At 51.1% G+C, this 1,054,100-nt stretch overlaps 332 protein-coding genes and 5 non-coding genes across 337 annotated transcripts; 173 read left to right on the top strand and 164 right to left on the bottom strand.

Moving 5' to 3' along the window:
• Positions 1–9,909: 9,909 nt before the first annotated feature.
• Positions 9,910–10,874, bottom strand: PC9H_008611 (uncharacterized protein; the record flags this gene model as incomplete). The annotated part of the gene is given in 3 exon segments (XM_036778120.1): positions 9,910–10,408; positions 10,461–10,657; positions 10,674–10,874. The coding sequence occupies 3 exon segments, from the start codon at positions 10,872–10,874 to the stop codon at positions 9,910–9,912; spliced, it is 897 nt and encodes a 298-aa protein (XP_036629548.1).
• A 3,983-nt stretch (positions 10,875–14,857) lies between these two features.
• Positions 14,858–15,746, top strand: PC9H_008610 (uncharacterized protein; the record flags this gene model as incomplete). The annotated part of the gene is made up of 3 exons (XM_036778119.1): positions 14,858–15,334; positions 15,389–15,502; positions 15,549–15,746. The coding sequence occupies 3 exons, from the start codon at positions 14,858–14,860 to the stop codon at positions 15,744–15,746; spliced, it is 789 nt and encodes a 262-aa protein (XP_036629547.1).
• Positions 15,747–17,591: 1,845 nt separating this feature from the next.
• On the top strand, positions 17,592–17,935 carry PC9H_008609 (uncharacterized protein; the record flags this gene model as incomplete). Its single annotated transcript, XM_036778118.1, has 3 exons — positions 17,592–17,657; positions 17,714–17,889; positions 17,926–17,935. 3 exons carry the CDS (start codon positions 17,592–17,594, stop codon positions 17,933–17,935), a joined length of 252 nt encoding a protein of 83 aa, XP_036629546.1.
• A 1,044-nt stretch (positions 17,936–18,979) lies between these two features.
• PC9H_008608 (uncharacterized protein) lies at positions 18,980–19,604 on the top strand (the record flags this gene model as incomplete). The annotated part of the gene is made up of 2 exons (XM_036778117.1): positions 18,980–19,244; positions 19,303–19,604. The coding sequence occupies 2 exons, from the start codon at positions 18,980–18,982 to the stop codon at positions 19,602–19,604; spliced, it is 567 nt and encodes a 188-aa protein (XP_036629545.1).
• Positions 19,605–19,717: 113 nt separating this feature from the next.
• On the bottom strand, positions 19,718–23,094 carry PC9H_008607 (uncharacterized protein; the record flags this gene model as incomplete). Its single annotated transcript, XM_036778116.1, has 9 exons — positions 19,718–20,382; positions 20,445–20,988; positions 21,042–21,138; positions 21,195–21,370; positions 21,429–21,564; positions 21,616–21,667; positions 21,902–22,109; positions 22,163–22,713; positions 22,761–23,094. 9 exons carry the CDS (start codon positions 23,092–23,094, stop codon positions 19,718–19,720), a joined length of 2,763 nt encoding a protein of 920 aa, XP_036629544.1.
• Positions 23,095–23,427: 333 nt separating this feature from the next.
• PC9H_008606 (uncharacterized protein) lies at positions 23,428–24,677 on the top strand (the record flags this gene model as incomplete). Its single annotated transcript, XM_036778115.1, has 4 exons — positions 23,428–23,748; positions 23,795–24,160; positions 24,218–24,342; positions 24,395–24,677. The coding sequence occupies 4 exons, from the start codon at positions 23,428–23,430 to the stop codon at positions 24,675–24,677; spliced, it is 1,095 nt and encodes a 364-aa protein (XP_036629543.1).
• A 445-nt stretch (positions 24,678–25,122) lies between these two features.
• Positions 25,123–25,981, top strand: PC9H_008605 (uncharacterized protein; the record flags this gene model as incomplete). The annotated part of the gene is made up of 4 exons (XM_036778114.1): positions 25,123–25,233; positions 25,282–25,449; positions 25,506–25,634; positions 25,691–25,981. The coding sequence occupies 4 exons, from the start codon at positions 25,123–25,125 to the stop codon at positions 25,979–25,981; spliced, it is 699 nt and encodes a 232-aa protein (XP_036629542.1).
• Positions 25,982–37,906: 11,925 nt separating this feature from the next.
• PC9H_008604 (uncharacterized protein) lies at positions 37,907–40,075 on the bottom strand (the record flags this gene model as incomplete). The annotated part of the gene is made up of 3 exons (XM_036778113.1): positions 37,907–38,445; positions 38,496–39,458; positions 39,511–40,075. The coding sequence occupies 3 exons, from the start codon at positions 40,073–40,075 to the stop codon at positions 37,907–37,909; spliced, it is 2,067 nt and encodes a 688-aa protein (XP_036629541.1).
• Positions 40,076–40,351: 276 nt separating this feature from the next.
• Positions 40,352–41,992, top strand: PC9H_008603 (uncharacterized protein; the record flags this gene model as incomplete). Its single annotated transcript, XM_036778112.1, has 8 exons — positions 40,352–40,378; positions 40,441–40,659; positions 40,712–40,916; positions 40,976–41,149; positions 41,205–41,350; positions 41,421–41,562; positions 41,620–41,665; positions 41,725–41,992. The coding sequence occupies 8 exons, from the start codon at positions 40,352–40,354 to the stop codon at positions 41,990–41,992; spliced, it is 1,227 nt and encodes a 408-aa protein (XP_036629540.1).
• An 870-nt stretch (positions 41,993–42,862) lies between these two features.
• On the bottom strand, positions 42,863–43,588 carry PC9H_008602 (uncharacterized protein; the record flags this gene model as incomplete). The annotated part of the gene is made up of 2 exons (XM_036778111.1): positions 42,863–43,192; positions 43,241–43,588. The coding sequence occupies 2 exons, from the start codon at positions 43,586–43,588 to the stop codon at positions 42,863–42,865; spliced, it is 678 nt and encodes a 225-aa protein (XP_036629539.1).
• A 561-nt stretch (positions 43,589–44,149) lies between these two features.
• Positions 44,150–46,339, top strand: PC9H_008601 (uncharacterized protein; the record flags this gene model as incomplete). Its single annotated transcript, XM_036778110.1, has 3 exons — positions 44,150–44,714; positions 44,767–45,729; positions 45,780–46,339. 3 exons carry the CDS (start codon positions 44,150–44,152, stop codon positions 46,337–46,339), a joined length of 2,088 nt encoding a protein of 695 aa, XP_036629538.1.
• A 384-nt stretch (positions 46,340–46,723) lies between these two features.
• Positions 46,724–47,820, bottom strand: PC9H_008600 (uncharacterized protein; the record flags this gene model as incomplete). The annotated part of the gene is made up of 4 exons (XM_036778109.1): positions 46,724–46,859; positions 46,947–47,463; positions 47,556–47,607; positions 47,692–47,820. 4 exons carry the CDS (start codon positions 47,818–47,820, stop codon positions 46,724–46,726), a joined length of 834 nt encoding a protein of 277 aa, XP_036629537.1.
• A 219-nt stretch (positions 47,821–48,039) lies between these two features.
• On the top strand, positions 48,040–48,686 carry PC9H_008599 (uncharacterized protein; the record flags this gene model as incomplete). Its single annotated transcript, XM_036778108.1, has 5 exons — positions 48,040–48,045; positions 48,100–48,121; positions 48,190–48,230; positions 48,297–48,377; positions 48,534–48,686. The coding sequence occupies 5 exons, from the start codon at positions 48,040–48,042 to the stop codon at positions 48,684–48,686; spliced, it is 303 nt and encodes a 100-aa protein (XP_036629536.1).
• A 2,698-nt stretch (positions 48,687–51,384) lies between these two features.
• On the top strand, positions 51,385–54,531 carry PC9H_008598 (uncharacterized protein; the record flags this gene model as incomplete). The annotated part of the gene is made up of 18 exons (XM_036778107.1): positions 51,385–51,533; positions 51,581–51,640; positions 51,702–51,736; positions 51,789–51,823; positions 51,875–51,905; positions 51,962–52,076; positions 52,163–52,535; positions 52,589–52,676; positions 52,726–52,740; positions 52,797–52,841; positions 52,893–52,922; positions 52,979–53,194; positions 53,251–53,806; positions 53,857–53,948; positions 54,002–54,170; positions 54,226–54,304; positions 54,357–54,432; positions 54,485–54,531. 18 exons carry the CDS (start codon positions 51,385–51,387, stop codon positions 54,529–54,531), a joined length of 2,211 nt encoding a protein of 736 aa, XP_036629535.1.
• A 520-nt stretch (positions 54,532–55,051) lies between these two features.
• Positions 55,052–56,635, top strand: ECM4 (S-glutathionyl-(chloro)hydroquinone reductase; the record flags this gene model as incomplete). Its single annotated transcript, XM_036778106.1, has 9 exons — positions 55,052–55,184; positions 55,241–55,273; positions 55,328–55,384; positions 55,443–55,590; positions 55,646–55,842; positions 55,926–56,089; positions 56,151–56,230; positions 56,374–56,467; positions 56,579–56,635. The coding sequence occupies 9 exons, from the start codon at positions 55,052–55,054 to the stop codon at positions 56,633–56,635; spliced, it is 963 nt and encodes a 320-aa protein (XP_036629534.1).
• Positions 56,636–57,804: 1,169 nt separating this feature from the next.
• PC9H_008596 (uncharacterized protein) lies at positions 57,805–59,915 on the bottom strand (the record flags this gene model as incomplete). Its single annotated transcript, XM_036778105.1, has 8 exons — positions 57,805–58,257; positions 58,356–58,514; positions 58,693–58,760; positions 59,090–59,170; positions 59,382–59,466; positions 59,535–59,561; positions 59,613–59,680; positions 59,741–59,915. The coding sequence occupies 8 exons, from the start codon at positions 59,913–59,915 to the stop codon at positions 57,805–57,807; spliced, it is 1,116 nt and encodes a 371-aa protein (XP_036629533.1).
• A 1,838-nt stretch (positions 59,916–61,753) lies between these two features.
• PC9H_008595 (uncharacterized protein) lies at positions 61,754–63,944 on the top strand (the record flags this gene model as incomplete). Its single annotated transcript, XM_036778104.1, has 7 exons — positions 61,754–61,976; positions 62,029–62,391; positions 62,455–62,487; positions 62,631–63,066; positions 63,259–63,654; positions 63,717–63,816; positions 63,870–63,944. 7 exons carry the CDS (start codon positions 61,754–61,756, stop codon positions 63,942–63,944), a joined length of 1,626 nt encoding a protein of 541 aa, XP_036629532.1.
• A 333-nt stretch (positions 63,945–64,277) lies between these two features.
• PC9H_008594 (uncharacterized protein) lies at positions 64,278–65,163 on the top strand (the record flags this gene model as incomplete). The annotated part of the gene is made up of 2 exons (XM_036778103.1): positions 64,278–64,691; positions 64,753–65,163. The coding sequence occupies 2 exons, from the start codon at positions 64,278–64,280 to the stop codon at positions 65,161–65,163; spliced, it is 825 nt and encodes a 274-aa protein (XP_036629531.1).
• A 176-nt stretch (positions 65,164–65,339) lies between these two features.
• Positions 65,340–65,858, bottom strand: PC9H_008593 (uncharacterized protein; the record flags this gene model as incomplete). The annotated part of the gene is made up of 1 exon (XM_036778102.1): positions 65,340–65,858. The coding sequence occupies one exon, from the start codon at positions 65,856–65,858 to the stop codon at positions 65,340–65,342; it is 519 nt and encodes a 172-aa protein (XP_036629530.1).
• Positions 65,859–67,341: 1,483 nt separating this feature from the next.
• On the bottom strand, positions 67,342–70,215 carry PC9H_008592 (uncharacterized protein; the record flags this gene model as incomplete). The annotated part of the gene is made up of 6 exons (XM_036778101.1): positions 67,342–67,437; positions 67,496–67,924; positions 67,985–68,102; positions 68,158–69,381; positions 69,431–69,639; positions 69,691–70,215. The coding sequence occupies 6 exons, from the start codon at positions 70,213–70,215 to the stop codon at positions 67,342–67,344; spliced, it is 2,601 nt and encodes an 866-aa protein (XP_036629529.1).
• Positions 70,216–70,769: 554 nt separating this feature from the next.
• Positions 70,770–71,459, bottom strand: UBC4 (Ubiquitin-conjugating enzyme E2 4; the record flags this gene model as incomplete). The annotated part of the gene is made up of 5 exons (XM_036778100.1): positions 70,770–70,782; positions 70,834–70,960; positions 71,014–71,197; positions 71,250–71,345; positions 71,436–71,459. The coding sequence occupies 5 exons, from the start codon at positions 71,457–71,459 to the stop codon at positions 70,770–70,772; spliced, it is 444 nt and encodes a 147-aa protein (XP_036629528.1).
• Positions 71,460–72,471: 1,012 nt separating this feature from the next.
• PC9H_008590 (uncharacterized protein) lies at positions 72,472–73,167 on the top strand (the record flags this gene model as incomplete). Its single annotated transcript, XM_036778099.1, has 3 exons — positions 72,472–72,830; positions 72,890–72,953; positions 73,003–73,167. 3 exons carry the CDS (start codon positions 72,472–72,474, stop codon positions 73,165–73,167), a joined length of 588 nt encoding a protein of 195 aa, XP_036629527.1.
• A 452-nt stretch (positions 73,168–73,619) lies between these two features.
• Positions 73,620–74,791, bottom strand: PC9H_008589 (uncharacterized protein; the record flags this gene model as incomplete). The annotated part of the gene is made up of 7 exons (XM_036778098.1): positions 73,620–73,937; positions 73,991–74,187; positions 74,238–74,295; positions 74,371–74,394; positions 74,432–74,499; positions 74,550–74,684; positions 74,764–74,791. The coding sequence occupies 7 exons, from the start codon at positions 74,789–74,791 to the stop codon at positions 73,620–73,622; spliced, it is 828 nt and encodes a 275-aa protein (XP_036629526.1).
• Positions 74,792–75,618: 827 nt separating this feature from the next.
• Positions 75,619–76,232, bottom strand: PC9H_008588 (uncharacterized protein; the record flags this gene model as incomplete). Its single annotated transcript, XM_036778097.1, has 4 exons — positions 75,619–75,775; positions 75,829–75,992; positions 76,047–76,084; positions 76,142–76,232. The coding sequence occupies 4 exons, from the start codon at positions 76,230–76,232 to the stop codon at positions 75,619–75,621; spliced, it is 450 nt and encodes a 149-aa protein (XP_036629525.1).
• Positions 76,233–77,347: 1,115 nt separating this feature from the next.
• PC9H_008587 (uncharacterized protein) lies at positions 77,348–78,390 on the bottom strand (the record flags this gene model as incomplete). Its single annotated transcript, XM_036778096.1, has 4 exons — positions 77,348–77,889; positions 77,951–77,961; positions 78,020–78,156; positions 78,211–78,390. 4 exons carry the CDS (start codon positions 78,388–78,390, stop codon positions 77,348–77,350), a joined length of 870 nt encoding a protein of 289 aa, XP_036629524.1.
• A 2,165-nt stretch (positions 78,391–80,555) lies between these two features.
• On the top strand, positions 80,556–81,505 carry PC9H_008586 (uncharacterized protein; the record flags this gene model as incomplete). The annotated part of the gene is made up of 6 exons (XM_036778095.1): positions 80,556–80,711; positions 80,772–80,874; positions 80,951–81,134; positions 81,204–81,288; positions 81,344–81,357; positions 81,406–81,505. 6 exons carry the CDS (start codon positions 80,556–80,558, stop codon positions 81,503–81,505), a joined length of 642 nt encoding a protein of 213 aa, XP_036629523.1.
• Positions 81,506–81,835: 330 nt separating this feature from the next.
• Positions 81,836–82,863, top strand: GPI12 (N-acetylglucosaminyl-phosphatidylinositol de-N-acetylase; the record flags this gene model as incomplete). Its single annotated transcript, XM_036778094.1, has 4 exons — positions 81,836–82,182; positions 82,244–82,334; positions 82,396–82,595; positions 82,647–82,863. 4 exons carry the CDS (start codon positions 81,836–81,838, stop codon positions 82,861–82,863), a joined length of 855 nt encoding a protein of 284 aa, XP_036629522.1.
• A 299-nt stretch (positions 82,864–83,162) lies between these two features.
• Positions 83,163–84,493, bottom strand: PC9H_008584 (uncharacterized protein; the record flags this gene model as incomplete). Its single annotated transcript, XM_036778093.1, has 5 exons — positions 83,163–83,694; positions 83,753–83,838; positions 83,895–84,136; positions 84,193–84,313; positions 84,377–84,493. The coding sequence occupies 5 exons, from the start codon at positions 84,491–84,493 to the stop codon at positions 83,163–83,165; spliced, it is 1,098 nt and encodes a 365-aa protein (XP_036629521.1).
• Positions 84,494–86,345: 1,852 nt separating this feature from the next.
• Positions 86,346–87,264, top strand: PC9H_008583 (uncharacterized protein; the record flags this gene model as incomplete). Its single annotated transcript, XM_036778092.1, has 3 exons — positions 86,346–86,633; positions 86,693–86,889; positions 86,973–87,264. The coding sequence occupies 3 exons, from the start codon at positions 86,346–86,348 to the stop codon at positions 87,262–87,264; spliced, it is 777 nt and encodes a 258-aa protein (XP_036629520.1).
• Positions 87,265–88,730: 1,466 nt separating this feature from the next.
• PC9H_008582 (uncharacterized protein) lies at positions 88,731–90,277 on the top strand (the record flags this gene model as incomplete). Its single annotated transcript, XM_036778091.1, has 4 exons — positions 88,731–89,030; positions 89,094–89,287; positions 89,347–89,661; positions 89,728–90,277. 4 exons carry the CDS (start codon positions 88,731–88,733, stop codon positions 90,275–90,277), a joined length of 1,359 nt encoding a protein of 452 aa, XP_036629519.1.
• A 1,004-nt stretch (positions 90,278–91,281) lies between these two features.
• PC9H_008581 (uncharacterized protein) lies at positions 91,282–95,941 on the top strand (the record flags this gene model as incomplete). Its single annotated transcript, XM_036778090.1, has 16 exons — positions 91,282–91,425; positions 91,501–91,559; positions 91,602–91,713; positions 91,773–92,092; positions 92,236–92,374; positions 92,535–92,563; positions 92,613–93,115; positions 93,168–93,372; positions 93,426–93,574; positions 93,648–94,228; positions 94,278–94,338; positions 94,392–94,767; positions 94,826–95,013; positions 95,092–95,276; positions 95,331–95,429; positions 95,483–95,941. The coding sequence occupies 16 exons, from the start codon at positions 91,282–91,284 to the stop codon at positions 95,939–95,941; spliced, it is 3,609 nt and encodes a 1,202-aa protein (XP_036629518.1).
• A 277-nt stretch (positions 95,942–96,218) lies between these two features.
• Positions 96,219–98,267, bottom strand: PC9H_008580 (uncharacterized protein; the record flags this gene model as incomplete). Its single annotated transcript, XM_036778089.1, has 1 exon — positions 96,219–98,267. One exon carries the CDS (start codon positions 98,265–98,267, stop codon positions 96,219–96,221), a length of 2,049 nt encoding a protein of 682 aa, XP_036629517.1.
• Positions 98,268–98,591: 324 nt separating this feature from the next.
• PC9H_008579 (uncharacterized protein) lies at positions 98,592–101,730 on the top strand (the record flags this gene model as incomplete). The annotated part of the gene is made up of 9 exons (XM_036778088.1): positions 98,592–98,801; positions 98,856–98,901; positions 98,961–99,062; positions 99,112–99,480; positions 99,532–100,820; positions 100,881–100,897; positions 100,982–101,090; positions 101,294–101,454; positions 101,562–101,730. The coding sequence occupies 9 exons, from the start codon at positions 98,592–98,594 to the stop codon at positions 101,728–101,730; spliced, it is 2,472 nt and encodes an 823-aa protein (XP_036629516.1).
• A 412-nt stretch (positions 101,731–102,142) lies between these two features.
• Positions 102,143–103,891, bottom strand: SES1 (Cytosolic seryl-tRNA synthetase; the record flags this gene model as incomplete). The annotated part of the gene is made up of 8 exons (XM_036778087.1): positions 102,143–102,244; positions 102,306–102,445; positions 102,495–102,924; positions 102,980–103,173; positions 103,231–103,354; positions 103,415–103,576; positions 103,632–103,702; positions 103,756–103,891. The coding sequence occupies 8 exons, from the start codon at positions 103,889–103,891 to the stop codon at positions 102,143–102,145; spliced, it is 1,359 nt and encodes a 452-aa protein (XP_036629515.1).
• Positions 103,892–104,112: 221 nt separating this feature from the next.
• On the top strand, positions 104,113–105,340 carry PC9H_008577 (uncharacterized protein; the record flags this gene model as incomplete). Its single annotated transcript, XM_036778086.1, has 5 exons — positions 104,113–104,301; positions 104,359–104,450; positions 104,502–104,633; positions 104,694–104,803; positions 104,871–105,340. 5 exons carry the CDS (start codon positions 104,113–104,115, stop codon positions 105,338–105,340), a joined length of 993 nt encoding a protein of 330 aa, XP_036629514.1.
• Positions 105,341–105,523: 183 nt separating this feature from the next.
• Positions 105,524–108,614, top strand: PC9H_008576 (uncharacterized protein; the record flags this gene model as incomplete). The annotated part of the gene is made up of 3 exons (XM_036778085.1): positions 105,524–106,444; positions 106,496–107,699; positions 107,755–108,614. The coding sequence occupies 3 exons, from the start codon at positions 105,524–105,526 to the stop codon at positions 108,612–108,614; spliced, it is 2,985 nt and encodes a 994-aa protein (XP_036629513.1).
• Positions 108,615–108,857: 243 nt separating this feature from the next.
• On the bottom strand, positions 108,858–111,015 carry PC9H_008575 (uncharacterized protein; the record flags this gene model as incomplete). Its single annotated transcript, XM_036778084.1, has 2 exons — positions 108,858–110,294; positions 110,347–111,015. The coding sequence occupies 2 exons, from the start codon at positions 111,013–111,015 to the stop codon at positions 108,858–108,860; spliced, it is 2,106 nt and encodes a 701-aa protein (XP_036629512.1).
• A 191-nt stretch (positions 111,016–111,206) lies between these two features.
• PC9H_008574 (uncharacterized protein) lies at positions 111,207–114,204 on the top strand (the record flags this gene model as incomplete). Its single annotated transcript, XM_036778083.1, has 4 exons — positions 111,207–111,885; positions 111,941–114,027; positions 114,086–114,125; positions 114,176–114,204. 4 exons carry the CDS (start codon positions 111,207–111,209, stop codon positions 114,202–114,204), a joined length of 2,835 nt encoding a protein of 944 aa, XP_036629511.1.
• A 302-nt stretch (positions 114,205–114,506) lies between these two features.
• Positions 114,507–115,832, bottom strand: PC9H_008573 (uncharacterized protein; the record flags this gene model as incomplete). Its single annotated transcript, XM_036778082.1, has 11 exons — positions 114,507–114,619; positions 114,674–114,697; positions 114,752–114,811; positions 114,867–114,956; positions 115,015–115,107; positions 115,165–115,231; positions 115,286–115,384; positions 115,442–115,511; positions 115,570–115,619; positions 115,669–115,675; positions 115,735–115,832. The coding sequence occupies 11 exons, from the start codon at positions 115,830–115,832 to the stop codon at positions 114,507–114,509; spliced, it is 771 nt and encodes a 256-aa protein (XP_036629510.1).
• A 1,418-nt stretch (positions 115,833–117,250) lies between these two features.
• On the bottom strand, positions 117,251–118,610 carry ADH1_2 (alcohol dehydrogenase; the record flags this gene model as incomplete). The annotated part of the gene is made up of 6 exons (XM_036778081.1): positions 117,251–117,317; positions 117,372–117,798; positions 117,854–117,947; positions 118,003–118,136; positions 118,196–118,236; positions 118,294–118,610. 6 exons carry the CDS (start codon positions 118,608–118,610, stop codon positions 117,251–117,253), a joined length of 1,080 nt encoding a protein of 359 aa, XP_036629509.1.
• Positions 118,611–119,151: 541 nt separating this feature from the next.
• On the bottom strand, positions 119,152–121,506 carry PC9H_008571 (uncharacterized protein; the record flags this gene model as incomplete). Its single annotated transcript, XM_036778080.1, has 13 exons — positions 119,152–119,360; positions 119,423–119,521; positions 119,592–119,616; positions 119,668–119,777; positions 119,867–119,933; positions 120,004–120,116; positions 120,177–120,400; positions 120,452–120,624; positions 120,680–120,794; positions 120,849–120,935; positions 120,991–121,147; positions 121,215–121,335; positions 121,420–121,506. The coding sequence occupies 13 exons, from the start codon at positions 121,504–121,506 to the stop codon at positions 119,152–119,154; spliced, it is 1,587 nt and encodes a 528-aa protein (XP_036629508.1).
• Positions 121,507–121,915: 409 nt separating this feature from the next.
• PC9H_008570 (uncharacterized protein) lies at positions 121,916–123,066 on the bottom strand (the record flags this gene model as incomplete). Its single annotated transcript, XM_036778079.1, has 6 exons — positions 121,916–122,020; positions 122,083–122,172; positions 122,223–122,750; positions 122,858–122,911; positions 122,964–122,993; positions 123,049–123,066. 6 exons carry the CDS (start codon positions 123,064–123,066, stop codon positions 121,916–121,918), a joined length of 825 nt encoding a protein of 274 aa, XP_036629507.1.
• A 189-nt stretch (positions 123,067–123,255) lies between these two features.
• On the bottom strand, positions 123,256–125,052 carry PC9H_008569 (uncharacterized protein; the record flags this gene model as incomplete). Its single annotated transcript, XM_036778078.1, has 6 exons — positions 123,256–123,373; positions 123,433–124,418; positions 124,474–124,506; positions 124,561–124,718; positions 124,751–124,864; positions 124,917–125,052. 6 exons carry the CDS (start codon positions 125,050–125,052, stop codon positions 123,256–123,258), a joined length of 1,545 nt encoding a protein of 514 aa, XP_036629506.1.
• Positions 125,053–125,879: 827 nt separating this feature from the next.
• On the bottom strand, positions 125,880–128,219 carry MNS1B_2 (maturation of Asn-linked oligosaccharides protein; the record flags this gene model as incomplete). Its single annotated transcript, XM_036778077.1, has 14 exons — positions 125,880–126,055; positions 126,109–126,152; positions 126,213–126,560; positions 126,618–126,811; positions 126,864–126,995; positions 127,045–127,100; positions 127,157–127,172; positions 127,232–127,324; positions 127,378–127,401; positions 127,457–127,516; positions 127,573–127,702; positions 127,759–127,832; positions 127,892–128,012; positions 128,065–128,219. The coding sequence occupies 14 exons, from the start codon at positions 128,217–128,219 to the stop codon at positions 125,880–125,882; spliced, it is 1,623 nt and encodes a 540-aa protein (XP_036629505.1).
• Positions 128,220–128,924: 705 nt separating this feature from the next.
• On the bottom strand, positions 128,925–130,792 carry PC9H_008567 (uncharacterized protein; the record flags this gene model as incomplete). The annotated part of the gene is made up of 7 exons (XM_036778076.1): positions 128,925–129,042; positions 129,117–129,439; positions 129,497–129,640; positions 129,708–130,264; positions 130,315–130,430; positions 130,482–130,558; positions 130,607–130,792. The coding sequence occupies 7 exons, from the start codon at positions 130,790–130,792 to the stop codon at positions 128,925–128,927; spliced, it is 1,521 nt and encodes a 506-aa protein (XP_036629504.1).
• A 1,306-nt stretch (positions 130,793–132,098) lies between these two features.
• PC9H_008566 (uncharacterized protein) lies at positions 132,099–133,083 on the top strand (the record flags this gene model as incomplete). The annotated part of the gene is made up of 3 exons (XM_036778075.1): positions 132,099–132,217; positions 132,275–132,812; positions 132,865–133,083. 3 exons carry the CDS (start codon positions 132,099–132,101, stop codon positions 133,081–133,083), a joined length of 876 nt encoding a protein of 291 aa, XP_036629503.1.
• A 388-nt stretch (positions 133,084–133,471) lies between these two features.
• On the top strand, positions 133,472–136,014 carry PC9H_008565 (uncharacterized protein; the record flags this gene model as incomplete). The annotated part of the gene is made up of 14 exons (XM_036778074.1): positions 133,472–133,610; positions 133,665–133,697; positions 133,935–133,960; positions 134,010–134,060; positions 134,119–134,271; positions 134,328–134,442; positions 134,498–134,604; positions 134,657–134,723; positions 134,778–134,791; positions 134,844–134,910; positions 134,959–135,041; positions 135,094–135,481; positions 135,538–135,667; positions 135,729–136,014. The coding sequence occupies 14 exons, from the start codon at positions 133,472–133,474 to the stop codon at positions 136,012–136,014; spliced, it is 1,659 nt and encodes a 552-aa protein (XP_036629502.1).
• A 281-nt stretch (positions 136,015–136,295) lies between these two features.
• Positions 136,296–138,002, top strand: RPN3 (26S proteasome non-ATPase regulatory subunit; the record flags this gene model as incomplete). Its single annotated transcript, XM_036778073.1, has 5 exons — positions 136,296–136,562; positions 136,613–136,920; positions 136,980–137,392; positions 137,444–137,820; positions 137,868–138,002. 5 exons carry the CDS (start codon positions 136,296–136,298, stop codon positions 138,000–138,002), a joined length of 1,500 nt encoding a protein of 499 aa, XP_036629501.1.
• A 2,504-nt stretch (positions 138,003–140,506) lies between these two features.
• PC9H_008563 (uncharacterized protein) lies at positions 140,507–143,137 on the bottom strand (the record flags this gene model as incomplete). The annotated part of the gene is made up of 15 exons (XM_036778072.1): positions 140,507–140,852; positions 140,911–140,981; positions 141,051–141,245; positions 141,304–141,548; positions 141,604–141,624; positions 141,686–141,727; positions 141,785–141,868; positions 141,920–141,978; positions 142,014–142,039; positions 142,090–142,104; positions 142,210–142,467; positions 142,528–142,597; positions 142,758–142,848; positions 142,902–143,037; positions 143,111–143,137. The coding sequence occupies 15 exons, from the start codon at positions 143,135–143,137 to the stop codon at positions 140,507–140,509; spliced, it is 1,686 nt and encodes a 561-aa protein (XP_036629500.1).
• A 443-nt stretch (positions 143,138–143,580) lies between these two features.
• Positions 143,581–144,387, bottom strand: PC9H_008562 (uncharacterized protein; the record flags this gene model as incomplete). The annotated part of the gene is made up of 6 exons (XM_036778071.1): positions 143,581–143,913; positions 143,965–144,017; positions 144,067–144,147; positions 144,203–144,238; positions 144,286–144,313; positions 144,367–144,387. The coding sequence occupies 6 exons, from the start codon at positions 144,385–144,387 to the stop codon at positions 143,581–143,583; spliced, it is 552 nt and encodes a 183-aa protein (XP_036629499.1).
• Positions 144,388–145,088: 701 nt separating this feature from the next.
• PC9H_008561 (uncharacterized protein) lies at positions 145,089–146,486 on the bottom strand (the record flags this gene model as incomplete). Its single annotated transcript, XM_036778070.1, has 5 exons — positions 145,089–145,191; positions 145,290–145,397; positions 145,457–145,573; positions 146,202–146,321; positions 146,380–146,486. 5 exons carry the CDS (start codon positions 146,484–146,486, stop codon positions 145,089–145,091), a joined length of 555 nt encoding a protein of 184 aa, XP_036629498.1.
• A 609-nt stretch (positions 146,487–147,095) lies between these two features.
• PC9H_008560 (uncharacterized protein) lies at positions 147,096–148,809 on the top strand (the record flags this gene model as incomplete). Its single annotated transcript, XM_036778069.1, has 6 exons — positions 147,096–147,277; positions 147,340–147,671; positions 147,724–147,840; positions 147,895–147,978; positions 148,036–148,340; positions 148,396–148,809. 6 exons carry the CDS (start codon positions 147,096–147,098, stop codon positions 148,807–148,809), a joined length of 1,434 nt encoding a protein of 477 aa, XP_036629497.1.
• Positions 148,810–148,906: 97 nt separating this feature from the next.
• PC9H_008559 (uncharacterized protein) lies at positions 148,907–151,831 on the bottom strand (the record flags this gene model as incomplete). Its single annotated transcript, XM_036778068.1, has 10 exons — positions 148,907–149,086; positions 149,148–149,270; positions 149,325–149,483; positions 149,546–149,827; positions 149,889–150,198; positions 150,258–150,553; positions 150,602–151,303; positions 151,349–151,409; positions 151,456–151,677; positions 151,725–151,831. 10 exons carry the CDS (start codon positions 151,829–151,831, stop codon positions 148,907–148,909), a joined length of 2,442 nt encoding a protein of 813 aa, XP_036629496.1.
• Positions 151,832–152,904: 1,073 nt separating this feature from the next.
• PC9H_008558 (uncharacterized protein) lies at positions 152,905–154,607 on the top strand (the record flags this gene model as incomplete). The annotated part of the gene is made up of 13 exons (XM_036778067.1): positions 152,905–152,929; positions 152,987–153,010; positions 153,071–153,127; positions 153,184–153,208; positions 153,261–153,308; positions 153,366–153,392; positions 153,449–153,483; positions 153,551–153,629; positions 153,686–153,796; positions 153,856–153,935; positions 153,994–154,196; positions 154,250–154,324; positions 154,392–154,607. The coding sequence occupies 13 exons, from the start codon at positions 152,905–152,907 to the stop codon at positions 154,605–154,607; spliced, it is 1,005 nt and encodes a 334-aa protein (XP_036629495.1).
• A 1,759-nt stretch (positions 154,608–156,366) lies between these two features.
• On the top strand, positions 156,367–157,009 carry FPR2_2 (Peptidyl-prolyl cis-trans isomerase fpr2; the record flags this gene model as incomplete). The annotated part of the gene is made up of 5 exons (XM_036778066.1): positions 156,367–156,519; positions 156,570–156,610; positions 156,665–156,696; positions 156,752–156,850; positions 156,909–157,009. 5 exons carry the CDS (start codon positions 156,367–156,369, stop codon positions 157,007–157,009), a joined length of 426 nt encoding a protein of 141 aa, XP_036629494.1.
• A 347-nt stretch (positions 157,010–157,356) lies between these two features.
• PC9H_008556 (uncharacterized protein) lies at positions 157,357–157,906 on the top strand (the record flags this gene model as incomplete). The annotated part of the gene is made up of 2 exons (XM_036778065.1): positions 157,357–157,728; positions 157,775–157,906. The coding sequence occupies 2 exons, from the start codon at positions 157,357–157,359 to the stop codon at positions 157,904–157,906; spliced, it is 504 nt and encodes a 167-aa protein (XP_036629493.1).
• Positions 157,907–158,295: 389 nt separating this feature from the next.
• PC9H_008555 (uncharacterized protein) lies at positions 158,296–158,809 on the bottom strand (the record flags this gene model as incomplete). Its single annotated transcript, XM_036778064.1, has 4 exons — positions 158,296–158,358; positions 158,411–158,564; positions 158,611–158,635; positions 158,692–158,809. The coding sequence occupies 4 exons, from the start codon at positions 158,807–158,809 to the stop codon at positions 158,296–158,298; spliced, it is 360 nt and encodes a 119-aa protein (XP_036629492.1).
• Positions 158,810–159,065: 256 nt separating this feature from the next.
• PC9H_008554 (uncharacterized protein) lies at positions 159,066–160,219 on the top strand (the record flags this gene model as incomplete). Its single annotated transcript, XM_036778063.1, has 5 exons — positions 159,066–159,240; positions 159,302–159,342; positions 159,411–159,575; positions 159,606–159,798; positions 159,900–160,219. 5 exons carry the CDS (start codon positions 159,066–159,068, stop codon positions 160,217–160,219), a joined length of 894 nt encoding a protein of 297 aa, XP_036629491.1.
• A 471-nt stretch (positions 160,220–160,690) lies between these two features.
• Positions 160,691–163,246, bottom strand: PC9H_008553 (uncharacterized protein; the record flags this gene model as incomplete). Its single annotated transcript, XM_036778062.1, has 9 exons — positions 160,691–160,981; positions 161,039–161,182; positions 161,237–161,299; positions 161,356–161,424; positions 161,481–161,557; positions 161,618–161,791; positions 161,839–162,043; positions 162,093–162,839; positions 162,893–163,246. 9 exons carry the CDS (start codon positions 163,244–163,246, stop codon positions 160,691–160,693), a joined length of 2,124 nt encoding a protein of 707 aa, XP_036629490.1.
• Positions 163,247–163,353: 107 nt separating this feature from the next.
• PC9H_008552 (uncharacterized protein) lies at positions 163,354–166,792 on the top strand (the record flags this gene model as incomplete). Its single annotated transcript, XM_036778061.1, has 4 exons — positions 163,354–163,391; positions 163,450–165,880; positions 165,932–166,132; positions 166,184–166,792. The coding sequence occupies 4 exons, from the start codon at positions 163,354–163,356 to the stop codon at positions 166,790–166,792; spliced, it is 3,279 nt and encodes a 1,092-aa protein (XP_036629489.1).
• Positions 166,793–166,958: 166 nt separating this feature from the next.
• PC9H_008551 (uncharacterized protein) lies at positions 166,959–167,483 on the bottom strand (the record flags this gene model as incomplete). The annotated part of the gene is made up of 4 exons (XM_036778060.1): positions 166,959–167,038; positions 167,092–167,191; positions 167,267–167,341; positions 167,391–167,483. 4 exons carry the CDS (start codon positions 167,481–167,483, stop codon positions 166,959–166,961), a joined length of 348 nt encoding a protein of 115 aa, XP_036629488.1.
• A 118-nt stretch (positions 167,484–167,601) lies between these two features.
• PC9H_008550 (uncharacterized protein) lies at positions 167,602–170,062 on the top strand (the record flags this gene model as incomplete). The annotated part of the gene is made up of 4 exons (XM_036778059.1): positions 167,602–169,100; positions 169,160–169,575; positions 169,641–169,690; positions 169,754–170,062. The coding sequence occupies 4 exons, from the start codon at positions 167,602–167,604 to the stop codon at positions 170,060–170,062; spliced, it is 2,274 nt and encodes a 757-aa protein (XP_036629487.1).
• Positions 170,063–170,340: 278 nt separating this feature from the next.
• On the top strand, positions 170,341–172,949 carry PC9H_008549 (uncharacterized protein; the record flags this gene model as incomplete). Its single annotated transcript, XM_036778058.1, has 7 exons — positions 170,341–170,473; positions 170,517–170,931; positions 170,989–172,120; positions 172,170–172,637; positions 172,694–172,721; positions 172,795–172,873; positions 172,922–172,949. The coding sequence occupies 7 exons, from the start codon at positions 170,341–170,343 to the stop codon at positions 172,947–172,949; spliced, it is 2,283 nt and encodes a 760-aa protein (XP_036629486.1).
• Positions 172,950–173,188: 239 nt separating this feature from the next.
• On the top strand, positions 173,189–174,875 carry PC9H_008548 (uncharacterized protein; the record flags this gene model as incomplete). Its single annotated transcript, XM_036778057.1, has 5 exons — positions 173,189–173,269; positions 173,324–173,837; positions 173,886–173,914; positions 173,964–174,198; positions 174,253–174,875. The coding sequence occupies 5 exons, from the start codon at positions 173,189–173,191 to the stop codon at positions 174,873–174,875; spliced, it is 1,482 nt and encodes a 493-aa protein (XP_036629485.1).
• Positions 174,876–176,023: 1,148 nt separating this feature from the next.
• PC9H_008547 (uncharacterized protein) lies at positions 176,024–177,419 on the bottom strand (the record flags this gene model as incomplete). Its single annotated transcript, XM_036778056.1, has 7 exons — positions 176,024–176,092; positions 176,152–176,364; positions 176,418–176,741; positions 176,796–176,856; positions 176,910–176,941; positions 176,993–177,036; positions 177,110–177,419. 7 exons carry the CDS (start codon positions 177,417–177,419, stop codon positions 176,024–176,026), a joined length of 1,053 nt encoding a protein of 350 aa, XP_036629484.1.
• Positions 177,420–178,129: 710 nt separating this feature from the next.
• PC9H_008546 (uncharacterized protein) lies at positions 178,130–179,393 on the bottom strand (the record flags this gene model as incomplete). The annotated part of the gene is made up of 3 exons (XM_036778055.1): positions 178,130–178,954; positions 179,005–179,255; positions 179,303–179,393. 3 exons carry the CDS (start codon positions 179,391–179,393, stop codon positions 178,130–178,132), a joined length of 1,167 nt encoding a protein of 388 aa, XP_036629483.1.
• Positions 179,394–180,552: 1,159 nt separating this feature from the next.
• On the top strand, positions 180,553–181,856 carry PC9H_008545 (uncharacterized protein; the record flags this gene model as incomplete). Its single annotated transcript, XM_036778054.1, has 8 exons — positions 180,553–180,639; positions 180,688–180,773; positions 180,823–180,899; positions 180,961–181,274; positions 181,327–181,450; positions 181,516–181,532; positions 181,594–181,773; positions 181,827–181,856. 8 exons carry the CDS (start codon positions 180,553–180,555, stop codon positions 181,854–181,856), a joined length of 915 nt encoding a protein of 304 aa, XP_036629482.1.
• Positions 181,857–182,162: 306 nt separating this feature from the next.
• On the top strand, positions 182,163–183,528 carry PC9H_008544 (uncharacterized protein; the record flags this gene model as incomplete). Its single annotated transcript, XM_036778053.1, has 8 exons — positions 182,163–182,249; positions 182,320–182,405; positions 182,459–182,543; positions 182,603–182,923; positions 183,006–183,129; positions 183,195–183,211; positions 183,264–183,440; positions 183,499–183,528. 8 exons carry the CDS (start codon positions 182,163–182,165, stop codon positions 183,526–183,528), a joined length of 927 nt encoding a protein of 308 aa, XP_036629481.1.
• A 574-nt stretch (positions 183,529–184,102) lies between these two features.
• PC9H_008543 (uncharacterized protein) lies at positions 184,103–186,176 on the bottom strand (the record flags this gene model as incomplete). Its single annotated transcript, XM_036778052.1, has 6 exons — positions 184,103–184,323; positions 184,380–184,875; positions 184,926–185,741; positions 185,791–185,954; positions 186,010–186,111; positions 186,161–186,176. The coding sequence occupies 6 exons, from the start codon at positions 186,174–186,176 to the stop codon at positions 184,103–184,105; spliced, it is 1,815 nt and encodes a 604-aa protein (XP_036629480.1).
• A 555-nt stretch (positions 186,177–186,731) lies between these two features.
• PC9H_008542 (uncharacterized protein) lies at positions 186,732–188,983 on the bottom strand (the record flags this gene model as incomplete). Its single annotated transcript, XM_036778051.1, has 13 exons — positions 186,732–186,845; positions 186,895–186,990; positions 187,045–187,083; positions 187,137–187,267; positions 187,322–187,342; positions 187,394–187,442; positions 187,490–187,552; positions 187,615–187,813; positions 187,870–188,237; positions 188,296–188,426; positions 188,493–188,643; positions 188,709–188,748; positions 188,826–188,983. 13 exons carry the CDS (start codon positions 188,981–188,983, stop codon positions 186,732–186,734), a joined length of 1,560 nt encoding a protein of 519 aa, XP_036629479.1.
• Positions 188,984–189,670: 687 nt separating this feature from the next.
• RPL28 (60S ribosomal protein L28) lies at positions 189,671–190,287 on the bottom strand (the record flags this gene model as incomplete). The annotated part of the gene is made up of 4 exons (XM_036778050.1): positions 189,671–189,716; positions 189,775–189,828; positions 189,891–190,109; positions 190,163–190,287. The coding sequence occupies 4 exons, from the start codon at positions 190,285–190,287 to the stop codon at positions 189,671–189,673; spliced, it is 444 nt and encodes a 147-aa protein (XP_036629478.1).
• Positions 190,288–190,757: 470 nt separating this feature from the next.
• RPB11 (DNA-directed RNA polymerase II core subunit) lies at positions 190,758–191,317 on the top strand (the record flags this gene model as incomplete). Its single annotated transcript, XM_036778049.1, has 3 exons — positions 190,758–190,810; positions 190,866–190,955; positions 191,011–191,317. The coding sequence occupies 3 exons, from the start codon at positions 190,758–190,760 to the stop codon at positions 191,315–191,317; spliced, it is 450 nt and encodes a 149-aa protein (XP_036629477.1).
• A 138-nt stretch (positions 191,318–191,455) lies between these two features.
• MTG1 (Mitochondrial GTPase) lies at positions 191,456–193,177 on the bottom strand (the record flags this gene model as incomplete). Its single annotated transcript, XM_036778048.1, has 7 exons — positions 191,456–191,961; positions 192,055–192,135; positions 192,224–192,400; positions 192,459–192,572; positions 192,650–192,752; positions 192,812–192,945; positions 193,012–193,177. 7 exons carry the CDS (start codon positions 193,175–193,177, stop codon positions 191,456–191,458), a joined length of 1,281 nt encoding a protein of 426 aa, XP_036629476.1.
• A 793-nt stretch (positions 193,178–193,970) lies between these two features.
• On the bottom strand, positions 193,971–194,741 carry PC9H_008538 (uncharacterized protein; the record flags this gene model as incomplete). The annotated part of the gene is made up of 1 exon (XM_036778047.1): positions 193,971–194,741. One exon carries the CDS (start codon positions 194,739–194,741, stop codon positions 193,971–193,973), a length of 771 nt encoding a protein of 256 aa, XP_036629475.1.
• A 7,259-nt stretch (positions 194,742–202,000) lies between these two features.
• Positions 202,001–204,206, top strand: PC9H_008537 (uncharacterized protein; the record flags this gene model as incomplete). The annotated part of the gene is made up of 13 exons (XM_036778046.1): positions 202,001–202,406; positions 202,457–202,536; positions 202,588–202,647; positions 202,742–202,870; positions 202,927–203,005; positions 203,057–203,200; positions 203,250–203,393; positions 203,448–203,525; positions 203,580–203,623; positions 203,681–203,727; positions 203,778–203,829; positions 203,887–204,080; positions 204,134–204,206. The coding sequence occupies 13 exons, from the start codon at positions 202,001–202,003 to the stop codon at positions 204,204–204,206; spliced, it is 1,530 nt and encodes a 509-aa protein (XP_036629474.1).
• A 222-nt stretch (positions 204,207–204,428) lies between these two features.
• PC9H_008536 (uncharacterized protein) lies at positions 204,429–206,428 on the top strand (the record flags this gene model as incomplete). The annotated part of the gene is made up of 3 exons (XM_036778045.1): positions 204,429–204,820; positions 205,019–205,857; positions 205,914–206,428. 3 exons carry the CDS (start codon positions 204,429–204,431, stop codon positions 206,426–206,428), a joined length of 1,746 nt encoding a protein of 581 aa, XP_036629473.1.
• A 304-nt stretch (positions 206,429–206,732) lies between these two features.
• Positions 206,733–207,436, top strand: PC9H_008535 (uncharacterized protein; the record flags this gene model as incomplete). Its single annotated transcript, XM_036778044.1, has 5 exons — positions 206,733–206,764; positions 206,822–206,939; positions 207,007–207,067; positions 207,120–207,240; positions 207,319–207,436. The coding sequence occupies 5 exons, from the start codon at positions 206,733–206,735 to the stop codon at positions 207,434–207,436; spliced, it is 450 nt and encodes a 149-aa protein (XP_036629472.1).
• A 246-nt stretch (positions 207,437–207,682) lies between these two features.
• Positions 207,683–209,700, bottom strand: MRPS5 (28S ribosomal protein S5, mitochondrial; the record flags this gene model as incomplete). Its single annotated transcript, XM_036778043.1, has 3 exons — positions 207,683–208,524; positions 208,576–208,614; positions 208,671–209,700. The coding sequence occupies 3 exons, from the start codon at positions 209,698–209,700 to the stop codon at positions 207,683–207,685; spliced, it is 1,911 nt and encodes a 636-aa protein (XP_036629471.1).
• Positions 209,701–210,819: 1,119 nt separating this feature from the next.
• On the top strand, positions 210,820–216,007 carry PC9H_008533 (uncharacterized protein; the record flags this gene model as incomplete). The annotated part of the gene is made up of 4 exons (XM_036778042.1): positions 210,820–212,095; positions 212,146–213,709; positions 213,767–215,546; positions 215,606–216,007. 4 exons carry the CDS (start codon positions 210,820–210,822, stop codon positions 216,005–216,007), a joined length of 5,022 nt encoding a protein of 1,673 aa, XP_036629470.1.
• Positions 216,008–217,914: 1,907 nt separating this feature from the next.
• Positions 217,915–218,628, bottom strand: EGD1 (Nascent polypeptide-associated complex subunit beta; the record flags this gene model as incomplete). The annotated part of the gene is made up of 3 exons (XM_036778041.1): positions 217,915–218,180; positions 218,275–218,451; positions 218,574–218,628. The coding sequence occupies 3 exons, from the start codon at positions 218,626–218,628 to the stop codon at positions 217,915–217,917; spliced, it is 498 nt and encodes a 165-aa protein (XP_036629469.1).
• Positions 218,629–218,829: 201 nt separating this feature from the next.
• On the top strand, positions 218,830–219,821 carry PC9H_008531 (uncharacterized protein; the record flags this gene model as incomplete). Its single annotated transcript, XM_036778040.1, has 7 exons — positions 218,830–218,880; positions 218,940–218,969; positions 219,047–219,094; positions 219,165–219,308; positions 219,404–219,493; positions 219,561–219,623; positions 219,699–219,821. The coding sequence occupies 7 exons, from the start codon at positions 218,830–218,832 to the stop codon at positions 219,819–219,821; spliced, it is 549 nt and encodes a 182-aa protein (XP_036629468.1).
• Positions 219,822–219,960: 139 nt separating this feature from the next.
• PC9H_008530 (uncharacterized protein) lies at positions 219,961–220,716 on the bottom strand (the record flags this gene model as incomplete). Its single annotated transcript, XM_036778039.1, has 6 exons — positions 219,961–219,990; positions 220,057–220,170; positions 220,226–220,267; positions 220,337–220,492; positions 220,558–220,616; positions 220,683–220,716. 6 exons carry the CDS (start codon positions 220,714–220,716, stop codon positions 219,961–219,963), a joined length of 435 nt encoding a protein of 144 aa, XP_036629467.1.
• Positions 220,717–220,912: 196 nt separating this feature from the next.
• Positions 220,913–221,593, top strand: RRG9 (Required for respiratory growth protein 9 mitochondrial; the record flags this gene model as incomplete). Its single annotated transcript, XM_036778038.1, has 1 exon — positions 220,913–221,593. One exon carries the CDS (start codon positions 220,913–220,915, stop codon positions 221,591–221,593), a length of 681 nt encoding a protein of 226 aa, XP_036629466.1.
• A 385-nt stretch (positions 221,594–221,978) lies between these two features.
• PC9H_008528 (uncharacterized protein) lies at positions 221,979–223,893 on the bottom strand (the record flags this gene model as incomplete). Its single annotated transcript, XM_036778037.1, has 8 exons — positions 221,979–222,190; positions 222,241–222,648; positions 222,708–222,756; positions 222,815–223,108; positions 223,175–223,263; positions 223,319–223,421; positions 223,474–223,572; positions 223,630–223,893. 8 exons carry the CDS (start codon positions 223,891–223,893, stop codon positions 221,979–221,981), a joined length of 1,518 nt encoding a protein of 505 aa, XP_036629465.1.
• An 841-nt stretch (positions 223,894–224,734) lies between these two features.
• PC9H_008527 (uncharacterized protein) lies at positions 224,735–226,052 on the bottom strand (the record flags this gene model as incomplete). The annotated part of the gene is made up of 8 exons (XM_036778036.1): positions 224,735–224,900; positions 224,953–225,160; positions 225,224–225,325; positions 225,379–225,421; positions 225,473–225,666; positions 225,722–225,739; positions 225,794–225,837; positions 225,892–226,052. The coding sequence occupies 8 exons, from the start codon at positions 226,050–226,052 to the stop codon at positions 224,735–224,737; spliced, it is 936 nt and encodes a 311-aa protein (XP_036629464.1).
• Positions 226,053–226,317: 265 nt separating this feature from the next.
• PC9H_008526 lies at positions 226,318–226,403 on the top strand. Its single transcript has one exon. It is a non-coding gene; the product is annotated as a tRNA-Thr (tRNA).
• Positions 226,404–226,482: 79 nt separating this feature from the next.
• FYV10 (GID complex subunit containing RING finger motif) lies at positions 226,483–228,014 on the bottom strand (the record flags this gene model as incomplete). Its single annotated transcript, XM_036778035.1, has 7 exons — positions 226,483–226,584; positions 226,636–226,977; positions 227,029–227,214; positions 227,270–227,392; positions 227,445–227,660; positions 227,716–227,901; positions 227,958–228,014. The coding sequence occupies 7 exons, from the start codon at positions 228,012–228,014 to the stop codon at positions 226,483–226,485; spliced, it is 1,212 nt and encodes a 403-aa protein (XP_036629463.1).
• Positions 228,015–230,117: 2,103 nt separating this feature from the next.
• On the top strand, positions 230,118–230,473 carry PC9H_008524 (uncharacterized protein; the record flags this gene model as incomplete). The annotated part of the gene is made up of 3 exons (XM_036778034.1): positions 230,118–230,164; positions 230,216–230,364; positions 230,424–230,473. 3 exons carry the CDS (start codon positions 230,118–230,120, stop codon positions 230,471–230,473), a joined length of 246 nt encoding a protein of 81 aa, XP_036629462.1.
• A 556-nt stretch (positions 230,474–231,029) lies between these two features.
• Positions 231,030–232,682, bottom strand: GPI17 (GPI transamidase component; the record flags this gene model as incomplete). Its single annotated transcript, XM_036778033.1, has 6 exons — positions 231,030–231,263; positions 231,338–231,683; positions 231,786–231,948; positions 232,013–232,177; positions 232,236–232,328; positions 232,388–232,682. 6 exons carry the CDS (start codon positions 232,680–232,682, stop codon positions 231,030–231,032), a joined length of 1,296 nt encoding a protein of 431 aa, XP_036629461.1.
• Positions 232,683–233,178: 496 nt separating this feature from the next.
• RLI1 (Fe-S cluster-binding ribosome biosynthesis protein) lies at positions 233,179–235,509 on the top strand (the record flags this gene model as incomplete). The annotated part of the gene is made up of 10 exons (XM_036778032.1): positions 233,179–233,259; positions 233,307–233,328; positions 233,377–233,464; positions 233,514–234,250; positions 234,302–234,805; positions 234,862–234,904; positions 234,968–235,015; positions 235,071–235,193; positions 235,272–235,399; positions 235,478–235,509. 10 exons carry the CDS (start codon positions 233,179–233,181, stop codon positions 235,507–235,509), a joined length of 1,806 nt encoding a protein of 601 aa, XP_036629460.1.
• A 332-nt stretch (positions 235,510–235,841) lies between these two features.
• Positions 235,842–236,440, top strand: PIN4 (Peptidyl-prolyl cis-trans isomerase pin4; the record flags this gene model as incomplete). Its single annotated transcript, XM_036778031.1, has 4 exons — positions 235,842–235,943; positions 236,008–236,103; positions 236,158–236,212; positions 236,280–236,440. The coding sequence occupies 4 exons, from the start codon at positions 235,842–235,844 to the stop codon at positions 236,438–236,440; spliced, it is 414 nt and encodes a 137-aa protein (XP_036629459.1).
• A 196-nt stretch (positions 236,441–236,636) lies between these two features.
• On the bottom strand, positions 236,637–240,406 carry PC9H_008520 (uncharacterized protein; the record flags this gene model as incomplete). Its single annotated transcript, XM_036778030.1, has 7 exons — positions 236,637–237,368; positions 237,433–237,473; positions 237,533–237,704; positions 237,758–239,137; positions 239,188–239,246; positions 239,295–240,082; positions 240,129–240,406. 7 exons carry the CDS (start codon positions 240,404–240,406, stop codon positions 236,637–236,639), a joined length of 3,450 nt encoding a protein of 1,149 aa, XP_036629458.1.
• Positions 240,407–241,275: 869 nt separating this feature from the next.
• Positions 241,276–243,128, bottom strand: PC9H_008519 (uncharacterized protein; the record flags this gene model as incomplete). The annotated part of the gene is made up of 7 exons (XM_036778029.1): positions 241,276–241,382; positions 241,440–241,781; positions 241,833–242,245; positions 242,305–242,546; positions 242,602–242,743; positions 242,805–242,900; positions 243,016–243,128. 7 exons carry the CDS (start codon positions 243,126–243,128, stop codon positions 241,276–241,278), a joined length of 1,455 nt encoding a protein of 484 aa, XP_036629457.1.
• A 271-nt stretch (positions 243,129–243,399) lies between these two features.
• On the top strand, positions 243,400–243,899 carry PC9H_008518 (uncharacterized protein; the record flags this gene model as incomplete). Its single annotated transcript, XM_036778028.1, has 2 exons — positions 243,400–243,677; positions 243,731–243,899. The coding sequence occupies 2 exons, from the start codon at positions 243,400–243,402 to the stop codon at positions 243,897–243,899; spliced, it is 447 nt and encodes a 148-aa protein (XP_036629456.1).
• Positions 243,900–245,236: 1,337 nt separating this feature from the next.
• Positions 245,237–246,092, top strand: PC9H_008517 (uncharacterized protein; the record flags this gene model as incomplete). The annotated part of the gene is made up of 4 exons (XM_036778027.1): positions 245,237–245,439; positions 245,495–245,906; positions 245,960–246,008; positions 246,061–246,092. 4 exons carry the CDS (start codon positions 245,237–245,239, stop codon positions 246,090–246,092), a joined length of 696 nt encoding a protein of 231 aa, XP_036629455.1.
• Positions 246,093–247,770: 1,678 nt separating this feature from the next.
• PC9H_008516 (uncharacterized protein) lies at positions 247,771–248,632 on the top strand (the record flags this gene model as incomplete). The annotated part of the gene is made up of 4 exons (XM_036778026.1): positions 247,771–247,982; positions 248,041–248,452; positions 248,505–248,553; positions 248,604–248,632. 4 exons carry the CDS (start codon positions 247,771–247,773, stop codon positions 248,630–248,632), a joined length of 702 nt encoding a protein of 233 aa, XP_036629454.1.
• Positions 248,633–248,973: 341 nt separating this feature from the next.
• Positions 248,974–252,370, top strand: PC9H_008515 (uncharacterized protein; the record flags this gene model as incomplete). Its single annotated transcript, XM_036778025.1, has 19 exons — positions 248,974–249,034; positions 249,090–249,338; positions 249,393–249,454; positions 249,503–249,575; positions 249,628–249,715; positions 249,766–249,956; positions 250,010–250,045; positions 250,103–250,232; positions 250,427–250,806; positions 250,857–250,992; positions 251,045–251,072; positions 251,128–251,211; positions 251,263–251,399; positions 251,455–251,572; positions 251,623–251,703; positions 251,754–251,936; positions 251,989–252,034; positions 252,096–252,170; positions 252,222–252,370. The coding sequence occupies 19 exons, from the start codon at positions 248,974–248,976 to the stop codon at positions 252,368–252,370; spliced, it is 2,307 nt and encodes a 768-aa protein (XP_036629453.1).
• A 115-nt stretch (positions 252,371–252,485) lies between these two features.
• Positions 252,486–256,836, bottom strand: PC9H_008514 (uncharacterized protein; the record flags this gene model as incomplete). The annotated part of the gene is made up of 14 exons (XM_036778024.1): positions 252,486–252,728; positions 252,786–253,058; positions 253,111–253,434; positions 253,490–254,016; positions 254,067–254,265; positions 254,322–254,477; positions 254,527–254,767; positions 254,817–254,955; positions 255,003–255,234; positions 255,288–256,268; positions 256,336–256,430; positions 256,483–256,563; positions 256,617–256,730; positions 256,788–256,836. 14 exons carry the CDS (start codon positions 256,834–256,836, stop codon positions 252,486–252,488), a joined length of 3,654 nt encoding a protein of 1,217 aa, XP_036629452.1.
• Positions 256,837–257,320: 484 nt separating this feature from the next.
• PC9H_008513 (uncharacterized protein) lies at positions 257,321–259,127 on the top strand (the record flags this gene model as incomplete). The annotated part of the gene is made up of 5 exons (XM_036778023.1): positions 257,321–257,361; positions 257,411–257,473; positions 257,523–257,685; positions 257,742–258,578; positions 258,630–259,127. The coding sequence occupies 5 exons, from the start codon at positions 257,321–257,323 to the stop codon at positions 259,125–259,127; spliced, it is 1,602 nt and encodes a 533-aa protein (XP_036629451.1).
• A 416-nt stretch (positions 259,128–259,543) lies between these two features.
• PC9H_008512 (uncharacterized protein) lies at positions 259,544–260,278 on the bottom strand (the record flags this gene model as incomplete). The annotated part of the gene is made up of 4 exons (XM_036778022.1): positions 259,544–259,859; positions 259,914–260,075; positions 260,132–260,195; positions 260,236–260,278. 4 exons carry the CDS (start codon positions 260,276–260,278, stop codon positions 259,544–259,546), a joined length of 585 nt encoding a protein of 194 aa, XP_036629450.1.
• Positions 260,279–261,444: 1,166 nt separating this feature from the next.
• Positions 261,445–263,088, top strand: PC9H_008511 (uncharacterized protein; the record flags this gene model as incomplete). The annotated part of the gene is made up of 4 exons (XM_036778021.1): positions 261,445–261,650; positions 261,706–262,313; positions 262,368–262,837; positions 262,894–263,088. The coding sequence occupies 4 exons, from the start codon at positions 261,445–261,447 to the stop codon at positions 263,086–263,088; spliced, it is 1,479 nt and encodes a 492-aa protein (XP_036629449.1).
• Positions 263,089–264,492: 1,404 nt separating this feature from the next.
• On the bottom strand, positions 264,493–266,686 carry PC9H_008510 (uncharacterized protein; the record flags this gene model as incomplete). Its single annotated transcript, XM_036778020.1, has 2 exons — positions 264,493–266,039; positions 266,107–266,686. The coding sequence occupies 2 exons, from the start codon at positions 266,684–266,686 to the stop codon at positions 264,493–264,495; spliced, it is 2,127 nt and encodes a 708-aa protein (XP_036629448.1).
• A 1,776-nt stretch (positions 266,687–268,462) lies between these two features.
• Positions 268,463–269,404, top strand: PC9H_008509 (uncharacterized protein; the record flags this gene model as incomplete). Its single annotated transcript, XM_036778019.1, has 3 exons — positions 268,463–269,002; positions 269,058–269,252; positions 269,348–269,404. 3 exons carry the CDS (start codon positions 268,463–268,465, stop codon positions 269,402–269,404), a joined length of 792 nt encoding a protein of 263 aa, XP_036629447.1.
• Positions 269,405–270,000: 596 nt separating this feature from the next.
• On the top strand, positions 270,001–272,444 carry PC9H_008508 (uncharacterized protein; the record flags this gene model as incomplete). The annotated part of the gene is made up of 14 exons (XM_036778018.1): positions 270,001–270,081; positions 270,138–270,202; positions 270,267–270,296; positions 270,355–270,567; positions 270,621–270,706; positions 270,761–270,866; positions 270,927–271,118; positions 271,186–271,399; positions 271,458–271,497; positions 271,550–271,683; positions 271,735–271,872; positions 271,926–272,029; positions 272,094–272,152; positions 272,206–272,444. 14 exons carry the CDS (start codon positions 270,001–270,003, stop codon positions 272,442–272,444), a joined length of 1,701 nt encoding a protein of 566 aa, XP_036629446.1.
• Positions 272,445–272,492: 48 nt separating this feature from the next.
• On the bottom strand, positions 272,493–274,510 carry PC9H_008507 (uncharacterized protein; the record flags this gene model as incomplete). Its single annotated transcript, XM_036778017.1, has 10 exons — positions 272,493–272,848; positions 272,917–273,226; positions 273,280–273,435; positions 273,483–273,545; positions 273,599–273,619; positions 273,676–273,699; positions 273,755–273,871; positions 273,924–273,991; positions 274,044–274,229; positions 274,285–274,510. The coding sequence occupies 10 exons, from the start codon at positions 274,508–274,510 to the stop codon at positions 272,493–272,495; spliced, it is 1,527 nt and encodes a 508-aa protein (XP_036629445.1).
• Positions 274,511–274,716: 206 nt separating this feature from the next.
• Positions 274,717–275,330, top strand: GIM5 (subunit of tubulin prefoldin; the record flags this gene model as incomplete). Its single annotated transcript, XM_036778016.1, has 4 exons — positions 274,717–274,800; positions 274,852–274,954; positions 275,007–275,113; positions 275,163–275,330. The coding sequence occupies 4 exons, from the start codon at positions 274,717–274,719 to the stop codon at positions 275,328–275,330; spliced, it is 462 nt and encodes a 153-aa protein (XP_036629444.1).
• A 538-nt stretch (positions 275,331–275,868) lies between these two features.
• On the bottom strand, positions 275,869–276,719 carry PC9H_008505 (uncharacterized protein; the record flags this gene model as incomplete). The annotated part of the gene is made up of 4 exons (XM_036778015.1): positions 275,869–276,048; positions 276,101–276,403; positions 276,471–276,579; positions 276,634–276,719. 4 exons carry the CDS (start codon positions 276,717–276,719, stop codon positions 275,869–275,871), a joined length of 678 nt encoding a protein of 225 aa, XP_036629443.1.
• A 184-nt stretch (positions 276,720–276,903) lies between these two features.
• PC9H_008504 (uncharacterized protein) lies at positions 276,904–277,603 on the bottom strand (the record flags this gene model as incomplete). Its single annotated transcript, XM_036778014.1, has 4 exons — positions 276,904–277,020; positions 277,075–277,123; positions 277,179–277,325; positions 277,377–277,603. The coding sequence occupies 4 exons, from the start codon at positions 277,601–277,603 to the stop codon at positions 276,904–276,906; spliced, it is 540 nt and encodes a 179-aa protein (XP_036629442.1).
• A 3,630-nt stretch (positions 277,604–281,233) lies between these two features.
• On the bottom strand, positions 281,234–281,937 carry PC9H_008503 (uncharacterized protein; the record flags this gene model as incomplete). Its single annotated transcript, XM_036778013.1, has 5 exons — positions 281,234–281,323; positions 281,379–281,427; positions 281,486–281,632; positions 281,685–281,876; positions 281,933–281,937. The coding sequence occupies 5 exons, from the start codon at positions 281,935–281,937 to the stop codon at positions 281,234–281,236; spliced, it is 483 nt and encodes a 160-aa protein (XP_036629441.1).
• Positions 281,938–283,054: 1,117 nt separating this feature from the next.
• Positions 283,055–283,927, bottom strand: PC9H_008502 (uncharacterized protein; the record flags this gene model as incomplete). Its single annotated transcript, XM_036778012.1, has 4 exons — positions 283,055–283,217; positions 283,274–283,439; positions 283,488–283,641; positions 283,709–283,927. 4 exons carry the CDS (start codon positions 283,925–283,927, stop codon positions 283,055–283,057), a joined length of 702 nt encoding a protein of 233 aa, XP_036629440.1.
• A 1,716-nt stretch (positions 283,928–285,643) lies between these two features.
• PC9H_008501 (uncharacterized protein) lies at positions 285,644–286,194 on the bottom strand (the record flags this gene model as incomplete). Its single annotated transcript, XM_036778011.1, has 2 exons — positions 285,644–285,834; positions 285,906–286,194. 2 exons carry the CDS (start codon positions 286,192–286,194, stop codon positions 285,644–285,646), a joined length of 480 nt encoding a protein of 159 aa, XP_036629439.1.
• A 5,212-nt stretch (positions 286,195–291,406) lies between these two features.
• Positions 291,407–293,236, top strand: PC9H_008500 (uncharacterized protein; the record flags this gene model as incomplete). Its single annotated transcript, XM_036778010.1, has 11 exons — positions 291,407–291,697; positions 291,751–291,795; positions 291,849–291,908; positions 291,965–291,977; positions 292,030–292,133; positions 292,185–292,263; positions 292,321–292,464; positions 292,521–292,742; positions 292,795–292,838; positions 292,888–292,934; positions 292,987–293,236. The coding sequence occupies 11 exons, from the start codon at positions 291,407–291,409 to the stop codon at positions 293,234–293,236; spliced, it is 1,299 nt and encodes a 432-aa protein (XP_036629438.1).
• A 411-nt stretch (positions 293,237–293,647) lies between these two features.
• PC9H_008499 (uncharacterized protein) lies at positions 293,648–296,286 on the top strand (the record flags this gene model as incomplete). Its single annotated transcript, XM_036778009.1, has 4 exons — positions 293,648–293,656; positions 293,709–294,104; positions 294,156–294,432; positions 294,485–296,286. The coding sequence occupies 4 exons, from the start codon at positions 293,648–293,650 to the stop codon at positions 296,284–296,286; spliced, it is 2,484 nt and encodes an 827-aa protein (XP_036629437.1).
• Positions 296,287–296,510: 224 nt separating this feature from the next.
• HTA1_2 (histone H2A) lies at positions 296,511–297,108 on the bottom strand (the record flags this gene model as incomplete). The annotated part of the gene is made up of 4 exons (XM_036778008.1): positions 296,511–296,541; positions 296,596–296,682; positions 296,732–296,861; positions 296,916–297,108. The coding sequence occupies 4 exons, from the start codon at positions 297,106–297,108 to the stop codon at positions 296,511–296,513; spliced, it is 441 nt and encodes a 146-aa protein (XP_036629436.1).
• A 282-nt stretch (positions 297,109–297,390) lies between these two features.
• On the top strand, positions 297,391–298,400 carry ATP10 (Mitochondrial ATPase complex subunit atp10; the record flags this gene model as incomplete). The annotated part of the gene is made up of 4 exons (XM_036778007.1): positions 297,391–297,644; positions 297,694–297,793; positions 297,844–297,966; positions 298,014–298,400. 4 exons carry the CDS (start codon positions 297,391–297,393, stop codon positions 298,398–298,400), a joined length of 864 nt encoding a protein of 287 aa, XP_036629435.1.
• A 226-nt stretch (positions 298,401–298,626) lies between these two features.
• Positions 298,627–301,993, top strand: SEC24 (COPII subunit; the record flags this gene model as incomplete). Its single annotated transcript, XM_036778006.1, has 11 exons — positions 298,627–298,673; positions 298,730–298,761; positions 298,811–300,099; positions 300,154–300,258; positions 300,308–300,431; positions 300,483–300,638; positions 300,686–301,152; positions 301,208–301,345; positions 301,401–301,595; positions 301,657–301,875; positions 301,970–301,993. 11 exons carry the CDS (start codon positions 298,627–298,629, stop codon positions 301,991–301,993), a joined length of 2,796 nt encoding a protein of 931 aa, XP_036629434.1.
• Positions 301,994–302,564: 571 nt separating this feature from the next.
• Positions 302,565–303,007, bottom strand: PC9H_008495 (uncharacterized protein; the record flags this gene model as incomplete). The annotated part of the gene is made up of 4 exons (XM_036778005.1): positions 302,565–302,655; positions 302,707–302,834; positions 302,888–302,928; positions 302,980–303,007. 4 exons carry the CDS (start codon positions 303,005–303,007, stop codon positions 302,565–302,567), a joined length of 288 nt encoding a protein of 95 aa, XP_036629433.1.
• A 381-nt stretch (positions 303,008–303,388) lies between these two features.
• Positions 303,389–304,780, top strand: PC9H_008494 (uncharacterized protein; the record flags this gene model as incomplete). Its single annotated transcript, XM_036778004.1, has 6 exons — positions 303,389–303,664; positions 303,723–303,905; positions 303,955–304,125; positions 304,179–304,454; positions 304,586–304,652; positions 304,725–304,780. 6 exons carry the CDS (start codon positions 303,389–303,391, stop codon positions 304,778–304,780), a joined length of 1,029 nt encoding a protein of 342 aa, XP_036629432.1.
• A 2,094-nt stretch (positions 304,781–306,874) lies between these two features.
• On the bottom strand, positions 306,875–307,581 carry PC9H_008493 (uncharacterized protein; the record flags this gene model as incomplete). The annotated part of the gene is made up of 6 exons (XM_036778003.1): positions 306,875–306,914; positions 306,969–307,018; positions 307,068–307,090; positions 307,156–307,193; positions 307,244–307,310; positions 307,497–307,581. The coding sequence occupies 6 exons, from the start codon at positions 307,579–307,581 to the stop codon at positions 306,875–306,877; spliced, it is 303 nt and encodes a 100-aa protein (XP_036629431.1).
• Positions 307,582–309,124: 1,543 nt separating this feature from the next.
• On the bottom strand, positions 309,125–311,117 carry PC9H_008492 (uncharacterized protein; the record flags this gene model as incomplete). Its single annotated transcript, XM_036778002.1, has 8 exons — positions 309,125–309,241; positions 309,302–309,332; positions 309,387–309,451; positions 309,504–309,868; positions 309,919–309,964; positions 310,017–310,553; positions 310,603–310,705; positions 310,762–311,117. The coding sequence occupies 8 exons, from the start codon at positions 311,115–311,117 to the stop codon at positions 309,125–309,127; spliced, it is 1,620 nt and encodes a 539-aa protein (XP_036629430.1).
• Positions 311,118–311,307: 190 nt separating this feature from the next.
• Positions 311,308–313,149, top strand: PC9H_008491 (uncharacterized protein; the record flags this gene model as incomplete). The annotated part of the gene is made up of 6 exons (XM_036778001.1): positions 311,308–311,737; positions 311,792–311,948; positions 311,998–312,038; positions 312,090–312,763; positions 312,820–312,983; positions 313,038–313,149. The coding sequence occupies 6 exons, from the start codon at positions 311,308–311,310 to the stop codon at positions 313,147–313,149; spliced, it is 1,578 nt and encodes a 525-aa protein (XP_036629429.1).
• Positions 313,150–313,820: 671 nt separating this feature from the next.
• On the top strand, positions 313,821–316,081 carry PC9H_008490 (uncharacterized protein; the record flags this gene model as incomplete). Its single annotated transcript, XM_036778000.1, has 13 exons — positions 313,821–314,054; positions 314,111–314,254; positions 314,311–314,355; positions 314,410–314,503; positions 314,551–314,664; positions 314,725–315,040; positions 315,097–315,104; positions 315,161–315,193; positions 315,248–315,372; positions 315,436–315,524; positions 315,574–315,651; positions 315,771–315,837; positions 315,899–316,081. The coding sequence occupies 13 exons, from the start codon at positions 313,821–313,823 to the stop codon at positions 316,079–316,081; spliced, it is 1,530 nt and encodes a 509-aa protein (XP_036629428.1).
• Positions 316,082–317,164: 1,083 nt separating this feature from the next.
• PC9H_008489 (uncharacterized protein) lies at positions 317,165–317,485 on the top strand (the record flags this gene model as incomplete). Its single annotated transcript, XM_036777999.1, has 3 exons — positions 317,165–317,300; positions 317,354–317,370; positions 317,420–317,485. 3 exons carry the CDS (start codon positions 317,165–317,167, stop codon positions 317,483–317,485), a joined length of 219 nt encoding a protein of 72 aa, XP_036629427.1.
• A 95-nt stretch (positions 317,486–317,580) lies between these two features.
• On the bottom strand, positions 317,581–318,901 carry PC9H_008488 (uncharacterized protein; the record flags this gene model as incomplete). The annotated part of the gene is made up of 8 exons (XM_036777998.1): positions 317,581–317,843; positions 317,893–318,047; positions 318,101–318,248; positions 318,310–318,385; positions 318,438–318,458; positions 318,512–318,558; positions 318,659–318,823; positions 318,871–318,901. The coding sequence occupies 8 exons, from the start codon at positions 318,899–318,901 to the stop codon at positions 317,581–317,583; spliced, it is 906 nt and encodes a 301-aa protein (XP_036629426.1).
• Positions 318,902–321,707: 2,806 nt separating this feature from the next.
• Positions 321,708–323,335, top strand: PC9H_008487 (uncharacterized protein; the record flags this gene model as incomplete). Its single annotated transcript, XM_036777997.1, has 5 exons — positions 321,708–321,820; positions 321,874–322,030; positions 322,089–322,480; positions 322,538–323,207; positions 323,264–323,335. 5 exons carry the CDS (start codon positions 321,708–321,710, stop codon positions 323,333–323,335), a joined length of 1,404 nt encoding a protein of 467 aa, XP_036629425.1.
• A 359-nt stretch (positions 323,336–323,694) lies between these two features.
• On the top strand, positions 323,695–326,916 carry PC9H_008486 (uncharacterized protein; the record flags this gene model as incomplete). The annotated part of the gene is made up of 14 exons (XM_036777996.1): positions 323,695–323,839; positions 323,891–324,003; positions 324,062–324,317; positions 324,373–324,751; positions 324,801–324,895; positions 324,956–325,158; positions 325,208–325,335; positions 325,385–325,694; positions 325,740–325,848; positions 325,895–326,109; positions 326,160–326,240; positions 326,303–326,478; positions 326,530–326,787; positions 326,844–326,916. The coding sequence occupies 14 exons, from the start codon at positions 323,695–323,697 to the stop codon at positions 326,914–326,916; spliced, it is 2,541 nt and encodes an 846-aa protein (XP_036629424.1).
• A 60-nt stretch (positions 326,917–326,976) lies between these two features.
• PC9H_008485 (uncharacterized protein) lies at positions 326,977–330,285 on the bottom strand (the record flags this gene model as incomplete). Its single annotated transcript, XM_036777995.1, has 18 exons — positions 326,977–327,182; positions 327,241–327,364; positions 327,422–327,439; positions 327,490–327,582; positions 327,634–327,701; positions 327,754–327,814; positions 327,870–328,083; positions 328,169–328,188; positions 328,319–328,476; positions 328,675–328,827; positions 328,877–329,011; positions 329,059–329,140; positions 329,201–329,233; positions 329,284–329,340; positions 329,396–329,423; positions 329,474–329,781; positions 329,839–329,979; positions 330,268–330,285. The coding sequence occupies 18 exons, from the start codon at positions 330,283–330,285 to the stop codon at positions 326,977–326,979; spliced, it is 1,917 nt and encodes a 638-aa protein (XP_036629423.1).
• Positions 330,286–330,904: 619 nt separating this feature from the next.
• Positions 330,905–332,828, bottom strand: PC9H_008484 (uncharacterized protein; the record flags this gene model as incomplete). Its single annotated transcript, XM_036777994.1, has 2 exons — positions 330,905–332,696; positions 332,752–332,828. 2 exons carry the CDS (start codon positions 332,826–332,828, stop codon positions 330,905–330,907), a joined length of 1,869 nt encoding a protein of 622 aa, XP_036629422.1.
• Positions 332,829–333,595: 767 nt separating this feature from the next.
• Positions 333,596–334,498, top strand: PC9H_008483 (uncharacterized protein; the record flags this gene model as incomplete). The annotated part of the gene is made up of 1 exon (XM_036777993.1): positions 333,596–334,498. One exon carries the CDS (start codon positions 333,596–333,598, stop codon positions 334,496–334,498), a length of 903 nt encoding a protein of 300 aa, XP_036629421.1.
• Positions 334,499–334,810: 312 nt separating this feature from the next.
• PC9H_008482 (uncharacterized protein) lies at positions 334,811–336,499 on the top strand (the record flags this gene model as incomplete). The annotated part of the gene is made up of 6 exons (XM_036777992.1): positions 334,811–334,915; positions 334,974–335,133; positions 335,191–335,225; positions 335,278–335,542; positions 335,599–335,857; positions 335,911–336,499. The coding sequence occupies 6 exons, from the start codon at positions 334,811–334,813 to the stop codon at positions 336,497–336,499; spliced, it is 1,413 nt and encodes a 470-aa protein (XP_036629420.1).
• Positions 336,500–336,884: 385 nt separating this feature from the next.
• PC9H_008481 (uncharacterized protein) lies at positions 336,885–338,709 on the bottom strand (the record flags this gene model as incomplete). Its single annotated transcript, XM_036777991.1, has 5 exons — positions 336,885–337,952; positions 338,009–338,143; positions 338,193–338,361; positions 338,421–338,572; positions 338,632–338,709. 5 exons carry the CDS (start codon positions 338,707–338,709, stop codon positions 336,885–336,887), a joined length of 1,602 nt encoding a protein of 533 aa, XP_036629419.1.
• Positions 338,710–339,246: 537 nt separating this feature from the next.
• PC9H_008480 (uncharacterized protein) lies at positions 339,247–340,830 on the bottom strand (the record flags this gene model as incomplete). Its single annotated transcript, XM_036777990.1, has 6 exons — positions 339,247–339,375; positions 339,432–339,628; positions 339,686–339,774; positions 339,826–340,317; positions 340,382–340,501; positions 340,592–340,830. The coding sequence occupies 6 exons, from the start codon at positions 340,828–340,830 to the stop codon at positions 339,247–339,249; spliced, it is 1,266 nt and encodes a 421-aa protein (XP_036629418.1).
• A 237-nt stretch (positions 340,831–341,067) lies between these two features.
• PC9H_008479 (uncharacterized protein) lies at positions 341,068–342,004 on the bottom strand (the record flags this gene model as incomplete). Its single annotated transcript, XM_036777989.1, has 3 exons — positions 341,068–341,099; positions 341,168–341,528; positions 341,585–342,004. The coding sequence occupies 3 exons, from the start codon at positions 342,002–342,004 to the stop codon at positions 341,068–341,070; spliced, it is 813 nt and encodes a 270-aa protein (XP_036629417.1).
• A 301-nt stretch (positions 342,005–342,305) lies between these two features.
• Positions 342,306–342,953, top strand: PC9H_008478 (uncharacterized protein; the record flags this gene model as incomplete). Its single annotated transcript, XM_036777988.1, has 2 exons — positions 342,306–342,411; positions 342,460–342,953. 2 exons carry the CDS (start codon positions 342,306–342,308, stop codon positions 342,951–342,953), a joined length of 600 nt encoding a protein of 199 aa, XP_036629416.1.
• Positions 342,954–343,054: 101 nt separating this feature from the next.
• PC9H_008477 (uncharacterized protein) lies at positions 343,055–344,015 on the bottom strand (the record flags this gene model as incomplete). The annotated part of the gene is made up of 2 exons (XM_036777987.1): positions 343,055–343,301; positions 343,354–344,015. 2 exons carry the CDS (start codon positions 344,013–344,015, stop codon positions 343,055–343,057), a joined length of 909 nt encoding a protein of 302 aa, XP_036629415.1.
• A 436-nt stretch (positions 344,016–344,451) lies between these two features.
• Positions 344,452–345,728, top strand: PC9H_008476 (uncharacterized protein; the record flags this gene model as incomplete). Its single annotated transcript, XM_036777986.1, has 5 exons — positions 344,452–344,545; positions 344,602–344,885; positions 344,940–345,018; positions 345,070–345,401; positions 345,459–345,728. The coding sequence occupies 5 exons, from the start codon at positions 344,452–344,454 to the stop codon at positions 345,726–345,728; spliced, it is 1,059 nt and encodes a 352-aa protein (XP_036629414.1).
• Positions 345,729–345,874: 146 nt separating this feature from the next.
• Positions 345,875–346,504, bottom strand: PC9H_008475 (uncharacterized protein; the record flags this gene model as incomplete). The annotated part of the gene is made up of 1 exon (XM_036777985.1): positions 345,875–346,504. One exon carries the CDS (start codon positions 346,502–346,504, stop codon positions 345,875–345,877), a length of 630 nt encoding a protein of 209 aa, XP_036629413.1.
• Positions 346,505–347,059: 555 nt separating this feature from the next.
• PC9H_008474 (uncharacterized protein) lies at positions 347,060–347,386 on the top strand (the record flags this gene model as incomplete). The annotated part of the gene is made up of 2 exons (XM_036777984.1): positions 347,060–347,126; positions 347,187–347,386. 2 exons carry the CDS (start codon positions 347,060–347,062, stop codon positions 347,384–347,386), a joined length of 267 nt encoding a protein of 88 aa, XP_036629412.1.
• A 649-nt stretch (positions 347,387–348,035) lies between these two features.
• On the top strand, positions 348,036–351,348 carry PC9H_008473 (uncharacterized protein; the record flags this gene model as incomplete). Its single annotated transcript, XM_036777983.1, has 10 exons — positions 348,036–348,270; positions 348,356–348,496; positions 348,545–349,196; positions 349,323–349,399; positions 349,737–349,812; positions 349,904–350,020; positions 350,078–350,641; positions 350,712–350,779; positions 350,865–351,103; positions 351,199–351,348. 10 exons carry the CDS (start codon positions 348,036–348,038, stop codon positions 351,346–351,348), a joined length of 2,319 nt encoding a protein of 772 aa, XP_036629411.1.
• Positions 351,349–353,156: 1,808 nt separating this feature from the next.
• PC9H_008472 (uncharacterized protein) lies at positions 353,157–353,761 on the top strand (the record flags this gene model as incomplete). Its single annotated transcript, XM_036777982.1, has 6 exons — positions 353,157–353,238; positions 353,290–353,309; positions 353,374–353,380; positions 353,435–353,480; positions 353,527–353,608; positions 353,666–353,761. 6 exons carry the CDS (start codon positions 353,157–353,159, stop codon positions 353,759–353,761), a joined length of 333 nt encoding a protein of 110 aa, XP_036629410.1.
• Positions 353,762–356,888: 3,127 nt separating this feature from the next.
• PMK1_1 (MAP kinase Pmk1) lies at positions 356,889–358,453 on the top strand (the record flags this gene model as incomplete). The annotated part of the gene is made up of 8 exons (XM_036777981.1): positions 356,889–356,982; positions 357,051–357,244; positions 357,298–357,358; positions 357,419–357,759; positions 357,802–358,062; positions 358,122–358,187; positions 358,247–358,307; positions 358,368–358,453. 8 exons carry the CDS (start codon positions 356,889–356,891, stop codon positions 358,451–358,453), a joined length of 1,164 nt encoding a protein of 387 aa, XP_036629409.1.
• A 516-nt stretch (positions 358,454–358,969) lies between these two features.
• PC9H_008470 (uncharacterized protein) lies at positions 358,970–362,622 on the bottom strand (the record flags this gene model as incomplete). Its single annotated transcript, XM_036777980.1, has 20 exons — positions 358,970–359,969; positions 360,022–360,107; positions 360,161–360,208; positions 360,263–360,301; positions 360,356–360,376; positions 360,432–360,518; positions 360,579–360,601; positions 360,656–360,709; positions 360,790–361,099; positions 361,173–361,379; positions 361,431–361,564; positions 361,620–361,674; positions 361,725–361,808; positions 361,862–361,924; positions 361,977–362,012; positions 362,072–362,110; positions 362,163–362,187; positions 362,248–362,363; positions 362,423–362,465; positions 362,519–362,622. 20 exons carry the CDS (start codon positions 362,620–362,622, stop codon positions 358,970–358,972), a joined length of 2,574 nt encoding a protein of 857 aa, XP_036629408.1.
• Positions 362,623–363,629: 1,007 nt separating this feature from the next.
• Positions 363,630–364,101, bottom strand: PC9H_008469 (uncharacterized protein; the record flags this gene model as incomplete). The annotated part of the gene is made up of 5 exons (XM_036777979.1): positions 363,630–363,663; positions 363,726–363,789; positions 363,840–363,846; positions 363,909–363,922; positions 363,981–364,101. 5 exons carry the CDS (start codon positions 364,099–364,101, stop codon positions 363,630–363,632), a joined length of 240 nt encoding a protein of 79 aa, XP_036629407.1.
• A 410-nt stretch (positions 364,102–364,511) lies between these two features.
• On the bottom strand, positions 364,512–365,902 carry PC9H_008468 (uncharacterized protein; the record flags this gene model as incomplete). Its single annotated transcript, XM_036777978.1, has 5 exons — positions 364,512–364,721; positions 364,777–365,008; positions 365,065–365,253; positions 365,307–365,421; positions 365,476–365,902. The coding sequence occupies 5 exons, from the start codon at positions 365,900–365,902 to the stop codon at positions 364,512–364,514; spliced, it is 1,173 nt and encodes a 390-aa protein (XP_036629406.1).
• A 182-nt stretch (positions 365,903–366,084) lies between these two features.
• Positions 366,085–366,687, top strand: PC9H_008467 (uncharacterized protein; the record flags this gene model as incomplete). The annotated part of the gene is made up of 4 exons (XM_036777977.1): positions 366,085–366,090; positions 366,150–366,486; positions 366,538–366,605; positions 366,661–366,687. The coding sequence occupies 4 exons, from the start codon at positions 366,085–366,087 to the stop codon at positions 366,685–366,687; spliced, it is 438 nt and encodes a 145-aa protein (XP_036629405.1).
• A 466-nt stretch (positions 366,688–367,153) lies between these two features.
• PC9H_008466 (uncharacterized protein) lies at positions 367,154–368,567 on the top strand (the record flags this gene model as incomplete). Its single annotated transcript, XM_036777976.1, has 8 exons — positions 367,154–367,408; positions 367,469–367,719; positions 367,772–367,817; positions 367,871–367,901; positions 367,966–367,997; positions 368,058–368,115; positions 368,169–368,265; positions 368,318–368,567. The coding sequence occupies 8 exons, from the start codon at positions 367,154–367,156 to the stop codon at positions 368,565–368,567; spliced, it is 1,020 nt and encodes a 339-aa protein (XP_036629404.1).
• A 332-nt stretch (positions 368,568–368,899) lies between these two features.
• PC9H_008465 (uncharacterized protein) lies at positions 368,900–370,612 on the top strand (the record flags this gene model as incomplete). The annotated part of the gene is made up of 3 exons (XM_036777975.1): positions 368,900–369,085; positions 369,142–370,158; positions 370,214–370,612. 3 exons carry the CDS (start codon positions 368,900–368,902, stop codon positions 370,610–370,612), a joined length of 1,602 nt encoding a protein of 533 aa, XP_036629403.1.
• Positions 370,613–371,234: 622 nt separating this feature from the next.
• SEC62_2 (Translocation protein S62) lies at positions 371,235–372,258 on the top strand (the record flags this gene model as incomplete). Its single annotated transcript, XM_036777974.1, has 3 exons — positions 371,235–371,442; positions 371,497–371,978; positions 372,031–372,258. The coding sequence occupies 3 exons, from the start codon at positions 371,235–371,237 to the stop codon at positions 372,256–372,258; spliced, it is 918 nt and encodes a 305-aa protein (XP_036629402.1).
• A 692-nt stretch (positions 372,259–372,950) lies between these two features.
• Positions 372,951–373,641, top strand: PC9H_008463 (uncharacterized protein; the record flags this gene model as incomplete). The annotated part of the gene is made up of 3 exons (XM_036777973.1): positions 372,951–373,345; positions 373,415–373,466; positions 373,525–373,641. The coding sequence occupies 3 exons, from the start codon at positions 372,951–372,953 to the stop codon at positions 373,639–373,641; spliced, it is 564 nt and encodes a 187-aa protein (XP_036629401.1).
• Positions 373,642–375,175: 1,534 nt separating this feature from the next.
• On the top strand, positions 375,176–376,594 carry PC9H_008462 (uncharacterized protein; the record flags this gene model as incomplete). Its single annotated transcript, XM_036777972.1, has 2 exons — positions 375,176–376,085; positions 376,134–376,594. The coding sequence occupies 2 exons, from the start codon at positions 375,176–375,178 to the stop codon at positions 376,592–376,594; spliced, it is 1,371 nt and encodes a 456-aa protein (XP_036629400.1).
• A 3,232-nt stretch (positions 376,595–379,826) lies between these two features.
• On the bottom strand, positions 379,827–381,020 carry PC9H_008461 (uncharacterized protein; the record flags this gene model as incomplete). The annotated part of the gene is made up of 4 exons (XM_036777971.1): positions 379,827–380,159; positions 380,218–380,433; positions 380,489–380,561; positions 380,617–381,020. The coding sequence occupies 4 exons, from the start codon at positions 381,018–381,020 to the stop codon at positions 379,827–379,829; spliced, it is 1,026 nt and encodes a 341-aa protein (XP_036629399.1).
• A 2,641-nt stretch (positions 381,021–383,661) lies between these two features.
• Positions 383,662–387,004, top strand: PC9H_008460 (uncharacterized protein; the record flags this gene model as incomplete). Its single annotated transcript, XM_036777970.1, has 16 exons — positions 383,662–383,940; positions 383,999–384,062; positions 384,112–384,165; positions 384,221–384,264; positions 384,318–384,538; positions 384,589–384,638; positions 384,696–384,803; positions 384,852–385,989; positions 386,043–386,095; positions 386,154–386,202; positions 386,269–386,277; positions 386,337–386,473; positions 386,548–386,563; positions 386,618–386,679; positions 386,737–386,828; positions 386,897–387,004. The coding sequence occupies 16 exons, from the start codon at positions 383,662–383,664 to the stop codon at positions 387,002–387,004; spliced, it is 2,484 nt and encodes an 827-aa protein (XP_036629398.1).
• Positions 387,005–387,250: 246 nt separating this feature from the next.
• MAK5 (ATP-dependent RNA helicase) lies at positions 387,251–390,145 on the top strand (the record flags this gene model as incomplete). The annotated part of the gene is made up of 12 exons (XM_036777969.1): positions 387,251–387,511; positions 387,567–387,699; positions 387,759–387,913; positions 387,964–388,317; positions 388,382–388,509; positions 388,561–388,769; positions 388,818–388,939; positions 389,006–389,175; positions 389,227–389,456; positions 389,509–389,695; positions 389,756–389,940; positions 389,994–390,145. 12 exons carry the CDS (start codon positions 387,251–387,253, stop codon positions 390,143–390,145), a joined length of 2,286 nt encoding a protein of 761 aa, XP_036629397.1.
• Positions 390,146–390,825: 680 nt separating this feature from the next.
• CLF1 (NineTeen Complex (NTC) component) lies at positions 390,826–393,491 on the top strand (the record flags this gene model as incomplete). Its single annotated transcript, XM_036777968.1, has 10 exons — positions 390,826–390,848; positions 390,897–390,954; positions 391,006–391,136; positions 391,187–391,784; positions 391,829–392,209; positions 392,263–392,469; positions 392,525–392,572; positions 392,628–393,035; positions 393,090–393,228; positions 393,280–393,491. 10 exons carry the CDS (start codon positions 390,826–390,828, stop codon positions 393,489–393,491), a joined length of 2,205 nt encoding a protein of 734 aa, XP_036629396.1.
• Positions 393,492–394,823: 1,332 nt separating this feature from the next.
• Positions 394,824–400,381, bottom strand: PC9H_008457 (uncharacterized protein; the record flags this gene model as incomplete). The annotated part of the gene is made up of 21 exons (XM_036777967.1): positions 394,824–394,913; positions 394,969–395,275; positions 395,328–395,740; positions 395,789–395,842; positions 395,895–396,192; positions 396,241–396,395; positions 396,446–396,571; positions 396,623–396,737; positions 396,788–397,008; positions 397,067–397,450; positions 397,508–397,723; positions 397,781–397,841; positions 397,892–397,922; positions 397,978–398,081; positions 398,134–398,328; positions 398,412–398,507; positions 398,560–398,658; positions 398,710–399,186; positions 399,247–399,673; positions 399,725–399,939; positions 399,990–400,381. 21 exons carry the CDS (start codon positions 400,379–400,381, stop codon positions 394,824–394,826), a joined length of 4,476 nt encoding a protein of 1,491 aa, XP_036629395.1.
• Positions 400,382–403,533: 3,152 nt separating this feature from the next.
• Positions 403,534–405,518, top strand: MSS4 (Phosphatidylinositol-4-phosphate 5-kinase; the record flags this gene model as incomplete). Its single annotated transcript, XM_036777966.1, has 5 exons — positions 403,534–404,052; positions 404,104–404,183; positions 404,234–404,918; positions 404,978–405,316; positions 405,378–405,518. The coding sequence occupies 5 exons, from the start codon at positions 403,534–403,536 to the stop codon at positions 405,516–405,518; spliced, it is 1,764 nt and encodes a 587-aa protein (XP_036629394.1).
• A 2,136-nt stretch (positions 405,519–407,654) lies between these two features.
• Positions 407,655–414,812, bottom strand: PC9H_008455 (uncharacterized protein; the record flags this gene model as incomplete). Its single annotated transcript, XM_036777965.1, has 18 exons — positions 407,655–407,886; positions 407,937–408,101; positions 408,154–408,902; positions 408,954–409,591; positions 409,641–409,883; positions 409,935–410,114; positions 410,163–410,242; positions 410,291–410,919; positions 410,970–411,123; positions 411,180–411,366; positions 411,415–411,526; positions 411,586–411,674; positions 411,719–412,118; positions 412,174–412,674; positions 412,725–413,159; positions 413,238–413,648; positions 413,695–414,336; positions 414,390–414,812. The coding sequence occupies 18 exons, from the start codon at positions 414,810–414,812 to the stop codon at positions 407,655–407,657; spliced, it is 6,270 nt and encodes a 2,089-aa protein (XP_036629393.1).
• A 235-nt stretch (positions 414,813–415,047) lies between these two features.
• Positions 415,048–417,283, bottom strand: PC9H_008454 (uncharacterized protein; the record flags this gene model as incomplete). The annotated part of the gene is made up of 9 exons (XM_036777964.1): positions 415,048–415,403; positions 415,452–415,670; positions 415,739–416,024; positions 416,077–416,151; positions 416,213–416,560; positions 416,615–416,793; positions 416,845–417,062; positions 417,116–417,171; positions 417,224–417,283. 9 exons carry the CDS (start codon positions 417,281–417,283, stop codon positions 415,048–415,050), a joined length of 1,797 nt encoding a protein of 598 aa, XP_036629392.1.
• A 482-nt stretch (positions 417,284–417,765) lies between these two features.
• Positions 417,766–420,234, top strand: HOM3_2 (Aspartokinase; the record flags this gene model as incomplete). The annotated part of the gene is made up of 7 exons (XM_036777963.1): positions 417,766–418,025; positions 418,075–418,429; positions 418,489–418,605; positions 418,660–418,998; positions 419,062–419,658; positions 419,837–419,923; positions 420,091–420,234. 7 exons carry the CDS (start codon positions 417,766–417,768, stop codon positions 420,232–420,234), a joined length of 1,899 nt encoding a protein of 632 aa, XP_036629391.1.
• Positions 420,235–421,416: 1,182 nt separating this feature from the next.
• On the bottom strand, positions 421,417–422,752 carry PC9H_008452 (uncharacterized protein; the record flags this gene model as incomplete). The annotated part of the gene is made up of 3 exons (XM_036777962.1): positions 421,417–422,427; positions 422,480–422,570; positions 422,664–422,752. The coding sequence occupies 3 exons, from the start codon at positions 422,750–422,752 to the stop codon at positions 421,417–421,419; spliced, it is 1,191 nt and encodes a 396-aa protein (XP_036629390.1).
• A 2,154-nt stretch (positions 422,753–424,906) lies between these two features.
• PC9H_008451 (uncharacterized protein) lies at positions 424,907–426,146 on the top strand (the record flags this gene model as incomplete). The annotated part of the gene is made up of 4 exons (XM_036777961.1): positions 424,907–425,444; positions 425,565–425,633; positions 425,699–425,908; positions 426,013–426,146. 4 exons carry the CDS (start codon positions 424,907–424,909, stop codon positions 426,144–426,146), a joined length of 951 nt encoding a protein of 316 aa, XP_036629389.1.
• A 2,968-nt stretch (positions 426,147–429,114) lies between these two features.
• On the top strand, positions 429,115–431,843 carry PC9H_008450 (uncharacterized protein; the record flags this gene model as incomplete). The annotated part of the gene is made up of 6 exons (XM_036777960.1): positions 429,115–429,173; positions 429,235–429,276; positions 429,373–429,473; positions 429,556–429,720; positions 430,127–431,649; positions 431,706–431,843. The coding sequence occupies 6 exons, from the start codon at positions 429,115–429,117 to the stop codon at positions 431,841–431,843; spliced, it is 2,028 nt and encodes a 675-aa protein (XP_036629388.1).
• Positions 431,844–437,854: 6,011 nt separating this feature from the next.
• On the top strand, positions 437,855–440,614 carry PC9H_008449 (uncharacterized protein; the record flags this gene model as incomplete). The annotated part of the gene is made up of 4 exons (XM_036777959.1): positions 437,855–438,433; positions 438,495–440,029; positions 440,087–440,186; positions 440,243–440,614. The coding sequence occupies 4 exons, from the start codon at positions 437,855–437,857 to the stop codon at positions 440,612–440,614; spliced, it is 2,586 nt and encodes an 861-aa protein (XP_036629387.1).
• A 34-nt stretch (positions 440,615–440,648) lies between these two features.
• On the bottom strand, positions 440,649–441,299 carry PC9H_008448 (uncharacterized protein; the record flags this gene model as incomplete). The annotated part of the gene is made up of 2 exons (XM_036777958.1): positions 440,649–440,857; positions 440,906–441,299. The coding sequence occupies 2 exons, from the start codon at positions 441,297–441,299 to the stop codon at positions 440,649–440,651; spliced, it is 603 nt and encodes a 200-aa protein (XP_036629386.1).
• A 32,154-nt stretch (positions 441,300–473,453) lies between these two features.
• Positions 473,454–474,221, bottom strand: PC9H_008447 (uncharacterized protein; the record flags this gene model as incomplete). Its single annotated transcript, XM_036777957.1, has 1 exon — positions 473,454–474,221. The coding sequence occupies one exon, from the start codon at positions 474,219–474,221 to the stop codon at positions 473,454–473,456; it is 768 nt and encodes a 255-aa protein (XP_036629385.1).
• A 3,140-nt stretch (positions 474,222–477,361) lies between these two features.
• On the top strand, positions 477,362–479,162 carry PC9H_008446 (uncharacterized protein; the record flags this gene model as incomplete). Its single annotated transcript, XM_036777956.1, has 5 exons — positions 477,362–477,439; positions 477,506–477,660; positions 477,712–477,880; positions 477,933–478,076; positions 478,128–479,162. 5 exons carry the CDS (start codon positions 477,362–477,364, stop codon positions 479,160–479,162), a joined length of 1,581 nt encoding a protein of 526 aa, XP_036629384.1.
• Positions 479,163–480,740: 1,578 nt separating this feature from the next.
• Positions 480,741–481,188, bottom strand: PC9H_008445 (uncharacterized protein; the record flags this gene model as incomplete). Its single annotated transcript, XM_036777955.1, has 2 exons — positions 480,741–480,822; positions 480,872–481,188. 2 exons carry the CDS (start codon positions 481,186–481,188, stop codon positions 480,741–480,743), a joined length of 399 nt encoding a protein of 132 aa, XP_036629383.1.
• Positions 481,189–481,395: 207 nt separating this feature from the next.
• Positions 481,396–483,518, top strand: PC9H_008444 (uncharacterized protein; the record flags this gene model as incomplete). Its single annotated transcript, XM_036777954.1, has 3 exons — positions 481,396–481,618; positions 481,666–482,107; positions 482,156–483,518. 3 exons carry the CDS (start codon positions 481,396–481,398, stop codon positions 483,516–483,518), a joined length of 2,028 nt encoding a protein of 675 aa, XP_036629382.1.
• Positions 483,519–483,791: 273 nt separating this feature from the next.
• On the top strand, positions 483,792–486,214 carry PC9H_008443 (uncharacterized protein; the record flags this gene model as incomplete). The annotated part of the gene is made up of 2 exons (XM_036777953.1): positions 483,792–485,212; positions 485,275–486,214. The coding sequence occupies 2 exons, from the start codon at positions 483,792–483,794 to the stop codon at positions 486,212–486,214; spliced, it is 2,361 nt and encodes a 786-aa protein (XP_036629381.1).
• Positions 486,215–486,480: 266 nt separating this feature from the next.
• Positions 486,481–489,444, top strand: PC9H_008442 (uncharacterized protein; the record flags this gene model as incomplete). The annotated part of the gene is made up of 7 exons (XM_036777952.1): positions 486,481–486,555; positions 486,611–486,910; positions 486,975–487,117; positions 487,176–487,314; positions 487,372–487,431; positions 487,487–488,965; positions 489,022–489,444. The coding sequence occupies 7 exons, from the start codon at positions 486,481–486,483 to the stop codon at positions 489,442–489,444; spliced, it is 2,619 nt and encodes an 872-aa protein (XP_036629380.1).
• A 1,905-nt stretch (positions 489,445–491,349) lies between these two features.
• PC9H_008441 (uncharacterized protein) lies at positions 491,350–492,943 on the top strand (the record flags this gene model as incomplete). Its single annotated transcript, XM_036777951.1, has 10 exons — positions 491,350–491,375; positions 491,431–491,605; positions 491,661–491,685; positions 491,748–491,968; positions 492,058–492,137; positions 492,200–492,298; positions 492,361–492,458; positions 492,516–492,656; positions 492,717–492,787; positions 492,842–492,943. 10 exons carry the CDS (start codon positions 491,350–491,352, stop codon positions 492,941–492,943), a joined length of 1,038 nt encoding a protein of 345 aa, XP_036629379.1.
• Positions 492,944–493,064: 121 nt separating this feature from the next.
• Positions 493,065–493,579, bottom strand: PC9H_008440 (uncharacterized protein; the record flags this gene model as incomplete). Its single annotated transcript, XM_036777950.1, has 3 exons — positions 493,065–493,279; positions 493,343–493,448; positions 493,502–493,579. 3 exons carry the CDS (start codon positions 493,577–493,579, stop codon positions 493,065–493,067), a joined length of 399 nt encoding a protein of 132 aa, XP_036629378.1.
• A 458-nt stretch (positions 493,580–494,037) lies between these two features.
• PC9H_008439 (uncharacterized protein) lies at positions 494,038–497,019 on the bottom strand (the record flags this gene model as incomplete). The annotated part of the gene is made up of 6 exons (XM_036777949.1): positions 494,038–494,720; positions 494,790–495,744; positions 495,799–496,021; positions 496,085–496,239; positions 496,291–496,474; positions 496,526–497,019. The coding sequence occupies 6 exons, from the start codon at positions 497,017–497,019 to the stop codon at positions 494,038–494,040; spliced, it is 2,694 nt and encodes an 897-aa protein (XP_036629377.1).
• Positions 497,020–497,259: 240 nt separating this feature from the next.
• Positions 497,260–502,182, bottom strand: YCS4 (Condensin complex subunit; the record flags this gene model as incomplete). The annotated part of the gene is made up of 16 exons (XM_036777948.1): positions 497,260–497,312; positions 497,361–497,463; positions 497,517–497,573; positions 497,627–497,839; positions 497,888–497,976; positions 498,028–498,448; positions 498,504–499,252; positions 499,306–499,378; positions 499,432–499,568; positions 499,622–499,737; positions 499,790–499,974; positions 500,025–500,403; positions 500,449–501,002; positions 501,050–501,437; positions 501,493–501,997; positions 502,068–502,182. The coding sequence occupies 16 exons, from the start codon at positions 502,180–502,182 to the stop codon at positions 497,260–497,262; spliced, it is 4,137 nt and encodes a 1,378-aa protein (XP_036629376.1).
• Positions 502,183–502,456: 274 nt separating this feature from the next.
• On the bottom strand, positions 502,457–504,629 carry PC9H_008437 (uncharacterized protein; the record flags this gene model as incomplete). Its single annotated transcript, XM_036777947.1, has 19 exons — positions 502,457–502,573; positions 502,629–502,788; positions 502,850–502,874; positions 502,936–502,993; positions 503,047–503,074; positions 503,138–503,197; positions 503,257–503,293; positions 503,349–503,412; positions 503,468–503,526; positions 503,580–503,591; positions 503,645–503,669; positions 503,724–503,802; positions 503,857–503,882; positions 503,939–503,956; positions 504,013–504,022; positions 504,080–504,192; positions 504,244–504,259; positions 504,321–504,419; positions 504,472–504,629. The coding sequence occupies 19 exons, from the start codon at positions 504,627–504,629 to the stop codon at positions 502,457–502,459; spliced, it is 1,164 nt and encodes a 387-aa protein (XP_036629375.1).
• Positions 504,630–505,645: 1,016 nt separating this feature from the next.
• PC9H_008436 (uncharacterized protein) lies at positions 505,646–507,189 on the bottom strand (the record flags this gene model as incomplete). The annotated part of the gene is made up of 15 exons (XM_036777946.1): positions 505,646–505,820; positions 505,877–505,901; positions 505,960–506,017; positions 506,070–506,097; positions 506,154–506,213; positions 506,277–506,313; positions 506,372–506,435; positions 506,493–506,551; positions 506,611–506,618; positions 506,681–506,705; positions 506,756–506,834; positions 506,892–506,917; positions 506,966–506,983; positions 507,015–507,049; positions 507,101–507,189. The coding sequence occupies 15 exons, from the start codon at positions 507,187–507,189 to the stop codon at positions 505,646–505,648; spliced, it is 786 nt and encodes a 261-aa protein (XP_036629374.1).
• Positions 507,190–508,416: 1,227 nt separating this feature from the next.
• Positions 508,417–509,835, bottom strand: PC9H_008435 (uncharacterized protein; the record flags this gene model as incomplete). Its single annotated transcript, XM_036777945.1, has 8 exons — positions 508,417–508,695; positions 508,753–508,862; positions 508,921–509,026; positions 509,086–509,173; positions 509,229–509,291; positions 509,340–509,587; positions 509,642–509,693; positions 509,747–509,835. 8 exons carry the CDS (start codon positions 509,833–509,835, stop codon positions 508,417–508,419), a joined length of 1,035 nt encoding a protein of 344 aa, XP_036629373.1.
• A 354-nt stretch (positions 509,836–510,189) lies between these two features.
• PC9H_008434 lies at positions 510,190–510,263 on the top strand. Its single transcript has one exon. It is a non-coding gene; the product is annotated as a tRNA-Ile (tRNA).
• Positions 510,264–510,761: 498 nt separating this feature from the next.
• Positions 510,762–512,927, top strand: PC9H_008433 (uncharacterized protein; the record flags this gene model as incomplete). The annotated part of the gene is made up of 12 exons (XM_036777944.1): positions 510,762–510,954; positions 511,006–511,135; positions 511,185–511,373; positions 511,443–511,588; positions 511,657–511,772; positions 511,831–511,962; positions 512,025–512,191; positions 512,248–512,270; positions 512,322–512,403; positions 512,460–512,585; positions 512,642–512,785; positions 512,840–512,927. The coding sequence occupies 12 exons, from the start codon at positions 510,762–510,764 to the stop codon at positions 512,925–512,927; spliced, it is 1,536 nt and encodes a 511-aa protein (XP_036629372.1).
• A 947-nt stretch (positions 512,928–513,874) lies between these two features.
• Positions 513,875–515,530, bottom strand: DHH1 (DExD/H-box ATP-dependent RNA helicase dhh1; the record flags this gene model as incomplete). Its single annotated transcript, XM_036777943.1, has 3 exons — positions 513,875–514,708; positions 514,768–515,437; positions 515,502–515,530. The coding sequence occupies 3 exons, from the start codon at positions 515,528–515,530 to the stop codon at positions 513,875–513,877; spliced, it is 1,533 nt and encodes a 510-aa protein (XP_036629371.1).
• Positions 515,531–515,907: 377 nt separating this feature from the next.
• EMI5 (succinate dehydrogenase assembly factor 2) lies at positions 515,908–516,452 on the bottom strand (the record flags this gene model as incomplete). The annotated part of the gene is made up of 2 exons (XM_036777942.1): positions 515,908–516,063; positions 516,120–516,452. 2 exons carry the CDS (start codon positions 516,450–516,452, stop codon positions 515,908–515,910), a joined length of 489 nt encoding a protein of 162 aa, XP_036629370.1.
• Positions 516,453–525,212: 8,760 nt separating this feature from the next.
• Positions 525,213–525,905, bottom strand: PC9H_008430 (uncharacterized protein; the record flags this gene model as incomplete). The annotated part of the gene is made up of 2 exons (XM_036777941.1): positions 525,213–525,685; positions 525,770–525,905. 2 exons carry the CDS (start codon positions 525,903–525,905, stop codon positions 525,213–525,215), a joined length of 609 nt encoding a protein of 202 aa, XP_036629369.1.
• Positions 525,906–528,079: 2,174 nt separating this feature from the next.
• Positions 528,080–529,621, top strand: PC9H_008429 (uncharacterized protein; the record flags this gene model as incomplete). The annotated part of the gene is made up of 4 exons (XM_036777940.1): positions 528,080–528,203; positions 528,257–528,370; positions 528,425–528,960; positions 529,010–529,621. 4 exons carry the CDS (start codon positions 528,080–528,082, stop codon positions 529,619–529,621), a joined length of 1,386 nt encoding a protein of 461 aa, XP_036629368.1.
• A 271-nt stretch (positions 529,622–529,892) lies between these two features.
• On the bottom strand, positions 529,893–533,491 carry PC9H_008428 (uncharacterized protein; the record flags this gene model as incomplete). Its single annotated transcript, XM_036777939.1, has 14 exons — positions 529,893–530,063; positions 530,119–530,166; positions 530,220–530,561; positions 530,621–530,788; positions 530,841–531,264; positions 531,323–531,636; positions 531,687–531,776; positions 531,833–531,988; positions 532,048–532,274; positions 532,324–532,747; positions 532,807–532,949; positions 533,006–533,188; positions 533,262–533,347; positions 533,403–533,491. 14 exons carry the CDS (start codon positions 533,489–533,491, stop codon positions 529,893–529,895), a joined length of 2,865 nt encoding a protein of 954 aa, XP_036629367.1.
• Positions 533,492–534,234: 743 nt separating this feature from the next.
• Positions 534,235–538,654, bottom strand: PC9H_008427 (uncharacterized protein; the record flags this gene model as incomplete). Its single annotated transcript, XM_036777938.1, has 16 exons — positions 534,235–534,397; positions 534,452–534,544; positions 534,607–534,705; positions 534,757–534,849; positions 534,905–535,116; positions 535,180–535,289; positions 535,340–535,434; positions 535,491–535,600; positions 535,668–536,012; positions 536,072–536,215; positions 536,268–536,396; positions 536,463–536,633; positions 536,689–536,849; positions 536,904–537,260; positions 537,314–538,273; positions 538,324–538,654. The coding sequence occupies 16 exons, from the start codon at positions 538,652–538,654 to the stop codon at positions 534,235–534,237; spliced, it is 3,573 nt and encodes a 1,190-aa protein (XP_036629366.1).
• A 223-nt stretch (positions 538,655–538,877) lies between these two features.
• CDC5 (Cell cycle serine/threonine-protein kinase cdc5/MSD2) lies at positions 538,878–541,929 on the top strand (the record flags this gene model as incomplete). The annotated part of the gene is made up of 6 exons (XM_036777937.1): positions 538,878–539,183; positions 539,237–539,341; positions 539,396–539,892; positions 539,945–541,174; positions 541,224–541,482; positions 541,537–541,929. 6 exons carry the CDS (start codon positions 538,878–538,880, stop codon positions 541,927–541,929), a joined length of 2,790 nt encoding a protein of 929 aa, XP_036629365.1.
• Positions 541,930–542,903: 974 nt separating this feature from the next.
• PMA1 (plasma membrane H+-ATPase) lies at positions 542,904–546,209 on the bottom strand (the record flags this gene model as incomplete). The annotated part of the gene is made up of 7 exons (XM_036777936.1): positions 542,904–543,227; positions 543,284–543,611; positions 543,661–545,244; positions 545,304–545,716; positions 545,773–545,958; positions 546,014–546,036; positions 546,095–546,209. The coding sequence occupies 7 exons, from the start codon at positions 546,207–546,209 to the stop codon at positions 542,904–542,906; spliced, it is 2,973 nt and encodes a 990-aa protein (XP_036629364.1).
• A 5,187-nt stretch (positions 546,210–551,396) lies between these two features.
• Positions 551,397–557,689, bottom strand: PC9H_008424 (uncharacterized protein; the record flags this gene model as incomplete). The annotated part of the gene is made up of 30 exons (XM_036777935.1): positions 551,397–551,666; positions 551,720–551,778; positions 551,828–551,840; positions 551,891–551,917; positions 551,976–552,010; positions 552,059–552,125; positions 552,189–552,200; positions 552,263–552,299; positions 552,350–552,693; positions 552,742–552,837; positions 552,890–553,079; positions 553,151–553,573; positions 553,627–553,688; positions 553,742–553,804; positions 553,861–553,960; positions 554,011–554,151; positions 554,215–554,351; positions 554,413–554,748; positions 554,804–554,898; positions 554,949–555,135; positions 555,194–555,253; positions 555,330–555,569; positions 555,640–555,716; positions 555,774–555,959; positions 556,012–556,042; positions 556,084–556,309; positions 556,367–556,598; positions 556,654–557,096; positions 557,156–557,554; positions 557,601–557,689. 30 exons carry the CDS (start codon positions 557,687–557,689, stop codon positions 551,397–551,399), a joined length of 4,677 nt encoding a protein of 1,558 aa, XP_036629363.1.
• An 843-nt stretch (positions 557,690–558,532) lies between these two features.
• On the top strand, positions 558,533–560,585 carry PC9H_008423 (uncharacterized protein; the record flags this gene model as incomplete). Its single annotated transcript, XM_036777934.1, has 6 exons — positions 558,533–558,584; positions 558,639–558,693; positions 558,749–558,780; positions 558,916–559,121; positions 559,186–559,484; positions 559,550–560,585. 6 exons carry the CDS (start codon positions 558,533–558,535, stop codon positions 560,583–560,585), a joined length of 1,680 nt encoding a protein of 559 aa, XP_036629362.1.
• A 171-nt stretch (positions 560,586–560,756) lies between these two features.
• Positions 560,757–561,221, bottom strand: PC9H_008422 (uncharacterized protein; the record flags this gene model as incomplete). The annotated part of the gene is made up of 4 exons (XM_036777933.1): positions 560,757–560,812; positions 560,865–561,048; positions 561,102–561,150; positions 561,205–561,221. The coding sequence occupies 4 exons, from the start codon at positions 561,219–561,221 to the stop codon at positions 560,757–560,759; spliced, it is 306 nt and encodes a 101-aa protein (XP_036629361.1).
• Positions 561,222–562,104: 883 nt separating this feature from the next.
• PC9H_008421 (uncharacterized protein) lies at positions 562,105–564,761 on the bottom strand (the record flags this gene model as incomplete). The annotated part of the gene is made up of 3 exons (XM_036777932.1): positions 562,105–562,446; positions 562,511–564,411; positions 564,470–564,761. 3 exons carry the CDS (start codon positions 564,759–564,761, stop codon positions 562,105–562,107), a joined length of 2,535 nt encoding a protein of 844 aa, XP_036629360.1.
• Positions 564,762–564,969: 208 nt separating this feature from the next.
• Positions 564,970–566,237, bottom strand: PC9H_008420 (uncharacterized protein; the record flags this gene model as incomplete). Its single annotated transcript, XM_036777931.1, has 7 exons — positions 564,970–565,102; positions 565,163–565,336; positions 565,398–565,591; positions 565,645–565,731; positions 565,783–565,820; positions 565,867–565,886; positions 565,939–566,237. 7 exons carry the CDS (start codon positions 566,235–566,237, stop codon positions 564,970–564,972), a joined length of 945 nt encoding a protein of 314 aa, XP_036629359.1.
• A 930-nt stretch (positions 566,238–567,167) lies between these two features.
• Positions 567,168–568,638, top strand: PC9H_008419 (uncharacterized protein; the record flags this gene model as incomplete). Its single annotated transcript, XM_036777930.1, has 5 exons — positions 567,168–567,881; positions 567,941–568,042; positions 568,104–568,247; positions 568,311–568,388; positions 568,447–568,638. The coding sequence occupies 5 exons, from the start codon at positions 567,168–567,170 to the stop codon at positions 568,636–568,638; spliced, it is 1,230 nt and encodes a 409-aa protein (XP_036629358.1).
• Positions 568,639–569,460: 822 nt separating this feature from the next.
• Positions 569,461–571,907, top strand: PC9H_008418 (uncharacterized protein; the record flags this gene model as incomplete). Its single annotated transcript, XM_036777929.1, has 14 exons — positions 569,461–569,481; positions 569,737–569,822; positions 569,884–569,982; positions 570,051–570,154; positions 570,211–570,279; positions 570,325–570,382; positions 570,429–570,519; positions 570,572–570,647; positions 570,705–570,829; positions 570,885–570,947; positions 570,996–571,261; positions 571,312–571,613; positions 571,670–571,768; positions 571,825–571,907. 14 exons carry the CDS (start codon positions 569,461–569,463, stop codon positions 571,905–571,907), a joined length of 1,542 nt encoding a protein of 513 aa, XP_036629357.1.
• A 573-nt stretch (positions 571,908–572,480) lies between these two features.
• PC9H_008417 (uncharacterized protein) lies at positions 572,481–573,730 on the top strand (the record flags this gene model as incomplete). The annotated part of the gene is made up of 3 exons (XM_036777928.1): positions 572,481–572,939; positions 572,991–573,175; positions 573,232–573,730. The coding sequence occupies 3 exons, from the start codon at positions 572,481–572,483 to the stop codon at positions 573,728–573,730; spliced, it is 1,143 nt and encodes a 380-aa protein (XP_036629356.1).
• Positions 573,731–574,397: 667 nt separating this feature from the next.
• On the bottom strand, positions 574,398–577,461 carry PC9H_008416 (uncharacterized protein; the record flags this gene model as incomplete). The annotated part of the gene is made up of 12 exons (XM_036777927.1): positions 574,398–574,689; positions 574,738–575,009; positions 575,061–575,309; positions 575,360–575,503; positions 575,553–575,756; positions 576,003–576,098; positions 576,150–576,350; positions 576,399–576,560; positions 576,614–576,718; positions 576,767–576,997; positions 577,059–577,226; positions 577,276–577,461. 12 exons carry the CDS (start codon positions 577,459–577,461, stop codon positions 574,398–574,400), a joined length of 2,310 nt encoding a protein of 769 aa, XP_036629355.1.
• A 970-nt stretch (positions 577,462–578,431) lies between these two features.
• Positions 578,432–582,879, top strand: PC9H_008415 (uncharacterized protein; the record flags this gene model as incomplete). Its single annotated transcript, XM_036777926.1, has 23 exons — positions 578,432–578,649; positions 578,703–578,781; positions 578,836–578,916; positions 578,974–578,980; positions 579,033–579,381; positions 579,431–579,570; positions 579,628–579,644; positions 579,694–579,868; positions 579,938–580,030; positions 580,083–580,258; positions 580,308–580,699; positions 580,741–580,838; positions 580,890–581,017; positions 581,073–581,140; positions 581,197–581,302; positions 581,355–581,431; positions 581,484–581,535; positions 581,692–581,793; positions 582,003–582,121; positions 582,174–582,260; positions 582,329–582,473; positions 582,537–582,668; positions 582,724–582,879. The coding sequence occupies 23 exons, from the start codon at positions 578,432–578,434 to the stop codon at positions 582,877–582,879; spliced, it is 2,997 nt and encodes a 998-aa protein (XP_036629354.1).
• A 2,303-nt stretch (positions 582,880–585,182) lies between these two features.
• PC9H_008414 (uncharacterized protein) lies at positions 585,183–586,699 on the bottom strand (the record flags this gene model as incomplete). Its single annotated transcript, XM_036777925.1, has 5 exons — positions 585,183–585,389; positions 585,726–585,909; positions 585,959–586,309; positions 586,364–586,515; positions 586,568–586,699. 5 exons carry the CDS (start codon positions 586,697–586,699, stop codon positions 585,183–585,185), a joined length of 1,026 nt encoding a protein of 341 aa, XP_036629353.1.
• A 251-nt stretch (positions 586,700–586,950) lies between these two features.
• PC9H_008413 (uncharacterized protein) lies at positions 586,951–588,038 on the bottom strand (the record flags this gene model as incomplete). The annotated part of the gene is made up of 2 exons (XM_036777924.1): positions 586,951–587,964; positions 588,018–588,038. The coding sequence occupies 2 exons, from the start codon at positions 588,036–588,038 to the stop codon at positions 586,951–586,953; spliced, it is 1,035 nt and encodes a 344-aa protein (XP_036629352.1).
• A 454-nt stretch (positions 588,039–588,492) lies between these two features.
• PC9H_008412 (uncharacterized protein) lies at positions 588,493–590,346 on the top strand (the record flags this gene model as incomplete). Its single annotated transcript, XM_036777923.1, has 9 exons — positions 588,493–588,518; positions 588,574–588,612; positions 588,668–588,757; positions 588,809–589,069; positions 589,126–589,167; positions 589,215–589,307; positions 589,361–589,456; positions 589,509–590,020; positions 590,084–590,346. 9 exons carry the CDS (start codon positions 588,493–588,495, stop codon positions 590,344–590,346), a joined length of 1,422 nt encoding a protein of 473 aa, XP_036629351.1.
• A 7,696-nt stretch (positions 590,347–598,042) lies between these two features.
• On the bottom strand, positions 598,043–598,878 carry PC9H_008411 (uncharacterized protein; the record flags this gene model as incomplete). Its single annotated transcript, XM_036777922.1, has 2 exons — positions 598,043–598,090; positions 598,147–598,878. 2 exons carry the CDS (start codon positions 598,876–598,878, stop codon positions 598,043–598,045), a joined length of 780 nt encoding a protein of 259 aa, XP_036629350.1.
• A 220-nt stretch (positions 598,879–599,098) lies between these two features.
• Positions 599,099–601,638, bottom strand: PC9H_008410 (uncharacterized protein; the record flags this gene model as incomplete). Its single annotated transcript, XM_036777921.1, has 12 exons — positions 599,099–599,187; positions 599,239–599,277; positions 599,335–599,485; positions 599,540–599,869; positions 599,928–599,977; positions 600,028–600,181; positions 600,233–600,394; positions 600,443–600,536; positions 600,590–600,650; positions 600,955–601,252; positions 601,305–601,369; positions 601,419–601,638. 12 exons carry the CDS (start codon positions 601,636–601,638, stop codon positions 599,099–599,101), a joined length of 1,713 nt encoding a protein of 570 aa, XP_036629349.1.
• A 179-nt stretch (positions 601,639–601,817) lies between these two features.
• On the top strand, positions 601,818–602,859 carry PC9H_008409 (uncharacterized protein; the record flags this gene model as incomplete). The annotated part of the gene is made up of 7 exons (XM_036777920.1): positions 601,818–601,907; positions 601,974–602,041; positions 602,115–602,154; positions 602,209–602,464; positions 602,522–602,536; positions 602,584–602,762; positions 602,812–602,859. 7 exons carry the CDS (start codon positions 601,818–601,820, stop codon positions 602,857–602,859), a joined length of 696 nt encoding a protein of 231 aa, XP_036629348.1.
• Positions 602,860–604,283: 1,424 nt separating this feature from the next.
• Positions 604,284–606,318, top strand: PC9H_008408 (uncharacterized protein; the record flags this gene model as incomplete). The annotated part of the gene is made up of 4 exons (XM_036777919.1): positions 604,284–604,586; positions 604,636–604,708; positions 604,760–604,893; positions 604,951–606,318. 4 exons carry the CDS (start codon positions 604,284–604,286, stop codon positions 606,316–606,318), a joined length of 1,878 nt encoding a protein of 625 aa, XP_036629347.1.
• A 404-nt stretch (positions 606,319–606,722) lies between these two features.
• PC9H_008407 (uncharacterized protein) lies at positions 606,723–607,124 on the bottom strand (the record flags this gene model as incomplete). Its single annotated transcript, XM_036777918.1, has 2 exons — positions 606,723–607,032; positions 607,093–607,124. 2 exons carry the CDS (start codon positions 607,122–607,124, stop codon positions 606,723–606,725), a joined length of 342 nt encoding a protein of 113 aa, XP_036629346.1.
• An 822-nt stretch (positions 607,125–607,946) lies between these two features.
• On the bottom strand, positions 607,947–608,218 carry PC9H_008406 (uncharacterized protein; the record flags this gene model as incomplete). Its single annotated transcript, XM_036777917.1, has 2 exons — positions 607,947–608,120; positions 608,174–608,218. 2 exons carry the CDS (start codon positions 608,216–608,218, stop codon positions 607,947–607,949), a joined length of 219 nt encoding a protein of 72 aa, XP_036629345.1.
• Positions 608,219–609,888: 1,670 nt separating this feature from the next.
• On the bottom strand, positions 609,889–611,827 carry PC9H_008405 (uncharacterized protein; the record flags this gene model as incomplete). Its single annotated transcript, XM_036777916.1, has 2 exons — positions 609,889–611,483; positions 611,533–611,827. The coding sequence occupies 2 exons, from the start codon at positions 611,825–611,827 to the stop codon at positions 609,889–609,891; spliced, it is 1,890 nt and encodes a 629-aa protein (XP_036629344.1).
• A 585-nt stretch (positions 611,828–612,412) lies between these two features.
• On the bottom strand, positions 612,413–613,016 carry UBC2 (Ubiquitin-conjugating enzyme E2 2; the record flags this gene model as incomplete). The annotated part of the gene is made up of 3 exons (XM_036777915.1): positions 612,413–612,774; positions 612,833–612,959; positions 613,014–613,016. 3 exons carry the CDS (start codon positions 613,014–613,016, stop codon positions 612,413–612,415), a joined length of 492 nt encoding a protein of 163 aa, XP_036629343.1.
• A 4,781-nt stretch (positions 613,017–617,797) lies between these two features.
• On the bottom strand, positions 617,798–619,662 carry PC9H_008403 (uncharacterized protein; the record flags this gene model as incomplete). Its single annotated transcript, XM_036777914.1, has 5 exons — positions 617,798–618,751; positions 618,801–619,008; positions 619,055–619,191; positions 619,242–619,515; positions 619,568–619,662. 5 exons carry the CDS (start codon positions 619,660–619,662, stop codon positions 617,798–617,800), a joined length of 1,668 nt encoding a protein of 555 aa, XP_036629342.1.
• A 224-nt stretch (positions 619,663–619,886) lies between these two features.
• On the top strand, positions 619,887–621,017 carry PC9H_008402 (uncharacterized protein; the record flags this gene model as incomplete). Its single annotated transcript, XM_036777913.1, has 4 exons — positions 619,887–619,960; positions 620,013–620,204; positions 620,253–620,766; positions 620,817–621,017. The coding sequence occupies 4 exons, from the start codon at positions 619,887–619,889 to the stop codon at positions 621,015–621,017; spliced, it is 981 nt and encodes a 326-aa protein (XP_036629341.1).
• A 313-nt stretch (positions 621,018–621,330) lies between these two features.
• PC9H_008401 (uncharacterized protein) lies at positions 621,331–624,024 on the top strand (the record flags this gene model as incomplete). Its single annotated transcript, XM_036777912.1, has 10 exons — positions 621,331–621,522; positions 621,581–621,806; positions 621,914–622,304; positions 622,355–622,499; positions 622,554–622,691; positions 622,743–623,099; positions 623,164–623,432; positions 623,484–623,553; positions 623,607–623,741; positions 623,800–624,024. 10 exons carry the CDS (start codon positions 621,331–621,333, stop codon positions 624,022–624,024), a joined length of 2,148 nt encoding a protein of 715 aa, XP_036629340.1.
• A 162-nt stretch (positions 624,025–624,186) lies between these two features.
• PC9H_008400 (uncharacterized protein) lies at positions 624,187–624,452 on the bottom strand (the record flags this gene model as incomplete). The annotated part of the gene is made up of 2 exons (XM_036777911.1): positions 624,187–624,272; positions 624,329–624,452. 2 exons carry the CDS (start codon positions 624,450–624,452, stop codon positions 624,187–624,189), a joined length of 210 nt encoding a protein of 69 aa, XP_036629339.1.
• A 739-nt stretch (positions 624,453–625,191) lies between these two features.
• Positions 625,192–626,939, top strand: PC9H_008399 (uncharacterized protein; the record flags this gene model as incomplete). Its single annotated transcript, XM_036777910.1, has 3 exons — positions 625,192–625,311; positions 625,535–625,783; positions 625,836–626,939. 3 exons carry the CDS (start codon positions 625,192–625,194, stop codon positions 626,937–626,939), a joined length of 1,473 nt encoding a protein of 490 aa, XP_036629338.1.
• Positions 626,940–627,927: 988 nt separating this feature from the next.
• Positions 627,928–630,019, top strand: PC9H_008398 (uncharacterized protein; the record flags this gene model as incomplete). The annotated part of the gene is made up of 8 exons (XM_036777909.1): positions 627,928–627,993; positions 628,073–628,153; positions 628,201–628,276; positions 628,425–628,536; positions 628,587–628,761; positions 628,813–629,708; positions 629,766–629,829; positions 629,888–630,019. The coding sequence occupies 8 exons, from the start codon at positions 627,928–627,930 to the stop codon at positions 630,017–630,019; spliced, it is 1,602 nt and encodes a 533-aa protein (XP_036629337.1).
• Positions 630,020–631,448: 1,429 nt separating this feature from the next.
• Positions 631,449–633,807, top strand: MNS1B_1 (maturation of Asn-linked oligosaccharides protein; the record flags this gene model as incomplete). The annotated part of the gene is made up of 14 exons (XM_036777908.1): positions 631,449–631,609; positions 631,671–631,791; positions 631,845–631,918; positions 631,968–632,097; positions 632,151–632,210; positions 632,262–632,285; positions 632,343–632,435; positions 632,494–632,509; positions 632,566–632,621; positions 632,675–632,806; positions 632,868–633,061; positions 633,115–633,462; positions 633,531–633,574; positions 633,632–633,807. The coding sequence occupies 14 exons, from the start codon at positions 631,449–631,451 to the stop codon at positions 633,805–633,807; spliced, it is 1,629 nt and encodes a 542-aa protein (XP_036629336.1).
• A 321-nt stretch (positions 633,808–634,128) lies between these two features.
• PC9H_008396 (uncharacterized protein) lies at positions 634,129–635,227 on the top strand (the record flags this gene model as incomplete). The annotated part of the gene is made up of 2 exons (XM_036777907.1): positions 634,129–634,826; positions 634,879–635,227. 2 exons carry the CDS (start codon positions 634,129–634,131, stop codon positions 635,225–635,227), a joined length of 1,047 nt encoding a protein of 348 aa, XP_036629335.1.
• Positions 635,228–635,777: 550 nt separating this feature from the next.
• PC9H_008395 (uncharacterized protein) lies at positions 635,778–637,658 on the top strand (the record flags this gene model as incomplete). The annotated part of the gene is made up of 13 exons (XM_036777906.1): positions 635,778–635,856; positions 635,907–635,937; positions 635,988–636,048; positions 636,102–636,156; positions 636,215–636,247; positions 636,296–636,499; positions 636,618–636,700; positions 636,758–636,874; positions 636,931–637,083; positions 637,136–637,195; positions 637,248–637,379; positions 637,427–637,510; positions 637,569–637,658. The coding sequence occupies 13 exons, from the start codon at positions 635,778–635,780 to the stop codon at positions 637,656–637,658; spliced, it is 1,182 nt and encodes a 393-aa protein (XP_036629334.1).
• A 568-nt stretch (positions 637,659–638,226) lies between these two features.
• Positions 638,227–639,310, top strand: PC9H_008394 (uncharacterized protein; the record flags this gene model as incomplete). The annotated part of the gene is made up of 2 exons (XM_036777905.1): positions 638,227–638,379; positions 638,435–639,310. The coding sequence occupies 2 exons, from the start codon at positions 638,227–638,229 to the stop codon at positions 639,308–639,310; spliced, it is 1,029 nt and encodes a 342-aa protein (XP_036629333.1).
• Positions 639,311–640,320: 1,010 nt separating this feature from the next.
• On the top strand, positions 640,321–643,670 carry TPS2 (threalose-6-phosphate phosphatase; the record flags this gene model as incomplete). Its single annotated transcript, XM_036777904.1, has 11 exons — positions 640,321–641,032; positions 641,085–641,354; positions 641,411–641,612; positions 641,667–641,778; positions 641,829–642,007; positions 642,061–642,274; positions 642,327–642,572; positions 642,643–643,078; positions 643,131–643,252; positions 643,306–643,603; positions 643,666–643,670. The coding sequence occupies 11 exons, from the start codon at positions 640,321–640,323 to the stop codon at positions 643,668–643,670; spliced, it is 2,796 nt and encodes a 931-aa protein (XP_036629332.1).
• Positions 643,671–644,026: 356 nt separating this feature from the next.
• Positions 644,027–645,947, bottom strand: PC9H_008392 (uncharacterized protein; the record flags this gene model as incomplete). The annotated part of the gene is made up of 4 exons (XM_036777903.1): positions 644,027–644,869; positions 644,965–645,136; positions 645,189–645,715; positions 645,789–645,947. 4 exons carry the CDS (start codon positions 645,945–645,947, stop codon positions 644,027–644,029), a joined length of 1,701 nt encoding a protein of 566 aa, XP_036629331.1.
• Positions 645,948–647,063: 1,116 nt separating this feature from the next.
• PC9H_008391 (uncharacterized protein) lies at positions 647,064–648,940 on the bottom strand (the record flags this gene model as incomplete). The annotated part of the gene is made up of 10 exons (XM_036777902.1): positions 647,064–647,127; positions 647,180–647,252; positions 647,308–647,346; positions 647,413–647,528; positions 647,577–647,651; positions 647,701–647,910; positions 647,962–648,386; positions 648,440–648,632; positions 648,682–648,845; positions 648,908–648,940. The coding sequence occupies 10 exons, from the start codon at positions 648,938–648,940 to the stop codon at positions 647,064–647,066; spliced, it is 1,392 nt and encodes a 463-aa protein (XP_036629330.1).
• Positions 648,941–650,121: 1,181 nt separating this feature from the next.
• Positions 650,122–650,937, bottom strand: PC9H_008390 (uncharacterized protein; the record flags this gene model as incomplete). The annotated part of the gene is made up of 2 exons (XM_036777901.1): positions 650,122–650,663; positions 650,721–650,937. 2 exons carry the CDS (start codon positions 650,935–650,937, stop codon positions 650,122–650,124), a joined length of 759 nt encoding a protein of 252 aa, XP_036629329.1.
• A 629-nt stretch (positions 650,938–651,566) lies between these two features.
• Positions 651,567–653,073, bottom strand: MAM33 (Mitochondrial acidic protein mam33; the record flags this gene model as incomplete). Its single annotated transcript, XM_036777900.1, has 8 exons — positions 651,567–651,614; positions 651,686–651,802; positions 652,207–652,359; positions 652,414–652,564; positions 652,620–652,678; positions 652,733–652,851; positions 652,911–652,967; positions 653,013–653,073. 8 exons carry the CDS (start codon positions 653,071–653,073, stop codon positions 651,567–651,569), a joined length of 765 nt encoding a protein of 254 aa, XP_036629328.1.
• Positions 653,074–653,344: 271 nt separating this feature from the next.
• On the top strand, positions 653,345–657,962 carry PC9H_008388 (uncharacterized protein; the record flags this gene model as incomplete). The annotated part of the gene is made up of 19 exons (XM_036777899.1): positions 653,345–653,714; positions 653,764–654,008; positions 654,061–654,413; positions 654,468–654,592; positions 654,795–654,944; positions 654,995–655,106; positions 655,155–655,226; positions 655,585–655,710; positions 655,763–655,870; positions 655,929–656,072; positions 656,132–656,159; positions 656,215–656,286; positions 656,337–656,369; positions 656,420–656,899; positions 656,948–657,043; positions 657,122–657,259; positions 657,317–657,676; positions 657,760–657,867; positions 657,918–657,962. 19 exons carry the CDS (start codon positions 653,345–653,347, stop codon positions 657,960–657,962), a joined length of 3,165 nt encoding a protein of 1,054 aa, XP_036629327.1.
• Positions 657,963–658,331: 369 nt separating this feature from the next.
• On the bottom strand, positions 658,332–658,953 carry PC9H_008387 (uncharacterized protein; the record flags this gene model as incomplete). Its single annotated transcript, XM_036777898.1, has 2 exons — positions 658,332–658,606; positions 658,665–658,953. The coding sequence occupies 2 exons, from the start codon at positions 658,951–658,953 to the stop codon at positions 658,332–658,334; spliced, it is 564 nt and encodes a 187-aa protein (XP_036629326.1).
• Positions 658,954–661,014: 2,061 nt separating this feature from the next.
• On the top strand, positions 661,015–662,639 carry PC9H_008386 (uncharacterized protein; the record flags this gene model as incomplete). The annotated part of the gene is made up of 15 exons (XM_036777897.1): positions 661,015–661,088; positions 661,142–661,151; positions 661,202–661,219; positions 661,276–661,301; positions 661,350–661,428; positions 661,481–661,505; positions 661,559–661,674; positions 661,730–661,793; positions 661,847–661,883; positions 661,940–661,999; positions 662,058–662,085; positions 662,140–662,197; positions 662,260–662,284; positions 662,334–662,487; positions 662,544–662,639. 15 exons carry the CDS (start codon positions 661,015–661,017, stop codon positions 662,637–662,639), a joined length of 870 nt encoding a protein of 289 aa, XP_036629325.1.
• Positions 662,640–662,749: 110 nt separating this feature from the next.
• On the bottom strand, positions 662,750–662,845 carry PC9H_008385. The gene has a single exon. It is a non-coding gene; the product is annotated as a tRNA-Ser (tRNA).
• Positions 662,846–662,952: 107 nt separating this feature from the next.
• Positions 662,953–663,048, bottom strand: PC9H_008384. The gene has a single exon. It is a non-coding gene; the product is annotated as a tRNA-Ser (tRNA).
• A 126-nt stretch (positions 663,049–663,174) lies between these two features.
• On the bottom strand, positions 663,175–664,604 carry PC9H_008383 (uncharacterized protein; the record flags this gene model as incomplete). Its single annotated transcript, XM_036777896.1, has 4 exons — positions 663,175–663,608; positions 663,664–664,257; positions 664,311–664,374; positions 664,440–664,604. The coding sequence occupies 4 exons, from the start codon at positions 664,602–664,604 to the stop codon at positions 663,175–663,177; spliced, it is 1,257 nt and encodes a 418-aa protein (XP_036629324.1).
• A 333-nt stretch (positions 664,605–664,937) lies between these two features.
• PC9H_008382 (uncharacterized protein) lies at positions 664,938–666,363 on the bottom strand (the record flags this gene model as incomplete). The annotated part of the gene is made up of 4 exons (XM_036777895.1): positions 664,938–665,394; positions 665,446–666,013; positions 666,073–666,136; positions 666,199–666,363. 4 exons carry the CDS (start codon positions 666,361–666,363, stop codon positions 664,938–664,940), a joined length of 1,254 nt encoding a protein of 417 aa, XP_036629323.1.
• A 722-nt stretch (positions 666,364–667,085) lies between these two features.
• On the bottom strand, positions 667,086–668,600 carry PC9H_008381 (uncharacterized protein; the record flags this gene model as incomplete). Its single annotated transcript, XM_036777894.1, has 1 exon — positions 667,086–668,600. One exon carries the CDS (start codon positions 668,598–668,600, stop codon positions 667,086–667,088), a length of 1,515 nt encoding a protein of 504 aa, XP_036629322.1.
• A 3,185-nt stretch (positions 668,601–671,785) lies between these two features.
• Positions 671,786–672,901, top strand: PC9H_008380 (uncharacterized protein; the record flags this gene model as incomplete). The annotated part of the gene is made up of 4 exons (XM_036777893.1): positions 671,786–672,062; positions 672,112–672,179; positions 672,227–672,404; positions 672,456–672,901. The coding sequence occupies 4 exons, from the start codon at positions 671,786–671,788 to the stop codon at positions 672,899–672,901; spliced, it is 969 nt and encodes a 322-aa protein (XP_036629321.1).
• Positions 672,902–674,857: 1,956 nt separating this feature from the next.
• Positions 674,858–676,023, top strand: PC9H_008379 (uncharacterized protein; the record flags this gene model as incomplete). The annotated part of the gene is made up of 4 exons (XM_036777892.1): positions 674,858–675,080; positions 675,141–675,246; positions 675,290–675,737; positions 675,814–676,023. 4 exons carry the CDS (start codon positions 674,858–674,860, stop codon positions 676,021–676,023), a joined length of 987 nt encoding a protein of 328 aa, XP_036629320.1.
• Positions 676,024–676,300: 277 nt separating this feature from the next.
• Positions 676,301–677,432, top strand: PC9H_008378 (uncharacterized protein; the record flags this gene model as incomplete). The annotated part of the gene is made up of 2 exons (XM_036777891.1): positions 676,301–676,856; positions 677,035–677,432. 2 exons carry the CDS (start codon positions 676,301–676,303, stop codon positions 677,430–677,432), a joined length of 954 nt encoding a protein of 317 aa, XP_036629319.1.
• A 1,543-nt stretch (positions 677,433–678,975) lies between these two features.
• Positions 678,976–679,598, bottom strand: PC9H_008377 (uncharacterized protein; the record flags this gene model as incomplete). Its single annotated transcript, XM_036777890.1, has 2 exons — positions 678,976–679,250; positions 679,310–679,598. The coding sequence occupies 2 exons, from the start codon at positions 679,596–679,598 to the stop codon at positions 678,976–678,978; spliced, it is 564 nt and encodes a 187-aa protein (XP_036629318.1).
• A 5,721-nt stretch (positions 679,599–685,319) lies between these two features.
• On the bottom strand, positions 685,320–687,126 carry PC9H_008376 (uncharacterized protein; the record flags this gene model as incomplete). Its single annotated transcript, XM_036777889.1, has 5 exons — positions 685,320–685,450; positions 685,512–685,886; positions 685,942–686,055; positions 686,121–686,970; positions 687,016–687,126. The coding sequence occupies 5 exons, from the start codon at positions 687,124–687,126 to the stop codon at positions 685,320–685,322; spliced, it is 1,581 nt and encodes a 526-aa protein (XP_036629317.1).
• Positions 687,127–687,324: 198 nt separating this feature from the next.
• Positions 687,325–689,018, bottom strand: PC9H_008375 (uncharacterized protein; the record flags this gene model as incomplete). The annotated part of the gene is made up of 4 exons (XM_036777888.1): positions 687,325–688,001; positions 688,053–688,068; positions 688,120–688,353; positions 688,401–689,018. 4 exons carry the CDS (start codon positions 689,016–689,018, stop codon positions 687,325–687,327), a joined length of 1,545 nt encoding a protein of 514 aa, XP_036629316.1.
• Positions 689,019–689,891: 873 nt separating this feature from the next.
• PC9H_008374 (uncharacterized protein) lies at positions 689,892–690,230 on the top strand (the record flags this gene model as incomplete). The annotated part of the gene is made up of 1 exon (XM_036777887.1): positions 689,892–690,230. One exon carries the CDS (start codon positions 689,892–689,894, stop codon positions 690,228–690,230), a length of 339 nt encoding a protein of 112 aa, XP_036629315.1.
• Positions 690,231–691,476: 1,246 nt separating this feature from the next.
• PC9H_008373 lies at positions 691,477–691,577 on the bottom strand. The gene has a single exon. It is a non-coding gene; the product is annotated as a tRNA-Ser (tRNA).
• A 1,576-nt stretch (positions 691,578–693,153) lies between these two features.
• PC9H_008372 (uncharacterized protein) lies at positions 693,154–694,164 on the top strand (the record flags this gene model as incomplete). The annotated part of the gene is made up of 1 exon (XM_036777886.1): positions 693,154–694,164. The coding sequence occupies one exon, from the start codon at positions 693,154–693,156 to the stop codon at positions 694,162–694,164; it is 1,011 nt and encodes a 336-aa protein (XP_036629314.1).
• A 90-nt stretch (positions 694,165–694,254) lies between these two features.
• Positions 694,255–695,053, top strand: PC9H_008371 (uncharacterized protein; the record flags this gene model as incomplete). The annotated part of the gene is made up of 2 exons (XM_036777885.1): positions 694,255–694,339; positions 694,629–695,053. 2 exons carry the CDS (start codon positions 694,255–694,257, stop codon positions 695,051–695,053), a joined length of 510 nt encoding a protein of 169 aa, XP_036629313.1.
• A 1,117-nt stretch (positions 695,054–696,170) lies between these two features.
• PC9H_008370 (uncharacterized protein) lies at positions 696,171–700,974 on the bottom strand (the record flags this gene model as incomplete). Its single annotated transcript, XM_036777884.1, has 16 exons — positions 696,171–696,519; positions 696,575–697,201; positions 697,263–697,334; positions 697,387–697,598; positions 697,653–697,762; positions 697,824–697,912; positions 697,961–698,091; positions 698,148–698,279; positions 698,336–698,458; positions 698,512–698,649; positions 698,702–698,830; positions 698,887–699,050; positions 699,106–699,621; positions 699,677–700,308; positions 700,368–700,545; positions 700,647–700,974. 16 exons carry the CDS (start codon positions 700,972–700,974, stop codon positions 696,171–696,173), a joined length of 3,930 nt encoding a protein of 1,309 aa, XP_036629312.1.
• Positions 700,975–701,246: 272 nt separating this feature from the next.
• Positions 701,247–702,260, bottom strand: PC9H_008369 (uncharacterized protein; the record flags this gene model as incomplete). Its single annotated transcript, XM_036777883.1, has 4 exons — positions 701,247–701,392; positions 701,634–701,998; positions 702,048–702,125; positions 702,178–702,260. The coding sequence occupies 4 exons, from the start codon at positions 702,258–702,260 to the stop codon at positions 701,247–701,249; spliced, it is 672 nt and encodes a 223-aa protein (XP_036629311.1).
• Positions 702,261–704,350: 2,090 nt separating this feature from the next.
• On the top strand, positions 704,351–707,009 carry SEC23 (GTPase-activating protein S23; the record flags this gene model as incomplete). Its single annotated transcript, XM_036777882.1, has 8 exons — positions 704,351–704,384; positions 704,434–704,605; positions 704,658–704,952; positions 705,004–705,477; positions 705,524–706,341; positions 706,398–706,665; positions 706,717–706,926; positions 706,986–707,009. 8 exons carry the CDS (start codon positions 704,351–704,353, stop codon positions 707,007–707,009), a joined length of 2,295 nt encoding a protein of 764 aa, XP_036629310.1.
• A 629-nt stretch (positions 707,010–707,638) lies between these two features.
• Positions 707,639–711,024, top strand: PC9H_008367 (uncharacterized protein; the record flags this gene model as incomplete). Its single annotated transcript, XM_036777881.1, has 18 exons — positions 707,639–707,989; positions 708,047–708,304; positions 708,356–708,423; positions 708,474–708,537; positions 708,595–708,622; positions 708,687–708,971; positions 709,024–709,094; positions 709,149–709,322; positions 709,379–709,480; positions 709,530–709,599; positions 709,652–709,734; positions 709,785–709,895; positions 709,947–710,091; positions 710,144–710,252; positions 710,305–710,413; positions 710,467–710,565; positions 710,810–710,905; positions 710,959–711,024. 18 exons carry the CDS (start codon positions 707,639–707,641, stop codon positions 711,022–711,024), a joined length of 2,289 nt encoding a protein of 762 aa, XP_036629309.1.
• Positions 711,025–711,434: 410 nt separating this feature from the next.
• On the top strand, positions 711,435–714,095 carry PC9H_008366 (uncharacterized protein; the record flags this gene model as incomplete). Its single annotated transcript, XM_036777880.1, has 15 exons — positions 711,435–711,740; positions 711,790–711,807; positions 711,860–711,961; positions 712,024–712,098; positions 712,127–712,285; positions 712,349–712,674; positions 712,723–712,879; positions 712,929–713,102; positions 713,153–713,254; positions 713,310–713,379; positions 713,431–713,513; positions 713,567–713,677; positions 713,731–713,857; positions 713,908–713,925; positions 713,983–714,095. The coding sequence occupies 15 exons, from the start codon at positions 711,435–711,437 to the stop codon at positions 714,093–714,095; spliced, it is 1,941 nt and encodes a 646-aa protein (XP_036629308.1).
• Positions 714,096–715,815: 1,720 nt separating this feature from the next.
• Positions 715,816–717,501, top strand: PC9H_008365 (uncharacterized protein; the record flags this gene model as incomplete). Its single annotated transcript, XM_036777879.1, has 4 exons — positions 715,816–715,989; positions 716,019–716,178; positions 716,712–717,244; positions 717,298–717,501. 4 exons carry the CDS (start codon positions 715,816–715,818, stop codon positions 717,499–717,501), a joined length of 1,071 nt encoding a protein of 356 aa, XP_036629307.1.
• A 905-nt stretch (positions 717,502–718,406) lies between these two features.
• PC9H_008364 (uncharacterized protein) lies at positions 718,407–718,835 on the top strand (the record flags this gene model as incomplete). Its single annotated transcript, XM_036777878.1, has 1 exon — positions 718,407–718,835. The coding sequence occupies one exon, from the start codon at positions 718,407–718,409 to the stop codon at positions 718,833–718,835; it is 429 nt and encodes a 142-aa protein (XP_036629306.1).
• A 10,172-nt stretch (positions 718,836–729,007) lies between these two features.
• PC9H_008363 (uncharacterized protein) lies at positions 729,008–729,481 on the bottom strand (the record flags this gene model as incomplete). Its single annotated transcript, XM_036777877.1, has 2 exons — positions 729,008–729,281; positions 729,444–729,481. The coding sequence occupies 2 exons, from the start codon at positions 729,479–729,481 to the stop codon at positions 729,008–729,010; spliced, it is 312 nt and encodes a 103-aa protein (XP_036629305.1).
• Positions 729,482–730,407: 926 nt separating this feature from the next.
• On the top strand, positions 730,408–735,367 carry SMC1 (Structural maintenance of chromosomes protein 1; the record flags this gene model as incomplete). The annotated part of the gene is made up of 22 exons (XM_036777876.1): positions 730,408–730,451; positions 730,501–730,800; positions 730,915–731,275; positions 731,326–731,559; positions 731,606–731,777; positions 731,844–731,913; positions 731,985–732,162; positions 732,219–732,307; positions 732,370–732,506; positions 732,575–732,708; positions 732,768–733,005; positions 733,052–733,153; positions 733,209–733,348; positions 733,404–733,493; positions 733,551–733,759; positions 733,810–734,095; positions 734,160–734,399; positions 734,452–734,549; positions 734,603–734,710; positions 734,767–734,893; positions 734,946–735,287; positions 735,347–735,367. 22 exons carry the CDS (start codon positions 730,408–730,410, stop codon positions 735,365–735,367), a joined length of 3,720 nt encoding a protein of 1,239 aa, XP_036629304.1.
• Positions 735,368–735,607: 240 nt separating this feature from the next.
• On the bottom strand, positions 735,608–741,282 carry PC9H_008361 (uncharacterized protein; the record flags this gene model as incomplete). Its single annotated transcript, XM_036777875.1, has 4 exons — positions 735,608–736,050; positions 736,103–738,174; positions 738,231–740,442; positions 740,505–741,282. The coding sequence occupies 4 exons, from the start codon at positions 741,280–741,282 to the stop codon at positions 735,608–735,610; spliced, it is 5,505 nt and encodes a 1,834-aa protein (XP_036629303.1).
• Positions 741,283–741,945: 663 nt separating this feature from the next.
• PC9H_008360 (uncharacterized protein) lies at positions 741,946–745,941 on the bottom strand (the record flags this gene model as incomplete). The annotated part of the gene is made up of 20 exons (XM_036777874.1): positions 741,946–742,407; positions 742,472–742,645; positions 742,701–742,801; positions 742,856–742,889; positions 742,939–742,965; positions 743,015–743,071; positions 743,125–743,153; positions 743,216–743,393; positions 743,454–743,540; positions 743,594–743,833; positions 743,888–743,987; positions 744,099–744,133; positions 744,179–744,231; positions 744,289–744,412; positions 744,511–744,554; positions 744,613–744,777; positions 744,833–744,910; positions 744,960–745,121; positions 745,179–745,733; positions 745,797–745,941. The coding sequence occupies 20 exons, from the start codon at positions 745,939–745,941 to the stop codon at positions 741,946–741,948; spliced, it is 2,850 nt and encodes a 949-aa protein (XP_036629302.1).
• Positions 745,942–746,296: 355 nt separating this feature from the next.
• Positions 746,297–747,414, bottom strand: PC9H_008359 (uncharacterized protein; the record flags this gene model as incomplete). Its single annotated transcript, XM_036777873.1, has 7 exons — positions 746,297–746,499; positions 746,549–746,778; positions 746,839–746,917; positions 746,979–747,058; positions 747,111–747,192; positions 747,244–747,278; positions 747,335–747,414. 7 exons carry the CDS (start codon positions 747,412–747,414, stop codon positions 746,297–746,299), a joined length of 789 nt encoding a protein of 262 aa, XP_036629301.1.
• Positions 747,415–747,899: 485 nt separating this feature from the next.
• On the bottom strand, positions 747,900–749,119 carry PC9H_008358 (uncharacterized protein; the record flags this gene model as incomplete). The annotated part of the gene is made up of 7 exons (XM_036777872.1): positions 747,900–748,166; positions 748,216–748,377; positions 748,431–748,505; positions 748,560–748,637; positions 748,700–748,824; positions 748,878–749,003; positions 749,059–749,119. The coding sequence occupies 7 exons, from the start codon at positions 749,117–749,119 to the stop codon at positions 747,900–747,902; spliced, it is 894 nt and encodes a 297-aa protein (XP_036629300.1).
• A 1,064-nt stretch (positions 749,120–750,183) lies between these two features.
• On the bottom strand, positions 750,184–751,764 carry PC9H_008357 (uncharacterized protein; the record flags this gene model as incomplete). The annotated part of the gene is made up of 11 exons (XM_036777871.1): positions 750,184–750,224; positions 750,283–750,302; positions 750,395–750,500; positions 750,561–750,602; positions 750,671–750,854; positions 750,922–751,013; positions 751,066–751,209; positions 751,268–751,358; positions 751,407–751,476; positions 751,545–751,632; positions 751,707–751,764. 11 exons carry the CDS (start codon positions 751,762–751,764, stop codon positions 750,184–750,186), a joined length of 936 nt encoding a protein of 311 aa, XP_036629299.1.
• Positions 751,765–752,507: 743 nt separating this feature from the next.
• RPS6 (40S ribosomal protein S6) lies at positions 752,508–753,422 on the bottom strand (the record flags this gene model as incomplete). Its single annotated transcript, XM_036777870.1, has 5 exons — positions 752,508–752,577; positions 752,624–752,734; positions 752,788–753,243; positions 753,296–753,347; positions 753,404–753,422. 5 exons carry the CDS (start codon positions 753,420–753,422, stop codon positions 752,508–752,510), a joined length of 708 nt encoding a protein of 235 aa, XP_036629298.1.
• Positions 753,423–753,782: 360 nt separating this feature from the next.
• Positions 753,783–754,410, top strand: RPS13 (ribosomal 40S subunit protein S13; the record flags this gene model as incomplete). The annotated part of the gene is made up of 3 exons (XM_036777869.1): positions 753,783–753,816; positions 753,874–754,074; positions 754,190–754,410. 3 exons carry the CDS (start codon positions 753,783–753,785, stop codon positions 754,408–754,410), a joined length of 456 nt encoding a protein of 151 aa, XP_036629297.1.
• Positions 754,411–755,411: 1,001 nt separating this feature from the next.
• On the bottom strand, positions 755,412–757,350 carry PC9H_008354 (uncharacterized protein; the record flags this gene model as incomplete). Its single annotated transcript, XM_036777868.1, has 4 exons — positions 755,412–756,220; positions 756,265–756,676; positions 756,728–757,054; positions 757,114–757,350. 4 exons carry the CDS (start codon positions 757,348–757,350, stop codon positions 755,412–755,414), a joined length of 1,785 nt encoding a protein of 594 aa, XP_036629296.1.
• A 200-nt stretch (positions 757,351–757,550) lies between these two features.
• PC9H_008353 (uncharacterized protein) lies at positions 757,551–758,865 on the bottom strand (the record flags this gene model as incomplete). Its single annotated transcript, XM_036777867.1, has 9 exons — positions 757,551–757,737; positions 757,788–757,867; positions 757,926–758,087; positions 758,137–758,158; positions 758,209–758,339; positions 758,398–758,453; positions 758,508–758,576; positions 758,627–758,752; positions 758,808–758,865. 9 exons carry the CDS (start codon positions 758,863–758,865, stop codon positions 757,551–757,553), a joined length of 891 nt encoding a protein of 296 aa, XP_036629295.1.
• Positions 758,866–759,510: 645 nt separating this feature from the next.
• PC9H_008352 (uncharacterized protein) lies at positions 759,511–760,568 on the bottom strand (the record flags this gene model as incomplete). The annotated part of the gene is made up of 3 exons (XM_036777866.1): positions 759,511–759,987; positions 760,046–760,178; positions 760,246–760,568. 3 exons carry the CDS (start codon positions 760,566–760,568, stop codon positions 759,511–759,513), a joined length of 933 nt encoding a protein of 310 aa, XP_036629294.1.
• A 1,087-nt stretch (positions 760,569–761,655) lies between these two features.
• On the bottom strand, positions 761,656–764,111 carry PC9H_008351 (uncharacterized protein; the record flags this gene model as incomplete). The annotated part of the gene is made up of 10 exons (XM_036777865.1): positions 761,656–762,069; positions 762,126–762,203; positions 762,254–762,343; positions 762,399–762,418; positions 762,478–762,516; positions 762,569–762,622; positions 762,682–762,706; positions 762,758–763,105; positions 763,153–763,491; positions 763,539–764,111. The coding sequence occupies 10 exons, from the start codon at positions 764,109–764,111 to the stop codon at positions 761,656–761,658; spliced, it is 1,980 nt and encodes a 659-aa protein (XP_036629293.1).
• Positions 764,112–764,559: 448 nt separating this feature from the next.
• PC9H_008350 (uncharacterized protein) lies at positions 764,560–765,403 on the top strand (the record flags this gene model as incomplete). Its single annotated transcript, XM_036777864.1, has 4 exons — positions 764,560–764,833; positions 764,896–765,071; positions 765,127–765,223; positions 765,270–765,403. The coding sequence occupies 4 exons, from the start codon at positions 764,560–764,562 to the stop codon at positions 765,401–765,403; spliced, it is 681 nt and encodes a 226-aa protein (XP_036629292.1).
• A 163-nt stretch (positions 765,404–765,566) lies between these two features.
• Positions 765,567–766,963, bottom strand: PC9H_008349 (uncharacterized protein; the record flags this gene model as incomplete). Its single annotated transcript, XM_036777863.1, has 7 exons — positions 765,567–765,605; positions 765,658–765,759; positions 765,812–765,916; positions 765,973–766,045; positions 766,101–766,509; positions 766,560–766,641; positions 766,694–766,963. 7 exons carry the CDS (start codon positions 766,961–766,963, stop codon positions 765,567–765,569), a joined length of 1,080 nt encoding a protein of 359 aa, XP_036629291.1.
• A 1,288-nt stretch (positions 766,964–768,251) lies between these two features.
• On the bottom strand, positions 768,252–770,289 carry PC9H_008348 (uncharacterized protein; the record flags this gene model as incomplete). The annotated part of the gene is made up of 11 exons (XM_036777862.1): positions 768,252–768,650; positions 768,705–768,777; positions 768,830–768,987; positions 769,043–769,177; positions 769,226–769,276; positions 769,326–769,343; positions 769,406–769,536; positions 769,591–769,819; positions 769,878–769,913; positions 769,980–770,083; positions 770,139–770,289. 11 exons carry the CDS (start codon positions 770,287–770,289, stop codon positions 768,252–768,254), a joined length of 1,485 nt encoding a protein of 494 aa, XP_036629290.1.
• Positions 770,290–773,128: 2,839 nt separating this feature from the next.
• On the bottom strand, positions 773,129–774,169 carry PC9H_008347 (uncharacterized protein; the record flags this gene model as incomplete). Its single annotated transcript, XM_036777861.1, has 1 exon — positions 773,129–774,169. One exon carries the CDS (start codon positions 774,167–774,169, stop codon positions 773,129–773,131), a length of 1,041 nt encoding a protein of 346 aa, XP_036629289.1.
• A 1,081-nt stretch (positions 774,170–775,250) lies between these two features.
• On the bottom strand, positions 775,251–777,385 carry PC9H_008346 (uncharacterized protein; the record flags this gene model as incomplete). Its single annotated transcript, XM_036777860.1, has 12 exons — positions 775,251–775,436; positions 775,499–775,538; positions 775,597–775,669; positions 775,720–775,758; positions 775,811–775,870; positions 775,918–775,973; positions 776,025–776,099; positions 776,150–776,359; positions 776,417–776,841; positions 776,890–777,082; positions 777,133–777,296; positions 777,353–777,385. The coding sequence occupies 12 exons, from the start codon at positions 777,383–777,385 to the stop codon at positions 775,251–775,253; spliced, it is 1,554 nt and encodes a 517-aa protein (XP_036629288.1).
• Positions 777,386–778,124: 739 nt separating this feature from the next.
• On the top strand, positions 778,125–780,444 carry PC9H_008345 (uncharacterized protein; the record flags this gene model as incomplete). The annotated part of the gene is made up of 13 exons (XM_036777859.1): positions 778,125–778,211; positions 778,295–778,415; positions 778,475–778,631; positions 778,683–778,769; positions 778,826–778,940; positions 778,989–779,161; positions 779,224–779,447; positions 779,511–779,623; positions 779,693–779,759; positions 779,830–779,939; positions 779,990–780,014; positions 780,074–780,172; positions 780,236–780,444. The coding sequence occupies 13 exons, from the start codon at positions 778,125–778,127 to the stop codon at positions 780,442–780,444; spliced, it is 1,587 nt and encodes a 528-aa protein (XP_036629287.1).
• A 6,336-nt stretch (positions 780,445–786,780) lies between these two features.
• On the top strand, positions 786,781–787,492 carry PC9H_008344 (uncharacterized protein; the record flags this gene model as incomplete). The annotated part of the gene is made up of 2 exons (XM_036777858.1): positions 786,781–786,861; positions 787,190–787,492. The coding sequence occupies 2 exons, from the start codon at positions 786,781–786,783 to the stop codon at positions 787,490–787,492; spliced, it is 384 nt and encodes a 127-aa protein (XP_036629286.1).
• Positions 787,493–797,945: 10,453 nt separating this feature from the next.
• PC9H_008343 (uncharacterized protein) lies at positions 797,946–801,847 on the top strand (the record flags this gene model as incomplete). Its single annotated transcript, XM_036777857.1, has 5 exons — positions 797,946–797,982; positions 798,034–798,218; positions 798,275–799,048; positions 799,268–800,572; positions 800,789–801,847. The coding sequence occupies 5 exons, from the start codon at positions 797,946–797,948 to the stop codon at positions 801,845–801,847; spliced, it is 3,360 nt and encodes a 1,119-aa protein (XP_036629285.1).
• Positions 801,848–808,362: 6,515 nt separating this feature from the next.
• On the top strand, positions 808,363–810,242 carry PC9H_008342 (uncharacterized protein; the record flags this gene model as incomplete). The annotated part of the gene is made up of 15 exons (XM_036777856.1): positions 808,363–808,422; positions 808,477–808,525; positions 808,578–808,727; positions 808,769–808,895; positions 808,964–809,077; positions 809,132–809,141; positions 809,194–809,208; positions 809,260–809,287; positions 809,354–809,463; positions 809,516–809,614; positions 809,669–809,720; positions 809,777–809,821; positions 809,875–809,941; positions 810,003–810,141; positions 810,195–810,242. The coding sequence occupies 15 exons, from the start codon at positions 808,363–808,365 to the stop codon at positions 810,240–810,242; spliced, it is 1,113 nt and encodes a 370-aa protein (XP_036629284.1).
• Positions 810,243–810,898: 656 nt separating this feature from the next.
• Positions 810,899–813,615, top strand: PC9H_008341 (uncharacterized protein; the record flags this gene model as incomplete). The annotated part of the gene is made up of 20 exons (XM_036777855.1): positions 810,899–811,052; positions 811,108–811,162; positions 811,223–811,496; positions 811,551–811,564; positions 811,614–811,675; positions 811,725–811,786; positions 811,836–811,884; positions 811,937–812,028; positions 812,091–812,257; positions 812,343–812,456; positions 812,521–812,530; positions 812,585–812,599; positions 812,653–812,680; positions 812,740–812,849; positions 812,897–812,995; positions 813,048–813,099; positions 813,167–813,211; positions 813,273–813,339; positions 813,398–813,536; positions 813,592–813,615. 20 exons carry the CDS (start codon positions 810,899–810,901, stop codon positions 813,613–813,615), a joined length of 1,632 nt encoding a protein of 543 aa, XP_036629283.1.
• Positions 813,616–813,984: 369 nt separating this feature from the next.
• PC9H_008340 (uncharacterized protein) lies at positions 813,985–816,690 on the top strand (the record flags this gene model as incomplete). Its single annotated transcript, XM_036777854.1, has 20 exons — positions 813,985–814,144; positions 814,196–814,250; positions 814,309–814,565; positions 814,613–814,646; positions 814,711–814,772; positions 814,831–814,892; positions 814,943–814,991; positions 815,048–815,139; positions 815,202–815,368; positions 815,435–815,548; positions 815,603–815,612; positions 815,673–815,687; positions 815,739–815,766; positions 815,818–815,927; positions 815,991–816,089; positions 816,146–816,197; positions 816,250–816,294; positions 816,365–816,422; positions 816,476–816,614; positions 816,667–816,690. The coding sequence occupies 20 exons, from the start codon at positions 813,985–813,987 to the stop codon at positions 816,688–816,690; spliced, it is 1,632 nt and encodes a 543-aa protein (XP_036629282.1).
• A 290-nt stretch (positions 816,691–816,980) lies between these two features.
• KRS1 (lysyl-tRNA synthetase) lies at positions 816,981–819,267 on the bottom strand (the record flags this gene model as incomplete). Its single annotated transcript, XM_036777853.1, has 9 exons — positions 816,981–817,084; positions 817,145–817,224; positions 817,339–817,558; positions 817,618–817,666; positions 817,721–817,771; positions 817,829–818,648; positions 818,702–818,973; positions 819,028–819,157; positions 819,206–819,267. 9 exons carry the CDS (start codon positions 819,265–819,267, stop codon positions 816,981–816,983), a joined length of 1,788 nt encoding a protein of 595 aa, XP_036629281.1.
• A 16-nt stretch (positions 819,268–819,283) lies between these two features.
• PC9H_008338 (uncharacterized protein) lies at positions 819,284–820,838 on the top strand (the record flags this gene model as incomplete). The annotated part of the gene is made up of 7 exons (XM_036777852.1): positions 819,284–819,314; positions 819,562–819,659; positions 819,717–819,847; positions 819,899–819,981; positions 820,029–820,283; positions 820,362–820,756; positions 820,815–820,838. The coding sequence occupies 7 exons, from the start codon at positions 819,284–819,286 to the stop codon at positions 820,836–820,838; spliced, it is 1,017 nt and encodes a 338-aa protein (XP_036629280.1).
• A 6,957-nt stretch (positions 820,839–827,795) lies between these two features.
• PC9H_008337 (uncharacterized protein) lies at positions 827,796–829,076 on the bottom strand (the record flags this gene model as incomplete). Its single annotated transcript, XM_036777851.1, has 5 exons — positions 827,796–827,919; positions 827,980–828,007; positions 828,551–828,696; positions 828,749–828,791; positions 828,845–829,076. The coding sequence occupies 5 exons, from the start codon at positions 829,074–829,076 to the stop codon at positions 827,796–827,798; spliced, it is 573 nt and encodes a 190-aa protein (XP_036629279.1).
• Positions 829,077–830,772: 1,696 nt separating this feature from the next.
• PC9H_008336 (uncharacterized protein) lies at positions 830,773–831,532 on the bottom strand (the record flags this gene model as incomplete). Its single annotated transcript, XM_036777850.1, has 2 exons — positions 830,773–831,372; positions 831,425–831,532. 2 exons carry the CDS (start codon positions 831,530–831,532, stop codon positions 830,773–830,775), a joined length of 708 nt encoding a protein of 235 aa, XP_036629278.1.
• Positions 831,533–832,316: 784 nt separating this feature from the next.
• Positions 832,317–832,634, bottom strand: PC9H_008335 (uncharacterized protein; the record flags this gene model as incomplete). The annotated part of the gene is made up of 2 exons (XM_036777849.1): positions 832,317–832,455; positions 832,507–832,634. The coding sequence occupies 2 exons, from the start codon at positions 832,632–832,634 to the stop codon at positions 832,317–832,319; spliced, it is 267 nt and encodes an 88-aa protein (XP_036629277.1).
• A 2,259-nt stretch (positions 832,635–834,893) lies between these two features.
• PC9H_008334 (uncharacterized protein) lies at positions 834,894–835,682 on the bottom strand (the record flags this gene model as incomplete). The annotated part of the gene is made up of 2 exons (XM_036777848.1): positions 834,894–834,922; positions 835,376–835,682. 2 exons carry the CDS (start codon positions 835,680–835,682, stop codon positions 834,894–834,896), a joined length of 336 nt encoding a protein of 111 aa, XP_036629276.1.
• A 14,913-nt stretch (positions 835,683–850,595) lies between these two features.
• On the top strand, positions 850,596–855,134 carry PC9H_008333 (uncharacterized protein; the record flags this gene model as incomplete). The annotated part of the gene is made up of 5 exons (XM_036777847.1): positions 850,596–850,651; positions 850,704–851,787; positions 851,840–854,433; positions 854,488–855,004; positions 855,054–855,134. The coding sequence occupies 5 exons, from the start codon at positions 850,596–850,598 to the stop codon at positions 855,132–855,134; spliced, it is 4,332 nt and encodes a 1,443-aa protein (XP_036629275.1).
• A 1,397-nt stretch (positions 855,135–856,531) lies between these two features.
• On the bottom strand, positions 856,532–857,378 carry PC9H_008332 (uncharacterized protein; the record flags this gene model as incomplete). Its single annotated transcript, XM_036777846.1, has 3 exons — positions 856,532–856,693; positions 856,747–857,016; positions 857,064–857,378. The coding sequence occupies 3 exons, from the start codon at positions 857,376–857,378 to the stop codon at positions 856,532–856,534; spliced, it is 747 nt and encodes a 248-aa protein (XP_036629274.1).
• A 2,293-nt stretch (positions 857,379–859,671) lies between these two features.
• On the top strand, positions 859,672–861,426 carry PC9H_008331 (uncharacterized protein; the record flags this gene model as incomplete). Its single annotated transcript, XM_036777845.1, has 3 exons — positions 859,672–859,720; positions 859,781–860,125; positions 860,177–861,426. The coding sequence occupies 3 exons, from the start codon at positions 859,672–859,674 to the stop codon at positions 861,424–861,426; spliced, it is 1,644 nt and encodes a 547-aa protein (XP_036629273.1).
• Positions 861,427–862,307: 881 nt separating this feature from the next.
• MCA1_5 (Ca(2+)-dependent cysteine protease) lies at positions 862,308–864,431 on the bottom strand (the record flags this gene model as incomplete). The annotated part of the gene is made up of 14 exons (XM_036777844.1): positions 862,308–862,340; positions 862,398–862,581; positions 862,639–862,684; positions 862,738–862,756; positions 862,817–862,885; positions 862,937–863,256; positions 863,315–863,350; positions 863,405–863,491; positions 863,542–863,578; positions 863,632–863,706; positions 863,738–863,793; positions 863,852–863,914; positions 863,970–864,030; positions 864,081–864,431. 14 exons carry the CDS (start codon positions 864,429–864,431, stop codon positions 862,308–862,310), a joined length of 1,437 nt encoding a protein of 478 aa, XP_036629272.1.
• A 931-nt stretch (positions 864,432–865,362) lies between these two features.
• On the bottom strand, positions 865,363–865,737 carry PC9H_008329 (uncharacterized protein; the record flags this gene model as incomplete). Its single annotated transcript, XM_036777843.1, has 1 exon — positions 865,363–865,737. One exon carries the CDS (start codon positions 865,735–865,737, stop codon positions 865,363–865,365), a length of 375 nt encoding a protein of 124 aa, XP_036629271.1.
• Positions 865,738–865,848: 111 nt separating this feature from the next.
• On the top strand, positions 865,849–866,561 carry PC9H_008328 (uncharacterized protein; the record flags this gene model as incomplete). The annotated part of the gene is made up of 2 exons (XM_036777842.1): positions 865,849–865,995; positions 866,055–866,561. 2 exons carry the CDS (start codon positions 865,849–865,851, stop codon positions 866,559–866,561), a joined length of 654 nt encoding a protein of 217 aa, XP_036629270.1.
• A 1,690-nt stretch (positions 866,562–868,251) lies between these two features.
• PC9H_008327 (uncharacterized protein) lies at positions 868,252–869,586 on the bottom strand (the record flags this gene model as incomplete). Its single annotated transcript, XM_036777841.1, has 5 exons — positions 868,252–868,583; positions 868,644–868,772; positions 868,846–869,062; positions 869,123–869,315; positions 869,408–869,586. The coding sequence occupies 5 exons, from the start codon at positions 869,584–869,586 to the stop codon at positions 868,252–868,254; spliced, it is 1,050 nt and encodes a 349-aa protein (XP_036629269.1).
• A 1,174-nt stretch (positions 869,587–870,760) lies between these two features.
• Positions 870,761–871,501, top strand: PC9H_008326 (uncharacterized protein; the record flags this gene model as incomplete). The annotated part of the gene is made up of 1 exon (XM_036777840.1): positions 870,761–871,501. One exon carries the CDS (start codon positions 870,761–870,763, stop codon positions 871,499–871,501), a length of 741 nt encoding a protein of 246 aa, XP_036629268.1.
• Positions 871,502–872,283: 782 nt separating this feature from the next.
• On the top strand, positions 872,284–875,990 carry PC9H_008325 (uncharacterized protein; the record flags this gene model as incomplete). The annotated part of the gene is made up of 4 exons (XM_036777839.1): positions 872,284–872,458; positions 872,516–872,569; positions 872,622–874,933; positions 874,989–875,990. The coding sequence occupies 4 exons, from the start codon at positions 872,284–872,286 to the stop codon at positions 875,988–875,990; spliced, it is 3,543 nt and encodes a 1,180-aa protein (XP_036629267.1).
• Positions 875,991–876,178: 188 nt separating this feature from the next.
• On the top strand, positions 876,179–877,382 carry PC9H_008324 (uncharacterized protein; the record flags this gene model as incomplete). Its single annotated transcript, XM_036777838.1, has 8 exons — positions 876,179–876,348; positions 876,395–876,451; positions 876,508–876,749; positions 876,799–876,833; positions 876,884–876,951; positions 877,011–877,212; positions 877,270–877,293; positions 877,344–877,382. The coding sequence occupies 8 exons, from the start codon at positions 876,179–876,181 to the stop codon at positions 877,380–877,382; spliced, it is 837 nt and encodes a 278-aa protein (XP_036629266.1).
• Positions 877,383–877,840: 458 nt separating this feature from the next.
• PC9H_008323 (uncharacterized protein) lies at positions 877,841–879,323 on the bottom strand (the record flags this gene model as incomplete). Its single annotated transcript, XM_036777837.1, has 12 exons — positions 877,841–877,943; positions 878,017–878,042; positions 878,093–878,133; positions 878,190–878,216; positions 878,273–878,374; positions 878,430–878,528; positions 878,581–878,712; positions 878,771–878,803; positions 878,858–878,917; positions 878,966–879,098; positions 879,144–879,163; positions 879,269–879,323. The coding sequence occupies 12 exons, from the start codon at positions 879,321–879,323 to the stop codon at positions 877,841–877,843; spliced, it is 831 nt and encodes a 276-aa protein (XP_036629265.1).
• Positions 879,324–879,822: 499 nt separating this feature from the next.
• On the bottom strand, positions 879,823–880,551 carry PC9H_008322 (uncharacterized protein; the record flags this gene model as incomplete). Its single annotated transcript, XM_036777836.1, has 1 exon — positions 879,823–880,551. One exon carries the CDS (start codon positions 880,549–880,551, stop codon positions 879,823–879,825), a length of 729 nt encoding a protein of 242 aa, XP_036629264.1.
• A 432-nt stretch (positions 880,552–880,983) lies between these two features.
• Positions 880,984–881,680, bottom strand: PC9H_008321 (uncharacterized protein; the record flags this gene model as incomplete). Its single annotated transcript, XM_036777835.1, has 2 exons — positions 880,984–881,352; positions 881,375–881,680. The coding sequence occupies 2 exons, from the start codon at positions 881,678–881,680 to the stop codon at positions 880,984–880,986; spliced, it is 675 nt and encodes a 224-aa protein (XP_036629263.1).
• Positions 881,681–882,331: 651 nt separating this feature from the next.
• PC9H_008320 (uncharacterized protein) lies at positions 882,332–883,013 on the bottom strand (the record flags this gene model as incomplete). The annotated part of the gene is made up of 4 exons (XM_036777834.1): positions 882,332–882,508; positions 882,564–882,647; positions 882,699–882,789; positions 882,850–883,013. The coding sequence occupies 4 exons, from the start codon at positions 883,011–883,013 to the stop codon at positions 882,332–882,334; spliced, it is 516 nt and encodes a 171-aa protein (XP_036629262.1).
• A 1,137-nt stretch (positions 883,014–884,150) lies between these two features.
• On the top strand, positions 884,151–885,402 carry PC9H_008319 (uncharacterized protein; the record flags this gene model as incomplete). Its single annotated transcript, XM_036777833.1, has 6 exons — positions 884,151–884,328; positions 884,508–884,728; positions 884,780–884,922; positions 884,972–885,107; positions 885,159–885,227; positions 885,277–885,402. The coding sequence occupies 6 exons, from the start codon at positions 884,151–884,153 to the stop codon at positions 885,400–885,402; spliced, it is 873 nt and encodes a 290-aa protein (XP_036629261.1).
• A 2,186-nt stretch (positions 885,403–887,588) lies between these two features.
• PC9H_008318 (uncharacterized protein) lies at positions 887,589–888,980 on the top strand (the record flags this gene model as incomplete). Its single annotated transcript, XM_036777832.1, has 3 exons — positions 887,589–888,446; positions 888,509–888,612; positions 888,668–888,980. 3 exons carry the CDS (start codon positions 887,589–887,591, stop codon positions 888,978–888,980), a joined length of 1,275 nt encoding a protein of 424 aa, XP_036629260.1.
• A 752-nt stretch (positions 888,981–889,732) lies between these two features.
• On the top strand, positions 889,733–890,068 carry PC9H_008317 (uncharacterized protein; the record flags this gene model as incomplete). The annotated part of the gene is made up of 1 exon (XM_036777831.1): positions 889,733–890,068. The coding sequence occupies one exon, from the start codon at positions 889,733–889,735 to the stop codon at positions 890,066–890,068; it is 336 nt and encodes a 111-aa protein (XP_036629259.1).
• A 1,105-nt stretch (positions 890,069–891,173) lies between these two features.
• Positions 891,174–892,398, bottom strand: PC9H_008316 (uncharacterized protein; the record flags this gene model as incomplete). Its single annotated transcript, XM_036777830.1, has 2 exons — positions 891,174–891,558; positions 891,608–892,398. 2 exons carry the CDS (start codon positions 892,396–892,398, stop codon positions 891,174–891,176), a joined length of 1,176 nt encoding a protein of 391 aa, XP_036629258.1.
• A 289-nt stretch (positions 892,399–892,687) lies between these two features.
• Positions 892,688–893,362, top strand: PC9H_008315 (uncharacterized protein; the record flags this gene model as incomplete). Its single annotated transcript, XM_036777829.1, has 2 exons — positions 892,688–892,822; positions 892,874–893,362. The coding sequence occupies 2 exons, from the start codon at positions 892,688–892,690 to the stop codon at positions 893,360–893,362; spliced, it is 624 nt and encodes a 207-aa protein (XP_036629257.1).
• A 1,366-nt stretch (positions 893,363–894,728) lies between these two features.
• Positions 894,729–895,577, bottom strand: PC9H_008314 (uncharacterized protein; the record flags this gene model as incomplete). The annotated part of the gene is made up of 1 exon (XM_036777828.1): positions 894,729–895,577. The coding sequence occupies one exon, from the start codon at positions 895,575–895,577 to the stop codon at positions 894,729–894,731; it is 849 nt and encodes a 282-aa protein (XP_036629256.1).
• A 289-nt stretch (positions 895,578–895,866) lies between these two features.
• Positions 895,867–899,202, top strand: PC9H_008313 (uncharacterized protein; the record flags this gene model as incomplete). The annotated part of the gene is made up of 6 exons (XM_036777827.1): positions 895,867–896,562; positions 896,613–896,755; positions 896,809–896,947; positions 897,008–897,076; positions 897,127–898,620; positions 898,672–899,202. The coding sequence occupies 6 exons, from the start codon at positions 895,867–895,869 to the stop codon at positions 899,200–899,202; spliced, it is 3,072 nt and encodes a 1,023-aa protein (XP_036629255.1).
• An 80-nt stretch (positions 899,203–899,282) lies between these two features.
• On the bottom strand, positions 899,283–901,888 carry PC9H_008312 (uncharacterized protein; the record flags this gene model as incomplete). The annotated part of the gene is made up of 16 exons (XM_036777826.1): positions 899,283–899,365; positions 899,422–899,529; positions 899,580–899,607; positions 899,666–899,951; positions 900,018–900,083; positions 900,141–900,343; positions 900,400–900,462; positions 900,512–900,599; positions 900,652–900,688; positions 900,744–900,913; positions 900,972–901,029; positions 901,082–901,150; positions 901,219–901,322; positions 901,380–901,478; positions 901,536–901,654; positions 901,754–901,888. 16 exons carry the CDS (start codon positions 901,886–901,888, stop codon positions 899,283–899,285), a joined length of 1,716 nt encoding a protein of 571 aa, XP_036629254.1.
• A 1,637-nt stretch (positions 901,889–903,525) lies between these two features.
• On the top strand, positions 903,526–905,530 carry PC9H_008311 (uncharacterized protein; the record flags this gene model as incomplete). Its single annotated transcript, XM_036777825.1, has 9 exons — positions 903,526–903,645; positions 903,706–903,814; positions 903,871–903,998; positions 904,053–904,257; positions 904,317–904,604; positions 904,665–904,869; positions 904,926–904,967; positions 905,018–905,306; positions 905,363–905,530. 9 exons carry the CDS (start codon positions 903,526–903,528, stop codon positions 905,528–905,530), a joined length of 1,554 nt encoding a protein of 517 aa, XP_036629253.1.
• A 676-nt stretch (positions 905,531–906,206) lies between these two features.
• Positions 906,207–908,172, top strand: PC9H_008310 (uncharacterized protein; the record flags this gene model as incomplete). The annotated part of the gene is made up of 13 exons (XM_036777824.1): positions 906,207–906,280; positions 906,553–906,651; positions 906,704–906,731; positions 906,785–906,810; positions 906,859–906,884; positions 906,957–907,133; positions 907,183–907,262; positions 907,324–907,424; positions 907,481–907,540; positions 907,609–907,636; positions 907,714–907,771; positions 907,825–907,849; positions 907,920–908,172. The coding sequence occupies 13 exons, from the start codon at positions 906,207–906,209 to the stop codon at positions 908,170–908,172; spliced, it is 1,035 nt and encodes a 344-aa protein (XP_036629252.1).
• Positions 908,173–908,228: 56 nt separating this feature from the next.
• PC9H_008309 (uncharacterized protein) lies at positions 908,229–908,503 on the top strand (the record flags this gene model as incomplete). Its single annotated transcript, XM_036777823.1, has 2 exons — positions 908,229–908,381; positions 908,438–908,503. 2 exons carry the CDS (start codon positions 908,229–908,231, stop codon positions 908,501–908,503), a joined length of 219 nt encoding a protein of 72 aa, XP_036629251.1.
• A 707-nt stretch (positions 908,504–909,210) lies between these two features.
• Positions 909,211–910,546, top strand: PC9H_008308 (uncharacterized protein; the record flags this gene model as incomplete). The annotated part of the gene is made up of 2 exons (XM_036777822.1): positions 909,211–909,412; positions 909,498–910,546. 2 exons carry the CDS (start codon positions 909,211–909,213, stop codon positions 910,544–910,546), a joined length of 1,251 nt encoding a protein of 416 aa, XP_036629250.1.
• Positions 910,547–918,593: 8,047 nt separating this feature from the next.
• Positions 918,594–918,947, top strand: PC9H_008307 (uncharacterized protein; the record flags this gene model as incomplete). The annotated part of the gene is made up of 1 exon (XM_036777821.1): positions 918,594–918,947. The coding sequence occupies one exon, from the start codon at positions 918,594–918,596 to the stop codon at positions 918,945–918,947; it is 354 nt and encodes a 117-aa protein (XP_036629249.1).
• Positions 918,948–920,717: 1,770 nt separating this feature from the next.
• Positions 920,718–922,256, top strand: PC9H_008306 (uncharacterized protein; the record flags this gene model as incomplete). Its single annotated transcript, XM_036777820.1, has 5 exons — positions 920,718–920,793; positions 920,869–920,903; positions 920,965–921,283; positions 921,353–921,559; positions 921,616–922,256. The coding sequence occupies 5 exons, from the start codon at positions 920,718–920,720 to the stop codon at positions 922,254–922,256; spliced, it is 1,278 nt and encodes a 425-aa protein (XP_036629248.1).
• Positions 922,257–922,997: 741 nt separating this feature from the next.
• PC9H_008305 (uncharacterized protein) lies at positions 922,998–925,754 on the bottom strand (the record flags this gene model as incomplete). The annotated part of the gene is made up of 19 exons (XM_036777819.1): positions 922,998–923,166; positions 923,221–923,258; positions 923,314–923,384; positions 923,438–923,617; positions 923,676–923,808; positions 923,864–923,897; positions 923,961–923,977; positions 924,110–924,169; positions 924,244–924,342; positions 924,409–924,444; positions 924,497–924,631; positions 924,695–924,768; positions 924,835–924,901; positions 924,954–925,096; positions 925,150–925,175; positions 925,224–925,321; positions 925,377–925,411; positions 925,465–925,618; positions 925,677–925,754. 19 exons carry the CDS (start codon positions 925,752–925,754, stop codon positions 922,998–923,000), a joined length of 1,647 nt encoding a protein of 548 aa, XP_036629247.1.
• Positions 925,755–927,828: 2,074 nt separating this feature from the next.
• Positions 927,829–930,892, top strand: PC9H_008304 (uncharacterized protein; the record flags this gene model as incomplete). The annotated part of the gene is made up of 15 exons (XM_036777818.1): positions 927,829–927,915; positions 928,128–928,229; positions 928,282–928,428; positions 928,481–928,672; positions 928,728–928,859; positions 928,907–928,929; positions 928,977–929,001; positions 929,058–929,157; positions 929,269–929,550; positions 929,612–929,661; positions 929,728–929,795; positions 929,853–929,956; positions 930,013–930,072; positions 930,123–930,634; positions 930,689–930,892. The coding sequence occupies 15 exons, from the start codon at positions 927,829–927,831 to the stop codon at positions 930,890–930,892; spliced, it is 2,088 nt and encodes a 695-aa protein (XP_036629246.1).
• Positions 930,893–932,037: 1,145 nt separating this feature from the next.
• Positions 932,038–934,101, top strand: PC9H_008303 (uncharacterized protein; the record flags this gene model as incomplete). The annotated part of the gene is made up of 15 exons (XM_036777817.1): positions 932,038–932,075; positions 932,146–932,176; positions 932,234–932,277; positions 932,333–932,668; positions 932,728–932,784; positions 932,841–932,918; positions 932,985–933,099; positions 933,149–933,223; positions 933,292–933,321; positions 933,398–933,434; positions 933,497–933,538; positions 933,603–933,656; positions 933,721–933,765; positions 933,867–933,957; positions 934,032–934,101. 15 exons carry the CDS (start codon positions 932,038–932,040, stop codon positions 934,099–934,101), a joined length of 1,143 nt encoding a protein of 380 aa, XP_036629245.1.
• Positions 934,102–934,482: 381 nt separating this feature from the next.
• Positions 934,483–936,038, bottom strand: PC9H_008302 (uncharacterized protein; the record flags this gene model as incomplete). Its single annotated transcript, XM_036777816.1, has 2 exons — positions 934,483–935,775; positions 935,826–936,038. 2 exons carry the CDS (start codon positions 936,036–936,038, stop codon positions 934,483–934,485), a joined length of 1,506 nt encoding a protein of 501 aa, XP_036629244.1.
• A 267-nt stretch (positions 936,039–936,305) lies between these two features.
• Positions 936,306–939,947, bottom strand: PC9H_008301 (uncharacterized protein; the record flags this gene model as incomplete). Its single annotated transcript, XM_036777815.1, has 5 exons — positions 936,306–936,439; positions 936,494–936,718; positions 939,378–939,639; positions 939,701–939,737; positions 939,871–939,947. The coding sequence occupies 5 exons, from the start codon at positions 939,945–939,947 to the stop codon at positions 936,306–936,308; spliced, it is 735 nt and encodes a 244-aa protein (XP_036629243.1).
• Positions 939,948–942,733: 2,786 nt separating this feature from the next.
• On the top strand, positions 942,734–945,774 carry PC9H_008300 (uncharacterized protein; the record flags this gene model as incomplete). Its single annotated transcript, XM_036777814.1, has 13 exons — positions 942,734–942,797; positions 942,862–942,960; positions 943,022–943,251; positions 943,313–943,543; positions 943,614–943,725; positions 943,802–943,971; positions 944,036–944,095; positions 944,175–944,644; positions 944,706–944,796; positions 944,872–945,075; positions 945,145–945,201; positions 945,276–945,607; positions 945,672–945,774. The coding sequence occupies 13 exons, from the start codon at positions 942,734–942,736 to the stop codon at positions 945,772–945,774; spliced, it is 2,223 nt and encodes a 740-aa protein (XP_036629242.1).
• A 5,117-nt stretch (positions 945,775–950,891) lies between these two features.
• Positions 950,892–951,535, top strand: PC9H_008299 (uncharacterized protein; the record flags this gene model as incomplete). The annotated part of the gene is made up of 2 exons (XM_036777813.1): positions 950,892–950,945; positions 951,062–951,535. The coding sequence occupies 2 exons, from the start codon at positions 950,892–950,894 to the stop codon at positions 951,533–951,535; spliced, it is 528 nt and encodes a 175-aa protein (XP_036629241.1).
• Positions 951,536–951,770: 235 nt separating this feature from the next.
• On the top strand, positions 951,771–954,170 carry PC9H_008298 (uncharacterized protein; the record flags this gene model as incomplete). Its single annotated transcript, XM_036777812.1, has 11 exons — positions 951,771–952,155; positions 952,215–952,348; positions 952,419–952,479; positions 952,585–952,656; positions 952,711–952,730; positions 952,794–952,851; positions 952,910–952,959; positions 953,053–953,176; positions 953,248–953,361; positions 953,430–953,730; positions 953,795–954,170. The coding sequence occupies 11 exons, from the start codon at positions 951,771–951,773 to the stop codon at positions 954,168–954,170; spliced, it is 1,695 nt and encodes a 564-aa protein (XP_036629240.1).
• A 5,247-nt stretch (positions 954,171–959,417) lies between these two features.
• Positions 959,418–960,234, top strand: PC9H_008297 (uncharacterized protein; the record flags this gene model as incomplete). Its single annotated transcript, XM_036777811.1, has 2 exons — positions 959,418–959,844; positions 959,918–960,234. 2 exons carry the CDS (start codon positions 959,418–959,420, stop codon positions 960,232–960,234), a joined length of 744 nt encoding a protein of 247 aa, XP_036629239.1.
• A 4,272-nt stretch (positions 960,235–964,506) lies between these two features.
• PC9H_008296 (uncharacterized protein) lies at positions 964,507–967,209 on the bottom strand (the record flags this gene model as incomplete). The annotated part of the gene is made up of 7 exons (XM_036777810.1): positions 964,507–964,855; positions 964,929–965,044; positions 965,125–965,203; positions 965,260–965,762; positions 965,816–966,530; positions 966,696–967,130; positions 967,196–967,209. The coding sequence occupies 7 exons, from the start codon at positions 967,207–967,209 to the stop codon at positions 964,507–964,509; spliced, it is 2,211 nt and encodes a 736-aa protein (XP_036629238.1).
• Positions 967,210–971,038: 3,829 nt separating this feature from the next.
• On the bottom strand, positions 971,039–973,017 carry PC9H_008295 (uncharacterized protein; the record flags this gene model as incomplete). Its single annotated transcript, XM_036777809.1, has 3 exons — positions 971,039–971,324; positions 971,393–971,499; positions 971,560–973,017. 3 exons carry the CDS (start codon positions 973,015–973,017, stop codon positions 971,039–971,041), a joined length of 1,851 nt encoding a protein of 616 aa, XP_036629237.1.
• A 2,679-nt stretch (positions 973,018–975,696) lies between these two features.
• Positions 975,697–976,343, top strand: PC9H_008294 (uncharacterized protein; the record flags this gene model as incomplete). Its single annotated transcript, XM_036777808.1, has 3 exons — positions 975,697–975,986; positions 976,051–976,114; positions 976,173–976,343. The coding sequence occupies 3 exons, from the start codon at positions 975,697–975,699 to the stop codon at positions 976,341–976,343; spliced, it is 525 nt and encodes a 174-aa protein (XP_036629236.1).
• A 729-nt stretch (positions 976,344–977,072) lies between these two features.
• On the top strand, positions 977,073–977,725 carry PC9H_008293 (uncharacterized protein; the record flags this gene model as incomplete). Its single annotated transcript, XM_036777807.1, has 3 exons — positions 977,073–977,359; positions 977,421–977,481; positions 977,543–977,725. 3 exons carry the CDS (start codon positions 977,073–977,075, stop codon positions 977,723–977,725), a joined length of 531 nt encoding a protein of 176 aa, XP_036629235.1.
• A 1,222-nt stretch (positions 977,726–978,947) lies between these two features.
• Positions 978,948–981,311, top strand: PC9H_008292 (uncharacterized protein; the record flags this gene model as incomplete). Its single annotated transcript, XM_036777806.1, has 17 exons — positions 978,948–979,067; positions 979,121–979,157; positions 979,212–979,326; positions 979,380–979,460; positions 979,517–979,587; positions 979,641–979,769; positions 979,827–979,846; positions 979,907–979,916; positions 979,976–979,992; positions 980,049–980,265; positions 980,334–980,392; positions 980,461–980,543; positions 980,601–980,731; positions 980,837–980,893; positions 980,947–981,007; positions 981,066–981,179; positions 981,233–981,311. The coding sequence occupies 17 exons, from the start codon at positions 978,948–978,950 to the stop codon at positions 981,309–981,311; spliced, it is 1,401 nt and encodes a 466-aa protein (XP_036629234.1).
• Positions 981,312–981,978: 667 nt separating this feature from the next.
• Positions 981,979–982,695, bottom strand: PC9H_008291 (uncharacterized protein; the record flags this gene model as incomplete). The annotated part of the gene is made up of 3 exons (XM_036777805.1): positions 981,979–982,134; positions 982,199–982,262; positions 982,319–982,695. The coding sequence occupies 3 exons, from the start codon at positions 982,693–982,695 to the stop codon at positions 981,979–981,981; spliced, it is 597 nt and encodes a 198-aa protein (XP_036629233.1).
• A 4,580-nt stretch (positions 982,696–987,275) lies between these two features.
• Positions 987,276–989,154, top strand: PC9H_008290 (uncharacterized protein; the record flags this gene model as incomplete). Its single annotated transcript, XM_036777804.1, has 14 exons — positions 987,276–987,349; positions 987,398–987,592; positions 987,647–987,656; positions 987,719–987,762; positions 987,816–987,841; positions 987,894–987,931; positions 987,996–988,020; positions 988,076–988,143; positions 988,237–988,337; positions 988,403–988,462; positions 988,529–988,556; positions 988,609–988,666; positions 988,735–988,907; positions 988,978–989,154. The coding sequence occupies 14 exons, from the start codon at positions 987,276–987,278 to the stop codon at positions 989,152–989,154; spliced, it is 1,077 nt and encodes a 358-aa protein (XP_036629232.1).
• A 964-nt stretch (positions 989,155–990,118) lies between these two features.
• PC9H_008289 (uncharacterized protein) lies at positions 990,119–992,880 on the bottom strand (the record flags this gene model as incomplete). The annotated part of the gene is made up of 4 exons (XM_036777803.1): positions 990,119–990,592; positions 990,647–992,262; positions 992,314–992,745; positions 992,826–992,880. 4 exons carry the CDS (start codon positions 992,878–992,880, stop codon positions 990,119–990,121), a joined length of 2,577 nt encoding a protein of 858 aa, XP_036629231.1.
• Positions 992,881–994,478: 1,598 nt separating this feature from the next.
• On the bottom strand, positions 994,479–996,117 carry PC9H_008288 (uncharacterized protein; the record flags this gene model as incomplete). The annotated part of the gene is made up of 5 exons (XM_036777802.1): positions 994,479–994,675; positions 994,736–994,964; positions 995,030–995,364; positions 995,422–995,765; positions 995,822–996,117. 5 exons carry the CDS (start codon positions 996,115–996,117, stop codon positions 994,479–994,481), a joined length of 1,401 nt encoding a protein of 466 aa, XP_036629230.1.
• Positions 996,118–997,734: 1,617 nt separating this feature from the next.
• Positions 997,735–998,325, top strand: PC9H_008287 (uncharacterized protein; the record flags this gene model as incomplete). The annotated part of the gene is made up of 2 exons (XM_036777801.1): positions 997,735–997,818; positions 997,876–998,325. The coding sequence occupies 2 exons, from the start codon at positions 997,735–997,737 to the stop codon at positions 998,323–998,325; spliced, it is 534 nt and encodes a 177-aa protein (XP_036629229.1).
• A 1,473-nt stretch (positions 998,326–999,798) lies between these two features.
• Positions 999,799–1,001,679, top strand: PC9H_008286 (uncharacterized protein; the record flags this gene model as incomplete). The annotated part of the gene is made up of 5 exons (XM_036777800.1): positions 999,799–999,805; positions 999,858–999,885; positions 999,937–1,000,329; positions 1,000,381–1,001,599; positions 1,001,665–1,001,679. 5 exons carry the CDS (start codon positions 999,799–999,801, stop codon positions 1,001,677–1,001,679), a joined length of 1,662 nt encoding a protein of 553 aa, XP_036629228.1.
• A 1,146-nt stretch (positions 1,001,680–1,002,825) lies between these two features.
• On the top strand, positions 1,002,826–1,003,257 carry PC9H_008285 (uncharacterized protein; the record flags this gene model as incomplete). Its single annotated transcript, XM_036777799.1, has 3 exons — positions 1,002,826–1,003,047; positions 1,003,100–1,003,157; positions 1,003,214–1,003,257. 3 exons carry the CDS (start codon positions 1,002,826–1,002,828, stop codon positions 1,003,255–1,003,257), a joined length of 324 nt encoding a protein of 107 aa, XP_036629227.1.
• A 418-nt stretch (positions 1,003,258–1,003,675) lies between these two features.
• On the top strand, positions 1,003,676–1,004,767 carry PC9H_008284 (uncharacterized protein; the record flags this gene model as incomplete). The annotated part of the gene is made up of 2 exons (XM_036777798.1): positions 1,003,676–1,003,822; positions 1,004,549–1,004,767. The coding sequence occupies 2 exons, from the start codon at positions 1,003,676–1,003,678 to the stop codon at positions 1,004,765–1,004,767; spliced, it is 366 nt and encodes a 121-aa protein (XP_036629226.1).
• Positions 1,004,768–1,004,848: 81 nt separating this feature from the next.
• On the bottom strand, positions 1,004,849–1,005,821 carry PC9H_008283 (uncharacterized protein; the record flags this gene model as incomplete). The annotated part of the gene is made up of 5 exons (XM_036777797.1): positions 1,004,849–1,005,015; positions 1,005,066–1,005,356; positions 1,005,410–1,005,468; positions 1,005,515–1,005,738; positions 1,005,792–1,005,821. The coding sequence occupies 5 exons, from the start codon at positions 1,005,819–1,005,821 to the stop codon at positions 1,004,849–1,004,851; spliced, it is 771 nt and encodes a 256-aa protein (XP_036629225.1).
• Positions 1,005,822–1,006,215: 394 nt separating this feature from the next.
• PC9H_008282 (uncharacterized protein) lies at positions 1,006,216–1,006,539 on the top strand (the record flags this gene model as incomplete). Its single annotated transcript, XM_036777796.1, has 1 exon — positions 1,006,216–1,006,539. One exon carries the CDS (start codon positions 1,006,216–1,006,218, stop codon positions 1,006,537–1,006,539), a length of 324 nt encoding a protein of 107 aa, XP_036629224.1.
• A 471-nt stretch (positions 1,006,540–1,007,010) lies between these two features.
• Positions 1,007,011–1,007,520, bottom strand: PC9H_008281 (uncharacterized protein; the record flags this gene model as incomplete). The annotated part of the gene is made up of 1 exon (XM_036777795.1): positions 1,007,011–1,007,520. One exon carries the CDS (start codon positions 1,007,518–1,007,520, stop codon positions 1,007,011–1,007,013), a length of 510 nt encoding a protein of 169 aa, XP_036629223.1.
• Positions 1,007,521–1,007,837: 317 nt separating this feature from the next.
• PC9H_008280 (uncharacterized protein) lies at positions 1,007,838–1,009,273 on the top strand (the record flags this gene model as incomplete). Its single annotated transcript, XM_036777794.1, has 3 exons — positions 1,007,838–1,008,133; positions 1,008,197–1,008,354; positions 1,008,405–1,009,273. 3 exons carry the CDS (start codon positions 1,007,838–1,007,840, stop codon positions 1,009,271–1,009,273), a joined length of 1,323 nt encoding a protein of 440 aa, XP_036629222.1.
• A 3,483-nt stretch (positions 1,009,274–1,012,756) lies between these two features.
• On the top strand, positions 1,012,757–1,013,639 carry PC9H_008279 (uncharacterized protein; the record flags this gene model as incomplete). The annotated part of the gene is made up of 3 exons (XM_036777793.1): positions 1,012,757–1,012,977; positions 1,013,031–1,013,154; positions 1,013,304–1,013,639. 3 exons carry the CDS (start codon positions 1,012,757–1,012,759, stop codon positions 1,013,637–1,013,639), a joined length of 681 nt encoding a protein of 226 aa, XP_036629221.1.
• A 7,040-nt stretch (positions 1,013,640–1,020,679) lies between these two features.
• Positions 1,020,680–1,022,838, top strand: PC9H_008278 (uncharacterized protein; the record flags this gene model as incomplete). Its single annotated transcript, XM_036777792.1, has 2 exons — positions 1,020,680–1,021,754; positions 1,021,811–1,022,838. 2 exons carry the CDS (start codon positions 1,020,680–1,020,682, stop codon positions 1,022,836–1,022,838), a joined length of 2,103 nt encoding a protein of 700 aa, XP_036629220.1.
• A 1,705-nt stretch (positions 1,022,839–1,024,543) lies between these two features.
• PC9H_008277 (uncharacterized protein) lies at positions 1,024,544–1,027,637 on the top strand (the record flags this gene model as incomplete). Its single annotated transcript, XM_036777791.1, has 3 exons — positions 1,024,544–1,025,589; positions 1,025,642–1,026,109; positions 1,026,158–1,027,637. The coding sequence occupies 3 exons, from the start codon at positions 1,024,544–1,024,546 to the stop codon at positions 1,027,635–1,027,637; spliced, it is 2,994 nt and encodes a 997-aa protein (XP_036629219.1).
• A 6,976-nt stretch (positions 1,027,638–1,034,613) lies between these two features.
• On the bottom strand, positions 1,034,614–1,039,805 carry PC9H_008276 (uncharacterized protein; the record flags this gene model as incomplete). Its single annotated transcript, XM_036777790.1, is given in 9 exon segments — positions 1,034,614–1,036,467; positions 1,036,521–1,036,700; positions 1,036,749–1,037,060; positions 1,037,109–1,037,798; positions 1,037,848–1,038,131; positions 1,038,144–1,038,782; positions 1,038,833–1,039,057; positions 1,039,111–1,039,721; positions 1,039,762–1,039,805. 9 exon segments carry the CDS (start codon positions 1,039,803–1,039,805, stop codon positions 1,034,614–1,034,616), a joined length of 4,839 nt encoding a protein of 1,612 aa, XP_036629218.1.
• Positions 1,039,806–1,039,918: 113 nt separating this feature from the next.
• Positions 1,039,919–1,040,297, bottom strand: PC9H_008275 (uncharacterized protein; the record flags this gene model as incomplete). Its single annotated transcript, XM_036777789.1, has 3 exons — positions 1,039,919–1,039,969; positions 1,040,029–1,040,201; positions 1,040,264–1,040,297. 3 exons carry the CDS (start codon positions 1,040,295–1,040,297, stop codon positions 1,039,919–1,039,921), a joined length of 258 nt encoding a protein of 85 aa, XP_036629217.1.
• Positions 1,040,298–1,054,100: the final 13,803 nt, after the last annotated feature.

Below are 1,054,100 nucleotides of genomic sequence, written 5' to 3'. Positions count from 1 at the left end.
TCCGAGCGAGTCCGAGGCGTCCGAGCGAGTCCGAGGCGAGTCCGAAGTGCGGGAAGACTTCGGAGTCACCGGACGGGGCTCGGATGCGAAGGGAGTGAACGGAAGGGAAGCGGAAAGGTAAGGGAATGAAGGAAAGGGGAAAGGAACGAGGAGGAAGGGGGCGGGACAGGGGGGATAGGAGAAAATAGGAGTGTCCCCTTACAGCAAGGCCTTGACCCATCCCTTCTGATTACAGTCGACAAAGTAACACAGGGATTGAATCACGGTCTTGTTGGTTTGTTCGCTTGAACCGTCTGTCTGTGGATGCAATAACGAAGACAGCTTCAACTTGACACCAGTTAGTTTGTGAAGAGCAGACCAGAACTGGGAAACGAAAAGCTTATTGCGATCGGAAATTATCTCCTTGGGGAGTCCGTTCTTGCAGTACCAGTGGTTGAAGAACAAACTTGCTGCGCGCTCAGCGCTCAAGTCGGTCCTACAGGGGATCAGGCGGATGTCAGCATCCAGACGATCAGTGATAGTCAAAAGATAGTTATAGCCGTCATCCTCAGGTAGAGGGCCCACAAAGTCTAAGGTGATGTTTTGGAAACGACCATCCGGTACGTCCAGCGAGTGCAGGGGACCCACAGGTTTGGAAGTGGGGGACTTGTTGTGTTGGCAGTCGACACATCCAGGGATGTACGACTCTTCAAGATTCCGACACATGTGTGGCCAATAGAACGTCTTCTGCAGCGCAGCGTAAGATTTCGCAGAGCCGAAATGGCTGAGACAGTCATGCGCCATCTGAAATAAACTCTTGCGGACATCAGTTACACGAGGAACAACGAGGTGGTCCGCAACGTAAAGCAAACCATTCCACTTGGAAACACCAGCAACACCAATCCCCTTGTCCAGCAGTTTCTTACACCACGCATCCTTGGTGTAACCCTGTTCAATCTTCTCCAAAAACTCCAAGTTGGTGCCAATGGCGAGCACGGGGGCCACAACCACGGATGCGGACGAAACAGGCTTTGAGGCGAGAGCGACGGCAGCGAGAATGGGCATGATGACAGGGTGTGACATCGGGGCTTCGGGGAACCCTCTTGAGAGTGCATCAGTGACTGTGTTGTTTTCACCCTTGATGTATTTGACCTCGAAGTTGTAATCTGCAAGAAATATTTGCCAGTGTAATTGCTTCTTGTTGAGGTCCTGTTGCTTGGAGAAGTATTCCAGCGTCCTATGGTCAGTGTGTACCTCGAACTCGGACCTGTAAGGGGACACTCCTATTTTCTCCTATTCCCCCTGCCCTGCCCCCTTCCTCCTCGTTCCTTTCCTCTTTCCTTCATCCCCTTTCCTTTCCTTTGTCCCCTTACCTTTCTGCTTCCCTTCCGTTCACTCCCTTCGCATCCGAGCCCCGTCCGGTGACTCCGAAGTCTTCCCGCACTTCGGACTCGCCTCGGACTCGCTCGGACGCCTCGGACTCGCTCGGACGCCTCGGACTCGCTCGGACACTTCGGACTCGCTCAGACTCGTAGATACACTTTGGGGCTCGTCCGGGCTACCTCTATCCTCCTTTCCCACTTCATTACTCCTTGTCCCCACTTCCCCAGGTCGCTGGCACGACTCCTGTACATTCCCCTTCCACTTCATTATCACATGCCCCCTCGTACCTTGTGATATTCATTCGTACCTGTGGCTGGTGTACTGTACAGTTACCCTTCATTCCTCCCACGCTACTACAGTATATACTTCGCTTCCTAGCATGGAGAATCCTTATCCTGTTCTCTTTGGATTCTCCCTCTGCTAGGTGAGCAGCTCTCTCATGTACTGTAGTTAGTCTTATTCATTATCTTTGGATTCTCCCTCTGCTAGGCTTGCACTGTGCGGCTATCTTGAGGTTGCCCTTACATGACCCAAGTAGGTCAGTCCACCACTTGTGAAGCGCTCGTACAATGGCTAGCATTTCCTTGTCATGGGTGGCATAGTTCCGTTCTGCAGGGTTGAGCTGTTTGGAATCATAAGCTACCGGGCAGCTGGTCTCCCAAGTGGGCCCGAAACTGAGAATGATGCCAGTCCCTACATTACTAGCATTGGTGGTGACATAAATCTTGTTGTCCCTGGGGTCTTTGTGATCTATGACAGTGAGGCATTCTCAAGACAAAACAAGGGACTTAATGTTTTCGAAAGCAGCCTGGTGAGTCGGCAACCAGGTGATCAGTTCTTTACCGATTGTCTTGTTTGTGAGGGATGAGAGCACAGACATATGGTCGGCAAGTCTAGGGAGAAAGATTGCGAGGTATCTAACGAGACCTAAGAATTGTCAAACATCAGTTGCCGTATGCAGGACAGGCCACTCAGCAATTTTTAGGGCCTTAGTACAGTCAGCCTGAATGCCATCCTGTGAGATCATGTGCCCAAGGAAGTTTATTGAAGTGCAAAACAGTTCAGTCTTCTTGACGTTGCAGTAAAGCACTGCGTCACATAACGCCACAAGAACCAACTTGATGTTCTTGATATGTTCCGTCAACGATGAGGACCAAATTATGAGGTAGACATGGCAGATTTTGCCGATGAGATGGCGCAGAGCGGCGACCATTCGGTGTTGATGTGTTGCAGGAGCGTTCCGACAACCTTGGGGCATAACAATCCACTTGTAGAGGCCGAATGGAGTCCGAACTGCCATGTACTTGATGTGGTCGGGGTGGACTTTGGTCTGAAAGAAAGTGTTTGTCATATCCAACTTGCTCCAAATCTTCCCCTTCCCACAGTCCGTGAGAATCTCCGAGACAAGGGGCAGGGGAAAACAATCTGGCACAGTGTTGTTGTTAAGTTCTCGATAGTCGTTGACCCACCGCGGCAGGGCATTAGGGCCAGACTTGGGTACCAGAAACACAGGGCTGGCGCACTCAGAGTCAGAGGGCCAGAGCTTTCCTGAAGTGAGGAACTCGTCAAGTAGTGTTTTCCAAGCATCTTGTTCTTTTCTAGGGCAAGAGTATCCTTGACGGTTGACGACCTTGTTGGCATCCTTGAGTCTGAACTTGTGATAGACCTGGTTGGGCAGTTGATGGACAGGCGGTAGATCCTTGAAAAGATTGCTGTATTTCTTCTTCATCTCAAGATCCAACTGTTTCAACTGGGCCTGAAAGATCACAGATGTGTTGACATCATCCAGGCGTTTCCTGATCGCAGCAACGACAGAGGAGGAGTGAGCTCCACGCGCCGGCATCCTGGACAGCTTAGGTTTGAGGGCGTCAATGAACTCGTTGCTCTGGAATAAAGCTTTGTGGGCTGCTCGAGCCTTGCGGCGAGCGCCATGTACTTCACTGGCTCTGGTGTGAGTTGACTTCCATTTCGGACGTGGTACAGAGGGCAACGCTGATGCATTCAACAAATCGTAAGAGGAGACATTGCCTGTTCTTGAAATACAAGTACTCGCAAGGTCATCGATGACGAGGCCGTTGGAGTTGAGGAAGGGGAGACCAAGAATAGTATCTGCAACAAGGGAGGGGGAAACAAAGGCACGAAGGGGTTTCAAAACAAATAGTCCATCTAAAGAACAAGGCTGAAACGTAACGTAGTGAGACAGAGAGACTTCCTTTCCCATCCCAGAAAATGCCGGGCTACACTTGAAAGGCGTGCTTGCAATATACCGTTCCAATTTGAGGGTGTCAGCGACGTCGCCTTTAATAAGAACTACTGTTATAGGCACGTCCAAGGAACCCCTTAGGGGCTACTAGGGGCGCGCCCACGTGCGTTTCCCGACTACGGGCTCAGGCCGCGCTTACACGCGGCCACGCGGACTTCCCGGATTACGGACTAAGTACATACTTGAGCACACTGTAGTTACTACGACCAAACTCATTACTGTTTCGTGAACGCGCGGACGCCGCGTGTTCCTTAGTATATAGTCCTGTACCGTACATACAGCTACCTTAGTTCGGATATTAGTTCCTTTTCCGCACTCGCACTCTTGCCCCTCTAGTGGGTTCTCCCTCCGTCACACCCCTTCGTCTCCGCCCGTACCCTCGGTACCCGCGTAGGACCCCTCCCGGAAATACAGGGCACGCAAGAGTGTGGGAGGTGCAGCCAGTAGCTGAAGCCAAGCCCGTACGTCCTTGTTTCCCCTGTTTCCCCCGCGCGTCTACGTGGAACCGCGCACCCGCGGGTCCGCGTATCCCGAGCCCCCTGCGAGTGTGGCTCTTAACAGTATATTCAAACTCACAACCCAGCTCTTGCTCTCGTCCCCGCAAGTCCTTGTCAACATCATGGCTGGTGGTACTCGAGCGGGCCCATCGCGGCCTACTCGCGTGAGCCAACAAGCCGCCGCCACCCTCGTCTCTCCGCTACACCCCACGGCCCACGCGCGCAGCCACGCCAGCAAAGGAAAAGCTCCTGCAGTTCCGCGTCTGCGTGCGACGTCCTCGCCGTCATTTCCTCCGTTCCGCTCCCCTACGGTCGCCGCGGGAGTTGCCCCGCAACCCGCGCCCCCTCCGGAGACACCCAAGTCCGAACCCATCCAGTCCTTTCCCCCGTTCAATGTCCTGTCCCCGATCCATTTCCGCTCGATCCCTTCGAATGAAGGGGAGCGCGCTCCCTCGCTTCCGGCGAGCAACCACGGGTCAGAACAGGCGGACGAGGAGAAGCAACCCTCGTTCCACGGGTCCGGACCGCGGTGCCCCTGGGATTCTGACAACGGCTCCGAGGACCACTTCCGCCCTGCGGACCACGCGTTCCTTCACGCGCTATCCGCGCTCAGCAGAGAAATCAAGGACATTCATAATCGTGAGTCATCCGCTACCCCTGCCGCTCCTTCCGCCTCCCGTCCCAAACCCTGCACCCCCGACCCTTACGACGGCTCCGACCCGTTGAAACTCAACACATTCCTCGTACAACTCAAGCTCTACTTCAACGCCACCCCCGCACTCGCCTCCGACGAGGATAAAGTGACGTTCGCCTGCTTGTACCTCAAGGGAAACGTGTTCGCCTACTTTCAGCCCGAGCTGATCGATGACGCCGCGGATCCCGAATGGCTCCATAGCTACTCGACCTTCGTTCAAGTTCTCCAAGAGAATTTTGGTGCGTTTGACGCTACCGTGGAGGCTGAAGCGGTATTGGACCAACTCAAGATGGGGGACAGGCAACGCATAAGTAAGTACAATGTGTTGTTCCAGCAGCACTCTGCGTTGGTGTCCTGGGGCCCCGCGGCTCTCCAGCACCGTTACTACCAGGGTCTCCCGGACAGAATCAAGGACGCTCTCCTGAACCACTCGAAGCCGGGCTTGCTCGCACGGCTCTGCTCCCTCGCGCAGGCCATCGACCAGCGTCACTGGGAACGGGAGGCCGAGCGTATGTGCAACACCCGCGCCTCCGAGAAATCCGCGCCTGCAAAATCCTCTTCCGCGTCCACCCCGTCCTCTAAGTCCTCCGCTCCTTCGTCCTCGAAATCTTCGTCCTCGGCTCCCCACGCACCTGCAACTTCCAAAGACTCCACTCACCTCGGCGCCAATGGCAAACTCACTCCTGAGGAACATCAATGACGTTTCGACAACAAGCTCTGTTTGTTCTGCGGCAGCGCGGGGCACAAGGCGAACAAATGCCTGAAGAGCCAGAAGAAGGCCAAGGCCCGCGCTGCGGTCACCGAACCCGCGGAAGACGCAGAGTCCACCGCGCACATCTCTGACGCCGAATCGAAAAACTGACTGGCGCCTCCGAGTCTCCGGCTCGTGTAGGTCGCCCTCCTGTTCTATGGCCGGCAGTTTGTAGACTAAACGGTTCCGTGCTCTCCTCGCCTTCCGCGTTACATTTACTACTTACTTCTAATTCACTCTCGGACTCCCTCGCTCGTTTTCGTGCTCTCATTGATTCTGGTTCGACCCATTGTTTCGTAGATACTATGTTCTCTTGTTCACATGGACTCATTACTTACCCTATAGCTCCTATTAAACTACTGCTTTTTGATGGTACCTCTAACAACTTCATTACCGAAGCTATAGATATCCATCTCCGGTTCCCGTCTGGCGACAATATGACTGTCACTTGTCTTGTGACCCCTCTGGATCCGTCCTGTTCTGTGGTTCTTGGATACAACTGGCTCTCCCGCTACAATCCGTTGATTGACTGGGCTCAGAGCAGCATCACTTTCCATTCCCCAATTCTCGACACTCCTAGTATAAGGCCTTGCGCGCCGCCCGCGGTGCGCGCTACCTCTTGTGTTGAAGCATCTCCTTCGACACCCTCGACTCCGACCTCGGCCCTGACTTCGTCCTCTCCGCCTAACATCTCACTGGTCAACGCAGCCGCGTTCCGTGCTGCGTCCCGACTTGCGGGATCCATGGTTTTTCAGATTATGATACGACCCGAGACCACCTCCGCCAGAGCCGCTAGCATAACTGACCCCGACCTATCCACAGTCCCCGAAGAATACCATGAATTCTCGGACATGTTTAGTAAAGGCAAGGCCGACACACTAGCTGAACACCGACCCTATGACCTCAAGATCGAACTCAAAGACGGCGCCGCGCCTCCGGTCGGTGCCATGTACTCGCTTTTGCAATCAGAGCAGCAGACCTTAAAGGAGTTTATCGACGAACACCTCGGACTTGGATTTATACGATCCAGCAAGTCGCCCCACGGCGCACCCGTTCTTTTTGTCAAGAAGAAAGACGGTTCCCTTCGGCTTTGTGTCGATTACCGCGGCCTCAATCGCATCTTGAAGAAAGACCGCTATCCCTTGCCCCTTATCTCGGATCTCCTCGATACTCCATGCAAAGCATCGGTATATATGAAGATCGACCTTCGGCACGCATACCATCTGGTACGCATCGCCGAGGGAGACAAATGGAAAACCACGTTCCGGACCCGCTATGGCTCCTTCGAGTGGTTGGTTGTACCCTTCGGGTTGACTAACGCTCCCTCCGCGTTCCAGCGGTTCATGAACGACATTTTTGCAGATCTCCTCGACGTCTATGTTATCATTTACCTGGATGATATACTAATCTACTCTGATAACATGGCAGATTACAAGAAACACGTCAAGGAGGTTCTCCGTTGGCTCCGCCAACACAAACTCTACGCGCGCGCTGACAAATGCGAATTCCATGCAGACACTGTGGAATATCTCGGCTACATTCTCTCCCCGCAAGGTCTTACCATGGATAACTCGGAAGTCAAGACGATCCAAGACTGGCTGGAACCGCGGAAGATTTGCGACATACAATCCTTCCTCGGCTTTGCCAATTTCTACCGCTGCTTCATCCGAAACTACTCGGATATTGTGGTCCCTTTGACCCGTCGCACGCGCAAAGGACTGCCCTGGAATTGGGATCAGGCAGCGCGTGACTCCTTCAACGCACTCAAACAAGCGTTCACCTCGGCCCCCGTGCTTACGCATTGAGTACCGGACGCGCCACTTGTTGTGGAGACGGACGCCTCGGACTACGTGCTAGGCGCGATTCTGTCCATCTACACGTCAGACGGTGAAATCCACCCAGTCGTGTTTCACTCACACACCTTCAGCTCTATAGAACTGAACTACGACGTTCACGACAAGGAACTCCTCGCCATTTTCGAAGCATTCCGCGTCTGGCACCATTACCTGGAAGGGTCTGGTAAGCCAATCGACGTGGTTACTGATCATAAGAACCTAGAATACTTCTTGACCACCAAGATCCTGACCCGCCGCCAAGCGCGGTGGTCCGAGTACCTCTCACAATTTAACCTCCTCATCCGCTTCCGTCCTGGAAGGCTCGGCTCCAAACCCGACGCCCTCACGAGACGTTGGGATGTCTACCTTAGGGAGGGAGGTGACGGCTATGCTACGGTCAACCCTCAAAATTTGAAGCCTATATTCTCGAATGAACAGCTGACCGCGTCTATCCACGCGACTTACCTCTGGGAACCCGCGCTTCGCGGTTCCATTATTATGGACACAGAGAAGTTGCACAAGGATATTATTGACGCTTACCTGCTAGACCCAGTTACCAAGGCCCGACTTGAAAATCTTGAACCACGGTGGTCGCGCTCCAAAGATAATCTACTTCGCCTCGACGGCCGCGTCTACGTCCCCGACCACGGAGATCTTCGCCTCCGCGTACTCCGTTTCAAACATGATCATATCCTCGCTGGACATTACGGGCAGAACAAGACCATTGAACTTGTGCGCCGCAAATATACGTGGCCGAAGCTCCGAGAATTCGTTCAACATTACTGCAAGTCTTGTACCACCTGTATGCGTAGCAAGCCCCAGCGTCACAAGCCCTACGGCATGCTACGACAACTTCCGGTTCCCGTTCGACCTTGGGACTCGATCTCCATGGATTTTATCAAGAAACTTCCCCCGTCCCTCGGGTACGACTCCATCCTCATCGTGATGGACCGACTCTCCAAGCAAGGAATCTTCATTCCGTGCCACGACACCATCACTTCGGAAGGGCTAGCTAAGTTATTCGTTATTCATGTTTTCTCTAAACACAGAGTCCCCGTGCACGTCACGTCTGACCGCGGCTCCGAGTTTGTTTCTCGCTTCTTCCGGTCCTTAGGAAAAGGGTTGGACATGAAGCTCCACTTCACTTCAGGATATCATCCTGAAGGTGATGGCCAAACAGAGCGCACTAACCAAACCCTTGAGCAATACTTACGCATTTATTGTAATTATCAACAGGATAACTGGGCTGACCTCCTGCCCCTCGCCGAGTTCGCATTCAACAACGCTCCTAGTGTTACCACTGGAGTATCTCCATTCTTTGCGAACAAAGGTTATCACCCCAATCTCTCCCTTAATCCCGACCTCGACCTCGCCTCGGCCCGCGCAAGAACCTTTGTAACCGACCTCAACGAGCTCCATCAAGAGCTACGTACCGTGATGACTGAGGTGCAAGCCTGTTATCAAGGACCAGCTGATCGTCGCCGCGCACCCGCGCCGGATTTCAAGGTTGGCGAAAAGGTTTTTGTGAAGGCCAAATTCTTCCGTACCACGCGCCCCTTGCACAAACTCGCGGAGAAATTTCTTGGTCCGTTTGAAATCATTCACCAAGCAGGACCCTCTTCGTTCACCATCCGTCTCCCGGAAAATCTCCGCGGGGTGCACCCCGTATTCCACGTCTCTATGCTCGAACCCGAGACACCCAACGCGATCCCAAATCGCGTACAATCCCCTCCCCCACCCATTGAAGTTGATGGTAACGACGAATTTGAAATAGCTGAAATTGTAGACTCCAAAATCGACCGTCGACAGAAAGTAAAACTCCAATACTACGTTCGATGGCTCGGCTACGAGCACACTGATGAAGAATTCTCGTGGCTCTCCGCGGACGAGCTCGGGCACGCGCAGGAACTCGTTGCAGAATTCCACCTGCGCTATCCTGACAAGCCCGGACCCGCGTAATGGTCCTTCATCTCATTTTCTCTGTTTCTTTCCGCGTTACCGCGCACCCCACTCAACATCTTCTTTCTCCCCGTGCGCACCGCGCTTGTATCACCCGTAGATTGCTCCGCCGCGCACCCGCACATTACCCTCCTTTCTCTTATTTTCCCCGCGCATCCGCGCATTCTCCATCTACACTTGCAACAAGCCACGCGCACCCACGCTCATCCACCCCACTCGCCCCGCGCGCGCGCTCCCCATCAACACACCCAACCTCACCGCGCATCCGCGCCTCAATACTTTTCCCTTATTCCCTGCTCGCTCCGCGCGCACCCGCGCCCACTACCTGATGTATACTACTCTCTCCTAAATTCTTAAGTTCCTCTCTCTTTTTCTTCTTCTTGTGCTAGGTTCTTCTTACAATCACACTGTGGTTACTGGCAGTTATAGATTACAAAAAAAAAAAACAAACAAGAGAAAAAACAAAAACACAAAAAACATATAACATAGATAGTTTTTTTTTCTCCTTTCGTTCGCCTCGCGCGCCGATGAGGGCCCCGCGCTTCCTCCTACTCGCTATCCTCCTCGTCGTCGCTCGACAGCACCTTCCCTGTCCCTTCCCAAACCATCCCCTCCTCCTCGTCCGTCGTGTCCGCCGGCTCTGCGTCCTGCACATTGTCGGTGTCGCTGGTCGACGGAGCCTTCGCGTCGTCCACCTCCATTTCTTCCCCTGCGTCCTCCGTACCTTCCGCGCTCGTCGAACCCACCGCCTGCGGCGACTTCGTCCGTACCCCCTCCTTTCTGCGCACCCGCTCAGCCACGTCTGGTGGCGCCCCCATTGCACCGGCGATCCACGCCACCGTGTTTGCCACCTCACCAAGCCGCTCCTCCAGGCGCAATAACGCCTGTGACCGCTCGAGGACATGTACGGACATGTCAAAGACCTGCACGGCCAGGTCACCCAGCGACGACGCCACTGTCGGCTCCGCGGTTACAGCAGGCAGCGCTTCACGTGCCGTGCCCCGGACCCCGCCCACGCACTCCCAGCAAGTGCGGGCCCCTTTCACACTACAAACAAGTCAGCAAGGCGCGCTAAAACAATAAAGGAATGTGGACTCACAGGCGCGAACGACACTCGAGGTTGCGTTGCACGCACCCGAGGCAAGGCTCCTTCCGCAACGGCCCCTTGGGCTCTTCCCTTTCGTCGCCCTTGGCACCCTTCTTCGCCCCCTCCCGCGTGCCGGCACCCGTGCTACTCCCTGCCGCCGCGCTGATGGCCTCCTCAGCAGTGTCGTCCTTGTTTTCATCCATCCGCACCTGCGCCGCAATGTACTCCGAGACGGCCACTCGCACGTGCGCGTCCTCCGCGGCTTTCCGCGCCTGCTGTTTCTCCCGCCGCCGCCGCCGCCGCCTCCTTCTCCAACCGAGCATCTGCCTCCGCGACACTCTCGTCCTCGCACCGTCGTTTCTCCTCCTGCCGCCGTCGCTCGTTGTTGTTGGTGTTATCGAGGGCGTGCTTGTTGAGAGGTGCCATTATGGCCTCGCTCCTCCGTGCTTCTGCCTTTTATACTGCTGACACACCTCGCCTCCGCGCTTCTTTTGCTCACGTGCACGCAGAGGCTGACTCACCACGGACCCTCATGACGCCCATGCCGCATCATCACCATATCACTGCACGTCATGAGCGTCTAGGCCTCTATGGGTCTCAGCCTTAAAGGGGAGGTACTGTTATAGGCGCGTCCAAGGAACCCCTTAGGGGCTACTAGGGGCGCGCCCACGTGCGTTTCCTGACTATGGGCTCGGGCCGCGCTTACACGCGGCCACGCGGACTTCCCGGATTACGGACTAAGTACATACTTGAGCACACTGTAGTTACTACGACCAAACTCATTACTGTTTCGTGAACGCGCGGACGCCGCGTGTTCCTTAGTATATAGTCCTGTACCGTACATACAGCTACCTTAGTTCGAATATTAGTTCCTTTTCCGCACTCGCACTCTTGCCCCTCTAGTGGGTTCTCCCTCCGTCACACCCCTTCGTCTCCGCCCGTACCCTCGGTACCCGCGTAGGACCCCTCCCGGAAATACAGGGCACGCAAGAGTGTGGGAGGTGCAGCCAGTAGCTGAAGCCAAGCCCGTACGTCCTTGTTTCCCCTGTTTCCCCCGCGCGTCTACGTGGAACCGCGCACCCGCGGGTCCGCGTATCCCGAGCCCCCTGCGAGTGTGGCTCTTAACAACTACGGCAGATCCATTGTCAATGTCATAGACCAGTCATCACGCCCCCTTAGGGGTCCCCCCTACGCCCCTTTCAGATACTTGGACCTTCGGAATCCCTCGGGCTCCACCCTTGAGGCTTATGCATGGTGCACAGTACTAGGATTACTTTGTTACATGTTTCATGTACATGTGTACTTACATACTAGCCTCACTACATACATGTGTTAGTTAGTATTTATAGTAGCACTAGTACACATGTATTCTCTACTCTGAATCTTAGTTCCTATTTGCCATCCTCTTGCCTTCTAAGTCTTTGCTGCGGGCTCCTCTGCAGAGCCTGCCTCTCACCTTGCTCTCTCCGAAATTGGGACACCGCAGGGCTAGGAGGGCACAGCTTCAAAGCTGAAGCCAAGGTGTATGTTGCAGTCCACCACATGTTCATCTGACGTTCAGGTGATGTTCAGGTATTCGGGTATTGTTCAGATACTGTTCAGGTGAATTTCACCAAATGTTCAGGTAATGTTCAGATTCTGTTTGTAGCCTTTGTTCAGGTTCAGATAATGTTCAGATGGTGTTCAGATGGTGTTCAGATGATGTTCAGGTGATGTTCAGGTGAACAGAGATCATCCAAATTCTATCTGAATGTCAGATGAATGTCATCTGAGCAGCATCTGAACATCACCTGAACATTATCTGAACATCACATGAACATTACCCAAACATCATCTCAACCACATACAAACAACACCTGAATATGGTCTCATCAATATGGTTGTCATCCATGATGTCATTTCTATGTGATTATACTATTTCTATCAACTACTGCAGAACAATGAAAGTCTCATGAGAATTCTACAAACAGTCACATAACCAGGTTGATATACCCTACAAAAAGTATCTTGGTCTTTCCCAAAAGTATTCACTAAGTTTAATACTGACCATGGGAAAATTCTTGTTACTGTGGGAACGTCAGGAAACTCTTTCTTCAGCATAATGAGTGTTTAGCATTGACAAAACAACTGCTGATAAATGTAGTAGACCTCTTAAACAGTCTATACAGTAAGAAAACTGAAACCTTTCCCTGTTTTTTCAAGTAATTTACATTTTTCTCACTAATAAGTCAAGTTCTCACAATGCTATCTATACCAGCAGAGTCGGAAAAGATGGCTCTACAACTTCTACTTTGGGTAATATTTTCCCACTGTAACAATATACTATTTGTTAGTAGAACAGTGTTCAGAGTAAAAGATATTCTTAGGAAGAAGTATTGTTGACCTCTTTGAACAGTTTTCCCACTTACAAAGAGCCATTATTCAAGAATTTCTGCAACAAGAAGTAGTACTAATGTATTCCACCTGAATTCACCTGAATTCACCAAATGTTCAGGTGAACAATTCAGGTGACCTGAACAAAATCTGAACCAAAAAAAAGAGTTTTGGTGGAGAAATTCAGCCAATGTTTGGATTCTGTTCAGGTGTTGTTCAGGTGTTGTTCAGGTGTTGTTCAGCCATTCAGGTGACCTTCACCCAAACATGTGGGAGAGCGCAATGTGCTCCACAAAGAAGAGAGCAACGCAGCGTCAAAACTAATTCAACTGAACGATGTTACTGGCGAAGCGGAAGAAGTGTCGATAGCCATTCAAGGAATCATTGCCAGCTGTGTGTTACCTCCCTTTGAGCTGAGATCCAGGTAAGTACAGTGACTCAAAAAACCCTTTCTATGTTGGTCACTTTTGCACAAAGCACTGAATAACGGAGGAACTACTGAAAATGGTAGCTCAGGGTCAGTGTAGTGTTTGTAGTGCCCCTTCTCCGCTAAGTGACAAATCTTGACTCAAGTCAATTGGATAAGTCTAGAATATTCTACAGAATTTCTAATCAAGGGATGCATTGAAAGGGTTTTTTGAGTGTACTATCTAATACTTGGTATTCCCCCCTTTGGCCTTGATAACAGCCTCAATCCTCCTGGGAAGGCTTGATATAAGGTTCTGGCATACCTCCACATCAATCCCATCCCATACCTCTGCAACCCTCTCCCATAATTCATGTACTCCTCTAGATGGTGTACTGTAGGTGTTGAGTTGCTGTTTGATGTGCTCCCAGAGGTGTTCAATGGGATTAATATCAGGAGACTGGGCAGGCCAGTCCATGACCACAATCCCTTGATCCTCAAACCACTTCTGTGCCAATTTTGAGGTGTGCTTGGGGTCGTTATCCTGCTGAAAGATCACATCCTCTGCAGGAATTTCGCACTCCTCAATGGTGGGAAGGAGACCATCAGCTAGAATGTCCACATATTGCTGGGCATCCATCCTCCCCTCAACCTCAACCATTCTCCCCACCCCATTCCATCCCATCACCCCCCAGACCATAATATTTCCACCCCCATGCTTGACAGTTCCTTCAACCTCCCGATCCTGCAAAGGTGCCCCCTTCTGTTTCCACACCCATTTCCTACCATCTGACCCAAATCTGTTGATTTTAGTTTCATCTGACCACAATACCCTCTTGAAGTCCTCCACTGTCCAATTCCTGTACTTCAAAGCCCAAGCAAGACGTGCTTTCCGATGTTTGACCGATAGAAAGGGTTTTTTCTTCTTCACCACAGCCTTCATATCGTTTTTCTTGAGGACATTGCGCACAGTTTGTGTGGAGACAGGATCACTGAGGACTTTGTTCAAGTTTTTGGTGACCTGAACAGCATTCTCAGCTTTTCCAGAGTTGATTTGGCTGATGATTGCCCTCTCATCAGCCATAGTGAGCTTCTTAGGACGTCCACCCACCAGGTTTTCCTTGTTAGGGATTACCTGGCGAGCTACCCTAGAGACAGTAGCTGCACTACAACCCAACTTGAGAGCAATCTTGGCCTGAGAATGACTGGTATTAAGAAGGGCAGAGGTGATATCGGTGCGAAGGGAGTTGAGAATGGACTTCATTGTTGTAGGGAAGATGAACAACTGACAGAGTTTATATATAGTGCCGGTTGTGCCTGGATGAGTAATAGATGACATCATATGTGTCATCCTGATGATACTGAGACTTTATGATGAGTAATAGCCAGGAACAAGGCATTCAGGAACCACACTCAAAAAACCCTTTCAATGCATCCCTTGATTAGAAATTCTGTAGAACACCCTAGACTTATCCAATTGACTTGAGTCAAGATTTGTCACTTAGCGGAGAAGGGGCACTACAAATGCTACACTGACCCTGAGCTATCATTTTCAGTAGTTCCTCCGTTATTCAGTGTTTTGTGCAAAAGTGACCAACATAGAAAGGGTTTTTTGAGTCACTGTACATCCATGGCACCGAATTACACCCGTAAAACTGAATATTACATGTTCGGTGGAAACAGTCGGCCCAACAAAGCGAAACAATTGGCTCATGCAAGACAGAGCATAACAATTACCGGACTTGGATCCAAGTCCTTCGACAACATTGTGCAAAACTGTTGCCACATGTACACTATGTTCAGTCGTTACACACCTAATGCGAAATTGCAGCCAGTCCCCGAGTTCATCAGCAAATACCGTGATGCAGGCAATGGTGGTGCCATTGAGTCTCCCGCGCTCACTGCCAGCTCTCGTTTCTTCACACCCATTAAACAGGCATCGGGATTCGACGTTGTCAGTATAAATCCAGAACTTGATCCACGTGGAATCCTCGGCAAGGTAGATGCGACAAAGTGGGTGCATACGGAGGACAACGAAGTAGGATATTACATCCAAACATCTCATGCAGACCAAAACAGGCAAGTCGATAAGGCCCCAAAGCTAAATGTGTTACTGAACCGAAGAAGCAGATATAAACCGACAATGCCTATTGTTTTTCAGATCGGCGATATCGTCGAAATTCAGGCTTCTATGCTGAGCCTCCCGAGCAAAGGGACCTACACTGTCAAACTCATTTTGCGAAGCATTGTATTATTAGATGGCCATCTTACATCGGTACGTATACAACAAATACAAAACAACAAAGCTAAAGTCAATGCAGGCTGCCACGACGGCCCGAACTCTTGCCGCAGATACCATTATCTTACCCCCGCCGCGTCAACTCAAGTGGCAGAACCCTTACAGTGGTTACGTCTCCCAACGGGCTCAGACTCCGCAAATCAATGAAGCGGATGTACCTCAGTATCAGCCAGAGGAGGAATTAGAAGAATCTGATTGGCATAACATGCCAACAGAGTAGAAACCACAAATATATTTTTTGCTACTAGACTACGAGATATGTAGGATGCCTACTTCACTAGGAACCTCAAACATTAGGCTCGAAGGAATTGGCAAATGGGTTCTGCTAATGTTGAGTACACACAATAAAGAGGTAAAAAAACAGTCATACCAAGAGCAACACCCAAAATGGTGTAACAAATGCTAGTCAACCCCAAAGCGGTGTTCAGATGATACTGTGCAAACGGTGAGGAAGTTGAGGCAGCGGATAGATGAGAGAGCTCACCACAACCAGCCATCAGACCTGCGATATGAACATGCACCCTTGGGGGGTGTTAAGACGGTCTGTGGGCCAGTCGAGGTTGTGCTTGACTCGCCTGCAAAGGAGTTTGTCGTGCATGGAGCTGTACAAGAAGAAAATTAGTTGTGAAGTGATAGGAGGGCAACAAAATACGCACAGGAACATTCCGGTGGCATATGCCTCCACCAACACATTTGCGGCCATATATTGCACTTGACATGTCTGGGAAGGGGTTAAGGGAGCCTCGAGAATTGCATAACAAACTTTGGGGGTCTGTAAGGGGACACTCCTATTTTCTCTCCTTTCCTTCATCCCATGGACTCTTACCTACATTCCCTTCGTTCCCCTTTGTTCCTTTTCGCTCCCTGTCCTTTCCATTTCCTTTCCACCCACTCCTTTTGCATCCGAGCCGCGTCCGGTGACTCCGGAGTCTTCCCGCACTTCGGACACTTCGGACTCGCTCGGACTCATTTCGGATACTTCGGACTCGTTTCGGACACTTCGGACTCGCTAGGACTCATCTATACTCTTCGGGACTTGTCCGGGCTACCTCTATCCTTCTCCCCCACTTCATTACTCTTCGCCCTTACTCCCCCAAGTTGCTGGCACGACTCCTGTCCATTTACCCTCCACTTCATTATCACATGTTCCCTTGTACCTTGTGATATTCACTCGGACTTGTGGCTGGTGTACTGTACAGTTATCCTGCATTCCTCTCATGCTACTACAGTATATACTTCGCTTCCTAGCATGGATAATCCTTATCCTGTTCTCTTTGGATTCTCCCTCTGCTAGGTGAGCAGCCCTCTCATGTATTGTAGTTAGTCTTATTCATTATCTTTGGATTCTCCCTCTGCTAGGCCTGCGCTGTTGGCCATCTTGAGGTTGCCCTTACAGGGTCACGCAAAGATCCGAGGTTGCTTGAGTGTCGTCGGGACTCGCTCGCGCACTGGTGACGGTGGTTGGCTGAGCTGATGGCTGCATGAGACGAAGGAAAGTCGGTTTGAATGATGCGAGTGGTCGAGGAAGCTGGAGACAGAGGACGAGAGCCGGGACCCTTTATAGAGCTCATTGCAGCTGTAAAATTGTAAAAAAGTATACAAATAAACGGGAGCCTACCATATTGAAGCAAGGACGCGGAAAGAACAGTCATAGAGGACAGCCAAGATTCAAAGGTTAAAGGGCAGGATGACGACAATTAGAAGGGAGAAGGGCGAGGGGATTAGCGCTGACGTTTTGACTCGATAGATAAAGATCCCGATTCCCCGATCACCGGCATCCGGCTATCCCAATAGCCACCCTCTTTCAGAAGCACCCAAGCATCCCAACTAAAGGTAAGAACAGATCCTTTCATTTCATTACAGGACCCGTAATTGGACCCTATATTGCCGACTACCCAGAGCAAGTATGGCTTGCTGGAATTGTGTCGACATGGTGTCCGGAGTAGGGTTTTGCTACGTGGGAGGCAGGTACTTGCACTAACAATAATTATTCTCTAGATGTGATGCTCGCCCTGATAATCTCGATGACAGCAGCGCGCATCTACGCACACATGAGAAGACTGACATGCTGTTGGATCTTTTTGATCCTGGAATCGTGTGGGATGAATATGGACTGCGTAGTGATGTTGTGGTGCGTGCTCTGATAACATATTGACATTCCTGCACTCATTTGTATATTTGATTTAGCTGTTTACACATGGATTCCCTCGTGCAGACATTCATGAATCAATCACACCAGATTTACTTCACCAGTTGATCAAGGGCACATTTAAAGACCATCTGGTAACCTGGGTTCAAGACTACATCTTACAGGCACATCCGAAGTCACTTGCATTGGCCATTATCCAAGATATTGACCAACAGTGAGTAGTTTCATGTAGTTCCCATCCGTTTCACAGCCTGAAATGAACCATAGAATATCTGCTGTGCCCCCATATCCCAGGTTGCGCCGCTTTCCTGATGGTAGAGATTTCAACCAGTGGACGGGTGACGATTCTAAGGCATTAATGAAGGTGTGTTCGGACCTTTGAGTGGTATTATCTCCTGAGACAGCGTAACATAGGTTTATATTGCTGCTATTTGTGGGCACATACCAGAAGAAACGGTGCAATGCATCGTGGCCTTTGTGAATTGCTGTTACATCGTTCGACGGAACTCTATCTCCGTTCGACGGAACTCTATCTCAACTAAGGATCTCCAACAGTTTCGCATTCAACTTGCTGACTTCCATTGCTATTGTAACATCTTTCTTGAAAAGCATGTTTGAGCTGATATATCGCTGCCACGACAACATGCGCTTATGAATTACGCAGATGGTATCGAGCTATTTGGTTCGCCAAATGGACTATGTACATCAATAACCGAATCAAAGCATATTCCGGCTATCAAGCAACCATGGCATCGGCCGAACCGGAATAAACCTCTAAAACAAATGCTACAAACCATCATTCGGTCCGACAAGCTCTTTGCTTTGCGGCAAGTGTATAGGCAGCGCCAAATGCTGAATGAAACATGTCGCTTCTGGTGATCATCCCCCAATCCTCCCGTTTTGTGGCACCACACTTGCCTTCAACTACAAGGAGGAAGGGAGTGATGTTAACGACCAAGGGCAGCCTCCAGGTCCTGATGTTGAACATGCCTCTGCCCCTGGACCGCGAACAGATACACTAATCTGGCTAGCTACTAGACGACGTACATTTTAGTTGCTCTGGTGTGTTTTGTTGCCCTGCATCAGCAAGATCGCAGTTTTCTGGAATCACTGGCCGCCACCGGAAGTAGACTGGGAGGAACAGGGGTACTGGTGATCTGGACAGGTGGCATGGATTATGCGTGCCATGTCAATCATCTGATGGGAAACTTCTTGAAGTTTTAAATAAGTACAAACAGTGACTTGATTCCGCAACCATCGTACGAATCGATCATTGACACTGCATCAACACCTATCATCTCGCAATGCCCCGTACACTCTCACCATCGCTTCCTTGCATCTTCTCCCCAAGGAGACCTGATACTGTCAATGGGCAAGTTCAGCTCCGCCATCCCCTTTTGCGAGCTCTATTCTCCTTTATGAATCTCACTTCTGGCTCTCGTCAACCCAGCATCACCCACATGATGCGCAGAGCACCCATTGATGCTGATGACTCGGAGGAGTCTCAGCCTGAATCGGAGGTGGATGGTAGCAGACCCCATAGCATTGCCGGTGGCCGCACCTGTGACGGTGTGTTCCTTGTCTGCTTCATTTTCCTAGTTTACTAAAAGGTTACCCCATTTTTCAGGGGGCATCAATTGTCACCACCTCAAGTTGTATGAACGCGACGTGCAGCATTTGCAACAAGCCCATGAGCAGCAGATGGTCGCTGTCTCGCGGCTTCTCCGGGAGAGCCAACAGCAAGTGCAGATGCTCTGTGATGTCTTGTGCACCAAAAAATCACCCTCCGATGCTGGTGGCGTGGAGCTTGCGGAAACGGTTCAGGCCATGCTTCTTGCTCAAGAGCAAGTGCGGATGACTGAAGCGGCGGCGGCGGTGGACTTGGAGATCCGTGAGATGGATGCAGTTAGCATTGCGGAGACATTCTAAATACCACACTATGTTGTATACATTCTTGTTAAACAATCAAAACAGTCTTCATCTCCCGCAATTTGATCAATGTGTCAATAAGTTCATGTTAATACAGTAAGAGACCAACACCACTACAATAAAATCTCAAATGCATGGTGATCAATGTATCTATTGATATAGAAAGCCTTGAAAGCATCAAGGGAGTGCATATGAGAGAACGGCGAGGGTAGATATGCCGGTCCAAAGACAGGAAGAAGGTGCGCAAGGCGAAGCATGCTATCCAAGTGAACAACCAATAGGACAGGCATGTCATTCTGGCCAGTGGTCTCCGGTCGAACTATCCACATTCCGGTATTCGCATTGGGACGTTGGCTGTATCGTTTAAACCACCGGACCAAAGTGCAGGGAATCAACATGTCATCATATTTGAAAGAAAATAATAGAAGAACACGGACTACGGCCATGCCTTCAGAACCTGGGTGCTCCTGGTCCTCCACAACAAAAGCAGTGTCCCTCTGTTCTCCGCTGCCACGCCAGTCTGGAGTAGAGTGAATACGCTCACAGCGCATACCCCGGATACCTGACATGTCACTTGGTGCAAAGAATGTGGCGACGGCAGAGTGGTAAACAGATACTTTGGAATGGATCTCAGGGCAGTCGTCCAAGGTGATGTCGTTAGAGGAATAGTGCGCATGGGGATACAAGTGGTTGTATAGGAATCGCCGTGTGAGTCCATGAAGTTTGGGAATGTTGATGTGTTCAGCCAGAAGATCCATATGGCGAGGATAGTTGCGTACTAGTACAAACAGGATATCACTGTCAGTTTAAACCGGTGGTAGATTGGGGGTGGCACTGTACTTCTCATCCTTGCAAGCATAACATTGCCCTCGACTAAATCATCTGTGGGAGCGCATCCTTCCGCCGAGTCATCTAGTGGATCAGATGGGACTGGCTTTGGCACTGCGTCACGAGAAATAGGCAGCATCCCACGGGTCTCGAAGTCAGTTTGCATTGCCACAAGCTTGTTCAAACCTTGATTCGTGGTTAACATCTGACCAAGGGCATTCCAGCGACTGGATCGCCTCCAAGGCTTCTTGACTGCTGTGATGTGCCGCGATTCAGTAATCAATGAGCATAATCCATTTGGTGCTCCGAACTCTTGAATGAGGTGGGGATAATGGATGAGCGAGTGCTGTTGTGGCAATGAGAAGCCATCAGGACGAACTTCTAGATCATGGAAGACCTCACGAGATTGGTGAAACACTGCCAGAGCTTGATTGACATGTTCAAGTGTTTGTGGCGTAAAGACTGGTCGTTGGACAAGGTAGCAGAAATTCAGGAAGTTTCGGAACGTCTTGATAATCTCAGATGGAACAAACCCCACAAGGGCAGGCAGATAAACCTGAATTCACCTTTGGTTAGCCCCCCATTGCAATACAGTATTTGAGTACATACTTTCATCAAGGCCTTTGAATCATTGCCTGTCCATTGTTTAAACTGACGACTGTCTGGAAACAGACAAAGGCCAGGGAAGCTTGGCGCCACTGCTATTCTGTAACATATTCACAATTTGGTATAAAACGGAGATACCTAAAGTTTGGGCCTCACCGATGATCAATTTCATCCATAATTCTTTTGGCCCCCGCTTGACCATGCTCAAGTTCTAGATATTCTCCCACCCAAGCTACCAGATGATCCTTCAAGGTACCTTTGATGATTTGATGGAGGAGATCAGGCAATATCATCTCATGAATATCAGCTCGAGGAAAATCATTCGTAAATGGCTGGCCATTAGCGAGACTAATAAGCGCGAGACCGTGGTTGAATAAGACATTAACTTACGATGATGTCATCATCCACTCCGTATTTGTTCCATAGGATTCCTGGATCGAATGTACTAATCAATGTATTTGTATGCTCTTTCTCTTGTCTTGCTGCAAATGTTGGATTATCCAGTTCGGTGCACAGTGCTGTACATCTACGGTACACTTCTGGTTCAGTAACTGCTGCAAATATATATAGCACGTACCGTGGACACCATCCTTGCACAATGGCTGCGAGCATTACTTGCTCTGGGTAGTCTCCAATAAACACACCAAAGTCGAAGATTACCTGGCAAAAATGGCCATCGGGGCACCGTCGAACGACAGGAGTAGTCATATAGTTCTTGATTGAGGCGAAGATCGCCAAGATTGATGAATGGTAAAGTTGGCACTTGAATTTCCAAAACGAAACATCAGTATCATAGCGGCAATCGGCTAGAAAATTGCGAAGCTACAGTGGACTAGAAGGCGAGGTGATACTGATAGACATACCTTTCGGAATGGCTAAAAAGGCAATTGGTATAACTCCTTGACGGTGCGCGCGACGAGTGCTGCCCCAAATGTTCCCAATAGAGAGGTACAATGGATGGTACTCAACTTGTCCAGTAGCAACAGATACCGTGGTCTTGTCACTTCCAAGGATAATAGGACAGTACATGGTGTGCTCATTTTGCTCAGGGTTTTCGTTATAGATCTCTGTCTAAGAAACGGGACGATTAATAACTCATCAAAGACCGAAGGTCCAAGACTTACTGCATGACGCCATGCATAATTAGCAGACATGGCATCACCCCAGCGTCTGTTATTCTTGTCATCGACTTCAACGTAAGGACTATAGTCGAATTTGCCATCAAAATCAGGGTTATCGAGCATGTTTTGCAGTACGATGTCCGGGTCTCGGAACCAAACTTTGTAGATCTTCTGTTTCCATAGTGGTTCTTCAGCCGTACCACAAGGGTTGACTTTCAGACATTGCCACGGAGTGTCACCAAGCTTCAAGGCATCAATGGTGTTATACATGTCATCGTGGTCCTTAAAGGGAGCACTGGCCTTGGGGTTTATGCCCATGTCACTGGCTGAGTCTTCAGAGTCAGAAGTGGCTGGTGGCGGTGGGTTGAGTCCCAAGAGAGTGAATAACTCGTTGAGATTGGAAGTCGACATCTCGTCTTTGTGAAAGAGAAGGTCGGCAATCTGGAATTGCATGCTATAATCGAAAGGTGACCAATCATTGTTGCTAGGTTTGTCTCTCGGAGGTGGGGGAGAATCCGGTTCTAGCTGATCGCTGTCATGGTGGCATGGAGTGCCTAGAGACAAAGGTCAATTCAGCCTAAGACGGATACATAGAACTAACCTGTAAGTTGCAGGTGGGATGTCTTCTTGGTCTTAGGCTCGGCCCAAGGTACATCCCCCTCATTGTTGTAACATACACTGTGGCTTGCTTGACTTGGATTATCCAAATCTGAAGTGTCACTGTTGTGGTCCGAATGCACACTACTTCCACTGGCAATAGCATCTGGCGGTAGCGGGGAGCCACGTTGAACTGTGTTGCCATTATAATGCTTGCTGCAAACATGGTGAGTGCAACCGCGGTAGCTCTTAAACCTTCCAGCGCATCCTTTGAAGTCACAGCGGAGCCACCGTCTGGCCATGGCTAAGGATAGTGCTATTTGGGAATCAGATATCATGCCAAACTGTGGCTCAGAGTAACGTGTGCTGACCAGGAATTTCAAACCCAACTAAGGGCAATTTCAAACAAGTTGAAAATGTCGGCCCTCAATGAACAAAATCAAGCAAAAGATACCTGTAAAATTTCACCATTGAACTGTCCAATATCAACAACCAAAATCAACATGGCTCCGCCAAAAAAACGTACCGACACTCTGACCAAGGCCTTGCAATCTTGCATGCAGTCCACGACTCAGCCTACTCAGCCTGGGGGAGTAGAACTCCCAACAGAACAATAAGTTCCAGCCAGGTGCCGCACTGCATCAGCATGCAAGAGCAAACCCGACTCGCAGATGGCGCAGGCAGATCTTGAGGACCAGCCGGCTCGCACGATCAATACCTGTGCATCTAACAAGACAGCACATCCAGGTCAGATCATCCGTGACAATACCCAGAAACACCGCTCATCAGCAGAGGTGCGAGCCGCGAACAACGCAAAAAAGGCTGACAAGCTTATGAAAAGTTTAATCGACGACCAGGCACATCACAATGCCCTGGACAAAATCGCAGAGGAAGAGGAGTGCTTGTTTCTCGAGGATTTTGCAAGGCGCTGTGTTGCCGAGTGTCCAGACATCGATGTTGGTGGAGAGTCTGGTACCAATAGGGATGTGTCAGTAGGTTCAAAGGCATGTATCTTGTTTACTGTCACTCACCTTGGAGATCATTGACGACATCCGAAAGTTCCAGTTGTCCAAGCATGCTATGAAGGCTAGCAAGCCTAAAAAAGTCACCAGCAGAGTGGTGAATGTATCTGATGGCAAAGAAGGGGGCGCGAGCATGAGTGAGGGCCCATCACTTCCAGACATCAATGCTCCAGACTTCACATGGGAGGATGTCGAAGTCCAGGAAGTAGATTCTGTCACTGTTGTCGATGTATCAGATACAGATTCCCAAGACCATGAGTATCAGCCTACCAGAGACGAAGAGCGGAGTGACGTTGAAGATATGGATGTGATCGCGATTCCGGAGAAGAAAACTAGCTCGACCTCAAAGGGCAAAGCAGCTCAGGCTACCAGCGGGAAAAGGGTAAGTGCATTGTCAGCATATCTTGGGCAAATACTCACCGGCCATGTCTATTGCCAGGAGCGAGGGGTCGTTCAAGCAGATGTACTTGCTCAACGTGAGAGGCTGAGAGAGGCCATGTTGGTGGGAACAAAACGGAAAGCTCAAGGCGCTTCAACTGGTGGGAGTATCAAAGACCATGAAAGGTAAAGTTGAAGCCCTACTTCCATGTTCACTATTGATTCCGATGATTGCCAGCGGCAAGCACGCCAAAACCACAGGGCTAGGTGGACTTAGAAAGGACTGGCACCCACCCAATCAGTTGAAGCCTGAGCAACGAAGCTCTGCTTCCCATGCCACCAGCCGTGAACTTCCCACCAACTTGAACAATGGCCTGAGTGACCACGACGACAATGTTCAGACGGATGGGGAGTGGGATGCTGATGAAACCACCGACATGCTCGAAGCCGTTCGCACTAGCAAGACCGCGACTGTCCGACAAGCAGGGCTGCAAGCAAGTACCCAGGGCCCTGGCATCTGAACCACTGCTGCAAGAAATACTTCGCAGGTATGTTCGTCATATTTGATTTACCATGCTTGCTGTGAGGCTGGTGGCCTTGCTCTCACACTGGGCTGGTTTAGCACGCGATGAGGCTGTCCATTGCCTCCACTCCAGCTCATGCTGATTCACGGCGATCAGTAACTACTAATAGTAGTAGAAAGAACCTACCTGCAAGATCCAACCCGGCGTCTCAAAGGCCCAGTGTCCCTCCCTTCACTCAAGACTACCAACCAGAGTCGACATCCGAGGACGTTGCCGCCGTTGCCACTGCCAACACCTAGCAATCGCCGGAAGCAGCGCTCACCCCAACCAAAAAGTGGCCATCCGTGATCTCCCTTTCCCTAGGGGACAATGGTCAGCATATATGCAAAAGTGGAAGGTATTGCGTGCCTCGCTAATAAACTGGAGTGGGACGTTGCCCAACATGTTCAGTGCCTCAAGCCACCCGGAATTCTTGCCCACCTTGAAGCAGCTGTGGATCGAGACGTTTCCCGAGCTTTCAGATGCTGCTGACGATAGAGCTCTGATTATTATAGTAAGGCCAATGATTTGACATCTACCAATAACTGACAAACTTTAACAGGCTGGAGCCACGATCGGGGATCACCGCAGTGCTATAGGGAAAGCCGCCGTTGCTGTGGTAGCCAACCTCATACCTGCAGATGCAACAACACCCCAAGAGGTACTGAACACCCTCAAAAGCCAGTACTGCACTGTCCCTGAGTTCATCTACCGAGATCCCTCTGGCGCGGTGAGCATGTTCTAAATATACAAAATCTCCAAGCGACTGAGGCTCCGGACAAATAGCCCAGCAATAGAGGTTCATACCTCTCTGATCTCATCCTTAAAGTATTAGCGGTCCATATGGGAGTTGTATTACAAGCCCAGAAGGCGTTCGGTCGTCCAGCGGGTGCTCTTGCCCTTGTCTGTGCAGCGGTATGTCTAACAAGTCCTGAATATGATAATCGGTCTCTGATGTGTTTGAAATACAGATAGAACGTGCCTTGGATGGCTGGAAGGAGGGCGTGAATCAGATTGAAGAGGCTAAGAAAGATCTGAAGCGCAACAAGTCTCATGGGTTCAAGGCCGAGAGGTGGGGCCCCGTCGCCGCTCGCTGGCTCAAAGGTATTGACAAGAACATGACAGACAAGCGCTGGGAAATCCTTTTCCATGATACGTCTGTCTTTATTCCCGACAGACTTTCAAATGCCATCGACTGCGAACCATTCGCCGAGGGCGACATCCGTGACATTGACGGATCTGGTGATGAGTTCCTTGAGTAGTCATGGAACGAACTTTGAAGGTCTGTCCTGCCATTTATAGAACAAATCTGGCCGTATGCTTACTTTGATCGACGGCCAGAATCTACTTCAAGCTCACTGGGTGGGGATTGATTGGTTACAAGTTTATCATTACCGTCGCTACTGTACAATAATAGCGGCCATGTATCCACCAATCCATGATGTTCGCACCCCAGCAAGTTCCCCAGTTGTCTAGTCTCCCAGTAACTCGTCACTGGAAACAGGTAGGTCCTACTGGTGGCGGTTTCAACAACAGGAGCACCGGAATAACTGTCCGTACTGTCACAGATCATCCAGTGAAGTTGAATCTTCCTGATGTGACCTGGCAATCCTTTGCAGAATATAGCTATCCGCAAAGTCTGCTTGCGCTTGCAGATCACATCGGACTGCCCGATTTGCCTGAAGCCCTCCACCACTTCATCCACACGCACAATCACCCCAAACTACCATCAGACTATCATGCTGTAGACAGTTCATTCAATGGGCCGATCCAAGTTTTCCATTCAGTGTCGATTCAGTTCTACGCCCCAAGCAAACTTTGCGTAGAGGGTGGCATGCGCCGAGAGATGATTCGCTCCAATCCAAGGCTTGGCGGCTTTCCCCGTTATGACACCATGTTTATCTCAACTGGCAACGACAATGTGGACACCATGAATGGCCTACTTGTAGCAAGAGTACGCTTGCTCTTCTCATACTTCGATGCATATACAAACAAGCAAGTGCCATGCGCATTGGTAAATTGGTTCGTTCATCTGGACGATTCCCCAGCTCATCACCCAGCAACCGGAATGTGGATCGTGAGTCCTGAGCACGATGAAGACGGCCACTGTCCTATGCAGGTTATTTGTAAGGGCAACCTCAAGATGGCCAACAGCGCAGGCCTAGCAGAGGGAGAATCCAAAGATAATGAATAAGACTAACTACAATACATGAGAGGGCTGCTCACCTAGCAGAGGGAGAATCCAAAGAGAACAGGATAAGGATTCTCCATGCTAGAAAGCGAAGTATATACTGTAGTAGCGTGAGTGTAAGGGCAACCTCAAGATGGCCGACAGCGCAGGCCTAGCAGAGGGAGAATCCAAAGAAATGAATAAGACTAACTACAATACATGAGAGAGCTGCTCACCTAGCAGAGGGAGAATCCAAAGAGAACAGGATAAGGATTCTCCATGCTAGGAAGCGAAGTATATACTGTAGTAGCGTGAGAGGAATGCAGGATAACTGTACAGTACACCAGCCACAAGTCCGAACAAATATCACAAGGTACAAGGAAACATGTGATAATGAAGTGGAGGGTAAATGCACAGGAGTTGTGCCAGCGACTTGGGGAAGTAAGGGCGAAGAGTAATGAAGTGGGGGAAAAGGATAGAGGTAACCCGGACGAGCCCCGAAGAGTATAGATGAGTCCGAGCGAGTCCGAAGTGTCCGAAGTGCGGGAAGACTCCGGAGTCACCGGACGCGGCTCGGATGCGAAAGGAGTGGGTAGAAAGGAAGTGGAAAGGAAAGGGAGCGAAAAGGAACGAAGGGGAATGAAGGGAATGTAGGTAAGAGTCCATGGAATGAAGGAAAGGAGAGAAAATAGGAGTGTCCCCTTACATCACCCCCCCTTCAAGGTTGCGGCGACCCGACGCGAAGATTCCTGCCTGCCGCGCCATGAATTCACCAACCCCGAAACTCCGGATTGCTGCGAGAAGATGTCGAAGTACGACTGCGTGGAGCCCGGAGCCTTCCGACTGCGCCAACGCTCCCAGGACTGGTCCAGTGCTGCAGGAGTCATCCGGAGAGGTAGAGCAGTCGTCGGATTCATCGGACTCGTCCGGAGTACGCGTACTGCGTCCGGGTGACGATCATGGAAGTCCTTGACCTTCTGGGCGGCATGCTGGAGGTTGCTCGCGGGCTCCCAGGAGTCGTGCTCGATACCATAGCCTCGCCAGCGCACCAGATACTTCAGGACCCGACTGAACCGTCTGCTATTCCGGACCTCTTCTACCTCATGCTCCTCTTCTCCGTCAACGAGCTGCGGAGGTGGCGGAGCGACAGGGCGTCTACCCGGGATGGGGTCCGGAACGAAGGGAGAGAGTTTGACCACGGGGAAGACAGGATGGAGACGGGATAAGCCCGGAGGGAGCTGGAGCCGGTACGCTGCCTTGCCAACCTTCCGGACGACCTTGTAAGGACCAAGTCGTGCGTGTCCGAGTTTCCGGGAGGGTCGGGCAAGGTTGATGTCTGACGAGTCCAGCCAGACCTTGTCACCCGGTTGGTACTCCGGAGCGGGAGTCCGACGCTGATCGTAGTAGCGCTTCATGTCGTCCTGAGCCTTGACCAATGCGGACTGAGCCTCGTCAACTGCGGATTTCATCCGGTCTACAAACTCGTTTGCGGACTCCATCCGAGACGGTGGCTGATGAGGTTCGAACCCGAGACGAGGATGACGGCCGGTATCCAGGAGGAAGGGTGACTGCTGAGTGGACGCATGGACCCGGTTGTTGTACGCGAACTCCGCCATAGGTAGGAGGCGAGCCCAGTCGTCCTGACGCTCTCCGACGAAGATCCGGAGATAGGACTCGAGTTCCTGGTTGGTCCGTTCCGTCTGTCCGCCGGACTGAGGGTGGTACGCAGTGGAGGCAGCCAGCTTGATTCCGAGCATCCGGTAGACTTCTCGGGTGAACTCTGCGACAAATTGCGGACCCCGGTCGGACACAACGGACCGAGGGAGTCCGTGCAGCTTCCAGACGTTCTGCAGGTACAAGTTTGCGGATCCGAGGGCAGACACTGTGGTGTGAGTCGGAATGAAGTGGGCGCGTTTGCTTACGGAGTCGACCACGTTCATGACAGCATCAAACCCATCGGACTCCGGAAGCTCGACGATGAAGTCAACACTCAGGCGATCCCAGCGTTCATCCGGAATGGGAAGTGGATGAAGTTCACCCATGGGCGGATGCCTTTGGGCCTTCGTCCGGAGACAGAGGTCGCAATGGCGGGTGTAGGATCCGACGTACCGGGACATGTTGGGCCACCAGTAGCTGCGTGAAACGAGCTCTAGGGTCTTCCATCTGCCAGCGTGTCCTGCGACCTTGGTGTCGTGGTGCTGAGCTACAATAGTCCGACGCAAATCCGGTGAGTCCGGAACGTAGATCTTACCCCGGAACATGAGGAGTCCGTCCGATTGGGACCATTCCGCACTTCGGACTGTCTTGCGACTGCCCTGGGTCTTCTTCAGCTCCTCTGCCGCCTTTGCCACTGCGTCTTCGAACTTCGCATCTCGCACTCCAGTCCGGATAGCCGTGAGGATATCCTTCTCCTCCCCTTCAAGAGTGACACCCGTGGCACGGACAGCAAAGTAGGATGGCTTGAGCATCACTACATCCTTGTTGTCATCCTTACCATCCGAGTGATCCGAGCGTCGCGAGAGAGCGTCCGGTTTACCCATAGTCCGACCCGGGCGATGCTGGAGAGTGAAGTCGAAGCGGGAGAGGTATAGCGACCAGCGGGCTTGACGGCGGTTGAGCTTCTGGGCCTTGATGAAGTACTCCAGGTTCTTGTGGTCCGTCCAGATCTCGAACGGAGTCTCTGCACCTTCAAGGTAGTGCCGCCATTCTTCGAGCGCCCGGATGATTGAAAGCATCTCCTTGTCGTGTATTTCGTAGTTCCGCTCCGCAGCCTGTAGACTTTTAGAGTAGAATGCGACAGGATGCCATTTACCATCATCCGGATCCAGTTGCGACAAGACTGCACCCGTAGCATAGTCCGACGAGTCCGCTTCAACCCGGTACGGCCGATCCTCCTTCGGAAAGACAAGAACAGGTTCCGAAGTGATCAGCTCTTTGATCCGAAGAAATGCGGATTGAGCGGAGTCGTTCCACTGCCATTCCTTTGCGCAAGTGAGGTCGAAGAGAGGCCGGGCGATATGCGAGTAGTCCTTGATGAAGCGGCGGTAGAAGTTGACGAACCCAAGGAAGGATTGGAGTTCAGTCCGAGTCCGAGGGGTCGGCCAGTCCGCAACTCCGGAGACCTTCACGGGGTCCATCTCGATCTTACCCTCAGAGATGACGACTCCGAGATACTCCACCTTGGTCTGCTTGAAATCGCACTTGTCCGCTCGGAGGAAGAGCTTGTTCCGCTGGAGGATCTCTAGGACACGCCTGAGGACCCGGCGATGCTCTTCGCGCGTCTTGGTGTAGATCAGAATGTCATCCAGATAGATAATGACCACACCTTCCGTAATGAGCTCCCGGAAGAGGTCGTTCATCATGGTCTGGAAGGTGGATGGGCTATTCGTCAGTCCGAAGAACATTACCAACGGTTCGAAGAGTCCGCGCGTAGTCCGAAATGCGGCCTTCCACTCATCACCCTCCTTGATCCGGACATTGTTGAAACCCCACCGGACGTCAAGCTTGGAGAAGTAGCGAGCATTCCGGAGTTTGTCCACCAAGTCCGAGATGAGCGGAAGTGGGTACCGATTCTTGACTGTCATGTTGTTGAGCTTCCGGTAGTCCTGGACCAAGCGGAGCGATCCATCCTTCTTCTTAACAAAGAACACCGGGGCAGCCATGGGCGACTTGCTGGGGCGGATCCGACCAGTCCGGAGATTTTCTTCCAGGAATTCGTCCAGCTGTTTCTGTTCCGCCGGGGACAGCGGGTAGCACTTGGTAGAGGTCGGTTCCGCTCCGTCCAGTAGCTCAATGGCATGGTCCCACGGACGCGGCATGGGCAGTTCATCAAAGGACTCCTTGGCGAAGACGTCCTTGAATTCCTGGAGGAAGTCCGGGACTGCGCTGTTCCGAGGATCGTGGGGTTTGTTGCGCTGGAAAGCCAATGCAAGGCGCTGCGAGACTGTCTCCGAAGCCCGGATATGTTCTTCCTGAAGACTCCGAAGGTACTCCGGAGTCGGAGGAGGAATAGCCACGAAGATACGGTCACCCCTCTCAAGTCCGGAGTCGTCCGGAGTTGTAGCATTGTCATCCTCATCATCTTCCTCGCAGTCGTGAAGCTCTGGGAGATCGTCCGAGTGCAGTTCCTCAACCCTTGGCATCGGACCCGTACGACACTCCCGGAGTCGTACGGACTCCTTGCGTCGGGTCAACTTGTCATGGCGGAACTCCTTCCGACAGGTGTCGCATCCGGACGGACAGCGGCTCATGGTCACCTCCTTTGTCTGCCAGTCAATCTCGGGGTTGTGCTTCCGAAGCCAGGTGTATCCGAGGATGATGTCCTGCCGTCCGATGTTAGTGACTGCGAAAAGCATCCGTTCCGTGTGATCCTTGAACCGGAGTACAAGGTCCACGACTTCGGAGATAGATCCGTTCTCATTTGGTGATCCGTCAACGTTGAAGACCGGAATCGGAGCGGACAGCTTGCGTCGGGTGAAACCATGGGCATCAGCAAAGCGCGGATGCATGAAGACTCCGGTGGCTCCGCAGTCCACCAGGGCCTGCAGGGTGCATCTGTGTTGTGTATCCGTGCTCTGCACTTCAACGGGTATATCTAGCGAAAGCTTGTCGGGCAGCGCTGAGATCTTATAGCTACTGGGTAGCCGCCGTTCCCACTGCGGGCGAAACCTTCGGAGTGTGCGGATTGTAACCGGAGTTGCTTGCTTAACGTCAGACGAATCATCGGAGTGATTGGAATCGTCTATTTCGTCTACGCTAAGACAAGCAAATCGGTTATTTACCAACGAGGTCGCACTGATCACTCGTTGGTCCGGACAAAATCCGCCGTGTCCGATTCCTCAACCGGGGCCGTTCCCTCATTGTCTATTCCTTCCGAAGTCCCCGTACTTTCTACAATGTCGGCCGCGGTCAAGAGATCTTCAATGGCGGACATCCGCTCCTCGGTGGTCATGAACCGGACGTCATACCGGAGTGGGCACTCGCGAGACATGTGACCGGGCTTGCCGCATCGGTAGCAGAGCTGTGAGGTGGCAGGTCGGGAGCGGGTGTGGTCGACATCCATTGGGACACCGGGTGAGAGAGCCTTTGGAGGAGGCGGAGGTTGGAAACGGGGTTGCAAAGGTGGGAGCTGAGTCCGAGGCGTGGGGAGTACACCCGCAGGAGTCCGAGCGACTCCGGAGCCGGCTGCTGGTCGGACGAGGGATCCGGAGTGTCCGGAGTTTCCGGAGTGCACGCCAAAGTGGAAGGATTGGTTAGCAGCACGGTTGTCAGCAACCCGCTGTGCTGCCTTGTACCATTCCTCGAAGTCATCCTCGTCCGGACAGTCTGCGGACTCGGCAACACGGCTCTGGATGATGGAGTCCAATCCGCGGCGGAACTTCATCGTGATGTTGGAGCCCTCAGTGTATCCGGACTGGTCTACAAGGTCCCGGAACTCGTCGAGGTACTCCTGGAAAGTCCGACGCCCTTGGTGGTACCGGGTGGACTCCAGTTTTAGCATGGCGGCTTCGCGTTCCCGATCCGGAAGGAAGCGAGTCCGGAACTCGGTTGCGAAGGCGGCCCAGGACGCAAAGTATGGATCCTTCGGACTCCGGAGCACCATGTCCGCGTACTCCTTAGCTCGATCCTTCTGGAAGAAGGAGAGACACCAGAGGATTTTGGCCTGCTCGGTCGGAAAGTGGTCCGGACAGAGCTGGAAGTAGATGGAGCACGCGTTGTAGAACGCGCGACCATCCTTGCGGTTTCCGTCAAAGATCGGGGGAGAGGCGGGCTTCAAACGGGAACGCGGGGTGATTTCGGATCGACTCGGGGCGTGCTGGGAGGCCTCAGTGCCCCTCAGCTCGGAGTCCGGAGTCGTTTTCGGAGTAGTCGGACGGGGTGTTAGGAGGAGTCCTTCAATTCGGGCGAGTGTATCCTGGATGGAGCTGATTTGGGTTTGGTGTTCGTACGTCTGAGCCCACAAGGTCTGCAAAGTCTCGGAGTCCGATCCTGAAGCGACTGGCTCGGATGGCGGGATCTGGCTGGAAGCGCCCGGCATTTCGGAGTCGTCAGGGGAGCGAGGGATGGAGTTCCTTGGGTCCTCAGAGGTGGGTGGAAGTAGCAGGAGAGCGTCCGGAATGTCCGCAAAACCGGAGAGACGTCGGGAACGAGTCCGGAGTGGCGCAGGACGTTTTCCGTAGGGCTCTGGTGCCAGGATGGGAGATCCTGTTCTGCTGTAAGGGCAACCTCAAGATGGCCGACAGCGCAGGCCTAGCAGAGGGAGAATCCAAAGAAATGAATAAGACTAACTACAATACATGAGAGAGCTGCTCACCTAGCAGAGGGAGAATCCAAAGAGAACAGGATAAGGATTCTCCATGCTAGGAAGCGAAGTATATACTGTAGTAGCGTGAGAGGAATGCAGGATAACTGTACAGTACACCAGCCACAAGTCCGAACAAATATCACAAGGTACAAGGAAACATGTGATAATGAAGTGGAGGGTAAATGCACAGGAGTTGTGCCAGCGACTTGGGGAAGTAAGGGCGAAGAGTAATGAAGTGGGGGAAAAGGATAGAGGTAACCCGGACGAGCCCCGAAGAGTATAGATGAGTCCGAGCGAGTCCGAAGTGTCCGAAGTGCGGGAAGACTCCGGAGTCACCGGACGCGGCTCGGATGCGAAAGGAGTGGGTGGAAAGGAAGTGGAAAGGAAAGGGAGCGAAAAGGAACGAAGGGGAATGAAGGGAATGTAGGTAAGAGTCCATGGGATGAAGGAAAGGAGAGAAAATAGGAGTGTCCCCTTACATTATTCACCTTGATACCATACCTTGTGGAGCACACTTAGTACCCTGCTTTGGCACCGGCTTTCTTCCAGAAAATTTCCAACATAATGATGCTCTTGATGCCTTCAATACATTCACTTGCGCAAGAATATAAATATATGACTTGCCACGCTTTTGCACTTTTGGCCTTTCGTAGGACCCAAAAAGTGTAAAAGCCGGCAAGTGGGATGTAAATTCCCTGATGTGTACAGTCACAGACAATCAAACACAGCAACTTTGGTATCTCACGATCGAACACATTTGAGGCAAATCTGAGGGCAGGATCAGACTCAGAAGAGGAAAATACATCAAAAAACATATCTCCGAAGTTTTTCCCACGACAAATAAGGATCCGCCAAAATTTTGGTGAGTTTGAACGACATTATATAGGCGCTAAACTACTAATTTAGGACCGCTTCAATAGATAGCATTGCCCTTTGTGACACTGTCCGATGTCCCTTCTGCTTTTTCACAGCCCAAGCAGCCGCATTCCCGGATAGACCCTTTCGATATGCGTCCATAAACCTCCAGGAATGATTAGCAAACCGCCGGATTACATCTGTAGGGCAGGAATTTAAACACTGAAGGGCAGCTTGCTTTGCGTCTTCAAATGTCCGTTTGGGTATCTGACGGTAACAGTATTTACACCACCCCCAATACTGTATATATTAGTTAGTTTTGTCTATATTTCTAAGACCTAGCTTACCATTTCAATCGGGTTCAGTTCACAATGAAACTTTGGCAAAAAGATGCACTCGTGTCCAGCCTTGCGGATAAGTTCCTCCAACAACAATGTTTGATTTGCGAAGTCGTCTTGTTGGCTGAGAAGCCGTGCCATACAGCACCCCTTGTTTTCGAATGGGCACACTGGCTTGCACTTTGCCTTAAGCCCCTTTACATCAAATCCACGCTCCTCGAGAACCTGTTGCAATCCCTTTGGCTGGCCATTCGGAAGTTTCATCGGCTGAGGCTTTCCACGAAGTTTGACAACTGGATTATTCATTGGAATGACTGTGTCTCTCTGGTGTCGTTGTTTGCCGCCGTTTGATTTGTTCATTTCAAAAGCATGTAAGGCGTCTGGTGTAAGGGCAACCTCAAGATGGCAGCACAGTGCAAGCCTAGCAGAGGGAGAATCCAAAGATAATGAATAAGACTAACTACAGTACATGAGAGGGCTGCTCACCTAGCAGAGGGAGAATCCAAAGAGAACAGGATAAGGATTCTCCATGCCAGGAAGCGAAGTATATACTGTAGTAGCGTGAGAGGAATGCAGGATAACTGTACAGTACACCAGCCACAGGTCCGAACAAATATCACAAGGTACAAGGAAACATGTGATAATGAAGTGGAAGGGGAATGTACAGGAGTCGTGCCGGCGACCTGGGGAAGTGGGGACAAGGAGTAATGAAGTGGGAAAGGAGGATAGAGGTAGCCCGGACGAGCCCTGAAGTGTATCTACGAGTTCGAGCAAGTCCGAAGCGTCCGAGCAAGTCTGAAGTGTCCGAGCAAGTCCGAGGCGAGTCCAAAGTGCGGGAAGACTTCGGAGTCACCGGACGAAGCTCGGATGCGAAAGGAGTGAGTGGAAAGGAAGTGGAAAGGAAAGGGGGCAAAGGGGATGTATGTAAGAGTCCGTGGGATGAAGGAAGGGAGAAAGGAATGAGGAGGAAGGGAGGGGGACAGGGGAATAGGAGAAAATAGGAGTGTCCCCTTACATCTGGCCCGAGTGATGCATGCGCAGATGACTGATCGAAGATAAATAGAGCCTGGCAACCAGGGTGTGCCATCTCGAAGATCTGAATTGCTTGTTTGACTTGAGCAAGGAGCTGCTCATGGTCCCACCAAGTGTCGCCGTTTGTACCGGGATATATAATTTGACGTGCATCCTCAATGATCTCACCATTGGCATTGAATAGAACTAGACGGCCGGATACTTCTGTAACGAAGTCAGATACATGAATGAGCCGGCCACACCCCTTCTTGCGCAACACATTCTTACCTTCCCAAAGCCTGCAGACAATTTGTAAGTCTCTTACACTTTTGTCGTTCAATATACTTACCATAATGAGGGTGCATACTCATTAGCGTGAAACGTTGACTCGTCTTGAAACAACGCAATCAGTTCCTTCTCACCAGGTGCAAGAACTGGTGGGACAGCAATTAACTGTCCATTCTTGAGTTTATATTTTGTCATGCGAGCCTCGAATTTAGCCATGGCCGGAAGGAAGACTTTGTCTTGATACTCCTTGACATCGTCACGTTCATGGCCATCCATATAAACACCTTTCCGAACTGTCATCCGTTGATAACCCAGTTTAACAAGCCATCGTCGAGCTGTTCTCTCACACAGGGGCTTCTTTGTCGTGACATGCAGGGCAGGAAGAATTTCCTTATTCAATGCTTCTTGGAACAGGCGAGGAGTGATGGATCCCACCTTCTGGGACGCAAGCCAATCACGTGCCGCCGTCTTGACACCCTCATCGAGCAGAATGGTGCAAGCCTTTCTTTCTCCCCCCCTCTTCTCCTCTGGAAGCCATCCCAACCGCTGATAATGCCTTGCCAGCACACAGAGCTGTCTTGCAAACCAGTGTCCTTTGCCCTCATGCCATGCACCGGCCACATGTTTGCTTGCCTCCACCCACCCCATGCCCTTCAGTCGGAGATTGCTGAAGCAACGGAGCGCAATCAACTGGTTGATTTTGGACAACAGTAAGTCTTTTCGCTTCAGATCCTTGTTGATGCTCTCTTGCAGTTCCTTCTACCCAGGACAATGGTCATAACATGCTGGACTGCGCCACATAGTCTCTTCCAGCTCCTCGTCAATGTTCCATTCGCCAGCGGAGCTGGCATCATCAGCGCAGCAGGTGTCAGGAGAGTTGGACGGCTCGGGTGCTGGTTCGTTGGTAGGTTCGTGTTGCTCTTCAACGTTGTCTGAATCACCATCACTGTATGGACCTTGCAGTTCACAATGGATGTCACCTGGTTCGGGGGTGGATGACACTGTTGTTGGCTCGGATACTGGGTCTGGGCGACAGGCATGGTGCACTGTCTGCGTGAAGCCATATACATCGAGGCTTTTTTGTCTCTGTATGTGCTTCCGATACCGTGACCGGGTCCGCTCAGACTTGCTTGCAACATCTGGGCCATTCTTATATGTAATGCTTGGGACGTGCTAGACTCTTAAAGGTGAGTTACTGCGCTCATTGAGTTGAAGCATCACTACTCACGTCTTTTCATCTCCTGCCTCTTCTTCTTAAGATGCCGCATTCGTTCTGGCACCCAATCTTCATCCCTTGGGTCGTCTCCACACTCGGCCGCCAATGCAATCAACCGACTGCAAAATTCTTCGTCATCCATATCTTCCTCCCACTCAGAATCAAATCCCTCCTCGTCGGCATCAATCTCGCTCTCGTCAGAGCCATTAGATGTCACGTCGTCCTGTTCGGAACCATAGTCGCCTTCACTTTCGCTGTCATTCACCCTTTCGGCTTCTATTGGCACGTTGTCGGGCTCCGGATCACTGGTGATGGCTGGGGTGAAGGGTTCTTGAGTAGCTGGTTGCGCATCGTTTGATACTGTCTCTCCTCTTTGGCCGCGGAGGCCACTTATGTTCCGATTTACTGCTTTGCGGCGACGTTTACCTGCCATCTTCGACGAAAAGTAATAATTTTTTTTAGCGCCAACCAACGTACCAATTGATGCGCCCTTTCGGCTGCGGTATCCACCAATGAAAAGGAGTTGATTTCTGATTTTTTCGGGATTTTAGTGGCCTTTTTTGGGGATCCGCCAAAATTTTCCGAGTTTGATTCTCAAAACCTTGAAAACGGAAAATCCTATCGTACAAATCTATTCATTTGGTCCATAATATGATGTCTTTACACTCTATGGGGGATATGGATGCATTTGGCAGCACATGGAACTGATGACGAAAAGTTGCTGTGTTTGATTGTCCGCGACTGTATACCCAATGACAAATGCTTGTAGGATGGGGTGAAGCGACTCCAGAAGGTCGTACTCAAGCAGTTGAAGGCGCACTTGAAGATCCGACTAGCTGCTCACAGCAGGCACTTTCGAACTCATACAACGCGGGTTTGGGATCTCTGCATATTGCTACCAGGATCTCTGTGTTCTGGACCTCTGATGTTTTTAACCATAGGGCGCGAGAAAAGTTATGATAGCTAGCCATGGCATGTTTGGACGTCAAGACATCCGACGAAGGTTTAAGACCTAAGAATCTTTAAAAAGGTCTCCGCGGTAACCATTTCAACAATGGCGCCCGACGAAGAACGTGCTCGTGCCCTATTTGCGTCATCGAAGAGATACGCCAAATGAGTTAGCCAGTCCCTCAAGTGCTCGTATTGGGGATCCAACGAAGTCGTCGTAATGCCGTTGTTGAGGAAAGAATTTTTGTAGTGATATAACAGGGTGCGATGATATTCCGACCACCGCAGGATATTGTACATGTCAAACTTGTCTGGATCGACTGCTAAGGTGAGCAGAACCCAAAAGAAGGACTCCAGATCGTGTCGATACAGATGTCGAGGAGGTTGGAGCCAAGTCGACGGATCAAGAAGTTCGATCGCCAAGTACGGCCATGTTCCCGTCCTTTGTTTCGATGTGTCGAGCTTCGTGGCCGGTGTCGCCAGGTCAAAGTCGTTCAGAACCCCCACAATGGTGTCGTTCTTTTGCCGGAACATCAGGTTCTTCACGCTGATGTCACGGTGCAATATCCCCGCCCTCTCGTAGACCCAATGATGACCTGGTAGAGGCCTCGTGAGGCTACGCTGAAAGCTTGATGAGCTGACTTACATCGAACGATTTGCTCATACGCTGTCTTAAGCGAGTCGCAGTCTTTGATTGCGTCGATACAGCCTAGCTCTTCCATGACCAGTAGATAAAGTCTCCTCTCCTCGTAATCGTCTTTAAAGTGTCGGACAAGAGAAGCGACGATGCCGTCAGGTGCATCGCAGACCTGCGAATACAGGACGTTGGGAAGATGATCCGAAACCCATGCAGCTGAAGGGTCGCGAACGATGGCTTTCTGAATCTCCTTCAATATGTCGTGTTCTGGTTCCCGCGAGCTCGGTAGCCAGCTGAGCTTGGCGACAACCCGTTCAGGCCACTCCTTAGGAACATTACTCCCCGCTTGCACTTTCACGACCAAAGTCCCTCGGCCAATTAACCCATGAGGCTGGTAGGCGATGTGTCCCAGCGTAAGCACGAGCCCGTTGTTGAGCGTCAGATTAAGGCCCTCGAAGGTGTTCGCAATCGTTTGTCTATCCTTGTTCCTCATGTTGTACAAGCGATCAGCCATGCAATCCGGGGTTGCCAGAATCACATTGGAGCAGAAGCCATAACGGTCGAGAGGCATGCGACCCAAATGCGAGATGATTTGGTGAAACTGGTCGAGATTGTCGACAAAACTGAACGGCGAGGAACGCAAGACCACAGAGTGATCGTAATACAGGAACTCTATCTGGCCATCGGTAGCGAGGAAGCCGATTACGTGTCGACGGAATCCTTTGGAGAGCATCTCCAATGCGTAGCTTGCGCATTGAATCAGGGGATGATGTACGAGGGCAGTACTCGACGCCTCCTCCTCTACAGGTACTTCTAGGCCTCGTCCAGCATCTACATCGCTTCCTTTTGTGCGTGCCACACTGGTCGAAGAGGAACTGGGACGGGGGCTTTTACGAACGCGGCCCTCTGTCGCATGCTCCGACGTGCTCGCTTTTCGCTTCTGAGCGGAAGGTCCAAAGGTTTCCTTGACCGCTGTAAACGCTGCGTCACTGCTAGAAAGCCTGATATATCCTTCGCAACTCACATGGTGTAGGCCGAGGCGGGATTGGTACTCTCAAATCCTTCTGAACGAGTTTGAACTCGTGGAAGGAGATGATGTCGCACGGATGAAACGCCACCTCGGGTCCTTGGACGATAGGTTCTCGTAGAAGCGACGCAGACTTGTGGACGAGCAAGATGTCGGGCTTGCGGCCGGGGTCAATACCCCAGAGGTACTTGGGATCATTTCGGACAAATACGTATTCCGAACCGCATTCGAGCAGAATTTCATTAGCGAGCAGAATGAATGGCTCGTATCTGCCGGTCTCTTCTGTGACGGGAAGGCGATAGCGATCAAGAAGAGAGCGGAGTTTCTTCGTTATTGGTTTCTTTGGCTGGTCAAAGTCGAAGTCGAAGATGGTCTTGCAGAAATCTTCAAAGGCCATAATCTTCTCGTTGCTGAGGTCTTGGTACAGATACGGTGAGTAGTGTAGGCGCGTAGATTGGGTGTCATAGGTGAGATTTGAGCCGGATCCTGCGGACTGCGGTGTGCTGTGGACGCCATCCAAGGGAGGACGCTGCGAATTGACTGGAGTTTGCGCTCTGGACATGGTGGTTCAGCGCTCAGTACCAGCATCAACCCTGTGGTACGCCACAGCCACTTACACGAAGAGGTTCACACGGTCACCACTGGGTTGGCAAAGCACCACTAGTAGCACGTTGCAGTGGCACATTACTGATCACCATGCAGACATATATGTCCAGTATCGCATGCGAACTACGGACGAATTGGACCACTGCGCACGGCCCGGCATAAGAATCCTGCGCCTAAGTTATTTTAATCATTCGAACCTTTCCCAAAGGATTCTTGACCTCAGTTGCATTGAATGCCTAGCACAATCGCAAAAGTAGAAGTGCGCTCATGTTTCCAATCGTCTCATAAATTTTCGGCCCATTGACTAGTGCCGGATGGCAGGCTTTCCGTGTACCACCTCGATGGCTCTTTGTGCGGGTTGAGACCATGTCTGGCGTGGTCGGCTGGGGCGAGGCGACCCTAGAAGGACATACTCAAGCAGTTGAGGGTGCACTCGGAGATCTGACCCACCGCTTCGTTGGCTGGGATGCAGACAACATACAAGACATCTGGCAGACCGCCTACAGAGCTCGTTTCTACCGGGGTGGACCAGTTCTCATGGTAAACAGCAGTCTCAATACGTAAGGCAGGGTCCTGACTCTTCATCTGGTAGTCTGCATTGTCTGGGCTCGATATCGCGTTATGGGATATCAAAGGCAAGAAACTGGGTGTACCCGTATGGCAGCTTCTTGGAGGGAAGGTACGAGATCGAGTCAAGGTGTACGGATGGATCGGAGGGGATAGCCCAAGTGATGTTTACAACGCTGCGGTGGAGCGCAAGTCGCAAGGATTTACGGCCGTCAAAATGAACGCTACCGGTTTGTACTTCCCATTCCCACAAAGCATACGATAGCCTCATATGTGAATATAATTGCAGATTCAATTGGCTGGCTTGATTCTCCCTCAGTCCTCACCGATGCAGTCGCCCGTATTGAAGAGGTCAAACGCACGGGCTTGGATGTCGGACTCGACTTCCACGGGCGGCTACACAAAGGCATGGCGAAGCAATTAGCCAAACTGCTTGAACCGCATATGCCCCTCTTTATCGAAGGTCAGACGCAATCCCCCTTACTCAGGGATCTACATCAAATACTGAAATATTACAGAACCCCTGCTCCCTACCCAACCTGAGGAAATCGCCGACCTTTCCCGTTTGGTATCGACACCCATCGCGCTTGGAGAACGTCTCTATACGCGCAGCGATTTCAGACCTTACCTGGAAAAGAGGGCCATTGATATCGCTCAACCAGATGTAAGCCGTAGTACACTGTGTAGTATACCTCCTTCTGGACGGGTACTGAACCTCACCTTCATGTTCATAGGTCTCGCATTGCGGTGGGATCAGCGAGCTTCATCGTATCGCGTCGCTCACGGAAACTTACGACGTCGGTCTGGCGCCGCACTGCCCGCTTGGCCCTATTGCGCTCGCAGCGTGCATGCAGGTGGCAATCTCTGCTCCTAACTGTACGCTCCTGGTCCATATCTTCGTTTGTATTTCATTCGGTATTGACTACATCCTAGTCGTCATCCAGGAAATGAGCTGGAAGGTACGTTATCACACGCTCCCGTTACTTAACACGGTAACATCGTAATTGCATAGATACACTACAATGTATTTCCTGAAAGTAATCAAGAGGCTGACCTATACACCTACCTTTCGCACCCATCGGTGTTTGAGATCAAGGAAGGCTATCTTGGGTTGCTCCATGGCAAGTTGACTGTATCTTCGTTGTCTAGGACTTTGTATCTGATGCCTTGTTTCGCAGGTCCTGGAATCGGTATAGAAATCAACGAACAGCTCGTCCGCGAGACCTCCGCCAACTATACTTCCAAGCATACGCCTTGGAAGAATCCAGTCTGGAGAGGCGAAGACGGGTTTGTTAGAGAATGGTGAATGGCGATAGTCTTGTTGTGCCGCGTAGTCCTGTTGAATCAAGGTCATTGCTAACATTGTTTGCAATGTCGCCTTTCGGATGGTACCCAAGTTAATTTACCTTCATTCTGGATATTGCAGCCAACCTTACATAGGTACGCATAAAGTATTCACGCCTTCGAGACTTATCAAATATTCCACGGCCCCAAACTTCCATGCTCTTTCCGACACAATCAAACTTCCGTGATATACGTGCCATTCTTTGTCGAATTGCACTCATAAGTTTCCTCACGGAATAAATCAAGTCGACCATGCTCCTACGCAAGGATGAACAGTAGCTGCAGGCGGTAATCGCAACGAGCCCCTTTCAGTTAGCGGGTGCCCCCTGGAAGCCCGCGCGCTGAACAAAACACATAAGTCAGGTTGTATCCAGTCAACACGAGCACCAACTACTGTCCCCTTCGGGGTGACATACGAAAAAATTGGAACGATACAGAGAAGATTAGCATGGCCCCTGCACAAGGATGACACGCTTTCCCGGAGTGGTAGACCTACGGGTCTCAATATTTATTTTTGGCGTATTTTTGGCATTGCGAGGACTTCGCCTCCATCCTGAACACTGCACCCACTCGTAGCGACAACATGATTCAACTTCTTCTACGAGACGTGTCGTTTTCCTTGTCTCAATATTTATTTTTGGCAATGCTCGGAACTGTTCGAGTTTGGGTTCAACGGAATAGGCGGCTGACGGGACGAAGTATGTCGGAAGTTTCACATTTCCAAAGACGTATGTATGTCAATTAGTCGAAGGGTCGCAATTACATCGAAATGTAGGAAAACACAGTATCTTGTACAATGAAGCACGAAGCGAGTCCAGAGTTCAAACGTTAATCATGAAGATATCCAATGCTTGCCCCGCCAATCGACCTGCGCGACACCAAAGCTGTACTCCGGTAAGGGTTCGTCTTCCTGATGTTGGTGTTCAACATCCGATTTTTGAGTTGGCATCGCTATCATGACCGTTACGGCAAGTGATTCAGGGGAAGGAGTAGTCTCCGAGTTTTCTTGTTTGACTACTGTCGACGGGGGAAGATGTCTTCGGAAAGGGAAGTGGGGGTGCGGGATTAGCTGTCGGAAGCTCGACAAGGTGGTCACTGGCAATGGAGTTATCGAAGGTTCAGGTGTTTTGGGCCGGGGTCGGATGGCTGTCGTCGATAGCGGCTGCATTCCGTCAGCGAATAGTCGGCCACTGCAAAGACTACAACTCACTGTCATATTCTTCCATCTATCTCCCCCCTTTTCCAGCCACGACTCAACGAACAGCGGTTCCTTCTGCGGCGCCGATTCATTGTATGGCGAGGCTGGCCCAGCCCAATCACCCATCACACCCCTTCGCATCATAAATCGACGACGGGTGCCGACCCCGCAGCCCACGAATACGAGGAGGAGCGCGATGAATGCGATGAGGAAGCCGAAGAAATAGTTAGCTCCTTTCTGCATGCCTCCATTGTTGACGCCGCCTGGATTGGGGGTCGTAGTTACGGCAGGCGTCGGTGAGACTGTTTCAAGGAAGGGTGTTACGGATGTCGCGGCTGAGAATACGGTAGTGGTTGACATGATGGACGGGCGGGTGGTCTTTGAGGGGGTAGCTGGACTAGTTGTACAAGCCAACCATCGTCGATTACAAAGTGCGGGGAAGGAACCTCAACAACGGTCCGTCGATCCATAATTAGACTTAGGGTATATTCAGGGGCGCTTGACGATCACAATAAGCGCGACTTGTTCTTGAACTCTTGCTTGGTTACTACGCAGGTTGACAGAACACCTCTCTGGCTATGTTTTGTCTAGGGCTTAATACACTGAATGCATCAGGGTGAAGGGGCCATATCACGGGAGTTAAATTATCTACATTAATGTTACTACGAAGTATGTGATCACTTCTCATTGATTTCCGATGGTTTCTGCAACGTTACGATGCAGTTGAAAATTATCAAAGTGAAAGGGTATATATATTTAGGCGCCTCCTGCCAAGTCACTTGATGAGAAGATGTGACTGGCACTGTACGATAGTCGACGTCTATAGCCTTAGCCTTGAAATTACACTAGGCGTATTGAATGATCGCGTGAAATCTCCACGTGACCGCACCGCTGCGCCACAGCGGTTGTTGCTGAACCACCATGTCCAGAGCGCAAACTCCAGTCAATTCACAGCGTCCTCCCTTGGATGGCGTCCACAGCACACCGCAGTCCGCAGGGTCCGGCTCAAATCTCACCTATGACACCCAATCTACGCGCCTACACTATTCACCGTATCTGTACCAAGACCTCAGCAACGAGAAGATTATGGCCTTTGAAGATTTCTGCAAGACCATCTTCGACTTCGACTTTGACCAGCCAAAGAAACCAATAACGAAGAAACTCCGCTCTCTTCTTGATCGCTATCGCCTTCCCGTCACAGAAGAGACCAGCAGATACGAGCCATTCATTCTGCTCGCTAATGAAATTCTGCTCGAATGCGGTTCGGAATACGTATTTGTCCGAAACGATCCCAAGTACCTCTGGGGTATTGACCCCGGCCGCAAGCCCGACATCTTGCTCGTCCACAAGTCTGCGTCGCTTCTACGAGAACCTATCGTCCAAGGACCCGAGGTGGCGTTTCATCCGTGCGACATCATCTCCTTCCATGAGTTCAAACTCGTTCAGAAGGATTTGAGAGTACCAATCCCGCCTCGGCCTACACCATGTGAGTTGCGAAGGATATATCAGGCTTTCTAGCAGTGACGCAGCGTTTACAGCGGTCAAGGAAACCTTCGGACCTTCCGCTCAGAAGCGAAAAGCGAGCACGTCGGAGCATGCGACAGAGGGCCGCGTTCGTAAAAGCCCCCGTCCCAGTTCCTCTTCGACCAGTGTGGCACGCACAAAAGGAAGCGATGTAGCTGCAGGACGAGGCCTAGAAGTACCTGTAGAGGAGGAGGCGTCGAGTACTGCCCTCGTACATCATCCCCTGATTCAATGCGCAAGCTACGCATTGGAGATGCTCTCCAAGGGATTCCGTCGACACGTAATCGGCTTCCTCGCTACCGATGGCCAGATAGAGTTCCTGTATTACGATCACTCTGTGGTCTTGCGTTCCTCGCCGTTCAGTTTTGTCGACAATCTCGACCAGTTTCACCAAATCATCTCGCATTTGGGTCGCATGCCTCTCGACCGTTATGGCTTCTGCTCCAATGTGATTCTGGCAACCCCGGACTGCATGTCTGGTCGCTTGTACAACATGAGGAACAAGGATAGACAAACGATTGCGAACACCTTCGAGGGCCTTAATCTGACGCTCAACAACGGGCTCGTGCTTACGCTGGGACACATCGCCTACCAGCCTCATGGGCTAATTGGGCGAGGGACTTTGGTCGTGAAAGTGGAAGCGGGCAGCAATGTTCCTAAGGAGTGGCCTGAACGGGTTGTCGCCAAGCTCAGCTGGCTACCGAGCTCGCGGGAACCAGAACACGACATATTGAAGGAGATTCAGAAAGCCATCGTTCGCGACCCTTCAGCTGCATGGGTTTCGGATCATCTTCCCAACGTCCTGTATTCGCAGGTCTGCGATGCACCTGACGGCATCGTCGCTTCTCTTGTCCGACACTTTAAAGACGATTACGAGGAGAGGAGACTTTATCTACTGGTCATGGAAGAGCTAGGATGTATCGACGCAATCAAAGACTGCGACTCGCTTAAGACAGCGTATGAGCAAATCGTTCGATGTAAGTCAGCTCATCAAGCTTTCAGCGTAGCCTCACGAGGCCTCTACCAGGTCATCATTGGGTCTACGAGAGGGCGGGGATATTGCACCGTGACATCAGCGTGAGAAACCTGATGTTCCGGCAAAAGAACGACACCATTGTGGGGGTTCTGAACGACTTTGACCTGGCGACACCGGGAGCAAAGCTCGACAAGGGGCCGACATCGAAACAAAGGACGGGAACATGGCCGTACTTGGCGATCGAACTTCTTGCTCCCTCCACTTGGCTCCAGCCTCCTCGACATCTGTACCGATACGATCTGGAATCCTTCTTTTGGGTTCTGCTCACCTTAGCAGTCGATCCAGACAAGTCTGACGAGTACAATATCTTGCGGTGGTCGGGATATGATCACACCCTGCTATATCACTACAAAAAATCGTTCCTCAGCGGCGGCATTACGACGACTCCGTTGCAACCCCAATACAAGGGTTTGAAGGAGTGGTTAACGTCTTGTTCCAAGATGTTTAACTCTGTACATGCCAAGCTGGTATGGGACTCTTCTGAGGTCCTCAATAAAGACACTGTTGACGGATTGATCACTGGAGACACCTTTTTAACGCTGCTACAATGAGTTTAGCCTATTTGTTGTTGGATATTCATGACCTGTGAGTACAACTTGGTGGAGACACGCATCATTAAAAATTTGTTATGAACCGTCCGTCTGGACGTCTGGGTCGAGGACTATCGACAAGTGTCAAAGGTTCTTTACCTGGGTACGATCCGACTTTTATTCGCTGCGCGAGCAACGCGTCTCTTCGAGAACACGGTGACCTGCATACATGATAACCTTGGCTAATAATAGAATCATGTCTAATCGCACACTACGCAAAATACCAAGAGTTCTAGAGTTCCGGCCAGTGCCACCACCACATACCATCACATGCCCACATGCCCACAAAAGACTAACCCAAGTGCGCTCAAGCGCTTGGTAGAAGCGGTTGAAGACCCTCACGTATTATGTACCCGCCATGCCAATGACGCCAACCTCATCGCGTATCTTGGCGATCTCACTTGCTGTTAACGTTCCCTTGCTCGCACGGAGGAACTCTTCGAATGCGAGCACGGCGTCTGATTCATCCGGAAATTCGGCGCTGTAACACACAATTTACAATGTACAAGTTAGAGCAACGTCCTGAAAGGTAGAAATTTGAAGTAGAGAAAGGGTATATATATCGTACCTCAAGAACGCGCGTAACCGCTCCCAGAATTCTGGCTTCGCAACGGTTGTGTGATACGTGGACATCGGTTCTGGGAGCGACGTAGATGCGTCTAGCGTCAACGGAATGTCGATCGTCTTCTCGAACGTCGGCGACCCGCTTGACGGCGAGGGAGACAGGACGACAGAGGGGATGCGCTGGTGTTTTCGCGCTCCTGTCGGCGGAGGTGTCTTCGACGAATCGATGAGCATGATGGACGGGGTGGAAGATGGTGATTCCGTCGGCTTCGAGGGATCCCACTCTACGCCGGGCTTGAACATTAGTGTAAACGTATCGCCGTTTTTCACGTTATACTCCTTAACGAGCTTGGTGTCAACTAGGGCTTTGCCTTTCAAAAGCAGCCTTTGAACGTCTGCGGGCGGGGCGTTGGGTTGGGCAGCGAGCTTCGACTTTAAATCCGAGATGGTGTCCGTGGGGTCGATTGTGAGGCTGAACGACGCAGCAGGTTTCAGGGACTTTATGGTGACTGATATGCCTTCTGTTTCACATTCACACAACACGCGGAAGGTGCGTTGCGGATTAGCTGTATGAGCGGAATTGATATTCGTATTTTGACACATATATCCTGACCTGCGTCCGATATGACCTCATGCTTGCGTTCTGGAGGAGGGGGAAGGTCGATCTGGATTTTTGAGATAAGAAAGTGCGAAATCAGTGATGGGGATCTCCTGCGAGTAAAATACAGGATATACGGAAATCCACATACGCCTAGTACCGGTACCCTTCGCAGCGAGTTCTCGGGTGGTTGCTGATAATCGTCGGCATACGTGACTGGCTGTGTAGATAGCGTGTTCAGGAAGGTAGTCGCAAAGGCGACTTCAGCTTGATCAGCCATCTGTGCAGCGATCCAGGGAAGTGCGAGCGATTAAACGTTAACAGCCAGGGTCCAGGTTCGAGAGGAGCAGGAGAAAGGATGTAAGTTCATGAAGGACATACTGCCAGTGACCTCCTATTCTGGCTCCCACGGTCTGTGTATTGTTTCTCACGGTCATCGGGCACACTCGTCGTGAACAATTCCTTCTTACCGTAATTACACCATTCCACAAATCTCGTCATGGCTGTATGTTCTCAAACAATCTCTTAGGAGGGCCCAATTACTGACTTTGCATGAAAGTCAGGTTTTGGTTACTCCGGGGGTGAGCATGGCTCCACAGCGCAACTCGGGATTGCAGGAGAAAGTTGACGCTGAACATCTGAATGTTAGGCCGCTCACGATGCTTCACGTACTGGCAGGAATTCTCCAAGGTGCGTGGCTACGTGGCTCCATGTTGCAGAGGGTACTATGAGTGCTCAAGCGATAGCTGCAAACAGTGCTATGCGCAGACTAGCAACCCGCAGGAATGCCGCCCCCAATCCGAGGACTACATAGAATGCCTCCACCATCCGAAAGAGGTGCGCATTACTTTTTTCTACCTCTATCACCTCCCCGTTTTCTCATTGTCATTGGCCTTACTTCTCATCTCATGAATCTCGCAACCCCGCGCCTCGAACCGATCCCATTCCAATACCCTACACTTGAATTCGCTCGTTGCCTGTCGAAACTCGTAGATTGCCCGCGCAAAAGCCGTGCAAGACGAGTTCGTGCGCCAGGTGGAGCACAAGGTGAAGGAGGAGCACAAGGTCGCGGATGCCGTCGCGTCAGGCACGATCGTCGGTGTGGGCCTTATCCAGCGGGACAAGGACGGGGACGCAAAGCATTAAGCTCCCGACTTCGACTACGCATGATCTACGTAAAGCGTATGATCGCACGCACATGTCTGTAATTGTCCCATCACTATCACTATCCTCTAGAGCCTATTCAACGCCCTCGTTGCTAGAATCCCTTTGCTTGACAAGGGTTCTGGCCCCATTTATTCGTTTTATTCAGAATCGATTAACCTTACCAATACTTCGGTGGAGAGTACTCTCCAACATATTCCCAACATTTGGAGTAGATGTCTCTATCGTCCGCCAGCTGGACTGACCTGCCGTCTCGCTTCTGAACAGCGCGGCTGCCAAGTCATTTGAGGACTCTGCCGCCCACGTAGACAAGTATCTGGTCATCCCATTGGAACCACCGAGTCTGCTATCACAATGTTTGATGTCTGGGCCAATTATCCACTGCCTACCACGAGCAACCCCTCGTCCTTGCCTCTCTCCTCGCGAACGCCGACGACAGCCTCTTCGTAGAAGAGCGAGACAGACATCTTTGTTTGAGTTTGAGGAGGCTGGCTCCGACATAATCCTTCAGCCGCCATGTTGCAATGATCGCGTCTGTCGACAGACATGTAGGATGGGCCATATGAACCATGGATGCGGAGACAAGCGCTACAAAGCGCCGTCATCTTGACACATTTTCTCAAGCGAAGCCATCAAGCCGGTATTTCCGAGTCCGTGACTGGGGCTTCATGGCCGCTGTGCGACGCGGGATCTACTCTGAGAGCGTCTCCATTGTTGAACATCGACATGCTTATCTTGGACATTTCGTCTTGGACAACGGACAAGCTATAGTTTGAAATGAGGATAGGTCATCTATGCCCGTCCGATCCGGACGGAGGGCTTTTTATATAGGTTGGTTCTAAATAGGTGAGTAAGTTGCCCTGCTTATCGAACGACATCACTCATTATAGGTGGATAGGTGGGTGCAATAGCCTAGCATCGTCTCTGGCCTTCAGCTTAAGTGCCAAGTGCTGAGTCGCGGCTCCCGCCGGTATGGATGGTGTGCGATACAGGGGATCTCTTATAAGAGTGCCATATTCTCGACATGCTCTAAACCTACTCTGAAGTTTTGACAGACCATCTCGGTTAATTCGACCCAGACGGAGGTCTTTCTAGGGAGGTAAGTCACCTTGTTATCTACGGTTCGTTGCCCTTTTTAACACCACTTGCAGGTGGGTACCCTCCCACCGCCCGGAGTAAGTTGCTGCTGTTTGCTACTGGTTGCTGTTCCGGGTACATCGCCGCCGCGGGCTTCTACATCGTTGCGAAGTGCGCAATCCGGGAGACGGAGGCCTGGCTCAAAACATACGTGCTTAGCCACGAAGGTGGGCTATCTTGGGTTGAGTGTACTGTTCTTAGCTGACTTTCGAGTTGCGGGCAGGTGCGGTAGATCCCACCATGCCCCGGAGTCTATTGCTGCTGTTCCAGGCGGGAGTAAAAGACCAACGCCACCCCATTATCTCCCCAACTATAGTAGGTTACTGTTATTGATGTTTGCGATACCACCCTTGAGTTTAGCTGCGCAATGATCAATCAGGGAAACTTAAAACATCCATTCTTCAGGTCGCAATGCCGTGTGGGACAAAAGCGTATGATGCAATTTTTCGTCGCTGTAGCCGTTGTATCTTTTGCGCGGTATGTATACTTCAATATATCGTACCCATTGACGTCCTTGCTTTGAACGCAGACCATCTTAGTCTCCACTCTCCGGAGCTTCTTGCTGCTGCTGATACGGGCATCACTGGCGGAGACTTTAGTTGCGCAATGACCAAGAAGACCTAATGGGATTATGCAGCCGCAGGTCGCGATATAGTGTGGGACAGCACCATAATTGATGTGATGTGATGCAAAGTGCGGTATGTTTTCCCTTCAATTGAAGGTTCGAGCGGATTGTCAGAGTGCTCCGCCCCCATATGCAGCGATTTCCGTGAATATATGATATTCTGAAACGTATGTGTGTGTTCACATGTCAAGTTCACATGTGCGGTCTTGTCTAATTCGCCCACCCGGATCGTATTCTAGTGTGTTCCTTGGACATTCGTGCTCGGCGATTGAAGGCACGCCACCTATTCAAGCTCGTGTGCGCGCTACTGTTCATGATTCATGATTCATTCTAGCTATAATTAAAGCGAGATCAGTGATTCGGAGAAAGCTCACGCTGATGGCGTGAACCGTCGCCAGTCTTACCGGACACCGAGTCTAAGTCTAATCGCGCCGCCCAATCATTGTCGATAGGTACGTCCTAGTTATGAGTCGACGACCCCTCTGGCCTTCTCCATAAAACACCACAGGAGCTAGGCCCATCTGAATACATGGGGCTGAACTTTCTCTCGGCCTGTCTACGCTCATGGATTCAGCATCGGCGCCTAGACAAAACCGCATGGTTCACAGTGCAGCTTTCGAACCCCGCGACGATGGCGCCCATCCTGATACTCCCAACAAGGCGTCGTGGAGCCTCTACTCACGCTTGTGTCCATATCGTCTGCAGAATTGATAGTTCCTAACCACATGCACGACGACACGAGAACCCCATTCACACCTGCCGCAATGCCATTTGCCACAGGCGGGGGCTTCTCATGGGAACCCTCAAATAGCAACGTCTAAAGCCGCTTGATGCAAGAAGCCCTCCTTCTTCTCACCCGCTCCGCTTCTGCGACCTGCGACCTGCGTTGCTGCTCAAGTGCAACTGCAATACTCGACCATGGCGGACTTCGAAAAGAGGAGAGACGACGACGTTGTGCTGCCGGAGGTGCAGCGGACCCACTCGTCCAGCCTGGATTATCCCAATGAGAAGTCGAGGGACTCGGAGTTGGGTGAGGAGCGGTTGGAGACGTTTGACGACCACGACGTGTACGTTACCTGCAGTTCTGTCTGACCTTGGCTAACATCCAGTTTAGCACCAAGCCTTTCCCCATCGACCCCACCGAGCCTGAAGAAACCCATCAGCTAACATTCAGGTCAGAAGGCGGCCTAGTATCTCAACCACTCATACCCCATGCTCATATTCCTTGTATGAAGGGCCCTCCTGGTTGGCTCCGTTCTTGGAGCAGTAGGTGAGTTAAAATGTTGGGCTGTATCTCACAATGAACTTACGTCTTCTTGCAGTCGGCGCCTCCAATATCTACCTCGGTCTCAAGACGGTAGACATCCCTCATGAATGTGTGAATGCTACCATGCTGACAAACTTCTAGGGATTCACTTTCGGTCCCCAATTGTTCGGAGGTGTGTGAAATATTACACACTTCAATGCTTGGCTCAACTCACGCGTTATCTCGCAGCCATCTTTGGTTTCGCCATTCTCAAGCCCTTCGCAAAGGCCATGCCAGAGTCTGGCATCTTGGGCAAACTTCTTGGTGGTCCGTTTGGGCCGAAGGAAAACTGCACTGTCCAGAGGTAAGTCCAATTCATCGACACGTGCCGCAAGGTGGAACGGAACTGATTGAACCCGTCTAGTGCTGCAACGGGTACGCTTTATCAAGTTCATTACTTCATGCAATCTGCTCACCCTCAACAGCGTCTGGCGGTCTTGGGATCCTTTTCGTCTCTGCCATACCGGCAATGTACAGGCTCAACCTTCTCTCGGAACTCCCACAGCAAGATGTCGGAAAACTGATAGCGCTAACCACCTGTGCCGGATTCTTCGGCGTGTTCTTCGTTATTCCCCTGCGAAGGTATTACATCGTCAAGCAGAAGCTGACCTTCCCCACACCCGCCGCTACTGCCTATACCATCCGCTCGCTGCACAATGGCCGTACTGGTGCTGTTGCGGCGAAGAAGAAATCCTTGGCGCTCCTGTATACTTTCGTGACGACCTTCGTCTTCAAGGTTATGACTGGCTATGCTCCTGGAATCGTGCGTGCGACTGCATCCTTATTCCAGAACCGGCAGCTAATGTGAAATTTCAGCTATACGATTGGCACATTGGTTGGACGCTGTTCAGGCTCGGCTTCACCAGCATCATTTCCCTGGATAACTATGGGTGGTGGATTGAGTGTACGTGTTAGCCGCTCTTATGTGATCGCATTGCTGACCTTCCTTCCAGTTACGCCTGCTTTCTGTGAGTTTCTATTCTGCGCTCTATATTTGTTTCGCTCAATGGAATAATGATATTAGATGGCGCTGGCATGCTTTCCGGTCTTAACGCTAGTTGGAGCTTCTGTGCGTTTTGTCCCCGCTTCCATATTTTGACTTGCTGAATGATTCTCGCAGTCGGTGGATCGGTTCTTGCATGGGGAATAAGTGAGAAACCTTTTAGCTAGCCCTTGATGAACATGTGTGCTCATCCCAGTTTTCAGTCGCGCCTTCGCTCGTCAAGAATGGTTTGGCAGTCGGTGTGCCGGCCGACGAAGTATTCCCAGAACGTATCTCCTACCAGGCGCTTTCTTTCAGAGACCCCGATCAATATGTTGACGCCCCATCACCTCGATACTGGCTGCTTTGGCCTGGGGTTCTCGTCATGTTGCTCTACTCGTTCGCCGACATCTTGCTCAGTCTCACACCTTTCTTCAAGAGTATGTCCCCATCCCCACCGTATTGTGCAGTTGCTCATCGTATTTGTTCCTTTCAGCATTATTCGCCTCAAGCGCGTGGAGTGGACTTGACCCCAGGACTTGGGTCGGCACCCGTGAGCTCGACCCCGAAGATGAAGATCAGACACCTATGGAAGACAGAATTCCGTTCTCGTGGTGGTCGACCGGCTTGTTCCTCAGCACTGTCATGTGCTGCGCCATCCTCGCCACTCAATTCCATATGAATGTCGGCGAAGCCATCTTGGCGCTCTTGCTCGGCTTCCTCTTCTCCTTCATCGGTGTGCAGAGTTCCGGTCAAACGGACGTCAACCCCGTTAGTACCGTTGCCAAGGCCTCCCAACTCATCTTTGGTGGCATCGGCAAAGGCTCGGGCATGGACCCAACTACCGGTCAGATGTTCAATCTTACGGCTGGTGTTATCGCTGCTGGCTCCGCCGCCCAGGCCTCCGACATGACCGGTGATCTGAAGACGGGCTACCTGCTCAGAGCGAAGCCCCGCAACCAGTTCGTTGCCCAGCTCGTCGGATCTGTCGTGGCCGTCTTCTTGACCACCGGCTTGTTCATCCTTTTCACCACGGCTACGCCTTGTATCATGTGAGTAGATTATGTTCTGCAACGCCTTGCAAGTGCTGACGATAATTCAGTGATCCTCCCGCCACCGGAGAGTGTACTTATGGAGCGCCGTCTGTATCTGCCTGGTCTGCTGTAGCAATTGCAGTCTCTGCGCCTCGTCTACGTGAGTCATCTGACCGCTGCTATCAGAGCCCCACTGACATTGATGGACTCTAGCTATACCCCCATCATCGGGATACACCGCTATTGGTTTGGCTATCGCCGCCGTTCTTACTGTACTCGCCAAATACTACCTCATCCCGAAGAAGTACTGGGGTTACATTCCCAACTGGAACGCCATCGGACTCGCCTTTGTCGTCCCACAAGTGTTCTACTCGATCGCTATGTGAGTTCTGAAATCCAGGGTGCTTTGAATGCCTCAGCTGACTGACGTCCTACAGGGCTGTCGGCTCGACCGTCAACTACTTCTGGCTCAAGAACAACCCAACGGGTTATGATATGTATATGTTCGCCATTGCTGTAAGTCTTCTTTCTCTCTTTCCTGAAGTTCGCTAAGATCTGTTGGTTGTAGGCGGGGCTTCTTGCCGGGGAGGGTCTTGGTGGTGTCTTCCAAGCTTTGCTTGCCGTAGCGGGAGTTGATGGCGGTGGTCAGTAAACCGTCTGATTCGTTGCTGTCAGAAACTGACCTCTTGTCTGCAGAATTCGGCACTGCGATTGGCTGCCCCGGCTTCCAATTCTGCGGTTAATGGACCTTTAAGGTTCAGTTTCTTTTTGATACTAATGACTCGTAGATTAGCTCAACCACACCCAGCTCTTGTATCATTTGTGTGTTATTACGACAGTCCTGTATTAGCAACGCCATTTTATGCCACTTTTTTGAAGTCTTCACGTGCGTAAGCGCCGACTTGTGAGGTCTCTGACATCGGCTACCACCTCATGCACTCGTTTCACCAAGTCAAACCTGCGAAAGTAATCAATGTGCTGCCACGCTTACATGTGCCTCACCCCAGTCCACCTAATACGTAGTTACTGAACTCACCCTCCCCTTACCAAGCCGGGCTTGCTTACCACGCCTTGACATCACTTGTTCACGTGTTGTCGTGCGCGCATATCACTCAAATAGTGCACCAGTTCACTCCAAGTTCTTGAGGTCCTCGACGCTCCTACAGTTCGTGGTCGTCTCCTATTTGTGTGGTGTCCATCCTGAAAAGTTCTCTTTCCAGTCGTCAGCATATCGCCCGTTCCTCCCGTGGTTCAGGATACAAGATGTCTAGTAGAGACGTTTCCAGCCAAACAGATATCTCCAAGATGAAACCCGAGGCTGATGGTTCATTCAAGCGAGCTGACGCATCGTTCCGAAACGTTATCGAGAAGGGTGGGCGATTCGAACCCGAGAAAGGTGTGCTCAGATATCAGATAACCTTACGCTTGAGGCTGGCCTGACCACAAATATAGACCGTTACCATCTCTACGTCTCGTATGCATGTCGTGCGTATCAGCATCACCGTTTAATGAAGCGGTGATTAATCCTTAGCACTGTAGCCTGGGCCACGAGGACGCTAATTGTCAGGAAGCTCAAAGGACTGGAGGATTTAATTCGTAAGTTTTCGTCATTCATATTGCGTGCTGTACCGACGATCCCTTGCAATCGAATTAGCCGTTACGGTTGTTTCCCCCCGAATGGGATCCCAGGGATGGCCATTTGCTAACATAGATAACTTCGAGGCATCGGACGAAGACCCGCTATATAAATCCGAGCACGTTAAAGACCTATATTTGAAGGCGGATCCAGACTACGGCGGTCGGTGAGTACGCCAATCGGCTGTGGATTTCTCTTTTTTTATATTGTTTATCATTTAGTTTTACCGTTCCCGTTCTTTGGGACAAGAAAAACCACACCATTGTCAACAACGAATCCTCAGAAATCATCCGGATATTCAATCATGCTTTCGATGAATTTATTCCAAAAGATAAAGCCGAGATAGACTACTATCCAACCGAGCTTAAGAATGAAATCGACGAGTTGAACAGTTGGATTTATCCTAATGTGATAGTGAGTACCACTTGTCACTCATCGTTTAGGCTGAGAATGCTGCCATTCACATTAATGCCATGCTGTTGCTAACACTTTCTTTATCAGACGGAGTATATCGCTCGGGCTTTGCCACTACACAGGAATCGTACTCTAAGGCCGTTAAGGAAGTTTTCGAAGCTCTCGACAAGCTCGAGACCATTCTTGATGGGAAGGATTACCTGGTCGGCAACAGGCTGACAGAAGCAGATATCAGGCTCTGGGTGACGATCGTAAGCATGGTGTTATCATGCAGGCCTGAATTTTCGATGATGGAACGTCTTGCCGTAATAGATACGCTTCGACCCGGTTTATGTTGGACACTTCAAGTGCAACATCCGAACCATTCGCGGGGGCTATCCTAATATCAACACGTATGTTCCGTTTGTTGTCCATTTAGTCACTCGGTCGTTGCTGATTCATACGTCAACCTTTCCATGATACCCCCGCGGATGATCTACATCGCAAACATTTGGGGATGTGCTATGTCTTGGTGCGGTTGGCTCATGGGTGATAGCTGGTTGAAGAAGCTTTACTGGAACAACGAGGCGTTCAAAGTTTCGACCAATTTTAACCATATTAAGACCCATTACTACTGGTCTCATACGACGGTGAGCTTGCTTTCTGTCTCCCGACACCGCTCGGGTGTATCGGCCTACCGTGCACCTTCATTCCCATCTTATTCCCACTTCTACCTTTCGGCGACTAACGTCTCTGTGTAGATTAATCCAACAAGAATAGTCCCTGTCGGGCCTTTCCCCGATATCGAACCCTTGTGAGTAGGGTATCAAGGGTATCAAACGGACGTAAACGGAAACTTTGTTCTTTGTACTTTATTCCTGGTGTATGTATTACGGTTCGATTGCAGTGGAATTGGAAAATTGAATGGCTGTAATGAATGTGCGCCCGTGTGTTTGCTCGTGTATGTGCCCTAGAGCGTTGTTGATCGATGCCTTGCTATCGTTGATTTCATTTCATTAGTGTGGAGGGAGACCCTACCCAACGGCGCCCCGAACTGAGAAGTATTTGATTAGATGCCGATTACAGTTAGATTCCGGCAAAGAGCAGGCCATGGCTGGCAATCAAGGCCAATAATATCTTTCCTTGGTGGAGAGTACGGAGACAAGAGGCCAATGAGAGGTAATAAAGTGACTAAGAACCGACCTTCCTATCGGCTCCAGAAGAAGGGAGAAGAATCGGATGTAAAGGATACAAGCTGATCATGCCGTTATACTGCAGCCTTCAGCAGTCCAACAGGCAAAAAAAACGCGCAGGGAAAGCTACGTCTGAGCAAAACGGATCCAGCCTCAGGCGTCCTATGTGAAGCCGGCTGTGAAGCCGTAGGTATATGCGGCAAGGAAGTCTAGGGAGGGGGTGGTGAGCGATCAGTTCGCTGTTGGACGAACGGCGGTGAGAAGACATGGACCTGAGCACCTTGGGAAACTGTCTCACTCAGCACAGCACATCGGCTCGGTCTCGGGGTGCAATTCTCAGAACATCGACGGGAAGCAGAAGCTTCTGGTATGCATCTGCATCAATTGTAAGGGTTGGCTTTTAGTGGGGAGCGCGAGGGAAGGAGGGTTTTTCCAGGTAGGCTCGACGATTGACAGATCGCATGCACACACTGGACTAGATTGGGAATAAAAGACCATGCGAAGTATGATCTCCGAGGCTATCCTGGTGTATGGTAACCGCCGGTACTGAACAAACGAGGGAGGAGTGCGGAAACACACAGATACATAAAGACCGTGCAAGAAAACAGAATATGGAGTCCCAGGTCAAAGACATTATGGCATGGCGTCAATGTCATACATTAAGTGTAGTAGATTGCAGTAGAAACGAATTGAATGGTATAATGGATTACGAATACGAATAGCAGTGGCAAGGCAAAATAGTCCCAAATGTTTGCGTTAAAGGCATGAAAGTTCGCGAAGGATCAGCACATGAATCACATAAGACGGATTGCCGAGACAAGGACGGACACAGCGAGCATCGACCCGATCGTGGCTGCAAGCTGGTGAGAACTTGACAGGGACGCTGCGGCATTTCCTGTTTCGACTGGGCCGGCGGGAGCACTACTGCCTGCGCTTCCACTCGTCGAGGAACCCTGTAGGGCAGGCAAGGGTGAAGATGAGCTGCCAGTCGGTTGAGCCGTCCCCGTCGACGCGGAGGAGGGCGCGGAGGATAGGGGAGAGGATAGGGGTGTAGCAGAGGAGGGTGAACCTACTGTGGATGTGGGCGCGGAAGAGGAAGAGGGAATAACACTGGAGGAAGCCGGAGGAGCAGCATCGCCGCCTATGGTTGCAATAGGGACACAACCAGATGTCTTCGGACGGGGGTGTGCAGCTGGAGTAGCAGGCTCGCCTTGGTGGAATGTAGAGGCACCATAAATTCCCATTGGCTGATCACAATCGCCCAATCATAAGCCATCCACAAAATGCAGAGCAACAAGGTTAGATCGTCAGCACTCAGTTCGACAGTGGCAATAATAGCTCTCACCTCCCCAGAGTCACCTTTGCAGTTTTCAAACTTCCCTGCACTGTAATCCGCAGGCATGTTCCAGTTGCATCCCATTACATCGTAGATATGCTCGCAATATTTGGTTGCGCTCTTTCCGGTGCAGGCGCGGAAACAGAAGTCCGTAGAGCTGATGAATTGCTAAAGGGAATATGAAGCATTGAAAACGTGAGATAGACTTCACAAAGAGGGACACAGAAACGAGCGGCAAAGGGACGTAAGCGGTCTGCCATGGGCCAGACCGAATCGTCGAACAGCAATGGAGCGTGGAACCAACACAAATTCGAAGAGGTTGAATCTGATGGAACGGAGTACGTACAGTCCACTCATGTACTTGCTGGAGTTGTCCGAATGCCGTCGAAAAAACGAGGCCACCAATAGGATTTCCTATGTCAGGTAGAATTCATATCAGAGTCGGTCATCCCCAGAAGGAACGGGGAGATAAAGAGTGGGGAATTTGACGTCGGTTGCACAAGTGCGATCGGAGGGACAGTGGCTGGCGACACCAAGTGCCTTGGAGGCGTATGCCCTCCATATAATTAAGTAGAACATAGATAGACGACCACGCAGGCTGCAATGAAGGATCTCGGTGCTTTTACTAGCAACGTAGCCGAGGAGGTGACTTGCCAAGCGCAAGTTCTGAAGCACTACGATGTCGCGCACATCCCCCAGAGCAATGTCGCAATACGAAGATATCGGCTAACGTGAACACTCACCGTTACCGTCTGCACCATGAGGATCAAGCTCTCCACCGGCATCGCCGCGTTGAATATTCAGGGAGGTGAGATCGCCAGTCCCTATAAGTTCCCAGGTAGAAATGAAATTTCAACGTGTCGAGGGTTATCAACGAGGCGCGTAGAAGGGGAGAGGTATGTTTTGGCGCGTGCCGTGAATGGGTGACAGTAGATAACAAGAGTGATTTTTCGAACGCAGATAATTCGCCAGGAGGAGAAAAGAGTGAAAATGTAAATGTTAGCAATGGATCGGGAAATGAACTACGGGACTAACCAGTGACTTGGATAAAATCGGGAGTCTGCACGAAATGTGCACCCTTTATTGAACCGGCTGGTATCAAACGACTACCTGTCCCAGGCTACAAAAACAGCACCAACCCAGCGTTAGCAAACTTGAGCTAGTCGGCACTTGGCACAATGAACTCACCTTCAGGCACCAAGAAACGACTTCTCGCTAAGGAAGAGGGCTGGGTAAATATTAAGGGTGCAAGAAAAGAAGCTTTACCTCCGAGTTCCCGATTACAGAGTTAGGCTCAGGGGGCCCCCACAGGCAAAAGTCGTCAACGCTATTAACTAAGAGTTAAGGTAAATTCCCGATCAGTCGACGAAGGCATGAAGCTTCAGGCTACTTACGATAAGCGTTCTGACACATCGACGTCTGGCTGTTACTAGTTCCACATTGGTTCGTGCCAGCTTGGCCTTGTTCCGTCGTCTTTGGTACGTTCGACGGCAGATAAGTGGCGCTATATTGACCATTGACAACAAAACTAAAGGCTACAGTCAATAGAATTTGCTGTAACTTGAACATGTTGGCGAGCTTGATTAGAAGGGGATCTTGAGTAAAAGATCTACCATCGCCAGGGGGTTATTTACTCACTTTTGGGAAGTATACAAGCAAAAATTAGTCTGCCAACGTAAGAGACTCACTTCGAACTCGCCGGGGGAGGGGTATGTAGGGGAGCGAAGGAGAGGGGGGGTGATCCCGGCGTCTCAAGGACGTCGAGTTGATAAAGGACTATTCTGCGGTGACCCCTCGCCGCTGTTACAGCTGCTCAGCGGCAACAGGAGACGAATCACCGACATTGGCTAGCAGAGGAGGTGCCTAGTTTTTCCATCACGGGCTATTTTTAGCCCTAGATGACAGATTCTCCGTATGCTCCTGACGAAAGGCGTGAAGCGTCCGCTGGCTCTCATCCGAGTCGGGGGCGTTCCGTCTAAAGGCTGTGAAATCATTCGGCGGTGAGACCGCTCTCTTGAAAAGCTAACACAGCGCTCAGCAGTGTGTAGCGTCCGTGTCGGGTTAGAAGCGACCACGATAAGGGGTCACGTGAATGCCATGTGGTCTAATACTCCGAGTCGCGCTCACTGTTCTCCTACGATAGTAACCTTTTGCTTCGAACTCTGGCCGTATATCCTTGCCTTCTTGCACCATGTGCTTGTTGATACCGTGGCATAAGTCTCAGAGACGCGGTCCACCGGGGAGACCTGCCGGTAGAATATATTATCTCAGGCATTCAAGCAATACGGGCTGAAAGATGCTTCTTAGTTGACAGACGAAAAAATTACCCTGTCGGAAATGCCATACGCTGGGGAGGGACGATTTGTTCTCTGCCTGCCGTGGATCAGTCCTGCTGAACCGTCTTCGTGCAGGTAGCTACAAAATATTTAAGACGGGCTCATCCCAATGCCCGCCCATCTTCGTCGCTCGCGTACATGGTATGGATCTTGTCAGTCGGATATCACATATCTCAGTTCCCACCACAACTGTTGACGCGTCCTAGCGTTGACGATGCGCGTGGATGAAGCGGATTACATCAGAAGCCAGAATTCCAAGAAATCCTTAGAAGCTCCCCGATGTACCTCGCTGGAAGGGATAACTTCTCGCGCGATTCCACAGGCAACGATGAGAAGCACATACAGGGGATAAGTGCCGCTTGGACTAGGCTTGTCATTGTAATCGTGGCATACAACTTCGAGATCGCGGAGACCCTCAATATTCATTTCTGCTTGCATCGTGCGCCCGCAGAGAACGGCCCAGTGGGTGGATCATCCATATGCCTACGATGAGGCAACCAATGACTCCACCTGTAGCCTTCGTATTCCAGTATTCTCCAACATGTCCAGCAGGGGGGCTAATAACGACGCCGACGCACTTTACTGGGATGCATACGCCACGATCGAAGACCCAAGAGAAAGCGTGTAAATTTGGTCACGTCCGCTGCCGTCGCCCCCGCTTCTTCCCTTTCTCTCGATATTCATGCCTGAGTTCTCAAGAGAGCTTTCCCTTGATTGGTTCACATCCCCAGTCTGGTTCGCATGTGAACTGGTGCTCCCTCTGGCTCGACTTGGCTTTGTGGCTGGACATGTGTCACAACATGAAGGATCTGATTGGGTGTACTCTATAACCCTCAGTATGTGGATCTATCCAGCATGGCACGCTTTACTTAATGAGATTCTGGTTGTAGTGATTGAGATTTTGGGACGGATCTTCTCAAAATACAGGTTAGGGGTTACGTTAGCGTGGTGTCCCATTTCCTCGTACCTTTTAGATGATCGAAAGCGGCAAGCACCTGATCCTCTACCTCTCCCAAACCACTTAAATATCGCCTCCTAAAGGCTTCGGATACCTCAGTTTCCCCTACCACCATGATACTCGACACCCTTACCACCAACACCGACTTCAACACGATCGGCTTCACGCTTGTCGCGGCCGTCGTCGCAGCTCATCTCCTCCCATGGCTATGGGATAGTCATGGTCTTCGCTTATATCCAGGTCCCTTCCTCGCCAAATTCTCCGACCTATGGTTGGGCTGGGTTAGTGCCCATGGTCATCGCTCGGAAGTGGTCCACGACATGCACAAGACATATGGTAAGACCACTATAGCCGGATCATACCATACCCAATTACTTACTCCATCTAGGTCCCTTCGTTCGGTTGGCCCCCAACCATGTCTCCATCGCGGAGCCTGATGCACTCCCGATCGTTTATGCCCATGGCAACGGAGCGCTCAAGTCTGAATTCTATGATGCCTTCGTGTCCATCGAACGAGGCGTCTTCAACACTCGCGATCGCGTCGACCATGCGCGCAAGCGCAAGATCGTTTCGCATGTTTTCTCGCAGAAGTCCGTTAGCGAATTTGAACCTCACATTCGTCACTACGTGTCTATCCTTCTGAATCAATGGGATCAAATGCACGACAGCGCCCTCAAAGGAGCTTCTGGTCCAGAAGGTGAAAGTGGTTGGCACGGAGGAAATGACAGACTCTGGCTTGATTGCTTGCCATGTAAGTCGAAGCCCTATATATGACGTGTTCGAGATCGCGTTCTGATAGACTATTCTTGCACAGGGGCCAATTATCTTGCTTTCGACATTGTTGTACGTTCTCGGTCCATCTTATGTTATCTTCTTCTTCTAATCGCTCCTTGGTTGCCTTGTGTGTTATCTCGTAGGGTGAGTGCGGTTTGATTTTCCGGCCTGTTAGCATCATATGGGAGTTTGACCATAATTAACATGAACCCCCAGGTGATCTGGCTTTCGGTGCTCCATTTGGCATGCTTTTGGCTGGCAAGGATTCCGCTCCAGTGCCCAAGTCGCAAAAAGCCGTGATGGACTCTTACGGAAAGGATGCCACCAACAATGCTGATGTTCAGTACATCCCTGCTGTCAAAATCCTGAACGGACGCGGCGAGTATTCAATGTCAATGGGCGTCTTACCATGGTACTGGCGACCCCTCGCTCGCAAGCTTCCGTGGTACAGCAAGGGTCAGAAAGACGTCCAGACTTTGGCTGGAATCGCTATCATGGCCGTGGCCAAACGCCTTGCAACCCCGACCGACAGAAACGATTTGCTCAGCAAGCTTCAGGCCGGCAAAGACGAAGATGGAAACCCTATGGGAAGAGCAGAGTTGACCGCCGAGGCATTGACGCTCTTGATAGCTGGCAGTGATACAACATCAAAGTACGTGAACATCTGTCCATCACCGGCGTAACTTGACGAGGCTGCGCCGGATGTTGACGAGATATGATTGCTGATTCTTTGTTTCATTGTTCTTCTACCTGTGTCTCGATTATCTCCCGCGGAACTTACCCCGTCCATCCCCGTCGGCCCCTTATTCCCCCTGTCTATTTCTTCGATGTTCCGCGCCTTTAGCTCTACCTGCGCTATCATCTATCATCTTGCCGCCAATCCTCACGTTCAAGACAAGCTCCACAAAGAACTTGACGAGCAACTTGGCACCGAGGACGAACTGGTATCTAACGCTGACCAGGTGAAGCGGCTCCCCTATCTCGACGCGGTCATCAATGAGGCTCTGCGCATCCATTCAACCTCTGCTCTCGGCCTTCCTCGCGTTGTTCCTGAAGGCGGTTTGACTGTCTTGGGCCAGTTCTTCCCTGAGGGTACAGTTCTCAGCGTCCCGAGCTACACGATCCACCGCAATCCACGTGTATGGGGAGAAGATGTGGAAACTTTCAGGCCTGAACGATGGTTCGAGGGCGACAATGCGGCGATGCAGAAAGCTTTCAATCCTTTCTCTTACGGCCCGAGGCAAGTTTTATGGCCGTATCCCCGCTATACGTACGTGCTAATGGATTTATCTGTATCAATAGGGCTTGTGTCGGCCGCAACCTTGCGATGTTGGAATTACAGATCATCGTTTCCTCCATCTTGCGCCGATACCACTTCGTGCTTGAAAACCCTGACCAGATCGTAAGTTCTTCGCCTTAAAATTGTATCCTTCCATGCTGATTGATCCAACACAGCTTGACACACGAGAAGGTTTCCTCAGGAAGCCTGTCGAATGCAGAGTGGGCGTCAAACGCCGAGACACGTTATAGATGACTTCTACGCCTAAGCTTCAACGATATACCCTTTCCCCGACGGCGTCGAACCACAGTTGATGCCTTTGTATGCAAAACGCAATTCGTGTACTTATAACATTATTTCCCTTTGATCTTGTATCATTCCCATATGTCGCAATCACTCGTTCTATATGGAACCCGAAAGAAGATATATAAAGCATACATAGCAATAAATAGCGTACCAGGAGCCAGTATTAGAGAAGAGGTACACTATCATGAGAAATTTTTGCCTTTTGGTATATTGCTTCCGGCACTAACATAGCGCAAGTTGACATACACCCATGTCCAGTCTTAGATGTGAGCCACAACATGGGCTCACAAACAAGCGCAGAGAACAGTCTCGCTCCTCTACCTACACCCACATATCCATCTTTCGCAAATGACGACCAGCGCCCCGAGATGTTCTCCCCACGCGGCTCGCCCCCATTGATCATTGCCTTTTTGGCAATCGGGCTATTCAGCATCGCGATGCTTCTAGTCTGTGGGTGGCAAAGAGTACGTGTGGCCAGTGGGTGGATTTTGCCGACACCTGCAACAACTCGTGCAGGGGGGAGGGGTAACTTCAAAGGGGAGCGACTGGGTGAGAAACCTCAGCTATGGGACGTGCGGATAGCCTATCCGGAGCCGGACACACATCCCGCGGATAATGAGGATGATAGTGGCTTGCATGGAAATCGGAGTGAAGGCGAGGTGCAGAAGGGTATGCGATGGAAAGATATTACTGTGCGTATGTTTCATAGTGCGAGTGTGCACGCATTTTTGCTTGGCACCAATCGTTTGACAGCCTTTATCTGCCACAATCTGTTGGGACGAACAAAGTCAATCTCTGTTGCCCATCAACAAGGCTGAAACTCCTACAGAGGCAAGGCTGGGGATATCGCGTATAATTCATCGGATGTATCCAGGTGATGGGCAAGAGCCTCGAATATCCGGGACCTCGAGTGTGATGTCGGAAAATGATAATGAGAAGGGTGCAGGAGCTGGTGGTAAATTGAGTGCCATCGAATCCGATAACGCGCAGCTTCGGGTGGCGGTAGTGGTTGCGATGCCTTCGCCCCGTACCTTGAACGCACGAAGGGACCCCGAACCGCTGGGAAACCCTGGCCGAGTTGACAATGAACTGTCGTATGCAATTGGGTTAGTACAGGTAGAGCAAGGAAGATTGAGGGGACTTACGTGCGACTCTGTATATTAACGTGGTTGATCGTTAACCAATGACCCTCCAATCGCCGACTCGCAGCCATGAGTGTCACAAATGTATGATAGATTTGATTATAGCTCTGAGCTGACGAGCCGGCGAGCGAGCGAGTAGTGTGATATCGTAGTTTGATGGTTGGTAGTCTGGCTTCGGTCATATTGCGAGTTAAGTTGCTAGTTCACACGACGGAGGGAAACGATGCAGGCATCTGTCCCCTCAATCGTCATTGTCAACCCAGCGAAAATGGTGTGGTTGAGCAGGCAGTCGACCCGCAATACTCCGAAAGACCATATAGTGCGCGGCTCGAGCGAGGCTCGCCACCTCGTGTCGAAGATTTGGGCAATGCGGTTCCGCTGTTTGAGCGACAACGCGTCGTATTCATTCTGTTTGATTTGAACCATTACGGTCTGATGAATGGCCTGTAGCACGTCCGCGATTGTAACACCGGTAGGGTTTTGTGCGATGATTGGCCACTCGAATGGTAAAACGCCACAAATTATCTGCAGAGTGTTCAACGGGGGATGGGTGGCGTGTTGCGCAAGCTCGGTATCGGAAAGGGTTTGGTCTGATTCAATGAGTTGAGCTGAAGAACAAGGGGGTTGCCGCAAGTCCCATTTGATCCTGCAACGGTTGCCACCTGGCAAGTCGTGCTGCGAGTACTGGAGAAGCGGGTTGAGTACGATGTGAGACATGAGTAGAATTCGGGGCGACTCACCTTCGACGCCTCAGTTTTATAGCCTATGGCAGGATTTACAGGCGTACAGCTTACTTTCCCTTTGAGCATAGGTCACGGCAATAAATCCGGATCGGGACAGGCGGGAATCCCACTTAGGAAAGCGAGCCGCGAAGGGCAAGGGCATCAAGGCAGAGAAGCCAGCAACCTGGGGGAGGCAAAAACACCGCTGCGTTGCAATTGCCCAATCCCGTCGAAGGCGCCGGCGGCTACCCCGACGTCTTCATCATCATATTGGAAACACAAAACAAGTCGGAAGATCAATCGATCACCATTGATGCAGATGGCCCCAACTCATGGATAGCCTCAAACTCAGGTCTCTTTACCGATGGCTCTCCCGGCTTAGGGCAATAGAGATTGCTATCGACGTAGACCCTCCGTAGAATGCAGTGATTTGAAAAGATATGGGCGATACAATGAATTAAATTGACGAATTGTCGTCGTCGTAGCGGCGAGGCCAGCAATGTGGAGGCAGTGCATCAGGGTCGATGGGCTTTAGATTCTAACAAGTGCAAATAAGGTGTTCCTGCATGCAATGCAACTTGCTATGCAAGAGTGTCGTCACATACACCGAGGTGCTTATCACCTACATACGTTTGTCGTCGGCTACGACGTCGGGGTCTATACCATGGCTACAAGAGGTCTGGAACATATCGGTTTTGACTTAATCTTAACCAAGCAGCGTCTCCGAATGTGTCGATCATTGTCGTCTATTGATGTCCTATGGATCGATCACGCAGAAAGCGAGGTTCAATATAGTTTTATCACTTACGTTGCGATTCGGCGCGTGGGTGCACTGGCTATTAGGATGGTGCCCGTCTCCAGTGCGTGCGCCCACACCCGATGGCGTCGTTCGGAAGGAAGCAGCCTGATATCTCGTGGACCGTATTCTTTAGTACAAGCCCTGACCCGGGATCCCTCTATCGCGGTTCCCGAGAAGGTTGTCCTAAAGGTACGATACCTTGTGACGGCTATGCTCCGCTATGTCCAATAGTTCCTATCCAAGAATGGTAGAGAAATTCTTGAGCAATCATTGTCTTGATCGGTAGATGTCAGAAGACATGACATCTTTCTGCGCGATCGCGCAAACAACTTGCCATGGGTGTTGCTAATATGCATCCTGCATCACTGTCTCTCTGGAACGATGGAGAGAAACGATGTGAGATGTTCTTTGAATATCGCCAGCAGTGAATGTGGTCGACTGCCGAGAGCTCGATGCACCTGCTGCCATACTAAATTTTAAGGTCACTTGCTAAATCTTGCTTGCGTGTCAGGGCGGAACACTGGAGGTTCAGTTCAGTTCAGTTCATGGGGGACGCTGGGGTAACACGGTGTGGACCCTCTTGTCGGCAAGCGGCAAGCATAAGATAGATTACACGGGCGAAATCCAGGAATAACATACACCAACTCGCATATGGACTTACGGAGGAAAAGGTACAACATTAAGCAGCTATCGACCGCAAGAACCTCTCGTGTGTAATGGAGCGCAAGTGTTTCTGTTTGGTAGCGATGCTCGCGTGCGTCAGCCGGACCTGGGACTATATTCGTCGCAATTAACGTCATCTTATCTCAACCAATTCGCATTGGATGACTCACCAGAGCCAAGGGCCTCAGCTTCTCCACCGAGCTCACAAGCGTTGCGACCATCTCGGCCAGAGCAGCAACATGCCTCACGTCCTTCCGATTACACAAGACATCAGGCAATAGACCAATCAACTTGGATGCCGTTCTCGATAACTCCTCTATATCATCTTCCGCTGTGTCGGGTTCCTGTTCGTGAATGTCGGCAAGACGCCTCACGACTCGCACGTAGTCGAGGAATAGCTTTCCGCGTACGTGCCATCCACTGACAGGCTTGCCTTCGAACCGTACGAACAGATCTCTCAGAAGCTCCAGGTCCTTGCGGATAATAGCGTCCGGTGCAAGATCAACGACCGCTATGTCATGCGCTGCGTTGTACGCCGCCGCCGAGTAATACAGTTCGTACGCGTCGTACAGACGCCCGTTGTCATAGGCGTGTATAGCCTGTTGGGTCGTCAAGCGCTCAATTTCGTATTCACCGTTGACGAATGCAGTGCCTCCTACCTTCGCTTCGTTTACCCACGTCATAGGGATTTTGAGACTGCCTATGATGCCCCGTATCATCCACTCGTCAAGCTTGCTTGCTGACCGCGCCAAGAGGTCCTTGACGACTTTCTCCCGCCTGTCAATAACTCCATGTTACTTCCAGCACCCGCGATAAGTCGCACTCAACTCACCCGTGAGAACCCTCGATATGCAACAAGACAAATAATGCCTCCTGGATCATGCCCAATCTCTCCAATTGAAGGGCATAACTACTTGTGAGGAGATCGGCACTTGGGCTGTGCCCCTCCACCGCGTTCTCCTCGTCGCCATCATCTTCGTCAGGCGCCACAGGATCACCTCTATCATCGAAATCCCTCGCACGCATGCATCGGGAGAGGAGAACATACAAATGCCAAGGCAGGGTGAAATCCAACGGGGACGGTCCGAAAGATAGCGGGAGTAGCACTTGGGAGAGCGAGCACGATGGCTCCGCGTGAAGACGAATGAGGGCGAACAATCCGTCTGGTGGAAGTTCGTCAGGAAGCTTCCACAACTGCGATGCCAAGTTCGTGTTCGTGCTGTACCACGGTACCGGTTGCGCGATCTTTCGTGTAGGAAGCGACTGTTTTGACAGTTCGACATAGGCTTCGTAGACATCCGATATCGTCGTGTCTAGTGGTTCAGAGAACCAGAGATGGAGACCCAACACTCGCTTCCAGTCCAGGCCTTGAATTATGTCGATGTCCGAGCAAGCCAAACCAGTCCCTTTCGAGCCGGGAACCACGTCGTCTACTATTCCAGCAAGAAGGGCGTACACTTTCCGAATGCCCTCATCAAGATGGACATCTATCCGCTGTTCTCGCCATATTTGCAGCTGTTCTCGTAGGTCCTCCTGGAACTCGGCGTCGCCTCCCGCTTGTGAGATCAGGGTAGCTAATTTATAGTAGCCGCCATCCATAGCTACCTCGCAGGCTTTCTCAACTTGGTTCCCCGTCAGAAGTATGAACGCGGTGTACGGGGGGTTGAGTGTAAAAGGTGATTTGAGCGTAGCCTCGATTTGGTGAGAGACTGCTCGTTCTAGCCACGATGATAAAGCAGCTTTTCTGCGAAGACAGATAATACGGTTTCGGGCGTCTGGTGGGGTTGATTCGCCTAGACGGAGGTTCAGAGGATCGAACAGGGCATGGCCTAGCCGGAATAGCGAAGCAATATACGATTCGTCGGTAGAGGTGAAGAGACCAGTGAACGATGCGAAGCATAAGTCGAAAGAAGGGTTTGCGAAGGGAATACCATTTTCGTCCGCCTCTATTGGGGAATTAGAAAGATGATGTTGGAGTAATTTTGAAGATAGATTTGTTTCGTCTACCAGCGGCAGTGATGTTTTGTGAATGATCGAGGAGTTGGTAGAGACGTCTCTGGAAAGCGGTCGACCCTTTAATCACGAAATGACGCATAGCCACTCACGAAGAAGCTGTAGGTCCGCAGAGCTTGCCGAGGTGAACCAGTGTCCCCCCAGGTCCCCATCCTACCCGCCATGAGCGGCCGAGTGCCAATCCAGCATCAATTACTGCGCCTTCTGCGCCCGCAGACACCGACGACGTGATATCCACCCTTGCATATTTTCGAGAAGGGCGGTGCGGGACAGGGTCAATGTCATCCGCGAATGACGCTCGCTACGGGCCAGTTTCAATGATGTGCGCAGTAGTACAACAGAGTTTACCCACCTCCCTAGATTCAACACGTAAACCATCACCTTCAGAGTCGCGACTGTGTTTCCGATTCAATCCTTGTGGCGAAACACGCAGGCCCCAGTGGCGCGATGGTTTCTCAATCTCTTTGAGTGCGGCAGCTTCTTCTGGCATACGAAATAGGGACGTCTGCATTACAAGCATTTTCTGCGCGTCCACGCCAACTTGTTGAGCCCAGGGGATTAGCGACGGGTCGCCCACGCGTGCTCGCGTTGGCGGAGGTGAGTCTGACGAGGACGAGGCCTCATCTTCAGACTCATCTTCGGATTCGTGGGCGTATCGATAGTCTCCGGCTTTATTCTGCACCAAAGCGCTACGGGTGAAACGCTTTTGTGGCGGTGGTGATTTGGCGAGTTCGTCTTCCTCCATGAATGAGTCCGACCCACTGTTCGACTCGTCTTCGCTTTCCTCCCGTGGTGGGTCTGCAGCTTTCTTCTCCTCTACCCCGTGGTCCGACTCATCCTCACTGCTATCGCTGGTGAATGCTCGAAAGCGCGCCATGGTGCGAGAACGGAAACGGTGGTCCTACGGCGGTTCAGAAGTCTTGTGGCTGCGTGTCGTGGCCAGGCTCGAGTGGTGATACCTGTGGCGATGTCCTATGAATGCTGTCCGAGACGTAGTTGGGTTTCTGCGCAACAATATTTCTGAATGTGACCGTGAGAAGAACAACTCCAGACCAATTCACGCGCCCCCCGACGATTGCCAGATACGGGTAACTCGCGGCAGCCACTTGGTTGTGCCAGAATCTATCACTACATGCAATCGATACGCACTCAATACTTCATAGAATGCAACGAGACTGGTATCATCTGTTGATCGCTGGTTAATTGCATGAATAGTACGTGTCGCGTGCCAAACTTTGTCACTTCAGCTTCAACGTTCAACAGTCGACCATTGGATATCAAGCGAACACTCATGCCATTGTTATTCATGAGGATGATACAGTATATGATTGAAAGGAAGTACAAGAATTCGGGAGAAAGATGAGAGTATGTGTACACCCAGTCAACGAGACCACGAACGAGGCGAAAACATCTATGCTGAATCGTCGGAGATTACATAGCATATCTGGTGACAACTTGAGAATCTATTAAGCAGGAAAGTATGGATGAAACTCACTTCCTCGTCCATTCCCTAGCAGTCGCCTCGTACCTTGCTCGATCGGTCTTGTACAGATGAGCAATGTCGGGGACAAGTGGGTCATCGGGATTGGGATCAGTCAACATCGAGCAGATCGACAATAACACTAGGAACACCTAGAGTCAAATACGTGATAAAACAAGCGAATAGTGGCGTTACCTTTAGAGATGGTCAACGCCGGCGACCATTGGTCCCTCAGGATGTCAAGACATATGGATCCGTTGGCGTTGATGTTGGGATGGTAGATCTTGGTCGTAAAGCTGACCTTGGGAGGCTTGAAGGGGTAATCGGTCGGGAAGCTGATTGAAAGAAAGAAGACACCGCCCGCATAAGGTGAGTCACCCTATGATAAGGTAAGCCGAGTGGCGCAGGGATATGAACGGTTCGAAGCTCACTGGACCCATAATCGTTGCCTGCCATTGGAACATATTGTCGCCCGTAGGACCAGCACTGCACGATGAGGGGGGATCACGCCCGAGATCAATCAATTCCTAGGTCATGGAAGCGTTAGGAACAGTTGAAAGAGCGTCTAATCGCCACTGCCTGTGCTTCCACCTAGAGGCAAGAGAGCAGCAATTTACCTTGTTAATGCGCTTGAGAGCCATGACAAAAGCCTTGAGGACGCAAGAGGTGACTACTAGAGAAATCCAACGATATCGCAGCAGATCGACGACGGTTGTGGCAAATTGAAGCGCGATCGTTGGGTAGGCAATTCGAATCATAGATAGATTCATGTTCAGCAAGTACAATATGGACAGTCGGTGTTCAGGACTCACAGTTCGAGGCTACGAGGTAATTCGGATGGGGAGGTGATGGTGTAGGATCAAGCTGCGAGGTCCGCTTTGGTGAAGCTGTAGTCAAGGTGCACGTGACACTGATTCCGTAAGAATAGACTCTGTCTGCTCGGCAGCAGCCGTTCCTTTGTTGTCGGCAAACCTTCACTTTTCCCGCGCTCACCGTCCCCGGACTGATTAATGATTGGTGATGGTCACGATTGGGAGAGCTTCAAGTTTCCAAGTGGCGATCATTACATCCTGAATGGTAATAATCTTCGACCGCAGCGAGAAGGCATTGCTCTTAAATCACGGCTGGCCCGCTCTTGAAACAGGACACAGCCCAAGCGTACCCCCCAGAAAGGAAGTCAAGCTTGTTGAACTTGCCCGTACCTGATATCGTCGGCTTGAACGACACAGCTTGGAGACGCCCATACCTTGTGGTTTATCTCGCTGGGAGGTTGACTGCGTGGAACACTACGGGCCTGAAACGCGGTTCAACACGCTCCAGGGCTGTGTACTGCTTGACTGATAATTAGTCGTCGCTGTGCAGTTGCGGTCTTCTTGGGAGGAAGGTTTGTCGATGAAGACATCCGAGAACGCCATGTCTTACTCCTGATCAACAATTGTCTGGGAAGACTTTCCGTATCGACACCAGGAGAGGGTTCGAACAAGGCGCACGCGATTACTTCACTGATGGCGGCTTCTTACAATGTTGATTTACCAAAGCGAAACCAGTGTGATCACTGAGGACTAGTTTCGCAATAAATGGTCCACGGCGCCACGCGAGGACACTCACTCAACCCCCCTGCCTTTTCTGCATCCTTCACTGCGTTTCTTCGACATGTATAGATTCAACAACCCTTTCGACGGCTGGAAGTCCGATCGTCAGCAAACACCTTCAATTTACGGCGCCCTTCCATACCCTGGTGGTTCACCGAACGCGTCGTCCTCCACTCTTTCATCCTTCACGTTCACTGCGTTCAATCCGAACATCATGAATTGCACGATTATGGGACCCGACTCGACACCGCACATGTATATCGTTACCGACCCCGCTATGCCAACATATACTCTCTTCAAGAACGCCAACAACCAGAATATTGCATTGATCGAGTGGCAGCAGCATCCCTTGGTTGAAGTTCGTGGCAAACTCGTTAAGCAGGAAATACGACAATGGCTCTCTCTTTCTTCCGATAGAAAGTAAAGTCGCGTACATTCCCCTACGCCTCCATTCACTAACGATTATATCCCTTTGTCAGGTCAAGGAGAATGCGAGTTAGTGGCACAAGTTACAGCTGGAGCCCTTACGGAGAAACTATCAATGTAGGTCCCTTGTTATCTCCGAGTTATTCCAAACGCTCAACGAGTGCAGCTATCTACCCCTACCCCTCATGGCTCGCAAAGCTTTGTAGGAAGAATATCCAGGGGTCGCGAATCGATCATCCTAGAACTGTCGTCACATGCTGTTCAGTCAGATTTGCATGATGTTTCGATCGTGGCAACATTTCTCCTCCAGTGCGGACGAAACATCGATTGATAATGTTCAACGGACTCCCTTGATTTATTATGGATGAACATCTTCCACGCATAGCAACTAGACGACCCATCACAGAGAACACGCATATCCATAGACTATTGTATCAATTTCTCATACGTAGGATGTATTTTGATCATGTATCTGTATCTTGCTACCTATTTATTACAGACTCTTCATCTTGATACTGTATCTTGTTATATATTTATTATATTTACCCTGCATCGGATATGTCGACCTGATATAGACTCTGTTTCATGTATGTACATATAAATTGGCCTCAGAGACGGCTTCGAGTCTGGTACATCGTAGAACGTCCAAGTCATCACTAAGTAGTATTACATCCATTGTCCATTGTTCATTATTAACTGGTGATCATGAGCGTAGAATAAGTAGCTGTCGTTGGTATACAGTCCACAAATAAACATCACAGGGAGTCATGGTATGACACTTGCTTACGCGGAGCGCTTGAGAACAGCAGGTGTTGGGAAATGCAGCACAGAAACCTTCTCCTCGGTAATGTGTACTCCAGCCCCATTTGGACCCCACAGTGAAGGTGACTTTCTGAAGGGTGTATTGCCTTCGTACGAAACTGATGTTCCCGAGCGCGGCGAGAGATGCACGGTTTTGACAGTATCGGTGGAGAATGTAGGAGAGAGCGCGTTGAATGATGAAGTCATTATCCAACGATCCGATGGAGAAGGCTTCTTGATGAGATCTAAGACGGCAGTGGCAATGATTGCAGCACTGCAGGCCATGAGGGTAGCGGAGGCCTATCGATCAGTGGTTAGTGACAGTGGTGGGGGTGCCAAGATGTGAATCGTACCTCGATGATGGCTAGTACCAATTCAGGCAATCCGCCGACACGCAAAGTGAAGTAGCCATGTACAAGACTTGCAACCGCAGCAAACGCGACCGCAGCGATGGTGCAAATCATATGGACACGCTGTTTGTTAGTGAGCGAAGCATCAAACAGGAACGTCGCTGGGAGGACGAGAAGGGCGGCGTTTGCGGCCACGCCGGCTGATATGCGTGTTGAGAACCATCGCACGAATAAATGATAGAAGACGTACTTGTCAGTTGGGCGATGGCTATGCCCGTGCTCTTTGGACATCTTTGCGGCGCCGAATGCTGTATGACTATTGAGATTAGATCATATCATCGGCCAACGTCACCCACTTTCCACTCTGACGCTGTCTCACACACCCAGAACGTCTGGGCAAAGAGGGTCTCATAAGTAAGGGCATAAGTGCCCGCGAGAGTAGACGTACCATATTACAGTATAGAAAAGCTCAGACACCAGATAATCCAACGCGATGGCAGTTACTCCTTCGACTAAGGACGTGCTCAACAATCAATTCAAATCTTCGGCTCATCGGACTCACCATGGCCAAGAGATACAAACGTGCAGACACTGAAGATGAAAAGACCGACAGATGAGAATGTGGCCCAGCCATCGTCCATCCTGAACGTCCTACTACGCAGCCGTAGGAGCATTCGACATGCCGTCAAAAGTATTGCTAGAATAGGAAGGAAAAGTGCAATGACTGCTTGTATGTCAGCGTCGGGCCCGACAAACTTCCCAGAAGTAGTACACACCTTTAACGTTCAAAATAGGGACAGACATTGTTTAAATGAGCGGAAACCCAGACTCGCTAAAACACTGAATTTTGAGAACAGGCGGGAAGAAGGAACCAGTCCAAGGGTGGGTGTACACTCATGAGCTTTAATAAAGCTATGGCGAATACTATGGTCGTGTCATAAAAGCCACGGTCTCACTCGATGAACAGTGTGTGTCATTGCCAAGCATGCCAGACTTAGAAGGTTTTCCTATGCAACCAACGTGTAGCGAATGATGGTTGTAGTAGCCAACGGAAGACGCGAAGCAACCTGTTACCTCAGTAGGTCCATCATCTCGAGGATACACAGTGATAGATGAAGTACTCGCCCCAAGCATTTAAGGCGCAGTCTAGGTTTGTAGTAGAATCTCTAAGCTCGGTTCTAAGTGGGGTCTCGAAGGTTGTTAGTGGTACTGGACTGTAGTAAGCACACTTCGAAATATTCGAGCGCCCATGTGCTCCGTCAGATGGTCCCACCGTTGCTTGATGCAGATCACGCACGCAGATCAATCAAGCCGTGTATACATAGACATGGGAGCAACACAGAAGTGCTGTACAATGCAATCAAGACATTGGCAGTTGAAGAAACACCGCACACGTAGCTTCGCAGTGGTATACTCTCATCTAACTCTCATCGGACTCCGGAGAAAATTACTTCATCAGTCTCAATTGTGTCACTGATCATATGTGCGCGGTCAGTATCGATGACCGCGAGTCCACGAAAATCGATATCGAGGTTATACACATGGAAAAGTTCCTTCTCTCTCTCTCAATCATCCACTGATCGCCATCATCTTCAGCCAACTGATCAACCACGTCAGCACCAGTCAAGTTCTCAGACACAGAAAGCCAGAGCCCACGTACCTTGCACAAGGCGCCAGCACTGATTGACGCCAGGTGTCCACTTATTCCAAACTTGGATCTTCGTTCCAGCAGTTGCGTTGCCGTTGTCAGATAGGTCCATGTTGAAGAGGGTGTTGGGGACGAACAGTCTGCGAGCACCGTCTTATTATCCCAAGATGCTGCTGCGGACAAAGCACCCTACCTGACGGTGTCCGGATGGCCCTCATCGTTCTTAACATGCCATTCGAACGGCGGGTGGATACCCTCAACAGGAGTGCCATCTCTGGCAAGGCCGTTGATACCAAGATATTGGCCAGTCGCCACGTTTTTGAATATCCAGCCGTTTCCTCCAGGCAAGGCCTCCCACTAAGTCGAATACGTCGACACGGTGATTTCCTATAGATCAAAAGAGACGCAAACCGTTTGGTTGGCCCCGTTGTGATCGCTATACCCGATAACTGTTGTGCGTCAATGCCAAGGTTCAGAATTTTCAGTAATGCCAGCGGAAGGCTCACTGGACTTGTTGTCGCCGCCAGAGAGATCGGCTACATTGTTGGCTTTAGCATTGACGAACTTGTACTTCGCGCCAGGTTGAAGGTTAACCATGTTGATCTATCGTTTTCACGATTAACTGGGCAGCCCATATATGTAGCCTGGAGGGTGGCTGTAAGTGGCCCGTGTGCGCGCTGAGATATGCAAACGTCATCGAGCAATCACGGTGGCATTGGGTGGACCCAGGCACCTATGTGTGGTGCCCGCATCTTGCCATCGCTGGGTACCGGTGCCTATGACCTCCCAGATGATCAGACAGCATGTGGACATACCTGGTATAGAACATTCCAGGTGGCGTTTGAGGGGAACGTACACCTATTATAGCGATCATCAACGATAATCAGTGGGGCGCTTTCCCGAAGCTGTGAACGACCTATACAGATCCAATGCCAGGGACTTCTTCGTAAACACTCGACTGTACCTAATGCTTTTCGTCTCGTTGGGAAGCCTGAAGTAAGCTTCACGATCATGAGGTGGTCACCGCTTCCCGCGAAACCTAAGGTGTCCTGATAACGCGGCTTCGCCAACGAGTAACATTCTGCAGTTTACGCTCAAGCTTCAGCGGGCTAGTCTGTAGCTAGTTTTGACGCGGGGCACCAGCGTGCGTGCCTCTCGGACTTCGTTGAACATAATCTGTTCTCGCAGGATCAGTCGGTCCCATGTCAAAGCGGTAGAAGGTCAGGAAGAAGCAATCGACCAGCAATTTGAGGGCCAGCCTGAGCTTCTAGTAAAATGCTGTATGTTGAAGCAAGCAATTGCATCCAAGTAGGTCTTCTTGGGCGGCCGAACGTAGGGCTGTTCGGATGGGGTGAGGATGTGTTCGATAGCCCGAGATGTTCGCCTGAGTGATCATGTCAATCACTGTCCCTATTTAGTATGTCAGTGACTATGACGAATCGTACAGCGAAGTACACGCCTACAACGCCGTGATGCAATCACGGTGACTTTCGGCGGATTTTGGGCAGACCTATGACGCTCAAGACAGTTCAGTACATAATCATTGTTATGAGTATGATCGGATGGTGTGGTGGGGACGTTAAAATGGATTCTCAGGAAACGTCTAAGAGGCGATGATCGTCCATTGAAAATGCCGTCTTTAATTTCAACACATAGCTGTATGAAATGCCAATACAATGTCTTCCTTCGGTGAGCATGTATGATGGACACCATCATCGCTTCCTCGGTAGACTTCGGATGAACCTTGTGAGGGCATCTACGGTTCGCTCTGGGTTATCTTCGAACATAGCATGCCCCGCCGGTATCGTGTCGACCGTCAAAAATTTGAAGTGCGGCTTCACGAACTCGACGGCGGCACTGTTGTTGGCAATTCTGTCGGTATCACCAAGAATCTGCTGTAGACGCAGGGTCCCCGCTTGTCCTGCGGCGAATAACCTGGTAGGGTCTTGGGTTCGCTGTATGGCCAGCAAGGCGACGGTCGGCGGCTGAACGACTGTTTGCCCGAGATATGTCGCTTTCAGGTCGAAGGGTACCCGCGTGGCGTCTCGGAAACACGCGTCGATGAATTGCATGCGTCCCTCCATACTGGCCGTAACGTTCGCGTCTTGAAACATCGCAGAGAGAACGCCGTTGATCGAGGGCGAGATGAGCTTGGGTAGGATTTCTGGGCCCAATACAGGACTCCCAGCAAATGCAACCGCGCCTAGAATTGGAAGTGGATTGATATGTTCGACAATGTCGGAAATTATAGCCGCTGTGAAAAAATGAGATGAGCACACAAGGCAGAGAATGCAGGAGGATAGATAAGTGCGCACAGCCGAGACTCCTATGAAGCCAAATCAGCGTCGATTAATACAGAATGCGTAGTCAGCGGAAGGACTGACCAGCCTACGAATACAGGTTCGTTGAGTTGAAAGGCGTGTGCCACGGCCAAGAAATCCTCAGCGTAGTGCACGGATGCATAGGCCTCTGCGTCCGAAGGCTTGCCGCTCCGTCCATGACCACGAGCATCGTATCGAACCTAGTACATGGATCAGCATGAAACTCGGAAGAAACGAGCTCACAAATAACGTACCAGATAATAGTTCTTTCGGAGGCGATTATTGGCGAAGAAGTTGTCGAAAACAGCGCCACTGAGGGCTAGTCCGTGAACAAAGACGATGCTTTGTTTCGCAGGGTTCCCAGTTGCGTCGGCGTAAATACTGGTACCGTCCCTCGATGCGATGATTTTGGCGGTCGACTGAGACTCAAGCATGGCAGAGAACGGCCAAAGTCCGAGCAGGAGAAAGCGCATTAATATCGAGTACATGGTAAACCTGGGGGGTAAACGCTCGGTGCAAGGGTCCTTTTAAAACATCTGGTGTATGCCTCATTTGGAGGATCAAAGCCTCCGTCCGGATAGATGTGGTTTCTGCTAGCTGTAGGTGCGGTATTTCCATCAGGTTAGCGGGATTCCCGGATATTGTTCAGGGCGCAATCCCGGATAGTGAAAAGTAGGACATACAAATACAATAGGATGGCTTCATTCCACAGCGAGACAAGCTTGAATGAGGATCCCGAGCCCCATCTCGGTGATCTACTGAGCGTTCACCGGCACGATGTGGCAATGGGCGCCAAAGTAAACGGAGAATGGGAAGCCACTATGTAGCTCCATCAAGTATGCTCAAGTATGGGTTCTTCAGCTGACTTAATGGCGTGGGCGATTTCGATTGAGGCTCACCTGGAGCATGATTGGTCGCACCATTCCTGCCAGGGCAATTTTTGCTATCAAAACGGCGATAGATCGAGGGGCCCTGGTGCCAACATTTGAGTGAGGCTATGAAGCAGACAGTTTGATATGTTGCGAGATGGCCGCATCGGACTAGAGATACAAGGCATGGCTGCTGACCTCGGGACATTGCGATACTGCATCGAATCGAGAGGAAGTACTATTTCTTTAGCAATTTCAATGGCCCATCAGATTGATTGTGACAAGTGCGTTGATTACTAGTTGCTGTTGGGCATGCAAATTACGTTCACATACCAAGATGATGGGTCCTGAATTTGTTCGAGTGTCGATATGAGTGTTACCACTGGGGCCAGACCTTCTTTCGTCGGGTGGCGTAAGGTACTTTAGGAATTCAGGTTCCTGGCGCAAAACATGACACTTTATCTTCATATGTAGACAACTTTCGGCGGGCATGATATTCAATCAAGCGTCAAGTGGCTGATCTAGGGATCCCATGTCTGCCGTAAGTGAGCGAGGTTTCATCTCTCCTTCTTATCATAGGGAAAGTGCTCACACGTTCGAGTGGGCACTAGCATGTCCCGATCCGATGTTCACCCTTCCTCGCATCTCGCCCCACTCTTTCCCTCGTAGTCGTAACTGTCTGGGTCTCGGTGGTTGGCCAGTTGGGGTTCAAATTGGTCAAAAATTGCAAACGGCCATTTCGGCGTCGTTCAGACATCGGGCAGCATCGCAGCGAAAGGAAGATCAGAGGGTATAACGTGGGGTGGAGGAATGCGGAGCTGAGGAGCACGGATATTCAGGCCGAATAATGGAGGGTGTGTGAATGTGTGAGAGGTGGTGCCGGTGATGTGTTCAAGACAGTCGACTTAGTTCCTCAGAGTTTAGCTCTACGTTACATTACTAAGTGATTATCTCCTTCTGCCAGACGGTATCTCACCTACCGAATCCACCGCGTACGTGTCTTTCATGGGCGAATACACTATAGAGGACGAGAATAGGAGGGCACCCTTGGAGGAGGCGCACGCGCAAGGTCAGCATCTACCCGATCCCAGTCACATCAAGATGTGCAAATGCCGACATTCAAGGCAGTATTAACTATTTGAGCGTCAGGTGAACATCCAAGTGCCGTTAATCGCGGCTTTCTAGACCGCGAAGACTTCAAGGTTACATGAATGCCTGACAATCACACTATGAGAAGGAATATCAGTAGGAAGGACCATGTCCAAACTCATCCTCTAAGAGAAGTACTCACTGATAGTGTGCTTCCAGCCGCAATTCGGAGGGCATTCGGTTCGCGGGCTAAGTCAGTAGCTTGCTTAAATCAGAGTCAAAAGGGGCTTCCTTCCCCTTGCTTTCCTATCACGCCCGTTCGTTCAATGTACAAGCACTTAAAGTACGGTTCGGTAAGTAGAGTGGGATGCTACTAAGACCTCCGGAGGAACTCACCTAGTTCGCGCAACGGCAGGCATAACGATCCATTCACTCTTAGGCAGAGATGAGAAATTCGCGGATGATAAGCGAAATTCACGGTAACCTGAGCGGTCGAGGAAGAGAAGGGTAATAGTTAAGTTGATGGCGGCGCCGGCGCCGGAGTTGCTGTCAGTCACGTGCTTCGAATTAAACTTTTCCATTGAAGGTTATATGAATGAATCTTACACACTCTCACATAGCAGCCTGAGCACTTGCTTGTGATGGTCCTTGCAAGTACTCCTCCTACCATCTTCACTGCAACTTCGGCTTACAGCTTACTTGCTGTACTTGCTGTCGGAACGGTCGCCTACATCAGTGCCAATGCTCTTCTACCAAAGCACGCGCGATGGCAAGACCGGTATATTTTTATTTGGCTTGTATGTAACACCGTGCTGTGATTATAATGTTGACGGATATACTGACCACATATCTCACAGGCATTTGATGCTATGATACATTTCTCTTTTGAGGGCTCGTTTTTGTGGCTCTCTCTCTTTGGGAGACAAGTCAACACGAGCGTCGGACCATTTGCAGAGATGTGTACGTGTTTCCACGCGTTTTTCTCATCTGCTTACTTCCTTACAGTCCAATAATTGCTAAATATCACTCTCAATAGGGAGGGAATACGCTAAAGCAGACTTCCGATGGGGGTTCGCTGACCCAGACGTAGTGTCGCTGGAACTCCTCACGGTTCTCGTCGCTGGTCCCCTTTGCTGCTACATCTTGAAACAGCTGGCCGCCAATGATCCTGCTAGGCACTACTGGATTGTGGTGCTTTGCACGGCAGAGCTTTACGGCGGGTAAGTGCAAGTGCCCAGTTGTTCACAAATTAGAATGTTGACAACGTCCGCGACACGTTGGGTGTGCAGATGGATGACATTCTGCCCCGAATGGCTTATCGGGAGCCCCAACCTCAATACGTCGAACCCTCTGTATCTCTGGGTATATCTCGCCGTAAGTCCACCTGTCCGCATCGTCGTACTAGCACGCTCACCACATGTTCTACTAGTTCATGAATCTCTTGTACGTTCGCATGTTTTACTCTGGCATTGGCTAATTTGTCTTTCTCAGATGGGTCTTCATCCCGTTGTTGCTCATGGTCGATTCGTACGGGTTTATTGCTGGCACGCTCCGGCAGGCCCAGAAGAATTCAGGCAGAAAGGCCGTGTAACGTGTTGTCTGTTACCTTGTTATTGCGCCGTGATCTCTGGCTGCGATCTATATAATGATCTTGTCTACATCGGCATTCACTCAATATATTGTGATTGATTATCGATTATCATCATTGAACGTGAACATTCGAAGGGCCCTCATACTTGAGTAGTGACTTCCACGTCTGGCCAAACGTGGCCGCAGTATCTCGCTTATTTATGTTGTTTTCCACATCGCCCCCCGTCTCCAAGACATTTATGTATATGAATGTACGGGAGCGACATACCCAGACCCACCTTGAGCTTGAGCTTAAAGCTTTGAAGCTTTGGGCACCGACGGCTCGTGATTCATGCGTCGTTCATCTCGTCTCATCTGCGGCTTCCTGCTCCTCTCCGTTCTTCTGCTGTTTTGGCCCGCTCAGAGTCACCACGCCCCCTCATTCGTCGCAGATGCGTCGCCCGGCAGCAAACCAGGCGGCATTCTCCTAGTCACAGCCCACCCCGACGACGAATGCATGTTCTTCGCCCCCACGCTCCTGGCGCTCCTCCAGGACCCGCGCTACGCCCCGCACGTCCACTCGCTGTGCCTGTCGACCGGGGATGCGGACGGCCTGGGAGACACGCGCGTGCTGGAGCTGGAGAGGAGTCTCGACGTGCTGGGAGTGGTGAAGGGGAACAGGAAGATCGTGAATCACCCGTGAGCGACGTACTTTCTGGCCTCCCGCCCTGCGCTTGAGCTTGCCGTTCATTGGATACAGTGCGCTAAGGGATAATATCACAACGGAGTGGGACGCGGCTGTCATCGGCGACTTTGTCTGGCAGTACATCACCGAGCATAACATCGAAGCAGTTCGTATTCCCATCGTATACCAATCGTTGACTTCGTCGCTGAACTTCTCTTCTCTCGCAGATATTGACGTTCGATAGTGGAGGTGTATCAGGGCACCCGAACCACAAGTCCATACCGCAGGCCATCGCAGCACTCGCGGCAGAAATGGAGGCACCGCTCGCTTCTGACCCATCTTCCACCTACCCGCGCGTATTTACTCTCGTCTCCGAACCGCTCTTCAAGAAATACACAGGACCCCTGGGTGCTGTTCTCGTCCCGCTGTGAGTATGGTTCTCAGACTCAGCGAGAGTGTCTAATCAGGGAATGGATAGCACGCGTTCGAAGGACCCGCTGGTGTTCACCTCCAGCGTGAAGCAATACCGACAGGCTCTCGCTGCAATGCAGGCGCACGAAAGTCAACTTGTCTGGTTCCGTTGGCTCTATGTCCACTTTTCTCGCTATATGTGGGTTAACGAGTGGAAGAGACTGCCTATACCCTCGCCGCACAATCTCGGTAAACGAGGCGGTGGCTGCACTGGCGAACTATGATGTAAGAAACATGCTTGAAACGAATGGAATTGGCGTGCGGCCGAGTATGTACTTGTGGGTATAGATACGTAGTGTACTTTGTGATGAAGAAGCGACCATAAAACATAGAACAAACATCCAAAAATGTTCCTATGCATAGAACAACAAAACAGGTCGCGAACGAGAGTAGTGCAACAGAAATTACTAGTAATGCCAACAACAAAAGCTACGTATCCCGTCAATGTGTACAAGTGTAGCGGAACGAATTGTCTGGTGTGGAGGCAGTGTCAATGTGAGATGAGGCTGTCCGTAGTCATCGATCATGAAAGGAAGAGGGCAGAGAATACAACACCGAGGGTGGTGACGATGCCTGACATGACAACGATGTCGGCACCGTTGCCTGTCTCGATGGCGCCTGCAGCAGTGCCGGACGAGGTGCCGGCCCGCGAGGAGGGCGCAGACGATGTCGGCTGGCTGGTGCTAGCGGTGCCGCTCGAAGACGAGGGGGTAACGCTGGCGTCAGGGCTGACAGAGGCGAGGGCAGCAAATATCTCGGCGCTGCTGTACGTCACGCAGTTGCTGCTGGCGGGGACGCGTGCGGTGTAGGGCATGGTGGTGATAGCACCAAGCGACTCAGGGGGCTGTCTGTAGGTGGTGGCGACGCCGTTGACGGTGTACACGCCAGGGAAGTCCTGGTTCTCGCCCTGGCACGCTTCGAAGACGCCCTCTTGAGCATTGTTGGGGGCGTTGTACGCGCAGCCGATACGGTCAAGGGTGTGTTCGCAGAACGCGGCGGCGTTGGTCTTTGACGGATCGCAGGCCTTGAAGCAGAAGAAGTTGTTGCCGACGAAGCTGTGCAAAAACGATAAGCGATCTTATCGTAAAGAGAGCTAGGGGCGAGATTTCTTACTTGTGCCATTCGATAACTTGGGTGTAGCTATCGTTGTTTCCCGACCACCCATTGGAGTACACAAGGCCGCCGATAGGGTTTCCGCGCTATAACGAAAGAGTCAGTCAAACGTGTACGATTGGGGAGTACAAATCCAGCGCACCAAGTCAGCACCGTGAGGATCCATCTCTCCACCGAAATCCCCAGCGGCCATGTTGATCCTCGTCTGGTCAATGTGTCCAACGATTTGGACGTAATCGGGTGTGCGTGTCCATTGCAACCCTTTCAGTGTGCCCTCAGGGATAAGGCGACCGCCGTGTCCTGGCTTTGAACACCATGCGACGGCCTCGCCTTCAGTGTCCCCAACAACAGAGTTGGGGTCCTTAGGTCCCCAAATACAGAAGTCTAACAGAAGGTTATCGATGAAGAAATGGAAAAGAATGGAAGGTGAGAAGGCGCACCATCAATGGAGTTGATGAATGAAGTCTGGCAGAGTGAATCTTGGTTCTGGGTGGTACTGTTACAGATATTGTAACCAGTTTGCCTTCCTCGAACCAAGTTTTCTGTATCTGCTTGGTAAGGCTAAGAAATCGAGGGCGCGGTTAGTCCTTCAACCTTTCAGTAGCTTTCTTTGCGGTTACTCACAACACCAGTGGGCCACGGGAAAGACTTGGAGGCGAGAGGGGTAGCCGGGAAAGTCTGTGCCCAAACAACGCTCGCCAAAGCGACAGAAACCGAAATTAGAGAAACGGTGGGGAACATGTTGCGGATCTTGGTAATTAGGAGTGGGGGAGGTGCGGGGAAGTGGGGAGGGGGAAGGCAAGGAGGAAGGGGAAGAAGAAATAAAGGACGTTCTGAACACCTTGGGGAGGCAACAGATGCTGGAGGCCGGGCTCATATACGGGAAAAATGCTGGCCTTGGCGATCATTATTCGGCTTTCCAAGACCACTGGTTGCCTGCGATGATGCTGAGGAGTCAAATAATGAAATATCATTATCGTTTTCATTTACGTCTCCGGGTCGGTGCCCTCCTGAGGACGTCTGGTCCCCACCAGGTGCAACCGTCGAGAAAGACATGCAAGGGTGCGAATCTTGTTGGGAATGCGGTTCCGTGCGTTCTAGGCATTTGCATCGACTGCCAAGTTCTTGGATGCGTATGTGCTCAGGGACGCCAAGCTAGCTTGATCCTTGCGTTGTGGAGAACTTGGCAGTGCTTCGGCGCTTCCGAAGGCTGCCAGGCTCGACGACGAGTCGACGTTGAGTATGTTTTGCGCTTCATTCTGTCTGCGGCGATGAGTGAATCGTGGCTCACCATTCTATTCACCTAGCGTCAATTGACGGTCGCAATGCATCCTCGACGTTCGACCCTCGAGTCCGTTGGGGCGAATTGAGGACCCCGGACAATGAGTGTAAATGCCTGTCTTGCCCCTATATTCCCCTATTCGGGATCAGACAACTATTCTGCGAAGGAAGCAGAGTATAGCTTGCCTTCTGTGACTCTTACTGCAAATCTGAAACCCCAGCAGATTGCGTGCGATAAGTACACTCCTATTGCTAACTTCCGTATATGTAGGTCTGCTATGGCTGTTCATAAGAATTTCTGCAAATCCTGGTTTGTGCAAATGCTATCTAACTAACATTGTAACGAAGTTGTGCAAGATTTCGCGAGGATAGACCCATTTTGAGCTGGCACACATGCACCTCCCCAACCGATGTGCTGCCATACGAGCTGATGTCGACCATCAAGCATCGCACTGATTCATATGGGATGCGACAGTGCACGATTCTCGACTATGGGACTAGTAAAGCGGTTGGTGATTGGGTAAAGGTGGAACATGGGGACGGATGTGTTGGGCAGCTGACGAAAGAAGACATGCTTCTTCTCTTGGGCAAAGCAGTCAGTGTCGGTAAACTCTACTGATACATTCTCTGTTCGTGTGTTTCATAAGTAATTTATGTAGGAGCGTGCACCCAGTGAGTACGCCAACTTCTTGTACAACCATATTTGACTCACATGCGCCTGCGACATGGTGCAGAGTTCGATGTTGAACTGCTGACGCGACTGACGCTATAGTCCTTTACCTTCAGCATCTGGCTTCTGGGATCAAGGCCAGCCAGCGACCAGGAAGTCTAGATTATCGAGAGGCCAACGCCCGCCACACCGCGCAACGTCGTCGAACGTCGAACGATGCATTTCCCGCTTCGTGGCCTATTGTCTTTTTCACATACCGAAACATAAAGCCAAGGGCTACTTCCAGAAACACGCCTCTCCATATCGCTGACATCAACCCCACGAATCTAGTTTCAACCGAGCGGCCTGGATGAGAAACTATTTTCGCTCGCTCGCTCGTCGCGCGGGCGTATCGACCCCCCTGGAGAACACAATTTGAATTAATGAGCGCCGCCTCATGCGGCAAGCCAGTGGTGTCGGCAGACTCTGCGTGGGTCTCGGCGTTGATCAAACACAGGATCCTAGGATGTCTACGCAGTATGCTGTTCGATGAAGGTCATCGGACTCGTCGTCTATTCTAAACCTCTTCGTATATAAAGCGACTGGTTTAACTGTCCGTCGATGAATCATTGGAACACACTAACATAACCCATCTTCACAGCTATGGTCATCAGCATTATCCCCGCATTCTTACTCTCCTCGACATTCCTCTCTTTGGTGTCGGCCTACTCATTCACCATATCGACCCCGCGGCAGTGCCAGAATCTCACTGTTTCGGTTACTGGAGAAGACGGAGAACCTCCTTACCGCCTCCTTCTCCTCCCCTTCGGCCCGTCGCCCCTTCCTGATAATGTCGAAGTTCGGCAGATAGAAGATATTCCGTTCGGCGCTGGGGAGACAGTGTTGTCTTTCCCGTTGAGATATCCGGACCGTTCGCAGTTTGTTGTGGTAGTACGTCCTATTCGAACGCCCGCCCCCATCCTTTGCGTTTACGGACGGTTTCCTTGAAGGTTAGCGATGGTGCCGGCTTCGGAACGGGAGGAACGAGCGTGGTGACGGCTGTACTGCCCAACGATGATGGAGCCGGCGTGTGCTTCGACCCTTCAACCAACGTCTCTCCCTCATTCGCATTCTCCCTCAACCCACCAAACCAAATCGTGCAGTGCACCCCTACCAGGCTATGGTGGGACAACACGACCGTCCAGGGGTACGTACATCCATTCGTCTCTTGGCAACATCCAGCGATCCCCTCAAAATAAATTCGAATCCACTTACCCGAGACAACTGCAGTATTCCTTCCTTCCTGGGTGTGATTCCAGGCGGCAGGTCCTTCGTTGTTCCGGAAGGACCCATCACGGATGTTCCCTCGCAAGGAACGGGATTCTCGTGGACGCCGTCCGTACGCGCTGGCACGACCCTCGTTATAGTCGGCGGCGACGATCGAGGCGTTGGGTCGGGCGGATCGTTGGTGACTATCGTTTCGGCGGGAGTCAGGCCAAATGAGGATTGTCTCGACGATGACAGTCCCAGTTCTACGCCTGGTAGCCCAGCAGGCCCGCCTACGAGTACCGGCAGTGCATGAGTAGGAGTCGGTAGACAGCACTTGTAACGGTGCGTTGTTGTGATTCGCCAATGTTTCCGTCTGGCTCCGTCATTTTCGGTTTCTTCGCGTCGCGCGGCGGTGGTTGTGTTCGCCGTGGTCACCTCACCTTCGTTTCTATCGAACCTAGATTTCCGGACGGAGGCTTCGACTTCGATACAGGGTTGGCCATCCACGCACCGACGTTCGCGTCTCGGCTCAGAATATGCCGCGGCAACGGCATAGTTTTTTCTGCTCTGCCCTGCTCTGCCCAAGGATATAGATGAAGCTCCCCAATAACCGGTCAACATTGGCATTACTTACGCAGCATCACACTGTTCACGTCGACTTTCGACCGACGAGTTGACAAGCGTCGTGAGCCTGGTGGTCGATGATCCGTCACTTCTGAAGCTTCGGTTCAAGGAAGCTAATTTCTACCCAGAGTTGGAGCAATTCCCTCCGTCTGAAGCACTGACTCAAGCCGGGGTTGTTATCAGCGATATTTTTTACCTTTTATCGACGGACCCGAATGTCGGATATCTCCAGGACTCGGCAGCCGTTCGTGCGTTCTGTGTACGGCGCCCTACGATACATTGTCCCTCATTCGTCAAAGCCTGCCGCCGAAGGCGCATTCATCGTTGCAGAAACGGTTGTCCCTCGTACGCTTGAAATTGTATGGTCATCGTTGACTGGTGACGTTGTAGACGCCGTCTTGGCCGAAGACATTGATGTGTTAGACGTTCGTAACTGTAGAACTTGCTACGCGGCGTTACGCCTGGTGCTTGAACCGTAAGTAGTCAGTCTTCCGCAGCTACACGATACGCGACTTACCTTCTTCTCAAACACAGATCTGTGAGATTGAATACTATACATCTTCACAGTGGTCCCCGCGACGGCCAAAGGACGGTGACGCGGAAGTATCAAGCGCTGGGCAGACTGACCCCATTTGTCCTAGCGTGAGCCCAGTGGTTCGTCTATTATACACCAAGCAGAAACAAAAGCGCGTCGAGTTGCTCTACTTGCTCGACGTGGAACCGTTCTCAAGCCTGTTTATAGTGTGACTTGCTCTCCCGTTAGTTATGTACGAAATCTCGCTCACAAGTTCACGCCGCCTTCGTGGCACATTTACGGAAGGTATAAAGTTGGGCTTGGAGACGGTGAAATAAAGCCTTGCACGGCGGCCCAAGATGGCCTTTATCAGCAGGATCCAGGTCCACGTGAAAGGGTGCTGACGGTGCTTGTACTGCACCGAAGTTTATCGTGTGCGAGACTCGAAGCTCTGAGAATCTGAGAATCGAGTAAAGGCCGTGCGCTGATGGGCTGGCACTGAGCTGAGAAGTGAATTGAAACAGGAGAGGGGTTTGCGATCAGAGTGATCTCACAGCCATGTTATTCGATGGAGCAACGCCAACCGTCGGGAGATTCAGAACCCTCCAGAACCTGATACCCACAACTCTCTCCTGACCACCATGGTCATGGCCGTTATTGGCGTTGTCCCCATCCTCGCCCTCTCCTCGACGCTGCTCCCGCTGGTGAAGGCATACTCATTCAACATACAATCCACCCCCCGCCAATGTCAGAACTTGACTGTCACAATTACCGGCGATGGTGGACAAGCTCCTTACAGACTCCTTATCATACCCTTTGGTCCCTCGCCGCTACCAAATAATACTGAAGTTCGGCGCATACAAGACGTTGCATTTGGAGCTGGTCAGACGACGTTATCTTTTCAGTTGAGATATCCGGAGAATTCCCAGTTTGTCGCTGTGGTGCGTCTCGAATCCCCGTCTTTGTGGTTCATAGTTCCATAACTTCTATTCGACTATTTACAGGTCAGTGATGCCTCTGGTTTTGGAACAGGAGGCACTAGCGTCGCGGCGACTGTGCTAGCGGCTGACGGAGCCGGGTCGTGTTTCGACGCATCGACCAACGTATCTCCCGACTTCGTTTTCTCCATCGAACCCCCGAATCAAATCGTACAGTGCGCCGCTACTCGAATATGGTGGGACAACTCGACAGTTCAGGGGTACGCCGTCACTCTTCTCCAAGTACGTTATGTTTAGACCTGACTAACACCACGACCAGCGTTCCTTCCTTCCTGGGCATCATCCCCGGTGGCCAATCCTTCTCTGTCCCCCAAGGCTCCCTCAGCAACGTGCCCTCACAAGGAACTGGGTTCTCGTGGACGCCCTCTGTCCGTGCTGGCACGACCCTCATCATCGCTGGCGGGGACAATCGTGGCGCAGGCTCCGCAGGATCGTCGCTAAACACCGTTTCAGCGGGTATCAACCCGAACAATGACTGTCTCAATGACAACAGTCCGAGTAGTACGCCGGGCAGTCCGGCAGGTGGTAGCTATCCTACAAATACAAGTGGAGCGCAAGTGGGAGGCGGAGGAGGGTGCGTTATTTTTGTGTGACTTCCTCTTGCCAACTTGCATACTGACATTGACGTCCGCACAATCAGTGGCTCCTCGAATACAGGCGCCATAGTTGGTGGTGTCATCGGTGGAGTTGTTGCTCTAGCCGCCCTCATCCTAGCCTTGTTCTTCTTCCGACGGCGTTCGCAGAACAAGCAATCAACCAAGGAACGCCCAGTCGATCTCCTCCAAGATGACGACGATACAGGACATCGCGGCGAACTCCCTCAGTATTATCAACCCGAGCCGTTCATGATGCCTGAGCCATCTGCTCGTGTGTCCACTGATGCTGGCAGCATTGCTGCCCAAACAGATGACAGGGGACGCCCGCTTAGCGGCGTTACGAGCACCAGCCGAAGTGGCACACCCGACCTCCTTGGTTTCGGTGCTGCTGGAACTGCCGCAACCTCGACGAGCGGCAGCTCAAGTGGCCGAAAGTCAGGCATGCCCCGCCCCCTCCGCGCGGTCAACATCATCCAGCACGAAGACGCGGGTCCCAGCGATGCCCCGAAAGCCGACGAAGACGAACCCGAAACAATCGAGCTCCCCCCTGCGTACACGAACATCCGCTCCGAAACGCCCACACGACCTGCATAAATCACAACACAACACATATCTATCAAATATCCACCGGCTTATTCGTTCTATTGCATTGCATTTTTTTGATTGCATCTCAGTGTTTGGTCGTTCGCGTTATTTCTTGCTGTCGCGTGGGTGCGTTCTATGATTGGCGTATGGATGGTTACTAGGCGGTGGTAGAGGCAAATGGAAATGGACACGGAATCAGAGCTCGAGCCCTCGACGTATATCCCCACAGTACTGTACATGCAGTCTGCTGAGGTAGCCTATCTTACCAACATAATTCGTTTCACCTGCACCCTCAATTCCTCCTGAAGTCCGGCAGCCTCCAGCCCCTTGGGAAGACCATCACCCGCCCGCAGCACCGCAGCACCCGTGGAAGTGTCCCCGCCGTTTGTGGAGCACCGATGTTGATTTTGATTCCTGATTCTGAACAATCCCCCGTGCGTGGGCACTGGTGGAGTGGTATGATTCATGATTTCACCGCTTATCGGCGACATACGTATGTCAGTTCTCACAGCATCACGTCTCGGCCTCAGACTTTGGGTGCTTTTCTCTTGCTTTTTCAGACATTAACATTGCTTGCTCTAATGGACAGTCTCTTTCTTGCGCATCTTTTTATTCGTCCACTTCTCTCTGCCGTTTGCGCCCCGTCCATTCACCCCTCCTACATGCTCTTCTCATTACAACCACGCCGTTCCTCATGATATCTATTGACTTTGACTTTACCTTTCACACTTTTGCCTGATTATGACTTCGTTTATGACGCACTTACATGACACCGGACCCTCAAAATACTTGATACTCTAATCATTATTGCACCTCCGTATGTTACACCTTGCAATAGACAATGAATGTACATGGACGCTCAGACTGACCTCTTGTGTGCTGCACTCAGGGGGCTTACATCACCATCTGACGTTGCGACGCGCCGGCTTCCGCAGGCGCCTGCTTGCATATTGCTTTCCAGCCGCTAATCATCACCGCAGAGCTGGCCTCGACGAGAACCTCACCTTACATGCATGGCCTACACTTCAGAAGACCCGTATAACGCCGTCCAGGAAGAGATAGAAAACTCCCTGCAGGCCGCGCGAACGCTATGCTCGTCGTACGTACGAATCCGCGGTTATGCGGGTACAGAGGAAGAGAAGGAAGCCCGGGAAGAGGTGAGGCTTGAGCTAGAGTGTGCAATGTGCTGGCTGACTTCTGCGCACGTTGTTCATGTTCATCGCGGCGAATAGCTGCAGACTTCGTTGGACTTGCTTGAAGTCGACCTGGATGATTTGGACGAGAGTGTGAGGTGCGCTTCTAGTTGCTGTTGAATTAGATCCTCAGTAATAAGGAACGGGGATAGAATAGTCGAGACCGCTGAAGGTGCACGCTCGTTTGGTCTGTCCGAAGCAGAGGTACAAGAACGAAGGCAGTACGTGCGGAAAGTCAAGAAGGAAATCGAGGTGCGTCGCTACACGGTCCATTCCATTCCGGACTTATTCATCTTGTGAATTGCCTATAGTTGATGCGTTCACGTCTCACCACGTCCGTTGATCAACACCCCCTGTCGCCGAGTCCGAAGTCCCGGCCGTCGAACACTGCACCGCATCCCCTGGCGTCCACTTCGCGTGTCCATTCTCGAGCAGGCAGTCTGAATGCAAGCTTGGGCGGAAGCAGGGCTGCGTCGCCGCGGCCTGAAGACGATCAAGCGGAATGGTCGCGTGTCGAGCAACAAATGCTGATCGAGCAGCAGGACCGGACGATGGATTCGATTGCTGGGACGCTGAGCACACTGGCGCAGCAGGCCGGACTGATGGGCAGAGAAATCAATGAACACGTTGAGTAAGTCTCGATCATGTCTCCGTTGTGGTTCTGTTCGGGTCGTGGCTGGTGGCTGGGCAGGATTGTGTCAAATGTGTCAAGGGCACTGTGACAGGTCCGGTGGGCGTGGGTGGTGAGCTGAGCTGACTGTGTGCCCTGCGCAGGATGTTGTCCGACCTGGAAGAGGGCGTGGATCGGAGCGACTCCAAGCTGAAGACGTCGATGCGCCGGATGCAAAAGTTTATCAGAGACACCGAAGACTCAAAAAGTGGATACTGTGTTGTCATTTTGATCATAATCCTGGTAATTCTCCTAGTGGCTGTCGTTTTAGTATAATCTCGGCCATAATAGGACAATGTTGATGTCATGTCCTGTCCACCAAGCGAATTTTGGAATGGTCTAGTCCAAGAATAGCCCTCCCCTGACGAGGGCCTCTACTCGCCTCAAAAACGCGCCATGACAGCCTCCACTCCCAATCTTTCCCGTCACCATGTAAGTCCCCCGCCCGTTGTGCGCGACGATGCTGACCACGGCGCCCCAGGTCTGAGACGGAGCTAGCCGAGAAGGCAAACGCGGCGTCGACGTCCACCTTTGTGACGGCCCTCGTCTTCAACGTCGCCGTCTTTGCCATCCAAATCGCCCTGTTCACTCTTCTACGACCTTACTTCAAAGCGATCTACGAGCCTCGAACATATGTACCTCCCCCCTCTAAGCGAGTCAAACCCCTTGTACCCGATAAAGGCTCAAAAACCAAGTCAGCCTTGTCAAGTTTCACCTGGCCCATTGCGCTGTGGCGGGCAGATTACAAGGATATAGCGGCGGCCAATGGGCTCGATGCGTATTTTTACGTGCGATTTCTGCGCATGATGGTCAAGATCTTGCTCCCGATATGGCTTCTGAGTTGGGCCGTGCTCCTCCCGGTGACGAGTGTGAACACAAATGTCGAGGGGAACGAGGGGCTCAACAAATTTATTTTCGGGAATGTCGCGACCAACCAACAGAAGAGATATGCCGCGCATATCATCATGGTGTTCCTGTTTACTGGTGCGTCCCAATGATCGACTGCAGTGGCGGGCATGGCTCACTTTGTCGTCAGGATGGATATTCTACGTGATCAAGCACGAGATGCGACACTTCGTGTTGACTCGACAACGCCATCTCATCGATCCTGTCCACTCTGCCTCTGTTCAAGCCAACACTGTACTCGTGACGGGCATACCATCGAAATACCTCAGCGAGCAAGCTCTGATCAGCCTGTTCAGCCATTTACCCGGTGGTGTGAAGAAAGTCTGGATCAACAGGTACGCGTAGCCTTTGTGCATTCGACCGCGTGTTCATCGAGCCTATGATTCAGAGACCTCAAGGAGCTTCCTGAGATATACGATAGGCGTGCGAGCGCATGCAATAAACTCGAATCCGCGGAGACCGCCTTGCTCAAGACCGCCGCAAAGTTACGTCTAGAGGGTCTGAAGAAGTCACAGAAGGGCAAGAAGGGTTCTAAAGGTAAGCATCTACGATTCCACTCGGTCTGCTTGCATTTCGCGTCGGGAATGGTAGCGCTGATGTCTCTCTCCAGACCATGACGTTGTGGCGAGCGGTGACGTCGAGCGCGCGGATACTTCGATCGTTCCCCGTGACCAACGTCCCCGCCATCGGCTTGGCTGGATACCCTTCAAGGGCCCGAAGATCGACACGATCGAGTGGGCACGGGAGGAAATTCGAATTTGCAATGAGCTCCTCGGGCGCGGACGTGGTGCTATTGGTGGAGACAAGTCTGGCGGCCGCGCGGGGATCTCTGGCCCAAGACCGCTCAGCAGTGCGGATAGCGGCGGTGCAGGCTCGGCAGAAGGGGCAGCAGAAGGCGGGAAGGTGTCGCATGTCGTTGGGCAGGTTAAGTCGAAGATTCCTGGGATGGGCCCGAAGCCGGAGGGCGAGCAGAAGCAGAACTCTGTTGGGGGCGATCCGTTCCCCGTTGTGACCTCGGATTACCCCGCACTCAGCAGCGCCTTCATTACGTTCAACAGGCAGATCGCTGCACATATGGCTGCGCAGGTACTCACTCATCACGCGCCGTACCGGATGGGCTCGAAGCATCTGGAGGTTGCGCCCGATGATGTTGTCTGGGGTAACCTATCCTTGAATCCATACGAACAAAAAGTGTGTCTCATCAGTGTCCAGCTGCCTGCAAACCCTAATGCACGTTTAGGTCCGAATTCTGCTCTCCTATGCAGCTACCGCTGGTTTGATTCTCCTATGGTCTATACCTGGTACAGTTTACACCTTCGCTCTTATGTCGCAGGACTAATCGATTTTCTTCTAGTTGCCTTCGTCGGTGTTATCTCGAATATTGGCCAACTGTGTATCGAATTCGCCTGGCTGGCCTGGCTGTGCAAGCTCCCCAAGCCTGTTTATGGTATCATCGCGGGTATCCTGCCACCCGTCTTACTCGCCGTCCTCATGATGCTCCTCCCCATCGTCCTCCGCATCTTTGCTAGAGCAGAGGGCATCCCGACGCGGTCTGGCATCGAGCTCTCGTTGATGACACGCTTCTTTATTTTCCAAGTCATACACTCGTTCCTTATCATCACCATCTCCTCCGGGCTTATCAGCGCCGTGCAAGATTTGGCGAATAACCCTACTTCGATCCCTACGATTCTAGCGCAGAAGCTCCCGCAAGCATCGATTTTCTTCTTGACGTGAGTGTGGGCAGGTGGTTTTATGGCTGACGCGGTGCTAATCGTCTTCGACGTGTAGATACATTGTTCTGCAAGGTCTTCCTGGTGTCGCAGCCGGCTTCCTCCAAATTGTGCCGCTCGCGATTTACTATGTGAAGCTGTTCATCCTCGGCAGCACTCCTCGTGCAGTATACACAATCAAGTACACCTGCCGCAATGTCCAATGGGGAACGCTCTTCCCCACCACCACGCTTCTAGTGGTAATTAGTGAGTTGACTCTCCCTCTCTACCGATTTGCGATGCGAATAGAAGCTCATTACAAATACTGCTATTCTTTTTGTGTAGCGTTGGGATATTCCATACTCGCCCCGATCATCAACGGATTGGCGTGCGCGACGTTCTTTGGGTTCTATATTACGTATAAGTTTTTGTTCTTGTGGCAGTATCAGCAAGACTTGAAGACGGATACTGGCGGTCTGTTCTTCCCCAAGGCGATCCAGCACGTCTTTGTCGGCTTGTACATCCAGCAGGTGGGTTCTGCTTCCTTTAACGTGATTTATAGGCGGCTGAATAAACGATCGTAGCTCTGCCTGTGCGCGTTGTTCTTCCTTGCCCGCGATGATACCGGTTCTGCAAGCGCGGTCCCTCAAGGCGCGCTCATGGTCGTCTTGATCATCTTCACCGTAAGCTCCGACTTATCGCTCATGCCTTCAAATGTTGAACCCGCTGTCTTCAGGCACTCTTCAACATCATGATCAACCAATCCTACGGACCGTTGCTCCACCACCTTCCTCTCACCCTCGCAGACAAGACATACAACGCCACCGCCAGTCTTAATGACGAGAGCGATGCAGGCTCGACTGCCCCCGTCACGGGGACCGAGAAGCAAAACGCCATAACCACAGAGGATGTTCGCGATGAGGATATCAAGGCGGACATATCCAAGAAGGAGCGCGGCATGGAGAAATCGGACTCTCGTGGCCTGACGGAGGAGGACTACGGATTCTCGCATCCCGCCGCCACCAGACCGCAGAGGACCATCTGGATTCCGCAAGATACACTTGGTCTGGGCGAAGAGGAGGTTGCGGGCTGCAGGGACGCCGGTGTCGACGCCGATTGCACAGACGCGCAGATGAACGAGAAGGGCAAGGTGGATATCAGTGGATCGCCGCCTGATCAGATCAAGGAGGAATAGACGGGAATAGGCAGATCATGATCATGACATGCATGACAGACATTTCGGTTCGATAATGATGGATTCTTTCTCCTTTCTTCCATCTTCGTCTTCCATAAAAGTGTACTCTATACCCTGGATTCGTTACGACTTCAGCTTCACTCTCACGATCTATTGTGTCTAATAGTTATTCCCATAAATGAAATATAGTATAGTAATACAATTACCCTCGACGAGAGGAAATACAAGTACAGGGATATATATAATGGTGTCGGTGAGACGTAGCTTGGTTTTCCAATCACCAATCACTTCTGCGATACATGGTGTAATCGCTGTTTCTCGCACTAGTCCAGCCGTTGCCACCAGTGCTCTGCGCCGTAAGTCTGTTCGAAGCGCCGCTCTTTCTCTCAGACTTTCTGGATTGCAATGTCCCGCGCGTGGAGTGCCTATATGCGTCCGAGATATCCCAATCCGAGTCGCAGGGCGGCATCGAAGAGTACTTGGAGCTGATAGTCACAGCGGACATCGACTGGGATTGGCTTTTGTGCTTGCCAATGGTGGGGGTGAGTGGCTCAGGCGCGGGAGAGTGGGGATCGGCGGGACCTTCGGGCGCACTGCGCGTTCGTGCATGCGCCGGGATGTTCGGTTTGGCGCGCCTGACGGGAACCGAAGATGCGCGTAAGAGTGTTTGTTGCTCGCCCATCAGGTCAGCAAGAACAGGATCCTCGCCTACATTGGGTGAGGTGGGAGTAGACAGCGACGAGAGGTTTTGGCGGTTAGGATTGGGGGTAAGCCGTTCACGATCGTCGTCAGCATCCAGATCGATGACCTCCAGGGACTGCAAGGAGGCCAGAGTTCCGAAAGATTCATCCAGAGGGACGTCAGAAGAGGAGACGGAGAAACGACTGCCCAAGTCATAGGGCCTGATATCGAGTATCTTCTCTTTCTTTGCTGAAGAGCGTTTAGGAGCCGGGCCAGAAGTAGAACGAGAACGCCCAAGCAGAGCACCGAGTCGAGGGAGCAAAGATAATCTAGACCGAGAGTTGCGTCCATCCTTGACAGAATTAGGGTTAAGTCTGAGCCAGTGAGACAACAAAGAATCCCTGCGAGACCCTGGCGGCGATCTTTCCATCGATCCTGCCAGTTTCCCGGTGTCGCCTAGAGCAGGATGCCAGTTGTCCTTCTTGCGAGAATCAATCCATTCGACGGCTCCAAATCCACGGATGCTAGCTCTGGAGCCCAGTCGCTCTGCACGCTTCTTCCTGGTTTTCAAGAACAAGTGGAACATGAAAATGAGGGCTGTCGAAACTGTCAATATCACGGCTATGAGGCCGATGACCATGGTTGCCCGTCTATGGTGAGATCCTCGTGTAGAGTCGAAGTCGTGGTTGAGGCCTCCCATGAGATCGACTCCAGGGGTCGGGCGAACGGCTAATCCTGGGCCTTGGTTCAGTTTGTGGGAAGGAAAGGTCGCAGACGTGTGGGAAGTGTGCGAGGTGTGTGAACTAGATGAATGTGAGACCGTCGTTGTTGTGATAGTCGTTGACCCGATGGTCGTGGTTTCAGTTTCAATAGCGCTGTCTGAGTTGGTGGAAGTAGGAATATCTCCAGTACTGAAGGTTGGCGCCGGCAAAGATGCGCCTGAACTTAGCGGAGAAGCGATTGCAAATGTAGTTGCCAGAGACGTGGGTGCATTTACTGAAGTCGACGGGGTTCCAGATACATCAAGGACACTAGAACTTGGCAGCGCGGGAGTTTCGGACGAAGCAAAGGATCCAGACGACGCAGGAGTGGACTGCGGTTGTGTGGTGGCATTGGAGGCGGTAGCGGTTGCTGATGTTTCCCCGCTTTCGGTAGAGCTTCTGTCAGCCTGCTCCAGACCGGAAGCAAGTGCTTGCTCAAGCTCAGGTTGTAGAGCTTGCATGAGGGGATCTGGCAGAGACGAAGACGCCAGTTTCACAGTCGGTAGCCTGTCATCGCTGGTCGTTTCGCGAGTTTCAAGGTAGCTGGTATTGTCGTCTCCCCCGTCGTCGTCGTCGTCGTCGTCGCCGCCGTCATCCTCATCGTAGCAATCGAAATCGTCATCGCCTTCGCAAGCGCGCGGGCAAAGTTCTAAACCTGGCTCCGATGCTTCATGCGCTGGCGACTGAGCTTGATTGGAGGCCTTTTCATGGTTCGGGGAGTGATTGCGAGGAAAGGCGGGCGCGGCGGTACAACTCGGCACGCCCTGCGTGATGGCGGTAGCTAGAATGATAGCAGATAGCGTATGGATTCTGAGAACTTTGAATTTGCGTTCGTCTCGCCTGGGCCAGCCAGCAGAGGTTCTAATAGCGTTTTCGGTTCCCATGTTGAATAGATTCTTGTACGTTGTGGGTCTTGAGGTAGAGTGTATGATGGTAGTCAGGAAATGAAGTCAAAATCCATACCAGGATGGAAATATGTGCTTACATCAGCAATTAGCCCTGCCGAAAGTCGCGACTAATTCACTTTTCTTGTTTCCATTTGTCCACGACCACGCACTATCGCGACGTTTTCACGCGTTAGACGCGTCGAACATCCTCTTCACGCTGTTCGCTCGCGAATCCAAATCGGATGCCCTGTTTTTTGACCCCTGCACTCTCCTAAAGACTCTAAATTATCCGCATATAACTATCTTCTTCGAATTCTGGACATGGAGCATACCTCAGAACGACGTTATCCCAGTAACACTAAACTCGAGCATGAGTGCAGCAGTACGGCGGGTCTAGCCGAGCAAATGTTATGCCTGTTGAAGCCCCTCCTATTGGCGCACCAGGAGGTCGTATTGTCGCGCCTGGATCAAGTAGAGCAATCGGTGCAAGAGGTGTCTATGGACTTGGAGGACTTGAGAACAGGATTCAAGGTAAGTACAAGTTCCATGGAATTGGTGTGTGCAAACGTGACCTTGAATGCACAGATCTTCTTTGACGAATATAGGGTTGAATGGGACGGCGATCCAGAAGGTGCGATCCATCTTCCATCCCTAAACATAAAAGGCCTTGTACTTATCTACTGCTTACAGCTACTCGAGGCCAGGGATACCCGAAACCGCCTGTTCATAATGATATCCCCTGTGACGAGTATGTCAAAGCATCGTTGGGCCCTGTCAATTGGGCGAACACGAGTATGTCGGTCAATCGTACATCCTGTTCCCCCGTTCTGACATATGCCAGCTAATATGCTGCCCCATGCGAGCCCTCGCTACAACTCTGTCAGCACCGCAGATTCGGATGCTCATGAACATGAAGAGGAGCTCCGCGCACCTAAGCCTTTGCATAATGCAATGCCAGATTCTTCCTATGCGCTGAAAATGTCTCCGGAATCACCTAATAGACCACTTCATCACTTTCCCTTACCCACTCCATCGTCGTCGAGCCCTTTAATCAGCAGGACACGCGAACTCGAGCACCAGTCACCTCCAGGGTTCCTCAGATCACCGCCCGATAGCTCCAGCACAACACCGCAGCCAATTATCTCTGAGGAAGACCAACAACCGCCTAATGATTATGCACCCTTGGACCCTGTCAATCGGGTGGAGACGAGTAGGTCAATCGACCACACAATTGTTCCCCGTTCTGACATCTGCTACTTAGTTAATCCACTGCCTAATGCGAATCCTCGCTCTGCCTCTGCCAGCACCGTAGCTTCGAACGGTGGGGAACAGGGAGAGGGGCCCTGCACATCCAAGGCTCTATGTGATGGTGCGGTGCATGCGAACGCCCCGATCCGCGAGCTGAAAGAGTCTGTTGAGTTGCCTCATCGTTTTCCCTTGCTCACACCATCGTCCCCGAGCCCTTCCATCGGTAGAACACGCGGGAACGAGTCGCCTACGGACTTCTCCAGATCGGCGCCTGATGCCAATGGTTCTTCTATGCCCTGTAGCGAACCGCAGGCCATCCAAGTCGCCTCTGAAGAAGAGCAACAATTATCTACACCTACTTCGGCGACGGAAAACATCGCGGCTGCCATTTCTGATCCTCCCACTAACACTCTGCGTCTCCCGCATGCACGTACTCCTTTGGCTGTCCAGCCAGTTACCCCACCAGCTAGCAATCACCCCACATCGAGCTCCCCGAACACGGGGGATGAGGACCGCATGTTTTCGCGTTTCCTGAATAATGAAGCCATGATGTGCACGGCGTCTGCCCAAGAAGACCTATCAAATTCAACCACTCCAGGAGCCGGACCATCAACCTTCCTGGAAGGTACTCATACTACTAGTATGATGGTTGTCCCCCAGCCTGAGCCTGCTGCTCGTGACGGATCTGTTGGGTCGAGCGAGTACGATGCCCTCGCTGCGGAATCTCTCCTCTTCGCACGCGAACATTCACATCCTGATCTTGATGCTCAGAGCCCGCCGATTTACCACGACGACAAGCATGAGCATCATGAGCATCTACGCACTAACGGTGCTCAACAACCCTGCATTGGTCTTATGTCAATGAAGGCAGAGATACAAAACTGTATGTCTATGATGGGCACTGTCGACCCTACGCATACAAGCACGCTTTCTCCCCTCTCTTCCCTTTCTTCTTTATCCCCGTCTCCCGAACCACGCATGCTTACATCAACATCAACCCATGTCTCTGCGCCGATTCAGAGCACACAGCCGAAGCTCATCTCTAAACTGAATGCAAATGTCTCGAACAGGAGGAAGAGCGCGGCCGCTACGCGTATTAGGAAGCGCAAGCATCAGCCCAAAGAGGGAGAGAATGAAGGCGTTGCTAGCACCAGTACGTCTGAGACGGGGACCGAGCCCCCCACGAAACGATTTAAATCAAGCGGGAGCGGGGTGGGAGAGCTGGACGAGTCCGCCCGATCAGCTATACAAACGATATCCTGGCCAGAGAAGAGTGAAGCGGATAATGGATTTTTGCGCAAGGTAGGTCTGTTTATACTAAGTGTTCACCAATGTCTCATCGTGGGTCTGCGATGTGCATAGGTGATTCAATGCGACACGTATGTTCACTTTCTTTCTGCTTTCTGCGAAACACAGACTTGGTGTGTTCAGCTTTGGGCTTACACGACTCTATTCTCCACTAGGTGTAAGCATTGGTACCACTACGGCTGCGTCGGTATCACGCGTAAAGATGATGGACGGCTGAGGGCCCGCGCGGTGTTTGTGTGTCCAGTTTGTGAAGTGCATCCGTACGTTCTCCTCTCCCCCTCACGTTGAATCTTTCGTCTCATTTATCTCATGGAATTGTCTAAAATTCGCTAAACCGCGTCGAATAAAAAGTAGGAAGAATCCTCTGAGTACGTTGCCCCTCTGCATGTGTGAACTCGTTCACCCACCCACGCACCCACTTTCTCCCACTTAACCCAACCTCTCCTTGGTACATTGGTTTTGCAGAGCGTCGCCCGAAGAAAGGCAAAGACTCGAGTATATGCGCAAGACACGACTGCAATAGACAGCAAACCGAGTCTGAATACCACGTCTCGCGGATCATTGGGAGGCGCAATATCAACGCGGACGCGAGTGGCACCGCGTACCGGTGGTTGATCAAGTGGTCGGGGTACGTGGAAACGTTTCTGAGTCCCTTTCCGTTGTGTCCGTCTGCTTCCGTTTTATGGGTTTGTGGTTAGCATGGTTCACTCATACTTACCATCCTTACTCTAATAGATACCCAGTAACCAAAAGCACTTGGGAAACCGACGACGCGATATCCGACCCCGAGCTCCTGATCAAGCGCTTCTACCAGGCGGCGAAGAAGGAGAAAGGCGTGGAGTTTGATTTGTCTGTGAAGGAACCTATTTTGTTGAAGGAGGCTGTGAAGGTTGGGTGGTGGTAAGGCCTGAAGACCTGACGCGGACGCTGCATTATACATCGCTCGGATAACCGCCATGCTCCCTATGCTTATGTTCAGTTGCCTGCTTGTCTGTTTGCTGTATTCCCGGATTGCTTTTCGCTTCACTGACTGCTATTTTTGTTTTACGTTACTAATTTCGGTCGTCGTCCATAATGCATAGTTGTACGTTTCGCTGTAAATTCATTAGATACTATTGACGCACTATTGACACTCGCACATTCACCGAACTCCTGCTTTTTTGCTTCCGTCCCTACATGAACATCCTAAGCGAACATCGGTCGGCGGAGCTTGGAGCTTAAAGCTGCACCGAAGGTGTGTCCATGATCAAAGGACCAAAATTACATGTTAAGAAATTCTAACGAATACAAAATGGTTGAAGGATATGAGTCGTCAATCATTGTTGTTTTCGCTGCAGACCCTTGGGAAGTGGTTTGACCCAAGGCAGGAAGTCACGTCCTTGCATATACGGTCGAAGGACTTCGGGAATGACAAGTCCCTGATTTATTGAATGAGTTAGTAGTTGTGTTGTGAGGTCAAGGAGACGAAGACAATCTCACATCGGGAGTCTGATGGTTTTCGACAAGGCAGCATAGGGCGCGTTCTGTTGCGCACAGCGTACCGTTCAACATGTGGACGTAGACTTTCCTTGCCTGATCCTTGGTCTTGATTCCACAACGGACTTCAAGACGACGGCTCTCTATGAAGGTGTGAGTTGGAGTCAGGGGTAATTTTAGGGTGAAGCTCACGATAATCTGTGCAGTTAGAGCATGAAACCAGCTCCTTGTATCCTTTTTGGAACGGGAACCACGCTTCCAAATCGTACTTCTGACTCGCCGCCAAATTCAGCGCGCCAGACACGATCGCGACCACCCGGTATCTCAGCCCAAGGCTCTGATAGAACTCCTCGCTATTGGCGATCATCGTATCAAACATCTCCCAGCTCTTCTCCGGCTCCGTTATAACAAACTGCTCGACCTTCTCGAATTGATGCACGCGGAATATGCCCCACATGTCGCGGCCGGCGGAGCCAGCTTCTTTGCGGAAACACGTGGAGTAGCCGGCGTAACGGATGGGGAGCTGCTGGGCTGGTTGCTCGAACCATTCATCAGAGTGGAATGCGGAGATGGGTTGTTCGGAGGTTGCGATCAGGTATTTCTCGTCTTCAGATCCGATCACCTACAGGGTAATGTCTCGTTCGTAATGAATCGACGGCATTGCACGCAGGACGAACCTTATATAACTCTTCATCGAACTGATCCAGCTGCGCCGTCTTCGCCATGACTTCCTTGTTCATCATGAATGGGGGCTGTATTTTCTTGTACTGCTTGGATCGCAGAAAGTCCAAGCCGTAGGAAATCAGCGCTTGGTTGAGGTCGATTCCATCGTTAGTGAGGTAGTACCCCCTGTGGCCAGCGACCTTCGCCCCTGTACGAGGTATCAACGAGTCAACGAGAGAGCATCATTGGGTATGTCGGCACTGACCCCGATCCAGGTCCATAGCATCCAGACGGAGCAGGACTTCGTGGTGTGGCATTATGTCGGTACGCACGGGAGGCTCGGCCTCCTCTCCGGCAGGAAACCATGTACGGAGGGTCACATTGTCGTCCTTGAGTAAAATGTCGGCGTCAGATTAGAGTGTTGCTTTGATTTAAGTGAAATAACGTACTTCAGTCAAGCTAACTGGCGCACCCTTGCCAACTAGATTGCCCACCGTGCCGGCTTTTTGGCGCATCTTCTGCTCGAACTCCTTCGTTTCTTGTCGTTTGGCTATCACCTGGGCGTCCAGTTCTTTCTTCTGCGCAACTAGATCGTCTGCAGACTCTTTCGCCTGTCATATCCGCTAAGTGACACAGATATGTGCAATTGATCGAATGGGTATTCACCTTCTTCTTCGCGGCGATCTCTTTCTGTACCGCATTCACCTTCTTGCTGATCCCGTTCAGCTCAAAGTCCACTAAACCTTCATCAGCACCGCTTCTTCGCGACACGGACAGAACATAAACGCACTCTTCACCCAGTCGGTGTACATCTGGATAATTTCGTCTACGAGTTCAACGGAGTGTCCCCGCTTGCGCTGGGATTCCCTGATTTCTTCAGCATTTCCGCCCTTGTTATCCACGAATTGCAGGATATCTAGTGTCATGGTTGTCGATAACGTCGAACAGCTCGCTGGCAGTGCTAAATCTATGCTCTTTCCCAATCAGGGTGACTCAAATCGCGTCGAATGATCGATGAGATATTCCTTTTTGGGATTGAATCTCATTTAGAAGTATATTCACACGGCGCGTCAGTGCTGCCGCTGGCGCATGTCATTGGTGAAAGTCAGTCACTCCCGTATACCCAATTGTTCCACTAGCTACGAATATGCCACCCATACCCGCTGTGTACGATGAAGAGGTTACTCAGCTCATAGAATCCACTCAACGACGCCAGAAGGATATTGCCGACTTCCAAATACCACGATTGAGGACGTGCAATGGACCTTTGGCGCTACAACAACGCCTCTTTGTGGAGCTGCGGGAGGATATTGACCTGTACGCACGGGAACTCCAAGTGTGTTCAATTCCCCTACTCCTTTGATTGTATTGCTCATATCTTTCTCAATGGTAGAGCCTAGAGTTGCTTGTCGCTGACCAACGAAGCGAGAAGGCTCGTAGGGAACTACAAGCCACCGTGTCCGACTACCAGGAAATACTTGCGAGGTCATTATTGCAGAAATCCGTCAGAGTCAGTAACTCACCGTTGTAGGATAGATTAAGACGGGATTCAAGAGGAGCCCTGTTGACCTCCAAGCGTCTTCTGGATAACCAAAGCAAGTCAAATCGAGAGGAACTGCTGCGCTCCAATGTTGTGTCAGAGAAGAAGGATGTGAATGAAACTATAACGTGAGTGGTCCATTTGAAAGTGTATTTACTAGCATAACACGGGAAACGTATTCCTATTAGCGAGGACAAGTTGATCAAGGCCAATAACGACGTAACGGACGCATTACGACGGACCATGAATCTTATGCAGGGCGAGCTTGAGCGGTCTGTTCTCACAACACAAATGCTAGGTGCGTGATAGTCCTTGGGGGGACCTTGAATTATGCACTCAATATATATTGCACTGCGTGCTTGTAGAGACATCTACTGCTTCCTTGCGGTCAACGTCTACGACTCATGACACTCTGACGAACTTGATGGGCACCTCCAAGCATCTAATAACAGCGCTAGAGAAGGCAGACTGGCTGGACCGGCTCCTCATTTTGGCTGCACTGTCTTTCTTCGTTCTGGTGGTCTTGTTTATCCTGAAGCAAAGAATTGTAGATCGCGGATTGAGGGTCGCTTTCTGGTGGACAAGATTTCTGCCTGGCGGGGTTCAGCGTGTTCCAGAAGACGTACTCGGAGAAGCAGAGAAAGGACTCCATGTCCCTGTCAGCTCGATCAGCGTTGCGACAAGTCTGGCAACAGCGGCAGTCTCGTCGCTAATCTCTGCGGTCACGCCCTCGTTAGCGGCTTCCCTTTCGTCGACTTTGGCAGATACTAATAGCCAATTGACCTCGTCGTCGAGTCTTCCGGAGGCAACTGTTGCCGATCACGTTGAGCTATAATCGATCATGTGATCTGGGGTTCTCGGGGCGCCGACTTCGGCGACTAGAAAAGGGTCGAGTTGGGCTGATCCATCTAGGTAGTAACTTGTTCCTCATCTACCACATCCTCGCCCGCTGGTTCGCGCATCGCTCGCATATATATCTAAAGCTTTATAACTACTACCTTAACAAAATTCCTAAACTATGCCTTCATCTGCAATCTCTGCAAGTCCTCCTCGCGCCGCCGCTGCGAAATACGCCACGCCGATGGGAACTCGCTGGGCGAAGGAAAAGGCCCAAGCAGGCGGAAGCCACGCCTTCGACCTCCCTACAGACCCGTCTCGTATTGGCCCATGGATCCTAGGCGAGTGCATTGGAAAAGGCGCGTCCGGGCGGGTTAAACTTGCCAAGCATTACGTTACGGGCGAGCTCGCGGCCGTCAAAATTCTCCCTGTAGCGCCTTTGCTCAACTCGCGGACGTCCTTGACTACGGCACAAGCTAAGCACGACAAGCAACGCCTTGGAATCGACAGGGAAATCACGATGATGAAGCTCATGAACCACCCGAACATCATGCGCATATACGACGTTTACGAAGGCGAGAAGGAGCTTTATCTTGTCCTGGAATATGTCGAAGGCGGTGAGCTGTTTGACTTCTTGGTTAATCGTGGTCGTCTCCCCCCTGTGGAGGCCCTGGTCTACTTCAAACAAATTATCTATGGGCTCAACTATGCGCATACATTTTCTATCATCCATCGGGACCTCAAGCCTGAAAATATCCTGATCCACACTCTAAACCCACCTCTCGTCAAGATCGCTGACTGGGGAATGGCCGCCTTCGCTCCTCCTTCCCTTCAACTGGAAACGTCTTGCGGAAGTCCCCATTATGCGAGCCCGGAGATTGTAAATGGCGAGAAGTACGAAGGAACCGCTACCGATATCTGGAGCTGTGGTGTCATCCTCTTTGCATTACTCACTGGAAGGCTGCCCTTCGATGACAAGAATGTCCGCCACCTATTGAATAAGGTCCGGATGGGGAAGTACGAAATGCCTGCATGGATTGATCCCCTTGCGAGGGACTTAATATCAAGAATGCTTGTGGTGGACGTGAACACTCGCATCACCGTCAGTAATCCTCTGTACTTCCTTCGCTTGCTACGTCTAACGTAGACGCAGATTCCGGAAATCCTCAAGCATCCATGGCTACTTTCCGCGAGTACCTCACCATCTTCGTCTCTTTCCCAGGCGGTCATTCTAAAAAATCCGCCACTACCTCCCTCTCCATCGACGTTGGCGACACCCCTTTCATCGCCAGGCCATGTCGATCCCGAGCTCCTGGCATCGCTGCTCGTCATCTGGGGCCGACACGCTGGCGAGTCCGGAGAATGCATCATCCACGATCTTTGCAGCCCCGCAGGCGAAGGAACCTTGGCTAAAGCCTTTTATTTTTTGTTGGGAAAGTACCGCGATGGCGTCCTAGCTGAACAGCGACGTGCAGAAGGCGATATGCAGAAGTTTCGCCAAGAATGCGAGAGTGCATTTGGGCCTGCAAGCCGCGGCGAGGGTCCGGCGATAAGGCCGTACATCAAAAGGGCATCGACGATGCGAACAGGTCGTGAACATGCTTACTCTGACCAACTGCAGCCACGGCCCGCCTTCCACAATCGCGTCAGTTCACCGACACCTGTGCGTGCCGCGAACGGTGGCCATATCCTTCTTATCCCGCCTCAAATGACTCGGGCTACTGCGTCCTCAAGATCATCGTCCAGAGACAGGCCCCCTTCCCCCATTGGCCCTCGCCAACCCGGACGGCCTGTTTCGAGCCAGCCTAATTCTGGAAGCGCGGCCGCTGCATACACGAGCTCGGTCGGCGCCCACATCGTTAGGCCCTCCTCTCGTCCTTCGGGGCCTCGCAGGGGAAACACCTACTCTTACCACCCTCGGCCTGAAACCTCTGCTGGATTCGTACTCGAGCAACCCTCCCATACCACCAAGGATCCAGTGCGCATTAGGTCTCGTTCTCATACTACTGCTCCGCACCCGACCACAGACGTCACTATGGCATCTCCCACAGCGGAACTGCAACGTATAGTACCACCACGATCGTCGAATGCTCACCTTCAAAGTGTTATGGATGAAATCTCTCAACAACTCAATAATTTCGCGCAAGACTGTCAACAAGGCATTGAAAACGCTCAGGCCAATCCGCGCCGACGCGAAGCGACCACCACCACGAACCGTCAGGACAAGGAAAACGACACTCGTAAAGCCGAAGTGCAGGGTGGTAGAGGAAAAGGTCTTGGCCTTGGTGGAAAAGAAATAGGAAATATCATTTATTCCGGCGTAGAGGAGACTAAGGGAAAGGCCTCGAAGACAAGACGTATGTGGTTTTATGGTTCTCACGTCCGGCCTTCTCAGTAATCAATAATACTTAGCCCCAGCGTTGGACTTCTCGGCGCAGAAGAAAACGGTGGACACTTGCCTCGAATCACCCATCATCCTATCAGCCCCTCTTCAAAATAGCAGCGATGAAATTCATCTCAACGATCGCCGCACTTCTAAGGATGCGCGAGCAACCCGCATGTCAGCCCACGGCCCCTCGGCTCGACTGATGACGGTTACTTCGCCTGTCGTAGGAGAGTTCAAGGGTTGGTTCTCCAACCTCTTTAACTGGAAGACGGGACATCCACATGCCAGGTCGTTGGATTATTTCGGCAATGCAAACGGTGGCGCAGAGGCTTTGTTTTCTCCGCTGGACGTCGTTCCAACAAGAGTCGAGCTGGAAAGATATCTGGAGGACGAGCTAGGTGTTTATGTGGACGGTATGAGTAACAAGGCTGGAGGCATCTCCAGCCAAGGTCCTGCGAGGGTTCAATCAAGCGCAGATCCGGACAGCTGGAGGGTCCTTCGTTGCAAAGTGGAAGAAGGCTCGGCCAGGAGCAAGGCCTTGGGGTTGAAGCCTGTTCGTTTCCGAGTGGAATTTAGCTCGCTTAGAGGAAATCGGCCTATCACTGAGGAGCGCCGCTCCTCTCTCCTTCTCTCCCCGGATTTGCTGGGGACTCCGAAGGCTAGGATGTCGAGCCAATCGGGGTCTGATTTCCTATCAGAATCTACAAGCGCATCGACCCATCTTACTGTTATGGTGCTCATCCAGGAGAAAGGATCTGGATCGTCGTTCAGCGCTATCTGGCGACTTCTGAGGGAAAGGTACCCGCCCCAAATGAAGACATCGAGGACTGTTGGACCGGGACATTACGCGACGGCCGTCGACAACTCTGAGTGCGTCAGGTTCTAAAATACATTCTACTTTCCGTATTTTTTTCGATTTTGGGATTTATGGTGGGGAAACACACAGAATGTACTACATAGACAGACTATCTTTTCTATGGGGCGCTGCCCTCCAGTGGTATATGGCTCTTTTAGACGGCAATTACAATTCAATGGATATACAATAGACAGGGTACACCGGAATGACAATGGCGACAACGGTAAAAATGTACGAGGAACGTCAATAACTATACTATAATTGGAAAAGTGTTTAGCTCAGCTGGAGCTTGTTGCCATCCTGCACTGGTCCCGCATTGCCATTGAGGGGAGTTGTGACTGGCACCTCTGTTGCTTGAGAACCCTGCCCTACGATGTTTGCATTTGCGACCAAGTTTGCGACATTCGAGCCAGGAGCAATGCCACCGCTTCTGGCTATCTCAGCCTTAACAGTGTCGAGCATCTTCTTGAGACCCAAACGTTCAGAAATGAGGGCCATCCGAGAACTCTCCAGGGCCTTTCGCTCCTCTTCCAAAATCTCCTCTAGCTCATCGAACTGTGCCATTTTGAGTTCCAATTTCGTGAGTGTGAGTTTGATCAAGGAAGCTAGGGAGCTGCGAATTTGTGCGTCCTCCGCATCAGCGAGAGTCTGGGCTGCCCTAGCGGAGGATTTGAGTGCTAGTCGGGCGGCGCGAACAACTTTAGAATGCGGGAGGGTAGGAGTGGGCTTTTTAGGCGGAGAGTCGACGGACATGCCTTCCGGTGCTGGCGATGTGGTGTGGCTCTCTGCGACGTTGCCAGAAACTTCTTCCGCCGGGTCTTCTTCCATCTTGTGGTCAGTGTCTTTCGTGGCATCCTGGCCGTCGCCAGTGGTTTCGCCGTCTGCAGCGGCAACGATGTCCTCTTTTTTATCTGCATCCGTGATCTCGTGGAGGGCTGATTTGGCTGCTTCCGCGGCCACCCCGGGGCCGACGACGCCCGCTAGGAAAGCAACCACACTCATAACTGGGTTATCGGCCTGCTCGAACGGTATACGGCCAAAGCGCAATGGTCCCATCGATGCTTCCGTGTCAAGGTAGGGATCTTCAATCGGAAGCTCCAAGAATTTGCGGATACATTGCTGAGCCGTGCGCGTCCCAACGTGTTCTTCAACACGCGACCAGTCGTCATCGTACATCTCTACACCCTCCAGCAGCAGTAGGATTTCCTGGTCGGACCAGCCGTCATTCGCAGAGTTGCTTTGCGAGACGCCTGGTGGGGCGGTCGTAAGTTTGACAAAGTCGCCGCTGAACATTGTCGACGGAAATCGTCCGCCGAGATAGCATGGGGGGCAGACGCAGAATTTCTTTTCCTTCAAGGAGTGGTAGCGAACGGACGAACAATCAGAACCGCAGGTGTCACAGGAGTACTGTCCACTGAGGCCAGGACGCGTCGAAGCTCCGTTAGTGAGTGCAGCAGCTTCGGTTGGAGATATTTGGCGAGATGCTTTAGACGTGGTTTGGTATATATTGGACCGAAGTTCAAGGGAAGCAGGGGTAGCGGAGGACTTGGCTCCACCGTTTGTGGTCGCGGCATTAGAATTGTTTGCACCGCGACTTGCCATACGAGTCCCTGGATGCAGAGATTGCAGCCCGCGTGGGGTATCAAGAATGACGCGGAAGTGGTCAGTGAACGGAGGCGCCAATGATGCTGGTCGACCGTCCGGATCAATCTGTTGGCCGTTTGTGAAGTTAAAGTATAAGGAGTATATTAATTTCTCTTACCTGGTAGTTAATGAGACCCCACTGCTCTAAGAAAGCGTGAACACGCATTATTGCACAGACATCCCCAGCCAAATTCCTTCGACAAGCAGTGACAGTCAAGTACTCAGTAGGACGAAGCCGGTATGTATTGATCATGAAGTCGCGGTAATCTTTGTATATCGTTGGGGTCTTTGACCGGTTCCGCGAGTTGAAGAACTCTGGTAGAGCGCGTTTCTCGACTGGGTGAATTTTGGACATGTCGAACCAAGCAGAGTAGGAGGGTATTATGATTTCGTGGGTTTGGGCAGCAAGGTACTTTCGCGCCTGCTCTTCGAGCTTGAGGCGTGCAGCTTCTGCCTGGGCTGGATCCTCGTCGTCGTTCTCGTCGCCCGAGTCGCCCTCTTCCTCAGCTCCGTCACCCATAGAGATATCGCCACCATCTTCGTCGTCCCCCTCGGCTTTTAGTAGCTTCACTTTCAACCCTTCTTCGGCTGGTCCGACCACCATGTCATCGCTGGGAGGCAGATTTCCAACATCACCACCTTGAACTGGCTCGAGTTCGCTCCGCTTGCCAGGCGCATTGTCGGGGTCGACGGGGGTGGCACCCTGCGTCTGAGGCTGAACAGACAAGCGTATCCGTTTTGAGTCCGAAGTTGACGAGGGTGATCCTGAACGCTTGGGGGAACTCATTATCACAGCGGTGGACTTGTACAGTAAACAGAATTTCACTGTGCTGTATGCAAATGTTTGTTTACCACTTCAATATCCCACAGTCAGCAAGAAGTTCTCACAGTCAGTAATGCTCAATCATCCCTGACCCATCGTCGTAAATGTTCTGTATATTTTCTACCACCCATCGGCCTCGACACTTCCAGCTGTAGATGTCCATATGGGCACCCTGGGCATCTATTGGCCGTGCTCGCCTACGACTGGACCATATAACGGGTGCTCTACGCCAATACCCTAGCTTCTATGTTCATACCAATGCACCCGGATGGGACGGGATCAAGCAGCACAAATATCCTAGCAAGAAGGCAGACTCGGCTGTCTTTGAAGCGAAACTGTCGGAATATACTAAGCTGGGAAAGGCATCGAAGACAGTCGAGCCGCCGTCCTCGACTGTTGAAGTCCTCATACAGTGCGTACGACAAGGCGAGTTCGATACTGCCGAGCGTATACGCAGCGAGCTGGTGCAGATGGGAGTCGAAATACCCTTGGATCCCATCTACGAAAAAGCTGCAACCGAAGTCCTAGGTTGGCCGAATCCCGCGAACCATGTCGAGGCTTTTTCCAGCTGGTTAGCCTTACTTCCAACCGCCGATGCTTCAACAACACACGGATTTCCAGACCTTGAGCACAGCCTCTTGAACTCACCTGCCCCCCACCAGCTGCCCTTAATTGTCGCATTTGCTCGCGCATGCTATTCCAAAGGTTATGAAGGACTGGTCCGGACATCGGTCGTTCCTACGGTCAAGTCTCTTGCGACGCCCGGTGAATACCGAAAGTTCTTGAAAGAGACTGTGACTCTTGGAAAGAAGGTTAAAAGGGACTTGATCCACGGTAAGTACTCTTTAGTTCTCGTTGAACGCTTTCGGTTCAAACGGCATTACTCTAGTTGGTGCTCAATCACTCGGTTGCGCCAACCAAGGGCCACTGGCTGATTTGAATAACGTAGAGAACTTGGACGCGTCAGTGTCAATGCACACTGCCATTGCCCCCTCCCTTACCCCCTCCCTCAACCCGCCCTCAACCCAGGAATCTCACAGTATCTTCGAAGACCTTACGTTTGAATATTCCGCAGATAACCATGGTGACGTTCTCACAGAGAGCACACCGACGGATATCTGTCAAGCCCTCGTAGACTTGGTACAGTCCCAGAAGTATGAGGAAGCAGATCACCTCCTCGCGGAGATGACTGCATTCGGCATTTCAATTCCACCCTCATTTGTCTATGAGAAGGCTGCCGAAGCGGCCCTTCGTAGCCCGCAGACTTCTGAGGAACGTCTCGATCAATTCACCAAATGGTTCTCGATGATCCCCGATGCACGCATGGCGGGCCGACGCAAGTTCTACTCTATGCGGCGGTTCTTCTTCCTCTCCCGCGTGACGAACCTATCCCTAATTGCTCGCTTCGGGGTAATATGTGCGAGCAAGGGCTTCGCACACGACGTGTACTGGTTTGTGTTCGCGCCCCTCATGCGGTATGCGGACGAACAAGTCAGTGCTCAGTTTCTCAAGGACTTCGAGGACGCACACCAAACATATCTCGTCAGGGACTCGCCCTCTGACGCAGTTGCTGAAATGCGCAGGGCCAGAAGGTCATTCCGGACTGTGGCTATCAAAGGATTGGCCGCTTCTGGCCGGGAGGTATTCGCCGTGCAGCTTCTCCCTACTGAAGAAGCCATCGCATCAGGCGATGCCTTACCGCTTCCTGTCGAGGTATTCACCCTTCTTGTGTCAAGAATACGCCAGCTGCCTTCGATGGATGTAACGATCAAACGGGCCCTCTTGGACAGAGTAAATCAATCGTTCAAGAGCGTCCTGGACGCCGACTACTCCCAGTACGAATATGCAGGCATCCCAGCGGTTCCAAGCCCGCGAGGTGACGAAGACTCTGAGAGTATTGTCGAACGCTTATTGTTCCTGAAAAACACCATCGCAACGGGAGAGCAATTGAGGACAAAATATGTGGTCCGCACGATGTCGCTCTATCTTTCGACTGGTAGAACAAAGGCCATCACTCTCCTCCGTATCAAAGCATTGCGAAGTAATCCATCCATCGCCTTGGAATTCATCTTCGCCGAAATGATGTACTACCGGTCACAGCGCCTCTTCGAACTGGTCATTGTCACTTTCTATCAACACTTCTACCTAACTGGCGTGCCTCGAGATGAGATTCTTGTGCGCCTACGGGCTTGGAACGTACTCGATGGGGGCGAAGGCATTAAGGAGCAATGGGATGACAAGTACGCCAAACATGGAAAGCTGTGGCCCACGCCGTATCATTGCTCCTTGGTGTGGCATGCCCTGGTGGGTCTTAACGAGACACGCGAAGGGCTGGAGGCACTCTACGTCAAATTCTGTCAGTACGCGGAGGGCCATTCTGCCGAGGATCCCGCACAATTAGAGAGCCTCGGCGTGACTGAACCACCCCTACCGCCTCCGCCTTCTTGGAAACACAGAGTAGACGACTCATCATTCGTCCCTTTTATACGTGCCTTAAATGTCCGCTTTGGACCTACTCGCGGTGCAAAGGTTCTGAGTGATATGATGAAGCTTGGGATACCGCCTACCATCTACGTATTTACCGAGCTCGCGGGACGATATGCAAAGTTGGGCGATGTCACCAGGGCGTTCCTAATCCTGGACAGGCTGGAGGCGGCGAATATGATGAAACCCGCTTCGACACCCGACGAGATGAAAAGCGCTCTTGCCAGTGCCGACGCACAAGACGACTCGGAAGCAACTGAGAATGCACCGGCACCGGCGCAGTCGTCAATAGACTTCCCTGCTCCGAATATAGTCTTGTTGACAAGCATGTTGCGCGGATTTGTGGACTCAAAATCCCTTGATGGCGCCTCGCGTCTTGTGGAGCGAATTCATTCAAAGCTCTCGGAAGAGGATGTCATGGATGACCAGTTACAAGCAGCACTGTCTACTTACGAAGAACTTCAAGCCCATGCAGAGATTCAACGAGCCAATGTGAGTAACCTCAATTGAACTCCTTGAGGCCACTGAGTTAATTCATGTCTACTCGCAGCCTGGCGTTCGCGACGATCTATTCCATTTGAAGATCATGCGTAAGTGCTCATTGAGTAGTACGTTGCATATGAACTAAATATTCGTCTAGCCGGCTCCATCCAAGCCTCGACTCAGTAAACTCGTTCGCTTCGACCGCGAAGCTCATTGTCCGCACACGGAGCCGCTAGCACAGCAAACGCTCTCGAAGCCGACACAAGAGGGCATGCTGCGCTCGGCATAGCGCCCTCCCAATGTGTGGGAAGCGGTACATGCACATTGTACATAACACCTTGGTTTCATGGTGCCTCTTTGACCAACTGCACGCGGATAAGGCGGCTTTCGGAGGAGGATACATCATCATCATCATGTTCGAGTTCGCAGATACCTACTCTCATCGCTACACTATGTTACACTACACTGTATCTTACTGCACAACTACTTCAAGGGCAGAATGTGAGGGTGTAGTCTGCCAATGCCCCGGAGTCGCAAGTGAAAAGTGCGGTGCCACTCGGTTCGTCGAAGGCATAGGCATAAGAGTTCGGGCAGTTGCTCTCTGTGAATTCCTATGTATCAGCTCTGTATTGACTATCAAATTCATGAAACTCACTGAAGAAGTTGTAGTCTTGGACGCCTTTGAATTGCGATGTCAGTCAGAGCGGCGGCTCTAAATTCTGAATCGACCTACCTGAGCTGGGGCAAGTCTCCAGAGTGTTGTGACTTCCGGAGCAGCAGTTCGCCGAGTCAGCTATCAGACGTGCGTGTGAGATCAAAGATGCGCGAAGGGTTATTACTATACACACCGGGGTTGCCATCCAAATTGGCGGTGCATGCACTGTTACATCCAAGACGGGCGCCATTGGCGTCGGTTGGACCGCCCAATTCGGCGGGGCCTATGATCCAATCTTAGCACCGGACAAAGTATCAGAATCCACAACGATGATCACATACAGCTAGCGTCGAGGTCAACTGGGCATGAAGCCGTGGGACAGCCTCGGTTGTTGGTAATCGACATGGGGAGGTTGAAACCGTCAACGAGCGACACTGCAGAATTGCAAATTCAGTGAACTACAAATACGTCAAACGATGATGAAATCATACCATCATAGAAATCTCTGTTCTCGTCGCCTTGTAAGGTCCACTCGGCGACTGAAACTGGTGGGACACCCTAATAACAAAGCGCCGTCAGAGAAGAAGCGGTGGGGGATATGATGATGCATACCGTCCCAGTGCGGGCGTCGCACAGCAATCCACCGTTGCAACCGCCAGAAAGGCAGGAGGTGGGACCGGGGTTCGTGCTGAAGTCGCAGTTTCGGCGGCCCTATTTTACGCCGTTTGAATATCAAGTATGCATGGTGTTTACGAAAACGATACGTACCCAGATTCTTCCTGCCCTCCAGTCGTTCGGAACGTTGAAGGAGACCGTCGACCCAGCAGGGGCTTCCCAGCTAGAAGGACATTGCGGATTAGCGGGTGAATTTCCTTTGGAGTGTATAACCAGCGTACCCCGTAGCTTGGTCGGGTACGCTTGCACCGACGTTCAAGTCGGTGAAGAGCTGTTTGAATTTGTCAGTGCACACTAATCACTATCGCTGGTGCACTCACAGCAGGCCTAGAGAGCGTAAAAGGTCAGCAAAGGGATTATTGACCGTTGCTTGGGATGGCACATACCAGATTGTGAAGGGGCAGTTGTTCGTCACGGTGAACGTGCGAGCTTGCGCACCCAAGGCGCTGGCGAGAAGGAGACTGGTAGCTTGAATGTACTTCATGTTGACTATGTTGCTGAAGACTGTTGTGTGACTGAGTTGTCGAATATCCTCCCCGATATGCGGCTTGCTTTTATACCTTTCGCCAATATAATCCTGTGCTTTGGATTCTTAACGAGGAAGGAGCTTCCATAGACCCTAAATCTGCGCTCGCGGAGTCCAGAAGTGGAACGTTGGAGCAGTATGATGGCTGTAAGCCGCGTGCCGATGGAGAGGTGTTCGTTCGATGCTTCGTGTTGGCGGCCTTACCCCAAGTTCGAAGGGCACGGAACAAACCTTGGAGTAGCGTGTACGGCGAAGCTCGATTCCGGACCGCCTGCGCACCGAGAAATAAATCAGTGACGGCTGATCAAATTGAGATGCGCTGGGCTTTCGAACAGCCATAGGAGTAATTTGAAGCCTCACAGCACCGTTGTAAACTCGGTGCGCGCGCGATTCTTGGCCAGCTGCGCCGTGGCGTCTATTTTTGGCTATTTATCGTTTCCCGCTAGTAGCCAGTCAGTCCCCTGACTTCCCATCATCAAAGTGGTGAGGGCGGTACCTCAAACAAGACTACTGGCGCAGCGTCAGCAGCCGTTCCTGCTTGATGAGAGTTCCATACCGGCATCCCCGCCCGATATACATCGTACCAGCAGACCACCAGGTATGTCGTAAATATGAACGGCAACGCGACCGAGATGACACGCATCGGCCTCCAGAACAATGATCTTGCGGTGCATCATAGCGAATGAAGTCATGCCTGGTGCCAAGGGCAGTTAGTAGTGCCTATGGAGGTCTATCCCAATGGGTTCGTATGCCTTCCAGTCCACGAAAAATTTGAAGTGGGGCAACATAGATCCGAAGCAGGTTTCTAGCGGCCATGGATGCCCTAGAAGTCAAGAACGACCCATAAGCCTGATGATATATTAAATAACAGCGTTGAAGAAAGAGGGTCCTTGCGCGACGTGGATATATATTTTGTAAATGCATTCATCCGACCTATTTCGAGAGCAAATGTATGGTTGGAACTGCCTGGTGGCAGGCTAGTCATCATTCAGTACATAGATCATGAAGGGAACTTCGCAAGACTTGGAAGCACAGGTAACGCGTCAAGCGTGACGCGAAGCGTGAGAAAACTAACCCCTGAGCACCCTATTGCCAATTTGGTTGACCAAAGGGAGAAATACGTCGTGCCAAGTCTACAAGCTTCAGTCATGATCTCAGATTCAAAAACAAGCGCAGAAAGTGGAAGTATTTCGGAGAACGACAATCCTAGGTATACATTTTATGTCTGCTACTAAACACCCCACAGCTTATGGTAATCTACAACATCCGCGTCAATCGTGCAACTTATAAAGTGAAATGATAAACAACAATTTGTACACTGCGCAGTTCACAAGTTCGTGTGGCATGTCCGTGAACATGAGACTTTTAATGTGCGTTTACTGTTCTGTCATATCGAGGACGACACGGCCGGCGACGGAACCGTTGGTGATGCCTTCGTAGACACTGTCGAACAATCAGGTTAGTTGGGGTACTATTATATAGTAGAATGGTGCGTACTCTTTGAGATCGGGCAGGGCCTTCTTCGCGTAAACACATCTGACTTGGCCACGAGCAGCAATGTCAACAGCCTCGCGAGCATCCTGTCGGTTTCCAACGTAAGATCCAAGGATGCTGATGCTCTTGAACACCGTGAAGAAGATCGACGCTTCCAACCCCGCCTGTCCGGGCAGGCCGACAGCCATAAGAGTTCCTCCACAACGGAGATAGTCGACTGCCTGCTTGTAGCCAGAAGGCGAAGCGGTGGTGACGACGGCGGAGTGTGCGCCCTCGCCCCCGGTGGCGGCCTTGACGTCAGCGACGATGTCTTTGGACTCCTTAAAGTCGATCCACACTTCGGCGCCGAGTTCGAGACAGAGCTTCTTCTTCTCCTCGCCGCTGTCGATGGCGATGACACGGAGACCGCGAACGCGTGCGTATTGAATGGCTGCAAAGAGAATGTGAGTACATATGGTTATGTCCAAATGGAGAAGTAGACTGACCGAGATGACCAAGGCCTCCTCCAGCACCAGGAAGGACGATCCAGTCACCGGCCTCGGTCTGGCTGTATTTAATAGCACGATAAACAGTTACACCCTATTCAAAAACTCATAAATCAATGCGATCTTTCCGGAGGTCAGGAAATACTCACAGCGCAAAGAATCGAGGCAGCAGAGTTGCTGTCGATACCCTCTGGTATCGGCGTAACGTGGTGAACATATGAGACGACGTATTCGGCAAAAGTTCCGTCAACATTGAAGCCGCTGAGCTTGGCCTTGAGGCAGTCTATCACAATCGATTCATTGTCAGCTTCCCGTTAAAGTTTGACGCATATATATACACACTTTGCTCGCGCCCTTTTCGGCAATGTTCACAATCGAGGCAACTGATCATCAAAACCTAATCAATAATTGCGCCTACACCTCGCAAAGAGAAGACTTACGAGTCGGCTAACCACTTGATACCGACACGATCTCCAATCTTGACAGGGGAAGACGCGGTGTTCGGGCCAATGGCGACGATTTCTCCTACACCTTCGTGGCCGCCAATCAAAGGCGTATTCGCCTTCAATGGCCAATCGCCCAACGCGGCGTGGAGATCTGTGTGGCAGACACCGGTGCAGTGAAGCTTGACCAGGCACTCGCCAGGGGCGAGCTCAGCTTCTGTCTTGACGGGGACTTCTTTGATTTCGACGGTCGCGCCAGCAGAGGCGACGACGGCGGCCTTCTGGGTCTTGGGGATGATGTATTGAGGAGGCATTGCAGTTTCTCTGGAGTGTAAGTGAGACGATGGATAAGAGGTTGGATGGGATGAGGAGTGGAGCTGCCGCTATTTATCCAGTTCATTATCGCGCAAGCCCCTGAGTATTGCATGCGGGGTTTCATCGATGCATCCTGAGCTATCCTGAGGCTCACAAATGAGTCTGGGCCCCAATCGCTCCGTCCGCGCCTTGCGACGCAGCATCAGCAGCCAGACTCCAAGCCTCGGTCAGCTCGAAGGGACTCAGCGGAGGCAGTACCATGAAGACGCAGATTCGGAGGACCGCGTATCTCACATTGTCGGTTATCCGTCCGGAAGGCCCAGGCTGGAATTCTGGAACACATCGAACGGCGACTATGGGACTATCGCCACATGCATCACAGCAGCAAGCCGAGCAATTTCCACTCCCATGAACGCCCTGAAGAAGCAGATACATCCCCCTTGATCTTGAGCTTGACTGACCTCAGAATAATGACCTCAGCGAAGGCCCGAAGCCGATCTAAATTGGTCGGATATAGTGGAAGTTACCGGTGAAATCATACTACGCCCTCGTCCTCCTCACGAATCTGACTGGCACGTCGGCGACGCCCAGCGTCAGGACAAGCTTGGCATCCATCACCCGACGTTGCCACTGCTCCTTCGTCTCACCAGGCTGCAAAATCGGTTCGACGCGCCATTCGCGGAGAAGCATCGTCAACCAGCACACGGATTCGGTGATCGCGAATTTACGGCCAATGCACATCCGCGGGCCTGATCGCGATAATTCCATAAGTACGGGTGTACGGAAGCAAAAAGGCATGAATCGTGCTCACCAACGCTGAACGCCGTGAAACTCTCCGATTCGTTGGATACGCCTTCCCACCGCGAGGGCTTGAATTTCTCAGGTTCCTTGAAGTATCGAGGGTTGTATTCTGAAAAGAAGCACGAGTGCGGGGTGGCTACGTCAATATGGAGAAGCGAAGCTGTAGATGATGCACTTACGGACGCCAACCATGTCGACCACCACCTGAAGATGTCATGAGCACTCGCATGACATACAAAAAAGAAAACATCTGACCTGCGTCCCCTTGGGGACAGGGATGGTCTCACTGCCCTCCTGACCGACGGGATTAGGGATGGATAGCGTCGTATCCTCACAGGCCTCGCGGATCATCAAGTGGCCAGCCGCTGTAGTCACCACGGACATCCGCACGAGCGCGACGGCGTGAATATGTCAGATAAATATAACTTGCTTTGGTACGACACATCGCACTCACGGAACATTCGGAGCGACTCGTAGAACGCCGCAGTCACTTTTGTCAGCTTGGGGTAGTCTTCCATTGTCTGCGGGGTTGCGGGGGAGGAGATTAGAAGGGTCGAATAGACTAGGGAATGTGGGGCGATGGTAACACACAGGATCACGATCGAGACCAACAATATCTACTATTTGCCGGAAAACATCTTCCTGGATATCTTCATATAAGCCCATGAATCCCAGAGTTGCCGCAAGAGTGTGCGCAGTTGTTTCTGTGAGCACCGAGGTTACCATCGAGACCAGCAACATAAAAAATGTGCATATATGCGCACCATGACCAGCAAACAACATAATAAAAACGTTCCCGATGAGTTCCTGATCACTCAGCTTAAGCTTCTCGTTCTCAGACTCATTCGCTGCAACCAGCATCGAAAACGCATCCCTTCCAAGAGCTCCCTTGTCGCTCTGCGCTGCATGCAAGGCCTGCTTACGGTCAGCCACTTGGTCACGCATGAATTTCGCCAGTTGTTCATGGGCGATGCGACTTTCCTGGATCCTGATTGCAATAGCCATGAACATAGGCTTGCGAGGGTAATGGTCCACTAACCATTTTATAGGGAGCTTGTATACCCATTTCGGTGCAATGACGGAGAACATATGCGTGTCAGCGACGATCCGGAGAGCCTCCTGGACGGACATCAAACCATCGGAGAGGTTTGCAGGTGTGGACCAGTCGAAGGGGAATCCAAACGCACAGTGGCCGATGATAAGAAGAGCGAGCTACGAAATTCGAAATTCAGACCCCAAGCAAACGACGTTAAATAGCCTAGAGTACCTTAAAGGTCAGTTTCTGGACAGCGGGCACCTCCGCGATGTCTTTATCAGCCCAGCCTTCTGCGCGCACCATCTCATGGTAGGTCTGGAGCGTCCGCTCCCAGACAAGGTTGTATCTAGGACAGTAGTGACATGGGTGGCGTCGTCACAACGAGGAAGTGAGTACCTACAAACTATTGTTGAATGCTGGGCCCATTACTCGTCGGTGCTTCCTCCAGGTATCACCTTCGGCAGCTACTAGGTTCATGCCCCATAATCTGCGTACCCCTATGCGTTAGAAATGCTGCCGTGTTTAGAAGACGAATGCCGTACAAAAGCGACTGGCTGGCCTCCTCAGGTTTGATGAAAGACGTCTTGTGGCCTCCTGCTATCACTTGCCGGCCAACGTCAATGTTCGAGGTGTAGATTCCAGCAGGTCCGACAAGCCAGGGGACAATGGAGAAACTTTCATTGTTGAACTGCCGATACGCTGTTCCAGGGCGCGTTAGTACACACGGCGGGCAGAGACGACCTTGAAGATAAATATAAAGACGTACCGTCGAACCGTCGCCGCCACGGAAACGCCATGCCCACGTTCCACCATGTTGTCGGTAGCACGGCCCCGGGCAGGCAGAGGGGCCAAAAGGGTATCCTGTACCCTGGAAGGTAGTTCACCGCCTGTATTTTCGTCAGCATCAAGGCCCCATTGCACGTTCGACGTTCCAGCCTCATCCAGCGCCGACGCGAGCTTCATAGACGTACCTTGAGCCCATTAATGAATTTGACCACCCTGGATATCACAAATATGGATGATGCGGCGATTATGAGGTTGGTGGTATTGGCTTGCATCTTCGAGCTCGGGCTCGAGTGAGTCGAGTCGCCTTGAAGTGGTGGTTGTCGTAGTTGCACTTCTTGAGACCGTCACCAGTCTCCTATAAGTTATTCATGACATGAGTAGAGGCCGTTGGCATGACCGTCGGATGAGCAATTGATGCGACTCGGAAATGATTGTTGGCGCAGCGTGTGGAATAACAGTGCTCAGCATCACCCAACTATGGTGCAGCATATCCCGAATCGGATTCGCAAGCATACGGCAGCCTGAGAAATGGTATTGAATCAGGATCAGCGTAAATCTGTCTGGTCTTGGCAAGTCCCATTCCCTGCTCCGACTTCAATGATTTGGAGAAGTATTCATCAATTAGAAGTTTATATGTACTAGCAGAAGACTCCCGCAAAATTGGGGCTTAAAGCCCAGCGCTCAAGCCTCGGGGTTCTGGATGGTGTTGGCGGCAAGCTTGGACGCAGCCTTATGCGCGCGCCACTGCTCGTCGAGCTTGCTGGGAGGTTCCTCGGCGTGTCCGTACTTTTTCGAAAAGGATGTTCATTCGGTCTCAAACGCTATCCAAGTAAATCAAGTACACGCACCAGGGCTTTCAAGTGGTCTCTATTGTTGACCTCCACGACGCGAACGGTTAGCTGGGGCAGGCTTCCAGCGTCGATGGCCCCCACTTCTCCCTGTACGTGCGTCCTGAGCTTGCGGATGAAGCCGAAAGCGCTGTGCTCACCTTGGCCGTAATGTGGACTCTGGTCCACGCCGTGTTTCTCAGTCCTGCGTACGAGTCGGCGGCCTGATCTTCTATTTGGCTCGGATCAAGGCGCTTCAACGCTCCGATGAGCTCGCCAATGCACACCCCATGGCTGGCGACCGCGACGTGGAACACCCCCTCCTCTCCTCCGTGCTCTGGCAAATGCGAGAGCACAGTCTCCCTAATCGCCTCCTCGCACCGCCGAGCAACGTCGTCCCTGCTCTCTCCACCAGGAAACTTCTCGTGCCTCTCAAACAGCACAGGGAATATGCCCTCGTCGTAATGGTCTTGGAGCGACTTCTCAAAATCGCTTCGGAATGCCCATGGATTTCCCTCCGCGATGCCGAAATTCTGCTCGCGAAGCTTGGGGTTGACGACGACGTCCGAGGGAGGCTCTACTTGGCCCTCGTGCAGAGACTTGGCTGTTTGGTGTGCACGAAGAAGATCCGAGGCATATATGGCACCGAACCGGGTGCTCTGAAGGGCCTCGGCTAGTGCTTTTGCTTGCTATGGGAGGTTACCAAATAAGGCGCACCATCGAGAAGGCGGGCTTTCGTAGACGTACTTGGAGCCCTGTCAGGAGAATTAATGAGTGGTTCTAAATGAAGGCCTACGCACGCACCAAGATCAGATAGTGGAACATCTTTCCAGCCTGCCCAGATGTGTTTCTGGTGCCCATCAGCCCGGTTCTGACATTCTTTGCTTCTGGAATGAACTCACAGTATTGTCTAGTGACTGTCCATGTCGAATCTGGTAGAAAACCTGTCATATCAAGGGTCCCGCAACTGGGGGAAAAATCACTCACAAAAGTAACGACTATCATAGTTGTCGTTTATGAAGACAAAGTAACGCCGTATGCGTGTTTATGTAGAGAAGCTGTACAGCTATGTATATGAATGACTCGTGCCCGGCAAGCTGTATTACTGGTTCCATTGATATAAATTCGGCTCTACTATACAATAAACGTAGATAAGAGTCATACGACACGGGTACGGGTACAAGGTCCATTCCTTCAAGTCTTAAAGATACGCAGCAATCTCGCCTCTGTCACTATTCGCGTACGGCATAGCGGGCATTCGCGCGAACTGGCCATTATAAGGTCTGAACAGCCCCTGCACATAGCGAGATGTCTAATAGTAGGACACAGGTCAGTATAAATAGCATGAATAGAAGACAGTGTGAGACACACCCGCAATCGACGATGGCGATATTGGCTTCTTCGTCCTGGCAAATCACACATAAGCCATTTCTTTCAAAGGCAGAAATATTAGACTTTGGAAAAGTTGGGGCCGCTATGGGTTCAGACTTGGGTTGTGGGTTCGATGTCTCGCGTTCCATATTTATGTCAGTTGGCACGGCGGGCGATGAGGTCGATGCAGAGGGTTCGTCTTGATTGGTGTTTGTATTTGATGCTGCTTCGGCCTCTTGCGCCGCCTTTTCTCTTCTCCGCCTCTCCTCCTGCTCCGCCTCCTCCCTCTGCACTCTAATTCGCTCTCTTTCCTCCTCCTCCTCCAGCTGATGCTGCCTCTCCATCCGTTCTCTCTCACGCCGTTCATCCTCAACCAAATCATGCACCTTCTTCACAAGCTCTGCTTTCTCCAAGATAAGACCGGCATTGACGTGATTGCTAAACAATATTGACTTCAGATTTCCGATGGAAAGCGAAGCCATCGACGCCTCGGACATAGCCAGAAGCTCGTCCAGCGTGGGTGGAGGCGGTTGCGCGGTACGACTGGGAGGCGATGATGAAGCGGCCCGCTGGCGAGGGGGCGTTGTGTTGTAGGATTGACCGGAGAAATTCTGAGAGGAACGCGATGCGGACTGATTGGTGTAGGGGCTTTGCCCCGGATAAGCACCCCATGGGCGTGACGCGTTATTCGGCGGTGGCGCCTGGGGCTGTGGGCGAGGCGGAGGCGGAGGCGGCGTATAGTGGTATTGTGGGCGCGGAGGCGTCTGTGGCGGGGGTCTCGGAGGGGGACCTGGAGGCGGAGGGTATCTTGGAGGAACAGGTGGGGGATCATCTGCAGCAAGGTCAGGCCTGGCGAACTCTTGCGTAGGCTGCCGCTGGGGCATTTGTGTTGTCGGGGGAGGGAGATCATCTGGACTACGGGAGGAGAAGAATCCTCGGGGGCGGACACCTGGTCGCGCTGGTACAGAGCACCGTCGGTAGAAGGCCTAGAGGGCACTAGGTGAGAAATCGAAGGTTGTGAACCGTATAAATAAGTCCTACTTCACACTCAGGAGGCAGGCAGCCATTAGGTCCCTTGAACGCTGCGCATTGAGGGGACACGGGGGTCTAGCGAACGAATGCACTCACCCTCACCGACATGATCTTGTCAATCAGATCATCCTTCTCGACAACACGTCCGACTCTGATGTTATACGCTGTAACGTACTTTCGAAGTTTCCCCAACGGCATAGATCTTAGCTGCCCCCGTCCAGCGGCGGTGACTGCGGCGCCAGCGTTGGTAGATGCTCCAGGGGGCGTAAGTGCGACTAGAACTCACTGTTGAGGTATTCAATGCAATAAGCGCAGACACTCTGAGCGTCGTACCCCGCCTCATTTCCGGAGCGAGGCATCAACGCTAGGTAATCTGAACAGCTGTGACAATACGAATATCCTGGTAGACTAAGCCGTCGAACTCGCGGTGAAAGGGAGCAGTAGAATCATACCGCAATGATTGCATCTTCTGGACCTTGCGAATATAATGTTGAACTCTTTGCTGCATTTCCGACACGAGCTTTCGGGTTCGTTGGGTGATGGCGGCACTCCGCTGAGTAATGGCAAGCCTCGACTGACATCCGCCATTTCGCGAGAATCAAGGAGTAGTTTGTTGGAGTGTGCGAACGGGGGGAAGATGGCGGGGGCTTCAAAGAAAGATTCAGTTTATTCGGTCAGCAAGAGTTCTAAGGAATTTGCTAGATGATCCTTGCTGTAAGAGCTACTAGCCACGTGACCGATATACTGCAAACATAATCGGCTCGCTAGGGGTATCCGGATTTAAAACCGGTGGTCTGCTTTCCCATCGATCTATGTTGGTCCCAGAGATCAGCCTTATGGCATTCATCTTGCGGCACCAATACAGCACAAATCCTCATCTGTAATAGCTACGATGCGTGTCGGCGCCTTTGCGCAAATGCGGCGCTCACCCAAGCGCCACCTATCAATCACTGCAGCAGCGCCGCCCGCGACCTCGTCGGCGAATATATTCGAGAATGTTCCGTCGGCATCGCATATTCTGGATAGCGATTGTCACGTCACCCTTAGCCGGGCGATATGACAATAACGGCGGCGAACATGAGCGAACATGATGGACCATCTGCCCAAACATGTATCTCTACTCGCAGGGGGTAAAATTTGTTAGGGCTTGATACGGAAATTAGTATTGCAACTGTGCATAACCGGTACTTAACTTCTTCGGATACTAGAGGCCAAGGCTGGAGCAATCGGTCCTGAAGACTCCTATGACGAGCCCCTGAATACATGTTGCCTGTATCTTGAGGACGACGAGTGTCTTCTATGTCATTTACGCTGTATTGATTTATACAGGACCGAATATGAGAAATGGATGGACGCCAAATCTCCTATAGGAAGTGTACACTAGCTCGCAAAAATTAAATACGGGTACAAAATCCCTAAGACTGAGGATTGGTGATCTTCTTGAGGGGTTGAGGGAGGAATGGATTAGGGCTAATTTCGGGCAATGGGCCGCTTTGCGCTTTGAAAGGTCTAGGTCCTCGAATAGCGCCACTACCGTACGTCCCTTTTGCCTTCGGTGCGATGAATGGCTGGGCCTCGGTGTTGAACACAACTGTGACGTTGTTGTCAATGTGTGGCCACGTCTGAAATCATTTGACGACTCACAATCGTCGAGGCTTATATGCTCGGGATCATCGAAGGTTAGGTATCTGATGTAGCATGATGTTTGAGTCTGCGGTTTAATGTCGGTAATGAAGGACATAACGTACAGATATTTTAGAACTTCTGCAAACCAGAAACTCTCCGTATCGTCAATCTTCTCCGAATTCGGGTCATTGACGTCATCTATGCCAGCGAACCCAACGGTGGCGGGTAGGAACTTGTTGAAGCTATCGATTGCGGCGGCGGCGTTGTCGAGGTACTTCGTGTCCCCAGTCACTCGCCACGCGTAGAAGTTAGATTCCAGGACTTCGGGGCGGAGGATATAGTCTGAGCCTGTGATGTAGAAACCGTGCTTGTCGTTGAATGCAAGCTGGTCTGCAGTAGGACGGCCACTGGAACCAGTAAAGCTACCGTCTGCGGATATGTAGGCGAAGGACTCTGGGCCAATCCCCGTGCTATTTAGCGCAGTAAGTGAAGACGAACTTGAAACACAATAGAGAAAAGTGACCTACGCAGTGCCGGTATATGTGTTTATGCACGCATCTACTAACTTCAACCCGATGTCAACGAGTGTTTGGTTGTTGAGGAGTTTACCACCCAATATCCAGTTGCCGCCGTGGAAGCATGCGAGGTGCGAACCAACGTGACGAATCTGCCTGTTGTTGTCGAAGTCGGCCAGATATGTGAAGTTCCCCACCGTAGAAGTCTACTCTCATTAGTTATTGTAAGTGTCAGCATTCCAACGATATGACACTGACTCTCAACAACGTCTTGATGGAGGAGTCGACCGCTGTAGCCCAAGTATCAGCGAAAACGGGGTCGTCTGTGTTGCTGAGCCGTGCGTATTTGATGAGATATTCGAAGTAGCTATCCGAGCCACCTCCCCAAGTCTAAAGCGCTTTGAGTTCTCTTTTCTATAGGCGCCCGAAGGGTTCTTACAACAAAGGCCCCGACTGATTGCCCAGTAGCGGGATTGATTCCTTGAGCCGCAAGTCCTGAATAGTCATTATAGTTAGCATTACTCTTCCCTTGAGGTAACAGGAGGTCCCACCAGGGAGAGGATCAGGCTGCCAGACACAAGGACATGAGCGTTCACAGTCAGCTGAATAGTCAGATAGATACTTACCAAACTAGCTATCTGTCTCAGGGAACCCTCTGCAAGTCGTCTGTACGTATCATTGCCAGTGTACTTGCTCAGTGTGGACCATTCCAGTGCGAGCTAGACATTGACCCAATTGGCATCGAGATGTACAACTCCCAACTTTGACATACCGTTCCAGCTTCGGCAATATTAGACTATCCAGATAAAGATGAGACATTTGGTCTGTAGCCTTAGACGCAAAATACTTACAGTAGCTTTGGTCGGAGTGTTTGTCGAGAAATCAACGAAGCCAAATGGTACTTTATTATCCTCAATAACACCGACATCAATATTACGCATTCTGGAGAAAAGAAGCTTCTACTCACTCCGACCCAAGCGAATGCCATCTTGTCAGCGACCTCCTTCGCCTTCTCCACCAGAACTGGGAATTTCTGTCCGCTAAGCTCATACGCGCTTAACAGCCCCCCCAAGTACCTAATGGTGGTTTCGAACACACTACACACCAAGTTAAAGATATGTAACACAAGAATCAAGGCAACACAAACACAGACCTGACGGTATCAGGTGTCTGAGACTTGCTGAAGTCGATGTTACTTGAGAATTTTAGCCCTTCGGTAAAGAAATCCTAGAGTATTGCCGGTGAGATTCCCGAGGGATGAGTGATGCATGATGCGAATAACGAACCTCAAGCCCCATGATGGCCATCGTGGGTAGTGCGTCCACGATTGTTGCTCCCCAACCGTTGCGACCGTCACTGAATGACTGACTCTCTGGGGAGAGATCATCATGTCCAAACGCAAATGTCCTTCACCAAAGTGATCATTAGGTCGTGTAGATGTCAAGGCTACTTTGCTCACCTATACGCTTCATAACTGTCTACGAAAATCTTCGTCACCGCATCGCGATGTTGCTTCGAGCCCTTGGGCAGAACGAGGTTGGGCTTCTGGACAGTACCAGCAAGAGAATATGAGACCAAAGCTAGAGCAATCGCGTATTGTGAAGCAACCCTCATGTCGACTCCCTATTGTTTTGTGGGTGAGGTGGGGTGATGGGAATTTATGGGCTTTTCTCGAGCCTTTATAGAAGCTTATCATTATCGAAGCCACCGGGAAATGGATGCACAACATCCTGGCGCGTGCGCATTCCAACACGCCCAGCGACTTCTCCCTCCCCGACGAGGGACGGAACATCATACAGTTGGGCAGGGCTAAAGTTGGGCAATGTGCCCTGTCTGACGTGGCCCTCCCGCACTCACGCATTTAAGGAGAAACAGAATAGCAGAGGCAAGACAACCGCGTTCGTATAGTCGTGCCTTCGTGCTTGAACCATTTCAGGCAAAAAAGAAGCCCAACATGACCCGAACTTGCCACGAGGACCACATACAAGCACACGCGGGTATACCATCTCGAGAAGACCGACTGTGTGACCGATGTGTCGTAAGTCGGGACGGTGTGATCAAAGTGACGTGTGGGTGGTAGAGAACAAGCAGCCCCGCCGTGTCGCTTAGAGTCAGATGTGGAAACTTTGGAAGGATGATGATGAAAAGTGACCACGGCGTGAGACGAGGCGATGGTATCTCATCTCACCTAGGTAAGCGCATACTTGTTCTCCGTCTCGTCTGATGGTTTTTGATGGCGACCTCACGTGTACTTCTAGGACTGGTCCAGCAGATAAGGCAAGCTCAATTCACTGCAAATTTAGATACGCCCAGAATAGATCACTGACGCCACAGCGCTTCGAATAAGTAGTCACTTAGAGACTTCGGTGGCAGCGAAGTGGCGGAGTGGGGGTCATTGTAGAAGTAATCTTCATCTCGAACCGCAAGGACGCCGTGCCTGATCAAGACGTCGAGAATAGTCAGCACAAAAATACCAATGTCTAAAGTTATGACGGGGAATATACTACGCACTTCGCTTTAACGTGCGATCGTAGCCCGTTAAAGGTGAACAAACCCAACTTCTCTTTCCCTTCTTCCGCCTTTTTCGTGGGTGGGGCGGCAGCATCAGTTGCTTTGCTGGTGTTCGTACCAACCGTACCAGCTATATGTTTGCCTGTTCTCGATTGCAAGCAATGTCTACAACCAAATCTTTTCATTGGTTGCAGAGATTTCTCTGAGCCAACAAGAATCTTCTTCGTAAGCCCGTGTGCGATTGGGTGCGTTAAGATAAGATTCGCTTCGTATTGCTTCAGCACGGCGACCTCCATATTATCGTGTCGATGAGCGTGTTCGGCCTGATATTGAATTGAAATTAGTCAGGGGGACAGTCTTTGGAGCTAAGGGCCACATACGATGGCCTCAAAACCCATTACAATGGCCGCTTCGCATGAGGAGCATGCAAAGACAGACCCCATACCTTTCAGTTCCGATAAAGACTCAGGGAAACTAGGATCAACGGAGGTGGCCACCAGAACCTTCGTGATCACGTTTATAGCCTGCACATAAGCGTCGTTGACAATGCATACGGAGTTTGTGTTAGAGGCAATGCTAAAGAAATCATACCTTCTCATCTGCTCTGAACCAATCTGCGTTCCATTTAGCGTTCTCCGCGCCCAAAGATGGACAACTGTGTCCGCAGGCATCCTTGAATTCTAGACTGCGCTTCTTGCCGATGAAATCATCTTTCCTGGTCCCCTCGCACCTCATGCACACAAACCGAGCATCAACCCTCTGAACAAGATGGAGACCCTTCAGGTCTGAGGTCTTCCATCCCGGAGACCCCAATATGCAGCACATCCTCGCCTTAGCATCATTCACCCATTGCTTGATCTCGTCGTTCAATACTTTCAATACTAGCCCATTCGACTTCAACTGTGCGTCCATGTCCGTATCGACGTCGGCCGACGCGGTTTGCAACGAAGAGATGATGGGGAATGTTTTGAATGTGGCTAGATTTGGCAGAATCATCCTCGCGTTTCCTTCTGAGGATCGAAGACGATTATAGTGGTTTTCAATGATGCGGATCCGTTCCCTTTGCGCCAATAGCTCCTTCCGGTTGTGATTCTTCTCGATTTTGACAATCATCTCATCTGAGACTGTCTTGGAAATAACCTCGAGATCTTGTGGGAGTGAGGGACTACACAGCACGGGGTACAGACGATCAACGTACCTTGATTCGATATTTCTTGACCATCACCACTCCGAAGTGCATATAGAGTACTGAAGGCCTTCGTAGTCTTGAGGTCCCAAAAATTCCAGCCCCACCGTGCGCAAATAGTTTTAGCTCTGTCATGGTGTTAGCGATGGCCACGACCAACGATAGTTGACTATACACACATCTGGTCATTCAGGACTTTGCAAGTCTTTCGATGGGCACGATACCTGCGGTACCATGCGAACAGTCTAGCATAGAACTACGCACAATCATGCCTGAATGAACAACATGCAATGAAAACACTGACCTCCATATGCACTTGAACCCAAGCACGGTTAGTATCACGTTCCTGGATGTAAGCAGTCCTCGCCTCTGGAGAGATTTCTGTGAGCAGGAACTGAGCGGCTGCGGCGTCCCGATCTTCTCTCCGCATGTACAATTTTTGCCCAGTTGGCCAAGAATGAAGCAGCTCTATGCTGCCTTCTATTGACATAGTTGGCGAGGAATCTCAGATAGTCAGATAGATAAATGTATGACGAACCGAAGCAGACATCATTTTCGGCCACAAGGTACCATCTTCGTAAGTGAATGTCCGGACCCCGCATACTCATCGGGTGCATTTGAGATCTGAAATTGGTATGATCAGGTCGGAGATTAGGATTGAACGTAGCGAGCAATATTACACGATAGTTTTGCAGCATTGAGGCTAAATACCGCGAACATAGTGTCTTACGCCAAATGAGTGTATCACATCACTCACCGAAAAGCAAAGGCGAATCCTCAACGCGAAGGACGCATAGCTTCTCGTTACATACTTCTGGCAGACCTGTTCCACTCGCATGAGTATGCTAGACATCATAGTAATGATACTGAATCATACGCACCGCGCAATGGCCACCGTCAAATACAAATGCTGCGTATGCTGGTTCAGGAAACATCGGCAATGGGTCTGGCAGAGCCTCAGGGGTCATGGTCTCCCTCACACGTCGCCATATGAAAGAGTTGCGGACATCGACTAATGTAGAACAGAGATATTTGCTGCATCGTGCAATTGCGAGCAGATCTTTAGGAGAAGTACAAAGAGTCAAGATCTCTGCAAGAACTTCGACCGGGATGGTGTGGGGGTAACAGGGTGTAATTTTGGTTTCATCCGTCGCCTTGCGGCGTCGCTGTCGCTTGGAGGGCTTCGCTGACATGTTTCTGAGTGGCGACTGTCTGAGGACTGACTTCCATCCCTTCGATCGCGAAGACGACACGTGCTCAGAGCTCGAAATAGGAGCTTCTATAGTCCACTGGAGTAAGGTCTAGTAAAGTGCTGTGGGCTCAAATTTGATTCACAAGTTTTTTACCTATACCTTTCCAAGAAGAAATCGGGCTATTTGGATCATCGTGCTCCATCATATCTACAGTTTTGCGATTGGATCGCTGGGTTTGACGTGCGATAACAGTCCTCAATTGAGGTATTAGTGATAGAAAATGGATAGTCCATTATAAGTTTTCAATGAGTAAATTTAGTGTCTACTCTCTCCCAGTTATACGGACACACGCATGTCGTCCGATGTGTGAGTGCATGGGCAAAGTCAAACGACAGCACGAGTAGGATCCTCAAAAGACATCAAGTGACATCTGAAATTTTCATAGATAATATTTGCTCGCCTTGGGGGATATTCTAGAGCAGGTTATCCTTTAAACGATGTTCTCCGATGATTCCTTTCCCCCCATATCTCCTATCCAGCAACCACACGTGATCTTCCCTCGTTACACGTCTCCTCAATTCCAGTTCATAACCATTTACTTCCATGATGCTCTTGGGTGCACTCATCCTCCTCGTACCGCTCGTGCAGGCGTCGGTTCTGACACTCCAGTCGCCGAGATTTACGATTACTTCCACAAATGCATCTCAAGCACGAGCGGAACCGTAAGCAATGTCCTTTCTCAGCCAGCGCGTGCGAGGCTACTGAAGGACACCACGCAGGATATCTCTGGTGAAAAAGGCTTCACCTCCCCTTAGCCTAGGGCCCACCGATACCCTCAAAATCACCTTCCAAGTGATCGAGAAGGACTCTGGAAATGGTGTTCAACCGCACCAGACCTTTCTCCGCTTCTACGACGAGGTTTCGCAGGAGGAGGGGATTCAGCCGCTACGAGTTAACAGCGCGGGGAAGGCCAAATTCGAACTGGTAAGTCGGCCCCACCGCCACTTTGTGTCTCATATCATTCAAGGGTTTCAGAATATGGCAAAACCTCCGTTGTCTTTGCCTCCGACATCGAAAGATCCCTTGAAAGTCACCCTCATCATTGGTTCGCACGTGCACTCACCCCTCAAGATTGAGCTGTTCGACCTCTATGTCCCCGCTTCGCACCCACCACCTCAGCACCCAGACGAGGCCTCCTTCCATCCGCTTCCAGTCATCCAGCACACTTTCCGTCCCGATCAGAAACTGCCCCCGACAACTATTTCTGCGGCTTTCTCCGCTTTGGTACTAGCTCCCTGGGTCGTCCTACTTGGCTTGGTGCGTCCCAATGCTTGTATTTCCAACGTGTCACTGACTGTTGCGTGAGCAGTGGGCCAAAATATCTCCGCGTGTACCGCGTCTCTTTTCCCCCAGCATCGTACCTTTCGTTGCTACCCTCACTGCCTTTGAAGTGTTGCTGTTTTGGTACTGGATTGAGCTCAAGCTCGGCCAGGTGCTGTTGTACGGTGCTATACTGGCTATCCCCACCGTCTTCGCGGGAAAGCAGGCTTTGGTCAGCATTGGCCAGCAGAGACTCCGTCAAAAATAGATATTTATTCTTGTATGTCCAAAATACGAACAACATTGTTGGCCACATATTTGAAGGACACCATCAGGCAATCTGTCCTATCCGTTCGTCGTCGTCTGCCGTTTTTTGGCAAGCTCCAAGATAGAAGAACGATAGGAGGGATCAGGGGTTCCTATGATCTCCCATCACCTGATATAGGTCCCGCAATTTTCACAGGGTGCAGTCCTTCAGCAGGTTGATTCTGAACGTTATCTACAGCCCAACGAGGTTGTATTTTGGCTTCAGGGATCGTTCATTCTTGCAGGTATTTTTCTCGCCATTTATCACAGGTCGTGTTGTCGACGTATAAATGCATCGTTTCGACCCTCAGCCTAGCTTTCTACGGCCCAACTAGTCAACCTCTGCGACAATGGGAGTCCCCTCCGAGCATGCGTCAAATGCTATCATCTACACCACCTACTGCGTCTTCCTGCTATTTGGTTTAGCCGTAGGCATAAAGTTCGCCAGGTCAAAAAGCGACTTTCTGGCTTCGCTTCGAACGCAGTCCGGTGCGCATTCCGAGTTATCTTATCTTGGATCCCAAAAATTGACGTAAAATATAGCTTTACCTCTCGCACTGAACTTCGCTACCTCTGGTCAGTAGATACTGGAAAAGACATGGAAAGGACAATCCAACCGTACGTTTGTAAAAGGCATTGCGGGTGCTGCAGCCTGTGGAGCAATCACCCATTTGGGGGACTGTCGAAGCAGGCAAGGCTGAGAGTCCTTCGGACAACCGTTTGAACTTGAACAGCATAATTGCTGCGTATGGAACATGCCTTTTCCAGTATTTTCCTTCTCTCCGAGTTTGTTCATACTTACATTTGTTGTAGGCTTGGGCTCTGGGATTCTATTCACGGTAACCACTTCTCTGCTTATGACCTATCTCGCGGTCTCACTGTCGATAGTATCCTGAAATTGGCAATATTGCTGGAGTGCAAGGCGTCTTGACATATGCAGTACGTTCTCATCCTTTCTTTATTCACTGCTGAACATTCAACTAACTCCATGTCAAAGATCGCATCGTCGTTGCCGATCATGACCTTCCCCTTCCTCGCTTCTCGCATCCGCAAGGCCTGCCCTCATGGATTCGTCCTCACTGAATACGTCCGCGAACGCTTTGGCATCGTCGCTTCGCTGTTCCTCAGCATATTCTCAGTCTTGACGATGGTGTGTATATTTTTCCAATATCACTCTAATACCACGCAAGCTAACACCATTTGCAGTTCTTGTATATGTGCTCTGAGCTCACATCCGTTTCCCTCGTCATCAACTCGTTGACAGGATTAAATGGTCTTCCTGCAACAATCGTGGAGGTAGTCGTGACGATTTTGTATACTGGTAGGCTCTTCAAACGAAGATTGTCTTTGTGTTTACTGACGAGGTTGGGCCGCAGCTGTCGGGGGATTACGCACATCCCTGATTACCGATAACATCCAAGGCGTTATGATCATATTCTTGATGATTATATGTACCATTGCAGTGGGCGTGAACGTGCATATCGTACGTTGAGCTAGATGTATCCCTTTCTTGTCCATACTAACGTTCATCGTAGGATAAGGGTGCTATTCCTGACTCTGGGTTGACCCACGCTACCAAGCTCGGTTGGCAGCTCCTGTATAGTAAGTAACCGACGCTCAATCATAAACTATTGTTATTCTGATGATCCATACTAGTTCTCCCTGTCGCCGTAAGCCTGCTGTTGGTGTATTCGCTGCCATGATATTGAGGCAAATTTCCAGATTGTATTCAACAATTACTTCCTATCTGGCTATTGGCAACGCGCCTTTTCCTCTAAGACAGACAAGGGTGAGCTACTTACTCTTGTTGTATACGCGTGGCTGACGACGTGTCTAGATTTATTCTGGGGTTGCTTCGGTGCCACTATTTTCATTTTTGTCATCCTCACCCTTGTCGGATTCTCCGGCATTCTTGCCAACGTGAGTCCTTCCACCTTCTGCTGCCGCACAACTTTTGACACGTATCGTACAGTGGGCAGGCCTCATCGACCCAGAGGTCGAAGGCGCGGGCAGCGCATCCTTCTTCATCCTGCTCTCAACGCTCCCTACTTGGGTTGTCGGCTTCTGCATCGTTTTCGCCTTGACGATGTCTTGCGCAGCCTACGATACACTCCAGGTCGCCATCGTTGCCACTCTCAGCAACGATGTCTTCCGCAACAAAATCAACATGTGGTGGGTGAGGATCATCCTCGTCGTCAACATCCCTGCTGTTGTGGTGGCTACAAAAGGCCTAAACATCTTGGTGCTGTTCTTGATTGCTGATTTGGTATCGGCGGCTCTATTACCCCCCATTTTGTTGGGGTTGATACCGAGCTTGTATTTCTTGAATGGCTTTGATGTAGTTGTGGGTGGCTTGGGCGGTGGGTACCTTAGAGGGACTTCATCAATAATTTATGAACTCACATATCAATTCTAGGCTTCTTGACGGTGTTCTTCTTTGGTCTTATTTATTACGACGGAAACGCGGCAGCTGCTGGAGGACTCCTTATCTTGGAGAAGGGCCTCTACGCCAATGACTGGTCCGCCTTTGGAGCTTTCGTCGCCGCGTAGGTTTTGCTTCTCCCAAACACTAAGCAGTGTAAACTGATTGGACTTGTCTTATTCCAGACCCGTTGGCAGCATGCTTTGGACAGCAGGGGCGTTCGGCCTTCGTTGCGCATACTACATGATCCGTTCCAAAAGGACCGGAGAACCTTTCCGAGTATTCGAGAGGAGAGAAGTCGATAGGGCCCGATTCGCTGACGCTGCGACTAGAGCAGGGATATTCATCCCGGACGATTTCAATGACGCGGGATCTACGGGCTCTGGAGTTGCTATCAGTGAAGGGGACAGGAAGTCTCCTGATGTTGGTGCTTCTGAAGACGTGAAGCGACCTGAGGATTTGGCAGCGTGAAGTCCCACATCCTGATACAAATAATTTCGTTTTTCTCCTCTCCAAATTCTTGCTTCGTTATGACTTCGAAGACTCCTGCTTGAGTCAATTAGTACTGATTACCTTTGAATACATTCAATGATTGACTGTCGCTCTACCTGGCATGGCTCTGACTATAACGCCAATATCGCTCGATCCTTCGTCGCCCTTTCACGCGAGGAATATGGTCGGTCGTATTTTAGCGCCTGGTCAGTACGCGTCATGCTTGGGCGCTTAGGCTCTCATCCTCTTCCTTCTTCACCATGGCCGACATAGATATGAAGCCTGCAGATGAATCCAAAGACAAGAAGGATGAGGCAAAGAAAGAGGAGCCCAAACCAGAGCCCCCAACCCCGGTCCAAGAAATCAAGACTAATATTGTTCTCATCGAACGCGCGGTGTCCACCCTTGAACCGCGTTTCACGCATCGCGTCCTTCGCTCCCTGACAAGCCTGCGGAAGAAGATCGACAATAAAGTGCTCAGAGATGCAATTGAAGCCGCATATCCCAAAGGTTGGCTTCAATTATATGTGACACGGTGTACAGTGCTTGATCGGTGGATACAGACTCTGCGGCAAAGAAATCACTGCTTAGTTGGGTCCCTGCGGCGGCGCCGTCTGACGATGCCATGGACGTTGAACCCACGACGAACTCGAAGACGGGTACCCCCGAACCTGTTCCAGAAGCCGATATCTACTTCCGTTTGCTAATTCTTCACCATCTATTATCATCACCGTCAACATATGCCAAAGCGGTGGAGTTGGCGCAGCAAACAGTGGAGAAAATGCAAGCTTTGAACCGCCGCAGCATGGACCCCATTGCGTCGAAGATCTGGTTCGCCGTGGAAAGGGCATATGAACTTGGAGGAGAATTGGCCGATGCTAGACCGTATGAATTGTCATCTAAAGGCTCTGAACCGTTGATTCATTTCGATAACTATGCCTTAGGTTATTCTTGGCTGCGCAGCGCACTGCTTCACTTCGGCATGATGACGAAACTCAAGCATCTCTGATTAACCGACTCCTCCGAAGTTACCTCCACTACAGCTTGTACGATCAAGCCGACAAACTCATCTCCAAAACCACCTTCCCTGTATCTGCTGCTAACTCCCAACATGCCCGCTACCACTACTTCCTCGGGCGAATAAAGGCTGTTCAATTGAATTACAGCGAGGCACACATCAATCTGCAGCAGGCAATCAGAAGAGCACCACCCCCAAAGACCGCCCCTGGCTTCTACCAGGCTGTCCACAAGCTGTTTGTTATTGTGGAGCTCCTAATGGGTGACATCCCGGAGCGGGGTCTTTTCAGACATGTAGTACTACAGAAGGCATTGAATGCTTACTTCGAACTTGTAAAAGGTCGGATCCCCTTTCACGGCCGAGTAATCTTTGTGTTGACCCTATCGATAGCTGTACGCACTGGGTCCCTTTCTCAGTTCCAGAGTACCCTTTCCAAGCACGCGGCACAATTCGAAGCCGACAAAACATATACCTTAATTGTCCGTTTGCGACAAAACGTAATCAAGACTGGTATCCGTAGGCTATCGTTGTCGTATTCGCGGATATCCCTACGCGATATCTGCGTCAAACTTCACCTTGACTCGGAAGAAGATGCCGAGTATATCGTTGGAAAAGCCATCAGAGACGGGGTTATTGAAGGGCGGATCATTCACGAGAAAGGCTGGATGGAATGCGGTAACCAGAAGAGCGGGTATGGTCCTGAAGTGAGCGATGCGTTTTCTAGGCGCATTGGGTACTGCTTGGAGTTACATAACGAGAGCGTCAAGGTTGGTCTAATCATTCTCCCTTTGGTATACATTCTGAGTATACGTAGGCTATGCGATACCCGCTCAACGCACATCGCAAAGAGCTCGCGGCGGCAGAGGTTGTCAGAGAACGGGAAAAACACATCGCAAAGGGGATTGAGGACGGGGACATCGATGATGACGACATGGGAGGCGATTTCTAGGATGCATTCACGTTGTGTAAATAGACCCGGTTGTTCGATCCACCCAATACTCTCAATCGGTTTCTGATTGAATGCTTGACTGGGGTATTCTACGACCAATTGGCCTGGATGATGATGAATTTCTGACCCAATGGCTGTTTGACGGTCACCGAGCTATAAACTCTGGCAGGGGGGCAGGGGGGCAGGGATCCTGATTCAGATGTTTCAGCGCTGCCAGCAACACTGGCCACCTCAGGTGGGCCACCGAGGAGGATGGGATATACCCTCCATAGACACAGCAAAGTTAGCGGCGCAGTCAAGTGTTACATTCTTGAAACCAAGAGCCAGGTTCGGCGTCACCGACCCACCCGCTGAACAGTTTTGTATTCGGCTATCTAGTTCTCATGAAACCCACAGATGGTCCTAATGAAGTTAATAATTGCCAGGAGTGATTCTTCCTTCACTCCGTCTGGTACATTGTGTAGCTCGTGACGAGCGCCCTACCAAATAAGCGAGATGGGATAAGTATGTTAATGTTTTCACGAAAGTAGACACGCACAGGATATGTGACCATCTTCTTGCGCTTAGCGGGTAATTTATCGTACAACTGCTGCGCGGCCACTGGAAGTGACCTGAAAAAGAGAAAGTTTGCCCCTTTCATAGCAGAGCATTGTGGGTCAGCCGTTCCATGGAAGAAAAGCACCTGAAGTACGAAGATGAGGCGTCTGAGTGTTAGCGAAGGGAAACAGATTCAACCATACCGCGACATCCTCACGCCAATGCACATGGTTGTCAGTCAAGAGACGGCCTCCCTATCAGAGTCGCTGTCAAACGGTGTCCTGGTCCTGTACAATGTAGATATGTATGGAATAGTGAGGAAGGAGGACCTGTGGGGACTTTGAGCAAGTTTACCTCAGGCTTATTTCGAAGAGGGTACGGTATGTACGGATGAATGCGCGAAATCTGATGAGCCACCCACAGAAGCGCCTTCGGTGGTTCTCTGGTCAGCTTAACACACGGGCTTCCCGCGATAACACCAGGGATCAGAGTATCAGTTTCTGAAGGGCGATTTTGGCGAGCCATGTACCCCAGAACTATGTCTCCGCCCTAAGACATGCTCATTGAATACATCGGGATCATTGAAGACTACGTACCATGGAGCATCCCATGAGGAATACGGACACACCGAGGAATGCGCCCTGTACGGTGTTTATTGCCCATTCAAGGTCCTCAAGTTAGTTGGCTTCCCATACATTGACCCAGGAGTGCGGTTCTGAGCGTCGAGGGCAGTTCTCCCGAAACCACGCTGATCATAAGCGAAGACTGCGATACCATGGTCTGCGCTCCAGGAAGTATGAAAATGGGTATAGCGACCACAGTGCTCCGCTGCGCCGTGGGCGAAGACCAACACGGCGACTGGCGTATCTGGTGGTGTGCACTGTAAGGGTTGAACCCTTTCGTTCCGTGCAGTCCGGCTTCCCCTATCCCCTATCGACCCCTCTCCGACTCTTCGGACGCGCTCACCCAGGACTCGGACGTCACGAACCCGTACCGGACACACGTGATAACGGATCAGACAGCTTGGATCAATGTTTCGTCTCTCCTTGTTTTCGGACTCTAATATTTGGACTATACTAGCACCATCATTTGTTCCTGGTTCCTTTTCTTTTCGGACATTTCCGATATTTTCTTAGCTACAAAAACCGTCTATACTCGTAGTTAGAGGAATAAGATCTGTTTCCCCCCCACATCGAGTCAGAACCTAAGTCATCCGATGTTTTCTCCTCTTCGCTGTCAGAGTTCGCCGTTGTCCGAGTCCGAGTCCGATCCGAAGCTACTTTCTCCTGCCGTCCTTATCATTCTCCTGCTGTCCTCGTCGTACTATCCCACGCCAAGTTGTCTGTCCGCGTCTGAGCACGTCCGAAGCCATCCGAAGCCATCCGGAGCATCCGAAGTTCCTTATACGTTCTTTCTTACTCTCGGACTCATCGTTTATCACACTTAGTTCACTCAGGTGTTGCACGGACTTGTCCTGCCGGAGGCGGACCCTCGCATTTTATTAGACTATACTACTAGTCTACGCGTACATTTACTACTACAGCACGTCCGGGTGTAAAAGCGTACATCGCCGGGCTGTTTAGCCAAGCGTCGAGGAAGGGGGAGGCAGCCGTAATAGAGACAAGTCAGGTAGTCTCGCTATGCCCTTTCATCTTTTGAATACGACGATCAAGTTTGAGTGGGCGCAAGCATGGAAGTAGCAATTCCGGTCGTTTCTTCTTAGCGAAGGGTTACCGGAAACATTTGTTTAGACCAAAGGCCCACAAGAGGTGATGGACGAATCGATGATATTGAAACAAAACGGGCGTATTTCGAGAGGAAAGGGTCGGGATTCATTTAGTCAGGACGTTCCTGCGGCGACAAAGTTAGTAGCAAATTGACGAGAGCCGCGACACAGCAGTATTCTGAAGCAGGAGGCGGTACATATAATGATATTAAATAAACTACGTATCCACCACGTCTCCACATCAAACGGTCGTCCTTTCGGAATCCATGGAATCCCTCTTCGCCCTAAACATCGCAAACAATCTCCAAGACCCTCCTTTAGATCCCTCGCCATCTACAGCACGCCGCTCGTCTCCGTGCTCGGCGTGTTCACTTGTGCTCATGATTTGTTCTTGAGGCACTGATGCTACTAGCTTCTCGAAAGCAGATTTCCACCATGACTCGTGGCCACTGCTTTCCCAAGCATACCAAATACACCAAACGATAAGGGCCGTAATGACGACGCACACAGCTCCCACCAGCAGACGAGTGACGAGACTCGTCGAATCGAAACACAAGAAACTGAAAGAACCCACGAATGCTAGCATCCTAAGTATATAATAATCAGTATCGCCCTTTGATGGAGAGGCCTCGGACTTACGCCCACATGAGCAGTGCGTATGGAAGGCTGTAAAGGATGGCCAGTATTTCCAAAGAATGCCTGCTCATGAATCTCATCTGCGAAGGCGAATTGACAGGTAGAGCGCGTGAGCAGCGGTAGGATTTAATAAAATGGGCGCTACTCACAGCCTCAGGAGCACTCTCTTTGCCCTTGGTCCTATTTTGTCTGACAAGCAACAGGCCGAGAATGATACTGCCGATACTCATGGCTATGGACAGATAGCTGGAGATCTGTACCGGAGTTCGGGTACCATCTGCGCCGCCATCATCAACGCTCTGGATAGCCAGGACCGCAACGTTCGCATTCAGCAACACGGTGGCCTATGCGCACATGATCGCATTTAAGAAGCACTTCGTACATATCATCTAAGACACTCACATAGAGGATAAATTCCTGCCATTCGTTGTTTAACCTAGAGATGACCTTGTTGATGTGCATGGCGTACACGATTTGATCGACGTATATATCACGAAGCATGCGGAGATGGACTTCAGGCGCGCTGAAGAGCATTGGTGATAGTAATGTAATGAGATAAGATCGGCCATCCGATTCGTCGTATATGGCCTGATTTCGACCCAGCCGAGCAGCAGGCTGGCCATGAAAATTGATGAACCGATGACGGGCTGTGGATGATACAAATTAGCACAAAGGCATTACCTGATCGGTGTGTAAAACAACCTCTGATGTGCATGAATCTACCTAGTGAGCACGAATACAAGTGATTAGATATCGGAGGGGAAAGTCTACATTCAAAACTCACTTAGAAGACACATCGAGCCTGGGGCTAGTTTGCCGACTTGTTCTATGATGAAGGTGATTATTGGTGGGAGAGCGACTAGAAGGTGAAGGGAATATTTACTTTCTGCGGCCGTGACAGCCTGAAGCATGGTTTTCAGTTCGTCTTCGGTAGACTCAATGGTGGATAGTGGGGAGGTGGAAACATCTATATATGGACGGTGTTCTACCCCTGTTCACTTTACTTTAGACGACTTACCTCCAAGAGCGTGGGTGAGCATATCTCTGAGCTCGTCAACCAAATCCTGCGTTATTTTTCTAGTGTGAGGGAAAAACTCGCAATGAAGCCTAACTCAGATGATGAGGTCGGGGGAGTAACCTAGTGCAACAATTAGGACATCGACTGTGAACCCAGCACCGCGAACTCACCAAGTTATAAAGGCCCTAACCAATACTGAGCCTCAAGTTCATGTCCTAGCAGACGGGTTAGGCAACAGGCTAATCAATGATGGGAGCTTCTGACGCACGTATATGTGCATCCGCAGTTACACCAGGGACTTCATTCCAATCGGGAAGATCAGCTTTTTCGAACTCGTCTAGCCAGAAAATGCTTCGATTCTCGTGGTCGACGAGATAATAACCACAACGACCTTTATCCTCTCCAGCCTCTTCCAAATCAAGGACAAGTTCGGTTGATGGATCGAGGTCGATGCCGTTAGCTTCGACGAAATATGTGAAGGAGTTTACCAAGCCCGAGATGGTCTCGAGCACGGCCGGCGTTCGAAGGCTAGCATCGGTGAAGATATTCTGAGGATGAATAAATTGAATAGGTCAGATAGATATTCAAAGATTCACATGTATTGTCACCTTGGATTCATGATGAAAATACAACGCCCCTTCAGGATGTTCATACGCAGTCCAATCAGTCAGAGCAGCGCTATAGCGGTTGTTCAACAATGTGTCATCAATCTGGAATAAAATGAAAACCCACTCTGCCATCCTCCGGGATAACGGTGGTATCTTGGTATCCTCCCATACGCGAGAGCTTGAACACTGCTCAAGAGGTGATCTCGAATACACAACGAATCCTCACCTACATCTTTCTGGGTCGCTCATATCGTTTAAAATAGGTAGGCGAAATCGCCCAGAAATCCGGATTCTCGCGGCACAACATGGGGGGACCGTTATCTTCCACGATGCTCAACATTGGAAGGAACATGGCGCTTGAGGAGAAATCGCACCTTTCTGCTCGGTCGTAGGAGAAGCTACATTCTGGTACAATTGGAGAGTCGTCGTTAACGGGTCGGTAGGGTGTGCGATCGAAGCCAGGGGGGTATCGTTTGAGCGTAGAACCGTCTCCGAGTCTGTATGGCCGTCCTGCGGTAGCGCAGCCACTCCCGGGGTTCGACTAGCGGCGAGGACCGTGCAGGGTTCATCGCAAGCTTTCCACTTGACCGCCGCCTCTCCGTTTCCACATCCCTGAGACTGTCCTTCGGACAAATTGCAGCGCTTGCGCAAGAAGGGTATCGTCCGCCGCAGAAAAGATACAAATGCGAGCAGCGGCCGAAATTTGCGCTGTGTTTTCTGTAAGAAGCGCGTTACTTGCTGTAAGAGTCGAAGCAATGCCGATAGACGACGATAGTAGTGATATATCATGAGTGGCAGAGAGCAAACATGGCCTCGAGGAGAGCTAATGTTATAACTTAATGATACCTTGCCTGCCTCACGGGTTGATGCGGTGTAGCAGTTATGGGCGCTTATGCTCTGAATGGCTCGAGTCAAAAAGTGCAAGTCAAGTTTGGAGTCGAGATGCAAGATACCTCCGTCTTATCGGGCGTAAAGGCACTTATGGAAGGGATATAATTGATTAGACACTAACATCAGAATGAGCATTACTTTTATCTACAGGTAGCCCCACTTTTAAATTCTGGATCTTTTAGACTGAGGCGTCCATGGAATTGTATCGTCTACGTGTCGAGCATCGTTGGGCCTAGGGTCAGGTGGGGAAAGATCATTTCCACGGCCAAGGGGCGTGTTGGACGTTGTGCGGTTCGACTCATTAGCTGTGAGGCGCTGCGGATTGAACGCTTCGTGGCTTGCGTAAGGTTCAGCCCTGTGGTCGCTGTCGCTGATTGCAGGCGGTACACCGCCGCCTATCCGTAACGCCTCCTGACGCTCGTGCTGTTCCTTAGCCTCAATTAATGCCGCATTATGTTGCACCTTCTGCTGGCGCAGAACGTCAGCTTGTAGCTCCTGTCGACACAGTAAGTGGGCGCGATTTGAACCGAATTGTACCCAACGAACCTCGATAGTTGGCGGATGCGCTCGCGTATGGCTGAGCCAAGACGACCACTGAACTACAGCAACGATCAGCAACGAGAGCAGATTAGCGGGACTGCCACGCACCAGCCAATCTCTTCTGACCACCAACATATAGCCACATGTCGTCTTCCTTGTAGTATTTTACGCTTCGCCGCGTCCTCGAAGCTGTCAATTCACGCGTCATGTTCAGCGCGAACATGTGAGACTCTTTCTCTCTCACCGTTGTTTGGATTGGCCCACTCGTAATATCTATTGCCTAGATTTATAGGTCAACAGGACGCATGTATCTTGGGCACCATTCACCTTCCAAATCGCCACCAACGAATCGCGTCTATTGGAACCTGAGAATGATCCACAGGCGGAAGGACCATGGCAGCTACTCACGGGTTTATTTATACCAACCATATTCCACAGGCGTCGAAGGAAGGACATGATGATTTACTAAACCTCAAGCTGAAGCGCTGACCTCCGAGAGTGAGAGGAACTCGACAGATGCTAAAGAATATTAGTCAGCAGGAAAGGGGCGAGCACAGGGGCGATACCTCCTCAATCAGTATTCAGTCGGTCTGTTGACCGCTTCTATACTGCCAACGGCCACCAGGAGCGAATGATAAATGTAGTATTGTATGGTATCTGAGCGTAGCACAGCTCAAAACCGATCAACACATATATGATTCAGTAATCAAGAGCCCTAAGTTGCAAGTCATTATTGACCTGTCTTCCTACGAACTAAGTATGCTACCCCGACAAAACGTTGCAAAAGAAACGGGAAACGATTATCAGCACTTAATTGTGCTTGGTTACCGTCAGCATAGTATGCATAAGCGTGCATTACGGGCTGTTACTAGTGGAGGGTTGAACGTTGAACAAGGGCTGACAATAGTCCCTTGTGTATCGTTAAGATACCATTGAATACTGTCCTAAAAACATTGACTATATACCAATACCAGTTTCATCCTAAATAAACACCATGGGTAGCAGAAATGTTGCGCATTTGTCGGGTACAGTCGTTTTCATATGTTGATCGAGTCCATATATACATTTTTGTCCAAGACTGATTGAAGAGCTCCATTGCTTGGATACAAAGTGCAGGGGGAATAGTCGAGTCACTTGGGTTTTCCGCGGACCGAATGCGGATTCCCTCCCCTGCTATTCCCAAAGGTGGGGGGCCCTCGGGTTCGCCACCTGGGTGATGTTAGACGAGATGATCTAGCGCTAACGCCGATGCTACGTACTTCCGTCTTGGAGGTCTGCCCCCGAAGTCCTGGCGTGAACGAGCTGAAGTAGTTCGTCAAAGAAGCACTCACCCATCCTCTTCTGGCTCCTCCTCGGGTTCTTCTTTCTCTTCTTCGTCGTCATTGTCGGCACCGTCCAGGTGCTCGGCCTGTTCTGAGCCAGCGTCTATATGTGCAGGTCTGCCGGCGGAGTGTTCAGCATGATGGATGAAAGCAGGTGCAGGATCTACATGACTGACTGAGTCTGTGTGGCCTTCGCGTCTGTCACAGTTTGTGGCTTCCCTGTCTGTGGGTCCTCGACGTCGCCCCCTTCGCGGAGCATTTCCTTCGGAATGGGATCGTCGGCATGCTCGTGGCTAGGAATGGAAACCCTGATCATCAGTTCCTATGACAGAAAACATATAGAAGACCACTACAAGGAACGTCGCTACCTTGGATCTGTGGCTGTTGTAGTGAGTTGGGTCTCTCTTGAAGTCATAGCGTTCCTGAGCTCTATCTTGCGCGTCCCAACCTTATATACATGTCCAATGACATTTGCTGATCACGGCATTCCCTCATCGATAGACGCGTTAGCCACTGTTATCATCTTATCAGGCGCCGAAGAACCACGAAGAGCACGGACATGAAGCGAAGAATCGACGTGCAGTAGAAACCTCACACTACCTTGGGAAACTCTGGCCAAGTAGGGTGCTCAAATGCTCATCTTGATGTTGACGAATTGTCGACTTCGAAGGACCAGGAGGGACCCACATCTACGAATTAGGCGCCTTGATCTTGAAGCTTATTTATGGCGTAATTGCATCATCAAGATGGTAGACTGGTACATGGTTTGTAGATGTAATTTGAGAAGGGGCTGTAAGATTTAATGCGGCTTGGGCTTGGGTTTGGGTCTTTCGTTGCCTTTAACCTGGTAGACGTGCTTTCCACGACTGAGAACGAGTAAATATGCGGTACACATCACACAAGGGGCAGGGAAGGTCTCACCCATTGCCGTCATCGTCGACTTCCCCGGCAGTGTCCTTCGTGTCTTCCTCCTCCTCCTCCTCCTCTTCCTCTTCTTGCCCTGGAGTATTTAAACCGACGGCAGCAGTTGAACCATCATTTCTGCAACGAGCAACAAGGGATCAATATGATTCTAGTTCGATGTGAATGACATACTTACCGGTTTGTGCCGGGATTAGGCGAGCGTTCAGCAACGTCCTTGCCTGCCGCAACGGAGAATGCAGATGCGATCCTTGCGCAAGCAGAATGTGCATGCAGATGAGACATTAGGGATGATTCATATCAACCTACTGGAATTGATCCACCGCGACGGCCTCCGTGTCCAGTGCAGTCATACTTCCGGCTGTATTGGCGCTGATGAATAGAAGAGGCTTATTGGGATCGAGGGAGCGCTGGCCACGATGCCACGGCTCACCACAGCTCTAGAGCTTGATGATCCAGATTAATCGATGGCTATTAACGGGAATACTGCATTGTCCACATGACGGCAGTGCATGTCCATGGAGAGTACGCAGAAGCACCGCCCGTTCAGGATCGAGAAGGCAGCTGATTAGACGCCTGCGGAAGGGCCATTGTGACGGCGCCTACAGAAGGCCTCTCAAACATTCCACTCTACTTACTTACAATTGGTGTAGGTCATAACAGTACTTGTGGGCGAACAAAAGGGCGCATCGTTTGTCTAACGGTCGCGAATGTTGGCCGCTCCGCTATTATCATTATCCGAACGGCACTCGCGGACATGTGTGGCACAATGATGTGGCACAGCCTGGTAACACCCAAGGACCCCGGTGAATACCTGTGCCATATATCCTCTATATAATCCAGGAGACCTCGATTCCGAAGCTCATCTCCACTGCCAGTTGTCACCTCATCCCAATGGTCTACCCCCAGGAACAGAAACAAACCTCAGGAAACACGACCTGCGAGGCCTCGACCAGCCATGGGACACTCCGCCCCATCACCTCCGTTACCACTGAACGGTACAACAAATATTCTAGTGTAGAATTATCCAACTTAATCATCCCGGCTGGCCTCGGACGATTCGATCGTCAATCTACGTATGTTGATTCATCCTTCCTTGAATAAACTTTGGCGCAGGCGCTAACATGAAGTTCCGCAGCCCAACTTACCTCCCCGAGAGCTGGGCTTCTTATGTTCACCCCGAGGGTCAACTTTACTTCTGCCGGCACAGCACCCCGGTCATTGTGACCGAGGCTTACCTCTACAATTCCGAGAACATGCAAAAGATGTCTTTCTGGTTGAAATGGATCGAGGTGCTTTGCGAGGAGCGCCAGATCGCGATCCACCCGGGCGTCGAGCTATTCATTCAACTCGAGGAGTCCGGATGCGCCTACTATTTTGTCGACCACCTCTCCAGGACGGAGTTCTGGCTAGACCAATTTGACACCGATGATATGGGCTTGCCCCAGGTGGCTTCCGAAGAGCATCTGAGTGAGTTGAGCTACCTTCATTATTGAAGCACCTCAACTGACGTGTTCCATAGAATTGGCCTTGAATGAGCACTACTGGTCCCATGTAGAATACTTCCCGGCGCACTTCGGTGGTCTGGAAGAATTCACAGTCAACGAGTTGATTTCTATTTTCTCGCATGCAACCCTAGGTTCGTGTCCTCTCTGCCGCTGAAATCAAGTCCCCGCTCATCTCATGTCCCTAGACCGCATGACTTCCGCTGTATCAACATTCCCATATACCCCCAAGGATTGTAGAAAATACATAGACTTGCTCAAAAATGCTCGAGGTCAGTGCCGCAGCATTGTTTATTCTAGCAAGTGGCTTACGTAGCCTTCAATCCCAGAGGATACCCAGGACATGTATAACGTCTGCGTGATCGCGCGCCTGTGGGTGTTGATAATGAACCACCGATTTACCACGCACCACGGACAAGAGTCCAGTCGTCTTTCCAGAACCCAAAGCATATTGGCACCCAAGATATATACCCCCAACTTCGTCTCCCGAGCGATAACCCGCTTGACCTTGGGACTATCGGATGTGTATACCAGCAAGCTCGACGACGTCTTCGTCGATGACCTTGTTTACACTGAACAATGGCATGAACTCATGCAGTCAAATACCAAAGACTGGAAGGCATCTTTGCAAATTGTACGCGGTGTTCATTTTCCACTCAAATTTCCCTTGTCTGACGATGATTTTCCAGTCCACTCTATTATTATTCGCACACATCGTCCACTGTATCATACCAGGTGTCCCATCGCTAGGCTTGGCATCCGCTATCATTCTCTTCACGAGTGTATTATCAGCATCTCTCCTCCTCATTCAACACAGGCATCTACTCGACACAACCGCACTTCACGCGGCGGACCACCTCTTGGCTATTCGATCGCAGAAATATGGCTTCAAAATCACCGGGATGTTATTTGCGCTCCCCGCCGTACTCAACACCTACGGCGCAGCCCTGTTCCTCGCACACGGGCTGACACTTGTCGCCCTCCGCCTACACCCTGGCGTAGCCGCTGGCATCGCCCTCTTCATCGCCCTCTTTGCTTGGTGCGCCCACAGAATGGTCGCGCCCAGGCAGTTCGCATATACCACCGAGAAATGCGAAGTGTAAAATCCTTACTATATAGTGTACATACTGAAAATTGATAAAACATGACATGAAAAAACTCCGGATGGGTATCGAAGTTGTAAGGAGATACAACGGTAAACTATACAAGACTCGCGTCGCTCCGGTTAGATGGTGTCCTTGAGCTTGAGGTATATGAAACAGGTGGGGGATGAAGCTGCTGTTGCTGCTCCCTGGCAACACGGCTTTCTCTGGCGTGCGCTTGCCGAACATATGAATAGCGCTGGAAGTGATTCAATGCCTGGAGGAATGTAACGCCAACCTGTGCCGGTAGATGAGTATCATGGTCCCCTTCGTTTGGATAAACTGAGACAAGGACGCACAGCATAAGATCGTAGCTCGTTGAATATGTCAACGGTCAGGTCCCGGACAACCTCTTGTTGGTGGAACAATCCGAAACTCAAGTAGAGCAAACCACCGCCATGGGGAGCCAAGTATGCTAGGAGCTGTACGAATCTGATGAACATGATGCGTAACATGACGACGAAATCCGAACTGACCTCTACTACTTGTTCGTATGTACGAACATTGTTGGCAATCGTGCGCACGATCAGTTCTGCTTCCGTATCGGACATGTTCTTGGCTTGTCGCAGTCTGAAGAGCTGGTGAAGAACATCGAAACTCTTGATAGAGCTTGACGCCTGTGCTTTCGCAAAATCCTAATGAAGATAGCTGAGCCATAGGAACAAATCAAGGATATGCACCGCAATATAATACGCACGACAACGTAGTTAGCATACGTATTGGTGTTCCGCCAGGCTTCCATACGATAGGCATTTGCAGTCAACTCTCTCATGGCCGAGGCGTCGTCGGTAAACACCATCCCACTGCCCAGTCGCGGGCGCGGCACGTCGGTAAACGACGCGGTGGGATACCCGATCTTCGTCTTCCCCAGCGTCTCCTCTTCGTACCGAGATGCAAGCCGAACAAAACGTGTCACGTACTCCGTAAATCGCATCCGAACCATACCTTCTCCGAAGTGATATTCTATGGCAGAACGAATCTGATCGAAGGCCGTTAGCTACGCGTGGATTAATAAACGTGAAGTCAGATCGCTGACGCACGTCTTCGATGAAAAGGTTGTCTGCGTTATCGATTTTTGGGGCGAAGTCGGCCTTGGAAGAAGCATCTTTGCTGTCTTTGGCTGCAGACGATCGTGTGGCGTCTTCGTCGGGAGGCAAGGCTACTTCAACTTTGATGGTTCCGCTACGGGCGACAAGCGGGGTGGCACCGATGGCGGGGGCGGCAGAGGCTGGCCACCGAGCATGAATGTCTTTGTGTACTAAAACCTGTCCCGTGGCCACATCAAATAATATATCCCATGTGCCAGATGTCTTGAAGATGAGGTTAGTGACACCAGCGATATACGCAGGGCTGACGAGCAGGGCGTTAGCATTCGCTCCAATAAACAGACGGACTAGTGCTGGACGCACATCGACTCCCATTCATCCTTGTTCTTCAAACTCGCATATGGGAACGCACGTTCGATAAAGCCTCTCAAGACGACGCCACAGCCTGAACCGATGGCACACGCTGACAGCACAAGACTGGAAACCTGTCCTGCAGGCCGCCCATGCCCCATGAAGATAATTCGCTTCCCCGTGACAAGCGCATTAAATAGAAGAATGATAGGATGAGTCTGTGGTCCACTAGAGTGCAAATGCGGATGGATGGGCCCTGATACCAGCTGATGAGATGAAAACATCTTGATCAGAGGTATTAACGAATACTATGAAGGCATTAGCGATTACTATTGGAATCGCAGACCGGAACGTACGTCTCCGACTTCTTCAGCGAAAGTTGCGAGGGGGAGCTTAATAGGCAGTTTATAGCCTTTGTACGCGAGTGTGGTGTTGAAGAAATGTGTGTCCTTGGTCAGTGGGCTGGGTGCGCTTATCGTTAGTTTGCTGCTGGGGCCGCTTGAAGACGAAGACGACGCAGAGGCGTCTGTCGATCTCCTTCCGCGACCAGAAACAAGGGTAGAACTATTGGTGGATAGCGATACAGTGCTTCCCGTTTCAACAGAACCCACCGCTGTTTCCGATCCTACACTGTCCTCGCCCACCCAGACAAGACTCCCACCCAAGGAGAACGACGAGTCGGAGGGCGACTCCTGGGGAACACCATGCTGATTGCTGCTGGCACTGCTGCTCGTTGTCCCCGCTCGGTCGCGTCTACTTGGCGCTTCTTGTTCCTTCCCCCTCAGCAAGATGCCTTCTTCGAAACTACTCACAGACTCCCCTGAGTTCGTCGGTCGGTGCTGCGTCTTGTAGGGTCCAGGCGTGGGCTCGCGTATCGTGTTAGTGAACTTTTCGGCGAAGATGTCCTTCCGCTCGGAGGACCGCATGATCATCTTTTCATATCGCGTGAGATACGGCATGCCAGACAGATCCATCGAGTTGATGGCGTCGAACAAGCGAGCGAGATGGTCTTGCGAGGGATTTGCGAAGTAGTCATCTAGTGCTAAGAGTAGTATAGGCTGCAGAGAATGAGACGCGCTCCCGTGCGATGGTAGGCGACTCACCTTGAATATTTGGATATACGGGTATCTCGTGCATATGGCCATGGCCTTGACTTCGGCTCCTCTACACTTGCTGTCAGTTCGCTGCATGACATGACCGCCACAATCACCTTCTCTTCGCTTTATCATGCCTAGTCCTGACCAGGTTCAAAACGTATAATAGATCTGGCCGCTCGCTGCCCTCGCTCTCGAGGCTGGGCTCATTGACTTCCGGGGTTTCCAACGCGAGGACGGGCGAGATGGTGTTGAAAGGAGTCTGGTTCAGAAAAAATATCGTCCAGTCTTCTAGCTGCTTCTCAGCACCGTCCGGGAGCATGGAGGTGGCCAAAAGACTGCAAGAAGATGAGGTTGAGCCATGGCGCGAGACGACGAGGCGTACCTCTCATCTGTACCAAGTGGTTGAGGGAACTGATATGTCAATTGAGAGCCTTGATCGATGTCAAATTCGGCAAGGAGAATGAAGGAGCAATGGTTCGCGTTGGCCATCGTCGTCGTCCCCGGTCGCCGACGACAAGACCAAGTTGTTTGCAGCGACGTTTACTTATCTTATCTTATCGTCTTGGCACAGCCACATGGATAGTGCTCACCTTGCGTTTTGCTTCTTGTTCATTTCCCTTTCCGCGGGGGGAACTCAAGAGACGAGACTTGGTGAGGCCTGAGCTTGAAATATGTCGTTACTATTGACGCAGACACGGACCGCGCAGCTGAAGCCAAATGAACTGATACTGAACCTTGAATACTTGAATATTGAAGCTTCTGAAGGAGCAACTTCAAGACTTGGAGTAGCTCTGGCGACACTTTCCATGCGTTGCATCTGATGCCAGGGGGAATGGTGTAATCAAGGCATAGGACAGAAGTCGTCCGCCGATGGATGTGGCGCGTAATATACGCAGCGCAGATAGACGACTTGCTCCTTAAAGGTGTGTACGATCATCTTCAGCCCGGCTTCCAAAGTAGCGAATTACAAAGGGACTTCAAGTTCTTCGCGTAATCCAAATCATTTGACGCGACGCTGACGGGGTGGCTCCCTCAATGGTGTGAGGATGAGTGCCAGCAACAAATTCAATCACGTTTTTGAGACGTTGCCAATCTTACAGATGTTGCAGCTCGTGGGGCAAGGCTACCGCAATCCCTCGACGAAGAACCTTGCTGATTTCAAAGGGAAGGCTACCTCGACAAGATGTGGACATCCTCCTGCTATGTTCACGCGTTTAGAATCCCGGCTGGATATTGCAAGGAAGTTGAAACTTCCTATACCCCCAAATCCATGAAATGCCACTACTTCCACTTTATTCGGCAAAGACCAGGCGAAGACGATTGAAGTCAGATTGCGAAATCTTCCATGTTGCAGAGCATTTGGTTTAGCTTTATTGGTAGCGCCAAGCCTGTTGCCTTACCTTTTGCTTCCGTCGGCCCTGTTTTCTAAAAGAATATTCCTCAGCCCCACCGACATGGTTATACATTGGCAGGGTCCTTTCAATGCCATACAATAAGTCACGGCTGAGACTTGTTTGCGGCATTCACAATTCTTCCTTCTCTCCCCATGATCCCTGGCTAGCATGGGCGTATCCGAGGAAGTTATTGGTAGGTTTGCCACAATCCATTGGGTTTTGGCCGTTGACATTCTGGCATCTACTGCAGGCACTCTTTTAGTCGGCATATTTTGTGAGTACGGACGGAACTCATCTACTTGGGCTATTCTGATACCCCATGCCTACTCACTAGTCAATACTTACCTTTATGGCCTTGTTACATATCAATTTGCGGTGTACTACAACTCTCGTACGCGACGTTTCCATCACTAACGTCATAGCTGCATGCTCTAACGGCGTTTCTAGCTTTCAAGGATCCAACTTGGATACGGTGCGTAGATCAACATAGGCATCATCGACATGCTAATTTTGGAGTGTCTCAGTGCCTTTGTGGGCATTCTCGTTGTCCTAGACACATTCCACACGGCTGCGTATGTCTCTTTCTCGGGATTTACCTTGGCAACTAAAAACAGAAATCATCAATATAGCACGATATATATGGCATGGGAGTACTGGTGAGTTCCTCGTGATGCTCGCGGGACTCTGTTTAATTTTTTTTCTTTGTATGAAGCGTAACGAACTTCGATAACCCGGCCATCTTAACAGGTCAATGAAACTGACTCTGCTCGGCGTCATTCCGTGCACTAATCGGCGTCCTCTCTCCCTGATATAGTGGCATTATGGCCGTATACGTTTACACCAATCGGTACGGCCCTCGCAGCCTTGCTCACGCAGATCTTCCTTGGCTATCGGTACGCCCGTATCCCTTTTGCCTGCTTGGAGCAACCTGCTGATCGAATCGGTGTAGGATGTATCGATTGACTGGCCAATTATACTTGTTCATCATACTCTTGATGTTTGCCATTGCTTCTTTCGCACTTGGCATGACCTGCGGCATCAAGGCGTGGATAATTGAAGAGTAAAGCCTCTCTTCCTGGGTCATCGAGCACGCAGCTAACGACGGTCGCTGAACAACAGATTAGCTAAACTCCCTGTCCTCGACGGCCTTGTAACGGCTTGGCTAGCCATGCAGATGGGTATCGACCTGTACATCACAAGTGCGTACTTCTCCTTCACGAACACGCTGCCACGCTACCTTGCTAAAATCTGGCGTAGTCGCTCTCTGCTGGATTCTAAGTCAAGCAAAAACAAAATTCCGCGCAACCGATACCGTCATCAACCGCCTCATGCGCGGCGCCATCCAAACCGGCGTATTCGCGTCCATCTTTTCGCTGGGTGACTTGGTGGCTTTTTTGGCGCTCCCACATACCAACATATACGGCATGTTTGCGATCCCTTTGGGCCGCATTTACACGAATGTAAGTATACTCCACTTGTCTGGTGCGCGTGAACTCAATGAACCTCCAACTAGACATTAATGGACACATTGCTCATGCGCGAAGGCCTCCGAGAAGTACTGGCCCGATCTGAGGATGGCTCTGGCATGGTGCGTATACTGAATAACAGGGCTCGAATTCCGGATGATGTACTCATGTGTGTCTGCGCTTTCTTAGGACCCGAACAGCTCCATCTGGGGCCGAAGTACGGGCAATCGAGGTCTAAGCAGAATCAGCTTCAACAAGTCGATTCATCAAAGTACTACAGGCATAGTTGTCACCAATCCTGGCACCGCAGACCAACGAGACGATAATAAGGACGACCATATGTACGTTGACCGGGAGGAGCGAGATGTTTTCTCAGACATCAAGCCAACGCCGTCGGCTGTTTGACCAACGACGCGCGAGCTGTTTGGAAGCGAGCGCGCATGTATATAGAGGCAAATAATACACTCGTCCACGACGCTAGTAACTTGCGTTTGACGCAGGTCGGACGCTAGCCGAGATGCGTGTTATATGCGAAGAACCACGAAACGCGGTTGGTCGCATCCTACTGCAACGCTGCAGGTAGATAGTTAGTCTCCTTGTGGTTCCCCTGCAGTACATACTTAATGGACAACCCCAGATATTCTAGTCCGCATTGTATTACAGAGTTCGAATCTACAAATTTGAAGAATCAATGTCATGAATCATGATACATAGGTTGACCGAACATCCTGTTCCTCCCTGGCTCAGTGGGCAGGGACTCCCCGAGCATCTCCTGCCCCTTGGGCGTTCTCATTGTAAGCCGAGAAGAATACCATTGGTGCGGCGAAAGAGACCCTCCAAATGTCAAGTGCAGGGCCTTGTTGGTTGCTAACTGCTATGTAATAGCGGCACTCCTGCATTCGTACCAATTCAGTTTGCATAGAGTTGATGGGAAACGTCGAAGCTTGATCAGAAGTACATGGGAGGGGGCGGTCCTCATGTAAACCGCTTCATATGTTCTACAGCTTGGGGTTCCAAGCGAATCCACCAGACTTATTACGCAGACGCATCAGAATGTACCGTATAAATATGCTGATTTAAACCATGGGGATTTTTTTTTGGAATTTCCCCTGCGAGTCTAGCAAACTCTGGCCGCCCTTGGGTCTTGGGGTCGGATCCGCCAAGGATGCGCCATCTGTCGACGTCGCAAGGACCCGCCACCAAATGAGACGCACCGGTCAGTAAATGTATGCCGCAAGGTTCGAGTGTCTTGGTGAACGACCTTGCAAACAAAGTACCGGACTCATCGTCGTTACGTGCTGATAAAACGATATATCCGAGAGATGGCAGCAGTCTCCACTTGTGCGTTTCGCCAGTTATCAATGTCCGCATCATCCGCCGTCTTCGATTGGACATACATATCCTCCCGCGAAACCGTCAACTCGCTTTGGCTTGCAAAAGGGATGAAGATAAATGTCAAGTACAAAATAACAACGGTGAGACTGGTGGTCATTTTCATCCGAGTACGAATAGCTACGTATTCACCAGCAGCCACGGTGAATGGTGAGTCTGACCATATGAGCTGGCTGCGATAACGCTGGGTCCGTCGTGCATCGGGTAATTAGATGTTGAGCTTTGTGCGCCTCCAGTGTCTCCGCTTGGCGTTGTACTGTAATTACCGATGAGCATCCTAATCAGTGTGAGCTCCCGCAAGAAGAGCAAACCTGGATCTTTGAGTCCGTCTTAAGACGGAACCATTGTGGGATAGGCCTAATGATGAATCAGTTCGCATGTCCTGCACGAGGATCGCTATACACACCTGTTCTGGCGGCCAGCTTTCGCGAGAATGCGCTTGGTGCGGAAAGACTTTTGGGAAGGCTATATGAGTGAGTTCGTCAGCACTCGCCCTCGACACGGACGATTGAGGATGCTTGCCATCGTGCTTGGTCGTGGGCGGTCGGTTGGGCGTTGGCTGTCGACTGATGACTTTCTGTGTACAGTGCTCTAAATAAGGTTTGGTTTTGATAATCAGTTTACCAGTATTTGCATCTGGTGCTTTTGGAAGCCCTCACGTGGCTTGGGCGCGTCCAGTGACCGTCAGGGGTCCGATCAGGGTCCCAGGCCCTTTTCAAGTTGGTGCCACGATTCACCGTTACTTTTCACCGTCACCACCTTCACACCCAAAATGCAGTTTTTCAGCGTATTTGCATGCCTGGCACTTGCCATTGCTGCGCTCGCGGCCAAGGAGCCTCCCACTGAGTTGCAAATCGACACAACTTTCCTACCAGAGGACTGTTCGGTGAAGGCCAAGACGGGAGACAAAGTACAAGTGCACTATGTATGTGACTACTGCTACTACTTGACACCTGGAATTCTGATGCCTTCTAGACGGGCACCCTGTTTGCTACGGGTGACAAATTCGACTCCAGGTAAGAACGAGAGAGTCACGCACTTGCTACCGGTACTATCAGAACTGTGTCTAGTCTCGACCGCGGACAACCCCTACCATTGACACGTACGTGGTTGCTTCTTTGAACGAATACTATTCTAAGTCTTATCATCGACGACAGTGGGTGTGGGCCAGGTTATCAAAGGTTGGGACGAGGGTCTTCAAGGCATGTGTGTTAACGAGAAGCGTACGTTGACGATCCCCGCCAACAAGGCATACGGTACGATTTCCCGTGGCTTCAACTAATTGTATGGTTGATATATACGCGTGAATAACAGGTTCTCGTGGAGCTGGTGGTGTCATTCCCCCCAACGCAGTTCTCGTCTTCGATGTTGAATTAGTTGGCTTGGACAGTGTAGGGAGCAGGGAAGAGTTGTAATTTTCTGTTCCTATCTACTGCTTTTGAATGACTATTCCCTTTACCGCTGCGGAAACTCGGTGATTCCTAATCCTACTAATCAACAACCCCCAATGTCCACGCTCTATGATGTCTGAGACCACCATAACATTGGTATCGGTACCACTGTGGGCATCCTCAGCAACTTCACAGTGGGATTGCCATGCCCATCAGGCGCCAATAACGGTGCGCATTGTCCTTGGTTAAACGCTGTATTGCTCTTGATATTCCTCGACGATATATGGAATTCGGGCGAAAGCAATCCTAGGACAATCAAACGCGGACAGGCCTCATCTATGTAGTGTCTCAACTATCAAACCATCAAACCAATGACCGCCGCTGCGGCGCCCACGAATAAGCCCTCTACTCCTAAAGCTACGCCGGTAGGTTGGGCATGGTTGGGGGCGTTGCTTGCGATAATGCTTGATACCGAGCTGGCTACCGAGCTCGGGAGACCGCTCGTAACAGACGCGACGATGCTGCTTCCTGGGCGAGTGGCCGTAGCAGTGATAGAGCTGAGTTCCGAGGACAGCGAAGACCGCAAGGACGAGGCCTCGGAAAGGAGGGATGATGATATGGCGGAGGATTCGCTGGCGGACGCGCTCGCTGAAATGGAGGAAGCCACGGAGGAAGCTGAGGAGGCCAGCGAGGACGCGACGGAAGAGACAATCGACGACGCGGAACTGCCGCAAAGGCGATTTGTGAATCAAAAGGCAAGGCAATCGCAATGGTGAAATCGCTTACGAGCTTACGACTGAGCTTGAGACTGAGCTTTGGGCGTATACGGGCGAAGCCGCCAAGCACAGGGCAACGGACAGAGAAGCTGCGTTGATTTTGAACTGCATCTCGCTAAGTATCGTTGAGATAAAAATGGGATAGTCTGTGTGATAGTTTGTTTGATGGATGTAGTTTGAGGGAGAGCTTGGTTTTCCAGTGGTTGACAGAAGAGGAGGTTTATATAACAAGCGGCATAGTGGTCGATCGCCTCCCATTGATGACGTTAGAGGTCGATTCTACTTTCTGTCACATGGTTGGGAATAATAGGCGGAGGCGGAGGCGTATATCACTGTCTTCAGCCTATGCTAGGGGGCGGTTAAGGGCAAGTGGCCCGTTTATGTCAGAATCACTGCTGGCAGGGTGTTTACTTCCTGGAAGAGACAGTTCAGACTCAGATTGAACTATACACACAGGACCTACGATAAGCGCTTGCTTGACAGAAGTACCAGAAATGGACACATGATAGTTATGAGACTTCTGCTGCGTAACGTTCATCGGCTATCCTCCCTCGCGACACCCAGCTTCAGCATCCCTACGTTCCCCTGCTCGCTTGGCTGCAATACCCTCATGAAAGCCGATGTTTGCAGGATAAATGTTGAAACTTACCGAACTAATATTAGAGAACGATTCGACGTCGACAACGACGTTTATCGCATCAACTTTCGCAGATCTGCCAGTCTTGAGGGTTTGGAACGAGGTAGATAGAGTATTGTTGCTTGTCGTTGTCTGACTATTTTGAATCACTTGGCGTGCATTGAGTCTAGTGAACTATCAATAACGATAACTCAACCAATCATCACACTAACGTAGTTAAGAGGGCGTTGATGTACGCTGGGGTATTGTCAGTCGGAGTCGGCTAAGGTGGAGCAAAATCAAGTATTGCATACATTTCCCGAGCAAGAAATTGAAAAATAGGTCGTAGAGCTTGTCAGGAGCGACAACTAGCGCAACAAGGTTGGCGATCACGAACAACCTGTCCCGAGGTATAAACTCGTCAGTCTGCATAAACCTTGTGATATAAAGGAACAGACGTTGAGAGTAGACCGGTTGTGATCATCAATGCTATAAGTTTAGTCACGATATCGTCCGACCTGGAACAATTCACATCCGGGGAAGGTCAAGGTGTTTAGCAAACGCACTTTTTGAACCCGGTTCTCCCCTCTCAGATAGTAGCACAACCCCCCCCCCCCCCGATACATATACGTTTGTGAACACTGCAACGGCAAGCCCAGTAGTTCCGATAGGCTGGTATAATTTGTATATGGCGCATATTGGGGTTGCGACCAGACTAGTCAACGAAAGACAATGCGGCCAGGAAACGGCTAACGCGGACCTTGAGTGCTCGAGCTCCAGATACTATGTTTTGATAAGAGAGGCTGAATCGTATGCAAAGAAGCACAGAATTGCTCGCACTTATGGCACAAACCGCTACGAAAGTGAGCCTTACTTATTTCATTGATTGATACACACTTGCTGATAAGTGCACGCCATTCTAAGGCCTTCTCAAGGATTCTGAAGTTGATGCCGTATATATAGCGGTAAGAATCATCCTTAATTCCTGAGTGTCCTTGAGCTTGAATGTCCTATTGATGGATGCGGTTTCAAGTTACCAAATGGTCTACACCATAGCTGGGCTTTGCGTGCGCTCAATCACGGCAAACATGTCCTTGTTGAAAAGCCCATGGCAAATACTGCTGAAGAATGTAGAGAGCTTATTTCTCTTGCAGAGAGTAAGGGGCTGGTCTTGCTTGAAGCCATCCATTATACGTGCGTTAATTCGCGTGTTCTATCGAGAGGATAGTGTTTACACCCTTCTAGGTTTCATCCCGCTTTGCAGCGTTTCAAGGAAATCGTTGCTGGCGGAGAGCTTGGGGCGATCAAGAGGGTTAAAGCTGGATTCGCAGTACCAAGTGTCATATCTGGCTTATTCTTCCTCAAAGACGACGTTCGCTTCGACTTTTCCTTGGGAGGAGGGGTAATGATGGATATGGGCGGTGAGAATTTACCCAGCTGAGCATACGACAATGCTGATGCAACGAGAGTAGTGTATTCTCTTTCTGCTATACGTTACGTCACTTCCAATAATCCAGTGGAGAGGCGACCGCCGTAGGACATCCGGCCGATTCCCCGAACATCGACAAATCCATGAATGCGCACCTCGTCCTGCCTTCCTCGGTCAGTGGAGACCTTTACGTCGACTTCTCGATGCCTGGCTGGGGTCCATTTGGCATGATTCCGAGGGCGCTAAAGACAGCAGTTGTCGTTGAACTTGAGGAAGGGACAGTTGAATTGACAAACTTCCCCTTACCACACATCTTCAATACGATCACTATCCGCCCCAAAATCGGTAAGAAGCGAACTGAGAGTGTATATCGCTTCAAAGACGGCCGTGGAGAGGAATGGTGGACAACGTAACATGACTTAGTCGAGGGTAGCCATATACTGAACAGCCCCTAGATATCGCTATCAGCTGGAAGCTTTCGTTGATCGCGTTCAAGGTCGCTCACCACAAACATGGCCTTCTAGTGACGAACCGGCGATTCAGATGGAGTGGGTAGACGAAATTTATAGGGCAGCAGGCATGGCGCGTCGTCCGAACTCTGTACCAATCGCTCCCTCCAACTGATCTCTCTCTCTTTGGGCGTTGACCTTGGTTTTCCTCTGAATTTGCACTCGTGACATGCTATGGACCAGGACGAACATGCGGGGCATAGGTTGGTTTGTCCTTAAGCTATCATATGCTTTAGACTGTCTCATTGGGACACAAAGGGGGTGAGCGTGGAAGGTTTGCGCAACGGAACAGGTGCCGCCGTTGAACCAACGGAATTGTAGGAAGTATCAGCAAAGTGCGCTTCAAATAATTACATCATATCTGTTCGTAACACCTTACCAGAATAAATTACTGAATATACTTCCCCGAGACCCTTGCCCTGGAGACGTTCCTGTACCCAGCAACATCCCCATGCCCTCTTGAATGGCCACGCCGACAGGACGCATCGGCGTCGAGTCGAAGACGTGAGGGCAAGGCTGCGGAAGGGGCTTATAGTTCGCTCCCACAAGTATGCGAGGATTCCCTAAATCACGTTCATATATGGAAGGGTTTCTCGGCGATGTTGCAAGCTGGGAGTAATTGGGTTCGTCAAACGCTTGACGTGCAGCCTTGAGGCGCGAGAGGACCTTCGTGGCGAATCAGCGACTATAGCTAGAGTACGTAGATTTAATTACTCGACTGACCTGTTCATGGAAGGCAATCTCCCCGTCGAGATGTTCCTTCGTTAGCGTACTAAAGTCCTCTACTTTCTGGGTGTGATACGTGTCCATTTCGGCCATCGTCGTATTCAGCACGGTTTCACATCGAGAGGCCATGTCCTCATCCTCCTGTTTGCGCATACTAAATAGACATAAATACACAAAGAAGATGATATCACACACCAAACCGTCGCGGGTAGCGTCCTTGAAACGAGAAAGAGTGGAGCGGTGCGTGGTAATAACGCTCTGAGTACAAGTGATGCCAATGGGCCGTGTTGAAGTGATCTGCAAGACCTACGTACCTCGTACAGAGAAGATGGATGGGCGACGCCTTTCATGGCTTCGTGGGTTGCTAATTGCGTTCGCCTAGCCTGTGGTGCGACTTTTGAGGAAGCGCTATCAAAGGGTGGGCAAGAAAAAGAAATACATGGTCGTCGTACAGATCCGCTATGTTCTGGAGCGTGTCCGTCGTTTTCTGCATGGCCTTCGTCAATTTCAGGCACTCTGCGTTTCCGGCAGGTAAGTATAGCGGGAAACATACTGGAACTACAGAGGAAGATTTACCTTCACATTCTTCCCTCCAGCACCAGGCGCCGTCATCATTCGACAGGCCTTTCGTCTTAGGGTCGGATGTGCCATCTGACTCAGAGATATCTGGTGTGGAGGGGCTTGCTAGGGGCTTCGAGGTAATCAGAGACAGGAGTGAGTACGATAGAAGACGATTCGACTTCGACATTTCTACATTCATTAATCATTATCTTAGGTCGAGTTTGACGATAACATACCTACGTGCGCTTCACGAACGCCAGTAAACACGCTCCGCAGAGTTTGGATACCTTGCTCGACAGCCTTTGTATGGGTCTCGAAGCGCTCTACGACGTCGTTTGCATCGTCAAGATCGAGATTAAAAGCGGGATGGAAGACACGGGCGTAAAATGAAGGACCAGCAGCTGGTAGAGAGAGATGTTGGGGGATGAGCCGCTTCCACTCCTAGCCAAAGCAATCAGTGAGACGAGTCACTAGCCCACTGCATCCTTACAGCATCACTTTCGCATCCCAAGAAGAAAGTCACGATCTCAGCGTAGCGGGCGATCGGGTGGCGGACTACGCGACCTATATATCGCTCCAAGTCTCCTCTTCGAGCCTCGACAAATTCATCGCTGAATCTACCCGTGTACTGCTTGTCGGGGAGAGGTGGCAGGGCTATTCCGGGCAGCCGTCGCGTGAGAGCAGTATGCAGGATCACGAAGTGGGAGAATCGACGATAAACGGTGACCCGGATTGTGGGACCGTCTGAGGAGTCTTGGAATAGAGACGTAACACCATATATCGTGTATGCTCCTGTCAAGGTCGATGATCGCTTTGAAGGTGAATGGACGAGTACTTTGAATGGCGGCAGCTTAGTTCTCCATGAAGGACCAACGTCCACGAAGTGGTGATCAGCTTCTCCTTTCCCTATCTGGCTGAGCCGGTTGTCCATATCATCCTCGCTTAGCGAGACCGTGCTATCTTCCTTCGAATGAGTAGGCGGCAGCACTGGGATCTCGGAGCCCTTCAGTACCCATTCCTCGGCACCGCTGGTCACGAAGCTGGAGAATCTATTGAGACTTTTGCCACCGAGGAGACTTTGCCGAAAGCTTGGGAATGCGTTTCGCCAGTATTCTCCAGTGGTCTGGGGAACAAGCTTGGACAATGTTGGCGACCCTCTGGGAGTCGTGGACTCCGTCGAGTCGGTCGAGGCTGCTCGGCGCGCGGTTTCTGGTTCTTGCACAAAGTCCGCTGTGAACTGAAGGTAACCAGCTACTGCATGTAACCACCTGCTCGATTTTATGTACGCACTGTGTAATAAGCTCTCGGCAGTAAGCCAACCTCACTGTTTGCGGCTTTCACCAGACTCCAGCCATCGGGAAGATCTTCCTTAAGCACATGTATCTCATCGCCGGCGTCGACGGTCAGTTCCTTGAATTCTGGCTTCCCCAGAAAATCATACAATGCTCGAGCCGGACGAGTAGGAAGCTCCCCTATTCCCTGATTCGTTGAATCAAGCTCTTCGTCGGAAAGCGACCCCTCGCGTTCGAGATGTTCGGTCCAAGCTGCTGAGGTGTTCAGGCCAGCATCAAATTCCGATTGTCGTCGAGCGAATAAACTACCACCCGGAGACGTTATTTTACTAGCGCGGGGCAAGGTGGCCATTTAGGAAAGAAAGTTGTGCGTGCGTCCCACCATTGTCCGGATTTGTCTTGGTCGCGTCTAGCACTTATTCCCTGACGACAACAAATACAGCTCCGAAATATGCCTCAATGTCCCACCAATTCCCAATAATCGAGGACGCAGACAAGTGAGTAGGCGTATCAATAGAACTACGCCCGGCACAACTGAAAACCCCACGATTTCAGCCTGAAATTGGACAAAGTCATCAATGCAGTATTGGAGAACCCGAAAAGGGCCAGTCGACGGTTTCGAAAGGAACGCGAGCGGGCACATTCGAATACACCCAAGGCCGCCTTGTTATCACTCCTCATTAGCAAAGAGTATGCTGCCAAGCAAACACATCAACTGCTTGACTTCACTCTTGCCCAACTCGAGGACTCAACTCGTAGGCTGGCGGAGAGTCCGCAAACCAGATATGCGTCCGACATCTCACCCGAGTTCTCAAACAAGGTCGTCCAAAGCGTATACGACGCGCAGGAAGTTGCCTCTCGCGCTCAAAGCAATGCAAATGCCTACAAGTTCCAGCTGGAGGAAGCAGCGAAGGAAATCCAGCGGGCAAATGAGTCGATGCGACTCTTGCAACAGCAACGGGAGGAGGCAGAGAGACAGGCGGCTGAAGCAAGAGACGTGGCCAGACAAATACGCGAGGAACACCTAATTCTTATGGCTAGGGAGGAAGGGCGACGGTCCGGCTTTGATGACGGGTTCGAGCATGGGCGTCAGGTTGCTCGGGCACAAAGAGAGAGGTTGAGAATCGAGTCGGGACGCAGGCGGTCAAGGACAAGCTCAAGGATGATCGAAGATGTAAGGGTTGATCCCGAGCCCGAGCCTCAGACAACACCAACCAGCGAGACAGCTATTCCCGTGCCACCCCCACGTTCGCCTACACCAGAGGTATTGACCCCCATTCCTGAGGTCGCCACTCCGGAGCCGCAGCCTGTTCCCGAAGTAATGCGTCAGCCAGAGCGATCTTCGTTTGTGATAGAACGTCCGTCGTCCGTCGCGTCACGAAGTACGCGTTCATCCCTTCGCCGCCAACCCGCCTTTTCCTCCCTGCAAGAAAGAAGTTCAGACGTATTCCTCGATTCGCCTGGCGGGAACCCGGACGCGATGCCTTCATTCCCCACTCAGCCCTCGGTATCGTCTTCTCAGCTTGGACCTGAGGTAACGCCCACGCCCGCCGCGAGACCGCCTTCGGGGACGTTTGAGAACATGCCAGAGGCCATCGTCATGCCTCAACCGGCTGCTCAAGAACGTCCTCGCTCCGTATCTTCCTTTGGTGCAGTACCACCTCCAGGAATGATATCAGACCAGCACGCTCCCCCGGCAGGTTCTATGTCACCCGCTCCCCCTCCAGGTGTTATCTCATCGTATACCCCTGTACCACGACCCGCCTCTGCGGCCAGTACTGTTACACTGACTTCACGTCCCCGTGTTCGATCTGACGCCCAGCACAGCACACGCCCAAGTTCGGCGGCTAGTAGTACGGCGGCTGCTCCAGCGCATTACCTGCGCATGCCGGAACCCCCGCCTTCTCTGATTCGATCATCTAGCACTCGAAGTGGATCATCTGGACCAACGTCCGTCCGTTCCACCTCTTTCGGCGCAGCGCCGCCTCCGCCGCCAATGGCTCCTTCAGAGTCCGTTCCTCGACAACCAAGCCGAAGCAGTTCCAGGGCAAGCTCTTCGAATCATTCATACGGAGCGGCACCCGTGCCACCGCCCATGATCTCGATGCATGCCGCTCCTATATACCACGGCAGAAGCAGTTCAGTACAAGGGATCTATGGGAGCACGTATGGTACAGCGCCGCCTCCTCCACCCATGGCACCATCGGAACCCGTCGCCCGACAACCTAGTAGAAGTAGTTCTAGACAAGGCCCTGCTCATCCAAGTGTGTACGGCGTAGCACCCCCACCTCCGCCTATGATGCCGGCGGACCCTGTCGCCCGACAACCCAGCAGAAGTAGTTCTAGGCAAGGTTCTTCTGCCCATCCAAACTTGTATGGTGTGGCGCCTCCGCCTGCACCTATGATGCCAGCGGATTACGCCCCCCGACAACCCAGTCGCAGTGAATCGAGACCGAACCTGTACCGAACAGCGATATACGGCCCTGCGACTGGTTCAACAGATTACTTGCCACCGCGAACTCGATCTACTAGTTTATCAAGCGCTGGATCGATGCCTCGACCAGAGCCTCCAACACCTTCTTCAACCGCTACAGGATTCTCTCAGCTCGAATTAATGAACTTCCCCAACCCTGCTATGGAATATACGAATATTAGTCGGCGTGATAGGCGTGACAGCTTGCGAGATAGGGATAGGGATCGTTATGTTAATGAGCTTACCGCCATCCCAGAGCATCTCACCGGAAGCAGTCGAACGAGCCAGAGTCCCAATGTCCACGTGAACACTAGTCCTCACTCGACATTCGACCCTTCCCTTCCCCCGCCACCCTTTTCAGCGCAATCAGCGCAGTCATGGTCGTCTATCCCAACAGTCCCGACGCCGTCTTCCATTTCATCGAACTGGCTCCCCCATTCAGACAGGGACCCGCCTGAGTGGGCTCTTCCTGTACCCAACCCAACGCTCACCACACGCGCAGCCTCTCCGACTGTAAGTACCTCTATCCCTTTAGCTGTGCATCTATTTACTCACATCATCTAGACTCCTGAGATCGTTGTGATACCCGACAACGATCCCAGCGGGCACGTACCACCCCCCTTTGACCTTGAACATGACAATTTCTTAGGTCCTTCATCCGCCCGACGAAGCGGATTCCCTTCGCATAATTCTTCTAGCACCGTAGACAGTCGCCGTTATTCTACGGAGAGCTCAAGCACAGTAGGGATCACCATTGAGCCTCCTGTAAGCATCTTGTACTCCTGTCTATCCTCGTCTCATCGATTCTCTGTCCAGTCTCGCCCGTCTTCTGTCACTGGTCAGAGTCGGCCTCCTTCTGTCACTGGCATCGGCTTGCTGAGCCCCAATCATGCCCATACGAATTTACCGACGGTACCCAGCCAACCGAATCCACAATCAACACCCGTCATACCAGCACCCGCTAATGGTCTTCCTCCAGGATTTGTGGCTATGGCGTTCACATCCCCAGCAAATGCACCGTCTCCTCTCCATCCGGTGCCTTCAAGTCCCTCGGGTCACGGTCGAGCCACACCACGAAGCCCTTACGCACCCGTACTCCCATTATCCACGGAAGCTCCAGTTATTCCAGTTATTCCTGGAGACTTCCCCGGTGATAGCGAACCACAAGCTGGTTCTTCACACACACGTGCTGGTTCCTCAGGCGGAGCTGAGTCTTATGCCGTCGCGCCCACTCCGCCTGGATTCTCTTATCCCGCCCCTCTTGGTGCAACACCAGGAGGCGGGGCATATCTGAGGGCACTCCCGAACCGCGACAATGAGGATTCAGGTACCGAGGAGCCTGTTAAACCGCCAACACCACCACCGGTTGCAGCTCCCAAGGCTAAGGCTGGGAAAGCTGGCAAGGGACGCGGTCGCAAACGGTAGATTTCGTGAGCGAATACAACCTTGTCCAGAATCCACGCGGTGTACTCGTTAGCATATTTGTGCATATGACTGTTTCCTGGTTTGCTGTCTGCTATTTTCTCGTAAGGATGTTGCGTGGGTACAGGATATACTAGATACAAAGTTATGGATAATGTCATCACATTGGTTATGGTAGAGGGGCAAACATGCTTTGATAGAACCGAGGATCATGCATTAATTCGACTGTGTCGTTGGCGAGCTTCAAGTCTACGGAATAACGAATAAGTATATCCGTTCCAGCCTTTTGTCCGACCACTCACCAACTTTGGATCCCATGTTCACGCAAGCCATGAGTTTGATTGTTTGGTGATCTTTGACGGTCCCAATGACTTCAACGAAGGTATCAGTCATCGTCGTTGCCTGGTGCGGCATGATCAGCTCTTTGATCGTCTACAGCCCCAACAAAATCACGGGGGAGCTCATGGGGGAACTCACAGTTCCTGGAGCCCATTGCACCGTAATATTACCACCGTCGCTTGCCTCGACAATAGCAGAGTCGTTACCCTCGAACTGCGAGCATGGCATCAGTGGTATACATGACCATCTAGAAGAACCTTACCCTCAGAAGTTTGCCCCATACCCGGACATTCTTTCCAACATATTGGCCAAGATGCCGATAATTAACGCGCATTGCATGGTGATCTGTGGACATTGTCGAAGAGGAGAAGGAGGCTGAGAAAGCGTGGTCCAGAGACGCGACGCGTTTAATTGTCTCGCGTTGTACATGTTTGTGGCGACCTAAGCGCTCATTCACCTCCTCCACTGCGACCATGGCCGTGCCAACGGTGTTCCCGCTCTCACCGTACCCGTCTGCTCGCGCCAGGCAGTCCTTGCCCGCGTCTAAACTCAGCGCGCTCAACAGAGCCGTCGCCTCCACCCTCAGCCAGACTCTCGTCTTGCCTCCAGCGACGAGGGACACACCCGCGACTCGCGCATTTCTCAAATCTTATGCATCGGACGCGGCTACGCAGGCTTTGCACGATCTCGTATGGGGCACTCCGAAACCCCCAAGTACATCAGCAGTCGAAAAGTCGATACACCGGAATATTCTCCTCCTCGCAGAAAAGCTGGTCGAAATCGATCTCCAAACACTTGTTGATCTGTCGGTGGTCTACGCAAGAAACCATGCCTCACGGGTGAAGTCTATTTTCTCAAAGACACGCGCTTCGATATTGTCTGAAGTCAACGACGAGCTTGTTCCTGCGTTTACACGGCTGTTTTCTACGCAAGGGATCTATGCCATTCGGAAGGTCGCTCATGTAGTCAAATCCTTCATCGCTTCATGCACTCCCGAAGCCGTGGGGTGTTTTGCCCACAACAAACCGTTCATACTGGCCCTCGCTCGTGCGTACGGCTCAGGACTCTCTGATATCGCGCGATCATATGGTGGCGAGCAGATCATCACTGCACAGCTATCCCCACCTGAGGGACAAACGCAGACACGCGCACTGGATGACTGGGAGCGCCTATGGCTCGAGACCAAGGTGGATTTGATCGACACATTCCACATTATCATGAAAGCCCTAGTAGACGACATCGCGAATGCTCAAGGTCGAGCGCTCGCTGGACAATCCGAGCGGGTGTTCGACATCGTGTTTTCCTTGAAGGATATGGATATGTCGACTCCTAGCCCCTCATCTTCATCTACACCCTTCGTCAATAGCTCGTTGCTGGACGACTACAGTCGCACTTACGATCTTTCGAAGACGTTGCGGTCGGCTCTGCAGCGGGCCTCCGAAGATGATGCTCGGCTAGATCTTTTGGAATCCTCTCTCACGGGCGTTAGCAGGGACGGGGCCGACAATAGGGGTGCTTTGAAGTTATTACTTCGATCATCTGGAATAAACACCAATTACTCCCAAGCCCCGCACGCTCAACACCTCAGTACTACCATTTCCAGTTCCAATGCTAGCAAAGGCAAAGGCAAAGCCCCTTCCGCGCCCGAGCCCCAGGAGGACGTCGCCGACGATCCCATCTTGCTCTCCCAGATCTCGCAGATCCACGACATGCTCCCCCACATCTCCGAATCGTACATCCGCGCCCTACTCCTCGCACCGGATTCATATCCATTTTCCGGGAACGTTGAGCGCGTTATCGACGCGCTGTTAAATGAGTCTGCCCCTGCAGAAGAGGACATCGTTCCGCATGTTGAGGAGACCATGCGCGCCGAGGACGCTAAATCTTACGATGTAATAGTAGGAAGTCGAGCGAATGTTTTTGATGAGGACGAGATGGACCTGAATCTTGTCAGAAAAGGCAAGGCTACAGTGTAAGTGGACCCCTCGCTTGTTGTTCGACTCGCTCTTAACTCATTAGCCACTTCCGCAGTGACGAAGACATCCTTGTCCGCGACCGCACGTTTGACGAGAAGATGAAAGCTGATATACTGCGGCTTGCGGAGGCCATCGCCTTACAGGATGAGGAAGAAGAAGAAGAAGAAGAAGAGATTCTGGCAGCGAATGCGAATGCAAAAGGGAAGGGCAAATCAACGTCCATGCGTGCGGTTACGTTGGCGTATGAAGACGAGCTGGACGAAACTGTGCACGGCGTCGTTGACGGCGAAGCCGAGTCAGATACCGACGACGAAAACGACGACGAAGAATCTGACGGTGACGAAGGGGATGGAGTCCCCCGTGCGCCTGAGACCATCCTCGAGCTAGCGTATATCGACAATCCGAAGGTGTTCGACCGCGACTCCGGCACGCGTAGAAGTAAAGAACGGGCCGCGCTCAAAGCTCAAACCGGTAAGGATTCAGGAATATATGTGCTCATTTATCCGGTCTTCAATGCTAACGGGATGATGCGGCAGGTTGGGATGACAATCAAATCGAAGGCTGGAGGGTTATGTTGGATCGGAATGTCCGTTACGTTTCCCGTTGTTGTTCCATGTAAATGTCAATGTACTCACGAGGGCAAATACAGCCCAAGAAAGCGCAGATACTTCAGAAACACGAGTTCGCGGGAAACAAGCCTACCGCGAACGCGTCTGCGTCTCATAGCCATCAAGGCGAGGATGCTGGGGGTAACAGGGGTAGAGGCGGACGTGGTGACGGACGCGGTGGACGCGGGGGTAGAGGGGGTGGCAGGGGTGGCAAGGGCAGGGGTGGTGAGAGCGGAGGTAACACCGGCGAACGAGCTTGGAAAGACAAGAACAAGGCCAGCCAGGCGAACCACAACCGGAAGAGAGGCCATGATAAGAAGATGGCACGTGTGGGTGGGCCTTCTGCTTAATTGTACGGCGTTCGCAGCTTGTACACCGTTGAGCGTTTATTACTAGGGGGCAAGGTGTGTAGATCAATTGATTGATTTGAACCTTCTTTCCGCACGGAAAACACGCACTTCCAGCACGTTTGCGTGTTGTTGATAAGTGTCGAGAGTGGGTCTTGGGTCTTGGGTATGACTTCCCTCATGCGTCACGACTCACAAAGCACTTCCGACGCGTGTTAAGCTACTTCAATCGCGCAGATAATCAATGCCCTTAGGATCATTACTCGATATACTCTTCCAGCATGGAGAAGGGCACTGACAAAGGCGCTCAGCGAAGCCCTAAACACGCGTACGGTTTATATCCTTTCATCATGCTGACCATCCCCAGAAGTCGATATGACAAGCTATATAATATGTTCTTCAATGTTGAATCAGGTGGGTCATCAACCTTTGACTATCGATATTTACATCTATCCAGTTCTCATGGTCATCGTCCGCTCAGCCGCCGACATGCTCGCACCCGATACTGCCCTCGGCGCAGCGTACAACTCGTACGCGAGGCCCTCTTGCGCACCAAACACCCGCACGGATCTGCTGAAAGAGATCACCACTTGGATAACAGAGAGTTCATCGATAGAGGACTTTAAGTCGGTGTATTGGCTGCATGGTGCCACCGGCACGGGGAAGACAACCGTTGCCCAGTCCGTCGCCCTGGAATGCGCAAAGCGCAGGATCCTCGGAGCCAGCTTCTTTTTCTCTGGGAGCGACAATGAACGGAACAACGCTGGCAAAGTGGTCACTACCCTCGCCTATCAACTTTGTTTACAGTCAAAAGACCAGGATTACCGCACGCGGTGTGCGTTGGACAAACAACCCGATGTAGCGCGTCAATCGTTAGTATATCTCATCTTTGAATCCGGCGATACTCCGTTGTATTGACTTCCTACAAGGATGGCGGACCAGGTACAAAAGCTGATTACTGATACTCTGGCGAACGTGAAGAACTTCCGAAAGATCATCATTCTCGACTCGCTCGATCAGTGCAGCGAAGACGATGTCCTCGAACTCGTCCCTCTCCTGTTCAAGGCCGCGACGAGCTCCCCGCTTCGCTTCTTCGTCACCAGCAAATTGACCCCTCCCATCGTCAGCCTCCTGCAGAAGCACGCCGCGCATGTCAACGCCGTCGATCTGCTCGCTTACGACGCCAAGAATGACATTCGGCTCTTCTACCTAGCGAATTTTCTGAGGATTGGGGAGGCACGGGGGTTGAAGGACCGGTGGTTCAGCGAGGACGACCTTGCGCGGATGGTGGACCTCGCAGGGGGGATATTCCTATACGCTGCCACGGCAGTCGGGTTCATCGCTAACTCAAAATCGCAGGATTGTCAAACTCAGCTACGAGCCTTGCTGGGGACGCAACAGAATCAAGCTGGCGGCGCTTATGGTCGCTTGTACACGCTTTATGGCCATATTTTGACGTCAATTCCGAAGGAGACATATCAGGGCTTGACCCGAAGAGTCATCGGGACTATATGCCTTGCGTCGTACCCACTTTCCCTTCCAACCTTGGATCGCATACTGAGTATCAAACCAGGCGAGTCGTGGCGATGCCTACAAGACTTGCGTGCGATCTTCCAGGTGCCGAGCTCCCCAAACGACAAGGCCGGTTGTGTGACGCCCCTCCACAACTCCTTTATAGAGTACATCACCGCCCCCTCTCGCTCAGGCCGCTTCGCCATCAACGTCAAAGCCCACCACTCGTATCTGCTATGCAAATGCTTGGATCCGATGATTGCTGGGCTCAGACGCAATATCTGTGACCTCCCGCCTTCTGGCGATCTCAATAACTATGTCAAGCGGATGATCGCGAAGAAAAGGGCGCAGAATATCGACGGCGGACTGGAGTATGCCTGTCGTTCTTGGCACTACCATCTGGCGAACGGTGGGATCACCAAGGAGGTGCTCGAGCGACTCCGCCTGTTCTCACAGGCCACTCTCATCTATTGGGTGGAGGCTATGAGCATATTGGTGCGAGTAGATGATATTTTGATATCACTCCAAACCGTGTTGTCCACGCCCAACGTAAGCCTTTTAGTTCTTTCATCCACCGCTTTACCTTACTCTACCTTAGCTCCCAAACTTTCTCCTTGAGCGTTGCAGAGAGCTGGAACAGGCTGTCGGAGATGGAACGACCAGGGTCGGTGACTGGCCATTGAATATCTACAAGGCATGCAGCCCAACTCTGGTCAAAGTGGCTAAAGCGTTGCCCCCTACCCCGCCGCTGCCCGGAGACGAGCCGCTTCCAACTGTCAAAGGGTTATTCTCCTCTATGCCTATACCACAACCTGCTGTTGGGGGCACAGAAGCTGATGTACTCTCGCTTTCTGATACAATCCAACGCTGTGAACTCTTGCAACCGCCCCAGCCACCTCGCGCTGAACAAACTCCCAAATCTAATTTACCAGATGTTCCTCCCTTTATCGATGCTCCCCCCTTTGTGGCAGAAGGCGGAGAGGGATCCTTCACATGTGCGTTCTGTATGGAGGAAGTAGGGAACGAGGTCATCGAAGGCATCTTCCGAGGCGAGCCTCTGATTATTGTGAGTACCATCGATTGATTACCATATTCAGCGCGCTCACAATACAACGCCATCAGTGCGAGTATTGCTTGCAAGGTCCACTCAGTAAACAGCAAATATTCAACATCTACATTCGTCACGGACCCCACCAGTTGACGCCGTACACCCCCATGTGCAGTCAGTGCCGTCGGTGGATTTCTGTCGAGGATCAATGGATGCATTGCATTGGCTGCCAACACGTCCCCGGACTTGACCTTGTATGTCCCTACGCTAACCACTTCTCCCCATGCTGACCATTACGTTAGTGCCTGTCTTGCTATGCTTATCGCGTAGCCACTCATCCTATGGCTTGCGAGTTCATCCAGTGTAAATACCCTCCCTCCAATGTCTAGCTTGCTCCCCCTTTTGGGCCGTATTTACCCTGTAATCCATAGGAGTCACCCCTTACTATTACGTAAATTTCTCACACGGTAGTCTGAGGTCTTCGCAGCTGCATTCTCAAGTTGAAGAAAACTTGAAGTACGAGTAGGCGATGAGGCTTTTGTTTTGACGTTTCCTCCCAGCATTAGAGCATGTCCTGCGATGGAAGACCTTCAGTATTCTCACCCATAATGTTGCCATGTAGCAAAGCCGTACCCAACCGGTTGGTCAAGGTGCTGGTCCGTTATTAGCTGCTTGGGTTGCTGCTGATTTCTTCTCGTGCGCAGGTCGCGATGTATGAACACCTCGCTGCTCTATGGGGTGGCCCGCCAAACTCGTATCACTTCTCATTATATAGCCAGTGGGCACGCGCTGGTTGGGGCATGGTCATGACGGGGAATTTCCAGGTCTCGGGGGAGCACTTGACTCTTGGCCGAGACGTAGTCATTCCGCGAGAGATCACCGACGCGACTTTGAAGCCCTTCATTCAGCTCGCAGATGCCATGCACGGGTCGGAACAAAGCCTGGCGATAATGCAACTGTCCCACTCAGGGCGCCAGTCAGCGAACATAATTGGCGGCCGATGGCCTTTTGCTCCGCCGCGTGCGCCGAGTCCGGTCCGTGTCGGTAGTGCGTCTTCGTCGGGATTCCTTGCGGACGTATTCCATTGGCTATGCTTCCAAATACCGGATCCCTTGTCTGTGATGGAAATAGACGACGTCGTAGAGGCATTCTCCCGTGGTGCGCGCGTAGCTGCGCAGTCTGGGTTCGATGGCATTGAGTTACACGCAGCGCATGGATGTGAGTGAGGAAGAAATCTCGCTTGTACTTGATAGACATACCATTTAGATCTCCTCGCCCAGTTCTTGTCTCTGAAGGTGGTTCTCACCCTTTACGATGAATGTCTCGACACTGATCACCGTGCAGACGAATCTACGTAGCGATGAATATTCGGCTGAGAATGGGCTCCGTATAGTTCATCGCATTTTGTCAAAGATACGCGAAGAGGCTCCTCCTCGATTTATCGTTGGCATAAAGCTCAATGCAGCCGATTACGCGACAAGTGGAAGCGAAGATCGTGCCCTTGAGCATGTTCGTGAGCTAGCTGCCTCGCGGCTAGTTGACTTCATAGAGATTAGTGGAGGTGACTACGAAAATCCAGGTCAACCGCTCTGTACCATCTTGCTTCGCATCGCCAACTAAAATCATTCCGTAGAATTTACCTCCACCTCCACGTCTCCAAGGCAGGCTCTATTCACCCGCTTTTCGCGCGAAGCATTGTTGGCCGTCGCATCAACCGTCGCAAACCCGCCCTTGATCCTCCTAACTGGCGGTTTCTCCAGCCCTGCGCAACTCGGCACGGCGTTGGACTCTAAGCACGCTGACCTCCTCGGGATCGGAAGATTCTCAATCATATGTCCCGACCTCCCGCTTACCCTTCGCCGAAACGTGCACTCGCCGAACTCACAATTCAGTAGTCGACCGTCCATTGAAAGCGCCGACCCCACAGCGCTGGACCCTGCCTTTTCGTGGCTGTGGAAGCAGGTCAGACAAATCAAGCTAGTGGGTGCCGGTGCAGGCATTGCGTGGTATACGTTGGTCCTACGCGAGCTGGCAAAACAGCGGGCGACGACTACTATATCTAAGGACATGGGAGTTGTGAGGGCGGTGTGTGGTATGTGGTTGTGGCTTGGCCCCACTGCTCCATCAAACGGCCCTATCATCTTCGCTCTATCCCTCTTTGCGGTCTCAGTCGCTTTGTATTGGACAGACGTATTTAGAATGTTTGAACAGGTGTTTCCAGACATCTCTAGGAGCGGGCTTGCAATGTTCCTGTAAACTCTATCGCGCAGAAATATCCTCAGCACCACAGCTCATGGCCAGACATATTCAGTCAGGATGGTTGTGATTGCGGTGCTACAAATACATATTCCATGTCTTCGGTATTTATTCAATTTGACCTATCGTCTCCAGGCCGCGGTATTTTGACTGCTGCTGCTACTTCCGACGAATTCAATGGCGTGTCGCCAGGGCGTGCTAAAAATCAATTAGTCCAGAAGCTCGCGTAATGGCCATCGATGCTCACCATACTTGTGATTGCCCTCCTTCGCTCTCGTGTCCCTGCCGGCGGCGTACATGCCTCCAGCGGCGAGACTTATTGCTCCAACGCAAGCAATTGCCTAAGATCAATCATCAATGAGAAGTCCAACTCGCAGAGCAGGGTGAGGGGGGGAGAGGTAATACCCACCCAGTTTCGGCTGTATTGTGCTGCTCCTGATGCCATGATAATGGGGAATAAATTGGGAGATAACTGCAATGAAAGGCCAATGTATATCGTCTGGCAAGATAGGAGGCTGACAGGAGCCCTGACGTCGATTATTGGTGCTCTTGGAGCTTGACACAAGGGGTTGAAAGCCATTGAAACAAACCAAACGATGAGCGATACACGATCCCCTCATAGTCTGTGTGAGTTCTAATTTCAATGATGAATGAGTCGAGCGTAGAGACGTGGTTGTGGCTTGTCGTGACACATTGTACGTCGTTGGGGAGAATGAACGAGTCCCTTTCTAACGTTCGCGTCCCTGTGCTCTGGATACGACTTGCATCAGGGTTGGAGAGTGCTTCGAAAGTACTTACTTCAGCGTACAATGGATGGGAATAACCCTGAGAACAAGCGCCTCGACAAAATACGCTTGTCAAGACGAAGGGTGACATGATGTTGCCGTCAACATCCAGTTTCAGCCAGCACCGAAAGTAAATAACAAAGGTACTAACTGAATACACGTCACCTTTGTTTTCTTTTTGCCATTCATGAACCAGAGCATCGACCTCCACCGCAGCCATGATTGTTATCGTTTAGTTTTTCGACACCCTTGCCGGGCAGTGTGGAGAAAGAGGGTCACTGACTCGCTGATGTCGTCTGCGACTCAAGACGATAACACGTCAATACGCAGACCCATTATTCCAATGTTTATCGACGGTACAATCTACATGTTGGCAGAGAACATGGCTATTGAGCTCCTGGTGTTACCCGACCCGTCCACAAGTAGGTTGTCCTGTATCAACAACCGAAGCGTCAGAATCTGTGGTTTATGAACAGCGGGAACATCTTTACCGCACAACCCGAGCCCAAGTTGGCGTTTCCAACCCAACCGGGCTCCCAGTAGACGATACCGATGCCCCGACCGCTGGGAACGTTTTGCAGAACATTGCGGATGCCGTTGACCCATGTCTGCTGGCCTGATACACTCCTGGCGATGGAGGATTCACTCATCGTAGCGCTGCACGTCGAAGTCGCCGGCCAGTCTGTCTCCACAACCATGACATCCTACAGCAAATTGAGCGCGAGGCCTTCGCTACGCTCAATCAATTGGAGCTCACCTTCCCAACTAAAGACACCGCAGCTTGTAGCCCATTTGCAAGGTTTGCGTATGTGGCCCTAGTATTGTAGAACGGGTAGAAGGAGAATCCCAAGATATCGACATCTTCGCGCGCAAATTGACCCTGGAGGAAGATCCCGCCGTAGAACCAGTTTATCGTGCCCGTATCCCACCCATCAGCGAGATGTACCATGATCCGCACAGAACTGGAAGCCGCTCGGACACCATTGGCTGCTGAATGGAGGAGCTGCGAGAGAGGGGAGAAGCCGCTGGTCGAGATTCGTCCCACAGGCCATAGCATTCCGTCGTTGATCTCATTTCCGATCTATCGAGGTGACGTTACGGTTGTTCGTGGGACAGGGAGGACGTATGGGCTCACCTGGATCATGGTGATTGGGGTCCCTTGGTTGGTGAAGGCATTCACAACATCTCGGGTATACCTTGGGAGTCGATCTCAGTATAACGCGACAGGGCGTTCAGAGTATGCACGTACGTCCAAATTTGAGTATTGAGGCCCGCAAGGTCCTAACAGTGGAATTTGAGTTGTGTTTATGATTATCATTGGCACACTCTTACCTTTGGCCATGAACTCGGAATTGATTGATGTCCGGGATCAGCCCCTACGAAATGCAAGTCAGTTCAGTCTTGAATCGAGGGCCTATCCCCTGGAATGATTCGGGACGGGAAACTCACAGGTATCGCTGTAATGTAGATCGACATAAATAGACAACCCAGCAGCTTGGGCTCTCTTCGCAAGCGCCAGTCCATAGTTCAGGCTGTACTGGGAATTGCTGGTGCTTGTCCATATGCGGATGCGAGCAATGTTGGCACCGTGGTTCCTTAGGATAGTTTCAAAGGGCACGGTGCTACCCCCATCCTTGTAGCGAAGACCGCCTCCTTCCAGATTTGCCAAGGAAGAAAAGTCCGCCCCACGCCACGTCAGCGCCGCGCATAACGAGGCTAGAGAAACTAGGGAGAGGACGAATCGCAATGGTGAATACATTGAACGGGGATTGAAACCGGAAACGCACTACACAGCCCGTATTTATGCCCTCGTCCCGGGGCTCCATCGGATATATATTGGACAAGTATGGGGTGTGCAAGGCATAGTTACACGGTCCGCTAGGACTCAATGTTGGCGCCTTGCTCCCATAACTTAAGACTTCGGCGATCCATTGTGGGATAAAACTAGCTGATATCGCACTAGGAGCCGACACGACCATTGGAATGCAGATCACTGGTGAAAGCAAGGATGACTCGATAGGCAAAACGACGCCGAAGCACAACCGAGTATCCGGTTCAATAGAATAACAGACGGTGCAGCTCATGAGACCCGGCGGGAAGCGAAGCACTGTCAGAACCGTCGGAGCGGCGGGGAGAGCGGCGAATGTTTGTTGAAGGTACGGCCCGCGCTAATTTCCCAGCGACATCAAAAGAGTCGGTTAAGCGGTGGAGGGACTCACATGTCCATGACCTGCTGGATGTCAGATCCTAGTCCATACGGTATAACGTGAAAGGACCAGCTGTCATTGATGTATTACATCACATGGTGATTACTACTCCCATTCCGGGAAGTAATACGTCGATCAGCTACAGTTCGAAGACTTATAGTTGGAATTATGAGGACAGAAAGTCTCACCTATGATACATGGAGACGGGTGACGTGCGTGGATCCGTAGCTACACTTCACGGCGATCATCATGGCGGAGACATTTACGATACTTCTCGCTCATAAAAGTAACACCCCAGAGAGTTTAATAATTTCAACTTCCCCTTCGCGGCGGTTGATGCTGCATTAGTGTGAGACGAAGATGTAGACGGATTTCCAGGCAGTTCATAACGACGGGGTAATGTCGCAAAGGAAGATGCATACGCGCAGATCCGATGGCGCTGAGAGGAGGACAGAGTAGGCGACAAGAAGGCGAGCACATATATTTGCAGCTCCGTGGGAAGCTGTGTGAAGGGAAATACTGCGAGCGATGGATCGATGCGATGAGAAGGCAGAAGAAGGGTTCGTGCGAGGCGTAGCAATTCCAGTGCTTCCTTGCGCGTTGCCTTCCCTAAATGATCATTGCGCTGCATAATCGGAATTAATGCCGCGTTATTTTCTTGCCAAGTACCGTGGGTCGGGAAATCGTCGTCTTCATCTTGCGTAACATTATTATCCACTTCGCTTCCAGGCCCATTATTCGACCACATCTCTACCGATGTGAGAGTATAATTATGCTGCTCGATCGCTCGAATCACCGAGCGTACACCACGAAACCCGAGGGAATTACCGTTGAGTTTGACGGTTTCGAGACGGCAGCAGGGAGAAGAGAAATATTCTACAAGAATGGGAACAGATCGATGGGTGATTCCCATAGCGGAGCAATGGAGCTCCCTCAACGAAGGGGAATCCAGGAATGGAGCGTAGTCGGTTATGAATTGGTCGCCCAAATGGCGATTAGTGGAAAGGGTCAAGACTTCTAGACATGAAAGGTTCGTTGCCTCCGCGAAAGACTTTGCGAGGGACGGATCCGTGCAAGCAAATTCGTTCTATAAGAGGATAATTAGTCACATTCTTGATATGCCAGTCGGTCGCTCACATTTTGCACGAACAACTCCTTCAGGCTAGTGTCTCCTTTCAAGAAAGTGACAATTGAAGCGAGCCCGCGGTCTCTAATCCCGTTCGAATTCAGGCTGATCTTCTGTATGCGGTATTTACGACCAGCATCCGAGGCCAAGAATTCAAACAAGAGTGTACATCCATCATCTGCCAGGCTGTTATGGCTTAGGATGAGTTGAGAGATATCATTATTGCGACGATCTAGGATAGCGGCGATGATGTCCTTTGCGCCTGGAAGCTGTCAATTTGTGAATATCGAGCGAGCCTACCCCACTCACCATCTGCGCCTTTTAAACCGGCATACATGTAGTCAATGCTTCCCGTACGGGGAACAGAGGTCGTGCGCAAAATGAAGCGTGGCCCAAACATTGGTTACTTTTTCATGTAGGATCGTGGGCAGTTGGTGGGCAGAGTTCGCGACGATGAAGACATGATTGAAGTAGTCGGACCCCGGCACTGATGTGACGACTCTAATAGTGTGTGACAAGGTGTGACTCTCCTGCAAACTTGCTCTTTCTTCTCCGCGAGTCTGAATTGCATCCGACCTGCGAAACCAAGTCAGATGCGTGTCGCAGGGGAGACTACTGGACAGAACGTGGATTCGGCGCCATCTCTTCGAAGTCGACCCTAGGCTGTGTCAAGGACAACGATGTTACTGCTCTCGTAGCCTGGTGAGTCGCTTGGGGTTTCTTCCTATATCGTATTCTCATGAGAGGGCGTAGATGCCGTTTGGCACGATTGGTGGATTTCAATCCAGAGGATGCGATCTGGGGAGGCATACGTGTGCCTCTAATGACTCAGTGTCGACGAACTCGATAGTGATCTATCCAAACGACAAATATGGCCCTCGTCGACGCGTTTGTCACATTTGAGGCAGCAATCGTGTCGTGTCGTGTATAGAGCGACCTGTGACTGTCTCAATCGTGTCGCTACCACCGTAGTGCAACGCTAGTCACGGCGAAGGGCGCGATGCATTGGTGTCCAGAAGACATACTTCCTTTCCCTTCAGGCGAGGTTTGGCGCTGAGAACTATGCCGTGCATATATGCGCTTCTATCATAGCAGTGGTGACTTCAGCAAAGCCTCGCGCGAAGTTGGTTGGGCGCTGAATCCCATAATCTTTACGGTGGAATGCAGCACCATTCATTGTTGAAGGCAGGGTGTATATACATTGGGTCAGTGCATAATCGTCTTTGGATCTATGGACACCCGCTTAATGCATAGTAACATTTGCCAGGGCCGGGCCTTCCGAATGCAAGTCACCAGGCCCGCGCTTGAGATCGTCCAGATAATCTTGCGGGGATCTTTGAATTTACGAAGCCCGTGCCCCGGGTCCCGCAACCTTGAATCTGGCTCTGGTTTAATTACTGAGCTTCGAGCTTCTTTGTGCCTTAGCTAATCCGCCAACAAGGGCATCTCTCACAGCTGGGAACACGCCGTACTGGTGGTCCCACATTCCCTCCGTATCGATTACTCATATCACCCTTGGTTTTAAATATCTTTGATATCACACTGTCGGCAAAATCACCATGGCGGATACCATCTTGAAGGAACTCAATGCGTCAAAGCTGTTCGATCTTCAGGGGGTAGTGGCAGTGGTGACGGGAGGCGGTACAGTAAGTACTTGCAACTTCATCAAGTAGGCAGATAATGAATGCTTGCAGGGGATTGGGATGATGATCAGTTCTACACTTGTTGCGAACGGTGCAACGGTGTACATCATCGGTCCAAAGCAAGAAGATCTTGACAGGTACTCGTATTCTCCGAATGTAAGCGCCAATGGCTGTAACGAAAAACAGGGTTGCCAATACGTACAACCGGGCGTCTACGCGAGGGAAAATTCATGGAATCGAAGGTGATGTTCGTCTGAAGGCAAGTGCACTGCTGCGCTTTTATGTCGGCAGGCAGGTAGTCATAGCTGACGACCGTGTAGACAGAAGCTAAGCGTCTTGCAGACGAAATTGCCAAGCGTGAGGAGTATGTCACCGTGCTTTTCAACAATGCCGGTGTAGGCGGTGGCAATTTCAAGAGGCCTTCCGAAGCCACGGCTGCAGCGTTTGTTGCTGAGTTCTTCGATCCGGTGACCCAAGATATCTTCGACGATACACTGCGTGTGAACGCAGTGGGTGCATATTGGATGAGTCTCGCTTTCCTGCCTCTCTTAGAGAAGTGGAAGGTCTCCGATGACGCGGTAGCGAGAAAGTTTGTGCCTCAGATCATTATGACTAGCAGTATGAATGGTTGGACAAAGGTGTTCCATGTTTCGAGGTAGTTCTTGTGCATGAACTCACTTCTTGCAACAGGACTCGGCGACGTCAGGTGTTTCTTACCCTTATCTGTTCTCCAAGAGTGCTATTGGGCATTTCACATCTACTCTGGCGCACGAACTCCTCCCTCTCGGAATACGAGTTAATGGGATAGCTCCAGGTATGTGCCAATACTGCACATGCTAGATCAACTGGATCTCATGGCAATCCCAATACTCGTTATAGGCCTCTTTCCGTCCGAGGTATAAGTTATCTGCTTCTTCGACGCGGAGCCGCCCTAGCTTACTCAACAAACTCCATTAGATGTCCATCAAGAAGAAGTCAGACGACTGCGGAGTTTCGTACATTCCTTCTGGCACTCGGTGGGGGTTTGAGATACCTGCTGGATCCACGGGTGGTACGAGGGTAGACATCGGCACGCTCGCCCTCTTTTTGGTGGCAAATCATTTTGTCAACGGTGAGACTGTGCTCATTGATGGAGGAGTAAGTTCATTGTGGCCTGTCATTCTTATTTGCAACCTGACTGACATCTCTAGACCCTTCTCAAGCATTCTTCTTCATACTAGGATAAACAGTGTACTTTATGTACTCCTCTAAAATTGCTTCGTCGCTGAATCATGAGTTGGCTTGGGTGCGGGCTCCGTTTCAGATCTCGGGCAGGTCCTACTCCCCGAAGTACACCTTTCCCCATGGTCCCTTGCTGACTACGACCACCAATCCCCAAGAACTTATCCGTCTTTTGATCCTGGCGCCCCATCATCGTCATGAAACAAGACTCTGGGTGCACGCGAGGTTTCGCCTTGCTCTATATAAATGTATTTCCCGAACCATCCATCTATATCGTTTCCATCTTTCCATTTTCATCAAGCGCGATGGCCGACAACATCTTGCACGAACTAAATGCTAGGAGCCTCTTCGATCTGCGCGGTGTGGTGGCCGTGGTGACCGGCGGCGGAACTGTGGGTTCATCAGGCTTCTGTTTCTGATTTAGATTATTGGCTTTAGGACTCTTGCTCACACGTCGCGTAGGGAATTGGAATGATGATCAGCTCCACTTTGGTTGCAAACGGCGCGACAGTATATATTATTGGTCCGAATCAAAATGATCTCGATAAGTATGTTCTAAGTACCGTTTTTGGATGGGCGTTACGCTGACCCTGTTGATTAGAGTAACAGATATTTACAATGCAGCGTGCGACAACCACCCTGGAAGAGGAAAGATGTATGGCTTGCAAGGTGACATCCGACTGAAGGTTGTCTGCGTCCGTGGTCCTCGGAATATCAGTACTAATCAAGTGCTTTTGACGTTCAGTCTGAGGCCACACGCCTTAGCCTCGAAATTGGTAAACGAGAACCATACGTGACTATACTATTCAACAATGCAGGAGTAGGTGGCCAGGGGAGCTTCGTGCGACCCACCGAGCCCACCGCCTCCACCTTTGTCGCCAACCTATTCGACGCTGTTGATCCCGAGTCGTTCGATAACACATTACGCACAAACGCTGTTGGCCCTTATTGGATGAGCCTGGCCTTCCTCCCTCTCCTAGAAAAGTGGAAACATGCGGATATCCCTGCTGCAAGAAAGTTCGTTCCTCAAATTGTAATGACTAGCAGTATGAACGGTTGGTCAAAGGTAAACGGTCTTCATTAATTGGGTGCTTTGACGGCATACAGGGACTGCAGATCGACTGATATAAATTGTGGCTTTGTTTCAGGATTCTGCCACCGCTGCTTTCTCGTTCCCGTACCTCTTTTCGAAGAGTGCGATCGGTCACTTTACTTCATCGCTGGCTCACGAGCTTTTGCCTCTTGGGGTACGCGTCAATGGTATTGCGCCAGGTATGTAACTCCCCACGCCCATGTAATAACTGGTGTGCATGAACGCCTGACTCTATTCTTGGCAGGTCTTTTCCCAACTGAGGTAAGGACGAGCCTCTCTTTGACACTGGATCCTACTCACTGGGGCTCGCCAGATGGTTAGTCGGGACAAGGCGGACGACCTGGGAATATCTCACATCCCACCCGATACGCCATGGCCTCTTGAAACACCCGCCGGGTCTCTAGGTTCCAGAGTGGATATGGGGACGCTTGTTTTGTTCCTCGTAGCCAATCATTATGTCAACGGAGAAACAGTGCTCATTGACGGCGGCGTGAGTTCAGCTTCTTGTCTACTTGCGCGATAAAATGTCTAACAGATACCACTGACAGTCGTTGTTGAAACATCCCTCTTCGTACTAATATTAGTACAGGTTGTGTAGTACGGCAATTCATTCTACTTCATTTGATGTTGGATGTTGGGCTTGTGGAATCTGTCGTCGTATCTGTCGTCGTCGTTCGCATAGATTTATTGGTACTATTTATCTACCGAAACTCTCAACAGCAGTTGTGTTTAGGACTACAACCAGTTGTTTGTGGCTTTGTGCTACGCGTTGCAGACGGGCAAAAAAAATTGTGTGATATCCATATGAACAACCCGACGACGACAAACGTAGGTGATAGTTAGTTAGGTGTGGCATGATGATGTCGGGGCCTAGCCGTTGACCAAGGCTCGGACAGGAATTAACGGGGAAGTACATGACAATGAGTCGTAAAAGCAAGAAAGCGACGAGATAGACCCAACTATTTTTACAGAAAGGAGATAGGAAATACACAAAACGTACGCGCGTCTGGCAGCGAATCAGCGAACAAATTATAATAAATACTATCCACGATTCCAAGGAGAAAAACCGGAGGCTCAGACCAATATGTCCATACGAGAGCTCCAGCATCCCCCGATGTCGTAACATATGCAGCAGTGGCACTACGATCTCACTCATGCTCGCACAGGCCCAATCTGGTTTTCTACGTCTCCCATCGGTGGCGATCTTGGGAAGGTCCTCAAGAAAGATGGTCGGAACGAGAAGCCAGGGCGAGTAGGAGGTGTCTCTCCTGGGGCAGTTGCCGGCTGAGTGCTTGTCGAATTCTCCCCTTCCTCGGTGCTCGGAAGCCGAGGAGGCAAAGGAGAGGTCGTTAGCCTAAGTAGTGATGTATACGCTATGTCACGATGGACTTGAGTTCAGCAACAACGGAAGAATACGACCAAAACTTACGTTGTCGGCACACCGGACAAAACCACCCTTTTGGCTTGCGCTTGCGACGGGCAGTGACGGGCGGAGGTGGTGTCATAAGTGTAGGAGGAACATGGGCGCCAGCCACTTCGGCCGTCTCGCCGGTTTGATTATTACCGTCATCATTTGCCTCTGTTCCATTGGTAGCAGCTGCCGGTTCCTCCGTCTGAGTGATATTTCCACCGGCACCAAACTCGACCATGTTTACGGCACAATCTTTACACGCGACAAGGTGTCGACAAGGAAGGAGAACGACTTCCCGTGGAGAAGACAGACAGACTAAACACTCGGAAGATGGATCCTCTTCATCGTGCCCATCAACGGGAGGAGTGGTGGCGGAGGGAGTGGTAGTTGGTGGGTACGTGTGGGATACGGGAGAAGCAGTTGGAAGTGGGGCAGTGGGAGCGGGGGTGTGAGAGGCCTTCGACGAAGACGATAGACCGAATATTTCGTGGAGTTGAAATGTATGAGGACCAATCTATGTCAATTAGTACCTCACGCTGTACTGCGTGCAGACATCGCGCTCACCGTCGCTTCTCGTTTAACGACCTTAACGACCCATGGCCGCGTGTCTTCTACCGCATCCGCACCGTCAGCAAGGGCTGGATTGACCCCGAACCTAAAAATATGGAGGTATGTGACTTGTTCATTAGGAGAGCTAAGCTCGGCTCCTTGTTCGTCCAACGCAGCCAATCTAATGGTTACACGGGCACCTTGCTTATCTTGTTCCTTGTCCTTCTTGTCCTTCTCCCCGTCCTCAGCAGCGGTATTAGACCCTGGTGAACCAGCAGGTTCCGCATCCAATACGGCGAGCGCCGGACCCGCAACACTACGATTCTGAACATGGGTGCGGCGGCGGAAGTGAAAGTTGGTGAAACGCCGGCGAGCATGGCGAGAGTTTGCGTTGCTTTCGGAAGTAGCTGCTACAGCGCCTTCTGCAGGTATTGTATTGTCCGCGGCATCGGTGTCCGATTGTTCTGCCAACTTTGATTCAGCCTGAACCTGCTCAACATCGTACCTCCCGAGTTCTAAAATGGCCCCATCAGAAATCTTGAGGGCCTTCCCAAACCCGCCTTCTACGATACTTTCGTAGACAAGGATTTTGGTCGGAGTTGAAGAGGGACCGGTAGCCTCAGGATGTTCGGGCAGGAGGTGAACATGCACATAGATACCACACTTTGGGGCATCGCAGTCGAATTCAAACTCAAGACCATGATGGTGGTGGTGATGATTAATGTCCCCACTGTCGTCAGTAGCTTCGTTCGACGGTGCTAAGGGGGAAAGTCGAAGAGTCGGTCGCTTAAGATTGACAAGTGCTTGGAGGGTGGTAGTCGGTTGGGTTGTCTGGGAGCGGTTAGTACATGTTACACAGCGGGAGTCATGACATACGCACATCTTTACTCTTCTCTATCCATCCTTGGACCACGTCAGCTGTCAGCTCGTCTACTAGTACTTTCTTCTCCTTGATTTGAGTCCAAGCGGGACCGTTGTTGACTGATCCTATATTAGGTCCAAATACCGACTCGTACTTGGTCTTGATGTCGCCATCTTTGTTCCCTAGCGCAGGTCCGATTCAACGCCACCGCTTGTAGAGGAGGATAAAGGGGAATACCTTGAGTCCCTGCCATGGTAGGTTGCGTAGATGGACCCCGTGCTGGTCGCAGAGGTGGATTCTGATCTTGTCGGGCCAAAGTTCGTTGGATGTGGCTTTGGTCTACGTGGAAGATCAATGACACGGACTTCGAACGATCTCTCGGACTCACACCAAGTGCTGAACATGGCTTTGCAGTTGAGGAGCCAAAGTGAAAGTAGGACTTAAGAACGAGACAGTCTGGGAAAATGATGTATAATGGGATAGGATTCCGGTAAGGCGGTTCTTCCACACTTACCTTATACAGTGACACCGTGGCACCGCTCCCTCGCAAGCTTGAAATATCCTGGAGCGGTTACGGGAAGCACTGATATCCGTCGAGTCCGCAGTTGTGGATGTACTTGTGCAGCAGGTGATTTGTCCCTATATATGCACATCCGTTCAGTCTGATACCACCATAACGGATGAAATCCCGTAGTCGCGTACAATACCTACTTTCCTGATATTCCCTCGACACTCAAGCTCTTGGAATTGCTGGATTCTGTCCGCGCCGGGCGAATGGAAGTGGTGGTTGAGGACAAGGATTCCTTGCTAAATATAGATGCTTACTGTTGTGATTATCCTATGGGTCGTGGGAATGACGGACTGATACTTAGATAAGCGGGTCGTCCCAGTTCAAACTCCGTGATATCATTTACCTCCCTAGACCCTACCGCCCTTACTACAACGTACATCGTAAAGGGTTACGCTGAAAATGCACACATATGGGCATGAAGATCTCTGATGATTGCCTGCCTCTTATCATCTCGGACGACTACGTTGCAGGTAAATGGTCTCGGTTTGAATGAAACACCAATCTAATCAGCAATCAGCATTCTCTCAATGGACTTTGGGAGGTGGAGATACCTGAACGGGCTCAAACGCGTCAATACCTATGTTTCCTGTGCCCGATTCATCCCTAGAAAACGTAAAGGTCCATAGTAGATTCATGACGTTGGCACTCTATTTATCATACTATTTAGTGCCCAGCCTGTGACTTCGTCGTGGAGTACGCACAATTGTCGCCATCGCGATGGATTCACCAGGACAGATACGCTTTGGGGGAATTAAATTGAGAAGAATTGATGAGTTTAGTACGGAGAGCTCACTCTTCCAGCACCGAAGGACAAGTTATCACGGAAACCATCAGTATCAATATCTATCTCGATATCTTCCCTGAACCCGAATTGAGAGTTTAAATAGCGTTCCGGTTTGAACGACTCCGGGTCTTCGAATAGCCCTGCGAACCAATAGTAAAAACATCATCACAGTCGTTGATGGGGCCCAAACATACGTGGGTCATGATATATTTCCCCTGAGTAATGCGTAAATTATGGAGCCGTTCCAGTTGTATAAATATACTCACAAAGGTTAACGACTAATACAGTGCCGTTAGGGATGATGTAATCTTTATACTGAGAAAGTTTAGCATAAAAGCAGAGCAAATGGAGGATAAGCACACCTGTAAGTCGTGAGCGCTCTGATGTGGTAATCCAAACGGAACGACCGGGCAGATTCGATGGACCTGTCGAATTTCACACCTTATGAGGATCCACTGTCACCTCCGTTAGCACTGAATACGCCTACCTCTTTGATAACCGCGTTGATATAGGGTAGGCTAGGCAAATCATCCAACGTTGGCATCCTGTCTCCACCAACGAGTAGGTCTAATTCAGCTTGCGCCCTCGCTTGACAAGATGGATTGTTCATTACGGCCAGTATGAATATCAGGATAAACACAGCGGACGTATCACCACCAGCATCCATGAAAGCATCGGCAATCGATCTGAATAGAGAGAAATTTGAGGATATGTAGAACAGAATGAGCATGCCGACATATACCTGGCGTCGTTCACGGTCATATTTAGCTTGTCTAGATTCTTGAGCATGCACCCAACGAACGAACTAGAGGAGGTCTCAGATGTGAGGGATTCTGTACATCCTCGGAACAATCCTCCGTATAGATCATTGCGCTCTGCTTTGACTCGTTCGCAGCGCCCTTTCCACGATGTCCATCTCGCCGGTACATGTTGTAGCACCGGGAGGAGGTCGATCGGTGGATGGTTGGCGGGATTCAATGTATCATTCAGTAGCTGAACTGCTTCAAAGAATTTCTCAGCTTCTGAGCCTTCGTACACCGTTAACCTTTTCCCGTAAACAAAAGATGTCGTTAACGACACTGATGTACGCTTGGTATGGGAAAATAAGTTCTAACAGCATAATTCGTTGAAATTCAGCGTTTCTGATGACAAAACAAGTTCAACTTACTTGAGGAGAGTCGAGGATGTCGACTAGGAACTGGGCGAACTCAGCTTGATAAGCGGGGGAGCGAGCGAGAGTGGTGTCCGAATCGAGGAACATACGGACTGCTTTACGGCCAGTCTTCCACAGTCGGGAGTCTGCGAGGAAGAAAGTAAATTGCAGGCGCGCACTGAAAATCCGTTGGATTCATCAAGGTAACGGACCCGTATTCTCGGTTATGAGGTGCTGTCCTAATATTCTTGTTGCCATAAAAGTCTTTAAGCGATTGCCCGTGCATTGCCCCTGCTTGTCCATGATAGCCTTGACCGCGGCAGCGCTCGCCATAATTACGAAGGTGGAATTGAAGACTTGAAGCTATGGATGTATGCGTTAGCCCCCGTCTACGGCTCCTAGGTCCCTCATGTCAATCTATCGTTCACCGAGTACACATCGCCATATGTCTGAGCAGACTGGTCACGCCTAGGAACGTATTGAGAGAAGCACGTTAGCTATTCTTCGCGGACGCCACAAATAAGGAGTTCCCATGGGAGACTTACTGAAAAGCCTTAGGGAAATCAGTAACGTTTCCAAAGATAAATCTTGTTGGTGGCCCGGGCGGCAAACCTTTCTCTCGCTTGCTGATGCGCCATATCCTCGATAAGCAAAAAACAAAGACGCCAGACGCGATGGCAAATACGCTCAGGTGTGGGGTCATGGTAGTAGAGGGGACCGAGCAATATTAAACAAACCCTTATATCATAACGACGTCCTCATTTCCTGGCTGTCTGCATTATGGGGTAAAAAGCCAACCGAACAAGGATCTTGAACGTAATGGAGGTCGTGAGAAAGGTACGATAGGTGATGCCGTGATGCATTCACAGAAGAGGTATCTTGAAAGCCCCGCCAAGATACTGTCGCGCCGTTAATAGACTGGTAAAGTGAGCTTGGCATATCGTAGTCGTTTGCTCAGAGCCTAGAGGGAAGTTCTATCAGATCATAGATGAACAGCCTGCGAACGTTTGTACTCTTATAATCAGTTGCTTATTTTCACTCTTGTTGTCGACGTTGTCACCGAAGGAGCACATTGAGCGAACATACCCGACATTCTATGCTCAACGGAGACTCGGTGGGAATCCTAGAACTAGGCTGCATGCACTCTCTATATCATGTGAATGTACCCTCGAGAAGTATGAACGTGCGATATGAATCAATGGGAACAATATTACTTGTAAGGAAGGTTCGATGGAAGGAGAAAGGTCTCGAGTCAGCCACGTTGTTTCTTGCGTTCTCACTCGAAAGAAACCATGTCTCGCCCACAGTAACCCGCCGTGCCAAAATTGCATAATGAGCATATTGATGGGGCATGAATACATGAGAATCAGAAAAGAAGAAGACAGGAAGCTCATGCAATCAACTTGACAACGCCGCCAGCCTCCTTGATTTTTTGCCTAAAATAAACGAACAATATTTAGACGTGTGCGATTACTAGATGGCACAGAAACGTACTCGGCGATTTGCGATACGGAACGGGCTTTTAGGATGAATGGGAGTTTGGGTAGTCTATGAAACGAGGTCGGGCGTAAATGAGGTCACCGTCGAAGCAACAATGGAACGGAACGCACTGTCCATTGCCCAATACTTTTCCATAGCCGTGCAGCAGGGTGTCGATCACTGGGACGACATCGGATGCCTCCGTCAAGCCCTTCTTCTCCTCTGCGGGCACCAAACTCCAGAGCTTGTCGATGTTGATGATCGGTCGCCAAAATTGGTTGCGGGTGAGATGGAAATGGCGCATACCAACTTTACCGAAGTAACCAGGATGGTACTTATCGAAATTGGTACTATTTTGAGCCCAATAATTAGAGTATCCTAGAGAGATGTATTGTGTGCATACCGGTGATGATGCTGACCACCAGCGAGACCACGACCACCCGGATGCTTGCGGTGCTTTCCTACACGACCGTGGCCGGCGGAGACATGACCACGATGCTTGCGGGTCTTGGAGAGATGGGTAGGCATAGTCTAGTAGAATTGTAAGAAGGACAGGTCAGTAACTTGATCGCAATGCCGTCTCCTCCACTCGCGGGTCCTCTGACCATATCGCCTATGAATTGCGGATTATGGCCTCCAGGAAGCGAAGTGATGAATTTCCGTCCAAGCGTCATCCAACCCAAATTTTGTCCATCCACCCAAATTAAACACTTTGCGAGGGCCATTATGACTCCAGCAGTCATGTTATACACGTATGAGCCGATGCGAGTGAAGCCTGCGACAAAATAACGGAGAATATGCTGACCTTGAGGAGTGTTGATTTACGGTAGCCTTGTGCGCACTCTCGTTAGATGACTTGTGAGGGTGGTGAAGCGTGGGAAGCCTTAGTCAGATGCGTCACGCAAGCGAAAGGTTGTCACACTCCGGGGTTACTCCTCCCTTGCACTACGCCACACCCAAGTTATCAACCAATTTATCTTCGTTTCTAACCTGACCTAATGAACGCCATAAATCGACACGAGCTGTTTGTTCTCGACGAAGGAGAAAATCCGTTAGTAGAACGCGATGAACTATGTCTCAAATCATTCAATAAACCAATAATACAGAGTAGAGGTTACAGAAGACACCAAGATCCCAAATGCTGCGACAATAAGAATTGCCAAGCAGGATCATACACTAGGGAACATGGTTCGCGCGTGAGTAATTGTACTTTACTCTTCATCATTGATAAAAGCCCGACACAATCCTAAGACAATTGCTCTCCATGCCATCGGTTCTCTTTGCCGGATACAAAGTTCCCCATCCTCTCCAACCATATTTTATAATCAAGGTCCAAACGGATGGGACAATCACACCACAATTTGCCCTCGAAACTGCTTGTAATGACCTCATAAAAATGGTGGGTGACTTGGAAGTGAAATTCAAACGGGAGTTTGCTTTCAAGGATGCGGACGGTGCTACTGGGTCGAACGCTGCAGGGGGACCCACGGCAGGGGGCGACGACCCCTACGGCGGTGGAGGAGGTTGGTCGGAAGGCAAGGATTATCTTGACTTCTGATGTATATGTTACCTGGTCCCATTATATTTGAATGCCCCGAAACGAATAAGCGAAAACAAGTTCGGTGGGTAACATCATACTAGGTATACTGACTCTAACTGTAGAAGGGGTAAGATGATGGATGATAAGCTACTTAATTTAAGTCTTAAGATGTGACCACTTTGCTGCTCGTCGGCGCTTCTCTTCTATCATAGCCCTCTTCTTTCGTTGAGTAGGGCTGATAGCATCCTCGTCACTCTCTTCTCGCTCGACCCTTTGGAGGTATTCTCCTATGCAAGCATCCATCTTTTGTTGGACGACCGCGGTAGTAAGTACCTCTCCTGGATTCATAGACCACTGTAGATCAAAGCCCCAACCGCAAATACCTAGACGGATAGCAAATGGAAATAAGCTATTGGCTGGGTGATGAATTTGAAAATCGGGACCTTCTTTGACTTCCTGGGACGGTGAGCTGATAGTTGATTGGGCATAGATGGTGGCGCCGTCTTCACGCCACCATCGCACAAAGTAGGCGGCTGCTCGTGAGAGATCGAAGCCTTCTCCCCGTCTCACCATCCCCATACGCTTTGCGAGCAGTGTCAAGAATTCCTCTAGATCCACTGTGGGTGCACTCCCTTGAGGAAGAAGTGTTAGGTACGCGGGAGCTGAAATACCCGATACAACGGTAAGTGATCCAGATATTCAGTGAGAAGGCGTCAAAACCCGGCGGAGAGCAAAAAAGAAGTAGAGAAACTCACAAATGGGATTCAGAACATTCAGCCGGTACAACAAATATGCTGACAATGTTTCCATGTCGTACATGCCTTCCTTGATGCCCGCTGATGATCTACGCAGTCAGCGTGCTATACTTGTGGAGGGCTAGAGGCTAGATCCGGGGCCTTGTGGGGTCGTACGAGAGCCGCTCACCGATTAGAGCTAGCTTAACACCTCTTTCTGCCCCCGTTTGGCCTTGCCCAAGATAAGGCAGCATGACGCCGGGGGTATCAAAAGCATAGACAGGAGGTTCCAGAGACAGTTTCAGCCTCGTAGAAAGCGCCCTGGTCAGCCCTGGTTGGGCTGAAGTTTGAAATGCTTTTGGTGTGGCTAGACGGGCAAGAGAACCGTCAGTTGACGGTGAAAAATCATCTGCGGGGGTACACACGGCCTTGAATTCCCATATTCCGCAGGGCATTTAGCAGCGTCGATTTCCCGACATTGGGCATACCAATGACCAGGACATTCAGTTCGGTGTTATGTGGATACTCTTTTGCTATGTCTGAAGTAATTTGATGGTTAGAATACCAGATCGTAGGCGCTGAGATAGCGCAATAAATAGGCTGGGTTTTGACATACTTACTAGACTCTGGTTGAGTTGTCGTATATGGCGTGGCTTATGAAGCGATGCAAACATAAATTGTTGCCCGGGGAATCTAGCTGACATAGACTGTCGGAACGGCTAAACAAACGTAAGGGTCAATTCAATTCAGTAACTTGAGAAGTGATAATGAATTGTACCTCCATGCCCCACTCAGGAACTTGATCGCTTTTGTTGAAAACAATGATTCGTTCACATGGAGAGTTCGCAGACACGCGTAGAGTGGGATCGTGAGGGCTCCAGCCGCGCTCTGCCCGCCACTTCCGTAGCGCACCTAAAACATCTAAGTTAATTACGTGATACTCATGAAACCATGAATGCCGCCATGTTCGTTGCATACCCTCGAGTGTTCTATTAATACTTGTCAGTGGGAGACGCGAGTCTCGGATTTCCAGAACGACATCAGTCCGAGTGAGTAGGGCGGGAAGCATCCTCGTGAACTTCATCATGTGTCCGGGGAACCATGATGGAGGCTGCGGAAGCAGGGGTCCGCAAGCAAGTGCCATCGTTAAAGAGGCAACGTAGGGGCGCGGCGCAACGCTTGATGGAACAGTCTCTGAGCACACGATCAACGGGGCCTACCTAGCTCTAGTGCGCCAACAGCTCAAGTTGCTTTCTCGGCGTTCGAAACGAAGTTGAAAACGTTCCCATGGCCCAAAACTGTCAATTTACTGTTGTTTGATTCGCTTGCCGCTCAACCGACGTCCTCCGCTTCGCTGAGTTGGCTTCTCCCATCCGAGAACGACGGTACACCTGGGTAGAATCCACGGAGAGGACAACGCACGGCAACCTGTGAGGGTTTTGCCGACGCTTCGCTAGTGGTTCAACTTTGAAATTCATTGTATTTCTCAAATCCCAAAAAGTTCTACTTGTAGCTACAGGAAATAAAGACTTGAACAGGGAAGCCATGTGTGCGGTTGCCTATTGCTCAGGGTTTGCTGAAGGAAACCGCTGTTTGAATATATGAAGCAAGAATAAAAAGCACCAAGAAACTATCCAAATTGAGCGACACGTATACAGACGGAGGCAAAGGCAAAGCAACGGGAGAAACGGGCAAGAATTTGACAACACCATGAAACATACACAGCCAGGATATCAGTGACAAGAGTTAGAAATGGAAGGTCTTTGGTGAGAGGATGGGGGAGCATCACCATCTCCGACGACGACGGCTAGCGGTATAGGATGATGGCGGTGAGAACACATCGATAGATCTAGGCGACTGACTCATGGAGGGCAGGATCTACACAACGGCAATGTTCCATAATTAATGAGCCGTTGGAAGCCTAGGGAATTGACTCACTAGACCCAGCCTTCCTTGCCAACACCAATAGCGTCGAAGTTTTTGCCACTGCGAGTGCGGCGTTCTTGCAGTACGGGCACAGCATCGAGATTGATAAGCTTCTCCGACGGGGGTGGCGAGCCCTCGACCCATCCCTTCCATCCTTTCTTCACTGCCACCCGTCGCTTCCGAGGTTGTCTGGGAGTAGAAGGCGGCGGGGAGCCCATCGCGTGTGCCGTATCAATAGGCTCGAAATCATCGGGTGTCCTAGGTCGCTTAGATGATGTGCGCGAAGTGCTGGATGAGTCGTCCGGCCCTGGCGTCGACGCTGGCGTGGATGGCGTGCGGATTGGAAACGACGGTGGCGGTGTCACAGACAATGACCTCGGCATAGAAGGAATGTGTATGGCAGGTCGTGCGCGCCAGAATGACGATGTGGTGGCGGTAGGCGGCTGGGGGACGGCGGGAACGACGCTGCTGCTGCTGCTCGCCACCTGCGCGGGGGTCTGAGCACTAATTCCACGATCGCTGAATGAGGGTTCGCGTTGTTTGCCCGCTGCTTTCTGCCTCTTCCTTTCCCGCTCGCGCTCCCTCTTCTCCCTCTTTCTGTTGCGCCTCTGCTCCTCGTCCTTCTCCACGACTTTATACGGACCAACCCCATTTAACAAGCTCGTCAACACGTCCCTCGGTGGTGGTATATCGAAGGCGCCCGCCATGACTGAGGTCGCAGTGCGTCGAGAGTACTTTGCAGGATTCATGGGTGATGGGTACTTGGGAAGCAAAACGGCCATTATGAGGAATGGACCAGGGGTGGGGTTTTTCAAAGGTGAATGGGGGGAGCCCGCAGTGGAGCAGGTCGTGGTTTGGAAGCAATTGTGGCTTGTTGTACTTTTACGGCAGGAAGCATCAACAAACACGGCTGTTGGGTTGCACGTGCACCCTGAAGGAACTTTCCAGTTTCAAGATCCTTCTTAGATCTTCCAATCAAGTACAGCATCTACTTCGTATTTTTCCTCCGAATCCGGTCCAATTTTTTCTTTTGACCAGGAAGCCACTCAGTGCCAGTCTGAGTCACTCCCACCCTCGAGGCGAACACCAGTCATCCAGCCGTCCGTCCATTAAAAAAATGATTTCCAGTCATGTACCGGCTAGCCTGGTGGACGAGAGAATTCTAGTATCTACCAGACGTATTTGGCTGTGAGCGCCCTCATGCTTCAGCTCGCACCTTTTACTTCTAATCAAGGTTAATTCTGATCGGCCAATGGGGTTCCTTGTTTTGACCTGAAGAATGGGAGAAGGCCCATATTCTCGGCTTCGCCGCCGTTCCCACAGCGGCCCACTAGCCTTTTCCTCCATAACACAGAAACCCCTGTCAGTCGGCCAGAGATCGATTGATAAACTAAACTCGTCCTCTCCACATGCTCCAGATCATACCTGGATGCGTTTATGGAAGGGTATTTCATCTCAAACCCTGCAATCCTGATTGTGACACTTGGTGTTCCCACAGAACCTCCATGATCATTTGGGGGCCATGATCTACTGATGCCACACCTTGGAATTCACAGGGCGTGCATCTAGCCGATTCATATTACCGCCAGGTATCAGTGGAAGTCGGTAAGAATTGCGGTCCCTCTGAGGATCATCCAAGTCTCATGTCGCCATCTCATTATATCTAACTGCAGTTCCTTAGGTCTGCTATCTACAGCCAGCGTCAACATGTTACCCATCATAGCGCCATCATCGATATCAATAGGCTCACCGGACCCTTGGCGCTCCGTCCTGGGATTCAAGCCAGGGCCTACCGGTCCTCTAAACCTGTTTTACAAAACCAGGAACGGCGAGGTGGGCGTGGGTCATTCACCGAACCCATCCTCTGTGTATTGACGAACACCTCGAGTCTGTCGGTGCCTGAGGTCTACTCTATATATTGCCATGCACACGGATTGGTTGCTACAGCCTCGGGCCTGTTCGCTGGCATTACAACCACTTCACAAAGAAGAATCGCCGCTCTGTCCCCGAGACTAGGACAACACGTAATCGACAAATTATTTTATTTCTGTCCGGCTGAAAATGAATAGAAGGGCCACCCTGTGCTCACGCTCATTGACTTCTATGAAGTCACGATCCACCCGCATCATCCGTTCTAGGTTTTATGAGCTACCGTGCAGCGCCCTTCACAACAAGAGGATTCCCGAGGCGTCGCCGGGCGCTTTATACACATTCCCTGTACTACTGTGCAGTCATAGCATTCCAGCGGGAGCGAGCTGTTCGCGTTACAATCTATCCGAGTTGCTGCCGTTGACCTATATACGCACCAGCGGAGGTTCTACGGGCCCATTTGCTTCTTGGCTATCTGCTGAGGATCAAATACACTGATACGTGGGACCCTCCACCGTATCTTTGGTCTTTCACACTTCGACATGTCTGGAGCCTCCCACCTATCGGACTTTTCCCGAACATTGTTATCCCCTTCCTCTGGTTCCCCGGGCGGAAAGTTACATACCAAAGGGATCAACGGGGTAACTGATTAATCTTGGGCGCTCCGCACACACATAGCGCATTCGTTTGCCAATGTAGCCTTGGCCGCTCAGCTTCTAAGACGACTTGCTGTACGACGAACGCCTGGTACCCGCCTGTCTTGAACGGATCTGGAAATTATCTCTGTAATGCACGATACGAGAGCCACGCCCATCGTGTAAGTGCGGCCGCCAGCTGATGAAGCACCTACCTCTCGTCTTCTGGAACGCCGCCGGTATCGACTCTGGAGCTAGAATGCATCGGCTGTTGCCTTTACGACCAACGCCAGCTCACAGACGCCCGGACGCAGCTGTCCAGTGACTTCATTAAACGGACCGATACCCTCGTCTTCACTGATTAATTAACCCAGCTCCTAGCTTCCCCGGGGACCTTTCGTCGAAGCTCAACATATCTAAGAGCGGGCATCATTGATCTACGACAAATTTTATCTTGGCGCAGTGAGAAGGCTCAACGGGTCAACCCCACACCCATCGTCCCGCCCCGAGCGAGACCACATAATGGCCCATCAATACCATGAGGCTTTCGAGGCGACCGATACAAACACAAGGGCTAGGCCGTGGATCAACGGCATGTAAATGCTACTATGGTCTAATTCTACATCCAACACACGTGGATCAAGTCCGGACCAGTCCCTGCAAGGCGGTAGACTTCGTTCAAGTATTGCAACCACCCGGACTGATCTACAGGTTAGTGGAGCCGGGTCATGGTGTACATATGTCAGCAGCAGGCGTACTGGCTGTTCACGGAGCTCGAATGCCTGGATGAACACCGTCTAACATTCAGATGCGGGTCCGGAACAAGCATCGATTCACTCGTAATCTAACCGCTCATGGCCAAGGGACCACAGCCAAGGTTACGGCCGCTGGGAGGGGAGACTTAGAGACAACAAGCGTGATTTGATCGAATCATATCGATACCCTTGCAACGTCGGCTTAATCGCCTTTATCCTCCATTGTATTCGTCCCTATGCGCTGAACAATAGAGGCCACCTCCATATATATAGGACTGCTTTGTTCGGGCCAATCTCTCGGCCCTGTCATCCCGAATAGGAAGGCAAATATGGACGAAATTTAGCCAGATAGTAGTCAAAATGGAGATATATGGTGAAACTTGGCTCGCGTAATTCATTTACCCCTCGTCAATGCAAGGTGCGCATGCTGAACAATGGGGTCATAAGTAGTCAGTGACACGGTGGCTATGTCACTACGTACGAGGATGGGATTATCGTCGTAGATACCTATAGATATACACGATCTGATAAGTAACCCTGCCCTCGCCACTTGCAAATACATCTGACCTTGAATGATGCTTGTCATAAGGGCCAGGGCCGCTTCTTTTGTTCGGCCTAAGTCGGGCGGCATTTCCAGCGGATGCTATTGAACGAATGAAGCGCAACAAAACCTTCAACTCAAGTGCTGAGCAAAGTAAATATTTCGACGTACCAATCAAAGCGGTGCATCGCGCCCACGTCGGTAGGGTAGCCACAAGCGATGCGGCGTCATGGAAAATTCCCAGGACGCCGTTACGTAGATAGGTTGAGATACGCGGGTGCGTACTTGGCAGGAGGCCTTGTTATAATGTCCTGTCTCGATAATAGCTTCAAAAATATAGCGGGGAAGCAGAAGTGAACCGATGGAAGTTAATCGCCGCAAAAGAAACAGTTTCCGGTGCCCCTTTGTGAGGGGTAGCCTCGTGTTAGCAATATTGGCAGCAGATGTACGGCGGAAGGTGGTGACCAGCGTAGCACTTCTCCAGATGATCGCCAGTGGCGCCGTTGAAACCGGACGATGCGCCGTGAAGTCACTAAGAGCACATTGTCGCCCAATGGTTGGTTTTTAAGATCAGCACCGGCGTAGAAGGCAATATCCGAGTAAGCAGCTCTCAGGTAGCTATAACCGCGGCCGTTAGTCATGGCCCAGGTAGTCGTGTAAGATTATCAAACTTCCGGCGAGGTTTAGGATGGGTGAGCCAATTGTTGTCTGTCGACGCGGATGGTAAACAGGGATGCCGTATTCAAGCCGCGGTTCTGAGCTAGGACCTGTGGTATAGATGTGACTGAGGGGGCGGTATATCCCTCATTGCAATAGAACGTGTCTACTCATGATTCGGTGGCTAAGGAAGAGGCTCCATTGGTCAGGTGGCCATATCGAGGTTTATGGCCTACCCAGACAACGAGGATGTTCCCAGAGGTTACACGCAGCCAATGACGCGTGTCCGGAATGATACCAAGGCCGTGATGTGCGCGTGTACCTCGTGAGTTGGGGTTAACGTTACGGTATCGGACGGTCATATATTTGGCGATCATCACGGCTACAGCGGCGAGACCGGATGAACGAATAAGACCTCGAGGTCGCCAGCACCACAGGCAGCCGTGGACTAGCGCAAGTAGATTGGCTTGCACATTGTGATAAGCTCGTCGCGGGGGAAGAAGGACAAGACCTGGCAAGCGGATAGATCCCCAGTGATGTCGTTTATGAGGCCACGCGCACGGCGGCAAGAACCTCGGCGGATAGACTGTGAAGGTTCATACCAGTCGAGAGTGACCCCTGATAGGACGAAGAGATATCGATGTCACCGAGAGAGCGCGGGCGGATGTGCCGAGAACTAAAATGTTGGCCGTAAGATTGATTACCGCAAGGGAGGGCCATCGCTGTGTCGTCGTCGGATAACATTCAGTAAAGGTTGTAGAAGCCACCCTACGCATCCATATCGACGCCGTTTTGACATTGAATAGCCAGCATGCCGTTGCGCTGATGTCACGGACCTGTCAAGATGGTATCAAGTGCCAGGTTGAATGCAACATTGATCTTGAACAGAGGGCGTTCCCCATAGCCACCATGCATGTGTTCCGTTTATAAACGCCTGGCCAGAGTGATAGGCATGACGCGTTGTATCACGAAGTTAAATCTCGGGCCCAAAGAGGGGATCAACATCCATTCGCAGCGCCATCATAGCGCCAGATACATATCAGCAAGATTGAGAGAGAGAGAGAGCAAAGTCAACTTGAGGAGGGTCCCAGGGTGTGTATATGTCAATCGACATTACACCTGACAGGCTTGCAACAATCAACGCCCGACGCGGTCAGAGGAATGGACCCATAACACAGCAATCAACGGAAGTCCCCGTTCGATGAAGAGTTTCGAGATTGTCTATTTTCGACGCTCCGTCTCCTATAGCGGTAGCAACGGAGTACCCGACCAGTTTTTCGTCGTGGAGCATGCTCGATGCTCTGGGGCGCGAGGTCGCATTTTTGGAAGAGCTGCCTGTTTTTTTCGAGGTCAGATTCAAGCCCGTTGCATGGAGATTTGGAGAATTGCTGCTGGAGAGGTGATCGTCATGGAGGAAACAGCATCCTCGGCGCTAAGAGGCATTTACGTAAATCAGAAGTGAGCGCTTAAGGACGGAGATTTGTCGGCAGAACATACACGCTCCAATCGCGGTCTTGAGGGGTCCTGGCACTCCTCTGACCGTCACCATCACATCGACTCAATAATAACTTCAGGTCTGAGATATACTACGTCGAGGCCTTTTGGTCAAACAGCTAGTGCCAGAAAATACGCTACGTCTGGTGGGGCTGTTTGCTGGTGAGTACGAGTGTTAGAAGTGACAAACGAATCCTGATTGTTTTTGTAACATCCCTACGTTCGCGACTATGCAAGTAGATATCGCTGCTGCATAGTAGCGTCGGTACGCCCTGAATTACGCTTGCCCGCGGCAACTGGTGCTGTATCGGCCGAGTCTACCAGCACGATTTTGCGCTGCGACGAGTCCCTACATGACTACGATTGAGAAGCTAATACTAACCTCAAGGCCCAATGATGCCAATGACACCTTCTACCTCAACTTCTCTCTGACTGCGTTGGCTTGCTGCATTACGCCACGTCCATCATCGCCAACGGAGAGTTCGACGCAGAGAAGTACCTCAGCTAACCCCCGCGTTACATATCCACTACGTGTTGCGCATCGTCGGCCTCCATTTGCGCCCACAAAAGCCTCTGGCTCCGTCGCGACATTGCAGCAGCCTCAAGCATGAGCGCAATGTCCGCTCCCGCCTGATGCAAGTTTACCCAGGGGTCCCCCATTGGTGGTATCTGATCATCGGAGTTCTCTCATTCACTCTCCTCTGCATCGCCGTTGAGGTCTTTCCGGTTTTCCAAGAAGCCTCGGTTCATCGAACGAATAGTACCCCACATAGATTGTACAGCATATCATCGTATTCTGATACCGTACGATTAGCATCTCAACGTCTTCGCGCCGCGGGTCCCTGCAAAAACTAGGATCATTCGAAAGCCCAATCGCGAAGCATTGCTACCCCAAGATACAATTCCTGAATATATTTAGGTGAGAGCGTGATGAATTCTGCGTCGTGCAAACTAATACTATATTCGCTAGGGACACCGTAGAAATGTACATCTCCTTCTTTCACCCTGTTCGTCCTCACGACGGGAATACTCCATGGGCTGTACGGTTTTAGGCGACAGCACAGCTGCAATGCCTGCATACTCTGGGCCCGCCGGTCACACTCTCGGTAGCCCTCCGCAAACTGCTGTTGTCTTCCACGATGGGAGCCGTATCGAGGTCGCTGCTGAACAGCCCACGGCTCTTCTTGATTTGCAACTACCACCGATATTCCTACGACCTCGCTGTGGGATATTGCAAGTGTGCCTGATTTGACGTTAAAAGGTACACACTTGACCGTGCGCGCTAGTCCATCGCCTTCCACGCCGCCAATCCAACCGTCCTTTTCTCTTCGCGCACCCAGTCGTACAGTCTATATCGCGTTGGATTTTGGCGTTGCGGTAGGCACTAGCTTACTTCCTCGGGTTTGCACTCTTTAACTAACCATTTAACTAACCACAGCGCCCTCAGTTGACTACGAACTCGAGGGCTAGTCCCAGAGATCGTAATTGGCTTACTGACAGCTATGGTACATGTACATAGTCGCTAACCACATCAGCTACATCACTCGTCACGCAACCGAGCTCGTGTGTTCCATGAAGACAAGTTTGAATTACGGAATCATCGAGGTCCTCCGCGAAGGTAGTTCAACCCTCCCCATCCTAGTGGTGTACCCTAGTAGCGTAAGGGAGGGTCTCAAGTAACTTGAACAAAACCTAGATCTTATTGTCGGCGTTATTCGCCAGCGTTTGACCACTAAAAGCAGTGTCACGCATCACACTAGGACCCCAACTTCCTAAAGTACTTAGTCGCGTTTACAAAGTAGAGTGGTAAACCGTAAACCGTCACACACCCAACTCGCCAACTCGATAAGCTCATTCGACTGTTCGGAACGAAAACACGCGTCTCAATGGAGATCGCGAAGAGCCACATTCCCCAGGATCGAACGTAATAAGGCATACCTCTGGGGCCGCTTCTCGCACACGCTTGTTCATTGGGTCGTGAAATTCGACGTCGCCTGGGTCTCTGAGTCAGCTCGGAGCATGGGTGCCGACCTGCAGACAAAAAATGTATAAAGATCCGTCTGAGAGTCGAAAGCCCCCTTATCGCGACAATGTCCTCTTCCCATTCAGTGACAAGCGTCGTGGCGGACTCTATAACCGGCAAGGTTCTTGTGTCTGTTGAGGAACCTGTAGAAACCGAGTTCGCCTACCCCCCAAAAGCATCAGCAAACCCGTCTAGTCGAGTATGGATGCAAACGGACCTCCATGATAATTCTCTCCCGATCCCCTCGTCGTTTGCTTACAGCATGCCTGAGCGAACGCGGCGGTTTTCCAGTAACGTTAGAGTCGGAACGAAAGCGGAATTAGTGTCCTCGACGCCCGTAAATGCGACCCAGGACGACATTGCGTTGATCAACTCGGCAGAGCAGATAGCGAGATTCAGGCGTACGGGCATGATCCAATTTGCGACACTTTGCTGGTGCTTGTACCTCGAAGGATGGAATGACGGAACAACGGGTTGGCTACCCATCATCCTGACAACTTATCAATGCTAAATATCAAATTAGGTCCGTTGCTACCAGTAATTCAGAGAGACTTTGGAGTTGGCTTTGCTGTTGTCTCTATGTTGTTCGTTTCAAACTGCATTGTAAGTCTCTGGCGATTGAATTGACACCCTTCTGGCTCTTATATCTTCTAGGGTTTCATCAGCGGTGCCGCAGCGAATGTGTGGCTGGATGATAGATTCGGCTTCGGCAAGGTATCAAGTTATATTTCTTTTCTGACTCAGGGCAATGTCTGACCATACGACATCTAGGTCATTGTATTTGGTATTGCACAAACTGCCTATCGAGGTTCCGTTATTAACGACCTGGGTAGGCGCAGTGTGCCAACTAGCGACATACGTGATCCAGGCTCCTCGACCACCGTTCCCCATAATGGTCCTGGCCAATTTCTTCGCAGGCTTCGGGCTCTCTTTGCAGGTTGGCTAAACCCCTGACATGCGCTACGATCGAGAGCTTAAGTATAACCACACTAGAATTCTCAAGCCAACGGATTCGTCGGCGTGTTAAAGGAGAATGTTCCATTGAAGCTGGGTCTGCTACACGCGTCCTACGGTAAATCGGCTCGTTGGCTCTGCTCCGCCGTTGTTTACATCACCTATTAAGGTCTTGGTGCATTTTCTGCACCGTTGGTTTCGACGCAGTTTTCTGAAATGCGTCACTGGTCGTATCACTATATCATTTCTGCCGGGATGGCCGTGTCGAATATCTTCCTTCTGATCGCTACTTTCCGATTCAAGAGGCAGGATGGTATTATTGCCTTCTGATGAATGATTGACCCGTACTAACGATATATCAGATCTTCTTGCAGAAGCAGGTCAAGAGACCGCAGAAGTGACCGTTCATGAAGAAAACAAGTACAAGCAGATCTTTGGGATAAAGAGCGTCCATCTGCTTGCCATATTTGCACTGATTTACATCGGTGTAGAGGTGACATTAGGAGGTTAGCACGAAGTATGATCATACATACCTCTTTCGGATGCTGAAAGGATCATAGGATGGATCGTTACGTTCATCATCAACGAGCGTGATGGGGGGCCGTCGGCTGGGTACATCTCTTCGGGTTTCTTCGGAGGTGGGCAAGGTTCTGCTGTATTTGATATGCTCAAACTCACTGTTTCCTTTCCAGGGTTGACATTGGGAAGAGTGGGCCTTTTGTGGTTTAATAAGCTGGTGAGTGGGAATTACTGAAGTGGGTTCAAGTTGCTCACAGTCTTATTCTTGGACTAGGTGGGGGAGCGTCGTGTTCTCTTCGTGTACGGCATCCTGGCCATAATGTGCGTGGGCTCCAACGTCACGTAAACTCTCTCTGATTGAATGTTCTTAGTTTGGAGATCACGATTTGGGTGGTCCCATCCATCATTCAGAATGCAGTGGCGGTCAGACGATGTCTAGAACTGATTCCACTGACTCTGGCACTGACACGATGTGATTAGGTTTCATTCATTGGTGTTCTCCTGGGACCCATGTTTCCCATCATTATCAATTACGCCAGCCACATCTTTCCTCGGTGGCTTTTGACAGCATGCGTCGGCTGGATCACTGGCATTGGCATGGCGGGGTCCGCCGCTCTGCCCTTCATCACCGGCCTCCTGGCCTCCCGCTACGGTATCGGCTCTCTTCAACCTCTGTTCGTCATATTCTTATATCCAACATCCGTTCCCGATGCTGACCCCGAATTAGAATGGTCTCCATGATGTGTACGATGGTCGGCGTCTGGGCCTTGGTACCATCTGTACAAAGGCGTGCCGATTAATCATTAGACCATATGCTACGCACGTCTGTCATCCATGCTGTTTTGAAATTTTTGGGCCAAGATTGTTTCCCTGAATCCTGAATATTTGAATCGCTAAGTCCGAAGTCGGTCCGTTAGAGTAAGTAGTAGCGTGTGAGATAACTGATATGGTGCCTGTTTTGGACATTGGAAAAGTTGTACCACCATCTTCTCCAAGCCACCACCATCCAGCAGCGCGCCAGCATGGAACAGCCGCACCAGGACCAGTCGAAGGATTTCATGCCGTCGTACTTTCCCATCGACAATGATTCTCAGCAGCGTAACAATAGCAATCCCATGGAAGTTCTGCCTTCTATGTACAGCTCAAACCCGATGCTCTTGCAGCAGAATCAGCAATCGCAACAGTCGCTAGCGAGCTCGCAGCAAGTGAACATGGAGATGCTGAATCTCATGGCGTCGATGCAGGCCATGGACTCGTCGTTGGCTCTACCATCGCAGTCTCAGTCACAGCAGCAACAGCAGCAGCAACCCCCGTCGCTGAATCCACAATTACTGCTTGAGCAGCAGTTCAAGTTCAATCAGCTTCGGCAGCTGCAGCAGCTCCAGCAACAAATTTTTCAACAGCAGGTGAGCTGGTGCGTATCTGCTACCATGTTCGTCCCTTAAAGTGCCCCTTCCTGCCTTTTCGTCGGCCAATCTCTCAGTTGGCTATCATTGGTAGCAGTCAAAATCCCACAATCCCGGAGAACCAGTTAGAGCGTGGCGCGAGCTACCATGGGTTACCGACGCCAGGTGTGTTAGCCTTCTGCTACTCTGCGTCCATCATATCCGAGTCGCGACAATCTTCTTACCGCGCCGTCGACAGCAACGTCAACGGAGCTACGCCCCCAACACACCTCTGAATTTGTATCTCCTATGAGCTTACAATACATGAACATGGATATACCCCAAGATCAGAGCCAATACCGCGCTCAAATCCTCGAAAACCATGGCATGGCCTCGCAATCCAATACCCCATTAATTAATGGTTCGCGATCACAGCCAAAGTACTCTCCTCGTGGCACTGCTTCTGCCCCTGCGCATGTAGCCTTCCGTTCAAGTCCAGAGTATCTGCCATCTCCGGCCGAGCTCGACTTCGATATCTCGCCGCTCACCAGCCCGTGGCTGGGAGCGCATCAGCAGAGCAGTATCGTCGACCCTCATGTCGCTTCCGGTAGCACCAGCCAGAAAAGAACAGCATCGCCCAACTCCGCTGACCATCTCGCTCGTAAGAAGCAGTCCCCCGCGATTCGGCCCACTAATCCGGGTGTCCCCAATACGAAGAAGAATCAGAATACCTCCCGAGGAGGATCAAAGTCTGTTAACTCGACGCCCCTATTACGTTCGACGAGGACGAGGAAAGGAAGCACGGCTGGTGACCTTGTTGGGGATACACCATCACCAGTCGACCTATCAATGCCTCCGCCAGCATCGACGGTCTCTTCATCAAATAATGTCCCACCATCAACGATCACATCCGCGCAGCTCACGCCTGTCACCCCGGCAAGCATAATGAAGCTAGGCCGGCTCGGCGTTGATAGTAGTTTGGCACCAAAACCTAGCGCGACAAAAATACAGAAGAAATCTTCGTCAGCCGTCCAAGCCAGTCCTGGTCTGAAGGCCATCCTTCCAGGTGCGTACTTATTCGAAACTAACGAATGCCTAGAGCTGAAGGTGAACCCGTTCCAGCTGGTTCTACATCTTCTGCAGCGTCGCATTCACAGCCCCAGCAACCGGTAATCCATGTAAGAAAGACCTCACATAAAGCTGCTGAACAGAAACGTCGCGATTCGTTGAAAACAACGTTCGACGAGCTACGAGGACTACTTCCACCCATTCCCCTCCCCAACGACGAAAAATACCCTGACGAGCCCATCCTGCCTGGCGCCCTCCCCCCTCGTGGACCGCCCAAGGCCGGCAGCGATGGTCCAAACAAGGGCGTCAGCAAGTTGCAGCTTCTGATATGTGGTAATGATTACATCCGCCAGCTTAAGGGGCGCGTTGAACGACGCGATGATGAAATAGAGAAGCTTCGTAGGGAAGTGAAGAGGCTGAGATTGCACCTGGGCGATGCAGCCATCGCGGAAGGCGAGGAGGATTTGGACCTCGAGTTGGACCTCGACGCTGCTGAAACTCTGGTGATCGGCAGAGGCAAATCGCTGTTGACTGACGAAGACGGGGAAGAAGAGATGGAAGAAACATAGCACACATTGGGGATATCATGAGTATAATTATTAACGTATCGTTCAGCAGCGCGTGTAACAGTACTGATAAGTTATTTGCACATTGTTACAGTAGCAACGGACTGGAGGGTAATAACATCGACTACGTAGAACTGCATGCATGTATTTTTGATTCAAACCCAATGTGATTTTGGTTCCTTCTGGGGATTTTGTGCCTTGACGGGCGGAATTTGCTGATAAGCTGCACGCTGACCGACGCCGAGTGACCCACAATCCACACGACTCTCTCACTCTTCTTGTCTTGCCCCACCACCATCACGAAAAAATGTCCCAGCAAGTCGCAGTCCGTAGCCCTCTGTGAGTTCAACGACGCGCCCATGAAGTCCATCAATTGACGTGTCATATCCATGTCAGCTCCGCTGTATTCCTGTTGCACATTGCGCTGGAAATCCCGGTTGCGATACAAGGAGTGTACTCGCCCGAATCGCTGCCGTTCCTCCAGCTGAACAACACCTCCATCGTGTTCTTGAAGGTGCGCCTCGCAATGCACCGCTTATACTTTACAGCCTTCTGACAAGCGAATGTCTGCCCACAAATAGCTTTACGCCTCGCTTATCCTGGGCTCATGCATCGCTGCGTTCCTCTGCTTCTCACTGCCTGGTGCGTTTGCTGTCCCCTTCGATCACAAACCTCATTGAACTGTTCCTTGCAGAGTTTTTGCCGGGCAAACGCGCGCTGGCGATTGGCCTCTGCGTCTACCATAGTATCTGCTCGACGGTTCTCTATCAAAGCCCGCGGTTCATACCCCACACTTTCGGCGCTATCTTCGAACAGTGCGTTTCCATTCCCCCCTTCTCTTCCATACTCTGGTATACGGAATGCTCATGATAGCTATGATATACGCTCAACAGATACAAAGTCACGCCGGAGATCGTCTGGGGCACACTCCACGGAATCGTGGGCTTGCTAATGGTCGTCTGGTGGCAAGGAACCGTCCATTTGGCCGCTATGGCCAGGAAAATGCAGTAGACGACACGTTGAAATGTACCTACCTATGTACGCCCTAACTTAACTGAACATGGTTTTGTTGTATACCCCTTCCCCATAATATCCTGGTGAATACGTTCGAGTTGGGCCTTCTCCCTGCTGCAGGATGTTGCAAAAATGTTGGACTCGTGAAAAACCAAACCTAAGCATGTTCAGAATGATATATCTCGAAAGTGCAAGAATGGGCATGACTATATTGGATAACACGACCATGGGAGGCGCATCTCCTTACTTCCTCAAACTAACCAAACGTCTCCCTCTCTCCCTCTCCACCTCGTCCTTGCTCCTCGCCCCGCTTCCCTTATTCAGCTTCCGCCCCTTCCCTCCAACCCCATCGCCCATAGCCAACGGCGCATTCCCCGCCTGCAGCATCCTAAACGCCGCCTTGATCACATTCACCGGATTCCTGCTCCCCCACACCTTCGCGCTCACATCCTTGATCCCCGCCGCCTTCAGCACCTGGTGCAGATTCGGATTGCACCTCAGCCCGAACCCGACGGGCCTTGGCCGCAGAATTACCCGTGTCGCACCGAGCTTCGTCTCCATCTCCGTCCACACGGTGCGCTTCTCAAACCGCTCGACCCAGTCCATATTCCTGACGGCCTCAGAGAACGCCTTGGCCTCAGCGCGGCTCGAGTCCTCGTCCTTCCCCTCACCGTAGCCCACGAGCCCGTCGCCGTTCCCGACGATCACCATCGAGTATATCCTATGGATCTTCCCCTTGCCCGTCTGCTGCGTCACGCGCCGCGAGAAGATCGGGAAGCGGTACAGCTCGTTCAGCCCTTTCGGTCCCAGCGGCAGATTCAAGTTCGACGACTGCTCCTCCTCCGTCTCGTCCGTCTCCTCGGGCTTCCACTCCAGGTCCTCGTTCTCCAGGTCGAGCCCGTCCGACGCCATCTGCTCGTGGAATATCGAGGCGTGGTTGCGCACGACGACGCGGTTGTTGTAGGGGGACTCGTGGTCCGCGGGGAACTCCCGTACGTCGCGCGAGTCCATTAGTGGATCGGGGGTCATGAGGTTGGGGAAGGTTTCGAATGTTTTGGGTTGGTCTTTGTCTTTGCCCGACGTGACTAGTCACCAATAATTAGCGAGGGATGTTGTGGATGGGGAATAAGCCTTACGTGCACCAGTGTCCAGGTCATCTGCCTCTTTGGATTCACCTAAGGAATGGTCGAGTTAGCATGAGTTATGATGGTGTAAACTACGCGGCACTGACGGGTGGTTTCTGCCATAGCCTGCTCGAAAGAGAAAGTAGCTTCAGACGCGTCGGACTTGGCACTCGACGCTTTGGGCGCCGCTTTCAGGACTTTCGAAACAGGTCTCCGGAACCCGAATGCCTTCAGCGCATCAGCAACCTCGGCGTCAAGCTCCCCCTCGCTGTTTGTAAACTCGGAGATGATGTCCTTTATACGCTGATTGCTCGTGCTGGGGTCCTCGAACCACGCGTCGAGCTTCTTGTCTATCTTTTCCTGGATTGCCGACGCGTACAAGGGGTCGTCGAGCGCGGGTACGGGGATTGGGCCGTCAGAAGTCGCGGGTTTGCTGGAGAAGAGCGGTGGGGTGGCGAGACCCTCACCAGCCAACTCGGCGTTTTCAGCAGCCTTGGCGAAGAGGTTCACCAAACTCTGCACGCGCTCCGTCTCCCACTGCTGTTTTTCCTGTTCCTTCCCGTACCCCGACATCAGCGATGTGTGTTTGACGAACGAAACGATTGCGCGGGCGAGTATGTCTTCGGTCAGTTTCGGGCGGGTGGCGACCTCTCGCTCCGCTTCGTCCAGCAAGTTGACTATGAGCTCCGTTTTTGCCCCGTCGGGTTGTGTAGTTAATGAGTCGATTTCACCGAGTATCTCATCAACCTTCGTGGTAGATGGTCCGGATTGAGATGGCGGCTCTAACATGTACTTCGCTGTGCTCTGCGAGAGCACTTGGGGGTCAAGCCCTGTCGAATATATCGACACCAAAGCCTCCAAACGCTGCAACCGCGCCTGATCCTTCGTCTTCTCCAGCAACGCCACGATCGAGTGCGCGAGCTCCTCCTCGGGGACACCCGGCCGTATCGACGCTAGCAGGCGGTGGAACTCATCGTGTGCAGAGGACGAGCCCGGGGACGAGGAGGAGTAGTAGCGGTGGATGGCGTGGCCGTGGGGGCGGGATACGCGGCATGGGAGGAGTTTTCTGAGGTGGGGGACGCGGGCGGCGCGTGACGGGAGGCGCGAGGAGGTGACTTGCCTCGCGAGACGGTGCATTACGGGGTAGAGAGACTTGCCAAAAAAGTTTGGCGTTCCTCCGTGTTTGCCTACACCGCACCAGGACAAATAAAGCAACAGGCGCCTGGCGCCTATCTGGCAAATCAACATCACCACAACTGAACTCTATTCATGTGAGCCATGGCTTTCCCAATGGACGAAGCTGAAGGTGTTTATACCACCGAATGACATTAATACATCTCGTCAGTGCCACTTTCCAGCCTCTGTTACATCCTCAGAGGGCAACGTTGGGATCAGGCATCGTAATGGACTCGGATATGAGTCGTGATTCGCGCTCTCTCCCACTCCACCGGTCCCGTCCCTTGTATATCGCCCAAGGGAGTAGACACTGCCGTACAACTTACCTCAGTTCGATGACAGAAATAGTCGCATCCGCGACTAAACCTTCTGCTTTTGATATTTTCGACATCTGCAGTGGCCAGAGCCCTGCATTGGAGTGTGTATTGATGCTTGTCAGAGAACGCGCCGGCCACCGAGTCCGGTATTAGACCTCTCGCAGCAGGCTTGGTCGTATAGTTGCTGGTCTGATTGACGTCGCACTGTATTTACTCGGTTGAAGATTTAGAAAGATGGATAAACTAAGTAGATGACTTGGAAGTGCATATATTTGCTCGGAGGGTGGAAACGCACATGTATGCTTCAGCGCAGTTCGCCGCATATACTTACTATTACTTATGGATTCCGATCCTTCCCGAGTCTTTTGAGTAAGGTCAGAACATTCCAACGTCATAGCGGGAGTCGATCGTGCTGAGCTCTGTCGTTTGGTATATAAACCTCACTTTCTGTGTTCTTCAAGATGATCATTCTTTCCCCCCCCAACTTCATCCATCGCACAAGCCGTCGCTCAGATCATCTACATCCACCCTCCAGCCAAAGATACCTGAGATCTCCTATCTGCTGACCTCCCCATTTGAAAGCAGTGAATTAGCTTGCTCGCAGCAAACTCCCTTAACCCGAACCTGGATGTAAGTTGGACTAAAAAGCGATATTACGTCACGGGTCACGTTGTCAGTGGTCGTGATTACCCGATATGGAAAGGTCATGGTTGTTGACTGAACGCTTCTCTCTCTGCTACTACATCCACGGCAAGGGCCCGCCATGTCCTATTATCAGGTCCCGCCTCAGCGATCCTACACGGCTGGCCCAATACCCTCGCACTCGCACTCACATTCCGTCCCGGGTGTCTTTCCCAACTCCCAGTTCAATCCCAACCATCCTCAACCACCTCACGCGACAGCGACGGCACCTCCAACTCAGTCGTTCCCGTACCAGCAACAACCCCCGCCCATCGCTCGCACCCCATCACCCTTTCGACGCGCTCTCCCGAGCTCACAACGTTCCGATCCAGTACCACGCAGCCTGACGCCAGGCTTGACGTCCCCCACGGCACCGGCTACGGCGTCCTTCTCAGCCAGCGCGTCGACTTTTTCTGTTAGTTCGCCTGGATCTAGTACAGGTGGATATGCGGTAGCTTCCAACGTACGTTCTCATTCCCATTCATATTCTGTGGGCGATCTGGTCCAGAATGGCTCCCCGGGCGCATTACCGTCACCATATCCGTCGAATTGGAGTCCTGGATATCAGCGACAGCAGCAGCAGCCTCAGTACCAGCAACAACAGCCCCAATCCCAACCGCAGCAGCCGTACTGGCCATCCCAACAACCTTACCCTCAGAACCCACCGTATACGCCACCCCATCCACAGTCGGCATACGCATCAATAGGCGGTACTCCACCCCAACTGCCAAATATACGCACGTCGTCTATCTTCCCTCAGTCCCAGCAATTTACGGGCCAACCCTCGTATTATCCCCCTCAAGGCATGTCCATGAATGGTAGTCCTACCCAAACAAGCCCGATGCGACCCAATGGCATTCCTATGAATGCTCGCACATACTCTCAACCACTGGCATCATCGCCTGCTCCTCCCTTGATCAGCCAATCAACATCCAATCCTAGTCCAACCAGGAGACCTCTGCCTACTCCGGGTCCGCAAGGCAAGCCCAATGCTATCCCTAACAACGTGAACGGCGACGTTTTCGGAGGTCGCGTACAAACACGGTCGCCGAGCCCCAACAAGCCCCCTACGACATCAGGACCCCCTACGAATCGTATTCCCCCGCGTTCTCAGAGCCCCGTTAAGGCGATCAGAGATATCTTTGAAGCGCGTAGTGGAAGCGGTAGTAGTAGTATTCAACCAACTAATGCGGGGTTGCACGGAAAGGGGTGGAGCGAGGACAGCGAGAATGGTGATGGAGAAACGAGAGGGAGAAGCGGGTTTGCTGCGCCAGGCGGGGGTAGACGAACGAGTCCGCCGAAATTCTTCGGCAATGATAATAGTGGTGGACAATCGAGTGTGAAATTGATTTCATCGAGTACGTGTGCACGCTTGGATTCGTTGCCTACTGCTGATGAGCGTATGAAGATACCACTAACGCGACTAATCCAACGGCTGCCGCATATGCTGCTCTCCCGCCTGTACCTCTGTCATCTCAGCAAGGAGATGGTACGAAGTTCGTGCCGTTGTGGAAGAGAGGGAAGACTTTTACGTTCAACAATGCTGCGATCCCATCTAATCCTACCGGCAACTCATCTAATCCTACTAGTAACTCGAGCGCCTCTACTTCCAACGCTAACAGCAACCCGAATAACTCAAATCAAAGTAAGCCCCCGGACGGTCGGAAGAGCCGTGCGTTACCGCAGCCCGGAGTTGCGATGTCGCGCGAAAGCGAGCCTCAACCATCGAAAGTTGTGCCGCCTCAGTCGCAGCAGCAGTATATATCACCATCGCAACAACAGCAGCAGCAGCAGCAGCAGCGACAACAACAAACTCAATTTCAATTGTCTCGTCAACCACAATCGCAGAATAGTCCAGGTCCAGGTCCATTTCAAAGTCAACCGCCGCAGACACAGTCGCGACCTCAATCCCAACCCCCTCCGAGCCAACAATCTGATCCCCGGGTATCACGATCACAAATCCAACAGCCGTCCATACCCCAGCAGCAGCAGCAGCAACATCAACGACAGCATCAACAACAACAACAACAACAACAACAACAACAACCTCCGCGAACCAAACCAGACTCCAATCCAGCTCGCTCGTCCCAACCGTCCCAACCGTTGCGCTATACCCAACCGCTATCACAGCCACAGCCCTTGTCAGATCCTCGTCGCACCCGCGCACCTCCTCCGAATCGAGTTCGCCACGCACGATCAAAATCACAGGGCCCCCCAATCGCGCACCAGAAACCACAAGACGCGCCGCTCCTCCGTGGCGCGCCCCCAGGTTGGCGGACGACCGTCAGTGTTCCTGAATTTCAGCTAAGTGAGAGTCCGCCGCCGGTAGGCCCGGGGCATGGGAGATCGCGATCGATGGGGCCGCCGGTGTCTAGAGGGCAGGGTATGTCAGGATCGGGGGCGAATTCTCCGACGAAGAATGGGAGGGCCCCTGATGGGTGGAGGAGCACTGCGTTTGCGGCGCGCCCGCCGCCGCCTGATGTGAACCCTCGTACGGGCGAGGTGTTGCCACCGAGGCATAAGCCACCTGAGGGATGGCGCCCGACCATTAAGCCCCCGCAGCAGTCACAGTCGCGCCCGCCCTCAGCGTCGTCATCGTCATCTTTTGCTACGAATTCTAGTAGCAGAGGAGAACCTAGGCAGAAGAAAGAAAAAGAGAGGCCGAAACAAGATTCTTCGCTGACGATGATGACGAATAGGGCGCCTGAAGGATGGAGGACGAACGTACAGCCGGGTGTGACGGCGAAAGTGAATGCGAGGGGACAACACGTTGTGCAGAATGCTACGCAGCAGAGGGGTGTTGGCGCGCCGGATGGATGGCGCTCGATGGTTCCTCCCACTGTGATGTCCGGGCGGGGTGGTCAGTCCCAGATCCACCAACCGCAGAAGTCGTCATACCACGATTCAAGTCCTATGGCCACGCCGACGCGGTCGAGGGCCCCACCATCCAATGCGCGTGGATCTCATTATGGGTTAGAGTATTATCTGCTTGTTTTTCTTTGCATGTGCTAACTGTTGTGGAATTATAGGCGGTATCCGGTCGTGGATGATGATGATGTGGGCGACTCCTCGCTTGAATACGACTCGGGAGATGCGTATAGCGGGATTTACGACGGGGAGGAGGGGTATACGTCGTCTATGAATGAAACTGCTGTGACAGGCGACGAAGAGACCGACGGCGCGTCTATGATGAGCAGAGACACTGGTGATACGGGGGATACACATAGTAGTCTCGGGGATCCTTATGCGTACGACGACTATCGTCTTGGAGGCAAACACGGGAGGCAGCAGCAGCAGCAGCAGCAGCCAGCTAGGAGCCCGCAATATGGTATCCGGGATTTGCCAAAGAGTCGCGGAGGATCGAACGCCGGTTTTCATGACGATGACTACGAGGAAGAAGAAGAAGACGCGAGGAGTATGCCTCCGGCGAGTCCGGGGTATGGGATACGCGATTTGCCAGCGCGAACGAGCTTTATGGGTAATTCGCGCTCGAGCCACCGTGACAGCAGCAGCTCGAACGGCGACGTTGGCGCGCTGCCCCGCCCTCCGGTAATGAGCCGCCGAGGCACCAGCCAAGGTCAGCTGGCGGATGCGCGCAGTCGACCTCAGAGCGCGGTTTCCAATATCAGCGCTGTCAGTAGTCAACGTGCTAGCAGAATAAGCAATTACAACAGCCACAACAATAACAACAGTGCGGGAGAATGGCCTGCGGACTTGCCGCCGCTTCCCCGGGCACCGTCTTCGACGTCGTCTGGCGGGAGGAGCAACGATTCGAGGAGGTTGGCGGAACAGGCGAGGAGGAGAGAGAGGGATTTGTTTGATTTGGACGATGCGCCTCCGCAAGGCGTGTCTGCTCTTCGCCGCTCCCCGTCGCCTGGGCCCGTTCGCCGGATGGAAGATTATGAGGCAGGAAATCATCGGTCTAATACATCAAACCGATTTCCCCCTCAAAGTCCTATGTCGAGAGAGCCGCCGCCGCTCCCGCCTCGACAAACGTCTCCTTCTCGGGCATCTACTACACAATCATCGTACGGTAGCGAATACTCAAGCAGCCGTCCGTCGTCCAGGCCGGAACAACAGTCTCCTCGTTTACCGCCGCGACAAGCCTCTCCTTCTCGCCCTTTGCCCCAGCCGTCTCAACGCAGCCGCCCTCCGACGGTCGTTCGGAGACCATCTCAAGCACGATCTGACTTCCATTCTGACCGTGAGGTGCCTACGCCCGCTTCGTATAATCAGCCGCTGCCTGCGTCCAGGCCGTATACACCGGGAACGGCGACGCCACAGCACAAAGACATGCCACTGATAGAGATTCAGTCGCCTGCGCCTGTTAGTGGGTGGGGACGTAGCGACCTCCCGAAGATCGAGATAGACAATGGAGGTGATGGTGATCACAATCATAACCATAATCACAACAACTCGGGTGGCGGTGGTCCATCAATAATGGTGTCATCGCCGTCCGCGCCGACAATATCTATCAATGTAATTGGCGATGACGACGATAACAGTGCGACAGGTCCGATGATCAGTGTTGCTGGGCCGGAGGATGATAATCATAATCATAATCATGGGGCGGATGGCAACAATTCTCCATCAAAACAAGCCTTCAAGCGACCATTACCTCCCTTGCACCGAGGAGGGGGGTTGATCTGTGCAGGGTGCGGAGCTGCGATCTTTGGGCGCATTGTTAGCGCGATGGGTTTACGATGGCATCCTCAATGTTTCAAGTGCACTGTATGTGATGAACTCTTGGAGCATGTGAGCTCTTTTGAGCACGAAGGGAGACCTTATTGTCATCTAGACTACCATGAGGTGAGTTATTCTCGACCTCCCTTGGGATATACGGATGTATCGCTAATATGTACGTGAAGAACTTTGCGCCTCGGTGCTATTCTTGCAAGACAGCCATTATTGAAGAGCGGTTCATCAGCTTGGACGACCCGGCCCTCGGAAAACGGACATACCACGAACAGCACTTCTTCTGTGCAGAATGTGGGGACCCCTTCCTAGCGCCGTCCGCGGCCAATAGGAGAAATAGTAAAGGTGGTGAGATGGAGACCAACCTGTCCGGCGATGGAGAATTTATGCTGGACGACGATGTTGGGTTTACGGTTTACAAGGGGTATCCGTATTGCGAAGCGTGCCACGTCAGGTTGCGCATGCCCAAATGCAAGAAATGCAAGAGGAGCATTCGGGACGGGATGCAGGCCGTAGAAGCCCTTGGAGGGAAGTGGTGCTATGACTGCTTCGTATGTGCCGTAAGTCCATCATGAGTCTTTTTCCGCGCGTGATCAGCTGGCTCAAAAGTACTCCGCTTCGCAGGGATGCGAACGACCGTTCGAAGACCCCTCGTTCTTCCAGAGAGGAGAAAACCCCTTCTGCGAGCGCTGTTTTAGCATTATTTTGAGAAATGAGATCTAGAGACGGGTAGTGCGGGCAGTGTGTGTAACTTATTACTTGCTGTGCATGTTTTGCTTTGATATAAACTTAGAAACTCTCTGCCATGATTGTGTATATCATGCTACCGATGTCCGTTTGTCTTTCGGGGAGAATATTCAGTGCCCCTGTCACCGAGCGTTACCATCTTTTCGCCATGGAATCAGCCGAATTGTCTCGTAATAATAAACTTGGTGATTATAATTAACTCGGAATGAGCTTGGTGATTTACTCAGAGCTGTCTTATTGACTCCTTCCACAAACCTCCACAAGCCCGCCCAAATTGTAATCTGGGTTGCCTTTTTGGGATAATGTGCGGAATTCTGCACGAAATATTACTGAATGAACTCCAAACGATTGGTCAGTGGTTCGTCAACGTTTGAGCCGAGTAGAGAGCTGAGACGAACGAGCTACATTTGCGAACCATTGAGGCACACCACACGGGAGCATATGCGGTGATACAGAACCTTATCAGTGCCCACACACTCTCTCACTCTTGATAAATAAATGGACAAGTGGACTGACGGTGAGGATATTCACCCCCGTTCGTAAACATGGACATAAATATACAAGGAAGTCATTCTCAGACGTGTACCCGGCGATAGTTACTCGGACACGGATAGTCGTTTACCGTGGAAAGGTAATAGGCATTTGGGCGACGCGCTGGTATCGGACCACAAGGGAGCGTAAGTGCCTGTGATACGTTTCAGTAGTACACATTCCATAAGGCTTCTGCCCTGGCGAACCACGCCAATGATATTTGCAATTCTCATGTGGAAGGTGCAATGCAAAACAACCATGAGGATGGCTGGATTTGTAACCCACATTCCGTATTCAGCGTGATGAGTGTCTATCTCGACACAAGACAAACGAGGGAGTGCACATGGGGGATAACCTTGAATGCGTATATCGTGGAGTCACTTCACAGTCTGCGTCTTCGTGATGCGGTGGTCGGTTCTAAATTTGTGGCCGTTACACCACTGTCAGATTTAGAGGCGAAATGGTTCGTCAAGCGACGACGAAAGCTCGGAGGAACATTGAAACTGGAAGATGCCCTTGTTCCCCGCTGTGGTGATCTGTGTACTGACGTATGCATAAGGGGTACACGAGGGCCACCGGCATTCCCAGCAATCCAGTAGCCAATCTGCAACTCTGGTTTGAGTACAATACCGAGCACGCGGAATCAAATTCGAGTGGAACTTACCGACTCCCACCCATGGCAGAAGTGTATGACACAGTTGACGTTATACCAGGATGGGCTAGGATAGGCTAGTCGCGAGTCGACACAGGATCACGCGGCGCATCTCGGTAGAACTCCAGCGCGTCTAACCTCGAATCCAGGACCGGTCAGTCATAAAAATAGCGAAGTGCTGGTATCCGCCTGAACAAACGCCCGACATTCCCAGCAGCAATCTGGAGGATCCGGTATGCGCGATATTACGGCGAATACTTCTCACTCGGAACCGGCAGCGAAAGCGCGAGGGTTGATAGCGAAGAATAGAATGCATTGCATACGCGACAGTGACGAAAGCAGAACATAGGCACCATGAAGGAGAGATCTGAAGACAGATGCAGCCTGGCTGATGGACACAACAGGTCGAGGAATAGTAAGTGTGCAAACAGACGATGAGAATATGATGCGAGAATACAAACAACTGCAGTAGTGTCAATTATTTTCTTGCCATTTCACGTTCCCCCCACTCTCCCGCAACCCACCAACTAACTCGATCAATAAATGACCATACTAATCGAGAGCGGCCTTGCCGTCAGCCTCGACATCGAAGTTTTCCACCAAGTCGGGGACGTCATCATCATCCTCTTCAGCAGCACCGGAAGCTGCTGGCCGTTGCTGGCCTTGTTGGATGGCTTGGTATGACTCGGCCAGCTTGCGCAATGAGGCCAGCGAGTCGGGTCCGAGCTGGTTGAGAATACCAGGGACCAGTTCAGTGAGCTCTTTTACGTGACCGGTACCGTAGACGGCGAAGGTGTTGGCAGAGACGGCAGCGTGGACTATATTATTATTACTCGTTAGCCATAAATCCATTTGTACGCGTAATCCAAACGACGCGACACCGCATCGTCCGAATGAAATCCAGCCACTCACCTTTAGGAGCCGTGAAGTGCAACACGTTTCCATCCTCCCTGAACATGTTGACTTCCTCAACACCAGGAATGGGTTGGACGTTCAACTTTTTCAAAGCGCCTTGCAGTTTCTTGTCATCTTGTGCGGCAGAAGGCTTGGTCTTCCGCACAATCTTTCGCCGCACAGTTCCCTTGCCACCTATTCGTCGAAATATAGGATTTCAGGTAACATGTGCGGTGTGGTCGTGATCGCAATGTCGGAACGGTACATGGTGAGTATTCGGCCTCCAGACGCGGAAATTTGGGAGAATAGAGCCTCACCGATTCTGTTGGCTGCAGCTTGCGCCTGAAGCTTAGCCAATTTCGCTGGGTCCATGGTGTAATTTTTGGATCTTGGATCCGTGAGGCGTACCAAGACTGTTGTGGACGACGAGGATGAAAAACAGAATAAGGTTCAATGCCTTTAGTACACAACCGTCAATAACGATCGATGGATTGTCATTCAGGGAACCGATTTAGTCAGCCACCTTGAACAAGGAAGCTGGAAGTAAGCGCCATCCGAACATAGTCCTCCACAATGTCGACTCTCAGTAAATTCCATATCAGAGCTGCTAAATTAACCGATGTGGTATGAACTTTATGTTTTGTCCCCGCTCGGTGTTCAACGACTTACCTCAAAGTGTTTAGGAGACTATTCTACAGCTGATCTATGAGCTTGTATGTCATTGCCCTGGCTGCCAACAAATCGTGGCATACTAATGCCGTGCATGCGACTCGCTTGCGCATTCTCGTAGGCAACTTACGAGAAAGAGCCGGAGTCTGCCAAGGCAACTCCTCAGCTGGTGAGTCGGCTCGTCCCCGAGCGATCAGCGGGGATCAGGGGGCGTCTCACAAATCCACATACACCGCTAGTTAGAACGAAACCTCTTCGGCGACACGCCAGTAGCGCATGCTCTTCTGGCAGTCTCGGGTACAGAGGCCACGCCCGGACCTCCGATCGGCCTAGCCTTATACTTCTTTAACTTCTCCACCTGGACAGGAAGGCCAGGTTTGTACGTGCGTCGTTGTCTTTGACCAATGCATTACTATATTATTCTGCTAACACACACTCTAACCCCCTTTATGTTTGACACCTGGCGTGCGATTCACAGTTGGAAGACTTATATGTAAAACCGGAGCTCAGAGGGCAAGGCATTGGCAAAGCCCTCTTTGGCGAGCTCAGCAAGGTGGCTCGGGAGAAGGTAAATGAAGCTGCACCTTGGAGCTTAACGGTCACTAAATTTGTCATGGAACCCTCGGGATTTCAAGGACTGTGCGCGAATGGATTGGTCTGTCCTTAAGGTATGCATGCCATCGCGCAATACCCCTAAAGTATGAACATTGAACGCTGATGGTGCTACTCTCTACTCTTCTGAAACCGCTATTTTTCATTTCATCGACCCACAGTGGAACCAGCCTTCGATTGACTTCTATGAGAAGTCTCTAGGTGCGAAGCCGATGTCGGAGTGGCTGGGCATGAGGCTCGACGAGCAGGGAATTGAAGGCCTTTCCAAGTTCGTAACCAAGTAGTCACACGGCGTAACCCAAAAGCGTTGTTGTACAGAAGAGCTTATGCTTAGCAGACAATTGGCCACCAAAAGCTTTATTCCAGCGGAGAAAACATGACAGACAGCTGAACTTTGTAACAATAACTAGAGAGTATGATAAATTAAACGCCATCGTAGCTTGCGCCCCCGGCCTGCAGACATTGCCGTAATGAATACCGTCCTTTAAGTTTGGCGTTTGGCTAGGAGTGAACACTTACCTTCCTGAGTTTGACGACTATGGGCTCCTCATTTAAGTCATCTCGTTCCCGAGCGGGAACTTCAATCGAGTAGACTCGCAGTGCCCCCTTGACGTCAGCCGAATGCACCGAAATCTACATAGTGAAGCCGTCAAACACCTGATCAAACGCACAAGCTCTGGGCGCTGACCTTGGCTTTCCGCATTACTTTGCATTGAGGACCGATCCACACCTACGATGCGATTCAACACCAAGAGATCATGGATCAATAGCGGAGGGAATCAAATAGCGGTCTACTAACCACCAATATGAACTTCTCGCGCGTAGATTCCTTGTCGTTTGAGTACCTGACCCGTACATAGGCGAACGAAGCCTTGGTATCATCCAGCACTTCTCGCAATTCCGATAGCCCTCCACTCCCCGTTTGGGTGACCAAAAGCTTGTCGGAGCGGTCGGACTACGTGGAGAGCGATACGACCGCGATCAGTTCAGGGCTCAGGTTATGAGAACGAGCGCATCGACCTCATAGTCCAAGAGCAACCAGTTCGTCTCCGATTTGTCGGACCGGACGTCCAGATAGGCTGCAAGATGGGAAATAGATTAGGTCGACGTTATATTGGATGATAATAGAAGAGCCTTAATCTGACCTTCACTGATTGCGGGGTCAGATACGTCGGCCATGGCAGCAAGAAGGAGAAAAGCTAGTAAAGAATGGAAAAGAAAAGAACTGAAATTCAATGAGAAGGGATGTATATATGTTGTGGTTAATGGTATAAATGCAATCGCAATTTAGCGCCTACGCGGTAGTCGAACTGTTTGGGCGCTAAAGAAATTCTCTCAACTCCAAACTCACTGACAGGCTCTTCTCCTGCTCAAGATGCATCGCGCGGCGACAAGCTTGCAGCATTCCCTCACTCGCCCCCTATTCTCTGCGCAGACCTTTCCTTGTCTGCGTTCATCTATTCATCGGCTGTACTCATCGTCCGTTCTCCCTTCATCCACGCAAAAATGGAGAATTGCTGGAATGCCCACTCCGCGGTCTATTCTCGACGATGATGATACTCCTGTTGACCTTACCGAAGATAGCGATGCAGTAAATGGAGTAAGGCCCAATCAGCCACCACTTCATCGACGGAAACCCCCACGGGAACCGACACCTGCGCAATACCAGGCTCATCGCGAAGTCATGAAGGAAAAGTTTCCAGACGGTTGGGAGCCGCCGCGTAAACTCTCCCGAGAGGCTATGGAAGGACTGCGGGACCTTCATCGATTCAGTCCAGAGACCTTCACCACGTCTGTGCTTGCAGACAAGTTCAAAATCAGTTCGGAGGCTGTGAGGAGGATTTTGAAGAGCAAATGGCAGCCTCCGAAAGAGAAAATCGCAAGGCTTGCTATGCGGGAACGCGGTATAAGGGAACAGTTCATCAGAGAGAGGAAGGAGAAAGAGGCCGCGCAGTCACTGGAGCTGCAGTCTCTCAAGCAAGGATATGTTTCTGGGCGGGAGAGAGGGAGGAGGGTTATAGGTGCTCACGCCAAAGACATGCTGGAGTTCGATTAGGTGTCCTGTTTATTGTGTCCCTCTAATGTATGGCAAGTGGTCTGTCCTGTGTCACGTTTTCAACGTCCTGAACGCTTGCAACTAGGCTATCTTGTTTCTAAGAAATTCCGTGTCGAACGAAACGTTCAAGATGTGGTACATAATTCCATCATATTATATAAGTAATATTATATGGATACAGGTATGGGTATTTCTCTAGGACACTCTAAGGATTACATACGTAGATAGAAATAATATATGTGACCATCTACGAATACGGAAATACGAGATTAATCAAGAATAATGACTAGGGAGCGACAATTTACAACGATGCGATACATATTGCAACGAGAGTGTTAACGTTGGCGAATGACAGTCGTTAAGAGCATAGACACCAGGTCTACGTCTATAGTTGGGTTTCTAGTTTTTCATATTTGACGTAGCATGAACCTTTGGCAGGGCGACACATATGTATATCGTTCCAGTCCGGCTTGGGAGCAACATCAGCGACCTTTCCATTTATGTCGACGATGTGGTGTTGGAATCCGAGAAGGAATAAAGATGAAACCATTTTCAGTTCTAGTTTTGCGAGGCGAGTTCCGAGGCAAGTTGTTTTGCCTGCAGCCGGAGTAAGTACCCGAGAGACCCATCATGAAGGTGACACTTACCTCCACCCCAGCCGACATAACCGAAGGGCGTTTTGGTGTCGACTGGCCTCGAGGGATCGAATTTCCATGGATCCGGATAGAGTTCTGGGTCGAGATGGACGTCACTGAACGGATAAATAACATATGATCCCGTTGGGACGCGCTTGTTTTCGATGTAAAGATCGGGACCGAGGTTGCGTCTCATCGCAGAATGTGGTTGCGCAATACGTAGGGTTTCCCTGATCAGAGAGTCGAGAACAGGCATCTCTGCCTCCCAAGCTTCCAGAGGGATGGTTGCTAGGTGAGCAGAGGTGGAGCCGTTTGGTGTCGGCTGAGAAAGTGGATAGTTCGAAAGGAGTGTCTGGACTTCGAGTAGTGCCTTCGCCCGCCATTCAGGGTTGGCGCCCAAGAAAGTAATGAGCCACGATGCTAATGTCACAGAACACTCTTTTAGCAACGTTTTCTCTGCCTAGACGACGCCAACATACCAGTTGTGCCCGTTGCGCGCGCGCCTGCAATCAAAAGCCCCATGATGAACTATCACCAGTCACGATCAGTATTCTATAAGGAACAAGGGACGGGCTTTATCACTTACTCCGACAATAATCAGTTTGTCGTCTTTGGAGTCGAGGAGCATCTGTAGCGTGTCGTTTTGAGGCACACCGCTTTGTTCCCGAGTGGCAATAGCGTGGGCGACGATGTCGTAGATTTGCTTGGTGGCCCATAATTTCTTCAACATGGCAGGTGTGGGTAACCATGGAAGGAGGACGGTGGCGGGCGTCGTGCCGTGGTCGAGTTTATCGTAAAGGACCTTGAGTCGTGCGACAATAGCAGGATCGTCGGCGATTTCTGAACATGTAAGGCTTCGCACGGTGGTCTGGAAGATGAGCTGGACACAATTGATGCGAATATGTCAGATGAAAACCCAGTGAGAGCAAGGCGTTAAAAGGCTAACTTCGTAAACTTTCTCGAAGGGATCGAAGGATCCTCCTGATCCCCAACCCTCCATGATTCGCCGAGAATCCTCCAAGATTGCGGGAATCACTGGATTATTTCGCTAAAACTCAGCAGGACGATCATTGAAAGGCATGCTACTCACAGTCGCTCAGAGAAGTATTTCGCTGGACGGTTGCAAGTCGCTTGTAGATGATATTTCTAGCCTTGTTCTGAAGGTCGGATGTTACTCCTTTGAGAGTGGGGAGCTGGCCACGCCAGTTCAGAGTATGTCGTGAGAAGATAACGGACAATACTCACAGCTCCAGACAATATTTTGAACCCTTGTTCGAGATCAAGGCCACGAGCAGCAAAGAACGTCTCCCGAGCCCGCTCGCCGGAGACGACGATGACCTGATTCTGATGACACACCGGCTATAAGCGAAAGCCCACATTGTGATTAAACACCACACTCACCCGAAGAAGGTGAAATTGGAAGACACTTTGGCCTGTCGCATGAAATCCCCAGTTCAAGAAGTCGAACCGGCGTCGGAAGAATGGATGGATGGCGGATAATGAGTGTCCAGGGAGTGTCTTAGGAGCGTCGGGTTGCTCTTGCTCGAAGCATGATATGACATGCATAATGAGAAGGAAAATAACGATAGCGAGGGTGAATTGGGTTGGGAAGCCAGCATGCAGCAATGCCGATGCAGCAGCTTGGAGACCCACGGCGTAGGGCATGATGAGAAGGGGGTCGATAGTAATAATTCAGATGGGATGTGCAGAAAGTCTGAGCCATTTGCCCAGCCATTTTATACGTGCGGCCATGCAGGAGCATGGTTGAACAGGGATCGGAGAAAGCGCACGATCAAGGTCAAGCACGGCCCCGGTAGAATTGGCATAAGGGGGCATCTGGTAGCCATGTTGTTGGAGCCGGAATCTGTCTCATGGGCTTCTGTGATCTCCTGTGAATCTGCATTAGTTACTTGAATGGTTGGAATTTGGAACTCACCTAAGTGCTGCTTCTCGCATTCGGCACCGACTCTGCAAGGTCCTCGTGCCAAATCTGGCTCGGTTCGCGCTGAAGTTTGAACCGGTTTGCTTCGTCGCAGTCCACTTACGTTTCACATTCACCAGTGTTTGTTCCATTTATGTACTCCTTGCGTCTCCGCCAATCTCGTTGCGTGCGTGTGTTGCGCGCAGGTAATTACGATGCACGGTGACTTGGGTCGATGACACGATGTCTTGTGCAATGCCGTCAAGTACTTTGTAGGAAAGCCGAAACCCTTATTGGTACAGAGCTCTCAATCGCTTGGCGGGCTGACGGACTGACGAATATCACCGGCACCGAGTTCTTTCCATGGTTCTTACTACAATATCTCAAGCAGGGATCTATAAAATGCCGCCTATGGTTAGAACAAGAATATCTGTCGGAATGTCTCCTTTGGGCGCCACGAGTTTGGACGGCTGCTTGGCGCATGCAGCGTAGCTATTAATGGGGTATACATCAATCATAGTTGAGAACGGCATGCAGCAACTCACACACATGGGATGGGGATGACGCACCCCGTGGAATGATACGCTACGTCGAACAGACTAGTTGCTGAGAATGCCAGTGGTCAAATGCCGTTAGAACGCATAGATAATGCGCCAAAGCAGCCAGGACCACGAAGCAATGGAATATTTGGTGAGATGCGAAGAAGTAATCAAACTTTCCCGGGCTCAAACGTTCTGGTATCCTATTGGCGCTGACAACCAATATTGTCAGTATAATTGCCAACCCGTAGCGACGAAACTTACTAGAGTAACGCCCCAGCAAGATACAGCGCCCCAGAGAGCACAAGCCATCCAAAACCCATTTCCGACATCATCTTGTTGACTCCATGGGAAAGAAGGCCGTGAGACACCGGAATGACAGCGGACAGACCCAAAGCCACGAAGACCGCGGTTCTGGCACCCCTATGGCTGGGTTGAGCATATTTTGGGTTCAAGACGATGTATGCAGCACCTGGAACACGCCGGTTCAATACATGTCAAAGCCACCATAGGTTCAATGGATACCGTCACTGACCGATGCCGATGATCGTGATACCAGATAAATATACGACCTGGGAAAAGCGGTGGCAGAAGAAACCGTAGTAGATACACGGATAAAAGGAGCCAACTATCAAGACTAAATTGTTTCGTTCAAGTCAGTTGTTCGTATCTAACCGTGGAATGGCTTACCGACAATCCCGGAATAATCCAATACATGACATCGCAATGCTATCTACAGGCAAGTATGACGAATAGCAACCTTCGGTGACAGGCAAGGCCGTACCTTCGGTGAATGGCATGTAAAGGCATGGAGGGTGGCGCTGGCTAGAAGGCAGAAGACGGCCGAGACCAGGAATATTGCGAACACTGTTACATCAATCCATGAGGCACCGTGTTGGTGGGCCACATAATTTGGATAAAACGTCAGCAAGAGATATCCAAATAGGACAGCTCCCCAGAGGTGACTGTGGATATTCACTACGGTTGGCATTAGCCGCGAGGCATCGTAGTAGCAGTTGCCGCCAGGACACACCGGTTTCATTATGCAGATCTGCAAGTCAGGACTCAGGATTGCGGTTTCGTCGCGGAGAGGTAGTCTGCTTACACGCGTAGACCGAGTGCACGCAACCACGCCAGTGGTGCTGTACCCTAGTTATGAATGAATTGTAATTCGGTTCTGGTAAAACAGTTCATCATTGATACCTGCGATATCCAGTGAGAATGTACTCGTTGTCGCGTTGCCATTCAGGAATTTCGAGCCATTCCAGAGTGAGTTTATGAACCTCGGCTGCAACGTCTCGCAAATGTGTGACGGTGGCAGTTGATCCGGAAGCGAGAGGAGCTCTCTGACGGAGCGAGGCCATGAATGCGCGCTCAAAGCTAAGGCCGGTAAGGGTTGCGATGGAAGATGTATTCATTTGATCGCGCCGCCCTAGCGCTGTGCTTGGTGCTGTTTGGCCGCAGCGGCGGTCCACCGACGCTCTCTCGCCTACTCTGGCGTTCCGTCTTAGTGTCAACACCAATCAACCTTTATATTGCCTTTGCATCTGATATTTTCAGTAGACGAAAGTACCGTAACGTTGACACCATGTCGATCATATCACAAGTGCATGGCCATAGTATTCAACATCCGCCTTAGCTCAGCGGTAGTAGCGCTTCACTAGTAACATCAGTAGCTTATGAAGAGGTCAGTCGTTCAAATCGGCTAGGCGGAATTTTTGTTTCCATCCCGTTTTCGTACAGACAATTCGTAAAGCGTACATGGCAACATAGAATTACATAGCATCTACAACACTATGAGATATATACTTTTCTCAAGGCCGCAAACTGGCAAGTCTCGCCCGTGCGCGGGCAAGTGACCATGCCACGGTTCTTCGCCGCCATATCTTCCAAAACCTAGACAGAACGTCAGGCAAAGATGCGCTGGTGCGGAGGACAAAGACCCACTTCGCGAGAATAGACGTAACCATTTGGGAACGCCATAGGCATGTTGTCCGCGTCCATAATTCTCCCTGTGATCGCGCACACGATTGTCGAATTAACATGGTGGCTGAATGGTACCTCAGCGGCCAATTTGCCCAGTCCGAGGCCTTCGCTAGAACCTCCATCACACACGGGGCAGTCGGTGTTCTTTGTAGCATGGTCGAAGCATGCTGGGAGCTTCAATGAAGCCAGACCGGCGTAAAGGGCTAGATGCAAGAGGGGCTCGGTGGGTAAGGTGTTCAGGGTGTAGATGGCTAGCCGAAATGACCGGATTAGGTTTGACCATCGGGAGGGGTCGTACAACCGCTGGTGAGAAATGTCAATTACACATATCACAGCATGGGCAAAACAGCTCGCCTTGTAGGGCCCACATGTTGTCGTGGGAGGAAACGCCAGGAGCGCTATAGCTTTGTGTATTTGGTCAAGGTGCGTTTCGTGCCAAGACACGAGGTATTTCTTGGAGTACGCAATAGCCTCCATGGATCGACGGGCGCGAGCTAGCTCAATGTACTCTTGCAGCCGAAGCTCGAATTCAAGGGTGCTCTGTAATGATCGTCGTAACTTCGCATGATCGAGGGCGTCCGGACGGAGGACATACCTTGATCTTACGCAGCGCCGTCTTGTTCTCGCTGCACCAAGCCAAGGCCTCCGTGCAGCTTTGGTGCGAGAGGGCATCCTCAATGCGCCGTATATCCATAAACAAGTCGATGTCGACTAAAGGCTACCCAGGAGTGCGTGTGAGCCGTCCGTCGCTGTAATAGATATCCACATACCTCGATATGTTTCTCTTGCGCGAGGTGCCTAGCCGACTTCTCCTTTCCATTTCGCAAGAACCAATCCACTAGCCAGCGGTCAAATCTCGTGTCCGTCCAACGATCGAATTCCGGACTATTGGAGCTTTGAATTCCCTCCATGGCGGCTACATGGTTAACCCGTTCTCGCAGGACGTTCACCGCTGGTTTCCCGGTGGTCTCTTGCAGGTCAGACAGCTAGGGGTGTACATTAGCGGGGGGCAAAGTGGGGATAAACCAGAGGGAAACGCACCTTCCGTTTCAAGGCCTCCACACGCGCTATCATGGTGTCGATTGCGTTCACCGTGTCAGCCGGCTCAGCATTTTCTATAGTCACCCTTTTGGAGACGTCAGTGGCCATAGCATTGACAGCACCTAGGTCTTTCTCGACATTGCGTTGTGACGTCCGGAAAGCTTTCCTGTAGTTCTCGTAAGGCACCTGCACAATTCAATAGAAATTAGTCGTGTCACCAAGGAGACGAAGATGGAACAGACTCGAAGGAAAGGCTGCTCCAACATCATCATTCCCTCAACGTTCATCTTGTTGCTCATGGTATTTCGGCGGAATTGTATAAGTCGACGGTGATGGAAGTGGACACTGTCGGTGTTGCGCGTGAGTCGCGGCTGCTTAGCAGAAGCGCCCATAATTCATGATGCTGCTTATGTAATCAAGGCGCCTCTGCGTCTCTTATGCCACCATTTGGTCACTGCATTCTCCGAGCCTAATCCGAGCCAGCTTGAAGCCACCCGAACTTTTTTGCCAACTTTCGACAAATAATAATAACAACAGCCACAGGAACACCCACCGGGAGGACGCACGCAGCGGTCCACTTATGTACCCTCGCAGAGTCGAATCCCCCAAACACCCGACTCGGACAACCCCTTTACCGTCTCCCTGGTACCAGGGAAGCCGTTTCACAGGCGATGGTCCCGGGCCTCCTTGGGCCACGCTGGCGTTTGGGGGTCGTGTGGCCTCTAGGCATCGGAGCTCGCCCAATCTCTTCTGTAGTACTTCCCCATACCGCTTGCTCGACCCGGACATTGAAGCCATCGATCGTGCGGCCAACTTCGCAGGTCACTATCACGATCTCCACCGTGGCTGGTTTTTCTCCACAAATAAAAGGCCTTTCATTCCAGCCGGGAAGCTAGATCGCTCTCGACCACGGCCGCCGACATCGTGCTGAACGAAAATAACCCGTTTCATCAGACTGTGTAATTCAGTAAGTATAGTACTGGGCCCGATGGCGCTCACTGTACGCAGAAGTTTGACTAATTCGGAGGCCTCAGCGCTGACACACTGTTCCTCAGTCGATCCGCATTCTATATTCTATCCTTAATGTCCGGGATCGAGAGGATCGAACGACTTGAGGTCACCCTCGTTTACTTCCCAGATGAATGAAGTCATTTGAACTGGTTTGTGCTGTGGCGCACCAGCCAGGCGGGGACTGAACGTCCAAACAAACCGTTCGGACGCAAACAATCCAACCTACTGGAGACATGATTTCTATATCCAACATCAACCGTTCTTTTTGCTTCCAGGCGTGCCGCCACTGTGAATCGGTGATATTGCGGAAAATCAGTCGTGAGTTTGACGTTTTCATGGGGTTCCTTGGCTTGTATCGTTTCTAAATCCTCATTGTTCCTTGATTGCTCTAGCCAGTATCAAAAACATGGGGAATGATAATCAATAATGCACTAGTGGGCACACTAGTATCTAAACTTGGGTGACATAGAACTTGTGAGGCTGCTTGATACTCCTCACTTCGCCATGACCTCAACTCATCGGGCTCTCGAGCGATGCATTTACCCTCGTGGCCCGACTGCTGGCCTACTGTCACCTCTTGGAACTCCCGCTTATTTTCGTGCCTCGCAACGAAGCACAGACACCGCTAAAGGAATTTGCCTGCAGGCTGCAACCGTTAGGTGGCTGGACAGTGTTCCTCCCACACCCACACCTGTCCAGTCCTCGACATCCCTGTTACATCGTGTTCATCTAGACATCTCTGGGCATTCCCGACGAAGACAGGACAAAGAACTCCCGAGCAATAAGTGCCGATCCGAGCAAGACATAGAAATGGAAGAAGACGTTCGGAAAGAATACCATTTTCCCAGAAGGACCATCTAATCGCTTAAGAGGTTCTGAGACTCTGCTGGGCTTTTTATATCTTCCTTTGTCTACTCATTATGTGTGTGGTGCTCTGATATAGACACGATGCCTTCCGCAATCTAGAACAGGTTTGAACTTTGTGCGTGCGTCTTGGGTCTACTAAGTGACCTCGGCTTCCGATTTCAACCCTCGTTGCCCTGCGTTTTATTCGCTTGCATCGGACACAAATACAACGAATAAAACACACAAGACTTCCAGGTTCGTGGCACACTCTCGAATCTCGACCGGCGGTACCCACGAACCGTTCAGTGCCGTTGACCCGCATCTGGCCGCCTAACGTGGTCGGCTGTTGTCGGACCACTCTATGCCACGATATGTGACCACATGATGATCTTTTCATCTCAACATATAGATGACCTTAGATCGTGATCAGTTTTTCCATGTAAGTTCGTTATCCCCGCGTTAATCAAGGCCAACTAAGTTGTATGATGCCACGAACCAGTGAGCAAGTACGTGGTATAACGATAGAAGCATTTATTTTGGAATTCATGAACATCATTGAACATCTCGTTAGAGGTTCTCCGTGTCTTGTAATGTATGTTCTCAACCTTATGCAAACGTTAAACTGAAACCACCCTCTTGGCAGTTACGGCCTCTTGACCTCTGCATGGAAGAAACTTCACTCCAGCTCCGAATCGACGATCCACAACATACCTGAGCACCCCGCAGAGACTACGGAGAAACTCGATAACATCACCTTGATCAAAGTTGGGGCTCTCACTGGCAAGGCTTCAGGTCAAGAGACCTTCACGAATCACTGCATCACCAATCATCTCATTTCCATCGATCACAAGGACGTATGCCGTTATGTGCCAGACCAGAGAACCCTGCGTTCATTATATAACGTGGTGATGTGGTTCGCATTCACCCTCAGGAAAAAGAAGGTCGGTCGGATAATCTACGGCTCAGCGCTCGATTAGGGCCCGGTCAATCATCGTCATATGGCATGGATGATATGAAGGCACAGAATACCATTTCGCCCATGTTATTATTATTCACCCTCGAGAGAAGCACCGAGTAAGATGATCAAGGACTTAAGAGAGCTCGTAAACCCGGCGAATCGTGATATGTTGGATTCCGGTCGATTCGAATGGTAATGAACGCCGAGTCTGTTAGCTTGTAACTTAATAACCCTCTTGTATGAAAAATCCATGGCAAGGCGTCAAGCCTCACCAAATCACCTACTGCGCAGTGCCAAAGCATAAATGCGATGGGTAGAGGTATGGCACAGAGTTTGCACAGAGTGTGAAGCTACCAGCAGCTACGATACAACCCGTTTTGGAGGATCGTCGCCAACGTCCTCAACACTACTGATTAGGTTGGGTTTTAGTAAGTTTCAGTCGCCCCATGAACCAACAAACTACAGGTATGTATTAACGGTGTTCGCGCTGGGACGTCGTCTATGTTTGCTGTCGCCTTTGCCTCCGCCATGCCAACAGTTCTCGAACAGCCGCAGCGATCACGGGTATGACAGCGCTGGCGAAAAGGGGGGCGTACACTGCGTACTTGTGCTCTGCGGGAAAGTAAAGCAGCGCCAACATGTCGGGATTGAAGAATGCTCGCGATGCTAGCACGATCGCATCCGTCGATTGTTTCACCGTTTCGCGCAGTGATGCCGACGAAGATGCGTAGACCTAGAAAGCATAGCACGAACATAAACGTAATCCCCGTGAATAAGCAATATCGGTATCTAGGATGGGTATCATACCTTGTCAAGAGCGTCCAAAGCATCAAGGATGTCGTCTTTAACGTTCCATCCTACAGGCATACCTTCAATCTGATCAACCAGCGTTACGATACTACGCAGCGTATCTTGACTGCTGTGCGTGTTTTCCAACGTGCGCCGTCTCAACAACGCTTCCAGCTGCCAACGACTGATAGGAACATCACCAGTGTATTTAACGCCCACGGGGAGAGGGGACACTCCGAGCAAGCTAAGAAGCTGCCTCGCGAAGATCGGGAAAATGTCGTCTACAGACAGGGAAGGGGGATCATGGACAACGATGCCACCCCACTGAGGCAGCAAGAACGACTCTGGCATTTCTAGGGGTTGGCTTGGGATGAAGGCAACGAAATGCAATACGGGATCGTTGGATGCACTAGATGCTGTTATATCCTTGGTTAGTATCATTGGACAGCGGCACGATCGGGTGGACTCACACAGAGACCATTCCGCCGAATTTACGAAGACAGAAAGGTCTTCCGACGAGAGACGTGTCGGTCTTGGTTTGAAAGCGAGGGGAGCATGATACTGGACTTGACTCTCTATTGTGAAATTGTGCAACAGAGACAACTGGTCAAGCAGCGGCGTGATATATTCTAACGTCCCAATAACAACCCATAGGTTAAAATTGGCGGTCCAAAATGAATGAGGGACTCTTACGACGAATCCCGCGTGAGACGTCCCAACTCCGGACATAGTTTCCTGACGTAGAGTCCTCGTTGAGGAGAGTAAAAGATAGTCGAAAACGCGGTGAATACGGGGCAACCACGTGTCCCTGTTGCGGGGGGCAAAGCAATTCCGATAAAATGGTAGACAGTTTGGACTCTGCGCACTGACTCGTCAGTTTCGAGACTCGCAGTCCACTAGGCTCAACGTAACGCACCGTCGCTGAAATCGTACTCTAGTTCTCGGTCACTCAAAACCAAGCCATTTGTGGCGTGCTTGAGGATATACGTCGGGTTGCTGCCTTCAATATCTACGTCGTCTCAGACGCGCCGCGCTACGGAAACATGAGGAATACTGGCAAGCACTCACGTCCACCCGTGAACACAACATCTACTCCTTGCTTTGACAAAGTTTGGGCCAGCTGATCTTGCGAGCGCTTCGTTGTATCCAGATACGAGCCCGGTAGTTGGATATGAACTGGTAGCCTCAGTGCTTTGCTTGCTTGGTTCCTTACGCGGGAAGAAGGCAGTGACAGTCGTTCGATGCTTGTCGTTTTCCACCAGAGAGGTAGTGCTAGAATGATAATAATCCAGTACGATGCGATGATTGTCCGTCTGACATTGTCGGATTGGAAGAAGATTGTAGATGGCTCGCGCAGGGGCATCGTTGTGGGTTGGTGGCCTACCGGCGTCACAATCAACGTTCTCGGTTGTAATCCTCTATGAGTACTTACCTTGCAGCACCAGAAAGCAAAAGAGATGACGAGGTGTAGATGTTGGGAGGTGGTAGGGAAGCTAGTACATCGTAGTATGAACTTCGGAGGAGATTGGGAACTACATCTCGCTGTTCCATCAAATCACGACCATTCGTCAAATATATATCTGTTCACAAATGCTCAAGGACCAAAAATCAATATTCTAACGTCGACAATCCATATACGCTACGATACACCAAGGGGAGTATAAATCAACGGAACGGAGCAGTAGCAGTAATACTTGCTTGCTAACGGATCGGAGCGCTGAAGAAGCGCCGGATTTTTATTACCTAATGTTACTAAGCCAATCAGAGTGCTTGGATTTATCAAGATTAGATAATCTCATACGCCAAATTTTGACAGTCGACCTTGCAGTCACCACAATCACAACTTTCCCTTCGCCAGCATGGCCGACAAAATCACTCGTATAGCTATTGTAGATTCGAATCGATGCAAGCCAAAACGATGCGCGCAAGAATGCAAAAAGGTGCGCCTCTTCATGTCTTATAGAACCTTATATAACCCGGTATTCAGTCATGTCCAGTGGTGAAGATGGGTGCGTGCCTCGATGTCTTATAGATTCGTGCTGATTTGGGGGATGTAGGCAAGCTCTGTATAGAGGTCAAGCCGACCGACAAGATTGCATTCATATCCGAATTCCTATGCATCGGTTGTGGTATCTGCGTCAAAAAGTATGCTGCAGCCCTCGATCGTTGTCTGCTATCTGAGGCCTTTCGGCAGATGCCCCTTTGAGGCAATAGCGATCATCAATCTACCAACGAACCTCGAGTCTGAAGTCACACATCGATACACAGCGAACGCGTTCAAACTACACAGACTGCCGACACCGCGGCCTGGGCAGGTGCTGGGTCTCGTGGGCACGAACGGTATAGGGAAGAGCACTGCGCTGAAAATCCTGGCGGGGAAGGTGAAGCCGAACCTTGGGCGGTACGATGATCCGCCGGATTGGCAGGAAATCCTCAAATACTTCCGCGGGTCAGAGCTGCAGAACTACTTTACAAAGGTGCTCGAAGATAATCTGAAGGCACTGATCAAGCCGCAATATGTGGACCACATACCGCGGGCGATCAAGGGGACTATGACGGTGTCGCAGATGCTGGACTCGAAGCTGGAGCGGGACAACAAGCAGGAGATGTGCGATGAGCTAGAGCTGAACAAGGTTCTCGAACGTGAGGTTGGGCAGCTGTCTGGTGGAGAATTGCAACGGTTCGCAATCGCGATGTCGTGCATCCAACGGGCGGATGTGTATATGTTTGACGAGCCGTCGAGTTATCTGGATATTAGGCAGCGGTTGAAGGCGGCTGAAGTTATTCGTGGCCTGCTAACCCCAGACTGCTACGTCGTGGCCGTCGAGCACGATCTGTCTGTTCTGGATTACCTCTCCGATTTCATTTGCTGTCTATACGGCAAACCCTCCATGTATGGTGTCGTCACCATGCCTTCATCAGTCCGAGAAGGTACGTCTGGCTAATAACGGGGCGCAGATCACCCGCTGACCAACTAGCTAGGAATCAACATCTTCCTCGACGGTTTCATCCCTACCGAGAATCTGAGATTCAGAGAGGAGTCGTTATCGTTCAAGATGGTCGAGACGGCGGAGGAGCTCGTCGTCGACAAGACACGGCACTACTCCTACCCATCCATGACCAAGACCCTAGGCGGCTTCAAACTCACGGTCGAATCGGGCACGTTCACCGATTCCGAAATCATCGTCATGCTAGGCGAGAACGGGACAGGGAAGACGACGTTCGTGCGGTTGCTTGCAGGTGACAAGCCGGATAATGAAGCGGACACGCTGTCGCTGGCCGTGTCGCTCAAGCCGCAGACGATATCGCCCAAGTTCCCCGGTACCGTGCGGATGCTGCTGCTGAAGCAGATCAGGCAGGCGTTCATGCACGCGCAGTTCCAAACGGACGTGCTCAAGCCGATGAATCTGGAGAATATCATGGACCAGGAGGTGAAGACGTTATCTGGTGGAGAGTTGCAGAGAGTCGCCATCGTGCTTGCCCTAGGTATGTTTTGGCGATGATGAATAACTCACTCGTATTTCGGCTGACTGTTCCTTCAGGCAAGCCGAACGTGTCTGTCTATCTTCTTGACGAACCTAGCAGGTGAATAGCCGCGTCCTCTTACCTCTCATTCAACCCAACGTTGCTCACCCTCATAATATCTAGTTTCTTGGATTCCGAACAACGTATTATTGCTAGCAAAGTCATCAAAAGGTCACTCGCTTTCATCCTTTGGGAAGAACGGTGCTCATCGTATGTCACTCATCAGGTTCATCCTCCACGCTAAGAAGACCGCGTTCGTCATCGAGCACGATTTTATCATGGCGACATACTTGGCCGATCGTGTCATTGTCTTCGAGGGTCAACCAGCCGTCTCGGCTACCGCCACCCCGTAAGTCCCTTCCCTTCTCCGCCCTCTTCCCTCTCGCAGCCCAATATTAGTCAATGCTGACACTGCCGTTGCGACCAGGCCACAAACACTCTTATCGGGAATGAACAGATTCCTCGCCTCGCTCGAGATCACGTTCAGACGCGATCCCACTAACTACCGCCCACGCGTGAACAAGCGACACAGTGTCAAGGACAGGGAGCAGAAAGGTGCGCACCCTCTAGCTTCCTCCCGTTGATTTGTAGAGTGCATGATGCTGACTAGTGTCGGCGTGTTCTGTGTTCTAGCGAGCGGGAACTACTTCTTCCTCGAAGATTAATTCCAAGATTGCAAGATGAAGTATCTGGAACTTGAAGCATCTAGCATCTTAAGTGTATAGATAATGTCAGATCTGGACGTAATGTACGGTGTACGGTGTATCCCTAGACACGCTGGTTTCGCGATCGAGTTTCTGCACGCATACGTAGTCGGTACCTGTAGCATGATATCGCGATAAAATGTAGCCTCTACATAGTACAAACCGGACAAGCGACCCAAAAACTCCAGCGCCCGGCTGCCGGGGACGATCACGCGGTTGAAACGTTGACTAGTCAATCAAGTCCACACCGCAACGTTCAGCGTAAGGTGATTCGACTCGAGATTTCTATTGACATGGCGAAGAAAGGCGCGGCCGATAAGAAAACAGCAGAGAAGAAGGCTGGCGACAAGAAGGGGAAAGCTTCGGACTCATCTGAGTCGCAGGACAAGTCCAAGGTCGGTCGCCCGGCGCAGTCCGATCAGGTTAGCATCAAGTGCCACCATATTGACCACGATCTAGGGGAAAGGCGGTCTGAAAGCCGCAACTGCTGTGAACGTGCGCCATATCCTATGCGAGAAGCACTCAAGAGCGACGGAAGCTCTCGAGAAGCTCCAGGTTCTTGAACTTGTCTACCTGGTACTACCACCGCTTAAGCTCAATTCCTCATAGGAAGGACAGGCCTTCAATAAAGTCGCGCAAGAGTACTCGGAAGACAAGGCGAAGGGTGCGTGTTCCTCATCCTCAGTGTTCTAAGGGTAATTGATCTTTGAACCGCACACGTTGTTTTGCAGCGGGAGGTAGTCTTGGCTGGATGACTCGCGGTAGCATGGTTGGACCATTCCAGGATGCCGCCTTCGCTCTGACACCATCGACGGTCGACAAGCCTATTCTATCACCCCTTGTGAAGACTAACTTTGGCTACCACATCATCATGGTTGAGGGGCGGCGCTGATGAATGTCGACAGACCAGACAAAGCCAACAAAGCAGACAACGCGCCCTGCTACCACGATACATGCATTAATTAATAATAACAACCAGACGTATATATACCCTATGCTTTGCTTTCCAAGGACGTGCCAGAATGATTACTGCAATGCGACTATGCTACAATATCAACAAAGAGATCTACTGTTTCCGAGAATACATTCTACCGAGGCAGATTGTAAGATGAAGAGAAGGAAGTAGGGACCACAGGGTATGGATTCCGCCCTCTGGACCCAGGACCCGAATCCAAGGGAATTGGAGAGGCCATGGACATAGGTACAAATGTGCCAGAGGCGCGGTAGAGCCTGCTTTCAGCCCGCTCCAGAGAAGTTGGTGGTCCGGCAGAGGTCATCGATAACTGAGTGGGTGGATAAGACGGCAGGCCAAGCGGGGAGGGTCCCATTGGCATAGGCATCCCCATTGGAATGCCTCCTGGAATGGGCGGCCCGTAGCTCGATGGATGGGAGGGAAAGGTAGAGTCAAGATGACGCCCAGTATGCAACACAGGCATGCCCGAGCCGTAGGGATTCGACGATACCATGGGTTGCGGGGCGATGGGTTGAGGCGTTGAGCCGCGACTTGATCCTGCTGAAAAATTCGAAGGAACCCATGGGTTAGCATGGAAACTAATTCTACTCGAACCAGCATTCATGTGTTCTCCGTTAGCCGAAAAATGAGCGTTTGGTTGTGAGGCCGGATCCATTGAAGTGTGGCCCATTATCGGTGACATGATGCCAGCACCAGGGTACATAGGCTCAGAAGGGCGGCCGGCGGGAGACCTCGATATTGGAATATCGGCGTATCGAGTAGCGCCAACGGTAGGAGGATTCGGGATCATGATTCCTGTTCCAGGGTAGCCTATGACGGGTGTAGGCGGTTTGGAGTTAGCTGCCATCTACAAACGGGCAAGAAATGTAATTGTTAGCCAAGAGCGTCTCGTACAAGAAGTTTCACGGTACCTGAGGGTTCATGTAATCCTTGATGAGGTTTATCATGACCACTAAAAAGTGCTCGTTAGCAATCGATAAATTGAAAGGAATATATGAGGGAGTGACGTACACTGCTGCTCTTCAGATAGCGTCGGCAGCTGGAACGGAGTTGCACTTTGTGGTCTGGTACTAGGGGGCTCAGAAGCAGTGTCATCCATGATAATATCGTCAGGGATGATCGCGGCGGATTTGACGACTTTACGACCTCTCTTAGGCTTCTTTGCGGGCCTCTGTTCAGGATCCTGTTGAGACGGACAAAATTAGTTCGTTTTCTATACAATCGGAAAGATCTTACCGTAGCAGGATCCTCTTCAGGCTCTTCGACTGGTGTGGGCGGTGCTACAACTTGATTACTTCGCCGTCGTCTAACTCTACTTTCCGGTTCTGGAGTCGGGGTCGACGCCGGAGTTGCCTCGAGTTGATGAGCGTTCGACCTACGTGGCTGAGGCCTTCGGGAGGCCACGGGTTCGGCTGGTTGCTGTGCAGCAGCTCGACGACGTGGTCTTCCACTACTAGTAGTTGTCGGTGCGCTTGTCGGAGCAGGAGACATCGAGTCGCCCTCAAGCTCCTCGTCGTGCCTTTGAATATCTGTGAGCAACGCGTTGCCCTTCCGTTTGTCCGATCGTCGTTTGCGCTTGCCAGGACCGCGCTGCGCGACAACCTTCCGGAAGTTGATAAATTTCTTCTTGTGTAAGTAGTAGTAAGAAACGCATTGGGCCTGAGTTTTGTTTGGGAGATAGTCTGCGATGATGCCGAATTGTTTGGGATGCGCCGCGAACTTGTCACACAGTATGGTTTTCTCCTCCTCCGTCCAGTCGTCGATGCCAGTACGAGGGGCGTAGTACTCGTGAGGATCGGTGACTAGATGGTTCGTATCGTCGAAAGCATAATCGACCTGCCCGCGCGTGACCGAGATCATATCTGGGATTACCGCCAGGTTCCGTTGCGACAAGTGATTCGGATCGGTAGCGTCATCATTTCCCAAACTAGCTATTATTTGCTCCATTTCGAGATCAGATCGCACCGTGTCAGTGAGATTAGCAGTCCGTCTCGTGGTCCTGCCAGAGGGCTGCACCGCTTCGGTTTCGCTAGGTTTCGCTTGTTCGTCCAACGTCGCGCAATGAACAAGCCATTTTTCGTGCAAGTCGATATATTCGTTGCGCAGACGTTCGACCTTCTCCATGAGCATAGTCTGCCGAGTCTCGAATTGCTGGACCAATGATGGCTTGCAAGCTTCCAAGGATTCGAGCCGTGTTTTCGCCTTGTCTCCCGATAGAATTTCTTGCATGAGCACGTCGGCTGTTGTCCCCTTGCGGTATTCATGTCGAGCAATGGAGAGGTTCGTCGTGAGTATTGGCGCAATGATCTCTTCGCGGGATTGCGTATCGTGGGCCAAGCGGGTCATCACCACGATACGAAGCCTTTCGTGCATTGTATCAGCAAATTTAGGTATCTCGTCCAGAGCAGGTCGTTCAGGACTTGGCGGCACAATATTCTCGGCAGGCTCATTGGGAGGTTGCTCGATTGCCAACGTTGGGACGGGGGCGTCAGCCACAGTTGGAACTTCCGATTTGGAATCTGGCAAGGTATTAGGTTCTACTAACATTGGGGAAGGATCAGGCTCCTGTGTGGTTGAGAGTTTCGCCGGGGTCGCGTCAGGTTCCATTGGCTTGTCCTGGAAGGGAGGTGAATAACCGGTCCTACTAACAACGAGCTATTTATTACCTTCGCAGTGTCTACTGTTTGGTCGGTGGCTAAATGTGCATCACGTGGCGGGGAATCCACTGATATACCATAACTAGGAAGTTTACAGACAAAAGGAAGAGACTCACCAGTAAGACCAGGATCGCGCACATTTGTCAAGTCTAGCTGGGTAGCAGACTTTGCCTCAGCCTCCTCCTCTAGTTTCTGAGGTGAAGCGGCAACGGGTGAGGTGGGGATGGGGATCGCGGGTTCTGTAGATGATGGCGTTGCGCAGAGGGAGGTGGGGTTCGCGGTAATCGGTATGTCCGAAGAACTAGATACTTCTTCCTTAGGCGGCTCGGGCAGCTTCGCGGTCTCCATTGGCATAGACGATGGCTGGGTGGTGTGACTTAAAAGGGGAGATACAGGGGCTACATCAGGGGCTACACTAGGGGGTGGCGGTTGGGCTTGCTCCTCAGAAGCACCCAAATCTGGGTCTGCCTTGGGAAGAGGTGAATTGCTGCGACTAGGCGGTGATACAGTAGTGTGAGAATTAACATTAGGTGGTGGTATTGATGGACGAGATGATGCCACAGAAAATGCAGAAGATGAACGAGATCGACGCTTTGACGAGTCCGGAGAAGACCGTTTTCGACGAATTGGAGAGCGAGACTTAGTTGACGAGGCACGGAAGGGGGATCGACTCAGAGACGCCGCTGAACGAGAGGTAGAAGACAAGGATCGTGATCGTGATCGGCTAGGCGAACGGCGACTTCCTGAATTACGACTACGTCTGTCTGAGCCACTTTGACGTCGTACTGATCGCGAATTGTCGTAACTGGGCCTGTAAACGTCAGCTCGTCCATGAAGATAGGCACCTCCATCATTGGTCGCTGGTCGATAACGGTCGCCACCGACTCTAGGGATCAGGCGTGGCCTGCTAAAATTAGGCGTTACTCCAGTACTATGATTTACCTACTCACTCGTCATGAGTATGCTTCCAACTATCAGATGGCTCGAACATTCTAGAAGGAGCCATAGCCATTCGTGAAGCCAACATGTCAGCGTCGCGTGAAGGACCAGCACCTAAGCTCGTTCTCCTGTCGTTCCACGCCGAAGGTTTCCCCGAAGATGACCAAGATGCTGAGCGGTCCCGTACAGCAAATGTTTCTGGAGGTGGCTCGTAGTGATCGTAGTCGGGGCGGTAAACATTAGGTCTGTAAACGTTCGGGCCAGCGTAAATGTCTCGATGGTGGTTCATAGGTCGGGTGGCCGCGTGGTATGGCAGCATTCGTCGCGAGAGTGAGTCCGGAGAGGGTGACCTTGTCCGGAACGAAGTATATCGCTGCAATAAATCTAGAGGCTGGAGCGTTGCAGTGGTGAATATACTCACGTCGTAGACGATGGGTCCTGGGCCTTGTCGCATATCCCTGGGACCAAGAGGCACTCTTGACGAATCGTAGCCAGCCATCACAGCGGGCAATAAAATAGGTGAAGTATTAGAAAGGAATGGCTCGAGCCAAAAAGGTAGGTCGTGGTTGCGGAATGGGTTGATGCGGCGAGCGAAAACAGCCAACATGCCTAAACAGGGGCCTTCAGGGGCTCTCAGGCTTTTACCTTAAACCGTACACTCACGCGGCCGCATAAACTTGGTCCCGCCGTGGGCAATCAACGATGTGAACGAATTCGACCTTGTTCGAGTTTTTTTCGTGCTTCACCAATCAATGCAAGGTTTGTTGGCGGCAAGGTTTTGACACTCTATCACGCGCGCCACACCCCAGGCGAACCCTTATCAAAGTGGCCGTGAAACAGCAAGCCGCGCGTCTTGGAAGGGAAGTCTCAGGTCAATGGGCAGACAATGGACGAGGCTGGGTTATGTGTATTCCGAAAGTTACTATCTGCTGGCATCGCATCAACCGCCAAGGTTCAGTGAAGCAGCGTGGATCATTGGTGGACCATTGGCTAACAAAAAAAGACACTATTCCATCGTCGAACCAATCTAAGGGATACAGGCGTCTAAGCTGATGCGAATGTCAAACACCTCGTCGATCAAAAATATATAAACGGAGATGCTGATGAGTATCCTAAACTCCATAACGTGCTTCCACACACCCAGACGACCAAAAACCTCTACGAGCGAGCTTGCATAACTTCGAAGAACGCAGTGTATTCGTCCGGTGTCATGAGATCGTGATCCTCCTCGGTGACTCGGGAGTAGGGTATAGGCTTCCCGTTGACTGATACGATGCGTAGTTGTCAATAATAACACTGACACAGGGTGTGATGCTTCTTACCGTAGACCAGCGGGTCGTCATCTGGCGTTCCGTTCATTGCACTAGGAACGTCATTCGATATCCCATTTCCGTTGTTGAGATGCTGATTGACATAGGGCAGGTCGATGCCAAAGTCGGTTTTAGCTAACTTCGACTTCGTTGCTGCCCCTTCGTCTTCTCTTGAACGAGATCGCTTTCGATAGTCATTCAAGGAGTCAAGGTATTCGACGGATGGTTTAACGTCTTCCTCTTCATCGTTCCCAGCATCGCCGAAATCGCTCCAGGGAGCACTCGTGGCAGACGGTGTAGCTTGAGCAGACGCCGATGCCGAAGCAGCCAACGACGCGTAGTACTGGTCATAATCTAGCAGAGATATCAGCAGGTGCCGTAAGTTTGATAATGGATACCCATTACAGTCCGCTTCATGGTTGATGACAGGTTTAACATCTTCCACTACGATGGCGGTCTGGTCCGACTTCGAGCCACCAATAACACCGAGACCTCTTAGTATATCGTCATTCGAACCCGTGCCGGCAGCCTGCTCTCGAGCATGCTCCTTCACGCCCAGAGCCGTAAGGTCGCCAGAAATGGTACTTTTCAAATGCCAGGAAGGTAGAGCGTTTTGCTGGCGCTTTGCAGCAGCCTCGGCATCGCGTTCCATCTTTTTTGTGTGCTCATCCTTATCCATGGATATCATGACCCCAACACCATCATCCTTCTTCTGGTTTGGATCCGAGCCAGCGATCTTGAGGCCAGGCTCTGCGTTGGGGTTCTTTTGATTGTCGGCTGCAATGGTATTGGACTTAACCCAGGCCGCGACGTCGAAGCTTAATAAGGAATGTGTAATTTGAGCAATTATATCATGGACGGTGGATGGGTTACTCACGCAGGTAGGACCATACCTTCGCTCTTCTGCAGGCCATCTCGGATAAATCGCATTTGATTATTAAACCGTTGCATTCTATCTTTGCTACCTATCACACTTGCGGCATTCTCGTTGTCGACTACTTCACCGTGGCATATTTCACATACAAATTCCCCGCGAGTTGTGTCCATGAGTTTGTCGACGTCAAGCGGCGAGTACGATTGCTTGCATTGAGTACAGATATAGCCTTTGTGTTCCAGTTCCTGGAGCAGAGCATCAGCCCACAAGATGCGGATAGTGATAAGAAATGGCGCCCACATTGCGAAGGGTGGAATCAATTATGCTGAACATTTTGGCGACGCGCCACTTGACGACATTGCAAAAGTTTTCGTAGTCGATGTAGTAGTACTGCTTCCCAACAGACCGCTGAGCGCCTTCCTTCAGCTCATTTTGACGATATCTGCAGGTCCAGGTCGAAACGTGTGTTAAGATCGTTGTGCAGGGCTAAGGGCTCTACGCACATTTTGACCAACCGGTCGTTCGAGAGAACTGCCATCAGCTTGTTCAACTCTTTCGCCTGAAGACCCATCCTGCCCGCCAGATCATCGTCCTTGAGGCTATCAAGTCGGGAAACGACGAAAACGGGGATACATAGAGGATGGTAAGTAGTGTTCAACGGGCAGATTCTAAGAGTTCAGAAGAGTGCTACGACTCGCTACGCAGAATACTTACACCGGATGCCGAGCAAGCTGATCCAGAATAATGGTGTACTTGGCTTCATAGAAGGATCGGGAGACATGCTGAACCAGCAGACGCAACGTCTCTTGTTCCTCCTTGGTTGCCATTCAGGGCCTCAAGACTGCGGGGACACGCAGTCAGTCGTATTTGCAAGCCTCCAGATTGAGTGGTGGAGCTCTGGGACGGCGGTTTGGCGGAGGAGATGGCCGTCGGTAACAGAGTCAGTTTTCTTCGCCGCCACGATTCAAAACAATGGGTTGGGGATCACATGACCATCGCACTTCTGGTGCGGCATCCTATCCATTCTCCTTCCATTCCGACTCATACCCTCCTCAAGGTGCCAGATTAGCCAGCCAGGCTACCAGGTTGCCGTCAACGATGACCTCCAACGTGCACCACCATCCAGCACGCATCCCAGCAATCCCGGACCTCCGTTTTGAGAATAGTTATCTGCGAAGCATACGGCCATTCTTCTACGTCCGCAGAATCCATGTTGCACCAGACACCAAGGAGCCTGACTACGACCATGCGGACGTTGCTTTAGCTACTTCTCAGAAGGCAGTCATCTCAGAGGACATTGTCATTGACTGGGCCAAAGTCCTCTGGATCACCACACGCGACCAAGTTATCAGCCCATTTCTTCAGGGGGCTGTCTGGTGAGTGCTACGACCTTACCGTACCGTAAGTCATGCTGAATGTATCCTTGCAGGGGGATCGCTGGCCACTTCCTCGTACCCCTCATAAGACGAGCTCGGGTGCATTCAGCAAGATATATCAAGTCACGGCTTGTCTCAACTGAAGGCAAAGGAATAACATGGCTAAGAAATTGGGTGAAAGGATTTAGCTCAGCTGCGCCCGAACGGCGAAAGCTCGCGTGAAGGTCAATCCTGCTGTCCCTTTTGCCTTTATTGCGCTGACATTGCCAGCCAGCTGATCGCGCGTGTACGGGAGTCCACCCCTACTGTATCTTGGGATAATAAATATTTATTTGGCGTCGACTTACTTCTATGGCACCTCCGCCTTCTCCATATTCCCTAACGGAGGGTATGTTTCCCCGCTGTCTCGCGAAGCCCCGATTGTACTTTCCCGGCGCGTCCAACCGTCGACCGTGCCTTGAACGTGCTACCACCATTGGCCCGGCCGTGGAAATAGGTTAGGATCAAGTTATCGGGTGCTAATGCAGGAATTGCATAGTGTAACCTTCATTTCCTGCCCGATGCGTCTACGGGTATGAGGCCCGGTGTGTAGACGTAGTTTGGGCCCACTCCTAGTGGTTCCTTCGCCTGCATTATCCGCTTGCGTCATTTGCTTCCCGTTGGGGCGCCCGGTAGGAAGTTTTTTTTACTCGATCCATTGATATCCTATTTGATCGCTCTCTTTCTCTCTTGGTAGTTTGTTTGTCTGCCCATTGAGACCTCTAAAGCGGAAGCTCCCGTCGACTTGGCTTGATCTCTCCTGATCCATTTACCGAGATGGCTGCCCGGGACGCAACACAGGAAAGATATCTGATCAACCTCCACTCTGCGCTATTCTCAAGGAACCTCCTAGAGCGCAACCTCTTCATCATTGACCCCAACCATAGCACTCCACTCTTCGGCTACGGCTACGTTTAGACTACCAGATGTCAATCCGGCCGGCGTCGGTTGTTACAGCCATAATTAATGGAGCAGGTCCGTTAGGAGATGCTAGATTACCGTCAGAGCTCTGGGGCAGAAACCACCGAGTGGCGGCCGTTCCATCAAAACTGAATGGGTTCACCGATGTCATATTTAGACGGTCTCATGACACGATGGTGAGGTGGTGTAAGAGGTCAAAATCATTTACCAGATATCACCGTAAGGAGTGGCAAGCAGGCAAAGGAGTGGTATGTTCCAGCCCATCAGGCGCTGTGGGTCACAAGGGTTTCAAGGTCGGGTCGACACACAGACTTCCCTCGAAGCATCCCCATCCAAGGTTCACCGGTATTCAAGAAGTTCATGGCGACTTCTTCTGGTCCTGATACTCTCATGAACGTTTATCCAAGCATGGACGCCGACGCCGATGCGAAACTGAATTGTACCTGGCTGGGAGACCCGTTTGCTTTCTACAGCATAGCATCCGATGCCGCTACGGGATCCAACGAAAGTTCCAAAATCCTATAAAATGTGTATATGAGGGCACTTCTCTCTCCCCGACAGTTTGTCTTCTTTGACTTACGCTGTTTTCAACACTCCCAATGATTGCCACTCCTCTATCCTTGATCGTTATCGCAGCCTCTGTTGTCCTCGCTGCCCCCAGCCTGACAACTTCAGGATGCGATATCTCTAACGCTGAACTTTCCTTGCCTCCTGGGCTACCCCCGCCAACAAGCTCGCCCTCTTACATCTCAGTCGCCATCGGCGTACAGAATTACACCTGTGCCGACACTGGGGCATACACGTATGCCTCTCTTCCAAAGCCGCGCCGCACATACTCACTTTCAACATATTTGCAGGAGCGTCGGTGCTGTTGCTGAGCTGTTCGACATCTCTTGCCTCTTGGGTACCCCCGTTTTCGACCATATCCAAGACCTGGCCTTCAACATCTGGAAGGCTCTTCCCAGCAAGGTTACCGCCGAGAAGGTCATCGAGCTACTTCATCTAGCAAAGACACCTACTACCCTCGGACAGCACTACTTTATCACCAACCCCATCACTGGGAGTGGTCTCAGCCCGAAGTGGGATTTCACTTCACAGGGCGCTACGAAGGGAAACCCCGACGCATTTGTAGTCGGTGCCCGCTCTGGAGGTGTTCCCGCTCCTACGGGCCCTCAAGATATCGACTGGCTTTTCCTGACCGGTGTCCAAGGTCAACTGGCCGACCAGATCTACAGGGTCGACACTCGAGGAGGGCAACCTCCCGCTACTGTATGTTCGACTTCCCTCCTCGCAACTATGTTATCAACTACTTTAACTCGTAGTGCACTCCCGGTTCCGCACCTATCTCTGTCAAGTACGCCTCTAAATATTGTGAGTTCCTGTCCACTCGGAAATTGACCGCGCTTTGACTTGTGGAATCAAGGGCTATTTGGTGGATCTGTCCATCAATCTTGATCACGGCTGCGGGCATTATCCAGTAGAACAGCATATTGTCGTGTCGTTGTTTTCCCGGAAATCTCCCTTGTCTCACATATGATCAAGCCATCATGTAACACGCCGTCAAGAGATTGAACGAGGTCGCTAGCTCGTCTGCTTTCCGGCCACGACCGAAGCAAGGGATGAATACAGCTGAGCGCTGATTCTCACTAACCTCCTTATCTGGGAGTCGCAGAATCGGCGCTGCGTTTACTCACCCCTGCATACTAGTATCACATCATGCCCTGCAAACGATGAGTCCTCTCCCGACTGGTATGTTCACGGTTCCGACCTATTACTTGGGTTTTCACTAGCACCCATCATCCACTCGTCGGCTATTGTTCTGTGGCTGTCTTTGTGGCTCGTGTCGTCTCTCGGTGACCTTCGCGGGAACGTTCCTTGAAATACAGAGTTCGGCCGTGTGGGGTACCTTGTTATGACTTGATCACAGCCTTTTCCAACTGTATGGCTGGTAAATCCATCAGCTTGGGAAAAGCCCCTTCGTCACATTCGTAACTTCTGGCTTGATATCCTCCCTGATCGCATTCTTCATTGTTTTCTGAGAATATACCCAGGCTGCAAAGCGCTTCCAACAACATTCCTCGGGATTCGCTTCTCAAGTTGACTTTGACAGTTCCATCATGCGCCCACTGCTCGGCGTGCAAACCTCCATCGATCTCTTCGTGCGTCGCCTTCTTTCATCATATCATTGCTTCACTTTTAGGCTGAGTAGACAATCTTCCGCATAACATATTATCAGTGACTTGCGACCAGAATCTTACCAATCCTTGGAAATCGAAGCTCCATTGTTGCATTGTTCATCTGTGGTGATTCTGATTGGATTGGAACTTGTATGGTACCGTCGGGTGAGGTCCCATTTCCTTGGTTACGACCCACTTTGTGTGACCTAATACGCCACCAGACGGCACCAACAGCCCAATGACGGATCTTTACATTACGTCCGTCAAAAATGAAGGAACTACCCGTCCCATCATTGTATGATCGTTTGGGCGCTCCGGACCCTTCGTCTGGTCAGCATGCTCGTTGGTACACCGAGTGACCTTGCGGGTTTAAGCAACATAACTTTGGTTCATAGCTTTGTAAGTCCTCTTGTACTCAATGCAGGAAAGCCCAATCCTGATTCCGTATACCAAGACACCCTGGGTCCATCAAGGGTGTGTACCTGACAATTCTAAGCTTATCATCATATTCAGTTCACTTACTTCCAACATCCCTGATCTGATGATCAAGTGTTGCTTGTCCAAGCGCTCGACATCTACCAATCATCCTCCAATGCACCACCTGAGCTACCTATACCGCAATTCTCACAACATGTGATGCCCGTTCGCCTTCGGGAATTCCGAGAAGTATATGTCAAGCACAACACAAGGATTGCAAGGTACTAACAAGACATGATGTTGAACAAGACACATAGCGCTGACATGCTGGCATGGGAGAGCGGGAGAACTCAAAACTTATTCCCACCGACATTGAATTTCCAGATGAAACGCGAAAGGCTCTAAACTAACTTCGTCCAATTACGCGCTCCCCGGCAACAGAAAGCTATAAAACCCATCCAGAGATGGCCTTACTCCTCATCGGCAGTTCGTCTTCGAAACCAGCCTTCCACAGTCCTTCCCATCCTCTCCTTTGAAAAATGTTGGCCCTTTCCCTAGCTTCTATCGTTGTTGCGGCATCTGTCGTCCTTGCTGCACCCAGCATCAAAACCTCAGGATGTGATATTTCGAAGGCCAAAATATCCATCCCATCTGGCCAAACGGCCCTCGTCCAGCCCACCCTTGCTCCGTCTTACGTTTCGGTCGCCATTGGCGTCCAAAACTACACTTGTACCGACGCCGGGACATATACGTACGTTCTCATTCTCCAGAACCCGAGCCTTGGTACTCACATATATCCCAAAATACAGGAGCGCCGGAGCAGTTGCCGAACTCTTTGACATCTCTTGTCTAGTCGGCACATCAACCTTTGACAGGATCCAGGACGATGTCTTTACCGTCTGGAAGCTCCTTCCCAAGCAGCTAACCGCTGCCAAAGTGATCGAGCTCCTTCATTTCGCTAAAACGCCTACAATCCTCGGCCAACACTACTTCATCATTAATCCCCTCACGGGTGTTGGCATCAGCCCGAAGTGGGACTTTACATCCCAAGGCGCTACGAAGGGAAACCCCAACGCGTTTGTTGTTGGCGCGCGTACTGGGGGCCTTGCAGCACCTACCGGCCCTCAAGACGTCGACTGGCTTTCCCTTTCGAACGCACAAGGGCAATTAGCAGACCAAATATACCGAGTTGACACTCGGGGAGGACAACCTCCCGCCTCTGTACGTTCAACATGCACCACTTCCTATTTCACGACTAACACTATTTCCGTAGTGCACTCCTGGGTCTGCTCCTATCTCTGTGAAGTACGCATCAAAATACTGTAGGTGCCTGACCATTTATAACCTCGACATTGATTGATCGTAGACTTAGGGCTCTTCGGTGGATCCGTCCATCATTAAGAAGCGATAGGCCAAAGTTCTTGGTCCTACTCTACATAGTCTATTTTGATAGTACTGTACTTCGATGTCGAATTGTTGACATGGTACTTTAAATTTGCTGATTTGCTTTGGTACTTGAGCAGTGGCGGTTCTACCCGGTCCGCGTTCCACAGCAAACTACAATCTCAGCCGAGAATTGTCCGCGCCGACGTGCATCAGTCGTCATTTCGTGGCCCGCTTGTACCCCATATGCAAAAGCTGATCTGCTTCATAATCAAGTTTATCGATGAGGAGCTTGACCGAGGATAAAAGGCTGACCGGAGCGGTATTACTCTGCTCACACCCTATCTCTCAGCCCAACGATGCCTTTCTCGAAATCCGTCAAGCTGAACACTGGCGCAGAGATGCCTACGGTCGGGCTGGGTATGTTACACTGTCCCCCTGCAGAAATGCAGACCACTGATTGTTATGTTTGTAGGTACATGGAAATCCCAGCCCGGTGCCGTTGAACACGCCGTGGAGTTTGCTTTGAAGAACGGATATCAGCACATCGATACTGCCGCTGCCTACGCCAACGAAAAGGAAGTCGGTCAGGGTATCAAGGCCTCTGGTGTCCCCCGCGAGAGCATCTTTCTTACCACCAAGCTTGATAACTTCGACCAGGCTACCGCAGAGAAAGCCCTTGAGGATTCGCTGAATAACTTGGGAACAACTTACCTCGACCTCTGTAAGCAGCTCCTTTTCTGTCCCTGGCCATATGATTGCTAACGGCTTCTCGTAGGGCTCATGCACTGGCCTGCTCCCATGAAGCGCGTAGATGGGAAGCTGCTGCCTGATAAGACAGTGAGCTGATAAAACTTCACAGATCTTTCTAGCATTAATATTCCACAGCTTGACTGGCTCGATACATGGAAGTCGATGGAGAAGATCTACAAGGCCCATCCTGAGAAATTGAAAGCTATTGGTACGCCCGATCCTTGCTGTATCCTGGAAGGGCGCTGACTATCATTCCCCAGGTGTCTCCAACTTCTCGATCGAATTCTTGGAACGCCTTCTTGAAGTAGCTACCGTAGTCCCAGCTGTCAACCAGATTGAGCTCCATCCGTGAGTCGCTTCATACGCTAATATACCGTCGTACTCAGACGTTCGTTCAGTTCTTGCCCTCAACAAGAGCTCGTCGACTTCTGCACGAAGAAGGGGATCGTTCTCACTGCTTACTCGCCATTGGGATCTGATGGATCTCCTCTCCTCAAGAATGAGACAGTCCTTGAAATCGCTTCAAAGTACAACGTCACTCCCGCCAATGTGCTCGTTTCCCTTCAAGCAAACAGGCCTAACGTCACAGGTATGTCGTGTTTTGGATGGTCTGAACACTAGGGCTTACTTTGATTCTGTCAGTCCTCCCGAAGTCTGTTACCAACGAACGCATCCTTTGTAAGTGGCCAATTTTGCCCACCTGCTTGATTTTTCTGATCTAGAATGTCCCTGCAGCGAACAAGACTATCGTTGATTTGACTGAAGAAGATATCACTAAACTGCAGGCTATTGACAAAACCCACCACTTCCGGGCTTGCCACCCAGACTGGACTGGATGGGGATCCCTCGGCTTCCCTGATTGCAAGTAGATGGTGGAGAACAGTAAATTATCTATAATCATACGCCGAAACCATCGTGTAACACCTAGAAATCCAAGTGAACTCACCTTCGTACAGAGTGCAGACTGATCTCTCCTGCACATTCGATCGATCACGATCGGCGGCTTCTGAAAGGGCGCACAGGGGTGTAATTCCTTGAATCCCTTTTGAATCCCTACAGTCATGTTGAAGGAACGCGACGACTTGAATATGGCCCGAACTGCGTCAAGCAGATATATGGAGCTCATACACTCTACTATTCAAGAAAGACCACAAACACACGCGTTATACAAGCTTTGCAATGCCATCAAAGGACGCCAAGAAACGGCCAATTTGCGACGCTTCCTTCATGGGTTGGTTCTCTGTTTGGCGTAGACATCGCAATAGACAATGTCTACCTTTACAGCCTATCGGACTCAAACCTGAAGCAGCCTAGTGGGCTCGCTTCGAGTCCTCGGTCTGCTCTCCAGAAAGCGACTTCACGTCTCAAGGCTGGCAGGACAAGCGAAGTCGCGATAAGAAGTCAACTAAAGGAGCAATCAAACCTGTTGAATCAAGCAAGTGGGTCTCTGCAGTACTTTTTGGGATCATGGCTATTGACCATAAAATAGATCGGGAAGTAAAGGCGTTGCGTGCCGAGTTGGACCAGAAGCGTCGGGTGGCTCTTCTCCTGGAAACTCTAGCGCGCAAAGAAGATATAAGATTTCAGAGATTCTCTGAAATCCGTGTACTCATTGATGAACTGAGGTACGTGTCGTTGTCTTCGATTGACGTTGGCCAGCGTGACCTGGCCATATAGGAAATCTGCAGCCAATGTGTATGCTCAGGTTAGAAGTAGTACATCTAGGTGCTTAACCTATCTAAGGGTAAATCAATGTATAGGAACTTCCGAGTGTTCCCAACGAACCCGAGGGCGTGACGGCCACGGGCGTTGACGGTTCAAGTTATCTTCAGGACACACTCACCGTATGTAGGGATCTTATCCGTTCTTTGTTCAATCTGACAGACCGAGCCTAGACGCTCCATGCCCATCGCATCCATACCCTACGATTATCGCGTCAACCACCAGCTCCTGACCCAGTCCCTTCTCTTCGGATCACCGTAGCGAAACAACTATCCTTGCCGGAGGATGGTCCCAGCGTACAGAGAATGGTGTACGTGATTCTCATACGGCCCCAGAGCCACATCTTTCTAAAATCGCACCCTCAGAGATCAACTCGTTGATCGGGCCAGGCGCAAGGCTCAAGCACAAAGCTCATACCACAGCATACTCTCGCCACGTACTCCTGAACACGACGTTGATATTGACGAACTGTCTTCGGCTGTGGTTAGCATACGTTCTTATGAGGCGAACCTCTATCTAATCTTTTCGCGAAGAGGAACCAGCACAAAGAATTACAAGAACTGTCAGATCTCAGCATCTTACTTATCCACCTCTCGCAGAATTATATTAGATCGGTGAAGCCGCCTTATGATTTTCTCTGCCCCAAAATCTCACGTGAATCCAGATCCGCGCATTCACTACTGAGACCCTCCCTGTCATCTCAAACACTCTGGATGAATCCCGCCGGCTTGCAGAGGGGGAGACGTATATCGGTGTTCTTAAGAACACGGTTACCTTCTCCGAGCCGCCCCCCAATGGACAACATAACACGGCGGCGCTTGCTGAAGTTTGCCACCCAAACAGTACTGTAAGGAAAATACCTATCATAACGTCGGAATGAAGCTGACCGATGGTCGAAGACCTTATACAACACTATTGATAGAGTGAAGAGGAGTGTCACTCAATGTGCGTTAACGTTAATAACACGGATTACTCTCGTTGTTGATAGACCTTTGGCTTTATACAGGTCAGCGACGCGCCGATTTTATTGCGAACACGCTCAAGGCGCCAGAGGACGACATCGAACTGCCTGCGCTCGTCGGTAAAGCCGGTCTACTGTACGTATTGGTGCCTAGCTCACTCACTTTCGTAGCTAAGCACGAGGAGAGTACTTCAAAGGCCGACGAATACGCATCAACTTTGTTGGAGAGGAAAGCAAAGAAGGTAGAGCAGGCAGAAAGACTAGTGCGGGATGTACAAAGGTACATTAAAGATGGAAGACTTCTTGCGGGAATAGAGTGAGTTGGACGGACGATCAAACGGCAAGGTGGTCGCTTCATGTAGGATAAGACAGTATTTTATTGGCATCGCTACAGAACAAGTCCACAAGCAGAGAAACTCTAGTTCACCGCAGCATTCACCAAGGAGCAGGTAGCCCTGAAGCAGTCGCTCCAATCTCCGTGAGTTGAGCTAGGGGGTCTAGTTGGCCCTTGTACTGTGGATGGAATGAAGCGTTCGTGTAGGGGCAATGCACAGAAGGTGAGCCTTTGTATATGGGAGTGAAACTCGCGGCACAGATCTCGAACTGCGTGAATTCATCGTATGAGATTTCGACGGCATTTCTTGGGTTTCGGTCACCCGCAGCGATACGTTGTCGAGCCTAAAGAGTGAGTGAATTGAGTAAGTTTGCTCAGAAAAGACTTGGACAGATGGTTACCTGGGCTACTATTTTAGGATCTGGCTTCAGTTCCAGCAAACGTCTAGAGAATCGAGCGGCATGCGCTTGGTTGTTTGCCTTCGCAAAGATATTGCTAGCGCTTCGCAGGGCGATCTGCATATGCGGAGGTTGAAGTTGACAGTGAGTGAAGTAGGCGGCTAATTCGAGGCTTCGTTGGGTATTATCCGGCTCCTGCTCAGCGACTCGTCTGCGCTCTAGCTCAATGCTGACACCTAGCAAATATTCGCGCGCAGCGGTCACTGTGTCTCTCCACTGTTCAAAGGATCAGTCAAGAAAGTAGTGCCATATTGACAAAAGCACTTACTTGTTTGGCTTCTTCATCAGAACTGAGAACCACCACAAGCAGGGATTGAAGGACGTGTCGGAATGCCTCTTGAGCCTCGGCTAGTTTGTTACCAGAAACGAGACGGTAGCCTTCAGTCAATTCTGATCGGACGGACTGCAGGGAACGAGCTACTACTGGCAAGACGCGGCTTAACGAGGATTCGGCCGGGTTGCGTCGTACGTGAAGCTGGAGTGGAGGAAGTGAGGCCATAGGAGATAAGTAGGTATGGGAGGAGCGATATATTGATAGGAATAGAGGTTTGAGTAGAACGAAGTTGACAACTCCCAGCTGCCGATTTAGTAACTGCACGAGTAATGTCAGTATCTCATAAAAGTTGACAATGAAGCTAGATCCTGACCTGCATCGCCGTATCGAATGAGCCTGCCGCTACGTGATCTGCGGCAAGGGGCGAGTTTTTTGTCCAATGTTCGACCTCACTTACGCCCGGAGCAGCACCAGCACCCAGCTCTTCTTCTTCCGGCTCGTCCGATTCATCCTCGCGACCAGTTTGGAACTCCTCGCCCTCAGCATCGAGCTCCCACCCACCCTCCTCCGGATCAATGTCGTCCGGAATTTCCTCTTCCTTCGCCCAAGCATCAAGCGCCGAAGATGCGGCAGCGGCAGCATCGCCGTTGACATAAGCGGGCTCAGTGCCGCCCTCAAGCATGCCGTTGGCCAGCACGCGATCCCAGAAGTTCTCTCCAGCAGAAACCACAGGCCAATTGAGATTGGTGGTAGTTGTCACGACCGGCGGTGGCTTCAGCGTTGACGCGCCAAAGGTAGGTACATCATCAATATCTGCGGCAGTCAGCCCCGCACCTTCCAGAATCTCCTCGGCTAGTTCGTCGAGTCCATTCGTCTTGGCCGTAAGATATGCCAACGGATCTACGCGACAAGTCAGTGTCTACGCTAGGTCACATGCGTTCAATACCCACGAAGGCCCACGTCTCGCAAGACAGCGATGCGCCCCTCTACATCACCAGCATACAACGCATTGTGGAAACGTGACATAGGGTTGCCACGGGCGTCAGCGATCTTCTGCATCTTAGCCAGCTTGTCAACAGAGCCTGTGGCTAAGTAGAGGAAGGACAATCGATCGAAGTTTTTTGTTTGTTGATATGCCTTCTCTACGATCTAAAGGAACAGGCGCCTTTTAGACGGGGGATAACTCAAAGATGAACGCGACGAACCTTATGGTTGCCTTGTTTCAACGCTTGCTGTGCCAGACGCTCCCAGCACTCTGGTCTGTCAATCTCTTTCGCTGTCTCCATTGCTACTTCGAGGTTGCCGCATTCGATCGCAAGCTCAAACCTTGTGTTCGTTTCTTGCACGAAGTGAAGCGCAATCTAGTAATGAATGAGCATTGCACCCCCACCCGGAAGACAAAGAACGTACCTCGGGGAACCCCTTCTGCTGCAAGTAGCCGATGATGCTTTGTCCCAGAAGGTTAGAATTCTTGATAATGTAGAGCATTTCTTCGTGGTTGTTCTTGAGGAGCGCAAGCTTGAAGCGATATTCAGTGGGGTCGAATGTAATAGTCCTTGGCCTAGCCGAGCGATCGAGACAGTGGACGGTCTTGCCCTTGACACGAGTGAGGTAGACGGGGTTATCGAGGGTGCATATAACACCGTGATCGCTAATAAAGATGGTAAGCTACAAAAATTACGATGTTATAGGGTACATACCCTTGTGACAAACAGTACTTGATATGATTAAGGGTGGAGTAGATGAATACACCCGCGTCGTCCCATGCACCAGATTTGATACGAATAGTCTCATGAATCAAGCTGGTCTGTGAGAAGTTCCGGTTGGCGATGGTGATGGCTATCGAACGGTAAATTGGGATATATCTGAAATTGCGACTAACTCACTATGCTTGCTCATTAAAGCGACGAGAGATCCATCCGCATTCCATACAACGTACTTCACGGGTGGACTGTTCACTTCTGCGATGGTCTTCTGTTGCTGGATGTCGTACAAAACGACAGACGACGTTGAGCTAAGGATAAGACTAGCCGTGCCGCCATAGAAGATTTCGTTCGTCTGCACTGGGGGCTTGATGGTCTTGAGAACGGAATTGGACAGATCGCGGACTTCAATCAACTACATTGTCTGAGCTCAGTACGAAAGGATACGAATGGGCAATGCAGACGGACCTGTGTGTTCTTGTTGAGCACCGCGAGCCTATTCCTTGCAACGAAAATGGCACTCTGTCCAGGCCCCTTCTTGCCATCAACGCTCGAGTCCTTGACATCACCCTGCTGGCCCTGAGGCAGCGTAGCCAGCTCAAACATACCCCCGTCACTGGTGATCGTAGTGATGACAGCCCGTTCGGCTGGATTGTAGCTCAAGGTACGCGGTGGCACGTAAGGACTACCAAACTTCCTCACACCCAAGAGGCCAATGTCGGAACCGGTGCCGAAGTCGTACGCCCGGACGTACTTATCCCGAATATAGTACAACGTGTCCTGATGAACCGCGAACGCGGGACGTTCGCGCTCCAGCTTGAATACGATTAGCCCACTATCGTGACCAGCAGCGAAAAGGTTGAGGTTGGGGTGAGCAGCAAGCACCCAGAAACGGTCGTGTTCGCGTCGGAAAGTTTGAATCGCGGTGCGTTTGGCCAAGTCCCAGACTCTGATCGTCTTATCTTCGCCACAAGAGACAATAAGCTCGTGCTTGGGGTGGAACAGCGCATTCGACACGTTGTTGAAGTGTCCTCGACATGAATCTACCTCCCAGGCCTTCGTTTCGCTCATTCTCCAAATCTTGATCACGCGATCGTCGGCAGCAGAAATGATGAGGGGGAGGGTAGGATGGAACATAGCATAGTTCACACCACGGTCGTGGCCTTCAAGAACGTATTTCACGGTCGAGAAATTGTCGAAAGTCTCGAAATTGCCAGGCCCGCTAGGTCCTCCCGGGGCCCCAGGCGCGCCTTGGTTCGGAGTGTTCTTGCGAAGGCCCGAGATGTCCCAGACGCGAACGGTCTGGTCCATAGATGCTGATACAATGAGATCGTCCTTGGGATGGAACTGGGCTGACATGACGTAGTGGGAGTGCCCAGTGAGTATGGCGATGCAGTTTCGTGAGGTGCTGTTCCAGATACGTATGGTCTGGTCATCCGAGGCGGAGAGCTGATCGCAGGGGAAATATGATCAATGCTACAACTGAGGCAGGGTGAGGCAGGGTGGATACACATACAATCCAAGGCATCTCGTGGTGAAATTGTACTGTTCGGACATAGTCTAGATGCCCATGAAGAGTGAACAAGCATTTGCGGTTCTGGGGACGAATATCTATCCAAAGCTATAGCATTCATCGTTGGATCAAGTCGAAACGAGCGCGCACCCCAGACTTTGATTTTATAATCATCACCGCCCGTTGCCAGAAGAGCCCTCGTTGGGTGGATAGCGACACCTCGTACGGGACCTGAAAGGGTTCTGATGAAATTACTGGTCGTGCTTGCTGGCCGTGGGGCTCACCTTCGTGTTCCTCAAATCTATCTACCAAAACACCCATGCGATAATTCCATAACTGTACACTCCCATTATGCAGCGCAGCAGCAAGCAGCGGTTGTGTTGGGTGGAACGCGAGACCTTCATCCCAAAGAGTTTACTCTCAGTCCATCGGTCACATTTGGAGAGTGTACAGACCTTTTACGCGGTTACTTTTGGATTCGAATTTCGTGAGCATAACCGACATGGCGGGCGACCTTTACTGAGCGGAATTGAGGAAATTAAGACGTGGTGCGCAGAACAGAAGATAATGTACGTGAATTTCGACTGCCCGACGCAACCCTTGTAGCGTATACGCGCTGAACGGTGCTGTCGTGGCTTCTTTAAGTTCGACGTGGGAGTTCGGTTTGAAGGAAATCTGAACTTACTGAACGGTTTGTGAGCGAATAGTGACTGTGAGAATATACTACTTACCGTGGGTACAAGTTTCCCTGCTTAGAAGCTAGGTCTATTTTGAACTGGGTTGTGAAGCTCGCTGTATTCAACAGTTGCTATAGCTCTTCCAGCCACAGAGCGAGCCCGACTGTGGCCGGGCGACGACGCGCACTTTTTAGTAGGCATAAGTGACATTCGAGGCCGAGCTCGAGGTATTTTCAGCATCCTCAGGCGATCGCTTGTGAACAAACCAGTTCATCGCAGCCGAATTACAGTTCAAGCTACCTGTCACTCTTATGGGAGTGCTTGGGCTCACTCCATTCCTTAAAACAACTTGGTGAGGGGACATTTGAATGGCTGGCCGTGCATATTTTTAACATCTTTAGCCCAACTGTCCTCAAACAAATACCTGAACGACTCCGTGCACTGAGTGGAAAGACGATTGTAATGTGAGTGGTCCGTATTCCAAGGTTCTAAACGAACTAACCCACGCTTTAGCGATGGAACCCTCATAACACAACGGTTTCATTACGCGCCCTTGCCTCACCAGTACAGACACGTACTAGGATGGTACCGGCTCGCCCAAGAACTGCGCGACAATGGCGTTAACGCGCTCTGCGTCTTTGATGGCAAGGAACGAAACTTGGCGAAGGCTCGCGAGGTGGGCACAGTAGTCCGTCTCGCAGGAAAACATACATTATGAAGACCACTACTTAGGTTGCTCGGAGAAAGGAAGTCCAACGCGTGACGGTTGCCCGCGGCGGCGTCGAGAAAGAACGGCTTGGTCGCCTTCAGCAACTCGCCGCACTCCTCAGCACGTTCGAGTCTTTCACGCAACCCCAGCGCGAACGCATTGCTCAAATCATCGGCAGCAACATCCAAGATATGCCTGATGATCAAATCCCCGTGGTGGGCTATCATCCCCAGGATTTCCCGAACGATGAGATGCAGGAAGCCGATACCGACACCGATATTGACCCTGACTTTGAAATTCATGACGACCTCTTCGGTGGACCCACGGAGTCACCTGTCTCTTGGACTCCCGCTGACGACTCCATGCAGTTCGATATCCCTAGTATTTCTGACTACAATCTTCCCTCGCCGTCAGAGACATTCGAATCAAGTTCATCTGACTTCGACAGCTTCGCCAGCGCGCTGTCCATGCTATACTCGCAGTACCGAATGGGCGCGTCGAAACTCGCGTCGCTGTCGCCCGGTACTCCCGACGCCGCGTCGTCCTCTGAGATCTTGATGTCAAAGTCCCAACATCGACTTGCCCAGAGCGAAGGTCAGCTCTGGAGGCAGCTGCTTGCGCTCCCGGGGTCCAAGGACAGCGAGGAGCTCTTCGAATTGACCAAGCAGAGCGAGATCCTCTCACTTTCGTACGACAGGCGAATTGACTCGCCGACACCTCAGACGTACGCCGAATGCAAAAGTATAATTAGTGCGATGGGTATCCCTTCGGTTGACACGACAGGTCCCTTCGAAGCGGAAGCACTGGCGAGCAGTCTAGTCCTAAATGGCTATGCGGATTACGTCGTTAGCGAAGACACCGTACGTCCCCCACATCTCTCCTCCACAAATCAATAATAACATTATCCCCAGGACGTCCTGGTCTATGAAGCCCCGCTCCTTCGCAACGTAACCAACAGAACTGGCCCCTTGCTCGCAATCTCCGGCGCCGAAGTGCGGAAGGTCTTGAAACTATCTCGCGCAGCGTACATCGACTTTGCTATCCTCCTGGGGACGGACTTCTCGGAGCGCATCAAGAATGTGGGCCCCGCGCGTGCGCTCAAGTTCATCCGCGAATACAAGACCATCGAGCGCGTCATCAAGCACGAGACGAAGTACCCTCCGCGCGTGGCGAAGGATGTGTATCTGCAGCAAGTGGCTACGGCACGTAAGGTCTTCAAGACGCTGCCCCCCATCCCCGAGAACATGAAGGACCTGCAGATGGAAGAGCCTGACAGCGAGTTGGTGCGCGAGATGCTGCAGATGTACGGCTTGGGCCGGTCGGTGGAAGTTGATGATTGGGATTATCAGGCCGCGCTAGCCGGGAATTACTTCAACGATAATCCGAGTACTTCTAGTGTGTATGTGTAAATACGCGTGCCCATATAGCAGCTACCATACTGCGTGTTTCGGGGTCCATAACGGACACGGTTCACCGTAAATACACGATGGAGTGTCTATAAAAGTTATTGTGGGCTCTGTACGCCGATCTAGAAGAAGGCGTCATTTGAGGTCATTTGCCGCATGACTGGTTGAATCTTGTGCACCGCGGAATGGAAGGACCGCATGCGCATCCATTGTACTGCAGCATGTTATATGGACGTGGGGGCGAATATAATGATGGAAGACATCCCGCACGATACGTGGTCAGTAAGCCAAAGTTGGTGATACTATAGGGCAAAATCGTAAAGTATATAAAGTCCATCATTCAAAGCGAACGAATTAGTCCATGCTTTTGTCGGGTCCGAATAAGTGAAGTGAACGTAAACACAACCCTCGGTCAACATTTACAGCATCAACCCAAGCGCGAGGCCAATTGCGCCAACTGCCACACCGTTGCCCGTCATGCCAGCAGCTGAGTTGCCTGTTTGCGACTGGTTTGGTGCGCTGGAGGTCGTAGTGCCGCTAGCTGGGAGCAATGTCGAACGGCTGACGGAGGCGGTGGTCAACGGCGTTGAAGTGACGGAGATGGGTGGCAAGGACGTGGAGTCGGTGCCAGGCAGAGAGGTCTGGATGGTGACCAAGCTGTCGGTTGACTCCGTGATAGGCAGTTCGGTATCAATGGACGACGAGCCCACTGTCGGGTCCACAATTAGAGACGACCTGCAGATATGGTCAGTTGCTGAAAGAGATCAAAGAGAATAAAGGGATATTCACTCGGCTGTGGTCCCACCGGGCAAGGTTGGAGTTGCTGATGGCTCATCCAAGGTCGTTTCGACTGGCTGCGTGAACGACGTCGCGCCTTGTGCGGACACATAGCCTGCAAGGAGGACCAAGATACTCGTGGCAGCAGTGAACTTCATCTTAATAACGGATGTCCTGTAGATCACAATTGTCAGTTATCCATTGGTGAATGTGCACTACAGTGTACTCACGATGTAGTAGTGTCGATGTCGAAAGGAGGGGATAGCAGAAACTTGGGGGACCAAATCACAGACTCTGCGGCGCCTTATATACCTCCTGTCTTTCGCAGAAGTACCCTCGTTTCCACGCAGTGCAGCATCCGAGGTGCCTACACGCATGGAGATGATCAGATCAGGCTCAAGCGCAGTAGACCGGACTTGGGAATAGGGGCCTCGGGCTGTTCCACCGCCAAATTATAGTGGGCGGCGGTCGCAAGCCGTCTCGGTGCAACGCAACCTCAGGTGGAGCCTTGACAGAGTTCTAGTTCTATAAATTTTACAAACATATAATTTGTGGACTGATAGTATTGATCGATCTATCACGGGTCACAGGAATACGCAGTGAAGACAAAGGTAGGCCCCACTCCGTGCGATGATATGAATGCAGGAACGATGGGGGCGAGTGAGGCCTTGGGGTCAAGAGAGTTTTCGCCTCGCCGCACACAGCTGCCGGTGGAGTATAACCGCCTTCTTCCAAGCTAGCTAGTGGAGTGCTGGGTGTCGGCAACCAGGATGATATCGACTGAGGTTTGAATTTAAAGGTGCATTCTGGTGCATCGCGATTGCCAGGATGCCGATAACCCTCTCCGCTACATTCCGTAGAAAAGTAGGGGCCGAACAACCTGGCAACATCGTGATCCTATCGCGCAACCGATGTCACGATGTTGTCGAAATGCTGGGCAGAAACTGCGATATAAGCTTGGATCCCGCCGCCATCGGTGAACTCATCGAGGACTAATAATGACTGAGTATTTTCGTAGAATGTCGTGGTGGAGCCCGCAGTGAATGGCTGCGTCCACAGAGGGCGCCGAGGCGATGGTCGCACCCCGCTTCTTAGGCTTGGATTGTCTTTGAAATTGAATAAACGAACCGCGAATGCGCGGCAAGATTCACAATCGATGCGGATGTTTCGCCAAACTCTTGCACTCAACGAAATAGAGGACTCCTGTTCGGTTTTTGAATCATCCGGCTTGCTACAGAAAAATGAATCCCATTAGCCTCGTAATTCCAACCTCCGAGCGTACTCTGAATTAAGTCACCGTTTACCAGATAGAGTAAAGTTTAAACCAACCATATCTGATGTTTTGTTGGTTGTCGGTAACGATGCCTTTAGGACGATATATCAAGGACGACTTCAACTTTAACGAAGAGGAAGTTCAAGAATTGCCACATGCCCCTGGCCGGCCTGACCGACAGCCGACCACGCCCGTAGTTTCAACAGCTGGACCCTGAAATTGAAATGAGAGTGTACAGACTTACAGTCCTGTTCATACCTTCTTCGAAGAATGGCCACCTTGGGCTCTATGTCTCGAACAGAACTTCCCCCAGAAATCTGGCGGCATATCTTGTCCTTTTTGTCGGAGCCATATGAACTTCTCCCAATCTGCGGGGTGAACCGTCTCTTCTACGATGTCGCTGTGGACTATCGGTACAGAAACCTTCGAATGGGGTTTCCCTCAAATAGCGCTGTATTCAAGCTTCGTAGAGCCAGGTTGGTGCGGCATCCGAGTCTCTCGAATACGATGAGTGAAAAAACCTCAATATAGGGATCCTTGGCTGGCAAAGCGCGTCAAATCGCTGTACATCTCCACCGATGCTATTGAACTGCTGTTCAAAGACTGGTCCTCCTTCCTGCTGCCATCGAGGCCGCATTGGTGGAACGCCATTCTGTCTCTCCTACCCGACGCCGTTCTGAAGACGGTGGCCTTCCCGGAACCTAAACCGCCACCAGAAAAGAAGGACGAGTGTACGAACATAGGTGCGGAAGAGATCTCCAATCTTATCCTCGACGCCGCCGACGGGATGACGAACATCGAGAAACTGGAATTTCATTCCACTCCCACCAGCGAACTTGACTTCGAGCTTGAGTTTATGCGACTTTTGTGTTCGCGTCTGCAGCATTTGCAGACTCTGACATTTTGGGTGGGCACTGATAAGGTGCATTTGGTGCTGCCCGTCCTGCAATTCTGCAATCTCAAAAAAATTACGCTGCACATTCACGCATGTGGAGCTGGAGGGCCTGCTCCCTCTGCAGATGCATGTCCTCGAATACGCCAATTTCTAAGGTACTTCGCACCGACGCTAGAAAGCCTCACCGTCAGTACGTTTGATCGCGAAGTCATTGAACGAATGTCGTTAGCGCTTCACGATGGCGGTGGGTACTCCTAGAATGGGCTCGTGTTGGACCGCGCTGATTCGTTATTCGCAGCTGTTATGCCCAGACTTCGAAAGCTCAGCATCTTCCTCATGATCAACGATATTCAGGCATTCCAATCCATCAACACAAACTATCCCGCGCTCACCGAATTAACGTTGACGACGTTTACTCCCGCTACAATAGTCTCCCTCGCGTACCTCCAGCTCCCAGAACTGCGCTCCCTCACGCTGTGGTTTCGACATATAAACACAACACAAGGTTTATGGAACGGGTCATCGAGTTTCACCAAGCTCGAGACGCTGCATCTCATGAACGGCTGCGAACTATGCCCGGACGAGGTCGCTCAGCTATGCCGATTTTTCAAGAAAGCGAATATCATCGATCTCATGCTTTGTGTCTACATCCTCGATGGGGACCTCATCGATACCCTCGCCCTCTCTTTCCCCTCCCTGTCGACACTCATCTTAACTGCTCAGCATGTTGGGCGGGTGGACATCATCCCAACTCCGGACGTCGATCTGGTCAGTATTGAAACATAGTCTGACACCCTGCACACGCTGAGCATTTGTCACTTTAGGCCTCCTTCGAAATGGAAATGCAGGACCGATCTTACCCCGAATGGAACCTCTCTTGGGTGAATGTGGCGCTGCCTGTAAGTGACTGGAACAACTACACCGCTCGTATGGAAGCTGCCCGAATGGTAACATCCATTGTGACTCGGTGCATACCCAGTATGAACAAGCGCGGGGGTGACGAGGAGGAGCTGCTGTAGTTCATTCACGTTGTAAGTAATTGTGAGAAATGATGGGTTGTCAACTTGTAATTAAGCTCGACCCCGAACCACCATTCAGTTGTCATAGGTCGTTTTGTGGTGCGGTAACTCGCTGAGTCGAGGCAGCGAAACGTCTCCTTTGTCTCTTTGAAGATGATTTCCATTCATATCCCGGCATAGCCTTCGGACCAGTCTCTGGCCTATCTAGAGCCAGGTTAGACTCTTCTTCGATTCACCGGCACCTCGCCCCATCATAGCCCGCTGACATTGAGGGTCATTGACTGGTTATACTAGTCACACCAGTAGCTGGTGTCGATGCTCCATGGTGATAGTAAGTTTCCAACGTACATCGATCAGGTACACGCTAACTCACATTCGTCAAGTTTACTATAAACTCCATCCTTCTAAATGCCCAAGCACTTTGATGTCTAAGTGGAGATGTGCCGGTAGCGTCCAGACCGTTGAATTCATCCGTTTACCCGCCGTCTCTGGCGCTGTATGTACGGGTGCTATACGTACTCACCACGCCGCTACTGCGCAAGTCCGGTGACGCTCGCTGCGATGCACAGGGCCGGTCAACCCAGAACCAGCAGGCCCGTGCGTGCTGTGCATGTGAGTAGCAACGTATGTGTCACGATTCCTCGTGTAAGCTCCGTAAAAATTTTGGCAGTTCGTGACCGAGAGGCCGATGGAACGACATTCAAGCTATGCCATCTTGCCGCGATCGTAGGCTGTCTAAAGGTTCCTGACACCTGCTTCATAATTTGTCAATAATCTGTTGAAGTGGTCGCCGTTAAGGTGGCCATCACGATAACGTACTATTGGCTCCATGAGTCAGGGAAGCACCTTACTTCTCGAAACGCCAGTGGCGCTAAAGTCGCCACGAGAAGATAGGATCTTACAGTATTTCCATTGCTCTCCAACTTTAGCCATGCCAAGGCCAAAAGGGTGTTTGTTTTCATCCCATACGTAGCAGCTCAAAGGGCCATTCAATACCCTAAGCTCGCTTCTGACAAGCCCGTGCAACGAGTGGCGCTCCAGGTGAAATGTGGCGGGGGTGAGGACGTCGTGAGGCATTCATCTGCGCTATCGCTTATCTTCCGGTTTCAGGCACTCAACCTTTTCATCGACGAGTTGTACAGGTAAACGAAGGGTCACGTTCTGTTAGCTTGTCGGTAGCGAGAAGGCGTGGCATATATTGGTAAGTATAAGGTCATATTGTCATCGAGGTTTATACTTTGGCTGGTGACATAGGTTTGCTGTGTATACTACATGTGTGAATATTGCATGGTACTCCCGGTACGGATACATATGGTGAAATGCGTGGTGTGTTTCTATGGATGTGATGAAGTGTGATGATATGCTAATAGGAAGAGATGATGGAAGAACTATAATGATATTGGTTCAAGAAGCACCCGTTCCGGAAAAGAGTCGGGCGGGAGAAAACCATCGGCGCGGTGAGCGTAGCCGCGCTTCGCGACGGTAATCGGTTTCTCGTGTGGGGAGCGGGATCGTCGATTGCTTGGTCCCCGGGGGCGAGAAGGCGCACCAATTCTCAACATGGCACGGAGACGTCGCCTCATACGGCGCCATAGTAGATACCGGGTCCGAGATGCGACGTTCGTGGGCACGCGAGAAAGGCGACGGAGGTGATGGAGAGCTAGGACGAGGAAAGAACCGGACCGGATTGAAGATATTGGTAGTTTTGTTATTTTTGTTGGCGTAGAACCCTCGGGGCTGCTGTGCGTCGCGACCGTCTGGCCTTGAAAAAAAAGAATAGTCGGTCATGGTATCGTAAGGGGGAATGTGATGAGGCTGACATTGTTGATCTCGTGGGGGAGGGATCGGTATGGCCTGACTTCGCGAAGAGGACCAGTAGTCGCTAATGATGGGGGAGACGGACATAGGGTCTTCGCACACCATGCTGTTGTGGTCCAAAGAATTCCTACTGCTGGGGTACATGTGCACCGACGGCTCGACATCTCCCAAGTCCCACTGGCAGGGGGATCCCATTTCCTTGTCGTCAATGGCCGGTGTCGCGATGACGGCACCCGGCGACGCCATGTTGTGCGATATAGAGCTAGCAAGGTAGTAGGAGGATTCATCGTCAAGGGCGGTATGCATGATGGAGTGTTCGTCGGACTGAGAGTGACCAGGATCATAGTAACGCGGGGGTCGAGTATACGCTGAGGTATCGATAGTGAGAAGCTGCTTTCGAAGTTTGGCACGCTCGAATGTGGAGCTGAAATCGCTAGGGGTAGAGGGTAATGAAGGAACATGGGACTCAGAGTCGTGAGAATCGTATGAGGAGCCGCTAGAGGGCCCCGAAGCGGTGGCGCAAGAGGCGACGGTGGACGCAGCCACGTTGATGGGGCTGGATACGGCAGACATAGTCGGTATATGGTCCCATGTTGCATTGGCTGAAGATTGCTCCCGCTCTCGCCAGCGATCAGAGGGAACTTCACTGTTCTCCCTAGCGAACACGATATCCGAGCTAGACTTGGACTCTGCACTCCAGCGAGACTTAAGGTCGGTGGCCTGCGACACGTGCTCGCCGGTAGACTCCCTCATCGTCGAATCTTCGGATATTTGAACACCAGCCTCCCACACGCACTTCGCCATGCTTCCGTCGAAGATGACATCTTGGCAGTAGAACGAGTCAACCTCAGCCAGGGCCATGCGAAGCTCAGGAATGGTCATGCGCTGTCTCCAGTCCAAGGCGAGCATGCGGACTAGTATTGCGTTGATTTCGGGGGAGATGGGGAGGACAGTCGGGAGGAAATTTTGGGGGTCTCGAAGGAAAGCTTGGAAGGTTGGGTCGGCTACAGAAGCTGACCTCCATGGATTGCGACCAGTGGTAAGGTTCAGGAGTACGATGGCCAATGACCAAATATCATTAAACATTGGGGAGTACGTTGGTTTGGAAGGGTTAGAGAAGCGTCGAGCATACTCTTCATCGTGACATTCTGGAAAGAAAGTTAGTTCGACAGCTGTGGAATGCTGCGGGGGCTGACGTACCTGGACTCATATGGTAGACGCTTCCAGTGCGAAAATCTTCGCTAATTTTGTCGCTAGTCGCCAAACCAAAGTCTGTGACTGCAACACGCATCCCTTTGTCGAAGCATAGAATATTTTCAGGCTTAAGGTCACGGTGATAAATACCGAGGGAATGGCAATATTCCACTGCGTCGAGGAGCTGCAAGAAGACTTGCTTGATGATATAGTCATCGCCTTGATACCGAGCTTCGTGAAGGATTTGGGTGAACAAATCGCCGTCGCTAGCGTAGTCCATCACGATGTACGTGTAATCTTCTTCCTCCAACACGCGGTGGAGCGTCACGACATTGGGATGAGCAGAGGCGATCTGGTGAAGGGCAATTTCGCGAATGTGAGCGATGCGTTGTCGGTAAGACCTCTGATGATGCAGAAGGCACTTGACGGCGTACGAGTGACGCGGAGAGCGGACGTCAACGGCACGATACACGACGCCATAACCTCCAACGCCGAGTACCTCAACGAGCTCGAGTCCACCGTCGTCGATGAGGGTTCCCACTTGGGGGTGTAGTGCGGAAGGCTTGGGGCTGCTCTTCGGAGACATGAGGGTCGATGAGAAGCGGGGAGAGCGATGGAATGACAGAGGAGTGAATCTCTGGCTCTCGAGTGGAGAAGAATGTAAAGGAGGGATTGAAGAATTTCGAAGCTTTGAAAGCTCGTTAAGTGCGAAGTCTGAAGCACCAACGTGACATACGCTTGTTAGCGGCGTGGCGAACATGAGGTAGTAAAACACATTACTTACGGAACTCGGACGTTCGCAAACAGAGCTGGATGATCAAGCACGCACGAAGTGCACGACTGAAAGGGTGTTTCGACGAACGTAGATAGTCAACAGATTAGGGCTCATTTAATGCATTATACTGCCATTCCGCTTTAGTCCAAATATAACACGGTCCGCGAAAGGACACGTCTATCGGAAGGTCCTGCGGCACAAATAGTAATTAGAGTAGAATCAGGAAATTGGATATTCCGTCGACTCCACTGCGGAAGATCTGGATTGAAGCAAGACATCCGGAATCGGCTGTGCGTGAATAGAACGGAGGACGCATAAGCATTTCGCCTTTGGTCCGTCTTTCGGGGCCCAGTACTGAAGTTCGAGTATGACCCTACAATGCTTATGAGCTTGCGGTTCTAGGGAGAACATCATAGAAGACTTTGGATGTACGCACGGCAAGGGGCTGCGCACCAAACATGGTTTTCAGGAGTCATCGATTATGATATCCGACACAGCGTGCGGTGTAGGGTCTGCCTTAGGATGCGATCCCCCTCGCCCGATGCGGCCCAGAAATAAGGTGGGAGAAGCCGAGCACACAAGCGGGTACGGACGATCGGAGCAGGATCGGAGGCCTAAGGAGGGTGCACACTCGAGCCCCTGGCGGAGCCAAGCTATACGGTACGCATCGTACAGGCTGTTGAAAGGAAGACTATTCCATTTCCTAGTGAGCGAAGATAGCCTTATAGGAGGTCAATACACTTACGCGCAAATTCGCCACCCGGGAAAATCGTAGACTGCACGCGCGAGGGTGATACTAGATGATACACCTGAGCGGGGTCAATATCAGCGTAGTCGCAAGTGACGTCGCCACTATGCCCAAGGGATTCGGGCGAACAAACTCTTGTAAGTCACTGAGCGCTTTCTAGTAAGCTCAAGCGAAGCGAGGGTCGTTGGTGGGCGATGATCTGCCCATGCATTAATCGCTAGTCAAACTGTACCATTCTGTACATAGCACAGCGACGACAGCCATCTAAACAGTAGAATTCGTGCGCGCCTTAGACCGTCTTTAACAAGGCACGAACAGCCTAAGTGAACGAAGCCTTCTTCTCAGCCTATTAGGGGAATATAATTTTGAGTAGGTTGTGAGCACGTACCTCAGAAAATTATGGACAACTCGTGTCTCCGATTTCGGGGGAGCGAACAAGCCCTTTGGTCGCTTGATCATCGGACCAAACGCATCTCAGCGTGAAACGATGGGCGGGGAGGTTAGCGATTTTATTGCCCCGAAATCCTTCGGAGTCTGCAATGCCCAGAAATCTACCTGACGGTGGAGAGTACTTGAACTTGAATAATCTGTACACTGTACTGAGCATGCCATGCTGTGGCCTGTTGGCGCAGGGTCGTCGTGCTTCCACGTGACCCGCGCGTGCTGCTGTGACCTCGCGCACCTTCGGAGCTTGAAGTTTAGTTTAAATTTGTGACGGGCGTTTATTGACGGCTTCAACAACACCTTCGACCTTGTACCCGTCGCGCAACCCCCCACATAGTCCACGCGACAGGTTTCCCCCCTCGTCGGCCCGCCTTATCAGCCTATCTCTACCGACCATGGCTTCTCGCAGCTTCACCGTATTCCAAGACATTCCAGCAGGCGACGTGCAGTCCAAATCTCTGAAGAAATCAGGATCCTCGGCCACCTCATCTATCAACTCCACTCAACTGCTGGACAAGGAGAATGTGAACCCCGTCACCGGTGAACGTGCTGGAGCTCAGAGTGGCAAAAAGCGCAAGACAGCAGCACTTGCCAGCAAGTCGATGCCGCTTGGTGTGAAGTTACAGGCGGAGGTCGCGGAGGTCAAGCCAGAGAAGAAACGCAAGGCTTCATCGTCGCAGAATGCGGTAGCTGGTAAGAAGGGGGTAAGGGTGAGCAGGAAGGGCACGAGAAGGTCGCCACGCCGGGCACCCCCGATGCCCAAGGTTGAGGAAGAGGTTGAGGTCGAGGCCGAGAAGAAGCATCTCGCCCAGGTTGAAATCGACTCGCGTTGCTACGAGTTGACTGTTCAACCTCTCGCCGATGTATCCAAGGCGTACGATGAGAGTGAAGCCTTCGCTGAGTCGTCTCTGCACTCAAAGTTACGATTCGTGAAGGTTGGTCGCCATTTCTTCGCGACGAGCGACGAGGTATTGATTTGTTCTTGTCTAGGACTCATCGGCTGAACCTGAGCTTCGCGACTACGTCCCCGATCTTAAACTCTTCGCAAGAGCGACAACCCCCATCGAATCTTCTCACGACACCATTTTCTCTACTCCCGAGCGCAAGCGCATCTACTCTGCGTTTACATTCTCCTCCCCCTCCCCAAGCAGCGATCGTCTCCGCAAAATGAACCGGGCTACCAGTGTGCCACCTCTACAACTCGGCGACAAACCATCATATATTCTACCTGCCTCTTCCCCTTGAGTTCACGCCTCATTATGTTAAGCCTACGAGCATAGTTTCTGTTCCTCTCACATTCCAACCAAATCTACATCTACGGACTCGCGCCCATCTGATATCCGATCTTCTATCGCCTTTACTCCGCTGCCGCAACACTCTTCTTCTTTATCGGTCCCTCAATTGCCAGACACTTGCCTACATGACAGTGTCTGTATACAGCACGAAGTACCACTCCATCGATTGCGCTCCATCCATCACACATCGGCATCGGCATTTACATTCATGTACATTTGATTTCACTGCTCCATCTTACACTACACACATCCTGCTATCGCACGCCACACTGATCCCAGGCACGATTTCTTTCACGCGTCTTGTTTTGTTTATCGTCTCTCGCAGCGTCTCGCTTTGGTGTATTTTGTCAAATATATATAATCTTATCGCCCCCTACCAGGCCACTTACTGTCCATCACTAGTCCTGGTCAACATATATATGAAATCCACTTATCGTGGCAGTTTATTTGACAGCAAACATCGTCTTGGGACTAGGTTCGACATGGTATTCTCTGCTTATCGTGTGGCTATACGCTTCTTATCTCCTTGGACAAACATATCCTTCACAGGTTCTCCTGATAGCATGCAAGTCGCACACCTTTAAAACCCATGGCTTCGATCCGAACTCCTGGCAGCAGTGTGTTGCGACTCTCTTGTCATGGTCTCAGCAAAAGATGTGATCCGTCGTCTCGAGGTCCCTCATGAGCCGGGGCTTACATATTCCCAACTGTTCCTATCAGTAAGTTGCAAGTTGTACCATTGTTTACTTCCTTCCTGATTAGGACTGCGACACAGAACCATGACTTGGTACCCGTCCCACCTGAGCAACGCACCTGGGGAAGTTTGAATTTTGTGGCCTTGTGAGTTTCCACAGCGCCCATCCCACCGCTTCTCCGGACGGCTAACACGAACTCTCTCACATAGCTGGCTTGCAGACAGTTTCAACGTTAACACGTCAGTTCTCCCGATGTCTAGTCCTTCCACCCATTCCTAACGCCAAGCGTGTAATTAGATGGATGATCGTGTCTTCGATGGTTCAGCTTGGCCTATCGTGGTGGCAAGCTTGGATCTGCGTTTGGCTCGGATATGGCATTATTGCACCGTTCATTGTGTTGAATGCCCGGCCGGGTGCTATGTTCCATGTCACATTCCCTGTGGTTGCACGTACCAGTTTCGGACTGTACGGAAGTTTGTGGTGTACGTTCAATCGAGGCGCTATGGCGTGGTACGTTTTAACCACTTTGTGAACGCCTTCCTATGAGACTCACTTCCATCCAGCATTTGGTATGGTGTCCAAGCTAGCATTGGGGGTGATTGTGTCCGCGTAATGCTTACAGCAATGTGGCCAAGCGTGCAAAATATTCGTTAGTATATGTTGAGCTTCTCTGGAACGAATCTATGACTCAATCCTTTCGCAGCAAACCATCTCCCTGCATCTTCGGGAACGACTACTCGAGACTTTATGTGTTTCTTCCTTTTCTGGTTGATCTCACTCCCTGCAATCTGGTTCCCGATCCACAAAATGCATGTCGAACCTTTTACCTTCAATAGCTCCCTGCAGACTAACCGTGTTCCGTCCTGTAGTCGGCATCTTTTCACACTCAAGGCCATTGTTGCCCCAACTGCTGGAATCACATTCTTCATTTGGTGTATCGTGAAGGCCAAAGGCGTAGGGCCAATCATTCATCAACCATCTAAGCTCCACGGCTCCGATCTCGCCTGGGCGATGATAGTGAGCTTGATGTCTTGCATGAGCAACATGGCCACCCTAGTCGTGTAAGTGCTGTTCAACACATTGTGTATCACGGCCTGTGTTCTATTCTCATTCACACTTCCTATTAAGTAACGCACCGGATTTTGCTTCTCGTGCGACAAGTCCTGCCGCGGCGTTCTTGCCGCAGTTGCTCTCCGTTCCCATTACGTTCTCGGTGGTCAGCTTCATTGGTATTATCGTCAGTTCTTCATCCGAGACGATATACGGGGAAGCGATATGGTCACCAATAGACCTGTTGGGCAAATTCTTGGAAAACAACCCTTCCAGCGCTACAAGATTCGGGGTGAGTCTCATGTCCAAGGTAATTCATGACACAGCCTACTCACAGCTTGGCTGCATAGGTCTGGTTCATCTCTGCATCCTTCATCATTGCGCAGGTAGGTTTCTTTCTGCTTCCTTCTGTAACAATCCTGGATTAATGTCGCGTCTTTAGCTGGGGTAATGTGGCCGTTTGACTGTCTGCCTTTTATGATGTCTCACAATAAAAATAAACTCTATAGCACCAACATTTCCGCGAACTCGATCAGTGCCGGCTGTGATCTCACGGCCTTATTCCCTCGGTTCATAGTATGTCACCCCCGTTTCAGGAGAATCTATTGTAACTTTGCCCTCTTTTAGAACATTCGCCGTGGCGGCTATATTGCGGCCATCGTTGGTTTGTGCATGCTTCCGTGGAATCTATTGAAGAGTAGCAACAGTTTTACGTCTTACCTCTCTGCGTACTCCGTGTTTTTGAGTTCTATTGCTGGCGTTATGGTAAGCCAGGCCTCGCATGATACTTCGTTCCTTTACTAATGCCCCATGTACAGATAACGGAGTACTTCTTGATTCGCCGTGGGCATTACAGAGTCGCCGATTTGTATGACACAAGGCGTGACGGATGGTATTGGTATACTTTTGGTTTCAACTTCAGGTAAGTAATTGTCCACGACATGATGTTTGACAGCATCCAGAATTACGGCCATGATGCCATTTAGGGCGTACGCAGCCTATATTTCGGGCATCCTCATCAATGTTGTTGGATTTGCCGGAGCAAGTGCGTGCAACCTATACGCATCCTGTTAGTCAGAGCGCTAACTTCACCCTCAGCCGGTCGAACCGTCCCCCTCGCGGCGACCCGTGTCTATCAGATGTCGTTCTTCACAGGCTTTGGTGTCTCTTGCATCGTCTACCTCGCCTTGAACTACTTCTTCCCTGTTGTTGGTGCCTCGAAAACCTTCGAAGAAGTGGATGTTTCTCTTCTCGACGACGGTTCTAGTTCCGTCTACGATCGTTCTGATTCAAAGAACGACAAGGGGGACGCAGCGGTGACGATCAGCCCGCTTTGAAGCCCTCTAGGGATATGATACATGTTTCTATTTCTATCTATACATCCTTTATACAGTCGCCGGCTCCGAAGTAGACCCACTCGCCTCTTCGATCACTACCTTCTTGCCCTTCGTATCCTCCGCGTAGTTCTCGTAGAAATTGTTCTCGTCTTTGCTGGAATTATCTGCTTCGTCACTACCCTTTCGCCCGGGACCATCCCAGAAGTGATAAGCGTGGCTCAACACGCCGTACGAGGCAGGTACGACTTCCAGCAGATCGCCTCTGGCGATTTCGATAGCCGGTATCTCTGATGCTGGGAGACCGATCAAGTATGCCAAAAGACATCGGATCACAGACGCGTGGCCGATGATAAGAAGGTCTTCTTTCTCCCTTTCTAGCTCAATTAGCACGGGCTCCATGCGTACTACATGCAGTAGCAACGAGCATTTGGTAAGCACTGTATAGGGTTGCATTGATGTGTGGACAACGCACCACTAAGGTCGTGATAACTTTCGGCTCTGGGTGCTCTGAATGTATACGGATCTTTGCAGAATAGGCTCCAGTCGGTTGGATAAAACTTCTTCGCTTCGTCCGGTGTGAGGCCATCCCAGATACCCGGATTAACTTCCAGCATCTGCGTCTTCTCGACGACCTTCACGTTCAACGGAGCATTCTTTGTTTGCTGTTGGGTTGTGGGCTGATTCGGCGCCAGCGTGTCTGAGGATTCAGGCTTCTGTGCTTGAGACGCAGCGAGGAAAGGCCATGCAGTGTGATGTGCACGGCGGCGAGTGGACGTCCATATCTGGAATCCGATTTCAAATCACTGGGCATGTTGACCAAAGCCGTAAGACTTACAACCAAACGACGGTCTTTAGGGTCAAGACCCCGCTCCGCGAGGCTTTTCGCCCTTCGTTCAATGACGAAATCCTTGAGACGCTCCGCATATTCCCAGCCAGCAACAGACAGGTCTGAATCGGCTTTGTACGATCTCTCGATCAGCGACTGGCCAGACTGCAGCACATATTAGGCTTGATTAAGACAATATCGACGTTGCGTACTCGGGCAAAGTAGATTGTCCTGAACCTGTTATGGATGTTCATCAGGAAGAATACAATTCGCGACTATATTTTTGGCCAATGTCAATGAAGAGGCTACCAGGAACGAGCGACAATACCTGCAGGTAGCCATGGATATCCTAAAGATAGGGCTTATGATAAACAATTGCGCGATTCCAGTGCTGAAACCACTCACGTTGACCATAATCTTCTCTCCTACCTGCAGGCTGACAGTTAATGCAATGCTACGCGAAACCCAAACAAAACATACATACATTGATAATTCGAATAAATGGCCAGTTGGTTTCTTCTACAGTTTCGTAGTACTTCTCATGGTCACGAATTCGAACAAAGTAGTCCTCTACAGCCTGGTTCGGATCCCATCCTCGATACTTGGGCATGGAGTCAGTATATTCCATCTCCCTAGGGGCTTCGGCAACATACATCAGGAGATGAGATCTTCACGCTTCGGATATTTTGCTCGATGATCTCCTTGTTATCGCATAACGATTCTGCCCGGAGTTAGGCAATCCTAACATGAATCGCGTCGCGAATGTCACTCACCAAGGAAAATGACATGAATGTTCTGCTTATCGAACTTCTCTGCGAGGGTCTGACGCGCTGCCCGGGTGCCGTTGTTAGCATCGTAGATCACGACTTGCCCTCCACCCGAGAAGAAGTCCCATATAAGTTGCTCGCAGCCCTGCGCAATCTTCTGCCGCAGCGCCATTGTTTCCGGACTCTTCTCCCCTATTTTCACCGTGTAAGCACCATAGTACATGCAGACGCGAGTCCCGATGCTCACCGAGGGTGAAATAATCTGAGGGAAGCTTCTGTGCGCCTCCAAGAGTCTTCCGCCTGTAATCCCCCAACGAAACCACCTGCGTCTTGACCCCCATCCATCGTAGGTATCTTTCCAATGATCGAGAGATATGAGTCTTGCCCCGGGCAGGCAAACCCACTGTTACTATCAGGATCTTTCCAGCATGAAAGAGCAATCCCGAGTCTGTTGTATATAGAGGTGCGACCATGGTGTATTGACTGACACCGCGAGCGGGCAATCTACGTGCCTTTCGGAAGACTTGAGGCTGAAGGAGTCCCTTCGCCGCCGTTCGGTGTTTGAAACCGGCATCGACGAAGCGCTCAGCTCAGACGCCTGTGGATCATGGACGAGACCATTGGGCAGGACCAGGACGCGAAATTTCCAAACGCCAGGCAGCCAACTTGAATCGAGGCCATGTCGCAAGCGCAGCCTCAGCAGATCAACGTAGCAGATCTTGACCTAAACCAGCTCTCAGATGTCAAGAGGCAACTGGAGGAGGTACGTTGAGCGGTCAAATCGATTGTGCATCATATCTGAACCATGAGATAGGAATTGAACCATTTTACGAACTCTTTCGCGCAACTGAAGCAAGCCCAAGCCAAGTTCAAGGCATGTGTGGAGAATGTTAGTGAGATCAAGCCCGAAAATCAGAGTACGCGAAAACTCATAACAATCCGCGCAAGAAGCTCACGATTATTGGATAGATAAAACTATCCTGGTTCCCTTGACCAATTCCCTGTATGTTCCTGGAAAACTCAGCAACCCGACGCATGTAATTGTCGACATCGGCACGGGGTACTTTGTGCAAAAGGTACGTCGATCTTCTCTAGAGTTTCAGCTCGACGCCTAACTGGCGGTAGACGCGCGAGGAGGCAGCCAAACATTACAATGCGAAAGTGGACTACATTCGCACAAACCTTGAAACGCTGGAAGAGACGATCACGAAGAAACGTGACAATTTGAACTATCTTGTCAACGTAATGCAGGCCAAACTACAGTCACAGTCAGCGCCGAGTAAATCATCTTAGGACCCATTTACGAGGCATCCTTCACTCTAATTAATTCTCAGCTCCTCGTACCGTACCCCGTTTTCACTTCGCTGTAACCATTGCCTCCTTCATTTAGGTTGACCCGTTAGGAGACGGTCTTGGTGACCTCCGAGGAAAGTCCATTGAATCCAGCTATAAGGCAATGCTCGACGCTTCAAACCGCCGGTGAAATTAATGCCTTCACATTGGCATGCCTCACGGGGCACTGTCACGGCCTTCAGCCTGCCCTATTCGTTGCAGATGTGGTCGTATGCACTTACAGCTCGAGGATGTGTCGTTGCAGGCTACAGGCTGTTCCCGCTCGACACGCTGCGCTTGTCCATGTCAGTTATAGAATTTCACAGCCGAGGTAATTCAGTGAGGCTCTAATGTCACAATTCCCGGTGGCTATATTTGTTTCCCTTGCTTCATTTCTGAATTTCTCTATCGTTAAGCATTAATATTGGCTAAGCACATATGTCAGATGGAAACGCACACAGTCACTTGCGGATACTATTGTATTGCTATACATGATTGATTACCTAGCTGTCGTTTGCTGACTGCCTGATTTCTCCGATACACGGTCGACTAGCGACGCATCCGGAGCATTGGCTGCTGGGATTTCTAGTTTCTGAGTCCCATCTTTACGCGGGGACGTCGTGTCCCCCTTGAACCCAACGTAGTATACCCTCGATACCTCGTCACCCACCGCGTGGCTCTCAAGAAGCACGATAAGATACATACGCTGCGAAGTTATATCGAGAACTCACGAAGAACAGCGACAAAGTGTTTATGCTCGCAAATGCTGCAACTCTCAGAGGGTACTCAGTGGCAGACACCTCACCCTCCAAGAGACTCAGCTCGAGCTGGGGTTTGGTTTCCTCCGCTTCAGCGAAGTCAACGATGGTAGGGTGATTGGCGTAGATGCGGAGCCTGCGAGGAGTTGATTCCCCTCGGCCTGCGGACACAATGTCCATCGAGCAAAGGTTAACACGAGCGAAAGATTGCCCACCTATTTTCAGTATCATCGAACGAATTCGAACGTTCTGCGAGAAGGGGATGTGGATGATAACCTAGACCGTGTCAGGTGCACGATTCAGGAATCAGGATACTCCCTGCTTCGGCGGAGAGAACTCTGACCTGATCATCTACTCCAGAATCTATGAACTGGGACGTATCCTCTCGCTGATCCCATGGCTTGATAATCGCTTTCGCATCTTCAGGCACAGAAAGGTTCAGCCCATAGACACTGATTAGCTCAAATATAGTCAGGGTATGCAGTTATTCAGAAGGTAGCACTAACCTATCTCTATTAATAACACTGTAAAGATTCGACAAATCTGAACCGCCTATGTCTGAGGCCGTTGAGTTAGCGGTAGAATCAGACATTGTCTGGGTGAGATCTAAGCCGCGCTTGCGCCTCACAAGCACGGACAGGGGCTCCCTGATTATCGCAAAACAGAGATAATTCACAAAGGCTCAGACGATACACCGACGAGAGTACAATATCGGCGAAATACAAAAAGTAATATACAGACCAAGTGTACATATTTCGACGCCACCGAGGACGCATTCATTTGTGGCTAGAATCATATGGGTTTCGATGCTTCCTCAGGTTGATCAGCATCCGTGACGCCGCAATCGAGATGACAGAGAAGCCGTATCCGAACGTTATAAACGACTCTATAACCTGTTGTTGTAGAATCAGCGGACATAGTATAGTGGCAAAGTGGATCGTACAGACAGAAAATTTGACATAGGATATGATGATGACGGTGTATACCATCATAATCCTGTTGGATAAATCATCGGGATCCGTGTCAGCGGGTTTGATAGAACAAAGCTTACATCATGAAGTAAAGAATGGAGTCCCGCATGAGCAAACGGATGAGAGTGGACCCTCCGAAGCCGACAGCCTTTTGGACCCTAAGGTGGGACATTCCTCGTAGAAACACCAAAAGGAAGGCGGCAATATCAGGGCATATAGTGGTAATGCTGGAATATATAGATGAATGGAGGTAGCTGAGATTCATGAAGCATACTTACGGGCCAAGGTAGAGGTGGGATACCGCACCAGGAGTCGGCTGACAAGCGATGATGCGCAGGAAAGGTAACGAGATTGGTGTCCCCTTTGGAGATAACTTGATCACAATATATAGCTGCACAGCTATTGCCGCAAGGAGCAACACAGCGAAGAAGCCTATGATCCACTTCGCGCGATTGTAGAGTCCGTATACTCTAAATGCCAGTATCAATTGCACAGATGTGGTCATCGTGAATGCTTGTGTAGAGCGTCATAAGGATGAAGAGTAGACAGTAGCTCGAAGCTTACCTGAGATTGTGAGCGTGTTGTGTACCCATGCGCGGCCTTGAAGCAGATTAGTTCTTCCTTCACTGTAGCAAATGAGACGTTTCAGCTTACAGCTTGGTGTAGCAGACATATCAGCTTGGTTTATCAACTAGTAATGGGCTGTTACGAGTGGCAACGCACAGCTGTCGGCCCAAGTTAATCACCAGGGCTGAAGATACAACGTCGGGCCTACCTGTTCGAATCCAGGTCTTGTGACCATGAAGATCCCTATGCGCCGAGCCAGGCAGAACTGAATATGACAGGCTCGCTTCGACCACGCGCATAGTAAGCGTACCTATAGTGTGGAATATTTGCCAGCCGATTACTTGGTATCGGTTCTGAGGAGCACACTTGGCCGTTTGGAAGTGTTGTGCAGATACTGTAGATTGGCTCACCACGAAAAATAGGACTCGTAAATACGACCATTTGCCTGTCTGGAATGAAGTACTCAGTGAGTAAGTTGAAGGGTCTAGGTTTATGGAGGTGTTGCACAAACCCAGAAGAATTCAACCTTGACACCGACATTATCAGTGCTGTCAACATGGGGATACCAATGAGGCCATACCTCGTCAGGTAAGGTGACAAAATAATCCCATAAGAGGAAAGTCAGCGACGAGACTAGACAGCATCGTCAGTACATTCACGGGGAGGTATATATAGCGCTTGATAGGTATACACAGCACTTGATCCGTTACTGACGCTGTGCACATTGTGTTATATAGTATTGTCGATAGCCAGTGATGATCGGTTCCAGGATGGATGACATGGTGGATTGGGAAGTAGGGTAAGTGATCCTTTATATATGATTCACATCCAGGCATCACGAAGAAGCGCCCCAGTGATCAACATTCGAACAGAAGAGCAGTATCAACCCATCATGGCACTCGCTCACCTCGTTGCCAGGTAGACTGTGGGGGTTGGTACCAAGCGACGGTTCCCAAGTACATATTGAATCAAGTCTGAATCCAGATTTGAACGAGGATCGCGACAACTGGGGAAATAGTTGGTCAATTCCACCAAGGATAACGGAAACATCGAAATCGTCTACCTCTCCGTTCGGCTTTGTGTACCATTAGACTCTGGTTGTGGAGTTGAGCGGCGAGGGTGCGGGGTACAAGAATAGACTAGAGGCAGTGGTCATGGCAGGTGATGCCACCAGCTGTGAATCATCTGTCACCACTTTGCTGTGTATATCGGAGGTTACAGCTCCTAGAATAAAATGGAAGAATGTGTTTTACTTAGCACCACGGGCGAGGGCACAAAATCAACACTAATATTCCAACGACAGAAAGATTACAATTGCAAGCAAGAAAATGCATTGCTCACCCATCTAGGAGCGGCAAGGGTTCTTGATGCCTTCCAAGGCTGGTCAGCAGTTGCCACGCTGCAACCAAGATGATATATTGATAGAGGAACCGTATGTAAATGCTGTAAAAGGCTCTTTGGGGGACCCTGGGCAGCAGAAGAACAGGGGATCCCTGTTCATGAGTGGTCGAAACAGCTTAATTCAAGTATAAATACAGATACAATCTCGTTTCTCATGCCATTGCTCACCTTTATGTCCAATGAGGTTAATCATTATTCGCGTCACTGTAACCAAAACGATAGAGAATCCGTATTCGAATACTTTAAACGTTTTTATGTCCTGTTGACAGCGAATTAGCGGATAAGGTACAATAGAAGAGCAGATTGGGCGCACAGGAGTTCAATCAAAGATGTCACTAGGGTGCTGTGTGCCATCACAGTACTGTATGATGAATCAGCATTAAGAATCAGAGAGCTCATCCCGGAGTGGACTTACCAAAAGCAAGGAAGACGGCTCCCACAACCCAGACAGGGAAACAGGGGCTCTCTAATGACCGCAAACTAGAGATAATTCGCGATAGCGGAGATGATACACTGATGAGAGAACGAAATCAACGAAAGTACACTAGTAATACACAAACAACGATACAGATTTCAACCCCACTGAGGACACATTCATCACTCTTGTCGATCCTCATTGCTAGATCCGTACGAGTTTCGATGCTTCCTCAGGTTGATCAGCATCCGTGATGCTGCAATCGAGATGACAGAGAAGCCATATCCAAATGTCATGAACGACTCTATGTCCTATTGTTGTAGGAATTTAGCAGACATAGAACAGTGGGAAAGTGAATCGCACGGACAGGGAATTTGACATAGGATATGATAATGATGGTGTATACTATCACAATCCTGTTGGAGAAATCATTAAGATCTGTGCTGAGGATTTAATAGAACCATGCTTACATCAAGAAGTAAAGGATGGAGTCCCGCACAAGTAGACGGATGAGACTGGACCCTCTGAAGCCAACAGCCTTTTGGGCCCTGAGGTGGGTTATTCCTCTTAGAAGCACTAGAAGGAAGGCAGGAATATCAAAGGATATACTATAGAAGATTGGCTCACCACGAAAAATAGGACTCGTGGATACGACCATTTGCCCGTCTGGAATGAAGTTCTCAGTAAATTGAAGGGGTCTAGGTGTATGGAGGTGTTGCACAAACCCAGAAGAACTCAACCTTTACACCGACATTATCAGTGTTGTCAACGTGGGGATACCAACGAGGCCATACCTCGTCAGGTAAGGTGACAAAATAATCCCATAGAAGGAAAGTCAACGACGAGACTAGTAGGCGGTTGCACTTCTGGTCAGTACGTTCTGAGAGACGCAGCGCGCAGACCCGTTACTGACGGTGTGCACGTTGTGTTTTATAGTATTGTAGATAGCCATTGGTAAGCAGTTGCGGGATGGACGACATGGTGGATCTGAAAGTGGGAGGAATGATACGCAACTTGCTCTGGGGGATCTACTGGGGGTTAGTGGTATCGGTGTGGTAAAGGATTGACTAGTGATCATTTATCCATGGCTTGCATCTAGGCATCACGAAGTAGAAGTGCCTCACTGGTGACCAACATTCAAATAGCGGATCAGTATCAACCCATCATGGCACATGCACTCACACGTTGCCAAATACACTGTGGGGGTTGGGGCCAAGTGACAGTCCCCTGGTGCAAATCTGATGAAGTCCCGCTTCTAAATTTGAACGAGGATCGTGGCATCTAGGAAGGCATATGTTCGTTAAGTCTAAGGAAAAGGACCGAACAATTCAGTAAAGAGAAAGGGAGAGGTCGGAATAGTAGCACTTACTCATGAAGACGCCTAGTGGTCATTCGCCTCCTTGTTCGGCTCTAGTGTACCACTCGACTCTGGTTGCGGAGTTGGGCGGCGGGAGTGCGACGCACGAGAATAGACTGGTGGTGGGAGGTGACGACTGTGAATCATCTGTCAACAATGTTCTCATCCTTGCTGCGTATGTACCGGCGTAAGTATCTGACAGACGTCGAAAGCGCGAGACTCGCGGCCTTCGACAATCTTAAGTCGAAACAAGGTCGAAACAAGGGTGAAACAAGGGCAATTTACGAAAGCGTAGATAGCACCACGGGCGAATACATAGACAAGAGACAAGAATACAAGTTCAAACAAGAAGACGCTGCTCGTGCTGCTGCGAGCCAGGACCCATGAGTTGCATTTCAATGCTTCCTAAGGTTGATCAGCATCCGCGAGGCTGAAACCGAGATGATAGAGGCAGTGTATGTAAACGTTGCGAACGTTTCTATATCCTGTGAGTACTATTTCAGCGGGTGAATGTACAGCAGCAGGCCAAATCGGACGGACAGGTAGTTTGATGAAGGCTATGACCGAGCCGGAGTACACGACCACGATACTATTGAATAAATCGTCAGAAGGAGTGGAAACAGAGAATGGAGTTGAAGTACGCTTACATCAGGAAATACTGGATAGAGTCCCGTACGAGTAAGCGAATAAGGGTTGCTCCTCTGAAGCCAACATTCCTTTGGGCCTTGAGGTGGGATACGCCCCGTAGAAGCACCAAAAGGAAGGCAGGGATGTCAAAGATCAAAGCCGGAATACTAGGGATACAGATGAATAGAAACCTTAGCTGTAGTTTCGCAAAATACATACGGGGCAAGATAGAGGTGGGATGCTGTCCCGGGCGTCGGTTGACAAGCAGATATCTTCAAGAACGGTATGCTGATTTGTGTAACGGCCGGAGATAGCTTGATTACGATATACAACTCCGCAGCTGTTGTGGCGAGGATCGCCACGGCGAAGAATGCTATAATCCACCTTGCGCGATTGTAAAGCCCGTAGACTCTGAAGGACAATATCAACTGGACGGGTATGAGCCCCGAAACCGCTGTTATGCACACAACATGAGGGTAGGGAAAAGGCAGAAGCAGGGGAGATCGCACCCGATATAATGATCATGTTGTGCATCCATACGTGACCTTGAAATTGATTGGTTTATCTACGAGTGTAGCCAACGATATACTCCGGGCTTACAGCTTATCGCAGCAGGCATGCGCGACTTATTGGTTAACCGTCAATGGGCTATCGAGAGTAGCAATACGCACAACTGCAGATTCAACCGAAGTAAATCAACAGAAGGGCTGGAGATGGAGCAGCAGACCCACCTGTTCGAACCCTGGTTTCGTGACCGTAATTATTCCTACGCGACGAGCCGAGCAACACTGAATACGGTATGTCCTCTATGCCATCATGACACGCGCACCTATGGTATGGACTATTTGCCAGCCGATCCCTTGGTATCGATTCTAGGTGTGCGTTTAGCCGTCCGCAGTTGCTACGACGACGTTATACATGAACTCACCACAAAGAATAGAACTCGTGGATAGGACCATTTGCCCGTCTGGAACGATATCCTCAGTGAACTGAGATGTTGTGGAGATGTTGCACAAACCCAAAACAGTTCAACCTTCGTGACCACGATGTTAAGATCGAAACGAGGAAAAGATCAAAGAAAGCCGCACCTCGTCAGGGAATGTAACAATATAGTCCCAGAGAAGGAAAGCTAGCGATGAAACTGGATGGGCGAACATGTGGTCAGTCCGTTCCGAGGGCTATACATCGCACCGTTACTGACAGTGTACACATTGTGTTATATAGTATTGTCGATAGACAGTGGTAATCAAGTCCTGGATGGACGACATGATGGGTATGAAAGTGGGAAACCTCCAGTAATTCATTCTTTATACATGGATCCATACCATCACGAAGCACCCCAGCGGCCAACATTCGAATACAGGATCAGTAACAACCCATCGTTACATTCACTCTCACCGCTGCCAGATACACCGTGGAAGTGGGAGTGGAAGTGGGAGTGACGGTTTTCCCAAAATAGATCAGATGAAATTCCGGTCCAAGTTCGAACGAGGATCGTGGCAATCCAGGAAGGCATGATTCATCCAGCCTAAGAACGGCGCCGTAGTACAATCCAGCAAAGAGAAAGAGATATGTCGAGACCGCAGCGATCATGAAGACGCCTGGTAGTCGTCCATCTCCTTGTCCAAATCCTCTTTCGACTTGGCTGCTGCCGGGCGTTTGTTGAGTCGTCTGGGACCTTTCTTGACTCGGCGTCTCGCTGGTACTGTCCCCAACCCGGGTGCAGTAGGTGGGACCTTGTTGCTGAGCGGGCTGTTGAGTTTGTGAATATCAATTGTCATGTGCAACCCGATAGAATATGGCCGTACGCTGCAGGAGCCTTCACTTGTGGGCCAACACGGCTACCCAATGTAGTACTAATTGTAGAATTGGGAGGCGGGGGTGCGAGACGCGAAAATAGACTCGGGGCAGTGGGAGTAGAAGGTGACGGCTGTGAATCACTATCAGCAATGATTTCAACCTTGATGGGACGTCCTATGTTGCGAGGTAAGTAACTGTCAGATATCGAAGCGGGAGACTCACGGCCATCAACAATCTTGCCGTGATACTTCGTTCGAGCCACAGCAGCATCTGTTGTTTTCTGGAACGAAACAATCGCCAGTCCCTTCGATTTCCCCTGGTTATTGTAAACGAGAACGACCTCCTTCAGCGGTCCGACGGTCTTCTTGAAAAGGTCCTGCAGTTGTCGAAGCCACAATAGAATCATTTCAAGCAGCCCCCACACGCTGCTCAGCTATGCTCACCTCAACTTCCTGCTCGACGACATCCAGAGGGAGATTACTTATGAAAATCCGACTCCCGTTCTGGGCGACTTGCTTGCCCTTTGCAGCACCAGGAAACGTCGGAACTGGCGCTGTACCCCTCCAGGCCGGGGGGGCATTCCCGGCCTTGCGCCCTAGGAGCTGCTTCTTCTGTCCGTGGAAGTTATTCAGTCGTGCATGAGCTGGGCGATTCTGCTGCATGTCGCTGCTGTCGGACGCGTCTTGGAAAGAGATTTGAGTTTGAAGGCTCGGCGTCTAAGGTAGAACTCATTTCAGGGGCTTCAGGGGAGGCTCAGATATTCGCGAACATTTAGAGCAGTCGTTCAGGCGACTAACTACAAAACATGAACACATGAACAACTAAGGGGAAGAGAACCCAGAGGGTGATTCAGGGCAATCACGTTGAAAACATGGAATCTATGGCCCTAAATGGACAATGGCGCGCCCACGAGCAACCGTCATCCTGCCTGCCCGGCGTCGGGGTGCTAGTCAAAAATAAGTTGGACTGAGTGTGTCCACCGGCCTGGGCGCCTTTCGCCTAGTCCGTATCCTTTGGTGTCGTGACTTTATCTCGTATGAGGAAGCCGGACGGAAGGAGGATGGTGCAATTATTTATTTCGCCTAGCAACATCTTGAGTTTAACTCGTCACAGGTATGGTTCTTCATCCATGTCAAAGGGCCAGTGAGCACGAGCTCGTTCTCCATCATCCTCCATCATCAGCGGTCCATGCTACTTATGCCTCTTGATCTGCGCCATAGCCTCCTCGTAGTGTTCGACAGGTACCCCTTCCTCTGGCTCTCAGTCACTCCGATCAGCGCGACTTTCAGAGGCTACGTCTCGCCCTCCCATGGGGCGCGGGCGTTGTTGAGAATGTAATGAGCGAGACGGCGACGATAACGTTTCGTCTCTCTTCCTCGTTGGTTATCGTCCAAGTCATCAACTTCTCCGGCAGGGAAGGAGGCGTCATGGGTTGGCCGCCAGGATCATTCTAGTTCCGTATTTGTTGAGGCATACCTACATGGAGCAACAAGTGAAGGATTGACGAGTGTTACCATTCAATCAAGCCGACGACTCTGTATAAGCCATAATCGGGTCGCCTGGAGACAATAAAATTCCCTGGCTGGCGAAGGCAGAAGTAATCAAGGGCCGCGTTGCTGGGTGCGAGTTGTAGGAATTCCTCCTTGCACGCTGGAACGGTGACATCGGCTGACCGAATTGCTGTAAGTGGGGCGTCGCACGGATTCAGTGTGCATGGGACTTGAGTCCGTCCTCCCGAGGCATAGTTGAATAGGCCATGAGGAGTATGCTTCGTGGCAGCAAGGTAGAGGCGACCAAACAAGAATAGAAACCGTGAACCCGTCCGAGTGAGGCTGAGCGAAGGGAGCGATGCGACGTCAGGTGGGCCATACTGAGATGAGGCAGAAGCAACAACCTACCTCGCCTCATAGAAACCCGTCTCTTGCTTGTCGCGAGTAGACCGTGTAACGGTAGTAGAGACAATCAGATTAGATCAGATTCCGCCGTAGGTGCCCCGTCTAAATTTGGTTGTTGCGCCTTTCGCACGAACCTGCCCAGCGGCCGGAGTCTGCTGGGGTGGTTGTCATTGGTATGTGCGCGCCTCATGCTGAGCAACGAATTTAGGCTTTACAGGCTTTACCCATGCCGCTCATGCATACCCCAATCCCATACCGCACCTGCCTCAATCTTATACTGCTCGCAATATAGCCCCCAATACTGAATTCTTCGTCCACACCAACTTTGTGGTCAGCTCGCACGCCAGGATACCAGCATGATAACCTCGTCAGGCTCGACCGCTCTCGCTTTGGTTTCTCGAGCAAACTATATAACTAATACTTCCTGTGGCTGGATCCCGACGGTTTCTCAGAATGTCACTGCCTTAGAAGATGGAGTGGGGCTTAACGCCGTTTCGTTCGCAAAGTACGAACAGAAGTCATTGAAAGGTGCCCTCCAGTGGTCTGGAGAACAATCTTGGACAATGCTGGCGACCTTCTGGGAGTCGTAGACTCCGTCGAGTCGGTCGAGGCTGCGAGGCCCGTGGTTTCTGCTTCTTGCACAAAGTCCGCCATGAAGTCAAGGTAACCAGCGACTGCATGTAACCACCTGCTCGGGTTTATGTACGCACTGTGTCATAAGCTCTCGGCAGTAAGCCAACCTCACTGTTTGCGGCTTTCACCAGACTCCAGCCATCGGGAAGATCTTCCTTAAGCACATGTATCTCATCGCCGGCGTCGACGGTTAGTTCATTGAATTCTGGCTTCCCCAGGAAATCATACAATGCTTGAGCCGGACGAGTAGGGAGCTCCCCTATTCCCTGATTCGTTGAATCAAGCTCTTCGTCGGAAAGCGACCCCTCGCGTTCGAGATGTTTGGTCCAAGCTGCTGAGGTGTTCAGGCCAGCATCAAATTCCGATTGTCGTCGAGCGAATAAACTACCACCCGGAGACATTTTTTACTAGCGCGGCACAAGGTGGCCTTCTAGGAAAGAAAGTTGTGTGTGCGTCCCACCATGGTCTGGATTTGTCTTGGTCGCGTCTAGTGTTTGTTCCCTGACAACAACAAATACAGCTTCGAAATATGCCTCAATGTCCCACCAATTCCCAATAATTGAGGACACAGACAAGCGAGTGGTCGTAGCAATAGAGCTACGCCTGGCACAACTGAAAACCCCACGATTTCAGCCTGTAATTGGACAAAGTCATCACTGCAGCCGAAAAGGGCCAATCGACAGTTTCGAAAGGAACAAAAGTGACGCTTTCGTTATTTGCTCTCGGTGAGCATAGGAATTGTGTTCAGATGTGCACCGCATTTGTTTACTTGCTTATGGATGGGAGGGCGCTGCGACAACGACACTACAACACAAAACCGTTGACGCCTGCGATCAATGTAGGAAACTCTGTTAGTGGTGGCCGCAGGTGAGCCGTCATAATGCATTCCTTGGTCGGTGCTGAGACGTGTTCCTCTGTTATGTTAGTCGCCGCAACACCGCAACTCCATGATGTTTGGGTCCGCATTGTGGCATATATTAAGTACGTGAGCTCAGAGGGTTTCATAACCTTTCTTTCATCCTCACTATGCCTCCCATCATGGACCAGATTGTGACTGGTTATCAACGATACTATGCAACCCAATATGTACACCGTCAGTGCTACAACCCTTAGAATGTATGTACTTACCACATATTCACTTCTCTACGTAGTTTCGTCGGTGACTTTCCTTGTATGCGACTATCTTGTCACCTTGCCTGATGAGGTGTGCCTTAAATATTTTCCTCTCCTCAGTTTAACCTTCATGTTGTGGTCGCAAAGATTGAACTATTCTGGGTTTGTGGATCACTTCAACAACCCCCTTCAATTCACCGAGCGTCTGGTCCCAGACTGGCAAATGGTCCTATGCCCAAGTCCTGTTTTTGATGGTCAGCAAGTCTTTGGTATCCTCACCATGGTCACAATCGGCTAAATGTACCACCCAGAATCGATACCAAGTAATTGGCTGGCAATTATTCCATGCTATCGGTACGTCGTATGGTTAATTGGGAACATGGCGTAGTCGTTGCAGGTTCACTTCATTTCATTGCGTAGGGGTCTTGATGTCTTCAAAACCTCAAAAAGTGGGTCCGTCAACGCATTCCTGCCCCCCTCCCCCCGCTGATTATTTCGGTTGGATCAACAGTTGTGCGCAGCTTGCCATGCCTAGACCTGTTGCCCTTTTACTAACTAGATATGTTTATCTGGCGCACCCAGCTGTAAGTGTGAATCGTCAACATATCCATGCTCATTGATTCAAACTGTTCCAAGGCCAAGTATGGGTCCACAACGTCGTCACATCCTCGGGTAAGCTTTAAGCTACTTCGTCCCGCCCTTATTCTTACATTGTGATCATAAGCACTTGCAATGATTATACCCATTCAACTGATACTGTTTCTCCGTGTCTACGGACTCTACAATAACGCAAAGTGGATTGTAGGATTCTTGGCTGTATTGTTCCTCGCCTCGATGGCCGGAGAGTTATATGTTGTGATCAAGCTATCCCCAGGAATGACACGGATTGTGTTGCCGTTCTCGAACATCGTCTTGTGTCAGCCTAATTCCGGTGCGGTGTCCTATCTATACCTTGGCCTGTATGTATACGTCACAAACTCTCAACGGAAACCCATATTCATCAATGTCTCTCAGCATTCCCGCTATAGCCTTTGATATCCCAGTGTTTCTTTTAGTGCTTTTACGGGGTATATCCCACCTCGGAACCCAAAAAAATGCTGATTTCAAGGGATCAAACATCGTCCGTTTACTCACGCGGGACTCAACCCTGTATTTCCTGGTGTACGTATAGATGCGTTGAGTAGTCGATTTTTTTTACTGATTCACATCGATGAATCCGACAGCATTTTGGTTGTGTACATCGGTCTGGCTATATCCTGGATCAAACTCCCGGTTAGTCTGAGTTACTCTTGTACTGTTCGTTGACTGCTGAACTCGCATCAATAGGGTGTAGAGGCATTTATAACATTCGGATACGGATTCTCTATTGTCTCAGTGACAGCCTCACGCATGTTGATTAACCTCAAGAAGCTTTGACTTCATCAGTTGAGTCGCGCCATGCTGTAGTGATTGTCTGTCCCTTCTTGGTGATTCCGATCTGTGTTTTCGTCTTGCATATTTATACGCTGTTGTAAAGAGCCATCGTTTCAGGTGGCTTCGCGTCAATCAGATGGTGCGCTTTTGGTGCAGCCGCACATTGAGTCTGGCCCTTTGGTGTTTGGAAGAGGCAGGCGAAGGCCTTGTGCAAATGCACTTACCGGGGTAAAGGCGACAGAAGCCTCCAGCTGAGATATACCCTTCAAGAGAATGTAGAGGGGTTTGTGACATGCAGGTTCAATTTACCTGAGCGCTATGGAGTATGCCAATGGCTGACTTGTGTATGAAGGCCTCGCTTGAAGAAGCGGCGAGTTCATAGAGGCGGGTCACAAACTAACTGATGATGGTCTTCCCCATTTGGACCACGCGCCCTGTATGGTCGTGTTTGTGCCGTCCGCCATTTCAGTGGAAGGACGCGCCCAAGGGCCAACGCGCGTCTCCCCGCTAGCTCCCAGCGGCAATGTATCGCGTCATAGTCACCCTTCCCAATATCAGAAACCATGCCATTGAGACCACTGGGACTAGAGCCGCATGATGATCCAACACAATGAACCCGCGCTCACAACGCGCTCATCGGCGGAAACCTGGGGGAATCCTACCAATCACGACTGTTTTCTTGACTCATGAGTCTAGAGCCGCCAGGGACGAAGTAATGGAAGAGTCGAAAAGCGTGCTCAATACTCGGCCCAACAGCATCTGGCCAACCACCGACAATCACTTACTATTGGCTGCGCGAGTTCAGCTCTATCCCCGGATTACTGAGGTGGTATCAAGTGGCTTGCCTAGGAACTCCATACCTCGCGATCTCTGGAACTCTCGAGGATACCTTGCGATGGATGTGGGTCAGCTAATCTCGTAGATTACAGGCACAGGACACCGGCCGCCGAAGCGATTAAGCCTTGATTTAGTTTCGCTCTCAGTGAGATTTTCATACAGCATGTTGCACCGCTTACACGCTGAAATAGAAAGAAGTGCATTGTGACACATGCTCACAACAACACCTACGAGCAACGACAACGCAAACAAAGCAGCGACTACATAATCCTGCCGTGATGCATTGGTGGGTCGCTTCTAAAGCCCTGTCTTCCATTATGTTAGTTGCTGGGCTACTTCAATTCTCCATCGGTTCTGGCTCTGTACTATATATGAGTACTCGAGCTCGAAGTATTCAAGCCCAAGCTCCCTCGCATCGCCAACATGTCTTCCCTCTCCATCATGGACCGGATTGTCACTGGCCATCGACAATACTACACTACACAATATGTACACCGTTAGTAAATGTCTACACAGGCTGCTTAACCTTTTCAATGTACTGACTATATGTTTGCTTGTTTAGTTTCATCATTTACTGTCCTTATATGGGATTATATCATCACCTTGCCTGACGAGGTAGGGCCCGGTCAATTTATCCGCGTTCACAACACTGATACAATAAAGGTTGAACTGTTCTGGGTTTGTGCATCGCCTGTATAGCCCCCTACGATTTACTGAGCATTTGTAGGCTGGAAAGTGGTCATATCCACGGGTGCTGTTCTTTGTGGTGAGCTAGCATGTTGCGTCTTCATAACACTAGCAAATGGCTAATCCTACCACCAGAATCGCTATCAAGCCATCGGTTGGCAAGTGGTTCATACAATGGGTGCGTATATCCCATGAGCTTGGGACACTGCTTCGTATTTAGTACCGTTTCTCCGTCGTTGTGCAGGGGTGTTTATACCTTCAAGCCTACCTAAGCAAGTAGGTCCACGGCTATGTCTCTCGTCCTTTCGCTGATTAATCCGTTTGTTTCCGCAGTTGTACGTGTTTCATCCCCAGCGATCCGTTGCCATTAAATTAATCATGCTCGCATATTTGGTGTACCAAGCTGTAAGTTTGGTACATATTCTTGAGTACCCTCAGGTCGAACCGTTCATTTTCAAGGTCAAGTATGGGTACACAACCTGGTCACACTTTCATGTAAGTTTCAACTTGCTTCTCCACGTTCTTGTGCTTATACTGCATCTATACAAGGCCTTTCGTTGATTATACCAGTTCACTCGATATTGGGCTTCAGGGTGTATGGGCTTTACAATCGAGAAAAGTGGATCGCCTGGTTCTTAGCCATGTTGCTTCTTGGATCAACAGCCGCAGAGTTGTATGTTTGTGTCATGCTATCTCCAGAGTTGTTGCGGACTGCCTTACCTTTCTCGAACATCGTCGTTTGTGAGGCAATCCGCGGCTCTGTGTCTCACCTCTACATGGGACTGTACGTATATTGTTTCGAGACTTTTACCAGGGCTCATATTCCCTAGCATTCCGGCGGTAGCCTTTGACACATCTGCCCTCATTTTGGTGCTCGTCCGCGGGATAACCTATATCAGAACCCAAAGGATTGCTGGCTACAGAAGATCAACTCTTCTGCATGTGCTCATGCGGGACTCCATTCTGTATTTCCTGATGTAGGCTTACTCAAAGCCACTCTCGTGATTGATGCTGATATATTTGATTTGACAGTATCTTGACCATATATCTCGCCCTGACTATAGCATTAATCAAACTTCCTGCAAGTCCACATCACTCTGAGGCTGTATTTCTCTGACTATGTTCTTACTGACAGGGCCTAGAGACGTTTATAACGTTTGGATATGGGTTCTCTATCACCTCGGTTACAGCAACACGGATGCTGATCAACCTCAAAAGGCTCTGAAATTTACCAGTCGGCCAGCTTGCACATGTATGTGGTACTCCTTCCTATCGATTTCGTACCATAATCCCACCTTTGATGCTACTGTAAATTTATTCTTGGTTTCCGCCTAATGTCCGTTGATATGGGCGAGTGCTTTGATACGGCCACACTTCAAGTTCCTTCTGGACTGGCGTTTAGAAGAGTCGAACAGAGTCAAGCGAAGTCATTGTGCCAAGGCGCTGACAAATGGTATCAATCTGTGGGGATTTATCCGAGATTTTCCCGCAGTCTCGTACTTATATATCGAGCCGACGTGTTTTTTCACTCACGACTCACTAGCTTCCCTAAGCACCACCACCATGAGTCAAACCATCGAGCTGAGGGAGATTGAGACGATCTCGAAGTCTGTCTCTGAATCTGTCCACGAGGTAGAATCACTTCCGAGGCGGCTACATGATCACGGAGACTCTTCTCAGTCAACGGCCCAGCCGACGACAGAAGACCTCCAGGAAAATGTGCAGACGTCGCCCAAGAAACAAGCCATGACAGCCCGCGTGCAGTTTGCGACTCTGTGCTGGTGCTTATTCATGGCAGGCTGGAACGATGGGACTACCGGACCTTTACTTCCAAGAATTCGGGAAGTCTATGATGTCGGTGCAGACGGTTCTTCCCGTTGATTACGATGATCTGAAGCGCAAAACAGGTCGGCTTTGCAGTCGTCTCGCTGATTTTTGTCTTTGCTTGTGTGGTCAGTAATTTCCTTCCACTAGGTTACCGGAGTCCATAATATTATTATGCTAGGGCTTTATCGGCGGCGCACTGCTGAATGTCCCTCTATCTGATAAACTTGGCTTCGGCAAGGTTGGGTCCTCCTTTCATTGTATACGCCTGACTCTCATTACTGTCGAACATGTTAGGTCATTGTGCTAGGTGATCAAACCATTCGGACTTCTCAGGCCGTCGTGTTGTTGACATTGCGCAGGATCTATTTTGCAGGTAATCGCGTACGCTCTTCAAGCACCTGCGTTACCGTTCCCTGTGTTCGTTATCGCCTATGTTATCAACGGGGCTGGCATCGCGATGCAGGTAAACATCGCTTCCACGTCATAGCAAACCGTTGAATGACGCGATCTCAAGGATGCTCAAGCCAATGGATATGTCGCGTCCATTAAAGAGAACGCCGAGACGAAGATGGGAATCTTGCACGCTACCTACGGTGGGTTGACTGCGTCAGCACCGTGCACGAATGCCTTACGATTTCTTGCTGCTTCAGGTTTGGGGGCTTTCGCGGCCCCCCTTGTGGCAACTCAATTCGCGCAGATAGACAGGTGGTCATTCCATTACTTGGTCTCCCTTGGGATTGCCTTGTCCAACGCCGTCACCTTAGCCATGGTCTTCCGGTTCAAAGGGCAAGACGGTACACTCCTTCCTGCCGATACCACAATCTGTGTCACTCACGTCGCATTATCGCAGAATGTTTAACCGCGATGGGCCAGCCGCTCGGTGAGAAGGACAGTAGCGAGCACAGCAAGTTCCGGCAGATCCTGACCCAGAAAACTGTGCATTTCTTGGCCTTCTTTATCCTCGTCTATGTGGGGGTCGAAGTTACCATCGGTGGATGGATCGTCACCTTCATTATTGATGTGAGGCATGGAGGTCCTTCGTCAGGATATATATCATCTGGATTCTTTGGCGGTAATACTACCGTCGCCTGAATCAATTGTCTATTCACACTAACTTGGAACAGGTCTCACAGTCGGTCGCGTTGCCCTACTCTGGGTCAACAAGAAGGTAAGCAGCAACGTCGCGAAACCGGACGCTACTAACTACGGACAACTAGATCGGAGAGCGGCGTGTCTTATATCTATACACGTTCCTCGCGGTCGGGTAGGTGGCTCCACTTCTGCTCGTGCTCGTGCTCAGTATATTCTATACCTAGCCTCGAGCTAATCGTATGGCTGGTCCCCTCGCTAATTGGGGGCGCGGTCGCCGTATCGCTAGTCGGTGTCCTGCTCGGCCCATTTTACCCGATTGCGATGAACCACGCTGGGCGCATCATTCCTCGATGGCTGCTGACTGGGTCCATCGGGTGGATTGCCGGGTTTGGGCAGGCAGGCTCTGCAGTCATACCATTTATGACTGGTGCGCTGGCATCCAAATACGGGATACAAAGCTTGCAACCCTTGTAAGCCGGTCAATTGCAAGTTTCTCGGCTAGACGGTGCTAATATGATACCTTGCAAGGCTGGTTGCTATGATGGTCTTGATGATTATTCTATGGACGCTGGTACCCAGGACTCAGAGGCGAGAAGACTGAAATGTCAGTCAAGGCCTGGCACTGCCAAAGAAACAGGATCACAACGATTTAGTGGTCAGTATAGAAGTAAAAATGGAATTATGTATTTCGTTTCGAATGACCCCAAGCTTTTCGGACGGTTTGAAAACGTCAAACTCAATGCAGTTTCACCGTTCGCTATGAAAATGAAATGTTTTTCGTGGTTGTGGTATGCAATCATTGTACTCCTATGTCCACGTGGTATACGGCGTTCAAAAAACAACGTTCATTGGTTTCGGTGTGTGTCGCTTCTCTAGCAAAATCCAATGGAAGTGGTGAGTCAAAATTGACGGCTTCAAGGAAGAGAAGAGGCTCAGCGGAGTGTAGGACCCAGCTATAGTGCCCCGACTGACCCCAATACTCTCGTATTTCGAGACCTCGCCACATACATTTCCTTGGCGCGGAACGCGACCTCAAGACATCGAACGACGACGCGCCCAGCTCAACGATGTTTTCATATTCGACCTCCTTCTCTCTGCCGGGGGCGTAAAGAACCCAGACACACTATTTCCACCTCACAACGTCTCTGGTCTTGAGCGGCTGCTCGGGGTTATTGAAACATCGAACTACGACACCCTGAAGAAGGAGTGTTTGATTTACTGGCTGCTCAAGTGGCATTCCGACGGGCGTGAAGCCAGGTTCAGCGAGGACAGGTGCATTCCCCCTCAATTTGTGGTGTTGTCGGATGCGTATTGGTACCTAGATGCGGGCGTAGACATTCCGGTGAGTTCAGCGCCTTGTATAATCCACAGGCCTCAAGTGATGTCTTGAAAGCGTGCCGTTTCCATACTATCGGATCCGCGGATTAATCGCGACTTTGTCTCCAAAATCCTTCACGCCATTTCCACGTCGCCCAATGCCTCACCGCTTATCCTCAAATACGTGCGGACGGCGAAACCTATCCTCACCGAGCCAGATGATATTGACCTTTACGCCAACGCATTGGCAGAATCGAGTTTCCTAGAAGCATGGCAGCACCAGCGAACGTTTGGCGAGACTGATTTAACAAGGGAACGACTATTCAGAAATTTTGTAGGATGGTGCCTCATGCGTGAGTCCTTCCGTTATTCCATATCGAACCAGTGTCGCTGAAAGTATCCTAGCTATCCCAAAGATGTCTGCCCTGGCGCAGCTTCTCGCCTTTCCCATCTCCCCCTTCGAAGAAAAGCTACTACTTTCCATCGCGTCGCCGGCGTCTGGGGGACGCCAGCAGTCATATCTGTCCCAACTACCTACGTTGAGCCGCCTCTCACAGATCGTCCTACAAGATCTCATTTGTACGCGACTGATACAATGCGGGCGTTACACGGACGCCATCAAATTAGACAAGGAATTCACAGCCAATTCAGCAGCAGGCCCGACCTCTATACGAGATGACGATGCATCCTTGATACAGACACGTATCCAGGAGCGAAACCGCATGATGCGCGAAGTGTACTTGACGCTTACGCCTGCTGAACGCAACCTCTTGGACGCCGAGATGGATGGTCCGCCTGGTAACGGTGGTACTACAAACCTCATGAATGGAGGTACTCAACGCACTAACAACGCGCCTGATGCGGACCTAAGCATGTCCTGGGAAGAGATCCACGTCCCCCTTCCAGCGTACCCGAAGAGCAGTGGCTCAACTACAAAGACTGCCGCTAGGAAAAGTCATGGAGGTCTATTCGACTCGATATCTTCTCTTTCGCGCCCCCTCGCAGCCAGCACCTCTACACCTCTACGTGCATCCTCAATCGTGGATTCGTCCTCTAAAACAAAACCTCTTGGCGAATCTGCTCTTCTGGGATCACTGTCCGGCAGGCAACCTCGGGTCAGCTTCCCGCCAGTGCCCGTCACAAGTGCCTCGCCGCTCAGCTCCGCGTCTCGGCCACGATTATCGTTCCCCACAGGATCTGCGCGACTATCCACTGGCTCCAACCAACGACTATCATCTACCCTCAACAACTCCCAATCTTCGAAACTTCTAACCCAGTTTACACCAGCTAGTAGTGTGAGGAACGCGTTCTATAATCCTCCCCTGAGGAGCTTGGTCGCGGAGGACTCAAGTTCACGTACACCGCGACAGCACGTGCAGAACAGCTCGGGTGCCGAAGCAGATGCGGCGATGGATGAGGTAGCAAGCAATGATGCCGAGAGTGTGGGTGATGAAGAACGACCTGCAGAAGATGAAGGGGGACAAAATGAGGAAGATGAGCCTGGGTCCCCGGTGGAAGAGTTAAGCTATTCCGTCTTCGGGAACAGGCCACCGGCACAAAGAGAGCAGAAGAACGTCGAACAGTCCCGAAGACCATCAGAGCACTCGGCGACGCCGGCGCCTCCAGGCCACTTTGAAATCGGGCGTCAAGTTAGCCATAAAGACGACTCTGACGATGCGGAGGACGAAGAGCCCTTCAACCGAGAGGAAGAGCTGTTGAAGCTGAAAGCCGAGGTGCAGCGACAGCATCTTGGTCTGCCGAAAGCCAAGGCGCGGTCTACGCGGGCTAGTATCACCAGCGAGGCCAAACCTTCTCGTTCACGACGGCCGGCCGATACAAGCAAGGATAGGTCCACGAAGTCGACTCGTGCGAGTAAGGCGATTCGGGAAAGCAAGCCTTCTGATCTTGGGCGTAGCCTGCCTGGTTCGCTCATGGACGAAGAGGATAGCGACGATGACGCACATAATAACACAGCGCAGCGTGAGGAGGACGACAATGTCGCCCCTCTACCTTCGCAGTCGGAGAAGACGAGCCATACCAGAAGGTCGAGACGGTCGCGCTCATCTCTGTCTGTTTCGGACTTGGGGGATGACGAAGGGGCACGAACAAGAAGACGCTCGACTAGGATTTCAGCTGCTCATACGCCGTCTGAGGATGATGGGGCTCGCCGAAGTAAACCTCGGACAACGACCCGCAGAAAGAAGTGATGTGTTTCAGTCTTCTGTATCAGGACTAACGTGTTGCTGTTTATGTCCCTCGTATTTCGACGTTCACTATGTTCAAATTTGACTGCGACGTAAGATAGTCTACATTGGAGACCGACAGAACGGTGAAGAAAACACCGAGGCTATACAAGTATACAAAAAGGTGATAGTAAAGTATTGATGGAGCATGGCATCCAACGGGAGAAAATGAGAGAATTGAGGACATCTTAAACATCGTCGCCGTCCTTCTTGCCCTTACTGTTGGGGTGTAATAGGTTCACTGGCCACAGAAAAATGGGGGAATTTGCTTACTTGGACTTGGATGGCAACAACTCCGGGTTGATGAATGGTACAACACCACCCTGGGAGATGATAACATCGCCTAAGAGTTTGTTGAGTCTAAAGATCTGGTCAGTTGGGCTGCGTGTTACATGGTCTCAATACATACTCTTCGTCGTTTCGGATAGCGAGTTGCAAGTGACGGGGGACAATACGTTGCTTCTTGTTATCGCGGGCGGCATTTCCGGCCAACTCGAGAATCTCGGCGGCGAGGTATTCCAGAACAGCAGCGAGGTAAACTGTTCGCATTCGTCAGATTGTTGCGTTGATGAAGAATGAGTCATATCGCGTACCAGGGGCTCCTGCACCCACACGCTGGGCGTAGTTGCCCTTCTTCAGGAGACGGTGAACACGACCGACGGGGAATTGGAGACCGGCTTTCGCAGAGCGGGATTGTGATTTGGTATCGGTGCCAGCTTTGCCCCCGCTGGTAGATTTTCCGGCTTTGCCTGTTCGATACTCTTCAGTAAGGTAGCCACAAGACATAGCTTAGACAGCTGCATACCCTTTCCGCTCTGAGGGGGGAAACGGGTAAATTGAGGGTTTTACAGAACTGACAAGAAGATGCGCACCATGTTTGTACAGTAAGAGACGCGAGAAATTTACAATGCGTTTGGTGATGGTGGTGGTGGAGGGAGTTCAACGAACGAGTGTGGTATTGGCCTGGCTCATCGCGTCCTTATATAGTAGATCACGTGGCCAATGCTGAATTCTCACGGCACTGCTAGTCAGTCACGCGCCACAATTTCGGCAACGGAATGGAAAATCATGTCCCTCCTCCGCTCTTGCGCGCCATCTCTGCGCTGCTCGCGTCGTTCATTTCATCTGAGTGCCGTATGGGGCAGTAGCAGCGCAAATGCAGTGAAGACAAAACCTTCACCAACGACTGAAGATGACCCCCTGCCTCTACTGAATCGTCCGCTTGGCGTGGTCCAGCGCCCAAGGACGAGTACTAAAACACGGACAGAGAAGCTCCAGGAATATATGAACCAAGATGCGATAATAGAAGAAAGGAGACATATGTACGGTTGCTTTGCCTAACGACACGCTATTGAACTGACAGCGTCCCAGCATCAAGGAAGCCGCGAAAGGCTACTTCGATGACCTGAACAACACTCGGCGACATGGTGGGAAGACGTGGATAGCCCCACAGACCTTAATTCGCGAAGATGTGCGTATGTTGCTCTTTACTTCTCCGTAGGATCTCATTCCGTGCTCCAGAAAGCGCTATACCTCCCGAATATCTCCGGGAAGCCTCTGGTTGGCAAAAAGGCCGTGAACACGACTACCATGTGTGCGGGCCGAATAACAGTTCTAGCAATGCTCGGAACCAAGATCTCTGAGGTTCGATTGTCCCCCTTCCATTTGTTGTAAACTCAACTCGTTACCAGATACACGCGAAGGGATTCGTAGATCCTACTTACGAACATTATGGAACCCACCCATTGTTCCAATATGTTCAAGTCAATTTACAGGAGAACCTTCTCAAGTCCATCCTTGTCAATCTCTTCACGAAATCTCTTCGCAGTACGATTCCTCCGGAATTACATCCATATTACCTGGTTTCCAGCCAAAATATGGAATACGTTCGGGATGCCATAGGCATGACGAACAGCAAAGTTGGCTATGTGTATTTGATTGATGAAAACCTCAAGATACGGTGGGGAGGGTGCGCGGATGCGATGCTCGAGGAAACACAAGCGCTAGAGACGTGTACTGGTGTCCTGATAAAGCGGTTAGACAAGCTGAAGCCTCCGGGGACACGCCCTCGCACGTAGATGATACACGATATATTTTTTGACGCCTGCTGCGCTAGCTACGCATCCTGTGCAACTGTTAATTAATTTCTGAGTCCCCTGTCTCGTGGGTTGAGCTGTTTGTACATGGTGTGCAACGGCGTGTTTGCGCTTATTTCTGACGTGGCGAGGACGTGGTCTCTGGCGTTAAGACTGCATGAACGCCAAAGTTACATCCAACTCATAGACTTTTCTCTTTCTTCATTAAATGGCGTCCCCAGCTCAACAATTACCGCCAGGATGGGCTGCTGAATGGTTAGGATCGAGTATTTTACCCCCGATGTACGCTCATATTTCATATACATATCTAGGGACCCGGCGAATCAGCGCTACCTTTTCATTGGTGAGATCCACGATGCATATGCCCGCTGGGAGTACCTAATGTCGAGCAGAAACGGCGTCGGGCCATCGACAGTGGGAGCCGCCTGCCATGGTACCAGCCGCGCCAGCTGATCTGGTCACGTCTGGCTCTCCGCCTCCAACTCATCACGCAAAACGACGCCAGTACGCGGCGGGTCAGACCCATGCTTATTACGGTGATGCTGTAGCTCCAGATCCTAACTATGGCGCCATGCAGCCGCCTCCTCCTGCGGGCGGACAACTCTTCACGCCAGGTTTGGCCGCTGAAAACCAGTTTGCACAGCAGCAGCAACCACCTCAGCCATATTATGGACAACCACAGCCTGCACCGGAGTATGGTAACGTACCAGCGTATGGTCCCGGGCCGACCGCCGTTGGAGGAGGAGCCGTGAATGCTCTAGCAGATCAATTTGGTCAAATGGGAATGGGTGGTCAGAAGCAATTCCAGCTCTACACCACGAACCTACTCACGTCGCCCCCGGACCCCCGCGAGCTTCTACAACCTCCACCCGAAATTCGGTTGCCTCCCAATGCTTGTATATCGCCCTCCCCCCATGCCAATGCGCACCCATCCTACCAACGATCAACCCTCAACGCGATCCCGACTACATCATCTCTTCTCAACAAAGCCAAGGTTCCTCTCGGCCTGATCCTAACACCCTACCGCTCTCTCGATGAAGGGGAGGAGCCTGTTCCTGTGGTCACCGACACAGTTATCGCGCGTTGCAGACGATGCAGAACGTACATCAACCCCTACGTGCAATTCATTGATGGAGGCAACCGCTGGCGATGCTGCATGTGCAACATGTCGAATGAAGTGCCCCAACTCTTTGACTGGGACCAAGTCCGAAACCAGCCCGGCGATCGCTGGTCTCGTGCAGAACTAAATCACGCTGTCGTAGAATTTGTCGCTCCTACTGAGTACATGGTCCGGCCCCCTCAGCCAGCAGTGTACGTCTTCCTCATTGATGTCAGTCATGCTGCTGTACAATCAGGCATGGTTGCTACCGCCACTCGCACTATTCTTGAGAACCTCGATCGTATCCCAGATGAAGACGGCCGTACCAAAATATCAATTATCTGTTACGATACATCATTGTATTTCTTCTCCATCCCTCCAGGATCGGCGGACTCTACCATGCTCGTGGTTGCCGATGTAGAAGACGTCTTCTTACCGAAACCCACCGACCTGCTGGTGAACTTGGTGGAATGCCGACAGTCTCTTGAAACACTCTTAGGCCGTATCAATGGTATGTTCCAGGACAATATGACTGTTGGTAGCGCGATGGGCCCTGCTCTACAAGCCGGCTTCAAACTGATGGTATTTCTCTATACTATCCCCTCTGCTACAAGTGCCTAACTGATGTATCAATAGTCGCACATTGGGGGAAAGATCACTGTCTTATCCTCTAGTTTGCCTAGTGTTGGACAAGGTGCTTTGAAAAACCGCGAGGACTCGAAGATTCTTGGGACATCAAAGGTGCGCCGGGCATGTCGTTGTCGATCTGAAGGTCTAACGACGTCGATAGGAATCTGGCCTTCTACAAGCCGCTTCCCCCTTCTACAAAACCTTCGCCATTGAATGTTCACGCGCACAGGTTTCCGTTGATATGTTCCTATTCAGCGCTGCTTATCAGGACGTTGCGAGTCTTGGTTCGTTTCGCTTCCTCTGTGTAATTGCTTCATCTCATCCGTCTTGTTAAGCATGCTTGCCCCATTACACGTCTGGGCAGACATACTACTATCCTGGCTTCAATGCTGCGAAATCGGAAGACGCTATCAAATTCGCTCGTGAGTTTGGTGACGTCCTGGCCATGCCCATCATGCTTGAAGCTGTGATGCGTGTGCGAGCTTCACGAGGTATGTCTACCGCTACAAGTGGTCGGTTTAAACTTATAGTCGCGTAGGCTTGCGGATGGCGTCGTTCCACGGCAATTTCTTCGTTCGGTCGACGGATTTGTTGGCTATGCCCGCCGTTCCGCAAGATCAATCTTACGCTATCGAAATCCAGATCGAAGAGACCATCACAACTCCGTTTGTTGTTCTACAAACCGCGGTGCTGCACACTACTTGCTACGGCGAGCGCCGAATTCGTGTTATCACCTTGGCACTCCCCACTACAAGTAACCTCTCGGAAGTCTTCGCGTCTGCTGACCAAGTGGCGATTGCGACTCTCCTAGCGAACAAGGCTGTTGAGCGTTCGCTAACGCACAAGTTGGAAGACAGCAGAGATCACATCTTCGCCAAGCTCGTGGAAGTCCTGACGACCTACAAGACGAGCATGACGGCCGCTGGATCCGGCGCAAGTGCACAGCTCGCGATTTCGGAGAATTTGAAGATGCTTCCTGTCTTGGTGCTTGGTTTGTTGAAGAACGTGAGTGTCAGAGACATTGATGAGATTGGACAATGGTGTTAATGTTCGTTTATAGGTTGGTATCCGACAAAGTGCACAAATACCTCCAGATATTCGTGCATACTCTCAAGCTCTCCTCACATCTCTTCCATCTCAGCTATTGATACCTTACATCTACCCGAATTTCTACTCATTGCATAATATGCCCCCCGATGTACGCTTTACCCCTGCCTATACATCTCTCACCGCAGCTGATTGTTGTTTTGTAGGCCGGGACTGTTGGCGAGCAAGGTGTCATCATGCCCCCTCCTCTTCCCCTCACGTCAGAAAGAATGGAGAGGCACGGCTTGTATTTGATCGAAGACGGCCAGACTATGTTCTTGTGGATCGGTCGCGATGCCGTGCCGCAGCTGGTGGCGGACGTCTTTGGTCTACCGAACTACGAGGCTCTTCGCGGTGGCAAGGTAACACTCATCTCTCGAATCTGAACATAAACATAACTGATTTCGGGATCGTTTGCTATAGACGACGCTTCCTGTTATCGACACACCTATCTCACAACGCATAAGTGCTGTCATCCAGAAGACCCGCGAGATGCGCAGAGGCGTGTATTACCCGCATCTGTATATCGTCAAGGAAGACGGCGAGCAGCCGCTGAGGCTATGGGCGCTCAGCGCGCTCGTGCAGGACCGCGCAGACGTCCTGCCGAGCTACCAGCAGTTCATTCAGACTCTCAAAGACAAGGTGGGTGGGGTTTAGCTGTTTAGCTGTTAACCGTGTTGATTGTGTTGTGTGTCATGTTGTGCGAATGGTTGCTGATGTGTTAATGTGGATGCAGGTTAACGGGGTTGGCAGTTATTAATTGAACCGTATGATCGTAGAACTTCTCTGGATGTTTCTTTAGCGTTTCATTGAAATTCCTGGATTGATGACATTTTGGGCGCGCAAGATTGGTCGGTCAGCGCCACCGCGCGACCACGTCCACCCTGCCTATGAGAAGAACTGCTGTCTCCAAGCCCTGTACTCACCTAAATATATCATCGCAGTTATTACAACAGGAAGTGCGTTGAAGAGATGAAGAGACTGCGGGAAAGCGGGACACTGCTGGAAGCAAGTGTTCGAGGAAAGCGGTGATATCAGTGGTTTGAGTATGAGCGAAAGCAAGACAAAGGACACGGTTACTAGAGTTCAAGGTGATGGATAATTTTATAAGCTCTACCACCCTAATTCCGGAGAAGGCGAGAAAAAAGACTGGGAACCACAACCCGCTTGGCATGCCCCTTCGCCGTACGCTCGACGCTCCTAGACGACGCCACGAGTAATGGCCGACCCCTTTGGAAGATGGAGCGGCCTAGCACGCGTCCGCCTCGAAACGCGGCCTGACATACCGATCCTTCCCAGCTTCACTGATCGACGCGTGTAACTCCCTGAGATTAATAACGGATTGGTGGAATTGCCTCTGCGCGAATCGTCGAGAGATCCACTGCTTTGTCGAGGGCCTCGTCTATTTCACCGATCAGGACACTTCGCGTAGATGTGAGTCGGGAATTTCGGAATGAAGATCGGGTCTCTCACATCATGTCTCCCTTCACTAGATATAAACCAAGCGGTATCTCCTCTACGCCTTCATCCATGCTGTAGACGCGCTCTTTTGATTCCGAAAGCACAACGTTAGATTTCTGATCGAAGCCAGCCATTATTCCCTAGCATCTGGTTCTTTAGCGGGGTGTATTCGAGAGCATCGGGGAGGACATACGACGATGGCACGACCATCCTGGAGAATCAATAATACGTGACCTGCGCGATGGCGTAAGATGAGAGAAATCGTGTCAAATTGAGCTCACGCACGGTCGACATAGCCCTGAAGGCTTGACATATTACAGACCGCGGGCTGCCTGCTTGAATGGCGTCCTCCCGAGAGGTGGTCGATCGAAACGAAGTGGCTGGAGGCCTGGACTGTGGGAAAAAGATACCCAAGATGGTTGGTGATAGATACGCCTGCTTACCTAATGGCTGATATGCCCCTGTGGCGTGCGCGGCTACATCATGTCTTCGGCTCAGCTGGAATTATGGCAGCGGCAGTTTGTATCCGTGCGCCTTCGCTTCTCTTATATTTTCTTCCTCGTTCCTTCTCCGCCTCCCGCCCCCTGTGCCCAAATCCCTACGCTGTGCGTCCATCTCTTTCCCGAACCACCACCACGACTGACACGCCCTCTACCTGCAGCTTTTCTGATTCTTTGCATAACGACCCGACATCATGGCCTCGCCGACTCCAGAACGCGCCGACAAGTTCAGCAACGAGGAGGAGCTTGAGATGGAGCTCAAAGAGCCGCTCCTGGAGGAGGAGGACACCGCGCTGCCCACCCCTGTACAGGCGACGGCGCCCAAGCCCAAACCGAAGCTCTCAGCTGCCGCAATAATCCCCGTATGGATCGTCCTGAGTTTGTCGGTCATCATCTACAACAATTACCTGTACAACACTCTCAACTTCAAGTTCCCTGTGTGGTTGGTGACATGGCACCTCACGTTTGCTGTGAGTGCATATAGCCATGTATCGGCGGAGGGATGCGATAAGAACGAGACGCATACAGACGATAGGAACACGCATATTGCAGCGCACAACGCCCTTGCTCGACGGCGCCAAGGACGTTAACATGACCAAGGAAATGTTCATCAAGTCCATTCTTCCCATCGGTGTCCTCTTCAGCGGTAGTCTGATCCTCAGCAATACGGCGTATCTGTATCTGAGTGTCTCCTACATACAAATGCTCAAGGTGTGTGCTTTTTGAAATCCTGTAGATCTTTGCTCATGTCCTCCGACAGGCTTTTACACCAGTTGCCATTCTTCTTATTTCATGGACCTTCCGTATTCAAGAGCCCAATAAGAAACTCGCGATGATTGTCTTGATGATCTCAATTGGTGTCGCACTCGCATCACACGGTGAACTGCGATTCAACTTATTTGGGTTCATCATCCAGGCAGCAGCCGTCGCGGTACGTTGCAACCATCATGCGAGCCCGTTGTCCTTCTCATCCAGCGTCTACAGTTCGAAGCATCACGTCTTGTCATGATACAGATCCTTCTTCATGGGCTAAAGATGGATCCCCTCGTGTCACTTCACTATTACGCACCCGTCTGCGCGGCCATCAACCTCGTTATCCTCCCTTTCACCGAAGGCCTGGAGCCCTTCTACGAACTTGCACGGATTGGCCCCCTCATCCTCATCTCGAACGCGTCCGTCGCGTTCCTCCTGAACGTCGCAGCCGTGTTCCTGGTCGGCGTTGGGAGTGGTCTTGTCCTCACGCTAGCAGGGGTGTTCAAGGTGAGTGCTGTGTCATTCGATTGATAGCACGTACCGTTTCGGCCACCCAAGCCCCAAAAGCATATAATTATCTCGTCATTCGATGGCTTCCGAGACTTCAATTACTGACGGGCGTGTGTAATCCGTCACAGGACATCCTCCTAATCACCGGATCAGTCTTGATTTTCGGGGCCCAGATCACGCCGCTGCAAGTCATCGGTGAGTCTCTTACCACACCGCTATTAATACTGTCGCACCCGTTTCTAAATACAACAACAATAATGCCGTTAGGTTACTCAATAGCACTAGCGGGCCTCATCCTCTTCAAGACTTCAGGCGGCAAGTAACATTCGTCTACCCACCCGCATCTCCTACTATCTCCCACCACCCTGCGCTCGCATTCATTTCTGTTGCCATATTTCGGGTTCCATTTTCTCCGGACTCGCTGTCTCATGAGTTTATTAGAGTTTCAAGTACTTTAGCACCTGCCGAGGACATTCTTTCGAGCCATGCCATAACCATTAGACTCGACTCCATTGCCGAATGTAACAGTATAGTATATGAGTCCATTTGTTCCACAGGTCGTTGGCCTTGCTTCTGCAGCCCAATGCGACTTCATGGAGAGGATTCCCAGATATGAAAACAAAGAGCGGAATAAGTCCACTTGAGTATACATCTACGTCGTATCTAATAATGGACAAAGCCAAAGTCGGGATCAACTCCCGCTTCCATAATGGACACAAACATCTCCTGCGGAGGGCCTGACCCCCACTTTGAATCTCAATGCCAGTCTTTTCGCTTCCTACAGGTGAGAGCGAGGAAACCATGGCGGTCTGAAGTTGAATGTATACCTGGTATAGGATGGTTAAATATTCCTGAACTTGCAGCGCAGCGCAGGTTGTTCCCGCCTCGCTCCAAAAACAATTGAACCTGTCCAGAAGCCACAACTGCTCCGCGGAGGCTTTCGCGATCGTACGAGAAGGCATAACCGTACAAGAAGTGCGGTGGCACGTATGGGATGCCTTCCTTGGGGACGCAGTTGCGCGGCATACCTAGGATAGGAGGTAGGGTCGGGGTGGCCTTCATGCAAGTAGACTGAAACAAGTGCTGATCCATTATAGTTATGGAAGTTAAGCCACAACTAGCAACCTTATTTGCCTTTTTTTCAGTTAGACTTCCTCTTGAATTCTACCTCAATGGTGTCAAGATTCAGTAATCGTAAGCTACATTCAACATCCCTCGGGATGAGCGCTGATCATCTGCCTTGGTGTGAGGTCTAGATGTCGTCAATGATGTAGTTACAGAGCTCCCCAGAAGGCTGGCACCTAAGCACAGCACAGAGGTCGTCAGAACACTCGCAGCTAGTCCGCGCGTGGAAATGCCAGCACATACCGAGCCCCACGCCTGTCGGAGCAGCAGTGGCTGCCAGCAGGACCTGTGGCGCGTCAATATCAGTGTCCTGTTCCCACTGAGCGAGTTCAGGATAGAGTTAACGTACATTTGATCTATATGGCATTCGAGCATCTAGGTTAGTGTCTACTTGGGAACGGGCTGTCGTGGTTCTCACCCCGTGGATGCCAGGCTCGCCTACAAACGGAAACATACGTGCGTCAATATAGCGGTAGATTGTGATTTGTCGGAGTGCGAGCATCGACTTACATGTTCCATACGGGCAATATTGCCAGATCGACGTGCAACTGTACCGGGGAAGTCAGCTTCAGCCTCCGCGGGGGTCTCTCTGTCTTCTTACACAGCAGGAGTCCCTAAGTCATTTGGTCTTGGGCAACAATGATGGTCTTCAAGACCTACAGTCAAGTAAAAGTGAGCAAGCCATGCCTGTATGTCTCACGGACGACGCGCTGCTCACATTCTGCCTAAGTGCAAGTCGTCAGGGCCTCGTAGTACCCCGTAGCTTTACGAGGAGTGGTACGTACCGAAGTCGTGAGACATGCTGCAATGAAAGATCATCGTTCGGCTGGACGTAGGTTCAAGCGAGGACGTACAATGAGCAGCAACATTCCCTGCGAGGGACACAAGGAGGACGGTGACGAACAGGTTGAGGCTGAACATACTAGCTGTCGTATTCTTAGTGGTATACTTAGGGCTTGACTCTTACTTGGGCTTTATACTCGAGTACCATTGCAGGGCTGGAACGCGTTGGGGAACGCATCGCGGGCCCAGAAAACGTTCTTTCCTTGGGTTCAACGTAACAGTTCCCCCAGAGCGGGCAGACGGGGAAACCGCAGAAGTCAGTCAGTCAGGAGGACACCTAGGTGCCTGGGTGGAGTGTCGGGATTGATGAATTAACAGATGTATTTCCGAGTCTCCGGCAGGCCCTGTAACGTAGGTGGTATGGGTCATTTAGGCTATCTACTTTCGAATCGTAGGAAATGGGCGTGAATGATTCGGGCGTGCTCCCATGGCTCCGAGGCGGGTGATGCTCAGTTGAGAATCCCGCAGAGCTCGCCGGAGGGCTGGCAGCTGAGTTAAAAGGGATCATTAGTCCAACATTGGGAGAGCAAATGGTTAACATACTGAGCGCCGTTGGCGGTAGGGCAGCAGTGGTCGTCACCAGCACAGGTGATCTTGAATGAAATCAACGCCAAAGAAACATCTGATAGAAAAGTCACATACTGTCCATTCGGTACCGGGGCTGCCTGCAGGTGAGAAAGTCGGAGGTTAAGTCAGATTCGCTAGCGAAGTTTAAGTGATTTTGACGTACAGGTCGCGCCCTCGCAAGAAGTGTAGATGGACTGGCATCTAGAATCAACTTTAGACGTGTCTCTGGCACGGGAAGTGGAAGCGCCTACGGCGGCTGGATCAGGTCGGGAACAGCTGGGCAGCAGTGGACGGGGCCACTGAACTCAGTAGCCACACCTAAGCCATATTAGCATTATGAAGACGTTCACCGAAGAGTGCGTCACTCACAAGCCTACGCGTCGAGTGAACATGCGATATGGTGAGCATACACTAGGAGGTAGGAACAATACGTAGACAAACCTCGGCAACGCCTAAACACAAACAAGTTAGCCACGAATGCGAAGAGAACTATGAGCCACTTACAGCCACCTTCCTGCCTTGGGTGAAGGCTAATGGCGGAGATGCATTGGGTAATGGCCAGGACGAAGAAAGCGGCGGTGAATTGCATATCTAGGATGATGCTACAAGGCGTGCTGTCACTTGGTTGGAACCGCAGGGTTTATATAGGCCACTGTCCAAATATCAGATGCGGGTAGCTCCCAGACGCCCACCGATGATTACGAGGGAGACAACACGCCAAGTTAATATCATGATCCATCATGGGGCGCTGCTTTGGCTGAACACATCTTCATTCTATTACGGCGGTGGCTGCAGCGCCAAGATAGCGCCAGCAACCAGCGACCCTCGAAACCCACAGACCCCTCTGGGGGGTTCACTAGGCTTCACTGTGCGGCTGGGTGAGGTCTCTCCTTTGCAGATGCTCGATGCCCCAGAGGCGCTCCAGTTCACTTGGAAGTGGCGGCCAGTGTTGCAATGAAGACACATGATTCCAGGTGCGTATGTAAAGGTTCCACGGGAGGTTCGACATTTGATTGGGTATATGCGCTGTTAAAATTTTGCAACGGGCATCACTGGGAGCAGGAACACAAGAGGCGAAGGGTGCCCGCACTTTCCAGCGCCCATGTTAACTAGTGTCGCCGTCGGCATCTTCACATCATAATAGGTCCCTAGTCACGGCGCTCGACCGTCTGCCGTAATGTGTAGATGATGGAGATATGAGTTGATGTATCCGACTATTGAACATTGAATGGAACGTCCGGATCATGAGTGGGGTCCAGGGATGGAACCACCGGCGCAGCCGAGGAATGCGCCAGGCGAGTAGCTACCACATGGGCATCATGTCTCCACGGAAGAGAGCGAGGGGATGTGAGGAGATATGGAATTCATTGTTACACTTGACGAATCAATGAATCAACGTCAGACATGTTGGGTTCGTCATCGGAGACACGTCGCGAGAGCAAGGTTTTTGGATGCTATTTGCTTCGTGTTGGGATTTCCTGATAGAACGACCGAGGAAGTGGCATAACAGTGTTATACCGCTAGTACCTGCACCCTCGTGAGGAGTTGGGGGTAGTCTGCGAAGCTCGGGAAACCATTCCAGACGTTATGTTCGCGCCCCGAAACAACAGTGGTACTTGTACGCGCCAGTGTTTGACAGTGCCGAGGTCCGAATGCAGTGCGATCTCTAGCTGAACAACTCAACTTCTGGGGCAAATAAACTGTTAGTAAATGGTGCTTGTCGCACATCTGGAATGCGAACGCGATGTTCAAGGTTTGAGCTTGAAAAGGAAACCTAAAGGAAATTTCAAGATCGCATATGGTCAGTAAGTCACTGCGCTATACCGGAAAGCTTCCAGAGGAGTCTACCAAGTCCCAATCAGTGTGTAGATGCAAATGTGATCGAGCTACGAATCGAAGGGTTGGAATGCAGGAGTTGTTGGTTGTAGCCAAATGGCCCGAGGACAATAAAGAAGTTTCCTTTCCCCTGATTAATTTCTAGAAATCTCCTATAGAGTGCTTTCGAGGATGTAAGGACAAAAAAGCGTAGATGAAACAAACGGCGAGGATCTTGGCCATGGTGCATAATTAATCTTTACCGCCCGAAGTCCGAAAGATACAGGTTTTGCAGGTTGGGAGATTGGGCCGCATGCTCAGGACTGCACCATCATACGTTCCAGGGTTCGCAAGGCCTCGTCGCGCGAGAGAGTTCGGATAGGATGGGAAGGATTTAGGGTGGCATGGACCACAAGACGCGCGATCACCTCGCCCTGAAAAGAAGAACATCACATGAGACAGTAGCAAGGAGAACGAAGAAGTGAAAAAATTACCAGTTCCACTAAGCATGCGACGACAATGAGCCTGTACAAATAGGTGAAACTAAACCTCAAGGAGAACTTAATCATTGATAAATACCATATAATAATCCACGTTATACGTTCCATTGCGGAATTATTCAGGTGGTCGTGTATAGCATCCAACTTATTGGCAACATCAATAAGAGAGAGATGAGACATTGACGAGCTGACTCACAAAATCACTAGCCACGCCTAGCTTCTCGTTTAGAACTTGTACTCTCGGTTTGATTTCCATGTAGTCTCGGACAGCGTCGTAGAGTTCCTTCAAACTGGCCTCACTCCAAAACAATTCCGGTACGTCGAGGACATTAGACACAAGGTTAACATCCCTCCTCAATTTGAACAAGCTACCGGTGAGCTTCAGCGCTTCATGACGCCGCAGCTGCAGGGCACCAGATGTTGCGAGTTGTTTTGGAATCGCCATTGCTTTAGGCGACATTAGAACTCGGCGCGCCTCGGACTCATAATGAGCTAGTAGAGTTGACTGGGCGAGCGCGTGTGCGATGGAAAGCTTTAGCAGGTGGGATCGCGATTTAAGGGCTACAAATGCGTGAATATGCGTGGCCTCCCAACTAGACAGATGATCTTACTGAAAAAATCGTTATATATGCGCGGGTACGTGACTTGTGGATCGTGCTGGCTTTATGTTAGGCTGTGACCTTTGAACGAGACTTGAGGGTGTACGTACGGTGAAATGGCAAGCTTCCACTTCCCAGTCTTCTTCAGCAATTTTCCGTCGGACAACGCCTGCGCCTTCAATATCCTCCAATATACCTTTCTCCTGTTCTTCTGTTAGGCCAAAGAACACGGCAACACCGTATTCAAAGAAAACGACTTCTGCTACCTCTTCCTCTGGGGGTCTCATGGGTGATGGTGTGGGGCGTGGAGGCGTCCAAGCTCTCTCTGTTTCCGCCTCCGTCTCAGCCTCCGTTTCCGAAGAAGCTGTCATAGGTTCCAGTTCTGAGGCAGATGCGGGTATTTCATGTTCGGGAGTGTCGGGGGCACTCGAAGGTGTTCGTCGATTCTGCACAGGCGAAGAGCTGATATACCCATCAGTTGTTGGTGCTTTCCCGACTTCCGCGTTGAAGTATGTCCCCTGGTATCCATTCTCTTCTGCCTCCGACAGTCGAGTCAGCAATGATTTGCCACTCGTCGAAGGAACGGGTATAGATGATCGGAAATTAGAGCCGGGACCGTAGCCGGGCAGTAGGGGAAGGTGATACATCTGCCAACAATCAATTTCAATGCATATAGTAGCGAATTAGTACACTCACGCAATATACGGCTTCATCAAATATTCTGGGTGAGACGTTGTGTTCTCGTTTAACAAATGAAGCCAGCAATTTCATTCTAAACGATTCTGCCACACAATACGCCCTGCATCGTCCGTTGTATCACTCATGCACAAAAGTGTGATGGGATGACAGACTTACGTTATTCTCTTGAAGCCTGCACGCTCCCGCTGGTCCTTGTTCATCCGCTCGGCCTGGCTTTTGTACTCTCGGATACCGGCATCGGTTTCATATCCAAACTTCAGGTCTTCATCATCAGCGGTAGGAAGTGGCCTCGTTTGCGGCGCAGAGGGCAGTACAACCAGCTTCTGGGATGTTTTCGATGTTCGCTGTGTCTTCGGTGCGCCAGAAGTCAGGCCAGAGACAGATGTCCGGCGGATATTTGGCGGTCGTGACAGAGCATCTCTATGAGTCAAAGACGCTATTCTGTTGGTCCTGTTTCGCCTGTTCGCGCCTGGCGGACCTGAAGGCCGCTGAACATTTCCCGGCCATGACATTCTTGCGTTGAGTAGTGAGTTGGAGAGCCTTGAGCTTGACGGGACAATAATTATCACGTGAAATTATGCCGGGCGCTTATGATTAAAGGCACCAAGGGCCAGACCACGTTCCTTTGTCCCTGGGCCTGCATGCAGCGGCAGCATAATAACTTGCAGCACTTTATTCGATACTCCAATTTCGCCATTGAACATGGGTTGGCTTGAACCACCTACGAGGCGAGAACTCACACTCCTTTTGTTTTCCATAACGACTTTCGTCCTTTTCTACAACCTCGATAATTCGATACGACAACTCGGCCTGGACCCTATCTCAAAACAAGGCGCGGTCTTCAGCAAGCTCGGTCTCGGAGGCCCGTCAATCATCGGAAAAGATGGGAGACGGCCACCTGAGTGGAGGGATTCTTTGGAGAAGTTCATATACGGCGAATGGCATTGGGACGAAGGCCACACTGCAGGTGACGAGCGCACCAAGGTACTTAGCGGGGATATCTACGGTGCACTCTGGCACGACAGGGGGAAAATAGACGATGTCCGGACAGAGGAAGATGGCGAAATGCACGACGTTCTGGAGTTCTGGGGGAGCAACGCCCCGACGACACGACTGATAAGACATGTACCCGGTATGCATTGTTATTTATAACCTTCATGCTGCTACTCACATCCCGGATCGCAAGGTTTTACCGTTCTAGACAACGTCTTCATGTACAACAAGTCTTTGGTCGTTGTAACAGACTTCCCCGAGCGATTTCCTGCTATCGGCACGTCGAGCGTCCCGGTAGTCACTATCTCGCCTGCCCAGGCGCCAACCATGCTAGGGAGATACGGTGGAAAGTAAGTCTATTATTATGACGAGTGTGATCCCTACTCACCGGCATTCTAGAGTTCGAGGGGTGACCTGGTTATCTACAGACTCGAAGCCAGGTCAGTTTGCTTTTGTTTCGTAATGAATGGGTCTAAAGTCTAACTCTTGAGTAGACAACACTACCTTGCTCAGCCTTTGGCGAACATATAGTACGCTAGACCCATCGATAGACGCCCTAGGTCGCACCACACTTCCGTCTCCCCGACGCTTAATACTTCCTCGTATACCCATCTACTCTGACCGTGAACCTTCAGCCGACGGTCGCGAGATCACTCGTGAAGACCTCATACGGATACCACGTCAACGCTCAGACACGGGGTTCCATCCCCTTCTCGCTAAGATAGCTTTCCCCTCCATGGGTCTCTTATACGAAGCGGACTGGCTGGACTATCACGAAATGGGCACTCCATTCAAACTAGAGCGTGTTGTCGTCGCGAATATGGAAGCCGCGGCAAGGGCTCTTCCCGTTGGGCGACCTCCTCTCTCTTCCCCATTCGAACTTGTTGCATCGCCACACTGGTTGGAGCCCGTCAGACGTTCGCTGCAAGATTTCTTCGAAAGCTTGTCCGCAGAAAGTCGCCGCAGAAAGGGGAAAGTAGCTATTACATATCTACATCGGCAATGGGACCATACCGGCACCAAGATCAAGACCCAAGACCACCTCGCACTAATTGACGGTTTGAAGCAGCTTCAGCGAGACCTCGGCCACGATGTTTTCATTGTGTCTAGCCTCGATCACGAGACTTCATGGTATAACCGTATGAACGCGATTTCTCAATCAAAGGTGATTTATTTCCTCCGACATCCTCAATACAACTCACTCATACTTCGTTTGTATAGATAATTTTGGGCGTGCACGGAAGCCATCTCTTAGACTCTGCGTTTCTCCAGCCTTCGGAACGGACGATGCTCATGGAATTCTACCCGACGGGCACATTTTCCTCCGAGCGCCAAATTCTGGCTAATTCATTGGGAATGAAATATTCTGCATGGTGGGGTAATAGGTAAAGTTAAGCTAGCTTGTATCAACCTAACATCCGCTAAATCTGCGGCGCCAGGGAATTCACTGACAAAGATATACCCGCCGTCAACCCTCCTCACGATCAAGAAGTTCCAGTGGACGCCGCCGCTGTCATCCAACGACTTCGGGAAGTGCTTTCACGTAGATGACCTCGCATTCTTCCATCCATTGACCCCGGACTCAACACTTCCACATCCGCTTGATCTATGTTGTCCATACTTTCTTTTGCTTTATCCATAGATGCAAACAGGACTTTGCGTGTAAACATACCGCACACATAGTAGATAACCTAGTGTATTTGTATATCTATTTAATCTCGCTCTAGTCGTACAGTATAGATTCCCCTTGGATTGGTGTCCCGTTAATACCGCACACTGGGTCAAGCGACGCATCAGGAAACTCAACGTACGAAGCTGCCAAGCGAGATCCACGTGTGGGCTCATCCAAGTATGTGAGCATGTACATGTCACCCGCGGCCCGGCGAATTTTTACTCTAGTCAAACTCAAGTCCAATACAAATGGCTAGCTTCTACTGCGTCGTGCTGTCCTCATCAACAATTCACCGTCGTAATGAATATCCAGAAGCCATCGGCCTATACCGATACATATTCGAAGTTAGAATCCAGCTTAGTACAGACCTTTCGCGGATGTTATGACACAGGTGCCTTATCGTGGTAAAAAAACTACTGTTGACACAATAGTCATAACGTCAAGTATCCTTGCGTCGGACGGACAAAGACGACATATAACCCGAGTATGGATTATTGGGATTGGTCGTTGTCTTTGCCTTCGTTTCTGGTGTATTCCCTTCCGCGTCGATATGTCGCTGACTGAGGAGATGAGACCCGCCACTGCCGCTTCGTATGCATCGTCGGCGACTAACGTCCCCACAACGGAGCTTCCAAGCCATGCCGAGCACCCTGGGCACGGTGAATCGGCTTTGCCTGAGGACAAGAAGGAAGAGGCCCTCGAAAACTTGGAAGAGGACTGGGAGGATGATCCACTTAACCCTCGCAACTGGTCCTTTGGCAAGAAATGGACCGCCGTCAGCATTGTGCGTTTCGTTCGTTGATGTCCAGGGAATGAAGTTACTGAGCCACGGTTCCGCAGGTTTCACTATATACTTTTGCTTCCCCTTTGGCTAGTTCCATGATGGCCCCGGGTCTACCGGAGGTCGCGATACGATATGGTATAACGGACTCTACGACACTCGCCATGACGTTGAGTATTTTCTTGTTGTCGTTTGCACTTGGAGTGAGTGCCGAAGTCCAACACTCATCCTCATAGCTCACCGACTAACTATATTTTAGCCATTGATCTTAGCTCCATTGTCCGAGATCTATGGTCGAACATGGGTACGCATGCCACATCTGTTCAGCAGCAGACTAACCAACACGGACAACCTATAGATACTGCACATTGGTAATCTGTTCTCCATTGCCTTCAACTTCGGTTGTGCCTTCGCACCAAACACCGGTGCACTAATCGGCTTCCGTTTCCTCAGTGGGTCACGATTTTCTTCAACTGTCCTATACCTAACCAGCCACTAGGTGGTCTCTCCGGGAGTGCTCCAATCGCCATTGGAGGCGGTTCAATTGGTGATTTGTTCTCAGAACGCGATCGTGCATCTGCCATGGCCGTCTATAGTTTGGGCCCTCTAATCGGTAGATCACCGAGCTCCATGGAGTGTCACCCGCTAACTTAACAACGCTCCCTACCTATAGGTCCCGCAATTGGCCCAGTCGCCGGTGGCTTTATCGCGCAGACGATTGGTGTCAAATATGTTTTCGTCGTCATCGCCGCGTTCAATGCCCTATCATCCGTCATCGGTATCCCGCTTCTGAAGGAAACATACGCTCCAGTCATTCGACTGAGGCTGGCCAAGCACTCAGCTGATCCTGAGGCTGCGGCCAAGCGCCACCCTGCTCTAATGCAGGCCCATGGCAACAACTGGCACGTACTATGGGTAAACATTACGCGTCCGGTTATACTTTTGACGAGAAGTTTCATCTGCTTTATCTTATCGCTGTATATGGCTTTGTAAGTGGTTATTTATCCTTCTCTGGATGCCTCGATCTCATCGCGTCTCTTTACAGCATGTATGGTCAGTACCGATACTATACTCGAATATGCTGAACACTATACTCATATTTCGTGCAGGTATCTATTACCTCATGTTCGCCACCTTCGCCAGTAAGTTCCCTGGAGTCATCCCATAATCTTGTAGCCTAACCAAATGTCTACTAGGCTTCTTCAGCTCTACATACGGGTTCCGCCCTGGCGTGGGCGGTCTTGCGTACCTCGGACTCGGCATCGGTTTCTTCGTTGCTACACTATTTGGCGCCAAATTTGCCGACCAAGTGTATCACAAGGTGAGCACGGATACTTGACATCCTCTTTCTTGCGATGTCGAGTCGTGCTAACGATCCACCCAGCTCTCCGAGAGGAACGGCGGTAAAGGCAAGCCCGAAATGCGGATCCCCGCTCTGTTCTTTGGTTCATTTTTCGTTCCCATCGGGTTGTTGTGAGTAGTCTCTACTTCCTTCATGAGAGTGTGGCTGAGAGATGGCTAGTTGGTACGGTTGGTCCGCTGAGGCGAAGATACACTGGATTATGCCGATCATTGGTTCTGGTATTTTTGGCTTCGGTGAGTAACCATTTATGTCTGGGATGTCACAAATATCTAATCAATCCATGCAGGAATGATGACCACCTTGTCAGTAACCACTTCGTTGATAGTCGTCGATCGTTCCGTACTAACATTTCCCAGCTTGCCCATCCAGCTGTATCTGGTCGACACTTTCACCTACGCTGCTAGTGCGACCGCTGCTGCCTCTGTATGTCGACCGATTGGCTCTGCGATGCCTATAAAAATTTGCTGATACATCCATCAACTAGGTCTTCCGCTCCCTTCTTGGCTTTATATTCCCCTTGTTTGGGAAACAGATGTACGACCGTCTTGGATTTGGGGGCGCTAATTCGCTGCTCGCTGGCCTGGCTATCGTGTTAGGCATCCCCTTCCCCGTGTGGATATACTACAAGGGCGAAGCCATCCGCGCTCGCAGCAGTCTGACGCATTGATACGACCTGGCTCAACGGTAATACGAAAAGATAGACTTTGGAATCTGGAATCATAATTTATTATCATCTACATATACATTTACATCGTTCGTAATCTACACACCAGTTTTGTCGATGCTTTCGAAGTTAGTGTACACTCTACAGCCACTACGTAGCATTTTATATCCCGACGTTCTGTTGAATTTGAACACAGAACAAAAAGTAACTTCTCCGTTGCCACGTGGCTTTCTTGCTGTGTTGACAACGACTTACGTCCAGGTTCGATTGCAAGTTACCGCTCGAATGCCTCAAAGCCAAACTCGAACCCCAGAGCCTCATGTTCATATAAAACTCTTCCTCCTTATCGCTGCCTCCGTCCATATTTCTTTGTGGTACTCTCATGGTACGAGCAGCAACATCAACACACCTTGTGTTCGAGGCCTCCGTTGGATCCGAGGTTTTACCTCCATGACAGGATCATTCAACGCCTGATCCATGACCATGAGGAGCATATGATCAGCCTGTTCCTTTTACCCACCCAATATTTTATGCGGAAAAAAGCACATCAGGGCCATTCTAGGTGGCGCCTGTACAAGCTTTCTTGGAAAAGGAGAAAGTACTCCCACAACGCGCCACAACTGACGGGGTGTGAACCTAATCCCAACAGTTGCGGCAGAAAGGCGCGTCAGAAACTTTTGTCACTTTCTGAGAACCTTGTGTTGGAACTTCGACTTAAAACCTCCTTTACCGCTAATACATTCGAAACAGACTCAGAAGAGACGTATACACGTAAGTTGCACTGTCATCGACCTGGTCCCAAAGAACGGTACTGAGGTACCGTCACAGTAGTCCATTTTCCAGCGCAACGTGCACCACTACCGTTGGAATATGACTTGAACATGATGCCGTTGAAAGTACGACTGGTTTTCACTTAAGGAGATTAGGAGACGTGGTGGTACAATAGGGGCCCCCTGCCCGCTCAGAAGGAACCGCTGATGTCACCTTCGATGTCACTGTGGATCGCCCCGAAGCCTATATAACCATCCACGAGAAGAGCAGCAGCCATCCTTATCGTTCTCTCCCAACGACTGACTCTCAAAAAACATGTCGACTACAACCAGCTCTGGGACGCAGTCTCCTCCCCTTGAGGCCACAGGGGAGGAAAAACCGATGGGATTTTCCTCCGTGAATTCTCATAAAGAACCAACCAAAGTTGTACCAGACAAGGAGCAAAGAAAAGGTAGGTCTACGTAGTTTTTTCTTTAGAGCCATCGTGTCTGACCACCTGTGCAGCGTATTTGCCTGATGCAGTATGATTTTGCGTTGTTGCAATGGCTCTGTGTTCTGACGCAAATATAGGGAGCTGACAAGAAGGCAACCAAACCTGAGAAATTGGGGCAGAGCCTGTCGGAAGACTTTAGTTAAAGAATATTATAGACACGACGAAGGTCACGTTGCATTCGTTACTTCCATATTGTACAAGTTTGGTCCGTTGGACATCCTACAGTTTGCTCAGTCAACTATTTGAGGTACTCAGACCACCACTCTTCGAACAAAGTCAGGCCCAACCCTCCTTCGACGCCGAGGCTTTCGGTCTCCCTCGTATACAGTTGCGTGTTCCTTGGACGAGTGGTAGCACCTGCTCCTGTTGGAGGTTGGTCGTCTGGGATGATGTGACCATGGGGCAAACCAAGTATCTTCGAGAAGATCAAGCACATTTCGTACTTAGTGAATGGCTCAGCGGCGGAATAATGCAGTATGGGAGGGATAACACCCTTGAAATCTGTGGGTGCATGATTAGATTGCGGGGGAGTGACATCCATTTAGCTAACCCGTAAGTCTAGCCAAAAAGCCTGCGATATCGAGGACATTAGTGGGATATCGGGTGGCATAGTGATCCATCTTGTATTGCTTTCCAGATTGGTCCTTAACGACATCGATTAAGATGTTCACGGCAGAGTCGGAATTCTTCGGCGCGGGTCCATATCTACGGGAATGGTTTGAGTTCTGCATCTACTTAGACACGATAGCCATTCGTACAAGACTGGGACGCGGAGCACGATGACATCTGCGCCACTCAAACCAAGGGCGGCCAATTCCCCATCTCTTTTAGTGCGTCCGTAAAGTTGGAGTGGGTTGGGAGTCGCAGAAGGAGCATACGGCGGAGAAGTTCCATCGAACACATAGTCTAGGTCGCGAGTTCAAGGGTTACATGGATCCAGCTATGACACGATAATTGTGGCACGCACCGGTGGATATATAGACTAAACGGAAGCCCAGCGATTTGGAAAGTTTCGCCAGGTGTTCCGGCACGGAGACATTCAACTTTGGGGGGCATGTCATTGAACTTTCCAATGCTGGATGCGTCGGAGCTTACAGCTTGTGTCTTCTGAGGATCCTGGGGAACGATAAGAAGATTGTCAACGGATTGAATGTTGGCAAACAGCGTACCTGTTCGGCAACGTCTGGTCTCCTTTCCGCGGCACAATGAATGACCCCTGCAGATGTGGAATACGTAGTCAACATGCCCGCTCACGAGACGTCGAAGTTCGAACGCCCAAGTAATGGGGATACTTGTTTTAGAAACGCAAGACTCACAGTCAGGTCTCAGCTTCTCAATAAACTCATCTACTTTCTTGGAATCAAGAAGATCAAGCTGGATCAAGCCCTCTCCGGTTCGTGTGTTCGACAGAGAAGTGACGTCGAGGCCGCCGTGATCTCTCAAGGCAGCGCTCACAGCGGAACCGAGAACACCAGAAGCTCCTGGAGAAACATTCAGCAGAGCTCTCGTATAGATTATTGTCGCATACCCGTGACGAGGACCTTCACCTTTGACGGCATGGTGTAAGGTTTCTTGAGAAGAGTCACTGATTACTCTTCGAATCTAATCTTATCAGCGCTCGGCATCGTCCGACAGGCGCGAGATCATCACGTTCGTCTTCTTCGACTCTTGAAAGTCAACTAGTACTATGCTTCATCAATGCTTCGTACCCCATCACTACTTCGTAGCGTCACAAACGTCACGTCACAGTGTTGCACTCCGACTTGGCGATCACAGGGACGAGCGGAAAAGGTATTGGAACTCACGCAGGATAAATCAATCCCAGATTCATTGTCCGCAGCGGCTTCTGCGGCAGAGCGTGACACCAGCCAAGATTCTACCGTTTGAAATATGGTCGTGCATTGCTTCAAAGTGGTACGAATGCGTGCGTAGGCATTGCTACATCATATTCCGAGAATATCTTAGCAGGGGAGGAGACAATGGGTGAGTAATTCAAGGGGTACGAAGTAGTGATGGGGTACGAAGCATTGATGAAGCATAGTACCAGCCCATGTGGGCTTCAAAACGACTTGTTTCCGGGGCCGAACCCATGACCGGTACGGTACTTTTCTTTGAGCACTGGTGGCTGCGTTGATCCTTGAATCTTTGAAGGAAATGCACCAACATGGCACCCATGGTAGTGGATTTACTCTCAGCGTGGGCAATCCGTTTTCGTGAAGACAATAAGGCTCACCTTTCGTGCCATTGAGTTGGGCACATGCTGCGAAAAGCAGGCCCTACTCCTATGTAGGAAGACAGAAGACCAAGGCACGTTTTACACGGAGGGAGAACATCGATTTGACAAGTCTTCATCTTTCCTCCTCTACAGCTTTCAGCGAACATTTGCGGAGGTTACCAGGCCGGACAGCCTTTGGCTCTGGCGGAGATTCAGAGACAGCCTCAGCTGACCACACTTTCCATACATTCGACGAGACCATGAGAGTGCCGATGCAATTTCCCGCAGGCTACTTAATTATGGGTGAGCCTGTTCCGTTGGAAACTGCCAGTTGACATGTCAGTTACTAGTATGTGACTTGTTATCAACGGTGCCGTTCAAAGCCCACTGGTACGCTATGAGCCTCGGGCTTCCGATCGTGGTTTCGAAACCGCTTTCGCGTGAGTTCTTCGCCATTCTTCCCTTGTCATGACACCCTTGTCAGGAATCGAACGAATCTTCTCCATTCAAGCGCATGCGGTCGGGGAATGCTTGGTCCTCGATAAACCCTGGATTCTGATGTATCCGCCTACATGTGTCGCACATCTTTCTACCCTCAAAGTCCAGTTGCGCACCGGTGTACCATTGAACCCTTGGTGGCCTCGCGCGCCTGACCCGGAGGGTCTTATTGTCTTTCGCCTGTGAGCAGGGAAGCACCAAGTTTCTTCGATCGGGGAAATATAGAAACCACGAGTCTCTCGACCTCTAAAAGCATTCTCAGGAAGCTTATCGTCAAACGGGTGACCACTCAAATTAAAAGCGGGTGTCTATGAAAAGCTCTCGAAGAGATATCATGTGCATGGTGTTGCGGCGCGAACTGAAATATATTCGTATCCGATCTGGATATCTAGCTCATTCCGTCGTTTTCAACTGAAGATGTCCGACAGAGGCATTATAGCAAGCGATTTCTCAAGCAACTCGTCACCTGAGCCATCGTTGTCAACCCCCGTGCTCCATACGATTGCGGCTTTCGTCACAGGGATCGGACGCCGGCGGCTGGTTTCTATACAGAACAGTGCAGCTTTCCTCCCCCAGAGTTTGTACGCCTCGAACTTTGATGCTTCGTTGTCGGAAAAGCCAGATAACTGGATCGCGTTCGCCGCGTTCGGAGTCCGTCGCCACACTCACGATTCAATGCCATCGCTCCCCTGTGGCTTCTTATGCTACCCTCCTTTGGTATTCGCCGCTCTCGTCTTTCCCGTCGCACGATATCCTCGCTGCAATGCTTAACGGTGTTCTCCAGTTCCGCAAAATCCATCGCTTGCATGTGACCAAAGGAGCGCATGGGTTTTTAAACGTCCATCAGTTATTTTATTCAGGCCGTCTTCTTCGAATTTCTCTTTAAGGGTTATGTGTTATGTGTTCTTGTACAGTGCAAAGAGCGCATAGTCCCGGGATCGACTCCCAAGGTCCCCAACCGCTACCCTTCCCCACATGCGGCGCAGATCTCGGACAGGGCATGTTCGAAGGCTGCCAAGTAGCTGGCGATCAGAAAACATCGATAGTTGACGGATCTTTCTCGAAAACAAGCAACGAATAGTATGTTGACCCAAAGGTCGCCTGGGAAAAGTAGCATTGTTAGTCTAGTTGCTAGGTAAACCACACGTGGATGTGGGACACGTTTTCTCATCCCTTCGGTATACAGAAAGTGTATTTGATGGTGCCTCCAATGCACTATCGCTTTGAGACTATCTATCTGAAAGTATGTTTTGCGATATCTCAAACTATGGCACCGATACTAAGCATGTTCCGGATTTCTTCTTTAGCATCGTCGGTCGATGCACGGTCATATCCGTTTGCGTTCTTGATACACTGTTTACCCCACTCAACATTTCTAACGGAGAGTTGGATCCGCTCACTTGGGACGATTTCTCACAGTTTCTCACCGATCCAAGCGAAATCTCCTTTAAGATCTTTCGTCATCTCCGCGAGTGGAAATCAGTGAAGCGGTGGCTTCTTTCCGTCCCTTACGCTAGGAATGTTTTGCGGAAAATTTAGGTTACATCAGGTTTACATTCACAGAAAGCCTCCATGGTTCCTGGGACAGCCGAGGCAAATAAAACTCGCCGCTCGTCCATATCGGTTGTTGGTTGACGTTCTGTTCCAACACCATGCTTGTAAGGATACCTCGTCGTCGATTTGACTCAGTATCAAGTGGCGAGTCTCGGCAGCCACCATCCAGCTTCACACCTGCACCTGCCTACGCCCATGTCTCGACATATCGGTAGGCTCACCCTGTCTTACTATTCGTGTGGCCGTGCTAACGCGCTGTCATAGGACACTGCAAATGGAAATGCAGATACAAAGTCCATCACTGAAGGCATGCGAGATGGACCATGCGCCCCCGCTTCCTGTGTTCAGCGACCACGACCAAATACGAGGGCGCGTCATACTGGATCCCAGCTGCTCCTCGAGCGGCAGACTGGTTATTTCGGTGAGCGGCGTTGTATTATTCTTAGCAACGATGATATTGATGGCAATGTCATTTCAAGATGAAAGGCTCCTTCCTCTATACGAACAAGGGCGAATCGTCGAAATACAATGCTGAGCAAAAGAGCCATGTGTTCCTAGCCGCATCAACGGCGATAGTAGTGTCGCCTGAGCCACCTCGTTCGGCATTTAGGGACGCCTTTGCTGCCAGTATACGGCGGCGCCCAAGTGGATCCAGTCTCGGGACAACATATGCCTCTGCAGAACGGTCGTACTCCTTCAACTTCGACCTTCCCCGAAGTTGTAGGTCGGCAGAGGAGCTGCCACCGTCGTCTTCATCTTTCAAACTGGACGATGCGGACCCCCTTCGTCAATCCTTAACCCCAGGGCACCAAGTTCAATATATCATTCAAGCGTCCTGGGAACCGGCGGAGGGTATAGAACTATCAACAAGGTGATATCTTCGTTATGTTATGTTGTTCTAATTTAACTGATAGTTGCCAATATATAGCTTAGAGACGCCGATCATAGTGCAGCCTGAAAGGGACTTCCAGTCACTTGATTGTTCTCCTGTCAGTCAAGATTCGTGGCTGGAAATGCCTCTTCGATCGGATCGCCCGATACCGTACCGTGTCGCGATCACGCTTCCCAGCCTTGTTACATTCTCGAGAGGGACTTCGATACCTTTCTTCGTTGTTTTCACTACGACCCCTCGTTCACCTTCTCTCGTCAAAGAGATTGCATCCGATGCAACTATTTCCGTGTCGCTCATTCAACAAATTCAAATTCAACAAACGATAACGCTCCCACCAACTCCACCACATACGCCTACTTCATCGATCGACGAGAATGAGCCGCCACGGTCTGCTAAACTCCTTAAGCGCGTAGGCGGACGGCCGCGCCGTTCGCCATCGTCCCCGACGCTTTACACCGACAGTTCACAGGACATACGTGAGAAACCTCTACCAAGGCTACCCATGGAAACTAGCCTCTCAGAGACGAACTCACTCCACTCAAGCATGTGCATCGGGTTTCCCAAGCGTCCGCGCAATCCGTGCGGTGATCAGAAGCATCCAAGTCTGGCTACCCAACATATGCTTCCTGACGGCCTTCACAAGTCGAAGATACCACTAAATTCGGCTATGCTACCATCGATTGACTGGATCGGGATATCTGTGAAGGTAAGCAAATGGAAACCCTATTTTATTACGCCGGTTGTTAACCAGCAATCCAACAGTACTATGTGGACGTGTCTGTACTATTCGGGCAAGATGACCTTCGCGTCCGCATTCCAGTCAAGATAACCTAGATTCTCTTCATTATATGGACATCGCTCTGAGGACCATGCTATGTATTTATCGCTATATATAGTCCATGCTCATACCATTGTATATCTATGCACATTTTCATATCGGATGTGGCATTTTGAGATGCATCCTTTAGTCCGTTTACCGTACGTTGATTTATTGCATGACTCGTTTGCTTTTGGGTATCATGAACGATGAGCCGTAGATCTCAAGCAGACATCTAGTCATAAATTATTGCCAAAGCTTGAACGGGAGCGGTCGAATTGACTCCTATTCACTACTTGGCACGTGTTCAGCAATATCGCGTTCCTCAGTCGGTGGCAGTTGGTCTCCTCACCATCTCCGTCAACGACTGAGCAAGATGACAGCGCACCCTACAGCATCATGGTCCGCCATGCAAGATGGGAATGTCTTTTACCGGCGGCAGCAGCTATATTCTACATCTGGCAAGCTTCCCAACCTGAACGAATATATAGTTGCTGGTTGCAAGTATGGTGGCCCGTTGGGTGAGCAGTAGCGCGTCGTGTATATTCTACGGACATTGACTGTAGTCCTAGCAATGATGCGTGATACAACGAAAGTTATATCCATCGGCGGCACGAATCCTGCACTGAACAAGGCCCAAATTCAAATATATTCACCAGCTGGCGATGGCATGCTCCTGTTCAGTGTGGATACTCAAATGTCGTGTTGTGGCAGATATTCTGAACTAAAACTTGGCTTTGTAGTGGGACAACGGCAAAATCGTGCGGTTTGGATGGACAGATGACGAGCGCCTGGTCATTCTGAACGAGGAAGGTGTATACCGCCTGTATGACCTGCAAGGAGATTACCAGCAATATTCGCTCGGCAGCGAAGCTGGTGAACTCGGAATTGTAGATGCATGCATCTACGAAAGCGGACTTGTCGCTATCACTGGCTCCTTGACATTGTTAGAAGTTAAAGGATGGGAAGGAGCGAGGCCGCTGTCTTTGGCTAATCCAGGTGAGAGCCACTGTCCGTTATTCCGGCATGTTGTCTGATGCAGCAATCAATGCAGGCTTGACATCACCACCGCACGCATGGGCGGTGATTCCACCCGATCTTAACATTTCGCGGCATGTGGAGGTTCTCTTATCAGTCGAGGCCACCATATACAGCGTTGATAACCTCGAAGTTGTCGACCAACGACTTTCTCGCGGCCCATTCACTCATCTCTCCCCCTCTCCGAACGGAAAATCTCTCGCTCTTCTCACATTTTCTGGGCTTCTATTGGTTGTGTCCACGGATTTTCAGCGAAGCATGGCCGAATTTGATACTAGCACCGCCCAACATGCCGATGGTTCGGTGCGGCAGATTGTCTGGTGCGGGAATGATGCTATTTTGGTGACTTGGGATGCATTTGCGCTTCTCGTTGGGCCCTTTGGAGATACCCTTGAGTGAGTTCACTTCTTATTGGGCTTTCCACATTTTGTAAACCATGATCAGATACTTTTACTCAGGACCAATCTTCGCCGTCACCGAACCAGACGGCGTGCGATTGATGAGCCCTGAGGTCTGTGATTTGGTGCAAAAGGTCCCCGGTGGGTGCAATGTTTGTAACGTACCAAATTTCCCAAAGAATATTAAACATATTTTTTCAGCTTCTACTGTGTCCGTGTTTCGGCCAGGTTCGACTTCTCCATCAGCGATGCTATATGATGCATGGGAAAGCTTTTCGCAGCGGTCACCCAAAGCTGATGAAAGTATTCGTAGCATACGCCCTGAGCTCGCGTCAGCGGTGAACGAGTGTATCGACGCTGCAGGCCACGAATGGGAGCCATATTGGCAACGACGACTGATGAACGTACGTTGATTTGTCCTTTTTCTGCTGACACACATTTACCCCCGGTCAGGCCGCCAAGTTTGGGCGCGGTTTTCTCGATTTATTCAATCCCTCGGACTTCGTAACTATGGGGCAAACACTCAAAGTGCTTAACTCAGTTAGATTCTACGAGATTAGTGTTCCACTCACGTATACGCAGTACGTCATCTTCACACTTGTTCATGTCCGCTTTCTTACGGGAGACCAGATACCTCCATGCATCACCGTCCCATTTGGTTGCTAGATTGACCGCTCGAAACCTCCACTTACTTGCGCATAGAATTTCAACTTACCTGTCGCTGAAGCCGGATGCCGTGCTGAAGCACTGGGCAAGTGCTAAAGTCCTCCATTCACGGCCGTCAGGATCTGGCACAGCAACGGTCACGGATGCATCTGCGGATGATGAGGTCTGTCAACTTATCGTGGATAAATTCCGTAAACTTGGTGGTCCAGAAGTGAGCTTTGCGGACATTGCCAAACGCGCCTGGGAGGCGGGTCGCACTGGTTTAGCGACAAAGGTAGAGCACGCCCCCGCCGCCCCGACCCTACTGACCCCGCATTAGCTGCTTGATCATGAGTCCAGGGCGTCCGATCAGGTACCACTACTACTGACGATGAAGGAAGATAGACTCGCGCTTATCAAGGCTGTTGATAGTGGTGACACCGACCTTGGTATACCCCCAACTTCTATTTATATTCAACGGCTAACGCTTGTCAGTCTATCACGTCTTGTTACACCTATACAACAGACTTCCACTCGGTACCTTTTTCAGGCTCATAGAAGATGGAGGAGAGCGACTGACACTCGCAAGCCGCCTCCTGCAAGTCTATGCGCGAGAACAAAACCGAGAGATGCTCAGGGACTTCTACTATTCCGATGACCGCCGGGTAGAAAGCGCAGTGCTATCTCTAGAGGAATCTACACAAATCCTTGTGAGCTTTCCAATTCACAATAACGCTCAAGTGCTTATCCAGTCTTTCAGGACCCGGCATCTAAAATCAACGCTGTCAAGGCGGCTCAGAAATTCTTTTCAGAAGATAAAGATCGTGCATTTGAAGCCAAGGTAACTTTTGTACGCGGCCCCATCCAGCAACCATCATCCCTGACACGGTCATTCCGCCACAGATGATGGACGAAAGCGTTCGTTTGTTGAATTTACAAATGCAGTTGGAGCAAGAGACTGATGGGAAGATTACATTTTCCGGTCTGAGCGTCAACGACACCATTCATACATGCCTCGTCAACGGCATGGCCAAACGGGCTGATAAGGTCAAGTCTGATTTCAAGGTACCAGATAAAAGGTGCGGAGCCCTGGTCACCCTTTTATAACCAGGATGAATAGTAGTCTCTAGGTTTTGGTATCTCAAGTTATACGCCCTGACTTCCACACGCGACTTTGAAGGGCTTGAGGCGTTTACGAAATCGAAACGAAGCCCGATCGGTTACGAACCCTTCGTGAACCATCTCGTTGAGAAGGGTTTCTCAAAAGAAGCGGCGACGTATGTTTCTCGTTGCGATTCACCTCGGAGGCCAGACCTATACGTGAAATGTGGCGAGTGGCGCAAGGCAGGTGAAGAATGCAAAACGCGGGGAGACAAGGCAAAATTGATGTAAGTCTAAATCTATTCCACGACAATAACTAGGCTAAACACCGATCTATGTGAAGGGAGTTGCGTAAGAAGGCCCCCAATTCACTGATAGAGCGAGAATTAGATCAAATAGCCACTTCCATGCGATGAAGAGCTCGTTAGTTTCCTCGTCGAATTAGTTGCTATGTTGGTTTAGCCTATTTTTATACCCTAGTTGGAATCACTATTGGTGTTCTGCTCGGATTGACGTTTCCGATAGAACAACCAAGCCATTCGACTGGAAGCCACCCCGGCCTGAGCGTCAGACTCGTCGTTATCGTCGTCCTGACTAGCCTCGTCAAAGGAATATGGGAGGGGAACCTCTCTGGTAATGCGGTATTGATCTACGTTACCGAGGTGCTCGTTCTCCAGACGGTCTGCGCCCATCGTCCGTTAGAAAACTTCGTTATAATAGTGGAGAAACCATGTTCTCACAGAAATTCCATTGCCAACGTCGAAGCATTTCCAGTATACCGGCGATGAAGGTTCGTAACATTATGTTAGGGCCGCGACTCGGGATATAGAATACCCAAACGAATCGTAACAGAACATTAGAAACCTAGTTGAAAATATGAGCTGAATCGATGCTTCTCTTGCGTTACTATCTATCACTTACTATGGCGAAGTAATAAAACTATTATTAAGGTCAACACTAGCGGTTTACGGGAGGGGACCGCCACTCACGGGTATCGATTCGCTGTACACCAGCTCTGGCCTCAAGAAGGGGAATCTTCCATCTGACTTGAAGCGCAAAATACTCCAATCCATCAGAAGATCCTATGTGCTCAATTAAGTCCGCTGACTGTCGAAGATATGTGCGGGCCGTACCCAAGAGGAAGCGTAGATTGCATACACGATGGAGGAGACACACCAAAGGGCTAAGCTTGCTCTACTCCCTACACGGTACACAATCGGGTCAACTCTTCGGTTGTGGAGGATCAAACCCACCATTGTGTCTCCATAGAAAATAGAAGAAATAACTGACGATGCCGGATGCATACTTTCCACCCTAGAGTTTCGCTTAAGTGTAAGTTGAATCCCAGAGCAAGGCTAGCCGGACTAACGTTAACCAGATGGGTGGGGAGTTTAGAATCGGCATAACGCCGTAAACTCTGAACGACGCGAACTACGAAGGGTAGTATACCAAGCGCGAATGCAGCGGGCCAATTGGGAGAGGAAGTTCCACATCGCCTCCACTGATCGTCAAAACCTCGGGCATAAACACATGCGAACAGGTACAAGTTTGACAGTGTGAAGAACAGGCTACAGAACTGGTCTCTGAAGACAAAAAGAAAAATCACGCAAGCATTAGCGTGTAAACAAAAACGGCAGTTTGAAAGGGTTCGAGACGAGAGATACTTACCCCATCCAGAAATCTGCGAACTATATCGATGGGCGGTGAGAAGTAGGGCGAGTAGAAGTAGTGGGTGAGTATGTATTGCGAGCGCCGTCAAGTAGAAGTTGAGAAAATCTGTCAACAGTGAAGGGGCCAACCCAGTTAGGAAGTACATACCTCCACACGTCTTGTCCCCGACATCAGTAGCCTTCCTATTTTCCGTAGAAGCCAGAACCTTGAGGGTTTGAAGAGGAAGGGGAACGGTTGGAAGAACACAAGACCCACAAAGCCCAACCAAGCAAGAGGCCATACAGTAGTCAAGCCTGGAGGCAGCCCTAAACGTGAAAATGAGAGCCAGAATGCATAGCATAAGGTTGCAAATAAGATTGAGGGGATCTACGAAGAAATTAACGGAGGGAAGGTCAACCGGGAACAATTATACCTCAAAGTATTCCCTATGATCGAGCCTTGTTCGTACGTCCAGCTCTATCTTGAGTGTAAGATGGATTTGTTTTGACTGAGGGTACACATACCGAAGATGAAGACGTAGTTTATCCTTGACCGCGACCATACTAACAAATTTAAGCCGACCAGCAACGAGAAGAGGACAGGGATCAACAGCATTCCATAAACGAAGAGAAGCGCGTCCCATCCTGGTATTTCATCCCTTGTTTCCTGGAGAAAGCCTGAAGGAAAGATGAGCATCATCAGAGAGTGCGAAAGAAATGATGTTACTATGGTATATTCCAGACACCAAGGCCGGTAGTGCTAAGCCCAACAGTATTCCAGAGCGAAAAGTGCTGAAATGGTGGCTTTTGGTTTTTCCTGATCCTCGCAAACGTGCACGGGCCTTCTTTCTATCGCCTTGTTCTAAGTTGATTCAGCAACGGGACAAGAGGAAGAACTTGGGCGCATACCAAACCTCAAGGTATAGACGCCTTCCATTTCCTCGATCATGGCGTTGACCGCTTTGTCGGAATAGAAGGCGCTGGTCTCAACCTACATATTGCAGTACACTCGTTGAGAACTTCGGCTTTGCGCCATGTATCAAAACAAGACCTTTTCTGCCATATACGCGTGCTGCACCGGAATCTAATCCCTGGTCAGCCTATATACTGAACATGCAGCCTTGAAAAGCTGACCTTGGTGAATTTTTCGAATTTCTTGAGGGCCTTCCTGAACCCGGTGATATTCAAGATCTAAGCCGAAGGTCAGACACAGGGCCATTGACGGCAAGGATCATGAAGCTCGCACCCGGTAGTTCTTAAGTGCCTCCAGCGCGCTGGGACTGATTTAATGATTTACCAGGTGGGGCGTAACTACAGCTCCTACCGATAGTGTTCGACAACTGCTTTTCGTAATTTCTTCTTAGCATGATGGTACTCATCAGGAGCCAGCAACCGGGAGGACGCGTCTAATGCATTGCCTTTACTAGGGCCTGCGTTGTCGCTATCATCATTTGAAAAGGCGGTGCCGCTAGTTGTAGGTCTCTCCATCGACGGTGGTTGTGCTGAACTGAGTTCGACAGTCTGTTCTAACCCATTCTGCTTAGCCTTCCCAAGTCTAAGTCGCCATCTGAGACCGCTTTGGTATTGCTTGAGTGCGGATGCTAGCGTTTGCTTATGCTCTGGAAAAGCCTCCTATATTGCGCAAACCGACATCGATTTAGAACCACAACTCATACGCGAAAAGCTCACATAGAATTGTTTCCGGTGCTCAGCGAGCTCGTTAAGTTGTTCTTTCAGCATCTGAGTATGTTCTTGTAAGGCCTTCTCTTGCTTCTCGTAGAATGCTTCGATCTTCTCAAGTTCGTGATCAAGGGCAGCGAAGAAAAGTTTCTCCGTGGAGGACAAGAGTGGAAGTAATTCATGAAGGGGCATCGGCGTAAACGGACCATTCAAAAGGGTGGGTGCTCGGTCTGCGCGAATGCACTCGGATATTCAGTCCAGAAGTTAAGTAAGGTGAAGGGAACTTACCTCGAGAAGCAGAGCCTCTGCTCTTCATGCTCCGAGGAATCCGTTGACTTTGCGATCGTCTGGAAATCATGGAAGGTCGTTCACCTCGTACTGGCTTGTCTTCCATCCGGTTTAAGCCAAGTTAGGCATGCGGAACAAACGGACACTGACCTTGGAGGCTTGAGGCATGTCCTCGTTGTTCCGTTACCGTCGATCGACCGTTCAGTCCATTGTCGTTATGGTCATTTGAAGATCTCGGGCTTTCATTCACGGACAAGTGCGTTGTGGAGCCAGCGGGGCTATCGACTGTCTGCAGAGAAGCTCGTCGAATTGCCGTAATTCGTTTCTTGAGCCCGCGATAATCACTTCATCTTGTCGTTCAGCGATAGGAAACCCGACGACGTGGAAGAGATGATACAAACATATAGGCCTTTTTCCATTCAGGGGTCTATTTATGCGGAATTGGCGGAATGTTAGCTTGCAACGGGATTAGAAGCAACGCGACGCGCCTGAGTTTCCTCGAGGTACCTAGTACGCAGAGGTCAACACAGATGAGTATTACAATACCTGCAGCTTACCTTGCGAACTTCATTCCAACGCAAGCTTTCGAAGGCGCGTCGTGAGTGAAGATCAATGGAAACTTTACTGGAGAGGTTTTTTCTCAGGGTCAAATTATAACACCCGATTCTGCCCAAGCCAAGACTAACTGAAGAAAATGAAGTGCCAACAGCCCATGTATATTCAAGTACTCTTCGACTACGCTCATGTAAATAAGGTATCGACACTAGGGTATATGCATAATCCCTCCTCAATCTAAATCTTCTAAAGATTCCGAGAGTTCACGATGGAAGATATCCATGAGCTCTTCAGAAACATCGCGGCGAGCCTGGCCCATCCCACCGAACAATGAAAGGCCAGTAGCGATGAGGGGGACGTAAGGGGCAACCTTTCCGAGTTTCGTTCCGAAGCCACGCGCCTCAATGTCGGTCAGTTCTCGGCCCAACAGCTCCTCCAAGTCGCGGGCGACTAGATCGTCGGCGTCATCGAAGTCGCGCTCTTCCAATTCGTCTTCGGCATCGCGAGCGAAGAACTCTTCGTAGAGTTCGCGTCGCATCTGGCCTTGAGTGACGGCATCGAGACCAAGGCCAACGAGTGGAGCAAATGCAGCGGCTGTACCAAGGCCACTGCCGATTCTGCTTAAGGTGGACTTTCCACCCTTGGGAGTCGCACGTGCTTCGAGGTGGTCGTCATCTTCAGCATCGCGAGCCCAGAATTGGTCCTCAAGGTCGCGTCGCCTTTGTCCCTGGGTGAGCGCAGAGAGCCCCAGGCCGATCAAGGGAGCAAATGCGGCAGCTGTACCAAGTCCGCTACCGATCCTGCTCAAGGTAGACTTTCCGCTCTTTCCAGCCTTGGGAGGGGCGCGTGCTTCAAGTTGATCATCATCTTCGACGCCGCGAGCGGAGAATTCTTCAACAAAATCGCGTGCCTCGAGGCCTTCATCATCTTCAACGCCACGAGCCCAGAACTGCTCGTCAATGTCGCGTCGCATTTGTCCCTGATTGACTGCTTCGATCCCAAGGCCAATGAGAGGGGCGAATGCAGCAGCGGTACCAAGGCCGCTACCAATCCGGCTCAAAGTCGATTTCCCACTCTTTGCGCCCTTGGGAGTAGCACGCGCTTCGAGTTCATTGTCCTCTTGAGTGTCCCGGCGCACGGGAGCGGGTGCAGGTGCGTTCGGGTCGACGGGTGCAGGTGCAGGTTTGGGAGACAGCTTTTGCCTGATGAGATCAGCACCGATGCCAATGACAGTGCCCCATGGTGCCACTTTGTCAAAGGTGCTGCGTAGACGACGGGCTTCGAGTGACTCGTCGGCTTCCTCTGAACGCTTGGGCTTGCCACGGAGGGCAGCAGGCTTGGTGGGGACCTTAGGTGGCCTGGGCTTGCTTTCGGGGAGCATACCACCGATCATTGGGAGCCACGGGGCGATCTGGCTGACGGTATCGAGGATGCCGTCCAAGCCACGGGCCTCGACGTCGGTCAATTCCCTTTCGAGCATCTGCTCGATCTCGCGGCGTTGAGGGGGAGGAGGGCCCATCCGCTCACCACCGTTGGCTGCGTGCAAGCCAGCTGGGATGAGTGGACCCCAGACGCCGAGGTCATTGACGTCGCGTCGTTGTTGTCCGCCAAAGCCGGGGATCATGCTGAGGAAGGGGATGAAGGGAGCAGCCTTGCCCAGGAATTTGCCCAGGCCACGGGCTTCGTGATCAGATAAATCGCGGCCGAGGAACTCCTCGATTTCGCGGCGCTGGGGAGGGATCGGGGCAGGCTCAGCAGGGGCTTGTGCTGGCTTAGACTTGAAGAAGTCAAGGGCAAGAGGGACCAATGGTGCCCACGGCGCGGCGTTCTTGAGAGTATCCCTCAAGCGACGAGCTTCGAGTTCGTCGACATCTCGACGTTGTTGTCCGCCGAGGCCGGGGATGAAGCTAAGGAGCGGCAAGAAAGGAGCGGCTTTGCCCAAGAAGGAGCCGATCCTACGCTCCTCAAGCTGAGAGTTGTTTTCATTGACATCGCGAGCCTGGTGACTGGTAGTGTCAACGACACTAATAAAAATAGGGATGAGACACGACTCGATGATAAAACTGGATAGAGCCTTACTTCATGGGGGTAGCGAGCGCGGAAGCGGCATTGAGAGCGATGGCACCAAAAACAACGGCGGATGAAGTGTGAACCATGGTGATAAGGGTGTAGGGGTAATAGGAGAAGAGAGAATGTAGTTAAAGAGTGTTTGTCGTAAAAAGAGTCGTAGAGTCGAAAGAGAGAAAACCTCAAAGTGACCGGCACTTAGAAGGTGGTTGGCGAAGATGAGCTGTTGAGACAACCAGTGGGCAACTGCTGAGGGACCATCCAGCAAATTCAAAGCCTCTTATACCTTGGAGCGTGAAGAGCGCTGCCAAGACAGGGCCCGCGTTTCCTCTCGGGGAGTTACAACTTGGTTACAACGAGACGAAACCAAGTCCGCACTTGAGCAGGTTGATGTTTCGGGATTTGATGCTTCCCCATTGCCGTCCCATCGCCACGCATGTGCAGCCTAGCTAGCAGGACCCTTTGCTGCAACCGAATGGTTTCAAAAGCATATTCCACCGCCTGAGACCGCTACTGCAAGCCTGAGCATAGTGCCTCACCGCCAGCAACGGATTATCGTCCACGGTGTGTTTTCGAGAGCACGACGGTCGCCATTCGTTGCATGTGGATTGGTGAAATCGTCCACAAGCGACTCGGGTGGTGGCGCTCCAGCGCTTGCAAGCAAAGGGTCATTGCAACATTGTCCATCCCGTATGGTAAGCTGTTTCGGTGATCAATGTCTAAAGTTGAAGGCTTGATGGATGGAAACATATAAAGCTGTGCACCGAACGACCTTCCGCGATCGTCGCTCTGAAGCAACACCGTTCATTAAGCGCCGATCAAATTTGAACTTCACCAATCGATCATCACTTTAACAATGGCCCTCAACCTGGCAGCGTTCAAGGCAATTATCTTTGACGTCTACGGTACCCTGGTCGACTGGGAGTCGCCGATTTACGAGGGGCTCATTCCAATTATCAAGAAGAACCCTGCTTGCGCATCGTGGTCTCGGAAAGATGTTTTGGAGGCATATTGCATCGTCGAGGCCACTTTGGAAGAGCAGCATCCGGACTGGCTATACGCCAAGGTCCTGGAGGAATCTTACAAGGAATTGGACCGTCAAATGAGTACAGCGGGAGAGGGAACAAGCGGTTCTGAGGGCGACGCGATTAAGTTCGCGGAATCCATACGCGACTGGCCTCCGTTTTCCGACACCGTCGTCGCACTGCGATCACTCGCTAAGCGGTACAAATTAACGGTCCTATCAAATGTTGACCATCAGTCGTTCGCATTCACGCACTCTAAATTATCCGATGACACAGAACATCTTAGCCTCTACGCTCATAAACCACAGCCAGCGAGGACACCCCTCGACCCATCCCTTGGTTTCCACCCCCGTCGGAATCCCGAATCAAAGTCCCCATTTACCCTTGTACTGACCGCTCAAGATACCGGAGCTTACAAACCGTCGCCGCTCGGAATCGGTGCGGCCATCGAGTGCATCATCAAAGATCCCGACTGCGACGTCAGAGACAAGTCAGAAATCCTGGTAGTGGCCGTTAGCCTATTCCACGACATCTATCCAGCTCACGAGCTTGGGCTTAAGAGTGTCTGGATCCATAGACAAGGAACGAGGATGGGTCTGAATGTTGAGGATAATTCGCCAGACCTTGATCCGGAAAGAGTCAAACGACTTGGTGAAGGTAAATGGTCGCTGCGCTTCGAGACGCTGGGTGAATTTGCAGAAGAAGTGGAGAAAGGGTTTGCTGATAGGAGGTGATCGTAGCTGTATTGCAGTTCCACTGTCATCGACTGAAATGGCCCACGCATTACCATCACATGCGGTACAAATATCTGAACAACGTTGACGTTGACGCAGGTGTTGCCTGTTGGCTATACGAGGCTGTACGATAAGATTCCAGCGCCGGAACATCAACCTCGACCCTAGATCATCATGGAGAAACTCATGACTTGCCCCGCGCTGATTGGGTGTCTGTCAAAGTACGGGGCACCGCCCTTGTTTTCGCAAAGAGGCTTATAGGGCGGGCAGCAAAGCTAGATATCTGCTAGCTTTCACCTCCCACCACTCTCCATGGCCGACCTTTTCGATTTCGGCGAACGGCTGGGATTATTTTTGATCGTGGAAGTGGCTAGTCTCTCGGCGATCGCAACCGGAGCTTTGCTGCTGTACATTCTGGTACGCGTCGGTTTTACGTGCAAACGGGCCCAACGTGTTAACACAGCATTGTCTGTAGTACGGTTCATTCACCAGACGACAAGATACGCGTACAGATGGCCATGGGCCTACAGGGGGACCCATTTCAGACACAGACAGTGTCGATAATGAACCACAGGATGTTAGCGGGTCAACATATTTCAGGAACCTCATGGTGGCAGAACTCATCCAAGCCACCGGTCAGTAGTATTCTTGTCTCGTGGATTGTTTGCTTACTGAATTGCACAATTCCATAGGTGGTCTCCTCAATATTCAGTGGATAATTGATGCTGTACGTCTCCGTCATCATCACGTTATACTGCTCCTCTTATGCTTGGATTCAGTCGGTTGCAGATGGGTCGCTTTGCACGGCGCAGGGTGTGATGAAGCAAATGGGAGATGTTGGCGTCGCCCTCACCACCCTCACAATCGCAACCCACACCTTCCTAGTACTGGGTCTGCGTTGGCATCCCCCAACGCGGATCTTCTCCATCCCGGTTCCCTTCATTGTCGTCAGCTTAATTTGGACGTTCATTGTCCTGGCCATCGCCATTCCCGCTGGTTTGCACCAAACCTCAGATGCACCGTATTACAGCAACACAGGATATTGTAAGTCCTCCAAGTTTCATCGGCCGGTCTCATCCTTCATGCTGACACACTCTCAGGGTGTTGGATCAGCGAGACATACTCGCGCGAACGCATTGGACTAGAATACTTCTGGTTATGGGCCGCTGCTTTCATCCAGGTTGCGATCTATGTTTTCCTCGCGTTGGTCTTCCGCGGAGTCATTGTCATCGAGAAAGGCAGATTTGGCTGGCAATCTGTCAAGACTTCGCAACTCGACCGCCATGATGATGATTACTATAAAGGAATAAAGGACGAGGAAGCCAAAGCAACCAACGGACGCGCGATGCAAATGCTGTTGTAAGTTCCCATCGTACCTACCAAGACCTTGTTGCGCTGATAAGTCATTGTAGCTATCCCTTGGTCTACATCATCACCGTGTTCCCCGTATCAATCGTCCGATGGCTCGATTTCTCCGGCTCTAGCGTTCCTCCCGGGGCAACCATTTTTGCAGGGATTTTGTTCTCCTCGAGCGGTTTTCTCAACGTCCTCTTGTACAGCATCACGCGCCCAGGAGTCGTCAAAGGCTCCCCGACCTCCGTCCCAGACGCCGAGCAAGCGCACAAGCTGAACAATGTCGCTTTCCCCCAACAAACCAGCCCCCACAGCGCGACAGCAACAAGCATCTCCGCCAGCCATGCTGAACGACGAAGGGCCGGATCTGTCAGGAGTGCGAACGGAAGTACTCCTTTCAGCCCGGCGCAACGGAAGTTCGGAGTGTTGCCTGATCTTGGGGACGAGGATGAAGAGCAGATGGAATTGAGCAGCGCGATAGGGCGGACATATGGCCATCCTCAGGGCGCCAGCCACAGCAGTTCAGCTCGCCCTGGGACAGGCGACAGCTTCTTCAGCGGTCGCACTGCAACCGAACCCCCTTCGCGGACAAGAGCGCAACAGGACGATGATATGGGCCGACTCCCTGACTCAGATGACGAGAGATAGTCTGACCATCTGTAAACTCTCCCCGCTTTAACGTAAATTTGGACTCGAAGCAGCACTCTTCGTTTTGTATTAACGGACTATCATCTTAGTGTACCTCGATATACCATTTGTTATTGAATCCAAATTGCATGTAATGTTCGAGATAGCATGCAAAGCACCTTTGTGAAAGATTTCACGAATAACACTGGTGGCTGATGGAGCCGCGCATTTCCCCTAATCCCAAATCAAAACAAATGGTAAAATACAATGTGCATGTCGTATGAGGAATGTAAGGTAAATAGGATGTTTGAAACGAGCTATGGGATGAGGAAACATAATGATGTAGATAGCTTGATGTAGGTATATGTAGAAACAAGGGTATCGCTTTTAGGTGGGGTTCTGGAGGTTAGTCCTCGGATGTGAGGACGGAAGTCTGAACTTCTTCTTCTATGTCAGTGGTCTCCGACTGGCCGTCCTCAGAGCTCGTATCGTCGACAGAAGCGAAAGGACTGGGGTCACTTGGGGAACGGACGATGACGATCCACCCAGAGCGGGATTCGCTAATGTCCCTGAGCCGACCATCGTATGCACCATGACCAGGGTAATTGGCGACCAATGCTTGATAACAGTTGAATGCCTCGTTGCCGGCGATGAGGGCTTCGCTGTACCGACCGACCATGGCTAGACTGCAAGCCAGCTGCTGCAAACACATTCCCTCTTCAAACGCCATATTCTGCGATCTCTGGAAGTGACGCGCTGAGGAAAAGACGACGATCTCCTCTCCAGAGGCCTCCCATTGAATCCATGTGTCGTACAGGGGTGTAGAATCTGAGACTTTGCGCTGCAGTGCAAGAGCTTCCTTCGCGGACTCAACCGAGTCCTTGTAAAGGCCGTTGATCATGAGTTCGACGGAAAGGTTGCGTATAGCCCGCGGAAGATGTGATGAGTAGTCGAAAGTCGTAATTGTGTCGACCATAGCTTTATACATGCTAACGGCAGATTTGGATGCGTTGAGTCCGTCCTGCGTCCCAGAACGGAAGGACGCAAGGTTTAGCAAACCCCAAGCAACGTAAGGCATAAATGCAGTGTTGTTTCCCATCATGAGGGTGCGGTAGATAGTGATAGCCCAGGTATCAATGGCGGCCGCGTCGTCACTCAAGCCCAAGTCCCATAGGTAGTTACCTAAATCCAGCAACTGCTCGGCGCCGTCTGGAATGGAGAGGCTCGAGGGTTTCGATTCTAGTAGTTGAATGATCTCGAGGACTTTGATTACCGCTACCCGCATGAGACTAGCTTGGGGCCCAGTATGTGTCATGTATGTGGTTAATTCCAACGGCCGGGTATAGCTGCCGTCGAAGTCGTCGACCGCGAAGGTACGTGAAGCTGAGATAAAGCTGAGGTTATCCACGATCTTCTGGATTTGCAGGCGAAGGAACTGAAATTCGATCCCATCCGGCGAGGCTTGGTCTAGGAACTGGCAAAGAAATACCTGATAACTAGGAAGGCAGTGGTGCATGAGTAACTACTTACCAGTGGAGGCCTGATTCCGGATATATGTGAATCTATCAGGAGCCGAGATACTAGCCCTTCCATTCGATTCATCCTCGCTCTATTCTCAGTGTTTACGACTAGAAGGCTGTTTTCCATGCGCATAGAGGTGATATACTAAAAGCGACATGAACACCTTTCAGCGTTTCTCGATGAATTAACTCACAGTAAATCGTCTGTGAAAGGATGTGACGTGGTCTTTGAGGCGAGATATGTCGGCTTCAATCTCAGCATTCTTAATCCACGCGATGAACCCCGACTTCACAGTGTGAAAGCGTGTCCGTTTATGCGGCTCCAGTATTTTAACGCATCGTGCAAGAACGTCTGTTAGCTCCCTGATATATAAAGGTTGCTGATGAGATACTTGCGTCTTAACATATCGAGAGTTACTCACGATTGCAGGTCCTCCAGTGATAAGGTTAGATCATAATCAAGATGAGATCCATCAAGGACTCCCTCTCTCCGTTGACACAATTTCTGCAGTTCCGTGAGCTCGTGAACAATGTTGCTTGTCAGTTCCTTGAGCGTTCGACGGTTTTGACTGATCTGGATATCCGGGACCATACGTCAGTGCCGGATAAGAGGCTCCCCAATAGTAGCCTCACCTTGTCCACGGAAGACTTGATCCGTTTCGCGATGTCTATGAAAGTGACAATCGATGCAGTAATGGACAAGGGATCCATTATGGGCAGAGACTGTGATTGAGAAGGTTGACTAACCTAGCGTTGTGAAGGCTGGTCCTTATAAGCACAACCTTAGCGCTCAGACACTGCCATTTAGACGAACCCTTTGCCAACATATCTAGGTTACGTCAGAACAGCCATTCTACCAATTAGGACGAGAATAGTCAGCCCATGTATAATGTGTTGCATGAGTATATTGATATTGGAGCCCACCTAGTATTTTCGACTTATAGCTCTCCGCCAGCCTAGAAGGGAAGAATCATGATTTCAAGTCAAAGGATGAAGAGGGATCTCGGCATGGCTCATGCACAGCCGCGGCATAACCTTCTGTAAGCCTGTGGAAAGATAGGATTGATCGCATTGATTGAAGGCGATAGAGTGGCCGTTGGTACAAAAGGAAATGTCGACCCGAATGCTGATGTTTGGGACATAAATAGTTTCACCCTGGGTAACGTGGTCCCAGTGTATGTATACGGGTGCGACCGATAGAGCGTCGAGATCATTGACACTGCCGTGCTACAGCTAAAAGACCATCGCTTACTTCTGGGGTCGCAGAGCTAGGATGCGCTCATGGAGCATGTCAACTTCCTGGGTCATGTGCTGTGACTTGCCCTGGACAATCGCTGCGCTGTACAATTTTCGTGCACCATCACCATCCCCTGAGAGCTATGGAAAGGGGAAATCAAATCAGACGAATAGACAGGACTCTAGGCACTTCATACCTCCCGTAACAAGCCAGCTCCGTGATAAGCAGCAACAAGCATCTCCTCGCAGATAGGCACCGTCCCCCAAGATTTAGAGCGAGCCTCTTGTACGACGGCCAGCCCCTTCTGAGCCCAAGCTTCCGCTGAATGAAGAGTGTGCTTGCTCTCAGGACCGCGTAAGATGAGTTCGGATATTTTTAGCATCATATTCGCGCCTGCAAAGAGCAGTGAATAAAATGCGAATTCCGAAGGTAAATGTAACAGGTGCGCACCACGGCATTGATCTTCTGGCGATGTCTGTTTCTCGGACTTCGGCGGGACCAAAACCGACGCGCTATGAAGATACAGAGGCAGGGCATATCTATATAATGTAGTCAGCCTCACGAGAAACACATCACAGACAAGGAATTACTCAGTCTGGCCTCTCTGCTCGTAAAATTCAGCGAGAGCTTCCAATGGCGCGGCTATGTCAACTGCAGAAGCCCAACCTGGAAGATCAATCCCTGCTAGCCCTTCGGGAGAACCGGAACTCTGAGTATCCGTGGTACTACTTGCTTGTTGCAGTGAACCTTGTTTACCGGCGCTGCGCCCAGCATCTTTCAATATTTGTTCTACGGCCACAACTAGCCACTTCTCTTCGTCCTCCGTTAATTTTAGCTCGCCGGCCAATTCTCCCAGTTTGTATGCGATGGAAATGAGGCGCAGGGTTTCTGGGCCCGATAATGGGGAATTTAACTGCACCCGGCGAAGGTACTCAAATCCATCCGCATATGTGTCGTAAGCTTCCTTTGTCTTTCCCTGAATTTCTAGGAGATCAGCCAAAGCAATGGCTACTCCGGTGACCTTAAGATGCGGGTCGCCTCGTAGGTCTTCTGTAGGTAATGGAAGAAGTAACTGGAGAGCCCTTGAGAGCCCACGTCAATAACATAGTTGACGCCGGAGACTGAGACTGAGGCAGAGCCACTGACCTCCGGAAATGTTGTTCGCTAACTACCAAATCCCCTTTGCGCTTTGCGTATAGGGCACGACGAAGGTCGGGTGCGACCACTTCCGGCCATATCTCCCTGCTTTCTCGCCACATTGTGTATCTGTATCATATTTCAGTATCGTATTGACTTGTGGTGGCTTGTATTTTAGCATTCGGGTGCTTTGTGAGCAACGGTTGTGTTGGTACTTACAGCCAGTACGCCAGGCTCCCCGTGCCTAAGCACAGACCTATAGTAGTGCCCCTCCAGAGCCAGCGACGACTTGCACTGTCGTCTTGAAGATCAACGCCGAAATTCCGTTGTGAAGACATCGCCCGTGGATACGAAGGTACGCCTCTACTTCGACGATTTAAAGTAAATGACATGGGTCGGCATGCCTGTCGAGACGTAGATACGAAGGTTGGTCGAATTACCGGTGGCATTACATTCATGAGCGGGAACGGAGCGAAGGGTCAGTGAGACTTGAGTCCGTCTCCGCCGACGCGTGCATCACGTGCGGAACATGAATAGGGGATGGTAGGGGATTAGAAGCCAAAAAAATAAAATAAGGAGTAACCTCGCTGCCCTTCGGCCGTATACAGGCTATGTACCTTGCGAAAAAGAAATCAAGGACAAAGAAGTATGTTACAAATAATGCTCAAATGCCTCCTCCGTAAATCAAACCGAATTCAAACTGTCGAATGCTGAATTATATAAAGGCCTACAGGCACGCAGGACACGCTCAGTTTTCATTGTAGCCGCAAGCACGATGCACGAAACGAAGCATACCTGGGTTAGGCTTCTTCATATTCTGCCACCACTCGATGTGACATCCCTTCGTCGTGGTCTCCGGTGAGCACGTTAGTTCGAAGGATAGCACCTCTTCAGTCTTGCATGAGAACGACCGCTGCCAAACTTCGCCAAGTTTACTGCTCAAATGAATGTCCCCGACTTTCGTCATCCTTATAGGTTTCGAGGTGTGCGACAGAGTGGAGACATCAAGTGGTATCGTTGCGTTTAGCCGATGGACTGATAATGCCATCGTCTGGTTTCCCGAGAGTAGGGGGGAGTCGAAGGACGGCAACGCAAGGCGTAGCTCGCATCGCTCCATCCCGTAGTCTATTGCTCTAAACTGAACCACCGTAGATATCTATAGGGTCCGCCATTGAGACAAGGACGTAGTAAAAGGACGCTATGCTCTCGTACCGTGTCCGTGATAAGTACACGTCTATCTCTTGGTGATATAGTCCCTATCGGAGTCATATATCGTTTCACATCATCTTCGAACACCTTATCCTTCTGGGCGGCATCGACCTGGGTCATAAGTATAGGATAGTTGTTGAATTCTTTGTGTACAGGCGGCGAAGGGCGTTTGATCTCGTCAAAGCGAAGGAACTGCGAAGGACGGCGGAGAGATTGTATATCTTTGTATGTCACAACAGGATACGCATTAGACTTGGCCGTCTCGAAGCGAAAAGAGAGTAACAAGTTGAATACGGTGCATAGTATGCAGGCAAGGAGACAGATTCGGGGGGTGAGCATCGATGGCTTCGGTGGGGGCAGGTCCTCATCGTCATTTGGTACGGGGGATTCGGGGGATACTGGAAGAAGTTTGTAGGAAGCCATCAGAACTCACCGAGTGGCAGACACCTAGAAAATGAAAGTCACTGCACCTCATTGTGCCATCGCACCTCAAACACTTCACGACTCCGAGATGTGCGAGCAGCAATGGAAGCATCTGCCTGCCCTCGTGGAGCGCCCTAGTGCACCATGTTGAGCCATATGAACCGTCCTGAACCTGGGTCAACTTCCAGAACGGTTAATGGAGTATCAAGTGATTACAGCAATCACAGATGTTTCGTTGCAGCTTCATATGTGTTCATATAGCCAAGACTTCACTCTGATGGTCGTGCTGAAGTGACGAGCGATGAAACGCGCGACTTCTACAGTCTGGGTGGTGGTGCTGCTAGCACTACTCAACGTAATCCTCGTCCTGCGTAGGCTCTTCCATCCATGGAAGGGCGCACAACAAGGTAGTCTCCATTACGAGTTCGATGTACAATGTCTGAACGATTGATTAGAAGCTGCATATTCCTATATGGGAATGAACTACCCACCCATCTATCCTATCGGAGAACTTGACCCCGTCGCGATGACTCTCCAAGAGACTGTTCGCTTCGGTTTCAACGCTTCAGACCCCATAGAAGGACAGGAATGGGATATGATCAACGCTATACCCAGAGGGATAGGCCGGACACGACTTGGACCTGATCATCGAGCCTTCGTCCTCACGTTCCTACACCAGATGCATTGCGTGCGCCGCATCCAATATGCACTGCTCAACCGCAACGACACGATGGCAAGCGCAGGACACGTTAACCATTGCCTTAATTACTTGCGTCAGACGATCCTCTGCGAAGCCGCCGATTCGGTGGAGAAAGGGGACTTCATGGAAACCGACTACGAGGAAGAACGAGTCGGAGAAACTCTGGTCTGCAGGGATTGGGAGACTGCAATCAGCATCTTCGACGAGCGATATGAGGACTGGGTCAAGTGGAGGAATACATGGAACTGACACGTTTGTAACTGTTCCATTGTTTCAAACTGGGCATTTTGTGGAAGATTCAGGCGAAGTTGTACATAATTTGAGCGCTTATTGGGACTACGAACTACAGTCTATGGATGAGCCAAAAAGTCGCCGACGACTTGCATGTACCTCTCCCGCTCCTCCCAGTGTGGCATATGGCTGGACTGCGCAAATTTCACCCATTTCACCTTGTCGATTCCCCAGTAAAATGGCGCGCACACCTCGTCGGTCATGTAGTCGTGTTCTCCGTTTATGATCAAGGTTGGTACATGGCGCATCAAGTGGATTCTGTCAGTGATATCCCATTGGGTTGCGAGTCCCGTTTCGCCATTGCGCCTGGGGGGGTTCCATCAATGATCACAAACCGGCAACGATAATTAATACGCACATCGCGTCGAGGACGGTTGGGTCAATCTCGGGTTGACCTAGAGAGTACGTGACTTCTTGTGGGAATGGTTTGATGCGACAAGCGAAGGTCTCCCAGAAGACCAGCATATTGGCTTTGTACTCGTCGCACTTGGTCGTCCCCTCCGTTTCGTGCTTTGCAAGCGTCGACTGGACTTCTTCTGGCAGCTTCTTTCTCAACCGACCGATGGCTTCATTCCTCAGCTTCGCGCTCGCAAGGCAGTCCATGAGGACCAACCGACGCAAGCCTTTCGGTTGCCGACGAACCACGAACTCTGAGGCCAAAGTACCGCCCCATGAGTGTGCGATCAAGTTGAATTTATCGGCGATTCCGAAATGAGAGAGCAAGTTTTCGAGTTCGTCGATAAAGAGGTCAATGGTCCAGAACGACGTGTCCTTCGACTGGAGATGTGTTGAACGACCGCTGCCAAGCTGGTCGTAGAAGATGACTGCGTTGGGACTATGGGTGGTGACAAGATCGGCAATCGGCAACAGGTAGTCATGGGAGATCCCTGGACCACCGTGCAGGACTACCACGGGTCCGTTCTCGGCCTGCTGAACGTCGCCAGTAACCTTGAAATAGGTTTCGAAGGTTTCGTCTCCAACGGTGAATGGGATCTTGCCTTCTGTTACGGTGGATGCCATTTGGTCGTGAAGTACTCCTGTTCAAGACGATCCGCTGGCTTTTACTTACGGTTACAAGTGGCGTTTTCGTTATCAAGCACAGACACCAGCACCTTCCTTCTGCTTACACAGACGCTCTGTGAACTATGCCATGTCCACATGATATTGTTCCGTGGTACTTATTCAGATGCTCCTCGAATAGATCAGACGCATGGGGATGCATGGGGTGGTTCCTCGACTGGCAGATCCCGTTCCAAAGCTTTAGATGACCCTACCCAGTCCATCGCCCCTCCGTACCGAATCGCTCGCCAATCATTCCTCCCTCGCACTTGACGGAACTAAAAGCGTTTCAACTCAAGTCTTTGTTTCAGAACGTCTATAAGTTCTGCGCGGCCGTGTTGGGTCTACTTCATTCGCTCCTCTCTACCTTCGTTCTCTAGAGCCACTATCTGCGGACATGTCGAATCCCAACCGCCCAAACCTCCCGGACAGAATAATATGGCTTGAACGGGCCGTCCTCGTTGGGGATTGCGTTTCGCAGATGCTCTACGGTACGCTGGCTAAGAGACGTCTGATCGTACATCCCTAAACTGATACATCAATGTAGGCATCCTCTTTCTCGTGTTCGCGCAGATCATATACACGCTTGCGATTCGTCCGCGACAAAGCGGGCCGCGCAAGTGGCCTCTCATCGCGTACACGATCTTGCTCTTCGTCTTGTGCTCCGTGTACAATTGCATGAATCTCAATTCATTGCGGTTGATGTTTGTTGACAATCGGATGAAGCCTGGTGGTCCCACCGCATATGCCCTGTCCGAGTACGGGAAGCCCATCACGGTCATCCCCAATGCGTGCGCTATCGTAGGCGACTGGCTAGCTGCCGGCTTCTTGGTATGTTCAGAAGTGATCGATGATCAGGTCAACCACTAATCGGTATCACTGCAGCTCTACCGATGCATGGTTATCTTCCACATGAAGTTCTACATCGTTGCAGTGCCCATCCTTATGTACCTTGGGTCTGTCGGTACGTATGCTCCCAAGAATCCCTTTTCTCATTAGCTAATTGGTCCACTAGCCACGGGATGTTTGGTACTCTACCGATCGTCTCGACCTGGGGCTCATCTATGGACGAAGACCACCGTCGATTTCGGTGTCCCGTACTTCTCCCTCTCAGTCGCTCTTAACGTCCTCATCACTATGATGATCTCCATCCGTCTCCTCATGTTCCGTCACTCTTTACGCAAAGCGCTGGGCCCTCAGGCTATGTCCGTCCCGTACGCTTCGATCGCCGCCATGTTGATCGAAAGCTCGGCGCTGTATGCCGGTATCTCCCTCATTTTCATCGGTGGCTATGGCGCAAAGAGCGTCGTGTCGAACATGTTCCTGCCCAACATGGTCATGGCTCAGGTATGCACTGATTGCTCTTCTATGATGTTTCTTTGTCTAACATGTTTTGTTTCTTAGTTCTTGGCGCCTATGCTGATCATCCTCCGCGTGGCCCAGCGACGCGCTTGGGATTCCAAAACGGCTACTACTGCCCCGATGACGGCGCTGAACTTCAACAAAGCCAGCCCGGGCGCTCACCGCCACGCCCATACGCACACAGACTACACGGAGGACCAGAACGAGAAGTTCGACAGCCTGCCCAACGTCCAGCTGAAGTTCAAACAGTCGGACGGAAGCTACGGCGACTCGACGACGCAATTTACGAACTCAACGCGAACACAGGCTTAAGGAGAGGGAAGTAGACTCAGACTTGGGAGTTAAATTATTGGGTTATCGTTTATCGACTTTCTAAGAAATACTTTTGGGGTATTATCGATCTAGATCTAGTTACTTACTTGGTACAAAGCGTATATACGAGTGTGTTACATATGCAATTATTGACGTTCCTTCCATGACGAGAATGCTACTTGATTTCGGTCGGCTTCGTCGTACAACTTCGTCCAATCCCTACAAACAGCATCGTAATCGCGCGCTGCCCTCCCTTCTGCATCCTCCACCGATTCAAGTCCCATGTTCAGGCGGCAATATAATGTTTGGCGGAGGTAATTCATGCAATGACGTGTGCGAGAGGTGATTGGATTGGTTGGCGGAGACAAATATTGTTCCCTGACAATCTGTAGACACTTCAGCTGATGGAGAAGCGTCACGGTGTATGGTTCTGGCGTCGCTGTGGGAGTCGAGGCTATGTGCACCAGATGGCCATGCTTAGGCAGTATCCTGTCCCACTCTTCATTTGCATCTGGCTCCAGACCATAGCGTGAACCCGTAGCCACACGCATGGCGACACTCTCCTCTCCAAAGGGAACGGAGAAAGAGAGTTCATGCGTTCGGCCTAGTTTCAGCAGGTGAATAATAGGAGGAGGGAAGGAGGGAGGAACGCCACCATAGTTGGAGGTTTCATGATTCCATTCTGATTTGACTAGTAGAAGTGCCGTCAGAAACAATAGCACAGCTCCTAATCCCAAGGCGATCCAGCGACCGTATGGTGGGCGTTGTGCGCTCATAATACGTATGCGATTCTGGGGGAGAGAATGAAGAAGGGGCGAAGAAGTTGTATAAACCTGAAACGCGATGGACTCGCTGGAGCGATGTGGATTATAAGTACCTTATCAAATACACCCATGCTGCGAAGTACTGCGATGGCTGTTCTGAAGATCAGGGTCGCGCGAATCGGGCACATGTGTATATCGTGTATCGATCACAAGAGGAGAGCTGGGGAGAGATGGCGATTTTCAGGAGGGAGGGTATCCGATGTTCGTGGTCCACAGCGCGGCAACGACCGGGGGTGCCTATGCCTCCTCAAAGGACGGAGGATTGGGGGGAGCGATAGTACGTGAATACCGAGCACATGAAGCCCATGGTTTGATTTGGGCTGGCTCACTCCAGCGCTGCGGCTTGTGTGCACATGAATCATATGCGTGGTCTTGGAGAGTGGTCGGCGGCGTAATGGAGTCACCCAGTCTTTTCTGCGATGGCGTTCTGAGAGTATAAAGGCACATCTTGAGCTCGAGCGCTGGGTTATTCAGCTACTACCGAATACTCAAGGGATTTTGGTCGAGATGCATTCTTGGAGCCTGTTCACCGTCTTCGCTCTTGTTGCCGTATCAGCTGCGCTCCCTGTTGCTAGTAAGTGGTCATCTCCACATAATGGCTGGCCGCGATGCTAACATCTTTGCTGATTTTTAGGAGAAGGCACTGGGGAAATCACAGCGTTTATGGATATCCGTGCTGAAAAGCCAGTAGAACTTACCGCAGTCATGGATATCCGAAGTGTCGACAAGCCAGTAGAGCTTACGGCCGTGATGGATATTCGCGAGATCAAAGAGCTGGGAGTAAACATGGACATTCGAGAAATCAAAGAATTGGGAATCAAGATGGACATTTAAGGTGAGCATCACTCTCGATTCGAAGCAGGTTAAATGCTGACCTTTCGTCAAGGCCACATACAAGTCGTGTTATGTACTGTATGACACACACACCAAGTGTAGCGATAGACTTGCTTCGGACATTGTTAACGCGTGCATTGTATAGTTGACTGGAGGTTGGCAAGGGGTTAGGTTATAGACCCTGTTTGTTTGCTTTGACGGAATCGCCACATTTTGCAAGTCCTTGGTCGGTCCGACTCCGACTCGCCTGACAACAACCTATAATTGCTAATATCTCAAGTTGCTCTGTGGGTACCGTGCCTTTAGAGTAACGGAACTGGCCATGTCGGTTGGTGGTAATTTGATGGTGACGGTAGTCAATTTACTTCAGATCTGTTCAATACAATCAGTGAAAAGTCATCAAGTAGTCAAACTCTCATCAGCACACCTCCATTAAGCATACGCGCCTGCTTGCCATCAAGCGGCTATGTTCGCAACCTCATCGCCCTCCTGTGACTGATGCATTCGACACGCAGCCTGAGGGCAATTTACCACAAATCGAGACAAAGCAAACAACAATCCAGCGGGCCATGCCCCTTCACAACATCTAGCGAGACCACCTTCAGTATCTTCAATCTTGCCGTATTCAAGGGCATAGTGGTCCCCGTCGATGCCCAATGCTCCGGGGGGCGACCAACGAGAGCCATGGATGCAATTCGGCGGGTTTTATCGCCCAATCAATGATCTCAGCCAATTGTGGGTCGCTTCCCCCGGTGTCACCACCCAGGCTCTCCCTCCCACAAAGTCCGCACTGCCCATTTCAGCGAGGCCAGTTGCAGTAGATGACGGTAATCGTGGAAAGAAGCGTCGTCGCAAAGCGTGGAGATTCCTGGATTACTTTAGAGGTGCGTCTAGCGCTAATCTCAATCTGAATCTAACAGGTCCCGTTCAAATTCAAAGAAGTTGACGAGTCATTTGCTGTTGACATAGGATCACCATCATCAGCCAAGCGCAATGTATCGGTCCCGGCCACTGAATCCTTCATGAACGACCAAGTGCCTCTTCCTGAATGGAAAGCATATGGCTATTACGCTTGTCCAAGAGTTAACGGCGTCGTTGTAAGGAATTCCTGTGAGTGCTACTACAAGTGCGCTGTCTAAATCCGCTCATAAGGACCAGCACCGACGCCAGAGGCATCACCTGTCGATATCCAGGAAATGTTCGACTCTCTGCGCGGTGCCGACGGTGATCACCCAGAGCGATGGGTTTCTGGAACACAGCATCCCGCGCTGCCGCCGCGTCCGACGAGGTGGAAGGAGCCCAACCCACAAGACCCGCTGCCCTTTCCATGGGAATGCCAGTTGAACCCCTTCCTTGAGCACCAACTTTTCGGGCCCATGTCCTTGTGGTTCGACATACGGGAGGACCCCTCGATGCTCTGCTACGGCACCGTTGACACAATGATACCCCTCTCACCGGCGGACAGGATGCAACCAGCGACCCACCCGTTCCTCACACACATGTTCATCAACGCGATCGGCGACGACCCCATCCAACCCTTCCTCTGGCCGTTTATGGTGCGCAACCCGAAGGGCATCAAATGCGAGGATGTGTACAACGCGGTGTACGAGAATTTCCAGGAGTATGTGTCGCAGTCAGAGTACGACGACTGGCCGCAGGTCCGGCAGGTACAGTGCACACAGGCATACGGAGCGAGACATTCTTCTCGAGGGAATCGCGAGTCTGGGTTCGTGGAGGGGATACGGAGGGTGGATTATCTCGGGGATAATATAATGTTTCGGGGCTTGGAACCTAATCCAAATATTGACGGGTGGGTGATGTGTGTAGGACGCACTTGGTGATGGCGGATAATCTCCCTCTTGAATTTCATGTTGTATGAACGTGCTTGAGTAAATAAGCGCCAACTGAGTCAACGCAACCACTAACTTAGAACTAGGTTCGCGAGCTTTAGGCTGCACCGCGTGCACGGCAGCTTTGACGATTCTGCGCGGCATGATCAGATTGCACTCTTCTGTGAGTCTTTTCGCCCCGGTGGCCTACAAATACTGCCAGAGCTTCTGTGCCTAACACCTCAGCCTGCAGTAACGCATATCTTCGAGCGGTAGTGGTTTGAACGGATCCGGAGGCAGATGCTTCAAGCCCTGTTCCTGGCACGCAAAAGGATACCGATACCCAGGTCTCAACCACAGCCAGCATTTTACTCGATATGCTCGGCGACGCCTAGTTTGAAGGCGAAGCAGCTTCACAGATGGGACCTTCGCAAGCAGGAGCTTCAACTACGCGATTATCGCATATCTGGCAGTCACATACCTCGTACCAGCTTGCTTGCTCGACGAACATATTCGACTAGTCAGACCTCGAGTGGAACATACTACGTCCAACAGAGATGGCACGTTTGGTTCGATAGGTTATGCCTTGTCGCGTTGGTATGCATGGGTGGTTGGGTGGCAAAAAGAGTAATGTTATTGTAAGGTCCAAGTGACAAGCGTCAGTCTACATTCTTACTACTTATATCAGGTATATCGGGCTCAGAGGAATGTTGATGTGGCCAGAGGACGTGCGGGAGGACGTTGCGGAATTTCTTCTGTATCTCGCGGAGCAGGACCTCGATCACGCTGGGGCCGCACTTCAAAGGTGTGTTGGGGTTTGCCGCCTGCGAGTGCGTACTGCTAAGCACATTTTCTGACGCAGCGCCATCTTCGCGGTCTTGCATCGCCCTGTCGCTGAGCTAGGGAGCAACCCGCACCTCAAGGTCACAGGGCTCTTGATACTCTACGCACGTATCCTCGAGAACAACGACAAGGGCGCGTTCGCGTACAAAGTGTATAATACGGCCTGGGAGTACCTTTCCGAGATGAGGAAGCGGGCGCCGCTGACTGAGCCTGAGCTCATACGGATGATGGCGATCGCTGCGAAACTGGGGGTGCTGAGCGACGATGCGGAGGTGGAGATGAAGTGGATGTCTTGGGCCGTGGATGAGTGCAGGAATTGGAAGCAGAGCCGTAATGACGCGGGGAGCGACGATGGAAGTGACAGTGTGGCGGCATTGGCAGCTGCTAACCGGGAGTACTACGAGGATGTTCGCCTTTCCCCCGATCGGCCGTCGACACAGCTAGGGTTTCCGAGGGACCATTGGAACATGGACACCATCATGTTTTACCATTATTTCCCCCAGCCGCAATGGGACGTTGAGTCCAACCCCCGCATCGTGTTCTTCCTTATGGGCCGCATCCACGAACGACAGAAGCACCCAGCGTCAGTCTCCTTATTTCATCCAATTTCTTGAACCGCTGAACGTCCTGACACTGTACACGGCCTCTAACAGCCAAGCCTTATCGTACTACTTCGAAGCACTCGATGAACCCGACCCATGCGCGGTGCAGAGCGGTAAAGGTCAGTCAAATACCGTTGTTCTCTTGAATCTAAGGCGAACGCAACCTCATACTTATGATATATGTTTGTCTGTATTCGTACTCAGAGCTCGCTGTGACCGAGACCGTCGCGAAGGTCGTGCGGAAGCACCCCATCGCCTTCGGCCATACTAAGATCATTGCTCAGAGCATCACGGACTGCACCACCAGCATCCTGGAAGACTGGGTAGCCGCCGGGGGGCAGGACTTATCCCCCGGCACGACCGTCGAGGACACTATAGAAAAGCTGAGGTACAGTGTGGACGTGATCACGTCCTTCGCCATCGTGTGCTTTGCGTGCACCAAGGTATGTAATATGTGCTTCCCCTCTCACTTTCGAAGTCGTTTGTGCTCAATGGTTTGGATGACTTTGTTGGATTCGCTGACGAGCTGGTTTTGCAGTCGCATGATAAGCAGCGGGTGCACAAGATGATGCTGCTGTTGAAGAAGCTCTTGGATGCGAACCGCGAACTGGTCGCTCTGTTCAATAGCAAGGTTCGGAAAGAGATCGAAGAGATGCAAAAGGCGATTAAGCCCGTCCTCAAGGACTAGTCTTCTTGTTTTCTTGCCTTCCACCCTCCTCTCTCTCTCCCTCCTCTCCTTCTCCTCTCCTCCTCACCGTCTTCACCGTCCACTTCCTCACCCTTCTTTCACCCTCCTCCCCCTCCCCCACTCACCCTTTCCCTCTCGCGAAGAAGAATTGTATCAACTAATCACAATCTATCTATCTATCTGAGCAACCTGCACAATGTAAACCTAGACTCTTTGTGCCATCTGCATCAAGCTGTCTATCAAGCCGGTCCCGATGTTCATAGGAAGTGCAGGTGACTCGTAAGTACCCACGTACGTGAAGCTGTGTTGCTTCCATCAGATCTCAAACCGAGTTCCATGTCGGCAATATGTCGTGCGTATCAACTGGGTCAAGCAGCTGCCACTATTCGGCCACTCGGTGCGCTTCTGTGATTTCCAGCGACGTCAAGACCGACTAACGCCCAGCAGCAGAATTTATTTCATCAGGAGGCTGATTGTAGTGATCGTCTATTTAGAGGAATGAACTATAAAGAGCGCAGGCGACTTGCAAGTACGTGAAGCCGTCCTGCTTCTATTAGATCCCAAATAAAGTTGCATATCGTCCGTGTCAACTGGATGCTGCCACTGCTTGGTGCGTTTCTGTGATTACTGGCCGACTAACACCCAACAAGAGAGGTCGTTTCATCGAATGCCTGATTGTAGCGATCATTCTCATTGCAAAAGAATGATCCTCTTCTTGGTTTCAATCAGACCTCTTTGTCAAGAAGGGAGCAGAAAGTTCCACGCGCGCTATAATTGATGCTCAACCGAATGGGTGATGTGTTCTCTCCTCTAGTGTCCTGCTCATCTCTTGGCATTCGTGTCGAGATGATCACTGTTAGAAGCCTTTGTTCGTTCTAGCCCGATGCAATAAATTTGGACTCACCAAGGTGATTCTTCCCCGCATCACTTCAGCGGCTGCGGCGACTATATGCGAAATTTCGGTCGAAGATGTATCCATGGAGGAGACTCGGGATCATTGTCTTCCCGTGACCACAGCGCCGTGTCTGCTATTCAATTGGCCCTGCGCCTCCTGCCGCCCAGCTTGATTGTTCAGCATACAGTAATTCATCCATGAAGGAATGCTTCCATGTCACATGTATAGATGTTGGCTGCTTCGTGCGTACGCCTGCTCGGTGTATCCATTAACTGGGCTTATGTGCATGCTTCCAGGCCTCCCTTTGCTCATCGTCCGAGACCGGCCTAGACAGTGTATACGGCACTGGCGAACCATACACAGGCGCATTGAATCGGCGTCGAAACTTGAGGCTGTTAATTTGTACGGGAATGCCCGTACACTCCTCGTTCCATCACTTGCTCCGATGTTTGCTCGGAATCACACGTCACTTACCGCCAGCGCCCTCATTTTGTCGCCAATCGCTTTACGTGATGTAAGATGCATTCCGTACGATGTGCATACTCCACTCAGTGCTCCGTCCTAATGCGAGCGCCCCGACTTCGGTCGGCGCAAATGGAGGCGATAGGCTCCATGGAGGACGGAAATATCAGCGAAAAGATGAGCGGGACGCGCTCGCCGTCCATACATTTCTCGACATTCGGCAGTCTACTTCCCACATCGTTTCATCCCTCTGCCTCCTTATTCACTAAGGCCCGCCTTTCCCCCTTGTTTCTCCTGCCGGCACGAGGTTGGAGGGCTCCACGGATGTCTAGGTATCACATGAGACCCGGAGCAATATGTAAGGATTGTGCTTTCAGATCTGGGGTCAAACAGTATAAAAGCCTGGCCAACGGTACTCATTGTCTACCTACTCAAGTACCTAAGCCTGAACATGAAGTTCTTCTCTGCTACCATCCTCTCTTTGTTCGTCGCTGTCGTCGCTGCTCAAGACGGCCTTGATTTCGGTGGTCAATGTGAGTACTATTGAGGTATTGGTTTTGCATTGGCTCACCATGTCATTCAAGGCGGGACTTTTGTTGGCACTGTAAGTCATCTGTATTTATGTCGAAACTGTTACTGACCGTAACTGACGCGCTTATGCTCACCAGAAACCCTGTAATTAACGGACATGTGGATTTCATGCCCGTGTACTAAGCTACATGATTTTAGGCAAGGCGGGTCTGAAATGCTGCTACATTGGTCCAGACAATGGATTGTACGTGATTAAACTATACCTCTCGATTTCATGATGCTTACAACAGTCTAGGTGCACGTTCGAGGGCAGCAAAACTTTCCAAGGCGAGCCCTGCTTATTCGAGTCATAAACACATTGCTATGTCCGCGGTGCGTTGTGTTGTGGACTGCGTTTACGGTACCCAGGCTCACGCCATGTCAAGCTAGGGTTCGGCGTCCGTTGGGGCACTACGGCTGAAACATAAAGAACCAACAGCGAATGAACTCTACCATGTCCCTATAAGTACACAATCACCTTTGTAATGGGCCTCGAACTGGCAATTATACTATCTTCTTCGGCGTATGCCCCCTGACGATTATATACTGCGATGTACAGTTTTCCTAATTACCCACAGCACACCGTGCGCATATTGTGATCGTCCCTTCTCAAATCTTCGTCCAGCACCTGCGACATCTACGAAACGACCCTCATTTCCACATAGCATTTCCGCCCATTTAGTTATGCTGCAGTCTTGCGATCACGGCGGGTCATTACATCGCATCCATCCAGTGTTGCAGCATTGATACAATGGATATGTATGAATATGACGCGGTAAACCATTTGCAGCATGCACATCGCATCATGCCCTGCCCGTCCTTTTGACTGATGTGCGACGCTGATATCCTTAGGTTTATATCAACAAATCTAGCCGAAACTTGGATGATAGAACCACCATAGTGAGTCTATCTTCTTGATGGACACCCATTCGGCGTGCAGAACGCCAGTACCATCATTACCAAGTCCTCGAAACACACCATTTGCCCATCTTTGGTATGAAACAACACGGGTGGCGGTCGGGGAATACTGACCAGTATTGATGCACTCGTACTTGAGTCGACTGGATTCACGGCGGTAGGACGTGGTCGTGACTTGCACTGCAGGCAGGTAGCCGGTAGCCTATCAGAACACGCATGCAACGTGCTTTCCTCCGTCGAAGCTTTACGGAGAGGCGTCTGAAGCGGCTGCCATCATTGATTGGGTGATTGTTGAGTTGCAAGTGTTCTTTAGGCGCCTTACGTCGTTCACATATTCCTAGCGAGATGGATGCATGTGGGTTGTGAGATATCCACCCCCGCCATGGGAACAACGTGACGTGTTTGCCGACCCCCCGGTCGGTCAGAGGGCGCAGCCAGGAAGCCAGATATGCAGCGAGAAGTAATGGGAAAGCTTGGGCATCAAACGGCGAGAAATAATAACCGGCTAAAGAAGACCTACGCGCTGATATCCTCCATACATTTACCGCTGGTCAGGTCTGTTTGTGCCGTGTGGCCATGTCCTTTAGGAAGTCGGGGTCCTTGTGTGATGCGTGACATTATTATTCCATGCTCTCAGCCTGGGCGTGCACCATAGTTCTTTAAACGCCAGAGCGAAGGGATGGGACACCAACAAAGGCATATGATAGACCAGCGCCCTGGCATCTAGGGGATCGACGGCAAATAGTCGTAATGAGAATGTCTTGAGATCGTCGGGAGCATTACCGCCTGCAGAATCAAAATCAACATAAAGAAAAGTTGCGAGTCAGTTGAGAGTCCACGGTGCAGGCGAGATGTAACTGCCGGGAACAGAGACGACGAAGACTTGCATGTGACACGGCAATATAAAATCGTAGCAAGTGCTGGTTCAGCGAGTTGTAAATCTGAGTCTAGGATATGATGGTCATCTGGAATACTCCTCGAGCAGTGGAACATAACGATGTATGAGTCCGACCACAATTCGAGTATTGAACTTGTGGCCAAGAATATCCTGGATCGTCTCAAGATCGTGTCGGCCCGCTTGGATATAAGTGGTATCCTATATCTGCGAGTTGTCGTCATAACGGCGGGCAGACCTGGAGTCGGGCCCCGCCTCTGGTAACTCATAAGTCCCAGCAATATAACCGGAATACCTCTGCGGGATATATCCCAGGCTCGGGGTTGTTGTTGTTGGCTGAGAGGTATCATCGAGTCGACGTGACGGTGACTGAGCGCCCCTCAAGATCGCAATCACCAAAAGCGGACCTGACTCCATAGCAAGGGTAGGGTTAGTCGGCGAGTCAGAGACACCAACAGCGAAGACTTACATACTATGATTCGACCAGCAAGTGTTAGGAAGTTGTGAGTATGAACCTACGTCTGCGAATTATGATAACGATGGGGGCGTCGGGTCCCGTCTATGGGAACTTGAAGCGCCGTTGCAGAATCTGGTTGCAAGTGATCTTACCGTTACGAACCATGACGGGGGCAACAGTAATTTAGCAAGAGCTTGGCGGGGAATGTACCGATACTGACGTTCAGCAACGGTAATATAGTTTCATGGGCGCGGAAGTGGGGATCCTACATATAACGATACAATCAATGTTCTACTCTGTGGCTCAAGACTCGGACTCACCAGTAACCATCCCCACTAGTCACTGGCCGTAATGTTGTTGTGGTATTTGGCTGAAATAACACTACGGGACATATCCCGGGTTTGTGGTCATTGGCTGAGGGCATTATCGAGTGGACGTGACAGTGACTGCGAGAGAAAGAGTGCCAGGACCCCTCAAGACCGCCATGAGTTGCCTAAAACTGTCCCGACCCGGTGGTAAACTGCACATACGCCAATCGAATGAACGCCGAAATCTGCGTTTCATCATGGTGCTGAGATATCTACGCCGCTTCTGTGATGCTGCTTTTCATTAGGCGAACCCAAAAGACTGTCAGTATAGAATCAACGTTCAACGCGGCTAACGGAGCGTTTGGCGTAAATCATGATCAGATCCAGAGGGGTGAAACCTCGAGACACAAATTCGTACCTTTATTCCAGTCGAGTTGCGCTCGCATTCACTTGCAAGGCTACGGCACTCCTGTGTGTTTCAGAGGTCTGCGCTGATAACGCCTGTCATGGCCAATGTCGATTGGCTGGCGGCGTGCGCGCCTCAGGTTTGTGAGACTGAGGGCGACATCTGAGTGCTAGGCCGTCGGCGATCCAGCTGGCACCTCTGTCATCGAAGTTGACCGAGGCACGGTTTCATGAAAGTGAACTGTGATTTCTCGAGGAGAACATATGAGTTCCCTGTACGATATTCCGATTCCTGCAATGTTTTGTTTGCTTAGATCCAGAGGAAAGGGGATTAAAGACTCAACATCGGCCCCGGGCGAAGGCCATCAGATGTCGGTACAGCCATTGATATGGTCAGTCCATGGTTGCTTGGAAGGGGCCATGGAATCAGCTCACTGTCTGAATTCCAGTGATCCCATTGCCATGGCAAAATGCTAGGAGACGGAATAATTGACTGAGATTAGCTGCCCAAAAAGGCAATTGTTGGTTGTTGTAATCGTTCCTCAATAGGATCGTACATATACACCGGTCCACCTTATTGTCTCTTCCTTCATTCCTACCACCATCTCCCTCTCACCCCACCCATACCCGATGCCTGAGACGACGACGACGACGCAGCAGCAGCAGCCCGCTAAGGCTACCAAGCCCGCCGCAGCGGCCCCCAGGAAAGTTAGATTCAACGTTGGTGAGCCACTGCCTTAGACATCTCCCGGAAAATCGAATACAAGGCTGATTCCCTCTGTTTCTTTTTAGGATCTCAATATCAAGTACTGGATGTCGTCGGAGAAGGCGCGTACGGCATCGTCTGCTCAGCATTGCACAAGCCCAGCGGGCGCAAAGTTGCGATCAAAAAGATTGCACCGTTCGACCACTCGATGTTCTGCCTGCGGACGCTGCGCGAGCTGAAGTTGCTTAAGTTTCTCAGTGAAGCCGGGGTCAGCGAGAATGTATGTGTCTCAAGTGCCTTCCATTGCGATCTAGTCGCTCACCTGTCACGTAGATCATCTCCATTCTTGATCTCGTTAAACCGCCATCGTTAGAGGCTTTCAAAGAAGTCTATTGTGAGTTCTAGTCTCCCGCGGTGCTGATGAGTCAATGATGAACATGTTTCTTGTTCTCAGTGATCCAAGAACTCATGGAGACGGACATGCACCGCGTTATCCGAACACAGGACCTTTCTGATGATCACGCACAATATTTTATCTATCAAACACTGCGTGCACTGAAGGCTCTCCACTCTGCCGACGTTATTCACAGAGATTTGAAGCCCTCAAATCTCCTCTTGAACGCCAACTGTGACCTCAAAGTATGTGACTTCGGATTGGCCCGATCGGTGAAGACAGCGGAACCATCTGGCACGGAAACCGGCTTCATGACGGAATACGTAGCAACACGGTGGTACCGGGCCCCAGAAATTATGCTAACATTCAAGCAATACACGAAGGTGGGCATTCCTCACCTTGTTGCGGCAGCGCGGTTGAAGCTTATACCGGGCTACAATTAGGCTATCGATGTTTGGTCAGTGGGATGTATTTTGGCGGAGATGCTCTCCGGGAAACCCCTCTTCCCCGGTCGTGACTATCACCATCAACTCAGCCTAATTCTCGATGTCTTGGGAACGCCCACACTGGACGAATTTTACGCCATCACTACACGGCGATCCCGGGACTATATTCGCGCGCTTCCTTTCCGCAAGCGCAAACCCTTCGCTACCCTCTTCCCCAACGCGAACCCCTTGGCCATAGATTTCCTAACCAAGACTCTGGTAAGGCTTTTCGGATCCAATTAAACTGAACAAGGCTTCTGATCTTTTCCCTTCATCAGACATTCGATCCGAAAAAACGAATCACTGTGGAGGAGGCATTGGCTCACCCTTACCTGGAAGCATACGTACGTATTCCCTCATCATGCCAGTCAACATCAACTTACCTGAGAAATTCTAACAATAGCACGACCCCGATGACGAACCCGTGGCACCTCCACTTGACCCCGAGTTCTTTGAGTTCGATTGTATGTTCTCTTCCGTCGACCTTGTATTCACCCTGAGACCTAACGTTCCTGGTTCCTTAGTGCACAAGGACGATATCAGCCGAGAACAATTGAAGGAGCTTTTGTACGAAGAGATTATGAGCTTCCGCCCGGCCCCCATCACGTAGAACAACGTCAACCCTCATTTGTAAAGGTACGTTAGTACCTTTCCTTTGCTGCGGTAACTTTCGTCTCACATTTTTTTTCATTTAGTAGACCACACCTTCCCAAACACATCTCCTTTTGTCAGGATTCGCTCGTTTGTTCGCACGTCACCTTTTCTGTGTTTGTTTCTCGCAATCCGCTGTCATACAAAGCCACTGGTACTGGCATGAACACACTTTATATTGTTAATAGTCTGGGGACGCCGGGGAGTTAAATGTGGCGTAAGTCAACCTATCTATTCTATACGTCGATGCTTTCGTTTTCTGGAGTCACTATTCGTGTAATACTACCCAATATATACCCAGGCACTAGCTTTGCACGTCAACGTTGGACGGTCCCGTGGACCACTTGTTCGCAAGGACTAAATACGTATATTTACTTGATTTCGAAACGAATCATACACTAGTGCTGACTACAACGTTCTTATTCTTCTAGTTTATAAACTTCACTGGTCGTTTCGTCTCCGCCGGCGTTCTTGTTCACCATCCGCCGCCTCCACTAGCGCCGCCTCTGTACGCAGCTCCGTAGCTGTACCCACCGGGTGGAGGAGCGCCAGGGAATTGAGGGGGAGGTCCTCCTGGTGCGCCAAATGGTTCCGCGCCAGGGAAGCCCATGCCTCCACCAGGAGGCTGGGCGTATGGATCACCAAAACCACCTAAGCCACCTGGAGGTGGTCCAGAAGGCGAAGGGAACCCGCCTGGCTGACCGTAAGAGGAATACCCACCATGTCCTTCTCCCGCACCGGGGAACGTTGGTGCCAAGGGGAAACCAGGACCCCCGCCTGGAGGTCCATGTGAAGGCGCACCAGGGAATGAAGGGCCTCTATCAGAACCGTGTTCATGATGATGTCCATGCCCGCCATGGTGAGAAGGGGGTCCACCCGGGAAAGAGGGTGGAGGAGATGTATACGAGGGATTATAGCCTGAGTGTTGTTGGGGCCTATTGCCCGAGGGTGGAGGGGGTCCGGAGGGCGGCGCGTACGAGGAAGCACCTCCTGGTGGAGGGGCGGATGGCGGCGCATACGAACCGGCTCCTGGGTAGGACGACGCTGGAGCATCATTGAAGTAAGACGCGGCTTGGCCAGTCATTGGGGGCGGAGGGCTCGAATACCCAGCGCCGTGTCCGCCACTTGGTCCGTGACCAGCACCTGGATATCCACCGCCGCCAGGGCCGTCCCTCTTCACACCGCTACCTCCGCCAATTATAGACTGCACCTGTGAAACACCAGGGATCTGACCGATATAACCTTGCAACGCGTTCTGGGCTTGTATACCCTGAGCGTGCGCGTAGGTACCTTGGGCTTCAGGAGCACCACCTTCTCCAGCAAGTCGCGTGTTCTGGTGGTTGCGGACCTCATTCTTGCCTAGACGGCTGATGATCTGATGCTGCTTGCCCCCTAGGCCTTTCACCCAGTCATGCATACATTGCATCATTTCGCGCTGTATTCTGGAGTTGGAATTGTGGAAGTCGGGGTGAAAGCTAGGAGAAAAGTTAAGGATGTGCGAGGGGCATGAACGACCGTGGTACGTACAGGCACTGGAGAATGTCTTCCGTAACATTGTGAACGTTTACGGATGTATCGTCCCAAGCTTTGATGATTTCAGTCACGGCATATTTCTGGGGATCAATTTCAGGTCTCGTGAAGTGAACTAGGTGACCAATAATCTTACAACAATGATCTGGGCAATGCGGCCGGCTGGTTCATTAAGGATGAGGTTCTACAAATAGTAATCAGCGCGCCGGTCGCCACATTGTGGTTTAGATGGGCGTACGAAGTGATCTTTGCTTAAGAAAGAGTGGGTAGGATCCGACTAAGGATTGACATTAGCACGTCAGCATAAGCATTTAGGTTTCCCAAAACGTACAGCACGAGGATCGTTGAATACCTAGAACGAATTTAGATTATAGTAAAGGAGTGAGGAACAGGGAATGAGTGCATACCTCATATTGATCATGGTTATCAATTACTTCACTAGAGGCTGCGGTCAAACCACTGCTTGCGGATTTTATGATTGGCTTCAAGAAAGGCTATTAAAAGAAGCGGGGTTAAGCACAGCCCTTCAGGTGCGGTAACATAGTTTTACTTACTTCCAACGTGGTGAATACGAAGACTGTCGGAAGAGGTTGTAAATGATCTTGATTGACAATGGAAGAACGTAACTCACCAGAGATAGAATCCATCAACTTCTCGATGAGGGGTCCCAGCCCCGGGATTTTCTCTACAGACACAGATCATCAGACGTCGATGGATTCCCGCCTCAGCAGAGGTACGAAAAGGCCAATCGAAAGGTCGGCTCACCGATCGTATTCGATATATTCTTCACCACACCATCTCTGAACGTCAGCACCTGCCACAGCACCGCATGCAACTCTTGCGGGCTCATATCCTCCGGCCTCTTACCCCCTCCACCTGGCGCAGAACCGGCCCGAATTCGCTCGATGCCTTCCATGTCTCTGCTCATATCCCCTCCAGTACCCCCTGGAAGGGAGAAGAGGAGATTGCGAAGAGAGTCTGCGGGGTTGGCACTGCCGCCAGGTCCGCGGGTAGACATCGACTTGGAGCGGGCTGTGTCGAGTTGTCGGTTGAGATCTGATACGGAGGCTTCGCTCTATAATGAGAAGGGTGGTCAACTGACCGTTGAGACATCTGGCAAGGGCGGGCTGAGTGAGGTTGGTACGTACAAGATGATCGGTAGCCTCTCCTAACAACGAGTGGATGAAATCGCTGGAGCCGAAGGTGCCAGTGACGAGAGGAGCGACCCATTTACCATTGGATGCTTGTACACGTACTTGGTCGCCGACATGGGTGAACACCTGGTGGTGGCCCATGCTAACAAGCGCGAGCTCGCAGAAGTTCGAATGTGCTGAAAAGTCCTCCAATGTATGGAGCTAGAGTCGTACGGTGAGCCAACGGCCCTAACAGAATGAGAGGAGGCATACAGCTGTACCCAACAACCTAAAAGCTTCGTATTCATCGTCTTTCCTTCCTTGAGATCGATACTGCCTTCCAAGATGAATACACTTTTCGAGTGTACGCCTCACCAATGCTTTCGACGTGTCCCAACGACCATTTTCTAGAGATGAAGGCGGTTAATATATCCGTACGAAGGCAGCGAATGGAATGCTGACCGTTTGCGATATAGTTCTTCATGCCTGTGCGGGGATCGATTTCCAGTTCCATAGGCTAGGAGTTTGGGTTGGAAATATGCGTCAGGGCAGAGAGAGGGGACGTACGTCGACTGGACCACGAAGTCCCGGGTGAATTTGTCGAGCGTCTTGGCCATCACCGTAGCCTTTTGGGTTGTCAATGTGTTCAGTCTACGCATATAATATGTATACGTCTAGGGTGAATGGAATCAAAACGGGCTCACTGGGAGGTAGCATCCAAGGCGTTCGGCAGTGACCTCGAATTCGCCAGTCGCGTAGCCGTGGGCCTGTAAGAAGGTTATATTTCTGTGCCTAAGTACGAACGACAATGCAGCATACCATGAAACCGAGAGCCATGCACAGATTGATGATTGTCTAGGGGTGAGTCAACATACTTGAATGCTCCATGCATGTCCAGCAAGAGTGGATATTACCTGGAGCTGCAACTTCGACAAGCCAGCAATATCCACGGCCTATTGGACATTGTGAGCCAAACTTCAAGATCATAAATCAAGACGACATTACTTGACTGTAATCTCGAAGCCAATTACTACATCCCAAGCAATATGTAAATGCGCTTCAACATCAGCATCTGAAAGGTGCAACGCACCCAAAGTAGACCCGTTTAACATCCAAACCACTGAACTTGGATCCCCCTTTGCCTATTAACGCTCCTAACGCGAAACCTCCACCTCCCTTCTTTACAAGATCGGATAGAATATCTTCCTGTCAAGGCACACTACCGCCTCAGATATGCACAAAGCACGAGGAAATCACACACGCACGATATCACCGTGACGAAATGCCCTGCCTTCCATATACGCGAAACTGCGCCACCCATCGTTAGGCGGTTCCTGTAATCATTTCGGGTGGTGACTTACGAAGGGATATTCCCCGCCCCGAAGGCATATACGCCATTGCCAGTAAGGCAAAAGGCTAATATGAATACCACGAGGAGGAGGATTAAAGTGTTATTTCTTGGCATGTGTCGATGTTATGTCAAAGTGATCGATAGTGGCAGAAAGCAAGAAGCGAGGCTTCAATTCAGTCGATCGGATGGAATTCGAGGGTGGAATTTGGAATACGGCTGCTTCAGCAACAATGGGAGATCTCGTCGTCGTGTACACGGGACGTTAATGGACTTCAAGGTATTTATCTGCGAAGATAGTGGAGAGGCTATGCCGCTCCAGCGCTACTTCGTAAGGCAGTGAAGTGATAGGGGATCAAAGCGACCTGTAGTACCACCGACGCACTCCTTACCGCTCGAGACTCGAGAACAAGCTAACGTACTCGACATGGAAGTGCCTCAGTGATCTGATTGTGCCTAAACTTATTTTGAAGCTTATACTACTGATTCCTCCGACATTCAACCAAGATTGAATGAAGTATGGATCCGCAGGATGCGCCGGCGGTAGCTCGCTTCGAAGTGCTAGTACATTTATTAGATGTTATTATTGTGGGATGACAGAGTTGGACCAGTAAAGCATACATATTCCACGAGGAGAATCCCGAGGAATACTCGAGACGACGTGTGCACATTCCATGCAAATACCAGTCGATAACAGTTGCTCGGGGATGGGGCGGCCGAGGGGGGGCACGGTGGAGAGAAGGGAATGATTATAGCTGTAGAAAAACTTATCTGAGCAGTACTAGGAGCACCGACACGATCCATACCAAAGTACGGGCAGTACTAAGAGATCCCATCTAACAAAACAGTGTCCTACCGATTTCAGTGGAAATGCGCTCATTTTGGCATGAAATGGAAGCCACAATGAAGGTGCATCCAATCGGCGCGTAATCACAGGAAATAAGGAGAAAATCTGGACGCGACGGAGGCCAGCCGTCCGACGCTACACTCTCTGATTTTGTCTTTATTTGTCCGGGCCTGGGACCCCTTTTAGAGAGAATGTATGCGAGGTACGCTTGCAATTAGAAAGTCTGCCTAGGATATATACGATGCCGATGGTTTACTCTTGCAGAGTGGCGGCAGCTTCAAGCAATGCAGGCGCGGTTAAGGGGGAGACATCTACGTCCATAGGCGGTCAACCTCGTGCAGAGGTAGAGTATAAAGAGCTCGTAGGCACTTACTTTCCGTATTCCTTCTCCTCGTCGGGGTTCGCATGAGAGTAGCAGCAGTGGAGGTGCTCTAGGCCTATACGTTATTAGTGAGAGACCAGGTGATTACTAGACGAAGGTTCTTACAGAGGTGCTGTAAACGGCGAGGTTGGTCAGATGCCCTCTGCCACAGATAATGTAGCGAGCAGTTCATACCTTGGAGCGAATGCCTGATTGATGGATCGGTCAGAAAAGTAGTACCTCCGCGAAGAAAGAAGTACCCCTTACATGGTGCGCCCAATCCGAGCTTGACTGGTTCCTCAATGTCGTCACCGGTCGAAGTCTGCGATGGCATGGCTGCGACGCTGACGGCGACGAAGGTCAAGAAAGCAGCGGAGAAGAACTTCATTCTGAGAAAGTCGAGTGTGGACGTAAGGTTGAGTGATGTGAGTTGTGAAACTGCTCAGGCTACACCCAAACTGGTTTTATAGCCTTTGTACTACCATCTGATTGAGCCCACAAAATTCACGACTACCAGTTGACCTATAGCCACATGTTATAGGTCGCGTCTTGGACTGAGACACAGGCACCGAAAACAGTCTGTTCAGCACGACCTCTAGACCATTGAGGCCTTGTCGAGTCGCAGCTCCTGATTGCGATGAATGACAAGGAGCTAGATTGCTTGCCAGTTGACCTTCTGATATCGACAGGCCCGAAAATAGGAAACCGCGAGTAATTCTCAAGAACTAGGTGGGTGTGAAGTGTGTGAATTGACAAGCAAGGGGATATAGCACTCCACTAAATAAGCTTGTCGATTTGCTACGCAGCGACGCGAGCCTTTCCTGCCTTCTCCCATAGCTGGTCTCTAAACGTCCACGGACCGTCATACCACATCCGCTTTTCCAAAACAAGGTACTCTATCACTCGTCGCTTTTCGGCAGGAACATTCAACCAGGTCTTCTTGCCGTGATCATCTTCTGGTTTGTGGGCATGCAGAGGGTGGCCTTTGCGGTCGTATATTTCCAGACTCTGTTGAAGGCGTAAATCTATGCGTGGAGTACGAGACGAAGCTCGAACTACGAACCTGCTCGGTGTCAAACTTAACAAGTATGTGAGCCATGAAACGGTTGCCAAAGCGCGGCTCCTCGGGCGAGAGGTACCCCTCCATTGCGCGAATCGACAGGATCCGTGTGGGGGAGAGTTCACCGTGGAAGCGCCATTTATAAAGGTATTCTTGGCTTCGCTTCTTCAGTAGCTTCAGCTGGGTATCTTGATACGAGTCGATGGCGTATGTTTTGATACGTTTGACGTCGTTGCTGGAAAACCCGTCAATTCCGGTACAGTAGTGTAGATAAGCGTGAATGAGCCTTACGCGGCAAGAGCGTTATTTAGTTCGATGTAAGACTCGAGGGCGCCGGCGCGAAAAGGTGCGACCCAAGCATTTGGTTTAGTGGATCGACATTGGAAGACATGCCACGGCCATTTGAAGAGCTTATGCCGGAATTTTGCACCAGACAGATCAACTCCTGGAAACGCATTTGCGCCAGCCAGCGACCACATACTGGGGATACTGATGAGAATCGTATATCGGGGAAATGAAGAAACGTGTGTTACCTGGTCGCGTTCTTCAATGAATGTTGTCGGTTTTGCGAGAATTGTTCAAACATACTTCGCCATGAAGGGTATTCTGAGGGTTTAAAAGGGTTGACAACGTAAGGCAGCTCGACATCTACACCGTGGAATGGTAAATTGTTAGAATATCCTGTGAACACATACGACCAACCTAGCGTGTCTACCCTCTGCGCCCACGGGTCTGTCGTCGGAAACAGCTTTTCCATCGCCAGCATCTGGTCAATCTGGGCCATCTGTTCCCGCAGGACCTCTTCCTCCGACTTCTCTTTCTCCGCTTCCTTCCCCGAGGTGACTACCGACGGCGCTGCCTTCGCATGGGGTTTTGTTGACTCAGGATGCGAGTGCACTTGTGATGCGGGCTGTGAAGGGTGCTTTGCAGCATGCTCAGACGAGACCCTGCCCTTGACAGCGGAAGGGACCTTGGGTTTTGTGGTGGTTTGGGATGCTGAAGCTGTCGGCCGTACTTTGACTTGCGTTTTTGCCTGAGAGTGAGGCTGTTTCTCTTTAGTGGCGGTCGCGAATGTGCGGAACAGCGACGGGGAGCGGCGGCATGTCGCTGAGAGGTATGAAGGTAGCATGTCCAGGTCGCGTCGGAGCAGGCTTCAAATTCGCGCATTCTGATTGAATAGCGTGATCGTGGGAATATAATTTGACCGGCATCGTCCACGCGTCTTCTTTGGACCAAGTTCACGAATATTCTTGAGGTCTCTTTCTTTCTTCCATCTACCACCTTCATCCTTACTTATCAATAATCTATATTATGGCTGTAAGTTAAATTTGCGTCCTGCATGTCCTGCTGAAGAGAAGGCCTAACCCGACGTACAGCGCTCTTCCCGAGGTCGTTCTGCAGCTCCCCGTGCCGCCGCACCCCCACCACAGTCTCGCAGTGCTCACACTGCTGCTGCCCCGGCCGGACACGCTCCAGCGCAAGCTCACCATGCCCCAGCACCCCCTGCAGCAGCACCCACCGCTCAACCTCAGCAACCCGGAATGATTGCCCAAATGGCTGCTACGGCAGGTTCGGTAGCTATCGGTTCAACCATTGGCCATGGCCTCTCGAACATGCTTTTCGGTGGTAGCAGCCACGCAGCAGCGCCAGCAGAACAAGCTGTACCTACTCAGCAACAACAGATGGCGCCGACTTGCGAGATCCAGGCTAAAGGTGCGACAGCTTTTTGGCTCATACGTCGGTTTCTGTTAATAGAATTTTTAGAGTTCACAAAGTGCCTCGACAAAGCTGACCTTCCTTCTTGCACATGGTATCTCGAGCAACTGAAGGCTGTACGTGTCATCATTTCCCTTCCTTTCGACATGTATCTTAACAGCTTTTCAATAGTGTCAAGCGGCTGCGGCTCCTTATTAGAGGGAATGCATGCTTTAATATCCCGGTTATAGTTGTAGCAGGCTGATCGGAGGACGTCTGAGAATGTGGCCAAACGGGAACCACTTCTATTCTTATAGTCTGTTCCCATGACACGAATAGAATCTAAATCTCCACTCTCAACCATGAGCCCGATTATATGGCGAGCGCAGAAACAGCGACGAGTATTTATTCGTTGGCATTCCTGGGACTTGATGCCATCCCAGCAAAAACTCGGGTGTTCAAAGTGCATCTCATGTTCTCGGCTAAACGAGCCAACTACGGACGCGAGCGATCCGCAAAGATGCAGCGGCCCGGCACTCCACTAACGAAATATCGTCTCTGCCGATGACCTGCATCGTCGGTGAAACGACCTGCGTACCTTGTGACCTATATCGCCGCTGGATACCATATAAAATGCCAGAACTTTTGGACAAGATGCTCTACCACCCTCTTGTCATTTCTAATCATGGTAAAAGCTTTCTTCTTGATTGCTGTCTCCTGCGTTCTAGCTTTCGGTGACTTTGTTCTGGCGGCCTCGCGCACTTCTCCCCCATCGGGTGCCATCATCGTCCGTGCAGGAACCACAACATCTGGGGAGTTCAGTACAATCAACGCGGCGCTGGCCTCTCTGCCGAACGATAGCTCTGCGCGGTCTATCTTCATTTTCCCGGGTACTTACTCTGGACAAGTGACATCTATTACGCGCCCGGGTCCACTCACCGTACAGTCTCCACCTCCAGTGTTTGATGATTTTTATGTGCTAACGAAGGACATCTCCTAGATCTATGGCTACACGACGGACACAAACTCGTATACCGCGAATGTCGTGACTATCACAGCAGGTGTTCCTGCCAGCACGGCAGGCTCAAATGATGCCAGCGGCACAATCCGCATTCACAAGAACGACTTCAAGATGTACAACGTGAACGTCAAGAACAGCTTCGGCCAGGGTTCGCAAGCTATTGCCATCAGCAACTATGGCTCTAGAGCCGGGCTATATGCGTGCGGCTTCTATGGGTTCCAGGACACGTTGTGCGTCTGCTTTTTCAACGGGTTTGGGTCGAATGTCTCACGAGAAGGATAGGTATTCTAACCAAGGAACGCAGGTGTACTTGAAGGGATATATTGAGGTACCATCGTCCGGGTCTCGATTCGAGTAAACCATGCTGAATGATTCTTGTAGGGCGCTGTTGACTTCATATTCGGCCGTCTTGGTCAGTTGTTAGCTGCTCGGATGACCTATTTTGTGTTTCTCATGACAGTTTATCCCGACTCTAGGTCAAGCCTACTTCGGCGGAAATACCATTGCTGTAGGCCTCATAACCTTTCAGACTTGCTCATTCGTCCCACTAACCTACATTCATACATAGGTCTCCAGCAAAGGCTGGATCACTGCCTCTGGACGCGAGGCTGACAACGCCGCTATATGTGAGCTCTGAGGTTTGCCCCGAAACTTACGCCGTTGCTGACATATAAATAAGACGTCTTGAATGCCAACAAAATCATCCTTGCTCCCAACGCTGCTTCTAACACGGCTGGAAATGTCTACCTTGGCCGACCTTGGGGTGCCTTTGCCAAGTATGTCAATGCTCACCTTCATTTGTCATTCTCATCGCTTACCTCTGCACAGAGTCATCTATACGAATAATGTTGTCACCCTTCCACTGAACCCTGCCATCTGGTCCGTATGGAACACGGGTGATGAACGCACGAGCGACATTCTCTTTGCTGAATACAACACGACCGGTTCAGGCGTCGCGAATGCCCAGCGACCGAGCTTTGCAACTGTGCTGTCGCAGAGTCAGGCTAATGGGTACACGATTGCGACCGCTGTGGGCAGTGACTGGGCCTCGTGGGTTGATAGCGCGTATCTTGTTTGAGGAGTACATAGTGTACGAATTTTGTGCAGCAGAGACGTACAACAACATCACGGATGACTTACAATTCTCCAGGGTCTAAGAGATGGTCCGAGACGTAAGTGCGCCATGTGCGCGTGGGAAACGGAGGTACCGGCGTGTCCAAGCTGTGGTTGTTGTGTGGCAAAATATTTTTTGGCTTCTTGACGACTTGCTCTGTGCGCCAACATCCGTTACCTTCCACTGTATCCTCTAGCTCTTCACTAGATTCTTTTTTTCCTCCCAAAAGTACCATTTCATCGTGAGTCGTCGCCCAAATCGTATTCCAGAGACGCAGAAATCTTATGGCCATGTAGATGACGAATCCAGCTACCGGCATCCACCAGAACGTCGTTCCTTCTGAAGTCGGCTGGCAGTTTGTTCCTCAATACTATACCTTTGTCAACGAACAGCCCAATCGTTTGCACTGTTTTTACACTAAAACCTCCACTTTCATTCATGGTACAGAGGGCGAGGATGGGAAGCCGTGTTTCGGTCAACAGGTACATTCGCTTTAGCGATTTCTTCTACCGCTTTCCGTTTCTGACGTTCTTGGCAGGAAATCCATAACAAGATCACCTCGATTGGATTCCAAGACTGCAAAGTCTTCATCCATTCGGTTGACGCCCAGGCATCAGCTAATGGCGGTATTATCATCCAAGTCATCGGTGAGATGTCCAACCGTGGTGAGCCCTGGCGCAAATTCGTCCAGACGTTCTTCTTGGCGGAGCAGCCCAACGGTTACTTCGTCTTGAACGATATCTTCCGTTTCCTCAAGGAAGATACCGTGGAAGACTCAGACGATGCGGCCCCGGGTGAGGCGACGCCTGCCTCAGCTCCCTCGTCGGTTCCAACCTCCGAGCCCGCTGCTCAGCAGGAAGAACAGCCCGTGGTACAGCTCCCCGCAGCGGCACCTACAGATGTCGCAGAGCCAACGTGGTCGGCGGTCAATGCTTCTTATGCTGATGAGCCGAAACCTGAGGAGATCCGGGAGCCTTCACCAGCTCCTCCTGCTCCTGCACCAGTGGAAGAAGCTTCTCCTTCGCCTGCTCCATCTCCCGCTCCCGTCCCGGCAGAAGTCGTTCCTCCAAAAGTGAATGGCGTCTCTGAGCACCACCCAGAGCCAACGCCAGCACCTGCCGTCGTCGAGAAATCCCCCACTCCTCCACCAGCTCAGCCCGAACCACCTGTTGTCGAAGTACCGTCGCCAGCACCACCAACTGTCGCTCCCCCACCAGCGCAAGCACCCCCATCGCCCGCACCTCCCTCGCGCGCTCCGCCTCCCCAGCAACAACCTCCGGCCCCCACACCCGCTCCTGCACCACCTCAACCGAAGACTTGGGCCAATTTAGCTGCAGCGAACTCGAAGAAATGGGGTTCCGCCGTGGCTCAAGAGGTCCGTGGAACGACTGAGGTTCTGGCGCCCACTGCTACACCGAGTCCTGGTCCTGCGAACGGTGCTCAGTCACCAGTCACTCCGTCGCGCGGCGGTCCACCTCATCAATACCAACGCGGCCCTAAAGGAGACCCCACGAGTATCCTTGCGTCGATCACCACTCCGTCATGCTTCGTGAAAGTACGTTTATTACTTGCCCATGTCATCTCCAAGTGCATTAACCTCTCGTGCTTAGGGTGTGATCGACCTTGTCTCCCAGGCTACGCTCTCCCAGGTTCTGACCACGCGCTTCGGGCCGATCAAGGAGGTCGAGGTTGTCCACAGCAAAGCCTGCGCCTTCATTGAGTTTCAGTCGGTGGACTCTGCGCGCAAGGCTATCCTGGCTTCGCTTCCGTATAGCCAGGGTGGTGAAGGAGGCATCAGGATTGATGTTGGTACTGACAGCCCTGTAAGGATCAACGTAGAGACCAAGAAGGAGCGGGGTGACAGGCCAGTGTCGCGAGGCCGCGGAGGTGGTATGGGTAATGGCGATCGTGGTGGATACGGTGGGGGATACGAGAACCGGGGTGACCGTGGTGGATACAGAGGCAGAGGAAGCATACGGGGTCGCGGTGCGCCAGCTGGCGGAAAGTAATTTCCTCGCCGAGCGTCGTCGTCCACTTGGAAGTCCCTGTGCCATTGAGTTTGTTGTGCTTTACTTATCACCTTCTTTCGCTTCCCCCTGGTGTTCCAGTGTTCTATGCACGCTGCATTTTATTCTTTCTCCCTTGGTTTTTGTTGGTCAATTCATCGCCGCTCCACGCTTCTCGCTTCGCTGATTGCTCAATATGTTATGTTATGACCTTGCATGCAATTTATGTCTACTTCATCCCGCCCATCCTCTACCCTCACATCCTCCTCGCACTCATGGTATTATGTAGGATCCAATGCTATATAATCCCCCTCGCTGAATGCTGGACTGTGTGGTCGCGCAACAATATTGGCTGTGCTGTGTTGCTATTTCTTGCAAGATGTGATTGAGGGCCTCTATGATCCTAAAACAAACGTCGTGTAAACATGTTTGAGGCTCGAGAGTCGCCACATATTATCAGGCGATCACCCAGTCGGGCGAGTCTCGACTCGGTCGGATTCTTGAGTCTGTCTGCCAACGTGGCGCCAGCAGTTCCTTCCTCCCGCCACCTCGTACAATACCTCCCGTCACTGGCGACCTCTCTAAAAGCAGCCCAACCTCGCCGCAACCAAGGTAAGCCTCCACCATGTCGAAATCGCTGCAAAATACTATGATTGACCGCATTCTCAAGCCCGTAGACATCGCCGAAAAGCCCAGCTCGTCCTCAGACATGGAGCAACAGGCCAAATCACCACCAGAGATAAAAAAGGTCGCGCAATTCCTGCGCAGTGGGGGCGCCGGGGTCAAAGTGCGGGTCGGAGCGATGAACGGGAAGCGGCTGGACTACTTCAAAGGTACGCCGAGCGGGTGTTTCGCAGAATGTGCGGCGTAACTTGCTGTGTCGTCAGGAAAATCCGCCGTGAAGGCCCTGTTGTCGCCGGAATACCAGAAGCTGAAAGGCGTCCCTAAGGTTACCAACGAAGACGAGGCGCGGACGGTGTTGCACGCCGTCAATGCCTTCGCGTTCTATCTACGAGTCGCCCGGGGTGACCCATCGGGCTCGTCGTCCTCGTCACCCAGACACCTACAAATCATCCAGGAGCAGATGTTCGTCCCGGACGAATACTACGCGTGGTTCTACGAAGGCTCACAATGGACGACGTACGCCGGCGGCATCGGCATGGTTGCTCTGCTCTTCGCCGGTGTCATGTTCCCGCTATGGCCGCCAACCATGCGCCTCGGCGTGTGGTATCTGAGCATGGCGATGCTCGGTTTCCTCGCGCTGTTCTTCGCCATCGCCATCGTCCGCCTCATTTTCTACATCATCACCATCGTTGTCGCATCTCCCGGAATCTGGATATTCCCCCAACTATTCGCCGATGTCGGATTCGTAAGTCCGTATTTGTGTTTCACGGAGCATCTACTCAACTACAGGCATTTAGGTCGACTCCTTCATACCGCTGTACGAGTGGGACATGCCGAAGCAGAAGGGCAAGAAGAAGAAGAGCGAGAAGAAGGAGAAAGTAGACAAGGGAAAAGGAAAGGCAAAGGACATATCAACAAACGGCGCCGGCGCGTCGATCGTCGAGGTAGACTCGGACGACTCAAAACCCAAAAGTAGACGAGTAATGGTGGAAGAGGTTGAGGATGAGGGAGAACCTTCTTCGTAATCCACTCACCGTATTCGTCGTATATGTTTTTTCTTAATGTTTCTAGCAACTAATTTATGGTTTACGACACTATCATAGATGCTCTCCGTGATTATCCTCCCACTGTCTGGTCTATTCTTGATACTACTGCTGTTCCGTACGTTTGCATCCTTGGTTGATGCGGCTGGTGCCTTTAGTGAGGGCTTGTTATGTATCATGGAATTGTAATGCAGTCTTCTCCAGCGATGCCTACATTGCAAGACCCTTACAAGGTACTTAAATTGGACCTAGGGTTTTTCCAACATTAGTTTAATGTTGCTTTTCTATTCCTATACCTGTCCTCATAACATTATGCAAACGACTGTATTACTGTTTTCTGTGAATTAGTTGTGAAACCATGCAGGAACAACTTCGGAGCGAGCCATGTGTACACACACGGGCGTCTGTTCCTTATGCTCAGTATGATGTATATAGCGATACACATGGGCTTCAAATAGTACTTTAAGTTGCCTGCTCCTCCTCTCCAAACCCCCAATGTGATATTATACTATTCGCTCCCGTCGAGGATGAGTTGGCCCCAACTGACGCAACTCCACGACACAAAAAGGATATAAACTCCGCGCCCCTTTTCTGGACTGGACACGTTTCTCAAATCGAAACTCTGCCTTCTCGCTCTGGTACTTTCTTACGCACCCCCAATCTCCCGCCATAGCATGAGACTTTCTTCCGAATCGCCTACAGTTGTCGCTTCAGACTCTTCACTCATTCACCGCAACACCGCCCCCGCATCTTCAGCCCCGTCGACCATGCATCTCACATTCCCCGGCGTAGCTTCCATGTTCGTCAAAATGCGCCGAGCTTCCTCGCAGGCGAAAGTAAACGCCCAAGGAAAGCCGAATCACATCGAGTCTTGCTCCGGGCTGGAGCCCGTCACGGATCCGTCGCTCTCCGGAGAAAACGCGACGCTGTCGAGGAAGCTGCCGATGACGCAAACGGACGTGTACACTTGCATTGGCGGCGTGAATATCCTGGTTTTGCTTCGGGCAACGAGGTCGGCGTTGATGGAGCGGGCGGAGACTTTGGGTGCCAACGTGCTCGTCGATGAATCGTACGTTGCCCCCTCTTCTGTGCGCAGGGGCCGACTTTGAGTTTGGGTATTGACCTGGTCACTTCGTAGGTGGAAGTGCACAATCTGCAAAAACCGTTCGAATGGGACGTACAAGGTCAATGTACGCCTTTTCGCATCGCTGTTAACCACAATTGCTGTATTTACTGAGTATACTGTAGATTCGGTACCAAGCAAGCGCAACACGCTCCACGATTCCAGACCCCCACAAACCCGTCGCGCTCGACAACGCCAAGGGCGTACCGGGGTTGATGACCATCATCAAACGCAACGATTAGCTCCCTTACAACCTCCGCCTACCCCGTTCCCGCCATACGTCGCCGTTGCGCCTAGTCCGACCCCTTCCCTCTGCGCCTTTCTGATCAGGAATTCAATGTACATGCCCCCACTTTTTTGTATCATATAATGTCGATTCGAACGACAACCGTCGTACCCACATATCCTTACCTCTTCCAAGATTCGCGCGCCCTGAAATTTGGCGGAGGTGGCTTAGTTTGGTACCCGAATACCCCACTAGCCCAGTCTTGGTACCTCACCCCCTCCACGACTTCCGACCCCTGCACATAAGCAAACTTCATTCAAGGCCTCAATCGCCCCTCGCTCAGCCACCAAGCACCGCATCGCGACACTCCGACATCTCCTACTCGGTTCTCGAATCTCTCGTTTTTGGAGCTCCGGTACGACGACGGGTTGCACACACATACACTCTCCTTACCCGCCTCTTTTCATTCGTCGTCCCCCCTCCGGTGCGGCGATATGTACATATATCCCAGCTACGTTAATTTCTGCAGTGCGTACCCTTGCCTTGCCTCCAAATATCCCTGTATAGTAGTGTTCATATCCCTTTTCTCGTTCTTTCCGCATCATCGACCATTGGACCATCACACAAAGCCACCCGTTACATACAACACATGACGTCTGGTATACACGCCCATACTAATAATAAAACACAATTCAAAGCTTCTATACCACGATTTGGGTCGACGGCACTGCCCAGCCCTCCATTTTAGCAACACGACGGTCAACTATTGCCTGTAGCTACTGACCTTGTCGTCACCTCTCGAGTTTGAGCGACAAGGCCGTGCAAACCGCTCCATTGTACGTTCATTTGGGCAAAGTAGTTGGAGCGACCGCGCGTCGTCCTCATGCAAGTTGCCTCATGCAACGTGCGTGCTTCGCTGCTGCACAAATATACGGTGAGCAGGCGGATCGTGCCGTGAACCTAGCAAAAGCATCTACATCTACTCCACACGCCCAGGTGCTTATCGGGGGTCGTACGCTTGTGACAAGGGATAATCAAGGCCCGACAAACTCGTAGCCAACATCTAGCACCAATCCCGAACGGTAGTATATGGTATACTAGCATTAGGAGTCTGGATATGATAAGTCGGTGAACACTGAACAGTGGACTTTGCTGTATATCTCTGAGTGCCCCTCCCTAGTGACTAGCTTTTAAGGGGTCTCTTACAGTCTACACAGTACTGTAGAACGACGCTTCGGAAGCAAATTGTCTCTCGAGTATTGTAGCGGTTTCTTATCCGCCTGAATCTATTTTATCATATATTTTGTCCTTTCTCACTAGCCTCTCTATGTCTGTCAAAGAAATCGCGCCTGATCACATGACTGATGGTCTCGAGGCGACGGCAAGCACCGTGAGTCCGTGTCGACCACTGCCAGTACTTCACTCTCCACTGTCCAGCAGTCACCCTCAGAACGGGCGAGTGGCCGTCGGTGAGCGTTCAGGAGTGAAATTAGCCCGCGGATTGTCCATATCGTTACCAGAAATTTGGTATTACATCAGCGAAGGCCACCATGTCGTCGCGCGGAGGATATGAACGACTACCAATGTACGCGTCCGTTGCTCGACAACGTTCCTCATCTCACCATCCCGGTGTTACCTTTACACCCCCGCCCTCACCTCGTCCATCCCTTAGGTCTAGACACGACAACCACCCGAAACCCCACGTCTTCTGTCGCCCAAGATCAATATTCCTTTTCCTGAAATTCGCGGTCCCGGCTGCTATATTACTCATCCTGTTCGGGCTTTTCGTATACGAGCCGCATATCGAGCTGGCGTTCTACGAACGGAAGTGGATCAAACAGGAAATCGAGCAGCTGGCGCCGCTGGCTGGGTGCTTCGACCCCGATAGAGTGAGCCCGAAGTATAATCTCAGCGACGGGGTGTATGGGAAGCGGACGACCTCGGTGCAAGCGGGTATGCCGCTGAGGATGGGAATGGACTGTTATGACTTTGCCGGTACGATAAAAAAGGACACGGTTCAGGAAACACCGAGACGGATCCCCCCAGAAGACCGCGTTCAGTACCACACCTATTGGCGCGTGGATCTCGCCCCCTTCGGGCCCCGGCAGGAATGGATGCTAAAATCGTACTTCGCGACGCAAGACATTAGCACGACCCGGCTGATCCTGTGGTCGAACGGCGATTTGTCTTCGAATGAAATCTTACAGAAGTATCTCCGCCGGTACCCCGACTCGTTCAAGCTTGACGTTGTGAACATTCCAACGCTCGCACAAGGTACCGAGCTGCAAGATAGCCCGCTGCTGGGCCGGAAAGATGCCAAAGCGTGGGTGGACGGCGATCTCATTCGACTGCTGTTGCTCTGGAATTTCGGGGGAGTTTGGATAGATATGGATTCGCTATTAACGAGAGACCTCGAGCCATTACTGGAACATGAGTTCGTCACACAGTGGGACTGCTATGGTGCGTCCCGCAGTTCATGCTGGCACTCATACCTAACCATTCCTTCAGACAAAAAGTACCAACCTTTCAACGGCGCACTAATGCGTTTCCGACAACATTCGCCTTACTTGTGCGAAGCATTCCACATCATGAACATTTCCACGCCGCCGCGTTCAGGATCGACGGATTGGGGCTCGCTCCTCTATCACAAACTCTGGCGCCGTCTAGTCGCGTCATCCATCCCGCCGTTCCAAGTCCTACCATTCTGCTTCAGCGATGGGCGCTCGTGTCGTTTAGACAATCGACTACCGGATCCATTCACACAGGATAACTCGAAGGGGCAGTGGACTATGGGTCTCGGCGTTGAGCAAGGTGGGGGGTTGGATAGAGTCTTGGGAAAGGTGTTTGGTGTCCATCTGCATAACCAGTGGGAGAAGGAGTTTCCGAAAGGCGGCTGGGTGGAGAGGTTGTTACTACGCAAATACGACGACAAGCTGGCGGGACGCGATACTCCCGGCGACGAGCTGTGAGGGATTTGGGCGTCTCGGTTGGGTTTATTTATAGGACATTTTATGAGTATGTATCACTCGTTGGAGGGCGGGTTGACTAATGCGACGCTTACCACTCGGTGGTTGGACAGAGTTTCTGCTGTGGTATGGTGCATCGTCTGATCCATCTGGAAGTGTTCTGGACGCGTAGGCGTATCCCTCGAGATATCATAGTAACTGTGTTCTCCTACTCGTCATCCTATGCCTATTCAAGTGATTACAGCTTCATCATCGCTTGGAGGTAAGTGGATTTATCAGCTACGAACTAGTATGAGGCTGACTGTGTCCTTCCCAGCAATGTCCTGAAGGTCTAGTTCGTCGCACACCCATACTCTACAAATTGCATAATAGCTTCCATCTCTGGTCGTACCTTCCCGCGACGCGTGGAGCATCTAGATGATCAACATCATCCCTAATGCCGTATGTCAGAACAATAGAGCACTGTGAACGCGCCATGACTCGTATGTGCTTGGGTTTGATTGAAACTGGACCTGGAACGTTAGCAACGAAATCAATGATTCGGACTCGCCCTTCCCGAGGATCATCAAGCTTCAGCCAAGCACGGAGCTTGCCTCCAGAGATGGGTGGGGCATCTCCCAATGCTTAAGTGCGTATCATTTGGGTTTGAGAGGTGTCGTGTCGTGTCTGCAAGGGGATCATGAGTTTTTCCATCATACTTACTTATTTGTTAGCGTGCATTTCGTATGGGCTTCTAGCGTGCGACGACCTTGCGCCGGATGGCTGACCAAAACGCGTCCGTGACCGTCGTAAACGCAGCGATCCTGACGATGTCGATGGTGTCGAACAGCTACACGATATATATCTCGTTGTATGGGTGATCTCGCGGCCAATAGTAAGTGAATACCTATTCTGAGCCCATGATGGCGTCGGTCGAATACCGCATGGGGTATGAGTTATTGAAAATAATATCTAAACAATCGATTCAGGCAGAACACCGGTCCTATCCACATGTGGCTTGTACGCCCATGGATAAATGATTACGGTAACGCTTACAACGGACGGGCGGACCCCGGGAATATCCAGGCTGAAGGCGGGAGGGAGCGCAAGCGCGTTTGGTAGGTTTTCTTCTGTGCTGTGAAACGAATCGCGCTCTCACGTACAGCATCCGCTTTTTTATTGTCCAGTTTTCACGCTCGCGGCGGCCATGGGCGCATCCTTAATATCAAGAGTCGAGGCTACCGCTGCGGTTGATTATCGATTGCTGTCGGTGCGCCGTGTAAGCCCCTCTTTATTTGGCATCCCCGTTCGGGAGGAAGTGGTCGTTTATATCCGTAGTGAGCCACGTTTAGGTGTACCTTGTGAGTTGGTGAGTCGTCAACATAAAGTGCTGTCCAACTGCGGTCCGTCAGGCACGGTTCAGTCTATCCCGAGGCCTTGTACATGTGGACGATGGGTGAGGTACTAATATAGACCCTTCAGTTATTCACCAGGCCGTGTGAGTACGGCCTTAATGCTGGTTAATGCGCCACCATATATACCCAGCTGGCTTGGAATGAACACGGCGAGACTTCCATGCAGCTTGTGAGTCGCGGACCCCATTTCCTGATTTTCATAACTGCGAATGGAGCTCATGGCACACCATTCTCTAGCCTTCGTTTTGATGCCGGGGACAAGTACCGTCGAGGATTCAGGGAGATAGATTAATTGAAGTTCACGAATCTGTAGCAACTTCTTGCCTTGATTCAGGCATGGGTGTTCGTTTAAGCGGCACTACTCGAAACGGAGAGGATGCCAACAAATGATACTTGTTGGTTCGACATTACAATGCGTTAAGTGGGCGTTCGACGGAAGCAGTATCACCAGGGACCAGGGTCAAGCACCCACACAGCATCCAGTTCAAGTCCGGATATAGCCACCGCCAACGGATCAGTGTTGGTACCCTCCGGTGTTGATCGTGTCCGTATTTGTCTGTGCTGGAACCACTTGGAAGCACCGTACTTATGGCAGCAGCATCATTGCTAGGCATATGCCCCAACTCTTCCGTTCCGGATGGTTCCTGGCAATCAACAGCTCCGTAGACGTCCCAACAGCCCCCAAGTCACTCTGAATCACCCCACCGTGCACATTGATGCACGGCTGCCGTGTTATTGCCCCCTCGGACTTCAGCGAGACCCAATAGAAATATTTGCTAGATAACATATGTTTGATTCCGAGTCTGCAACTTGCCGGACGGACGTCACGGACTTTGATCAAGCGATGCCTCCACCCCCCAAGGACACTGATATCAACGTTCACTTAGACCGTGTCTCGAGTCTACATGCATTGCCCCAGGGCCTCAACGTATGCTCAGCTCATATTGCAAGTCGTGACTCGTACTATTCCCAGAGCCCAGAGAAATTTTCCTGTAGCCAGGTTGACATCGACGACGTTTTGATGATCACTATACTATCAAGACACATAGCAACTATTTAGCTGTGAGCGCTTCAAGTTGAGTATGAGAACACCGTCCAGTTTGCGCAGCCTCAAACATTCAAGACACTGCTATGGTTTGGATCCACCAATAGTGAATTATTATCTTTAAGTTGCGGTAACTACTGCTACTACTAGGTAGGCAAGGCTATGTACAAGGTAAATACTCTAGGAATTGCCTGTATAGCCAAAATAGTGAGAGGATGCATATGCATACCATAGATGGGTGTGTAACTAGTAAAACGAATGTACGGGGTAGAAAGATCAACTAAACCCAAGTAGTAATGTAGATAGGATGTAGGAGTGAACGAATGAAAGGAAAACACAAATATGAATAAATGAATGGTGGATAGTAATAAATATGTACTTGTCGAATTTCCATTTACAGAAGTGGAAAATGGTGAACGAATGTGTGTCCGATATGCGTACAGAGAATGAATCCGGCATTGCGGGAAATTGTAGAAGAACGAATGTAGGAGTAGTTTGTTTGAAGATATGATACACTTGGAATTTTAGGGGTGGTTGTGGCGGGAATGATCCCAATGATGTCGCTTTTGTCTGTTATACAAGATCTTAGGCATGATTAAGGTCGCATGTCGCGGGTGTCTTGTAGGAATGATAGAAGTTGCATGGGAGAGGGGGAAAGGGTGAAAACATTGATCGCATGACAGTGACTGAGCGAGTAAACGTCAATGAGCCACAATTTCCATCAAAATGAAGCGAATGCCACTTACTAGCGAAGGCGACGTCAAGTGGAGTGCGCTTAACAGATCCACTATGCGCATTATGACCGTCGGGGAAGGAGGTTGATGACGCGGTTCTTCTTCACCTCGAGACCAGACTTGCCGAAGTAGCGCTCCGACTCAAACGACCAGTGTAGTGAACCAACTATCCAATCGGCCAACCCCTCAACATATACTGCGACTTGACGATCAATTTCAGGGCCCCAAGAAGGCAGGTTCGCACGGCACTCTACGAAGCGATCAATTGACTGCTTGCAAAGTGCACCCACGAAGTCGACTGCGGCCTGGAGTTCGAGACCCTCCTCATGCATCACAACAGGGATCATGTTGTGCGTATCACCCTTGGATTGTTCGACATTGTATGAGAAGATATCCTGTGAAAGAACACGAAATGAGAAAGGCGTGGTTTTAGCGTATTGGGGGAAAACTTACATTGGACCAGGTAACGAGGTCGTTGGCGGCTTCTCCGAGGCTACGGATGATGGGATGGTCCATGACCTCGTCGGGAATGTCCAGGTTGTTGGCGTATTCAATCAGAGCCCAGCAAGGTTTGCATCCGCTTGTGTCGCGGCGCAGAGCAATGTAGGACTCGAGATCGGGGATTGAACCCTCAGCGCGATCCCGCGCTTGCTGAGATACAGCTTGGAACTACGGGGACCAGGATATTAGTCATGAGCATGAGAGTGTATGGACGGGCACTAACGAAGAAGTCGAAAGTCTCGATGAAGCGCTGCTGGGCACCCGGAGCAGCGGTGCGAATAAGTCGCTGCCAGTAACTTTGAATAGAAGTGAGTACGAGATTGACTACCAACGATTAAGGTAAATACGTACTCCTTGGTCATCTTGCCAACACGTTTCGTCTGATGCATCTTCGGGTTATAAAGTGCGTTCAGTACGACATCTGCTGTTGACTTTGTACCCCGGTTGTCCATGTCATCGGAGAGGTTGTCGAGATGGAACAGGTAGTTCATGAAGTCGCAACAAACTCTCAACTGAGGGGCACCCGCGTTTGGGTAGCACATAGAAGTCAGCAGGCCAGCCTTGAGTCCATGGTACGCGTCCCGCTTTTTGCCAGTAAGGTTGTCCCCGCGGAAGAGCCATCGCTTTGACTGCGCGGAGGCGATTTTGCGATGGCGGTTGACTCGTAGCTCAAAGGTGCAGTGAGAGACGAGGTCTGGGATAACAATCTTGCTAGGCGGGGCCGCCTGGGCGGAGGAGGATGCGATGGCTGACATGTGTGCAGTGGAGCTCAGTAAATCCGGGAGGGGGAGACGATGAGGGAACAGGGGAAAAGGATAGCCAGCTTTTATAGAATGATGGATCTGGGGAGTAGCACGGATCTGGCGGGCACGAGTCTGAGAGAGTGAAAGGAAAGGAAGAAGTGGTGGCTCGGTCCGCGTCGCGACAGAGGTTCAGGCTTGCCATGACAGAAATGAAGTACAGATTTGGGCATGGAGATCTCATTGTCAGCCCCAAAATACACGCAAAGCTACCAACACCGCCAGTTCCGAGAATATCGCCATGGCCATAGAATTGATTTGACTCGAGATCTCATATAGCCAGTTCGCTTGCCAGGCATCAGGGTAAGCGGTCTCCGTGCAGATTCAGCCTTTTTACGTGCAGATTCGCTCCATCTCGAAGCACGCGAGAGAACGGATATCGCCAGACCAGCCAGAAGAGTTTCAGAATCAGAATCGCGGCCGCTGCTCGTAGTCGTCGACGTCAAGCTGCAGCACAGCGCCAGCTCCTGATGTCGATGGTGGGAGATCACTGGCACTGCAACAACACTTGAGCTGCTTCCACACACGACCACTGCGTCTGTTCTTGGCTCGGCACCGAAATCGAGCCTGGCAACCAAGGGCCATATATGGTACCCTGCCGCCGGATAAAATGGTCGTTTGGTTCCGTGTTTTGTATATGTCCGAAAGGGTGCGACCGAGAAATCACAGCCAACTTGTGAAATAGTACAGAGTCCAGACACAAAGATGAAAACCCAATTTGACTGGTTCACGCTCATGCCTTCTCGATGCCTTTCAGAACCAGGCGATTCGAAGCAATCTCGCTTGGAAGGGCGCCAACTTGAACCCTGTCAAATTGAAAATGTCAAACTGACTACGTACGAATATACTTCACCGACGCAATATATATCTGCCACGTTTATATTGAGTCATAAAAGGTGAAACATTCAGTGTAAGTGGGGATCAGGGATGCCGTGTGACCTTGGCGTGTATGGGCATGAGAGAGGTGAACGCTAGTTGACAATTGGCTACTGACACGGGCCAAACATACGTTCTTACGCGAAGTCTTATCGGACAACGGTTAATGTATACCATTCGGGCCATTTAATGGAAAGACACCCGTCGAGGAAGAAAGCGAACACCGAGACTGAAAGCGGCATTACGCTGGGCCGCGCAATGGGGAGAAGTTCAGAAGACGGGTGTATACCAAGGGGTCCGTCCTGATTTTTCCCGACGGAACATCTACTCGTCGACCAAGATAATCTAGCCAGATGGCTGAGATATACGATGGTGAGAATTGACAGGGAAGAACAATGGAGGATTCAGACCACATATTGGATTTAAGTACACCCTGTAAAACGCCCCGACGCATGAGTCTACTAGGTAGATTATTGGGGCCGAAAATGTTGAGGACAATAAGAGTGCCCGTTCGTGAGAGGTACGGGAAAACTCTAGCACGCACAAACGGACAGATGTGGTCCGGGACATAATATCGTGACAATTTTGGTAGCCACTTTTGTTCCTGTTCCGAGGTGATTGAGCAAATGGGTGGTGCGCTTGACATGATACATGGGGCTAAAGGTACCTTTTGGCAGTAGATCATTTGCAAAACTCCTAGCAGTAGATCTGAAAGAACTTACAGCATGCGCATACGGACGTCTGCGTGAATCGGACGCGTGGAAAAGCTTGACAATATCACATAGCTTAAGTTACCAAGCCCTATGTTGGGTAACGTCATTGTCCATAAACCCTTGGAATGACAGGAACGGATACCGGTCAATTCGCACCGTTTCAACTTGGTTTCAACCACCCCCAACGCCTCCGAGCATGGCGTCGCAACCGGTCAACGACGAGTTGATTTTTTTTACTGAATTGCCTATTATGAACGGCAAACACCGTGAGTGGGAATCAACTTGGTCCTCACCGACGCGTCGGCACCCCGACTAGGGGGTCCGTTGATTCTCGATACTGCTGCCTGTCGAGCGCACAGGAATGATGCCATCGTGTCTGTATATACGCTCGCGGAGAGCCGGCGCGTCATCTCGCGATGCGCTGGTGCATGATACTGCTCTGTCGAGTGCTATTTTTCCCAGGTAAGGTGTAGATGAACGAGATTTAGCCCAAGGAAAGCTCACGCGGAACGTAATATCATTGACGGTTGGATAGGTGGCTGTTGGGAGAGTTCAGGTACTCCCGCCTTTTGTCAAGTTGGCGCTGCGCTGATCCGTATGTTTGTGCCCTGGTCATGATATCGATAAACAGATTTGATACTGATGGGCGCGATATACTGTACATTATAGCGATGCGCAAAGCCCCACACCAGCAACAGAGATAGTCTAGTTGATGGAACCGGGAGGTATACTGCGCACCACATGGACTTCTTCCATGTCGACGATCCACGATCCCCAAGAGCGTAAGTTCATTAGAAGAACAGAACCGGACTGGACAAGTCAGTTCGAAGGAGTTCATCATTCAACAACGTTGTGACGGTTTGTGACCGTGAGAGACGAATCGACTGTTCCTGACTGTGACCGTGGGAGATACGATGTCATTGGCAGCGACTCGGACGCGCTCAGCGCCCAGTCCACTGCTTCTGACAACTACGCCTATGCATCTCCACTAATTCACTCACTACAATATGTCTACGATACCACCACGGCGCGTTTTTGGAACAGGCGATATCAATACTGCAGAACATACAGACGAGGCCGAGTCGAGTCGACCTGGCGTTCGACGATTCCTCGGACGATTGTCCTTTGGAGGAAGCCTGCGCAGACCAAGTTTCTCGTTTGGAAGGAACGACGGCGAGGATGGGGAGGAATTCTCGGAGAGACCCCCCGTTCCAACTGTGATGCAGTCCTCAGGAGAGGCATACGCAACACCGTTGCCGGTGCTATCTATGATTGTATTATCCATAGTACGTGAGTTCTAGTTGAATCGCACGGGAAGCAGTGGATCATGGGACCATCGATTAGACCATGCTGGGAGAGTTCCTATCGGCGAACGTTTCTACCCCATTTCTGCTATTCATGGTGAAAGGTGTGTGAAGGAGTCATTGGCAGTACTCCAATTCAACGAACCACGATAGGCTTCGGCGAGTATAACGACGATTCTGAAGTTGCATTCTGGACTGGAATTATCGGTATGTGTGCGAATCATAGCCTCCGCGTTCTATCTATGTCTAACCAGTTCCTTAGTGTCTGGATTCTTCTTGACACAGTTCCTGACGTCCCTTCTTTGGGTGAGTGTGGCCTCTTACTTTCACCTGCTGTACTTATCACTAAAGCTGTACAGGCAACCGTCGCTGAACGGCATGGTCGTAGAACTGTGCTTGTTGTGTCCCTGTTTGGCAGTGCAGTTACTTGTGCTATCTTTGGAACCTCCACGTCGATACAGCAAGCTCTATGTATTCGGCTTCTTCAGGGGGTGTTTGCTGGTGCCGTGGGTGTTGCCCGTGGTTCAGTGGCGTTTGTGACCGATCCAAGTAATGAGGGTAGAGCGTATGCTATTCTAGGGTAAGCAAACTTGTCAAACAAACGGACTAATTCCTGAACATTCACCCAAGATTCTGCTGGGGATTCGGCGGTGTAGCAGGTGCTATCATTGGCGGAGCCTGTGAGTCTGGGGCCCTACTGCCGTAAGGAATAAGTTATACTAATAGCCTTTGGACAGTCGAGCGCCCAGTCGTGAAATGGCCATCGGTTTTCCAAGATGTAGAGATCTTCGTCACGTACCCTTATCTGCTGCCCTGTCTGCTAGCAGCAACTATAACATTTATCGGTATGTCAATTACCAATCGTGAGGTTTACGGTATTCAATTGCCAGAAGGTTCCGTCCTCGCATGCTTTCTCGGGCGTGATGGAGGATCTCGTCAGGGTGCAATTCGCTTGTTACCAGAGAAAGCAGATGATCGCCCACATATTCAAGGAGAGCAGACTCCTCCGCATAGTCCCCCCCTCGATGACTCCTCCAATCGGTCCTTCGTAAGCTCTTTCAGAAGGAGGCTTTCATCGACATTCTCCGGCTATCTCCCGAATCGAGGACAACATCACGAATCTCCATCCTTTTCTCTCCCTGAAGGTAGTTCGCCTCAGTCGGTGCCGTTATCGACTACTTCTACTACATCACGAGTAGATCAACCTAAGAACTCTTTCCTAAAGACAAGTAGAGCAAATGGCTCTGCATATGGCTACAGTGGAAGTTACAGAAGTAGACTGGGAAGTAACGTAACCTTCGCCACTCGCCGAGGGAGTATGGCTACCTCTTTGCGTAGACGAGGCAGTCAGACGGCCGGAAGCAGGGCGATGTCGTCGAACGAGGGTAGCGATCTCAATTTCGCACAGAGGATTCTGATGGCGAACGAGAATGCCGTTACCAACATTGCGGATTTGTGGGTGGCTGCCGCGATGAATGTAGATAATGAAGATCCGTTTGAAAGCGACGAAGAAGAGGGGGTTGTCGACGGAGATGAAGACGAGAACGAAGGGGAAGCCCCCCGCCCACGTTCTCAATCTGTGGGCACGGTTCGCGGCCGGATGACATCTCCAATGTCGCCGACCTCTCCTGGCCCAAGGCAATCGACTCATTCTTCTTCACGGCAGCGAACGAGTCGCCGTCCATCATCTAATCAACTCCTTGATGCGAACCATATGACAAGACGTCTCTCATCAAGCGTTCCATCTATATTCGCTCATACTGGTGTGAAATCACCTCCAGCTGTCTTAGATGCCCAACAGCTGCTCCTGCGGACTGAGCTCGAGTCTCCCTACGGCGGTGGTGATGCGCTTCCTCCTATCACTGAAGGAAGACAGCTTTCTGAGTCAAGTTACGTCGGGGATCTCGAGGCATTGCAGGAGAAACCACCTTCGCTAGCTAGGCAGCTGCCAATTATGATCATCGCGCAGTATGGCTTGTTGGCTCTGCACTCTACTACCCATGATCAAGTCTTCATGTCATACCTCGTTTCGTAAGTCTTTCCCTCTTAGTCTTGTATCCGTTGATTATAATCCCTTGTTACAGAGACTACGAGGCTGGTGGACTCAACCTCAACGCTGGTCATTTCGCACAGCTCAGTAGGTTGACGACCGTATACGCCGATCACCTAATAACCTGATGTGTGATACTGCTCAGTTGCATTAATGTGCCTCGCCCAGATCGCCTATCAATTCTATCTGTATCCGTCAGTGTTGATCACCATTCACTTCCTTGTTCGTGTCACTGACATAGTATGATGGCGCTTTCATAGGAATATGGGGTGAGTATGTGTTCGTTTGGTCGTGGCTTCTCTCATCAGCACCCGTGCTATCGCTCTAGGCCTCCAAGGGGACGGTTCTCCCACCTTACAATGTTTAGGATCGGATCACTTCTCTTCATTCCGTCGTATTTGACCGTTGTTTTGTACCGACCATTCGCAAGTGCATCAGATGATGGAAATTTCATAGTCATGGCAGGTGGGTATTGACTTCCGGATGCTACGTTAATCGTTTTATGTGGGAGGCTGATATCACCGTGTTCATCGCCATAGGTTTGGCACTAAGCACGTAGGTCCAAATTTCCAACTGAAGCATGCACAAATTTGACAGATCGTACTCTAGGGCTGTGCGGTACTGTGCTATCACGTTCTCATATACTGCCATATCAATATTATTAAACTATAGTAAGTTCCAGTGCTTTCCGTTCTCTGCGCTAGTAGTCATCATTGGAATTTTTGTAGTGACGCCACCGAGCGCTGTTGGATATGCGAATGGAATTGCGCAGAGTATTGTTAGCCTCGCAAGGTGTTTCGGGCCTGTTTTGGGAGGATTGGTGAGTGATTATAACCATGCGTTAATTGTGATCCGTTCTCCATGCATCATGGCTCACTGTTCTACTAGCTATGGAGTGTTAGCGTTCAAGACAACGTATCGGGCTATCCCCTTGGATTCATTGTTTGTGCGGGGGCATGTACGTTGGCCGTTGCTACTAGTTACTTGATCCGATGATCAAGCACGTTTGAATTACTGTGGACATTGGACACTGCATCTTGGGGATACTACGAGTGATACTTCTGTACTAGAGTTGCTTCTGGCGTTTTCTTGGTGTATCGCATTGATGCAATGATTTCTTGGATTTCTTTTGTGAATAGCCTCATGCGATCCCCCTGAATCACGTGTATTCTATTTTTAATTTTCACGAAGAAGTTTATCGTTTCAAAAGCTTTGGTGCACTCAGAACGCACGAACTAGCCGATGCCTTCCAAAACGCCAATTGAAGTAAAGAGAAAGCCCACTGCATTTGCGAGTATCCTCAAGGCGAGGAAGAAGCGAAAATTATCCCACACCCGAGCGACTACTTATTCCACACCCGATTCGCTACCATGGCGTACGGCTTCGCGTCCGCTTGAATCTGGGTTCGACGGGGACGATGGGATTCTTGGTTTGGAAGAAGTGGAAGGAGTTGAAGTGGTTTATGAAGAGACTGCTGACGGCGGCAGAGTAGCCCGATTTAATGTATGCCTTGTAGATTCATTGTGGCCTTCCAAATGCTCATACATCTTGCCTGAAGGTGTTTAATGAACCAGAGGATATTGACGAAGCTGGGATAGAGGAAGATGCGACCTCTAGATCAGATGCTAAGCTACCAACTCAGGAGCCGACGCCTGAACCAGTCTGTGAGGAGCGACCAGATATTCCGGAAGGTAATCTATTGTTTGATAAAGCAAACGCCTAGGTTTCAGGTTTCTGAAGAGATTTGCAGAAATCGTTGAACTACCTGAATGGTCGAACGTCGAACTCCATCCGTCACTTCTACGATTCCTCCATGCCAGACATTTTGTTTCGCCTACACCGATCCAAGCGGCAGCTATACCATTTGCAATTTCAGGACGAGATGTAATAGGTGTAGCGGAAACGGTAAGTACACTACCACATCAATCATCATCTTGCTCACGACCGCTAGCTAGGGGTCTGGCAAGACTTTGGCGTATGGGCTCCCCATTCTCCATAGTATAATAACGGAGAAACTGAACGCCCGAAAACTCGAGACCTCAAGGCGGAGGACTCTTCGTGCTTTAGTTCTCGCGCCGACGAGGGAGTTGGCCCTGCAAGTATCTTCACATCTGAGTGCTTGTACGAACCCTCTTTGTGACGAGTCAGGCAAAGCCGATGGCCCAAGCAAAGTTAGTAAATCCCCGCCGTTGGTCAGCATTGCGGCCATCGTTGGTGGGATGTCCGCGCAGAAACAGCGTCGCATCTTGGATCGCGGCCTAGACATACTAGTTGCAACCCCAGGTCGCTTGTGGGACATTATCCAAGAAGTAAGCTCAACCCAAAAACGCCTTCTGAGATACATGATCAAAATATGACTGATATTTCCCGCAGGATGAATCCTTAGCTCAGGAGATTAAAGCCATCAAGTTCCTTGTTCTAGATGAAGCTGATAGGATGATCGAACATGGCCATTTCGCTGAATTGGACAATATCCTCAGGCTGACGCTAAGAGAGACGCAGTACGTGTTCCAGTTGTCTATTGGAATTGCATAACTGATTGGACGCTTTAGAGAGGATCAGATTGATGCCCAATTCAATGATGATCCTGAAGCCGCAGCTGAGAACGAAGATAACCAACATGGGGCTAGAACAGATGGCATGCAAACATTCGTGTTCTCAGCCACTCTCAGCAAGGACCTTCAAAGAAACCTGAAGAAAAGGCAGAAGCACTTCAAGAATACCAGTAGGCGCAAGAAACAAGAACCCGCGTCTACGTTAGGTACGCTAACGACGGTTTGTAGTACTCAAGGTCCTAACGCTTTCCTAGATGATCTTCTGATGCGACTGGACTTCCGCGACTCCAATCCCGAAGTCATTGATCTGAGTCCCGAAGGTGGCGTTGTTAGCACACTGCGTGAAAGCAAAATCGAATGTCTAGCCTCCGACAAGGTCCGTTTCCCATGTGCATTTCGTCATCCGGTCAAGTACTAACGATGAACCCCGAACGCCGAGCAGGATGTGTACCTTTACTACTTCCTTTTGCGATATCCAGGTCGTTCGCTGGTCTTCCTTTCGTCTATTGACGGCATCCGCCGCCTCATGCCTCTGCTCGAGACTCTCGAAATTAAAGCTCTAGCGTTGCATTCGCAGATGGAGCAAAGAGCTAGGTTAAAGAATTTAGATAGGTAAACGTCGCCACTGCATAACCCTAGAACGCCGATGCTTACCCTAAATAGGTTCAAGACAACACCCAATGCAGTTCTGCTCGCCACGGATATAGCTGCGCGAGGCCTTGATATCCCCGCAGTCGACCACGTTATACACTTCCAAATCCCCAGAACGGCTGATACGTATGTTCACCGTAACGGCAGGACTGCCCGAGCGAAGATGGAGGGTGTCAGCTTGTTGTTATGCGCCCCGGAGGAGAGGAAAGTTGTCCGAGCTTTATTGGGTAGTTTGAACCGAGGTGTGTAGCGAGTTCCTTTCATTACGCTGCTAACCGCTGACACATTGAATAGACGAATCATCCATTCCGGAGTTGACGCTCGAACTCACCATTCTCGACAAACTGAAGGCTCGTGTGCAACTCGCGAAGAAGATTGAATCAGCACACCACAAGGCCACCAAAGAAAATCATGATCGGAAATGGCTCAAGGAGACTGCAGATGCCATGGAGATTGAACTCGATGAAGATATGTTCGATTCGTGAGTTTTCGTCAATGATTCCTCAGATATTTGATTATTGACGTCTCATTGCTACCGAAGGGACGCGGAAGATCAACGTACTCAGAACTCAAAACGCGCGCGTAAAGTCCAGCATGCGAAAATTGTCGGTCTCAAGTCCGAGCTAAAACGTATGCTAGCGCAGCCTCTACTGGCTACCGGTGTATCTGCGAGGTACATAACGTCAGGAAGTCGGCCCATCGTAGACGATTTACTCGCTGGCGAATGTAAGAAATCTCCGTCGTCCCCGTTGATATAATCTCATTCCGCGTGCTTCTAGCGAACGCTGCATTAGTCGGCTTGAAAAATATAGCTGCTGGTAGGGATATTGATACCACGGTAGCTCGGAAAGCCTCGCGCAAAGGGGCGAAAGGGGATTCTAAGCGCAAAGAGGCCGAATACGAAGAATGGGCCGGGGTATCTGTTGACTGAGAGCGGACCAGGGACCGTAAATGCGTCCACCAATCCAACGTTTGCCCCGGATAAGGAAGAGATCCTTCAGCTTGGATTTTCCATCTTTTCCTGCTACAAGATGTCTTTGGCGGGGCAGAGAGGTCTTAGACTGGAAATGAACCGACACTCACTTCTAGATCGTGTGTATTCATTCCAATTGGCTTTTGGGCAATACAGATCAGATTAAGCCCACATGCGCTAGCGAGCTGACGATTTCATTCTCTCCTTGCAAAACTTCGTCGGCGCCCGAGACCCGCGAAGCTACCTTTGTTAGCTCAGCTACTGTCAGCACATGACAAAGAGCCTTCTGCCACACGTAGAAGTGTTGTGAATGTGGGCGGGTTCTGGTTACCATTCATTGACTTCCAATTCCCCGTATGCAATCTGTAACGGAATCCCGAGGACTCGGTCCTCCTGGTGGACACCGAACATTCAACCAAGGAACGGTTGAAGCTTCGTATACAATCATGCAATACGTAGAAGAATAAGCAATAAACACTACGGATGAGTGTCTACGGTGCAAGGCCAGTGAGTCGTCTTAGGAGTATTCAGGGGCATTAAGGAGCATTAACTTTCATTGATCACGTGATAATTTGCCTTTCGAGTGATACGATAGGAAGTTGGAACCAAGCCTCGAGCCTCAGAACTGCGACCACGAAATGCAGGACGGTCGCGCTCCAAGGTGAGTTATACTCAGAGCCCTATCTAATATACTGACATTGGTTTCCAGGATAAAAAACCGCGCCCCTGCGGCGGTTCAGATCACAGCTGAGCAGATCTTACGCGAAGTACACCGGAACCGTTGCGGATTGCGGTGTCCTAGCTCACATTATTTCTAGGCTCAAGAGCGGCAAGAGAGCGCATTTCGTGCACCAAAGCAACGGGTTGAAGACTTCGAAGAACTTAATGAATACCGAGGCCGGAAGCGGAAGGAGTTCGAAGAACGTATCCGCCGAACGAGGGGCAGCATGTGCGTGTTGAGTCCCGTCTTTTCATTCAGTGTACCTTACGGGTGTTTAGAAAAGAGTGGTTGCAGTACGCGAACTGGGAGGCTTCTCAAAATGAATTCGCTCGGTCGCGCTCAGTATACGAGCGAGCTCTCGATGTCGACCCTCGAAGCATCCAACTATGGCTCAGTTACACAGAGATGGAGCTCAAATCCCGAAATGTACAACATGCTCGCAACCTCTTTGATCGTGCAGTGACACTGCTTCCCCGGGTCGATCAACTATGGTACAAATACGTCTACTTGGAAGAGTTACTTCAAAATGTCCCGGGCGCACGACAGGTGTTTGAGCGGTGGATGAAATGGGAACCCGATGATAAGGCCTGGCAAGCTTACATCAAGATGGAAGAGCGGTACAATGAGTTAGACAGAGCCAGCACCATATACGAGCGTTGGATCGCTGTGAGGCCAGAGCCTAGAGTATGGGTTAAGTGGGCAAAATTCGAAGAGGAGAGGCAACGGTCGGACAAAGCCAGGGAGGTCTTCCAAACGGCTCTAGAATTCTTCGGGGACGATGAGGAACAGGTTGAGAAAGCCCAGGCCGTCTTCAGCGCGTTTGCAAAGATGGAGACGCGGCTGAAAGAATTCGAGCGCGCCCGTGTCATATATAAGGTGAGTCTACATATCACTCGACAATATGCCGCTTATCCGCGTAGTTTGCCCTTTCTCGCATCCCGAGATCCAAATCAGCATCTCTATACGCCGCTTACACCAAGTTCGAGAAACAGCATGGCACCAGGACTACTCTCGAAAATACGGTTTTAGGCAAGAGACGTATACAATACGAGGAAGAAGTGACACATGATGGTCGCAATTACGATGTCTGGTTCGACTATGCTCGGTTAGAAGAAGGTGCATATCGTGATCTGAAAGACGAGGGAGCAACACAGGAGGAAGAGGAGGCTGCGATTGGGCGGGTACGAGAGGTATACGAGCGCGCTGTTGCTCAAGTCCCACCAGGCGGTGAAAAGCGTCATTGGAGACGGTATATCTTTTTGTGGTTAGATTACGCTCTGTTTGAGGAGATTGAAACGAAGGTACGGCCGCTGACTCCCAAGCAAAAAATTGCTCGTTGATGTTTCTCCGGCAGGATTACGATCGTGCTCGACAAGTGTATCAAACAGCACTCCAACTCGTTCCACATAAACAATTTACATTCGCAAAACTCTGGCTCATGTTTGCGAAGTTCGAGCTACGCCGTCTCGACTTGCCCGCTGCAAGGAAAATATTAGGTGCATCGATAGGAATGTGTCCCAAGGAGGCTTTGTTCAAGGGTTACATCCAATTGGAAATTGACGTGAGTTCAACCGGCAACTTAAATCATTCTCCCTTTCAAAGCTAACTCTCCATAGTTGCGGGAATTCGACCGTGCTCGGCAGCTTTATGAAAAGTATATTGAAGTAGGCAACTTGCTACGATGGGCAGTTCCCCGCTCACAGCTCCTTTTTGTTGCAGTTCGACTCCGCCAATTCTGCAGCCTGGATACGATACGCCGAGTTGGAGACTCAACTCCAAGACTTTGCGAGAGCCCGGGCTATCTACGAACTCGGCGTCTCCCAGTCTCCTCTCGCCATGCCCGAACTTTTGTGGAAGTCCTATATCGACTTTGAGACCGAGGAAGGAGAAAGGGAGATTGCGAGGTCCCTCTACGAGCGCCTCATCTCTTTGAGTGGACACGTCAAAGTCTGGATCGCATATGCAATGTTCGAAGGCGAGGCTATCCCTGTGCCACGTGATCAGAGAGACGAGGATGAGGAGGATGAGGACGCGGAGGTTAAGATGGCGCCCGGCGATCCTGAACGTGCCCGTCAAGTCTTCGAAAAGGGCTACAAGGATTTGAAGTCCAAGGGTTTGAAGAATGAGGTACGTTTCCGCATTCGTGTTATTTCCCCTCTACTCACGTTATACCACTACCAGCGCGTTGCACTACTCAATGTCTGGAAGACATATGAAGAGAACCACGGCTCCGCAGATGATGTTGCCAAGGTGCAAGCCATGATGCCAATTGTCAGCAAACGTCGCGTCGTGGATCAGGACACCGGACAAACCGTCGAAGGTACGTTATTGATAAGTATGCCATTGTTACCTGTCGCTAAAGACTCCTCAGACTGGGATCTGGTCTTCGCTGACGACGAACGAGAGTCCAATCCGACTTCATTCAAGTTCTTACAGATGGCGCATGCATGGAAAGCTTCGCAAGCAAAGAAACCCGGAACAACCCTGTCTGGATTCACGGCGGCTACATCTACGTCAACGAAGGCGACACATGATAAAGACACAGGTAGTGATGTGGCTAGCTCCGACGATGAAGGCAACTAGCAATACTCCTTTGCATTCTCTACTTGTTACTGTTGATACTAAAATATTTAACGCACTAGTACTAAGAAGCCACGGATATCCGCTGCAATTGTAAGCCCAAACCGTACATAACAAGGCGTGCTGGTCAACATTGAAACATGACTGTTGAAAACAAATAAAAACAATAGATCGCTGGTGACCGGTGACCACTGGGGAGTTGCATTGACGGCCTTCGAGTCTTAGGCATTCTCAACTTCCCCAAGGGGTGGTTTTAAATCTTGGTACACTGACGCCGGTTACAACCTCGCGCCCATGCACAACTCTGGATTAGGATAGGTCACCCACCAACAACAAGCTCCCAGAAGTACTCACAAGGAGGAATTAGCAAGCTATGATTGACTTAGCCTATCTAAAGTCTGAGGCAGCTTCGTTTGACTCGAGTACCACTGGCAATGTCGTGTGGATCGGCTGGCCCGGCATACGCCTCCTGACCTGCAGCAGATCGAGGATAAAGTTTTCCTGAGGCACCATCTGCCACACCAACTCGCTGAATATCAATTCCCAACACCTCCAGCGGAAGCTTATGTACTGGGGAAGCCGTATTGAGGGCAGAACGCAAGGTCGAAACGGCGTAACAGCCTTTGATTCCAGGATCTCGTGCTAGATCCGCCCCAATAATCATCAACTTTTATCGACGAGGGTATGGTGCTCAGCGCTCACCTGCCTTTCAGAGAGCTCGCCTGGCCGTCTGGATGCCAGTTCAAGAATCAAGTTAGCCTGGTGCCTGACGCCTTTTACTCGTTTTGCTCACAGTTTCGTCAACATAGCAATTAATTCATCCGCCGAGCGAGACGCATCGCCCACCGCGCTGGACATCTAGGCTGTAGACGGGGGAATCAGGGAGATAAGGTGAGCATCGTGGGTGCGACACGGTTGCTTTCAGGTCTATGGTCCACGGTATGCACCCGCGAAAACGAGCGAATGATGCACATCACCCTGTCTGTACGGTGCCAAAGGAGGAGACAACAAAGCCTGCCGATATGCTCTAGAAAGTGAACAGTGTTCACAGATGCCGACTTCAACGATTGCTTATAGTACCGGGGAGCCAGGAAAGTTCTGTTGCATTGTCTGTCGACGGATGTAAGTCTACGAAGGATATCTGAACAAATAGGCGTAATACTATGTAGACGAATTTTGCTAATATTGTACAAGTCTGAATGAAGTGGGCATTTGGGATATCTATGATCTAGAGAATTCATTATCTTCATAGTGAAGTACCAACGTGAACAGAAATAAGAAACTAGTGAAAAATACTCAGTTCATGCATGGGGTAGGAAAACTGCTAGGCGACATTCATGATCGTGAAAAGCGAGCTTTGAGGGAGGCGAAGATACTGCGTCTTCGGATGCGGAACAAGTATGTGAGGAAGTAGATGCCAGCGAACTGTCAAAGGTTTTGTGAGCAGATATATAAGACCGATGTTCAAAGCGTGACTTACGTTGAAAAGGATATAGGCGAACATGATGCCAACGTTCCTCCATCTATGATCGTAGGAGATATTGAAGCTGACACCGAGCATTTCATCGGTGGTGGCGAAAGAACAAAACTGGCATCCAGAGGAAGCGCTTGGATCGCGCAAGTAACCGCCAGCCCCCGAAATGTATTGCTCAAAGAATTGGCCACATGTTTGACCAGAAGGGGGGTCGACGGTGACGTATTCAATGTCGGAGCAGACAATTGGGCTGCGACCGAGGGCTTGGCCAAGTAACCCTTCAATGAGGTACGTGAAGGGGGAAAGGCGGTACCTATTTAAATGTTCGTCAGAAGTCCGGGGGATAAAACATAAACAGAACTTACATCCATTGCCACCAGCCAAGTAACCGAAATGGTTGTAGGACACCGTTGAAAGTGATCACAAAGCTGAACAAGAAACTGAACAATATCGCAGCCAGCTCGGTAGTGGATACCATGGAGGCGATGGCTTGGCCGAACGTGGTGTAATAGAGGGGGAAGATGATTCCAAGCATGAGGTAAGTGTATCCGGCGCGATCGTTGGGGAAACCAACGGTCCAAAACCAGCAGAGGAAGTACAGTGAAGAACCTAGGATGTTCCAAGGTAGTTCGGCTAGGACTTGAGATGTGATAAGAGCTGTCCAGTTGTACATCCTCGTCGGTCTTTCACGGATCTCGTAGATGTTGCGCATTGCGATGTAAGGGGCCTGCAACTGATTTGACAGAGGAGCAGAGAGAATAGTGCCCATGAAGATAGCCTGACAGAGAGTCAATTAAGTTTCAATTCAGTTGGCCTGCTTGCTTACGAAAAGTTTATTCTGTGTTCCTTGTTGAGTGTTCTTGGCTTTGAAGAATGTGAACTAGTTGGATGTGAGTATAAACGGAACAAGGATAAAGGGAGAAACCACGTACTCCGATGAAGAGGCCGGCCGTGATGTTCAGAACGAATTTAGCAATGAGGTAGGTTGGATCGCGCCAGTGGTTCCTCAAGTCGCGTTGAAGGAGTTCTTTGGTCTGGAAGAACCAAGACGAAGCAAATTTCGTTTGAAGAGCAGCCTCCACAGCGCCTTTACTCCTTCCGTGGGAATGAATTTCTTCGATTTCCCTTTGTACGTCTTGTGCTTCGGGAGAGCTTTCCCAAATGGCGTGCCAATCTTTGTCAGTAGATGCACTTGCGCCAGCTCCGATAACATCCAAAATGAACTCCGCACTGAGAGAAGTTTAGCTCCGTGCAGACTTGTGGAGATCAAGTACTCACGGATTCTCCTCGTCGTCGCACTTTCGCGATCCATTTTTCTCGAAATAATTGATCAGGGTCGTAGAACGTTGACCGACATCGCCGAAGTACACGGTTCGCCCGCCCTTGCGGAGCAACAGAAGACGGTCAAAGACTTGGAAGAGCTCGGCCGATGGCTAAATGAACGTCAATGAGAAGTCCCTACCTAGCAGTTGTTATTACTCACCTGATGGATCGTGCACAAGATAGCTTGCCCGTGGTCCGCTAAGTCGCGAAGGAAAGACATGATTGCCCACGCGCTTTGAGAGTCCAGACCAGATGTTGGTTCGTCGAGGAAGAGCAGTAGCTTAGGCTAAAGGAGAAGATTAACACATGCCTAGTGTAAAAGAGTAGATAAAAATACCTTTGCGGCCAACTCGACTGCGATGGTGGTCCGTTTACGATGTTCAATACCAAGGGAACCCACGGAGGCGTCCGCAACACCTTCTAAACCACACATCTTGATGCATGTTTCGACGCTTTGAAAGAGTGAGCACAATGCGAACAGAAATAAAGGCAGCAGGCTCACTAAGCTTCCTTCTCTGAAATGGGTACCGAAGCAGGTTGCCTAAGCTTCGCCGAGAAAAGAAGAGCCTCACGGACGGTGTCCGTTGGAACATGCGTATCTAGCTGCTGGCAGTATCCAGTTTGCGCTTGGAAGTCGGCGGGGGGAGGATGTCCATTAACAAATTCGTGGCCTGTGACGATGCCCATGGTAACTCGTTTGGCAAGGACGTTAAGCAGCGTAGTCTACGGAAAGGTGTAATTCAGCGGTGCAATTATACCAAGATAAATCAATTAAACAGACCTTCCCCGCCCCTGACTCGCCCATCAAGGCCGTAAGCTTGCCTGGAGCAACATAGCCCGAAACGTCATCCAGCAACTGCCGAGTGCCTTCCTTGACGGGGACAGTATAGTTGAGGTGTTGCCAGGAGAAGATGTCCGTCATCTCTTCAGCTTTCGCTAGTTGATCTTTACTTTTTTCCTCCTTGGACAACGCGAGATCGCGGATGCCGGCATTGGATTTCTCATTCTTCTCCTCGTCGTCACCCTTGGCAATCGACCCAGCTGCTTTAGAGCCACGCTTGAAGAGGACCACTGAGGTATCTGTTGAAAGAGCCGTATTGTACTCGGTGAATATAAGGAGGGCGAAGATGAACGCGATGCCGAAGGCAAGGATAATGCCGAAATTCTACACACCGGAGTGATCAGTCATAGAGCATATACAGAAATCGTCCAAAGAGCTCACCATCCAGGTATTGGAATACGAGTACCCGTACGACAGTTCGATGAACACGTTGCCATCCACGGTATTCTGGCCCGAGACGGCACCGACTGTAGCGCAAACTTGGTTGTCAAGACTGATGTTCTCGTAGCCGGGGCCTTGAGGAACGAGGTTTGCGCAAGCTCCATTCAAAGTGCGAAACTCGTTCGACAGCACGGATTCGAATCCATATCGAAGGGGCTAAAAGTAGAAATTAGCTCAGGATACGAATACTGTGGAACGCAAGAAGTAACTTACGTTGATGTAGGTAATCCACCTCAAGGCGCCGATCATATAGGATTTCGGGATGGTATAACCGCTGCACGGGGGTTAGTCGACGACATACAGACACGAGGGAAGAAGGCTCACGTGTAGATAACAAGCCCAAGCAAGATGATACCTGTGGGGTATTGGCATGAGACCAAAAAGGGCGACGTGAAAGTGAAGGGGCTCACCAGAGACTGACTGAGCCGTAGCTTCAGACTTGAAGGCTGCAGCAATGGCCCTGAACCATGCTTTCATCGTCAAAGCCAGCGTAATCAAGAATAAATAGAAAACACTGTATGACCCTGTTAGTCGAAGGTTGCTCGAAGTAGCGCGATGATACTCACAAGAATTGACTGGCGGATGTCTGTAGTCCAACAATAAAATAGAGGAGAACAGCGAAGAACGCGCTAGTGAGGAAGGTAATAGGCAAGTCAACGATTGTGAGGGCGACGGCTTCGATAAAAGGGTGGTATAGTGCGGCTTTCTGATGTCTCAGAACGATGGGACGTTGCTGGAAGAGGGAAGAAAGCTCGGCAAGACTGGATAAAGCAGAGAAAAGAAGCGCGCTATTGGAAGATTGTCAGAGCCAAGCTAAGGAGCTGCAGGAAGTAAGTAGACGTACAAGAAAAGAACACCGCCACGAGAGAAATATGCATCCGTTGACTCCGGAATCTTGAGGAATACCGTGCCCATGATGATACCTTGGAAAATGAAAGACCTATACAGGGTAAGGCGGTCATAACGCAGGGGGGGCGAAAGGCAGGACATACACCAAATTCATCAAGGTAGCTGTCTTGTTACCCATCAGGATCTGCACCCGGCGAAGCATTACGGCGCGGATTTGCATGGGGACAGAGATCGTATACGGGCTAGGAGACTAGGTTAGAAATATCAGAGCAGACAAACATGTAGTGACTCACCTCATCTTCCTAGCGGTCTTTGCGCGTTCTTGCCTAGCGCTCTCCTTGTAGTGTTCGGCCATCTTCGGCGATCCGACGAACTCGCTGTAGTATGACTCTATATCCTCCTTGTTGAGCGCACCTAGTTCGGACTTCTGGAAGTGCTCCGCGAATTCAGCGGCGCTGCGAGGCTGATTGGTGATACCAGCCCGAGGGATACGGCCTTTGGCGTCGGTGACGGCGACGAGGAAATCGGGCGTTGTCTGTCGATTGGCAGGCTCGTAGCCCATGTCGACGAAATATTGCCTCGCACGATCAGCGGGACCGAAATAAGCCATACGACCTTCATAAATAACGCAGACTTTATCAAAGAGGCGATAAAGATTCTCGCTGGCTTGATAGATCGAGACGATAGTGGTATTCCTGTCGATATCAGTCGTAATGCGGAGAGCTCGTCCGAATTCCAAGGCAGTCGAGGAATCGAGACCGCGAGTGGAACTAAGAACACATGTATACATAAGCCGACTGTAACGCGTATGAGGTTATTTATACACTCACTTGTCCCAGGCGTTGATGCAGCTACGCATGGCCATTGCTTCCGCGATGGAGACACGCTTCTTCTCTCCACCACTGACGCCACGGATAGCGTTATCTCCAACATATGTATTGAGCGTGTGTCTCAAACCCAAAACGGTGGTGGACAGCGTCGTCATGAAATTGGCGTGTTCCTCTCGGGTCTCGGAGATTCTGGTCTGCGGAGTACGAGTGGTGGCGGCGAAGGCAAGGGTCTGCCCGACTGTGAGGGTGGGGAAGTGGACATCGTCTTCAGGACAATATTGCACGTCGCCGCGATAGTGCTTGGCGACTTCTTCAGGGGTCAAGGAGTCGTAATGGACGTCACCATAAACGTGATGGTACTCGCCGCGCTGGTTGGCCAGATTCTTGAGAAGAGTGCTACATCCCGATCCAGGACTCCCCAAGACCACTAGCATACCAAAATGAGCCACTGACGCTCAAAAGCCAGAAGATAACTCACGAAGCATTTCCCCTGGACGAACAACTCCTTCGAACCCGCTAAGAATGTCCTTCAAAGGCGGGTGACGTGCGGTTTGTATGCTTTCGAATATCAAGGCGGGGTTCAAGACACTGCCAAGCGTAGGCAAGTGCGATGCGGATGCACCGATGCCCACCACGCGCAGGTCCTTGAATAGCACACCAAGGTGGCGCTTCTTGATACCAGCCTCCTCGCGCCTGTATATGGTTAGGAGGCGATCAAATTTCCTAAAGGACCAACGACTCACTTGATCACTATAGCCCGCGCCGTCCTCTCCAAATCAAAGGGACCATCTCCCAAAGCCAATGTCACATCCGAATCGGTGGAACTCTCTGTGTCCTCCTTGTGCTGCTCCCTCCTGTGACGCGATATCTCCGTCAAGGTTCGCTGAAGCTCATTGAAGCCGGGTCGATCAAAGAAGTCTACGTCCACGTGGGAGACGCTGGAACCGCGTCGCGGACGACCGTGATGTGGTGCATGTTCGTGGTGGGGATGCTGAGGCGTCTTCCTAAGGCTATCTACAATGTTTGAGTCAGTCGGCGCGCTCGAGGAAACATCTTCTGAGACAGCAGCATTTTCGGGTATTTGATCCAGATGATGCTCGGGCTCCTGAAAGTGGGGTTGCTCAGTGGGCTGCATCTCTGCGGCCAAATAATGAGCGGGGCGAATAAAATATGAAATGTAAGATAGGGAAGGCGAAAATTGGGGTATCACTTTCGTTGGAAATGGTTTTATACTCGATGCATACTCGCTGGTCCTCTCCGTACAGTCAGCACATTCACCTAATCGTAAACGGGCCGAAGTGATTACTGCTTTAAGAAGCTGACGCGGATGTTCGCCACCGTTGTCTTTTCACAAGCAAGTCAACTGCGGAAACTAGACTTGGCACGGACATAATATGTTAGACCGGCGGCGGGTTAACTTACGGAGAAACGACCTACATTAATATTATTTCTTGTGTTCCCAGTTGCTTCCAGGCCAGGCCTCTCGGTCAAGAATAGACCTAACTGAACTCCGGAGCTGAACAACATCAAACTCTGGTTTTTTGTCTTGCATACGGTCTCAAGCTATATGACCCTATGGGTATGTTATGGCCAAAATACGACGACATGTACAGAAAGAATGCAATTCATCAATGATCACAAATCAGACAGACGATAACCTCACTTATCGAAAAAGGGCCGGTTCCTTGTCAGCACAAATGGTCAGGTAACAATCGTATGTGTGCTACACCCCGAAACCAGATTTATCCTTCGATCGTTCCATAGCTACGGTTCGGTGGGCATCAAACGACGTGATCGGACGCATAGAACACAGCAGAACACGTACGGTTGTATTGAAGCAGTTTCTCAACCAGGTCAACGTGTGTCAATACCATTCGACGGCAGCAGTACCTCTTCAGCTGAAGCTCATCCATGCAGTGAGATGTGCTTAACCATATACATACATGCAAGGCAAAGCACCCTTCGCTCATGTCCTTTGCCAAGTACTCCAGGTATTGGTTCCATTTGTCACTGACGACTTATCCGCACGAGAAACAGCGCACTGGGATGATCTGCCACAGACGCCGTCAGCAGCTGCAGCGCATCGACACGATACCGACAAACCTGCCATTTTTTGTCGACGCGAGGAGCAACAGTTGGGGTTTTGAGCAAGGAGCGTCGAATTAGGTAATCCATGATATAGCGTGAGAATAAGCATTTACTTCCTTAAACGAAGTAGACGGCCGGCCGGTTGTACGGTTGTTCTACGAGAACATGAGGAGTACTACTGGAGTACTGCCAAATAACCTTAGCTCCATTGGCCTAACCATACGGCCAACAAGAAGGTGGTACATATACTCACCGCCCGGAAATGATCATGATGGTGCTGAGACACGCCATGAACATGCTCCCGAGGTACTTCACCTTGCCAAACACGTAAGCGGGCCCGGCTTATCTCGTTGGTGGACGATACGGATGGCTGTAAGCGGGTAGGTGTATACATTAAACTTGATTCAGCAAATCAAATTGAACACCATACATCACCCAGGTTGTACAGCAGCACCATACAGCAACATTCACGTTCGGGTAATTGATATCGATTCTTCGCTAGCGCGAGTCTGTATCACTTCCTCCGTTGATTTCGTCGCCCTTCGCACTGTATGTGGTATCATGAACAGTGACAAGAGAGGGTTGCTGTGAGCCTACAGTAAAAAGGGTGAACTTTGGACACAAACTCCATTCCATAAGGGGGATCAGCTCTCTCTTCTAAGAGGATCGATTGTCATACTCTCGAAGAGAGGATGGTTTACCAGCCTAGATCAGCTCATCCTGCTGTATGGAGATCTTGACTGATTTCGAGGTTGTCCGATCAAATTCCATTGAAATTACTTGAGTAGCCCCAGCCAACGCCCAAAATCGACCGCCCAGCAATATATTACCCCACAATTCGCTGAATCCGCCAGCTTTCAGTCTTGCCTGCTCCATTCTGGGACTCCTCCCTCGACGGAGATTTCATACTGATATCCCCTATAAGCCTATACATGGTACTCCTAACACAATCGCCTCATGATATGCAGCGTTACGTCAAGCCACTTGGTCATCTCCGTATTGCCAGCTTGCCAACCGCAACTGTGCTGCCATTCATAATTACTTCGAGGAAAATTGGGTGACTAAGGAAACCCCGAAGGCAGAACACTCAAGGAGAAAAGGGGTCAGGGGAAAGGTAGTAAGCAGATAGCGGGGGCAGAGGGTTACCGTTTCCCTTACAAAAAGATCTAGGCCTGTATCTGTCAGGTTCTCTCTGCGCAGTTAAAGATGACCTGACTTCACCATACTATGCATGAATTGCTGAATCCAGATCGAGGCGTAACAGAAGCGCTTCTCAATCCGTTGAAGGTGCACAAGGAGCAAGCATTGCCCAGTAGTTGCCTCATCAACCAACCTAGAAGTTGACATAGTTGCGTGTATTCTACAGCCACCCCACCAGAACTTCCGAAGGCCCAAAATGCAGTTGAAGATCGCCAAAAATTTGGTGGATCCTTATGTATTGTGGGAAAACCTCGGTGTGTTTTTCGACGCCGGTATTCAAAGGGGGGAGTAAACAAGAGATTAAATAAAGAAATTCCAAAAAGGGAAGGAAGAGAAGCCTCACCTACCTGAAGAATGAGAGAATTCCGTAGTGTGCTGGGGCTACAGCAGAATGATGGAAGACTAATCGTACATGAACCCAAGGCTCCCCGGGCTTCGCCCGGACCCTTAATTAAGCACGAAAACACTATGTTTCCACTGTAAATCCATTCAAGATCACACATCTGGGTGAGTTTAGCTGGTTAACACAGTGCATAGGAATTCTTTTGCAATAGATATTCAGTGGCATATATTTGCACCATGTGTTATGTCAAACACAGGGTAAGATAATTCTGTACTATGATTTGGAAGATATCAAACAATACCCAGTCACCCGCGACCAGGAGCATCAGGATAGTACTAGATCATATGTAGAGAAGTAGATTGAAAGTGACAACATATCCAGAATTAGTCCCCTGAGTCATTCTAGCATTAAACGCATGGAAAAGCGACTAAATGTTACAAAGCCCCTGTTGCGACAGGGGGTCACGCACTCAACTAGCCAATCAGATTCATCAAATTCACACTCACACGTGCTGAGAATATGCTCGCGTGGCGGTATTACCGTCAGGTTGACTGTAATACCTCCCTTTCCATAGCGAGCCGCCTTTCTCTTCTGAATCTGATCCCGCCCTCAAAATTGTTCGATCTCGAGATATCAGAATTGCTGTCCGCGACTGTATGCCAGCAAATGGAGTCCTCCAGCGTTCTTCGACTGATGCTCGACTAGCGCAGCGAGTCACAGCGACACGCACGATAATAGAAAAAGACACATTCGTGGTTGGTACGTCGAAGCAGAGCGCCCATGTCTCCGTTGATGGTTACTTGCATCCGCCGCCGCCATCGATATCAATATCCGCACCACGCGACGGCGCACCTTCGAGTATCGGCTCTGCGAAGCCTGCGAGGCGGAACACGACAGGGTCATTGCGCCCACAGCATGGGTCGTACCCTTCGGCGTCGCATATACACTTCAGCACGACTGGGGATGGAGAACTGGCAAGCGACATCCAGATGGCAGCGGAGCAGATCAGAAGGGAGCGGGCTAATAAGCGAGTGAAAGCGCAGCAAAAGGAAGAGATGGAGAGGGAACGCGACGCGAGGGCTCGCGAAGACGCCCCACTGGTGGGCAACTTGATTGGCAAGGACCACGTCAACTATGTGCTGATGTACAACATGCTCACGGGGATACGGATCGGTGTAAGTTCAATTTCTATTTCGTGTCTGACTCCTACCGAGCTGCGTTACTAGGTATCGCGGTGTCAGGCTAAAATAAAGCGCCCACTGACCGACGACGATTTCACTGCGCGGCACAAGTTCTCGTTCGATATGTACGTTTCCCTTCTCCATACCCCTTACGCTACTTAGCACGTTTCAATAGTGTCGGTAATGAACTCACACCTTCCACGACGTACGACTTCAAGTTCAAGGATTATGCTCCATGGGTGTTCCGCACCTTACGAGAGGACATCTTCCATATGGACCCTGCGGACTACCTTCTCTCACTGACGTCAAAGTACATCCTTTCGGAGCTGGGGTCGCCCGGTAAATCCGGCTCGTTCTTCTATTTCTCGCGGGACTATCGGTTCATCATCAAGACCATTCGCAAGGAAGAAGCGACATTCCTAAGGAATGTTCTCAAGCAGTACTATGACCACGTCAAGACTAACCCGCATACGCTGGTATCGCGGTTCTACGGCCTGCACCGGGTGAAGCTGCCTCGAGGGAAGAAGATACATTTCGTTATCATGAATAACTTATTCCCGCCGCATAGGGACATCCACGAGACGTATGACTTGAAGGGAAGCACGGTAGGCCGGTATTATCCAGAGGAGAAGCTGCAGCAGAACCCGCGGGCGGTGCTGAAGGATGTAAATTGGATCAAGCGGGGGCGGCAGTTAGAGCTAGGCCCGGAGAAACGGGCGCTACTGGAAGAGCAGTTGAGGCGGGATAAGGAGTTTTTAAAAGAGGTGAATGTTATGGATTACAGCTTATTGGTTGGGATACACGACGTGAAGAGGGGGAACACGGAAGGGGTTCGAAGCGAGACGTTGAAAGTTTTCTCGGTAGGTTTAGCTTTACTTCCATTCTTCAACGCTTCTTGATCGTTTATAAAACTGTTTAGCCGGACCTGCCCAAGCCTCGACGTTCCATGCACGCACCGAAAGATGCGGAGGCCATGCGTCGCGCGATGAACGCCTCTGATCCAAAGCGGCTAGGGAAAGGCAAGGGGACCATACGACTCCCTGAGAAAGACACCGGGGACACGCAGCGTGAGGGCTTCCTCTTCTACCAGGACGAGGGAGGGTTGCGCGCTACCGATGACAACAACGAGGTGCTGGGCGAGGGGTCGAGGGACGACCCGGATGGAAAGATATATTATCTTGGGATAATTGATATCTTGACGCCGTATGGGGTGAGGAAGAAGCTCGAGCACTTCTGGAAGGGGTTGAAGGACGATCGGGTGAGTCGCATTCTCATGAATCAATAATGGCTGCTGATGGGTGCTGATGGGGTGTGTGCAGCATAAAATAAGTCCGGTACCGGCTGCGGAGTATGCAGATAGGTTCTTCTCGTTTATGAAGGCTATCATGCGGGGTGGTGTGGGCGGCGCTGCGTTTATGACAGAAAAAGAACGGGATACGATGAAAGAGAAGGCTGAGTAACTGACTGACCGCACGTTGACCGCATAGCATATCCTACATCAATTCCTCCCTCGCGCACTGATCCCTCGCTGCTCACTATCTACTGTCCGCCGCACGCCGTCGCCGCCTTTCATCATCATCACTCATCTATCTGTATTGCACCATCTTCATCATCCTCGTCGCCAACACGTAACACACCCACTATGCACAGCATTTTCAACCTCCCCCGCCCCATCCCTTCGACAATCGATACTCCCCTCAACATTATTCCTAATTCTATTGTGTCATATTTATGGTGACATATTGTGGTTCGCGTAGCTACAGCACACATAACAGTACCATATCACATCACTCTACGCACGCATCCAACGCGTAAACACACACTCCTTCACCGTCACCCATTCCCCCGGCCCCGTCATCTTCGCAGTACGCCAAACCTGCGACTGACCTTGTTTATAACCTCTCCATTACTGGAATGGTAGTTGACTAGCCACTCCTTATCACCCCCTTTTCTCTCTTCCTTGTCCTTTGCATCGTCATTTCCCTTGCATCATTTCATCGCATCATCCACTCCTTAGCACTCCTTGCTAGCATTGCTTCTTCCGCCCCTCCTGAACGCTCGGCCCTCCGCGCATCATATCGTATCGTATCGTATCGTATCGTATTAAGCATGTTTCTTCCTATTTTGCATCCCTGTGTATTGATCCCATCCACCTTGGCATTGGCATTGGACTGCGGTCTCGCTGTTTCTTTTATTATTCCTTTATCTCTTACTATATCATCGAATGGCGAATATCGAATATTGGCGACCGCTGAGCGCTGGCGGGGCTTTGTGTGTTACGGCGGCTTGTTTGCATACACGCGCGCATATCTTATTCTACTTACAGTAACAAGTACTCGGTATCCATGAAGGTTACTCGCGTGCTCTAGGTGCGTACGTACGGTACACATTGGGCTGCAATTCATAGATCAAAACGGAGGTTTCCGAAGTAAAGATTGTGCTCTTGCATGCTCAAGCGCTCTTGGAGTTACAATCCATATATTGTGTAACCCCCACCTTTGTACCTTTGTAGCTGCGAGTAGCGACTTATTTGTGGGTGCTATGCGATACTCACCTCGGAGCGGGAGCGGGAATGGAATGGAGTAAAATCATTTACTGTCTAGTATACATTGGGAGGGGCAATTTAACGTCACCTTGTAGAAACTGTACTGTAATATGTCTCGCTGATAACATATAAAGTGTATGGTTCCGGAGCTCTGCCTGCGTAGGCCTTGGGGTGCTAGGTAATTTAGTAGCCCCCGAGCGTCCAATACGACCCCCTAACGCCTCCTATCCTCCATGTTTGCCTTCTGTTGCAGGGAGGTAGAAAGTCAAGTCATATGTACTTTACCTCCTTTACCTAGGTCTGTGCTTGCTTAGACTCTCACTTTCTCACTTGTTCATACATACCATAATCTATCCCAACTCCAACTGTATATAAGACCCCTTGCCATGTACTGCTTGAGTAGTGTACTCAAATATACATTATCCCTATCAACTGTTTGACTGCCTCTCTCTCTCCCTCTCATCTCATGTGTTGTGACCTTCCACATATTTTTGATAGTACAAAGCTTCTCTAAACACCACTCTGTTGACCATTGGTCATGTACCTAGTCCTTCATTTGCACTGAGTGAGCCTGACAGAATGTTTAATAATGTGCCCTTAAACTAAGTCTGCCGACATAAGCATTGCTGGCTTAGATAGCTCATTCTAATGATTCTAGGACACTCCTATTTTCTCCCATCATTACTTAAATCATAAAAAGCGCCCACCAAAGTTTACCTCCTCACATCAAAGCTAAATTAATCGATTCAATGACCTCATATAGAAGCCACCGGCACTCAGCTACGTTAGTAACCCTGCCACTTAGCAAGGTGCCCAAGCCGTCCAGGATAAGGACGGAACCTTTCGTTTCACTACAGGCCCGGTAAAAGTTTTCGAGTACGACATCCAAGCTTGCTGTTGTACGCGCCTTAGCGCCCGTCACGTGCTCGAACATAACTTACGAGCGGATGGTTTTAGAAGCCTAGTCTGAAGGTTGATCAAGCCCACACCGAGATTGTATTGGCATGCGACACTAATCAAAATACGTGCAAACGTACGCAGACCCAGGAATTTACAGGTAAAAAGGTACCCCATATACAACCGCGGCGGCCCCAGTGAGATACTTCAGCTTACATACCTCCCTCGCCTCTGCAACAGCCGTCACCAACGAACAGCCCTCGTCATCATCTGATTTCCAACTTTTGACGTCCTGGCTATTGAGTCGTAACTTGTCAAACACAGCCTGAGAGAACTTGTCAATGTCGCGGTCAGTCACATCCCAGAGATTGGCTACCAATGTCGGGCTGTGTTTCTTCATTAGCTCTGTGCTCCCAACAGAGAATAGACGACGTACCATCCAGCAAGCATATAGTTGTATGGGGTACCAACTCGATCGAAGTCCCCCATATCTTTCAGTGCGCCTGAAGAACACCCCCAAAGCATAGTCGCTGCGCATTTCTTCAAGTGTCGGATTTTGTGCGACCGTGCGTATTGCTCGCCGCCCCCGTGACCAAAATATCTAGGCATTGTCAGTATATCTGGGGATATGTAGATGAGAAGGAATGACTCACATCAAAAGTTCGTTTCGCGATAACGCATCCAAGAACTGCTGTTCGCTAGGGCGATGGCCAACAACACCATCCCAACCAGCGTCGCGCTTCATCTCATCAAGCCAATCCTTGAATCGGTCCTCTGTTTTCGTAAGATCGCCACTTGGATTGAGGACGTAGTAAGTCTGGCGGGGATCTACGAACTTCTTGCTATGCCCAGGACGCCTCATATTGGCGAAGCGGACCCGGTCGAGGAGGAACTGCATACTAGGTATGCGGCTGACGCTACGTCCACGCAGAACAGGAATGCTCTCCCAAGGAATTCCTTGCAAGTTCTTGTCGAGGATGAGGAACATGTGTTCGTCGTCGCCCAGCTTCGGTTTCTGCCGTGGTGCGCTCTTTTTCTGCTGTGCCATTCGTTGCGCGTGATCTTCAAACACCCCTCGTAGATCAACAACGACTTGCGTGACATCGACTTCTGCAGTCGCTACAGGGACACCATGGAACTGGTATAGGTCGAGAATGAAATACACAAGATCCTCCAGTTCCTCGTCACGACATTTTGGAGATAGGGTAGAAAAACATTCAAGCAGAGCGTCGTCAATGGTGAAGTGATGGGCCGGTTTCGCTGATGCCTTCTGCTTTTTCCCTTTGCTTCTAGGCTTCGTTTTATCTTGTAGATGTAGTCCAGTCTGGAAAATCCGTTCAAATTGCATTCCTAAAGCTTTTAGATCGTCAGAACCCAGCCTTGGATTCTGATTCAAGATTGTCTAAGGAGCAACGCTCAGTCAGTCATGGACATCACAATCTCCATGACATACCTTGAATGCACCCAACCAGCAGAACTCGATGTTCGAGAGCAGCTCTTTCAGCCTCGTGTCTAGTTCTTTACGCTCCTTCCACCATTGCTCTCTACCTACTATATCATCTCTGTTGATATGTGCCGCATCACGGGTACCTTTATCACTCAACGTGATTATCTGAGAGAGTTCATTCAACGCATCATCGAATGATAGGTGCTCTTCATCTTCGTCTCCGTCGTTCTCCCTGCGGCCCTGCATCGGTACGCAGAAAACCAACGGCTTTGGCTGATCTGGACCGCAATTCTGGCGTGTGATGAACAGAGTACTGCGATTTTCCGTGATGCAAATGTGAACGATTGTCCAGTTGGGCGGAAGTTCTGTTGAACGGGATGTCGAAAGAGTAGTCAAGTCTAGACTTTGGTCCTGATGGTGGCTCCGCAAAGCTTCCCAATATTCCTTGGTCGCCTGGTCTTCCACGGCTTCGTCCTCGGAGTCGCCGTCCGCATCGTCGAGACTAAATCGAGGCACTGCGACCTTCGCGCCCGTTGGACGTTCCGTGGAAGGCCACTGCAGGTCATTGGTGGACCGCAGTTGATCGAACTTGTGCCGAACCACATCAAGCATCTCTCGATGAAGGGATATGGCGGTGGTAGCATCTGTCTTTATATCAGCGAGGAAAGATTCTTGCAATTCTAAAGTACTGACCCAGAAGGTTAACCAGTATATTAGAAGCTGCGGCGCCGTTCTTGCCTAAGGACGTTTGCAAGGCTTGAATCATAGCCAGAGAAACAGCTGCATTACGGACTTTGGGAACCTCGCCCTGCGTTGAAATTAAATCAAGTTCTGACCAATACATCTGTGACGCTTTCTCCAGAAGACCTGGGATATCATGGGTAATGGATGGGGTGACGCCCTCTGGGCGTGACATGCTCATGGGAATGGCGATTGCTGCATAAATGATTGAGTGAAATGGATATCGGACAAAAGGTAATGACAAACTTGACTCTGTGATGGAGCTGAGGAACATATCCATCCCGAATCGCTCATAGACATTGTGCATAGTGAGTTTGGCTACGAGAGCGGCTTGCTCGGCTTTGACCGATGGCGATGGCGGTAGGGACAAGAAAGTATCTAATAGAGCCTCCTTCTCGACGGCATCGTCGTCGCGTAGGATCCATACTATCGAATACGTGAGAATTATCCAATGATCATGTAGCGCATTCGTACTATATTGGCTGAGGAGCCGAGCGAAAAGCACTGGTGCAATTCGCTCTTTTGCAACCATGGACAGGGATGACCTGCGGGGTCTACAAACAAAGTCAGTATGCTGCAGCTTGTTATGCATCGACACGGACCCAGAATCATATGCGCCATATGCTCGATCCAGACCTTCTAGCGCAGATTTGGCACGCTCATACAACTCCTTAGCATTCTGGCCTGGAGAGGTGCGCCTGTACCATTCAGCATGGAGACGATCGATATCCACAACATCTGCGCATTGCATGTCAGCTAGTAACTTCCCAGCTTCGCTCACGTTGTCGAAGCCTTTTTGGTATCGCCCTTGGTATATCAATATCTCTCCCATCCTTGCTAGTGCTCGGCTAGCATACAAGGGGGCATTCAACGAGTCGGCAAGATCGTGTGCTTGCTCGGCGAAGAATAGAGCTTCGCGAGGCGAGCCGCGGGATGAATATGCATCGACTAATGCGAAGAAAGTGTTGAAAAGTCCATCTGCCACCCCCCACTCCGAGCCCTTCATCACCGACCTACGTGAGGGTGTTGCCGGTGGCACCTCGTGCCGGTTGACTCGTTCCATAGCTTGCTCATGAGGGGAGGACGTTCGTTGACTTGTATCTTCGAAGGGATTCGCATCTCCTGAGGTAGAAGGACCCGGCGACGGACTGAGGCGAGCCATAGATTCGAGAGCACGATTGTATAAGCGAACTGATTGCAGAAGGCTATCCAGTGCCAATGGGACGTCCGCCTATGTCTGGAATGAGTGGGTTTGACTTTAGGGTGCGGAGCCACCAATACCTTCGAGTACTGTATAACGGCAAACGTGCGGGTAGCCATAGCGGCAGCCTCCAACTGGGTGACTCTCATATGTATGCGTTGGCTGCTTGACATGCCCTTCTCCTCCATAGGAAATTCGTTGGAACTTTCCATCGCCTGCGCGTAAGCTTCGGTACTAGATTGGGGGCGTTATTGTCTTTTCGAGTGGCCTTAATGTGGGATGTCTCCTACCTTGACGACGTGTTCTCACAGAGGGCGAGTGCTTGGGCATATCGAAGGAAGAATTTCGCGCGGGACACTGCCGATACACTGCCGGTTTGTATGACATTGAGGACCTGTCTGTGAATGGTAGCCGCCTTCTTCATTTTCCCCAGATTGACGTACTCCACCGCAAGTTCAGTTGACGCAGATACATAGACTGGGCCATGTGAGTCATTGAAACAGAGCTACTAAGGGATGTACACACCATCGCTTAGTGCATCGTATCCGGACTGGCTGTCAGTGAGGCGCCTCAACGCGATCAGAGTACGAATCTTGGTTAACGTGAGCCCAATGAAGCCCAGCATACAGGACATAGCCTCTGTTCAAGGAAGTCGGCTTTCCGAATGCTGAATCGCTTCAATGACTTACGAAGGACATCAATCAATCCGAGTAACTCCTCCGATGCTCGTTGCTTTGGAGGTGAGGTCGTCGCAGCTGCCAGCGCAATCGGCGCCTCTGTAGTTGCTCGAAGTCAACACACGTCGAGACAGATTGTTGGGGGATGGTACCTTCCGTATTCCGTGCCTTCGGTGTCTGGGGTACGCCATTGGGCTGCAAGGATGATGCCGTCCTACCCATCTTAGGGAGGACCTTCAGAGGTTTTCTGGGGACAGTCCGCTTAGGCGGCGCCTTCCTAGGGGCTTTTGGACTTGGTAGCTTTTTGAATACTTTCGGGCTGGAAACCCGTCGAATGGCTGCAGATGACGACTTCCTTGCCGAGCCGAAAGATTTCCTGCTCGCAGTTGTAATGATTGAGGCCAGGGCGCTGCACGCTTCATTTGCATGAAAGGTTGCCTGAGAAATTTGACTTGGAGCCGCCCCTCGGTGGGCGTGGATAGCAGCCCATGCGTGCGCTGATGCTTGGAGCACACCTTTGCAATGGACTAAAGCCTGATCATTACCAACGTCCTGGAATACAATGGGTCAGGTAATCTGCGCAGTGAATAGCGAGGCCGCAGCGAACCTGTCGTCCGAGCATTTCTTGAACACTCTCCACCACTTCAACATACGATGCGAAGGCGCACTGCTCGAGGGTAGCAGTGCTAACGTCATAATAGGCAACCTCTAAGCACTGAACTAGCGTCCTCGTCCGTCGTATCGGCATCGAGGCCGCATCATACAGATCGAGCAGGTCACGAAGCAGTTGTCTCATTACCGCCAGCACTCCTTCCTTAGACCGGTTGGGGCTGATACTAGCGAGTTGATGTTCTAGCAAAGCACCCTTGACACGAGGATCCTGGTGTTCATCGTCATCGAATGCATGGAGGAGCGAGACTTGTGGTGGTTGAATGAAGAGTTCACAGGTACCCATGTATGTCGCGCGATCGACCAGCACGGCCAACTGCCTGAGACTACCCGAAGTCCCGAAGATAGTCGCGATAGACTGCTTGTCGGAGAGCGGGCCCAAGTTCGTCGCGGAGAATGGGAACGATCTGATGGCCTCAAGGAAGGCTCTGTATCCGGCCTAGGATCACCGGTAAACGCCTGTCCATATACCAAGATGTACGAACGTACAAGATGATCACCTATCTTGCAGTGACATACTCCCAGAAGTTCCCAGCGGCGATACAACTGCTCCTCAAGCTGCCGCCAACTCTGGTCAACCTCTTTCTTCTCCCCTGACTGAGGAACTTGTTCTCTGCGCCATGCGAGGGCACGCGTACCCAACTCGCAGGCGCGAGTAAGGAATCTAATCGCAGCGCCATAACGCTCGGCATTGTAGAGTGTCCCAGCTAGATTGTGGAAGGCACCGGATATGCAACGCAACAGATTCGGTCGATCGATGGTCGTAGACGAAGAGGGAGGGCCAGTAATATTCAAGATCGTCGCAGCTCGCTGGAGATAGTCATAAGCATCGCCGTGCGTGTGCGCGTTACGGATATCGAGTGTTGTACGGGCTAGAATAAACAGCGAATCCAGTATCTGTGTGTATGAGTCCAGTGTCACGTCCTGGACGAAAGGGTTAGGTCGCTTATCGCATATTCTAGAGCTACGCACATGAGATAAAGTGTTCGCCATCAGGTCAACAATGGAGGACTGCAGTCTTTTCAATGCATCCCGAAGGGCGACATCCAACTTCGCATCCTCGAATAGTTTGATGGATGTCCGACGGACCCTTTCCAACGCCCGGTGGGCCTTTCCCACTGCCTCGAGCTCTGCTGATGGAACGGCACTCGACCATATGTAGCTGGCGTTAGATAGTTCCAGTATCAACTTCTCGACTAAGACGACGGCACCCGGGCTGATACCATTCCCTTGCTGAAGGGTTACCTCTGTTTGCGAAAGGAGAGCGCATAAAGCAGCTGTAGCGATACGATGATTTGAAGGTGAAAGGACCGACGCTTGAGCTCCATGCGTCGATGGGATGGAGGGATCCGAGTGTGCGCTAGCCCGAGATATGATCTCGCCAACTCTTGCCATAACTTCGACTTTACCTGCCTGAAGCAGTGTTAGTGAATAAGAATGGATGAGATAAATGACATACCCGCTTCGCTACCGCCGTCCAACATTCGCAGAAAGCTATAAACTGCGAGCTCTTTGTAAAACTAGCTCCCTGCTTCCAAACGTCCACTCTTGACATGAGGTCTTCAAAGGAGCCGGATATCAGCGACACCGCATCCTCGTCCTGGCCGGCCGACTTCAGGAGGGACCCTGCGTATTTGACAGCCTGATCCCAGAACGTGTCGGGACTGATAGTCTGGGGTGATGTATAGATCAAGCATGCTAATCCATGGCAGCGTAGGGTAAACGTAACACCAGGGGACAGGTTAGCGGGTTGAGATTTCACCAACGTCGTGTAGGTACGCGTCATGATAGTGTCTAGATGTTTCGCATCTACAGCGCCGTGTAACTGTGGTGCCCATGCAAGCAGTGATGAAGGGCCCGCAAAATGTGACATCAGTGCTTGGATGTTGGAGCTGTGGTGTAGTAGGGCGGTTACGACGTGTAAGAAGTAGGTAGATAAGAGCGTGAGCGTAGAGCTGCCTGGGAGATGCGTACTCTCGGGCAGCGAGATGGACAGCAAATGAGATTGCCCTGGCTCTGGCGATATCTTCATTATCCGAGGGTCAACAAGGGTGTTGAGCCTAGAGTGCATATCTGAGAGCATCGACAAAGACTCATCGAACTGGCAAGCCTCCATGAATATGATAAACGGGGAAGACGCGCACCCAAACTCACCATTTCCATTGAGATCAGTTTGCCCACTACGCTCGACGCCGACTTCTCGATATCCAGATTCCCTTCATCCAATCCACGCAGATATGTTAGTGCTTTCGTTGCCTCCGTGATACACTTCTTCACGTCGGACAGCGAGGTGCCCCTGGAAGGCTTGCTTCGCTTCCATCCCGACTGAGCGAACTTCGACAGACTCTGGGATGATGCATTAACACCCTTCATGGCCTGTACTTTGCGCGCTTCTGGAGAGATTTCGGAGTCAGATGCCTGCCGCTGCTTCCCCTTCTTGTCAGCTATCCGCAGGCCAGCTAGCTCCGACGTGAGCTGGTCGAGGGTCGAAGGTGGCTTCGAGTTCGCTACAGACTTGGAAGAATCTGCAGATGGGAGTTTGCTGACAGTACGTCTTGTTGATGCTAAACGAGACATTGTAGTGTAGAGAAAGAAAGAGTGAAGGTGACACTGAAATGAAGGGTTGAAACGTCCAAGTCCAAGTCGCGTGGTCTTCTCACTCGCGTCTTGTACGTCACGTGCGCGCGAATAATAACCCTCCTAGACACTCCTAATTGATAAAGACCCCACTTTGCATTTCCAGACCACACAACATATGATACAGGTTGATATTATAGTATTATAGACTACTCGAGTATATCACCGCAGATACTTACTTCGGCGGGCCAAAGAATGTCATAAGACTCTTCTGCTGCGTTTTCCCTTTGCTCCCACCGGATGCTTTCAGCCCTTTGCGACTCGGAGCTTTCTTCACCGTCGGCGCCTCTTTCTTCGATACAACCCCGTCCTCGCGCTTCACGTCCTCGAGGGCGGGCTTGCTAGCCTCTGCCTTTGTTTTCCCCTTGCTATCGGATTTCACCTTTGCATCATCATCCTCATCCGCATTATTCGAGTCGTCCGAGTCATGCTTGTCCTTCGCCTTCGCCTTGCTCTTCGACTCTTTCTTCACTTTGACCGGAGGAGCCTCCGCTTCGTCCACCGACTCGTAGTCGGACACCTCCCGTGTTACTGTAAACCTGATAAGTTTGTAGTGAATGCCTAATCACACCTACGCACTCATGTATCCCTTATCATCCGCAAATTTCTCGGTTTTCATTACGCGCTTCTTCTTGAGACCATTCGAGCCCACAGGGATGAGTTTCTTGGTTTTGCGCGCCCTAGGCTTCGGCTTCGGCACATCTGAGTCGCTCATTGCGACATCGTCGTCAAATGGCGCTTCTTCTTCTTCTTCCTCTTCCTGCTTCAACGCTTCACGGTGTGCCCGATCCACCTTGTCTATAGAAGGAAATACAGTAACGCGTGAGCACGAGTTCACTCACCAATCAAATTAGTCTGACACTGACCGTCGTCAATATCCATTATAGCCCACAGCGCGCGCTCCGCCTCCGAATTCCCCGCGTCCCCTTCGGTCTCACTTGGCACCTCGGAATCCGGGACTGACGTCGCTGATGCTGCTGAAGAGGCCCGGCTCTTCCTCCTTGCGTTTAGGACACTGCGCGGAGGGATGTCGTCGTCGTCGTCGTCGGACAGTATAGCGCCTTTGACGACTCGGGTCCGCGGTGCTTGTTCGTCGTCGGATGTCGAGCGGTCGGGCTCTGCGCGCGCTGGGGACTTGCGTTTGATGCCCCTCTGTTGTGATTCGAAGTCAGATGGAACGATAATAATGAGTTGATCGGACAACCTTTGGTTCCTCCTTCACCTCTTTCTTAGCTTTCGTGCCATCAGCATCCACGGACGCGTTCGAAGTCGAGGCGGCCTATACATACCATAAGCGGGAGTAAGCAATGGGTTCGACGGCACATAAGGACAACTCTTACCGCGCCAAAAAACATGACTTGCGGTTTCTCTTTCTCTTTGAGCGCGTGACTCTTCGTTTCCTTCGCCGCAGCCGTTTTGGCTTTCGTCTTCACCACATCCGACCTCTTCTCTTCTCTTTCTTTTTCCTTCATCTCCTTCGTCTTCGCCTTGCTGAAGTCTAATTTTCCAGTCGCCTTGGGAGCGACCTTCACTTTCTCTGCACCTTTCTCAGTCTTCACTACTGTCTGCTTCTCCCTCGCCTTCTCCTTTCCCTTAGCCTTCGGTTCCTCTATGTCTGTTTTCGCAGGTGCTCTGAACCCGAGCTTTGGGACTGCGGGGAGCTTGGCGAGTGGTTTCGGTACTTTGACCTGAGAGACATCAGTGAGGATAGTCAGATTGACGGAATGTACGTGTCGGCGTACCTTGTTGCCCTTCGTCATCACTTTGCCCAACGCTTTCGCGTGATCTATCCCTTTCTGAGTGTTATCGACCTTCCGGATGTTGTCAGTCAAAGGGGACAAAACGTTCCCGTCGTTCACAGGCGACGGGGACAGGCATTGAATCGTTTGTGCGTGAATATGGGTGAAGAGCAACGTCTGGTCTGCTCGTGAAACGTTCAATCTCACAAAACGAAGCCTATCAGTGCACACACCTTCGAGATCTCTCTCAGACACCAGCATTATCGCGGTGCGTATCGGTTCTTCGCTGTCCTCTTCCGTATCCGCAACTTGATTGTATGAAAGGCCATGGTCGTCGACGTCCATAGTATCTTCGTCATCATAGGAGAGAGATGGTTTGAGGTCCCCGCTCAGGAGATACGTTGCACTCGAGGTTTCTCCCTCAACGCTGGCGTGGAATTTAACAAGCTCACTAGCACGAGTAGTAAGCATGGCGCGCTATGATACGAGTCCAATCAGGCCTACTTCTTTGCGATATTGACATTGATGAAGAAAGCGCGACTCAGAGTGCGGTAAGTTACCTGCGTCGCATGGTCAATGAAGCCCAAAAGACATCTAGACCATAGAACTGACAATATCTTTGTTTATTGAGACTTGTTTCGTGATATAGTCTTGAATATCTTGCGACGACATGGCTCTTTCACGTGCTCCGGAATTGAAATGAGTTACGACAAGAGAGTCTGTGGCAAGTTTTGACGCGACGTGACTACATCTCGTGATCTCTGAGTCACGGTCACATCAGACTGCGCCGAGAGGCCCGTCAACTTGTCAAGTTGAACACAACAGTGAACTACATGGGACATAGCGGCTCAAATGCTCGACAACAAGACATTTCCATTCGGCTTAAAACCACGACTCTTTTTTCGGCCCAAGTCTGTTAGGGCCGCTCGCGTTCAGAGCGGGCATCCGTGAATCTGCCCCCCAACTCCGTCGCTAAACACCCGTCGCAATGGTTGGGCTGGGCATCAATTCGATGTTATCTACCATGCTCGGAGAAGAATGAGGAGCAAACCTAGTCGTCTTTGAAGCCTCGCTTGCGCTGTAGCGATGCAATGATGCCAATCTGGCTTCGAGGAATCCAGTTCCAAGTTCTTGGGTGTTTCTCCGTTCCGACGATGGTGGAGGGATTGCTCGCCAAGTACGTATATTATCAAGCAACAGACTGTGTGTTAGGGCCTGATCCTGCCATGTCCATAGGTGATTCGCACTCATCAACCATTTCTGGTACCAACGGTGCTAGTAGCTCAAGGGATACGACCCCGAGAAGTGGAGGATTGGCCAGATGCAAATGGGTTATTCACAGTTTGGATCTCACCCGACGTGGTTCAAAGGATACGGGGAAAGATATAGCTGCGGCTGTGAGGAGTATCATACCGTAGGTCGTTTTGAGCCATCACCTATTGTCTCACCACAACCTTTCACAGAATGCTAAGGTATCAGAGAGTCATCATAGTATGTGGCGAAGAAAGGGCCATATTCCCCATCCCCAACGTGTCCTCGATCCCTATACGCAGCGCCGTCGTACCCTCGAAATTTTGCGCCACAAGCACCATTCAACCATTACGTATCACCAAGAAGAAATCCCTTGGAAATTTCCCCCCTTCCGCTCCTTCCGCTCACCAGAAGAGCTCGTATATCCTCCTGCACGATGTGATCGACGCAATCGAAGACTTCAGCGGCAGCACGGCCAAATCGGCCATAATGAACATTCCGAAGGTTAAAGGGGAATTGGAAGTACAGATTAGAGACGACTGTGAGAGGATGCGTGAAGCGTTGAGAGTGAGTCTTTAGGTTCATCTAGGGGTTTTCGCGGCCATTGACACTGAGTGTTGTCGAAGCACGCAGACCAGGATAATCGAGCACGCGGAATGGACATTGAGCAACTGAGGTCACAATTGGAGGGCCTCAGCCAGAGATTGTTGAGCAAAATCGTGACAGCGGCCTTATTGGACCAGGTAAGGATTCTGCTGGATTAAGCTTCATCTTTTCACATCGCATATTGAAATTAGGGCGCGGAGGCTGAGCATGTAATCCTTGGGTTACCGGATGGTAGCGACAGCGAGACTCTTCTCGCAAAGCTTGCGCCGTTTAAGTCGAGGGTTTTAGTCGTCTCGACGCCTCCTCCCGGTGCCGCTGCTTTCACTTCCACGCCCATATCTACGCGCCTCGCCCTTTATCTCGCCGTTGCCCTCCGCGCCAAAGAGTATCACAAGTGGGTAGGCGGTGGCTTCAAAGGTATATATACCGCAGACCCAAAGAAGGTGCCATCCGCGACATTAGTCCCATTTATTTCGCCAGAGGAGGCTGGCGCTCTGGGCAAGCTGGTGCAGAAGGAGGTTTTAGACAAGGTATGTCGTAACTTCATACATTCCTTGTTTGCCTCTTGCATCTTACCAGGGTATCGTCTGTAGTTGATAGCAAACAATATCCCAGTCCGTATCAGATGGTTTGGGGGTCGAGAAGATGGGGGAACCTTGATCGACCCAGCACTCGGCTTTGAATCTATGTCGATACGGTCAAGCACTCGTGCGGCATTCGGTAGACCGACCGCTATCACGATCAAGGAGAACGTCCTTTTGTTGAGTATCAGCAATGTCAACTGCGCGGCCGTTGTCCAGAAAGCCAGCAAGAAATGCCACCTTGTCCCACTGCACACTTCCCATTCTTGCGGAACCTCTCAAGTCTTTCTTTCAGGTGTCTGTGCTGTTTTATCGCGGTTTGGCGTCGTAGTGTGCATGATCAATACCAGCGAGGGGCACGCCAGTGTCGTTATCGAGGGGGGGTTGCCGAGAAACGTCTTGCAGAGGGTCGTGGAGGGTCTGAAACGTCATGGGGAGGTGGTCGTGCATCATGATATGGCGATACTTACGGTTATATCCAGAGGGTTGAGCCGTACGGCGGTTGGAGCTGCTGCTTCGCCGTCTGAAGCCTGGGGTATCGCAGGGAAGGTTTTTAGCACGTTAGTGAAGGCAGATATTGGAGTGGAAGTGATTGGACGGGTTGGTGAGGTGGGTGTGGGATGTGTAGTCGATGAGGTGGATGCGACCAGGGCGTTGTGGTTGGCGCATAGGTGCTGCTTTGCGAGCGAGGAGGCGGATGGCCGGAGAGGTGGGAGGCTTGGATTGTCGTAGATATCTCGACGAAGATCTACCAATGCAAGTATTTCAGATTCCAACTTTTCACCAGACATCGCCTAAGAGCTTGGCATGGGTGATTGACACCGGGACCATCGACACAGGTTGCTACGCTGACCATCGCTCCATACGACACATGGTATGTATTTCTCAGGTTTTTTTTCGGATTTCATCATATTTCCAGGCCGGTCTCTAGAATTTTCCACACTACATAGAGGTAATATTTTACAAATTATTCCACTTTCTACAGGGCAAACGAAGATGATTAATTGGAACCATAATGAGGGACTGGGACTGCAATGAAAGACGAGGGACGCCCGAGCAGATCGCCCAAGGCGATACGTGAACGACCCCAGTATTAGCAAGACTGTTCTTGTCGAAGGAGGAATCAGACTCACCGGCGGGATCACCGCCGACTCTGACAGTCAGATTCCAGAAGGCCGCCGTTGACGATCTGCGAAGTAAAGACAGTTGAGTGAGGTTTCTCTGGCCGAATGGGATAGGGTCTCACTGCGAATACCGACAGCTTCGCAGTTCAAGCGATTGTACCCCAGGGTACATATCACCTGGACCTTTGACCTGACGCTACCGTGTTGCCAGCTGCGAGAGGAACCCTCATCTACTCAGCGGCGAGACAGGGCGAGGATGGCAGCACAGAAGACTCAGGCGGGTCCATTGAGCATCTAGCGGCTCGCGAAAGGCACAACAAACACTCTCCCATCTCACTGGAATGATGCATCCGACACTCTTCGCTTTCCTTTGGAACGAGAGATGCAGGCGGGGCACTGAACATCCAACGCCCGTTGGAGAGCACATGCGAGTATCGGCGACCATGAGAGCAAGGCCGGAGCAGCCTAAATTGAGGCGGCTGTTGTCTGACTGCGGTGCTTCCAGAGGAATCCGGTCACGCAGCAAGCCACACTTCTGAACCTCCCCTGTAAGGCACTCCGAACGGCATCAATCGATACTACGAGTCAGTCGCCCTGGGCAGTAAATGAGAAGAGGAAAATATCGCAATCCAGGGAGCCACTACTCACGAGATAGTGGAGGGAGGAAACTAAGGATGATATGCAGACATTCCACGGACTTATAGTGCGTTCTTTGGCACGAAGTAGCCGACAAACAACAGGACCCTTCCTTCCCACTTCCCTCTTGCTTCATTCCATCACTCCAGCGACATCCCTGAGTCCGCGACTCTCCCGCCCAGTATGGATCCTTCGCCTACTATGCACCAGGAGGCCGTAAAGGCCGCTGTTTTACAAATTCGTGAAGGCGGTGGCACATGGCACTTCAAACCATTGGTCCCCGTCGCGTCCTCAAAACTCGGTTCGAAGACCAAGTACTTGTTTCACGGGAATGGGCCCGCATTCTTGCTCTGAAGCGACAAGCGGCCTCCCAGGTCCGTTGTAAATGGACTCATTTTATATCAATAATTCATAGGGCTGGTACATATATTCCTATCCATAGGGCCCTATCGTCCTACTCTCAGACACACCCTTCCCACCACATATGTCGTTAAGCTCGATTCATTCAGGTTAATAGTCAAGTGCCTATAAGGCTCTCCTGGGCGGTGTGCCGACTTGCAAAATTATTATCATATACCCCAACCCCGAATATCAAGCGAATATTCATTCACAGATGCTCAGTGCTGTCTAGGGCCCCAAGGTTCTCTTCATCCGCAGTCGTACTAAATGAGGGACGTTGGCTAGGTGGACGGATGATCGAAACCCATCTTGAGCGGTTCGCAAGACCAGCACGGACCCAACGGGGGAAGACAGCCGAACGAGGATCATACTGGGCCAAGGCGGTGAAGCAGCTGATGATCTCCGTGCCAACCATAAAGGCTTCCGAGTAGCGGCCCACGGCGGCAAGACTCTGTGCGAAAGCACACAGACACAGCCCTTCCTGAACAGCCATACTGAACGTCCTGATGACCAGGCAGGTAGACGAAAGCACCGCATGTTCCTGTCCAGAAGCCTCCCAAACAACCAAAGAGTCGTATTCCGAGTAGTGCTCGGACACGTTGCGCTGGATTGCAAGCGCGTCCTTCGCGTGTTCGACGGACTCCTCACAGTGACCGTTCACAAGGAGATGGTCGGCGTAATGGCACATGGACCAGGCGAGTTGAGATGAGGACTCTTGTCGCGACGCGGGGGTCATATCCTTTTGCAGGCGATATGCAGATTCAACTGCATCGAGTCCCATCTGTGTCCCATAACGAAGACGAGCAAAGTTCATCAAGCCCCAAAAGACGTAAGGCATGTAGACGGCGGGGTTTTCCTGCATCAGCGCACGATAAATGGCCGTCGCGCAGGAGTTGATGGCCGCTGCATCTTCCATTAAACCCAGATCCCGCAGGTGTTTGCCAATCCTCAGTAACTCCGTAGCACCTTCCCGATCGGAAAGGCTGGCAGGTTCTAGTTGGATCAGCTGTTGAAGTTGAAGGACTTTGATCATGGCTGTGCGCATGGGGCTTGGTGGGGGTGTCTCCTGGACGATGGTTGCGAGTTCAACAGGTCGGCTGTCAGGTAGTTCTGTGAAGGTATGGGTGGCTGATATATAGTTAAGGTTGATGACGATCTTCTGGGCTTGTAGATGGAGGAATTGGAATTCAATGCCATTCGGCATAGCGTTATCCAGAAGCTATAATGGCTGTCAACAAGGATAACTCAAGGAGTAGAGTACACTTGCTCACGGAAGAAGGATAGACCCCTGTTGTATGCGAGTTGAGGAGCAGTTGGGTTACCAAGCCCTCCATTTGCTTCATCCTCGATTGATGCTCTGAGCTGAAGATAAGGAGATTGTCTTCCATACGCGTGAAGGCTGTATACTAAACAGACCGGTGAGCCCAGATGAAGCATGTTCAGCGTCGTACGTACAGTAAAGCACCGATGAACGTGTGCGACACATTGTTCGAGGCGAACCATTTCGGCTTCGATCTCGGTGTTCTGTAGCCATGCAATGACATACGCCTTGATCGAAGAGAGACGTCCGCGTTTGCGGGGTTTTATTCTCTGCATGCAACGTCCCAAAACATTGTGCAATTGACTGAAAATCCGGTGTCCACGTCAATGACGGACCCAGAAACGCTACTAGGAAAGAGAACATACGTCTCTAAGCTTTCCAAAGAACATACCGAGTCATCATCAAGGCACGATATTTTGAGATGATGGTATTTATGGAGTTTAGCAACCTCTTCCACTACATTGTCTGTGAGTTCTTTCAGCCTTCGGCGATTGGACCCGGTCTAGTTCACACGACCAGTGCTCAATAGTATTGTTAAGCAAGGAAGTAAATGAGCAACTCACTTTGTCCACGGAGTCTTTGATTCTTTTCGCGACATCTATGAATGAGACGACCGCCGCGGTTATTGACAACGGATCCATACGGTTTACGAAAAGGTAGGGAAGGAAGTCAAACGAAGCCTGATACTCATATGAAGTAACTTGTGGACTGGACTGCGCAGAAGACCTTTCGTTTCTCACTGTCAAACGTGGAAACGCACAGCCCAAGGGAAATAAGCTATATGGCTCTGCCTTGAGGTAAACCCATCCGTATAAGAAGACACGTAGGGCGCACAGCGCCCATATACGCCAATCCCCTCCATGAGGATGTAGACATGCTACCTATCGGAGTGATAATGATTCGTCAATACAAGTACCAGATTAATTCAGCAGATACCTAGCAACGGCGAGAATGTGGAGTGGAGTTGAAAGAGGACTTGATTATACTACGATTGAATTGGGAGTATGAGTCTTCCATGGCAGTGGCATTAGTGTCAAGACATTCACTACAATGTCAAGTATCGCAGATATTGGGGGAAGTCGAAACAAGTGGAGCACAGCCTGACATGTTTCCCAAACCAGCCATAATTTGAGCAATCTAGGGGGTACAGGGGGTTGAATGGCACGTGACTACGTAGATATCCTCTGCGGCTTTGTATCGTTTTTCTCATGCGTTTGCTGGAGTCCCAGTCAGACGAATCCATATACTCGATTCCTCGGTTATCGTGCGACCACTAGCGGCCTTATTTTAACATACGTCTAGTAAGCCAATGTCGACGAGATGTCAAATTTCAGTAACACTCCCGGGGGACTCATTCAGATGAATTTCTCCGCGTACGACTTGTGTACGATAAAATCACGAATGCTGAATACCCTGATGAAGGAAACACACATCTTGGGAGGGGAGTATGAGGCTGTTTGCTATGCTTGCCGACGATATTGCGGCAAATCATCATTCTCATTGTTCATTCCTCATCATGTTCTATTTTCCAATGCCGCTCTATCTCTACGTATTAGCCCATTCTGATTTATACCTTCGTTTCCAGTGCTCGTTCGTCTCTATCTCCCATATCTCTTTTCCGAGCGGCGTGCCGAGGCCTTTCCTCAATGTCCTTGTATCCACAGTGTTATTTTACATATGATGTAGCACCTGCCCCGTTTGTAGTATTTGTGATCAATATGAAGATATTTATACAAATTCGACGCCACACTTGCCTTCGAATTTCTACTGGCCGGATGCCCGCAATCTTTATCTTTATTTACTTCCTAGTCCGTGTCAGGCTGATATACGATCCTGTGTTGCTGGTGTGGTGATAATCACGTGGAGATATCGATCTCGCCGGACCATATGCAACACACTGCCCATTTTCCTCTCTTCGTCTTCGCCACACTCTCCTTCTTTCTCCTTTTCTTGCTTTCTCCCATAATAAAGAGCTAGAGCCAGGACATCTAGTGAGTCGAGCTTTTTTGTTTGTTTCCCCCACAACTTGGCGTACACGCGCCACAGGGTCATATGGGTTTGACCGCTCCATTCTCGAACCATACCACAGCATAGTTCACAAAACACGGACGTTCCTCTGCGTCGGCTAGCTGTGGTCAGCAGAGCAGGTCCGTGCACACGAAAACTGTACCCTCAAGCTCGAGAGCGGCAAAGTTTCCCTTTTGTATTCTGCCCCGCCCTTCAGTGTCTTTGACCGTCCCAAAACGCGTCCTAATCTACGTTTAGGACTCTTTTGTAGGCATTTATCTTTCAGGAAAAGACAGGACAGGAGATACGCTGTGAACTGGGTATCGGCGAGAGGAGAACTGTCCATCGACAACCACGAGGAAGAACAAACATGTCTCACCATCATTCTCATCATCACCCCCACGGCTCTACCATCAGCGCTGGGGACCCACACATGTCATACCTAACATCGCCGTTCATCTCTCGACGCGCCCTCTTATTCGTCCGAATCGTGATAGCGTTGTTCACCGTCTCAACATGCTTGACAGTAATGATCTATTCCGCTACCCATGCGCGTGGGGGAGGAGACGCTGGCCAATTTCTGTATTTTTCGTACTTTACGAGTCTGTCGTTTATTGGCGTGACGACCTGGACCGTTATTCAGGCCGTTCGTGTGGCGAAGATGGTCTGGTTTGGTCGTGATATTGCGGACGAGGCTCGCGTGGACCGCGGTAGGGAAGGAAACCGTGTAGACGACGAAGAAACCCGCTCAGAGAAAGAGTTAGCCGAAGAGAAGGAAGGCGTCTCCGTTGCAGAGCTCGGCGAGACCGGAGATCGCAACGAAACTGAAGAACGCGGAGGTGAAAAGAGAGGGTCGAAGGTATCCAGCTTGGCGTACGAAGTCCTATACTGTACGATCACTACGTTTCGTGAGTTTTCACTCATACTCCTTCTGCTGAGCGGTTTTGTTGAGCTTTGCTGGTACCCTTCGCATCTCCCTGTCTTCCTCGACTGTGCATATGCCCATATTCACGTTGGCTCGCATACAGCTATTTTGGTAACAATCATCTACTGGGCCCTTCTCTCATCACCATCTACCTTCGCGACTTCTTATTCCGGTAAACCTTCCTGATCCCATTCGAATTCCAAAGATACCATTTGCTTATTTCTCACCCTTGGATAGCTTATTCTTCGACGTCTCAACACATACTGAACGCCGTAGTATCCCTCGCCGAGACCTTCGTTCTCACCTCTTCCCCTTCCGCTACCAACAGCGCGAGTGTAAAGCCGAGGAAGACCAACCTCCCATATATCTACCTCCCCATCACAGTAGTCCTCCTCGGTCTATACCTGTGCGTCGCCTACATCACGAATGCCAACCAAGGTGTATACGGTATGTCTGCTTTCACCATGCTTTTGTTCGGCGACCGATCTATTGTCTGCTCGTTTCTCCAACGTAAATACCATACGTCGGCATCTGACGTCATCTTGCCCCAGTCTATCCATTCCTGGACCCGTCGAAAGGACCGATATTGGCGGCGTATATAGTGGGGATTGGGCTCGCGCAGTGCGTCGTGTTTGTGTTCGTTCGGTGTGGAATTATGTTGAGGGATTGGGCTATACGTACATGAGATGGGGTCTGGGTCTCAGTGGGTCAGAGGGGAGACGGAGGGTGTGCATAGTGTGAGGAGAGCGTTCGTGTGTGATATCGAGGAGCTGAGGGAGGTCGTTTGGGCTGAGGAGGAAGGGAGGTGATGTCCACCTCCCTGAGCAGGTCTGAGGTGAGTGACCCTCAATGTTCATTCCTTCTTACCCATGCATTGATGTTGATTGATGTGTTGACGCTGTGATTTGCAGTGCGGCCAATGTTGTTGGTATCCTGTAATTTGTGAACGTGCAGTCGATCTGTGGAGGATAATAACGTTGAGGTTAGCGCAGTGTGCTACGAGAGTTCAGGCCGGTCGACCACCCGTGCAGCGTTTGGCAGACCGACAGCTATCACGATCAAGGAGAACATCCTTTTGTTGAGTGTCAGCAACGTCAACTACGCGGCTGGCACCTAGGACGCCAGTAACAATGCCACCTTGTCCCGCTGCACACTCCCCTTTCCAACAACTCCTGCGTAACCTCTCACTACGCCGCCCATAGTAACTGCCCTCAGCACGCGGGCAGCGCGAAACGCCTCATCTTAAGTAGACCCGCCGAGATCTGGGCCGCATGAGTCTTGTGGCGAAACATACCTCGAACTTGGTATGTGCTTCCCAGTGTTTGTTATATGTTATATTTTCAGAGCCACGTCTCCAGAAGTTGCAGCCTAGCAGAACTGAATATGCACGCCCTCATACATCGACTCTAGGGCTCAACGATGCGCTACATATCAATTCACAATGTTCAAAACCGGTAACTCACGTATACTCGGTACACTTAGAACGTCACTGACACACTACCAGTAATTTCACTCTACTCTCAGGGCAAACGAAGATGATAATTGAGACCACGGGTCGAACGAGGAACTGAACTGGCACCGTAGTGACACGTCCCCGAGCAGATCGTCCAAGGCGATACGTGAACAACGCCGGTATTAGCAACGCTTTTCTTGTCGAATGGGGAATTGGACTCGCCGGCGGGATCACCGCCGACTCTGACAGTCAGATTCCGGAAGGCCGCCGTTGACGATCTGCGAAGTAAAGATTGAGGTTTCTCTGGCCAGAATGGGATATGGTCTCATTGCAAATACCGACAGCTTCGCAGTTCAAGCGATTGTAGCCCTGGGTACATGTCATCTGGACACCTGTTGACCTGACGCTACCGTGTTGCCAGCTGCGAGAGGAACCCTCATCTACTCAGCGGCGAGACAGGGCGGGGATGGCAGCACAGAAGACTCAACCGGGTCCATTGAGCATCTAGCGGCTCGCGAAAGGCACAACACTCTCCCGTCCCACTAGGATGATGCATCCGACACTCTTCGCTTTCCTTTGGAACGAGAGATGCAGGCGGGGCGCTGAACATCCAACGCCCATCGGAGAGCACCTGCGAGCATCGGCGACCATAAGATCGGGGCGGGAGGGTACTGCCAATTGATGTCGACGTAAAGGGGATTAGGTCAAGTAGTTGGCAAAGGACGCCTATGCTCGCAACAGACTTGCTACCGTAAGTAGCCTGATCTTGTTTCTGAACCAAAGTCTCAACAGATGCAATCGCTCCACTTTTTCAACCTCGGGATCATCTAAGTTCGGCGCATCGTAGGATAGCGATCATTGCCATTGGGGAGAGCGAGAGGTAGGACCAAGGAAGTATCACCAAAGGCTGAACAGCGGTGCCATGGAACAATTCACTGCCTTTAGTTGTTCGTTCGTTCAGAAAATCGTGGTGTCGGTGTACTGATGCTGACCGGAAGTAACACTCAATAGAGACACGGAGTAGATAGTTAATGATGAAGCGATGTCCTCGGATTGAGAAGGAACCATTTGTGATCATTCAGCGTTTTTACCCTCTGTGGGCTAGTCACGCCTTGTATTTGTACGAACATCATCCTCGAATGGGACTCGACATGAATCGAATGAGCGGGCCGCAGGCAGAGTAGACGCTGGAGCGAACTTTCGCAGGCAGGGAGACATTGGCAGCCGAGCTCTATATCGTATACGTATACCAACAATGGTCTCGAGTTCAATGAATACGAAGACATACCATATCGACAGAGTAGACGTGGACATCCCCAACATTATTCATGCATATGCATCCCATGTTGGATTCTGACAATCTAGGCGGTACAGGGGCTACAGGGGTCCACGTGACTACGTAGATAGTTTGCGCGTGCATGTATTCTCTTCTTCATGCGTTTGCTGGAGTCCCAGTCAAACGCAATATATATCTACTTGCTCACTCGGAACTCGCGCGACCTCACCGGCTCATTTCAACATCCCAGACGCTGATTTACAGTGCTCCAGTCATTCTGCCAGTGGAGTCGTTGATGGAAGTTTAGGCGCCGAAAGCGTCGTCAACTCAGTGAGTTGCAGCCCCCGCTTTGGCCCGCTGCTACATCGACCGTCGCTCGCTACGCCGCCCAACGAGCAACCGCACTCGGAATTCGAGTAACGTGGAATGCCCTATCATCACTCTGGAACCGCTTGTATCTAGGGCCTGCATGAGCCTCACGGTGCCCGTTTGACGCGTCATCTCGAACTTGTGTTTCTCGATTTCTTTTGGGCACTTCGTATAACTTATTTCCAGAACCGAATCTTGAACCCAGAGACCCTTTATAAATTGACTGCGAGGCGACGCCGGACACTAAGCGATGCGGGAGCTTGGATGAAGACACTCCAATTCACGATCTCATACCTCAGATATCGACCTCAATCTCATGCGATGGTCCATGGATCGCCCTCAGCGCTACTAGATGTCATTCAAGGACCTTTAGTACTCCAGAACTCGGCCCAGCTGCTTCAAGGGGGGTCATGGATGTAGACAAGGGGATAATTGATGATTCACGAGAAGCCACCGAAATAAGACAAACAAAGGCCAGGCCCTAATCCGTATGGACTGCTCTGACATCCCTCAAAACGAAGTTCGCCGTACCTACATGTTTCAATTCGACCGACCATGGCCGTGACGGTGAGAGACAAGCTACACCAAGCTCGGCATGGAATCCGCAGTGGAGAGTGAGTCGAGCTGATGTTTCCGAAGGATCGTAAAGTTAAAGAACTCTATGATTCCTTTTAGGTTCAATGGATCGATGACGCTCGTCCTTAAGATCTGCGTTTTGTATGCGAGGTGTTGCGAACTGCTCGGCCTGCGTAAATCATCTTTCACGACTGACAAGTAACGATAAATGCACAACAGAGGACTTCGGGCTTTCAGTGACTACCCATGCGGCGACGTTGATTCGATGGTGGAGACTCACCGGGAAGAGTATACACCCTTGCTCAGCGTCGAACTGACTTGCCAACAGCATTTCGCGTGTGCGTTGCTCGGTGTCTAGCAGTAATTCAGCACGCCTGTGAAAACACCCTTCCTTTGTCTTTCTCGATGAAGTGACTGCAGCAACTTACACCAAAGATACATCACTGGCAGGACCAAGAAATCCACCTTTTATGAAGGCAAGAAGACCAATGATATGCTGCTGGTACGACTTCGAACGATTGAGCGGCATGGCTGACTTGTACGGGCACAAGTATATCAACTGGCATGCAATGGATTTCTGGCAAGGTAAGCCTCCTCTGTATTCATGAAACAAAACCCCAACACTGACAAGGTTTGAATCGAATTGAGATTGAATTATATAGCACATAAATAATTCCAAATCTCAGTGACAGCCCATGTCGTGCAGATGGACTCACGCACTGCATCAACCTCTGAGCTGAGAGCCAAACGCAAGTGCTCTCAAGGCTGATCTTGACCGAATTGTTGTTTGACTGTATTTTGATGAACGCGTCGCGTCGCGTCTAGCTTCCAGGTGTGGCACAACCTTATGTAATACAGGATGAGTAGTCCAAATATGGTATTGTCCACTCATGTGACCGCGATTACAGGACTCCTAGCTCAAGTCGTGCGTTGCACTCTCCTCATTAAACCCCAACCGCGCCCACTGATTTTATTTGCAACGACTTCTTAGACATGGCAGAAAATTTACCTCCACCCATTGATGGCCTAGATGTATTTGGTGGATTGAACGATGTGGAAACGTTTAAGTACCTCGCCGAGAACCCAACCGTGATACTGCAGGATTTAAACTACATCGGCGATGGTCGTTCAACTCTCGAACCCACTCTAAACGCTACCCTCGCAGGCTTCTTCAAGACGGACAGTGAACAATACTTAGGATCGCCTTTGGCACTACCGAAACCAAAATCATGGCCATTCAAGGAATCGTCACAATTCAGTCTTCTGTTCGAGAAAGCCCGAAGCACCTTCCGTGACAATATATACAGCGGTGGTATATCAGTGCTGCCTCAGACATACTTTTCACCAGCAAGCGAGTCTGACACGGACGCGCCATTTATCGGGGACTCCAGCTCTCCAGTTGAACCAACCACCCCCAAGCCACTGGTTGCCACCGTCGGAACAGACGCCGCCGAAAATGTGACGCTACCGGATACTTGGACAGGGACTCAGGCAACAACACAAGACTATCCCACAGTACCATCCGGATCCCTACTCCCAGGCAACGAAGCGGAAGCGGACGCGTCTGCGTTCATCGGGGAATCTCAGCCACCAGCCGAACCCGAGTCGGCCACAACTCCAGCGCTAGTTGGAGCTGCCGCCACTGCCACCGCCGTCACCGACTCTGCAGTGGATCACGAACATGGGCCGAATCCTGCGGCTATCGGCGAGCAGACTTTACTTCCTGTCATCTCAGCCGTTACCGGGCTCCCTGATGACATCTCACCGCTACACTACTTGACTGTCTATCCACCGCCGCCAGACTACAAGAATATGGGTTTACCTGTCTGCACCCCAGTACCACCCGTCCTGCTGCACCCTACTGTCCCTCCACCAGACTATAAAGCAGTCGCTACCATGAACTTCCCTGTCTGGTTTTGCCCTTCTCTTCCCCACTACACTATGCCCTACAACGGTGGCCACTATCAACCGTCGGCCACGGCCACGGACATGGTTGCCAATGCGGCAACGAACGACTCGCAAGGAGGCCCTCCGCCATCTGTCACGCAACATGCAAGTGAATCGGCTGTGGCACGTCTGGGAAATACTACCCAAGGTAGACACCGCCCTCGTCGACCTGCTGTTCCTGCCGCACGTAGGCGTTCTCGACGCCAGGTCAATCAATCAAACCCATACCCACCTTCGGGGTACGTGCCAGTTGATGATGCCTCCACTACGGCCCGACCCGCTAAAACGGTGGGCAATCCATACCCCTCGTCATCTGGCTACGTCGAGGAAGGACACTCCTTGGCTCCCCCTGTCGCCCCTGTCAAAGCCAAAGCGCCGCGCCGCCGCGCCCGCATGCCGTCTCGCGCCACCCGGGAGCCTCGTCGTGCGGCCCACAGCTCTGCGTCCTCGTCTGCGTCCTCATCCCAAGACGGAGATCAAGTCGATGACGATTACGAAGGGTCCACCACGGTTGGCAAAAAGCGCAAGGCCTCCTCAAAGGGCAAGGAACCGGAACGCGCGGTTCAGGTATGACTAATTCTACTCAGTATCATGCGATGTTGAGGCTGATATGTGGTCCTCAGCACAAATACCCGCACCCGAAAGTCCGCGGAGGTTTTACCCTCATCACGAAGACGCCTAAAATGTTCATTGAAAAAGACAAAGGAATAGTCGAGGAAGTAGCCGCGCCAGCTGGGCCCTACCAAATCCGGTTCCTTTGATTCGTTTGCGGTTGAACAACATCGATTTATCAGCTCCGAAGACAACAATCTCCAACTACTCCCATCACTTCTCTTTCACGAAAGAGAGAAGAACATACGACTTTTACGAAATGAATGGCGATCTCTCCTCTCATCCAGCGACACCCAGCTCTCATATCTCTCCCGGATATCACTGTGTTACCGTTCCATCTCCCTGCATCTGTCAATTGTATGTCTTTTATCATTACTACGTAAGTATACCTGCAACCTTCATCATACCTACCCCGCATGGACTTTCTGTATCAGCCTCGACCCGTTCTCGTGCTAACGGCACATCTACTGATTATTTTTATTATACTCGTGTGTATGCGATATAGTGTAGCTTGCCATCAGGTTCAATGTTATCATGTTTTTGCTCGCCAGGAAACGCCAATGAAGTGTATCACGAGAGATTCGTCAACCCGACGAACTCACCCACGGAATGGGGCAGGTCGCCCTCGGTTGTTAGTTCCAGCCACCGCTAAATGAATAATTGCATTTAGACCTTCAGAGGACGACAGCGATGCTGCCTTAGATTTTGTTCGTGTTTCGCACAAGTTCGATATCGAAGACCCCTCGTCTGAAGTTGCAGTGCAGTAGCTACATACATATACATATACTTCTATTACCACTCTACTCTACGTAGATGCTCTGCTACATACTACCTATGTCTCCCAATTTCTATAAGGTTGATTGTCCCAGGCTAATAGTTGAGAGTAGTAAGGAGGGCCTCCGTCGCAACTTGGCGCCAGCAGCTAGCCTCGGGAAATGTGCATAATGGAAGACACGTTGCGCTCAGATAAATATCGAATTTCGACGGACGCGAGTCCGTCTTGAGACCCGAGTCGCCGTTGACGTCTTGAGGTGTGAACGTACATTTGGCCCATATACAGCCGATGACATCCACAACCTGGCGTACTCCCCAACAAAGGAATTGCGTATCCATGTCGTGCGAGAACTATGTAACCGACGGATGAGAAAGAATTATCCTAATGGCAAAATGGTCACTTACTTGAGGCGGATTGAGGCCAAATCTGAGCAAACCACTAAGGTGCCTCGATATACGCCCCTCCATTTAAATTATCTTGGATCCGTTCTCGCCAATGGCAAGCAGGAGCCTACGCTCCATGCGAATGGAATTAATTTTCTGGAGAAAGATGAAGGGTCTGGTCACGCTAACAAATTTGTTGGCTCACAATAAATCGTCTGTGGAAAGACGAGACATGATCTCTTAGACAAGCTATGTCAGCTTCAATTTTGGGATGCTCAATCCACTCGTCAAAACCGCTTTCAGGGGCTGGAGGCGTTGCGAGACTTTTCTATTTTTAGGCGGCGCTCAAGCACAGTTGTTAGTTGGCTAAGGGTGACATCGACTCACTCAGCAGCTCTGAAGAAGTCAACACGGAACACCCACGATGGAAGGTTTTCAAGCAAGGCGGTCAATTCGGCGTCAAGGTTTGATTCATCAAGGACTTCGAGGCCTTCTCGGCGCTCGGACAGCATCTTCAATCCGAGGAGCTCGATCACAATGCCACTCGTTAGTTCGCTGAGGGTCCTGTGTTTGTCGCTAATCTGCACGTCAATGATCAATCAACTATAGAGAACTTTGCGTACCAGGAGTCCTACTTTATCTGATCTTGTTTGCAATATCTATGAATGTCACGATGGCGGCAGTTATTGACAGAGGATCCATTGCAGGATGAGATGGAGTACAAGAAGTTTTCTAAAGGCACCAGTAGCATTGCGGTAGCTTATATGCAAGACATGAGCGCGCAGACAATAATAAGAACGCTTCCATCGCATTTTTTAACGGCGTCTGTGGCCGCCGATCCAATGCAACATATGTACCATCGAGAAAAAAGAAGTGGCTGAGCTGTGCATTCATTCTAAGAGGACGTTAATCACGATTCATATGATCCCCCTTGATGAATGAAAATTCCGAAGACATCCGTTAGCTGTGTTATGGAATAACTGATCGCCGGGCTTACCTGCTCAGTATTCAGTGCTCGTATTGTAATTTCCAACCAGCCTTGGAAGTAAAGCAAGTTTGAAATGGCGCCAGAATGCAATGTGTGAGCGTGGGAATAGGCGCATATGGTAACACTGTAACGCCACTCTCATATTTGGAACTTTGCTCCATTGAACCGTTAACGATGTCTCGACCTGCATCTCGACTTACTGCCTCATTCTATGGCAAGTAGGAGCGACTACCGCTGATTGCGACATTCGATGCTAGGAGCACGGCATGTACGAGACCGTTGAAGACTGGTGCATACTCAACACTTGGGACACATATATCTGGGTCATGTTCAGAATCCCCAATTGCAACTATCTGAACTTTGGTGCTTCATACCTTGTTTTGTTGCATCTTGCACTGCATAAGGGATGTTGGCAACTATTGTAGGCCATTCCCACACTAATTACTCTCTCTCAAGCTGTTTTAAGTGCTGCTTTGCAGGTTGGGCCTCATCGCCCAACCTACGGTTGGCCTCATTCGGCCCCTGGTTAGTTTTGGGTGCCCTATCAGGGGGTATCAAGGGGGCTCACATGACCACTTACTTGCAGCGAAGTCTGGCGCTCACTCCAGCCAATCAGAAGAGAAAGAGCTTTTTTTGGAGCAAATAAAGTCAAACATCCAGACAGCCAATAGCGGGCTGAGAAATCCTGGCCGAACCAATGAGATCGCTGTTCCTAGCTCCTTGTTGGACCCTGTCCCAAAGTTTCAGAGCACTTCATACTAACGAGCCTCCATTCCATTACGGTCTCGTAATTTGGAACTTTGCTCCATTGAACCGTTAACGATGTCTCGACCTGCATCTCGACTTACTGCCTCATTCTATGGCAAGTAGGAGCGACTACCGCTGATTGCGACATTCGGACTCCAGAGTCGGCTCCGGAGATGTTTCGGGAAGGCCACAGGACATCCATTCATACACAGGAGTGAGTGGTGCTTGCTAGCTATTGTCCCATGTCAAAAGGCATGTCCATTTTATCTTTGAAGTAGACGTGCACTAACTGCTCACGACTCTGGACTATACGATTGAAATTGTACCTCAGTAAAGCTTCAGAGGTCGATTGGTACATTCATTGCATGGTCATGAATCGATGCTTGGGCTCAAAGAAATCGCGATTTTCGACCCCGGTCCTACCTAAAATACGACGACGAATGATCCACGGAGGTTCATGGGAGGCTTACAACCAATGAATCAGCGGCACAAAGTCGAATCATGCCACTGGATAGCTACCAATAGTGTCGGGAACAGATATGGTATCCTTTCGCAGGCTCATCATTGCCCTGGAACTACTCACGTTGGCGCGTACATTCTGTTCGCATAAGTACTTTCAGTCTCAAAGCGTGTTCATGACTATCCACGTTGACCGCAGTCCGATCGTCGTTCTTCGTAATCGAACCAGCCAACGGACGCTGTGACTTGAAGGTTGAAGGTTGATATAGTTCGCGTTCGCCGTGGTATGTACCTCCGGAAGTTTAACCTTATAACGCAGTCCGACATCCGACAATTGCCAACTTTCACTTGGATTCACCATTGATTGATGTCGATGTCGATCTCAGACAAAGCCAGTGGACATGAAAGTCCAAATCCCTTCCTACATGGGCCGTCTCTCTCTATCCCCGCCCAAGCCTATCCTCCCATTCTGCCTATCCCCCTCCTCCCTCCTCCTCCCTTCCTGGCCACCGCTCGATGACTACCACTTCAGACCTTGTGAAGCACAGGCGTGTTCATGCCACGAACACCACGGCACCGACTTCGCCTGAATTGATGCCTGCACCCAACGCTGTTGCCCTGTCCCTGTGGAAATCGGCGCCTTCTTGGCGCTGATGAGAGAAGGCATTGGCGTCAACTTCAATAAGTCGACTCACGCACCACCCTTTCATCATGCCTTCCTTGATGCATGTCTTCGCTACGATCTCTTCCTAACGTTTAACATATAGGACCCTGGCGAAGGAGCGTCGAACCTCGCTTCCATATGTGTAGCGAACGTCCGAATATACCATCTAGTGAGCGCAGTATATTCTATATCACAATTTTCACTAATACATATTATTCCGGCTACTTCCAAGACCACAATTGTGCTTGGCCTATAAATACTTTGAAATAAACTCAGCACCCCAAATTTTCACCTGACCAACCCACCGATAAGACTGCGGGGGGCGCCAACAGCTGAACAGCACGTACTAGGCATCGACCAATAATAGGTGCTCTGGGTATTTGGGTATAGCCTAGACCCGCAGCGCAGGTGGTTCCGGGCGAGTTTGCAACTAGGTACCGCGGTTATCTCGTCTACAAACACCCCAGATCTTACCTTACCTTTTCTACGCTCGCAGACGAATAGACCCTCTTCGCTCGTATTATGTCAGACCACCGTGCTGGCACTCCCCCAGAACCTCCCAATCATGCCCTATGTCCGGAGTACTCATATGGGGTGAAACTGCGAGCTATGTCGAGAGGAAGCGAATACCCTACCTCGTGGCCGACATTAACCCAAACATCCGACACCGGACCAAGGGTACGACATGCATAGGCCAATGGCTTGTCGCTGATCAATACATTAGCATGCACAACGCTTGTCGCTGATCAATACATTAGCATGCACAACGTGGGGGACCATTTCCTCCGCGGCCTCTCACGGACGTCCCAAGGACTGGGGCGATGACACCTCTCCCGTTAACGCCGCCATCCCTACGACACCTGTGCATCTCGGATGCCCAAATAAGTGGATCCTAAGCACACAAGAGGAGCGTGTTAGGCTATGCAATACCAATCATGGAAACGACTGGTGCGAGACGGCTCGCTGCCCGTACTTGACGGAACTGCATGCGATAAAGGTTTTTTGCGAATAGTTATCGCGATTGTGTATCGTGAATCCAGATGAATCCTTGCGTGTGTTGGCGACTCCTCCCGTTCGAAGAGTACTGCGCACCAAGCTTTTCCAAGATGCTTTAGGCCTTTGAAACTGCATAGCCTACGCAGTTTCATGGAGTTACCTGGCCGCCGTCTACAACTATGATACATATCCTCAATTGCTGATCTAAGTCTAGAATTGACTCCTCAACGTATTTCCAAGGATCTTGCCGCCCCGTTCGAGCTACGAACAAAGACCGAGAGTTGCTGACACTGTAAGTCGAGTCTTATATTGTCATATGAATTTCGAACAGAGATGTCGCCTCCACTAACACGCCGCTGACAGTCCTCTGATCTGTCTCCGTCAATCACCTATATTTCCCCGAATCTGTCTCCAGACATGCGGCGATGGGTTTCGTATAACATATTCCGAGTACAGTACCTGTTACCCTTCGATGACGATTTCTCGTGTTTTCCCTATTGTCTATTCGTGGGTACCTGGTTCCCATATGTACCGCAAACAGTTGCTGATTAACCTTAAATCCTTAACCGCACGAGCCTTTACGAGGGTCGAACCTGTTCGAACCTATGTGCACACACACTCGACGCGGTGTCTACGCGTCTTTGCGGTCTACGCATGGCAAAGCATGATACCAAGGGGATGCGGCCTGACCATGAAAGGGATAAGGGCAATAGCATCTATGGGTTAGCAACATTGCAGGGTTCATATCGGATGATCATAAAGCACCGCCTGCTTTTCGCTCAGACCCCGTATTGACGCTATCGGCACTTCGGCACGCATGGACAGTAAAACACAAAGTATGTCCCATGGCAGCCTCCTACCCAGGCTCTCGTACGCGTTTGAGCTTGATCCTAGAGCGAAGTTTATGGGACTTGCTGAGTATGAAAGCGAGGATAGTACACTGTCGGTATGTTCCGTGAATGATGATCCGAGGATTATGCGAGAACTTAGTTTTGCTCAAACGCTGTAGAGAGCCTGGCACCAAACATTGGTCAACAGCAGACGTCAGTGTTACAGTGACCGACTGGGTTCGAAAATAGGAAATGCCGCCTTGCCGTTAGGGGCACAGCATAACCTTCTCTTGCGATGACCAGCACTGTATGATCGCGATGACCAGCATTTCGTTGACTGAGCTCGAAGACTTCATTAAGGCTGTCGAAAACCTTCCGCACTCGCTACCTGACTACTTCATACGACTCATCACCAGTCCTCTGTACTCCGGACACGCGCTCTCTGTAGCGATCATCTCTCGTTCTGTGGATCTATGCTCAGTAATCGCCAACCACCGCCTCCAGACGCGCGAATTTGATCGATACACTAACGAGGTTTCAATCAAGCTTTACGAGCAGGAATTACGCTCAATTCTCGCGGAACCCAACAGCGTGTACAACGGCTCCGCCCTTCATTCCGATTCTACGAAAATCGACGAATTCAGCATCAGTCGTTCCGCCAAAACGTTCAGCGAACAGGCCCCGTTATTCTGGCACATGTTATGTTCAATGTTAGCGAGAAGTGGCGAGGCTTTGACGCATGGGAAGGACGAGGCGGACAGTGCTGATGATGAGGCGGATTATTGGCGAGCGCTGGGTGAGCTGGAGGTTGATGGTATCGTGAATTCCGATACTTCGTCGAAGCGCTTATCGCACCGTGAGGTTTCATTGGCAAGACGACAAGCCATCGTTAATGTGGTGCGTGGTTCATACATTTCCTATCATACTTCCTGAGCTTACACGCGCGTTGTGATCACAGAAAGCTGTCGTCGTTCTCAGTATCATACTTCAGAGTATGAATCAAAAGGCCAATGCAGTGCAAAGTGTTATTGGAGTCTTCCTGCACTCGTGCAAAACCCCCGAGAAGGTCGTCGAGACACTCGCTCGCATGGGGATCTCCATTTCCCTCACGTCGATTCACCGCGCCATTCAGTCATTGTACGAGGAGTCAGCTGAGACGATAAGTCATTTGGGAAGATGTCTATTAGTCGGATTTGGCTATGATAATTTTGATGTAAACTTGAAGCCGTCCGTTTCGACTGTCGAAAAGCTGGGGGATTCATTAAAGCATCTCACGTCCGCGCTTGTGTTTCCTTTGCAACACGGCATCACTCTGGATGATTTACGTTGCAGCGAGGATCTGTGGAAGAAGTCCGCGCTCAACCCACATGGCTCAGTTCCGCGCCATACTTGGGAAGAGCTTCTCAAAGCCGTGCAACCCAAACACACACCTGGGCTATCCCACCCCCTTAATACCACACCTCATGCCCCGGCATCACATACGGCTGAGCCAGCGGGTCGCGCGACCAGCGAAGAATTCAATGCATGGATGTTCCTTCATGATCTGGTGAACCATGGGCCATCGTACTTCGCCAGTTTTCGTTCCGAGATAGGGCAACCACCCGAAGTTGAGTCAATCCCACTCGTGGAGACGCCTATCACACCTATGCGTGCAATGGATGTGAATAATTCCACCGTCGCAGGAAATATTGGTGCAATCAAACAGATACTTGCCCAGGCAGGGATCGCCGACATCCACGACCCGGAGTTTGCGGGGATTGACACGAAGGACATGAGGGATGTCAAAGATTATGTTGTTTTATTTCATGGGGACTTGGGGACCGGTGAACGCATCCAATCACTCCAGCTTCGACGTTCAATTGAATCCTCGCCATGGCGTCGCTTTCAGTTTGTCATCTTTATCCTTGGTCTGTTCCACGTCAAGATGGCTTGCGCGGATGCCATCTGGCGGATATTCATTCAGTCACTGAATGGACGTCTGGACGAAACGTGCATGATGGAGGATATCGCGATTCTTCGGCCCAAAGAGACGGGAACCATTTCCAGCAAGCCCACCTTCCGCCAGATGCACCAAGTAATCCAACATACCGGAATCTGTCGTCGATTGGACTGCTGGCGCGTCGAAGCAGCTCAACGCAATCCCTTGCATACCTCACTTGAGGAGTTTGCTAAGTCAAAACCATCTCTCGATGAATTACAGAGCATCGCAGCGATTGCCGCACGCAAATATGTCGCCTCACGTCTTCTCGGCAGATTGCGCCGCCAACCAACTGGCCAGCGAGATGAACAATGGGAGAATGCCACCCTACTTAATAAGTACTGCCTCCTCTACGAGGAACTTTCGTACGCAATGAATCATGGCGATATCGGCCGCGTAGAAGCCAATTTCATTCCGTGGATCCATATCTTCAAGGCGGTCGGGAAACACAAGTACGCTACTCACCTAACTCAATATCTGTACAACACGAGATTTGTCTATCCACCAGGGCTTAGGTGATTGCTCGGACATTTGCAAATTGTGAAACCCTAAAGTTTACATCGAGTTTGCAGTTGCGCCGTTCGGTACAATATCCTTGTGAATCCCACAGGAAAGAACGGCAAATGGCGCGCAGTGGACTGGTGCGTGGAGTTCAACAATTTACAAACAAAGGTTCGCTTTACGAGTCAAATTTTCTCTGTCAAACAATTGCTGACTTGCCGTTACAGAGCGAGCATGGAGGCGAAGGCTCCAATCGCACCGTTGCGCGGATCATCAAAGAATCACCTTTGATTCAGGTCTATCATGATGCAAAGGAGAAAATCAGTAATAATATTCTGCTCGCCCATTTGACGTCCGCGCACGCTGATCCCAATATGGCACGCACATTTGAGTCCGTGTCGCGCCACCTTGCCGAAGCTTCGCCTCACAAGATCAAACCTGGGCGGCGGACTGCTTTCACCATTGATGATATGATTGACAAGGGAGCGGCCAAGTTACCGGCTACACCTGTCCCAGTAGCAGAGATTGAGCTGGATGACATTGTCGGTGATGGATTGAGTGCACGACCTGACGCTGACGATATTATAATAGACCTCTAGTAGTATTGGTAGCAGATATGTACGAAGGCCTCTCTTAACAAGGGTTTCCATAAAAGACAGAGGGTGGAATGGGAAATACGAGTTGAGGGGCTGGGGTGCGCGTTAACGGCATCACAGCCTCAGAGTGCGCAGAATGATCTTGTTGCGCAGGTTGGTTCTCTTTTGATGAAGAGCCAGCGTCTGAGCGAGATGATGAGTTGAGGTTGGAACGGGAAGGGTGCTGAGGGCACAGGCGATTGCGTGCTTCAAGAAAATCAGAACATAGAATTTGCTTAATAAAAGAAGACGCACCATTGTGACCCGCTTGCCCGCACGACGAGCACTTGTTACGTGTCTTCTCTCTCTGACCCTGTTGGTCTCCTGCAGCACCAACAGTACGATTGGGCAATTGAGCTGTCGTGGCGAGGGGAGGATTTGCTGGTGGCTGTGGACCGTGTCGACGAATGAGATCAATGACCTCAGGACCGTACTTCGCTGCTAACGGCCAGCGCGTCTCCTTCACAAGGTCATCCACGTCGCATATCTTGAATTCGTGCGCACACTGGACGATGCGATCAAGGTAATCGTTAGGGAGGATGAGGCAGGGTCCCATCTCATTCCAGTACGCAGTCCCGTAGATCGATTTAGTCTTATCGTCACGCCAATCGTCCAGTGCTCCTTGTAGTACCGCATCTGGTGGGCCCATATTGAACTTGTGGAGACGCGATCGTCCAGGGCGTTTTGTGCGCTTGGCAGCAGCAACGACAAAGCGGTCACGAAGAGAGGGAGAGCAGAGATCACAGCAGCTCTGTGCAGGCGGAGAGCGGACAGTGCAGCGTGTACATGCGTGGGTACTGGGAGGATTACACGCACCAGGGGCATTATCTGGAAATGGTGATTTAGGATGTAAAGGCCGGTGTGCCAATGCCAACGTGATCGGCGCTTAAACGGAGTCTCTCACCTGCCTGCGCGTTATCAAAATGTGCGTTGATGGGAATCCTCCGACACCTTAAACGTCGATGGTCAGCATTGATGAGGTCGTCCATTGCGGGCTCCAACTCCACCACCCTCTTTTCCTTCCGCTTTCGTTTGATACCAACCTTCACTTCTTGATACCGCGCTGTTAACTCCGCTTCAACATCCGAGTCATCCTCTGTCTCATCGGCGTCGCCCACGTTCTGATTCACGCTGACTAGAATTGGTCGGGCAGCATCATGGTGAGTACTAGAATGTGATGAGTGTCTCGTGCAGGACCCGTTGGCAGCCTTTTGCTGACGTGCTTTCTTTCGCAGCTCCTTTGACAGCCGGTCATCGTCGAAGTGTTCCCTTTCAACAAGGAAAATCGCAACTGCCGCTATTGACTGGTCACGTCCTCCACGCCCCAAGCGTTGCCATAAGGTGGCAAGCGAGCAAGTCGCTCGCCACTGGACAACGATTTCTATATCCCGGATATCCATTCCCTGGGCAGAATTAATGGTCAGCATGACTGTTATATATTTCGATTGCGTTGTTACTAACCATGCCAAAAGAGTCGGTGGTAAACAACCCCCATGTGTCACCACTCTCCAGATTGCTGGTCTGCCCATCCTTGAATGTATCCGACATGTCAGAACAGAACCAGGCAATGTTATCCTGGTATCCCTTCGGTAAGAGTGATTTAATGAAATTGCATGCCGCGATCGCTTCATTAATATTGTCGAAGAAGACCAGAAATTTTGGAGGGGGTGGGCCGCCTGGTTTCCAGTTACGGAGCAGGAATCTTAGATCCTCGAAGCTACTCAATGGACTTAGGATCTTCTGGACCACGATGGCGATGTTGGAACGGTCAACAGACTTGCGAAAGGTAAGGATATCGTCCTTTCGAAGCTGTAGTGTGGAAACGACGTCCTGGAGGACAAGGGGGGGCAAGGTTGCCGATGTAACGACAATCGGCACGTCTTTCGACACCATGTACCTGAGCTTGCCGACATCTTTGTATTCTGGTCGAAAACTTCCCCATGCGCTGATGCAATGGGCTTCGTCAAAGATAATGCTGACTATCTTTGATGTGAACAGTTTGTTTTTGAATAACCGCTCAAAGCCGCCGCCGGCTTTCATCAGTTGCTCGGGACTGACGACAATAGCCTGGTACTCCAAATTTTCGATTGCCTGCTACTCACTCAGCGGGGATTCGCACAAAGGCATGGGAGGTATGTACCTTGAAATTTCCAGGCATTGCAGAGGTGGCATTGATGAATATTCCCTTCAGCCCAGCCTTCGCGAGCGTGTCAACATTTTGTTTGCCAAGTATATTCAGTGGGGTGACAATGATCTGTACATGACCCTTCGGACGCAGCAGCAAGGGCATCCAGAAGGTAAGGGTTTTGCCCATACCTGTACCAGCTATTGAGATAATGTCCTTTTTGCGCTCTAGTACAGCCCGCGCAATTTTGAGCTGCCACAAGCACGGTTGCTTTTGAAATTTTGCAAGAGTAGCATCGCGGATTTGAGAGAATGAAGGGATAAGGGGTGCAGATGAGGTTCTGTTGGTCATCGTGAGGCTTCGAGAGTAGTAGATGTGTATACGCAACGCGTCGCGACGCGTCGTGACGCGGTTATGTTTTTTTTTGAGCCCCTGATGAGCTCCTGAATATCATTACATTAGAAGTCCGGCGGTCACTGTAACGCTGACGTCTGCTGTTGACCAATGTTTGGTGCCAGGCTCTCTACAGCGGTTGAGCAAAACTAAGTTCTCGCATAATCCTCGGATCAACCTACACCGGAAACTACCGACTACCATTTGCGACAGAATCCCTTACCAACTCACTCGATCAAGCTCAACCGCTGTACGAGAGCCTGGGTAGGAGGCTGGTCCCATGGTTTTTTATTATCCCAGTTCTGACTTTGGAATAAAATTGACTCTGCCAACTCCGACAAAATGATCTTTCGACCTACTGAGGGTATTCTTTGAAGCGGAGTTCCCTTCGTTGATCCGTGCAATTGGCATGGTACTTTCCATCTCATTGAACAGCAGCTTCTTGATGGTAAGATTTGCGAAAGCGGCCGCATTCTAACGCCTGCAAATTCTCGGGCTCCATCTTTGTCTTTCAAATCTTTGAAATGGCTATGCTGGTGAGAGTTTTGTAAATTTAGCGCTAAATTCCATGATCTGTCTTCGTATTTTCCCTCCTTATCTTCTTCCTCCCAAGGGCCCGTCCTTCCACCGCTCGGTACAACATGGATGCAACAGCTATTCGGACGTCATATGTCATATAGCGGAATATGTATATTGCGAAAGAAACTTCCCCAGTTCCTCGCCATAAATACGGAGCGGGAGCCAGACGTCCGCCGGGGTGAGTAGGTCAAACCTTGCCCAGTCTCCATCATCCGCCCGGAAATCGTGGCCTTGTCCTTTCATAGACGATCTAAGATGGTTTCTAAGCATAGGACCGTGAGTAGCAGTGTCTAATTCCAATGAAAGTATTTTTAACACTCAATGAAGCAGAGCTCCTTGTCCACTTTGCGGCCCCCAAATCATAGATGATATATGAGTGTGGTCAGGTTTCCTTGTTTATCTCACTGGGATTGAGTTCGCCGTATGCTCACAATTTCAGACATATATTCTAGTCATCCTCCTATGATCGGGAATCATTCTTTGCATGCGGGAAGTAGAATGTCATGGAATTTTCGAAGTGGATCGAGCCGTGTAACTTTGGCGGTCCCAATGAGTTCGAATGCACACAAGATGACCGAACTTCCCACTGGTATGACCTCCATCCCCCCTGTTTCCCCCTGATCACATGAACTCCTAAGAGCGTATCTCGAGGTGTATGGCGTACGCACCATTCTTTCGTCAGAGACCCAATCAGCGGGGTTGTTCTAGCCGCGATACTTTATAGGTGCCGTATTGGTGTACATGCTAGGCTAACCCTGGAATTCTTTAGGCGTCGCCTGGATAACGGAAGTGATCAGGACTCGTACTCCTCAAACCATTGTAACTTAGTTCATGTAGAATCCATCTACGCGATATAGGGTACGTGGACAGCGTGTGAAGCCTCTAAGAGCGTACCAGTGGCTCAGACTCAATCCTAGCTAAGTTCCATTCATCATGTTATAGTGCCTAGATATTCCTTTTCCCCACTTCAGTCTCTCTGACGTCGACTTTTCGGTGCCACTTAGATCAATCCCTGCTAGGTTCGACACCGTGTGATCTGCGGTAACGACATCATATTGCCTGTTGCTTTTCGGTGATGACGTTGCTTCCACGCAGACGCTAAAACAAATCAAGCACTTCAGTGTCAATCGATACGTGTGGAATTACCGCGTTCACACCGTACGATCGCGTTTATCAGCATCTCTTCCGTCTAAGCATGTGCGCAAGAATGGTAACGTGCTCGATATGGATCTCTGTCTTCCAACGCGACAAAGTTCATCACAATAATACTTCTTGTCTGATCTAGAAGTTTGGAGCAACGCTCATCTCAGAGTACACGCGGAGCAGTCGCGAATACTGTGGTGAGATCTGACTATGGTCCTAGCCCCGGTCTTTAATTCACCGTATCTACCGAGTTCATCAATTCGCCGTGTACAAACTTCTCTTCAGGGTGTCGATTGTCTAGCGCGTTACGCTCAAGTAGAGTAATGATCTGGTTCGTTACTACCTCCTACGTAAATGGTTGACGATAATTTCTAGAAAGCGATAGGCCAGTCACTCCTATGTCCCTATCCTCACGGCCTCCCCCATCTATCATAGTGTTGATACACTTGGGATGCGCAACATTGGCTTTTCCGAAACTTTCCTTGGTTGCGTGCGTAGGCCATACCAAATCTGTCCAGGTTGTATCATCTATCGCTGATGCGGAGGACGCCCATACTCGCTCTTGGTGTTTCCGACTTGCAATGGAAATATCCGCACGCGGAGCATACCCTCAAGCCTCATTAGGCCTCATTCCAAATGTCTTATTTCTGGTTTGTGGAGTCCCATGAGTTGTTGTGCATGTTGTGCAAGCCAAGTCGTGGCAATCGTGATCGCCCATTTATAATCTATCTTGTACAGATCCCTCGAAGATGCGCCGTTGTTGGTAAGAAGTCGTGAAGCTAGCAGACCTTATCGGCTATCGGTAATTTCAAAGCTAGTGCTAGCTTGATCTTCCCCCGACTTTCGCTGCAGCAGGGATCGCCCTGGACCCTGGTCTACGTCGAATTAGGACGGCTGTCAGAAATCGTACCCGGAAGGCATCGACGATGTTTGAACGAACCTGCAAGGCTCGCCCAATACCCCTTGTTGAACGTGTTGAGCGCAGACGACAGTGGAGCTATTCTTATGGCAGTGTGGGATTGTGTTAACTTCAGAAAAACTAGGGTGTGTAAGTGTATTAATGGGCAATAAACTTGACCCCGATTGACCATTGTTCGTGTTAAAGGGCCCGACGCATCGCACTTGACTACCCTCTCAAAGAATGTGCAAATGTATTGTATACCGCCTTATACCGACCTACCATTGATTCGGTTAACAAAACGTGTTGAGACGTTGCGATCTCTTCTACGCCGGCATCTTCCAGACAAAATACATCTTCGACTTAACCAGCTGATGTACCGCTACAAGCTCAGCCATTCCTTCTACAGTCGGAGTCTATGAGATAACTACCAACTTTATGCAGGCACACGGTATCAAGCTGACCTCCGCTAAGCATCTCATGTGTGAGCCATCGAGCGCTGCGCGCTGAGTTCGGGATAACCATATTACCCCGCGAGGTTTAGTCCTTACTTCCCTCGAACTTCGGGATTACACGCCTCTACCCTTTCCCTTCCCTTCCCCATGATCCAGTCTCAATCCTACTCGCAACGGTGCTTCTGATGCTTTCATCCCCATTTGTTATTCAGTTCATTAATCATTGTCCTTGCAGTTACAGGACCCGTCATGTCAGTGCCAAATAATCGCCGGTGTACCACAATTCCATTAATCAACCTGCTGCCGACTTGGAGGTAAAGCCTCACCCGTGTTGATCAACTGTTCGGAAATCCCGGTGGCGTTCTCTTTGGTAGATATTACCTTCCTTATGGTTGGCGATCGTATCCGCCGGTCAAGTGGACAAGTTATTAGTCAAGACGTCGTAAGCTTCTGTTCCTAGTTCATTATACTGAGCTCTATGCGTTCTGATTCTGATTTATTGCTGTAGGTCACATTGTACGTTCCGACTACCTTACTTTGTCACGGAACCGAGATAACTCCTGCAATCCACACTCTGCCAGTGAATTGACTATACAAGGATTAGTTCTCTCATCAATGCGATACAGCATGCCCACACGTTGTCAATCCGCAATGCTCAGTCAGCCTCCGTCGTGGATAGATCATGATCATTAACACAACACTATGACCATGCCACCTGCCTCGCTTCACTCACCTGATGTCGTTTACTGTCAATCCCATCCCACGGCTTCAAGATCACCGAGAAGCGACACTTTCTCCCTCCTTTTCTCCTTTTCACTCGCTTACGTTACACTTCGAGTTATCTCAGGCTGTCAACTAGAGCCGTTCACTTCACGGTTCAAAGCTTCAAGCTGCAAAGAAGAAACGACGTAATGCTTGTGACTAGCAGAATTGGATTAGGCACTTGGACACAGGACCCTGGTTAATAGGTCAGCCCCCTGATCCGATTTCAGACATTTTTGAGCGGCTGAAGGCCGCTCGGCCTGAGGACTTTCAGACATTTTACGCCCAAAAAGGTGAAACACCCTGGTCCTTTTTTCGGACATTTTTGGGATTTGGTCCCTAGGCGGGATCCATTTTCGGACATTTTCAGTGGAGGTGCCGACGTTGGGTTGCTCGTCATACATCGTGTGTCGTGTATCTCAAGAACATCGGACTGCATCTAACTATGTTTACAGTTGTGGTGCTATATGCCAAAGGCGGCGGTAAGAATGGTCGACATGTGTCACAATCAGAAGCCTTCAATGTTGCCGCAATGTCATGGATAGGCTTGAAGGGCGGCGATTTAGCAACATCACGGATACAACCATCGCATTTCCTTACTCGTCACTTTGCAACCCTTCCCTCGCTCGCCTTCTTGTCCAGGCTCAAGGATGCCCCGTTAAAACCTGCAAACTCAAGTAGCAACATGGAGATGGAGTTGACGGAGCAAGACTGGGAAGTATATAGGCAGTTATATGCATCGAAAGCGAAGCTAGCAAAGGTAATGGTACTATCAAGGAAGAAAAATAAGACTGCATGGTTATTGGACGATTCGGAAGGGTAGAATGGGAGCTACGTGTGTGGGGGAGTCTGTATACACTGTATAAAGCTTTCGTGAGGCATCTACTAGCCTTCTAGAGCCCGCGGGATGCCTAATACCATATTTCAGACATTTTGAGAGCCCCAGAAGGCCTGAACCAAAAATTCAGACAAATTGTGAGGCCCGCAGGGCCTCCTCTGAAAAATGGACATTTCGTCGAAATTTGGGAAGGGCCGGGTTCAAATCAGACACTTTCGGCCTATATCCATTCAGACATTTTGGGCCTTGCTGGATCAAGCCTTCACGGTCATAAACCAGGGTCCTTTGGACACCGACACAACGATTTACTTGTCGATTGCCGGCTCTTCCTTCTCCTGGCAACAGGGACCCTCGGAGGCTATTCCGCATGTTTTCGCGCTGCGAGGTCTTCGTTTTTCGTGCTGTAGCCTTACAGCAGGTTGCACGCACCGGCGGGGGTACGTACAGTCATATTATCGGTTTCGATTAGATCTCTACTAAGTGAACGATGTTAGGAAGTCGATGGCTCGCCACTATGTATCTGCTTCATTCGCAAGTAAGATTTTGCTACTCATCAAACAGACTACGGGCTCATGGTGAAAGTAAGCAGGTGGATAAGCTCCCGCCTTCATCAAAGTATGGTCGCAACCCGGATTTTGCTCTTGCTGGCTTCAAATTATGAGATGACGAGCAGACGCTTCCTCGCTTGGCCGCCACGTACCTGGTTACACCACTCACGCCTGCCAGCATGACCTGCAGCCCTCAGGACTGAATCGACGCCTCCAAGGGCACGGTATCATTTCTCATGGACAAATGAATGTAATATACATTGCTTCGCGGTCTGCGGTACGCCTCGTTAACTCCGTTCGCTTGTCCGGGCCATCCCTAGGTCAGCTGGGGACAGAGTGACCATTGATATTGGACTCTATTGGACGCACGAGTCGTTAATGTGGCTACGCATATCCGAGAAATCCGCCTGAATCGCAAAACACGAGTGATATTCAAAAAGGCATTACGGAAGCCCGATGCGAGGCAAACACTCAAATCCATCCATGCCACTAACCCTCGAATTTCGCCCGAAATGCAAGAACGCAAGAATGCAGCGGAGTAGCGCAAGGGTTCGTGGTTACGGGTGTCCTACCTTCATGCGTTACGTGTGGCTAGCATGTACATGTGAGTTGCGAGGTAACAACTACACTATGTGATACTCATTGGGTACCCCACTTGCACATGATCATATTCAGTGTTCACAGGTATTCACCTGGGGCTTCGAACCTAAATCGCCACCCATAACGCAATACACAAGGGCCATGGTATATTGATATCCAGTGACCAACTGACCATTGCACAGTAACGTTAACATACAATGCGGAAGCTTCTTCTCACTTAACTCAAGCTTTGGACGACGAATGGTACGTCAATATTAAGCACCCTCGGACAGGAGGAAGCCGCACCTCCGATGAATTCATCGCCTTCTTCTCCGCCTTCGAATGTTGCCTCTGTCCGTAATTCCGAAGCCCTCGACAGGAGTTATGTTTTATGAAGATACGTCAGGGTATGGATATACGTTCTGCCTCCAGTGAAAGTCACGGCTTATAACATCGTGCTAGCTCCACTCGGGCCGTGACATATCAGTGTTAATGTTCCTGAAGTGAAGTTATGTGGGGTGATGAGGTGAAGCGGAGGAACCACGAGCTCGACGCCGACGCCCGATATCAGCCACTACCGTCGATTCGGAGACTTTGGAGTGGAAGTCAGCCCTCTCCATATATCGTCGATTTCGCCGTCTCGCCCCACGGGACCTGTTCCTTCGTGCCTAGGTATGTTATGCTTATCATGATGTTCGCGGAGGAGCAGAGGAGCAGGTATCCCCGCAGAGTTAAAACCTGACGTCGAGGTTCGAAGCCTGATGCTTGGAAGCTTCCCCACTGATCAAGATGTCTGGTCACACATCCATGCATCGTGATCCACACCTTTCATCGGGCATGCTGGCACGCAACGCACCACTAACGATATCAATACCAATACCATCGCGGCGAGCCTCCGCGTGTGTGAACGAACTGGGCATCACATCGCCTCACTGTGAACGCTGTATCATATCGCATCAACGCTCGCCCCTTCATCTCTATCACCGCCAGCCACCATGGACACGCACCCTCCCCTTCTACGTCGTATGTACGTCGGAGCTCCACAAAGAAGCTTCGAAATCAACTTCGAATCCCAGATACCTTGGTAAAGTAACTCTCCGACTGAGTTTCCCAACGCGACTTGTCCCCCTCCCCAAGCCCAAGCCCCCACGGCGCTGATGTGACGGCGATACTACGCCCGATAACCGATTAGCCTGCGTTCTCTGACACGCGCTGGCCCCTGATCCTCCCCTCTTCTTCCCAATGTCACGCACTACGCGATGGTGATGATGGCCCGCAGGAGCTCATCATCATGGGCACGCTCCTTGCCGCATGTTCTTCACTCGCATGTCATATGAGACATCAGGTATACCCCGAATTAGAGCGTCCTCTCGTCCTCAGCCGATTTCCCGGAGAAACGCACACGTCCCCTTCAAGTTGGAATTCAAGCGCTGCGGTAACTCTCCTGTCCGCATATCCCCTATCCCCTATTTCCCTTTCTTCTTTCAATCCTCGTGTTCTCCTTTCACGATTCGAACGCCTGCCGCCGGTACTCGACGTTTCAAACGTCAACCTTCAACGGCCGCATCAACAGCAATGCAGGCGACTCCGCGGCCACTTCCACGACCTCACTTCGCCCGCTGTCATGTCTCAGCACGCGCCCCGTGGATATATCCACGGCCTTTGCTGGGAGACCGAGCCTCGAGGTCGCGCTGTGATGGCAGATTCTTTTGTGCCTTCGGATGCGCTAACATGCAATCATTACTATTAGACATCTGGACGGCTGATCATCGATCATTATTCCATCATTCTGATTCACGTACTGAGAAATCCTGCATCACATCTCAGACTCTCAGCCTCTCAGCCAGCGTCGAAGCCTCACGAAGCCGTAGGAAAGAGGCCTAGAGCGCTAGAGCTTTCACTTCAAGGGCTAATCTGCGTCTTCTACTCGGCCCTCAGAGCACGATGCACGAGGCGTTGATGCAGCCTCTGCGGCGATCGTCAGTGTGTCATCATACGGGCTTCAGGAACAATGTACTGCTCTACCACACGCGCGCGAAGAGCACGAAGTTGCGAACCCCACCCATCTCCGTGTGCAGCCACTGCCAAGCCCGTATAGGTCCGTATGTTATTACTTCACCCATCTCCTGCACGCCGTTGAATCTAGTGCGTGTGAGATCGAGGGCTGAAGACTTACCGGTATACGCTATATCGTCATAGCGCCATAGAGGCGACCTCGACACGCTGGACCCTCGATTTCTTCGCACTGAATGCATGTTGTACGACCGCCGCCGTAATCGGCGCATCTCTTTCCTGCTGTTGGTACTTACGAACGATTTTTCTCGCGATGGTTCTGGTTCTTTGTACTTGGCCTGCTGCGTGCCCGCAGGCGTCAGGAAATAGGACGTCCGAGAAACTGATCTCCGTTCTACTCGCGTCCTATTTTCTCCCCCTTCATTCTAACTTCTAACTCTCAACTTCTGGTTCCTTATTCCCATTCCCTATTCCTTAATCCCATTCCCTATTCCCTATTCCCTATTCCCTTTCGCTTTCTCTTTTCTGACCCGCCGGAAGTCGACGCTTCCCCGTCTTACGCTTCTCCTTCTAGAGCACGCTTCCGCTCACACATCGGTGCATCGGTGCATCGGTGCATCATCGCCGTCCATCTCCTTGGGATCGAAAAGAAGATCCAAGAACGTACTCGCCAGGCAAGGTGAGGCAAGTGCGCCGCACGTGCGTGTCGCGAAGAGTCTGGAAGTCGAAACTCGAAACTCGAAACTCGAGAGATGTAGGGGACGTGGAAGAAGCGTGAACGCGTTTCATGCTTGGCGGCGGTTTGCGTCCCACAGTGCGCTGCTAGTCGGCACCTCGGTGCACTTGGACTGCCGACTTCACGACTTCACAAAATGCTCAATGCTCAATGCTCAATGCCCGAGGAATCTGCAATCTGGGGTTACGAGGAATATCCTGTGATGTGCCGATCCATCCTACCAAAGCTTGACCTTGGCCTGGAACGCTGGAGCGCTCATGCAATCTCGCCGGCTAAATCGAAACTATTCTGGGCCTCCTTTCTTCCTCCTATTTCCCCTTTTCCCCTTTTCCATCCCTCATCTTCGTCCTCACATGAACACTCACGCAGTACGCACAACCTGGCGTTCCTCCTCGGCACAACCATCACTGGCGATCATTAACGCAACGCATCAATGCACCACCGTGCAGGCTTCGAGCTTCGGGGATGCTCGGAAGCGCCGCGAATTGCGAAGGCGCGAATTGCGAACCTTCACGCCACGCCGTCGGCGAATAAGTAGAATATTCTGCAACCGAATTTCCTCAAGGACCACGGGGATTACGGGCGTCACGCACACTGCACACTGCACACTGCACACTGCACACCGTACACTGCACGCCTGCGCGCTTCAAGAACGTTCCGTTTTCTCGTCGCGCACGATGGGGGATGCGCATGCGCACCCGAATCGCGAACCTTCCAGCGTTCCAACGTTCCGAAGTCTGCAAGGCCACATCGTCGGCGGGCGGATACGTGTAGGCGGGGCGTGATATAATATAAGCGATATTCGACACGTTCCGTGATGGATATCGGATGCGTCGTTCGAAATCTTAGTTCTTACTTTTTAATGATGATGATTGATGATGATGATGGTGATGGTGATGATTGCTCTACTCGCTCGCCCTCCGCTCCCCCCGGACTCGCTCCCCATCCCCCATCCCCATCCCATTTCCCACCCACTTCCAACCCTACGACTGGACCCGCCTTCTTCTCCTCGTACTTCTGTTCCTTGGACTTCCAGGTCATTCTGGGTGGCCGCGGTACGTACGCTTCCGCTCGCCCATCACACGTCTCACGTCTATTCGATCCAATCCAGGCTTTGGTATGGTATTTGCACCGCGTCTTCCGTCTTCCGTCTTCTGCGTCTCGCGATATTGGATATTGGGATATTGGGATATTGGCGGTATCGTCAATGAATGGCGGGCCGAAGGAGCTCGAGCGCGCGCAATACCAATATATCAGTATACCAATATACAATATATCAATATATCAGTATATCAGTATATCACTGCTTATGCCGGTACTCGGTACTCAGTACTCGGTACGCAGTGATCACGTTCAGTGCGCCGCAACACGTAAAGCTTCCAGATTTAAATTTAAATTCAAATTAACTCGATGACCATTCAGACTGAGACTCAGACATGTACGGCGATCCGACTACCGTATACCGTGTATCCTTCAAATACTTCAAATACTTCAAATGCTTGTATACTTGTATTGTATTGCATATATTGTATTGTATGATATGATATCGTATGTATACTGTTCGTACGTTATGCACGTTTATACGTTTATACGGGGACGGGAGACGGAGGTGATATAAATAATCTGACCAGTTTAACCAGTTTGAGTAGACGAATGGAGAGATGGGATGGGATGGGAATGTGGGATGGGATGGGAAGTGGGATGGGAAGTGGGATGAGGAATGTGGGATGGGGGATGGGGGATGGGATGTGGGAGATGCGATGCGATGATACCTGTAACCTGCAACCTGTAACCTGTAACCTGTAACCTGTAACCTGTAACCTAACAGAAAGGAAAAAGTACAAAGAACGAAGAACAAAGAACAAAGAACGAAGAACGAAGAACACACATAAAACACGGGAGAAAAAAGATGCATGCATAGTCATATTCGCGAATCCAATACAATACCGAGACCGAAAGTGAAACCGAGACCGAAACAGAGAGGGGGGAATTTTAAGAGTTGGAATTTTAGAATTTAGGATGAGTTGGAATTTAATATTTGGAATTTAGGATTGAGAACGAAACGGAGGGGAACGAAACACCAAACGCCCTGTAACTCGTGGATAAAAAATAAAACACCACCGAAACGAACGTCCGCCGACCGCCAACACACGTCCGACGAAAACGAAACCGAAAGCGAAACCGAAAACGTCGACCGACCGCAACACATATCGGCGCCGACGCCAAACCACCGACCCCCTACTCCTTTCCTCTTCTCGCTCTCCGTCATCCACGCAAGCCATATCCCCATATCCCCCATATCCCCGGGTCCGGGTCCGCACGTCTACTCCCGAGTACCAATCTACTCGTTCCTTCGTTTATTCGTTGTTCGTTGTTCGCTCGCGCGCAACGCCCGACCAACCGACCGACCGTGGAGGCGAATTGCGGCGAGCGTGCGTCCACCGCCACCACCACCGCCACCGCCACCACGCATGTCCCGAACCCGAACACCCGAACGCCCGTCTCCCATCACCACCCCAAACCTAATGCCTAAAACCCAAGATCGCACCCCAAATCACCAAATCACCGTTCGAACATATCGAACATATCGCCGAGCACCCCAAATCGCTTGCTGTGCGCTGTATGCTGTGTGCTGTATTTGCTGTAAATGCTGTAGATGCCGCGTGCACCGTATGGGTGATAGGTGATGGGTGGGTGATGGGTGATGGGTGAATGGGTTGAGGGTGTGAGGGTGATTCGGGGAGCTGACGTAACGCGATCGGAGCGGCTGCTGAGGCGGTAACAACGATATGTGGTGATATGTGCTCGGGTGTTGGTGCTGCGGGATGCGTATGAGGGTATGAGATGGGTGATAGTGGGATGAGGATGAGGGATTTGGGGTTGGTTTGAGTGTGCCGACTACGAATACGAATACGAATACGGGTGTGCGGTATGCCGACTACGAGTGCGAGGGTACGAAGACTGCGGATAGGGGCGGACGCAGGTGGTGTCCAGGACTCCTGCGTAAGCTGGTGTCCTGAGCAGGAGTAGGAGTAGGAGTAGGAGTAGGGATGGGTGACGGGGAGTGGTCGTGCGGGCACCGGGGTGCGGAGAGCGCAGTCGCGGCCTGAGGCGTAGCGCAGTAATACGTGTGTAGCGCAGTAAATGTAAATGTAAATGGAAAGAGGTGGTTGGATGGTAGGGAGGATGGGAGGATGGTAAATGGTGAGCGGGCGGGATGAGTACCCGGTACCCAGGCCTCAGGGTTGGGTTGGGTGAGATAGGGGGTGTATGGCGAGCGGCCGACGCGAGTAACGAGTAACGGGGACGTGCGTCAACGTCAACACGAGTGCGAGTCTGAGAGCGAATGGAGTGACGAGTGACACGGTGCGACGCATTGATGTCATAAGTTGAAACGTCGCGGGGTTGACGCATTGAATTCTTGGAAGCTTTGAAGGTCGATGTATGAAGCAGATGACGTCCTCTGTCCAACTCGGGCGGGCTGATCATGATCACGATGGGGCGTGGGGCGTGTATCGTACGCTGATGACGGTGGGCAGATAAGGAGGATAAGGAGCAGGAATGGGAGTCGGGCCCTACTCGCCTCGTGCCGCTGACAATTGGACAATTGGACGATCACTTTACTATCAATCTCAACAGCAACATCAACGTCAACGTCATGATCACAGTTTTCCTTATCGTGCACCGTGCATCAGGCAGCAGGCAGCAGGGAGAGGCAGCAGGTCTCAGGAGATTGGGCAGGAGATTGGGCAGGAGATTGGGATATGGGATATGGGTCTGGGATATGGGATATGGGATATGCGTAGGAAGGGGGAGGCGTGGCGTGGAGTAGATGACACGCCTCGAGGCACGACGTCATACCGCGTGTTGGTGACGTGTAGCCCGAACACACCCTTCTCAGCACACCCTTCTCAGCACACCCTTCTCGGAACACCCTTCTCAGAGCACGAGAACACGGAATGCCAGAACGTTCTCGCGAAGGAGGATACCGATAAGGATCATGCACGCGAGATATCTCGATGCGATGGGCGATGGGAAGGGGAAGGGGAAGGGGAGGCGTGCGGCGGGGGACGTGTGGCCGATGGTGTATGATATATGATGTATGATGCATTGATGTGCTGTGTGATGATGCGGGTGATGTGGTGCGTGATGCGTGATGCGTGATGCGGATCGATGAGGTGGTGGTACACGATGCATGATGAGGGTGATGGCAGGTTGAAAGGGAGGAGAGGGTGGAGAGGGTGGTGGAATAGGACGGGATAGGACGGGATAGGAACGAGCTGCGCCGCAGCTGTCTGCGTTCTTCGTCCTCCGTTCTTGCGTCCTCCGTTCTCCGTTCTTCGTGTTGCCTCAGAGGGCGTTGAACGTTGAGGTGGCGGCGGTTGCTGAGCGCTGAGCGCTGCGGCGGACGACGTGGGGTGCGTGGGGTGCGTGGGGTGCGTGAGCTTATTTGGCGGTGTGGTTTAGATGTTAGATGGGTGCGGATGTGGCGGATACGAAGGGTGCGGGTGCGGCGGCGGGAGGGGGATGGGCCAGGGGCCAGTCCCGGGTGGGCGGGCGATCACCTCCTCGCTACGTAGCGCCAGAAGATGGCGTTGGGGGGCTCCGTGCCCGGCGTCGAGTCGTCTATCCCACCACACATCAGCATCAGCATCAACAATTTATTCCAATGATTGAAGTATCCAATGATTGAAGTATGATGTCTATAACGATAATGATATCGAAACCCAAAGACGTGTCTGTGTCTTCACAGACGTAGAAACCAAAAGACAGAAAGACGCGCGACTCACGATCCCTGACGCACTCCCACACCTCCACGCCCCGCTTGTGGGGGTCCCACACGCCGCACTGGCTGTACATCGGCCAGTGGACGTGCAGCTCCCAGATGCGCGTCGCGTTCGAGATCACCGGCATCGTGCGCTGCGAGGACGACTGGGGGAGCGTTGAGGTCGCTATGGTGGTCGGTTGGGGGGGTCGATTGGGAGGGTCGATTGGGGGGGGGTCGATTGGGGGGTTGATTGGGGGGTTAAGAGGTCGATTGGGGGGTTAAGAGGTTGATTGAGGTTGATTGAGGAGTTCGACGAGGGTGTGGAGTGGAGTGGAAGTGGAAGAGGAGGAGGAGCAGCGTATATATATATATATATGAAGGAGACGGCGGACGGACGGCGGATGTACACTGACCCGACCGCTTCGCGCTATTATCGGGCAGGTGCTTGTGCAGGCGGGTGCTTATGCGATATGCGTTATGCGTTATGCGTTGTGCGTTGTGCGTTGTGCAGGAGGGCGGTTATTATAGGGTAGGGTAGGGAGGCGGTTATTATAGGCATAGGCATAGGCATACGCAGGAGGTTATTATAGGGTATAGGAGAAGGGAGGGAGGGAAGGGGAGGGGAGGGGAAGGGGGGAGCAGAGATCGCATCGGGGCGCAATATCAATACGTATGAATATGAATATGAATATGATTCTGCGTCGCTGCGCAGACAGACACAGCGTCTCCAACACAACCGCACACCCAAACCCAAACCCAAATCCAAACCCAAGCATGCACCCGATTTGAAACCCGATTTGGAACCCGATCGCATCTCCCGACTCCCGACTCTCACCCGTCGCAGCAGGCGAGATGCGATCGGGCTCTGTGTCGTTCCGTATCCGTACTTATGTGCTATAGTCTATGCACTGTGCGCGTGCGGGTACGCGGGTATGCCCTTTGGGTAAATGTGTATATCGAGATCTGCTATAAATATAACTTATGTAAGTATGTAAATATGTATTAGTAATATTACTCATGGATGGAAGATGGAAGATTGGATGTCCGACAAAAAGGGTGCCTTCGACCTTCAAAGTTCGAAGTTCGGAGTTCGAAGTTCGAGCGAATTGTATTTTGTATTTTGTATTTATTAGCGGAGTTGTGAGATATTTCACGTTTACGTAAGAGACGCGTGCGGGTCTTCTCCGACGGCTTCATCTTCAAGGAGGTGGAACTTTGTAACTTCAAGCAGTGAATATTTGAATATTTGAATGTTTGAATATTTGAATATTTGAATGGTGTTATATTGGTATATTGGTATATGTTGTATGTTATATGTTATGATGTGATGTGTTATGATGTGAACGATAGCAGCGCGTGTACATGTGCTGGACACAACACAACACATAACTCACAACACGCGAAATCCCGCACCCCGGAATGGAGGGGACGAATGTCAAATATAAATGTCAAATGCCCAATATGAGGGATATGAGGGGTATGAGGGATGGGATGGGATATGAGGGATGGGATGGGACGCCGCGGAGCAGGCGACGGCGCTGGTCTTGACGCTCGACGCTCGACGCGTCCTAGTCACCTACCCAACCACCCAACCACCCAACCACCCAACCCAACCACCCAACCCGACCACCCATGCACCCAACCCACCCAACCCACGCACGTCATGCAGACGCTGACGGATACTTAGCTCTGAGAACGGCCGCCTGCGCCTGCGCCCGCGTCAGTCTTCAGCTTCAGTCTTGAAGCACTATCCATGATCCATAGATACTAAGATCTAAGATACTTACTAAGATACTTACTGAGATACTGAGATACTGAGATACTGAGATACTAAGATAGAGCGCGCCGCGTATAGAACATAGACCTCTCAGGCTTCGCGGGATACGGCACCGGAATGGAGGGGCGATACTTGAAGCTTGAATATTGACGCCCGAAGGAGGAGAAGGAGGAGGGGGGGAAACAGGGCAGGGCAGGGCAGGGCAGGGATGGCAGGGCAGGGCAGAGCACCGGGTGGCGCTGGTCTCGATGCCTCCGAAAGACGCGTGTATTCGTGCATTCGCATATCAGCATATTCTGAGGTGTATTCTAATATATACGCTAACATGTAGCGAACGTCCAGAGAACATATGGAGTCGGGATCTGGGATCTTGGAGGATAGGCCGACGCTGAGCGCTGACCCGGTATCCAACTTGCGCAGAGACGTCAGACCACTGCGGGACCCCAAATATTGGAATGGAGGAAATTTCCTTAGGACGCCGACGCCGACGTCAGCCCTCGTCGGCCTCGATGCTTCCGAACAATCCACGGATAACACACGCACGTCATACATATTACACAGCATAGCAACACATAGATAGCACACAACATACAACATATAGGATATAGGAAACACACGCACGCACCCACATATAGACCTTCGAATCTTCGCGAGCGAATGTGCCCTTGAGATGGAATGGATGGAATGGAGGAGAGGGAGGGGAGGGAGGGTCTGAGAGGTTTCGAGAGAGAAGGGAGGAGACCGGCGCCGATGTCGACAGTGGTCAGTGATCAGTGGCCTCGACCTAGGCCAAGCAACCACCATACCCTAACCTACACACATACACCAAGCGTGTCGCGACGCGGTGCAACGGAGAGGCATTGAGCCATGATGCATGATGCATGCTGCATATAATCTGAGAGGCTTAGGCGGTAGGCCGCCGGCAGTTTGGCGATTTGTCGGCGCGAATATTTGGATCTGGACCTCGATCGCCCAACCGCCAACCACCAACTGCCAATCGCCCAATCGCCCAATAGCCACAAGAAGGCACCAAGGAGAGACCCCGGAGGTGTGCATACTGTACCTAGGTCCTACGATCCTACGCCCTGTGGCTCCCAACGCGCTGACGTCTAATGTCCAATTACTTGAGGCGTGGCGCAGCGCTTACTGCAGAAGGAAGAATTAAGAATGGAGGATGGAGAATGGAGAATGGGGGTGGTGTTCGCAGAAGATTGGGGCGGGCCACGCTTGTTGCTCCGTCACTTGGGGCGGCGGCCTCGGGCTGGAATCAGAATCAGCCAGAATCAGCCAGAGCCCGCCAGAACTAGAACTAGAACCCAGGCAAATCGACGAGCACTAGCGTAGCAGTAGGGGACATACATGACGCATTCCGGCGGCTCACCGTCTGCGACGCGTGGTGACTGGTGACTGGTGACTGCGGAGGTTGTTGATGCGATTATCATAATCGAACGCCCATTACCACGACGGGGCGAACAGTGCCGGCGAGGCCCGAGAAACGCAGCTGAGATACGCGGAGTCGGGGGTTCCAGTCTTCCAGAGGCCAGAATAGAATAGAGCAAAGGGCGGAGAAGGACGGGCAAAGGATTCCACGAACCAGTGCCACGGCGTAAACCAGGATGTGCCCGTAAGGCGTACATACATACCGGCATCACGAAACAATGGACACACATACCGGCGGCTAGGCGCGTTATTGATGAGCAGCACGCGTGGCGGGAGGATGGAAGATAGTGATTGGTGATGGATGTGACGGCTTTGAGCGGCTGGGGGATGGCAGATCGAGGGTGCTGAATGGGATATGCCATGAGCGGGATAAGTGGCCGACTCAGAATCCTTCTGGTGATGTGATGTGAGGGGAGCGTGATAAGACGGAAGGCCAAAGTCAGGGCTGGAGTAGGAAAGCGTCGTTTTAGACATAATTTTAGAGTACGTACGATACGACGCAAGGTAAGGATTGCGAAACTCACCTATGTCAGACTTCGAGTAACGACTGTCGCTTGCATGTAGCGCGTGTCGGTAAGACCATGAGCTTGAACAATTTGAATGCGTAGGCTTTCGATTTGGGTGGCCACAACGGACGCGTGGATTGGTGCTGGAAGTGTTGTTGAGGCAGAAAGACGTACGCACACGTGATCGTTTACTCCTACTCCGCCGGGCCCCCCTCCCGACGAGGCGCTATCCTCCTGACCCATCGACGATGACTGAGACGCGGAAATCGGGCGCAAAATACTAAAACCCATGTGCGTAACACACATTCGAAAACTCACTGCCGGCTCTGCGTCCTCCTTCCCTCTCCTGAGTCCTGAGCCCCTTTCTCCCTCAATCCCGCACCCATGACTACGCCCATGCCTACATCCATGCGCATGCACACATGCGAAAACGCGGATTGCGGGTATCGCATACGTACATAAGCTCAGCGCACGCGCAGGCCAATCGATGTGGGTCGCACTTGCGGCATGTCAGCAACTTCAAACCCGAGGTCGTGCGGTACGCGGTACGCAGCGACCAACGCCCTTCCAACCCCTTTACGGTGCGCGGATTACGATTTACTTGGGCCGAATTAGAGCGGATCGGGTCAAGCATTTAGTACGTCAAAGGTTGAACATTGAAAGTCGAATATTGAGAAATGGGTACCAAGTGCCGCGTATGGTGTGCGTAGGGTACGCGGGTACAGTCAGCTTGCAGAGCTTCCGGCCTCCGGGACCCGGTTCCGAGCGCGGGGTAGGATGATAGTATATCATGTTATCATGTTATGGGATGACAGTATGGGGGTATATGGGTTGTGAAGACGGCAGCGGCCTCGGCACGTCCCATGAGCGCAAGCAGGTCGATGCAGAGCGTATTTTGAGATCTTTGGGAAGGGAAGACGCGGATGCAGAGCGGCCAGTAATTAAAGAACAAATGCACCCGAGCATCATGCTTCGTCCGTGTAAACTAGTCACGATGTGTAGCGATATAGGGGAGAGAACGCATGGGGTACTTGCATCGCAAAGCTTCGTTGTCGATCACAAATTACCAGTATACTGAGATCATCGATCGTCATGGTGTGCCGCTCGGCGCCGTTGGACTTGGACTATCGCTAGTGGCAACTGGTGTTCGGGCTCGGGCTCGGGCTCTTTGGGTTTCGGATGGGTGATGTAGTAGTGAATGTACGTGTAGACTAGTAGTGTAGTCTAGTAAAATGCGAGGGTCCGCCTCCGGCAGGACAAGTCCGTGCGACACCCGCGTGAGTAAAGTGTGATAAGGATGAGTCCGAGAGTGAAAACAAACAACTGAGAAACTCCGGACGCTTCGGACGGCTTCGGATGCCTTCGGATACTTTTGGACGCGCTCGGACGCGAACAGACACCCCGGCTTCGGATAGTACGACGAGGACGGCAGGAGAATGACAAGGACGGCAGGAGAAAGCAACTTCGGATCGGACTCGGGCTCGGACTCGGACAGCGGCAGACTCTGACAACGGATGAGAAGAAGAGTTCGGACGGCTTAGAATCTGACTCGATGTGGGGGGGGGAACAAATCTTATTCCTCTAACTACGAGTGCAGTAGGTTTTTGTAGCTAAGAAAACATCGGAAATGTCCGAGGCGAAAAGGCACCAGGAACAAATAATGGGACTAGTGTGATGAAGTATTAGAGTCCGAGAACAAAAGAGAACGAAACATTGATCCGCAGTGTCTGATCCGTTAACACGTGTGTCCGGTACGGGTTCGTGACGTCCGAGTCATGTGCGAGCGCGTCCGAAGAGTCGGAGAGGGGTGGATAGGGGATAGGGGAAGCCGGACTGCACAGAACGAAAGGGTTCAACCCTTACATCCCCCGGGGACTTTATGTGTTGACCCTCCGGGGCAACGTACACGGCGAGCAAGAATTTGCGAAGTGGGAAGGTGGGCGGGTGAACGAAAATAGTGGCGTGGGACCAAAGGAAGCGCGGTCACATGACGGATTGTTGATAATTTCGACGAAGTCCAACATCTTCTCTTGCTCTCTTCCTCCATCGCACCCAGCATTACTGTCCGTACGACCATGGCAAAACACACCCCGTCCCGCACCCTGGAGGAACTCCAGACCCTTAAGAAGCAGGAAGCCGTTGCCGCATACGAAGAGGAGGCCGGATACTTCGTGGACATGGGTACGGCGTTCCCGGAGCTCGACGACGAGCATCGGGTCGATGTGGAAATCGCCGTTGCCGACATGGAGCAGCAGCAGGTAAGTGGCAACATGGGCGACGACTAGAAGCAGGGCGCTGACTGCGTGCAGGAGTGGTTGATGGGCGCCGAAGACGTCCTCGTGTCGCGGAAACTGGAGAACACCGTCGAAGATGACGTGAAGGAGAAGATGGCCCGGGCCACTACGCAATTACTGGAGGCGCAGTCCCGACTCGCGGAGTGGCAGTCCGAGGACGAGAGACGGGCACGAGAAGCACAGGAGGCTGCGGACGCGGAGGCGAGGAGGGCACAAGAGGTGCGTGATGCACGACGACGGGACGCGCTCGCCGCTGAGGAGCGTCGACGGGCTGCGCAGAGGCCAACGTTCGTGGCTGGTTCGGGAACCCTCGGTTCCGGGAGTACTCCCGTTGATCGTCCCGAAGCAGAGAAGAACTCGGACGTGGTCGAAATTCCGTCGGACGCTGAGGATGATAGCACGCCGGTCCCTCGGACGCGAAGACGTGCCAGCGCCATCCGTGCAGGAAAGCGGAAGGTGGTTGAGAGCGACGGCGGCGAGCCCGAGACAACTCCCCGGGCAAAACGACTTCGAAGACGCGCGGGTAACGCGGATGACACTAGGGAGAAGACTCCTCCAGCGCCAGCGCGTCTCGACGTAACGGAGTACGGAGAGTACGATCCGGCCGGTAAGCGGACTCATCAGACGGTACGCCGGGACTAACGGACCCTACAGATGCTAGTTCGAGCCCGAACAATGTCGAATGGGGGTGCGGGTTCGGTGCACCCAAGGAGTCCTGCCCGCACCCTGTGGTCGAATTCACGGACGCTCGCCGATGCCTGCACTGCCAGCAGGCGTACTTTACCTGCGTCGGCACCGGCTGTCATGCGTGCGAGGCGTGCACCGGATCGAAGGTCAGGTGTTCGCACGCAAAGACGCGCGCCAGGCGGGCGAAGACCTCGGAGGCGGAGGCGTCAGGCAGCAAAGCGGCGGGTGGAAAGGGGAAGCAACGGGCAGCCCCAAGGCCAAGGACACGGCGACGCGGAGGAGAGAGCGGAAAGACAAGCCGGGTTACGCGGGCAGCGTCAGGGAATGCCGCTATCCCTACTTTGGTAGAGGCTTGCGCGGATCACGAGCTGCGGACCCTTGTCCAGGTCATGTCAACAATGGACGCTCGGATCGCCGCCCTCAAGCAGGCGACAGAGGAGGCGGAGAGCACCCGGGCCGCAGCCACACGGAGCCTGGCGGCGCTGATCCTGCGGAGGGAGCTCGAGGATGCTCAACGGGCTGAGGCGGCGGACGAAGAGGAACGAGAGGGGGACAGACAAATGGAGGAGGACGAGGAGTACGAAGGGCAGTAGGGCGGACGAGCAAAAAGGCGCTTGGCCCGTAGAGACATTCTTGTAAGCAATATGTAAATATTATATCTGATTTTCTTGTGCACCAAAAAGAAGAATGCGTGAGTGAGCGGAAGTGAAAGAATGACACGCAGCGTAAAACCGGCAAGTCCGGAGGCTTCCGAAGGGGGGGAGGATCACCGGAGTCGTCGGATGACGCATACGAGGCAAATGCAAGGGAATATAAGGATCGGACAGGAGAGAGATCAAATGAGAGAGGTGAAAGATGAGAGACGGAACAGGACCGAGGTCCGGGATACAACACAGGGCGAACCCTGGTCTGGGTGGAAAAAATTTTAGAGTACTAGACGGTTAGGCTGCCGCGAAGGCGTCAAAACTCGGTCGTTCGTCGTATTTTGTAGTCCGGCGAAGTTCGCGGCGGACTGAGGTTCCGGAAGATCGTCGGGGTCATCGGAGTCGTCGGGTTCGGCAGAATGGGGGACGGGAAGGAGATGGCGGTGTCGGGCGTAGTACGGAATGACGCGGAATGCCGCATAACGTAGATTTGAGATGGAACCGTCGAGTTCGGACAGGACGTAGGATCCGCCATGAGTGCGTCGGACGACGACCATAGGTCCCATGTAGCGAGGCAGATGCTTGAGTGAGTGATCACCTTCTATCTTCTTATCACGAACCAGAACGAGCTGTCCGGGAAGAAAGTTGAAGTCCTTGATCGTCCGGGCGAATCGTCGTTCAAATTCCTCGAGGGAAGCAATCCGGCTCCGAATAACTTTCTCGCGCATACGTTCGATGTCGTCCGGACGCTTCTGGAGTTGTCGGGCGCGCATGGAGATGAGCTGTTCAGTGGTGAGAGTGGTATCGGGAGGAGGGGCGAGATAGGTAGCTTCGTGGAGGTCGAACGGAAAAAGGGGCTCGATGCCATGTACCATGTAGTAAGGAGACATTCCGGAGGTCTTGGAGATGGTGACGCGCTCGGCCCAGAAGACGGATGGTGCGACTTCAACCCATTTCTTCTCATTGCCATCCGCAGTCTTCAGGAGGGAACCCCGCACGTCCCGGTGTCTCCGCTCGACGAGTCCGTTCGCTTGGGAGTTGTACGGAGAGATTCGGATGTGTCGGATGCCGTATTTCTCTGCGAGATATTCGACTGCCTTCACAAACGGGGTACCGTTATCCGTCACAAGTTCTTCAATGGCGCCCCAGCGGCATAGAATCTCTTGGAAAATAAACATGCCCAGTGTCTCCGCGGTCTCCCGGCGAAGCGCGCGCCACTCCGGATAAGAGGTAAGAGCACACCGAGCGTGGACTATCTTGTTGAATTTGTTGGCGGAAGGCATCACCATGCAGTCAATGTGGACGCGGCGGAAAAGGGAAAGTGGGATCGTCGGAGACGGCGGAATGTGTAGTTTGAAGTTGGAGCGGATCTGGCACTGATGACAAGTCTTGACAAACCAGCGGACGTCCTGGTCAAGGAAGGGCCACCAGAATCGCTCAAGGAGGCGCGTGCGGATGACGAAGATACCCTTGTGTCCGAGAGAGTCGTGAGCAGCCCGGATCAGGTAGAGACGGCGACCCGGATGAATGTAGACTTTATGCTTCCCATGGTTATCCTTGCGCCAGAGCTTGCCGTCGCGGTAGAAAAAATTGAGCGCTTGTCGAACGAAGTTGCGCATGGCGGGTTCAGCGAGTCCGACGGGAGCCTTGCTCGTCCGGAGGAAGGTCTCTATCTCCAACATCCGGGCGTCCTTACCCGCGGCCTTCGGAGTCCGGGGAATGTCGTCGGAATCGTCGGAGTCGTTGAATCCAGCAGAGTCTTCATCATAGATGAACGTGCGGACGAGGGACCCGAGATGACCCCGGAAACGGTTCTGCGCAACCCGCGCGACAGAGGCGTCGCCGTCCGAGTGAACCTGTAAAGTAAAACCACACGCTTCGTCTATCCAACCCTCGACATCTTCTACAAGGACCGGGTCTTCTTCGGCTCTTCTTCGTCGTGAGAGGCCATCGGCCGGAGTGTGATCCCGAGCTGGGACATGCTTGAGTTTGAAAGAAAAGGTAAGAATGGCGGCGATCCAGCGGTTCATCGCAGCGTTCGGGACGATGTCCGGATTGTTGATCATACCCTTGATATACTTCGCATCGACTTCAACAGTGAGATTGCGAGCTCCGATAAGCCAAAGCTTCGTGGCCTGAAGTGCCCGGAAGAGTCCGTAGAGCTCGATTTTGGATTGGGAGTAGCGGGATTCTCGGTCGTTCCAAGTGATAGATCCGAAACGGGACGGATAGCGCTTGTTGTCGGCGCCTACCTGGGAGAGGATGAAGCCGACGGCTACGGTGGAGGAGTCGACGGCCAGTATGACTTCGCGATCGGATGAGTGGTCGATAGCTCGGAGAGCGGGGGAGGTGATGGCAAGATTCTTCAAGGTCTCCATGGCAGCTAGTTCGTCCGGGCCCATGACAAAGTCAACGTCCTTTTTGGTCAACTGCACAAGTGGTTTAGCATGTTTCGCAAAGTCTCGGATGAAGATACGCATGACTCCGATGGTACCCAGGAAACCCCGGACGTCGGTGACGTTCTCGGGCACAGGCCAATCACGAATCTTTTGGACCCTGTCATCGTCGGGTTCTCTACCCTGGTAAGTGCACATGTGTCCGACAATAGATGCGCGCTGAACACAAACACGTAGCTTGACTCCGGAGAACGTTCCGCCGAACTTCTTCATCCGGTGCGCGATCCGATGCATGTTTGCAATATGTTCATAAACGAAGCGCCGGATGTTCGGATTATCGGGTAGGGTTTCGTAGGATCCGTCGGGTTGCTCGTATCGGGTAAGCGGACCCTTGACAGGGCAATCGTCGATGTACGGATCGGTGACGTGGGGAATTTCGTCTCGCATAATGAAGGTGAGGTCGCCATGCTGAATCTGGACGGAGTTGGTGAAGCCCATAGGAATGACGGTGAGACGCTTGGCTCCGAGAGGCGTCTGAAATGTCGTGAGATCCCGCGAGCTTTCCGCTAGCTTCCGTTGGTCGAATCCGACAAACAAGTCATAGATGCCGTAGCACGACCGGCCTCCGAAGGTTTCCGCATAAGTTTCGACCCGAGGCGGAATAGAGGCGTCCTTGATAGTGGCAGCGTTGAGAGGCTGAAGATCGTGGACCAGGCGGAGAGACTTTCCATCCTTCTTGAGAACGCAGAACCAGCGGGACCGGTACGAAGAACTGGACTCCTCGTAGACTCCGGACTTGATCTTGTCTCGGATGACGCGGACGACCTCGTCGTAGATGCCCGGAGGAATTGGAATGTTTCGGAGTGCCCAGGGAACGTGCTCGATCGTCGGCATCACTACAGGGTCAAACCATTCGTCAGAGAACTTGCCTCGTTCATCCTCGGACCATGCGAAAGCGTCCTCGTCCGTCCGGATGAACCAGTGCGCGAGTTTGATTTCCTCGGGAGAAAGCCAGTTGTCCGGGTCGACGGCTTGTTTGTCAGCGCGTTCCTGAGTGTACCGGAGTCCCGGAGTGAAGTCGGGTGGTTGAGTAGGAAGCGGGAGAAGATCGGCTAAGATGTCGGGAGGTTCGCGTCGGACAATCCGATACTGTTCGGGAAGGGTAGTGGAGACAGGTACTGTGCGATTGGCGACCTTCCGGTAGGGCTTCTTTCCGTATGTTGGCATCCGGGCAGTTGCTGCTAAGACTTCTGCGGTCGGGTTCGGAGCGGAATCATCGGATGAGGCGGGCGGAGCGTCGGCATCGGAGTGGATAAACCAGGATGTAAATGTAGAGTAGGAAGTAGTGGTGGAAAGGGGAATATCCAAATATGAAGCACTCCGAGTAATGCCATCTTCGATGATATCAACAAGACCTGAATAGATCCGTCGCTCATCCGGCAAATCGTCATACGCGCAAGAATGATGAGTATTAGGTACGGGCGGCGGGACACAAGTATACACCGGAGCCACCGGGTCGAGACCGGAATCACGCGGAGCATCATATGTACTTTTTCGGTTCATGGAAGGGGGGACAGACAGAAGAGGAAGCGATGGATCGGACACGGAAGGGGATGTATGATATAAAAGTGTTTTCGGATAGGTAATGCAGCGGATCGGAACTGAAGAAGGAGCGGAATCGGGCAATGATATCATAAGAGAGCAATAGAACGGGGGTATAAAAGACTCGTCTCGCCGCAGGGGTTCCTCGACGGTATCTAAAAATGCTCCTTAGGCTCTCGGGAACGGTGGACCCTTTTGAAAGTAGGGATGAGGAAACGACGGCTCGAATTCGGATCGTGTATGGTCAAGTCCTGACGACCGTCGGGGTAGTCGCGGGTGACAGCGGAGGTGAGGCAGAAGAAGGGGCGTCCGAGGAGCACCTCATAAGGCGCATCGTTCACGATCTGAGCTTGGACGTAGAGATCGACGGGTCCGAGAGACATTTTCACGTTGTGCGCGAGCCCGATGGTCTGGTTCGAGGATAGGTTCGCGGACTCCATGGTGATGAACTTGTCGATGTCGATGAGCAGCCCGAGATTGTCGAAGACGTCGCGGCGCATGGCGATGATCTGCGATCCGGTGTCCAGGATGCATTCGACCTCGTACCGATCGTTGAAGATAGGCCGGATGATCCGGAGTGACTGGGTCGGAGCTGCGACAATGCATTCCTTGTTTGGATCCCGGGTGGCGGACATCAGAACCTCCACGACGTCTTCGGGGTCGTCGTAGCACGCTGCCATGTTGACGGACGCGTAGTTAGTCTCCGTAGAGACCCGTTTCGACGAAATAAGATCCCGAAGTCCTTTCCGAGCATCAAACGAGAGTGCGAAAAGTTCCCGTTGCGTGATAGTGAGCGTGGTGTTAAGGGCGCGTTCCAGGACATCCGAGGCCACCTTCGGATTCTCGATGTTCGACTGGACCCGATAGTTCGGACGGTACGTCGTGCGACCGGTCTCGATGGCTTCAGCTAGCTGAGAACGGGCCGATGTGGAAGGGAAGGGGACCGGAATCGAAGGCGGAAGGGTTGGTTCGGACGGAGCCTTTGCCGGAGCGCTCGGAGTCGTTTCCACCGGTTCGGAGAAACGGACATCCTTCTTCTTCTGAGATGAAGCGTACTTTTTCGCTACGTCGGGCATCCGCTGCATGAGAACCTGCAAGAAGATCTCCTCTTTCTCTTCTTCCTCCAGATCAAACGGGCTCGGAAGCTCTTCGATGAACGCCCGAGACTCGGACTCGTCGGCCTCCGTATAGTGGTAGGTGCTAACCTCGACCATATTCGCGGACGCTACTCCGGAACTTGTGGCTGCAGGAGTGACGATCGGGTGAGGAGGGGCGTCGCGATCCTGAGGTCTATTGTTGGCTCTCATCCAATTGTCGATCTGCTCTTTGAACGAGTCTCCGGGGAAGGAACGATTGATAGTCTCTCTGGTCGGGAGCACCATCCATCGGCCTTCTTCGTTCTGACCGATCCACCCGCTCCGTTCGTATCGGGCCGCATCCGGACACGAGCCCATCGTGTGGTAGACGGAATGACAGAAGTGACACTTCCGGGGAGGTCTCGGATCAGTCCCTTGTGGTGCAGGAGGCGGAGGAGGACGTGATTGCTGATTCTGGGAAGATGGGGGTGGCTGAGGCGGATACTGATAGTTTTGTTGGGGCGGGACGGGTTGATAAGCGTATGCTTGAGCGGTCGGAGGCGGGGGATACGGATAGAATGAGTTCGGATTATACGGATATTGCGGAGGAGGAGGAGGATACTGCGGATGCGTTTGCTGAATGGTCATGAACTGCTGCATCATAGCTTGCAGGGCACGGATGTCAGCGGATTCGGTTTTGACCGTAACCGGAGCCGTCGGACTCACTGTCGGAGATGTCGAAGACGTTGTGAGAGTCGCCGGAGTCGACGTTCCGAGAATAAAGTTCGCTTCCGTATAGATCTCCGTGATCGTGTAAGGATCGTCCGGATGATGCTGCATGTGGACCATCGCCAATCTGTCCTTGATTTTCTGACGGGTGATCGGATCGAATCCTGCAAGATAGTCTCGTCCGACGTCCTGGGTGGAGACGCTATTTTTGGACAGAAGCCAATTGGCCGGGACGAGGAACTTTCGGTGATAGACTCCGAGATCATCCTTTGTGAGCATCGGGGTCTGGGACTGGAGAGCAGCAATAGTGGAAAGATCGGACGGACGCCAGCGTCGTTCGTTATCCGATCCGGGGTAGAGCTTCCCGATGCACGTTTTGAAAGCATCCCAGTCGTCTCCGTCGGCTGCATCGCCACTGCTGCGCCAGATCTCCCAGTCGGAGTCGTCGAGATATCCGATTGTAGCTCGGATGAGATCCCGGCCTTCGACCTGAGCACGGGCAGCGAGGTACTCCACTTCGGAGAAGAAGCGATGGAGTCCTTCGGGCTTTCCGTTGAATTTCGGAGCGGTATGGTGACCGCGGACGGGCATAGTTGTGGCCATTGTAGGAGGAGGAATAGGGGAAGGTGAAGAAGTGGGTGGAAGATTTTCGGACGACTCGGTGAGCGATGAGGGTGTTCCGGACGTAGTGTCGTTTGACTCCGGAGTGGGTCGGTGGTAAGCCGCGGCGGGATTATAGAACAGACTGTGCCGGAGGGATGGAGGATTAGGGCGTGATAGGATGTTCGGATGCTCGGATTCTGGGCGTCCGGTAAGTGCGAACTGCCAAATGACGGTGTTGGGATCGGGAACCCAAGAGCGGACTATTTTGAACGGAAAATATTCGGATGTCTTCCGGAAGAGGTAGTTGATAGCCCGTTGCGTCGGACCTTCCGGAAAGATATCGTGCAGAGGATCGGGAGGGGATTCGAATTCAATGACGGAATAGGATGATTAGGTGACGGTGGAACGGGGGGGTGTCTTGAACTTTAAACCCTCGCGGTGGGCTCCAGAATGTAGTAGTGAATGTACGTGTAGACTAGTAGTGTAGTCTAGTAAAATGCGAGGGTCCGCCTCCGGCAGGACAAGTCCGTGCGACACCCGCGTGAGTAAAGTGTGATAAGGATGAGTCCGAGAGTGAAAACAAACAACTGAGAAACTCCGGACGCTTCGGACGGCTTCGGATGCCTTCGGATACTTTTGGACGCGCTCGGACGCGAACAGACACCCCGGCTTCGGATAGTACGACGAGGACGGCAGGAGAATGACAAGGACGGCAGGAGAAAGCAACTTCGGATCGGACTCGGGCTCGGACTCGGACAGCGGCAGACTCTGACAACGGATGAGAAGAAGAGTTCGGACGGCTTAGAATCTGACTCGATGTGGGGGGGGGAACAAATCTTATTCCTCTAACTACGAGTGCAGTAGGTTTTTGTAGCTAAGAAAACATCGGAAATGTCCGAGGCGAAAAGGCACCAGGAACAAATAATGGGACTAGTGTGATGAAGTATTAGAGTCCGAGAACAAAAGAGAACGAAACATTGATCCGCAGTGTCTGATCCGTTAACACGTGTGTCCGGTACGGGTTCGTGACGTCCGAGTCATGTGCGAGCGCGTCCGAAGAGTCGGAGAGGGGTGGATAGGGGATAGGGGAAGCCGGACTGCACAGAACGAAAGGGTTCAACCCTTACAGTGATTAGAGGAGAGTGGAGAGGGGGTTCTGCGCAGAATGCGTGTGTCGTGTGTATAGCGTATAATGCAGAAGACGAAGACGGAACCGGGGTCCATTGCCGGCATGACTCTGCGGGAGGCGGATAGAGAGTCCTATACTACTAAACTTAGTAACACACATTTGACGTGCTTGCATCCGAGAAACATCATTAGACGAAGATGACAGAGATGCAGAGCGGTCGGGCTTTCGCTAAATGCTAGTGGTACAAAAGACTTTCGTGCGAAACTATGAGTTTTGTGCGAGGGAAGCGGAAAGGGATGTGCGGGCTCTGGAGGTAGGGAGATCGATATCTCGACTACTTCTTTGGTTAGACGTCGCCATGCAGTAACGCTGAGGTATTGAGGTAGGTGTGGGGTTTGTAGGCGCAGCGAGGTCCAGTGGGGCGTGGGGCGTGGAGACAGCCACGCGAATGCAATGTGCTCGCGAGTCGCAGTGGAGCGCAATCTTGGTTCTGCGTTCTCCGTTCTCGTGATGTGTTGGGAGATCTCCAGATCATGAGTGATCATGATCACACACTGCAATTGCAATGCTCCAACGAATGCTCCAACGCTCCAACCCCGCGTATACGATCGAATCGATGATCATTAATCGATACTCGTATACCGTTGAATATTCCTACAGTCGGTCAATATTAAATGAATGGCCAATGAGTAAACTGCAACGCGGGACCGAAACACCGCACGCACCCTGACTCTCCAGGTCGTGTCTGCGTGAGTCGTGTCTAAGGGGCTCGCTTGAAACAGAAGCCAAAAACACAAACACGTCCGGGTAGGGTCCAAACGGTAAACTGATAAGATCGAGTCCCATCTCAGTGCCATCAGGGAAGCATGGTACGCGTCACCATGGGGCGTCGCGACGCGTCTGTCAGGAGCATGCAACAATCTGCAACGATATTGATAGTGTTGCCAACTATAAAACTCTAAATCAAATCATTTATTCAAGGGGTAAGTCATTAGTGGGCAGCACATATAATCACGTTCATGACTCACAAATAGTGGTAGGGACTGATAGGTAGTAGTAGGTGCACCCGTGCACCGTGGAGGCGACTGCGCATCAGGTACCACCTACGGGTAGTCAATGCCCTGCAACCTGCAATTAATCTCAATGGTGTTCTACGGAATCCGATTTCTACCAGAGGCCAACCGCGAATACAATGGTCCACATGAACTCATTGGATAGCGACTCGCAGCCCGGTTTCAAGCATGAACTATAAGGGGAGCTGATTCAGAAGGAGAGGAATGGGTGAAGAGTTTGAACTAAGGAAGGACACAGGACAAAAAAAGTGACGGGTTCGAGAGACGCCGTGTATACAGCGGACCGGAGGGTGAAACGTACGCAGTGATAAAGCCTGTTTGAACAGCATAAGAAGGGGCGGCGAAAATGAATGTAGAACCTTCGCGGCCTCCCCCTGCCCGTTACCGGTTAAAAGTCGCGATATGTGTGAGGTATCGGTCCATTTGTGTAGCACTCTTGATGAGTGTTCAGCCGTGTGGCGTCTACAAGCCGAAGCATCGCGGGTAGCTCTGAGTACTATCGAGATCCTGCGTTTGCAACGGGTCGGACGATGTTGCACTCGACAGCGGCTAGTATCAGCGGGATCCCGGGGCGACGATCATCTATAGATGATGAGGCAGATACCAAGGAAGAACGAGGCAAGGCGAGGGTAGCTGGCATCGGCATCGGCACCCTGGTGATTGCGAGCGTGACATGGTGGGCATCCTTGTGCTTTCTGCAGGCGGTAGCGTAGGTCGGCGGCCAGCAAGGAGGAAGGGAGCGCAGAATGATGGCAGGGATAGTTGGAAGGGTAAAGGAGGGTAGAGGGAGACGGTTGCGCCTGCCAAACCCCAGGCCCATGTAGGAAGGGTTTTGAGTTTTTAGGTGTACTGGCTTTGTCTGAGATCGACATCGACGTCAAATTTCAATAAATGGTGAATTCAGGTGAAAATTGGTAATTGCCGGGTGTCGGACTGTATTAGAAGATTGACCTTCCGGAGGTATATACGACGACACGAGCGAGTGGGGATATCAACGTTCAACCTTAACCTTAAAGGCACAGCGTTCGTTGGCTGATTATGAAGAACAACGGTCGGTCTGGTGAGATGCCATCAGGGAGCCCGGTAACGGCTGAGATGACAGGAAGCAAAGTCTGCTCGCCGATAGCCGCAGGATTCGGCCCATGTTCGTGATCCACTGCAGAGTCGGTGACGGCAGTGGCAGTGGCGGCAGCTTCAACTAGCGCTGGAGTTGTGGCCGACTCGGGTTCGGCTGGTGGCTGAGATTCCCCGATGAACGCAGACGCGTCCGCTTCCGCTTCGTTGCCTGGGAGTAGGGATCCGGATGGTACTGTGGGATAGTCTTGTGTTGTTGCCTGAGTCCCTGTCCAAGTGTCCGGTAGCGTCACATTTTCGGCGGCGTCTGTTCCGACGGTGGCAGCCAGTGGCTCGGGGGTGGTTGGTTCAACTGGAGAGCTGGAGTCCCCGACAAATGGCGCGTCCGTGTCAGACTCGCTTGCCGGTGAAGAGTATGTCTGAGACAGCACTGATATATCACCGCTGTATATATTGTCACGGAAGGTGCTTCGGGCTTTCTCGAACAGAAGACTGAATTGTGACGATTCCTTGAATGGCCATGATTTTGGTTTCGGTAGTGCCAAAGGCGATCCTAAATACCGTTCACTGTCCGTATTAAAGAAGTCTGCGAGGTTAGTGTTTAGAGTGGGTTCGAGAGTTGAACGACCGTCGCCGATGTAGTTTAAATCCTGCAGTATCACGGTTGGGTTCTCGGCTGAGGTACTTGAACGTTTCCACGTCATTGCAATCCACCAAATACTATCTAGGCCTATCAATGGGATGGAGGTAAATTTTCTGCCATGTCTAAGGAAGTCGTTGCAAGTAAAATCAGTGGGCGCGGTTGGGGTTTAATGAGGAGAGTGCAACGCACGACTTGAGCTAGGAGTCTTGTAATCGCGGTCACGTGGGAGGATAATACCATATTTGGACTACTCATCCAGTATTATATAAGGTTATGCCACACCTGGAAGCTAGACGCGACGCGACGCGTTCATCAAAATACAGTCAAACAACAATTTGGTCGACGTTGAGAACACTCACGTTTGGCTCTGAGTTCAGAGGTTGAGGTAGTGAGCAGATCCATATCTTGTATATATGGCATGAATCTGAAATGTCAGTTAATGCCGCTCCGCCATTCTGAGAAGAGACTCACCAATGGCACAACGAGCGATGCACATCCCTGAGGCGGATACTTCTATAGGCTAACCGAGTACTAGCTAAGACGCGCAGAGACTTTGTCTCCACGCAAGATAGGCCTACGATTTGCTCTCAGCCGTCCCCATAAATATCGCAGATTTCCGACCTACTTGCGATCACCAGGCCCCTACGCAATGATTGCATTGCTTCAGCCAGTGGGTCGGCATCAGGAGGCCATCGTGACGAATTCCAGCGGCCAATTCACGGTCCATTCTACTGAAACCATAACGCAAACCGACATCGAAGCGCTTCACACCTACCATCGCCTAGACCCTGTGCGGGTTTTCGGTACGCAGGAGGAATGTAATTTGTGGTGTGCTCAATGCTTCGTTCGTGATTCACTACGAGTGCTAGAAAGGCGGTTGAGGAGAATCCAAATTGAACCGAATTGTAGGGTCAGGATATGTCGCCTCGATAGTCATCTGCAGAGCACTTTGATGCGCCTAGAGCCCATAGGAGATCGATCCGAGCGGGAAGTGTCTCAGCGTCAGGACATCTCATCAATAGCAATACGACTTACCTCGCGCCTATGTATCAGAATAGCACAAAGAACTCCCGGTGTTTACCTTGCACTTGGCCTGAGACTAGAGAGTAGTTGGTAGGTTACCACGCTTGCAAGGCCACCAGTGCCGCAGAAGGCGGTCTAAATGAGCACAAAAGGGGTTTCTTCGTCGGAGGTTCATCCAGTTCCAGCACTCGCATCAAGGTGAATGGTATTTTCTCTTGCAAATGGGGCGAAGGTCGTCGTGTTTACCAACCCTCGCTGTCTCGTTACTGCTTTGGGCTGCTATGACCTAGGGAGTATATATGCCGATACACCGACCGGCCCAGCTTTAGGAAGTTTCGTAGAATCGTAGTCTGTTGCTACCGTCAAGTCGGACTCAATGGATGTTAAGCAGCAACTGTTGCATTAATCCCATCGTATTGAGGATATCCATTACGACACCGTTCGGATAAAACGATAAAAAACATACGCTAACATGCGATTGCGAGGAGGATGTTCACATTGCTGGGAATCCATATCCGCATCCCAATACCCCGACTCGAGGGCTCTATCTCTGATTGAGGAGCGGGTTCCACCAAAAGCGATGTTTGCTTGATGTCTTAGAGCCGACCTGTTTGAGACGATATGAACACAATCGAAGCCAAAACACTCGGACCCGACCTATAGCGTTAACCAGTATATCTTCGCCCGTACCTCACCCTCATGATGTTGGGTAACCAAAGGCCACCTTCCTCTGCTTTTCCATCCTCTGTTTCGCTGCATAAAAGACAACTCCTGCGACAACAAGTACGCCTGCGAACCCGGCAATCTATTACAGAGAGAGGAACATTGACACGAAGTGCAATGAAGTAGAGAGATGAAGGCACTCACCATGCGACGCGGCGTGTTGAGTGCGAAGCGCGACATGCTTTGATCGTTAGTGTGCAACAAGGACCACGGTAGATGTAAGCAATCGAGTTGGTTTTCTGAGACTGATTCTGCGGGTACTAGGCGGTGAGAACGTGAAGCCAACGGGAAAATGTAGGCGCCTAAAACAAACTTGACCTTCGATGGCATCGCATTCGCCTTACGATATCGTGGTCATCAACAGTAGCAATCTATTCTCCCTTCCTCATACGCTCGCTTAATCAATGAGGGCGTTGATAAAGCTTAAGCGAAAGTCATTCGACTCTAACGAATCCCTGTTTTCGTTGCAATCAACACTCGAAGTCTGCTCCTAGACAAATCTAAACATCCAAGTCTCTTCTCTGACAATGGTAGTAGGGACAACGCAAGAGACAATTTACGAATTCACTTACGAGTTCGCTAGTTCACACACGATACGCACAACCACCGACTATTATGTTGTTATTGCGGTCGTAATTCACTTTGATTGATTGATCAGAGTAGCTTAATCTAAACTCCATGCCGTAGGTTGGTCACCCATTCTACTGCCACTTAGCCGGATATCCCAACACCCGTTGCGTTGGGCTGAGGCTTGGCTGGGGCGCTGAACGACCTAAACAGATCTATGTCTATGGGGCAGCGAGCCATTTGAGCTGCGTTTGATGTGGTTCTTGTATCGCTGGTGCGTACCTGCGGGCAGTCTACGAAGTTCAAACTATATATAGTTAAAAGTCAAGGCTTCAAATTATTGCTCCTGATTCATTCTTCATTAACTCTTTGGCTTTAGTCAATACGGCGACTCTGGAAAGAATTTCCCTCAATCTGGAAAGCGGTCGGCCCTTTATCATCTTCACCTATTCCATGAACTGCCCATAGGACAGGAGGACAACATGAAACTTAACATTAAGTTGGTGCGTTAACTCAAGCGTTCTTGAACTCTTAAGAACTTCGATGCGATAGGGTAAGTCCGGTAATCGGTGTCTTGAACATAGCTAATCAATCTCTTTGGCCGAATTCCTAATTTCTTAGGCCTCAGAAGAAATTTAGCCCTGCAAGGTCAATGCCAGTCTGTGAACCCGTTCAACCAGAAACGCACGTTGGGGAATAGCATGGATAAGCTAAGAGTGGACGCAGTACGTACACTATTTGCTGTCCTGGTAGCCGACTGCAGGAGACCGAGGGTCACAGACGCTGTGTTGAGGTGTGGTACAAAAACGGCAAGGCCCTCCTTATAGACTGTCCGTGGGCGGTCGGGGGAATGCGTCCAGTTCGCCCGGACCCCCACCCCATTCCGCAATGGACCCTCTATCAATGACCGCAGCAATAGTGACGTTCATAGACATCGCCAATCGAATCGAATTCTCTGTAGATAGAGTAAGGCTGCTTCATCTGCTTCATTGTCCGGCATGTTTGGTACCAACTGATGACCCTCGATGGCAGTTAAGCGAAAGTCGTCAAACGCTCAAAGATCTAGCTCGCCACATTGTAAACGAGCTTCAGGAACTACGAGTACTGTGCCAGCGCCAGGAGGAACTTCACAGCGGTTTACCACTTGGGCACGACCCTTTGACCACGTCCTTGCAGAACTTGCACTCGTAGGTGTCACTTCACCGCATTTGAAAATACTGAATGTTTGCATGCATCAGTGAGTTGAAGGCCGTTCTCGAGCGCTGCCTGAAACTTATAGAGCCCCCGAAGCATAGTCGCCTTGGGATGATCAAGAACATGTTGATTGCCTGGATCAAGAATCCTAAAATCGAGGCCGAGATATCCAGGCTTAGGGACCATGTTTCATCTCTTCACAGGCAATTCGCAGTGAGTAAACCTACCACTCATTGCGTCCGACGTATCTGAGGTCTGCGATCAGTACATCACCTCCATGCGCCTACAGAACATAGAGAAATGTCTTCTCGTCGATCAGATGGAGAGGCGAGCGGGGATGCATCAAATGGACCGCCTCTTTTATCGGCTCTTCATTGATTCATACACATCTGGGACCAACCCTCCTCCGGTAAGTGGCCATTGTCTTCTTTATATTCCTTCGCATCGGTGATTTGTGTAGTTCATGGACAACGCCATGGACTCTCAATTCCTCCGTTGGCAAGCGCAGAAGGTTGTAGACCTCCTCAGCTGTGTCTGGGCCAAGCGTGCCTTTATACCTCAAGACTTTGACCGCGTTCTCGATTTCAAGACGGGCCACTGCACGCGGGTACTTCCACCTCCCCCATCGTCATCCGAATTCCCCGAGGCGAGTCGTATACGTCTGGTGGCAACCGAGGTCTTCCAGACCATCCAACTGCTCGACTCCGCGCCTTCCGATATCTCTATGCTGTACGGCGCCAGGCAATTGCTAAGGCTTGACGCGTACCTTTGGGAATTGGGGCTGAGCCATCACGCTGCCGTAGTGAACAACTGGATCATCACGATCTACCGCCGCCTTGCATCGTCGCACCGTAAGTTCACGCCATGCGTTTCGCACGCTTTGGGAAACCTTATAGTGTTCGGTTCTGGGACGCCCGAATGGCTGGATATATGCAAATCAACCATCGTCATGATATGCAAAGAGGTAGTCGACACACACACGGACGACGTCGGGTCTTTGTGCATCGCTGCCACCATGCATAGATATGCCAGCAAGCTTGCCGAGTACGGCCTCCACGACTACGCCATCGAAGTTGAGCGGCAATCACTCGCGTTACAACGGAGAGTTCGGTTAGTTTTGGCACAGAGTGGGGAGGTGCAATCGGGCCTCGAGTCTAAGGAGGAATTTTACTGGGCTACCTACCTGGAGGCGATATGCTTGGGGCAACTTGCGCAGAGTTTGACTGCTACTTGCCAACACCCTGAAGCCCTCGTTAGTGGCAACGGAGCGATCGCTTGCACCCAGGCCTTGGCAGGCTGGGATCTTTATCATCAATTGCGAATGAACCGGCTTTCTGAGGACGTTCGCAACCTCCTCTTTGACTGTACCAGAGAAATTGATTCTTCTGCCTCCAACGATGATAGATGCCCTGAGGAATATTACTCAGTGAGATCGCACTCGATAATAGGCGAGGTGCATTTTACGCATTCGTATATGGCTTGGGACTCGGGCTAACTCTATCCTTTTAGTGACTTGACCATTTAATATTTAAGTCCCTAGCCTTCGAAACAGACCTTCGGGAAGGCATCTCGTTCAACCTTCAGATAATTCCCCCTAGTTCGGACATTTTCTCTAGATAATGTTTATACAAACTAATATCGAGGAACTTGCCTCATGTCATCATCGTCTTCCCAGATGTACTTATATTCGAGTATGTTCAATCGGCGCACGAATGATATATTAATTGTTTATGGGAATGGGAGATACAAGATACCAACCCCTCGGCTACACAGACGAATGATCAGAAGCATTCGGCGGACGATCAAGGGACTTGCATTAGCGGACATAGGCGACGTTAGAGTTGTTCGAAATCTGGATGGGACAGCATTCGATGATGTGGACTGCGTAGTTCTACATCCTCCGCAGGTTCCTGCAATGCTTCGACGCGCTTCTATCTAGGATCCCCATAACACGCTGCAGACCTCGTTGTTCCAACGTGTACTGCACATACGCCTCTTCTTGCCATACCTTCTCACAGTGCGTCATACAGACGGCCCACCCGTTCCCTCCGATCCTTGTCCAATCTGGATCCAGGGACCGAGAACAAGGACGGATGCCAACACGTGTGGCAGCGTAAGTATGCGGTACAGCACATTCCAGAATCGGAGGGTAATTCGCCTGTTCAACCGCAATCTCTCCTCGGCAGCGCAGATAGGCAGCGCATCAGACATGTCGATCGACGTTCTTGCGGCGTTGAAGTCCGCCTCTCGAAGTTTCTGGATGACTGCATGACTGCAGATGCACGAGGATGTAGGTAGCCGATGATGGGAAGCGCATCGGTTCCTTAGTCGACGTCACTACCACAGCGCGCTTCCAGGCCGGCGGATGGGAGATGAACACGAGACATGAGGTGCAGTTGCAGTTGCCTCAAGGGCGGAAAGATACGAGAAGATCGTCGTTGCCTGTAAGCCAACTTCTAGAGACTTGTCAAGGTGATTTCTCGAAACCGAGGAAAAGGCTCTAGCTTGAAACGAAGCAACATGGCACACTTGCACGTCAAGGAGAAGCTATCGTCCTGAGAAATCGTTGGCCTAAAAGTACAGTGAAATGCCACAGGTAAACAATACTGAACGTTCGGATATCTTCGGATATCGCGTGCAAGGCGAAGCTACCATCTGGCATCCATACTCCCATGAACATAGCAGACTTTGGCTCCATCGGTGCTAGCGCCCTATGACCAATTTCAGCGAAAAATGGTAATGGATAGTGCTTCCGAAGGAGTGAAGTACAACATAAACGATGATTGGTACCGAAGAGGGCGATAGTAGTCATTGGAGGATGGTGGACTGGGGACAGGGAGTGTCGTAAGCGTCATTAGAGGTTGTGGTCGTCTTTTGTCGCCCTAGGTAGAGACTCTTCTCTCTCTAGATGCCTTGCTAGGAAAGAAGGTGTGGCGCTCCGACGCTGAGAGAGTGTAAAAAGGATTCGTCGATGAGAAAGGCACTTGTCTGTTGGATTGCATACGAAGGCGGGATTTTTTTGGCCGACGTGTACAATCTTCTTCTTTGGGATATGAGATTTTCCGGCAGCAACCTATTCGTTCTCGTCCACCAAAAGTATCACGCACGTAGTGAATACGATAGTAGCTATCACACTCATAACAGCGAGATGAGGTCTGAGAATTTTTCCTCAGAAAGGAATCGCAAAGCCGATGGAGGACATACTTGGTTGCTACAAGGAAAGCTCTCATGTCACGTAGATCCCTAATTCCACTGTGGAATTCCCAACATCCAGCCCCAATGACCGCTATGGCAGCAGCTAGGTGTACTGAGCCTATACCGATAGCTTTCGAGGAATCTCCCATCGGGTCGGGGGCCTCTTCGGTGGGATCTGGGACGAGTCGCGCGTGGAGAAGCATAGACGAAGATAACAAGGAGAGAAGTAGTGCGAGTTTGAGGTGAGAGAGAATATTGCGTTCCAGCATACAGAAGTCTCTGGCCGTGCTTCCATTGTTTTCGACTAACCGCGACTCTGCGTCCATCGTCTTCTTGGCGGGAGGCCTTGAGTAGACCTCGACTCGGTGGGACTTCAAATGGAGGATCCCGAAGTAAGTCCTATGCAGCACGTGATCACGCGTTTATTTGGCCATATTTGGAACATGTTCAGATTGCACTTGCATAGCTCGGTTCAAACGTTCAACCACGACGGCGACGACGACGACGACACGTTTCACGAATAACGAAGCGACATGGGTTTCCTCAAGCGCCTTTTTTCAGTCGGGAGCAAGAAGAACAAGAAAAGCAAACCCACAATCAGCAACCCAACGCCGTTACCATCTTCAAGGACACCTTCTCGCCATCTCGAGGTCATTGAAGAAGACCAGGAGGACGCCGTCAACCGCTTGCTACGCTCCTCGTCGTCACGCTATGCCCTATCATCGGAGCGTAACCGTTCGTCACTGGATCCTCTGCGTGAGTGACACTTGAACCGTCTTGAATACTTTTAACGTTCATTGCAGCGCACCCTATCAACGAAGTACTCCAAACTCCCGGCGCCTCTACCGCCAGCATAGCCAGCTCGACTCTCAGTCAGCGCGGGACCTACACGGTGACGATCCACCGACGAAAGCAGCATGCCGCCACGGAGTTCCCCGACGCCAACCGCGGGTTCGACGACACACCTTCCCCGCCGGCGACACCGACACCGATAGACACTGACGCGCATCTTCTCGGACTTAGGAGGGACCCGTCTGTCGCGAGCCTGATCGATCTATATGACGATCACGGCAGGTTGCCGGACGAAGCGTTTTCCAACTCGCCCCCCGGTGGACGGCAGCAGACGAAGCGCAGTGGGTCGACGCTGAGGCAGCTCCTCGGCAACCCACCGCCTACCTCCGCCAACAGGAACACGGAATTTAGCACTGTCGAGGGGGACATATCATGGGCGGAACGTTTCCTAGGGTATGTTTGACGCCGAATGTAAGGACGCCTTTACTGACAGCCAAGTAGGGAAACGGAAAGCATATCCTCAGCGGCATCTTCGTACGGTTTACGCACGCCCGACGACCTCGACTCTCATTTCACAAACGCTCACACACACGAACAGTCATTCGCTACCGATCACGATCTTTCTATCACCTCGTTCGACGGCCCCGGCATTTCTTCCTTGGAAGTAGAGCTGAGCAGCGCCGCAGACAACTCGTTCCAGGACGAGCATTCTCGAACAATAAGTAAATCGCCGTACCAGGCACCTGATCCTACGACACCGCAGCGCGCGTCGCAGATCTTCCGCTTCTTGACGAACAAACGACATGACGATGCGGACGAACGATCACTACCCGAACCCCCGAGCGCCTTCAGTTCGCCCTCTGATGAAGGCTGCAATCCAGATATGGGCAAGTCACACTTTTCTGAGGATACGTCCTTCGACGCGGAATCCATTGCACCCTCCACAGACTCACATAATATACCCTTGCACACGGATACCCGTTCATTCATTCATATCTCCACGTCCACTTTACAATCAGCATTTATACCCCGCACACCATCCAAACGCTCCTCTGCATCTATCCCTGCGTCCCAAATCCCAATTATAAACGAGAATGAAAACCAAGAAGCTCGTGGCGACGATAATCGACTGAGTGTGAAAGCAACGCCTTTCAATAAAGTCAAGGTCATCATGAATGGGCCCACGAAAGTGATCGTCACCGCGCCGACTCCATGCGAAAACCCTTTGACCGGTTCTGGCGTGCGCATACCCAGAGGGCCCAGGGCACCCAGTGGCAGGCGCAGGACAAGCCATTCTCGTCCCCCTCCCAGGCCACGTCTCGCAGAACGATCGAACTCGACTTCCAGCTCCATCATCAATCAACCGGCCAAGACTATCTCTCGCGACAGTTACACTGCGATACCCTCGCGCCACAAACGCGTAGGCAGCCGAACGTCCTCACAAATCTCTGTCGTCGATGTCTCCTTCGAGCAGAAAGACGTGGAGAATATGAAGCCCGTAGCTGACAAGCGGCCGGTGAGGCCGTCGCGGAGCGAGGGAAGTAGGGACCTGCTTAGTCAGGTGATAACGTCGCAGTTTGAGAAGGAGAACGCGTCGCTGGGGAATGACGCGTTGACGGCCGTCGCGCCGCTGCCATTCACACCGATGCGCACACATTCCACCGGGAGGTCGTCGCTGTTTAGGACCGCTGTGACGCCGAGCATGTTCAGGCCCCCTCCAGGCATGGCGCCGTCCCCCGCGTCCTCCTCAGAATTATCTCCTGTCGCGAAGGAGATGATGCTGAATCTTAGGCAGCAGAGAACTAAGGCAAGAGAGGCGGAGAAGGAACGTGGCAAGAAGCGCTCGATCGCGGCGCGCATATGATCTCTATCTAGTTTCTGGTTTTCAATTCTCCCTGGTTTAAGTTTTCTATTTTTTATTATCTCATCATCACCTCGTCGCAATGTTTTGAATGTTTTTGTTTCCATCAAGCGCAACCCCCTTCCATTCCCTTAGATTGTTTTGTATAACCCTGCACTGCACAAGTATTTATTGAATGAATTATGGTAGATCCAGAGTCGCGCTACACCCCAAGGCATTTCGGGACTTTTAGTAAGTGCTCGAGTAGTCGCCTGCGGTGAGGCTGCGCTGTGGGCAATGTCGAGCCGTGCGCTGTTATCGCTGGTTGCAGTCGCGACGGGTGCAACTGCGACCCTTTATCCAACTTACAAATCGCATACATTTACGAAAGCGCCGTCCGAAGCGTCGAAGGCTTTATACTCCCAAGTCCCGCTCGACAAGACTCGCAACCAGATCCGTCTTCTCTCGCTTCACCCAGGACGACGATCGTCCAGCATCCAATGCACGCTCCGTGTTTCGTCGCTGGATGATAATCCACGCTTCACGGCGCTGTCGTACACATGGGGTGAGCCAATCCGGCGAAGCACGTCCTTGTGGTCATTTCGCGGTATATTTCAGTATCTTCGCGGGCTGTGGTGGACGCTCTTTCGGAGAGACACCCTCGTCAACGTGAATGGCTTGCCCTTTCATGCTAAGTACAACCTAGGCAGTGCTCTGCAAAGCCTGAGGCACGAAGAGGAGGAAAAGGTGCTATGGGTCGATGCCCTGTGTATCAACCAGCTGGATCCCATCGAGAAAGCCGACCAAGTGGCGAGGATGAAGGACATTTATTCGCAGGCGCATACGACGTGCGTTTGGCTTGGGCCCTCAGAGGACGACAGCAACGCCGCCATGGATTTCGTGCGCCATTCGCACAAGCTGGACGTCGACGATCCCAAACTACAATTAAGCGACATCAACCCGCCGTGGCGCGCGATGCAGGCGCTGTTCGCGCGCTCGTGGTGGGGGCGCATGTGGATCGTCCAGGAACTGTTCATGTCTAAGAACGTCGTGGTGCGGTGCGGCGAGAAGGAGGTAGAGATGGACCGGTTCCGGGAGCTGATGCAGAAGGAGCAGCGGCTGCGTGTCAGGGCGCGCTCTGGCCAGCTGCGGGGGTATGACTTCCCGCGGTGGTACTTTGTCCCCCCCGCCAATCCGTTTTACACGCTGTTGGGGGCTTGGGCCCTTGATCAGGAATCTAGGCGGGATCCGTCGACTGTGCAGTCCGCCCTCTCTTACGTTCCCTTCGTCGGCACGGTCGTAACGGGTCTCCAGGCAATGGACGATGCTAAAAAGGCTAGCGTCGGCCATATGGGAATCGGGAACTGGCTATATATGACACAGGCGTTCGAATCTAGTCTCCCTCGCGATAAAGTCTATGCACTGTTGGGTCTTATAGGCGACGAAGACAAAGATGCTATCGTACCGGACTACACGACCGAGAAGGAGGACGTAGAGATCTTCAAGGAGGTTGCTGCCCAAGTTATGCGGCGGGATACGGGGTTGAGCGTGCTCAACTACGCGCAGAGCAATACTAGGACGCTTTGCGGCTTGCCTTCCTGGGTGATTGATCTTTCTGAGCCGAGGATGATGGGACCGAATATGACTCAGTATGGCTTCAGCGCCGATGGAGGGTTTGCTACGTGGGCGCGCCTGACCCCGGACAAGACGCATAAAGTGTAAGAGTGAGAAATTAATCCCCCTTGCTGTACCAATCTCATAGCATTTTCTATAATTTTAGATCACAACAGCCGAATAATGCCCTCGATATTGTGTCTTGGTTAGGAAAACAAACACTCTACTTCCTCCCTGTTCAGCTGTTCCTCTTCAAACAGGGTCGGCCTCTCATCTACAGCTTCACGTCGCTCTGGCACATGGCGTGGTATGGCAACCTTGGCCTACTTAGCTACTTTAAATTTGGCAACCGATTAGAGAAGCATGGTCCTGTCCCATCATTCTCGTCTGACCTCAATACCATACATCTCGATGGACTGATATTTGACGAAATAGTCCTGTCAGACCCGGCGCCGGATTTGGGCTTGTTCTCCAAAGAGGACCCGGTATGGATGGAAAGGAACCTCTCCGAAACACAGGGCTTTTTGAACGGGATAAGGCTCAAGCACCTCTTCCAGCGATGGGAGGGAATTACGTCGTCTTTTTCCCGGGTTCAACCACAAGCGTCCGATAATTACCCACTCGTTGCCTTTCGTCAACCCGAAGACGCATTCTGGCGGACTTTGATCATGGACCGTTTCAACTCTGGAAGCACCTTGGGAAAGCCTCCTGCCTCAATGGGCGAGGCGTATCGCTTCATCGTGCACCCCAACGCCACCGCTGCGGAACTTCAGGTCAATAGTCGACTAGCCAAAGCGCGCCTCATGGAGAAGTACTTCATGCATGCGAGGTTTATATCCACCGCTGTATCGACTATAGCAGATCGTGCGTTCGTCATGACGAAGCATGGTATGATGACTTTGGCTCCTGCACAAGTGAAGCCGGGGGATGTGATATGTATCATTCGAGGTGGTCAGACACCTTTCGTGCTGAGGCCGAAGGGCGTGAGTGGTGATGGGGAAAGGGTTTGGGAACTCGTAGGAGACTGCTACGTCCATGGGATTATGGACGGTAGCTTCGCCTCACAGGCGAAACCGGAAGACGTTCGAATGTTCAGTATCATTTAGTGTAAATTGTACAACTGTGCTTGAACCTGGAAGGAATGGGGCACGTGGTCGATGGGACTTGCTTCATGATCACTGGATCAGTGATTCGGACCATCCAGACATGGGCGCAATGCGACTTACCCGACCGCACTGCTTCTACGCTTCTACAGTGAAAAACCACCGCGAACAGCTTCGAACAAAGTCAGCCAAGTTCGAGTGCTAAGGCTTCCTAGTCAGACAGAATCCCCCATTCGGGCTTCAGCTTGAGCAGTGCGCACCCCAGTACCATGCCTGTCCGATCTACGCGACGCAACTACTCCAGCACGTTCAAAACTCGTTTACAATCCGTTTTCACCACAAAAGTGAGTACTTAACAACGAAGTGAACGCGAAGCAAAAGTTAGCTCACATGATGCAGCCAAACGCGAGCAAAGGAGTAGGATCTCCTCCGCCACCCAGCCAAGACGATAACACAGGCGATGTCATCACACAATCTTCTCAATTACCTTCTGGATCGTCGACGATGGGAGTTATTGCTGCGCAAAGACGTGATGTGTTTCGGAACCCCCATGCAACCGCGACCGAATCGACGAAATCATCCGTAGCCGCCCCCTTGGTGAAGACTTGTCTTGCCGCGCTGGGTGGTATTCTGAGGGACATGAACTTACCAGGCGCATCTGCATGTCAACTAGTCATCAAAGCTGTTGACAAATATGAGGTATGTGAAGACCCCGGGAGTTGGCAGTTAGATGGCAGTCGATTGAACACTGGCACGATCGCAGGAGACGCAGTCGAATATCGATGCCCTGAATTCTTTGAAAAGGCAATGTGACCATATCTCTGGGGTGATTGCGAATGCATTGAAGGGAAAGAAAGGTCCAGAACTATCAGAGCAGCTGAAAGCTGCACTCGAGCACTTAGGCAGGTACGTAGTAACTCATGTCCTTATTGTGTTGCTCACTCGTTGACTCCAAGTTGACTAGTCGTCTAGAAGTTGTTGTTGCGCCCTGCGAGGAAGATCAAAAGAGGCACTTTCTCATCAAGTTCCTCAACAGCAATGAATACGCTACTGGGATACGTGAAACACTTGAGGAGGTAGGGCGACTGCTCGTCGTGTTTGTGGTGAGCCCACAATGTCTATGATTGCTTTGCGTGCGCGCCGACGCCGCATGTCATCAGGCGGAGGTTACGCTTGCCGGCCATCTTACGCTTACAAGGATGATCGAGAACAGAGCGCTGGTGTGTTGCCGAACCCGTTTTTTTATATTTATCTTCTTTACTAGTGATTATGAAGGCCAACAACATCAAATCACTCCCCCATGTCGGCGCAGCCTACGATAGCAACAATGCGATCAACCGAAAGAGGACGATGTGTCTCCCTGGTACTAGAATAGACATCCTCAAGGAAATCGGTCGCTGGGCAGTCACCTCAAATGAGAGACCTATTTACCTACTTACTGGCCACGCTGGCTTCGGAAAGTCGACAGTAGCGCGGACGGTCGCAGAGCGTACGGACGCTTTTCATATTCTTGGCGCCTCGTTCTTCTTTTCAAGGGACGCCGCTCAATTGAAGAGTAACAGTCTCTTCTTTTCCACTGTCGCGTACCAGCTGAGTGTCTTCGATGAAGCATTTGCTGCGGCGATTGGGCGTGCGCAGCAGTCGCTAAAGGCACTGGATGCAGTGGAAAAGTCGCCAGCTGCCCAACTTGAGAAACTCATTATTGAGCCTCTCGAATCCTTCAACACCATATCACATACCATTCTGATAGTTGTCGACGCGCTGGATGAATGCGAGGACTTTGAGTCCTCAGAAGGGGAGAATTGGCGTCGTGACATCTGGGACGGGCTGGTGACCCTCGTCGAGAGGTTGACATTCATTCGCATCTTCTTCACTTCCAGACCACACCAGCATCTGTCCACCCTCATTGCGAACAACCCTCTGCTCTATGTCAACAATACATCTGTCCAGGTATCGGATCCTGATATTAGCCGTTATCTAAAGTACAAGTTAATCGAGGCCCCCGACCCCGCGTCCCGGAAATGGACCGCGAGCGAGTCGGAGATTTCCTCGCTCGAGCGTATGACGTCTGGGCTTTTTATCGTCGCCGCAACAGCAGTCCGGTTTATCTTGGATCCACGAAGGGCCATACCGCCGTCAGAACGCATCCAGGACCTGATGATACAAGGAACGATTGCAGGCCCCACGAGCTCAAACAAACTTGAAGCTGTCGACAATATGTATAGCACCGTGCTTCATCTATCCCTTTCGCTGTGCGATCCCGGCGAGCTATTGCTATTTCAGACCGTTGTCGGAACTATCATCTTCCTGAGAAAGCAGTTTCCCATTACACACCTTGCTGTATTCCTCGGGTTGGACGCCGCTATGCTACGGAACATCTTCGACAAACTCCAGGCCATAATCACGCTCACGGACGACACACCGCAGTTTCACAAATCGTTCGTGGATTATGTCACTGACCCCACGCGCAGTGGGGACCTCTCTATCCCTCGGTCTCGAGGAAACGCGATCATAGTCTTCCACTGTTTCCGCACCTTGGGCGATTCTTCCTGTGCAGTCGACGACTTAGTCCATTCGAACATTACGCATGCCATCATCTATCTCCCTTTCTATTGCTCGGCAGCTGATCCAAGCATTGTCAAAACTCTCAACGCGCGCGCCGACCTATCCACCAACTTCTGGATGGAGGTGGCGATGTCTCTTGCTCTAGCCGTCTACACCGGAGAAGCCATCTCAACTATTGTGGGATGCATGGTAATGCTTCGCCCAAATCATGATAAACTTTCGAGAACTGACCCCCCCATTTTCAGGAAACCGAGGAGGGCAATCAGAAACCGTTGGACGTATTGAACATTGACCTCCGTAGCAAAGAAATACTCTCTGAGGAGACACTACGCCTCATGCTGACCTCGAGGACCGTAAATCTTCGGCACGCCCATGACGGACACCTATGGGCAGCCTTGCAATACGCGAAGACGCTTCTTTATCATCTTTCGAATCATGCGATGTGGGAGGATCATTGGATTACCCCTTCTACGGATTTCTGGCTGCGCTACAGCAACGCCCAAGGGGATCGCCGCGACAAACTGTCAAAGGCGCAGGTCGTCGACTCGTTCTTAGGAAAACGCGGGGATGATTGGTGGGTGTCTGTCTTTGGCTTGGCTTACCGTACTTTTCAACCGACCGACGAGGCGTGGTCTATCCTAAGGGAGAAGTTCATAGAGTTGTCATAGAGTAAGATCGAGACTCATGGCAAATTTGCCTATGAGATGATGGACGCCGAAGAGAAAGCACGATTCACTCTCAAAGTATCTAGGTTGCACTCAATTTTATTCTGGCCGTAATTATTGCAATATCATCATTTCGTAGGACCCTTTGATACCTTGGTATGTTACCAGACGTTACCGCTCCTTAAAGATAGTTACCTGTCACCACTTTTCAGGGAATGTGCGGTCACGTGGGAAAGCACGTACTTCTCTCCATTGCCAGCTACCCTCACTCTGACAGCGATGGACGCAGAGTCGCGGTTGGTTGAGAGCAATGGAAGCACGGCCAGAGACTTCTGCATGCTGGAACGCAATATTCTCCCTCACCTTAAACTCGCACTACTTCTCTCCTAATTATCTTCGTCTATGCTTCTCCACGCGCGACTCGTTCCAGATCCCACTGAAGAGGTCCCCGACCCGATGGGAGATTTCTCGAAAGCTACTAGCATGGGCTCAGTGCATCTCGCTACTGCCGTAGCGGTCATTGGCGCTGGCTTTTGGGAATTCCGCAGCGGGCTTAGGGATTCGCGCGACAATTGAGGCCTGAGTACTGAGTCGCAGATAGTTGAAAACCATGGTCGTCCATGCTTCTCCATGCCCCAGCCCAACGAGGAATCTTTCGAAACCTATCGATATGGCCGTTACTAGTGCTGGCGCTAGTTGTTGCGAATTCTACAGTGGAATTAGGGACCTACGTGACCATGAGAGCCGTCCTTGTAGCAACCAAGTACGTTCTGTTATCAGTTTCAGGATCCCCTTTCTGATTTTGTTAGACCTCATTTCGCGATTATGAGTGTCATAGCCGCGATTATATTCACTACCTGTGTACTACGTTTGGTGGACGAGAGTGAATCAATTGCTAGAAGAACAGTGGCGCCACCTTTGGCGCCCAGTAGTCTGGAGACCGTTGACCAGAAGTGCGCAGCGTCGCGGGAATGGTCAAGCCAGAAGACGATATTCAGACAGAAGCCAGCAATACGGTCCCCGTTGGGGTGTGTACTTTGCGCGTTCGCTTTGTCTACACTCCTGCAGGTCTACGGGCATGATGAGGCACACGATGGTGCACACTCTATAAGACGCCGAAGAGCCATAGGTGAGCCACTTTCAATCACCGCGAAGTAATTGTTGGATTTTCTATGTCATCGTTAGTTCAAATCTCCCTCAACGCTCTAGACCCTGGAACGGAGGCAAAATTGCACCGATGGCGCACGATATCGCATTTGCTGCCTCTCTTCCCACCCAGCAGTGAATACTCTCTGGATGTAGCGTTCCTGAGCGGTTCCTCACGCTTTTTAATCTGCTAGTTCAGCGCCACAGTTCAAACCCTGACTACGAACTGTTCGGTGTTCAACGTTCAACCTCACAAATAGGTCTCGTAGAAGGTCACTGAGTGCGGTCCATCCACTCGTATCCTCCTCCACCGAGTAAACATCATTCGTCGTACGCCTAATCCTCAACCCCCCGCAACTGTATCGAGGAAGCCATTGCGTTAGGCATTCAATTGGGGATAGCGTGGAGCCTGTACCTAGCCTGTGCACAAGATTCAGACGCATTACACGGTTTCACCCAACTTTATTTACCGTAGACGGCGGCCACCACTTGTGGGTGTAGGTCCCGCATTTATCAGTGATCAGTAATATCTATTGATCACTGATCGAAAGTAGTCCGTATGGCTAGTTCGGGTTCCGTCTACTGACACCGGTTAAAAGTCCATATATTTAGAGTAATAACATTATCCAAAAAGGTATTTACATACAGTTGGTTCGAGGTCTCGATCCTCTTTCCACTTCCCCCTTAACACGGCCTGCAGTAAACGTTCATGAAGTAGAAGACATAGTAGCATCCTCGCCTCCTCAAGTCTGCCTGCTCCTAATGCCATCGCCGAACTATGGTCTACAGTAAGTCCGCCACCTCGCCTTCCCCTTTTCTTGGACTCACGGTGTTGTTTCCCAGAATTCTCCTAATATCGTCATGGCTCAACTTGGCGCTCTACGCAACGGAAATCAACCTCGCCTATCGCTATATGTGCAAATTTCCGAACGACTCGCGGATGAACCGCGGCATCGTACGTTTTGCTCTGGTAGTCGACACGATCTCAACGGTGGCGGTTTGTGGGAACGCTTGGATAGTGAGTGCATCCGTCCGGTATTTCTCCCTCTCTAATTCTCCTTTCTCCTACACAGTTCCTCGTCGGCACCCCCCGTACCGGTTCGTCCACCACGCTCACTCCTAAAACCGTTCTCCAACACATCTTAATCCCTCTCTCTTAGGCTTGCCACCCACATTCCACCGATGGCCCCTTCCCACCCTAGTAATAGCGACCGCATGTTCCGCATCCCTCGAACAGTCTTTCCTCATCTTCCGCTTCTGGAAACTGCGGCATGCGGGCAGCGAAATGCAGAGGCAGATGCGGGAGTCCGCGTCAAGGAGGTTTCACAAGCTCCGCGATGTCTTCATGGCGGGCTTCCTTGCGCTTCTGGTCTGCACTCACGTACGTCCCCCCGCGCTATGCTGCATCGCATCCCATTTGGTTCATTCTACCGGACGAATCTCGATCTCACACTTGAAATTGCTGTTTAGACGGGTTTCGCACTGACGTCCGGCATCCTTATTTTTCTGAACCCTATCATCGCGCCTGGGTTTGCTGTTACAGCCACTACGTGAGCCGTATTATTTTCATCCTTATTCTACGCTACTAACCATCCCTTCCGCCTTGCAACAGAGTAGCGAAATGTGTGAGCGGGGCAGCGGATATCCTAATAGCCATTGCCCTCGTTTGGCAGCTCCGCACCGTTGACGCCTCGTTCCGCCCAACCCAAAGGCTCGTCCGTCCCAAGCCCCCGCTCTCCAATATTTTCTCACTTTGTTGTATGGTACGAACAGTCTCATCCGACGTCTAATAGCCAATGCAATAGCCTCAGGCGCTATCGTCGCGGTGACGACCCTTCTATTAATGGTCCTCTTTCTGGTCAAGGCCCCAGGTATGTTGGACCCAATGGCTAATTGGGGAGTAGTATGATCTGATATCATTTATCTAGCATTTAATATCTTCTCCGCAATTTTGGGTCGGCTATACAGTATCACAATTCTGGTAAACCTCTCTACGCGCCTGCGAAAGCATTCGGGCTCAACGACTGGGTGCTCTGACCCTACTCCGACGTTGAACCTCTCATCCATTCGTAAGCGTCATTCTTATTGGTTCATTTCTGTTCATAGATATCCATGCATTTCACATAAAGGGATAGAACGTTCGTTAGCTTTCCAGCGGGATGATGATAGCGGCGCGAAGGACACATCCGTTTTCGGCACGGTATGCGTCGTCGTTCATGCGTGACTAGGGTCTTTTGCTAATGTTCTAGCGTAGGGCGATAACTCTGAGCATACAAACGAGCTTCGTGTGTTAACATCGAGCGGGACTAAAATTCCACCTTTAGAACTTCTAGAACACGGACCACAAGCAATCTAACTCGGGCAAGTCGTATCTGGCGGAATACTCAACAGCATGTAAATTATTGGTAATTATTGTATCATAGCAGGTTTGGATTTCATTCGTAGAGTAAATACAGGTGTTTTCTTCTTGTTACATCTCAAGGTCGCTTTGTGTATGCGCGGTTTGGATCATCGGCGCTGGAACGTTGAGGGGTGGGCTGCATATATCGCGCTTCAGTATCGACGAAGTTTGCGAGAGTCAAGTGCTTGGCGTCATGCACCTTTCGAGGCGCGACAGGTGGCTGACTTTCGATGATAGACTCTAACCGAGCGACGGAGAGCGGCGGATCCGGGAACGCGATTCTTTGCTCATCTGCCGTTGTGCATTTGATGCCGTATCAGCATTACCCAGACCATCTACATCATGCGAACTCACAATAAGGATTCGTCCCAGAACGAGTCTTCTTTTCATGCTTGCGATGCAAATGGGCATAGAAAGCTCCCAGCCCTACGATCACGCCGGACATTCCCAAGATAATGCCCTGCCGCTGGGTTAGCTGCCTGGCTTCGGGCCCGCCAAGGACTGACCACGAACCTTTGCACCGCCAGACGAGTGTCCCGCCATATTCGAGTTGCCCGCCCGAGGAATGCCTGAGAAGCTAGTGTGTACCATGGTGGCGGAGGGTTCTGCGGGTGGCGTTATTGGAGATGGTGGATTGGAAGAAAGAGGAGAATTGGTGTTCAGACGGAGACAGGCCTATATATAATGTGACCTGTCACGACACGATGTCATTGTCTCAAGTTTCGACGATCCGCTTCGAAAGCCGTCTACGCGTGACGCGTCCCAAAATGGACCGGGACCTGCCTAAACGGGACGCTCGAAGCTCGCCTTCGCCTTCGAAGATTTCCCTCCTGGTTCAGCGGTTTAACGTCTGGTTGAGACATGATGCATGATCGATTTGATCGATTGATTGTCCAAAGTCATTGAATGTGGCGCCGAAGACGGGATATCTACTCTTTCCTACGTCTAATGATGAAAATTTCAAAAGTACATCGAAAACTGGGCATATAAGTTAAGAAATAATTTACGGTCGTGCCAATACGATTGAGTGGTTTGTCCGTCTGTCTGCATTATGCAAAGCTGGTCCGAGGCAATCGGATACGTTGTCCTGTGACAACACTATCACGAATACTCCTTATGAATTCCTTCGTCCGCTCGTTGTTGAGAACGCTCGTCCCATACCCATCTTTATGTTCGAGCTCCCCTTCATCATACACCGACATATTTTCATAAAACCGTTCCCAGCCATCTTTGTATTCCTCTTGAACCATCTTCTTGATCTTCCGTTTTTCTCTTCGTGCTTGCTTCGCGCGAAACTCTGGCGTAGACAATGATGAACACGCTCGAGCAAGGCGATCAGCAATAGCATATCGTTCTTCTTTCATTTCGAGTTTGCGTTTCTTTCGTTCCCGCTCCTCAGCCTGTCTGAGGTCATCTTCTTCGCGAGTGTCCGGGAGCGTACGCTTAGGAGGATGAGAGATCAAAAGTAGGGGCGAAGATTGACCACTATGCTGAGACGTGCTAGCAGCCGGCTGCTTCTTCGGCGTGGCGGGGATATAGACATTGTTAATGTCTAGTAGAGGAAAAGGGATGGTTTTCAACAACGTCAACGGTGACAAGTCTTGCGAAGTCATTGAATCCGCAGGCTGTGAATGAGGCAATGGGTTGGCATCACCTCGAATAAGCTCAAACAAGGGTGGCGGAGGCGGTCCGGCCAACTGCTTCGAACGCACATTGCATTGTACGTCTTTTCCTATACCCGGATTATGTATTCGTCCCCGATGCAAAGGGGAGGTTTGAGGTGTGAGTAGCTGTTCTTGACCCACAATTGGGCTAGGAGGACAACGTCGAGGTGGTGTAACTTGAACGCCTTCGTTTCTTCCTTGGAGTTCAGCTGTAGCCTCAACTTGATCCTCTGATAGTGATATCTGAGAATCGCTGTGATGTCCTACATTCAAGTCCAAACCCAGCCCGTTACCCAGCTTTCTCGCTTCCGGACTTGCTATGCCAGATATCGGCGCGAAAAGGAAATGCGCCGTCCTTCCACGATCATCGTCATCAAAACTCCTCTGAGTCTCCTCATCGAGGGGGCTTGTCGGAAAGAGAGGTGACGAGGCCTTGGCTTTCCCTTTCCACCGCGAACGCGTAGAGGGTTCAGGCGTACGGGGCAGGGCTGGTGGAAGACCGGGCGAAACGGCATGTTCGTCATCCGAGTCATCGATGACTATAACTTCTCTGCCGTTCTGTTGCTCCCGACCTTCCTTCAGTCTGGACATAGAACTGCTGCCATCTGCCCGAGCTACCATAGTCTCTACCTCCGACCCCAAGGTCGTATTGTGTCTGTCATACAATGACTCGCGGGCTTTTCCGGGCTCGTCGGCAACTCCGAATTTCCGTAGTATATTCGGTGGAATATAGCGTCTCAGTACGTTAAGTTGCCGTTTCATCCTCCCGCTCGGGTTTCCATTTCCGTCTTCGGCCCAGCGTCGAGCGATGTCATTGCTGCCATCGCCCATGAGGTTCTCGAGGCCTGCATCTCGTCTTTGTCTACTAACATCGAGAACTCCAGGGATATCAGTGCCATTCGAGATGGTTTGGCGTGCGCCGATGTCAAGAGGATTACCGGAGATACAATCCTCGAACATTTCTTGCATGGCCAACCAGTCCAAGCCTCCTAGGGAAGGCTCGAGAGTGTTCGGATGGAGCTGTTTGGGTTTGAAGAGACGAACGAGCGATTGGAGTTCGGGAAGAGGGGAGTGCCGGGAGAGGGGGACTAACTACGAACCACACGAGTCGGTATGTTTTGACGGCGATAAAATGATAGGACATACTAGACAATCCACGCGCTCACCACTTTCAATCCTGCTCCTCGTCTCCACTTGATAAGCCTCCCAACTATGTTTGTCCATGGAGACGGGATTAATGTATACAATTTGGTGTTTAGCACCGTTAACGCTGACTTCGCTACACCTATCAAACCGTTCGCAAGCGTGAAATCTCGTGGCACCAAGTTCGCGAGTGAAGATGGATGCGAGAGACGCGTCGGATAAGCGACTATAAATGGAATGTTTATAACGGTCAACGTGGATCTACACGACAGCGGGTAAGCGATTAAACGGAGGAGGAATGAGATGCCAACGCGCCTGGGTCCTAAATTCGTACGCAATAGCCTTGAGTATGTCCTCATATCCCCATGTCCACGCGTTGACGAAAAAACGCGTCGAATAGGGGTATAACTTCATGAGCGAGACAAGGCCATCAGTTGCATATTTCTATTGAGTTGAATTCAACAGCATGCAATCGATAAGTGGGAACGGTCGTACCTTCGAAGGCACTTCCGCCGTGGAAAGTAAGCACGCGGTATCTAGAAATATCGCCTCCAACGTTTTTGTTGAGGTTAAGTATGGGCGAAGATGTGGATTGAGTTTGAGGGCCTCAATGAACACTGGTTCAGCGCGGACGTCTCCTGTGTGAAGAACTGCTCCGCGGGTTCCTTCAATGAGACACCTTAAACTATATGAGGTGGTGTGGCATATCGTCGCATTTGTGGGGACGTACATGACAGCACCAGGGCAATGATTCGCGTCTATGAGGGTTATAATCACAGTTTCAGTTGCACTGAGAGTGAATTCGGTTGGTGTATTCAACGGGATCGCTTGTAGCAAGTCCCTTGACCATGTATAGTCAACATGTCCCGTGGCTGTCCTCACAGGATCAACCTTCAGGTGCTTGAACGTCCGCACCCGCTCTACCCGATATTGATATGCATTCTCCTCAGCCTGAGACCGAGGGAGATTTCCATCAACTCCCCCATCGAATAAAGCGCGCTCCTTGTACAGCTCATGCCTCAGTAACATCTCTTTAGCGTCGGGAGAACAGACTATCGGCTGTGCGAATGACTTCGATGACAACCCTACAATATGATCTGAATGGGTATGGGTGAGCAAGTGTAGCGCCGGAGGTTTGCCATTTGCGGTTGGGTCGGTAAAGAGGTCGACGCGAATGTTTGAATACGGGGGGATCAGTGAGGAGAACGGAGTTCCTGGTGGCATGGTAGTGGTTTCATGGAGAGCTGTGGTCGTGTGGTGACTCTTGACTCAACTCATAATAGATATCAAGTATAACTATTCCCACGGTCATAAATGAACGAAGTAGCTGCTATGACTCTTTCGCTCGGAATGTAATAAGTAATAATACAGCTGTAACATTACCAATATCGCAAAAATTGTACTGTACAAGATAAATAAGAAATATAATAGGATGTCCATCGACCTGGCATGCTATTAAAACATCTACTCATCCTCGTCTTCGTCTTCTTGTATCACCACAGCCTTCTTGCGACTCGCTGGAGATTCGCAGTTAGAGTAGCAGCGTTATTCGAGGGGAAACTTACACTTCTTCCTGGTCGCCCTCTTCTTTGCAGCTGCTTTCTTGCTCTCAGCGCGTTTCTCCAGAGCCTGATCCTCTTCTCCTTGTAATTTGTGTTCTTCCAAGATCTGAAACCCGTCGGGTGAGATGGCTGGGACGAGCATTGAAAGCATTTAAATACCTTCTCAAATTCGTCAAGCTCAGTGTCCGGCTTGTTCGTTGACTTATTGGTGCGAGCCTGCACAGGGGGGTTGAGCGAGGATAAAGGTTGAGATACGCTAAGTAGACTACCTTCTGCAAAATCTCAGTGAATCGCTGATACACCACATCTTCGTGCAGCTTGTCGCGGTAATTCGGTAGTCCTTCAATCAGTTTTTTTACCGAGCGTTCAGATTTGAACGGCAAGAGGGATAAGCAGAAAGCAATGTCTCGCCATTGACGGGGATCTTCCGTCAAACGGAAGCGTTGGCACAGTTTCTCCACGATACTCTCTGCTTGTTTCTCCTGTTACTGATATTAGAGTCGTACGTCAATCCCATAAGAGCCTCTGACCTTTTCGATGAAAGTAAATATATATTTGAGCGTGCTCTGAAATGTTTCTTCATCTACGGCATGTTCGCCGCTCGAGAGATGGCTGATCACTATTCGTCTTTTAGCATCATGGATAATTGTGGATGCTGGGATTAGCTCACCGTCTGGTAAGTTGTTGTAGATGGCATTGTCCTTCGTAGCAAGCTCTGTAAAGAATAATTTGGCCAAATCCGCGATTCTTGAATCGTCGTCCTCCAAGCATTTGGCCATCTCTCCTAGTTGGCCCTTGACCTTGATCATACCATTCAAGATCAAATGCGTCAACACCATCAACGTATTCTTTTTCACAACGATGTTCTGATCGGATAGTCCTTTGTACAGTTCGTTGCTGTTCTCGTCGATGATACTGCTGAAAGACACGGCGACATCCCCAAGAGCAATGACGATGTTGCTGCGTATATCAGCGTCTTTAGATATCTCCAGAATTTTGAAGAGCAAACGATGGTGTTGATCACAGAACTGGGAGCTGACGCAAAGGAATTTACTCAAGGAGAGAGTAGCGGCCGCGCGAAGCGTTCGATTCTGGGGGGATATGGACATAAGAGACCAGCCAACACGGTTAAGTTTATATTGTTACCTTGAACTTCTGGGGGCTCCCGCAAATATGGACCAACATTGGTCCATATACGGCGAGCAGGGATTCGGGTCCGTAAAGGAGTTCGGTCTCCCTAACCTCGGCAATACGATCGCCGATCTCGTCTTCTGCGTTCCCAGCAACTTGGTCCAACTCTTCTACGTGGTTGGCACCTTTATTAGCAGCGCTGGTACCAGCAGCCTTATCAGCTAAAAGGTGTATTCCATTAAACATTGATGTGCCTAGTAAATGGGTAGACATACCAGCGAGTTTCTCGTCTTTCTGGCGTTTCCACTCGCGTTCAACGAGTTCAAGGTAGACGATTTGTTTCATAGCAACATGGCCGACGACGAACAGCAACTTCGCAAGCTCGAAGGCATCTCCTGTATCCTTCGATCCCTGGTTTTCTTGACTCTCGTCAAGGGGTTCGTCCCCGGTCTCCTGGGTACTTTCTTGAGTTGGTTGGTCTTCCTCCATGGCATCAGCATCTTTCTCTGCCTTGTCGGTATCCATGGAATCGTCTTTAGGAGCTGATCCTTGCGGCTGTCGTGCGAATGCTTGACGAGTGAGATTTTTTATGATATCACTGCACAATTTATCCGGATGCTCGCTGAGTGCGTAGATCGTATTGATGATTTGCTCTGCAAGGCCGAACCACTCTTTCGATCGGTTAGGGGCTTGAATGAAACCCTGTAGCTTCTTGAAGATAGCGTTATCTATTTCCAGTCGTAGGGTCTTGTCAAGCAGCGAGCCTGGTTACTCGTGTTAGAATTGATTGGGCACGCGTAAATAGAATTGATCTAACCTTTGATTTTCTTCGCGCTTCCGTTCAATCTCTGCAAGGCCACGCTTGAATAACGAGCAAGCGTAAGATCCAGCTAAATAACAGTGTAAATTTGTGAGATAGTGATCAACGTCAACGAGATCTAACCTTTCCTAGGCGGCCAAACCCAACTTTGAGAATGGTATCGACGTGGTCGGTGACGACGCTTCGCTTAGCTAGAGCGACCATGCCCAAGACGATGATTGCGCCTCGCCGCTGAGCGTTAGGGAGATTCTGAGTCGAACCTAGATACCATTTATACGCGTTCGCTGGAAATAAGCTGTCTGCCATTACTCACTATAAACCTGCCATAGTTTGGATGCGACGGCTTCGTCGATGTGGTGCTCATCCATTAGGGACTTCATCATCTCTTCCAGACTAGTCAACTCAGCCAACGTTGCGTTGTAAGTCAGCCTGTCGAGAGAGAGATCAGTGTGTATGCTAGATAGAGGCAGTCAAAACTTACTCTATCAAGTTCTTGGCTATACGGTTGATTTGTGACTTCGGGTCCATGTTTGGGACATCATCAATGTACATGATGCGATAGCATTCCAATAGGCGAGCTCGAATGCCCTTCAGCTCTTTCCCGTCTTCTGAAGTCGATGAGTTGTCCTTGGACCAAATCAAGTGCAGCATTTTCTTGACAGCTTTCTGAACCAGAGGTCAGTAGGTGATCATAGCAGCGTACGGTTGGTACCAACCTCCGAGCTGGGAAGCTTGTAGTCGTGGGCTACACGAGAGAAGTTCATCGCTTCCAGGACTTCGGACTTGTTTGTTGAGCCAAGTAGTTCGCAAACTTTATCCATGGCGCCCTCTAGCTGGCGGATAAACGTCAAGGCCTCAACGAAATACTTTTTCTGAAGCCGCATGCGCAGAAGGTCGCTGCCATCCAGGGCGGCAAGGGCGGCAGTCTCGTTTGAAAAAGCCGTGACATCTAACTCGGATTTACGAGGAGCGAGCTTCCCTTTCTTCTTCTTCGCCTTCTTCCGGGGTTTCTTTGGGGTGGTAGCTTCGCCATCATCATCATCCTCTATGAAAAGGGAGTCTTCATCGACGTCCATGTCATTATCATCTTTCGCTCTGAGGGCTGATTAGACGAGCGAACCACGGCTGCGGCGGACTTACCTTTTTGCAGAAGATGATTCCTGGTCAATGCCATCTTCGTCTTCGTCTTCGTTGTCACCATCCTCCTTTTCGGTATCCCCGCCGTCGTCATCCTCTTTGTCCTGCGCCTCCTCTCCGTCATTGACGACTACATTACCCATCATATCCTCCACCTTAGCTAGCTCTGCCTTCACCTTCTCGTACTGTTCTTCCCACTCCGACAGCTGCAAGGACCCTCCATTCATCTTCCCGAACGGGTGCGTCTCCACCAAGGAGGTCAGCAATTGCACGGCCGACTTCCGTACAGTGCTCGCTTTGTCATCTAGAGAATTGATAGCGGCGTCGGTCATCAGGAGGCGCTGCTTCGGGAATTTTGCATCCTTCATCTCGCAGACTTTGATGAACACGGCCAAGACTTTGGTGCGGACGTAAGAAGATATATCGAGCATACGCTGTATGAGCTGCTCGAAAAGATTGTTCAACTGCTTGTCAATCTGAGCCGATTCTTCTTCTTGCGCAAGATCCCTGATCAAATAGCCCATGATTTCGACCATTGCGACGCGCATTGGGTAGGCCTAAGGATGATTAGAAGCGGGAGCAAGAAACTACGCGTGACTCGCACCTCTGAGTCTAATTGCGTAACCAGAAGGACCATTTGCTTCATGACATTCCTAGGTAGAAGCTCTGCGTACTTAACAAGGAATTTGGAAAAGTTTCGAGGGCCCTTGGTATCTTGAGCATTGAATACTTTGCTCGCAATGTCACGTAAAATCTCGTCGCCAAGTTGATTGTGGTCGTATGTCCCGGACAGCAAACCGAGGCATTCTGCCATCGGTTCAGATAGATGCTCGTAGTATTGGAGATTCTGCATGATGTTGATACGCGCCGCGTGGCCATGACTGTGATGCTTGACGGCGAGGGCAATGACATGAAATACGCCGAGGCGAACTTGAGCGATCTTCATATACGGCTCATTCTCCGCGATATGATACGCGGGGCGAGTCAGGCAGCTGCATCGCGTCGCGAGGTTAGAGGACGATGCTAGAACCAGAGCTTCCAACGTACTTTATGAAGTTATCCTTGGAAGAAGAGGTAGTCCATATACGGGGAACTTGCAGCTTCTTCAAAATCTTCCCGATAGCATTGAGGACGTTTGGGATTTGGTCACTCCAAGTCCAGGAGTCGCTCTTCTTCCCTAGCGCGGCACGCGTTCCTCGACCCGTGGCGGCCTTCCCTCCCCGTGCACGCTTAGCTTTAGGCGGAGGCACGCTCGCAGCCTCGTCCCCCTCTTCCACTTTGACCTTCTCGGCCGCGGTTACAAACCATTGCAGAAGAAAGCTGAACCTCTCCATCGGACCCTTGTGCACCATGTATACTTGCTGCTCCTCTTGATCTATGTCACGTATCGTGATCTCTGCATGGCTTTGGAGCCCCGATAGTATTGAATCCAATAACTTGCTCATAACGTGGCCCGGGACCGAGTCTGAGTGTTTCAAAATGCTTCGATACACGTCGAATACCTCGGGATCCGTAATCGAGTCCGACGATTCTGCTAGGACCTCTACGGCAGCTATAGGTGGCGAGATTCGGTAACTGGGATATAGGAGAAGCATTGCAACAGAAACCGAACAGAAACCGACCTTCAAGTAACCTCTCGATGTCCTCGCTTTGAGGGTCGTGTTCACTAGGTATGTTGTAGTTTTCGACATCTTGTAAAGCCTGGATTTCGTCTTGGAGTTCAAACGAGTCGCCCATGTTGTGGAACAAGGACAAGGACGCGTGAAACTAGAGGTGAGCTCAAGATTCACGCCCACGCGTCAGTCACGTGCCCTACATGCCCTGCTAAGCTATCAGGGGTTCAAGTATTACACTTTTAGGGGCATTCTCAACTCATTCTGAGTTGGTGCTTCATCGTATTTCGTCGAGGCTGATGCAATTATGGTAACGCACCGACAGAGAATTTCTAGGACATATGATTCTAGGGAGTACACAAATGCTTCCAGGCATTACTAACTATTCCACATGTATCTTAATCCAAGTTAGAACGATTAGTGATGGGTTGCAGGGCCATCTCATATGTTCCTTGAGTCTCCGTGTCCTGCCTCAATCTACCAGAGGTCGTAAATGTTAAAGAATCGTCGGTTCTCTGAGGAAAATATTGTCAGCAATACATCATCAAGCAAATCAACCTGTAAGCTTACCCCGTCACCCATCTTGCCGAATCTGTCGGTAGAAAACGCTGCCGAATTATAAGCGTCGACTCCGATACGCCGCTTCCCAGCAGAGTTCTCCAGCTCCGAGCTGGAAATGACAGCATCTCCGTGGTTGAGCTCATTGCGCATGTAGTCCCGTGAGTTGAGTCTAGATGATTAATGGTTCAGTTCTGTGAGGATACCGCCAGGTCCTAATACAATAGACTAACGCTGCGAGCAATGTGTTAAAGTATACTACCCAAAGTGAGACGATTTATTGTCAGTGGGTAGTTCATGAGGTGAGGCATGAGCTCACGTTTAGGAGATAAGAATCCAAGTCCGCCGTAGATTGTAGCGTTGGGCAGGACCAAGAACTTCCATACAAAATGTCAAAAATTGCCCACACTTCAAGTATACGAGCACTTACCGTCACGAGTTCAGATATAGAGAGTAAACTAAGAGAAGAATACCCGTCGAGCCGTTGAGGTACATAACCTTGAAACGAAAGAAGTACGTACGTCGTGAGTAAATTTGTGTTGACGGTGAACATGATGAGAAGTTTAATGACATGGTCGGACCTATGTTTGCATTCAGGTCAGCACTGTACAATTGAAGTTTCTTCAGTTGATTCACCAACCTTTTGACGCCGGACCTTGAACGATACAGTGTCAAAGCTAGAGCGAGTTCATTAGCGTCGAAGTCCAGGAATGTGTTGATTGATAACCTTACTCATGGCCAAGGTAATAAATACGTCGAACACAAATCTGCTGCAAGCAGAGAGTTTGTACGATAGCTGTTCAGAGACGATTAGCCACGGATGCCGACAGATCGAAGTGGGCACGACGCACAATAAAGTCAGGCGTATTCACGGTTAATAGACGATGGTTGAAGCCGTTGATTGCTAAATCTGCAATAGAGAGTTTGTCACATGTATCATGGCTCCATCGACTTTGCTCGTACCAATGGAGCTCCCTGAAAACAGGTTAGTTATATCTGAGAGAGATTAAATGGCACGGCACCCTCACCGAACGAAAAGAGAGCCAATAAAACCTGTTCACGTGGATTTGAACAACACTTGTGCGCACAGGAAATCAATCATCTTACGGTAAGAATACAAACGATCAATCTCGTTGGAGAGTTCAATGACACGCCGGAGAATGCCCAGATGCGCCACGAAAAGAACCTAGTAGCCAGTAAGTCTGAGTCTCAGTAGTGATCGTCTAAGTAGACCACTTACAGCTGCGTCAACAAAACTCCACAACTCTGAAGGTCAATATAATTAAGATTTACAGTTACGCAGCGGTTTTGAAAGCACCTACCGCACTAATTGACTGAGCCTGGCAAGGTTGCGCGTGTCAGTAGCAGCTAGGCAAGGAACTCCGAAAGGTCATACGTAGGTAAACCTGAAGAAGGTGAGCATCTCAGGGATATCGATGTGATGAATAAGAAACCGCACGTACACTTCCCCACTTCCAGCTCCTCCAGAAGCGAGCGCAAATGGGTTCAAAAAGTCTGTAATCAGGAACCGATACATTGCCGCGATTGTCATAGCCTGATGCACGGTATCTATCAACTGTAATTGTTGTCAGGGGAGGCCCCTAAGGCCCCAGAAAACTACCAGCACTCTTGCGGCACTCACACTACATAGTGAATACATCAGTTCACGGGGATCAATGAAATGGAGGGGGTAAATGGACATACAAGATAAACAAGACCAGCAACCGAGACCATATGCTGTCCTTTTTTGTGCGCTCCGAAGTTACGTATATGAACATCTGTAGACAGACGATCCCATAGAGCCTAAGTAACAGATGTCACTAGTCATGCTAGTAAGTGGAACATGAATGCGTACATCATGGACAGGACTGCTCCAATGAATAAAGCACCCAAAGTGTTATCGAATGCAGGCAGAGGTATACCTGGCACTGGTACTGGGCCGCCTGGTGCCGCGCCTGGAATAGACGTTATGGCAGGGTCGGTCGGCGGTAGGATTGTGGGCGTAGAAGACATTGATGAGAGACGGATGCACTGTCAAGGGGACGCCAGGGCTACAATGCCCGGGCTACTTTATAATGCTTTCTATCTACGCGAACCAACTGAGATCAAGCCTCAGCGTTGATGTGTGGAAGGCAGTCCTGATGATCCATCGAGTGAGTCGTAACCGGGAATATAGTAACCGAGTAATATGTGCCGTATTATTACCAGGCGATGTGGAACTGACAAACTCGATCGCGGAGCATCAGACGGTGCATGAGATGAGATGACCAAATCTAGAGTCGACGGAACGAAAGTTTCGCAGAGGTTGATCTCGAGAGACATCAACTCCGCAATATGTGATTCTCAAGCCCCGAATCGAAGATAAGTCCCAAACACGCCAGCCCAGAATTCACACCTTTAGTGTCTAATGGCATTCGTCGAGCGTCTATGCGTAGGGTATCTTGTATTAGCGCAGAATATAAAGTAACGTGCTACCGCGTCGTTACCTGGACTGAATATGAAGGCATCGTCGTCGCTATCTAGTGAGAACGTACACCCCCGAAGAGTACGTGCGAGTAGCGGGAATCGATTCAGAGCAGTCGACGGCTGAGAAAGATACATCGCGAAGCGTATGCATCATCCATCAAGGCATCACACCATAGATAATTGGAGTGAGAGGTACCGTCAACGTGTCCGTCGGAACGATCGCGCGCAAAGTTGGTTGCACGACACACCTTAAGGTCCCGAAATTTGATCATAAATCATCGACACGGCGAAAAGAGTGAATATTGCTTACAATAAAATGGGATAAATACATACAACTTCACATTCATCTAAGATACATTTCCCTTCATGGTCGTGGCGGCGTTAAAGCTCAGCCGAAAGATGTAGTACAAGTCGACCGGGACTTGAAACGATGAAAAATACACAAAGTGGCTGCCCCTCATGCTACGCTTCGGGATGCGGTGTCACGTTCGTTTTTGCCCCACGATTTATTTGCTTCTTCAAAAATAATGAAATCATCACGCGTCCTCTGGGGCGAACTGTGATTAGCTAGTCTTCCCCATCAAGTCGAGGACGTTGCTTACTTCCTCATCTTTATCCCGCTCGTGGACGGAGGACTGGAGACTGGAGCCTCCAACAGTTACTCGAGCCGGGTATATCACATTTGATCCTGTGGTTGTGCCCGTGAGTTCTTTCTGCATATACTCCCGCGAGTTTAGCCTAGGGAAAGCGTCAGAATAGAAAGTAGACAAATGTCAGAAAGAAAAGGGACGAACGATGCAAGCAGAGTGTTGAGATATACTATCCAGTACAGTGTGGTGTAAAGAAGAGTCATGTCTAGCTGGGTTCACAGACTCACATTTAGGAGATAAAAGGCCCAGTGCTCCATACAACGTAGCTTGAGGCATAACCAGAAACTGAGGCAACATTGTTAGTGTCGGGCCTCTGAGTAACAGAGATAGAACACACGGTAACAAGCTCGGATACCGAGAATAGTCTTGACGAATAAAGTAAGCGACCAATGCATAGTTTACGAGAGGAGGAGATGCGTACGTGGTGAGTAAATTCGTGTTGACCGTGAACATGATGAGGAGGGTGATGACATGATCAGTGCTAAATGTATTTGGGCCAGTCAGACGGGCGCATAATTTTAAACAGCTGACGTTTTGAACTAACCGTTTCACACCGGACCTCGAACGGTACAAAGCGAGCGCTGTAAGTATTCAATTAGTATTCAGAAGGCAACCAGGAACCAACGAACGCCAACGAACTCATAGCGAAAGTAACAAACAGATCAAACACTACCCTGCTAGAGGCGGAAAGTTTGTAGGCGAGCTGTTCCGGCAAAGGGATCAGTCCCAACTAGATACGGTGTCGAACGTTTATACGCACAATGAGCCCAGGGCCAGTCGAGGTTAGGAGTTGATGGTTGAAACCTTCCAGCGCCAAATCTATAGACGAATCCAGAGTCACTAAACGCCCTACGGCTAGGGATTTCCTCCTTACCAACGGAACTGCCTACAGTTTAGGCAATAAAGTGAGGTTGCATTCTAGACTACTACCAGATTGCAGCATCTCACCAAAAGAAAACAAAGCCAACAGGACCTGCGTGGACATTGGTACGAAGATGATGAAGAAGAAAATAGATCGCTCACGGTCAGAATCGATATGGACATCCTTGCGGGAGGATTCAAAGAGGTCCCTGAGAACGCCCAAATGCGCCACGAAAAGAATCTGGGAAAGACGATTAGGATTAGCATTTCGCCCTCTGTCACTGCGGCGTCGGCGTACAATTGTGCTAATAAAATCCCGCAGGTCTACGAAAGAGTTCAGAATTTCATAACGATGTATGTCTAAAGTCTTACCGCGCTGACTGATTGAGCCTATAGGGAGTACACATGTGAGCGAACAAACTCAACCCAAGCTTAATAGTACCCACGAAAATGAAGCTAAACAAGCGTTAAGTCACGTCGCAAGGAGGTAGAAGGGAGCACACGTACACATTGCCACTACCAGCAGCTTTGGAAGCCAGGGCCAATGGGTTGACGAAGTCCGAAATTAGAAACTTATACATCGCCGCTGTTGTCATAGCCTGATGCACGGTGTCTACCATCTACCATCGACGGTCAACGGTAGGTAAGAGATCGTCGTATCAACACTTACACTGCATTGGAGAATCCAAGGAAAATCATCGCGCCCATAGTCAGCGGATATCACATATAGCCAGCCGACAGCCGATCAGACGCACAATAGGAATACGATGAACAGCCTGGTCCAACGACTATCTCGCCGAGTACGGCGCGAGGTGATGTATATAAATATCTGTAGGCATATGATGCCGTATAAGCTTTCCTTCTGGTCAATGGGGTTCTGTGAGGGAAGGAAGAGAGGCGTGCTCACAGCATGGCCAAACTCGCGCCAATGAACATGGCTCCCAATGTATTGTCCATTGCGGGCATTTTAGGGAAGGGGATAACACCACCAGGGATAGGTCCTTGCGCGGGCAGCATCGTGGGTCCGGCCTGCGGCGGGGTATTAGGAGTACCAGACATTCGTACCGGGGAGCCAAAGCCTTCATAAACAAGATCAGATCACAGCGAACTAGAAGCTAGACATCTAAAACATACCCAGAAGTAGGAGGAATACCGACAGCGATTGCGGTGAACGGACACTTCAAGATGGGCAAGCGTATCGTTGTTCCAGCGAGCCAGTTCTCGGAAGTCTTATGAAGGGAGTGGAAACATGTCTATGGCTGTATTATTCCGAGAGTGATGATGGTAGCGATCTAATATTATACCTCATGGGAGCATGTCGCCTGATGTTTCAAGGTGATACCAACTGGTAATCCGCACGATGGGATGCGACTTGATTGATGCATTGATGTTTCAGAATAGGAAGGTGGTAATTATTCGATGGATACGCAATGACGACGTCTTTGGGATTCCTCTCGCAGGCAACCAAGTCGTGGCCGGCGAGGTCGGGGAACACAAAACAACAATCCGAAATGTGGAAACTTCCAAAGTGATAACTTTCAGCCACAGAACGTATGAGTGGTTTCGAAAGCCAGGGGCGGTGTGAACACAAAGCGTCCTCAGCACGGCCCATTGTGATATCAGCACCAGCACACAAGCCACCTTCATTACCACAGCCGACATCCTGCGAAGTCCACAATCAACGTCAACATCAATGTTTCACGAAGTCGAACAGCGGACACAACAAGACAGGAATGAGTACGGGTATTACAGGACTCGAGCACTAGATGCTAAGACGTGTCCATCAAACGCACCTCGAGGCAGATGTTCCACAAAAAGGTATATCACAACTGGACGCCGATGTCAAGCTGGTCTAAAAGCTCCTTCGTGAACTTGAACAACTCGTCTTGCTTGGCCTCGTCCAGTGCCGCCTTCGCTTGTTGAAACAAGACATTCGGCGGAACGATGTAAGCTCCATGTACGACATTCGGATCGTTTCGAGGCGCACAACCGGCGAAGACCGTTGTGAACGCTCCACGCTCCTGCGGATGCATCACCTTTCCCAACAACCATATCCAGAAAGATGGAAACGGGAGGGTTTTGAGATTCCGAATAGCTCCGTCCTGTGGTCAACGGCAGGAATGGAGACAAGTTGATCGAACAAAGATGAAATAACTGACGCTGAGGATAGCGCCCGGATGGGCAATTAACAGCATGACTTTGGAACCATTGGAAGTCAACCGGCGCGCGAGGTGATTAGACCACAAATGAACAGCAAGTTTAGAGTATTCTGGCAACACAGTGATAAGTCCAGTGCCAACATAGATGAGGCACGATGGCTGTCTCACGGTACCGCGCCAGAGTGGGCAAGATGGTAAACGAGAACCTGTGATTCCACGCGGCCTTCGAGTCAAACGAATGATATGTCACATCCTTGTGCCCCGCAGAACCGACCTGGGGTTGTGCGTGAGATAAGTAACTGTTGCGAATACACGATCATGATGGAAACTGACATTCACAATCCGCACATCAGTTCCGTCGGCTGCAGTTTGTTCCAGCAGAGGGAGGAGTGTGTGCGTGAAAACGAACGGTCCCAAGTAACTATCATCAGAATTTGATGAGTAAGAATACAAAAAATATGCATCGAGTCACCGACTTGATAGCCATATTATCTTGAATTCCGTCGGCGTTCAGTGACGGCTTCCCTCCATCGGATATTCTGGATGAAATAAGCTATGTGGCAGCAATACCGGCGGGGGCGGCGTACAAAGCAGCGTTGTTGACTAAAACGAATTTATTAGAGTGAGGGAAGTAAAAAGGTAGGGGTAACATGCCTAGCAAGTCCAACCTCGTCTCTTTCCCTAAGAACCGCTCTGCAGAAGTCTTTGCTGTCCGGGGGTCCTTGAGATCGAGTTCATGCCATACCACTTCGCCGAGCCCTGGCTCGCGGCCCTCTTTATCAACGCGTTCGAGCGCTGCTTTCGTCTGTTGTTCGTCAGGAACCGCCATGTAGACCTGCGGTCGGATACTGTCACCAAAACTGAGAATCTGATGAATGGTGTGGCGAACCTTTGCTCCCATCCGAGAAAGATGTTGCAGGGTGGCGAAACCGATGCCACTGCTGTAAGGAAGATATCAGTCTTCATGTTCTCCGATATACCGCTGTCCGCTCACCTCGATCCCGTAACAAGCACTACTCTCCCTTTCATGTTAGGGAGGTCGGTTACTGGGTTGAACGACGTCGAAGGCGCATTATACGACATCGTATTGGTAGTTCGCCCGTTCTTCACCAACTTTCCGTCTTATAAACACCAGGGACGCCCATGAGAAGAATCTCGGACAATATATGTCTGAACTTCCTGTTAGTGATTGCCGGCCGTCATCACCCTGGGAGTCATTGAAGATTGAGTAATGCGCAGTGAAGAGGCACTCACCAAAGCTTCCAAAAAGTGAACTTATGCCAAAATGCTCGTCGTACTAGGCTGTGGACCAACCTCTATAATCGAGAGGATGACAGTCGAGCCTCTGAGAATAGACGTCGTACTAGGGAGTATCGAAGTCTGAATTTGCTCTGGCAGAAGCGGTCCATGATGAGTTGCCGATGCAGCCTTCTCGTCGGCCGACTAGCTCAGCTGGTTAGAGCGTCGTGCTAATAACGCGAAGGTCTTGGGTTCGATCCCCACGTTGGCCAGCCCGTATTCCTTTTTCTGGCGGGGGCGGCGTCGCTTTGGTTCTGTTTGGCGAGGTACCGCGCTCACCACCGTCGGTGAAGCTCTGTTACTATTACTCAATATTCATAGCTGGTTTGCGACAAGTTCGCCGTTTTGACCGACGGCGATCGTCTTTTTAGAAACCATCTGCGCCGTCAACTGATCTGCAGTCGACCCAATATTCATCCATCACGGTGTGGCGCGACGGTCCACATCGAGCCCGGGCTGGGGCACTTTCTTGTATGTATTGAGAGCTACAGCGTGGCATTTATTCAATTCCACCTTTATTAGTTCAAGTCGTTATGCGCAAAGTTTCCTCCAAGGTCACAACAAAGCGCTTGTTTGCGTTTAGATCACTTGATGCGGTGATGTTACATCGGCAAAGGCCCATCTAGTATCTATCATCAAGATGGCAGACGTGGGCCGTCTTTGAACGTACCTACTTCACAGACGACCATCCAACTACCACGGCCATAACAATGGATTCCGTAGTTCTGCAGATATCGTTGCTGGTGTCGTTGACCGGTGGACTCTGGTACGCGCTCAACAAACATGTTGGAAAGGCCCTGCCGCTTCCCCCCGGTCCTCCAGCAGACCCTCTAATTGGGCATCTTCGGCTGTTCCCCAAAGCCAATCCGGAACTAGTTTTCCATGAGTGGGCCAAGACATACGGTGAGGTTCATCACGCGCACGAGTACCTCACAGTTACTAACAGGTGATTAGGGGATATCGTCCATTTGTCGTTCTTCGGACGCTCTGTCGTCGTCTTGAACAGCCTTGAGGCCGCGATCGACTCGCTTGAGAAAAAGAGTGCTATTTATAGCGACAGGCCCGATCTTGTCGTGTACGACCTGTAAGTTGCGTGTCTTGGGGGTATGTCGTGTGCTTAGCCATGTCGGAAGGATGGGCTGGACGCCAAATCTTCCCTTCCTACCCTATGGAGAGCGCTTCAAGAAGCACCGAGCAATATTTCACTCCCATTTCATACCCGAAGCCTGCGTTGACTACCAGCATGTTCAACTCCAGAACGTTCATCTTCTCGTTGAAGGGTTGATGAAAAATCAGGGGCACCACGATCGCCTCCTTAGTAGGTAAGGTAGCACTTGTATCTGCCTATACTAGTGAGGGATAATTCTGACGCGAAAGTCGTTCCGACGCAGGTTTACCACATCCATAGCAATCAGAATTGCGTATGGCCATCAGATTCGCTCGGACGACGACGAGTACATAAGTATAGCCAATGATTGTGGTGTGGCCCTGCGACAAGGGGGAGCAGGAGGAACTTTAGTTGATCTCTTCCCAAGCCGTAGGTCCCAGTATTCAAATGATATGCGTTCTTTCAGAGGACTGATACTGACCACATACGCTCTGCAGTCCAATACTTCCCATCGTGGTTTCCTGGCACCTATTTCGCCAACGTTGGCCGTGGTTGGAAGTGGGCCATCAATAAACTATATGATTATCCGTTCGACTCGGTGAGGAAAGAGATGGTAAGCTAACTCATCCGTATTATGCATTGATATTATGAAATGTGACACTTCCGAAAAGGCCGAAGGGATTGCCCAACCCTCTTTCCTCGCTGCAGAACTCGAAGCTGCTGCTGGGCGTGAACTATCCAAAGAAGAAGTGGAAGACATCAAAGGCGTCGCTGGTGGCATCTTTGCCGGTGGTACTGAAACGGTGAGCATCCTGACACACACCCCAAGTCCACCCGGCTTAAGGTCTAACCCCTACGAATATAGACTTGGTCCAGCCTCACTGTGTTCTTCCTCGCCATGCTGCTATACCCAGAGTGTCAGAAACGCGGCCAGGAAGAAGTAGATCGCGTCGTTGGCAAGCACAGGCTCCCTTCATTCGACGACATCGAGTCGTTACCATACGTCAACTGCGTGGTGCAAGAGATTTTCAGGTTCGTGGCTTTCATCCTTTCCAGGGATGGTGTGTTGTTGAAACGCGTGGATATAGATGGAAGCCAGTCATACCGCTAGGTTCGTATTGTCAAACTTCCGTCTGTGTGTGTCTGACGCACCGATCCTTAGGCATCCCCCATCGCTGTACCGAGGATGACAACTACAGGGGTATGCTCATACCGAAAGGCTCCCTCGTATTCGCTAATGCAAGGTACGCTGCACGCTCCCCATTTTTGCCTGATACAATCAACATCGTCACGGTGTCAGGGCGATGGCTCTCGACCCAAGCACGTATAAGGATCCATCTTTATTCAACCCAGCCCGTTTCCTGCCTGAGACAGACGGCGGACGAGGAGAGCCCCTGTTCGAACCCGCCTTCGGGTTTGGTAGAAGGTACGCGGACGAACGTCAGCAGGTTTTCATATTCACGTCATGGCATGGTGCTACAGAATTTGTCCTGGCCGACATCTCGCAAACGCCAGCGTCTTCATCGCCGTTGCTACCATCTTCGCGACACTGAACATCTCCAAAGCGAAGGACGAGAACGGTTTAGAAATTACGCCAAGTCTGGTATTCGAGACGGGTCTCACCAGGTATTTGTCAATCCTTGTTTCACTCGAGCCGCCAGCGTAAATAGTACACTTCAGCCATCCCAAACCATTTCCATGCAACGTCGTGTGCAGGTCGGAGGGCACAGCCAGGTTGATCCAAGAGGCCGTTGATACCATTGACTAGAAGAACAAAGAGATGACCGGGGGAGGTAGGTTGGGCACCCAGACATATACTGTTGTACGACGGAGGCGACAGCACGTACCAGGATGATGTTGTATATGCGTCTTATTCCATCACATTACGTGCACGAGTGGTCTACGGTCAAGGCAAGCAACTGAATTCTCTGCACGACGTCTCGTATACACTTGGGGTAAAGTGGGGGATGTATGGGTGTGGTGGAGGATGGGGGTGGACACTACTAACAACACGGGTCAATGGTCGCGAACATCAATGCAACTGGTGGGAGTACCAAGGTATGGAAAATAAAAAGGGTGTGTCGGAGTCACTGTCGTCTATATCAAAGCCACGTCGCCATAAGAATGGGGACTACTTATATAAGTTGTAGGTGATTGTGAGCATCGTAGAACGGGCTAATACGCGTCGATAACGTAAATAGTTGTGGATAGAAGGTGTAGCCTAGGTAGTATAATACACGGGGTGGGACGACCACTTGAGTTCGATGATGATGGTGATAGAAAGAGATACCGAAAGTTGGGGGGTGTTGTGATTGGAATTTCGTTTCGGGTGCCTCCAAGGTTTGCGAAGGGGACCGATGGTATGTGTTGTGGTGGATAAGGAAGAGCATCTTGAGCAGGAACCGATGGCGACCACTGATAAATACTTGCGCGGATGTATACAGGTAAAGGAAGTTATAGACAGCCAGAAATGTAGGCGGACCCTGGCACACGGATGACGGACGGTGTATTGATGATCTGCAAATTCGGACGACCAGTGACGAGAGAAATTGTGTGCGCGTTGTTCGTGATGTGTTGCGGAAATGCGGCGATAGAGACATTGAAGATGGTTTACCCCAGAGTATTCGTAGCGGAACGAGTGCGTGTCGGAAAGGCGTGCAACGTGATGTTACTCCCACCCTGACCTCTCCCCCTCCCCTTCCCTCGACTCAACGCTTACGACCTCGCAGACTGCGCAGCGGGCACGGGGGTGCCTCGATACGGATTGGGATTAGGGGTGCCTCCTCTTGACGTGCCATTCTGTCTTGCCGGTGGCTGACCGTTGCTCTGATACACGATTTGGCCTTGTGGCTGTTGCTGCTGTTGCTGTGGAGGTCTAGCGGGACCCGCAACTCCAGCGGCCTGCTGGACTTGCTGCTGCCTCTGCTGGGCCAACGCCCGCGCTTGCTGCTGCGCTTGTTGTTGTTGCGCCTGCTGCTGTTCCTCCGCTCCAAGGCCCGGTGCGACGTACAGGCCCTTGTCGATCACCTGCGGTATTGGCTGAATCTCCGTACCTAGCTCTTGCTCAATCTTATAAAGATTGAACCTGTCTTCGTAGGTCACCAAGTTGATGGCCAGACCCAAGTGTCCGAATCGACCTGAACGGCCGATACGATGGAGATACGTCTCGGAACTCTTCGGCAGGTCGAAGTTGATGACAACGTTCACCGCTTGGATGTCGATACCTCTCGTGAGGAGATCCGAGCAGACCAAGTTCCTGCATACACCGTTTCTGAAGTCGTGGAAGACTCGATTGCGGTGGGATTGGAGCATCTTTGCATGTGAGTAGAAGCATGAGTATCCGAGCTCGGTGACCTTTTTGGCGAGGAGTTCGACGCGATTGGTGGAGTTACAGAAGATGATGGATTGGTTGATTTGGAGTTTGGAGAAGAGGGTGTTGAGACAGTGGACCTTTTGGCGTTCTTCGACATATGCGTAGTATTGGGTTACGCCACGGAGGGTGAGTTCATCCATAAGGTTGATTTCGTAAGGTTTGTTCATGTATTTGTCCTATGTCGCAGAAAGAAGGGTATCAGCGGTGGTAGGCAAGAAACAACGAAGAAAAGCACCTTGAAATCTTTCACGATCATCGGGAACGTCGCGCTGAACAGCATCACCTGTCTCTCCTTCGGCAAGAACGATAACAGTTGCTCCATGACGGGGGTGAATTCAGGTGAGAGCAGCTTGTCGGCCTCGTCCATGACGAACACCGGGCATTCGCTCAAATCTGCCACGTTCTTGCCTGCCAAATCCAATATCCGGCCGGGTGTACCAACAAGTACATGCACACTCTCGGACAACCGAAGGATGTCATCTTTGAGTGTCGTGCCACCGGTGGTCACCATGACCTGCACGCCCATATGCTTTCCCAAAATCTTACACACCTGACTCGTTTGAAGTGCTAGCTCTCGCGTTGGAACTAGCAGAAGCGCCTGAATCTTTGGCTTACTGACGTCTACTTGTTGTAATGAGGGAATGACGAATGCAGCGGTTTTACCGGTCCCGTTCTTTGCGCGTGCAAGGATATCGCGGTGGGTGAGTGCGATAGGGATGGCTTCTTCTTGGATGGGGGAAGGACGTTCAAAGCCGGCTTCGAAAATGCCCATAAGGAGCTCGCGCCGGAGGAACATGTCCTCGAATTCAGTGCCCTTTGTAGCTGTTACATCCTCGGTTTGAGGCCGAGAGTCTCTTGGAGGTGGGCGAAGGGTGGCTTTCCAGTTATCACTGGCGTTGGCGGGTCTGGGGGACGTCGCCGACGACCTTGAGCACTCGTCAAAAACACAGAATCACGAACGAGACGTACGACGATGAAGATGTTGCGGTTTGTGCCATGGTCGCTAGAGTAATTTGTCTAGTTCCAGATGAGCTTGCGCGTCCTGTATTTGAATTCTGTATTCAGAGTTCGGTTCTAGTGCCACCAGGTGTATCGGTTGGATGACTCTGAGGGCGATGGGAGGGCTGGCGAGAAAATGGCTGAGAAGTGCTGTTAAGTGAGTTGGTTGATGTGGTCGAGTTGAAAGGGAGTATTTCAAAAAATGCAGCAAGTCGTCCCGTTGCTAGTTCACACGCTCACAAACGAATACCACAAGGCGCTCTCACTTGTAACATTGACGTACTCTACTTGTTGCTCATTCACGCTGACCGCGTTTTCATTCAGGGCTATTTCACGGTTTTATTCGTAGGGGACGACTGAACGGAACTATGCGCATTTATTCGGACAACGCAGGCATTCTACGTACAACCTTTCCTTCATTCCGAGCGTGCTTTTTGAGCTTTTCGAGCAACGAGGATGAGGCCCATGCCGACGGAGGCGTGCGTTCCTCCGTGGCCCAGTAATAAATGTCCCAGTCCGGTTCATCTAACAACTAAGAGGCAAAAGTTTACTTTCGAAGCCAAAGAGTCAATCGTAGCGTGTGCGGACCTTGTCGTACTCCTTCAACTCGCTCTCCGTCATGTTCTGAAGGTAATCTCTCGCGAATGTGCTCAAAAGCAAGTCGCTCTCCAATGTGCCTCGCTTTCGGGACTGGTACACCAATCTAGCGCGAAGCGTTTCGATGGACTCGTTGTGTCGCGGCAGGGGGCTGATGCGAGGGGAGTCTTCCGGCGTTTCGGTGTTTTTGAGATGGGCTGGAGTGTGTGGAAGGGGCCATGGGTCCGAACGACGAACGACGGAGGTCGATATGAGGCGGTGAGAACCCCGATAAGCGGTCCGCACGCTTTGAAGAGCCCGGCGAGGGCACTGGCCGCCAAACATCGTGAACAGCGATGAGGATGGTAGGGAGTAAACAAAGGTAAATAGCAGTCACTGGAGTTTTGATTTTGAGGGACCTTATCGGACAAAAAGCAATGCATAAGCGCTCTGAACCCTGAATCACCCGAGTTCACGAAGCATTCTGAACTATCCTCAGGTATCATTGCTTTTCACGCAATGGGTATGATTTTCTTTACAGATATACATATGTACCGGCATTGTGCACAATGAATCACTGTTTATCATGATGAATCACTACGGTCAAATCATATGCAGCAGTAAATACCACTTTGCCTAAACATGCAAATTCACAACAAATCCTCATGGATCACGGAATGGTGAGTAGTTAGGCATATGCATAAGCTGTACCACTGGTGACGGCCTAAGCCTATGTTATGCAGAGCAGGATTCCATAAACATAAGCCTTTCTAGGAAAACTGTGATTCACTGTCTGTCAACGTTCGGCTTGAAGTCATTGCTCAAAGTTCGGTCAAAGTCGTCTTACCATGACCACCCCTGTTGACCAATTTCGTGCTAGTTATGCCGTCCTTGAACAACGTGTCACCACTGCACTTCGCACACAGGTAGGGGCAGTCCAACAGCTGTCCGAGGTGCGAGACCAAGTTCTCAGTCTCTCCTCAGCTGCAGAGCAGGTACGTCATGTGTCATATACCAAAGCTGTTCTCAATGCCTCTGTCCAGCACCTGCAATCATTTTCTGCCGCTGAATATGCAACACTGCAAGCCAATTGCACGGTGATGGCTAACGACCTTGATGCTGCCTGCCATCGCTCTTTGGATCCGCCCCATGGACCGACATTGGTCGTTGCTCAGCGTGTTCATACCGGAGGAAGAGGACGTCCACGAGTACACATTGACCCAACATTCTTGGAGTCTGCTCTAGAGCTTCGTGGCACTACCCATCTTGCTGAGGTCTTCAATTGTTCTGCAAGATCTGTTCGTCGACGCGCTCTGGAGCTCGGCATTGCCCTACCTGCTGCGCCCGTTCGCAACATCGTTGAGGTCGACGGTGAGCAAGTCGCCCAGTACACATCTACGTCGGCTCCTGTCTCCACTCTGAATGACGAAGAGCTTGACCAACATATCCGCTCCATTTTGGAAAGCTTTCCAAATGCTGGACGCCGTATGATTGATGGACATCTCCGTGCCTCTGGCCATCGTCTCCCACGTGAACGTGTCACCATGTCCTACCTCCGTGTTCACGGCACACCTGCAATCTTTGGAAACCGACATATTGCTCGCCGCCGCTATTCTGTTCCCGGCCCAAACTCTTTGTGGCATCATGATGGACAGCATGGTCGGCTCTGTTTCATTCTCCTTCTCAACAAATCTTCTGAACACTCTCAGGTCTTATACGTTACAAGATTGTCATCCATTGCTTCATTGATGGATTCTCCCGCTTCATCACCGGTTTGCGAGCCCATAACAACAACCGTGCATTGACTGTGCTGGAACTCTTCCATGATGCTCGTGAGATGCATGGTGACCCAAGCCGTGTTCGAGGGGACCATGGTGTGGAGAACCTAGCTGTGGCAGCTTGGATGGAGGAGTATTTTGGAATAGAACGGGGATCATACATCTGGGGACGGTTTGTTGTTAACTTTTCTCCTTTGCCTCAAGCTCATGATGATTCTCAGAAGTGTTCACAACACCCGAATTGAACGGCTATGGTACGACCTAACTCATGGGTTTGGCCTCAAGTGGAAGGACTTCTTCCATGATCTTGAGTGCAACCATGGCCTCGACCCTCAGCGCCCTGGCCACATTTGGCTTCTCCATTACCTGTTCCTTGAGGCCATTAACGAGGATGCCCAGGAGTGGGTCGAGGCTTGGAATTCCCACAAGATCAGCATCCGTGGTGAGCGTGCCCGCAGTCCCCGTGACATGTATATCTTTGGAATGCTTCAGGAAGGCGCACGAGGAATTGAGCGGTTTCTGGAACCTGTTGCAGAAGATCTGGCAGCGGAGGACATCATTGGATATGGTGTTGACTGGGAGGTCCTTGATGACACACAGCTCATGACCCACCTTCTTGAAAACAATCCAGAGGACTGGGACAACGACAATCCATTTGCTCCAGCAACCACACCATCAAATCTGAATAAGGTAGACTGCGAGCCGCCGGTGATGCCGCTCTCACCACATCAGTTTGGAGCACTCACCCAGGAGCTTCATTCCCGGCATGATGTTATGTCACGTAATATGAACACTCGCAGACTTCTTTGGGTAGATGCTTTGGCCACTTGTTATAGAATGTATGATGGCTTTTAATTTAACACTCTCTTGTTTACATAATAGTACTATTACAACTGCTAGTTCCAGTATCTCTGAACTGCTGGGAGTTGTCTGCGAACTCTTTGATAGTGTGAAGCCCGGGCCACATCTATGCTTCGCACTGAGTTATGGTACCCAGTTGAGGCTTCACCTGGACCAACCACAACCCACATCAGACCACCTGGATAGGCAAGAGGTGGCGCGTTAGCATGATTCCCCAAGTGGACTTGGTCTCCTGCTGCTCCACCAGCAACAACATTATGTCCACCAGTACTACCTCCACTCCTTTGGCCTTGAGCCTCTGCCATGGTTGATTTGCTAGGCATGGTGCTGCCATGCATGTCATTTCCATTGAAAAGCCTGAAGAGAATCAGCTTCTACAAATACAAATTTTAAATCAACTCACCACAATGTGTTGGGCCCATTGTCAAGGTAAACCCCCCATCTGAGAAACACAAAGTTCCACTCCCCTTCCTTGCACCGCTTTCCAAGCTGCATGCACGTTGACATTGTCTTATCACGGTCCAAATGCATGGGGCTGCAGTAGTTATGACAGATGAACAGGTTGCCACCTGCACTGCCAAGGGGGTCCACACCATGAGCAACAAAGTGCTTTCCAAGAGCCTTGGTGACTGGGGAGTAAACAGACTGCCCTGTTGTCACCAAGGTGTCAGCAACCTATCATGATTCATCAACACAAATTCATCTAGATTTAAAGGACTGTTACCTTTGCATGGCCAAACAAGGCATGGATCTCCTCTACCTCCTTGGCCATCATGTCCTTGTAGGGGCCATATCCACTGGCGGGATTGCCTCCCTGGGGCAGGCGTGATCCGAGGGCCTTCATGCTCCCCCATGCAAAAGCTCGAAAACCCGCACCTCGTTTGACACTGCTGAGCTTATCAGTCATCTTCTTATGCTGTGACATTTCATCAAGTGTTTCTTGAGTAAATGCCTGGTATTGCACCGCACCAACCTACAGCAATGTCAGAGTATGGCCTTCATAATATAATGACACTTACCAGAAGGCCATCATTAACCAGAAGGGTGACATCTTTGGTACATCGCTTGTACACCTCTGAGCGAGCCTTGATTTGGCGGAGTTTGAGGTCATCAGGGTGGTAGTAATGGGGCTCTTCACTCTTCTTGCTCCCCTTGACCAGCTGATCATCTTTATGTTATTTGGCATATCAATGACACATGTAGGGGACTCACCATAGGGGGCAAACGATCCTCTGGAGGAGCAGTGGTGATGACACATCCCTCATACTGCTCATACCCCTCCAACTCATCCACCGCAAACCTACGAATGCACCACTCATCCTCTGTCAGAGTATTGCAATTCACACAACTGTTGGTGAATTCATCAGGCATCCTGAACTCCTCAGAATCGAACAACGGAGCATTGGGCAGGTCGACCAGTGGCTGAGTAGGAATATTGGAAGAGTTGACAATACGATGGGGCTGAAGGTTGGGTGCTGATACACTAGGATCCACTGGGCTTTCTGGACGTGGGGTAGGAGAAGGGGAAGGGGAAGGGGAAGGGGCAACCGATGAAGCAGGGGAAGGGGCAGCCAAGGGTAAAGGAGACAAGGAAGTTGCACCATCTAATTCCAGATGCTTTCGACGTCTCTTTGGTGTCTTCTTCTTTGGCCGTGGCACTGCCTTCTCTTCCAAGTTTCGTTTCTTCGATCGGAAGTTACTGTACTCGGTGTCCTTGTTCTTGGAAACAAGAGCTTGAGTTTCCTCGAGAATCACCCTCAACACCTCTGGTATCTCATGGGTCCTTTCAAAAGCTTTAAGATTCATCCCCCTCAGATGGCGGTGCAACATTGAGAGGTTGACATTCCTGGTCTAGCAGTGAATCACCAGTCAAACAACAATATCTGAGAGTTATTTCCTAGACATACCTGAATACCACGGTGCTTGAGAGCACCCTCCAGCCAGACTTCCCATGCATGGATAAAGTTCTCCTGGCTAACCAGAAAGAACACCGAGCAAGGATGAGATACCCGTGGAATGGTCTCCACATGCTCACACATCACCTTGAGCACATTTTCAGCAGTGCAAGGTAAGTTGTTAGGGGATTCATCAGCCTGGGTCTAGTCACGTTAGTCCCCCCCTCTCATAATTCTGCCACTGTACTTACCTTCTCTGTGGCATCCTCTTCAGCATCAATAGCCCCTGGTGGCATCCAGCGAAGCAGGATTTCACCCAAGGTTTCACGCCAAACATTGTAGCGGTAGGTCTCAAGAACATGTGGGGACTCAACACTGAATAAGTATCCACTATCACAGATGGTGGTCATAGCCTTGGCCAATCCTGACTCCTGTGCTATTTTAGAGAACACTCCCATCAAAATACACCAATAACATACCTTAACTGCAGTCCGCCAGGTCTCCTGTCTCCATGTAGTGACAGTAATCTTCCGCATCTGTTGAAGAGCCTGAATGGCTCCCCGACGGATGCTGGTAGTTAGTTTCTGTCCATTGTGTGAGTATATTAAATATCTCGCAGAGAGTGGTAACTCACATCAGGTGTATCAAAGAAGTGCTGCAAAGCTTCAGCCCAAAGCTGGCAGACCTGGAGCTGTAGACTAGGGTCTGTACGTATCATGGCCTTCCACTCGACTGGAAGCTTGGCCTCCCAAAATGTCTCCAAAACCCTCATCCCATCCACTTCTTCGTCACTGTCTCCCTCTTCGTCATCTTCATCATCACTAGCACCTCCCACCAGCATGTTGGACTTTGACAGCTGATAGAGAACATCAACAAGCAGAACTAGAAAATGGCAGATGGACACTCACAGGGAAGGACATGCACTCCCTCAGTGCTTCATTGAGCCTACCTCGGGCCTCAGTATCTTTCTCCAGGGCCAGAAGGACAAAAATGTCAATGAAAGCATTCACTGAATGCTCAGTCGGCATAGAGCTGCCATTCAGGCAGAAGGAGAGCCAGTCTGTGATACGCTCAGCCTGGATGAATTATTTGAGCTTCAAAATACACGGTCTGAAGATTGCTCACTCACCAACTGCTGATGTTTGCTCAAAATCTTGGCAGCTACGGAGATCTTCCAGTCAGCATAACCTTGAGCCCGCTCTTCCTCATCCACTTCATGGATCCATCGGAATAAGCTTAACAGCGGTTCTTGTCTAATCCATGAGCGATCTGCGAGATCTAGCTCAGGATCCTCATTTGTGACAACAAAAAGAGGTTCAGAGGGCATTGGTCTACTATATTGAATGAGTTCTTTGCAACAGATGGAGTAGATCTCTCTTACAGGTGTTCAATGCCTTGAAAGTGGCGGTAGAAGTGAGAGTTCAACCAACTGCCAGTTTAGGTACGTGCTACTTCCTGGTTCTCACAGCACTGCCACCCTTCCTAGACGACGGTGAGTGGGACAGGCCTCTGAATTACCAAATTGCCAACTACTGTAATACCCCTTTGAGTGACACAGAATCCTCCTCAGATGATAACCGGCAGAATGAATCACATTATTATTCTCACTTTTCTAGCGCTGTTCACAAGCCACCTACCATCGAACACAGGTGCTCCAATGTGTGTGCGGCTGGGTGAGTGTCGCAGAACTCAACAGCTATGTGGGAAAGGGTAGGCTGACGATGGGTCTTGCACCCTGCCCCCATCCTCCCACTTTCATCATCACCTTACTTTTCCAACACTGAGCAAGAACTAGAGAAGCAACATTCAGCACGACCCACACGGAGGAGATAGCGTCCCCCAAGCACCTAGTTATGCGAGATACATTTCATCGGGAACACGTCTCGGACCTGTACATCACTTTATCAACCCGCGATGGTACAAGGCGTCAGTGGACCGAGCCTAAAGACGGTGCACCACTAGGTTACGGGCACCACCTCGCTTTCTTCTACCCCCGCAATGCCGAGGCTAATCTGCACAAAGACGGAACCGACGCAGAATTCTGCCCACCCGAGCTGTTCACGCGGAGGATGTGGGCTGGAGGGAAGATCACTTGGAACACGGAGAAGCCATTGCTCATTGGTCGGGCAGCCACGGCGACGTCCACAATAGGCTCCATCGAAAAGAAGGGATTTGAGAAGTATCGAGGCCGCGAGAGGAGCTGAGCGACGTCCTGCGTTGGGGAGGTAAGCGTGTCTTTGTGTGTACGTGTGGAGGGACTTACCTGCATTGCTCGTCGTTCCAGATAACCGTCGTTAGCAGCAACGGCGTTGATCGTGACAAGGGTGGAGCTAGAGGGAGAACGAGTTAGAGCGAACGATGAAGAGAGACGAAGTGGGGATTCAAAGAAGAAACCAGCGCTCGACACGGAGCGCGGCACAAAAGAATGCAGGGATGGGAAAACAAGGACGATCAATACATGGTACGCACCTTTGGTTGGTTGGTTGGACACGGTAACGACGTCCTCGTAGATGCAATCAATGCGTTCGAGTTGGCTCCATCAGGCCTGATAGGCACGCAGTTATTTGCGAGAATGATTATGCCAAGATGAACAATGTTAGTTCACGTTCGTTCGATTGAGGGGGACACCCAGAATGCAGTGATGGCATTCACAAGGAAGACGGGACAGGATGGCACAGCGAGCGAACACTGACGCGCGCACAGACAGCAAGACGGGGATGCCAGACGGCGGGGGGGGTGCGCGCAGGCGTTTATCATCGTGAATCCACTGTCGAAGAGGCTGGCGGCGCGGCACAGACAGGCGCTTATTTGATGCTCGCGAGATGACGATGTTCGAGAGGCGTGCTGGTGGTAATATTCAAAGCTCGAGGATCGAAAACGTCGGGCACGGGGGCGTGAGTTTGGGACTGGTTGAGTCGACCTGTAATTCGGAGCAGCTCGTACGATGCTCGACGAAAGGAAAGGAGGCTGGGAGACGTACCACAAGGGGTGATAGCAAGCTGCGGCGCTAGAGTTCGTCCGTTGGCTGCACGCCATCTCATCTCCCGGCGGCGGCCATTCGAGCGTAGGCAGGAGTTGTCTACAGTCTCGCCGGGAAGCAGCGTATAGGCGCGATGGGCTGCACGAGAGCTTTGTCGTGGAGGCGTCGAACATAATCAACGGCGTACGCAACCCTCCGTCCCTCTCTTGCACTCCCCTTCTTGTCATCGAATGCACGAGATGGCACCTAATAGTCGAGCTGAACGTCAAGCTGGACGTGGGGATGCAGACGAAGGTGTGTCTGCGCGTGCGCGTGGTGAATGTGACGGGATATGGATCCACGATGGCACAGCGCGCGAACACTGACGCACACGCAGACAGCAAGACGGGGATGCCAGACGTCGGGGCGCCGTTCGCGCTAACGCTTACCATTGTGAATCAATCCACTGTCGAAGAGGCCGGCGGCGCAGCACAGACACACGACAACGGGGCGTGATGGTGCAACTGAGAAATCTTGGTCGTGATGGTCGTGAGCGGCGAGATATGCATCGGCATGCCGCCACCGGGAGGCATACCTACCATCCCCATCCCACCACCCATGCCGCCATGCATACCTGGGTGCTGCTGCATCGGATTCACACCTGGCACTCCAGGATGAACGCCGACCTGGTCCATCCCTACAGCACCCATGCCCCCACCCATGCCCATGCCCATGCCCATGCCACGCATGGGCGACGGGTTGTAGAACTGGCCCGCCTGAACAGGGTTGAAGGGCCCAACACCGCCGGGAGGCGGGCCAGAAGCGCACTGCTGCTGCTGTGGTTGGCGCCCGCTGGAGACATCCCCACACCGACGCCGTACGGAGGGTACGCCTGTACGCCGGGGTGTCGCTGGTGTCGCTGGTGCTGAGGGGTACCCACGACGCCACCATCATGCGGCATCCCATGAGGATGCTGGGGCGCAAATTCTCGGCCTCCCGGGTCCCCTCGCATGGGTTGAGGCGTTCCGCGTCCGACGGGTTTATGTGATTCGTGGGGTTTGGGAGCCTCGTCTTCGGTGAGTTTCTTGACAGCTTCGAGAATTGGTGTCGGGTCATAGTAAAGGTCTGAGCCGTCGTCTACGAGGAATCTATGAAGAACCCGTTGATTTAAGGATATTCTGCCCAAGGTAAGCTGTATATGAACGAACGTACTGTTGTGTACCGATATCCCACTGAGGCCCTCTTTGCGCTCGAGCTGTTATAAGCATTGAGTTCCATTCCGATGCGCTTTCCTTCGGCCATCTCATTTCAGAATACCACAAACCAGTCCAGAGAGAAGAGACATACGACAGCCTGTGCGAGAGCCACTGAATCATCGCGCGATGAGTTTCGCTACATGATCTCGAACTCCGTGCTCCCAGTCATCCCAGCAGACGGCGAGCAGCGTGCTATGCCGCCCCTTCCCGCCGCCCCTCTCAGCCGGGACGACGATCCCCTGCTTCTCCTCCTGCAGACAAAAACTCCATCGCATCGCCGCCGCCTCGACCTTCATCCCCATTCTCTCCGTTCTCTCCGCACTCCGCACTGATGCTGCGTTGCTCGTATTCGCCGTCTACTGCATGCGCCTCCAGCCCAGCCCGCCTTGCGCAGGCACCTCCAGGATATACCGCATCGCCGCCTCGATAGCGTGCGTCGACACATGCGTGCGCTGGTACTCAGGCAATACGATTACCGGCCCCAGCTCCAAAGATCTCCTCATAGTCGACAACCCGAGGTACCCAATCACGCCGGCGATGCAATCCTTTTCCTCCGCCCCCTGCTCGAGCTTGAGCTTGTCGATGATGGTGAGAAGAGGGTAGTCCGGGCTCGCTTGGAAGGGCCCCACGACATTCACCAGGAAATCATCGAGCTTGGTGAAATGGAAGGGGATGAAGCGCATCGTCTCGGGGGTTTTGGTCGCGGCGGCGTAGAAGGGGACGGCATGGACGGAGGGGATGAAAGGGACGAGCTTGATTTTGGGGGTTTGCAGAATGTCGAGGTTGAGGGGGTATGCAAAGTTGATATCGTACGGTTCGTCTGTGGGTTCTGTGCCCACCGTTGGATGGTATTATCCTTGGGTTCGCGATGGTAGAAGTAGACCTCGCCCAATGTGGTGCAAGCAACGGCGACTGTATGGAAGCCCAGTGCTTGATGGGCGGAGATAGAGTCGCATTTTCATGGACTTGAGTTCTCGGCGAAACGGGAGGTAGGCCATCGATAGACGGCATTTGACTTGACGGGTAAATTTAGGCAGGGAGGCGGACATGGAGCGAGACGACGCGTAGACGGATTGAGGAAGGAGGGAAGCAAGGGAGGCGGGCGAGGGAAGCAGAGGGATGAAGGGAGATTGAGGTAGAGAGGGAGGGACGCGGGTTGGCGCAGTATATCCGTTGGGGGAGAATGCATCTCGAGTCTGGAGCGACTAGAGGCGAGTGGACGACTACCTAGCATCTTGTCACCTGTTTGACTAGGCGTCGTGCACGTCGCCTGCGATGGATCCCCTCGATGCTTCCCGTTCGCCTTTTTGTTTCGCCTCGTTTCCCATCTCGTCTTCTCTCGTCTCGAAGCCTGCACGAGATGGCACTTGATAGACGAGCTGAACGTCGAGCTGAACGGGGGATGCAGATTAATCGAGTGGAGATGAACGTGTGTCTGTGCGTGTGCGGCGTGAATGTGATCCAGCGTAGATTGAAGGTAGAACAAGCAAGGAAGCTCGTAAAACTAGAACGATAACAACGGGGACTGCGGCGGGAATGGGAACGGTAAGCGGAAGGCACGAGGGAAGACCGAGTGGTAAGGTGGGAAAAACGCGAAGACAGAGACAGTGGAATGGAATGCGAAGACGATGATGAAGATGGGAGACGGAGATAGGAGATGCAATCCAAGTGCGCAACGCGAAACGAGTAAACGGCGGAACAATGCACGCAAACGAAAATCAAAGCGCTAGAAAGAGAACGGGGCCTGGACAGCGCGTTATGTGTGATCAGGTAATGTAAGGTTCAAGATTGAAGGGAGGAGAAAGGCGTCGTCAACACGAGGGCGGGAGGGGGGACACAATCGTAAGTGAGGACGCAATCGTCAAACAAGGCCATAATGAAAACGGAGAGCGCAAGAGGAGGGGGAGGCAAACGAAAACGAAATAGAAAGCGAACGATGGCGGGGAAATATAGCAAGAATAGGCAGCAGGAAGCGAAAAGAAAGATACAAGCAGGGATGCGTACCAAAGAGCAAGGAGCGCCGCATGTGTCGTCCACGACGTTGACGAAACTAGGAAGGGAAGTAAGCTATCTCTTCGCATTCCATTCAAATAAACAGCCACTTACCAGTTTTCTTGGGCAGTTGATCATTGATTCCAGGCATTGGCTCAAGTCGTAATTCACGTTGATACGCAAACGACGATCTCGGTGATCTAGAACCGATGTGAATATGTTAGTGTTACATTTCTGTGTCCACTGTACAATGAAACAACATGAGGGAAACTTGTACCATGGGGGAGATAGCAGCCAGCGTCAAAGGTGAAGGTCATTGACAATGAGGGAGAGAAGAGCGCTACTCGGCATCAGAACTCGAAGACCCTGCCGGAATCAGAAGCGGAATCAAAATTCCTTTCAGTAAGGACTTAGGCTTGGGGTGTCCCTGGTTTGCCAGCTCATCGCTGGGCTCATTCTTCACTACGCGACGCGTCTTTGCTTTCAACAAAATCAGGTGATCGTTTGCTATATAACTAAAGCCCCAAAACTGATGACACCACTCACTCCGTGGTGAGTACCCCGGTCGCTCGGCCTCTACAGTCTGAGCTCCCGTCGTAACTGGGGGAAAACTTGGATAAATTATTCTTTCCCTTTCGTACCTTCACACCTCCACTCTCCCCATTGCCAAAGTCCCTCGCTCCCCTTGTTTCTCCCTTTGAATCCTCATACTCTCGCAACACGTTTGACAAATCTGAGATCTTACATGGACTCGAAGTCATGACCCAGCATACTTCACTCACACAATCCAAGGAACTTGAATCTAGGTTCCACCAAACTCAAGCCGGCCAACTCAAGTCTACGGTACTCTGGATGACTGTAACGAAAGCCTTGATCTTCTCATCTGCATGTTGCGTAAGTGATTGGCCCACCTATAGTGTCATTGGTCCTTGTCTCACCTTAGGCACAGATTGCAGCTTGAGCCAAGTCCCCTTCTTCCTCTCACTTCGGGATTTCCACTGGCTTCGTAACTTGTTTGCGTGATCGACAAGGAGGCTGTGCTGCTACCTTTGAATCTGCACTGGTACAGTCTTCGTCTGCCCGACACCTATTATCAGCCCCTTGATATCCTCCCTTCGGCATGACATCCAATGATAGGGAAAGTAGATTGCTTAATAGGACTCAGCGAAGAGAAGACATTGCTGCCGGAGTCATACAACCACGCCGCCAGCGTCGCCAGCGTCGACCTCAGATGCTCACTATCGAAGAGAACAACACCACTGTGGGGTCTACGGTAACAGATGACATTCTTGCCACAGACTTGCCTACCATGCAGTCCTCCGTCCTCAGCTTAGTTGAATCCCCCCTGTCTTCTGGTACGTCTCAACCCTTCACGGTCAACAAGGGCTTCTGGCTCAAACACGTCCAGTTCCCCCTAGCCCAAGCCCTGAAGCCAATGATACCACTGCCAATGTTGTAGATGTGGGCGCCATCACTCCAGAGATCAATGAAGGTCTTGCGGAACTTCTTGAAACCATCATGGGTATGCCAGAAAAATGATTCCGGAATACGTTAATACTTATGCATTTGTATATAGCGCATCTTGAGTCTAACCCTTCCACTGAGGAAGCACCACCACTTTCAATTCCTACTGAGCCTGAGCCTTGCATGGATGAAGGCCCCAGCCAGTCGTTGGTCCCTATCTCAACTCATCCCTTCGCCAATGTAACAGTCTATTTGACGGTCATGTTACCTCCGAATCGGCTCGACAACTTTTTCTGTCCCAACCTCTTGTCATCTGTCACTGACAACATCCCACTGGATCTGGTACTCCAGGCGGTGCGACATCAGCATCCCGGCATCTTTCAGGAACTTCAAGGCAATGTTCCCGACATCAATCTACACCTCGCCACGTCCCACATACCTATTCCTCTGGTTGGAGATGACACCTTGAGACTTCGACAAGGTGTTCAGCCATTAGGCCGTTTGGCTGAGGCATTCTCCTCCTCCTATCCTCTTCGCTTTGCGGCCATGGATGCACCAGAAACGTCCATGCTTTATACCACCAATTTCTGTGTCATGGACCCAGAATCAAAACTGGTGGTTCTGCATATTTACTTTCGGACGGTATATGTAAGTGCTTATATGCTATTTCAGTTATACCCTCTGAGGCGTCCACTAGATGCCTTCCCTCTCAGATCAACTTCAGCGAAACTGGCTGGCTGGGCCGTCTATCATCCCTGTGACAACGGAACCTTTTGAGGATGCAAGCCATGCAATCACTGAACGTCTCAATTCCTTGTACCCATCGGGGAAGGCTAGCCTCCTACAACTCAACGCCAAAGTCTTTGGCACAGCATACACAAAAATACGTACAGTGCGGATCATTGACACCATCATGGATCAGCTCAACATGTCTCTGTCTTCCCGACATGAAGGTCACCTGGCTGATGGCACGCCAGTCTCTGAAGAACTTCTTTATGAGTGGGCTGGTTTGCAATCCGGGACTTACCAGAACAGTCGAACGTTCGCCAAGAAAGCATATTGCTTGTGGAAGACGTTAGAAGCTCGTACCGTCACTCTTTCTCTCGCTACGGAGCAAATAAGCCATTTGGCTATTCTGAAACGTCTATTCGCATCGCAGGAGATATCTGCAAGGTGGAAGCGGGAGTCTGGGATAGACAATGTAACGAAACAAACGGCTGGCTTAAAAAAGTCTGCTGTTGAAAAGATGATAGACGCTTGGACTCGTACTGAGGCTCTGGATGAGTACGGTACAATCTCATGGGAGTAAGAGTCAGCGGTTGAAAATCTAAATATTCTGTTTTTACTTCTGTTGGCCTGTAAGTAAATCTTGAAGTACGCTTCACATGTAAATATAAGAACCGTTGTAAACAAATAGATTGTCCAAGGAACAGATAATACGTGTCGGAGAACTGGTCCTTACAGATCTGCCCACGTCACAGGCTTTATATATGTATATATATGAGAAGTCCAAGGGACATGAGAAACGTTCGGAAGGGTGGCCCTTACACCGTCCAAACCAACTGCTTTGCATCCCACTCCTATACCATCTCAAAGGTGTCTGGACCAATGAGCTGCAAATGGAGCCATGCATCAAACGCTGTTGCCTGCCTTGGGTTGGAAGGTAAGGCATCTAGAAGGATTTTGCGAAAGGAGGAGTCGACGATAACATCTGCTGAATGGAAGCAAGCATGAATGCTCATAAGAGGTGGCTAAAACGTGAAAATGTCAGTCATTCTCAGAAGAGGAAAGTAGAAGATACCGCACCATTTTGACCTCCAATGTGTCCAGAAAAGGCTTATAGGAAATGTTAAACTGGAAAGAACGGATGAGCCCATAAACGAACATGACACAAGTCTGAGGCTCACTGTCAAGCTCCAATTATCTGCTGTTGGGATCTTGTTTGAACCGGTGAGCGTGGCTAGCAAAAGATGACTGCGCAAAAGTAGATCATGTTTTTTGGCTGCAACGTCGGTCACATCAAGGAAAGGTTGTGTCCAGTCATGCTCAACATGACCAACACCCAAGAGGTAACGTCGGAGGTGTTCTATGAACCTCTTTCCAATATTGCGCTGATCAGAGGTAGCTGCTGTATGGGAGTCTATGCATGTTTGGCGTCCAAGTTCAAGGTGTTCAGAGAGCATGTCAGGTGAGATGAGACGTCGGTTATACAAATAGGCCAAAAGGCCCTTGGAGGACCAAATAAAAGTCTGGCGTTCACGTCAAAGTCAGTAGCTGGCAGGAAATATGACTATTAATCGACACTTACATCGAGGACAGACACGTCTCTAGAAATCTTGAGATTGAAGCCATGGCAGAAAGCGAGGTAGTCAGGATGATGGCTGATATCTTTCGAGCCAAAGAGAAGATAGCTAAGCATGCTACGCTCAATGCCATCAAGCTCAGAGTCACCCATGTTGTCTGTTAGACAGTTGGTCTGAGTGCTGATGATGAGCGCAAAACCAGACTTGAGTGGCAATGACACGTACCGGTATCTCACATGCTGCCAAAAGGCCATGGAGCTCAGTAGTCTGCCCATGCAAAGGCTGGCTCGAACGGCGATCCCACGACGTCCAAGGACGCAAAGTCTTGACAAGATCTTCATCAATTTCTTGGAGAAAGGGAAGGTCGATCGTGAAGGCCATGTGTCCGTCAATCACAAGATAAAGCAATAAGGGATGTATGGGAAATGGAGCGGCAGGAATGTTCAACATATGGATAAGACAAAGGAATCCATGGGTGGCGAACGTTGTGCGCCTTGTTTGGATACTATCGGTCGAAGGGAAAAGAAGCATTGATTGGTACAATGAGCTGTGTCCGACACCTTGCTGCCAGTACGCAACATCTGATGAAGCAATCTCAATGGCACGAGACAATACTGCACGCTCGGGACCAGAACCGATACCTTCGCCACTGATGATATAATGTCCGGTGAATGAAATGACATGAATACATGGGCAAGAAAACGTACACGCAGAAAGAACGACGATGGTTTAGAAAGGCAGACAATGACACCAGCTCACACTGCACTCCTGGACAATTTTGAGCAAGTATGTCGTCCCACTGTGAATCTAAAAGTGGAGGATGCCGGAAATGCCACGTCACAAGAAACACCAACACCTTGGCACATGCATCCACATCAGGTCCTGAAATGCGCACTTCTTGTCCACTAGGTCTTGGTGGCAAAACATCGCGCACACGCTCAATCCATCCTTCAACAAACAACCCATCAACACGGTTAAACGGGACGGGCGCAGGGAGGCGGCTCGCTATGCTGGCTAAGCTCTAGGAGTCTAGTTAGTCAACATTTGAGGTGCTTAATGATAACGGCTTACTTGAGGATACGGGACAGGCACTGCTCCTGCAGAATTTGAGAGGGTCCCTATCCGTGGACGCCTTGCAGGTCGGCATATTGCCTCAACAAGCTGCATTAATGCAAAATGAATACATCTGATACTGGTGACGAACTTGAGATGCTAACCTCTAGAGATGGAGACCTTGAATGAACTAGTAATGGCCGTGTCGATGAGGTACCCGCATTAGGTGAGGCTGTGACAACTGACGTTGAAGAAGGAATAGTGAAGTGATCGGGGGTAGTAGTACGGTGTATGGGGAACAGCTCTGAGGGTGAAGGCGGCTATAACGTTAGATGTACATGAGCATGAGTGGTAGATTGAGTGAAAAATAGTAACCGACCACAGAGTCTGAGTCTGAGTGATAAAGATCAACATTGAGACTCGATGTAGAGGCAATAGCATTTTCAAGGGGGATCTCTCCTCTAGGGCAACCTTGAAGGCAAACAGGCTCGTGGTCGTCATCCCGGAAAGGGGGCAAAAACGCCATGACCGTTTTGTAAAAACAGCGATGCAGAACTGGGTCATGGGCACCCGGTAGAGGACCCCAAAGGTGGTCGAAGTTGGGTCCTGTAAAGAAGGTAAAGCTGGGAAACAATACATGATAACCAGCACTTACCTATGAAAGCAAACACCCGTGGCGAAGTGTGGTTTGCAACATTTTTGCCGAAAGGAGCACGGCGTAAAGTGTCTGCGGTGAAAGTGTCTGCTGTTAGAATCTTTGCACCGAAGTTGCGTGTATGATTGGCTGCTCGGCGTAGAGGTACATAAAAGGTCCAGTTGAAGTTGGCGACTGAAGCGGAAGATGAGTTGGGGTTGGCGCTAGACCTAGGTTTCAACGCAAATTGGTTCGTGACACAGAAATCTTCAATTTGTTTGTTGACTGCTGCATGGACAAGTCCATTTGGCGGTACCTCTACCGTCAGAACTAGGTTATGCTCCCTAAGTTTCTCCTGCAGTGTAGCAATTTGATGGTCGTTAAGATTCAGTGTGGGAGGTGGCTCTAGTTTCGTTTCGTCAGACCACATGGGCGCTTGTGGGAGCTGTGGTGCACAACCAGGTCAGGTAATGCAGCTTCTAAAGGCAAAGATGAAAAACTTACTGCGACAGGCAATAGACCAAGATCAATGGAGAATTTTGCAGGATCGTTAGGCTGGGAGGAGGGCTGGGACGTCACTGCAGGTGCACTGCCTGAAGCTGGACCGGTTGGATAGCCGTGTCTGGGGCGTCGACGAGTGCCGACCGCTTGCCGAGAGGATTAGTGATTAATCCTGTTATGTGAGAGCAGGCTCTGTACTCACCGTGCCGTTGGTATGCATTGACCCTTCGATCATTGGTACTTCCTGCACCAGCCGCCCGGATACCGCTATAGGCAGCAATAGGGGCCGGCATTGGCGTGTTCCGTGGTGCGACTGGATGTGCTGCTTCCACAGGGCTGGTAAGGGATGTGACAGTGGGCAGGTGAGGAGGTAATGGGGGAGGCCCTAACACGCCTGTAGCTTGAGTACTAACGCAGAAAGGTGTCAAAGAAGGGATTGTATATAGAACTTAGCCTACGTAGGACGTGGTGGAGTATCTGCATGCTCGTGCTGTTGCCACTGCTGACCACAAAGACAACTGGCCCCCATGCTCCATGGCCCAATCTTGAGTGACTTTGGTGGTCAGATCATGGGTATAAACAACAGAGAAGGTGCGCACCGGATGGAATCCACCACAGGTGGTGTCTGGAACTCCTCCACGAAAGAGTGGTGCATTTGGGTCATCTGGCGATGGACGACGCGCGGCATGCTCAATGTAAAGACATCCACATATACAAGTAGAAGATACTGATAATGCGTCCTAATCAAGGTATTAGTGTGGTCAAGCATTAACGCCAGGAGAATGACTTGCATATACAGGAAATCCATTAGGTCCCCGCATGCAGTAGGCGAGACATGCTCTGCAACGGACGCAGGCTTCACGTCGAGGCAAGGCAGAGGTCATGATGGTGGGGGCACATAGTAATAATGTGACAACAGCCTTTTAAGTTTTCCTATAGGGAAATGATGAATCACCGTGAATCTACGTTTCAAATAACAAATACATGTGCTCAATGTTCATGACAGATGCTTAAACATATTGGGGATCTTTGCTAAAACATATGTGATCATGAGGATTAACGTTGTTTCACAATGACGCTAAAGTTTGTGTATATTCCATGGCAGAGATCTACTATGCTCAAGCAAAATGACAATAATGATGGTTCACGGTGGATTATGGTGATTCCCAATTAACTTGGATGAGATGCCGTGATTGTGAGTGATCGACAGTGATATTGTGGGAACAACATACGTTTTGATTTTTGTCCAATAAGGACCTTCATATTTGATACCGCAGAAGGAATGGATGAATGAGAAATAGTGAGCACCCAGAATCTTGCTACCTCAACGCACAACGGGAGCTATAAACATACGACTAATGGGACAGTACAATACAACTATAGGAATACACAGGCTGCTTTACATAGGTTATATAGGTAGTAGATTAAGACTTAATCATCACCACTGGGGAATACAAGGTCATTAACTTCATCTTCATCCGCGGAGCTGTTGTCCATGATAGAGTCATGCCCAGGAACGCTGCCGCCGAGAATGTCGTCAACAATGACATCCATTTCTTCGGCTTCCTCCTTGACCTGAGGTACGGACGAACGACTAGTAGAATGAAGATTAATATCGGACAAAGGACCAATGCCGAGAAGTACATACCTTGATTGAGAGCGTCGTCGTGGAACGGGTGTCGCGTCTTCATCGCTATCTGAGCTAATTACTACCACTTGGGGAGCTTTGGGGTGCAAAGCGCTAATGGGGCAGCTCGTAGTGAGCAACGAAAGACGTGCAACGACGAAAAAGGATTCACTTACGCGGCACGCTTAGGCCTCGCCGGTCGCGGGGGAGGAGTCACTGCTCGCCTCAAATCCTCCTCATCGGATTCAATATCTGACTGAGAGAATCTCGGTTTCCTGTCGTTGAATTGTGAGTATGGACGGATAGCGCAGCACGGAGGTACGCACTTGGCTTTGCCTTGGCCAGATCTTGAACTTCTCGACGTCGCACCAGATACCATCTCACCATCCGTGCTGACGCTGACAACACTTCCAGATCGTCTTCACGCAATATCACATCAATACTAGCGCAGACGCAAAGCGGGACACGACTCACCGCTTCTTGCCCTTTGGTGGTTTCAAATCGGCATCTTCTTCGTCGCCACTCAACGGGATAAGGTCATCCAAGAAATCGAACAAGTCCTTGAGTTCCCCGTATTGTCGGTATTCGGCTTCGCTGAAGCCTTCGAGTTGTTCGTACTTCTTACAGAACGCTGTTTCGAACTTGGCCGCTGCATTCTTCGCTGAGACATCGTTGACCGGACGACGCTACAGGTGATCGGATCACAGAATCAGAATTTCGACCGGCGTGACGCATTTCATTTCACAAACCTTGATCAAACTGTGGATCAAGAGCCTCAAACCGCGAAGCTTGCTTTGATCTGCCTCCTCCGGTAAGTACAATTTAGGCAGCGCCTGGCACATAGCTTTCTTGCTTTCCCCTAAGCCGAATATTAAGACGACTCAATCGCTTCACCAATAGGAAACGTACTGGACAGCTCTGTCTTGCCGTCGAGAATAACCTTGATGATGTCTGCCGCAAGGTCGAGGTGGACGTCCTCGTCGATGTCTTTACCAGCGACCTCGCTACGATGCTCAGTCAAGTCTCCACGAATTGCTGCACTTGGGCGAATTGGACGTACAGGACTTTCAATGGATCTGTCATATCAACGAACATCGAAACAATCTGCGCCGCCGGCACAGGCTCTTCCTCGGCAGCATGTTCCCTGTTTTCCATGGTTGGAATGAACACCTATGGAAATACAGTGCTACCATCAGTACGGATAGCATAGCGTGAGCAAATAGTGGGGCCAACGCACCTTTCGCATGTTATGCTGGTTTTCAGATTTCGAATAGCTGTACATGGGGAAGAGTACGTCAAACATTGCCGAAGATCTTGGTTGTCGACGGTGTCGGACGAGAAGTAGCAGTTGAAAAGTTGACAAAGGACCTAACGAAAACCAGTTAACCGAAGTTCGTGCCCCGAAACATTTGAGGCGAACATTTTTATCCGTTATCATGCCCGCAAGAATGAGCTTCGCTAGGCCCTTCGCAATCACTGCCTGCAGTTTCTTGGCCTCGGCTTCTCCGTCCTCGTGATCCCTTCCCTGTCCTCGTCCAAAGTCATTTCCAAGACCTTGCAGCATCAGTTCCGCGAGTTCCTCCTACGCCGAGAGACTCAGAGTTTGGCCCTTTAAGCACTAGATTACGATGATATACATACCCGGTTTGCGTCAGTTGCTAGGAGCTCCCTCTCATTGACCATGACAATATCGAAGATGATCTCAGCTAGGCGAATTTTCAAGGAAATAGGAGTCGGTTCCAAGAACCGGGCCTTGAAGAATGGGTACGAATCCCCGGCGAGGCGCTATATCGAGCCGTCAACGGCAGAGCTCAGGCCATGGTCGAAATTAACATACCGGAGAGATCAGGCAGCACAATCCCAACGACGTTAGTCCCTGCAAACGGAAGATCATGTCGGTCCGCCGAACGGACGGAATAATGAGTCCTTTGAGGACACCGTCCAGTGTCGAATGGTTTTCCAGTGTCTAAAGAATATAAGAAGGGTATCACTGTGAGGGATCGCGGAGGGTGTGAAGAGAATTAGAGCGCACCCCATTGACACGTTCGAGCATACCTGTGCACAAGTGTAGGCATCGGAGGTCAATCTCATCCGCCTCTTCTTGCGTCTTGGCAATTAAGTCCTGCTTATTGGAGAATACCGCGGTTCGCTGGGGTTTGACGGTGGCTGGAGTCGCGTCGAAATCACTGGAGGTATCTTCAGGCTGCATCGAGTACTGATAGATGAATTGGGTCTGTTAAAACGGGTCTGGCACTTACAGGAGGCTCGTCGACTTCATGGTCCGGCGCATAACGCAAGTCATTGATGGTTTCACTGACCATGCGAATGAGATCGCTCTCTCCATTGGAGAGTTGACGTAGAAGGTCCAAGCAAGGCTCCAGCAGCGTTACTGGTAAAGTTCTTTCCTGCATCAAGTCACCTTTACAACGTGTATTAGTTGTTACCCCCCGGGCAAGGGCGAAGAACCACTCACGAACGAGTGCAAACATCTTCCTCCTTCCCAACTCATCCGCATAGTCTAAATCCAGTGCCAACTTCAGCATCTCCGTCATGACGAACTCTTTATCTGTAAGGTCATCCTCCATCTTCGCACGTTCCTCGTCAGTCAATCCCGCATCGACGTCGAAAACAGCCTCATCAGAATTCGATGCTCTGAGAGAGGCGAGGATATCTTGCAGGGCGTGGTAGGTTGTGGAAATGTGAAATGCCATTGCGGTGACAACGGGAAGCATATTGTCTCGCCGACCGAGATCATTCTTCTTGAGGCAGAAATCAGAGAAAACGCGAGCAAGGAAAGCGGATTCGGAGGTGGCATTTGCCCAGTACTCGTCTACGAAATCTTCGCGTGAGTCCTGATGATGGAGGAACAGCGTAATTCGTCACCTTCAGTGAAGTTGAGCTCGTTGATGATCTCGGGGCGTGTCTCGAATATGCTCAGAAGGGCGTCTCTAGGCACTTCGCTTTCTCCGCCTAGGTCAAACAAACCAATTACGTTAAGGACACCCTCCTGCAGCTTTGACTTCTTCACTTCCTTGTCAAGAGGGACATCTCCACTTTCAGTTTTTGCGGGTAATTCCATCTGCTGGCTCTCGTCTTGCTTGATCTCAACAGGGCCCTGAGGAGTAACAGCATCCACCCACGAACTGAGAAGCTTCGCGGCAACAGATCGTACGCCAACTTCCCTGTCTCCTAAGCCATTTTGCACGATCAACTCCCTCTCGGAGATTTTCATTGCTTTGGGGTGCGTGGGACCCATGACCTCCTCCTCCTCTCCTTCCTCTGTTTGAACTCGTTGAGTTATATTTGTCGCAAGAACGTTCGCGAAGACCATTTTCCTAACCGTCGGGTCTACATCCCTCATCCGATCCAATATGACTGGAAGGGTCTTCTCCGTTACTGGGGTATTGAGAAGGGCAGCCCGCCGTACTTCAGCGGAGGCATCGCCGGAGATAGCTTGAAGTATCATGTCAGAACCAGATAGCTCCCCGTCTGGAATCTCATCCGGGTCCTCGGAGTCGACCAGACGCGAGAGAGCGATGATGGCTTGCATGCGTACTGAAGACTCTCTGTCGTTGACGCGGGCCCGTAGGGCTGTGTGTAGCTTCTGGTAGTCATCAACACTAGATGGCGCTGAGCAGCGGGTGACGTAGGCAGTGAGTGCGACATACTCGAGTTCTCCTAGATGAGCTACCATCTCGGTGATGATTTGAAGGACGCGATATCGGACCGTCTTGTCTTTCGCCTCGAATCCTTCGAGGAGATGCCCCAACAGACTGGCGGTGAAACGAGATGCCGTTGTATCATCGTCCGCATCCTCGTCATCCTCCATCTTCAGCTCAGATGCTGAATGAATAGCTTAAAAACGATACAAACGCAGTATAAATCTCTCACACCTTTCTCATTTGCGTGTTTCACGTATCCCCCCACGAACTTCGCAATGTTATCTGCCTGCTTCACCCCTTTCTTCAAAGCAAGACTCTTTACGACCAAGTTAAAGAAGGCGTCCTCGAATTGGTTTTCGCCCACATATTTCACAATGTACCTCTTTCCCTTCTTCACGCGTTCGACGTGTTTTGCGGCCTCTTGGTGAACTTTATATAGGTGCGTATAGTTCTTCTGGTGATTGCCGGTCGTGTCTTGTACTTCACTGAAGATATGTTTGACGTGGGGAAGGAACTTGTCAGCCAAAGGCGCGTCGTCACCGTTGACCGTTCGCGCGGGCATCTTAACGAGCCCGAGGAGATGGGAGTGAAGGAGAAATCTTCAACAGGGTTCCTCAACGCGTGCGCTAAGCGCTTGAGCCGCTCGCGATCACATGATGATGGTGGTTCAGTGCTCACGTGACGAACACGAGGAAACAACGCGCCGCCACTCGAACCAAATCCGGACCATTTCGAACCAAACATCCTTAACATTTACCACCACGGCGTCAGGCTGACCAGAGGAAATGTCCGTATACCCACAACCATTTAACCCAAGAATCAACATGAACCCGATCCCGACGCACACGACTTCAAGACGACCGCCGTTCACCAACGCCCACAACCAGCACAATGTACCGAACGCCGCCTTGAGCGTAAAGGCGCTCCCGAAGGCTCCGCGGTCTCCCCCACCCAAACTCGCCGAAAAGAAACCTCCATCATCGCCACCGTTGTCGAGGCAGACGACCAAGGCAATCCCACCTTCACCTCCCAGAATCATCAAGGATGCACACGGCCTCCTCCAGTTCCAAAAAGTTGGATTACTCGGAGAGGTGCGTCCGCCATCTTACTTGTCTAAAGTACAAGCAGACTGACACCAGTACAGGGCGGTTTCGCCAGAGTTTACGAAGTAAAAGACGTGCACGGCAATAGGCTCGCATGTAAGGTTTTGTCGAAAAGCTCCCTCCAATCCAAGAAAGCCAAAACGAAGGTGAGCTCTACACAGAACGTGCTTTGCGCTGAATGCTGAGGGTACATGCGGTAGCTCTGGGCGGAAATCAAGATACACAGATCCCTGGCGCATCCTAATATCGTCCAATTTCAAGAATGTTTCGACGACGACGAGAACGTTTATATGGCACTCGAACTATGCTCGTCTGGGTCTCTCATGGATCTTCTCCGACGGAGGCGCCGTCTAACCGAACCCGAAGCTCGGTATTTCAAAATACAAATAATCGGGGCATGCCACTATATGCATACGCACCAAGTTATACACCGCGACCTCAAACTCGGAAACATATTGCTAGACTCCGACATGAATATCCGAGTAGCCGACTTCGGTCTCGCTGCTCTCATTGAGAATCCGGGCGAACGCAAGAAGACCATTTGCGGCACGCCGAACTACATCGCTCCGGAAGTGTTGTTTGATACCGCGAATGGCCATAGCTTCGAAGTAGATACATGGTCAGTTGGAGTTATGTTGTATACACTTTTGATAGGCCGCCCACCGTTCCAAACGAAAGATGTCAAGAGTATCTACAAGTAAGCCGTCGATCTCTATCTGTATGTTGAAAATGAACTTACACTCTCGAAGGCGGATTCGTGATAATGAATACGACTTCCCCGCCGAGCGACCCATCTCCTCTCATGCGCGAACCCTCATCCAGGCTATCCTTACCCCCGACCCGAACGACCGCCCCAGTCTCCATGAAATTCTCGACCATCCCTTCTTCATCCAAGGTCTCGTACCAGGCTACATCCCCGTTACAGCTCAAGATGGCGTACCCGACTTTCGCCATGTCACCCGCGCAGCCAGCGAGCAAAACTTCATCCGCCTTAAACGTGAATGCATGCTTGACGAGGACCAGCAGACTTCCATCAAATTGCCATCCAAGGTTATCGACAACCCCGCGGTCGAGCGCATTCCCAACCACGTCGGCGTCTCTGTGCCGACATCGAGCTTGGGTAAAAGTATCACGTCCAGTCTCGCGCAGCAAGAGAAAGAGTTCCAGAAAGCCGTGCAACCTGGCTCACCAATTGCCGACCTCCTCACCTCAGCACGGCAGCCGTTGCTCATGGCCAATAACGCCACACACCATCGTGGGGAACCATTAATGAGGAAGCTGCAGGCCGCCGCCAAGGAGTCGCCGTTAGCGAAGAGCGCAAGGGCCCAGAGTGTTCAAGGTGGTAGTCGAACACGGGAGCTTGACCCTATGGATCACCGGGAAGAAGACACGAGGAAGAAGCTAGTGGAGAGCCAGAAGGCGAGGATCGTTGCTCAAATGGTACCTGTCAGGGAGAGTGACGAAGAGGAGGAAGAGGAAGAGCCTACACCACTCCCTCGTCCCATCGCTAGTGCCTCATCAAAAGGCTGGGAATCTAGAGACAGACGGGACCAAGAGAACATTCCTCCGACAGCTGTTGCGCCTCTGCGAAGCAATAAGGGTAAAGAGCCCGTGCGTTCGAAGACTTCGAAGGACGTGACGATGGTCCCTCCCGCCGCGCTTAAGCAATCGACAACTCAGCATCCCGCTCCGAGCGTCTTGCCACCCCAACAGTCCTCGTCCAAGCAGTTGAACTCTAAGTTAACCGGCTTCGATGCTGCCCTGCAAGTCTTATCGCTAGCGTTCGATGCTAAGTCGCATGGGAAGGTTTTCAAGGATCCTAGGGAAGACCCGACCGTTCCCCTGCGCGACGAGAAGGTGTTCATCGTGAGCTGGGTGGATTATTGCAATAAGTACGGGATGGGGTATGCGTTGACGGATGGTAGCATGGGAGTCTACTTCAACGACAGTACAAGTATGATCCTCAGTGCTGACAAGAGGTTCGTGACAACGGTTTCACTCGGGGCGTGTGTACTCACCTGTTCGTAGACATTTCGACTATATCTCCGCGCGCCATGGAGGTTCAGTATACGTTCGAAAGTCGCACACTGTCGATGAGTACCCAGAGGAGTTGAAGTCCAAGGTATACTTGCTGAAGCATTTTGAACGCTACATCATGGAGCGCCTGTACTCTGAAAACGATTACACATGGCAAGCAACCGAGAGGACGAAAGGGATGGATTGGGTTCAGAAGTACCTCCGGATGAAGCACGTTATCGTCTTCAAGATGAGCCACGACGTTCTTCAAGTATGTTTCCCCGTTTCCTCTGTCGCCTGCGTGACCTAACGTCTCCTGCTTTAGTTTAACTTCTATGATCACTCCAAACTGATATTGTCGTCGCATGGCCTTGTCGTCACCCACATCGACAAGAACTACAACATCACCCGGTGGACGTTGAGCGACATCATGGCGACGTCTCTTCATATTCAAGCACGCGGCCGCACTGGTGTCGACGGGGGATCGGGGTCAACAATCACTGTTGAGGGCATGGATGCGGACCAGATCAAGTTCAACCAGAAGCTAGTGGAGAAGTTGAAGTATTGCAAAGAGGTCCTGCTGAGTATAAGGAATGCAAGCGCAAACGGAGGGACCTCGGCAGCGGGATCCGTTGCAGGGAGTGCGACCTCTGGACATGGTGCCCCGGCGGAGACCATGGGAATGAGTACGAGGACGTCGAAGGCGTCGCTGCGATGAAAGAAGCGTTTTCTCTAGTCTGCCCAGTCGCGACGTTAGGTCAAAACAGGCGGTTCGGGTACGATGCGCTAGGCATCTTCAGTATCCGTACTTATACTTTCCTCTCTCTTCCTCGAGCATTTACGTCCATGAATTCCTGCCATCATTAGTGACACTGCAAAGCAAGACATTTCAGTACACCCATTTCCATCTACTCTCATGACTTATAGCGTAATGCATGTACATATTTATCACTTCACTACTATCGCAACAAGTATATGTATGGAATTCATCGTCGCTGCCCTGGCCTATGGGATATGAAACCTTTTCGACGGTACATATACTAGCGTCCTTTTATTTTAAATCTCCTGACACGACGCTCTGACGACAATTGAAGCTTTCGCGGCTGCAGCGCCACTGGATCATCCTAGTAATTAGCCCCATGAGCTGAACAACTGAACTCGACTAGCACCGTCTAAGAACCTAGCACCCACTTAACACACACAGAACCTTGGAATTCAATTTCTATGTATTCGTCATTTTGAGGTATTAGAGAGTAGTACTATGGCATGCACATCGTAGCTATATAGGTGGTGGACGGCGTCGTGGTGTCGTTCGTGCAAGAATAGACAAGAACTAGTAAAGGTGTCGTGGAGAATCCAAGTGAAGATAATAATGAAGTAAAAATGGCGTATATAAACATGAGAAGGGCTCGTGGATAGAGGGATGTATGTGGGCAGGGGATAGGGGAAGGGAGGAATACGAATGAGCAACATCACATACCCAATTTACACCAAAGACGCAAACAAGCCCTAAGCAGTAAGAGACCGGAAGACCATCCATCGAAGTGTGAGAGATGTACGGCGTGGAAAGGGGCAGGGGGACACCACAGGACGACAGGTCTTGAGGTAAGATACAAGAATAGGAAACGAGATGTGCAAAGACGTGTAGAAGGGTATTGATTATGTTCATCTATGGGGTACAGGGGAATTGGTTTATGCAGTGCGACTGGGGTTGCGTGCCAGCGTCTGGCCAACGCGTTGAGCTTGTATGCTGCTGAATCGTTGCAGCTCTTCGGGCTTCATGGTAATCTTTCCACCAAAGCCAACCTTGCGAGACACCCGCTTGATGAAAGAGACACGATTCGAGTACAAAGACTCGTGGATCGAGGCGGCGCGGGATTGGGTACGGTGGACTTCGAGGCCGGTCTGCTTGACCATCTCGGCCTGCTTGCGCTCGTGACGTTGGCGGAGATACTTGATCACGGTGGCTTTCATGGCAAACTTGATCCAATCGAGAGGAATGAACCAAACGATGTTCTAGAGGCAGCGTGATCAGCCAAAGTGTATTGATGTACGATAAGAATGATGCTTACCCAAACCCAGACAATACCTATCCATCCACCAGAGATAGCACGGATGCTGGTGAAGCCCCAGTTGGCGTAGGCAGCAATGATGGAAGAGACGAGTTGGGCAATGCAGAATGCACCGAAAAGAGCTGCGGAAGGACGCTCCATGAAGAAGAATCCGTGGGAACGAGTAACGAAGATCAAAGCCTGCGAGATAATAGCGACTTGGAGGTAAACAACCATGTGCAATTGTCTGTCGTTGGGATCCGGGCGAGTTCCGGGAGCATTGTCGAGAGCAACACCGAACTTGTCCTGGAAGAAGGTTGTCTCCATGATGACAATGACGAGGATGACACTGGCAAATAATCAGAATCACTTCATTAACGCTAAAAGAAATAACTCACGTCGAAAGAGTCAAGTAGAGACCGTAGGCAACAGCGTAGGCGAAGATTTCAGCAAGATCCCAACTGTCTGGTGTCATCGAAGGGAGCACGCGATCGACAGACAGAGTCATGATGGTACCATCGTTGAGCAGAGCAATGATAAGAACCATGAATGGAGGGAACTCGAACTTGTAGGCGAAGACGAGGATGGCGAAGCAGACGACGATACGGATGGTGACAGCGCAAGCGTAGATAGAGTAGTTACGCATACGTTGGAAGATGACTCGGGACCCGCGAATGGCGTGAACGATGGTTGAGAGACCGGGCTCGGTAAGGACGATATCAGCAGCACCACGAGCGGCATCAGTAGCACCTTCGACGGCAATACCGACGTTGGCGCGGGACAGAGCAGGAGCATCGTTGGCACCGTCACCAGTCATAGCGCAAAGGTGACCGAGGGCTTGCAGACGTTTGACGATTTCGTACTTGTGTTCGGGGAAGACACCCGCGAAACCATCGGCATCCATGATCATCTCGTCGAGGTTGGCGTGTTTGCTGCCGGGAGCGGGTCCGTCCTTGAGCACCTTAGCGGGGTACATGTGGTCACCCATACCAAGGCGGCGACCGGTTTCCTTTGCGATAGCGAGCTGATCACCAGTAACCATCTTGACCTTGACACCGAGGGAAAGAGCATCGTCGATGGTCTGCTTAGTGTCGTCACGGGGAGGGTCGAAGATAGCGAGGAGACCAATCAGTTCGAATCCGTTACCCTCAGCCTCAAAGTCATCTCCCTCAACTTCCTCGAACGCCACAGCGAGTGCACGAAGACCGCGGGTGGCGAACTCTTCGACGTCGGCTTCGAGGCGGTTCTCGATTTCTTCGGTCTTGTTACGTGTGCAAAGTTCGATGATGATACCAGTCATACCCTTGGTGACACGCTTTAGCTTGCCAGTCGACTCTTCGCGGTAGGTAATTTCAGTACGCTTGTCGACGGGGTTGAATGGCTTGAAATCGAGAAGCTTGATGCCGGCGCGAGCACGGGAAGTGTCACCAATAGCCTGGACAACGGATGCATCAATAGCATCCTGGTTCTCAGTTCGGGAAGCGTAGGCAGCAAGGAGGATAACATCCTCAGCAGAGAAAGGACCGTAGGTGCGGATAGTATTCCTGTCGATGGTAAGCTTGTTGGTGGTAAGTGTACCAGTTTTGTCGGAGCAAAGGATGGTGACACCAGCCAATTCTTCAATGGCGGTGATACGGGTGACGATAGCCTTGTGCTTGGCGAGTTGTTGAGCACCAACAGCGAGGGTGACAGACAAGACGGTGGGCATAGCAATGGGGATACCACCAATCAAGAGCACAAGCAAGTTGTCGAGACCGCGACGGTATGTGAAGCGGAAGCCGGCATAGAGGACGAGGATTTCAGCGACAACGAAGATACCGATAGCGACCAAGCAGAAAGACCCAATTTGGGCGAGAATCTTCTGCAAGTGACCAGTTGTGTCATCGTCTTGGCCGACTAATGATGCAGCACGTCCGAAGAAGGTGTTTGCTCCAGTAGAGATAACGACACCTTCAGCTTCACCCTGTTTACAGGTGGAACCACTAAAAATAGGGCATTTGAGCATGGACCCTCAACTCCACAGGAACAATTTGATACTCACGAGAAACATTGATCCCCCGTTTTCTTGGATTGCGGGAGAGACTCTCCGGTGAGAGCGGCCTGATCGATAGAGACATTGATGGCCTCAGTGAGACGACAGTCGGCGGGAACGATATCACCAATTTTGAATGAGACCATGTCACCAGGGACAAGGTCCGACGATTCGATTTCCTTCCACGTACCAGCGCGCTTGACCTTGGCCTTTGGAGCCAACGACTCCATGAGGGCCTTAACAGCGTTACCAGCGTTGCGTTCCTCGTAGAAGCCGATACCGGAGTTGATCAACAAAAGTAGGACGATTCCGACGAAATCCGGCCAATCAGGTGCACGACCTTCTCCATTGGATAGAGCGATGGCGACCAAAGCAGCAGCTTCCATGACCCAGGACAGAGGATTCCACATGAACGACAAGAACTGTCGGGGGGAGTTTATTCGTTTACGCCGCTTCGGAGAAATCAAAGAATACGAACCTGGAGGAAAGCGTTCTGTTCTTCCGACTCCAGTTTGTTGGGACCGAAAAGCTCAAGACGGCGTTTAGCCTCGTCTTCCGATAAACCATTTTCGTCACACTGCAATAGCGTGAACACGTCCTCAATGAGAATCGTCTCTAGGTCGACTTTCTCCTTATCGTACAAGTCCTCGGCCTTGAGTTCGATCTATATGGAATAATTGAGCGACCGCCTCTGTATTAAACAGAGTAGTGATACGTACAGTGGACATGTCGACATTTGCGTCTATCGACACGCTGGCGTCAGTAATCCCGCTCTAAGCACTTATCTGGCCAGCACTTACGAGTCGCTTTTGCCTCTTCGTGGCCAAAATCCTTGTACTCCCTCTTCTTCTTTTCCGGTGCCTCCGTGGGGCTAACGGGCGACTCGCCCTGCTCCTTTTCGATGTTTCCGGACATTGCGAGCGACAGCTGAGAGGATTGAGTAGTGTGGGGGGATCCGAGGGATTAAACCCTGTACGCGCTAGGATGGGAGGCTAGGGCGGGTACGAAGGTGCGGGCAACGATGAGGAGGATGAGGGCGGTGGTGGTTCAGAAGGAAGGAAGGCGTTGAGGCTGCCGGTATGTTGGCTTTTATTTCAGACGATACCTGGACGATCAAAGTACAAACAGGGTCAAATACGATGCAGATGGTTGGGACGGTTCGGCGACGCTCGGCTGGGAAATGTAAGTCGCTTATCTTGTGCCAGATTGTAAGTTAGCAATTCCGAGGGTCAAATCGTCCGATCCCGCTTCGTGCGTTCCATTTCTACGCTCTATCCCCGTAAAATAATTAAATAAAATTAATCCATCCTTCAGAAGCACGTCTGTGTACTGACTTCTGAATTAGCACCAGCTTGGTCGCATACGAAATGCCATGCCAAGCCACTAATATCATCCTATGCTTTGCTCCTTGGCTTTCTTGGTAACCTATAGCCGTTTCTGCCCAAAAATGACACCTCCAATCCTCCAAATCGTCTCCATGCCATTTCGTGCAGTATAAGGAATGCACAATAATTCGCGTGCTGTTGACCGGCCAATCTTCGTTACCACCGAAATCAATCTAAACGTTCTTTCGTATTTGATGTGCCTTGTTGATGGCAAGCGAGCGTATCGCGCTTCAGCAGAAGTTTCTGTAGAACCATCCGAGTAGCCGCGCTACCTTTGCCACCGACTGACCGACAGCGACCTCCGACGTGCACGCAGACGAGCATTGGCTGATCTACTCAATTTTTATCCTCATCGGCGGCCTTCAGAAGCTTTCACGCCCAGGAAATCATGCGTGTCCACGTCCATGAGAAGTACTTGAACTTGCATCAAACAATGGTTTCACCAAAATCACTCCACAGCGCCTTCTGCCAGAGGCTCTGATCCCAATTTAAACATAGCCCCAGCTTGAGACACAGTGCCATAGAAACCGATCTCACCGTCCTAACACACCAGTCGTACGACCTCTTCTCCATCCTCCATTCTCAGAACGAAAATCGGTTGGCTGAACATATAACTCGATCAAACTCAATCCCCCCACGACCATTCAGAGCACCGCTTTCACCACGTATCCAATGGAAATAGCTGTTTTATGCGTGGAAACGCTACTATAGCTGCCACGAATCCGATGAGCTCATTCCGCCACTAGTCTAAACAGCCCTTGGGCCTCCTAAGCCTCGTCCGACCGCCGTGCCCAACGCAGAAGAACACAGGCTGCTGCTGACCGCTGCATGCGACGCCGTCGAATCGCACCATCATGCTCTTTGACATATCGAACTCCCTTGCACAAGGCTCACCCGATCACCCGCTCGCCACGTGCGAGGAGATACCTTCCGATCACTTTTCCACTTACCCGTTCTTACCGTTCCACTCAGCGGTTCATTCACAATCGCGGTACGTACTAGGTACTAGGGCTGCCGATACACATTGACTACTGTGCTGATCAGAACGCTCACAAGCGTATGCATGAATTTCAGAAGTGAAACCTAGATACCGTGCTAATATATAGCCTAATCCTTCATTTCGTTGCGTTATCGGACCGACCTGACGCCTCCCCCTTTCCTCATTCAAGTTGACAGAGGGTCTCAGGTCCAGGGGGACTACTCAGACATTGACAATCATGAAAATGTACCGGCGGCAACGGTACAATTTCATGTTCCAGTCATGGTGTTCCATATATTTCGCGCAATACGTACAAAGATGAGGCCGCTGTAAAAGTAAAACTTCACTTCAACGGCTGCCGTTTGTTTGTTGTGCTTACAGCCGTCGAAAGTCACCGTTTACCGGAGAATAACGCGATATCGATAGCGGAATAAGTCTGGGCCAAACCCCGATATCGACCAATCCACTGCGGGTGGCTATAACGGAACGTCGGCCACGCACGGAACAGTCTCAACTTCGTGCCAGCTGCCACCATCTGCCGCTTCGAGAATTCTCCGGCTGCGCCCTTTCTCAGAAACTTCCGAATACCACCATATGAGATCCTCAGAAGTGGATTCATAGCGGATAATCGATGCCATGGCTCATGACCATCGTGCCGAGCACGCTTTAGGCAGTTTACTTATATCATGGGGGCGATTACGTGCCCTCCACTGTGGACGCCTCCGGAAAGCGCAATCCTTGTTTTTCGGGCAGCCTGATCAAGACAGCTGTTCGAAGTGCGAAACCGTGTTCGCTTCAAGAGCTCCAAGCCCACTTACCGGCGGACTCGTGTGCATTGTATTCAGTCAAGCTGTTTCGCGGTAGCAGATGAAATCAGGTTGTGGATCACATCGTACTCATACATCAGATCAATGACATACTTGACCCCTTGTTTACCCATCATGATTGGACCATTGCGCCCACGTCTATCATCATTAGCTCACGGGCGGCAGCATTGAATTCCCAACCCTCAAATCTATCTATGTTAGCCAATTAGCGACCGGATATATATAGCGGAACGGATAGCATCATGCCCACACGGCCTCCAAATGGCCCCAGAGGAGCCACCAACCTTGCGCTGAAGAACTCTAAGGAGACGCCGCTTCCGTGCAGGTGAACATGGGCACGAGTCTAAACGATATGTAGATACCAATACAGTGGAAGGGCTTAACCTGCTGGCCAAGCACCGTAGATCACTTACAAGTTGACGCTGCGTGGCCAGAGAAGTCCAGGCATATGCAGCATAAACGCGAGGCTGTCAAGTCCACCCGCACAGGGGGGTAGTCTATAAAGTAGTCATGCTTTGACGAGCATCGGGTAGCGGCACGTACTTAGCAGACGTGTATAATACACCCACCTGAATAGCCGGTTTCGTTATCTAGAAGTCCACAGACTTAACATCGCCACTCAAGCGACGAAGTTCTGTCAAGTCATTCGCCTATATATCGGACGTACCGAGGCATAGATATCCAAACGAACATTTCAGCAGAGATAACAACGAAGCATGATTCTGTCAAAGCGTCAAGGTCGCTCCTCATTGTAGGTATCACCGTAACAAGTAGGAGCTTACTCAACACTTTCCCCAAACTCTTGCACAAAAGACTCCAACATATCCCCAGTCCCATGCGTCAACCCCAATCAGTTCTGAGAATATCACACTGCGGTTCAAGGTTGTGGCAGTTACTCCACCAGTCTAAAGTCACATTAAATTCTAGATACATGGGGAGTAAGCATCCAGGGATAAGGACATAGCAAGCCCGGGGGATAATATATACACCTATCATTCCAATACCCCCAAAAGCCTGCAGCAAGGTTGAAGCAGGACGTGTTGCACGACCGTATACGCCGACTTCGAGCGCGCCGCAGGTGATTCCTTGCAATGAACGCATCGATCGATAAGCCACGGATCACAGCTCTATCACAGTGCTTTGGAGCAGTTTACAGCCTGTCGCCGCAGCCATATGATAAAGCCGTGTCAAGGTTCGACGATGTGCGCCTCATACACGCCAGGTGACTCTGCGGCGAGCAAGGGTGGGCAGCACCATGCATCATCGTTTCCCCGAGCAAAGTGCAGGTTCTTGGAACGTTCGTACGCCTTGCATATCATAGGGTAACAACGCTGAAACTGTTGAGGACCGCAATGGTATCACCTACAGCCAAGAAATAACTGTCCCAAAGTCTGATTTTCGTTTCTTTACAGCTTGCGTCGGCGCAGAACGTCACTGGGATCGTTGAGGACAACGTCAATAAGCGCCCTTCGAAAGCTCGGCACGGCTTCAAACTCCGACTCGATGTATCACTTCACAGTTCGTGCACAGTTCATAATAGTTAGTAAAAGTTCAAACGTTCACGGTTCACATTCATGCCCAGATACGACGTCCTGGAGAGGGTGAACTATCTTCGCGGAGCTTGATAATTCAACAGCCAAACCCTCTCATATGTGCTAAACCCGCATTATGCACTCAGCGTGGCTTTAGCCTACTCCGATTCACTGAATCTGTGACATGCTCTGTGCACGCGTAGCGGAACAATCGTCGTCAGGAATCGACGCTAGATCCCGTAGTAGGATACGCTATCTAGCAATCTTGATGCTGCACAGTGCGTGGTGAGGATACATTCGGTTTCTCAACGTTACCGTAGAATACTTACGACAGTGAATTGGGCAATACAACAAAACACCGTCGGTGAGGATTATTGTCTCGAGATTATGTCGGCGAAGCTCCTCGCCGGCCACATGTACGGTCGCCCCAACATGTATGGTGATAGACCATGCGTCAAGCCCGCCAGATCATCAAACCCAAACGTAACATTTGTTGCCAGAGTTTTATTCCCCGTGTAAGATCACCATTGATATTGTTACGCTGACCAATGCCCGTCGCCGCCGCTTGATCCAGCTTTCCAATAGCGATGGTCAGGCAATAATGCATCAGTATCTCGACAACACCATCAAGTCATCACTAGACCTAAACACCGACCAACGCCTATGGTTGGTTAGCCGACGTCGCTCGAGAAACGCAGAACTTGATTGCAATAATTGAAAGGTCTTGGCAATGTCAACGAGTTATTTATAGTGGACGGCCAATCTCAAACCTTCACCATGCGTTCTCATACGACACGTTGAAATCAATCCATAGGGGTTCTTCTTTCACACCAGAGGCATCAAGGCCATCAGTCCTTCACGGGATTCGTAGCGCCATTGGCTGTTTACATGCGTAGGTTCTCGGACACCCTTCATTGGCACGGTATCGCCGCATACGTCCCCTTGGCACTCGAGGGTGTGCGACACGGATGGGCACGAAGAATACCGACGGAGAATCCTTGACGCATAAGGGAACGTAGATATTTGGATCCATACAGATAGCGGAGTGGCAGTAAACCGTCGTTGACACCGGCGTCGCCGTCGTTCATTAATTCCAACCACAGCTGGGTATCTCCACATTATTCCCAGCATGTCAGTTAACACTTAGCTATCGCTTCGGACGCTTAGCGTTGATTGCCACTTATGGGAACTTGGGTGGAACCACCAACCGATAGCATATTGCGTCACCCGAATGAAAACAATACGCGAGATATCGAGAATCGCCCACTAAAATGACTTGCCCTCGACCATTAGCCGACGCTGTTAGCGAATATTCGCTGGGTGCGCGTTTGCTGTTATGATAGAGAAGTATAACTGTGTTTATGAAAACATATAGATATCTACAACTCGTCTCTAATATCCTTTGGAGACTCCTCTTTCTCCCTCGCTGCTTCGTTAGATGCGGGATCCCCACCCCCAGCTTCCGCTGAGGTTTCATCTGACTTTCCTGAGCTCGCTGTTCCGGCATCAGCCAACACACGGGTATCCGCTGCTGCAATCCGAGAGTGTAATGAGCCTTCCTTAGCCAGCTTTTGTGCGAAGCGTGAGATCTCCGCGTCGTATTCCTCCCACTCGGGGATTTGCCGGGCACGAGATAATTTGGGCTCTTTCTGCGAAGAAAACCGATGTGAATACTGGGGGTGTGGGATGAAGTTTGGCTCACAGTGAGAGGGTTCTGGCAAAGGTCGATGGTTTTGGCTTTATGTAACCGATCTTTGCTGCCTGTTTTCCCCGTCAGTGGATAGAAGCTTAGGTAGAAGGGCGAGCTTACACCAAGTTTCACACTGTTGGATATTCGTTAGTCCAAAGTCGGTCGTAGTGTGTAAGTACGTACCCAAAGCCAGTCTTCGTGTAACGAGAACTAGAATGATCATGTGAGCTCTCAGTGAGTGTACCAAATAGTACTACGTGGCACGCACTATAGGAACCTCTCGTTGTAGGTTATTCGGCAAGTCTACCCATACAGTTAGAAAGCCGAACAGCTACCGAGTCGAGGACTCACCTTGATCTAGGTTAGCAAGCGAGTTGGGGTCTGCTGAGAGCTGTTGGTATTGGCCACGAAGCATATCCTGTGCAAGCAAGACCGGTCTTAGTCCCAGCGGCAATGCACTATAGCATGATGCGCCACTTACCCCAGCAGCGATCTATAGCGCCGATAAAATTAGACTCGTGTTGGCGCTGATTATATCCTATGCTATGCACTTACTTGGCGGAACCTCACGAGATCGACTACGTACAAGGCACTGAGGACAGTGTCAGTGGTGGCCCTAGCCAAGGCCCATGATGCACATACCTGATATGATAAGGTCTGCCTTGAAGGAACTCTTTCCAGTAGCCCGTCTTCCAGAATCGGAAGCCCTCCATGTCGTAGTTGTCGTCGCCCATAGGAGTGTAGGCATATGGAGCGCCTTGGATGTCAAGGTCAACAAGCTCCTTTAGGTCAGCTCGAACAATCTGGTCAGCGTCCACGAAAAGAACTTTCTTGAGGTCCATAGGGAAGAGGACATCCAAGAACAGGATCTTGTACGCCCAGATGACTCGCTGCTTCTCCTTCTGTTGTCGCAGCCAGGATGGCCATTTGTATGTTACAAGTTCATACTGGAACCCGTATTCTTCGGCGAAGTGGGGGATAAATTCCTTGCCTTACCGTCAGACAAGGCCGGCGAGAAGAGAAAATGAGCATACCAGGAAAGACGGTGAAAGGAAGTTCTCGATAAACCAGAATTTGACGGTGCTCTTGGTGTTGCGCAGGACGCTGAGAATCATGATAGATGCAAATCTCTGAATGATTGTTAGGGATGAAAGTCGCGTCAATGAGAGGCGGGACACTAACTTCGTACAAGAGCCCGGATGCGACGGTGAAGATATTTATGTCGGCTTGTGGTATGGTGGTAGCGACGTCCTTGCCCTCTTCTTTTGGAGAAAACATAGACATGACCTTTGAGGCCAACCCGCCAAACATTCCAGGCGCATCTTCTTCATCGGTATCTGCCAGCACATCAACGTCCTCCATGCCCTCCTTTCTACGGAGGCGGGGGTACAAAGTCAAACCCTCGAAGCTTGTCAGCGTGATTTCACTTCCCACCGCCTTCACCGTTGGACTGTCCCATCCCTCATTGCCCACACTCTCCATTTGGAATATGTCTCGTCCACGTCCTTCCTGATTTGTAATTGGAACACACCGGGTTTGGCTTTGAACTGAACATAACCAAGGTTGGCTACGACAAGTGTGTCGTCGATTGCGTTATCATCACCGTCGATAAGTTCGAGCTGAACGCCGCGAGGTGGGGCGTTGGACACAGAGTCTCGGGCATGACCTTCTATCACAAGGTAGTCCAATCCAAAGACGGCATCAATGGTAGTGTCTTCTGAGGAAAGTCGCCCGAGTTGAATATTGTCAAGGTCGTATAATGCCTCCTGAGGTCTGACGAGCCAAGAAGAGGGAACGTCCATGGCCAGGGTGTAGATCGGCTCGATTGGCAACCCTTCGAAGACAACCCGTGATGGTATTTCATTACTTCAAACGTCCATTAGCGAGAATCACATCTGATGAAACGAATAAAACGTTACCCGTCCGTGTCGAATGTCAAAGAAGAGATGAGGTTATAGCGATAGAACCGCTTCAAAGGCATCTTTACGAAAGGGATCAGAGACGCGAGATGGATGGCAAAAAATAATGACATACCTCTCGATATCGAGCAGGATTCAAGTAGACTTCGATGAAAATTCCGGGAACCTTGCTAATCCACTGTGAATACGATGAGCTACTTCCTCGATTTTTGTATTGGGGACGGAGAGACATACATTCAGTATGCTTGCCCATTTCTGGCCAGTCTCGCTCAAAGGGTCCACAAGCACAGCCAATTGATACATCGCAGTGGTATTATCACCGAATGAGAATGCACTACGCTCTAAGATTTAGCATCGATCTAGTAATGAGGCAATAAGACGTACGTTAGATTACTTTCCAAAGCTTGATAGGCTCTTCGTCGGGGGCGATGCGGTGTATCGAACAAACCACTCTCACTGGGGTCCGGAAGTTGGATTGATGATATGACTGATGTTACCATCGTAGCAATGTTCGAAAACGAAGTACTATAAATGGACAGATCTTTTTAATATCCATAAATCAATGATACAACGTAGGCCTCGCCATACCTTTCAGGTTCAGGGGCAAGGGAAAGAACCTCCCGTAGGACAGCCGCAACAACTCCAAATCTCTTCTTGTGCTCATACTTCATTAATGCAAGGAAGTCCGGCGCCAAGAACTCGCCGCCTGGAAGAGGGCCGACAACCTAGAAGTCAGAGTGCCTATGAGAAGTCGTCGGCAATGGAATGGAAGTGGAAGCTGCTTACCCGGCCGTTCACGACGAGGCCCTGTTGGCCAGGCTGGAGATTGACCTTCCTCGAAATAAGTTGACCAGCTCTGACGTAAGCCGCATAGGCAGTTACATCGAACTCGGCCGCGTCGACACCAACAAGCTCTTTGACCTGAGACAAAGGTGCTTGTGCGGCGTCCCCGAAGATAGTCACATCGTTGTTCAGAGCGCGAAGAAGCTGGGCCGGTGTTACTTTCGATAAACGGTCCGAAGCTACCAAGTGAGAGAGGAGCCATGACACAGATGATCTGTCAGAGCTGGGAACCGAAGCTGGGTTGTGAACAAAGGTAAGGCGCGTTTGGGACCCTCCAGTCTGCGGCAATTGTAACTTAGCCGTAGAGTCATTGTACGTTAAAGCATCGGCGTACCATTGATTTAAGTGCTTCAATTGCAAGCTGGACGCCAGAGCTGCTGTCAAAATCAGCGATAACATATGTAGACATCGGAACATCCTCAGTGTCCTCTGTAACATACTGTCAATGATGTTGTGCGTTTCACAGCAAAGGGAGTTACCTGGTGCTATAAAAGTCGGATGATAGCCAGTATCTGCAAGCACTTCAGGAAGGCTGTAGATGCGTAGACTGTTGGCATCGGAGGAAGGGTAGATATGCCTGTTCCGTCGCTCATTCGTTGACGGAAGATCATAGAAATACGTCGAGATGGTTTCGGCAGCCTCTTCTTTCAGTTCGCCCGTATAAAGCTAGATGTTTCAGGAAATGAGACCACGCGCGAGGACCGATGGCATGGCTGCAACGCACCCTCTCCTGCAGATAAGTAGTTTGTAGTCCACTCTCCGTTTGGAGATGTCTCAAGAAACCCTAGAAAACAGTGTAAACACTATCAGCTTTTATCCTCTGCAGCGACCAAGTTAAAGGAACAAAGGGATACACGTACGTCATCAAGATTGAAATGTTTCCCGTTGATGAATGCGTGGCCGCCTTCCGACGAAGCCAAAGTCGTCCCCAGGCGCTGAGCGTAATGCTTCGCCTTCATCAACGATTCGTCTGACTCCGCTTCAGGCGACAATATCTCTGCGAGCGGCTTGAGCGAGATATCCTCGGAGTCAAGAGACGCCCGGAAAGCTTCATATACAACAGAGACGTGGGCGATATCGAAAGTGGGTGATTGTGTCAGCTGTGGAATGCAAAGTAGCGCCAATGTCAGGCAGTGAAATAGAAGTTGAGGGTTAGGTGTCAAGACGTACGGCTCTGAAGAACTCCATGGTCGCTTTACGCCCGACCGTCTTGACTAGGTACTTGAATACCTTTGCCATCTTCGTGCCTAAACATCACAATCACTCAATAACATTGTTAAGAGATTTGAAATCTATCAACCGACCATTCTCGGTCTCTAATATCGGTACAATCCCAAATCTGAATGGGAAGTTCCGTTCGATGATGTTGGACACTGGGCCGGTAATGAAGTTGAGAGCTGTTGGTTGGGACAAGTCGACGACGAGGACGACGTTGTAGATGTTTAGTTTGATGTTGTGGAACATCCCACGGGGTACGTTGGATGCATCATCTATGCGGAATATTTAGGAAAACCTTATCTCGGGCGAATGTCAGCTACTCACCCTCAACAAGGAAGTCGTCCACCTCGCATACCTTGAAGGGATTTCAGTCAGTCAGTCAAGGGGCAAGCGCACTGGTAAAGCGCACCGCTTGTCTTTCTCTATGTCGTTCCAATACACAATAACGTCCCCGCCTTCTATCCTATCACTAGCGTCGAACATCCCGTCTAGAGCGGCCGAGGAGCTTTGGGCCTCAGCGATGGTTGGGTGCGTCAGCAACTCAACAGCTTGACCGTTTGAAAGTCCGAGAGACGTTAGCGAATCTACTATCTGACGTTCCCTTTGAAGAAGGCGCAGTAAACTAACCACACACGTAAAGGTCAGAATCGCTCTGTGTTGATCCAAGCGCACGACCTACGCAAATGGGGTGACATCCTTGTCTTGCACGGTCGCTCCGTTCAACCACATCATGTTGATGCCTCCCTGTACCTGAACTTGATTATTACCAAGTTCTCGCCGCACGGAATCGTTCACAACGACGCGACGGGAGAGGGAAGGAGCGTATTTAGGGAAGTTTTGAGACAATTGGGTAAGGGCACCGAGAGGGTCGTCAGACGTCGCGATGAGTTGTGTCGCTTGAAAGCCCAATTCTATCAAAGTTTCGTTATTTCGGTGACCGTCAGAGGGATATAACATCTGACATACCTGCTATCTCTTCCTCGGATAGGGCGGAAGCGACGTTCGGTGCGTCTCCCTTTTTATCCTCGAATGTCTCAAGAAGGTTCATGACGAGGTCTACTGCGTCTTCTCCATCCCTCTGCTCGCCTTGTGAGCCATCCCGGCTCTGAGAAGCCTGTCTATCGTCAACAACCAAGTAATCCGTCTTCTTTAAATCTAAAGCAACGCCATAGCCAGACAAATAGTTGCGCTGGGCAACCTCCCTTCCTGCGGGAGGCACATATCTTAAAATATACTCCACATGTGGGTCGCCTCGGTTGGACAACGAGAACAGATATGAGTGTAGTTCGCGAAAGTTGGGTGATTCGAGGGAAGCGTATAGTACGGCGGTGCGGTGCGGTCTATCGAGGGTTTGTTGCGGTGACGGGTTTATGTGGTCGAAAGGAAGAACTTTGGGGCGAGTATAGTCACTGGGAAATGCGACATGTTGGACGGAATTGAACAGAACACGAAGGATGTCATCACTCACGATGTCAGTATCGACGGGTCAATCGTTTCTACCCCAGCTAGGTGGGTCAAGGTTTCCACATCACAAACAACCTGCCCGTACCAATCCACCCATGAGCCGCAAGACTGCGGCTCCTTGGCCTCTCCGCCTGACGGTTTCAATGTCCCCTTGCTTTGCATGTTCGAATAGTGGTGGTAGAATGCCTCAATCTTCGGGGTGGCGGCGTGAAGAGCCAAATTCATCTCAACCGCCGCGAAAGCACCAGCGTCGGTAATGAGCCCATTTTCTGACGCTACTTCGATAGAGGCTTGGTATAGGGCCTCTCGAGATAAAGAAGGGAAGTTGACTAGGGTGTCCGGGTCAGTCAACGCGTCAAGAAGTGGGAAGAACGACGAAGGCGTTTGAAGAGCTACAGTTTCACTGGATGACCATGGTAAGCTAGGGGGCACATAATATACTAAACGACATTACAGAATTTCCACTATTGGGGGCGGCGCTGGCCATGACGAGCGCAAAGACACCCTCACGGGAGGGCTGCTGCTGTGAACCAGGCATGGTAGTACAAGAAGCACTGCTACACGTCTGAATCCCCTACTGGGCGTCATTGAGGACGGTGAGGAAGTAGTTGTTCGTTTTGAGTCAATTTCTACGCGTTAAACTCTTCTTCTCGAGAAATTGCTAAATGCAAATCATGGAAGCTGGAGAGGAGGTTCAGGACGAGGACGAGGAATGCAATAGAGTTAGACTCTGGCAATGCGGCCACGTCAATATTGTTTTCGATCTTATCTTATAAATATTGGTCCCGCTGATAAGATTAGATCTATACTTGAGAGAAATCCCAACTCTGAATGACTACAAATTCCACCTCTCCCACCCCGCAAAGCCTCAGCACTCTCAGTGAGCAGCTTTGTAGATTACAAGTCATTCCAACTTCTCGCATCGCTACTCCTTGTAGAGCAGACGCTTTTCATTGACGGCGTCACAATACAAGAGCACAAGATCCTGGTTGAATTCATGTTCAAGCGATGTGGAAATTCCAATTCCCCATGAACTCGAGGCATATTTTACATATTTTACCCAACATGCGCACCATCCCCCGAGTCATCAATTGCAAGAGTATGATTCCTACGGCTCCCATTCCCATCACACCTTGGCGGCGTCGCTGGTTCACTTCGAGTATCTGAGTAGCCAGTTTAATCGTAGGCTGTTGAGCACATATGCTTCGTATATAACTTCTTGGTGTATTCTTGAGAGCAAGGCAAATGCGCCTCGCCGGGAGGCTTGAAGATCGACGATCGGTGAGGACGGCTCCGATCTCGTGATAAGATTAGATTTTGAATTTTTTGAGTGAGCAACTGACTCAGCCCGCTCACTCATCCATCTACTACCATCACAGCGATGGAATATACGCCTGCGCCTGCAATACATCGTGTATTATGCGCCGATTGCGGTACACTAACCCCATCTCATCTCGAACTGAATTGTCGCTGATTTTGGGATCTAGGTATACCGATCGAACCCAATTCTGCTAATCTTTGTGTGGGCTGCCTCCGGAATTCGTGCGTCAAGTTTTACACCTTACCACCTGGCTACTGATGGAAATAATGGAAACAGAATCGATGTAACGGAAGGAATCCCAAAGCAATGTATGTCTAGTTTTCATGTTGCCGTCGATCGAAACTGACCAATATCCTAATCTACTCGTTGGATTTCGATAATCCCCTCCGTGCGATCCCCACCGAATATGAATCCCGTAATACTCTTTACTATCCCTTATCCAGCATCCATCTCGTTCTGCCGAAACTGCGAGCGTTTCCTGTCACCGCCGTCATCATGGATGGCTGCACGGCCGGAATCCGCTGAGCTACTATCAATGTGTCTCAAAAAGCTCAAGGGTCTAAACAAAGTGCGCCTGACGGATGCCCATTTCATATGGACAGAGCCGCATTCCAAGCGACTAAGGGTGTCTATGACGATCCAGAAGGAGGTGCGCTTCCATGCCTCGTCTAGTTTGCTTCGCTGCTAAACCCTGTTTAAATTCCGTTCCGCAGGTCCTGATAAACACCATCCTAGAACAGACATTCGAAGTAGAATACCTCGTCCAACACGGACAATGTCCGGACTGCGCTCGCCTCGCCGCCAAAAATACATGGAAAGCCCTCGTCCAAGTCCGCCAAAAAGTCCCCCATAAACGAACGTTTCTATTCCTCGAGCAACTGATCCTCAAGCACGGCGCGCAGAAGGACACAATCTCGGTGAAGGAAGTCCGTGATGGGCTGGACTTCTTCTACAGCCAGCGGAATCATGCGATCAGAATGGTAGATTTCCTGACTAGCGTCGTTCCATTACGGTGGGTTATCGTTATCCTTTATTCTATAATTCGGAGACGCACCACTTATCTTTGTATTCATCCAGATCAAAAGCTTCCGAGCAGCTGCTATCCTCGGATACCCACTCTAGCACCGCCAACTTCAAATACACATACTCAGTGGAAATCGCCCCGATCTGCAAAGACGATCTTACCGTCCTTCCTCCAAAACTCGCCAAGCAGCTGTCCAACATCTCGCCCCTGACCATCTGCACCCGCATAAACAACACCATCCAACTCCTCGACCCCGCCACGCTCCAATCCGTCGAGATAAATCCGGCCGTCTATTGGCGGACGCCGTTTGACAGCTTGGGAACTGTGGTGGATTTGGTGGAATTTACGGTTTTAGATGTCGAGCCTGACTTTGCGAGGACGAGGGGCAAGTGGGTGCTAGCCGATGCGCAGGTGGCGCTTGCTGGCGCGTTTAGGTCGACCGGGGGTGACAAGGACGGAATGATGGACGAGGATACATACGATTCGAACAACGGGGTATCAAATCAGATATACCATACCCGCACTCACTTGGGGGCTATTCTCCAACCGGGCGACACCGTCCTCGGTTTCCATCTCACCAACTCGAATTTCAATTCCGACGACTTCGCCTCCCTGCCGTCCTCGCGGATACCTGACGTGATACTGGTGAGGAAAACGTACCCCAACCGTCGCAAGAAGAACAAGCCCCGTAACTGGAAGCTGCGGTCCATCGGGAAGGAGGAGGGTGAGGAAGGGGAGACTGGGGGTGGGAAGGGTGTTGTTGGACGTATGGGCGGTCGCGATCAGAAGAAGGTTAACGAGGACTACGAACTGTTCTTGCGGGATCTGGAGGAAGATAAGGAGATGCGAAGTGCGGTCAATCTGTATAAGGCGGATGTTAAGATGCGGGCTGCTACCGAGGCTAGCAAGAAGGGGAAACAGTTCGCGATGGAGGTTGACGAGACTGTCCCCGCACCTGTGCCTGAAGTAACAGCCGAAGAAGAGGAAGAGGAAGAGCCCGACTTCCCGGAAGTCAAGTTGAATGAGTTATTGGAAGACTTTGACGAGATGACGCTGAACGACCCCAAAGAAGAAGACGCGGGAACTTAGAGTAGAAATTGTGAATGATTCTCGATGTAAGATCTTCCGCACTCCGATGATATTTGGTTGAGATGATATATTAATATTGGCATTATACGGCTAATATCTCCGCATTATTACTACGTGAATTGGTGATGATACAATAGTCGTCTATACAGCATCTCTTTGACTGTGCACAGTTTAGGCCTTGCGGTTGATGTCCTGCTGAGCCTCGCCTTTGTCGTGACGCACATTGCCTAACACGATGACTTCAGTGCGGGATACGCTTACGATAAAGAAATACTATACCTTGGGCCTGTTGAGTGGAGTCGCCGGTGACTGCGCCTACGATAGCGTCTTTCTTGCCGGCGAGGCGGTCTTCGGCGCCCTCTGCATAGCCCTTCGCACGAGCAGCGTTATACTCGGCTTCGCCAGAAGCGTGCTCCTCCTTGCCAGAGCGTTGCCATGATTCAGCACCGGTCAGATTACCAATCTACGAATTACACTGTCAGCAAGGCTGAGGTGAATCAAATTGATGCTGCTCACGCCTTCGACAACATTGCCTTTGGTAGAGTGAAATTGTCCGGTAGTCTTGCTACAAAAGCCAGTCAGTATATCGCAGAAGAACAACAACCGGTTGTAAGTTTACTTCGGTTGAGAAGACATATTGAGAGCGGATTTCGATGCGATTTGAGTGATTGCGGTTATGTAGATGTGGTTGTGACTTGAAGATGCGTTTCGGGATCTGAGGGATGGGTTTATATACCCTTCTTTCATCGAATGGAGTCTCTGGTTCGTCATTCCGTAGGTCATCATTACAAAAATCAAATCAGCATCATAGATATCATAAGGTGGATCTGCCAGAGTGGTTGTGGACTATTGAGCCCCAAGTCGAGCCACAAGAGGGCCCTGCAGTGACGTCAGAAGGGTGCGCGAAGAAATAGCTTGAAGATGGTGCAGAATGATGCAAGTACTTTTAATATGGTATTAGAGCAATTACAAACATTGCGGAGTCGTGCCTGGCGGTCTGGGGTAGCTGTTGGATTGAGTAAGTACGAGCGGAAGAGGTCTGACTAGCGTCCGACCCCTGGATCGCGGAGCTCGAACGTACTCGCTTGTACAGGGGTGGAGAGGGGTTCTACTGTCTGTTGATCGAATGCCTTTCATTCGGTTTATTCCGGAAAATGAAGCTACCGTTCAATGTGAGGAAAGGGTTACGACTTGGTAATTGCGAATTGTGATTTGTGAGTTATGACTCGATGACCAGAAACAAAGGGGACGGTAAGTAAGGGGACATTTTGTATGATGTGGGTGGGGAGAATGGATAGGCATGATGACTGAAGCGCTGAGGCGCTGAGGCAAGGATTATGCACTTTGAGCATGCACTACATGTACAACATTGTTCCATGAAATCAAACCAAACGAAATATCCCGAGACAAATGAGGAATCAACAAACATAGGCACAGCCGAAAGAAGAAACGGAAATTGTTCTTGAGGGTGTAGATCGGTTGGATAATTGGCTTTAAGCCTAAGGCCTAAGAAGAAAACTCAGCCACCCAAACCATCCAACTTCGTGCGGCAGATGGGACATGTTTTCTTCCCTTGCGATGTCCACGTTCCGATGCACCTGGCATGAAACGAATGCTGACACTTTGATATGAGGGAAGCGTGTTCCGCTTCCTTGAATTGAGACAAGCAGATAGCACAACGCTCCACTCCTACGCCCAGTAATGAAAGTTTGAGTTTGCGCTTGCCCATACGAGTGATTCGCCTGCGATCAACCTCAACGCGGCCTTGAAGCATGCACGAATCCTCATAGGGATTGGACCTGGAGGGGAGAGCGGACCCTATGTGTGCTGGGCCAACAAACTCTGAGACAAGAAGGAGCGCCTGTAAGCACAGTGTAGTGAGCGACAGAAGCTCCATTATCGCTCGGAGAGGCAAGAGCCCGTACGTCGTAGTTTTCTCCTTCTCTGGCATTTGGATCCAAGCCGTCGACTAAGACGTCCAGCTCCGTGTACTCATGATGGACTGTTGCATCCATATGTATTTGATTGTGAACCTGGTTGACGCGGAGTGCCGGCTCTTCGGGCGTAGGAATGATAGTGTCAACGGGGGATACTGGAGGAGATACAGTCGGCGTCGAGGTTGTCGACATAGTGAATGAAGAGGATGCAGGGGTAGGCGGCACGCTCTCAGGTTGCGCACTTGCTCTGCCGATTTTGATAACTTGACTCTCCGTGGCTTCATCATCGAAGTCAATGAGTAGACCTTCTGGGCAGACGGGCTCCTTGCTGACATCGTCAGCGAAGCCAAACGGGGGGGCATAGGCTGAGTCGACAACGCGTGGGGTTCGAGACGCAGGGGGCCTCGGCAGCGGACGCCCGGGATAGTGGTGGCGCATGAGGCTGCTAGGCGACATTGGTTCGCTGGTGGAAACTACTCCAAAGGCAGGCGTCGTCGGTCGACTGCCAATGAAGGTATCAATATCTTGCGAAGTCGTTAGAACCTGAGTTGATTGAAGGTCATTGGCGTAAATCTCTTCCTGTTCCGCCGTAATCGATGGTCTCGGTGATGGACGTCGAGAAACAGAACGCTCCGACGATGGTCTGGAGGAACTCCTTGGCACGTGGCCGAAATAGGAGGACTCCGCGATAGGGGTTGTGGGGAGGGGCGTGTCCAATGCCCGTTGCAATTCAGCATGTTCGTTGTGAGATGCAGGAGCGGAGATGATCGTCGATGTTTCCATCTTTGGCGAGGATGGCTCGGAAGGATGCTTCCTGGTTCGTACAGTGGTCACGATGGGACCAGCAATAACCTGAGGCTCAGGAACAGGCGATGGCGACCTTGGGGTGGGTGGGTGATTCGCTGGGGGACGTCTTGCGTTGAGGGTCATAAACATTTCACGAACTTTCTCATCCCTTGAAAAGTTGGAGCGAGTGGTCGATGGGGCAGGAGAAGCGGGAGTAAGCTGCGGTGTAAGAACCTCAGTCTGACCTTCCTGATTGATGGGTCGAGGAGGAGCGTGCATTTCGGCAGGCGGGAAGGTCCTAATTTGCTCGACAGTAGTCATGAGGCTAGGCGTAGGATCATTCACCGCCGTATCCACCGCCGTCGGTTTATGACCGACATGGATAATTTCCCATTCATCACGACTCTCCGTCTCCGTCTCTATTGGTGTTTCCTCGGCCTTAGCACGCTGCTTGCCCTTGAAAGAGAACAATTTACGATCCTTCTGGGCTGAACAGTCGGCTGAAGTAAATCTACCGAGAGAGAGAGTAGAAAGCGATGCTTTGAGAGAGGTTGCGCTTCGAAACGGTGAAGCGGTACCACGGAGATCTGAATACGGAGAGTTCGGGGACGGGTGCGCAGAGTGTATGACATCCTGCGTCGTAGCAGGAGCTTTCATCGGAAACAATATTCGCAGAGGGGACAGCGTGTTGTTCCGCCTCTTTGATTTCGCATCCTTTGGTCGTCCAGGTTGTCCGTTTGTAAGGATGTCGACTTGCGTGGAATTTAAGAATGAGCCCTGCGAGTATGGGTGCGAGCCCGACGCAAGGGGGTGTTGTGCACCTCCCTCCCTTCTCTCGATATCATCCTCAGGCCCGTTGATGATTTCAAGACTCCGTTCGGATTCGGTCTCCGACACTGGCGAGCCAGTAGGATGGGGTGATCCTGGCCGCGATGATGCACTAGGATGGGCACTGGGTTGCGCCGTCTGAGTAGTTGATATCGCTAGTGTAGACGGCCCCGCAGGCTGCGTATGGTGAGCACTCGGAGTAACGAGGGTCACAGTACTAGGGCATCCCGAAACGCAAGGCGTGCTGATGGCCTCTTCGTATCCAGGTGGGGATTCTAAGACGAGAAATAAATTAAGCAAACTACTCTTTCATTCAAAAGGCTGAAACCTCACCATTACTGTGATATCGTTCCTCCCTCAATCTAGAGTCCGATTGAAGAGGTGCTGGACGCTTTCGCCGTGTGGGACGAGACTTTGGGACGCCAACATTGAATTTGATCTCATCATCAGACCTGGCAGGCCTTTCAGCCCTCATATTACTTCTTCCCCTGGGCGCCTTGGTCTCCCTTTGACGAGTAGAAGTAGAGGCATCTTGGAGTGCGGATGTGAGCTGGACATGATGCTGAGCAGTTTGAGCAGGATATTGCACTACGTGAGCTGCGTCCGCAAGAGTTTGCGAGGGCATCGTCAAGGCACTACAAGGTATATGTCAGACATGCATTGGGCATGCTTTGACGGCGTTTTGAAGGCGGAGTGCAGGCCACGCTGTTTGGAGCTATTTACCTTAGTGCTAAATGTGGATTTAATACGTCCAAACCCGTTAATCAACTGGGAAGTAAATTAAAGGCATGCACCACCCTGCTGGCTACATTAACAGCATATATGGACTGCAATCACTGCTTGAGAACGGTGCCATGCCGAACAAATCCGTTAAGACCGCCTGGTAAGGTTCGGTATGCTGACCAATTGTATAGATCTGCCGAGTCCGAATATATGTATTTGCCAGAATTGAAGCCATCGGCGAATCTAAAGGATCAGCGGCACCGGCGAGTGAGCAAAAGAAGGAGGATTGCGCATGATGCTTACAATCTGAATTGTCCGTTCGGTAAAACTGTGACACATGGTCCTTCAGCCTGCCCCCACCCGGCGAAATCGCCAGTTTGGACAAAGCTGTATGGACCTGTTAGCGAGGATGATACAGCGTGTTCAACATGTTTCTGGCCATTGGATTCCGCTTTTGTGAACAGATGGTACTGGTTACTGCGATAGGATAGCTATCAATAGGACTGCGTCACGGGGAAGCCGAATGCCGCGGACTCACTTGAAAAACACCGGGAAGCTGTCGATATACCCTAGACCTGTGTTGGGGATCCCGGAGAGTACAACGGGTCCAGACCACGATCTCAATGTGTTGTCATTCGCGGTGAAAGCGAACGGCCTGAACGGCCCGTAGCTTCCCGTGGAGAGAGACACGATAATATTCAATTTTCCGGTCTTCGGATCCTTGAAGAATTCCTGCGGTTCTAATCATGAGACGAAGAGTTTAGGCGTGTGTAGTAAATACAAACAGGAGCCCACGTGTTGACGGGGTTGATTACCGACGACGCAGTGGATACGGTGGTTACAAGAGTCCAAGTGGTTAAGTCCGAGCTACTCTGTGAAAAACGATAAATGGATATCACTGAAGTGGTTCAGAAGAAACTCACTGCGATGGCAAAGTTTGAACCACTCCAATCCGTGGTATCTGTTGCGGAGTTTAGAGACGTTCATAGGAAATAAACATCACAAACATGCGATGTAGTATTTGCCACTAGGTGTACTACGTATCAGTGATATGAAGATGGTAGGGCCATTTGTCATACTCAGTGTGAAGAATGACGCTAGGGTCCCTGATGAGCCCAGCTGGAGGAGTGTAAGCGGGACCCTTCAGCAAGGCAAAGTTCGTCGCGTCGCTAGACGTATACACATATAGATTTGATTCTGACACCGAAGTGAACGCCGTGAAGACGTATGGTGCCGACACGGCGCGTTTGAATGCTTCAGGGGACACAGCCGGTCCCGTTATCGTTACATTCTTTGTAGAAAGGGGAGAGGCCGCTGCAATTGACAGCAAGGAGAGAACGAGAATCCAGTAAAAGCCAGCGCGATTCGCGAAGAACATGGTGGTGAATTGGCCTGCAGCGTTGCACCATAGTGCACAGTATAGTAGCCTATTTATTTCAAATTACCTCCTGGAAAAGCCGAAGTTCTGGGATGGCCTTCTGGTGGTTCAAGCCTTCAAGTCCTATTAGCCAACATATGACCAAGAACCACGGATCTTACCGGACCGCAATGCTTCCTAACGGTAGTACATCGGGGAGATGAAGACCACAACCGAGGTGTTATTCATGCGAAGGCTCGGTGAAGATTCAGCGGCAACAATCCAGGTGACTAGCGTTTGATTCCGCATTTCTTGGAAACAATGTTTACCCTCCAGGCCGACTTGTGAAGCTTCGAAGACCGGTCAACATTGAAATAAAAAGGAAACAATCTGAGCGGCCTGTTCACGGATTTGCTGATGAGAATAGGCGCTTGTGCTCAAATTCGTGGGAAATGCCGTGGACTTGTGACAATCCCCTTGAACGTTTGAACGTTCGGCCGCGTTGGTGAACCCAAGTATTTTCTCATATGTACTGAATTTTGTCCTCTTTCTCGATCATTGGAGCAGCTCAAAATTGGCGCACCTACGCCACACAAATTTGCCGTTCATTCACGATGCAATCGGCTTACTTTCTCGATTTCCCAAGGTTCCAGGCTTTGGTACTCACTCAGTACTCAGAATTCGGTGCTCAGTATCAAAAGTTAGCGCGCTTCAACGCCAAGTGCCACAGGACAATCATATTGTGGTACTTGCGCATGGCCACACCATTGTCGTACCAGGCCACCAGCCACTCGGACAATGGCCTATTCAGTGGCCACCAACTAGCCACAGCACCTAGTCTTTTTAGTATATAAAGCCCTTTTCAGAAGATGCAACCAGCTCCTCCAGCTGAGTCCTTTTCTGAACTGTTACTGCGCGCGTTCTCTACGACTCTGGTCTACGAACTCTCCGATGTCTTCCCAACACTATCTCGACAACGCCTCCTCTAGACCTGTATCTAGAGTAAACCAAGCATGCTTGGTCTACGGAATGCACCCATCCTCCGCTGCTCCTACCTCGGCATCGTCTCTTACTTCTGGCAAAGACTATATCTATGATTACAGCGCCTCTACTCCTAGTCATGTTTCTCCCGCCCCTTCTGCTCCCCCTGTCAACTACTCAAATTACAGTTCTCCGACTCAATTGGCTGGAAGTCAAGGTAACACCCCAACGAACTCCCAACACGACCGCCCGCGCCTGCTCTACGATCCCAGGCCTTCTCGGGCACTTGGCCCGTCGCCTCTCGTTCGGTCAACGTCGTCGTCCATTTCCCCGCTGAGCCCCCAATTTGATAATCTCGTGAACTTCGCGCCTGCTGAGGTGCCGACGACCCCGGCGACGGGACACCTATTCTCGCCCTCCGCTGCGCCCCAACGGGCTAACAATGCCTCTTATCTTGCCCCACCGTCAGCGGTGACCCCCTCGCAACATTCTATGGCGTCTGCTAGCGAGCGTTTCCCCCCCGTGGAAGAACTTCGCGATCCACGAGGGACCGCGAGCCCGACGAATAAAGCAAAGAAAGGCCGTGTCCCACCTCCAGTCAACACCCTGGTCGCCGCCGCTCTCCCTGGCCCCGAATGCAATATTAAGATCATTCAAGATGATAGCAAAGTTGCTAGGTATCACGTAGGTCGCAATCCTAATACAGGTGGTTGAATTCAATCGTTGACCGCAATTTATTGCAGGTTGGGGATCACGTTCAAGTCCGTCGCTGGCACGCGAGCAAAAGTACGTATGGTCCTTGGAAGCCCGCCACTGTGCACGATAGGGTGCATCCCATTGATAATGTGAGTAGTGCTCCGCCAACTTTTCCCTCCCCGTATCCCACTTACGAAAACTCCCTAACAGGCAACCGGCCGTAAGCAGAGATTATACGTGGTCGCTTTCGGCGACAGAATAAGCCGCGATATGTATGACCCAGGCCTTGGAGAGATCACTCGCTACAACGCCAACGAGATATACGCCACGCCCGATCCTCAGTATGATCATTATGTAGGCCGCCATTCATTCTAACTAAATTACTGCGAAGACTGACGACACTCCTGTCTTGTCTAGGGGATTGTCTTCGCTCTGGTCAATGCCAGCATCGCCAAAGACCGCAAAGCAGGTATACTCGTACCCGGGCAACGCACTGTACGTCGGGACCCATGCTTCGAAGGGTTGACATGCTCATTGACGTGCTTTGATATAGAGAGAGGAGCCGTGGAAAGTGCGTCTCCTTGTCGGTCCGAGGGCTGGATATGATTACCAGGCGACGTTCGCTATCCCGTACACCCGCCATGACGCTGCCCGTGCGCAAGCCAATGGGCTCGAGCTCTTCGGAGACGGGACGCCCGAGTTCCTCAGGAGCCATGGATACTATGGGCCTCTAGGCGACATTTAATCGTTCTCCCCTTTCCCAGATTGATGACAAGATGTATGAATGTACCAATATTTAAGTACTCACGAATTAACTGACGACCTTCAACGACGACTCACTGTTTTTGCTTTGTTATTGACTTCTCATAACATTCATGCTGTAAATACTGTAGTACATACACACCATTGTCCGCCTTGTAATTATATCTACGTCCCGCGTAGCGAACCGGGCCTATATGTTCAATTAAACTTTGTGTTATTATATGTGTGCGTGTCGAGCGCAATTACACTGAAAGGAGGCTTTTTCGGTACTCTTCACTTCTCACCTGTCTTCGGAGCACATGAGGCTATGCACTTCGAAGCCCATCAGCAGCGCAAACAGCCCCGTCTGGCGCCATTTGATCCCATTGACTCTGCGAAGCGAATTTAATGTCATTGGACGCACCATGACAATGTCGTCCGTCAGTTGATCGGAGGCAAGGGAAAGGAGTATATTTTGCTGGGGAGAGTTCCAGCAACATATGTACTCGTAACTCGATGATGCTCTTGAATACAACAAGGAACAGCCAGTATATCAGCAACATCTAGATACAAAGGTGGGGGGCCCATGAGCAGGGTGGATGGCATCATGATCACAGTAACACTACACTCACAACACTGATGGCATGTGTGCACCCATTCCATTCAAACCACAGTAAAAATAAAATCAAAAGCATGGCAGCAGGTGTAGCAGGCAGCAAGCCTACACCCCAAGGGTGAGGCGGATGATTTCAAAGCCAGACATGCCAAAGGCAGTTGTCGCCCCTTGCAAACCCCCTGACTCCTGAGCGACTTGGTCGATTTACTGATGGCGGGAGTTAATGAGGATGTATGTCTTCTCAGACGCGTTCGGCCACTGGCGAGAGCCAACCTATACTGTCAGGCCCCGTAAAGAGCCATGGCTCCAGCGAACACCATCTGGTGCCACTATCGATGGAAGTCAATAACATTTGCCTTGTCATTCACTTTCTACCTCTGCCTCAGGTTGCCCAGTCCATGTATTCAACTCTCGCTCTCCCCTTCTCGTGCCAAAGAATTTCAGTGCTCCCAGCCTCCCCCAATTGTACCGCTGGAAATTTTCGAGCTCTGGACAGATGTGGGTCTTGTTATCCGGTCAGACGCCTACAGGTTACGTGCTGTTGAATGGCTATCTCAGGCCGTCAGAATTCCGTGAGTTCATCTCATATTAAACTGCCTTTCAGATATGATAGCTATTCATTCTTGACCGTAGAACAGAGACGTTTGATGATATGGGTCCTGTCGGTAGTGACAATCGCTGGGACGTATTTGGTGCATTCCACGACTATCTTCGTGCTGCCTTTCCATTGACGTACGTTTTGAATCGGCTTGTTGTCCCAGTTCCTCTGTCCTAACTAACTACACGACCATCACCCGCAGTCACTCGAATCTGGAGCTGACGACCGTGAACACGTATGGGATAATCTTCGTTTGGAATGGCTCCAATGATACGAAAAAGCCCTTGCTACTGGCAGGGCATCAAGGTGAGAGTGTCACAGGTCATGCTCGAGTTGGTAGTTAATCTCCGTCTGCAATGTAGATGTTGTGCCCGTTGACCTAGCAACAATCGACGATTGGGTTTATCCACCATACTCTGGATACTACGATGGCGAGCACCTTGACACGAACGTCTACATTTCCTTATGATCTATAGGCCAGCGAATATGGGGCCGAGGAGCGTCCGACGACAAGAATGGACTAATCAGCATCCTGTAGGTTCTACCATCTCCTAGACATCTCCATGTTCACATACTTTAGAGCTTCTGTTGAAACGCTCCTGGAAGCGAGCTTCGAGCCCACCCGAACCATCGTCCTTGCTTTTGGATTCGACGAGGAATCTAGGGGAGAGGTGGATGATCATTTTCCGTATTGTCCGGCTAGCCGACTGAACCGTACGATAGAGTGCTAAAAAGCTGGGTGTTGAATTAGAGAAAAGGCATGGCAAGGGCGCATTTTTGATGATCATCGATGAGGGAGGTAAGTATTCCGTGTACTAAAACCTGGTGGTGGTAAGCCCTTACACGAGTGCTGCAGATGGCTTTGAAGAGAAATTCGGGACTATCTTTGCGATTCCTGCCGTTGCCGAGAAAGGGTACCTAGATGTCAAAATCGAGGTGACAACACCCGGAGGACATTCCTCTCTTCCGCCAGAACATACGGTGCGCCTTGTGGCTTCCCTTGCGCACGCAAAACCTTTACGCGACAGGTAATCAGAGTATTGGGATCCTGGCGGGTTTGCTAGTTGAATTGGAGAGCAAACCTCATCCCATGCGGCTAGTACGTGCATCTCGACTGACCCTCTCCCCATGCGCTGATATAGAATAGGAGAGGCGATCCCCCGTATTCCTTACTCTTCAGTGCTTTGCAGACCACGCCGAGGGGCTTCCCGCGTCACTCCGGGATAGTATCAAGCGTGCTTCGCACTCAAAGGAAGCACTTCTCGATCTTGAAAGGCAATTGGCGGTGGACAAGACGTACGGAAGCTTGATCGGGACGACTCAAAGCATCACAATGATTGACGGCGGTATCAAAGCAAATGCACTCCCCGAGCAGGCTTGGGCTCTCATAAACCATCGCATCTCCACGGAAAGGTACGTTCAATACTCGACGCTACCGACCGATAGCTGATCCTGGGTATTAGCTCAGTGGAGGAAACGATGGCATATGATGCGGACACTCTCAGACCTCTTGCACAGGCGTTCAATCTAACTTACATCACTTTCGGTGGGAACACGACAGAACAGCGAACAGGGTCAAGTAGGACTTTGAGACTCAGCGATGCTTGGGGTACAGCCTTAGAACCCGCTCCAGTCACTCCGATAGACCGGGAGACCAGTCCATATGCACTTCTAGCAGGAACGATAAAGGCGACATATAACCTTCACCGAGACCTAACTGGTGACAACATCGTCGTTAGCCCTGGTATCCTGGCAGGGAACACAGGTATTTACAGGGTGACAGACCTTCGTCGTCTTCATCGCTTATCTATGTCCTCTTAGACACACAGTCGTACTGGAACCTCTCCGAGTATATATTTAGATATAATCACCAAGACTCGTCGAATGGTGACATGACCGGCTTGCATACAGTGAACGAATGTGCGTTCCGTGTCTTCTTCGAATGGACGCAGTGACTGAACTCGGGTGCCTGGCAGATATCACCGTGGACGGTTATATGGAGATGATTCAATTCTTTGCTACATTGATACTTAACGTGGACGAATCTACACTGCCGTGAATATCTCACAACCGCGCATGCCATCGGGTGTCCGGGACAAGTCGACTTTCACGATTTCGAAAGCTGAAGCATCTCGAGTTACCAGTATCTCGTGTTAACTGGTGGTGAGTCTCAGCCAAGAGTCCTTCGGGGCGGTGAAACCTCTCGTACCAGGAAGTATTCGTATTTACTGCCGATTAAAGTATTAATCACAGGCATACGGACCGAGTCGCAATCGAGGAACCAGGGAAGCATTTCATACGACCCCGTTCCGCATAAACGTTTGCACTAAGAAATGTTGCAAATTTACTGTTATAAATGCGGGGTCCAGGGTTTGCTCCTCCCCGCACTGTTGGAAATTAGAATCAAAGTCGTACTTGCACAAAGTACGACTCATCTGGAGGACTGGCGCACTGCAATTGAGCTGATGTGCACTGTGTCGTGATAGTCGCAACAGACGCCGTGCCCGCGATTTCACATGCAAGTTGCCAGCCCACGTGCAGGGGTGCTGCTATATTAAATTGCAATAGAGGCGTTTGCAGGACGCTCCCTCTTATCTTTCAACCACCACCATCCCCATTTCTGCCTCCCACAATGGCGACAATGGCCGAAACTCAGACATCGACGATCCCGATGCCCAATGGCACAGAGTCCACCGCTTCGGAGCACCCAGCCCCGGAGATTACATTTATCCACAGAGTTGCTTCCATTCCGCTTGTCTACTCGTCGTTGCAGACGATCCACGACACCCTCGCGTCTAACACGTACACCCGCACACCGTTCTCCACCGCGAAGGACCTCTCCGCCACCGCATACAAGTACACGGAGCCATTCCAGGCTCGATTTGCACCTCTTATCGTCCGTGCGGATGGCTACGCCAACAAGGCCGTGGATATCGTCGAATCGCGATATCCTTATCCTTTCCAAGTTAAGCCTGAGGAAGTAGCTACCTTCGTTCGCGAGAGGCGCGATAGCGCTGTTTCCGTTGCGAACAAAAACTTCGACGAGAAGGTCAAGAGCCCCGCTTTCAATGTCGCCCAGGGCATTGATAACGTGAGTTCCTGCCTTTTTTGCTTCAGAATAGTCGTTCATATTCTTGCCTAGCGTTTCGCCCCGATTGTCGATTATATCGAGGCTCAAGTCAACGGTCCTGAGGCAGGCCCATCCACGCCGCCAGACGCCAAGTACCAGTATCAACGCGCCCTTGCACTCTCCAGGACCCTCACCGACCGCGCATATGTATACTCTGGTGAACAGATCAAGCACCTTCAGACCCAGTCCGTACTAGTGTACGTCTTTTTTTTTGTCTCGTCCCCACGAGGACTCATGTTTGGCCTTCTTCTAGAAACCGCGCCATGGAAACAGCCCACTCGATTTCCGAACTTGCTTCTTCGTCTCTTTCTACCGCCCAAACTCGCGTTCACACCCTGTCCGACACCATGGTCCTCGAGCTCCAGAAGATCCAGACCTCTGCCCAGGCACTCTCCACTTCCCTTGCCACCTCCGCCTCCGAACTCCAGACTTCCATTCGCTCCCAAGCCTCTGCTATCCCGCCACAGTTCCACGAGCACCTCGCTCACCTCCAAGGGCAGGTACACGAGCTTCAGACTTCGCTTGGTGCAACTATCAACGAACTGAAGGGCATCGTCACGGCGAAGGACGTCCCAATACAGGAAAAGGTCAACAAAGTTACTGCGGAGGTGAAGGATCGTGTCACTCCTTTGTTGGCGATAGTGCAGGCTCGAGTCACAGAGATCTTGAGCGGGAAGAAGACCGGAGAGGGTGCCCCTTCAAATGGAAATGGCCAACCGCCGACTGCAAATGGCAACGGGGTTGCTGAGTAGTTCATTTCTCCATAGATTGTTTAGACTTTTTCTTCTTTTTTCTATGTGAACTCGATACGATAGACAGTCGGTTACAAGCACAGAATGAATACACGCGATTGTTTACTGCATCGCCTTTAGACAATACCTTGGTGGAACAGGAGTAGCCAGGGGACCCCTCTTGCTGAGACTTGCTGGTCAGGGGCCGTTACATGTTGCCACCACAGGACGCCATTCACCATCCTTGCTATGTTCAGCTACATGGTGGTTCCGCGCCTAAATTACCTCGTCTGCTTGATGGGATGTTCCCCGCTCGCTTTGTAATTTCCTTATACCTTCATGTTTACGAGACCGGAATGAAATGGAGGCTCGTTAGTCGGAACTGGTCTGAAACACTTCGACAGGGTCTTACACGGGGCTAGGTACGTCGTTCTCATTGGTTAAGCCTTGATTTCTTGGATCGTGATTGGCTGTCTCAGTATTTGTACATATTTGCTCGAAAAAGTACTCTTCGTGTTCTGATTGGAGGAAGGTATTTTGATTATATAAGCTAAGTTGAAAAGACGAGATTGCGCTAAATTGTCAGTACTTGTAATGTGCAGATTGAATTCAACATGTCTGAGTGGAAATTGTAGTTAATTGAGTTATGATAGTCTTGAAAGTATATATTATACATTGTGAAACCCTTTTACTGCCTCCAGTAATCACTTGCAGCAGGAAGTTGCCTGTGAACCCGTTGATACTCTGATGCTCTCCGCAAATCTCTGGCTCTGTAAGACATGTGACATCCCGTTGATGCTTCATTGGGAGTTACAATAATCCATCGCAGTTGTAGCCCTTGTGCTGCTGCTTGTTCTTGAGCGCCTGTTTGTTGCTCCTGTGCGTCATCTGGAACACGTTCTCGTCGCAAGAAGGGCCTTCGCAATGCTGTGGACTTGCCAGGCATCGTGCTTCCATGCAAATGATTTGCGTCGAAGAGCCTAAGGAAATATTACATAGGAATCATGATTTCAATGAATAATACTGACCATAGCGTGTTTGGGCCATTTTGAAGATACACCCCCCATTTGAGATACACAAAGTTCCACTCACCCTCCTTGCATTTCTTCTTGTGTTGCATGCATATGGATAAACTTGCATCACGGTCTTGATGCATTGGGCTGCAATAGTTGTGGCAAATGTAGAGGTTTCCACCTCCACTACCTATTGGATCCATCCCTTGAGCAACAAAGTACTTGTCCACGTGTTTTGTCACCGGTTTATAAAGGCCTTGAGCAGTGTGAACAAGTGCATCAGCAATCTGTAATTCTCAATTAGTATGAAATAAAGACAATGAAAAATTAAAGCTTACCTTTGCATGATTGAACATGCTGCGAATACCACTTATCTCCCTTGCATCCAAATCTTTGTACGGACCGTAGCCACTGCCAGCATTCCCTCCTTGTGGTACCCGGGACCCTAGTGCCTTCATACTTCCCCAAGCGAATGCACGGAATCCTACACCTCTCTGGACATCATGGAGGTTGGATGAGGCATGGAAATGCTTGTCCATTTCCTCCACCACCTCATCCACGAATGCATTATACTTCACTGCACCAACCTAAATTTAGACAGTTAAAAAGTGTATTTGGATATGAGAGCACAACTCACCATGACCTTCTCATCATTGATTAGCAGAGTTACATCCCGGCCACATTTTTTCTGAACCTCAGGTCTAGGCTTGATCTGCTTGAGTCCAAGCTCGTCGGGATGATAGTAAGTGGGAGTTTTTCCAGGTTTGCTGCCTTTTGTTGGCTAAAGAAATTATGTCAGTTTGTAGAACAAATAAAATGTCTGTTAATACCTTTGGATCCAAGCGATCATCTCCCAATGCCGTGGTGATGATACATCCTTCGAGTTTCTCATAACCAGGCAATTCATGAACAAAATACCTGCGGATACACCACTGATCCTCATCCGGAAGATCTTTACAAAAGTTGCAAGTATTCTTGAAGATCTTTGGCATGACGAATTGCTGGCTAGGATCCAGCTCCGGTGCTTCAGAAAGCTGAGAGAGAGAGTATGGTGGAATGTTAGATGAATTGAAAATGTGATGGGTTGATGGGTTAGGATGTGGAGATGGTGAGGGTGATGGTGAGGGTGAAACTTCTGGAGTGTCAGCAGGTGAATTTGTGTTACTTCTTTTTTTTTTATTGGCAGGGGGTCCAGGATACCGGCTGTTGCTTGGGCGGAAATTGACAAACATCAGAAGCCGGTTGTGCTGAACTAAGGTCTCTGTTTCGTCAAGAATCACCTTTAGCTGCTCCGGAATTTTATGTGTCCTTTCGAAGACCTCCAAATTCATTCCTCGGAGAGCACGATGTAAATATCGGAGATCCACATTAATGGTCTAACTCAGATGGCTTAGTTCTTCTCAACATTGAGGGAAACCGCTGCTTACCTCAACATTACGGTGCCTCAATGCCCCTTCCAGCCAGATCTCCCAAGTGTGAACAAAGTTGTCATACGTGACAAGGAAGAATACCGAAGATGGGTGAGAGATGCGTGGCACCATCTCAATATGCTTGCACATGAGAGTCAATATGTTCTCAGCGGTGCAAGCAATCCTCCCATCCTTAGCCTCATCTGGTAATACCTCAATCTGTAATTTCATCTGAGTAAAATCCTTTGAGTACTGCACAATACTCACCTTCCTCTCTGCCATTTCATTGGGTGTCCACCTTACCAAAATCTCACCCAATGTTTCCCGCCAGACATTGTACCTATAGGTTTCCACCACATGCGGCGATTGTACTTTGAAAAGATGAGATGACTGGCAGATGCCGATCATGACCTCAGCTAAACCTGACACCTAAATGTAGAGATTGTATATATGGCAATATGATATTAGTCTCATCAACGTACCTTAACAGCATTCCGCCAACTATCCAGCATCCAAATACTTTTATTTATTTTTCTCATTTGCTGCAAAGCTTGTACGGCGCCCTTTTTGATGCTCGGAGGTAGGTTCTAAAAGCCTTTGATTAGATGATGGTGCTAAAACAAATGACAACTTACTTGGGTTTGTGCGAAGAATGTGCGAAGCGCATCTGCCCACAGGTAACAGATTTTGACTTGAACATCACCTTCTGTTCTTATCAACGCCCTCCACTTTCTTGGGGCTTTACTCTCCCAATATACCCGCAACAGCTCACAATCGTCATCTTCCTCTTCCTCTTCCTCTTCTTCGTCTTCTTCCTCATCCTCCTCCTGATCACCATCCCCTTGCATATGAAATTTTGAGGGTAGCTAAAATATTATAAGTGTGTATTCCAATTTGCAGTGTCACATTCTGCTAAATAAAACTTACCGGGGCACTCATATATGCTTCTTGGGCCCTTTGGAGACAATTCAGAGCCTCCTCCTTCCGGTCTAGCACTAGACTCAGGAAGTAATCCAGGAATACGCTCACTGCAGCGTCACGCGTCAAAGATCCGCCATTAATTGCAAAATAAAGCCAATTAAGGATACGATGGACCTGGTTTCAGCCTCAGCCACTTGTTGCGTGTATTTAACGAGGCTCCTACCAGGATGGGGTAGTCGTTCAAAATTTCCTCAACTATCATCGCTTTCCGCTCAGAATACTGTTCTTCTTTAGAACCTCGCAATATTTCCAGGAATCCTCGTAAAGGCTGTTGTGTCGTCCAATTTTTATCCTTCGGATCCATCTCAGGATCTTCTGTAGGATTCACCCAAAGCCGTACGGAAGGCATCTGTAACTAGTATTTGTTAGCATTGTACTTGCTGCTAACAAGATAACCTGGTTTACGTTCAAAGTTGAATGAAGTGGTATCGGATTGACGAAGCTATGTTCCAGCGTCTATGTTACGGTACACGTATACAGTCTCCTTTACATAAACCTCATGGTTCATGCTCCTAGATTTTCTTTCGCCATCACAACTTGATTCTTGCCAAATGTTCAAAGTTAGTAGTTCAGGAATGCAGCCTCCGCAGCGGGAGCTACTGCACGACTGGGCGAACACAGAGACATTCTTCTATAGCCCCTCCGTCAACTCCCTCACCTCAAACGACGCCCATTACACCAATTCGTCTACACTTTTTTACTCTCTGGTTGCATGTGGATGAGCTCGGGAAGGAGAGGAGTGGAGTGTAGGTCTACCCACAAGGTATGTGAGCGACGCAGGATTTAAAAGGGCAAACAAAGGACTTACTCGAACGTCTCGTAGGAAAAGCACCACGACCGCGACGAATCTGAGAACTTCGTGTTACCTCGATCCTGACTCCACCTCTACCGCCACTCCGACGACACTAATCCCGCCGATAACGATAAAGACTGCTGTGGTGTCGTTACCACACGCCCACTAAACACGTCCACGAAATATGTCGCGATAAATCTACGGTAACATTGTAAACTATACCTGCCAGGTTCATGACCGTCGCAAAGAGGTGGGGAGTCACTCACCAGAGACTGGGTGTTGAGAACACGGAAAGGCATGGGCGGGGCACAACATTGGTCGATGGCGATTGCGACGAGAGCTTGGGATATGGATGGGGGGAAGATCGGAGGACGAAGGACGCCAGGATGCGAAAAGAATCAGGTCGAACATGACCGTTACCCCCATTCATCTACGTTGACACCGCACTTTCACCCTACAATGTTTATAAGTCTTCGGTGAGGCCTGATTCTTCCTTCATTTTCTTCTCGCTCACCCCGTTCTCGATATGGTTGGCCTAGTCCCCGGATTAGTCCTGTCTCTAGGCGTGCTCGTGGCCAAGGCTAACTTATTTGGTGTCCGGGACGACCTCCATTTTTCGCTGGAGGCTCGACAAGAAAATAGAGATGGTTCCCGCCCGGTGTACAAGAATCCCAGGGCATCAATCGAAGCACGGGTGAATGACTTACTCCCTTGTATGACGCTCGAGGAAAAGGTCGCCCAATTGTATGTTCTGAACTCGTTTCTTCCTTTACTATCTGATATAATGTTCACGCCAGAATTCAGGGCGATCTGAATGGATGGATGAACATGAATGATCCGTTGGACAATACCCTGGTGTTCAATCAGACGGGCTTAGTCGGTCTTCCATCGTATACTACATCTCCACGGTCTTATTTACCACTATCTTAGGAAGAAATGATGCGCCAAAAAGGTGGCTCGATATGGGGTGGCTACCTCGTACCCTACGAGAAATTCGTTTTTGCCGTCAATGTTGGACAACGCTATCTAATGGAAAACACTACTCTGGGCATCCCTGCCCTGATATAGTCAGAAGGTCGGTCAATCGGCATCGATCTCTCTACTCATTGATTCACGACTACGCGCAGGTCTACACGGTTTTACCAATAACGGGACCATCTTCCCTTCGCCTATTGGACTCGCTGCAACATTTGACACAGACCTCATGAAGAAGGTAGCTAGTGTTATTTCGACCGAAGCTGAGGGGCTAGGAATCAACCATATCTTTGCACCTGTGTTGGATCAAGCTCGAGAGCTTCGGTGGGGTCGAGTTGAGGAAGGTTTCGGGGAAGACCATTACCTCACTGGCGAGATGGCCCTAGCTTATGTGGAAGGGCTACAATCCGGCAAACGTCGTAATGCGAGCACGACAGCAGTCGCAAGAACGGCTGCGACTTGCAAACACTTTGCTGCTTTCGGGAGTCCTCAAGGAGGCTTGTACGTTCTGTGATTTTGATTTACTCTAACGCCTCTGACACTGGTCAAGGAACCTTGCCCCGGTGGCTGGCGGTGAGCGTGAACTTCGAACCGTACACCTACGGGCTTTGGAAAGAGCGTGTATGGAGAGTATGACCATCATGACGGCTTACTCAAGTTACGACGGTATTCCTGCTATTGCGAACAATCGTAAGTGTTCCCTTTGCCTTGGGGAGTACGGGTCCTGATTGCGTTTGAATGAGCTAGATCTCCTTATTGACATTGTATGGAATGTTATTTTCATAGCAGCCTATTTTAACTGTGTTGCCGTAGCTCCGGAAAGAATGGGGCTATAAGTATTGGGTCGTCTCCGACGCTGGGTCCGTCGACCTTCTAATTACCCTTCATGGTACATGTTCCACGAGAGAATGCGCAGCTAAAACAACGCTCGAGAAAGGCTTGTCTGGGGAGATGGGTGGTGGAATGTATACATACTTGACATTGCCCGGTACGCAATCATCCATTGCCCTGACCACGAAACTAAGTAGCATCCAACGCATGTGCTCCATATGCATAGACCAAATCAGAGCGGGACAAGTTGACATCAAGGCCCTGGATGCCACTGTGAAGTATATGCTTCGCACCAAATTCTCTCTAGGTCTTTTCGAAAGTCAGTGAGGGGGCTCACTCTGAAATCCTCTGCTTATGTGTTTTAAACATAGATCCTTACCCGTACGAGGACTACCTTTCATTGCTTCGCACTCCCGAGTCGCAGGAAACCCTTCTTGCGTCTGACCGCGAGTCCATTGTCTTGCTCGAGAACCGCCAAAACACACTACCGCTATCGAAGAACTTTGGGTCCGTCGCGTTGATCGGCCCTCACGCCGATAGAGTATCAGTAAGTCACAAACGCAATCCTGTTGGTTCTTTCTGAACTATTTACACAGTTCGGTGACTATGTCTTCTTCAATGCCACTCTCAACGGCGTCAGCCCACTCGCTGGGTTCCGCCAAGTTCTCGCAGACACCCAAGTACAAATCAATTACGCCGAGGGCTCAAAACTTTGGTCAAATGACCGATCTGGATTTGACGACGCGGTGAATGCAGCACAATCGTCCGATGTTGCGATCGTTATAGTAGGGACGTGGTCATTGGACCAAACCCTCCTATGGACGCCGGGTACCAATGCAACAACGGGAGAACACGTCGACGTGCACGACCTGGCGCTAGTCGGTGCGCAACTGGATCTTGTGAAAGCCGTGGAGGCAACAGGAAAGCCTACTATAGTTGTCTTTGTCAGCGGTAAACCCGTCGCGGAGCCGTGGATTCAAGCTCGTGGGTATCTCAATTCTTGAATCTGTGGTAGTTCATTTATGCTAGTCATATGGACGCCGATGCAGTCATTCAGCAGTTCTACCCCGGGGAGAAGGGTGGATTGGCGCTAGCCGAGATTGTCTTCGGAGATGTTAATCCATCAGGTCAGTTCTTTGTCTCCTAGAATGCGCTTCGGCGAATTAAACGTGCTCTAGGTAAATTGCCAGTGTCTTTCCCTCGCGATGTCGGGACAACGCCAGTGTTCTACAATTACCTGAAGGGAAGCCGGCCCTTGGATTCCGGGAGTGTTCTAGATGACGGCACACTTCGCTTCGGACACCAAGTACGTCCCTTGCCTCCTACTTCATAGGGTAGGGTATGCTCTAAACACCCGTCAGTACATTCTCGACAGCCCAGTGCCTCTGTGGAGCTTCGGACACGGCTTGAGTTACACCACATTTAGCTAGTAAGTCGACGCTCATTCATTCTGTCCTTCTCTCACGTTCTACATCACGATTACAGCTCCAACATAGCAGTCTCGCCGTCGACCGTTAGTAAGAACGGCAAGTTCACCGTCAGCGTTACTGTCAGCAACACAGGCGCTGTGGCCGGAAAGGAGGTGGTTCAGGTACGATCATAATGTTGCTCCTTGAGCGACCAGTTACTTACTCTATTGTCAGATTTACGTTACTGACCTCGTAGCGTCGGTGGTCACGTCAAACCAAGAACTTGTTGGTTTCCAGAAAGTGGACATACCGTAAGCATCCTTGCAGGTTTCCCTCCACATCCTGAGTTTGATCATCCCATAGTGCTGGAGAGTCTAAGACGGTTTCGATTGACATCCAAGCATCGCAAGGTTTAGTTCGTGCAAACCCTACGCCAGGATACTGCGCAATTGCTTAAGTGACTCAGACGCAATTGGAGTCTATACTTAACGTCGGGCAGAATTCTCATGCACGCGGCCCTTCCATTGGTTGAGTTGCCTCCAAAGAGAATTGTGAAGGTCGCCTCGGGCAGATGAAGACGAATCCAGCCTCATCCAAGCTTAGTGGTTTGAATTTCACTGATGTGCACACGGAACGACGGAAACTTCTCAGTAATTATGCGGACGGTGTGGATGTAAGCCATGAAGCTCCGAAAATAAATAAAAGGATTCCACGAAGACTAGACAACAACCAATCCAAGGCGACTCCATGTAGCGTGCCGAAGAAAACAATGATACATTTCCACCTGTTCCGTTGATTCACCTCAAACGACGCCTACGCTCTCCATTCGCAAAGCGCTCTCATAAAACAATCGTACGACATTTCTTGCTCAAACCACGTCAGTCCTTCGATTCACGCAGACAAGCTTACCCCCCCCCCGAACATGTGCGTCTAATCGAACTGAAAGCGACGGAAGAGCGGAGGAAGGAGGAGTGTGAAGGAATGGAGCACTACGATGCAAAGTGCGTGAAGTTCATGCATCTGAACGAGCCTGATCTCACCTACGACGCTTAGTGTGGATCGCGGATCGCCGGAAATCCACACACCCCCGTTGATCGTCATCAACGCCGACGTTAGTACACAGACGAGCACCCCACCGACGTAGAACGAATGAGTAGAGTTTTTCTCTGCGCAACTGGTCATTCTGATTGTGCGGCGTCGTTGGTTAGCGTCGAGGTCCTGACTTGGCTCTTTCTGGACGACTTGGACAGTTCTACCCCCAGACGCGTCCTTGCACTTGAGTTTACGTCGCCTCACTCCCTTCCTACCATCGACCGCCCTTTAGTCACTGCAATATCTTCAATTGAGGTCCAGGTTCACGGGCCACACTCGTATCGGGTTCATCAACCTCACAGCTAATGTGATCTTGGTGGGCAGCGCGAGATCGTCAACATGTTGCCATTGGTGTGCAACGACGCTGTCGCTATTCTCTTCATGTTCGATCTTTCACGGAAATCGACACTGAATTCAGTGAAGGGATGGTATCGGCAAGCGCCGGGTTTCAATAAAGTATGTATCTCGAGACGATCTGCAGTTTGAATCAGTTTTGATCTCTTCTTTACAGACCGCGATTCCATTTCTGGTAGGCACGAAATTCAATACCTTCGCTACCTTTCCGCGAGACGAGCAAGAAGAGATAACGAAACAGGCGAAGTGTTTCGCCCGGGCGATGCACGCATTCCTCGTCTTGCATGCCGAGGGGCCAACAATCTCTGATTGAGTGCGGACGACCTCGCAAAACGGTGGAGAGGAAAGGAGTGGATGACTACCTACAAGGTATGCGAGCCACACGGGGACAGAATAGAAAAGGGAAACGAAATACTTACTCAGATTCTTCGCAGGAATAGCGCCACGACCTCGACGCATTTGAACGTTCCGTGTTCCCTCGATCGAGATTCCACCTCTACAACAATGATATCTCGCTGATAACGATGAAGACTACCGTGGCGTCGCTATTACGCGCCTGCTGAGCACGTCGTGATGAAACATATCAGCCAGAGTATGCGCGAGTCTGAGACAGGGTGTTGAGAACGTGAACAGATACGAGCGAGGCTTAGTGCTCGATGGCAAATAGGACGAGAGCTTGGGATGTGGATGGGGGGGGGGAGGTGGAAGCACGAAGGACAAGTGAAGCGAAAGGAAAGAGAATGAACAGGACGGAACGAACTTACCTTGCGAATTTGTCGAGAACGCATCCGCGAGATGAGTCTCCTGCATCTTGGATAACGTTGGTGTACCATCACGGCTCCATAACGACTCGCCAAAATTCGTGGCCCAGCCGTACCCCCATCACCTCAGGACCCTTCGAGCGGAACCTCACTTCTCCTCCCAGGTACTTCTCGGCTACTCCTCCCGGCTTCAAAACCACTTCGATACGGCACATCGATGATTCTACAACGCCCAGTGCATGGGTTTCAGTTAAAGTCGTGGGACCACCGAGGACCTTTGTCAGCTTTGAGACATATCGGACCGTCGTCGCGCTCACTCTCATGTTTGCGCTCCCAACAACTCTCAATCAACGAGAATCGCTCGCATGGACAATGCCAAATTCGCGCATCAACGACTCTCACTCTCACGCACTCAGTCCTCTGTCCCTATCATATCGCTCTTCCCCACATACACTATCCCGTCCTCTCACCGTTATCCTCTCTCTCTCCCTCTCTCTATTCGCTCCCCTCCCCTCACGTTCTCCTCTCCGCGTCAAACGACTCTATGGCCTCCAATCGCGGAGAAAACATATCGCCACAATACTTTCGCCGCGAAAAACATGACGTGTCAGGCGAGCCTATGCGCTCTGATTCGCCCGGAAAAGTAGCGAAGGTGAGCGAGAGAGGATGAGATGCGAATAGAGGAAGAGAATGGGATGTGAGTAGTGTTGCCCATTGATGTGACAACGGAGTACTGACCTATCACGCTATTCCGCTAGACCGAATCTGCTCGCAGGCTCCCACTCCGATGCAAAGACGGATGCGAATGCGGTTGCACCCACCCAGATCCACAGCAGGAGGAGGAAATCTACGAGAGAACAAGTCAGTAAGCAACCCAAGGCTTGTGTTCGGGCAAACACAACGAGAACGAACGAAAGCCCGAACCTCGGAATGGTTGGGAAATGCGAATGGACCAGTAGCAATAGCCGAACCCGATTAGCACGACGATTCAAAGGGGAGACAAAGAAGCATGATTGAGTGGTAGCTACGCGTACAGAAGGCTGCGCGCACGGGAACTAATGTGAAAATGAAGGGAAAGGAGGGTGCAAACGAGAGAGTGTGTGTGAAAGTACGTATGTACCAAACTCATACCTCATACTCGCGGCTCCCTGCACATACTGACCCACCCTCGTATCAGTCTTCCAGAGCCGTTTGCGTGCTGCTGGCGCCTGAATGGCGTGAATACGAACACGAATATCCTTGAGGATGATGACGAGGATGATGAAAGAAAGCAAAAATGAAAACGGATCTCGAGAGAGCGAGGATGTATCAGCAAAACAGGATGAATTGAAGCGATCACGGGGAATTAAGCAAGCAATGACCAACGACGTTCGCGTTCGAGCAAATGTAGCAAGAAATGTCTGCAAGATGCGAATGGGAGGGAATGGACGGGTATAAAAAGACGAACAGACGAACAGACGAACAGACAGTGATGTACCGAAAGAACGAAAGAACGCAAACAAGGACTGCGAGCCGTTGGCTACCAGGTGGAGTTACGCAGTGAGAAAGAGGACGATAATAAGGATATGGCACCGACACAACGTCTTCACGCAACACCTCCTAAACTCCGCCCACACATCCTCTCCTTGCCTATGCCTCCTCGCTATATATCTCACCCCGACAGTTTTCACCGTCACTGGTTCCTCCATCTACGTTGCCTTCTCCGTCAACAACGGCTTCTGCCTGTGGCTCTCACACTCTAATCGTCGCACATAGGAAGTGAGGATGACGGCTCCTTGTGAGGAGGTGCGGGATGCGGTGGACTTCGAGAAAAATATGCCGAAGCGTCCCTCCTGTTCCAGTGTTATCGAAGGAGCTACTGGATAAGACTCTTCTTGTCAGCGTCGGCACCAACACACACCCTGCTGAGGAAGCATGCCGCCGCTGTTGCCAAGTTCTTGAAGACTGGTGCTGTCGTCTTTGCACCGAGACCCTTCCTGAATATTTGGTCGTTATCTCCACCCTGGCTTGTGTCGACAACGGCTTCTTGTGAGGATGTTTCATCATGCTTGTCTGCATCATCCTGTGTATAGCCAGTTCTATTAGTCAATTCACATCATACGTAGGCAAATTGTCCACTGATTATTTATGAATGAGAACTGAGTACGCGTTATACATGGCTGTATCTATATATTGTATACAGGCCTAGGAACAAGAAGGCAAGAATAAGCTCGCTCATCAAATGCAGAATCGCTTCAAGGCGGTCTCCACCTCAACTTCCATATGACCTCCAACGAAAGCATTGGTAGCCTGAAGCTGCCTCTTCCTCTTTGGCGGACCTACAGATCCACCTGCAATGGACTGATTGTTAAGGCATCTCAGTTATCAAAGCGACAACAGCAAGTACTATGTCACTGACCTTATGTTCATTATGTGCCAAAAGAGTCAATCCCCTCAACGTCAACAACATGCGGTACCTGGGCAACACATTGGAGTGGTTGTAATACTTGCGTTGGCTGGTGGACATCTTGAGCAGCAAGAATGACACGTGTACTTCAACTATGTCGCCGTCCTTGAACTCGCGCGGATTGATAACGGTATAACTGCTAAGGATCAGTAAGATGCCTCGGACAAGGTCACAGCGTGCTTAACCTGTTATCGTCCTTGTTGTACTTCCAATACTCGACTACATTATCTTCACTATAGGCAAACTCTGTGCCTTTGCCACGCTCCAGCAAGCCTCTGGGATCCATATCCTTTGGGAAGGGTACGTCATTGGGTACAAGCTGAGTGCTTCTAAGGGTGTAGTAGCGGGAATTGGCGTCCAAGACTGAAAAGCCCAAGTGCTCGGAAGGCGACCACCCAGCCCAAGACCCCTCTTTGAAGAAGTGAGTAAGATACTGAGCGAGCTCTTGCAGACCTTCTATAGCCTTGGTAAAGAAGGGGGCTCCCAATCCAGAGATGGCAACATGCTGTCTTGCGTATATTCGTCCATTGGGTTCACTGCAGAAAGCGAGATGAGAGGTGATAGGACAGAGAGGTTGAACAACAACCTACATCTCGCGAAGCCTGGGTGGTAGCTCATGATTAACAAGAACCCCAAACATTCGAACCTGCAGTTCTGTCGGCGTGTGTACCACCTCGTCCTCAACGCAGAGTCGTTTGGACCCTTTGGTGTCGATATCCACCAGGGTCAAGAAATCAAAGACCTATGATGTCTGTTGGGAACACATTGACGATATTAGCAAATGTCCATCGCACCTTCTCCAAGTCAATCACATCAACGATGTCTCCTAATTCTTTCTCTTGCTTGGAAAAAAGTAGGCGGTTCTCGACGATAGCATTGACGACACTTTGAAGCTGGAGAGACGTGGCAGAGAGATCAAAGGGCATGGTGGGCGGATGGCATATTGTCCTCAACGCCTCCTTCCTTTTCACGTAGTGATTGCTCCAGAAGCAGTGACTGCAGGCTGTCAAAGTGCCCTGCACCTGAACAAGGGTTTCAAACATAGAAGCAGAGGTTGCAACGATCTAGGAAGGACAGATCTCGACCCGGGCTAAGTAGGAACATTGAAAGTCCGATGAATCTTATGGCTATGTTCAGGTTCCTCGTCGTAGGAAAGTACACAGAGAAAACTATAGTACTACAAAGGTGCCAATACCGGCAGATGGGTGACAACTTGAGGCCTAAGTATAGGGAAGCCCATAATATCGTAGCTAAGAAACCATTTCATAGCCCTCTCCTTGACGTCCAGCGAGCCCACCGGACGAGGTTTCTCAAAGCCGTCAGAATAATTGAGCTTGAGCCTGAGCTTCCAAGTGATACGGTCACCAACGCTTCGTGACATGGGCTTGAAGACCATGTAGTCCGCAGCTTGGCTGCCATTCGTCAAAGGCTTCCACCCTCGTCGTGTGTACTTTGCCACGACTTGTGGCATTCCTGCAAAATGATGACGAGTATACAATGATAGCCCAAGGTCAAATGTCTCCCACCCATACAGTGAGTATGCATGGGTGCTGGTAATGAAGTTCATAACAGCAGCTGAAGACGTGTGGTAAGAACAGCGAATAATACACGAAAGGGAGAAAACTTCACTCGAGTGGTAGCCCATCAAAACCTCTACGGGTGGTATGATTGTGACGATGACCTGGATGAGACGTCCTGTGGGTGTGCTGAAGTTGACGACCGTCAAAATGCCTCTCGGGCCATACAGGGAGTTTCCGTTGACCGGTGTTTCAAGCATTAGTCTCCATGAGGCGTCAAGCAAGGCCACTGCAGTCGTCTCACTGCCATCCTTTGCTTTGGCCACACAGCCAAAAAGCTCTAGGCAACGGCACATGAAGCTAGCCTCCTTCGAAGGCGTGTATAAGTCCATGTCGCAAGATGGGAAATTGAGGCGAGCGAAGAACTGGAGTGCAATGGATCCTGAGATGATGGTCTTGGTCATACGCTGCACCTCACAAAAGGTATATATGTCCTTCTTGAGGAGAAAACGGGTGAGGTAAGTGTCGATGTCGTATTCTTTTTTGACAAACTCTTCAACGGCAAGGTGAATATCTTTGCAGGTGGTGCCATATATTCTGAGTTCGCGAAGACTCAGGAACTGAAGTACGTGCTGATGGGCATCGTATATGTAAACAAGGATGTTGATCAATGCCTATTACTCCAGTTCAGTAACCGGGAATGGGAGGATGCAAGAGTTTAACGCACTGAGACTTGTTGGAGAGGCATATGCGGCAGAGAGATGAGTCGTTGCTCGTTTCACAGCTATGTGCCTATGCAGCATTGGACATCCAACGAACAGTGTTTTGGGCTGACAGGGAGAACTTTGTTGTTATCAAATTGCTTACTGCATTGAAGAAGACATGTGGTCGATGCAGCTGTGACAGGAAGAAGGAAATCAATCAGTGGACGACACATAGGAACCCGGAGGTTTGAAAGCAGTGTACTTTGCCAATTACTCCTGCAGATAGCGAGATAAGACGCTAGAAAAACAAGCTCATCATGAGCTACGGGCTCCGGATCAGCGGCACTGACCATGGAGCTCTCAAGAGCCCTGCATGGATCCAGGAACTTGAATTTTGGGTGTCTGCAAAGGGCCCTTCAAGTGGCCTTCATGCGCGTCCTTAAGTACACTTGAGTATGATAAGGGTGATTTTGTCCTCCTCATCAACCCCTCTAAGCGATGGCCCAACGCAGTGTTCGCAACAGGTGCGCCTTTGGAGCTTGAGATGTACGGTGTCCAACTCACTCTGCATCGGTACAGACCCATGGTGGATGGAGTGACACCTATGAAAGACGAAAGGTAAGGCAAGTTCACGAGTCTGTAGAGGGTTTGCTGACAGGGTTTGAATCTGTAGGAGCATTGTACCCACTAAACGAAAGGAGGAAAGAGAGGCTTCTCCACTTGCTTCCAAGACAAGGGCCACAAAGAAGCAAAAGGGACCAGAGTACGCTCACTTGCCTTCTTGTTATCGCTTCCAGACTGACTGTACATGCAGATCTGCTGGGGGTGACACATCTGATCCACGTCCAGTCACGCCAGATCAGCAGCCTATGTTTTCAGGCCAAGGGGGGAATGACGCTACCTCTTCCTCTGAGCCTTCCGCTTCCACCAGCAAGGTTGGCATGGGAAAGGATCATGGTCAATCCCAAATCGGCGGCAATGAGGAGGGTGATGACGACGGTGATTATCTGTCAGTTTGGGCGATTGCAAGAGGTCTGAAAGAGGAGGATGACTTTGATGGTGGTGCTGACGATGGGTAAGTAGACTACTTGCTGACTCTGGTAACAGCTGATACTCACTTAGAGTGTAAAGGGTGGACGTCAGCAAAAGCACCTCAAGCTTGTACCCACCGTCGTAAGTCTTGCGGTGATTGTACTCAATTTGGGTTAAAACCTTCTCAGAAGCATCAAGCTGCCTACGGAGTGTGAGGTCTTCAACGAGGAGGAGCAAGCTGAGTCCCTACGAGATATATACAAGACTTTGCCCAATCTTTCGTGAGTGCTTTGAATGGTTCCCAGCTTCAATGTTTGACGGCATTCTCTTCCAGAGTTCGGGCTTTCATGAGCTGGTCGGAGAAGAAAGAGGATAGTAAGCGAATGAGGTACGATGAATGGTATGAGCTGTGCCCCTTCATGAATGGAAGGTGCGAACAATTTTGTTCACCTTTCTTTCTCTTTTTCTAAATGCAAGTTCAGGAAAAGCTGGAGTGCTATGGAATTTGTGGCCTACCATCGCCTTTTCCACCTTGCCCGATGTGACCCCAGAGGCTTTGCAGCACGCATGATCCCTGTCTCAGGTCGATCCCGAGTCATGACGTTTAACGATTCCGATATTGGGATTGTCAGTGTTGTGCCGATCCGGGTCTCTGAGTGTTGTCTCAAAACTCCTGGCAATCTGGGGAAGAAGTATGTCCGCGGCTTCATGCACACTCAAGATGAAGAACGTTTCATCTCCGTCGTCTGCATGGTCTTTGGAGAGGACAGCATGCACTGTAACATGAAGGGTGACGAGTTCACGTTTGAGACATGGGGAGAAGGTAGGAAGGGTAATGACTCACTTCCCAACAGCCCGTACAGAGGTGGCCGGGTTGCTGGCTCATCGCCATCAAAGGCTGTTGTATCAAGCACTCAAAGTCGTGCTGTTTTGACTGGCAGCTCTGGCATCACTGGCGGCTATATCAAAACAACACTGAGCGCATCTGATGAAGGTGAGCTTTGAATCTCCAATCGTTGGCTTGCAGGGTTTTTGTCTGAATGAAAATATGATCCAGTGCGTATCTTCGATGGGCGAAACAAGAAGATCAACTGGTCCTCTGACCTTGTCAAGATTCACGAGATTCTCCCCCAGTTCGAAGGCGAGATGATGGCAGACTCGTTTGCGGTCGTGGCCCACACCACTACTGCGTACGCTAAGAAAGACAAGGAGGGGGTGGTAATAGGTCAAGCAGTGAGTCTCAACGTACAATGGGCCATGCTGTTGGGTTCGCCTGATCAGAAAAGGCCACGCAAGAAGAATGTTGGCACGTCAAAGTAGATATGTAACCGTTAACAGTTATTCAAATGTGTTTCATGTACCTGAGTTTGATTGAATTTGGAACGTCAGACATTGTGTAAAAGCAAGAAAATGATGGCTCGTGATGCCTGCACGTCTCCCCTCCCTTTGACCACCTTGCTATACAGACAATGTTGCTGCAATGGCTCGCTCATGTCTTTGCCTTTTTATGGTTGTCTCACCAGGTGAGAGGCGATGCTGCATCTCATTTGCAACTCATCGTCTTGGGAAACTGCTTGCAAACCCCATCTCCATGTGTCTTGACTGCTGTCACTCAAATACGGTGGGAATGTCACGAACGAGCAGGCATTAGGTGGAATGCTAGACACAGACTACAATGCTTCCTTGTTGATGCGAAAGCTCACAAGCCAACGATAACACTTTCACAATGCTTAACTCAACGCAATATCAATGACAAGAGTCTGCAATGTTTTTGTTTACACCAGGCATTATGGCCAGATGTAATATATGAGAAGCGGTGCTTTGTCCAAATAATGAAGAGGATGTCCCTTGCATGTCGACAAGCTTGTATGCTTGCACATGACTTTGCTGAATATGACCGGCGTATTGATAATGTATATTACCCTCAGTGCCCTATGACAAGGGCTAACACTCAAAACCTGGTAAAACATGTGGGAGAAGAAGTGAGCTCAACACAAACTCGGTGCCAAAGTGGTCTCAAGAAAGGGGGAGGTCCCAACACCCTCGTGCTAAGAGCCATACAGCCATTCATAATTGACGGAGACTTGGCCAACAACAATGAAAGTGGGAGAATGGTGATAGCCCACTTTCAGAGCACTTCAGGATCTGTGCTCCAACAGCGAAATGATAATGAAGTGTTGGCACGAGTGCCGCTGTCAATTCTTGCAACGTGGAGTAATGGGCTGAGACTCAAAGAGCTGATACAACACCATGGCATGACAGTGGGAACCAAGCGGCGGGTGGCAGATATGCAAGAGATGATAATGCACCATGTCTGTGATGGCTGCCCAGAAATGCTTACCGTCTTTGCTCCACTGACCAAAAAAAAGAATCAGTGGAGTGCTACCTATGACAAGGAATGTGAGATAAAAAAAGACAGACGGGAGAGGAGGAAGCGTGCAGCTATGCGGTCCATGCTCAAACATAGGTTCCCTCCACCACCACCTTCATCAGAGCTGAAAGATCACATATGTGAAGACTTTTGCAAAGCCATGTTACCAAGTAATTGGGAAGAAAGTGCTTGTCTGGTGTGTGCCCAGCTTAAGCCCCGATCTGTGCTGTCTGACCTTGGAGAATGTCCTGAGGTCAATCTTAATTTGCTAAGGCGGCCAGGTGTCACACGCTTGAAGAGGCATGTAGAAGGTGATGATATAGATGAGATGACAGAGCCAGTAGTCCTTTCTGACTGCCAAAAGATCTGCACAGATTGTGAAGCTGCTTTGCGTCACTCTAAAATGCCCAAGCTAGCCTTGGCAAATGGACTCTGGTTGGGTGATGTCCCAGAAGAGCTGAATTGCCTGACCTTTGCTGAGAAGCTACTGGTGGCACGTGTACGGCATAACTCATGTGTGGTAAGGGTGGCTTCTGGAAGGGTGAAAATGGCAGCGAATGCAATTCTATTTGAAAACCCTACTTCAAAGGTGTATGACATCCTGCCTCCAAGTATAGATGAGCTTAACGAAGTTCTTGCTTTTGTATACATTGGGGAGAATGCACCCACAGATACTGACTTTCAACGGACCCCCATGCTGGTGAGGCGAAATGTTGTGGCCAAGGCTCTTGACTGGTTGAAATTGAACCATATTGATTATCATGATCTGTACATATCAGATAAAAATCTGGAGTCATATCCCTTGGCTGGTGTACCAGTGGTAGTTGACTTCCGAAGAAGAACAGATGGAGGTAACCGTGAGGTGCTGGCACAGAGTCAACATGACACAGAGCATGAGGAGGGAACTTCTACAGGGCCTTGCTCATTTGCAGTCTCTGGGCTGACAGGTGTGGAGTATGAGAACATGTCAGTTGCAGCATTAAAGGCTAAAGCATTGAACCATCTTGCCACTCAGGGCAATGTGCTGGCTGTCGGTCGCTCATCTGTTCCAGAGTCAATCTATGATAACCCACAACTGTACCCTCAAATGTTTCCGTGGCTCTTTCCCTTTGGCCTTGGAGGGCTGGGCAATGCTAACATATCTGTCACTCTCTCTGAGCATGCTCACAAGAAGTTCCTTCTCATGTATCATGACAAGCGCTTTCAAATGGACCAGTTTTTCCCCATAATTGCCTTTAACCATGAGCAAATCAAGTCTGCCACACGTGCTAGCTTTGTTGTCTCTGAAAGGCAGAGTTTTGATAAGGTGGTTGAGCGGATTAAAAACCTTGATCTAGGTGTTTTGGCCAACCTGGCCAGCAGAATGAAGGAAGGGGAAATTGTTTCTGCTACCACACCAGAGGAGCAGGCCTGTTTTGCAATTCTGAGTGACATTGACCAAATTGGAGGCCAAGTACAAGGCTCAATGACCTCAAAGAAAAATATGAGAAGTGAGATATGGTCTTTGATGTCTTTCCTGGGTGCACCCTCCTGGTTCATCACCTTCTCACCAGCAGATGTGATGAGTCCACTCTGCATCTACTTCGCAAACACTGATGACAAGTATACACCTGATGTACTGCCAAAAGAGATGAGGGAGAGGGCAATTGCTCTGAACCCCGTTGCTGCTGCACGTTTCTTCAACTATATTTGTGAAGCATTTATAACCCACATTCTTGGTGTAGACATCGACCGTCCGGGTCTCTATGGAGAAACAGCGGCTTACTATGGAGTGGTGGAACAACAGGGTCGACTGACTCTCCACTTGCATATGCTGCTTTGGATAAGGGGGAATCTTTCTCCACAAACAATAAGAGACAAACTTGCTGAGGAAGATGGTATTTTCAAGCAAAGTCTTATTTCATATCTGGAAGGATGCCATCAAGGCGATTTTATGCAAGGGGACTTGGAGCATGTTAGAGGCAAAGTACCTAGTGTAGAGCGCAAGTCAAGAATGGCAAACAAGGAAACTTTGCTAGCTTCACTGAGCAAGGAAGGCTATGAAGCCCCAACAGAGACCTTGCCTGAGGGACCACCTGAGCGGCCTTGCGGTGGATGCCAGTACTGCCGGAAATGTGAAGCACATCTCAAATGGAGAGAGAAAATAGAGGGTGTAATTGATGATATCTTACTTCGGTCAAACCTGCACAGTTGCTATGCATCAAACAAAGGGGCAGAGGTATCAGGTCATAAAGTGTCTAAAGGATGCACCAATGCTGATGGAGTATGTACTGCCAGGTTCCCTCGTGAGTTGGTGCCAGAAACAACTGTGACAGAGGATGGCCACATACTCATGAAGAAAAAGGAGTCCATGCTAAACACATTCACACCTTTGGTGACATACCTTCTCCGTGGCAATACTGATGTGACAAGCTTGATGAGTGGCACTGCTATCAAAGCAGTTGTTGTGTATGTTACAGACTATATCACAAAACAAGGGCTGAGGACGTACCAGATATTTGATGCAGTCATTGACATCTTGAAGAGGCCAAGAGAATCTACCACTGCAGAAGACGCTTTTCCAGCCCAAAAGCTCTTACTGAAGATTGTCAACAACCTTACTTCCAGATCAGAAATTGGATCTCCCATGGCATCATTGTATTTGCTAGGACATCCGGATCACTACACAAGCCACAAGTTTGTGCCATTATGGTGGAGACCGTATGTACGTGAAGTTCGGGCCACATTTGAGGCTATGCTAGGATCAGATAAAAGTACAGATGCAGAGGAAGTGCAGGCAGATACTGTGCGTATTGGAAAAGTGGGCTCAGACTTTGTTCCTCTTTCTCCTACTGATGATTATAGGCTAAGGCCAAAGCAGCTAGAACATTTGAGTGTTTACGAATATGTCCAGATGTGTGAGAGAGTAGCCAAGAATGCGGCCAGCAAGAATGAGAACCTTGAAGATGAGATTGGCATTTTAGACAAAGAAGAATTAGAGACAGACTGGAACAGTGTTGAGCAGGAGGCCCTCTGGCAAGATCCACACAGTCTGGGCTATCAAGAGTACTTGGATCCTAGCCTTGGGCTTGATGATGTTCATCCTTATTTGGGAAGCCCAAGTCAGAGAAAAGGGATGACATTCTTGTTTCTAGACAAGCATGCATTTCATGAGACCCATGTTGTGAAATACTATCCATGGAGGAGAAATTGGGTGCCCAACTTCATGGGTGGAAGCCTGCCTCGGGCAGATCAAGGAGACCGAGAGTACTACTGTGCATCTATGCTAGCTCTTTTCAAACCATGGCGACTGCCTACTGACCTTAAAACTGAGAGCCAGTCTTGGGATGAGGCATTCATGGCTTATGTTTTCTGTCCCCGCCAGATCCAAATTATGAAAAACTTGAACTTGCGATATGAGTGTCTGGATGAACGAGATGACCACAGGGCTGTGGTGAACTCATTGGGTCTCAAAGCAAGACGGCTTCAGGAGGATGCTCCAGAATCACAGTATGGACTAGACATGGGCCCAGAAGTAGAATGTGACATAGAAATAGAGGACACACTGGAGAATTACATGGAGATGAATGGTCTTGCTCAGGAACGCAAACGTAAGATGGATGACATCACATTGACATTGGCAAGAACTGGTTGGTTGGGGATATCAACTAGAGTGCAGGACTCAGAGAGCATGAGCTTTGACAGGCTGACAGCAGCAGGGTGGGCTGCATGTGTGAAAAACTTGAAAGAGCTAGCGCTAAGCATGAGATTGAGTGGGACAACAAAAACTCAGGCAGACCCAGCACGGGATCTCGCCAAGCAGCCTGGAATAGTGGCTGTAGTAGACTCAGCTGGCTTGGCTCAGTTGGAAGCAAGGAGGATAAGGGGACTAGAACAAAAAAGAATGACTATTGGTGACCAGTTCAAGCTGAACAAAGAACAGAGACGGGCATATGACATAGTGACCACACATGCCATTGAAGGCACCCAGCCACAGCTGAGGATGTATCTTGGAGGAATGGCTGGAACTGGTAAGAGCCAGGTGCTCAAAGCGTTGAGCTGCTTTCTGGCAGAGTCAGGCCAATCACACCGGCTACTGATACTGGGACCAACAGGTACTAGTGCAGCTCTGATCAATGGATCTACTTATCACTCAGTGTTGGGGCTCAATGGAGAAGACAATGACAACTTTTCAACTAACTCAAGAACAGTATCCCAAGTGCAGAGCAGATTGCAAGGTGTTGACTATATCTTTCTGGATGAGATATCAATGGTAAGCTGCCGTGACCTATTCCGTATCTCTGGGCGGCTAGCCAATGCAAGACAAGTAACAGACCTGCCTTTTGGTGGAATCAATATCATTTGTGCTGGAGACTTTGCTCAGCTGCCTCCAGTTGGAGGCTATCCATTGTATGATGCTTTTGCCAGGCCTTGTGGTGCACGGATGTCACGCTATGAACAGGAGTCACGGATAGGCAGAGCATTGTGGTGTCAGTTCCTGACAGTAGTTATCTTGAAAGAGAACATGAGACAGACCTCTCAAACAGAAGATGATGTGAAACTCCGAACCGCTCTGAACAATATGCGCTACTGTCTGTGCACACAAGATGATACAAAGTTCCTCCGCACTTTGGTTGCTAAGAAGAACGATCCTGTGAGGTCACTTTGCAATGAAAAGTTCAGGAACACCGCCATAATAACGGCCTGGAATTTGCAAAAAGATCGAATCAACCAGCTAGGCAGCCAGTGTTTTGCTTCTGAGACTGGGCAGGTGCTTCATAGCTTCCACTCAATGGATTCTCTGGCTGTATCCAAAAAGAGAGGCAAGGGGCTAGTGAGAGATGCGGCAAAGTTGACGGTAGCCCTTCAAAAAGCCATCTGGCAGTGTCAGCACAGTGAGTCGGAGCATGTGGCTGGTGTGCTGTTGTTGTGCAAAGGCCTGCCAGTGGTGTTGAGATACAACAATGCAACAGAACTCTGCATGACAAAGGGGCAGGAGGGCATAGTAGAGGACTGGGACTACAGTACAGGGCCAATGGGAGAAAATATCTTGCAAACACTATATGTTAGACTTGTCAACCCCCCAAGAACAATCAATATCAAAGGTTTGCCTGAGAATGTAGTGCCAGTGGTACGCCGGAGCTCCAATATAAGCTGTGTGCTGCCTAATGGTACAACAGTATCAATCAAGCGTTCACAGGTGCCTGTTCTGCCTAACTTTGCTATGACAGACTATGCTTCCCAGGGAAAAACCAGAGAGTTCAATGTGGTAGATTTGCAGAATTGCAAAAATCACCTATCTTTTTATACATGCTTGTCCAGAAGCACCAGTGCAGGCAACACAATCCTTGTTCAAGGATTTGATGAGCACAAAATCACTGGTGGAAGGATGGTCAAATTCTTGAGAGCAGAATTGAGAGAGCTTGAATCTTTGAGTGTTGTGACTGAGTTTTTATCAGAATCCAATGTTCAACCACCCAAATCATTTGAGACCCGAGCTGCACTGTTGGACTGGCACCGGTCAAGGAATGTGCCAGTGCAGAGGTCAAAGCGAAAGGGTCACAAAGAATATCAAGGACCTGTACCAAAGAAAGCACAGCTGGAACTGGGCCAAAGTCCTTTAGGATTGACATGGGACTCAGCAAACTTCAGCTGCAGCTATGATGCTCTTTTCACAATCTTGTTTGCAGTTTGGAAAAGCCATCGGTCAATATTAGATGGCTGTGGGAGCCTTTATTCTACTGCACTAAGCAGGCAGTTCCCAGCAATCAAGGATGGAGCAGATTTTCAAAAAGTGAGAGATGCAGTCCGAGCCCTTCTCCACAGAGATCATCCAGGCAGATTTCCTTATGGAGCTGCATATATTGCTGTGTCAGACTTGTGGGACACTATCATGCCTTCAAGGGACATGTGTGTATGCAATGTCTACACTTGTCTGCAATGTAGCAGACAGTTCAGGCCTCGAACAGAGCAGTGGGAACCAACCTCACATATTGCAGAGAGATATCACATGTCAGTGGGACAATGGCTATCAGATAAGCTACATGGAACCCAGAGAGAATGTGAGAGTTGCAAGCAACAGATGGTAATGCACCGAGAGTCGAGGAGGACAGAGCAGGCATCTATAGTAGGATTTATCCTCTATAGTAATAGTATCTTCGCAGAGCATACTTGGTCAATAGAAACTGAGGGAACTCTTCTGGAGATGGGCCTGAGAGGGGTTATATTTTGGCACGACTCCCATTTCACTTCTGTCATATTGGACACTGCTCGCCAGGCTTGGTTTCATGATGGAATGAAGACCATGCAAGCATGCTCTGCTTTGGGCGAATGGTGTGCCCCAACCCAGCGAAACATCCTGGGTACTCCAGTGATGGCTATCTACACACTGAGAACGGCCGAAACCTTTCTGGCAAGGGCGTAGAGGCATGATATACAGAGTTGGTCATGTACAAGGACTAATTAATGTGGAAACGGTCTTGTACACGCCGTGCTCCTGGCATCGGCTCCCACGCCCAAGTTTTATATTTCAAGTTAGCTTCAAGAGTAGTGTGATGGTGATGATATAATACCACTGAGTCCAGACCAACCGTAAGCCACTTCATTACACTATCTGATCGCTATGCGAACAATCTTAAGCCAGAGCGGATTCCGACTTCTAAAACTTCACAACATCAGGCCGCTGACCGTTGCAAATGTCTCTAGTCGATCAGACTGGTGTCACAAGGTATGTCAGTACTTGAGAACACGCCTCACGGGTCGCGACTCACCTCAGCTCCAGCTTTAGCTAATGCATCTGGCCTACTGTTCAACTCCCTTGGAATCCTCCAAAACAGTATCTGAATCTCGGCTCGTTCCGCCTTGTCCAGTTCCACAAGGAGCATCTCCCACAGATCCTTATGTGCGACAGGGGTACCGGCAGAGGTTCGCCAGCCCCGCTGCTTCCAATTATCCACTCTACCGCAGATACCTTCGACGACGTATTCGCTATCTGTGGCGACCACCATCCTGTCAAAACCACCTGCCTCCCAAAGACGTAACTGGATCCATAGAATAACGGCGCGAAGCTCAGCGCGGTTATTTGTCTGCTCGGGGCCTCCAATCGTGCCTTCGAGAGCGATGGAGAAGCCGAGGCCTTCGTTCCATATGATACCGCATCCCGCGCGGCGGCGCTCAGCATTTCCGTTATCAAGGCACGCGCCGTCGACGAAGAAGAGGGCGGTACAATCATCCTGACGATGTACAAAGCGCTTGAACCTGTTCATGCTCCTATCGGGGACTTCAGAAAAGATGGACATGGGAGTATCGGCGGGAGAAGGAGGCAGGAATCGGCGAGGCGAAGATGGGTGAAACATTTGTACGAGGTCACCAATAACGCGTCTTGGTGGTTGGGTCGTCCTACTGCGAGTCTCCTTCGACATTCGCTTAATGTCGACCTCTGGGGTGATAACAAATTGTCGCATGCCCTCCGACTCTTGTGCCGTTGGAACTCTGAAATTCATTCTGCTCGTGGGCTGAATGTTGTGGTTGCAAAGAATATAAGCGCCGAGTAACGAGTTATCACAGTTACTCTACTATTACTAAACACATGAACCACGTAGGTAGCAGAGTCGAGTGAATACGATAAATCATCATACCAGGACCATTTTTCACTGTTCGGAGCAGGAGTGAAGGCGAAATAAAGGTACAGAAAAGCCAGATAAACACAAGGGGAGAGCCAGCTCAGGCAACCTCAGCTGGTATAGCAGGGGCTTGTCCCCCTTTGGCGGCAGTCGGTGTAAATGTATGCCATCGGTCGTTGAAGCGGACGTCTTGAGTCAAGAATCAGCAATGTGTAAGAAATCCAGAAGAATGACACTTACCCAATGGACGTCCACCGTACATGTATTGTTGGAATTTCGCTGCACGAATATACACATCAATAAAAGTCAAGGTCTATGGTCTGGATGGCCACGAACCGATAGCAGTTTCAGCTTCGCCGACTTGAGAGAACTGAACAACGCCACACCCCTTCGACCTTGTACCATCAAACAAGATCTCGGCAAGCTCAACTTGGCCTGTGGTCTCGAAAAGCTCAACTAGATCTTCATTGGCAGTAGACCAGGGGAGCTGAACATGTTACCGATCAGGTGCAAGCAATGTCATAGCGAGAAAAGAACCTACGTTGCGAACCATGATCTGTTGACTGGGCTCGGGGTCTACATAACCTGGACCATATCCTCCCATTGCCCCAGGGGCAGCCCCACCGTAGCCACCGGCGCCGTAACCGTCCATGCGCAAACCGGGAGCCTGCTGGTCAGGACCAGAATAGTCCGCATAAAGATCCTGATTAGAAAAATCGCGTCCAGCACCCGCCTGTGCACCAAAGCCACCACGGAATCCTCCACCACGGAATCCTCCACCTCTGAATCCGCCCCCACGAAGGCCCCCACGAGGAGCGCCGCGTAGCCCCCCACGATAACTCCCAGGGCCCGAGAGTCCAGCATATCGATCCTAGATATATCAGTAAGAAATGGTCTCGCGCATGACGATGTATGGAATGGGGGTTTACCTCTCGAACTTCAAGCGTACGACCGTACCAGTCGAAACCGTGATACATGTCTGCGAAACGATCGGTGACCCAGTAGGGCTACATAAGGAGAAAGACATACTGATTGCTTGTACCGCATCTTTTGCTGTCTCGAATACAACCGTTCCAGAGCCCTTTGGTCTCCCATCAGCCCCTATGTTAATATCTGCACGAATGATATTTCCGGCTGTTCTGAACAGATCTTTGAGGTCTTGCCACCCGGCTTGATATGGCAGCTGCGGAATATGTCAATGAAGTATCTAGCAAACTAAGACCTGTTGACTCACGTTACCAACGTAAAGTTGGTTACCAGGGTTAGTATGGGTACCGAAGTAATTGTGGGAGGCTGGTCGGGGAGGAGGTGCAGCATGAAGGCCTTGACCGGCCATCGCCATACCGATTTTACCTGGAACTGGTGTAGCACCAAACCTAGCTTCATTTTCTCGGTCCTGGAAGTAGGTCACACGTATGTAACTTTCTAAACAAAGGTTACGCACCTCGCGGATGAAGACGGGCCGGCCAAGCAAGGGAACCTCGGATAATTCACGAATAGCTCTCTGTGAATCCTCCTGTGATGCGAACTCGACAATACTAGAGTTATTGTTAGATTACGGGTACGAAAGTGTGAGTAACAGATGGCTTACCCGCAGCCTTTCGACACGCCAGTGGGAGTCACAAGTACTTCGGCGAAGAGAACCTCACCAGCTGCCAACCCCAAAAGAAAACGCCCATCAATATCTCCTCACACTCGACCGTTCCATCAAAAAAACCAGAAATAAAAGCTATATGCGCGTGCTTCATCTGCAGCCTTATCCGCAAACTCGATAGCAAGCTTGAACCTCCCCAAATGCTTTAAACCAAAAGGCCGCTCCGCACTGAAGATGCCCTGCCCTCGAGCCCAGTCCAATAGACCTCTGCCCGTGACCGCATAGCTTGAAACCATTCCAGGTCATGCCGCTTATTGCAAGAAAAATGCGAGAAACGAATATCGAAATTGTCCCCAACCCACCTCCCCTCATAAATTCCATCAGGTCCCTGTATTTGACGTCGTAACTTAGGTTGCCGACGTAGACCCGATTTTCTCTCTTGCTGATCTTCGCGAATTCGACGGCCTCTTCGTGGTCAGCATTCATCGGCCCCCCGAGTGAGCGAGCGAAGGGGTCAGGCTTGCGATCCCGACTGCGCGAACGAGTACGTGACCGGGAGCGGGAGCGACTACGAGAGCGAGAACGACGAGAACGACGGCGGGGGGAAGCTGACCGTCTGCGAGACCGAGAACGGGTGCGAGAGCGTGAACGTTTTCGACGCTGAACGTAGTGACTTAGCATAGTCGACAAAGAAATGATAAATGCAACTCACTTCACCGTTGCGTCCACTGTCCGGCTCCCAATGGTCACCGGCTCCGCCACCTCGACGAGGACGACCTAAGAATTTCAGCCTTTTCTCCCCGCAGGTAACGATAGCTTCGCTCACCACTATCTCTTCTATCCCGATCCCGGTGTCCGTCTTTATCTCTGTCTCGCCTATCTCTGTTGCGGTCTCTGTCTCTGTCACGTTCCCTTTCTCGGTCACCTCCCCTCCCTTTGTCTCCATCATATGCCCGATCCCTTTCACCTTCTCGCTCCCTACTACTTGGTGCGGGTACACTGATGCCTTTGTCTTCGGTCTCGTCCTTGGTCATGGCGACGTCCATCGTGGAAGGTTGAATTTGGGCTTTTGGGGGGAAATGATGAGTCAAAAGTGTGGAAAAAGAATTTTGTGGGCACCTGATTTTAGGCGCCATCTCAAATGCGGACATTGAAATGAGCGCTGTCTTTTTGGAGGAGTGTGCACTCACTTATCGCCAACCTTATCTCATACGTTCAACGTGCGATGGCCTGGAGATGTTCTGGTTCAACCAACAGCGAATTGATCTCAAAGATGGCGCAGAACGGAATCCTGACCTCGGAGCGCATCCTTAATGTCAGCTTGCGTGGATAGACCATCACTCAAGGCAAGTGCCCTGACCAGTGATAAATATTCGAACAGGCAATGTCGAAGGTCGACCGGGCAAATTATGTCCACGATAAAAGAGCTGCTTATGAAGACTCCCCCCAGTTGCGTTGTTGCCTGTCTGTCTAATCATCTCATAAACTGAATATTTGAGCATGTCAATTTCGCGGGACTCAGGCGTATCGGGTATGGTGCTACTATTTCTGCACCGCATATGGTATGCGGTGTCTCGGTACAGTTCATCAAATTTTCTGCTAAGCAGTTTCACTAGCACGCATACGCGGTAGAACATCTGCTGTCCCATCTGAAGGACGGGGCCAAGGTACTGGACGTTGGAAGTGGATCTGGATACCTGGTAGCCGTTCTCCATCATCTTGTTGCATCAAATAAGCAAGGCGGTAAGGTGGTCGGGATCGAGCATATCAACGAACTAGTCGACTGGTCCATCCAAAATTTGAAGAAGGACGGTCTTGAGGAGGCACTAGCTACAAAACAGATTGAAGTATTCGCAGGTGATGGCCGTCAAGGTGCGCTTCAGTTGAGAATTTGATTACAGCTTGACTTTGTTGAGCGTCTTTTCTTAGGCTATGCAAGTGGAGGTATGCTACCCCACTTTATATCAGAGTCATGTCTTATCCTCATCTAGGTCCTTACGATGCAATCCATGTTGGAGCTGCAGCGCCTACCATACCCGATGCGCTCGTCGAGCAACTAGCATCCCCCGGCAGAATGTTCATTCCCGTTGGAACTCAAACGCAACATATATACCATGTGGACAAAGATGAGAATGGCAAGGTAGCCAAGAAGGAGATCATGGGTGTTAGCGTAAGTGGGACCATCGTGCTGAATCTTTCCCGCTGAAGTTTGCCATTAGTACGTCCCCCTTACAGATTTGGAGAAACAAAGAAACGCCCCGTTTTGACTCATACTCTTTGATGAAATGAGTGTTCGTCAATTACTTCTACATGAATGCACAGTATTAGATATCGAGCATTGTGCTCTAATTGCGCGGAATTCTCGCCGTCGCTCTCGGACATGACACGGTGTCCGAATGCTGTCGTCGATACTACCTTCGCCAACGTGACTCACAAAAAGCTGGGCCGGACGTCACTGTGTCGATCCATGACTTTGGGACGTGATGAGATCTAGCGGTGCCACGAGGTCAACACATTCGTGATATAAAGCCCAGCTCGAAATCTATCAGTGAGTTGGGCACTTCTGGAGGTGAAGTAGTCCATCCCTTCAATTCCATCGGCTCGGCTCTTCCGATTCATCGGGGAGAGCTACGTCGGAGTCGGTAAGCCAATCCATGACCATGCTACCGGTCTGTGAGGGCACTTATGGTCTTTATCACCGCCCAGCTCAGCAGCTTGTTCGCCCGTCGCTCTTGGTTTGTATCCCCTTCGATTTTCTCTGCCCAGAGACGCACTCACGAAGCTGCCCTTTAAGCTGAGTACGTACCGACTCTTCTGGCCGACGAACGAGTTAGCGATCGGTTTATGGACGCCGTATCTAGCGAGTACGTGATCCTGGAGTTCCGTCCAATTAGTACCAGCGTCGGGTAACTTGAAGCAATTCGCGATCATGCACGTAAGGTGCTCGAATGATATGTGCATGGCTCTGTACGTCCGCTGAATCTCCTTGTGCGCAATGCAGACAATGGCCCTCTGGGTAGTGAATTCTGTCCTTGCCGAGCCATGTCGATGTTGAACCGGTGATGATACTTTGTCGTATTTAATGGTTTTGCTTGTCCGTATAGTATATCCCGTTTCTTATCTTTGTCAAGCTAAGTGGAAGGGGCGTGTCGTTCACCGTGGCTAGGGCCTAGGAAGGTTATGTTTTCATCACTAGCTACGTTCCAAGAATGTCGTTGGTAAGTTCAAGTTAGGCTGGCCACACGGCTTGGTGCATATGGGTGTCTAGACCGTGTACGCACGGTGGCCTACAGTGGTTAATTAAGGTCTCTGATACCATAGTATCTAGTCTCCTATTCGATCGCCGTATGTGGATTGTTTGGGCCTGCTTGTTCGGTGGCATAATTCCACATATGGGCATAGTGGAACAATGGACGCGCACCACTGTCACTTGAATGAAAGTTCAGGGTCACTAGACTTCTGCTCTCTGCATCGACTCAACACCTGCGAGCCACATCAGGCCACATCCCACATAAAGAGTGGGTAAGTAAGGCAAACTAGCAACGCCTCACTATCTAAAGAGGTGAACAATAGCCAATACTTACTGCGCCTTTGCGTGGCTCATACCTTCTTGCCACCGTCGCAAATACAGCAAATTATATAAACCCAGCATGTCAGGTAAGCAGTTCTATCAGGAGCACATCTCTACACTATGCAGACTAGAAAGCGGAAATCGACGACTCAATCCCCCCGCTTAGATACAATAACCCAAGGCGAAGAACTCGAGAAGTTCTCCAACCACGATGACGAGGCGAAGGACCCCAGTTACAATCACAAAAACAAAAGGCAACGAGGTCACAAAAAAGGGTCTCGACAGAGTCTGCCTGACTCGGTAAAACTGGAACTCGAGAAGACGGCACTGGGGAAATGTTGCACCCTCACCTTGGATCCACTGCAAAAGCCATGTGCCGTTGAAATAGCACATGTCGTCCCAGCGGCATCAAGTACAACTCGCGTATGTGGAGCTTTACTCGGGTGAATATATGAGCTTATCTGATATTTAGCTACGTGCCCTTCAAGACGCCTGGTACATGAATGACTTGCCCAACGTTGACTCTCCCGCTAATTTGATGTATCGTGAGTGCGTCTATCTGGCCATCTGTGGGCGTAGCTCTCACAGCCCTTCAGTGCGTGTTGATTGGCACCGCGCCTTTAATGCGAATCGGTGGGCCATTCTACCAACAGAAGAACTTCTTCTCGAAATCGCAGGCGCAACGTTCATGCCGACATCATATAGCAAGAAAGGCGACCTATTTTCTCAGGTTCGTTGTGTTCACTTGATTTAGCTACGTCCTCTAGCTTAGAAGTCACCCGTCTAGTTCTCTAAATGTTTGAAGGACAAGTCGCCGAAAGACAAGTATCAACTTCTCTGGCTTGGCAAGAGTGACACTGCTAAATACCCGCCATTACTTCGCCGAAAGGATTCAAAGACCTCAGATCTCGACAGCGATCTTGTCAATATCGCCAACAGACGTGACATTTCGGTTAAATTGGCCGACCTTCAAACCTGCAACACTACGTTAAACGCATTGGCCGCAGAGAATGAAGAGCTACGTGGAAGGAACGCCCATTTGCTCTCTCGGTCGTCAGCACCTTCCCTCCCTTCTCCAGAGGGCGCTCAAGAAAAGCTTGCCGCTTGTCAAGACAATAACTCTTTTCTACGTTTGGAGAATGCGGCTTTGCATGCACAGGTCGACGCGCTATTTGCAGAAGCAAGAAGGCTATCATTATTGGGTCGCATGATGGAACGCGAGACAGTAACAGGTCATCTCTGTGACTCAATTTCAGCCACTCTAGAGTACGAAGTGTCCAAGCTACTCGAGCTCGCCTTGCATTATCACATTTTCTCCCCTCCATATACCGACTTTCCCGCCTTCCATTCCCACGTACATCCTTTCTTCGTCATTGTCAATGCTGGCAGCAAGCTATTGGAAGCGCAAAACCCATCGCAGTTCGGCCCCGCGGCCGAAATTCTCCTAGAAATTTATCGACAGTGGTTCAAGCTCCCACTTCCCTTAAAACCGCCTCAAATTGCCGGAGGTGAAGACGAGGACGAGGGTGATGACGGTCGGAGCAGCCATACATCTCAGATGGATGATGATGGTAGCTCCGAAGCCGACGAGAGCCAGAGAAATGGATCTCGCAAGTCGGGACGTGTAGCCAAGCAATCAGGAAGGGCTTCAAACTCCCAGAATAGAGCGGGGAACATACAAGCGGCACCTTGTGACGCGGTCGATGTCCCTATGCTCGACCCCTGCACTTCTTCGGCGGGTACTCCATCTCTCGTCCCCGATTCTTCTGTGAATGCCTTGGGCTCACATAGCTTGGACGAGGCTGAAGAACTCGAGGATGTCGATACCTATGTCTCGGAATGGCTTGCCGGCGTCGACGCAGCTCCCCCTCAAGAAGACCCTGGTGACCCTGAACTGGACGAATACATCCAAGAACCGTCGCGCGAGGTTGAACTTCACAAATGGCAAGAATGGGCTACCGCTCCGCCCAAAATGCCTGGCCTCCTGCGGGATTACCATGATACGTCAAAACTCACGAGTTATCATTGGTCCCTATATCACGAATCCGTCAACCTCATGGCGCCGACTGGCTCTCACCGCCTCCCGTTGAATGCTGAAACTCCCTACGATCCAGATGATGTACACAAGTATGACGTGTGGCGCGACGACGATTAACTGTTGATGATTTCCTTCACGATCATTCGTTACATAAATGCTACTATTACTTCGATATGATTGCTCTTTTATTCCATGTTGCATATACAGATTTTATATGAATACGAGAGGAGACCAGAAATGGCGCGAAGGAGTGCGAAGCAACATTGGCTAAGCAATTCTTGGTATCGAGAGACTGCAACATAAATAACAGAAGGAAATTAATACTATTCCCGTCAGCACTCTTAGGAACCCGTCGATGCACAGACAACACGTTGCGCCAAAGCAATCTACTCCCATTAACAATACTGGATAGCCCCTAACATACAGGGGCCTGCTATACACCCTTCGCAACCATGTATTCGATGCCTCTGATATGTAGTTATAGATGAGCCATCATGAAATGTGCAGGTGAGACTTACAAATCAGGTAGAAAGCTGGCCATTATTGTTCTCAATGAAGGAGTTGAGGTCTATGGTAGCATCATTCCACTCCCCATCGGCACGCTGAAGAGATGCTCGGAGGATGGTATAACCAGCGTCGACGTCTATTCGCACGTCAGTGGCCGATGCCGAGAATCCCTCTGCACCAGCTTCGAATTCGCCATCGTTGTTGCCGAGAACATCGTCCAAGTCCAAAGAAGATTCGACCCAATCGCCCTCGCTATCCTGGCACGTCGCGTGCAGGACGTTTCCTTCGAGGTACCAATCACGACTAGATTCAGCGAATGGCATACTGTCCATGCGATACTAGTAAGTCCTCGTCCTCGCAGGCTCGGAGTACCTGGTGACTTACGTGGATAATGAGCTGGGTAGTTGCTGTACCATAGGCTCATATCTCGAGGCTTTTATACTGTATCAGGCCCAGAAGATGAGTCGTCCCGAGTCAATGGTTCCTATTACCTCAGATTCTGCTGTCAGTTGCAATGCACGCAGATGCTGGCCCGTTATCACGATGGCTCGGCGCTGTCAGTAACTTCTATCACGATAGATGGATGATGTAGTCACAGATGCTTTGGTCCCTAGAGAAGGTGCCAAGTTCGAGGACGTGGGTACCCAAGACTCCAAGCAGAGGAACCTAAAGGCCTCCTGGTGCTGCGGAAAGTGCTAAACCTACAAACCAAGATTACAAATGAGCCGGATGCTGGGCAAAGAGTGCGTGACATCCTCTGGGCTTGTCGATGTCTTCGCCATGGCATCCCTTTTACAGATGTCTTTGTGCCGTCAACGTTCAATCTGTGCCTGCTCTGAGCGTTTAGACTATGCAATCTGTTCCATAACTCGAGTCTGGTAACATTACGCCTACAGAACGTATTTCTCAGTATGAGTTACCGGCTTTATGGTTCTTCATCAAGTGAACCGCTATCTGACTTGTGCCGGCCTCAAACTTCTGGAACATGCTGGCAGACATTCCCACAGAAACGTCGTCATCGCCTTCGAGTAATCCTCCAATAGTCAGTTTCGTGAACTCCTCCAGGGGCATCCACGACTTCGAGAGAGCTTCCGGGGTACCATATGCTAGGGAACGAGGTGGGACGTCAATACCTTCATTTGCCTATAAAGGTATACCTACGATCATGCAATTCCGACTCTACGAGGCTGGTTGTTTCCACGGAGTCAAATTACGATCAAGCTTGACCAATTGCGTGCTTAACGTGGCTTGATTTCGACAACATGGATTCTGCTATCCACAAGTTGCGCGCGAAGGGCCATCAAGAAACTGTGGCTTGCCGCCTTGGATGCCGAGTAGTTCGGAATCCAGGCAGCGGAGACCATGCTCAATCCGGAGGAGATGCCGATGAAGAAGCAGTCTCTGCCTTGGGCCTAATCGCCGGTACTCAGTTGAGAAGTACATGCTAAAAATTGGGCGAGCTTACCGCCAACTTCTGGAAATGCGGCATTAGGGCTACAACGGTGGCCATGATTGACGTTTACGTTGAGTTCCTCCGCAATCTCTGATGGTCGCCGTAGTCAGCATCAACATGCCAATAGGCTTCTACAACAACGTATTGTCAAAGTCGACGCTCGACGGTTCGGTGAAGGGTGCTGAACTCCCGCGTTCAAGACTATCGTACCAAGCTAACAAGATAGTAGCGTAGGACCTCGTTTCTGACAAAAGAGCCCTCGCTACGATCGCTTTGAGTTCTTGAGGACTTTCCTGAACATCTAAATTGATGGCTTGCAAATCCTGGGTAGCAAGCTCGTCGAGGCGACCTTGGCGTCGCCCTATCGCAATGACCTGTGCCTTGCCTGGCAATCTCTGAGCTTCAGCGCCAGCGCCCGATCAATGCCAGATGTCGCGCCAGTGACGAGGATACATTTACTATCCAAGATACGGCGCTGGCGAGCCTACAAAACAAGTAGAGTCGAAGAACCACATCTACTGGCCCACACAGATGATGGCCGCCCAAATGTGTTCCACATTCTGGCAACTTCGTACTGGCGGAATACATAAGTTGATACGTTTGAGCTCGCTGATCAGGAAGGTGGTCAGCGAACCATAACTACCCTTGTGAGATAATGGCGGTACACTCATCTAGTCAATATGAAAAGTCCGCTCACCTCCAAGTTATATCGGGTTGGTCGCAAGCATGAAAGTGGGGTGAATCAAAGTAGATCGACAGAACGTACGTGAAAGCTATCCCATATCCTCTAATGCAATGGCCACACGTTTGCACGAATCAACGACCCTCCGAGCCACACGACCGTCGTCTGCAGTCTCTAAACCATATTTCTCTACGGACACACCGTATGAGGATCTCGTACACGGCAATCGTTACTCCAATCGATAATAACGCAGCGGCTACCATATGACGCTCCAAGGGCCGTGATTTTTGAAGTGAGGGAACTTTCGGGAGAGCAGATGTTCGTGAACCATCACTATGGCGTTCAAATTGGGTGAAAATTCACCAATCTAGTAGAAACGATAGAAATTGTGGTACTGTGAAGTTGGAACCATCGTTGTGGAGAAATGGTGTAAGCGCCCACAGAGTGGGTCACCGGGACCATGTCCACTCATACCTTCCACCACCAACGTCCGACGTGAACGCTAGTGGCATGCCATAAAGGTCAATCATATATAGTATGAGACAATCCATTTCACGCAACCCAACTTTTTGCAGTATTCAGTTAGATATGCACGCCCGTTGAGACAAAGAGATTGAAAGAGTGTCTGAACAGGAATCCACCCGGAATGCGGACCTTGATACGTTAAATGTTGACTATCTGAACAACTTGGCATAATTTATGTTCACTCTCTCGTTCTCTCTGGCTTGTGCTGAAATATCTCTAGTGCGTGCTGACTTGCATCGAGCCTTGAAGCCTTCGACGGCGGCCTATGGGTCGCGTTACTAACTCGTCAACTCATCCAGGAAAACACGAGTGTCTTGATTTCAAATGAATTGACTATCTGCTACAGTCGAAGCTTGTTTACCCCTGTTTTCCGAATCGGAGCGCAGCTATGGAAACGATGGGCGACTTTGCCTCTAGAACTGCCCACCTTACCCAAGGTTTACCATGACACTTTCTTTGCCCTCGCTCGCGGCTGTATAAATGTATCTCAAGGGTGCTTCGCATTGTTGTATAGCTATAATCAGACGATTGATATGGTCCTCGTCGGAGCGGCCTCATACCATACCGATACAATGTAGTCGTCGACAGCTTGTACCCGAGTAAAGGCACCATCTTTCCCCACGGAAAGAACTACCAGACCCTTCATCCACCTCCCTTCGTAGGACATATCGTACCCTGCCGCAAGCAGAACAAATTGGTACTGATACTCTTTGGTAACCGCCGCCGTTTCGTCAATGGCATGTGTACGGTCCTGTTCCCCCAAAAGGCCCTTTGGATGTGAATCCGTCTTAACGACACGGCAGGCCACCGGATCCCAATCGATGGGCTCCATTTTGGTTCGCAATGTGAGGACGCCCCCCGACACCGCACCAAAGGGATTTTTCGTGCTGATGGGTGACACAGTGCAAGCGACAACTTCTGCCCTATACTCGGCGCGGCGATCCCACGCTTCGTCCTCCCATGGGTGCATGTGCACCTGGCAATCCGCTGATGCCCACGACCACGAAGGCGCTCGGTATTCTGGCCGGGCTGAAGGCTGGCTCCCGTGATCAAAAGTAATCCACATGAGGTCCTCAAGGAGAGTCGAACGCCATAAGCCAGCGAGATACTCACCCGCACCTGCCATATGAAATGCCTCGGCGACACCAGCAATTGCATTGAGTTTATCGGCTGGAAAGGATAGCAGCCGCTCTGAATAGTCCAGCACCATGCGGTACCATAAGCTCTGCAGCCCAAGGCTCATGCGCCCCTCCTCCGGAAGTGCCTTCGGAAATAACAAGCTCACGTCACTCGAGTTGATATCGCGACTGGGATTCGCGTCCTCAGTGACCTTCGCTCTGGTGCTGCGACATCGAAAGTAAACCTCGGGGAAGCAGAATATAACCGAGCGCGGCGCCAGTGTATTCTCCTGAAAGCACCATGCCCGGGTAAATATGGGCACCCGCGTGTTGATGCTTTCGTATGCTAGCAGGCTCTCTGAAGCTTGCGCACGGAGCTGTAGGAAGCGACTATCGCTTTGCCTGTCGACTTCGAGCCCATGTCGAACTAACATGGTTCCTATGCGCCCGGTTGGCGTGTAGAAGGGCAAGCGCACAGGCGGTCTGCGTTCTGGTAGGAATCCCTCGCGAGCACTGTATGCGAACTCGGGTGTCAGCATGACATGCCCATGTTCGTAGATGTCGTGCATATGTCCAAGCTCCTGGAGTTTATCGTCGTCTGAATCTTGTATGATGCACAAGGCATCAACCCAAAGGTAAGGTAGACCTAGTTGGTGGGTCACGAAGATAGCATCCTCGATCGTCTGCGGGAGGGGCGTGGTAATACGCTGGATGTATGCCGTTAGTGTCGCCTTTGTAAGTTGTTGTGGTTGTGCCCCGCCCCAGACGTAACTGAGCGTGGCGTAGAACCCGCGCTGGCCTGCGGTGATCACGACGCGGGGGTTGTCCGGTTCTGAACAATCGATCAGTCGTGTCGGCAGCCCGACTTCCTGGTGCCGTCTGCAAGATTCATGTAGTCCGCATGCTGCAATCAGCTTCGTACAGAGAGCGTAGTCAACAGACGGGGTGATCTTTTGCAAAGGGTCTTGACGGCCGATATAGTTGGCTGCATCATCCCCTAAAGCCAGGTGACATCGAAGTCCAGAACTCGTCGCGTACGCACATACCTTCTTCCGCACAAATCCTGAACCTCCCAAACTTCAAAGAATCGATGAATAGCAGTAACTCGTTCGGGCGGCCACGCTCTTGACTTTCGATGCAGTAGCGTAGTTGTATCTTCTGCTCGGGCGGGGTTGTGATACCGGTTTCTGCTCGAGTTTTGGCTACGGCGGCTGAGCTGTAGATATTCAGAAGACCGCACGAGTTACACCCCGTGGTCTTAGCAGAAGCCTCGATTTCTTCCCAAGACGTGATGTACGAGTATCCTGAGGTATTCAAGGTCACTTCGGAGTTACCATTCATAAGTGCCTGTTGAAAATGGTCGAACGAGAACGGCCCCTGCCTACACCTTGAGCAAATTAGCAGTTCAAAGCCTGCGTTATCTACCGAAGACTATGCTGCAAGTCAGCTTCACTATTACCATTCACCCGTTGATTTGATATGTAAGACTCACCCCTTCAAGCTTCAGTACTCGATCCTGATGACATACCGCCAACGCTAGACGCACGCTGTGGTGAAGCAAACAGTGATAGCTTCAAGGATAGAAACAGTGTTGCCTTATCTCATCGACATCAGATCAAGCGGGGGGTTTAGAGTGCACCAAACAAAGATGCCGCCCAGAATGTCGCTTTAGGCTTGTACGAGCATGTTCTGTCTCGAGAGAACGCCATTGGGCACTTCAGGAAACTAGTTTACGGCCTACTCGAAGTCGAGTATCGCCGTTCAACCCGTGAAGGACTTAGACCCGCTGAGTATACTGATGTTTCATCGTAAGATCCATGAGGGGTCCAGATATGACATACAGGAGATCCTAGATGATGGAGGTACGAGATCCGCAATGGCAACAAAATTAAGGTCACAAATATCGATACACGTAGAAGAGAAAAATTACTGCGAGCCCTCGTCTGTCTGAATCTTCTCCTCTGGATCCAACCAGCTCTCTTCTACTGTTGCCTTCACACGACGAACGTACTCCTTCATGTTTTCCCTGTACAGCTGCGCAGCTTCCGCGTTTGCCGGACTGTTCGGATTGGGATCGTGCAGCAGACTTTGGATGGATGTGAGGATGGCGGCGACGTCGTACGTAGGCGACCAGCGGTTTTGGAGAATGTCGAGACATAGCTCTCCGTTGGCGTAGACGTTGGGGTGGAACATGCGAGACAAAAATTTGACGGTGGGGGGCTTATTGGGGTATGTTTCATCAAAAGTGAGGAGAAGCTTGAACGTGCCGTCTTCGAATGGCGTTTCGGCTGCAAGGTGGGGCAATGGTCTTGTGCGCTGGTCGCTGATCTGGAGAGAAGGACATACCTGGTCCAAAAATGACAGCGTTCCATAGCATTATGTTGTCGGGACATGGGCTCCCCGAGATCCCACCAGGCGGATCCGTGGACAATCGTTTGAAGTCTCTTATGAGACGGCGGCGACAGTTCGTGGACTGCGTGACGGGGCGGGTTAGAGCACTTCGTTGGCGATTGAACCAAGGACTCACCATCGTGGGCGTATCGTGTATGAAAACGAAGAAGGACAAGAGAAGGTGATGGATAAGGTACAAGAGTAATCGTTGAAATCGTCGAGCCGTGGTGAGTTGCTGAGTTCAGGCTGTCAATTTGTTTGGCAAGACACGCCGATGCAAACACTGCGAGGCCAAACTCGCCCACTCATTGTCGACACTGGAGTCATCAAACTAAAGGCTATATGTCAGTGGCATAGCCCAATGAAAGTGAAGGCGAGCACTCGCTCCTCTAATGCCCGATTCAAGCCATGAAATAGCTTCAATTTCAGATGCTAGTATTCAGGCATACTGTATCTCACACCCTCACTCGACGACAGACCTAGTTGAGCTGAAATCGGGTTTGAGAAGCTGCATGTTCACCTTGAGGGGTCCCTTGCGCCCACCGTTGAAGCGATCCGCGCTACTAAAGGGCCAGGGCAACGACCGGACGCGAAGTGCCACCTACCTACATCTACTCGTGTCTGTATGGAATACAAAGTCCAGACGAAGCGCAATAACACTTTCGACGTTGCCTCCCCACTGAACCCCACATATTGTAAGTCCTCGTAGTACGACCCCTCTCGTAGATGTATATTGATCATCCAGAAGGTACGGACGACGAATTATGTTACAATAATCCGCGGAAACCCGCTCAGGTTCTGCCGGTTGAGGCCACCGCCTCCAAAGACGGTGGGATAGCCGTGAACGTTGAACGTTGAACCTCCGTTACTTTCGAGTTATCTTGTCGAATGGGAACTGAGGCTGTGAGGATAGAGGAACTTTATCCACGGTCCATCTGCGAGTGCACGTGAACCCCTGTCCCCTATCACTCCCTTTGAGCTTCGCGCCTTTGTCTCGCGCACACGTATATATATATGTACCACTGTCCCATGTACGGTCCTCATCTTCTTACATTCACGCTTGATAGGTAAACTTATATTTAGTTTACCACTTCTTCATCTTCTTACATTCATGCTCGATAGCACATTGAGCGGCTTCTTCTTCTTTTCAGGATGCCTCCACGGAGAATTCGCGCCTTTACTCGTCCTCGCGACGCCAATGGCCGCTTTCTTTCATCGTCGTCCTCAGCCACTCAATTGCATCCCTCAGCCACTCTGCTCTCGTCCCCAACTCATTCACCAACAGCAACATTATCCCGGCCTTTGTCCCCAGATGAACCAGATATGCCAGGTGAAGGAAGAACGATGCCACCAGCCGAACCCAAAGGCAATCCCCTGGAACAGCACATAGTAGGGCTTGAACCGAGCATGAAAGAGATTTTGGACCTGCTCCGCATGGCAGCAAGTACTCCTCCTCAGCCTCCTCCTGTTGCTCCTGTCCAACCTGTAAGGGCAACCTCAAGATAGCCGCACAGTGCAAGCCTAGCAGAGGGAGAATCCAAAGAGATGAATAAGACTAACTGCAATACATGAGAGAGCTGCTCACCTAGCAGAGGGAGAATCCAAAGAGAACAGGATAAGGATTCTCCATGCTAGGAAGCGAAGTATATACTGTAGTAGCGTGGGAGGAATGAAGGGTAACTGTACAGTACACCAGCCACAGGTACGAACGAATATCACAAGGTACGAGGGGGCATGTGATAATGAAGTGGAAGGGGAATGTACAGGAGTCGTGCCAGCGACCTGGGGAAGTGGGGACAAGGAGTAATGAAGTGGGAAAGGAGGATAGAGGTAGCCCGGATGAGCCCCAAAGTGTATCTACGAGTCCGAGCGAGTCCGAAGTGTCCGAGCGAGTCCAAGGCGTCCAAGTGAGTCCGAGGCGAGTCCGAAGCGCGGGAAGACTTCGGAGTCACCGGACGGGGCTCGGATGCGAAGGGAGTGAACGGAAGGGAAGCGGAAAGGTAAGGGGGCGAGAGGGAAGGAAAGGAAATGAAGGGAATGTAGATAATAGTCCATGGGATGAAGGAAGGGAGAAAGGAAACGAAGGAGGAAGGGAGAGGGACAGGGGAATAGGAGAAAATAGGAGTGTCCCCTTACACAACCTGCCCTGGCCAACCCTGTCGCGCCAAGCCCTCAATTGGCCCCCCTTGCTCTCCTATGTCCCCCCGCAATGTCTAATGCCTCGATTGGTGTGTTATCTATTCCTGATTTATTTCCCGACATCGATGCCATGATCGTCGCATCTATTGGCAAGCATGAGTTCAAGCCGCAGCAGCTTGGCAAGCTCATTCCTGTAAGGGCAACCTCAAGATGGCCGCACAGCGCAAGCCTAGCAGAGGGAGAATCCAAAGATAATGAATAAGACTAACTACAATACATGAGAGGGCTGCTCACCTAGCAGAGGGAGAATCCAAAGAGAACAGGATAAGGATTCTCCATGCTAGGAAGCAAAGTATATACTGTAGTAGTGTGAGAGGAATGCAGGATAACTGTGGCAAAAGTGGTATCCATGTGGTATCCATGTGGCAAATCACTTGACCACGTGGTGCCACATGGGCATCACGTGGACATGTGGTGGACCGCCAGATATACCACAATGAGAATCTGTACCTACGAAAGAGAGGACTTGCAAAGTACATACCTAACATGATGTGTGTATCGTTTGCATTATTTATGGTAGGAACAGTTGAAGCCACTTAGACTATCTTGTGGGTGTAAGGAAGAGCCTGAACTGGGAAGTAAAGGCCACTCAAGGCCACTCGATTCTGATTTGGCCAGTCATGTGATGATAATTTGTGTGGTTTGCCGTCCATCCAGCTCGTTTGGGATAACAAAGATGTATTCGTTGTCGCCACAAGCTCTCTCGTTTGGCGGCTGGTTCACGGACCGGGAACAAATGGAACCCGGACGTGGAACACAGCTGAACTCCTGGAAGGGAGAAACCCCTGTAAGGTGGCCGAACTCAAGCCAGGGAAGGTGCAAAGCGTAGAGACGGAGGCTCGAAAGCAGAGGAATGAGGATTGGCCATGTGGAGACGCGATGATAGGTTGAGAGTGCAGTCCTTGGGAGTGTCAATGTATAAGCGGTAAGCATCGCTGCACCAGCGCCTGTAAGGGGACACTCCTATTTTCTCCCATTCCCCTGTCCCCCTCCCTTCCTCCTCATTCCTTTCTCCCTTCCTTCATCCCACGGACTCTTACATACATCCCCTTTGTCCCCTTTCCTTTCCACTTCCTTTCCACTCACTCCTTTTGCATCCGAGCTTCGTCCGGTGACTCCGAGGTCTTCCTGCACTTTGGACCCGCCTCGGACTCGCTCGGACTCGTCTCGGACACTTCGGACTCGCTCGGACTCATCTATACTCTTCGGGGCTCGTCCGGGTTACCTCTATCCTTTTCCCCCACTTCATTACTCTTCGCCTTTACTTCCCCAAGTCGCTGGCACGACTCCTGTGCATTTACCCTCCACTTCATTATCACATGTTTCCTTGTACCTTGTGATATTTGTTCGGACTTGTGGCTGGTGTACTGTACAGTTATCCTGCATTCCTCTCACGCTACTACAGTATATACTTCACTTCCTAGCATGGAGAATCCTTATCCTGTTCTCTTTGGATTCTCCCTCTGCTAGGTGAGCAGCCCTCTCATGTATTGTAGTTAGCCTTATTCATTATCTTTGGATTCTCCCTCTGCTAGGCCTGCGCTGTCGGCCATCTTGAGGTTGCCCTTACAGATTCTCCCTCTGCTAGGCCTGCGCTGTCGGCCATCTTGAGGTTGCCCTTACAACCTGCCGCTGCGGCTGCAGATGCTGTACCCCGACGAAAGCTGTGACTGGAAAATCCTTGTGGTGGGAATCCGGCATCAATGTCAAGAGCTACACTTGTGGGAGGCTTGGGACTACGCAGCCCCGTGGGTGCACATTTCCACACAGAGGTGCGGAGGGCAAACGAGAATGCGAGGACATACAGGCTTGGCTTCAGCTACTGACTGTGCCTCCCACACTCTTGTGTGCCCTGTATTTCCTGAGGGGGTTCCTACACAGGTACCGAGGGTACGGGCGGAGGCAAGGGGAGTGAGACAGAGACCTCAATGAAGAGGCAAGGATGCGAGTGTGGAAAAGGAACTAATATTTGAACTGAGGTAACTGTAGGTACGGTACAAGACTATATACTGGGGAACACATGGTAGCTGCACATCTGTGAAACAGTCAGGAGTAAGTACAGCGTGTTTGAATATGTACAAGTCCAATATCCGTGAAATGTCCGAGTAGCTGCATGTATGCACAGCCCGAGTCCATAGCCCCAAACGCGCGTGAATGCGCCCCTGGTAGCCTCTAAGGGGCCTCCTGGATGCGCCTATAACATAATTGTGAGATGCCAAAAGATCAATAATATATAGTGTTTCGGAGATTATCGACTGCTTCACACGTACCGCCTTTCTGATATGTGTACAAGAGCTTGTATTCCATGTCACGTCTTTCGTTATCACCCAATCCCACGAGCAATCACCCAATCAACACTGGTCTAGCTTCACTATAAGGACTTGGCCTATTATGGACTTACAAACATCGCTGGAAGTCTTGTGCACCTTGCAGACATGGTACCCCTTAAGAGGGATTGCTAGCGTCTTGCAAGGCCATACAAGAGTCCCGGGGATTCCCTGATGTAATGTCGTGAGTAAAATCTGAGAAGGCGGTCAGCCAAGCGTAGTCATCATAACGAGGGACGACATTCCCTTGGTCGAATCCGTTTGGCTAAGATCCATTGAAAAAAATTCCGGGTAAAGACCCAGATGACCAAATCACTTCCGCGTTAGACACAAAAATGCAAATAATATAAGTAGTAAGAGCGAATCGACAGGACGTACACACAAGAGCTTCCACCTACGGCTTTTTCGCGCCAAAAATACGTTCGCCCGCACTCATCAGCGACCCTCCAAGCCACATACCCATCGTGTGCCAGTCTTTGACACCATCCTTCCCCATAGACGTACCGTTCAACGATCTCGTTCGCACACCGTACACAGCGACCGCTACCCCAATCGTCAGCACCGCACCCGCTACTACAGTGCGCTTTTCTACACGCCCGCCCAAAAACGTCCCCCGCGTCCTCCTCTGCTTATGCTTCTCCCTCCCCGGCTCACTTTCCGATTTCTCCGTATGGGGCTCTGTGTACGGCCGCACTATCAGTTCTGGCTTCTCGACCATGCGCTCCGCTTCATCGTCGTCCGGCATTTCAGAAAGCGACTCGGACCATGTGAACACGACGCTCTGCGGGCCCATGATGGATGTGAGCGAGATATCGCGGTGCGTGGGCGGGTATTTCGCATACAGTTCGTCAGCGGCGACGAGGAGAGACGACAGCGACACTCGGGGGCGCATGAGGCGCAAATACGGTTCTTGTGCTTCGTCCGTTGAGGTTGTGTCTACGTCGTTGGAGAGCGAGAGTTCTTCAACGAGCTCTTTGATTTCTTCCAGCGGTTCCTTCTCATCAACTGGCTCCGTCGCTGGGTGGACCTCCACCTTGTCTTCTTCACTCCGTTTTTCGTCTTTTCCCGCCGCATTCTCCCCGGAATCTTCGGGAGGCTTGCTTTCAGCTTCTCCTACAGAGTTCCTGTCATCTAAAGGTGTCACCTCAAGGCTATCCGATTCATCGTCGGCTGCGGCGACAGTGGCCTCGCCCTCCAGTGGTATATACACATCCGCAAGGGTGTTCGTTTTATCTGAACCCGCGTCCTCGTCGTAGATGTTTGGCAGTCCGCTGAGCAGGGAGTGCACCATCCCTTCTTCCCCCGCTTCTTCGAGTCTCTCGATCTCCGCTTTTCTCGACAGCAGTATCTAATTGGTCGTAAGCGTCGCGGATGAAATCATTTATTAGAGAACGCACCGCGCTTGCTAGATAGACGACCATTATCGGAGGTCTACAGAGAAGATAATCAAAGACGTGTTGGATTAGCGGCAGGCAGGGCATATCGTGGGCGAAGAGCGTCAGCAGATTCGACAAAGCGTAGTAAGGAAGAGGGGATATCTGCTCTAGTAGCGATGAAAGTGGTGGGTCCGCGAGCCGCAAAAGGCGGCTCATGACACTGTATTTACTAGGGTAAGGCGAAGGTGACAAAGACAGAAACGATGAATGCAAACCGTAGTAGACCAAGAACGGGTTCGAGTGTAGACCCCATTGAATCCCGAACGCGCTGCAGGCTAAGTTTTTCTGTGCAGCAAAACTGCATTTCTGGTGGAAGCGTCAGAAATAGGACGGATACGATGTCATGGTAACCCTGTCTTTCTTTCAGCGACCACTTTGACTTTACGCCGCGACTGAACTGACTTGAAAGTAGCTCAGCCTTGGTCTTTTTCGAAACACCGAGACAATCAGTTCGTGTAGCTGTCTTTTGAGGGATTCTTTCTCCAATAGCGGGTCTGCGAATGAGCTGGAGTTATATTCCGAGCACAGGGATACACGTGAAGCGAATGGTTCACCTACGGGATAGAGAACGAAGCTGCGATCGGTGTCAAGTTGTATTTGTCGCTCATCTGGGTGCGCTGGGGGTATTGGATGTGCCTCCTCGTCTTGTGGCTTACGGGCGTGCAAGAGCAAAGGCCTACCGCACAAAATTACTACGGTGGCCCCAGTCGTAGTGTAGAGACGCTTACCATATCTCTACTCTGCGCGGACCGAGCCCACCAGTCTTCAGACTCTCTTCCCTGTACACATGCCAATCGAGCGTGTTGGTGAAATCCTTGGTCATGGAAGAAACAAGAGGGAAATTGCAGCAGTGCACTTGGAACTGAGCAAGCGCGAAGTGACGAGGATAATTACTCACGCTTCACATCTTATCTTATCTTGATGAGTCACGTGGCTCAGAAAAATCCGTTTGGATACCGACTCGGACGCGCCGTTCTCCCCTTTCGCCGACTTTCTTCTCCTCTCCTTCTGACGTCCTGACATAGCATAGACCTTAGACTTCCCGACATGGCAGATGCTGCAAGCTCGAATTCAACTTCATTACTTCCTGCAAAGTCGTGGCAGCACTTCCTTGCTGGAGGGTAACTATAGCGTTATCAATACATTTTCCATCCTTGCTCAAATGACATGCAGTTTAGGTGGCATGTGCGGGGCTATTGTCACTAGCCCATTTGACGTGGTGAAAACGCGCCTACAGTCTAGCCTCTTTCGTGACAAACAACCCGCAATCGGGATGGCTACGGGGAACGGAACCTGTGGGTTGGTCGTTGGGCCACCAAGGTCGGGGCTCATGTATAACTTTGTCGAAACGGGCTACATTCTCCGGTACGAAACAATTAGAATGAACTGCTTGGTTACTAAACTCCTCCTCAGAGATATCTACCGAGAGGAGTCTCCGCGGGCTCTTTTCAAGGGGTTAGGCCCAACACTTGTCGGTGTCATACCCGCGCGTTCCATCAACTTCTTCGTATACGGTAACGGCAAACAAATTATAGCCAACAATTTCAACCACGGGGAGGAGAATTCATACGTGCACCTTGCCGCTGCTGCGGTCGCAGGGATCGCAACGGGGACTGCGACGAATCCGATTTGGGTTGTAAAGACGCGACTGCAGCTCTCACAGGAGGGCGGCGCGCGAGTTGTTGGAGGAAGCTGGGCAACGATCAAGGATATCCTGCGGAATGAGGGGATACGAGGGTTCTACAAGGGTCTCAGCGCGAGCTACTTGGGGGTCACGGAAGGGACGATACAGTGGGTGCTGTATGAAAAGTTGAAGAAGATGAGCGCCGCCACCGAGGGTCAGGGTGGTATCCAGGAGTGGCTTGGGATGCTGGGGAGTGCTGGGACGGCGAAGTGTGTCGCCAGTCTCATCACGTATCCACATGAAGTGAGTAGACTGGTCAAACTCTGTTGCGCTTGCGTCTGACATAATTATAGGTCCTAAGGACGCGTTTGCGACAGCCTAGCGTCAACGGTGTTGTCAAGTACACGGGCTTGCTGCAGACGCTCCGTCTGGTGATAGCGGAGGAAGGGGCCCGCTCCATGTACGGTGGTCTGAGTGCACATCTGATGCGCGTCGTTCCCAACGCTGCCGTGATGTACTCAATATATGAGGGCATTCTGCGGTGGGGAAGTTAGTTTCCTTCGTCCCTCTGTCAAATTTCCCTTGTTTCATGCTGTTTCGTGCTTTCGATATATCATACCCCACTCAAGCTCTACGGCCCGTTCACATTGGTTTATTTAGGTAAAAAAGTATACACTATGCCCTATTATTCATGTACCATAATCTTAATACATATATAAGCAACCCTTGCTCACCTCTGCAGCGACCAATCTTTGATTCCGGAGAAGGCAACCGTCTCAATTTCGGAGGCAAAATGAAATATCATAAATAATTTTACCACGCTAAATACCTTCGTCTATCCCGCAACAGTCAACACTGCTGACGGACATGTTCAATGGCTCGTTTCCGCGGTCAAGCGTGCTGCTACTGGGCGAGCAGCAGATATCGGCGCTGCTGCCCTCGACGCTGATATCTCAGGTCGAATCACTCCTCTCCAGTCACCGAATTCAAGATGCAATCGACCTTGCGGACCAGCGGCGCCGCAAGGTCCAGGAATCTATCACCCCCGATGAGGACGAGGTATGTCTCGCAGTGGCTTGCTCATACACGGCTATCTAACGAGTATATGGGCGAACAGAGCGACGAACTGCGCTACGTGTACCAACGAATTGGGTTCCAATGCTTCGAGGAGACCATGTTCGAAGACGCTGGCACCAACTTCATAAACGGCGACCTCGACCCACGGCTTCTGGTCAGCTATTATCCCGACCTTCGGGGGTCTCTATTCAGCGCGGAGGATGCGCTGGACGTCTTTGCTGGAGTGGCTGAACGCATGCCGCCGGATGCCTCCGTCGACGATATCAGTGAGTACACCCTTCCCCAACCATGCCGATATCGTCTCCCGCCCCGCCTCCGTCCCCGCCTGCTGTCCACTCACGTTTTGTGTTTTATGTGCTGGGACTAATGGTAGTTGTGATGAACCTAGTCAGGAACTACTCGCCCCATCTCGCGCCGAACACGCGTTCCGCGCCGCCGACCGTCGAGTTGCGCAAGATCCTCAACCTCGCAGCGCGCGACATGCTGCTTGCGTTCTTGCGAAAGTGCCGCATAAAACGGCAGGCGTCGAAGGATTCGGGACTTCCGACCACACAAGCCGTTAACGTCACCGTGGACACCGTTCTTGCGAAACTATATATTCTGGAAGGGAGGAAAGAGGACCTACACATGCTTCTGGAGAATCAGAACTATGTTGCCCTTGGCGAAATAGATGCTCTCCTTCGAGAGGGCAGCTTCTTCCACGCTTTATGCCTTATCTACAAATCACAGAATGACGACACGCAGTTGTTGGATACATGGTCAAAGTGTGTCGTATAATGTATTTAATACCTGGACCTGAACTGACTATATCTAGACTTGTGGAAGGGACGTATCAGGACGATACTGTCCCAGATCCCCTCTCCCAGATGATTGCACTCCTCAAGCAGAAACGGGATCGCGGTTTAGTCCAGAAATGGGGTGTGTGGTTGGCGCAACGGGATGCCGAACGCGGGCTCGAGGTAATCACTATTTCTTCACTCACATCTCGCATTCCAAATTTATCCGATGAACAGCTTTTGAAGACCTTGCATTCTGGAAAACGGAGAGATAAACCCGAAGACGACTTAGCCACCCTCAAACAACTTCGGGACGTCAGTACGTCTGCCGCAGCTAGATACTTAGAGTATCTTATTCTAGTTCGCGGCAATAATGTGAGTATCCGACTATGTCATCATTTCTTGGCTCACGTTCCTCTCGCAAAGTCTCCTGCGTGCCACGACGATTTCGCCATGACGTGTGTAGACCAGCTCATCTCATCTGTCTCTGACGAGTCGGTATCCAAACTCTGGCGCGCGAAAGGTAATGTTAGAGCCCTTATGCTATTCTCTACATCTAAAGTGTCTTATACAGCGGCCTCTTACGCCTCCTCCAGCCGCAACGAATCTTCCTTTCTATTATACTTTGCCTCGACCACCCCGGACTCAGATCATAAGCGTACGCGGCTAAAGACTATCGTGTTCTTGCAATCTTCCGCTTCATATGACCCTAAATTACTTCGCGAGCGCTTACTTTCCCAACCTAAAATCTTCACCCTCGAGCTAGCGATTGTAGAAGGAAAGGTGAGCCCTGTTTGACTTATACAGACTTATACTCTACGTCCGGGCCTCTGACGTTCCATCGCAGCTTTCAAATCATCGTTCTGCGCTCCAGATTTTAGCCAATGACATGCGCGACGATATATCCGCCGAAACGTATTGCACTCTGGGAGGCCAAGTCATACCCCCAAGGATACTACGTTCCATGGCCGACAAGGTCGATTCATCCTTATCACAGTGGATTGGCCTACAACTCCCCAATTCAACGCCGCCAATAACTAGGCAGAATTCCACCACCGATAGTCAGCTCAAGAGCGACCTGCTGAAGCTTCTATTGAAAGTCTACATGATGGATGAGTGCGTAGACCACCGCTGATTTAGCTCATCTTTGCTCAACCAACCCTCGAGTAGAGCTGGACCCGCGGATCGCGCCGCTCGTCTTCTGAATGCTCAGTCCGCTAGTCTAGATATTGTCGATGTAAGTCGGGATTCGACGATGTTCCTTGCGCAGCATTTGACGGTTTAATTAAGGTCGTTTCTCTCATACCTCCCAAGTGGCCTCTCACTTCCATGTCCTCGTTCCTGACGCGGTCACTGCGGAGGACGCTTCATACCGTCCACGAAGGCCAAATAGTAAAGATGATTAGCTCTGGGCAAAATCTTGAAGTATGCCTCATGAAATCTGTTATCTCCTCACCCGATTTAGTACTTATTGTCGTTTAAGGTCAAGGATCGTACATGGGCGATTCTTCGAGAGCAAGGTGCTATCGTTGAAGAAGCCATCGAAGACGAGGACGGGAGTGCTACTTCGTATGACGAGAAGTCGCCTCTTTCGGAGAAGGTTGCGCTGCCAGACGATGAATCGGGGCGTGATGCCCATGAAATCCACGTCAATGGTGTCGACCACACCTCAGCTCCGTCATGGACATCTGATGATTCAGCCCCATGACCTTCTTCCATCCTCTGGACTTTTCGTGAAACTTCTTCATCCTGGGTAAACTTGACCGTATATTAATAGAGCCATATGACCCCCATGCATAATTTATCTACTACAGACTCTAATCACTTTGTTAGGAGCGATGTCCTTCTAGGGCGGCGTCCACTACCTCAGTCATTGCAATGACGCCCTCCTCATCAAGACAGTGCGCCCAATGAGCTGGAGGACGACGGGTAATCCTGCGAACAGTTCTGGATCGTCTATGAAACAGTCGGGGTCAATCAAAACTGAAGGGCGAAGAGTTATGGTGACTAACAAAGGTCGTAGATGGCTTCATCCTCGTCGTCGTTTTTGTCACAGAATGTCGCAAGCTCTTCCCCTTGGATTATTGTGTCTAAACGGGGGGAGTGAGTCGATAGTTTTCGTTTCCGGGCCTGCATCGAGAAGTGAAATGAAAACTACCTACCAGACATATTGGATTATATACTCTGTTGTATATGTGACAGTGGCAAATTCAAGAAGAAATGAGCCACGCAAAGGCGCAGTAAGTAGTGACTATTGTTCGCCTCCGAATGAAGTAAAATGCGGTGGATTGCCTTATTCACCTACTCTGTGGCCTTGTAGGTGTCAAGTAGATGGTGAGATGGCTGAAGAGAATGCGATGACCCTGAACTTGTTCAAACTTTCATTAAGTGAACCACGTGATGGTACCCCCATTGTTCTACAATGCCCAAAAGTGGTAATAGGCCACCGGACAAGCAGGACCAAGCAATGTCGGAAAAATCATACCTGCCTTTTAAGGATGGCCCCTTAAATCGTTCTCACAATGTCCTTGAGACAAAGAAGTTGAGCTAACTGCCGCGGCAATTGAGCTCGTACCTACACCATATTTGTTAGAGTAGGACAGTAGTATATATACTTCAATTCGTGATAAAGTATATTGGCTCAAACCACAACTTTCCTTGCTTTTAATGGAGTAACATCCATTATAAGCCCCTTAAAATGCCTTTTAACGAAAGCGTAGGCTTTTGAGCGCTCAAAACTCAAATAGGAAATTTCCGACAAACCTGCATATGGTTGCGGCCCGATAGGAGAAGCGTCTAGATCTTGAGTCAGTGAGGGCGCCAAAGTTCTCAGTCATCCTACGACTTCGACCGTAACATCGCCAGTGAGACAATCATGGGCAACACGAAATCACCGTTGTGTCCACTTCACAAGTTACTCTGGGCTTCTTGCGGTGGCCAGTGGCAAATGGCAAATGGCCACCGCAGTCTCATGGGTCATTGTCCAACATTCGTGGTATGTGGTATGTGGCAAGAGGCAGCATTTTGGCCACAGTGGACGACGGTCACACTTTGTTTGTCCAAGTGTACCGAACGAGAGCGGGGAGTGGTTAAATGGTGGGTCTTGACAATGGCTGTTACTGTCTAACATCCACAACCTGCTCTACTTCACTACCCACAATTATCTCTCCATCTCGAGAATTCGGATCACCGACTCGAGCTTCATATCCTACAATCAGTTACAAGCTATGGCATCCAAATCGAACGCAAAAATCGCTTCTACAAGTCCTCTGGTTACCCAGACTCCTCCTGTTGCCCAGGCCCAGCGCGTCGTGAACCCCTCTCCCCCCCAGAAAAATGTCTACAAGGTCGGGAGCAAAGCCGTCCTTATGCCCAAGCGCGTCGGCACGATCACCGAACTCACGAACTCTGACACGGGCTCTGGCGCTATCTCTGCGACGATCAAAATCGACAACGACGGCAGCTTGGTCAAAGCCACGCTCAACCCCTCCGACGACTACTGGTACCCTCCAAAAAAAGACTGCAATCCTATACTTCCCCGGTGTCCCTGGGGCCACCGTGACGCTGGCGCATCAACGACTCCCAGAAACGGTCGAGGATCCGAAACCTGTTCCGCGGGAAGCGTTGGGGTTGCCGCCTCTGCCTGCGGGTGCTTGTGATTCGGACTCGGACTCTGCCGATGCCGATGAGAACAACGCAGTGAAAGGGAAGAAACGCACTGTAGATCAGAACAAGGGGAAGACGGCTCAAAGGATGAATAAAGCAATTGCCTCGGGCTCTGGGACTACTTATCCTGCGGCTCAAGATGCGGAAGCTCGTCTGGATGGGTTCACTGCCACTGCGTTCTCTTTCTCTGCTCCTGCTTTCAAAAGCAAGAACACTACCAAAGACTCTGCTACTACTTCTCACGTCTCTGGATCCTTCAATTCCAAGACTTCTGGTTCGACTTCCGCTGACTTGCTGACTCCGAAAACAATGCCTCCTTCGACTAAGAGGAAGAGCGATGCAACTGATGGCGATCAGTCGAAGAGGGCTAGGAGCGAGAACGGGGGAAGGTATTTGTCATTCCCTGATATAATGAAACCAGGCGTTGATGTGTTCTTGTTATTCAGTCGTACCGAAGAGACTAATAAGAGTGGAGTCGTCCACAACTACAATGTCGCCTACCTCTACCACATCACCGGCGGTACAAATACTCTCCAACTCCCTCCCGCCATGCCTGGCGGTCTACCATACCATCCGCCGACTGCGTATTACTACGGTCCAGGATACGGATACCGCCAAACGGTCGTAAGAGTACCCTCTGCGCAGGCTGCTACGCCAGTCGCGACCCCACCTTGGGCAGCATCTCAGCAGGCTCCGATGCCATACCAAGCCCCTACTCTTCAAGCAGGTGCTCCACTAGCGCCCTACAGCGCTGCTCAACAGGCTCAAGGACCCCCCGCTGCGCCTCTTAACTCTGGTGCTCCCGCGCCTGCTGGTTATTATCGCCAAAACAGCCCTCAGAACTCCCAAGTCTCTCCTTATGCGATGGATACCCGGTTCCACGAGCAAACTTCTCCTATTCCTTCCTCCTCGCGAGGCCCAGGGACATACTCTGAAAGCCCTCAATATCCCCAGTGATGTCTGGATCTCAAGCAAGACAAGAACAAGAATAGCCGCCACCCCAAATTTACGACTGCAACGATTTCCTTACTTCCCTGCTTCAATATCTATACTTCTACGTACCTCCCTTACATACATCAGTTTCTTTCCCTTCCGTGACTGCCTCCCTTCTGGCCTTTGTACTATTTACATCTTCCCTTCCAAGCAATGTGATCTGGTTTCATTACATACATATCTTGTGCATCTAACGATTGTAGCTACTTCTTGAACGTACATTTATATATCATTGAATACATATATCTGATTCTCGACTATTACTGAGCGCCCCGGCCTCGAGAACTTCAAGCTTGACTTCTGAGTCGTCCCCACACTGGCCATCCTCCCGAGTAGCTCTTCTCAGCCCCTAGCACCCACGATCTCACGGTGGCCGTTTATCGCACCCCCGCATTAGACACGAACTGTGTGGATTTTGAAACGAACCTGCAAGTGTTAGGGAACAGTCACGTTTCGACGTTTCGACACTTAAAACCATGATGTATAGGTTTTCCCTCCTCCATCCCACCCCCTGCTCGTTTGTTCGGCGGGATGCGTCGTGTGCGATCCCCAAATCCGAAACTTGCCAGACCTTTTGACAATAATAACTTTAGTGTGAGATCCTTTCGGTGGCAGCTATCCTTGAGCTATCCCGTTGACGGGTGCCCGACAGTAAAGCTAGTGGATTGTTAGAAGCAGTTATACGAAACTATCTGGGTCACCGGGCAACAATAATCGACTTTTCACGACTAGTGCGGCGCAGTTGCGCGCCGTCACTCTCGACTCGATTGCACGTTGAGCGGATCAGATACTTGGAGAGTCGAGAACGCCGATAAGATAACGATAAAGCACGTTCACGCACGTGGCCCGAGCGATCGAGCCTCGCCAAGGGATTCTCGTCATACTTCAAACAGGTGCATGGAATGGCTGCGACTTTTGCCCCCCCGCTCCTCCTGACCCCCTCCACCTCAGCATGGATGTCGAGGTAATTTCTCCACTGGACACCCCAGTGTGGTCCCTTCTGAAGACCGTCTTTGCGGTGCGTGGACAATGCATTTCCCGTAAACGTCTCGCTTTACTGACTTGTTCGCTTGGTGGCGCGTCGGTTCGGGGGATAGTCGATTCTCGAGGTTTTCTTGCTGTGCATTGCAGGATACATTCTTGCGTCGCATGGAATTCTCGATAAAAAGACGCAGAAGGTAATAGCTGTTTATTTGACCGCAGGCGAATGCTGAGGGTATGATAGCAACTGAACAGACTCAACGTATCGCTCTTTACTCCGTGTTTGTTGTTCTCAAAAGTGGCTTTCTTCCTGTCTCCAGGTGAGCACAAATTCATATCTTGGATGAAGGTTCTGCAGGCGGATATGGGCTCGAAGGACAGAGAACGAGGTAGAAACTTTGGCCTCATGTCGCGCAGCAGAATAGAAGGCCAGACTTTGCATCATTCCATAACTGACGCCCATTTCAGCCAAATTAAGGGAACTATGGATCATCCCAATTTTCTTCACTGTTGTCACCCTGGTGTCAATGTCGATAGCGTTCGTCCTTGGATGGATGTTTCGCTTGAAACGGTCACAAAGGCAAGCGCATTGCAGTATAGTCTTTGGCGTTTGGCTCACACTACAAACAGGAGTTTTGCGATGGCTGCAGCGATGTTCATGAACTCTAATTCTCTCCCTATCGCTTTGATGCAGAGTCTTGTTGTCACGGTGCCCGGCCTGAAATGGGGGACTGGCGATAACAAAAATGCGATGGTTGGTCGCGCTCTGACATACTTGGTATTATATAGTACCTTAGGAATGGTGGTAAGTCCGTGCAATCTTCACCGTCGACTTTACAGCTGAGGCAGAGTGTAGGTACGGTGGAGCTATGGTGTGAGGTTACTAGCACATGCAGATGAGGTCAATCCAGGCTCGGAAGTCAACGAACGCAGCCCATTGCTCGAAACCTTCAGCGAAGCCGCCACTCGCGATGCCGGAAATGATGTTCTTGTGGACACACCGCCACTTTCCACGACTCGTAGCCTTCGGCCGCCGAAACCACACAGACGCACAACGTTTTACAAATCGTTCCCGAATTCACCGAATGAGTCTCAGGCGGAATTGCCCTCGTTAGAGTCTACGCCAGCCTCTGCGCCCGATTCGGAATCGGACGACTCCTACGATGAAGAGAACCCGAGCCCAACCCGTCGTGCCCACACCCTGCACTCTTCCAATTCGGGCATGATGTTCTTACGACGCGCTCGGCGCCGCATAGCGCGGTCTTGGGCAGAGTTCAACGAGTTTATGACAGTTCCGCTTTGGGCTGCGCTAGCCTCTTTGATCGTCGCGTGCATTCAGCCTTTGCAACATCTCTTGGACATGCACATGCAGCCGGTCAAATTCGCCCTAACATCGGCGGGAAACTGCTCTATTCCGCTGACCCTCATCGTGCTAGGAGCCTACTTCTACCCTAATCAAGAACAAACGACGCCTACCTCAGAGAACGGCGTACGAGCAACGGACTCATCTGCCACGCTGACCGCCACTCCTTCGTCGAGTTCACTGTTCAATAATGTTCGCGATTTGTTCAAGAAAGGGCGTCATGCCGACGGAGGGAGCACGCCGAGAGGATACTTGGCTAACCTGCAGCGCGCTGGTGAAACCAAAACCGTAGTAATCGCAGTGGCAGCAAGAATGATCCTGACACCCTTGTGTTTACTCCCGGTGATGGCGATTGGTGCGAGATACGACTCTCCGAAGGTTTTCGATGAGTCAGTGATCCTCTTAATTAAGATGTAGCTTTTCGCTAACCTAATTGTACTAAATAGTCCGGTGTTCGTCGTCGCTAATGTCTTGTTGATATCCTCTCCTCCCGCGCTGACCCTCGCCCAGGTATTTACTGTCCTCTATATATGTGATCGGACGCTAATATCAAACAATACCTTTGCAGATAACGCAAGCAGCTTCAGGCGATGCTTTCGAGCGACTGATCAGCCGAACAATCTTCTGGTCGTATTGTGTGGTCACGCCACCGGCGACGATAGCATATGTAGTCATAGGTTTGATACTCGCGAAGCTGTAAACCCTCTTGCATGTACTATACCGCCGTCGTCATTTACATACATAATTGCTCCATCATCATCAACATTATCTATTCATTCCATTCCTCCTGTCCACCATCGCCTCACTTGCCTCTGCTTGCCAGCGTGCTGCGCGCATGCACCATTCCACGTCGCTCCTTCTTCATTTAGTACATTTTAGACTACATAGAGTAGTAGAGTCGCTTTGTTGTCTGCATCGATACCTGTCAGGACCATGCCTGGAGTTGGTCTGGCCCTTCGTTGAATCTTTACCATACACGAAATCTCCATACACGAAATATAAACTACTCATTCACACCAGTCCCGACTATCTTCTATACCAGCGTGAATCTATTACTGGTAGGGGACATTGTTAGCTTTGCCTTGGTTACGCCTTGGCTCTGCTACGGAGTTGATCGATATTTGGTCTACTCGTATGCTAATATTGGATGTTATTCAGACATCTTCAATGTCTAGATTTGCAGCGAACAGGCAATGCGAAGAATGGTGCAGGAACCGTTGGTTGAGGCCCCGTCGTCCATGCTATCGTGGGGTCGAATTCGGGTGGCTTGCAATTGCGGTGGCTTGTTTGCGACCCACCCCAATCGACAACGCAGGCTACTAAACCGCCACACTTGTAGCCATACCAGATCATTTTAGTGAAATGGCCGAAACAGCAGGTCGAATGTTGTTTGTTGCCAGTGCAAAGCTCTGGTTATTTTTTCCTCTACGAATTCGATGGTTAGCTGCGCTCAGTGTAAGCCTGGGCTAGGATTGCCTGAACCATCATCTACACCTTTTGTGTTCGAAGGAGGTCGAAATTGGGTGAGCATTGAAACCCACCCTCATGACTGGGAATAATGTGCTTCGGTACGTCCATGTGTTTTCTTCTCCCTGGCTCTGATAGACTACGTTGCCGGCAGTAGAGAACAGGCAAACGTTCTGGGTGGTTTCCCCTCGCTCTGTGTTGTCCATACGTCACTTTGATCTCTCCGTCCCGACTCGCAACATAACGATCCCACAGGCGGTCTTCTCCAGGTCGCGGCCGTACCACGGCCGCGTGTTCTTGCTTGTGATCCTCATGGCAAGAAGGTCAGGTCGTCTGAGGTTTCTGTGCCGCCTGGGATGATACAAGTGAGAGAGTATGAATGTGGTTCTCCCCTCGACGCTCGCCTGGTATTCCGTTTCCCATTAAGCTGGGCGGCCGCATGAGATCGAACCACCCCACCATTAGCCTTGTCCCCCACCATCGCTTCCATTTTGCCGGGGAGAAAGAGGGGGAAGAACTCCTGGTTTGGCGCACACTGGGAAGCGCATGCACCATGGTGTTATTGCCCCTTCCTGGTGGCTTTAATGTATATAAACCTTTCCTCCTAAGAGCGCAAACCTCCCGTCGTCCGACGACTACTCACAAGCAAGCAAACTGTCGATATGCGCGTGCTATCACACTGGCAGTGCGCTATTACTTTAGCTTTGGCTTCGTACTCCCTCGGTGGTCCTGTCCAAAAGCCCAACCTGGTCCTACCAGCGGGATCGGAAGAACATCGTGATGCGGTTACCAAAATCTTCGTTGACAGCTATGAAGCATATCGGTGAGCTGGGTGTTATCCCCCCCGTTCATCTGTCCTAATGCTGATCGATTGTCCCGCGAAGGACGTTTGCGTTCGGGCATGACGATCTCTCCCCGCAGAGCAAGTCGTTCAGTGATGGTCGCAACGGCTGGGGAGCAACAATCGTGGATGCACTCCCCACGATGGTCATCATGGGGCTTGATGTTGGTCCCTATCCCGGTACATTTACCCGGCAATCTCACCGGCAATAATACAGGATTTATTCTCCGAAGGGCTAAACTTCTCTAGCCGCATAGATTTTAGCAAGTCCCAGACAAGTGCTACCGTCAGGTCCGTAATACAGTGTTGATGAAATTGTACAATCTTAACATGCATGCAGCTTGTTCGAAACCACGATAAGATACCTAGGAGGGCTCCTAAGCGCGTATGAGCTCAGCGGACAGAAATTCCCTATTTTGTTGCAAAAAGCGAAGGAAGTCGCTGACAAGATGGCTTTCGCCTGGGTCGGAGTGAGTACGAAGTTGTTTTACATCACCGTTATATTGATGCTAGGACGTTCAAGGACAATAAGATACCCTTTGGTTTTGTTAATTTCACCACAAACACTCCCACTGTCGCGACAGTAAGTTGTCTAATATCATGATCCGACGTATATTCATTGACCTTCGGATAGATCAGCATTGCTTCGTCTGGGACGGTATGTCGAGTCAAAACTACCACTGTTTATCTTGCATCAGACGAGGCCGAATCCTAGCTCGCCCTGGAATGGTCTACGCTAAGCAAGCACACTGGCAATGATACATATAGACGTCTTGCCGAGGGTGCGCTGAGACAAATAGCTATCCAGGTAGCCCCAATTAACATAACGAGACACATACTTTGAATGCTGATACCTTCTCCGATAGCCCGCCCCTCTCCCTGGTAGCTATCCTGGGTTGAATGAAAGCAGATCTTTACTGAAACTGTCGTACTCATAGGACTTGCAGCTCAAGGAATGGACCCAAGAACTGGCCAATCTATTGGTGGCTTTGTGGTAAGTGCTAACGGACTCCCCTGGAGCAGGGCCAGGGCTCAACGCTTCTCCAGTCCTGGGGAGGTGGCTCGGATAGCTATTTCGAATACCTCATCAAGTACGCTCGGCTCAGTAACACAGACGATCCCCTCTTCGCCGACACATGGGCCACAACAATTGACTCTTCCATCAATACTTTGCTAAGAGTCAGTACCGCATCCGTACTGGCCGCAAAATCATTGTTCTCATTAGGCCTAACATCTGTAGACATCTACTGTTGGGAACTTCACGTATCTGGCTGACTTCGATGAGAACAAGCGGATTCGACATGTCGGCTCACACCTTGCATGTTTTAACGGTGGTAACTGGATCCTGGGTGGAAAGTTACTCAACAACCAAACGATCGTAGATATTGGGCTGAAGTTGGTCGATTCATGCATCAACACGTATACCAGCACTGCGTGAGTCCCCCACCCCCATTGTAGCTCACGATCGTATTCACTGCGCTGTACAGTACGGGCATTGGCCCCGAGACTTTTGCATACATATCTGACGACGGGAGCTTCACCGGAAGTTCCAACAGTCCTTCGGCAGCCCAACTGGCCTTCAACGCCCAGCATGGCTTCTATATAACAGGCGCGGACTATATCCTTCGGCCCGAAGTTTTGGAGTCAAACTTTTATGCATGGAGAGCAACGGGAGATACCAAGTACCTCGATAACGCTGTCGCAGCGATCGAGAGCTTCAACAAGTTCTTACCTGCTACGGTTGGGTTTGCCGGGATTAATGATGTCAATAATCCGAACTCGACGAAGATTGACGACACGCAGAGTTTCTGGTTCGCGGAGGTGTTGAAATACCTGTAAGTTTTGGTTCGCGTTCACGGGTGGATGATTCAGGCCTCTCAGGCGCTAACACTGAAAACCTCAGATACTTGACATTCGACGACCCCAAGCACATAAGTCTCGACGATTGTAAGTACTGTATCCAAGGTTTAATCTGATTGCATATTCACTATCGTCGGCGTACAGTCGTTTTTAATACCGAGGCTCAGCCGTTTATCGCCCCACAAGCGAAGGCAACTTACGGTAGTGGCGCCATCCTAGGTTCAAAGCCGTTCAAAGCACAGGGCGGCGAATTGCCTGAGATCAGTCCGAATCCAGCCCTCCCTACACCCCTCAAGGAGATCATCAATCCAATGCTCTAGATACCGTATTTCCAAAGATCATGCGGGGGACGCGAGTTGGTTTCTGAATTGGCATATTTTGGTTTGAGCTTCTCAGTGATGCGCATTATTTATCTTCTCGTAAAATCTTCATATACAGCTACGTACAAGAGCAATGTTTGTGTTCAACCGTGATCTGAGAAGTGACCCCTAATAGGAGCCCCTAGGGCAAGCAGTTGCTTGGTTGTGTTTGTCTGCGTGGACCTTGTTTTCTGAGACCGTTCACCATTGTCCATCTCCTTTTCTCTTGCGACCACTACATTCCCTACTCTACTCAATACTCCCAAATCCGCCGTTTCCCTAATGCTTGACTCTTCGCCGCTGGCGCCGCCAGCGTCGAACCCCCTCAAGCGCTCTGCTTCCACCGCTTCGTTGCCAACGCCACCACGGACGCGTCGTAGACGCAGAGTTCGACTTGCCTCTAACAACAGGACAGACAGCGGTTCCGATGGCGCTGGAGGAAACTCGTCCGACGAGGACACGCTGAGGGTGCCAGGAAATCTTCACAAGAAACGCAAGATCAGTGCCATCCCGGAAGTGGAGGAAGAGGATGAATTCTGGATGGGGGCAGATCGTTCAAACACTTTGTCGACAGAAGCCTCTTCAAGTGCCAAAGATAGGGCTGATGAGAGCCCCTTGTCGTCACCCATACCTATCTTATCCCGGAGGAAGCAGGCTGCCACTAGTCTCGGATCAGCACCAGTATCCCCTCCTCCATCCCGTCGAGTCACAAGAACCGTCACGTCAAAAGTCTCAGACACACCAGTCTTGACTACTGTTACAGAATCGCCGCACGTTGACACCCCATCCACCGCCTCGCCCCCGGTGACTCCAGATAACAAGCTGAAGGGCAAAACACGGCGATTCAAGCCCTCGCTGATGGACTCGCCTGACAACCCATTCGTGGATAGCGGCGCAGGCTCTGATGTCGATGAACAAGACTCTCCCGATTTCGAACTTCGGACTCCACCCGCAGAGAGACCGACACTCACATACGTTTTGTACGTTGCAATCATTGGTTATTTTGGCACGGTCTGAATTTACCTTTTTCAGTCGGGGTGTCAAGACGCGATTCTTAAATCCACTCTATGATCACGCCAATAACAGACCTTTGCCCCCCGATCCTGATAGTCTCCTCCCAGTTGAACATCCTGACTATACTGGCGACCTCACCTGTCCTCCGAAATTACTCTTCCCTCAGGCACGTCGTAGCCACACCCGAGCGCATCACAAACGTACTCCGCCCCCGAAGATTCATGACGATTTCAGCGACGATGAAACCAATGACCTCGCCTCTAGACTCGAGCTACCACACGGTTTTGATGCCCTTGAGGGCGGAGGTTTACGACGGAGTCCTAGAATAGGAGCTAAAACTGCTGGCACCACTGGCCCCGAGCTTTGAGTGGCTCTCTTCAATCCGATCCATCTTTCCATCATCTCGCACCGTTATCACATACTCAAGCAAACCCATTCCATTCTCCAGTTCTTGTTCAATGTACATATCACGATTTTTATGTCTGCTAGTTGTCACTCTTTCCTGTCCATCGTTGTACGAACTCCCCGCGATACATCCTTTCCAGTTTCCACCCTCTCGAAATGTTTCTCACTTTGCTCTGCGACACCCTATTCCACACTACTTAGGTTACATTACTAGTACACAGTATGTACGCGCCATCCGTAGATATCCTTATATAAAGCCCTTTGTTTCATGGCAACTACTTACGAGCACAATTACATTGTTGATTTCTCGTTGTACAACTGGTGGGTGTCCTCGACTCCATCACAGCTAACTAACTCCGCCAGCCAATCAGAAGCTATCAGTGACCTCTGTAGATATCAACTCAACCATATAAAGGCAAGGTAGTTCGGTCCATGAATTCTCGTTCCCCCGCGTTCTGAAAGTGAGCCCCTGCCTGACTATACCGTGCACTAACACTGACCAGTACTTAGAAATGGAACCGGAAAAGATAAAGGAGTTCGACTCGAATCAGGTCTCATCGGCACCGCCTGTCGAGCCAGTGAAAGCGTCGAGTAAGCTTCGGGCCTTTCCAACGACACATCGCACTCATATATGGGGTTAGAATTATTCAAGTCGCTGTCTTTCCTCGATCGGTAGGTGACCCTCCTCGTATTTCTCAACGGCGATACCCATTGTAAGACAGATGGTTGGCACTTTTCATCCTGGTGGCCATGATTCTGGGCGTCATCATTGGGGTATATGCGGTAAGTTGTCTTCGTATGCATTAAGTGCATATCATCCTCACGCTATTCCTCAGGAGAATGGCGTACATGTAGCGTTCGGAGGTGCTCAGTGGAACGGTGTATCGATACGTAAGCCGACGTGACCCATTGAATGGTATAATAAATGCTTATCCTCTCACCAACCCAGCGGTCATGATAGGCCTCCTACTTATGATGTGGCGTAAGCTCTTCGACGACTTCCACCAGAAAATGTCTTATTTGTCAACAGCGGTATTAACAAAGATCAAATATGAATGCCTCGGTCGGGTGCTCTCGTCGAAAAGAATCTGGTTGCACATGGCTATCTCGTTTGTTTTAAACTGGATAGTCGCGCCCTTCATCATGCTTGGCCTCGCTTGGGCTACTTTACCGGAGGCGTCCCTAGAACGTGAGCGAAAAGGTGTTTTGCTCATCGGCGTCGGTGAGTTTCGCGGTTATTGATCGGTTGAAATAATCCCGAATCTTACTGTGATCACGAATATAGCTAGATGTATCGGTGAGTGGATGCCCATGTCTACGAACTTGCATTAGTGTGATTTACTGTCTCGCAGCCATGGTTTTGATATGGTCGGGTCTTGCGCAAGGCGACATGGAATACTGTGCAATTTTGGTGGGCATGAACTCGCTATTGCAGGTAAGTTTTATCTTTCGTACTTATAAAGTTGCCTTGATCAACACCCCACCGTTGTAGATCGTACTTTTTGCTCCGTACGCCCTCCTGTTCTTAAACATCCTGGGATCAAATTTAGGTTCGGACGGACCTCTTCTTCATCTCCACTACTCAGAGGTATCCACCAGCGTTGGCATAGTATGTTTCTCTCTCTTTACAGCTGATGGCAGCTGCTCAGACGTGCGTCACAATAGTATCTTGGAATACCGCTCGCAGCTGGTCTTGTTACGAGATTCGTCTCTCGATCGTTGTTATCACCTCGCTCCTTTGAGAGGTTCCTGAGAATAATCGGCCCGATAGCTTTGCTGGGCCTGCTTTACACAATTATCGTCTTGTTTGCATATCAAGTGCGTAGTACTCCTTGAGCTCATTGGGGTTGACTCATATATATCAATCAAGGGAAAGCGAATCATCGACAACATTGGTTCCGTGTTTCGCATCTTTGTTCCTCTTATTCTGGTATGCTTATAGTTCGGCATACCAAGGCGTGGCTGACTCACGATGTCTTTAGTACTTCGTCATCGTCTGGTTCTTGACCTTCTTCACGCTGTACTATCTAAGTACGAGGAAGAAGTCCCGAGGTATCATAGGAGGTTATGATATGGCCGTCGTTCAAGCATTCACAGCGGGATCAAATAACTTCGTAAGTCGCTCCTACATACACTTTTATTCACTCTCGAGCCTTTATAGGAACTTGCGATTGCTGTTGCCGTAGCTAACTTCGGGACTGACTCTCCCGAAGCGCTCGCAGCCACCATAGGTCCTCTAGTGGAGGTAATTCGCATCTCGGTACCTTTTGGGGCTTGAGTTGATGAGATCCCTTGTTGGTTAGGTACCCGTGCTCCTTGGGCTCACATACTTCGCCCTGTGGATAAAAAGGAGAACAAGATGGGAAGAAGAATGTTCAAACCAAGGAGATTGAGTAAATCGGAGTGATATTCTCGTTCGTTCAATCAAGTATCCGCTGCGGAAAATGTTTTTGTTCCTCGCTTTATAAAGAGACACCACTTATACCTTGAATATCAATTTGCGTCCTTGTGGGCGCGAGCAGCGTCCGCCAGCATACCATACCCGGAAGTGCCTATGTGACAACTCAAAAACCGTAAGCCGCGAATGATTCACCGACAGCTTCGCGGATTGCCTTGTCGTTGCGTCTATTAAGGATCTAGTAATTGCCGCTTTCGATTTTTATGCCGCTTTGAATGACGAAGGCGAGCGTTATCCATGACACTTGGGTGAGCTATGAATGGCCTGTGGTCAATCTGAAGCCCAAGACGACGTTTCCAAGAGCGTTTAACATTGAGAACAGGCTCAAGAGCCTGGTCCTTCCCGAGCTCACGTGCTCACGTCACCATTGTCGTTTCGAGGGAAACTATCGTACTCGAAAGTAGGACCCCCCTCTGATAGACGTTCATTTCACATTCAGCGTTCAACGTAGTAACGTTCAGCGCTCTACTGCACTTTTCATAGATCACTCTTATCAAAGTGGCATGACCGACAAGGAAACCCCCAACCCGCAAGCACTTGAAGCATCGAAAGTGCAGCGAGTAAGGGAAAACCAGAGACGGTGCAGGACGCGCAAAAAGGAGTACATCGCGTCCCTTGAAGCCCGTTTACGGGAGCTCGAGCAAAAGGGAGCTCAGGTGCGCCCTGCGCGGCACGGCAATGGCCTGATACTAACCCCTCGACATTCAATAGGCAAGCATCACGTTGCAGCAGCAGGCCCGGAGAGTCCTTGCGGAGAACCGTTCGTTGCGTTCGCTATTGACGGAGAGCTTTCATATGTCCACTGAGGATATCGACGCCTACTTACGAGTCGGTGGAGGTGGTCAGCAAGGCTGTGAAAGTGTGCCATCAGTGTCTGGAAGCCGTCAAGTATACGCGCCTCCTGCTACTGCAGCGATTTCTGAGGTCTCCGGTTGCTGTAAACGACAAGAAAGTGAACCGCTTGCTCCCTGTGGAACGACGTCCTCTCCCGATGCGACTTTGCATTCTTCGTCGATTGACATCTTGGAACGAGACGTTCAGCAAAGCTGTGATCAAGGATATGCCTCCCCTGCACCTGCGCTGATTTCTATCCCCTTTGTCGCTCCCGAACCCGACCGTCACCCCCGACAGGTTACAGATGAAGCTCCTGTTTTGTTTGACCCGACACTTGTGGTGACTTCGAACTGCTCAATCGACGCGCCGACGCAGACATCATCCCAGGGCGAAGGCGCCATTTCACTGGACACTCCCGCAGTCCTTCCTTACAACGACGTCCCGCTCATTCCACAACAGCTCATGGCCGACCAGCCTCCCGCCGAGGTTGTGAGCGACGAGGCCATCATGACAGTTATGTGCTCTACGCCGTGGCCTTTTCCCCCCTCCCCTTCTAAATCATACACGTCATGCACATTCGCGTATCAACTCCTCAGCGCGATCAATCAACGGCGGTTCATGCCGATGAACATGCACGACGTGCTCATAGAGTGGCTGTGGTACGGATTCCGCGCGTCGGATGACCCGGCGAGTCGGTGCTGTGTGGTGGATGACGGGGTGTTGTATTCGGTGGCGGTGAACCTTCTTCAGTGAGGCCACGTCAGATAGGTGAAGCCTCGATTGTCACTGCGTCTTCTCATTCCTTGCTGATTTGCATTACTCAGTCGAAGCAGTAGGTACTCAAGTCTGTCATGGACTGATGATGGCAACACGCCCTTCTTCACATCGCAGGTTCCCCGTTCCTTGATGCGGTTCCGTGCCTCCGCCTGACGGACAGCCGCGAAGCGCAGCGCAGAATGCACGGATAGCTGGAAGAGAAGCGGCCTCGGTGTCAGGTATCTTAACGCCGGGCTTATCGCATGCACGTTCTCACCCTCGCCAAATTCATGCAAAGGACAGAGGCCTCGAAGGGGGGTGTTGTTTGGAATTGTTGGAGCGTATGCCGTACATTGTTTACTTCATTCCTCCATGTGTTGCACTGTACGCAACCGGTCGTGGTTCATGATCATGATCGGTACGCGCATACGTACTCACCCCAAAACCCCTCCTACTTCATAGGGTCTTTCGGGGAGGATGTGTACCCCGTCCACTGTGGATGCACTCTATACCACACAGCACCTACCCTTCCTTCTCTGCCGTCACCATTAATCATAGACCGTGCTTCGCAGCCACGAATCAAGCGTCGTCCCATCGCGGACAATCATCGACTTCTCGTTTCCCCTAGTCCGGATAGCGGTCGAATTCCCCCGCGTAGCGAGTACGTCACGTCTCAATGGCCGTCTACAGGCACCCCAAGAGTCGAGTGAAATCATTTTGGTGTTCGAGACCTTGGATTTGGTAGGAAATACGGCCGGAAAGCACGTTCGTGTGGTAGGCATTCGCACGCGTTTGTACTGGGTGACGGGGCTGCTGGCCAGAACATGAGGGAGATACTTCGCAGATCAGTCGGGTGGTTGAGAGATTTGGGCATGATCGCTCGAAAAAGTGCAGGCAGAGTGTTTTTAGCACAGGACTTCCTAATTTGGGAATCGCCGAAGTAGTTATCGCGCGAAATATAATCGTCATCATCTGCGCCTCTGTTCTGCTCTCAACCACCACCACAAATGCCCTCCACGTCGCCCACTGCGTCGAACTCGCACCGCTCCATACCCCTGGACTCGTTCCACGAGCCCTACACACGGAGCGGCGACGACGTCTCGCTCGACCAGGTGCGCTCCCAGATCACGGCGCTCGAGAACGAGCTACGCGGACGCGACATCGCCCTCAGCGGCCGTATCATCCATGTATGCCACTACCTCCCCGTCGTCGCCACCCTAAACACCCGCGCTGGCATCCCCAGCCCACCCGCTACGCCGCCGAGCAAGGCCGGTGACGTTCCGCCCAGTCCGTCCAGCGAGAAGCCTGAAGCTTGGATCACACCCAGTGAGAGCACTACGCCACAGCCGGCCCAGAGCTCTACTGCGTGGACGCTCAAACCCCGGTATGGCCACGCTGCGATGATTTCTGGTATCCGTTCTTTGGCTACTACACATGAGCAGTTCATCGTCGGATGGACCGGCGACATCCAAGCCACCAACCCGAATGAACGTGTGCCCGCCAACACCGTCTCTGACGGCGACCGCCGCATGCTGGAGGAGGCGCTGCGAGGATACGTCGCGAAGGAGACCGACGGAGATTTGGATGTAGACGATGACGACAACGAGCCCCTGTCCCCAGTTGGCGAAGCTAAGCTCAAGAAGCGCAAAACAAGCTATGTCCCCGTTTGGGTGGACGACAAGGTTGCGCACGGCCATTATGATGGATACTGCAAGCAAAGTGAGTGCTGCAGCTTCTTGACGGAGACTTCGATTGCTGAATACGCCTGCAGCTTTGTGGCCGCTCTTCCATTACCTTCTTTGGCAGGATGTCGCGACTGAATATGCCTCCGCGGACCAATACTACCCCCCATATGTTCAGGCAAATGAACTCTTCGCACAGACGGTCGAGAAATTGTACCAGCCGGGCGATTTGATTTGGGTACATGACTACCACCTTCTCCTTGCGCCCAAGATGATACGTGACCGTCTCCCCGATGCCACTATCGGGCTTTTCGTCCACACACCATTTCCTAGCAGCGAAGTTTTCCGCTGCTTGCCTCGTTAGTACCTTCGCTATTTGATTTCATGGTATATTTCTGACATTATGGCATTCTAGGTCGCAAAGAGATTCTTGATGGTATGCTCGGCGCGAACCTTATCTGCTTCCAGACCTATGCCTACTCTCGGCACTTTACTTCAACGTGTGTCCGCGTGTGCGGATACGAGACCACGTCGAAGGGGATTGATGTCGAGAGTCACACCGCTGCCGTGATGCATTGCCCAGTGGGTATCGATGCTATGCGAGTATCAAGAGATGTGTATGTTCGAGACCATTTCTCTTCGCTTGAGCCAGTCTAACGTGACCTGCTCAGTCTTCGCCCGGGCATCCAACCGAAACTTGTGGCGCTTCGCAATCTTTACGAAGGCAAGAAGATCATTGTCGGCCGCGACAAGCTCGATGTCGTCAAGGGTGTGTTGCAGAAGGTATGTTGTGCTTTTCCCGGTGTATACATTGACTCACCGATTGCCGTCAGCTTCGTGCCTTCGAGAAGTTGCTGCAAGACTACCCAGAGTGGATCGGCAACGTCGTTCTCATCCAAGTCACCTCACCCGCTCTCACCGACAGCCCTAAATTGGAGCGCCAAGTCAGCGAGCTCGTCTCACACATCAACGGCGAATACGGAAGCTTGGACTTCATCCCCGTTCACCACTAGTACGTCTGTGCTTGAACGCGATTTACTGTTATTGATGTCACCCCCATGCCAGCCACCAAACCCTGAAGAAGGATGAATTCTACGCGCTCTTATCTGTGGCTGACTTGGGTGTCATTACTCCTCTCAGAGATGGCATGAACACGACTTCGATGGAGTTCGTTATCGCTCAGGAGATGACGAAGAAGAGCCCCAGCGTGCTCAGTGAGTTTATGGGCATCAGCAAAAATATGGAAGATGCTCTGCAGGTGAATCCCTGGGATCTCGGGGTGAGTATTCCGTCGAGGGGCGTCGATAGGCGGATGCTAAATTCGATGACAGGGAGTGGCTGCTGCCATGAACAGGGGTTTATTGATGTCCGACGCCGAAAAAGCTGAGCGCCACCGAAAACTATATAAGGTCGTGTCAACGCATACCTCGCATCATTGGGCTTCCGTTCTTGTGAAAATGCTACTCGGGCAAATGGGTGGTGAGGGCATGGCTAGACAGACTCCATACATCCCCAGAGATGTTTTGAACAGCCGATACAAGGCAGCGAAGAAGAGACTATTCCTTTTCGACTACGACGTGAGTAGTTTTCGTGGTTTTGAGATAAGGATTCCTTGTCGAATTTCAAACTTATCTTGCTATCTTTCAGGGCACTCTTGCCCCGATAGTGAAGACGCCATCGATGGCTGTTCCCTCGGCGGCAACCCTGGAAGCACTCGAGGTCCTCTCCGCAGATCCAGCAAATCTTGTCTACATCATCTCCGGTCGCGACGGCGCCTTCCTAGAACAACATCTTGGACATTTACGCAATGTCGGATTCAGCGCTGAGCATGGAGGCTTCATGCGCGAACGCGGATCCGCTGAATGGGTGAACTTTACGGAGAAGTTGGATATGTCGTGGATGAGCGAGGTGCTGGAGATCTTCAAGTACTACACGGAGCGCACGACGGGAAGCCATATCGAGGTGAAGAAGAGCTCGATTACTTGGCATTATAGGGGTGCCGATCCAGAGTGGGGGTTGTTCCAGTGCCGACAATGCCAGGATTTGTTGGAGAACAACTTGGTCCATAAGCGACCCATTGAGGGTGAGTGATTGAACGCGTCGGAAGTGTATGATCTAACATGCCTTGCACGTAGTTCTCGTCGGAAAGAAGAACTTGGAGGTGCGACCGGTGGCGGTCAACAAGGGCGAAATCGTCAAGCGAATTCTGTACAGGAACCCCGATTCAGAGTTCATCTTCTGCGCCGGTGACGATAAGGTTTGTCTTGACAGTTGACGTGCATCTTCCGTTGCTGATCACTGGGAGTTTAGACGGACGAAGACATGTTCCGTGCCCTCAGCTTGTTCCCCCCGGGTACCACGAAAGCCACGTTAGATGCCCCCATCTCCGTCACGCTCATTGACGGCAACGACACCCCGTCTTCACCTTCTACCCCCTCCGAGAGCAGCCAGACCACTTTCCCCGCCGTCGATCTAGCTATCCACAAGGAAGCCGTCTTCACCACCGCCGTTGGACACAGCAGCAAGCGGACACTGGCTAGCTGGCATGTCACCACACCCCAAGAGATCGTGGAGCATATGCTGGACTTGGTGCATGATGTTGTTCAAGGTGCGTCAGAGTCTGCGGTCAGGAGCAACTTGAAAAGTAATTTGTGAGGATTTCCTTCGTAGCTTGATGGAGTCATTGTACGCCCTGAAATAGAATGGGTATATACGCTCGCTATGTCGCTCGTGGCCATTGCGCCATTCATGGACCTTTTCTCGTTATGACACGCTATACGAATTTAATATCAGTAGACTGATATGATAGACAGAAGGCCTATGTAAAATATATTTGTCGTTATTTTCGTTACGGTAAATCAGACATACAGGTTTCATGAACTATGAAGCGACAGCTGTTGCTACGGGGAATGTCCACGAACAAACCACGAAGGTGACGTATAAATGCATAAATAACTCCAAAATTTTCCGACCGACGGTGTAAGATTACAAGTTACGAAGGACGAGTTCGACTTCGTGTTTTATCATGCCTCTACGACCCGACTGGCCGAACATAGTCCATGACATGAATGGTACCCTGTTCGTCGATGGAACACACCCGACCAGCGAATGGACAACAGATGACTTCGCCAGAAAACATTCCTGATATCTCCAATGACGCAATCCTTGGCCTTGGCCTTGTCCTCGGTGGGCGTACTTCATCCGAATCATGTCGATCGGGAGTACCATCGGTCGAAGGTACATCCCCAGTCGTCTGCCCACTTCCTTCCAAATCGGAGTAGTACACGAGGAGCTTCTTCCCTTGCATCGATGGCCACATGAGGACTAGGTCTCGACTACCGGTCCTGATAGAGCGAGCGTTATCGACATTGGGTTGGAGGTGGCCGCCTAGGCGAACGTGTTCTACGAGGACCGGCATGTATTCGGGTAGGCCGTCGCGGGGGTGATTCTTAACCTTTTTGAGTGTGTATCTGGCGATGATGAGGGCCTCTCCGCCGTTCGTCCCTGTATTGTCGTCGTCCAGACTATCGCTGTCCACGACATCTGGGTCGCTGTATGAGGGGTTGTTGAGGGAATAGATGTACGACGAGCCACTGGAGGAGACGGCTTCGGGAGATGCGATAGGAAGCCCGACGCCTAGAACATCGAAGTGAACGGGCCGGTTGTCGTTCACGGAGGTATACCAAGACCAATTGTCCGCGACTTTTACAACTGAGCTGATGGGGTATTGCACGCTGAGGAGTGGCACTTGGGGTGAGACGTAAGCTTGGGGTGGAGCCTGATAGACCTGAGTGCGAGGCCGCATGGGTGGTATTTTGTAAATAGAGAAACCCCCTTGGTCCAACAGGGTGACATGGGAGTTGGATACAGCAATCTACGCGTATGGGAATTACTTAGCAATGCATGCCGACTGAGGAATGGAAAAGAACGTACATCCCAAACTTGGGCTGATCGGATCGTCCAGCTTACGATGTTGTCTTCGACGTAATCCCAAACGGTGAGGCGGCGGTTCATATAGAATATGATCAGAGTCGACGTGAAGACGTATACGCATCGCCCACCAAGGACGACATCGATGCTTGCAACCTTTCTAAAGGACGGCGATTCACTGAGGGGGTAGACTTCGAATATCCTGAACACGCTGTAATGCACATTGTCAACACGTTTTCAGGATCAATTAAAGGGAAGCTAACTTCTCTGAAGCCAAAAACACAAGGAGACCTTCCCCGTCTTGCGTGATTTGCGCATCAGGATCGAATTGAAGCTCTCCATCGCCTAAGTGGTGCGACGCGACACTTTCAGGCTTGATCATCATATCAGCGCTGTAGCCGAGGTCCCAAACTTGCAGGAGATTTCTTGAAGAACGTGTAAGGAGGAACCTTCCACCAGGGACTAGGTAGGAGGACTCGAAAATCCCAACGTCGCCAGCAAAGTCCCTCGGTAAGCGTGGTTGAAGAAGACGAATCGCCACGGGATGGGCAGACGATGAAAACGTGGAGTTGGCGGCGGTAGTTGGTGAAGGGGATTTTTGGGAGCGCGAGGAATGTCGAAGAAGGCTAGTGAATCTGAATGGAGTCGTGGCTGCATGTTCTAATTGAACAAGAGACATCTCCTTGACAGGAAACGAACGAGTGTATATCCCCCGTTGTGCACAGATTAATCGTAGAGCATTAATCCATACAATCCGTTGGCAGGTAGCGATCATGAGTGCTCTACATGTCTAGAAGGAGATATTGTTGGGCAATCCAACCGCTTATTATATCTCGAGCCGTGGAGGGACGATAGGCACATACCTTCCGAAGTGCTATAATGTCTTGTGGATTCGCAAAGGATAGGACTTGAATAAGTGTATCCAAAGGAAGGCTCAGAATACCAGCAGATCGCCGACATGCTGCGTTGTTGCTGATACCACATTCCGGATGGACCGATTGTTTCACCGCGAAAAGGGGCATTGGAGAGTGTCTTCACGGGGCCGCTGACCTTTCGTCCCCAAGGTGTGGTACAAGGAGGAGGGGTACCTTTGAGTGGAGAGGGAATGGGCAAATGGCCAGTTCTGAGTTCGAGGGAACGTGTTATAAGCTACGATCCCAACACGTTTTTGTGGGACTTGTGACCTTCGATACACGAAATGTCATAGATAGCACCTGCTCGGTTAATTTTGGTGTAAATGAGGAAACCAAATTACAATTGGGCAACCGAACCTTGGATCCCGAAGTCCCGAAGTCGACAATAGCTCCCCTTTTTCACAACAATTTGAATCCTCGCTGCAAAGTCGTGCTGGTAATTGTCAACGACCGGGGATGCATGAACTCCTTGTGTCCCTTTTGGGAACATCACGTGACTTATTTCGCAATACAGGAGCTAAGGAGGCAAGTGGGTTCGTGTAAGCCATCTTCAGTTCGAGAAGCGGGAAAGCCTAAAGTACGTGGTAAGCAAGAAGGTGGTATAAATATATTGTTGTAATATCCTGGTTATCCCAACGTCTTGGTGAGTTCATGGTCCGAATTGTGGAATTTCCAGCGTTATCCAGTGGCGTGATCAGAGATACGATCAGCGGAAGCCCATGACCCCACCGGTGTAAATTTGCTTCAAAGAGCTAACATATATTTGCAGCCGTATATTAAGAAGTTGTATTGTATAAAGGCTGGGGAGCGATAGGTATTAAGTAGGTATTGAAAGCGGTATATCATGAGATCGTTAGCTATCCGGTTCATAGTACAAAAGGCATCTGCGCTCATTCGCGCGGGGTTTAATGATATCCGACGATCCATCAAGAAGACGAGATCGCAGTGAAGCGTGTGACTTCACTTTCATGGGCGGCGTGTTGGAACATCTACACAATAATTAAGGATTACGAAGACCCAATTAGGATCTACGTTCTCTTGGTTAGAACACTTGCTAGAGCAGTCATAACGGCGGCAACAAAGAGCCAGCGACCCCACCGTTTATGAACAATAGGAAGAGGAGGACCACTGGGCCGCTTGGGCAGGCTCGATGGTGAGAGCTTGCGTACTGCGGTTACTTTCTTAGCCTAGCGGGCATGGAGAGTCGAGTGAGTAGCCGGATCCTCACAGGGCTGATGAATCACTTACAGTATAGGGTGGGTACCGGGCGGAGAGCATCATGTCAACCCTGGGTAATTGGTGAGACTGTATTCACTTGACGAGGACGGTGGCACACATACCAGCTTGGAGAATCCATTGAGGCGCGCAGGTGAGTAAATGTATCAAATGTGAATTTCCCGGTGTGGCAGCCAGCTGTAGTAGGTGTCATCAGAAAACGACCTACACAAGGCTTCGAATTATTACTCACATCCGCTAGGTCCTATCCCACCAAACGGAAGACCTTCCACTAGAAGAGACAGAAAAACTGTCAGTCCCCCCTCCCGGTTCGGTGACAATACCTTGATCTACGTACCAGCGGGGTGTATCACACATTCATTTGCGACTGCGGCACCACTCTGAGTATTGTCGAATACTTTGGCTTTGATACCTTTGTCGGTAGCAAATAGGTAAAGTGCGAGAGGGTGATCGCTGAATAGAATATGAGAAGAGCGAAGACAACGAAAGCGAGCTCCTCACCGTGCGTTAATGAAGGCAATCGCCTCGTCTATGTCTTTAACGGGGACGATGGGCAGAAGAGGGCCAAATATTTCTCTAGACAAAAGGCTGAGTTTGTGGGATTACACTCAAACCCTGGACTTACTCGCTCATCAGGGTATCATTCGCCTGAACATCTTTAACGACTGTAGGCTGAATGTATTTCGTGGCTTCATCCACTTCACCGCCAAAGACGATCGTCCCCTGTGTCCCTTTCAACAACTTGTTTACTCGGTTGAATGCTTGAGGGGTGATCAAGCGGGAATATGTGCCGTTAGTCGATGGCTTAGCTGTTTCCGGGAAGAATTTGTCGTATCTGAGAGTGAAGTCAGATAAAATCGATCAACGGGAGGCTTGCGTGACTTACGCGTCTTTGAGGGCGTTCGCAAGGGTATCTTGGAACTCCTTGGGGACAAGGATATAATCGGGAGCCACGCATGTTTGTCCTGCATTCACGATCTTTCCCCACATGATTCTACGCGCGGCAGTCTCTAAATCGCAGCTCGGGTCGACGACGACAGGGGACTTTCCCCCTAGTTCGAGGGTGATAGGAGTGAGGTGCTTCGCCGCAGCCAGGGAAACAATCTTGCCGACTCGCCCACTACCGGTGTAAAGGATGTGGTCCCATTGCAATTCGAGTAGCCTCGTTGTCTCGGGGATGGCGCCATTGACGACGCGCACTAGATCCCTGTCGAGGTACTTTGGTATCAGTTCAGTGAGAAGGCCGCTGACGGCTGTCGCGTTCTCTGAGGGCTTGATAGCCACAGCGTTACCAGCAGCGAGTGCGCCTAACTGTTAACGGATAAATAAGTGCGATGAAACCTTGCAGGAAGATGCCTACGTACCACTGGACCGATTGTAAGCCACAAAGGATAATTGAATGGGCTGATGATCAGGACGACCCCTTTGGGCTCCTTCCGAATGACTGGTCGCATGGCGAAGAAGTTGAAGGTGAAGGCCGGCTTCTCTGGTTTGGCCCATTTATCGACACTCTGGTACACCTTCTTCGCCTCTCCGATACATGGGCCAATCTCCAAGCTGATACGCATATGTTAGTCTAGGAAGTAGAACAAACTGTCGAACGTACAAATAGTTCTCGACAGATGGCCTGCCTAAGTCTGCGGTCAATGCCTCATCAATTCGTTGGGCATTGTCCTGAAGGAGATATCCAAGCTGCAAGATTTGATACTTCCGGTATGCTATAGACTTGAGCTTGCCGGAGTAAAAACCGGAACGAAGCTCAGCGTGGATCTATCGAAGAAATCCATCAGTGGGAGTTCGAGATAGCAATGCGAGAGATCGGATGAACGAACCTTTTCGATTTCGTTAATAGGAGTGAATTCCATAGTTGGTTATTGCTGGAGGACTGTTTGAGGTGCGGGGGAGGTGCTATTTAAAGCACAGATCCCGGGTACCACTTCCGTCCTCCCGGATTGGGGCGCGCAATGTCGATTACGAGCATCTGGCTAGCTTTCGGAAACGGCTGAGCGCAGACTTGGCACCTGGCGCAGCACCCATGCGGTGCTCACGATCACGACGGTAGCGATTGGGAGTATCTGAAAGGCCAGGCAATTGGCCCACCACAATCCAGGCGGCTTCCCAGTCCGATCACAAAACGTGATCATGATCGACTCGTCCGATCATCCTCCTGGGCTACACGTCTGTCTAGTCTTACTGCCACGATGCTGCCGCCTGCTGCCCACGAATTCCTTGCTGAAGCCAAGGGGTCCATATCCGAGAATCTCGGTGGCTAACCTCACTCCCGGGCTACCTACTGCCGTTGTACGTTTTAAAGTCACCGTGTGGAGCCTGGATTGCGAGCCACCGCCGCCTAATTGATCTTTCCTCCTCAGCCTCTTATCCCGGCAGGGCTTCATGGGGCGCCCCATGCATAAGTTTTGGAACATCCGAATAGCCGTCTATGGCAAGGTGACTGTACAAGAGACTAGGTTTTATATCCGTAGAACCTTGCGTACTCTGGGCGTCAAGTCTAGACAGTGCGACGGCTAAATGACGGGAAAAGTAGCAATGGCAATATTGCGCCATTACCTTCTCACTCTCATGGGCACGCTTGCTAAGTCCTGATGAAATATCAAGCCTCACTGCGATGCACGAAGCATGGATGGCACGTTATTGGGTCGTAGAAAACCATCATCATTATCATGAATCGTCAAAGAAGCACTGGCTGTCAAATAAATGGGAAGTCCTAGCCAAGAGATAATTGAAACAAGTAATACAGTACAGTAAGATGTACAAACGAGCGTGATGTGAATGAGGTACATAAATGTTGTTTTGTTGTAATGCGAGTGGTTGGGGTTGGAAGATAATATGCAAGTCATGAACCCATGTAAAGTAATAAGAGAACCATGCAGTAGTGATGCGAATAATAGTACATCTGCCGCCAAGCAGGATAAACGTATCTAGTAAGTTACCGTACCGATGCTATGTGTGATTGGATATGTGCGTGATGGATGTCGAATCGAACCGAAGAGGTAAACGAAAATGCAAGTTATTGGTAACAGTGGAATCACGCAGCAGCGATCGGTACCCGGATAGTGAATCCGGCTGCGGGGGACGGGCCACGGATGGCTCTGCCCCTCCAGCTGGTTCCATTGACAGGAGCGAGGATGTTGGCAGCTCCACCGGTGGAAGCCTTGGCGGCGGCGGAGAAAGACAGGGGGGAGACTCGAGGGGCAGGCGCGTTGACAGGAGCCTTGGCGGGGCCGGTTGACTGAGTCTTGGCATTGCCAGTCGCCTTCTTGCCAGTGTTTTGACGTCCTTTCGACGTCTTGGTGTTGCCCTCAGCGGAAGTGGCGGGCTTCTTTGCAGAAGTGTCCTTTCCGGTAGCCTTGGCCTTGACTGCCTCCTTCTTCGCAGCGCCGGCACCCTCCTTCAATCCCATGCCGTTGAAGAACTCGTTGTACTTGCGCTGGCGCCTGTTCATCACAATTTGAGGAACATTGGCCCGGAGCACTTCGCGAGTCTCGGGGGAGATGCGGGAGAGGGGGGACGGAGCAAGAGAGATTAAGAAATCGACGGTGTAGAATCGAGAAGGCTCGACGACGACTTCTGTTATGTTCCTTATTTAGCTGCTTTCCGTGGCGCCAGAACGGGATAAAAACATACCAGGTTCTGGTTGAGAAACCACGAGTTCTGGCTCCTGGCACATTGATCGTTCAGAGCACGCTGGGGAGCGCGATCTCCAACTTGTAGCCGTTGAAGTGAAACTGCTTCCGCTTGCGCTTCGTCCACGCTTATGCACAGGCACGTAAAGGCCTGAGGAGAAAGAGGAGAAGGAAGCGAAGGAGGCCTCTGAGGGGGATGAAGAGCGAGTAGAAGACATTGGACTGGCTTAAGTGGCTGGGAGCTTCAAGGGACGATGGAAGACTCGAACTGGGGAATCTGGCTGATTTCGGTAGACAGGCAGGGTACTTTATACAAAAGCAGGTACAGCCGTCCCTTCCGCGCCAGAAAAACAGCAGATCACGAAGAACCAGGCTAACCATCACAGCCTGCGGGTCGTTGTGATGCTTTTCTGGTTAGTAAGCCATGCATTCAAGGTGTCCTAGTCGAACACGTAGGGGTTGCGCAACTCCGCAGTTATCACAGATACGCCACGCAATCTGAACTAGTTCGGGAACGTTCCCCGGCTTTCCAAAATACCCTCGCATACTCGAGCGCAGGCTCTGGGAACTTGGAGAGGGACACGGAGGCGAGCTCGCAAATCGGAGAAAGCAGTGGAAGCCTGAGCCCAGTCACCGAAGCGGCAACGTGACCTGGTTTGCCACACACTGCTCCCTGTCAGCAACCGGGGACTGCTTGCTCAGAACGTTCAATATGACTGAGTGGGTGTATTAAGGTATGTAATAACATGGTCAGGTACATAACCGACATCTAATAGGCAAGCATGTCATTTTTGAATGAAGCGTCGTCGTAGATCCCGTCAACCGTCCGTAGCAACATAACAAGTGTTCAAAGGTCCACGAAAGACTTGACACTCTCCAACCATTGGACGTATTCCTGTATACAAAGGGCGCCGTCAGAAATGACGAAAAGGGTATAGCAACAACTTGTTATGGAAGACGCCTCACCAGTTGCTCCTTATGCTCGGCATATTCAGGAATGAATAATGCTAGGCTTTCATTGACGCCACGCTCCTGGAGGAACTTCTCAAACTCTTCTTGCACGGAGACATCCAGGCTTTCGAACTGCAATAAGCGGTCAGACGATACCACTCGCGTAAGAAACTAATGCACAGATCGACTAGGGCGAAACGATGAGGAACAGGACTAGGCCGTGGCGATGCGAAACCGGCACAAGACCAACGGATCGAGCATAGTGCACTAGCCGAGGAGACTCAATGCAATGGCCGATGCGCGCAGCCCGATGCACGGCTGGACAGCGACGATGGAAGCATGGAGGGTATAAGAGCAGGCCCTCCTTACACCCTTCATGGTGTCTGTGGTGCGAGCGACCTCCATGACCGACACCTCTCCATCATACACCGCAAGATAATGACGCACGGGGGCCACACTAGTCTTCCATTAGGCCAGGACGCCAAAAATATTCCTCCACACCCTAGACTATGATGGATGATAATCTTAGAACTCACCTGAGGGCCGATATATAGACCTCGACGTTTCCAATCAGCCTCCGCAGTCAACTCCGTACCAAGTTGTGAGTCCCGGTAGAACGAGATGCTATCAATAATGAAGTGGCCATCCTGGCACATCATGTCCACATTAAGAGCACCGGGACCGTTTGTCTATCATGATGGTCGATAAAAGGATCCATTCAAGTCCGAGGCTAGAGGACTAACCTTGGTTATACTCAATGAAGCCCGAATGGGGTAGGAGTGAAGAGGGTCTTCAGAGTCCTCGCCCTCCTGCCCTGCAGCTTCTTCGCCTTCATTGAAGTCGGCTTCTTCGTCCTCTGCCACGATATCTGCAATTGAAAAGATCATGCGGACACTGTGATGGACCTATATTAGCGTCATCATTCATAACTAGTAATGATCATTCGTACTTTTCATTGCCGAATTTCCGAGTGAGGGCAACTTCGTCACTTCCGGCCGTATCCTCAATCTAGAGGCGAGGGAGAGCTTAGCGCAATCATACAGAAAAGATAAGCCTGCCCACCTGCCAAACACCCTGGGATTTGAAAGTTTTGAGAAACTCCGGAACCTCGGGCGAAGCATTAGCAGCTTCCTTCTCGTATTTCAACTCCTCTTGCAACTTCTGGGCAAGGCTTAGGTCGGCTGAGTGCAGATAATCAGTTTCAACCAGTCAATGGAGTACAAAGATGACGAATACTCACTAGCACCCTCACCGAGTCTCCGCGTGGACGAGCTAAACGACCTCACGGGAGCACTAGCTGACGGAACGAAACGAAAAGCCGTGGCAACGACGCGGGGCGCACTAGTGAAAGTGCGCCGGGTAGAGACAGAAACGAGTTGACGGAGAGCTCGAGTAGCAGACATTTTAAAACCGACGGAAGATGAAGGTAAGTGAGAAAGAGATGTTTGCAAAATTTGCGCTCACGTTTCGACATTTCGCGGAGCCTTTGTTTGGCAATTTCGTGACTGGAAAACAGCGGGTGGATATGCGATCACGTGGAAAGGGGTACTTGGAAGTAGACACCCAAGTTCCCGCTGTGATGCGAATGCTGCATCCTTTCTTGCTTCTTTCTCGACCACCATCTCGGTGACTCTCATCTTCCTTACCATCTTCTTGGATAACTCTTGGAAAATCATGGATTCCGACCCTCCTGATGTCCCGATCTCAAATATCCCTACCCTCAAGCTTGGGAGCAAGCATGTCGTTGGGAACAGACCTCATCCAACCCAACCCAACCCACCGTTCAAGCTGTTCTCTTTAGCTAATACACAGACGCATAGCCGCGACCTCACCGAAAACGAGGGCTCCGGACGGATGGATGGACAGACAACCAAGCGATTCGGTGCTTCCCCTGTATGGAATACTCGGCGACAACCTTTCGCTCTCCAAGCCAGGCGGACTAACCAGTCGGCAGCTCCAGCTATGTTTGGCCTCGATGGCGCGCATACATCCTCGAATACAAACGCATATGCTAGTAAGATGGTTGATTATAATGAACATCACCGTAAGTATTGCATATTCCCCTTATCTAATACTCGCTTGACGCTGCGTAGACGACAATATGCCCAGAGCTGGCACGGATTTGTCCCCTGGCGCGGCTCTCCCCTCGAATAACGCGTATCTTGCACCACTGAAGGCTTCAAATCCAGCTCGCCGGCCACCTTCAAATCACTCCGCCTCACCACATGTTGCCTCACAAGATCAAGACATCGAATACGATGCCGAAGACCCCCTTACGCGAGCGATGAAGCTAGGCGCATCGCATCTTAAGCAACATAAGGATGAAATACGACAGCAGGTAACGTCTCATGATCATTTTGTTGCATATATGCACTTATGTCCTACGATAGCGACAAGAAATTGAAGAACTCCATCAGCGTCTTGATTCTCTAACAGTCGAACGCGCGCATGAAGCTGCTGCTCACGTGAAGGCGCTTGCCGACGCCAACCGCCTTAACAGCGAGGAGCTGGCCCGCTGCAAAGAAGCCCAAAGCCTGGAACTAACTCGCATAAAGGAGGCCGCGAAGTCAGAGCTAGATGCAAGTTTGGCTGAGGCGAAGGCCGCACGAGAAGAGGCCTCCAGAATTAAGCAGATGACTAACATTCACGCTGAGAGGGACCAGAACGATCTGCAAACAGCCAGAAGTAAACTAGAAGCGTTGAAAGGACTGACAAAGAAGGTCGTCGAGGAAAGCAACCAAAGGTCCGTCTCGGTTAATGAACGTCCAAAGGGTCTCTTCCCTGAATTATCTTCTAGATTCTCTGATCTACAGATCGTTTTCCAGGATTTGAAGAGGAAGTACGACGCGATGCATGGCACCCTTCAGACAGTGACACACGAAGTTAAAGATGTGCGCAAGACAGCCGGAAACGGCTTAAAAGGTGGTCTATCCAGCCCCACTTGTGACGGACCCTTCGTTGACTTCCGCCTTTCCACTAGCGATGCAGACTTTACTAGATGGAGACGCGATGTCGACTAAAAACCAAGATACCAAAGCTTTGATCGCAGAATTGCAGCACGACCGTGATAACTGTATCCATCATCTATCACTCCGCAACGTCGGGGCGCTAACTACCAACACAGCTCGGCAAGTCAACGAAATCCTTCGAGGGAAACTACATCTCCTTAGCGCTCAACTTGCGGATGCCCACGAACGAGTGAAGGCCTTCGAGGCTAAGCAAATCGCTGACGAAGGCAAACTGAACCTGTGGACACGGCAGCTCTCGGAAGCCGGTAAGGGCTTCGCCTTGTATGATAGGCTACATTGGCTCACTATCACGCAGGAGAAAGGAATGTGACTTTGGTCAGCAAGCTAGACGCACGCGAGCACGAAACGATGCAAGCGCTGGCCGATGCTGCTCGACTAGAAGAAAAACTCGCAAACACTGAAGAGCGGTAAGAAGTCCAAAGTGTTCACGATTATCTTTCTTATGGGTTACATAGATGTCAGACCCTTACGAGGAACCTCGAGCAGAAGTGTATGCAGATGGTAGAACTAGAGTCTGTTAAAGAGGAGTACGCTTTTCTACTCCGGGGTATCACCTCATTCTCACATGCCTTCAAGGAATATCACACTTTCTTTAAATCTAGAAGAAAGTAATAGAAATATGGCCGCACTGAATGCTTCTCACCAAGAGTTCGTCCATCTGTCGCCTTCGCCCCTCACATGCAGTCTTACTGATGAATCCGCTCAAAAGGGCTTCCTCTCGGCTCTCCACTCTCGAGCAGCGTAATCAGGATATTCAGACTCAGATGTCCGATCTGACTATCGAGGTCAACTCTCTCCGTTCGCAGCGTGACACCCTATCCTTGGAGAAAACAAAGTACTTGCGCATGCTTTCTTTGACGGAACTAATCCTCATATGCTCTCCAGGTACCTCGCAGATCTCGACATGTCCGCCACTCGACTTCGCGCTTTAGAGATGCAATTGAATACAACTCAGAGTGAACTCGAACATTCCAATCTGGAGATGAAGTTAATGGCCTCTGCTAAAGACGAGTGAGTTCTTCTGTAGCTGGTTCACTTAAACCAGTGAACCCCCTCTTTGCAGACTCGCCAATATTTCAACCTCCGTCACGGAAAGGTGTCGCGTCTTAGAACGGGAGAAGGGCGACCTTGAAGCCAAAGATAGATTCTTGGAGGGACAAATAAAGATGATGTGAGCTTCATATTGGCTTTTATTTGACTCTATGACATCAGTTCCCTGCCCCTTCTAGACAAGCGTCGTTCGATGCTGCAAATGTTGAACTTAAACAGGCGCAGATACGTGAACAACTATCATCCCAAGCTGCCAGACGGGTTGAACCGCTTGAATCGTCACTCGAGACGGCGAATACATCTCTGCGGAAGGCGGAACTCGCGTACGTACTCGATCAGCATTCCCCGGGCCGCGAGATTGACAGTGTGATGCTTTATTTAGTCTGTCGAGCTACGAATCCAAGTTCTCGGTAGGCTCGACATATTTCTGTTTTCGAATATCTGATATATTACGCGCCTCCGTAGGCTCTACAAGATCGTTTCAATAGCCAGGCCGTTGCGCTGCGGGCATCGCAAGACCAGTGCATCCATCTTCAGGTCGCCTTATTTTCGTAGAACGATGATGTTTGCTGACACCTTTTGTCTAGGACCGTCTATCCACTGCGGAAGCCACGAATACTGTGAGTTTGCATTTCGTTCGAATCGGAGACTTGCTCGACCTTTCCCCAAGACCAGGGTTTCCTTGTCTGCGAGCGAATGGCAGACAGAGGCGGTAGCGTTGAAGGAACACTGCGAAGCTAGAGAAAACCAAGTCAACAAAGCACTAGAAGACATTAAACGACAACAAAATGCTATGGCCATCGCTAATGCCGATATCAAACGGCAACCTTCTGTCGATCTCGAGCGTCAGCTAGCTCAACAGGAGGCCTTGTATTCAAAGTTGATTGATGCACACGAGCAACGGTCCAAAGCGTCCGAACGCGAAATCGTCGCCATACGGCACAAATGCAACGAAAGCGACGCCAAGATACAGAGTCTTACGTCCGAATTAGCGAATGCACGAGCTGCGGCTGCAACACCCTCGGCTGCCCCAGAACTGGAAGCTCGATTGCAGAAGCAACAGAATCGAATCGAAGAACTGGAAGGTATAGTCACTGATTTGAGTCGACGCTCTAGTACCCTATTCCAACGCTACCAGGACGGTGCCCTAGTGAGTGCAGGCTGGCTACATCTACATTCTCTATTTAGCATTCTCTAGGACGATTCAGAGAAAGGTTTTGTCGATATATTGCTACAACAGGCCCGTGGCGTTCACGAGGATGACCTCGTTTCGAAAGGTAATGAACTCCGGCGGGTATGTCCCCTTCTTATCTCTGCACCCCTTTCTGGAACTATTGTTGGCTTACGGTGTCAGCGTGAGAATACTATCCAGTCCCTGCAAACCAAAGTCGCTGTGCTGGAATCTACTCTGGCCCGTCGCCTCCAAAGTAAGGATCCTGAAGTGCGGGGTATGGATACTGCCGATTCCATCATCAATATCAAAACCTGGGTGTTATCAAGTCCTGCGACTGTATGTACACGATTCCGTCCTTTCATTTCATAGCGCTTGATTATTCCGTACTTGAAGGGCGACGGTATGAATGTTGACACCGCGAAAGAAGAGGTGGGCATCGACCCTAGGATGACGAACAATGCCTCTACAACTGTGGATCTCCCTCAAGGCTCGAAGATGGACGTAACCTCTACAGCGGCTTTCTTTGATACAATACCCATAGGAACCTCCCAGGACGTATCATCACTGCCTATGTCATTGGCATCTCGGAGAACTCGGAGAAATACTGGCCTTAAGAACTCACAACCCCCTCGGACTGGTCCCCCCGAGCAAGATTTAGCAGCACCTGGATCCAGCGCGCCGGGATTCAGCCACTTGGACGCTATCCTTTCGGATCTCTCTGACTTCGATGACGACGTCCCGTCTTCTAAGCAGGTGAAGAGTAAGCTCGGCAAACACGCCCGCCCGGAGTCGCCAATTGAATCATCCTCTCCGGAACATCCTCCAAAACCAACAAGGCGCTTGGTAATAACTCATTCTTTTATTCCGTTATCTTCTTCGTTCATTGCTTCGCCGACGTAAAGCAGAAGACCACAGTACAGAAGGAAGGCAATACTCGCCGCAAGGTGTGCTCGTATACTCTATGTGGGCTCTATGTATTTTACTTCCTTTCCAGCGGGCCGACAACGCTCCAGCCAAGTCACGCAAACGTAAAGACTAATGATAATGCTACCTCACATGCCTCACAGATTAGTTTGATTGTACACCATTTCGTCAAGCTCGAGTCGAAGTTTTGCTTAGTAGTGCCCTTGGAATCAATCATGGTCGCTCGTCAATGGAATAATGTCGGGAAGGCAATTTGTTATCGATATAAGGTATGTTGAAGTTATGATACAAGATAAAAATACATTTGGGTTTCCTGCCGTGTTCTCTAAGTAAAAACAAATAATGATAAGATGAATACAGTGCATTGCGATTCGAGGAGCACCGAGAAAGACAATAATAGGTTTGGTTCGACGCGTGCGCGCGAGATTTTTGAAAAGGTCGTGAGACATGGTTGCTGTCGTGTGGTAGCGCTGGGGGGGTATGATCATTGCTTCAAGGCGAACCCGATGGCAAGGCCTACAGCTAGACCGAGCGCACACAGGAAACCAAGTGCCGCAAGACATCTCTTTGCCCACTTCACCTCCGCATTGCGGATCTGTTGAACGATAGCCGCGCGCTCAGCCGGGGTTTTGTCCGGGAGCCAAGAGAGGTGCCCGGCATCGGAGCCGTTCGATGATGGGAGCGAGGACTCTTCGGCGTCAGGAGAACGCAGGTCTGATACAAGGATAAGAGCTCCAAGTATCCAGAATGGCGGGAACACTGGAAAAAGAACGATGAGAAGGAGTTTTTTTGTATGTAAAAAGAGGCGAGTACTCACAAAATCCAAATTTAAATAGATACATGGCGAGAGTGACAGGCTCCTTGTGCCCTCTTTGAGAGTATGACGGAGGAGCGAGAGCCTCGACGTCCGAGTACGATGGGAGGTCGTCTTCCTTGTTGGAAGAGACAGAGAAGCGGCGGTCATGCCTGCTTCCGCGTGTGCTGCCGAAGAAGTCGTCAATGGGGCTGGTAGTGGGGGAGGGAGAGGTGCGTGTGGTGGCTGGGAGTGGGAGCGACATTGAGCCAGATGCTTGCGGCTGCGTGGAGCTTTGCGTCGAGAAGAACATTTGAGAGAGGACGAAGTTGACTGGACAGGCCGCTTGAGTGTGGAGGCGGTGATACGGGGAGTACGGTGAGTGAGTGCATGGTATGAGCCTGAGGCTATATACCCCCGACGCGCTGGAGGATTGGTGGATTGGCGGTCAAAGCAATTCGCAGCAAAAATTTGCCTAAAGCAGTAGAAATGCTGACTTCGCGTCGTAAGAAATCGGCGCCCACATGGGTAAATACTGGTAAATATGTACCAATCCCGAGCACAACTGCCATATACAGTAATTCTTCCCGCTAAAGTCACTGGATTGATTGATGTCTCGAGAAAAGGTCTCGTGTCTCCCGGGTGGAATATATTTATCAGACTCTTATGAGCGAGACTTAAAGTATCTTCTTCAGTGGGACACTACTGTTTTTTCTAGATGCTGAGGTAAAGGCGGTTTCTGAGTTCTATCACAGTCACTTCATTAGCGTGACGGCGTGACACTACCTCTGCATGAACCACTGACAGCTTAGACGCTCACCGAAGACGATGATTCAGTCACCATATGCAAGACGACTCATCCTAAAACTCAGACTTTGGTAACTCAATCTAAAATAAGTAGTGTTCCGTGTCGGCGGCTGGGGCAGTGTTCACAAAGAACTCCATCTTGGAGTTGCATGCCAAAAACTTCAATGTTTGGGCTTGGAAAGAGATGGATCATTGTTTTGGGTATGTTGTATGGATACCTCGACACGTCTGGTCGACGTCGCAGAACACGAAGTTATTAACCTCTTACTTTTCTCGTATCTGTCCTCAGGATTCTGTTCAGAAGTTGCCGCGCGCTGTTGCAGACCCAAATTGGTGCCTTCTAGAGGTGTGTTAAAGGTTTGTTCTTCTATATTGCCCAAAAGTGCAGAGGCCGTGGGCAGAACCGATGGATCATCCAGGCACATGGAGAATATCGATGAGCGCTCAACTCAGAGGCTTCGACAGCTACCAAAACGCTACACCACTACCACCTAGCATACCAAAACATGAAGCACATTCACACGAGTTTGGGGTACTGTGCTTGTCCCTTCCGGGGATGTCCACTGCATCCCGGCCCAATTACGCATTTATCGGCGTTCGCCAGATCATCATGCGGGATCGGTTTCAATCAAGTAGAGTCGGGTACGTTACTTAACTTTCACGATTGCATCCGCCCCAAAGATCAAGCAGGGGAAAATTGAGCTGACGGTCGCACACTCGTACAGCTTGCATACAGCTGTGGTAGGCGCATCAGAGTCGATGACAATATCAGATCTATACGACCTTTACCTCAACAGTTTTCAATCTTCCACAGAAAAGCCTCAGTAACGAACCGCTCTCACTATGGCAACTTTCTTACCTCTTCATCGCATTCTGATCAATCCGCCAACGACGGTCAAATCGCGATTGATACATTGTGCATCAGCTAACGGCGTATTGCTCTCGTTCGTGACTCATGGTGCCCAAAGAAGTCATGACATTCCTCCTTTTCACTGGACTATCTCTGTTACTCGGAGATCGAACCTCACATCGGTCGCATCTATATAAATAAAGGCTGTTCCTCCTCCACTTGCCTTTCCCCAAGAGAACCTCGCACTCGTTTGAAGCAACATGTCTCCAAGTCTCGTCCCGGCCGCAGTGGATCTTACCCCTAGAGTCGAGTCTAATTCCCCCATTCCAGTTCCGGGTGCTGCAATTTTGGCATTCGACAACACGTTAGGCGCATTGTTCATTGGTTCGAGTCTGGCTACGATGTGGGTCGCACTCTGTATCTTTAGTATCACAAATTCTTATTAACGCCACTTGCTCCTAGATTGTATGGAATTCTTTGCTTACAGATCTTCATATACATCACTTCCTACCGCACGAGACAAGATAGCCAGTGGACCAGGTTGTCGATATCCTTCATCTTGTGCGCCGAGTCAAATTCTTATTCTTCCGCACATATTCACCATCGCAATTTCCTAGTGTGAGCATTCGAGATTCAATAGAATCTCGACGCAGATAACATGATACCGTACAACCATAGGTCGTGGATACAGTGCAGCAGGCCATGATGACAGCAACGATGTACAAGTTCTTGGTGTCGGACTTTATGAATCCGTTTGCTCTGGCTTCCGGAGGCGTCGCCAGCGGTGAGGCGTACGCGAGATTAACCCGCCGTCTACCGCTGATACTGATATGTTCTCATCTAGCTTTACATTTGTATGTGATCCCCACTGTGCTCCCTCATCCTGGTAGCTGATATAAAATAGGCCCAATTAATAGCGGGGGTACGTTACATTCACACTCCAGCCACAGTGACTAAACACAACTTGAATGTTTATAGAGTTGCGGCATCCTACTCACCCAGTTGTGAGTTACTGATTGATATTTGTCGACGCCACTAATCGCAATCGCTAGATTTTTCTCGTGGAGGGTTTGGATGATTTCCAGAAGGTCCTTTCGCGTCCCACTGAGAGTTATCATCTCAACTCTGACCGTAAGTCAGCCTTCGGTATATCAGATATTTTTACTAAACTCAGTCGATGTAGGTGATATTAGCCCTGTTTTCTTTCGGTAGGCTCGAGTTAAAGGGCTTTAAACGGATGTTGATTGTCTTCGTTTCACAGGATATTATATTGGTGAGAACAATGTCTGCGACCCGCCGAAGAAGATACTCAAATATTCTCTGGCCGTAGATCTGGCCGTTAAGGGTTTCAACCGTGTAAACACACCCGACTTTACCGTACATATTTTACCAGCGTCGACGCCTGGTTTCAATTACTTATCCTCCACCATAGCTCGCGTATACGCTCGCTGCTTCAAGTCGAGTACTATTCGACATAGCCATCACGTTTGCCATGAGTTCGCGCGCCTTGAAATATACGGTGGTCGCAATACTAATCACAATCCTGTAGCCATCACCCTCTATCGTTCAAGATCAGGAGTCAAGCAGTCGGTCCCACAGCGCATTCAACTTTCTAAACATGCATCTGACTTTGCCATAACAGAATGGACCACGTTATTACTCTCGTTATCATATTCATAGTCAACACAAATCTACTCACCACGTTTGTCTATTCACAACACCGGAATGACGCGAGCACTGACTGATGCTTCGATAACCAGGCTGCTCTCGATTTCCGAGCTTGTCACTGTGAGTACACTATTTACCCTTCGTTTTCAACACATTAATGACAATGACATGTAGTTCTTCGCTTTCCCGGAATCCACTATATACGGCGGACTTGGGTTTCTAACCCCAAAATGTGAGCTGAGACGCTCTCTCGTGAACACACCACCCTTATGACCTCGCCTTGGGTTCTCACAGTATACTGTAACGCTCTGCTAGCATCGTTTGTGGAGTTCCTTATACCCCCGTGGTCAAACTCAATTGATTCCTAGGCTCAACTCGCGGCAATTCATCCGGAATGAGCTCAACCCTGCTGGTGCTACTGAGCTCTCAGCTTCGGAGCCGACGCTATACACGGGTCGTCAAGGCATGGGGGGTTTCAGTGCCGCGCGCGTTTTCGTGAAGGGAACAATCAGAGAGCCAGTGGTATGTGGCATCACACAAGTGTGATCACGGATACTGAGTGCAGGAATTCTCAAAAGCGATCGGGCGGCGGTGTAGAGGCTGCGGCACAGGACTCGTATGAGATGACTACGCAGTCTGTAAATAAACTCCCGTACCTGGGGGATGATATGTAGGCTGTATGTGATCTGGCTCAACAAAAAAGGTTCCCCGGGAGGGAGGATGTATTTGGGAGAGAACGAAGCTATTTATGATGAAAGGAAAAAAGCTCAGTAAAACAGCTCAGCGACGCCAGCAGGATTTGAACCTGCGCCCTCAAAGAGGAACAGATGATTCGATGATCGATTCTAATCTGTCGCCGTAACCACTTGGCTATAGCGCCTTGAAGTATTTGAACGCTTGGCCCTTGCTGTGCCGTCAAGAGGAAGCATACCTAGCGAGCAAAAACTTCACAGAAGAAAAAGAGTGAAGCCCAGAACGAAAATATAACGACGCCAGCAGGATTTGAACCTGCGCCCTCAAAGAGGAACAGATGATTCGGTGACCGATTCTAATCTGTCGCCGTAACCACTTGGCTATAGCGCCGACTCCTGTAAATGCCTTTCTTGCGCCCGAGGCGCGTTGCTTCGAGGATTTTAACGAGCTACGACATCTATGTTCATACATCTACATGGAAGTTTCTGCCTATACACCACGAATTGTTCAATGGTATTACATCTTTGATTCTTTGGTGACGAGTGATCTCTTCCCGCCTCTACCTTTGAATCCCCATGATATCTGGTGAGCTAGGTTGACATCAACCCCAAGGTCCTCAGCGAACGCCCAAACTGTGCCAGGATTCTTCTGGAATTGTCTTCCAACGAAAATGACATCGGCTTGTCCTGCTTCAAGAACAGACTGAGCGGTGCGACCGTCTTTGATGGATCCAACGGCGCCGACTAACAGAGGGCTATTTGCTGGCAAGGCCTTCTTCACGGCTTCAGAGAAGTGTACCTGGTAGGGCTGCGACGGGTTGATGTTAATTTTCTGCGAAGGGTGCAGGCCACCGCTGGATACGTCCAAGAGATCAACGCCTCGCGTAGCAAGCACTTTCGCCAGCTTGACCGTTTCGGACGACGTCCACGATGCACGGTCTGGCATAGACTCTTCAAGCCAGTCAGAACCGGAAATCCTATATATGATTGTTAGATGTTAGCCTACGATGAAGCGCCAAAGGGACTCGCCTCAAGAAAAGGGGCATTGTGGGTGGGATCACTGCCCTGACGGCATCCACAATCTCGAGGGTAAGGCGGGTGCGATTTTCGAAGCTACCTCCGTATTCATCGGTGCGGTTGTTCGAGACAGGGCTGACGAACGAGTGAAGAAGATAACCATGGGCGTTATGGATCTCAATCACGTCGAAGCCAGCTCTAACAGCTCGCTTTGCTGCTTTAGCAAATGCATTGACGACGTTGCGGATGCCTTCCTTCGTAAGAGCTTTCGGTGTCGGATACGTGTCGCTGAACGGAATGTCGGAGGGCCCTACAACATTGTCCGGCCATCCGCCGTGAGCTTCGTCAGCTGTGCTGTCGCTGTTTAGCCACGGTGCTACGGTCGACCCTTTACGGCCAGCATGGGCGAGCTGAATGGCAATCTTCTGGTTCTGAGAGTGGGCAAACTCTACGAGCTCTGCGAAAGGTTTGATATGGTCATCAGACCAAATTCCAACGTCTTCCGGGGTAATGCGTCCCTCTGGGACAACAGCGGTAGCCTCCACGAACGTCAACCCGGGGCCACGGGTAAATATGCCGCCAACTGATAACGAGACACATCAGATCATCTCCATCAACCACGCAAGAAATGCTCACGATGCGCGCGATGCCAAGCCGTGATGGCGCCGTTCTCTGCAGAGTACTGGCACAGTGGCGAAAGCTATATGGATCCCAGAATCATTCATTATGAAACTCGGAGAGGATAATCTGCTAGAAACAACGTACAAAAATTCGATTCTGAAATTCGACTCCGCGAATCTTCAAAGGTTTGAAGAGTGTAGGGATGGCAGCGCCACTTGGTTGGGGATCGACTGCAGACCCGGCGACGGGGTACTGGGCCGGCGTAAAATATGAAACATTGGCTGCGGGAGCGTTCACGGTGTTCGACATAGTGCACGGCTAAGGTGGTGAAAGAAGTTGAGTCCAGTTTACCTTTAGAGGCTGGGCTTATAAAGCCACAATGTTGCTGTTTCCGTTTTTAGTATATGATGCCATACTTGCTGCACTGGCTCAGTCATCATCTGTCACACATTTCCAATCACCAAGTCCAAACCAAGTCCCTCATTTGTGAGCTTGCAGCTACGTACATGGGAATGTCGATAAGTCAGCCCGAACTGAGCCCGCAACGGTCGAGTGGGTCCTTTGATTCGGGAATGTTCGCTTGCGATAAAGTGCATGTTCATGTTCTAATATAAGTACAATCGATTGGCCTACTGAGCTCCCTTACTTGGTGTGCGCGACGAGCGACCCCCTTCCTCCCCTTCCTTTGACTGGCCAGGATATTTGATGCGCGAGGTTAATATCTACCCCCAGTTCTTCCGCAAAGGCCCATACGGCCCCAGGATTCTTCTGGAAGTGCCTGCCTACGAACACGATGTCGGCGAAACCAGCGTCGAGGAGATGCTGCGCTGCGAGACCGCTTTTTATCGAGCCAACGGCACTAACGAGCAGGGAACTATCTCTAGCAAGAGCTTTCTTCACGTCGCCTGAGAATGGTGCTTGGTACGCTCCCATTGGGCCCTCTGAGCTGATTTTCTGCTTAGGATGCATACCCCCACTTGAAACATCGAGGAGGTCGACGCCGTGTTCCGCCAAGATGGGTGCCAACCTGACTGTATCGGCAGACGTCCAGGATTGCTGATCAGGCAGTGACTCCTCTAGCCAATCCGTCGCAGATATCCTAGGAAAACCATAAGCGATTTGCATAAGTGGCTGCGCATGTTGAACTCACCTGAAGAATAAGGGCATACTAGGGGGGATGACTGCCCTGACTGCATCCACGACCTCTAGAGCCAACCGAGTGCGATTCTCGAAGCTGCCGCCGTATTCGTCAGTGCGGTGGTTGGAGACAGGGCTCAAAAATGTGTGAATGAGGTAGCCGTGAGCACCATGAATGTCGATGACATCGAAGCCCGCCTTCAGAGCTCGTTTGGCAGCTTCGACGAAGGCGTGAATGAGGTCTTGGATGCCTTCCTTCGTCATGGCATTCGGTTGAGGGTAAGAGCTACTGTACGCAACAGCGGACGCAGAAACGACCCGATCAGGCCATCCGCCATTGATTGCGCTAGCGACATGGCCATCCAACCAAGGCGAATTGGTTGAAGCCTTGCGCCCAGCGTGACCGAGTTGGATACCGATCTTCTGATTCTGCGAGTGGGCGAACTGCACGATTTCGGCCAGAGGCGCGATTTGGTCGTCTGACCAGAGGCCAGAGTCGCCTGGTGAGATACGTCCCTCGGGTACCACGCTAGTAGCCTCTATGATAGACAGCCCTGGACCACGAGTGAATATCCCGCCGACTGTACATCCGAAGAAAATCAATATCATGATAAACCGTACTATTCTGAAAATCACTGACGATGAGCTTTATGCCAGTCCGTGAGACGCCCATTGTCCGCCGAGTATTGGCAGAGTGGGGAAAGCTACAATCAAACCCGCTACTCAGTAAATGAACGTCACAGAGCGGGTGAATCTATCCACATACAAAAATCCTGTTATGGAATTCGACACCACGAATCTTGATAGGCTGGAAGAGGGTGGGAATAGCAGCCCCAGAAGGCTGGGGGACGACAGCAGAGCCAGCGGGGGAATATTGCGCTGGCGTGAAATATGGAATGCCTACAGCAGGCGCGCTTACAGTGTTCGCCATGGTCGATGATCGATGATCTCTTGATCAAGAGGTTAGGAGGTCGAGGTAGTTAGTACGTTTGAACTCGAGCATCCATGGTCGGTTATAAAGGGCTTGAAAACATATCCTCATGACCCCCTCTTATCGAGACTCGGCCTTGGGAAGGCTACTGTGCGACCAACTCGGTAACGAACGGAGTACGCTCCCTCGTGAAAATCATCGGCTTCGGACAGTGGAGAGACTTATTCCAATGATGCCATCGTGGTGTGCTATGCAGATCTGGATGACAATAGGAACCCGACGAGGTCAATCTTCCAGATCAGATTGCAGGGGCAATCTTCGTAAGTATACGTTGAATGCCGGGTTGTGAGGTCGGATCCATAGATAGAAATACGTACGACTAATAATGCAAAAATAATAATGTAACAACAGGTGGCTGTATGTGTGGTATGAGGCGAACATGGGTAATAATGGACAGTAGTAGGGATGTGAATAGGAAAGGGAAGCACGTTGAGAACGTGACGGTAAATTAAGGAGAAATATAATTACTATTAATACAATTCTTCCATGGGGTGAGGGTAGGTGGCAGTGGTGGAGAAAGATGACATGCACAATGAAGAGTCCGTGAGGAAATACGTGTGCGGAGTGTAGTCACAACCGATATGGTCGTAGTCAAACGTATAGATAGGAAATGGAGCTGCCAAATAACTGGGTAGATCGCAGAAGAGATTGGGTGAGAAGGTTTAGGATACCGTACGAAACGATCTATCTTCGTCCCCTTCATCGTCAACAGCGAAGAAGAACCGCCGCGACGTGTCGCTCAACGACGAGCAACTCGCTTTAGGAGAAGCCGACTGCCGCGAAGAATAGTCTCGGTCGAGCCGGATGATATCGGTCAACAAATCCCACCGACGGTACCAGTCCGTTTCCCAGCCCATGCTACGTGATTTATGATGGTACCCAAGGGAGCGAGCAACGGAAGGGAAGCTCGGGTTGAAATACGGAGGCCGTGACGCGAAACGTGACTTAGTGTGTGAGGATAACGAGACTCTGGAGGATTTCGGAGAGGATTTCGGGGATGAGGGTGGGTGTGGTTTGTGAATAATGTCGTCGCTAGCATCTCGGCCTTTGCTGGAGGATGTCTCGGCAGATAAAAAGGCATCTGGAGGACTTTCCACGGATACGCTCGTGTCTGCCATCTCGTTGAGAGTCGTTTCCTCAACTGGCTCCATGTCTTCATCTACATCGATATCGCTTTCGACGAGTGTGACATCGGAGTCGTCACTGGCTCCGCTTGATGTTGACAGAGCTCGTGCGTCTCTAGTCCTGATAGCGCAGCCGGCGCTATACTCTGAATCATCACTAGAATCCGAGTCTGACTTACGATGGGACGATATCTCGAGGCCCATTTGTAAGTCGAACATCCAAAGCGTCTTCGCCATTGTCCACATGGGTAATTCTGCGAAGCATCTATCAACAAGCGCACAGTAGGGATCACGGAGGGCGAGGACATCGCCGCGCCGGGGATGAATAGATAGAGGTGAGAAGCGCGAAGCCTGTTTTAATTTTTTTGACTTCTGGAAGCTGGTCTTGGTCAACGACGGTAGGGATTGTCGTGTCGTAGGGGATCTGCTGAGCTTGTCCGCTTCCTGGGCGTCTAGCTCGTGGTCTTGCCACTCTTCCTCTCGCATGGACCAGAACCATTTGAAATGAAGCAGGGCGTTGTGAGAGCGACCGTGGTGGCGATGGTCATGGCGTGGAAGGACGGGGGATTTCGGTCTCGATGGATAAGGTTCCACCAGGTAGCACGGAGAGAGGGGAGACGGAAGACAAGAAAAGTGAGCGACCTCGTCGAACTGCATGGGTTGAGGGGGACAGTATTCAGGTGGAGGGGACCGTTCAAGTGAAGGTCTAGGCGGTGGGGGGAACAACAAGAGCTCACTTCCGTAGTCGGCGCCGGCGTCTTCTTCGTCTGAATCAGAGCTGTCTAAATTGGCATCACCATCGTTGTCGGGGTTGGTTTGGGTTGCCGTAAACAATCCCAGGGTCCACTCGAACACGCTCCCCGCACGATTTCTCTGGGGCTCAACGTCGTCGTCGTCGTCGTCGTCGTCTTCATCGTCCGAGCCATTGAAGCCAAGCCGGCTCGTCGGGCGAGGTGGCAGCTCGTTCGCACCATCGTCCGAACACCCGCTGTTCGAGTGTCCACCCATGAGCTCGTCTCCGGATGTAGCCATGAAGTCGGCCTCTCGTGTCATGGTCGATGCCAGTTCCCCAACACGCTATTTTCTGGCCCGGTCGAAAGGTCCCAAGTAACCAGCGAGGGTCCGAAGGAACGGGAATGAAGATGCAGTGCAATCAACCGCGTATTGACAACTTCTTGGCCGAAAAATGAAACCGATGATCTGTAATTGCTGTGCGCAATACCGTCGTGGAGATAGATGAGGGGAACAGTCGAAACGTTGGCCGTCCCACTAGTTCCAGTTCAAGTGACGGGTGGAAGTTGGGCCACTAGAGGTACAGCATCACGTGACTGTCCGAGATAGGAGCCCTGTAGTGCCTGGCCGAGGCCCACCACATTCTCTTCGACATATCATTGGCTAGCTACCACAACTTTCCATCAACGCGAGGGTGTGGTTGTGGTCGTGTGCACATTGTACGTGCATACTATGTAAATCTGCCTGCAGGCGTCGGCACAAGTCGCTGATTCGGAAGTTACGCGAAAATCACCAATTGTTTGAACCTACAAACCCGTTACATTTGACTGGTTGCTGGCCATTCTCGCGTAGTATGGAGCCACAACTGCCGGAGAGACTAGTGTGTAGATTCTCCCCGCGGCTTTGCTGGAAGATGGCTAACTTCACGGTATTAGGACTCGAGTACTAGTCACAACGATATTCTCCGCGAACGCCATTGTCGAGTTTGGAGCGACACGCTGCCAATGGCGGCGATGTGCTGCTGATCGTATACGTAAATGTTGAAGCACCCAATGGTACACTCATGGTCAAAGTTCGGCCTGAATCGGCAAGGCTGCTGAAGCCCCAGTGTTAACGAGAACCTCCCTTAATTCCACGAAACCATGCCACTGATATGATACAGTCAGCTTCTCATTTCTCTATCGGCCGTCCTCGATCCTCCTCCTGCCAGACGAGCGCGACGACATGCGTAGGGGTTGGGCCCCTCAAATGTAGTCAATCCCATCCTTGTATGGCACAGTTGTCGCTCTTCCACTAGCGTTATTGTCGCCCAGCCGCCTCTGCCATGCCCAACAGCCCTACTTGCTCAAGAAGCTGAGGCAGCCAGTACAGTATACCTGAAGTGCATGGCTTGCTCGGTCAACCTGAGCGACAGGCACTGTGACGGCACTTCTACTTCGTTACTTGCTATGTACTTCAACTGGCACTTAACCTGTTCGTCGTTGTTACAATGCGTCGTTCAGTCCAGGCATTTTATGAGGTCCAAGGTTCTTACGAAGGAGGTTCAATATCAACCGCGGACGCAGGGAGAACCACCAATTCGAGGTGAGTACATCGATCAAGTATCCCAGACGGTTGCCGTGAATGCTAACAGAAACTGACCACTGGATTAGGCTTCTGCAACATGCGTCCCCGCCCTATCTACATGCTCCAACCCGCACGAATCGCAAAGAACGCTGACATGGCCGTTTCTGCTGAGGTGGGCTGTTCTGCTAACTCAGGAAGCGAGGTGGTGAATATATGGCGCGCTCAGTCAGCCCGGGCAAATCTTGCCTTTGTCTTGCTACAAGAGCTTATATGGCATTCGTTCCAACCCTTCTAGGACACTGCTTCTCCTGCGCCAGACAGTAAACTGCGAATCATTGATAGGTACTAAGCCATCCTAGAATGGCAAATTAAGCTCGTAAGTGCTACAACGTCGATGGCTCCAAATTATTCTACGGCAAGGCGTTTCAATGAGGACAGGTCGGCCCAATACTGAAAACCAAAGGGAACCGAAATGAATCCGCAGAGGAGATTCAGGTGGACCAAGGGGTCTCTCAAACGGTCGTCGTGATTGGGCCAGGCAATTTCATCGTTTGAGCGCCCGGAGCTGAGCAGGTGTAGCGGCGCACTACGACGACGGATTTGCTGCATCCCGGAAGCAGATTCGTCGATTCGAGATGGAGAAAATGCTGATATACAGTCCCAGACACGCGGCGAATCGAACGCTGGGATATCGAGATACGTGTCATTTGGCGGATCTGAATGGTAACTTGGGTTTGCTGCTCGTTATTCATCGTCTGGGTTAATCCGATCTAATACTCTCTAGGTCTCTACATCGTCTGAGGGAGTCCAGCCGAAGGGGAGCTAAAAGCATCTAGCTGTACGACTTACTGTAATTGTTCGAGTCACTTCTTCCGTAACGACCCCAAGAACCGTGGAGGGAGTCAGTCGTCTCCGTAGACCCTGCCGTAGGTATCCCCCGAAGCAGTGGCGCGAGGGTGGACTGGATTATGGAATCACTAATTGTTTGGGTTCACAACCCAAGTGCATGCTTTCCTTCTCGGCGACACCCTGATCGATGTCCAGATTCCCCGCAGATAATGCGCATGAGGCTTTCGAACGCCAAGGTTTTTTGCGGCGTGGGGGATGTTCAAATCCCTCGCAGTCTACATCAGAGGAAGATTGCAATAGTTGTCTAGTGGCTTGGAAGGGGCCGGCGATACGGCGTATACGGCAGAATTTGAGCCTCGGGCGTGGAGAAGCTGTCGGGTTCAATCAACAATATCATCGCGGACTTTTGAAGAGTCACTGGTCTTGAGATGTCCGGTGAACGCGGATCCACGTTCGCTATGTCGTTGGGTATTTTTTGACCGTCGACAAGTTGTTCGTGGGGGACAATTAACGACGACATGTCGCAGTAACCGTCGCAATTTTATACTTTTCATTCACTATCTGAGCGGAGTCCAGTCAGTTCTGGCGGAGAATTACAACAGTCACTTTGTGGCAACAGCATCACCTTTGTGTCCTCCCACATTCAAGGACACCTACAATTCCACGCAATCACCAGAATCCAACAATGTTCATGATGTAGCATCGAGGGCCGTCGCCGGATTTGTGCCGCAGGTGCTGAATTAAAGTTTGTTCGCACGCTGAACGGCTTGCAGACTTTCACCACCGTGTCGTGTACAACTTCGACGCCAGCCAGCTTTTTCTCCCTCTGCGCTCAAGTTTCTGGATAATTCGGCCTTCACGCGCCTTCACATCGGTTGCAGAGCCGACATCAGCCAAAAATCGGGTCAGAGATAGTTTCTGAGCGGCGACGAGTCGGACACTCATCGCAGTTTAAGTCGGAGTGAGCCTTTCCTTGCCTCCGCTCCCAAGGCGGTCGCCCGTATCCTGCTCCCAAATCTAATCCAAATCATGGCAGATCGTTTGCGCCCGTCGGGTACCCTTTGCGTAGCGTCCAGTGGGCAGAATCGACGATGACCACGGAACAACCGAAGGCGGCGACGCCCCAAGATCAGCCATATCCGCCGCCGATGGTTGCGTACCCCAACCCTCATTTCACCGGGGGGACCTTCCCGCCTCCGCCAGCACCCCCAGGAGCGTATCAGCCGCACTTCTTTGCCTACGCGCCGCCCGACGGCACCCACCCGGAGGCCAACGGCGCGAATGGTGGCGTACCAGTACCCCAAGGTCCCCCGCTCGTCTATCCGTACCCTCCTGGTGGCATGATCTACTACCCGCCCCACCCACCAGGTATGGCAGCGATGTTGTCGCCGCGACCAAGCCTGAGTCATCTTGTTAGGGTTCCCAGTGTCACAGGCGCCTCCTGCCCCCACAATGAAGCCGAAGCGTAAACAAGTCAAGATGGCGGTAAGTGAGATGTTGTAGTCGTTCCGCGCTTGCTGATTGGAATGTAGTGCACGAACTGCGCGACCGCGTGCAAACGCTGCGACGAGAGCCGGCCCTGCGAACGCTGCATCAAGTACGGCATGCCGAACACCTGTGTGGACGGGCAGAGGAAGGAGCGGAAGAAGGGCGTGAAGCGTGGGCCATACAAACGCAAGAACAAGGCGATGGAGTCGTCTCCTCTCCCAGGTAAGCGCTCTCCGTCTGCCGCGCGACCTCGCGGCTCACTGCTCCGTCCAGGCCATGAAGGAGAGTGGCCAGCCGGCGCTGCACCACCGACCGTCCATGCAGTCCCCTCCTTCCATGCGCCCGGTCCCGAAGGCTTCTACCCCGTTTACTACCCCGGGTTCCCCCCGCCTCCGCACATTCAAGACGGTCAGTCTCCTCCGGAGGGCGCACACTCAGCACAGCCGCCCGTTGTCCCGTTCTTGATCCCAGCGGGCTTTCCGCCATACGCTCATCACTACCCGTATCCGCCGCTTGCTCCCCAGCCGACCGTCGACCCCGTCTCCACCTCCAGGAAAGCTCAGGAAGATGAAGGTGCCGCTTCTGGCTCCCACGACAACGACGGAAAAACAAAGAAGAAGAAATCGAAGACTAAAACCAAGGCCAGCGGCAGTGCCGACCCCGGCCAGCGAACGAAGCGCGCTAAAGCCAGCGAAGATGATGGAGTGGATGACGACTGAATTTGAATGCATGCATGATGATCGATGTTATTGATATTGATTTTATGCGTCTATGCTTCTTTTCCTGTGCTCTGCGTCTCGTTTGGCCACCAATAGGGCCCTGCTGGACACTGTTGATGGCCAAAAGTGAACCAGATCCACGTTCCGACGAACACCCGACGTACCCAACGACCGTGACCGTTTAGACTTTCATTCCAGTGTGTAGCCCCCCTATGCTTGAATTCATTTCCATCCTGTTTCACATTTCACATATTCCATTGCCCAAACCTTAACTCTATTTCTTCGCTATGCTTTTGCTATGCTATGCTATCCCTTGCTTTCCTTCCCTACTACCCGTCGCGCTTTTTGTTGAAGATGTTGTATATTCCCTCCCGCTGATTGTTGATGTTGTATAAGTTGAACGATAAGACAGATTGTGCATATGCCCCTATGCTTGTTGTAGAAACACGATATGAATATGGTTCTATGATTTGACGGGCTCCTAAGGTTGTGTTGGTATCCAGCAACCGCTCGCAATCTTACCATGAACCAGTGTGCTGGGGGCTGCATGGGATAAATTTAAAGCAAAGAATTACCTGTCGCCCGGGCTGACCGAGCGCACAAATATCACCTTGGCGTCTTGAACTAGTAGAATCACCGATCATAACAGAAACGGCGAGCTATGAGAGTATCAGTTGTGCCCAACGAGAAGATCGAGTAAACCATAACGACGCGAAGTCGAATTCGACGCACCGTGACATGGCAGACTCCGTTTTGCCGTAAATGGTGAAGATGGAGTTCGTATACGTACGCCGCCACGCTGGGGGCCTGTAGCTGCCGACTTCCGTCCGGGCTACCTGGGCTATAGGCTCTGACTTGGCAAGCCACTGGCAAAGCCAGACCGTCGCATCAGAGGCGAACTATGTCAGCGTCCTTCGCAATTTCCGCGAGTTGGAGAAGGTGAAGTGGGAGCGGGTGTTTCAAACGCAGAGCCTAGATTCAGTGGTCAATTGTCACTCAAATTTGAGGGTTGGGCGTCCTGAACGAGATGTGCCCTCCCCGAATTCGCGCTCCATATCGCGATTAATGATGTTGAGCCTTGAACCTCGACGTTCGGTTTCGCGTTGTCAACAGCGTCGAGTAGCTTGAGTACTTGTTGAATTACACGACGAGCAAAGCAAACGCGGGAAAGAACCAAACGATATCCCGAAGGAAGAAGACCTCGGGCTCAAGAAGTAGGTTGTCCATCACGTGGCGACGCGCTAATCGCCGACTCGCCGCAGCTCGCCGCGCTCCGCCAATGCTGCCAATTTGGATCTTGAAATTTGAAAGCTTGAGGAATCTCCTCGAAGAACTCCTGGCCAAGTTAAGTAACCCAAATCCAATTCACTCATCTTCGGGTCTTGACTGAAACTGGCGGTCAGGCCATGAAAGATTCTCGGTGTGTGGAATTAACATTAACATTATATCAGTACGTGGAATTCGTCAGACCTTGAAATATCGACTCATTGCTCCTCCACTACCACAACCAAATCACCCACGCGAAGCGTAGCACTAAGCAAATTGCAGAGATCGGATCCCAGAATGTCACATTGGCGTGAAGATATAACGGGGTCGTGTCCTACAGGATGCATCTTCTCTGCAGGTGCTCACGACGTGCTTTCTTCGACGCCCAATCTACAATATGCTAATATTGCCCCGCTCTCAGGCTTTTTAATCTATCTTCTCGAATCTCTAGAGCTCTATTCCTCGCTGCAGCTCTCGACGGATAGGGGCCTGCCAAATAAGGGCTGTCATTCACGCAGTTGCCAACCACATCTTGTCTCCTCCCAATCATCTGCTGTGTAGCCGGCCTACCTTCTTCCATTACATTCCTTCTAATAATATACCGTGCACTGGTTGCTGCGCAGCGGGTCACCATATACCGCGCTACGATTCCGCCTTGTCTCTGAAACCACCACCACCCCGCTCAAGACTATGCCTCGTCTTCGCGTTCTCGCGGGGCCCTCGCCTTCTTCGCTGACCCCAATAACGCCCAAAGTGAACACAAACCAGACCCACACCATTCGCTCGGATGCATTCGAAGGCGAGGTCGTTGTCAACATCAAAGGCCTTGTAGATGAGAACGGCGCAGTCAGAGACAGCGAGTATTTCGGCAGAGAAGACAGACAAGGAATCACCTGGAGTATCCAAGTCCAAGGTATGTTGTAATCTTTTCAGGCCTGTAGTAATACCCTGGCTGACGTCACGCGTTGGGCAGGTCGCTTCCTGACCCGCCATTCTGCCGACGACATCCTTTTTGGGAATACGTTTGATAAACCACTAAAGTTGCCTTGGGGCTCCGGAGCAGCGCTCAAGTTCATGAAGTGAGATTTCTCACCCGTTGCATCAGCACGCCTGACTTTGTAGGTACATGGACCCCGTGCTGGAGCACGATTTATCCTCTCCCACCAAGCCATGGGCGCTTTCTCCATTAATTGCTACGATGCCGCATTTCGAGCACAAACGCCTTTCGTCTGATCAAGCGAGTCTTCCTGCCTTCCCGCCCATCCAGTCCATCGCCGATGACGTATCGCATGTCCGTATTGCATCGTCCCCGCCCTCATGCTTGTCCTCTCGTGCATCTTCTGCGTCGTCGTCGTCGTTAAGCTCCAAGTCCTCGTCATCATTGTCTCTGGCATCCACCTCATCCTCGAAATCCAACACCTCATCCTCGAGCTCGAGCTCCAAGTCCTCATCAAGATCTAAGGGCAAGAAGAGGCGGTCCCTGTCAAACGCGAACCTCTACTCCGCTTCTGATCGACGATCTCATTTTAGCGACGTCGCGAATCGGCAAGAAGTAGAGTTTGGGCCGCAAGTGAGCTTCTCTTCTTTTGCGCAGTTGCTGTCGGCTGCCTCGATCACAATATGGGTACTCATATCTACGTTGATAGGATCTGATCACGACGGATTTTTGCTACGGCTTTCTGCAGTTTAGTCCGTCGCTTGCGCTTGCGCTTCCTGGGGGACTGTCGTTCGACCTGATGAGGTATTGGGACGGGCAGCCTGTACGGTTCGTGTGTTGCGAGAGGAAGGGTGAGGATGGTGAGGAACCCTGGGGGAGGATATTCTGGTGTGTCGTCATCGAATTGGCCGAGGATTAGTATCTTAGAGTCCATTCGCCTGCGTGTGTTAGCATTAGCTTGCTAATGAAAGTAGCCCAGCCAATGGTCCTAACATTGATACACGTTCGAGGTAGGTTTCTGTCTACTAAACTAGTTTGTTGTGGGAATGTCTGCGGGCGCCATCTGCGATGAGTTCTCAGGAGGAGGGAGCAAAGGCTCGCTCTTCTCTGCTGCTTGGGATAAATCTGCCGTTTGTGTCTCGCAGGCGTGGCACTGCGCGTAGTTTGGAAGCGGTGAGAGCCAGGGGCACGTTTTCATGGAGAAATCGCGCTTGACGACTATCGAGCGTAGAAGTGAGATAGAGAGACGAGGGAAGAACTACATGACTATATACTATAGCGTACAAAGGGAAGAGACAGGAGATAGGGGAGAGATAGGGAGATCACGTGCATCCCCCAATAGACCACCCATCTTTCTTCTCGACTTCCATCATCGTGCCAGAACAGAACAAACATACGCCGCGCAAATGGTATCACTCACTCTGCTCTGCAAACTCACCACCCAAAGACAACTCGTCGTCCAAGATCACCCAGAGATCTCCGTTGTATCCCTCGAGTTCTTCCAAACCGTCACCCCCGCTGTGCCGGACGCAATGTTGAACGCCGTCTTGGAAAGGTTAAAGGAGCATGGCTCTATTACGAATAACGGGCGAATGTGGGGGCTTGAGGATCCCAAGCAGAGTGGCCGTCCAGAGAACGACACCTTTACTCACGTGCATGAATTCACTGAGGCGATTATTCGCGCCGGCGAGGGCTACACAGGCCAAGAATCATGTATGACGATGGGCCACAGTCCAAACTCGACTCTCTCGAGTGAGAGGGGGAACTCGTCGCGTCCTGACGGCTTCGGGCGTTCCACCATGCAGCACGACGACGAAGTTACGGACACAAAACTTCCTCGGCTCCCGTCCTAATGACCTGGAGTCCATATGGTGGCTAGATATGTGGTCGATTTTCAAGTATTATCCTGATAATGTTGGTTTTGACCCAGAGGCTCTCCAGAACCAACGCCGTGGCTATGAAACCCTTTTCTCTCCGATCATCGCCATTGACAAGGAGCGCCGTAACGCATTGGCCAACGAAGACCTGAGATTCATTTCTTCGACATCTCCTCCCTTCCATAACATGGGCGAACTGGCACTTCGCCTGCGGGACATGCTCACAGTTTCTTATAGTATAGCAGAGGCGACGCTCCCCATCAAGTCCGACTGCCAGCCGTTCCGTCCCGCGTTCGACACAACGGCAGTACTGCTTAGGCACATGAAGATGTTCCTCAAGAAAGATGGAATCGCGGGTGTTACCAGTGTCTACGAACTACTCTATCCTCAGAAGCGCAAGGCGAAAGAAGCTGGAGACATCCAAGAGGAGGCACCGCCGATGAAGAAATAATTCTCTCGGATCGTGACCCATTTTACGGCGCATCTTGTTGCTGTAACTACGGACGGTTTGCTGGACCAGTTCACTACAAAGTCTATGCCATGACTCGTTACCCTTCAAGTATTCAACTACCCTGGTAACCATCTGAGACGCCGGCCCTCGTCGAATAGCAAACACTTCCATTCGTGTCTTCGTCCTCCCTCCGGTACATATGTAGAACTCTTCTCTTCAAATTCGTGGAATTGGGGGCTTTCCGCCTCCGTAACGAGCTGACGCTCTCGTATGGCAGCGGCAGCGGACCTTCCGCTCAATTCTGATTGTTCCGTCCTTCAGCATATAGCTACACACTAGGTACTAGCTAGATTAATAGTATGTAACAGCGACTTCCCCCCAAAGGCATCCAGGTGGGCGGATGGTGCAGTGTTTCATCATCCGATACCTAAGTATGCATATTGTACAGAGCGCGTGCACGGCTGTTAAATTCTGACCTACAGGCCATTGACCATTGTATTGGAATGTTTATGACTTGGGAGTAGAAATGTGGAACAACCTCGAAGGGAAGACACTCAGAAGACGAGGTGAATCGACCATAGCGGTAGATTGGAGAGATGAACGTATAGGTAAGAAGACAAGCAGGAAGTAAGTACGTATGCGCAGGGTCGCGGTTTATATATGTGGTAAGTCGCGTTATACGTACGAGTGCGGATGGGGGTTCTATGGGGGAGAGGGGTTAGAAGAAGGTAGTAAGCCAGGGATTCTTAGGCCGCGCTATGAGACATGATAGATTTACACAGTGCTTTGAGAAATATTTCTAAGCGTGCATCAGGAGATATTTTCCCCCACACTCACCTTAATTACCACCAATTACCACCAGATGGTAACTATCTAGTCATGATTTGGTAAAATGGATACCAGTTCAGTACCATTTGGAGAGCCTGCTATGTCACTGTGTTTTCCCACATATGGATACGGACCGTATTACCTAACAAGGTAAGCACTGCATACGGGTGCCACTCGACCGTATACTGAACCGTACAAAGATCGGCTAGAAAGTTATACGGCGACGGCAATATATACCGTACATACGCACCGTACAACCCCTTCATACGGGGACGGTTGGCACCCCTACGGCCGCCGCCCCGATTGTCATTACCAACACAAGGATCGGCCGTACTATATGTATATCTGGAATAGTACTCTCAAACTCAGAATGTTTTCTTTTAAGGGGTGTTCATCATGTCACGATATGTGCCAATCGCTCATTATAGTGCACGGCATTTAGCACACAAACGGGTAATCTCTTATAAGGGCGTGTAAGGTATTGGTATTGGAGTGATGTTACATAAGAATACATGGGAACTGGTTTAGCGGGTCTCCTGCCGCATATGTCTAGGTGAGGGGAAATAATGATATAATGGATACAACGGAGCTGCAAATGGCGTCGTAAATGACTTTAAGGAAAGGCGTCGGGGACCACGGGTCGTGGATGTGGATATGTGATGAAGGTGAGGATGGTGTTGGTAGTGTGGCGAGTGATAGTGCGTGAGGACTGCAGTCATTGCTTCAAGGCGAACCCGATGGCGAGGCCAGCAGCCAAACCAAGCGCACACAGGATTCCAAGTGCTGCAAGACATCTCTTTGCCCACTTCACCTCCGCATTGCGGATCTGTTGGACGATAGCTGCTCGCTCGGCGGGGGTCTTGTCCGGGAGCCAAGAGAGGTGCTCGGCTTCAACGCCGTTCGATGATGGGAGCGAGGTCTCTTCTGCGTCCGGGGAACGCAGGTCTGATACAAGGATAAGAGCTCCGAGTATCCAGAATGGCGGGAACACTGGAAAAAGAACGATAAGAAAGTGTTCTTTAAGTATGTAAAAAGAGGCGAGTACTCACAAAATCCAAATTTAAATAGATACATGGCGAGAGTGACAGGCTCTTTGTGCCCTCTTTGAGAGTATGACGGAGGAGCGAGAGCCTCGACGTCCGAGTACGATGGGAGGTCGTCTTCCTTGTTGGAAGAGACAGAGAAGCGGCGGTCATGCCTGCTTCCGCGTGTGCTGCCGAAGAAGTCGTCGATGGGGCTAGTAGTAGTGGAGGGAGAGGTGCGTGTGGTGGCTGGGAGTGGGAGCGACATTGAGCCAGATGTTTGCGGCTGCGTGGAGCTTTGCATCGAGAAGAACATTTGAGAGAGGACGAAGTTGACTGGACAGGCCGCTTGAGTGTGGAGGCGGTGATACGGGGAGTGCGGTGAGTGAGTGCATGGTATGAGCCTGAGGTTATATACCCCCGACGCACTGGAGGATTGGTGGATTGGCGGTCAAAGCAATTCGTTGTCAAGCAGCGAAAAATTCCCTCAATTGGTATAAATTCAACGGACAGTCCCCAGAAAACTCAGCGCCCACATGGGCAAACAGCTGTAAATATGCGCCAATCGGAGAAGACATACCATATACGGTAATTAATCCCGTCAATCATGAATGGAGGATACTCATTCCAATGGGATTGATTGGGGCTGGACCTGGCGTATTCTATATATGCAAAAGAGTTCAGCGCTCAGCGCTCTGGATATGGCACCGAGACATACGATCAGACGCTCTCCAACATTGACCACTCTTTAACTCATTCCGAAAACATAGCATGTCAATGAGCTTCTTACAAAAGGCACTCCACTTAGAAAACTTTTTCTTGGAGGTCGATATTGATGCATCGGGGCGACTAGGAAGTTCGTCCTTGGATATGAACGATGCGAATACCTCACTTGGCACCTACCACGTTGTCACTGAGCGCTGATCACTGCTCACACATTATCTGACTTCGCTCCTACTAAAACCGCAGGTGTAATAAGGAGATCCTCTCCGCCGATCAATCTTCGGAGTCCCGAAACGAAGCTGAACTAACTGGACGTCCACTGAGTGCGCTCGTATACAGTTATTATGAGGGGACTCACTGGACAAAATTATTGGCCAACTCAACTTCGTGATTGGTCAATTGAAACTCAGCTAATGAGCAATTGTATCTCCGAAAGAGTAACAAACAACTGATAACTGTTCAATTGAAACCCCGAAGACTCGAATCACAACTGACATCTGAGCAATTGAGACTCCGAAAGTATAAGCGTAACTTGATCAAATGAAACTCCGAAAGCAAAAACTTCGATGACAGTCGTGTGATTGAAACTCCGAAACCTTCGTAACCTCACTATCAGCCCCAAGTACGATGTAAACGCAATATTGTGACTACTTATTACACATAAGTATAAGTTGATACCAACCAAGCCTCACTTAGTCTCCATAGTAGCCTCCTGGACAAGCAGCCCAGGAGCCAGCTGTTTATCTGCTGAGAGACGTTGCCACTTTGCTGGGTTTGGCTCTGCGGGGGGTACATTCTCCTCCACCTCCTTCTTATGCTTAAAGGCTTTGGGATTGGCCACCTTTTGCTTACCCTTTTGGATATGCTGTTGATGGCAAATACCTTGCTCAAGGCGGTCACAGATGTATGAATCTACTTGAGGATCGTTCCGGCAAAGGATTGTTCTGTGTAGTAAATTAGAAGCAAATATTGTTATGGTCCAACGTTTCTTTTCTTTTTAAACTATCTCTCCTTATCTTATCGGGCACGTGATGTATTACTTAAGCATAGTTACTTATGATACACTACTTACATCATCTGGGCTGTCTTACTAATAGTCTCAGTCAGCGCCTCACCGCTACTGCATGGGCCCAGTCAACAAGTGTCATACCTCATGCAGCTGAGCCAACTGTTCCATGGAAAGACGGTAGGATACAGCGTGTAGATAGACATGCGGAGGTAGCATGTATAGTAGTATATAAGTGCCCTAATAAACACCCAGAGACGTTAACTCGTTCTCTTGGGATTACCACTGATATAGTGCCTAATTCAGCGTCTTTGTACTTTCTCCTCACCTCTTAACTCCTCAACTTACTCCTTCTTACTCCAATTCTTGTTGGTTCTGCGTACGCTTTTATAGTGTATTAGTGTTGCCCTAACAAATATATATGTAGGTGTCGAAAAGCCTACCGGTTATGCCTTATATGAGCAATCCAACAATAGTCCAAAGGACCTACTGCATAGTGTAGTAGTGAATATACACGTAGACTAGTAGTATAGTCAAATGAAATGTGAAGGTCCACCTCCGGCAGGACAAGTCCGTGCGACACCCGAATGAACTAAGTGTGATAAACGATGAGTCCGAGAGTGAAAACAACTAGTAGGGAACTTCGGATGCTTCGGATGGCTTCGGATAGCTTCGGACACGCTCGGACGCGGAGCAAACAACTTTGGCTTCGGATAGTACAATGAGGACGGCAGGAGAATGATAAGGACGGCAGGAGAACTGGCTTCGGATCGGACTCGGACTCGGACGACGGCGAACTCTGACAATGGAGGAGGAAAGCTTCTCGGACGACTTAGATTCTGACTCGATGTGGGGGGGAACAAATCTTATTATTCTAACTACCAGTGCAGTAGGTTTTTGTAGCTAAGAAAACATCGGAAGTATCCGAAACGAAAAGGAACCAGGAACGACTAATGGTGCTAGTATAGTCCAAATATTAGGGTCCGAAAACAAAAGGGAGACGAAGTATTGATCCGCGCTGTCTGATCCGTTATCACGTGTGTCCGGTACGGGTCAGTGACGTCCGAGTCATGTGCGAGCGCGTCCGAAGAGTCGGAGAGGGGTCGATAGGGGATAGGGAAAGCCGGAGTGCATGGAACGAAAGGGTTCAACCCTTACAATAGTCAATTGTGAAGTTAACGATGTACTTGAACAGCTGCCGTTGTTTCTCTTCTCGTGGTGCAGGCGAGACCTGAGGTAAGCCTGTTGCTTTACGCTTGCCTTTGCATGTCTCACTTCATATAAAGTGAGTGATCATGGTGTTGGATTTGCTGTTGCACGTTTCAAGTGTTCTCCGAATCGCATCACGTCCTCATGTCTATTTACATGCTGTATCCTACCGTCTTTCCATGGAATGCTTAGCTCAGCTGCATGAGGTATGACGCTTGTTGACTGCGCCCATGCAGTAGCGGCAAGGCGCTGACTGAGACTATTAGTAAGACGACCCAGATGATGTGAGTAACATATCGTAAGTAGCTACTAGCCGTTGACCCGTGCTTTGCACGCAGTGAAGGCACCTCATCGCCCGGCCTGCGGCCGGGCTCATTCGGTGCCCATTTTGGACGCAACCAATCAGATGGCTAGGTCCTTCGGCCCGTGAGAAAGTGCGCAGATGATTTCTATTGTAGATCAAGCCCGAGATGACCGGTTTGTCTTTGTCTTTATCCCGTGGGAAAAAAGGCCGTCTTTTATAATATAGATGCTTGGGTAATACATCACGTGCCCAATAAGATAAGGAGAGATGGTTGAAAAAGAAAAGAAACGTTGGACCATAACACCCTCGTGCGTTTGCGAGGGTCAACTGCTATTCTACATGCCCGAGTAACCGTGAAGAAACGGTTATTTCTACACATGGAATACAGTGAGTGGGAAATACCTACGTCAAGAATCCTACTGGGAATGTATTGGATGGGAGTTGGGGAACAATGCTCCAGAGAGGCTTGTCCGATGTGTAATACAGAGAAGTGTTATAGGCTCATCTAGGAGGCCCCTTAGGGGCTACTAATGGGTGTTCCGGCTACGGACTCGGGCCGCACATACATGCGGCCACTCGGACTTCTCAGATTATGGACTAAGTACATACTCGAGCACACTGTACTTACTATGACTGGACTCACTACTGTTTTGTGAACGCGCGGATGCCGCGTGTTCCCCAGTATATATTCCTGTACAGTACATACAGTTACCTTAGTTCGAATATTAGTTCCTTCCGCACTCGCATCCTCGCCTCTCTATTGAGGTCCCTCCGTTGCATCCCCTCGCCTCCGCTCATACCCTCGGTACCTGCGTAGGACTCCCTCTGGAAATACAGGGCACACAAGAGTGTGGGAGGCGCAGCCAGTAGCCGAAGCCAAGCCTGTACGTCCTCGCTCCCTCGTTTCCCCTCCACACTTCTACGTGGAACTATGCACCTGCGGGTCCGTGTATCCCCAAGCCCCCACGAGTGTGGCTCTTAACAGTGAGCAGCTCTCTCATGTATTGTAGTTAGACTTATTCATATCTTTGGATTCTCCCTCTGCTAGGCTTGCACTGTGCGGCCGTCTTGAGGTTGCCCTTACACCACCTCTCACCTTGCTCTCTCCAAAATCGGGACACTGCAGGGCTAGGAGGGCGCAGCATCAAAGCTGAAGCCAAGTCCCGTGCACTCCGCTTGTCCGTGCATCCGCGCTCCTGCGCCCCTGTACGGACAAGTCAGGAGGCCCCTTGACACAGTCCTTAACAACAGGAAGGGGTACTGTAAGGGCAACCTCAAGATGGCCGACAGCACAGGCCTAGCAGAGGGAGAATCCAAAGATAATGAATAAGACTAACTACAGTACATGAGAGGGCTGCTCACCTAGCAGAGGGAGAATCCAAAGAGAACAGGATAAGGATTCTCCATGCCAGGAAGCGAAGTATATACTGTAGTAGCGTGAGAGGAATGCAGGATAACTGTACAGTACACCAGCCACAAGTCCGAACGAATATCACAAGGTACAAGGAAACATGTGATAATGAAGTGGAGGGTAAATGCACAGGAGTCGTGCCAGCGACTTGGGGAAGTAAGGGCGAAGAGTAATGAAGTGGGGGAAAAGGATAGAGGTAACCCGGACGAGCCCCGAAGAGTATAGACAAGTCCGAGCGAGTCCGAAGTGTCCGAAAATGAGTCCGAGCAAGTCCGAGCAAGTCCGAAGTGTCCGAAGTGCGGGAAGACTCCGGAGTCACCGGACACGGCTCGGATGCGAAAGGAGTGGGTGGAAAGGAAGTGGAAAGGAAAGGGAGCGAAAAGGAACGAAGGGGAATGAAGGGAATGTAGGTAAGAGTCCATGGGATGAAGGAAAGGAGAGAAAATAGGAGTGTCCCCTTACAGGTACACTGTTCATCGCAGGGCAGGTAAGTGGCAGCAGGCCAAGTGGGCAGACTTACTGAGGCGATGAATTGATGCAGTATATTGTGAGACCTGGCTAAACTAGGATACGGATATGGGGCCGGAGCTGCAGCTGCAGGTATAATGATAATAATAGACTATATGGCATGTACGGTTCATCAGTCCCTGAATATCTAATAAATAGGAGAAACCACTTATTGGGCACAAGCTATACTGCTGGCTAAGGGAAGTGTCAATTTTCTGGGGCTTCGGAATGTTGGATTTGCTGTTGCATGTTTCAAGTGTTCTCCGAATCGCACTATGTGTTTAGATAATCACACTGTCCTTATATGTAGATACATTTGATTGTTCACACATAGATAAATAGGTAGTTTGAATTATGTAGTCCCTCGCGCGTTTGCGAGGGTCAACTGCTATTCTACATGCCCGAGTAACCGCGAAGAAACGGTTATTTCTACACGGAATTTAGCAAGGGCTCGCAGCTTGTACTCGCATTTCGCGGCAATGTGTAAGGCATCGGAGTCTCAATTGCTGATCTTCGGAGTTTCAATTGCACAAGTGTAACTTCACGTTTCGCAAGTTGAGTTTAATATCTCATTCCCACAGTCACAAAGTCCTGCTTTCGGAGTTTCAATTGCTCAAGTGCAAGTTCATGTTTCGCAAGTTGAGTTTACTATTCTCGTTCTCACAGTTACAACAGTTAGGTATGGGTTTAGTAATTGATGATACATCGTTTACATCTAATTGTGTCCAGCACGGCCCGTCATAAGTTATACATACAAGTAATCAACCTCGAGCTACAGCATATGAAACAACAAAGGAAAGCCGACTATGTCAAAACATGTGGAAGAAGCGAGTTTAGAGCTCTACACGATACAACAATTTCATCCTTTCCATCATGGTCAGACATAGCTTTCCACAAAGGCACCCCACTTCTCGATCACAGGCTTGACGATCAACTCCCATTCCTTATTCTTATACCGACCTTTTTTGACGCGCTTGAACTCGAATATCTCTTTGTGAAGTTGGCCGCCTACACGCGCGTTAGCATAAGGGATCAAGTGTGTATGAAAGGGCGAGAGTGAGACACTTACAGTCCGGACACGGCGCCACGTACGTTCTGCCCTTGTTCTTCGGGGTGGACGTCGTGTTGCCCGAGACCTCTGGCGGCTCACTCACATCCGGCCAGCTGGGGTCCAGATATGCTTGTGCGAACGCCAGATCCGCAAGTTCCAGATGCACCAGTCGTTCCAAGCGATGACAAAGCGGGCATTTTGTACCAGCACGGACCTTTCCCTTGAGCAAACTTATGCCGCCATCGTCATCGCCGTCCTCTGATTCCACTACCCCAGGGTACCACCCTCGAAGAACCTGCTCTTTCGAGGAACACTGTTTGCTCCACTCGTCTATTCGCTTTACCAGGTTTACTGCGCGCCCAACTTTTAGCTTGATCGTCGGCGCGTCAAGGTCTACCGAAGGGAGTTGAACAGCAAGTAAGGAAACATGAGAGGGTGGCGTGCTGACCCAGTATCTCGAATGTGTATATGTATCCTGGCACATCACTCGATGTCTTCGCTTTCTCCATCTCCGAGCGAAGCATCACCTGAGTATCAGGTTGGAGGTACGACGGGATCCAGTCTGTGATCACCCAAACCGAATGAACCAAACCAGAGGAACGGCACTGTATCATACGCGATACGTACCTTCAAACTTGACCCATTCACCATTCTTTCTGCCAAAAAAGCCGCTGGAAGCCAGTACCTCTCTGCTATGCTGGTGGCAGAATACGTCTCCGGTCGTGTTCGCATCGCGGGCAACTTGCCGGGTGCAGCGTTTGCCTGCCTTCGTAGTTCCATTACACTGGACGGAGGTTCCGTCACTCTTGGAGGTCGACGGGGCGGCGGAAGCGGGGGGATCTGAAGACACACGTCGGCGGGCAGCCTTCTTCGAGGGCTTGGGCGACGCAGTATAAGAACCATCTGAGGAATCAGACGAGATGGTAACGCTGTGTGATATCGCCTGGGGTTTCGAGCCCTTCTTCGGCGCAACTGGGGCCGCGTAAAGGTTGAGATCGTGCAATTTGGAAGGCAACATAGACGAGGAAACCGGACGAGAGGGCGGGGTGTTCAGCTGTGGCGGGAATGGGCGATGCTGCTGATCGGGGGCCTGCAATGCGTACTGCATGGTCAGCGATGTCTTTGGAGGGCTCTGGTCGTACGATTGCGGCTGAGGTTGGTATGGCAGAGGCATCGCCGGCGGGCGTGGTAGAGGACCTGGCGCAAAACCATCTGCGCCCGACAATCGCAGATCAGGTGCCGAAGGGGGTGGTTGATTCGGAGCGATCGGTGGAGGTGCATAGAAGCCCCCCACGAAAGCGGTTCCTGGGTCAGAGTTGCTATGTGGTTGAGGCGGCCTTCCAGTGAGCGAAAGCGCATCGAAGCTCCCGACGAGGTTCGCTGCTGAGTTATAACCGTTGTGGGGTTGATAAGGCGGCCTTGAGGGCTTCAAGCTGTCAGGTATATTGTCATACCGTAGTGGTGTTGAGGGCTTGTCCTGTTACTTGTAAGTGGCGTTCGATGTAATCGCGTAGAGTCGAACCTCAGATTCTTTTGATGCGTCAAGATGAGCCGCTAGCTTGCCGAAGAGTTTCTGTGTGATTCCTTTGAACGCGTCGGACTTGCTCCCGCGCTCTTCAATAGTCCCAGACATCTGCGATTCAAACAGACCTCACTCACAAACCCTTCTTGAAAGAGCCAAAGCCAGCTTAGAGAAGCGCCTATGATGTCCGATCACGGGCTGCTGATAGGAGCGCGATAGGAGAGCCCAAGAGCAATCAAAGTAAATTTAGAAGTACATGGGTAATAGTCCAACCAACACCATCGTCCTCGGGAGAATGTCCTACGGATCTCAAAATCCTTTCATCCATTCTCTAACAGCCACCCACGCTTCCTCCCTAACCCCCTCATCCCACCAACCCTCAGGGATGATCAACAAATCATGCGGCGCGTCCTTCGCCCAATGGCATTTTACATCCACGCAATCCTTCTCCATCGCCTTCACCAACGACCTGACCTCATTCACTAGCCGCTCAGCGTCCCCGATCACCACCAGTGTCCGAGGGAAGTGCGCGAACAGTGCCGAGAATCTGCATGCCTGACGGTACGGCGTCTGAATCACCGAGGCGAGGGAGGCTTGCGACGCAGAGGACTGGCATATCGGTCCAGACGGCGGCGATAGAGATTGGGATAGGGATTTGGCCATGGAGGACTCGCCGTCGCTGGACTCGATGCCCATCACCAAGTCGTGCTGCGCAACTTCGTGCCCCCAGCACTGCAGCACTCTCGGACTCGCGGCACTCACGTATTCCGAGTGCACGACCTCCCGAAGCTGCCGGCTCTCTTCGACTGCTTTTTGCCGCTGGGTGAGATCGGTGTGGCTGAGCAGGTGGTGGTCGGGCGGATAGTATTTGAATCCGAGGAACGTCGCTTGCAGGATCGCTCGTGGCTCTACTGTGTCGGTCAGGTAGTCGGTAGAGGCGTTCGGGCGGGGGATATGGGACGAGTATGTTTCAGGAATGGCGTGCGCTGCGTTGAGTCGTTAGTCTCGTATGATAGAAGGAAAGATGATTGAATTACATGTATCACAAGAAGGCTAATCGTCGTCAGCGAATTACTGGAACAACTAAATGAAGATCAGACGCACCGACAGTAGCAGTAGTCCATCAGGCATGCGCAACTTTCCTTCGTCGCGTATCCATCTTGCCAGTGCCAATACCAGATTCCCACCAGAGCTGTCGCCGATCAATACAGTCTTCGACCTCGGGAACGTCTTGACGACGTGAGCGTAGACAGCCGCAGCGTCTTGCACTACAGCGGGGAACGGTGCAAACTGGAGCAATCGATACTCAACGGAATAGACTTGCGAGCACAGTTTCTCCTAATTGCAAGGTAAGTACGGATGCTGCGAGTATGCAGCTTGCCTACCTTGAGAAGCGTCCGTGGAATCCTCGACGTTCTGGCCTTCTCGTGCGCAGACATGTGCGTGTACCCGCCTCCATGCATGAAGATCCCGATGACGGACGCATCAGCAGCAGACGCTTCAATGTCCGTCGGGACCGTCGACGTTGCTTCAAAGTCAAACTGGGGAATTTGAGGAGACGGTGTCGCCGATCCCCCTATCGGACGCGGAGCCTCCTTGGGCCATATGAATGCCCCGACGCGTTTGAAAGGCACCCTATTCCCTTCACTAACCACAATACCACATCTCAGCTCTTCTGGTAGCGGCTCGATCCACTCGAACCTCGTCTCCTGCAGGTCTCCGTCCTTGGCCTCCTCCTCGGGGTTACGAGTACCCCATGTCATCCCGGCCACTTCGGTCACTTTTGAGATACGGCGAGTGAAGTTGACGAATATGATTTGTTTGAGCGACCAGGAGGGGCGTGGGCGGTAGGAACGGGGGAGAACGAGGTAGTATATCCACCAACATGGCACAAGGAGGATGGTGGTGAAAAGCCGTTGGAAGACATATAGAGATTTGAGGGGTTCGCGGGCAAAGGTTAGGTGGGAGTGGTGTTCATAAGGAGGAGTTGAGTCGTATAACATAGTTTATGGTTCAGAAAGAAGCGAGCATGTGGTACGACTTATATATCGCCGTTCCGGCGGGCACAAGCATCATTACATCGAAAGTAGAGACTTCTAGGTCACGGACATTGCATCGCCGACTGAACCTTCTAGAATCGAGAACCTAGAATGCCCAAAACGTTCGGGATCCAATTGGGCTCAAACCCACACCAGCATCAATGTATGTATTCTGGTAGGAGGCCATTTATAATGCATACGATAAATAAGCAGTGAGCACTTGAGTACTAGTGAGTGCTAACTGAATATACAACCTACTGGGGGCTACTTATATTCTCACAGTCAGAGATATATTCCCACAGTCACCATCTTCTTGATGGACGGGTTGAAGTTTGTCAGGCCACTCAGCCTGAATTGCTACATGCTGGTCTTCTCCGCGAGGCACCCGAAACACTTCCTCGCCCCGCCTATTTAAATTACGACGTAGTTGCTCACGACCAAGGGGATTTTCTCTTAGCCCCATTAGCTTTGCAAAGCTCCAGGGGCGAGTCCTCGGTTCGGGTTGCCCTTTGAGAGGATTCTAACGAGCCACATCTAATACTCCTTCTGCCATCATGTTTCAAGAATTTTCGTTCAAAGCAGGAGGTTCTGCCAGCATACTCCGATTCCTCTTCCCTTTGTGACGGTAAGATATAAAGGAAAGCGTCGGGACCCTCTGCAACCTCTCGTCGAGCTAACTTGCATTGTGCTGCAAAGCTGCTTTGACCCGTAGAAGTGGATACGTCCAGCATGCTCAATTAACGGATGATGCCTGACGCCTGACCCTAGGACCTCTCGAGTGGCTAGCCGTAGATAAAGCATGCTCACCCGTCTGTGTTCTGCCTCACGAAAACGCGTATGTCTCTATCGCACGATTCGCACCGGCGAAGAATACCCCTCGCTGCCCGCTACAACGAGGATAGCGATGCATCCATGACAGCTGGCCAAGCCGACCGGAACAAAAATATTATCTGCGCTTTGCCAAAGGACATATTAACGAGAGAGAATCCTCGAACTCGCGACATCAGCCCCCAGATCCACTCCACCCCCAGACGAGAGGCGAAAGTAGGACGATCAGTAAACACTGGGCCGGTGGAACAAGGTGATACTCGACTTTACGGCACCATTGTTGTGTCGGGGAACGAGCATGACATGCGTTTCGTGAAGTCAGGAGGTGCTCCATTAAAGATCCCCTAGGAAGAAAATTCGCGCACGGACATGTACTGCCTCAACAGCGAAGGCACGGCTTCCCACCAAAACACGTCGTCTCCGTGCTGAAGGAGCTGTATCGCATTCGCTTCCTTTGCCTGACCCTCAGGACTTCTGACTTCAATAAATCGTGGACCATCAAGGCGCTTTCTTCTACTAGGGCCCCCATTATTCGAGCTCTGCACCTCCGATTAACCATCAGGGCAAACATGAAAGGAACGACAGACGAGTCTGTAGATGGCTCGACGAGCAATGCGACTAAGGAGCGGATAGACGTGTCAACTGGAGCGCTACTTCCCCGCACGCTCTTCCGGGGTGACGGTCGTGAGCTCAAGGAGCTGGTTCTTCGTGGGGTTCCCGTTCGCTGGAACGATCTGACGACTCTGGCACTTCACAACAAAACCGCATCAACGATTTTGATGAGCTCGCAGAATTATTCCATCCCCTAGGTGGTCTCGAAACGCTGGCCCTCTATCGTTGCTTACCTACTGGTCAGAAAGCGGATTGGCTGTAAGCAACGTGTTTCTTACCTTGCCTGAAGAACTTGAAACTGACGGACGATCTGGCGGGCATCGACACGTTCATGAGACGCGTTTTATTCTAGGCGGAGCGACTCGAAATCATTTGTGATGTCCAGGACGTGTCGGAGACTCTTGTCTTCGGAGGCGAATATCAACATCGCCTAGAATCCTCGCTGCTGGTGAGCGCAAAACGATTGGATATCATGCTGGACCTAAAGAAACCTAGCCGATTATGGACGCGACAACTTCCGCCCCCTTCCAATGCTTCGAGATGCGGTACACATTGCCACACTCAATATCAATATATCTACCAATGAGAGACCACATGTAGATTTCTGGCCGTGTATCCACGCACTGTACCCGGCCATCCATACAATCCGCACCAAGAACGCCGCTTTCTCAAGTTTCCAGGGCGAACTTGAGAAGGCTCACAATACACCTCTGTTCAGCGCTTTGCGCACCGTACAATACACAAGGCGGCTAAAGATTGACCCCACGGACGTCCCAAACACGACGATGCTCGACGAACGACGAGCGTATGGATGTCCCTTGACGCTGGTTCAGATCAAAAAGGAGCAAAGATAGTTTGTTTGTGCATGACAGTATTTCCTGCGATGTATGTGTTTTAGAACGTTCAGTATGAAATGGACAATAAATAGCAATGTATCATGGTGTTTTTGCCGTGGTAGGGTTGACCAAAAACAATTATCTTACGACGCCAGCAGGATTTGAACCTGCGCCCTCAAAGAGGAACAGATGAATGGTCAAGTTAGACAGTTCTAATCTGTCGCCGTAACCACTTGGCTATAGCGCCTTGCAAAATTATGACACCTAGGCCTATATGATTCGTGGCAAGATAGGTATAATCAAACGGCTGGATCCTCTCTGGACCAGAGCATTCCAGAAAGCGAGGTTTACTGGCTACATACGATAATCACCCCATATGATGCGTGTACTCGGCTTTTTAAAATTGATACTTCTCGAAGCTAATGATTGCGCAGGATTGTGCTAGCACGCGCAGCTCTTCGTGCTCAGAACTACCTAATGGAACGGTCTGACCAGGGTCTAAATGATACGTGCGGTCAGATAAAGCGAAACACAATCACATTATGACTGTTTTGGGGTGATCGACTCTCGCCGCGGAAGAGCAGGGCGGGAGCTACTGAGGAGGCAAGTGGCCCGCAGTCTACTACAAATGGATACTCGCTTTATCGCATCGACGGTTCACGCGTTGATGTTGATGCGACCCAATGAGGGCCCTCCGTCAAATCGTACTTAGCTTAGCGGTGGTAGAGCGTATTAGCCTTCTTCTGGGCTCACAGCCGAGCCCGATTGTCAGACATGAGTTTCTGTCAAGCTGACGGCCTTGCAGTGGGGATATTGAGGCATCGACTCAGATGTTGCACGCTCTTTGACCCGCCAGGTGCACTCCATTCGGCCTTAATTATTGCTTCCAACTTGAGAACAGTCGATAGACTATTGTATAGCTCACCTTGGACCAACTAGCTACAGAGGGGCCCCCGCAGCTCCTTTGCAGTTGCTTCTTTATTTGGGCGTGGCAGCAACCACGTGTAAGAAGCGCGATCAGTTCAGATCCCATCGCCCGTGTCAGGCACACGAACTGTACAACAACAGGCTGTCCGACGCAAGCGCCGTGTCAGATTTATCATTTCACGGTCCTCTCCTTTCCCCCTCGACGGCGGTCCTTTCTTTCTCCTTCTCAAAGGCCTGAGTTGAAGAACTCCTCTCCCGGATACCCATTTTGCTATTCCTGAGCCTGAAGCCTGAACTCCCTTACGGTCGCCGACACTCTTTTACGCCTGCATCGATAACCTCCCTCAGTCAGGGAATCTGGGTGTTTCTTTGCTTCGCAATCGTCCCAGTTCTCAGCCAAACAGTGCAACGGTCAGCGCTCGGCGACACTTGCAAGGAGAGAACTCGGAGGGGTCGCGAATAGGCAACGTGAGTACACAATCCCAAAATCTTTGGGCCCATCACGCACGCGGACCAGCATCTTCCATCATAAATAGTTTAAGAGCTGCCGTGCAGTTCCATCATCTTTTGCAGTTTCCCCAAGTCACTGACCGTCAAACATCACAGATTGAACACTGATTGGCCGGAAACAAAGGACTCCCGGACGGAAACACATAAACGGGCGTTTCTGGCGAAGTATCTGTGTCACAGTGTACAGTCTTGGGAAGTAGAAGACATCCAGTCCGAGTTTCACCCGTATCAGTAAACGTGAACGCACGCATCCACACTCTTTATATCAGCACGGTCCTTTTTGGCTGCAAGTCATCACTTTCCTTCTCACACATCTTTCGCTTCTTTGCTGCCCACGTCTACGTCGTCCCCCACCTACGCATCGCTGTGAAGAGTAGCCGCCAGAAATGTTCACCCCACCGCCATCACCTACACCCTCTGCGGCGAAGCCCACGACACTAATGAAGCTTGGCTCGCCCTCGTCTTCCTACTCGAAGACGCGGACGCCCTCGCCCCTTGGTTCGCCTTCTAGCTCACCGGGGTCTTCTCCACGCCCACACAGTCGGTATCTTTCGCCTCTTCCATCACCTCGTTTACCGCCGTCGATATCTTCTTCATCACGTTCCCTCGAGCCAACAGCGTCCAAAGGTCCTCAAAAGAATAAACTGATCCCGCCGCCCCTACCGCTCCCGACGTCGTCAAAGTTCTCCGTTCGCCACCCAAGCAATGTCGAAAGGGATCAAATGGCTACGAAGCGTAAAGTCGGTCGCCGTCTCAAATGGGCCGCCATTCTCATCCCCATTGCGTTCATCCTTCTCACAACATCAGAGCGGTGGTTCTCCCCGTCATCCGAGCGCTCCCGCTGGAATCTAAAACTCTCTAACCTGAGGCTCGATCAGTTCCTCGGCGTGTTCTATTCGCAAGAGCGATACGCAGTGCAAGAAATGAGACCGTCATGTAACTACCGTGGACCGCCACCTATCTTGAGCCCTTCGCCTATACTTGCCCCGTCGTCTCGCCACCCTCCCATAGATGGTATACCTCCCGAGCTGCATCATTATCAGAAACGTCAAGATGCTTCGTCCCCAGTTGCATTTCCATCAGCTGCTCCGTCTGCGACGTCCTTGTCTCCCGCGCCATCCACTTCGACTACGGCAGCAACAGCACAACCTCTTCCCACCGTCCCCTCATCACCCCCTACAACACCACCTGTCCCGACGCCTTTCCCTCAACCGTTCGATTCTGACATCAGCACAAATTTCTCTTCAAACAGCTGCTTCAACTTCTTCACGGATATGTTGAACAGGGCGGAATTCAGAAGCTGCAGACCTTTCGGGTTGTTGGTTGGGAGCTCAGATGAATTCTTGAAGGCAAGATTGCTTTTTCAATCGCGTATATCCGACTCTCTAACTCAGTAATGATAGGCTCAGAACAATCTGACGCTTTTGAATACATTGATCTGGGGGACTTGCAACACTAATACAGCCTCCAATCAGTGCAACATCAATATGGCTGGGTTTGCTACGTCGTTGAGGGAGCAGTGTAAGGAGGATTTGGATGATGGGAACTCTAGAGCCGTCAATACTCTTATTGGTGAGCCAAACCTTCCTTGTCTGCGTTCAGGTCCCGTTTCCCCTTTCCGTACTCGACGCCCACGACCGCTGGTTCTTAATTCCCAACCGCCCTTATTTCTTCCCCTGCCGAAACAACGTATTTCCATCTATTCCCACCTACCCTCCACAAGTGCCTACCATCGTGCCTTGTTTTGATACAGTTTCTTAGCCGTTGATATCGCCGTGCGTGTGTGCCTGTGATCACACCCCCTTCTCTTGTATCTCAACTCGTCCGTTAGCATCAGTAGGCTAACGCGTTTTATTTGCAGCTCTCGATGCCTACCCCTTAATGCGCAATGCCGGCTGCCAGATCGACCCGTCTACGAATACCTACTGCTTCGTGAACGCTGTTCACAACACCAATCCCGCCGATCTCTACTTCTACCAACTTGCGCTAGGCACGTCCTTTCCACGGGGGTCGGACCCTACCTGCTCCGCCTGCGCACGCAACCTCATGTCTTTGTATGCCGAGGCGCTGCAAAGCGACGGAACTAGTGGGACTGGTGGCCAAAAGGTCCTTACGGGACTGCGAAAGACGTACGATGCGGCGGCGCAGAGGGCAGTGAATCAGTGTGGCACGGGTTATGCGACAATGAACGTTGCTAGTTCGGCTTCTTCGCTGATTGGTGAACGAAAGAACAGTGTCACGATGGCATTTGTGCTGGCATCTCTCGTCTGGTTTGCATTGCTATGAAACAACGGCAACTCTAGGCGGAGTGCAAACGGCAAGAAATCCACTGGGCCTTGGTGCCCAACTTAATTGAACTTCTTGTCTTGTTTCTGCCTTCTCTCACGTTAGCTACCACTCAGCAGACGTTCCTAGTTACTTCCTCATCCTAGGCTACATCTATTTCATCTACCGTTCATTTACCTAGCGACGATCTCTTTGTTTCTTTAGGGTTCTTGGTTGCCTATGTTTGTCTTACTTACGCTGTTTATTTTTATTCACTAACAACGCCTTTTTGCTTATTTTTTGCATATGATGATATACGGCGTATTCGTACATACCACACTACTCCCATACCATCCATCTACCATCACCCGCAATTTCTTACCCTCCTGGGATTCTTATTTATTATCCATAGTCCATAGTCTGTTTAGGCGGGTAGGCTTGAAGGAGGAATAGGAATTAGTTGTTCCGTTGTCCCCTGCTCGAGATCTACGCATCGAGCACTCATCAATACACCTGCTACACTGGTCCAAGGTTGGAACATGCCTGATGGTATTCGCGTTGCATCATTAATGCCGTTGACAGTGATAGACACTAGAATCTGACGTTGTACATGGCCTGATAAATTATTACAAGAACGTATGGACATGTCTGTCGCCCATCCCGAAATCGGACGTGCACCGTAACCTTTGACCCCAGAGGCCGGAGAAGGTTACATATACACCCAGTGGCCTCGGCTTGATGATTGATGACTTACATGTTCTTAACTTTCGGTCATGCTATGAGCAAACCTATGAGCCATAAAACGTGTCGAGGGTTTAACGAGCGTTGGAAGATGGGGCCACCTCTCTATGGAGATCCACGATGAGATCCAGTATTCGAATAGTAGGAATTCAATGATCGTCGTCCAGACTATAGTTTGGCATCCTTCTTCACGATCGTAGATCTTAATGAACGCCCTGCTGGCGAAAGACAGAAGCCCTGACGCTGGACGTAAGTTGGCGGCCCGCCCAAACTGGAATCGGGACGCCGAGTCGGGCTTCGGCTAGAGTACACACACAAGTCCTTGGTACAAATAATGTACACTAATAACCTTAGAGAGCGAAATAAGATAGATGCGATAATCCCCACGGCCTCACTGTTAGGTACTCTTCGCTTGTGCCCGAGTCCGCCGAGAAGCGACTGCTCCAGGCTTGGAAACCTCCACAACCTTCCTACTCCGCGTCTTAGTCTGAGCTTTACCTGGCACAGTACGCGGCGGGCGTTTCACCCAACTGCGGCCACCGTTCTTCACGGGGCTAGGAGTTGGAGACCTTGTCGGCCCTTCGCTAACATTTTCATCCTCATTGTCGTCGTCTTCGTCATCATCATCGGCGCGCCGTTCGCTGCGTTGACTCTTCGCTGCGCCCGTTGCTTGCCTGCTTTGTCGACTCGGCCGCTTGTGGACGGGGGACATGATAGCTTGTTTGGCGCCAGGACTACGAAGCCGCCTGTGAACCGAATGAGTTATTCACAATGTCCGAGCGATTAGCACGCGCTACTGACTTAGGCTGTTTCTTCATCGGTGTAATTGGTACTGGCTGTACCTCGTGCATATCTTCTTCGGCATCACTCTGAGCTGGAGTCTCTTGGGCGGCCACACTCACATCATCTGATAATCGAGAACTTGACGGTTTAGCAGCCTTTTGGACATCGCCTTGTGACCGTGTATTCCGCTTAGGTTGTGAACGTGGTCGAGGGCCAGCCTTTCGCTCTGGGACTACTGGGACTTCGTCCGCAACTTCGGGGGCGGGGAAGGTCGAAGCTGGAGGGGCTTTACGAGTAGTTTTCCCTCGCACTGGCTTATGCTTGCTGCCATTTGCGACAATCTTTCCGATTGGTTTCGCAGAAGTTTTCCTTTCGTTGTCAGACTCCGCCGAGGGCTCGTCGTCGTCGGTTTCCCAACCCCTTTCAGGCGCTGCCTGAATGTCAACGCTGCTAGGCGGCGCACCCCGCTGGCTACCCGGGCTCTTTGGTTGAGGCGATTCTGAAACCGTATCCGCCCGTTCCCTGTCGCTATCGGCATCATCCCCAACCTCTGGGTCGTTCAAAGGGGAGTCACTAGCAGACGAGTCAGAAGAAACCTTTCTAGTAGTAGTCGCTTTCTTCTTCCTGGCGGGTTTAGTTGTTGGGCTGCAAAAAAAAGGACCAACTTGAACAGACGGAGTAGCAGAAATAGTAAGTCTACGCTGACCTTCTAGGCATCTCGTCCAACTCCATATCTGGAGCAGAGTCCGCTTGGTTATCTTCGACCTCATCGTCAACCCTGCGGAACAGTTATCTAAACAGAATTTGATACTCATTGAAATTATACTCACGCGGAGGCGGATGGTCGATTGTCCCGCTCTCTCTCAATTTGTTGCAAGTACTGCTCCGGTTCCGCACCGATATACTCGAATAGCTCTTGGAAATCGTCTTCGTCCAGCAGCGCCGGCTCCATCTCGCCGACCGTGTGTCCAAACGCTTTCTGGAAACGAGATTTAAACCGGGTCACCATCTTCTCTGTGGTACTATTATCGATCAGGCGGCGCTGCATGTTCACGTTGAGAAGCACGGAAATATATGGCAATCTGACAGGACCTACATCTTCCAGGTAATACAAAAGGATATGCAGCTTGTACAGCGAACGGGAATTCGCTTCGGGATTCGTCGATAAATGACTGAGGAGTTGGCAGAGGACCTTCTGGTTGTCAGCTATGGTACAACACGATTAGGTTAATAAGTAAGCCTATACGCAGAAGAAACAAGATCCAACCTGTTCGCTCTTCATCAAACAATACGCGGAGGACTTCGACCGCAAGATCCATATGGATGTTCCAGGAAGCCGCCTTTATCGTCCCTTGGCTGTAAATGATGCTCAGTTAAGCACAATGGAAAATAGAATAGACGAACGCAGCGGCTGTCTTCTCTGGATCCAGCCAATCTGTGAGGAGCAAAGCGAACTGAAGGGGCGTTATCATTTCTTGATCGTCGTCTAGCTCTTCGTGCACTCGAACTACTTGATCGAACGCCGATATGAATACCTAGACGCACGCATAGATACAGGAAGCCGATATGATACGTAGATAATAAAACGCACTGATTGCAATCGACACTGGTTGTCGGTGGAGGAGTAGCAATAGACTGGGAAGAAGTACGAGAGGCACTGCCGGAGCTCGTGGTTGTCTGCCGTCGCTGGCGACACGTACACCAGTATGAGACTGGTTAAAACCTGGACGACACAGCGCTATCAGTTCGGTGTTAATAACGTCAATTATTGCGACGGACCCTAGGATCATCGACGAAGCCAGCCAACAGTAGCTTCGATATCCCTATGCAAAGTACTGCCTGAATGACAGGGGATTCGTCCGTTTCCAGAGTTTGGAGCAGAAATGTAATGATCCTGTCGGCCTGGCGTTCGAGGTTATGTAAGTTGTAAGTGAACAAAGCGACTCAAAACGTACAATCTCCGGGCGTCCAAAGAACTCGTGCTCGTACATTACCAGCAAGTCGAACACCAGCTGCAGAACTTTCAGCCTTAGTTCAACGGGGGAATTCTGTACTTGGTTAAGGAATAGCTGGAATGAGCCCAGTGCCATGTTCTGCTTCCAATTCTCAGTCAGCGTCCCTTCGTACGGTGGGAAGAGAACGGACCTTCGCGATTAAACAACAAAGACCCAAGCTGATCAGAGCTCTCTCGCGCATCAAAAGTTCTTTGCGTTTCACAGCAGGAATGATGAGGTCTCCCAAGATCCCTTGCAGCGTTGAATTATCGTCGAAGTCCTGCAATGTAGAAGGGGTTTACCGAAAATGCAGCTATACGCATGGTGCGAACTCACCCCGTGGACACGCTCAAGCATGGCAATGCACAGTGCCAGACACCGCAGATCTATAACGTCAGCTTCCAAGGCTTCCTCTGGAGACATGTCATCTCGGCCTTTGGTACGTCGCATGGATTTCTCGCGTCTGATCGTTGAATGTGTGATGTCCGACTGACTTTCGCCTCCAAACTGATGTAGAATGAGGTCACAAGAAGGGGTGGTAGGTAGAGCTTAGACTTACTGAAGTCATACCCTCCAGCCCGCCGACCTGGTCATCGTCCCCGTCTCTATGTTCGATGATAATCTCGACGACGATACGGATGAGCTCACGCTCCGAGGGGGTGATTGCTTGAAGCACGTCCATGCATTTCGGGATCAAGCTTTCCGGAAGCTGAGGGTGCGCCAGCATATCGCGGACCACATTCAACGTCTTCCTCCTCCCAATCTCATCCGCGTAATCTAACTTGACAGCTATCGCTAGCAGCTCCCCTAAGATCACCTCATTCTTAACCATAAGTTCCTCCCGCTCATCGCGTTCCCGCTCGTCTTCATCATCCAGGGTGCGCGCCTCTGCCTCTTCATGCATCAACCGCAGGAGTGCGTTATACACTTCTTGCACGTAGAACGCGAACTCGGTGACCACGGGGACGCTGGCATTCTCTAATCGGGCCTCGCCGTTGGTTTTCAGGCAGTGTTCTATGAACACACGCGCAAGGACGGCTGATTCGGCTGTGAGGCCTTTCCAGTATGACGCTGGCAGCCACCCCCTTTGAGCCTGAGGCCAATGCAATAGGAGGAACAGGCTCACCGGAAAACGCGAAGATATCCAGGTATTCTGGCCTGGTGACGAAAATCGATTGTACGGCATCAACAGCGACTTCCTCTCCTGGTCCAACCACGTCAAATATCCGGAGGAACGCAACGAAGCCCCGCATAACACCCCCGTCATCTCCCGTCCACGAGTCTTCGTCCCTCTCCTCCGCCCCCTCGACCATGACCGCGTCCAACCAGCTTGCAACCAGCTTACCAGCAGCCAGGCGTGTCCCTGGCTCCCTATCTCCTAGCCCATGCTTCACCACCTGCTCGCGCTGCGCGATACTCAGCTGCCGGGGATGCGTGAGCCGCGTTTGTAGTACGGTAGAATACACAAGTTTGCGTGTCAGCGGATCGGTGTCGCGTGTGCGGGACAGGATGACTTCCAGTGTCTCCGCAGTGAGGGGGATGTTAAGGAGCGCGGCGCGGCGGACCTCCGGCGAGGGGTCACCACAAAGGACCTCAAGCACGGTGATCAAGATCGTGGGTTCGTCGTTTGGGAGCTCGCTGGGGTCTTCACTGCCAACTAGTTTGGAGAGCGCGATTACTGCATGTGCCCTGATTATTGGCTCCTTGTCGTTGACCCTGTCGATGAGCTGGCTCCGCAACGTCGTATACATTTCTTCGCTTGACGAGCAAGTATATGTATCCTGCTAGCAGAGTCGGCGAAGAAAGAAAGCACTCACTCGAGTTCGCCCAGGTGCGATATCATCTCCGAGACTAGTTGGACGGATCTGTACCGTACGACTTTGTTCTTGGCGAGGAATCCGTCGAAGAGCCATGTGAGCAGCCGGGAGAGGAATCGTGAAGTTAGAGTATCGTCATTCTCGTCAGCATCGGGATGCTTTGCTGCTTCTTCAGCGGCTGCGGAGTTGGGTATTGAGTATGTGGCAAGAGCAATACTGCCGAGACCCATCACCAGGGGAATTTGGCTACATTAAGTACAGAGGACAACGGCTACACACCTTTCTCGTTGATGAACTTTGCATATGCCCCAACGAACTTGACTATCCGATCCCCAACCACCAAGCCCTTCTTCACCATCAGCACCCTCCCAATCAGCACCATGAATACATCCCCAAACGCTTGCTCCCCAGTGTATCTCGGTGCGGAGCCTTTCTTTCCCGGTTGAGATATGGCGCCTGCGGCGACATGCAACTTGTATAATGCTACGCAGTTCTTGCGGTGATTCGCGACGGACGACTGCGCTTGATCTAGGATAGCAGAGAGCGTCTCGTGCAGAGAGTCTAAATCGACTGCGCGTTCGGTGGCGCTAGATGATTTTGGGGCCATTTTCTATAATACAGCGCAGAAGGGAGGGGACGTCGATCTTCAACGTTCAACCGAGTCGCGACGCGAGAGGCGCGTCGATCACGTGATAGTCATATGGTACTAGAGAAGGGATGCAGCCCCAATAGGTTTGCTTCTTGGTTGGCAGCGTTAGCGACAGCAATGGCATATAATTGGGTTTGCATAAGTTAAGGATACAACATCTAGTAACAAACATGAAGTTGTACGTCAAGTAAGTACCTTCGTAGGAGTGCTGGGAGTGGAATAGTAGGCTACTACTCCGCAAATAGAGTGGGGGTGGAAGCTAGGGTAGTCCACATGTAAACATAGAACGAAGATACATTGTCCAAAGCCTTGATTAAGACCGAAACGAACACGAGTATGCAGTTCTGATTGTCATCGCCTGATGGAACATCCTCATCTGGAGACAATATTAGATACCCACGTATTCCTATAGGTGCTTCTATGGAAAGAGGGAATATCGCTGATGTCTTACGGTGGTGGTACTCGATGATGGGGTGGCACTGAATGTGACCGTGCACATCCACGTACGCCGAGGCCTCGTGCTGATGGGAAAGCACCGGGTGAAACGGCGCTCGGACGTAGGCTTGCCAACTGCGAGGCAGTCATGGAATGCCGGCGATGTCGCGTGCGTCTCATACCGTCTTCCGACGTTATTGAATGTGGGCGCTTAGTTGGGGTGACAAGGAAGTCTTCGTCGTCAAAGCCGATCACTGCGGAAGGAGGCATGTGGTGCTGAGCTGGAGGATCATCCATACTCTGGGAAACGACATCTCGCCATCTTTCGATAGTCGAGCGCGCCCCGATATCGATAGGAAGAGTGCCTACGGTCTCATGATCAAGGACGAGGAGCTGCTCGCCGTATTGATCCGTGGCTTCTATGGGGATCGAGTCAAAGCTCCCCTTAGCCGTGCCCTCAGTGAAACTATCATAGTCTCTCATGAGCGGAGCACCTGGTGCCTCAACGACGTGCTCAGCGTCAGACGGAAGCAACCATTGTTGATCTCTGGAACCAACGGTCAGCAATGGGCGATGCATTGGGTTGTGCGACTCACGGGAACACATGGACGTGCTGCAATCGCTTAGAGCTGGGAGTGGGGAGGGAAGTCGGGGCCGTTGTGGGAGTAGCATCGCTTCATAGATAAATTCGACATGAGTCACAAGAGTAATTAATGATAAAGGTACTTTGTCTGGAACCCCCGCAATGGCAAGCCAAGGGGCTCGAGAATATCGACGTCTGAACTCGGTGGCAACAGCTTGGTCGGCATCCTGGTACAAGGAAGGGGGACTGAAGCCGGCTGTCTAGACGAGAGGGTGTTTTCGAAGGACATGAAACAGCTAATTGAAAGTGGGTCTGGGGGGAGGGCGGGGGTCAGCAATAGCATGAGGGCGTTCTGGAGATCATGCCTACATATGTATAGCGCGAAAGCAAATAATGACCAACTGTGTCACAGCAAGTGAGCTTCAGTCACGACCTTGCCAACGTCAGCACATTGGTAGCCAAATGAAGATGGAAAGAACTAGAAGTCAGTAGGAGTGGATAGATGGTGGTACGAAGGAAGGTAGATACAAGAGTCACCGGCGCTTTTTGTCCCTGCCGCAGCACCGCCATTGGGCTTCACACGCATATGATGTGGGGAATTATTGCACGGGAAGACGATCCGAGGACAGTACACGAATACGTGGTACCCCCTGCCCACGTACGACGTTTCCTCAACGGTACAAACCAAATCCTAAGGAACTCCGCTAAAGCTCAATGTTTGCAAAAGTCCTTTCTGCCCGAAGTGGGGACAGTGGACTGCGCGGCGTCCTAATTACAACATATGGGGTACTGATACTCCCTGCAATATTGCTACGGCGCAGACAGCATGAGCCTCCGTACCACTTTTGGTTCGTGAGGAAACAGCTTGCAACTGACGGCTGCTTGCTTGCTTTTCTGTATAGAATTCTAAGAGAGGAAAAACCAGGATGGTTCGACTTTGTCAATGGAAAGATCTAAGGAAACCCATAGAATACAGCTGCTTACCTTTTGCACTCTTTTCAGACCTTGTATTGTTATAAGTGCATTCCTAATCTGTAATAACAGCGGTACTGTGAATAACACCGGTCAGAACGGGTTGAAGCGTCGTCGTGTGCTCGTCAAACAGAAGGTGCAACCTTAGAGGAGTTCTGATGCACGAAATGCTCTGACAAGGGTAATTAATCAAAACCACGCTTGGCATAATGATACTTCAAAAGACGCTGCATATGTACTTACTCGTATGGTTGACCCCCTGCGACATCTAATTAGTACGACAGGAGAAATAGCTTCGGCTCAAGAGCTGCACCGTGCCACATACCTTTTGGTGGAAGAGGGCGTAGGGTCATTTGGTCATGCATTCTGCCACTTCGCCCAACGTAGGCCGGTCGGCCGAATCAGTAGTCGTATCGACTTGAAGTAGGTTCCCAGTCTGATAGACCATGAAAAAGACAGCCTGCCAACTCGAAGCTTGGTACTCGGCGTTCAGTGATTGCTGCCTCCAGATAATGAGCATGAATATGCATGCATGTAAAGTCGTGCCAAATAATCAAATATATGATGCGCTAACTTGAAGTACTCACTTCGACGTTGGGTTATGGGCCCTAGACCAACGATCACAAGCACCGCCATGTGTGCTATCTCCAAGGGATCGAACAACCCAAGTCGTCCAGCGACTCGCGGCGGTTAACATTGGTGTCACACAGTGGTTGCAGCGCAGGTCCTTCACGTCGCGTGCAGCAGCGTAGCTGACTTCGGGGGTATCAATGCACCCATTTGAGAGCGCGTGGATCAGACAATCTACTCCTGACATGCCTTGAGGAGCCTGAAATGCTCCAACGCGGGAAGTCGCGTCAAAAAAAGGCGGTATGAAGGTGAATGATTGAGAGATTTAAAAAACAGCGGTCCAAGTTGGGTCTGGGGGAAATTTTCCAATTTTCTTGCAGAAGCAGCAGCAATTGGCTCAAATGGTGCGGCCCACAGGCCATGATTGCAGAAACGCGAGAGGAGAAGCCAGAAAACACCCTGGATGTTTGGACAGATGTTGAGAACCTATTTGGTAGTATTTGTACGGGCGAATTAGAATTTCGGACAGAGATAGAAAGAAATAAAGGCACCTCGTCAAGAAACTTGAAGTCTACGGGGAATTCTACACCATCCAGAAATCCATCTGCCTTCAGTAACACGTAGGAACAGCGTGGCTCGCAGTTAGTCGGCATCGGGAATGCAATGCGCCACCGGTGAAACTGTTTGTGCGTATTTGCACGCCGACGTGTCCTGAACTCAACTTTATATCACTTGCCGCAATCCACGAATCGAATTAGCAGTTACTCTTTTGCCATGATGAACTTCGAGGACGTTGAGGAGCGGGATGGTACGTGTGCTGACGAACGACGTCGGGAGCTAGCTCAAGATTGATCTAGGTGTGCGACTATCCTGGAATGTATGGCCGTCGTCGCGAATCGAGGCGACGAGGACGGTGGTGCCCATATCGGCACTGTATACACCGCTCAAGATTAGAGAAGACCTCCCGCCGGTTCTCTACGAGCCAGTTACGTGCAAACCGCCCTGCCGAGCCATTCTTAATCCATACTGGTAAGTTTGGTCTTATCATTTGGAGAAACTATACGACGACATTCGTTCGCAGCCAGATCGACATTCGAGGAAAACTCTGGATATGTCCGTTCTGTTTGTCTCGTAACGCCTTCCCCCCGCACTACAAAGACATCTCTAACACCAATCTCCCTGCCGAGCTGCTTCCAAAATACACCACCATCGAATACACTCTCGCCCGACCTGTGCCAGTACCGCCGGTCTTCCTGTTCGTAGTGGACACTTGTCTTGACGAGGAGGATCTCAAGGCCCTTCGTGAGGCGCTGGTCACCAGCCTGAGCCTGATCCCCCCGTACGCGCTCGTCGGTCTCATCACATTCGGCACGATGGTAAGAGCACACACGCGAGGTTGGCGCAAGCTAACGGTGGGATAAATACAGACGCAAGTGCACGAAATAGGGTACGCGGAGTGCAACAAGTCGTATGTGTTCCGCGGGGGCAAGGAGTACCAGCCGAAGCAGATCCAGGACATGCTGGGGCTGAGCGGGCAGGCGCGGGCGGCGCCGCGTCCAGGGCAGCCAATGCCACAGCAGTCGTTCGGGGCGTCGCGGTTCTTGCTTCCCGTGTCGCAGTGTGAGTTCCAGCTGACGAGTATCTTGGAGGGGCTTGCGCGTGATGCGTGGCCTGTGGCGAACGACAAGCGCGCGCTGCGATGCACGGGTGTTGCGCTGAGCGTCGCTGTTGGGCTCCTGGAGACGACGTACCCGAACACAGGCGCCAGGATCATGCTCTTCGCGGGAGGACCAGCCACCGAAGGCCCCGGGATGGTCGTTAGCAACGAGTTGAAGGAACCCATTCGGTCTCATCACGACATCGACAGAGACAGCGTGAAGCACTTCAAGCGTGCTGTGAAGGTGAGTTATTTGGTCTTCACACGTCATCCAAGCTGACGTGAATAAGTTCTATGAAAGTCTCGCTACCCGGGCATCAAACAATGGCCACACCATTGATCTGTTCGCCGGCTGTCTCGATCAAGTTGGCCTCCTCGAAATGAGATCCATGCCCAACTCTACCAATGGTGTCATCGTTCTTTCCGACTCGTTCGCCACGTCGATCTTCAAACAAAGTTTCCTTCGTATCTTCAACAAAGATGATCAGGGACATCTTCACATGGGATTCAATGCCACTTTCGATGTGCAGACTACAAAAGAGCTCAAAGTCTCCGGGCTCATTGGACACGCGATCTCTGCCGGCAAGAAGTCCCCCTGCGTTGGCGAGACGGAAATCGGTATTGCTGGCACCTCGGCGTGGAAGATCAACACCATCACCCCCAAGAGTTCAGTTTCTGTGTACTTCGAGGTCGTCACTCCTGCCGGGCAGCCATTGGCACCTGGTTCACGTGGACTCATTCAATTCGTCACGCATTATCAACACTCGTCTGGTCAACAGCGTCTACGCGTCACGACCATTGCTCGCAACTTCGCCGAAGCAAACGCGCCAAGTATCGCTGCCTCGTTCGATCAAGAAGCAGCTGCCGTTCTCATGGCCAGGATTGCAGTCTTCAAGGCTGAGATCGACGACTCTCCGGATGTATTGAGGTGGCTGGATCGCATGCTTATTCGACTGTGCCAGAAATTCGCCGACTATAGGAAAGAGGACCCAACGTCGTTCAGGCTGACGGACAATTTTAGTATCTACCCCCAGTTTATGTTCCATCTCCGCAGAAGTCAGTTCTTGCAGGTGTTCAACAACAGTCCGGACGAGACAGCGTTCTATAGGCACGTATTGCCGCCCATCTTTTACGAAGAGCGTTTATTGATGTTTTGTGGATTAGGCGCGTGCTCAACGAAGAGGACGTCAACAACTCACTCATCATGATTCAACCCACTCTCATGTCGTACACCTTCGACACCCCACCACAGCCGGTCCTGCTTGACAGTGTATCGATCAAGCATGATGTGATTCTCCTGCTAGACACTTTCTTCCACATCCTTATCTTCCATGGCGAGCTTGTTGCGCAATGGCGCAAACAAGGCTATCAAGATCAAGAGGGGTACGAAAACTTCAAGGAGCTCCTCGAGGCCCCTGTAGCAGATGCCCAGGTAATAATAGACCCCAAGCTTCACGTGCTAGCATTCTAAAATCTCTCGTAGGACCTTTTGGCTGACCGTTTCCCCATTCCTCGGTATATCGTGTGCGACCAAGGTGGCAGTCAGGCCCGTTTCCTGCTGTCGAAGCTGAACCCATCGACGACGCATATGTCGGCTTCCATGTATGGATCGTCGGCTGCTGGTGGTGCTGGGCAGGCTATCTTCACGGACGATGTTAGTTTGCAAGTTTTCATGGAGCATTTGAAGAGACTGGTGAGCATGCTGTCATCTCGTAATCCTGCGCCCCTCGCTGACACTCGGTGGGTTCACAGGCTGTCGGAGCACAATCAAATTAAGAATAGAAATGCCGCCAGTGCTCCCCTGTTATGTCTTATCTTCTTACTTTGTCGTGGGCTTAACTACCAGTCTTCAATCGTACGCTTTCTTAATGACTTTCAACGATTCGTGGAGTTCAAGGGCGGGCTCTCTCTGGAGCTCGTCGGGGCTCGGTGAATCCATGGCTATGGTGTTATCGTTCGTACTTAAACCGGCTATACTTTCTAGGACTGATCGTAATTCCCACTTGCGTGATGCAGTGTTCGCATGGCCTTTAGTGGTGCGAGCAGAGAGTTCGGCGGATTTCTGATCAAATCAGCGGGCATATGGGTCACGTCACTCATTAGGGCAGAAATCACTAAACTTTGGTGGTGATAGGTTCCCCGAGGGGGTCGCATTCCTACCGGTCGGTCGATGAGAAACCATGTGGGACAGCGGGTATTGCGTATAGATTGGACAGGATTTCGTTATCGCTCCATGAGATTCGATAGAATCGAAGCTCCCACTGTGTGTGTGGACGGGGCCTTCTTGGGCGAGTCTTCTGCGTCGAGGCTATCGCTAATGCTTATAGGTCAACGATAAAAAGCCAGCTGGCTAGTGGATCTCCCGCTTCTTGCCCAGCAATTCTGAAGTTCCAGCCAGTCACGGTATGGCTCCGCTTAGCGAATTCGAGGAAAAGCAGCTCGGGGGTATGCCTATACTTTCCGCGGCCCCCCCGCCTCCGCCTCCCGTCGATGTCCAAGACCACCTTCCCCCTTCTGCCGAAAAGGGTGGGAAAGCCTCCCTCGATGGCAAGGAGGCCTACTCCGATTCAGAGAAGTCCTCGCTTGACCTTGACGATGCGTCGGTGGTGAGACTCAAGGGCGAACCTGTGGTGACGACGGGGAAAGATGTATCCCGATATGTTGTCGACGTTCGGGATGATGGCGGGGAGGCCCTGACTTTCCGCTCTTTCATCCTGGGTACTGTCTTCGCCGGGTTGGGCGCTGCGTTATGCCAGGTTTGTGTATCATCGAGTACTGGATGGCCATTCGCTGATTAATCGGCCACGTCGCAGATATATCTTTTCAAGCCCGTGCAGATGACCGTATCGAGTGTCTTCCTTCTGCTGCTTATCTACACAGCAGGGAATGCCTGGGCAACTTTCCTACCCCGTAGTACCTGGGTCACTGGAACACGCTTTGCGTTTCTCAGCGGCGTCTTTCACTTCATCAACCCCGGACCGTTCACACTCAAGGAACACGTTGTCTCGTCGCTGGTCGCTTCTACAGCGGCTGGTGGTAGCACTGCAGTGATGAACTTCGCGGTGCAACGGGTGGGTTCCTTGCATGGTATTCGTGACGATGTTAAAAATGTGGTGATCTAGCTTTTCTATGACACGCATGTTGGGGCAGCGACTGCCGTTCTGGCGACCTTCTCAACTGCATGCTTTGGGTAAGTCGCTGGCACTTGATTGTCTTCAAAGCTCATCGCTCCCACCCTAGATACGGACTAGTTGGCCTTTTGCGCCCTCTGACTGTTTATCCCAGTGAAATGGTGTATTGGTTTGTGAGTGCATGTCTTTCAATATGGAAAATTCGTAATCTGATCCACACCGCCCCGAAGAACTTGCCCACTGTCTCTGTTTTCCAAGGTGGGATTCATTTCCATCATTACACACCACCCACTGATAATGATATGACGTCCTGATCATCTAGCGCTACATTTCGATACGAGCGCCAACAAGAAGCGGTTGCGGGTGTTTTGGTTATCTTTCACGGGCATGTTTGTTTATGAAGTCATCCCCTCGTACATCTTTCCGCTCCTCAACGGGTTTAATATCTTCTGTCTTGCCTCCCAACATGCCCCTCAACGCACCCGAGACGTGTTCACGAATCTTTTCGGAGGATCGGACGGTAACGAAGGGTTAGGTTTTCTTAGCTTGAGCTTCGATTGGCAATATATTGGGTCTACCTATATGAGCTTGCCGCTCATTCAACAAGGTGCGATGTTGTTTCTGCTTCTGCTACTCTCCAGTTATTTACCCAGTGTCAGCAAATTCGTGGATTGGATATGCCTTGTGCTACATCATACTCATGGTTATCTATTACTCGAATGCTTGGGGGGTTCGTCCATTTATCTCTCTTCGTTGTGCTTTTCAACAACTTAAGTCCATCTAGGCTCAATCCTTCCCCATGCTGTCGTCCTCCATCTTCTCTTCAAACGGCTCGCGATATCAACAGACGGCTGTATTCGGCACGACATTTACGCTCAATGAAACTGCTCTTGAAGAAGTTGGCCTTCCGTCTTTAACCGGCTCAGACGTATATGCAAATCTAACCGCAAACCTGGCCGTTAGTATCGCCTACCGACATTCTTTTAGAAATGCAAGTCTAACGCATCTGTTTAGATCGGTGGCTTGATCGCCCATTGCGTATTTTTCTGGGGAGCTTATGCTCGGGACTCGTTCATATCCGCCCGGAATGGAACGCAAGCCGACCCACATTACCAGGTACGCAGAATTGGAAATATTGGAAGAACCTTCTGTGACCGCTTCGTAGGCAATGAAGAAGTACAAGGAAGCTCCTTGGTGGTGGTATGCCATTTTACTGGTGCTGTCCTTCGTAGCTGGTAATGTCCTTCCACATCATTCTCAAGTAGATGACTCATGTATCGTCTACAGGACTTGTCGTTGTACTTACTGGAGAAACGACGCTCCCGTGGTGGTCGTACATCATCGCTCTGATTTTGGGCACATTCATCACCGTAGGCTAGAGCACAAATCCAGATTGTCTTCTTTCTGACCATTTCTATAGCCTTTCTCAACCCTACTCTTCGCGCGCATGGGTAACGGCATTGCAACGAACCAACTGATGAAGATGGTCGCCGGTGCCGTTAATCCGGGAAGACCAGTCGCGAATCTCTACGTAGGTCGCTCCTCTAAACCGGATTGTTACGCCAGCTCATCTATGATCTAGTTCTCCATGTGGAGTCACGACGTCGTCTCCACTTCGATTTCTCTTGCTGGAGACCTCAAGATGGGACAGTACCTAAAGATCCCTCCTCGCGTCATGTTCCTCACCCAAGTTTGGGGTACGATTCTTGGGGCGGCAATCAATTACGGTGCGTGTGTTGTCGAAGGCGTGGATATCATTAGCTCATATGGTAGTGATAGCTGTCATGACTTCCGTTGTTGATGCGCAAAGAGAGATATTGCTAGACCCCACTGGAACCAACGTTTGGAGCGGACAGGTACCTCAGAGCTTGAATAGTGCAGCTGTCACGTACGTCCACCGAATCACCGCAGTATATCATGTTTGCTCATTTCGCTACTAGTTGGTCACTCGCCAAACAACTGTATAGTTTCAACGGACCTTATTGGATTGTCCCGATGAGTTTGCTCATTGGTATGGTTCCGACTATCATCCAGTGGTTTATTGCACGAGTAAGAATATGATGATCAAGAATACTTGTGCTATGCGGCTAACAAGTTCCTAGCGGTGGCCTAAAATCGGGCCAATCCAAGTCGATAACATTATGCTTCCCATCATATATATGGTGCGATCTTTCGTCTCCACTGAATTACGCCGTGCTGAGGTATTTCCGCTCAGTATTCTGCGTGGATGTCTGTGGGTGTCAACTCAACCATCACGTCCAGTATCATCGTTGGTTTGCTTTCGCAACTCTGGCTCCGAAGGTATCACCCAGGCTGGTATCGGAAGTACAACTATATCTTGGGCGGTACGTTCTTTGATCAATTTCGAGGGTCTTGACGTTGATCACTGTTACCCTTTAGGTGGTATGTGACACTCGTTTTTATCCTCATTTTCCATCTTGATAGCCCATTCCAGCCTTGGACGGTGGCGCTCAAATAATGATCTTCATCCTGTCGTTCGCTGTTTTCGGGGCCTCTGGTGCATCACGACCATTCCCGACGGTAAGTTTTTTACACCCACCGCCTTCGCTCATACTGAAGAACGTGTCGTGCAGTGGGCTGGTAACCCGGCTCGCGGAAACGTTGATTACTGTAACGGGAATGGAGCACTTGATGATTGATTTATATAAATAATGAAATGAAACAAGGAATATGTCGACGAATCATGTACCAAGAATGTAGTAGTATATTGTAGTAAACGTAGCTTACTCTCCCAAGACCTTAGGCTTGTTTTTTGAGTGGTGAAAGTTGAACGTCAAACATAAACCCTTGTGGGAGTTTCGTTCAGTGGTTCTACGAACAGAGGCAGTCATCATTTGCTCTCCCAAGAATTCGACTCTGTACCAAAGGCCGCACAGTGAGTTCATGTTCGACAAAGTAATCCTAGTTCGAGGATATGCATTGCATCCAATACATAATGGTCCCGCTGGCCCATTCAATCTGCCAGACCACAGGCGTTTTTAGTCCCTCAATATAAACCCAACACGATGACATGAACTAATGGGTCGTGCTGGATACCCCTCTCTCTCGAATGGCTCCGTTGAGCGACTTCGAGATCAACCACCTCTCCAACCTCCCCGTTGTTGAGCCAGATCTCCCATCTCCCGTAGAGTCCGAGGAAAGTTTCGCCTGGAAATCAACCAACGAAACACTGGTCCCTGGTAAAGAAGAAGGCTCCTCTGAGCTGGCACAATCGAAAGAGGAGCCGATTATACGTACTGGAGAGGATGTGTCGAAATACTTGGTCGATGTCCGCGACGATGGGGACCCTGCCATCACATTTAGGTCCATGGTTCTCGGCACCTTGTTTGCTGCACTGGGCGCTGCACTATGCCAGGTAAGAGAACCTCAACACCTAACTTCAACCCTTGGCTCATGAAATTCAGATCTATATTTTCAAACCGGTGCAAATGGGCGTATCCACATCTTTCTTGCTTCTCCTCATTTACACTTCAGGAAATATCTGGGCCAGAATATTTCCACGGCGATCCTGGGTTGAAGGAACACGATTCCATTCCATCGGATCCCTTCTTCACTTCATCAATCCTGGGGAGTTCCGTATCAAAGAGGCAAGGCGCTGTCGGAATTTGAGAACTAATGTTAGCTGAAGATGTTCATAGCATGTTGTTGCATCCCTCGTGGCCTCTACCGCAGCTGGAGGTAGTTCAGCAGTGATGAACTTTGCTGTGCAACGGGTGAGTGCTATTCTTTCCACTTGAATAGGCCGTTGAGCTGGCAGCGCTGGTGCAGCTCTACTACGATACTCGAGTTAGCGCCAGTACTGCCGTCCTTGCCACGTTTTCAACGGCCTGCTTCGGTTACGGGATAGTAGGGATACTCCGCCCACTCAGCATCTATCCAAGCGATATGGTTTATTGGGGGGTAAGCTACATTCCACGTTCGCCGTGTTGCGAAGCTAATATTTTACCCAGAACCTATCCACAGTGTCCGTATTCCAAGGCGAGTGCTCGCGACATCGTACTTCGTGCAAGGATATTAACCCATAAATCTCTAGCCCTTCATTTTAACACGGCTGTCAATACCAAGAAGATCAAACTATTCTGGACGGCGTTCACCGGAATGTTCTTCTACGAAGTCATACCCGCGTGGATGTTTCCAACATTGAATGGCATAAATATCGTATGTCTTGCATCCCAGCATGCACCTGCCAAAACCGTAGATTTCATCACCCATCTATTTGGAGGCGCAAGTGGTAACGAAGGTCTTGGTCTCTTGAGCGTGAGCTTCGATTGGCAGTATATAGGGGAGACGTAAGCCTTGAATCCTCCAAAATATCGGTTAAATCTGACCTTCTTCAGGTTTATGACGCTTCCCTTGGTTCAACAAGGTATGCCGACACTTTCCGTTCCCCAGCCCGTTTACCTACGCCGTGGATTTGGATCAGCAAACTCTTGGATTGGGTACATCCTCTGCTACATTGCCATTATGGCTATCTACTATTCTAATACTTGGAATGTCCGTTGCTTTCACGTCCCTTGTTGGCTTGTACTCACATCCCGCCAAGTCGCTGGCGTTTCCTATGCTGTCGTCATCAATTTTCTCCCCCAACGGTTCTATATATCACCAATCCGCAGTTTTCGGCCATACCTTCGAGCTGAATAAAACGGCGCTTGCGGAAGTTGGTCTTCCGGCGTTGACAGGTTCCAACGCTTGGAACAACCTCACGGGAAACTTGGCGGTAAGCCTCCCTCACGCTGTGTATTCGACCCTTACTGATTCTTCCGGTAGATTGGGGGTCTGGTCGCTCACGTCGTCCTCTTTTGGGGGCATCACATCACAGATTCAGTAAAGTTGGCCCGAACGAAGATGCAACCGGATAGACACTATCAGGTCTGTGCACACATAACCAAGACTCGATCTTCTTAGCTCATATGTCTTTCCCTAGGCCATGATGAGATATAGCGAAGCACCGTTCTGGTGGTACTTGATTCTCATGGCATTTGCATTTTTTGCAGGTATGCAGCCAAGTTATTAACTGCAGTGTATCCTAAGATATTCTATTCCAGGGTTGATCGTCGTCTTGAGGGGAGAAACAACATTGCCTTGGTGGGCTTATATCTTTGCGTTAGTACTCGGAGCACTTGTAACCGTATGTGTTTTCCCCTTCTCCGTCCTCTCTGCCCAATAATTATATTCCAACAGCCTTTCTCTACAATCATTGTAGCACGGATGGGCAGTGGTGTCGCGACGAAGCAGTTGATGAAAATGGTTGCCGGGTCAATTAACCCGGGAAAACCAGTGGCCAATCTTTATGTGCGTCTCATCTGCTTTGTCTGTACTTCGGTTCCTGAACGTTATACATTCAGTTTTCGATGTGGAGTCACGATGTCGTCGCATCGTCTATCGGTCTAGCTGGAGATATGAAGATGGGCCAATATTTGAAGATCCCACCACGAGCAATGTTTCTTACTCAGGTCTATGGCACCATTCTTGGTGGGTCCCTTTTCCTCGGTATCTACCTGATCCTCATTGACGGGACACAGGCGCTGTGGTTAATTATGGTGAGTATTATCTACTCGAGCTCGCAGTCGATCTGCGGCTAATGTGGCCCTATCTAGTCGTAATGGTCTCTGTCGTTGATGCTCAGCGTGAGACTCTCCTGGACCCTATTGGCTCGAATGTCTGGAGTGGGCAAGCAATTCAAACCGCCAATAGCGCTGCGATCACGTAAGGGTTCATTGATTGGGATGCTTCTCCATCGTAACGCCCGTTCAATTAGCTGGTCATTGTCGAAATATCTCTACGGCTTTCGGGGGCCGTATTGGTCCATTCCAATGTCACTCCTTTTCGGGATGGTTCCCACTACTGTACAGTGGGCTATATGGAAGGTATGCTTGCTGACAGTTATCCTTCTTGCAGAGTAATGAACCTTTCCCCTTCAGAAATGGCCTCAAATCGGGCCCGTGAAAGTTGAGAGTGTTCTGCTGCCTCTCATATACATGGTATTTGAATAAGTGATATCGCTGGGCGTGCTGAATGAGCCATTATCTCGCAGTACTCCTCCTGGATGTCCGCTGGCGTCAACTCCACTGTGACTTCCGGAATAATCATTGGCCTGCTCTCCCAACTATGGTTACGAAAGTGGCACCCGGGCTGGTATAAGAAATACAATTACATACTAGGGGGCGCTATGACCGGCGGAGCGCAAGTTATGATTTTTATCCTTTCTTTTGTTGTTTTCGGGGCATCTGGGGTAGAGAGAAAGTTCCCTCATGTAAGCACCTGTCGATTTCACACCTTCGGGCCCGACGTTGACATAACGAAGTGGGCAGGTAATCCAGCTAGAGGTAACCCGGATTATTGCAATGGGAATGGGGCTCTTCAAAGGCAACATCGATAGGCTACTAGCCTTGATCGCGGTTGTATGGTCTATGAAGTTTGCTCTGGGTTGTTTATAACCTATGCACAGCAGAAGCTACGGTTCATCGCACGGTCTGTTTGTACTACGACATTCCTTGTCCTTCCCGTTTGTCTTTCATGGTGTATTGTATCATCACGCTAGATCGTTCTTTGGCTTCATTGGGTATACCCTCTTGTTAGGCCCTCATTTGGGACATTTTGTGGCACCTGATAGTCACAAAACGATTGATATGATCTCGTCACTGCAGCCTAAAGTATTGGGAGGCGGGTGAGGTACTACTTATTCAAACAACGGCCAATTCAATACCGGAGTAGTTTTGACGGTTGCCTAATAAAGTCTGTAAGTTGCGAGAATGTGTCTGTAGACCCCTTTCTCCCATTCGGAAATTTTAACGCCAAAGGGCAAAGCGTCCGTAGTGGCAAACACGACCAAATATCACTGTCTTCGAACAGCCGCGCTGCACTACAGCCGTTTGCATATAAGATTGAACACTGGACAATTTTTCTGATGTTTAATTTGATAGAGATCACCAAATAGTGTTACCCGTGTCACGCATCAGAAGCCAATATTATCTGTCGCAACGCGTCAATATTCAATATACAATCCTTGCTCGTTGGCATTGAGTGTGGCGGCTACGTGACATCAGTCACAATATTTGGCTAATGTATTCAAGGCAAATATCATAAAAATTATGCGATGTTCAATCTTATATGCAAACGGCTGTAACACTGGGTGCAGGATCAGATATTATCTGCGGTATTATTTTGATTGCTATCTGAAGAATATCTCAGTTAAGCATGTCATACCCAGTTATCTCGAGTGTGACCAATATGTAATGAGTATGAGATAGCAACGGCAGTATTATCCTCAACTGACTTAAACCTCTCATTGTGAGTAAATATTTATCACATATTACACAACTCTATATTGAAGGATTATTGCACATTTACTCCACATATTGGATATGTAATGTTAGCAACAATATGGTATCCTGCACGCTGTGTAACCCTTTGTTCCTGCCACAACAACAATGCTGCAAGTGAATGTCTGGACAGACATCGCCGGTCGACTTCCATGTGTTGCATCTGCCGAGATAGAACCCAGTACCACCCCTGCGCAGATCTACAAAGTCCTGAGCATGGAACTGGGTTGGTCGACACGCCAGCGCTTCACATTGTACATGGCAAGTCCTCGTCTACATTTCGTTAGAGGGCATATCTGATGCCAGTCTAGCCCGAGACTCCTTTTGCGCTACCACGGCTCAAGACCAAGGACTTGCTAGCGATGCGCTCTGTGCCGCCTGACAACTTCTCATTGGAACCATTACCTCTCAACTGGGATGCGCCACAGCTATTCAAGAACAGAGATGAGCTTCATTTCGTCGCCTACGAAGGTCAGGTATACATCTCCTATCCATTTCCTCTCCCCCCCTCTCATATGTAAACTACAGACACCGAACGAGAGATTACCATCTATGATATTCGCACACATTCAGTTCGAACAATACGCTGTCGTCTCAACGACCCCATCAATTATTGTGATACTGTCTTCAGAGTAAGTGATTCTGTGCTTCATCTTCGTCACTGATGTGCCAACCGCCCTGTAAAGCCACCTAAGCCACTTCCCATGGATACAAGACTTCATTGAAGAGAATCACTGGAATTTCTTCGTTCCGTTGACGAGGATACGCTAGATGAGATTTCGAGAAGGACGACATTGCTCCATTTGCACCCTTTTGGGCTTGGTCATGCCATCCACCTGATAGAGTGTTTGGATGAAGGTAGGAGGATTTTCTGCTGATGCTGTCTCAGGCTCATATTTTTGTTCCTACCATCCGAGGCATTAGACACAGTTTCTGACCTTCGTAAAATATTCAGTCAGTTGTTCTTCTCTGATACTTCCTCCACCACCAACATCATTCAACAGGTTGCGATGCTGTAGTGCAATTGGGGAGACTGAGGGACCCACCCTCAACCAGCGCCAAAAGCCGCAACCTGGGCCCTGCTCAACAGGCTGATAACCCTGCTGCCGCATTCAACTATCGTCCACAAGACCTCACTCCGTCGCCTCTTTCGTTGTACAATCCCGTGTTTTCCGCCTTCAGGCGTGGAATGGCCGATCCCACAGAGAACTTCACGTTCACCAAAGAAGAGGTTGAGTGTGCTATCGAATTCATCAGCATTTCGTCCAAGTATTATGACGACGAGAATGCCCGCATGGCAGCGCTCCGGCGGTGCTCCCTTTTCCCGACACCCAAATGGTCCCAATCGGCCTGGCGCACGTCGGATATTCAGACGAACATGTCTACCATCAAGCCTAATGGCAACATTGAAATTGCACTTCTTGCCATTCGCATCTTTATAGGCTTTCTGGAGCTGAAAAACGGTGTTGGGGATGGTGGATGCGATCCATGTGAGCAGGCGCAAGTCGACTTTATTAAAGTCGTATCTTCTGATCAGGTGTGTGGGCGTCTTGTGCTCGTCTGTGTGTGCCAACCCTGATCCCGTGAAAGTACACTCCAGTTTGTGCTGTCTCGTGTTGTCCTACCTTCATTGTGTCTTTGGCTGGGAACCAACTAGCTATCTGGGGTGCCGTCTTCGCTGAGCACTTTTTCTTCGAGCCTTTGGCATTCTTGTACGTTGGTCCTCAGCCAGTTTGCCACCCAGGTCGTAGCCCCATTGAAACGGGTGTACGGGAAGTCGCAAAGGTCCTCTGATTGCTTGACGAGGCCCTTGACCAACTGACCGCCTACTACAAAACCCTTCCCATTCAACCGTCTGTTCTCGCCCCGTCGAGTACCACTGTGTACCATGACGATGTTCAATTCCCGTATTGGACGTCTTTCAAGATGGGAGAACACATGGCAACTCTTGCATATCAGCAATGTAAGGGGACACTCCTATTTTCTCCTATTCCCCTGTCCCTCTCCCTTCCTCCTTGTTTCCTTTCTCCCTTCCTTCATCCCATGGACTATTATCTACATTCCCTTCATTCCCTTTCCTTCCCTCTCGCCCCCTTACCTTTCCGCTTCCCTTCCGTTCACTCCCTTCGCATCCGAGCCCCGTCCGGTGACTCCGAAGTCTTCCCGCGCTTCGGACTCGCCTCGGACTCGTTCGGACGCCTCGGACTCGCTCGGACACTTCGGGGCTCGTCCGGACTACCTCTATCCTCCTTTCCCACTTCATTACTCCTTGTCCCCACTTCCCCAGGTCGCTGGCACGACTCCTGTACATTCCCCTTCCACTTCATTATCACATGCCCCCTCGTACCTTGTGATATTCGTTCGTACCTGTGGCTGGTGTACTGTACAGTTACCCTTCATTCCTCCCACGCTACTACAGTATATACTCCGCTTCCTAGCATGGAGAATCCCCATCCTGTTCTCTTTGGATTCTCCCTCTGCTAGGTGAGCAGCTCTCTCATGTATTGTAGTTAGTCTTATTCATCTCTTTGGATTCTCCCTCTGCTAGGCTTGCACTGTGCGGCTATCTTGAGGTTGCCCTTACAAGCAACTCCTTGCTGCCATCAATGACTTCGAGAGGACTGTTTTTCTGGCTAAAATGACATTGAAATCAATCTCTCCACCCACCCGCGACATCGTCGTCAAATTCACCTACCAGTATGGTGAAGATGGCCACAGACTCCTTGCTGACAACAACCTCGCACCGACACTCTACCACTGCACATATGAAAAGACTGGGGATGTGGGTGGTAGTCATGGACTTCATCAAAGGTGGTACCGCTCACCAAGGGAACAAACTGAATGCCGAGCAAGGGAAGTCACTCCACCGCGCGGTCGAACTGCTCCACGCTAAGGGTTGGGTGTTTGGCGACCTTCGAGAGCCCAATGTCATCCTCAAACCAGATGCTGTCTGTTTGATTGACTTTGAGTGGTGTGGGTGGTGCGAGGACATTGATGGTAAGGGTTTGGGTGCGCAGTACCCCACACATATCGCGACGGGGCCAGATTACAAGTGGGCGGAAGGAGTTGGACCTGACAAGTTCATTAGGAAGGCACATGACTTATATCGTCTAGAGCAGATCTGCTAGACATGATGAATAGTTTGATTCTCAAGTACCCCACCTTTTACATTCCCTTATTCTGTTTCATTGTGCAGAATCTTGTGAAATCAATGGTTCATAGCAGTTCAGTACAGAAGCATACTGAATCTTCGTCTTTCAGTGAGACTCCAGGGTGGCAGCAGTCAATTCAGCCCATCCGAACCAGAGCTAATCTACAAGTATTTACCGAGCTACGCTCCACGCGACGACATGAATGCCCCCTGCATCAAGTTTACAACAGGCTGAACCTTGAGTTAGAGAGTTAGAGATGCAACGAGGAGTAAAAAGCAAATGGAGAAGCACACGATAGGGTATAGTTCCTCTTCCTCATCCACTTGACATACCATCACAACTGGTTGGCTGTTATGATACCCCAGAAATTCTTTCATCTTCTTGGGAAGCTCTTCTGCGGTCTTGCATTGGATGGCATGTACGCCCCCATCACGGAACCTGGATATTGGCCACACGGGTCAATGTGTGGTGGCTACCATAGAAGATTTCCAGTAGGATATACCAGCAAAGGGAATGGCGGTTCCGCCTTCTACCTACTTTGCACTCGATGGAGCATGCTTTGTACGCTGTTGTTCAAGATCGACACTTTACGCCAACGCCATGTTCCAAGCCCGACATGAGGAATTATTAATTATGCATCACCGTCTATGTCTACAATGATCTTGGTGGGGTTGGCCACCTTTACGCCAATTGCTGCCAGCCCAAAACCCGTCGGGATCGGAACAGGGGACTGTAAGGGCAACCTCAAGATGGCCGACAGCGCAGGCCTAGCAGAGGGAGAATCCAAAGAGAACAGGATAAGGATTCTCCATGCTAGGAAGCGAAGTATATGTATACTGTAGTAGCGTGAGAGGAATGCAGGATAACTGTACAGTACACCAGCCACAAGTCCGAACGAATATCACAAGGTACAAGGAAACATGTGATAATGAAGTGGAGGGTAAATGCACAGGAGTCGTGCCAGCGACTTGGGGAAGTAAGGGCGAAGAGTAATGAAGTGGGGGAAAAGGATAGAGGTAACCTGGACGAGCCCCGAAGAGTATAGACGAGTCCGAAGTGTCCGAAGTGCGGGAAGACTCCGGAGTCACCGGACACGGCTCGGATGCGAAAGGAGTGGGTGGAAAGGAAGTGGAAAGGAAAGGGAGCAAAAAGGAACGAAGGGGAATGAAGGGAATGTAGGTAAGAGTCCATGGAATGAAGAAAAGGAGAGAAAATAGGAGTGTCCCCTTACAGGGACAAACTTGGGGATTTCAGGAGACATACTGCTAGCCCCCCTGAAGTGATTAACGATCATGGCTGCTTCCAGGTGAAAAACTAATCGATGGACCAACTCCCAGAGGTGGTGTTGTTCATCAAAATCATCACCTTAGACTCGAGAGCAAAGTAGAAGTGGAACATATGCAGCTTCTCAACAGATACTATTACCTGCCTGATTTAGACCGTGTCGGGAGTTCCTTGCAATTCCTATGGTTGCAGCCCACATGAACTTGTTGAAGCGAAAGAATGTTTGCTGATGTTGTAGTAGTGAATGTATACATAGACTAGTAGTGTAGTCTAAATAAAATGTGAGGGTCCGCCTCCAGCAGGACAAGTCCGTGCAACACCCGAGTGAGCTAAGTGTGATAAACGATGAGTCCGAGAGTGAGAAAGAACGTATAAGAAACTTCAGATGCTCCGGATGGCTTCAGATGGCTTCGGACGCGCTCGGACGCAGAACAAACAACTCGGCTTTGGATAGTACAACGAGGACGGCAGGAGAATGATAAGGACGGCAGGAGAAAGTAGCTTCAGATCGGACTCGGACTTGGACTCGGACAACGGCAGACTCTGACAGTGAAGAGGAGAAAGCGTCAGACAACTTAGGCTCTGACTCGATGTGGGGGGGGAAACAAATCTTAGTTCTTCTAACTACGAGTACAGGAGGCTTTTGTAGCTAGGAGAATGTCAGATGAAGGAAAAGTCCGAAACGAAAAGGCACCAGAAACGAATAATGGTGCTAGTATAGTCCAAGTATTAGAGTCCGAAAACAAAAGAATACGAAAGATTGATCCGAGCTGTCTGATCCGTTATCACGTGTGTCCGGTACGGGTTTGTGATGCCCGAGTCATGTGCGAGCGTGTCCGAAGAGTCGGAGAGGGGTTGATAGGGGATAGGGGAGGTCGGACTGCACGGAACGAAAGGGTTCAACCCTTACAATGTACTGTCCTGGGGAATAATATACGCCGCCAGTGGCATGCTGAGATCAAGATGTTAGTGTGTTAAGAGCACAAACCAGAAGCGAGTCTGCCTGAAGCCCAACAGCAAGAGAACCGTTAAGCCCACTTATCTGGAGGATGATATGATTGCAGTTCAAGAAACTTTTGATTCACGGATGGCAAAGGCAGCACAAATATCCGCTCTCAATTGTGGACTGTGTTAACAAACACAGCCATTGAAAAGGGAAACCCTAGCAAGCGGAGACACAATTCCGCACCTTTGCTACGATATATGCTGGTTCTATACCGCTATACAGATGAATAACGAGACTGGCACCACAGCCCTGTAACAATTTTAATGATCAAAATCTTGCCAAATACAATGGCCCACTCGAAGTGTTCAATGCAGTTGCTTGATCTGATTCGGTAATGAGTGTTGTTCAAACTTCGGGTGGCTGGTAAGGTAGTCGACATACATTGTTGACAAATGTCACATGACGTGACTTGCCTGGTCACAGTGCCGTCCAAATGCAATCGTGAGGAGGGAATTTGGCTACCAAGCAATGTTTACTGCAGTTATTCAAAATTTGAACAGGTAATTGATAGATATATGTGCGAAGATATATTAGATTAAATTACAAGATTTTACGATTATTTCTGAAGTACTAGATGGCTAAGCAAAGGCCAATTTTGAGGTTATGAGAGATTATGTTTGCGTAGGGAGCTCAGGACAAGTAAGTCAGGTTTGAAAAGCCTTCTCAATATCATTCATGATGGATTCAGGTAACACACAATGTCCACGATACTTTCTTGCTGCCCAAGCAGCCTGCCGTCTGTCGAGACTCCGGTGGTATGCATCCATGAAGCGCTGAGAACGTGTTGCGAAGCTGTAGAGATAAGTCAGCGCAAAAGTGAGCAAGAGATCGGCAGAACAATGCACCATCACATGGATTCTAGCAGGATACTGTTGAGTGCCACTAGTGCATTCTTTTCTAATTGATCTTCGCGCGACGACTCAGGATTTAGCTTGTAGACGCGCTTCGCGTCGCGTTGAAGTCTCTTAATGATGTGTTTCCCACGTATTCTGCTATCTAGTTGTTTAATTATGGTTATTTCACTAATCTAAGTCATGCCAGCTTGACCTGTGTATGATATCTACTGATTACCCGTTAGAATTAGCTTCATTCTGCTTCGTAATTATTTTATTGAAATTCTCTTGCCCGCCGACCCAAAATGGGACTTGTCACACTAGAGCACGTGACGTTCATTGACAATGTATGTCGACTACCTTACGGGCCCCTGCAAGCCGGAATGATTTGATAGCCTCGGTGATATCCACTGCCCTTGGATTTTGTTCCGAAGAAGTACCTGCCTCTAAGTCGCCTCTCGCTCTGACTATCTCCATAACTGCCAGGGGCTCCGCTTCGGGAGTTACTTGCTTGGGTGTTACCTGTGGATTCCGAACGAATGGGTCCCGAAGATTCAATGTAAGGCAGGATATCTGTAAGAGGACACTCCTATTTTCTGCTATTCCCCTGTCCCTCTCCCTTCCTCCTCATTCCTTTCTCTTTTCCTTCATCCCACGGACTCTTACATACATCCCTTTCGTTCCCTTTCCTTTCCACTTCCTTTCCGCCCACTCCCTTTGCATCCGAGTCATGTCCGGTGACTCCGAAGTCTTCCCGCACTTCAGACACTTCAGACACGCTCGGACTTGTCTATACACTTCAGGGCTCGTCCGGGTTACCTCTGTCCTCTTTCCCTGCTTCATTACTCTTTGCCCTTACTTCCCCAGGTCGCTGGCACGACTCCTGTACGTTCCCCTTCTGCTTCATTATCACATGCCCCCCAGTACCTTGTGATATTTGTTCGGACTTGTGGCTGGGGTACTGTACAGTTACCCTTCATTCCTCCCACGCTACTACAGTATATACTTTGCTTCCTAGCATGGAGAATCCTTATCCTGTTCTCTTTGGATTCTCTCTCTGCTAGTGAGCAGCTGTCATAGACCAGTCCTCACCCCCCCTTAGTGGTCCCCCCTACACCCCTTTCGGATACTCGGACCCTCAGAGTCCCTCGGGCTCTGCCCTTGCGGCCTATGCATGGTGTGCAGCACTTGGATTCACCTGTTACATGTTTCACCTACATGTGTACTTACATACTAGCCTCACTACATACATGTGTTAGTCAGTATTTATAGTAGCATTAGTAGACATGTATTCTCTACTCTGAATCTTAGTTCCTATTCCATCAACTTGTCTTCTAAGTCTTCGCTGCGGAGCCCGCCTCTCACCTTGCTCTCTCTGAAATCGGGACACCACAGGGCTAGGAGGGCGCAGCATCAAAGCTGAAGCCAAGTCCCATGTGCTCCGCTCGTCCGCGCTCCCGCGCCCCTGTACGGACGAGTTAGGAGGCCCCTTGACACGGTCCTTAACAGCAGCTCTCTCATGTATTGTAGTTAGACTTATTCATATCTTCGGATTCTCCCTCTGCTAGGCTTGCGCTGTGCAGCCATCTTGAGATTGCCCTTACAATGGTCGCAAAGAACCAAGACTCATGGAGGGCAATGAAAAATACAACCATGCTGGATATTTGAACCTGCACTGTTATTATGTGGTCTATTTTTGACAAAGAGAAGCTCACTGAGCCCACCCCTTCATAAAAGAGTTGTGGCTAATGTATATATAGTTGTACAGCAGTCGCAAACCGGTACTTCTGGACGTTAGTCTCAAATGTTTACGGCGTGATCTTGCCGAACTTACTATGCTATCAAGCAGGTGTTGAGGGTACGATGCTCCAGACTAACTAGATTACCAGTTATCTAGGATCAAATCAGTGGCATATAGCGCTCATGTACGATGGCTACTGCCCAGAGGGGATATGCTTCATTCCCGTTCTGACACGATCGAGTTGTTCTTTGTTTCTATGCTGGAAAGAATACATCTATACCGTACCTGGTGGGGCCCTTCCATATGATGTATCTTCTCAACAACACCTGGCTTGAATTTATTGTTGCCTTTGGTCCTTGCTAAGTTATCACAGGGGTTTATGCTACTGAGTATTCATCACTGTAGGGTGTAATCAACGAATCGGAGGCACCACATACTTATCATACCCCAAAGTCTTGTCAATGATCAAAACTAAATGCAATAAATGTTGAAATAAGCTGGTGAGGTCACACGAATTCCGAGTGAGCAAGCAGGTATGTATTGTGTTTGGCTGGGACTCCAGCAAACGCATGAAGAAAAAGTATACATGCACGCGCAATCTATCTACGTAGTCACGTGAACCCCTGTAACCCCTGTACTGCCTAGATTGTCAGAATCCAACAATAAATGCACAAGCTGTTTCTGATGAGACTAATGCTGTAAGGGCAACCTCAAGATGGCCGCACAGCGCGAGCCTAGCAGAGGGAGAATCCAAAGATAATGAATAAGACTAACTACAATACATGAGAGGGCTGCTCACCTAGCAGAGGGAGAATCCAAAGAGAACAGGATAAGGATTCTCCATGGTAGGAAGCGAAGTATATACTGTAGTAGCGTGAGAGGAATGCAGGATAACTGTACAGTACACCAGCCACAAGTCCGAGCAAATATCACAAGGTACAAGGGAACATGTGATAATGAAGTGGAGGGTAAATGGACAGGAGTTGTGCCAGCGACTTGGGGGAGTAAGGGCGAAGAGTAATGAAGTGGGGGAAAAGGATAGAGGTAGCCCGGACAAGCCCCGAAGAGTATAGACGAGTCCGAGCGAGTCCGAAGTGTCCGAAGTGCGGGAAGACTCCGGAGTCACCGGACGCAGCTCGGATGCGAAAGGAGTGGGTGGAAAGGAAATGGAAAGGAAAGGGAGCGAAAAGGAACGAAGGGGAACGAAGGGAATGTAGGTCAGAGTCCATGGGATGAAGGAAAGGAGAGAAAATAGAAGTGTCCCCTTACAAATGCTTGCTCTCACTCTCAAGGTGTTGAGATAAAAGGCGCAAAACCGGAATAGAGTACAAAGACAAGCCGGGGCTGGAAAGACCAAAAGGCAACAGCATGGTGGGTGTTAACGTGCGAATTATTTATTTTATCAAGTCTAAGTGCTTTACTCACGAGTGTGTGTCAGTCGTTTTGGAGGTTCAGGACGTTGCATATAAATCCAATGAGTCAGATTCAATTTGCTATCATAAATTACAGGGCTGAGCATATAGAGGTTGTACTTCACTAACCGATTGTGAAGAGTGAGAAGCAATGGTCTTCAGCATTCTGGTGCAGAATAGGTTCAGAGTCAACTGATCAATTAGTCCCTGTCAACGCTTGAAGTCGTTGGTGGTCCATCCAGCTCGTTTGGGATAACAAAGAGTGTATTCGTTGTCGCCATGAGCTCTCTCATTCAACGGCTGGCTCACGGACTGGGAACAAATGGAACCCGGACGTGGAACGCAGCCGAACTCCTGAAAGGAGAAACCCCTGTCAGGGGGCCGAACTCAAGCCAGGGATGGTGCAAAGCAAAGAGCCGGAGGCTTGAAAGTGGAGGAATGAGTATCGGCCATGTGGAGACGTGACAAGAGATTGAGGATCCTATCTTTGGGAGTGTCGATGTACAGACGGTAGGTGTCGCTATGCCAACATCCTAGCTGCTGGATTTTGTGATTGAGGAATCCTGCCGCAGCGGCTGCAGATGCTGCGCCTCGCCTGAAGCTGTGGCCAGAAAATCCGTGTGGCTGGAAACCTGCATCGAGTAAGGCAAGGCGAAGACAATTGATGAAGTGCAAGCACGTGAGAGGGGAATGATCAGAAGTAGAGAACAGGGGGGAGTTAAGGGGAAGGGGATTAATGGAAAATAAATGGCGTAGAGCCAAAACGGGACAAGTGGTAGGGGAACTAGGGGCAGCAGAAATGTAAATAGTGACCCCTTTGCGAAAGGGATCAGTCTTGGATGCTGGAAGCGTGAGGACGATGTGGTCAGGATTGTTGATGGAGGGCATGAAACGGACTGATGATGGGTGATGTGGACGTTGGGGTTGAATGAGTTTGGCTTGTTGACGGTGAATTCTGCACAACGGAGGAAACCCATGTAAGCGAGTTTTGCAGCCGTTATGAATACAACGATGTTGAAGGAGCTATAGGTGAGAGAGGCAAGTTTGGAGAGAATGGGGAATGTGATGGGGAGTTTAGGACGTGGTTTGCACTCACCATGATAGCATTTAATGCCCCTGATGAGATGTTGGACAATAGGGGCCTCGCATGTGTTAAAGGGAGCATCTGCCTCGAGACGGAGGGAACAAACAGCAGTAAGGTAGGATTTAATGGTTTTGGGCTGAAGCCCACGTGTCCCCAGGTGTGTGATCCATTCCATGATGCAGCGCTGGGAGGCAGGTAAGCAGGATCCGTCAGTGTTGACCAGCACGGGGTGTTCTCTGACAAAGTTGATGAGTGATTTCTGACCAGTGCTGTAGGTGGTCCTGGTGCTAGCCACAAGACCATGACAGAGGTAGAATGCGACGAGTCGTGAGTGCTGAGGGTTCACTTGATACCAAGAGTCTGGGGGTTGACTGAGTAAGGCTTCTTGTCAAGATAAGGGGTGAGCGTGAATAAGCGAGTATATTGGAAACGTGAAGCAGTGTCAACAATTGCATTATCAGCAGAAGAAAGCCAAGAGGAAGAGAGAAAACAGAGCAGCGGCATGAGTATTAAGCGCAGCAGTTTGACAAGGTGAGGGGATCAATTTGTGTAGTCCGACAGCGCAGCTACAACGGCCTGGTTATTGATGTGGAAATGAACATGAGAGTGACACCAGAGATGGCCCCAGCGAAGAATAGCGTGAAGAACTGTGTAGAGTTTCTTGAATTGAATGTCCCTCTTGGACCTCCTGAAGTGTCTAGGGACTCTGGCAGTAAACCAATGGTGGTTGTAGGCGCCCCCTAGCCCTTTTATACCGCTTGCGTCAGTGAATACGTTGTGGTGAGTCCTGGGCGGATTGATGAGCTTGACTCCGTTCCAGGAAGAGGTGTAAGTTGACCACCAGCGTATGTCGCTGCAAGCGTAGCAAGGAATGAAACAACGGGAGTGTGGGGTAGAGAAGGTCATTGAGAACCTGATTAGTTGCCTTATGAATGCTTGCGAATATGGAATAACTTGCAACGCGAAGTGCAAGAATCCAGTGAGCTCTTGCAATTTGTGCAAGTTGCATAAGGACCTAGTGGACCAGGTAGCGAGAAGATCGATGAGGTACACAAGCTTGTCGTCTGGGAGGTGTGCTTCCATTGCAATGGTGTCGAGCTTGATACCTAAGAACTCCAGACAAGTAGTTGGCCACACAGTCTTTTCAGACTGGAACGTGAGCCCCAACGAGTTCCCTAATGTCTGCATCCAGGCAACTGCGTCATTGGCGAGGGACAGGGGGGTGTCAGGAGCGAAAATAGGCAGGAAGTCATCCAGATAATGTTTAAGCTCGGCCGGTATATGGCGCTGTATTATCCAGTGGAGGGCTTTGGCGAATAGGTTAAATATGTAGGGAGCAGATTTGAGCCCAAAGATTAGCACCATGTACTTGTAGAAAGCACTGTTCCAGAAGCAGCCAATTAAGTGGTAATCGGCCACACAGAGAGGGATATGGCGAAAGGCATCTTTGAGATCCAGCTTTGCAAGATGGCAGCAGCGACCAAGACAATGGATCGTACTTATTGCTTGTGATACGGCCTCGTAGACGATGTGACCTTTGCTGTCAGGAATCCCGTTGTTGACAGAATTGCCAGAAGGCCAGGAAAGATGGTTGATAACCCTGAATTTGTTGGGATAGCGCTTTCGAGTGACCGTACCGAGCAGCGATGCCTGAAATGCTGGGTGAGGGGGAGAGCTGAGGGGACCATGAATCCGGCCGTTGGACTGGAGGACATGAATGTCCTTGTCAATGACTTCGGGATGCTCAATGGCCGTTTTAAGATTGTGACAGATCTGGGACTTACCGGTTCCATCAAATCCTATAGCTGCACTAAATTGTATTATGTGAAGTAAAGCTTGTACAAATTCGGAATCAGGGTACTCTGCTAAATAATGCGCCCACTGCGATCGAACAAGAGTCGATTGGACAGGTGAGGAATCGAGAGAGCAGAGCGACACGTGATTGCACCAAGGATTTGTGTTGGGACGAGCAGGAGGGATATTAATAGGGGGGAAAAGGGATAAGGGTATGTCAATTAGGGGTGGTGCTATTGAAGAGGAATTGGAAAGGGAAGGAAGAAGGGGGCGTGGCTCATCCTGTAGGCAAGGACAAGGGGAGGATTCTGGGTGCGAGACCCTCGTCCTGCCATGGCCTCAAGCACTGGGTGCAGTTTGCGTGCAGGCTGCCTTGCCGTGCGCCGTGGAGCTGCAAGTGGCACATTTGTGGATGCGACCGGACTTGCAGGGTGTCGTTAGGCAGGTGCCGTTGTTGAATTTATTGCAAATTTGCCCGGATACATCGCGGGCAGTCATCAAGAGGGTTAAGGACTTCGACTTGGATGACGTAGCCGAGCTGTGCTTTACTTCTTGGAATATGCTCGATCGGTGGAGTTGGCCAACGAGAGTTCAATCTTCTTCAGCCCAAAAGGAGTAATCTCCTCTGATCATTTCTCGGATGCAACGAGAGTGGTGAGCGATGTGATAGGTTGTCATAGACCAGTCATCACGCCCCCTTAGGGGTCCCCCCTACGCCCCTTTCGGATACTCGGACCTTCGGAATCCCTTGGGCTCTGCCCTCAAGGCTTATGCATGGTGCGCAGTACTAGGATTACTTTGTTACATGTTTCATGTACATGTGTACTTACATACTAAGCCTCACTACATACATGTGTTAGTTAGTATTTAAAGTAGCACTAGTACACATGTATTCTCTACTCTGAATCTTAGTTCCTTCTCCGCCATCTTGCCTTCTAAGTCTTTGCTGCAGGCTCCTCCGTGGAGCCTGCCTCTCACCTTGCTCTCTCCGAAATCAGGACACCGCAGGGCTAGGAGGGTGCAGCATCAAAGCTGAAGCCAAGTCCTGTGTGCTCCGCTTGTCCGTGCGTCCGCACTCCCGCGCTCCGCGTCCGTTCCCATGCCCCTGTACGGACGAGTCAGGAGGCCCCTTGACATGGTCCCTAACATAGGTGAGGATTGCAGGGTAGGTGAAGTAGCGCGAGTATTCATGTAGCAAGTTGGTATACCCTTGCGTAGAGACAGCAACGTCAATGACGGCTTGGATATTTCCAGTGGTGCCGACGAACCTGTAAAGGATTTGGAAGTAAACTCCCAAGGCTTGCATGAAGGTTGAGAAATCTGGGAGGTCCTTTATGGGGGCCGTGTCCGTAGCACGTAGTGCGCTGTCCTCAAGCGTGTAGGTCGTTGTTGTCGCCTTCGCAGTGATGCTGGGGATAAGCTTGCCCAACTGCTGTGGCTTAAACTCATGCTTGCCAATGGACGCCATAATCGTGGCGTCCACATCACGAAAGAAATTAGGAATGGATAACATATCAATGGATGGATTGGACGTAGGTGGGGGAACATAGGGGACCAGGGGGGGTGCTCCTTGGGTGTTTGACGCGGCTGGAGCGGCTGGGACTGGTTGGGCAGGAGTGACAGGGGGGCTGAGGGGGGTTACTCGCCGCCACACAAAGTAGGTCCAATATTTCTTTCATGCTCGACTCAAGTCCCACTACCCGTTGTTCCAAGGGGTTGCCGTCAGTGTTGATGGGTGGTGTAGTTCTTCCTTCACCCGGCATGTTTGGCTCGATGGGAGACAAAGGTCGCGTGAAAGTAGTAATTGGGGAGTTAGTTGGAGAAGGAAGTGGAGTGGCTGAAGGATGCAATGATGTTGCTATGGCCGACGTTGGAATAAAGCGGCCGTTGGCGTTGTGAGGGCGAGCAGGGGCACGTGTTCTCCTCGGAGGCGTCCTGAAATGAAAAGGAAGCTACTCAATGTGCTATCGAGCGCGAACATAAGAAGATGGGAAATATGTTGGATTTCAGCAATCTTGGCGGTACAGGGGTATAGGGGATGCATGTGACTACTGTAGTATCATGTCGCGCGCATGTATTATTTTCTTCATGTGTTTGCTGGAGTCCCAGCCAAACACAATATATCGACTTGCTCACTCGGAATTCGTGCGACCTCACCAGCTTATTTCAACAAAATATGCATAGGCTATGGTACATATATATACGTGCGTGCGAGACAAAGGCACAAAGGCTGAAAGGGAGGAGACAGGGGATAGGAGATGCACGTGCTCTCGCAGATGGACCGTGGATAAACTACCTCTATCGTCTGGAATTTGAACTTAGGAGTCAGGTCACGCGGAAATCACTCTCCTGACGGGCAGCCGCACGCGAAAGCGTTCCGTTCTTCGTTTCGCGATGCCTCTCATTCAAATAGAGCTCTGCGATTTCAAGTCGTACAGGTAAGTCCATCTACCTAGATATATGCTCTATTTGCTAGATAAAAAGCAGAGGCCACCAAACAATCGGTCCGTTCAAGAACTTCACATCCGTGATTGGGCCCAATGGCGCAGGCAAATCGAATCTCATGGACGCGATATCGTTCGTTCTGGGAGTAAAGAGTGCTCAACTCCGGAGTAGCCAGCTGAAGGATCTTGTGTATCGCGGCAGGCGCCTTGGTCGGAATGGTGCAGAAGGCTCTGAAGCACAAGAGGAGGACGAGGAGGGAGAGGGAGAGGGGACGGCCAAGAAGGCCTGGGTCATGGCCGTGTACACAGATGCAGAAGAGAAAGAGTGGAAATTCCAGCGAACGTGAGTGTCTCCTCTACCCTTCAGACAACTCTTTCTCGTCAGGAAGTGGCGTTCGAAGGATGGTCCTCTTAGAGCGCGGATTCGCAACTGACCCATTGTCAACGCGAATTACAGGATATCGACCACGGGGGCCTCTGAATACAAACTCAACAACAAAGTCGTCACATACACCGCCTACAATGCCGCGCTTGTCTCACACAACATCCTGGTGAAAGCGAAGAACTTCCTCGTCTTCCAGGGCGACGTCGAGGCAGTCGCCTCGCAGTCGCCGCGCGAGCTCTCCAGACTCATTGAACAGATTAGCGGGTCGCTCGAACTCGCGGCGGAGTACGAGAAGGCGAAGGAGGCGCAGGACCGCGCGACGGAGAACGCGACGTTCAATTTCACGAAACGGAGAGGTATAGCGGGGGAAATCAAGCAGTACAAGGAGCAGAAGGGGGAGGCAGAGCGGTTCGAGGCACTGTGCCAGCAGAAGGTGCGAAATCGCGCTGGGTGTTCGTAACGCTTTGCCTGATACTGCGGTAGGATGAACTGATACTGCGACGAATCCTGTACAAGCTCTATCATATTGAAGAGGCTATTGACGACAACACGCGTGAGATCAACTCCCAGAACAGAACACTCGCAGGTCTTCGTGAGCAACAACGCGTCCACGACGAAGCTTTGGAAGCGGCACGCGCTGAACAAGCAAAGGCGCGCACAAGCGTCATGCAGAAGGAGAAGAAGATTAAGAAAGCAGAGAAAGCGTTAGAAGCCAAGGTAGAAACCAGCCGCACAGTTCGCCCGTAATTGACATTGCTTTCAGCGACCCGAGCTCGTAGCGATAGACGCACAGATAAGCCACTCCACCAGGAAGCTCAACAATGCGCAGAAGAACCGCGAAGAATTAGAGAAGAGCAGGGATGCGCTGCAAAGCAAGGTTGATGCTCTTCAGAAAGAGCTGGTGAGTGTGAAGAAAGCTGCCAAAGCTGCGCAAGGTATGACTTTCGCTGGTTTCCATGTTCCATGTTCTGAACGATGTTTCATTGCGACCCTACGATCAGAGGCACAAAGACAGGCCTCTGAACACAATATGGCCTTAAGTGAAGAGAGTTTAGAGGAGTATCGCCAACTGTACGTCCGCCAAGCCGCCTATGTCGCAGCAGTCCCCTCGTGCTTACGCACCTTATTCTTTTGAACGGCAGCAAAGCGCAAGCTAATCTTCTTGCTATCGACGAGCGCCAGTCTCTAGAGTCTTTGACTCGAGAAGAGAAAACCACCGCCCGTTCACTGAATCAGCTTCAGCAAAAGTACGAGGGATTCAGCGAAAGGAGGGAGAAGGTCGCTGAAGACGGAAAGGCGCAGAGCGCGAGGAAGGCAGAGGTAAGTCCAATCTATGAACGCTACACTTTAATCAATTGACGGGACGTTGGACTTAGTTGGACGAGAGACTTTCCGCGCTTCAGAACGACCTCTCGAAGACCAAGCAAGAGCTGGACAATCAGCAGTCCGAAAGGACAAAAATCGCGTTCGTCCCCCCTGTCGTCCGGCTTGCCTTACTCCAGTTGACCCGTCACTTCATCTCACCAGCCAACTCGAGGCCGAAGCGAATGAGAAGCTCCAGACGGTGTACGGCCAGCTTCTCCAAGCTGGCGTAGACAGGAATGAGTCGGAGAGGGAGACAAAACTGAAGGAGACGCTGACGAATCTGCAGCGAATCTTCCCTGGTGCGTTGTGCTCCCTAGTCGGCTCCACGAAGCGCGCCGATGGTTTATAATATTTATGATTCTGCCAGGTGTGCGAGGCCGGGTCATCGACCTCTGCAAGCCTACACAAAGGAAGTACGAAACGGCGGTGTCTGTGGTTTTAGGCCGCAATATTGACGCTGTGGTGGTTGATGAGGAGAGGACCGCGATTGACTGCATCGAAGTACGTATGCGCCTTCGTTGGGAACTGTTCAACCCCACAATGTCAATTCCTCTATACAGTACATGCGTAACCAAAGAGCGGGACAAGCGACGTTTATTCCTTTGGATACCATCCAAGTCAAGCCTATCAACGACAAGTTCCGGTCTTTCGCCAAAGGGGCACGGCTAGCGGTGGATGTCATTCAGTATGAACCGGCCGTTGAGCGGGCTATGCATCATGCTTGTGGTAATGCACTCGTTTGCGACACCATGGAGGTCGCAAGGTATGTCTGCTACGAGAAGGGGCAGGAAGTGAAAGGTACTTCTGGGATTTTGGACTATGTAACACTGCTGATTCTCTGTAGCTGTGACGATCGAGGGCACGATCATCCATAAGAGTGGTTTGATCACCGGTGGCCGAAGCACGCACAATTCGTCAAAGAAATGGGACGAGAAAGACGTTCAAGGTATGGGGTTTCCCGGACATTCTCTGGTTCCTCTGACCGGACGTTTTGCTGCCAGGGCTTACTCGAGTGCGAGATGGTTTGATGGCGCAACTCCGAGAATTGAGCAAGCAAAAACCTCGCACCAAGACAGATGAGAATCTACTGGCAGAGCTATCGCGTCTCGAGTCCGCAATAACGATCGCGAGGGATGATTTGGTGAGCGGAACGCAATCCCATGCGCTTTGTGTCTCATCTTGCTGCGTTCTGCCAGAGCGCGACGCGGCTCCGAATCAACGGTCTCAAAGACGAACTCAAGCACCTAGACAGAGAGTTGAAGACGCTGTCACCACAACTCAAAGCTGTATGTCTCGTCACGACCCATTCCCAGAAATGATACTGACGTCCCATATCACAAAAGGCCCAAAGTACCCACGACCGAGTTACAGCTCAGATCGAACAGCTGCAAGCTATAGTCAACGCCGCCGAAGACGAAGTCTTCGCATCATTCTGCGACAAGATCCAGGTTGCGAATATTCGGGAATACGAAGAACGCCAACTCAAACTCGCGCAAGAGGAGAGCGAGGCAAGGCTGCGGTTTGATACGCAGATTGCTCGCTTGACGCATCAGTAAGGAGGTGTCAACACGCACTCGTTTCTCCTTTGCTGATCTACCGTAGATCGGAATTCGAGACAGAACACTTAACTGGTGTTATAGAACGGCTTTCTCGGCTGGATGACATCACATCGACTGAGCAAATCAGCATTTCCAAGCTCGAAGACCAGAAGCAAGCCCTACAGGAGCAGATCGATGAAGCAGAATCTGCACTCGTCAACATGCGCCAGGATCTCGCTGCATCGACTGAAATACTGGATGAGAAGACGAAGGAAGTAGAGAATGTGAAGCGGACCACATCCAAGGCAGGCAGAGCCTTGGACGCCGCTTTGAAAGAAATTACTATGAGGGTGCGTAGCTCCGCCTGGGCTTGCGTCGTTGCGTACTTCATCATCTGAGGACGGTTATGTCCAGAATGACGAGATAGAGAAATTGGCCCTCGAGAGGTCAAGCATCTACCGCAAATGTCGCTTGGAGGAAGTCAAATTACCGTTACTGCAGGGGCATCTACGCAATGTACCGATGGAAGAGAACCTGCGCGACGAAATGGCCATGGATGTAGACGAAGAAGGCGATGGGACCCAGCCAGTCCGCCAGTCCCATGATTACGGTATTGAAGTTGACTTTGGCGAACTAGAAGATGACGAGAGAGAAGTTCGTGATCGCCTCTTCTTCTGGAAGCAAGTACTCATGCGTTTCGCGTCAGGATGGTTCGCCTGCAAAAGCTGCAGAGTTTGATGCGCAAATCGCAAAATTGAGCACCGACATCGAGCGCATGGCCCCTAACTTAAAAGCAATGGAAAGGCGAGTTCTTGCGACAATTCTATTTTGTCTTTACATTAACTCCGCGCCCGCAGGCTTGACGATGTCGAGCAGAAGTTGACTGAAACCGAGAGGGAAGCTGAGAAGGCCCGGAAGGAATCTAAGTCTGCTCGCGACCAGTTCACGGATGTCAAAAAGAGAAGGTAAGCGCGATACGCCCCCCAGGCCATACAGATCTAATTGCCTCGGTGTCGTACAGATGCGAATTATTCAACAAAGCTTACAATCACATATCGGAGCGTATCGACCAAGTGTACAAGGATTTAACAAAGGGGAAGGCAGCTCCAATGGGTGGCGTTGCATATTTGAGTCTGGAAGACAGCGAAGTTAGTAATCGGCCTCTCAAACTTAGGAACATAAACTCACACCACCCTGCAGGAGCCATATGCAGGCGGAATCAAATACCATGCTATGCCACCGATGAAGCGTTTCAGAGACATGGAGCAACTCTCTGGTGGAGAGAAAACTGTCGCTGCACTTGCCTTGCTGTTTGCTATCCACAGTTACCAGCCCGCCCCCTTCTTTGTCTTGGACGAAGTAGACGCGGCACTGGACAACACCAACGTCGCTAAAATAGCCAACTATATCCGCACACACGCATCGGATACCTTCCAATTCATCGTCATCAGCTTGAAGGGCTCTCTATACGAACGAGGCAATTCTCTTGTTGGCATCTATAGGGATCAAGACGTTAACAGTTCACGAACGCTGACTTTAGACGTAAGTCACATTGTCCTCTTTCTCTTTCTGACTCCACCCACTCAAACATCTCGATATAGTTGACACAATATGACGATTAATTGCACCTATATCCAAGTTATCTTTATTTGCTGTGTTTTCCGTCCTGCATATCCTGTATCAATATGAATCCATTACTAATGTTTCACCAAAATGTTGTAGTACTAATGAGAATTATACAAAATGCCAAAAGAAATGCAAATATGCTGCGAGATGAGAAGCAAACCGAGTCTAGTGTAATGTGTAGCTCTGAACGGACCGCGAATAAGATAACAATACATAGAGTGTGAGTCAATAAAAAATTACGACTGCGGGCGAGCCGTGTGGGGGCGAGAAGAAAAAGCCATTGCGAAGTCCACCTCCTCGTCGCCACCGAGAGTTGACTGTCGGCTCATCGGGGTTTGAAGGGCAAATTCTTGGCGTAAAGTAACATCCTCAAAGTAAGAATCTACGATAGACATATTCCCAGGTGTCATTTGATCCTGCAAAGGAGGGACCGGGAAATCTGAGAGACCAGACATACGAGACCCGTCCGAGCTGGTCATGTAGCTGACCCGGCTGAGGACTGTGCTAGGAGGTTGCAAACTGGCGTTGGATACTACACGGACGGTAGCCTCCTCAGCATTAGGTTGAGCCGAGGATCCTGGATGCGTGATGTATGAGGATAGATGTTGGGAGAAGCGGCGGTCCTCCGAGGTGCTTGGAGGGGTAGGAACAGCCTCAACGATGCCAATTCGAAAGCGGGCTAACATGAGGAAATGAGTTTGTGCAGAGGAGATTTACTCGGCAAGACTTACCGGTGAGATCCGCGTCTTCGTCTTCTTCACCATCGTCCATTAGTTGTTCTCCTTCAGCCGAGCCCTCGACGTCCTCAGGAATAGTTGTAGAAGGACGAAAGGCCTGCATACGAACATGATCACCGTTGTCGGCTATTCCTTGGGAAGGCTCCAGTACGAATCTTGATTCCGTAGGTCGAGAGCTCGCCGATAGAATTGATGACGAATCGTCACCTAATTCCATCCCCATCTCTGCCACTAGCATATTAAGCTCCTCTAGCTCCTCGCCCACACGTCGCACTAGGCTTGTCAAGCCACTGCTGGCTGTTCGATGCCTTGAGGGTGCAATATTTGCATCCCAAGACACATGTCCCGTGTAAGCAGACGACGACTGGGCGGCACTCATGCCGGATTGAAATGATTGCTGTCTTCCGGTGTCGGGTCGGTAAAACAGGTCTCTGAAATGTTCAAGATCGTCGGAGTTGCGGCTGAGCAGTCGGGGGGAAGGGCGAGGAGAAGAACTTTCAGAAGTTATGGGTGAAGTAACGATGGGCGATGTCGGAAGCATCGATCCTGTGCTGCTTTCTGAGGTATCCCTAGATATTTGACTTCGGCGGCTTTCAGGCTCTGGAAGGGCATCGGTCTGCGATGACGATGCCTGCAGGGAAGTTTCTAAAACTTCCGGAATCTGCAAAGAAGCTTGTCGATGCATAGGTCGGGATGCGTCATATTGAACAGGTTCACGATGCGTCTCTCGCGGGCTTTGGGAGCCTGTTGAGGCAACGATTCTGGGGTCAGGTTGATGACTCCCTTCCGAAAAACTTCGTTCGCCTTCATCCTCGTTCGAAACACTGTAACCTTCACTGATCCTTGAAAGGTGGTCGCGACTATCTTCAACAGCCATGGCGAGGGTTTCCCCCAGCGCAACAGTATCGAATATATTCCTCGAATTTCGGGCAAACTTCCCGAGTTGTCGTATCCGTGGATCTGTATCAGGGGCGTCGTTCGAAGTACCTCGCACAAGAGTCTCGCTATTTACGATAGGAGAGTAGCGAATTTCTTCAGGTAGTACTTCCCGCACGACTCCAGCAGCCACTGGGGCCCACATTGTAGCCTGAGGCGAGACCTCACTATCAGGTCGAGGATGCCCAATGATTTTCGGGCTGCCTTGGTAGGAGTCCCTTTGCTGGGCGAAAGGATGTCTCGAACCGATCTGAAGAGAATCGGGGGCGCCAGAATGCGCGTCCGATGCGCGTTTGGTGACGTAACGCTGGTCCGATAGATTAGCTGGAGGAGCAGGAGGCACATATGTGTGATGATAGACATTTGGCACAGTCTGCGCGTACGGGTGATCACGTAGTCTGATCGAGTCACGGTCGAGGTCGCTCCCGGGGGTGGATATAGCTATCCCTACACCTTCGACAGGACCGCTCTCCGCCGTTCCATGGCCGTGGCTTGAGTTAGTGAAACCATAGCTGGGAGTAGGGGACGCGCTGGGGTGGGGAAGAACTGTTGCCGGGTCCGCGAGCCGGATCACCTGCGTCGTATCGCTTCTCAACGCACGTTCCAGGCCGACGGCAGGGGGATGCTCTGTCTCAGGTGTGGCTGTGGTACTATCTCCTCCTGGGATACCGCACAAGGCCGCTGTACCCATCGCAATCTTATCGAGAGCCGTCTTTGACCACGAGCCGTTCCGTGAATGATTTTGCGAGCCAGTTCGAGAGTGGGTCGATTTGCTCATCGTCTGCGAGAAAGAATGCGATGGTCTATGGGCAGTGGATTGGGAACCACCAGATGGCCGCCCCGTTGAATCAGTAGCCGTATGCGATTGGCTCAAGCTACGCTTTCGGATGCCTGTCGAGATAGGTAGAATATCTTGATTACCCAACAGGGAACGCGCCGCAAGATATTCAAGTTTACTATCTTTCCCGTGGCTACTCTGACCCTTCGCATCGTTTCCCTTGACTTTCTTCGAGACCGACTTGCTCCGTGATCTAGATAGACTACGGGAGCGTTGATTCTGAAACGACTTTTGCGCTTGAGCCTGCCATTTCCGCCGCTGGTGTTCAAGAATTTGCCCTTCTGCCAGGACCCTGGTGCACGATTGATATTAATAACACTCCTTACAAAGGCAACTGATCACACTCACGTCATCAAAGAGGGCACCGGACTAGGAAGGGCTAAATCATCCAGCGCCCAGCTTTTTGGACGGCTTGGTTTCGTATTCGGTTTAATGATAACAACCGCGGGCGCTGGCATTGGGTGGGAGGTCTCTACTTTTGTCCCTGTGATGGGATTGGCCGTGGCTGGTCGGGCGCTCGAGGAAGGCAATGTCAAACCTCTTGCTCTTGAACCACTCACATCAGCTGTCGCCGGTCGTCCAGTCATTCTCTCCTTGCCCTTCCGATCAGCTATCACGCTTTCCTGATGTCCTAATCGAAGATCTGCTAGCGAGCGTGAATGTGCAAGGACACGAGATTCCAGAGTTTGAGAGCCATCAGCTCGATTGACGAAGTCTCTCGCAACTGGGCTTCCAGGCGGACTGACAATGCGACGAGAGCCTGAGCTTGGACCAACTATAGATTCTCCTTTCTCGTAATAGGGATCATCACCTCGGAGCCGCAGTCGCGGTTTGGGTAGGAAAAGGGCGTCGCACCACGTTTCAGCGGAGAGCCATCGATCCAAACCTCTGGGGAATGCATGATGTGGGCTATTGGGTACTGATTTCTGCTTAATTATATTGATAGGTCGGGGTACATGTCTTGTGTCCTCAGGTGCCTTTGACTTCGACGGGTTTCGCGTATGAGGTAGTTTCTGATTGGTAGAGGCAGCAGACGAACGAGACGATTGGCCTGATAAGGAGCCAGATGCCGATGAACCAGACGCGCGAAGATTAGGCGTCGACATTGACAACTTCAGTCGATTACGGATATTATGTAGGTGTTGGAGGGGGTGTGGCAGAAGGAGGGCGCGTGAAGGGGATTGTGTTTGAGAAGGAGAGTTAGGTTTAGATTGGGGGGAAACGGGTCTTCGCAGAGATCGTGGTGAGTAGCTTTCTTGACTGTCAGAATGAGAGTGCGGCTGTGAGGAATCGCTATGAGGGGGCGGTGGGAGAAGATGTGGATGAGTTTGCAGATGCAGATGGGCAGTTGGATGTGTATGGGGGCCAGATAGCGGCGATGAATGTTGGGACGGTGCTGTGAATGTCAGCTTTGGTGGGCGTGATGTCGAACCGGTGAGATCAGTTTCATCGACACGGGAAGTCTCTCCCGGACTAGATGGGAAAGTGAAGGCGCGCACGTTGGCATACGGATGCACCGGTTGCCGACTCCTTGAACCTGCTGGCCTTCCCCTTCTTCCTTCATCGTCGGCTTCAGCTTCACTTCGGATTACTTCAGCCGCCCTCGAACTCGGTGATGGTTTCCAGACATCTTCCTCCCCAATATTCTCTTTCTCCCTGTTCTTTCCATGCCTTCTGCCAAACCCGCCCATGTCCACCCGGGGGCTAATACGACCGGTGGATGGCGACGCGACCTGAAATTGCGATAAAGGCAGGACATTGCTCGATGAGTGTAACGGCAATGGAGGGATAGGATCGCTCGCGGAACCCCCCGGCTGTGTTCCTGGAGTGCTACTTCGGAAAGAACTTCCTCGAGCAGATGTGGGAGTCGACAACAAGGTAGCATAGTAAGTGTTGTAATATGCTTCCGAATCTGCATCGACATTATCACCGTCAGACGGAATGTTGTCCGTGCCCACGCCACTCTTATTGTCAGCAGCGTTGGTACTTGCAAGAGAATTCCCCGTGTCCGTGCGAGCATCTTTCCCTACACTCGAGCTAACAATGTCGTTGTCGGAGGCGTCCAGGTCGGCACCCGGCATGTTCTTTTCGTCGCCAATGTATATCACGTCGCCGTCGTACTGTGTAGCTAAGGGACGAACTTGCACTCGATACGCATCGCGGACGTCGTTCCTCGCGAGATCGGATTTTGAGGACTTCACCTTTAGCCGTTGATCCCCAGGCACCTTCCCTTCCCGCTCTTTCCCCTTCCCCTTGAACCCAAGCGACCCACTAAACAAGCTAGCCAGACTCAGACGAGGATTACCCACGGCGCCATCCCTCCCCATCACCGAATTCGTGTCCCTCGAAAAACGACCGAATGCCTCGTTCACAGTACCATGCCCAGTACCGGGAGGCGACGAAATAACCGAGTAAGTCTGGGGAGGTGACGCAGTGAATATTGAATACTGAGTTGGTGGCGAAGCGCTCGTGATACTGTCGGTGGTGTCGGTGTCTCGATGGTGATGTGAGTAATTAAGATGGAACAATGAAAGAGGATTTGCAGGATTTGCAGCAACACCTATTGCATACGTTATCTATGAGCATGCGATAGGAAGATGTCAACGATGGAGAGTGGCCCACCAGGTTTGGAATTCTGGGAAGAACTTGTTCTCAGTGCAGGGACTGGTGCCTCGCCAATTCCCCCATGCCCACTAGAAACCGTTGCCCTTCGCGTGGTTGAACTGATAGTCGCTGCCGGTCTTGAAGTGGATGAGATGGCACGAGGACGGAGGCCCTTGTCCTCACTTGACGACCATCCCTGAGTCGAGACTGGTGGTGCAGACAAAGGAAGTACCGGATGTGTCGCAGACGGAAGCGGGGTGTTGAAGTCGGTTTCCTCGTCGTTGCTAGAGGCGTACGAGTAGCCGTACCGTGCCCTCAAATCCATGTCCCCACGCACAATTTCCTCGCTCTCGTCCTCTTCAACATCAGTCTCGCCGAAGTCAGGCATCATGGAGTGTTGTTGGGTGCGGAGGTGCTGGTGATTGTCTCTCCCGAAGATGCTCCCAAGGCCATCCTCGCTGCTTGTATATCGACTCTGAAGGCCCGTATCCTCTCCAGATCCTCTCACCGAACTTTCGCCAGCCTTCACAACTTCCCGAAACTCCACCCCATCTTCCCTTCTCTTCCTCCGAGAGGTGTACGCGGGTGCCGACCTCGGCTCATTCGACGGTGGTGGTTCGTACGGGCCATTGTACGGTATGTACCACTCTTCTTCCTCTCCGTATTCTCCCTTTTGCGCGGGATTCGTTGTGGTGGTAGAATGAGCGTGTCCCTGCGGGGGTTTGATTCCGAGACCGAGCCGGGAAAGACTAGATCGGAAGCGCAGCTGCGGATATTGTTCCCGTTTTCGCGCCATGGATCTTTCAGGCGTCGGTCACTGTCGTTGAGGACGGCATTCAGGATGTCTTCGTGAGTGAGTCCATGTAACCTTTGATCTTTTCCCAAGCCGTATTGGTTTTTTTCGATCAGAACGCCTTCCATATTCGGTCTGGCCAGGGCACGTGGAATTTCCCGCGACGCCTTTGGGTACTGGCCCCATGGTTCTCGAAACATAAAACTCGAAAGTACCCCGAGTTTCAAGGAGCATCGAGTGCCTCCTGACATAGTAAGGCACGAAACAGGCGATGGGTACGGGTCCGAAGCAATATCAAGAACGCTGTAAGCAATGGCGAGTATTATAAGCTACCTCTTTCTGTTAACCATGATTTCGGAATGCATCACATCAACTTCACCGGTGCTGTCTAGCCATCAAGGAGAACACAGCATGAGACACGGAAGCAAAGTTTTAGTGATCCAGTCCTTAGGCTCTCGTGGCGCCCGAAATTAAAATAGCAGCACCCACTGTTACGGCCAGAATGCCGACGTTCAAAGGAAACGCATTTATTTATCAGATTACATGCCTCCCACCATTATATTTAGCGTAGTCTTCGTGATCTGCAGAAAGGCTCTCAGGATTGGGTGTATATTCATGTTACCTGATGGATAACCCACATTAAGTTCACCTCCATTCATATCCTATTCACAAGCCTTCGAACGCGGATTCCATTACAGCCTTCTGTTGCGCAGCGTACAACTTTCCCACTCCAGGCGCAGGAAGTGCACTCTCCTTCCTTCCGCGATACTGTAACTCAACATCCTTCCTCCCCATCACCTCCAACACATGTTGTATCCTAGTAGACACATGCGTCCATGCACCCTGGTTCCTCGGCTCTTCTTGAAGATACACGAACTCCCTCGCATTGGCATACCGCCCTAGCACTCGCTCGACATGGTGGAAGGGGAACGGAGACAGCTCCTCGATCCGCACGAAGGCCACCTTATCGTCGAGACCACGCGCTTGCCGCTCTTTGATGAGCTCGTAGTATATTTTCCCGGAAATTAGCACGACCCGCTCGACTTGTTCGGGGTTAACGGCTGGATCGTTCAAGACGGGCTTGAACTTGTTCTCGCCGGTGAGTTCAGAAAGAGGGGAGGAAGCAGCCTGGGATACAGGAAAATGCATCAGAGGGGGGAACGAATGTGATAAATAAAATGGAATTGGTTACCGCAAGACGCAGGAGACCCTTGGGTGACGCAACAACTAATGGCTTGCGGTAGTTGCGCTTTATTTGCCGTCTTAGGAGATGGAAGTATTGTGCCGAAGTTGTAGGGAAGACCACGTGCATGTTCACGTTCGCCTCGGGCGAGTCCTTGTTGTACACATACGGGTCGTTGGAAAGCTATTGGACAGGTCAGAAAGTGCACGGTTGTCCAACGGTAGAAAGAAAAGCCAACTTGAAGCATGCGTTCGATTCGGGAAGAAGAGTGCTCCGGGCCAGCCCCGTCTAGGCCGTGAGGAAGCAGAAGAACCATGCCACTCTGCTTCAACCATTTAGCTATGATATCGAACGGTCAGAAAAAAGTCCCAGGTAGGCTGCAATGTGTCTTACTTTCTGCGGAAGAAATGAATGTGTCGATGATGATCTACAACCATGTTAATACTACGGTGGACAATAAATTCGCAGTCACCCACTTGAGCGCCGTTGAAGAAGTCCCCGAACTAGGAAAGCGCGTAAACCACATGCAGGAAACAGCTCATAACAACTCACTTGTGCCTCCCAAATTGGCAGTAGGTTCGGCCGTTCCCAGCTAGCACCATACTCGAACTAGAAAGAAGATAAGTCCACAGTTATGACATCCCGACGCGATCTTAACGTACGCCTAACACAGCCATCTCACTGAGGGAACCTAGAAGATAAACACACGTAGATGAGCAACAAGACGTTGAATGATTTCACCCAATTACTCACTGTTCGCGAGCTCAAGTTTGCCGGGTGCATCAAGCTGGTCGTTGAGTGGTACAATGGTTCCTTCGGTCTTCTGGTTGACCAGCATAGCATGACGGTGACTAAATGTTCCTCTGCCGACGTCCTGCCCAGAGATCCTAACGTCGGTGCCTTCGAGCATGAGCGACCCAAAGGCCATGGCCTAAATCCATCATGTCGCATGTCGCGTCAGCGGCCCAAAACAATCAGAAGGCACGCGCACCTCTGCCGTTGCCCAGTCCAGTCCCTTCTCGTTCTTGATATTCTGCAGGCGGTTCTTCACGTGCCTTTGCAGTTTTGGATGAATATCCTACGGTCGCGCAATTCAGAGCAGACCGGCGTGTATGACAGGGAGCCACGTACGAAGTCCGAGGGAGTCGCCACACTGGCCGAACCGACACGAACCAACACGTCCTTAGCGACACCGGTCTCAGGGTTTCTATTTGCTTCTTCGCTAGCAGGCCAGACCATTCCCTTCCAATTCTCCTCAAGCATAGAGGCAGAAGGCCCGTAGGTAGCTGACTTCGCTAATTCTTCGTTGAGGTAGGCCTTGTAAGACTCCCGAACTTGAGCAGCATCGCGGGCATCAATGACCTCCTCCGCCTAGGGACAATGTGTCAGAAAGTTTAGTACCGACGCAGAATACGGCAGCCGTACAATTAACTTGTCTTCGTAGAGTTGAGGGACGGAGCGCCTTGAACGAATCTTCTCATACATCAGTGGGCTCGTGAAGTCAGGTACGTCCAATTCGTTGTGCCTTGCGTAAATGTTCAGCACTGCAGCGCTCCGCCCACAGATGAAATATGACGACTTACCCCCTATGAAAGCATCAGCATCGACGCAGAAACGAGATGAACAAGGCACTCACCATCGCCTGTAAACAAGCAGATCGACGATGATATCCTACTGAAATGAGACAACGAAAAAAGGAGACGTCAAGCAGCAAACCTTGCGGAAGTGATCACGGTATTTGATCGCAATATCCATAGCACGTGCGACATCTATCAATCCAAGTCAACGAAGGCTTCGAGATATTCGCTTTCCATTCGTGTACATACCTTCAGGATAGTCTCCGTTAACATGGAGGATCGGGGCGTTGATCATCTTGCCAACATCAGAACAATACAATGACGATCGACCGCTGCTCGCCGGCGTAGTATATCCAATACTAGACGGCATGAACTTTCTACATTTAAGGCCGCCACCAAAACACTCACTTATTGCTACACTCAGACTTTAGCGACGGTCAAACGCGATGGAACAGGAAGAACTTACTCAACTACGAGATGCACACTGCCTCCACTGGTAAAGTGAGGGAGATTGCCTGGTTGATAATTAGCACTAAGACTAACGACATGTAATCCGCGGAATGGAAGACGAACTTAGACCCAAAGTTTCCATAATCACGCCTTGACCTGTGAAGCTAGCATCCCCATGCAATTGGACGCACATAGCCTTGTCACCCAATTTGCAGTCGCTAGGCGACGTCTTGAGGAGAGTGTATTGCTTGGCCCGCGTCTTGCCCAAAGCCACAGAATTGACAGCCTCTAAATGAAGGAACTCTGATATAAGAAATGCTCAGCGTTTACCACCGTCACTTACCGAGATGGGAAGGGTTCGGCTGCAGAGACACCTTGATAGGGTCACTAGCACCCTCATAATGTAGAGTGGGTGAAGCGACTAGGGAAATCGTCACAAGTGTACACAGATACAGCCACTGGAACCCTACCTAAGTGGCTCAATACATCCCCCTCAGCGCCCAGGTCCTCAGGAATCTCAAAACCGCCCTTAATCTTATGGAATAAAGCAGCAGGCGAATACTTTAACAAATCTGTCAGAAGGTTAAGTCGGCCACGGTGGGGCATCGCAAGCACGATGTGTTGTATACCGCCTAAAGAAATTGACGATATTATTCCAAGGAAGAAAGCAGGTATAGTTGATCACCAACCACGAGCAGCAAGCGAGAACAACGAGTCCAGAGCGGGAAGCATAGATTCGCCACCTTCGAGCCCGTAGCGCTTCAAATTAGGGAACTTCAATTGCAGGAAATGATCCAAAACTTCGCTCCTTGCAAGGAGTTCGTGGATGCGCCGTTTCTTCTGCTTATCCACGTCGTTGTTGGTGTTTGCGGCGCGGGACTCGAGGAAATGCGAGAACCATAGCCTCTCGCTTTTTGACGGGGAGTGCATGTATTCGTACGCGATAGGCCCCACGTACACCGTTCGCAGGTGTCGCACAATTTCTTCAAGCGTCCACCATTGCTCCGTGTCAGCACTAGCGCCCTGGTACCCCACAGGCTTCGTCCACACGATCCCATTTACGTCGTACTTCTGAGATGGATCGGTAAGGCCGTAGCGTGCCGGATCTAGAGCGGCGACTTCTTCTCGATGCAAGATATCAAGGGGGTCAATGCGGGCTGCGCGGTGTCCGTGAGTGCGCATCGAGTCCACATAGCGCAGCAACGGGGCGTTCTTGGTCCTGTTCTGCAGCTGTGCCTCGGTGTCTATATGTGAGAATGTTTAATACATTCCTCGATGGTGATCACAGGGCGCCGCAACCCGCTCACAGTCTGGAACAACGAACTCTCGAGGTTTCCTGAAACCAAAAGATTCGTCGTGATAGAACCTGATGCCCGCAACACGCCCCAGGGCTGGTGCCCCCGCGGTCTGTCGCCCGAATCGTACAGCTCGAAGCTGGTGTTGGGCCCTCATTCTCGGTTGTCGTGGATCCGGAAAGATGAGGGTATGAAGACAACCCGCAAAAATATGAGCCTTGCCTGACTATGTGTGCCTAGGGTCAATGGTGACCATTAAGAATTTGATGTCGAGGGGCGGGCGGAACTACGGACAACCACATCGCAAATATTGGCCGGCACGTGCTTCCTTTTACCCCGAAAGACTTTGAGTTAGACTACAATATGCGAAGACGCGACGAACACGCCGAAGTTGTCGAGGAAAGGTTGTCTTCAAAGTAAACAATGTAGCTTCTAATCAAAGCGCCGCTACATGCGGACATCTAATCAAGGGAGCCACATCTAAGCATCTGGTATAGATGATATATGATATATCACTCAATCCGGCCAGCAGAGAGCACTTCATCAGGAGTCTTCTCGCCCTTCACTACAGATTGCACGACACCCAAAGCTTGGGAAAAGTCCCGGAATAGGATGTGTCGGATTCCATGCGCCGTACAGTACGCAGCAAGGTCATTCTCACCATTGGGCTTCTCCTTCACGAATAACACGTCAGCGTGCTTCGCCGCTGACATATCTGCAACATGTGTGTCAGCGCAGATACCCCCTCGGCGAGCGCGACTCACCGGATACCCCGTCGCCAAAAAAGAACAGCATGGGCGGGTCAGGGAGATCACGGTAGGGGAGGATGGCCTGCGACTTGTCGTGCCCATATCCGCTCGTCGGGTGGCGGAATTTGATGCTCCATGTAGAGTCAGGATGGATGTCGACATCGTTCGAGATGATATCTATATCCTTCGCATCGTCCTCTCCCACAAGATTCGACAGGACTGCGCGAATGATGGGCGTCATTCCGCTGACGGTTACGGATATGAGCGGCGAAGAGGCAGATATAGGATCTTGGGCATCGGCATACCTGGAAACAATGATGACGGGAATGTCGTTGCCTTTGCACCACTTATAGAACTCCTTGAAGCCAGGATCTAACTCTATGTCTAAATAGGCGGACAGGTGAGCGCCCGATGCTCGACGATTTCGGGTGGGTTACTACCATACTCTTCCTCAAAATATCGATGCATTCGTCGAATTTGTGACCGTTGCTGCTGACGCTGTCCAGCATCTCATGGAACGCATCCCTAGGCATCCATTTGAAAATGCGTCATGATGCTTCCCATATCAAGGCCTTACCTGAAGGTGTACTTGCCTGACAAGATATCGAGATTACCAGCTCTGCGCTTCTCCTTGCCAAACCCCAGGTTATCCGTCATATCTGTCAAGATTCATCATCATATATACGTACACGAACGAAAGATGCGCTCACAGTCATTGGAATCGCAGGTGGTTATGGTTCCGTCCCTGCATGCGCCGATAAATTCTGTGCAGCGGCTTTACGCACTCGAGGCCCCACATACCAGTCGGAGAGCACCACGAATTTCTTATCCTTGTGGACAGGTGGATAGGGTAGTGTGCTTTCTGGTGCGTGTTCTGTCATTGCGAACCGTGGTACGATGCTCGGCCAAGGGTCAATCCCAATTTGAACGAAGATGGGAGTATGTAGTCAAGGAGCGACGTTATCTTATCATATTTATCGATCAAACGATCATAACATGCACTGACAGTGATCAGGGCGCGTATGCCCTCACACACGTGGCCGAAGCTTCACCGTCTCCAGGACAAAGATTGGGTTTTAAACAAGGTTCGGCAAAGTTTTGTAGGAAAAGATAAAAGATACAATTTCTATATGTTACTGTCTCTAGTAAGAAGGTATATAAATATATGTACAGAAATCATAGCATCGGAAGCTACGGTCTATGAGAAGCAAGATCAGCAAACAATTACATATCTTCAATAGCTAATTTGTACGGTAGTGCGGACGCAAAGGACTGGGACGTGGAACAAAGGTGTCTATGTAAAGCAACGATAGCAATAAACAATATCGGGAAAGGGGTGGCACCAGGCGCATCAAAGACGGATAATCTACCATTCGATGACAGAAGGGAAGAACTTGGCAATGAGGCTTTCGTAGTATGGCCTTAGTGTCGCCGGATTGCAGGGTTCGTCGCTTTTACTGTATAGATCGTAAGGGTTGAAAGCACGTACGGCCTCCAATATCTTTGTATCCTTGTCGTTTGTGATGTGGGAGTAGGCGTTTTCCCGGTGCCATGGGTAGAAACTGTGGTAGCGAATCATAGCTAACCCTTCTTCGGGGAGGGAGCATTGATCCTTGAGGACGTTGTAAAGATACTGGTAGGGACCATCAGCCGAAGTCCCAAGGGGGCGGAAAGTGACTTACCTCATCATGGCCCCAGGACAACATGACATTGTCGAGACCGCAATTGGGTTGGTAGATACCATATTCCGTAGAGTAGATGGGATCGTGGATATCAGGGTTGTTGGCAAACGTGTCGGGGTATATGATCTTATCTGAGAACTTGCATCCGACGACAAAGGTGTCCTTTACATCCATTAGACGATGAAACTGATAGCTGGACAAACAGGAATGCTCACCCCGACAACATCCCATTGTCCCTCAGAGCCAAGGATAAACAAAAGCTTGCCCAGATCGTGGACTAGACCAGTAACCTATGCATCGAACTTCAGTCCAGTCGTCTCCGAAGTTCGGTGGCCAAGACGAACCTGCATCCATTCAGGTTTCCCATCTCGACGTATGGCTTCGGCAGTCTGGAGCAAGTGCTCGATTTGAGATACACTAGTCTGGAACAGGGAATAACGCGTTAAACGGCGTTTCTGCAGCAAAGCCCGAGAAAGATACTCACGTCGGGATCGGACTCGTCTACAAGGGTGTTTAGGAGCTCCATAGCTTCCCAGACACTCATGCGAACACGCTCCCTGTTCTTGAAGTCGACGCGTGCCTTGATGTTGAACGCCATTGTTTGTTTTTCTAAAGCACAAGTGAGCCACGGCCATTCAGAGACGTATACGATATTCACGCACCGTGCTGTTCTTTGTAAAAGTTCTTGACGCGATCACATGCAGCATCGTAGTCGCGGAACTGAGCCTTGTCCTTCCCCTCATCGAATTCGGATTCCTCATTCCATAGTTTTCCCCGAAGCGCGTTGACTGGCGAAGGCGCTGATCAATACACGGTCGGATATAAGCGCATCATCGTACACACCATCGTCAATGGCATCAGAAGTGGTGTCGAGGTCGCGGCCGTCGCGTATGGCGGATGGCATGATGGATCGGCGAAGGAGGAAGAAGGGGATGAGACGGCGGAGGGGAGTATGATAGTGAGTCAAAGGCGTCTCGGCTTTTAAGCGTTTGGCACTGTCAAATGGCATGGAGTCAAATTTTTTCATAGAATCAGCGCGCCATCTACGATTCACCCGGCTCCAATAAAGAATTAATTGATTTTGGGTATGTCATAAAGGAGAACGAGCAAAAGCGCGGTTTCATTGCCTAATTCAGAGGAATCTACCAGCAGCAATCTTCCTCCGAAGTAACAGCGGCAATTGGAAGTACGGGTTTGGGCGTGATATTCCGTCCCCTGCACGTGGTTACCACATCAAAACAGGACCCAGGGCACAGTCGCGGCTGTAAGCGGCAGTGTCCATCATCATCGTGGCTGCTGCGATTCGCTTCCGTCCCCGTAGCAAACCGCTACGGAATCATGAAAAGCCGAATGTATGGGTCAAGATTATTTCTGGTATTTATTTTCGTATTTGTCTGGATCTACAGGCTCAGACGTGCCTTGCACAGCTAGGGCAATCCTTCCATGGATCATCGTAGTCATGCAGCCTTGAATGACTACAATTTCCCTCCCAAACGCTTCCCACATAGTACGCCCCAACTCATCCGGAGGAATTTATTTTCCCACATCGCCACACGAACATTCACTTCTCACTGGCAGTCTGCCCCCGACAGGCACCTTCTCGGTCGGTCTTGGTTGGTCTTGCAAGTCGAGGTGACGTGACAAGGTTCCAGACGGCTCATTCTTGTATCAACCGCCACGCCATGGTTGTCAAGCGGGGAGTTACATACTTACATACGGCTCCAGCCCCTTCAAGACGACGTATATGTAGCTCCAACTCCCCGTAAAAGGGCATCGAACATTCAAACATTGACGATTGTCGGCTCGCTTACCCTCCCAGGGACGATACTTCCAACACGCTTGCGTGCAACTAGAACTACCGCAAAGCTTAATTCACAGCGGAAGCAAATACGTTTGATTGAAGCTAGCTGCAGCACCGTCACATGGGACACTGGTACCGACGTTACGATACTCTCGTGCCCGAAACCGCTATAGCAGACTCGGCCAGTGGTCGAATCCAAGATCGACAGCTAGAATGGGCGAGCAAGGGTCAACATTAATGTGAATTTCCGTGGAACTAATACTTACGCCAGGGGGGAGTGATGAACCTACGGTGGCATGGCAGAGCGGTGCAAGTGTAGGTCAGCTTTGATATAGAGGCGGCAAACGGCGGCGGAAGTAACGTAAGTAACGGACTGACCTCTTCTGCTTTCCCGCCGCAGCCAGGCCATCAAGTTTCTCGATATCGCCGCTCTCGAGCTTCGTCGACGCATTGACAGCTCCAGACAGATTCGATGCGATGCGCGCTGGCATCGTCATCATCATCAGTACGTTGCATGATATTAACCAATTCGACATTTACTCACAAGGTGTAATGGACTTTGGCAGGACGACCATACCTTTAGCCACTACATCATTGATATCCCGTATGTCAATTAATAGATGCAACCATGCACATGTGAATGGACGAACTTACGGAGATAGCCAACGAGGACGTCTGCGGCCTGGAGGGAATGCTTTTTGGCAATATCCAAGACAGTTTCATCAGACAACAGCGGAGAGCCGGCGGAGCCCAAGGGTGAGTATGCCTCTGGGACGATATCTTTGGATCGGAGGTATTCTACCAGCTTATGTTGGGGGTTATAGACATGAAGCTCCAGCTATCGATATATCAAGGTTTAGCCTTCCAGAGTTTCATCCTCTGAAATGATAACCACTTTCACCTACCTGGTTTACGACAGGGATAATTTCCGCCGTGGGGAGTATCTCATCGAGCTTCTTCTGAGAGAAGTTGGACACACCGATAGACTTGACTTTCCCTGCAATTTCTCCTTGAACAATAGTGTTTGGCAGATTAGCCTTTCAACTTACCTTTTTGGACCATTGCTTCCATTTGCTTCCAGGTATCTTTCAAGTCCCAAGAATGGTCCACGTCGCGCTTCCCATCAGGGAGGAGAGGAAATATAGGATGATTTCCCTTCGGATTCAAAGGGACAGGCCAGTGAACGAGATACACTGCGAACACGGACGTAGGGTCAGCGTCTAGCAACGCGCCACATGTGCACCAACGCACGGTCAAGATAATCAGTCCCCAGGTTTGCCAGAGTCTGGTCGAGGCACTCCTCCACACGGGAGTGATACGTCCCCCACAGCTTGCTCGTAATCTATAGACTCAAATCAATGATCCGAGCCGCACGCTGGCAGACACTCACGAATATGTCAGACCTGGGAACGCCGGAGGCTCTGATACCATCGCCGACCTCTTTCTCGTTCCCATATCCCCTAAAGCATCACGGACGAGTCGTCAGAAGCAGACGGCAGTAATATTGATTCATGATACGAAACCATACCATGCGCAGTCGATATGTCTATATCCAGCTTCCTTCAGAGCAAATTCGACCGCGGCAGTTACTTCGTTTGACTTTGACTGCCAAGTACCTGCATCGTGGAGCATTACATTAAGTGAATCAGCGACCCTCGCCCATGCTATCGACGCACAATCTGCAACGCACCGAGTCCGATCGCGGGTATCTCCAGCCCGTTATTAAGCTTGACTAAAGGCGCAGACATGGCTGATTAGATTGTAGCGGATGATAAGTTGGAGCCAGGGAAAATCGTTGGCTACACCTGTGGTTTCTCTTTTATGTGGTTCATCAGCATCCTGGGGGGCCGTACGGTCCGCGAGCAAGATCACATGTAGGGAAGATAAGATGCTGTCAGTTGGTCGTGAAACGACGTAATTCAATTGGACGCCGTGCACATGGCGGCGGAGCACGCTACTACTTCCAGGTTGTAGTACTACGCTTTTCATGTTCGAGGCGCGCACACCCTGCGGCAGCAGCGATTAGTAACCTCAGTGAGCACGAGACAACGAAATGAACTCACGAATGAACTCAAAGAAGCACGGAAGCATCCCCTGCGACCATTCACATTGAACTAAAGAATCTATCGAATTCGAAGTCAAGTTCTGAGCCATTGGACAATCGAAGCCTCGCAAGACGTTATCGAATCCTGATCATGAAGACTGCTCAAGATGTTGAGAAAAATTAAGATTCACGACTTAAGAAGGAAATGAACACATTCTACTCAATAGCGCTTGTCATCGATCTCATCTTGCTAGGTATTCAGATACCTCGGAGTTGATACAGTATATCCCATAGCATAGAAGACATGTTGTATCATCGTAACAAAGCAATATGATTGTGACGGGCATGGTGCATACGAGAGGAAAGGGGAACTACAGATTAAGCATTCAAGCGGTCGTCCTGCACAAAAGGGTATCGGCATCGGTCCACTAGTATGAAGATGATGGCTTACTTATGGGATGCCTTGATAGCAGCTGCCTTCGCCTTCTTGTCTGCCACACGCTTGGCAATGAGGGCGCTACATACAATCAGCGATGTCATTGGAAAGCAGAAATAGCACATACTCGTATTCCGACTTTTGCTCCTTCTGGTGGTCAATTCTGCGACGCTTGAGGGCATTGAGATGACGGCGGCGTTGGAGGCGGACGGGGGTAACAAGTCGCTGGATTTTGGGTCTTAAGGGTACGGGTAAGTGTCACGTAGAGACAAGGCATGGATTTCGACCTACGCCTTGGTGTAGGGCTTAGCATCCTCCTTCTTTGCGCTCTTGACCTCTCTCCTGACAACGTATTTCCTGACATCGTCCTCCTTGCTCAAGTTGAAGAACTTTCTGATCTTCGTGGCTCGCTTAGGACCCAGGCGTTTGGGCTGGACGGAGTCAGTGAGTCCTGGGATCTCGGCGTCGCCCTGCTTAACGATGACCAACGAGAGGACGGCGATATCGGGGCCGACTATGCAACCACGGACGGATTTACGCTTGCGTTCACCAGTTCGGCGGATGCGGTAGCAGGAATGGCCGTCGGAGAGGAGGAGACGGACACGGTGGGGAAGGAGAACACCTTGCTTCATTGGGAAACCCTGCTTGTCGTTACCGCCAGTGATACGGAAAATGTAGCCCTTCCATTCATCGCCAATAGCGTCGGCTGCGACTTCTTGGGAGATCTTCTTGTCGTAGAAAATGCGACTGTACATGAATTGTCAGTTGCAGTATATCAGCAACGTTCCGTGATCCATACACTCGTCTTTCATCGTCGATATCGATGAGCTTTTGGTTCCCGGTTGCGGGATCTTCATTGGATGAATGAGTTATATATTGGAATCAAAACCATGTAACGATGGCTTACGGGCGATGTTGAGCTTCATGCTGTGGGTCCAATGAGCAAGATGAGCACTTGTACGCGCAAGAAACGACGAACCTTGAGGACTGGCTTGCTGGTCACCACGGGCGACGACCTCTTGTCGGGCTGGTGTAGGTTTTGGGATGGAGGCAACACGGACAAACAAAGATCTCGGTAGGTGGCTGCACCAAATTGGGCACTCGACTATACAGCTGTTTCAGCCACCTTCGGCAACTCGCGGCAGCCTCTGAAGATTTCGTCCTTCGTTGTGCTTCAACGTTGCCAACGACATCCTCAAGACATCTTCTCGACCACCACAAATTGTAAGTCGAGCTTTGATGATACGCACGACGAGGCTTGCTCACTTTCACGCGCAGAATCAGCCATGGGTCGCATGCACGCTCCCGGAAAGGGCATTTGTAGGCTCTAATCCCTTGATAATATTGGATCAGAAGTTCATTGAATGTATTGCCCAGCGTCCTCCGCTTTGCCTTATCGCAGAGCCCCTCCAACATGGTTGAAGACCACCCCGGACGATGTCATTGACCACATCATCAAGCTTGCTCGCAAGGGTTTGACCCCTTCGCAGATCGGTGTCACCCTCCGTGACTCCCATGGCATTCCCCAAGTCCGTTTCGTCACCGGAAACAAGATCCTCCGTATCCTCAAGTCCCATGGTGTGTGATGTACTCTGATCTGTTGACGCGCCTCTCATGCACTGCCGGTCTTGTCTGCTTCCCATCCTCGCTTTTACGCTGTGATTTCATCACATACCTTTTTGTTTGGGGATAGGATTGGGACCATCCATCCCTGAGGACCTTTGGCACCTCATCAAAAAGGCGGTCGCCGTCCGCAAGCACTTGGAAGTTAACCGCAAAGATAAGGACTCCAAGTTCCGCTTGATTCTTATCGAGTCTCGCATCCACCGTCTTGCTCGCTACTATAAAACCAAGCAGCAAATCCCTCCCACCTTCAAGTACGATTCGGCGACGGCTTCCACTTTGATCGCTTAAAAGGATGTTTCGGGAGTGAATAGCCTACTTTCGGAGAAGCGAATGTGTCCCATGAATTCTATGCTATGCCGCCAATACAATGATATGCTTTCATTCTGCAAGTTCATATGTGCTTGTCCGTCATCTTGTCAATGTACGTAGGCTCGTCGCCTAGAAGTAGGTCTTGACATGGGGTTGGGGCAAACTTTCAGACAGTTCAGTGCTTATCCATCCCCTGGCAAACGTGGGTAGAGCTCATATCCCATTGGGTATGGCCACCGTTCGCAATATCTTTGCCGAACACTACATATGCATTTCTCCAAGTGTCCAATCGAATGGCCATCGGTATGTATTATCTACGAGGCCGACGGAATCCCGGGATTTTCAGGCTATTCTTGGGCCAAACCTCGGTGGATGTAGTGTATGCTTTAGTGTATACGACAAGGGATCTTTACTAGTCCTGCCATTGTATGGGTGTAGGACATTGGTTTCAAATTTCTAGCCAGTGATAACAAGGCCGTCAATACGCCCGCGCCACATATTTCATTCAAATGATTCAATGCATTGTCCGTTTCTCCGGTGGTCGCCTTGTTCAGCCGCTTCACGCGTTAGATGATTCAGACGATTCTACTGGAAATATGAGCCTGCAACGTAGATGGAGATAGCGTTCCGTAACGGAATTGACTCCGTCGCGTTCCTGTAAGAGGTTCGCTGGCTGGATACAATGCGTAGCCAGAGGCGACGGGCTGCGACGGGGTGCCTTGCTTACAAGACTGTGAAATTTTGAAAGCTAACCCTGTTCCAATCTGACGTTCGATACAGAGTTTACTTCCCAGAATTAGCAAAGAACATACTTACCGATACCACCTTACGTTCGATACTGGTGAATTATGTATAATCGTGACACAGTACTCAGTATCCGAGTCCATTTTCCAGGAGTAAAAAGTGAATTATGCGGCACTCCATGATCCTGATGCCCAAAATCGTAGGATAATTGTAGATCAGAGGTTAACGTTACATCTTTACATCTTTTCCAACGGTCGAATGCTCAATAGCTCCATCGCAGCGGCCAAAACATGTCTAGCGCACTCGTACATCCACATCCGCGCCCGAGCGATCTCGATGTCCTTCTCGCTTTTCACACCTACAGTGTCCCATGCGCTCGAAATCGCATGGCTCAGCTTGAACGCGAAAGTCACTACACCACTCGGCTCGTGCGTCTTCAGCGCGACTTTGACAACATCGGGGTAAGTGCCGAGCAGGAAAACGATATCACGCGCATGAGGAGAGGAAACAAGATGTGAAGTGTCGATCTGTTCGGGTGGTGGGAGCGGGAACAGGTGCGGATTATTTCGCCCGATGGAAGCGAGTCGGACGTGCGCGTATTGGAGATATGGGCCAGTATCACCCTCGAAAGATTTCATACGATCCCAGTTGAATGTATAGTTGTTTATGCGTTTCGCGGCCATGTCTTGAATCTTCACCCCAGTGATGCCGATCTCCAGGCTCGTATTCTCCGGATCCTCGATGGCCTTGTACTTATCTTCGTTCTTCTGCATCTGCTCGTGCATCACTTGAGCCGCCTCCTTGATGATCTGATCCAAGAAAACAACTGTCCCCTTCCGCGTACTCATCCCCTGCACCAGGCCATAGTTGACGTGTTCGAGTTTGTCTGCCCACGGGAACTCCATCAACTTCAGAATTTTGAAGAACTGGGACAGATGGAGGTCTTGTTGCGATGAGACGACGTAGATCATCTTGTCGAAGTTGTACTTCTCGTAACGTTCAATAGCGCCGGCAATGTCTCGAGTTAGGTAAATGGAAGTGCCGTCTACAACGAATGAGAATAATCGCATGGGAAGGAATATTACCCACCTTTCTTGCGTAAAACCGCCTTCCCCATCTTCCATTTCTCGAGGTCAACAATCTTGGCCCCGTCGACGTCGCTGATCAAGCCCATCGCTTCCAGCCGTTCCAGCGCCTTGTCCTGCCACTCCTTCCCAACCTTGCTTTCGCCGGTATACTCATCAAAGTGAACATTCAGCCGATTGTACTCGCCCTCGTACTTCTTGACGCTGAGTTCCCGCCATACCCGCCAATTGGTCAACGCAGACTCATCGCCGTCCTCCATACGCTTGAACCATTTGGCGGCTTCGACTTTTACGTTGGGGTCTTCGTTCGCGTCCTTGTTGACCTGAACATAGACATCGAATAGATGCTTGATTGCGTCCTTTTCCAGCTCCTCTTGAGAACCGTATTTTTCGAATCCAACGGCAATCATTCCGAACTAACGCGGATGCATGAGTATGGCGAGTAGTAGTGAAATCATTATACGCACTTGAGTCCCCCAGTCGCCTAGATAATTGAGCGATACCACGTCCCATCCGCAACTCTTGTACAGGTTTGCGAGGAATGCTCCGATGATTGTACTTCGAAGGTGGCCAACGTGGAATGATTTCGCAATATTCGGCGAGGAGTATTCGATAATAACTTTCTTGCCCTTTCCTGACGTGTTGGTCCCGTACTCCGGCTTTCCTGATTCCGTCGCATGGGTTAGTTGGTGGACTTGGTTCAAGATTTCGCGGATGACATTGGACGTGTTGAGTTGGAAGTGTAGGAATGCTTTATCGTGTATCACTGATTCCACCCATTCGTCTTTTTCGAACTAGATATATAATCAGTGGGACGGTTCATAAGAGCTCCCTTGCGCCACATACCACATACTTTACTCAATACCTTCCCCGCGAGCTCGTCTACCTTCCCCGGGAGCCGGAATCGCGGTAGGGCCACTGTGAAGTCCACTCCCTTCTTTCCATAGTCCACCCCGTTGTATACTTGCTCGACCGTGAGCGGAGGGAGCGCGTCGGAGACCCTCTTAGCGATGGCCGTTCGGAATGCGTCAAATACGCAACTTGACGGGTCCGTGCCAGGGATGTGAGGTAATTGTGGCATCGAGCTCATCGTTCTGGCGAACGATTTAGATAATGCTACAAGTGGTGAGCGTGAAAGAATGGAGAAAGCCAGATCTGGAATCGATAACAATTTTCAGGACTTCAAATATGAGTTCGAGTCATCCTCAAGAACAGGATCATCGAGAGATAAGATAAGATAAAATCGATTCATAGTAAAGCGGTAAAGTGCATTCTACCGAACTATCCACATCACCACTCGATTACTGGCGGAAAGAATTTCGATATAAGATCGCAGTAATAAGGCTTCAATTCTGCCGCGTTGACCGGTATGTCACTTTTGCTATACAAGTCGTATGGATTGAACGCCTGAACAGCCGCGAGCGACTTGACGTCTGCAGTATTCATCAGATGCTCGTAGGCTCCATCACGATGCCAACTGTTACAACATTTCAATCAGATACAAGTGCGCAGCGAGCTCGTACTCACGGGTAGAAGCTGTGATAACGAATCATCGCTAAGCCCTCGGCGGGCAAACTGCTTTGATCTTTCAGAACGCGATACAAGTACTTAACAAGGAACCAAAAAGTCAATTCCCCCCAAGCTAGGCGGAGTAAAGGTACGAACCTCGTCGTGTCCCCATGAAAGCATGACATTGTCAAGGCCGCAATGTGGTTTGTAAATCCCAAACTTCGAGGAATACACCGGATCGTTGCTATCCGGATTTCCAGCAAAAGTCTCAGGGTAAATTATCTTGTCCGAGAATTGGCACCCGACCACGAAGGTATCCTAGAAGAAATTAGTACTTCTTAGCGGAAGATGGATAAATGTCGCCCACCCCAACAACATCCCATTGCCCCCTAATACGTACACGTCAGAAACAAACCGCGACAGGAGGAGGAACACGCACTGAGAATCAAAGAAGTAGAGAAGTTTCCCAAGGTCGTGGACCAAGCCAACAACTTGCATCCATTCTGGTTTACCATCAATTCGGATTGCTTCGGCCGTTTGGAGTAGGTGCTCCATCTGAGACATATTTGTCTGCCAAGGTGAAGAGTACGTGAGTGGGAGTTTTGCAGAGCTCTACTAAAGTGCTGACGTCTGGATCTGATTCATCTCTCAAGGTGTTAAGCATGTTCATCGCCTCCCATATCCCTTGATTCAAGTCTTCAGCACGTCGACGATAAAGGATAGAATTATCCAGCTCACCCATCCGTGCGTGAACATTGCCTTGCATCTCTTCTCGGACCTTTGTGTTGAATTCCACCGTTTGCCTCTCTGAGGTGATATCTTCAGGCTCTAGCAAATGGTAGGTGGGTTGTCCTTACCGTGCTGCTCCTTGTAGAAGGCCTTGACACTGTCGCGAGCATCTTCGAACTGCCGAAATTTCGATTTGTCTGTGTCTTGGTCGAATCGAGGTGCCGTATCCCAATCTTTTAGTTGAAGTAGGTTGACTGGGTAAGGCGCAAGTTAGCAAGCGGTGATTGCTGGCAACCCGGTGGTAACTACCAGTGTCGATCGCATCGGAGATATCTTCCAGTGAGTGGGGGCTCTTCAGTAATGGCATCCTGGATGTTCGAAGGTATCAACATTGGTACGCTTTATACCCGCTTCACGAAGCTTCAGGCCTTTGGAGCAGCTGTTCATCCGGGTATTCTTTGTATCCATCACCACGCCAAGTATCACTCTGCGCTACATGTGCATTACAGAGTAATTGGAACCTTGGAGTATTTTTGGCTTCTGGACGGGTTGTATCGTCACGAGAAGCTGATGGACAGCCCAACATTACACACGAATGGTACTTGCTGTTTGCGTATTGGCTGTTGTGTGCATTCACCGTCACATCTAATGAGGAATCTGTTCTAATTACAGTAGACACGGCGACCACATGGATGGGTCAGTTGGCTAAATCCCCCCGAATTGGAATCTAGCATACCGTCCTTTTCCAGTAGCCCCTAGCACCCCTAAGGATTTGGCTCCCTTAAGACGGTGAACCACTTCTTGTATTGTATAGCGTCTACTATCTCGGGGTGCGCGAAGGGGACATGAAGCTCATTCCATGATACTGCTACAAGGATCTCACAGCGTCGAACTATGTCTACATTACTTGAGTCCATCTGTGACCTCGAGACTAGCTTATAGTACTACTTTTGATCTGGATATAATAACAGTGATGATACATATACCGTAAGTAAAATGTGTAGGCGTATCATTAGAGGCGCGCAGATATGAACCATGCAATCCAGAATAAGGGCAGTAGAGCGATGCTTGGTGCCGACCACCGTATGTCCGCAGCATCCACCAAGGGTACATTGTTAATTATTGTTGCATTCAGGCAATTGAGCAGAGTGGCGTCGAGCCCGGCGGGTAGAGGCGTATCAGGCGTCCCTTCGCCGGCAAGCGCACCAGTATTATTGTAGCCGTCGAACGTGAGAGCGACACTGCTGGCACGATAGTATTGAACAGTTTGTTCTGGCTTGGGTAACCCGTTGGGATCGAAGGCAGATGACGATGTTGAGCTATTGGCTGCAAGCGACGATGAACAATTGCCCCGGATGCCCTCGATCAGCGATGTCACCGTTGCAGTGTCTGACATCAGGCGGAAGGTGTTTGTACCATTGGAGTTTGATATGAAGGTTGCTGTAACCTGAGCCCCGCCTGGACGACTGGAATTATCGTGTCGACCATACTGGATCAGACCAAAGTCAGTGTATATTCATATTCAAGATGGAGATTTTTTGTCGTACTTCATTGGTGTGTAAGTAGGCGCCCGTCCCTGCACCAGCAGCTCCTCCCCAAGCGACGGGCCAGAAGTAGAAGGGGAAGCCACGGCCTGCAACGCCACGGCCTGCTACACCAGGATACCCACTTCCGTATTGCCTGTCCAACGATTCAAGGGCCCGAGATTAGTGAAAGCACCACGCCAGCGAAAGATCAAAGCACGCACGCAGAGCCAACTACTTGTTGCCTTGTCCCTCCTCCAACTGAGCGACCTGCGAATGGTTGTCCGGCGGGTATTGATGCGACTCGCCCACCACCATTTCCAGCGGAACTCACCCCACGGGTACCAGATCCCGTCGACACAGTGGACGATCTGCCGCTCGAACCGCCGCCGACGCTGCCTGAACTCCTACTTGAACCCCCAGATGAAGAACTTGAGCTGCCACCTCGGGATCCCCCTGCGCTTGAACCGCCACCACGACCGCCACCACCTTTACGACGTTCAAGCTCTCTCTTTGACGCTCGTTTGGTGAAGAAAGGGACAAACATGCTGAGGGCGAGACTGCGGTAATAAAGTTTAAACGCTAATGGGTGTGATACAGATGTATGAAACCAGCACGTACGACCATCATCCATCAGCCTTTATACAGAAGACCAGTTGCAGTGCCAATGGGGTTGTCAGGAGCGAGTCGGCCCTTGAATCACAGCCTCCGAGTCCAAAATTGCCATGGACCTACCGTAATTATTGGCGCCCGCAGCTTTACATCCTAGCTTGAAGCCACTTCCGAATAGTACGATTCACACTCTCCCCTTCTCCCCTCCATGAAGATCGCATATTGGAGTATCCTCTCTGCTGAGACAGGATCGGATATAATTGCAATACAGCGTTCGTTCTCGCCGGTGTTCAACAGCAACGTTCCCAGCGGGGCATCCAGGACAGCCGAAGACCGTAGCACTGCCATACTAACTCGGGGTGTCTATCACTGTACCACATGCTGAAGTTGCATAACAGCTCAATCGGGGTTGCTCAATCGGGGTTCCCAAGTGAATGCTCATGAGGCTGTACGGAGCACGTTCTTCAGGCAACGAAGGGGCGCAGAGCGTATTTTTTGGCGTTGGCGTCGCCTGTGCACGATAAAGAAGCATGGCATCGACGGCTCGATATAACGACCATGGTCGTTAGCTAAGTCTACGATGCTATAGGGTGGAGCAAACAGTTGATGGCGGTACACAGCTTATTGCGTCGCAGGTAATATTAGTCTTCTAAGCTCACTTGTCGGGCGGAACTCATGACCATTCAAATATTTAATCTTCGTTGTAGAAATCTATAAGCTAGGTATTTCGTGAGCAAGACAAGACGAGCGACACTGTTTCACTCACCTCATCAATTCAATCTCGATAAATATATTTGCTGAATCGAATCGTTCAAAAGCCTAAGCACATCTGTGGCATAGTAAAGAAGGGGAATACACGTAAGGCAGAAATTGTTGCATAGCCTATCTATATAGGTAAGCATGTACAGTATGATATAAATTATCCCGCTTGCACGTCGTGATTAAATACACGGTGTCGCTAGCGGCCATAGGATTGGTGGTTCGAGAATGCACGGGGCCACAACCGAGATGATATACAGCGTTCATCTCCTGCGACGTCTAGCTCTCGGAATAGCAGCCTGTTGAACGGGAGGGGCTCTCGGAATATGTGGCAGCACCTGAATACGTTGCGGTGGTACTGCTACGGCAGGGAGCCTGAGGATGGGCTGTGGCATGGGCGCTGGGACATGCTGCTGACCCGCCCATTGCCTTATCATCTGATCTCTTTGTGCCGCGCCCATACGATGCTCGTTGAATATCTCTGCGGCCAGCGCGCCGACGTCAAGCGGTGGGCGCGCGGGAATCGGAAGATCAAGACGGGGAACCACTAGGGCCTGCATAGCCAGAGGAGCAGGGGCTTTCGGTGCAGCTGGTAGATCGACCTTGATGTCCTCCTGTGCTACATCTGGATTGTCACGTCGATAGGCCTCGGTAGCACGTTCTGCGGCGGCTTTGACCTGATAAAATGATAGAGTCAGGATGTGGAAAGGGTTTGGAAGGGGCTCGAGGGTACCTCGTCAGCGTGTCTTTGTTCTACTTGATCCCACAGAAGACATTTGTTTGAGTTCGCACTTGCCTGAGGAGCATGAGGCTGCGGTGACTTCAGTTGTGTGAGAGATAAGGGGAGGAAAGAAAGCGTACATTCTGGTTGAAATGTTCGTAGCCGGTGATAACCTTCCTACAGACATAGCACGACAGAGTGCGGCAGTTCGGGCATGTCATCTTGTTGCACTATAACAGAAGGGTCAGCACACAAGGTAGCGCGAGTGTTTTGTGGCGAGCTTACTCCAGCTTCTTTGATAAAGGCTTGAACAATCGGGTCATAAGGACGAGGAATATCATTCGAGACGTGGGAGCAATCGTACCTTTCTCGCATTTGGGACAATTTCGCAACAGGGCTTGGGCTGGACAGAAATCGTTAGCTTGTGGTACGACGGGTATGAGCGGGGAACCCACTCATAGCTTCTTCGATGGCGTGACGTCCGTCCAGCAATTTCTCAGCCTCCATTTCTGTCACGTTCGGGGTGTCCCTCAGTGTACTGCTGTGAAGGGACGAGATCAGACGTTACCTTTGCAACTCTTCGGTAGATGATCCTATGCACAATATTATGACACGAAAGCAGGAAGATCATGGAAAGCACTGACCAGCTTCTTACACGCTCGACAGCTAACGGCGCCGCATTCTTCTCTTTCACATCTAAATAGCTTCTCCTCTGGATTCTCAATAACTACCTTGTACTCGCAAAAAGGACACTCCTCCAGCCCCTCTAACCCAGCCATTTCTATCTCTTTGCGCTGTTTAACGCGTTCATATAGCTCCAGTAGTTTATCATCCAAGAAACGTCGTAGCTCTGAATCCGGGAAGGCGAGTTTACACCCGGATTGGTCCATGCATACGATATTGGGGTTGTGTGAGCCTAGTAGGTTCTCTGCGTATGAAACCATGCACTCCGAGCAAAAGAGATGAGCATCTGGACATTGTACCATTTTTTCCTGAAGGTGGATGAGTGAGGCTCGGCTAAAAGAAAGAGCATGCATACAAAGGGGTATGAAGTAAAACAACAGCCGCACTCGATGCCGTCCTCGACATCGCTTGGTGTAATGGACTGCTGGGACGAACCCGTTGCGTTCGGCACCAGTGCGCCTTCTTGGAGCTTGTGGACAAGCCATTCGCGCTCGGTGGTGAAGTCAGGATCCTCCACTAACGGTGCTTTACCTTTCGAGCGGTAGGCTATAACCTTACGCTTGTAGGGTAGAATCGGGAGCTTTGAGTCTACGAGAAGCTGTAGATGCGCAGGAACGTATAATCCTTTCTTTAGTAGAAGCACTGATCGAATGTACGGTTTGGGGATTAATGGAAAGTCGACTTGGAGTTGTTCCTAGATGGACATGAGATGATAAGACTCTGAGACAGGGGTATACGTACCAACGCCAGCTCATAATAGTATGGCCCGCCGAGAGTTGGCCTCTCCGTGGTCGAATAATCAATCTTTGGTTTCGGCTGTCCCCTCTCCTTGCCCATAGGGTCTTCAGCCTTCCGCTTTCCCTTCCTGTCAACCTTTGGATATGCTGGATTCTCGAACAGAGCGTTCAGCGTGGCTTCAACCGTCTTGGATTCCGTCAGAAGCTCCTGAGCGTACTCAGGCTGTACGTCTGGTACGACTTCGAGAACCTGCCGGAGTTGGTCTTGGGGGATAACGAGATCGGGTTTCGGGGGCTCCATGAGCACTTGAATCGAGGGTGTTTGCGAGAGAGTCGCTACTGCATGGGGTGGCGCGTTTTCACCCTTACGTTCTGGAGGTACTGCTTTGTCTCGTGCCGCCGGAGTGGCACCATTGTCCAGTGCCCCTGATGCAACCTTGAGTGGAGCCTTCTGAGATGGAGAAGGCCAGCCAATGTGTTCATAGTCGTCTTCTGAATCTGATATCTCGATGATGGACCCACTGACGACAAGCGGGCGGGGAAGGCGAGCGTGAGCAGCAGAGGGATTGTTCGGCATTTTCAGCAATAAATGGGCAATTTAAGAGCACTACAGATGGGCGAGACGTCCGTGCATTCTGCGCGTCGGTCGTTGACTCGTTGTCGGACGCGATGTAGTCAGACTCGCTGGGCGCGTCGAATTTCACACGAAGCGCGTGCAGGGCACGTGCTGGATTAAATGCTCATACTAATATAGGGGCTGCCAACTCGGCTGTAGGAAGCTGTAGTACTGCTGTAGTCTACTGATCCCTGAATCGTATTATCATAGTGCACTCAATGTTGGATTGAGTCAAAAATACCCTAGCTTGTGAGGTTACAATATTTGACATACGCAAGATCATGAGGTGTCGATTTGAGAAATCTCTCACCCGGACGGGGTCTTGACCGGTCACAGGTTTACACCGGACCCTACTAGTAGTTATGTGAGCTTCCAATATTTGCACAGGACTTCTGCAATCTTCGACACCATGGCTTCTTCACCAACTACTCTCCGTCTTGCTGTCTGCCTCTTCGATCAAGTTACAGCACTGGATTACCAGGGCCCTATAGAAATTCTCGGATTCTTGGACCCAAATAACGTCAAGCCCGACGTTCCTACTCCATCGTACCTGCTCGAAATCACATACCTAGCACGCACTCTTGAGCCCATCAAGGCCACGGCAGGTCCTCGAGCACTCGCAGATCGAACATACGATGAAGTGGGAGATGGCGAACAATTCGACTTAATCTTGGTTCCCGGGGGTGAGTCTACTTCATCGATGGCTAGTGTATTTACGAGATATGGACTGCCAATACACTCTCAGGTCAGGGTGCTCGTCCGGAGAAAGTTCCTTCCTCCCTGCTCGAATTTCTCAAACGTCAAGCACCAGGTGCCAAACATGTTCTGTCTGTTTGCACTGGATCGTGGATTCTAGCGCGAGCCGGCCTTTTGCAAGGCAAGAAAGCCACCACCAACAAGTCAGTATTCAAGGCTGTTGTAGTAAGTTGTCTCGCAAGCGACAAATGACCAGCCAATCGACATTACTTCGGCACAGGAAAATATCCATGGGTACGGGATCGACTGGATTCCTAAAGCACGATTTGTGGTGAACGACGACAAGAAAATCTGGACGAGTTCCGGGGTCACGGCGGGTATGTTGTCCGTACTGCGGTAGTGCTTCGTCTGACAGCGAGGAAGGGATGGACATGGCGAATGCCTTCCTAGAATATCTCGTCGGGAAGGAGGCGGCCCTGCGCATCAGAGGAATTGTTGAGCTGAGCGCGAAAGAAGAAGGAGATGACGAATTCGCTGAATACTACCATCTTTTGTGAAGAAGCCTTACAGTCGCTTGGTGTTACTGTTAGGGAGAACGGCGCTGAAACACTGAAGGCAGAGAGAGGCAAGAGCCGATGTACATGTTAACTAGGTCAACACATGTAATCTGTACCAATCACATCATCCCTATTCTGGGCGGTCATCGGCCGTCTTATACGTCTAGCATCTGGTGTTGGCGTAGACCTGAGTAGTGAAGCACTGTGACTCTGGCATGAGACGAGTTCAGTGTAGAATGGGAGGTATGCCTTACATTGAAGTTATCGGCGTTTCGGATGGATTGAGCAGCAGATAAACCCTGGTCAAAAGCGCATCCATAGCCAACGTCAGTAGTTCTTCCAACAGCGTGTGTCAGCTAGTCAACATTAGCTGGGACGTTTCGCATAAGCCCAACCCCGCTCACGTACTTCGTGGAGGGTAGTGCCGCCGCGGACGTTGCGGGAAGCGACGGATGTACCAGAGCACAAGTTGCCGTTCGCGACTTCGTTGAAGAAGATGCCGCAGAAGTAAATCTGAATTTACTGTCCGTTAGTACACCAGCTACTAAGTGTCTCGAGGTCGCACTGACATTGGTAGTCGCGGTCGCAGTGTAGGCAATGACACCACTGCTGCATGCGCCCAAGCTGTCTGTGCAACTGAGGCTAGAGGTACGTTATAAATTAGCATCACGACTTGTAGATGTAGATATGGTCATACGTTCTAGAACCAGAGTTTTCGTTCGCCACAGCGTTGAGGATAGAAGTAACACTCGAGGCACTGTTGGTCTTCCAATAAGCACGATAGAGAGCATCGCCGGTGCCGCGGCTGCTGATGTACGAGGAACCCAAAGAAGCGAGCGTCTTGGCCTCGGAGTAGCTGGCATCGATGAAAGTCCTGCGGGAGCTGGTAGAGCAGATGTTGACGGCACGCTTGTTGCGTTCGGGGAGGTCGCGCTTCTTGACATCAGCGGTCACTTCGACAGCAACCGCATCTGTGGCGGTCTCTACTTTGGTCAGGTCGGTGATACTCGCAACTCTGTCTGCGATGCCTGCAACCTGGAACGTAGAGAGGGTCTCGAAAGAGAATTTACCGGTGCCGACAGAGGCAAAGTCGAACAAAGGTGCCACTATCAGAAATATATCAAGCCGTGTTCCTTCAATCAGCGGTTAATCTCACCTGCGTGGCTGACTGTCACTGATTTGCCTGCGGGTATGGTAGTGTACGCGGTTTCGTCAGCATCAGCCAGAGATACTTGAATCTTGGGGGCGAATACGTCAAAGAATGGCAATCGAGGATTCATAACAACTCACTCTGATGCCGGTGAACGGCACGTCGACGCCGTCTTTCGTGACAGCGAAGGCGCGAGTAGGAAGTCTATCGTCCAAGACGGTGCCGTACTTAAGGACCTTGACATCTTCAGTCCCCGTGTTGGTCACTTCGGCGACGAGAGTAAGGTCCTCGATAGAATTCACGGAGGTGGTAGGCGTCGACAATTTGACGGTGAGGCCACCGGACCTTTTGAAGGGTGTGGCGAACGCTGTACTAGCGAGCCCGAGAGTGAGAACGGAGAAGAGGAGCATTGTGCTGAAATCGTTGAGACGGTAGCTTTCTAGAGATCTGAAGACTCTGGAGTATACCAGACATTTACGCTAGCTTTTATAGCACTGACCAGAGGCTGCGTTTGAGGCATTTTGTTCTGGCAGAGTGCCGAAGACGAATTCCTTGCTCCTCCCAAGAACAGAACCCAACGGGATGCGCATGGCTTCAACACCTAGACATGTGGAGGAGGTGTTCTGTATCAGTGATCTTACCAGACAACAGAACTAGCCTCCTCACTAATCCCATCCAAATAACCACTCCGAAACGTAGAGTCGCTTCTATCGCACAGCACCACGTATCTTCGCACCACGCTTCTGAACAAGAAAGTACGTCAAATTCCGGACTTCTCTTCCATGTGAAGGTCAGGTCGGCGAGGATCATTTGAAGGCATTTGGTGTATCATATCGACGCGACGACGCGACGAGTTGCAGGCAGATCAGGGCTGCGACGCCGCGTTATAGGTATGGCTTTATAAACGCGATCCTGAATCCCGAGAATGGCATATCCAGCAACGACACAGTGAACATCCTACTGTGCATCAGCGGCTGGACCTTGGATTCAAGAGATACTAATGATATACCGAAAATTATCCTTCATCAACATGCCGTGTCTTGGGCTCTCCGCCAAGTCAATAAGTGTTCAGCAGACCACATGTATCGTCGTGTGGAGGTCGTAGATATGTTGAGTTTATCCCAATAAGTCGACGAAGAAGGGCTTGGCTATCACATATCGTGTTCAGTGTAGCCACCTAATACGTTTGGAGGTTGTGTCGAAGATAATTGCTTTCGCAGAGAGTTTGACACGTCGTTGAAAGAGATGGTGTTGATAACGCTTGCTGTGGCTTCAATGGGTAGATTGTGCCATATGGCGGGGCCGTAAAGTGGTCGTAAATCTTGCGTCTACTATCAAAGTGGAAATTTTGCCTCATTCAGCTTGTATCGGACATCCAACAGTGGTAGAACGTGCGAAAGCACAATAATCTGAGACAAAGCCTCTGAATATTTGAATGCAAAATATCTGGACCTTCGTGACGCCTAAATGTCATATCTGCTTGTGCTATATTAAATAATCAAGCAGAACATCAAACGGCCGAGCGATGGTGCTATAATAGGTTGGTAATATCCCAAGGATGCTTATAGTTTATGAAACGAAGAGAACGAAACAAAGGAGTGTACCGAAAATCGAAAGAAGTCCGAAGATGCCCAGGTAAGGATACAGTAGAATCAAATTATGCGAGAACGAAAGAAGATGCGACTTGGCGGTTGCTGATCACAGCTTCCAGCCGCCAGCAAGACCCATAACATTGGTGGGATCAATAGCTGACTTAATAATTTGCAACGCCGGTAGGTTTGCACCGTAGATATCAGATAGTGGGGTATCGAAGAGAGCGTAGTTGCCGTAGTGAGGTGCATCTACAATGCTTGCTTGGCCTTCAGCAATGGCCAACCGGCGGATGTTTGCAGCACTCGCTTTGATGGCATCATGGAAATCGGAGTCGAAGATTTCGAGACCCCAGGCGAAATAGAGATTGAGAGGCAAGAAACTTTGCTCTCTCGCAGGTGGATACGCCGTAGCCGCGGTGCCATGAGCGAGGATAGTCGGAAGGAAAGGCTCGACGTCGTATGAAATGAACGAAGCTGTCTTCCAGCCGAGTCGGGTGCCCCAGAACTGCGAGGATCGAGATTGAGAACAGCGGCAGACCGTGAAGTAGGGGACACGTACAACAGACTCATTCACAATGGCTTTGAGGAGATTTTCCGAAAAGGATACCAGGGGAACGGTATGGAAGGCACCCCTAGTTGAGAAGTTAGTACGGAAACCTCAGCTTTCATTGATTAGGGTCTGACCTTTGTCCTGCGGTTGCATCTGAAGGCGATGCCAGTACGAGGGACGAGAACGATCGAGTGCTAATGTCCTTGGTGAAATGGGGGATTGCAAGGAAGTCATCGAAGATGCCAGCTGGGGGTGTAGGCGCATCGTAGAAAAGCAATAACGACACACCAGGCTGCATGTGCCCTGCGGTCAGTCATGGGTGCATAGGATACAAAAAGATATCGTACTTGGCCGATCAAAAAGTTGTAGGTGGTGATGATTGACGCCTTGGGGTCGATGACTTCGTTGGAGAATTTGGCCGTAGCGGCGTTGATTGCATCAAGATGAGGGAACTCGTGTATGTAATCAAGCCACCCTGTTCGCTACTAATTAGACTCAAGCTTGGCAACTTGAGAGGAACTCGATCTTACCCAGACTTGTGTTTGAGGGAACGTTTTGAGCGTGAACTTCGTGACAATACCCTTGGGGGCTGTTAGTGATGCTTGTCTTGGTAGTCCCGCAGAGACTCACAAAATTGTTGAAGCCGCCCTACGACGCGAATATAGATTAGTGACTTGCATCTTGATGAAATTGAATAAGTGATAACGTACCTTCAGAGCGAAAAAGAGATCCGGATCGGAATCGTGGGTGACGGTAACAATGGCACCATCGGGCTTGACAAGTTCATAGGCCGTGACTGTGTCGACCGTGAGCCCATACTGGTTACTCTTCCACGAGTAACCTTCAACTTGCATGAGCAACTGGTTCTGATATGGAAACGATCTGTGATACGCACCTCCGCCCAATGTAAACCCTGCCACGCCGACATTGGTGACGCGTCCGCCAACGACGTTTACTGCGTACGGCTCGAGCGCGCTGTAGACATCGTCCCACACCAGTCCTGCGCCGACGGTAGCTGTTTGCGCCGCTTGGTCGTAGACTACCTGATTGAACCGGGTCATGGTAATGTGCACGCCTGTTGTCGAAGAGAAACCAGGGTTTGACGCATGTCCGCCACCTTTCACCTATGGGCGTAACCAGGGATTAGTGGAGTGGTTCAGGGAAGACATTACAAATACGAACGGCGAAGGGAGTCCGCGTTGATCCAACAATTTGAAGCTGCATAATGATCGATGATCTGCGGTCAATACCAATGTACATCAAACGATGATGATCTACTCTTACAGTTACCGCGACGTCCTCGGGTGTGCCAGGTTCTACAACACATTTCGCGTGCTGGGTGCTCGATGACGCCCAATGCTTGATCCCTCGTGTATAACGTATCTGGCCTGTGAGGGAATGGGTGAGATTCTGCGACAACGCGAAAGCATCGCAATAACTGACCTGGATAGTAAACATCACTCGCTGAAGAGACCGTGTCTTCAATTTGTTTGCATATCGGATCAGGACCACGAGCCTCCAGAGAGGGGAGGCCACAGACAAGGGCCGCAAGGGTGCAGAGCGTCGCGAAACGAGCGAAAAGGTTGACAGCCATGGAGCGTCAAGGATAGGGAGCGGTTGTCAGAACTTTCACTCATATGCTGCATCCGCCATCCTTTATATTGCAAATTCGTGGCAAACTGGACGAACCAATGAGACAAGGTCAATGGATGTACGTATACTGTTTGGAAGTTTCTTCCGACGGACCTTTATTAATTATTCATGATGTCAAGAGATTTTTTGTAAGCTATCGCTTATGTTGTTGCTAGCGGGCCAATCGGTCCTCCGATCAAAACGTCAACAACAATTATGCGCGGAGCTTGTACTCACTAATAATCTATTTGCCTTTCCGGTTTATAATTAACTTCTGTGGTGTTGGAAGTACGACTCTTTGTCGGAAGATCGCGGTGGGCGTCGGGGTGCTTGGTGTTGGACTTCGTGGAATAAAAACACGAAAGTGGCTCAAGGCCTTGTTACCTCACTCTCAGAAATTTTGAGGCCGTACTTACACTGAGCGAGTTGCGTCCCGATCAGCAGCCCTGAAGAAGAGCCCATGGGCCCCGGTCAGGAGCGAAATGGAGCGAATAGGTTGTCAAGAGTTCCGTCGGAACTCTTGACAGTCGAGCCAAGTAGAGCGAATAAGTTTTGCGTCATTGCGGCTTCGGCGTAACCGCGCGTCGCGTCGCTCTCGCGCCAGAAACTTTTACAAGAATTAGGAGACGAACGATTCTTTGGACCAGCCGTAGGTAATCCCGGTGTTCTCTGGGGTGACATGAGCATAACGTTAAAGAACTCTTGCTCGATGGCCTTCGCGACCAAGACACGACCCGATATTGCTAACATGTGTCGAAAAGCGACGACTATTATGGCCCAAACTGTGAGACTCCGAGGATTTGTTCCCATGAGGTGCCAGATTGACGGTTTTACTGACGGCGTCCGACAACCGTGTAGAAAAGAAGAGGAGACAGCCAATACGCGTGCGCGCCAGAGAGACACCGCCATGCAATGTGGCTGATGCTAGACATGTGGTGCCCCGCATATGTCTAGATGAAGTGGACATTAACGATGTAATGATGAAATCGATTCTCACCATCGTCACACTCTTACAACCCCGCAGGGTGTGCATTCCTTTATTTCCATATGTGACTTTCGTTTCACTTTGCGGCTGAGCGCTGCCAATGCAGGAACTAGCGTCTCAGCACGTATTCAGAACGAGGAAGTTACTTTGGGAAAACTGAATAATATCCATTGAAGAAACCGTTGAGCAACCCTGGGGCAGACATAAAGCATCTGGCCTGGCCTGGCCACCAGCCGGCATGTGCGAAACTATTCCACATTTCACCACGAGATGGCAACCGCCTGGTGAAGTTAATATCGCTTGAGCAATATGGCCGTCTCCACGACCATTCCCGAGGCCGATGCTGGCCCGGCGACAAGAGGCAGGGAGTACGAGGACCCTGGTTTATGACCGTGAAGGCTTGATCCAGCAAGGCCCAAAATGTCTGAATGGATATAGGCCGAAAGTGTCTGATTTGAACCCGGCCCTTCCCAAATTTCGACGAAATGTCCATTTTTCAGAGGAGGCCCTGCGGGCCTCACAATTTGTCTGAATTTTCGGTTCAGGCCTTCTGGGGCTCTCAAAATGTCTGAAATATGGTATTAGGCATCCCGTGGGCTCTACAAGGCTAGTAGATGCCTCACGAAAGCTTTATACAGTGTATACAGACTCCCCCACACACGTAGCTCCCATTCTACCCTTCCGAATCGTCCAATAACCATGCAGTCTTATTTTTCTTCCTTGATAGTACCATTACCTTTGCTAGCTTCGCTTTCGATGCATATAACTGCCTATATACTTCCCAGTCTTGCTCCGTCAACTCCATCTCCATGTTGCTACTTGAGTTTGCAGGTTTTAACGGGGCATCCTTGAGCCTGGACAAGAAGGCGAGCGAGGGAAGGGTTGCAAAGTGACGAGTAAGGAAATGCGATGTTGTATCCGTGATGCTGCTAAATCGCCGCCCTTCAAGCCTATCCATGACATTGCGGCAACATTGAAGGCTTCTGATTGTGACACATGTCGACCATTCTTACCGCCGCCTTTGGCATATAGCACCACAACTGTAAACATAGTCAGATGCAGTCCGATGTTCTTGAGATACACGACACACAATGTATGACGAGCAACCCAACGTCGGCACCTCCACTGAAAATGTCCGAAAATGGATCCCGCCTAGGGACCAAATCCCAAAAATGTCCGAAAAAAGGACCAGGGTGTTTCACCTTTTTGGGCGTAAAATGTCTGAAAGTCCTCAGGCCGAGCGGCCTTCAGCCGCTCAAAAATGTCTGAAATCGGATCAGGGGGCTGACCTATTAACCAGGGTCCTGGAGTACGATGGTGTGGTGGTGATAGTTGAACGTTGAACGTTGAACAGCGGGCGCTTTGCCGTTCTCAATCACGTGCCGAAATGCTCCTGGAAGCCCCTAAAAACAACAGACATAGACAGATAGACTAGCACATGTAGAAATACAACGAAAGTAGCTAGGAAAAACATAAGAATTATCACCATGTCCCAACGCTTTCGTAAAGACGGTAAAGGCACCAACATCACCGTACCACGCATATGAACAGCGGGAGCATATTCACCCGTTGCCTCGACTTCTTAACACCGGGCAACGTGCTAGCCAAGTTCAAGCGTGCCGACGGCAAGCACTATTCCACCATCCACAAGTTGAATGTTGCGATCGAGGAATATTGATCGATCGAATGTACTGACTTACATCTTGACAATCGTCTGATAGGTTGAATTCTTATTGACGTTACTACATACATATCATGAAGTCCTCCCAGCGAGTTCTATACACATACATATATCAAGAAACAGTGCAAGTAGTGTTCAACCAGTGATGAGTTTCATCGATTCCCAACTCTCGCCCGTCCGCACGAGCCCCTTGAAAAACACTTTGTCCAATAAAAAGTCGACGCGCTTGATCCCATTCCCCCTTTCAATCATCTCCATAGTACCCGACCGACGACATCGATGAGCGTACGCCCGCGAAACAGCTTTCTCTTCAGCCATCGACAACTTTGCCCAGTCGATGTGGGAGATCCTCTGATTGAGGGACTGGTGTATCTGCAATAGGATGTCGTGCACGCTAATCGGCGGAGCGGCGTGAGGTGGTAGATGTCCGCCATTAGGACCGGCACCGAAGTACGGGTTGAACTCGAGCTTGATCGGCCACTGAGGGATCATATCGCAAGTAATGAGCAGACGAGTAATCGGCGGGTGAGTTGCCGATTGCTTCAAATCCTCCCATGGTATAGGCTGACTTTGTCCTGGGCCAACTAGACGTAGCGGCGCATACGTTGCCGCCGATAGATCAAATATAAAGTCTCCACGAGGAGATTCCCCGTTGAGCCAAGGGTGAATCTGCAAAACGGTCGGCTGCACGGCTTGCCACTGTGGCGGAAGCATGCCCGGCCCAGGGCTCATGGCGTAGGGACTCCAAGCCGGCACATTTGCGCCCCATATCGGCTGCTGTTGCCCATAAGCACCGTAAGAGTGCCGACGCTGGTAGTAGGGGGGTTGGGGTTGAGGCCCAAGGAAAGGAGACGTCGGTGTGAAGGGCGAAGATGGGGGGAATACAACGGGTACGATGCCTGGGCTGCTGTGCGGGGGCGGCCCAGACCACGACGGCCGACGCTGCCTCGCGTGCGTACCGAATGGGTCGCCGAATTCATCACCAAAGTGGACCCGCCTGGGAGTGTTGGGAGTCCCGGGATCGTTGGGTAGGTCATTCGAATTGGCGTAGGGGGATGTTGGGTAGAGGGATGCGCTAGGAATGAACGGGGACGCCTGCTGCTGGCCGTATGCTGGATCGAGGTACTGAGTTAGCATGTACGACGGATGAGGGGTGTACACGAATGGCGAAGACATCGTGAACTGGAGGAAAGAATGAGAAGGATGCGGGAGGAGACGCACGACCTCGGACTCACTTATAATACTGGCGCTAACAGCCGCAGCGTAGGATAAATATAGGTGTTTCGGGACGGAGAGAGGGTATGGTTCCTTTAAGCGCACTTCGCCCAGGAGCCAGACGATGACGAAGAACCTCGCTTCGCGTAGACTGGAGAGCAGGTCGGTGCTGCTGGGAACGGCCTTCAGTCAGCCAAAGCTGCTGCGCTGTATCCAGAGGGGTCAGCAATAGAAATGAGGGCACCGCCTGAACTGACTCGCATATCATGATAAGCCGAGGTCCCTGGAGAAAATTGCTTGATTAGGAAATTATTACAGCGCTTATGCATGAAACCTGTTGATGGGCGCGCAGTTAGACGCTAGAGTGGATCGCGGAGACAGCGAGTCCCACTGCAATGACGACCAGAGGAGGCAGGTGTGAGCCAAAGGTTACCAACGGACGGTCTACAAATAGTATTTTCGTACGGTCTGCATGGTTCGAGAAAAGGCACCGCACTGTAAGCTGCCTCAAGGTTCTCTATTCCGCTGCGAAGATCATAGCGATCTCATGAAACGCTGACTGAGAGGCCAGCTGTGCAATGGAACGAACAATGAATAGTACCGATCAGTTGATAACCTTGTCCTGACGTACGCGACCGTTGTCCTGTATCGTTAGGGAGCGTGATGGCTATGGACAACAGTTCTAAGCTGAAACCTGCCGTTCTGCGTCAGTACGACGAGGTTAATGGTGAGCAACGGAGGACATACCTGAAAGCGAGCGTACTGGTCCATGCGGATTATCGATCGTCCATGATCATAGAGGCTCGATGAAAGATGGCTGTACAAAGTTCCAGCGGTCATTAAAATCAAATAAAGCTCATGGAGATGCACTGTCGCCAGGTCGAGACCGAGGCGAAAAGACGGACGAACAGTGGACTAGACAGCAAGACAAGGTACCGAAAACAGAGAAGACTGTACTTTGAAGATATCCAGTAAGGGGTGTGTACTCGCAGAGACTTTCCCGCACATTTCATATCCTCGTAAAACACAACCCAGTGTTAAATTACGAAGACCCCGTCAAGGCCTTGGATCGCTTCGTCAGAAAACTCGCCAGAGCAATAGCCGTAGCTACCAAGAACCAGCGACCCCACCGTTTTTTGCCAGACGCTACGCCGATTGGAGGAGGTCCGCTTGGACGTGCAGGCAGGCGGGCGAACAGCAACTTGCGTACTGCGTTGACCTTCTTCGTCTGGTGAATGTCAAACGTGGGTAAGCGAGGGCCTGATGTCCGGAATGACTTCAATGGCTCACCGTGTACGGCGGATAGCGCGCAGCGAGGATCTTGTCAACCCTGAGGTATTCGTTAATATGCTTAGATATAGATATGGTCGACGAGTATAGACGCTTACCAGCTCGGCGAGTCCATAGAAGCGCGTAGATGGGTAAATATATCGAACGTGTACTTTCCAGTGTGATAACCGGCTATAGTCCGTGAATGACTGAGACATATTAACGGAACGACGTCGACTTACATCCGCTGGGGCCTATCCCTCCGAACGGCAGGCCGTCGACTAGGAGAAAGAAATATATCATCTTCTCATAGAGATACGTCTAGTCACATACCGCCGGGATGTATTAAAACCTCATTGGCGATTGCGGCGCCACTCTGAGTGTTGTCGAAAACTATGTAAGGTCAGAATCTCGCCTTGTTCGGGGTAGGTCTCACAGACCTTTGGCTTTAACAGCGTTGTCGGAGGAAAAGACATAAAGGGCGAGTGGATGATCGCTGAATAACGAGTTGTTAGCATGGTCAAGACATCAAATGCGCGTCACTCACCGTGCATTGATGAAAGCAATTGCCTCGTCAATGTCTTTCACTGGGACGATGGGTAGGATAGGGCCAAAGATTTCCCTAGGCGGGTCGATACGAGGCTGCGGGAACCGAGAAAATCCAGGACTTACTCGCTCATCAAGGTATCATCCGGCTGGACGTCCTTCACCACAGTCGGTTGAATGTATTTCGTGGCTTCATCCGTCTCACCACCAAACACGACCGTTCCCTTCGTCCCTTTCAGCAACGCGTTGACGCGAGTGAACGCTTGAGGCGTGATCAAACGCGCATATGCGCCGCTGACCGAGGGCTTAGCCGACTCTGGGTAGAATTTATCATACCTATCAAATGAAGTGAGCAACGGGAGGGTCGAAGTGGGGACTGCATGAATCATTCACGTGTTTTTGAGGGCGTCTGCGAAGGTGTCTTGGAAGTCTCTGGGAACAAGGATGTAGTCGGGTGCAACACACGTCTGGCCCGCGTTGGCAACTTTCCCCCACAAGATCCTGCGCGCGGCTGTCTCAAGGTCGCAGTTCGGGTCGATGACAACCGGGGACTTTCCCCCCAACTCGAGCGTGACTGGTGTGAGATGCTTCGCAGCAGCAGCAGCAACGATTTTGCCGACTCGTCCGCTGCCCGTGTAAAGAATGTGGTCCCATTGCAGCTCGAGCAGCTTTGTAGTCTCTGGAATAGAGCCATTAACGACGCGAACTAGATCTTGGTCGAGGTACTTGGGCACAAGCTCAGCAAGAAGGCTGCTGACGGCGGGAGTGTTCTCTGAGGGTTTAATGGCCACAGCGTTGCCGGCAGCGAGGGCACCCGCCTGTCAATACCGTCAACGTGGAGATCGTTTGAGAAGGAGATTACGCACCACTGGACCGATTGTGAGCCACAGAGGATAATTGAAAGGACTGATGATCAACACAACTCCTTTGGGTTCCTTACGCACGACTGGCCTCATGGCGGTGAAGTTTAAGCTGAACGCTGGCTTCTCTGGCTTGGACCATTTCTCGACATTCTGATACGCCTGCTTTGTATCCCCAATACTCGGCCCAATTTCCAAGCTGCGAGCTACGTGGTAAGTCTCGGCGTACAGCAACATAGATCGACGTACAAGTTGTTCTCGAGAGTTGGCCTTCCCAAGTCTGAGGCTAATGCATCATTGAACCGCTCCGCATTGTCCTGAACGAGGTAGCCGAGTTGCAAGATTTGGTACTTCCGGTACGCGAGGGACTTGAGTTTGCCGGAGTTGAAACCGGAACGAAGCTCAACGTGGATCTGTGGGCGACAATCGAGCCTCGATGGCCTTGTAGTAGAATCAAGCAGGAACGAACCTTGTCGATCTGGTCTAGTGGGGTGAACTCCATGGTTGTTCGTTCATAAAGTACGGGAGCACTACGCCCAACGGATCACCATTGAACACATGGTGCGCGCTTATGTAAATGTTCGCCTAAAGTCTAACCAAGGGAAAATCTCAATTCGTGTAGCTACAAGTTGAACGTTGAAGCTGAAGCTTGACGGCTACACACAGGCTATTACAGTGTTTACGCCATCTTCCTCCTCAGCGTGAGGACAAACCAAGACCTGTCTTCGCCATTCCCTTTGTCTCGCCGGGTTTGAACATACGCTCAACGCGCCATTCCCGGAGTAGCATCGTCAGCCAACACACGGTGAGCGCGAATTTATCGCCTCTACACATCCGCGGTCCTGACTGCGATAGTTGCGTCAGACATAGTTCGGGTCCGCTGGGTAGCCGGCATGTCCGATTGAGGGCACACGCGAGACACTCGGGCTGAACTTGGGGCATAAATGCATAACAGACCATACGGACATTCACGCGTCGTAAAATGTAGAGGCTCCGAAGCTGAAATCCGCCGCGTGAGGCGTTCACTTGTCTGTGGGATGGTGTCGGGTCAAGAAAGTAAAAATTGTGCTTCGACATCGTTCAGGGGGAACCGGGTTTGTGATCGCTTCCAGCAATAGGCTTCAATCTCACTACTACCATGTGTAACTCTAGACGTCTTCTAGGCTAGCTGATGGAGGGCTTGATAGTCCTTGCAGGAGGCGGACGCAGAGGCACAAACCACCCGGACGACCACCTTCAGGATGATGGTCAATGCTACCAACTTCCTTGTCGCTTTATTGTCAATCTTCCTACTCTCGCGGGTTGCGAAATTCATCAAAGGGCTCAAGGTACGTATATAGACAAACCTGGCATCTGAGCCATAACGAGGCTGGAACGCCAGACAAGGGCTTGATGCTGACCAGAAATATAGGCGGTGAGCTACCTTCCAGGATACAGGATTCCATTTTGGCCTATCTACGTCCCTGGGGTCCTTCTGCCGACTACATGGTGGAACATGGGCTTGGAGTTTCCGTGGCGCAGACGCTTCGACGGTACATACGCCCTGGTCTATCCAAGGGTGTTCCTACTGATGGTGTCTGCATTGGAGCAGTATATCGGAATTTCCAGAACGAAAGCTTCTCTGTTGTCCCCTGGCTCCTTGGCCCCGCCGGAATATACACTTCGAATATCGACATCGCCCGTCAAGTTACAACGGAAGGCCGCAAGTCGTCGTTCTTCAAACCCCAAGAGACCAGTCGATTGTTTCTGTATGGCCTACGTTCGAGTACTATCCATGTATCTGACACGGAGCCATGTAGACTATGGGGTATGAACCTTTCAGCTTCTGAAGGCGATACATGGAGAAGGCACCGACGAGTAATAGCTCCAGCATTCAACGAGGATCTGTATGTGCTCATTTCCAGACCCCCGGCCCTCCTTATCTTAACTTTTACCGTCTCAGATATAACCTCGTCTGGGAGCAGACGCTACAGACATATCGTGAAATGGTCGACGCAGAAGGTTGGGCCGATAGGGACGTCGCCGAATTTCCAGCCGTCCAGAAACTCACGTTCAAGGTACCTCAACCCGTTCGATATCGTTCGCTGAATGCCTAGATTCCGTAGCTTGCGCTCCACGTTCTCGGCCATTGCGCGTTTGGATTTCCCTTCGACTGGTTGACGCCGGCGAAACTGCCCAATGGTTTCATGTCCACACACGAGGCCCTCCGCATCGTTTCCGATACAACCATCTTTGCCGTCGTTGCACCGAGTTGGATATATAGGCTACCTGTGAAATGGTTAGAGCATTTTCATAACTTGTATCCCTATACTTCGCATCCTGACAGCTATTTCCAATCAGGATCCAGGAAATTCGCATCGCCTATGAATATCTGGCGAAATTCATGCATGATCAGGTCCAAGATCGCAAACACACTTTGAACGCAGCGGTGAGCGACAAGGGTGTGCGGGGGAAGGACATCTTCACGATGCTAGTGGCGGCCAATCAGTCTGAGAATGATAAACTCAAGCTGAGCGATCAAGAAGTTATCGGGAACATCTTTCTTATGTTATCTGCCGGACATGGTACGCGCACCCCCCCCTCCCCCGTTGGACCTCGCGGTCGTGATAATGATTCGACATTTGTAGAAACAACGGCCCATACCCTCGCAGCGACCCTGGGGCTCATAAGTTTGTATGAAGATATCCAAGATGATGTTTTACAGCAAATAGCGCATGTTGTCGGTTTCGATCGTGATCCTGTGCGTCATCGTCTTCCCGTATCCCCAACTTCATATGTATCAACCCCTCTGAACTGTGCTCGGCTCTAGACCTTGCAAGACTACCCCAAGCTGACCAAAGTGACGGCAGTGTTCTACGAGTCGCTCCGAATGTTCCGTGAGTTCAACGTCGCCTTCAAGTAATCCACTTAGTTATATATCTTTGTGGGTGTTGTGGGCGAATACAGCGATCATCCACTTGATGGCCCGTGAAGCAAGTGAGGATACGACACTGTCTGTCCCTAACCCTGTTGGCCAGGCGGGCAATACGGTTATTCCTATCCGCAAGGGAACACAGGTGAGATGGCTGATTCCAGAATGACACCGGCGTGCTCATGCCAGCCTCAGGTGATTGTAGATATGATAGGCATACGTGAGCACATCGCACTATCCACAGGTGTAATTTCTACTGACGTGACGACTTACTGTCAGAATACAATCCTCGTTACTTCAATGAACCCGAGAAGTTCAAGCCCTCAAGGTGGGACGGCGTGTCTAATGAATCAGAGGAGTTCACCGCTTTCAGTTTCGGTGAGCACCGTTTGAGTCGTTTGGTTGTTTTACTGTCCCTATTGATGGGACTCTTGCGATCAGGACCGCGAATGTGCATAGGCCGTAAATTCGCGCTCACCGAATCCGTGTGTTGGCTAACGATGCTCCTCCGTGAATGGCGCATTGAGCCGATCTTACAACGCGGCGAAACGAAGGAGGAATGGAAAAGACGGGTCATGAATGGCAGGCTGGTTCCAGTTCTAGCCATCACTGAGGTGCCGGTTAGATTTGTGAGGAGGAATAGGGTGTAAACGCCATGAGATAGCTTGTAACTGCTATCTCGACCCTATTCTGAATCTTTACTCCGTTCCTATCTTCAGTTTTGTCGCCACAGCATTGATTTTCCCTTAGAGTAGCCCGTATTAGTCAAGGGTGCATGGTGCATGGCCTCAATGTGCTAGGCGATGTATTGAGTGACCTGGGCCTCCCACGAGCATCGACATGCAAACTGCTGGCCACGACCATCGGAAAATATAAGGTGCGCGTTCCCTGAGAGGACGGCAGTTGAAATCATAGCATGACGAATGTAGACGATGAAGTCGAACATTGCCGCTCTCGACTCCTTGCAAAAGCACTGTGGCCATGCAGCCAGCGTAATTGAGGAAAGATCCTCGCCGCAGAGTGTCCTGACCTGCTCCCGAAGGTTTACAAGTTTACAACATCCAACACAACATCATGTACTGTTGTCATCATTGTCAATGCCTTGAATGAATGGGAGGACTTCGACTCGTACTCGCTGTGTGAACACTAGTGCGGGGCCACCGACAAGCGTGAATCACGTAACAAATGCATACATACGAGTTCCTTCGAGCCCACTTCGAAGAGAACCAAAGATGCGGAGGCAGCAGAACGGAATGGTTGCACGGTATCCAGAATTCCACAATTCACTCGCAAGGCGTATAGATGGTTATGGTCATTAGGCAAGCATCGTATACATCCATACAAAGAAGTGCATATCTATAACACTTATATCCACGTACTCAATTCATCTTGGCTCTTATTCCGGGAGGATGAAGGTGTCGGTAGAACCCATCGCCACTGCCGAGTTGTCGTCAATACCTGGTTTCGCCTTGCGCACAACTGGCCGTGCCCGATAGCCTTGTCGTAGTGTTCCGAGCGCCCAGTAGCTAGCCACACCAAGCTCCCCTAGCCTCACTACCACGCCATGGAGGATGGATATAGACGACACCGACCGTAGATGAGAGACCTGTGAAGTATTTGTAATGGATTATCAAGAGACTACGCCGCCCAGGCACTCAGTTGAGCAGCTCGCCTGACTTACCTGAATGTCTTGAGCTTCACCGGATGGGGAACACGGAGGAAAAGGGAGTCGGAATTCAGGCGCGCGGAAACCGACCATCCTAGCAACGTACGTGCTGCATACGCAGTTCGTAGATTGATCATGAGACCGGGACTGACTGAAGCTTAGGCCCGACATTCCGAGCTAACGTCTGATTTAGCACGGACTTGCGATGCTGCTGGAATGATAGAGCGAATGGCGAGAGTAATCATAAACTCTTGATTCAACGCAGCATTGGCTGCAAAGCCTAAGGAATCAATTTCAGACGAGGTCATCAGGCCCGAGAAAGCTCGCCTGTCTCCGCACCCACAGGTCGAACCTGCCTTATCGCGACGATGCTTACCACTATCTCGGTCCTGTCTTCCCACATCGGGCACGAGGCACCCATTGGCGTTGATCCCCGCCAAACTCCTGGTTTCCTTGTCATAGCAGACGGGGGTTGATAGACTTGCCAGCGCTCTCTGCCCCAAGGGGGGCGGAGCATGTAGTGCGCACCCCTTCATCGAAATCGCTGGCACAATCGATGAGATCCGCTAGCGGAGGGCCATATGCAGAGAGATTGCCGATCCTGCCCTCGGAGTTAACCCGGCCAAAGTAAAGCGTAGTATTTGGGAATATTGGAATGGAGGGTTGAGGATATACCCAAGCGCGAGAAGGGATGCAAGGCGGGAGCACCGCACTGAGGGAGTGATTAGACATCTTAGAACGGGCTTGAAAGCGTCGAACAGGTCGAACGGTCCGCAGCTCCTACGACAACGTCATAGGCTCAGTGTACCAAAAATCAACGTAAAATCAAGGGAAATAGGTCGACGCTGTCCAAGCCCTCCACCCAGGGTCTAGGGTGAGTAAATTCGGATGCAGGACTTCGGGGGGAAAGATGGTAATTAAATGTCCTCGCTAGAAGGAGGACCTCGAATTTCCTGACTATTGACGAATTATCCCCAGAAAAATCGAGGAAGATTCTTCGTCGAAGTATCTTCGAGGGTAGAAGCAGTCGAGATCTGTATAAGGAAACATGAAGGAGCAGTAAGTGGGATGGACGGAGGGAGGGAGGACGAAAACAGAACAAGGGGACGACCAAATAGGGAACGTACTTTCAGTACAGTTTGGAGCCTCGGATGATGTCCGCACCAGGAGGGCGGGAATAACGGATCGGTTCGAGGAGCACGCTCTGAATAGATTCATTGTTCAAGTCGCAATCGAGGTGGGAGCACATGTCGAGGCGGGGGAGAATGTTAAAGTATACTTCGGGGATTATGTTGAGCAATTACACGGCGGACAATGTGGATTCTAACGAGGATTCGGCGTGGAATCGGAGCCCAACAGTCGCACGGTGAACTCATGTCCCTAGAATCGTCTGGGTGGTCTTCTGGTCCATGGGTCATGTATTTCGCAAGCAAGGTCACCCAGAATCGGAAAATGTCCATCAATGCCGCGTTTGACGAGGAGATAACTGCAGTATGACCTTGGCTACGACGATGTCGGGACAAGTTCAATCAGAATTCGGGGTTCAGTTTGACGGCGTCGAGTTTGCGTACCATGTATGTCGGACCTGTGTCAAGTTAGTTTTCTTCATTCTGTTCAGTTTTCCTTTACAGTCACTCACAACGGGGGCAAGTCCTCCACGACGCCAAAATAACTCTTCCACGGAAATCTAGCCTAGAAGGCTCCCAACGACATCAAACTCTAGACAATAATGATAACTTCCGGATAGCTGCCGAACGATGTTACACGTGTTCTGACTGTCGGGGGTACACAAAGGTTGGTAATTGGCGGCGGATTTAATGTCTTCCTGATGAAGTATCCAGTGTCGCCCTGTTCCAAATTTCTCTGAGTTGTTGGGTCCTATCAGATGCCGTGTTCGCTGTTGACCACTGCCCAATAAACAGGATAGGCCCACGATCCTGAGAACAGGCCGCAAAAGGAGTAGCGCGCACCCTACGAAGGAACACGTTCCACGACCTGGGGAATATTCTTAGTACGGAGGTCCCTGTTCAGGTAGAAACAAAGCGGGCGACGCCACACGTGTTACGGGTCCTAGAAAAGTGTGAATTTGAAATCATCAGTATGGCGGAGAAGAGTGTACGCACCGAGCCAGGACGTCGGCGCCATTCCTTTGTCCTCCCCGCAATACGCTCATATTCTGACATACGATCTGCGACATCGCAACACGTTTCGTGATCTGAAAGAACATTCTTGCTGTGTGATACGCCACACCTTGCTATGTCTTGATCCCAAAGCCCCGTACGAACTAGCATTGTAATTCCGCCAGGATCTTGATACTCGATTCGACCTCGCAGAGTGCAGCAAGTGAATCCGTAGCCCCAGTCGCCGGTAAAAGAACATGCTTGCTGTGCGCGCCACGGATAAAGGCTCGATTGCAGAGCCCCGCGCTAGCGACCGGGCCATGGAGATTGTCAGGGAAACGAAGTTCTACAACGGAAGTCGAATGAAGCTACTGTCTGGCAGAGGGTCGTCGGGAAGCAAGTGCTCATCGTACATGTCAATGTGGACGACGTCCACGACTCCCATTCACACGTGATCGACTGTCCGTGACTGTGACCAAGCGGACGTCCGCCACATGTGAAGAGTGCTACATTTCAATCCTGCATGAGGCGCGTAACGTTATGCCTCGTTCTGCTTCAGAAGGCGCAGAGAATGCAATTCAGCATCGGCGGTGTCGAGGTGAGTGGGCTCATCCCGCCATCCTGAATTCCTCATATATCGCAGGTCCTCATGCAGTGCCTCGTGTTGACAGTTCCTGTAAATACACCCTCTTGTATACTCATCCGACCGAATAGCTTCGCCGTTTATGTTTTGTTAATCCCGAAAGGATCTCATCTTTCGTGCCCCTACACGAGGCTGTCTTCGTGGAAAGCCTTGAAACTTTGAAGAGCCGTGAGTGACAGCGCCCTATGAACACGACACAGATGTTGGTCCGAACACTGTGCGCTCAATTCCTCGGCACCCATATCGGAGCATGTCTGCCACAACCCACATCCTGACAAAGACGTCCCTCACCTCGAGGCCGTACGCATGGAAGCCTTTCTTGCACCTGTGCATAGCCTCGGCTGTGCGGCGCACGCCGCGCTCAACCTTCTTCTCGTCATCAATGCATCATCACACCCACCATTCGCTGTGACTCATGGTTTAGCTAGTGGGAAAGCTTCTCACAATGGGTACTAGGTATACCCGCGGGAACGGTGGACTTAAGATCCACCCTCGCTCCTCCCCACAAGCTAACGACTTGAAACGGATATACATACGCCGGGACGTTGGGGAAGCTCGACGAGTCATATTATCCAGACAATGAAATATCGTCACATTCGAAGGCACGCTAGCGTTTGGACAATATCCTGCATATCGAAGCTTGGTTGCAACGTAAGTCTAGATCCTTGTCACTCAGAAAATGGAAAATAAGTATACATTTACAGATATGAATTTCTAGTCGAGGAAGCTACTCGCACTACCGCAGGGTTGATCAATGAACCCAAAATTAACCGTCCGTAAAAAAACTATACGCTTATGGTGAGTCCAAACGGCCTTCCTGAATTGGCGCTTTGACTCGTGTCAAGCAGGACTGCATCTATTCAAGTCCAAACGCCCACGATTGATTCCACGGAAACACAATTGTCTCGATAGCAGGGGGATGATAGAGTCGACTCATATGCACGCCACCATATGCTTCCGTGCCTCGACTTTCGAGGGAATTCTCACTTTCACTTCGAACCCGACCCGACCCGCTGTGTCTCGTAGATTCATCCGTCCCCGCTCAGAATCCGCTCATTGTCCTCCAAGACTTCATGCCCATACGAGGCAAAAGTATCAGGCCATATTACACCCGCCATTCTCATGAACACGGATCCATCTATATATCTATGCCGACAACCTATCTGCGCATCTATGTACCCGTGCCTGAGTGTAGGAGCAATTTCTGTTCAATCTTGCCGTCGAGTCACACTCATCTAGACCTCTTCCGTACGCAGGCCACGCAATCAAAAACCCATACGCCCACGCAATACGCCGCCACTACATCAATACACCCGCTATTCGATCAATGAGAAATAGAAATATCGGTACACATCTCTCATTGTTCGCCTTAACAGGCAATCCCGTCCCGAGCGTCCAGAACCACTGTACGACGCATTCCATCACGCATCGCCTCGTGCACGCGCGTGCAAAAGCAAGCAAGCCTATCTCACCGATCGTCCGCCTCCAAATATATCCTTTGATCACTGATCGTTCGGTGATTCGATGAGTCAATGAGTCGATCGGTGTGAAGGTGTCAAGTAGCAGGCGCCAGGCGGAGCAAGCGCTTGATCAGCCGGCGGGGCAGAATCCATAGCGCTTATCCAACGTACACGAGTCTAAGTATAGCGTCTCTGGACTGGACCGCTAGAGTGGCCACGGTCTGTCCTTCCGCATTGTATAGTGAACACAGTAGACCGTTTCTTTGAGGACATTGAACGGAGCAGTAAGTCCTTGTGGTCATGATTTGATTTTTTATTATGTATTATGAGTAGCATACTCGCTATCTTCGCCGTCCGAATTAGATCATCCACTCCACCCACGACGTCCCGCGCTCTCCACTCCTTCAACTTCTAACCTCCACGCTTTTTGACTCACTCAGATTCGCTGCGGCGTGAGCAAATACACAAGAACTACTGGTGCGTGTCGTTCCGTTGTTTTTCTATACCGATCATTAACCAATCCGCGCTGTCAGTGAGGAAGCAAGCAAGTGTGTACTATTAGGCGGGAGTAAGGCGGCGTGACACCGAGTCAATGACTCTTTGTCCCACCCCGATATGATCTCGACTTTCCTTCTCCTTCTCTTTCCCTCTTAGCGAGGGTCAAGCCAGAATGTCGAGCATCCGCTGGGCTTTTTTCTCCACGCAGGTGACACCGCGAAGTCCGCATTCGAATTATCATTGTTCGCTGTCTAGACTCTGAAGTACGATCCGTGATGGGATGGTCTGAACGCCGTGATATAACCGTTCCAACCCCGATACTTACAAAAGATTCATCATCTGCAAGCCGTAGTAGTGAGTGTTTCAAATACTTCCACTGTGCCGCTGAGACTCGGCAGCCGTGCGCATATCACACCATGTCAGAATTCGCTCGAACCTGGTAGAGGCAATGGCATCACCCTATCTGCGACATCCCTCCCTCTAAATTCCAGCTTCCGTCATCCAAGTTCTTACTCCTATCCTTCCGTTACCCGCATTCCCTCTCCCCGGTAGTCTTCCCCAGGTTCTCGCCTGGGTTCTTCGGCGACTCGGTACCTACGATGGAGTTCTCCGGGACTGACCCCTTTAACTTGCCTACGCCTTTGCCTTCGATCTTAGTTGTATTCTGGTGGATGAATATAGTACGTGAGCAGCGCGAAGTAAAATCATATTCGAGTTCTCCCTGTGACTGGTACAAGCCAGTTGGAGGTCGAGAGGTTAGTCCTAGTCGAAGTGAGCCACCATATTCTAATCAACTTCGATATACTGAATAGGCAACCAAGTGATCGCACCTCCGTAGCCATTCATCTAACATTCTCCACGGTGTTAGCCCATGACATATGTTGCGTGCATGAAGAAGTCTACTCTGCTAGCCAATCCATCCATGCGCCCTCAGGCTTCCCTTCCCCTTGATATCGCAATCACCATGCTCCCTGTTTATCCCTACCTCTCAATCCCCCTCCTACGCAGGCTATCATCTTCCCCATCTCCGATTCAAAATCTGCCATTGTTCGACCGACAGCTTCCTGGTCCGCCAACGCCACAACTCCACGATGGCAGACCGTTGACTCATATCCAACACCGGCCCTCTATCATTGCCTGTACCTGCTATTCTCACTTCTCACCGCCGCGGTGTTGGTCCCCATTCTAGACTACACTGCCGTAAATGCAAATGCAAATGCCAATGCAACTCCCGATACAATCTCCCATTGTTCGAAGGTCAGCTGGGCCAACGCTTCGATCGCCAGCGCTGCGAGTGACAATCTAACATGAATCATCCCCCTCGCCTTCAGATACATATCTGCCTGACACGAGCTGGGCCACGAGCCCCTGATATGTTCTAGCACTAGTGCTATCCTGGAGCGCCCCGAAGGCACACCAAAGGCTAACATCATGGCGGCGAACGTAACCTGGTCAATTTGCACCGTCTGATCACGATATATACTGTTTACTTGCTTCCCGTTGAATTCGCAAACTCGCTGACACCTTCGACTCGCGCCGCACGATCTCAGAAGTTATGTTTTGCCATAATCCATTGTTCCTAAAATACGAAGTTCACGCGTCTCGGAATTTGCTACGCAGCGGTTTAATGATCAATAGATTAATGCACCGTGATGCAGGATGTTCTAGGTTCCGTACATCATGTATCGGTTCTTAGTGTCCTGACATCTTCTCCAAAATAGAGTCGCCATTGTCCAAAGACTGAGCGTGCTAGATAGACGTCAGACAGCATGATTGAAGCGCATGCGTATCTCCATCGCGTATTTTCTGTACACCTATTGAACAAAACTCTACACGCACACTCGAATGCGGGACTCCGCTTTGACAAAGAATCCGGGGTATCAGGGGCGGCAATCCCTTTTTTGGTGATGTGAGGCACGTGCCTGAAGTCCCTGGACCATTCGACCAGGAAGGTTCCTCGCACCGTCAGTGTTCCAGTCTTGTCTTTCACGGTGTCACGAACGCTGTCTAATCTTCACCATCATGTCGACCACATGCTGGCGCGCACTGCAAGATTACACGAGCCAGAACACGTTGCCAAACATACAGATGTCTCAACTGCGTTTGAGCCATAAGTTGGGACGAACTGGTTACAAACCACTTAGGGCCCGGTCTGCTCGTCGAAATGTTAGCCCCGACCTGCCAAATTTGAGTCCCACGGTTGGATCAAACCCGGCCCAAACCTACCCCAAGCCGGCGGTTTGCTCTGCTGCATTGGGGTTTGGGGCAGGCCCCATGTCACATCAATTCTCGGCGCTTCTTCGTATCCCCCTGCTTCTTCCCCCTTCGCTTCTTCCCCTTCGCTTCTCTCCCCTCGCTTCTTTCACTCACGCGCCAATGCCTTCTTCGACGCAATCAAATAAGGAGAATCCCCCTGTATTGAAGGGGAAAAAGGCCATATGGACGGATGCCGATGACAAGGCCCTTCTTGACTGCCTTCTTGAGCAACAAGCTGCTGGCAATCAAGGGGACAATGGCTGGAAAACCCTGGTGTGGACTGCAGCTGAGGAAAGCTTGAAGGGTAGTGAAGAGAGGAGCAAGGGTAGTCGCAAGACTGCTACCAGTTGTCGTGATAGGTTCAAATCAGTGCGTACTTGATATCTTAGTCTACAGGCTATGACTTATCATGTTGGTTAGCTCAAGGAGAGCTTTCTTGTTGTCCAAGTCCTTCGCTCTCTTTCAGGATTTGGTTGGGATGACCAACGACATCTTGTCACTGCGACTGATGATGTCTGGGACAAGTATATTGATGTACGTCTCCTTATCTTCTCCTGCCTGCCATTACTGATTATACCAGAAACATCCCTCCGCCAAGAAGTGGCGAAAGAAGGCCTTTCCTTGCTATGACCTCATGTTTGCCTTGGTTGAAGGTCGTAGTGCAACTGGTGATAATGCTGTCAGTATCACCGCTATGGTTGCTGATGATAGTGGGGATATTGGAACTCCTCGTAGCGATAATGAGGACGAAGCCTCTCAGGTATGTGCTATCAGTATTGAGTTTAACTTGAAAACTCAATCATTGTAGGATATGGACATGTTTCCCCTTTTCCCTCCTCTTTCCCCTTCCCCACCACCACCACCTTCATCTCAGTGTCGGAAGCGTGCTGCCTCTGATGCGGATGACACTCCGGCTCCATACAGGATGAAGCGGGGCCGTACCTCTGGTCCTGACGCTCTTCTTGCATTGGCAGGAGCTGTCAGCAAGGTGGCTAATGCGGGAACGGCTGCTGTAGGTTCTTCGGAGATGCTTTCTGGCTCTCGTCTGGTCAAGGTCATTGCTGCGTTGGACATGGATCATGATCTAACCATAGAAGAGAAAGGTAAGGCACTTGTTCTCTTCCGAAAGGACAGTTCAAGTGTCGATACATATATGGGCATTGATAGTGATGTACTTCGCCATGCATATATCCTTGCTGAGCTATCTTCTCTCTAGGTTACTACTAATTCATCCCACTCCTTTATTACATCATTTCACATTCTTTACCCCATTCCACTCTTTACATCTACATACCTCCTGCAATTTTAATACCAACGTAATTACATGTTCTGCTGTAGATACTGTTGGTACTGCTCCCACATCTGTTTAGCAATCCTATCCCGGAAGTCGTTTGCCCGATCTCGTTCTTCATGTGAGATGTGAGTTGAATAATCATCTGTGGTTGGTGTATGTGATTGCTGGCGATAGTTGCTGAGATCCTCCAAGGTTGCTCCATCTAAGTCCTGGGGATCATGGACACGGATGAAGTTGTGAAGTACACATAACGCAAGCACCATCTTTGCTTGCTTCTTCAACGAATACTCTGGAGCAGTGTTGATGAGCCGGAATCGCCGCTTGACAACACCAAAGATGCGCTCAACAACATTCCGAGCTTGAGCATGTCGCAAGTTGAACAATTCTTTGTAATCGCGTGGGCTAATACAGAATGAGTAAGACACCAATACAGTCAGAGACAAACTCACGTGTTTGTAGATCTTGACCACTCCTTGAGATGGTATCGGACACCACGGTAGGGTACCAGCAGTGCATCACATGCAGGGAAACCAGCATCACCAAGATAATACTTGCCAGGGGGGATCGCAAAATCGGTAGCCCTTGCATCTGCAAAAACACGGCTATCTGCAGCACTCCCTTCCCAACCTGCCCGTACATATGCAAACCGCATGTCGAACGTGGTTGCAGCAAGAACATTCTGAGTGAGCCCGCCTTTGCGATTTCGGTTTCGTGCAATCTGACTTTCGTCAGGGATAAAGGCATCGATATGAGTACCGTCAAGAGCTCCAAGACAGTCTTTGAGGAATGGGAAGAGTTTGGGGTTGGTACGTATCTCAGGCGGTGTGATATCACTTGGCGGAAGCTTCATATAGCGTGTATAAAACTGGGGATCAGTTAAACGGTTCAGAAGGTTGTCGAACACCCTAGAGAATCATTAGCAACGGTTAAAAAATTCAAGTTGATATGTATACCGTGTTATTGTCCCAGGACTATGTTGGAAACGCTCACGCACTTCCCGGTGTACCGCACCTGACCGGCACATGTACAGAAACATTGCCAACTGCTCCTCCTGCCCAATATACCTTGAACCCTTGAATCCAGAGTACTTCTGCAGCTCCTGATTGAGCTTTTGAAAGACTCGCTTATTCATCCCCATCATATTGTGAAAGCGCTCCCAATGTCCATCAAGAAGTTCCTTTGTCCATTGCTCACCAGTGAGAGCAGAGGTATACATAGGAGTCTTGATCAGATACTGAGCCATATGAAGGGCAGCCCCCCCTACAACTGCGGCAAGGATAGCAGAGGTCCGTAGACGATGTTGTGCTTGAGCATTGGCAGCTTCTCGAAGTGTTTGGGTGCGGCTGTTGGTAGTACGAACCATTGTTGCAATTGTTATCAGATTGGCGCCGTATATAGAACATGTGTGACAAATGTGACGCGCTCAGCCAAACCCCAGCGCTAGGAAATGTAAATTTCAAACTCAGCCAACCCCAGACCCGAGGGACTAACATTTCGACGAGCAGACCGGGCCCTTATATGCTATGCGTTACAGCAATAGAGCTATTTGCGTTGCTATTGGAACCCTGAGTGCCTTCTACATGGCTTCTATGGGACCTACTGGGACCCACAAGACACAGCAAAGGTACTCGACCTGCTACGGCCTATAGCTCCCAGGATCCCATATTCTGTCGCCTCTGGTTTCACTTCTTTACTGGGGTACTGGATTCGGATTGCTCATATTGGAACTGGTACGCTGTTTCTTCTCGTCTCGTCTTTTGTGCATCGCTAATGTTGTGATGCAGATGCAGATGCAGATAGTGGATGGTGCAGATGACAGACGTGTATGTGCACTGGTTGAGAACATGGCGCTCGGGATAGTCGGCGGGGTGCGTAGGCCGTGGTAGGTGTCTGGTCAGGCATTCTAAGCACACCCGTTCACCGCATATCGCAGTCGCCTTCTCACTATCACGCCTTCTGCGTATAAGATCAATCCATCAAGTATGGAATATCAATGCATCAAGTATAGAATATCAATGTACCTCGACTCGGATCTACCCGATTTACGATGCACACAATTTACGCGAAGTACCCGGGTACTAGGACGATTGGCAGGCGGTACGCTGTTGACGCCTCTGTCGTTCTCACCATCACCATCACCATCACCATCAATGCACACGGAATACTCGGGACGTAAGATGGCGAGAATGGCGGGATGACGGAGCGATGACGCCTTCCTGCGTATCTACGCTCACAGTACGCTGTACACTCCCGACTCCCCCTTCCATTGCTTGCCCCAACATCAGCGCGCTAACAACGACGTAGCCGGATCTCACAGCAGCGCTCAGTGGTCACGATATGCACGGTGATCTTAAATTCTATCTTGAATGTTATCTTGCGCGCTATGTTTGCATACTATGTTGTGCGCTACATCGCGGACATCATTCTTGGGGCATCAGTACATCTAGGCTTCCGCGGGATGTTCGGGGTGCTCGGCCCATGCTCCGACCTCCATCCGCCTGCCATCTACATCCTGAAGTTATCGAGTTCGATGCCTCGTACGCACGCAGAATAGCAGCATAGCATCGCATATCGTATACAGCATGCCGTGCGGCTCCTTTTTCCTCCTCAAGGCACCCTAACGTTATTCCAGAATACCCGTACCGTATTCACCTGCGTTCACATTTACACGTTCGCGATCACCTTCTGATCACGGTCGCTTCGCATATACTCGCCTCAAGCACTCGTCTCATCCTCGCCGTGATGCACTCGGGTCATTCGGGACTGCGGGCGCAGGCCGGACACTGCATATGGGTAGAGTTTCTCTGTGGTATGTGGTACATGTTATGCTACATGCAATGTTGCGCCGTTTTGTGTGGAGCATTCGGGGGGTTCGCCCGGCTTTCTGTCTTCTACAACAACGCGCAAAGTAGGACACAGCATGCCGTCCTCTTCGTCTCGACATCACCCGTCAAAACATGAATGCCATTACAAGATTTAACTTCGCGTGTCGCATTCGTGATCACGCTCTCCTTTCTCCTTGTATGATCACGCGCATAGCCCTCGTCGGGTTGCTCGGATGTTCTGGAGGCGAGATACCGTACATCGACCGTCTGATGTCCATCGCGTTCTGTGCATTGCACTGGACACTTGTTCTTGTTCCTCGAGACCTTTCGACGATATAGGGCCCCTTTAGCGCCTGCCTTCACGCGTCTTCTCGATCACGATCGGTGCGCGTACCTATGCTGCCCGTCGGGTACTTCGGGTGTGCACCGTGTCCTCGAGTTGTGTTCGTGATAGAGTTTCCGAATTATAGGGGAGCGCACGCCGTATACGCGTATACCCGCCAGCGTCTATCTCCTCCTATACACTGCACCAGCCCGCCGCGTATACTTTCGCTGTCACTCCCATCATGCGGTCTTTATGATCACGATTGCCACGCCTTGACTTCGCTCGGGTAATTCGGGCGTTCCTGGGTCGAGTTCGTGATGGAGCGAGGTGCGAAGCTGAAGCTAGGCAAGAAGCTTGAAGTTGGACGTTGAACGTTGAACGTTGAATATTGAATCTCGCATGCTTGCAAGTCGGGATGCGTACGCCGCAGGTCCTGCTGTCTTTCGGTGGCCATCACCCTTCCATGATGCTGCGCTGCACCGCCCGCCATACTGTTCATCAGCTCATCGGGCTATTCGGACGAGACTGCGTACCCTTCGTTGTACACGCACGCTGCACCACGGTCTTCCATCACTCCCTCACTCCCTCACTCACTCACTCACTCACTCACTCGCTTGTTCACACGCACATTTCGCTGGTTCGTCCGCGCTTCCCGACTCTCCATCACTCGCCGCGTACCGCGATCACGTTCTGTCCCTATCCCTATCAGCTCCCAGGCTCCTCGCGTTCACGCACAGGCTGGATCATGATCATTGCACGTATCGTGCTCACTCGCCCACAACACACACTTCCAGGGTCTGCGTCGGGTCATTCGGGGGGCAGCGTACGCCGTCCAATAATTGTCACCTTCCATTTCCATTCCCATTTCCATTTTTATTTCCACGCATCACCTCCCCTTGATAGTGCGCCTTGCGCTATACACCTACACCGCCTCCTCGTCTGCATCGCTACAGCACTTTCAACTCTCGTCATATCACGCCGCGCTCTCTCTCTGTCTGCCATCAGCCATCAGCCATCACATCAACCCAACAACACACACACACACACACTTCCACACCGCGGTCACGTTCCCGCCAACTCTATCACGACGCGATCACGATCGGCACGCGTATAGTACACACGTACCTGTGTCTGCGCCCACAACGCCCTACAACCCACAACTCCAGGCTCTGCGTCGGGTCACTCGGGGGGGAACGTACGCCGTACAGAAGACCATCGTGTTCTAGTATCCCATCATCACATTCTGTGCACCGCACCGCACCGCGCGCTTATACTCCCCGTCGCATCAACACCAACACCAACCTCGCGTTCCGAGTCACGCCAACGCCAACGTCAGCCTGTCGGCGTCAGACATTCACACATCACCCACGCGTTCGTGTCCATTCGATCACGATCGGCATGCGTGTACTTGCGCTGTGCGTCGGGTCGTTCGGAGGGAGCACACGCCGTGCACCGCCCCGCCCCGCCCTGCGACTCTGCGAACGTTCTCTGGGTCGCGGGTCGCGGGTCTCTGCGGACGTCCACCATCACTCTTCCACCCTTTCGCTCTTCCACTCTTTATTTTTTACTCTTTACTCTTTACTCTTTACTCTTTACTATCCTGATCTCAATGCTCAGTGCATGATGCATGGCGCGGACGCATACGCACGTCGGGATGTCGGTACGGTGCTCCACCAATCACTACTCACCAATCACCATTCACTAATCGCTAACCACTAATCGCTAATCGCTATTCTTTATATTTCCTTCCTCGTGCCTTGTCTCGACTGTACGCTTTGGATTTTACTTGGCTTGGCTTTAATTTAGTGTAGTGTGCTTCGCTAGCCCTCCTCAACAGCTTCCAGGATCCAGGATCCAGGACATCGACGTTGGCAGTGAGAGTGAGAGTGACGTCGTCCAACCGTGCCTTTTCATTTCGCATCCCATTCCCGTTTCCTGTGTCCCATGTCCCGTGTCCCGTTTCGCATTCGCATCCCATTCCCGTTTCCCGTGTCCCGTGTCCCGTTTATCTAAACGATTTCGCGAGCATTCAATATCCAATATTCAGCACTCCGAGTCCAGCAGTTTTAGTTTTTACTTTTAGTTCCGTCCCACCACGCGCCACGCCCGATCTCGCGTGTACCCTCCGACAGCCCGACAGCCCGAAGTGCCGATCATGCCTTCTTCCCTCCGCCACTTTCATCTCCTTATACCACATTCATCTCCTTATCCTCGCTTACACGGACCGCGCCTGTATGTATCCCCCCGCCGTCCGTCCGCCGTCAGCACTCAGCGCTCACTACTCCACGTCTAACCTCAACGTCAACCCCCGGAATACAGGAATGCGGGAATGCGGGGATCACAACGCAGTGAAGCAGTGACACGACCTCCTTCTGTTTGGCGTTCATGTCGATGTCGATAAGGACGCATCTCGTGCCGTTGCAATTGGGTGTTGGGTGTGTTGGGTGTCGGTCGTTGGTCGATAACGGTGATCGCTGCTCGCTGATCGCGGCGCGTAGCTACGTATACGAGCTATACCAGCTAGGACCGTCCGTGTGAGGCGGTGCTTGGCCAGGTTCGCGCGTTCGCGCCGGCGCACAGTGACTTCCACATTCCACATTAACATTAATGTTCCACATTATCATTATCATTATCATGATCATTGAAGGAGCGGAATATATATGGGCATTTTCGTATTTCGTATTTTTCGTATTTTTTTCGTATTTTGTGTTTTTTTTTGTGTTTTACGCGACTTACGTCATATAGCGGTAGTTTACGTTGGGTTTAGTGATTTGGTGATTTGGTGTAGGCGACGAACGTGTCTCGTGTTATCCTTCTTACGCGATTCTTATGTTATTCTTATGTTATTCTTATGTTATATCTCATGTTGTTCTTATGTTATGGGGCTGTTATGTGGGGTTGTGGGGACGGAGCGACGGAACGACGAGTATGGAGTATGCATTACGGGCCGACGTATGTGTACGTAGCGCACAGCCCGCTGTCGCAGGTGACGTCGACGCTGTCCTGTACAAGGATATCCTGTATCCTTGTATCCCCGCCAATGTATCCCCGCCAAATTCCAATATGCGAAATTCGAATAACCGAATACGGAATACGGAATACGGAGTACGGTCCATAGAGCCACAGACCCCCTCCCGTGGACCCGTCCACGTCTCGCGTCTCACCCAAAACTAAACCTCTCCCAAAGTCAAAACTAAAACTAAACCTCACTGTCAAAACCGGCCAGACATAGACACAGACACAGACATAGACATAGATTTAGATATGGGCAATTGCACCCACTAGCACGCCGGACGGCCGGAACGGGCCTCGGGGACTTGGGGACTCGGGGACGCGCCCAACCCCCCCTCCTCCTCCTCCTCCTCAATTCCGCTCAAGGTCCTTCTCTCATTCTGTCACTCTGCGAGTCGCGGACTATCGGGCTATCGGGCTATCGGGCTATCGGGCTATGGGACGATCAATATCAATATCAACATTTTTGGTTTTCGGCCATTGCGCTCTCTCATTATCTCATTATCGCATTATCTCAAAACCGACAATCCATCCTCCTTAATCCATCCTCCACAATTCGTACAACGCAGATATAGATATAGATATAGACAACATTGGCTGCATGTCGCGGAACGAGCACAGCGCAGCACGATAGTCTAATCTAATCTACTGTGCTGTGCTGTATGCATGCATGTATGCAGTGCGAAGCGGGGCGCAGTGCGTGTACGAGCTGGAGGAATGGCATGCGCGATGGAGTAGTGGAGTAGTTATTTGACGTGGATGTGGATGTGGATGTAGTTGACATGGGTGTAGATGAAGTTGAAATGGAAATGGTGGGATGGAAATGGTGAAACGGTGGAATGGTGGTGTGCGGGGTACGAGCGGGGCGGGGATACGTTACGCGACGCCGGAGACGCGTAGTGTACAACAGTGTGCAGTTTAGAAGGGGGAGGCGTACCTGGAGCTCGAGCGACGGTTCGTGCATCTGGATTCTGGATCCCACACCCAATTTGAAGCGTATCTCAGTGCTCTGAATCTGCGTTCACTCACTACTCCCTCGGTATCCCATATCCCACACCCCAATTATCGATAGGGAGGGCGGGACACGGGTCATATTATGGGGCTCGAACCTCGAATAGCGGTATCAAGGGAGGGCACGCCGGACGCCGGGTCGGGTCTTGCCTTCCATTCTTGGGGCGCAATCTGCGTATTATCTAAGGGTGGATATATCGAGGAATGTGAACATGCATCGGGGTCCAGGAATGCGGTCTTCAGGATACATTTGGGGAGGGGGAAGGGGAGGGCAAGGGAGAGAGAGACAATAACAATAAGACGCAGGCTATGGGCATCACTGTGGGCGTGTGTGACGGTGTTTGGCGGGAAATGCAGTGTCTGGTGAGATGGATCTCGATCGATCGCATCGTGATATGGGCTATCGAGATGCACGGAAGTACTTGCCTTGCATTGACTGATGGGGTAAGTAATGGGATTACGTAAGGTAGGGTGCTGGGTATGGGGATCTGTGTGGAAGCGGGTGTATAAAGTAGTGCTGGATCGATTGGGTGATCGGAGCGCGGTTCCTTTCTCTATTCTCTCGTCCTGTATATCCTCCATCCCCCTCCTCATAGTGTCCTCCACGACGCCCCCGCCAGTGCTCGTCGACAGCGCAGCAACGACAACGATCAACGCAAGACAAGAGGGCTAGGGACAGGAGGCTAGCTTAGTGGAGAAGCCGAAAGACAAAAGAAAGCGAGAACGAGACCCGTCACCCGATCCCCCATAACAATAACAATAAGACCACGCGCCACCCTTGCCTGTGGAGGCTACATAGATAGTGCGAGAGAGGTGAGTCCCGTCTCGTGTTCTTCCCCCTTCACATTCGTTCCCCAGTCGCGAGTGACTCTGTCCCCGACCTTTGTGCGTGTTGCTGCTGGCTTGCTGACGCGCTCTTTTACGCTCCCTTCTCTGTCACCCACTCCATAACATAACATAACATTTCACTCGATCCGACTCGAAGACACCCACATATAACAATCAATCAACCAACGCACGTCACCCTCAACGTCCACCATCATGCCAGCTTTACGCACCCGCGATACCCAGTCCCGCTGTGAGCCGCCCCTGTCCTCCCCTGAACGCACACTAACCCCCCCGTCTCTAGCACTCGAAGTGACCACCGCCCCCGCACAGACCCTCTCCCCGCCCGCCCTCGCCATCATCTCCCCCACCCCCCGCGCATTCACCTTCCCCATCAACACCCACACCCACACCCACACCCACACCCTCCACTCCGACTCCCTGCACGCCCTCGACCCCCTCTCCGAGTCCCCCTTCTCCTCCCCCCTCGCGTCCCCCTTCTCCTCCCCCCTCGGCACCCCCAGCCCCTCCCGCAGCGCCTCCAGGCCGGCTCGCCGTTCACCCTCCACGACCCGTTCCACTTCGACGCCGGCGCGTTCGGGTTCGGCGATGGGGATATGGATATGGATATGGACGGGAATATGAGTATGAGTATGAATATGAATATGAATATGGGCGGTATGGGCGTACACGGAATGGAGTCGGTGCTCGGCATGGCGCGAACGGTCTCCCCGTCGACGTGCCTCTCGCCCTCCCTCGTCCCCGCCCTCCCGACACACCCCTCCCCCCCTACACTCCCCACACTCCCCACACTCCCTACTCTCCCTACTCTCCCCAATCACCCGGCAAATCAGACACTGCCCGCGCCCTACACCGGCTCCTCCTCGTCTTCGCTGACCCACAAGCGCCGCAAATCCTCGCACTCGCACTCGCACTCCCTCACGCGCTCGCCCACGTCCGCGTCCGCGCGCTCGCGCTCCCTGAGCAAGGCGTCCCTGCACGCAAACGCGAACGCGATGTCGGTGTCGTCGCCGCTGAGGGGCGATGAGGCTGGCGAGGCTGGTGAGGGCAGTCATGGGAATGAGAAAGGAGAGAAAGGGGGCAATGGTGAGAAAGAGAGGGGTGAGAAAGACAAAGAGCGGGGCGAGAAGGAGAAGGAGAAGGAGCGCCGCCCGAAGAAGGGCGACGAGGACTACATCAAGCGCCCCGAGAACGCGTTCATACTGTTCCGCCGCAAGTGCTGCGAGGAGCGCAATGCCTCCACCACCACCACCTCCGCCTCCTCCATGAACTCGAACTCGACACCGTCCTCCCCGGCTGTGTCGCGCTCGCACTCGCTCGCGTCCGCCTCCCGCTCTCCGCTCCCCACCTCCACTTCCCTCTCCTCCACCCTCTCCTCCTCCCTCTCCTCTTCTACCACCACCACCTCTTCTACCTCCCTCTCCTCCACCCCCACCTCCCTCTCCTCCTCCCTCTCCTCTTCCCTCTCCACCACCACCCCCACCACCACCGCCCCCGCCTCCCCCGCGCCCGCGAAGAAACAGCGCCAGGCCGACCTCTCGAAGACGATCTCGCAGCAGTGGCGCGCGCTCGCGCCCGAGGAGCGCATGTACTGGGAGGAGCTCGCGCGCGAGCGCAAGCGCGAGCACGAGCGGATGTACCCGGGGTATGTGTATAGGCCGCAGAGGGGCGGGCGGCGCGCGAAGGGGGGGCGGGAGGGGAAGGAGGGGAATGGGAAAGAGGGGGGGAAGGATGGGGGGAAAGAGGGGAGTGGGGGGAGTGGGGGTGCGGGGAATGGGGGTGCGGGGAGTGGCGGGAAGGAGGGGAATGGGGGGAAAGAGGGGAGCGGGCGCAAGAACTCGATGGTGTCGAGCGCCTCTGCGGACGAGGACGAGGAGGAGCAGGACGCGTCGGGCGCGGGTGCGGGGGAGAAGAAGGAGCAGACGCTCTCGTTCGTCGTGCCCACGCTCCCCTCTCCGCCCGCCCACTCCACTCACGCGAGCCACGCCTCGTACACCCACCACCTCTCCCCGTTCGACGCTATCGCCACCCAGTTGTCTTCCGCTCTCGTACAACAGCAACAACAACAACAACAACAACAAGGAGGACAACAACAACAACAGCAACAACACGGACAAGGAGGAGGAGGAGGGTACACGCGCCCGGCATACCACGGCCGCTCGGCCTCCGCGCCCACGCCGCCGCCGTTCAGCACGCTGGGGCCCCTGCTCCAGCAGCACCAGCACGCCCCGTCCGCGTACCAGGCCTTCCCGCAGGACCCCGCTGCGTACCTCAATCTCAATCTCAATCTCAACCACACCACCACCAACCACACCACCAACAATCACAACAACCACAATCACGATCATGATCTCAACAATCACGATCTTAACACCACCACCAACAACAACCAAAACAACCAGCAGGGCTACGCGCACGCGCAGCACGGCTATGGGTCCGGGTCAGGGTCCGGGTCAGGGTATGGGTATGGGCAGCAGTGGTTCTGCGGGCAGCAGCATATCCAGATCCCGGACGTGTACACCGCCAGCTCGTGCCCCACCTCGCCCGCGCCTAATACTGCCAACACTGCCAGTACCACCAACAATATTTCCAATATTTCCAATGCCAACACTGCCAACACTGCCAATGCCGCCAACGACGCGAACAAAGCGAACAATGCGAACAAAGGTGGCGATATGGACGGAATGGGTGGGATGGGAGGGATGGGCGGGATGGGGGGATTGCTGCCGACGTCGCCGACGACGGACGTGCCGATGATCTCGGGCGCGCGCCGCGCGAGTGCCCCGGGACACCCCGCCAGCGCGCATACGCAGGCGTTCGAGGTATGTCTACGTCTTCCTTCTTCCTTTTTCATTCTTCCCCTCTTCTTCATTCTTCATTCCTTTTTCATTCTCCATTCGTCACTCTTCCTTCCCCTCTTCTTCATCCCCCACCACCACCAATATACATATACATATACGCATACCATATACCATACACCATAACCATACAACCATACTAACGAACGCGCTATCTGTTTTCTTTTGTGTTTCGTGCAGAGCTCAGACTTCCTGCGCGGGATGTACAACATGAACATGAACGTCTCCGCCCCCGCCCCCGCCTCCGCCTGCGCCGGCCTCCCGCACTCCCTCTCGCGCGTCTCGCGCAAGCCGCTCTCGCTCTCCACCTCGTCTCTCACCTCGTCTCTTTCGGCCTCGTCTCTTTCGCTGTCGACCTCGGCGCTCTCCGCGTCCCCCGCATCGTCCGGCCCGCCGTCCCCCAGCTCGCTGTCGGGCGCGTTCGAGCGCTCGTCGCTGCACGATGCGTCACTCGCGCACGCGAACGCGTGCGGCGGCGGCGCGGATGTGAACATGAGTATGGGGATGGGGATGGGGATGGGTGGTGAGTATGGTGTGGGTGGTGAGTATGGCAGTGACTATGGTGTGGGTGCTGATTACGGTGTGGGTGGCGATTATGGCGTGGGTGGTATGGGGATGGAGTATACTGGGATCGGGATGGGGATGATTGGAGGAGGGATTGGGGGAGAGTACGCGGGGTTCCAGGGGTTCGGCGCGGACGTGTACGGCTTTGACGGGTTCAGCGGCGCGGACGTCGCTGTCCACGGCTGGAGCAGCACTAACAACAACAACAACAACGCCCAGAACGACGGACACGCGGGGGAGCGCGCACGCAATGCGCACGCCAACGCGAACGGCGACACAAATGGAAATGGAAATGGAAATGGCAAGTCCCTGTCGACGACCCCGACCCCGACGCAGCACGGCGACGCGTATGCGCATGCGTACCACCCCGTGTTCAGCGTGCCCGAGGTGAGCTTGGGCGGCATGGGCGGTATGGGGATGTTCATGCCGGACGACTTCGACCTCGGGGCGATCCAGTCCGTCGCGTTCGGGCTTCCGGGAGACGCGTCGGCGGATGCGGATGCGGATGCGGCGCCCGCGGCCAAGTTTGGCGGGGGCGTTCGGGAGGTGGGCGAGCACGCGGAGTATGGCGTGGACGGGGACGGGGCGCATGGGATGGATGTGAGTGGAGGGAATATGGGGATGGGTATGGGGATGGGCATGGACACGGATATGCAGGGCGCGGTGAACGTCTAGTTCCGCACCTCCGCACCACCTCCCCCCAACTCCTGCACCAACTCCTTAATCAAATAACCCGCTACGTCCTCGCCCCTCTCCTTCCTCAAACAACAACAACAACAACTAAAGTGTAAGTGTAAGTGTAGATGTGCGTTCGTGCATTGTTCGGACTGTCCTTTTTCTATCTGCGTGTTTATATGCCCCTCGCCCCTCTTTGGACTTTTGCGTAGGGTAGGGTAGGGTAGGGTAGGGTAACCGGTCTTGCTCTCCTCTCCTCTCCCTTCCACCCCCTTCTCCCTTTCTAAAGCCTTGATGGCCCGCATCCTCCGTCCCCACGCACACTCGCTACGAGCCAACGACGCGCCACGACACCCATCCCCTCAGCACTCAGCACATCGGATGCCTACGACGTTGGGTCGCCGGACGACGGAGATACCCCCCCACCTCTCACGCTTCATACCACCTATACTGCATACTCATACCCGCTCCCGCCTCTATACCGTGCTACATCTTCCACCCACCCACTTCATCTCCCATACCCGGATCGCAGTGCGATTCCTCCCCCTCTTCCCTCTTCCCTCTTTTTACTATACGCTGTATTCTTTACTCTTTACTCTTTACTCTTGCTCTTGCTCTTTTTACTGTGCGCCTTTTTCCTTTTTGTTTCTTTCGCCGAACATGCACGCACACGCACACGCACACGCACACGCTCGCTCGCACTCCCCTCGATCAACTCTCCGACGCCGTTCTCAGCATTCCCGACACGCCGCCCTCCCCTCCCTTCCCGCTCCCGCCTCGAACACCGAACACCGAACACCGAATACCTGTACATCCACGCTCCGAACGAGCGCGAACTCACGGGGCTGTGCCCCTCCGCTCCCTTCCCATACGCACCCGCTCCTTTGACGACCAGCAAGCGACATCCAGTCCCTCCTTACGACCACTCTCCCCCTCTCCCTCTCCAAGATGTATTTCCCCACCCCGCTTCCCGCTTCCCGCCTCCCGCCTCTATTCCCCTCTTGACTCTTCGCTCTTGTCCGATTCGACGTTCTTGACTTTGTATCCCTTACCTTGACTCCCCACCACTGTTTCCATTGTTTGCTTGACTTTACGACTCTGCTACTGACGTTTGACGAACGATCTTCTGTGTTCTACTACCCCCCCTGTTTATGTGTTTATTTGTATATACTTCCTTGGATTCGGATTGTGCCTCTAAGTTGTATCCCCTCCGCAGACGTGTTGCTATACCCTTCGCCCCCCTCCCCTCCCCTCCCACTCCCAATATCCCCCCACCTCCCGCTCGCTCGCTCGCGACACGCCATGCGTCCCCCACTTGATTTCGTGTACATCCTCTCTTCTCCTCTTCATCTATACATACATACACTTTCTTCATCACCACATCACATCACCACGCATTCCATCCATCCACGCACGCACTCGCACTACACATCCCATTCCCATTCAGCTTCGGTGTCCATACTTCCTTCCTTCCTTCTCTTCCTCTTCCACATCTCATCTCAATCTCATCACTGCTTCACGATTCCACCCACCCTGTTGTATTCAACACCGTACGTATCTATATACCAACGTGTACCACAAGCTACAACACATATCGACAATATTTATCGATATCTTCCGGGCATATCCTCGTCGCGACAGCCTGATTGTGAGTCATCCGTACCTCAAGGTAAGTCATGAGTACGCCTCGGTGACGGGTTATCAGTCACCGTCGCCCTCAGCAATGCGTCTGAGACATTCTGGTTCCGGATTTGAGAACAATAAGCCCCCTAGCTCCTGAGGCCTGAGACACAGTCCCTGCACGCTCGCAGCTGTGGTTACCACACCGCTCGGGCACTCGGTATCTCGGACATGTCATTCTCGGGTATGTTCTCCTTCTCTGGTGGCGGCGGCGGCGACAACAGCTGCAGTACGGTGCGGATACGTGCGGACCTGCAATTAATCCTGAATCCTGCATTCTAGTGGCAAGTGCACCACAGGAACTTCATCGATTCCATGCGTTTTTCTAGAACACCGAGTGCACACCGAGCAGACCAAACAAAGGAAGATATTCAGAGAGTCAGAAACGGACTTACGGCGTTCGCGCCATATACGGTAAGACCTGCCTTAACCATTCTCGACGTTCTATGTTCGCGTTCTCGATTTCTTGGGTTCTAGTCTCCGACTCCGACCAACAATAAGAAATACGAATGCGTGTGTGCGCGTGTACTTACCGAGGAGAATACTTAAATGAATTACGAGCGAGGAGTGTTGGTGCGAGACAAGACAAGAAATGAGACATAGAAGGGTTCTAGATTGACTGACGCGCCGGCCATAGTTTGGCTCAACTCTCGGCGCTCAGTTCTTATCATCAGCGCTGCGAAGATGTCTGCATCTGTGGGCATAACTGAGTAGCCGGTGGGAGGAGAAGTGAAGCTTTGAGTCATAGCAACGAGCGTGCACGGTTATCAGAGTCCAGACGGTACAACAATAAGACAACTTCGAAGACACGATGATGGGTTCTGGCTTCTGCGTTTTGTGTCCATGATCCACTGATAGCTTTCTGCACCGGACCATGTGGGGACGGAGAAGGCGCTGAGCGGCGAAATCCACAGAAAATGGGGACGTAAATTCGGCGCAGATGCAAAGTTCAACCATATACGTGATTACAAAAGTGGAAATCTGAACACAAGGTCCGTGACCTCAGCTCGCAGCGACTTCCTTAGGGGGCGTGAGAGGCGACGCGAGGAGTGGCCCGATAAACCGTAAAAATGTAATATTCGAACTGCAAGGTTTGCGGTGTGGGAAGGGGACGCATGGCATGTGTGATGCGTGATTTAATGAGTTAACCGCTTTGATTCTTGGGCCCATACGCCCGTGGCCCTGAGCCATTGTGGTCGCTCCTCCGTGTACTTCTGGGACGTCAAGTTTTGAGGTCGGAGTGGACTTGTACGAGCAGATTGGCGGGAACGCGGGGGCTATTCGAGGGAAGGAGGAGGGAGTCAGGCCAATGGTTACCGATCGTGTCGATCCCAGGGCGTTTGAACGGACAATCCAACCTAAATTCCCATAAAAGACATAGGTACCGGCGGGATGACATCGGTGAAAACCACGCTCAGTGGGACCAAAAGCAATACTTTAGGTTGTTGAGGTCGCGGTGCATTACCGTATCGAGAGGGAGGTAAAACACCCATATCACCGAATTAACCTACACTTCCTCCGTGTTCGTGTGGACATGTCGATGGTATTCCCTCGCTCGCCCTGGTGCCCTCTAGGAACATACGAAGCATGACTCGACACCGCAGAATCAAATCGTGAAATGGTGGGATTATCGAGCTAGGCCATATGCATTGTCGTTCATTTGCCCGGCAAGACATACTCGCATAACGTGAAAGAACAACCCAAAATAGTCGGAAATAGTGTTCTTATCAGGGCAAAATGAATGCATGAGCGGGCGGATATGAAACGAAGTGATTGATTAGAGGATAAATTGATGTGCCAGCATGGTTCTAGGTGCTCCTGCGGTTTTGAGTTGCAGGGTGCTAGGGTGATCAGAAGAAACAAAGCTTTGGTGAAGGTCCACAGGGTTTGATGCGTGGGGCCGTTCGAGAGGGCGAGACGGATGTTGGCGGCGACAACTTGATGAACTTGGTGGATCCACAGCGATAGAAGTGGGATATCCTCGTCGAACACCGTGATGGTACACCACAAAACTTGGCCCGGAGTAGACACGTCCACAAGGACACACTGCCTTACGGGACTGTTGGTGTTAGAGTGCGCGAGGGAAGTTACACACCTCTCACAACAATTGCTCGATGCCACGATCGTGATCACGATAGACTATGACTCGATGTCATATCCCAGGCAATGTGGGGTACTTGGTTCCACGGCGGTCCGGAATGTAGAAATGAACCCACGAGACCTCCTTGACTAGTATAGTGGTCACATACGGCATTAGGAGAAGCAAGCACGAGGAAAGGCATAGTACACAAGGGAAGCACCCGATCCAGATTTGACAAGGGTCTAGTCCGCTGCCGGCGGTACTGGGGATGGGGAGCAAAGGGAAATACATGTATATATTCCAAAATTCTTCTTGACCAAGACGACCTAGTCCAGCGCGTGAGGAAGTAATGAGCGTTAGCTCGTTGACTATCCATTGCTGGCACTCTGACGGAGTAAGCCGCACATCGAGCCCCGAGGACCGAGGACGGGTAGCAGAGGATCCAGCTTTGCAGGGAGGGCGTTAACGTTGCCCCCACGAGTGGCGTCATAAAGGTACTTGGGAAGGAGAAAAGAATATTCTACCAACCCTCAAAGAGTGCTTGCCGCCGAAGACTTTGGAGGGAATGGTAGAGCAGACCTGGAGAGGTAAAGCGTACATGCAGGGACCAGGGACGCCTTGGGATGAGTATCAGTGGCGCGCGTGTGGAGATATACACGCCAGACATTGTTTGCCTTTGGGTGTCTTGGTGGCGCATGTAGCTCTATCCCACATCGTCGAGAGCTGAAGGCAGTGGTGGGTACATGTGTGTACCGCCTCATTCATCGGAGCGGCAAAGGCCTGGTGGCCCATGGTAATGATAAGTACGAGCACTGGGGTTGTCGCTGATCGCCATCAGTATGTATGTGACACAGCAGGCACGTCGTCCCGAGGCTACAGCACGGTGTTGAAGCAGGATGCCGACAGGTACGCAACGTGGAAGTATCGGTGCACGGAGGCGGTAATCAGAGCAATCTGGGACGAGCGACCCGTAGCCATGGCCGAGGACGCCCCATCTGGTCAGTACAGAGCCAGGCTGCTGGCTGATGTTGGACAAGGATAGTCGGGATGACCAAAGGATCTACGAGCGTTCTCCAGCGGCTTCCGAAGAATCGAGTGATGTAAGAAGAATTGGGACCGCTGCCATTGATTACTTCTCCTTTGGTGCCGGCTATCCATTGAATGTCGTCGACCACAGCAGACCGTAATAATATTTCCTGTCGTTTTCGGTCGATATATGCGGTAGAAGAAAGCCAGTGCGAGGAAGGAAGAAAGCCTCTTTTGGAATGGTCTCCAACGGCAATTTATACCAAGCCACCACGCCTGAAGCACGCAGGAGACACGAGTCCTTCGACAAAGAGAAAATGCAGCCGACTCGTGTCTTTGACGTCTTGACACCAAGGCCATGAGTTGATGGCCCAGGATGAGAATCGCGTATAGAATCCTCGAGGTGCCCCGTGGACGAAATGCATCATCTGTGGTCTGCCACACGAGAGCTCCCGCGCGCCACGAGGATGCTGGGCAAGTCGCTGACGAGTCGTTGAAGCGTCGCATTGTAGTCACTGTTGGATGGATGTGGTGGCGGCCGTCGGCAAGTACTAAGCGCTTCGGGTTTCGGATTCCCACGATTTTTCTTCTTCCAACGCTACCGCTGGAGCTGCAGATTTCTATTCAATGCAAAATGTCGATTCGGAAAAGTTCAAAATACCCCTCCAGTCCCACCCGCTATGCCCGCAAGCTTTGGTCAGCCCAATTTGATTCCAATCATACACATTCTTCGTTAGGCGGGGTTTGATGGGAATTCGTGGCGAACATCAGTGCCAAAGTTGCGCCATCCCAGCATCAGTCACCAACCTGTTCGACCGTGGATAACAAATAAATTTAGGGCATTGATAAGACCAACGGTTTTCAGTCTCTGAGGCCGAGGCTTCCCCTTGTACTACTTCACAGTGATGAGCGTGGACGACGATGAGCGCAATACCAACGCGAGCACTGCAACTCGCAGCGCCCAACTTCTGAGGCAGAATCGGCCGCCGTTAGTGTACTGGAGCTTGCTACAGCGAAGGATCCCAGTTTGAACCCAGGGGACTTGACTTTTGATGAAGGTGAGTTCAAACTTCAACGGTTGGGAGCGTTGGCTTCAATGATGAATTGTGCCAGATACCGCTGGTGGTCTTGGACGCCACTTGGGTGTCTTCAGTTGTACCATGCTTATGCAAGTTCCCCGTCCGCACTGTTCGCATTCGTTGTGATATTCATGGATCAATATCCAGAGTCGGACGCATCATCGGGACCGGAATATTCTCTACGCCATCCTCCATTCTCGGTTCTGTAGGTTCCGTTGGCGCCTCCCTTATGCTCTGGATTCTCGGCTTCATGCTGTCTTTCTGCGGTCTGTTTGTCTGGCTGGAGTATGGGACGATGTTCCCTCGGTCCGGCGGGGAGAAAGTGTACCTTGAAGCCGTTTACAAACGGCCTCGCTATCTTGCAACAGTAATATTTGCTACAATTGCAATCCTCCTCGGATTCACTGCATCAGGGTGTATAGTATGTTCTCTCTCTCCATGAATATTCATCACTTTGATTCCGTGAATAGATATTTGCGAATAAGTTCGTGTGTTACTTACCCTTTCATACTCTCTTGTTGACTTATTAGCGCGTCCAGCATCCTCATAGCAGCCGGTCATGCACCTGATCGCTGGGTAGTACGGGGTATAGCTTTGGGTGGTAAGTCCGCAAATTCTAGGCTTAGCGATAAATTAGAAGCTGCTCAGTTATGACTTTTGTCACCGTTCTCCACGGTTTCACTCCAAAGCTTGGTCTTCTGGTCATGAATGTAAGTCATTTTGGTCCTTTCACTTTCTTAGGGTTATCACTCACCTCCGTACAGGGCCTTTCCGTGTTCAAAATCGCCATCCTGCTTTTTGTCGTTGTGTCTGGTAATTGACCGTTGCCTTAGGCGACTGCGTACAAGGCTCATAAACTACCTAGGATGGGTCGTGCTATCTGGGCATACTCGCGTTCAAAATCCTGGCGCAAACTTCCACGACATCTTTGCCGGTAGTTCTCATAGTGGCAACGATGTTCGTCCCCCTGTCCTCCTTCCCCTAATTATCCCTAATCATGCGCCCCCTCTTGAAAGTACGCCACGGCTACATTCAAAGTGCTCAACGCCTACGCAGGGTGGTCGAACGTCAACTACGTTCTGAATGAAGTCAAGGACCCCATCCGTACTCTTAAAATTGCAGGACCTCTTGGCTTAGGGATATGTGCGACGTTGTATGTGCTTGCTAATGTTGCTTATTTCGCGTGAGTCATGCCTATGCACGAGGTTTCTATGGCGCGGTACTGGTTGCTAATGATTAGGTGGTAAATAGGGCTGCTACGAAGGAGGAGATAACGAACTCTGGAGTGACTGTAGCGGCTTTGTTCTTCAAAAATGTGTTTGGAACGCAGGCTCAGCGGGCGTTGTCAGTATTTGTTGCACTTTGGTGAGTCCTTTGTCAAGGTAAGAAAGGAAACATGTTACTGATCTTGTCCAACAGCGCACTAGGCGTAAGTATTTCCCATCACGAATGCGTGCGACTAACCGTGATCTCTACGCTAGAATGTCATAACAGTGGTTTGTTGCTCGGCCAATGCACAACACGATAAAGCGCTAATCGCAGTATAGACTTACTCGGCTGCCCGGATAAACCAAGGTAATTTTGTGTTCTATTCATTTCATTTTCTCCAATAACCCGATACCTTACTTCCGTTGCTCGAAGAATTGGCCAAGGCCGGAGTGCCTCTGCCTTTCGGAAACCGTTTCTGGGCGTCGAACTGGCCTACTGGCAAGTCCCCGCTTCCAGGCCTTGTGATCCACTTGATACCATCTGTATGTCGCTCCTCTCATTCATCTCATTGAAGGGATACCCATCAGCACCTAGGTGATTGTGATCCTCCTCCCGCCACCCGAGGTCGCGTACCCTTTTATCTTGAATGTTGAGGGATACCCACACCAGATCGTCAACGTATTCATCGTCGCGGTTCGCAATCTGCCTCGCCCTTCTGGTAATAAGCATCGTCTGACCGCTAAGTAGGGGTTGTTTTGGCTTCGATACAAAAAACCCGATGCCGTCCGACCGTTCAAAGGTTTGTTTTATCTACCTCACTCGTCTGGTTCAAGATAATTTGAACGCTTTATGTAGTCTGGTGGCCTATAGTTATTTTCTTCTTAGCAGCAGCCCTATTCTGTAAGCTGAACCTTGCGTTTTGCTTCTTCCTCGGTCACTCACAACTATTACAGTGGTGATAGCACCCTTCTTACCACCCGCAAATGGTGTAGGGGATACGCCACCGCTTCCATACTATTTGTGAGTGATTCGCCACTCCGTTTGCAACCTTTTTGGCCTGTCATGCTCAACGGTACTTTAGATATTGCCTCGTTGGTATTGGTATCATCGTGCTGGGCGTCGTGTATTGGGCAGTATGGCGCATAGTTCTTCCTCGTGTCTTCGGATACCATCTAGTCCCAAGGAAGGAGACCCTCGATGATGGGACAGTAATCACACTGGTGAGTCTATATGCCTATCAACATTTCGGTTATGTACTCATCATTTCGTTTAGTTCTCACGACAAAAGTTGGCTTACGGGGTGATACCTGAAGTACCATAGTCTCATTTACGAGCTACATACCACCCATTTTCGCTCCCTTTGTTTGACTAGATGCTATATACACGATTGAACCAATGTGGTATTGCGTCTGCGTCTGGATAAAGCCACACGCCCTTCTTGATGTGTGATATGGCCACGTTCCCCTACACCACGAGCGATCCGCGTAGTCGTGTCTTGGACGTCCTGACAGCGAGACCATGAGTTACTGTACCCGGATGAGAATTGCGTGAGGAACCCCAGTGAGGAAACGTGGGTTAACTCAGATTCCCACGATCTTCCTTCTTCCGTCGAGGCTCCTTATTGCTTGTGCTTCAACGCCATGGCCTGCACGGCCAAGCACCCGTTTGATTCATCGTTTCCAACTTCGCTCACAATGTCAAAAATATCCAGCAACCCCCTCCAGTTTCATCCAGTACACACCCTTTGAACTGAGGCTGTGCTGCTTTCCTAGCTTAATTGTACCCACTTCTTTGGGTGGGGTTTGGATGGGGTTCCGTGGCGAAGAGAAGCTCTAAAGTTGCGCCATCCTAGTTTAATCAGTCACCGGCTCCCTTCGACGCGTGGAGAATACCTAAATATAGACCATATCTCTCCATTGATAAGCCCGACCTTTGAATCTCTCTGAGGAGAAGCCGCCCTTGCACACTTTTACAGTGATGAGCTCCGACGACAAACGCGATGTGGATGCGACCACCGAAAAGCAGGCCAGAATCTCCGAGACTGAATCGGCCAGCGTCAGTGTACGTTCCCTGGAGCTTGCTACGGCGAAAGATCCAAGTCTCAACCCTGGGGACTTGACCTTCGATGAAGGTGAGTTCAACCAGTTGCTGCTGGACGCCTTGATTCTCAAGACGAATCATATTAGACACCGCTGGTGGTCTCGGGCGCCACTTGGGAGTGTTCAGTTGCACCATGCTTATGCAAGTTTTCGTTTGGCACGGGTTCGATTCATTCATTATGTTTACACACCAAAATTCTAGAGTTGGGCGCATCATAGGAACCGGAATATTCTCTACTCCGTCGTCTATTCTCGGTTCTGTAGGTTCTGTCGGCGCGTCACTCATGCTTTGGGTTCTTGGCTTCGTGCTATCGTTTTGTGGCCTCTTCGTCTGGCTGGAATATGGCACGATGTTTCCTCGTTCGGGCGGGGAGAAAGTGTACTTGGAAGCTGTTTACAAGCGTCCTCGATATCTCGCAACAGTAATATTTGCCATCAATGCAATAATTCTTGGGTTCACTGCGTCAGGGTGTATTGTATGTTGTTCCCCTCTAGTTACAAGCCTGGACGCTGATGCATGCATTTCATAGGTATTTGCGAACAAGTCCGTGTGCGAATTGCCCTCTTGTAATTTTTATTGACAGGGTATGAAGTATCCTCATAGCCGCTGGTCATGCAGCGGATCGCTGGGCCGTGCGAGGTATAGCCTTGGGCGGTACGTTCCCCACCACATTCTACCCCAGCAAGTTATTGATATTTCTCAGTCATCACTTTCGTCACCATTCTGCATGGCTTCACCCCCCGGTTTGGTATTCTGGTCATGAACGTTGGTTGCTCGTCAATTTTATCACGTCGAAGTCTTCATCTCCGTACAGGGACTTTCCGTGTTCAAAATTGTCATACTGTTATTTGTTGTCATATCTGGTAAGTGCTCTCGTCAGAATTCCACATATGGCGCTAATGCATCACTATCCAGGATGGGTCGTTCTTTCTGGGCGCACTCACATACAAAACCCTCACGCAAATTTCCACAATGCCTTCGTCGGTAGCTCTCATAGTAGCAACGATGTTCGTTTGTCCTCCCATTCTCGCCCTGAGTCTTTTCGTCTGATCGTAAATATCATGTACAGTACGCTACAGCTACATTCAAAGTCCTCAACGCCTATGCAGGATGGTCGAACGTCAATTACGTTCTGAACGATGTCAAGAACCCCGTTCGGACGCTGAAAATCGCTGGGCCGCTTGGCTTGGGGATATGCGCAACGTTGTACCTGCTTGCGAATGTTGCTTATTTTGCGTGAGTTATACACATGCATTTTCATGCAGTATGGTGCTCGGTGCTGATGATTGATGGTGTGATTGGGTGTATGGATGCTAAATAGGGCCGCTACGAAAGAAGAGATAGTGAAATCTGGAGTAACTGTAGCATCTTTGTTCTTCAAAAATGTATTTGGAACGCAGGCTCAGCGGGCATTATCGGTTTTTGTCGCGCTTAGGTGGGTCCTCCCGGCGAACTCGAAAAAAAATCAAACTCACCACCAATCTTGCCTCGTCGAACAGCGCACTAGGTGTGAGTATCTCCACTATTTCATATGCTGACAGCTAATCTTAATCTCTGCCTTAGAATGTTATAACAGTAGTGTGTTGTGCTTTATAATTGAATATTGTGGCAGCGAACTGATTGTATCATAGACCTTCGCGGCCTCCCGGATAAATCAAGGTAATTCTTCATTCTATTTCGTCCCGTCTTTATCAAAAACTTACATCCGGCTCTTGAAGAGCTGGCCAAAGCTGGAGTGCCTTTGCCATTCGGCAATCGTTTCTGGGCGTCAAACTGGCCTACTGGCAAGTCCCCACTTCCAGGTCTTATAATCCACTTGATACCTTCGGTACGTCCCTACATTTATCACACCGAGGCGATGCTGAGCAGTGCTAGATCATCGTCATTATTGCCCCGCCGCCTCAAGTTGCATATCCTTTTATCCTGGACGTCGAGGGATACCCACAGCAGATCATCAATGTATTCATCGTCGTAGTCAGCATTCCACCTTGCTATCCTTTTACGGTAGCATCTGACCGTTACTCAGGGCTTGTTCTGGCTTCGGTACAAGAAGCCCAATGCTGTTCGACCGTTTAAAGGTTCGTTGCTTTACCTTGCGACCAAGCACTCGTTCCGTGATCACAGCCCTGAATGATTGAACACTAGTCTGGTGGCCAATAGCTGTTTTCTTCTTGGCAGCGGCCCTCTTCTGTAAGGCCAATGTGGCGCTTTGCTTGCCGATAGCTTTATCGATCCGTTAAATCCTTCATAGTGATGATAGCACCTTTCCTTCCACCTGCTAACGGCGTCGGGGATACGCCACCAATTCCGTACTACGTGTAAGCCGTTTATCATCTATTAACTAGACCTCGTTGCGATCCTGAAAGGCATCGATAGGTACTGTCTGGTTGGGATTGGTATCATGTTACTGGGCGTCGTGTACTGGGCAGTATGGCGTGTAGTTCTTCCTCGTGTCTTCGGATACAATCTAGTCCCCAGGAAGGAGGCACTCGATGACGGGACAGTGGTGACACTAGTGAGTTCACGATTGCGCGGTCATGTCTTCCATATGTATTAATACTTTCGTTTAGTTCTCGCGACAAAAGTTGAGTTAGTGTCAAGGGGCGAATATGAATCGGTTCTCCATTTAAGCGCCCACCTCACGATCTTCAGTCATCCTTTGTTTCGTTCAATTGAATTTGTATTCCTCGCTTTCAGTGTGCGGCCGAATTAATGACCGAGGAGGGCAACGCACTTGGACATGCTTTTATAAGGTAGTCAGATAGCGGCCACGCGTACTTCTCGAGGTCATGCGATATCCCGAATCTGGTCTGCGTGGCGAACCACGGGGGTTATCTATTCTCGAAGTTAGTAAGGATTTTTTTTAACGCTTCGTGATTTCATCTATATGAATAACTGTAATGAAGCAGGCCGTCTACGCCCGCTACTGCTTGCTCTTCCCCCCCTCAAAAGTCAACCAAAAAATGGACCAAGGACGAGACTACGACGAACCTTCCCCGGGGATGGAGAAGTTCTCCGAAGACAAGGTGATACCCTCGGCGCTGGATGTTGAGGAACTCAGCACGCGCTCGCTCGCTGTCCAAGATCCTGTCTTGACCGCCAGAGGCTTGACTTTCGATGAAGGTACATGCATGGGCTATTTCCTGGACTACAGCTACTGAGCCGTCTCATAAGACACTGCTGGTGGTATGGGCCGTCACATGGGCGTATTCAGCTGCACTATGCTCATGTGAGTCCCGGTCACTCAATCTGGCTCTTCATTGGCCTTCGGTTGACCCGGATGCTAGAGTCGGCTCCATCATCGGAACCGGGATATTCTCCACCCCTTCGTCCATACTTGGATCTGTTGGATCAGTGGGTGCATCTCTTATGCTATGGGTCCTCGGATTTGTATTGGCGTCCTCTGGTCTTCTCGTCTGGTTGGAGTATGGCACGATGTTTCCTCGATCAGGTGGAGAGAAGGTATACCTTGAAGAGGTGTATCAGACGCCTCGGTATCTGGCCACTGCAATCTTCGCCATCCACGTGTTATTGTTGGGCTTTAGTGCGTCAGGGTGCATTGTAAGTTCTTTACCGTTTGAGACCACGTAGTTGATTCAGTTAACACGAAGGTGTTTGCAAACAAGTACGTTCCAAAGGGGTGACACATTTGACATTGGACCAAATTGCTTTTTCGTTGTGCATAACAGTGTTCTTGTTGCGGCAGGGAGCCCCGCGGATCAGTGGGCTGTTCGAGGGATAGCTTTAGGCGGTAACATCTCTATCGCTGTGATGCCTTGACCGACGCTGATATAACCCTAACAATCCAGTCATCATCTTTGCTACTATCTTGCACGGCTTTACCCCAAGGCTCGGTGTCCTCGTCATGAATGTAGAGTCAGATATATTTCTACTTGGGGGCTCCGCTGAACCGACGTATAGAGCCTTTCACTTATCAAAGTTTTCCTCCTGCTTTTCGTTGTAGTGTCAGGTAAATGCGCCTCACACCTTTCCGTTCAAAATAGCAGGTGCTCATTACTTTTCTAGGTTTGGTGGTCCTATCGGGGCACACTCGTGTCCAGGAACCTCATGCAAACTTTCGAGATGCCTTCGCTGGAAGTTCTCGCAGCAGTGGCGATGTACGAGGATATCTTTACGTCATCTATACCCATATTGCGATACTGATACATGGCCTTGATAGTATGCCACCGCCATGTTCAAAGTCATCAATGCATACGGAGGGTGGTCGAACCTCAATTACATTCTTAACGACGTCAAGAATCCAGTTCGCACTTTGAAGATAGCAGGCCCCCTTGGCTTGGGCATCTGCGCTGGCCTATACCTCCTTGCAAACATTGGTTACTTCGCGTAAATCAGCTTTATGAAGTGGTTTCTAGATTCGTCCTAATATTTACTTTGCCAACTTGCTCGCAGTGCGTCAACAAAAGACGAGATCATTAACTCCGGAGTGACAGTTGCTTCGTTGTTTTTCAAGAATGTCTTTGGTGTGCAGGCACAGCGTGCCTTGTCTGCCTTCGTAGCTCTTAGGTGTGTATGCCCATGTACCCAAGGCATTGATTCTCAAACGGAAGTTTCTTGTAGCGCTTTAGGGGTGAGTGGAGCACACAACCCTCTACTTCACTGATCATAACCTTTGCCGATAATTTCTTAGAATACAATCACTGTGGTTCGTAAATAATCACACCTTCGAGGCACTGACACAATATTTCCACTACAGACCTTCACCTCGTCTCGCCTTTATCAAGGTGAACTTGGCAGTTAAATTCATTGCCTGCGAACTTACTGGGCTTTCTTAGAGCTAGCAAAGTCTGGCGTGCCGCTCCCCTTTGGCAATCGATTTTGGGCGTCGAATTGGCCTACCGGACAATCCCCTCTTCCAGGACTGATTCTTCACTTGATACCCACGGTTAGTCTCCGAACCTTATCACCTGCAATTCTATTTCTCGTTCTGAATACGGTGTCTCTTTAGATCATAGTCATCATCGCCCCGCCTTATAGAGTGGTGTATCCATTCATCCTGAATGTTAAAGGATATCCTTCGCAGATAATCAACTTATTCATTATCATTGTTCGTTATTCCATTTATAGCAACGAATACTGCTCTGACGCCTTCGATTTGATCAGGGCTTATTCTGGTTACGATACTCCAGACCAAATGCTATCAGACCATTCAAAGGTACATTCCCTTATAATGCTCGCCTCCATCCTTGTGCTTACTATGCGCCCAGTGTGGTGGCCTGTCGGCATATTTTACCTAGCCTGCGTCTTCTTCCGTAGGTCTACCATTGGATCTATGTACCCCTTGTACTGACACCGAAAGGCATATGCTTTCAGTGATCATAGCACCTTTCCTCCCCCCTCAAAATGGAGTCGGAGATACCCCTCCTATACCATACTACGTGTGAGTTCGCTCCATCTTCTAGCTAACAGCCTTCAACTCAAATCATTGAATAGATACTGCCTGGTTGGCATAGCTGTCATGTGCCTCGGTGTTGTGTACTGGGCCTCCTGGAGAGTATTCCTGCCCCGATTCTTCCACTATCAATTGATTACCGCCAAGGAGACGCTGGACGACGGAACTGTCGTCACAGTGGTGAGCCTTATTTACTACATTTGCCCTCCTCTTGTTCTGATTCCTTCTTTAGTTTAGACACCAAAAGACATCTTGACGCGAACCCCATGCAAAGTACAGTATGTATGTCGGGAATCAATGATGAAGACTGTCCTGCCCACCCCTGTAACACCCTATACCTATATCACTCCTGAGTCTAGCAGGCGCCTAAATTGCTGAAGCAACTGCACGCAAACGCAATCTCAAGCTCGAGATACGAAAACCAAGAAACACCATGCCAATTAACTTCCCAAAGCCAGACAAACTGGGGCTTTAGTTACGTATTCTACATTAGTCGTTGACACTGGCCAATACACTATTTTCCGTAGCCCACTATCAATCTACTTTCTACACCTGGCCGGACTGTGCGAGAGGGTGGCCGCCAGGGACCGCAGGCGCGGGTGCGACGGTCTCTGGCTTCATGGCGGGGAAAAGGAGGACTTCCTTGATGTCTGAAGAACGTCATGAGTAAATCTTATCGAGGGGGAAGGAAGGGAAATGAGTGCTCGTACTCGTCGAATCGGTGAGGAACATGACCAAGCGGTCGATTCCGAGACCCCATCCTCCGGTAGGCGGGAGTCCATGTTCCAGCCTACAAAACCAAGGCAAACAAGCAATAAGCAAAACGAACGAACGGCGCGTGCCGATTAACGGATAAGATCGCCAACCAGCGAATGGAATGAAATGAAGCAAAGAAAAGACGTACGCATCGATAAACGTCTCGTCAACCCCCTGCGCCTCATCATCACCCTGCTCCTTTTGCTTTGCCTGCTCCTCAAAACGGAGGCGCTGCTCGAAGGGGTCGTTTAATTCCGTGTAGGCGTTGCAGAACTCCTTCCCGCACATGAACCCCTCGAAGCGCTCGCAGAGGCCCGGGCGAGAGCGGTGCCACTTGGCAAGGGGGGACATGACTTGTGGGTGGCCGACTGTCCATGAACGTGAATGAGCATGTTAAAGGAAGTACGAAAATAGAAGATGGCAGTACCGATGAAGGCGGGGGATATGCAGAGAGGCTCGATAAACTCGCCGACGAGCTGACGGTGTGACTGACATCAGCACTGAGCGTTGGGAGATGGCAAATCGCGTACCTTGTCAAGCATACGGGCATTTGTTCGCGGTTCGCTGCAATCCACATTGTGCTGGACGAGGTGCACGGTCATCATTTAGATACCGATATAAGTAGCACAGAACAGTACCTTGGTGCATAATTCCCTCAGCCACGCGTTCGTGGTTTCAGTGTGAAGTTCTTGGCCAGGAGGGAACTTGACACCCAGCTTCTCTTCAAGCGTGCCGATCATATCATATCGCTTCCACGGTCGCTTGAATTCTAATTCTAGGACCCTCGCACCCTCCTTGCCCTTATCACCGTCCGGGTGATACGAAATCTTGGTGCTTCCACCAGTGATCGTCTTCACAAGACCCTCAATCATAGCTTCCGTGATCTCCATCAAGTCTTCCATATCCGCGTACGCCATATAAAACTCGCAGATCGTGAACTCGGGATTGTGTGTCAAGTCAATACCTTCATTCCGGAAGACACGTCCGATCTCATACACACGGTCAAGTCCACCGACGACAAGCTGCTTCAAGTACAGCTCCGGCGCAATCCGCAGGAACAGGTCGAGGTTTAGATCGTTGTGGTGCGTGACGAACGGCTTCGCAGTCGCGCCGCCAGCAAGCAGCGACGTCATCGGTGTCTCGACCTCCATGAACCCGAGCGCGTCCAGGAAACGGCGTATGTAGTGCAGGATCTTGCTGCGCGTCACGAACAGCTTCCGCGTCTCGTCGTTCAGAATCAGGTCGAGGTAGCGCTTGCGGTACCGCGTCTCCTGGTCCTTCAACCCGAAGTGTGACGACGGGAGCTGGTGCAGATTCGGCGTGAGAAGAGTCATCGACGACGGGGAGATGCTCAGCTCGCCCATCTTCGTGCGCGACGGCGTGCCCGTGACGCCAACAATGTCCCCGCGCCGGAAGATGTCGTGCACAGCCTGGAACGACGCCGGGTCTTCTGCGTCTCTGCAGTACATTCATTCAGCCGTCAGTACTCGCACACAGACAGAGGCACGTACTGGGCGTTGGCCATGATCTGCACCTTGACACCCTCGCCGTGCAGATCGTAGAAGCGGAGGTTGTTGCTGTTCGCGCGCATGCCGTGAATGCGCCCCGCAAGGCTTTCCGTTGTCCCCACGAGCTTGGTCCCCGCGGGAATCTTGCCCTCCGCGCCGTAGAGCCCGATATATGACTCGAGCGATCGAGTCACATTGAACTTGTGGGGGTACGGGTTCGGCGACTGTGACGCCTTGAGTTGTAGAATTTGACGGGATCGTATTTCATAGTATTGCTGGTGGTGTTGCATGAATATTGAGGCCGTTGGAAGACGGTGAGAGGGACGTACATTTGGGTTCAACTTGGCTTCCTCTTCAGCAGCTGACGACGCCTTGGGCTTTGCCTGGGGGGGCTGAGCGGCGGCCTTGCTGGCCTTGCTGGCCTCCTTGGCTCTCTGCTTTTCTCGTCGCTTGAGTTCCCTGGCCGGAGATCGATGAAAGCGACCACAGCACGCGACGAATACTCACTGCTTGGAGATCATTTCCCCCGTGACAGGGTCCTTGTGGGTGCCGGTGGCCTCGGTAGACATTGCTTGCAAACGATGGATGTGGTGCAGGAACGGTCTTGGACGTGGAGGTGAGAGATAAAGAGTGGATAGAGGCCGAGCCAGCACTCTTAACATTCAGAATTTTAATCGATCATCATGCGTTCTTGTGACTTGGTCAATGGAAATAGAAATTGCTTATATAATACCCCTATCTTCCCTTCGACTCACTGGGCGCCTAAACTGTAAACTGCAGCACGACGGCTTCGACTCAATGATGGGTGGTAGGATCCTTTCCAGAGGGCCCTTTGTATCAATGCTGACTGAATACCTTCAAAGATCGATTTGAACTCGTGTCTCCGCCATTTGACAGCGTGTCGTCGGTGCGCTTTGCGCCGAAGCATCCTGATCACCTCCTTGTTTCTTCATGGGACACGGTGAATTTGTTTATCACTTCGGTCATGCTGAGGCTAACTAGTGACTTATTGGCATAGACGGTCCGGTTCTACGATGTTGCGGCTAATGAACAAAAGTGCAACTTTGAGCACAGGGCCGCCGTTTTGGCCTGCTGTTTTTCCGACGATAGCCATGCCTATAGTGGAGGGCTGGATACATACGTCCACGAGTACGTGTTCGTTTGATTCTATGACTGGACTTAAGGCTTTACATGACATAGACTGGATCTCCAAACCGAGAAAATGACTGCACTAGGCCCTCACTCAGACGCGGTTTCCTCTATTTGCCATTCGCGCGAATCCAGTGAGCACCTTCCAGAGTCCCATCGTTAGCGACTCACCCGTCTTCAGACTCTATAATCACTGGATCATGGGATAGAACTGTTCGGTTCTGGGATTCTCGGGCCAGTTCAGCCCAACAGTCGTCTCACGACCTCCCAGAGCGCGTGTATCATATGGACATCGTTGACAACATACTCGTAGTAGGCATGGCGAGCCGAATGTTCTGGATCTACGACATACGGAAGATGGAGATCCCCGCACAGCAGAGAGACAGCAGTCTGCGTTTCATGACGCGCTCCTTGGCTTGTATGATCGATCGACAAGGTACGGTGCGAGTTCTTTATGTCATCTCTAGCCTACATTATGCATAGCTCATCACTCTGGGACCCTCGTAATCCACAGGGTATGCCACGGGCTCGACGGAGGGTCGAATTGCGGTTGAATACTTTGACCCGTCCCCGGAAGCACAGGAAAAGAAATACGTGTTCAAATGCCACCGTCAAACCATTGACGATGTGGATCATGTATGGCCAGTCAACGCGCTCGCCTTCCATCCCATCTACAATACACTCGCCTCCGCTGGGTCTGACGGTACGGTGTCAATATGGGACTACAAGGTGAAGAAACGACTTCGCCAATACCCAAAGTTCGACTCTCCCATCCCATCCATTCACTTCAACTCAGATGGAAAGCGTCTCGCCATTGGGGTTAGTTATACTTGGGACGAAGGAGACGAAGGAGCGAAGACGGCAGAACGACCGTCGGTGTGGATAGGAAAGGTTGGCGATGAGACGAAGGTGAAATTTCATCCTAACCTCGCCGATACCAAGTGATGCTTATAGCGGATGTTTCTAGCCGAAGGCATGGGTAGAAAAGTAAATATGTATTTATATCGCCATGTCCTGCCCTCCGCTGTGCCTTTGACTCTTTCCGAGAGTGGGCAATATACTCCAACCCTTCTCATCATTCTCGGTTGGCTGTAAACCTGGCTGCATGCTGTGAGTTCTGAGACGTGTGAACATCGTATTTTAGGAACAATGGATTATGGCAGAACTCATCGTGGTGTTGTGAAACAACAAGCTTCAGCCCTGTGACTACGTCACATATTTAGTGAGGAAGTTTAATAGTACAGCATGTAAGTGGTAGCTTTGAAATACATCCATTGACTGGCCTCATTCAATATCTAATGGACCCTTTCACCATCTTGTTCATGTCCCGCACCTTTGGCGTGTGACAATTTTTTTTTATAATGTCTGCATTTATATACCACAACAAGCAAGCTAAAGCTACTTGGGGCTGTAGCCACTGCAATGCATGGCCTGTACGGGTCCTATTGATTCATAAATAGTACATAGCAAAATAGATAGCCATTGTGTCAGATAGGAGATGGAGATAATGTCTGCACTAAAGAAGGAGATAACAGATGGAAACTTTAGGCCCAGTATAAGATGTAAGCTGCAGTGTAGGCAATTGCAGAAAGAATAGTGGTAAGCAATAACATATAACAGACTTCAGGCCTGTGTTAAGAGCCACACTCACAGAGGGACTTGAGAATACGTGGACCTGCGGGTGCGCGGTTCCACATAGAGGCGAGGACATACAGGCTTGGCTTCAGCTACTGGCTGCGCCTCCCACACTCTTGTGTGCCCTGTATTTCCAGAGGGGATCCTACACGGGTACCGAGGGTACAAGCGGAGGCGAGGGGATGTGAGGGAGAGGCCTCAGTAGAAAGGTGAGGATGTGAGTGCAGAAAGGAACTAAATCCAAACTGAGGTAACTGTAGGTACAGTACAAGACTATATACTGAGGAACACAGTAGCCATGTGTTCATGAGACAGTTAGTAGTCCGGTCATAATAAGTACAGTGTGCTCGGATATGTATTTAGTCCATAATCCGAGAAGTCCAAGTAACCACAAGTATATGTGGCCTGAGCCCATAGCCAGAGTGCACACAAATACGCCCCTAGTAGCCCCTAAGGGGCCTCCTGGATGCGCCTATAACATATACAGAGTATAGGAGATTCAAAAACATTACTCAAATTGCTGAGAACTCATATTCATATACTCTTTCTCCATTCAATAACAGTGGACTCTTGTAAATGTACAGTGCTGCTTTTTTGCCTCCAGCTACTCCAGGATTTAGATGCTATTCTACTGTATAGTAAGACAGTGTAAGGGCAACCTCAAGATGGCCTCACAGTGCAAGCCTAGCAGAGGTAGAATCCAAAGATATGAATAAGTCTAACTACAATACATGAGAGAGCTGCTCACCTAGCAGAGGGAGAATCCAAAGAGAACAGGATAAGGATTCTTCATGCTAGGAAGCGAAGTATATACTGTAGTAGTGTGGGAGGAATGAAGAATAACTGTACAGTACACCAGCCACAAGTCCAAACAAATATCACAAGGTACCGGGGGGCATGTGATAATGAAGTGGAAGGGGAATGTACAGGAGTCGTGCCAGTGACCTGGGGGAGTAAGGGCAAAGAGTAATGAAGCAGGGAAGGAGGACAGAGGTAACCCGGACAAGCCCCAAAGAGTATAGACAAGTCCGAGCAAGTCCAAAGTGTCCGAAGTGTGGGAAGACTTTGACGTGACTCGGAGGCGAAGGAAGTGGGCGGAAAGGAAGTGGAAAGGAAAGGGAACGAAAGGGATGTATGTAAGAGTCCGTGGGATGAAGGAAAAGAGAAAGGAACGAGGAGGAAGGGAGAGGGACAGGAGAATAGGAGAAAATAGGAGTGTCTCCTTACAGACAGTGATTGATCTAATTACTTGAAATACCAATTCAAACATATTCCTGGGAATAACTACTACACTTGTCATGTAAAACTAGTTATCCACTCTACAGATGTGCATATCTCTGCTAGTTAGTTGAATCATATATTATCAGACTTATCCACATGTACTGATCAACCATGTTCATCTGAAATTGCCATTGTTGACAATTTGTTGACTCTCTTGACACTCTATTACACTACTGATATTACAGAGTTAATATGATACATGTGAAATATCATATTTAATGCCAGAGTGTAAGTCTACAATATGAGCATAAATGAAACAGTGAGTATGGCTACTGAGCAGTGTTTTGAGGGGCTCCCCTGAGGCTCCCCCTGAATATTGATTAATATGGCAACTTACATGATCTCCGGTGCTAACTCTCATTTAGCTTTGGAAGCTCTCCCACGTGTACAAGTGAGGAAAGGCTGATTGAATTGAATTAACATTGAATACAAAATTAGATTAAATTAAATTAAAATTAAACAAGATCCCGAGATTCCTGATGACCAGCTACCAGCTACAACAGTAGCTGTCCACTTAAGGAAGCGCCCAAAGCCCCCACCCAAATAAAGAACGGTTCCTTTCATTTCATTACAGGACCCGTAACTAAGACGCGGTGTGAGTTGAGTACAACGAATTAACACTGCACCCGGTTGTTACAAGTAGGGTTGGTCAAATTGGGGTTGGGCCGTGTTTGGAGTAGTTCCCGGTGTTATGCAGCGACTTTGAGCAGGATAATGGTTGGTCGGGTGGTGTTTAGCATAGGGCATATTAGCCATAGAGAGGGAAGTTTAAAGTCATTCCAGGACTGGAGGGTGTGGCTACATCCACTTTAAGCTCCTTTACCAAGGGGGCACCGACAGTGGTTGGCACTGGGAAGTTTCCAGTCTTTCCAGGACTCAGAGGGCGTGAACACTCATTTAGGCTCCTTAAAGAAGGAGCACCCTCTGGCAGGAACCGTGCTGCCTTCCCTCATCATTGTAGTGTGAGAATGGCTGTAGGAGCCTGTACATGGCTGACAACGGGCCTCGAGAACTGGAAATCAACCATGGGAAACCCAGAGATGGTGATGGTTTGAGTTCAAGAGCGGTTGGCGCGTGACAACTTTATGGGTCTGCTTGTGCCCCTGTTCTGCCTTTGGCTCAAAGACAGTATTCACTTTCTTTGTTGTACAGTTTCTGTAAGTCTATAATTGAGATATACTATATAAGAGGATAATGGCATATTGAGCATATAGTATATAGTGTGTACATGTAAGAACTTGAATGGCTACAGGGAATCAATAGGGCAAGGGGTAGAAATTCACATCAAAAGTATAGGTACAGAGAGAGAAATACCTATCAAGAAAACCATTGACCACAGACAAACTAAGGGGGCATGCTCTATTTCTTAGATTAGATGCATTCTGGTTGGTAAGTGTGTCTCATGGAAAATAAGGTGCTTGGAGGAAGGTCATTAGGGTACAGTTTACTTAATGCCTCACCATTGTTGTGCACCCAATATGCTAACCACTCACTTACATTGACTTTATATATCAATTTAAGACTTTGGCCATCATATATACCACTTCCCACCATCATTCCCTCTTAATTTGTGCTGAGGAGTGTAGGCTATTATTATTAGCACTTGTCAAAGCGCTCAATGTAGTTGCTTACAGCCCCCATTCTATTTAACATTCTATGTCCAAGTACCCCCCATTTGTCCCACAACAACTGAGTTTAGTTACTGTGCCTCCTATTTCCTACTGTGTATCCCCTGTCACCCTGAACTTGAAATGCTTTAGTTTATGAATTTGTCATTCAAGCCTGACAAATGAAATTTTATTCTGCCACAGCTATAATCATGCAATCTCGTAGTATCTATGCTATGCTGAGCCCAAAGCCAAACTCAGTGCTTAGGGCATGGAAGTTGAGTAGCTTTAGCTACCCTCTCTGGTTGCCCCAACCTTTACTCCATTATTTGAGCTTCATTATTGTGGTAATCAATTGAATATATCATACTACATCTCATGTAATTAGTTCTGAAGTATATATTGATCTACATACACTGAGTTCATTTCATGATGAGATTTACATCTGTACTATCATTCTATATAGCACCCATAAGACAAACCTCAAGCCTTCACAGACCCTGTTCAGCTCATTCAGAGGCTTGTGTAATGGACTACCCATATTTATACTCTATGGCTTATATATTCCCCCCTTCTCAGCAGAATCTTACTTGCAAGACATCCTCTCCTATCTCCTATTCCTGTATCCTCACACAGAAGAAGTGTGCACAACAGTTGGCCATTTGCTGCTTACCTAAGATTACCTAAGCTCCAAGTTCACACGGATCAAGACTTAATATACAGTGACTTAAAAACCCTTTCTATGTTGGTCACTTTTGCACAAAACACTGAATAATGGAGGAACTACTGAAAATGGTAGCTTAGGGTTAGTGTAGCGTTTGTAGTGCCCCTTTTCAGCTAGATGACAAATCTTGATTCAAGTCAAGCGAATAAGTCTAGAATATTCTACAGAATCTCTAATCAAGGGATGCATTGAAAGGGTTTTTTGAGTGTAGTTCCTGAATGCCTTGTTCCTGGCTATTACTCATCCAGGCACAACCAACACTATATATAAGCTCTGTTAGTTGTTCATCTTCCCTACAACAATGAAGTCCATTTCCGACTCCCTTCACACCAATATCACCTCTGCCCTTCTTAATACCAGCCATTCTCAGGTCAAGATTGCTCTCAAGATGGGTTGTAGTGCAGCTACTGTCTCTAGGGTAGCTCACCAAGTAATCCCTAATAAGGAAAACCTGGTGGGTGGATGTCCTAAGAAGCTTGATGAGAGGGCAATCATCAGCCAAATCAACTCTGGAAAAGCTGAGAATGCTGTTCAGGTCACCAGAAACTTGAACAAAGTCCTCAGTGACCCTGTCTCCACACAAACTGTGCGCAATGTCCTCAAGAAAAACAATATGAAGGCTGTGGTGAAGAAGAAAAAACCCTTTCTATCGGTCAAACATCGGAAAGCATGTCTTGCTTGGGCTTTAAAGGACAGGGATTGGACAGTGGAGGACTTCAAGAGGGTATTGTGGTCAGATGAAACTAAAATCAACAAATTTGGGTCAGATGGTAGGAAATGGGTTTGGAAACAGAAGGGGGCACCTTTGCAGGATCAGGAGGTTGAAGGAACTGTCAAGCATGGGGGTGAAAATATTATGGTCTGGGGGGTGATGGGATGGAATGGGATGGGGAGAATGGTTGAGGTTGAGGGGAGGATGGATGCCCAGCAATATGTGGAGATTCAACCCCTTCATAACCCCACCAACTTCAGCAACACCCATCGTCATGCAGCTGTTCTCAATGCATTCACTGGTTCGCAAATTCTGCTGTTACAGTCACCCACAAAACATACTGTATAATGTTCTAGGGCTCCCTGCAGATGATCCCCGGCATGTTCAGATTGACAAAGCTATGAATGTGAAAGCGTGAGCAATACAGCTGGCCACATTTGCCAGATACAACAATATTTCGGGTATCTATTCTCCTTCTTTGGCTTGGATAATGCTCTAAATCAAAAGTTGAACTTATTAGCACCCACCAACACTGCATTTGCGCAATTGCTGCTAGACTGTTATAGGCGCGTCCAGGAGGCCCCTTAGGGGCTATGACAGGCATTTCCAGCTACAGACCTGGGCCACGCACACACACGGCTACACGGACATGTCACAGACTATGGACTTGTACATATTCGAGCATGCTGTACTTATTCCCACCGGACTCATTGCTGTTTTGTGAATGCGCGGACGCCACGTGTTCCCTAGTATATATTCCTGTACTGTACATACAGTTACCTCAGTTCAAATATTAGTTCCTTTCCGCACTCGCACCCTCGCCTCTCTATTGAGGTCTTCCCGTTGCATCCCCTCGCCTCTGCCCGTACCCTCAGTACCCGCGCAGGACTCCCTCTGGAAATACAGGGCACGCAAGAGTGTGGGAGGCGCAGCCAGTAGCTGAAGCCAAGCCCGTACATCCTTGCTCCCCTCGTTCTCCTCCACGCCTCTATGTAGAACCGCGCACCGGTGGGTCCGCGTATCCCGAGCCCTTGCAAGTGTGGCTCTTAACATAGACATGGAAAATTGACTCAATCAGAAGATGGACAATATGGAAAATCAACTCAAGCTAGAAATCCACAGTGCCACTTGATCAGCCCTCAAAGTGAGCCCTTTTGTCGTTGCAGAAATCTCCCCCTCCTCATGACCACCACAACAGGTGCTCAACGGCTCATGGTCTGAAGGTGCTATAGAGTACAAAATTATACCTTTCAACAACGGAGAAATGCCAGGTGCTCATCTTCCCCATTTGACAAATCTTGCTTCAATTGATGCCCTCTCTGCAAACGATGCAACCAAATACCTCTGGGGATATGGGATCGAGAATCCCGCTGGAAATGTGGCTCATAAACACAGAAAAGTTGCAGAGTTAGTCAGGGTTTCAGCTGATGCCATGAGGATTTGTTTTGGTTGATTGGCTCGAGTTGTGTACATCTCCTTATATGTACTGTGTCCTGTATCCTCGTGTCTCACTGTAAATACATCATTAGCCAGGGTCCACAACTCCTGTGTGGTGATAACACCCCTGGGTGCTGCATAACCATCTGTGCCAGCAGCCGCCATGCAACGATGGAGGCACACAGAGTTATATGATATGTAAGATGATAAACACTGCTCTGTGTCAGCAGGGAGAACTTCTATTGTATGCCATTCAGCAACCCAGCATATGCCACATGTAAACAAGCCTTCGCTCCACGGTAAGTAACTCGGCCGCTCTGGGTCCCAGCAACCAGTGTTGTCATGACCTAGGTCAGACATGGTCGGCCAACCAGGTCATGATTCAGGCTCCTAAAACCTATGGAAAGCAAGACTGATCTGGTCTTCACCAGCTTGAAAGGTCCGAGTTGTTTATTCCTTGGCACAAGGCCCCCGAGTTAGACACGCGCTTCCTGAAGTAGGTACAAATATGTACAAATATCTAGTGCTCAAATCATCGCACAAGTTGGTGCTCTAAGAGGGGGGATGGACCAGCAAGGTCAAAGAATGATACAGGCAGTCTATAATAATCATGAATAGACTCACTAAGCAGAGAAAGTGAATCCATGGCCATTGTGGCTGACCAAAGCCATAGTCACTGGTTGGTATGTAGAGAGTGCACTTACATGAGGCAAACATGCACAAACATGGCACTCACTTGAGTCGCCAGTCAAATGTAACCATGACTGGATGGACCAATAGCATTAGTTTATATGATGTATGGAGTGTGATACTGTTAAGTAGCAAGATGATTTTAAAAAAAACCCCACAGTGTCTTGTTCATCATGAGAGTCAGACCTTGCTTCGTACTGAGCAGGAACCTTGAAGCGCCAGCCAGACAAACATTGACAAATAACAAACTCCGCACCGTGGATTGACTATAGAGCATGTAATTTGAGCCACAGGATGGACCGTTAAGCCTCCAACAGTGCTGGGTGTGTGTGATACACATATACACAGCAGATTGGCATCATCAAACTGAATCCGCTGGCACTACTGATCAAAGTAAGTCGCACCCACCATTCTAGCTGAGTGACTGTGACATGGTGTGACTGTAGTAATGATACTCGGTTTTGTTTGTTCGTTTCGTTTTGTTCAAAGGCCATTCTGTTATCATTTGTAGCTAAGAAGTAGGTCTAGACAAGGCTTTTGGTATTGTATTTTAGCTATACATAGTTAAGCTATCTTATCTGGTGAATCAACAGATCCTACAAAGAGAGGCTGCTTACTATGGGACTTAGAGTTGGAGAAAGGAAGCAACAGAGAGTGTAGTTTATACCACTTGCAAAAATAGTTGCAGGTATGGAGCCTTTTGAAGTTCGTAAATGCGCTGGGCAGGTTGCCAGACACAAAGATCTGTCCTTTGGTGATACTGCTGTTCGAGTTTCAGCTACTTGCTGAAAAGCAAGAAAGGTAGAGCCACTCACGGATTGGTTGTGATTTGAGGGTCAGTGAGAAGAGTATCACCATCTGAGAGGCATGTTAGTGGACAATAGCACCTCCTTGATTGCCAACATGCTTACCTTGAAGATCAGAAATGAAAACAGACTCTGTCTTGAAATACTGAACATGCTGAGCAAAGGCAAAGAACTTTGCTCGTCGTTCCTGATCCAGATTCTCCATTGGAAGAAGCTCTGGGCTGTCATTGTTGATGTACTTGATGAACTTCCCATCGATGACCTCCTCAATGAGATAAGACTTCTTGACGCCGTCCACCTCATTAGAATTTGCCAGCGCTGCATCAACAAAGTGCATCTGGGGGATGTTGAAAGGTGCTGTAAGGGGACACTCCTATTTCCTCTCCTTTTCTTCATCTCATGGACTCTTACCTACATTTCCTTTGTTCCCCTTTGTTCCTTTTCGCTTCCTTTCCTTTCCACTTCCTTTCTGCCCACTCCTTTCGCATCCGAGCCACGTCCGGTGACTCCGGAGTCTTCCCGCACTTCGGACTCGCTCGGACTCGCTTCGGACACCTCGGACTCGCTCGGACTCGCTTCGGACACCTCGGACTCGCTTTGGACACTTCGGACTCGCTCGGACTCATCTATACTCTTTGGGGCTCGTCCGGGTTACCTCTATCCTCTTTCCCCACTTCGTTACCCTTTGCCCTTACTTCCCCAAGTCGCTGGCACGACTCCTGTGCATTTACCCTCCACTTCATTATCACATGCTTCCTTGTACCTTGTGATATTCGCTCGGACTTGTGGCTGGTGTACTGTACAGTTATCCTGCATTCCTCTCACGCTACTACAGTATATACTTCGCCTCCTAGCATGGAGAATCCTTATCCTGTTCTCTTTGGATTCTCCCTCTGCTAGGTGAGCAGCTCTCTCATGTATTGTAGTTAGTCTTACTCATATATTCTCCCTCTGCTAGGCCTGCACTGTCGGCCATCTTGAGGTTGCCCTTACAAATAGGGACAAGTTCATGCCAGTCAGCGTCACGAAGACCAAGGCTGCTGAAGGAAATGGGATAATCATGGGACCATTGGCAGTAAGACTCCCAGATGGCTATGATTGCCATGCTTTTCAAGTCGTCAACTCCAATGTCTGGCAAAACATGCTGCAGGTCCCGAGGCTCCTATTGAGATGGCCACCAATTTAGAAAGGGTGAAACATATGCATGAATGGCTGCCTACTCACAGAGATGGGTTTCAGGCCATTCTTTTTGTCTGGTATCCAAGTAGCCAAGCAGACACTCACAGTGATCTTGCCTGTGCCACCATGTGCATATGCCAGCTTTGCAAAGTGAGCCCGAAGTTCATTGAACTTTGTGTGTGCTTGCTGATATTCAACAAATTGGGGGAACAAATCGGAACTGATCCTCGGAAAAGGTAGCATCGAGCCAGCATTGATACTGGCAGGTGTGAGGACTTGCGGCTGTGGAACCAGAGGTGGTCTCATAGAGCAGCTAGGGGTGTGGATGTCCTGAAGCGAATGAAAAGGCCGCCCCACTGCTTGGACCTTGAGCTTGGAATCTAAAATGACTTAGAGGTAGTTATTGAAATATAGCAACTCACTTACATACCTCCATGCTGGCCTTTAGCAACTTGTTGCGCAATATTCTGCAACTCAGATGCACTCAGTGTTTTATCTGGGGGTTTAATTCAGTAAATGCCATCAGTTCAATAGCAGAAACTCGCCACTATTGTTTGCTTTCACAGAGTAGTAGAGCTTGCAAACAAGACAAAGTCGTTGGCCTGTTCCTTTGACTTGACCAACAACATACTGCAGTTCTTCCTTTTTAAAAATGACATTGCATCGGTCACAAATTGTGTGGAGGTTGAGTTCAGTGAAGTCGGCCATAATAGTTGAGTTGAAGATAGTGATTTTCTTGCACCAGGTATTCGAGGCTGACTAATTTAAAAACAATACAGTTGTACGATCATACAATCAGGAACGTTACAGCTATCATTTGGCTGTTGTAGCATACTTATTGTACACTACTGTTGCTAAAAGGCAAGCTCATCGCTAGAGCCATCACTATTGGAAGGTGTAAAATCAGCATGAAATGAAGCCTTGGAGTATTCTGAAGCTATACTGTGACTGCTTGCACTCGTTCGACTGTTTGACCCCTGTTTTGACCCCTTAGTTTTGCCCTTCTGCGCCACCATAGTGAATTTTGCTGCCGCCTCTGCAATACTAGGAGGGATGATTGGCTTTGAGAGGCCCCCAATGTACATGAAGCCCTCTGGCAGCTCTCCTACCATGTTGTCTCCTGCTCGAAGCTTCTTTAGTCCAGGCAACAATGGGACAATGTTCTCTGACAGAGGGTTCTCTGGATCAGGAGGAGCAACATGCTTTGAAGCGTCGAATGCAGTAAGGACAGAAGCAATTGAATGGGACAGGGAGGTAGGTGTGTTGCGAAATTCCCAGAGCATGGTCTTGTATACATCCCAGAACGATGCAGAGGTGACTGGAGGATTGCCTAGCTTTGTGTAAAGCTCATGTACAAGGGCAGCAAAGATTGGCAGAACCAACTCCTGCACTTCATGTCCAGGAGGAGCATGATCCTGCTCAGCTTGGTCGACTAAATCAGAGCTTACAGGTATCTGTGATGGCCATGGGAACGGCAACAGAAACCTGGCCCAGACTATAACTTACCTTGAAGTCAAGCACACCAAAGGACTCCGGTTTTGAGTAGACCATCTCTGGTACGCCATGTGGTAGCACCTTGTTCTTATCTGCACGAGGCACATTGAAGTTGCGCATGACTATCCAAGAGTCAAGCTCAGCTTGAAGCCAAGGGATAGTGAGCCAGCAAAACAACAAGCTGAAGATGGCATCAGTACATAAAAGAGCCTGCAAGCGACATGAAGATGGGTGACTATACCTCTCCAATGGATCAGTAGCCTTATACCAGCCTTGATTCACTCCCTTGTCTAGGGTGTCCTCAAATCCTGGGGTCCAATCATGTTGAGGCAGTGACCACACGATCTCGGCTTTGATGTTTTGTTTTTTATGCATCCATCAATGCTGCATGATATCTGCAAGTGAAGGATCCATCAAGTGGCGCATGACAGTCTGTGTGTTAGCAACACCATAGTTCTCCGTGCCAGGATCACTCTGGGTCACCAGCGGAATGGCTACAATACAGGTAAGTGATTGTTCTTGCATCCTCAGAGGTACATACCACCAAGCTTGCGAGCAGCATCAATGTACCAGCTGCATACAATCCGTGGGTTCTGGTTATTCCACCAGATCTTGATCCAAATTATGTAGCCGCTGAATACATTGACACAGGCATGAAGCCATAGACCGAAACACCCCCATTTGTCATGTTGATCTTGAGACCAAGTATTGTTCACACAAGCTGCCCAGTACCGCTTACGGACAAGTCAATGGGCCTTGCGTTGCTTGACAGCCTTGGGCTCAGTCTGTTTGAGAAATTTGGCAATCAGGGGCCTAAGATAGCGCAGATTAGCAAGTTTTAGAAGCGAACACTCATAGCGAAGCACCTTGGTACAAACATGCCATAGTCAGTGTGCAAAGACTTTCAGATGTTCTCAATTCCACGGGTAGGGAAGCGTGCACAAGTCTCTTCAATCTGCCTCTGGATGGAATCCACATTATGCTTTTGCTGCCTCATACTCAACAGCCCCAAAGATTTTTGGACACACTTCACAGAGGTGACACTGCAAAAGTGTAAGTGATTATAAGACATCACAGCAGATAAAATAACACACCTCAGGCCATACTTATCCTGGTTGTAATGATCCTTCATCTCCTTTGCAATCTCTACGTCATTCAGACGGCACCGATAAAAAAAGGTGATATATTCTTGAATTTCATTGGTAGGCGCTGGATCCTCCATTGGAATGGTGGAAAAAAGAAGGGAAGGGCTTACGGATTGGCTTGTATTGATTCAGCATAGTGGATGTAGCCACTGCAGAGTGGAGGAGATGCACAGGCATTGGCGCCGAACACTATTCTGAAAGGGTTCAGGGGAAAGCTCCTATTCATCCCTGAAGAGCATGTTAATACCTCCTCATAACTGTCTCGGCTCTTCACTCTTCAGGTTGCAAAATTGATTGTAAGTAGGCAGGCAGGATGCCGGCACATAGACTTCATGCACACATGCAGATTCTCTTGTCATCAACACTCTGTTCCAGCTGTGCATACACATATTGTATTCAACGTGCAGCAGCAGTGATAGCGCAGGATCAGATACACTAGCTTCATTACTTACTACTTGACATGTGTGTTCTTGCCAACTCGTTGTCTCGTCCACTCCCAATTGTGTAGCTACCTACACTTACACAAAGGTAAGTCGTTGTCACTGTTGCCTGAGATGACCCCGTACTCACCTGCATTGTTGTGCCTTTAACTCCTACAGGTAAAATGGCGTAGAAACATTTAGTCTTCATGATGTCGGGGGTGGTTGCATGGTATCCGTACGGTGCTGCATGTTGTAATGCCAGAGAGTCCAGGCAGAAGACACCAAGAAAACAGCCACTTGGTACAAAGTTAGCCTTGTCCATCACCATGCACGAAGACAAGAGATGGTGGAGCGGCCATAAATGATGGTGTGGTGAGAACAGTGATGCCACAAGAGCGGACTAACAGACACAATAGTGAGTTCAATTGTTGCAACGCACTTGGACCTTGCTAACCAACTCGTAGCACCCCCAAACGGCGCCCCTACCTCATCTTGTGTGTCCCATGCGCTCGACAACACACTAGCTCACTGTGTAAGTCACAGCCGTCAGTTTCTTTGGGAAAACCAGAGTAAACTCACCAGGTTGGTCCACACAGAATAGATGTAGTTGCGTGCGATGTCCGTGGTGATGAACTTGACGAAACAAGTGGCAATCTTGCAGACATGCTAGCCCGTAGACTGTAGACACCATAAGCTATACACCCCATCTGGTATGCCACTGACTCAGGAACAGCGGCATGCCGACATGTTCTCTGCGCCTTGAGTACTGGTACACATTGTCAGCGTCAACAAGTGTGCCGGCGCTGAGGAAGTTGCCAACAGTCAGCGAAATGAAGATGATGGACGGTGAACTTGCACATGTTGAAGCCAGAACTGGGATGTTGTTGGGACGGGGTGGTTAATAGATGTAGACATAGCCATAGATATGTGGACACACCAAGCCCGGGTCAGTGGTGGAGATGGTGGACAGGAAGAAGAGTGTGAGGTATGAGTGGCGCATGAATATCTGAGGACAGTGCAAATGTGCTCCCAAACAATGGTGTCCTCTGTGAGTTCAGGACAACTCACAATCCAAGTTGTGCCTGTTTCAAGCACCTCAAGTCAGTCTGACGGCGAGAATCCAGGTAGAAGAGGGCCATGGACGAGTGCCTTGAGTGCGTATGTAATCCAACAACAAGAGAGGCCTTTCTGAGCAAGTGAGTGAATACCAGATCGTTGACCTGATGCAGGACTGATTGAGTAAGAGACAGCATGGACCGTCTACCAAGTCATTCATGTGGACATGAATCTAGGAACAAAGGACCAACACCATCAATACACACCAACGAACAAGCAAACACTGAACTTGTGTGTACCTTCCTGCTGTCTACATCACTCCACACCCCACTCCACAATTAACCCTCGCTCATCCAGATGCACTCTAGCATCCAACAGCCTTGCCGTCTCCATTGACCAGCCATGCATGCATGCATGCAAAGTGAGTAGTATCAAACCCGTTTGTTTAGAACCTATCTAGTCATGATGATACATTTTGGATTTTCAGTTACCTACAGTGTGTCTATTGCCAACACAATGTGTCACATGCGACTGCTCTTGATGACGCCAATGCGAACACCTCAATCACCTACAACGAGTGCATTGTCAGCGTGATGGAATGGGCAGCCAGGAATAAATGGTATGTATCTCTCACAACTACTATTTGCCCTCCCTTTTGCTTTGTTGTCACTCTCTTCTCTCTCCCATCCCACTGTGTTCGTCTTCATTTCCTTCACTATTCCTTTTGTTCGTTCCTTCATTCACATTCCATTCTATTCCCCCTGTTTTGTTCCTCCTCCTTGCTCCTTCCATTCTAACCCGTCTATCCTTTAGTTAGCCTTTTGTCTTACCTCCAATGTTGACGACACTCGACACATTTCACCCCTCTGCGCCCATGTCACTGTTTCCTACAACAACGATGTAAGCAAGTCCCAATGTACAATGCAACTGCGCCCCGCCAACTCACCTCGTCAATGCAGCATGGAGAACACGCTGAAGAGCCATCGGGCTCCCTTCTAACGCAAGTTCAAATGCAAAGTCGTGCATATCCTTGTCATTTTTGTTCCTTATTTCTTTTCCTTTTCCTTCCCTCCCTTCCCCCTTCCCCTTCCCCGTCCGCCGTGCCCTGCTTCCGCCCCCATGTAAGCCCAAACCCCTTCTTCCCAACCAACTTGGAGGATGCCAACTTCGAGTTCGCACCGCTGCTGGCAGGCGTGGCAGGCATGCTTGCCGCACTAGCAGGTGCCAGCCCTGTATGAGAAAAACAAAAACAAACACATGTGGGACGTCAGCGCCATGAAGGAGTCAGTGATGCAGCAGGCTAATGACTGTTTCCCCCAGTTGTCTCGCCCTGCACACACCCTGCGCCCGGCTGCACCTGTGCCGTGTCGCGCTTTGTAACCCCGGGCACGATCTCCTCTGACCGCCCTGCCTCTTCCCCTTCTTGCTGCCACCCCAATGCTTCCTTGCTGCTTTCGCCGCCTCTTTCTGGATCTTATCCAGGTCCCCGCCCTCCACCCAGATCGCGATGAACTCCTTGCCCCGCACACGCAGGAACTCCTCCAGCAGCGCCGTGTTCCGTGAGTTTGCTTTCACGATCACCAGCAGCATGTCCCCCATGAACGGGATGAAGCTGATCACCCCAGACAGCGCATTGTTGAACAGCATGTGCCGCACCAGCTAATCGGGCAGGCTGGGAACGGGTGTATGTTGCAGTCCACCACATGTTCATCTGACGTTCAGGTGATGTTCGGGTATTCAGGTATTGTTCAGATACTGTTCAGGTGAATTTCACCAAATGTTCAGGTAATGTTCAGATTCTGTTTGTAGCCTTTGTTCAGGTTCAGATTATGTTCAGATGGTGTTCAGGTGATGTTCAGGTGATGTTCAGGTGAACAGAGATCATCCAAATTCTATCTGAATGTCAGATGAATGTCATCTGAGCAGCATCTGAACATCACCTGAACATTATCTGAACATTACATGAACATTACCCAAACATCATCTGAACCACATACAAACAACACCTGAATATGGTCTCATCAATATGGTTGTCATCCATGGTGTCATTTCTATGTGATTCTACTATTTCTATCAACTACTGCAGAACAATGAAAGTAGCTCATGAGAATTCTACAAACAGTCACATAACCAGGTTGATATACCCTACAAAAAGTATCTTGGTCTTTCCCAAAAGTATTCACTAAGTTTAATACTGACCATGGGAAAATTCTTGTTACTGTGGAAACGTCAGGAACCTCTTTCTTCAGCATAATGAGTGTTTAGCATTGACAAAACAACTGCTGATAAATGTAGTAGACCTCTTAAACAGTCTATACAGTAAGAAAACTGAAAACTTTCCCTGTTTTTTCAAGTAATTTACATTTTTCTCACTAATAAGTCAAGTTCTCACAATGCTATCTATACCAGCAGAGTTGGAAAAGATGGCTCTACAACTTCTATTTTGGGTGATATTTTCCCACTGTAACAATATACTATATGTTAGTAGAACAGTGTTCAGAGTAAAAGATATTCTTAGGAAGAAGTATTGTTGACCTCTTTGAACAGTTTTCCCACTTACAAAGAGCCATTATTCAAGAATTCCTGCAACAAGAAGCAGTACTAATGTATTCCACCTGAATTCACCTAACATTCAGGTGAACATTACCTGTCAAATTCACCTGAATTCACCAAATGTTCAGGTGAACAATTCAGGTGACCTGAACAAAATCTGAACCAAAAAAAAGAGTTTTGGTGGAGAAATTCAGCCAATGTTCGGATTCTGTTCAGGTGTTGTTCAGGTGTTGTTCAGGTGTTGTTCGGCCATTCAGGTGAACTTCACCCGAACATGTGGGAGAGCGCAACGTGCTCCTTGGGGGCGGCCTTCACATTCAATTGCTGCCTTGGTGGGTGTTCGCATGGCATCCCAGCCCATATTCCCGTTTGTTCAAGTCCGTTTTATGCGAAGCAATCTCTTGTGCCAAGGTGAGCATCAAGCTCACTATCTGTCATGCATCGAGCTTTACAGTGATGCGGTCAGCGAAAGATGCACCTGATCAACGTTGAAAGTAAATTGCATTCGCTTGATAGTTGTAAGGGCAACCTCAAGATGGCTGACAGCGCAGGCCTAGCAGAGGGAGAATATATGAGTAAGACTAACTACAATACATGAGAGAGCTGCTCACCTAGCAGAGGGAGAATCCAAAGAGAACAGGATAAGGATTCTCCATGCTAGGAGGCGAAGTATATACTGTAGTAGCGTGAGAGGAATGCAGGATAACTGTACAGTACACCAGCCACAAGTCCGAGCGAATATCACAAGGTACAAGGAAGCATGTGATAATGAAGTGGAAGGGGAATGTACAGGAGTCGTGCCAGCGACCTGGGGAAGTGGGGACAAGGAGTAATGAAGTGGGAAAGGAGGATAGAGGTAGCCCGGACGAGCCCCGGAGTGTATCTACGAGTCCGAGCGAGTCCGAAGTGTCCAAAGCGAGTCCGAGGTGTCCGAAGCGAGTCCGAGGCGAGTCCGAGGCGCGGGAAGACTCCGGAGTCACCGGACGTGGCTCGGATGTGAAAGGAGTGGGCGGAAAGGAAGTGGAAAGGAAAGGAAGCGAAAAGGAACAAAGGGGAACGAAGGAAATGTAGGTAAGAGTCCATGGAATGAAGGAAAGGAGAGAAAATAGGAGTGTCCCCTTACATCACCCCCCCTTCAAGGTTGCGGCGACCCGACGCGAAGATTCCTGCCTGCCGCGCCATGAATTCACCAACCCCGAAACTCCGGACTGCTGCGAGAAGATGTCGAAGTACGACTGCACAGAGCCCGGAGCCTTCCGACTGCGCCAACGCTCCCAGGACTGGTCCAGTGCTGTAGGAGTCATCCGGAGCGGTGCAGGGGTCATCGGACTCGTCGGACTCGTCCGGAGTGAGCGCACTGCGTCCGGATGACGATCATGGAAGTCCTTGACCTTCTGGGCAGCATGCTGGAGGTTGCTCGCGGGCTCCCAGGAGTCGTGCTCAATGCCATAACCTCGCCAGCATACCAGATACTTCAGGACCCGACCAAACCGTCTGCTGTTCCGGACCTCTTCTACCTCGTGCTCTTCTTCTCCGTCAATGAGCTGCGGAGGTGGCGGAGCGACAGGGCGTCTACCCGGAATGGGATCCGGGACTGTAAGGGGACACTCCTATTTTCTCTCCTTTCCTTCATTCCATGGACTCTTACCTACATTCCCTTCATTCCCCTTCGTTCCTTTTCGCTTCCTTTCCTTTCCACTTCCTTTCCACCCACTCCTTTCGCATCCGAGCCGTGTCCGGTGACTCCGGAGTCTTCCCGCACTTCGGACACTTCGGACTCGCTCGGACTTGTCTCGGACACTTCGGACTCGCTCGGACACTTCGGACTCGCTCGGACACTTCGGACTCGCTCGGACTCATCTATACTCTTCGGGGCTCGTCCGGGCTACCTCTATCCTTTTCCCCCACTTCATTACTCTTCGCCCTTACTTCCCCAAGTCGCTGGCACGACTCCTGTGCATTTACCCTCCACTTCATTATCACATGTTTCCTTGTACCTTGTGATATTTGTTCGGACTTGTGGCTGGTGTACTGTACAGTTATCCTGCATTCCTCTCATGCTACTACAGTATATACTTCGCTTCCTAGCATGGAGAATCCTTATCCTGTTCTCTTTGGATTCTCCCTCTGCTAGGTGAGCAGCCCTCTCATGTATTGTAGTTAGCCTTATTCACTATCTTTGGATTCTCCCTCTGCTAGGCCTGCGCTGTCGGCCATCTTGAGGTTGCCCTTACAGCAGAACAGGATCTCCCATCCTGGCACCAGAGCCCTACGGAAAACGTCCTGCGCCACTCCGGACTCGTTCTCGACGTCTCTCCGGTTTTGCGGACATTCCGGACGCTCTCCTGCTACTCCCACCCACCTCTGAGGACCCAAGGAACTCCATCCCTTGCTCCCCTGACGACTCCGAAATGCCGGGCGCCTCCAGCCAGATCCCGCCATCCGAGCCAGTCGCTTCAGGACCAGACTCCGAGACTTTGCAGACCTTGTGGGCTCAGACGTACAAACACCAAACCCAAATCAGCTCCATCCAGGATACACTCGCCCGAATTGAAGGACTCCTCCTAACACCCCGTCCGACTACTCCGAAAACGACTCCGGACTCCAAGCTGAGGGGCACTGAAGCCTCCCAGCACGCCCCGAGTCGATCCGAAATCACCCCGCGTTCCCGTTTGAAGCCCGCCTCTCCCCCGATCTTTGACGGAAACCGCAAGGATGGTCGCGCGTTCTACAATGCGTGCTCCATCTACTTCCAGCTCTGTCCGGACCACTTCCCGACCGAGCAGGCCAAAATCCTCTGGTGTCTCTCCTTCTTCCAGAAGGATCGCGCCAAGGAGTACGCGGACATGGTGCTCCGGAGTCCGAAGGATCCGTACTTCGAATCCTGGGCCGCCTTCGCGACCGAATTCCGGACTCGCTTCCTTCCGGATCGGGAACGCGAAGCCGCCATGCTCAAGCTGGAGTCCACCCGGTACCACCAAGGGCGTCGGACTTTCCAGGAGTACCTTGACGAGTTCCGAGACCTTGTAGACCAGTCCGGATACTCCGAGGGCTCCAACATCACGATGAAGTTCCGTCGCGGACTGGACTCCATCATCCAGAGCCGCGTTGCCGAGTCCGCAGACTGTCCGGACGAGGATGACTTCGAAGGATGGTACAAGGCAGCGCAGCGGGTTGCTGACAACCGTGCTGCCGACCAGTCCTTCCACTTTGGCGTGCACTCCGGAAACTCCGGACACTCCGGATCCCTCGTCCGACCAACAGCCGGCTCCGGAGTCGCTCGGACTCCTGCGGGTGTACTCCCCACGCCTCGGACTCAGCTCCCACCTTTGCAACCCCGCTTCCAACTTCCGCCTCCTCCAAAGGCTCTCTCACCCGGTGTCCCAATGGATGTCGACCACACCCGCTCCCGACCTGCCACCTCACAGCTGTGCTACCGATGCGGCAAGCCCGGTCACATGTCTTGCGAGTGCCCACTCCGGTACGACGTCCGGTTCATGACCACCGAGGAGCGGATGTCCGCCATTGAAGATCTCTTGACCGCGGCCGACGTTGTAGAAAGTACGGGGACTTCGGAAGGAATAGACGATGAGGGAACGGCCCCGGTTGAGGAATCGGACACGGCAGATTTTGTCCGGACCAACGAGTGATCAGTGCGACCTCGTTGGTAAATAACCGATTTGCTTGTCTTAGTGTAGACGAAATAGACGATTCCAATCACTCCGATGATTCGTCCGACGTTAAGCAAGCAACTCCGGTTACAATCCGCACACTCCGAAGGTTTCGCCCGCAGTGGGAACGGCGGCTACCCAGTAGCTATAAGATCTCCGCGCTGCCCGGCAAGCTTTCGCTAGATATACCCGTTGAAGTGCAGAGCACGGATACACAACACAGATGCACCCTGCAGGCCCTGGTGGACTGCAGAGCCACCGGAGTCTTCATGCATCCGCGCTTTGCTGATGCCCATGGTTTCACCCGACGCAAGCTGTCCGCTCCGATTCCGGTCTTCAACGTTGACGGATCACCAAATGAGAACGGATCTATCTCCGAAGTCGTGGACCTTGTACTCCGGTTCAAGGATCACACAGAACAGATGCTTTTCGCAGTCACTAACATCGGACGGCAGGACATCATCCTCAGATACACCTGGCTTCGGAAGCACAACCCCGAGATTGACTGGCAGACAAAGGAGGTGACCATGAGCCGCTGTCCGTCCGGATGCGACACCTGTCGGAAGGAGTTCCGCCATGACAAGCTGACCCGACGCAAGGAGTCCGTGCGGCTCCGGGAGTGTCGTACGGGTCCGATGCCAAGGGTTGAGGAACTGCACTCGCATGATCTCCCAGAGCTTCAGGACTGCGAGGATGATGATGAGGATGACAATGTCACAACTCCGGACGACTCCGGACTTGAGAGGGGTGACCATATCTTCGTGGCTATTCCTCCTCCGACTCCGGAGTACCTTCGGAGTCTTCGGGAAGAACACGTCTGGGCTTCGGAGACAGTCTTGCAGCGCCTCGCATTGGCTTTCCAGCGCAACAAACCCCACGATCCTCGGAACAGCGCAGTCCCGGACTTCCTCCAGGAATTCGAGGACGTCTTCACAAAGGAGTCCTTTGATGAACTGCCCATGCCGCGTCCGTGGGATCACGCCATTGAGCTACTGGACGGAGCGGAACCGACCTCTACCAAGTGCTACCCACTGTCCCCGGCGGAGCAGAAACAGCTGGACGAATTCCTGGAAGAAAATCTCCGGACTGGTCGGATCCGCCCCAGCAAATCACCCATGGCTGCCCCGGTGTTCTTTGTTAAGAAGAAGGACGGATCGCTCCGCTTGGTCCAGGACTACCGGAAGCTCAACAACATGACGGTCAAGAATCGGTACCCACTTCCGCTCATCTCGGACTTGGTGGACAAACTCCGGAATGCTTGCTACTTCTCCAAGCTTGACGTCCGGTGGGGCTTCAACAATGTCCGGATCAAGGAGGGTGATGAGTGGAAGGCCGCATTTCGGACTACGCGCGGACTCTTCGAACCGTTGGTGATGTTCTTCGGACTGACGAATAGCCCATCCACCTTCCAGACCATGATGAATGACCTCTTCCGGGAGCTCATTACGGAAGGTGTGGTCATTATCTATCTGGATGACATTCTGATCTACACCAAGACGCGCGAAGAGCATCGCCGGGTCCTCAGGCGTGTCCTAGAGATCCTCCAGCGGAACAAGCTCTTCCTCCGAGCGGACAAGTGCGATTTCGAGCAGACCAAGGTGGAGTATCTCGGAGTCGTCATCTCCGAGGGTAAGATCGAGATGGATCCCGTGAAGGTCTCCGGAGTTGCGGACTGGCCAACCCCTCGGACTCGGACTGAACTCCAATCCTTCCTTGGGTTCGTCAACTTCTACCGCCGCTTCATCAAGGACTACTCGCATATCGCCCGGCCTCTCTTCGACCTCACTTGCGCAAAGGAATGGCAGTGGAACGACTCCGCTCAATCCGCATTTCTTCGGATCAAAGAGCTGATCACTTCGGAACCTGTTCTTGTCTTTCCGAAGGAGGATTGGCCGTACCGGGTTGAAGCGGACTCGTCGGACTATGCTACGGGTGCAGTCTTGTCGCAACTGGATCCGGATGATGGTAAATGGCATCCTGTCGCATTTTACTCTAAAAGTCTACAGGCTGCGGAGCGGAACTACGAAATACACGACAAGGAGATGCTTTCAATCATCCGGGCGCTCGAAGAATGGCGGCACTACCTTGAAGGCGCAGAAACTCCGTTCGAGATCTGGACGGACCACAAGAACCTGGAGTACTTCATCAAGGCCCAGAAGCTCAACCGCCGTCAAGCCCGCTGGTCGCTATACCTCTCCCGCTTCGACTTCACTCTCCAGCATCGTCCGGGTCGGACTATGGGTAAACCGGACGCTCTCTCGCGACGCTCGGATCATTCGGATGGTAAGGATGACAACAAGGATGTGGTGATGCTCAAGCCTTCCTACTTTGCTGTCCGTGCCACGGGTGTCACTCTTGAAGGGGAGGAGAAGGATATCCTCACGGCTATCCGGACTGGAGTGCGAGATGCGAAGTTTGAAGATGCAGTGGCAAAGGTGGCGGAGGAGCTGAAGAAGACCCAGGGCAGTCGCAAGACAGTCCAAAGTGCGGAATGGTCCCAATCGGACGGACTCCTGATGTTCCGGGGTAAGATCTACGTTCCGGACTCACCGGATTTGCGTCGGACTATTGTAGCTCAGCACCACGACACCAAGGTCACAGGACACGCCGGCAGATGGAAGACCCTAGAGCTCATTTCGCGCAGCTACTGGTGGCCCAACATGTCCCGGTACGTCGGATCCTACACCCGCCATTGCGACCTCTGTCTCCGGACGAAGGCCCAAAGGCATCCGCCCATGGGTGAACTTCATCCGCTTCCCATTCTGGATGAACGCTGGGATCGCCTGAGTGTCGACTTCATCGTCGAGCTTCCGGAGTCCGATGGATTTGACGCTGTCATGAATGTGGTCGACTCCGTAAGCAAACACGCCCACTTCATTCCGACTCACACCACAGTGTCTGCCCTCGGATCCGCAAACTTGTACCTGCAGAACGTCTGGAAGCTGCATGGACTCCCTCGGTCTGTTGTGTCCGACCGGGGTCCGCAGTTCGTTGCAGAGTTCACCCGAGAAGTCTACCGGATGCTCGGAATCAAGCTGGCTGCCTCCACTGCGTACCACCCTCAGTCCGACGGACAGACGGAACGAACCAACCAGGAACTCGAGTCCTATCTCCGGATCTTCGTCGGAGAGCGTCAGGACGACTGGGCTCGCCTCCTACCTATGGCGGAGTTTGCGTACAACAACCGGGTCCACGCGTCAACTCAGCAGTCACCTTTCCTCCTAGATACTGGCCGACATCCTCGCCTCGGGTTCGAACCTCATCAGCCACCGTCTCGGATGGAGTCCGCAAACGAGTTTGTAGACCGGATGAAATCCGCAGTCGACGAGGCTCAGTCCGCATTGGTCAAGGCTCAGGACGACATGAAGCGCTACTACGATCAGCGTCGGACTCCCGCTCCGGAGTACCAACCGGGTGACAAGGTCTGGCTGGACTCGTCGGACATCAACCTTGCCCGACCCTCCCGGAAACTCGGACACGCACGACTCGGTCCTTACAAGGTCGTCCGGAAGGTTGGCAAGGCGGCGTATCGACTCCAGCTCCCCCCGGGCTTATCCCGTCTCCACCCCGTCTTCCCTGTGGTCAAACTCTCTCCCTTCGTCCCTGTAAGGGCAACCTCAAGATGGCCGACAGCGCAGGCCTAGCAGAGGGAGAATCCAAAGATAGTGAATAAGGCTAACTACAATACATGAGAGGGCTGCTCACCTAGCAGAGGGAGAATCCAAAGAGAACAGGATAAGGATTCTCCATGCTAGGAAGCGAAGTATATACTGTAGTAGCGTGAGAGGAATGCAGGATAACTGTACAGTACACCAGCCACAAGTCCGAACAAATATCACAAGGTACAAGGAAACATGTGATAATGAAGTGGAGGGTAAATGCACAGGAGTCGTGCCAGCGACTTGGGGAAGTAAGGGCGAAGAGTAATGAAGTGGGGGAAAAGGATAGAGGTAGCCCGGACGAGCCCCGAAGAGTATAGATGAGTCCGAGCGAGTCCGAAGTGTCCGAGCGAGTCCGAAGTGTCCGAGACAAGTCCGAGCGAGTCCGAAGTGTCCGAAGTGCGGGAAGACTCCGGAGTCACCGGACACAGCTCGGATGCGAAAGGAGTGGGTGGAAAGGAAGTGGAAAGGAAAGGAAGCGAAAAGGAACGAAGGGGAATGAAGGGAATGTAGGTAAGAGTCCATGGAATGAAGGAAAGGAGAGAAAATAGGAGTGTCCCCTTACATCACCCCCCCTTCAAGGTTGCGGCGACCCGACGCGAAGATTCCTGCCTGCCGCGCCATGAATTCACCAATCCCGAAACTCCGGATTGCTGCGAGAAGATGTCGAAGTACGACTGTGCGGAGCCCGGAGCCTTCCGACTGCGCCAACGCTCCCAGGACTGGTCCAGTGCTGCAGGAGTCATCCGGAGAGGTAGAGCAGTCGTCGGATTCATCGGACTTGTCCGGAGTACGCGTACTGCGTCCGGGTGACGATCATGGAAGTCCTTGACCTTCCGGGCGGCATGCTGGAGGTTGCTCGCGGGCTCCCAGGAGTCGTGCTCGATACCATAGCCTCGCCAGCGCACCAAATACTTCAGGACCCGACCGAACCGTCTGCTATTTCGGACCTCTTCTACCTCATGCTCCTCTTCTCCGTCAACGAGCTGCGGAGGTGGTGGAGCGACAGGGCGTCTACCTGGGATGGGGTCCGGAACGAAGGGAGAGAGTTTGACCACAGGGAAGACAGGATGGAGACGGGATAAGCCCGGAGGGAGCTGGAGCCGGTACGCTGCCTTGCCAACCTTCCGGACGACCTTGTAAGGACCAAGTCGTGCGTGTCCGAGTTTCCGGGAGGGTCGGGCAAGGTTGATGTCCGACGAGTCCAGCCAGACCTTGTCACCCGGTTGGTACTCCGGAGCGGGAGTCCGACGCTGATCGTAGTAGCGCTTCATGTCGTCCTGAGCCTTGACCAATGCGGACTGAGCCTCGTCGACTGCGGATTTCATCCGGTCTACAAACTCGTTTGCGGACTCCATCCGAGACGGTGGCTGATGAGGTTCGAACCCGAGGCGAGGATGTCGGCCAGTATCTAGGAGGAAAGGTGACTGCTGAGTTGACGCGTGGACCCGGTTGTTGTACGCAAACTCCGCCATAGGTAGGAGGCGAGCCCAGTCGTCCTGACGCTCTCCGACGAAGATCCGGAGATAGGACTCGAGTTCCTGGTTGGTTCGTTCCGTCTGTCCGTCGGACTGAGGGTGGTACGCAGTGGAGGCAGCCAGCTTGATTCCGAGCATCCGGTAGACTTCTCGGGTGAACTCTGCAACGAACTGCGGACCCCGGTCGGACACAACAGACCGAGGGAGTCCATGCAGCTTCCAGACGTTCTGCAGGTACAAGTTTGCGGATCCGAGGGCAGACACTGTGGTGTGAGTCGGAATGAAGTGGGCGTGTTTGCTTACGGAGTCGACCACATTCATGACAGCGTCAAATCCATCGGACTCCGGAAGCTCGACGATGAAGTCGACACTCAGGCGATCCCAGCGTTCATCCAGAATGGGAAGCGGATGAAGTTCACCCATGGGCGGATGCCTTTGGGCCTTCGTCCGGAGACAGAGGTCGCAATGGCGGGTGTAGGATCCGACGTACCGGGACATGTTGGGCCACCAGTAGCTGCGCGAAATGAGCTCTAGGGTCTTCCATCTGCCGGCGTGTCCTGTGACCTTGGTGTCGTGGTGCTGAGCTACAATAGTCCGACGCAAATCCGGTGAGTCCGGAACGTAGATCTTACCCCGGAACATCAGGAGTCCGTCCGATTGGGACCATTCCGCACTTTGGACTGTCTTGCGACTGCCCTGGGTCTTCTTCAGCTCCTCCGCCACCTTTGCCACTGCATCTTCAAACTTCGCATCTCGCACTCCAGTCCGGATAGCCGTGAGGATATCCTTCTCCTCCCCTTCAAGAGTGACACCCGTGGCACGGACAGCAAAGTAGGATGGCTTGAGCATCACTACATCCTTGTTGTCATCCTTACCATCCGAGTGATCCGAGCGTCGCGAGAGAGCGTCCGGTTTACCCATAGTCCGACCCGGACGATGCTGGAGAGTGAAGTCGAAGCGGGAGAGGTATAGCGACCAGCGGGCCTGACGGCGGTTGAGTTTCTGGGCCTTGATGAAGTACTCCAGGTTCTTGTGGTCCGTCCAGATCTCGAACGGAGTCTCTGCGCCTTCAAGGTAGTGCCGCCATTCTTCGAGCGCCCGGATGATTGAAAGCATCTCCTTGTCGTGTATTTCGTAGTTCCGCTCCGCAGCCTGTAGACTTTTAGAGTAAAATGCGACAGGATGCCATTTACCATCATCCGGATCCAGTTGCGACAAGACTGCACCCGTAGCATAGTCCGACGAGTCCGCTTCAACCCGGTACGGCCAATCCTCCTTCGGAAAGACAAGAACAGGTTCCGAAGTGATCAGCTCTTTGATCCGAAGAAATGCGGATTGAGCGGAGTCGTTCCACTGCCATTCCTTTGCGCAAGTGAGGTCGAAGAGAGGCCGGGCGATATGCGAGTAGTCCTTGATGAAGCGGCGGTAGAAGTTGACGAACCCAAGGAAGGATTGGAGTTCAGTCCGAGTCCGAGGGGTTGGCCAGTCCGCAACTCCGGAGACCTTCACAGGGTCCATCTCGATCTTACCCTCGGAGATGACGACTCCGAGATACTCCACCTTGGTCTGCTCGAAATCGCACTTGTCCGCTCGGAGGAAGAGCTTGTTCCGCTGGAGGATCTCTAGGACTCGCTTGAGAACCCGGCGATGCTCTTCGCGCGTCTTGGTGTAGATCAGGATGTCGTCCAGATAGATAATAACCACACCTTCCGTAATGAGCTCCCGGAACAAGTCGTTCATCATGGTCTGGAAGGTGGACGGGCTATTCGTTAGTCCGAAGAACATCACCAAAGGTTCGAAGAGTCCGCGCGTAGTCCGAAATGCGGCCTTCCACTCATCACCCTCCTTGATCCGGACATTGTTGAAGCCCCACCGGACGTCAAGCTTGGAGAAGTAGCAAGCATTCCGGAGTTTGTCCACCAAGTCCGAGATGAGCGGAAGTGGGTACCGATTCTTGACCGTCATGTTGTTGAGCTTCCGGTAGTCCTGGACCAAGCGGAGCGATCCGTCCTTCTTCTTAACAAAGAACACCGGGGCAGCCATGGGTGATTTGCTGGGGCGGATCCGACCAGTCCGGAGATTTTCTTCCAGGAATTCGTCCAGCTGTTTCTGCTCCGCCGGGGACAGTGGGTAGCACTTGGTAGAGGTCGGTTCCGCTCCGTCCAGTAGCTCAATGGCATGGTCCCACGGACGCGGCACGGGCAGTTCATCAAAGGATTCCTTTGCGAAGACGTCCTCGAATTCCTGGAGGAAGTCCGGGACTGCGCTGTTCCGAGGATCGTGGGGTTTGTTGCGCTGGAAAGCCAATGCGAGGCGCTGCAAGACTGTCTCCGAAGCCCAGACGTGTTCTTCCCGAAGACTCCGAAGGTACTCCGGAGTCGGAGGAGGAATAGCCACGAAGATATGGTCACCCCTCTCAAGTCCGGAGTCGTCCGGAGTTGTGACATTGTCATCCTCATCATCATCCTCGCAGTCCTGAAGCTCTGGGAGATCATGCGAGTGCAGTTCCTCAACCCTTGGCATCGGACCCGTACGACACTCCCGGAGCCGCACGGACTCCTTGCGTCGGGTCAGCTTGTCATGGCGGAACTCCTTCCGACAGGTGTCGCATCCGGACGGACAGCGGCTCATGGTCACCTCCTTTGTCTGCCAGTCAATCTCGGGGTTGTGCTTCCGAAGCCAGGTGTATCTGAGGATGATGTCCTGCCGTCCGATGTTAGTGACTGCGAAAAGCATCCGTTCTGTGTGATCCTTGAACCGGAGTACAAGGTCCACGACTTCGGAGATAGATCCGTTCTCATTTGGTGATCCGTCAACGTTGAAGACCGGAATCGGAGCGGACAGCTTGCGTCGGGTGAAACCATGGGCATCAGCAAAGCGCGGATGCATGAAGACTCCGGTGGCTCTGCAGTCCACCAGGGCCTGCAGGGTGCATCTGTGTTGTGTATCCGTGCTCTGCACTTCAACGGGTATATCTAGCGAAAGCTTGCCGGGCAGCGCGGAGATCTTATAGCTACTGGGTAGCCGCCGTTCCCACTGCGGGCGAAACCTTCGGAGTGTGCGGATTGTAACCGGAGTTGCTTGCTTAACGTCGGACGAATCATCGGAGTGATTGGAATCGTCTATTTCGTCTACACTAAGACAAGCAAATCGGTTATTTACCAACGAGGTCGCACTGATCACTCGTTGGTCCGGACAAAATCTGCCGTGTCCGATTCCTCAACCGGGGCCGTTCCCTCATCGTCTATTCCTTCCGAGGTCCCCACACTTTCTACAACATCGGCCGCGGTCAGGAGATCTTCGATGGCGGACATCCGCTCCTCGGTGGTCATGAACCGGACGTCGTACCGAAGTGGGCACTCGCGGGACATGTGGCCGGGTTTGCCGCATCGGTAGCAGATCCTCGAAGTCATCCTCGTCCGGACAGTCTGCGGACTCGGCAACACGGCTCTGGATGATGGAGTCCAATCCACAACGGAACTTCATTGTGATGTTGGAGCCCTCAGTGTATCCGGACTGGTCTACAAGGTCCTGGAACTCGTCGAGGTACTCCTGGAAAGTCCAGCGCCCTTGGTGGTACCGGGTGGACTCCAGTTTTAGCATGGCAGCTTCGCGTTCCCGATCCGGAAGGAAGTGAGTCCGGAACTCGGTTGCGAAGGCGGCCCAGGATGCGAAGTACGGATCCTTCGGACTCCGGAGCACCATGTCCGCGTACTCCTTGGCGCGATCCTTCTGGAAGAAGGAGAGACACCAGAGGATTTTGGCCTGCTCGGTCGGAAAGTGGTCCGGACAGAGCTGGAAGTAGATGGAGCACGCATTGTAGAACACGCGACCATCCTTGCGGTTTCCGTTGAAGATCGGGGGAGAGGCGGGCTTCAAGCGGGAGCGCGGGGTGTTTTCGGATCGACTCGGGGCGTGCTGGGAGGCTTCGGTGCCCCTCAGCTCGGAGTCCGGAGTCGTTTTCGGAGTAGTCGGACGGGGTGTCAAGAGGAGTCCTTCAATTCGGGCGAGTGTATCCTGGATGGAACTGATTTGGGTTTGGTGTTTGTACGTCTGAGCCCACAAGGTCTGCAAAGTCTCGGAGTCCGGTCCTGAAGCGACTGGGTCGGATGGCGGGATCTGGCTGGAGGCGCCCGGCATTTCGGAGTCGTCAGGGGAGCGAGGGATGGAGTTCCTTGGGTCCTCAGAGGTGGGTGGGAGTAGCAGGAGAGCGTCCGGAATGTCCGCAAAACCGGAGAGACGTCGAGAACGAGTCCGGAGTGGCGCAGGACGTTTTCCGTAGGGCTCTGGTGCCAGGATGGGAGATCCTGTTCTGCTGTAAGGGCAACCTCAAGATGGCCGCACAGCGCGAGCCTAGCAGAGGGAGAATCCAAAGAAATGAATAAGACTAACTACAATACATGAGAGAGCTGCTCACCTAGCAGAGGGAGAATCCAAAGAGAACAGGATGGGGATTCTCCATGCTAGGAAGCGAAGTATATACTGTAGTAGCGTGGGAGGAATGAAGGGTAACTGTACAGTACACCAGCCACAGGTACAAACAAATATCACAAGGTACGAGGGGGCATGTGATAATGAAGTGGAAGGGGAATGTACAGGAGTCGTGCCAGCGACCTGGGGAAGTGGGGACAAGGAGTAATGAAGTGGGAAAGGAGGATAGAGGTAGCCCGGACGAGCCCCGAAGTGTATCTACGAGTCCGAAGCGTCCGAGCGAGTCCGAGGCAAGTCCGAAGTGTGGGAAGACTTCGGAGTCACCGGACGGGGCTCGGATGCGAAGGGAGTGAACGGAAGGGAAGCGGAAAGGTAAGGGGACAAAAGGAAAGGAAAGGGAATGAATGAAAGGGGAAAGGAACGAGGAGGAAGGGGGCGGGACAGGGGGAATAGAAGAAAATAGGAGTGTCCCCTTACACGCAGAAGCCGCCTTGCCCCAAAGGAGTCGCCTTGGTCAGGCAATTCCGCCAGTGCATTAACCTGATTCCAGCGGCAGTTGCACCAGCCAGCTCGGAACATCCTCTCACAAGATTTGCAGGTCCACCGGCTGTTGGCAACAATGAGGATGCATGGGAGATATATGATGGCCCGCTGAACACACTCCTTCAGCAACCAGAGGATAAGCTACGTGACTTAGTACGCACTGGCGAAAAAGGCCTTCTTGGGCTTTGCAACTTCCTTGAAAGCCTGGTGGTGGACCACAGGGTCATGGGTGCGCTGTTTGAAGGAAAACTGGAACGGTTGATGCAGGCGGTTGATGCAGTGTAAATTAATTTGCACAATAAGAAAGCAAGCTACTAAACTCACGGCATACAGGGCTCCAGTCATGCATGAGACCATGCCAACAGGTCCCCAGGATGTGGCACAGGCCATAGATGTCGATTCCCTTTCCGAGGCCACTGAGCCAATCTGCTCGTGCACCAGTGAACTGCCTTCACAGAAGTATTCTTGCATGGGCTATCTGATCCCCATTCCTGAGGGCAGAAGTGCGCACTCCGCCTGGCCCTTCGGCCTCCATGACAAGCTCGGTGATCCATGGGACTACACAGTGAGAAGCGGGAGCCTCTTCATTCATGCACACACGTGTAAGCAGCAAATCACTCACCCAAACTCGAGTTGTCGTGCTTGCCGGGAGCTCGAGAATGACTCCAGCCTTGGTGGAATTGTTGAAAGAATAGAAAATGGGGTCCACGATAATGCGCCACTTGCATACCAGAGCCATGAAGGCCTGGTGAACAAGGTCCGACGCAAAACACGCCAAAACGAAGCACTGCGGCTACAAGCGCTCAACGACGCACATAAACTAGCGACTAAATCACATACCATGGCCTTATTCAAGCAATTTATCATGGCGGTCGGGAGCGGTAAAGTAGAGCGGGTTGACCGTCTTGTGCAAGTGACCATGGCTCGAGGACACGGAATTCGAGGTCTGCTGGAGTTGTACGACAAAGCAGCACAAAAGGTTTACCGTCCTCGCAATTATACTGAGGAGGACGAGCTGCGGGGCTTGTTATTTTGGAGACTGGGTGGAGACCGTGTAGCTGGCATTGCGCACCGTTCACTCCAGCTTCCTTTCCCAAAAACTCTTCGACGACGAACTATTGTTGCTCCAATTCGTGTCTCCCCATCCACCCCAACGACTATCGAAGTCAAGTCCAATATCAAAGCGTGCTTTGATCCACTGCGAGCGACAATGGAGGAAAAGCAAGTCGTCTTTCAGGTCCTCATGTTTGACGAGTTGAAGCTGGAGGAGAGACCACGGTGGGAGGACGCGACAAACATGATGCTTGGTGTATGCCGGGAACATGGTTGGAAAACGAGCTTGGAGCTGTGCATGGAGAAGGAGGTTGACCTGCTTTTCGAGGCCATCAAGGCAGGGGATGTTCACCTTGCAACGGAGGTGTGTAGTGCGGCGATGATCTTGGCTGTAAAGTTTCTCACGTGGTGACCAGGCAACTGTTGGTGCGATAGGGGTTCTCAGTGGGGAGGGCCGTCTTTATGGTGCTCGTCCAGTCCTTGTATCTGGCTCGTGTAAACGCGAAACCGGGCTGGAACATGCTCAGCTTATCCAGCATGTCATTGATGCTAGTCAAGCAACATCCTTGCGAACGATCTCAATTGCATCGGACGGAGAATCACGACGTGGAGAAGCATTGGTCCGCTTAACGTTCAAGCATGCCTTAAAACCCACATCACCACTCTATCCCTTACTCAGCCGGCTGCCATTTTTCAATCTTGAAGTCGGAGATGATGACATTACGGCGGATAAGGATTACAAGCATGTGTTTAAACGCTTGCGCAACCTACTGCTTCGAGAGAAAGGTCTTACCGTTCATGGAGTCCATATCAGGCCTTCCGTTATCAGAAACCAGTTGCAAAGCAACAAGATCTCGGGCGAGCGTATCAACCACCTGCTGAACCCCGCAGACAAACAGGATGTCAAGCTTGCCTTTGATCTCCTGCGCGAAATTTGGTCACTTCCTCCTCCTCCTCCCGGTTCAAGCCCCTCGTTTTACGACACTCGAAAGGCCCTGTGTACCCTAGGCCAGGTATTTCGTCACGTCATGCTTCCATACATATGTGTCGACTTGTCCCTTTCCGAGCAGCTCACCCACTTGAGCGCGGCAGCACACCTACTTCTCGCCTTGGTATCCGAAAACGAGGGTGTCACCAAGTTGATGCCTACCCAGCTCTACATCGACATGATGATCATGGTCAAAAATGTATACTTTTGTGTTGCCAAAGCCAAAGTAGACGCACCGGATAGCCAATTCTGGATCACCCTTCTCGGAACGGACCGTTTGGAGACCCTTTTTGGGATTCTTCGAACAATGATTGGGAATGATGCAAATGTAGATGCCTACCAGCTTGGATCAAGGCTAACAGGGACAGCTGAAGTCTCAACCATCCTTGCGAAGCACCCTGAATGGGATCGAGCACCCCGCCGCCTCAAGCTACCTGTTTTATCCAAGGACGGCTTTGACATCCATTCGGACGTGGATCATGTCAATCCAGCGTCGTGGAGAGGCAATGTACGGGTTCAGCAAGTCCTTCTGCAAACATGTTGGAAACTTGGCCGCCAGATGATGGAGGACAATAATCCGGATTTGGCGGTTATGCTTCGTGGGCTTTCTGAACGCTCGGCGGACCTGTTCTTGCCACTTGGCAATGACTTGATTTGTGCTAGACGCGACACCGATGATGTCGATGATACCCTTGAGCGCGCCGTGGTAACTACCCAAACAGCTGCTTCCATAGCTCCGGATGTTGAAGATGCTGCTGTGGAGAATGAACCGCAGGGGATGGCACCGGCTTTTTTCGAGATTGGTGGCAAGCGCGTGTCAAAGGCGAAGTATTTGACACAGGCCTTCGATACCTTCCGAAAGCCAGGCTTGCGAGATCGGCTCAAGCGGGTCGCTGATGGCCAAAGATATGCTGTTTCGACATCGACCAATCTGCAGGTTGACGATAGCCAGACCCAGCCTGTATTGTCTGATGATGTCATCACGTTCGGCATTCCTATCGTTACTCTCATGCACTGCGACAACCGTTACTTTGTTGGTATTGGTGAGGTTACCGACATCACATTCGATGGCAAACATGTTCAAGAACTTCCCGTGAACTTTGCATCTGAATCGTCTGCATTCGTGTCATTTCAGTTACTTTTCCTGACTCCTACGATGTCAGATGATGATCCTACCTTGCTTAACGACTGGCGATGGTCATCCCAGCGTGGCGCTGAGTACCGAGCTCCAGGCGCCCTGGCACAACCAATCGATACCGAGTTAACGGAGCCGTCCGACGGAGTACCGCTGTACCTCTTTGATAGCAAGACTTTGATCGGGATGGGGATGCAGCTATTCGCGATTCTCGCCAGCCGCAGAGACCTACGAACGACAGTGCCAACTGTGCCCGTTTCTAGCGAGTTTCCATATAGAGAGCGCACAGGGAAAGCTTGCTTTCTATGTGAAAATATCGGTGAGATGGGGCACGAGGATAGCAACGAGAGGAAATGCACATACTGCAGTCCCTCCGTCAAGTTACCAGACTCAGCGCCAAGGATATTGGAGCATAACGCCGCACACATCCATTTCGACCCAAAGATCAACGCGTCAGCGCAGCCTTGCGGACTCTGCCTAAGGCTGCATGTCTGTGTCTTCTACCTTCGGAAAGGCAAGGGCGCCGGTGCTTCTCCCACAGTCGATCACGACAAATCGAGCTGCACGAACCTAATGCCTTTCCGCTATTCCAAAGCAGTGAAGTCTGATGCCACGGCGCCATGCTCCAATGTACCCCTCCACTGCCCAAAATGCCCCACCAACGCCCCAGCGATCTGGCGTTACAACCTACTGTTCCACCTCCGGGAGAAGCATCCAGCAGTTGTCCTGGAGCCACTCAGATCACTATGGTTTGTCTCTGAGACGGAGAAAGAGCTTTTATACGGAATATGGAAAAATCGGAACAAGCAACGGAAGTCGCGACGCCGCGCGAAACCGCCAATGATACTGACTGTCTCTGATGCGCATACCACAAGACAAGCATTGAGGTGAGCAAAGAAGTAATTGATTGGCATGTTTATAGCTAACTATTATGTGCATAGTCCGGGTTGTGGAACAACGATGGAGGGTCAAAAGTGGGGTGATGACAAAATGGTGGACTCGGAGGCAGATGAGGAAGAGGAAGAACATGGCGAGTGGTTTGACACGGAGATTGTGGACTCGGGAAATGACGATGATGATGACGACTCTGAAAACGCTAGTGAAACAGAAGTAAATTGTGGTCAGCGACCTGATCCTGAAGCATACGGCCAAGCGGACTCACCAAACGCCCTGGATGCACCCCAACAGCCATCGGACCTGGCACAATTGCATAACAGCACCCCAGCGCAGTCCTGCGACGACTCTGAAGACTCCATGATGACTTCGCAGGCCAGTCTGGCACCACCCCTGGACACTTCAAAGCCAACCGAAATTCTGGGTCGGGGTGCACGCAAGAGAAAGCGGAATGATCTTCGAGCTCTCCTGGAATGGTGTACATGTGGTGAGGTGGTCGAAGAGGATGAGCGCCGCTCGAAGAGCGCGATTGAATGCAAGAAAGCAGGCTGTGAAACGAAATGGGTATGTTCATATTGTACATTGGCAAACATGCAACTCACCATCTTCAAAGTACCATCTAGACTGTGTCGGTTTGGACTATGTCATCCCAAGATGGATATGTCCAGCTTGTACCGACAACCCGGGCCAGTGATCCTCACTCAAGCGGTTGTAATGCACGGTAGATAGTGGTATGAAGCGGCAAGTATGAAGGGATTGAAAGGCTGTTGAGGTTGCGACGTGACTCTGATGGATTATGTCATTAAATATACCATATATGGTATATAGGTCCCACGATAGATGGTTAGTCGGCCTCGCCATGGTCTTATGGCCTACACCGACCCTAGTTACGATATCGAAATCCTGACCCCCCCTTGATTGATCAAACAAGTATGAACATGAGACTCGACAAGGTTGTGGATCGCAGTCAAAGGGGATTGTCGAAAGAGCAGCCAACAGTTACGATGCGGCGCCAAAACAATAATATAAATGCGAGGCGCTCTCATTTTTACATAACGAGAGCAATATTTCAAGCCAATGAGGAGACGGGGACTTTTTTTTTGGAAAAATAGAGACAAAGAACGAAGCAACCAATCAAGACCCGAATAAACCGGGGTTAGCCAATGAGTGGCCTCGAAAGTGTGCCTGTACCAGCGCCTAAAACAAGAACGTACAAACGAAAGCCTCCATTTCATTTCGGTCTCGTAACCTGGTCTGACCAATTTGATGGTCGGGTCATGACACCAGGTCGGCCTGACCTCGACAACACTGCCGGCGACAGTCATCGAGAATGCTGATAACGAGAAACGAACGCCTGGACGTAGAACCCCCTCTGCTTCTTGTGCTCAACGACACCAAGCATCTGGAATCGCCGTGGGTGTGTTCGCTGCCTTCGACTCGGATGACGCTTCGTCAGATTCCGAGGGCCGTTAATTCCAACATCCAACAAACTGATATCACGATCGCGATAGATGAGGCCGCCCCTTCGGAATTGTCTAATGATGGTTGGATTATGGGGAGTCGCAATGCAAGAGAAGAACACATGCGTACCAGAGGATAGCAGACGTCTGATGCACAGTGAAAGGCTCCTCCCTGCTATTTGATCGACATAACGCCTAATTTCCCCTACATTGCGACGGATTCCCAGAGGCGAACGTTGGACCGCATTCATTCTTATAAGCTTGTAACAATGCCTGTTGAAACTTCTCTCTTGTACCGAGTATCGGGCTGATCAGAAACGATGAGAGAAGAGCGCGAAGTGCGTCCGCCGAGACCGCGGGCTCCCATTCAAGCATTTAAAGGGGACTTCGACCTGCGGTTGCAGTCATGAGCAGCACCACAAGCATTGCGACGCGCACCAGGAAATGTCTTCTCTACAATGTTCAGTGGAAACCGGGAGTCGAGATACGCGCTGGAGTTGCTCAAAGCGGTAATTGCGGCGAGCGACTCACCTGAAGCCTGTGACCATAACTTATTCTGGGGCTTGCGAATGGAGTCGAACGGATGAGTTTGCAGCTACAGAGATGATACATGGACAGTGGCTTCTCTGCCTCAGAGGGTTAGGTTATACTCGTACTCGCTAGCGCTACTTGTCGCAATCCACAGCACGACTGCGGAGAGCATAAGGGCAACGTTCTGGGAGACATTTGCGTAGCCATAGTAGGTGAACTGCTCCGAGTAGTCCTCCAGAATGTACTTGAGAATCAACACAGTCTGCAGAAGGCTTCGGCGTGAACGTTCAGTTCAGGGAGAAGAGGTTTACGCACAATGCTCCCAGCCAGCCCGCCAGCCATCAACGCAAACCCGATGAACAAGAACAGCCTCGCCCTCCAGACAGCCCTCGAGTCCCCGAACCCTTCTTCACCCCTAACACGATCCTTGTCGATGAGGACTATAACGAAAAATCCGAGTAAAGAACATATTCCGGGAACCCAATCAACGAAAGTGACGTGAACAGGTGGGGGAGGATCCAAAGGTTTCTTTGCATGCGCAGAGAGTATAGCGGCGTCCAAGAAAGTCCAGTTCGCCAACGCAAACTAGAAAACGTCAGGGAATGCCCCATTTTGACGAGCAAGTCTCTCACCAGAGCGCCGGCAATATACACTCCAATCGTTCGCCTATGCTTCCCAAGGGTAAATTCAGGGAATGGATTGAGGCAAACCCGTCTAGGGTCGTAGCTCGACCGGGGCAACGACATGATTGATGAATTGGTAGATATCAGTGGAAGTTGTGGAGGAAGGGATGGTGGTGTTGGCGACTGGCGACCAAATTGAGGTCCGTGGGAAATGTCGGGGCGCTGGTGGTCCGCCGGTTCATCATCCGCGTCTCGTCGTACCTCAATCTCAACATGAATTTCTATGGGGGTCGTTGGCGTACGAGGCGAGCTAGAGGTTTGCATGGCAGTCTTCGCTGACATGCCCCGCCTTCTATGTACCTGATGGGTCCAACTTGGATCAAGCTTCCGGGCGCCGCCAGCGTCATGGATGCTTCTATTAATGCTAGTTATGTTTACAATGAAGGGCTGTAGTGATGTGTTGTTGATCATGGCATCTATCTGCATCTTCGTCTGATCCACAGGCCCACGGACTGGACACACTGCACGGCTACACGTCGTGGCGAATCCTGGGCGATGACTCGGAAGAGACAACGAAGGGTACGATTCTCATCCGCACACAGGACGTCATAAAGTAGACCTCGCTTGGATGTTCAAAGTCAAATAGTAGCCTCAGCAACGGTCTTGCCGTTCCGTTGACATTCTACCAATGTGACTATGTGGACCTACCGAGAATCTATTTTTCATACTGGCAAAAAAACGACGCTCATATGTCTCTCAAATCTTACAGTATAAAACAATCAGCATCGGACGACGTACCTTCCATATGATCTGAAGGTTGAGAATTACCTCTACGTTGCATCGATGGATAGTAGGGAGATTGCGAGACGATGGTCAAGGCCAACTATCTCCTAGAAGAGCTTTTAGTGGATGTGGTGAAATGTGGCGTGGTCGACATGCAATATGGTAGACGTTGTCGTCTTCGGGCCGAGTGATGCCCAAACAATCTAGCCACCAGTTGGAATTTCTTTGGTCACTGATGCGACGTTCCTCTCGAAACTGTGAGAATGCTAGGATGCTATCGGGTAAATGATGATCATGTATTGGTGTTGGATAGTGAGATTATGAGCCTGAATATGCGCCACGGTCGTTCACTCCGGAGAAGATGCATGGGGTCCCGCAGGCTATACTAGATATTCTGTTCCAAGTTGTGATCTATGTGGCCCCCGCGATAGTGGATCAACAATCCGTAAATGAGTGTCCTGCCCTTGTTCAGTCTTAACGACTGCGTTCTTAGACGACGATGCCGAGGTGGAATTCGGTGCTACGGAATGGAGAGACGCGCCGATGGGAATGGTTAGTGTGCTCCTGATATATAGAGTCGCCTTGGTGAATGGAGTATGGACAAGGGAGGGAGTCCGATGTAGGTAACTCGGAAGACGTTTTGGCGGTAGCCTATCTTGCCCCGCAAATCGCGAGGGCGAGAACGCGTACGAGGCATCGTTTCTAGGTAATCACGACTCGGTAAACCCGGGCTGCATAATAATCCGGGCTACGCGATGATCCCAAGTATGAAAGCCTCTGGTGATCAACCTCAGAGGCACGAAGTTGATTTCGGGGTGCATGTTGAAATACAAGGTCGCTGGTAACTTGGTAACTCGGAGAGCCATCTAGGAGGCAAGAGGATGCGTCAATGCGTTCCTTTCAAAAATACAAAGTCAACAAGGGGAGACACGAACGGAGTAATACGCGTTTGCCAACTTTATTGAAAGTCATTGGCGCCCTTTCGAGCTTCGATTTCAGAAGCTTCGCTCGCAGGTTTGAGGGAGTGGGAAGGATCGCTTACTAGCGCAGCGTACGTGTACACCAGAGAGCATCCCCTAGCATCCCGTGCCGCGGTATATGGGTGACAGCTAGAATGCAAGGCACATTTCCGCTCCAAGCCCGTGTGCGGTGAAGCAACGACGAGGCGGTGTGCACTCAGAGAGCAAGACCTGGAAGCACGAGTCACTGCATAGAATTGAATCGCCGTCAACCTTGCTGAAGCGCTGAAGCTTCAGCTTCAGGTTTTCAGGCATGATTCCAAGAGTCGTCCACCCACCGTTCTGTTTCTTCCGCGCCGAGTGACTTCTCCGAAGATTGGCTTCTGGCCCACGTGAAGCCATTTTCACTCCGTTCATCAGACTTTCGAATGTTCTGTTCGAATGACCAGCGCCATTTGAACCGAAGAGGCTGCTAGAACAAAGCTACTTCCAAATCCGAGCATAAGCAACGGGCTGTAAACGGATAAAACTACTTCGACGACCCTAGTAGGACCCCATGCACCATTAGCTGTTTCTCATCACCGCCCCGTTCGCCAGGACTGATGCTGGTTGAAGTTTTGTAACCGTGAGAAGATGATTTTATGATTGATGATCACAGTTTTGAAGGGGAACGGGTATTCGGGGGATTGCCGAGGAAGCAATGCTCTGGCGAAAGGGACCTTGGGAGGATTGAGTTATAAAGATCTGGAGAACAATAGCGTCCTTTTGTCTGACCCCCCAGCGATTCCCTATTGTTGCCCGAGTTTAGGCAACGACACCGACTCTGGGACGAACGACTTGTTTCCGTTATTTGTATTCCACCCTTAGACTCAGCAATGCCGGCCGTTCGATTATCTCGCAGAAGGCGTTCCTCTCTTGGTATTTGTGAGTGGAATTTAAGACATCTGCCTCAGTTGAGACTGATCTCGGGCGATAAACCTATAGCACTAACACCCGTCAAGCCTGGCAATTACGGAATCTACTCACCACCCGCTCGACCTGTCACCTTTGCACCGAACGTAACGCCTGGCACGTACGTTGAGCCCGAAGACGATGAGGACAACGACGGCAACGAAGATAACTCGTCACCAACATCGGCGCTCTTCCCCCCTTCGGAAGTACCTGCCCCTACCCCAGCTCGTAGACGTGTCCCTCCCGGAAAGCGGCGGTCGCTGGGTTATATCCCCCGCCCGCCCAATGCTTTCATGCTGTTCCGTGCAGATTTCGTCCGTCAGAAGCACGTTCCTGGATCGATTGAGACGAACCATGGATCCTTGTCCAAGATCATTGGTGAGTACGTCTCTGGAGTTGCTTGAAGCCGATCGCTGACTTCTCGATCAGGCAATTGTTGGAGAGCTCTTCCCCTTGACGAGAAGCGTGTCTGGGAAGTAAAGGCAAAGCATGCGAAGGCTGAGCACAAAGCCCGCTATCCCAACTACCGCTTCCGCCCCGTTCACAACAAGAACAAGGACAAGAAGAAAGACAAGGCTCAGACGACGCCCGACGATGAGCGCCGTTGCGAGGAGGTTGCTCAGCTCCTACTTGAAGGCAAGAAAGGTGACGACCTCGCCGCTGCGGTCCGTGATCTTGACCGTCTGCGCTCGCGAACGCCGCCGGCACTCCCCCAGTCGCACCACGCACTTGCTCCCCAGGAGTTTGGAATCTACGCCCACCGCCGCTCTTCCTCCGTCCCACTCCCAAGCGAATACTTCCCTAACATGTATTTCTCCCATGGCCACGTTCCGTCAAACCCTATCGCCCTTCCTTCGCTCCCTCCATTTTCTTCCCGTCCTGCTTCGCCGGTGCGAAGTATATCCCGATCACAGCGCATGATGCTTGGACAACGCCGTGCTTCCAGTGCGCGCCCGGCAGCTATGTTCCGCTCATGGACCATGCCCACCCCGGCTACTCTTCCTCGTGACGATTCCCCATTACCGGAGCCCGATACCTCTCTGTTCGATCCCACTTTCCTCGACTCTTCCTTCTCTTACCCCATCCACGACGGCTCCACCATTGATGCTTCCCACGCCCACCCTTTCACCGTTAGCAGTCTGATGAACAACATTCCGAGACAGGCACTTGGTCCACTCGACACTGTTCCTCACTCCGTGGAATACGATCTCTCGCCAAGTGATACATCGCCGAGCTCATTCACCGGTCTTTCCGCATCATCGTCGACCCAAACATTGCCAGAGGTGGACCCACACGGATGGTATCCCCTTGATTCTTCCCATCAAGCTAATATTACATCATCGTATCCATCGACAACATATTCCGGCTCTCCTGATCATTCTGATCACGTCCTCCTCCCCGTTGTCCACGCCCCCCAGCCACAGGCCGTCAATCACGCGATGCCCTTCGCTGATATGTGGTCAGAGCACGCAGGCCAGTCTGGCTACGATGGATCCGCCCCAATGATGGGAGGAGATCATAACCAACAGATGATGGGGCTGTTCGCTAGTCAGGCTATTGATCAACCAACAGGATGCGGGCAAGAAATGTCTCAAGGGTACGATCCCATCTTTGACCATGGTTTCGAACAGAACTGGGGCGCCAATTACGAATATAACGACATCGTACACCACGCTTAACGGATTTGCTCAGCATCGCCTTTGTTTTCTCTCTTTTCCCTAAACGCCTAGTACCCTTCATCTTCGGCAGTGCCTCGTAATTCTTTGATCCTCAGTCATCCTCTTCCTTCTTGATCTCTCGTACGTCTCAGCGCATCATTTAATCGTTATACCGCCCATTCCACCCCGTGTAGCCATATTTACGCCTTCTAAGGCGGCCAGCCTGAACTATATCTATATCTGAACCACTGTAGCCTTTGATCTCTGCTTTGATATAACTTGGGATTCTATTTATCATAGAACTTGTCCTATAGTGCTTTGTTATCCACAAAAATGTATTGCTGTTTCCCTTGTTGATTTCATCTCGTGCAACCGGAGTGATGTTGCGTCTATGCCGATGTTGCGTCTACACCAGACGTTTGATCATCAAGGGTCTTTCCTAAGTTTGCTGAGACACAGAAGGCTGGCTGCATCGCCATACAAATTACCGCATCTTTCGGTGGAATATAACAGCCTTGTGGTCCAGCACGAGGCAATCGTGAACATGAGCGCATTAAATGTACGTACGTAGCTATTCCTAAAGAAATCAGGACAAGATGGTCGGCGCGCGATGGTTCTAGACTTGATCCCGTCTACGCTGGTCACTCAGCAGGGAAATAGACGCAACACAAGTAGTTGGACTTTTTCAATCAAGAACACTGGAATCGAGCCTACGTTGGCGATGTTTAGCAGAGATATCCATATCAAAATAAATTATGATGCGTAAGATACATAACATGGGATTTACTTGATGCAAGTCGAGAGGGAGAGAGTGAAGACGCGTAACAGCCAGAGCAAACTAGGATACATAGCAAAACATAGCACACATGGCATATTGGAATAAGAGTCTCGATCTTTGAATACTAATGGGCGAGACGGAATGTGTCATTCATATCCTTTCAATCAAAAGGAGTCAGCCAAGTAGCTCGTAGGTGGGATGTCTTTCGACGCACCAAAGGCTTATGGCTGGATAACTGTGGATCCTGGAAGTTCTGGGTATCCAGGATCATACCGTCCGAAGCAGACCTGGAGAACACTCGGCCTTTGGCCTCCTGCTTCGCTCGCCAGGTCTTTACGTCCGTCTTCCACTGCTTGCTTGATGAATGAACCTTCATCGATAGATCGTGTAGTTTATGGCTGAGCATGACCGCAATTCAGGAATTGTCGGAGAAGGTGCAAGTTGGAACGACGAACCTCAACAGCACCATCAACTTCTGGTAGGATGGATTGGGATCTTGACCTATGCATTCCAGTTGTAGGCTGATGAGAAGTCAAAGAGGGTACGATACTTACTGAGTATTTCAATCAAGGCCTGGGAATACCAGAAAAAAGTAAGCGGGGCCATTGAAACGAGTACGGAAACGGTGCATACCGCTGTCATCGAGTTGCCATCTTCGGCTTCCCAGGTACTCTGCTCATCTGTACAGGCCCCGATGGAGATCTACGATGAGTGATCAGACCACTGCCTTCCGTAGACCTCATGTACTCTTACGACATTGGCTAACAAGGCCTCGTCTTGCGCATCGCCCTTTTGCTCTCTGCAGTCGCCTGTGCAGTACTGGCCTATGGGAGAATCGCAACGAAGGATCGGGGACATATTCGAAGGCCACCAGTGTGGTTGCTGCGATTGTGGTGGGGCTTCGCTCGAGGCAACGAATTCGGATTTCAGTTCCACAGATTTGACGTTGATAGACAGACGCTTCAGACGTGCCGGGAAGCCCTCAATGGAGCGAACTTTATCAATTGAGGTGCGCCGGGAGATAACTTGCCCGGACGATATTCGTTGGTTCTGCCAGACGCGGCGTGATGCGACTGAAGTCACTCTTTCGTCAGCAGGGGAGGAGTTCCTGATAGAGAATAAGGTACCGACCTACTGCTCTTGTATCGTCCATTGCGAGCCGTTTCACTGGCGGCACATGTCAGTCTTGAGGGAGGTGGAGGATTCACAGCGCGAACTCACCTTGCTTGCTCATGAGAGATTGGGATCTGCGTTTCCCCTTCGATATCCACGGTACCCATACTCGATTACAATGAGAGTGGTAAAGGTCTGATAACACTGTCATCAGCTAGCAGGCGTAATGGGGTTGTAGGACAAACCTAGCAACGATTCGGAGTGGCACGAATCAAACACAGCCTTGAGGGGAATGAGTTGATAATGCGGACAATGTACGAGGTAAAGAACCATACGATGAGGTTACTGCCGACTGGGAGGGGGTCCACAAGGCGATGCTTGAGTTCCTGGAAGGCCGGCGCCGTTGGTTCCTGCCAGAAGACTTGAAACGAGATGACGTACATTATCTATGATCCAGTGTCTATCGTAGGTGTCCCTTGCGTCCGAGGGAATGATGCCTACGTCGAAATGTTAGGGAATGAAGAGATCATTGAAAGAGATTTAGTGGAAACGTACATTCATCCAATCCATCTTCCTCGCTGTTGGTTCGATTCTTGACTTGGCCACCATGCCCGCAATCTACAATCGATAATGAGTTGGTAGAGCGTAGAACGGGGAAGGCATGGTCACGCACAATGAAAGAAAAACGTGTCCCGAGCTTGTGCGTCTTTAATGAGGTTGTCGATCTCGCGAAGCTTGCAAAGAAATGAGACGGGGCATATCTATGGGCTCAAGGGAAACTAACGATATTTTCCCTCGTAGGCTGCTCGTACCCCTCGGCGTCCATCAATATAGTGATATGCTCGCTCTTGTATCCGTACATTTCTGCAAGATGTCCGCGCTTGAGATTCGCGATACCAAGGCCGGGGAACGACTCACCCATAAGCAGCTTCTTCATCGCTTGAACGTCTCCATGCGGACCCATTAACTGCATCCCCCGCTGTCCTTCAGCCTGACCACTATAGTTTATGCCTATCAGGAGGGCCTTCCTCTGCGGTTCTCTCCGCGTTTCAATCTTCCCTTCTACAATCGTGACATCGAGAAGAGTCTCAGCGACCGCTTTCCGACGTCTGGGATAAGTTCGACCGATCTTCATTGGTGAAATTCGAGTAGCAGCGAAGGGGATGAAGGGAACTGATTGAAGACCAAAAATCACCCTGTGTGGCTCGTATTTGTCTGTTGCATGTATTTAGGGTGTGCAGATGCTGTAAAGTGTCAAGGAGAGGGCAGTGTTCGATATGAGATTCGGAATGCGTACAGAGCAGAGCCCTGACGACTCACTCGTCCTTGTCGATAACTCTTTAAGGAACAGGAGCGTTCGGGAAGAAAAGTATACGTAGATCTGCGTTTCAGCTCTTGACAACTGATGCCTGCGGCCGGATTGACTTTTGCTAGTGTACCCGGCGTACTTTGAGTCTCTGGCCGAAATCAATGCACCATGTGCACGAGTGATCCCGGCGCTACACCTTGTCATTAGCCCAGGGTCGTAGCGGCGCGAGGGCAGGTGGTTAGCGGTGGTTAGCTGTGGTTGGACCACAATGCTGTAGAGACTGCAATATGCAGAAGGTGAGTGCCCCGGCACTACGGGTGGGAGTTTACAGGTCAGGCGTACTTCTTTCGTGGAAGTGCCTCTGACAATTAATCTGCGGTCCAAAGAGGCAACATTCAAAAGCTGGCAACGATGCTTGAGCTTAAGCTATGGTTGGTAAGCAGCTTCGAGAAGCTCCCAAGTGAAGGTAGCGCGCCCAAGTCTAGAACCCCCTGACTCCTAGAATACCTCCTATTGCGTTGGGACCACCACCCCCACTTGCGCCAACGGTCAGAACGATACGCCCATGTCAGGTTGTAGATGGGAGCCAGCACTCGGCCTGTCCAGCCTTGCGATACGAGCAAGTTCTGCCTCACTGCCGTTACCCACCCCGCTGAATCCCTGGCGGTGTGATCAAGGATCGCCAAGGACTGATGATGCGCCTACAGGCACCGCCGCACCGCTCGGAATGCCGGTTGTATGTATATGAAAGAAATTACTACGACACGCCAATCTCCTCTTGTCTTTCCCCCGCCGATGTGGATTCCAGGTCTTTCGTCGTTTTCTTGGGAAGTGTCACGAAGAAAGCTTTTCCGACGAAAAGGTGGTGGTGGAAAAGGCAGGGGTGGTGAGTTGGATCCTGCACCGAAACCTTCACGATCTCACAATTGACGTGCGTAACAGGGAGGACAAGTAGCTCGTCGTCGGGCGGGACTAGCTCTGGCGGAAAGACATCCGGCTCGTCTTCGTCTTTCGGGGGTTCTTCAAGCTCCTCAAGTTCTTCGTCAAGCTCTGGGGGCCGATCATCCAGCTCCTCTTCTTCTCGGTCCTCCAGTTCTCGTTCAAATGGAGGGACGAATAGGGTAAACACCATCCCAGCTGGACAGCCGTTTGCCGGACGCACACAGGGCGGGGGGACACGCGCCTCAATTTTTGGTACTAGGTCAGTCAGATCTTTTCCTTTTCTTTCTGGATCCCCTGATTCATGGTGTGTCATAGGCAATATGGTAGTGGATATCCGGGGGTCACTGGACGCGGCGTCGCTGGACGTGGCTTCCCATTTTATTATTGGCCTATTGCTTGGGGTGGTGTTGCTGGTGCTGGGACGGGAGCATACCTAAGGACGAACGAAGTGAGTGTATACTGGCCGTTAAGCAGGGCGTGCAGAAATTAAAACTTATTCCTTATCAGTATGGTAATCCTGACAATAACACCCGCCCCGGCGGTCCTGAATATACAGCAGCATTCATTGCCAACTCGTCCGCTGCATCTACGTTCCGTCTTATTGCCGACAGCAATACCGTGACCAGTCTAATCGGCGACCTGATGGCCAGTTGTTCTTCGTATCTTTCCTCGGTTGTACCACCCCAATCCTCGCCACTGAATTCCTCTGCGCCCGACGCGCCCCAACCTGAACAAGCCGTGCAATACTACCGCGCTTCTAGTGTCGTCCTCACCCTCGACGGCTACAACAACACCGCTGTTTATGGTGACGAGGGCACGGCTGATCTTCCCCTTCCCGATATTGTCGTGGACCTGAACGCCAACGACGGCAAGTTGTTGGGCTGTCTGAATCAGACGATCGGAAACGCTGTGCCGTTGATCGATGGCGCCCCTGCGAAATGGTCTCCTGACGGAGGCGTGCTGGCTTTGATCGCACTTGTATGGTCTATGAAGTTCGCCCTGGGCTGGGTATAACCTACGCACAGCAGATTGCATGGCGTCATCGTGCCATTTGTTTGTACTGGGACATTCTCTGCTCCCTCTTTTTGTACTCCATGATATATTGTATCATCACACTAGTATCCTCTCCACGTTCGTTCGATATACCCTACGCTTGTAAGCTTCCTTCGGGACATTCTGTGGTGCTTCTTCCTGTCCTTGCTACGTCTCCTTGTGTTTCTTTATCTGTCGATGGACGACGTACATATTATTCTGCACGGATTGTCTCCTCCAGTCACTCCCTTTCGATTTGTCACACCAAGCACGCATGCATTAGGACTATGTTCCCAGTGATGTCTAGCAATGATTCTTCTGATAGGCGCAAACATTTAGTCTCCTGCAGCAAATTTCCGTCACTGTAGCCTAAAGTACGGGAGCCGACCACGTTACGAATCAAGCCCCCGCCCGACGGTTATCCAACTAGTAAGGTTAGCCCTACTCGTTGAACTTTGAAGGGTGGCATGCTGCCTGCATCAGACCTCAACGTGCACTTCCTGTCACACGACCCAATATCTCGATAGAAGACTGGAGCTGCAGGCTGCGGCTGCGGATATCTAGCCTCCGCAATAGTTGCATCATGGAGCTGGCTGGAATATCGCCAACCTTCTACTTGATCTTCTCAGTCCGGAAATGGCAGGTCATATACTTCTTCGGGATCAGATACCTTCGTGACGAATCTACTGCCAGCACCTCGACCGCTGGCCAACGTCCGACGAAGGTCTGGCGGTAGCGGCAGCAATAATTCGCCCGCCTCCCCGAAGCTAAGTAACCTAAATCTGAACGCGCTGCGTAAAATTCTGGCTGCCAGCACCCACCACCGCCAAATATGCCCCGTCACTTCTGGGCCAGGAGCACACTAGTCGCGCACTACACTGGATTCTGCTAGTGTACAAAAATTGATTGTACCAGTCCGTGAGCGGAATAGCTGAACGGCTGTGGAATCGAGTTAGCCGTATAAATAATGCAAGCGTCCCCATCGACTGCTCCCCACCCCTCCTTTCCTCAGTAGAGCTTCAGTAAGTTCCAGCATTTTATTCATCTTGATCCCTATTATCCGCCAAGCTTTCGAACGGATTTCTCATTCGCTTGTCTTTGAAATAGATCATCTACCGTCGAGACAAAGCAAACATGCGTGTAATCTCATTCATAGTCATCGCTTTCGCTGCCGTCTTCGCCGCCGCCGCACCTGCTGAGGACGCCGCCGACCACCAGGACACTGCCAACTGGCACCGTCACCACCACCATCACCACGGCGGTCACCACGGCCACCACCACTAAATCCCGCCTCTCTGCTTCCTGCTGGGGCTTCTCCGCCGTCCCAAAATACCCGCGCACGCATGCTCAGGCGACAAAGAGAAACATGGCCCGAGCTCGGAAACGGGGTTTACGGACGCTATAGTATTGATTGGGCTTCATCTTTCCTCCTTATACACATGTCCCCATCTCTTATCCCTGTATCATTTCACGTCTCGGCATAACGGATACTTCTCTTTGCTCCCTGCGAGAAGCAGGATATAGCTTACACATTCCTATGTATTTGGCGCATTTGTAATTATATGATTCCATTCATCCTTGAGCGTCTGTAAATCACATTAATTCACAGTAGCGGAGGGACGCTAGCTGCTTCTGTTTCGACGGCTACTGCAACTCCCGCTGATCACTCGTGTCATTCGGAGTCGGAATCTCCTGGCAGTCCACTCATCCCTATCTCTAGCTGGTCTTTCCAAGCAGCCGCGAACTCGTCTATATCACGTCCACTGCTCAGAGTCAATGTGTCGAATGGTATCATATTGTGTTGGTGCGCAGGTGAATTCGAGTTCGCAGAGGGGTGGGCACGGGAGTCGATGACTTTGAACGTAGGGGTCGATGGACGAGAGAGGTGTATATCTAGCAGTTCTTCGTACGTGAAGAGCAAGGGATCGGTCCGAGGGGCGAACGGGTTGAAATCGATGATGTGCCCGCGCGAGAGATCGCGAGTTAGGAGAAGATCAACCGTGTCTACCGCCAGATAAAACGGGTTAGTCGGCCATCCATTTAATATGGCCAGAAGCAACCCACAATGCCGTATGGAATCCCAAGCATGCCGTATACTGTTCTCCCAGAGTTCTCGGACCGCGGTGAGAATCTTTTGCTGAATCTGCATGTCGTTATAGAATTCGTAGTAATTCGTGTCTCTTTGCGAGATACCTGTCGGGATATTTAATCAAGCTCAGCCATGTGAGCGAGAGGGAGTAGGACGCGCCTATGAGTACGTTGTCACGCACGAAGCATCGCACTTCGCGGCTCCTGTCTACAGGATACCATTTCCGAAGAACGAGTTCCAAAGAATAATCTCCGTCGCCATCAAGACAGCCGTCGAATACTGTAGCCTCGCTGAGATCATGAGTAATGAAGTCCGAAGATTTAAGCAATAGATAGACATCGGAGGGTGTAGTACATTTGAGAGGAGATGATGCGGGAAGGACCCAAGAAGCATCCTACAATGGACAATTTGATGCGTGAGGATCACGCAGCGACGATCATGAAAACGATCTCACCTTGGGAGCCGAGAAATTCAGCTTCGGGAAAACGGCGCCATATTCTTTTATACACATTCTAATCTTATCGTCGAGCTCTGGGAAGGCATATCGTCGCGGTGGTGGTTCATCGCCTGATTCGTGCTCGCTCCCCGCTTCTTCTTCATCCTCCTCACTGCCTCCTTCGTCATCAGAGAGGGTACTCCTCACCGGTCTATCATCACCAATGATGGTCGAATCATCAGCGATCAATGGCACCTAAACTCAGTTCCATCGATGTCGCCACAGCGAGGCCATGCCACTGACATGTCGTCGGATCCTTCGGGTACGAATACACCATCTGCATTGAGATATTCCTCAAAGTCTTTGGATAAGGGTCGAATAACGGTGGATTTGATGGAGAGGCGGGCGAATTCCGGGTACCACGAGGAAAATTGGAAGGACAATATGGCATCTTTGCTAAGGTCGGGGAATAGAGGTACCATGGTGCAAATTTATGGTGAAAATGTCGTCGCCGAAACCATGGGTACATAGGCGCTCGAGCATTGAGATTACCGAATCGATTAGGCGCTCATTGATCACATTCTTCAACTTCCACCGTCAAAGAGGACGCATACTGCCCCAGTAGTAGTACTCAACTGCTCTAGCAACGTGCAAACGAGCACCCCTGCCATGGCATCGTCTTCACATGAAATCTCATGAGGCTTCTTGAGGCTTCTTAACAGCGATCGCTAGTTGAGTTGTGAGACTCGCAACAGCATCATGTTTCTGAAATGATCGTTTAGAAATTGGTGTCAACGTAACCTATCTTAGGGAGCACTCAAGAGCTAGTACGACGCGCGGAACTGTTGGCGTCGTTAGTGGCCATCAAGTACTAGGATCTTGTCCTGATCCTGAATATTGAATTCTCGCTCTGGGTCTGTCCCCGTCTTTTGGCTTCCGATGCGGGCAGTTTCAACTGCCGGAGTGCGATTCAGCCGGTCACAGTTCTTCGGTCTGGGGTACGTTAACCACCCCTTGCACCCAGCGTCAGTTGACTATACGACATTAGCCTCCTATCAGACCATCATCGTCAACAGCATGTCCGTAGCTGAGGCCGAGGTCACGACGGTGATGAACATTGAACGAATACACCAATTCCCCTCAGTCGTGGCGCTTAGAATCAGGAGTTCTGGCGATCGTATCAACTGCGGTCTAAGAACTGTGATATTTCCCTTCAAACTTGTGAGGTTGACACATCTCATAGTATCACTCGCACTCATCTGTTGGCTATTAATGTTAAAGCTAAGGGCCAACCCCTCCAATGTTCAGCGCCTACGTTGACAAGCAAATGGACTAGGGACACTAGGCTTTGAAATATCAAAATATACTACGCGTCTCGTACCAAGTAACGGCTGCGCAATTTGATGGTACATTTGGTTTGGCGCAATTGAGAATGCATTGGTCGCAGGTGGGCGCTGTCCGCACAGGCTCCATATTTAGGGCTACCTAACAACGGGGTTGCAACGGAATCAGATCGTCAGGGTTTCTATGTCGGTGGTTGATAGGTATCAAATATACCTCCTTACGGCATGTGGCTGCGCTGGCGCATCCGCGCTACATATATAAAACGTTTCTCATCCTCCAGGTACACGTCGGCGAAAATCCTTCCACCTGCGCATGCGACCCAACAGACAAGTACATTTCTCATCGACGAATACTTTGTACACTTTCATCACTCAAACGCCCGAAGCTACGCCCCTTCTTACTGCCAAACGCCCTCTGGTAAACGACTCCCCTAAAGTCACCAAGGCACCTCGAGAAAAGTCTCGAGTTTATGCGGCAAAAGAAAACCACGATTTCCAACGACATTCACGACGCCTATCATTAGACTCCCAACTCGACCAACACCGATCTACCTTTCTCCACTTCTTGTTAGCGCCCTCTTCGGACCCACACATCATCTATGATGTATCTCTTCCTCCGGAAACCCTTGCATGCCGCTATCCGTCGTCATTGCTTGCTGAACCGGCCACTTCTCCCGCAGTTCCAGTCCTCGTGATCGAGAGCCCGAACTGCCCATGGCCCATTACTGTCATCCCTTCTTCGTCGCCGAGCCCTTTGTTGCTGGCTTACGGCGCCGTCGTCACGGTTTGGGATGTTCTGAGCGCGATTCATGACGCGCTCCGTCCTCCGGTCACCCTCGAAGAATATCACGCACTACCCTCTCTTGAGGCGACCCAGAGAGTCAACCTCGCTTACTCAAAAAGATGCAAGCGAATCCAAGGCCTCGAAGCTCGCATGGAAGAGGGCTTAAGAGGCGTTAGAAGGGTAGACTTTCTGGGAGATGCCACGCGCTTTATGGGATTGGCTACCCACACTTCCGCCGGGCATGTGTGGAAACTGGTCGTCTCGGCTTAGAGTCATCCTCATACACTTCGTTCTCGCTTTCGAATGCTTTCGCGCTGACCTATCATTATTTGTATAAACTATCAAAAACGCTAGACTTGATGAACAACTTACAATACACTGTACAGTACTACTTAACGATGCTCCTATCCTCCTTTCGACCCCTGTGATGCTTCTTCGGCGATCGAGCCCGGATGGTTGTTTCTTTCTCTCGTCCATCTCATCTCGGATCAGGCCATGGCGAGCTCAATTTCTCTTTGAAAGAGTAACCTGGTACCGGACTCAAATGTATGGACCCATATGCACCAAGAACGCGTCCAGGGTGCCACCAATGGACATGGCGACTAGTGATGTCTTGACTCCTCCTTGTTTTCTGTCAGAATGCCGTTGGCGCTATCGAATGGACAGTGCCTGAGGCCTGATCCTCCATGTAGGACGAGGTAGTGGCGAACGCGATTCCTCTCTGAGAGTATACGTTATTCCGGTGAACGTCGAGGTACCAATTTTCTCACTGGTCGGGAACCTCCAAAGCAACACCAATGGATTTTGGACGATAAGGTCGTACACGACACACTGCGGTACGTACCTTACAGCTTGCCTCGAGTCCTTCAGAGATGCTTCGTGGTGCCTTAGAATTCCAATGTGGAGGTATGTAGGTCCCAAGCGCAGCAGAATTATACTTTCTCGCAGTGAAGGTTGAGTTAATCATATCCTGTATCCAACACTATTAGGTGTATTTATATTCTGAGGAAAGTGCTTGTATTTTCTGTCGTTCTGCACTCGACTTCCCCCCAATGTCGCATCCTCTCCACTGGCCTGGCCACAATATCTACTACTATCCATTAGGCAACACACCGCCAACATGCCTTACAGAATATACTTCGTGCGATGCCTCGCAAGTAAACATATTGCTGATGGGGTGCGGAGACCCAAGAAACATCTTGTTCACGCTACTCCACGATTTCGCCGGTGAGCTCTCCGTGCTGGAGACAAAGAGATGGCTGGCTTATGAAGTATACAACACAGCACGCCAGCGTTCACTTGATTTCACTTGCTGCGATGTGGAACCTGCGGTTTTGGGTGCGTCTCTGATTGCGGCCCCCCTTCTACGCCTCACTGAATGGTCTTCAAGCGCGCAATGTTATCCTCTTGACTCTTCTCGTGCAGCACCCGAACGAATGCGAGACGACGTGGGACATATTTTACCACATTTTCATTAGCAAGGACACGCAGAAGCTCTTGCACAAACATTGTCGAGAGCTCTTAGATTTATCAGAGGATCTCGCTTCGTGGGGCGCAAGTCGATATGGATTCATCCGCTTCTGTGATTCTCAAACCATCCAAGAGCTTCGCCGCCACTGGCTCCTCTATGTCACTGGCTGCAGCGATTCTCGCACCAATCAGACTCTCGCGCGCACTTTGCGTAAGGGCATGGCTGATGAATATTTCAAGACCCGAAGCGCGGTCCATCTGAACATCTTGCGCTCGACGGGAATCGCTCTGCCAGAAGCTCTGTCTATGGGAGAGGGCCAATTCGATCGATTCTGGACAAACGGGACGACTTACACCGCTGATACTGCTATATCCAATGCCCAGCTCCCAAACCCGACCTTCTGTTACTCGCTCGCAGGCTCCAGCTTCGCCGTTCACTATGGAACCCACCCCCTCGCAGGCTTCCATCTGGCACCCGCTTATGTCCCCCTTGAAGGGAACCGCCGCCCGAAGAAGGACACTAAACCCACTTTCGAAGGGCTTGTAAAGTTTGCTCGTGGGGAATTCGGTCGGTGGGGTGGCGCTCTGCGTCGGTTCGTATCTTCGAACTGCATCTCTATCAGTTTATTTTGCGGAGACGTCGGCGTCTTCTCTGCGTCCTTACAAGCATACATAGAGAATGGCGACGTGGGGGCATCCATTCAGGGAGGAATAGGGGGGTCGACCGTGTTGAACGAGCAACTCTATTCGCCCTATGCAAAGCAGCGGTCGTCGAAATTGTTCGACATCATCGATACATCTAACCTCGTTGATCACATTGGGCTGCTGAACGTACTGTCCTCTGCTATCCCCCTGCTTCGACACACTCCGAATGCCGTCTTGGTAACGGAAGCCCTACATCCGAAAGGGGAGGACCCGTCCATGGCGTTCCTCTCGCAGCCCGAGCTTGGTGGTAACGCGACCACGATGTCCTTGCTCCTCGGAATATCCCCTCTTGGCACGGTGTCGGGGCTGACAACGTACTCCAACCGCCACGAGATGATGTTTCTAACAGCGAGCTCGGGTGATCCTTCTCAGTTTCACGAACGCGCCGCCTGGCGCCGCACGGCGATATCCAGCGACACACAGTCATACACCCTCGGCATCTCAGTCCCTCACTTGGCGACGCTGCTTTTCCATGTCTACCAAAACATGTTCGTTGGGGAGAACCACGCCACCATCTTCGCGAGGATGTCGCTCTCCCCAATGCGATCTGACCGCGTCCGTTACGTCCGCGGTTCCTTCGCCGCTCTTCTGCGAGTGATCCAAGCACGTTTCGCCATTTCCACTTGGAACTCGGCCGTGACTCTACTTCTAGACAAGATAGTGAGAGACAGGGACATACTTATGGGTATGAACTTTTTTCAGGATCTCTATTGCAACCTCCATTTCCATGGCGTGTATATACCCCCAGAGGCCTCGCCAAACTACCTCGCCACGCAAGTAGACGGCCTCGAGCTCTTTCGTGGGTGGTCGGCTCGTCCGTCAATCATGTCCATTGTCATCCAAGTTCCACGCCATAAGCTGAAGCCTCTGGAAGAAAGCGAATACCAAACGCCTGTCCTCTATTGCGACACGTACGGGGGACACAATAACACATCCAATGCCGTATTCTCCTCGGTCAAGGCCGCCTTTGGGAAGCTTGATATCGAGGGTAGCGGCGAGAATAAGGTGCTCCTAGTGCACAAAGACCCTTTAGGTCTACAAGGCACATCCGATTTCATTGTGTGGTTCCGCGTCCCCACTGCATTGGTGTTGGGTGTGTTGCCCCTCCTTCGGAAGGTTTGCTTGACCGTTAGGTCGGAGCCTGCTACAATTTCCCTTGTCCCTCAGCTAGGCTTAGCCCTGCATCTGTTCAGCACCGCCATCGATGACGGAGACCATGTTCACATCGCGAAGGGCGCTGTATTATATCCAGGAAAGCCACAGGACATTCCGAAGCCTATTTTCCACCTTCAGATTGAAGAGCGAAACAAAGTCCCCGTTATCAAGTCTATCTCAACGAGGGTGGACATCATTCAGGACGCCGCCAGATCTAGCTTGCTCGCCGGCGCGCAAGTTTCTACTACCCAAGTGGATCCGACAACCACCTCCTTGCAATTCACCTCGTTCAGCTCAAGGATCTACTGGCCCCTGGTCATCGACAATACTGCGTCCAAAGTCCGCATTGCCAGAAAGTCGGCATGGATAGAAGTGAGCCATTTCTCTACCTATTAATCTAGTCCTAAGCGTGACCTGGGACGTTTAGGTTGAGCTGCCTACTGCCTCATTAGACATCAAACACAAAAACCTGGCTCTTTCCAACGTCTCGCCGTTGTCCAGGGATAGGGGCCAAGTCGCTCCATGGATTTTTCACCGTGTGAGCCTCGCGATTTCTCCGAAGATCGATCTGTCGCGTTCCCATGCTGCTGGGTACATCGCTATGAATTCCACCCTCCAGATGTCCCAACGAGAAATAGCTATTCGTCGAGGAACGTCCGGTACAACTGAGGACTCGGATGCCTTGGTCGAGATGAAACATGGCATCCATTGCATGATCACCGCAGCTTGCGGAATAGATGCGCCGAGGCAAAGCTGTGCATTCACCTTGCGCGCACAGGATGTCGGGATATATTGCATCATCTTTATCGCTGGTGTCTGCCTCGACCTATCGGCCCACACCGTCGTAGCAGACGCGTATGTACTGTCTCTGACGGAATCCCTCGTCGCCGACAATGACCGAATGCCCTATATCCTTGCCCGGTTTACAACCTTCCATAAACAACTTCGAATCAATACGTTCCTCCCCACCGAAGTCTCGGGGTGGAAATGTCTATTGCCTGCCTTTGCCGAGCGCTGCAGAGACTGGGAGCACACAGACCAATGCGACTACATTGTACGCGGTCGCGCACCGTTGAGCGTGGCTGTAAACGATGATCCACTCTGCAGCTGTGGTCGCGGTAAATCTGTTGATACTTTCCTCTCTAGATTCCCGGAATGGAGAGATCTTGCTCCACTGGTCACTAAGATTGCTATCTCGCCTCTCTTCGCTGTATCTTACCTGGACCAAATCCTCCCTTCAAGCGACCGTGACCCTGGAACTACCAGTAACTCCCAATCTCCCGGAGACAGCATTGGTATTCGATGTGGGAAGTGTGGAGGGCCTGGGAAGCCCAGTCTTCTACGTTGCAGCAAGTGTAAAAATATACATTACTGCTCCTCTTCTTGTCAGAAATCCGACTGGAAGGTTCATAAAATAGTTTGTAAATAGCCCTGTCTAGTAGTTGTCGAAATCGCCTGCCCATGCTCCCTTTGACCCCTATGAGGATGATCGTGTGATCGACTTGGAGTGCTTCCGGTTATTGATCCCCAGAAGCCGGACTTGTACAAATACCCCTTCGTCGTGAACAAAATGACAATCCACCATCAACCGCTCTCTACGACATTAAGAACTACAACATGCCTTTATCTCCTCCCCGGCTGTCCGACCAGATATTGCTTTCGTTTCCGGCTGACCATGTGCTTCTAGTGACGTTCAACCGCCCGAAGAGCTTGAACGCCATGAGTGCTCAAATGAGCCAAGATCTCAAGGTCGCCTTGGAATGGTTCGACGAGGAGCCTTCCTTGTGGTGAGTGGCTAGGAGGCTTGTGTGAGTAGCATCACATACTGTGTAGGGTTGTAATTGTTACTGGGACCGGAAGAGCCTTTTGCGCCGGGGCCGACCTTAAGAGGTGAGTCTTGTCACAAGTAATGCAAAGGGTCTGGGGTCAACATAGATATCGTATAGCTGGAACGACAACCAACAATCGGGTAGAACCAATGAGCAGGAGAATGTCGCTAGCGACCTGTATGGCTTTGGTGCAATCTCTCGACGCGCTACATCGAGCAAGCCCATAATCGCCGCCGTCAATGGCCTCGCCTTTGGCGGAGGGATGGAAATGGTGATCAACTGCGATATCGTTGTAGCTAGTGAGGATGCCAAATTTGGACTTCCAGAAGTGAAGCGGGGTGTCGTTGCCATTCAAGGAGGTATAGCTGCCGTATGGCTGTCCTATTCACCGACTCACACACATATTAGGTATCCCAAGGGTGACCGTAGTTTCTGGACGGCAGGTATGAGTCACCTACTTCCAAATTTCTGTCGCCCTCAACGTCCTTCGCAGCTTGCTTCAGAGCTTCTCCTCACAGGTAATCCAGTTAGCGCGCAAGATGCAAGGGATAGATTCCGCTTGTAAGCCCACCAATTGCTCTCATGTTACCTCCGTTGTTGACTTGAAACCTTTTGTGCAGCGTCAACAAGGTCGTGCCCGCGTCCCAGGTCCTTCCTGCTGCCCTTGATTTTGCTAGGCAAATCGTGGAAAACTCCCCAGATGCTGTCCAATCAACCAAGAAGGGGATCACCCTTACGTTGCATTACCCTGTAGACGAGGCGTTCAATGTAAACGTCTGGAGTAACGAAAGCGCTCGTGTTTACAAGGGCGAAAATATCAAGGTAAACTGCTCACGGCTAGAGATGATTTATGTGGCTAATCAACGATAATATTGGTAGGAGGGACTCAAGGCATTCGTTGAGGTTTGTACGCTGCCATCCTTCTTCGATCCTCCTCTCACTCCGGATGTTAGAAACGCCCGCCAAATTGGAAGAACCCTGCGAAGCTATAAACGTTGTTTAGTTATCTACATGTCACGGAAATATTCCTCCGTCACCATGTCGACATGTCCCTGCTCGGGATGGGGATCCCAACCGTTGCTCTATACAGGTCCATGGAATGTGTAACAAACCGCAGGGCAAAATTTTGATGGTATCTTGTAGCGGACCGAGGTGTGTGTATATTACCGGGCACGACGGACAACCTCGAACAACAGCTACCGAGGGATACGATGGGAGAGCAACATGTCCTGCGTTTGACTAGGTTCTCCAGCTAGTGCACAAAGAAAAGGAACAGGAAGCCACGAACACAGATAAAGGCGAAAAGAGTGACTGACTTCTTCACCTATATCATTCGAGGCCATGAGCTCTCAGTCCAGCAACCGCAACAAAGTCACAAACGGTGTCCATGAATTTACAGACGGAGCGTAAGGGCGTAGACATTTACACGGGAGACGACAATAGGAGCATGTTATTTGACAGCCAGCGGATCGAACAACATGTTATGCTCCGCTTGCTCGCGTAGATGGAGGATCACTCTGGAGGTGAGAGTGGAGTGGATAGCTCTTTGAAGTCTGCGGAGAATGAGTATTGAGTCTTTGAGTCGTAATATGTACACGAGTCACAAGGACAGTTTGAGAAGCTCACACTGTAAAAAGGTTGACAAGATCTCCCTACAAATGATGAGAACGGCGATGTCATGATCGCATCGCTGTTGACATACAGGGAGTACCACGATAGTGGCGATATTCATGACAGATAAAACTACGAAGTTCATCAAATTTTAATAGGATCACACTGAGCGATACGAGGATACATACCAAACAATGCGAAATAATATGTTATGCCTTACGGGAGAGCTCAGATGCGGCATTCGAAAGCGGCATCTGCATTAGGCACTCACCATCTCTGTATAGAGTACGCAGTAGCGTAGAAGAGCGCCCAGATTTCGGGAGCATTGGTGTATACGGCTTCGTAACGGCTAAGACCATTAATATCATTATGCCTGAGGCAAGCATTGAGGAATCCCAATGGGAAGCACTGAAAACGGGGATACCCACCGGTATCGTACACCAGAACCAAGATCCAGCATAGATAAAGGTTGATATTTTCAGGGATGATCATGCAACCTCCATATGGTTGGAGCTGAAAGCTGCGTACTGTGATGGATGTTAACTTCGGGCAGTGGTTCGATAGCTAGATTTTAAGTACTATTAGCCTTCATTAAGAATGTTCCAAAAATCACGACAATTGGGGTCCAGCAGCTCAAGTAGAACACGACTAGCGCGGTGCCAGACCAGCGACTGGTCTTCCAAAGCGACCAAGTTCGCATTGTGAGGATGACTATGCGCGTCATCAGCGCTCGGCTCTCACGATGTAAAGTATGTGGGGTCAAACGTACCTTCGGACAGAGCAATGCTGAAGCAGAAGGACCCTAAGAATAGCCCCCCGTTATCATAGCCCGTGTCTCAGGTACAGAGCTACTTACAGCCCGCAAGCCGATCTATGAGAGTGCAATCTTGGGCGGTCATCGAGGGCACAAACTCCGCTGAAAACGGTTGTAAACTACGTTTGGCTCGGTCGTAGGAGAACTCACCCCATAGTGCCCAGGTAATGTCGATGAATGGGAGGTACCGATTGACGAAGAACATCATGCGGATCAGATTCCAGCCCTGCTTTGGCCACAGGTGATGGATCTCCAGTCCCACTGTCAGAAGATAGTCGTAGACCTTAGAGAAGTCAGACGAGGATGATACACCTGTTGTTAAACGCACTACAATAGTTGCGCTTGCGACTATGGGGCATTCAGTGTTTCGCATCACGGATTGTGTTGGATCACATTACAGTCAAGATACTGAAAGTCAGGACGTTAGCGAAGGCGCAAGCGCAAGCGATTTACTTACCAAAACCAGCCGGAAGTGCTCAACACTGGTGGACACATCGGGTCCCTGCATCGTTTGCTGCAAAACTGCAAAGGACTTCCAGGACCGCTGCAAAGTTAATGGGGCACGGTGGATCCGAGGGCAGGAGTTACCTGGCTCACCCACCCGAGTATTTAGAGGTTGCCTTGTCAAGTCTGATCTTGTAATTCCACTCTCAAGTTGGTGACCGTGATGATGAATTTATCTTACCTATGAGATGATTGCTATGCCCACATGTACATATGGAAGCTGCCATTATATTTCATTCAACAGCTATAGGCTGTTTCTTAACGTCGCGATGAGTAATGCAAGACCGGGGTGATCGCTCTGGTGACATGGGGAACCACCTTGTGCCAAACATTGAGATCTTGAGAACTCGAGAAAGAAAAGAGGTGCTCCCACGCCACTCAAGCTGAGTGGTCTCGATGATATCAAGATATTCATATGGTTCTGCTGTCTCCTTCTACGGTTACGGATAGACGATCAAGGTAGTACTTGAATTAAGTATGGGTACCTCTACGACACCCCAGCCTCATGCGAGTCCGTACAACTCTGCGAAGGGGTCCCAGGTTGCATTCGTGTGTCTCTCGTACTCCATGCTGTTAGCAACGTCTGTCGCAAGTTCTTCTCCATAGATCTCTTCTACAAACGCCAACGTCGCGTCTATCCCTGCACTTATTCCAGAACTAGTCCAAATGTTGTCGTCGACTACCCAGCGTGCATGGGTGATCCAATTGACCGTGTTGTTAACCGGTCTCCCTGCCCACGCTTTCTTATTCGTCGTGGCATTGCGACCATCCAACACCCCCGCGTTCGCAGCCAACCACGCGCCGGTACACACGGTAATGAGGTACTTCAGTTGGGGGTAGGTATCCCGAATGAAGCCAACTTCGGCTTGCAAGTCCGGAGCGCGGGTCCCCAATCCACCCGGGACGAGCAGGACTTCGAGGTCTGGCGGCGGGTTGGAGAACGTGTGTGTAGGGAGGATGGACTCGGAGAAGTTGGAGGGGGTGGTCATCGCACGCGGTTTGGTGGAAACGGGGTCAAGTGTTCTCGATATGAGAGAGAGGTTGAGGGGGACTGTCAAGGAGAGTAGGTTAAGGGCTTCGAGGGGCCCGAAGACGTCTAGTGCTTCGAATGTGGGGAAGAGAAGAACACCCCAGTTTACTGGAGGATCTTCATGTTCGTCGTCGCACTGAGCGAAGGTGAACGTAGTTGCCAAGGTGGCCACAAGCACGGCAAGCGATTTCCTGAGACGCATCTCTTTTACGAAGAATCTGTATACTGCGGGGAACGCTCAGTTCTTATATCCAGCATGTAACTCCATCCGACATTTATCCACGGAGGTTCGTCGCCGTAATCCCCAGTTGCTTGGATGATCATGCGCTCGTGAGACAGACGTTGTATTAATCATCGGTGACTTTCTCGCAGTCCCATCCATATGTAACCCGGGTTCATCCCCAAGTAGATTTCAAGTAGCTTCGGCTAACGCTTGGAGCGGTGAACAAGACCGTTTTCTTCGGTGTCTAGGCGGTGAGTTTCCAGAGCATTATCGAGCACATTTACTGATTCAACAGGGTGAACATGGATGGAGTGGCCTACATCTCCCTAAACTACACATGATCAGTCGGCGTCGGTAAACTGCCAACAGAGTTAAGGAAGGGTATAGGGGCGCTCCTGTGTTGGCCGAAATTCAAAGTCCGTACAAGTCTGCGAACGGATCCCTGGTCGGGTCTGTGTTTCTCTCGTACTCCATGGCGTTCGCGATGTCGGTCGCAAGTCCCTCGCCATAAATCTCCCCCACGAACGCCAATGCTGCATCGATCCCTGCACTGATCCCAGAGCTGGTCCAAATATTCCCGTCAACCACCCAGCGTGCGTGGGCGATCCAATTGACAGTGTTGTTCACTGGTCTCTCCGCCCAAGCTGCTTTGTTGGTGGTGGCATTGTGGCCATCCAACACCCCCGAGTCCGCAGCCAACCATGCTCCAGTGCACACGGCGATGAGGTACTTCAATCGCGGATACGTGTCGCGAATGAAAGCGATTTCGTCTCGCAAGTCCTGGCCCCGGAATGAGGAGGACTTCGATGTCCGATGGCGCGTTGGCCAGCGTATGCGTGGGCACGACGGACTGGGTGAAGTTGGACACTTCGCCTAGTACGTGCGGTTGAGTGGGTACGGGGTCGAGCGTTTTGGCGATGAGGGAGAGGTTGAGGGGGACTGTTTCGGAGAGCAGGTTGAGGGCTTCTATGGGCCCGAAGACGTCTAATGCCGCGAAATTGGGGAAGAGGAGGACACCCCAGTTTCCGGGCGGATTGGCAGTCCGAGCAACGGTGAGCGAAGTTGCCAGAGTGGCTACGAGGAAGGCGAGTGATTTACTGAACTGCATTTCTTCTGCTGTGAGTAGTGATTGTTTATACTATCCAGGCGAGGATCCCCCATCTTTATATGGAACGTCGCACCATCTACCACGGAGGTTCGTCGTCGTCTTACAACAGTTGCTTAATGATCGTCCACTAATACTGAATATACAGAGAACAAGGGATGATGTTAATCACTCAACACCCCTCGCAGTGGAATCCATCTGTAAGCCAGCCTCGCACACCCACACGGGTTTTCCGCGCGATGTCGGGCAGTCGTACCCGCGTCAGTGCTTGAGTTGGTGAATGTACACGATATGGCACCATCATGAGCGCAACTGGCCGTCGGATCACTCAAACCAGCCAGCGGTCTCGTCGACGATAGCGCTGGTTCGACACCGGGACATCATGGGACTAAGCTTCAGGCTTGTTGCTACTTGTGGCACGCGGTTCAGTGTTGCGCTGTGAGTTTGCGCTGTTGTCGACGATGTCGTTGGGGCCGGCTGTGCGAGGTCATTATTGCCTCACGTCGCGCCGCATGGTTTGAGAGGTCCCGTGCTTGGCTGCTGCTTAGTCCAAATGTACATGAATATTGATGATGTAGTCCATCGACAGATAAACTACATAGTAAACTAAGCATACTAACGGATCAACATACGTATTTTTACATCGGGTCGAGATCAATAGTCTAATGTCCTTTTTCTCTCGACGATCAAAGCCGATATCAGTATGTGGTCAAAGCAATCGTGGCCCTCTGGGAATACCGTCAGCGTGGCGGCTGGTAGAGGAGGCGATGCGTTGATTGGGGGAGGTACGAAGGAGGCTAGTTGTGTTGAGACGCTGTCGTGCGCGTAGCACTGTTTGAGGTTCAGATTAGTTCGTGCTTGAATGGGGGTAACGGAATTGACTCACAATGCACATTGGTGAGCCGTCGTCAAGGACGTTCCGACAATCCCATCTGAGGTGTACATTTCCGCAGTCCCACGTCCAATGTCGCTGTATTCATGGTAAGCAAGACTGCAGAAGCGGAAGCCCATCAAGACGCACCAAGGAGCCGTTCACGCTAGACAGTATCCGTGATAGACGTGTCGTTATATCCCCGATGGTGACTATCGCCCTCATTTGGGACAAGGACATCCTGATGACAGAACAATAAGCCCCACGAACCACAGAAGTGATTTATATCACTCTCACATACTCGAATGAGCCGACAAAAGGGCCTTGGGCGTCTCCCCCGTGTCGGATCGTGGTAGTGTATGAGATGGGGAGGAACGGGTTGAGGTTGAGCGATACGGAGATGTGGTAGACTGGTTGGGGAATCGTTAACCGTGAAGACGAGGGCGAAGTTGGCCGCGGTGGCATGAGAAGCAGGGAATCGGATGCCCAATCCGTGAATGTGTATACGAGGGCATGCGATGGGCGGGTGTGCAGCGAATACCTAAACGTTGATTTCAGGACGCGGCCACGGGCAATAAAATATGGAAGTTTACTGAGGGGGTCTTGAGTGGGATGCATTCGATACGGCGTAGCTGCATGGAAGGTTCACTTCGATGAGGGGATTCAAGACGATAGAAGGATAGTGCAGACCTACTCAGGCAAGCCCTCCACTTCGGGATCCAGCTCATTCGGGGAAGTTGTTCGCGGGATAGGTTCTTTTCTGTCGTTCATTGGCGTCTATAGCAGATGAATGTGGAAGCTCACCGATTATCATCACTGAAATCTGGATGAATAGTAAATATTGTGTTAACTGTAAGTAAGGAAAGGAAGCGCTCGAGTGGTCATGCCGAAAGCGCCTAAATTCGGGACGGCATGGCGGCCCGGTCAACTTGAACTCGCCGGATATTGGCTCAGAAACTTCAATTGCCTACCAGCATTGCGTCTGGCCAATGCGCGCGACTGGCGCTTATGTTGATTGTAGCCCATACAGCTCGCATTAGTCCATTTATCAATTATTCAAAACTATGAAGTTTTCGGGCACGATTAATAAGGATTTTCCATGGTTCTCAAATTTCATGAAAAGGACGAGCGAAATTGTCAACCTCATTTCTTCATTTTGTCACCCTATGTAACGCTTCCCACGGGAAGGTTTGATGCGTATGGATGCAGCATATCTTACCAGCAGGTAGACGCATTTTCCATTGTCTACAGGCTCTTGAAACTTGAAACCCCGCGACAATCTAGTGTCTCTGGCATAACATTCTACTTATTCTAAGAGAAGATCACTAAGTCGATCTCCTCAATCTTTCCCAACCGCCTTCATTCGATGGACCGCATGCGAAGTTCATGTTTCATCTGGGCCCGCCTTCGTCAGTACACCCCAAAGCTTGTATTTGAAATTGACCGCTGAGAAAGAACGAGCATCTTTGGTACGTTACTCGTTGTCTAACTTGATCTGGCCTCCGCTGAATGTCACGCATATTTAGGAATATACATTCATTAAGCACAAGGGCGAGACCTTTCATCTTGAATCTTGAATATCCTCTCAAATAAAGGCTGTTCATGCCTCTGCGATGCCGTGAACCTTTAATAGCGTGTCCTCGATACAACCACGGCGTCTGGAAACCAGATGTCCACGGGGCCCAGAGAAGACGAGGGAAGATAACGGAGGTCGTCGTCGCGAGCTCGAGGAGGGCGCGTGCAACTCAGCCAGCGGGTGATGCACTCGCGAAGATTGATTGTACGTGAATATTTCGAAATCTATTCTCTCGGCGAGGTGCTTTAGAAGTCAGAACTCTTATCACTTACGGCTTGTTGAAGAATATCGTTCGGCTAGGATGGAAGAAGCATGGACTCGCATGATCGTGTAGCGACATGGTGATAACCAAGGCGATGGTATTCCCCTTCCGAATCCTATAGCTGTGGAGGCCCAACCCGATCTCGCAGCAACATCATCAGAATATGCTTTGGGTTCCAAAGACAGAAACGACGACGCATTCAAGAATTCTAGCCTAAGGGCGTCCGTCGTTGCGCCCTTGGCGAAAAGTGGTCTCGCTGTGCTTGGTGCCATTCTCAGTGACCTGGGAATTCCAGGCGCGGCAGCATGCAAACTAGTGATTTCCGCCGTTGAAAAGTACGAGGTGCGTATTCTCCCGAGGATGGTGATTGAATTAATAGCGACACGATCTTAGGAGATGCAGTTAAATGTCGAAGCACTGAACTCCCTCAGGAAGCACTACGACCATATCGCTAGCGTGATTGACGACGCGTTGAAGGATAGGTCATGTACAGAAATATCGAAGCAGATGACAGCGGCGTTTCGGCGCTTCGCCAGGTACTGACCCGACTTTTATTTCCTCCCACTGCAACCTCACATCTACTAGTCGACTTGATGCTGCCGTCGTTCCCCGCGAGGAAGAGCAGAAGAAGCATATTTTCTTCCAATTTTTGCACAGCAGTGAATTCGCGACGAAGCCACGGGGAACTTTTGATGGGGTGGGGCGACTGGTTGCATTCATCGTGAGTTCTAATGTATATATTCCGTTTGTGTTTGCACTTATGATCCAAAAGGTCGGAATCACACTTGCTGGTCATTTTACGCTCAACGAGGTTCTGCAGTCGGTCGAAAATAAAGCGCTGGTATGTTCTTGCCAGCACTCGCCTTTGGCAAACTCAGCAACTAGTTCAGGCTGACAATGTCCAGTCGCTTCGCCCTGTCGGGGCTGCTTACAACGACAACCATGCACTCAATAAAAAGAGGACTGTTTGTCTGGCCGGGACCCGGACAACTCTCCTTGAAGAAATCGGGCACTGAGTGGTCGCTCGAGACAAGGAGCCCATGTTGACCGACCTCCGTCCCGCATCAGTGAACCGGTCGCGGTGCACGACGCAGTGCGAGGAATGATACATTGAACGTCATTTAGAGCAACTCGGCAAGTGTAGAATCGAACCTTTAGTTGTCCAAGGCCGTGCCGGGCCGTCGAGAAACGAATCGTCAAAGACGAAGACGCAGGAGTGGGCAGCGCCATAGGATTCAGGATTTTGGCTGTGCGCGGCCTTTCTCTGCCTCACCACCCTTTTGACCATAACCTCCCAGCCATCTTGGTCGCCCGAACATTGCCATGACATGAAGACCGGCGCAAAATGGACGGTGAAATGTTCGCGTCATCCAGCGGATCGTGCAGTACAGGGTTCTCGTCCTAGACGCCAGACGTCAGTGTGCGCCCGCGCACCCCCATGCTATTTGTGTATACAGACATTCCAGGAGGAGAGAACCTTAGGATTCCAGCTGGCAACGGAGCGTGTATTGCGACCCTGAAGATGTTTCAAGGGCTTGCATCCTCCTTTCACCATCACGAAGGCGTCTGAAGGTGTGGTCTACGTCATACCAATATCTGCTTCGCAGCGGCACGAATTACAGCATGCGTTCACTAAGCCGACGAGGTTGTATCCCATCGAGCGAAAGCACCAAATAGTCTTTACGACTCGCGCTCCCCGTGTTCTCCGACCAGACGCCTTCTTTGCTATCGCCAGACCCACAACAGCAAGAGAGCTCGCATCCCCGCTCCAATGTCTTGTTTCTTTCCTAGGCCTAAGGTGCAAAGACTTCCCAACCTCTGAGTGACGATGTCAGGTCCTGATTGGGCATCATCCCCGTATCAGTTCGCCCAGGTCCAGCACGCTAGCTGGCAGAAGAACATATCTCTAAGCTCGAGAGGGCGTGGGGAAGCGCGTCATGGGTTGCTTGCGATCCAAAACTCCTAAATCCTCCTATCAGCGCCGACGACACTCGGTGTCTCTTCCCTCGTCGCCTCAAGTTTTATTGCGATTGATTGATTGGTTGGTCGGTTGGCTGAAGAAGGAAGAATCCTTAGGACCCGCAGGTTCAGGTGCGTGTAAGAATACTCTTAAGACGACTCAGTGGTTGACATTGAGTTTTATTGTGGACAGCTTAGTTTGAAGTCCTGCTCTTGCCGGATACGAGGTATCACCATGATCAAGACCGGTTACCTATGCTTTCTGTCGCTGTGTATCTAGCAGGTCCTCCACAAATGGACGCGGACACGCCGAAGGAGCGAGGCTTCGGCATGAATTCGGTTGCAGGCTCTTCGTTGTGATGCTGCTTTCCTGACGCCTTTGTATTCGACCCCATGGCCCCTTCGTTTGAGCTCAGTTCGATAGTGGTACTCATAAGCGTACTCGAGGAGGATGGATCGCAAAGAGTTTCGGCCCACAGACTACGACTCCCAGCGGGTCCAGAATCCATTGAACCGCGCGCACGAAGCGCCGATATCGACTCATTTCAACTGAAATCACGCCCAAAATGAGGAAGAAAATCATCTACGTTATGCATCAAGTTCCTTGTGCACGGGTAGGAGTTACGACCGATGGAGCGTATGTCTGCTTTCGTGTTCATGTAGGTGACGTTCGTTGACCCATGAATTCTTTATCTAGAATGAGCCTTTCGCTCGATGTTGTCTTTTCCCGCCATCGCTGCTACCGCCATTGATAACACCTTTATTGGATCTTCGCTCGGACCGGCGCGTCACTTTGCTTCTCAGAATGCTATTTGCAAGTCATGCTCTCGATTACATAACCAACTCGCCGCCCTTCCTTCCGGATTTCTGGGCATTGCCAACCTCTTTCCCTGCCGACCCTCAGCTCAAAGTATGGAACTCAGCGCCACCCGCCCACATGCCTATTTAGGCAACACCGACAAATAATACTTCCCCGGTGGTCATTGTTCGTCTGCACGCGGTCAGGTGATCGCCATACAGATAGAGCGAAACACCACCTCAATCGCCACAATCGCTCTTTCCAGTTCCCCTCATTCTGCCCACCTTGTCACGGGTCTCTCCTCTTTTACGACCACATCCACGGCTATCCACGGTCAATAATTCAACTACACCCACTCTCCATCCACTTTCAGCCTCTGTTGTGTCAATCCCTTGCCACAACAACCGTCCACTTTCCACGTTCCACCATCGCCACTCTCCCGTGATGTCTGGATTCTCCATTGACCGTGATTTCCTGGAGTCCGCTTTACGGGCACCCAAAGAGGCGCAAGACCAAGCAATTGGCGCATCCGACCTCACATCCACCGAGCCTCAGCTCAACGAAGAGGGGCCAACAGTCCTATGTGTGGATCCCCACCATCTCCAGACCCCCGCCCCTTCGGTGCCCGCAGACTCTTTTGGCGTGCTGGATCCAGTCTATTGGGAACAAGCGAACGCCAGCGCCGTGACTACTCCTGGCTTTGATGAATCGTTGCCTACGCTCACTGTCGCGGAATGGGAGCTGATGTACTTGCTCTATGGTGACGCTGGGTGGGAATCCTTAGCTCCGCCCTCCGAGTCCAGTCTTGGGCTGAACCCACTGCAACCTCTTCCACAGCGTTGCGACGGCGCGCTCGAAGGAAATACCGCTGCCTTTGTTGCGCCTCAGCCTCCACTCGGGACCGGCTCTACCAGCTACTTTGTCCCGCACGTTCCCCAGCAATATGACAACTATGTTCCCGATGGGGCCCACGCGCAATTTGCGGCGCCAGTCATCCCCGCCGCACCTCCGTCTGTGCAACCCAGCGCGAAGCCATTGTCCGCGATTGGGAGACCCAACGAGCCTGTCGGTACTCCTCAAGCTGTGACGCTGAAGAGGAAGAGAGGCGCTGCTCCGAAGGACAGAAAGGGTAAAGCAAGGGAAGAGCAGGAGAATGTCGCCGACGATTCCTCCACAGTCAACGACGGGCACGCCGAACAAAGTCAAGATGACCAACCCCGCCGGAGTCGTCCTCATAAGAGCGCACCGGGCGAACAGCCAGTCACACACAAAAGGCGGAGATATACCAAGAAAGGTCTCAATGTAAGTCCCACCTTCGGATATCACATCGTCTTACATGCCACTGACTGCCGCCATTACGCCAGTACATTTGCTCCTTATGCAAGGCCACAATGTTGTTTACGGATGGCCACAGCAGGGTATGCCCCGTGCAGCCCCCTCCCGCCGTCTGCCCCGCCTGTAGGCAAGAGTGAGTGTCGGAGCCCTTGTCTTGGTTGATGCTATTGGTTCTGAATGTGCCGTAGGTTCTCAAGGAATGACGCCGTCACCCGCCACCGTAGAGATGGGAGCTGCAAAGGGCCCCCATCGGCCCAGGCTAGCACCGTAGGCATCGTGGCGTGGCAGGGGACCGATTTCACCTGCACCTACCCCTTGAATGGCGAATACGCCTCGAACGATGTAAATGACGGAGGCGTCGTGGGAGGTTACGACGACTCGAACAATGGGAGCGTAGCGTACGAAAATGTGGCTGGGCCATCGTCCGTGACTCTGGACCTCCCGAAGCCTGCCAATGAGGGGAAGAAGGCGAAGACCGCTCGATCAAAGGCGAAGAACTAGAAATTGGCCTACGCTCGACCCATCCGCAATTTCCTTATTCCCTCCGCCTCGTTCTTCTTACGTCCCTCCAAACTCGTTTTCGATGTACATATTCGTTTCGTCGTTCATCCCCCGCCAGGCGAAGAGATCTACGCCACACGTCCCATATTGACAATCATGCGGGCGAAACCCTACCATCTTCCAGCTCCCCTTTAGCGTTATTCATGACTCACCTTCTCGCGCCACCCGTCTGCCTCTACTTTTCCCCGCAGAACTCTATGTTGTTGGCGCAGCGACTCGTTTGACCGACCCGACTATGGTTAGACTCTGCTTCTGACCTGCTTCACAGCCCACCTCGCGCTACCTAATTTCCCATCTCAGCCCTCCTCAAACCCCTTTCACGGACTTTATTTTCCTTCTCCATCGGGCCTATCCTCTCCTTCGCTGTAGTACTGACTTATTACCTTTCATGACATTCACGACGAGCTCTAGTTGGCTATTCTGAATTCTTGTACTATTACTTCTCTAGTAGTGTATCTTTTGTCACACCCATCCCTGAAGTTGACAGGCAATCCGTACTGTCTTGATTTTCGGAATGTATCGCTTTCCTCGCTGCTGCCATGGCGCACTCATAGATTAACCGAAGAGTATCGCGAGGGAAGACGCCCAACAAGGCCATCTGCACCCCGTCACTAGCATTACTTTACGAGCGCTACTTGCACTTCGGCAGCTGGCTTCTTGCAAGCCAGCTGCACGTTGCGACACTGACATGCATGGCCATTCATTTCTACGACGAAAGCTCCAGCCCTCCAGGCGAAGAACTTGCTAGACTGAAGACCAGCTCCTTACTGGTACGTTCTGAAATCCCTTTTGTCGTTTGGGGACAGGACGCCTTGGCCATCGTTCATCGTGTACCGACCGATTTCTTCGACCAGCACCTTCTCGTGCAGGATGAACGCGTTGCGGATGCTGTTGAAATAATCTGCAGGGAACCTCGATACTCTCCCATCGACGCTGCTAGTGATGGCAGATGGGGGGACTACGCAATGTATAATTTTATCCAACCGTTTGCATTCGACGGCACCCCGACTACTCTCCTACAACAATGATCTGGAATTCGCATGCAAGACGCAGGAACCTGACCGTATTCTCGTTCATGCGGCGTCTACCTTCAACTTCCCCCTCCATGACTTGTCCCGCAGCTGCCTGAACCCGACTCCGCCGTCCCCCGAGTCGGCAGAGGCTCGATTTCCTACAGTCCCCGCCTTTGATGATACGTTGTTTTGAGCCCCCGATGGGGTACATTCACTTCAAATTGCACCAACGCCTGAAGACTTATCTCGCGTACTTGACCACGTACAACGTGGCAGACGAGGGCATTACCAAGGCGGGCGCACCTCCTGGAGAATTCGAACTTATTCCGTCTTGTCTGCAAGTTTTGAAACAAGGTCAAAGATGAGAACAAGCCATACCTCGCGCGTCACTTCCTGGGGATACCGGTCGACAGAGAGGTTCTCGGTTTGGAGAGGCTATTAATCCGACAGGCGCGATTGTCAGTATCTTCGGGATTGATGGCCACGTTATACTCAGATGTCTAGTAGAATGGACGAAGGAGTGCGCTACACGCTTCCGCCACTGCCCTACAACTTTTACATGCGCTCTCGGGGAGAAGTATCGCCCCCTCCCGTTCCAATATTGCTAGAGTATGTGCATCCTTTTCAGCGTCAACTCGAGTGCATTTAATAAATAATCCCCAGGCAACTACGGGAATCTCGTGTCCATGACAAATATATGAAGAGTATTTGGGAGGCCTACGAACCGATCGCTTTCCTGCCAGTATCTGCGCCTACATGAACATCTTCGGATACCCCCTAGACCACAGCCCCTCCATGTACAATACAGGTCTATTTCTATTCTGTTCTCGTTGGAGCTTGGAGGACTCCAAAGTTACAAATAGGGTTGTATGCCATTCTCAGCGCGCCAGCCTCGACTTGGGCATGCCGACGAACTAATGGGTGTGTGAGTACATAAGGAGGATATGGAATCATACAATCCTCGCGTTCGAAGGACGACGCGGGCCTCATCACTCGCTCCAATGCTTAAACCTTTGGCGACGTCGCCTTCCCAGTAAACCCTTTTGCAAATCCGCTTGTCTGAGCCCTGCAAGGAAAAATACCCAGGAGCTCATTGCGATGGGATAGCAAAATCTTGCCCTTAATCGAAACCCCGGTGTTTCTTATCATTGAGGTAGTTATAAGTAGCGATACAATATGTCCATACAGCCGGGAATAGAGTGAGCCTGATCATAATTTCAAAGAGTCGGTAATACGCCAAATTGTCGCCGATCCCATCTTCATAAACGTATTCCACGAAGAAGTCGCGGCCATCGCTTCCAAATACAGTCGTAGAAAGGCTTATCATGGACACGAGATTCTCGTAGTTGTCTATGCATTCATTATTATTATAACAAATCCACCCTAAGAATTCGCGTACGTACTGGAGAAGCTTGGGAGTGGGCGTAGGTGATATTTCGCCCTTCAAACGTTTGTAAGGATCGTACGGCAAGGGTGGTGTTGTATAGACCACTCCGGTGTCCTTTCTATATAAAGCGTGAGCGAAAGGAATGTGTCGGAATCGAACGTGCTGACAATCGCGCTTGTCGAATCAACAACCTCTCCAAACTAACAAGCTCTCTGTCAGCTGGCATCTCCAGGAAGAGTCGAGCAAGGTGTGGTTTGTTCTCGTCCTTGACTTCGTCCAAAACTTCCAGACAAGGTGCAATGAGTCCAAATTCTCCCGGTGGCGCATCCGTCTTGGTGATGCCCTCGTCCGATACATTGTAGGTGGTTAAGTATGCGACAAAGGTCCTCAGGAGCTGGTACGATCTGAAGTGAACGTACGTTAACGGGGGCTCGAGCAACATGTCCAGCAATGAATCATAAAACGCCGCGACCGTAGGGAATCGAACCCCCGCAGCCTCGGAAGACGGGGGGGACGGGTTCAAGCAACTTCGGGACAAGTCCTGGAGGGGGAAGTGAAAGGTCGACGCCGCGTGAATGAGGATACGATCCGGTTCCAGTGTCTTGTAAGTGACGTTCAAATCATTGTGTTGCAGGAGGGTAGTCGGAGTGCCTTCGAATGCGAATGGGCGAGCAGGATTATATATCTTGTAGTCTCCCCATGTATCGTCGTTGGCAGTGTCAATGGGGGAGTAATTGAGCTCGTTGCAGACGATGGCCACCGCATCTGCAACGCGGTCATCCTGCACAAGAAGGTGCTGGTCGAAAAGCTCCGTGGGTACCCGGTGGACGAAAGACAAAGCGTCCTCTCCCCAAACGACAAAGGGGATTTTAGCGCGAACCAGTAGAGAGCTGGCTTTAAGTCTTGCAAGTTGCTCGCCAAGAGGGCTGGGACTTTCGTCGTAGAAATGAATCGCCATGCTGAGCGCAGTGAAAGTGATGGCGCCGGTCTTTATCGAGTGGCGTAGTCCTTATGTAATATGCTGGATCTGTGAGGCGCTTGTGGCAACTTCGTGACAGGCCCCCGTTTATTGTACTGAGTGTCCCAAAAGTGAATCATCACCATGACACGAAGCCATTGAGACGCCTCAATTGGGGCGCATATGGGGCGTAGCTTGCAGTACGCCACTTCAGCGAGAAAAGATATATAAATCACACCTTTAGCGACAAATATTATAGCATCCAATAAACCCCAGAACACAGCCGAAGATGTCACTAGCAAACCGAGCTCGCATTCTAGATGCTGCACAAAGGATTGCGGCGGTCTTAAACAAGAACAACAAGAAATACATCCTGATGGGAGGCGGAGCGTCTATTATTCAAGGCAATAAGAGGAGAACGAAGGTCAGTTAACAGTCTTCCAAAGTACACTCGGGGACTCACAATTCTGGGAAGGATCTCGATATCAACCTGCTGGAGATAAATGACCGCTTAATTGCGGACATGGCTGCCGCTGGCATCAGCATCAGACCAAACAGGAAGATTCCTCAACGATGGAGCGCCACGATCCCCGAATCAAGTCCTGGTGCCATGAATGCGACCAGCGTTGACATCGCCTTGAAACCTGACATCAGAGACGTCTTCGAGCATGCCGAACTTGTCGATGGTGTGATGGTTGCAGGCCTTCACTTACTTTTGGTCGACAAAATCAAGACCGCGTCCACAAGGTCAGATGGGAAAGGCGGAAAGATTGTAAACGACATGAACGACATATTTTTCTGCCTCAGTGAGATGGAACACAGGAACGCAGCCTACGTACCGGACAAGCTGAAGGCAACCTTGACACCCGACATTTGGGAGAATTTCTGGGCCCGAGCCAAAGTAGAAGGGGACATAGCAACATATGAGGATTGGCTCCGAAACTATGCCGGTTTGAGCTGGTAGTTCTAGCCTTAGTCTCGCGGATTCTTAATAAGATAAATTAGCACTAGCAACGAGCATACCATAAATGTTGCAATTCCTCGCATAATCACGTCCACACGCGAAGTCCGATTTCGTCGACATCGCCAGCAGTGGCGTACGCAAGTCGCTGTTGTTGTGCATGCCTCCATCGTTTCATCTCGACTGCCAGCATGGTCGGTTATGCTGCACCCTAAGTCGTGCGACCACGCCGCCAGAGTCGAGGCCGGCGTCCTCAAGACCGCACGTTGATGATGCAGAGCGACAGTTGACTCGATAACACGACGGTTCCACTCTTCACCTCCTCCGTGTCCCTGCCCACGACCGTGCATGCTCCATCAACCCGTTGGGACTACCAGTGAGGTGATGCGGAATACTTTCTGGGTGTATGTTGTGTTGGGGATAAATATGTTCAATGGTGCGCTCTATACAGCACCAGACCGTGGACAGAGAGAGCCCCACAAGTGAGGGTGGAGGGTTTACTGAACTGCTCAGAGTATGAACGCTGGCGCGAGGTAGTTCACGTCGACGATCGAGGGGGTTGATAGTAGGCACGACGGATCCCTCGGTATATATGCAACTGGAGGAGAGGTGACGAGTTCGGGGCGCAAGATATGTCCAGCGCATGTGTTCTGTTAGATGGACCGAGTTAATACTATCTGGGAGTAATATATTTTAGGAGGTGATACGTACGAGAGGCGAATATATTTGCTAGGGCAACTGCATCTGCGCAGCCCCAGAGGTGGCTCTAGCGCTTTAGCCTGGAGTCATGCAAACTTGAAGCGGGTGTCGTTACCAGATGGTCGATGGGGCACCATCGTGGCCAATAGATATCATGGTCTACGACTAGCCACCCCATTCGCCTGAACCAGGATATTTTCAACGTCACGAAATCACGCACCTAATGGGGCAGCACCCTTGGCGTCAACCCGAGCATGGCCAGGCTTGCAGTTGCGAAGGCGACATGACCAGCATGTAGCATCACGTCCACGATGTCAATGCACGCCTGCACTTTCCATGATCATCTACAAACACCTCAACGTTATCGTCAGGCATTTCGCAGTGATTAGGCCAACTCAGGATGAAGACATCCATTCAATCCCGGCTTGTGTCGCAGTGGCGAGCGTTCCACGTCGCCTATGGCCGGCCATTCGAAGGCTAGGTACACGTGTCACGTACATTTCATGGATGGCGCAGGGGTAGAACTGGGTATTGGGATGAGCGGCAGGGGTTTCCGCGGCAGGAGAACCATCTATTGAGACGCTTGGCGGCGCGCCAAGACCCTCATCTTTGTTACCGTCTTCCTTTGATGAAGCAAAACAAGCATAATTTTGAGTACTTGAACCATTCATTACGCCCCGCATATCTGTTCGAGACGATATAAGTCATGCGCCTTCCTAATAAACTCGTCTGGTCCCACTCCTTCCGCCCAGTCGTAGTCCGACCCCATCGCAACATCTGTGGGGTACCGCACACCCAAACCCTTACCATCAACGTCCTCGCACGGCCCACACCACTCGAAGTCAATGAGACAGACAGCATTCGGTTTGAAGATGACATTGGGCTCTCGAAGGTCACCGAACACCAAACCCTTAGCATGAAGCAGTTCGACCGCATGCCGGAGTGACTTCCCTTGCTCGGCACTCAGTTTGTTCCCTTTGTGAGCGGTGCGGCCCTCGACAACGTCCATGACTACCACCCACATCCCCACGGACTCGACATACGCGCAGTGATGGAGCGTCGGTGCGAGATCGTTGTCGGCAAGGTGTCTGTGGCCACGTTCGCTGTAACGGTGCGTGAATTTGACGACAACGTCGCGGTCAGGTGGCATGATGGACTCCGATGTCATCTTGGCCAGAAAGACAGTCCTTTCATAGTCTGTCTCACCTGGAAAGCGTCGTTGGTACGCGAGAGTGAACTCGCTTTCACCGATCCTGAAAGACGTCCAATGCGGAAATCGAGCAGCATCTGAGGAAGGAAAACGAGACGTGGCAGTACTGTTTGCGTGCTTGCCGGAGCTGCTCTTTTTGCCGTACGACGAGACACGAACAGGGGGTGGAATGGGAAGGGTTTTGTAGTACACGCTCAGTTCGTCAAGGGCGTCGTCAAGCAATCGGAGAACCTTTGCGACTTCACGAACGCCCGTTTCTGAGGGACTACGGCTGGCGCAAACTAGCGCCGGAGGCTGAAGTGCCGACATATACCCATCTAGTGGAGCTTCCCGTTAGGAGACGAATTGGACAATTCCACTGCCACACCGGCTGCTGGACGCGCTGGACCATTCTGGTCATGATCAATCGCCACTATACCCCTTATGATCTGCACTGATTGCATCATTTGTAGTACAGTGGATAATGGCCGCTACGCGTCGAAGCCACTATTTTATGTTGCCGCCCACGAAGCTGTTACAGCGCTGAAGCGCCAATTTGCCTCAGGGAAGCATCGTGTTCGATTGGAACGGGTTTTTATCCTTGCGCAGTGCCACCACTATGCCTGCTCTGCCTTCGCTTCGGGACCGCTTGCGCCCCCTCCAGACTCGTTTTCGAGGTATTCTTACCAGCAAGGTGGGGAGTCGCACTGATCTCGAGTCTCACCGAGGCGATCAAATACAGACGCGTGCGAGTACAGAGGCTGAATCCCTCCCTCCAACACCAGCAGCGCCTTCTCTTTCACCAAGCAGCGATGCAACCCATCCTACAAAACCTATCACACCCACCAAATTGACGCAGGTTGTAGACAGTGATGCTAGATCTATCACCCCGACGTCGGACTTTCCTCAAGGGAAATCCCTCAAACCCCCCGGGGCCGAACTTCCGGCACTTCCTGATACTTTGTCCCTCCCCACGCCTTTTGACTGGAACATTGAACTTGACCGACCCAACTCGGACGTACCAAACGATGGCATCATCGATACGACTGCCGCGACCAGCACTCCCCTCCGGCCGCCAGAGGAAGAGGGCGTCTCTACCAACAGGCCTGCACTATCTACACTCACATTGATACCCGTGCGAAGCCGCGATGTAGCCAAAGTTCCGCAACCAATTGTTGTGAGGCGGTCGAAGACATCTGTCGTTATTCCCTTGGTGAAGACTTGCCTCGTAACACTTGGTGAAATCCTGAATGACCTGAATTTGCCGGGAGCATCGGCCTGCAAATTGATAGTTAAAGCCGTCGACAACTACGAGGTACGGTTCTGCGAGAGACAGTCGTTGAATTAATAACGACTCTATCGCAGGAGATGCAGTCCAATATTAATGCTTTGAATTCCTTAAGAATGCACTGCGATCACATCACTAGTGTGATCACGAAGGCACTGAATGATAAGAAAGGTTCAGCGTTGTCACACCAGCTGAAAGCTGCGCTCAAGCGCTTCGACAAGTAATCGTTTCTTTTCTCGCATCCCTGGTTCGTTGAACTTTGGGCTTTTTTAGTCGTCTGGAAGAACTTGTTGCGCCGTGCGAGGGAGAGCAGACAAAGGATATTTTCATTCGAATTCTCATGAGCGGCAAGGATGCCGCCCGGATCACAGAAATATTTGACGACGTGGGGCGACTAATGGCCGCGTTTGTGGTGGGTTTGTTACGTGTCCGCTTGTTTCGTATCTTCTAACAGTGGTCCACGTAATCTCAGCTAGAGATCACGCTCACTGGCCATATTACGCTTGACAAAGCAATGCGGTCGCTTGAAAATAGAGTTCTGGTGTGTAGGATTCCTTCGCCTCCTGAATGGGCTCTGACCTACCAACAAAGGCTGCCAGTATCATGTCGCTCCCTCGAGTTGGGGCTGCTTATGACGACTATCGTACACTCAATCAAAAGCGGACCGTATGTCTTACTGGCACCAGGACAGCTCTACTCGAAGCAATCGGACACTGGGCAGTCGCCCGAGACGAGAAGCCCATTTACTTACTTACTGGACACGCTGGATACGGGAAATCGACAATTGTACGAACGGTCTCGGAACGTTTAGATAATCTTCATATCCTGGGCGCTTCATTTTTCTTCTCGAGGGATGACAATCAATCGAAGAGTACCAGCCACTTCTTCTCCACTCTCGCGTACCAACTATGCGTCTTCAGTGAAGCCTTCGCCCAGGCAATTGGAAATGCCCTGAAGTCCCTAAAGACACTCGATGCTGTCGAAAAATCCCCCGCTTCTCAGCTCATGCACCTCATCGTCGGACCTCTCAAACGTTTCAGTATGATATCACCCAATATTGTGATCGTCGTCGACGCATTGGACGAATGTGAGGATTTCGAATCCTCGGAAGGGGAGAGTTGGGGTCGGGACATCTGGGATGGGCTGGCAACTCTTGTTGAAGAGCTGCCGTTTGTTAGGGTTTTCCTTACGTCCCGACCACATCAACATTTGTCTACGCTCGTCGCGAACAACCCTCGGCTTTATATCAACAATACATCTGTTGAAGCATCAGACCCCGACATCAAGCGCTACCTAAAGTGCAAGTTGATCAAAGAGGCCCCCCACCCACTCGGCAGGTATCACGTGAGCGAGTCACAGATATCCCACCTTGCGCGCATGGCGGCTGGGCTCTTTATAATCGCCGCCACAGCAGTTCGTTTCATTATGGATCCACGGGCTATATCCCCGTCAGAACGCATCAAGGCGTTGATAGAAGGATCTATGTCCGGGCCCACGAGCCCAAACAAACTTGTAGACAGGATGTATGAGACGGTCCTCAAACAGTCCCTTGCTCTCGAAAATTCCTCCGAGCGGGAGCAGTTTCAGTTTCAGGCTATCATTGGAACCATTATTCACTTCAACACTCAACTTCGCCTGGTTGAACTTGCCGAATTCCTTGGTTTGGAACTTATTGTTCTGCGCGACGTTATCGACAAGCTGCAGGCCATAATTACACTCACGAACGACAAACCACAGTTTCACAAATCCTTTGTGGACTATATAACTGATCGCGCACGGAGTGGGGACCAACATATTCCTCGATCTGTAGTGGAGGCCGTCATAGCCTTCAACTGCTTCCGTACATTGGGTGCTCTTTCCCGTCCCAACAATTCACCTCAAAGTTTACAGCAGCAGTGGATTATATATGCGACCCGACACCTCCCTTCCCATTGCTCGGCGGCTGACAGCGCTGTCTTGAGAAGACTGAGTCGAGATGCTTGCCTCCAGCACCCGGGCTTCTGGACAGATGTGGCAACGTGTCTCATACTAAGATCACTGCCGTATTTTTCTGAGGATCATCTGTGGAACATTCAGAAATCTATGGTATTGCTCTGCCTTGGAATATAAGGATCGAAACTGATAAACGCGCTGCAGGAGGCCAACTCGGAGTATACTGAGGAAGCGAAAGCTATCATGAACATTCGTAACCACCAACGACATGAAATACTCTCTGAGGCGACATTACGTCGACTTATGAGTTCGCAAGCGCTAGATCTCGACTACCACTACGACATATATTCATATTACACCTTGCAATACATGAAGACTCTGCTTCACTACCTATCAAACGGTCAAACGTGGCAAACGCATTGGATTCTCCCCTATCCGCACTTTTGGAAGCGATTCAAAGGTCTTCCAAAGGCCCAAATAATTCACTCGTTTTTCGGGGAAGATGCCGATGACGAGTGGAATTCCGTCTCCCGCATGATCAACGGCACGTTTGAACCGACCAAAGAGGCGTGGTCCACTCTGAGGGAGAAATTGATGCAGAGCATGCCAGAGACTGAGAAAGTTAGTACGGTAGAGGCATTGGAATGGACAAGCATCAACTCAAAAAACGAATACTCGGAGTTCGGAGGAACAGTGAAGTTGAAGTTGAAAGGTCGGGAGCAATCGAGCGCGTAAGAGGGAGTCTATAATGGAGTCTATCCACAGATGGCCCTAAAGAGGTTTGAGCGAACCAGAACAGAGCGGAGAGGCACCTCTTAAGCTTCGCAATACTCCTGGATGTTTAAGATATATGTAAAATAGAACCTGACCATCTCAAGAAAAACCCGAACATGAAGACCTATGCTCCGTTGTACATCAGCAACTGAGGGTGAAGAAAAGGAATTCTGTACTTACGTTCGTTTACAGAGTGAACGCCACCTCCAAGGGGATGCTCGGGAGACCCAAAGTTATCATGATTATAACGGTATATATTCGATGAAAGGTTCCAGTAGAAGCGTGTATCTAACAACGTTGTTCAGCGTCGTTCGATGGCACGAATATGGGTCACAAACCGGTATTTCCGGATGGTAGTGCCGGCGTCTATGAATCGTGGTGAAAACATTCAACGCCGTTGATAGGGGAGGTAGTTCGAACATACCACAAATATCGTGTTGTCTTTCTTGCTGCGGCCGGAATTGGTCCAATTGTAAGCGTTGTAAGCTGCTATGATAGATCCGCTGAGAACGTGATAAGCCCCCGCCCCTACCCCTTCTGTAGGGGAAATAGGCGATGGTTCAAGAAGCGTAGTCGCTACCAAGCTAAAGTTCCCGGTGAACGCAGCACTGTGATAATTGGCGATACCGAATGGGTTATAATTCAAGTTGAACCTTCGCGCAACCTCCTCGAGTATGGATGTGTCGCGGGCCTTTACAGCTGCAGATGAACTAAAAACAGAGGTAGAGTACGCTTCAGGGAGTTGTAACGGCTTATGTGCCTACAAGTGGACGAACCTCAAAGAGTCAATGCGGTGGTTGACAATGGCAAACACTTGTTCGGGTAGTCCATTTGGGGCGAACCTAATCAAGGCATTCAGAACTTCCCAAGGCATTCCACGCGTACGTCTGCACACTTACCCGCCTTGGATAACGTTAACAGATTGAGTTGTACTGACAAGGGTTTTGACAATCGGAGCGGCATTGAACAAAATCCTCTCCAACTCCAGCAGGCTCTGGTCTGAAGTCATAGAGTCCTTGATGTTCTGACGAAGCATAGGGTCCATATCTGCCCCATATTTGGCGAGACATAAGAGCCGTCGATAAATGACAGACTCCCGAAGCTGAGTGCGGGGATGGTCAGCAGAGTCACTGATAGGAACGGGGACTTGGAACGAACCAAATGCGCTTCAAACGGGTTGTTTTCGAGTTTCACGATAGCAGCAGCAAGTTTGCCAATGCTCTATGGAGGCGTCAGCGGTGTCAAACCATGCATGGATGAGAAGACTGACGGTATGGGCTGGAGGGACAGACGAGTGCCCTCCTGCGCCAGTAATTTCCATCCGGACGTTCATAGATCCCTTCTCTGCAACGCCGGGACTATGTAACGCTTTGAGTTTCGTATTAGGCGTGTCGAGGGAAGATAGATTACCTAGCGAAAATTGAACCATATTCTTCCCCGAAGCTGCCTATGATTCATGGAGTAAACATGTTGCAGAACGATAAGAAACCCGAAGCAATTACCTCCTTCGTCTAGGATCGCTGCGAAGGAATTGGGGCCGTAGCGTTGTTGGAGTACGGGAGATATGTGGCCCGCCCCTTGAGCTCCCCCGATTTCTTCGTCAAAGCCGAAGGCGAGGACAATAGTGCGGGTGGGAAAGAACCTTCGTTCCAGTAACATTTCAATGGCGAGCCTGCTCGTGAAGGGGTTGAGCCAGAAGCAAACTGAAAACGTGGGAGATAAGCCCGTACATGGTCCCAATTGTGCCACTCTTGTCATCGGCAGAGCCACGACCCCAGATGTAGGTGCCTAGTGCAAGTCAAGTAAGCCGCGAGATCTCTCAGGGTTGCTTCTCGTTTACCATCGAAGGCTCCGGACCACGGTGGATGAGTCCACGCCCCGAGGGTACTGTCGTCAACGGGAACGGTGTCTGATAAATTTGGGTTAGATACCCATGGCGAAAGCCTGGGCTGTGGCGCCCTTGGACTTGGTACTAACCTATGTGGGCGAGCATGAGGAGGGGCTTGAGAGACGGGTCGCTTCCGTTCCAAGTGTACAATAAGCCGTACGTATTGACAACTTCCCGTGTGAGGAACTTGTTGCTAGACATGAAGCGCGTCAGGCGGATTCCTTGCGACTCAGATTTGATTGTTGCTTACATGAGTGGAAATGCGCGGGTAAGATATGTGTGCATAGCTGCGTGCACTTCCCACCTCGAATCGTTTCCTACGGGCCCCATGTCGATGAAGGATTCACCTCTGGACCCAGATATTTAGTCGTCTTGGTGTGGGGGCATATGGGGAGAATAAACAAACTTAATTTGAACGGCGCCGGACACTAGACGTACGGCGCGGGCTTGAAACAATGGGGTGGATAACGCGTCGCCGAGAGTCAACCAGAGGTCGTGATTGACTCCGGGAACGAGGGCATCTGCCTGAGGACATACGGGGTCGTCGGCTCGCAGATCCTGGCCCTGTGCGGTATGGCCTGAGGGCAATGAGCGCGGTAGGAGATGGCTAGGGAAGAAGTAGACGGCGATACTGGGGGCGATCAAGACGAATAGCAGGCAGCTGATATAGCGAGAATATTTGCGAAAGCGGGACGGGTTGCCGGTGAATGCGTAGGAAGGTCGTAGTGAAGTCGCTTTATCTCTCGAAATGAATCCCATGGTGAGATGATGCTGTTTGTGGCCTGAGATGGGGGCTTTTATACGGGCCTCTCGAGGCGTATCCTCCAGCAGTCATACTGTGCGCGCCGCTAGAAGTAATGAAGAAGTCTGCACCAGCGAGGCAGATGCTCGAAAATTTGACGATCAAGGCCTAGTAATTGACTAAATGAGCGACATTTACGAATGGAAGAGGAGGGTGTCCTACAAGGACGAACGAGAAGTAAAGGTCGTTGGACACTTCGACTCGTAGTTCGCCGTGGCGCATAAGCTTGAGCAAATCGGTCTCTATTTCGGAGGCTTTCGACGCTATGGAACCATTCAATCCCTCATACGGTGGAAATCTGGCAAAAGTCTCACTGGAAATAGACGGCTTGCGTAGCGAACGAGTAGATCTGTTCGTGGATGATAAATTACCGCAATTACGGCATCTATCGTCTACGGGAATCCCTGACATGCACCATAGGAGCCAGAGTCCCGGGTTCCGAGCGGTAACCCTCGAGCTCGAACACCGACTTGGAAGGGACGTGTTAGGAGGATCAGCGCCGCTGATTACGATACCAAGTTAGGTACCATAGGCCCACGGGTATTTAGTCCTCTCTATTGGCATCTTCGGGCTATGCGAGGGACGCCATGAGCTGCGTAAACCTTACAGAGGTTCATGAAAGCCCATACCCACTCCGTTGAGGGACTATGGTAGGTAAATCAACAGAATGGCTCTAAACAGCGACTCAAAAGGTCCAACGCACGCGAGGGACTGGATTTCGAGTAGTTCAATCTTCGGCGACCAACGCTGCAGACACTGGGCCAAATCAGAGAAGAGTAACTGGTTTAGTTTTGAATCCGGGTCCAAGTTGGAGAGTCTGACGGTGACAAGCGGCCCGACGCGAGCCTCTACCCAATTGACCGTGGGAAGTCCAAGACAATCCCAGCGACTGCTTCAAGTTCAAGTTCAAGGACTATCTTGTCCTCCAATGACTTGCCTACTTGCCCGGTTTTGAGGATCACGACGACGCACACGAGTGAAACTTTTGCTGGCGCAATGAATCGCCATCCTCTCGTCAATATCCCTCACAACAATAACTCCCGGTCTTGCTTGGTTTTCGCCCACTTTTCACCGCCAACTGATTCTATTCCACATGATGATTCCTCGCGGTCCTGGTTACTTTTAGCACCTGCCCTTGGCTTGTTCTGTGGAATCCCGACCTGAATTCACTTCATATGCTTCACGCTCGATGCCCAGTGGCTGAGCTTACTTTGCGGTGGTCCATGGGCCATCCTGCTCAGCCTCCTTCTCTTCATCACCTCGGGACTCGAGGTTCGGCGGACTATCTCGCATTTGGGATGATTCCATCGGTGGCTTGGCAGGCCCGAATCGAATTGTCGTACCTTGTGGACTCTGGTATCGTGCTGCAAACTTGTCCAAGAGGCACTATGTACCGCGCGGTAGCTATCGTACATCCCGTCCAGCTGCGCGTGGTCTTGAGAACGATTGTCACGATGTTCTGAGTAAGAACATGTTTTCATTCTTGTACTCAATGGGCTTCTGCATGTCTTCCAGATAACGCTGGTATATAAGGGGAGTAGAGGACGGGTGGAGGAAGTCGTAAGCATTCCCCCGTTGTGCGTCGCTTCAAGTCATGGTCCAAATCACTTCCTTGGCCGTTGCTGCCTCCCTCGCATCCTACGCCTGTGCCAGCCCAATTGACGATCTCATCAACCGGTTCAAGATCCCTCTCGCGTCCGAGAAGCTCCAAAACGTGAGTACTCTAACCAATGATGCCTGTTTTATGTTCCCTAATAGAATCTGGATATCATAGGATATCAAATTATCGGCGCTGCAGTCCCACGCGAGGTCGCTCCAAAGATTCGCAGATAGGTCGAACGGAACCCGTGTCTTCGGCTCGCAAGGTCATAATGAATCTGTTGGTATGTACGCTCGCGCTTGGTCTAGACCAATGTTACTTATCGCTCTGGCGCTACAGACTATGTAGCCAAACTCGCAAGACTCGCTGGATACGAAGTCCAGAGGCAAACCTTCCCCTTCCCTTACTCCGAGGTCTTATCTCAGAGGTTCGAAGCTGGCTCGCCCATCAACATCAGTGCCATGACCGTGCGTACAATCCACTCTCGTGTAGGTCTTGCACTCACGACCTATCATATGTAGTTCTCTCCATCTACTCCGTTGGGCGGCCTTACCGCGCCACTTGTCCACATTCCAGATGCGGATACTCCCCCGTCAGCAGGGTGCACTCCAGCTGATTTTGAAGGAATCGACGCCACCGGGAAAATCGCTCTGATCCAGCGCGGTGAATGCAGTTTTGCTATCAAGAACCAGAACGCGAAAGCTGCCGGCGCTGTGGGTGTTGTTGGTGTGTCCTGCTTTTCTTACGCCTTTAACGATCAGCTGACGTCGTTTGTGCTCCTTCAGTGTACAACAACGCTGACGGCAGCCTCTCCGGCACTCTTGGCGACCCAAATGCTGCTGCATTCGTTCCCATCGGTGGTATTAGTCGCGCTGCCGGAGAAGACCTCGTGACAAGGCTAGCATCTGGTCAAACCATCGACGCCACGCTCGACATCAACATCTTCAACGAGGACAGGTACAGCAGCAACGTTATTGCTACCTCCAAGGCCGGAGATAAGAGCAACATCGTATTCATCGGCTCCCACCTTGACTCTGTCCGCGCTGGTGCTGGTATCAATGACAATGGGTCAGGTGAGTAGCGCTCAAGACCGTCCATATCCGAACTTGGGTTGTAGCTAACACCTTCCACAGGCTCGATAGCGATCCTTGAGCTCGCCGTACAGTTGTCGAAGTATAGGTTGAAGAACGCTGTCCGGTTTGCTTGGTGGACCGCTGAGGAGTTCGGGTTGGTTGGCTCCGAACACTACGTCGCAAACCTTTCAGAGGAAGAGCGAAAGAAGATTGCGCTCTACATCAATCTGGATATGGTCGCGAGTCCCAACTATGTCCACGCAGTGTATGATCAATCGTTTCTCGTATCTTCGCACTATTGACCGTGTCGTATATTAACAGTCTCGACGGTGATGGTTCCTCTGGACTCAACCCAGGGCCAACGTATGTTGTTTCACCACTCAAGCGACGCCAGCGCTGACCCATTTACCTAGCCCACCTGGCTCAGGTGCAATCGAAAAAGTCTTCACCGACTATTACGCATCGAAAAAGATTCCCAGCGTCCCATCAGCGTTCAACGGCCGCTCCGACTATGGCCCTTTCATCGCTGAGGGTATCAACATCCCCTCTGGAGGCATCTTCACCGGCGCTGAAGGTATCAAGACCGAAGAACAAGCCAAGCTCTTCGGTGGTTCCGCTGGCGTTGCGTACGACGTGAACTATCACGGAGCCGGTGATAGCTATGATAACCTTAACTTTAAAGCATTCGAAGCAAACGCCAAGGTACATATATGTGATCTCCCCCGCTCTATTCCGTGATGGCTGATTGATGTGTTTAGGCCGCGGCGCATGCTGTTGCTACCTTTGTTGCTTCAACGGCTGTCGTGGAGAAGGAAAAGACCTCGACCGTTAACCCCGGTCTGAGACTTGCGTCCGTACCGAACACTCTGCCGAATGACGCGCTGGGAGTGCAAGGGAAGGACTTCTGCACTGGTGAACTAGCTTGATAGGCCAAGACTCGGAAGGCATTGTTGTATCAAAAGTACCGCTACCCACACATCGCCAATAGGCAGTCATATACCCGGTTCATGTAAACTATGTACATGTTGGAATCTAGGAATCTTTCTTAGGCGCTCCAAATACCACTGCGTGTGAATCCAACGCCACAAGAAAAAGTGCTGTATTGCAGTTTCTTCATATCACCATCTACGGTATGCAGTGAGAAACAGCAAATCTTGGCATCTTCACCATCGATTCGATGATTTTGGCTTCGAATATTCAGATTGACGAAGTGCGACATATATGGCTTCCTCTGGTACGGACTTGACGCGTGCCTATTCGATTCTCCCCGAAGTGACAAGTCCTGCAGTGGAGCACCGAAGTAAGGCCGTTTCAAGGCCGTCTATGTACTTCCACTGAGGCCGGGGGCCGCACAATTCCCCTCGCGACGCCCATGTCTTATTATTAACTTCTAATCATTACTAAGCTGTACTGATTCTGTTGGACGCTCACTCGAATACCAAGAGAGGCCTAACTTAGAACTTCTGTGGAAGATTTGAGGAAGGGGCAACTACCTTAGAAACTCCCACAGTCGGCCGTCCCTCATCTTTCTCTCCTTCCTACCATCGCCACGTCCTCTCATCGTACCCAGCGTCGACGCGACTCACGTTCCCTCACTCGAAGATGTCTGCAACCATCCCTCCGTCGCTGGGAATGACGCTGGGTGCCGCATATTTGGGCGTAGTCGTATCAGCCATGTGAGTCTTCCCTCGGTATATCACGTTCATTTATCCCTTATTGCTGATAATTGATCGTTCGCTACGGTGGTATACAGCTTGTTTGGGATCACTAATTTGCAATCCTATATCTATTTTACTCAGTATCAAAATGACTGGCTGCTGCAGAAGCTCTCCGTAAGTGTGCCACGCTCATAACGGCACGCATATATTCACTAATTTCGAAGGTCGGAATCCTATGGCGCGTAAATTCACTCTAGATGGAACGTGCGACCCTGATATTATATATTTAGGTTCCTTGACGCGTTCCATCTTGCGCTGACTATTCAAGTCGTGTATCATTATCTCGTTGAGTCGTTTGGGAATTTTCAGGCTCAGGAAGTTATCATTTGGTGCGTTTGTTCAGACCATTTGGTTACCGTCTTGATGGCGAGCGTACTACAGGAGCTTCAAGCTTCAAATTGTTATCAACGTATGTTCCGTTGCGAATTGCGCTCACGCAGTAGGCTTGATCCCCCTTGATAGGTTGTTATCATAATCCTGGTCCAATCGTACGTTAGGCTTGTCCTTCCGAGAGTGGGCCGCTAATATTTCACTAGGCTATATGCTGCTCGTGTGTGGAAGCGTACGTCTTACTTGAACGTTCCGCAGACGATGCTAATGCGCTGGTTTCTATATGCGCGCATATATCCGTTAGTCGGCCGGCATTATCATGTATTACTGCCATGGGTTGTTATCGTAGTTGTTGCAGCTGGGTACGGTACGTCTGTATTGATTGACTATGTGTTCACCACCTCACCCTCTCTTCCGTTCTTCCCTAACCCCTACCGGACTTCCGGGCTTTGGATTGCACTTCGCTGGGATGGGGTGTCTCGTAAGTAGGCGTCGGCGTCCTTTTAGCTCTACAAACGTAAGTCAACCAGCCGCTTACTACCTAGCCCGACCACGGACATTTGATCACAGATATCGCATCGACTCGTTCCCTGAACTCGTTAATATAGCCGTAAGTGTTACTTGCCCTCGCTGCTTGCGTGATTTACTGACTTATTTACGGGGATGGACAGTGGACGATTTATCTTTCCTTTGCGACTTCTACATTCATCGATCTAGTCATCGCTACATCTATGTGTTTTTACTTGCAAAGGAGTCGGTCAGGATTCTCTGAGTATGTCCTGCGAGGCTTGCAAAGGCGATTTCTAACGCGCATTTATATATGGATAGGCTAAACTCTAGAATCGTTACGTTGATGCAGTATGTCCTTGCGTCTGGAATGGCAACAAGGTGCACATCCTCCTCTTCTGAAGTCGTCGAAGTTACTTATATGCGGTCGGAATTGTCCGTGACTTCAGTGCGTGCTCGATGGCAGCGCTCATCGCGGTACGTTCTCCCCTCGCATTCCAATCTGTCACGTTGAACGATACTTTGGGGATAGTGCTGATTGATGTCCTATTTAGTATGCCTTGCTTCCGAACACACTCGTTTTCCTTGGCATAGAATTCCTCCTTACGAAGCGTCAGTATCCCATATATCTCGTTGCGTCTTCAGCCCCTTACTCTGGCTCTTAGTATACATCAATTCATTCATCTCAATGTAAGTGAATTGCTGATTAGGTGTATCATCCAGCGCCAGGTGCTAAGAATAGGGACTGATGAACGACTAGGCTGAATACCCGAAAAGTGACTCCCAAAGAAATCTCAGAGGGAGTCAGTGGTGGTGGGCTTACCACGGACAACTTCAGAACCTATACAGCCCCGCTTTCCTCTAGCGGTAACGGAACACAAGTATTAGTTAGCCTAGCAATTCGAGGACGAGGCAAGGCCGTAGTATGCCCAGAGGCGCCTCAAGCCAGGCGTATGGAGAAAGTGGAGTTCACGGCAGTACGGGAGGACTGGGACGCGGTGCCAAAATATTGAGCAGTAGTGGGCATGAGCACCATCTAAGCTTTGATGGCCTACGGCGTGCTGCTGGTATGGGGGTCCACCGAGCTTCTGACGCGGGTGCCTCTCCTCGCAGCGATGGCGTAGACGGCGGAGAGCCCAGCCAAGATAACCTCAATTGGGCTGGCGAAGATTCAATGTCTAGCGTCATCGCATACGGAGACGGCCACGTAGATGATCAGAAGGTAAGTCAACCTTCGAGTGTCTACATACCAAGCGATGACGCAGCAATGGACCACAGGATGCCATACCGTTGTCTCCGATGTCATCGAAGGCCGCCCAAAAACTCGAGCCGGTTGCTCTTTGATGCAGATCGGGCTGTATGCTGCTGCTATGCGAGCCATATCTCTCGCTTTCGACTTTCGAGCGTGCTTGCTTGGTTTATTTATTTGATACTCCCGACTTCGACTTGCTACCGTGCCGCAGTGTATTGAGCACTGAGCGCCGCACGCTCAGGGATATGTCGCGGAGGCTGGGTGGGACTTGCTTATCGGGAACGGATGATTTGGGAATGCTACTTTGTAGAATTGGATACGGGTACTCGTACCATATTGCTGTCTGTCTCCTTTAGATGGGACGAATGTGTTGCCACGTCGGTGTGAGGCCGGGACAACAAGACATCGTCAACGAATTAAGGGACCTTGTACCCTGCGTTGATACTTTGACAAAAATTCATTGCAGAACTATAAAGACCGTTCTAGGCACCGTGGAGAAAGTCCAAGAGGGGGGTCGCAGGACGTCTCGTACTCCCACCTATAACACCCTCGCCTCTTTCCTGGCACCCAGACGACGCGGTAAAACTGTTGGTAATTCGTGATACTGGACTGAGATACCTCTTATGAAGCTAACAGGCCATCTGGTTCTTCGATGTGCCCGATCATCATATACGCTACGCCGATCAGAATTGAAAGGAGATGGTTGCGGAGCCTGACTCTGATGATGAGGGGAGTTGGTTGGGAGTGAACTTAGCGCTCACCGCCTGCAGCATGAGAGAACTCACACGGTCTCCACAGCATGAACAACCTTGAACCGCCTCCTACTTCTAGGTTGCCTCCAATCAAAGCCCTCAGAATCTCCACAGCTGAATCTCTTGACTCGGCTCTCACCTATCTGAGGCTTCGCTATAGCCCGGAGGTGCGGGGAACCAAGCGCACATCACGAAAAGTCGTTTTTTCGTCGTACGCCGTGGCAAAATGTGTTGACAGCAACCAGGAAGGTAACGAAGCGGACTTGCGTTCATTTCACTTATTAATCCTGGAGGTAAGTTCTCAATCCGCTGACCTGAGAACCATTTGTGGCAGGTCTTGACGGCCACGAACCTTCTGACGATTTCGATGATCTACGCGGCTCGGATGACTTCGAGCGATCGTATGCGCTCAGATGGCTCACTTGCCTTATCGCCCAACTAGACGACACCGGTGATGATCAAGAAGCCGCCAACGAAGCCGCCATCCCTCTCGATCGGAGAGAGATCCTGATTCAAGAAGCGGCCTCCTTGCTCGCCCTATGCTCCGGTACGGCAGGTGCTGGAAGCTTCATTCGCGAGTTCAGTTTCGCGACATCATCACACTCATCGCCGCCATCGCCTACTACGGAAGCCGTTGGTACAATTCAAATCCAGCTACGCGATGTCCCGTTAGACAACCACGACTACGGCAGCGTCGGTGCCCAGACGTGGGGAGGAGCGTGTGTTCTCTCCGCAGAAATTGCTGAAAATCCCTCGAAGTTCGGTCTATTATCCTCCTGCGACCAGCTGCGCGTCCTCGAGTTAGGAGCCGGTACGGGATTGGTTAGTCTCACGATCGCAAAGTTGCTGGAACAGCGCGTCAAGAAAGCCTTTATCCTAGCCTCCGACTTCTTCCCCTCCGTATTGTCCAACCTCAAGTCGAACATCCACCTCAATTTCCCGCACCTCCGACCTTCGGACCCAACACAAATCGAAGGCAGCTTCTTGGATTGGTCACAATATGAATCTTTATTACCTCAAAATCAACATTCGACGTTCGACCAGCCGTTCGACCTCATAGTAGGAGCCGACATCATTTACGAAGACAAGCACGCTGAATGGATCAAACACTGCCTCGAGATTTTGCTCAAGAAGCCGTCGGCGGGCGGCCATGCGCCAGCTCCGAAGTTTCACTTGGTAATCCCGCTTCGTCATACGCACGAGAACGAATCGCATTCGGTGGAGGTCGTGTTTCCGTGGGCAGATGATCGAGTAGAAGGCGAGAAAAGGCTGTGTATCCTTCACAAAGAGATCATCTCATGCGATGGTCGAAGCGGGAACGAGCGGCCGGGGAATGCTAAGGAGGAAGTTGAATACGCATATTATCATATTGGCTGGTATTAGATTCTCATAGAGACGGCAAACTTAGAGACTAGACACATGTAGCCTAGAGTATAGACATGTTGATATCAGAGACGTAGATCCCCAATCTCATAAACTGGCTCCCGCGCTAGATAGTAGCGCTTGAGGATTCTGCTTATTGTCGGCTGGACGCCCTACATGCAAATCCTTAGCGTACGCAGAGACACACAGGAGGGTAACCTCTGACTTATGCATCCTTCGTCGAGACTCCCCTTGGTTACATCAATGAAGAGAAAAAGTTGTCCAAACTTAACAGGCACACGCGTCAAGCTCGGCGGACGGACGGACGGTTCAATAACTCGCTCGTCAAAAGGTTAGATACATCCGTAACGAACACTTGTTCCAAAGATTCCGACAGCGAAGTATAGTGATGCACAGAACCGGCTAGCCCTAGTAAAAGGCGAGGGCTAGGTCGATTGTTTCCATACATCTTCGCCGACAGCAGGTATTACGGATCATGTTAACAGGTGAGTGGAGTTTCGTATTTTCTTCAGCTCATGGGGTTGCCTGAGCGCCAAACACTGTTGTTCGCTTTCTACGTTCTACGGGCTCATCTGAACGGGACCGTTCGGCTTTTCCATACTCATACACTCATCGCAGGATATTTGGGAGCACGTTTCCGGGAGAATCGCACCCAGAAATGTCACAACGTCGAGGGCGGAAGACTTCAGAGGCGACATCACTACATTCAGAACTTACAGGTACCGGAAGCGTGCAGTTGGAAGGGTAGATGTCGGAAGCCCTGCAGTATCTACACAAAAGGTCAAGGCATGGATGGTCTATTTCGCGGACGTGCCCTGAGTATCTCTTGATGGCGACCCAGTTGTCAGCCCGAATATGTCGGTCATATCTCTAGAAAGATCATGAGGGAGATAATGATTAACTGTTATGTTAGCACGTACGAAATTGCGCATTCCATCGTCGTCTTGTAAAGTCATGGTACCCAACAGCCTCTCACTCGTTGGCAAACGTACTGTTGCTTCGCAGTCTACGGAATGACGTACGTACTAGTCGATGATTAACAGGATACAACAAAAACTTGTTGCTGTAGCCATTCACCAGGGGGCCATTCCCTCTCCTCTTCGTCGGCTCAAGGATACAAGCTGAGCCCCAACAAACAACAGTCGAATCGCTGCTTGCATCCTCTATTGGGCTGAACATCAGTCCCTGGATCGTTGTTCAGGGGCCCGCCGTCTGCAAGCAAGCTTTAAGGAACAACCGCGACAGTGCTAAATCTGCTACCGGCCATCTCTGGATCGTGGTTCTTAACACGTAGCAGGTCGGGTAACCACGACCTATGGAACGCCCACACCGTTCGACTACTCACCATGAAGACAGATGTCAACCGAACCCGTTTCACCTAATCGACTTATCATAATCTCGAATAAAGCACTGCTTTACGAGCCTACCTTTCACCGGGTGCAGCTCCTGTACCAGTTGCGCTAATATCAACCGACCTACTGAGAGTGCGTATTGTGTTGAGTACGGCCAACAGCGCTCATCGTCACTTAATAATCCCTTTGGCAAGGGACCACACTACCCAACTCCTTCGACAAATCCCCGCCGTCAGTCGTATTTCGGGGATTAGTGCCGAAAGAGCGCTGACCCCCGGAAGCTAAGAGGAACAGGTCGAAGCACGGCAAAGTCAAACCTTGAACCATGACTTCGATCTATTTTAGCATCTGTAAGTCGGAGAACTTGGAAGAGCGACGTTACGACAGTACGTCACCTGGAAGGCGCCGATAACGAGGGCTAGGTCAAAGGCTTTGACCCAACCAAAAATGATAAGAATCGGAGGGACTTTTGGGAGGGGGAAGATTCTTGAGCAGAATCCAGCTGCGAAGTTGGAAATTGAGCGCTTGAGCGCCCAGGTTGAATTGTTGTGGGATCATCAATACCGCATCCACTGCATTGGTTGACTGCTTACAGTTGCGCTGTAGACGCCAATAGCGCCTATGATTCAATCTCCTTCCAAGTTTCGAAGGCACTGACTAGCTAATCAAGTAATTATATATCATCAGAATTTTAGGAACTTGTAGGGGCTGGTGCAGGTACTGCTGCAGTAATAACTGCATTCTGGGTGTTAGCTCGCCATTCGGAATGGACCTGCACCATGTATCATAGACACATCGCACCGTCATTGGAGGATGCAACACAGTCCCACCCTTCTCCTACCTAGCGTAAAGACCTTAGGTACTACTCATCCGATGCCAACAAGACATTGCCTCCCGCTTGCGACACTGTTTTGAGGCCGAGCTTTCTGAACCCTAATGATTGATTGACGCGCTGCCGCGAGCCGCCCAAGTCGGTAATGAAATGAATCCCATCTGCAGTAATCTCTAGAACTTCTGTCGTGGCGCCTAAAGAGAGCTAAGATGCAAACACCAAGAGAGTTAGGCGCACGATCATATTGACAGCATAAGAGGCAGGTTCCCCTACTTTCGCTTCCACCATAGCTCCGGCACCGACACCCCCACGACGTAACCTCATAGACCAACCAAACCGCCAGACCCTGCCTCCATCGCCACGCGAAAGACGCTTGCAGCAAGGCAAATATAATAAATATCGAAATCGGGGGGATTCTTCGAGGACACTATACTCGCCACATCCAAGGATGCCAGTCGATACTTCGAGCACTACGGCGTCAGCTTCGTCCGTATCATATCTGGCATCCCCACCAGTTAGGCCGAGGAAGCCCAAACCTCCATGCATCCCCCTTCCTTCCCAACTCCACCAGAACGTCGAGCCACTTAAGCTTCACCACGTGTTGGATCACCAAGAAAAAATCACATTCGACCTCTTCGACCCTCATGAGTGCTTGAGGTGGCGAATGAAATGGGAAGGTACATTGAACCAGCCCGCCACGAAACCAACGTTATCGTCAATCACCCTCCTCATACCCTCATTCCCCTGGCCGATAGTCGCACACGCATCGTCGGCGTGGGGAGGGAGTCTGGTGGTGACGGTGTCAGATATATTTTTTGCGCTGTATCGAGACCTACAGCTCCCAGCTGCTGAGGATGTCATTTGGGAAGGGTTGATGGGGACGGGGACTAAACCAGCGCGGGGGATAAACCGTCGCCGCTCGACGGCATGCACGAGGATTCAACGCCTAGACTATTTGGGCGGTAGGAGAAAGTTTGTAGGCCTATCACATAGCGCCATGGGGGAGGATACGATGAACGTCCACATCGAATAACAAAAAGAGAACAACCTTTGTCACTGTCGGATAATGCGTTGTGTACGACCTATCGGAACACAGGTATCTGTATCTCTGTAGATGAGCAGCTTTGACTTCGAAGGAGCTTTCCGAACGTAGAATTGAAGGTGATGATTCGGACGAAGGTAAGGCGGATTGACCGTGACGTCGGGCACGTGCAATCATTTGCCAGGGAGTGGCCACGGCAGAAGACACGTCCAAAGTGCGTGGACATTTAACGCGTGACCCGGAGAAATCGGTTGCATCCAAGTGACTTCAAGTAAGCATGACTACAAGTGAGCGTGACTTCAAGTGAGCAGCCCGGGCAAGCCGCGCACAGCCTGACAGTGACAGAAGATCAAGCACTTCGTTAGCATGGTCCGTGGCAGGAAGGGAGGAAAAACTGACCTCTTTGTCTTATCAAGGAAACATCAGCTAGCACATCACGCAGCCTAAGTATAGCTCAACGAACGGGGCCGACATATAAACAGAGCCGCGCCTCAGTCACAGCCATCCCCTCTTTCGTTCCTACCACTAACTGTGACTGCTCCCCGGCCTGAGTGCACTGCGGTAGTTATTGGCCCTACATTGACTGATACAAAGTTGCCGACACCCATCTGGTCCTAAAGAAAGTCGGTAAGCGCTTGCTACCGTACTCGGCTGCGGCTGCTTACGTCACATTCGGAACAGCTGTACGGATAGTAGCTTTGGTTGTCGTGTCCTCCGACTGTACAAGCTCGTACCACCTATACACCAGCATTCAATACCAACATTACATCAACGGTCTCAAACTCGGATGTACTCACCAACTTATACACGCGTGATGTCTATCACAACATCGTTGTCTTCAACAAACCTACCATCAGCGCCACCACCGCACCGTAGGTCTCTGTACGCATGTATCCCTCTTCCGTCCCAAATCAACCACCATGATGGGCACGTCACCCTACACCCATTGTTGCAGTACAATCATGCACGTAAACTTGATTTTGACCTGCTCAATCCCCGCCAGTGTCATGCTCAGTTGAAGCGATGGGGGGACGCTCGCCACGAGCCAGCAACGGATCCACCATTACCGTCGCTCGCCCTCCTTATCGAAGAGTTCCCTTGGCCTATAATCGCCCATGCATCTTCCGTACGGCGGGGAGCGCCAGCAGTGACAATACTAGACGTCATCACTGAGCTATGTCGAGTGCTTCAGCTTCCTGCTGCCGAATACACCGTTCTGGAGGGGTTGATGGGGTCAACGCGTGGGGTGGATCGCCGATGTTCGAAGGATGGGCCAGTGTTTCAGCGCATGGAGTACCTGCGTGGTAGGAGGAAATTGGTGGGGCTGTCACATAGCAGCCAAGGCAACAATACAGTGGAAGTACACGTCGAGTGAGGCAGGCCGAAAGAACCAGGAGCATGCCACCAAACCAACATATACTGCGCCATTACCATCGCGCGCGTAGCTGGACGCTACAAGATACTGCGTTGGGAAGGGATCGCAGCAGTCCCCAATATCAAGATGTCGTTCGCGCTCAGCGCTATGGCAACGGATGAAGCGGGGCGGTCGGGATATTGGTACCATGCGAAGAAACGTTGATCTGATTCAAGTCAGAAAACCGACAGTAGAAAAGAGAATAAACAGGAATTCACGGACATTGAACACAATCTCTAGGCGATGCCACTGTACAATGTAATATGCCCTCCCTTTGCTGCTAATATGTATTCCATCTATGCTCGTTCGTCGCGCAAAATGCTGTCTTGATTCTTCGCATCGATGCAGGGAATCGAAACTTTGCTTTCCTACGAATATTCGGCAGGGCCGAGTCCAAAGTTAACGTTTCATCGTTGATTTCGACTGTGTCCATGATGGAGTGACGAGCGACGCTGTTGAGGTTAAGATGAGAGGAATGTCTGTGGACGTCCTTGCAGTATGAACATATGCTTACGTGTTCGACGACACCCTGTTGTATCACGTGTCGCCCTTAACTCCTTCGTTGAACCATAACAGCGTCTCGTCCGTATCACGCAGGGGATCAGAAACGCGGGCTTACAGTCGGTAAGGGAGTCCGTCCAGATTCGATTTGATTCCAAAAGAAATCCGGCATTTCCTCCGTGTACTCAGCAAGGGAGTTGCCAGTGAGTGACAAAGATATTCTCACGTTTCGTGACCTCGCATTAGATACCCGAGCGGGCGCTTGTCCATTCTTGACTTGCATCTTACTCAAACTCAACTTTGTCGTTCAATTTCTTTTGCACACGGACACCTCTCGACGCAGGCCACATACGAAACGCCACACCATCCAAGACCACGATATATTCTTTTGCCCTGTGTCCGAATCACGAACGGAACCATGACAACTCCCCGGCCAACTAGGTACCATCTTGGGAGATCGAGTAGCTGTGGACCGAATCGCACTACATGAAGTTACTACCACTCCCTACTATTGCCCTCGTCCGCGACTCGCTGCCATGCACCTGGGTAACTCATGCTTCCAGCCAAGTCCCGTTCAGCCCCGGGTGTGTGCTGCCACTACTCGGAATGTACTTTACGAAACCACGGGTTCACGAGGTGGGTATAGAGCAAAGGCAGCCGGGCGGGGTGAAGCAGAGAAGGCGCCGCTGTATGTAAAAGACCTCTATGGGAGCCTGGCTTGAAGGATTTGAACGACGGTGAGTACGGCCTTAATCCTTTCTTCTGCATTCGGGCTCATTATCGAATGAATTTCAGGAGGGAACTCTGAATTGGACCGCCTGCAATCCCGAATTGTCATCAGCTGCTCGCTGGGTGTAGTGGATATGGGCTCTGCGTGAGTGAAATATGCTTAGATCCATATGTACATACCCTTAATTCATTTCTCGGGCGCCCAGGCTCCTTCCTTCGCGGAGCTCTAACTCGCGTTCTTGCAAGATGGAACCTTAACCCCAGGGTTAGGACCTTGGGACACAGGCAACATATAAGAACCCACCCTTGCTGCCCTCCCCCGCATTCCTTTCCCCATCAAACCACCACCATCCCTCTTACCCTCTCGATCAGACCACCCATTCCCCATCCTCTGCATACGAAACGGCCATTCGGGCCCATTCCAAGACACGGTAAGGTCTTACTGCGCCTTCTAGTGGAAACCAGGCCAACGTACCACTTAGCACCACAGCAGACGGTTGATAATTAGCCTCGGCCGTCGTCTGCTGGTACTGATCCTCGTGCCCGTCGATTGAGACGAATACGCCGCAGACACCGCCGAGGTCGTTGCCAATATCAAATCCAACGTCTTAGAACCCGTTCACCTCCATCCACCCGCCATGGAGGTCCAAAATGCGTCGGCATCACGCCATTCGACGTTTACGTCGGCTCCGCTGACGACTTCGCCGCCAGTGGCGCACCGCAAGTCGCCATACTCATGTATCCCTCTTCCGTCACAAGTCGACCGTCAGCACCGCCCAATAATAATTCATCCGGCGTTGCATTATAGCCACACCGACAGGCTTGAGCTCGACCTCCTTAATCCTAGCGAGTTTCCGACGCGGTTAATGAGGCGGGGGTGCGCCCTCGAGCCCGCCACAAATCCGCCGCTACCTTCATTATCCCTGCTCATCCCGTCGTTTCCCTGGCCGATTACGGTCCACGCATCGTCAACATGGCGAGGGCGACCAGCAGTGACGGCTTTGGATATTTTTTCGGCACTGGACCGGGCGCTGCACCTGCCCGCTTCTGAGGACGTCGTCCCGGGCGGGCTGATGGGTTCGGACCGTAGACAAAATTGGCCAACATCGCAATTAGACGCCAGAAATGAGCCACGAGTGTTCCAGCGCTTGGAGTACTTGCGTGGCAGGAGAAAGTTTGTTGGACTGTCCAACAGCACCATGGACAGTGATACGATGGTCGTTCATATTGAGTAGGTGATTACTAGGCTCAATGGACCTTCATCCTTTTGTATATGTACTGTGTAGCACACTTGTATGATATTCGAAGACAACGGTATTCTCGGGCCACGCTTAGGGAGATTAAACCGGTTGACTTTGTCCATTGATTGTATGACGTGGCCTTACGAGGCATCCATGCTCTACATCTGTCTTCAAGACGGGGGGGATGGGTGTGCCAGCAATGTCAATATTCTGCGCGACGATTTGAACTTGGAGGTAAAAATCATCGCGGTCACGACGGCCCGGCTGACCGTGGTGCGCGAATTTCATTCTGACTTTAAGCGCCTTCACATTTTTGCTTCCAACCGCCACTAGTCACTCTCACTATGAAATACTTATTCCGGGCGGGACTACGGATCCTCTTTCAACGAGTCACGACGCGCTCGCGTTCAGAATAAAGCTTCTCTCCCCGGGCTTTCAACCACCAGTTGATATTCTACATCGGTCCATCTGTCGCCGTCGCTCGCAGCAAAGAGAATTTCGGCGTTCGCGTTTCCTCGACTCCTGCATGGATGATGACGAAGGGGCTTGAGGCTCCTCATTCGGTTCTGCTGGAGTATGGCGCGTAAGTTGCGTCCAAGTTATCATCGGAGCGGTTTCGAACTGCTCACATCAACAGATTTGCATCCACGCTTCAAATTGGAAGTCGCGCGTAGTAGAAGTGAAGATGCGGGTCGAAGATGCGGGGACGTCGATTAGAAGGACTTTGTTGACAGTAGAGAGGCGTTCTGCTGGGGTTCTACGAGGAGAGGAGACGTTGCCTTTACCAAGACTTCGGACTTCCTTCCTCACGTATTTCGGGGCGTCTCGAAATCCACGGAAGCACCCCATGGTGGTCTTCCCGACTGATGGTGCTTCTCTGGACTAGTACTCAAAGTACGCGATGTCACTTGATTTATTCACCGTTCAGTTCACCTCATGCGTCTCCCCAGTATCGTTATGGCCGGACTGGCGTGGCACCTGCTGGAGACGGTCATTCAAGCAGTCGCAAAGCCGTCCCTGGCGAATTACACCAACGCAGCAACACCTAACAGTCGTTATATTGGGCAGCACCCGTCGTGGGGCCAGGGTTATTTTACCTCCGCGGACAGCAGCATGGGACCAGCCATCTACTTTGCCTCGAGCGACTCTCCCCAACATGACGATAGGAGTCGCCTCGATGAAACAAGGGTCTCTTCTCCGCGAACAAACCGCGAGCTCAATTCCTCGCAGTCATCTGATCATACGATCACCTGCATCCTCAGCGGCCCAACCCAGCCCAACCCGGAGTAGAATTAATACCAGGCGGTACTTGGCGGTAAACATCGTGTTCTACATCGAGCGTAGTAGCACTGTCCTCGAAATTGGCTACGGAAATGTGCAGTGAAGCTCGCTTAGATCCAGACTCTAGTCTCTGCGATGGCCCAAACAAGGCAATCCATCTCTGTAGGTGGTTTCAGTTACGGACCCATAGGTAATACTGACGCAAACGTTACGATGTTATCCAGTCGATGTTCCATTCACCGTGGCGATGGATGCGAAATTAAGAACGCCTACTCCAGCGTGATAGTGCCAAATGTCCGTCTGACCAACCGTCTTCGCTCTGCTCTCCTATCTCTTCGAACCACCAACCATCAAATGAACCCTCGAAACTTGTCATGGCGATGGCCGTAATCTTCGACGCCCCGCCCAAATAACCCCTTTCTGGCGATCGACGCCAGCTAGCCCCCTCGATTTCTCGCGAACATTTCGCCAGGATAATCGTGCTCTCGCGCTGCGTTCGGGGTAGATGATGGGTAGAGGGGTCATTTCGGTCGAGTCTTGCTCGGAGATCTCGCTGGCGCCGCGATGATACTCTCCGGCTGGGTGAATCACGGCGCAGCTCCAGCGAGGCCAGTCAATCAACCATCGAGCACCAGTTCTGTAATTGTGCCACATCGCCACATCTACTTCATCAAGTCGTCCTTCTTCAGTTGATCCACATACATGTTGTGCCAACAGCGTTCAAATGCGCTTCTTAGCAGTAAGGGGCTCGGAGAAGCGGCCCAGGCCGTCTCATGTCGACTTCGGATGGTTCTTTGACCGCCTAGGAAGAGGAATGTTCTTGCTTTAGGGGGAATTGTGTCGTTGTGTTGGGGGAAGCTTGGGTGTTTCTTGAGAGATGAACATCATATACGGGCACGGTGATTGGTCTAGTCGTATGATCTCCCATGGGTGCCTCCCCGATTTAATTCATCTTTTGTGCCCTACTTCTGTCGCCAAAACGTTCTTTCGATACGTGTGCTCAAGGGGCGCGTAGAAGTTCCTGACCTGAGCCCGCAATCTAGATAATTGTCACTGTTTTCTGATTTACAGACATATCCACTTTTATTATTCACGTTTACATATTTTCCTCCGCCTCGTGTCGTTGCTATTTTGAATATGTTGCGCGTATTGTTGGCTTCTATTCGTCTGTATTTTGGATGGATAATGCTGTTATTATTGTGGATTTAACTAGCTACCAGCTTATTTACAGCTTGCACAGCGTTTAACATTCACTGACTTAGGCTATGCATAGGGTCTACTCAAGGGCTGGATCACCGGGGCGCATCAGGGCACATGGGGACGCGCTTTGGCCTGCCCTAAAGAATAGAAGATCGAACACGCGCAAACCACGCTCTCATCACCTCAAGGCAATTGTCCCCAAGTCAGTCATGCGCCTATGCTGTTATTGCATCAAGTGCGTTTTTACTAGCCTTGTCTGATGGCTGGCTCCAGCGTTTACCTCATTGTATCACAGCTGCCTTCTCCCAATATGGCCAACCAGATTCCGCCGGTTGAGGCGGGGTGCACACGAGGCGAACTTGGACATTCTGGAGTGATCGCAGCTTATCCTCACCTGGCGCACGCAGATATCGGTACCAGCATTACCTATCGTATCGCGACTCGCTTCTATCACACGCCGGCAATCGAATCCTCCCAATGGTCCTAATGGCATGGATACTCCGAAAATAGGCAGCCTGGCAGCGAAATCCGCCTTCCTCGCTTGCTACTTACTTCATCCGATCGCCGACCCTCTGCGAAATGAACCCTTCACGCGCAAGGTTCCATGATATGCTTCCTGTACGTCCGTCCGGTCTTTCCCTAGCGGCTAATTTCGGTGAGTCAATGATTATTATAAAAGACCTTGAGCTTTTCTCATCATAGCTCCATCGTCTCCCCCATTGTTCGATAGGCCGTACTCGCGCGCCACTGTCAGGATCTCCCTCGGTCAGCGATCACTCATACAGCAAGCATGCCTTCGTACTGGCGCAACTTTTTCGGTGGCCAGCAGACCACACCATCCAACTCCAGTGGTTCTCAAACTAAGCATCAGCGTTCGAGTTCTGTTCCACAGCCAGCGCCGCACTGCAATGGGAGCTACATCTACGCTACCCCCGGTACAGCATCGTCTTCGGCGTCCTCTGCAGACGGCCGGGCGCGTTCAAGTAGTTTTGTAGGCTCCCGATCCACAGCTCCTTCTCCTCTTCGCTACGAGTCCAACTCTGTTCGTTCAAGAAGTCAGGCAGCCTCGCAGTCAGCCTCGCAGCAGCAGTCGGCGCGTGTTCCATTGTACCGGACTTCCAGTCACAATAAAGCCAGCGAGCGTCGTACGTACTCCGTTCATCCTGATCATATCATGTACTGACGCACCATCCTCCCCTATCTTTGCCCTACAGCTTCCCCGTATCCCCTTTACACCCCCACAGTATCTTTCAGTAGCTCACGCACTGCCTCCAGCTCGTCGATCCATCCTGGCTCAACATCAGGGCATGCTTACGCGCCTCCACGAACGTCCAGCTCTGGTAGCGTGGGTCGGAGTAGCTCCGATATTCGTCCCATTCTCAAGCAGAATCATACTTGGCATGGACACAACAGCGCACCTCGTGAGTCCTTCATTTTACCTACATTCTCCGCTGTATTGAAACAACTGGTATATTAGATGCCCACGTCTCCTTCAAGAACGATCCTCGAGGGTCTTCGGCTAGCAACAGCTTGCACGTACATCCCCTGCTTGCTTGCAGTCGCCTGCACAACGCGCCGATCTCCTACGATATCACCTATACGCCTTCCTCACGCTCGGTTATCGATAAGACTACTAATATCGCTGTAGCAGCGACTACCCTTGCCCAACCAGCCACAAACCCTCCGACCAACTCTCGGCTCGTACTCAAGGCGGACAAATTACCCTGGCCCATCGTTGTCAGCCCCTCGCACGTCTCTTCATCTTCCTCATCCAAGCCGAAGTCGGCACCTCGCTTCTATATTCATGGATCGCATTCAGGTCATGGGTCGTCCTCGTCCTCGGGGTCACCTCATGTCAGCAACCTGGACGTCCTATATGCGGTGCACTCGACCCTGTTCATGAGGATTACGCAGGAGGAGTGGGAACAATTGGGACATGGCAGTCGCGCTCAACGTAAGATTACGCGAGCATATGAAAAGCGATGCATCAAGATGGGTGGCGGCTGGGAAGGTGGCGTGCGTAGGCTCGATTGGCTCGGGGGGAAGACACGCCTCGTTGGAATCGAGCTAGACAAGAGCGGCAACGGAACAGGAAAACTCCTGTTCAGCAAAGCTTGATCTAGCCGCCACGGCCGTTCTGCTCGCCAATCGTTCGATCCACTATGGCTGGAAGCCAAAGCCATTACAAATCTGAAAATCACAATAACCCGATTCGCAGTCCGGATCGCTATTCTTTCCTTTATTATTCACTGGCTCTCGCAATGCTGTCATTTCGCTTTCTATCAATAGGGTTTCTGTGGACGAGCACCTACCATCGCGCTCTCAAAATGTACACATCTTTCTCCTCTTTCCTCTTTCGATTCCAATATTTGGAAGGCTATAACTGGATGAACACGCAAGTTGTACTTTCTTCCTCATTTCTGTTTATATCTACCATGCCCCGCTCTTTGCGATGTGTACATTATCGGCTTCCATATGTACATTGGGCCACTATAACGGATTGGATTGTCATATTAGTACTAACACTTCGGTGCATTTGTTATCACGACTTTTACGCAGAATATACGATGCTGGTTGCCGGCTATATGTTACTCCTGGTGATACCGAGAGCGTCCAGACAAGCATCATGCGGGCATACGGGATTACTGTTCCGTCAATGGTCGTGATGCAAATGAGCGTCTTTGCCACTGGAGAGTTGGGAACGGCGACCATACCATTCCATCATAGTAATACGGTACGCTACTTATACGTTAAGCCACGGATTTCAGGCCGTGAAAGATACATTCCAACTATATAAGCTTCCTTATATGCAACCTGTAAACATCGTGAACACGGAGAAAAACCCAGCTGGATGCTGGTTTATATATGCGACGCGCTTGAATTCGAAGTGCCCTTAACCCACTTCAGCTCCTCGTTACGTTGGGCCATAGCAGTGGCATTGAACATGGGGTGGTCGATTTGCGAGGTAGTGTTGAAGCTGACCGTACTATTGCCTGGAACGAAGCTTCCAGTAGCTGGTGCGTACCACCTGTTCCAGGCCAGTCAGGTAAGCGGGGCGAGGCGTTGATTCCGCATCACGTACCATAACGTGGTTACGCCTACGGGGAACGTATATCTCGCCTAGACGACCATGTGTTCAAGTCGTAGAAGAACATGCGGCATAAATGGGATTTACCTGCATGCCTCGGAATTGGATGGTTGTCGTCACCGGTTGGGGGTTCCAACTTGCGCTGGCATTATCGTTCCCTGTGGATGTTTCATTAAACTGACGACGGCATCTCGAGAAACGGGACACTCACAGTTGAGAACGACAAGGGAATATCGAAGCCAGTCGCTTGGGTTCGTTCTCCCCGTGACGTAGGCCCCGACACGGAGAGCCCAACCTTGCGAACCTCCCAAAGAAACACCTATCCTTTTACCGAACGGCCCGCCGACATCCCGTGGAATGATTGCCTTCGATGCCTGAGCCATAGAATAAACTGCATTTCACGTATTAGAGAACGTCAGCATTTCTGGGCTTCAGGTCGAGTAACCGACATTCTTGGTTAACGCTCCAACTGCCGTCGGCGTTTACGGTGACGAGAGCTCGACATCCGGGTCCTCCACAACTGTCGGTGCCTGGTGTCTTAGGGTTACCATTACCATCCAAAGCGATGTTCCACATCAGAGCCTAACACGAGTACGATAAGCTCCGCAGTTATGTTATCGGGAGAAATGGTACCCACCGCGACGGCATTGTGTTCTAAGCTTCCTATCCATCTGGGGCGTGTTATGAACGTGGTGAGAATAGGAGCGGCCAAGAACTTGACGAAATACACGTACAGATTGTCCATGTACCACTGATGTCATTGTACGTTAGCTCAAATCCAAACGGGATATCATATCGTAAGACCGAGGGAGTTCCAAGATCCCCGGCAACGCGGAAAACGAGGGGACAAATATTTCCACGAAGTATGGCTGATTTTGCTTACCTTGATGTCGCTCCACCAATCGGATCCGAACGTCCCGGAGCATTCGCTGAAGTAGATTTCCTGGACATGAACTCGGTGTCAGTAAGTGTTCTGACCTCATGCGCACGAGACCTATTGCTCTAGGCAAGCCGCACCTTGGATGGGAAAGCATTGTGGAAAGTATCCTGATTGGCTACCGAACCACCATAGCAATGAAACGCCACGCCCGCGAAGGCACCCCCGGCTTGCTGCATCTATTTTAGGACAAAGCCCTGATTTTGAGTCACAGCTTAACAGGATAGCTGTGGTGAGAAGCTTACCAGCTGCACTGGATAGCTAACTATATCCCAATTATGCTGTAGACCGTTATAAGCCGACTGAGACGGCGATCGGGGCCAAGATTCCTACCTCGAAGCCGATTACTTTGACGCCGGACAGCCCATTGCTGTTCAACAGAGACCGAAGCCCGGTCCCGATCTGTCCTTCCACAGCAGGCGTCATGAAGCAAGTAGGGTATGTTGGATTGCTATTTTGGGGTTCATTCTAGAACGTCCCAAGTTATCTACGAAGTCCAAACCCTCACGGGAGATAATCTTGAGAGCTGACCTGGATCGAAATAGCACTGACGCGAATACCCTGAGCCTGAAATCCCTGGGCGGCTTTAAGGAGGTACCGAGGATCTAACGATCGCCGTAATTAGTATACGACAGTTCTCAGTACGCCGAGATGAATTCCGGGATACGCACATGCGCTCACGAATTGCGATTGTAGCGAACCGCCATTCATAGTCCCACTATCTTTCATCCAAGCGGGCTGCATCAGCGCCGTCAGCTTATGACATAGATTGCAGAAGTGAAGTTCCTACGGGAGACCATGGGACGAGGTGGACTTTGACTAAGTTGTTGACAGCGATGATATCCTTCAGCACGGAGAATAAGTACGACGGAGACCTGTTGATATTGAAGTTGTTGAACGATGTATCGCCTGACGTATCGTCAAGACTGTAGACTAGCCGCAGTTACTTCCCGGCGATCATCAGCGTTCGGTACAAGTAGACTCACGGCTCGCGGAGAAATCAGATGCGCCGCTGAAGGAAGGATCAGTTGAAGTCGACGTCGAAGTCGAGAGAACCCACATTGGTACCCGGATGTATGATAGTCCAGCTGCGTTGGCGCCGTCCGCAGGATTGAATAGGTAGTTAATAAGGTCCCGGTAATTCGTCGGATTCCGGTTCTAGATAAACCATAAGCAAGGCGACACCGTTTGATATGAAGTCTAAAGGGTTCACCTTGAGATTGTTCAAGGTCAGTGCCGATGAATCGGCTAATTATGAATCACATCACTATAACGTGTCGATCAAATTAAATGAGACGTACTCAAGGAACCCCCAAACCCAAGGATGTTCTGAAATTGAGCGCCGTCGTTGATAGAAATGTCGGCGCTTCCTATGGTTCCGGGAGACACAAAGTTGATAGGCGACCCGAGGTTGGTGTAAGTCAAAAGCTTAGACCGATCCCACGTTGTTTCCCACTATGGGACATGAAAGAGAATTAGTGATAGGCGGTAAAGACAGAAGGGCGGGGCTTACTATATCCCATATCTGCTGTCCGACGACAGAGGGTATAACTGTAGAGACGAGTGCGACAACTGTGAGTCGTAAATGCATCGGAGGCACTGAAAAGGGGAAGGATGAGGGCGCAGGGAGCTAGGAAGCCGGAAACTGAGTCGCAAAGATACAGGGCCTTTGATGAGCGAGCAGCAGGATTAAATAGCGATTGAGCCCCGAAGGAAGGGGCGCAAAGTGTAACCATATGCGTCCTTACTGGTAGGCGCGGAAATTGACGAAGGTGTAAGTGAAACAGCTGAGCAAAAAATATGTCGAAGATGGTAGTCTTGCCAAATGTATATGTCCATTAGCAAGGTCATCAGATTCATGGCGAGTGCATGACCCCGAATAGACGAGACAGCAGAGGAATTCGAGTGGTATTCCAGGATAACCGGTGGGTGCCGAGCTCCTTATTGGCCTGCGATGGTCTCATCTGTCGAGGTGCATGTGTATGAGCGGTCCGACATAACGGGTGCCAGCAAGGCAGATTCGTAATGACAGTGAATGGAAACCCAGCTACGGAGTACTGGGCAAGCGAAAACGCCATTGGCAAGCTCCTCCCGCGAGCGTTAGTACAAAGACTTCACATTGCAAAGAGAAGCTTTGATACCTAATTGAGCATTGAAGTTACTTTAGCTTGGGCACGAGAGGAACTCACCTGAACGCAAGCCTTTAGGCTCGATGTGGACCACGTCATATGACAGTAACACGGAACCGATGCAAGTGCCAGCGCATGCTATCCAAACGAGGGAACATCAATGATATCGAAAAGACATGAAGTAAGTCTCCACATGCTCAACACGTTGCCGAATCGCAAGAAGACCAACAATGACAAGAGTCCATTTGTATGTTATCAGGTTTCGAGGTGACCATGTGGAACAACGAAAGCATGGCATTTTTACGAAGCAGTTCGGCGCTGTTATATGTATCAAAGACCCATGTGACAAAAAAAAAGACGGGACGCGCTAGAATGAGTTCGCGTAGGTACGCGATCACATACTACCCAAGTGATCCAATGAGCGCTTGTATTAGTAAGGGCGGCCAGTATTTGACTTGTATGCCAGTGTCCAATTCGTAACTCATATATGCGTGTAGTTTCTTCGCCTCTAAAAGGGACCCTTAGAACAGCATGTTCGCAAGCGTGGCGTCGACATGTTACGTTTGCCGATGTCCTCCGATGGAAAAGACGGGAAAACGGGGAACAACGCTGCGTGAGATGGATCCTTGAGTCGACGGTCGTAACTCATCGCGTAAGACTTACAGCTTACATGCTTCAACGGTATCCTCGACGGTTTCTCGGTTTCGATATGTATAGCTGCCGGATAGCCAAAGTGCGCATCGCAGGCATCGGGTATGGTGGCGTGGGTAGTTCCAGGTTGTTCTCGAGAGCGAAGATCGGCGCAGCCACTGCCACTACCATCGCACCCAGAATGAAGCCGAGTTAATATTGCTAGTGGGGAGCATTCTATATTCATCAGTCTTGGCAGAAATCGAGAAAGAGGGGACGTACTCTTATATTTCACCAACAGTATTTTACCAACAGTCCCCGGGCCACTAGGGTTGATTTTTCCTCCTACCTCGTTACGAGTACTCCCAGATATCTCGAATGTAACACTGATGTTTGTCCGAAGCTGATGATAAGGAACGTCTTCTGGAGCCGCAGGTGCACACAGACCGAGAGGCGTGTAAGTGCCTGAGAAATTGGCCGACGTCGTTCAGAAGCCCCGTCACTGTTGATGAATTGCATTTGGTGATGGTTAAAGTTAGTGGGTAAGTGCTCGCCAGCGTCTAATTTTGAGGCACTTCGGCCTTCGGGGTTACAACTTACAGCTTGATTATTTCCACAGTGGAAAACAGCTTTGGAGACTGGAAGCCAGTTTCTTTTTGTACGCCTTTACGCAATGTGTTTACAACGGAATACCTCGCAAAAGACAACGAGCACGAGTGTAGGAGGGCCGCGAGATTGCACTCGTACTAACCCCCACGCGCAGCGCCACACCAAGATGGAGACGTCCAGACTCCACCAACGATTGTGGTTGTGACATTAGACGGGACTTAGATAGTACGGATACAGGGGACTTTATACCACCGGTCTGTCACTAGTGTTGCTAACTTGCCGTCTTATTCAGATTCTATGGACTACAGAGTTCGTCGTCTTCTCGCTACATCAATTCATTGCTTCTCGCTCCCAAGAAATTCGTATATTGAGAGTTTCTGGAAGGTATGCCTTGAGCTCTCATACGACTAGGCTGATAGTATGGGCATCTGATGTCTAGGCTAGATGTCATGTATGCCATCAGCCGCCAGTAAATCTTATGGAAGTCGAATTCGGTTCCCAGACGGCTACGAGGGCTCAACGATCAAGCTACCAATTCGAATAGTCGATCTTAGGTTACAACTCTGGCGTGTCACTTGGCAGCATGTCTCGTTCAGGTGCAAATCTCTGGGAAGGGATCGTGTATGAGGAGGGATAAAAGGTCAACACTACAAGGTCAACTCTTCAAAGCTTCATCCCTTCTGCCCACCGCACTTACCGTAAGCTGCCCGATCTGGCCCATCTCATGCCCCTGATTGACTTGTCCGCTAGGAAATGAGGTCGACTCTGAGTATTCCTCTACTTGCGGCTACCCTTGTCGCTGGTCTTGGTCACAACGACTGGGACAGACCTTGCTGGAATGGTGAATGCGCCTACGACCTTCCTGCACACAAGGGGCAATCCGGAACCATCAAGCTAGTTAGTATCCTCTTCCCGATGGGGCCGCTATCACGCGTTGACATCGTTTCAGTTTGCCGCCAATCCCTATGCGATCGCAGACATTACCCCTGCCGCTGGGTGGGTCGTCTTGGATTGCGACCCCCAGGCCGTGGTCCAGGAGATCCGCCTTGTATGTATGGGCGGTGACACTGAAGGCGCTGGTTGTGACCATCTTACAAGTGGAGCCGGTCCATTGGACAAATATGTACGACTTCCAGAGAACGTGAGTTATTGTATCATTGCTTAAGTTTGCCTCTAAATAGGCCTTCCGTTCCTAGTGCTCGCAGTCTCCTTTTGGCCGGATCACCAAATATTGGGTACATGCAGATCAGTCAGTCCCCGAGCACCATGGGGTGATTCGCCGCGACAACGGCTCTCCCCATGTCTATGCCATTAGCATTGATGACAAGGTGAGCTTTAGAAGCTCAACACGGTGCTTTACTGACATGCATACTAGTTTGATCAAATCGACTACAATAAGTACGTCAATTCCCTTGCAAGCGCTCCTCAGAAACTAAGATTATTAGGCATGGTGATGTTCGCTACGTCGCGGTATGTATTTTACGCCTACTCGGCGATTCCGTCATGTCTTTATGTCTTCTGTGAAGTACGGCGTGAGCGTTCCGGGACTTGCTACCAACTTTGCCATCCCCAGCGACATCTCCGACCCCGACATTGCGAAACGATTCATCTCCCAGGCCGTAGCTGGTGACGCTTTCCCTTCCACTCTTTACACTCCGTTTTCACCAACCTAGTATGCAGATCTCCGGAACGGCTTAAGAGCCATGCACGCTCACAGCGTCTACGCACGATTTGCAGCTACACCCGCTGCCGCCGCCACGATTCCACTCCCAAGTGCAAGCGACTTGCGAGAGGACGAGTCCACATCCGTGACTATTGGTAGCTCCTCGACGCCTCTGATACCGCTCAAGCTCAAATCGGAGCCGAAGACTTGCGAGTCGAGTGGCCATAATGCTTCTGGAGATGCGTCATTTTCCGTTGGTTTGGATATTGATACTTATATCTGGGGAAGGGGGAAGTGGGGCGGGGGTGTCACGGGTACGAACGGAGCTATCGACGCAATCCTTGGGTTTTTGGAAGGTAAGCTTCTCTGTCTGTGTGAGTGTTTGTGCTCGGTCGGCTCATCAGCGTTGTATCATAGACTTCGACGTCAACTTGAAGCATTCGTTCAAGATTTATGCAGAGCTTAACGTGTGTCCAAGCCCTATTCATCAACCGTTCCTTGCTTGACCTAGCGTGGTTTTGTGATGAATTCAGGGGGAATTCAGTTGGGACTTTGATACGCCCCCAGTTAGTATACCGGAAGTGACGGCTCTTCATCTAGGGTACGTCCCTCATAAAAACCTGCTGCAGGGCGGCTTTGATGATTGATATTTTCGAAGAGTGGTCCAGCTTGGTCTCATGGGAGGGGCCAAAATCGCGACAAAATTCAATGTTACTGCCGAGGCATCACTCACCAGCACGGTCCAATATGGCCTTCAGCACAGTACCACCACTACCCTCCTGCTACATACCCCTCCTGCTGACCTTTTGATTCCCTAGTATCCCTCACAATCCCATCCAAGAAGGACGTTCATCTGACTCCTTACTTCAATTCCACCCGTACGTAGCTCGTTTCCTGGGCCAGATCTTTCGTTAGTCGTCCATTGTAGCGGTCGATGGTCTGTTCGGTGGCGAAGTGTCCGCCGTATTCGGTGTCTTAGGCGGGATCACTCCGAAAATCATGGTCGGGGCGTCGACCAGCGGTGGCTCAGCCCGTGTTGATGCATGGCTCGGCGTCGAGGTTGGGTTGGCATTGGCGGTCAAAGCTTCGCAGAGCTTCCTTGGAGGCTCTTCCGGTGTGGCTCTATCCAGAGTTGCGAAGTCAGCCCAACACTCGCCCAGCCGGGTGAAACCCTCAAAATCCTCCAAGGCAATCAAATCTGTGTCCTCCAAACCAACCTCTAAACCGCAACGTGCGCGCCCCGCAAAGGCGCTGAAACCTCGCTCGCTCGATACAGAAATGGCGAGTCCCGAGTTAGCGCATTGCCTTAAGCTGATTGTCCGAGTGAAAGTGGGAGCCGAAGCTAGGGTTAAGTGGGATTGGTTGTACAACTGGATCGGCTGGCAGCCCGGAGTATCTGGTGACCTCGACCTCTTCAAACACGATTGGACCCTTTCCGAGGTAGGTGAACTCTGCTATACGAGGTGTGTCTTGAACATCCGCTTCCCCCCTTAGAATGGTGGACTTTGCGGCCCGAAGCGGCGCTCTGTTAAAGAAACCTGGCCAAATATGCAAGTACTTTCAAAGCGTGCAGCTAAATCTTCGCCGACACATACGTTTCCTCCTACCGATGTCAAGCGCGCACCGTCTTGTTTACCTAAAGACATTGTCGGTAAAGCGAAGTCTTTTCTGAACCAGAAATTCCCTCTACCGGTGTAGTGGAGTACCACATATTGCGTACTAGTCTTGTTATTAAAATGATTAATAACATTATCTCAAGGTCGTAGCTAGGCCCTCTGATCTATGATGTGAATACAAGAATTAGGACGTATACAGAGTCTTGAGTCGACGGTGTTGATTTATCACGTAGGACCAACGTACGGCGGTGCGTGCTCTAGATTCCGAGATGAATAAATGTCGACTTAAAGTAGGACATCCGTCCTCGATTGTTTTCCTCTGTGCTGATATATATGAGTGCGGGATATCTAGATGGTTAAAGCGCGTGTTCGACCCCTGCGGCCTGAGAGTTAGACCAGCACAACTGTTGGAGCGTAACACGCGTCCAAGATGTTCTCAAGAGTATAAGGCGGCGCAGTTGCTGACGTTCCCATGTTGTATTGCTCGCGGGAAGTATGGGTATTGTGATTGTGGACTGCTCGCCAGCGTCTAATTTGTATCTCTCTGTTCGTTGCCACACAACAAACGAAAAGAATAACTTTGAAGCTCCACATTGAAGATCGGGATCCCACTTCTTCTGTACGGTCTCGAATGTGACATGGGACAGTGATTACTTCCTCAGTGGAATGCCTACTCTTGTGTTCGCCTCCCACTACTTGGCTCATTATTGCCCGGGCCCTTTCATTGTCAACGAGTCCTGCGGTCCGCGCGGTCCTCACCATCCCGATTCTCTGCCTCCGACTTCTATCCTCACATCCCTCTAACACCTTGTCCATGCCAAGGCCTCAACGCTACTAACTACTCTCGGACACCACTTCGACCAAATGGACACCGTACAAGGGAATCCCGCCGCTACCTCTGGTCTACTTCGGAAAATGATTTTTCCTTGGCGGGGCCCGCCGTCATCACGACGCATCCCTTTCCTATTCTGATGCGGACATAGTCTTGTCTTCCCTTATCTTTACCCTTCCCCGTTGCTCTCATGTGTCCGATGTCTCTCATGTGGCCGCGTTTTCTGTCTCGCTGTTGTCGTGGCTGCCGCGCAGGTGGAAACAGGCGGCCCGCGACCACCAACACCCGAGAGCGAATATATAACCTCAGCACAACGGCCTACAATCTCTCAACATCATTCTCTCAGGGAATTACTTGCCATGAAGTTCGTCGCCACCAATTTTGTCTTGTTGTCCATGTCCCTCGCAGCGTTTGCGGCGGTGCCACTATATGGGTGAGTCTGAAACCCTGACTATATCCCTCTTTCTTTGCGGCTTGCACTAACATGACCTTCCGTCATGAAGGCAATGCGGCGGTAACGGTTTCACGGGCGAGGTACGGCGATAAAGGCAATTTTAACGACGTATGTGTGACTAATGGGTCTATTTACAGACTACCTGCGTCGCCGGCGCGACCTGCAGCTTCCAAAACGAATGGTTCGTCCCTTCTCCCCTGCCCATCTATCCCAGTTTGCCCACCCAACCTCTGCAGGTACTCCCAATGCGTCCCCGGGGGAGCCGTCACGTCCAGTGTCCCCGTCACGTCTATCTCCTCCTCCAGCACCACGCGCAGCACCACACCAACCGTCTCAACCAGCGCTGGCCCAGCCCCTACGGGAACCGTCCCCCTGAACGGGCTCATCGGCTATGGCGCCGGTACGACGGGCGGCGGCAACGCCACGCCCCAGACCGTCACGAGTTGCTCGGCCCTCGCTGCTGCCGTCGCGCTCGAAGTGCCCGCTGTGATTTATATCAGCGGTTCTCTGAGTGGATGCGATATCATCGATATTGAGGCTGATAAGACTATCATTGGCGTTGGGGCGAACAGGTATGGCGTCTCCGTACGGCTGGTTTCTCGTTTCTTTGCTGACATGGACGCGGTTTTAGTGGCTTGACGAACGGCAGCGGCTTCCGTATCCGCAGAACCGGGAACGTTATCATCAGGTCAGTCTGTTCGTACGACGCGTTCGTCGGGCGGTTCAATGAATGCATGACCGCAGAAACCTCAAATTCCACGTCTCACCAGAGAAGAAGGATCTGCTGTCGTTGGACAATGCTACACGCGTTTGGGTCGACCAGTAGGCCCACTCCCGTTTCCTCAGTTTCGCCCTCACTGAACCTTCTTTCCTTTTTTTTCATAATAGCTGTGAGTTCAGCTCGATCGGCATGGTTGGTGACAAGGACACGTACGATGGCCTCCTTGACATCAGCCATGCCAGCGACTTCGTCACCGTGTCGTGGTGCAAGGCGCGTATATCCGTCCTCGGGGTGCCTCCACTCAAACTAACATGTATGCATCAAATAACAGTTCAGCGACCACTGGAAGGGCAGCTTGATTGGCCATTCCGATAACAACGCGTCCGAGGATACGGGCAAGCTCCATGTACGTGCGCCGTTAGTATTCTTGCCCGTCTCTGGGATGGAAGTTGACTCGGTTGCTTCCGTATCAAGGTCACGTACCACCATAACTCATGGGTTAACGTACGTCTGCATGTTTGCATCATTCAGAGCCACTTGGCGAGGAAGTACAACGGACTTACTCTATGGACGATACTAGGTGAACTCGCGCCTGCCCTCCGTCCGCTTTGGAACTGGTGAGCCGTTTCGTGATGGAGGGTTGTACTTTCAAATGCTGATGCAATATTTGACACGACAGTTCACGTCTTCAACAGCGTCTACAACGACATCCCCACCAGCGGTACGTCCCTCCTCTCTCCAACCACACCCATAGCAACAACGCTGACATGATTTGGTGATCGTAGCCATCAACTCCCGCATGGGCGCTCAGCTCCTCGTCGAAAACAACGTCTTCAATAGTGCGTTTATTTCGCTTTGCAAGTCTTGTTAATCCCAACCTAATTATCGTCGCGCCGCTCGCAGACGTCAACCTCGCTGTCGTGACTGACCTCGATTCCGATCTCGAAGGTACGTGTCGTATCACCCATATACACGCCCCTCGAGAGCCAATGGACTTGCGAGAGCCGTCCCCGTATCCGAACCCGTGTTAAGTCGTGTTTATCCGCTAGGCTACGCTATCGAGCGCGGCAACGTCTTCTCGGGCACCACGACGACGCGCATCACACAGGTCGGCTCGCTGAACCCGCCGTACTCCTACTCGTGAGTTGCTCTTCCTGGCTCTGCCGTCGGCCTTCATGAAGTGGAGTGGCATTGATGATCGTGTTCGCGGATAGACTCGACTCGACGGCGAATCTCGCGTCCATCGTTGCGAACGGCGCTGGTGTTGGGAAGATCAGTGTCTAGGGCGTTTGGATACTGGTATATCGGCGTAGATACCCCAAAATAAAGCGCTTCGGAGATAATCGAATAAGAGAAGAGTCGACTTGTTATAATGCTGGAGACATCCAGGTAATCCGGACGGGAAAGGAGATGCACGACTGCTAGTAAAACACAAGATAACTCAGTCCTCATCTACAGCACGACGTGCTTGGAACATCAAGGAAAGAGATTACATCCGTGAATTTTCTGAAAAGGCATGATCTATCACGCAAGTAGTACGTTTATTGAATGAGTGTCATGAGGAGACCGTTCTTGAGAAATCAATGTGAATCTGATTGTCAAATTAGAGAGTTACAACTCGAGTGAGGATTGGTGCCTCTCGCGTACAAAAAGAGGAAATTGTGTCTATTTCTCTGAGGGAGCGATGGGGTTAAATGCCTGTTTCGCCGCGCGCAGCTCGAATATCAACGGCAAGAAATCAACCACTGGCCTCCACTTCAGCCGCTCTGGTCCGTCGATGTAATGGGAGTGTTGAACTACACACGTCAGCGGGAGGACAGAGCCAAGAAATGTCGCGACGTCTCGTGCAGATGACTCGAGAGGAGACGACTGTACATTGAGAACCTCCAAGCACGGAAATATTGCGTTTGGCGGGGCAGAGGCGGAAACGTGTTTCGTGTCCAGATACAAGGCCAAAAACCTCATGACCGGGCAAAGTGGGGCTAGCTCGGAGAGGGCGGAGAGGGGAAGAGTGGGAGGCCCAATCTTCTCGAGGAGTTTCAGCGTATGGAGAGAAGGGAGAGCCGTGAGGAGCGCCTTCATACACCCCACATCGAGCTTCAGAGGCGGAGGAGAGTTCAATTTTAATGAAGTAAGGGCAGTAAGGTGATATGATATAGTTGATAGGAGAGGATCCGCAATGGGCTCGATGTCGGCCACCAGTTTACTTAGCAGATGAAGATCCTTTATGTCGGGACAAGCGGAGGCTATAGCTGCAACAAGGGATTGGTATGTTGCACGTGATTCCGTGCTAGCGGAATACACGTAAAGGGTGTGTAGCTTGCGGGGCTCATATGCTTCAAGGAAGGACGCGATGGAGCGAAACCCAGCCGCGTCACTAGCAAAGGTTCCGAGCGATGGGAATGCGTCGGACAACGGCATTGCTGGGAGGGTGGACTCTTCACCATCCATGTCCGAGATCGTGAAAGTTTCGAGATACGGAAGGTGTGCAAGGGTGTTTATCGTCGAAAGAGAGAGTAGAGGAGACGAAAGATCAAGTTCTTTCAGCGATAGGAGGGATGACAAGGCCGCATCAAATTGTGGTGCGTCATCAAGTTCAAATTCCGTCGAAAGCGACAGGTTTTGCAGTTTCGGGCATAGATGATGGAGATGCGACAGGGTTCGCGTGAGCAGGTGCATATCCACCGGTCCTGATACTCGTAGATCCAGCGCGCTGAGGGATTTGTTGATGAATAAGGGTATCCATTTCTGTATAAAGAGAGTGTCCTCAGACGATAAGCTTTGTAAATTGGGAAGAAGCTCGACGCCGGATAGTGTGCGGCTGGCGATGATGATATCCATGAAAACGGAGTCACTGAAGTTGGGAGGCCGCATGTAGCCAATCTCTATTCTGCGGACACGCCATGCGTAACGCTGGAACACCACCCAATCCTCTGAATTAATCAGTCGGTCGTATTTCTGTAAGTAGTCATGAGAACAGAAAATAGTCAGAGTGAACCAGTACACACATAATAAGGCCTGCCCTCTCCTGAAGCCAAGGTCATAGGACCCAAGAGGCGAAGTAACGGTAGAAGCGAGTCGAGCGTTCGCCACAGGATACTCAAGGCCTGGTTGGACCATACCTTCGAGACAAGCACGTTGTCATAGTTTTGCGAGGAATCAGAATGTTTGAAAATCCTCCGAAGGATATCAACATTCCTCAAAATGCGGTTTGAGGACATAGTCGCGCAGACGCCTACCAGGCTGTAGTATGCTATTTGTCTTTGTCTACCAACACCGCGCGCTGATCAGTGTACCTTGCGCTGGAACTGATGAAAGTATGGTAAATGTATTCCAGACTATGCGCGCGAGAGACATGTAGAAGTATATAGAGCGCGAGCAAGGTCGGTTTCGTATTTCAAGAATGTGATATCGTTGCCTCTCAACTAATCCTCGGTTTCTGATTCCCTAGAACCCGCCAGTATGAACCCATCCCAATTTTTAAGTCATTATGCATTGACGGCCGTATTGACGGCAACGTTGAACCGCGTCGACGGCTTTGCGTTGTGCTCAAAGTCGGGGAGCTGCAGGTCCGGGAATACCTTCTTGACCTTCTTCGCGTGGTACTGTGCCCACACGCCCGCTTTGATGGCGAAAAACGTGAGGCTTCACGATAGAAAGATAGAAAGACACGCACACACGCCAGTAAACGTCGTCTGCTCCCACCTTGCTTTGGCGATGGCCTGCTCTTCTGGCGTGAGGGCGGGGAGGTGGTCGAGCGGGAGGTACTCCATCTTGGCGTCCCAGCTGAAGTCGAAGAAGAAAGGGACGGAGATGCGAGAGGCCCCGTGGGGTGGCGGGACGACACGGTGGGGTGTGCTTTTAAAGCGCCCGCCGGTCATTTGGTCGAGCATATCGCCAACTGTAACGAAAGGATCAGAATGAGAGGAATGAGAGATTGATTGAGGCCGAGCCAAAACAGCGTTGACTCATTTTATCCCGCCCATGCCGTGCTCTGCACAAACGAGTGCCCAAAGCAACTCTTGGAACTGGCAGCTGGTGGCCCAGGGCTAGCAGTGGCAAAGGACGCGACGTCCCCGCCCACCGTGTTCATGCCGTATTTTGAGATGAATTAAGAATCAACCCCCTTGTAACTGGCATACTCTGGTACTCTGGGAACAGACTGATATCGGTCAAGAGTAGAGGCTCGAGGCACTCAATGATAATCCTTCTTAGATGGGACTGCGTGCGTCCAGGACACTACTTAGCTATTAAGCTCGGCGAGACTCACGCAACCGGTGGTGTTCGCCAATGCCCCAGGCTTGTTGACTAGCGGGAGGGAGTTTTAGGTGCAGTGTATTTGAAGCAGCGGACAATCGCGACGGGTTCAGGTGCCAGGTATTTCTCGCGCAAGCACTGACGCTCGAGCGAGAGGGATATAGCATCCGACAGCGCTTTGCCTAGGTCCGTGGATCTGCTCGATCCACGTTAGAACTGCAGGACGCATCGCGGGTAGGGCTATCGTCCTGGGAAACGATTCTTGCCATGCTACAACATTATTGATAATACAAGTAGAGAAGGTGAGGGTGGTAGAAGGTCGGACGAACCGTGGCAGCCCTAGCATGGGGATGATCGTCAGGGTGTTTCGGAGGTCCATGCATAGCCCTGGGAAACGATTCTTGCCATGCTACAACATTATTGATAAATACAAGTAGAGAAGGTGAGGGTGTAGAAGGTCGGACGAACCGGTGGCAGCCCTACATGGGGATGATCGTCAGGGTGTTCGGAGGTCCATGCATAGCCTCCCCTCCGTGAGGCATGTATCCACGCCAGGCCACGCCACCTGTACGAACATGTAGTTCGAGCTTTTTCTCCTCTGGGAGCGCGAAGAACTCGGCGGCGGTACGGAAGAGATCTTGACGCTGGGAGGCAGGAATGCCAGTGCCCTTCAGCAAACAGAAACCCCACGTCGAAAAAGCATCTGTGGAGTTTTTCGTAGAATTCTTACTGTGGGAATAAATATCTGACTGTGCGAGTATCTGCGGTCCTTCGGTTCATCGGCACAGTGTCTGTTCCTCAACCTTCTTCCTCTCCAAGACCTGGAATTTGCCATAACGGCCTGTAACTCAATTCCCATACGAATACTGACTAGAACCCGTTTTGCCCGCTCAACTGCACTACAAAGTCACAACGGCCATGTCGTCGCCAGTCAAACTTTTTACAGCAACAGACCGCGTATTGACCACCGTAGAGCTTCTTGGGCGCATTTTCAAACACTCCGCTAATGAATTCAGGCGAATGTGCGCGTCTCCAAGACGTGGTCGAATGGGGCTTTGAGTATCCTGTGGTTTGTGGCTTGAACTCAACTCGTTCGTAGTGCTGGGCCCGAGCTTAGTTGATGAAGAGGGGGATGGGGAATGATGATTCGTACGTGCGATCCTGATTTTCATTTTCATCCCTTGGGCCTCATGAGTGATATAGAGATACGAATGACACCTTCGCCCCGATGGTTGGGATATTTTTCGACGGTATCTGTGGCGCGTCTGCAGAATATGTCATCTGGAGTGTGCCCCCGAGGTCGACGATTCTGTCGTCTTCGATCTCATGGCAACTCCTTCATTCCCCGCTGGTCCGCTGGTCCTGAACCTGAGACGAATCATCTACGAGGGCGAAGGCCTCAGGGCCCTTGCTCAAGTTCGAACCTCTGTTCACCAACGAATCCCTCGAATTTCTAGCTCTCTACGACATAGGCGTGGATGCAGAGATGATGACGAGGCGCACCTTGTCATATATCCCCTATCATGCACCAAGTCTACGACGCCTCTGGCTCACTTTTGAGGTTCAGACGCATATATACATACCCCGAACTTGATGTGGTTCTAGCGGCCCTCCCGCAATTGCAATTGGCGCCTGGGGAAGCCGCTGAGTGCAAGCTGAGTTAGATCTGGAGCTTGGGTTCGGGGTTCGGGCTACATTGACCAAGTTACTACTTAGTACTGACTGCACATTAGTGACTCTGAGTGAGCTCCAGTCATAGGGCGCCGCTTCCCTTGCTGGAACTGACAGTGCTCTCTTGCAAAAGTGTGGTCAAGTCCCGATTAATGCCATTCTCCAGTGCCAGCTTACACTAAATAATGGTATGTTACCATCTTTGTTCTCTTTCGATGCTTGGAATTTGAACGCAGAAAAACTATACATGCCATTCAACAATCAACTCGCCGACATCGTTCTTCGAACCTATACCCAACTCCTTCCCTTCAATGAAACACCTCCTTCCAATCCAGCACTAAGATTCCATCGATGAGACTAACGCAAACAAACTAGGGGGACACTCACCATTGAGACAATTTAGGCGCAAATCTCTTACAAAGGGGTCCAAGTCCCTTTCCACGGCACCCCTCCTCTGTTCGATAACCCTTTCTGCAGCCCCCTGCCCTTGAGTGTGTCAACCAACGCGCCGCCCGAGTACAACTTGACCTCCACAGAGGTCCTGGTGAACGTGAGCTCAAAGGTTCCGCCCTGCATGTGCTTCTTGGATTCATTGACATAAAATGCGCCGGTTCCGGTTTTCTCGCAGGCACCGTGTCCCCCGACGCGGGGGACTGAGAACCTAAGGGTCCCTCCGCTGGCGATGGGGGTGAAGTTGGGGGCCTTTCCTGCAAGCTCGGGATCGGCAGCAAGGATGCGGTGTATCTCCTGCACGGTGTCGACGAAATCGGGGTCTTCGGCATCGAGCTTGGTGAGCTCCTTGATGTATTCGTCGAGAGCTTGAGGGTCAAGTGCATCAGTAAAGCATGTCAGTAAGCAACAGATAGGGCCTACTTTCAGCGTTGGAGAGGGTGTCTGCGAAGATCAATCAATCAATCAGCGGGATGTAGACGGGGCGGGTACAAGGAGGGCGTACCCATTGTTCAAGTATGTATGAGTACTCTGGGAGTGTTCTGAGGAGCAAGGGGCGACGTCAGTAGAGGGTAGATGGTAGATGGTAGAGGGTAGAGGAGGGCACCTACAGCTCACTAGCGTTGGAGATGCGGTGAACTGACGATTCACGGTTGGGACAATTAGTATTTATACCGAAATACGGACACTTGGGGACTGGTGTTGTCTTTCTGCGAAGCTGAGGGTGGTGTGTCAGATGGATAGTGTGGCATCCGGACTTGCACGACCACCGGAAGCAAAGTCAGCTATTTGGGGTTTCCTGCACTGACATGGGGTCTAGAAGGATCTTGAACACTCCTACACTTCAAGTCAACGTACGAAACTGCGCCTCTCAGGCTAACCGCCTGTACAAACATTATTTCAGGCATGTACGTTCACCGGAGGTGACACGAAGTGATGTATTGACGTTATCTCTGCAGTACATAGTCACCGCGCTATATTATACACGACTCTGTTCAACTTCAAGAGCGGACTACGAACAGCGCAATGGATCTGCGCACCTTCTTCAGGTCGGTGTAGCGTGTTCCCACTGAGATGGAGCCTCCTATGAGCACTCCCCAACTTCGTCGTAACCTGCGGTAAGACTCGGATGGTCTAGCCAGTTTCAAGTTGTCATCAAGCCATCATGATAGCGACGCCAAATTATACAGCTTGCCGTGAGTTTGAAGGACACTGCGCGAGAAACTTACCCGAGGTGGTCCGGAATGTCCACACGTGTAGGTGGGGATATCCTGGCCCCGAGAAAGAACGCAAACGTTGACAGAGAATATCGGGGACAGGTCGATGCGACACGGAGTCAGATGGGGAGTCCGGACTTCTGGGACACAGCGGGTGTCAGCGGCAAGGTTGTTTGTGTGGGTATGAATGTGTATGAGAGGAGAGGGTCGTACGTGTAGTAGCCTAGAGGGACACGCCACCGGTGATTCTACATGCCTGAAATAACACTCGGTTAGAGCCTACGATCTTCGATACGATGGTCAGCGCCTAGTATTTCCGTGAGGTAACCGCAAAGAACTCACTTTGCTTCCGGCGGTATCACACCCCCGGCGGTAACAAATACAATACTCGTCCAGGAGTCACTTTCGGTGCGGGTTGCCCTCTAACTCTGGAGGCGTCCCACTCGTACAGCCTCTACTGATATCTCTAACCCCCTCTGTTCTCATCGTTCGACATGAGGATTAATGTGCCATAGCGGTGCCGTACCGGTTGCGAGCAACTGGCCGGAAAGGCAGTTTGTCCCGGACATGGCATGGAGCCTCAGGTATCCGCCTAATTGTTGGCAAAGCCCTTCATTGTCAATGTCGTCGAGTAAACTGCCGCTGCTCACGGGTATGCCTAAACGTCGATGGAAGTAAGTCAGGCCTATTGAATCATGGGTCGATAGGAGCCCCCTCGTTCGTACTTATTGAACGGTCCACAATGGACAGAGTTGGGAGTGACCTCTGGGCTTGGGGTATGGATAGCGGTCTTGCAGGGCGTTCCTCCTAGCACCACAGGAATTGGATTTTCGCCTGAATCTCAGCGACTAGGGAAGACACAGAGCGCGCCGGGTCCTCGAGTGCTGACCCATGATGTCGGAGCTGCGACCAGCCAGACAGGGAGGTTGCTGCTGCTGGCGTCGTAAAATAGGTGTTTCTTGTAGGAGGGAATAATGGAATCAGTGTTCTACGAGTGGTCCAGTATCACGACACCTTCGCCACATTGAAGACGTCGGAGCCCTATAGTGTCCTCGCAAATTTGATATGTCCCCGTCGTGGTCCGTTCGTCTCCACAACTACATGCTTCTGACGAGTGCTGAGCACACGGAGCAAGGATAGGGCGCCAAAAGAGACAAGAAGGTGCTGAGCCCGCTGGGGTTGGACGGACCTATGGTAGGAGTTCGTGAGTTCGCGTCAATAGGTTGCAGAAGCAATGACGGCGTATTTACAGCCGAATGCTCGCGCTGGTATCGAAGGGATAGTTGACGCCAACCTCCAAACACGGTCAAGTTGGGCGTGAGGGGACGATCGCGAAACTAGCCGTGTTGAGTTTTGATGGTGAATTTGGCGACAAAGCTACAGCAGTGAGCGTGAGCACTAGGAATCAGAGGCGCACTGTCTGCATGTACGCTAGGACAGGCTATCGGAGTTCATGCTTGTGGGCAGCGTAAATGTGGAGATGAAGTCCCATGCCCCGCGTCGTTATACCCGTGGGCCGTGATTGAAGGCACCCGCGGAAGCCAGTAGAAGTACATATGGCGCCCCCGTGGCCCATTCGACTTAACTGACGAGCTGTTCCAAACGAGCACCGTCTTCAGAGGCCGCCATAGCACCAGCACGAAGAAATGAATGACATCATTGAAAGAGTTGGACGAGATCAGCAAGCGCCCTAACGCCCATCACAAAGAAGCCGTCACATGTCAAGTCACGTTCCAACTTCCACACCGCGCCGTCATACGGAAAGATCTTTTATGTGGACTGGATGGCAACAACTGAAAGCGGTGTTAATCCGATAGGTGTCTTTTTGGTAAGCAGCGCCACTCCATTGTGGGATGTCCTCGTCCACGACCGACGGCTTCACCCCGTGGTTCAGCATCCGTAATCTAACAGAGAGGCAGTCCCGTTTCTGCAACATTTGCCCATGCCACATGGCTCCCTGACCAACATTCCATCAATCACGTAGGTGACATTTCTGTGAGAATGCCCACCTATTCGCTAAGGAAGCCTTTTTGACTGTCGTTCCCATGATTCGCTTGTCACATCATGCAGCCTCAAGAAGAAGTTCACGCTTCATGTGCTCCACCACTCGAGTTTGATAATCGCTGGCTTGGAGGCACCCCTTCTTGACAAGCGACTGCCCGAAAGAAGGCAAACTGCGTTGCTGTCTATAGCCAAGGGTCCAACGGAATGTCCGCCCATCGGTACATGATGCGAACGAAGATGCTTCCTCGGCTCGAGTGGGGGGCTTTTATATGTGGTGTGACAACCGTCTTGATGTTCCTCGCATTCCCATCACCACGATGATCCTTGCTACGCTCCTGCTCTCGTTCCAGCTGCTGGGACGTGCAGAGGCCTTTGTCCAACGTGTGTACAACTCGTGCCGGGGATGTAACGAGCACAAAATCACTGACCAGGGATTTTTCCATAGGATCATGGGATGAGTCGTATGCACTTGCAAACGCGAAGATCGCACAGATGACGGTAGACGAGAAAGTGGGCATTCTAACGGGTGTTGGGCAATTCAACAGTGCGTACGCGTTCTCGCTTTCTACGGCGCGTTCTTTCATCGACCATCTTGCTGGACGTAGGTCGGTGTGTTGGGGATACACATCCCGTCGATCGGCTCGGAATTCCCTCTATTTGCTTCCAAGACGGCCCCGCCGGGCTGCGACTCGTCAAGGGCGTGACGGGCTTCCCGAGTGGCATCAACACGGCGTCGACGTTCAGCAGGCGCCTGATGCGCGCGAGAGGCGTTGCGCTGGGCGAGGAGTCGCGAGGGAAGGGCGTCAACGTCTTCCTCGGGCCAGCTATGGATATCGTGCGTCCATCCTCCTTTCTTTTCACCCCTCTTAGTGGTTGAGTGCTATCGGGGGGTGTAGATGCGCAATCCGAAGGCTGGCCGCGGCTGGGAGAGCTTTGGCCCCGACCCCTTCCTCACTGGCGAGGGCTCGTACGAGACCATCATTGGCGTCCAGAGCACAGGAGTGCAAGCCTGCGCGAAGCATTTCGTGGCGAACAACCAGGAGCATTGGCGCTATGGCGTCACGTCGAACCTCGACGAGAGGACGATGTGGGAGGTGTATGGGTGGCCTTTCTTGCGCAGCATAGACGTGAGTAATATATGTGACGACCGGATGTTCGTGAACGCTGAAGCCGAATATCATTGTGCACGTTTTATAGGCGGACGTAACCTCCGTGATGTGCGCCTACAACCGCGTCAACGGGACGTCTTCGTGCGGAAACTCAGACTTACTTGGTCCGAAAGGGTTCTTGCGAGAGAATGGATTCAAAGGTGCGTATGGCGCTTCCCCCCCGCTCCTTCATAATACTATCTGCTAACTAACTGGTGACCGCGGTGATCATTATAGGTTTCGTCGTGAGCGACTGGGGCGCTACACACGATGCCGCGAAAGACGTGGCAAACGCGGGGCTGGAGATGGAGCAGCCGGGGGACTGGATCGTCATCGGCGGTGGCGACTTCAACAACCTCATTACGGGCCTCAAGCCCGCTGTCAAGAGTGGTGCTGTGACCACCGACGTACGTTGCTTTTTCCTTTGCCTCCCTGCGTGTGGCGGCATTAGCTGACGCCGGCTGTTTGCAGCGGCTGAATGAGATGGTGGGACGTGTATTGGCAGCGTTCTACCACCTCGGGCAAGATTCCGTGAGTACCTACTTCGAGTCCACGTCCTCTTCAGATCCCTCCTCGTCTCCCTCTGACACGAGCCTTGCATCCCTCGCAGGGGTTTCCAGCCGTGAACTTCGATGCGCAGCACTCCGACGGCTCTGGGTCGAAGAACCTCCACGTCTCGGTCCGCTCAGACGCGCATACGGCCCTGGTCCGCGAGATCGCCTCGGCGTCGGCCGTGCTCCTCAAGAACAACCGCACCACCTTTCTCCCCGCCGCTGGTGCCAAGGAGACCATCCGCGGCCTCCCCATCACCAAGTCCCGCATCCGCACCATGGCCATTATCGGGCAGGACGCGAAGATGCCGAACTTGAGCTGCAACGACCTCAATGAGTGCAACGATGGGACTATGTCCGTCGGGTGGGGCTCGGGCTCGAACTCGCTGGAGTTTGTTGTACCGCCGGTTGATGCGCTGATGTCGGAGAATGCGGGCGCTGCGACGCTGGCGACGTCGCTGTCGAATGACCTCAACGCGGGGGCGAACGCTGCGAGGGATAAGGACGTTGCGTTTGTCTTCGCTAACGCGTGAGTTCCTTGTGTTTGCGTTGACTTTGATACAGAAGTTGAGAGCGCTGTTCGTCTCCAGAATGAGCGGCGAGCTGGGGTTCTATAGTGTCGTCGTCGGCAACATGGGGGATAGGAACGACCTCGATCTCTGGTTCAAAGGAGGAAGTTTGGTGGGTGCCTCCTTTCTCTCTATCGTGTTCTGTGTTCTGAGAGAAGAATTAATGATGATTTGTTCCTCGACGCAGATCGAGCGCGTGGCGGCGGTGTGCAACAATACCATCGTCGTCATCCACTCTGTTGGTCCTGTGGTCATGCCCTGGAGCTCCCACCCCAACATCACCGCCATCGTGTACGCAGGTGCGCCCGGGGAGATGACGGGCCCGTCTCTAGTCGACGTGCTCTACGGCAGGTATAACCCCCGAGGGAGGCTCCCGTTCAGTATCGCGGATGTAAGTGTGCTCGCTGGGTTGCGATCGCAGCGGAACCTGGAGGTGCTGACTTCGTGTGCTATCTGACAGAAGGAAGCAGACTTTGGAACTTCGATCGTGTATAACAGCTTGTCGGGCTTCCCTGAGGTGCGTCCATCTATGTGCACCCCTGCCCAACCGCCCAACCGCCCACTATCACTATCTCAACATGGACAACGTAGATCAACTACACCGAGAAGCTCCTCCTCGACTACAGGTACATGGACGCCAACGGCATCACGCCGCGCTTCGAATTCGGCTTCGGGCTCTCCTACACGACTTTCGCGTACTCCGGCCCATTGTCGATCGCGTCCGGTGCGTCTGGGACCAGGGCCATCACGTTCACCGTGACGAACAGCGGGGAGGTGCCCGGGACGGAGATCGCGCAGCTGTACCTGGCGTTCCCTGCGGGCGCTGGCGAGCCGCAGCGCGTTCTGAGGGGCTTCGAGGAGGTGCCGCTGGGCGTTGGCGAGAGCAGGAGCGTGACGATTGCGCTGGGGCAGAGGGATATGAGGTGAGCTCGTGTGATGTGATGTGATGTGATGTGGGGATGTTGATTGATGATTGGGGTTTTGTAGTATATGGGATGTTGTGCGGCATGCGTGGGTCGTGCCTCCTGGGACGTTCACGGTGACGGTTGGCGCGTCTATCAATGACGTCCGCCTGACGGGTACTTTCTAGTGTTTGAGCTTTTACTTGTGTGCGTTCGTCCTACTTTTAGAGTCGAGTGTTATCCGCACTGACTGACTTGTTTGACAGCCGTGCATGCTAGTCGAGGAAGATGAGGGGAAGGAGATATTCTGATATCAAGTAATTCCATAGCTGAGATATCGATACACAGTGAGGTTTGCCCCAAGTAACAGAGGACGGAGCTATAACGAAGATGGGTGCCAACGGGAGAGGGTGCTAGGAACCAGGACGCCGAGGACGAACTCGGAATTCGCAGTGCTTTGTCGGTCTGTAAGGCGATGGTTCGCCTTTTGACGCCTCTGGGAGATGGCGCGACGGTGCCTCGATCCTATTCGTTCCCTAAAACCATGTGTGATACTCGCGCATCTCTCTGCGCCCGCTTCATTTCCTCATTTCCTCGGCATCCCAAAGGCCCAGGTTAGTACTCTGATCTCCAAACGTCCGTCACTGGGGCGTCGGCAGTAGAAGGGAAGTCGGAAAGCTGCGCTGAGATCAAAACGCCTGCCCTCTGGCAGTGTCCTAAATGGAAAGGCTTCAGTGTCATGCATACGTTCGGTTGTCTGCATCGAGCACCAGCGTCCTGCCGTGTGAGAATCGCGTTCAGAGGGGAATCTGGATCGCCAGCTTGATGCCCTGACATCTTCCAGTGTCAGGCGATGTCCACAGGTGATATCACAGCCGTGAGACACATCGTACATAGCAACCAACAGTTTTCAGAAGTTAGCGCTTCAGCGCCCAACACCAACACAATCTCTGTCTGCACGACCATGTCGTCAAACCGCGTATTGACCAATATTGACATTCTTTGGAGGATTTTCGAATACTCCGGCTCTTCACACAAAACTACCACAACGCGCTTGTCTCGAAGATATGGTCCAACGAGGCTTTGAGCGTCCTTTGGCGAACACTCGACTCGCTGCTACCGTTACTTCGCCTCTTGGGCCCTATGACTTTGGTTTCGAAACAAGATGAGCTGCCTTATTATGTTGCACTGGTTTACTTCGACGATGCTCTGTCCTAATGATGTTCATAGAAATATGGCCGACTGCTTCGTTCAGAGAGTTGGGTCGTGTTCCGGCGATACGCATGGCGCGTTCGTATAATAGAAGGTGACGACATGTCGCCACATCGCCGACTCCCATGATACCGAGCAGGCACTATGTACGCGACTGGCAGGGTATGAAACCACTTGGAGAGCCCACATAGCCACAGATACACGATAGGGATGACCTTCCCGAGCTTCATCGACGTTTGGTCGATTTCCGTTGCTCGATACCTGATCTTCTGGAACACTTACTGGCACAGTCGGCTCGACTTCGAGAAGGCAGCAAGGTAGAAATGGAGTTCCTCTAGCTCGTAAGTGCTTTTACAGCCATTGGCATGACGATCGAGCAACTTTCGCGCTCCCATAGTTCAGGATTTCAAACATCAAATCTTTGACCGTCCTCCGCTGTTGCCGAAGCATCTGGGGTCCGGGAGACATTGAGAAGGGTATGCTGTACATCATCATTCGCTCTTTTTTGCTCTCACATGTCCTCTTATACACAAAGAGCGCCACGCACCACTGCTGACCATCTCCCGAGGCCGAATTCAATGTAACGAGAGTAGCAGCATCACGGGTGACAAAGGAAGGGCGACCAAACGTGGGCAAAAGCTCCCAGCTCGGCTGCCTCAACAACGCCTATGGTACTAGTATTCCACACCGTTGCTGCAAAAGACTGACATCGGCGCACCGCCCAACATTGAAAAGCAGGAGATGGAAAGGGAACTCATTTGTTATACTTACCCGTAAGTCTTCCTTTTGAACTGCTTTGACGTATGATCAACATTCTTCGTGAGATTCGCTCTGCTTCTCCTTATGCTCAATCCTCCTGACAACCCTACACAGTCGTCAAAACACCCCAACGGATTCACGCTCAGCACCGCGACACGAGGAACCTGGCCAACCGATATCGGCGCTCCCATTCGCCCAGACACCCCATTCGACCATTCGATCTTTGACTCCCGCAGCTATACGTGCCCGCGAGGGGCCAACGATGCGTCAGTGGCGTCATAGGGCAAAGAACTACGAAGTGGCAGGGGACATTGCGCTTAATTGTATGCGTTTTGCCCATCTTCAGCGAACGACACCGAGTTCCTTCCGTCACCACCACATATTTTGTGTTCAAACGCCCAAACCGCCCGTCGCGCCCAAATTGCCCATCCCAATCGCACAACTGCACAACTGCTTGTAGCGCGGCGGTGATATGGCGGTTGCGGAGACCGAATTGAGCAGGGGGAGCAATGCCGCCACGTCCGTCTTTGGGGTCCCCGCCTTAACATGTCGTCGACGTGCCCTCCGAGCGACGTAGATGCACGTTGGCAAAGACCACCTGCGCACCTGGCATACATTGAAGCACAATTCCATTGGTCTGGTGCCGTGGATGCCGTTTCATGAACATCGTGGACGCTGAAGCATGCGCTCTGATATCTCAAACCTGCCACCTCCACCAAGAGTTTACGCGTTGGGGCATTGAGACGTTTGCGCTCTTGGGACTTTGAGAGTTTGCGTGGTTCGCTGTTTGGGTGGAGGCAGTGGTGGGGCAGACCCAGATGTCCAGACGTCCAGCTACGAAGGACAGCAGGCTCGACTCAAGCTGCCGAGACATCGGATGAGAGGATATGAGGCGTAGAAAACGATAGACAATAGGGGAGACCTGCTAGCACGTACTCCGGTCAGCTACACTCCCTCTGCCGATATGGCCGCTGTGTCGAGCTGCCCGCCACTCATCGTCAGCCGCACTCCCACTCAACCAAAATGTCCTAAATGTCTGGTGGAGGCGATATTCGTTGAGTGCGATCGTGGGATCGCGCAATCATCGTGCATCGAGTTTCCATGCTTGACACGCCGCCAGAGGCTTCGTCCACAAGGCATGGCCCAGGGCGAGATATCGACACGCCCGAGCGATTGAGTATTGGCTGCTCGCTGTTGGTGTTCAGCGACGGTCTGTCTACGCAAGATGGAGGTATCATCCCGCAACACAACGAAGCGTATCAGAGTAAACAATGCTCATGGGGCCTCCTCCATTCGTACTACCGGTGGGTTGGCGCAGGGAATCGGTGCGTCGATGTCACCGAATCGACCTAGTCTGCCCCACTAAGCCTGCCCCGCCGAGCAGGCTCGTTGAGATGCCTTGCACGCGCCAGAGAGATCTCAGAGAGGACATCCATCCAGCGGTCTTGGAACTCGCCGTGATTCATCGACACCATCCCCGCTTGCGTACGCACACCCCCAGCGACACTAGGGCTAAGCCCCTGCCTTATCACTACAACCGCCCTGATCCGCCGCGTCGGTCAGTCAGTCAGTCGGTCAATCGCATTGTTTGCCGTCGTCAGGACGCCACGTTTTATTTTGAGTCTTCTGCTGCCGTTGGAATGAATTGTCAGTGCCCTGCAGCCTCCGAAGTCAGCCCCCTTCAGCTACCGTCAGCCAACGTAGCGGTTCCCGGAGGTTTAGTGGATGTTGTTACCATCGATCTTACGGTGGCTCGCGGCTGCACCAAAGCCGGTCATGCATCATCCACTGACTGACCACCGACTATCTGTTCTTCTCGCGCGAGCCACCAAAGCCGGTCATGCATCATCCACTGACTGACCACCGACTATCTGTTCTTCTCGCTCTGCGAATTGAGGTGGAGCACAAGCTCTTGATACCGGATACCGACCTAATTATGGAGAGGTACGGTCATAGCTTTAGGCGAGCGAGACCAACGAAAGCAGGCCATTGAACTACCCTCGACCGCCGATGCTTGTTGCTTATCAGCCAAAATCTAGCACGACTTACAATTTCAATGAGGTGCGAGATGCTCCTATACTACTCGAATGATTGGGAAGGCCAGGCCCAATAGGCAACGGTGATGGGGGAGGCGGCCTCAGGATTCCATGGCGCTTTGACGGCTTGACGGAAGGCCCGTTCGTGTTAGGGGGCTCTTCGTGTAGGGTACGGAACTATAGTTATAAAATGGTTCCACGGAAGGATTGGAAGAGTCTCAAGGCGCTTTCGGGTGGCGGCTGGGTGGGGCGGAAACGAAACGTGATGGTCCGCCGTCGTCGTTTATGCACAAATAGTGCTTTCAATGCGAACCCTTTTGTCGAGTTCAAGTTGATGGCGATAGCTGGATTGGCCTCGGCGGTGCAGGACATGTTTTCTCCACTTTCGCATATGTCAGTGGGAAAGGTAAACTCACCTGCCCAGAGATGATAGAGGGAAACCGGCGACAGACAACTTGTGACGTCGAGCTAAAGGCGTGGATACAACTCGCCTCAGCTTGCTCTTGTTCACCATTGTCTGGCGAGCGAACGTTGAGATAGCGACTCAGGAATCGGCCAACGGGGTGCAGAAGAATGGGCCAAACTGGCGGGCTTGAACGATTTACGAGCAATTTAGACTCCCTTTCTTGGTAAATTTATATTCCGAGTCAGCCAGTAGGCGGGTGGGCGGTCGAGGGGGGAAGCTGGGGGAAGGGTATGATGGTGGGGAATCGATGAAGCCGTATTTCCGCAATGACGCCTTATATACGCCGACCGTGCGTCTGAATTCGGAATCACGATCCGTTGACTGACACTGGCGAGGGTTGTCAGCCATGCCCCCTGTGTCAGCCTGCCCCCGTTCTGGGCGCCACCAACAGCGCGGTTTCGGTGCTTGGGAGTTCTAGATGGAGGTTGTTCGCCATTGAGGAGTCAGCCTGCCGATGTTGCCGCGTTTCTGAGGATGGTGCTGCCAGGAACATGCGTCCTGAAAACGAAGTTCGTCGCCGGCGAGTGGGGATCTGTCGTGACGCGGGGGTGGCGAAGCATGTGCATTGAAGCGACCCCCGATAGCTGACCTCTGAAAGCAATCCCCTGGCTACGTTCTACGCCGGGACGCAGCGGTGGTACAGGGCGCAATATCCGTTCTGTCTCGTAACCTTGTGTAGGCTTAGTTAGAGTTATCAGGCGAAGGATGCTTTCCCATCTCTGGGGACGTTTACCACTAACGCGTTCCGCATTGCTTTCCTCTTCGAAGCGAACGAGTTCAGTTATCTGCGAACCCTCGATGTCCGTGCCTACTGCAAGGAATCACACACAGCATGTCGCGGACTGATGAGCCATCACGTCTGTTTGCTCAAACATTCAGAGTATTAGTGTGCAGAGCCGTACCCTTCAAGACAGGCACCAATGGATCGATGACGACTCTGAACCCTTGTTGTCTTTCTTCCTCTCTACAAGGCACCGTTGCTAGAGTCTGACTTCGCTCCAGCTCAACTACGCTCCCCGCCTAGGCCTCAATGTCGAACTTATGAAAGTGCTTCTAGCAAGTCTCCCTTCCCTCGAGATCCTCAACCTGAACGAAAATCTTGGGCCCGCTACCCTACCCATCTCAGCTCTCTCAGAGCTGGCCCCGCTTTGCCCGCGCATGAAGCTCTTGACTCTCTACACGAATACTGAACGATTCTCGATATTGTCGGTAGCTACCCCGCCAGATACGCCCCACAAGTTTAGCTGCTTGAAAGTTTTGGACGTAGGAGTCTCCCCCTTGAAGTCTCCTGCTCTGGACGTGGGGTCATTTTTGGGTATGATCCTTCCGAAAGAGTGCATCCTTAGGGTGACGAACCCTGAGGAGGAGGAACAAGCCAAGTGGATGGCTGTTATCGACTTTGTACCGATGACAATACAGTTATATACCGCCGGAGGGGGCCGCTGCATCGATCGTGGCAGGACGGGTATCTTTTGAGTATATATCTGAATATACCGTTATCGCCATATATTGGCATCGAGCGTCGATGTATCACTATGCAGACTCCAGAGAAGACGGACAGGGATGCGCTCTCCAAGTCACCTTTCGTTTCCTCTTTTCACAGTCAGACGCCCTCCCACGAACGCGCCTCGTATCCCCGTTTAGAATAACGCCCACCCAGTCTCACTTCCATGATCCCAACTCGACCTTTACCGTGACGACGCCGTAGAACATGTCGAAGACCAATGTCTTTCATCACCTTCCATTCTTGCGCCGTGCCCGTTCACAAGGCATCGCCTTAGGCAATCGCCGTCTATATTCGAACGCCAGTGGCACTTCAGCACTCACACGCAGTCATATCACCGCCTGGGTTCTCACGGCATCTCTTGCTGCAGGAATTGCTGGATACAAACTTGGCCACATTGGGGCCAGCTCAACATTCACCTCATATACCATTCCCGGCGAGAAGCCGCGCTTTGGTACTCCTAGAGACTTCCAACTCGCTGTCGTCGAACTGAAGAGGGCGTTCGCCAGCGACTCCGAAGACGAAGCGCAGGTGTCAACTGATCCAGAGGAATTGGAAAGACATGGCTTCTCGATGTACGATTATCACCCCAGTGCGTCGTTCGTTCATTATATATGTGCTCTCTTCATTCATTTGGTGGTTATCATGTAGGTGCATTCCATAATGTGGTGGTGTACCCTCGTTCGACGGAGGATGTAGTCAAGATCGTGAACATTGCCCGCAAGTATCTTATGCCCGTCATTCCGTATTCCGGGGGAACCAGCGTCGAAGGGCACACACGTGGGGTATGTGCGCTTCGGACTTGCTCCGACTTTGTCTTCGTGTTCACCGCACATACTTATCCCGATGATACAGCATTCCACGGGAGGGATCTGCGTCGACATGTCCCAAATGGACGCGATCATCGAGATCCACGGTACGTCTCCACCTTCCCACATTTCTCATTCTCTCTTTTGCTCCTCGTTACCGTTCGACGCGCAGCGCTGAGCACGAAACTAATCTTCTTGTTCTGCTTTGCAAGAGCAGGATTCTGACTTAGTATGTCAACCCGGGTGCCAGTGGATGGCCATCAATGAGGCATTGCAGAAGAAGGGTGTGTTACTCCCTCGTGATCCAACTCTGTCGCTCATTGATATATTTGAGCTAGGAATCCCGCTGTTCTTCCCCGTACGCTCCTGCTTCGTTTGGCACGACGCATATACGCGAACTGACCGCGTACACGGCCGCTAGCTCGACCCTGGACCTGGCGCGACAATTGGAGGGATGCTCAGCACCGGTTGCTCGGGAAGTACGTTGAGATTTCCTCTTCCTCCGCCGCACTTTGTTCACACTTTGTTCACAACTAGCCAATGCCGTCCGTTATGGAACGGCAAGAGGCGAATGGTTCCTCAACGCTGTAAGTACGCTCCTCCTCACCTCTCGCCCACTCTCACCGATGCACGTTTGTACTACCCGCCTATGTCACTTTCTGCTCTGGTATTTGCCTTAGACCGTAGTTCTTCCATCTGGTGAAGTCATCAAGACGCGCAGCCGCGCGCGCAAGTCGTCTGCCGGGTTTGACTTGACCAAGCTTTTCATCGGTGCAGAAGGGACGCTGGGGATCGTCACTGAGGGTACGTATTCAGTTTCGGTGTCTTCTCTTCCGTTCAATATATGATATATGCTGAATTCATGAGCATCGCAGTGACGATTCGCCTGGCCCCCGTTCTGCCTACAACGGTCGCGATCGTGCATTTCCCCGATGTGAAGCAGGCCACCGAAGCTGTTACTGACGCCCTCAACCAAGGCGTCGGCATCCGTGAGCCCCCTCTCCCTTTTGTCACCTCTCTTACGTGGATACGAACCTCTGTCCCCTCCCGTCCACAGAATGCGCGGAGCTCGTAGACGACCGCTTCATGCACGCCACCAACCTCAACGGCATGTCAATGCGCAAGTGGCCGGAAAGGGACAGTGTATTCTTCAAGTTTCAAGGCCCCTCCCCGGCTGCGCTTCGGGATACCGCCCAAGTCGTAAAGCGCGTGGTTGAGAGGCACGGCGGCTTCGGATTCACGCTAGCGAAGGACGAGAAGGAGGCGGGGACTCTGTGGGCTGATAGAAAGAACGCGCTGTTTTCGACGCTCGCGCTGGTGGATGACCCTAATGTACGGATTTTGGGGACTGATGTGTGGTATGTCAGCCGTCTCCTTTGTCTTTCAGGTTAGCTATACATACGATACCCATGCATCACTCAGCGTCCCCGTCTCGAACCTCCCCCAGCTCGTCCTCGAGACGAAGGAGGACCTCGCGAGGAACAACATCCTCTTCACGATCGTCGGGCACGTTGGCGACGGCAACTTCCACGCCGCGATCCTCTTGCACAACACCCACCGAGCGTGTCGCCGTCGTAGAGGCCGTCCACCGCTTGGTGGAGCGCGCAATTGCGCTGGACGGCACGTGTACGGGCGAGCACGGGGTGGGGATTGGGAAGAAGCAATACTTGAGGAGGGAGTTGGGGGAGGGCACGGTGCAGTTGATGAAGAGGATCAAGGGGAGTGTGGATCCGCTGGGGCTGTTCAATCCCGGCAAGGTAAGTGGGCTTTCGCCTGTCTTTGTTTAGGTACGAGCTAACCTGTGCGATGCAGTTGTATCCTGATGATGAAGATAATGAGCATAATGCTTGAACGGAATATGCATGCGAGTGCTAAACTGGAGTGGATGGATAGGGGGACTCCCGGGAGTCGTTTCCCGCTTTTTGACTAGTTGAATTGCAGAGATATCGAAGACAATCAAAACCCCGATACTTACTTGATGCATGCTAAGTTAGACGCCCCGACAGCCAGTCGTTTGCATCGAAGCCTGAAGTCGATACTCTAAAGGGGGGCATCTACCAAGCCATCTGCACGCCCGGCGCTGAAACACCAAAATGACATCATATCTACGAAGGCAGGGCTATCAGATATAGGCAGCGTGCAAGGCGCAACTTGAGAGACTGGCCGCCACCTGCTGACTCACGTTCTCTGATGTCAACCTTTAGTAAGTAATCCCACTTTCCCTCAGCTTTCGGTCAAGGTTACTGTTGAATTAAGTGCGGCAACGTCGAGGGTTGTATGTACAGCGAAGTGGGGTCTTCCTCAGTCGCCCACACTCATGCCACAATATGCAACGTTCGCTGAGCACCTCAGACTTCGAACTCCAGTGGCGATGGATTACATCTTACAAGCTCCCGGCGTTCCATCGAGCCAGAATACGCAGACACGGTGAGCCGGAATGTCTTTAAGGTGGATGTCGCGCTCACGAGGGTAATGTGAACAGCTAGCCAGGCGCATCAGTGTTTAGGCGTAAATGATTCCCTCTGCGTGGCAACTTCGCGACAGACATAGTGAGAAATTAGCATGGCCTCGGCATATGGATGCTTCAGTGCTGATGTGCCAATACATTGAGTATGGATGCTCGAACATATGCATAGCCTGTGTTCATCCGCAAGCGGATCCATACGCCCATGTGTTCGTTCAAATCTACAGCCACATGCGGTTCATCACATCTACTGGAGTACAAGGAGCGTCCGGGTATCCTCTCCAGCCTATTCATTCGTTTGTTTGTTTCGAACAGGATTGGTGAGATGCAAAAGGAGCCTCACCACCGATATTTGGGGGCGCCCGCGAGATTGGGGTCGAACAAGAGAGGGACTGGTTCCGGAATTCAAATATTCAAGATCCAAGAATTTGATTCGCGAGCGTGGGTTGGTCATAATGTAGCCGCTGTGCTGTTCTCTGCTATCGCCCGACGGGTATTCCAAGATATCTCCAAGATCTTTCAAAGACACGTTATTTGGGACTTCGCTCATGGTCGTTGGGGGGGAGTCGACGGACCCGTCTCTGCCTGATTCTGAATATCACAGAGGGCCAGCCGCATAGTGATGTGAGTGCGGGTGTGTCTCTGGGAACGGGGCCGGAAGACGCACGATGGCGGAGAAACGCAGGGCTATCGTTCCTTGGATTTCGGTTTGCCCGAGTTCTACCGCGAACTGGACACCGACGCCTGCATCCGAGTCTTGTGGTTGCAGTCCCTGATCCTAGAGATATTCAAAGTGGAGATGGTCAGCCATGCATACTCCCCGGTCGTAGGCTTGAAAATAAACAATAGAGAGGGGTGGTACTCACAGTCGCGACGTGTACCGGCCCTCGAACTTGCTGTTGTCGTTGTTGATGCTGTGCACATCCGTTCCCTGCGCCAACCCCAACCTGTGTCTCGAGATCAGAACCATAATGCCAACTGTACCACAACTGAAAGGATGGGATGCACTCACTGGGACAGCCAAGCTGTGAAGAGCCGCGGTGCCGGCCGTTCGCGACGGTTGACGGTGAGCTCTCGCTGGGCACGGACGGTAGGGGTGAAAGCGTCGTTGCGAGCGACGAGTATTGAGAGATCGATCGGTAGGCACGTTCACTGATTTTCCTGGTCTCTCATGTGGCTTTATGTCGCAAAGGATTAGGAAGAAAAGAGAGGTTATTGGTGGGTGCGTGTAGAAGGAAAAGGAGGCCGGTTTTATTGGGGAAGTATGGTGGCATAACGTTATCCTTGATTTTGATTGCAACTCTTTGGAAGTTTCCGAGAGAGAACGTTCGATATTCGGTGTGAGTGTGTCTGGCTCTTGAGAGCCGCAGTATCGGTAACAAGGCATGTAAATTGGTTCTTGGACTTACATCACGCACAATTTTCCTTGTTTCTATAGGTACCTGAGGGTGCTAAGTCGCAATCGCAGCTAACTGACGCTAATCTAGTGGAAGCAGCAGGTAGATATAGTGCCTGAGCCCCGAGGCTTCGTGGTACGTGGAAATAAAGGAAGCTACATGGCCGGAAAGAGTGGGTTGAGTCACATCACTCTGATGAAGGACTATCCCTCGACGACAAGGAAGATTTGAGACATCAGTTCGATACCGTAAACCCAAAGTCTCCCATGACACCGTAGCGCAAAATGTAACCTTGAGTTCGTCAGATCAGTGAATCCTTCGAAGGGTCCAGCTCTTTCAGTACCCTGCTTGCCTTGCATTGAAGCATGGCCGTTTTGGAGGTCCGGGCGGCTATGGCGCCCAAGTAGGACATGCGGGCGAGAGATTGCGTCGCGACCAAAGAAGGCAGTCTAGAGGTTATCAAATCAGTACTTCGGTGGCAATGGAGGCAAGAAGTAGAGTTGGCTACACCTCCAAGGCCAGCCCTTTTCCGACCAGGCACGCACTCTGAGTGGTCAAGAGGACACAGGAACAAAGCCTCCCGTCATCCTCACGAAACGCCCTTCACGCACGATCATGTCTCCAGACCCCGTTTTACCAATCCTCTCCTCCTTGCGAGGATCTTCGAACAATCCAATTCCTTACAAAATTACCATTACCACAACGCATTGGTCTCAAAGCTGTAGTCCAACGGGCCTTACGTGTCCTTTGGCGAAGCTCGAACACTTGCGTCGCTCCTACCACTGCTCCACCTCCTGGGCCTATGACTTCGACCCGGGGGCAGGTGGTAGGTATATCTTCCTACGTGCGTGCTGTATATATCTCTTTTCGTGCTCTTCAACCATGATACACGTAGAATATGACCGGCTCACCCGTCCGGAGGATTGGGCCGTGTATGAGTGTATGAGCGACACTCATGGCGCGTCCACGAGCTAATCCATGTGGGCTTTGAATCGGAGATCGAGTCATCAGCGACACCGTTTTCACAGACATCAGCATGGCACCCGCACATCCCCCAGCGGCGGCGACCTCCTCCCCCAACCAGCGGACACTTCGAATCCGACGCCAATCCCCCCCTAGAGTACAAAAGTTCATCCACGGAACTATCGATATCGATATCGATTCGCTGACTTTGGGTGCGCCAGAACGTGCGGACACGGACATATTCATGCGAACCATGTTTCACGCGACCCGCGTCGTTCCTCCCCCCCATCTCTGCCATTCAAAGAGAGAACTCGTTGTGATCATGAAGTACATGTGTCGAGACTCCGCCTAAGACGACACGTCAGGCCAGGAAAAGAAAGCAGGGGAAGCGATAGAGAATGCGGTCAACATCAAGAACGCACAGTCTTAACGAACCCCACAAAGTACTGGACTGGTAGGCAACGCAAAGCCCTGCCGCGTTACTCATACTCGCGAGCGTACCCGTTCTTACATTGGCTCTAGTGCCCAATTATGTAAATCTTGGTGCGCATGAGAATGATCATGATCAGGTGGAGAGGAAGACCTGAGGATATCGATAAGGGGGTACCGTGTCCAGAAAAACTAGCGCCACAAGACAGTGTGTCTTTCGCCCGGCTGACCGTCCCCTATGCTATGCGCTCCCGCCACCTATCCGGAATTGCTCGTGTCGTGACCATCTCACCGAATAAGACATCAGCATCGCCGCCGCCGTGGAAGGGCACCACATCCGTCGCATCACACGTAGTAACGTCGACGACACACAACGGATGAGTACTATTGATATTGACGTGGGGGATTCAAAGTACGCCTTCGTAACGCTTATTGCCTTTACCTGCCTCCGCCCTGAAGAGGAACAAAGCTCCGTCGCGTATTGAAAATTTGAACCATCAATGTATCGCACCTGTGGTGTCGCGTTTCCGATCGTAGTCGCACGCGTTGCGCCCCCGATTCTGCGAAAGCTGGGTATTCTGAGATCCTTTCGGTGAGGAGGGGGGGGGCGTACATGAATCATGATCAGTGAAGCGCCTGTGATATGCAAGCGTACGTACGAGGAGGGCACCCAATGTAGGGTTGGGTTGAGTGGAAGGAGTTCGGAGTTCGGACTTTGAAGATGCTTTGTCTGCTCGCCAAACTCAAGCGAGGGCTAAACGCACCTTCACACCACGTGCGTCCTACTTCGACAATCAATATTAATCAATATTCAATATTCCATACCCAATGGCGGCGACGACAGTGCCTCAACGAACGAATCATCAACGTTTCAACGTTTCAAGATTTCAACGCCAACCGACGCTGTTTGCCAGGCATAATGCATAATGCATAATATCCGCACGGGCTCATTAACATTGGCAGGCGCTGCAAGAGAGAACGCAAGTAATCATAATAGAATTATAATAGATGGAGGTGTGTACGGATAGTTCGATGCGGCGAAGAGCACTCCATGAACTCCTCCTATAGCCTACGTCATATGGATTTGGTCAGGGGGACGGAGATCGTTCGTGTCGTCCGGCTAAGCCAGCTTGGATGAGTAGTTGGAGTTGCACGTCATGCGGATTCTTAAGCTCAAGGCGCGGTAAGTCAGCGCTTCAGCCGTCACGCGTCCATCGCCATACCGTGTAGTCGTGGGGAAAGACAGTCATATCCGAAGAAAGTCCCCACCATACACACTGTACCCACTCGTCCCAACTCGTCCCAACTCGTCCCAACTCTGACGCATCCGACCTTCCATCCATTCCGTAGCCTGAGTCTCCCATCGACCCGGAGGCGCGGGCCAACCGCGGAGTCGGATCTACATAGTAAATGCGTAGCACAGAACTGTATAACTGTATAACTGTGTCGCGACGACGGGCGCGCTTGACTAGGTGCGTCGTCGCTGTACTCTCCTCTCATCAGCCGCGTTCGGACATTCGTCTCTCTGCAGATCCCCTTCACGCCGTATTCCCAGCCGCACCCCATGCGAATCTGCGTGGCACTTGGCCGAGTGTTCAGTGTAGGCTCGGATGCAGATGCCCCGTCCCATGTCGCAGTACCGCGCCGCGCCGCGCCGAGAGGTGGGAGTGCAGGATGGCATCAGCCCGAGAGACAGTGCCGGATGTCCACTGGCGGGGGTGCACCACCACGCAGACGAACGGGGAACGGCGACGAACGTATGGAGACATAGGTGGCCATTCAAATTTCACGTATGTGGCCACCTGTCCCGCTGCCATTCCGGTTGACACCACCCCGCTGCCTGCTGCCCGCAGAAGCTCACCCCGCCGTCGCCTGCACTGCTGGCCCCATGTCGGTAGCGCGATTCCCCATCGTTGCACCCTCACGCCGTAGGAGAGGAGTGCCTCAGGGCCTCAGGGCCACGTTCAGCCGCACGGACCTCCTCCACTCGTCCGTTCCTATTCCTATAAACCCGGGCTTGTTTGGCGGACTGACTTCTATCCCCCCTCCCCTTCACCTCCGATCCCTACAATCTCTCCAATCCCGCGATCCCATAAAGCCGTATTATTTGCTATTTTGCTGCTGGCAGTTGGTTGGCGGTTGGGAAGGCGGCTCGTGGCTGACGTTGTCTGACGGGCTGACGGTTGGCGGTTGGTTGGTTGACAGTCGGTTGGTTGGTGGTTGGTTGGCTGACGCTGACTGCTTGTCGGCGGTCGGCTGGCGATTGGCGGTTGCTGACGGTTATCCAATAAGTCGACCCTCGCCGCACAGACCCGGGCGATTTCTCTGCCCTACGCTCTACGCTCTACGCTCTACGACGCCTGCCTGTCGGGTGGCCGCATCCTGCTCTCCTGCTCTCCTGCTCTCCTGCTCTTCGCGAGTGCGAGTGTTTGTGGGATTGTGGGAGTGTTTGTGGGACCGTGCTGGTGCTGGTGCTCGTGCTCGAGTATTTATGGGTCCGTGCTGGTGCTGGTGCTCGTCCCCCGCGCGACGGCGAGAGCGCATCGCATCGCGTTGGCCACTGCTCGTATGCGTACGCAAACGCGAATACGAACGCGAACGTGCGGTAATGCGTAATGCATAATGCATAATACATGCTCATGCTACATGCTACATGCTAAATCCTCGAAATCCTCGAAATCCCAATATCGCAATATAGATCCACTGACGGGCGAACGGTGACGCCCAGCGAACATGCGAATATGCGAATATGGGAGCACGGCGGAGGCGGAGGCGGAGGGTAGTCGATAGTCGATAGTTGGTGATTGATAATTGGTGATTGATGATTGACAGCTGGCTGGTACGCGAGGGAGGGGGGTGAAGGGTGAGGCCGGTGAGGGGATCGTGGGGTGACGGGGTGCGCAAAAGGGGTGGGGTGCGCAAAGGGGAAGGGGTATAAGAAAGAAGGGGCGTGAAGGAAAGGCGTGTGTGTGGTGCGTCCGGTATGCTCCAACTCTGGCTGGCATCACGAGACGAAGGACTCGAAGACGGGGAGGTAGGAACTCGAGATTGAAGACGGGAGGGGCAGGAACATGGGGGAGGGGTAGCAAGGGCCAGCATTTCCCATATGCGACGCCGTCGAATGGACGTGGATGGACGTAGACGTGGACGTAGATGCAGACGCGGATACTGGCTATATGTGTATATGCGATACCGATACCGCTGAGCTGGGTGTCCGTTAACGTTTCGTCGTATGTGCGCCTTTGCTTGTATATGCTCGGATATGTATATATGCGAAGTGTCTATATGCGATGACGTAGGCGGCGTAGTGGGTAGGGAGGAGGGAGAGTGGGGGGAGTAGGGAATAGGGGGGAGAGTAGGGAGGAGGGAGTAGACCGTGGAGGAGACTCGGCGGGGTACCGGTAAGCAGGTAAGCAGTAGAACGCGGAGGGATTTGGGAGGGAGGTGGTGGTGAAATGGGGAAAAGTGAAAGAACAGTGTATGCGCGACGAAGAGATGGGAGGGAGGGGTTGGGATGGGATGGAATGAGGTGGGATGAGGTGGGTCGTGCAGAATAGATCGCGTTGGGCGTTGGGCGTAGATGTGTGCGGAGGGATGATCGATGACTATTGACTGTGCAAACGATGGGACGATGCAGCTTCTCTTTAGCGCAAGGCGAACGCGTTTAACGCGCTGATGTTGGACATTGGACATTAGATACACGCGAGCCGCCGATATCGATAGAGGCGGGACGCGAGCATGGAGTATGCTAGTACAGTACACGGAGCGTTGGGGGACGGTCGACGAGTACTTGCGTGGTCTACGAAGGGTTCCGGTTTCCGATCATAAAATCTCTCACCTCTCAATAGCCAATATTCAATGTGGACGGAATGCACACCTTGCCCCATCGTCTCGGGTACTCGCTCAAACGTTCACACTTCATCGACTTCATCGACATGATACATGAAACAACGATTCCGCAATCCCGCACTCGCGACTCGGTGAAGCTGCGCGGAAGGGGTGCTCGATGTCGAGGAAACAGCCGCAGTTGGGTAACCCTATCCAAGAAGCGAAAGGCGAAAAGGGAAAGGCGAAAGACAAAAAGCGAAGGGTGGCGGTGAATATTTGAATGGCGAAAGGTGAAAGGGTTCGTTCTGATACGGGGATACGGGGACACGAAAACGGGCAATGGGAGCGCCTTGTGACCGAGTAGCACGCTTCTCAACGTCACACCTCCGCGCGTCACTTTTTCTCCCCATTCCTTCAGTGACGCCGTACAAAGAACATCGCCCTTCATTAGATCCAGTTGCTAATCATACATCCAAGCTCTTCGTATTCAAGCTCACCATCTACAGTACTGAAAATCTCCAAGATATAAGACGTGTGGTACTCCACTACCGTACTTAGGCATTCAAACGCGTTCAAACGTTCAAGAAGCTTCACGTTCACGCTCGAGATGCGGTACGTACTCATATACTCATGTACTAACATAAACGTCAGCGTAGGTGTCGCTGACGGAGCTGTGGGAGGTTCGCTGGCCGGTGACATCACCTATCACCTATCCCGCATCGCGTATCCCGCATCACCTATCACGTACCTCCTGCACTATTCCGTTATTCCGAAATTCCACCCGTCTACGCATTGGTCGACGGCGAAATTGACATGGTGTGTACGTCGTTGTCGGCTACGGCGACGCGGGAGGCGAATGCGGCGCGGTGAGACATTATGCATTATGCATCAGGCATTGATGTTGTCATTCACATCACCATCAACAGGAATATCGACAGGATGGGGGCGAGCTCGCAGCTGCTGTAGCCGGAGCCGCAAGCCACACAGCGCAGGGAACGGTGGTTGGCTCTACGTCCCAGGTGCCATGTGCCATGTGTGAGGTGTGACGTGCGTTGTATGCCGCATAACAGTGTAACCGTATAACAGTGCTCGAGCGTCGTACCTCCATACCCCCGTAACCTTCATACAGCACATACATGCATACACGCATACATACCGGGAGGAGTTCAGGAGTTCAAGATGACGGGAAGACAGGTCACCTTCATCTTCGGGATTAAAATATTAACGTTTAACCCTACGGTGCCCGGGTGCTCGGTAGAGTTCAAGGACATCGCGCCTCCCTTCCGTATCCTCCCGTGTCCTCCCGTGTCCTCCCGTTTCACCCCGCCCCCCGCCCCACTGCGTAGCTCGCAGATCTGCATTCTTCAAAAAAGACACGCACCGCAGGGCGTTGGGTTGTGTCCGTGCTGGATGGTGGATGCTTGGATATTGGGTGTTGGATGGTGGATGGTGGATGGTGGATATTGCGTGCAGAGTGGGAGCTTGCTCCGTCCTTGGATGATCGTGAATCGTGAATCGTGCTTGATCTTGCGCACCGTTCGGCCGATTCGATACGTACGATATGTACGATGCATCCGTGGACGGGCGTGTGCTGGCGTGTGCTGGCGATGAGATACGCATACGCATATGCATATGTATATGTATATGTAGTCGTTCCATTCGTCCAAGTCATTCAACTCGTTTTCGTTTCGTAATGCCGTGGCGGAGATCGGAGATGGGCGTACGATTCTATTCTATTCTATTCTATTCTATTCTATTCTAATATAATCTATTCTATGGACTGACAACAACGACAACGACAACGACAACGACAGCGATGTAGGTACTAGGAGGACTCGCGAACTCGCTGGAACCCTGCTCGTGCGTGTACACGTACACCTTTATCTTCATCTTCATCCCTATCTTTATCTTCATCTTCATCTTCATCTTCATCGTCATCTTCGTCGTTGTCGTTATCTTTACGAGCCACCGCATCCAAATCAAACAATCAATCAATCAATCAACCCAGTCGCACGGATATACATCATGTCGTATATTCGTGCGCGTACAACTCGTGGACTTGCGAACAGAATTTATCGTGGGCATGGGCATGGAATGTGTATATATATGTATATGTATGTATGTATGTATGTAGGTAGGTAGGTACGAGGTCGACTGTCGACTGTCGACTGCATCCACGAGTGGACGTGGATATGCGGCATAGCACAGCACCACAACAATGAGCAATGATATCAAGGAAGAGAAAGAGAAAGAAATACACCAACACAAAAGGGGTTTGGCCGAATGAAAAATAAATAGTGTGGATGAAGCGAAGGGGGAAGGGGGGGAGGCGGGGGGCGAGGAGTGCGGGAGGGAGCAGGCGATGTGGGGCGTAGATATATAGATATATAGATAGCACAAGGCAGTGGATCGTGAGCGCGGTATCGCAGACGGACATGGGAAGAGCCATGCGGTATAGCACAGCAATGATATCAAAAAATCAAGAAATAAATACAACACAAAAGGGTTTGTCCGAATGAAAAATAAATAGTGGGCATGAAGCGTAGGTAGGGTGAGGCGGGAGGCGGGAGGCGGGGAGGCGGGGAGTGCGGGGAGGGAGCAGGTGATGTGGGGTGAGGCGTAGATATGTTGATAGGAGAAGGTGGTGGATCGTGAGTGAGGTATCGCAGAAGGAGATCGTAAGAAGAAAATAAAATTAAATAATTCAACCGTCGCCTATATAGAGGATCGAAAATCCAGAACAGCGGATCGAAAATATGAAGAACAGCAGTGTTTCTTTGAGATACACCGCGTAGCGACAGCCCGGAAAATGGGTGGGCGTGTATCGCCCGTTGGCAGCTGTGGGTTGGATTCAGAGGCGAGAGATAGTGGATTGGGTGAGGGATGAGGAGACAGGTGTTCAGGTATCGCAGAGAGGAGGCAGGAGGGGGGAGGGATGTGTCAGTCGTTGTCTGAGTTCCGAAGGGATGGATGATATGGGGTCAAGAGAAGAGGGAGGGTTTTTTGGGTGTCGATTTCGATTATTGGTCAAGGAGGAGGATCTCCTTCGCGTTCTAGTTCTTCTTAGGCGCTTTCCCCTTCGCCGCTTCCTTCGTGGCCTTCGGTATGTCTTCGAAAGTAGGAGTAGCCGACGACGGACCAGCCACATCCGCATACACACCGTGCTCGGGGCTCCCGTCGTTCGCATTCCCAGCAAGACCACCAGACCCCGCCTCGGCGCGAGTGCCACGGGCAGCAGCATCGTAGTCGTACGCAAAGGTAAACTGCGTGCCCACCATCGAGGGAATGCCTACAGGACCGGGTTGGTGCGCAGTGGGCTGTTGGGCGTACGACGCCCTCATGCGCTGGCACAGAGGCGTCTCCATGTGGCGTTCCAGGGAAGAATTCCTGCCGCTCTTTATTCTACGATGACAGACAGCACCAAGCCAACGACCGTCAGTTGAAAAATGCAGCAAGAGGATGGAGGGACACTCACACGGTGCCACAGAGGGTGCAGGTGCGGCTCCGCACAGCCCTCCCGCACATCTCGGCATGCTTTTTCGTCGCCGCCTTCGTGAGATCGTCGCGTCCACAATGGGAGCAGTGGAACCTCTACACGTATGGCGTCGGTGTTAGGGAGGCGGGGTCTGCATTATGTATATATATAGGGAGCATGTATGGGGAGCACTCACGTTGTCCCCGACCTGGGTGTATGTCCGGTTCTTGCGCGCGGGCTGGGTGTGGATGTTGCCCGCGGGATCTTGCGGAGCGCTGGCGGGGCGCCGAGCCTTCTTGGGAAGCGGCGCCGCGTCCGCGATGAAGGTGACGGAAGTGTATTGCGCGACGTTTTCTTCGCGCTTTTGGCTTTGCCCTTGCCCTTCCTCCCAGCGGCGGCGCTCTCCCTCTTCGCGGACGCCGAGGCCGCTTCAGCGTCGGCGAGCTGAGCAGGCTCGTTTGGCCGCCCGGATGCCGAGAGTGGCTTCGCACTCGCATTGGGCTGCTGGAATGGAGGATACATGGGGAGGCCTGGCATGTAAAACTGCGGCACAGCTGCTGCGAGACCCGGTCCCTCTGATCCATTGGGGAGGTAGTAGTTGTAGTTGTAGTAGTTGTTGGGATAGTACCCGTATTGATAGGGCGGCTGGGGCACTGGGGGACCGTAGTAGTTGGAAGGCGGCACGCCCATGGGGGGGTAGGGCGCCGGAGGAACGGCGGGATATCCTTGTGCGGTACCATAGTGGACTGGAGGCTGCACGAGAAACGCGTTGAGCCCAAGCGCAGGGGCGAGCGAGGGGTCGAGGATTTGACCGTCCTGTTGCGTGTAGGCGGACTGCCCGTAATCGTACGCCGGCGCGCTGACGTCGGGTGGGGGCAGACTCGGACTTGGAAGCGGTTTCGGGGCTTCCGGGAGACGGCTCCGTTTGTGTTTGTGTAGGGATCGTCGTTGGGGAGGTGGACTGCGTCGTTGGGAGTGGGTTCGTGGAAGTTGACGTCTTTCTCCCAGCGCGCGAGGCGCGCTTCCGCGGCGGGGCTGAGCCGCGGCGTAGGCGGGCGGAAGTCAGTGAACGTTTGCTCGACATGATGAGCGGATTCTTGGAGCAGAGCGCGCAGGGCCAGCCCGTTGATGAGGTTGCTGCTCGGGTAGATAGATAGCGCGTGCTCGAAGTCGGCGGCGGGCGTGGCACTAGAGGGGACGTCGAGAGCAGCCGGATATTGCGCGATGCTCTCAAGGAACGCGAGATCTTCGTTGACGGCCGGTGGAATAGGCGCGTAGCTAGGCCCAGGTGAGGAGATCTCGGAGCCAGGAGTAGTCGCCACCGCAGAGTACGTGGGCGTAGAGGCTGAGGTGTTGTCGATGTAGCCAAAATCCAGGTACTCGTCTTGTAGAGCTTGCAAGTTGATCCCTTCATCGCCACCTTGTTGGTTGGACGCGGGGGTGGGCGTGGTTGTGGCGCTAGATGAGGCAGTTACAGCGTTCTGCGCCGCGCCCTGTTTCTGTACGTGTGCGTCCAGCCAGGAGAAGGAGAAACCAGATCCAGCGAGGGAAGACCAAGACGCCATGGCGGGTAGTAGAGATTGGACGGGTGGCGGATAGTGGCTGTGGACGGAATAAACGGTAGGAAATGTGATGTGGTTGTGGAAGAGGTGTTGTGGGTTAGATGTGGTTATAAGACGTGGTTGTATAGGTGGATGTGGACGTGAATGTGGTCGTGGAGAGCAAGAAACCCGCGAAAGAGCGAGTATAATAATGCAATAACTGAACGGATAGGTGTGGTTGTAATGCAAGTCCTGCCACCCACCGAACGCGTCCATCTCCCCTCTAGCTTCAATCACCTGACTACTGGAAATAGCTGCAAATGCAGATGCGAGAGCCCGTTCGCCTCCCCTGAGGACGAATAATGGGCGAGGGGGAAGTAATTTGTCGGTATTGCCATAACGGGCCTGATCGTTCCAAATGAGATTCGGAAACAGGGTGGTGGCTCCGAACGGGTGATAATAGCAAGGGTGGCTGGTGGCGTAGGCTCCAAGCCTTTGTTTGTTTTGGAGGTCCATTGTTTCTGGTACGATGTTTCTGGGTTCATGGAACGGCCGGAGCCGAAGATTATGTAGGACAAACGAAGGCGACGGAACATCATGGTTATGGCTGCTGTTGCTGATCTGTCGTTTCTTGTTATCGCTGGCTCGCGAACTTCGAAGCCTATGAAGGGAGAATGAAGGAAGATGAGCGGAAGACATCATTGTCTATATCATGGACATACTTACAGATTCGAGGGCATTCGGTGTTGTCATCTCCTCTGTAGCTCGGGTAACTCGGGAAACGTGAACACCCCCGGGCCGCACTCGTACATTGGTATCATCATGCTCTTCGAAACCGGCGGGGCCGACGCGTCGAGTAAAGATCCCACTTCGTAGTCCCACCATCGGACAGTGATACCAACGATAAATCGATAATCAGTCTCTGCACGAGCACATTGATACCGTTGAAGGCTTTCCCCTTGAAAGGCCTTCCTCTTGCATCCTTTCGGATTTGGGATATATTGCGTGTGCTGTTTCCATCGGGCATGGATGTATTGGGATTAGGCGAATCGGAGTACGAGTAGCGAATGCGGGAGTATGCCGCTCTCAGGTCCTCAGAGGCCCATGCATATTCAGCAACGATTAGCCTATTGTAAGGCTCTTAGTACACGCTGGATGACGAGGCCATGAACACACACACAAAGCTCCGCTCCTTCGACATTTCATCCTCCCAGCCTACGTGGTACCGGGAAAATGTCTGGATTGATGCGCCACGATATAGACAAGAGAGCATATGTGTTCGACATTGCTCTGACTTCTTGTCAACCAACGAGTATACGTCGAGGATACTTCGGCACTCACTCACTACCTGCATTCACCAAATCACGCAACATCCTTCCCACCAGAAACAGGAGTCCCCGATAATGCAATTATTCCATGGCGCGCTACGACCTGCGCTGGTCTGGAAGCCAAAACTCCAGGTTCCGTAGCACCCGCGTTCCGTAACGTCTAGCATTGATATTTTCACGGCTGTGCCAAGGGTGGGACGGTCGCTGGCCTCCACCTTGGCAAAATATGCGCGTACACTTTTCAGTGTTGTGATGTCCACCCCAGCGGAAATGCCCTTTGTCAACATACGACGTCTCTTCCATATGAAGGTCGTTGAGGGCGGCGGAAATGAAAAGTTGAGTTTGTGACGCGCCTGTGTGACTGTGATCGAAACGCGTCCTTGATCACAAGCCTACGTCTTTTTGGCTTCATCCTCCCAATGGGCCATAACTGATCTGTTCCACAGCTCCTCGTTCTCTTCGCCCGTCCACACCCCCTCCTTCTGCGACCCATTACTGAGACCTTTGCGTAGTGTCCATTTCGGACCTCCCCTCCTCAAGCAGGTTTTCGAAAAGCCTGGATGGCATGGTGTCGATGTTGATAAGCTAAAAAACCAAAGACGATTTGATGGGGTGCGTGTTCCATCCACAACCACAGATGGTGCAATAATAAATGTCGAACTCAAATCCAAGCTTCAAGACTGGGCGCTGAGCGCTGAGCGCTGAGTATGACCAGTTACCCACCGTAGGATTCTGGTGTATTCAAGGTTGTGCCGGAGAGTGGCCGAGTCGCTGCTCCCTTTGTCCCTCTCCATTCAGCGTAATTCATCTAACGCGGCTGACATACCCAGTCCCTTCCCGTCTGGTATCGTCCCCGCCGCCATTGGTGTATGCCACCCTCTCTTCAACCTTCGCGCCATACACGAGAACCCTGCCTACATTTGACTACCCTCATTATTTCAAGTGTAGACGAACTCTCACGCCTTTGCATCCACCGATGGCATAATTCGGGACTCGATGCTCTATCTACTAAGGAAGGATACGCACCGACGTTTTCCCCTTCCTTCGGCCCAATATTGGTGCCGCACTTCCGTAAGACTCATCCACCCGCGCCACTGAGACTTCGTCGCTCACCATACTTTGGGTTCAACAGGATATCGTTCTTGTCATGATATCGTGTCTCAAGTCGCTTTAATTGTCGTAGGACGCTTGGTCTTGACACGTCTAAAATGCCTGGCTTCGAGCTTCGTAACTACCTCGAGCAGCGAACGGCCCCTTATTCACCTTTACCTGTACCGCATATTGGGTAATTAGGAAGCCTTTGCACTCACCTGATACCCTTGCCGCTCACCTTGATCCTCAATTGAATACGGCCCGGGCTCATCAAACCTTCTCACCGAATCAATGGTGCGCAGTTGAACATCAAGCGGGCTGAAGCGTTCAATGTTTGACATTGAGCGTGCATACGTTCGTCATCGCTACTTGAACCCGTATCAACTGTAACGTGTCCATGACAAACGCTCGTAGGGTGAATGGCCGGCGTAGTCTGGGGCTGGCATTCATATCGATGGTAGGCAGGAAAGGGGAAATGTGGGTAGAAGAGGAGGAAGAGTGCGGCGATGGACGTGAAATGATGGACGTACCACGTATAGCTCCTCAAGTCGGTAACGACGACGAAGACGAGGAGGCAGAAGGGGTCAACAGTGAAGCCGTCGATATAAGGAAGGAAGCGAGTGGCGGAGACTTGGAATACGGACGGGCAAGGAGGCGGCTGACTCGAGCTGATGGGACGGAGGAAGGGAGCAAGTAGCTGTCGAAGGAGCAAGCGGACATGGGGGTGATACTTTCTTTTCATCATGACGGCTGACGATCTGTCAGCCAGCCTCTCCGTGGCATGCACCATAAGCATCAGCTACGGCGCACTTGTCGAGGGTGATGGAGGGTATCGAAAATGTTGGGGGGAAGGGGGAGTTCCGTAATTTGTTGGGGATATGAAGAGGCGAGGTGGATCTATTTTACCGACCGTAGCGGGAAATACTCAAGAAGCTACGCAACCCGCCTTAGCTAGTGAGCTTGCCAGAGTCGCAAGCTTCGCGGCAGTGAGAATGAAACGACGGGACCGCAGGGACGTCAGGAAATGAGAGAGAGCGGGCGGGCGTAAGGAAAGGGCCTTCCATTGTGTCCCTCGCTTTTATAGGCATATGGAAGGGGTCCGTGCGTCCGAGTCATTGGAACGTGTCAGCCATGCCCCTGTGGCAACTCCTCCTATCCGATTGCGTTCTGACACGGTTCAGCCCGCAGTAACTGTACTGGCTATGTGACGACAGCGCTATGGAGGGTTTGAATTCCCAAGCCTCATTTACCAGCGTCACCTTCCGTCGTTTATGGACCCTTGTTGCTGGTGTGACGTCCGTTCATGCTAGCATTAGACTACATGTTTGGTTCTTAGGGTTATCAACTTATGGGAGGTGTTGGTTGGGCTGGGTAAGTAATGCGCGTACGCGTTATATTCTCTACAGTACATGGAGTACACGAGTAAGTAGCGCAACAACAACAACGAGAGCATAAACACTCGTGAACAACAGTAGTCCGTTATATACAATCAACACATCAATACTACAACAACAAAGCGAGGCTGTCCGATCGAAAAGGAATAGTGTACATGTCCACGGAGGGTAATCGTGAAGGGATGTGGCAGGCGGGAGGCGAATCGTATTGGGTAGCGCAGGGAAGTGAATGATGACATATGAATGAGATCGAAAGAGGAATATATCGCAGGGGAGTACGGCTGATGGAGGGTTTTACCAGCCGTTGTCCGTAGGAGGTAGCGAACATCAGGAATGATATTTGTTTCGAATATATCGTGTATCGTGTACCGACGCCCGAAAGCATCGGTTAGTCTGTCTGTATTTATATTGTCCGTCGACCACCAGAGGTAGGATATGGCAGTCCAGGCGAGGATTTTGGGTAGCACGAGGAGATTGCAGCTTATGTATCGCGAAGGAGGGGTTGAGAGTAGGGAGGGATATCGCATGTGTAGGTGGGACTAGCAGGCGCCAAGCATGAAGGACGTGATCATAGGTCGCGTAGAGAGTTCTTCGACAAAGTCAATAAATAAGAAGGTAAGTTCGTTGGAGTTCTTAAAGGGATAGAGAGCGATGAAGAGAAGGAGGTGGTGGTGGGGGAAGGTGGAAGATTTTGGGATGGCGAGGGCAGAAGAAAAGGCGCGGAGCGTCGGATATTGAGGAATTTGTTTCGAGTTCTAGTTCTTCTTAGCGGCTTTCTTCTTCGTCGCTTTCTTCTTGGGCTTCGGGATGTCTTCAAGCGTAACTGACGACGGACCTGCCACATTCTGGTACTCATCGTGCTCGTCGTTTCCATCATCCTCTTCAGCCCCCGCGTCATTTTCGCCGTCGTGGTAGGTGGAGGTGAGCTCTGTTCCTGCACTCGCGGCAGCTGCTGAAGCAGCTGCCACAGCGCTAGGACTGTTCTTGCAGTCATTGGACTTGAGATGGCGCTTGAGAGAGTCGTTTCGGCGGCTCACTAACCTATACATCGTCGACATCAGCCATCAACCCCATCGTAAGCCAAGAGGCTGAAGGAGAATGCAACTCACTCCAAGCCGCAGAGGGGGCAGAGCAGCGGTCCCTCCAATCCACACATCTGGCGGTGCTTGTTCTTGTTCTTGATCGTATCGTCGCCGCAATGCGAGCACTTGTACATCTAGATGCACACTGACTGTTAGTACGATGCAGCAGACACACATACATGCAGAGCACTCACCCCGTTGGGGAGAAGCGTGTACGAGCGGTTCTTGCGCGTGGTCTGTGGCTGCCCCGTAGCGTCCTTTGATCCTCGGGCGGCACGTCTCGGTTTCTTGGCAGGCGGGGCTCCATCGTCGTCGGCACGTTCACCATCGACGGCGGAAGTCGCGTCTGCGTCGACATTTTCCTCGACCGTCTTCGCTTTGCCCTTCCCCTTCCAGTCCGGTACGGGCCTCTTCCTCTTCGACGACGTAGCTTCGGCCGCTTGGCCTTGAGGAGGCCCAGCGGGTTCGTTCGGCCTTCCCGTCGCCGACAGTGGTTTTGCGCTCAGGTGCGGAACTGGAACTGGACCCTCGGATTGATACTGCATCGGGAAGCCTTGCACGGCGTATGGGGGCGGGGTTCCAGCGAAGACCAGTCCCAGTCCATTAGGAGCGTAGGGGTTGTAATATCCATGTTGATATTGTTGCGGAACCTGAGGACCATAATAGCTTGGAAGCGGCACCCCAGGTTGAGGGTAAGGAGCGAAAGGGGGCGCGGGATACCCTTGGAGTGTCCCAAGGTGATATTGAGACTGATCGAGAAGAGGGAACCCGTGTGCAGGGGGAAAGGAGGCGTCGGGGAAGTAGGCGTCCTGTTGTGTGGGGACGGGGTAGCCGTAGTTGTGGGTGGGAACAGCCTGCTCTGCGGCATTAGCAGATGCTTGCAGAAGCGCGCGAAGCGCCTGCGCGTTGATCACGTCGCTCGGCGGGGCAGATAGCGCGTGCTCCGCGTCAGGCGTGGTCGCGGTCGTGGCTCCGGAGTCGACGTCGAGAGCAGGCTGGTATTGCGCGACTGCCTCTGGGACTGCTGGCACCAGTTCCGCGCTGACAGCCCGCGGAATGGGCGCTGGGCTGCGGGGCGGACTCGCAGAGCCGGGAGTGGTTGTGGCCGTGGGGTACCCGAGGTTGAAAGCCCCGGTAGTGTCCGCGGCGCTGCTGCCCATTAGTTGCAAAAGCGCGTGGAGAACCTGCGCGTTGATTGCGGTGGTGCGTGGGGAGGCAGGTAGTGCTTGCCCGGCTCCGGGTGCGGCCGTTGCGCTAGACTCGACGTCCACAGCAGACGGGAACTGCGCGACTGGCTCCAGGACCGCTGGTGCGAGGTCGTCGTTGAGAGCCAGCGGACTGAGCGCGAAGCTACATTCAGGGGGCGAGGTGTGACTGTCGGGGGTCGTTGCCGCCGTGGTAGATGGGGGCCCACTCTGCTCCCCAAGGGAATCTGCAGATGTAGACGGGGAGGGGTCGGAATCGTCATGTAAATCAACGAGAAACCCGGCTTCCAGTGCTCTGCACTCTTGCTCGGACTCGGGGGTGGACACGGTGGTGCTGGGGCTAGACGAGGCAGCTCTGGCGTGCTGCTCCTCCAGTGTGGGGCTGAGCGCGGCTCTTCCCTCGTAGGTAAAGCGACCAGTTTCCGCGTGCGAAGCCGAGGTCGACATAGGTGGAAGAAGTGGTGGTGGTGTGGGTGGTGGTAGTTGTGGCTAAGGAATAACGCGAAGAGCGGCGAGGAATGTGGAGGTGGTTGTGGCAAAGGATTTGTGGGATAGATGTGGTTATGGGACGTGGATGTGGGTGTGAATGTGGTCGTGGAAGTGGTCGTGGAAGTAGCCGTGGAGAGTAAGAGACCCGCGAAGGAGCGAGCAAAATAACGGAATAACTGAACGGGTGGGTGTAGTGGTAGTGCAAGCCGTGCACCCACAGAACGCGTCCTGCCCACCTCTAGCTTCAATCACCTGACCGCCGCACGTACCGCAAATGCGGATACTCGACAAACAAAGGCGGACCAGGGAACTGGTTTGTCGGTATTGCCTAAACGGGGGGCTCATTCACAATAGCCTTCCTAAACAGGCGTGTTTCCTCGGAACGGGTGATAATTGCAAGGGGAGCTAGCGGGTGGCGTGGGATGCGATCCTTTGTTTGAATAGCCCTTAGCTTCGATACGAAGTTTCTAGATCCATGGAACGGTCTGAGCAGGCGTCTAAGTATGCACCATAACCGTGATTTATCACAGCTTGCTCCGCATAGCAGCGTTAGATCACCAAGGCTAGAAATCTGAAGAGACAGACGGTCAGTGACAACCCACTAGTCGAGGGAGCCGTTAACGTACTCGCATGCTCAGCAGTACTGTTCGAGTACGCATCCTGTTGCATCGTGTCTCCCCGACCGTTCGGAGCCAACGCTTTGGACATACCGGGGCGCGAAAGTGGCAGAGCTAAAAAATGGATGTGACGGTCAGCGAACCTCGCTAACAGGAGCAATAGAGCGAACACACATACCCGACCTTACGGAACGACGTAGCGCAGGATGGGTAGTGGGTAGTGTGTACTCCAGTGTACGCCCGACGCCCCGAAAGTCGTGTCGCCGGGGCTGTACTGTCCTGGACAGTTGGTACGACGTTGGGACGTCTTTGAAGAATGAAAATCTATGCACGAGGATCCACCCTTGCGAGTCGAGGCGGCGGTGCAGCGACGTTGCTCTGTCGACTACGCGACCAGACCTAACAGAGAACATCCTCTGCAGATCGCCCCCTGACCCGTAAGTATCTAGCCATACTGTGCGGTGGAAGCGTCGTAGCGGAGCTCTTCGCAATTTACGACCCCCCTGTATGCTGCCTTCATCGACGTACTTGAATTTAGGGCCTTTCAATATACAAATCCACGCAGAGGAGACTCGTATTTCGTATTCATCAAGACGCCCCCTCGGACTGACGGATCGGCGCATCCTGTTCCATGCTCGAGACCCCAGGCTTTTCCTAAGCGGGCCCGCATTCCCTTCAAGTCTGAGGTAAAGAAGCGGCGGAGGCCGACACTTCCTCATCAGCGCCACAGGATGGCATGCTCGATATTAATCCGCTTCTCTATCTTCGGAATACGCCTCGTATAGACCAGCCGAAAAGGCACCAGCACACCAACCATAGGCAATGGGGGGTTATGCAAGAAGGTCGAGAAAGCAAACCAAAGACGATATTTTTCTTGGCACTAGACCGTTCGGTCGTTCAAAGGATACGGCGGTCGATGAGGGCGACGCCGATGGTTGAAGTTGTGACGCGCCTGTGTGACTCTGATCACTTAGTGACAGACAGCCGGGCCGCCAAAGCGTCGCTACCCTGTTGTTTGGCCCGAAGATCGGAGCCAAATATTGTCGGGATCACGATTCCCCAAGACGTCGAATTGACGATAAAGCCGAATACCCCCTCGATAGTGCGGCGATATTACCTAGGACCATCCGCAACTTTGCGGCCCGTGGCTGGAGTGATGTAAGGATAGCCTCATCGTCCTGGACTGCGACAGAAAGCAACAATGCAGGTGTACGAAGAGGAAGGCGGATCCGTCGATATCGTGGATATTCTCTCGCTCGCATCCAGCCGACCCATCTATTCCAGCTTTCAACGTATCTATAGCCACTTCCTCGAGTGCTTTCTACATCCACAGCATGCACCTTCTCCTTCGTCGTGACAAGTAGCGACAGCTCACGCATCATCGACTTGCCAACAACGTCGACGCCAGTCCAGTTGCCAAATGCAGCATCAAATTACTGGTGCATATCCCAAAGGGTCGGTAGGAGGGCTGCAAAATGAGAAGGACGGGGTATATGCGCGGCGATTCCTCCGTGAGTTCAAAACGCTCTCTATTGTGTCTCTCATTCCATGATTCGTATGACTTACCCATTCGTATAGCAATCGACCGCGCGCCTCACCTGCGCTCATTTGAGGTCCTGGATCGTAGCACATGAGCAAACGAGCACGGCGACATGGTCGTGAATGATTAACGAGGAGGGCACTGACATATGCATTGACGATGACTCAAGCTTTGTAATCGCTACTACCGCTTACTGTGTGCCTCAAGTGCCTCACACCACTCCAAAACACCGCCGACTGCAGGCCGGACACGCTGGAGGGTCGGGAAGATACACCAATGAACGATTTCCTCCCAAACTAGATACATGGGATGCCAACGCATCACCGCGTCCTACGCACGTCGTTCCATGGTTCTTCACGCCACTTGGTGAACAGCCTTCATGCGCCTCATCCCTCGCGCCCTGTATTTAACTCGCAGCCTTCTCATCGACCCTCCACTCGCACCCAAACCCACCTCCTAAATCCACGAATCCACGAACCCATGAACACCACCACCAATCCCTTCGCCCGCTCCGACTCCTCCCAAATTATCTCCTTCGCATTCTCCTCCAGCATACTAAACTCCCACCTCCTGGGCCCCGATCGCCAGCCGTACTACCGCGTCTTCACCGACAGCTTTGGCGACGCCACGCATATACTTTCTCAAGGCCGCGAAATCGCATGTATCAGATGGGAGACGAGGAGCATCAAGTTGTCGAGCATAGCAGGAGGGGTGGACAGCACGCCGATCTCGGAGTGGATAGCCAAAAGTCCCAATCCTGGGGCGATAGGGTGAGCCTGCTGATCGCGATCTCTGAGAACACGCATTACTCATATCCTATGTCGCACGCTATAGCCTGAGATATATGAGCTTTGACGGGGTGAAGTACGCGTGGATCAGAAAGGATAACCGCTACTCCGTAGGTCCCTTTCCTTCGTGTGCCACAGCCTGCTGAATCGGTCACGATTCTTCTTCAGCTCTACACTTCCCTGAAAATGGGCGCGACACCCGTCTGGATGGCAAGAATCACCAACGGAGAAGGTGGTGAAGTAAGAGTTGAACTGTTCGCAGATAGTATATGGAGAGGGCTGCTGGACCCGTGTGTTATTGCGGCCGTCCTTTTGTTTAGTGGTCGAGATATTGACTAGGGGGCGTGAGGCTAGCTACTAGCGATATGATTGGTTTATTATTGTCATAAAGTTGTCTTAATTATATTACACCGTATCAACGCGTCCGATCTTGCCTACCTTTGCCTCACCTCTCATCGACTACTCCAGTCTGCATCAAGGAGGGAACCGACAAGTGCCATCTATGCCTTGTGCGTGATATGTGTTTTCCTCGCACGACACAAAGAACTGTTAGCCATGTTTAAGGCTTCGACGGTCCGCAGGCTTGAACGCGGAACTGAGGCTAACGAAGGACTTGAGGAACTTGGGAGGGACTCCTGTTAGTAGAATCATTTCTATCGCTCTCAAAGACGCCCAACATCTGAGTCGTGTTGGCCATTGCAGTTTGATCAGCTATCGGCCTGCGTTCTGGAATCACTATGAAGCTAGTACGGCGGGGCGGCGCTGCTATTTTTTACGAGGTTTCGACGGCTAGTTCCCCTGCGCCTCGTAAATAGTGCATGCTCACCACTCGGTGCCACTTGTGGTACCAGGGGACTCTCCTATGTCTTTATAGACAATTGTGGGCGTCTGCGCCCACAAAAGCCGCATCTTATTGTCCATCTCTTTGTGGGCGAACGCCTTTGTTGTTCCGTTTCCGTTGCTGTGGCCATCCGATCATAGCCATCATATATAAGACACGCCCTTCCTCCCGAAATCGACACATAACACCCCTCCTCTCGCCAGAACCTCCTTTCAAACACCCGCATTATGGCCTCCACTAACAGAAGCGCGTTCACCACGGCCGCCCAGCGAGGCGTCCAGCTCTTCGAATTCTCGTCCTCCCATGTCCTGGATTCCGTGGTGTTCAGCGGGAGGACGCGGCGCTTCGAAGTCTCCTCGAGCCATCGCCAGCATACGACTACTATCCGCTGCTTCAGCCCCGAACGGACGGTGTGCACCATTGACTGGGGCACGAGGATCGTTGAGATACCGGATGGCAGTGCCCCGAAACAGCGCATCTCGGAGTATCTAGCTCTGGATCGTAGACGGAAGACGTGAGCCTCGCAATTTTATCATTTCTATGTTGTATGCTCATGAAGGCACGCACCCCTACAGCCGAAAACTCACCTTCGGCGACGTTGAATACACTTGGATCCCAAAGAAGGATGGCTTTTCCGTAAGTTCTGGCACTATTTTTCTATGCATCAATCGTTCGTTGCTGATGAGCGGGCGTGAAGCTTTATAACAAGAAAACGAACCAGGACATGGCGAATATCTGGACGCTCCCCGGCCACCCCCCTCGCGTCGAAATATATTGCCATAGTGTGCATGCTGGCTTACTCGATTCGTGCGTGATCGCTGCGGTCCTTTTCCTCAGCAAGAGGAATCTCGACATCGACAATGACCGTCCCAATGTCTGACTGGATACTCACTTGCTACTACCATATACCCATTAATGAGTATTCTATGTTGCTATAAGAACGAGCTTATTGTGTATGAAGAGTGATGACCTTAATATTCAATGATGGGAGTCGGAAGAAGAAGCGCAAATGAGCGCTCATTATGCTCGCGTGTCGGTGATAGTAACATCGACAAACAACGCGTCCTTCGGATTCGGACCTTCCATCTAAGGCCAAAACTCTGCCAGCAATCTGCCAGTTTCTTCTGAAGAGCGAGAACAGTCAAGGTCGAATGCGAGATGATGCTGATCAGTTTATCCCGGTGAATCGGTAATGCCTTCGAATGTGTCCGGAGCGACGCCGCTGAAACCAGGACCCGGAGTCATCGACTCCCTCGACTAGGCCCTCTATCGGGCTTCTTATAACGTCACGGTGAGATCTACAAGTAATCTAATCACGCTTTGCGGGGATTCTACGACGCGTGGAACTATAGTGGGATGGAAGAGCCGATGGGAGATATTATTAGTCGCGATTGGCCGCTACCTGGAGACAGCTGTCTGTGTTTGGCGAGACGGCAGTTGCTGTGTTGGCTTCGCGTGCAGTCGCCCTGCGCGCCTCTGAGTTGACGCTGGACTCAGTCAAGCATCGGTATCACTGCATCGTGTGGTATCTCTTCGAGATGAAATGCGGAAAGCAGAAGAGCACGAGCAGCCTCGTCGAAGCGGTTTGACTACATACGAGCTGCACACGACTGCAGTTTGCGGAGATTTCGATCTGGGACAATATTGGCGATCTAGGGATTGAATTCAACGTAAGTTTCCCAGCACCATATGAGGTGTTCGCTGATATCTTTGATAACGGACCGATATTGTTTCACTCGTCTGCCATTCGAGGTGCTCAATAGCTTAATAGACACAGATGGAACGAGCGAGTATATCTATCTGTTCGTCGGACAAGCCAACCCGCGTTCATGTTGCGATAACCGTCGAAACTACCACATATGTTTGATCACATCACCACGAGATGATGCAGCTCCATTTGCTGGTATGTTTATTCCCATTTGTGCTCCTGACCGCGACTTATCTTAGCCACCACGAATAGAAGCCTCAGGAATCCTCATGGCCGTAATTCCCGGTGGGGTTAATGAAGAATTCCCCAATACATATAACCGAGTTGATTATGGATTCTGAGACGCCTCGGGGCACCACGCCGACTCCAACAACTCCCACCAACGAAGACCATCATGTCTGACATTGCAGAGAAGGCTTACGAGGGCAGCGATAGCGATGTCGTTTCGCACCCGGAAACCATCTACGAGCGTCCGAAAGGGTTGAGGGGGTTATATTACCATCCCGTCACTCAAGTGAGTCGTCAATGTTCCGCTTTGTCCTTGGCATCTTGCTGACGACCGTTCAGATATCTATGCTGGGATTCGTGTGCTTTATGTGCCCTGGTACGTAATAAAATTTGAGGCTTGTTTGACACAGCTTACGAGCTGCTCCCATAGGTCTCTTCAACGCGTTGAATGGACTAGGTGCTGGCGGACAAGTTGATTCGGCCACCAGCGCAAACGCCAATTCAGCGTTATATTCAACCTTCGCGTTCTTTGCATTCTTCGCAGGGTATTTCATCCGCAATTCCTCTTCCTTTCTCGTCTGTTCAACCACGCCCATAGGTCCATCAACAACAAGCTCGGATCTCGCCTCACCTTGCTTATTGGCAGTACGGGATATGGACTGTACATCGGTTCCTATCTGTGAGTATATCTTCGTTCTGAGAACTCGCTGGCACTCATGTATTTCGCCCGCTTAGCGCTATGAACATTCATTCAAATGCAGGAGGGTTCGTCATCGCTGCGGGCGCTATTCTCGGAATCTGCGCAGGTACGTCGACATGCCACCCTCCCTTACTCTCTATCGCCGACACCTATATTCAGGTCTCCTTTGGGCCGCGCAGGGCTCCTTGATGTTGGCATACCCAACTGAAAGCGAGAAAGGAAAGTATATCAGTATTTTCTGGGGGATATTCAACTTGGGCGGTGTTGTTGGAGCTGCCGTCTCCCTGGGTATGTAGCACCAGTTGACGATTCCTGTCTCATTTGTTGACTGTCATACGCTGATAGGCCAGAACTTCCACTCCGAGGTAAACGCGATCCGTTCCTTATGACTAGAACTCCGTTGCTGAAACTAGAGCCCGTTATAGGCTAACGCTGGTGAGCTTTAAGCACTTTCCCTGGTACCTTCATCCTTCTCAACGAGTATAAATCATTAGTTGGAAATGGGACATATGTTCGTCCGATCTATGTATTTGCGCTTTCAGCGACTCATCGTCTACGCTCTTGTAGATTGGCTTTCTTGTCCTTACTCTCATTGGCGTCACCATCCCGCTTCTCATGGCCGACCCTCACAAGATGATCCGAACGGACGGTACCAAAGTTACCACGCACCGCCATCCATCATGGAAAGTCGAACTATACGGCCTATGGGTGACGCTCCGAACGGATCCGATGGTGCTCCTCCTCTTCCCCATGTTCTTCGCCAGTAATTGGTTCACTACCTGGCGTGAGTCTTCCTGCCCCTCGGTCGATTCTACTTGCCTCCGGTGCTAATATTTCTCCGTGGTCATGTAGAATTCAACGGGTACAACGCTGCACTATTCAATATCCGTGCTAGGTCTATGAACAACTTCGTCTATTGGACCGCTCAGATTATCGGCTCCATCGCAATGGGCTACATTCTTGACCAACAACGAATTAGGCGGCGAGCAAGAGCTTACATCGGCTGGGCTATTTTCTCTTTTCCGTGTTCGCCACCCATATCTGGGCATATTTCTACCAGAGGTATGCATTTTCCGACCTTTCCGTCGGATAATCTCGTCTGACATGTTGTACCATTAGGGATTATACTCGAGAATCGATCCCTCCTGATTCATCCAAGATGGATATCCATGATCCAGCGTACCCTGCTCGTATCTGGTTGTATATCTTCTTTGGTGCTCTCGATGCTGCATGGCAAACATACGCGTACTGTGAGTAGGAATGCTCTCAATCTTACTCCCAACCTTCTGACTCCTTGTTGCCTCCCACTACGCCCTTGTGAAATGTGTATCGTGTTCTGTCGTTCAAACGATTAGGGATGATGGGCGCAATGTCTAACGACCCTGCCAAGTTAGCGCACTTTGCTGGATTCTGTGAGTACCATACTCCGGGCTACTGAATGAGTATTCAATACTCGTAACAATAGACAAGTCCATTCAATCCGCTGGAGCAGCTGGCGTATGGCGCGCTGACGGGGTCAAACGCCCGTAAGCATCGTTTCGTATCTAGGTTGGCCCCGATATTCACGAAGCGGTCGTTTCCCAGATATATGGACCTCTTCCTTTCCACGTGGGTCTTACTCGTCGCAGGCCTGCTGTTTGCTCTGCCCATGATCTACATGCGTGTCAGAGATCATACCAGTATCGAAGACGAGGCTTTGTACGCCACCTTACTCCTACTACCCCTCGAGTGCTGATATATACTCTTTCTAGGGCTCGCATGGACGATTCAGGCGCGGTGCAAGCCACACCCGTCGCGCGGCACGAAAAGGATACGACGGCTGCACAATAATGGGACGTTTGGTGATCTTGTATCTTTTCTCCTTGGTTCCACCGAGCTGCTACTTATATGACTGCCATGACACTGCTTTACTTATTGTTCGAGGATTTGATGGCTCGTGTGCGTCGCATGCTATGAGTGGCGGTGAAGTAAGACCTGGATAGAATTCGGGTGCTCTCTCAGACAGCCCGCCTTTCGCGAGCGTCGGCGTCGGCGCATGCAGCTGCTCATTGGGCCGCAGAATGCACTAGCGACTTGCCGCTAGGTTCATAAACTAATGCACTGCATGCAGGTGCATGCAGGGTCGCGTCGGGTTAAAAAGTCGGGCGCTACAGCCTACATCCAGTGCTAACAAACCTACCTTGGCTCCTTTGCACTTACACAACGGCAAGGTCAGCGAATGACAGTTGCCGTAAGGACAGATGCATATTGCGAAACTATAGCTCACTGTAGGAACATGAGCCTCATGATCCGTCGCAGTCTCAGGTGGTAAGCGCCATTGCACAAGATTGATAGTAATGCCTTAGTAATCACGGACTACAGCTAGGAAGGCACTCTGACAAAGCTTCAATGAGAAATCTTATGAACGAATAGCCACAGGCCAAACGGGGTCGTAAAGACTCGAACGAAATTTGGCATCTAGGTTGAATCGTAGAAATAACATCGATACTCCTACAAGTTAGTCAAGAGGTTGACCACAAAGCAAGAGCATCGTCGCAGCTACGCATGCATCAAGCAGACCAGCATGGATACTATTGGTCGAGATTTCGAGTTGAACGGCGGTGTGCTTCGTAATCCTGGCCAACAGCGTCGACGCGTTGGTTACCGAGTAAAGCTGGGAAGTAGTATATGGCAGTTCAGAACTTGTACTAGACGAAGGATAAAACACATCTACTGACTGAAATGATGTCCGCGCCTGGGACCCAGACATATGTCTCGCCCTTGATGACCATGAATCGACGGCTGTAATATTTGGGATGCTTCAGTTAAAAATTCGTGACATTGGTTCGGATAAATACTCTTTCTGTGGGGACAAAGCGATCCATTGAGAAATGGGTTGCCTTGCGACTAATCCATGAATCTCGATCATCGGCACGGTTCTCCACTCGATCAAAGCGACACTTTGACTGGTAACACCTTGGATGGTGGTGAATCCACCGGCTGGATTGTCGGTGGAGATGCGATAATATGGCTTGCCATCAGGTCCTGTGACGATACAGTTCATGATGTTGGGAGTGAAGTTGACGAATGTAAAGGCGAGAACCGCAGCTCGAGAGCTGGGACCAGAGAATGGTAATGCACCGAAGACAGACGGAGGTGCATTCCCGGAGATGTTTACTGCATTCTGGTTGGCGTTGGGCCAGCCAGCGTGAGCGTATGGGTTGTTGGTATACATGGCTTGGAGACTGAGGTAAAGGTTGAATTCGATGGGGACATTGGTTCGAAAACAACGGCGTAATAAATACGAGGGAGGTCCCAGCGGAGACTACTTGATGGTGTTATTGATTATACAGGATCGACGAGATCGAAGACTTTCGTTGTTGGAGGACTAATGGCTCCATGCCGAGTGTGGCCATTTGGACAAAGTGCATCAACCGCTCGATGACCATGCGAATTTGTCAGCTCGTAACGGCAAAGAGCCTAGCGTGAACGATAGTTAGTGTGCTTGGCCGAGCTGTAAAATTAATAAGTTTTAGATACGTACCTGACGTGCTTTGGAAAAGCCTCGGGGGGGGGGGGGGGCGCGCCATTGAAAGCTAGGCTATAGAAGTGTTGCACCAATCGTGAGCTGGCAAAGATAGGGGAACGCAACGGCAACGGTCGTTGGTTTCTATGAAGCACCCTGTTAGACGCACAGCGCTGGGCTAGTATGTTTTACTGCTCAGAAGTGGTGTAGATGAACATAATAAGACAAAACTCAGGACTTTGGTGGGTTTAGCTCGCGATAGCCTGTGAGAAATCTTGGGTATACAAGATACGGTACCCGACTGTGCCGCCCCACGAAGCACCGATGAAGCTGTCGTCGTTGTGTAAAAGGTTCGATTTGGACCTGGAATCTGTGTATACGTACGAAGCGAGGGCCCAACTCACCACAGAGATCGTCGACAAAGTGTGAATTAGGCAAAACACACGCTCGCTTTCTTGACAAGTCTTCGGATAGAAGCAGTAGCGTCTGTTGTAGATTCTATAGCGAAATCGACGCCGCCCGTACTGAGACGCGCCGGTGTACAGCCAATTGAAGTTTTCGTCTTTATCCAATGGCCAAGAGGCCATTGGGGGGATGTTGGGCGGACGATGTGGACGAGCGAAGCGAACCAGTGTAATCCTGTTTGTGCGCCCTTGCAGGGTTCGGGATACCATTTTGGGCCGACGTCACCGAGCGCTTACCGCCATGCCCGCCAGTTACGGGTTTCATCGGCGCACATATACAGACCGTCCGTCGAGCGATACACGACGACTCTCCGCTGCGCTCTACCCATTCTTCTCATCCCATTTTTGCAGCAGATGAATAATCAAAGTGCTGGGCCACACTAAACGAAGAAGGTAGCTGAAATCCAAAGCTCGTTCCCCCTGTATTCCTCACGACGTAGTCAACAGCATCGCGGACTTGCTGAGATATCCCGAGAATACTGATGCCTCCGATATAGCTTCATATTCCGGGCCTGGTCCTGAAAGTGCCTTCATTTTCCGAAAGCCTTAGTACGCAGCAAAAGGAGGAAAGCCAAACATACCTCCTACTCTTGAACCTACACTATGATCCATCATGATAGTGCCACGTTGTCCAAGATCGACGACATACATAATTGGCGGACTTGGCACAGAACGCCTCCATGGGAGATCAATGCGGCTCCGGGATGAGATGAGACCACAGTTCAACCCTCGAGCGGAGTGGCAGGAACCGACAAGATGGAGACCCTAAGACCCTACGTAACTATGTTGCGATGGACTAGTGAGTAGTTGGATTGGCGTAGCCGTTGCTCCGAGTGGATGTTCTTGATGTATCGGTGCGGATGAAATGAAGGGCAGCGCACCGGTCGTTGGCGCTGCTGAGAAGGCTAGGGCGAACCAGAGTCACGGATGTGATGCAGGAGGTGAGGGCGCATATGGGTACCGTTCTGCTGGGCAGATCTAGGCCACCAACTCCTGCAGAAGGAACGGGCGACATGGGAGAGTACAGCCCCCATCCTTTCCGTCAACGAGGCGAAAGGACTTGACGGTTCTGTGAGTTGTCAGTGGTCTTTGCAGGGGAAAAGAATATCAAGGGCGCAAACGACGGAGTTCAGACGAGGGATCACGAAAGAGTGTATAATAACAGCTTACCAGCGGCTTTATAGACGCTTCGACGATATCTTTCCTCAAGGATGACCTGATGACTGAGATTCCTAAACGTGACCGTCAAGGCATTACGAGAGGGGTTAGTAACTCGCCTTCCAAGCCCGAGAGACTTGGTAAGCATCAGACGTGTTACGAGCATGAAGGCGCTTCTGCAGACAGATTAGCGCGGCGTCCATATACTCAGCGGAGATACTGAACGTACCAGTCGGTGGCAGCGATCTCAATGTCCATTTCATATATCCGCTTACTACGAGAGATCTTGATCGTACGGCTCCGAAATGACCTGCAGGGCCTGAGAAGGCGAGGGCACAATAGGTCAAGGGGTACAGGGCGAAGAAGCGACAGAAATCGATCGCATCAAAGTCTTGCTCTAAAGGCAGCAAAACGGACCGAGACACTTGGAGGATTGCGCAGAATATGGGCGACACAGGTATGCAAGAAACGAATATATACGGTGGCATGCGACGACAAGAGAAAGGATCTACCCACGTAAAAGAGTCACCCGACAAACTGTACATATAATGATGAATGGCGCTTCGCGAATATGAAAGGCTAATTCTCATGGACACGTCAAAGAGATGGGAAGCGAGAAGGAGAATTGAATGACCATGAAGTGAGTCCAAGCCGAAGGTAGATGTAAGAGACTCGTGGAATCGACGAAGGATCTATCGCCGTGATGTGGGACAAGATAAAAACCCCCAAGCGGAATTATAGACGGCAAATACGAAAAGTAGGTACAAGTGGTGGTGACGCGGGGCGAGAGAACAGTATGATACAGTATGATGACAGGCGCAATTGGGAGGGATGGGCGTATCGTACAAATTTCGCTTTTGAAACGTTCGGCCCTATCGAAAAGGCGAGCATCGACGGTCCCGTTGGCGGTGGAGGCGCGAAACTCATACTCGCTTCGTATCTACACCAAACTCCGTCTTACCGCCGTACCCATCATCTTCCCTTGAGCCCAAGCCCAAGCACAGGGAGAATGCAGTCGGCAGCGGTGAAACCGTCATTGTAGCGTATTGCTGCCTGTTTCTGCACCGGCACGGCTCCGGGAGGTGTGTCTCTTTGTTCTCGCCTCTTCCGTATCTAGTGGCTCCGCGCTCGATAACGTTTTCGCCCTCACGACATGCTGGTGCGCAAGGGCAGAATCCTGAGGTTCGCTATTACAGTAACTTCATTTGAAGGCGTATCACGAACGGCTTGTTGCGTAGGCATATCACTGATATGCTGATAACGGATAAGAACCCAACGTCAGCCAGTGATCCATCCTGGAGACACTCTTGCACGTACCTCAAGCTCCTGAGACGCGTTCACCAACCTTCCCTTCATTCACTATTTATCGCGCCAAACAAACATAAGGCTTACACAACGAGCTTGCCCGAAGTTGAGCAGGATCGTAAGCTAAACCGGAGCACACCTATAAGTTAGCAAATGCGATATTTGAACGGGTGGAAATCCTACGGCAATAAATCAAAGTTGTGGCGCGTTTGTGTGACTCTGATCCTCGGTCACGCATGTGGCCAATCCCGTTGTTTGGCCAGAAGCTCTGTACCAAGCAATGTCGGGTTCCTCGTTCCATTCAACTCCCATAGCATAGCGCCTCCACGCGGAATCCTTCTCCCTCCTTGGATGGTTTAGCGACGCTTATCTCAGGTCCTTCCCGCCTGATATTGTCAGTGGCCGCCTAACTTGACGTCGAACATTCGGACACATCCTGTACGGGCCTCAGCGTACTCCGGAGCCAATCTGACACCGCGGACACCAGAGTCTTGTGCTACATAGATTGACCGATGCCACTACCGTTAGCCATTTTCAAGTAAACAGTCGAAATCAGCCCCCCACTTCACGCTCGAATTCCATGCGCCAGGATAAGATGGATTGGCTTCGACGGGGCGAAATGTTGGATCAAGATAGACAACGGCTAGTACGTCACCTTTTCACCCGCGGACGAAAACTATTGATTGCCCATTCATTTAGCCCTATACTTCAAGTTCCCTGACGGTGAGCACGACTTCAGCACGGATAGATCGTCAACGAACAAGATCGCCACGACGTCGCCAACGCCAACGCCAAGTTGAGCTTATTTTGCGGATGGTGTATGGTAACGGTTGCTGGAGGTTGTGTGATCACAGCGGTCCTTTATTTGTCTGTCGAGGCACGGAGTAGGCGATGTCTCGGTTCTGTCGCTCCCAGGGACACCGTATGAGTACTTATATCGTATTGCCAGAGTGAAGACTTGCTTGGTCGAAATGCGAGATGTATACGAAACACCACTCATACTACCTAGCAAGGCGGCCGTAGCTCGGGATAGGATGTGGATTTGGGGTTGGCGACCAGGGATCAGCTCTTTCGTCCTGCCCAGTAGATGATTGAAGTATCATCAATGATGGTTAGCGCCACGGTGTCCGGGCTTGGAGGGAGCCGGAACGTTCAAGGAACGTTGCTGATTCGTCGAGGCATCTCAGCAAAATGTTAGTTTGCGCAAATGCACAAATGATGCGTTGATGGTGGCGCCGTACCTACAACCCTGCAAGTCGTTCTTAAATATTAGCATATGATAAGTAGACGTCCCTTTCAACTTGCTCCCATCTCCCCATTCTCTATTCCCCCGAGTTGAGGTCGCGCCTTGTCGTCGCAGAGATGTTGTTCACTCCGGGGCAGACGTTGGATAACACGTTAGGATCGTTGTATGTCGGCTCGTTACTCGCTGCAGTGTGAGTCTATCCCCCATCTTCCCTTGTTATCGATTAACGCAGGCACAGACTATACGGCATAACGAGCATCCAAACCTACTCGTACTTCAGCTGGTTCTACAACAGGGATTCTTTTGTCCATCGTGTTGCTGTCGGATTGCTATGGTCCCTGGACACCATCCATTTTGTCCTCGTCGTCCACGGCGTATACTACTACTGTGTGGAAAGCTTTGAGAACCCGCTAAAGCTCCTTACGCTTGTTTGGTGAGTACCTCAGCGACTATGCCCATAGAACTTCGTCCCCTCATGATGATATAGGTCGATGAAGGTACTGCTTTGCCCTCAATCACATTGCTGCCGTTGCCAAAGTATGACCCTTTGTGTCCGCAGCTCCAAATCGTGATCAACGTCATCATAATTCTTCTCGTGCAAGGGTGCGCTATCCTTGACTTCGGGATCAGATTCGATATTAACGACTCTACAATAGATTATATGCTTACCGCGTGTGGCTGCGTAAGTTCCCTACCCTCCGTCGCCTATGGTATCACTAAAGTAGCGTGGATAGTCGGCGGGTACCACAACAGAATCCTCGCATACATTGTCGTACGTCCCATAGTTCAAGCGATGACATTCTACACACTGACGGCGTTGAATTCGATGGGATCAGATATTCATCACGGCAGGTGGCTTTGGTGCGTGCTCTCCCGTCTTTCCCTTCACCTGCAATCTCACGGTGCATTCCTGTAGCTGTCGGCATGGCCCTCGCACACGCCGTGTATACACTCACTTTCGTGGCCGATCATGAGAAGATCGGGGTGCGTCCTCTCCTTTTACTTCCCTCACCCACCGTTAACTTCTTCCTTCCCCTTTATGTCCCCTGTTTTCCTCATGAATTCTATGACTCTTAGTGGGCAATAATCTCCTCCCTCGCTACGGCGACCTTCGTCGATTTCTTCATCGCGGGCGCGATGGTGTACTACCTTCGTCGCAGTCGGGGGTTGCAGCAGCAGTGCGTTCTCCTCCTTTACCCCTCAGAGGACCTGGATAGCTAATGTGATGTCGGTCGTCGTGTAGCGTAAACTCGAAGATCTCGACATTGATGCAGATGTCGCTCACCTCGGGGATACTCACTAGGTTCGCTTCTTCCCATTTGCCTCGTGGTGTTGCTGATGGCGAGGCTACGATTTTCTCTGTTTCTAGCGCATGCTCAACGGCTGCTCTCATTACTGTAAGTCTATCTCATGTAGCATTCCAACGGAGATACTCACGAAGTGACGTAGTACGTCGCCCTCCCGAAAACACTCATTTTCATGGGCGTCGAGTCGTTCCTTACTAAATGTACGTCTCGGACTGTTGTCCCCTGTGATTGAAGCTAACGGGTGGTCTTATTAAATGCCTACTCATAGTATACATCAACTCGTTCCTCGCGATGTTAAACGCGCGCGAGCGGCACCACGACCTCCCCCCTTACCAAACCGACTCGCACTCGCATTCCTCCCGCAACGGGGTAGCTGTTCATATCCAAACTTTGAGCAAACCTGGGATTATTAGCACGAGCGGATCCAAGTCTGATGGATCAGTGAGTTTATCCCGTTTCCTCCGTTCTCATTTTAATTTCGAAACGGTCACTGATGCATAATCGCTCATAGAACCCCCGAACGTCCCTCTCGCTCTACAAATCATCCATAGCTCCTGTTTCTACGTTAGCTTCGCCGTTGGAGTCACAGACGGGCCTCAACGATTTGAGTGATAAGGACGGAGGTGTAGGCGAGGATCGCCGTCGAGATGACGGGGAGAAAGACGAGGATAAAGTATACCCGTGGTAATTGCTGATTATCGACAATTCGCTTGTCGTCCCTGCTGTCGGTTATATAGGCTAATCGCGAACTACGCTGACTCCTTCTCGTTTTCCGCCGTTTCTGGATTCTGGGGTTATTTATGGATGGAACGTATGTCGTATATGTAGTTTATCGTTTATTTCATAACAGTGTTGTTTGTGGGATATGTATCTAGACTTTTTAGAACATTTGGAGCTTGGTCTGAACTGAAGAACGCCACGGCGAGTACCCCTCAGCCATTGAGGAGGGTGTTGTCGGAAAGCTGCCGTACGTGGAACATGGAATACGGATCAGGTCCTTTGGAAACGGAAAGCGGTCGAATTATAGTTTACCAACAGGCGAACCTCAAACTAAGACCTTAAGACAACCTTTGGAAGGTGTCTTGCGCGGCGATGGAAGCTCTGCATCGAGAAAGCATCCGTAGGATCGAGCATACCTGGCCTTTGTGAGCTTTGGGTGCTTTGATAATTCCGGAATTCAAATCGAAGTTGTTGGGTTGGGCCACATTTCGGCGAGTTTCGACCCAGATTGTGGCAGTAGTGTGAAACGAAGTAGAATGTGGTGTATGATTCTCCAAGTTGCGATTAGTAAACTATTGCAGTCAGGAAAAGTTGTAAGCTCATTCCGATTGAACATGTTTGATAATAGTATTACAATAAGTAGTTGTTAAGCCAAAGATTCGATGCCACTTGGTAACACAGTAATATGAACACAGTAAAAATGCCAGGTTCTAAAGGGACGTGGAATGCAAGGAGTACTACAAGTGCAAAGGAGAAAACAAGCTAAACATACACGGCGAGTCATGATGGACTAGCAAGGGGATAAAATGTAAAGAATATAACGAGTGTGCCCACTCGTAATGCAGTAATAGAATCAATTATAATGAAGAACAACGAGAGCAAGATATGGCGGGGTAAGATGATATACAAAAGATCCAAGAGGATGATTGCTTTTACGATCTAGGGGACCTACGAGGTCCCCGACCTCTTGCGACCTGGGGGCCCCCCAGAGGTGACGACGAGCCAGGTCCGGGTGCGTGGTTACGGAGAGGTTCTTGATGAGGGCGGTTGTCGGAGCTGCGGGAATCGAAGGGACCAATGTTTGTCGGCTGGATTTGATTTTGCCAGTCTGAAGCCATCCAGACGCTGTTACCACCATCGGGTTTGCGCTCGGCGGAAGACGAGGATGAGGTAGCTGCTCGGTGGCTATGGGATCCCATATCCATACCCCCCGCCCACCCAGTGAGCGTAGAGAACGACGAAATCGGAGGAGAAATCGGGCTGGTGGGACCGCTGGATTCAGAATCAACACCAGTATTGAATGGAAGGAAAGGATCGGGGATGGACGCTATCATCCCAGCACGGTTGGGGGTTGTTCCCCAATCGACTAAGCCACTACCGTCAGCGCTCGTCGTCACGATGTATGGCTACGAATCAAATGAGTGTCCATACATGGAAGAAAGCAACGGAGTCGGACGTACGTTTGTAAGATATTCAACTGTTGGGGTTGGCCGCACCTCAGTAGGCATATCATATCCCATGCTATCCGTATTCGTGACAGTATATGTTTCACGACGCCAAGCAGGATCCTCTTCGTTTCTTTCTGCGATCGTATGAGTCGTGCTGGGAGGGAACCAGTAGCCGTGGCGATGGCGTTCGGCCTCGAAGCGGTTCCGATCCTCTTCGCCTTGCCAATGCACCCTCAACGGTTGCGCAGCAGCCCCAAGAGGCTGAGGAAGCAGAGGAGAGAGACGGTCAGGAGGACGGGTGTGCGAGTGGCTGAGAGATGGGGATGCTTCAGACGTTGACGGGGAACTGTAGCCAACCGAGTTCACGGGTAGGCAAACTGTGTCTCTTCGGGCATGCATGGAGAGGTTACTCGGCAGCGGCGGGGCTAGGTGTGGTGACTGGGATGTGACGTTCATAGTCTCCTCGCCGCGGTTGTATGAACTAGTCTGGTCGCTTTGCGAGCGCGTAGGGTTGTAGGGTGACCTCCGCTCCGGCGCTGGTGCCGACAACGAACGCTTGTACATGGACGTCAACGGAACGGCTTTGAATTCCGAGGAGGGCGAGTCCGCGTCAGTCGCACCCGAAGCTGAGAGTTCAGGAGAGGCTCGATTGTCGTTCGTTGGGGGAGACGTAGGAGAAGAGGAATTGGCGATCGAGCGGTCGAAGGACAGCGTAGACGAGTTAGTGGGAGGAAAGATAAAGTAGTCACCGCGAAGCTGCTGTGGTGCTTGCGCTGTAGAAGAGGCTGAGACCGGAGATGCTGTTGGAGCATGCGGCTTGGGAGAGTCGGTGAGGGGGGCGAAGGGGATGGATGTATAGGCCTCTTCATCTGCCGATGCGTATTCCTCTCCATCGGCGTCAGCTGTCCCGCCAGAATTGCGTTCGGTGTCGCTGGAGCTGTCAGGATCTCCTTGGTCGTCAACCTCCGGCGCGGGGATGGAGATCTCGACATGGCGAGAACGTAGAGCGTACCGGCCTTGCCCAACTGGCTTGGCGGTGACGGCTTCAACCTCCCCTGCCTTCGCCTTGCCTTTTCCTTTCACCGACTCCGACTCGCGTTCCTTAGCGTTAGACTTGGTTGCTTTGCTCTTCCGCTTCGCTCGTCTGCCGTCCTCCCATTCCTCCATGGCCAACTCGAGTTCGGCCCCCGTTTTCCCCTCGATCAGCTCACTGACAATTTTCTCGACGCGCTTCTCCTTCGACTTGTTCTTCTCGCTCCTGGGGGCAAGCTCCCTCGCCTTCTCCTTTCCCTTTCCCTTGATGTCAGCCGTGGCGCTGCCAGTACTGCTCGTCGCTTCGACTTCACGTGCCTTCCCTTTTCCCTTGCCACTCGAGCCTTCACCGGTGGCCGACGTTGCGGGAGGGAGGAAATCGAGGCTAAATTTCCCAGCCTTGCTACCACCACCACCGGGGTTACGCCGACGGCTCCCACCGCCTCCCCCGTCCTTGATTTTGAGCTTCGCCATGGCGTTCGCGCCGGGTCTGAATCGCCAGTCGGGGTAACGTTTCCGGTGCTCAACTTGAGCGTCGACGGCCTTCTGCTCCCATTGTTCCCGTTCTTCCTTGGGGAGCGTTTTCCAATACATGCCTTGGAACGCGTGTTAGCGGGCTGAGAAACACGAGGCAAAGCTGTACGTACCAATTATCTTAGAAAGCGTGCTGTGATTCCCCTCGACCTTGCCTGGAACCTGTTGGCTGCGTATGAAGGATGATCGGAAGAGAATGAACGCGTTTGGCGGTCGGGGGATGTATGAGGCGTCCCGTTTCTTCCCGTGAGAGGTTGGACGTGGCATCCAGCTGCTTGATGCTACCTGCGATTCGTCCTCGATGGTAGGCGATCCTGAGTTCCAACCCGCGGCCGATGGCGCGGCGTCTGGATGCATCGGCGGCATTGGGGTGACGCTCATAGATGTCGAAGGTACGAAAGAGGTGGATCCTGAAGATTGATGGGGATCATTGGAATCAGCTGAGCGTGTAGAAGCGACAGTAGAGAAAGAGATGGGGGTCATGTCCGCGAAGAAAGTATAGGTCATTGGTTGGTTCGGGTTGTCAAGTAGCGGAGGCATCGGATCTGAGGCAATTCTGTCAACTCTCAGCAGAAGACGCGCTGACCAGTGGGGTGCGGGGTGTCGAGAACGAACGGAAACTCACCTTCCTCCTCTCCATCCCGATTTCTAGGTTCCCCGTGCCCGCGAATGGGGGGCATTTGAGGCGCGAGTGCCGCAGGTGTGCGTGAGAGTCAGTGTAGCTGGCGAATATGAGTTGAGAACGTGCTTGAGGACGACTAGCAAAACGAAGGAACGATGAGGAGGGGAACGGGGATGGAAAGAATGACGGCGAAGCGCATGGTGGTCGCAGACAAGGCTTTATGCTCGAACGAGGCAAGCAAGCAGCACGCCCCCAACTTCATCAACGTCTCGGTCTCCGCGCCTTCGAATTCCCACCATTCCAGGGATGCCATAACCAAAGACAATAAGCCGTTGACAGCTTCCTGCTCGGGGCCCTGCCATCTCACGAAATCCCAATTCCCTTACAAACGAACGCGAAAACTTGGAAACTCACTTTGGTTCTTGGGCAAACATTCCCTTTTCAAAACTTCGAGTCTCGACGAAGCCATGTTCCATCTTGGGCATATTGAAGCCGAGGAAGAGGCTCGCTGCCGTAATGCACCGGAGATTTGGCGTCTCGGGCGCTTACTCGATGTCGTTTCCCATCATGCTCTCATTATCTAGCTCACTGTACCGGACGACGAGGAGAAGTGGTAGCGTCGGGATGAGGGCCTCAGAAGGCGGGACGGTGGTAGTTGGAGAGAAAAAGGTGAAGGCAAGTGATCGTCCCCTTATTTTTGACGCTCTATCTGGAACAACGTTCCCAGGCCCCTTGCTCAGCCTCGGTGCCCCCTCCGCCATCGTCGAGACCATCTGTGGTGGCGAACGGTGTACATCCTCGCCCATACAGTCCTTGAGGACAGGTAAGTGATCGACATCCATACCGATCTTGATCGGCGTCGATCGGTGATCAGACACTCCAACAGCTCCGTCCACGACCAACTCCCGACATCCCCTCGTCAGCCTGCTCTATCGTTTTACATGTTCGAGTAGATCTTGATCGGTGTTGATCTAGATAAGGACCTGACCTTGGATGCTCTAGTGCATATTGTGCGTATAGACCCTGCTACTGAGACACTCAGCACTAACCATCACTACAGGCGTGGCTTCGCTTACCTTCTCATCCCCTTGGCGAGACTATCTCAGAATGCCAGACTCACGAAGGAAAAGCGGGAATTATCCACGAGCTCCCCTTCTGTGGGTGTATATGTCCAGATGGGCCCGATGAAGAATGGAGAGATGGTCACCATGAAGAAGTTATTATCGAGGAAGAAAGAGGATATATTTGGCCACATACAACGGTCTTGACACCAGACCCGGTCACTCGCACAATAACCACCCGGGCAGATGTCAGTAGATACGGACCTCCTTGCAGGATACCGCCCCACCCTATACCCGTGATATCAGCGTCAGCGCAGCTGAATCGACTTAAATGGCCGGTCACACTGACGAGGTGAGAGGGCCTCTAGCCTTCCGACCCCTTAGTCACCGACTAATCCATGTCGTTAGGTCGCTCAACGGTTCATTCATAAGATACGGTGCTCGACGCCAAAATTCAACATAGGATTATTACCAGCATACGGAGATGAGTATGGGAGACGAGCAACAGCTCAACAAAATGAACAAGAGTACTGTAACGAATGGCAATATATGAAAGCGAAACACCTGTCCGATACGACCATCACGGTCTCCAAAATCACCTCCTCTTCCTATCCTCCCCGCTCTTCGCGTCAAGCACCTCACTCCGGAACTCAAATCTCCCGGTCCTCTCCAGTCTCTCAACAAGCACATCGCCAAACGCCGTAACAGGCGTCAACACGCCTCCGCGCTGCGCCAGAGCTGGGAGTCGGTCGCGCATAAGGAGGATGGAGAGCGCCGACTCGGATATCATTACTATTTAATACGAACGATCAAGACACTGGCCAGTTATCCGGAGAAAGATTAGGAACGTACTCGAAGTAAGAAGGTACCCTGGGCAGCCTTGGCCGATGAACTGTGATTTTACAACCGTCGGTTCGATATTACCATTAGTTGTTGGCGTTGACGCTGACGCCGTTGGGGGGCTGGCGAAAGCAGGAACAGCGGTGGTGACGTTGGTAACGCGAATGTACCCATTCTGCATCGTCTCCTCCGAGGGTCCCTCGCCCGGTTGAGTGACCAGGCGTTTGAATAGCCAGCGTACCTACAAATGTCATGCGTTTAGATCGGAAATACAGAGGAATCGAGTAAGACGGGAAGAATGCTCACGGGCTTGAGAGCGACCAAACACGCGGCAACAGCCATCATGCCCACGGACAGCGTGAAGGCGGATATCTTGGATGGCATCTGGAGGAACTCATCGTACGTGAAGTTGGGACCGTATCTCACGACTTTACCCGTCGTGATGCCGTTTATACTTGGCGTGCTAGACGGTGAACTGGATGGGGAAGGGGATGATTGGAGGGAGACCATCTCCAACAAGCCCCAGGTCCTCTGGACTAGCGCGCGGTTTGCGGGGGCCATGAAGAAGAAGGCGCCGACGAGACGTGGGATGTGGGGCATGGTGTACACGAGGCGGCGAGGTGCGATACGGGGGCCTTTGACTTTTAGCGAACCCCATTCAGTGCGCGAGCTCGTATTAATAGCACATAACAACGCACCAGGACTAAGACCATACGGCTTAAATGACTCCTTCATCTTCTCTTGTGGGACATTCTCGAGCATGGTCAACCCCGTGCTTATAGTCCCGCCAGAGACTCCACCGCGGAGGTTGTAAGCCGTCGTCGAGTCCAGCATCTCCCATCCGTGAATTTGGTCCAAAGACCCAAGATGTTTGTAGGAGAGGTATACGGAGTAATCGGACGGAATAGAGTCCATTCCGCAGCTTGGGACGATGATGGCGCCGGTACGGGTTGCAGCATAGTCAAATTCGTAGATGATATCGCGAACCCAAGGAGGCTCTCCAGTTAAATCAACGTAGTGCACTCCATGTCGAACACAGGCCCTGTGACGTCCACTCAGCAGGGTAAAAAGACTATAATGAATACGCCGAAAACTCACCGAACAACAGGCGTCCCCCAGGTCCAATACGGGCCCACCGTATTGATGACTACTTTGGCACTCTTCACCACCCTTTCGACATCTTCTGCATTTGTAACGTCGACCAGCACAGAGGGTACGAGCGAGGTGTCCAAATCAATAGACTTTGCGAGGGCTGTCAATTTTGAAAGCGAGCGGCCTGCGATAGCAAAAGTGAACTCGCGGTTCTTGTGTTGGGGGTGGGCATAGAGATATCGAGTGATTAGTTTTCCGGTGAAGCCTGTTGCACCGAGAACGAGGAGGTCGTATCCAGCCATGGTATGTGGACTGCTGGAAATCGAGCACAGCAAGTAACGTAAGGTTGTTTGTCCATGCTATAATTCGAAGTCGTTGGTGGTTGGCTCTACTCCTTGTCGCGGATCGGATTCATGACTCCCGACACCATGAACGCTGAGCGATGAGTAGCGGAAGACGTTGACTAGTCCAAACTTTCCATTATTCTCATAACTACAACGTTCAAATGGTCTCGATTCAGGAGCTAGAATACAGCTCTGTGAGTTGAACAAGACCCTGGGAGGAGGGATCGTGCAGAATCACCAATTCACGAACTAATTAGTTACATCGGGGTTAATAACATGTTAAATATTGTTAATAACCTATTATTTACATGTTAAAAAATTTTGGCGGTGAAAAACGCGAAAAAAAACGATGCTAGGCATGTCAAAACTTCCACGCCTCCTCTACAGTAATACTAGCACAGGTCTTTGCAGCGGGAGGTTGTGACGCTGACTGTGCAGCAGGGGTTGCTTCACCTCTAAGCAATGCCCGAAGAACGGGGGCGTTAAGGTTAATCTCGCTATCGAGTTCGAAGTCGTCGTCCTCGGGGTCTCAGAGGGCAACTTGGCAAGGCACTACTAAACTTCGTTTGGAAAAGAGCCTCATGGGCTGCTGGTCACGTGTATTTCTCACAATTTTTAACACCCGCCAGGAGCTCTACCGATGTTATTAACCTGTTATTAACCTGTTATTAACACTGTTAATAATCCGTTGTTAAAAAACACCCTATTTTTCACGGTACCCTAATTCACGAACATAAGTTAGTTGTCGCTTAGTACTTGCGGAGGAGACGAGGAACACGGAGACGAGGTGCGTTTCACGGAGCTATATCCCGGGAGGAAGAGACATTTAATCTTCGCTCAATGCTAGATGTCGCCTTATCAAACGTCAATGACGGCTCTTTATGAACAATCTTGGGGACCGTGTCAGGTATTGGACCGATACCAAAGCCACGGGCTCGTCAGAATGATCGATAACCTCGCCGTCTTACCCAGAAGACGCATGGGATCTCGGTGCTTCCCCGTTTACCAGCCCACTCGTGATACTCAAATAGCCAGCGGCGGATTAGCGAGCTGTTCCACTGCGTATGCGTGTGGTATAATGGCACTGAGAGGCCTCATATATGGCTGGCACAGTGTTCCTGCGGCCAGTATCACGATAGATCGCTGTGATAGAGCGATGTTTGATGTGAGGTCAATATGCGATCCCCGAAGTATGCCCTTAGCATAATAGAAAACCCTCATGTTGGCTTGCCTCAAGCTTCAAATCGTATGGACGCCGCTCACCATTCGCCTTTGTCATCAGCAAGCATGGTTCCAGTCTAGCATATCTTCGAATATTGAATGCAAGTTACTCGCTCTGGACTGTGCCCATGACTTCCGTTCCTTGCTCAAGGTCAGCCAAGCCACAGGCGCTACACATGCAGTAGCATTGATGCGAGCACATATCTTCTCAATCGAACACCCCAGCACGCGGTGTGACTCAAAGTAATTCAATTGTGATTGGTATATAAACCGCGGTGAGCTCTCGACATTTCCTCAGGCTCAGCTTCTAACTTGCATTAGCTACCTACTTGCAGTTCACCATTGCATTCGACCATGAAGTTCTCGCTCGCCGTCGTCGCCTCTCTCTTCCTCGCCGCCCAAGCCGCTGCTCTCCCCGCTGAGGCTGAGGCTGCCCAAGTATGCTTGCTTAACCGTACCTCTAGTCGTCCTAACTGACGGGCTCTTTCCTTCTAGCAAAACCCCTGCCCTCGCCCTCGCAGCGCAGTACCATTCTACCGTGCCTACCACCCCGGTTACATCAACCACTTCTACACCACCAGCAACCCAGAGTGGCAGAGCACCATCGGCCTTGGGTATATCCACGAAACCCCCGCAGCCAACGTCTTCGCCACCCAGGAGCCCTCCACTGTGCCCCTCATCCGCCTCTTCAACCCCTCCCGCACCAACCACTTCTACACCACCAGCGAGCGCGAGGCGAACCGCGCTACTCGGGAGGGGTATACCCGCGAGGGTATCGCGGCGTACATCTTCGACAAACAGGTGTGCGGCAGCCAGCCATTATTCAGGCTGCTCAACGCCGGGACCGTCGATCACTTATACACCACCAGCTGGGAAGAGAGGAAGAAGGCGCTTAAGGAAGGTTACACTAGTGAGGACGTTGCTGGGTATGTCTTTGCTGCTTAAATGGTTCTCTTCGTCCTTTGGTATGTCCGGTCAATGTATTTCTGAAATTGCGGAAAGCTCACTTTGAAGGCTTCTTAGATTTCTATGGGGTTGGTGGTTATCGTTATGGGGTTTGACTGTGAAGCCGTAGCGAGACTATTACAGCGGTGTAGCATATCTATAGCTATGGTTATTCATGAATTATTGTTGTACGCCCTTTCCATCTTGTTACCGCTCAACCTGTGAGTTGGAATCGAATCGTGAGGTCACTGATAGTCCTTACTCCTCGCAAGACTTCCATTATTGTGGCTACCCGTTATTGGTACAAACCGCTGCGAGTTCGTCGAGCGCAGCGGTGAGGACGATATTTACCGCTCATGAACATGACCGATTGTGAACGGGCCGTCACAATCATGTACTTGTTCAACTGACCTGTGCGTCTCATCGTTTCGCTGGCGAATTGAGTTACGGAGACCCGCTTTGGACGAGGCTGTTACTGAGTAGATCACTCGACAAGCCCTTCATCAGTCATGACCTACGCCGCATGCCTCGTCTTGGAAATTTTATGGACACTTCTAACGACGGTCGGCGGGTAGGAATGCCCGCGCTACCGTCAATAAATCACTATGTGATGCTAGGAGAAGCTGATACAGGTGAGATCAACGAGGGGGACATGCACTACACAACTCACGTCCGATAACTAGCAGTTGGTAGGAGCCTCGCTCTTTGCCTTCATAGAAGCATCTACGAAATGTACGTGTTGCATGATCGACGGCAATAAATACAACGCCTACAACAGACGCTCCATTCTGGCACAATGTGCTCAACAGTACTGTGTTATTGTGGGGTCGCACCGTTTCTAGCCCAGCGCATCTAACATCACGATCGCCAGTCTCCATTCGTCGGTTGAATCAATTGGCAACATCTAGAGGATCATTAATCTGATTGATGAACGGAGCAGATATGAACATACACCTTATTCGTTGTTGCGGATTCGTTGCGGACGCGCCTGTCTTTGGCTTCGTAGCAGCGTGCTATCTGGTTTGAGGCCACGCTTTCCCGGCGTCCATGAAACGCCCTGTCCGAGACAAGTTGACCGAAACCACGCGCTGAGCACAGCCTTTGCTCGGAGGATCAAGCCAGGGTCCTCCGAAAGCGGGGTCGAGACGTCAAAAGGGTTGCCGTCAGTTTCAAGCCGCCTTGATAACTACACGACGCAACTTTGACCATCGTCTCCATATCGCACTCGAGCAGGTCCTCGCCCCACGAACTTGCCAACGAATCGCCTTCGCTGGTGGTCGTCGACCGAGATTGGAAGTGCTTCTTTTTTATCATTAGGTAAGCCAGCTGTGATTGTTTCATTCGACAATTTCTCACAATCCCATCTCTTCTTCACTCTCTCCCCGCACCCTCCCTTTTTTGCTGCGACGTCCACAGCAAGTCGCTTTTCGCGGAGGATTCACACTCATTTTGACATAAAGTGAGAGAGATATCATGGCCAGTGAGTGCTACATCGAATTCCGGCTGTAATAGCGCTTATAGCAGCACTACAGCTAGTCCACCACTTACGCCGCCTACCTTGTAAGTCCCAGTATCATGTTCGATCGATCCAGTACAAACTTTCTGGTACAGATCGCCACCGACGTCGGTGAGCTCAACTGCGCCGCCAACTACGACGGATCCTCCGACTACATCGCCGCCCCCCACGACGACGCCTCCGCCGCCTCCAACATCATCGTCTCCCCCGTCAAGCCCTCCTACAACACCTTCTACGTCTTCCTCTTCTTCCATTTCAAGTCCACCTCCGGAGACGACAAGCACGCCGAGCTCGTCATCTTCTTCATCAGTAGTTTCAGAAACCCCGACCATCACCTCGACCTCCGCACCCCCGCCAAGCACGACGTTGGTTATTACAAGCACCTCAGGAACTCAAATTGTCACTGTTACTCAGACGACTCTTGCGCCGACGATCAGCCGGAATGTTGCACCTACAACGGCTGTGAACGACCAGTCAAACAGCAGCGGGTGAGTCACCAATACCCGCGTCTTCGGAGATAGCTTACTAACTCTCATCAGCTTCTTTTCCAACACTGGAGCTGTAGCTGGCGTATTCACAGTCGTTGGCGTGGTCGTCTTGGCCGTTGTATTCGCCCTCATCACCAACGCTATCAGAAAACGTCGAGCTCGCAAGTTCGACCGAGAGATCGCGGACGCTGCTGCTGAAGCGGCGGCGGCGCAAGCTCCAGCGTTCCTCGACGACGACGACGACGATATCGAGCGTAGGGCAGCTGGATACGGAAGAGGCGGTACCAGCGGCGGATACGGCGCAAGCGGAAGCAAGGAGTCGTACACTGGCTACGATTCGGGCTATGGTCAACCGAACTTGGGGTACGAGACCTACGGAATGAGCGAGATACCGTCGAATGCATCGGCCACGGGGCTCGTTGCAGGAGCAGGAGCAGCTGGAATTGGGGCGAGTGCCCTGGCACGTGCACGGAGCCAGCGTGCATTAGAAGCACAAGGTCTAGCACCTGGTGCAGGCGAGGCTCAGACGCCGTATCCTGCATTTGTTGCTCCTGGAGCCATGCAGGCGCAGGACCAATGGTATCACAACCGCGCCCCCCAGCAACCTCAGCAGTATCAACCGTACCCGCAACCCCAGTATCCTTCTCCCCCTCCATCACAGCAATACCCTTCGTACACGCAATCTCCGCCTGGCTCGCAACACAACCATTCACAATCACCCTCGCCTCCCCCACCTGCCGCTCTTCAACCTGGTTACGCTGGGAACCCCGGGAGTAATGAATATGCACTTTTAGAAGCTGCTGGCTTCGGTGCGGGTGCAGCTGGTGGAGCCTCAGTCACGCGCGGGCCATCGCAATACACCAACGCTCCTACCTCGGCCTCAGCGTCGGTATATTCATCAGATCTCTCCCGCGGACGTTCCCTCGGCTCGGCGAACACAGGCGACCTATTCTATTCTGGGAATGGGTATCCACAGCCAATGCCATCGTCGGGCCCTACGCCAACGACTGCCTCAACAGGATTGGGCAGCGGCGGGGCATCGCCTCAGGAGTCGTATGCGGCGCATTACCAGACTGGAGGAGGGCTAGTACCTCCGGGAGTCGCACCAGTTGGGTCGGACGGGCAGTATGCTACGAGGACGGTTTCACCCTTGCCAAATCCGTTTTCGCCGGGCTTGGGTTCAGGATCCAGGGAGGATGACGGGTACGGTGGGATGGCGGAGAGTGAGGATGAGGACGACCAGGATGATGGTGGGAGACGGGTGCTGAAGGTACGTGTTTGATCGGTTGGGTAATTGATAGGATGTGATACTCACTTGTTGCGGGTGCGTCGCAGGTACGAAACGAGTAAGAATTTCGCCCTCCCGCCACCATCGGGTTCGTTTGTTCCCCCATCGTGATGTCGCCGAACCTCGAAACTTCAAAAGCGAAACCTGTACATTGTCGTCAATACGTTCATCTTGTCTCTTGTTTCTGTCGCCATATTGTATATTCGCCCCGCATCACGCCCCTTGCACTTACCCTTCGCGTTCACCGTCTATAATTGTTCGCTCCGTCTATCTGGACGCCCTCACTCTCCTTAACGCCCTTCCTTCTTCTTAGTATATATTACCACTTACGACGATACATTCGTATTTGTTCACAAGAGTCTCGTGTCCTCTTTCGCCTTCGAACACTCTGCCTTTCTTGTCACTTGAACTTTGGGTTGTTCGGCGCCGTATGAACACTCCTTATTTCGTTTCGCTTACTTTTGACGTGCTCATGCATTAACCTGCTTCGCTGTGAACCTGTCCTCATTATTGACTATTTATCCAAGCATACCCTTCATAATGTTCACTTCGCTTCACCCCATGTCTCTTGCTGCCGGCACATCTCGCGCCTCGCAGACTGTTGACTACTGAGTACTGTACTCTACTATCGGGTATATAAGATGTCTGGTCGCGTATGAGTGGGACAATGGGATTAGACATGAGAAAATAACCCATATCCACGTCTGGGTACAAGAGAAAAAGGATGTCAAATTCGATACGGAGAGAACGCGCGACACAACAGACGATCAAAATGAAACAACGTCAAGCGACGACTATTACTCCACAGCCAACAGCCAATGAGAAAAGTACTGATTGGGATACCAGTGTGCTTGGAAAGCGCTTGCTGCGCGACGACGCAAAGCAGGAAGAGGAGTCCAAAGCGAAGCGTTCGGTATTCCATCTTGGTTCACTGCGACCGCTTACCGTTCTTCTGATTATAGGGCAACAAACGACCAAGGATGAGTCTGAGGGCCTCTAATTGGTCGTGGTATTCTCGACATAGAGAAGGCGAGTCATCCGGCTGGATCTGTCTGTACTTGGTTTTTCGCTTACGATTCCTTGCATAGTACTAAGTATTTTCACATTTCTACAGTGCTGATTACGATTATTATTATACGCGCCATGTCACATGATGTTATTGGCGCCTGTAAGTGGAACTTCTCGTTTCTTAAAGCTAAAACACCACCATGTCGACACCGGAGATCGACCATACGTTATCGCTCCTTTCGTCCCACCGCACTGTCTTGGGATATGTCGTCTTGTCCAGGGGTCATCCTCACGGCATCGTACGACAATCCGGGGTCATATTTGACGGGGAGCATGGCAGAAAGTACGCTATCGCTATTGGGAAGATCATGGAGAGCGTGCAGAGCTCGTTAGAGGATCTGTCTGACGATCCGAATGGTGGTGTGAGTCCCTCAGTATGCCATGAATGTCGCAAAAACCCTGATCAGGCCACAGGATGAAGTCCGGTTCCTCCGAATACGAACGAATAGACATGAGATTATGATATCTCCCGGTGCGCTTTGTAAATATTTCTAGTGAAATTCAACGCTGACATGATAACGGTCTTAGACGATAAATACCTACTGGCCATTCTGCACGATCCGGCTTCATGACACGGATACCAAACTTTCCCACTACGCCATAATAATATACCACAACCAGGCTGCGCAATGTATTCGTATCACCCACCACTTAATCGTTAACCAAGAAATCTGACCACAATATTATCTTGGGCTCATCCCCAGTCTCCGAACACTTTCGAATGAGATTCTTATCGCCATTGTCAATGAGTTTCTATATGAAGAGTCGAGTACTTCTTGCGCTCCTCGTTGCCTCTCGCCAATTCCACAACATCAATCAATACATCTTGCCTACCACGAGATGCCGATTTCTCTTCACGAAGTCCGACAGATCCCACCCACATACTCATCACGTAACATCGTAACCAACCAAGACGCTGAAACGTTCACTCCTTTTTCTATATTCGAGTGGAAGAACAGGGACTAGTAGCTGAACCCGTTGGCTCGTAGCATGCGAAAGCACAAACACGCCAATGGTAAAGTGGGAGGCTTGGACGCTGTCTTCCTTGGCGAGGGCGAGGAGCAAGAATGCCTCCCTGCACCAGAAAGCCGACTCGACATCGTGTCGGGGGCGATACTCGAACTCTTTCACCTTCAGGTCAGGATTTTCTGCATACTTCTTTTTCATTTTATCGGAGTCATAGCGCCTCCGTGACGGATAGTGCCGTCCTCAGGGAACTTGCGCAAGCCAGAACGATCGTTGGCGTATACCTGGGCGTAATGACTTGGGAGGTTTGGCATGGCGTAGAAATTGTTGTCCTTGACAAGCAGACGGCCAACAGCAGGTGAGCGAGCGATAAACTTCGGCGTCCCCTGCTTGAACGATAGATCAGCGCATTCCCGACGAATTTTTAGGTGAAATCACGGTACGACGACGCAAGAGCTTATCATTCATAAGAATGGCGTCTCTCCTTGCGACGAATGAACGTTACCGCCGCCGAGATTAAGGCGACCTTGTCTACCATTTGCCACTCCAAGCGCGAAGCCGTCCCATCTGTTTCAGCAAGGTGGATCCCTCCCTGAGAATACCGAATGGGACAGAGTTATTGCGAGGGTAAGCGTGATTGCCTCCCTCAAACGCTTTCAAGGGCTGGGTGAGCTACACAGTGAAGACGTTGAAGGAACCTGGGGAGGTCTGAGGCTCGAGGGTTTACGCACTGCGCAGCCGCTCTACCATCGGCCGTTAAGAAACACTGAGCCGGCGCATTTTTGTTCCAACAACAACTCAAAACATGGGCGTATAGGTGTATTGGAGGCGAGGAGGCGAGTATGCGCCAGCGACCCTTGTACACGACATCCGACTGAATCAAAAACTTGTACCTAGTCCTCGTCCATCCTGTCCGCGATATCTCAAGACGGATCTGCTATGCTCCGCGGCGGAGATGCGGCAGGCGACGACGCCGCAGACGAAGGCGCGCGTCCAGCTGTATTCCGCACTGGCGAAGGCGTTCTCGGCGCAGACATAGATCCATTCACCAAGGCAGCGCTAGGCGACACGGATCGTCTAGCCTCGCGTTTCGAGCGCACGGACGCGTTCAGATGATCGCACTTGATGCACCGGAACTCTACATCGTGTTCATTAGCATTTGTCGCCGGTGAAGGAAAAGGACGAAGACCAGCGGACTCACGGGCGTCTTCCCACATCGCCTCGGGCAGGAGTCCGTTGTGCTTGAAGCACTTCTCGCAGATGAGGGCGTCGCGAGGGCGGCGCCTGGTCGTCTTCGCCAAGCAGGGCGTCCGCGAGTTTGTCGTACCACTGCTTGCGCGTGGGTGTGGCGAGGAACGGCGACGCTGGAGATGAGTTGTCAGTGGCAAGAAACGATGATGATGCGAGTACACACGAGAGAGAGCATTCAAGGCAGGGTGGATCAGCGCCGGAGGGCCAGGATTTCTCCCATTCGGTCCTGAGGTTGAGGCGAGAGCCTGAGGCCCGCCGTTATTGGGTGTTCTGGGCGTCTGGCCCGGCGCAGGGATGAGTCTCTGGCGAAGGCCCTGGGGAGGCGGCGGCGTGTTCAGAGGCATCGATTCATCGTACTTCGAGAGGAGATCACGCGTGGAATAGTAATTTGTCTTCTTCTTGATTTCTTCCACCTTCGTCCGTTGCTGCTTGAGGAGATGTTGCAGCGTCTTTTCTGTATCATGGTAAGCTAAGAGCGGGAATGGCATAGACGTCGTGGATGCGCACCTTCGTGGGCCTCTTTTCGCGAATACCAAAGCTGAACTATCCGCCGGATAAACAGCACTCTAGGTAACGATCAAAGCATGCAGGGATTTCAACGAAACGACGCACATCAATGGTCCAACAATGGCTGGTGCCAGAGCTACTCCGCGCGGGAGCATAAGGGCCTGGAAATACCACAGGCAAACGTAGACGACATACGCTGCGGCGGTATAAAGAGTCGACCAAAGGGTCAAGCGGCGTTCTCGTAAACGGATATCGGCAAGCTTTTGCTGGCGAGATTGAACGTCGCGTGAAAGAGTGGAAAGGATGGTTTCGTAGTCCTCCTCTTTGGACTGGTGATCAAGCGTTGAGCAATATGGAATGACGAGCGCCCTAGATGATATACCTGTTTGAATAGGCGGAGCAAAAAGGACATCGTTGGGTGGGACTAGGCAGAAGTGGTTTGGATACGCCCGAGGGCCGAGAAAGGGGACTGAAATGGAGATGTACACCAGACGCGAGGAGCACCATGTGAGCAGCAGAAATGCGGCTGGTCAGTGAGTGAGATTGAGTACCCAGGAGCTACCGGATAACGACGTGCCTTTGGAATGGAGGAGAGACTTCGACTTGGCTGTTGGATGTTGGATGGTAGGACGGTAGGCTCGAAAACCAGCATTAGGAAACTTCAACCATGATGGAAACGGACAGTCCGCGACGGACGTATCAGCCCAAAGCCAATCTGGTATCGTAAACTGGACGTGGGAACAAATCGCTGACCATGAGATTTGCCACCCGCACCTTGACAATTAGCACATCTCCTCCGTTATATCATGAAACCCGAGCTGGGTTGTAAAATCGCAGAAAAGCTGGGGATGAATCCTGACGAGAATGATATCTTCAACGCCCAGGTTTATATCAATCGACATACGCGCGCCATAAACCCAAACTTCCCGATGATCCGCGCCATAGAGTACGCACCTTGGAAACCCAAGGACACCTTCGCATTCATTCTTGTCACCAAGCACGCCGACGACCACAAGCGCCGTAAGTTTCGTGAAAGGCGGCAGGATGTTTTGATCAAGCGTTTCTTCATGAAACTTAGAGAGTTAAAGCCTGGTGATCTTTCATGGGACACCGTCCTCCGCAATTGGTGATCGTACGTGGTTGTATTATTCAGAAGAGCATCAGATTGACATGCTCTTTCACGGTCCAGTTTGAATGGATCGACGGGTGTGGAACCTTTATTCGACCGGGCTTATCGACGCCAGATTTTTTCTCATCTTATCCTTAGTAGAATCATCCCTTTGTGCGGACGGCCGACCGCTACTCACGCCGCAATATCATCCAGACCAAAAGAGTGGATACGCAGATGCGTTTCACGTTTGTACAATTGCCGTGTACCACACTTGATATAAATTGTTCACTTTGAATACGAGGGTAGCAGATGACTGGTCATCGGTTTAACAGTAGAACGTCTTACAGTCATTGACAAGGTTGCTAATGGAAACATATCATCGAACATTTCATGAGCAGTGCATGAGATGAAAACAGGCCTCCGTAAGCGATACGGTAAAGTGGGTGACGTCCTCAACGTCTGTAGGCAGGAGCACGATCTACATACCAAGTCAATGGTTTGAAGAATTGAAGAGTGAACACACGCACCATTTAACAACAGCATACCACGCAGGCTTTTGGTCCTCCAGGCCAAGAAATTCAACAAGCTCCTGCTCGACTTCAGGTGTATTCCTCATCTTCATATTCTCTTGCGAGTTATCGTCAGCCAGCACGAGGAGGCGCCTAATCCCCAGCGGGCCAAATGGTCGAACGAGGACTGGTCGCCACCGCGTCAGTGTCAGCCCGGGGACGACGATCTGCACAAGGAGGGGCAGTTCGCTGGCAGCAAGGTTCTTGGCATCTCTGGCCTCGGCTTCTGAGTCGGTGCTGGGAGGATAGCCCTGTGACTCGCGCATCATGTAGCCAAAACGGAGCAGACACTCGTTGGTGAGGTAAACACCATAAGCGTTGTCCGGAGGATTGGTGTGGAGAGGGCGTCGAGACCTGAGGAGTGTGCGCGCGCGGAGTTCGTAGTCTGGAGCAGAAGTGGACGTCTCAGAAGTGGACGTCTCAGACGACATTGGGTGGTTCGGAAGAGTATAGCGTTCTGGAAGTTCAACCACACTCAGCTCTCGTAAGTACTGAAATGCCGTGTCACGTGTCACACCTCCCGTGGGTCCCCTGAGCATTTCTCCGCACAACTTGAACAAGAGATCGCCTCACCGTTGCGACTGTTGCCAGGAAGAACAATAGTTGCATCGCACGCGACTATCGATCTTTTTTTTAGGCACGAACCATTGTTATGAACCTAGGCAATGTTATTGTTCGCGCCTCCAGGGTCTATATAATATCGTCCACCAGCCATTGCAACTATCGCCCCCCCACCGTGTTCACTATCATGCCCAAAGTCAAGGCCCTTCGCCCGCACAAGACTTCTCTCCGGACGCAACTTGCTATTTCCGCTGGCTTATCTCATGACTACAACCCTCGTAATCTGGAAGAAGGTTACTATTTAGCCTACCACACCGTGCTCACGGAACTATTCGACGCTCAACTTCGTGATCAAATATTTACTCGTTCCCGCACCACGATTTCTGTCTCATCTGCAGAGCTTGAACGATTAAGGCTGGCTCACCTTTATGCCTCTCATGTGCCGGCTCCTGAGCAGGAAGAGCCTGCTCAACCCGATGGCAAGTCCACCCAAGGACCTCAGTTGAATTCATCGTGATAATTTTCACTGTTGCCAGATCCTGAAAGACAGTTAACCCGCACCGAGCAGTTAATGAAGAACCGAGAGAAAACCTTGAAGGCAAGCGAGCAGAAAGCCAAGCAAGAACTCACGATTTTGCTGGCGAAGGGTCAGGAAGCTTATGACAAGCTTGTAAAAGTGCGACATGATGCGGAAGATCCGAAAGGTGAATCCCATGCGATCAGATTCTGACCTATACTGAAACTGTTTTTGAAGATGCGCTGGAGAATACTTCGTTCACCTCTCAAGGCACAGTTGCCGATGGAGGCAGCTTGAACATAGTTCCAGACTTTACTGGATACCACCTAGTCGCGCTGAAGGAGCTGAAGCCCACCAACAAGGATCGCTTGTATGCGTGGAGAGTGCGTAACAAGTTAAGAATTATTCACGAGTGCTCTCCGTTCTTCCTCGAGAACAAGACCTCGCCCACGCGGCATAAACCCAACTACATTGTCCAGCGGAACATTTGGGATCAGGATCTCGAGGACTTATTAACTGAAGCCGCGGAGGATCTCATGTTCTATTGTTGCGTCTACTTGGCAAAGGACTTATCTGCCAAGTCAGTCGTGGTAATGGTGGCCAGTGGATTTCACTGGAGATGGGTTCAATTCTCCCGGGACGAAGTTCCGGAAATGGAGTTTGATGTTTCGGTGGAGGAACTTCGCAAGAGAAACCCCGCTTGGAAGGTGAAAGCCGTGTTCGATGCCGCCGTCAGAAAACTTGCCAATGCAAAAATCTTCGTACTGGGCACCGAGGCTTCGGATCGTGAATTGACTGCAATGCGCGATGCGACCATTTCCATTGTCAACAACCACGTAGCATATGGTCCGACCATGCTCGCCACGCAACCTAAAGCAAAAAGAAGAAAAAAGGCAGTGGTAGGCCAGGCTATTGACGAGGGGAACACGTCCGAAGTTGAGCAGTATAAACCAGGAGACGAGAACGAGACGGAGGCCGAAGAAACCTGGTGGGAGGACAGCGGTGATGAAGACGGTGATGAAGGCGGTGATGAAGGCGGTGATGAAGGCGGTGATGAAGGCGGTGATGAAGGCGCCGCGTTGTTCAAGTTGAACGTTGGGGAGTAAAACTCTCCCGCGGTGCGTACCTTCCATCCACTACCCTTATCCGGACCTGTCTGATCGTCGCCACAGTGGTGGCTAGCAGCTAGTCCCGAGCGTACGCCTCAACGCCACGCCCACGCCCGCTCACCCGGATCCACCGCGACCAAGCTGCGCAGAACTCAGGCCGACCACACCCAAGGGCGCGTGGACACGACGAACATAGACATGGCGCGAGCGCGCGTCGCGTCGTCGAGCGTGTGATGGCGAGGGCGACGAGGTCGGAGGGGATGCTTGCGGGAGGATAGGTAGACACTGCACGCATCGAAATTAACAATGCACATCTACGAGCTTAGACGAACGATACATACCTTACAAGGGACGGTGTCCCGACTGCACGAAGACGCGCGTGCGATCTTCCTCGAGATGCTGCGCAAGCTCATCTTCATCCGACCTCAAACCCGCCGCATCCGCGCGTGTAGACGCAGATGCAGGACGTGCGGCCCAGCGAACCGGCATGGCGCTTGCAGTACAAGGGCCCCGGTCAGCGATGGCGCGTCCCGCCCACCCTCGCTGCGGCCCCGTGCGTCCACCAACCATGAACACCCTGGCACGTTCGCGAGCGCAGGAACGATCAACGCGCTCCGTGTGTCGTCTTCGCGTTCGGTGACGCACGCACAGAGTGTCCCGCGACGTGTTCGAGACGAGTTTCAAAGTCGAAAGCCTTGGGAGTTAATGAATCAGCATCATCCAGAGATTGACTAACATCAACCCTACCAAGGACTTTGTTAGATGGTTAGTTATTGAATTGTCTTTCCCTGAGCGAATTAGCTTAGCAAAATGTGGACGATCGAGTTGAACTCACCATAGGGTTGAGTGGTACTCGCCGAACGCCTCAAGTTCTTGATGTCGTCGAGGGTGCAGTGCTGAGAGCGTACGAAACCTGGCAGGGTTGCGAGCAGAGATGTTGGTCGGGGTGGTGGATGGTGCGGCGAGTGGTTTGTGCGATGAACGAAGCCGTTTGTCTTCTGTTTGCGTGGCATGTTAGTGTAGTCGGCTATGGATTTTGATCGAATATTTTATAACTGTCGAGCGTGAAAGCGAAAAGTCTTGATGAAATCGATGTCGTAGGCCTATAAAATCGTTAGAAGGTCTGGTTAGTATGGATCTTATAGTAGAAAATCAAAGACGCACCGTTAAGTTGATGACGCCGTGAAACGAGCACCTTTGTGATAATGAGACCGTTTTCTAAGTATACTTCCGTAAGAAAACGAGAACGAGGACGAGCGAATGAATGAATGAAAAGAATGAAAACAAACGTACTAACGGACTCGTAGACGCGACTGGGTCCTCGTTTCAAGTATAGTATTTATCCTTTTTTCTACCTCATACAATTCACCGCGCATGCGAGGAGTGCCACAAGGAGTAAAGTAAAACGGAGGTTGTGAGTATAGGCAAGTACCCGTAGACACAAATACAGGCCAGAGTGCACGCGCGTGGTATGAAGAGAAGAAGAAAGGTGTACATGAAATGTATAACAGATGACGATGACGTTGGAAGAAAGCACACCAGAAAGGGCGAAACGACCACCTCAACGACGTTACAGCAACTACAATGCAGTAACTCATACGACCAACCCTCCTTGTCCATCCCACCATCGATGTCCTCTCAAGCGCATACGACCACCGCACCACACCACAACACCATAAACCGCGGCCTCAGTCGCGACCGGCAACCCGTTTCGCCTCAGGAATGCTGCGAGATACGCCAGCGTCCACAGCCCAGGGCAATACGCGGCGAGTAATGGAGTGACATCTGGATCGGAAGGGACGAAGATCGCGCTCGAGCGCGCATCGCGGACGGGATACCGGTTGATGGGGACGGACGTGCGCCGCGGCGAGCGCGAGCTTCTCATGCGAGGCAGGTCGAGACTAGGCCGCCATGCACATTTCATGTGAGCAGGGCAAGGTTGTCCCCATGCTCGTACGGCTCTTGATGCCGAAGCTGGTCTATGCGGGCTGCGCACGACGCGCTGGCAGCGCCGGATGTATGCGCGTCGAAGGTTGGGGATTTCGGCGCGCTCGAGTGAGGGTGTAGCTAGCAGGGCGGGCGGACGACGGACAGCAGACAGCCTGTGGCATGTTGGCTGACGCGGAGGGCGGGGTGACGCTAAGGCGCTCAATGGAGTGACATGACGCCAGGACTTCGTTGCGAGAGGTATGTTGGCCGAGGATGCATTACTGAGCGTCAAGTCTGGCTTGTGCAGGACCGAAGACTGGACGTGGGGGCCAGCTTTACGCTGAAACCGCATCCGCCACCATCTAAGTCGACTACAAGGCGGAAGCTGCGTTGCGCAGGAGAGAGAGGTGCTGTCACTCGTCCGAGGTGTGTTGGTTTCGTAGTGAACGGAGAGATGATGTGGAAGTGCTGAGTCGACGAGTGGGGCAATGGGGCGCTTCTGCAGGGAGATGATGTGTGGGGAAGAGGGGTGTAGCGGGAGTGCACTGCTCAGGGATCGTATCTTCGAACGCAACAATGTCGGGAAGGAGGGATGAAGGGAGTGTGCTGCAAACTCCAGGTGGTTGTCCTTCGAATGTGGGGCGCGGAGTAGTCGAAGCTAGTCGAAGCTTCCGCTTGCAGTGGGCGCACGAATAACCTATCCTAGAAGGTGACAAAAGACGCGTCAATGCAAGTCTAGACGATGGAAAGTGCTCTTACGGGTGGTATGGGCTGCAAAGGTCGTCCACTTCAGTGATAGCGCCAGTTGAGTCGCGGCAACACCAGAGCAATAGCCTCTACCGCCGACGCATTGCACCTCAGGATGCCCCACCCTCCGCAGCGCAGCTATAAGCGGCGCAGGGTGACTTAGCTCAGGCTGGAGTACGTCAGGCAGGCCAAGGCGCGCGAGGCCTGGGACGGAATGCGCGGCACATGTGTGATTCGACACACAGTTCGGAACGTCGTCTAATCCTATCAAAATGGTCAAAATCACCACGGTCGACATACTATGAAGATGTCCACTCACCCAAGCTTCGCTGCCAAAGTCCTCGTTCAAAATCACCATCTCGCGCCACTGCTCAGTAGCCAGAAGGGTCGCCCTGCAGCTGTCGCGCGCGTGCGCTAATGGCAATGTGAACCAAAAACCAATCTGAGGGGATTGGAGACTTACCTAGCAACTTCAACAGGGTGTGCCACATATCCACGGCACCGTCTCTTCTCACTCCCCGGATTCTAAGCCATTTTTCGCCACCTGGATAGTCGTTCGACTTGGGAGCAAACGGATGGCATACAGGCAGGTTGTCTGTCGGTCATGACACGCCATCGTTTCAGGGAGATTCAGAAGAAGGGGGGGTTAGAAGGAGAAGGACCGTGGCATGGGCTTTCAACGTTGTCGTGGACGTCCTTGTCGTTCCCGTCGTCGTCGTGGTGCGCGCTTGAGTTGAAGTCCGAAGTAGGCGCACGGATGGAGCGGAGTTCAATCCCGCACGTGGCGCTGGTTCAAGTGCCACAATGCGGGGCAGCCCCGCCGTCAATCATCCTGCCATGTTGCCGCCAACTCTCGAACTCCAGCGCCACGTCGTGCTGTCGACAGCCCATACTACACTCAACACGCACCGGAGCTACCACGACGAAGTCCCCAGACGGGGACATCTTCGACGGCGGCAAATCGAACAAGGCCTGCGGCGAGTGGCAGAAGGTGCGATGGGATGGAGGGAGACAGCGCCGTACAGGTACGCGACACGTATGCATCTCTCACCTAATGTGCTGTAACTTTGACCCGCAGCTCCTACATGCCAGTGGGCAAAGCCGATGGAGCAGCGCTCTACAAACGAGGGTGCGATCACGAGCTTGGGGCGCTGGGCGCGATGGACGGCTGGTGCAACGAACACGGCATTGAATGCGCAAACGTGCGCTGACGGTGTATACGAAGGGGATGTACAGACGACGTCGACAACGCGGGGACATGTGGGCACGGGAACAGGCTTCGTACGGACAGAGAGGGCGCCAACAGTGTCAACAGCGACGGGACGAAGAGGCTAATGGCACACGGCGGTAGCAGCGGCGAGACGAAGGCGACCACGCCAATCGCCATCCATTTGTAGGCAACGTCGACCCGATCGGCCAGGAATGCGAGAGAGCACGGGAGGGAGGTGGGCCGCAGCAAGGGCCTTTCAGTGAGCGAGTGTGTGGAGAGACAGACGACAGGGACGAGGTTAACACGCACGTCCTCTATCAAGACGGCATGGCTCACCAGCACGAAGCCTCAGACTCCATTCACTGCATCCCTTTGCCGCGGGATCACGCCGACGACGGGAATGGTGCACAATTTCCACAAGTGCGGAGCTTGTCCAGAGACAACACGGTGTCGACGACGAAGACGCGCTACTTCTAGCGATGACACCGTTCACGCCGCCCAGCATCCCGCGCCGTGAATCCAAGTCGCGCAAGTCGCTCGACCTTGATGCGTCAGAACGCGTACGCGTCAGCAAATCAGAACCAAACGAACCAACGAAGACGAGATACGTAAACGAAAGCGAACTCCAGAAATGTGGTAGGCAAAACGGGGCGTAGGCAAGAAACGGGGCGGACAGCAAACGAAAGCAACAAGGAACTAAGCATACCGAACGTGCATAACCACCGAACGAAGGGACAGAATAGACTCATCACGATGGACTGGGGCAGAGATGGAACACGAACCAGCGAATGGGTTACGAGATATGAGCACGAAGAAGAGGTATGCACTTACTTTGTTTTCGGTTTCGTGGGCCGAGCATTAACGTTGGCGCTGGCGCTGCATTCGTGTGTTGCAGAGCGGGTGCGTGGACGTGCAACTTGGGATCTGGGACCTGGCGCGGCAGGCAATGGTAGTGTGCAACGTGTAGCAGGTAGCGGGTCGTGGCGCGAACAGATGAACGAGGAGAGAGAGAGCGCAAATGAAGACATGAAGCCATCAATGACGAAGTAATTGACAAAACGAGTAGTGAAGAAACGAAGACGAAGAATGAATGAAATGAAGAATACGTGAAACGAAGAAACGAAGGAAGGAAGGAAGGAGCCCCCTGCGTGCGCGCCCTCGTCTCGACGCCTCGCCGCCCCTCCGATAATCGAATCCGAATCCGAATCCCGGGGCCAGCGCGAGCGGCTGCAGCACGATGCGCCAAACCCAAACCCAAACACCACCACCGACGCCGACGACGTGGGCTTGGTACTAACAGAAACGCCAACGCGTGCACGCCAGCATAACCACGAATACGCCAACATAGCCATGAATACTCAACGCCAGGAGGCGAACGCGACAGCCGGGCGCAAAGGGGGCGGAAACGCGTGCACGCCGACGCCAGTGCCGAGGCACGGGCAAGAACATGACTACGAGACGTAAGGGGCTGCAGCCTGCGAATGCGCACGACCACGAACACAATACGCACACAAAGACGCATATGCATACGCACGGGGAACGGGAACGAGAGCGGGATGCGAGCAGGACGGGAGACGCACGCGCGACACGACACGGTGCAAGAGGAAAAGGACGGATGGGAGGAGGGAGAGAGACGGAGACGGGAAAGAAACAGACGGGGAACGAAAGGGGCGGAGAGGACGAGTACGCACCGGCGAATCCAGAGCGCAGGCGCGCGAATCCAGAGCTGTGGGATTGCGCGCGCGTATCCTGGGAGAGGACAGCGAGGCGTCGGTGCTGTGAGGGAAGCGGAGTCAGCGATTGGCGCACAGGCGAGGAGGGGAGACGAGGAGAAGGAGAGGGAAGGGAAGGGAAGGGATCCCAGGAATGAAACGATGCAAGACGGACGACGGGCGACGAATGACGAACGACTAGAACGACGTGACGCACCCCGAGAACGCGAAGGCGCAACGATAATGCTGCGGGGTGCCAGTAGGAGGGATGCGACATGGAAGCGAAACGAGACGGGAACGAAACAAAAGAAAAGAACAGAAGAAAAAGACGAACACGAAAGGCGACGAAGATACGCACCGACGCACCGACGCATCAGTCTGCGTCTCAAGCCAGCCAGATGTCAAAACGACGTGCTGCGTCGACAAAGGCGAGTGGGTTTTGTTTGCGGCTACGGCGAGCGAGCGAGCGACACTGGGATTTCGTGAAGACGTTGATGGCTGGAGGAGAAAGCTAGAGCGACGAAGACGAAGACGTTAGAGGAGGAAGGAATGGGAATGCGACAAAGAGGAGAAGTGAGGTACGCACCTTGTCATTCGATAGCCGCTTCGCAGCGCTGACAATGTCGTCGTTGTAGATGGAATCGAAACGTCATCGTCGACGACGACGACAGGACTCGCCCGCGACCTGTAGAAATAAACGGTAGGGACCCTGTATTAACAAAACGTAGTGGTCGTTAGATCACCCTTGAATAAACTGGTTTGCCATCGACTTACCTACGCCGCCGTTGAGGGATTCGAGGACACCTCGTAAATCGAGCCCTAGATTCATGGCATGGGATTAGCTGCACGCCATGGGATTGGAGTGGAGGGATCAATGAGTAAGGTAAGCACTCGTTCATTGGTTCGTGGGCGTTGAGCAGACTGATGGCGTTGGGCGTTGATTTAGGGTTTTGTAGACGGTCCAGCTGGATTCAGACTCGATAAGTCATGTGCACTGTTTACGGCCAGGAACTCACGCACTCACGCACTCGCACTCGCACTGACACTGGTTTGGGAAGAGCAAGACCCACGGGGAGTACTGCTTCGCCGCGTCGAACGACATAGTCGGGACCGTGATGTTGGAGATACATGGGGCAGATGACCTACCCAACGTCAACAATAGTGAGTCTCCTTCGCCCGCGATACAAACTCGTACCTTATCTGCTCTCCAGTGGCGCGTACTGGATGGTACATTGAGTCACTGCCCAATGAAACAAGAACAGCGTGCTAACCTAACGATAGTGAGGGTGTGTTCGTGGTCAAGAGTCCCGAGATTGATCAAGTTCAACACGCCTAACCTATCAAGAAAGAGGCGCTGGCGCTCTTCCGCAGCGACTACCAACTCAACGTCGACGACAGGCTACACGACGACAACTCAGACGCACCTCAATCCACGCCAAGTCGTGACAAGCTCTTCCACGACCGATACCATCACCCCTATCTATATTATCCGACGGATTACAGGGTGTAATCGGTCGACCTCCTCCGTTCGCGGCGCAACAACTTCACACACCTCCGTTAGGGTGTTCTGATGAAGAATCACCTTGTCGCGCCGAGTTGCGCCGCTTCCCCACGCTCCAGCGCCCCCTTCTTCGTTGAGAATCTCGCTGAGCGCAGCGAAGCAACCGTCGCTCCCCGACCCAGGGTTAGGTGACAAAATATGTCCGGGCATGTTAGGAGAGTATACTGATAAAATTCCTACGGAGATATCTGCCCTCCTCCTCGTGCTGTAGCTCAAATACCGTTTCGGTACGAGGAGAAGAGGGTGCCAACGGCCAGGATGTTGGCGCGACTCGGCGCAACAAGTACCCATCTCTAGGTATACCCTCAAGGTATATGGGACAACTTGTTGCGCCGTGTTGCGCCGCTTCCTCATCATCCAGCAGCACGTTTACTACCTGCAAAACTACCATACTGGCCCCAGCCACTTCAAACAGTGGCGCAACTCGGCGCAACAGCTCCCCAAACCTCGCCATATATATCCCCCAGGACTGGGTCGTTGTTGCGCCGAGTTGCGCCACCATCTGAGGAAGCTGTGGAATTATCTTTGTGTTTTATTTAATGTGCCCCTGTTCCCTCTTTCCCCTGACCTGCCTATTCAGGCAGCTGAGTTTTCGCATTTTCTCACAGTTACAATACATCACAACTCCGACCTCACTACTAAATTAGTTTCTCACAGTCAGTAGCCCACATTAGGGACTTCAAATTCCGCTCTAATGACACTTTTTGTAATGAAACATGGTCAGAACCTGCTCCAATTGCTTAGGTATATAGAGGAATGTTGTTCAGAATAATAAAAAGCATAAGATGCAAAAGCTCCGAAGTAGTTAGGGCCATTTTAAGACAGTCAAAAGCTGGAAAAATGCGAACTTAAACAGCAAATACAGGGTTAGTGACTCAGGATTTCATTTTCATGACTTGCTTGAGGGTAGAAAAGTGTTCAGAATGCGAAATTACATGAGATACAATTGACAGTATATAGCTAGCATATTTGATGGACAAGCTACAGTCTCCAAAATGCGAAATTAGCAGGAAGAATGAGCTGTACTGCCTTAGGGTTATGGGATTGTTTTTCATATTTCCTAGGGAATTTTTAGGGATGGAATTTTTTCCCTAGGGTAGGGTAAGTGATGGTAGGGAAATGGTGATAGGGAGGACGATAGGGATACAGAGATAGGGAAATGATACGGAGCTGGTGGCAGGGAATATGGTAGGGAAGTAGCAGGGTTCATATGAGAGAGATGGTAGGGAATTGGTGGTAGGGAAAATAGCAGGGATGCATAACACACAGATGCTAGGGGAAAATGTAGAGGAATGGTGGTAGAAAAAACATTAGGGACACAATAGGGTACATGAGAGAACACTGCTAGAAGACTAGTGACAGGGAAAACAGTAGCAAAGGCACTAGCATGAAGCTTAGGAGCAAGGAATGGGGAAACCATTAGGGATGGAGTGAGAAATGGTGCTGAAAATGCCAAAGATGAAAATAGGGATTGATAAGATGTATAGAACAGTTGTGTGGCCGTCTTGGACGACCTGGTGTGTGGTGGGATGCATTGGTGGTGTGGGGAATGTTGTAACAGATTCCATCGATGTATATTATTACAAGACGGAGTCAATGGGTCAGTGCGTGGGAAGACGAAGTGGGTCAGTGCGTGGGATGTGGAATGGGACAGTGCGTGGGAAGGCGGAATGCACTATCCACTGACTCCGGACCTAGTGCTGGGTCAGGTCGGCCCAAAACGGCTACTTCTGGGCTACCCTACCTCTTTCTTTCAACCTTATCATATCATTTATTGGCCAGAACCCTGTAATATATCACACAAATATGTATATTTTACCATTCAACTACCAAGTTAGATAGCTATGTGGCTTGGGATTAGAGCGTTAGAGCTCGCGAACGCGAGCTCTAACGCGATTCCTTGCCTTCTCATGCATGCAATCCTATTCTATTCTCCTGAATTCGAACAACTGACTTGCATTGGAGCCTTCAGAGATAGGAACTTAAGGGACAGGAGCTTCGGATTCACGTATATTTCCAGTAGTGCTCAGTTACAAGTGATATTGACAGCTAGGTAATTGATCTTTCGGATTAAGGACTGCCTATAAACAATAAGCGTTAGAGCTCGTTTACGAGCTCTAACGCGGACTCACCATCAAATGAAAGCCCACGGATTAGGGCCTTACGGCGTTAGGACCTTAGGGGGTTGAGGTTTCGGGTTTCGGTATATTGTATCTGGAGCTCGTTTACGAGCGACTGTCTCGGCTGGTTAGGTTAGGTGAGTGCAGGAGTAGTCGGAATTAACATTGCGTACAAGTTACAAGGGTTAGAGCTCGTTTACGAGCTCTAACCCGGACCCATCACGACCCCCAAGCCAACGTATTAGGGCCGTAGGGCATTAGGATGTTAGGGGGTTGAGGTTTCGGGTTTCGGTATATTATCTGGAGCTCGTTTACGAGCGACTGTCTCGGTAGGTTAGGTTAGGTGAGTGCTGGAATCATCAGACTTACCATTGCCTTCCACAAGTTACAAGCGTTAGAGCTCGCTTACTGCGCAGAGACTTGAATGAGCAGGTGGCCGGGCGCATCAAAGGCCGGAGGCGAAAGGCGGATGCGAGACGCGAGAGACGGTGGCCCCATGGTCAAGGCACCACGGCGAATGCGCTAGGGCGGGTAGACACTGGTCCACAATGAGCGGTGATCACGGCGAACGGAGGGGGCAAAAGCACAACAGGGTAGGGCGAACAAGGAGGTGGATACGGGCATCGCGGACAAGGGAGCGAGACGACCATGTGATACAGGGGCACCCCCGACGAGGGAGTGGATACGGGCATCGCGGACAAGGGAGCAAGACGACCATGTGATACAGGGGCTCCCCCGACGAGGGAGCGGTTACGGGCATCGCGGACAAGGGAGCAAGACGACCATGTGATACAGGGGCTCACCTGACGAGGGAGTGGTTTGACAACAAAGCAAGACGCACCAATGACAAACCATGAAAAAAACGTTCGGTCAATGGAATACATGCGTGAAATACTGGACAGACCATCACCGTTCTACGCGAAAGACTTAACCACGCCTCCGCAGGGGAACTGTGAAGAAAAGCCGACGACAGCCTATGCAATAAGCCCTCGAGGCCCTCAAACATGACGGAGGGACCCCTTACCTAGTGCATCCATAAATAGTCCATGTCCCGTGCCGTACGCTCACTGCGCGTCGTGCCCGACGATCTGAGAAAAAAACTTGTAAGGGCAGAAAAGCTGACCAAACTCAACGTACCTCGCGCATTCATTTACAGCTCCTGCCAAACTTCTCTATATCCTTTTCCCCCTTCCACTCTGGCCTAGTTCTCCTGGCGGCCAACATGAATCCTCACTAACTGCCATTGCCCTCAACGATATGTAGCGTGGCCGACGCACGGGAGGCGGGTTGTTGGTTGGCAACCTTGACGACAATCGATGCAGGTGCCGCTGATCTACGATCATGAGCCACCTTCGGGTTCAACGTCGCTCTACGAGCGAGGGTGTTCCCTTATCGAATCGAAGCGGTGTGAAGGTCGGCCAGCCCACGAGCTCATTGTTGTTTGTTGATGTTGATGCCAATCGATGCAGGTGCCAATGATCTACGATCATGGGCTACCCTGGGCTTCACCGTTGCTCTACGAGCGAGGGTGTACCCTTATCGAAATGGCGCGGCGGAGGTGATGAGGGACGGAGGACAATAGAGGACGACGAATCGAAAATAGGCGCCCTACCTTATTCTGCCATTTGATCGGAGACTGATCGGAGTTCAATCGGACGACTCAACGTTAACACTTGCACCCGGCGCTTATTGTTGCTTCATCAACAACACCAAGTCCGAAACGTAAGTGCTCCCCTTCGTTGGCCCCCACCTTCCTCCCTCCCTCTTCCTTTACGCCTATGTGCCTCAGTCGTAGACTGCCGCCATAGGCTGCACTTGTCGACAATCGTAGATTGTCGGCGTGCGACATACCGTCCTTATATAACCCTTGTTGGCCCCCACTCTCCTCCCTTTATCTTCGTTTCCACCTATGCGCCACAGTCGTAGACTGTCGCGATAGGTCTCGCTTGCCCACAATCGTAGATTGACGGCGCGTCGATTACTCTTTCTATTTCGATCGTCGCCGATGTCGTTTTCCAGTTCCCAACCCATCACCCAAGAACCACTTCGTTTTACACTTTTCTCGCTTCTTCTCTCAAGTAATCGCAGCAAATGCTCAATGTTTAGCTTTTATAGATATACTCAATGTCTCTTACGGCCGAACAAGCCAACAAGAATCCGGACTTGCTCAGTCGAAATCGCGACAAGCCTTCGATATGTCGCACATATCTTGACGGCACCATGGGGGCCATCCTATTTGAAGGCAAGGCGTTCATCACCACGCCAAACGGTGACAATGTCTACGAGCCGGTACTTGGGCTCACGACCACAGTCCGACTCAGGCAGGATGGAAGATTCGGTGCCGAGGACCCATTTCAGCTCCCTCAGCAGTACGTCCGAGAACACAGTCACCTTGCATGCATCCGTAGACCACCTACGCGGCGGGAAGATACGAACGATGTTATGTTCATGAACCCCGTCTATGAAGACCACTTCCGCTCATCCCACCAATCCCGTATTGGACTGCTGGATCAACGACTCGTCTCCCGCATCCGCGAGCCCTCTGTCCTTCTTGTGAAACGATATTACGCCTTTATTGAATCGCGGCCCGACCTTTCGCAGAACCGCCGATTCCATGGACACGCCACGCAACTGAAAATTTGGATTGGACGCTTGGAGAGCACCAAGGCGTCCTGGCCTGACATTTTGTTCTCATTTACTCAAGCCCAGAGACACTTCCTCGAATTGGAAGCGTACCTGGAGTACATGCAGGTCCGACAACCACTCATGAACTCGGACGAATATGGGCGGATACTGTCGCCCACGGCCAACTTTGTGGGCGCCGTGACCAACAAAGTCGTCATAGTCGAAGAATTTGCCAAGGCTGGCATCCCTGTCTGGCTTATTCGCCCTATCCGCGAGTTCCACGAAGACACGCGCATCGACACCGTCATTACCCCTACTCCTGCCGAAGCCATGAACATCGAACTGCGACCTTGGCGCGGTCACAAAACCAACGTATGGAACCAAGATGCGGCCGACCCGCAACGTCACAACAATCTCATGCTTTTCGGCCGTGAGTTCCTCGCTTACACCGACTTTGGTCGAACATCCGTTGTACGCGACACCATCGAAAGGCCGCCTCCAGTGCCCAGTTTTGGCCACGACTATTCCGCAGGCCCTGCTCGCGCGCCAAGAGCGCACAACGAGCCACAACATGGTAAGTCGAACCTCAGTTTATCTTCTACTTCTCATCCCTTATGCCAACAAAATCAGATCCCAAGCCCCGGATCCAGCTCAGCCCTACGGACGTGTTACACTTTCGGCCCAATCTCCATCGATTCATGCCGATCATGATGGAGTCATGGGTACACGGCCTTTCCACCGTCGCGGTGACCAAGAAATACATCTCCCCGCAATACAAAGAAGGAGCAAACGGGTTCATATTCCCACCCCCCACGACGTTTGTGCCACTGAACTCGGACGCCGACCTCAAACCACGGCAACTCAAAATCCTCCACGCGTACATCACCCACCTCGACGTACTGTTACTTCGCATGTCGCCTCGACTGTCGCCAACCCTCATCTCGCGCAAACGCTGGGATCTATTACTCGGGCCTGAGAGATCGCAACCGCATGCTACTCCTGTTGCGGGCCCTTCCTCGCGAGATACCCACTCGAGCCAGCCTGCTCCGAAGAAAATGAAACTCGACAACAACTATCTTCGTCGCCAATGTATGCAAGGTCTCCTCGCCAAATGGACTGCAGAATACGACAAAGACCACCAGAACCGCAACGAAGATCTCAACTGGCGCAGCGAGGTCATCCCATCTGACAGATGGCCCCACGATCGTATCACTGAACGCATCATGTACGAAGTAATCGAGACCAACTTTCGCTGGGAGCTTCGTATGCTTGACGGCCAGATGCTCGCTGGGGAGGTCGACCACATAGCACATGACGATCTTCTCAATCAATGCTTCCCATCACAGAGTTTCGAAGGCGAAGGAGGAGGCGACCACATGAACGTCACGTACCTCACCGCCTGGAGTGGCCTTTCCAATCCAAACGACCTCGAGAGACGCAAATATGTTCTCGCAATCTCACGCGTAATGGTCGACTGGCGGGATTGCCCGGGCGGGATCGTGGACGCTCTGCGACAGGAAGAGTCTGACGTTGACTATGTGGAGCTTGAGAAGACGTGCGCATCCTACTATTGCAGGAGCTTCTTCCACCACTTTGCCCGTGCGCCGTCTGTTCCCCATCGCACCAAGATTGACCCATCCATTTACATCATGCCGTGAACGCTATTCCTATTTTCTTGTCAATCCCCTTGCTCCCCTTTTTTGGCATACTCGATTTCGATAGCTACACAAGTCGTATGTAACACAATCGCACTTTGCATCTTGCACGAAGCCATGGAGTGATAAGATAGACAGATAAGCGCCCTCGCTCACAGATAAGATAAGATAATTGATAAGATCTATTCCAAACATGGTTTGTTTGGACTGGACGCACACGGACAATAGACAAATTCAAGTCCGACCGGTTCCTACTTTTCTTCACTGTTACCCACGTCGAGCTGCCTCGTAGAGGCCCCCCGATCGTTGGATAAAACAGCGACATGGTCGTAGACCATCTCGCTGCACTCGACACACTACACTCACGCTCTGGGACCCCTCGATGGACGGCGATGGACGACGACGATGGACGCGAAGGCTCTCATGGTGGACAACGTCGAGCAGCCTCGTAGAGGCCCCTCGATTGTTGGATAACCCAGCGACATGGTCGTAGACCACCTCGCTTCTGTTTTTCGCTCTTATTCCTTCCTGGGAGGACCCCGATATGTCGGGAGGTCGGCCAAAGTGTGCCAACAATGACTGTAAGGCCCAGTCCCTCCAATGCCGCAGATCATCCGACCACTTACTGATCTCAGCGTAGATCATTTACATGACATGTCCCTTATCTTTTCAACCGCTGGGGTGCACTCGATGGTCGGCGATGGTCGGCGATGGGCAGAAGACTCGGAGATTGGCAAATGAGGTGCGCCCTTGTCCTTCCGTCTTCTCCATCTATACTAATAAAGTCGCTAGAGAATGTCCTTTCCACATTCATCACTGAACAGCCAGACCGATCTGCGCAGAAGGTCATCCCTCATGTGAGTATGTCAATCCTTGTTCACAATATCACAATAATCACACGTCGCAAAGTGACACCTTCTTTTTCGTTTCATTCAATGTCTCGTTGGGCTATGCTCATAAAGCTAGGTATGTGGCACTAGAGCTAGCCAATCTCCTGCTAACCTTTCGCCCCCTCCAGCACCCTCGTCGCCCGCCTTGCCAAATTTCTACGCCATCACTTCTTGCCCATTATCCTTGCATTTCTTTCACCTTTGCGTCGACTCAATCGTAGATTGACTCACGCACGCCCCAGAGTCGTAGACTTTCGGGCGGTTAATTCTACATACCATCAGCATTATCAGGATCAATTTTAGTGTAGCACCCTGTATTTTCAACCGTTATCGTTACGCCTTCTGCTCAATCCGTTCTCCCATCGCAATCCATTCTCCCATCGCAACCGCATTTCCTAGATATCATTCCCTTTCTCGTTTGCATTGATCTCTAGTCACCCTCGCATCGCATATACTTTATTGACCCGGACGGCCTTCCCTGGATATCATTTTGTTACTATTTTCACTATTCAATATTGCCATGCCTCCTTGTCCTCACTGCGGCGACGAGGCTAATTCAAGCCACACACCACGCGTCCACCCTGCTGAAGTCTCAATAAAACCGAATGGTAAATATAAACAAACAAATACGATCCTTATCTTATCTAATCTTCGTTTAAGAAACCACTTGTTTCGTTATCAAGCGAACGGCCAGTTACTCGTATCCATGCCCGTTCTGCCCAGAGAAGCACAATCGAGAGAACGACATACGAGATCATATCTCGAACCATCACGCAGGCAGCCACTCTACGGACCGTCCCCACTCGCCATCCCTCGTTATGCCCTCTAGTTCCCCTTCGTCCTCGAAGCGATCAATTGACTTCGTTGAAGACCAAGCTGTAACGCCGAAACGAATTCGCATCCATCCAACGTCCCCCGCATCACTACCTATCATCTCCCCCCCATCGTCTGTGCCCTATGCCATTTCTGAACCGCCGTCTGACTTTACACTTGTCCCTGAAACCCCCACTCCCGATTTGCCTATTATAAAGGTCACGCAGCTCCCCCCAAGTACCCAGCAGCTTCCCCATTCCACCCGCAAGCCCCGTCGGCGAGAAACCGCCAAAACATTTACGTTGAAAGACGCCGGGATCTATTTCCATTCGCCCACCCGGCTGTTATTGTGCCTCGAATGTAGCTCGGCGGTACCAGCCCAACATCTGGCCACACATATCAACGAGTCTTGCCCTCGACGTATCAGATTCGACATAGACCGCTTGGCCTCGGCATTGCAGGAACTCGGAACCAATCTTTCACCCCTCCTTCCCGAAGGAGGCTTCGACCGCCCCATTCCTATACTCCCCGTTCAACAAGGTTGGCGATGTGCTACCCCTGGTCCCTGCTTTGGTCACGTATTTGGATCTAAAACCACCAAAAATACGCACCAGCAAGCAATGCATCCTCAACAGACGCCAATATTTGTCGAAACTAAATGTCAACGAATATACAACCCTTGCAACTTCACTAAATATGTCGCAATCAATTCCACCGCACCTCCCGACGACTTTTTACCCCCCAAGAGTTCTTGGCGCGATCTGAAGAAGCAACTGCAAGATCAAGGCGCCCTCACGCTGGAAGATCATCGTCTAATCACCCACACCCAACTCTCACCGTTAGAAAATGTCACCAAATGGCATCTCACTCTCCCGGGAGCGCACCTTGGCTTTGCCCACACTTATTCTCGTCCACCGGCACCAGAACTTGCTCCGTCAAACTTCCATCGAATCTTTGACGCATTCAAATACTACATAGTCCACATCGTGGCACCAGTCCTTGAGAAGAGGAGCAATACTATGCTACTCCGTCTCATTAACTCTCCAGACAAGTAAGCATAAATAGTCACTTCGTTTGTACTATATTAAACGGACATCATTCAGAGGCAATTGTGAACGATATCCCTTTCGACTACCGCAGAATCAGAAGACCGTCCGCGACTATGCGCATATCTTTTCCTGCATGATGACTTTCGTCGTTCGTGCCGCCGACAAGGCCATCCCCGGCTTCCCCGTTACTACCACGGACTCGCAGCTATACCTAATAAGGCAATTCCTGAATTCGAATATCCCGGAGGACCTGGTCCACGCACCTCCTACCTTTTGGGACCTAGTACATCAAGTCTGTTGGTCCATGCTCACATCCATCCCGGTCTCGAATGAATTTAACGAACTCGACATTCCTTTGACACGTTTCTTGATCGCCTACCACTTGCGAGACGACCTGTCCGCTAGATTCAAAATGGCAACCCACATCTGCCACAACATGATCGCCATTCAATGGTGCTGGCGTGCTATGGGGCTGTACCAATGCAAAAAGCTTGCATCCTCAAAGGACAACGGCGAGATGGGGTAAGTCCTTGGCCTTCTTCTGAACCCCATACTAACGCAATGGAACAGTGTATACGAGGACATCTCCAAATATCTGACGGAGGGCAGCCACTCCCCCTTTGCTGTCCTTCGATGCCACATCCATCCCATCACCGCGATCTCGATGCAAGAGCCCAGCCTCCCTCTCTTCCTGATGGGGGCAGACATGGAGACTTTCTCCTTTAAATCTCATCCGTTCACTATGTCCTCTTTCAGAGATTTCGCAGTAGGCCTGGTCTCTTCATCCGAGTCGCTGCTGCTATCCCTTCTCGACGGACTCGATATTACGGACCTTGATGCACGCATCCACACTGCATTGTCACTCGACAACAGCGACGGATGGTTCAAAGACACACTACGAGACGAAGAACACGGATATTCCTTCCTCACCGATGAAAGAAACGGGTTCTCGCGCTATCAAGACTCGCTAATGGACCACATATGCCGCAACGACAGCACTGTCTATGCCGTCCATACTCCTGACGGCATCCAATTCAAGCCCAACGCCCTGTTGTCCTTCATCGACGACGTTGATGACCTCGTCGAACACCTGTACGCCTCGTTGAACTTCACTTGGGCAGGAGCAGCGAGGGGGACGGAAATAGAGGACATACGTTATAAAAACGGCCATGCCCCTCGCAATTTGTACTTCACCAACGGCGTTCTCACCTTTGTTACTTTCTATAACAAAACCCAGCACAATACCGGCCGTCCGTCGATGATTCCTCGCGCTGTCCCACCTCGCTTGGCACGCCTCTTTATCATCCTCCTCGCCGTCATCTACCCCTGCACCCAGTACATCGCCAACATTCAGTCCACCAAAGCCCATGCCGTCCTCTACAGCAGCTGCATCTTTGTCCATCGAGCTCGACCGCTCAACACCGAGCGGATGACTGATATTTTGCGACGATTCACTCAAGAAACCTTTATATTTCCCCTGGGCGTTCGCGACTGCCGACATCTCATGAAATTCGTGTTGAAACACGCCGTTGGTTTGGCGCTGCAAGAGGACCCGGGGGACAGTCCGTCATTGTATCGAATCCTCGATGGACTCTGGGGACATTCCTCCAAAGTCTCGCAAACATATTACGCAGTTGAGGAAGACACGTTCTCTCACATTGATGCGAAAGACGTCACCAAAGCACAGATATTCTTGCTAGCCTACCACGAATGGCTCGGGATTGGTTACGAGCACCTTCCCGCCAACCTTCGCATTGGCCACGCAGAGCCAGCCAAAGCTCTAACTCAGGCTCCCGCAGGCAAAATTGATACCGCTGCATTCGTCCAATCCCTCCATGCCACCATTCCTATGCTTGGCGATGCCCTCCAAGCCACCGTCTCCGATGCCGTTCACACTTACATGGCAATGCACGCCATTCAACCTCGTCCGCCTACACTCCGTTCTCTCCCCGTCTCCCCACCCTTTCGCGTCATCGTCCATCTGTCGCGCAAAGTGGCTTTGGACTTAGGGTTATGGGATTGTTTTTCATATTTCCTAGGGAATTTTTAGGGATGGAATTTTTTCCCTAGGGTAGGGTAAGTGATGGTAGGGAAATGGTGATAGGGAGGACGATAGGGATACAGAGATAGGGAAATGATACGGAGCTGGTGGCAGGGAATATGGTAGGGAAGTAGCAGGGTTCATATGAGAGAGATGGTAGGGAATTGGTGGTAGGGAAAATAGCAGGGATGCATAACACACAGATGCTAGGGGAAAATGTAGAGGAATGGTGGTAGAAAAAACATTAGGGACACAATAGGGTACATGAGAGAACACTGCTAGAAGACTAGTGACAGGGAAAACAGTAGCAAAGGCACTAGCATGAAGCTTAGGAGCAAGGAATGGGGAAACCATTAGGGATGGAGTGAGAAATGGTGCTGAAAATGCCAAAGATGAAAATAGGGATTGATAAGATGTATAGAACAGTTGTGTGGCCGTCTTGGACGACCTGGTGTGTGGTGGGATGCATTGGTGGTGTGGGGAATGTTGTAACAGATTCCATCGATGTATATTATTACAAGACGGAGTCAATGGGTCAGTGCGTGGGAAGACGAAGTGGGTCAGTGCGTGGGATGTGGAATGGGACAGTGCGTGGGAAGGCGGAATGCACTATCCACTGACTCCGGACCTAGTGCTGGGTCAGGTCGGCCCAAAACGGCTACTTCTGGGCTACCCTACCTCTTTCTTTCAACCTTATCATATCATTTATTGGCCAGAACCCTGTAATATATCACACAAATATGTATATTTTACCATTCAACTACCAAGTTAGATAGCTATGTGGCTTGGGATTAGAGCGTTAGAGCTCGCGAACGCGAGCTCTAACGCGATTCCTTGCCTTCTCATGCATGCAATCCTATTCTATTCTCCTGAATTCGAACAACTGACTTGCATTGGAGCCTTCAGAGATAGGAACTTAAGGGACAGGAGCTTCGGATTCACGTATATTTCCAGTAGTGCTCAGTTACAAGTGATATTGACAGCTAGGTAATTGATCTTAGGGTTATAGGACATATTTTGAAATCGTAGGATAATCCTACCCGCTAAATCCCTCCTACCCCAACTGTTGTTACCCTAAGTCTACTGTAGTTTACCCTAACTTTACTGTAGTTTACCCTAACTTATTCTAATGATGCAGGCCTGCTGGATGGCCCTCTGTGATTCTTTGAACACCCCAGAGGCTGTCTGGCCTTCCAGGAAGCCTGCCGTGTGAGAACGAACGGTCAGAAAAATATTTCAGGCGGCGTGGAAGGAGCTGACGCACCTACAGCCATGCACAGGCAGCCAGGCAGCCCACAGCGACAGTCGCGAGCTTGCTGGTGCATGTACGGGGCGCGTAGCCACCCACACGGTCGTAGGTGACACACCGTGGCCATCCAGGCAGCCCATGCTTGCTTGGGAGTGATAGAGCAGTCCCAGTACAAGCGCGGGCTTCCTGGAAGGCCACACTCACGAGAGGGAGTCAGAACGACGGCCATACACATAGACAAACATGAGGGACTTACCTCCATCAGTGTGGGCTGCTAGGAAGCCCACGCTGTCGGAGTCAAGGTCTATTAGTCAAAAGAAAGTAAGTTAGTAACTGATCACACTCACCGTGGGCTTCTAGGAATGCCACGCACACAGTGGGCCAACAGAGGACTCACGTACATCAGCGCGGGCTGCCAGGAAGCCCACGGCGACCGTGATGAGCTTGCTGGTACATGTATGGGGCGTAGCCGCCCCCGCGTGTCATAGGTGACACAGCACGGCCATCCAGGCAGCCCACGCTTGTTTGGGAGTAATGAACTAGTTACAGTACAAGCATGGGCTGCCTGGATGGCCACGCTCATGAAGGGGAGTCAGAACAACGCCAGGGGACTCACCTCCATCAGTGCGGGCGGCCAGGAAGCCCGCGCTATCAGAGTCAACACCTATTAGTCAAGAACAGGTAAGTGAGTACGTATATATGGTGCTACACTCACCATGGCCTTCCAGGAATGCCACGCGCGCAGTGGGCCCACAGAGAATACGTGTACATCAGCACGGGCTGCCAGGAAGCCCGTGCTGTCGGAGTCTACACCTGTTAGTCAAGCATGAGTAAGTCAGTACGTATTCTGTTGGTCCTACACTCACTGTGGCCTTCCAGGAAGCCCATGCATGCAAGCGCCACATATATTCAGTCCACCTACAGCATGGGCCGCGTGGAAGCCCACGACGAGCATACGTGGTTATAGGACATATTTTGAAATCGTAGGATAATCCTACCCGCTAAATCCCTCCTACCCCAACTGTTGTTACCCTAAGTCTACTGTAGTTTACCCTAACTTTACTGTAGTTTACCCTAACTTATTCTAATGATGCAGGCCTGCTGGATGGCCCTCTGTGATTCTTTGAACACCCCAGAGGCTGTCTGGCCTTCCAGGAAGCCTGCCGTGTGAGAACGAACGGTCAGAAAAATATTTCAGGCGGCGTGGAAGGAGCTGACGCACCTACAGCCATGCACAGGCAGCCAGGCAGCCCGCAGCGACAGTCGCGAGCTTGCTGGTGCATGTACGGGGCGCGTAGCCGCCCACACGGTCGTAGGTGACACACCGTGGCCATCCAGGCAGCCCATGCTTGCTTGGGAGTGATAGAGCAGTCCCAGTACAAGCGCGTGCTTCCTGGAAGGCCACACTCACGAGAGGGAGTCAGAACGACGGCCATACACATAGACAAACATGAGGGACTTACCTCCATCAGTGTGGGCTGCTAGGAAGCCCACGCTGTCGGAGTCAAGGTCTATTAGTCAAAAGAAAGTAAGTTAGTAACTGATCACACTCACCGTGGGCTTCTAGGAATGCCACGCACACAGTGGGCCAACAGAGGACTCACGTACATCAGCGCGGGCTGCCAGGAAGCCCACAGCGACCGTGATGAGCTTGCTGGTACATGTATGGGGCGTAGCCGCCCCCGCGTGTCATAGGTGACACAGCACGGCCATCCAGGCAGCCCACGCTTGTTTGGGAGTAATGAACTAGTTACAGTACAAGCATGGGCTGCCTGGATGGCCACGCTCATGAAGGGGAGTCAGAACAACGCCAGGGGACTCACCTCCATCAGTGCGGGCGGCCAGGAAGCCCGCGCTATCAGAGTCAACACCTATTAGTCAAGAACAGGTAAGTGAGTACGTACATATGGTGCTACACTCACCATGGCCTTCCAGGAATGCCACGCGCGCAGTGGGCCCACAGAGAATACGTGTACATCAGCACGGGCTGCCAGGAAGCCCGTGCTGTCGGAGTCTACACCTGTTAGTCAAGCATGAGTAAGTCAGTACGTATTCTGTTGGTCCTACACTCACTGTGGCCTTCCAGGAAGCCCATGCATGCAAGCGCCACATATATTCAGTCCACCTACAGCATGGGCCGCGTGGAAGCCCACGACGAGCATACGTACGTCCCCCATTGTATAAAGTTTGTATACCCTACTTACCATACATTCTCATTCACAACGCGGGCTGCCTGGCCGGCCACGACGTGTGTCGACAAGCCGTAGGACTTACAGCCCTCCATTCAGTGGGCTTCCTGGCCGCCCATACGGTGGCTTAGCATTGAGACTCTCACTCGAAGACATCACCTCACGCTGGCCTCATCGTCGACTGAGTTATTCCACTTGATCTACGGCTCAAAAATTCCTCTTTTCTATGTTTTGTAGTGATACATTTCTGTTCTTCATCTCACTGGGCCTCCGCGCCGCCCGTACTATGTATTGTAGTTAATATACTGTCGTTTATATGCATGATGAACGTACCTAAGTCATTCATCTGTGGGTGGGGGTGCTTGGCGCAGTCTACGTCGCATTTCCCTTCGTCCTACGCTCACGAATTGAATATTAGATCGCGTCTGGTGACTTGGTTAGGAAAACTCACGTCGTTCGATCCGGATCAAATTCCTCCACGTCGTGTACAGAGCGTACGCGATGCCAACGACGATCTGGGCGATATTGATAGCGTGCAAGATGTTCATGGTGGTGCTAAGCAGGTTCTGACGTATGTAAATGAGGCCTGCGCTTCACCACGGGCCGCCTGGAAGCCCACGCGGTGAGTACGTACTCCTCCCATCATACCGTACTCACTCGACTTCACTCACAGGGCGGGCTGCCTGGATGCCCATACGGCGCTCAAGTTCCCCTGGCAGTCTAGCGAATGTTCAGCAAATTGGATGTTCGTAGATATGTAAAGTACAACAAGGGTAGTACATGTGTTGCAATACAAGATGTGGCGTGAAACAAGAAAGTAAGTACGTGATACAGCAGCAGCGAGATGAGTACAGCAGGGGGGGGCATAACGACATGCGGGGCGGGGGGGGGGTCTACCATGGAAAAGTATCTGAAGGAGGTCCAAGTTAGCAGATGGCGCTGGAGGGGATGAAGTACTTACCGTCGACGCTAAAAATCCTGCGTTCGTCGGTGACGTCCTCCAGCAGCATCACCTTGACGAGCATGCGCAAGGCCCCGTTCTCCAGCCCGCAATGGACGCGCTAGTCAAGTTAGTGGCAGGCGAACGTTAAAGGGACGAGCTACTTACCTTGACAGAGCCACCCACGTCGGTGGTCCACTTGTACTGCGCTCGTTCGTTTTGCGCGTAGACGGCCAGTTGCTGGCCGTGGACGACAACCTCGACGTCCTCGTGCTCGATGCCCGGGAGCTCAAGTTGGAAGGCGAGGGCCTTGCTGACATCCTTCGCCCAGATAGAGCTATATTGGTGTCAGATGAGCGGCGAACGCGTAATCGCGTACTTACGAAGGAGGGAGTACGACGGGCATACGCCCGAGTGGAATGGGCGAAGGACGGGGGGTCGGCGATGCTGGTACGTCGCAGTATGAAAGGGCGGGTGATGATGGTTGGACATGGATTGCCAATGGCGAATCGACGAGGAGGGGCGACGGCGATTGAATGCGGGTGGGCGCGGGAGTTGGCGAGTGTGGTACGCCAGACGGCCCTGGCGTTGGCGAATGGCGGGATGGTGGCGATAGGACGGGGGTGGGCCATTTCGCGGGAGTTGGCGAGCGTGGTACGCCAGACGGCCCTGGCGTTGGCGAATGGCGGGATGGTGGCGATAGGACGGGGGTGGGCCATTTCGCGGGAGTTGGCGAGCGTGGTACGCCAGAGGGCCCCGGCGTTGGCGAATGGCGGGATGGTGGCGAGATGGCACGCAGGAGTAGGTCCTCCACGGCGCGGGAGGAAGCCTGCGATGACTTGAGCTGGTCGACCTCCTCCGTTTGGTGTCGAGTCGTCGCCGCAAGAGGGAGACGCGTAGCCTTCTCTGCCTTCTTGGGCTGGCGTGCACGATTGGGAAGGGCGCCCCGCCTTCTCATTTCGTCGCGGAAATATGATGCGAATCTCTGTAAATCAGTTAGTACACCCCATAAGATAGAACAGGCCACGCACCTTGTTCTGCCTGTCTGTCATGTCCCACTGGGACAGCCACTCCTCCCGAAAGTCCACCCAGAACCTCTTGCGCCCAAATTCATCGTCGATCGTGTCTTGGAAGGCGTCGGCCCTCGAGGTCATGAAGGCTAGCTGGGCTGGCGTGGCCCACGGTTCGTCTAATCGTTGTCGAGGTGGCATCGTTGTGGTGGAAGGGAGTAGAGATGGCGGAACGGAAGAGAGAGTGGCCAGTGCGCAGGCGCCAAAGCCCACAACCCTGAGTCACGTCACATTATGTGACCTGGCCCCTGCGCCCCAGTCACGGTCTCCCTTCGCCACGGGCAGCTTGGAAGCCCACAATGTGAGTACACATGCAATGTATATAACATATAACGCGGGCTGCTTGGACGGCCACGTTCACGATGAGAGGTCCTGCTGGTGAAAACAGGTCAGCGCAACGGTCCAGGACTCTCCACGACGCGCCAGGAAGGCCGTGCATGCGATACGACTCACCTCCATCGGCGCGGGCTGCCAGGATGCCCACGAGAACCTGAATCAGTAAGTCAGTACGTACTCATGCGGCCTCACTCACAGTCGCCTTCCAGGAAGCCCGTGGACGCAGAGGAGTACAAAAATACTCCCCCAACATCCACACGGGCAGCCAGGACGCCCGCGCTCACGCTGGAGAGTCCTGTGAATGAATACAGGTAAGTCCACACGTCAATCTAGTTGTCGTGCACTCACCGTGGCCGGCGAGGAAGCCCATGCGTGCAGACGAATATGATACACGACCCCCACGCCAGCATGGGCTGCCAGGAGGGCCGTGTTGTCAATGGCAGCGCGTATCTGTCAAAGTACGTAAGTCAGTACATGTTCTATACGTACCACGCTCACGGTGGGCTGCTAGGCCGCCCACGCGCAGAGGCCAGACGATACGGGCGGCCTGCGTACATGTCGACACCAACGGCGGGCTTCTTGGACGCCCACACGTGTACGCAGGCACTACGGGCGACACTGCGCTCACCACGGGCGGCCTGGAATGCCGAGACATATTCTGTGAACGTATAACGGTCGGTAAGTTCACGTTAACGCAACTAAGACTTACCATCACCAGCCAGGATGACCAGGCGTGCAGACGAAGTCGATACGGCGGACTTAGGATGCTGGGATGCCCACGCGGGTAGGGGGAGTACTGGGGCGGTCGACTGCGCGAGCATGGGCGGCCAAGAGGCCCGTGTTAATGGGACCTGTCAAGGTACGTACGTCAGTACGTGTTCAATATGTACCACACTCACGGCGGGCTGCTGGGACGCCCGCACATGCACGTAGACGATACACGGGATTCCTCGCCAACGCGGGCGGCCAGGAACCCCACGCCATACTCTGCGAACGAATGGCAGTCGCCTACGCCAGCTGCGTTGACGATGGCAGCATGTACACATGTCAGTACATACCTACATACGACACTCACGGCGGGACACCCACACGAGTATGTAGACGAAATCATAGATATGTGAAAACAGTAAAAAGTAAAGTAAAAAAATGTACGCGAGAGTATGTATATAAAAGTACGAATGTATACGATATGCGAAACGACCTACCTGCGACCACGAGCACGACCACCGCGACCACGGCCTCGAGGAGGACGATGCGCCGGGAGGTTGACTCTCGGGACCACCTCTTCGTGCTGTGCCGTGGCAGACTCTGCCATTTGGACTTGGCGCGCGGCGAGGGGGCTGTCATCAGACGACTCAGACACTTCTGAGACGTTGTCCAGAAGGGACGCAAAGTCCTCTCCCTCGTCTGTGCCTGCGGGGCCAGGGATCTCCTGGATCTCGTCGTCGTCGTCGTCGTCGTTGTACAAGGGCATCTGCGAGGGCTCGCCCTCTTGCTTGACCATGGCGATGTCCTCGATGGTGTTCGCCTCGTCGGAGGAGCTGTGGTGTCCTCGGCGCGCCGTCTTCGATCGCCTGCGCTCCGTTCGCGGGGATAACTCTGGCGACGAGTTGGGCCTGTGCTTGGAGCCAGCCCTTGGGGGCGTCGTGGGGTTCGCCTGCGTCCAGGGCGGCCCAGTGAGTCCAGGCGCTGCGCGTAACGGATCGACGGCCGCAGACTTCGCCACCTTGGACTCTGCTGGACGCTTGGCGCGTTTTGTCGGATGGGAAGCCACGTCCACATCCATGGGAACGTCCATGGGCGGCGGGGAAGCCCGCTGAAGGGCGTGGTCGATCTCCATCGCATCTGCTTGTGATGCTGGCTGCGTAGCGACCCATCCCGCGGGCAACGGCCTCTGCGATGCTGGCTGTGTGGCGACCCATCCTGCGGGCAGCTGCCTCTGCGATCCAGAGGGCCCGCTGAGCGCGCCTTCGTGAGGCGCGGGGCGCTGGGAAGGCCGTCCTACGTCTGCCGTCTCGAGACCCATCTGCGCCACAGGCTGCTGGGAAGGTGGTGGTACGTACGCGTTCACGGCTACGGGGGTCGTCTGCGCCATGGGCTTCTTGGAAGGCCGTCCCGCGCCTGGATTTGCTGGACCCGCCAGCAACATGGGCGGCCTGGAAGGTCGTGCTGCGTCTGCGTTGCGAGCTGACCCAGTCGACGCCTCGTCGATGTCCACGTCCATCGCCCCCTTCGCCACCGCGGGCTGCCCAGAAGGCCGCGCAACGCTCCCAGACGAGCGGGCTGTCGACGAATGCGAGGTGGGCCGGTTTGGAATGCCCCCTCCAACCACGGGCGGCCAGGAAGGCCCTGCTGCGTGGCTGGGCGTGTTGGGAGTGCTCCCTCCAACTGCGGGCAGCCGGGAAGGTCCAGCGGCGTCGTTGGGTTCGTTTTGCACACTCCCCTCTGCAGTGGGCGGCTCAGATGGTCCAGCGTCGTCGTCGTCGTGGACCTCTGTTGCGCTTTTCACCCTCTCTTTGGCCTTGGGTTTGGGTCGTGGCTTTGCAGCCGTCTGGCGCTTCGTCGCTGGCTTTGGCTTTGGCTTTGCCTTGCCCTTCACTCGCTGCTCAGCTCCTTCGTCCGCACCCCCCGTCGCTGTCTGCTCCGCCGCCTGTTCCTCCTCCTCCACGGTGGGCGTCTTGGAAGCCCGTGAGATCGAGGGAGTCTGCGACCTCGATATCGACTCCAACCCCGCGTTCTTCGCCGCGCCTCTCGCAGTGCGGGTCTTAGGCAACGCCTTCTTCTTCTTCTTCTTGTCGTCGTCGTCCTCCTCTTGGTCGCTGTCGGAGACCGCATTCTTCTTCGATATGCCGTAGAAGACTTCCTCAAGCTTCTCGTTCTTCTCTTTCGAGAAGAGAGTGGCCAACATCTCGCCCTTCTCCCGCGCCATGGTGGACATGAGGACGTCCGTAGTGCCTAGGGCGACGAGGTGGTAGACGTGGACGGCGTTTTCTTGCGTGAGACGAGCAGCTCGTCCGATGATCTGCTCGGTGCCCACCTGCGACCATATCATGTCCTACATAGCTTAGTTACTTGATATATCAATGGACAATGAATAGAACGACTTACGAGCATAATGACGGTGTCTGCGCACGTCAAGTTCAGCCCAACGGCGCCGATAGACGAGAAGAGGAGCACTCGATGCTCAGCGGCGTCAGAGTGCACGAAGTCGTCGATGACTCGCTCTCGATCTTGCTTGTTCATGAGGCCGTTGAGCACGAGCACGCCGATTCCTTTCATTCGAAACACCTGTCCTCATTGTGAGTCTGCATGACGTTGGGATTCGCGTAGACTTACTGTCTCGATTGTCATCGCCATCATGGAGAATTCATGATATATCAGTACCTTGCGCTTTCGAGGTGGCCGTTGTCCGAGGAAAGCTGGCGGCGGCGGTGGAGGGAATACGACTTGCCCGTCGGCTAACGTAGGGTGTTCGATTTCGTCGTGGCTGAGGAGGTGGAGCACGAGACGTGCGACGAGGTCGAGCTTCGTGCTGGATATGTCGTCGTAGTGTCCGATCTTAGAGTTGCCGTGCTTGTCGAAGACAGGCCAGTCTTCGTTCGCGCCCTTGAAGAACGTGATGCCGCAACGGTAGGGCAGGAAGAAATTCTAGGGTACTATCATCAGCATGGGCGGCCAAGACGGCCAGGTACGTACCTCGCGACTCAGATTCGCGGGGACGCCACTCTCCGACGACTCCATCTCGTCGACGATGAGCCCCAGATTCTCCATCTCGCGGTCGCTGAGCTTGAAGGTAAGTACGTGCTCCGTGATGGGAGGCATCTTCGTGTTGAGGGGCTTGCCCTCCAAGTCCACTGAGGTGAGCGTGCGACGGATCAAGTGGGGCGCCAGCTTCGCCTGGACGACCTTCGCCGCGCTATACTGTGCAAATCGTACCGCGATCCCAGCCTCTTCTTCTTCGATCTCGTCGCCGCGCAGGGCCCTGACCTGTCTGCTCTTCACGGCGTCTTTCTCCTCTTGCGACATCTCCCTCTTCGCCGCTCTAATGTCTCGGTTGAATTGACGCTCGAGTTGCTGGCCCTTCGACAGCACGAATTCGTCGTGGTTGCACATCCGGGCCATGTTGATGATGTCCTGGATCTTCGTGAAGAGCGGCGTGGCCGTTATTACGTGCGTCACGCGGGCGCACTCGTGCAATTGGCAAACCCCCGTAAGCCCTCGACCTGCGCCGCGAAACAGGTGCGCCTCGTCAATCCACGCGGTGCACCACTGGATGCCGAAGACGAGTTTGTCGATGTTGTCTGAGACAAGCGGACGTGGGCCGTCGACGTAACCTCCCCTCGCCTTCTTCACGATGTAGACCTCGCCAGCCATCATCTGGAAGGTCTACGTACGCCGTGAGTCACCGCACTACCTCTTCTATGAAATTGCTTACCGAATGTGCGCAGATGACGATGCGATTGATCATTTTCTGCTGCGATTGGAGCCACGCGTCGTCGGGATTCGTGAAGAACGTCTGTAGATCCCCCAAGGCGTTGGGGAGCTGGAAGATGTCGACGGAGCCCCTGGAGAAGAAGCGGTACAGCTCGTCCTTCCATTGCGCGACGAGGGACAGCGGGACGACGATGAGGTGGGGTTCGTTGGGCACGTACTCCGTTACGCCCATGAACCATGGCATGTTCCCTGTCGAAGTCAAGTCAATATTCTGGCCGTCGATTGCTGCGAACTCACGTATTATAGGTGGTCGATTCACCCTATCTCTCACCGCCTCGACTTGCTCGATAAGCTCGACTTGCTGGAGAAACGCGATCGTGGCCATGACTTGCGCGGTCTTGCCAACGCCCACACCGTCAGCAAGGAGGACGCCAGACATTGGCGCGCTCGTAACCCTGTCTCCGAAGAACATATTCGCGACGATGGCCGCCACGCCCACGAGCTGATGCCACAGCAAGCTTATGGGCTTGAATCCAGGTCCTCCCCTTGCGAACATGTCCAGCGTGATCTGGTTCAACGTGTTCGACGGTCCACGTCGAGTGACGGCGGGATTCGATGGGGTAAGTCCCAGGTGCCAGGCGGTGGCGCCGTCGTCGCGCACGAAACCGTTCCAGTTGCCTGGCCGCCCTTGCGCGAAGCTGAGGAGCACGCAGAGCTGGTCCACCGTCTTCTTCGACATCACCTCGACCCCCAAGTCCCCCTCGTCGGCGAAAGACGCATAGGCGTGACGCTCAGCCTCCGTCGGGCAATTCTCGAGGTCGCCCGCCAGCTCGAGGTGTGTTGCTATAGCTTGCATCGTACGAGCGACCTCCATCGCGTCGGCCATCTCCGCTGGCATGATATGGATCTTACGGGCCTTTTTGCGAGCCGCCTCCACTGCGCGCTAGTAAGTACTTTGCGCTGCGTGCGACATGATGTAGACTCACTCTTCTCGTTAGCCTTTGGCTTCTTCGAACGAACGGGCGTATCGAGTTCCCCACGAGGGAGCTCAGCGGCAATGCGGACCGCCTCCTTGAGCTTCACGATATTCTCCTCGGCCTCCAACTGGAGGTTTGGATACCATCCAGCGAGCCGTTCGACGTTCTTGCTAGCTTGTAGCGCCGCACGGATGGACGCCAAGGTCGTTCCCTGAGGACCAGGCTCCTCGACAGCTTGGATAAATAGTAAGTCAGTAACGTCGCAATGGTCGATATGAATGACGAACCTTTCACCGCATCGCGCATCAACTTGACCTTCTCGTCAGCCAGGGTTCCCGCACGTAGGTAGGCCTTCCCCATGCGGGACACATTGTGGATCAACATGGTCTTGAAGTTGGCTGCGATCGCCGCATCCATGAGGACGTCGCCGCTCATGACGACTTCGCCAAACATCTCCACCGCGACGGGGGTAAGGCAGGCGTTGACGAGCAAGTTCGCCGAGGGGAAGTCGTCCACCTCCTGCGAGGCCAAGACGGACTGAGGGTGATAACCGCACTCGCGCATTGCTGATTCGACGAGGGCGTTAACCCTTGGCGCGAGTCGCTCGCGGAACCAGTCGCCGTAGACCTTGCGTTCGGATGTACAATCGGCGTGGTTAATGACGAAGTTTACCTTCTCGTCGTTCGGCTTCTTCATCACAATCTCGATGAAGGACTTGATAAGCTGGACCTGGTGGAACGAAAGGTCGGGCGGCTTGAATTTGTCCGTCATCAGCGTCGAAAGGCCGAGACGCTTGAGGACAGTCTTGTCTTCAAGCATGCACGTCGGTTCCCCGCCCTTGACGTGGCGCTGGAACTTCGTCGTGAGGATCGCTAAAAAGGTTGCGGAGTATCGTGAGCTGGGCATGTTATCGTCGTCAGGATTTGTTCGTCACTCACCATTTCTTATAGGGCTGTCGTACCCGGGCCTCCAGGCCGCCCATGGTTGCGGAGATCTGACTACTTTGGCGAAACCAACCCGTGGAATCGATATCTCGGCAGTTCCCACGAACTGACGGGCGTCTGACAGGGCGTCTACGTCCTTTGTCTTCCGCGTTCACTCAGCGAAGTCGGATGAGCCACCAGCGTCCACACGATACAATCGCACCTGAGATCAACAGCCTCCGGTGAGTAATGACCCCGTTCGCAAAGATGTAAATGACTCACCATCAAATCGATGAAGATCGCCTTGCGTCTTCGCCTCTGGCCTGCCTCGCAGCCCACACGAGCAGGGGGACGGCTTGTGACGCATTCGCGCGATGCGCTGGACACTTGGCAAGTTTCGAGCGCCGCCAATAGCCCCCGGTGAGTCGTGACTCCACTCGCGAAGTTGTAATTGACTGATCATGAAATCGATGAAGATCAGCATGTGTCTCGTCGTATGGCCTGCCTGGCGGCCCACCTGAGGAAGAGGACGACTCGAGACGCATGTGCATGATGGGCTGGGCACTTGGCAAGCCTTGAGCTCGGTCTTTCCCATCGCTCACCCTGACTTATGACATCAATTGCACGCATCGCCTTCCTGGCCGGCCACGCTACGCGCGCAAACGATCTTCCCCCCCTTTCCACTCAACGGCCTTCCTGGCAGGCCAGCCTACGCACGACGACAGCCTCCCTGCCTCTACGCCACGGCCTTCCTGGCCGGCCACGCTACGCGCGCAAACGATCTCCCCGCCTTTCCACTCAACGACCTTCCTGGCCGGCCACGCTACGCGCGCAAACGATCTTCCCCCCCTTTCCACTCAACGGCCTTCTTGGCAGGCCAGCCTACGCACGACGACGATCTCCCCCCCCTTTCCACTCAACGGCCTTCTTGGCAGGCCAGCCTACGCACGACGACAGCCTCCCTGCCTCTACGCCACGGCCTTCCTGGCTGGCCACGCTACGCGCGCAAACGATCCCCCCCGCCTCTCTCCTCAACGGCCTTCCTGGCAGGCCAGCCTACGCACGACGACAGCCTCCCTGCCTCTACGCCACGGCCTTCCTGGCTGGCCACGCTACGCGCGCAAGCGATCTCCCCGCCTTTCCACTCAACGACCTATCTATATTATCCGACGGATTACAGGGTGTAATCGGTCGACCTTCTCCGTTCGCGGCGCAACAACTTCACACACCTCCGTTAGGGTGTTCTGATGAAGAATCACCTTGTCGCGCCGAGTTGCGCCGCTTCCCCACGCTCCAGTGCCCCCTTCTTCGTCGAGAATCTCGCTGAGCGCAGCGAAGCAACCGTCGCTCCCCGACCCAGGGTTAGGTGACGAAATATGTCCGGGCATGTTAGGAGAGTATACTGATAAAATTCCTACGGAGATAGCTGCCCTCCTCCTCGTGCTGTAGCTCAAATACCGTTTCGGTACGAGGAGAAGAGGGTGCCAACGGCCAGGATGTTGGCGCGACTCGGCGCAACAAGTACCCATCTCTAGGTATACCCTCAAGGTATATGGGACAACTTGTTGCGCCGTGTTGCGCCGCTTCCTCATCATCCAGCAGCACGTTTACTACCTGCAAAACTACCATACTGGCCCCAGCCACTTCAAACAGTGGCGCAACTCGGCGCAACAGCTCCCCAAACCTCCCCATATATATCCCCCAGGACTGGGTCGTTGTTGCGCCGAGTTGCGCCACCATCTGAGGAAGCTGTGGAATTATCTTTGTGTTTTATTTAATGTGCCCCTGTTCCCTCTTTCCCCTGACCTGCCTATTCAGGCAGCTGAGTGTTCGCATTTTCTCACAGTTACAATACATCACAACTCCGACCTCACTACTAAATTAGTTTCTCACAGTCAGTAGCCCACATTAGGGACTTCAAATTCCGCTCTAATGACACTTTTTGTAATGAAACATGGTCAGAACCTGCTCCAATTGCTTAGGTATATAGAGGAATGTTGTTCAGAATAATAAAAAGCATAAGATGCAAAAGCTCCGAAGTAGTTAGGGCCATTTTAAGACAGTCAAAAGCTGGAAAAATGCGAACTTAAACAGCAAATACAGGGTTAGTGACTCAGGATTTGATTTTCATGCCTTGCTTGAGGGTAGAAAAGTGTTCAGAATGCGAAATTACATGAGATACAATTGACAGTATATAGCTAGCATATTTGATGGACAAGCTACAGTCTCCAAAATGCGAAATTAGCAGGAAGAATGAGCTGTACTGCCTCAGGATTTGATTTACAGGTCTTGTTTGAGTGGACAAAGTTGTTCAGAATGTAAAGAAACATAAATCCGATGTGGGGGGCAATTTGTAGCAACAGGTATTGCTGTATAAATTGAGCAAAAATGCGAAGTACAGCCAGAAGGTGACTCCTAGCCCCCCTAGATCATGTGCTTACAGAAAACCTCTGAAGTATTCTGTAAGCACATGACCCAGGGGAGCTAGGGGACATTCCCACAGGCAAAGAACAACAAAATTCGCTCAGAGGGCCTTTTTTTTGTGAGTACAAGGGCAGGACTTGTCCCAATTACTTAGGTATATAGAGGAAAGTTGCTCAGAATGATAAAATACATAAGATGCAAGAACTCCGAAGTAGTTAGGGCCATTTTAAAGCAGTCAAGAAGGGCAAAAATGCGAACTTAAGTAGCAAATAGTGGGCTACTGACTTAGGGATTGACTTTCATGACTTGCTTGAGTGACCAAAAGTGTTCAGAATGCGAAATTACATAGGATACAATTGACAGTATATACCTAGCATATTTTAAGGACAAGCTACAGTCTCCAAAATGCGAAATTAGCAGGAAGAATGAGCTGTACTGCCTCAGGATTTGATTTTCATGGCTTGCTTGAGTGGACAAAGTTGTTCAGAATGTGAAGAAACATAAATCCGATGTGGGGGGCAATTTGTAGCAACAGGTATTGCTGTATAAATTGAGCAAAAATGCGAAGTACAGCCAGAAGGTGACTCCTAGCCCCCCTAGATCATGTGCTTACAGAAAACCTCTGAAGTATTCTGTAAGCACATGACCCAGGGGAGCTAGGGGACATTCCCACAGGCAAAGAACAACAAAATTCGCTCAGAGGGCCTTTTTTTTGTGAGTACAAGGGCAGGACTTGTCCCAATTACTTAGGTATATAGAGGAAAGTTGCTCAGAATGATAAAATACATAAAATGCAAGAACTCCGAAGTAGTTAGGGCCATTTTAAAGCAGTCAAGAAGGGCAAAAATGCGAACTTAAGTAGCAAATAGTGGGCTACTGACTTAGGGATTGACTTTCATGACTTGCTTGAGTGACCAAAAGTGTTCAGAATGCGAAATTACATAGGATACAATTGACAGTATATACCTAGCATATTTTAAGGACAAGCTACAGTCTCCAAAATGCGAAATTAGCAGGAAGAATGAGCTGTACTGCCTCAGGATTTGATTTTCATGGCTTGCTTGAGTGGACAAAGTTGTTCAGAATGTAAAAGAACATAAATCCGATGTGGGGCACAATTTGTAGCAGCAGATATTGCCATTTAAATTGAGCAAAAATGCGAAGTACAGCCAGAAGGTGACTCCTAGCCCCCCTAGATCATGTGCTTACAGAAAACCTCTGAAGTATTCTGTAAGCACATGACCCAGGGGAGCTAGGGGACATTCCCACAGGCAAAGAACAACAAAATTCGCTCAGAGGGCCTTTTTTTTGTGAGTACAAGGGCAGGACTTGTCCCAATTACTTAGGTATATAGAGGAAAGTTGCTCAGAATGATAAAATACATAAAATGCAAGAACTCCGAAGTAGTTAGGGCCATTTTAATGCAGTCAAGAAGGGCAAAAATGCGAACTTAAGTAGCAAATAGTGGGCTACTGACTTAGGGATTGACTTTCATGACTTGCTTGAGTGGCAAAAAGTGTTCAGAATGCGAAATTACATAGGATACAATTGATAGTATACCATTGGCATATTTTAGGGACAAGCTACAGTGTCCAAAATGCGAAATTAGCAACAAGATTGATTTATAATGCCTCTGGATTTGATTTTTATGACTTGCTTGAGTTGTTCAGAATGCGAAATTACATCGAACTGATTCAATACAATGTAAGATTAGAGGGTGAACCAGCAGCATCAGAAAGTACCAATGAGAAGGGAAGTCTCATCTTCCTTTAGTTTGTTCTTAACTCAAAGATGCAAAATCTATACTGACGTCCTGGCGTGGGAAAGTGTTATGGAAGAACTGTATAGCTAATTTACAGTTGAAGCGGAGTCCGAAATTATTATCTGACATCAATCCATCAATTTCTCTTCTTTCTTCTTTACCACTATCTGATCTTTGAGTGAATTGTTGTTCAACTGAATCCCTCAACAACTGCTTAGTTTTAGTTACTCCGTCTTGCTATACCAGTTTTCTACTACATAAATTGATACAGTATATACAAAAACAGATCAAATACATATAGTATATATAAAAAAAATGGCCTCTTTACTTCCTTTTGCTCAAGTTCTTGATAAATTTCCTTCTTTATTATCTTCTGATGCTTTACAACTTCCTCCTCCTGTAAAAATTCAAGTAGAGTCTGATGTTGTTAGTGCAGAAAGCCCTAGCGAGCTCAGTAGTTTACTGTCAGAGTTTGAACTTGGGCATTTTATTCTTGATTTGAATTATGCTCAGCCTCACCCAGGTACATTCTTTTCCCATTTTGAAGACCAAACTGATACATTTTTGCTAGATCAACGACCTCTGATTCCCGGCCATGTTCAGCAATTCGTCAACGACATTGAGAGTGGCCTGTTGGGTCCGTATCATCAGAACAGCCCTCTACTCGTCATCGCTCAGGGCCCTTGCCCAATCGTTACCGGGCCTGGCATATGGAGTCATCCTATTGTCGATGGCAAGCCTGTTGAGTTCCTGGTCATTGCTGGTCAGCATCGTCTTGCTGCGATTTGCGCCAGTAACCTCTGGCTGAAGCACTGGAAATGTTTGGTTTACCGTCGCGGTATGTTGAATCTTCTATTTTCAGTTGCAATAACTCACTCTTTACTCAGAGCTGCTTGATTTATCCAAGCCCCGGACTATGGAGCTCTACATGGCGCAGATCAACGAGAGGCAAACAGCGCTGGAGAACTCAGACGATGTTCTTCTTCCCTCGGTTATTAATGTTCTCATGGCTTGCTACAGCCATGGGAACAGGAATACTATCGCTGCAAAAACAATTCGGTCATTCCCCAACCGCGGTTATCTCAACTTCATTTTACGCATGCCTGCCGCCTTACGCCCATTACGAGATCTGCTCATCACCTGCCCCGACTTCGCACAATCTAGCAAGTTCGACATTATGATGAAAGAGTTAGGTGCAAGTCGCAATCCTGAGGTAAGGGCTCTCTTTAAGATTGCACTGTGAACTTATCTGTCTTGCGTATAGCTGGTTGCTATGATCTTGGAGACTTGCAAAGCCCATGGAGAGTTTCTATCCACTGGCGCGATACTTCGGCTGGAGCGGCTTTGCAACGCAGAGGACACAGACCAGCACTGGGGTAACAAGAGATCTCTGTTACGTACAGCGTGGTATGCATCCGATGCCGTCTCGTGGAACAGAGTCTTCAGTGGAGTCGTCAATAAAACACTCCTCAAAAGCTGGGTTGAACACTTGCCTACTTTACGCGGCTATCCTTGCGAAACATGGGACGATACTGAGTTCGTTCAAATGGGCTTTGAGTTTCACCACATACATGACGACTTTGGTATGCTGAACTCACGTTTGGTAAGCTATATGATTAATATACTGCTGCATACACACTCATCAAAATATTAGATGTTGACGCCTAGATCCTTTGTTGCGCGTCCAATCCGTGATGGTATCATGGCTCTTCCTCAAGGACATCCCATGCAAGTCATACATATCGTCAATACGATATTGCGGTTTGTAAGTCTATAATATTTGATGGTACTATTTGTAACTGAGAATATGCTTATTAGCTGATTGTAATCCTGGGTGACCCACAGTCCCTAGTATCAATCCTGAGTGTTGCAAAAGCTGCACCTTTGGATGATGAACAGCAATATCCCATGCTTGCCCTCAAAAGTGCCTTGCCTTTTTGTAAACCAGACAGCAACTTAAAGCTGGAGAACATTCAACAAGATAAGTGGCCACGAAAGGTATGATATTAGCTCAATTTAAAATCACTACACTCACCACTTTGGCAGCTTGTGGCTTATCTTTTGAACCATGGCTTGGTTCTATGGGCAGAGATCGACAAACTCTTCCCTGAGGACACGACATTCAGGAAGTTCATATGCGGTGCAAAACTCAAGAGCGAAGAAGTTTCCACTTTGTTTACCAGGGAGATCACTGTGGCACTCATAAACTTAGCTCATGTTCCGTCCTGGCATGCCCTTCTGAAGCAGTTTCTCTGCATTCAAACCGACACTATATTGCCTGGATTCCCCCCTGGTGCAATGTTTTTGTCTATAGCTAGTTCACCGTTTGTACGCACAGTTCAGCCATTGGATCCCATCGCTTCATCGTCTTCCTCATCACATCCTGCTGCTTCGACCTCCTCAAATTTACCACCACCACCTTCACCTTCACCACCACCACCACCGCCACCTTCACCTTCATCACCTTCGCCACCACCTCCTCCTTCGCCTTCACCACCTTCGCCGCCACCACCGCCTTCGCCTTCACCGCTTTCGCCGCCACCACCACCACCTTCGCCTTCACCTCCTCTTCCTCCTCCATCAAAGTCCCCAACGCCACCCTCTCGCACTCGCTCAGTCACGCCACGATTACCTTCTCCTACACAAAGGCAGACTTCACCAGATCATACTGAGCCGCATACTCCACCACCTCCTTCGCCGGCTCTTTCAGCAAGTCACCTTCAACTATCAGCTCCTCCATTGCAAACAGCATCACATACGCCTCGTAATTCGTCTTCTTCCCCAACTCCACAACAACCTCCACCACATCGTCGTTTGGAATTTCTTGGAGTGGAGCTGTCTCCCATGCGTCCTTCCTCAAAGCGGCGCCGTTCTCCTCTGAGTCCTGAAGTTGAAGATGATGATGCTTCTTCTTTCGCAGCCAGTCTAGCTGAACAAGTTAACAAAGCTGCAATACTTCAGAGGTCGAAGGGGAAGAAACGTGTGGTTGACATTGATGAAGACACCAGAAGTGAAAGCCCCTTGTCACCGGTACCCTCAGGCTTTGAAGATCTTGCTGAACCTATCAGCAATGTGGATCTTGGTCACATCTCATCTCATACGCCAGAATCCAATCCGCCAGCTTCTTCTTCGAAACAACTCCAAGTTACTCCACTTGCTGTTTCTCAATTCAGTACATTGCTCAACAAGAAGGCTTTTCGACCAAAACACAACATCAAGTATAGCTTGGCCTATCTATATTATCCGACGGATTACAGGGTGTAATCGGTCGACCTTCTCCGTTCGCGGCGCAACAACTTCACACACCTCCGTTAGGGTGTTCTGATGAAGAATCACCTTGTTGCGCCGAGTTGCGCCGCTTCCCCACGCTCCAGTGCCCCCTTCTTCGTCGAGAATCTCGCTGAGCGCAGCGAAGCAACCGTCGCTCCCCGACCCAGGGTTAGGTGACGAAATATGTCCGGGCATGTTAGGAGAGTATACTGATAAAATTCCTACGGAGATAGCTGCCCTCCTCCTCGTGCTGTAGCTCAAATACCGTTTCGGTACGAGGAGAAGAGGGTGCCAACGGCCAGGATGTTGGCGCGACTCGGCGCAACAAGTACCCATCTCTAGGTATACCCTCAAGGTATATGGGACAACTTGTTGCGCCGTGTTGCGCCGCTTCCTCATCATCCAGCAGCACGTTTACTACCTGCAAAACTACCATACTGGCCCCAGCCACTTCAAACAGTGGCGCAACTCGGCGCAACAGCTCCCCAAACCTCCCCATATATATCCCCCAGGACTGGGTCGTTGTTGCGCCGAGTTGCGCCACCATCTGAGGAAGCTGTGGAATTATCTTTGTGTTTTATTTAATGTGCCCCTGTTCCCTCTTTCCCCTGACCTGCCTATTCAGGCAGCTGAGTTTTCGCATTTTCTCACAGTTACAACACATCACAACTCCGACCTCATTACAAAATTAGTTTCTCACAGTCAGTAGCTCACATTAGGGACTTCAAAATCCGCTCTAATGACACCTTTTGTAATGAAACATGGTCAGGACCTGCTCCAATTGCTTAGGTATAGAGAGGAAAGTTGTTTAGAATGATAAAAAGCATAAGATACAAAAACTCCGAAGTAGTTAGGGCCATTTTAAGGCAGTGAAAAGGTGCAAAAATGCGAACTCAAACAGCAAATACAGGAGTAGTGACTCAGGATTTGATTTTCATGACTTGCTTGAGTGGAGAAAAGTACTCAGAATGCGAAATTACATGGGATACAATTGACAGTATATAGCTGGCATATTTTGAGGACAAGCTACAGGCTCAAAAATGCGAAGTTAGCATGAAGAATGAGCTCTATCCACTGAGTCCGGGCCTAATGCTGGGTTAGGCCGGACCAATATTATGACTTTTTGGCCCATTCAGGCCCTTTTTCTACTGAAATGTAGACCAGAATCAAGTATAAGGTACACAATAAGTATTATATGCGTCTGAACTACAAGCGTTAGAGCTCGCGCATGCGAGCTCTAACGCGAACTTACAATTGAATTTGCACTGACACGTACTAAACACTAAGTAGCTTTAGGGATATTAGGGATTATTAGGACTTTAAGGCTTCGGGTTTCAGAACGTTTATTTCAGAGCTCGTTTACGAGCGATTGTCTCGGTGGTTAGGTTAGGTGAGTGGGCAAAGTTATGGACTAAGCATTGCCTACAAGCTAGAAGTGTTAGAGCTCGTTTACGAGCTCTAACATGGACTCACTACTGAATATTCAAGTATCAGCACATATATATACATCGGAAATCTATGCTACACACTATCTACAAGCTCACAGCCATTCTACTCTTGACACCCCATCATGTGATGAGACTGCGCCCGCATAACAGAGACATTGCTGCGAAGGGAGGTAGAGGAAGATAGGGGCTCCCTCGACGAGGGAATGGCTTCAGGGGATTGCGCTGAAGGGAGGCAAAGGGAGTGATGTGATACAGGGGCCCACACCAGTTGGGGATAGCGTTGGGAATGGCAACGAAGGAGAGGTGCACGTCATCATGTAGTGACACGCACATGACATAGGGGCCCCACATGGTTGGGATGGCCTCAGGAATCGCGTCGACGAAGAGGCGAAGGGAGGGATGGGAGATAGGGGCCCCCCACATTGTGGGGGTGGTTGCGGCCATCTCGGTGAAGTGGAAGAGGACAGGGCTGCCATTGGGGCACGGACATGCATGTCATCACACCGAAAGAGACAGGGGTCCCTCAAGTTGGGGGCGGTTTTGGCAATTGCGGGGGAAGCAGGCAGCAGAGGGAGCGATGGGAGATAGGGGCTCCCCCGGTGAGGGAGTGGTTGCGGTCATCTCGGTCGAAGGAGGGCGCGCGTCAGCGAGACAGCAGCATCGCAACCCATCCAGTAGCCGCCAGGCTAATCTACTGCGTGTCAGTGCATATATGCGCATGGACTCAACAGCAACGTACCACGGTAGTGCTACCAGTTGTAGCCTAGTCCTCTGCGCCCTACAGCCCTCCTGTTCTACCCTCCGCCTGCACCTGTACGCCCGCTAGTCAATACCCGCGTGTCGCCAATATCGCGTTTGACATGAATATATGCGCCCGTATGATTCCCCCTTGAGCTTCCTCTGCGAACCACGACTGTGGGTGAGGGCACTAAGGGGGACGTAACGTGGTCGCAAATTTGAAGACGGCGGTAGAGTGAGGACTATGGACGCGCCAGTCATGGATGGAACGCGCCAGGCGCGATGCTGATGTGGGGAACTCGACGACGCCTGGCAGAGCTTGAAGATGACGGCATCAGGTTGGGCTCGTATTCGCTTTCGTTCGCGCACCCGCAGCGGTCGCGCGCGTCCACTTCAGGCTACAAGAATGAGACGGCCTTCCCAACTGCGCAGAGACTCACCTGACGGCTTCAGGGGAGGATCTCTCCGTCTCCACTCCATCTCTCCTTCACCCAACGTTCTGGACCCCCGTTCGCCGCCTCGTTCGCCTTGAGAACAAGCACAATTGGATCCTGGCATGTTCTCCGTTGGTGGTTACGCGCCAGAGCCCTCTCACTCAGGGAGACACGGAGTAGGGGGGATTGGAGTGAATTGGGGGCGCAGCGGCCTCCCCTAGCTGTCGTCAATGTCCTTAGTGTCGTTGCTGTCGTTGTGGTAGGCATGAGAGAGTGGTGAGCTTGAAGTCGGGACTTGGTCGACGGATTAGGGCGGAGTTCGATTTCCAAGTGGTGCTAGTTCGAGCGTCAATAATGCGCCTCTCGCACTCATCTCCTTCCCCGCTCCACATGCCAGACTCTCATTCGCCACTCCACACATCATCCTGCCTCAATTGACGCATACACCAGCACCGCGCCGTCTTCTCCATCGTCTATGGAGCTCAGGGTAGCAAAGCGGCGCCTTCGTGCGTCGCTAATGGGTCTTTACCACCGGTACGTACCCCATTGGTTCGTTCTGGATCCTTACTCACGCACTCCTCGCTCACACTATCTATTACCCGCGCCAGAACACGCCAAGACGTCGTCTACGTCGTCTACGACGCCTCGAACCTGTTCCACCATCCAATCAGACGCGAATTCCCCGCCAATCACACCCCAACGTCCGCGCTTCGCGCCAAGTCTGTACGCGACAACTGAAACACCGCAAACGAAACGGGGAGTCAAGAGATAACGAAAACAAAAGGGGAGGCGAATGGAACGGCAAGAACGACCCTACGGAGAAACTACGCGAGAGAAAGGAAAACGGCGGCAGGTGCGACGGCAGGGCTGCGCGCGAACTAGCAAATGAACCAAGGTGAGTGCATTCGTGTTTGATTACGAGGCCAGCGACCTCATGCACCCGTAGACGTGCTCGATGGCGAGCACGCATGCACGCATGAGGGTGGAGAAACGGGGGAAGACGAAGGAGACGGGGAAGACGAAGGAAATCGCCCTCTTCCTCACTGTCGTATACCTCCGCGAGTCGTTGATCTCTATCGCCCTAGAAGCTCAGGGCCCGTCACTCTGGTGCCGCCCGCCCACTGCGGATTTCTCGCGAGCAGACGGCCTGTTCGAGGATAAGCGTAGAGGGCGACATCCGGTCATCGAGCTTATCGAGCAGGCGGAGAGGGAGTGGGAGGGAAAGCATGAGCGGGCGAGCAAGACCCTGAGCGAGGCCGTCGTTGAGTATAAACGCCGGTACAAACGCTTGCCACCTAAAGGGTTCGACGATTGGTGCGTCGATGATCTTACGCCACTTTATTAGGTTAAACCTAATTTGCAAGTATGGAATTCTTCAAATCTTGTTGCATATATCCCATGTATACATACTAATAATGTACTCTACAAAGTCTGACGGTGTTCGGCGGTCCCGTTTGTGAGCAATGAGGCATACAAATTGTGTCTGACAGTCATGACCGTCATGGGCGCTTGATTGACGGTCAGTGACAGTTATGACCCACGCCATGCTAGGGACATCTGAAGGACATCGCAGGCTGTGTCTACCACGCTGCACACTGGTGAGTACTCCTCCAGTGACTGTTGTGACTCTCCATGACCGGCAAGTTGACCGTCAAGTTGACCGTCATGACCGTCAGCCTGACCGTCAAGTTGACCGTCATGATCGTCAGCCTGACCGTCAAGTTGACCGTCATGACCGTCATGACCATCAGCCTGACCGTCAAGTAAGCGCCAATGACCGTCATGACCGTCAGCCTGACCGTCAAGTAAGCGCCGATGACCGTCAGCCTGACCGTCAAGTAAGCGCCAATGACCGTCAAGTAAGCGCCGATGACCGTCAGAGGTTCTCACGCATTCTCCATTGTCTGAGGTTCCTCTCCATTAAAATGAATGTATTCAGCAACATATTCTGCGCATATTTCCCTGAACCGACCCCTGAGATCACTTGCTCAGTTGCACCGGAATTCCCGAGCAAATAAGCGCCCGTTGACCGTCAATCTGGGCGCCTAATGACTCCGGAAAACCGGAGCCTATCCACTGCGTCCTGGTGCAGGCAAGAAAGAACCAAATCTGCTCAGAGGGATGAATATAAAGAACAAAGTACAAAATATAAAGCTATAATTGTTAAAGCAAGACATGTTCTTCTAATACAGCCGTCACCGTACTATACAAGACATCGCTCTTATCGTTCACAGTGTTTGTGAATAAGCAGGCACCCATCCATGGCTCTATCTCGCTCACCCAGAAGGAGTATTGGCCGTTTTCAGTCCTGAAGACACCAATATCCAGCCTAGCAAAAAGCCGAAGGTCGGACCAAAGGTTCCTTTCCCCCGCACCAACCTTCTTCCAATCTTCTTCCTGCCTCGTGATAAACTTGTAGAGGATATTGGTGGCGAAGCTACGAAGTCGCTCAAAGCCATGGGAACCCAACCAGAATGGGACATTGCTATCCAACATGTCGAACACCTCCTGATTGGATATCATGGACGCCGTTTGTTGATTGTCCCCATCACCAGCACTGAGAAAATAATGCGTGAACAAAAGATAGCAACTCAGAGGTGTCTCACTCACCGTAGCTTTTCCAACGGGATGATGCTTACAGGCTCCATGGACACCATTTGGGACCCACCCGCACGCGTACCAACCGTGTAGATCAACTCGCCTCCAGCAAAAAAGCACCTCACCTCACCCTTCTGCTGCATCTCCTGGATGAGCGGTTGAATGAAGTAGTGAGGTCTTGGAATGGTCGCGTTCGCTGTTTGCCACATCTTTTTTCGTCTTCTTCATGTCGTCCTTCACCTTTTTCAAGACTTGCCTTGCCATGTTGTTATCATCCACCTTCCAGACATGGCTTGAGCTTGCCCCCATAGTTCGCTTGATCACAATGGAATTGAGATCGACGTTCATCTGGCGCAGTTCCTCCATGTCATTGAAGCCCAATACTGCCGGGAATTTGCCAAGGGCGTCCATGAGGCCAACAGAGCAGTGAGCGACAGACAAAAGAATATTCCTTTTGTCTGATAACCACCATAGCTGGAATGGGTCGGGAAAAAAGACGACGGATTGGCTCAAATGTCTCAACCCATTCAAGTAAGGAGCCAAGTCCTTTGCCGGCATGGCGTTCGGGCTGTAGGTGGGATCTCTGAATGAACGTGAGCCACGGAACCACCGCAGGAAAGAGATCGACTCACAGAGGATCGAGAATGAAGTCCATTCCCCCGCAAATCAGGTCGAAGGACTGGAGTTGAATCCAACCCGGAGTCTTGGATCCTTTGAGCACGAGACGCATCCACTGTCCCATGTCCATGAACGTAATGTCCCAGGCATCCTTTCTAACCCACATCTCGATGGCCAAGGCTGACTGGAGCAGACTTGTCAGGTCTGGGTGAGAGGACGAGCGGAAGGAGGCTTACAAATTCATCCACCACATAGGGCACATTCGCCAAAGCATTTCCAAGCTCCTTCGCACGCAGCTTGTCCACTGAAAAATGATCTGGCCACGCCTTCAAAAGGATTTCTGCCAGTTCCTCGTCCACATGCTCTAGCCTTTTGAAGCCTAAGAGATCCCCTTCGTATTCAAAAAATCGAGAGACTGGGTTTCGAAAGTTTGGCAACCAAAGGACCTTTCTCCTGAAGCCCCTGATTTTATGCCCGTCCTTTGCCTTGGGAAAGGGAACGACCTGTTGGACCTTGGGCAGGCTGGATGCCGGTCTGACAGCCCAAGCGGTCGTTTCATGCTCTAGCACAAGCGAAGGTTGAGCGTGCCCGTGCCAGGGGGTTGGCGTGGCTGAGGGTTCCCGAGCAAGGCCAAAGTCGCGTGGATTGCGGGGCGTCAACCAACGTGTTTCATGGATGGGCGTCTCTGCATTAGAGGGTCGTGGCAGCTGGGATGGCCTAGGGGTAAAGAGGTGTAGGGGATCTTGGGGAGGTAGTGAGATGCGCGGTGGGGAAATCGGTAGGTGAGAGGGGCCTGCTGTGGGTGGCTGCTGTGGGGAGGAAGAACGGCTGGTGTTGAGATTCAGCCGAGCCGCCACCTTCTGCTCGTAGATATCCGGCGGGCATTCTGCCTTGAAATTGTCCAGATGAGCCTTTTGATTGCTCAGTTTCCCCTCCGTAATGAAAAGGTAGAAGCCATAGGCGTTCTCTTCCCACTGTTGCCGCGTGGGTGCAACAGTTTCGTCAGGAAGTTTGACAGGCTTGGGGCATGGCTCATTTCCCTTGACGCAAGGATTATCCTTC

The sequence above is a fragment of the Pleurotus ostreatus genome, assembly GCF_014466165.1.
Source record: "Pleurotus ostreatus strain PC9 chromosome Unknown scaffold_6, whole genome shotgun sequence".
In the NCBI taxonomy this organism is placed as follows: domain Eukaryota; kingdom Fungi; phylum Basidiomycota; class Agaricomycetes; order Agaricales; family Pleurotaceae; genus Pleurotus; species Pleurotus ostreatus.
The sequence above is the reverse complement of the archived record's forward strand: the minus strand, read 5'-3'. Positions and strand labels throughout refer to the sequence as shown.